This window comes from Salvia miltiorrhiza, chromosome 5, assembly GCF_028751815.1.
Source record: "Salvia miltiorrhiza cultivar Shanhuang (shh) chromosome 5, IMPLAD_Smil_shh, whole genome shotgun sequence".
Lineage (NCBI taxonomy): Eukaryota > Viridiplantae > Streptophyta > Magnoliopsida > Lamiales > Lamiaceae > Salvia > Salvia miltiorrhiza.
The window spans coordinates 49,904,520-50,935,433 of NC_080391.1; the positions used below are offsets into that span (position 1 = coordinate 49,904,520).

Consider the following 1,030,914-nt stretch of genomic DNA (forward strand, 5'->3'; position numbering starts at 1 on the left):
AAAAGACTGATAGGGTTGCTACATAGACATGGGAAATTAGTATAATGAAGACTATTTTATCAACAATTGAATAGATCTGATGATCAATCCAAGCATTATATATGATGAACTGGCTATCTAGCAAGGTTATCATGAACGAGCTCAGTCCGAAATGCCCTATGAACCAACGTTTCCCTACTAATACTAGTCAAAGTAACTAAGCCAACATTGAGGCATACAAAACATCGAAATGATCATCATTTTCGAAATACACAACTAACGTCCTACTAAATGCATAAGAGATTGTCTGCATGCATTACGTGCTTGACCCTTGAGTTGAAGCATACGTGTTTGACTGATTAATCTGATGAGTACCTGTTTGTCCTCGGGTTACAGAAAATCTACCAACAGCTAGTAGATCGCAATGATTCAAATCACAAATGACAATTAGGCAAAGTGTTCCAATAATTTGCCAAACAATTGAAAATGAATAACCATAGGGTAGAAATGAATTGACTGAAAGGTCGAAGCGAAATGACCTAATAGTCTGAACCCGTTTGGCTTTTCATATGAAGGTTTAAAATATATAGGTTTAAAGACCCATATATGACGACTACTGAGATTTTGGCCATGTGGACTGGCCAGGTCCGACACAACTACTTCTCAGTCACTCGGAAATACTTTTCCGAACTTGGTAATTCTTGATCACTAGCTGCAAAAGGTACCTCTGTTATAAAATCTCCATTTTTTTTTTCTAAAATCTATCATTGAGAATGTTCTAGAGATTCTCAATATTGAAGTCTATTTTCTATAATCAATATCATTTCCTAAAATTTTCTATGAGCGAAGTAAGACCTTTCAACAGTATTCAAACTTACTCAACAATCTAAACGATCTTAATATGTTACTTCTAGCATTGAGCGTTCATTCTCATAACGCTTGAAATGTGACCATGTAAATTGAAACACTAACGTGCCCTTGCGAAGGACCTTCTGAATCATGACATCTTTCATAATGAAATAGATTTTGCTTCTCTGAGCATCTTATTTAGTATGGATCGCTACACATAATACTAAATCATGGAACGACTTTAGTCGACACCTTCATTCTGGTCACTATGTTGATCGTCTAACCCGAGATGTTGTAATTGGGGCGATGTCTTTGATAGAGTAAGGTATGTATACTTAACTTGAGTATACTCTTAGGGTTTCATTAGAATCTCAATCCCTTAACCCCATCGTCGAACCGTTGTCGACATTTCAAGCTCTTATTAAACTTGCAACCATCCTTGGGAATTTATCCCATTTTATGCATTTGCATAGATTTTTCTTTTATCAATCATAATGGTTGGTAACTGCTATTATCCATGTCACATCTCGTCTTTTGGATTCGTAGCACGTGATCATAATCAATAAGGGTTCTCAACCATGTCCCTTGTAATGTAATAGGTAATATAAAAGGTTCCGTATATCAGGAATTGCATCTGAAAGGTTCTAGTCACAATACTATATCATCATTAAACAAAGCGTTATGACCCGATGCGAGTCTAACTCTAAAGGTTGAACATAAATCATAAAGGTTCTCTCATGCCATAACTAGTGATAATCGAGCTAGAAGTGAGTCTCAACTTGTTAGGGATTAGCTAAATGATTACATAAGTCACACTCATCGCTATAAGCAATATCATACTTAAACTATCATTGAATAAGGCAATAGTCGATTAGGTGTTCCGTCTCGCGTGAACAACCTGAATGAAGAACAATACATGCGTCAGTGATTCGTGCGTGGCACCTCCGCTTGCACTACTTTTATTGGATTCTCTTCCTCTTTCTTAGCTCTTCACCATGGCTATAGTGAAATATAACTGAGTTTCTAGCTTTTAATTTTTTTTTCTCGTAACAATGATCATGCATTCTTAACGCATCTAAGTTCATTGAGATATCTAATCAATCAATAAAGCATAAAACTTGAATGTAAGCATCAGTACATTCTTATAAAACGTGAACTTCTCAATGGTTTAAAATCATTACCACCTTCTTTCTTGCTGAGCATGATGATGTGATGAAGTGATGAGCTTTGGTTGACTGACTCGTATATACTAGTGATCATACTAGAAAAATGGGCTAACTCTAGGGTTCAGAGCAAATGAACTGCTCTGATACTACTCTGTCACGACCGGCCCTAATTAAGGATAATTAAGCCGGGGAAACCGTGACTAATGGAGGGAGATTAGAAGCGGGGTAGAAAGGGTATAATCAAACAAGGAAGGATCACATTTCATCATTTAACAAAAGAAATATTTATAATATAACAGAGGTTTAGTCGTATAAACTCAAATAACTAGTAAGTTCAGATATCTCTGACTCAGCCAAAATAACATAAACTTCTGAGTACGCAGCGGAATAAGGTTCTGATTACATGTATGAAGACATGTAACCCTAGAGTTCATTAATACATAATAAAGCAAAAGAATCTCGCTCGTCACTTCATCACCATCGGTAGCTACTCAACCTGCACATTTAGAAATATATGCAGGGCTTGAGTACAAAAGTACTCAGTGGGCATGTATGCCTAAGTATAAAAATACATGCTTCAAAACTGTAAATTGTCATGCCATAATAAACAGTACAGCAAGGGAGTTTTTCGCTAAAAGGCCCAAGCTTACTAAATTCATTTGTGATTCTTAAAGTTCGACTGCAGTCTAAGTTCTCTTGTAATCTATCATATCTGGAACTTTGTGCCGGAGAGGTGGCCACCTCTCACGGTCACTTGACCGGCCAACCCGCTAGATGACTCACGGTCACAGGTGTACACTAGCCTTGGCAGGATAGCTATCAACTGCTCAGGACCCGAATTCGATTGCATCATTGGCAAAGCCAAAGCAGATAGATATCATACTAAAATTTAAACATTTTATGGCAAGACAATACTTGAAATAACTTTAACTCAAAGATTTTATCATGAAATAACTTGCTTGAACGTAACATTTAAACTCATTTGATATATATGAAAGTAATGCCCATCTGAATAGGCAAAGCCTGTCGTTTAACCTTATCTCTGAATCGGAATAGCAGTGCTAATCTTTCTGATGCTCAAAGCCTACAAGAAATCTATTCTCAATAGGTCTCCTTGAATCTAATCTTAAGTCACGGTGAGTTGCTTAATATTCTATGATTCACTTAGCCGGGTTTTCAAAATTTAATGAATAAATAATTGAAAACATTTCTCTTGAGTTAAGAACACCAACAATATTCTTACTCATATTTCTTTAATAATTGGAATTATAATTAAAACCAATTAAATACTTTTATTGCAAGTAAAAATGCAATTTCATGTCATGCTTAGCATATAATAAGTAATTTACTTAAAATATGCACATAATAATAATTTAATATTATTATGAAAACTAGTCTTTGAAATAAATTAATTAAACTAATTAATAGTTCAATTAATTAAAATAGGAAACCATTTAAATAGATGAAATAGGGCCCATGCTTAAATAAATAATAGCCCATATAAATTTAAAAGATGAGGCCCAACTCAATAAAATAGGAATGGCCCAAACTGAATAAAATAAATCGAGCTCAGCTAAATAAAATTAAAATCGGCCCAGGCTTTTAAAAAATCGCAGCCCAAATCTATTTAAAAATCGGCCCATCACTCATAAAAATCGGCCCAAATACTCGGCCCAAATCATTGAAATAAATCGGCCCAAATGAGAGCCCATCACCCAAACCCAACTTTCAAGCCCAACAACCCAAACCTACATCTCTTCTTCCTCAAACTCACGCCGCTCCATCACTCTCCTTCACGAAAAACACACGCACACACTCACACAAAAGCTGAACCTCTCTCTCTCTCTCTCTCACGGTTCACGCCAACCCGCCGCCGCAGCCTTCCTCCGGCGAAGAGCCGGCGACTGGACCTCTCCCTCTCCCCCATCTTCTTCTCCCTCGTTTTCCCTCTACCTGCACAACCCGACAGCCGCAGCATCTGGAACCAACCACCGTCTCTGTCTCCCTCTCGGATTCAGGCTCGCCGAGCCCTTGCTCAACTTTGGCCGACGGCAGCAGCTTCATGCCGCCACCATCGCCGCCGAAGCTTGCCGGAGCAACAGCGGCAAGCCGCTGACGACGCTCGGCTCTCCCCTCTCTCATCTCCCTCATCGCACCAACACCCACAGACGCCATCCCTCATACTCTCTCTATTCTCCGGCGACGCAACAACAAAAGCTGCCGCCGACCGGTGACTCCGACTCTCTCTGAATCGACGAGCAGCAGGAGCATCAAGCCACCGCCGCCGTCGCCAATCCTCCCTCTTCCGTCCTCCCTCGATTCTCAACCCCAGCTCTCTCAACTCCCCATGTTCTAGGTTCGGCAGCCGCGGTCATTGGCTCCACGCCACCACCGTCAGCACACCTCTCTTCCATCGCCCTCTCTGCCTTTCTCTCTTCGGCTGGTAACAGCCGCCCTCCGTGGTGCTCGCCGGAGGAGCAGCAGCGACAAGCCGCGCCACCCTCGGCGTCGCAGCCACCACGCCACCGTCGACAGTAGCAGCAGATGAGGCGGGCTGCCACCGGCGCCCTTCCCATTCGCTCAAGACCGAAGATTTAAAACAGGGCTTCAAGACTAAATCCTTTCTTTTCATTTTATTAAAGAAAAACATGTTTCATATGTAGTATGTAAACACAGATGGTATGCACATGTATATGAATGCTTTGTTCAAAAGTCTTCATTCAATTTATAAGTGAGAGTAAGTGACGTGCATACACAAAAACATGAATTGTTGTCTGCTGTACATTAGAGTTTTGAGTACTGGAGGAAATCACTGAAACTGAATTTGGGGTGCTAACCGTGAATGGAGGTAAAATGGGCAGAGTGATTTGTAGATGAAGTCTTTAGAGCTTTCAGCTGAGTTTGTGGAGTCCGTGTGGTATAGCTGAACTTCTGTGGGTGTAGCTCCGCACTTAGTTCCTTGGTATGTAGGAGAAATGGTGAGTGGAAGGGAATGGGGGGCAAGGTATCGTGTGAGTGGGGAGAGTGGAAAGGGTGAGTGGAAGTGAAAAGTGTGAGTGGGTGGGAGTGAAAAGTGTGAGTGGGGAGAGTGGAAAGTGTGAGTGAAAGTGAAATAAAAATATAATAAAAAGTCTTCCGGTTTGTACTATGAAAACTGTAATAATCGTTCAGTGTTCGCTTAAACAAATAGCTCGTGTAGATGCTAAATGTTAAATTAAATAAATATGCAATGCATATTAATTCAATAACTAAATTTACAAATGTTTTTGTAAATTATTTTTGTTGGAATTAAAAAAAAAAATTCATTTTCTTTATATCCGGCGTGAATCATCTTACTTCTAAGTTCGAAAATAAATTCTAAATTTAGCTCGAGGGGGGTTTCTCCAACTAAGTGAACATACTATCACAATGAACAATAGCTGAAATAATTAAGTGGGTTTAGATCTAAGCTTAGGATGTTTACAATGAAGAACGCCTAGTTTAGGAACCTCTAGTAGTAAATTCAAAAGTTTAAACTTGGAACACTACAATGAAGAATAAGTTTATTTTTAAGCAATTGATGTTCTGGAATTTATAACCACAAAGGTTGAAAAACGTTGCAAGAATTCGAATAGAGTTGTTGGAGAGAGCTTTCTTCATAATTCGATATGTCGTCCGTTGAAATCTTCCTGGATCTGCACATTCGTACGATGATGTTGCATATTTGGCAGACATCCTTGTATCTTTAGTTTGAAAAGCGGGATTCACATTTAATGTGAACTCTGTAGCATTAAATGTCTGAAATGACTTGATATGCTCTCTAGGATGACTTTGTTTTAAGCTTGTTGACTTCAGGGCTGATGTGGTGGTCACTAATTTCTTAGCACAAAATACCGCAACTAACACGGTGTAATTGTAGCAAATAATCAGTAACCGAGTATCGTATCCACAGAGACTGATAAACGAAATAACTCTAACTACTCCCTAAACAAACTATCATAGTAGACAGACAAACAGAATATGAAGAAGATTTAACTAAAACTAAACTCAAATAGCAGCAAATAAAATTCAAGAGGAAAAATTCAAATAATAAAAACAACTGATCCTGGAGAAGTAAATACATTAGCTAAATCCACATAATCAATCTATTAATCCTATTAACCAATTTAATCCAGTTATGATGAGAGATCACTTAATTAATCAATTACTCTCGCTAGAGCAACAACGATCGTAGATTAGTAAATTCTCTATCTCCGCTAGGTCTCAAGAAAATCTACTAACTCCCAAAAGCACATAAGAATAGCTTTCTATGATCCAGCTATCTCCGCTAGGCTTCAAGGTTAAAATCATATCATACATTCTCGAATCCGCTAAACAGTTATCTCTGCTAGGTCTCAAACCGAATAGCTAAACATGCAAACTATTGGCCAGATAATTCACAAAAATTTAAGCACCGGTGGTGGACGTCGTATTCCACCAAATAATTCCTGCAAAAGCTAAGAATAAATATAGTTAGTAGCAAGCAGGGTCGAACCACAGAGAACGGGCAATTGCAATCAATTTCCTAAAGATCTAAAATCGGTGTAGCCACCACGCCTTAAATTGATAGAAAAATATTAATTAACTAAGAAAGCAAATTAAATCAAATAAAATAACACTAGAAAATAATCAAAGAAAAGTAACTCGGCTCGAATAAATCCATATTAATTTAATGACTCTGATCATCGACGCAATGATTAATTAATCCCTATCAACCAACCAGTTATAGGATACCGTGAAACGCAACGGACGTACCCCAATTCCTACTTACTGTGTCGATAAACAGCTGGAGACGCCAAACCTGCTTATTTCCCTTATTAAAATATAACCTAGCTGGAGACGCCAGACCTAGATTTAATATTCTAATAGCACTAAGATGAAGGAACCCAGTTTAGACCAATTATCCTAGATACGTTAGTAATAATTAATCCACCAATTTATTCCTACTACGAACATGGTAGCTTTATCACTAATCAGCCCTATTCCAACAATTACGGATTGGGGGAACCAATTGACTGTAATCCAATTTAACCTAAGTTGATCAGGCATAAATTAAATCAGAACTATCTTTAAACACAAGGAACAAATCAAAATCAACAGGAACCAATTTTATGCTCAATTAGGTCTCACAGATTATTAAATCAATACTTCATTATTCTCGCCGAGTTAAAGATTTAGCTACTCATAATTAAACTAAAAAACAATCAAATAAATTAAAGCAATCAAAGCAATACGAAAATAAAAGAATTAAACTAAGAAGTAAAATCACAAAACCAATTCCAAGGTTGATGAGGAAAACTCGAATCTGCCAATTTCAATATCAAAAGTCAAACTTCAATTCTCCACACCCAATCTTGAAAGTAGCGTCTGGAATGCAAGAAAAATAAAAATAAAAATCTAACTAACTCCAAAAGTATTAAAAAACGTGTAGTGCTTAGAAAGAATAAAAACAAATCCTAACTTCTAACTCTACTAAACTTGCGGCTCCTACTGCAAACTAAACTAATAACCTATATATCTCTCTAAAGTTGGCGGCTAGGTGGGGAATAAAAGGCTAAGGGATTAATCCCTAAAGTGCCGCCATATTGCCCAACATGGGCTTTCGGCCTTAATCAAAATAAAAACCCAAAGTAATTAAAAAACATGAGTTTTAGACATAATTAAATTTAGAACAAATAACTCCAAGCCCAATCTCTAATAATCTCCTTTATCAACGCCAAATTCCATCAAAATTTCGACTTTCACCATCTTTCTCCATCCACGAGCTTCTACTTCTCCATCCATGCAAGTCCTGCGCCAAAATGCCAATGAACTTGTGTAGTATCATATAAAATCACACGATAATAACACAAATCTAGATAACTAATTCACACACATCAAATCTCCTCACACTTGAATCATACTTGCCCTCAAGTATGAAGTGGAGAAAAGACTCAATAGTAGAAACAATTATCTAGACACAACCTTCCCTCGACTCAACACACTAATACACGAAAAGGAAAAGAAAGATGGAAGATAAGAAGTGAGACACGAAAACACAACAGCCAAGTAAATGTCAACTGCTAGCTTGTAATGCACACTGCCAAGATGAACCAAGTAATTTACAAACAACTCTCAACCTTCAAAATGAAAAATTAGAATCTCAAGTACGCATCTCTATCATCAAATTAGTCAAAATCAGGCAATAGCAAGTACAGCTCACGACTTCACTCATTCGCTCAAATTGCAATTAAGGACATTCACACATACAAGAAAAAATCCACTCAGTCATGATATGTCGCGGTCAAATAGTGACTCAAAAAGGACTTTGTTCATTTGGCGTAATGGGGCTAGGGACCATTCATAAGATTGGAAGGATCTAAAGGGGTTCCTAGGCTCAAGCAATGAAAATCAAAGTGTGCACATCTAATCCAAACTATCATCCACAATTTCAAGTTCATAGAGAAAGAAAGCAACCAAACTTAGGGGAAAAACTCCAACAATAACAATGATACTACATGCTCAACTCAAACTGGTGCAACATTTTTTTTTTCTCTTTTTTTTTGTCTTTTTTTCTTTTTTTAATTTTTTTTCTTTTTTTTTTCTTTTTCAGCAGCACCCTTCTTTTTTTTATATCTCCAATCAACATGCAATCCTCATTTACAAAATATCCCCACAAATCGTCTCCCAAACCCAATCTGAATTCACTGCCACTGTTTGGCCAAACGGATCACAGATCCTTATCATCTAGCACAAGACAGCAGTTTGGGCAAACAGCATATGTAACCACAGCTTAACTTTCTCTAGCAATTAATGGAATGAAGTTCAAAACTAGACATGCATCACTGGGCCAAAGAGAGAGTCCAAAACAGGCCTTGGCTAAATATTTAGTGACTAGTAAGAACAAAAATGGTCAAGGCTTCAAGAATGGCTCACTAGGGGTTAATGTATGGGTAGGAAATCAAAAGCAGGCCAAAAGGGCTACCCTAGTGCCTTCTATCATTTGTCACATATGACACACTTAATATCACAACCTCATCAACATCAAATCACTCAAAAAAGAAATGTAGTAGAGAGTGCTCTACTCTATTAAGCTCAAATCTCACTTATGTGTGGTTTTACTCACTTATTGCCTTTCTTCGTCATCCCAATTTTCATCTAATAAAGATTCATCCATAAAAATCACAATTCTTCAATTCCAAAAGTATCAAGTCATCTACTTCATCACAAAGTGCAACTTGGCAGCATGCATACACAAAACTAACAAACCAACACTCACTTGACTAACATGCAAGACAACACAACGACTCAACATAGACACACAAAAACAAAGACACATCCCCCTCCTCACACTTAGACGTTGCTTGCCCTTAAGCAAACAAGAAAAAGCATAAAAAAAAAGTGAGAACACACAAGAAAAAATAAAAAATAAACCAACAAACACAAACACTAAACAAGACAAGGAAAAAATAAAGAAACAAAAACGAACAAGAGGGAAGGGTATCACCGTGCTCTCGCTGCCTTGTGGAGATGCTGGCAGAGAGCGGAAGGCGGCGGTTCTGGAGGGGGTCGCGGCGGCAGCGGTGTTTCAGGCGGAGAGATGCGAGTGGAGATGGAGGGCGGTAATGGAGGCTGGCGGTGGTGATTTCCAAATGCAGATGAAAATATATGATAGCGGGAACATGGAGGTGTTGGATTATGGAATTGGAGAGCAGCGGCAAGTGCAGGTTGGAGATGAAGGCTGGAGGTGTGTGGCTGCGGCGGCGGTTCTGGAGTGGGTCGCGGCGGCAGTGGTGTTTCAGGCGGAGACATGCGAGTGGAGATGGCTGGAGTAGGTTTTGAAGGAGATGGAATTGAGAGGAAAACGATGGGGGAAATTTTGATTAGGTCAAATCCTCCATCAAATCCCAGAATTGCAGTTGACTCATCCACACTTAGCATAGTGTCCAATTTGACCCCAAATTCTCCAGAATCTTCAAAATGACACCCAAACCCTACCTCTTTCGAGTCTACCTTCGATGGCTTCACAACAGATGGCATAATCGATTCTGAGCTGGTCGATTTGGGCATCATGCTCGATAGGTGCCGAATTGGAATTTCATCCGTGGAGTACAGCTGCATGATAATCTCTCGAATAGCATCATTCTCCTCCGTTTTGACATCCTCATCATTCAACACACTAAAAATAACTTGCTCAAGCTCCTCTTCCCTGAAATTCTCAACAAAATCATCAACCAAAGGATAAATCACAGTCATAAAAATAGATTCAGGATCCTCTTCGGTTTTTGTTTTTGCATCTGAATCAGGATCCGTTTGGGCAAACAGATCATCTTCCGCAGTAGCGGCACTGGGTTCAGCCATGAAAAACGGTTCCGTCCGAGCAGACAGAACAATCACCGAATCCAACAGACCTTGCAGCTTCATCTCCTTTGCTTCTATCCTCAACCTGGACTTTTTTTTTACAGCATAAACAACAAAAGAAAATAAAAACAAAGAAAATAAATCAATAGGAAAAAGAAAATCAATTAACACCGTTCCCCGGCAACGGCGCCAATTTGGTGGACGTCGTATTCCACCAAATAATTCCTGCAAAAGCTAAGAATTAATATAGTTAGTAGCAAGCAGGGTCGAACCACAGAGAACGGGCAATTGCAATCAATTTCCTAAAGATCTAAAATCGGTGTAGCCACCACGCCTTAAATTGAAGAAAAATATTAATTAACTAAGAAAGCAAATTAAATCAAATAAAATAACACTAGAAAATAATCAAAGAAAAGTAACTCAGCTCGAATAAATCCATATTAATTTAATGACTCTGATCATCGACGCAATGATTAATTAATCCCTATCAACCAACCAGTTATAGGATACCGTGAAACGCAACGGACGTACCCCAATTCCTACTTACTGTGTCGATAAACAGCTGGAGACGCCAGACCTGCTTATTTCCCTTATTAAAATATAACCTAGCTGGAGACGCCAGACCTAGATTTAATATTCTAATAGCACTAAGATGAAGGAACCCAGTTTAGACCAATTATCCTAGATACGCTAGTAATAATTAATCCACCAATTTATTCCTACTACGAACATGGTAGCTTTATCACTAATCAGCCCTATTCCAACAATTACGGATTGGGGGAACCAATTGACTGTAATCCAATTTAACCTAAGTTGATCAGGCTTAAATTAAATCAGAACTATCTTTAAACACAAGGAACAAATCAAAATCAACAGGAACCAATTTTATGCTCAATTAGGTCTCACAGATTATTAAATCAATACTTCATTATTCTCGTTGAGTTAAAGATTTAGCTACTCATAATTAAACTAAAAAACAATCAAATAAATTAAAGCAATCAAAGCAATACGAAAATAAAAGAATTAAACTAAGAAGTAAAATCACAAAACCAATTCCAAGGTTGATGAGGAAAACTCGAATCTGCCAATTTCAATATCAAAAGTCAAACTTCAATTCTCCACACCCAATCTTGAAAGTAGCGTCTGAAATGCAAGAAAAATAAAAATAAAAATCTAACTAACTCCAAAAGTATTAAAAAACGTGTAGTGCTTAGAAAGAATAAAAACAAATCCTAACTTCTAACTCTACTAAACTTGCGGCTCCTACTGCAAACTAAACTAATAACCTATATATCTCTCTAAAGTTGGCGGCTAGGTGGGGAATAAAAGGCTAAGGGATTAATCCCTAAAGTGCCGCCACATTGCCCAACATGGGCTTTCGGCCTTAATCAAAATAAAAACCCAAAGTAATTAAAAAACATGAGTTTTAGACATAATTAAATTTAGAACAAATAACTCTAAGCCCAATCTCTAATAATCTCCTTTATCAACGCCAAATTCCATCAAAATTTCGACTTTCACCAGCTTTCTCCATCCACGAGCTTCTACTTCTCCATCCATGCAATTCCTGCGCCAAAATGCCAATGAACTTATGTAATATCATATAAAATCACACGATAATAAACACAAATCTAGACAACTAATTCACACACATCAACCGGGAATTGTGAATCATAAACTGGAAGGCAAATATGTATTAACAAATTGATCACATGAATTCAATTAACTATTTACAAACCCTAGAATCAGATAAGAAAACTAGCCAGACATACTGAAATAAAACAGAAACATAATTAAAAAGAACGCAATTGTAAAAACTGAATTAAATAAAACTGAATGAAAAATCTTGAATCTTCAATCTTCGCAGAAATCCAATCCAAGCTCTAAAAACTGGAAAACAATAATAATCTAAAGCTATGAAACTGAAAAACTAAAATTGGGAACCCTAAATAGGTCAAAAGAAGACCTATAAATAGTGTCAGGGTAAAATACAGTGTTTGCACTCGAAAATAACACAGAAAACGCATAAAATATCAAATTTTCGGACCCGCGGCGGCATCGGCGGCGACCGCCGCGTTCTAGAAAAAAAAATAGGCACTTTTCGGCGACCTTCCCGGTGGTCGCCGGCTGGGTCGCCGCCATCGCCGAATTTCCGGTGGTCGCCGGCGTTGGTGCAGAAAACCTTCTTCACTCGGCGCTCACCGCCGGGTCGCCACTAGTACGCGCGACTTTCTTATTTCGATCATATCTTTCTAGTCCGAACTCCGATTTGAGATCCGTTTGTGCACACGAACTCCTCTTGAGACGAACTACAACTTCTAGGTTGGACAATCACCGATTAATTAGTTATTTTTCATTATTATATCAACGAAATCGTATTCCGTCATGAATAGGGATGGCAATGGATCCTGGACCCGGTCTAGATCCATGAATCCAGATCCATTTTTACAGATCTGGATCTCATTTTTATGGACCCGGCAGATCTGGGCCGGATCTGGATCTCAATTTTTAAAATGGATCTGAATCTTAAAATTTTAGCTCCGGATCTGACCCAGATCCGACCCGTGGACCTGTTTATTTTAATATATATTATTTTTTTTTATATTTAATTTAGTAATAATATTAAATATATTAAAAATTAATAATAATACACAAATTTAGTAATAATATTAAATATATTAAAAATTAAAATTATATTTGATTTTGTGATTTTTTTTAATTTAATTTAAAAATAGTAGATCCATGGATCTGGACCCGCGGATCTGACGGATCTGGACCTGGATCCAAAATTTTCAGATCCACGGATCTGGATCTGAATTTGGATCTGATAGATAAAAACGGATCTGGATCTGGTATTGATGAGATCCGGTCCAAATCCGACCCATTGCCATCCCTAGTCATTAATCCTTCTCAGCCTATATTTTTTTATGTATAAACTTGTTCTATGTTCAACAAAATACAAATTCAAACTACAATACATCACAATATTATCAAATCAAACATTCGAATTCAAATTATAATAAATATCTAAATTCAAACTCCAAATCATCATACATATACAAACTCCAAACCACAATACAAATCCAAACTAGATCAATGAGGGTATGTGCAGTAAAATACCTGAATAGCTTAAGTTACTAGGATAAATGGTTCATATTTATCATATCGGCATCATTGGTTAACAAAAATCAATTTGAAATCAGAATTAGCGAACGTTCCTAATGGTTTGGGGTTAAACCACCCACCTTGAAAAGTGTGGCCATTTTAATTGGTAGACTAGAATACTCAAGCACCACTACCTTAGGTAAACGTCCATAATAATCTAATTGATCTATATTTCATCATATGGAATTCAAAACCATTAACATAAATTATTTGTAAGTAGTGACTCTTTTTAATAGTTTTAAAGACAAGCTACGCAAGTAAGAGTTCTTCGCTTGATTATTTGGATCTGTAACCTAGGAGAATGAAATGTAATGTTAGCAATTAAATATATATTATAGTTTGGTCAGAATGTTTGGGGTCTACGAAAGCTTACATATAATTTGAAACCAATTGCGAAATTCCTTATTAAGTTTGATCTGAAATTTATTCGATGAAATATTTGAGTATGTAGTATTGATTTCATTGACAAACAATCTATATATTTGAAAAGTTAGAAGAATATCATAGTTTTGCAATTATTATAGTAATAACACATGTAAGGCAAAAGTTATGTATCCCGTGTAATTTTTTGTAACCTCTAAGCAATTGCTTAAGAACATACAAATGTACGGCGTCATATCTAGGTATGCTTCCGTACCACTTAATGATGAACTGCTAGAAAAGTTGCGAAGAACATTCCACTGCTTTATTCTTATATGTTCTTCAAAGTAATAAGAACAAAATCTGGTGACTTCTTCAACAAGGTATATATTTGTAATTAATCATTTGACCTTGGCTTAGGTTTTTTTTTTTTTTTCCTAAGTACTTCTTGAATGAATACAACCATCTATATTGAACCGGCTTGTCATCAATGCTTCATTTGCCAAATGTATTGGAAAGTGTTCTATAGAGTCGAAAAAGTTCGGAAGAAAATTTTTTCCTAGTTTGCATAAGATTACTGGAATATTTTGTTGAATTTACCTAGGATAACATGGCAATCGCGACTTTCATCCTAAACATTTAAAGAATGCTCAAGTTTTCCAACTCAAGCCTACGACAAATCATATTCAATTCTTTCAATTCTTTGCGAGATTTACTAGTAGTATCTTTTATTTTTATTTTGCCCTTAACATTCGTTATAGTGTTGAGTAATCATTGGTCTAAATTCCTTAGACTATGTTTATCAATAATCTTCACCAACCCAACTTTTTAATAAAAAAATTATTTCTATCTCTTCCATATATACAACCTATAATTCAATTCAACTTTGTAACTTTTCTACTTTATCAATAACCCACACCAACCTAAATATATTTTCTTATTTTATTATTTTTAATTGCATTTTTAATAATGAAATGCCAAATGGCATAACCCCATTTAACAAATCAGATTATTGAACAAGTCGGTCTTCAACATTCTTTGATAGCCGACTATGATTTAGAAAGTGGAGTATTTTATTTTAATTTTTTAAATCAAACACTTTGTCTTATTAGCATGATCGTCGATGTAGTCATTAATAAAGATAGTCTTGGACAAATATACATTTTACTAATAATTCATGTTTCTCAATCTATTCAAACTTATCTATATACTTTGAAGTTATATTGGTATAACTTGTTATTATATAAGCTGTAGTACTTATAATCAATAAATAGATCGAACTTAGGAGTAGTACAGATAAAACTCACACCATATACATAATTCATTAATCTAGTTTAAATTTAATATCTACTCATATAATTCAACAACGTCAAATATTCCACAAAAATAAAAATAAAAAAGAATCGAACATGTGACATCATGACTGAGATCTGATGCGTGAAGTTTAGCTATAAAAGGCCCCCAAAGAGCGAAGCCCCCTGAAAGAGGCACGCCTCTACAAGCTAGCTAAGACTAAGAGGCAGAGATATTACTATTAGGTTTTAGATCTGATTACATTCTTATTTCCATATTTATGCAGAATCTCTTATCTGCTCTTGCCCAAAGCCTTCTCTTATATATTGCCGCGGCCTCTAATTCGCTTGGTGCAGGTCGGGAACTTTCTTCGCCGCCGCCGCGCTCCAATCACCAATTGCGTGTTTGCGTGCTGCGGCAATCCTCGATTCCGACTCGGTGGAAAAATCAAGTTCCCGCCTTGCATCAACTGAATCGGAGACTGAAGTGAATGCCATAAATACGCCTCTTGTCGGATTGAATTGGATTGGATTTTTCATGGATCCACTCTCGAATTGGTCTAGATTTGCATAAATTTTCATAAATTTGTGAATAATTGAACGGATTGAGATGGAAAGTTGCATATCCTCTGATCGTTTATTTTTATTTTTAGGGATCTACCGTGATTGGTCTGATTGATAGATATTGTTTCCGTTCTTATGTTTGATTTTAAAAGTGGTATGGCTTGTGAATTTCTTTTTTGAATGGTAGAACGAGCGACCTCAATTTAGGATCCTACCTAGTTAGACTAGGGTAAGTTCTTATTCCAGAAAGGGAAAGAGGTGTTTTTACGGTCTTTGCTTGTCTTTATACCGGTTGGTTTTCCTAGTAAGTTGCTCTCTTTTCCCTCCTGATACTGCTGCAATCCTTTTACCTTAGGCAAAATCTGGCATCTGTTTTGCTTTTGTTATGTGTATTAACTGTACGTGCATTCACTCAGATTGATTACAACTTTGCAATTCTTTGTAATAAGACTCGGTTGCTTGTTGAGTTGTTTTACCTTGCCGTTTTGGATATCTGAGGCTCTTGTTTTTAGGAGTAGAGTATTATCATTTAGGGTTTCACCTCAATAGAAAAAGGCATCTTGGGTTTGTGAGATCCTTTTGTGAAGTAGTTGTATGCTTTGACTTGTCACTGAGAAAATGGTGCACATCATTTCTTTGATCCACCCAATGCCAACTGTCTTCTGTTGACATTTAATGACTAGTGTTTCTCTTCATAAATGGTGAGTGTTATCTCTGCCATTGGTTTCTCATTGCTCCTGTGTTTTTAGACTATATTTTCTTTGTTAATATCATTGTGCAGGAGCAGGTTCTAGATAGTTGTTTGATTAGTCATTATGTTTTTAGTTGATTTAATTTCACTCGTCAGTCAGTTGGATAACCGTGTGGAGAATCTGTGGTATTTCTTCTGTTCATTAATGCTAGCGTAGATACAGTTTTGCACTTTTTGATGTCTAAAATTTTTGTGACTGTTGTGTAAAATAGCAGTGACCATCAGTTTGAAGAGGCTCTTGTATATCAGGGTATGGACTTCAGGAAGAGAATCTTTTGTGTGCATGTAACAGAGATCTGCAGTATTGGCATCTTAGAACTGCTTTGACTTGCAATGAATTAAGTGGCTGAATTACAACATGATACTTGTATTTTCATTTATGATGTACAACTATATACATTTTTATTGATTTTTAATACAAGCTAGCCCTTTTCTTTTTCTTCTTTTACTTTTCTGCAGGTCATATATACTTGTGTGAATAATGTGTGCCCTTATGTGTTGGTGTACTCACTTTTTTCTTAATAGTGAGCCTTAAACACAGCTGCTGCTATCAGAATTAAGAGTTTCTTTCTATCTCTTTATTGGTAGTTGTTGCATTTATTGTTTGAATTGTGTACATTTGATCTTTGCAGGTAGTTTTTTGTGTTATTCTTCATTTCTTCTCCTCCATCAGGTTATGTTGTTTATCGTTTCTATCTCTATTTATGGTAATCATCAGTTTCTTAGGATTAATTACTTAATTAGCGCATACTTCTACATATAAATATCCCTATGTTTTCTTTTATATATATATATCTTGTTGGATGATGGCATGGCATGCATGGTTGTAGAATAAATTTGGTGGCTTGTAAAGATTTGTTTTTGTTTGAAGTTGGAAAACTTATTGCTTAATCAGATGCTTTTGTTGTTGTGCAGACAGACTATAGCCTTTATTCTTACAGTTACAGCTTGTTTAGTTTTTTGCTGCTCAGGCTTGTAAAATCTTATTGGTGCATGATTTGCAGTTTCAAAATCTTTTGATGAGTTTCGTTTTATTTTTTTTGTTCCTTCCGAATTTAATGTTCAGTTTTTAGTAATTTGGAACTGGTTACTTTATTTTTATGATGCATAATTATTCTGTGATCAATTACTATTTTAATATTTGGATTTATTTAAAAATTAAATACACGATGGCGCCAAACGTACTATTTCTACTGTGGGTGCTACAACTTCACTAGTAGACATCATTAGATTCTGTAAACAGTTAGGTGAATCCATGTTCTATGATAAAGATGTTTTTGCAAATTTGTTGGAAACGTGTACTTTCTAGGGATCTTAACTATTTGAAAATTCAAAAATACATTTTCTTACCAATTTGTGTTCTTTATTTTTAATTAGACCTCGCCCGCACAAGTAAGAAAATGGTAAAATTTTTGCCACATAAGGAAAGGTCTCAAGATAGGTGAGACGTCCAAAATTGGGACGAAGGGAATATATTACAGCATCATTTAACGCGTTAAAAAAGATACACAGCTTAATTTTTACAATTGGAATCACTCCTAATTTTTTCAACATGGAATTGTGATGCGCCTTCCTCTTTAATCCATCTAGATTGATTAATTTTTGTTGATATGGACATACTATTGCAAGTTTAAATAAGAGAAACGAGAAAGCAACGTTACAATTCCGATAGTCGGAAAAATTGGGGGGTGATCTTAATTGCAACAAATAATAGATATTGTCTTTTTTTAACACTTCTATAAAAGTAATGTTGTAATTGCAAATTGAGTTATATATGGTGATTAGGGATGGCAATCTACCCGTGGATAACGGATATCCGCAAAAATCCGAACCTATTAGGGTGGGTTTGAGAGGTATTTGATATCCATGGATAGTTTCGTGGTTGCAATTCACTATCCATTTAGCCCGTGAGTATGAATTTGGATACTTACTATCAATACCTGCGAAACTCGATTACCCGCGAAAAATACCTGTCATATATCCGTGAAATACCCACAAAATATATTTAAAATATGGGCTTTAGATTTACATATTAGATATGGGCCATCACATTATATCTAAAAAACGGGCGATTCTATTCATAGCCCCCGTTTTACTCTTTATAGCCCCCGTTTTAAGATATTAATAATAATTAATTAAAAATTTACTATTTTACCCTATATTCTGTAGCCTCCAATTTACGTTAAATTTTAAATGTAACCCCCTGAGCAGGCGTCTTCCTCATCTCCTTATGCTGCTTCACAACTATAACCTGGCTATCGGTCAACACACTGCAGTGCACTAAGCTATAACCCCCTGAGCATGCATCTTCCATCACTACTATTACTGCTTTTTGAATCCCAATCATGTACGTCGACATTGAGGCACAAATGTCTATAACCTGTGGAGGGTCCCTTTCCAAATGCTGTGAAACATAAACCTAAATCCACCCAAATTGTTTAGAAAGACTGAGCAACAATGGATTATATATATGCTGAGGTAAAGGAGACATCATTTGGATATGCTACATACATATGAAAAACGAGAAACTTATTTAAAGCCATAGTCCCTTTCATTTATATTACGCTCACTACTATCATGAAGAAAATTTGATGACAAAACAATCCAGGAACAATTTTCGATAGATAATATATCAAGGTTATTGGCATTAAGTTTGACCAATTTAAGATAACATAGTCCCTTTCTCCTCCGGCTTCTTAGCCTCCTCCGGCGCAGGCAGCGGCGGAATCGGCAATATGAGCTCGACTTGGCGGTGGCTCTTCCGCTGAACCCTCTCCAAAACCTTGAGCGGATCTGCTTTCTCACCTTTCACCACCACTTTACTTGTCTTGCAATCCGTCGTCACATCCTCCTCACCTACAATTTTATTTCACAGAAATTAATTAATTAAAATTCTCGAAAATGAAGGATCTAATTTGGTTACAATCGAATCCTTTGAGACAACGGCGGGCTTTCCGAGCGCAGCTCTCGCAATGCATGTCGACTTTGAGGATGATCTCCTGCGGCGGGTCAGCGGTTCCGCTGCCTCGGGTTTCTTGTCATCTTCGACCTTTGGGGGTTCGTCCTTCTTCTCCTCCAGCGCAGGCGGAGGTGCCGGCTTGGCTTCCTCCGATTTCTTCTCCTCCTACTCAACAAAAATAAAAGGAAAACACAAATGAAGCGGATGCATTCACACATTCAGATGAGGAAAGAGAAAGCGCATGAGGAACGCAAATATTAAGTTTGTGAAATTGAAGTTCATGGGGTTATGAAGTTATGAACTGATGCGCAAATGGGGGAATGGGGGCTATGAAATTTATTCAATTTCAAATGGGGGCTATGAAATTAAATGATGATTTAATTTAAAATTTAATAAAATTTGAGGCTATACAATATAGGGTAAAATAGTAAATTCTTAATTAATTATTATTAATATCTTAAAAATGGACTATAAGGAGTAAAATGGAGGCTATGAATAGAACCACCCTAAAAAAATGCCCAAATACTCTCCTAAACCCTAAGCCCAAACACTACAATCCCTTACTCCTTATTCTGCTATCCGTAAGTTGCGCCTCCCTCACTACAATTCTTCCACCAATTCCAGGGTTCCAGCCATTCGTCAGCGCCGCTCGTTATCCGGCTGCCCCGTGACTCTGTCGTCCAGTCCCCGCCTCTCGCTGTCCGTCGACGCCCATCACTCGCGAGCCCCAACCAGAGCCCGCCGCACCTCCGCGCCAGAGCCCAGCCGCACCTCCATAGCGGGTGGCGGATACCCGCCGGATAGCGGATTCGCGCATACTCGACGGGTAGCGGGTATCCGCGGGTGGCATTTTGATACCATTTGATATCCATGGATAGTTTCATGGTTAAAAACTACTATTCATTTAGTTAGTGGGTATGAATACGATAGTCACTATCCGTATCAGTCGTACCCGATTGTCTGCTGAAATAAGATTTTATTAAAAAGAAAAAAAGAAAGAAAGAAACAACAACGGAAAACCGAAAACCCTTGAAAGCACAAAGCTGCAGACTAAGGGCCGAGCCTCGTTAAAACCTCAAAACAGTAGAGGAAAAAGAGTACTCGTCAAGGACCAAGGTTGACAGAGCTGAGTTAGGAGGTCTCAAGGATTCCGGCCGAACCATTACCCTTAGGCCTCCCGGCTCAAAACCGATCCAGAACGAAGAGAAAAAGAAAGAAAAAAAAATCCCCAAAAAATTAAGCGAAACGAGTAAAATAGGGAATAGAAACATCCTCCTTGACAAAATCATTTAAACCAGCAATGGCATGAGGCCAAAAACCCTCTTCCCTAGCTTGAGAAGCCAAAAAATCCGCCGATCTGTTGCCCTCACGAAAAATGTGAGAAATGCGCCATGTGAAAGTATGGAGTTTGGAGAGAGCGAGCTGCCACCGAGGCTTGAATCTCCAAGGAACCGTTTGGGAGAGCGACTGAAGGAGCTGGACCACGTAAGAAGAATCCGACTCAAACCAAACTCTGTCCCATTTGGCACGATGCACAGATTCAATCGCAATAATAATAGCTAAAAGCTCTGCTTCGAACGCAACCCCCTGGCCGCCTGAGAAATGATAACAACCAAGAACGTCATTGAAGGCATTCCTAAAGACGCCCCCCGCATGAATCCTGTAATGCCCCGCTCTTTTAAATATATATTAGATTAAACATGTGCATTAGTTATAAAATTCTTTTAATTATTTATTGTGACTATTTTATTCAGATAATATTATTTCAGCAAAAGTCTGTATAAGAGATACAGAGCTGCGATTTAATATTCAATCATGAATCAAACCAATAATTAAATTATTGGTTTAGCTACACGTTTGAGACCTTGCATTACCAGTTGATTGATTTAATCAATAGTATTAGAAATTTTAGATTTATAACCGATTTCATAAATCGTGTTATTTAAATCGAATTGCTAGAATTATAACTCGAGTTTATGTTAATAATAATTTTATTATTTCACGCTTTATATGTTTAGTACTAAGTCGAGAATTAATTTCGACTTTCACGTATTAAATCTCAAGATTGAGGATTTAATTTATATAAATACGACGAGTATTTATTAAACGAGAATTGGAGAATTATTACAGGAACTAGGAGAAACTAGATCACGGCACTACACGTATGTCTCGATTTTTTCATCCAACACATCAATTCCTACACTATTTCCTACACTATTCCTACACTATTCCACCTTCCCCTTCAACGTATCATTACTGCAACAATTTTTTCAAAGTTGCAATATCTTCCATGCAATCCAAAAAGCCCCAATTTCAGGAGCAGATGATCACGCCGAGAGCAAAGTTTTCAAAGGTGGCAGAAGAAAATCACGCCAATATCCACAATTTTCAAAAGCTGCAGATTTCCATCGTCTGCAATCCAAAATCTTCAAAGATTCTAAAGTAATCCTCTCCAACTCCCTACACAAATTTCAACCTTCATAATTTCCATTGTCTACGGAATCCACTTATAAATACATAGCATATCAGTTAACACACAGCTCACTCCACTCTAGCAAGAACCACACCCGTGCAGAGAAAGTGAAGCCAATCACAACTTTGCATACTTCTTAAGCTCAAGTGAGCTCCCTTCGCCGGGCTGTTTCTTCGCCGACCGGCCACTAGGCTCTGAACCGAGAACGTGTACTCGTTCCTCCATCTTCAGGCTACCAAACCCAACAATCGAAAGGCCGAAGCCTTCTCTATATTTTCCTGACCAAAGGCCGCAATATCCTTCGGCGGCCAACGTCGAATTCCCGACTTAGCCACCGGCCAACTTACGGCCTTCGTTTCTCACTATCCTTACGACGAAAAAGGATCGAGAAACCACCGTTGTGTAGCCTGATCTACCTCGCACGAGGAAAACTAAGTCGTAGACCTTCGCGGCTAAACACCATCGCGGAACGACGACCGGAAAACCCCCGACGAACAACTTCCATTAGTGCTCACTTGGACAAGGGTAAGTTGACGCCCTTATTTCGATGCATTCCCGTTTCTATTATATTATGGGAAATTTCTGGGGTATAGATAGGAGTGTGGTGAATATTTGTACAAAGTTTCATGTCATTTGAACTTCGTTTACTACCCTTTTAAAATTTGAGAAGTCTACTTCCAGTATCTGCTGAAACTGTCGTGAGGCAGATGATTAGGTTAATTATTTCAGTAACCATATGTTGATATTTAGCTCTCAAATTTTTATTGTATGAAGATATATGTGTTAGCTATCTTCATATAAAATTTGAGGTTATTCCGGTAACGTGTGCTATTTTTTCAAAAATCTGGACTTTCAGTTGGCAGAAACTGCCGAATCTGGTAGGCGATGGGAAAATCGCTATATCTCTTAAACTACTTGGAGTTTTTCAACATACCTTTTTTTCAATTAAACTAGACTCCATACGAGTTCGGAGTAAAAACAGTTTATTAGTTGAAGTTGAATCTATACAGTTTTGTTGAGATGGAAATGATTCAAAATAATTCCTATTAAGGATTTTAAAGTTTTATTGTTGATAAAATATCACTTTTAGATTATAAATGAGCTATTGATGTGTATATATATATATTGGTGATTGGCATTATTAAATGGGGAAAAGGAAAACGTTTTATGTTTATAGAATTATTCTTTATTTATAATAGGTAAATAAATGAATAATATAAAATGGAATTTCCTACATCCTCAAAGGTACATGAAATATTTTGATAAAGGAAGAACGATTGTATATGAGTTAGATATAGTCGTTTAAGGAAATATGGTAGTTAGAGAAATGAGTGAATAGTGATTCACTGCATTTGTTGTTATCTTTTCTATTATTCACTCGAACACATGTTTTCGTGTTATCAAAAGTTCAAATAAACAAAAGCGTCTGAGTAACCTATCGCGCTAAGGAAAGAGAATCATTGTCTTAAGTAGCAAAACACTGCAATCAGGTGGGCATTACTTTTACTATACGTATATAGAGATCCCCTGCGTGTCGTAGGCCTCTTATACGAATGAATGCATGGGATGATCTAACTGTTAATTTCAGTTTCATATATATCAAATGAGTTTAAATGTTACATTCAAGCAAGTTATTTCATGACAAAATCTTTGAGTTAAAGTTATTTCAAGTATTGTCTTGCCATAAAATGTTTAAATTTTAGTATGATATTTATCTGCTTTGGCTTTGCCAATGATGCAATCGAATTCGGGTCCTGAGCAGTTGATAGCTATCCTGCCTTGACTAGTGTACACCAGTGACCGTGAGTCATCTAGCGGGTTGTCCGGTCAAGTGACCGTGAGAGGTGGCCACCTCTCCGGCACAAAGTTCCAGATATGATAGATTACAAGAGAACTTAGACTGCAGTCGAACTTTAAGAATCACAACTGAATTTAGTAAGCTTGGGCCTTTTTAGCGAAAAACCCCTTGCTGTACTGCTTATGATGGCATGACAATTTAAATCTTTACGAAGCATGTTATATTTCATAGTAGGCATATGTGCCCACTGAGTATTTTTATACTCAGCCCTGCATGTATTTCTAAATGTGCAGGTTGAGCAGCTGATGGAATGGAATGATGTTGAGCGGGTCTTCCTTTGACATTTCAAGAAATGTAACCTTGAGTATACATCTTCATATGTATATCTCACACGTTTTCCGCTGCAAAACACTTTAATTAGAATAACTCTATGTTATGAAGTTGTGACACGTGTTATTGGGTAACCCACCTTAATCAGTTCTCCTTTATGTGTATGTTTTATAAGTATCCAAATGATCATATATGATCTTAGCATTTTATCTATGAGTGACATTTCCATATACTTTAATGTTAAGTAATTGTCCATATCCGTTCCCACTCATTAATTCTCATCCCAAGTCATAATCCCGGCTAAATTTGTCATTATGGGTTGCGGGCTGTGACAGAGTGGTATCAGAGCGGTTCGTTCGCTCTGGCCCTAGAAACCTTATTCTAAAATAGTCGAGTCTAGTTTGATTCTTTAGACTTACATGGGTTTATACGGCACCGCTCAACACTCCATTGCATCGTGCTCAATCAAGGAAAGAAGGTAACTGTAGTTCAACGTGTTAAAGATGTTATTGTTCTAAGATGTTTTATGAATATGTTTATGTAAAGAGCATGCTATGATGAAATGTTGAATGTTTTGCCTTTCATGGCATATTTTCGCAATCTATGATGTTATGATAAGACGAATAATAGAAAAATTGACATATGTTTTCCCAGAGAACATAGATTGCTATAAGTTGCATGATCATAATTTCAAAAAGAACATAGACTACTAGGTTAGTAGGATATCTCTACAATCTAGATTCTTAAGGTGATGATGTAGAAGAATGAAAGAGAACTTAGAGCATTTCAGCTCCCTCAAGAAAACAATGATTCTTTTGAACTACAAAGAGGAATGAAAAGATATGTACGAGGTAAAGGAAAAGCACAGAATGACGATACGCGACGAATTCAAGGTAAACGTTGCATCAAAGGTTGAACCATAGTCTCTACGTTCGAATGTTCAAGTGCGACGGAACATCGAATCGACTTTTGCTATACGATAGATTTTAAAGAATAGTGTGTTTCGCCTGTGTACGTATGTCTGTGTGTATATGTCTTAAGAGAGGTTTGGGGTTTGAGATCAATAGGATAGGGAACCTTAAGATAAGTTTAGTTGTCATGATGAGCTTATGTTTTGTTATGTATAGTATGTTCATGGCTCTCCAAGTTCGGGACGATGTTTCCCGTGTGACTGGGAGGTGATGATGTTGGACCTGGCCAGTCCACATGATCCAAATCTCAGTAGACGTCTTTTGGGTTGAAAATCCATGTGTTTCAACTTTCGGTTGAAAAGCCAGATGGGTTCATACTCGAGGTCATTTTGTTCGACCTAGTAGTTAATCATTTCATACCCTCTGGTCATTCTTTTGATTCTCTTGAACAATTTCTACAACACCTTGCTTTGATGTTGTGTTGAGTTTGAGCCTTGCAACTCGTGAGTTGTCATAATAAGATCCCCTTGATTGATAAGACTAACAAGTGTTAGTCTACTGACGTAGTATACTACCCAAATTATGGCTTCGTATAATTGTGTCTCATTGTAATTAGTTGAGATTAGTCTTTGTCCTATAAATGATATCGACCACTCATTATGATAGAAATTCAGAGTTCAAGCTAAGATCGTAATATAGTGTTCGAGTACGAGGACTTAAGTTAATTGGTCTACGATAGTTTTAAGTGATTCTTATTTTTATAGATCTAGATTGTATGATGTTATGTGTGAAGTATATGCCTTGAGATGTGAAAGTTCGATGGAGTTTAGTTTACCCAAAATTGGGAACTTTTGAGTCAATGGTTAAGATGATTAATAGATGATGAAGATGAGTCCATGAGATGTATATGATGATGATTGATGGAGTAAATTGAGTATATGATGTCAATTGATGATTTTGATATGAGTTAGTTTAATAAAATTAGGGATATGTGTATCTATGCTCTAATTTGTAAATTGATGGGTTATATGTGAGATTAATTGGCTAAGATTGATAGATCTATGAATGGATTAAGGTATCATGCGTGTTTATTAAATTTCAAAGAGTTTACTTTAATAAAAATCAGGACTTTTTGCCTATGTGTTATTTAAGTGATTTTGGCTTAAGATATATGTATTTGAGCATGATATTAGTGTATAATTATGTTTGAGTAAGTCTTTTGTTGGCTAAGAAATTTTGACTTAGTTTAGTTTGTATGAGTTTTTGAGTTTTCATATTTTGAGAAGTCGATGATTGATAAAATGAGGTCTAATTGCTTTATGACCATTATGTGAAAGTTTGTCATGTTTTATTAAGAGTTTTATGATGATACATGAAGTTTCATTAGAGTTTAGTTTACATGATAAAAAGGAATCTATATGTGTATAATGATTTATATGATAAATGAGATCATGTTTGAGTATTTGAGTAATTTTGAGCACGAAAATGAGAAGAGAATTTTAATGATGCGTTCGTTGAAATGTTTTACTTAAGATTTGAGGTTATGATGTAAGAAGAGAGTCAAGATTGAGTATGATGAGTATTATAATGTGCTTGAATGTTTTCAAGTGCTATATGTGTTTAAAATGAGCTTTGATTGGTTTTCATTGAAGGGATGTTGGGTTGAGCATTTAAGAGTTTGAGATGAGTGGAGAGTTTATATAGAGTTAAGTAAGGAGATAGAATATGAGATAGAGCATAAGTTTCCTTTCATGTCTCTGATAACCATAAGTTTTTGATGTCGAGTCTAGAATAGTATCTCTAGACTTCTAAGAATGTCAGTAACCCTCAGCTCGCAGTCACACTGCCGCAACAAAGGTACAATAATAGTTTCAAAAATATACATATATGTATTTCAGACGTTATGAAAGTTTTTCAAGAAAATGTGCGCCTTATGTTTACGATGCTATGTGAAAGCTTTTTGTCGTGTTTGGGACTACCCGAACCCATAACGACTCAATGAATGTATTTCGTGTTTGGGACAACCCGAGCCCTTAACGAATCAATGTATGTATGTATGTATGGTCGAGTTAGATTCCTTGAATCTTTCCGGCATAAGCAAAGTTTTCATGAAAGGGACATTAAATGTCCATATATGTTAAGGTTTCAAAAGAAACAGAAGTATGTATGTATGAAAGAATGAGAAAGCTTTATGTTGTCGTTTTAGGCTAGCTGCCTATACGATTAGAATGATGGGTCCTCTTACAAACCGTTTGAGTACCACCCAAGAATGCTTTGAGAATGTTAATCGTGATAGCACCGCTTGATCGATTTAAGTAAAGACTGGTAAGATAGAAATGTTTAACATAGAGATGTTACAACATAGAGGCAATGCTTTAAGACTAAGGATTCACTTGAGCTATTTCAATAGCGGTGAGATTAAGTTTTTCACATAAGAACTTATGTTGCTTATGATTATGATGTTAGTCGTGATAGCTTGGCTAGAACAACATAGAATGGACTTTCATGGTATCAGTAACTTATGATGAAGTACTTATTAGTAAGTGCTTTAAGTTAGAAGTTGACTTAGAGCTTTATAAGAGATAAGAAGTTGACATGATTGGGGGCGAAGCTCCCATCACTACTACAAAAGTTTACATACATAACAGTGCATAGATAACGGTTTTTTTCAAAAACCGTTATGTATGAGCGCACTTTTAGGAATAGATAACGGTTTTCAAAAAATCCGTTATCTATGTAGTGTTGTCTATATGCATAGATAACGGTTTGAACAAATGCGTTATGTTTTTGCGTTATCTATTAGTTGCATACATAACGGTATTACAAAACCGTTGTGCCACCGTTATCTATGACCGTCTTTTATAACGGTTTATTTATAACGTTAAATAACCGTTATGTATAAGAGTCATTTACAACGGTTTTTGAACCGTTATGTATGAGCGTCTCTAAAAACTGTTATGTATAATTTTTTTTATTAATTTTTTTAAAATAATATTATATTATCTTATATTATATTAAAAAATAGTAACAAATAAATTATTTATCCTAAAATTTGAATTTATTCCTAGATATGGACTTTGAAAAATAAAAAATTCATAACATTTTTTTATTTTATTAACACTTATATAAAATCTAAATTAAATATCTAAATTAGAAATCTAAATACCAAAAATTGAATATTAAAAGTGAAAAAAAAAGAAAAAAAAATTAGGAAATTTAGAAATTAACCCCCCCAAAACTAGAAGCCCTAGTTTTGTTCTTCCTCCCTGTCTCTCTCGACTCTCTCTCTCCCCTCTTGACTCCGCCGCCGGCGCCGCTGCCCCGAGCTAGCCCGTCGCCGCCCACCCTTGTCGCGCTGCGTCGCGCCGCTGCCGCCCACCCTCGCTGCGTCTCATCTCCTCCCCAAATCTCTCTCTCTCTCTTCGCGATCTCGCTGCCATTTCACCCTCATCGCCTCTCTCTATGGCCTCTGATGAAATCCGGCGAGCCGCCGCTTTCAACGGCTCTGTGCTCTCTATCCCTTCTTTGTCTTCCACAGAACCCCAAATCTAGAACCATAGGACTTCGACCTCTTCGTGCCGCCCTTTTCCGCCGACCTCTCCTCACGCAGCCTGTACACGCCCAAACCCCTTTCAATTCCTCAATCCCTCTTGCCCAATCACACGATTCGAATCTCAATTGTGTGGAAATGCCAAAGCTAGGGTTCAAATGAAGCTGGAGGGCTAAAATCTTCTTCTGCTTCCAATTGATTTGTTGCTGAGAAAGAGGATGTCCGTCGCTGAACTGAAGGAGCGGCAGCAGCCATGGCCGCCGGCACACCAGACCCTAATCACCTCTCTTTCTCCTCCAACTCCCGGCGAGCAGTGGCGGAAACGATGCCACCGGTCCACCTTTCTCTTTCCACAGAGAGCGGAAACGATGCCCCTTGCCCTGAATCTCTTGTACAGTCTTCACGTTTTTTGTTGTTAACCTTGAACATTGACCTGAATGTAATGCTTGATGTTATGCATGTTTTTTTGGTAAATGCATTTGTGCATTTTCTTATTTTTTTTAGGGTTTAAGATGTGAACCTTCAATGCGGGTTTTTTCCGCATTATTTTTGCTTCATTTTTCGTATTTCTATATCCTTGCATTTTTGTGTTTCGTTTCTTTCGTTTTTGTTATACCTGTTTCTTATGCCATTTGAAGGGTAAGTGTAACAGCTTTACGAGTAGGAAATTTCGAATTTATAAGGCGTTGATGTTAATGCATGCAGGCTTGAGTTCATGTTCTCAGTTCTGTGGTAAGAGATGGACAAATTATTGTAGCGAATCAGCTTTACGGGGATATTATTTCATGTCCATGTTAATGTTCTCACTTCTGTGTGTGTGTGTTTTGTTTATCTCTATCCAGTCAAGAGGTTGTAATGTTGTATTTGGTATAATTATGTGTGTATATTTTTGGCTGTACTTGGATTTGCTTCTTGCGTTCCTTATTGGGGGTTATTGGCTTGTGGCTTGAAACTAGTGCTCCTGTGTGTTTTGACTTTGAAGCAATACTCCTATCTTATATTATGCATATGTTTTATTGGATGTGGTGCAAGCTTGATGACCTTTGAGTGTGATGTTTATTCTTCATTATATGTTTTGTTGGGATAGCTGCAGGGTACGTAAAAGTGAAGCTTTGATATGGCTGCAGCTACGGCAGCTGCATCTTCTGCTAGTGTACGGTATGCACCAGAGGACCCTTCGCTTCCAAAACCATGGAGAGGACTGGTTGATGGTAGGACTGGAAATCTTTACTTCTGGAACCCCGTGACCAATGTAACCCAGTACGAGAGACCTGTTGCCTCCTCGGGTGTAAGCTCGGAACAGTCTAACAATGCTTTGGGTTCATCTGCTGCTGAAAAGGACCCACAGTGCCGTGGATCTCATGATGAAGGCAGATATAGCAATGCTGGTTCAGCAAAGTACACTTCTGATCCAGAAATTGACCAGGTGCTTCAAGTTGTTCTCTCATAAATAGACTCAGAAACAGAAAGTTCTCTTATCCAATTTACATAGATCTTCTCTATTTTCTTGAGCATATGGAGCTGCATATTATATCTCCTGCATTGTTTTGGAGTAATTTAAGAGCTTTTCTTTGCATTTTTTATGCATGTGATTTAACCTATAATGCTTGATGTATAATTTGTCTGTGTGTATTTTATAAGAGGCTGACAGTGTATAGCTTCATTTACATGCTACTGTGTTATAGTCTGCCAGAAACAGACCTGATTATTCACAGAGTGATCCAGATGTGGCAAAAAATGCTGTGCATAAACCCATTGAATCTAAAGGCCCAGAAACTGGGTTGTCTGTGGAGGCATATTGTCGTCGTCATGAAATTTCTGTAACTGTAAGCGTTCATCTATTCTGTTTATGTATTATTTGTGTACTAAATTTTTGCAGAAGTGACGTTCATCTTGGGACCAATACTCAATTGAGAATTTGAGATAGATGACTCATGACTCCTAGCCTCTACCAACTTACCTCCAATCTGGCTCCATCTAACTCCGAATTTGTGCTTAATCAAGAATTGAACCAATATTGTTTGTTGGATTTTGATCAGAGATGCAATGTCTAGCCTCTACCAACTTACCTCCAATCTGGCTCCATCTAACTCCGAATTTGTGCTTAATCAAGAATTGAACCAATATAGTTTGTTGGATTTTGATCAGAGATGCAATGTCTTGGCAACTAGGGAATAATGATATTTATTGTAGCCACATAGTCCAAGACCTCTTATGACTGACCTCATGCTTAGTAAAGCTTGGCAATCTTTTATAATGATAATTTTTGTATAACTGAGCTATTTACAGTTCAGATTTTGCTGTTTGCAAACTTTTGAAACCTAATTTTATTTTTGAAATGTATCATTTGAGACAGCACAAGAAGAGGCATAGATATTATTCTAGTTATGGTGTTTCCTTTAAGACGTTCTTGCAGAGTTCTTTCGATCTTCAGTTTTTCTTTTACCATGTCTACATAATCAGATGAGGTCCAAACCTGTTTAATTTTTAGTTTCAAGTTCCTTTGTCAGTGAACTTAGTCCTTTCTGATAATATAGTCTGTCTTTTCTGGTTATCCCTGTGTAAGTTACTTTCCTTTGTTTATTTTGATTATTAATTGTTATATTATTTATCAATAAATCTGAATTTATTGGTTGTATTCAATTGGCTAGGGAGGAAATGTCCCGCCTTTCATGTCATTTCAATCCACTGGTTTTCCTTCAGAGATATTAAGAGAGGTATGGGAACCACTTTTATCTCAAGAATTACATAGACAGATGCTCTTATGAATCTGAATTGTTGATCAAATGATTTTTTTTTTTTAATGTTGAAGTGCAACTTGATATCCAATGAGGAGTTTTAGAACTCATGACTCATGAGTACACTATTTTTCATTTAAACTTTCTGTTGCAGGTGCGATATTTGCTCCAGAGAGGAGCCAAATGTCGTACACTGTGTCACCCTGCTTTTGGGACTTGCTTATTATTGGAGTGCTCTTACAGGTCCTTCAATTCATGTGAAGGGCTTCTTGACTCACACTGAGGACTTGCCTTCTTGGTGATTTATAAACTGGCCTCTGGTCAGAAGAGAAGAAGAATCATACTCTCACTCTTGCTCACATCAGCAAATAGTGCCTGATAACGCTAGAGGATGAGGCTTCTTCTTTTCTTGGAAACTTGCATAAGTTCATGACAAGCCAGTCCTATTTGGAGCAGTAGTGCACTACATCTGCTTATACAGATCCTTAATTTTCTTTTCTTCTTTTTGTTCCCCTTATCTCTGTTTCTCGCCCTCTCTCTTCCCCCATCACAATTCCCAGGCACAACAAGCTGCTCGCCCTCTATGTTGCTTCTCACTACAAGAATTCGCCAGATGATTGTATCAATTCATTTGTTTACCATTGTTACTACTATCGGTATATTTACTCTTCATCCCACAGGTCCAGTTGATGAGTCCAAAAATCATCTTCCTGATATTTTGTGTGTTATTCAGGTATGTCATTCTAATTGGTGATCTAATAAGTTGCTAGTTCGTTTCTTGCCTATTAGGTGATATAACCAAACTATCTGAAATAAAAATCATATTTCAATATATACTAAATAAATGTGCTTGAACTTCATATTAACTTATTGTGTTAGCTAGAAAATCTGGGAATGGTTTTTAGATCAACACTTTGTTTTATGTCTTGAGTGATAACTTTGAAATTCTCACTAGCCTGTATCTTTCATCTGGTCGATGAAGACATTTATCATTGACTGACCTTGACCTGAACTGGTTCTTGAAAAAGCTGATTACTTTGTCCTTTTTCATTTCAGTATATGCTCTGAAGGTTCGTTGCTGTCTTTACTTGTATGCCCATTTTTTTTTTCCTTTTTGGATTATTTCCACCTCTTTTGTTTGTCACTTTAATAATTCTGAAGGTAGCGGTCATTCTTCATTTTTCACTAAATCTCTATTGCAGATTACTTTCACGAGGAAGAAGGATTTCAGGAAAGAGCAACTAGTTCTTGAGGACTTAGTGCTAGAATACATAGTATGATAGATTTTTGTTTTAGCTATAAGATAGTTGGTACTTTCAATTTTGAATCGAATATGCAATGATGATGTATACTTGATACTTGGTTCATTTGGATGGTAATGTATGAATATTTTGGATGATATATAAAATTGTTATTGTTGATTTTATCATTTTGTCGTTTTATAAAAATTGCAAAATTTAAAAATATACTACAATTATAAAAAGTGCAAAAAAACTGTTATAAAAGGTGCAAAAAATCGTTATGTATTCTAATCAAAGATAACGGTTAAAATCGTTATAAAAACTGCAAAAATCGTTATAAAAAGTGCAAAAAATCGTTATAAAAAGTGCAAAAAATCGTTATAAAAAGTGCAAAAAACTGTTATGTATTCTATCAAAGATAACGGTTAAAACCGTTATAAAAAGTGCAAAAAACTGTTAACTATGATAAAAAAAAAAATTAATACATAACGGAAAAATCTTAATACATAACGGTGAAAAACCGTTATGTATTCTATCAAAGATAACGGTTAAAACCGTTATAAAAAGTGTAAAAAACTGTTAACTATGATAAAAAAAATAAAAAAAAAATTAAAAAAAATTAATACATAACGGAAAAATTTTAATACATAACGGTGAAAAACCGTTATGTATAACCTTTATAGATAACGGATGCGTACTGTTATGTATGACGCATCGTACCGTTATCTATGCTACTATACATAACGGTTTTGAAACCGTTGTGTATGACGTATAGAATAGATAACACCACTATACACAACGGTTTTTTTGCTCATAGATAACGAATAAAATCCGTTATCTATGAGCGTTTTTCTAGTAGTGCATTTGACTGAGTGATTCATCGTGCTGGGTCTGGTCAGCCCATATAACTAAGATCTCGGTGATTGTCAATTAGGATTTTGACCTTGAGTAGGGCGTCATCCCAATGTATAGACTCACACTATGTAGTTGTCACAATAAGATCTTATTTTACCACGATAAGCACAGTAATGACTAGAATGACTTAGTTTGCTGTCAGTTCTCGAAGTACTAGAAGGTGATATTCTCACAGTTAGAAAGATACACTAAGCATCAACCTATCTTTTGACCGATAGTCGGTAGAAACAAAGCAACTTCTGGAATCCCAAGAGGAGAACCAGGGCAGATAACTAGTATGATAGAGTTTTCAACAAAATGTCAGGACGTGCTCCAAATATGGTGGACACTTATGAGAAACGCGTGAAGGAGTTCGCAAACGAATGGCGTCATGAGATATTCAATTCCCCTACCAAGCCAAAGAAATATTACGTAGGAACAACCAACGAGCAAGACTCTCACCATCGAATCACTGCTACCAAGGGAGAATGGGAAGACTCCGACACAATCTGGATATACACCACCTCAAGATGTGGTGAAGGAAAGAAAATGGAATGAAGAAAACAACAGAAAATTCGAGAATAGAAAAAGAACTTTAGAATAAGACTTAAGATCTAACCCAGCCTCAGAGCCAACAACCTCACACTAGAAGGGTGATTGTTTCGGCTATAGTATCAAAAGCTCCATCAATAGGAATGCTCAAAGGAAGCAAGTATTTGTTTTAAACTTCAGAGAACTTGAGCACTATGTCTCATTAGCCCCAAAGTTGAATTACTTGACTTATGACTTAGAACTCGTTGTGGTTGTGCACGTGTTGGAAATTTGGAGATACTATCTCTACGGAGTTAAGTGTGAGGTCCTTATAGCTGACAAGAATTTGAAGTGCTTTTTTGAGCAAAGAGATTTCAATGTAAGACAACAGAGACGATTCGAATTAGTGAAGAATTATGATGGTACTATCAATTGGAAATTAAGATAAGATGTTTCACCACTAAATATGAAGTACTGATTGGTGATTGCCTTATTCGGTTTAGTAATTGTTCACCATCCGGAGATAATATCAAGCTGTGTAGTTGCATCAATAGTTAAGTGTGAATTGCAAGAAAGGATTATGAAAGCACGAAATGAAAATGGATATTGGTGAGAAAATGTGTCTCGCCTTAAGAATAAGAAAAACGAAAGGATTCACGAAAGTCAGGAATAGTGCACTAGTGGTTAGTGGAGGATTGTGGATGTATACACTGAATATTACGTCTCGCAGTTAAGAAAGTATGTGATTAAGAAAGATGAGATAGTCCAAGCTCAGGGCTTAAGTTATGAAGAGAAATCAGTTTAGTGACTAGATTGCAAGGTTCAAGTGTTACGAGGCAATAACATTGTTCTCGTCATGTAGTGGAACCATCACAGGATGGAAAAGGCTACAAAAGAGATGAATGAAACGAATGACTAGTATCACAAGCTAGAATACCAGGTATGCAAATTTCGGGACGAAATTTATTTTTAAGGGGGGTAGTATGTAATGCCCCGCTCTTTTAAATATATATTAGATTAAACATGTGCATTAGTTATAAAATTCTTTTAATTATTTATTGTGACTATTTTATTCAGATAATATTATTTCAGCAAAAGTCTGTATAAGAGATACAGAGCTGCGATTTAATATTCAATCATGAATCAAACCAATAATTAAATTATTGGTTTAGCTACACGTTTGAGACCTTGCATTACCAGTTGATTGATTTAATCAATAGTATTAGAAATTTTAGATTTATAACCGATTTCATAAATCGTGTTATTTAAATCGAATTGCTAGAATTATAACTCGAGTTTATGTTAATAATAATTTTATTATTTCACGCTTTATATGTTTAGTACTAAGTCGCGAATTAATTTCGACTTTCACATATTAAATCTCAAGATTGAGGATTTAATTTATATAAATACGACGAGTATTTATTAAACGAGAATTGGAGAATTATTACAGGAACTAGGAGAAACTAGATCACGGCACTACACGTATGTCTCGATTTTTTCATCCAACACATCAATTCCTACACTATTCCTACACTATTCCACCTTCCCCTTCAACGTATCATTACTGCAACAATTTTTTCAAAGTTGCAATATCTTCCATGCAATCCAAAAAGCCCCAATTTCAGGAGCAGATGATCACGCCGAGAGCAAAGTTTTCAAAGGTGGCAGAAGAAAATCACGCCAATATCCACAATTTTCAAAAGCTGCAGATTTCCATCGTCTGCAATCCAAAATCTTCAAAGATTCTACAGTAATCCTCTCCAACTCCCTACACAAATTTCAACCTTCATAATTTCCATTGTCTACGGAATCCACTTATAAATACATAGCATATCAGTTAACACACAGCTCACTCCACTCTAGCAAGAACCACACCCGTGCAGAGAAAGTGAAGCCAATCACAACTTTGCATACTTCTTAAGCTCAAGTGAGCTCCCTTCGCCGGGCTGTTTCTTCGCCGACCGGCCACTAGGCTCTGAACCGAGAACGTGTACTCGTTCCTCCATCTTCAGGCTACCAAACCCAACAATCGAAAGGCCGAAGCCTTCTCTATATTTTCCTGACCAAAGGCCGCAATATCCTTCGGCGGCCAACGTCGAATTCCCGACTTAGCCACCGGCCAACTTACGGCCTTCGTTTCTCACTATCCTTACGACGAAAAAGGATCGAGAAACCACCGTTGTGTAGCGTGATCTACCTCGCACGAGGAAACCTAAGTCGTAGACCTTCGCGGCTAAACACCATCGCGGAACGACGACCGGAAAACCCCCGACGAACAACTTCCATTAGTGCTCACTTGGACAAGGGTAAGTTGACGCCCTTATTTCGATGCATTCCCGTTTCTATTATATTATGGGAAATTTCTGGGGTATAGATGGGAGTGTGTTGAATATTTGTACAAAGTTTCATGTCATTTGAACTTCGTTTACTACCCTTTTAAAATTTGAGAAGTCTACTTCCAGTATCTGCTGAAACTGTCGTGAGGCAGATGATTAGGTTAATTATTTCAGTAACCATATGTAGATATTTAGCTCTCAAAATTTTATTGTATGAAGATATATGTGTTAGCTATCTGCATATAAAATATGAGGTTATTCCGGTAACGTTTGCTATTTTTTCAAAAATCTGGACTTTCAGTTGGCAGAAACTGCCGAATCTGGTAGGCGATGGGAAAATCGCTATATCTCTTAAACTACTTGGAGTTTTTCAACATACTTTTTTTTCAATTAAACTAGACTCAAAGAGGTTTCTATTGATATGAAATTCGACTCTATACGAGTTCGGAGTAAAAACAGTTTATTAGTTGAAGTTGAATCTATACAGTTTTGTTGAGATGGAAATGATTCAAAATAATTCCTATTAAGGATTTTAAAGTTTTATTGTTGATAAAATATCACTTTTAGATTATAAATGAGCTATTGATGTGTATATATATATATTGGTGATTGGCATTATTAAATGGGGAAAAGGAAAACGTTTTATGTTTATAGAATTATTCTTTATTTATAATAGATAAATAAATGAATAATATAAAATGGAATTTCCTACATCCTCAAAGGTACATGAAATATTTTGATAAAGGAAGAACGATTGTATATGAGTTAGATATAGTCGTTTAAGGAAATATGGGTAGTTAGAGAAATGAGTGAATAGTGATTCACTGCATTTGTTGTTATCTTTTCTATTATTCACTCGAACACATGTTTTCGTGTTATCAAAGGTTCAAATAAACAAAAGCGCCTGAGTAACCTATCGCGCTAAGGAAAGAGAATCATTGTCTTAAGTAGCAAAACACTGCAATCAGGTGGGCATTACTTTTACTATACGTATATAGAGATCCCCTGCGTGTCGTAGGCCTCTTATACGAATGAATGCATGGGATGATCTAACTGTTAATTTCAGTTTCATATATATCAAATGAGTTTAAATGTTACATTCAAGCAAGTTATTTCATGACAAAATCTTTGAGTTAAAGTTATTTCAAGTATTGTCTTGCCATAAAATGTTTAAATTTTAGTATGATATTTATCTGCTTTGGCTTTGCCAATGATGCAATCGAATTCGGGTCCTGAGCAGTTGATAGCTATCCTGCCTTGACTAGTGTACACCAGTGACCGTGAGTCATCTAGCGGGTTGGCCGGTCAAGTGACCGTGAGAGGTGGCCACCTCTCCGGCACAAAGTTCCAGATATGATAGATTACAAGAGAATTTAGACTGCAGTCGAACTTTAAGAATCACAACTGAATTTAGTAAGCTTGGGCCTTTTTAGCGAAAAACCCCTTGTTGTACTGCTTATGATGGCATGACAATTTAAATCTTTACGAAGCATGTTATATTTCATAGTAGGCATATGTGCCCACTGAGTATTTTTATACTCAGCCCTGCATGTATTTCTAAATGTGCAGGTTGAGCAGCTGATGGAATGGAATGATGTTGAGCGGGTGTTCCTTTGACATTTCAAGAAATGTAACCTTGAGTATACATCTTCATATGTATATCTCACACGTTTTCCGCTGCAAAACACTTTAATTAGAATAACTCTATGTTATGAAGTTGTGACACGTGTTATTGGGTAACCCACCTTAATCAGTTCTCCTTTATGTGTATGTTTTATAAGTATCCAAATGATCATATATGATCCTAGCATTTTATCTATGAGTGACATTTCCATATACTTTAATGTTAAGTAGTTGTCCATATCCGTTCCCACTCATTAATTCTCATCCCAAGTCATAATCCCGGCTAAATTTGTCATTATGGGTTGCGGGCTGTGACAAATCCTCCCTTCACGAACCGAACCATCAGTATTAATTTTAATCCAAGACGGCGGTGGAAGGTGCCAAGCAACGTAAATATAGAAGAAAGACTTCCTGGGTTGTCCAGCGATGGAGATATTCTTAAGAATGAGAAGATCAGAAACCGAGTTGGCCATAGTACCAAGGACAAAATTGTTGGCAGCTTCACAAAAAAAAACCCGGACCTGCTTGAGAATCAAGTGGCGCGAAGGTGCTAAATTTTTGTGTATGACGTTGTTGCGGTGAGACCAGAGACTCCAGAGGAGAGAGACCACCCCAGCTTTCCACAAATTGCCAACTTGTTTGCTGTTCTTCTGGTGGATAGAGAAGCGAATCATGCTGCCCACGTCCAACGGCAAAGGTTGCTCAATCAAAAACCAACGAAAGACATCCGCCCAAATAGAAGCCGAGAAGGGACAGTTCAACAGAACGTGATCCATCGTCTCTTCCGCTGCCGAGCAAAAAGTGCAGCGGTTAGGCCCCTGAATACCAAAGAGGCGATTCATATCAAAAGTAGGAAGCTTGCCAACAATAGTGCGCCAGACAAAGAGAGATCGCCTAGCTGGGATAAAAGGGGCCCAAATCCAGGAGCCCCAGTCGACCTTAGGGAAATGTGGTCGAATGTGAGCAAAGGCCGAAGCAGCTGTAATGTTCCCGAAACCCGAGTGTGTCCAGGATCTGTCGTCCGCCAATCCAGTAATGGGGGTAGATATGATGTCTAGAGAAATGCGCGGGAAAGACTGTATAAAACTAGAAGTGAAGTGCCATTTATTATCAAAGTAGTAGTCTGAAATTTTCTGAGAGAAATAGGGTGTCATGAACTCCGGAATTTGAATTTTGTCGATCAGCCGATACCCGAGCCAATTATCTCTCCAAAAATAAATCGTATCTCCAGTGCCAATCGTGCAGAAGGTATCCGAAACAATCTCCCGAATCGTCCTTCTCACACCAGTCCAAATCGACGAACTCGCCCATTGGGAAGCCCAATCCATGGTCTGAGTGAGATATTTTTGATGAAGCAGCCGATAGCCGAAGCTGTTCATGTTCATAATATGCCAGCCCAACCGAAACATGAAACTATTATTGATGTCAGAGAAAGATTTGACTCCAATGCCGCCATGTTCCTTCAGAGCACGAGCTCTGTTCCAACTCACAGAAAAAGAAGGTTTCTTTAGAGTACTTCCAGTCCAGATGAATGCTTTACAAGCTCTGTCAAGGGCATGCAGAAGTTTCGCTGGCCATTTATAAACAAGCATGCTATGTACCGCAACACTGTTGATAACAGAAGAAACTAAGCAGAGCCTGCCCGCCATAGAGAGTTGACCACCTTGCCACCTAGGGAAATGGGCAAGAATCCGATCAAAGATAGGTCGAAGCTTAGCCGAAGAAGGTCGACCCGAGAAAATAGGCACCCCCAAGTATGTGAAAGGCATGGAGCCAATGTTGAAGTCCAAAATCCGTTGAAGCCGAGAACGTCGCCCAAGAGACACCCCTTTCCCGAAGTAAAGAGTAGACTTCTGCTTGTTGCAGTATTGACCAGAGACCGTGGCATATAGCTGAAGAATTGAGTCTATCATAATGCAGTTGCGCTTTGAGGCCTGACAGAACAGGAGGACATCGTCAGCGTAAAGCAGATGAGAAGGGAAACTCAATGATCTCGAGAAACGCATGCCGGCGATTAAACCCCGATTAGCAGCATCCTGAAAAATACGGCTAAGAACATCTTCCGCCAAGGCAAAAAGAATGGGAGACAAGGGATCTCCTTGTCTTACTCCCCTGCCGCATTCGAAATAGCCATAGAGAGCACCATTGAACCGAATAGAGATGCGAGCTGAGCTGAGAATAGTTTTGATCCAAGAGCAGAAAATATTGGGGAAGTCGAACTCTTGAAGTACGAACAGAAGAAAATCCCATCTAAGCGTATCAAAGGCCTTATGAATGTCGACTTTAAGAGCCATGTTTTTTCCGTGAAAAGACCTCTCCATGCAGTTCGCCCCTTCCGAGGCAAGAGTGATACATTCATGAATAGAACGTCCCAAAATAAAGCCAAACTGATTGTTGGAGACGATGGTGGCCGCAACAGCATTTAGTCGGATCGCCAGAATCTTGGCAATAACTTTGAAAAAGAAATTGCCTAGAACGATGGGCCGATAATCAGAGATAACCTTGGCATCAACTTTTTTGGGAAGAAGGCTGAGAGTATTCGAATTGAGACCCGAAGGGAGATAATGATGAGTGAAGAATCTTCTGATGGCGGAAGTGAAATCCTGCTCAATAATGTCCCAGGCGGAACGATAGAAAGTACCTCCAAAGCCATCCGGGCCTGGAGCGCTATCTTTGTTCATAGCAAAGACCACCGCTTTTATCTCCGTGGCAGTCGGACAAGTAACCAAAGCCGACTTCCGGTCCAAAGTGAGGCTACTGGTGATATAATTAGTAATCCACGAAAGATCGGCCCTAGGATTTGAATCCGCCGCAAAAAGAGATTTATAAAAGTTTTCCACATGAGACGCCAAAGTGTTATGATTTTCAACCAGGACGTCGTTAATCTCAAGATGCTTGATGGTATGGCTAGCGCGCTTCATTCTCACCATGTTATGATAAAACTGAGTATTTCGATCTCCATCCTGGAGCCATCGAATTCTACTTTTCTGGCGAAGCAGGTCCTCTTTTCAAGAGAGCATGACCGAGATAGAGGCTTCAAGCTCAACTTCTTGATCAAAGAGCGCCTCAGAATAGCCTGCATTATCGATATGTGCCTGAAGAGAAGAGAGCTTATTAAAGAGCTCCTCAAGCGAAGTGTTGAAGTTTCCAAAAGTGGATTTATTCCAAATTTTTAGGTCCTTCCTCAAACGTTTCAACTTGAGCATCATACGCACCATGGGGCAGTTCGAATCAACAACAGGGGCCCAAGAACGTTGAACCATTGGGATAAAATCAGAGTGAGAACTCCACATGTTCAGGAAACGAAAAGGACGAGCGCCAGAGGTATTAGGAGGAGTGGAACATTTAAGCAAAATAGGAGCATGGTCAGAGCCTAGACGAGGCAAAACCAGGCTTTCAGTAGAGTGCCATTGCGCAGCAAAATCCTCGGAGAAAAGAGTGCGGTCCAGCACAGACTCAGTAGTCATTGGAAATTTACGCCTGTCCGTCCAAGTAAAAAAAGGCCCAGAGGTGGGGGCTTGAATGAGAGTATGACGATCAATGAAAGCTTGAAAATCTCTACTGGAAACACGACTGGAAAGCCGGCATCCACGCCGCTCATGAGCTCCAAGCACAGCGTTAAAGTCTCCAAGAATCACCATTTGAGGGACCATACAAGAAGAGATATCATCCCAAAGAATCCTGCGAGTGATATAATTACAACTCCCGTGAACAATAGCCACTCTGAAAGAATAGCTAGAAAACAAGATGTCAAAAATAACCATCTGCTCCGTGGACATAATCAACGAGCAGGTAACCCCGGTGGCGATGAGAATCCAGATGTTGGAAGCATGTGGGGTGCGATCATTTTGATGGAAAGGAGTCAAATTGATAGATTTCCAGAAGGAGGTCGGAATATGAAGAAAGTTAGTCTTAGGTTCAATAAGGCCCAGAATAATAGGATGATGAACACGACAGTAATTGTGAAGCAAATTACGTGCCGTGTCCGTCATACCACGAATATTCCAAGAGAGAACATTCATTGAGAAAGGTGGATATTTTCGTCCTCCTCCTGAGGATCATAATCATCATCCACTAAATCACCCCATTTGCGTGAAGAAGCGGTGTCCATACTTTTACCAGCATCAGAAGAAGTTTGATAGATAAGGAACTCTGAAATTTGGACGCCTTTATCCACCGCTTCCTTAACCAAAGAGTTAAATTCCGTCGTGGTCCCCTGAAGTTGTCCTACCTGATCCCCAATAGGAGCGGCCTGGTTTTGTCGTAGACGATCTTTGATAGTCGGAGTAGCCGATCGCACCAACTGTTCGACAGTTTGCTTGGGCGGTCTACCCCGCCCTCGTTTGATTGGCACGGCTTCAATCATGTCATTTGTAGTACGACTAATGGCACCATCTGTTCGACAGTTAGTCTCTTGTTCTGGCCTTTCACTAGCATTATCTGCCTTTTGATTTTGAGTTAATGTTGTTTCTAAAATCTGCACTTTCATCATGTTTCCCAAGGCCACCTCCTTATCAGCAAAAGTATCTGTCTCAGTGCTATTGTTATTAATTTCATCTTCGGGTATTATATGTGGTACGGTGTTCGAATCAGGAACGGGTCTGCACGCAGCTGCAAGCAAATCAGGTCCGGACAAACCTTCTTTACGCTGGGGCAAATTCTGTGCCACATCTGTCTGACGAAACTGCTCAGCGGTAGTGTGATTAAAATGTTCCGAAGCGCTGATAATGGAAGTCCTCTCCTTCTCAATAACAGGCTCCTGGTTGACGTCCGCATCTCCAGAAGGCTCTTGAGATAGAGCATCGAAAGAATTATCGATACGAATCTCTTTATTTTTCCGCCATTCTTTCCCCATAGTTTTGTTGTGAATGGTTTTGAGAGAAGGTTGATCCGAGCTTGTAGGATTGGTGATGTTAGTGTTGTTGTCCTGCTGTTTCTTGCGGCGGCATTGAGCAATGTTATGACCTGCAAGATTGCAAAAGCCACAAAAATGCGGCAAATTTTCATAAACGAATTCAACCTCGAACGAGCGCGTCCCCTTATCCACCGTGAGAGTTTCGGGAATAGGCTTAGAGACATCCATGTCGACAAGAACACGAGCAAAGTGACCCACTTGCCCAGAATACGCAAAACCATCAAGTTTAATAGGAAGACCGACATATCTGGCGATGCCGATTATCACTTCCGGATGCCAGTATTCGTGAGGAAGATAATAGATTCTCAGCCAGACTTGGGAGAGAGAAGATGATTCTTTGTATGGGTCAAAATCCGGAACCCATTCCCTGATTCGAATAATACCTTTGCTCAATTTCCAAGTAGACCTAGATTTTGCCGTAGCAAGCTCAGATTCATTCGCGAAAATAATCGAAAAGAAACCTTTCCCAAGTGGCACCACACGGATCGCATCCGAGGTTTTCCATAAAGCCATGAGTTCTTGTTTAATGTCAGAAGCAAATCTGGGGGCGTCTCCCTTATTCAGCAAAAGCCTGGCGTGAACAGCGAATTCAAACTCCTTGAGTTTACTTTGATACAGGGCTTCTGGAATCCAAAGAATAGATTTGTTGCCAATGTTAACCGGGTGAAGAGCGTTGAAATCCTGGGCGAAAACATCTGCTGGTTTGGGAACTGATCGCTGGACCGTTCGCGCAAAAGAGAGTTTGTTCCTTTTCGTCTCAGCGCTATGGCTAGATATTCCATGCCGCGTCGAGTTGACAAGAGCCTCGGAATGACTCTTGTTGTTCTCAGAAGCGGGTTTGAGAGTGGAACTCGAGGGAACATCCGAGGGCCGAGTTTGGTTCTTACCGGAAGAAGCAGGCAAAGGCCTGACAAAGTTGTTTGATATCGGAGGAAAATCTGAATCCATGGACTTCTCTGACACAAATCGTCGAACACTTTATGTGCACAGTGGAACCATTCGCTCCTAAACCAGCCCCAATCTAATATGCTATTTTTCTTTTTGAATTGATTATGGAGTAGGCGATATAAGCAAATGACAGGAAAATCAAAGAAACAATTCGAATATAAAGAAGAAAAACAATCACCACCGTGCAAAAATCTGCCTCTCAAAAGAGCTCGAACTGATTTCGAAGAAAACACTCTATCGAGAACGAAGATTCACTAACCTCTCATCAAGAGCAAAAGTGGCCGTTCTGATCGATGTGGCGTAGAGTGACGCCGTCCTTCAGGCAATCGGAAGCTGCTGGTGCATCTGCTGCAAGGGCTACGCAGGGCAGAAGCCGACCCTGCTGACTGAAGCAGCTCAAGAGCTGTGTTGGTGCTCGCGAAACAGCGGCGTCGTTCTCCGCAGCAGGATCTCAGCCGGAGCTCGGGCGTCGTTCTCCGCGGCGATCGGCGAGGCGCTCGGCCCCGCGGGGAGGGCGCGGGTGCGGCGCACGTCGAGGATGAACGAGAAGGTGGAGGTGCTCGCGGATGGATGCTGGCGCAGCTGGTTCTCGGTCATCCCTAATGGTGATTTTGTTTGCAATATATCCTATTTTTAATTTGCTACATGCCTAATTACATCTATATACAGAAGAAGAAAAAAAAAAAAAAAAAAAAAGACAAAATCCACGTACTTGATTTATATATTAATTTTTACTTCATTATCTTAATATTTTTTCCCCCACTTAAAAAAAATGATATTTTGGTCCCATAAATAATCGTCATTCGTTATTTATTCAGACTAGTGAACCACCAGCGCGATGCGCTGTAACATTTTGTACATATTCACATATATTATAAATATGGTTTAATATATATTTTACACATTCACTCATATACACTATATAATAGTGTGTGTGTGTATATATATATATATATATATATATATATATATATATATATGGGTTAATAGCCGAAAAATACACGAAGTTTGCCCGAATTTGCAAATTGCACATGACCTTCAAAAATAGCCTCAGAATACATGACCTTTTAATTTAATCGTGAATTGCACACGGCGAGAATTCCGGCTATAATTAAAGTTGACCGGCAACGACGTGGCAATACGCGTGGCATCTTTAATGCTGTGGCAATACGCGTGGCATAAAAATTAAAAACAATGTAATTTTTTTATACATGTGGCATAAGAGAGAGAGAAATTGACAAATAATCCTTCTACAGCGAGGAGCGGAGGTGGTCGTCTTCTACAGCGAGCAGCGGAGGTGGTCGAGGGTGAGGCCGCCGCAGCCGCGACCGGTGGCGGCTGGTTTCTCAACGCCGCCGCCTCCCCCGCCTCACCTACTCCGTCTTCCTCCGCCATGTCGCCTCTATGTCCACCTCCCTCAAACCCATCGTCTCCAACAACGCCGCCGCTTTCATCCTCCTCCACCGCCAGGAGCTCCATGGCTGCAGATCTGGGGATTTCTTCCCATTTAACATAGATTTTCCCTCACCACTCCTTCGATTTCATCCGGCTCGACTCCGATTTTGGAAGGTTGGAGGCGGAGGAGGATTGTGGGGGATTTGTGTGGTGTTTGTGTCGTGGTGTGGTGGTGGAAGGTGGCGGCTGGAGATGAGGCCGCGCTATGCGACGCGGCGGAGATGGAGGATGGCGGCGACTCCTCTTGCCTATTTTTTGATTTTTCCAGATCTGAGCCTCATTCCAAGGAGGAAGCCGGCGGCCGAGATTTGGAGAAGCGACGCCACGTCTGGATCTGGGCAGTTCGCCGGTCCAGGAGGAAGGCGGCAGCTGAGATTTGGAGAAGAAGGGGTGAGCGGCGGCGCGGCGGCGGCAGCGGAGGGGTGGGGGCAGTTCGCCGGTCCACTCCTTCGATTTGTGTCGTTTTTTTCTTTTTTTAATTTTTATTTATTTTTAATTGAAAAAAGCTTCACAAAATGACGTCGTTTTGTATGATCGTCGGTATGTCCACGTCTGCAAATTCCAGGAGACACGTCATCTAAGATTTAAGGGATGGTCAACGCATGTGCAAATTACAACAAAATTAAAAGGTGGTGTATTCTGAGGCCATTTTTGAAGGTCATGTGCAATTTGCAAATTTGGTGATAGTTCGTGTATTTTTTGGCCATTAACCCTATATATATATATATATATATATATATATATAGAGAGAGAGAGAGAGAGAGAGAGAGAGAGAGAGAGTTCAATAGTGAAATGCAAATGTTGAAAGAAATGAGAAACAATTTCAACCATTAAAATAGCTCAATTAAACGGTCAATAATTAAGAATTAATCTAGTGTCCAAAAATAAATCAACACTATTTTTGCGTGCTTAATACTCCCTCCGTTCCCCACAAATATACATATTTATTATCTCATTTTTTTACAATTGTTATACTAAAATTAGCAATATAATATTTAATTTTAATTTAATTATTATAAAACGTAATGTAAAAAAATGTTGTGAATAGGGTACACATTTTATTATTAATTTTAATAAATGTTATTCAATGAATATAATTTTAAAACTTTTTATAGCATCAATCCATGATTTTCTCTATTTGGCTTTAAATTTTACATTTTTTCAACATATTGTAATTTAAAAATTAATAACTGTAATTTTTATTATGAGAAGATAATTTCTAGTAAATATTATTCGCTTTAAGATTATCTTACAATTATTAAATACTTTTTTAGTTTTTACTAATAGTTAATCACTTACAAAAAAGCACTATTATTATTTTAAAAAGTATAGACAAACATCTTTTTAGAACATGACACCTTTATAATTTGTTTCTTAAAATAAAATAATCTATTATCATTTCATATTAGTACGTTGGGTTCTTTTGATAGAATTTTAATATAACGTAAATGTAGATACATAATTTGATTTGTTCTTAGATGCTTAATTCGAAAATTAAAATATTAGATGAGGAAGATGCGAAGAAGAAAAGGAAAATTTTAAAAGGGTTAAGGAAACGTTTGTGAAATCTTGGCTCTTAAGAAAAATAAATAATAAAAATCATTTAATAAGCTATTATTTGAAAGAATATTTAAAACATTTGAATGATAATAATTTGTTTAATTCGTATTCATTTTTTACCTACCACGTGTCGAATTAAAAGTATTTTTATGATCTTTCATTCAAGATCCATATTTCATATTTTATTAAGAATAAATTTACACCAAAATGAGAATAAATGTATCTTTTTAAAAGAAAGAGTAAAAAAAAAAAAAACTTAAGCCACCACATCTCATTTTTTCCACAACAAAATTAACTACCTGCACGTCCTTCAATTATATTGTAGTATTAGAAAGTTTTTCTTTTAAAATAATAGGCATTAATTACATTAATAAATAAAATTACGAAACTAACCTAATTTTTTCAAATTCCAATTATATCCTTCTAAATGAATTTATTTACATTTACTTTGCTTTTTATATATACTAGTATTTTCCCTCGTGCGATGCACGAAAATAATTTTGTATATATATATAATAAGATATATATATACTATATATATATATATATATTAAATAGTAAATCAATTATAATAGTTATAAATATTTGAAAAATTACAAGTACAAATACTTTTTATAATTAAAATATTTGTAGTAGAATATATGATAAAATATGTAATTTTCACAACGCTAGTATTTTATATTTTGTAGAGTATTTTCATATAAATGTTAAACCAAACATTAAAAGAATAAAAATTAATTGTAAGCTAATAAACATACCACCTAGATTTTGCATACCGAAAAAGTTTATTTCCCCATCAACTATTATACAAAAATACATTTAATTGCATGTTATAAAAAAAAGAGCAATTAAAAAATAAATATCGTACTGATTTTGATATTTATGTCGAAGAACAAATTACTCTCCTACGACTCCTCCAATGTTGAATCAACATTTCGGTCGATATAATTTATTTCTTTAAAAATGAGTGCGCAAATTGTGCATCTAACATTACTATGTATAGTGTATCCAACTAACCATCATTACATTTTTTTTAATATAATATGTATGTCAGTTAATGCATCAGCTAGCATCTAAAACATGCAGATTAATTACTCATTTCCCATTAATTTTCAAGATTAGTGTTAAAAATGGATTAACAAATTCAAGTAAAAATATATAAAAAAAGAATTTTTGTAATGTTTATGCAATACCTTTGCTAGGCATTTCTTCAATATTTAAATCAATAAGTCCACCATCTTCGAACAATTCACCATTTGTGGAAGAAAAGTTTTTATCCACTAATTCGTCATTTGCTTGAATTAATATCAAATAATTGTGTTCATTTAATCTCACAGAGCAAATTATGATGATAATTGATAATGATTAATTAAAAAATATCATGGCCAACAAACTTATGAATAAAATTATCATCTCAGTTACAATATAATAAATTTTATATGAAACAAATCATATATAAAAATCAATAAATTAACATAAGAACTAAAGCAAATAAATTATTTCAAATTATTTGTGTAATCACCTGCCAACTAAGAATAGTGTCCATAATCATTTCTTTGATCTAATTTACCATTCCATTTAAATTCGTTTGATTTTTTTTCTTGGTAGAAAAATATTTCAAATTTCATATAATACACATTAAATTTATAATTATGGTAATAAAATAAAAATGAAATACATTTGAATTGTCTTTTATGCATAAACTTATGATGAATGAGGTTATTCCGAGAAAAATGAATGTTCTAAGTTAGATCGTCAAATTCTAATATGAATTATGTGATAATTTTCACCATAAAAAATATTATATCTAAAGCATTTTCATTGAATATGCATTATATATATATATATATATATATATATATATATATATATATATATCAATATATAAGTGAATTACGGTAATACAAGTGCCCATCTTTTGATATACAGTAAAATACTTCTTCGAATATACAATCTAATTTTTCTACCTAATTATCTATAGCATGTGCATTATTTAGAGTATCAATTTGAATTTATAATTTGTGAATATGGATATACATATAAAATTAAATAAAAGACCAATCAAATATAGTTTTAGTAATTGATCGTTAGTTTTTATAATATATTAGTGGATTTATTTGAATTTTTTGAATGGGTTAATGTGTAAGTGAGATAGTGGGGTGAGTGGGATATAATTTATTTGTAACCTTCATGTTGAATATATTTTCAAAATTGCCATTCAAATCAATTTCAAATTGATTTGAAATCAATTTCTAATTGAAAACTGTTGTTTTAATATAGTATAGATAAAGATAAAGATAATAGTTCCATCAATTTAGGAGTCGGATCAAAGATTAATTAATTCGTGAATAACAATTTATTTACTACCTCACCTTCAATAGATGCGTGGATCCATAACTAAAGTATAATAAAAGTAATTTTAAATACTAACGATATAGCACAAATTTGTAATTCCTATCTTAATTTCATTGGGAACTTTGAATGATGAAAGCATTCATGAAGCTTTCAATAAGGAGTATGTCGGCATTCATGAAGCTTTCAATAAGGAGTATGTCGACACTATTTGACGAAATACACAATAGAACAAATTAATATTTGCATAAACCAAAAAAAAAAAAAACAAATTAATATTTGCAAAATTTTAACATAATAACATAAAAATTGAACCAGAAACTTATTCCACTCCAACAACTAAAAAAGAAACAAACTTTTTTGTGATCTGGGGGTGGGTGGGGGAGAGGGGATGGTTATTGTCGAAAAATACTCAAAATTTGTCAATTTTTTTTATTTATATCATAATTTTTTTTCTGCTAGAAAATACATGAATTTAAGAATGATTATGAATCGTCGCACGATAAGCAATTTTGCCCAAATTCAATTTAAATCTCCAGATTAGGGGGTTTAAACACTGCAGACCAATAATAGGATGGAATGAGAAAATTTTGTCCAAATCTAATCTTAACAGTCCCGACTTGCTATTTCTCACTGTAACATCAAATTGGATTTGGGTGAAATTGCTTGTTGGCAAAGAAAAAAAATTATGATATATAAATTAGAAAATGTGACAATAGATCTCCTCAGCTAATCTCACATGGTTTATGACTTGTATAGCCACAAACATAAAAACATGACTTTGGGGTCAAAATGCTTTGAAAAGACTATCCTTACTAAAAGTGAATAAAAATAAAAGAAAAAAAAATTCTTTTGGTGATTTATGAGAAGTCAACATTTTCTTTTACACCATTTCTTCCTGAGGGAGAAATATTTTTCTTCCCAGCGTGGGAGAAAAAGTCCATGAGCGTGGTTAGGAACAGGATGTTCCGCCCATCCCCGCCACCCACCCCCTGACCCCTGCCGCCCGCCGCCTTACCTCGCCGGACGACCACATCACCGGCCTACTCTCTCTCTCTCTCAGCCTCCGCCTCTCCCCCCATCACACCCAAAACTCCACCCTCTCTCTTCCTCCCCATCTCTCTCGAAGAGTCGCCGCGCGGGGCTGCTGCAGCTGCTGCTGAAGGAGCGCCACCATCGGTCGCTGCTTCGCCCAGAGTCGCCGCCTGGAGCTGCCAGCCCGGAGTCTCCGCCGTTGCTGCTGTTCCGGAGCTGGCGAAGGACGGCTGAGCAGCTGCTGCCGACTGTACCCACCGACGCTGCGCCAACTCCGTACACCTACTTCCACCTCCGGTCTCGGCCACCACCGCCTTGAAGCTGTTACTACACTCTCTTCTTACGGAGTCAGCAGCAAGAACTCACCAGGGAAGCACAGGCGCCCACGCCAACGCCAACCATAGCCGTCCTAAACTGCCGTTCTCCTGCCGGTGATGGATTCGAATTCGCCGGAAGTCCATCGTGACAAGGGGGGCCTCAATCTTCCCCTGGTCTCTTCTAATTTTGACAGTTCTCGATCTAAGTCCCCTGCCAATTTTCCGTCTCAGCACCCGCCTCTCGTAAAGCCGGGTTATTCTTCCGTCGCAGTGGCTGTTGGGCAGCGCTCGTCGGGTTTTTCATCGGCGCAGAGTTTGATCGGTGATCCTAACCAGGCCATCCCTGGTTTGATACAACCGCTGTCGTCTGTTGTTACTTCAGTAGCGCAGGTGCCGGGTACTGCTCTGGCTGTTTCTTTCGCTGCGAAAGTTGCTGATAAAGTCCAACCCAAATCCCTTAAGAAGCCGGATGTTGCAGAGTATGGCCTTCGAGGCCTTCCAATACAGCGAGAAGGAAAGGTTGTCACCCTCTCAGTGCCCAAATCGGAATATCAAACAAAGTTGGAAGAGTTTAAATTTGCACTAATCGGTAGACTTATCCAACGTAAAGGGGACAAGCCACGCACGTTCGCCGACCTCTCTCATGAACTTCGAACCATATGGCAGTGCGCCGACTGTCAACTGGTGCCCATGGCTAAGGGATTCTTCGTTGTTAAATTTTTGACGATGGAAGAGAAAAAGAAAGCTAAGGGGAGTTCTTTTCTCCAACTGTCAATCGGCCACGTACGCTTCCGTGAATGGACTAGGTATTTCGATCCGTATAAGGAAGTGTCGTCTCTGGCTCAGGTATGGGTTCGGATATATTATCTCCCTGTGGAGTTATGGACTCCGGTGATTATTGCTGGTATAGGTCGTGTGCTTGGTCATCCTCTACGAATTGATAATGCCTCCGAAACTGGTCATGTGGGACACTTTGCGCGGGTTTTGGTGGAACTTGACATGGCTTTGCCTATTCTCAACTCGATGTACATTGATGACGGCGATAGATCGTTCTACATTGAGTTTGGTTTTGAATCTATGCCCCTTTTTTGCTCGCGTTGTAAACTTACAGGTCATTTAACGGATAAATGCCGGAGAGCTGATAGGGCCACGAGCAAGCAAAAGATCACTGAGCCTCCTGCTGTGGTTGTGAAGAATCTTGATAAGGGAGAAGGTCCGACTCCTACATGGCAGCCCAAAGTTGATATTCTTAAAACTCTATCAGGTACAGATCTTCTAGACGCGGCTACAGTGCCGGTTAATAAAAATGATCTCCCTCTGGCGGGGGATGCTAACCGATATCAAGCGCTAGATGAGGATGAGGAAGAGGAAGTGGAGGAGACTATCATTGCGGACTCCAATTATGAAGCAGAGGCTTTAAATGAGGAAGAAAATGATGGGTCGCCTCACACGGACAAGGCTAGTGATAAGGAGGGCTCAAATGTAGAGGGAACTTTGGAGTTGGATCCTGGAACGAATAGTGGAGCTGTGGTTGAGCAACAACCGGTAGTTGGGGCAGAAGATTCAGCGAGCCAGCGGGCTAATTCGCCGATTAAGGAAGTTGATTTTGATAATAAATCTATTCCTTCTCCGGATTACATGGCGAGTCGTATTATTAGGTTAGAGGAGCAAGTTAATCAGGGGATGCAGTTGCTCTCGGAGCAGAAGCGCGGACGTGGTCGTCCAAAGGGCTCGGTAAAGGGACGAGAGCCTGTACATGCAATTCCGGAAGGTTTTATTAAAAGTCGTCTCAGGAATGCGGAAGAAATGGGTAACAAGCCAAGGGAGTTTGTGGTTGACGTCACCAATAGGCCTAGTATGATTGCAATGAATAATGTCGCCCATAGGCGTTGGTCGGATGATTTGGATAATGATCCTGACTTTCCTTTTTGAGTTGTTCTCCTTCGCTTTTTAAGTTTTGTGCCCTTAGTCTGCATCTTGTGCTTTCAAGGGATGTTTTTCTTTTTCACTTTATAATAAACCTCAATTTAATAATAATTACACCATTTCTTCCTCACTCATAATCAATTCAAATTCTCTCTTTTTTTTTCCTGCTCGAATTCTGCTAATTTTTCACCGTATTTTTTGATACTTCGCAGGTGAATCTTCATCATACAACAAAATTAATGAACACTTGAATGTTAATATAAGGTAGGTTGATAAAGGATGATGAGAATAAGGCTTGTATTAATGGAAAAGTAAAAGAGTACAAAACATCCAAGAAAGCGCAAAAGAGAGCAAACAAAAGATCGAGCCTCATTAAAACCTTCTAAGAAGAAGAGACCTTAGAAGGAAAAAGAGTACTCGTGAAAGACTCACATTCGGTTCAGGAGCGGGAAGAGACAACTTCAGGAGTTCCGGCCTAACCATCACCCCTAAGAAGCTCGGCTCAAGAAAACCGGAAGAAGAAGAACCAAGAAAGAAAACAGGAGACCAACAACAAAAGAAAACAACCCAACCAAAGCCTAAGGGAACCAACGAACCTGCTTATATAACCATACGGATATGACTATGCGTCGACATATCCCTTGCAACCGCAATCCTAATCTCCTCAATCGCAAAAGGCCACCAGCCTTCTTGCCGATCATCATTGGCCATAATATCTGCCGGTTGATTACCCTCACGGTAAATATGCGAGACCATCAAAGAAAAATCCCGAAGCAGGCGAAGAGTATGCTGCCAAAACGCCCTAAATCTCCAAGGAACATCACTCGAGCGAGAGTACAAAAGGTGAACCACATACATAGAGTCAGCCTCAACCCACAGATGCCGCCAGCCTCGGGTATGAGCAATGTGAATAGCATAGATCACAGCCAACAATTCCGCCTCGAAAGCAAAGCCGTTGCCGCCTTTAAAATGAAAACAACCTCGGACATGAGACCACTTGTCTCGAAAAACCCCACCCGCAGCAATAACTCCAGGAGCTCCCGCCGCCGAGCCATCTGTATTAACTTTAATCCATTGACCAACGGGAGGCCACCAGTGAACCTCCACCATACAGGGGGGAGGAGCAGCACGGCTCCTCACCCCAATCGCACGAGTGATCGAATAGTCAGCCCAAGAATTAGAAATATTACCCAACTTTCGGAAAACCCCATCAATCTCCATAAAGTAAGCCTTGACAAAGGCCAAAACCGCACGTCTATCAAAGCACAAATCCTAAAAAATAAGCGCATTGCGTCCCGACCAGATACGCCACATCAGAGTGATAATTCCCGCCTTCCAAAAAGAACCAATTTGGGAACTCCAAGAGAGATTCCAAGCCAGAACTAAGAAGGAATGAATATCCATGCACCCCAAGAGATTCTCTTTACCAAACCAACCTAAAAAATCAGTCCAAATAGGGCGAACACACGAGCACTCCCAAAGCACATGCGAAATCGTCTCACTATCTTGGAGACACAAAGAACAAGCATTGGGCGCAACTAACCCTTGCCGGATCAGAACATCAATAGTAGGCAAGCACCCATGGAGGACACGCCAACAGAGAATAGATCGCCTCATCGGAATAAAGTCCTCCCAGATCCATTTGCCCCAGCTAACAGCAGGAAAACGATGGGAAATATTAGAAAAAGCCAAAGAGGCTGAAACCTCACCCTTAACCGACTGTTTCCAATATCTCGTATCCCTCTGGCCGCCCATCGGAATACGCAGAATATCATCCACAATATCAGGAAAGCGAGAAACAAAGGATGTCGTGAAATGCCAAACACCATCATAAAAATAATCACTAACCGAGAAGCTCAGAAAATCATGCATATATATCGGAATTTTAAGTTTATCCACAAGCTTGTACCCAAGCCAATCATCCCGCCAAAAGTAAGTATGCTCACCACGGTCAATACAAACATAAGAATCATCCACCAACTGATTGACTTCTTCTTTCATCCCAATCCAAACAGAAGAGTTCGACACCGAATCCTTTGCAACCCCAAAATTGTTTAGATATCTCGATCTCAGAATGGAATGCGCCCAAACAGTTCCCTGAATTAACTTCCAAGCCAGCTTCATCAAATAAGATTTGTTCATTAACGTAAAAGATCTAATGCCGAGGCCGCCTTCTTTCAAGGGGGAGCAGACTCTACCCCAACTAACAGCACAGCTGGGCCGTTTATCAATATTTCCCGACCAAACGAAATTACGACATTTCCTGTCAAGGGAGTGCAGTAACGATTTTGGCCATTTGTAAACCATCATGGAGTGAACAATCGAACTCTGAATAACCGACTTGACTAAACAAAGCCTCCCAGCCATAGAAAGATGACGACCTTTCCATCGAGCAAACTTCTGGACAATCCTATCATGAATTGCCTGAAAGAAAGAAGCTCTCGGACGCCCAACGAAAATCGGAACTCCCAAGTAATTGAAAGGAAGGTTCCCGGTAGTGAAACTGAGCTCACGATGAATAGCACTTTTCCTGTCATTGAGAACTCCCGAACCAAAGTAAATGCAAGACTTCTCCAGACTACACTGCTGACCCGAAAGAGAGTCATAGTACGAAAAGATCTGATGAATTTTTCTAGCATTCCGAACCGTAGCTTTACAAAAGATCATAACGTCATCCGCATAGAACAAGTGAGTAGGGAACTGAAAAGTTCGACTATAGCGCATAGGTTCTAGATGCCCAGAATCAACGCAGCTGCTAAAAAGCCGACTCAAGATATCCTCCGCAATTCCAAAGAGAATCGGAGAAAGGGGATCTCCCTGACGCACTCCGCGAGAACAAGCAAAATATCCCCGCAGCTGACCATTATAGAGAATAGAGAGCCTGGCCGAGCTGAAAATAATAGAAATCCAGTAAATGAATTTCTCATGATAGTGATTAGCTCGCAAAACTTGCAAGATAAAATCCCATCGAATAGTATCAAAGGCTTTTCGGATGTCAACTTTACAAGCCATATTACGTCCCCTGTCCGTGCGTTTCATACAGTTGAAACCTTCCGAGCTGAGCATGATGCAATCATGAATATTACGCCCGCTAATAAAGCCGAATTGATTGTCAGAAACATGAGACGCAGCCACCACGCCAAGACGAGAGGCAAGAATCTTCGAGATAATCTTGAATAAGAAATTCGAAAGGACAATCGGGCGAAGATCAGCAACAGTGTCGACTGAATCCTTCTTGGGAATCAAAATCATCGTACTGGAATTACACCCAGAAGGTAAATAAGAATGGCGAAAGAAATTCTGAACAGCCGCAAAAACATCCGCTTTAATCACATCCCAGCAACTTTGAAAGAAGTTACCAGAGAAACCATCAGGGCCAGGAGCACTTGAAGCATCCATATTAAAAACCGCCGCCGCAATTTCACTCTCATCGGGTATACTCACCAACCGCGCATTCTGATCATCAGACACCCCCGACTCAAAAAGCGCATCAATCTCTAACTGATCTCCAGAAGGTCGACCATCATCAGCGAAAAGAGACGTAAAGTGGTCAATAATATGATTCTCAATAATAGTGGCATCATAAGTCTCTCTACCATCAATCTTGAGGCGAGTGAAAGGCGCATTCCGTTTCTTGAACTTGGTCAAACGGTGAAAAAACTCAGTATTCCTGTCTCCATCCCGAAGCCAGTTCGCACGGCTTTTTTGCTGAAGCAAACAGTTCTTATGTGTCAACGATACATTTAGCTTTGCCTGAAGACTAACCTCCTCATCAAAGAGATCGTTCGTATATCCAGAAGCAGAAATCTTCCCCTGAGTAGTCTCAAGCTGTTTCATGAGAGAAGAAATGGAGGAATCCACATTGCCAAAAACCTCTTTATTCCAAACCCCAATCTCCTTACGAAGCCTTTTCAATTTCAACATAACACATAAAATCGGACAGCGTGTGCTGACAGTCTCCCTCCAAGATGTCGCCACCATCTCCTGAAAGGTCGGATGCAAGGTCCACATATTAAGAAAACGGAAAGGCCTCCGACCAGTAGGGTTTGTCAATTTGCATTGCAACACCAACGGAGAGTGATCCGAAGTGAGGCGAGGCAGGACAACAGTAACCAACGACGACCAGAGATCAGCAAAACCCTGCGAAAACAAAGCACGATCTAAAACAGATTCCACATGGTGTGGTAAAAATCTACGTCCCGACCAAGTGAATCGAAGCCCCTCCGTAGGGGATTCAATAAAGCCAGAGTTATCAATAAAATCACAAAACTCCTCACAAGAACCTCTATGTGGCGAAGCTAAACTCAGACGCTCATGAGCACCTTTCACCGCATTAAAATCGCCCATGAAAACCATTTTTCCAGAAACGAAACGAAGAAGATCATGCCAGAGATCACGGCGGTCATTTTGGTCATTCGAACCATGAACAAAAGCAATACGAAAATCATAACTATGCCACAGGCAGTCCACCACAACCACCTGATCAGAAGAGAACAAAACATTAGTAACAACAGAAGAGTGAACAAAAACCCAAATATTCGAACAGCGAGGAGACCGGCAGTTTTGATGCACCGGGACAAGATTCAACGAATGCCAGTAACTCTGTCTAACTTTCCGAAACGCCCGTTTCGGTTCAAGAATGCCCAACACCACCGGGCTAAAAGAATTACAATGCTCCTTCAGCAGACGTTTGGATTCATCCGTTAAACCACGGACATTCCATGCAATAATATTCATCAGAATTAATTTATGTTAGCGGAGGCAGCTCCGCTTCTTTCAACCTCTTCCGCCCAGCTCTCTTTGGCGACGCTCTCCATGGCTAGAGCGCTGTCTCTATTACTTGTATCAATCACAAAAGTACGCGACGTATCCCCCGTGTTACGAAGTCTACTTTTAATGCTTGTGTCCGCTGGCCTGTTTGCTTTGTTCTCCGCTGCCCTAGCAGCTTGGTCCTGTTTGGATGGTCTTCCTCGTCGCTTAGCAGGAGCAACTGTTTCTGGCATGGGCGCTTTAGCTATCGCCAAAATCTGCTCAAGTCTTTGAGCTTTCAAGGCATTATTAACAGCAATATCATCCGTTGTGGAAACGTACTTCCCACTGCTGTCATAGTTCACTTCTTCATCCTCATCCGAAACCTCCTCCGAGATATGTCCATCATTGATCGCAGAAATGTTGACTGGCTGATCAAACACCGAGTTTTTACAAGGTTTTAGACACTCGGCCAACCTATCAGGGCCGTAGTGTTCAGCAGAATTGGAATCATCCAAAGATTTACCCCTAGAAAGAGGTACCCGCCGCTGCTGCTCCGGTTCTTCAAGCAATTCAGTGCCTTCGTTATCCAACAGGGCAAAACTGTTGTTCGACGCCGAAACCGGCAAGCTTAACTGTTTATGGTGATCATTTTTCTGAAGTGAGTAAGATCCCGGGTCCGAACGAGCTGGGGAAACCTGTATGTCGCTTCTCGAACCCACCTCAACCGGCCTATCTCCCTTGGCTGTCTCCTGCTCATGTTCTCTCTCGTCTCTAGCATTACCAGAGATAGGTTGCCACTGTTTCCCATTTTTAACCAAAGGCATTTGACTTCTATCTTGAACATCCTCTTCCACAACCGTCTTCTTAACGGAGATTTTCCGACACTTTTCGGTGGGATGTCCTGTAAGTTTACATTTTGAGCAATAGAAAGGTAAATTCTCATACGTGAATTCAACATAGAACGAAAAAGAATCGTTATCAATTAAGAGAGTAGTAGGAAAGGATTTGGACATATCTAACTCAATAAGAAGGCGCGCGAACTGCCCAAAATCACGACGGGCCGAGGCTCCGTCAATTTTAATAGGATGACCAATGTACCGCCCAATCCCGGCTAGAATCTCAGGATGCCAATACTCAATTGGCAAATAATGTATCCTCACCCATACATTCGCCATGGAAGAATTCTCTTTAAATGGATCAAAGTGTTTGGACCATTCTCGAAGACGTACATGACCACAAGATAATTCCCAGACCGGCTTGGCTTTAGCACGAGTTTTGTCTTCAGAAGTCCGGAAAACCAGCGTATAATACCCTTTCCCAAGAGGAATAAGTTGCCACTCAGATTCTAATTTCCAAATTTTGTGAAGTTCTGCCTTGAGAAGCAATGCAGGTTGAGGTTTGTCTCCTTTACGAAGGAAAAGACGACCAATAATAGCATGAGAGAATTCCTTACTGACTTCTTGCGCATATAGGTGTTGTGGAACTTTTAAGGAGAACTGCTCTCCCTCTTTGGTGGGACGTAATGAGTGAAACCGATGAGCAGCTAGGTCGGGACGTCTCGGTGGCCTGTTCATCGTGATATCAGCATACGATTTGGATTTGGGCATGTTATCAGCCCCCACATCCGAATCATTAGGGTTTGAGATAGCTGTGGCGTTGGGTATAGCAACTTCTCGTTCCTCCACAAAACCAGAATCTGCTCCGTTACCGCCAGCCAAGCCCGCACCAGTCTTTGTGTAGTCATTCATCGGGGAATTATTGCAGGCAAAATTGTTCGAAACTATTGGGAGATTCAGACCTCCGGGAGAAGTCATGTGGTACCCAAAAACTCCTGCAGCAAGAGCCAGAAAAGCAAACAGACAGCAGCTAAACAAGGGAGCAACGCATAGCAAAATCAGTCTTTGGTGCTTTTTGTCAAACAGCTGGTGTGCTGTTTTTGGGACCTTGTTTGTGGAGGTTGTAGACGCCAAGGAGACACTAGCCACCAGATCGGTCCACCACGCTGTCGGATCCGGCCACCAGAGTTTGGCCACCAGAAACGCAGCCACCGCCTGTTGGTTGACTGCTGCCAAGGGGACGCCGGTCGCCGGGCTTGTGGATAGTCGGTGCCGCGCAGACACAGAGGGACTGCCGATGACGCCGGTCGCCGGTACGGTGGGGAGAGGCAGCGCCGCGCAGACGAGCTGGGAGCCGCGGTGCAGTCGCGCAGCTGAGATCGGCGAGAGACAGTCGCGCAGCGAGCTCCGAGATCTGGGGCAGGCGGCAGCGCGTCTCAGCGGCTGTCGCTGCTCCTCCGGCGCGGTCAACGACCGGTGCAGATCTCTCCTCTCTTCTGCTCTGCTGCAACGGGCCGTAGGTGGAGACGACGCCGACTGCTGCTGCTGCTCAACGGAGATCTGCTCACGGAACGCCGGCTGCTGCAACTCCTTTGCTGGTCACGGCGGCTGCTGCTCACGGAACGCCTGCTGCTGCTCACGGAGGAGGTTGGAAACTGCTGCACCGGAGGCTCTACCTGGTCGAAGCCACCGAGAACGTCGGCAACGGAGGTGTGCCGGTCAACGTGAGTTAATTCGCAGGTTTGAAACCCATCTCTCTTTTGTCGTTGTGGGTAGGTTGATAAAGGAAAATAGATGAAAAGTGTTGAAATTGTTCTTTCTCTTCAGTCTTTTCTTTTTGGGTTTTTTCTCAAAACCCACGAAAACTACAAAAAAAAAAGTTGCGATTTTTCAACTGAAAAAGCTTGGGTCGTGCGGAATTCTTTGGGTATTCTGATTGTATTTAGGTATATATGTTAAATTCATAGCAAATGTATCAATTGTATAAATTATTTTTTGATTTTTTGGTAAGTTGTGCACAGTAATGTTGCAGTACACAATTGTGTTTGCTGAAATAGAAGTTTTATTAAAAAGGAGAGAAAAAAAAACAGAAAAGGACTAAAAAACCCTTGAAAGCACAAACGCTAACAAAGAGGCGAATCTCAAAGGATCCGTCAAAAAGCAAAAAAAACTACGTGAAAACACCCGCAAAGGACCATGGGTAGTCGAAACAAAGAAAGCGAAAACTAAGAGAACGCGTCCTCGTTTTCATCACCCTCGTCGTCCAACATTTCTCCCCAATTTTCCTTTTTTCTAGAGACCACTGCCGACATAATTTGGGCTGCGTCGGAAGATGAGTGAATCACAAAGTTTTGCAGAATCGCTCCTCCAGACTGAGCCTTCTGCACTTTATTCAAGAACTCCACCGGCAACGGAGTGTCAAGAACGGCGCCCTGCAAAACGGCACCAGTAGCACGGCCTGGAGCTTTTTGAAAATCCGAAGACATACCATTCTTGATTATACGCCTGAGTCTGTGCTTAATAGAAGAATCATGAACCTTCCCCTTCTTGGTAGTCCCCTTTGGGCGCCCTCGGCCGCGAGTTATCGAAGCTAGATCAGGATTGCTACTGTCTTGGAGCATCTCCTGAGCTCGCTGCACTTTTATATTGGTCTTGTTTCCAAGAGTCTCGTTCTCATTAGCGCCCAAAGAGCTCTCTCCCAACTTCGGAGCAGCATCCATTATGAGCACCTCATCAATCTCCTCTTCACTGTCTACTTCCGAGGAATGTCCCAGCTGCTGACCTCCGTGTGGTTGAATCAACTCTTTTCCAGAATGCCCCTTCTGAATCAATTGTGTTTGTAAATGACACAGTTAAGAATATAATAAGATAAAAATCATGATTTGTTGTTTTCTAATGTTAAAATTTAATTTTTTCACATCTAATAGTACCACATTGAGTATGAAAAATATAAAATAAATGTTTGATAGAGAGGACACAGTTGAGAGCTATGAATGTATTCTTAACTACACAGTTGTGTTCCATCATGAGACAATGAACACAAACAATCGTACACAATTGAGTTCAACTATGTACTTAAAAACTCAGTTGTAAAACAACAATCGTGTAAAAAGTCAATTAACTGTGTACATATTATACACAATTCATTTTGGTAGTACACAATTGAATTCTTTACGTACATAGTTGATTATGTTTGTGCACAGTAAAAAAATCAACTGTGTAATATTGTACACTGTTGAATTGTATATACACAGTTGACATATTATTTATTAATTAGTTTAATTATCATTTATACGCTAATTTAATTAATTAATTAATTCATATTGAATTTATTAATATATTTATTAACTAATGAGTTGGAGCTCAAGCTCATAAAAATCTTAATAAGCTATTATTAAAAATGAATAAATATTTAAACTTTGTAAATTAGCTAGTTAATTAAATTACTAATTAAGTATATTAGTTATTTTTTTTATTAATTAAGCTACATATTTAATTATTATTTTTTAAATGCTCCCTCCGTCCCACGAATCTTGACACGTTTGATATTAGGCATGTCATGGGCTAACAGGAACCGGCGGTTCGGCCCAGAACCGGCCCGAAAGTCAACGGTTCTGGCCCAAATCGTTGGCCACGGGCCGGTTCTGAGCCTCTATTTTCTGAACCGTGGCCCGGCGGTTCAATCCGTGAACCGGTGGGCCGCTCACACAAATTTATTTTTTCCTAATAAGGTACTTAATCTCTTCCTAATAAGGTACTTAACTTCTTCCTTTTTTAAAACCATCATTAAATTTCCCATTTCAATTCATTTTTCATTTTTTTCAATTTAATTTTATAGGTAATTATTAATTAAGATTTATTCCATCCAAATAAGGTACTTAATTACTCCCTCCATCCACGAAATGAGTACCCATATTTTCTTTTTCGTCCGTCCACGAAATGAGTACTCATTTTTCTTTTTGGCAAGTGTACCCAACAAAACTTTTTAATTAATACACTAAAAAAGGTGGGACCCTTATTCTATTCACACTACACTCAATACATTTCTTAAAATCTGTGCCGTCCACAAATGGGTACTCATTTCGTGGACGGAGGGAGTATTTTTTATCATTTAATTTTACTTTTGTTAATTTATCATTCGTTATTAGGGTATATAACTGTTTGAATAAAAGTTAAACTACAATTCATAATATTACACTTCTAAATTTTATATTTAAAAAAAATTATTAAATTAATAAATAAAATACTGGATAGCTCAAAGAATCTTATACATTTTACAATATTTAGATTTTAAATAGTTATTTTTAATATCGGAAATTTTTAACGCTTGTAAGTTATCATACTTTTAACACTTGTAAGTTATTATATTATTTAAGATATTAAGTTGATTAATTTTAAAATTATTTAAGTTGAGTAATTTTAAAATTTAAAAAACACAACATATATTTATAAGTTATTATATTTTTTAAGTTGAGTAATTTCAAAAAAATTCAACACTTGTAAAGTAAAAAATTTTGAAATTTCAACACAAATCATTTAATTTAATAAAAAAATACAAAAAAATATTAAAAAAAAAAAAGGAAAAGCCCTTGAACCGCCGGTTTTTGGCCCGGCCCGGAACTGACAGTTCAAGGGTCGAAAATCGGCCCTTCAACAGAACTTGCGGGCCGATGAAGGTTCAACTTTTTTTCGACCCTGAACCGCCGGTTCGGACCCGGAACTGGTGGTTCATGAACTGGTGGCAACACTAGTTGACATATTATTTATTAATTAGCTTACTTATCATTTATGTACTAATTAAATTAAATTAAATTAAATTAATTATTATTAAATTTATTAATATATTTATTAACTAATGAGTTGGAGCTCAACCTCATAAAAATCTTAATTAGTTATATATTAAAAGTTATTCCTTCCGTCTCACTAAAAGTGACATGTATTCCATTTTGGGTCGTCCCCGATCTGTGAATAGGGGAAGTTTGAGAGAGCAGAGGGAGAGATGGGCTGGGTATTGCTGAGGCTGGTCTGGAGGAGCGAGGGAGGCGGCGACACCTCGCCGTCGCCAAGGAAGAGGGCGGAGGCGGCAAGGATGCTGTTTCCGCCAGGTCCAGTAACACAGAGGCAGAGAGATGGGAGTCGCGGTCGGCGGCAGCTTTTGCTGCTGCAGTCGCCGGAAACGGGCAGAGAGAGAGAGAGAGTCGGCGGACGGCAGCTGCGTGCTGCCTTCGTCCATGTGTCTGGGTATGTGTGTAGAGAGCCGAGGGTGGCGCGGCCTATCGCCGCTGCTCCTCCGGCGAGTTCCGCGGCGGCGGATTTCGGGATAGGGTGGGCGATTTTCGTGAAAGAGAGAGAAAGTGATGGAGCGGCTGAGTGAGTTTGAGGAAGAAGAGATTTAGGGTTGGGGTTGTTTAGTTGGGCCGAAAATGTAGAAGGAAAGAGTGAATGGGCTTAAGTCAGTGGGGCCTTTGTTTATGTGGGCTGCGAATTTTTAAGAAGTTGGCCCTTACATTTATTTATTTTGGGCAGTACACATTTTAATTAATTTGACTATCACTAGTTGATTAATTATTTTAAAGACAAATTGCATAATAATATCATATTATTATTATGTGCATATTTTAAGTAATTACTTATTATATGTTTAAGCATGAAGTGAATCCGCATTTTCATATGCAATAAAAGTACTTATGATTTAAATTGGTTTATATAAATCCAATTATTAAAGAAAATCGAGTAAGGATATTGTTGGTATCCTTAACTCAAAAATTTTAGTTTTGAATCATAGTAGTTTAGCACACTCACTAAGAAGTAAGATTAGCTTCACGAGACCTATTAAGAGTAGAATTTCTTGTAGGCTTTGTATACCAAGGGGATTAGTGCTGCTTCTCCGAGATGAATTTATGTGATTATGAACTTCAGGCTTTGCCTAACCAGGTGGGCTTACTTTCCAAATGTATAAAGTATGATTGAGTTATTAAGCTCTAAATGTTTCAATGAAATGCAAACTGTTTATCCAATAAAATGTTTATGTGCACTCTGCTCTGTTTAAGGCTCGCCATAATGAATCAATTGAGATTCTCTTATGGCCTAACACGTTATTTGATAATTGTGTACACTCGTTAGCTGACTCGGTGGGTTGATCTCTATCGGGCACTAACTAAGAGGCGTTATAAGGGTGTTTGCTGGATATGTTCCGATGCATGTAATGTATGGACCTGCCTGGGTAGCGTCCCGAGGTCAAAGTAAACTTATCTGGATTACGCCCTCAGTTCAAGTAAATGGGAGAAATGGATCCGTCGGTGGCTAAAAGGTCCGAGATCACAGCGAGTAACAGAAAGGGAGTGTGACATGTGCGCACAAATGAAAGAAATTATTTTAACATGCTTAGAAGTTCTTTCAATTTAAAACCTTCTAAGTTATGTCAAGTATGATTGGATAAACTGTCTTTACGAAAATATGAAATGTTTCAGAAAATGCATGCCCACTGAGTACATTAGTACTTAGCCCAAATATACTTTCAAATGTTTTCAGGTTGGCTGGCTGGTGCTGACGGGACTGAGCTGAGGCTAGGGTTCAACTTTATTTTAAGACTTCCGCTGTAGCAGTAGATAATATTTTGTCTTTTGTTTTCCCAACTTAAGATCTTCATGTTAAATTTCAAATGATATACCTGACCGAGCTTAGACTCTTCACTACTAAATTTATGCTAATGAATGTCAGTTGTCAGAAGCATGAAACAAAACTTGTGATCCAAAGGGGCATAGCCCGACTTTCTATCCTATTTCGGTTTTTAACAAGGATTTTTACTTGTTTATTTCTATGAATTATTCATACCTCGATTATATTTATTCATTCAAGAATTGGGGTGTGACACAGACGAAAAGATATAATGGCCAGAACATGGAGGTGTTGGATTGTGGAATTGGAGAGCAGCGGCGGGTGCAGGTTGGACATGGAGGTTGGAGGTTCTGTGCTGGTTGATTTGGGCATCCTGCTCGATAGGTGCTGAATTGGAATTTCATCCGTGGAGTACAGCTGCATGATAATCTCTCGAATAGCGTCATTCTCCTTTGTTTTGGCATCCTCATCATTTAGCACACTGAAAATAACTTGCTCGAGCTCATCTTCCCTGAAATTCTCAACAAAATCATCAACTAAATGATCAATCACAGTCATGAAAATAGATTCAGGATCCTCTTCGATTTCTGTTTCTGCCTCTGAGTCAGGATCCGTTTGGGCAAACAGATCATCTTCAATAGTGGAGGCACTGAATTCAGCTTTGAGAAACGGTTCTGTTTGGGCAAACAGAACAAATTTTCGATTCTGACAGTTTTCGCAACTTCCTCGCCTTACCTCTTTTCTCAACCTGGTTTTTTTTTTTTTTTAAATCCTACTCATATTCAACAAAAGAAAACAAATAAAAACAATGAAAATAAATCAATAGGAAAAAGAAAATAATCAACACCGTTCCCTGGCAACGGCGCCAATTTGGTGGTCGTCGTATACCACCAAATAATTCCTGCAATAGCTAAAAATTAGTATAGTTAGTAGCAAGCAGGGTCAAACCACAGAGAACGGGTAATTGCAATCAATTTCCTAAAGATCTAACATTGGTGTAGCCACCACGCCTTAATTTTGAGAGAAATAATTAAGAAAACAAATAAAGCACAAAAATATTCTAGAAAACAATCAATAGAAAGTAACTCGGCTCGAATAAATCTATATTAATTTAATGACTCTGTTCATCGACGCAAAGATAAATTAATCCCTATCAACCAACCAATTATAGGATACCGTGAACGCAACGGACGTACCCCAATTTCTACTTACTGTGTCGATAGACAGTTGGAGACGCCAGACCTGCCTATTTCCCTTATTAAAATATAACCTAGCTGGAGACGCCAGACCTAGATTTAATATTCTAATAGCATTAAGATGAAGAAACCAAGTTTAGACTAATTATTCTAGATACGCTATTAATAATTAATCCATCAATTTATTCTTACTACGAACATGGTAGATTTATCACTGATCAGCCCCATTCCAACAATTACGGATTGGAGGAACCAATTGACTGTAATCCAATTAAATCTAAGTTGATCAGGCTTAAATAAAATCAGAATTATCTTTAAACACAAGGAATAAATCGGAATCAATAGGAATCAATTATATGCTCAATTAGGTCTCACAGATTCTTAAATAAATACTTCATTATTCTCACCGAATCAATATTTAACTACTCATAATTAAACTAATAATAATTAATAAATAAAAGTAAATATAAAACAATAAAATAAATTGCAATAAAAATAAATAAGTCACCACTCTTGAAACAAGAAGAATTCGTTGCCACTGTTCGAAGTTCCCCAGTCGCCAAGTTGAGAACCAAAGTAAAAAAAAAAAACAAAACAACTAATTCCAATTCTCGGGACAAAATGTGTAGTGCAAGGTTAATAATTAAAACAAACTAATCCTATCCCTCATATGCAGCTAAGGGCTCGTTTGGTTTTCAGTAAAGGATTATGTAGGATAATTTGTAACCAGTATATTTAGCATGGATAATGACAGATTATTAATACTGAGTTGGTGTTTGATATCGTAGCTAAATACAGAATATCCTGGTTTAAGTTAATCCTAGGGGGGATGTTTTGTCGTGTTTGTGCCATTGTCTATTATTAGTTTAGTCATATTTCATTGAAAAAGTTGTGTAGAATAGTGGTGATTTTGTGTTAATTTGAGCTTAATGGTTAATTGTGATGCTTTAGGTGTTAAATGAAGAATGTCGATGTTAAAGCATTTGAAGATTGTGAAGAAAGCTCATAATGACGCAAAAGAGAGTGTTTAAGACATGCTAACCATGGCGCACAATGAATCGGGGGTGATTAGAAGAAGATTGAGAAGAGAAGGCAGTGAGCCGCGGCGCGCTAGCCAACCGGGTTGACTGCTTGAAGGAAAATGGGCAGAATGTGAAGTGAGCCGCGGTGCACTAGTCAACCGAGCTGACCCTGACAGTTTTCTGACAGGATTTCTCATAAGAAGGGCGGTTTTTAGAGATTCAAATACACTTTTTTCACTTAGAACTTCCATCCTCTTTCCTTTTTGAAGCAAGAACAATATGAGAACTTTAGTTTATCATTTTATTTCACTTTCTTTACGCATTGGAACAGATTTGCACTTTGAATTTCGCAATTATTTCTTTATCTTTCTTTTTTATTTTAATTCCATGGTTTACTCTTTCTCCTACTTTGAATTCTACAGCATGATGAACTAATTTCCATAATCTAGGGGTGGAGATTCAATCGGGTTTAATTGATTTGCTTGTGATGTATTGATGCACTTTATCCGATTCAATTGTTTGAAATTCGATTTAGCAATTGATCACTGCTTGATTGTGTTTTCAACGTATGAGATCGAGAGAAGAACTCGTTGCTTGACCGTGGTTGAATTGGAATTAGACTTAATCGGAAATGCGATAGTTCTTGGAGATGCAGCTAAGAATTATGTGCTCAAACCTATGCATTTTAGCCAGCTATCTTCTTTCTATGGAATGCCTTTAAAAGATGCATTGAACTTCATCAGAGAGTTCTATTCTGTGGTTACTGATTTTCCTCCACAAGGACTCAACACAGATCAATTGAAGATGAAGTGTTTTCCATACACTTTGAAGGACAAGGCTAAGGTGTGGTTCATGTCTCTTGAACCAAATTCTCTACGGAATCGGGATGCCGTCTACGAGAAATTCATGGCTAAGTACTACTCCAACTAGAAGACTCAAGATTTGAGAGCACAAATTGTCACATTTGCTCAAAATTCTAGTGAGACTTTTCATGAGGCATGGGATCGATTTCGGAGTCTTCAGCGACAATGTCCACATCATCATCTACCACCTGCATTGCTTAATAAGTTTTTCTATGATGGTTTGGCTCAAAACTTTCAATACATGGTGGATAACGCTGCAGGAGGAGATATTGGTAATAGGACAGCTGAAGAGGTCAAGAACATATTTGAGACGATGGCATCAAATTCTCAACAAAAGAGTGCTAGAGGAGAAAGGAAGGCAGCCGTCAATGAAGCTACGCCAAGTTATAATGTTACAAGGCAACTTGCCGAGTTGACTAGGCAAGTGGAACTTTTGAGGGTGAAACACTCTAAATCTCAATAAGTGATGTCAGTCGAGACTTGTGGGATTTGTGGAGAATCTGGACATGGAGCAAATTTATGCCCGAAAATGGGAGAGCCTATATTTGAGGATGAGGCACAAGTTAATGCTTTGCAAGGTTTTCAACCTCGTCCTAAACTAGACCCATTTGCTCCAACTTACAATCCGGGGTGGAAGAATCACCCAAACTTCTCTTGGAGACAAAATCAAGGTCAAGGTCCGAGTCAGAATGCTCAGAATTTTTAGCAGCCACAACAACTAAATCAGCCACAGTATCGGCAACAACAACCGAGATTCTATCGACAACAGCAGTATCCCAACCAACAAGCTCCACCGAAGAAGCCTTCATTGGAAGATTCACTGAACGCATTTTTTCAGTCAACTAATCAAAGATTTGAGTCTGTTGAAGCTTCAATAAAAAGAATCGAGATTCAAGTTGGACAGATTGCAGGACCTGTAGGAGAGCTAGTTCAGTAGAACACCAAGGATAAGTTGCCGAGCCATTCTGAACAGGCTCATGCTATTTCTATTCTTAGAAGTGGCAAAGTGGTTGATAACAAGGTAGAATATCCACAGGCTGATGAATCAAGTTCTCAAGAGGCAGAATCAAGCAAGTCGGGAGAAAAGAATGAGGATGCAAAGAAAGAAGAGGAGAAGAAGGATAATGGGCTTCACAAAGCTGCTAATCCTTACACACCACCTATACCTTTTCCAAGCCGACTAATAAATGCAAAGCAAGATCAGCAGTTTAATGACTTTTACAAGCTGCTATCAAAAGTGAATGTGAATCTGTCTCTACTTGATGTGATTCGGAATGTTCCAGCGTGTGTAAAGTTCTTCAAAGAACTAGCATCGAATAAAAGGAAATTCGCCGATGATGAGAAGATTGTGGTGTCTGAAGTGGCAAGTGCAATATTGCAGCATCAACTTCCACCAAAGCAGCGAGATCTAGGAAGCTTTGTTATCAAAATTGCTTTGGGGAACGGGAAAGAGGCGTCAGGTATGTTGGATTTGGGAGCAGGTGTTAATCTAATGCCATTTTCTATATTTGAGCAACTTGAATTAGGGGATCTTAAACCTACTCGTTTGTGTTTGCAATTAGCTTATAGGTCTGTTCGGTATCCTAAAGGGATTGTCGAAGATATATTAGTTAAAGTTGGTGGTTTAATTATTCCCGTTGATTTTGTTGTCTTGGATGTGGGAGAGGTGAGAGAGAATGAAAAAGAGCATACTTTGTTGTTAGGTAGACCGTTTATGGAAACAACCAACACGTTAATTGATGTTAAGATGGAACTTTAAAAATGACTGTGTTGGGGAAAACCGTGTCTTTTTCTGTTCGAGATAATAGTGTTATACCTGCTACATCTCTTATGGAAAATTATTCTTTCGTTGATGCTGTTGATGCCACGGTCGAGATGGTATTTTTGCAAGAGAACAACCTTGATAGTGTACTTGCAGATTCAGAGGCTATGGATGATGAAGAATTACTTCTAGAAGAAAGCATTGGAGTGATGGAAATTCTTTGGTTTGGAACTCAAAAAGAACCCGCACAGCCTAAATTAGAGCTTAAGGAGTTGCCAAAACACCTTAAGCATGTTTTTCTGGAGGAAGATGAGCAAAAGCCCGTGATTATTTTCGCTGGGCTCAATGAGGAGGAAGAAGAAGAGTTAGTGAAAGTTTTGAAGAGAAACAAAAGAGCAATAGGCTGGAGTTTATCTGACATTCGAGGAATTAGTCTTGCTACGTGCATGCACCGGATCATACTCGAGGAAGGAGCAAAACCTGTACGTGATGCACAGAGAAGGCTAAATCCAAATCTTATGGAAGTGGTCAAGAAAGAGATTTTCAAGCTTCTTGCTGAAGGAATCATCTATCCGGTGGCTGATAGTGAATGGGTCAGCCCGATACATGTGGTGCCAAAGAAAGGGGGTATCACCGTGGTGGAGAATGATAAAGGAGAGTTGGTCCCTACACGAGTCACCACTGGGTGGCGAATGTGCATTGATTACAGGAAATTAAATGCAGCCACGAAAAAAGACCATTTTCCTTTACCGTTTATTGATCAAATGTTGGATAAGTTAGCTGGGCATAAATTTTATTGTTTTCTTGATGGATTGTCTGGATATTATCAGGTGGCTATTGCTCCAAAAGATCAGGCGAAGACAACTTTCACGAGTCCTTTTGGAACTTACGCCTGCAGAAAAATGCCCTTTGGATTATGCAATGCACCTGGGATGTTTCAAAGGTGTATGCTTTCTATCTTTACTGACATGATTAGAGACTTTATTGAGATTTTTATGGATGATTTTTCAGTTTTGGGTCTTCATTTCATGATTGTTTGAATAAACTTGAGCGTGTTCTTGAAAGATGCATTGAAAGTAACCTCACATTGTCATGGGAAAAGAGTCACTTTATGGTAACAAGTGGAATTGTACTTGGACATGTTGTCTCAAGTGAGGAGATTGCAGTAGATAAGGCTAAAGTGGATGTTATTGAAAAATTACCTCCACCGGTTAATGTGAAGCGTGTTAGAAGTTTTTTGGGTCATGCGAGTTCTTACCGTAGATTCATTAAAGACTTTTCTAAAATTAACCAGCATTTATGTCGATTGTTAGCTCAGGATGTTCCTTTTGAGTTTGATGAAAAATATTTACTTGCATTTAATACTCTTAAGGAAAAGTTAATTTCTGCTCCTGTTGTTATAGCCCCCGATTGGTCTTTACCATTTGAGATAATGTGTGATGCTTCAAATTCTGCTGTTGGAGCTGTCTTAGGACAACGAGTTTACAAGATGTTGCGTGTAATATATTATGCAAGTTTGACACTGAATTCTGCTCAAGTGAATTACACGACAACAGAAAAAGAGCTACTTGCAGTTGTTTTCTCATTGGATAAGTTTAGATCTTACATTCTAGGGTCTAAAGTTATAGTACATAGTGATCATGCAGCTCTTAGATACTTGTTGACTAAGTCCCAAGCTAAGCCTCGTTTGATTAGGTGGATTTTGCTTTTACAAGAGTTTGATGTTGAGATTAAAGATAGGAAAGGTTGTGAGAATGTTGTTGCAGATCATTTATCTCGTCTTCCTCTTGTTGATTATGATGAAGCATTACATGAGCATGGAATGATTTCTGATTCTTTTCCATTTGAGAATGCTTGTGAGATAGGTGTTATTCCATGGTCTGCTGATATTGTAAATTTTCTTGCTTGTGGAAAAATGCGCCCTAACCTTTCTTCTCAGCAGAAGAAGAGATTTTTGGCAAATTACAGGTTTTACTTTTGGGATGATCCCTATCTTTTCCGCCTTGGTAAAGATGAGGTGATTAGACGTTGTATTCCTGATGAAGAGATACAAGATGTGTTGGCATTCTGCCACGAAGCTCATTGTGGAGGTCACTTTGAGGGTCGCAAGACGGCTTTTAAGGTACTCCAGTGTGGATTGTATTGGCCCTCTTTATTTAAGGATGCCTATAATTTTTGTCTTGCATGTGATAAGTGTCAAAGAGTTGGGAATATTGGTAGAAGAAATGAGACGCCTCTTAATAATAATTTGGTTGTTGAAGTCTTTGATGTGTGGGGTATCGATTTTATGGGACCATTTCCCAAGTCGTTTGGATATGAGTATATTCTTCTTGCTGTAGATTACGTGTCTAAGTGGGTTGAGGCAATCCCCACACGGACATGTGATGCTAATGTCGTTATCAAGTTTGTGCAGGATCATATTCTTTGCAGGTTTGGATTTCCTCGTGCTATTATTAGTGATGGGGGAAAATATTTTTGCAATAAACTCTTTGAGAAGTTGATGAGAAAGAACGGCATTACGCATAAGGTGGCTACTCCTTATCATCCCCAAACTTCAGGGCAAGCTGAGACGAGCAATAAGCAAATTAAGGGGATTTTGGAGAAGACGGTTAAGCCATCGAGGAAAGATTGGTCAACCAAACTTGGAGATGCATTGTGGGCGTATCGTACCACCTACAAAAGTGTGTTGGGAATGAGTCCTTATCGGCTTGTTTTTGAAAAAACGTGTCATCTCCCGGTTGAAGTGGAGCATAGAGCTTATTGGGCTATTAAGTCGGACAATTTTGACTTGCTTAATGCAAGAAAAAAACGAGCTTTGCAAATTTCGGAGCTCGATGAGTTAAGGAATGAGGCGTATGACAACGCCAAGATTTACAAAGATAAGGTGAAGAAGCTCCATGATCGAAACATTGTGAGGAATGAGTTACGCCCTGGAATGAAGGTTCTTCTATTTGATTCTCGATTGAGATTATTTCCGGGTAAGCTACGGTCACGTTGGAGTGGACCATTTGAGATTGAAGAAGTTTTTCCATATGGAGTGGTTAAATTATTCAATCCGTGGAAGAAACAGTCGTTTCAAGTCAATGGTCATAGGGTGAAGCCGTACATTGAAGGAGGAATTCGTCCAAAAGGAGTCGAGTCCATTGTACTCGATGATGTGATCTATGATTGAGCATGAATTGGTCGAGTTAACGACATTAAATAAAGCGCTATGTGGGAGGCAACCCACAATTTAATTGCTTTGTTTATTTGCTTAAGTTTTAGTTTAGTTTTATGTTGTCTTGCTTCATAATGATTTGATGGAGTTTATTATTTTTGTGGTTGCAGGAAGGGGTTTCTATGAAGTTTTATTGGTTTGGAAAGGAGATGAAGTTGATGGAATAAAAGTTGGCAAATTCGAAATTTGGAATTATTTCGGAGCGAGCCTCGGCTCGCAGTCAGCCTGGTTGGCGCAACATCTCAATTTCGGACAGAATGCAGCGTGAGCCGCGGATGACTTCTCATCCGGGTTGACTCGCGTTTAATTAAATAAGGCGTGCGAGGTCAGAATGTCGTGTGCGCCGGGGGTGGATATTCAGCCTGGCTGACTTCTTTTGAAAAAAAAATGAAAAATCGTGAAAAAGAAAGAAAAAAAAAAAAAAAAAAAAAGCAAGTGAAAGGGTGGAGCCCTAATTCAAATCTGCTAACTCCCTCCCTCACTTCACCTAACCACCGCCCACCTCTCCCTCTCCAGCCAATCTCGCCGGCTGCCTCTCATCGCCGGCCACCAAACGTCCCTCCTCGCTACCGGACGCCTCTCCACCGTCGTCCATCTCTCTCATCTAGAATTCGCGCGCCGTCGACAATAGAGCCGCCGTTCGTCGCTGCTCAGCGTCGGTCTCTGCGTGAATCAGTCGGCTGAAAAAGGTGCAGCCTTGAATTCTCCAGTCGCCACCGCCTACCTCCGGCCACTATCAGTTCCTCGCCGTCGTTCCTCCTCACCGTCTGTCTTCAGACGGTCTCTTTTTCTCTCCCGACTCCGAGCAGACAGCGCGTTGCCAGATTCAGACGCCGAGCCCCACGCACAGCGCGACTTTTCTCCGGCCAGAGAGCGGCCACTTTTCTTGCCGTTTGCTCTCCCGATCTGCTGTTCCGGCGCCTCCTGCGCATTGCTCCTGCTCCGGCTTCAATCCAGCAACCGTCAGCGACCCTGCACCAGTCAGCTTCCACACTTGCTCCTGTTCTCCAAGTTCAGCCATACATCAGCAATCCAACACTAACACTTGAAGTGTTTTTCACTCTTGTAGCCACCATTCCTATTTGTCCATCATTAGCTCAGTCATGGGACGAACGAAGACAAGACCCGGCACTACTTCTAGAGCTCCGATTGAGCAACCCGAACCTATGGACGAAGATGCTACACCACAAGATATCCGTAAAGAATTCCATGCACCCTTTGCTATCTTCAATGATGACGAAGGTACTTTTTATTTGCAGTTGAAAAAGAAACAAATATCTTGTCCACGACATCTTGATTGGTGGTTGTTGGAAAACTTGGGAGTAGATAAGAAAATGGATGAGTATTTGGGGTATTTGGGACTGAGTACATATGCACATATGAAGGATTTGGTTGGCTTTGAGCCTTTGTGTTTTGAGTTTTTCTCAACTTTGAAGTTCGATGAGAAAATGAAAATTTTCACTTGTCGAATGCTTGGGAATGAGGTTAAAATAACGTTGAAGTTGATGAAAAATGTATTCGGTTTTCCACTTACTGGGACACGTTCTAGACCGAAAAACTTCAAGTTGAAGGAGGCGTGGCATGATTTATCTAGGTGTGATAATTGGAATGCATCGGGTGTATCCAGTAGCTTCATCAAGGATCCGGCACTAGCTTTTGTGCATAAATTTCTTGCCTACAATATTTTAGGGAAAGATCAAGGGAATAAAGTTAATGCCAATGAAGTTTTCTTGTTGTGGAGTGCAAAGCGGAAGGACAAAATATGTCCTATATACTTCATTTGGTCTCAGCTTGATCTTATTAAGTGTCGGAGTGCTTTCCATGTTTCTTTGACTCCAATCATCACATGTTTAGCGGTTCATTTCAAGCTTATTCCAAGTGGCGCAGAATTTGTTCCGGGACAAGATTCAACTTATTTTCGATCCATTGATGACAAAGAACTTATGAGGGGAAATTTCATCAAGGATAGGCACACTATTGTTCCCTATCATAAACGGCACTGCGTCATTGAGTATGCGAATGCTAAAGCTGCCGCAGGCATTGCACAAGGCGCTGGTCCATCTTCTCATTCAGACGACGAGGACGAGGAAGATGAGGCTGAGCCCACTGCTTCACCCGAGCTAGCCCTCACATACCCTGATGCACCACTCACACAACACCATTTTGATACATCTATGACTGCTTTTCAATCTCATTTTGACAATGTCATTGGTGATTTTCGCAGAGTCCTGTTAGCGCGTTTGGATACTCAGGATCAGAGGATATCTGCGTTGGAGACTAGCTGGGATTCTTGGACCCAACGTTATCCCCATCCACCACCCGTGGGCCATCAATGAATCACACCATTGCCGGCTCATCGATTTTCAGGGAAGTTTCGTTTTTCTCCTTTTCACTACTTCATTGCACTTGAGCATTGAGGACATTGATCAGTTTTAGTGTGGGGGGGTCGTTGTTTCTCATGTGATTTGATGAGTTTGCGTGTGTTGTGATGTGTGAGTATTTGTGAATCTGTGCAGTAATTTAGTTTTGCATAGTAGTGGTTTGATTTAAGTTAGTTTATTTTTTGTTGAGTCGGTTAGATTTGAGTTGAACCTTTGGAATTCATTGTTGATTGGGGCTTAACTGAGATGAGGTCATTTTTATACTTGTTGCTGTGGGACAAGTTTATGAAATATGATTGAGGTGATTTGTCCGGCTGAAATTTGAAGGAGTGTTATCATTGCAGTTGCTTAAATACTTGTCTCTAATTCAGAAGTGTTTCATCTTGTACGAATTGATTTGGTTGTAGTTCATTCTTGGGATTTTGTACTCGTTGGAATTTGAGGAGTTGCTTTAAATAATAATAAAAAAAGAATGAAAATGAAAGAAAAAAATGAAAAAAAAGAGAAAAAAAAAGAGTTTGAGAATAAGAGGGATGTACCTCATTTAGTTTTCCGTTATTGTTGAATAAATGTAAAGAGACTTGTTGATATAAGCAGCTGCATTAGGTAACTCACTTCTTATGGGGAGCTGGGTCTGATCCGATTGATTATCTCATAAATGAGTAATATGCTTCGTGTTAATTGTGATATTCATTGATGTTGGGAAATGGTTGACCATGGTTCTGAAGAGGATATGATGTCTATGTTGAGTTAATAGGAAATGAAGTCTCTTAAGTTCAAACTCTACTACGTTGAACTAGATTTTTGCTTGAGGACAAGCAAATGCTTAATGTGGGGGGATTTGTTTTGTCGTGTTTGTGACATTGTATATTATTAGTTTAGTCATATTTTATTGAAAAAGTTGTGTAGAATAGTGGAGATTTTGTGTTAATTTGAGCTTAATGGTTAATTGTGATGCTTTAGGTGTTAAATGAAGAATGTCGATGTTAAAGCATTTGAAGATTGTGAAGAAAGCTCATAACGACGCAAAAGAGAGTGTTTAAGACATGCTAACCATGGCGCACAATGAATCGGGGGTGATTAGAAGAAGATTGAGAAGAGAAGGGCAGTGAGCCGCGGCGCACTAGCCAACCGGGTTGACTGCTTGAAGGAAAATGGGCAGAATGTGAAGTGAGCCGCGGCGCACTAGTCAACCGGGCTGACCCTGACAGTTTTCTGACGGGATTTCTCATAAGAAGGGCGGTTTTTAGAGATTCAAATACACTTTTTTCACTTAGAACTTCCATCCTCTTCCCTTTTTGAAGCAAGAACAATAGGAGAACTTTAGTTTATCATTTCATTTCACTTTCTTTACGCATTGGAACGGATTTGCACTTTGAATTTCGTAATTATTTCTTTATCTTTCTTTTTTGTTTTAATTCCATGGTTTACTCTTTTTCCTACTTTGAATTCTACAGCATGTTGAACTAATTTCCATAATCTAGGGGTGGAGATTCAATCAGGTTTAATTGATTTGCTTGTGATGTATTGATGCACTTTATCCGATTCAATTGTTTGAAATTCGATTTAGCAATTGATCACTGCTTGATTGTGTTTGCAACGTGTGAGATCGAGAGAAGAACTCGTTGCTTGACCGTGGTTGAATTGGAATTAGAAATCGGAAACGCGTAGTCTAATAATTGATGAATTCTTGTGATTTAATTAGCGTAGACTCATGCTTGAATGTGAAAACTATGGTTTGAGCACCTACGTTAGGAGAATTTTGTGAGTTTATAAATTGTGCATGATCGTCACTTGTTTATTAATTTCCCGAGAAGATGATCCGTCGCCCTAGAATCTTTAATCCTTGAAATTCCGTTTGTTTCATTACTTTGAATTTATTTCTCGTTGTTTTAGATACATTACTTGATCACTTGAAAATTGGTTAGAATGTTTAGGTGTTATTGTTTTTACGTGTTTAGCACATAGATAATTAGCCTTGCTAAGTCTTTCTCGTGGAATACGACTTGGGTCAACTTGTCACTCTACGATTGACCTCGTTCTCTTGCGAGCGATCTAGAGAGTATACTTTAGATTGAACAGGGGAGGTGGTATTATTAATCCTAAGAAATCTGGATTAATAATACTGGGTCGTGGGATTAAACCGGGTCATCCGCATTATTACTAAATAATACCAAACACTAGACTGATCTGTACTAAATTAGCTAATACAATGTATTAGCCAATATCAAACACGCCCTAAGTGGAATCAAAGATTTATAGGGAATTAAATCTCTAAGACAGCCGATACCTAGCCATACATGGGCCAATCGGCCATCACCAAAATTAAAGCCCAAAAGATAATAATAAAAATATGAGTTTTGAGCTTAATTAAATTTAAAATAATTAACTCCAAGCCCAATCTCTGATTCCTCTCTAAAATCCACGTCAACATCATCAAATTCACGTCATTCTCGAGCTTCTTTATGCGCGAGTCTCCAACTCTGATCCATGCAATTCCTGCGCCAAAAGCACCACAACTTGGGTAATATCGAATAAAATCACACGATAAACGACACGAAAGTAGATAACTAAATCACACACATCAATAACCAATAACAGACCAAAAAATTCAGAGATCAAGTCGAACACTACATGGTTGCCTTCCACTTAACTAGAGATCAAATCCCAAGTAAATACAAACATTAGCACAACAATAAATCAACGCACACACATATATATATATCCATTTAGATAGTCTATTCGAAGGGTACTCCAAACTGAAACAAAACGTTGCATTCGAACAAAAATAAAATTCATGTTTGATGTGAGTAAAACAATTGCAGAATAAGAGATCTCTCATTTGACTCATCCTCTGCAGCTGCTGCGATGAAATGAGTGGTTCATTGCTTTCTTCAATACATCCTCAATTTTCATCAATCTCAAACTCCTTGTAGACAGAATGGAAATGTAGATTGTCTTGCTGAAAGCTTTCTACTGATGTAATGAGAAACCAACAATAGTATTATTAGTTTTGCAATGAAGCCAATTTTCGAAACTAGCCAACTGGGAGCCTTGTTATGCCATATGCTGGGAGATGTAATTAACTGGATTTTCCTTTATTGAAAAGATCATATGTTTGGCAGCATGTCTCTATAGGAATGATTTGAAATTCCTTTGCTTCACCACAACGTAAGTACTTTCATAGATCCTACTCTTGTATATTGACATTTTTGGGGAGATCTAATATACCCTCTGCAGTTGTCTACTCGCATTGTCTATCCTGAATTCATTTGTATGATCTAGTCTCACTTTGTAATGCAGGAAACCCTGAAATCGAGTTTGGAAGTTTCTGTGATCCCAGCATTTTAGATGTCGTGTAGGACCATATTTGAGCAGGTCGATACAACATTTCAAAAAGAAATGGCTGAACATATGTGCCCGGCAAGAATGAGAGAACGAGGAAGGGTCGCGTCGCTGGCTACTGCTGGAGAGGAAGCTGCCGCTTCTAGAAGTCGCTGCCGTTGAGGAAAGGTCGCGCCGCCGGTTGGAGTGCTCCGCGCCACAGAAGAAGGGTCGCCGCTGCCGCTGGAGAGGAAGGTCGCCTTCGCCGGTGGAGATTTTTAGGGGAAGGTCAACGTTGCCGCAGGGAGAAGAGGTCGCCGCTGGTGGTTCTGAGGAGGAAGAAGAAGAACCGCTTAAGAATTTGAAATGGGAGGAAGAAGAAGAACCGTTCCTCGTTTACGTTTAATTAGGGCTTTTTCTGTTTTTCTTTAATTGTTAAGTCAAAGTTAGATTTTTATTTTGTTTTAGTATTTCATATTTTGTAAATTAAAATTTATTTTAGTTTTTTCTATTTTTATTCAGTAATTAGTAAGGGTAGTAATACTCCTATTTTTATTTTTAGTCAAACTTTTATTAGACAGAGACAAAGGGAGGAGAGAGGGATCTGCAAGAGAAATACTCCTATTTTTTCTCACCATCAAAAATAAGAGAGATCAAGAAAAATAGGAGTATTTCTCACCATCAATTCAACCCTGCCACCATAACATACACAGAGAGAGAGGGGGAGGAGAGAGAAAGAGATATGCAAGAGAGCCAACAACAGAGAAAATGAGGGAAATTGGGTGGGTGGAGGGGGTGGAGGCGGAGGAAATCAGAGACGAAGGCGGTAGATACAGAGGGTGGAGGCGGAGAAGATGGGAGACGGAGGCGGTGGAGAGATGGGAGGCGGCGGCGCCTTGCCGTCACCAGGAGAGGGCAAAGGCCTGGTCGCCGGAAAATGGGTGGCGGGGCAGGGGCCTTGTCGCTGCGGTCACCGAGGGAGAGAGAAGAGGAACAATGGTGGTGAGGCGTCCGAGATAGATAAAAGGCGAAGAGAGAGTGACAGATTTGGGAAAGAGAGTGAGAGAGAGTGACAGATTAAAGTTACAAATAGAGAGAGAAGTGTTAATTAATTAACTAATTGTATCCTAACTAAAAGAGAAAGGAGACTAGTTACATAGGACGGTTCAAAAGGGAATACTAGACTTGAATATTGGGACGGAGGGAGTTAACTTTAGAGCATCTGTAGTGGAGAGATAGATTTGGCTCTTAAATGGTGGTCCCCATAATTTAAGAGCCACCCTCCATAGTGGGAGAGCATTCACCATGACTCTTAAATTTAATTTTTTATTTTATATTTAATTTTAATGTTGTTTACAATTAAATTGACATCTAATTTAATAATTAAAATTCCATTGAAATTAAAATTTAATATTTTGTTAATTAAAAAATGAAATAATTAAAAAAAGTATTAAAATAATTTTCATTTCTAATTTATCTTTATTTTAAATTTATTTGTAGATTAAAAAATAATAATTAAAAGTGAAATGAAAAATTAAAACAATATGGAAGCTACAAAAACTTGATATTGAATTGAATCCACGTTGAAAAATTTAGGATTCTCTACAATGTGTAATACACTATAAATAATAAACATATACTTAGTTAAAATTAAAATTAAAATATTAATTTTAAAACAATTTTAATAAAAAAAATTAATTGAAAAATAATAAAAAATAATATATTTATTTTTATTTAAAGGGCAGTGCAACGCACGCGCCCTTCAAAATCAATTCTGTACTGGGAGCAGAGGAGCAAGCCTAATGCGTAGCAAGAGACTAGGCTCCGCATCCCCCAATAGGGATGTTTTTAGGTATTTTTCAGTAATAACCCTTCTTTTTTGTCATTGTTGCTCGAATAGTGAATTTTTCGCTATGAAGCACCAAATTTACAAGTTTTAGGCAAAATTGGACTTTCTGCAAAGAAAGTGGAGAAAGAATAACTCAAATATAAAACATAAAAAAAATGAATAAATTACTTTTAGTAGTATTTAAGGGTGAGCAAAAAAAACCGAACCGCACCATTTCGGTGCGGTTCTGCAGGAATTGGTGCGGCAGTTCGATTTTTATAAGTGAAAACCAAAAAATATCAGTTCGATTTCGGTTCCTTTGATTTTTTTCGGCTGGGTCCCAAACCGAACCGATAAATAAATAAATACACACACACACACATATATATATATATATATATATGTGTGTGTATATTAATTTTAATTATAATTTTTAAAATCCAAAACCCTAATGCGACACATTTTGAATCATATTTGACTTGAGAACACAATAGTGCAGCGCCGCTCTTCATCTTCTTCCATGTTCGAAAATCGAAAGTTCCATTCCAGTCGTTCTTCACCGGCTTCCGGACCTTGCCATCAGCCGTCGCCACTTTACCACCGCTCTTCCTTCTGCCCCCTGCTTCCATCCTCCACCGGCGTGGCCTGGCCCTTCTCCGCTCGGCGCAACAACAGGTCAGTTTTACAAATGTCTACTGCCTCCCTTCATCGGCGCAGCTCCCTCCCTCACTCAAACCCATTCAGTTGAAGTTCGATGGGGATGAAGACGACTCTTGAAAATCTGTTGATGGCATCTTGTGATGAACACGAATCTATTACTATTATTTTAAAAGTACATATATTGTTCTTTTCTACAAAATATTTTATATAAAAGTAATAAGAAAACAACAATTTCGAAAAGATTTTGTTCCTTGCCAAATTCAATATTTGCTGCCAGTCAAACTTCCTAGTTCTTGGGATCTAGCATCATTCTTATCTCATGTATTTAATTTGTTTCATTAGCATATATAAACAATTAAACAAAAATATAATAATTTAATTTGTTGATGGCATCTCTCGAATATGTTGATGAACATGAATCCTCTTTCTTTCACCAGAAATAAAACAAATTTTCGAGCAATGTTCATATGCAAAACAAAGAAGATAAAAAAGAATATAGGTCGGTTCGGTTAAACCTACCGAAACCAATAGTTTTATCGGTTCGGTTGTGGTTCGATTTTGGAATGCCACTGGTGCAGTTCGGTTCTTGGGGCAAGGGATCGGTTCGATTTCGATTTCCAAAAATTGGTGCGGTTTTGCACCACACCCCTAGCAGTATTTAACGATCCACTAAAATCTCTACCCCTAAATCTAATCTTTTCTTTTCTCTTTGACAAGTCACAATCCAAATCATTTTAGACCGCTCTGAGTTGTGAATTGCGTAGAGTGAAGTCAGTCTTGCTCAGCTCTACACAAATTCAATGCAGCACTCATTATTGCACCAATAGCCCCAAATTGATTATCCCAAAAGAAATGGTTGCACCAGATCCTCTTTCAATCACAGTAATCTGTTGTAATAACCGAGTTCGCCCATGTTTTTGGAAATACTATCTCTTAATGAATATATTTGAGCATCGATCGTTGTGGGTTGAAATGATTTTGTGGGGTTTTCATGAATGCGGTTTTTATTTGTGCTTGCACGTCAACTGTTTAATGAAATGACTTAAGTGGTTCTTCCATCCGTATAGTGAAGCTCTCGTCCTGTAGATTTTCATTTGCAAAGAGATCGAAAAGCGGCGAGTTGTTGTGGGCTTCCCATCGCTAAGGAAAGAATCACGAATGGATTGGAGCGTTGTGCGAAGGATTTGGGATAAATGGGCAACAAACAACGTGGGGTCTTCAGGTGCAAAAGTTTGCAACTTTTTTATTTTTTATTTTTTTTAGTGAGTTGATTTTTGTGTACATAAAGGAGAGATGATATCTAAAGGTTTGTTCGAATTTTCAGGCTAGGATTTGAAGGCAGCTCTGTTGATCAACTATGATCCAACCGGACCTTCTCGCTTGGTGTCCACTATGTAAGCCATAGCTTGAAGTTCTTGTTCTTGTTCAAAAAGAAAGTGATATTTTCAATTACTTGATTAGTGGAAATTTAGCTTGTTGTAATCTTTGATGGAATGAATAGTTCGTGGATTTAATTGGTTGACTATCACATTAGTTTCTCGGTTTTTCTTCCTCTATAATACTTTGGTTTTTGCATTTGTTAGTCATGTTGAATATGCAAACTTAGACCAGACTTAGAATCAAGTTTTGATATTTAAAAAGAATGTGTTTCAGTTGTATGGTTTAGTATACTGAACCTAAAACTAGGGTGTTGAGGAGTTCAAAAACAAGACACATTTAATGCTATGCCGAATGCACTCGTTAGTTGTTACATGTAGTCTACACTTTGTGCTAATAATCATCTCTGTTTCGTATAATTTGTTTCTCAAAATCTTGGATGCCTGTTTTGAGTGGTCGATGTGATAACCTATTTCACATACATTTGCCTCTTCTTGCAGTGCAGAGCAAGAAGGCATAAAAGCAGATCCAATTGAAATCAGTCAATTTATCAGTTTTGTCAAGAGAAACAAACTTCAGACGGAGACCTTCTTCATCGGGCCAAACCAATGTAAGTTCTACCCTCGCAAAGACTCCATTAGATGTACAACCATTGCAGTAATGGTTCTTTTGTCTAGGAAATTATTTCTTAGTTAACTAAAATGCTATTATATCATGTCTTGAGCGCAAATCATACTAGTACGTTTCATTGTACTCGTTCTTCATCTTCCTAGCTTTTTGATGTGTTTGTTGAATCTCTGAATCTCGTATCTTGTCCGAAGAACAAGAAGGTCCTCAATTCTGTTTGTGGTATTTGCAGAAACATATTTTCATTGATTTTACATTTTTAACAGATCTTGTCACCTCGATCCATGAGAGTTGGTTCTGTGCAAGGAGCTTGAACTCTTCGAAGCATGCCGGTGAGGGCGCTATAGTCATGCAGACATCTGCATTCCTCTTAGTTGGACTGTAAGTAACCACCAAATTTAGCCAAATATAACTTAAAATTTTGCTGTCCTTTTTAAGTTCTCGAGTCATTATGCAATTCAGATTGGTTTATACATGCCATCCATATGATCTACATTGCAGATATGATGGCTCGATTGGTGCAGCATCACGTGCAATGATGGTTGTCAATCAGTTTGCAGCGAAGCTAGGTCGAAGAAACTATTGATTTCATTGAAGCATCCAGCATGAAACAGAGCATCTTTTATGAAACATTTTGGCTTTCATATAAATATATAAAATTGTGGCATCTTATTATTGCATACATTTTATGATGTAAAGTCTTTTGCAGACAATGAAATACATCACTGTTTTTTAACAATATTTGAAGCCTCCACACCAAAAGACAGAGTTTCTTTGTACTTGGTTTACAATTTTCATTATTTGCAAATCCTTAATGAATGATAGGAAACTCTTTCTGCATATCTTCAAATTATATATCTTCCAATAATTTTCAATTATGTATCCTTCAAAAACGCCTTCATCCTTCAAAAACGCGGTTGTGACAAGTTTTGTCGCAAGGGTAAGGACAGTCGATCTTCTGAAATGGGCTTCTGTCGTAGTACCAATCTCCGACAGCTTTCGCTATGTTCTGCCAATTCAGACATACATACACTCTCCGTATCAACGATATATACAGTAGAAAAATACGAGTAGAGACAGTAGAATACGGCTTACCTTGCCATTCAAAACGGGGGCATCGGCTCTCAGCCATGTCTCCTGCATTTCAGTCTGACAATGAGCGTAGCAAGAGTTGATGAAATACCCTTTCGATGCAGAGTTTCCTACTCCGCTCAACACGCTTAGAAACTGCGTTCTGAAATCTGAAAAATACATGAAAAGAAAATAAAATCAGACAGATGAAATGTTGTAACTAGTCATATAAACTAGGAGATGGAAGTGGTTATAGGCATCAAACCTTGCATGACCTGCAGCTGGGTGGTAGAGCACTTGTTTATATCGGTCTTGCAGTTATGCCAGAGGCCGTGCGGATCGGCCACACCGGGCGCCAAGATGTTCTTGATCTGCCATGAATCATAGGCAGCATTGACAAGAAATATGGGTGTTTGAATTCCTTGTACCATGTTTTGAGGGAAGAAGCACTGCAATTTCAAACATACCAACATGTGAAAAAAGGTCTAATAGTTTGCAAGGAAAAACATCTAGTCATGAAGATGGCTCGAACCAAGCCTGGCTTCATCTTCGACGTGCAAAACTGGGGCAGATTCTTCGCTGATCCCTGCAGTCGAAAGCCGGGTTAGGCTATAGAAATGAGACAGAAAATGGGACAAAAATTTCTTACAAACCTACATGTGTTGTGACAACATCATTGTAGAACTGTTCAATGTGTTGAGCTCCAGAAACATCCTTCCTATCGTTAGGTCATAAACGAGACCGGATAAGCTGAGATAAAACGAGCTACATAGTTGTTGATGTGAGAGCTTACGTGTTGATGAAAAAGCCCGCGTCTGCAAAGCATTTCACCTTTGTGGTCGCGGGAACAAGAGATCTGAATCTATCGCAGTGAAGAATCGAGGTCAAGCCACCAGCTGAGCATCCAGATAGAACAGCCTGCATAGGATAATAGGGTCATCATCAAACTTCAAACCAGACAATCAAGCCTCTCTGTCTCTCTGTCTCTCTGTCTCTCTGAATACTTACATTTTGAGCATGGCTCATTCCTTTTGCTAAAAGGTCCTCAACAACAGCAACAAAGACCCTTGCTCCTCTGTAGTATAAACCAGTAGCCTGATCAAATTCCACACATCAATTAGAGTTGTGCATCACCATTATTATACGATGAAACGAGACACGACAACAGACTTACTGGATTAACTGCTTCTACATCACCAGTAAATGATGCCCCATCACAATACCTAACCTTGATCCTATTCCAGTTATAGAAATCTGGAAGCCAACAACATCATACTGACTCGTTCGTTTAAGACATCATCATCAAACAACTATGACTACAACTACAAAAGCCATACCAGGATTGAACTGAGGCTTGTTGCTGAAAATCCCAGAGAAGACCACCTGTTTAGCCATTTGCTTGGAGGAACCTAAACGGGTGCTTTTTCGGGCTAGGCACGTCGTTGCATTGTTGCACCACCCTCCTCCCTGTATCCAAGAACGAAAAAGCTAGCTCGTGAGATATGAATAAAGCTAATAGTCCATTCAAATACTCGAAACTTGCCTTCAACAAAAACCATCCTGACCTTCAAGACTACTTAGCAACTTCATTTGATAAATCACAACAATATATTATTCTTACATCAACCTAGTACCTACTAAAAATCTTTCGAATTGAACGATGAATATCAAGATCCTAGTCCTAGGACAAGAGGAAACTACCTCAATGTGAACCAACCAATTGTTGATTCCTGCTCCAAAACCCTTGTCAAAATGGTATGCAGGTGGACTCCCATCCAAACAAACTGTCAAAATGCAGAGAGAGAGAGAGAGAGTTAACAGAATCTATAGAGACCAACTAAACAACAACTTGAGATTTTGGATTAAGCATTATTTCACCTGCTCCTTTTGCCACAGCGCTCTGAACATAAGTGATATCAACAAAGAAGCTTTCAGTTCTCAGCAAAATCATCAAAGAAACCAGAATCAACACCCATTGATGCAATCTCCCATTCATTTTTCTGCACATTTTCAGTCCCAAATCGCCAAACCAAACAACAAGAATGAGTAAAGAAATAAAGCTACAGCATCAACAAATGTCAAGAATTAAAGCAGCAAACATTTCACCTTAAATAGACCGTTGTGACACGAGATTACTATTTTAAATGATTATGTTATTTCCTTCTTGAATACAGATTCCATCAATCTTTTTTTCGACTTAACTCTTTTAACCAGAAATAAATGCATTAGTTCGATTACTGCAGGAGTGAGATACACATTAAATGACAAATTTATTAACAATAAAAATAAAAATAGAAAATGATTAGAACGTACAATGGTTGTTGGCTGAAATAACTAACTAAATCCCACTTCAGGATATTCAGAGCTGGAATTGTAACAGCCCGTTCTTGGGAAAAATAAAATATAATAAATAAAAGAACTATTTAGAATAAATGAGGTTGATGATATAAAACGAGGTTGTATTACGAGAAAAATCCCAAGGACTCAAATAGGTTTAACTTCGCAGCTCCTTAGAAAATGAAATAGGAAAAGTAATGAGAAAACTTGCCTGAGCTGACTAAACTTGACAATCTACCCGTTAAATCGGGTATTCATAATCCAAAGAGAGAAAATGAAATGAGATCAGATGAAAAGCATTGAGCGATGCCAATCAAATTACGATATTCAAACTCAGGATCGCATAAGTTTAATTTCGTGACTCTGATCATTATAAATGATAGCTTCATTAGTAGAAATACGGGTAAAGAGTCTAAGCCCAACAAGATAATATTGTACCACTGATGCGTCTTCGACTTTTGGGCCATTTGGCCCTGTTTTTCTCTTTGTTTGTGTCAGTTCAGGTCTGTCCAGGGGAAAACAAAGTTGTTGGGGAAGGAAGACCCAGTAGAGCGGAAACGAAAGAAATGTGGTTGGAATGGGCATTACCAAGCCCAGATTGCAATGTTATGTTTACCAGCATGGAGCCTAGGCTCAGTACCTCTCAAGTCTAACTTGGGGTATGGGAACCCGAAGCAACCCACCTGGTATGAGTCAAATCGAATGAAGCAATCCGTCCGACCACTACAAGAAGAAGTAGACAGCCGAAGCCAAAAAAGGAAAGTAAATCCCGAAGATTTGGAGGAAGGATGCAGAAGAATGCAGAAGGAACTGGAAAAATCTGGAAAAGGGGAAGGTGACTACAGCATGCAGCTGGAAAATATCTCTAATCGGATCAATCAAGAATTGAGCTAAAGAAGGAAAGAAGATCTCGATGAAGATATGAAGCCGGCGCAGCTAGGGTTAGCCCTCCACCGTTTGGCAGTGTAAAAGGTTGAAGATGTGCAGCGTGAAAGAGCTCTTGGCCCTTTTGAATTTTTGTCTTATTTTAGTTTATTACTCTAAATCCTGCCGAGTGTGGCATTCAAAACAATTTATATTTCCAGTACTTTATCGTATTCTGTTTGTTTTCAATTCGAACAAGATTAAGGCTCGTGGCCTTAGGTACTATTTCTATTATTCAAGTATTTCCCTTTTGTTATATGATGTGTTTAATTCATTTTGCATTTATGAATTCTGCTATGTGTGAGTAGTTCCTTCGGTGAGGTTTTAGGGGTGGAAATAATTGTTGTCAACATGTAAACATTCGTGAGGTATTTGTTCTTTCGGTTGAGTCTCGTGGTTCCGAAAGGATCTATTCGAAACCATGGACAGTAGGGGCCTAACGGGTGATCTCCGTTCGGTAAAACACTGGCCGTGTCAAGCAAAGGCCAGGGTATACCAGGGTGTGACAACCGGTATACCCAAGACCGAGTAGCTGAGCAGCGTCAACAAAAGGCGTTGTAGATCCGGAAGGTGGGGAAAGGATTGATGGGATACACTGTTCTTCCTCAGTCTTGGGCTTCTCTAGAGACTATCCATCAACTGTGACGAGGCATCAAGCCATGGTTATCAAACGAGGAAGGTAACTTCTGCGCCGTAGCATGTCTATGACTGGTCGGCTAACAAACCGGAAATGGTTGTATCCAGGAGGTATGTGTCACTCAAAGTGCAGAGTTGGGACGTCGGGAGAGAAGGTTGGTGAGGGTCATACTTGGTGAGTAACGGGTATGACCACCATCTAAGGAGAAGTGAAGCACTGCCTTGTGACCGGGGATTGTGTGACCTTCGGACCAAGTGACTACAATGGACTCAACCATCCTAAGTGTGAAGTATAATCTCTTGAAATGCCTCAATGTCTTTGGGCCATGCCTTGAGTTTATATGGATCATGGACGGATCATCAGTATGCCTATGACCGAAACAAATGTTGACAACAGTTATGACCTAACCGAATAACCTCACCCCTTTGTTATTATTGATCTTTGTTTAGTTTCTTGTGCAGAGTATACAGATTGAGACCTGTGACACCTCAGTTTGTCGTCGGAGAACAAAGTGCTTCCTCACTCCCTGTGGGATTCGACCCTACACTTACCACTAAGACTTGTTTTTTGTTGTGAGACGTAGGAGCGTGTATTGTCTGTCCTGGGCATACACAAGTATTTTGCTCGCACCGCACGACGGGTGCGTGTCAACCACGTGATAAAAGTTCTCAATTTAAGGAATTGAAAGACGAAACAACAAGTTAGTCATTAGCGGAAGCAAAAGACATTGTGGAACCCTAACCTCAGCCCAGACTCGTTTGCAACCACCGATCAACCTGAAAACATTTGAAAATAATTTGGGCTAATGTACTCAGTGAGCATGAGTTTCTAAAATATTTTATGAAATAATCAAAGCAGTTTATCCAATATCACAATCATCACTCAGAAGGTTTTAAAACAGAAATCCACTTCTAAGCATGATAAAACTTTTTCTCATTAAATGGCGCGCCATGTAACGTTCGATTGTTACTCGCTGCTTATGATCCCGAACCTCTAGCCACCGTCGGATTGCTTTTTTTTCTCCCATTTATCAATCTCAGGACGCACCCGATCAGATCAATAATCATAACTGTGCTTCGAAACACATCCAAACAAGCACCCTTATAATGCCTCTTAGCTTTGTTAGTGCAGGATGACGATCAACCCATCGAGCCACTAATCTTGTGTACGCAATCTTCATTTAACGTGTTAGGCCAAATGAGAATCTCGATCGATGCTTATGCGAGTATTAAACAATACAGAACGCACATAAAAATATTTATATTGGATAAACAATATTTTCATGAAGATATATTGTATGTAAAATAAAGCCCACCTCGAAAGTGGAGATTCAACACTCGCCTCGCTTGAAGTGTCATTCTAATTTCTAAGTAAAGGGAATTGCTAACTATTGATACACTCTGCCTCGATTAATAATCTCTTTGAATGAATTCACAAACTTTTAATACATAACTAATAACTTAGTAAATTTAAAAACTTATAAAATATTCAATAATTTTATTAAGAATTTAATCTTATAGGAAAATTTATAAAACTAGTGAAAACACTTGCGGGTCCAATTAGAGAAATAATTAGAGCCCAAGGAAATAATTTAAGAGAGAACCTGTTATGAATTAATAAGGCCCAAAACATAAATATACTGAGCCCATCTATTCATTAACATCGGCCCATTATATAATTTAAAATCGGCCCAATTGAAAATTTGAAAGTCAACATATGAAACCTAAATAAATAAATAAAATTTGGAATGAAAAGAATAAGCATCTCTCCCCACTCTCTCTCTCTCTCCCCTCATCGGTTCTCTCTCTCACTCGAGGTGAACTTCTACGAGACCGGTCTCATATATGAGACCAGGTCCCTCCTACCCATTTACCCTGTCCATGTTTAATACCCATTTACCCGGTCCATATTCGAGTTAAAAATTTTACAGAATCGCGTAAAACACCTAGGGTTAAGGTGCAGATAGGCCCCTCAAGTAAAGGCCCTTAGAGCATTTCAGTCCTCTTACTAACTGTGTGTGCAGATTGGCCCTCGAACTCAAAAAAATGGTACAGATCGCCCCCTCTGACTTAACACCGTTATGGGCCGTTAGTCAGAGGGGGCGATCTGCACCGTTTTTTTGGAGTTCAGGGGCTAATCTGCACCTTTTCCCTTTTTGGAGTTCGGGGGCTAATCTGCACACCGTTCATTAAAAAAAATCACATCTCATCTTCTCCGACCAACTTTTCCGGCGTCAATCGCCGTCAGATGAGGAAAATCACGAAATCAAGTTTCCAAGCCCCAAATCGGGAATTCCAAATCGGCGTCATTGCTCCCGAAAATCACATAATCGAAATGGAAACTCGAATTCTCCCTCGAACGTCACCGCCCCCAATTGCAGAATCAGCCCCAACTAATCGAACTTTGCCTCGCCGTAGGCGGTGATCGTGACCCCAATCGAGATCGAGATCATGTTGGCCATGGTCTCTGATTTGAAGGTGTCCTTCTTCAACAGCACGCCGATAGCGTAGATGGCGACGGGCATCGTCGGCCTTTATCACCGGATTTCGCCGGATTTGAGAGAAAGAGGCGACTCCTTATCGAGAAAAGCTAGGCGACTCCTCATCGAGAAAAGCCAGACGGTGGGTTCACCGGATATTGCGGCGGCGATTTCCGACGGAATGGGAGAATTAGGGCCCGTCCTTGACGCTAAGCGTGTGCAGTCGAGCGAGCTCCGAGGTTTAGGGCCCAAGAGAGAAAGAAAGGGGCGGCGCCCTCCGCCGGCCTCGCCGGAGCTTGAATCAGCGACAACGACGTTCAAATTTTGAGCTAGAGAGATGAATTAATTAAAAAGTTAAAAGGTGCAGATTAGCCCCTGAACTCCGAAAAAACGGTGCAGATCGCCCCCTTGACTAACGGCCCATAACGGTGTTAAGTCAGAGGGGCCGATCTATACCGTTTTTTTGAGTTCGGGGGCCAATTTGCACACACAGTTAGTAAGGGGACTGAAACGCTCTAAGGGCCTCCACTTGAGGGGCCTATCTGCACCTTAACCCAAACACCTATAAATAATACACATTTATTGATAATTAGTAAGTATGTGCTATAGTGCAATGTCAACACCAGTTGCCTCTTTTTTATACAACCATAAGTGAGGGTTCGACTCTCACTATATACAAAAATGTATTTTATTTTTTGCGCCTTTTTTCTATTATTACATTTATTTTCGCCTGTTTTGTTTTTTTCAATTTTTCTGAATTTTTTTTCAATGTTTGTTTTTTATTATTATTTTACTGTATTTTATTTAAATTTCCACACTTTTTTTGTATTTTTTTTTCTGGATTGCCCATATTAAATATTACTTAATAAAAATATTACTTCTTCTAATAACAAATATTAGTTTTTGCCAAATATAGAAATGTAGCATCTTCGTTGGGACGGCTCGAAAGGAATATGTAGCATCTTGGGCGGGACGGAGGGAGTATTTTATATTAGAAGAAGTAATAAAAGTAGTATTGTTATTAGAAAAAATTATATTTCTATTAAGTAATACTATGTGATATAAGTAACAATATTATTTGTTATTAGAAGACGTAATATTTGATATGAGCAAAAATCATATTTTTATTAAGTAACATTTGATATAATAAAAAGTAACATTTTTTATGAGCCAAAGTAATACTCCCTCCGTCCACGAAATGAGTACCCATTTGTGGATGGCACGGGTTTTAAGAAATGTATGGAGTATAGTGTGAATAGTTTAAGGGTCCCACTTTTTTGAGTGTATTAATTACAGAGATGTGTGGGGTACACTTGCCAAAAAAGGAAATGGGTACTCATTTCGTGGACGGACGAAAAAGGAAATATGAGTACTCATTTCGTGGACGGAGGGAGTACTTATTTGGTATTAGAAGAAGTCATATTTTACTTTTCTATTAACATAAATTAGCACAACAAATATTTGATATTTCTCTTTTTCTCTAAAAGCCTTATTTAAATTTATGAAAAATATAATAAATTTTTGTAAAAAAAATATAAAATATAGATATAAATAAAAAAAACTTCAACTAGGAATCGAACCTAAAATCTCTTTGTTCATAAACCAACAACTTATCCATTAGATCACAAAGTTTTCATTGATTATTATTATAAATTGTATCACAAAGTGAAAAGATAAATTATGGAGTAACAAAATATAAATAAAACATGAAGAAATATAAATAAAACACTGGAAAAAACACATAAAAAGATGCTAAAAAACGCTGAAATTTAAATAAAATACAGAAAAAATAAAATAAAATAAGCCTTAAAAAATAACAAAATTAAATGGAGAAATAAATAAATTATTAGGAAAAAATAAAATAAAAATACTGAAAAAAAGCTGAAAAAGATATAAAAACACCTTATCCATTAAAGCAAAAAAGCTTATTATTATAAATTTTATTTTATAAAGAAATACTCCCTCCGTCCCACTTCAATTGGCACTTTTGAGTTGGGCACGGTCGGAAATTAAGAATAAAGGGTTAAGAGTGTAAAGTAGGTAGGATCCACTTATTTTATGTGGGTAGAGAAAGAAGGGACCACATACTATTTTAGTAAAGTGCCAACTGAATTGGGACAAACAAAAAAGGCAAGTGTGCCAATTGAAGTGGGACGGAGGGAGTAAAAAATAAAGAAATAACGCCAAAAAAAAAAAGGAAGAGAAAATATGTAAAAACACAAGAATCGGAACTCTGTGCCTAGAGAAGGAAAAGCGGAGCTTAACCCACTGGCCACTGCACTGGGGTAACATTATGGATCTACATTATCTACAAAACTTTACTTCATTACATACCTACGTGCAAGTCTTTGTGTTCTCAATCTATCCCATCGCCTCTCACTCTCTCTCCCTCGAAGCTGATCGCGCCGCCGCCCTCCTTCCGGCGAGAATGGCCGGCAGCCGCTCCACCTCGCGCCTCCAGCAGCAGGCGGCCAAGGAGGGGCCGTCGCTGCTGCTGCTCTGCTCATTCTCTCTCTCTCGAACCCGATTTCAAGGGTAAACAAATGGGGTTCGAAAAATCGGATCTTGGTGTAGGATTCAGAAATTATACAGGTTATGCTATAGTTGGGTTCTTGTTTGCTTTGTACAGATTTTCTTTTTCTTGTTTTTTAAAAAAATGAAAGAAGTGTTGTTGTGTGGAGAGTTTCAAATTATGCCAAAGTCTAATCTTTGTCTGATGTATGGTTTCATACTGATATATGAATAAGAAGAGCAAAAAAAAGAATATAATGGTTTCAGGTTTGAACCTTGAAGAAGAGGTGGAAGCCAGGTCCTGTGGTCTGTTCCCCCTTTTCTTTTCTGCAAGAGAATGATAATGTATGTGAGATGTTACATGTGCATTGTGCAAGATTTAAGATTAAAGAAGATGATGTTGTGTGCACAACCTGCGATTATTGGAATAAAATAGAGAAGCTACAATCTTCGAGTTTCTGGAAGACTCTTCAAGTGAAAACAGAGACAAAAGTAAATGAATCAAGCAGAGGCAGATGAAGGTTACAGATATAGAAAAAAAGAAACTGAAATTAAAAATTATTTAACTATAATAACAGCTTTATATAGATGCGGTTAGACAATCGAAGAGGCTACCGACACTTATTCAGTTATTCTTGTGTAACAATTAATAAATGGTTTTGGGATTTATAAATATTTACTTTATTTTTCCAGTGACAAAAGAGCATTTTGGATTAAATTTCTTGTAACATAAATTGATAAATTATGTTATTTTCTCGTTTCTACACGCATTTTGAGAATTTAATTTTTCGTGACAAGTGAAATTAATGAACAAAATCAATAAATTCTATGAACATATCAATATAATTGATGAACAATCTATTTAATATGTTGAAAATCTCGTCACCTTCAGAATTCGAATCCAATAATAAAATATGTGCTCATTAAAATTATCGACTTGTTCATTAAATGAAATGACTTGTTCACAACTGTTCAAAATTTCTCACATTACTTGTCGATTCTCAATAAATCTTTTCTCTCTATATATTGAGAAAGAAAATATTTTTTTACAAGAGAATCTTGTTTAAGACCATCAGAATTTGACATGTCAACATATTAAAATTCAGATCCAATTTTTACAAAACACTTCGAAATTATTATAATTATATGTGATCAGATATTAATTTGATTTCAGATATTTGACATGTTTGATAGATATTGATCCATCGGAATGTATTACACAAAGATGTTGAGTTTTTTCTATAATTTAAATTTAAAGAAAACTCTAAATTCAAAAGAAAATATTTGAAATTTTTCTTGATAGTTCTGGCTTTCTGAAGAAACGAATATTGATAGGTTGCATCAATTGTAGTTAAATATTGAAATCACTATCAAATCTGTTAATATGCAAATATTACATTAGACGGAAACTATATGTAGTTAAATAGAAATTTGAGAAGGCAACAATATTAAGGAATCTTATCAACTTACGCGTTCTGCTATCTGCTACATTGAATGAAGATGACGGATGCTGAGTAAAGTATAATAATTGAGACAATAATACTATTCGAATGCAAACATTTAATTATTCCTATTTTTCATACCTTAAATACTAAGTATACATAGCTGTTAAACCATAATACAAGGGCCCATATCTTTCTTGAAAGGTTAATCTCATCTTATCTTTTTTAAAAACTTCTGAAAGAAGAGCGATAAGATTTAACTTGGCAAAACTGAGGCACTCATAATCTCTTTTGCTAGAGATCTTGCGTTCAATTTCGTCTGTGTGCGAGTAATTTGTCCACTTTTGTACAGGTAGTTTTTCCACTCGGGTAATTTTCGCACTCTTGTGAGGGTAGAGGTCCCGCCTGCGTGCGTATAGCTTTTCCACCGTTGTGTGGTGTAGAAGTCTCGTTCCACCTGCGTGCAGATAGTTTTCCATCGTTGTGTGGCGTAGAGGTGTTCCGCCTATGTGCGAATTGCTTATTTAATTATATACTATCTCTTGTAATTCTATTAAAAGAAAAAAGAATGGTGAGATTTAAATCCTAAATTTAATTCTTTATAAAATTTATACTGGGGACAAGGTTAATATCTATTGAATCTACTTAATTCAATTCCAAAATTATCCCGTAAAATCTTCGAAAATCAGTGAAAATCGGGGTGAAATCCAACCACGAATTCTTTGAAAGTCGTCTGGAATCTATGTGAATTCCATGGAATTTAAATTCTATGGACTTTTTAAAGTTTGTGGAAATCCACAACGAATACACCCCCCTTAATTTTGAACCTGAGGGTGTGAAGTTTAATAATCCTAGTATATACTCCTTCAATCGCATTATTAGTATTTTTTTCAATTTAGTGTTTTTACACACTTTAAATTGTCCCGCTAAATATAGCTTATTTCATAAATGATACTAGTAATAAATAATTTTTGAAAATATGTGAGCATCACTTTTAAGTACTCCCTCCCTCTCATTCCAATATGCTCATTTTTTTTTTTGGGATGTCCTATTCCAATAGACTTATTTTCCTTTTTGGATAAAAAAGTTGTATTTAATTAATGTGGACCACACCACTTTACTACTACCATTTTTTTATTAAAAAGTAAACTTTCTTAATCTATGTGCCCAAAAGAAGTGAGCTTATTCGAATGGGATTTCTCCTTAGTTTATAGGTCCAAAATTTTTGGAACACTAATAATGGCATATAAAGTACTATATATTAATGGTTGATCAGGTGCATTAACTAATAAAATATTTACTCAATTTTGTAATAATTAATAATTGTTAAAATATTAATTACAATCGTAGTATCACTTCAAAAATAATCAATTATAATATGTTTAATTATGCTGAAAGAATGATGTCGTTTTAACTGTACACGTTAAACAAACTTTCACTGAGAAAAATTGGAGATGTAATTGCAAAATGTTAAAAATTACTATGACATTTTGAAAATTATGTGAAAACTAAAAAATTAGGTAAAAATTTTGTTATTGTCTACGATTAGTCCTTATTTTTAAATTTGAATTTTTAGTTGAAATACTAATAACATTCTAATCAAGTCTCTACTTTCTAATCAAGTCGTAACTATATATTTTTGTGTGTAAAATGGGTTAGATCATTTGCTAAAAACCCTTCGGAACCTAAATAATAATAATAATAATAATAATAATAATAATAATAATAATAATAATAATAATAATAATAATAATAATAATAATAATAATAATAATGTGAATGAGACCTTGCTTTAGTGGTAAAGTTGAAGCACCTAAAGACTCTCTTTTGTGAGAGGTATTGGGTTCAATCCCACCTGCGTGCGGTGATATTTTCTCACTTTAGGTGGTGTTGTATTCCCGCTTGCGTGCAGTATTGGCGGTGATGTTTTCCCACTTTAGGTGGTGTTGTATTCTCGCTTGCGTGCGGTGTTGTATTGTTTGATGTTGATGTTTCATTGTCTTGGATTCAATCCCGCTTGCGTGCGGTGTTGTATTGTTTGGTGTTGAGGTTCCATTGTCTTGGGTTCAATCCCGCCTGCGTGCAGTGACGTTTTTCCACTTTAGGTGGTGTTGTATTCCCATGCGGTGTTGTATTGTTTGGTGTTGAGGTTCCACACGCAGGGCGTTTCTCGCGGTGATGTTTTCCCACTTTAGGTGGTGTTGTATTCTCGCTTGCGTGCGGTGTTGTATTGTTTGATGTTGATGTTTCATTGTCTTGGGTTCAATCCCGCTTGCGTGCGGTGTTGTATTGTTTGGTGTTGAGGTTCCATTGTCTTGGGTTCAATCCCGCTTGCGTGCAGTGACGTTTTTCCACTTTAGGTGGTGTTGTATTCCCATGCGGTGTTGTATTGTTTGGTGTTGAGGTTCCATACGCAGGGCGTTTCTCGCTTACGTACGGTGATGTTTTCCCACCGTTTGGGTGGTGGTGAGGTCCCGCTTGCGTACGGGTTGCATACTTGATTATATTCAGATACTTCTTGTAATTTCAAAACAATAATAATAAGGGTTAATTGCCTGTAAATTCAAAATATTTCGGTTAATAATAATAATAAGGGTTAATTGCCTATAAATTCAAAAGGTTTCGATTTTTTCGCGACTTTCTCACGACCTTTCAATTTGACATAGGAATTCATAAACTGAAATTTTTTTCTTAATGTTCTTCCGGTGGAAGAATCCGACCACACTACATGGCAAACACTAATGATGCGTTAATTACATGACAATAAGCTTGACATGTCATTGTTTTATTATTTTAATAATTTTATGTTAAATAAAATATGATAATTACAAAAAAATAAACAGGGCAGTCACCCAAAAGCCGCCACCTAGCTCGACTAAACAGAGCAGTCACCCAAAAGCATAGAGATAGCGCGGTGTTTAGCCCAATTTTTTTTTTAATTGTAGTTGGAAATCAAAACGATGTCATTTATGTTAAAACAAAACGATGTCGTTCCTCTAGTCAACCGGCATCGTCACGCTGAATTTTCAGTTGTCCATATCAGCTTCAAATTGGGGGGATTTTCTAATTTTGGGAATATTAAGAAAAAAAAAATTGCGTTTATATATTCCTATGTCAAACTAAAAGGTCGTGACAAAATCGCGAAAAAACTGAAATCTTTTAAATTTACGAACAATTAATAATAATAATAATAATAATAATAATAATAATAATAATAATAATAATAATAATAATAATAATAAAGATTCTATTAACGTGGTATGGATGAATGGCGGTGGTTTATTTAGGCATATAGTTGTGCGCATCGATTCCTTTCTTTTCCCCATCTGTATTTGCACTAACTTTACAAGTGCACCTTTCACGTCATTTTCCTATTTAACTTTAAAAAATATATATATAAAATCACATAATTCAATTTTGATTTATCGAGCAAAAATTCGATCGTGCGGCAAAAAAATCTATAAAAATAATTTACAAAGAATTTAGTTCATATTTGTGATTTGTGAATATCCTGTAATGCAGTTATATTTTGAGCATTTGTAATTTCCTAACGTGCCCTACAGAATATTTCAATATTTTCCACTATACATTTAGTTTATTATATATTTTTACAATCTAAATTCACTCTATCATATTGATAAATTACATAACATTGTAATGTACATGATATGTATTAATAAAACGAAAAATAGAAAAAGTATATGAAAATGTAGAATTACAAAGATACATATATAGATGCTACAAACTTGGGAGCAATGGTCAGGCCGGAGCTGCCGAAGTAATTCTTTTCCTTTCATGCCGGTGTTCCTCGTTCTTGGCGGCATGGTGTGGATGATGGCCAGTCCGAAGCTCATTCCCATGTCGCCATTTCTCTTTCTTTTATCTTTTGTCTGGTCATGATTTTTCTCTTTAAATGAACACTTTTTTTTTCCTTTTTAAGGTTTTTGTTCTTTGGATTTTTTTTTAAAATATTTTAATGAGGCTCGGCCCTTAATCTGTTTTTTTGTTTTTTTAAGGATTTTTAAAATTTTATTCGTTATTTTTATACAACTGTAATTTAATAATAGATGCTACAAACTTATGTCTGTAATTTGAGAGTATTTATTATTGTTAATTTTCTAAATATTTATATCAAAGTATCTAGGGGCAGAGCAAATATAATATGAGTGTGCAAGTTCTTACACTACGACAAAATGTTTCAATATATATTGACATGATTTTTGATAAATAGTGACACTTATAAATGTCACAAAATAAAATTGTGACATATTGAATTGAGAAGCTATTATGCGTGTCAAAAATATAAAATCATGTCACTAAACTTAATGATATTTGAAGATATATACTATATGTGTTGTGTGACACGCCCTCTGTGTGTGTGTGGGAGAGAGGGAGAGAGAGAAAGATAGAGAGAGTATATTGTGAGATCTTTGTGTAACAAATTATATTTTATGATAATTTTAGATATATATCACAAAATTTGTCACATGGATAAATGTCATAAAATTTGTTGCACTTTTAAATATAACAAAACTTACATTTCTATGTGCAATTAAATTATATAGATACATGTGTGAGTGTAGCTAAACTTTGTTACACTTCAAGATGTAACAAATTTTGTGACATATCTCTTGATGTCATTAAAATTATGTCACTACTAGACATTTTGTTGTAGTGTTAAAATAGCCCATTTTTTAAAAAAATGCTCCCTCCATCCCAACTTTTAGTATCCACTTGAGAATGATACGAATTTTAATAAAACGGTTGATTGTGTCACTAGTTGAATAAGGGTCTCACTTTTATGAGAATGTTAAATTATTAAACTAGAGTCTCCCATTTTTACTATACATAAAAATAGATACTAAAATATAGAATAGACTAAAATAAAAATATGAGTTCTAAAAATTGGAACGAAAAGAGTACTAATTTTTCCTTACGTATAATCAACAAAATCTACATAAAATTTTTATAACTCAACGATTAAAATTACTGATATAATCTAATGAAAATAAATTATAAGTTTATAACTAAATACTCCTAATGATTACATTGCCAGATGATTCTAGAAAACGAGAAAAATGAAGATGTATGATAATACGATTGAAGATGAGTTAAATACTCGCTCTATTTAATATGATTATTGAGAAAAAACTAATTAAAAAATAAAAGTGATATAAAATGGTGGAGCTCGTAACCTTTTACGAGAGAATTCGATTGTTTTCATTTTTTTTGAAATAAGCTATTATAAATGGGACAATCAAAAAAAGAAAGTTATACATTATCGATAAGACGAGAGAGTATATTGTATAGTTGGAGTTAAAAATATACTAAGATAAATAATTTAATGATCTATGGTAGGATAATACAAAGAAATTTTGACAATTTATATCAAAGAACGACAAAAAAAAAAAGAAATTTAAATTAAAATACAAGAAATATCTATATATAATTAAATAAACAACTTGCACGCAGACATGACCACTATCCACATAAAAGTGAGAAAACTATATCGAACACAGATGAGATTGAAACTAAGACATCTCACAAAAAAATAAAAATAAAATTGAGCGCCTCAAATTTGACACTTGAATAAGGCTCCTGACCAAAGAAGTACTCCACTAAATTAAGTTTGACTAAGATAAAGAAGTTTAACAATCTATGCAAGGAAACGGTATAATTAAGATTAATGAGCTTTGATTAAGATTAAGAGGGTGTTTCGCTGAGCTTATAAGCTCTTCAAAACAGCTTATAAGCTGTTTAAGAGCTTATAAGCTTCTTCAAAGTGTTTGGCAAAATAAGCTCCTCAACAGCTTATAAGCTCCAAAAATAAGCTCCAAGAGCTTATAAGTTCCCCAAAAAATAAGTTGCTCTACCCCAACTTATTTTTTTATAATCTCATATGCAACAATCTTTTTACAAATATTTTTCAACTATAATTTATTATTTCCATCATATATCATTTAAGTTTATTTTTCTTCGATTTTCTCTCTTAAAAAAAATATTTTCTCTCTCTAGCAAAAAAATTCTCTCTGTAGCTTATAAGCTCAATTATCGAAACACTTTGACAACTTATAAGCTCTTAAAAATTACATCTTATAAGCTCTTGAAACATCTTATAAGCTTCAAGAGCTTATAAGCTCTTTAAAATAAGCTTAGCCAAACACCCTCTAAGTATCTTAAAAAAAATAAACTTATCGCTAAAGAGTTTCTAACTCGTAAGATTAAATATACTATGATAAAAGAAATTTAACGATATATGCTGGGGAACGATAAAATTAAGTTGACTTAGATAAACAAATTTAACGACATATGCGAGAGAACAATAAAGATTAATGGGCTTTATTTTGATATCTTTTTGCTCGTGAGGAGCTCAAATGGTAAATTTGAGGCATCTAAAAAAATTTTGCGGATAATTTTTCCACTCTTATGTAAGTAATGATTCTGCCTGCATACGAGTAGTTTTACAATATTTTCCCAGTCTTATTTGAGAATTAATTCTTAAAAGAAAAATTGATGTCTTTTTACAATATTTTTCATCTTACTAGATCTTTCTAATTTCATATGCTTATTTGATTATATATTAAATATCTCTTGTAATTCTAAGAAGAAGAAAAAAAGGCAAAAATTTGCGTGCGGCTGGCCGCATAGCATAAGAACTGTTATTTTTATTCATAAGAACTTTTACTTTTAGTTATTTTCACCCATTAATACTTATACTCTTAAATATTTGGTCAAATAATCATTGTTGTAATAAAAAGTATTATTACCATGAAATGTATTATTTCTAAAGTATTACATTTATTCACGATAAATGTTACTTTCATTCATCCAAAAACAAAAATGATGTCTTTTTACAATATTTTTCATCTTACTAAATTTTTTTAGTTTCATATTCGATATTTTTAGATCATTTTTTAATAGATATATCAGAATGTCTCCAAGGGAACACTAAGCGGTGCGATCTCCTGTGTGTGAATAGTGAGGTCTCAGGTTCAAACCCCACTGCTCTCCCTCCCCAACTCCCCCAAGTCAAAAAACAGATATATTAGAATCATTAACTTTTCCGTTAAATCTATTCGACTTTTCACCGCTATTATTAAACTAAATTAAATTTCACATCATATTCTCCTAAAAATAATGCTAATAATTCCACATCATATTTATTAACTTTTTCGTTAAATCTATTCGACTTTTCACCGCTATTATTAAACTAAATTAAATTTCACATCATATTCTCCTAAAAATAATGCTAATAATTCCACATCACATTTTAACGGATTAATGAAATCTACCAAGACTCATATCTACTCTTTACTTCCAGAGTCCAGACAATTATATTCATAATACAAACACTTAAATTTCAATTACGAAAAGAAAACCATCTATTTAACATCGACATTTAGAATCTTAGTAAAATTACCAAATTACCATATATGCAATGCAACTCTGCAAGTCTGCAACTAGTTGCTGAAATCCTTAACTGGTAGTTTGTACTCATGAGAAGAATCAAAGGAGAAACTGTTATGAAAATGAAACACGAAGACTCGAAGTGAATTAGAAAACTATCATGCTCCAAGAGGATAATAATAATAATAATAATAATAATAATAATAATAATAATAATAATAATAATAATAATAATAATAATAATAATAATAATAATAATAATAATAATAATAATAATAATAATAATAATAATAATAATAATAATAATAATAATAATAATAATAATAATAATAATAATAATAATAATAATAATAATAATAATAATAATAATAATAATAATAATAATAATAATAATAATAATAATAATAATAATAATAATAATAATAATAATAATAATAATAATAATAATAAGCAATTCCAGTCCTTTTCTTCCACTCTTTTTTGATAATCTTTTGAAGTATGTATCATGTGTTAATAGGGGCCTCGATAATGAAAATATATGCACATAATCTATTTTCTTTGATGATAATGAAACGAAGCTTAATTAGCAAGACCCTTCTACTCCAACTAATAGATCGGGAGTTCATCAAGAAGAAAAATGAAAAATCATTATTAATTCTTTAAAAAAAATCTACATTCTTCGATAATTTTGCCAACTATATATCAATCAATGCTTATTTATTTAAGTAAGATATGTCCAATGACTTATTCTTTGACGGGGCCGGGCCGGGGATCAAATCAATAAGATAATTAGACGTTTTAACAGAATGTATATATAGGATTAGATTACATAAACATTATTTAAATAAGAATTAATAATTGAATCTAATCACTATTTGAAAAAATATTGAAGTAATTTACGCGGGGCCGATCCTAAAAAAAATAGGGTCCGGGGTGAAGTAATAAAAATGGCCCCTCTATTTATCATAATAAAAATACTATATGACAATTATACGAAAATAAAAAATATTCTTTTTAATTATACAAAATGACTTCTTCTAGATTTTTTTACTTGCAACGTCATTTATATAAGGTATTTGTCGGTTATGGGAGATTCCCACATAAGCGATTTGAAATTCGCAATACTTTTTTTTTGGAGGGAGAATTCGCAATACTTTATCGTTGTAATAATATAGTAAGTTGTGACTTTGTGTGCACATGAATATATTATATAATTAAATAAGGTATATAGACGTATGATTAGGAATGACAGTTGTATCTGCGGGTACTTGTACCTAATGGGGGCGGGGCGAAATAGTGGAGATGGGGGTGGGGTTCGGGTTTATATTTTCATGCCCCTATCGAGTTCGGGGCGAGTACAAAGGTATAGAACCCACCCCCGAACCCATCCCGATAATATTTATAATATATTTTTGTGATGTTGAATAACTTAAATAGACTTTCATTATTTATTTAAATTTTCGTGGATTTTATATCCTTTGTGATGGATCAATATGTTAAAGTTAGTCTTTAATTATTATTTTTGCAATAATATATATAAAAAATATTTGACGGGTATCTTTCTCCCACTAAGTAATCTTTGACCTGTCATGTCCTCACCCCGATTTTTAAGTAGATATGGGGTCGGGTCTGAGCTAGGGTAAATTTCTGAATCGAGCGGGTATAGACGTGGAAAAGCAATATATGACCATGTCTTGCTCCGTTTACATCTCTAGTATGAATAAGGTATACATTGATTATTCAAGATTCATATATGAGTGATTTAAAATTTATGATAAATCAAGATACAGTTATAATTATAAATGTTGGATTGAGTGAATCAAGGGTGATTAATTATTAGTTCTTAGTTCTCATAAAGGATGTAAATTTCATTGAATCCACGCCTTCTGCAAAAAAGATCAAATAATTTTTTTTCGTTGTTATATGAACTAAAAATAAGTTTAGTTCATAGATCTTTACCGATTAAGATTGAGTTTCAAACAATTCTATAAGCATACAATAATGCTTTTTTATGTGATAACGTTTTTTTTCATATATAGATGAATGCTTATTTTATAATGGGTTAATACCGTGAAAAATCATGAACTTTGGTGCGATTTCCAAACTTTCCATGAACTATTTTTTTTATCAAATTTTCCATGAATTTAAACGCCTGAACAATTTTTCCACGGTTTTTACCTCCGGTGAAGGTCCGGTCTTAGTTGGCGCCTACGTGGCAATACCGAGCTGACATGACGCCTACGTGGTAATACTGAGTTGACGTGGCCTCCTACTTGGAAAAAAAATAAACAAAAAAATAGAAAAGCGATTATTTTTCCTCCCCTTCCTCCAGGTCGGCCGGTGGACCGCTGCCTTCCTCCGGCGAAGCAGCGCCGACGACCACCACCTCTGCCTTCAAAGAGCTATGCCGTCTTCGTTTCCGATCGTCCACAAGAAATCCCCAAAATCCTCCACCCCAAACCTGCACCGCCACCCTCTTCAAATCAGCGATTCCGCCGCATTGAACCCCCTCTACCGCCCTCTCTCTCTCCACCGCCCTCCACCATCATCACTACGAAGACTCGCTGGCCCTAATTTCAGCAGATGCGGCCAAAACCCTACCTCCTCCGCCGTACCTGCTCCACTGTGCCTCCACCGCCGCTATCTTCTCAATTTCAGCAGACGCAATCAAACCTTATCTTTCCATTCATCTCGACTCACGACACCTCCCCCTCTCTCGCCACCGCTCCCTCTCTCTCCATCGCCCTCCACCACCAACATCACCAGATTCGCCGTCACCAACCACCCCCGTAGCTCCGCCGCCTCCCCTGGCATGGTTGGACTCGCAAATTCACCGCCTCTAGCCCTGGTATGGTTGGGCTCGCAGATCTGCCGCCACCAACCACCCCCGTAGCTTCGCCGCCTCTCCTGGCATGCTCGCAGATCCACCGCCACCAGCCACGGCGGCGAGTTCGACCTCCAACCGAGAGAGAGAGGTTTTGGCTCAAAACGACGTCGTTTTACCCTCAACTAAACGACGTCGTTTCTTTTCGCCGCCGGCTACGCCATGTCAGCACTCAATTTGGGGATTTTTGAAAATCGTGGAAAAATTGTTCAACCCCTTAAGTTCATGGAAAATTTGATAAAAAAATAGTTCATGGAAAGTTTGGAAATCGCACCAAAGTTCATGGTTTTTCACGGCATTAACCCTTTTATAATCATACTTTTTATACATTCATTAATTCATAATATTATTATTATACTTATATTTTATTTATGTTACTGTATTAAGTTAAAATTAATTTTCAGCAAAGTCCATGTATAAGTTGTTAGAGTTAGAGTAAAATTTGTATTCTATAATATTGTCATTATGTAGACAAGTGATAGTATCTGCAGATGTTTTACTCAGACTTAGCACAATATCTTAATTAGTTAGTATATTCGGGTGTATTAAGTGACAGTCGAGACATCTAAAAGCTGTTAACATGCGAATTTTAGCAGCTATCTTGAAGTCATCTCTATGCGATTATTATGGATATACATGGCCACGAATCTATAGATTATATGAAGCATTATCAGATAGCAATTACAAATAGACTCCGTCTTTATCTATCGAGTCTTATTCAAGTTGAAACTATGCCATAGTTCGTCTATATATATGCGAAGAAGAGGATCAGTTAGGGCTGTCACTTTTTGTGACATTCTCCCGCGTTTTACAGAATATTTTTGTGCATATTTCCAAATAATACAGTATGTGAGTTTGCGGTCTTGTTAATTGCTTATTTCATGTTTCTCGTAAGCGATAGGTTCGTGTAGTTCTTTGTTATTCGATTATTGCTTTCATGAGGCTGTTGGTGAACGTTTTTCATAGGGTTTAGGTGGTGAATGTATTGTATTCACACCTAGGTAGTAAGTTGTTGTCTTGCTCTGAATTGTCCATTGTTGGTGGAGTTTTGGGAAGATATAGAAGCTAAGTAAAATCGAGTCTTATTGTGTAAATCTTTTGTATATCTTAACTTCATATAGTGGATCGTTTATCCTGGACGAGGCCCTCCAGACGTAGATATTTTATCATCGAACTAAATTATCATTCTCGGTGTATTGTTCTATACTGTGTTAGTATATTCAGTGATATTGTATTTCCATACGTACTACCTTCCGTGTGTGTGAAATTTTATGTGTATAGATTGGTGACAATTTCAATTAGCATCTCTAATTTGTTCTATCATTATTTGGATAAAATTATTGGTTGGTATATATAGCTGTATAACTTAGACGGGGGCGACAATAATAAAGTTTATCTCATCTTTGTCGGGTTAATATATATTTATATTTAATTGTTGCGTTGTAAACATTATTTATATCAAAATAAGACTATTACACGAAAATGGCAATTACTCAAAGAGCACAGGAGTTAGGATAGTAGTTTAATTAGAACGGTCAAAGTTGCGTTTTAGGACTGCTTATTTTTAATGTGTTCGCAATCTATAACATGATAGCAAAGTTTATACATATGGGGAATAATGGGGACTATATATGTTATCTAAATTTCAAACTCAAAATTTTAAAAAGTCAATTTTTATATATACGACTCGATTGCTTTGGTAATGGAAGCTTCACAAAATACTAAAAATTGATGGTTTTATAAGAAAAGAAAAGAAAAAAACAAATCTTTTATCAGTAATTTTCAAATCTTAAAACATGAACTATAAATTTATGTATAACAATGAAAAAACTTGTTTTTAAATTCTAAAATACCAACTAAGTAAAGTATTATTTCGAATTATTTATATATCGATGGAGTGGCAAAGTTTATAGTTAAAGTGGCTTATTAGAATATACAAACTATAACAAATGAGTAAGTTTATAGAGCCATTGTGAATAATAAATTGCAAACGGAAGATTAATACCTAGTTTCTTTTGAGCAACTCAAAAGGAAAATCTAGTTGTGAGAAAACTCATCTAATAAGTGCTATCATATTCATGAATAAATAGATTGATGTAACGATTGGGTTTTTGTAGACTACCATAACCATATGATAGCATACACATATTCAGAACACATTATACTTATCCTTGTTGGTTAATAGTCCATTTCTCAATCTATATATAATTATTGACAACTTTATTAGACTTTTGGGGTTTGTTAGTGATACGTCAAAATCATGATTTATTTGCGAAAACGTGACATTTTTTGACAAAAATCACTCGCTATAATTGTCATAGCCCAATCCAGCAGTACACTTGATTCACCAATAGCTTTTGTGGTCTTCAAATTTTCGAATTAAATTGAAGAAATAAAGTATAATGATTAATGACATCATTATTTGACATGCGATATAACACTGGCCATTATTTCTTTATGTTTAAGTCTTTGTTTGTCTCGATTGAAAAATTATATGTAAGCGCATATTATGTGCACAATAACTTTAAAAAACTTATTAGTATATTATATATTAATACAATAAAGGACAAATAGTGTTAAAATCCATGAAATTTGGCGTGATTCTCGTTTTTTTCTTGACCTTAAAATTTCGCATATAAATCCATAAACTTGTATCCGATTTGTAATTTTCCCATAAAATTAAAATTCTCCCCAAATAATGCTAACATGGCAATCAGAAATACACGTAAGCTGTTTTTTACGGCGACTAGAACGACTGCGTTTCAGTTAACCATTAAATGTCGTCGTTTTAATTGGTTTTTTGGTGATTAAATCAAAATCAACTCAAATCCCTCTTCAAATTAGAGTTCTTCACGAAGAAATATGAAAATCTGAATTTATTAAACAAATTGAACACTAATTTTAGACCCCAATTCACACTAAGTAAAGAATTTCCTTTAAATTTATCAGAAATTAAGGCACAAACTCATTCTTCAACAAGGGCTTCGTCCGCGTCTTTATGGCCATCAGCGCCTTCGTGTTCCCCACAACGGCATCGGTAGTGGCACCCCTACCTCCGCCGCGTGCTCCATCCGCCTGATCTTTTTCCGCCGCCGACACCTCCTCACGTAAGCAAACAACATCGCCAGTGCTAACACCAGCGCCACCCCTCCCAACACCGCAGTCACAATTATCCAAACCATCTTCTTCCCCTTTCCCTTTTCCTTCCCGGTGATGCTTCGCGGCGCACCTCCGTTTGGTGCCGGCGCAAGCGCCGCCACCGTCTCCACCGTTATTGGGTAATGCCCCTGGTCAGCAGACAAACAAGTCGTCTCATTCACCACGTCGAGCGGCATAGGGTTATTAAATTCAAATGCAAAACGACGATGGTTTGCCCCTTAATTAATATATTCAGCATAAGTGTGACATGTATGTGACACGTCATCTAATTAATGGCCGAAAAATATCATTATGGGAAAATTATAAATTAGAGCAACGATAATGAATTTATAAGCGAGATTTTAAGGTTAAGGAAAAAATAAGAATCCAAATTTTATGAATTTTGACGCTATTTGCCTTATAATATAATACTACAAAATAAATTAATTGCATGTCGCAATATATGTAGTCTGATTGCTTCAAATTCAACGGTCCACACTACTATTGAAATGTTGAAGCCAATTGGAAACAGCCCAATCGGTGCAGTTTGGAAGCATGCAATTATTAACAAGTGACTTTTTTTTATTATTATTGTTTTGTTTTTTTAATGACAAGTGACTTTTTTTTATTTAGTGTACGTGAATTTTTTTTTATACGAATAGAAATCTGCATTTTTTCTACTTAATAGTTTATAATAATTCTTTTTTTCAATAAATGGTAGCAAGGAATAATTAACAATAAACCTTTTCTTTAGGGGTTGGTCTAGCTAGAAGAAATTCATCCTGTCAAATGATTTACTCCCTCACTCTATAAAAAAAATGGGCACATTTTTTCAATACAAATTTTAATAAAAAAAAAATGAATAGTGGAAAAAAAATGTCTCACAATCTTTTGAAATGAGTAGTTGAGATTGAATTAAATGTGATTTTTTGTAAATAAAGAGTATTTGTATGGATAAAAGATAAGAAAAAGAAGTGGATCCATGTATTAAAAAGGAAGGCATCCTATTTTTTATGGACGCTAAAAATAGTAATTATGTCCTATTTTTTGAAGAAATACTTAAACCGACACCGAGCTATAAATGTGTTGGCTGCATGCCCTGCCCCTAACATCAATTAACTCATTTTCCGCGGGATTAATTAGGCTTGACTTTAATCTAGTCATTAATTAATCACCCTAATTAGGAAGAATTTAAGGTCTTAAAATAGCACTTTCATGTCAAGTTTTCTTGAAAATATACTAAAGTATAGATTTTTATTGTGTCTCCTCTAAATCTTGAGACTGCGAGGTAGTCACCATGACATGTCATCGTTTTGAGACAATTGATAAATAATCCTTTTCTTTCTTTCTTTTTCAGAGAGATAATTAGCTAAAATAGCACTTTCATGTCAAGATCAGGTTGATTTTATTTGTGATCATGTCATTAGTAGGGATCAAAATTGAATGGGTAATTTCGATGCGACAGCCGAAAGTGGTGTGCATGCCTTTAAAAAAAATTACTAGTCCATTCATCTCACCTATCTTAAGATAATTTTTATTTTGAGCATCTCACTTATTTTGAAATATTTTATTATTTGACAAAAAATTTACTCTTTATTTACCTTTTTCATTTTTTTCACATATCACACTTAGCACATTAAATATTACTTCCTCCGTTTCACTCTAATAGTCCAATTTTCTTTTTCGAGACGTCCCGCTATAATAGTCCTGTTTCTATTTTTGATAATGAATTTACACTACAAATAATATGGTCTCACACGCCTTTACACATTTTTACACTCAAAAAGCAAGTTTCTTGCTTTTTGAGTAATTACTTAAATTCAGTGCTAAAATTTTTTGTCTCAAGATAGATGGGACAGGGGAGTATTATAGTAAAATATAGTCCCCCATCCCCTTTATTTTGGCACAATTTTTTTGGGTACGGAGATAAAAAAAAAATGCATTGAGAGTATAAAGTGGATAAAGAGTACTTATTTAATGTGTAGAGAAGATAGAGACCGCATATTATTTTTGGAAAGTACCATTATAAATGAGACAAACTAAAAAAAAAAAAAATTGTCAAGATAAGTAAGAGGAAGAGAGTACTAATTTTGAGCTCGTTTATCAAATTTATTTCATCTGTTCACGAAAAAGAGTTTCACTTATTCTTTTTTCATTTATGAAAAAGAGTCTCATTTCACTTTTAAACTATCACATTCTACATTCTCTCTTATATTTAACTCTAAATTGTACTTTTATTCCATTTTTAACTAATAATATATTTTTATTATACTTTTTTATATTAATACTATTCTTATAAATTGTACTTTTATTTTATTTATAACCGCTTTAATAATTTTATTAAAACTTATGTTCAATATAATATGAGACTCGTGTCATGTTGGACTTATTATTTTTACTTCTGACAATATGGTTTTTTAACTAAATTTAATGTAACACGATAGGGAATATTTATTTCAGTTACCGCTGGAAATTTGAGAAAGCAAAAACAGGGATCAGGGCCATCAGGCAATGCATACACAATTGACTGCACAAATACAATATTGGGTTTAAATCATGTTTAAATTGCAAAAGCAGTCAAGTTTATATTTTTGGTATGTACAACTTTAAAGTCGTGAACAAAATAAAAAATGAGTTCAAAATTTTTGTATTTTATAAAAGTTTATATTTTTGGTATGTACAACTTTAAAGTCGTGAACAAAATAAAAATGAGTTCAAAATGTGTGTATTTTATAATAATCATTCCTTGAAATAGATGTACATGTGCACATGTGACATGTCTGTCTACCGCGTCAGAATTTAAAATCATATTTAAATTACAAAAATAATAGAGTGGATTTTGAAAATGGCCTATTTATTTTAATAAAATTAAAAATTGTTCACTAAAATAAAAAAACTTAAAAAATGGCTACTGGTACCATTTTATCCTTTATACATCAAGGGGACACCAACCAATGCGACCTCCTGTGTGTGAACAGTGAGGTTTTGGGTTCAAATCTCACTGCTCCCCCTCCCCAACTCCCCCAAGTTAAAAACAAAAAAACATCACCCCTCTAAAAATTCGCGTATTTCACAACCAGTCGAATTCACAACCAGAATTTTTTGGTTCTAAATTCACAACCAAAATTTAATTCACAATCATGAGTTTTTTATTGTGAATTCACAACCAATTGAATTTATAACTAAAATTTAATTAACAACCATAATTTTTTGGTTGTGAATTCACAACCAAAATTTAATTTACAACCATAAATTTTTGGTTGTGAAATCACAACCAATCGAATTCACAACCATAATTTAATTCACAATCAGAATTTATTTTGGTTGTGAATTCAAGTAGTTGTGAATTTGAGTTTTTGAAGTTTGAATTCACAACTAAAACTAGAATTTATTTTGGTTGTGAATTCGAGTTTTAGTTGTGAATTCATAGACTTGATTGTGAATTTAAGAACATTAAGTTGTGAATTCATAGATCTGATTGTGAATTCAAGAATATTAACCAATTTTTTTTCTCAGAGTTTTGAAAATCAACTTCTAATCTTAAAAAAATATTACCAAATAATCCACACTCTTACTCGATTAGATACAATAGCTATTGTGCTATATTAATTAAAAGAACCTTAATTACCACTTAACTGTACCAAGCAAGCCAACCACAAACTCTAAAAACATTAAAATAAAACATTTCACCAATCGAAATCTCATTAGGTAAAGGCATAATTCTCAAGAAATTACAACATTTGCTTGGTTTGATTCCCAGAGACTTGATAAGCCATAAACTGTCAAACAATGGCATTCGCAGCACTAGCAATCCTCGGCCACAAATCGGCGCATTCCTTTCCATTTGGACGGGTAATAGCAGAACCTTTCATTTCCCCCTTTGAGTTTACAATAACACCAGCATTATCTTCAAATCAACGTCTGCGCTGCTTACGAAGTCGAACCGTCTCCGCAGTCATACCATTTCCTCCTCAAAATCCTGATTCAAAACCGCCCTTCAAATTGCCGCGACCAAATGCTGCAAGTTCTGGACCACATCGAGAAATTCGACACGCCCGAATGCATCTTCATCGATCTAATCAAGTTTTACGGTGGACGGGTGAACGGAAGCAGATTTTTTGATAGAGGCGTCGCGGTGGTGGTGGCTGTGCGATAGCCGGAGATTGAGTGATGGCGGCGCGGCGAACGGGCGGCGAGAGGGAGAGAGGGAGAGAGAGCGATAATTTTAGGTTTTTGGGATAGGAGTATTTCTGACTTTTTGCATAAAAATTGGTCAATTTTTAATATTTTTATTTTGCATAGACCAAAGTGGTCATATCTATATATTAACTCAAAATAATATTGTTTACATTTTTATTAATGATAGTACAATTTTAGAGTCGTGCACAAGATCAAAATGGACCGACAAATTCATATATGTACTGTTATTATCCCAAATTGAAACTCTAAATACTGCAAATTTTGTTAGAATTAACTTTGTATCATTCCTACTTTCTTTTGAAAATATATCGATCCCTACTTAAAAAATAAATAAAATTCAAGCGAATAAGAAAAATATGCATTATGCCATTTTTTAATCACAGTGAAATACAAAAGTGTTAAAAAAAATATATATGTGGGGTGTTAAAAAATCGAAAAATAAAGATTTAATTTTTAGTTATTTATTGGTCCTCATCACCATGTACTTTTTTTTTTTTTTTTTTTGTATTATCAGGAATGCCAAAAGAAGTCAAAACAAAGGTCACCAAAAAACCGAGAAAAACAAAAGGAAAAAAAGCCTTCTTCAGCAGGAGCGAGAAGGCCAAACGTAAACTAATAGTACTAAGCCCAATTGAAGTTTGCCTGCCCAAAAATCTTGGGCCAATTATTCCCTTTTCAAATTTCTTTTTCCCAATTATTTAAAAATAAATAAATAAAAGAAACTGTTCAATCATTTTCTGAAAGCCTTTATTCATTTACTTGTTGGTCTCACATACGTCCTCCCACAAATAAAATGAGACCCATTTACAAAAAGTGTAATATTGTATTGCCAATTCAATTTCAAAATCTTCTAGAGCCTTCCCAATTAATAATGCCGTTGGTCGCCGGTAGTCCAATTAATGAAATCATGATTATTTCATAATTCAAATATAATTATATGTTTGAATTTAGCCTTCCCACAAAAAATTGCTTTAGCCAACGATTTTTAAGTCGGTCTATTTTGTACACTCTCCAGCATCATGAGCTACATGTATCTCGAATGTTCATGACTTTTCTCTTTTATCCTTGGATATGATTTTCTTTTGTTTTATATGGTATTCTCTTTCGATTTTTAATATATATGTATATAGTAATTATGCATGTTATTATTAATTAAGTAGATATATGTTCATCGTTCAGATACTTTATATGCATACGTATGTAATACTATGTATAAATATGACTAAGACGACGACAGAGATGCATTTTCATCACAATAGAACATTAATTACGCATATATTACCTTAATTGGCTACATAAATTAGATCATAATAAAGAAAAATCTGTAGCAGTTATCTAATTGTTGAAGGGGAGAATTACGTTAGTGGGCATCATAAATCTTAAATTTCATAATCTATAAAAGAAATCTTAAATTCATGATAATACGTATACGCGGATTCATTTTGTAGTGGAATAGTAATTATGCTTCTTCTTAATTAATACTAGTTCAATTGGGTCCATGTGTTGGATAGTGTGATTAGTGTATGAGATTGTAGGTTCATATTCGAGTTTATCGTCCCACAATTTTTTTTAAATATATTATTTCTCCTTCTTCCTACTTTAATTACCCTCAATATTGTTTCTCCTTCTTACTATAATATAATTACCCTCATGTTTTTGATAGAAGATAATACTAATATTGTATAGTGTAATTTAGGCTCAACAACAAATTTATGAAAAATAGAAAAAATCGAGCTGAGAACAAAAAAATGGAAAAATGTGGAGAAAACTTGGAGAGGAAGATAACATTCATTTGTGCTAATTCTTATTATGAAATGATTTGCCTTACATTTGAATCTAAATGCCGTATTTATAGCCTATTATTTAGATACTAGTGCGCAACCCGTCGAAATTCGACGGGAAATTATTTTAACTTATTATATAAATTATTTTTAAATTTATTTAATTTAAGATAATATAGTTGAAATTATATTAATTTGAATCATATTCCTCAATTAAATGTTAACCTTTTGTTAGAATAATAAATATTCTTTTTATGTAGATTTTTATTTAATAATATTTGAAAAAATGTATTGATATTGAAAATTTTATTTTATCTGAGCATCATCTCGTCTGAACCTTGTAGGATCATATCATAATCTAAATTTCGGAAGACGACAACTAACGTTTGAACATCAGACTTTTGAGTATCATCTCGTCTAGACCTTAAACTACAAAAAATGAACTTTTATGCGTCAAGTTTTTTTAACATCACTATCTGGAGCTTTAAAAATCAAAGTTGACTTGTGAGATTGTATGATTTGGAGCTTCTAACATCATATAACTAACTTGTAATATCATTTTGTATGGAACTTGAAAAAATCTTGACAAACTTTTATGCATTATTAGTTCTAAATATTATAATTGGGTTCCAAGAATCATCTCGTTTGGAGTTTAAAAAAACAAATTTAACTTGTGAGTATCATCTCATTTGAACTTTGAATGACCACAATTAAGTTACAAGAATTATCTTGTGTGTAGCTTTAAAGATCATTATCATCTTTAGCTTGTAAGATTATAACTAACTTCTAAACATCATCTTGTATGCAGGTTGAAAAATCTTGACAATTTTTTGTGCATTATTTCATGTGGAGCTTGAAATATCATAATTGAGTTTCGAGCATCATTTTGTTTGAAATTTGAAAGAATAAAATGGACTTGTGAACATTAATTATCTTCAAATCTTGAGTTTCGAGCATCATTCCGTCTGAAAATTGAAAGAATAAAATTGACTCGTGAACATTATCTCGTTTGAAGTTTGAAAGATCATAACTAAGTTTTGAAAATCATCTCGTGTGTAGCTTAAGAAAGTTGACACGAGATTCAAATTGTATTAATTTATTTAGTATTTTAATTGATAGATTTTCATAAAAAATCTATGTTGAATCCAAATTTTATTTTTAAAATTTTATACAAAATATATTATTTTATAATCAAATTAAATTGAAGAAATAATTTACTTAATCAAACCAATTTATATTTTCAAATTAAATTAATTAGACCATGTATTTAATTAAATAAATTTGGTCAAATTAAATTGACAAAACAATTCAAATTGTATTAGTCTCAATCATTCCGCCAATTAAATGTAGATTTTTAATTTGGAGAGCAAGTGAAATCTTATAAAAATACTCAATGTGAAATGAGGTGATTTATATGAATTCTTCACTCGATTGAGATTATTATAAATTTGATACAAGATTAAAGATTTCTAATATATATTTTAACATCATATCCTTTGTTGTTCTTTATCTAAATTCTTCATTTATGAATTACTAATTTCATAATTTATCTATTATTATTATTATTATTATTATTATTATTATTATTATTATTATTATTATTATTATTATTATTATTATTATTATAGTAATGGACGAACATAAACAAATAAAGTTTGCAGAAATGAAAAATATATTTTTCTTCCCTATATAACTAAAATGTATGGATTTATTTTATAAAAAATAAAAATAAAATTTTAATTATTTTGATAGACATAAAATAAGATTTTGTTTTAAAGTAATCAGTTTATAGAATTTGTGCCTTATTATGTAAACATGTAAATCAATGACCGGACCCGTTTATAATTTACATATACGTGCATGTCTCAATTCAAACTTAATTTAAAATTAATTTTATTGAAAATTAAGAATATAAATCTTATATATATATATATATATATATATATATATTCATACAATATAATATATTGCAACATATACATATAACATGTACGCTATTGAGAAATATAAAATTAATAACAAATATACATCTAATCAATAACATTCAATTAAAATAATTTATAGTATATAGATTATAATTTTTTTCTTATCAGACATGTAAATCTAATTTTTATCTAGAAAAAATAAATAATAAAATTTATTAATTTAGATTATATGTAATGTTAATATTATTATATATATATACATTTATTATTAATTATATTTATTATGATTAATGAATCTTTATATATAGAATGTAATAAATAATTAATTAATAAATGGTGAAGATTATATAAGGTAAATTTTGAAATGGTGAGATTTTAGAGATGCCACATAGGTTAAGGCTTAATCCTATTATATAATAGATAATTTCAAGGTCCATTTAGCCTGGCTTCAAAGCCCAAATAATAATAAGAATACAATTTAAATTACATGTGCTCTTATCTTTCAGTACTGATCAGATCTGATTGGCTTTCAGATATGCTAAGTGTCTGGCTTCAGGTCTGGCTTTTCACCCTCACGCGGTGACATTATTAAAAAAAATCAAACAAAAATACATCTTAGAACAAAAACATTTTAATTTAGCAAAACAAACGCTGGAAAGACAGTAATGCATGGAATTGGATGTTGTCGATCAAACAAAATTGAAAGGGGTTTTTACCCTCCTTGTACTAGACAGACAGACCACGTAAAATTAGGATTTGTGGGGACTTATATGTTTAATTTTGTTTTGGTACAACCAATTCAAGAAATTCTAAACCACAAATCATTCAAAGTCGGCCAGGCCAACTCATTCTTAGTTCCCTCGACCAAAAGGGCATTGTAGCATTGAAATTGACTCTTTATTTCTCCCATTTATATGATTCGATTCTTTTCACTTTCAATGCCTCCAACTATATAGGACACTTTATTTAGTAACAATGACGTAACATTGATGATGTCATAATCACTACATGAGTTTACCTAATTTTCTGGTAATTGTAGTGTTACAGGTATTCGTTGGTCACCCGATTCCCTTAATCTGTTTTAGTTCCTTCTTTCTTTTTCTTTTTTTTTTTTTCAATAAATTACATAAGTAAATAAAGAAATTTAAACACTACACGACAGAGGATTTGAACTCAAGACCTCAGGTTTTAGGCATTAATTAACCTCTTTTTTAGATACTTCTTTTTATGACTAGCTATGCGTGAATACTAGATAATTCGATTATAATTTCACTCATGTGTAATACACAAAAAAGGCAAATTGTAATTGAAAAATAAAACCTAAACGCAGTATATGGTGAAATTAAAATACTTCATCCGTCCTCAAAGATTGTTTGTTTATTACTATTTTCGTCCATCCTCAAAGATTGTGTGTTTTTCTTTTTTGGAAACCTACTTTATACTTTAAACCTCATTCACACTCAATATTTACACAATACTCACTCTTTATTTTTACAATTTGGTGAGCTCCATACTACCCTTTAACAATAAAATCACATCTTCCAAGTTTTTTATTAAAACTCGTGCGCTCCACTCCATCACACACTCTTTGTGGACGGAGGGAGTATATCAACTTGAGATTTTTGAATTTGAGTAGACATCTCTACATCAATCTTTGTGCTCATCCCCGTTCTCGATCTTATATTAATTTTACTTTGTGAATCTTTATTTCGTGTTGTGCTGGAATGAGTTAAAATAAAATTTTATTTCAAAATATAAATTAAAAATTATTTTAAATTTTTAGACCATGAAGATCTACGATAAATTTAACATTTTATTTGATGAATTCAAGGTTATGAGTTTGAATATAATAAAAACAGAAATTTTAATTTTTGAATTCATGAATTTATACATAATTTACATAAAATTTATATGAATTCGTAGTACGTATTTTAAATGGGATTTGTAACCTAATCCTTCCTGTGTTATGTTTGCGTGTATATATGCTAATTAAATGAAGATGTTATTTAATTAAATGACGATTTTATATAATAAAAGAAAAGAAAAAACCTAAAAAAACCCTTGAAAGCACAGAAAGAGCAGACTAAGGGCCGAGCCTCATTAAAACCTTTTCACGGAAAACCCAGTGGGAAAAACCGTGAAAAGGAAAAAGATTACTCGTCTAAACACAAGACGAAAGTAGGGAAGAGCGGAAGGAGATACAACTCCGAGATTCAGAATATCAACGAAAAAATCAACTGAATCCCCTAAAGAAAACGTCCCCGATAAACAGAGACAAAAACCAACGGAGTCCGACCAGTAGCGTCCTCTAGCCGAGCGTACACAAACCCGGAAGCACTCTACCGACACTCCATCCCTCACCAAACCAGGGCAGCACAAGCTCAACTTCATCCATCGCCTCAAAACCCACGCCTCTATCAGCGCAAGAACCAACGTTTCTGACGCAGATGGCTATGCGAAGCCATGTCAAGTCGAACCGTAGCCCTAATCTCATCAATCTCGTGCGGCCACCACCCTTCCGAACGTTGTTGGTTAGCCATTATATCTGCCGCCTTGTTTCCTTCTCTAAAGATGTGAGAAACCTGCAGCGAGAAAGCATCTAACATCTTTAAAATCCTATTCCATGCCGCCTTAAAACGCCAAGGCACATTCAAAGAACGAGAATTAAGAATTAAGATGTTATTTAATTTATAGAGACCATGTATGTGTAATATGTGACATGGATCACATTTTTTACTGACTCTCTCTTTTATGATAGCAACTCTAGTACGTCATTATAATTAGTACATAATAATTCCCTCCATATCAAAGTATAGATAGTCCTCTATTCTTCTCTTGAATGTCTTAAAATATAGTTCACTTTTAAATTTAAATTGCACTAAAATCTTCTTTTATTAAAATAACTTTATTTAATGTTTGCTAAGTTAATAAATGAAACAATAAATAAAGTTAAAATAAAATAATTACATATACATTATATTTTTCAAACAATATTAATTTTATTTTCTTAATATATATATATCTATAATTATATATTATCATAATTAATAAAAATCAGAGGAAAATATTACGATTTGTATAATATGTACTTTCTCCGTTGAGAATGGCATGTTAATTATTTTCATAAATGAACTGAAAAATGTTTTATAAATAAAAAATAAAATAAATATATTTTATTGACGGAGAGAGCATTATATACATAAAAAAAAGGACCACCTTTTTAATGATAGCAACCACCCTCGTACGTTCTTGATTAGTACAACATCACAAACTTCTATAAAAGCCCTAAATAAGAGTAGACTTCATAACCACACAATCACACTCTCAAAGACAGCCTTCTCAATCTTATCTTAACATAAATTAAAATTAAATATCAAGATCATTGCTCCAATTTTCTCTATATCCAAACCCTTATCTTTTGACTTTCGTTCTCTCGTCCAACCGTGATTAAATTGCATTTCTAAAACATGGAAAATTAATCCTATATATGAGGTAAGCTACACACACAACTTGTTCATTGTTAATTATCATCACATTTATACATCGATATATCTTTGCTTCACACACACACACACTAGATGGGATTGAAAAGGTGCAAGATTGGAGAAAAGCAGGGACAAAAACATAAGAGCAAGTTTGAAGAGAAAAAGGAGAGAGTTTGTGCTGCCTTATCATACCTATGGAGAAAAGCTAAAGCATTAAACGGGCCGGGCCGGGGGACGAGAACCGGGCTTCAATTGATGTTAGTGGATCCACACTTCTCTATTCCAGTCATTCCGATTAATGCTTGAATGCCAATTAAGAAGCTTCTTAATAAGTTTCACTGTCATAACCTAATTTATACTCTCCTACTCATGTTAGCTGTTACATCATCATTAGTGTGTCGTACGTATTAATTATCTAGCATACATGTATATATATATGGTATAATTCCATGTACTTCATTAATTTTTTTGGTATGTCCTTGCCGGTTTATGTAAATTATTGGTATATAGTTTGTGATCAGATTTTTTTTTTCTTTTTTTCAATATAATCAATAATGATTGCATTTACCTCTTTGATGACTCGAACTTCCGACCTATTAATTGAAAATTAGAAAGCAAATCAACCGCACTTTATTGTATAGTTTGTGATTAAATTAATTGTATGTAGTTTATAGTTCGAGCTTTGGAGTTATTCATAAAAATGACTTAATTTTTTAAAAATGCAAAAAAAAATATTTTTGAAGATGGTCTGAACTTTAAAAAATGTGAAAAATGACATTAACTTTAGGGCAAATGGCGTCAAAATTCCTGAAGTTTAGCGTGATTCTCGTTTTTCCCTTGACCTAAAAATCTCGCGTTAAAATCCATGACCATTGCTCCGATTTTCGTTTTTCCCTAAGTGACGTTTTCCGGCTATTAATTAGATGATGTGTCACCAATGTGGCACACTTATGCTGAGTAGATTAATTAGAAGCTATATGCTGAGTAGATTAATTAGAAGCTAAACGGCGTCGTTTTACGTCTTAATCAAATAACCTAATAGCATCAAAATACCTAAAGTTTGGCGCGATTCTTGTTTTTCCCTTGACCTTAACAATTCTCTAGACGCCGGACCGAACGTCCGTTGGGTTGGAAACGAGAACGAATCCGCCGGAAACTCTGCAAAAATTTAGAGCAGCAATCAACACCATCATATACATCTTCCATGCTGTATAAAACCCTAGTATAGAGAGAGAGAGAGAAAGAGAGACTAGTGATGGGTCCATGGTCCTCAACACGCCGCCTCTCTTTCCAGTCATCTCTCAGCCGTCGGACTTGCATCACTTCTCCTATCCTTACGATATGCTCATCTTCCGTCCATCCAATTCCATTGCCAACGCACCTTCGGTTGTTTTCAGCTTCAAGGCGGAGTGTTTTGGCAATTCTTCGTATTCAAATCTAAGAGTGTTTTGGGTATTTTTTTTGGTGAGGAACCCTAATTTGAAGAGGGATTTCAGTTCAATTTCATTTAATCCCAAACAAAATATAAAACGACAACGTTTAATGTTATGACTTAAACACAGTCGTTCAATTCGCCGGAAAATTAAGCCTACGTGGATATCTGATTGCCATGTCAGCATAAGTTTGGGGGAAAATTAATTTTATGAAAAAATTGATAATCGGCATCAAGTTCATGGATTTTAACATGAGATTTTTAGGTCAGGGAAAAAACGAGAATCGCGTAAAACTTCATGAATTTTGATGCTATTTACCCTTATCTTTAAAGTCATTTGTAAATATAATTGAACTTTAAAATATAAAAATAATCTAAACTTTAAAGTTATTTTTAAAAATAATCTAAAATTTTAAAAATCTAAAAAATAGTTCAAACTCTCATAATTATAAAAAATATCTTGAATTATGACCACGTGGAAAGTCTAAGGTCTATATAAAACTTACATGAAAATTCTAAATCACTTAGCGCATTCTAATAAAATATATAAAAATCCACTTTTTCTGTTGATCCTAATTAATCTCTCACAGAGAATTATATATCCTTAGCAATCATGCTTTCTTTACAATCAAATATAATTGAGCTTTGTTTGTTCCTGAAAATTTCGCCTATCCAAACACATATAAACTCACACACACATAAATTAATTAAAACTGACAAAGAGATTGATGCAGCAACTCGTGCAAAAGTTATAACTCACAGAAAGATTCTAACTGAAACTGGTGCAGAAAATATGAAGAACACAAGAACACCAACAATGATTACGCAGTTCGGTGATAAAATACCTATGTCTGGGGGGCTACGTCCAGGGTAAATTATCCACTAGTGATGATAAGATATACAAAGGACTTACACGCGCAAGCTCGTTCTCCCTAACCTCTATATCTTCCCAAACATCCACCAAGATGAATAATTGAGAGCAAATTAACAACTGGCTCCCTAAGCTTGAATGCTACACATTCAACACTTAAACCTAACAAATAAACTCTCTCCAACAGGCTGGAGCAATCGAAAACACAATAGAACAAACCCACGACCCACGCTTACAAAAGAAATAAGCCACAAACTAGAACACACTCATGTACTGTATGCTCTCTGCCCTAGCACGAAAATACTCTCAATATGAAGTAGAATATCAGAGAAAACAGCAGCAAATTCGAAATATCTTCATCGCCAATATACAACCAAACCCTAGAAAAAGTTTGGGCTCTTGGCGGGCTGCGGGCTCGAGGCGGAGGTCCATAATAAGGGTTCACTGAAACCCTAGGTAGAAGAACTCCCTTGCAAACTGAAGAACTAACATATATAAATTCGTAGGAAGGCCCAACAAAAACTCACAAAAAAAAGAAGCAAATAAGCCTTCAGGAACTTGCAACTGCAGTAGCAACTGTGAACTCCTGAAGACACTTCCTTTGATCCAATGACAACTAAACTTAGAGTATATAATGAAGGGTTGTATACTGAAAGCAAGACTTTATGCTTGTATACATTGATTCCTTAGTTCACTGTGATTCTTCTATCTGAAATATTGTTATTGCATAATCCTATTATAATCCAATTTATCTCATACTATAGATTATATGGTGTGTTGTAGATCACAGAAGATCATATAATTGGAAAAAGTTGAGATATAAATTGAGTTCACAATCGAGGCAACTATGGACGAGTTGTTGGTTTAGATTGTAGCATAAATGGATAAATAGTTTGTCTTGGCTATTTATTTATGCTAGTACCTTCGTGTATTGAACAGGATCACAGTGAGATGAATTCTTATATTCTGACTAATTAAGAATCAAGATCTCGGCGACTTAAATAATCTTAACCTTAGTTGGATTAATCGGTGTAAATAATATATTGACTATTGCTTTGATTTATCATGGGTGAGAGTTCTCTTGAAGCTCAATATACTCGATACTTTGGGTGATAGCAATTATTATTTGACATGCGATTATATTGCAATAAGGATCTGTGTCCTGCTAATAACAGGATGATAATATCCTCTCAAGGAACTTAATAAGTTTATCGTATTAAACCCTGCAGGTGGAATTAGTTCCGATACGATAATAAGTTTAAGTGGTAGCACTCGAGATGTCGTTTATAATTAAACGACTAATTAATTAATTAATTAATTGATCGTCAGAGGAATTAATTAATTAATGGATATTGGATATCTTAAACACGGGGATTAATTAAGTCTAATACTAGCCCCGACTCACCTAAAGAATAAAGAGGTAATTCAGTATTAATTTTCTAGTGGAATAAATTAATACTTGTGTCTCGATTTTATTCTGGACTGAATAGGAAAATCGAGCACTGGGAGGCCAAACTTTATTCAAGCTAGTAGATCCCCGCTTGGCCCAATAAAGGCTTCACTCCATATGGGGCGTCCGTCCATCTATTTCTCACTTAAGCCTTTGGGCTTTGTTTTAGTTTAATTAGATGATGGGCTTATTATTTAGGGTTTTAATACTCGGTATAAATAATAGGTACAACCCTAATTCTAATTACGTGTGACATTACGTGAGATAAAAAAGAGAGAAATCTGTGAGAGCACAGAAAGTGAGAAGCGGCGCGAATCCCTAGGAAACGGAGAGGACTTGAAGATCGTTGCCACCCAACGTCAAGTCTTGCCGTGGGAACAAGTTGGAAGATCAACACTGGAGTCGATCATTGCTGGATTTGCAAGTAAGATTCTATCCTCTTGCTATAGGCACATGATTTTTGTATGTATTCGTTTGATATTCGAAATGGATCACGGGCACGTGAATCATGTGTCAAAATATGGTTCCTGCGTATAAATACTCTTAGCAGTTCCAATTGAAGTTTCGAGACGTTTTCTTATTTTCTTCCTTTTTTCTTTACAAATCAAATATAATTGAGCTTTGCTTTGTGCCAATTGAAGTTTCGAGACGTTTTCTTATTTTCTTCCTTTTTTCGGATGATAATATTCAGAATATAAAGTGTGAATCAAACCCAAAAGATTCACATCATTTTTATATTCTTTTAAAATTAGTGTCATTTTGGCGAATGACTTCAAAAATATTTATGTCATTTTTTATATTTTCTAAAATTCATCCATTCTACAAATATTAATCTAAAATTTTGATCAATTTTTAAAATAACTCCAAATTTTAAATTATTATTCCATATTCTTTTAAAACAAATTACTCCTATAAATAACTGAAATGTTTAAATTTTTGTATTTTTCAAATTCAACCCATTTATGTAAATAATTCTAAAATTCAAGACATGAATTACAATTAATGTTTTGTATATATAAGTTCGTCCATAAAAAATAATCTCTTTTTATCATTTTAAAATATCTACAAAAATCAATTCATTCTCCACTTATAATACATTTAATTATTTTATTAAAATCTATATCATCCCATTCAAGAAATATTTTTTATGGACGAATTTCATTATTCATTTTATTATTTAAACAAAATTATATAAAAATAAATGATTATTATTATATAATACAAGCCTCAACTAATATTTTTTACTCCACAAAACATTGAAAAAAAAGTCCCCGAACCTTTCAAATAAAATGGAAAATAATTACAACGATCTGATCACAACAACTCAAAATACACGCCAAAAAAACACAAATTAAACTTCATTTGGTGAATCCGGCTGCTCACTTTGGGGCTGTCCAGCCCGGTGGATAGCCACCGTGAGGATACGCAGGAGCCGGCGGCGGAAAGGCGGAGCTGACAACCGGCTCCTGGTATCCTCCGCCGTGGTGGTGGTGGTGGGGGTGGGTGCAGCCGAGACCGCAGAGGCCGTGCTGGGCTGCGTGCAGCTTGTCGGCGGCGTGGTCGGCTTTGGCGGCGTGCATCTTCATCTTGGCTTCAGCTTCCTTGGCTTTCCTCCGCTCATGAGCTATCTCTCTCCCTTCCTTGGTCGGCGCCGCCGCTATCTCCGCCTAAATATAAATATAATTCATTCATTCACCGCATTAATCAATATGGGCTTTTGTTTTTATTAGAAGAATTTTGAAGAGATAAATAATTGGGAAATTTGCACCAAAATACACAAACTTTGCTGAAAATCCATATTTGACGCGATGTTAGAATTTTACATTTTAATACACCAATTTAAGAAGTTGTTCAATTTTGACACATTTTTCAATTCCGGCGACCGGCATTCTGACGTGGACGCCGGCGACCGGCATTCTGATGAGGGGAAGAAGGTGGTGGTGGCAGCTGGTGGCGATTTCGCCGGGAATGGAAGGCGGCGGCGCCGACAGGAGAGAAGAGGGAAGAGAGGTAGGGAGAAAGAGGGTGGAGGGCGGCGAGAGTGATGAGAGAGAAGGGGGAAGGTGACGTGTATAGAGAGAGAGAGAGTGGGGTGTGAGAGAGAGAGAGTGGAGTGTGTGTGTGTGTGTGACGTGGTGATGATGTGGCATTCCGGCGTCCACGTCAGAATGTCGGTCGCCGGAATTGAAAAATGTGTCAAAATTGAACAACTTCTTAAATTGGTGTATTAAAATGTAAAATCCTAACATCGCGTCAAATATGGATTTTCGACAAAGTTTGTGTATTTTGGTGCAAATTTCCCTAAATAATTAGATACCTTCTCTTGGGCTTTGGCTCTAAGGATTTCGACGTGCTCCTTGGCGACGGCGGCGCCGTCGGCGGCTTTCTGTTTAGCTGATTGCATGATCGATAAATGTAATTATTGTTAGTTGGCCCAAATTTGGCCCAACAAGCCCATGCCCTATCCTCCTTTTTGGCAGCCCTCCCATTTCCCCCTTCCAGTCGAAATTTAGTGCCCTTTTGGGGCTGTGACCCCTGCGCTTCTTCTCCCCCATGAACCTCTTCACCTTCCTTCTCTAGATCATTCTATGGTAGGCTATTTAAAGAGGCCTTGGTCTGTGGCTGTAGATAGGACGAAAATTGCTTAGTGTTCTTCCTTTGTGTGGAGGTGCTACCGGTGAAGGTGTAAGGCTTGTTGGCCGATTGTGGTGCCGGCGAGAGCAACGTCCCCTTTGTGATTCTTCGTGGCTTAGTGTGTGCGTGATCGAGAGGAAGAGAGCTGTACCTGAGCCGAGAAGATCGACGCCCCTTGTTCCTCTCTTTGTGTGTTTTTCCTTGCAGGTTGTCGAGGCTGCTGCTACCTCGTTGCTGCGCCGCTGTGCAGCTGCTGTTTTGCGGCTTTGTAGCTGCGCTGTGGCTGCCCAAAGTCGAAGGAAGCCTTCAACAACGACGACGAGGGTCGATACTCAACAGTGGTATCAGAGCCACGGTTGACCTCGTCGTGGCATTGGTAAGTCGGGGTCCTGACCTTAGGATCCCGCTCTGGTAAAGCGGCTTAAACCTCTCTTGTTTTTCAATTTCTAGTTGCTGCCATCTGGTGCAGTTTAGGCTTGGTGCTTATCTGCTGGTAGATATCTAGGATTCGTGTGTCGATTTCTGATTTAATTATTTTTTCGTTGTTACTATTCACGTGAATAGTGTTTTTGGTCTCTTATTTTTACTTCCGCGGTAAACTCTGTGGTTGTCAATCTTTGTGAGTCTTTGTGATTATTTGCTTCGTGTTGCGATGTCTTCTTTGGCAAATTATGGTTTAGCTCCTTTTAATGGTAAAACGGACTTCGGTTTTTGGCAGCAGAAAATGGAATGTATTTTAATTCAACAAAATGTTTATCAAGTAATTGATGATTCGTATGATGAAGATGTTGATGAGAAAAAGAAAACTCAATTGAATCGTCTTGCCTTGTCTGCTATTGTTCTCAACTTGTCTGAGTGTGTTCTTAGAAAAGTAGGGAGAATGACTTCTGCTAAAGAACTATGGTCTAAGTTAGAGGAGTTGTACACTGGAACCTCGTTGCCGTCTAAGATATTTTTGATTGAAAGGTTTTTCCGTTTCAAACTTGATTTGAATAAGAAAATTGATGAAAATGTTGATGAATTCACTAAGTTAGTTCAAGATATAAAACTGACGGGTGATAAACATATTGATGAGTATGCTCCGTATGCTCTTTTAAATGCTATTCCTGACTCTTACAGTGATGTTAAATCTGCTATTAAGTATGGTAGAGATAATGTGACGCTTGACACTGTTGTGAGTGCTTTAAAGAATAAGGAATTAGATTTAAATTCTAATATTTGTGTTCAAGAACCGGACAAAGTCATGCATGTTAGGGGTGAAAAGAGATTTAATGATAAGTCTAATCATAGATATAAGCCTAGGAAGTGCTATAACTGTGGTGAAGCTGGTCACTATATTAAGGATTGTCCTCACCCTAAGAAAAAACAAGATGTAGAGCATGCTAATGTAATTGGTAATGAAACCAATAGTGATGTGTTCTAAGGTGGAGCTCTTTCTTAATGCCTTAGTGTTGTTCTTTGTGATTGTTTAGGCTTTGTGACTATGTAGCTTTGTGACTATGTGGCTTTGTGAGTTTTACTTTGTGATGACCGTTTGTGTCGCATGTTATCTTCGTGATCATGTGTACTTTGTGATCTGTGCTAGCTCTTTGTGGCCCTTTGTGCTAGACTAACTTTGTGTTAGTGTGCTTCGTGCTTGGTGGTTGTCTTTCTCTTGTTTGTGTTTTGCAGGAATTGACTTGGTTAGTTTACCCGTTGACCTTTGTGGTCTTGTGTTTCCCTGTTATTTCTTTGTGATTTAACAGGGGGCTCGGCGATGATGATTATGGTACAGCTTCCTCTTTGATGCACACAATACCGTGATTGGGCCAAAGGTGGAGATATTGTTAGTTGGCCCAAATTTGGCCCAACAAGCCCATGCCCTATCCTCCTTTTTGGCAGCCCTCCCATTTCCCCCTTCCAGTCGAAATTTAGTGCCCTTTTGGGGCTGTGACCCCTGCGCTTCTTCTCCCCCATGAACCTCTTCACCTTCCTTCTCTAGATCCTTCTATGGTAGGCTATTTAAAGAGGCCTTGGTCTGTGGCTGTAGATAGGACGAAAATTGCTTAGTGTTCTTCCTTTGTGTGGAGGTGCTACCGGTGAAGGTGTAAGGCTTGTTGGCCGATTGTGGTGCCGGCGAGAGCAACGTCCCCTTTGTGATTCTTCGTGGCTTAGTGTGTGCGTGATCGAGAGGAAGAGAGCTGTACCTGAGCCGAGAAGATCGACGCCCCTTGTTCCTCTCTTTGTGTGTTTTTCCTTGCAGGTTGTCGAGGCTGCTGCTACCTCGTTGCTGCGCCGCTGTGCAGCTGCTGTTTTGCGGCTTTGTAGCTGCCCAAAGTCGAAGGAAGCCTTCAACAACGACGACGAGGGTCGATACTCAACAGTAATGAACTTGGAGCAATTCCAATGATTGATTTATATAAGAGCGATTCGACATTCAGCAAACAACACGTGTACATGCATGCAGATGCACTTATCCGCTTCAGGATTCATTACTACATTAATTTATCTAGGGCTCACATACCTATATAATTTGGGGTGTGAGATGACATTGATCGATTTTAATACTTTGGTATTTAAAATTTAAATTAATGTTACCTATAAGAAAATATTATTTGGTGAGTCCCTTGTGCAATACTACTATGGCTATCTATTTTTAACGTTTATTTCGAATTATTTTCATTATCTTTTTCTTCTATAATTTGATTTTTCATTAGTTGAGGAAGTGATGCAGGCAGAAGCTTAATTGAACGATAAGAAACAACAGAAATACAATTGAATCTCTACGAACTCAAATAGTATCTCTTCATTCTAAGAGGTTACAAGCTAATAAGGTGACATCATATACCTATTTCAAATAAATAATATTTCAGGCAACATATGTTTCCAAATTATACGAGTGACATGTACTGAAAAACCAATCATTTGAAGAAATAATGAACTGGAACCTTTTCTTTTCCTATCCAAAGTAAAAGATGTCTACTTTTCGTATTATTTGTTATCGTTTTAAATTTTTGTGCCTTTATTTTTTTGGCATAATTAATCATTTAAACAACGGTCAGAGATGAAATATACAAACCAGAACATCTGACAAGTAAATGAAAAAAAAGGTGTAAAGATAGTAATTGGGCTACGGTATAAACACTTAACATATAAAATACGAACAAGCTAAAATATATAAATTCTATGTAAAACACGTATGAATTTGTTGTGTAAATATATGAATTGTGAAAAATAAAATTTTTGTTACCTATGAGATTTGAACTCAGGACCATAAATTCATCCAACAAAGTGATGAATCAATCGTAAATCTTGATGATCTAAAAGCCGACAATGATTCTATTTTGTATTCTAAAAAATGTTTTTATTTTAGTTCACCCTTGACATAGAACCTAAGGACGCCGCTTGCTTCATGGTTCATCTTTGAACAAATATACATATATTTAATGAAAAATCTATTACTATTGAAGATAGACGATGAACATATTATCCTTAACTGGATATGGTTATTACAATTACTACATTCATCTATTACATCACATTATACACATACAAAAAAATTTCAATGGTTAGGACTTATAATGGTACAAATGTGAACAACTTCCAACCAAAAGACAGAAGCAAGTGGAGGGATTGTTTTGTCTCCCCCATATAATATGGCTACAATTTAATTTCATAGTTCCAACCACTATGCCATCTTCCAGTAATCACGAGAATATTCCGAGTGAAAACAGATTCACTCAACTGCATCATGGGTTTTTTCAATTGGGTCAAGAACCACTTACTTCTTTTAGGCAGAAAGGTCGTAGTGGGGAGTGTGTTTCAGCACCAACAACGGCCGAGGAGAACTGAACTCCCATTGTTCGCGACAGATGTAGTGATGTCGCATTCCACATCGCTCATCAACGGTGTAGAGTGAAAGGAGTGTTGATTTGGCCACCAAGCACCACAGCAGGATTTGCTTTCTGTGCCGTCTCCCTGCAGACTATATAACCAAGATAGGAACTGCCACCAGAAGATCAAACACCACTTTTCACTCGTTACCCTAATTCGTATTCCAAATGGCAAGCGAAAATGTCATCCATGGAAAATTTGAGGTCAAGATAGTTAGAAAAACCATTGTCAAAGCAGCAGATCCTTTACCAGAGAGGCATATTATTTCCCTTTCAAATCTTGACCTATTATCTGGCCGATTTCCAGTGACATACATTTACTTCTATAGTAAACCACAAAGCATTCACTCGATCAGTAATACCCTGATTGAATCTCTTTCTCAATGCCTCAGCCATTTCTATCCTTTTGCAGGTACGATTTCTGAAAATAAGAAATCAGGCGAACCTGAGATCATCTGCGACAATAGTGGAGCACTTGTCACAGAAGCACAAGCAAGCATTCCGCTGAAGGAGTTTGACTTTTACAATCTCAATCAGTCTTTCCAAGGGAAACTAGTCTCCACCGAACACTTCTTTCCAGTGCAAGTCCAAATCACATCCTACATCTGTGGAGGCATATCAATGACGTTCACATTTGACCATGCACTAGGTGATGCAAGTGCCTTCGGCAAGTTCCTGGTGACATGGTCTGAGATAGCCATGAAAAAACCAATATCTTGTTCCCCAGATCATAGCAGAGGTCTTCTTGCCAGGCTCCCTCCCAGATATGATCCGTCCTTGGATGAATCATTCATCACCTGCACCATGGAAGACATATGCAACATGCCTACAATTAGTATATTGCTCAAACGCCTGTATTATATAGATTACTCAAACATTGACAGATTGCAAAGACTTGCCAACACAAATGGGAAGAAAAGAACCAAAATTGAGGCTTTCTCAGCTTATATATGGCAAGTTATGGCAAAAGTTGTCGACAAAAGCCATAATAATTGCAGGATGGGGTGGTTAGTCGACGGACGAACAAGATTATCCAAGAACCAAAACTCTATGTCCAATTACATTGGTAATATGCTATCTCTAGCTTTTGCAGATTCAGATATCAAGAATTTAAAGCAAGGATCCATTGCAGATATAGCAGAAATAGTTCACAAAGCAATTACTACAGTAACTAATGAAGCACATTTTAGGAATCTGATTGATTGGGTGGAGTGCCACAGACCTGGACTGATGTTAGCAAAGAGTGTTCTCGGTCTCATGGGGCCAACAATCGTAATATCATCAGGTAGAAGATTCCCAGTTGCTGAATTAGACTTTGGATTTGGGAGTCCAGTTCTTGGAACAGCCTGTTCGACCATAGAAAGGCTAGGAGTGGGTTATTTAAATCAGAGGCAAAGTGCTAGAGGAGATGGGTCATGGACTGTCTCAGCAATCTTATGGCCGGAGATGGTTGAGGCACTTGAGTTGGATCCTAACCACATAGTTCAGCCAATGAATCTCAACCATATTCTTCCGTGATGCCTTTTTTGTCATGAATATCTAAGTTACGAAAATGGCTGTAGTAGTTGGTAAATAGGGTACTCTTCACCCTCGTGTACTAATTACTATATAAGACACATCTGTCGTTTTCCGCGTCAGTTTTATCATTCATCTGATTGATTTAATTTTAAACTGATCGCTGACATATGCAGTACTAAGAAACTACTAACTACTTATCCACTTTCAATTTCAGAAAAATCAAGGATGAAATTAATTTGAAAAGAATTTTGAAAACTAGGATATTTGAGCTGCTGAATAAAATTTATGTCCTGATATAAATATTCTTTGGAACATAAGCATTGAACAACCTTGATGGTGCTCAGAGAATAAAAAATGAGCCGGATAATATAAAAACCAAGCCAAGCATGTAGCTTAGCTTGCTGCTTGTCTGGGCAGATGATTGATAAAGAAGTTTCCCTTATCAATCTCAACATCTTATACATCATATGATCATATATTTTACAAAGACAGCTAGCCCAAAAGCGGCAGCACATAAAACTTGGAATTCTGAATTTTAGAAAAAAAACCATATATTGATCAACAAAGTAGAAAGAAATCAAATCAAGCTTTAAAAAACAAAATAAATATTTAACACTATCAAGGCTTTAATATTACCAACTGGCTTAAAGGCTCAGTTCATGACAACATAAAAGAAGGGAGAATCAATCTACCCACTCCAGCCCACAGCCACATCCCACCAAAAAAAACATTACATCCTAACAACTGAATAGATCCAATATGGAAACATGCAGCATTTTTTGCTATATCAGTAGTCCAGTACATAGTATCCATATTGCCAAAAGGATAATTAGTCACTCAGTCTCAGTCACAAAATGTAAATTCAAAACACCTATATCTTAGTTTCAAGGTAAAATGAAGTAAGCCTCAGACAGTTCATCAAACCCATTATTGTGAGTTGCAATAATCAAGTGAATGACTAGAAGTAATTCAACACTCAACCATATAGGACCCAGTCATAACCAACCACTGCTTGGGGGGTCAATAGAAGACTATTCAGGAACATTGTATAACCTACAGTACCATGTTAACGCCTATGACTTGTGAGTATTACTCCTTACTCTAAAATCTAAATAATAATTCAAGTTAAGGGAGCCTTTGGACTAATAAACCAAACATCAACTCACTGGCGATTCTCTCTAATTCAATTACAGCTGCTGGTCAAAACAGGAGTTCCAGTGCAAATCATGTGTAAGAATTTCATTCCCCAAGTGCCAATGGCTCTTCCAAAATTGTAGGATGAATCACGTCAAATAAAAAACTTTAAGCAATTGTCCATATCTCAGAGAAAAACACATGCATATTAACAGCAAAAATAAAAACCAAGCAATTCTAGTAGAGACAAAAATCAATTGAATATCTTAATGCAGAAGAGAACCAATGAGACCAGGAAGCATTTTGAGCAAATTACCGTACCTTGTAGTCCATGCAGTCTGAGATTGAATCAATGGATGTGCACTCAAGGTCAGCCCGGCGAAGTCAGATGCTGACAGACCTATTTTTTTGTTTGTTGGATGATCTCATGATCCAATCTTCATGTCCCAAAGCTGACATTGACATCCAGTAAATAGTTAATAATGTCACTATCATATGAAAGAAAAACAATGTACGCCTTCACATAAGCAGAAAATTACAAAAGGTTCAATTGTTTTTTCTCCTCTTCAAGCATGCAAGGGGGAATCTGATAAGATTCTAAGAACAAGGCTTTTCCCATATTTAGTACAAGAATAAAATCAAATTACCTGCAACGGTTCAAATAGACCCATTACACTAAGAGCACCTATACATAAAAGCTTAGAAGAAAGAATATAGAAGAGCTTCTTTCTGAGGTAACTATATACTACCTTAGCAACATTCGTTCAACAATTTATCCCTTACCACCAATTCAATTCACAAGGAGAAGCTGTAGACTTCAAGGTATTGTGATCAAAATAAAAATGTGATACAAATCTATTTCCAATTTTCCACTAACTGCTTAGAGGGTTCTTCTGATACCAAAGTGTATTTGGAAACATATTGGAGAGATCAAGGCAAACATATATAGTAACAAGAAAGAAAAAAAACAGTTTCTACACTTGAAAGACATAATATACCAGATGATATTCAGAAAGCTCTCCATTATTTAAATCAAGCTGGATCAACATATTTAGCACAATATATGTTTTCAGACAAAAACATTTGGTCTCCAAAATGTTAAGTGGTACATAATCAGAAATTCGTTAAGTTCAAAACAACAAATGAAACTAAAAAACGAACATACAGTATTTTGCAATCATAATATTCAAAAGGTCCAGTCAGTATATGCTCAGGGTGATAATTCTACCCAAGATTCTACATTGAATTTTCTGCATTGAAGTGTTTTAAGTGAACAAAATAAAACCCTCGTTTAAAGAAAAAGAACTATCATCCAGCCTGCTCCCTTTCCCACTAACTAATGGTATAGTGCAAACTACCCTACAAAGTTTCATACATCAGGGAACTTTCTGATCCTTGAATGTCATTTTCCTCAAAGACCCAAGACAACAGATATTTGAATTGAATGCATCTGAGCATGTCAAAAGATTGCCAAGAGCCACATACAAAATAACTGATGCTGCTGTCAAGCTATCAACAAGACAACAACTATCCTGAGAACACAGAAATACACTCATACACACAAAACAACAAAAAGAGAGTAACAGTTGCACTAAAAAAAAGCAACAACATACCAGAAAAGAAATAAGTAGAAGAAGAATAAGAAGAAAAGGAAGAAGGTGACCCAAAGAACATCAATATAAGGAATAAATAGATGAGTATTACTTTCTGAAGGATTGATTATAAGTATGTTCGAAAATTGCATGAAGAAAAGTAGAATAAAGGCCTACCAGTCCAGAGTTAGTCATTTTCAGTCTTTGATTGCTGGGACATACGGTGAACCAATGAAGTATGTGTAACATCATCTAAATTTATTCCTCTATCAGACATGTGTTCCCACAGAGAGAAAACTTCCTTTGCATCCCCTTCCTTGCTGAATCCATGTAACAGTACATTGAAAGTCACAGAATCAGGAGCGATTCCTTTGCTTAGCATTTCCCTCAGACTCTGAGCAGCCTCTGCCTTCCTACCCAACTTGCAGTACCAATAGATTATTATTGTATAAGTAATCTTGTTCGGTTGTATGTTAAATGAAGACATTTCCTGCAAGAGACTCGTTACTTCATTCATCTGGCCTAGCTTACAATAACCACCAATTAGTGCAGTGTAACATACTACATCAGGCTGCAAACCATCCTTTCTCATTTCATCAAGCAGATATGTCGATTCACCTACTCTGCCAAGATTGCCCATTCCATGTATTAGAGAAGTATAGGTGGCGAGGGTGCATGGAATACCTTTGCTTCTCATCTCATCAAGGAGTTTAAAGGCCTCTGGCATGTTTCCAACCCTAGAGTATGCTCTAATGAGTATGTTATATACAACAGAATTCGGCGTAACATTCTGCTGGAGCAACATATCAAGGAAATTCATAGCCTCTTCAAACTTATCACGATTGCAATACCCACCTATCATTACCGCATACAAATAAACATCCGGAACAAGATCATTCCTTCGGCATTCATGCCAAAGCATCAGAGCTTCATCCATTTTACCCTTTTTAAGTAATCCGTTTATCAGCACGTTGTATGTCACGGTGTCTGGAGAGATTCCTTTATCAATCATTTCTTCCTTGAGCTTAAAGCCAATCTCCAACCTATCCTCTTTGCAACACCCATAGATTAGTGCATTGTACGTGAAAGTATCCAAACTAACACCACAATCCGACATGCTCTTGATGATAGATTTGGCTTCTTGCAGCTTACCAATTTCACAAAGTCCAAAAACAAGAGCGTTTGAGGTCACTGTATTGGCAGCAACTCCTGTACCCTGTACACCATAATATAGTTTCAAGGCTTCTGAATGCTTATGATTCCGGCAAAGTCCACTCATCAAAGTTGTCAGCAACACATTGCGAGGCCTCAAATTCTTAAAGATCATTAACATGGTATACCTAAGAGCTGAGTCAAATCTTAAGTTTTTACATAATCCATGAATGACAGAATCTATAGTACCTAAGTTTATACTTAAACCTTCTTCTATCATCTTTCTTAAGAACTGATCAGCTAAATCTATTTGATTGTCCTTGCAGAGTCCATTTATGAGAGTATTATAAGTAACTGAATTTGGAATAACACCTAGTAATGACATATCATCCTTTAACTTCACGGCAATTGCCACATTTCCCATCTCACAAAACCCATGAATCAATGTGTTATAAACAACAACATTGGGAATAAGCCCCTTACTTGACATCTCTGTCAAGACACAATCAGCTTCACCGTATTTCTGAAGTTTCATCAGACAGTTAATCAGCACACCATAAGTAACAAGAGTTGGTTTCATCCCCTTATCTACCATTCTCTCCTTAAGCTGAAATGCCTCTTCCAGTCTCCTACTTTTGCAAAGGCCATGCATAAGGTTATTATATGTAACAACATTCGGCGCAACGCCTTTACTCTCCATTTGCTTAAACAGTTCGATTGCCTCCTCAACCTTACCTCTTTTGCACTGTGCATTTATTGCAATACTGTATAAGTAAACATCTGGCGAAAATTGGCTCGAAACAATAGTAAAAACTTCATAGCCTTTCTCCGGTTCGTCTCCCTTAACAAGTGAGCTCATAAAAAAAGTGCAAGTCCTGAAAGATGGGACAAATCCTCTACTGGCTAACAGCCTAAACACATCCATTGCAACATCAAACCCCAAGCTCTTAAGGTCACTAGCATAAAGATGAACCAAAATATCAAACCCTCTGACCCCTCCCCTAAATTGCTCCGAACCCAAACAAACATCCACCAAAACAGTGGCGATCTCCCTATGCAAATCCACAATATCATCCCTCAATGTCATGGGCAAATTCCCATCAATAAATCTTTTCAAGAGCAATCGAGCAGCTGCATCAAGATTCTTAGAAAGTAACAAGTGGAACAATACACAATAGGATCTAAGCGTGAATTTAAAGCTGTGGCCGTTCCCCGCAATGTAAAAGAACTTCAATGCAGTGGAAGGATCAACATTTTTATGAATTTCCCAGAAAATAGAATCAAATTGATGAGGATTCAAATCTTTTAGCAAATCGCTACACTGAAATGAATTCAAACTCGGTGCCGATAGAATAGAAGACAAACTTTTCGTGTCAAGAAACCGCTGATCAAATGCAGCTGAAGCAGGGGGCGTCGCCACGAAATCTGATTGGCACGCTTCTTTCGGTTTAGGTTTTGTGTTTAGATTTTCCGGTCGTTGTAAAGGATGGGGCCAAACGGTTAGGGGTCGTTTGATCGGAGGGAAGAGTATTGCGGCGGTGTTGATGGCGGCAGCGGCAGCGGCGGCGGCGGCTTTCTGGACCGCGGATCTTCTCATCTCCATGTAGAGCTTGGATGTGTTTGGAATGTGTGGAAAAAGTGGAGGTCTAGAGAGGTGGTGTGTTTTTGGAAAGAGGGGATGGTGGCGGCGACGCCATCAAAGTCGGGAGAAGTTTTTTGGTAGCGGAAGAGAAGAGGCCACGAAGGGCGAGTGAGAGAGAACGGGTCCTACACGGGTAACGGGTCGGGTTTCTGAATCTATCAGATCCAAACACCGTAAACCCTCTGACTGGGTAGGAGTAGAGTGGGAGGGAGAATCAGGGTTTATGAGCCTAAGAGCTCAAGAAAACAAAAATTTGACCCGAATTTTATATTGGCCCGCGTTTTATAGTTTTGATAATGGCCCAGTTTATATTTTTCGGACATCCGTATGGTGTGGATGGAAGGACACGAGTTTTAACAAAAATAGTGAAAAATATATACTTCTTCGGTCCTTCAAATAATTTTTGAGTATGTGACGTCATGAGTTTTAAGGAAAAGTTGTTAATTATATTGGTAGTTGAGAAAAAATGTTATACTCCCTCCGTCCACGAATCATCTTCTTGTTTGCCTCTAAAATTTTGTCCACCAAATAACTCCATACTCTGCTTTTTGGACATATATATCCTTCCTTTATTTTTAAATTACGACCTTCTACCAATTAGGCCCACCACACTACTCACTAATTAATCTCACTTAATTAGGCTCATCTAATTAAATTGGCTAACAGCTGTCAGCCTCTTTAATTTATTTTACCATTTTCGGCCCACTTAAAATAGGGTTGCTTCCCTATTTTATTCCCTAAAATGGGAATTGGAACCAATTCGGCGCAAACCCTAACTTCTTGAGTAGCGCCGCTTTCCCTTTACTTCCTCTTCTCCGATCTTCTTCTTCCTCCCACCAGTTGATGTTCTATGGCTTCTCTTCCGACGTCTCCTCCCACTTATTCAATTGAGAGGGTTGTTGAATCAGAGGAAGTCGATACATTTTTCGTCTATCCCTCCATGGAAGATGTAGTGAATAAGTATGTGGCTTCTCTTGAAGAGGTCGTGCCGGAGACTGAATCATTCGTGTCGGAGACTGAATCATTTGTGCCGGAGACTGATTCATTCGTGGTGGAGACGGAATCCATGGTTGAGGAGACTGAATCTTTTGTAGATTCCACTCCGGCAATTGGATCTGTTGACCCGTGGTCGCCGCCGACCCCTACTCCACCTCCAACGGCACCGGCACCCGGATCTGTGGAAGAAGCCATTTTTTACAATTTTGCTCAGTTTGAAGCCGAGAAATACACGAAATACGTAGGTATTTCGGAGTCCATCGGCGATGATACTGAGTACCAAGCATGGTTTGCTGTCGGTGGCCTCGTCTCTGACGTACGGCCGCTGCCCCGCATACCGCCGCCGCCTTCAGATCCCTGTCCGCGCCGCCGCTACCTTAAAACCCTAGCCATCTATTTTCCTTGCATGCTAGATTTGCTCGATTAAGGTGATATCTTAACTGAATCTATCGTCTCTTTTGTTTTGTTGGTGGCTGGTGATGCCTATGGGTCTGTTGGTTGGCTGGTGATGCCTATGGTGTTTGTTGTTTGCTAGTTGTGCCTGAATATATGCGCTGAATATGTTCTCTGTATGTGCTCCGGTGATGTTCTTGTTGAACATACAAAGTCAGGAAAAGAAGTATACAAAGTCAGAAATGGAGCATGCAAAGTCAGAAATGAACAAAAATCCCTTAATCATAGGGATTTTTGTACGACTATCATCTTCCCTTTGTAGTATAAAATGAATGATTGTAAATCAAAGAAAGATATCAAGTAATACAATTACAATCTTTAGTTTCTCTTTCTCTCTGCATTATGATGATACCATGTTTCAACATGGTATCAGAGCAGGTTCAACCCTAGGAACTCAGAAACGAATCATCATCGTTCATAATCCAAAACCAAAACCGTTCCTAGCCAATTCACCAAATCAAGGCAGACCCTGTTCTTCATTTCCTGAAAAAAAAAATGCCAGGAGAGATTGAAACCATAAACCAAACAGATTCAAATAACCCAAATCCAAACAGAATCCACAGAATGGGTCGAAGAGACCCAAATCCAATCAACTGCAATGAAGAAGGGATTAATAAGCACCGAAAATTAATCGGAAATTGCCGATTATTTCAGTTCCTCCCTGGATTCGATGGCAGATATGATAAACTTTGTCGGGACATTCTCAAGAAAGTTCTCATTCCCTCAGTCGAGTCGGCGTTCTCAAAAGTGAGGTGGGAGGCCGCCCGGCTACAGCCGGCAACCAACCCGGACCCTTCATCATCGGGTTCCAGCAGCGGCGATTTCTCGCCGGCGCCGATGCACGGCGCGCAGCTCACCGTCGCGTACCAGGGCGTCCCCGGCGCGTACAGCGAGGCCGCCGCCGGGAAAGCGTACCCTAACTGCGAGGCGATTCCCTGCTGTGAGAAAGCTCACACTAACAAAGGCGCATGGACTAAGGAGGAGGACGACCGGTTGATCGCCTACATCCGCGCCCATGGGGAAGGCTGCTGGCGCTCCCTCCCCAAGGCCGCCGGCCTCCTCCACTGCGGCAAGAGCTGCCGCCTCCGCTGGATCAACTACCTCCGCCCCGACCTCAAGCGCGGCAACTTCACCTCCGTCCCGACCTCAAGGGCGGTCAAGAGAGAGAAGTGCCCGGATTTGAATCTTGAGCTGAGAATCAGCCCGCCGTATCAGCAGAATATTCAGACTGGAGAGGAGAAGAAAAGACACGAAAATGGGGAAGGAGCGGCGCATGATTGTGGAGGAAAAGGAAAAATAGGTATAGGGTTTGGTGGCTTGCCACTAAACCCTTCAACTTTTGCTAAATTATTAAATAGACCCCACTCTATGCAAAGTGACCTCCCTACTATTGTTAAATATCAGATTGGCCCCCATTTGCAACCTAGTCCTCCATTATCTAGAGATTTATACAAAATACCCCATAAATTACAAAACCACCCCAAACCTCTACATAATACTAAAAACACCTCTCAATTATGTAGAAATTCCCTAAATACTTCCGCTGCATATCAAACATCTTGTGATAATAGGGATAGAGATAAAGGGTGGATTTTTGATTGTGGAGCCACTGATACAATGACTTTTGATAAAACTGATATTATTAAGTCATCAACATCACATCGTACGCATGTTCAGACTGCAAACGGTGATTTGACTCGTGTTAAAGGAGCCGGAACTATAGAAATTTCCCCTACTTTACATCTCTCAAATTGTCTTTATGTCCCGTCTCTTTCACACAAACTCTTATCTATTAGCCATGTTACAAAAGAACTCAATTGTACCATGATAATGCATCCCCACTTCTGTTTGCTTCAGGATATCAGGACGGGGGAGATTATTGGGCGTGGCACTGAGCGAGATGGATTGTACTATGTGGATGAGATAGCTCAACAAGGCAAGGTGATGCTGGCTCACGGAACTGCTGACCGAGAAGCCTGGCTTTGGCACCGTCGGTTAGGGCATCCATCCATGGGGTATCTTAAGCTTTTATTTCCTAAATTAATAAAAAATAATGAGAATTTATCTTGTGAAACTTGTGTTTTAGCTAAAAGCCACCGAAAATCTTTTAAGCCTAATGACACACAAGTAAACTCCATATTTTCTCTTGTTCATTCTGATGTTTGGGGTCCTTCACCCGTGGTAGGGGGACAAGGTTTTAAATATTTTCTGTTATTTATTGATGATTGTACTAGGACTCTTAAACTTCAAACACCATTACAGAAATTGTCTACTCTGGCCTCCATACCTCTTGTCCTTACACTTCAACCACGGGTCTTTGGGTGCTCTGTTTTCGTTCACATTCCTAAACATGAACGCACCAAACTCTCTCCTTGTGCAGTCAAGTGTGTGTTTGTAGGATATGGAGTTAATCAAAAAGGATATAGGTGTTACAATTCCAAAACCCGTCAAATCATCACCACCATGAACTGTGATTTCCTTGAAACTGAGTATTTTTACGATAACCACCTTACCAGTCAGGGGGAGAGTGAGAGTGAGATCGACTTGTTAAGATGGTTACCAATGCCAGTCTCGGAAGCAGATCCAGCAGAAAAAGTTAACCTAGCCACCGAGCTTACTTCATTCACATCTGAGCAATCCAATCCACCGCCGCCCCAAATATCTTCTTCGCCACTGATATCTGAGGTAAGAGATTCTGAACCTATTACTATGATTTCGGGTTCTACTGATCCTGTTTCTCAAGTGGTTGAAGAAGAAGAACAGGAAGTACAGGAGGAGCATACCATGGGTGCAGACAAGGAGAGATATGTGTTACCCCCTAGAAGTACTCGAGGAATTCCTCCTAAACGTTATTCACCAGAAAAGTTTGGGAAGAACTCTCGGTATTCTATTGGGGGTATCGCCAAAGGAAACCTATCCAAAACTGCCGCTGCCTATGAAGTAGCTTTGTATGACGAAGAGATCCCAAAGAATGCGGAACAGGCCATAAAGATTCCACATTGGAGAGATGCCATGAAGAAAGAAATAAGTGCACTGAATCGAAACCATACATGGGAGAAGTGTAGACTACCAAAGGGGAAGAAAACTGTAGGATGCAAATGGGTCTTCACAATCAAAAGGAGACCGGATGGATCTATTGAGCGTTACAAGGCTCGATTGGTCGCAAAAGGATACACACAGATGTATGGGATCGACTACGAGGAGACCTTCTCACCTGTTGCAAAGATGAACACTGTCAGAGTGCTCCTCTCAATTGCTGCTAATAAGGACTGGGATCTTCATCAGTTCGATGTTACAAATGCTTTCCTTCATGGAGAGCTTGAAGAAGAGAGAGAAGTCTACATGGAGGTGCCTCAAGGTTTTTCAGGAGATTTTGGAGAGGGTGAAGTTTGCAAGTTGAAGAAAACCTTATATGGGCTCAAGCAGTCTCCCAGAGCTTGGTTTGGAAGATTCACCGCAGCCATGAAGAAGTTTGGGTACCAGCAAAGCAACTCAAATCACACTTTATTCTTAAAGAAACGAGGTGATCTGATCTCTTGTTTGGTCATTTATGTTGATGACATGATCATAACAGGGAATGACACAGAGGAGATTCAGAAGTTAAAAGAAAGCTTGTTCAAAGAGTTCGAAATGAAGGACTTAGGAAAACTAAAATACTTCCTCGGAATTGAAGTTCTCAGGTCAAAGAAGGGGATCTTCATCAACCAGAAAAAGTATACTCTAGATCTCCTAGCTGAAACTGGGATGCTAGACTGCAAGCCAGCAGAAACTCCTATTATCGTAAATCATGGGCTACAAATTGTGGAAGGAGCTCAGTTAGCCGATAAAGGACAATATCAGCGTCTGGTAGGGAAACTAATCTACCTTTCTCATACTCGACCTGACATTGCTTATGCTGTTGGTGTTGTTAGTCAATTCATGCACCAACCACAGGCTGACCACATGGAAGCTGCGCTAAGAATTGTGAGATATTTGAAGAAGACTTTTGACTATGGAGTACTGTTCAAAAAGACTGGACACCTTGAGATACAAGCTTACACCGATGCTGACTGGGCAGGAAACCCGAATGACAGAAAGTCAACAGCTGGATACTTTGCATCTATTGGAGGCAACCTTGTCTCATGGAGAAGTAAGAAACAAAAGGTGGTTGCTCTCTTAAGTGCAGAATCAGAATTCAGAGGGATCAAAAGCGGGTTAACTGAAGTCCTTTGGCTAAGAAGATTGTTGATGGAATTAGGCCTTCATCCAACAAAGACGTGCAAATTGTACTGCGACAACAAGGCTGCCATTAGCATATCTGAAAACCCAGTTCAACATGATAGAACTAAACATGTCGAAGTGGATAGGCACTTTATCAAGGAGGAGATTGAGGAAAAGATTGTGGAGCTCCCGTTTGTGAGGTCTGAAGATCAGCTCGCTGATATCCTAACCAAGGCTGTGGACTTCAAAAGTTTTTCAGAAGTTCTCTCCAAGTTGAGTATCGGAAATCCCGTCACTCAACTTGAGGGGGAGTGTTGAACATACAAAGTCAGGAAAAGAAGTATAGAAAGTCAGAAATGGAGCATGCAAAGTCAGAAATGAACAAAAATCCCTTAATCATAGGGATTTTTGTACGACTATCATCTTCCCTTTGTAGTATAAAATGAATGATTGTAAATCAAAGAAAGATATCAAGTAATACAATTACAATCTTTAGTTTCTCTTTCTCTCTGCATTATGATGATACCATGTTTCAACAGTTCTCTGGTGCTGTGTATATGTTCTCTGAATACTTGTTGTTGGTGATGCCTGCATTTCAGATTTTAATTGATTACTACTGATACTATAAGTTGGTCTTAGTCAGCCCCAATGATGATGTATAATCTGAGGGGAATTGTTTACCTTTTAAGAGAGCCATCACTAAGTTTATGACTTAGTTTGGAGGTTTCTTATGATGTAAACATACAAAATGCCTTACACTTAAAAAGTTTACATTCCAAACATACAAAATGAAGCCATGGAATGATGTTTGGTTTTGTAAACCCAACCCAAAATGGAATTCCTACACTACTCTAACTGATTTGCACATGCATGAACCCCTCCATGATTTCTTGCATCTCTTCTTCCTCCATGGTTTGATGTGTTGCCTCTTCATAGCTGCCATTATCTTGTAGACCCTCTAGGTACTCTACACACTCCTGCACTAGTACTTCATCAACTTGTAGAGTTTCTGGTAGAGTCCCTGCCCTTTTTTCATGTTCTTTAATTTGATAGGAATGCCTGCTGCTTGCTACGCCGCTGCCTCCTTCCAGATCGTATAGATCGTCTTGTCACTTGTGTTGAAGATGCTGGCAGCCTCGTGCTTAGCCCCGTACTTCAATTTGCCGTTCGAACTATGTTGCAATAGCCACTGTGCTATTTGATTCCTTTTGTCTTCAGTTAGTTTATTGCTTCCCCTAAATTCTGCCATTTTGTGTTGTTGAGAACATTGAATGAGTTCAACTACTACTCCATGTATTTATGGACTAAGTAAGTAGGTAGGTGTGGTTTAAAATTCCCTCCAAAAATTTTGGAGGGTGTTACTATACAAGGTGGCGTCACTTTAGCTTTGTAAATCACCTTTAATTCATTTTCAATGAAGTCGGTTTTTTCTCTTTTTGCAATCTCTTTATCTGTTGACATTTAATTTTGTGCATGCATATGACATCAATTTATGTTTTCCAGCATTAAATTCATGGATATTAGACCAAGTGTCTAATTAAATTCGCAGCAGATTTTGCACTGTTCTGTAAATTTAAAAGATAAATTAAAAAACCTAAGAACAAATTTAATTAAACATTAAAAAAAATCAAGAAATAGCTTAACGAAAAAAACAAAAATAATTTAAGTCAAAACTTAAAAAAAATGCCAAATAGTTAGTGAAAGATTACTAAAAGTAATCACAATACATTATCACTACCATTTTAGTCTTTTACACCACTTTTTTTAGCTTTCTTAAAACCGGTGCCGAACACCAAATAGGAAGATGATTCGTGGACGGAGGGAGTAATTAGTATTGAAAGCGGTAAAAATATGTATAATTAGCATTGAGAATTATGAAATGTTAAAAAGTAAGAATAAATAAAGTATTATTAGCGGTGGAGTAATATCCCAAAATGGATAGGAGGTTATTCGGGGGATGGAGGGAGTATAAATCTGGACAAATCGGCGCTGAGATACGACGTCGTCATTTTTTATTTGAGGAAAATAACCAAAAACTAAAATATGAAAGTGAACGATAAAAATTTATCTACAAATTTCACAAATTCAGAAAGCAAATTTTGTCTTTAAGATTTCGGGATTTCAAAAAGCCAATTTCATAATTCAGAGAGCCAAATTTAGAAATTCGGAATATAAAAAATGGATCAAAAATTGAACAGTGAAGATTAATTTTTATAGTGAGAAATTGTCCTCGTCAAAATTCAGGCATTTCAAGTTATTTGGGAAAAAATGAAAAACGAGTCAAAAATTTAATAAGTTTAAAGTTCATGTATTTATAACTATATTTTAAAGTTCATGTTAAATACCAAAAGAAAGTAAAGTTCATGTATTTATAACTAAGATTTAAAGTTCATGTTAAATACCAAAAAGTGAGTAAAATTCATGTATTTAGAGCAGCCATAATAGGGGCTCAATAGCCGGTGCGAGCCTCCATTTATTGCACCCCTCCCCAATGCCGCACCAACGATGCAAAGAGGCGAAGCGCTGGGGCTCCGGGTGCAGCCTCAGGCGCGTGTGCCCACCTCCCACTTTTTCGTATTTTACATTAAAAAAAATTCAAAATTTGAAAAATCTGGAAGAGAGACGTTGGGTTTTGGCCGTTTTTTTCGGCCGTTGCCCCCTCCCCCCCCCCCCCCCCTTTTTCTTATTTTGCTTCTATAAATATGTTCATTCCCTATTTCCTCTCCTACTACTACTATACTTCATCTTCTATAATTTATACTCTCACAAAACCATGAAAGAAGATTGGAAAAATTATTGGCGTGAACACCCCCAAAATCCATCTCCCAAATTAAATTAAAAATAAGAATAAAAATAAATAAAAAATGAAAAGTAAATCTAGTGAGCCAAGAGTGGGCTCTCCCATTGTGGAGAGTGGGTGCAATAGGAGTGGGGACCACAATTGTGCACCCACCTTGGCTCACCATTGTGGATGCTCTTATATACCAATTACCCTAATATTATTCATCTACTTTTGGTGTGCTTATAGAGTCATGGGAGTAAAAAGTACTCCCCCCGTCTCATTCCAATAGACTCATTTTTCTTTTTAGGATGTCCCACTCCAATAGGCTCATTTTCTTTTTTGGGCAAAAAAAATTATACTTAATTGGTGTGAACCACACCACTTTACTACCAATTTCCTACTAAAAAGTAAATTTTCTTAATCTTCGTACCCAAAAGAAGTGAACCTATTAGAGTGGGACGGAGGGAGTAATAAAATAAAAATAGTGAAATTCTATTTTATAGAATTTAAGAAAAAAGAAATAAGGGATTTTAAGGTAGAGTTTTTCTTCTCTCTATCTTTCTCACTGTAGTGAAGCGACACATACGATACGATGAAGCGCAATCTGTTGGTAAGACGTTTCTCCTCCAACCAATAGGAGTCATCTAGAGAGTTAGCTTGTGAGTTGTTTTTCCTTTATTTGAGTAACAACAATTTATAAAAAAAAAAAATTACAACTAAAACAACACACCTAAAAGAAGAAAAAAAGTGTGTGTGTTGGCTAAGCAGTAAGGCGTTAATGTCCAAGTCCAAAGGTCTTGGGTTCGAGTCCCCTGTGGTGCGACCTCTATATATAATATAAAGCAGCAGTTCAACGGTAACAATTTACCGGCAAATTTTGAAAATCAGTTTTCACTTCTAACTAATTAGGCTTATTTTTCGGCTAACACAATCTTACCAGTTACCACAATTTATTTCATGTTTTATTTTTTTGCCACTAAAAAAAACTCTACCTTTACCACTAGCAAATAACTACTCCCTCCGTCCCGGTTCAATAGTCTCATTTCATTTGGGCACGAAGATTAAGAAACTTGTTTTTTTAGTGTAAAAGTGAGTAAAGATGTGTAGGACCACATTGTTTGTAGTGTAAAATCATTACCAAACATAAAAATGAGTCTATTGGAGTGGGACGTCTCGAAAAGAAAAATGAGACTATTGGAGTGGGACGGAGGGAATACTGTTTACCATTTCCACTCTAAAATAAATTTTTAGCTTTTTTATATTTTGTTTTTGTTATTTTCATTTTCTTCTTTTTCCTTCTAAAATTGTAATTTAACAATGATAAAATATTAAATATATATTAAATTAAAAATCATGATAAGAATAAAAATGTTATAGGAATTAAAAGTCTCAAACTTATTTCATTTTTATCTTTTGATTTTATTTTATTTATATGTTTTTTATATTTTTATTTATTTCATTTGCTTTATTTTCATTTTCTTCTCAATTTTATTTTATTTTCTTTATCACGAAAATCTGACAAAAAATATCTATATTTATATAATATATGAAAAAAAAACAGTTCTAACAGTAATATTTTTCCATCAATTTATATAACATTTTTTCACCAACTTTTCTCTTCTTTCTCTTCTATTGTTTTGTGTTTTGATTATTTTCTAAAAATTATCAAAAAATGATCTTTAATTTACAAAATCATCAAAAATGAATTTGAAACTAATAATCTATGGTAAGTTATAGTTTTAAAGAAAAACCTTTTCCCTTCCCTCATAAAATTAAAAATAATATTTGTTCTCTCTCATCTCTCCTAAATTTAACATGCGATTTTTTCTCTCTCTTTGCTTCCCTTTATGTATTAAACTTATTTACTTTTCTATATTTTTATTACATAGCAATCTTTGTGTTTTTTTATTTAAACATATTTTTTTAATTATATATTTTTTTAGTGCGATTAAGGATAAGGGGATTACATTGGTTTGTCTAAGAACTATTTAATTTTAAGAATAAAAATTTTAAAATAATAAATTTTAAAAAGAATAATTTATATTAATATTAATATAAATTTATAGATGAATAATTTGTTATAGGGATTAGCTACAATATTAATTCTTTTTAAAATATAACCTAGGAACCATTTTCAGCCTGTAGATTATCAAGATCTACGGGTGAATTATCACTTTATTTGATGAATTCAAGTTCTTGGGTTCGAATTTAATAGGAAGCTAAAATTTTAATTTTCGAAATTCAAATATTTACACATCAAATTTAAACGTATTCTACATAAAATTAAGAATAATTCAGAGGTCCATAGTTTAAAATGGTTTATATTTTAAGAGGGTTTTGTGGTGTAACCCCTCAAATCAGTTATATATCTGAAAAAATATATAGAATTTGATTTATATGTCTAAAAAATAAAATTTCAAATTCGGTTTAAATTTTAGTTATGTTTGTGTAAGAATTATTAATTTATTTATATAAACTTATTTGTCTATCTTTTCTTGATTATATTTAATATTAGTTGATATTTGTATTTTTTTTTTTTTGACTTGGGGGAGTTGGGGAGGGGGAGCAGTGGGGTTTGAACTCGGGACCTCACTGTTCACACACAGGAGATCGCACCGTTTGGTGTATATATTAAAAATCTCATAGTGTGTTTTTTGTCGTAATTTTACTTTTTATCTTTATAAATTTAATTTATTACTATATGTTACTCATTAAATTTAATATTGTACTCATTAAGTTGATAATATTGTTAATATACATATTTTAAATAAAATAATATTTAAAATTAATATATACATTATTTTTGGTTATCAATTAATTCACTTCATACATAACGATACTTTGATAATTATATATATACATATATATATATATATATATTTAAACTTATAAAGTATGTCATGGTCCGTACATGTACATCGCATGAGAGGACATACTAGTTTATCAAAAAAGAAGAACGAAGAAAAAACACAGTGAGGTAGCTTTTCACGGGCCTGGCTCAGTAGCTTGTAGATAGTAGGCCGTGACAGGCCGGCCCATTCAATTACAGTGTGTAAATGAGAAGTCAAATATGCAAATTTCAGCAAAAACAGCGCGGCGAGGGAAGAGGCAGAGAGCAAGCACTAGAGAGAAGAAAGGAAAACCCTCAGCGCCATGGCAGACGAAGATTATGATATGGATGGAGGGTTCGTAACCTTTTTGAATTTTCTCAATTTTCTACTCACCATAAACGAACCAAAACATCTTGTTTCACACGATTAGGGTTTCATGTGGGTTTACAAAAAAAAATATGAAATTAAATAACAGAAACCTTTGATTTTTCAATAGGTACGAGGATGAGCCACCGGAGCCCGAGCTTGATGTGAGTATAGCTTTGTTTTTGTTAAATCACTTTTTTTTGTTTGCATAAATAATACTAATAGTTAATAATTTTGGTTTTATTATGTAATTTGCAGGAAGGGGCAGAGATAGAGGAAGACAACAACGCGGCTGAGGAGATACCGGACGCCGTCGAAGGCGAGGGAGATGAGAAGCAGGAGCAGGAGGCTGTGGAACGCCCTCGGAAAACGTCCAAGTATATGACTAAGTATGAGCGGGCGAGAATTTTGGGCACACGGGCTCTGCAGATTAGGTTTGGGTTTCTACTGTTTTTTGAGGTCTTAGCTTGTACATTCGCTTAATTTTGCTATAATTTTGGTTATTTCTTACATTTGGGTGTGTGTTTTGGCAGCATGAATGCACCTGTGATGGTGGAGTTGGAGGGCGAAACTGATCCACTGGAGGTAAGAAGTTCGATTATGTATATGACATGTAGAAAACTATTTTTTTGGTTAAACTATTCTCATCACTGATCTCGAATGCGTAAATTGTTGAAGTTTTTGAGTTGTGGTTGAGTTGAAAGTAAAAGTTCTATATCATTGAGTGGCCTTATTTGATCTAACTTGTTGGAAAATTCGGATTTGAAAGGATGGAATTGTTTGGAGGCTGATGGATAGATTGATTTATTATGATTAGAGTTAAATCTTGATAAACAGGACAACTAGATTATGATATAGATAAATGTAACCATAATTCAAGAAGTGAGTAGGAGTTGGATTTTTTCACAAATAATTAGAGTTTTAGGGAAGATGTAGGAGAAGTAGTGTTTTTTAAGATGAAAAGAAATTTTGCAGAGGTGAAATTCTCATCCGGCATATATGAAGACAATTGAAGTCCAATTAATAGGTTATGTGCTTACCATTTTTAGAAAGAGAAGGACAGTGCCTTCTCTTGTTCTACTTGAACTTTCCATATTTCTGGAGTGTTGTGTTGTAATATGGCCTTTCTTAAGGCAAGTTCCTAATGCTTTTTTCTTTGTACTGTTATATTCTGGACCTGGTTCTTGAGTTTGTGCTCAAATTAATTATGTTAGCGATCTGTTGTGTATGATAATCCTGTCAGATAAAAAGTTGGGATAGAGTTATTCCTGATAGGTAGTGTATCATATGGTGATGTTAACAGTATGAAGTGTTTAAGTTGATGGAATTGCAGTTGCTGAAATGGATCTGGATTTCTCAATAAATGCTGTGATTGAGTTCAAAAACTTTGATTGCTGAACAAAGTTCAAGCTTTTGCAACCACATGTTTCATATTATTGGAATTTCTTATTTAATGATTTGATTCTGTTGTTTATTTGGGCTGTACTAAGGCAGTTGGAGGTTTGATCTATTGATTGGGTCATTGACACTCATAAACTAGTTTCAATCTCTCATCTTAGTTCCTCTATTATTGTCTCAGTTTGATGATATAATACATAATGCATAAGAAACCTAAAAGCTTGAATTTTATGACTGTCTAGTGGCAATGCTGGTACTTGGTAGTGTGTTTTTCAATCTTTGTACTTGAAGCACGATTGACCTATATTCGGAGAGCATCACAATGTTTTAATAAAATTGTTCGGATGTTTTGTTTGCTTAGATATGCTCTTGACTTTGTGATACAAAATCCTGAAGCTGCACAGGATGTATTTCAATTTTAACACATAGATATTCATCATAATAGCTCACTGGGATTTGTATTAAATGTTACTCCGTATTATAGGATGCATATCAAATTTATCACACATAATTGTTAAAAGCAAAAACCTTGCTTTGTCATAATTGTAATAATAATACTAGCTCACTGCGTTTTGTATTATTTGTCATGATAGTCTGTATGTGCATATTTCTCCTTTTTAAAGCAGCGGACATTGTTAATTTGGTTTTTAATTATGTCTAATATCCATTCGACATTCAGATTGCAATGAAAGAGCTGCGGGAGCGAAAAATACCTTTCACAATCCGTCGTTACCTCCCTGATGGAAGGCAAGAATTTTTTATTCTGGCAGAATTCATACCATGATTTTCTTATGTTTTAGTTATTGACTGCAATCTTAATGGGATAACTACAGCTACGAAGATTGGGGGGTGGATGAATTGATCGTTGAAGACTCCTGGAAAAGACAAGTTGGAGGCGACTGAGATGTATGGGATCTTTTTTAGAATCGAAGGCAGCTCGAACAAAATATGTAATCGAAACCTAAGTTTAAGCCATGAAGAGATACGGGTGTTTGTGATTTGACTCATCTTTCCGTACTCTACATGATGGTGTAATGTTTTGGGCTTGGCACTGGCCACCTATCTTACTTCGAAATGGTACAAATTAGATCTCTCGATTTCCGTTGCATCTAAAAGAGTGTTTGGCATAAGCTTATAAATTACTCCCTCCGTCCATGAAAGAACTTCTTAGGAGGGAGTGTCACGGGATTTAAGAAAAAATATTGTTGAGTATATTGAGAGTGGATAAAAGGTACTCCCATTAAAGTTGGCTACATTCTTTTCGACACGGAAATTAAGAAAGAGATAGTTAGTGGAGATTAAGGGTGGTCCCTTCAAATTTGATGTACTTTTTGAAACTTAATTAAATTGTTAATTTCAACCAACTTAACAACCATCTTTTTCACTTTTTTATAAATTTAATTTATTTTATTTATTAAATTAAAACCAATATTTTCAGTTTTATTTTATTCACTCATTACATTTAATTAAATTAAACAAAATTATTTTATTTAGTTGTATTCACGTAAAATTTTCAGTTTTATTTTATTCACTCATTTAACTTATTCAATCTACCCATTATATTTAAGGAAATCAATATTTTAAACAAGATTAAACATAAACACTTGCAATCAAATTTATTGAACCAATATCATAATGATTGAAAAAAGCGGCAGTTAGATAAAACAAATTTAATAATGCACACATTTCTCCTAAAAAGGCGGCAGTAAAGAATTTTGTTTTGCCACCAAAAATTTTCGGTGACACTAACACCTGTACATTTTCAAAATGCCCTCCAGAACATCTATAAAAACAAGGGGGTTGATTCATTTTTACACAACACAACCGATTCCAAAAAACCACCAAAAATTCAGAAAAACACATCAAACAATGAGACCTCCTAAGGATCTCTCTAACCAAGATCGAATAAGATTGTGCAATATCTTCTTGCAAACTTGAAGAATGGCAAGCCTCGGTACGGAGCCATGAAGGAGGCGGCATCCCTCTTCAACACATCACAACGTACGATTACTCGTCTTTGGGCGGCTGCAAAAAAGTAAAAGGAGAATGGTCAAGAAATTTATCTAGCCAATGCCAAACCAGGTGCAACAAGAAGAAAAAGAATACAAGTCGACATAGAGCTCATACAAAGTCTAGAGCTACACAAAAGATCAACCATACGATGTCTTGCAGTGGGGATTAATCAAAGCAAATCAACTGTTTGGAGGTGGGTAAACAAAGGGCTGATCAGAGCACATTCTAGTGCTATTAAGCCCGACTTAACAATACCAAACAAGTTATCGCATTATGTCGGCTGTGAAGTTTAAGACTATGGACAACACCATTCATGTGGATGAGAAGTGGTTTTACATCACAAAGGCAGCAAACAGATTTTACCTAACACCGGGAGAGGGAGATCCTCACCGCACGTGCAAGAATAAGGCTTTCATAAAGAAGGTAATGTTTGTGTGTGCAGTTTGTAGGCCGGTGTTTTCGAATTCTGGTGAATGCCTATTTGATGGGAAGATTGGAATCTTCCCACTAATAGAACAACTTCCAGCCAAGAGAAACAACAAGAACAAACCGGCTGGAACTATGGAAACAAAGCCTATACAGTCCGTGACCAAGGAAATCATGAAAGGGTGCTACATAAATCAGGTATGCAAAAATGCAGCTCAAGTATGCAAAGAATGTGGATGTGATATGTATTTTATTTTCAAATAAAATTGAGACTGTTCTTTCATCTTTAATACAGCTTCTACCAGCAATACATCAAGCGTGGCCTGAATTTGGAAGTAAATTGATCTATATTCAGCAAGATAATGCGAAGCCCCATATACTAGACTCAGACCCTGAATTTAGGGCTGCAGCCACAGCTCATGGATTCGACATAAGAATAGTTCAACAACCACCAAACAGTCCGGACACAAATGTGAACGACCTGGGATGGTTTAGAGCTATTCAGAGCATACAAGAAGAGCATGCATGTTACAGTTGTGATGATCTTGTGAAGGCTGTTGAGGCATCATATGCAGCACTATCTCCTCACACACTTAACAAAGTGTTCCTTAGTTTGCAATCATGCATGGTAGAGATAATGAAACAGCGAGGTCATAATGCATACAAAATCCCACACATGAGGAAAGATGCACTAATGAGAGCAGGGGAGTTGCCAAGGGATTTGGAGGTTTCTAAGAATTTGGTGGAAGAGTGCATTACTTACTTGACTGAACATGCACCTATGAATTTGGTGCAACAGATTATGGATAAGTTAGGATATCCCTTTGCACAAGAAGGCCTAATCAATGACTTCCAACAGTTAGAAATTTAGGGCTGCTAGGTCTCTTTTTTTTGAAAAAACAAGGGTATGTTTTTTGTAAAGCAATGGGCTGTTTTTTTGTATAGCAAAGGTCTGTTTTTTGTAAAGAAATTCAGTTATGCATTTTGTAAAGGGCTGGACTAAATGAATGAAAGACCAAGCAAATCAGTTATGCATTACTCATGTGTGCAGCCTAGTATGTGATGTTCAAACATAACAGAAGGCACCAGCCGGCCTTAAGGCTTCAAACAACACACATCAAAAAACAAGGCACCAGCCGACCTTTAAGCTTCAGACAACAGACACATCAACACACGAAGGCACCAGCCGACCTTAAAGCTTCAAATAAGGCACAACATCAAAACTGAAGGCACCGGGCTGTACATCACAGCCCGATACATCAACAATAAAGATGGCACCAAGTAGCCTTAAACATAATGAAAACAAAACACCAAAAGCCAATTTCACAAAAATTCTCAGAAACACAATTGAAAATCATTTTTCATCACAGAATTCGATTCAATATTTTCATCATTTCAGCACCATGTACACCAACAACAAACAATGCAACAATTAATCCCCACTCGATCATCATTAAAAATCAGATAAGACACACAAAAAGGAACATCCTCACCGAGTAAGGAAACATTTGCTTCAATGTTTGCCAACGGGTCATTTTCTTCACCGGAGGGGGCTTCGCCAGAGAGGGCTGCATCTCAGTCTCAGGCACTGGCGTCCACCCAGCGGTGTCGACGTCATCATCGAGGGGCACAACATACTCCCTAAGAGACCACGGTGACAGTGTGTCCACCACAACACAGCCATCGGAATCGGGTGTTTCAGGCGGAGACTGATACGGCTCCTGCTTCGCCGGAGACTCAGGGCTCGATTCAAACAATAATTTGCGTCGATTTGAGGGGCATTCGACGCCACCCGGAGAGGCGAAAGGCTCCGGTGACGCCGGAACACCAGTGGACGCAAAGGGATTCCAGGGAGAACGGAGACCACTCAGAGAGGCGAAGGACTCAGGGCTCCATTCAAACACCAATTTGCGTCGATTTGAGTGGCAATCGACGCCAGCCGGAGAGGCGAAAGACTCCGGTGACGCCGAAACACCAATGGACGCAACAAGGTTCCAGGGAGAACGGCGACCAGTCAGAGAGGCGAATGACTCAGGGCTCCATTCCAATTTGCTTCGATTTGAGTGGCAATCGACGCCACCCGGAGAGGCGAAAGGCTCCGGTGACGCCGGAACACCAGTGGACGCAGAGGGGTGCCAGGGGGGACGGCCACCGCTCAGAGATGCCGGATCTGCACTTGAGGAGGGTTTTTTCTTCATCGCGGCACCAAATCGGAACAGCCCAGAGGCGACGAGCTCTGGGCGAGGAGAACACAATGATGGGCTCGGGAGAGGCGAATCAAGGGTCGAAACCCTATATCCGCTGGTGATTGAACAAGACGACGGGATTTGGGCGAGGCGAAAGCCCTAGATCCGCCGGTGAGAACCCTAGAGCGGCGCGAGGGAGGCGCCGATAGAAACCCTAGAGAGGAGAGAGGGAGGCGCGGTGTGAGAGAGAGAAATATGAGTGAGGATATGATAGGTTAAATGAGTGTAGAAGATAGGTTTAATTAGGTGTAGATTAGTTGACTTAATTATAGAGTTTAATTTGGTGTAATTTTACCCAAAAAGGAAAGTAGCCAACTTTAGTGGGACACCCAAAAAGGACATGTGGCCAACTTTAATGGAACGGAGGGAGTAGTTGAGTGTATTGGGAGTGGTGAAAAGTGAAAAGTAAGTGGTGGGGTATAGTTCAAAAATAGGTAGAAAGTTCTTTTGTGGACGTCTCAAAAAGAAAAGATAGGAAGTTCTTTCATGGACGGAGGGAGTATATTATAAGTTGTTTAGGAGTTTATAAGCTATTGAAATTTATTTGACAAAATAAATTCTTAAATAATTAATAAGTTGTAAAAGTAACATCTTAGAGCATTCATATCGACTGACTTGATAAGATGACTCGAGTCGGCAACTCGATGAGATGAGTTTGAGTCATCCGGGCTTTATTTAGAACATGCGCCGACATTATAAAAAAAATGTTTTAAGTTTGAATTTCAACAGGTATGTCAATCGATTTTTTTTGTCCTTTCTCAACGGCTATTTAAGATGGTCAGGTGTGGTTTTCATTGCATTACTAGTTTCGTTAAGATGCTTATTGTTGTGTGCGAGTTGTAGATTCTTTTGACAAATTTTAAAACAACAGTTGATTATATAGTGAATTTTATGGAGTTTGGTATGTTATAATGTTACTATCACAAGTCTTATTCCCTTATTGGCAGTTTATAATTAACGATTAACAGGCAGGTCTGACTGTTGAAATAGGGGATTGTTCTTGCTGTCAATAAATGTGAATCTCACAGGCATTAGATTTCTGGGGTTTAGGGCAGCTGCTCTTTCTTATGTTAAGTCAATTGTTTTGTGGATACTTGTCATTGTCTCTCCGGTTTTTAATCACATGTAGTAAGAAAATTTATGGCGACGGTATTTGACGTGTTCCGATCAAGTGCCATATCATTAGTACACGTCAGCATTAAAAAATAAAAGAAAAAACACTAAGTACACATAAACTTCAAAAATAAAAGAAAAAACAGCATATACATCACTTAGAAGGTAAAACAACCCTACCTCCGATCGTCCCAGCATCGTGACTCCTCCGGCGCTTCCCCCTCCACCTTCGATTCCTCCCTCCCCCGCCATATCCTCCGTTGATTATCCCAGCAGCGTGACTCCTCCGGCGCTTCCCCCTCTAACTTCGATTCTTCCCTTCCCCGCCATATCCTCCGTCCATTATTCTCTCCTTGATATATGTATTTCACAAGATTGGTATCAAAATATGATTCAAATTTTAGAGTTTTCTCACTGATCTACATCGACTGGGATCATCAACAAAGTTTTAGTTGACTCATCTAATTCTCGCTCTACATTAAGCTTGCGCCAAGTGCCTCCTGACTCTACAAGCAAGCCATGTAATCATACATAGCAATCGCAAGTTAATAATGTTGGATTAAGATTTGTTTAATTACACCACCAACCAATATTGTAACTGTTTTTTTTATATAATAAACTGAATGTGTCGTCGATAGATGACGATATATTCAAAGAAATCCAACATATGGTGCTAATAATAACGATAGGAAAATAAACGAACTAAAAAATAATTTATTTTGAGATATATACACCACCATCAGAATTTCACGGAACAATACTCAATAGAAATGCATCTACAGATAACCATCACCACTCTGACGTTCTTCATATATATCACATAAGCCCCCTGTTCCCTAGACCAAGTGAATTTGATGGTTTTTGTCCCCTACATGAATAACCTGTTGTTTTACCATCTAAGTGACGTGTTCTCAGTTGTTAATTTTCTTTTATTTTTAAAGTTTATGTGTATTTAGTGTTTTTTCTTTTCTTTTTTTTAATGCTGATGTGTACTAATGACATGGCACTTGACCGGAACACGTCAAATACTGGTAGCTGGAAAATTTTTGCGGGTGATAAATAAGAAAAAAATGAAACGATGGGTATTGTTTTGTAATTATGTTTAGGGTGAGATAGATATTTTTGAGAAAACGCTCAAACGAGTATATATATATATAAGAATATTAGCTAAAACTAGGAACATCTAATCTATGTGAGATAATAACATTCTAACACTCCCCTTCAAACAAGAGCATAAATAGTCAACACCGTACAACCGGGTTGATCCTTACCCAAAATAGTGTTATTTATATGGTTTGGGTCAGGATATGGGTTCAAATCAAAGTATGAATCAAAGTTTAAGTGAAGGTACAACCCAGTTGTACGGTACACCCGAGTGTGCCCAAGACTACCTCAATAGTTAATCATGCGGAGCTTGTTACAAAGATAGTCAATCTAACCCCATTAAGAGCCTTCATAAAGATATCTCCTTGGTTTTCAGTTCTCATATTAATATATCCAGTAAAAATAAAGTTCTCATAAGCTCAAATTTGTATATATACAGAGAAACAAAAAACAAGACCTCAAAGAACACAAGCCCTCGAGGTCGCCTCATTAAATTAAAAAAAATATACACCTGAGTAGAATAAAGAGTACCCCGTCTGTACAACTTTACATATATATACAAAATGAATTGTTGTATGATTACATCAATGAATCTCCTTAATAAATATTTTTGTATGCTATATAATGCTGATATTCGGATAATTCATGCTATATAAGCAATGTTATTATCTCTCGCGATTTTCTTGAGCAGATTCTCCTTGGCTTCCATGGTTGGTGGCAGTGAAGATAATTTATGCACCATCTGAAAAAAAAAAAAAAAAAAAATACGACCATACGCATGAGTATTTAGTTTTAAGAGGTATATATTTAAACATGTGAAATATATTAATGTTGAAATTACATACCTTAGGATGCACCCCACAGTTATTTCTTATTTCAATCGCACTATATGCAAAATCTTTTCCATATTTGGATGTGAGCATTTGACGAATCTTTTCCAACTCTGGAAACTGTCCACATCTTGAAGCAGCAAATATCAAGCTCGAAACCATCTCCTTCAGCTCATTAGGGCACTCCCTGCAGCAAATATATTATTGAAAAAAAACAAAAAACAAAAAAAAAACAAAAAGAGGAGGATATCAAAAGATTGAGTCATTATTCAAATGTTTCTTACTTGCTGTCTGTGATCATCTCTGTTTTCTCAGCCAGGAGACGGCAGTAAACCTCGATCATAGCATACGCGTCCAATGTTTTTTGCTCCGTGATGGCTAACTCGGCCTGATGTTAAGGAAACTAGCTAGGTTAAACACGAGCTTTAAAAAAAAAAAAAAAAAGGAGTTCGAATATTTTACCCGCCAAAATTGACTTACCTTGATGAGGGCTAGTTCTCGTCTCGGATGTCCTCCAGGCAATAGCTGGAGGGCATCGGAGCACGCTATGTTCCACTTCGCGGTGTGGATGTTCTTGAGGATCGCGATTCTCGAGATCGCGAGCCTGGCCATCATCGCCAGCTTCGACGATGTTTTTGATGGGCTCCTTCTTAGCAGAGTATTCAGTATCTTTCCCATGTTGTGTGTTCTTCAACATGTCAAGTACCATGAGTTATATAGCAAGTTAGTTATGTGTATATGATATAATATAGAGGGTTATTCCAGTTAGCTAGTCCCATAATTTGTATAGAATTTCTTTAGATTTTATTACACCTTTTTTTAACAAATTGACAGCACATGATTTTCTTGATTCGAGATAGAAAAGCTGGTTTTTGGTATCTTCGAGGTTGGGATTCGTCCAGAAATTGTAAATAACGTGGGACAATACTTGTTCTTGGCAATTAATTTTCATCTTCTATATTAGCTATAGGGTTACTTCTCCAATTTGTGCAGGCGATATAAATTTATTCAAATCCTCAAGGGATGCAAAATCTTACTCTATAAACAGTAAAGCCTCAAGTTTCAACCATCATTCTTTCTCTTTCATGTAAAAAAAAAAAGAAGACTGATTTATTTAATTAATTCTCCTATGTTGCAATATTATTTTACAAAATATGAAAATTCGTGCCCTAGACCATTATTCTAAGGGTAAATATCATGAAAACTCCTAAATTATACCCGTTTTTTTATATCAAAAATACCTTGAAACTTTTGAAATGTTATATAAAACTATCAATTTTTTATCAAATATATACTACGTTTATTTTCCGGTCACCAGAAACGTGATGCGGCTTGCCGGATGTCATAATGTAATTTATATTCTATTTTTTTTAAATGACATGACAAAAACGACTTCGTTTCGTACTATATCATTTTTTAAAAATCCACTATGGAATTTAAAATTCACTTCTATCGTATTTGAAATTCACGCTAATACGTTAAAAGTTATTCTTCTATCGTGTTTATTCCTAATTCTAGGTTATTAGCGTGAATTTCAAACACAGTGAATTTTAAATTTTAGAATGTTTTTTTTTTAAATGATATGGTATGAAACGACGTCGTTTTTGCCATTGCATTTAAAAAAATTGAATATAAATTACATTGTGGCATCCGGCGAGCCACATCACGTTTCTGGTGACCGAAAAATAGATGTGGGATATATTTAATAAAAATCTAATAGTTTGAGGGTTTAGAGAATATTTTGAAAGTTTCATGATATTTTTGATAAAGCAGGTATATTTCAGGAGTTTTCATGATATTTACCCATATTCTAACTGCAATTAAATTAAAGTGTAAATCGATCGTACTTTGATGTAACCCTAATTGATCTAATCGTATTTGATAAAATAACAAGTTAATTTGACGATGGCATGAATTCGAATCTGATCAAATTTTTGGCCTCAGATGTTAAGCATGCTACCGTTAATTAGACTAATAGACGCACACATCAAACTCGTTTTTCTTAATCAAGGAATACGGTGATGTTAGTTGATTCTTCTACTTAATTTGCCATCTAAAATAGTAATTCAAGGGAAGAATAAAAATTAACAGTAAATGATTTCTTACCTTTTCTTGATTAATTATCTTGATACTTGATGAAAAGCTTGTATTTAGCTAGCAGTTGAATTCCCGCGATTAATGTTTGATATCATGTGGATGTAACCCATAATATATATAGCTAGAAGTCGCAGTTTCCTGATCTACTTGTAATTTCATAGAAAAAGATATCTGACGTGTATCTTTTCTTTTCTTTTTGAACTAGAATTAGTATCTAAGTATAATTTCTTTTTCAAAGTTAATTTAATAGCATATAAATTATTGAACTTTCAACAAATTTTCATTTTGCACATGAACTTTAAAAACTTTATTAAAATTACTTAAATATTAATTTCTTCTCATTTTGCATATTTGCCCATTTTACGACCAAACTTCGGGCCCGAAATGACGTCGTTTCCTTCAAACAATACATTACAACGTCTGTTTTATTTTTTCCACACGATCATATTTATGTTACACATGCATATTCATATCAAACGAGTATATCTATGCCATATCACCACGATGAAAAATGGGTAGATATGCAAAATGAGAAATCAATAGTTGAGTAATTTTAATCAAGATTTTAAAGTTCATGTGCAAAATGAGAATTTGTTGAAAGTTCGGTAATTTATATGCAATTTTTTAAGGTATCTAAATAGTATAATTAAATTAGTTACTCGCATGCGGGACCTCTGCACGACACAAATGTGAGAAAATAATCGCACGCAAGCAGGACCACTATTCACACAAAGATAAGAACACTACCAACACAAAAATAAAAAAACTACATTGCAGACAGGCGAGATTGAATCCAAACACCTCTCACAAATAAGGTCGAATTCCAATTCGCTTTTATTCTTCGTTTAATTTATGCGACCAACTGTAACCAAATTGCTATAAGCTTGAAGTTTTTAGTTTTCTTTAATACTAGTACTCCCTCCGTCCCATTAAAAGCGGCCACATTCTTTTCGACACGGAGATTAAGAAATTAATTATTATAATTTAATTGTGTGTGGTCCGCCAAAATTAGTGAGTAATTAAGACTTCCTCCAACCTATCTTCTTCAACACATTTTCTTCTCACTTCTCACTGAGCGATTCAGACGGCACGACGTTGGATTTTCAGTGTTCGAGGGCGGCGGTGGATTCAGACGGGGAAGAAGAAGACTGGCGCGACTCGTCGGATTTTCAGTGTTTGAGGCAGCGGCGCAACTACCTCTGTTGGCGTGAAACAGAGGAAGGAAGGAGCGAGAGGGAAAGATGCCAAGCGGAGCAACGCCGGAGCCCTAGGCCACCCAAAACCAACCAAACCCCCAAACCACCACCACCACCACTAACCACCCTTAGATCTAGGTGCGCATTGACGCCGCTCCACGCCGCCGACCACCCTCAGATTTGTGTGTGTGCGTGCGCAACGACGTTTTCGGGGTGTGTGTGTGTGTGCGCACAACGAGAGAGAGAGGGAGAGAACAGAGGCGAGTAAGAAGGGCAGAGTGGCGGTGCTGGTGTCGTCCGTCAGAGGTTAGGGGCCGGGGCGACGGCTGACGTTGCTGTCGTCCGCCGGAGAAAAAGAGAGCAGGGGAGGCTTTTGGGGTGTGTGCGCGTGTGTTTGTGTGTGTTATTTAAAGAGGGAAGGTTTAATTAGAAATTTTAATTAAATTAACTAATTAGACTTAATTAAATAAGAAATATTTTCATTTTCAGAAAGTGATCACTTTTAGTGGGACAAACTAAAATGGAAAGGTGACCACTTTTATTGGGACGGATGGAGTAAAATTTTACATTTTTTAGAAACTACGCTTTATAAAAATCAATTGAAATCGGATATGACTATGATTTTTAATTACAATGTCATAGTAACATTTATCTTAGAAAAAAGAGAAAAAACTTCAAATTTTAAGAACTATAATTAGTAAAGTTAATTATATTCATATCAATAATCCAATTCACATATGTATCAATAGCCAATTCAAACAAGGGCAGACAGGGGGAGAGGGGCTAGGGCCTAGGGATGCTGAAGCCCCTTCTAATTTTTGAGTTTTTGTAATAATAATAAATAAATAAATATGAGAGACAACATAATATATTATTTTAATATTTACAGCATTTAAATTAACTATTTAACATCTTACGATGATTTGTTATATTAGTTTATTAAATTTATGTTATTTTTATTTCCTTTCAATTTACCTCCAATTTTTCTCTCTCCTCGTAATTTTCCCTCCAAATTTTCTATCTTCTTTTCCTTTTTCCCATTTTAATTATTTTTGAAAAATCATTAATTTCGATTCATGAAAAAAATATTCAATATGAATATTAAATTAAAGATTATGAAAAGATCTTTAATTTGATGTAAAAATTAAAAAAAATAAATTCAAAATAAATAAGTTATGATCGTTTAAAGTGTCAAAATCAATTTTTGTTCGCTCTCATTTTTCTCACTCTAATGTTGAACACCGTACTATTTTTTCATTTCGTTTCCGTTTATTGGTTAAAAAAAATACGCAGATGTCATTTTTTTCACTTCAAAAAAATTTACATGATTATTTAATTATTATTATTTTAAATTTAAATATTTTAATAGTATTAAAGTAGTGTTAATGCAGTTAAGGAGAAGAAAATTTGTATTAAATTTTAATATGAATTTGTAAATAAAAAGTTAGTCATGTATCTTAATATTAAAATCAAAATATTATATAGATTTATTTAATTATGTGTACTAATTATTTATTTATTTATTTATTTATTTATATAAACATATTTGTTGTTATATTTTATTTTTTATATTATTCATATTTTCCATATTTTTTAATTAATTTTGGGCAATTTAAGTATTGAACTTTTAATAATAATAATAATACTAATAATAATAATAATTCGCAAGCGTATATAATAAAACCCTTTCTTCACCAAACGCAATTTCAACTGAATTCCGCGAATTTCTCCGGCGACCACCATGGCTGGGGAATCGAGGAAATGGATGATTCTGGTGGCAACGATTTGGATTCAGGCGTTCACGGGGACGAATTTCGACTTCTCGGCGTACTCGTCGGAGTTGAAGACGGTTTTGGGGGTGTCGCAGGTGCAGCTCAACTACCTCGCCACCGCGTCGGACCTCGGGAAGGCGGTGGGGTGGTCGTCGGGTGTGGCGCTGATGTGGATGCCGCTGTGGGCGGTGATGTTCGCGGCGGCGGCGATGGGGTTCGTCGGCTACGGCACGCAGTGGCTCGTCATTAGCAACGTGATCACGCTGCCGTATTTCGTGGTTAGTTAATCTCGCCCAATCAATTAGGTTCCACTAAAATTAAAATTAGAATGAAAATATTGTTGGTTGATAATTTGGGAGTGATGACATAATTTTGCAATTATAATGTCATAGAAATTATGTGGTTGCTACTGACAATTTGGAGAGATTGAATATTTGCGATACAGATATTCTCCGTGGTCAGGTATATACTTCCTCCGTCCCATGAAGTATGACTTAGTTCTTTTGGGCACGAGAATTAAGAAATTGATATTTTTTATGTTAAGTATGGTAGGTGAAAGGGCACGAGAATTAAGAAATTGATATTTTGTATGTTAAGTATGGTAGGTGAAAAAGTGAAAAGGTAAATAAAAGGTAAATTTTATACTCCCTCCATCCACGAAATGAGTATCCATTTGTGGACGGCACGAGTTTTAAGAAATGTATGGAGTGTAGTGTGAATAGTTTTAGGGTCCCACTTTTTGAGTGTATTAATTAAAGAGGTGTATGGGGTACACTTGTCAAAAAGGGAAATGAGTACTCATTTCGTGGACGGACGAAAAAGAAAATATGAGTATTCATTTCGTGGACGGAGGGAGTACCATTTTTAGAAATAAATCAAGTTTCGTGGGACAATCTAAAAAAAAGTGGGTCATGCTTGGTGGGACGGATGGGGTATTTTTGAAGAGTTTTTAAAGGCTTAGGTAATCTTTGTGAGCTGTGACAAGTACATGAAGGAATGGTCAGTGATAAATCAATTTTTTTTTGTCACACAATAAATCACTTGGAAAGTTCTTATTGAGAGACGTTCTTAATGGACTTTCGCAGCTGATTAAGTCAGAGATTTGTGCATCTACAAAAACGAAAATTGATATATTTAAAATATATATATATATATATATATATATATATATATATATATATAGGAAGAGGTTCTAATAAAAACCTCTGTTAAAATGAGAACTATGAACCTAATCTTGACCTTTTAAATATTAGATCTAATGGTTAAGATTTAGTCAACAAAAGAAACTGTGCATCTATTATATTCTACTGTGCACTTAAAAAATATGCAATTTATGCAATTGAAACCAATAATGCAAAATACTCAAGCAAATCTAAATTGTGCATCTATGCAATTGAAACTGTGCATCTATGCAATCGAAATTGTGCATCTGTAGTTTAATCTCAGCCCTCTATTTTATTTAAATCAATGGCTTTAAATTGGTTCCTAGTTTTCATCTTAAGAGGGGTTTTTATATTAACCCTACCCTATATATATTTTTGTGCTCATGGGAGATAGTATTATTTTAGAGAACTCATGGGAGAAAATTGATGTATTATTACTAAGGAAATATATTTGTATTGCTATGTTTTGAACACGTCAAAAAAATTAGTATATGGTGAGAAAAAGGGTAAGTCGCTGTCTATTTTAGTAGTAATATAATTATTAAAGTCAATTGTGGTGACCTTTAATTTCTCTAGAGTCTCTTTTCTAACGAATGAACGGTGAGAGTCTTATTTTTAGAGAATGACGTTAAGGGTCAATCCTCAAATTCTTTTTCTCCAACTCTAGGCCAAATTGCAAACAAGAATGAAGAAATCCCCACACACGACTTCAATATCTTCGTTTTCTTGGTATTTTTTTTATAAATAATTTATGATTTCTGGACGAAGAATGGTCCCAAATCCAAACTTTTATGATGGTGCCAAATCCATAGAAAGTGACCCCACCCCCATAGTAAAAAGTTTAATACTACTCCCTCCGTCCGCCAAAATTATGTAAAATTGCTTGGGCACGAGATTTAATAAAATTGGTGATGATTTTGATGTAGTGGAGAAAGGGTCCCACCACTTTATGAGATGTGTGGTTGAGATTGAATTTTGAGTGGGTTTTTTGTAAATAAAGAGTGTTAGTAAGGATAAAATATTAAAGAGGATGGTGGGACCGTTGCCATAAAAGGAAAGTGACATAATCTTGGCGGACGCCAAATATAGTAATTTTTACATAATCTTGGCGGACGGAGGGAGTACTATATTTCTAGCAACATTAAAAGATGCTCGTTTCTTTGGTAGTGTCTGTTTTTCTAAAATTATGAAATAGGAGTTACTTCATATATTTGTGACAACCATAATTTACAGCCAAAATGGCTTCATAGGAATCACAGCATGTTATGACTGATTCTTGAATAACATGATTCGTGGATTGCATTTTTCATTTATAATATTAAAACTTATACATATTGTGGAGATTTGTGTGTGTTTTCTTTCCTAAACCTAGTGCTAAGCTTTTGATTGAATAAACTTAGCCATTTTCCCAAGTACTTTGGTTGCATTATTTCTTTGGCCTAATTACTTTAATAGATGAATATTCATCAAGACTCCTAGTATATTAATAATTAAACAAACAATTTGAGAAGAAGTGAAGACAAGTTCCAAGAATTCCATTCATATATAACCTTAAATAGGAAAGCATCAAATGCACTGATGAAAAAATATGCTTGCAGTATTCATCAAGACTCCATGTATCTCTATTGTAGCATCATTAAATTGCAGTGGCAATGCATGCTTCTCTGTGTGTGTGATGTTTAGTAAATATTACAGACTTGATCAAATATCTAATTTCTGCTGCAGGTATTTTTACTCTGCTTGTTAGCTGGTTGCAGCATCTGCTGGTTCAACACAGTCTGCTTTGTTCTCTGCATAAAGAATTTCCCCTCTTCTATTCCTCTGGCCCTCTCTCTCACCGTAAGCTTCAATGGCGTAAGCGCAGCTCTATATAACCTCGCGGTGAAGTCACTCAACCCTTCCTCATCCGCCGTTTATCTTCTCCTCAACGCCTTGATCCCCCTCTTCACATCCCTCGTGGCTCTAATTCCCATCCTCCGCCAACCCTCCCTAGATTTGCTGGATCCCAATGTTGTCAAACGCGACCACTTCACATTCCTCAAGCTAAACGTGCTAGCTTTCATCACTGGCCTATATCTCCTCTTCCTCCACCCATCAGACTCGTTCACAGCTCGTCTCCTCTGGTATGGCGCCATCTTTCTTCTGATCCTCCCTTTAGGGATCCCCGGCATTTTGTACGCCAGAGAGTGGTTCCACACCAGAGTCTACACTAGCTTCCAGCTCGATGGTTCAGGGTTCATTCTTGTCGATGTTGATGATCTCGAGCTGCATAAACAGCTCCTTAGTCGCCCTAGCAGCGTGGAAAATGGACTGACCTACTCTGGTGATGCCGGTGCATCAGCTAATGGCATGTCTAGGCAGAATATCAGTGCTGAAGAAGGTTGTTCGTGTAACACGGTCATCACGAAGGACCAGCTGGTAATGCTCGGACAAGAACACAGAGCAGGAGAGCTCATTCGTAGGGTCGACTTCTGGCTATACTTTGTTGCTTATTTCTGTGGGGGAACTGTAGGTCTTGTGTATAGCAACAATCTTGGGCAGATTGCTCAGTCGCTTGGGCATAGTTCAGTCACCTCGGAGCTGATCACCATATATTCGTCTTTCTCCTTCTTCGGCCGCCTCCTCTCAGCCGCGCCAGACTTCATTCGAAGGTACTGAACTGAACTTCCATTTGTAGATGATGTTGCAGACTAAAATTTCCTATGTTTTTCAGGAAGGTCTACTTTGCGAGAACTGGGTGGCTGGCCATAGCTCTCGTCCCCACGCCCATCGCGTTCCTTCTCCTGGGTGCGTTGGGAGGGAACGCCTTTGTGATCCAAGCAGGAACAGCGCTGATCGGGCTGAGCTCGGGTTTCATATTCGCGGCTGCAGTGTCGATAACATCGGAGCTGTTCGGGCCGAATGGGGTGGGTATGAACCACAACATTCTCATCACCAACATACCCATGGGATCCCTCGTCTACGGGTTCCTGGCGGCGACGGTGTACGACTCGAACGCAAGGCCGGGGGCAGGGCTTGTGTGCATGGGGAGAGACTGCTATTTCTTGACATTTGTGGGGTGGGGTTGCATTTCTCTTGTGGGATTAGCCTCTAGTCTCATTTTGTTCTTGAGAACTAGGCCTGCTTATCGCAGATTCGAGCGCAGTAGAATATCCACCATCTTGTCTTAGTGTCAGGATCACACTTAAAGTTACTTTAATTCCTCAATATTTCATACAAACTAGCTAGTTTACCAAACTTTCTCTCTCTTTCTCGTTAGCAAATAGCAAGTAAAAAACAAACTTTTTTTTTTTGATAAATTACATAAATAAATAAAGAAAAATTAAAGATCGCGAGATAGAAGATTTGAACCCAAACTTTAGATCTGAGGTATTGGATATTAACCTCCAACCGCTAAACTAACATACCAACACAACGAAAAAAAAAATGAACTTCTCGTTATGAATTTAAGGGATAATAGTAGATTCTCCAACATAAATTTACAATGTTTTTTAGTTTCTTTTGGCATGGGGGTTGCCGGATTTTCTTGGGGGCGATGGTTAGGCCTGAGCTCCCGAAAAATTTCCACTCCCCTATCGACTTTCTTTTTTTGTTTCCTGTTAGAGGAGCATTTTTTTTTCCTTCTTAAGGGTTTTCCCATTAGGTTTATCTTACGAAGATTTTAATGAGGCTCGACCCTTAGTTTGTTTCTCTGTGCTTTCAAGGGTTTAGGTTTTTCTTTCTTTTTATAATAGCTTTATTATATATAATTTACACTTTTTTAGTGGTATTATACAAAACTACCCACTTTTCTAAACCTATCTACAAAATATATTCACTTTTTAAAAATCATACGTACACTTTATATCCATTTGTACTCTATAGTACTCCCTCCGTCCCAATAATGAAGACACACTTTCCTTTTCGGGCTGTCCCAATAATGAAGACACATTTCTATATATGGAAATAATTAGGGGTCAATTATAACTAATTAATTGAACCTTAATTATGGTACAAATTAATACAAAATCCTAATTTACTCATTTCAGTTCACATCTTCACTCCTTAACCCGCCGCTCATCTTCTCCCCTTCTCGGCGGAGTCGCCGCCGGCGAGCCACGACCACCGCCGAACACCCTCTCACCCCTCTATCTAGAGTCACCGCCGTCCTCATCTCCTCGTCCCTCTGCCACCCTCTCCATCTCCAGACCTCCTTGTCCCTCTGTCGCCATCTTCATCTCCAGATCTCATCGTCCCTCTGCCGCGTTCTTCCTCTGAATCGTCGCCGCCTTCCTCTCCTCGTCCCTCTGCCGCCATCTTCATCCCCAGATCTCATCAAGCCCTAGCCCCTCCCTCTTTCTCTCCGCTTCTCCCTCAAACGGCGCCCCTTCCCACGCCCTTCCTCTGCCAGATCCGCCACCACCGCCCTTCCTCTCATTCTCCCAAAAACCCAGATCCGCCAAACCACCACCCTCAATTTATAGGTTCGATTTGAGAGAGGAAGATAGTGGTGGATCTGGTTCTGGAGAGGCGGAGGCATCGCTCGAGATACGTCGGGTCTGAAACCGCCGCACATCTCCCTCTCTTCTCCTTCTCCGGCCGCCGCAGCGGTGAGGCCACCACCGTCCTTCTAGATTCGATTTCTAGATTTGATTTCTGGTTGTGTTGTTTCGATTTTCATAATTCGATTTTTTGTGTTGTTTTGATTTTTGGATTTGATTTTCATGGTTTTGATTTTGATTTTGCTGTTTTGGTGGTGTTGTCGGAGGTGGTCAGCGGTGGTGGTGGTCGACGGTGTAGTGGTGGGCGGCGGTGTAGTGGTGGCCGGCGGCAGTAGACATTTAAATAAAATTAAAAGAAATCAGTAACCAATTACTAATCAAATACACTAATAAAGTTGGGCACTCTACTTTATTCCCTAATCTACCCCACCTTAACCTCCGTGCCCAAATGAAGTGTGTCTTCATTATTGGGACGGAGGGAGTATTATTTTTTGAAGCATGCATGTTCTGAAAAGTACACTTTGTGTAAGAGCTCTTTTGACTGAATTTATTTCCTCTACGTACCTACCGGTCATTGAAGCCATAAAAATGAGAATACATAATTATTGTTGTACTTTAAAAACTAAACTATCAGTTCAAAATACCATCATGTATTTCTCCAACCTAAATCCCTCTACATAATTATTTAGTGTTCTCTCTCGTCGTCTCCGTCCGTCTCCGTCTCTATTGAATCAGCCTCTCTCTCGCTGTCTTCGTCTTCCTTTCAGCGTTCTCCATCTTCCTCTTGGCTCTCTACCGGCAAGTCTCTCTGTCTCTCTCTCGGCTTTCTACCAGCGAGTTTCGCTTAAAATATCACTCAAGCACCAACATCGGTCTCTCTACCGGACCAAACTATCTCTATCAACGAACTCAGGCTCTCTCTGTGTAGCTCTCACCTGAAATCTCGCTCAGCCTCTCTCTCAGCCATTTCCACTATGGATGCACCGCAAGAGGTGTATGATTATTACTTACCAGATTTTAGGAATTTTCTTACCAAATCTCACACAAAAAAGAGAATACAGCCGGAAATAATTCGAATACCGTTGTCAAAAAATGAGAATACCGTCGTGGTGTTTGATTATACCGTTAGAATAGTTCAGAATATCGATCGACGGTATTCGCATTATTCTCGGCAGTATTCTCATTTTTCCCGGTGGTATTCCCATCATTTACAGGCTGTATTCACATTTTTTTCCGTCGGTATTCTCATTTTTTCCAGCGGTATTCGCACATTTCCGACGGTATTCGTGTGATATTAGTATTGCTTGTTTTATGTCAAAAAATTGTTGGTGTTTATAAATAACCAAATAATTGTTGTTGTTTATTACCGGCGGTATTCACGTGATATTAGTATTTGTGTAATTAATAACCAAATAATTTTTGTTTTGTGTCAAAAAAATATAAAAAATTCGTGTGATATTAGTACTGTTTTTTAACAATATGTGAATTGCTTATTTTCTGATATATTATAGTTTGTTCTAGATTTTTTTCATGATGGTGCTGCATTTAAGTGTGTCAATTGCTTAATCGTTGTAATATTATTGTTTCTTGTAGTAATTGGTTATTGCTCTAGTAGGCTTACATATAGTTCGATATTTACTTATATTTAAAAGATTAATGCTTTGAAATGTAATTTTTGCTTTGAAATTAGCTACCGACTTATCATGCTTTTTTATAAGTTGCAAATTGCTTTAATGAATTTTTTGGTTATACTAGCAATTTGCTTATAACTTGCTTATAATATACTTGGAATCTGAAATATAAGTGTTTCATTTAATATTGGAATTTGCTTATAATGAATTATTTGTTTAATTATAGGAGGATCTTATTTATTTGAGGCGAGTACAATTAATGTCTCTTCACATGTTGGGACATATTACAAGACTAAATATTTGAAATTGGTTAAAGAGGTATTGAAGGGGAAAGGTGGTCAAGCGTTGGGTAGACAAATTTTTGGGTGATTGTTTTGGACACTTATTGGATTGGAATCTAGGGGCTAAGTGTACTATGGCTCTTCACCATGTTGTTTCTCGCCAAATCCAGTCAAATGATAATGGATTGTGGTTTTTTATGAACAAGAGAAGGTTACACTTCTCAAAGAAGGACTATGCTCTTGTTATATGGCTAATTTTCGGGGAACCTGACTTTGATGTGAGGGCAGAGCACGTTCTCCAAAATGTTGAGTGTTTAGAAAATTTTGTTGTAGGCGGATGACTGTTAAGGTGGAGAATGTCATTGACCTTTTTGAGAATTATGATATTAATGATCCTGATGGAAGTTTATACTTACGTGTGGCCCACGTGATAGTACTGTATGACATGCTACTAGGGTACGAGTCTGATAAGACCGTGGCTGACTGGATTTGGGCTTTGGTGGATAATCTTGATGCATTTAACCAATTTCCGTGGGGAGCTTATATGTATCAAATATTATGCCAGTATGCGTATAACTGTACTAAAAAAAGCAGGTATAAATTCTATGGGCCGGAATGGGCATTATATGTATGGTCCTTTGAGATCATACCCGAGTTGGTACGTATTTCGATGACGGCGAATCTATCGAATTTACACCCCTTATTCGAGAAAGAGGTACTTACTTCATTATATCCTTATATTTTATATCATATATAAATATTTATTTTGAATGTTTATTTTTATTTGTTGTAACCGCATCATCTATTGGAGCTCCAGCCCCACGATTATGAGATAACCACCCTTTATTATGCTATGGTAGTCATGCACGTGCCCATTGGTGTTCACTATGAGCGATCGGTGAACCCGTTGAGAGAGGGTAGGCAGTTTCCCCCGCGACCTGCACATGATATACGTGTTGAGGAGCATGAACTGCCGAAGAGACGGTAGGAAAGGACGACGAGGGCGACGACGTCTCGAGATAAGGGAAAGATTAGTCGACCTCCACCTAACTCTTCATCATCTAGTAGTGGTGATCACGCGATCCGAAAATGAGACCGTAACTATATAGAGGGCATCGTCCGTAGGATAGGCGAGGAGCAGGAGATCCGAATGAGAAGGCATAACGAGGATTTGGAGAGTCGAGTGAAGAGGACATTGAAGGGGTTTTGACGATTTGAATGAGTTTTTTAGTGGTAGGGTTGTACACCCTAGGGGTGTATATTATCCTCCCCTCGTCGCAGGCTTGCACCAGAAACCAAAGACTGTGATGATGTCCAACCCGATGATGGTGGTCCACTGGTTGATGATGTGTCACATCATGATGATATACCATAATCGATGGCACATCGACATTATGTACATGAGTATGAAGCACATCTATTTCTCATCAGGATCAGCCACGTTTTTCTCTTCAAAATCCATCTGATTACCATAAGCCATATTCAACAGCTACAAAAACCACTTCCACGATTCATCATTCTCGATCGGACCAATCCTAAAAGCCATCGAAAACACTTGTTCGTTGCCGTCCTTTATGACGTCAACAGACAAAATACCTTTATTGCGGCCTTTCAAGTGTGTGTCATCAACAACAATTATTGGTCTGTGATTGCGGAGAATTTTTCAGTCAATTTATTTGCCGGTAAACTTGACAACATACCAGATCTCGAAGAGTTTAGTGAATGTTCTATCTTCGAAAGCAAAGACGAGCTAAAGATAGTGGTGGGATTGTAGCATTTGGAAAATTGTGCAGAATTTGTCATTCCTCGATCAGACTTCGATAGGATTACGTTAAAATGTAGATATCGGTCTCGATGCCCATTTCTGTTGCGGGCTACTCAATAGGGTGACTTTTGGATGGTTCGAAAGTTTGGGCCTGCACACACATGCACAGAAAACCTCGTAAATATTGGAGTGGAGAAGGTCCCAGCTCGTGTGATCGCAGCATGTCTAGCAAAGAAAATGCGCGAGGATGGGGAAATAGTGAAGCTGAGGTCCATTGTTGTTGATCCGCAGAGAGACTATGGTGTAAAAACTAGTTATAGTGTGGCGATGCGAGCCCGTAATATGGCGGTAGAGATGATATATGACAGACACAAAGAATCTTATGGATTGCTATCAGGCTATCTTCACATGTTGCGGATGTGCAATCCCGGATTGTTGACCGACTTGGAAGTTGATGAGGATGATCAGTTTAAGCATCTGTTGGTAGCACTTGATTCTTGCAGAGCTGCGTGCATTGTGTGCCTGAGTCCATAATTATTGTTGATGACACACACTTGAAGGGCCTCAATAAAGGTATTTTATTTGTTTCCGTCACGAATGGCGACAACGAACAAGTGTTTTCGATGGCTTTTAGGATTGGTCCGATCGAGAATGATGAATCATGGAAGTGGTTTTGTATCGGTTGAAGATGGCTTATGGTAATCAAATGGATTTTGAAGAGAAAAACACGGTTGATCCTAATGAGAAGTAGATGTGTTGCCATACTCATGCACATAATGTCGATGTGCCATCTATTGTGGCACATCATCATGATGTGACACATCATCAGCCACTGGATCACTATCATCAAGTTGGGCATCATCACAGTCTCTGGTGCAGGCGTGCAACGAGGGGCATAAAAATATACACCCCTAGGGTGTACAACCCTACAGCTGAAAAACTCCTTCAAATTGTAAAAAAAACCCCTTCAATGTCCTCTTCACTCGACTTTCCAAATCCTCGTTATGCCTTCTCATTCGGATCTCTTGTTCCTCGCCTATCCTACGGACGATGCCATCTATATAGTCACGGTCTCATTGTCGGATCACGTGATCGCCACTACTAGATGATGAAGAGTTAGGTGGAGGTCGACTATACTTTCCCTTATCTCGAGACGTCGTCGCCCTCGTCGTCCTTTCCTCCCGTCTCTTCGGCAGTTCATGCTCCTCAACACGTATATCATGTCCAGGTCGCGGGAAAAACTGCCTACCCTCCCTCAACGGGTTCACCGGTCGCTCATAGTGAACACCAATGGGCACGTGCATGACTGTCGTAGCATAATAAAGAGTGGTAATCTTATAATTGTAGGGCTGGAGCTCCAATAGATGATGCGGTTACAATAAATAAAAACAAACGTTCAAAATAAATATTTATATATGATAATATGATATAAAATATAATGATATAATGAAGCAAATACCTTTTTCTCGAATAGGGGGCGTAAGTCTGACATATTGGGCCTACTTCGAAACTTCCACCTCAAACAACTAGAGTGCGCACCGTCATCGAAATACGTACCAACTGTATACCCAACTCGGGTATGATCTCAAAGGACCATACATGTAATCCCCATACCAGCCCGTAGAATTTATAACTATTTTTTGTTGTACAGTTATACGCATACTGACATAATATCTGATACGTATAAGCTCCCCACAGAAATTGGTTAAATGCATCAAAATCATCCATCAAATCCCAAACCCAGTCAGCCACGTTCTTATCAGACTTGTACCCTAGTAGGATGTCGTACAGTACTATCTTGTTGGCCATACGTAAGTATAAACTCCCATCAAGATCATTAATTTTATAATTCTCAAAAAGGTCAATGACATTCTCCACCTTAACAGTCCTTCGCCCACAAAAAAAAATTCTAAACACTTCAACATTTTGGAGATCGTGCTCTGCCCTCACATCAAAGTCAGTTTCTCCAAAAATCAGCCTGTAACAAGAGCATAATCCTTCTTTGAGAAGTGTAACCTGCTCTCGTTCATTAAAAACCACATTCCATTATCATTTGACTGGATTTGGCGAGAAACAACATGGTTAAGAGCCATAGTACACTTAGCCCCTAGATTCCAATCCAATAAGTGTCCAAAATAACCGTCCAAAAATCTGTCTACCAAGTCTTGACCACCTTTCCCCTTCAATACCTCGTTAACCAATTTCAAATATTTAGTCTTATAATATGTCCCAACATGTGAAGAGACATTTAGGGTTCGAGACCTGGTCCAGATCCATGGATCCAGACCCTTTTTTTCAGATTTGGACCTTGTAAAATTTGGACCCGACGGATCTGGACCACTCTCTAAATTCTTGGATCCAGATCTGGAGTAGTAGATTTAAAACCCAGATCCGATCCCGATCCGACCCGTGGACCCGGTTATATTTAAATATATAATATTTTTATTTTTTATCCAACCCTAAACCTAAATTCCTAAGTTCAACTTCAACAATTCAATTTTAGAATCCCTACACCCTACATCTGGGCCCAGCCCCCAGCACCGCTCCTCTCCAGATTGGAGTCCTCCCTCAACTATTGACTGAGCCGCTTCTCACCGGTTAGGCCGTCCACCTCCGTCCACCTCCGGTCTCGCCCCCTCCCCCACCCAAAATCCCTCTCGGCCCTCTCCAAATCGGACTTTAGCATCTTCTCTGCGGTCCGGCCGTCCACCTCCGTTGACTGAGCCGCTCCATCTTGGTCCCTCTAACGTAGCGTGAAGCTGTACGATAAGAGCCACAAGACAACGCCGACTACTACGCCGCTCACGTGAACTTCTTCTCCAGCCCACCGCCACTCCTCTCCGGTCCATCGTCGATGCGCCAACTCCGTCCGCTGCTCATCCTCTTCTCAGGTAAACCTTCGAACATGTTTTGTTTACAGAAAATGTGTCTAAAACGAAAAGATTAAAGCTAGCATCATACAATTACTTACTTGTTCAAATAAAATTATATTTGTGACTCTTTTTTCTTTTTGTGTCAGTGCACTGCATTGTAGTATTCTATTTTTCTTTGGCATGAAATATGAATCACCATCTTCAAATGTTGGCAACTTGTACCTGTATTTGTCTTTTGCTGTGTAATTATTGGCTCCGAAATTCGACTAGAATATGTGGTTTATATGTGGCAGTGTATTAGGATTAATATGTGATTTATATGTGGCAGCGCATTGGGATTAATATGTTTTGTGTTCATTTTTATTTTTTATAGAAAATGGAAGAACAATCCATTAATTCAAATAGTGAAGCGGTTCACTCTCAAACACCAAATAATGGGGCAACCGGCGTGGTTGAAGGCTTTGTTGATATTCAACTTGGAGATGACAGTACCACCGAGACTTCGAAAGAAAATAAAGCAAATCCAATGAGTGTTGGTACTAAAACAGCAAGTAAGAAAGTCAATTTTGAAGCTTGGGACCACTTTGATAAGATTGTGGATAATAATGGTGTATAAAGGCGAAGTGCAAATATTGCAAAGTTGTTTTGTCTTACAAAGTTTCCACGAGAACTTCTCATCTTATTAAGCATGCAAGAAAAGTGTGTTCGGGAAAGCACTTGCGAATTGGAGTTGGTCAAACACAATTGAAGGTTAAAACTGAAACTGATGGGTGCACTATCTTGGAATTGAATGAAAAGAAAAAGCCTGCTAACTTTGATCAAGATATTTCAAGAAAGGAGTTAGTTAGTATGATAGTGATACATGAGTATCCTTTATCAATGGTGGACCACATTGGATTTAGAAAGTTTGTGTAGAGTCTTAATCCATCATTCAAAATGATTTCAAGAAATACATTGAAGAGTGACATTGTGAAGACACACATTCTTGTTCTACTATTACCGAAGATTGTGATGAAAATGGAGATCAAATTGATTATATTGATATTGTATTTGATTTAATCCATTTTATATTTTTACAATTGAAATAAGTTTTATTTCTAATTATATTTTGTTCTTAATTTCTACAAGATGTTGATGATGTTGAAAGTAACTGTAACATGGAAGACATCTTTGAGGATTACAGAAATTGATCGTTTCAATATTAGGATTGTTATGTTCTTTCTTATTTTGGATTGTATAGTTTTAAATGGATTATTATGGTGTATTTTTTGTTCTTGAATGATTGTTGAAACTTTAGACAATTGTTATGATTTTTATTTTAATGTTTAATTAGCTTAGAATTCATTTAGAAAAGAAAATAATATGGATCCGGGTGTGGACCCGAGACCCTATGGATCTTATAGATCTGGGTCTGAATTCCATTTTTTGGATCCAATGGATCTGGACCGAATCTGGATCTAAGTAAAAAACATGGATCTGGATCTGGACCAAGCAGGATTCGGTCCAAATCCGGCTCATTGCCATCCCTAGAGACATTAATTGTACTCGGCCTCAAATAAATAGGATCATCCTATAATTAAACAAAAAATTCATTATAAGCAAATTTCAATATTAAATGAAACACTTATATTTCAGATTCCAAGTATATTATAAGCAAGTTAATTATAAGCAAATTGCAAGTATAAACAAAAAATTCATTAAAGCAATTCCCAACTTATATAAAAGCATGATAAGTTAGTAGCTAATTTCAAAGCAAAAATTACATTTCAAATATCTTTTAAATATAAGCAAATATCGAACTATACGTAAGCCTACTAGAGCAATAACCAGTTACTACAAAAAGCAATAATATTACAACGATTAAGCAATTGACACACTTACATGCAGCATCAACATGAAAAAAATCTAAACAAACAATAATATATCAAAAATAAGCAATTGCCATATTGTTAGAAAGCAGTACTAAAATCACACGGTTTTTTTTTACACAAAACAACAATTATTTGGTTGTTTATTACACGAATACTAATATGATCACATGAATACCGCCGGTAATAAACAACAACAATTATTTGGTTATTTATAAACAACAATAAAAAAATTTAGCATAAAACAAGCAATACTAATATCACACGAATACCACCGGAAATGATGCGACTTCTGCCGGAAAAAATGAGAATACCGACGGGAATAATGTGAATACTGCCAGGAAAAATGAGAATACCGTCGGGAATAATGCGAATACCGCCGATCGATATTCTCAACTATTCTGACGGTATAATCAAACACCACGACAGTATTCTCATTTTTCGACGATGGTATTCGAATTATTTCCGGTGTTATTCTCTTTTTTGTGAGAGATTTGGTAGGAAAATGCCTAAAATCTGGTAAGTAATAATCATATACCTCTTGCAGTTGCAGTGCATCCATGGGGGAAATGGCTGAGAGAGACGAGAGTGAGGCTGAGCGACATTTCAGGCGAGAGCTACACAGAGGGAGCCTGAGTTCGTTGAGAGAGATAGTTTGGTCCGGTAGAGAGACCGACGTCGGCGCTTAAGTGATATTTTAAGCGAAACTCGCTGGTAGAAAACCGAGAGGGATACAAAGAACGCCAAGAGGTAGACGGAGATGGTGAGAGAGAGGTTGATTCAGTGGAGACGGAGACGGTGAGAGAGAACACTTAATAGCAGTGGTATTTTGGTTGGAGAAATACTTGTTGGTATTTTTAAACTGATAATTTAGTGTTTGATGTACAACAATAATTATGTATTCTCATTTTTATGACTTCAATGACCGGTAGGTAGATAGAGGGAATAAATTCAGTCAAAAGAGCTCTTACACAAAGTGTACTTTTCAAAACATGCATACTTCAAAAAATAATATAAAATACAAATAAGATATAAAGTGTAGAATTTTTAAAAAGTGGATATATTTTGTAGATAGGTTTAGAAAAGTGGGTAGTTTTGTATAATTCGAAATATGAATTATTCGAAATAATTCTATCAGTCAAGACTAGTTGAAAAATATGAATTATTTGAAATAATTAATATCGTGATAATGAAAAAAATTGACATAAAAAAAGTATTGTTTTTGAAACATTATCTTTCTTTATATCAATAATTACTTTTTTCTTATATCAATAATTACTTGACCAAAATAAGTACACTACACCATTAGCTCCGCACTCGCGCCTGTGCTCTTGTTGCTCTCCCCAGCGCCTACGGCTGGTAAATCGGTTCCGGTTATCCGGTTAAAACCGAAACCGAACCGGAAAACTGGTTAATCGGTTAACCGATAATCGGTTTTTACCTGTTCGGTTCGATTATCGGTTTTGATATTTTCAGTTAACCGGTTAATCGGTTTAACCGGTCGGTTAACCGGTTAAACCGAATTAACCGGTTTACTATTAAATTAATTAATTAATTTATATTTTATTAATATATTAGAATTTAGCAAATTAGTCTAGGGCAGATTTTTCAGTTTCACTTCATTCATTTAGCACGTCTCACGCCTGCCTTGCTGCCTCCCTCGCGCGGCTCCGCCTCCCTCCAACATCGTCGCCGTCGGCCTCTTCCCACCGGCGCCGTTGCCCCCCGTGGTCAGTCAGCAAAGCTTGCAGGCCGTAGCCGCCTCTCCCAGCACCGCGAGCTCTGCTCGGCATCGCGCCGCGCTGCCTTTCCCAGCACCGCAAGCCCTCAGATGCATTGGATTCTCAAATTGAAATGAAATGGGTTTGTTTTGAAATGAAATGAATCGTATTATGTCTCTATCGTGTACTGTTGCTGTGTTGCATTTGGTAATGGCTGGGTTTGCTTCAAGCTTATTGAAATGGATTCTTGCAAAAAAATCCTCCATGTCAGTGAGGTGGATTTGGGGACTTGGTGTGGATATGATATGAACCCAAAATCGTGTGAAATGAATGATATATTTAATATTTAGGGAAACTTTGGATTTGATTCTGCAAAATTTCCAAGAAATTTTTGGAGTTAGATTAGTGGGTTGGGAGAAAGGTTAAGATGAGTGCAGAATAAAGAAGAAAAAAATGAGGTGGTTCAAAGAAGCTTTTTTTTTTTTTGATCAATAATAATTCATTAATAAACTTGGATGGTACCAGAAGTACCGATAACATCAAACAAGTGGTGAATACTCGTTAGAGCACCACATGGAAAAGGAAACGTTGGACTCTACAACATGAAAGGTTTTGTTCCAACTCCAGAGCCTTCCTTTGATATCTTTAACAAGATTGGACACCTCCCAATTCTTGTTCTCAAACCTACCCTCATTCCTATATTTCCATATCAACCAAACTGTGCCAATCCAAAGACCTTTAAGAAAGTTCTTGTTTCTCTTACCTCTTCGTCCTCCGATGAAAGACATGAAGTGATCTTCGACTCTTTGTGGTTTAGCCGTATCAATTCCGATCCATTGATGGATTTGGTCCCAAACGCGATCAACTTTCGTACAATGGATTAAGGAATGGTCAGCTGTTTCCGCCCTCCATACACACGAATTGCACCACTTTTCTTCGACTGGGATCGGGACATTCCTTTTGATAAGATTTTCACATGTTGGCAACCTGTTGCAGATACTTCTCCAAGCTGTCACTCTGGCTTTGTGAGGTGCCGGTGCCGTCCACAATTGGGCGTTAGCTTCAATGTATCTTCCCGTATGATACAAAGAAGCTAACTGCCTAATTAACCGGTTCAAAGAAGCTAATAAAGAATAAAAAGAGGTAATTCTGGGCAATTTAGATAACTGCCTAATTAACCGGTTAATCGATTAACCGATTCGGTTAACCGGACCGGTTAATCGGTTAACCGGACTAAAAATCGGTTCGGTTTTCGGTTATTATTTTGACTCTTAATCGGTTCCGGTAAATCGGTTCGGTTATAACCGAACCGGACCGATTACCAGCCCTACCAGCGCCCGCGCCCTCCCCTGTGCCGGCTCACACGTCCCTTTTGATAAGTTAGTCAGACCCTTCTCATCTATATACTCGGTCTCACAAGAAATCAACTCATATGTATATGTATAAGTACAATTGAATTTCACTTTTTTCTTTTATTTGATTCATTTTTTTATAAAAATTATATAATCAAAACAAAATAATTTTGATTGTTATATATATTTCATCCGTTCCATTATAAATGTCTTATTCCTTTTGGGCATGGAGATTAAGAAATGTGTAGAAAGTAGATAAAGTATGTTGTTGAAAATTGTTTAAATATTAGGTATAGAGAGAGAATATATTTCCAAAAAAGGAATGAGATATTTGTAATAAAACATCCCATTATGAAAAGTGGGACATTTGTAATGGGTCGAAGGAGTATTATTTTCGATATTACTACGTCATATCATTAATTGTGGAACAATTTGATTTCGAAAAAAAGTTAGACGAATCGAAGAATTGATGTATTTAAATTAAAATAAAGAAAAACAAAAATTTAGTCTGCAAAACCAAAAAACTTCGATAGGGATGCTATTATCCTTTATATTGAAACTTCGAATCTCAAAGGTTATTTCTTCTTTTGTCTGCCAACTAGGTGCTAAAAACCTCATCACATTTAGTGGAAATGTTGACGTGATTCAAGGATAAATCAGTCTAAAAATTCACTTCAATGAAATCATATATATTCTGAAATAAATAAGAAATGAAGAAGAAGAAAAAATGAAACAAAATCCATCTAAGAGTAGATACAAAAGGTCTCATTCTTAATACAAAGAAACAATCTCTCATACGCCATCGCCATCTTCCTCGCCGTGAACATAGACGCCGCATATTCCCGGCAAGCTCTCCCCCTCTCCGCCAGCCTCTCCGCCCCCTCTTCCGCCGCCGCCTCCAGCGCCTCGTACAGAGACTCCGTGTTCGGCGAGAACATGAAGCCGAACTCATCGTTCACCACGATCGTCCCTTTGATACTCGGAAACCTCGACGCCATCACCGGCTTCCCGCTCATCATCGCCTCCATCAACGTCAGATCCAGCCCCTGCGGCCGCAGCGTCGGGTTCACAAACACGTCGATCGCGTTGTAAAACCCTCGCAATTCCGACGGATTCATCGATCCGAGCACTATCACCTGCGGCCCCATCTCCTTGTAGCGCTGCATCCACGGCCCCGCGCCGGCGACGATCAGGTACGCGCCGGAGTTCTTCACCTTCAGCATCGAGAAAGCTTCGTACAGCAACGGATGCCCCTTGTCCTTCACCAACCGCCCCGCGACGCCGAGGACTAGGCTCGCATTTTGGGGAATCCCGATTTTGGCGCGGAAATCGTGACCTAATCTGAGATCCTGCGTGAATTCGTCCTCGTCGACGCCGTTGACGATGACGTGGACTCGTTTGACCGGAATCTGGTAGACGTCGCGCAGCATCTCGCCGCAGCTGTCGCTGATGGCGACGTGGTGGTGGTAGTGGGAGAAGAATCTGATCTCGTTCAGCACTTTGGGGATCATGAATTGCAGGCTCTGGTTGAACGCCGGAGACATGATCTCGCCGGATTTGCGCGTTAGGTCTTGGTAGATGCTCGATTGAACGCTCTCGAGCGCGATCCCGTGCCACGACACGGCGAGGTTTTGGAGGCCGCGCGCGAGCCAGAACGGCAGCGCGACGCTCTCGGAGTGGATGACGTCGAAGGGTTTCTTACGGTTCTCTTCTTCGTATTGCTCCCATGCTTTATTGTACCGCCATTTCTCCGGCTCTCCCTCGTGGCAGTGCACCACCGGTGAGGAGGAGGAGGAGGCGGGGAGGGGGACGGAGGGAGGGGAGGTGAAGACGTGGACGTCGTGGCCGCGGCGGGCGAGGGCGGTGTGGAGGGTGTGGGCGTGGCGCTCCATGCCGCCCGGGGTGGCGGTGGTGGGCCACTTGCGGGAGAAGACGGCGATCCGCAGCGGCGGGGCGCGGCCGTGGAAGGAGAGCTTGTTCCACGAGAACTCGGCGCGGCGGAGGTCGCCGGACCAGGGCTTGTCGGAGGAGCAGAGGTTGGTGGAGATGTAGTTGGAGGGGGTGTGGAGGAGGAGGAGGGCGGGGATGGTGAAGACTACGATGAAGAAGAGGGTGATGGCGAGGTTGGAGCGGAGGTTGACGGCGGCGGGTTTCTTGGGCTTGGCGGCGGCGGCCGAGGCCATTGTGTGAGGTTATTGGTGGTGGTGAAGAATAAGGTTTTCATCAATGAAATGTTGAGAGTGTTATGGGAAAGGAGTTAGGCGTGGAGTGAAGCAAAGTGCGTATTGTTTTTTGGGGTGGAAGAAATGGCTTTTAGTGCAATGTTCACGCCCCATGTGAGTGGAAGTGGAACATAGTGTGACTTTCTTATCTTTCACACCATTTGACTTTCTCAACAATACTATGCTACCTTCAAAAATAATACTACTTATATCTCAGTTTTTAGTATCTATTTGAGAGTGATACAAATTTTAATAAAATGATTAAATTTATTGTGAGTGGAATAAATGTCTCATATTTTATGTGAGTGTTAAAATATTTAAAGTGCATAGCAAGCATCCTACCCACTTTTATTAAAAATAAAAATGAATACTAAAATGTGGGACGATCAAAAAAGGAAAGCTGGATATTAAAAGCTTGGATGGAGGGAGTACTATTAATAATGAGCGATGCAGAAATATTCTTGAATATAATTAGTATTTGGTTGATCAATCTTTGATATTTTGTTCCTTTAGATATATCAATAATGAATCATAGATTAGTTACTCAATAGATTTCATATAAGAGCTTTCGAGTTGATGTAGAAAAACAAGTTAATTCGCACCTGATGCATGGTTTGGACTAGTGATTATCCTCCTTGATTGGGGGATATTGTACGTTCCGACGTTGAGTAATAAAATTACTAGTCTTTCGTCTCAAAAAAAAAAAATGAATGGATATAATTAAGGTCGTAAACTAACTAGTTGGATTAAATTCCAAATTTGCAACTGAGTAATCTAATGCACCACTTGTATCATGTAGACGTTACTATGAAATAAGTACTATTCAAAACATCGGATTCCCCCCTAACATATGCATTGATAACAGGAGTAGGAATATATAAAAATATAGTATTAAATTGTAATTTAGAAAATAGAATGGAATAATCTTGGTGTGAGGTGAGCTTGTTTAGATTGGTAGAAATCCAAAAGATACCAAACAATTTAGTTATTAGGCATGCATCCAATAATGTCATATATCATATGCCTATTAAAAGATTGCATAGAATAATAGCAGAATTAATTAGGTACAGTTCCACAAAGTTTCAGCAACCTTATTATATAATAGTAGGATTGTTTTAATATTGGTGGTGTTCTTCACTTCGCAAGTACCCAAAGTCAACCACCAAATTTGGGCAAATCAGACGCGTTTGGAGGTGCGATTTTGCCTTATAACGTGAGCCTTCGACTTATTTCGGAGCATTTTATGGTGCTTTTGTGCCTCCATGTTTTCTTTTGACTTTTTTGCAATTAATTTCTTCCGCTTTCTTTTCTAATATAATACTACTTCAAATATATAAAAATCCGTCCCACTAATTTCAAAAGAAAACAGTATTAGTCAATATGGATCCTCGTTGAAATACCAACTAATCCATAAAATATGTGGTGAGATATATTGTAACAATAAATGTGAGTACGAAAGATAGGACACAACGAATGATAATCCAATTCGGTTAAACAACCTACGTCTGGAGGGCCTCGTCCAGGGAAAATTATCCACTATATAAAGTTAAGATGTACAAAGGACTTACACAATAAGACATCCTCTTACTTAACCTCTACATCTTCCCAAAACCTCACCAACGGTGAATAACTGAAAGATAGACAACGACTAACTTTCTAGGCATGCATGAACACCAACGAACACCATCTAATCCTTCGAAAAATAAGAACCAACAATAAATAAGAGTATATGACTCTTTAACAATGTACGCTCAAGTGTATAACTCACAACACTCTTCTACTAGGAAAAAGAAAAAGTACAGTATCAGAAACAATACTACAGATGGTACTAGACCAGGGGAGAATACCTAGCAGAAACAAGAATACTCGACTATATGGCGAGAGCAATCAAGAATGAAAATCCCCAACCATCTTCCACGAAATATGCTTATATAGACTTCAAGCCTCCAATCTGAGTTTGAGGGTTTTTTAGTACAGTAACTTAGATTGATTTGGAAATTAGGACAATAACTTTCAGACTTGTAAAAATAGGACACTAAATTTTTTTAGAGTAAAATAGGACACTAATTAATAAGTGTTGCATCCGCAGGACATTTTTCGGCCAATTATTGGCCAAGAAATGTCCTATTTTTACGACACTTATTAATTAGTGTCTTATTTTACTCTAAAAAAAATTAGTGTCCTATTTTTACAAGTCCAAAAGTTTTTGTTCTAATTTCCAAATCAACATAAGTTATTGTCCTAAAAAATCCTCTAACTCCCTCCAATCTTATCTTGTAGCCCAAGTTGATCATTTCCTGGTCGTAGATGGAAACATGGGTTATAGCTTGATGAGGACTCTGCTTGGATGATCTTGATCTATTAATCTGATAAGATTCTTCAAGAAATAAGAGTCCAAGTGCTTCAAAAATTTGTGGCCTATCTGATTTATAAGAAGTATATTCATACAACAATTATACTTCAAATAGGAGATTTGTGCTTATCCTAAAAAATTTGACATATCTGATACCGCCTCTGATACCGTCTCTGATACCATCTACTTAATGACAATACAACATAGAGTATCAATACTCTAACTAGGGGTGTAATCGAACCGAGTCGAATCAAATAGTGGTGTGCTCAAGTTTGGTTTGTTTAGTATCGAATCGAATCTCGAACTTTACTTACTGAATACTTTGAGGCTCACGAGCCTATACGAACTTTCTAAATTTATATTTAAATTCAAAATATTGATTATTTTATTTTAAAAATTAATTATTTTATTCAAAATAATAAATATATTACTAATTATTTTCTTATAAAAAATAAAATTAATTAGAGATTTAATACAATTATTATTAATTTTAGTGGATAAATATAAGTTATATCTACTAATAATTTATATTTTTCAAGTTGAATCACTTGACGAACATGTTCACGAGCTAACGAGACGAATACTACTAAGCTCAAGTTTGATTTGTTTATTTATCGAACTTCTCTAAACAAACTTGAACGAGCTTTTTTTGAGTCGAGCTCCGAATAGTTCACGAGCGACTTGATTTGTTTACAGTCCTAATTCTAGCACTCATTATTATGATTTTCATGTAGTTAATTTAATTTGGCTTGATTGGTCGCCTAAATAGAAGGAAAAAAAGGTATAATTATTAGATATTCGGAGGAGTTCCATTTGGATTTCGCGATAGATAGAGCAAGATGACATTTTTGGAACTCGGTGACTAATTTTAAGGGGAAAAGGATTAATTTTTCTACGACAGTGAATTATGTTGTTTATAACTACTATCTACAAGTGCACATATATAAAATTTTATCAATTAAATTTTAATATTTATAATTTACATGTAAAGGATTATAATGGTAAAATACAACTAAGATAATTATTAAGAAAAAACTTACGTAATTTCCAAAAATTCTTAAATTTTCGTGAATATAATTATAAAATATTATATCAATATTTCTAAATTGAGAATATAACATGGATAAAATAGGAAACGCCAATTTTGAAACGGATTGGCTTTGGTAATGGGCTATCATTTCAGATTTCTACTTGCAACGGTCATAGTTTTGGGCCGAAGGCCCAAATATAATAATGAGAATCAGAAATAAAATGCTAGGAACACTTGTTGAATATGTATATGATAAGTAATTAAAATCCAAATCAGATATCTGCATAATCAAATGATCAATGCACACAATTTATTTGCATGAAAGGAACAATATGATCAATAAATGCATAGAAAAATAAATAAACCGAAAAAAGGATCAAAATATTGTGCATCATCATTTCCCTACAATATTGATGCTAAAACTGAAACCCTTCTTCTTCTTCTTCTTCTTCACCACATTGCCAGTCGATTTATGTCGCTCTTTCATGGCTTCCTTCACCTCTTCTTTCACCGGAAAACCACCATTTTCCCCATAAATATTTTCTTCCATCCATAATCTCCATAATATTCATTTTTACTATTTTTGTTACATTCATTTTTCTTTGAAGAATGCCATGGGTAACAGCTTGCCCTCGGAGGAAAACTTGCCATCCATCAATCATGCAACAACTAAAATTATCAGAATTTTGACTGCTTAAAACAAATATAATTATTGGAATTATATGTGTATGAAGAGGTTTGCCAATTAATGCAAGTATTTGTCCATATTTAATGAAAGATGGTTAGTATGTTTGCTTTATTTATCTGTTAGATTTTTCCTCAATAATACTTGTGTGTCATCATATAGTCGGGAATCGTCTACCCTGAACACTGCCGCTGGACTTCGACACGTAGCCACTAATAAAGTTCCGCCCTAAGGGGCCGTTTGGTTTTGGTTTTAACGCCACATTAATTAATTTAGTCCAGATTAGTAGGGTGTTTGGTTTCCAGACGCGCATTGCGGGCGGCCCTGCCTAATACCAAGGCCCGGGTGAAATATGGCGGATAACTCCAGCTTACGAATACCTCCCCCCCCTCCGATTACTCCGCTACCCAGGCGCCATAGAGACTACTTTTCCTTTCTACCCTTCGCACAGACTTCAAAGTTCGAATCTAGAAAGGCATAACCCTATTTCTTCCTCATTTGTTCCTCCTTCATCACGATTCAGCAGCAAAAAAACACAACAAGGCGAAATCAACAATTCGGTAAGAATGCTGAAAGTTCGAATCTTCTATCTGTATTGTTATTGATTTTTTTTTCGATTTATAGATTCGAAATATTTGTTGTCGTTTTCGATTCCGACCGTTTCCAGAAATACATTACTCATATTTGATTCAATCCATTGATACTGCACTCGGGCGTCGTTTTTTTTTAGGAATGTATTATGGCTTTAATTGCATCGAATCTGTACTATGTTTGTGTGTTCTTCGCGTTGAATCTATTTTGGGTATAAACATGAGTCTGCGTCTGCTTCGTGCCCTAGGACGCTGATACTCGAATTATTTGTAACCCAGCCGGTATCTCTGCATCGTGCCCCAGTTTGGGGGAATTCATTGTTGCTTATTGATGATTTCCTATCTCCCTGTATTTCACAGGATTAGAGGGAAAACAGCTTTGTTTACACAGACGAGGATAGAGGCAATAAAGGTTAGATTTTTGACTCAGCCAAATCCTCTTTGAGTCTTGATTCTGCTCTACGAATGCTTTCAGCTTGCATTTTAGATATTGCTGTTACCTTGATTTTTATACAGTATATTCCAGCATGGAAATATGTATTGCTGCATTAAACTATACGAATGACTTGAACGAGACTTTTTTTTGTGGCTTCCAGAGTCTTTATTCTCCTCCATGAATGATTTAAGATTACATTTGAATAGTGCAGGTGGCATTATAGGTAGAGAGGTCTATTTTAGCAGGGAAATATGTGTTGTTACATGGTACTTGAAGAATGATATGAATGAGACTTTGTTGATGGTTTTCAGAGTCTTTGTTCTATTTCATGAATAATTTAATGTTACATTTAAATAGTGCAGTGGGCATTATAGGTAGAGTTCTCTATTTTATCAGGGCAATATGTGTTGTTTCATTAAAATTGATGCATTCCTTTAATGACATTTTTTTGGGATTTTTGTGAGTCTTTATTCTGCTACATGAAATGATTTCAGTCAGCATGATATGATTTAAGAGGGACAAATGTTCAATTGTTGCATTACTCTTGTTGAATGGTTGCAGGAAATGTTTTATGATGATTTTCAGATTCTTCATTACGCTGTATGAATGCTTACAGCTTGCTATGCTTTTGCATTTAGCTTGATATGATATTGTCTATTTTAGTTAGAGAATATGTGTTGTTTCAATGGTCCAAATGGATAAAAGATGTGTGTAATCAACAAATAGTGGTCGTATTTTGCAGATTATAACCATACCTGCAGCAGTGTGTCATTAATGTCTCGTAGAGCAGGTCTGCGTGATCGTGACATATGCTTCCTTTTATTACAAGAGATTATGAAAGAACACATCATTCGTTTGGCAATTATGCTTGCATATTATGTTAAGGCTAAATCCAAAAAAAGAATTCGTGGTGACACGGCACTAACATACGAGCTTGTAAGTAAGATCCCCAATCAAGAAAAACATTTAAGTCGTTTGATTGGTCTAAATGACGTAGATTGTATTTCAAACCTACGTATGGATCGACGAACATTTGGTAGACTTTGTGTGATTTTACGTGAGAGAGGGGGTCTAGTGGATGGCAGATTTGTTACTGTTGAAGAACAATTAGCAATGTTTCTTTCAATATTAGCACACCATAAAAAAAATCGAGTTGTGAGATTTGATTTTTGGAGATCCGGCCAAACAATCTCGCATTATGTCCATGCTGTTTTAGGGGCCATTATACGTGTGCACGATCTCTTTTTAGCCAAGCCTCAGGCTGTTCCTGACGACTGTACAGATCAACGGTGGCAGTGGTTTAAGGTAGACATAGCATAAAGAGATTTTGTATTGATTCCATAGATCGATACATTTCTTATAATGATGTTATAAACTCATGAAAATTGTGTTTTGTGCATAGGGCTGTTTAGGTGCGTTAGATGGCACTTACATCAGTGTCATGGTGGGCAGCGAGGATAAGCCCCGGTATAGAACAAGGAAAGGTCAAATATCAACAAACGTTCTTGGCGTTTGTGATCGAAACTTAAATTTCAGTTACGTCCTAACGGGTTGGGAAGGTTCGGCAGCTGACTCCCGAATACTAAGAGATGCCATAAACCGGCCTCATGGTCTAAAGGTGCCAAAGGGTAAAATTTATGAGATAGTGTGCTTCAACATATCCTTTATCTAAATAATTATTGCATACTTGACATGTGAAACTTAACTATTATGACACTTTGCTAGGAAAATACTATTTGTGTGACAATGGTTACGCGAATAGCGAAGGTTTTCTAACGCCTTATAAAGGTGTTAGATATCATTTGAAAGAATGGGGTCCAAATACCGCAAGGCCGCAAAACAAGGAAGAATTGTTTAATTTGAGACACAGTAAGGCTCGTAACGTCATAGAGCGAGCATTTGGCATTTTAAAGATGAGGTTGGGTATTCTTCGGTCCCCATCCTTTTACCCAATACGGGTTCAAAATCGACTAATTATGGCTGCCTTTCTACTTAACAATTTTATTCGAATGGAGATGCCAACCGACCCAATTGAACAACAACTTGAATCAATGGTTGAAGATAGTGGCTTCGGTTTAGATGTAGAAAATGATGAGTTCGTAGATACCGTTGAGTGTTCTCCCCAATGGAACGCATCGAGGAATGCATTAGCCGAATCTATGTGGGCACATTACTTGAACAATAATTAGGTTTGTGGCTGCTTTACTTAACTGATGATACATCTATTATTGAACATGTTGAAATGATATTGATGTTTCCTATAAAGTTTTGTTGAATTAGTTGATTTATTAAGTCTTAATTATATAATGTTCCTCGCCTCTTAATTGTGTTTTGATGGTTTGTGTGGTAGGATGGACGCCGCTTCCGTTGTATCAACACCAACCCCTCCATGTAGCTGTGGTAATGGCAATATGAAGTTGAAGTGCGCTGGTTATGGTTCGCGGAACCCCGGGCGATTCTACTACAAATGTCCGTTGGGCGGTGGTCACGACAAAGATTTCTATTGGTATGACGAATACCATGGCCTTGGAACACGAAGGATGTCTCATGCTACTGGATCTGCCCACTATAGTACTGTGCAACAGCCCCTGCCATCTAGTCGCATAGCACCAAATGTGTATGTTACTGCAGCAGACTTGGACTCTCCCCGTGGGTACATGGCTGTCCTCAGTGTCGTGATTTGTCTAACTGTAGCTGTACTTTTTCTTGGTATTGCCATAGGTAAGTTAATGTGAGGGGGAGATGGGGATATTTGAGGAAGCCTCCTTTTGATTTGATCACGAATCTTGGTTGTGTTTTGTTAGTACTAAATTGATGTATTCATGTTTTCTGTTTATTATTGTGCGATGACATTTTGATGTGACAACTATATTTGGTTGAGACGTCCATTTCCTTCATGTAGTAGATTTGGCTATTATGGTATCTTCAATTTGGTTGTTGTTTAGAAGCTGAATAGCAGATAATGCGTATGAATGCATGTAGTACTTTCCCTTTGTTGAACTTCTCGAAACAAGGTCCACTAGTTTTTGTTCTTTCAAAAGCATGGTTGTTTTGAATGATTTCATCCACCAACAATTATATAGTCTGACTTCCGTAGGTTTAAACAGGTTGAATTTTTTATTTTTTTCCCAGCATGATTCTTCTTCTTTGGGTTTACTATTTCAAGAATTGGATCACAGTCTTAAACAGTATACTGTACTGCTGACCCATTCAGCCTATCATTTGATCAAAGTAGCAAGAATAGCTTATTAATGAAGTTCATGGAAAGGCATTTAATTAAGAATGAGAAGCAAGTAGAGAAGGATTACTGATGACATATGAAATGTATGTCTATGCAGATTCATTTAGTTAGGAACTCCAAACCCTGACCCACCTCTTGCCTTCACCACACTTTTTAATTGACCACCAAAAATGGAACTCAACTTTGAGGGTAGAAAACTCTGAGTTCTTGTTATTGCAGTTTTATTCCTTGGACCAACAGTCTCCCAGTTGTCATCCTCACTTTCATCATCAGTCGAAGAGACCAATGATGCAGTTTTTCCATTTCCATTTGGAACTTGCCCGTCAAGTTTAAGCAATTCATCATGCATCTGATGCACGACAAAACTTAAGAACTTATTTAGGGATTCTCTTAAAATTAATCATATATTTGTTTCTACACACATTATTTGTTTCGAAAATTATATTTTTTTATTGTGTTACACTAATAATTTAGTAAGATTAATACTTGTAAATAATTGAATAATATTTTTTCGTGTTACTTAAAATTTAAATTATTAAATAAGATTATTAACTAACAGAGATTTAACGCACACCAACTGTTTGTTAAATTGTTTGAACGAATTTTGTATTTGCATGATTTTTATCATCCTTAAAATTAGATCCTAATTTTGTGGGTTTATATTTTCACACGATATAAGTTCCTAAATTATCTTGATAATTATTTCCATTTGAAATCTTCTAAATCGACGCACACTCTCGCTTCCAAAATGCGTTTATGTATTTTCGGATAGTTTTGAAAGAATTTCAATCTCATGATATGGGTGGACTCAAATCTAAAAAATATTCTCAAATCTTAAATCAAATAACTTATAAACAAGTTAATTATAATCAAATAACTTAAAATTTTAAAAAATAATATTGATGGTAAACGTGAAGGAGTTAATGGAGGCATAAAAAGAGTTTGACTAGGAAAATGCTATATCCATTCAGCCACACAAATCGAAGGTGTTCAAATGCTAATTACTTCAAGATTTTTGACTATTTGTGGTACTTCAAGATGGAATTAATATCAGGTGACATGAGAATGCATGGGGAGACGCCATGCAACCCCCAACGTCCCAACAACCCCATTAATTATGGTTAGGATTAGTAAATGTAAGCATGGTGGACAACTATAAGAAGATGAGATGTACTTCAACATAATTTCAAACCAAATATCGCAAGCTAAGGCAAATCTTCAAAACAAGAAAGCCATCACTCGATAAAATGTCTCTCCCTAAAGTCGGTCCCCAAACGCTGTACCTTTACGCCCATAAATGGGACGCCGCGAAGGATACGATGCTCCTCGCATGTCTTATCCAAAAAAAAGACGAATGTGCACCATCTCCCCCTGATCTTTGCCCAAACGCATTAATATATGCGATGAAGGTGTTGAATTCGCAATTAAAGGCGGACGTTTCCCTGATTAAAGTCGAGGAACGAGTCAATTTTCTTCGCAACCGATACGCGTGTTTCAAATACCTGTCGAATCTTGGCGAAACCGTTTGGGACACAAGCTCAAACGTTGTTCATGCCACTGACGAAGTGTGGATAAGGCTCTTTAAGGTATTTTTGCATCGTACTGAAACCATTATTCTCACGTTCCATGCGATTGAATTTGAAGTTGTATGAAACATTATAGTTTATGAGATCATTTATTGGCTTGAGTATGTTGTAGGAAAATTGTTTCTTCAGAGCCTACTATCATAGGGGCGAGCCAGAAATCTATCAAATGTGTGCCTTATTCGGCATTAATGACGTCAAGGAAGAGGTGTCTCATACCGTCATCCTCATCGAGAACTCTTCGACCGTCAACAAACAATCCGACCACAAAGCCATCAACGAAGAATCTAGCGAAGACGAGGTCACTTCCCCTATACTTAAACCGAAAAGAGTTGTGTCTAAGGAACTCTTCCCGGACGATGCTTGTTCAATTGTGGAGCCGACTTTCCCTAAGGTGTCCAAGAATAAGATGCACGGTTCATGGTCGGCAATTAAGAATAAGTTCGCCAAACCAACTAAGTCTATCTTTCCCGTTAAAAACACTTTCCCGATGAAACAGAAGGACGACAAAAATCCCGACGCCGGGAACGGTGGAAGTTCTTGTGCGTCGTCGTCCCCTTTCAAATAGGCCATGTCGTTATCTAAATTTGTTAGTTTCAATTTAGCGTCCTCAATTATCCTTTTTTTGGAGTCATGTTTTGAGTTTCAAGTTTGTTTTTGTTAGTTTTAATTTAAGGTCCTAAATTGTTCTTGTTTTGGTGTCATGTTGTGAGTTTTACGTTTGTTTAGTTGAGTTGCTATAAACTGTACTGTTGGTGTCAACTTGGAAGTTTGAATTCTGATATCGGTTGTCACTCTAACTTTGCATTTTGCAACTCAACTTTGTTATTCTTTGAGATGAAAAAAAAAGAACGAGTAAACATGAATAATTCACCCAAGAAAGCAGAACATACGACAAAACAATGAAGCTGCAAATAACTAGAACATATGAAAATCACAAAATAAGTGCAAATTTTCGATAAAGCCATGGCAATAAGAGAAACATCCCCCAAAATACATTCAAAAATCCATAATGACCAATATCTAACAACCAAATAAACGCAGACTTAAAGATGAGGCGACTAATATCCAACAACAAAAACAAACACAGTTGCAACTCTCACAAGAAGTTGTTCATTGCAAATAAATAACATTAAGGCACTCATCTTCAGTTTTTCACTTACGCTTCATATCTAGGAGGTAGAACACGTAATCAGCCTTCTCCTCATCCGGGAGACTCGCAAACACATCGAGACGCTCAACCTCCTTCGCAAGCAAGTCCGTTATCTCGAACTTATCAGTTTTTGACAGCCCGGGAATAGCACTCAATTGAGCAAAAACTTCCTTCCTAGCCTTTGAGACGTCTTTGTCGTAGCCCATACTCTCGACGATGATCTCAAGTCTACTTTCCGTACCCCGGCTAATATCAGAGAAGGCCTCAAACATTCTGTCATCGATCCCCGAACTACGCTTCCGCTTCCTACTAGATGCCCGCACCTCCTCGTCACCCTTTTTAGTGACCTCGGGCTTATGGGTTTGGCTTACACTATCAGCCATTTCACCATTTTCAAAGATATCCTCAAGTGAAACGTGATAATCACCGAGGGGATCAATCGGTGGATTGAGATCAATATTCCGGTACATGTCGTGTGCCGCTTCCATGAGATCCTCCGCCTCATCACCGTTTGCTCTATCCTTGCCGAAAATGATTTTCCAATCGTCATGATATGGCCAGCTTTTAAAGCGCATATTGCTTATGTTTTTATCCGTCTACATGAAGATGGAAAACTATAAGATGTAGATCGCATACGAAGGTGCAATTTTTAAATAAAAAAAGCTTACTAACCCTGACAATGTTCTCCCATTGTTCATTGTCGCAATCGATCATGAACGTGCCCTTCGCGTTGAATCCAACTCCACTGAATTTAAGGATGTGTGTGAGTGAGTTATAAGTCTTTTTCCAAGTCGTCACCTTCGAATTGATGTGGGGCATCCCTTTCAAGTCCGAGTTCGGATATTCTTTCTTGATGGCGTCTTCTAACTTATTCAAATAGCCAGCGTGGAATCCATTGTCGGATTTCCATCCTTGCGCGACTAGCTCTTTCAAGGCAGCAAGGAGTACTACCTCTTCCTGAACGGACCAACTGCGACGTGTCTTATCCGTTTTGTTGACACGGCCACCCTGCGCGAATCCATTGCTACCTATAGACATATTCACCAGTTGGTTTTGATGTTCAAAATGCAGCACCAAAATGAGAAGATACAGATCTAAACAAATAAAGAATCATCTACTTAACATTCTAGTATTTCGTTTCTATCTGGCTTGGAATAAAGAAATGAACACAACTACTACGTATGTATATATAACACAAAATTTTCGTTCAGCACATCATTCAACATATGGTTTATTATTGCAGCAAAAAAAATAGCAAACGCATCATCACCGTTGAGAAGAACTGGTTTAAGATTTGAACTGCCATAATAAGGTATTCATTTTTTCAACAAACCTTAAAAAGTATAGTACAAGCGCAACACCAAAATGAGAAGTTATAGATATACTAATGTAAAAAATATCAAAGCGAGCAACATTCAGAAATCAGAGACAATGGAGTATTGAGATAAACATCAGTTGGCATTGAGGCGATCATATAGCACAGCAAACATTCAGATCCCACAGTCAAATGGTCAGGTAGATAGTTGTGAGAAGGGAAAGCAAAGATGAACCTTGTGTTGCAGAGCTCATTATCGCTGGAACTAGGGTTTCGCCTTGCTGCCTTCAATGGAGAGAAACGGTTCGTATCCTTTGCAATATTGTGTTGGCGGGCAAAATTTATGTAGGTTTTAAGAACTTGAGTGAAGGGTAGAGAGGGGTTTTCGAAAAGTATTAAGGACAAAAATGTCAATCCTTTTCATAATCCAATCTGTATTATGGGAAACCAAACTAAAGATTGCATAGTCTAGGTGGAATAGCAAACACCAATTAAAGCTTATTAATCAAGCTTTATCCACGTTAATAACCATTAGATAAACTATACTGCCTAATCCCAAAACCAAAACCAAACGCAATTGTTTGCCTAGACTGGTTTTCTCAGAAGCAATATAGCCGATTCAACTCAAATTTTGTTGCTGGTTTTGCAAGTTTGCTTTTTGGCTATAGTTTTGAATTTTTTTTGATATCTGTGCATGCAACAAAATTATGACATGTAACCTATGAGTTATAGAGTTGGTCTGACTTTCGACCTTGTACACGTTTCGACTATTTGGTGGTCTAATTTGTTTGCCACTATCAAGAGCGTCGGATTATCCGGTTGTGTAGTTTCGTTTGGAACTAGGGTTTATCAGCAAAAATTATTTTATTTCTGCAGATTGTAAAATGAACTGAAGGTGGAGCTTTGAATATCCATTTTTCATTGTGGGTTACGCTACTTTTCTACGGTGAAATTTTCAAGATGCATACCACAAGGTGTTGTAAACATTCCTTGCCATTATCGTCCTTCATTGTGTTGTTTTTTTGTTTTTTTTTTCACAGTTTTTAGTATGATTTTGAGAGATTTATAGTGTGGTAGACGAACATTGACGCTAGATTAATTAATATCGCTATTTTGTTTACGCTTTTAAGTGCTTGAAAGTTCTGTACTCTATATGAGTTGTGCGCGTTTTGATTATTTTTGTTTAGGTTTGTCTGGAAAGGTGAAAAAATATATTTTATTGTATGTTCTTGTTGTTACTCGCGTGTGTAGTCGTCCTCTAATTTTATTCGACATGTGTAGCCGTAAGACCTTTACACTGTTATAGGTTTAGAGCATTAAATTAGTTTTGAGAACATGCATTTATTTAGTTTGTGCGGACATTTGAGAACATGTATTTTCTTTCTTCCATAATCGTAGTGATTAATGGTGTTATAGTATGTAGTTATATAGTATTTTTTCGCCTGAAAAGCTAAAAAATTAATTTTTTTGGCTATACGTGATTCTTTTTTTGATTTAGATTTTATGTTTTTATGTGGCAGATGATTTGTTCACCAAAGCACGAATGTGATATATGAACGATATTAGAGATCTATTATCCGATGCAAACATGTCTCTTATGAGGAATTCCTATTTTGGGCATTTATTTGACATAAGTCATATAAATTTTCAGGGAGAACTGTTGAAAATGTTGTGTAAGAGGTTACACTCTAACAACTTAGATCTTAATACACTATTTTTTAAATTTGGCGATCGTACCATTGAATTTGGCCGTTCAGATTTTTGCCTTATGACGGGGCTAAAATTCAGTGGTAGTTTTGCACTGCCTAATGAAACTGTATTCCATTCAACTGAATTTGCATCGCGTTCAAATTTGATTTTTGCTGATATTGAAAATGAATTTCGGAATGAATGTGCATTAAGTGGAGGTAATTCAGTAAGGAGTCTCAAGTTAGCATATGCATTCATTATTTACGGGTTATTTATGATGAATAACCCTCATAATGGAATGTTGAATTGGGTTATTTGCATATGTTGGATGATTGGCGAAGGCCAATGATTTTCCGTGGGGTCATATTTTGTACGAGTATCTTGTGAGATCCACACATATGTTGAAGAGACAGTTTTCAAATGTAGCAAATGAAAGTGGGAACATTACGTTCGAAGCATTTGGATTTGTGTATGCATTACAGTGCTGGGCTTATGATGTAATTCTGGTACTCGGCACAATTTCTGCAGAATTGAATGTTGAGCATTTAGCATTATTTCCTAGAATGCAAAGATGGTCGGCTACTTCAAATACTCGGCACGATAAGATGTGTTGCTGTACTATCAATGCTTTTTTAGTAGCTTATATAAAAAAAACTTGTCTATTTATGTTTTTCTAAGGTACGTAAAAAATTATCCATGTAGTTTCGCATGTCCTTGTCTTCAGCGGAAATTTCGAGATTGACAGACCTTGGCATCTCTTCGCCTTTGTCTGTTGCATCACCTCCTTCGTTTTTTAATACATCAAAGAGCGTTGGGCGGAAGCTTGGTTTCGGTAGTGTGGAGCGCTGTGAACCAAGCTTGAAGAATCCACCACGCAAGAGAAAGAGTTCGGGTCTTGGTAGCTCACCCCCGAGCAATCCCAATTCGAAGTCGAAGGCTGGCGTTTCTTCTTTGATGAAAACAGCAAAGGCCCCGAAGAAAGATACATCGAAGAAGAAATTGAAGGAGAAAGTGGGATGCTTTCCAAACAATGGAACACCGCCGAGCGAAAGCAATTCCAATGCAAATGTGTTGACTTCTGACACTGATACCATCGATCGCCATTGTGAGAACGTGAGAAGATGACATATTATAATGCTTGTATTTTTCAAATAGAACCCTGCTACCTAATAAAAACATTAAATTATACCCTCACAAAAATCCATTAAAATGAACTCAAATTCCAACAGATCCAAAAGCGAAAAATTAATAAGTAAAATAAAAGGGAATAGTATTCTCCAATAAACTTGTTGGAAATTTCATTTCAGATACGTTAGATGTACATAACCATAAAACAAAAAAATTATGATATAACGCCGGCCATATCCCACATTACAAAAAATAAAACAACGGCGATGGATAGAAAAATAATACACGGACCAATATTCTGGGAATTAAGAAAATATAAGTTCAAACAAATGAATTGTAGGTAATACCTGATCGTATAAGAATTTCTACACCAGAGCGGTACGTAATAATCCCTACAGGTGACTTCACCGGAAATTCAAAGCACACCAGCAATGAGACATCTTAGACATGTATTCATATAAAAAAATAACATAGCGAAGATCGTATCAAAAATGCCAATATATTGTGTTACTCGAAAAAAAAAATCTTCCCATTTTTTCTTTTTCAAAAATATTAAAAAGGGTGTCAAAGAAATTTTTTAAAAATAAAATAAAATAAAATAATGAACTAGCAAGCAACACAGAGGTACAATGCTTGCCGAACGTCACATGTTTCAAAACTACAGCCAAAAAGCAGACTTGCAAAACCAGCAACAAAATTTGAGGTGAATCGGCTGTATTGGTTCTGAGAAAATCGGTTTGGGCAGTCAATTAAGTGACTCGGGCGGAACTTTATTAGTGGCTGTGTGTCGTATCCTAGTGGCAGTGTTCAGTGAACACTGTGTTCAGGGTAGACGTTATCATATAATAGTTGTTGCGTGTTCATTTAATATGATTAATTCTCGACTCTTTTCATTTGAGAACAAACTGCATGCAAACGTAGGAGTGTGCATGTGTTGGTCAAGCGGTAATGAGTTAATGGCTAAGGTCAAAGGTCTTGGGTTCGAGTCTCTTGTGACATGATCTTTAAATTTCTTTATTTAATATTGTTAATTTATCAAAAATAAGACTGTTAATTTATCAAAAAAAAAACTGCAAACGTAGGAGAATTTATTGTTAATTTATCAAAAATAAGACTTTTGGAGGGTGTTTAATTGCTCTTCTATGTCATTTTTATTTAGTTTGGAGTTCATCCAAATTGTATTGTCACTTTTTTCAAGTACATTTTATATTTTGAATGAGAATATCATGTTTACTTGAATTAAACAAGAAAAATAAAAAATTAACTTTCAATTTTACTATTTATCTGACATTTATATTTAAAATTTATCTTCTATATTTTCAAAAATAAGTATTAACATTCACTTGCATGTGTAATCCTCACTACAATAAAATGGTTTTAGTAGTGATACAATTTTAGTGATACCAAGATATGTATTTTTAGGTGTAATAAAGTTTAGCTACACTCACATATATTTCTATATATTTTTGTTACAAATAAAAATATTGTAGTGTATTTTTTATTACATTAAAAATGTAATAATTAAATTTTGTGACATCTATCTATGTAATATTAATCAAAGATATCACAAAATATAGTTGTCATACGTATGTGTCACAAGACTCTCTCTCTCATAAAGTTATTTTTTTCAAGAATTAATTATAAATATATTGTCATAAATGTTAAATACACTTTCAAATATCTCAAAAATAATTATACATTTACATGACACAAAATTACCTATATATCCTCAAATGCCACTCAATTTTGTGACATATTTTTATTTTTACGACATACATAATAATTGTCCACTTCAAAATGTCACCATATGCAGTGGTATATATAAATGTGACAGTACCTCAAAAATTAAATGATTACTTAGTATTTTATCGTAATGCTATATTACTAATTTACTCTCTGACAAAAAAAAAACTAATTTACTCTATCACATAGTAAATGCTCCAGTGAACTCTATTGGTATCATTTTTGGGTTATTTAATTGCGTGTAAAATCACAAACTTTTAGCACTTTTTAGTTTTTCTTGCGATCTTCATTCTTTTTTTTTTTTTATTTTTTCACGAAATTTATTTTCCCTATATTTCTCATCTAATGATAGAATTTTGGGATAATCAAATTAAAACCTTTTAATGTCTTGACACAATAAGAAATTGGAATTAACATTTTAACCATAACTACAAACTCGTTGAGAAATATGATATGATCGAATATTTGGATCTAAATATATTAATTGAAATTTATTAAAAAAGAAAACAAAAAGGCTAAGAAAACCATTGAGAGCACAATAGAGCAAACTAAGGGCCGTGCCTCGTTAAAATCCGCTAAGGAAAAACTCGAGAGGGAAAAACCCTTAGCGGGAAAAAGAGTGTCCGTCTAAAGTAAGAAACAAGAGGAAATAAAAGAGCAACATCCATCCGAGCTCCGGATTTGGATCCAAATATATATTAAACCTTTTTAATTTTTTGACATAATAATAAAAATTGAATCAATATTTTAACCATAACCAATATTGCAATACAAACTAATTGAGAAATATGAGAGAAAAATAAATTTTAATTGTGGGAAATCAGAAGAGTACTAAGTTCGTGGAAATTAAAAAAGGGAAAATTGCACCTAAATACACAAACTTTGCCGAAAATCCATATTTGACGCGAAGTTAGGAATTTACATTTTAATACACCAATTTAAGAAGTTGTTCAATTTTGACACATTTTTCAATTCCGGCGACCGGCATTCTGACGTGGACGCCGGAATGCCACATCATCACCACGTCACACACACACACACACTCCACTCTCTCTCTCTCACACCCCACTCTCTCTCTCTCTATACACGTCACCTTCCCCCTTCTCTCTCATCACTCTCGCCGCCCTCCACCCTCTTTCTCCCTACCTCTCTTCCCTCTTCTCTCCTGCCGGCGCCGCCCCATCACACGTCACCTTCCCCCCGTCGGACCCTCCCCCTCCCCAGAACCGCATCGCTGCTCTCGGCGGTGCGCCCCATCACAGCCACCTTCCCATCGATGCGCCAGCCGCGCCATGACGCTGCCCGAGCACAGCAGCTCGCCGCCGCCCGAACAGAAGCCGGCGAGAGTCGGGCGAAATCGTGCAGATCCAGAGCCTCCGCGGCACGCACCACCTAGATCTGTTGCTCAGTCAAACCGCGCGACTCACCGCAGCACCCACTCACAGTTTCAGATTCGAAAACTCAGGAGCTCCCACCTCCTTCTCCGGTCACCATCCGGACTTGACGGATAAGAGTGGTCTGAAAACCGCCGCGATAGAGCCCGCCGCCGCCTCTAGCCAGCCTATCAGGCTTCGCCGTCGGATCCAGGAGAGCCTACCACCTCCTCTCTTCGATTCTCGGCGGACGTCGAGATCTGAGCCATCGCCGCCGCGGACGTCGAGATCTGAGCCATCGCCGCCTTCATCAAGGGCCTCCCATTCCCGCTCAAAGGCTCAACTTTAGCCTTCTCTTTCAACCAAAGGCCAAGCACAGACCCTAGATCTGCAAATCTGTGGAGGTGAGGGAAAACGGTGGTGGTGGGAAATCCGGTTGGTTTGGTTGGTGGAGGTGGCGGGTGCGCCGCGGTTCTGGGGAGGGGGAAGTGGCTGACGGCGGGAGGGAGGGCTCGGCGGCGGTGGTGCGACGCTGTTCTGGGGAGGGGGAGGGGGAGGGTCCGACGGGGGGAGGGGGGTGACGTGTAGAGAGTGGGTGTGTGACGTGGCTGCGACATTGGCATTCCGGCGTCCACGTCAGAATGCCGGTCGCCGGAATTGAAAAATGTGTCAAAATTGAACAACTTCTTAAATTGGTGTATTAAAATGTAAATTCCTAACTTCGCGTCAAATATGGATTTTCGGCAAAGTTTGTGTATTTAGGTGCAATTTTCCCAATTAAAAAATGTTGAAAGTTCGTTTATCTACATGCAAATAATTAAAGTAAAGACTGACATGTGTATGCCATATAGACAATAATACGCCACGTAGAAACTAAGTCAGTTATAATTCGATTGAAATTGCTCAGTGTGGAGAAAATCGAACGAACACAAACTTTGTATATTTAAATTTTAAAAAAAATATGAAAAAAACTAAAAAAAAAATACTAAAATTTGATGTATTTACACTCAAATAATCCATAATTTTTTGTGTATATATTTGGGATTAGAAAAATTTTAGTTCCCATAAATGATGTGAATATTGCCTAATATGGAGGAATGATTTAGGGATATCTTTTAAGATTAGTGACAATTTCCCACTAAAACTCCCAATAATTTTCATTTCTCCCCAATAACTTTCATTTGTCTAGTTATCTCTATTGACCTTTTAATGATATCGTTGGTCAACATTTGACTCGATAAAGAGAGCACTCCATTGCGTAGCCTTTTACAAATTAATCTCGTCATTGTATGCAAAAATAACCCACCAACAAGTTTTTTTCTTCTTACAAAAACAAGATTTAAGAATGGTTTTCTATTTCTCCTTTAATAATTTGAATTTCCGATCTAATTAGTGAAAAAAACCCTTATCAATTGAATCGTGGTTCCTTATCGCAAATCAAAACAAATTTGAGTAAAAACTCAATTCATGGCATAAAAATAATTAATGGTCAAATATATTTTTTCTTTCTTTATCATGAGAAGTTATAAACAAAGGGTGTACTATTTTCTTTTCTTCATGGGTTAATTGCATGTAAATACACTAATTTCGGTCAAAATTTATTTTTAATGCGTACTTAGAAAAATTTAATAAACTACACGAATTTTATTAGTTATCAAATTTTGACTTTGATGAGCCACAAAGACGTCACATATGCGTCACGTAGACGCCATGTCATCTTTTAATTTGAGAAAATAAAGTTTGAGTCAAAATTGAACAATTAATTAATAAAATTTGTGTAATTTATTAAACTTTTTTTTAAGCATGTGATAAAAATAATTTTTGACCAAAATTGGTGTATTCAGATTTGATTATCACTCTCTTTCATCCTCAATATGTTATTTTTCCCTTCCATCCATCAACATATGCAAAGAAAAATGAATTTGTGTCCCCTTGAAGATGATCTACGGGTGGAGTTTCTTGAGTTGGAAACAATCGCAAGGCGTAATACATGAATTTTGAAATTATTGCACAAAAACGAAAGCTTTTCAGATTTTTTTGGTGGGATGGGATTATTTTCTTCGTTTCTTTTGACTTGTCGGAATGTATTCGGTGGTCAATAGCCAAAACAAAAAAGTGGTCATACAAGATTTTGAAGGGCTGGAGCCCACTAAAAATCGAAAGCTGGGACCCACGTTTTGACAGTCCAATTCCACTAACGCCAAATTCATGAGTTAGCCGTTGAGACTCTAAACAAAAACCTCTGCTCCTTCACAAATCAAAATCAACTCACACAACAATTGAGTTGCTCTTCATTCTCGCCGCCTCCAACAATGGCTGATTTCTTCGCAGATAGCGACGATGACAAGGCGGTCGAGGAGCTCTTATCTCAGGCCATGGACGCCACCGTTCTGGAGCAGGTCGCCGCCGTCAACTGCGCCGGTTTCAACGACGACGGCCTCCCTTCTCATCTCCAAACCCGCTTTCAGAAGCTTAAATCGTTCCCGTCATCGGCGGCGAACCCCACTCCTCTCTCGACAAAAAGCTTCAATCTTTCACACACTCCGGATTTCAAGAAAAACGGCGCCGTGAACGAAGCAAAAGCTCCACTTTCCAGTGAAGAAAAGACCGCGGAGAAGAAGTCCACCAAGTGCTCGACAAAAAGCCCAGATGAAAATAGCTGCTTATCTGATGCCGAGACTCCATCACAATCACCTTTCAAAGAAATCCCACAACGAAAATTGAAGAAAAATGCAAAGAAATCTGCAAAATCGCTGTCGTTTTCTTCGTGTGATGGTTTCTCTAGTAGGTCGGTCTCGCCGCCGGCGAAAAGCGGTTGCTTTTTGTGTTCTCCTAAAAAGGTGTCGAAGAAAAAGAGTAAAGAAAACAGGGGTTTGGATTTTGGGGTTGATTGTGGGAAGAGCGATGAGCTCTTATCCGATCTGAGTAATTTTTCTGTGAGAAGTCAGAGAAGAATGATCAAGAAGGCTATGGAGGAGGAGGAGAGGATTTCTAGGGAGGCTGAGAAGATTGTGAAGTGGGCTAAGCAGGCTTCTGCAAGAATGGAAATTTCAGGGATTGAAGATGAGATAAGTGATGATGATAATGCTAAATTTGCATAATCTGTTTGATTCCCATATACGATTTCTTGTTTCTGCTCTATTTGATGTTTAGAAAAGGTCTCTGGTCTGCTTTTGATGGGCATAGTTTCATACATATAGAATACATACATATTATATAGTATATAGTTTTTGCTGTGTCCTTGAATCTTGATCCTAGTTGGATTGAATGTTAATGTTGGGTGTTTTGTGAATTTGTCATCTCTCTTTGAGAAGGTGTTTTGCCTTGTCTTGTTATTTTTTGTGAAAGTATTCCCTATTTTCTTTTTGCTTGCAATCACTTTTGAACAAATGGAGATTGTGTTGTTGGGCTTGTTATCATTTCTAAAGAGAGAAAAAGCCTAATAGGCCTAGTAATCCTTTTTCTTGGGCTCAATGTCATCATTATATTCAAACAGTTTTCTCCATAAATAGATTGAGGACCCAAACATGAATTAATAGATACCCATTAAGCCTTTTGAAAGATGTGTGTAAAAAGAAAGAGAGATGAGTTAGTTAACTAACTCTCAATACCTACCTAGTTGCTCATCTACCTCACCTAACTAGTCACAACAAAACTAAACTACTCGCACGTGCGTAATATAACTTAACTTGTATACTAGAAATAAATAAACCTCATTTAGAAAAAAAGGGTTATTGCCGTAAAATACATATAGTTTGTCAATTTTCTAGTTTATAACATGACCTTATAGTTTGATCAGAAAATACATCAATTTTCAATTTAATCGTAATTATAACATGACTTGATAGTCTGACCAGTAAATACATCAAGTTTCAATTTAATCTCAATTATAACGTGATCTTATTTAGATTATTGTTAATCATAGATGTATTAATATTTATTGTAAGTTCATATTAATTTGTTATGTATAAAATATTGTTAATTGATTAATTTATTTTTATAAAAATTAAGTTTGATGATTAATTATTTTATATTAATTGTTTCATAATATATATATATATATATATATATATATTCAACACACAAAATGGATATATATAAATTTAATTTCAATATTCTATTATTATTATACATATATAAGTTTATCTATTTAAATTACCAAATTATAAAATATTAGGACCAATAAATAATTTAGGTACATATGTAATCGGAACTATGTTAAAAAGTAAATAATATTATTATTTACATATAGATGTATTATATATATATAATATAGTATATTGTGAGATGAAAAGAAAATTTAAATATTTAATGTTAAATTTTAATATTATTATACTAAATTAATTATAAAGTCATGTTATAATTACAATTAAATTGAAAATTGATGTATTTTCTGGTGAAGTTACAAAGTCATGTTATAATTGTAATTAAATTGAAAATTAATGTATTTTCTTTATCAAATTATAAAATCATGTTATAAACTAGAAAATTGACAAACTATATATATTTGTCAGCAATAACCCTTTTAGAAAACAACGCAAGTATAAATGTAAATGTAGAATATAAAATGCAAATTTTCGAAAAGTAACCTAAAATTGTGAGACAAAGCTTTGGTTTTGTCATTTAATTACATCCCAAAAAATTAGTTAGCGTCTTTCAACTGCCTTAAACGCAATGACATCACCAAACACTTATTTTTCTCACCAAACTCAAAGCTTTTACTGCACTCGCTTGCTCATCGTCCCAGCAACAATGGTGGGGCAATCGAGGAAATGGATGGTGCTGGTGGCGACGATTTGGATTCAGGCCTTCACGGGGACGAACCTGGACTTCTCGGCCTACTCGTCGGAGCTGAAGTCGGTTTTGGGGGTGTCGCAGGTGCAGCTCAACTATCTCGCCACCGCGTCCGACCTCGGCAAGGCCGTGGGCTGGTCGTCCGGCCTGGCGCTCATGTGGCTGCCGCTCTGGGCGGTGATGTTCGCCGCCGCGGCTATGGGGTTGATTGGCTACGGCGCGCAGTGGCTCGTCCTCACTAACGCGATTACGCTGCCGTATTCCGTGGTTAGTTTTTCTCCCCCAATTTGATTAGGTCTTACTGTTTGAGCTCCCAATTTTCTGTATTATTTATTGCTTACGACGAAGTTGTAATAACATTTATATCGTAAAAATGCAAATTCGATAGTGCATTCTTCTTCATGATGTGGTTGAATAGATCTGAGATTTTGCCGCTGTGGAAATATTTGAATACATGAAGAAATACTCGATAACTCAAATCAGTCTTTTGCACAGTTAATTCCTTCGTACTCCTTTAACTTCGCCAGTTATTATTCTAGGTTTTGATCTTCAATGTCATGAATTGCCTTCAGATATTCAACTTTTTCGAGTATTGTACATTTGCTCTATGTTAATTAGTGTCTCAATTCGTATCTCAATCTGTATTCGTGAACTATCTACTCCTTTGTACATGAATATTAGCATCATTGAATAGCAATGACAGTGTGTGTGTGTGTGTGTGTTTTGCCCCTCGTGTAATCTTCCTGTAATGATCCAGTTGATCGAATTGAAGCCCAAATTTGTACTGTAGGTGTTCATACTTTGCTTGTTAGCTGGTTGCAGCATCTGCTGGTTCAACACAGTCTGCTTTGTTCTCTGCATAAAGAATTTCCCCTCTTCTATGCCGCTCGCCCTCTCACTCACTGTCAGCTTCAATGGCGTAAGCGCAGCTCTATACAACCTCGTGGTGAAGTCATTCAACCCTTCCTCATCCGCCACTTATCTCCTCCTCAACGCTTTGATTCCCCTCTTCACATCCGTCGTGGCTCTGATTCCCATCCTCCGCCAACCGCCCCTAGATTCTCTGGATCCTGATGCTGGCAAACGCGACAAACTCACATTCCTCAAGTTAAACATGCTAGCTTTCGTCACAGGCCTGTATCTTCTCTTCCTCCATCCGTCAGATTCATCCACAGCCCGTCTCCTCTTGTATGGCGCCATCTTTCTTTTGATCATCCCTTTAGCAATCCCCGGCATTTTCTATGACGGAGAGTGGTTCAGCCGCACAATCTCCTCTAGCTTCATTCCTGTTGATTATGCTGGTGCTGATGATCTCCAACTACATAAACAGCTCCTTAGTCGTGACAGCGGACTGGCCCACTCTCCTGCGTCTCATGTCATGTCCAGAGAACACAGCGGTGTTGAAGAAGGTAGTTCGGGTGAAACAGACCGGTTGGTGATGCTCGGGCAAGAACATAAAGCAGGGATGGTAATCCGAAGGTTGGAGTTCTGGCTATACTACGTTGCATATTTTTGTGGTGGAACTTTAGGTCTTGTCTACAGCAACAATCTTGGGCAGATTGCTCAGTCACTCGGGCATGGTCTAATTACATCAAAGCTCATTGCCATATACGCCTCCTTCTCCTTCTTCGGCCGCCTTCTCTCCGCTGCTCCAGACTTCATCCCAACGTAAGCAAGTAGGCACACTCATCTTCCAGTTCTAGCTGATCTCATCTTGTAAAATTTGCAGAAACTTACAAATATTGTTTCACATATTTGCAGGAATGTGGTCTACCTTCCAAGAACTGGTTGGCTGGCCATTGCTCTCCTGCCAACGCCCGTCGCGTTCTCTCTTCTCAGCGCATTCGGAGGCAATGCCCTTGCAATCCAAGCGGGAACAGCACTGATTGGGTTGAGCTCGGGGTTTATATTTGCGGCCGCAGTTTCAATAACATCGGAGCTCTTCGGGCCATGTAGAATGGGTGTGAACCACAACATTCTCATCACCAACATCCCCATAGGATCCCTCGTTTATGGGTTCCTGGCCGCGACGGTGTACGACTCCAAGGCCACGGCCATGGCCGGTGTAGGCGAGGCGTTGGTGTGCATGGGGAGAGAATGCTATTTGTTGACATTTGTGGGGTGGGGTTGCATTTCAGTTGTGGGAGTAGGGTCTAGTGTGATGCTGTTCTTGAGAACAAGGCATGCTTATCACAGATTTGAGACAAGTCGAAAATCAATCATTTGCCTTAGTGAATTCGTATACGGAGGTTGATCATCTTGTAAGAGATTGGATCACTTTGCTCTCAAGAGAGAGAGAGATTGGTTCGCATATATAACAGTACAGTCTAACGTTGTATTTTTTTTCTTTGCCACGTGTATTTTTGAAAATGGGGTTAAAACTACCCACTCAAAATGATTAACAAGATCTAAAGAAAATTTTAAATTTCCTTCCCTAAAAGAAAATATTTAACTTCACGTGTCTTTTGGAGAGATAAAGTGTGTATAATCCAATGTTCTAGCATTAACGGATGGTGTGTATGTAAGTCAGTTCTAAGTTCTTTTTTAGGTTTAACTAGTGCTCCATATCACATGGCAATGTAAATGGATTATCATAGTGCTCCCCACAATAATATAATATAAAGAGCTGGTCTCCTATACGAACTCAGGTAGGGCGTGGGTTGCTTTTATGGGCGGATCATAAAAATAATTATTGTTATATGAAAAAATAATTATTGATGAGCGAAGTCGTAGTCACCTAGATGATTTGAGGCATGGGTAGAAGACCGTGGTCTTTGGAAGAGTCAACTCTAGAGTTAATAGAAAAAATGTCCCCAAGGCAACCCCTTGTGTCTTTCTTGGATATGCTCAGTCCGAGGAACAAGGGGAGAAATAGAAGAAAGAAAGATGGACTTTTGTGAACTACTAGATAGACCCCGGCGTGTGTGCTAGCTCGGCTAACTTGTTACCAGCTCATCAAGGAAAGTTGCCCTCTACCTTCTGTGCGAACTCTTGGCTTGGGGGTTTTACGGCTCAAGGTCTGCTTTTCAAAACCTTATTTTCACGCAACCTCTGCTCTCTTTCTCTTCTCTTGGCAGTTAGGCCTGTATTCAGAGTTCCTTGGGGTTGGTAAGGCAAAATGGGGTTTTTTTTCACGATATATCAATCAAAATGGAAACGACAAATCCCAACTACGGATATATAAGAGCCAAAACTGCTAAGGGCATTCCATCGAGCGCAAGCATCTGGATAATCTGGATCAACTAGCTTAGTAGCTCGGTTGACCCTCTAGTTGCTAACCTCAGAGTTCCTATTACTAGGAAGCTTCGGTTCGTAGCCTAACTAACCTAGCTGCAGAGGAGAAGTTTGACTTCCAAGAGCGGATCTTCGCCCCTTCCTACAACCTATCTACTGGTTTGCAAGAAGTAACCCTAGCTTTCTCATTTTGATCAAACAAAGAGGGCGTCTCGTCTTGTTATAAGGAACACTTAATTAATTCTCCTCGAAAGAGTCGATAGATAGATCTCTCCTTATTTTGGGAAAGCCGGCGGCCGCGTGTGAATTCCGAATCCCTTGTTCGAGAATGTGCAGTTTTATTTGCACCAATGCTCTCTTAGGCTTAAAGTCTGTTCTTCCTTTTATTATCAATGAGAGTCAGGCTGCTTTGGTTCCTGGTTGTCAAATCACTGATAAAGCATTACTTGCTTTTGAGATTTTTCATATGATGAAGTTGAATAAGGCTCGGGCGCATGGTAGTTTTGCTTTTAAATTGGACATGGCAAAAGCTTATGAAAGGGTGGAGAGGTGTTTTCTTGATTCTATGCTTAGACAGCTTGGGTTTCATTATCAGGTGGTTGATCTTATCATGCGTTGTGTTACTTCTGTCTCCTTTCGTGTTCTTGTGAATGGTTTTTCAGGTGATTCCTTTATTCCTTCCCGAGGCTTGAGGCAAGGAGACCCTTTATCTCCTTTCCTGTTTCTGTTTTGCGCCGAGGCTCTTTCAGGTCTTCTCCGTCAAGCTGAAACTCGTGGAATTATTCATGGAGCTCATTTATGCCGTTCTACGCCAAGAGTTAGTCACCTCCTTTTCGCCGACGATTGTATTATCTTTGGACGGGCTAACTCCAATGAGATTGATGTGGTTAAGGATATTCTTTGGCGCTATGAAGGTGTCTCTGGACAGAAAGTGAATTTGGATAAGTCTGAGATCACTTTTAGTAGCGGTATCCCGGCTGATGTGCGAGCATCCCTTGCGCTGAACCTTGGAGTAGAGTGTGCTGCTCAATATGGCAAGTATCTGGGCATTCCGAGTACGGTGGGCAGATCAAAATCGGAAATCTTCCAAATGTTGGTGGACAGGGTTAGAAAGAAAGCAAAGGACTGGAAGCGTCGTTATCTTTCGGGGGCAGGAAAGACTGTTCTTATCAAAACGGTTCTCCAGTCCATTCTGATTTACTTAATAAGTTGTTTCGATCTTCCAACTCAGATTTGCCAACGCTTAAATAGCATTGCTGCTAGCTTCTTTTGGGGTCAGAATAAGGATGAACGGCGAATCCATTGGAAGAGTTGGAGTAAGCTTTGCCGACTGAAAATGGAGGGTAGAATGGGGTTTCGTGATAATGCTTTGTTCAATAAAGCTATGTTAGCTAAACAATCGTGGAGGATCTTGAATAATGGTAATACTCTCCTAGCTCGATCCCTTAAAGCTCGTTATTTTCCCAGAAATGATCTCATCCTTGTTAGTAAACCCCACAACCCATCTTTTACATGGAAAAGTTTACTAGTGGGAAGAGATTTATTATTGGAAGGTATTACTTGGAAGGTGGGCGATGGAAGTAGAATTCGTATGGGACTTGATAGATGGTTGCCGGATGGTGAAGGGAATTTTCTTGCTGTGAATGTTTCGAATGAATGGGAAGCAATTAAGCTTCAGGAGTTTATACATATTGACTCGTGGACGTGGGATAGGGATTTGCTGGCTGTTGTTATGCCGCCCAGTGAGATGTGGAAGATTTTGGCCCAGCTACAGCCTTCAGGTAGAGAAGATTTACCCTTGTGGCCGATGGGAAAGTTTAATGCCTATACTGTAAGGTCTGGATATCTTTTGGCTTGTTCCATAAAACAACGCAATGAAGCTTCTTCTTCCTCCTCTTCGGGGTTGCTTTGGAAATGGATTTGGAATTTGGATGTTATCCCCAAAGTGAAACACTTTCTCTGGCGATGTTTGGTTGGGGCTATTCCTACAGCAGAAGCTTTGATTAGTAGATCGCTCAATATTGACCCTATGTGTCGGCGGTGTGGAAATAAAGTGGAGACTCTAGAGCATGCTTTGAGAGATTGTGCTTGGGCTTCCTTTTGTTGGGAAGCTTCTCCTCTCCGGTTGAACTTGCTGCCCCATGTTGGTGAAACATCCATTGCTGATTGGTTCGATTGTATTCGCCGGAATCCTCATAGAGAAGTTCACAATCTCTTTGCTTCGATTGCTTGGGCGATATGGTACGCTAGAAACTTGTTGCTACTGCTCAGAGGGCGGTGTGGACTAAATCGGTGTTAGTTCAGCAAAACCATGAACCTCTCTCTCGACTGATCCATATTCGGGAAGGCCAAATTAAAGTCTCTTGTGATGCCGCTTTCAAGGCTGGTTTGGGTGTGGGAGTTGGAGTGGTTTTTTCTGCGTCGAGTGGTGATGTTGTGGGTTGTTTCTATGGCTTCTTTCCAGGTGCAGTGACGGTTGAAGAGGGCGAAGCATTAGCAGCACTTGAGAGTATTCATGCTTGTGTGGATCGGGGTTTTAGTGACATCATTCTTCACACTGATTGCCAGAATCTCTTTTGGCGACTCCACAATCATGTCTTGGACCCCTCCTATGTTAGTGATACTACTGCCAAAATCCTACGTCTCTCTGATAGTTTTACCAGGTGCGAGTTTAGATGGACGCCACGGGATGAAAATGCTATGGCCGATTGTCTTGCAAAGTTTGCTCTTTCTTCTCATGTTTCCCCTGTTTTCCTTGATTCATTTCCTAATGTATCAAACTCCCTTGTGATGGCGTAATTCAAGTTGTTTTTTTCTCAAAAAAAAAATGCTCTCTTAGGCAGCTATCGAATAGGCTTTTTGGGATTCACCTGATTGGACTTTTAGGCCCCTAGCCAAGAGAAAAAGAAGAAGAAAATGGAGGAAAGCCAATTCTATCGTTTGGACAATCACCAGAAGAGATGAATTCGGGTTCAAGTCCTGAATAAAAAAAAGGTAATGTTTCAAAAATATTTTTTTTCATGTCGATCGTTACTTTTCATCACAGTAATAATTACTTAGAATAATTCATATTTTTCGACTAGGCTTGACTGGCTGAGCAACAGAGGACGCAGGCACGAAGCGAAGGGCGCGACGGCGGCAAACGTAATTGTAACATGTTAGGAAAAACAGATATATAATATTATGTATCTATCTATAAAGAATAATAGAAAATTAAAAGAGACATTTTTAATCCAAGTGTGCATTCCTAAGAAAAGAATAGAAGCACATGGCTTTTTCTTTGCTTTTGATTCACCTCATGGTACCCATGATTTCGAGAGTGTCTTATGAAATTCCGTCCGGCTATTACTATGCATTTCCGTATGCAGTTGACACGGATTGGGAGTAGATGCGTATGAGAGTCAGAGGGAGAAAAAATGTTACTCTAGAACAAATGATACAACATTTGAGCGTCGCATTGCCTTCAATAAGTTTCAGGTTGGTACAATTCAAATGCCAATTAACTTATTTTTTGTTTGTGTTGTTATTTCATTCCAACTGTCTTTGAATGGATTTCAGATTGCAAGCTTCATAAAATAACACATATTTGGCTGAAGAAGGCTTGTGGATGGATGGAAATACATGATCAATCCAAGTTAAAGGGCCGAACGCAAAGAAAGGCAAGGGAAGTGTCGTAAGGATTCCTAGTATCTCAGATGGATCAACTCAAAAAAGGCTTACCCTTCCCAAAAAAGGCGATCAACTTTCATGAATGTCGCCTTCAAGTTTAGACCTCTTGTAGAATTCGTAGTTAGAAAAGCAAATGAAAGAAAGATTTTGCTAGTGACTTTATCAATATGATCTAGTTCTTCATTCTCATACACAAGCAAACACGAAAGGTGCACATACGATATCAAAGTCTAGAACAGGGCAACAATTTTATTCACATATAATATATATTATTTAGCGAGAAAAAATCAATAGTCTTAGGAGCTTCAACAACTTCAGGGACTGGTATATCAGTAGCCAGCTTGGACACATCAGTGGGAGCTTTGGATGAATCAGTGGCCGGAATATCAGTTGACTGCTGAGAAATTTCAGCGGATTCTTCAGTATTAGCTATGTCATCAATGACCATAGCCTCGGCCTGTGGTTGTTCCACTCCAGTGTCTGGTTCAGTGATTGGAGTTTCAGTGGGAGTGGGAACCACATCTTCAGTTGATAATTTGGGAACTTCCTCAATTGTTCCCTTGACTGAATCATCAGCTAATTCAGTGGATGCATCTACATCAGGAGCAGAAGTTTCCTCAACCATTTCCACATCTTCATTGGTTGGGATATCAGTGGGGGCATCCACATCCATTTTTGCAATCTCAGTGTCCGGAAGAGTCTCTGCAGTATCATCATGAGGCTCATTGGATTTCGGAGCAGATGAGCTTGGTTTGGTTGGAGTGAAGGCATCTCCAGCTAGGGATGTCAAAAAAGCCCGAAACCGACGGGTCGACCCGAATAGACCGATAAAAAAGGTGGGTTAGGGCTGAAAATTTTTAGCCCGAAAATAATTTAGCCCGAATGGCCCGAACCGAAAATAGCCCGAGCCCGATAGGGTTGGCCCGAAAACCGAGTGGGTTGGCCCGATTAACCGAACACATTCTTAATAATTGCTTTTTAAACTTTAATACGTTACTTTTTAATTCAATATATAACATTTTGATGCTTGTAGAATATGTTTTGATTTTTTCCAACGGTTAATAACAAACATCTATAATATAAAAGTCAAATAAAGATAGTCATTTATGTTAAATCTATATACAATTTTTATCATAAACAAAATTAAAGTTAGATATTATGTAAACTTATGCTAAAAAAACATTAATTTTTGTATCTAAAATAAAGCGAAATGTCTTGATTTAAAAAATACGATATATTTTTATTACAAGAATATGATTATCTATAAAAATATAAACATATAAAAAAATCGTAAAACTTGCGGGCCCGAACGGGCTAGCCCGAAACCGAGTGGGTTAGGGTTAGGGTCGAAAAATTTTAGCCCGAAAAATAAAAAAACCGATTAGCCCGAACCGAAAATAACCCGAAACCGAATGGGCTGACCCGAAACCGAGTGGGTTGGCCCGATTGACATCCCTATCTCCAGCCATTGTAGAAATTTCAGGGATGATTTTGAGAGCATAATCCATTTGCTCCGGAGAAGGCGATGGAGATTTTTTTGGAGAAGTCTTGGGAGAATATGGATCCACATTCTCCACAGGGCCTTCTGGAGATACTGGGCGAGGAGGGGATGGTGGCTCTTCTGTTGGAGCTTTAGAAGATGCATCGTCATCAGACTGAGTTGGATCATCTGCAAGGATTTTAGTGGTACCAACAATGATGGTATCTTCAGCAGCAGCATCTTCAGTGGGCTGCTCTCCAGTCAGGGCCGGCCCTTCTTCAATTCAAATGGGGCAAAGGCCCGGGGACCCCAAATTTGAGGGGCCCCCAAATTTAAAAATAGTTCTATTTGTAGTATTTTCCTTAAAAAAAAATTATAAGTTAGTATTATTTATTAATTTTAAATTTATTAAATAAATATTATTTGATATTGATATTAAATATTTATTTTAAAATTATAAGTGTACAAATGTGTTTATACTTATCATAAGAAAATAAAGTTAATTGTAGAAGTTTTTGAGTTTGTCAAAACATCATATTGTTAATTTAATGTTTCAAATGCATGTAGGATATTGTTAAGTATACCAGTTATTGTAGCGTGAATAGAAATATTTTTTGTAAATTAAAATTGATAAATTCACATTTGCCGATTACTATGTCTGAAGAATATTTAGGCTGGTAAACTTGATCTTAAAGATGTTATTGATGATTTTGCTTTTCAAAAGCTAGAAGATCTAAATTATTTAATTATTGTTATTTAGTTTATTGCACAATAATTAATAATAAAGTTATGTAGTCACACAATCATGAGAGACAATAACATGCTATCTCTATCCGATGACAAAAATCTCAAATTTTAGTGTGCATGTGTTGGTCAAGCGGTAAAGGGTTAATGTCTAAGGTCAAAGGTCTTGGGTTCAAGTCCCTTATGGAGCGGCCTTTAAATCTCTTTATTTCATAATGTTTGTTTATAAAATAAGAAGAAAAAAATATATAAAAAAAATCTCAAATTTTCACTTTAATAAGGGCCCCTTTTTTCGTTTTTGCCTAGGGCCCCCGGAATGTCAGGGCCGGCCCTGTCTCCAGTACCGGCTGCACGTGTTGGTTGCTCCTCAAGCATAGCATCATCAGTCGGATAAGTGATGGCTTCCAGATCCGCAAAGACAGGATCATCGTTGAAGCTTGCAGCACCTGGCTTAGTCTGGTAAACCTGATTATAGGTTTCCTGTTTTACCGCCATCAGCTCAACATTTTCTACTGGATCTCTGCAATCAAAACCAGCAGTAGACAGGTAATCACGGATTACTAGAAAAACATCATGTATGGCATCCCACATGTTGAAGATGCCGAACTTATTGTACAGCTCCGATTCAGCAGAATCCAAAGCAGAGTCAAGCAGCACGACATTGAGGCCATGAATCTAATTAGCTCATAATCTATCGAAAATTCATCATATACCACGTTAGTTATTGTTTCATGTGTATGACCACTCCCATCATATATTAAATCTTTAGATATCTTCGAAAGAGATTATCCATGACTCTTGTTTGAAATTTAGTGAAATCTGATGGACTCATAATCATTTTGGCAATAGGAAACTTCTTGCCCGCTTTATTTTTCGAATTGAGTACTGTTAGTCTAGTGTCCTCGCAAAGTTCATCCGATGGATCAATATTTCTGAGAAGCGTGATTATGCATGCTAATATAATTTATTTAAATTATATTTTGAGATTAATACTCCCTCCGTCCCAATAAAAGTGGCCACTTTTTTTTGGGCACGGAGATTAAGAAGGGGATTGTTATGTTTTAATTGAGTGTGACCCACCAAAATTAGTGAGTAATTTTCAGAAAGTGGCCTACAATTGTTGACCAAATTAGTGAGTAATTTTGACATTTTTTAGAAAGTGGCCTACAATTGTTGACCAAATTAGTGAGTAATTGTTGACTTAATTAAAGTAAACTTTTGTCATTTTTAGAAAGTAGCAACTTTTAATGGGACACCCAAAAAGGAAATGTGGCCACTTTTATTGGGACGGATGGAGTAGTAATATACTCATAATCTCATGTTCTTAGTTAACTTGAGAACTTGACATGTGTTTTTAAGTGTGCACTGTAATATCCCGATTTTTTCGTATAAAAATTGAAGGATCTAAAGATGTTATTGATGATTTTGCTTTTCAAAAGCTAGAAGATCTAAATTATTTAATTATTGTTATTTAGTTTATTGTACAATAATTAATAATAAAGTTATGTAGTCACACAATCATGAGAGACAATAACATGCTATCTCTATCCGATGACAAAAATCTCAAATTTTAGTGTGCATGTGTTGGTCAAGCGGTAAAGGGTTAATGTCTAAGGCCAAAGGTCTTGGGTTCAAGTCCGTTATGGAGCGGCCTTTAAATCTCTTTATTTCATAATGTTTGTTTATAAAATAAGAAGAAAAAAATATATAAAAAAAATCTCAAATTTTCACTTTAATAAGGGCCCCTTTTTTCGTTTTCGCCTAGGGCCCCCGGAATGTCAGGGCCGGCCCTGTCTCCAGTACCGGCTGCACGTGTTGGTTGCTCCTCAAGCATAGCATCATCAGTCGGATAAGTGATGGCTTCCAGATCCGCAAAGACAGGATCATCGTTGAAGCTTGCAGCACCTGGCTTAGTCTGGTAAACCTGATTATAGGTTTCCTGTTTTACCGCCATCAGCTCAACATTTTCTACTGGATCTCTGCAATCAAAACCAGCAGTAGACAGGTAATCACGGATTACTAGAAAAACATCATGTATGGCATCCCACATGTTGAAGATGCCGAACTTATTGTACAGCTCCGATTCAGCAGAATCCAAAGCAGAGTCAAGCAGCACGACATTGAGGCCATGAATCTAATTAGCTCATAATCTATCGAAAATTCATCATATACCACGTTAGTTATTGTTTCATGTGTATGACCACTCCCATCATATATTAAATCTTTAGATATCTTCGAAAGAGATTATCCATGACTCTTGTTTGAAATTTAGTGAAATTTGATGGACTCATAATCATTTTGGCAATAGGAAACTTCTTGCCCGCTTTATTTTTCGAATTGAGTACTGTTAGTCTAGTGTCCTCGCAAAGTTCATCCGATGGATCAATATTTCTGAGAAGCGTGATTATGCATGCTAATATAATTTATTTAAATTATATTTTGAGATTAATACTCCCTCCGTCCCAATAAAAGTGGCCACTTTTTTTTGGGCACGGAGATTAAGAAGGGGATTGTTATGTTTTAATTGAGTGTGACCCACCAAAATTAGTGAGTAATTTTCAGAAAGTGGCCTACAATTGTTGACCAAATTAGTGAGTAATTTTGACATTTTTTAGAAAGTGGCCTACAATTGTTGACCAAATTAGTGAGTAATTGTTGACTTAATTAAAGTAAACTTTTGTCATTTTTAGAAAGTAGCCACTTTTAATGGGACACCCAAAAAGGAAATGTGGCCATTTTTATTGGGACGGATGGAGTAGTAATATACTCATAATCTCATGTTCTTAGTTAACTTGAGAACTTGACATGTGTTTTTAAGTGTGCACTGTAATATCCCGATTTTTTCATAGAACAATTTTAGATTAATTTTAGAATATTTGATAAAAATTGAAGGATCTAAAGATGTTATTGATGATTTTGCTTTTCAAAAGCTAGAAGATCTAAATTATTTAATTATTGTTATTTAGTTTATTGTACAATAATTAATAATAAAGTTATGTAGTCACACAATCATGAGAGACAATAACATGCTATCTCTATCCGATGACAAAAATCTCAAATTTTAGTGTGCATGTGTTGGTCAAGCGGTAAAGGGTTAATGTCTAAGGCCAAAGGTCTTGGGTTCAAGTCCGTTATGGAGCGGCCTTTAAATCTCTTTATTTCATAATGTTTGTTTATAAAATAAGAAGAAAAAAATATATAAAAAAAATCTCAAATTTTCACTTTAATAAGGGCCCCTTTTTTCGTTTTCGCCTAGGGCCCCCGGAATGTCAGGGCCGGCCCTGTCTCCAGTACCGGCTGCACGTGTTGGTTGCTCCTCAAGCATAGCATCATCAGTCGGATAAGTGATGGCTTCCAGATCCGCAAAGACAGGATCATCGTTGAAGCTTGCAGCACCTGGCTTAGTCTGGTAAACCTGATTATAGGTTTCCTGTTTTACCGCCATCAGCTCAACATTTTCTACTGGATCTCTGCAATCAAAACCAGCAGTAGACAGGTAATCACGGATTACTAGAAAAACATCATGTATGGCATCCCACATGTTGAAGATGCCGAACTTATTGTACAGCTCCGATTCAGCAGAATCCAAAGCAGAGTCAAGCAGCACGACATTGAGGCCATGAATCTAATTAGCTCATAATCTATCGAAAATTCATCATATACCACGTTAGTTATTGTTTCATGTGTATGACCACTCCCATCATATATTAAATCTTTAGATATCTTCGAAAGAGATTATCCATGACTCTTGTTTGAAATTTAGTGAAATCTGATGGACTCATAATCATTTTGGCAATAGGAAACTTCTTGCCCGCTTTATTTTTCGAATTGAGTACTGTTAGTCTAGTGTCCTCGCAAAGTTCATCCGATGGATCAATATTTCTGAGAAGCGTGATTATGCATGCTAATATAATTTATTTAAATTATATTTTGAGATTAATACTCCCTCCGTCCCAATAAAAGTGGCCACTTTTTTTTGGGCACGGAGATTAAGAAGGGGATTGTTATGTTTTAATTGAGTGTGACCCACCAAAATTAGTGAGTAATTTTCAGAAAGTGGCCTACAATTGTTGACCAAATTAGTGAGTAATTTTGACATTTTTTAGAAAGTGGCCTACAATTGTTGACCAAATTAGTGAGTAATTGTTGACTTAATTAAAGTAAACTTTTGTCATTTTTAGAAAGTAGCCACTTTTAATGGGACACCCAAAAAGGAAATGTGGCCACTTTTATTGGGACGGATGGAGTAGTAATATACTCATAATCTCATGTTCTTAGTTAACTTGAGAACTTGACATGTGTTTTTAAGTGTGCACTGTAATATCCCGATTTTTTCATAGAACAATTTTAGATTAATTTTAGAATATTTGATAAAAATTGAAGGATCTAAAGATGTTATTGATGATTTTGCTTTTCAAAAGCTAGAAGATCTAAATTATTTAATTAATGTTATTTAGTTTATTGTACAATAATTAATAATAAAGTTATGTAGTCACACAATCATGAGAGACAATAACATGCTATCTCTATCTGGTGACAAAAATCTCAAATTTTAGTGTGCATGTGTTGGTCAAGCGGTAAAGGGTTAATGTCTAAGGCCAAAGGTCTTGGGTTCAAGTCCCTTATGGAGCGACCTTTAAATCTCTTTATTTCATAATGTTTGTTTATAAAATAAGAAGAAAAAAATATATAAAAAAAATCTCAAATTTTCACTTTAATAAGGGCCCCTTTTTTCGTTTTCGCCTAGGGCCCCCGGAATGTCAGGGCCGGCCCTGTCTCCAGTACCGGCTGCACGTGTTGGTTGCTCCTCAAGCATAGCATCATCAGTCGGATAAGTGATGGCTTCCAGATCCGCAAAGACAGGATCATCGTTGAAGCTTGCAGCACCTGGCTTAGTCTGGTAAACCTGATTATATGTTTCCTGTTTTACCGCAATCAGCTCAACATTTTCTACTGGATCTCTGCAATCAAAACCAGCAGTAGACAGGTAATCACGGATTACTAGAAAAACATCATGTATGGCATCCCACATGTTGAAGATGCTGAACTTATTGTACAGCTCCGATTCAGCAGAATCCAAAGCAGAGTCAAGCAGCACGACATTGAGGCCATGAATCTAATTAGCTCATAATCTATCGAAAATTCATCATATACCACGTTAGTTATTGTTTCATGTGTATGACCACTCCCATCATATATTAAATCTTTAGATATCTTCGAAAGATATTATCCATGACTCTTGTTTGAAATTTAGTGAAATCTGATGGACTCATAATCATTTTGGCAATAGGAAACTTCTTGCCCGCTTTATTTTTCGAATTGAGTACTGTTAGTCTAGTGTCCTCGCAAAGTTCATCCGATGGATCAATATTTCTGAGAAGCGTGATTATGCATGCTAATATAATTTATTTAAATTATATTTTGAGATTAATACTCCCTCCGTCCCAATAAAAGTGGCCACTTTTTTTTGGGCACGGAGATTAAGAAGGGGATTGTTATGTTTTAATTGAGTGTGACCCACCAAAATTAGTGAGTAATTTTCAGAAAGTGGCCTACAATTGTTGACCAAATTAGTGAGTAATTTTGACATTTTTTAGAAAGTGGCCTACAATTGTTGACCAAATTAGTGAGTAATTGTTGACTTAATTAAAGTAAACTTTTGTCATTTTTAGAAAGTAGCCACTTTTAATGGGACACCCAAAAAGGAAATGTGGCCACTTTTATTGGGACGGATGGAGTAGTAATATACTCATAATCTCATGTTCTTAGTTAACTTGAGAACTTGACATGTGTTTTTAAGTGTGCACTGTAATATCCCGATTTTTTCATAGAACAATTTTAGATTAATTTTAGAATATTTGATAAAAATTGAAGGAATTTAGGATTTATTTAGACTTAGAATAAATTAGATACGAAAAACATGTACTATTGTTACTTAATTAGTAGGATTTCATTTACTCTGATTCTCAACTTTCCCATCTTTATAATTGTTATGAATGGTTTTCAAATACAAATTTATATACTCTGGTATCTATGATAAAGGATGTTGAATAAAAAAATTTCCAAATAAAATTATACACGCGCGCGCGGACACACACACACACACACATACACACACATATATATATATATATATAGTTATTTGCAATATACATTTATAATTAGTCATTTAAAATTAATAAATAAAAATTATCTATATATATATATATATCATATATATAAATAGTTAATTATTTAAGTAAAGTAGATACATATATACATCTATATTTAAATGTATTATATATATATATATATATATATGTGTGTGTGTGTGTATGTGTGTGTGTATACTTATTAATTTGTGAATATGATGCGGTAAATTTAAACCAATATTACATAATAAAAAATAATACTCCATTCGTCCCACTATAAGTGAGACCCTTTTTTTGGGCACAAGAATTAAGAAAATTGTATTTTGTATGTAGGTGAAAAAGTGAAAAAGTGTTTAAAGGGTAAAACTTTTACCCTTATAGTGAGACAGAGGAAGTATAAAATAAGATGAAATAAGCAATGCCGGTGCGTATAAAATTTCGATAAACATAATTAGTAATTAGAACCTTTGATGTTACTTTATAATTCGATTTTTTATTTTATTTTAAATATTACGTATATATATTTTTTAATTGTTCGGTTTATAGTAGTATGAGTTATAACATATCAATCTATATATAAATATTTATATAAATTTTTTAATGTATAGAGTTTGATTAGTTATGGAGATTGATTATAGTTGAAAAAAATATAAGAATTAATGAGAATTGAGGAAAATAAAAATGGAGTGATTATACGATGTCACATAGATAGATAGATGTCTTATGTCAAATACGAAATAATTGTCAAATTAATTAATTATTACATCACAATTAGGTTAAAAAATGAAAACGTCCCTCAAACTTCACCTTTACACAAAGTATTTCAACGAAGAATATATCCAAGCATGTTAATCATAGGATAAAACTTTAAAAAGAGTTCAACACTTCATAGAATTTACTATTAATTATTAATTTCTCTAAAAAAAAGAATTTATACTATTAATCACAATAATTTCTTATATTTAGTGCTTTTTAAAGAGGGGCCGGTTATCACATTTGAAATTCAAATTCAATAGAAAATATTATATACTTAATTTGTCCCTCATAAATGATAGTTATAAGATATAATATCCCTTTTACAGTTATGAAATTCTGCATCGACAAAAATGCTGACTCAAACATCAAAATACAAAATCTTATTAGGTTCGAACCACCCTCGTATTAACTCAAAAAAATTATACAAATCTTTCATGAGATATCGATCATAAAAATAGTTAACTCAATATTGACAAAGCGAAAATGAAAGGTGGAACTGGTTTCCTTTTTTTTTTTTTGGAATTGTCTTATGCTGCGTTTACTTTGATGAATATATTTATCCATAGAAAAGAAGAGATAATACAAATTTATACTTTTAAATGTCTTATTCCTTTTCTAATATTTGACACAAAAGAAATGCTCACAATTTTTCCTTCCTTATTTTCACTTCAAGGATGGATAATATTATCCCTCCATTTTTGGTATGATAATATTATCCATCTTTGAAATGAAAATAAGGAAGGAAAAATGGTGAACATCTCTTTTGTGTCAAATGTTTGAAAAAGAAGCAGACATTTAAAAACATAAATTTGTGTTATTCATCATTTTCTATAGATAAATTTATCCATCAAAGTAAACACAGCCTTATAGAAAAATGAGATTCCTTTCATATATAGTTTAATAAAAATTTTTGTGCATCAAAGTCGATCAATGTGTTAGATGTAGAATTTTCAGAATGTTATTAAAAGATATTGTTGCGAGAGGATATTTTTGAATAAAACAATATAATCCCCTCCAAATATATGGTATATAGGAATGAGTTATACGCAGCAGCGGATCCAGAATTTAATGTTAGGGAAGGCTGAATTTGTTGAAGTACGGCGTATGAAAAACATTTACATGAGCTACATCTTGGTATGATTTTGTTCCGTCTGGTTTCTATGTTTTTCTGTGATTTTCGTTGATTGTTGTCACTTTTGGATAGGATCATGTATGTGATACTGGTTGATTATTTATTTACAGGTTGGGCTCCTCACCCCTCACCCTTAAGGTGTTTTTCTAAAAAAAAATAAAAAAATTCGCGGGACGAAGGGAGTATTATGAATCCCCCCCCCAAGCAAATTCTTTTGAGCATTCCGTAAACTTCATTTTCATGCATTTTTTTAACAATCACTTGATATAATAGATAATTGTTTGCAGTTCAATTAATTCAACATCAAGTAGATCGAAAGCATATAAAGACATACTTTTATTCATTTAAAAAAAAATCATCTTCTAAACAAATAAACTAATTTTCATTATTAATAATTTGTAATTTTACTTTTAACTTGAGAATTGACTCAAATTCAGCATCAAAAATTAAATAAGAAAGAAAAAAAGGATAAAAATAACATAAATGTAACAAATCAAAACAAGTAATATGGATAGTTGGATACTATAAACAATGTAGTATTATATTTTTTCTTATATTTCTTATTTACACACACACACACACACATATATATATATATATATATATATATATATATCTACATAAATAAAAAAAAACTAAAAAATTGGGAGGGGGCTTCAGCCCCCGTAGCCCCCCCGGGTGGTTATACGGATAATGCTATCTTTCGTGATAAATGAGAATGATTGCATAAGTCAGTAAATAGTGTTGCATAAGTTGCAATATAATATTGCATAAAAATTTTACCTGGGTTCGAATCTTGGAGGGAGCGAAAATTTTATCTAATTAAATGAATTTCGTTATACAGTCATTATAAGCAACTTATGCAAATAACAACCATTTTATGCAACATATATACTGGCTTATGCAATCATTCTTTATTCTCATCTCATTTGTCTATTCTCATTTGATCTTCTCCATATATATATATATATATATATATTCTTAAATTTCCTTTATCTACAATATATATAATTCTCTATTCTATCTTTTCTTACATCTAAATTATGATTGTGAATGACTCATCACAATTACCATTAATATTTACAAATCAATTACTCCATTCGTCCCAATTTTTAGTATCCATTTGAGAGTGACACGAGTTGAAGTAAGGGTCCTACTTTTTTATGTGAATATTAAAATAATTAAAGTGAAGCAAGAGTCCCACCTATTTTTACTAAAAATAGAAATGGATACTAAAATGTGGGACGATCAAAAAAGAAAAATTGGATACTAAAAGCAGGGACGAAGGGAGTAATTAATAGGGAGATTACAAAAGCATAAATCAATTTAATTTATATACACTTACAAGTATTTTACCATCTAACTTTGATTGTGATATGATGCTATTAAATTATTTGTGGAGAGTTAATAATAGAATAATAAAATATAGTAAACTAATAAAAAACTCATTCTTAATAAATAATATTATATACTCACCCCGTCTACAAAAAAATAGTCAATTTTTATTATATTGGGATGTCCACAAAGAATATTTTTTTTTTCTATTTTTGGGCAATAACTCACAATTTATTATCCTCGATACGTCTACTTATTTACTACTGCTATATAAAATAGTGGATTCATTTCTCTACTCACAATACATTTAATTATCATTATTAACACTTTTTTTTAAGTAAGACTCTTTTTATATATATATATATATATATATATATATAATATACACTCAATTATTTTTATTAAAAGAGTTATAAAATCACTTTTTAATCAAGTTTGGAACAATGTATGCGTACATGAATTTTAAGGGTGTCCAAATAGTAATCAACATGCATATGTTAAACTTTCTTTTTTATTATTATTAATGCATCTAACTTTGTAATATTCGATTATATATCGAGATAAATAACTAATTATTGTATTTATAAATTTAAATGTGTTCGCTGATTGATTCATATTTGGACGGGTAGCCAAATCATCTTGTATTTATAAATTTAAATGCAGTAGGAGGTTAATGTCTAAGACTTGAGGTCATGGTTCGAGTCCTCGCGGTATTTGAATTTCTTTATTTACTTGTATAAATTTATCAAAAAAAAAAATCATCATATACTATATGACTATGGATTCGAACTATTTCCCTAACTCGGAGTTATACGTGGCATTTCCCTCATTTTCGACGGATTATATTCTAATTTCTTGTTTAAAGATTTAAAATTTAGGCGTAGATTGTTCAAATAAATAAGAATTAAATATCCACAAATCCAGAAAGGTTCCATGCATATCCCCGATTTCCCTATAATAGGAATATACTTACTTAATTACATAAATCAAAATCCGATTATATATAAATATGTAAATGATTCCTTCCCCTAAGAATCTGAACGCCGCTTTTCCCCTAATCAAGTTTACGTTTCAGTTACATGCAATGAATTGAACCAACGTATTAAAGACCAAAAATATTAATGGGGAAAGATTGGACTTTTCATTTTTTTTGTTCTCAACCAGAAATTTCCCTATAAATTGCAACTATTATTTTCAAATTTTCATTCATCATAATTTATTCTACACTATAACAAAATCATGGCTCCTTTTCTCTACTCACTTCTGCTTTCTTCAATCTACTTCACATTATCTTCTTCTGCAAAATCCTCCGAAAACGGCGGCTTCACCGTCGACTTAATCCACCGTGATCCGCCCTCCGGCGACGCACCTTTCCGCCGCCTGAGAAGCGCATTCGACCGCTCCTTCTCACGAAAATCCTCCTTGCTCTCGAGCTCCCTGCAGGACTCCGTCGACGCTCCGATCACTCCCGTCGGCGGCGAGTACGTGATGAAGTTCATGATCGGAACCCCGCCGGTCGAGCAGCTCGGCATCGCCGACACCGGCAGCGATCTCACGTGGACGCAGTGCCAGCCATGCACGAATTGCTACGAGCAGAACTCGCCGCTCTTCGATCCCTCCAAATCCTCGACGTACCGGCCAATCTCTTGCCAATCCGGCCAGTGCCAGGCCACCGGAACTCCGTCGTGCGGCGGCGACGGCGAATGCAAGTACCAGGTCGCGTACGGCGACAGATCGCACACCGCCGGCGACGTCGCGGCCGAAACCCTAACTTTTGGCGGGAACGTCTCTTTCCCCAAATTTGCCTTCGGATGCGGCCACGACAACGAAGGCACCTTCAGCCAGACCGGCTCCGGCATCGTCGGCCTCGGCGGCGGCTCGATCTCGATCGTGAACCAGCTCCGGAGCGCCACCGCCGGCAGATTCTCCTACTGCTTGACGCTCCTCAGCTCGAATGTCTCGAGTAAGATTAGTTTCGGCAGCAGCGCGGTCGTTGCTGGACCTAATGTCGTCTCGACTCCGATCGTGAAGAAATCTCCCGATACATTTTACTATCTCACTTTGGAAGGGATGAGCGTTGGTGAAAATAGGGTAAATTATGCGGCAAGCGGCGCCGCGGCGGCGGCGGCGGAGGGTGGTGAGGGCAACATCATCATCGACTCCGGCACGACGCTGACGTTCGTGCCGCAGGAGATTTACGAGGGGGTGGAGGCGGCATTGACGGAGGCGATCACGGCAGAGCGCGCCACCGATCCGCAGGGGACGTTCGGTTTGTGCTATCGAGTTGGCGGTGGCGGCGGAGGGATTGATGCACCGCCGGTGACGGCGCACTTTACGGGGGCGGATCTGGAGCTGCCGGCGGCGAGCGTGTTTGTGGAGGTGGAGGAAGGGATTGGTTGTTTGACGGTGGTGCCGTCGCAGGATTTGGCTATATTTGGGAATTTGCATCAGATGAATTATCACATTGGATATGATCTTGTGAAGAATGAAGTGAGCTTTCTGCAGACTGATTGCACCAAGCTTGAATAAGAATTTGCGTGGTTTATCTTCATAAAATAAAGTGGGTTGCTGTATTTAATTTTCTTTTCTCTTTTTCGTATTTCCTAGATTTATGTAATGATCCTTTCAGTTTTTAGTAATGGTAAATTTGTTTTTTTTCGTAAAACGGTTTCTTTTTAAATATCGCGTTGACTTTGCATAAATCTTGTTGAATTTAATGTAATCGTCAACATAAACAGTTTATAAGAGAGCATAGAAAGAAAAATGATAGTACTACCTAATTATGTTCTGAGCTTATATATACAGTGATATGTATACTTGATTTAAACTTCTAGAGTTCCATTTGTTTAAGAAAAAGAATAAATTTAACAATAACTAGGTCAGGCTTAATTAAGTAGGCCTGATTATTCGCGTAAAAAAGAAAGTAGGCCTGATTATTCAGTTATATTGTAGTCGAACCTGATTATTCAATTGTAAAAAATGATTAAATTAACGCAAAATTTCAATCTATTAAAAATGTGTCAAATAAAATACTTAGAATCTTATTCCGTGAAATCTCGGTTAACCAATCAAAATGAGCAATTTATAATTTCGACGATCTTCAAAATATTATTACAAATATATAAAAATATTGTGGGCGAGGTGGTTGAGCAGTTGGGCGTTGCTGACGTGGACTCAATGCAAAGCATGCAACCCTGCTTTCTGCAACTCATATCGCTCCAAGGGTTCTCATGCATTACATGCATGCATGAGTTTTTAATGGGTTTCATTTTTGCACGTGTTTATATATTTTTTTATAAACCTACCTCTGATGTCCGAAGTTTTAATAATGTGTAATATATAGTAGCTTATTGGAAGGATCATATGTGACAAGTTTGACCATTTATTGTTAGGGCGTGTTTGCTTTTTATCCCTCTAAATGAAGGAATAACACAAATTTATTCATTTAAATGTCTCATTTCTTATCCCACAATCCACATCATCATTTTTCCTTCCTTATTTTCACTTCAAAGAGGGATAATATTATCACACCAAAATGGAGGGATAATATATTCCTCCTTGAAGTGAAAATAAGGAAGGAAAAATTGTGAACTTCACTTTTGTGTAAAATATGGGATAAAGAAATGAGACATTTAAAGGCATAAATTTTTGTTATCCCTCATTTTCCTATCCATCAAAGTAAACGCACCCTTAATGTATATATATAATTAATAGACGTATGAGAAAATGTTGGTAGGGAAAAAAATTCTTGCTGTCGAATACATATATATTAAAGATAAGATATTATACAAAGAATCATAACAATAATAGGGATAAAATATATAAATATTTTGTACATTAAAAAATAGTTCATCGTTTGTTTATTTGTTCCTCTCTCAAATCCATTTTCACAAACATCTTTCTTTCCTTCCCTCTATAGTTTCAACCCCTCCTCTAACCTCCGATGATTCGGTCTTTAGCGGCGTGAGGGATACAGATAATTTATGAATATTTTGATAAATTGAAGGGGAAAATGCATATAACTGGCTTTTGAATTTTCTCTATAAAATCATCAATTTTGATTTTATTCAATTTTTTCACAATCTTATATTTATAAATACATGAGTTTTGCTCACTCTTTCATTTTGCACACAACTTTGAATTTTTCCTGTAAAATCACCAACTTTTGATTTTGCTCAATTTTTTCCATAATTTTAAATTTCACCCTAAGTTTAGGTATGAATGACGTCGTAATGATGGAAGATAGGTCGGTATATCCCCAACCGCCACATAAGCGACAAGTCAAATTCATTTTAAGCAAATTAAATTTGAAATTGTGGAAAAGATGAACAAAATCAAAAGTCGATGATTTTAGAAGAAAATTTTTAGAGTCATGTGCAAAATAAAAGAGTGAACAAAGTTAATGTATTTATATGTATTTTGCCCTAAATTTAATACTCCACCCGTCCACAAAAAATAGTTCATTTTTGTCATTTTGGGATGTTTACAAAAATTAGTCTCTTTCCATTTTTAGAAATTATTTATGACATGGTGGACCATATTCTCTACTCACAATATAATTAATTATCATTATAAACTTTACTTTTTAAGTGGAACCATTTATCTGCACAATACAATAACTATTTTTATTAAAACTCGTGTCGTCCTTTACTAGGACTATTTTTTTGGACGGATGGAATAATAGGAAAATGACAAAAACAATAAAAAGTTTGGTAGGAGCTTAAGCCCCTCCCCCTCTTATCCTACTGTGAGGTTGTGTTCCTGCAAATTTGCGCTAATTTGTATCTTGCTCTTCAGGCCCGTACCTGAACACATATTCAACTAGCTACCGCTTAGGACCTCAAATTTTTTGGGGCCCATTTTTTATATATATAGTATATACTCCATCCGTCCCAACCAAGATGACACATATTCTTTTTTGAATTGTCCCAACCAAGATGACACATTTCTATATTTAAAAAAAATAAGGGATTTTAATTACATAATTATAACTAATTATTCATTACCTTATTACCTTTTCTCTCCTACTTTATCACTTTATTACATTTTCTCTCCTACTTTATCACTTTTATACTACACGTACACTTAAAACACTAATCTGCAACTTCTTAAATCTCGTGCTGAAAAGAAATGTGTCATCTTACTTGAGACGGAGGGAGTATATAACTTTTTCTTAATAATAAAATAGAATTCCAAAACATATGCTAATATGCAAAGTGAAAACTATTTTGAATAATTGGCTTAAAAATGATTATGTTAATATATTATTATTGTACCGTTAATATAAAAAAAAATTATAAGAACCCATTTTCTGATTTTTGCTTAGGGTCCTGTTGCTCATTATGGAGAAATTATAAGATATGTTTGCACATGAATAATTTTACTGCGTAGAGGTTTTTGAAAATTGAAAATTGAAAATACGCTTGATTTTCCAACTGTTTATACAAAAGTTGTTATTGTGCACTTAAATTTAGGCTTTTTTGCCTCTTCCACAAGAACATAGCTTTTAGCCAATTTTATTGATCCATGTCTATTGCCTTTGGTTTGGAAATTATTTTTTAGAACTTTATTTCTCTCAAAAAATAATATGCATGATCTGAACAAATCAAAGGTGTGACGTTTCAACTCTTTTTCCAAAACTAAATAAAAAAGGGAAAGTAATTATTCAGATAAATACAGTAAACTCTCCATAAATCCACATGGGAGTCGAATCATTTAGTCCCAATCTTTTCCATCGCTACTAATTAAGGCACCAATACGATTCACCACGCTAACATAATCTTGAATGAAAATCTATTAATTCAGTGAATCAATTAATTGCCCCTCTCCGAAAAAAATGATGAATTTACATTATTTTTTGTGTGCACGTAACGTGAAGGAAATAAATGCAAATTTCTCTTTCAAACTGAATTAATAACGTGATCTGCATTCAAATCTCAGATTGCATGCACATTAAACCGTACTAATTGTTTTTTACATCCAAATAAGCAACAAAATCACACTTCGATCATATCTTTAAATGATTCCTTGCACTCAAAATCTCGAAGGTTTTTCCCTAATTATATTGCATTTCATTCTTCATGCAATGAACTAATGAATTCAAATCCAATGCAATATTATTATTATTTTTTAAAAAAACGTCTGTCACTATCCACATTTTCAACCAAATATTTGCATATAAATAGTGCTAATCCTTCTTGCAATTCCATCATCACAAATTCTTGCAATTTTACATTTACTAACACATTATAACTAAATCATGACTTCTTACCACAAGTCCATGTCTGCATTTCTTTGCTCTCTCCTCCTTTCTTCCATCTGCTTGACATCCTTGGTTGAATCCTCCAACACCGGTGGCATCACCGTCGACTTATTCCACCGCGACTCGCGCCATTCGCCCTCCTACGACCCCTCCAACACGCGTTTCCAACGCCTAAGAAGCGCCTTTGATCGTGCCTTTTCAAGAAAATCTTCCTTGATGGCATCACGATCGACATCCACGTCCACGGACTCCGTAGATGCTCCGATCAGTCCTGCCGGAGGCGAGTACCTAATGAAAATCAAGATCGGCACGCCCCCGGTGGAGCAGTTAGGCATTGCAGACACGGGAAGCGACCTAACATGGACACAGTGCAAACCATGCACACATTGCTACAAGCAAACTTTACCTCTCTTCGATCCTTCTCGAACCTCGTCGTACAGGCCGGTCTCGTGTGAGTCCGAGCAATGCGCTGCATCCGGAACCGCATCCTGCGACGGCAACAACAGCTGCCAGTATCAGGTCTCGTACGGCGACAGATCATACAGCTTCGGCGAACTTGCAGTGGAAACCCTAACCTTCGACGGAGGCGTGTCCTTCCCCAAGGTCGCCTTTGGCTGTGGCCACGACAACGAGGGCACATTCGGCCAGACCGGGTCGGGGATCGTGGGCCTAGGGGGCGGCTCGATCTCGATCATCAACCAGCTGCAGAGCTCCATTGGTGGCAAGTTCTCATACTGCTTGGCGTTGCTGAACTCCAATGCTACGAGCAAGATCAGTTTCGGTAGCAGCGCCGTCGTGGCGGGCCCCAACGTGGTCTCGACGCCTTTGGTAAGGAAATCACCTGATACATTCTACTATCTCACACTGGAGGGAGTGAGTGTTGGGACAGAGAGGGTGGACTATAATACAGCTGCCGGCGAAGGCAACATCATCATCGACTCGGGGACTACACTGACGTTCGTCCCATCGGAGTTGTACGACGGGGTGGAGTCAGCCTTGGAGAAGGCGATGACGGGCAACCGCGTGGAGGATCCACGAGGGATGTTCAAGATGTGCTATGAAATGGGGGGTGATGGTGGGATCAGTTCACCACCTGTGACAGCACATTTCAAGGGTGCAGACTTGGTTCTGCCAGAGGAGAGCATTTTTGTGGAGGTGGAGCAAGGGATTAGTTGTTTGACACTGGTGGCGTCGCAGGATCTGGCTATTTTTGGGAATCTGCATCAGATGAATTATCACATTGGGTATGATCTTGTGAAGAGGGAGGTGAGCTTTCAGCCAACAGATTGCTCCAAGCCTCAATGAGAATCACATGCTGAATCAAGTGTTTTTATGGGCTTTAATTTGTATTTACTATATGTTTCATTGTTGTGGTTTTATATTGTTCAGTGGTAGAGTATTAATTGTGTAAGTCATGTGATTTTCTTTACTAATGAGATTTTCTTCAAGAGTAGTTTCAGTTTCGTAGGCTCAAAAAATGTACATAAAACAATTGGAAACTGTAATTTACAACTAGTAGAGAGAGCTAAGAGAAGTTGGGCTCTGAGCTAATGAATCTGCTTGAGGATAACATGGACTCTTCCCTAGCTATGGATGATGCAGCCTGGGTGAGGCTAATGTACACTGAGTTACTCACAACTCATTGTTTTGTAAGGTATATCCCAAGTAGACGAGGTCAAATATATTACCAGAAAAAGACAATGACAAAATTTAGTATATTCTCAATTCCTACTGCAATTCAAAAACAACACAAAATCTGAATAAACAAGCATAACTTCAGTTAACCAAAAAAAATGAAGCTTTTTTTGCTCACCAAGAATCTCCTCTCTTGACAAAGTTTGCTTCTACTGAAAATCTTGAACAATTTGAGGAAGAGAGTGGGGAAAAAGCAAGTCATTTAATGAAAAACAGAGACATATTCAAGTTGGGTTAGCAACTACAAAGACAACAGCTCAGAAGAAAATACGTAGATTGATAAAGCAAATAAATATCGATTATTGTCACTTTCATGCTCTATTCTTTCATCTTTGGGTTTATTTTGATTTCATTTGCCCTTAAAGTTCACCATTTCAAATATAGGTTAGTCAGTCAGTAATCGATTCAACCATATTTCAAACTAAATAATTGTGTGTGTTATAAACTCAGTAATTCAATTATATTATATTATGGAAAAATGAATTAAATTATACTCCCTCCGTATCACAAAAACATGAACGTTTTTCCATTTTAGGGTCTCACAAAAACATGAACCTTTCCATTTTAGTACATCATGGCCCACCACTACTTTTCTTTAATTAATTCATTACTCTCACAACACCTTTTAAAGTGGGACCCATTTTCCACTTACTTTAACTCTCAACTAACATTTCTTAAAACCCGTGCATTTCTCTTTGTTCATGTTTTTGTGAGACGGAGGGAGTAGTATTTCACTACTTTTATACTTATATAAGTATTCCACAAATGCTAGTGTGAGTGTTTCTCCCTCTCTCAAAATTCAATTATATTATAGGAGTATTATGCAAAAATGAATTAAATTATAGTACTTCCTCCGTCCCTGAAATAAGTTCATCTTTTTTCATTTTGGGACGTCCCCCAAATAAGTTCCTCTTTCTTTCTTTCTATTTTTGGACAACTACCCCACCACTAATAATACTTTATTTATTTTTACTTTTCACTTTTTCACCACTTCCAATACTAATTATAACACTTTTTCACCTTTTCACCACTCCCAATACTAATTATAACATATTTTTTTCCACTATCAATACACTTTACCATTTTCCTTAAAACCCGTGTCGTCCCCAAAGAGGAACTTATTTTGGGGACGGAGGGAGTATTTCACTACTTTTATGCTTATATAAGTATTCCACCAAATGCTGGTCTGGTGTGAGTGTTTCTCCCTCTCTCAAAATGCCGGTACTATCTTTGCCTTGTAATTGTAAACCCGGGCTCACACATCCCAACCCGAACCCGACCCGCCATAGGATCCGCTCTAATCGCTGTCGACCCACAAACCCCTCGATTAAACTCGCCGCAGCGTCGAGCAGCTCGCCGGCGGGGGAGTTTCTCCGGCAGCTCTCCGTTTCCTCTGTTTTCCTTGTTGGCGTGGGACTCAGTTGCTTTTGGGCCTTCCCTCACCCAGCTTCAGCCCGCATTTCTAATTCTCCCTCCTTCTCCGCCCAGGAAACTCTCGGTATCATCAATTTGGTTACTTGCTTCCAATTATTATATTCAAATTTTCCGTTTTGTTAGTTGAATTCTGCTTCGAGGTCTGGTGTGAGAGAAAATGCGCTTGTGTGTACTTTGCGCTGCATTGCTTGTACCTTAGCTGCTACAATGAGATTACAAATTCGTTTGAAGATTCTAAGTGGATTTTTTCGTGATTTTGTTGATTAATATGGTGCAGTTCACTGGATATAACTATGGCATATTATTGCCTCATTGTTTGTGGTTTCTTCCCTTGACATATATGCAATGTAACTATCTATAGCTTGTTGCTGATGGTAGAGTATGAAGAGTATATACGCATCAGCCTAAAAGTGGAAAGAGGGCCTTCTTAGCTTGTGCTTTTTTGATGTCGTTTTCCGTTTACAGATACGGACAATGTGGGCAAGCATGAAAATTTAGAGGATATTGAAGACAAGGATATGAATGCAGCGTTTGAACGCTGGAAATCTAAATCATACGCATTGACAGTTCCTCTGAGAATAGTTGCTCTGGAAGGTTCACTTCCTCCTGTATGGATTAAGGTGAGTTTTGTATCCTTCAATCCGAAAATTTGGTTGAACACACATATTCATGTTGATAGCATGGATAAGATTTGATGATTTATCATAAATGTGCAAAAACTATTTTGCACTTTTTTCATATTAAAAACTCTGGTGTGAAATTTATATTTAATAGAGCAATAAGAAAATAGAAATCAAAGCCTTTTTTTCTTTTCTTTTCTTCAGTTTTTTTCCCCTGTGAAATGATAAACCATTTAGAGATATAGCTGATTGAGAAGTTAAGGAAATTTTAGGATTCTGGCTTGAGGTTGTGCATCTTGCTATGGCATGCAGGAGTTTTTGCGATCCCAAGGGAAGCGGGTCCAGTTCCGCCCAGAGTTCCGCCGAAGTGTTGGGGACATATTTCATGAACTCTCCAATCCATTTTCCAAAGGGAAAATCAATCCTAAATCTGCTGTGTCAGCTGATCTTGTTACTCTTGGTGATTCCTGGTTAAATTTTGCCATTGGGAAGGGGTTAATTGAGCCCGTGAAAGGAACAGAAGACCAAGACTGGTTTCAAGATTTAAGTGACAAATGGAAGGTGAAGATGCAGTCTACCTTTTTTTTCTTCTTCTTTATATGCTGCTTCATGACAGATTTATTTTACCTAGAATAATTTGCACGCCAAAAGCAAACTATCTACTCAGAGTTAGATAATGGTTCCAGCTATTCGTTACAAATGTTGTCATTTGCACTGCCTTAATGACTGAACTGATGCTATTATGAGCTTATTATGTTTTGCTTCTCCAAGTAAACAAAGAATAGGAACAACACAAAATTAGTAGTCAAAGAAGAAAACTGTGCTGTGTTAATAAAGGAGAAAAATAAAATGTAAAGAATGGAGAAGAAAAGGGAACCATTATTGCTGACGTGAAAGGAAATTTATCAATTCATAAGCTAATGATCATCTGACCTTGAAGGTATGCTTTCCAGTTCAAGTAAACGCACGTGGTTGATTGAGACATTGTGTTGTCACTGCACTTTAATTGTTCTGGTACCCTTGGATATATATGGACATCAGAATTGAAATAATCTCAGGTATATTTACGCAGGAGCGCTGATGGTATTTTGGATTCTCAAGGCACGATATGGGCTGTGCCATATCGTTGGGGCAGCATGGTGATAGCTTACAATAACAAAGAATTTAAAAGGCATAAATTAGCTCCAATAGAGGTGATTGTCTGTCGACCCTGAATGTTTCTTGAGGTTTGGTCTTAGTTTGTGCTTACCTCAAATGACCTGCAGTTGTAGATTCAACAATTCAATCAATATTGCTATGATAATAATTATATATTAAAAAAAGAAAGTTCTGCCTTTCATTTTAAATCTACATTCAGGATTGGTCGGATCTGTGGCGTCCTGAACTTGCTGGAAAGATTTCAATGGTTGATTCACCTAGGGAGATTGTTGGAGCAGTGTTGAAGTATATGGGATCGTCATATAATACTACTAATATTGATTCTCAAGTAGTTGGTGGGAAGAATGCTGTGCTGCAGCAACTAAATCTGCTTGTTAAACAGGTAAGATAAAGGGTAGAGATCTAATAATAAGGTATATGGATAACTGCAATTCTCTTAATATTTTTTTTCTTCAATGATGAAAAGAAATATGATGTTAAAGTTATAGCATGAGATCTGATCCCATTATTTGTATTTATCATATAACATGATCTTAGTTTTAAGAGGTAAGTATGTTTTTTGACAGATTAAAGTTATAGCATGAGCTCGGATCCCCTCAGAATATAGCCAAGCAAATTATGCAATTTCGCCCAATTATAATTTTGAACTAGATGGATGACAAGTGTCGTAATGGTCAAACATAGCAATTTCACAATCATAATATGCTGCTCTCTGCAATTCTGTACTTATTCAAATTAGAATTATATACCCTCTCACAAAAATTTAATCTACAAATCCATTCAGCATAATGAAAACGTTGTTTTGTTATCCGATGCTCCTATCAGATTATTTTAAGCTCTAAAAGTTTAGAGCCACATTATTTGCTAGTCAAGATTCTGTTGAATTCAAATGACTAAAATTGACCATTTCTAAGAGGCATCACTCTTAGTGGCTTGTTATTTTTCTAAATAGTAAGAATGCTGTTGGTGGCAGAAATGACATAGGTTAACACAGTGTCACCATTGAGGTTATGGATATTCGTTTCTTAATTAGTGATCTAGAGTTCCAATAAACCAATGTGTTACAAATGGCTTTATACAGGTTCGACTATTTGATAGTCAGCATTATCTTAAAGCCTTCAGAGCAGGAGATGTGTGGGTAGCTGTTGGATGGAGCAGTGATGTACTTCCTGTTGCAAAAACTATGTCAAATGTTTCAGTAATGGTTCCCAAGTCCGGTGCAAGCTTGTGGGCAGATTTTTGGGTACATCTCGAAATCTCGTCTCATCTCATTATTTGATATTTAAGCTGACTCAGGCTCTCTTTAATATTCACGAATTCTAATTAATGTCAGCGCTTGCATGTTCAACTTAACTCTTTAACTACGCGGCAGGTAAAACCTGATTGAAATAGTCCATCGATCCTTTGCTCATGCATTAATTTAGCCTGGTGAAAAACCAAATTCGGCTAATCATTTCAGTTTCATGCCTTGGTGCATGCAAGTTAGGCAATAGATGATTGTAGATGAAGGAGCATAATGAATGGATCATCTAAGTTGGTTTGCCACAGGTGGATATGAATTTGTACATATTCATCCCATATCATATGGTTGGGGTCTTTGTACTCGCACTCGCACATCCTGACCCAATATTTGCCAATTTCAAGTTATGCAAGATTCAGCATGTCTCTGAATACTCAAAAGCCACCATCTTGGGCTCAAATTGTGATTACCATCGAACTTGTTTCTATTGTTCGTGTTGCAGGCGATACCAGCAACTTCACGACTTGCTACAGACCAAGTTGGAGGAAGAATTAGGGGAGCATCACCACTGGTGCATCAGTGGGTGGAGTTCTGTCTGCAACCAGAAAGAGCCTTGCCTTTCAAGGAAGAGGTCGTACCTGGTGCATCACCGATTTCACTCAAAGCCCCAGTCGAACAACAGCTACTTGCGCGTAAAAAGGGTCGACCGAAGCTGGAAACGAATCTGGTAGCTAACGTACCGCCTGCTGACATTTTGTCCAAGTGTGAACTCTTGGAGCCATTATCAGAAGATGCATTATCTGATTATGAGTGGCTAATATCTAGTTTGCCCAAATCTAGTTCCAGTGTGCTGACCAGACTTCAGCAGTCTCTCTCTTCTTTGGTCAAAAATGCCATTCTAAGGCTGCATGGATCAAGCACCTCTGTAGTTTGAAAATTTATCGATCTTGAGCTCGTAAATGAGTTGAGCTAGATTTATTCATTGTCATTGCAGTTAGCTTTTCTTCCCTATGTTCAATAATTGAAATGAGAATGACAATTTGTCAAATTTCGTATTTTTCTTTGTTACTATGATCACTCTTTTTATGTACATGCTATACCATCTCTCTAGAGTTCTTTATCACAGCAACTAATGTAGCTTCTTTCTCATTCATTTGATAAATACATAAGATTTTTAAGAAATGCCTAATTGCAAATGTTCTCATTGTTCTAGAAATTGCAAATAGTATTACACACGTAAACAAAATCAACAATAGAGATCCTTTGACTGTAGAGTAAGTTAAACCATTTCATATACAATTGATCCTGAGCAATTACAACTTACACAAATAGACAGCGATGGCGAACGCTGACTGATGGGTGACGTTTCGTAGCCAACTATTGGCACCAATTGCAGAAGGTTCGAACAAGCAACTCGGAAGTAGAAATGGAGCAGTAGATGAATTTTGAGGTGAATTGAGTGCAGAGCATGTTCAATCGTAGTTCAGCAAAAATAATGAATAAACATTTGTTTTCTGTTTTCCGGTTGCTTACGATCATTTGCTTCAAGGTGGTGGGTGCAGTGGGTGATGGGGTAGGTTGACCTCTCTTTGTTACACATAGATAAATAGCCTCAATCGGAACTCGAGTCATAGAAATCACTAGGGCATGGAGTCATGATTTCAGGATTCAAGAATTTGAACTACCTGCTGCATGGTGGGACGATCCTCGGGGACTGAAGAAACACATTGAACGGCCACTGAAAGTAGGGCGTCGAAGGTCTCTGCATGCACTCTTTCACAGTGTGGATCGACTATTTCTCTTTGCCTGTTCTCCAAAGCCAGATAATTTAACTGAAATGAATGTTGAGAAATTTTAGCCACGAAGATACCAGCATATACTTGATGGGGATCCTATAAACGATAATTAGCAATAGATTTACAAAAGTTTGTCTATGACTCTATATCGTTCACTAAAATCAACTGATCTTATATGGCAGGAATGGGACTACTCCAACAGTATAATAAATTTCACCAGAGCTAATTTCACAAGAGCCTCAGATCACTTGTAAGCAGAAATTTGAGGTTAATACGCAAGAGGAAGATGAAACTCTTTATTCTGATCTTTTCTTATAAGTTGTATGAAGAAAGTAAGTCTTGATTTATCATGGGTTATTAAATTCAGAAAAATAGAGGGAGTTGGTTTCTCACAAACACTTCCAATATAGAAGATATCAAGAAGGATTGCCAAACCCCAAAGCAGATAATCTAAAACTAAGCTCCTCCTGAATCCTTATGACATGAACAAAAGCAATGTATCAGTCGTCCTAGAAATCTAATCGACCATAAGCACAAATTCGTATATCTTAAATATCAAAAGTTAGCAGAGACATTAAAGACTGACTACTAAAAACAAAGATCTCATAAAGTACAGGAAGGAGTAGCCATACCCATCCAACAATGTTAAGGCCCTTCTCGATGAAGGATGCATCCGTAGGCCGCTTTCCACTCACAATTTCGAGCAAGAGAACACCAAAACTATAAACATCAGACTTTTGAGTAGCTCTACCACTCTGCATGTACTCTGGACAAATAATATATTGACAAACTATTCAGAATCAAAAAGATTAATTTATCTGATCCATTAAGAGGAAGAGAAAGAAATTCTTGTAAAAGAATGAAGCTATTCTGGACAAGAGAATTCAGAAAAGACGCATCTTATCAAGCTCGACTACGAATATTACAACAAAGATTAGCAGAGTAGAGCTTGATTAATCAAAACATTTATACCACATTCAGAATATGGCAATTCGAAGTTCGTGCAAAGTAACCAGATGAATCAAAATGAAAAAATTTAACTGGCATGAAGATGAAGAAAAGGGCATCGCAAACCATAATCATAAGTAATGAAAAAGTACATCTTCGAAAATCATTTTCAGTGCCTTATCCAGTTACCTGGATGAAGCTTGGGTGAAACTAAGTGGAGGTCCGAACCGACTGATGTTGAAGAATATTTAAAGGCAGAACTAATATCATGTAAAATATGGCACCTACCTGGAGCCAGATAACCAAATGTCCCAGCAACAATGGTTGTGATGTGGGATTCCTCATCCTTCAATAGTTTAGCCAGTCCAAAGTCAGAAACTCTAGCATCAAAATTTCCATCAAGCAAAATGTTGCTTGACTTGATATCTCGGTGGATAATTCTAGGCGAACAATCATGATGCAGGTAGGCTAGGCCCTTTGCAGCTCCCATAATAATATTTAATCGAGTCTCCCAATCAAGTTGCTCCGCTCTCTCTGCCAAAGAGAAACAATAAATAAAAAGACAAAAGCTACTGAACAAGAGAGGTAAGGGATTTAAACTTATAGTAAACAAACAGATGGTATACCCATCAACTATGTGAATAAAAAAAAAAAAACCTCCAAGAGATCTATGATGAAAGGCACTCAATTTTGAAGGGTTATACTCTGTAAATTGCAATCGAGTGTTTTGTAGCTTAAGCAACAGACTCAGAAACCTCAGAGAAGTCGAAATTCTAATAAATCTCACTCCAATAATGTGTTTAAAAAAAATTAGTGTCAGTTTACAAAATTAACGTGCTTCAAGAAATGTATAATGCAGGTTTTAACTGAAGCCAGATCAGGAATTTCAAGATTTAGGAACTCTAAAGCATGAAGGAAAAAAATAAAGCATAGTCCTAACCATGTAGAGCTTCATCAAGGCTGCCTCCTGATAGGAAATCATATATTAACAACTGTGATGTTGGGGAATTGCAGTATCCTCGTAGGTTCACAAGGTATCTGTGTTTGATGCTTCCAAGAATTTCAAGCTCTCTCTCGAAAAAGCGATTAAAGCCATCATTGACCTTAAAAATCCTTTTTAAGGCAAACACATTGCCATCATCCATCGCGAGCTTGTAAACAGTACCAAAACCGCCCGCACCAATTACATGCTCTTCATTTAAGGTCTCCAATTTTTTAATGATGTCCTTTGAAGTATAGGGCAGGTCTCCATGAAATATTACAACCGAGGTTCCTGAAGGAACACAAACATGTAACATGAAGAATTATCAAAAACAAAGTTGCAAATAACATTTTCCATGCAGCCTATGCAGGGATATCTGTGTGCACCTTCACCAACATCCACAGCGAGGCCTTTGCGGTCGTTTTTACCAAGCTTCTTATATAGGAAACAACCCCAGAAGCACATCAGGGCTACCAGCAGCAAGGCACCCACAGTGGCCACTGCACTGATAAGAAGCCTCCCAGAATATTTCTTCTTAGCTTGGGACAGAGCTAAAAGTACCATAAAAGACCAAGGTCATGCAATACTTCAAAAAAGACAAGATTGAAAAATATAGTAGCAAAACACGTAATCTTATTCAAGTATTTCGAAAAGCATTCAGCATTGCAGCTGTCTTAGGAAAATTTCAAGAAATGTGACAAATGTCCTACCACTATAACTTGATAGCTTTTTAGAAGATATGAAGTAGTACCCTTATAAAAGGAAGAACATACAAGATTTATATTGTGCATCAGAATAACCCTTTCATTGTCCTGACATGCCACATATAATTGCCCAATTTTTGCATCTCAATGAGTCGGTACTATGGTTCACGTCACGATAGGAACTTATATGAAGTGCCGAATTCTTTTTTAGGAAACAGCATGAATTATACACATGCTACAATCATAAACAACAATACATTCCTGAATCAAAGAATGAAACCAAGAATCAAATGCCAGCTGAAAAAACAGATTTTCAGTAATCTAACTTCATCACCAGCAAATCTACTTATCTGCACCTCTAATATAAGAACCATATGGCTTAGAGCTAATAAAATCAGATTTTTATCTTGTACTAGAAAAGATATGAATACCTACAATTACTGGCTATGAAAGGCTATCGACTTAGTAACTAGCCACTGAATACCTATACGTACAATTACTGGCTATGAACATTCCTCCATCAGAACATTTTACCTGAATCTGTAGGTTACAATTACTGGCTATGAAAGGCTATTGACTTAGTAACTAGCCACTGAATACCTATACGTACAATTAATGGCTATGAACATTCCTCCATCAGAACATTTTACCTGAATCTGTAGGTTGTGAAGAAGAGGAAGAACCACCACTATTATTCTTGCATATTTGGATTTGCTTGCCACACAATCCCCGGTTTCCAACGAAGCTGCAGAGAGAAACTCAAATCAGAAATGCAATGTAACAATGAAAGCACCCATGAAAAGGAAGTTTGTCTTACTAGGATCAGATTAACATTACAACTAGTTGGTAATGCCAAAAACTATGCTAGCTGATTTGTACATGAGATTCCTAAAGCAGTTATGCATCTGTAGTTAGTAACTAATAACTAGAATCCTTTATAATTGGTATATTTAAACAAAAATATGCACTATCTAACTGTTGTCAGCCTTCAAATAACCTGCTAGGCTTATGCACTTTAGTTACTTCTATAGCCTTCAATGTCAGGATGCTATACACAGCTGCTAAAACTAAATAACCAATAATAGACTTATTCTAGAATCTAGAAAGAAAGAGAGAATAAGAAGAATATTAGAAATCAAGTGGAGTGTAAGAGAAGTGGCTTTAGAAATAAAATAACTAATCCTCTTTAGATTTCTTTATTTCAGTAGTTTTGTACTGAAGTCTTCTATTTGTTTACACTGAATGTATAGTATAGTCAGCCGAACAGAAGCAAGCAATCATTGTCAAGCAAGCGACACGAGTGGCTTAAGGGTGAAAACTAGAAATCTAAGTATTAAAGTTGAAGCAGAAAAATAAGAATGAAGGCGTGTAGCTACAAACAAAATTTACCACTTACGAATTATTTTGGAATTTTGCAAGAATACCATCGGAAGGTATAGGCCCCACCAGAAAATTTGTTGAAACATTGCTTCAAGTATCATAGGGATAACCAATTAGGCTGATGAAAACAATATAAGAATAACATGACTTGAAAATCAATATCAACTCACAAACTTGAAAGCTTGTTCAAATTTCCAAGTGAAGCAGGAATCGTTCCACTAAGAGAATTGCTTGAGACATCCCTACAGAAAGCAGCATAGTAATAAAATATCAACTTTCAGAACGGACGAGGGTTTCACCCAATAAATGAAGCTACAAAGCAAGCCTCAAATATAGATCAAAATGCTCAGCTCCTGCTCATATTAACGAAAAGAGATTGTTTCTCATAGAATTTTGAGAAAATGACTCATCAAAACCTCATCAGGTGGATCACGAGTTCTACAATTCTCTCTTTCTGGGAGAGCTCGTTGTCGGAGAGTTTATAAGCATTTACATGTGAGATATGACTTAGACAGAATGAGAAAATCTTTTGAGAACGTCAAATATCATCAAAGAACCGTCTAGTCTATTAACTCCATTAACATAGGTTAGATTGAGCATAAAAAATATTGATATTTTAGTCTTTACAGTTGCTTACAAATTCTCAAGCTGAGACAGGTTTCCAAGCTCACTTGGAATCGGTCCACTAAAGTAGTTACCTTGCAAATACCTGTGCAAATAGTAAATCAAGATTACCACACTTGATCCAAACAAGCCAAAACATAAGCAGATGGAAATGAAGAAAGACAACGGCATAAGTGAAAGAATCACAATGATCTCTATAACATTATTCTGCTAATCGGAATCAGTACAAAATGTAAGAAAAATATTCTGATTTAAACCCAACATGGTTCTTCTGGTTAACCCACTCTAAATTCCTTCAACTACTAAAGGAATATTTTGATGTTAATAGAAAATGTAGAAGAGACTGCTATAGAAAGAACTCCTTAATCAGGACACAAGTGCTTAATGTCTGCACGTATCTAGAAGAAATTTGATCAAACTTACTTCAGTTTCTCTCTTTCACTCACTTCACACCAATGCAGTAGTAACAGTACTTAGGAACTCGTTTGACTTTGGCATAATCATCAACATAATATAAATAACGACAATCCAAATTTAGAAATTTAAATTTCATCAATCTTGAGAATGGAGTAGAACTTCAGACTAGAAAATTTACATCGAGCGCAGCTGTGTACAGTTCCCAAGTTTTGGAGGGATTGCCCCATAAAAATTGTTGTCGTGAAGAGCTCTACAAACAAGTAGTTCATGTCATCAACAGTAGGAGGTGGAGTCAATATGTGAAAGAAGAAGCAAAGGATGAAAAGATGCATACAGAAGTTGCAGGTTTTCTAATTTTCCAATGTCAGCAGATATTGGTCCACTCAACTTGTGGTTTGAAAGGATCCTGCATCATATAATACGTCATTTATATTTATATTATGTGTAACTGTAAGCACAACATTCAACTTTAAATCAAATCAACATGCACTTTCTTATAATTTTGTAAGCCACTATATAAGAGAGGTTATTCAAGTAAGAACAGTAAAATTCTGACAAATACAAAAGACAGCATAATGGTAAAGAGCAAAGAGAAATTAAGCACAAATTCTCAGATAAATTGCAGTGCTAAAAGAACAAGATGAGAATTTTGGGATTTTCTAAATAGATAATTAATTGCTGAAGTTGCTGAAGTATGAAGGAATTTACAAGGCTGTTACTCTCTTTGACTTCACGTCACATCTTACTCCTCTCCACCTGCATGGGTCTGGATCCTCTGGTCTCCATTGCTGCAGAATACCATCTGAGCTAATTATGGCGGTCCTAAAGTTGACAAGAGCCTGACCTGCAAACAAAAATGCCACAATGTAACCATTCCTATATTTTACAGTAACATCCAAGATTTCCTTTCACCAGGGCTTCACTAGTTGCATAGGTGGAATTAACATGAGCACAACCTCATGAGCTTCCCATATGTCAGTTCCAAATATACGTCAAGCAAAAAAGAAGAAAGAAAATTTCTCAGTAATATGACATAAAAATGTTAACTACTTGAAAGTACACGACTTTTGTAGGGGAAACCATTGTACAATTCGTCGTTGTGTTTGAGTTTATGGATTACAATACTTAGACGAAACTCGGCAGATCTCATCCCTCACTCTACTGAGTTAACCAAAAAATATGTTGAATTATGATTAAACAGCATACCATCGGGGCTGAGAGCTTTAAGCTCTGTTGCCACGTTGTAAAGCAATAGAGTCCATAAAAGCAACTGCCAAGAATTCACAGGGAAGCTGCCCATTGTGGTGTTGGTCACGCATAATAAGATAAGCCCAAATCATCAGAGGAGCATAGCTGTAATATAGTTCTACAGGACATCTGGTAGTTGTTAAGTTGAATATTTCAAGAGTAACCAAATTAAGAGGTCACAAGAAGAACCTCCTGAAAAGCAAAATTAAATTGTTAGTTGATTGTGATACGCATTAAGGACAAGCAGAAGTCGAGAAAAACGAACATCATGCATAGAACTTGGTGTTTGTGACTGTGATTCTGAGCAATTATGCAGCATGCAGCAGCTCGTTAGAAAGTGTATGATAGTGTTTCTAGAGTCATGACCAGACGCAGCCAGTTTTCATATGAGGCAAGCACAATACTGTCATTTTAAAATCTCTTGAGCAAAATCTGATCTTCTACATAAACTGTGACCGTTTGCGCTTTTCCACACACACATTTTGGTTAACAATTTGCACACTCTCTAAACACACATTTTGGTTAACAATTTGCACATTCTGTGTTGCCAGAATTGCACTTAGCAACCAAATCCTTTGTTTCCAGCCAAAATTTGCACTAAATTTGGATCATTCGGTTATTCAGGAATGATGGTGCACACCCACCAATTTCAGCTACAATAGGATACACAGTTCAGCTCACAATAGGATACATGGTTGAGCTTACAAACAGGAGCTTAAGTGCATTTTACAGGCTAGTGCAGGACCTACCAAGACAATGAAAGTCACTTCCGAGAAACAGGGGAAAAAAAAAAAGATATATGGCCACACAAGAAACGAAATACAGTAGATGCCATCGACATGATGCTAAACCACAACAATGGCGGAAAACGCATCAATCACCGATACTGAACAAGTATCTAGGATCAAACAACCGCCTTTGAATAGTTAAATAATTGCCATTGATCATAGTTAATATTCGCTTATCCATCAAGCACCCTATTTTGCCTACATCTCAGCCAATTAAACCAACAATCAAATGCTAAACCAATGTACAACTTTCAGAACACAAGAAGCATCATAGCAACAGCAAAAACGGAATTAGTACTAGATAGCCTCAAATAAGATACAAAATACACATCCAGATTTCAAAAAAAAAAAGGATAAAAACCTAAGATGGCAGTAGAAGAAGCTGAACTAATTCAGCGCAATTCAGCACAGCGAAGAGAGATAAATTAGGAAAATGATGGAAATTGAGGATGGAGCTGTGCAGCTGTTGAATGGCACCAAGCAGATTATCGCAGGCCTCACCGTCCAGTTTCTCTCTCTAAAACCATACATGCGTCGGTGTATGTATAGCGTGCATGTATAGGTACGAACAGTCGAGAGTGTAGAGTGTTGGATTTGGAGTGAGAGAAGTTAGAGAGAGAGTGTGTCTGTGTCTGATTTCTGAGAATTAAAAGGGTATCGAGTTTCTGCCAATAAGAGCAGAGTGGAGGCAGCACGTGCGACCGCGATACTTCGCGCGTGTGACCGACGCCGGTGCTGCGCTGTCAAGCAGATTTGAAGATTAGATTTTTTGACCGTTTAAACTGTAGTAGTTTTTCATTTTGCCCCCTTCACTTTATGTTTATTGCCGTTTTGCACGCTGAAAAACCAAAAATGCTGAGGTACGTTCTTCTTCTGTGTTTTCTTTTATTAGTGCGTAACCCATCCAATTTTGATGGAAAATTATTTTAAATTATTATTTAAATTATATGATACTTCCTTCATCCTTCAAAATTATGTTTACTTTTTTTTTTGGTACGGCCCTCAAAATTATGCATACTCTATTTTTAGACACTACCCACATATAATTCTTATAATTTTACCTTTTTAACTTATACTATTTATTCATAATCCATTTAACAATACCATCACTGTGGGACTCTTTCTCCACTATCATTACTACAAACTTTCATGCATAATTTTGGGGGATGGGGGAGTATTATTTTTGTATAAATAATTATTTATATTTAAAGTATTTTTAAATTTATTTAATTTAAGGTAATATAGTTGAAATTATATTAATCTGAATCATATTCCTCAATTAAATGTTAACCTTTTATTAGAATAATAAATATTTTTTTATATAAATTTTTATTTAATACTCTCTCCGTCCGCCAAAAGATGACCACTTTGGCTGGGCGCGGGATTTAATAAAATTGTTGATAATTTTGATGTAGTGAAAAAAAGGTCCCACCACTTTATGAGATGTGTCGTTGAGATTTAATTTGGGGTGATTTTTTTGTAAATAAAGAGTGTTTGTAAGGATAAAAGATTAAAGTGGATGGTGAGACCATTTCTATAAAAGGAAAGTGGTATACTCTTTACGCACGCCCGATATAGCAAAAGTGGTCCACTTTTGGCGGACGGATGGAGTAATATTTTGGGAAAAGGTCAATATTGAATATTTTATTTCATCTGAGCATCATCTCGTCTGAACCACCATGTAGGATCATATCATCATCTAAAGCCCGGAAGACGACATCTAATGTTTGAACACCAGACTTTTGAGCATCATCTCATCTAGACCTTAAAATACAAAAAATGGACTTTTATGCGTCAATTTTTTAGGGTTAAGGTGCAGATAAGTCCCTTAAGTGTGAGCCCTTATAGCGTTTTACTCCCCTTATTCACTGTGTGTGCAACTTCCCCCCTAAACTACCAAAAATCGCACATTTAGGCCCCTCTGACCCGACGGTCGTCAGTCAACGTTTGTCTATTTTTTTTTTATTCAAATGGCGAGGCCGTCAGTCAACCTCTTAGCTGCAGCCAGAAAAAGACTACAGAAGGAGTATGAAGGAGTATGTATGATGGAGCGAAGCCGCTGTCACGAGCGGAAAAGACTACAGAGGCAGTGACGAGAGCTTTTTATCACGCACAGCCGTGAGAGAGATCGAGAACGAGAGGAAACGGTGTTGAGATTGTTCACCGACGTCGCTTCACCGGAGGGTATTGCGGCTGTTGGTTCGAGAGATGTAGAGAGTTTTTAAGCTTTTCGATTCTTGTCGGTGGTAGCCTGAAGATGGGTGAACGGCTACGCGTTGCCGGTTCGTGGCCTAGTGGCCGATCGGCGATGAAATAAACCTGTGAAGAGAGCCCACTTGAGCTCTTGTTCAAGTTTCAGGCGAGTGGGCAGGGGGCTTTTTTGGCGTCTCCCTTGCGATTCCACGGCCTCCTTGGCTGGTTTTGCAAGGGTGGCGGTGTAGGAGGATCGTGGCGGCGGCAGGGCGAGGTGGCGGTGCGACGATGGCGGCGCGGCCGAGTTCGCGCGCTGCTGCTGCGCTCGGCGGCTGCTGCTACTTCACTTTCTAAGATAATGAGATTGATTCAATTAAGATTGCCGATGTTTTGCATTTTTCGATGCACTAATTCCTCAATTTACTTTGCTAATTATATCCCAATTCTCTGAACTAACTAATCAATTACAAAATTCCTTTTAGGGCTTTTCTCATTCCTTGCGTTTCAGACATCTCCACACCACATGTTCGGCTGCTGTTGCTGCTGCAGTTCAGCTGTTGCAGTTGCGTCGTGGAGGAACAGCTGGTGGCGGCGGCGTTGAAGTGGCCGAGAGAGAGAGAGAGCTTAGCAAGAGAGATGTCTGAAACGTTGAATAAAAAAAATTAAACAAACGTTGACTGACGGCCGTCAGATCAAAAGGGCCTAAATGTGCAATTTTTTGTAGTTTAGGGGAGAAGTTGCACATACAGTGAGTAAGGGGAGTAAAACGCTATAAGGGCTCACACTTAAGGGGTTTATCTGCACCTTAACCATTTTTTTAACATCACTATCTGGAGGGTTAAAAATTAAATTTGACTTATGAGATTGTATGATTTGGAGCTTCTAATATCATAACTAACTTGTAAACATCATTTTGTATAGAACAAAAAAATCTTGACAAACTTTTATGCATTATTAGCTTCAAATATTATAATTGGGTTCCAAGAACAAATTTAACTTGTGAGTATCATTATTTAATTGGGTTCCGAGAATCATCTAACTTTGAGCAATTCAAATTGTATTAGTCTCAATCATTCCGCCAATTATATATTTTTAATTTGGAGAGCAAAAGCTTCTTCTTGTATAAGTTTTATTTTAGTGAAACCTTATTAAAAAAAATCAATGTGTAATGAAGTGATTTATATGAATTCTTCACTCGATTGAGATTATTATAAATTTAATACATTATTAAATATTTCTAATGTATTTTAACATCATATCATCTATTGTTCTTTATCTAAATTCTTCATTTATGCATTACTAATTTAATAATTTATCTATTATTATTATTATTATTATTATTATTATTATTATTATTATTATTATTATTATTATTATTATTATTATTGTTGACGAAACTAAAAACAAATAAAGTTTTTAGATATGAAAAATATATTTTTCTTCCTTATACAAATAAAATGTACGGATATATTTTATAAAAAATAAAAATAAAATTTTAATTATTTTGATAAACATAAAATAAGATTTTGTTTTAAAGTAATCAGGTTATAGAATTTGTGCCTTATTATTCAAACATCTAAATCAATGACCGAACCCGTTTATAATTTACATACACGTGCATGTCTCAATTCAAACTCAATTTAAAATTGATTTTATTGAAAATTAAGAAGATAAATATTTTATATATTGTTGGGAACTTAATGAAATATCATAATTCTAGTTTTGATGATACCAAAATCAATAGGTTTCACTTGTAATAGACTAGAACTTTTCGAACTCAAGTGTTAGAGTTCTTTTTCTAGTTTAGTTGTTGTTCTGAAGACTGAAGAATGAAGACTGAAGATGCCGATTGATGTAACGGTTAAGGCAAAGTCAAATACTGAAATTTGTCTTATCAGTCGAAGGATCAGTTTCGACTAATTACTTAATGCGCGCCACGTGGATTCAGCGGACTGATACTAAAGTCAAGTATCAGTTAAACATTCTTCCTCGGACTGAACCTCTAAAGTTCAAAGGAAGCCACGCATCCAGAAGTACAGCCGCATTAAATGCAGAGATCTCAAGATCGTCCTTTCTCTGCAGAGGCCATTCCTTTTGGTGATTACCTTTTCAGAATTGTCTCATCTCCTGCTCCTCAAAGAAGCCGTTCTCACCAAACAAGGAACTTCGAAGACTGAAGCCTCAGCCCAAGTTCAAATTACTCTCTAACGGAAGAAATCTTAAAGACCATCTCCGCCAACGAATCTATTCAAGACGTCTCCTATAAATTGCGCTCAAGGATCACTTCAATCTTCACGGATTCAACAACATAAGCTGAAACGCTGCCGAATTCGTTACTCAGCAAAACCAAGCCTCCCTAAAGTTTGAATCGAAGAAGAGAATCACAAAGCCAAAAATCAGTCACTGCTGATTACATACATTCTCTTAGAACTTAGGCAAATATTGTATATCCAAAGCCTAGGTAAAACTAACTGCAAAGAACTTGTTCTTTGTGGTTTAGTTGGCAAGTTTTCAAACCTCTTTTCAACGGATCGAATTAAGAGTTTGTATCGAAAAGGAGTTCAGACCAGTGTTCTGTCTCCGTGAGATCTTAGTGCCCAGTGTGCACTAGGAGTGAGAAATCCAACCTAGTGTGTTGGTACTGAAGATAGGCTCTTCAGTTGTTTCGGTTTGTTGTGCACCCGTAAGCACACGTTCAGGTTTGTTGTGCACCCGTAAGCACACGTTCAGGTTTGTTGTGCACCCGTAAGCACACGCATCGATTTGCTGTGCACCCGTAAGCACATGCCCAGTGAAGTTGTTGGTCTGATCAACTGACCGTGGATGTAGAAAGTGTTTTCCGAACCACATAAAAATCTCTGTGTTATTTACAGTTTTCAGTATTTACCTTCTTACTTGTGCTCTTACTTTCCTAAACTGAAAACTGATTAATTGCAAAGAGAAACTTAACTGCTGACAACGTGATTAATATCACAGGCTATTTCGAAACAAAGTTTTTCCGTTGCGTGTGTTATTAGTCTAACTGATCTAACTTCTGATAGTCAGTAAGATTCATAACATCTCTCTGTTTAACAAACTCGACTGAAGCCTTACGTGTATCAGTTAAAGTCTTTGACTTAACTGATAACTCTTTACTGAAGAGTATTCAGTATCAGTCGTCAACCTTGTTTTGACAAAACTCTTTTCACTAAAAAGGTTGAGTCAGTTTGTATTTAAAGTTTCAATTTTGAAAAATAGCCTATAGGTGTATTCCCCCCCCACTCCCCCCATACACCTATTCGAAACCCTTCGGACCTAACAATTGGTATCAGAGCAGGTTGTTCGCAAGAACAATTTTGCTTTGATCAAGTTCTACTGAACTAGATCCTTTTCCTTAAAGGTCTCGAAATCTTTTCTTTTTCAAAAAGTGCTTACTGCTTTTCATGCTAAAGATTTTTTCAAGAAATCCGATAAATCGGACAGATCTTTGTCGCAAGTAAAGCGACAGGAGAACGAATCACCTATAATTATTAGATTCACAAACAAAAAATTCCCGACACAGCACAAAACATGAACCATACGGAACTTAGCCGAGGAAAACGCATGCGAGCACATAAACACATAAATTTTGTAATTAGCAAGGAAGCACGTAACATCAAAAGAACCCAAACAGACACAGAACACTGAACCCAACAAATCCACACAAATATACCCGCAAACAATTATATGCGTTCCTTTAACCTGAATTTTCGACAAAGATATACAACTTTTGTCAAAAAAAATTGGTGAGCAGTGTTCATGCACGGATTTCGTCACGTCTTAGACTCGGTTCGCAAATTTTCCACAGACAGCGCCAGTTGATGAGTTCATTTATTACAACCTTTGATTAAGATGAGAGTGATTCACCTATGGTGCGCAAAGGATCGAGAGAGTAGTGAGGATAATGAAAAACAAAGAAAAAAGTATTGTATTACTGATAACGTGTGTTACAATGGTGGACGGGTCCCCTATTTATAGAAGTTTACAAAGAGGGTAAATAAGTCCATTTATATCTGATAACGACCCCTAGATTAGTTAGGAAGGTTCTTCGGTAAAAGTTGTCAGGAGTTTGTACATCCCCAGCCTTGGTCCAGCGCAGACATACTTCAGCGCTGAGTTTCTCCTCTGTGGGTACTTCGACCCTGTCTAGATGATATGGGTTCTCTATTCTCTGCTTGTCTCAGCCCTGACATTCCTTTCTGGCGGTGTTCCTCTAGTTGGTTCAACTCTGGCTCTTTTTGTAACAGAATCCCCTCGTTCTGGTCTGGAGGCTCCCACTACTCGTGTTTTCCACAGAGGGTATCGTTCAGAGTTTTCTCCGCTCCTTCGGTCCGAGGGCTGGGATCTCCATTGCTGTCTGATATGTCCTACACATATTTTACTCCTCATCAGCTTAGAAGTTGTTATTCGAAATCATACTTATCCGGTCATTTTGTTTAAATACAAACTTTAAAAATAACATTACTTCAAAACATCCAGTGATAAAAATAAAACTAAACTTAAAATCTTTTACCATAAAGTTACATTTAGGGGGTTTATTCAATTAAAAATTTAAATGATTTTTACAGATTTTTTTTATAATCTGTGGATTATGCTAATTTAATGGATTGTCATAATTTTATGTAGAGTTAACTAGATTCTGTTAAATTGATTTATCTCTATTTTCATAGACTTTATATGCCAAAAAATGTTATAATAAAAAATTTCTATCAAAAAACATATGATATAATAAAGTTCAAGCTCCATAACTGAATGATTTTCTATTTTTCATAAAAAAAATTACCCGTCTATATTAGTCATATTATCAAATAAAAGAAGAAAAATGTTATATAGTATATAATACATAGGGCTATCAAAACTTTCGGGCCGGGCAACCCAGTGGGCCAAGCTATATTTTTGGGTCGGGTCGAGTCAGCCCGAAATTTCAACGGGCCCCTGAAAATGATGCCTAGTCCAGCCCAAAAATGGTTGGTGACTTTTATGTAGTGGAGAAAAGGTCACACCATTATTTGAAATGAGTGGTTAAAATTGTATAAGAAGTGGATGTTTTGTAAATAAAGGGTATTTGTGAGGATGAATGATAAGGAAAAGATGTGGGACCATGTCCTAAAAAGGAAAGTGACATACTCTTTGCGGACGCTCAAAATAGCAATTGTGGCGGACGGAGAGGTATCATTTATTAAGATAAATAGTGTCATTTACATATAACAATAGTATCTGATAAACACTCAGTTTGCATCGTTTTTATTCATATTTTAGTGCTTAAGGGTGCATTTATTTTGATTGTAAAATTTTCATTGGAAAAAAGATGATAAGAAAGATGAGAATATTATATTTTTCTCCTTATTTTATCATATATTTACTAGAATGAAAAGATGAGAAAATATTGAAAAATATTTTCACACCCCCACCATAGGATAATATTATCTAACATTGGAGAGAAAATGAGTGAAAAGGAGTTGCCCGAGAAAATATTCCACACTACTCGGAGAAAATTTTGCATTATAGTAAACATGTGGAAATTGTGAAAAATTAGTGAAAATATATTTTTTCTTTCCTTTTTTCAACGAAGTAAACGCACCCTAAAGTGTTAGAATTATGCCTGATTGTGATATCTTGTGATATGAATTTTATATTCTTTTGTGATGTTATGTTTGCGTATAGTTTTGGTTGTTTTGATGCAAGTTTGAGTGTTTTGGAAGCCTAGCATGGATAATGAAGGTTTAATGTTCGAGTTTCAAGTGTTATGGACGCGAGAATCGAGAAAATGAGCTCGAAACGCTCGAAAAATCAGAAAATCGAACGAAGCGGCGAAGGGCGGCGACTGCGGGGTGAATTGTTGCTGATAGAGGAAAGTTTGTAAAGGTGACGGCAACTAGCATGGCGATCGCTGGAATTTCAGCATCTGTGGCGGGGTGTTCGACGACAGTCGCATGAAGCAGGGGCAGATCTACATGGGTGCAAGGGGGTACAACTGTACCCCCAATTTTTTTTTTACTATATATATAATACAAAAAAAATATAATACAATATTTTAATAATTATAATATCCACGTTAATTGTTTAACACTTTACAGTTATTTGTTCAATTAGTTTGTTAAGTTTGTGTTATTTTTGTCTTATTTTCATTTCTAATTAATAAATTTTTAATATTGAATTTGAGTCAATCCTCGAGTTAAAGTAAATTATGAACTATCAATAATGAAATTAGTTTTTTTTTAAGATAAAACAATTTTTCAAAAAACGTATTAGAAGTAGGTCTTTATATGCTTTTAATGTACTTGTCATTCAATTAAAATTGCGAACAACTATTTACTACTCCCTCCGTTCCAACGAAAGCGGTGCGTATTCCTTTTTGAGCCGTCCCAACGAAAGTGGTGCATTTCCTTTTTTGATAATAATTTTACACTACAAACAATGTGGCCTCACACACCTTTATACATTTTTACACTACAATTTTATTCTCTTTAAATCCCGTATCAAAAAGAAGTGCGCCGTTTTCGTTGGGACGGAGGGAGTATATTAAGTGACTGATTCTAATTCTAAACCCATTAATATTCTAGTTGGATATAAAAATTAATTGACGGAATGCTTAAAATTTTTTGGCTCGGGAGCTTCCGCCCCCGAACCCCCGTATAGATATTTTCAAACGTCGTACTTCAATAAAATTCGTCCCCCCTAATAACAAATCCTGGATCTGCCACTGGCGTGAAGAGGAATTTTTGTGTTGTTGGCGGCGATCGTCGCCTGGGTCACCGCATGCCCGTGTTTTCTTATTTTTTATGCGTTTTTGATGTATTTTTCGTCTTTTAGACTGATGTTACTCTAAGCCCTATAAATAGATCTCATTATTGACCTATTGAGATGTCCAAACTCATATTTTCAGTTTCATAACCTTAGAACCGTATTGGTTTCATAGATTGAATTTATTTTCCACGAGACTTCAAGATTCAAGCTGTTTATTCATGATTATTTCTGAATTTTTTCTAGTTTATTTATTTTGGTTTTTTACTATTACTTTATTTTTAATTATGTTTTTATTTTCTTTTGCTATGTCTAGCTAGTTCGTTTATCTGATTTTAAGGTTTGTAAATAGTTGATTGAATTTATGTGATTGACTTGTTGATACATTTTTGCCATCTAGTATTTGATTCATAATTTCTAGTGCTTGATTTCGAGTGAATTAACAGATCAATAATTTGCATGTTTAGCTATTCGGTTTGAGACCTATTGGAGATAATTGTTTAGCGGATTCAGGAATGTGTGATATAATTTTAACCTTGAGACCTGGCAGAGATAGATGGATAATAGGGAGCTATTCTTATGTACTTTTGGGAGTTAGTGTATTTGTTTGGTCCCGGAGGGTCATTGAACTGGTGTATGGGGGGATACACCAGTAGGCCATTTTTCGAAAATCTTTTGTAAGATTGGAGTGAGTATCAACTGATACTAGAAGAAGTGGACTGAAGTCAACAGTCAAAGAAAGTTTCAGTTAAAACATGAGTGTAGACTAATACTGAAGTAACTTCAATATTTTGATTTCAGTTAGGCACAGAGCTTTAACTGAAAATCCACGTAAGGTTTCAGTCTAGATTTTGAAATCAAACTTTGAAAGCAGTGAAAGGGCTGAGTCGCAATTTTGGCTGAGGTTCAGCTTGAGTGTTTGAATCGGTGAAGATTGAAGATGATCATCGAGCTCTATTTATAGGCGAAGTCTTGAATAATTCCGTTGGCAAGATGGTCTTCAAGAATTTGGCCGTTATGAGATAGATTTGAATTTTGGCTGAGGTTTCAATCTTCGAGGTTCCTGATTTGGTGAGGAATGGCGTCTCTAGGTACAGGAGCATGGTACCTCTGAAAAGTTAGCACAAAAAAGGAATGCTATGCTTAGGAAATGACGATCTTCAATATCTTTGCATTTAATGCGGCTGTACTTGGTGTGTACATGGCTTCCTTTTAACTTAGGGTCTTCAGTCCGAGGATGAATATCAACTGATACTTGACTTAAGTATCAGTCCGCTAATTCCACGTGGCCAGCATTAGTTATTCAGTCATAACTGAATCTTCAGTGAAATCTTTGTCCATTAAATACTTTAGTATTTGACTTTAGACTTTTCAGTTATGATCTTCAGTCGAATCAGTCCTTCAATCTTCCGTCCACCGATCTTCAGTCTTCAGGTCTTCAGTCTAACTAGATAACTGAACTCTGAATACTTGAGTTCAAAAAGTTCTAGTCTATTATAGGAAAATCTAAGAGTTTGGTATCATCAAAACTAGGGTAAGGATATTTCATTAACTTCCCAATAGTATTTCTTCTTTATACTTACAGGTCATGCTGTCATAGATTACTCTGACGAGAATATATAGTGAGTTTTGTGAACTTTCATCAGGACATGATTAAATTGGTAATTAATATTAATATGTTAATTGTGTGAATTTAATTAACGAAATTACTTTTCCTAGGATCAGTCTTTTATTTATTTTATTTATTTATTTAATTTTATTTGTTATGTAATGAGTTTAGTATTTGTTCTCCACTATATTTTTGTGTTTGCCTGAATATTGCAGTAGTATTCATTAGGATTATTTGGAGTGTTTTCGATTATCGTCTCTGTGGATACAATACTCGGTTTATTATTTATACTACGATTACACCGTGTTAGTTATGCTATTTTTGTTGCTATTAAAACAGTGATGAGTATCGTGTACTAATAAGCATAGTACAATTTCTTAAAATAACAATAATTGTATATATAAATAAAAAACAGTACCCTTTATATTTATGTAACAGTTAAGAAAGTGAGTTCATGATCCAAATATATTGTATCCAAATCTTATCCAGTCTTCAAATTAAGTTCATTCATATAATTTTCTTAGTGCGATTAAGTTCATCTATTACAAAAATCACATTTATCCAAGACAAATCCTCAATATCAATCAACTTAAAATTTATATATGAAGAAAATGTAAAGTTTATATATCAATATAATATTTTGAGTCAAATGTGCTATATATAACCTATGGTTAGCTAATATCAAGATCCGTGCACGAAAAAGGTTAATAAATACTCATAATTTTTGTCACGGGATCATAATATGCGTGGCAAAATCACCAATCAATTTTTTTTTACACTAAATCACCAATCAATTAGGTAACGACTAAGATAAATGATACCATATGATAAGAAAATTAGGGTCTCATTGTGCGATTGTTGGAATAATAATAAACTTCATCGCTCCCTCAAAAAAATAAAAAATAAATAAGTAAAACTTCATTGTGTTTCAAATAAATAAGGCACATTAATATACTATAGGAGGCACTACAATTAGATTCTGTGTGTCATTGTGTGAAAAGTGGTAGTGATCAATAATTTATTTGGCTTTATCTAGGAGTTTTATAATTTGATATCAATAAGTATAACTTTACATTTTACAAACTTAGGTATTATTTTATGCTCTCTTTAAATATAATTGTCGAACAATTTCATGCTCGTAAACTGACTTTTACCATACTACACAAGCATCATAATCTAGTCGTAGACTTGTATCAATTATACAATACGATTAGTGATTCTTGTCTTCTCCTTAATCCGAGGTCCCGCGTGGCATGTCTAAGAATTCATTATTTTAAATTCCTGTAATTCTAGAGCCTCTAACTCAATTCTCTATCGCTGACGTGGCAATATAATTCCACGTAACCTATATTTTATATATACATTATTTTATTTATTATTACATCACATTACACGTTTTCACCATTCTCCTCTACTCTCATTTCCATTGATTTCACCATTCTCCTCTCCTCCACCAGATATCCTTCCACCTTCTCCGATGTCAGCGATATTTCCATCCCCCGGTGATCTGCCCTCCCGGCGATTCCACCCACCGGCACATAACACAAAAATCCCCCGTCTCAAATCGACAGCTTCTCCACTCAAGTGGATCACTCATAGGATTTCCTCCCTTCCCCATCAGAATCTTAAACCCTAATCCATGGCGCTTTCAAAAGAAGAGTCTGCATCATCGTTGTCATCGATTAAGCTCGGTAATGAAATCGAGGGGTAACGAAATTTGTTCCGATCTGCCTCCCCACTCCACCAATTTCTTCGTTCTGCCTCCCGCCGCGATTCGCTTTGCCGCGCCGGCCACCGTCGAGATCGACACAGTCCGCCGCCTCGCTATGGTAAGTATTCAATTAGGAAAGATTATATTTGACTATGATTAGTACTCAATTTTAGAATAATGAAATTTTGGAAAGATTTACCAATCGATCAATAATCCACCAATTTTTAGGGTTTAGATTTAACAATGGAAAATTATTATGTTAGGAAAGATTACATTTTATTATGATTAGTACTAAATTTTAGAAATATAAAAATTTGGAAAGATTTTCCTATCGATTAATAATCAGCAAATTCTTAGGGTTTAGGTTTAACAATGGAAACTTTATAACCTACATTTTAGCTATAAATTCATTAGCTTGAATGAGAAATTTTATTGCACATTGAGTTTTACAGCAACACATTCTACTGTCTTCTTGCTTATTGCTCTTTTTGTTTATTTCTCAAGGTATACATTATATCAATTTTATCTAGGATAATGGTGTGTTTTGTATTAACAAATCATCTATATTAGCCAATATATACACTGCTTATGTCTGCTCTATGCTCTATTGCAGTTTTGACTTGCGATGCTTAGGTATTTTGGGTTCACCCGTCTGCACTAGAAAGCGAAAATGAAAAGGTATGTACACATTTGTTCTTCAAGAAAATCTATATTAGTATATATTGTCTCAAACGAGACACGTAAATGTATATGTTCTTCTGTTGTGTGGTGGCAGTGGCTTATTTGAATTTTATATTTTTATATTTTGAATTTTGGAATTGCTATGAGGATTTTGTAATTTTGCTTTCGTATGATGGTTAAAGTTGTTCGTTATTGCTAAGTATGGTCTTTCATCAAAGGATATCATCCAAAACGACCATTGTCGTCACCGGGCGCAGTCGCCATTGAAGACAGCTGAGATAGGGTACTTATACGTTCTAACTTCTAATCATATAGGCTTGGGATAATGTAAAGAGAAGAATGAATCATATATGTATTAGATAATCTAATCAATGTTTGGCATCATAAAATATTTTAGTTTTTGAAAGTTGCTCATTTTTCGTGTCCTCCATGTGGGTAGATAAAAGTTGAGCAATGTCTTGGTTATGCTTTCAGGCTGCTGGAATCCAGTTGGAGTGTGATCCTCACTTTTGGATCTCTCTCTCCAGTTGGATTGTGTTAGCAAGAAGGCATGAATAATATGATTGGAAAACTATGGGAAAGGGTAAAACAAATGGAGTATTTGGTTATCAAAGTCTGTCTTTGTGTTTTGTGACTTTTCACTTGATAGATATTACGTATGGCTTAAAATGGAGTAAAACCATTGTATAGTTATTGATTGTGCTGAAAATTTTCCACATAAACGAGCCAAGATGTTACGTATGGCTTTGTCTTTGCCATTTCCTTCTAATATGTTTAATCCCGATGGCGAACACACTGTTGGAGATAGGAAAAATGCATATGGAGTGATAGTTCCTATATCCTTAACTGTCTTCTATGTTTGTTGTTTCACTGAACTTTGGGTTACAAAAATGATTATAGTTTGCTTGGGGCGGAATTATTTTAGTTGTTATATTGTGATGTAGTATTTCACAATAGAGGTCTATATTTATAGGTGTTTTGAGTTATATAATTAATTCATGTAGATTAAATTATAGTATTATTGTTTTTCTTTGACGCAGAAAGACAACGTTGTTCGGGTGACAGATTGTCTCTAACATTCTCTGGAATCGCAAGTGAGAATTTTTTTAATTTATGTTGTGTGTTCTTCTTTTGCTTTTTAATGTAATTGTTGATTACTTTGATTCTTCACACTTCTATCATTCATACATTTGAAACTATTAATGCAGTTAAGTTCATCTAGCATATAGTCTTTGAGCGTTGTTAATTGCTATAAGCAATCGTTCCTTTCTATTATATTGTGTAAAAACAAATAAGCTCATTGTTTAGACGGGAATCATTTAATGTTATAATTTATAGAAAAAAAAATCGTGAATCATTTAATGCTTTTGTATCTTCTTGGTGAATCCGATCCTCATGCCAAGCTTAGAGATTATTGTTTTTCATATTATAGTTTTTAATGTTTCTGAATATATGAATTTATGCTTCATGTACTTGCTTTGATATTTTTTTATTTTGATTTTGATTTGAAGGTATTATGTTGCTTTATGTGGTTCTGCTATGTTCGGCATAGGAGTGGCGCCTTGCAAATCTGTAATGGGCCATCGTTCTTTGCTCTGTGCTCCTTTTTTTTTAGAATGCTATGTGCTATTTAACTCAAAATGCAGTAATTTTTTGTTCTAGGCCTGAAAATGTAATCGGGATTGAGCTGATACATCTTTGCAAAAGCCCATTTTTTAAACAAATAAAATAATTATATTTGTAAATTTATTCTTTCCACAAAATGGGGTTATAAAGAAGTATCATTTTTATGGTTGTTTTTATTAAATAATTTTTACATAATGCATTGTTTTATATTATGTGATATGCACTATGTCAAGTAATTATTTTGAAAATTTTGAAGTTTATTTTGTATTTTTCAAATATTTATTTCGCTAAGTGATATTTGAGTGGATGAAAGTTCTCTTTATATAGTTTCTTCATTTAAGTTTGAAAAATATTTATAATTTGTAAATATATTATAAAATAATTTCACATATTTTTTTCTTATAAATTATAACATCAAATAGCTTTCGTTGAATTTCGACGGGTTACATACTAGAGTGGATATGCTTATTTTTATTATATGATAAAAGTCCTCTTTAATATACGTTTTTATCTTAGTTTGATGTGTAATATAGACCTATGTCATGTTTTTTTTTTTTTGACTTGGGGGAGTTGGGGTTAACACTTATTTTATTAAAAAATATTCATAATTTATAAATAATTATAAAATAATTTCTTTCTTATAAATTATAACATCAAATAATACCCGTCGAAATTCGACGGGTTACACACTAGTTCATCATATTTATAACTCAATTCCTCTCATTAATTCCCAACTAAATAAATAAAAAAAAGGTTTAGTTAATTCTAGCAAAATTCAAATTCAAATATATACTAATAGGTAAAATACTCATCATTAATTGATAAATCAATAAATGATATTGAAAATTTAAAAAAAAATACATGATATTAAAAAATAGGATACTCAATAAATAACAAGATATTATTCTATTTAAATAAATACAAGCAAACATTCTATAACGCGTAAAAGTATTAAGTTTAATAAAAGTCTGATTCATTTTATGAAATTAAAAGTATCATGGCATTGGAATCAAATTCAAAATCATGAGTAAAGTATCTACATACAATTAGTCTTTACGATTTCTATGATCTCGCCAGAGAAATGGGTCACCAGCGGAATGGTGATTTCGCTGCTCTGGATTTGATTTCTCTGGCAATGCTGTTCACGACTCTGGACTTGATTCCTCTGAACTTGATTTCTCTGGTAAAGCATTTCGCTGCTCTGGCATATTGATTCCTCTGGCGTATTGATTTCTCTGCTCTGTCGTTCGATTCCTCTGACTGGTAAAATACGCACGGGTGTTTAGTCTATAGCTGAGGGATCAGTTTGTAAATATGCAAGAGTTAAGGGAGTTCAGTTTTAGGTTAGTTACAACAGTTCCAACGGATCTGTTCCTTCATTCCAGAAGTCGGCGCGTAGCTCAAATCTTCTCAACTGCTATTTCTTCTGTTTAAATACCTAGATTAGTTGTGAGTCGTAGCTTAAGAATTTTCATTACTGTAAACTAGTTGAGAGTGAGGAATTATAGCAATCTTGATATATTTGTAGGCTATACACTTCTTCTAGTGTTGAGTGTTCTCAATTGTAATTGTAAAGTTCTTGAGTGTTCATAGTGAAATAGAATTGATTGTTTCCTGCACCGTGGATGTAGGGTTGAAAAATCCGAACCACGTAAATCGCCTTCGTGTTATTTTCTTTTATGTTCTTGCTGCGTTGATTGTGTTCCCGAACAATTCCACAACAAGTGGCGCCGTCTGTGGGAAACGGAAGATCGACGCACACCAACTGTTCGAGATTTGAATCGGAGGAAATCTGAATCGGAGGAGTTCTTGATCGGTGGAGGAATCGCCATTCTTTTCACTACCAAATGTCGATTGCTAAATTCGACACCGAGAAATTCACAGGGAATAATGATTTCTCCCTGTGGAGAATGAAGATGAGGGTCGTTCTCATTCAACAGGGCCTTGATGATGTTCTGACCCAAGAAAAGGCACCTAAAGAAGGAGATGGGAAGGCGAAGTTCGCTGAAATGCAAAAGAAGGCTCATAGCACTATCATCCTACATCTGGGAGATAAAGTGCTGAGAGAAGTGTCAAAAGAAGACACTGCAGCTGCAGTATGGGCTAAACTGGAGAGCCTCTACATGACCAAGTCTTTGGCTAATCGGCTCTTCTTGAAGAAGAGGCTGTATTCCTTTAGAGTTTCAGAGGAGAAGAATCTATCTGATCAACTGGATGAATTCAATAAAGCCGTTGATGATTTGGCTGATATTGATGTAAAGCTAGAAGATGAAGACAAGGCAATCCAGCTCCTGAGTGCCCTGCCCAAATCCTATGACAACATGAGGGATGCCATGCTGTATGGGAGGGAGACTGCTATCTCCCTGGATGAAGTCATGAATGCCTTGAAATCTAGGGAGTTGCAAAAAAGCATCTGATGTCAGGCAAGAAACCGCAAGTGAAAGCCTCAATGTCAAAGCAAAGTCCAACAAAGGAAAATTCAAGAAACCTTTCAAAGAAAAGAAGGGAGGATTAGGGAAGAAGGAGGATGATGAGAAGGAAAACAAGAAGTGCCACTTCTGCAAGAAGCTAGGGCATATCAAGAAAGACTGCTACAGCTGGAAAAGAAAACAAGCTCAAAAAGGCTCATCAGACACTGCCGACCTTGCTGAAAATATCTAAGAAGCTGAAGCTTTAAACATCACATCTTCTAAAACTGAGAATAGTTGGATATTAGATTCAGGGTGTTCTTTCCATATGTGTCCTAACTTGAATTGGTTTGTTGATTTGCAGATGAAGGACCTGGGATCTGTAGTTTTGGGGAACAACCAAGTCTGCCCTGTCAGAGGCATTGGTGCAATCAAGTTAAAGCTACATGATAATTCTGTAAGGCTCCTAACTGAAGTTAGATATATTCCTAGTCTAAAAAGGAATTTGATATCCCTTGGATCACTACAAATGAAAGGCTATGAGTTTAAATCATGTGTTAATGATATATATGTTTTAAAGAAAGATAAAGTTGTGTTGAAAGGAACCAGAAAACAGACTTTGTATCATTTAGTTGTTGAAACTATTGTTGGTGAGTCAGAAATTGCCTCTACTTGTGATATTGAATTGTGGCATGAGAGACTGGGGCATGTTAGTGAAAAAGGGTTAATTGAACTAAAGAAACAGGGTATACTGAGTTTATCTGCTGATGAAAAACTGAACACTTGTGATGCATGTGAATTAAGTAAAAGCAAGAAACTCCCATATCCTGTTGGTAAACATGTCTCATCTGCACCTCTTCAATATGTTCATTGTGATCTGTGGGATCCATCCAAAACCACCACTATAGGTGGAGGTGTATATTTCATGTCTCTAATAGATGATTTTTCTAGGAAAGTCTGGGTTTACATTTTAAAACACAAGTCTGATGTCTTTGATAAATTTGTTGAGTGGTGTAGTGCTGTTGAGAATGAAAAGGGATGTAAGTTGAAATGTTTAAGGACTGATAATGGCTTAGAATTCACCTCTGGAAAATTTGAAGAATTTTGTAAAGAAAGGGGAATAAAAAGACATAAATCAGTACCTGGAAATCCTCAACAGAATGGGGTTGTAGAGAGAATGAATAGAACTCTCCTTGAGAGAGTTAGGTGTATGCTCTCTAGCTCAGGTTTGCCACCTAAATTTTGGGGAGAAGCAGTCACCATTGCTGCTTACCTTATAAATAGATGCCCTTCTAGTGCTATTGATTTTAAAACTCCTGAAGAACTGTGAACTGGTAGGGCTGCTAATTACTCAAACTTGAGGAAATTTGGATGCTTAGCATATATGCATGTTAGGCAGGATAAGTTGGAACCCCGAGCATTGAAATGTGTTATGGTGGGATATCCAACAGGGGTTAAAGGGTATAGGCTCTGGTGCATAGAATCTGGAAAGGGAAACTCCTAGTCAGTAGAGATGTAGTGTTTAAAGAAAACATAATGCCTCTTAAGGAGCAATCTACTACTGAGTATACTGGTAGAGGAGTTGAAGTAAACACTGATAAAACTAGTGATAACACTTCTATTAATGATGTAGTGTCTAGAGTATCAAAAGTGACAGGTATAAAACAGGAAGAAGATGATCAACAAACGGCTAATACTGAGGACCTCAGTGAGTATCATCTAGCCAGAGACAGAGCTAGAAGAGTAATCAAACCTCCAGCCAGATACTCTGAAGCAGATCAAGTTAGCTTTGCTTTCTCAGCAGCTGAAGAGGTAAATTACAGAGAGCCTAAGTCTTATAAAGAAGCAATTCAGTGTTCTGAAAGCAAGCAATGGATCAAAGCTATGGAGGAGGAAATAGAGTCTTTATTGAAAAATAAGACTTGGATCTTGGTGGACAGACCTAAGAACCAGAAATGTGTAACATGTAGATGGTTATACCAGAAAAAGGTGGAGGTTCACAAAGGCATTGAGGTAATCAGGTATAAAGCAAGGTTAGTTGCTAGAGGTTTCTCTCAGCAAGAAGGTATAGATTTTAATGAAATCTTTTCTCCTATTGTTAAACACTGTTCTATTAGACTTATACTTGCTCTAACTGCACACCTAGATTTAGAATTGCAACAGATGGATGTTAAAACAGCTTTTCTAAATGGTGAGTTAGAGGAAACTATATACATGAATTAACCAGATGGATTTGAAGTAGCTGGCTGTGAAGGTCAGGTATGTCTCTTGAAAAAGTCTTTGTATAGACTGAAGCAAAGTCCAAGACAGTGGAATAAAAGGTTTGATGAATTCATGATAAGTATAGGTTTCAAGAGAACGTTGCATGATAGATGTGTATACTTGAAAGAAGTTGCTGAGTCTGTGGTTGTTTATTTACTCTTGTATGTTGATGATATGCTTATTGCTAGTAGTTCTAGTAATGAAATTGATAAAGTAAAGAAATCACTGAGTGCTGAATTTGATATGAAAGATCTAGGGACTGCTAGAAGAATTCTTGGTATGGATATCAAGAGAGATAGGAAAAATATGAAACTTATGCTTGTTCAATCTGATTATTTGAAGAAAGTATTGTTAAAATTCAATATGAACGAAGCAAAAGTTGCTCAGGTCCCTATAGCTCAACATATTCAATTGTCTAATAAGCAATGTACTGTTACTGTTGAAGAAATTAAAGACATGAGTGTTATTCCGTATGCAAATTTGGTAGGAAGCATCATGTATTCTATGCTTTGTACTCGGCCTGATTTGGCTTATGTTGTAAGTCTTGTAAGCAGGTACATGTCAAATCCTGGTAAGGCACACTGGGATGCTTTAAAAGGAGTATTAAGATACTTGAAAGCAACTATTAATAAAGGAATTATGTTTCAAGGTGGAGCCACTAATTTAGAACAAGTTTTAGTTGGCTTTACTGACTCAGGTTATGCAGGAAGTACAGATACAAGGAAGTCCCAATCTGGATATGTATTTACACTTTATGGAACAGCAGTGAGCTGGAAATCTACACTACAATCTGTGGTAGCTCTTTCCACTACAGAAGCTGAATTTATTGTTGTTACAGAAGCAGTGAAAGAAGGTATATGGCTGAGAGGTATGCTATCTGAGTTAGGCATTAGTCAGCAGGTTGTCTCTATTCTTTGTGATAATCAAAGTGCCATTCATCTTGTTAAACATCAATCTTTTCATGAGAGGTCTAAGCATATAGATGTTAAATTTCATTTTGTGAGAGATTTGGTTGAAAAAGGTGATGTGGTAGTCAAGAAAGTTTCAACTGATGATAATGCGGCAGATGTGCTTACTAAAGCATTACCAACTGTTAAGTTCCAAAAGTGTTGTTCGTTGATTGGTATGAGCTCTCTTGAGGAGAGCAAGGTGTTTGTCTAATCCATGCAGGTAGCTCGGTGAATTCTAATTGTATTAGATAAGGTGGAGAATTGTGAGTAAAGTATCTACATACAATTAGTCTTTACGATTTCTATGATCTCGCCAGAGAAATGGGTCACCAGCGGAATGGTGATTTCGCTGCTCTGGATTTGATTTCTCTGGCAATGCTGTTCACGACTCTGGACTTGATTCATCTGAACCTGATTTCTCTGGTAAAGCATTTCGCTGCTCTGGCATATTGATTCCTCTGGCGTATTGATTTCTCTGCTCTGTCGTTCGATTCCTCTGACTGGTAAAATACGCACGGGTGTTTAGTCTATAGCTGAGGGATCAGTTTATAAATATGCAAGAGTTAAGGGAGTTCAGTTTTAGGTTAGTTACAACAGTTCCAACGGATCTGTTCCTTCATTCCAGAAGTCGGCGCGTAGCTCAAATCTTCTCAACTGCTATTTCTTCTGTTTAAATACCTAGATTAGTTGTGAGTCGTAGCTTAAGAATTTTCATTACTGTAAACTAGTTGAGAGTGAGGAATTATAGCAATCTTGATAGATTTGTAGGCTATACACTTCTTCTAGTGTTGAGTGTTCTCAATTGTAATTGTAAAGTTCTTGAGTGTTCATAGTGAAATAGAATTGATTGTTTCTGCACCGTGGATGTAGGGTTGAAAAATCTGAACCACGTAAATCGCCTTCGTGTTCTTTTCTTTTATGTTCTTGCTGCGTTGATTGTGTTCCCGAACAATTCCACAACAAAAATGCATACATTTTAGTTAATAAATTTATAATAAAATTTAAGAAAATTCTAATTGAACCTAACTCCAACATCTCTAAAAATATATCAACTAGTTTACAATTAAGATGCGTTCACTTTGACGGATGAGAAAAATAGGGATAACAAAAATTTATGCTTCACATTTTACACAAAATAGAAGTTCACTATTTTTCCTTCCTTATTTTCACTTCAAGGTGAATAATATTATCCCACCAAAATCTTATTTTCACTTCAAGGAATTGAAGTGAAAATAAGGAAGAAAAAATGACGAACTTCTCATTTGTGTAAAATGTGAAAAAATAAAAGAGGTATTTAAAGGCATAAATTTTTATAAAACAATAGGGCCGGATGACCCTATTCAACATACAACATCAAATTTTGTCCACCATTTGAAAAAACATAAATTTTGGCCATTTTTTGTATGTCATGACTATTCTACCATTCTCTCTCTCTCTCTCTCTCTCCTCTCTCTCTCTCTCTCTCTCTCTCTCTCTCTCTCTCTCTCCAGCGGGCAGCGGCTGCCGCTCTCTCCTCTCTCTTTCTCATCTCCCTTCTCTTTCTTTCCAGCGCGCCGCTTGGGCAGAATTCATCGGAGTAGAGGATGAGGCGACGGCGGTGGAGGAGATCCTCCATCTCTCTCTCTCTCTTTCCAGCGGCTGCCGCTCTCTCCTCTCTCTTTCTCATTTCCCTCTCCCTCTCTCCAGCGCGCCACTTGGGCAGAATTCGTCGGAGTAGAGAATGAGGCGGCGGCGGTGGAGGAGATCCGGTCCTCTGAAATCGGCGGCGTGGAGGAGGGACTGGTCAGGTGGCGGAGGATGAGGCGGCGGCGGCGGCGGATCCGATCTGATGAAGCGGCGGTGGATCTGATCTGATCGTTGCGCTGCCTCCTCCATCGGCAGATCTGATCTCCGCCTCCTTCGATCTCAGCCATCGGTAGATCTGATCTGATCTGTATTTGTGCTGCACGTATGGCACTATTAGTGCCATAAGTGCCATCTTCCCCCTAGGGTTTAGATATTCCATTTAGGGTTTAGATTATCCATTTGGGGTTTAGATGTTCCATTTAGGGTTTGGATTATCCATTTAGGGTTTAAATGATGTTGTTGTTTCTGTATTTGTGCTACACGTATGGCACTATTAGTGTCATAAGTGTCAAAATGACCATTTTACTTAGTTTTAATTTTGAATTTCCGTTGGCACTTATGGCACTAAATAGTGCCATAAATGCCAAAATGACTATTTTACTTGGTTTTATTTTGGATTTCCATAAGTGCCAACGGAAATTCAAAATAAAACCAAAGTAAAATCTTGGCACTTATGGCAAATAGTGTCATAAGTGCCTAACCCGACTCGGCACGCGACCCGCGTGCCTGATCCTACCTGGTCCGCCTCATTAAGGGTAAAAACGTCAAAATCAATAAAAATTGTCAAATTTTGTGTTTTTTCAATGTGTGGCCATAAATTGTGTTTTATGCTTTATTTTAGCTACTTCTAAATTTTACTCAATTTTTATTATCCCTCTTTTTCACATCCGTCAACACGGAACGCACGTTAGAGTTGTGAAGGTCGCTCCGACCCAATCCAAATTTAAATCAAATTAATTCAAATCCAAAAATTATACTGGTAGTAACATAAATTATAAAAATGGACCCAACACAAATTTCTTTTTCTCCATAACTCTAATAGCTGCGAAATGACAATCCTATCCCTAGAGCGATTTTAAGTTTAATCTCTTTTGGTTTTGGCCTTTTATGGTGACGCTTTAATGATTGGTGGGGCCTGGGGGCATCCAAATAGAAAAGCCCCATCCCATCATCATCGCCACACGCACACGGCACACACTGAAGGTGTTTGATTAAACAAAGAGATGACGAGAGGGAAACAGAAGATCGAAGCTCAGAAAAAGAACGCCGACAAGAATCAGAAGGCCAAAGGCTCGCAGATCGAAGCCCGCGCCCTCGGCCTCCAAGTCGTTTGCCCCATTTGTCGAGTAATTTTCTCTCTTCACGCGCATTGCGATGTTGTTCATTTAATAATTCTATCTTCATTGCCTCAATTATGTGTCTACATGAAGATGATCTCTCTTTTCTTTTCTTTTTTTCTGTTTTTATTGGTTATTAATTGTGTTTGATAACTTCTGTAAATGAATTCGAACTGTGGGAATATTGCACCGCGCTGAAAGTGTGTTGGATCTAAATAAGCTTAAATGGGACGAATTGTGATTTGTAGCTAGTAATTTGGATAATGAGTTTCTTGTTTATGCATCAGTGTATAGCTTCGGATAGAATGAGGTGCTCTTTGATATCAAGGATAGTGATATGGAATCAATACCAAGTTTTTATAACATTTCATCTGTTTGGATTCTTCATTGAGATGGAGTTCATGTGAAATCTTGGATTATTAGGTTGGTCTTGTTAGGGCTACTTTTTAAATTCCACAATTTGAATTGCAGTCCGTTCTACTTTCGTAGTTTCTGTTTCCTTGTTTAGAGAAATTCACTGAAGATTAACTAAGTTGTGACCCTGTTTTTCTTCTAATCTTTTTTGACAGACTTTCCACTTCTGCATTAGTTTTCCACATACGTATATTAGCATGATGATGGGATAAATGGTCTAGGCATCCTACATTCCTTATTGCCATATGATTGCTTTTCCTATTCATATCATTACTTCTAAGACAGCATTTTCTCTTTTTAAAGTCCTCTTAGCCTCTTTTTACATGAGAAAACTTGCTTTCCTACGTAAAATTAAATTAACAGCTACAAAAGACTATAAATTCTATCTCATCCAACTTTTTAGTGCCTTTCACTTCAATATCATATGCTTAGGAAGCTCTTGGATATGCATTTTAACATAACCTCAAGGGTTTGGTTGAGAAAGAAGTGAAAGCGAAACCCTTCAGCATGCTGAAAGCATGTCTTGTGTGTTGGGCAGACCTCTTACAGATGAATGTTTCAGCATCATTGTAATTGCACTAGTGGTGGCCTATATGCCTTAAATACAACTGTATCTTATGTTGTATGATGTCGTACAACATAATGCACTGGTTATCTTGATATAAAAACCACAGAAGTGACAATGCAAGATACCTGCAAAGTTCAATGTGCTTTCATATGTTTCTTTTGAAGAAATTACTCTAAGGGAATATTTCCTGGTAATCATTTATTAACAGAAGTAGTTTTTTTGTATTACGCTGTAATTTCCCCAAGTACTTTTATTTTTGTACCCTTGTCTGGTACTGTAGTAACTCTGTTGTGGGTTCGAAAGGTACCCTCTTAATCCTCTCTTGTTCTAATATAAATGGCAGTATACCATGTTTGAGACATGTCGTTAAGTGTTTATCTGGTTTTGATAATATTATTTGCCATGTTTCCTTATCTGACAAGCCGTTGACAGTTTTCCTTAATTATGGTTCGAAATTGCAGGCCCAGCTAGCAAATCAGAATCAGCTTGTTGATCATTACGGCTCCAAGCACCCAAAAGAAAAGCCACCAAGCAACTCTGGATAACAGCTCTCGACTTTTAAAGTTTCGGGTTTCTTCAGCTCTTGTTCCTTGAGAAAAATGTAATATATCGATGATGATGAGTTCCCCTGTTCTGTTTATAAGAATGTAACTGAATTATCACCTCCCCTGCCATAGTGACTGCAAGGAAATCTACACATGAATAAATTGTACTCTCTGCTTTGGCTGGTTGGGCATTGTTAGTGATTTCTTGAATGGCACATCAGTTATGGTATGGTTCCAGAAATTGAACTTCTGCTTCATTAACTGAAGCTTAAATCTTACTAAAATGAGTGAGAGTGAACATCATGGTATGCTTTTGTACCAGGATGCTTATTCTTACTCGTTATAGATTTGAATTTTTGAAGTAGCTACAAAAATCCTCAAAAGATGCTAATGTGAATGAACATACCAGCAGATATGCAAATTTCTGCATAGTGAACTCCAGATGCACAATTCAACCTCCTGAATTATTGTAGCTATCAAATTCGCAGAATTCAAAATGACGCTTATGCAGTCTTGCAACGACAAGCATGGTCGCGCAAGGGCGTAAAACAGGAATTCAAAATCATCAATACACATGTACAGGAACAAAGATCGATATGCTGCCATAATATTCAAAACCTAACAGAGATTGATATGTTTCCAATAACCTAAAACATGTAGAAAACAAGAGAGCAGAGTTTCTATAACTGTAGTCTGTAGATAGCTAGAAAAGCAGTTCCTACCCAATGATTTATCTGATGTTTCTCTCTTTTTGACTGCCTGTGAATATATGATCCCATGATATAAGCAATTGAAAAATGGGATGTCAAACCGGAAGAAATTCGTCTAAGATCAATGCTAAGTAGTCTCCTCATGGATGAGCTTGTTCAACAGTGTTGTTAGCAAAGCATCCCTTTGTTCAGCTCGTCTCTCTTCTCTCAGTCTCCGCTCTTCTTCCCTCTCTCTCCAAGCTTGTTCCATCATCAGCCTCTCTTTTTCGAGAATCTCCATCTTCTGTTGCCATTCCTGCTCAAACCGCTCCCTCTCTTCAGCACGCTTCTCCATTGACGCCCTCCACTGCATATCGATTATCTGTTGCTGCTGCATGAAATTCCTCATTATCTCTCGAAGGCCAACCCTCTCATTCTTGTTCACATTTGCAACAGGCTGCGCTGGGTAGTCCTCCTCTCTTGTCTTTTGGCGTTTCTCTCTGCCAGCTTTTTGTTTTGGGACAGCACTTCCTTTCCCAGCCTGATGATCAACTTCAACCTCTTCTTCAGCTTCTTGCTTTTCTGTGAATTCTTCGTTGGATTGATCCTCTGAAGCATCGTTAAGCCTCCTTCCTTTGGCAACGACAGTCACAGCTTCGGCCTGAGATTGCTGCAGTCTGTTTGCCCTTGCAGTAAACACTGCATGCAGTTCATTGAAAAATGGTTGAACAGTATCCATATCAGATGGTTCTTGCCCCTGCATTATAGAAGAGCACCAAAGTATGAGAAACGTCTTCAAATCTTGACTAAAGAGGCCTGACAAAGTCTCCCTTGAATTTGGAAGATACATATCACTGCTTTATCGTTGTTGTTGTTCCTTTTTTCTTTTCTGCATGTGAAGTAGTAGTAGTAGTAGTGACTAACTCTTTCTCCTACGACAAGCACGTCGTTACCAAAAGAAGAAGAAATGAATTCACACAAGAAATAAATAAGAACCTTACATGCTGTATACAATCAATAGTCTAAAGAATAGCTTAAACTGGATTTACTCAACACTTGCCACATGAATGAGTGCTCACTTTCAAGATCCAAATCATTTTGAAGACATAGGTAAGCAAATGATAGCCGCATGAGGTTTATTCGAAGAGAAAAAAATAAATTAGTTAACTAGGCGTATGCATAATTCAGAGAAATCTAGGAAATCGTATAAAAAATTGGGCAGTTAATAAAGAGGTAAGAAATTCGGGATGACTCCATACACGTGTTCAAGTCTAATAGTTTAATTTGAATAAAATCAAACTAAAACATTGTAGCCTAAAATTGTTTCTCAGATTTTATTTAATGCATATACTTTCATATATATTTAGTTTAGGTTGCTACATCTTATCTCAAATGTCATTTATTAGATAAACATGTCATGCTGCACCATTTAGATGGACATAATTAGTGTGTAACTTGAAATATGCAACCCTGTTCTACATTTCAGTAAATAGTTTATTTCTCATTTATTCTTAAACATGCACTTCAATAAACTTTATAACTCAAATTCAATATTCCCCATTTAATTTTGTGGCGAAAGATTTACTTCCATAGAAGCAAGTGAGCCAAACCTTTTCAAATCTGTTGCACAAATTCTTCGAATTCACTATTTATATGGTCAAATTTATCATTTAATCGAGCAATTGCAGGAGTATTTCTCTACCAATCTTTAACAGCATTTTTCTCTTGACGAGCTAAATTTAACATAAAATGTTGTTATTCACTATCAAGAACCTATCCAAGCTACATGAAGGTATGCTCATAGACTTTTGTGGCATTTTCTTTAAATTGTCTCCAAATAAACTTATAATGGTCTTATAGTGTTTTTTTTTTTTTTTGAAACCATAATGGTCTTATAGTTAAATAGAAATTTCACTCTAATTACAACGAAAGAATGTGCAACAAAAGATGATAGCAAACCATCCAAACTAATAGTATTTTGATAATGGAAACCATAAAAAAATCACGTGAACAAATAGCACACGAAAACCAGAAAATCTAACCGATAAGCTTGACTACACTATCATCAATGCAAGCCAGTCAGGACTATAGAATCAGCCTGGCACATTTAAAAGTCATAAATCCGTCATATGGAGAAGAACCAAAATTAAATCCGAACCCTATCTCCACGACTTTCACTCACGCGGCCTACTCATTATGACATATAACAAGAATCATTGAAATCAGGAGGTTTCACACATTAGGACAAGATGTGACAACTCAGACAAATTTTGAAAAAACAAGTCAACACAAAAATCATATCTTGAAGAAGCCACAGACCAAAAAGATAGCAAGTGACATGCCTCTATATTCATTAGATGCGTATAGGTTTCACTTATCCCCATCAGCAAGAAAGAGGACAATGCATGAGCTAGAATTAGTTTAATGTCCATAAAGTTTATCACAGCAAGAGCAATATCTCTAGCACTGCTCGGCATTCACTAAATCGACCAGGAAGTTACTAATTACGCCAGTTTGACAAAATTCGCCAAAATCAGGACTGAAGAAGTCACAGGTCAGAAAATAAACACGTGGAGTGCCTCCACTGAAAGCAACTATCTCTAGCATTTAAAAGGACAGCGCAGGAACTACTAAAAATTGGATTTCCATCAAATTTTATCATGGCAAAAGCAACTATCTCTAGCATTTAAAAGGACAGCGCAGGAACTACTAAAAATTCGATTTCCACCAAATTTTTATCATGGCAAAAGAAATTATCTCTAGCATTTAATAGGACAGCGCATGAATTACTAAAAGTTCTATCTCCATCAAATTGTATCATGGCAAAAGCAACTATCTCTAGCATTTAAAAAGACAGCGCAGAGGAACTACTAAATATTCGATTTCCATCAAATTTTATCATGGCAAAAGCAACTATCTCTAGCATTTAAAAAGACAGCGCAGGAACTAAGTAAAAATTCGATTTTTCCATCAAATTTTATCATGGCAAAAGCAACCCTCTCTAGCATGTAAAAGCACAAAACCTCAGGCCATGAATTAGATTATTAGATAGAATCCTCATTGCATTGCCAGAGTTCAAACATCAAACAACCTCACAAGAAGAAAAAAAAATGACCTTGACATAAACCAATAAATTGCCCAATTCAATCAAGAATAACATGATTACAACTTTAGAAACCGAATCCCTACATCATCTGATTCATAAACATGAAGTGCAACCAACATGAAATCAATAATGAATATATCAATTTTGTTATTCAAAGAGTGACAAATCAAGAAATCATCAGAAACAAGTAACGCATGGATACATAGATATCTTGATCAATTTTGAAGTAAGTGAAGTGTAGATAGAGATATATACCTTGTATCTACTAACAAGATTTTTCCACTTCCATTTGCACTGATCAGCAGTCCTCCAGTAACCCTTGTCCCTCATCCTGTGTGCAACCATTTCCCACAAATTCCGGTTCCTCTGGGGCGCCGTGAAGCCCCATTCAACCTGAGCCCTCATTTCAATCAAGTCCCTCGTTTCTTGGTTGCTCCAATGCGGCAGCCTCTCGTCTCTCCTCGGGAACTCATCATCGAAAGGTGGCGGAAGGGGGATCATAAGCTGGTGGTGGTAAGTAATGGTGGGAGTTCCTGCGCCGGCGCCGGCGCTGCTGCTGCTTGGGAGGAGGCGGAGGTGGCTGCTGACATCTCCAGCGGTGCCGTACATGGTGACTTTTTTGAGGATTTTAAGGTTTTATCAGTGAAGAAATCTAGTGTACTACTACCATGTTTTTATTGCGGTTTTGGACTCCAATTTTCGACTTCACCAAACACACTCTCTTTCTTTTTTTTTTTCTTTTTTTAATTGCATTTATGATTTTTGGAAAAAGGAATGAATGTTTTTGGGTGTTTTGACTTTCTTACCGATGGTTAATTTATCAACTAGCATTTATATCCCGTGCAATGCACGGGAAAACATTCTTAATTTTTATATTTATATAAAATTAATATTAATTTAATTATTATATTTATAAATATAATAAAAAAATTAATTTTAATTGAATATTGAAAAAATAAAAAATCACAATTATAAAATTTGATATTATGAAAAATAAAAACAAAAACAAAAAAAATAAGTTAAAAAAATTAAATATAAAATACTAATTAAAAAGAATTTAAAATATATTTATTCAAAAAATATGAGAGAGGAGAGAGAAATTCATAAAACTTTAATATTCAAACAAATTTAATTTTTACATTTTAAATCAAATATTTTAATGAAATATAGTATCATATTAAAGCTCTTATCGTGATCTTTAATTTGATATGCATATTAAATATTTTATAATTAATCGAATTTCACAATTTTGGAAAGAAATGTAACAACAAATAAGAAGTTAAAGAAAATGAAAATAAAAGAAAAAATATATAGTTTAAACATAAACTTTCAATTTTATTATAACTACAAACTCAATTTTGAAATTGATTTCAAATTGAAAACTTCCCTTTTTAATATAGTATAGATAGATCTATGCAATTATATCGTGGTCATCCGAAAATCAGTATTTAATTTATTCTTTTAGGTAAAATAGGATTTAATTATTTTATTATATATTATATTATATTATATTTTTTTATAAAAAAGATATGCTTTCATTTGTTAAGAAAATTAAAAATTTATAAAAGAATTATAAAAAACTACAATATGAAGAATATAGTAAAATAACTAATTCTTTTTTATTTCAAAAGATAAATCAAAATTTTCGAAATTTAGCTAGTCACAATGTGACTATTTAGCATCACTCTTAATTTAGTGGAGAAAAAAAATGAGGGGAAGGTTTATAAGAACAATAAATAATGTAGATCTCAAAGAGTGGTTTTATACGGTCATATTATAATTAACTACTCGTTCTGTCCCATTAAAAGTGACTTGTTTTTTATTTTGGATCACCCTACTAAGCATGGCTTTAACTCTTGAAAATGTGCGAACCCTATCGCTTTTATTCAATTTATATTTTCTTCTTAATCTCCGTGTTAAAAAGAAGTTAGTCCATCTTTAATGGGGCGGAGAAAGTATAAATTAATTAGTTAAATAACAAAATTATTTTCTTAAATAAAAAAGACTTAATTATTTTACCGTGTTATTTAAATTGTAGTTAATTTTTTATTTAAAATAAAAAAAATGAGCTATAATGTAGATAATATAGTAAAATAACTAAAGTATATTTTTTATTTAAAAAATAAATTAAATGAATTAAGGTTTCCTATTTGACTAATTTATGACTAGCAATAACATGGTTACATATATTTATTGCATCTCAAATTTTATCAATCAATAACCTAGCGATGATTGGAAAGGAAATTGCAAAAGATTCTTCAATTTAAACTAATTTATTGCTATTAAATTTGTAATATTTCGTACAAATTTATAATTTTTTTAAAACACTTTTAAAGTAATTGACGGATATTATAAAGGATATATCAGTACAAAGCTAGGAATAACTATAACGATCTAATTGCTCAAAAAGTATAGCGATTTTATAAAATACAAAAAATCAATCAACTAAAAGAAAATAATACAAAAACCAGTAAAGTATAAATGCTGGAAGAAAAAAAATGTAGTGAGAATTGTAGTAAGTACAGATTATTGAAAGCTATAAATGTAATAAAGCCATGTAGCCGTTTGTGAACGGCTCTCTTGGCCTTTTTTTTATTTTTTATTTTTTATTTTGTCTTCTACCTATTTTATTCATACTCTATAAATTGTCCTTTCTTCCATTCACTTTCACACCCTCTTCTCATTCATCTTCTTCTTATTGTTTATTTCATATTTTTTGTGCAAAAATCATGGAAGATGTTTGGGCAAAATATTGGAGTAATTATAGTGTTTAGAATTAATTGAAAACAAATATTAAAATCAAATCTAAATTAAAACAAAAGTTTAAGAGCCAAGGGGGTTGGCTCACCAATGTAGAGTGCTGGCTCACAATTGGAGGGACCACTTTTAAGAGCCAAGGTTGGTTCACCACTGTGGATGCCCTCAGTTACTCTGCAAATAAAGAGTAATATATATGTTCACTTTTAACATGGGATTTGAAATGAGATGTAATAAAATAGTTGTTGAATATATGTTTAGTGAATAAATGGTTTCTTTGTGTATTAATGAGTGGTTGTGGTTGAATTGAGCGTGGATCATGAATGAGTTTTTTGATAAATAAAGAGTATTTATAAAGTTGATATATAAAATGAGAGTTTGTGCGAATCATGTACTAAAAAGGAAATATTGTATACTCTTTATAGACAATAAATAAAATAATTATAGTATATCCTTCGTGGACAAATAAAGTACTCCCTCCGTCCCACTAGACTTGGCACTTTTGAGTTGGGCACGGAGATTAAGAATAAAGGGTTAAGAGTGTAAAGTATGTAGGGTCCACTTATTTTATGTGAGTAGAGAAAGTAGGGACCACATACTATTTTAGGAAAGTGCCAATTCTAGTGGGACAAACAAAAAAGGCAAGTGTGCCAAGTCTAGTGGGACGGAGGGAGTATGTTTTTTCGATTTACTTTTGGGTGATTCTATTCATAGCCCTCATTTTACTTCTTATAGCCCCCTTTTTAAAATATTAATAATAATTAATTAAAAATTTATTATTTTACCCTATATTCTATAGCTCCCAAATTAAATTAAATTTAAATTCATCATTTCAATTTCTTCTTAGCCACAAATTTTTGAGGTTTATCTAGCCCGATTTTCTTGTAATTGCTAATTGCTAATTGTTCATTTTTGCAAGAAAATTGGGGTATAGATAAACCTAAAAAGTTTGTGGCTAAGAAGAAATTGAAATGATGAATTTAAAATTTAATTTAATTTGGGGCTATAGAATATAGGGTAAAATAGTAAATTTTTAATTAATTATTATTAGCATTTTAAAAAAGGGAATAGGGCTATGAATAGAATTACCCTTTACTTTTTAATTATTTTGTTGGACCTCGTCTCACTTTGCACATGACCTAAAAAAGTAATTTTATTCATAGCCCCTATTTAACTCACTATAGCTCCTTATTAATAAAATACTAATAATTATAAAAATAATAGGACAATTTTCTCCCTACATGCTACAGTCCCCAAATTAAACGATTTTATAGCCCCCAAAATAATACGTACATAATAAAATCTCCATATTTCCCCAAATTACGAAATAAACTCTCTCTCTCTCTCTCTCTCTCTCTCTCTCTGTTTGATGATATCTTTTCATCGTTCCATAGTGTTGTGTTCATATTGGATTTTTAATTATTCTTTTTCTTCAACTATGTAATTACTCATCTTTTCTAGTGAATACAACTTCAAGAATTATGAGGCATACTTTTTCCATCTGAAATCTTGAGAGTATAGTACTAGTATTGTATTTAGCAGACATCAAATGCTGGCGAACTCTCAAAAAAAAATGGAGCAGATAATAGAAGACGTGAATTTTAGGGGCTATAATAATAAGTTTTATGTTAAAAATTTAATTTAGGAGCTGTAAGGATAAAATAGTACAATCATAATTATTTTTATAATTTTTTAAAATAAGAGGCTATAGTGAGAAAATTGAGGACTGTATTTAAAATTACCCGACCTAAAAATAATCTTCCCATAGCAATTAAACTAGGAGTTAGTTATTGGGAATCACAGCCCAAATATGTGGGCTGCAATTTTTGTCCAAGCCCAATTATATGTTCAACATACCACCTAAATTGGGAAACACGCTCCAAAAATATAATAATAAAAAAAATAAAAAAAACAATCATAAATTAAAATTAAAATAATCACGATAGAAATTTGATCGTAAGCCAAGAATAATTGTAAGTCTTCTTCTTCTAGACTTTTATACTTCTATTTGCTTTGGCATGGATACATGTTTAATTTATTTTATTCCTTTTTCGATTAATCTATTTTATTCCTTTAATTTATCGAGGAATAAGGATTAAGACATCGATAATCATTTTAATACACCAAGGCCGGCAAATTCTTATATTGAGAAATAAGGTCAAATCAAGGGAATTAACTCTAATGGAGTTGGTTGCCTACCCTTTCTTTCTTTTCCTACATGGAAATTTCACTCCCTTTTTCCTTTCTTTTTATTTAAGTATACACTAATGATACCTAATCCACTTCAGTCAACTCAATTTGTTTTATATCTTATTGAGCTACATGGTTTCAAAATAGCCAAACTAGCAATTGCTTCCCAAAATTTATGAATAAGGATGTGTTCTCTTTGATTATAAGTTTATCATTAAAAAAGAAAAAAAAGAATTTTTTATCACACTTTAATGGCCTTAACTCTTTTTATCTCATGTTCTCTTTAGTGGAAAAATATATAAAAATATTATGAAGAGAGAGAGAGAGATAGAGAGAGAGAGATAGAGAGAGAAATAGGAGAGAGATAACGAGAAAGATAGAGAAATGAGTACAATTGTATATTTATTTTGAGGGTAAAATTGAAATATGATCAAAAATATAATATGAAAAAAAAAATATTATCACACCTATAATTTGTGATAATATTATCATAAATTTGAGTGAAACTGTAGGAAAAGAGGGCTACTCGAATAAAAATTTCTTTTTGTCCGAGAAAAATGTTTAACGAAAAATGTGTTAAAAGAATGGAAAAATATATGTTTCTACTATTTTTCCATCAAAGACAACCCACCATGAGTGAAAAGAGAAAATTGTTTGAATATATTGTTTTCTTTTCTTTGGCATTGTGCCTGCAAAGACTAATCATTAATCACAAATTAAAAGGTTCTAGTATGAGTTCAAATTCGTTAAAAAGCGAGGTTAAAAAATCCCATAATACATGTGAATGGCCGTCTGATTTAATTTCAATCAGGTTATATATTGATTTCAATTCTGATGATAATTTTCAAATAATTAAATGCCTTGTACGCAAGATTTACAAGCAACAATTACAAGTGTGTTGATCTAGTAATAAAATAATTAATTATTAAGATTAAAGGTCTTGAGTTCGAGCTCATCGTGATGTATTAATTAATAATTAATTAATTTATATACTTATTTAATTGATTAATTATTAATTCATCCTAAAAAAAATAACAGATATTATTCCGTTCTATTTGAAAACTCTTCAATACAAAAGCAATTTTGCATTTCTTATTTGTATTTGTAAATTATTACGTGCATAATGATATCATTATTACTATTTTTTTTTAAAGTTAATCATATGTAGGCGGACCACTACTCACACAATCTATTATCTAATCAAATAAGTCAATCGCATGCAGACGAGATTGAACTCAAAACTTCTCATAAAGAACAGTTGTTGGTGCATCAATTTTACTACTTGAGCTAGGCCTCATTAGCATAATATAATGATATCATTATTATACGCATGGATTTTTTTTTCTTTGACGAAAAAAAAAGATATCTTATTATACGCATAGATGCAGATAATTTTTTTTAAAAATTACAAGAGGTATATATTATAAAATCAAATAAACAACCCACGCGAAGGCGGAACCTCTACACCATATAAAGGTTGGAAAACTACCCGCATGTTGACGGGACCTCTACACCACATAAAGGTGCGAAAACTACCCGCATGCTGGCGGAACCACTATCCACACAAAAGTGAAAAAACTACACCGCACACAGGTGGGATTAAACTCAAGACCTCTCATAAATAGAGTCTTTGGGTGCCTCAACTTTGCTACTTGAGTTAGGTCCCATTGGCAATATAATGAAGATAAATAAGCTTCATAGTTTTTACTAATTCATTATTAGCTTCATAATTAATAGTGATTAAGATGAGTAGTGATTATAGTATATATGGAAGGTTATTTTTGTCATCGTCCTCTTATATGTGAACGCCGCTCTACATCAATTTAGGTTATAGACTATAGTATATTGGACTGGAATTTAATTTATATTAAATGCGATATGCGAGGCAAAGAAAGTGACTTGTTACTAATTTACAATTGAATTGCACCTAAATGTATTACAAAAGATAGTGGTACAATTTTCATTTATTAATATATATGCTCTTTTTTGTCCATAACTATCACCATATGAGGGGTTCTTATCACTCATCAATATTTGGCAACTCATTATATGGCAACTTTCCCCCTTAGGCCCTCAAATGAGAAGGTTTATGGGGGTAGCCTAGATTTATATTCAACAAAATTAATATAAGTTGAATTGTCGCAACACATACATTAATGTAACTTATGTGTAAGTTGTCTAATTAAATTGAATCATATATATACAATACAAAATAATACTCCCTCCGTCCCAATATAAATGTCTCATAGCTTTTGAGACATAGATTAAGAAATGTGCAGAAAGTAGCTAAAATAAATTGGTGAAAATTATTTAAATATTAGATATAGAGAGAGAATATATTACCAAAAAATGAATAGGACATCTATATCGGGACGAATGGACTAATATTTTACTATATATGATTCAAATTGAGACATTTAATTGGAACGGAGGGACTAATATTTTACTATATATGATTGAAATTCAGATCTGTAAGGTATAAAATTCGTCTATCTATACAAAATCAATAAAGACAGCTATGTCTAATAAAAATTAAACAAGTGTATTGCTAGGCCATAATTAAATCACCAATGGCCATGCCTTGAGCTAAGTAGGTCTGGATTTAATTCGTCTTTTACTTTTGATATGGTGTCATCTTATCTTATTGTTATTTACTGTGCCATCATCATTCGACTACTTTGAGCGTGAGAGACCCCCACCTGCTCCCAAATGAGCTCACACAATTTCTTTATTCTTATTAAGTTATTTGAGCATATCTTATTCAATAGTAGGAAATCGTGTATACAATATTATTAAACCTCACATTATCAAATATTTGTATTAAGTTTGCCAATGTAATATTTTTTCAACCTTACAAAAATTTATAAGTGGAAAACTTAATATTAGATGATTAATCCATAAATCAATGCATAATGTATTTATGATTAATCATGTTTAATTTGTATTCCCAATTTTCATTTTCTATTAAAAAAACCCCTTAACTTTCAGTACTTTTCAGAAAATATCTCCAACTTTCGTTTGTTATTTAAAATCTTACAACTTTTAGTATTTTCTAAAAAAACATCCCCCTATATAATTTGGACGATAGGATGATGATGATCATCACGTCAAATTTTTAGGTGGCATAATGTCGTTTTATTGAGTGAGGTGAAAAAAAACATTTCACCTAAGAATTCGACAAGGTGACTCATCATTTTGTTGTTGGATTTTATATAGCGTGAGATGTTTTGGAAAATACTACTCTCTCCGTCCCACTCCAAATGTCCCATTTTCTATTTTGGGTTGTCCCACTCCAAATATCTCATTTTCTCTTTTGGCAATACACCCTCTCTCTATAATTATTATTTAAAAAATTTCCACCAACTCACTTTATCTACTTTATACAACTTTATCTACTTTGTACACATTTCTTAATCTCCGTGCCCAAAAGAAATGAGACATTTGGAGCGGGGCAGAGGGAGTAATAATTGTAAGGTTTTGAATTAAAAATGAAAATTGAGAACATTTTCTGAAAAATGCTGAAAGTTAGGGATACAAAATACGATTCACCCATATATATTTATCAAGTTTGCTTTGATGATTTATGCTATATGTGTTTTGAATTTAAGCTACCATATACTCCTTCCGTCCCACGAATCTTGATACGTTTAGTTTCGGCACGGAAATTAAGGAGTTGTAGATTAGTGATTTAAGTGTGTAGATAATAAAATATAAAAATGATAAAGTAGGAGAGGAAAGGTAATAAAGTGATAAAGTAGGATAAAGAAATATAATTAAGAACCCTTATTATTTAGCTAATTGTTATTCTATATTTAAAAATGTGTCAAGATTCGTGGAACGATAAAAAAAAATACGTGTCAAGATTTATGGGACAGAGAGAGGTATATATCTACCATTTTTTGTTTGAGTTATTTTAAGGAAATTCGAAGCGCCCTAAATATCCAGTTGCCTCATGCAAATGAAATGTATTGATTTGAGATGAAAGACTTTTTTATAAAAAAAGATAATATTCTAGGCCTTTGTAATATTACAAGCCATTCGATTTGAATACGTATATATGTAGCACATATAAAATAATCGCACTTCATATTCATGGATTCTTGTACCAAAATACAATACTCCCTCCGTCCCCAAAATAAGTTCCTCTTTGGGGACGGCACGAGTTTTAAAGAAAAGTGCTAAAGTGTATTGACAGTGGAGAAAAATATGTTATAATTAGTATTGAGAGTGGTGAAAAAGTGAAAAGTAAGAATAAATAAAGTATTTTAATGGTGGGACAGTTGTCCAAAAATGGAAAGAAATAAAGAGAAACTTATTTTGAGGACGTCCCAAAAAGGAAAAAGAATAACTTATTTCAGGAACGGAGAGAGTATGAATTGTGCCGAAAATTATTAAATACTCCATAACAATTTTGTTAGAGAAATTAAAATAATTACAAACATTTCTGCCACATGAGTTGTACTTGTTGTGCAGAAGATAAGAAATCTTTTAAAATGCATTCTGAAAAGTTGTCTTTTGTCTTTTAGCTAAAATCTGCCAACTGCGCTTCTGTTGTCTTCCACATGTAATAGCATATTATTTTAATTCATATTATTCCCCTTTGTTTTTTCTTTCTTTTGCATATTGACCACACAAAATAGGAGATATTTTCCGGCAAGAAAGGAATATCATTCAATAAAAGATAACCACCACGAATAAAAACAAATACTAGTAACTAATAAAAATAAAAATGGAAAGAATGACCAAGAGCCCACGTATTCTAGGTATTAAAATTTGCGTACAAGATTATATCTGTCTTACAAATTACTGTGTCATATCATTTTATAATTATTTATTATAAAATAAAAAATATTTATATAATTAATTTTAATTAGTATTTATCACTAAAAAAGAAAGTTTTAAAAATTATACACCCTCCATCTCACTTTAATAGGCTCATTTCTTTTAGCACAAAGATTAAAAAACTTATTTTTTAAGAATAAAGTATCTAATCCACATCAATTAAATATATATTTTTTACTTAAAATAAAAAACATGTATATTCTAGTGGAATGTTCCAAAAAGGAAAATGATTCTATTAGGACGGAGGGAGTATACTCTAACTTTGAATCAATTAACCTAAATAATTCATTATTAATTAAAATAAATATAAAAAAAATAATTACAAACCCTAACTAGTGAGTATTTGTTAATTAATTTTTTATTATATTAAAACATAATTAATTAAATTCAAATAAAATTATAACAAATTATAAAATTAAGAGTGTGGCACGATTCTTTTTTTTTTGATAAATTTATAATATTAAATAAAGAAATTAAAAGGCCGCGCCACAAGGAACTCGGACTCAAGATCTTTGGTCTTAGACAGTAACCCCTTATCGCTTGGCCAACACACGCACACAGTGTGACATAATTCTTGTTAAAAAGAGAGAGAGACACACACATACAATTGGACAAACTAAATTATGGGACATATGATCCCATCCATGAAATTTGACATTAGTTCACTCAATTTAATTTGACTAATGTATATAATATATAGGTTCGATTATTTGTCCCAAAATTTTCTATATCACATATTTCATCATTATTTTTAATACTTTCCTCCGTCGATGAAATAATTTCTTTCTTTTGCTTTTTAGGATGTTCATAATTTTTTTTTTTTACCTATTTTTGAACTATACTCACTCATTAATTAAAACAATAATAATAATTAGAACACATTTTCACCAATTTTAATATACTCAACGATCTTTTTTCTACTCTCAATATATTCAATAATTTTTTTCTTAAAACTCGTGTCACTCCTTCTATGAAATTCTTCCATGGACAAACATAGTACTATTTAACAATTATTGCTTAATAGTTTTTAAAAATTTACTCTCTAATTGAAAAATAATCAATCTTAATACTAGTTATTAACTAAAAATTGCATATTAAATATAAAAATAATTATAAATCCTACTAAGACGAATGAACTTTGATTAATATTACTCCTTCCGTCCACGAAAAAAAGTCATATTTACCCGTTTTTTGTCCAAAAACGAGTCATATTTTACCTTTTTGAACCATCACATTATACATTCTCTCATATATTTTACTATAAATTGTACTTTATTTCATTTTTTAACTAATAATATATTTTTATTCATTTTTTGTACAAACACAATCCCCACAAATTATGCTTTTATTTTACTTATAATAACTTTAACAATTTTACTAAACTCTGTATCCAACTTCAGACAAAACTCTTTGTCATGGACGGATGGAATAATTATTTTATCTCTTATGGGTTTGCGTGCATAGTGCTAGTAGAATTTTTTTTATCTGACTTTGACCCGAATCTATCCAATTGAATCATATCCATTTGCTTTGATTCATAAGAGCACCCGCAACGCGGGTACTCGAGTGGCTCCTCGAGGAGAGGGAGTCGGTCGAGGAGGGCGATGCGGGGGGGAGCTCCTCGAGTAGTACCCGAGTTATCGGGTATGCTCGATAGGGGAGAATGGATGGCGCGTGCAATGCACGCGCCCAATTAAAAAAAAAAATTTGGAAAAATATGCTATTTTAAATTTTTATGTATTTTTTTTATGTTTTAAGTAATTTTAAATTTTATGTTTAATCCAGTATTTAACTATTACAAAAATATGCTATTTAAATTATGCAATAAAATTTAAATGAAAAACATAAAATCAAAACTAATATTATCAAGTAGGCTATCAAGGAACCCCAATGCAGCACTACCTACTCAATAACACAAACACTATCAAATAGGCTATCAAGGAACCCCCAATGCGGATGCTCTAACAATAATCACATTCACTAAAATCATGTTATCTTTATAAAAATGCAAACAAAAACAAATGTCACTTTTCTCAATACGAACTTATCAATTTTCTTCTATACATTTTTTTCAATAAGAATAACAAAGTATTTTAAAAGACCACATGATTATGAACTTGAATCTAAAATTTTAATTTGATCTTAATTATTAATTATATTACCATTAATCAATATACGTACACTACAACTATCACTTTTATTCACAATAATTATCAATATATATGGCCTGGAATAAAACATTCCAACAAATTCCGAGCATTTGCCTTTAATCACATGTGAGAATAAAAAACTATTGTCGATATGTATTCGCAAAACATAATACAGATATTGTGATTGTTTTTACATTGTAATGTGGAATATTCCATTTATATCTATAAATCTCAACGTTGTCCTAAATATTGCCACATCCCACACTTTTAAACTAAGTTTCATCATTACCGCTAAATATTCCCCCGGCCCCCACCCCACCAAAAAAAAAAAAAAATCAACAATCAAACAAATAGATTTTCTGACAAAATAATAATCCATTTTTTTTTTATTATAAACAGCGAGAATTCTAAAATTATAGTGAAAATAAAAATTAAATAAATGAAGCAAAAAAAATTCAGTTACCAGTGTCGCTCAATCTAGGCAAGATATGAAGTGTGGAAACTTGGAATCCAGGCGGCCCATCCACAACCCACAACCGAGCAGGAGGCGGTGCCACCACATCCACTACCACGATGCTACCACCGTCGGCGGCAGAGACGCACACTCTCCCGCCCGCGGCGGCCAGCTGCTGCGCCCCTTTAAGCCTAGTATCCTCCACCACCTCCCGCCATGCGTCTTTGACGTGATCGTACGCTTTCAGCAGGCCTTTGGACTCGTCGACGGCGTAGATCGTCTCCTCGTCCATCGCCGCCGCCGGCCCCCTCCACCCCGCCAGCATCCTCTCTGGCATCTCCGCCCACGAATCCTTTTCGATGTCGTAAATTATTCCCTCTTTCGCCGCGTCGCCGCTCACGTTCACCATGCACAATTTCCCCCGCCATCCCACCGCGTCGATAGCGTCGCGGCTGAATTTACCTGTTCAATTAAAATTAAATGTTGAATATGAATTTTAGGATATTCAACATTATTGATAATTTGAGCTCATTTACTTGAATCATATCTTATTTAGGATTAGAGAAATACTAGTAATAATTAACAAAAATAAAAAATACTCAAATGGAAAATTATTGTACGATAGTGTGAATAGTAATTTAAATGTGAAATTTACATTACCGTCTTTGAGGTTTCCCATCTTCTGCCACGTCCAGCGGCGGCGGCGCGGCGGTTGGTGGAGGTGCGAGTCTATGTCCCACTTCTCGACCGATCTCGCGACGTCGGTGTTGTATTGCGAGCCGATCCCGCTGGCGACGAAGACCGCGCTGCGGGAGGCGCCGGCGACGCACCAGCGGCGGGGGGAGCCGAGCTGCGGGCCGAGGGACCAGTTTCCAGAGAGCGGATCGAAAATTAGCGGCTGAGAGAGGGCGGGGAGGAAGTCGTCGTTGGTGGCGGCGAGGACGACGAGCTTGCCGGCGACGGCGACAGATTGAACGGGGATCCTCCGCGAGATGAAGGAAGGGTGGCGGGAGAGGAAGCGGAGCGGCCAGTCAGGCGGCGGCGGGGGGAGCGGCTGCCATTTGGCGGAGATCGGATCGAAGGAGGCGAATTGGAGGGTGTTGGAGAGGTGGTGGTGGTGGTGATTGCTCTCGGCGGGGAGGAATAGGGCGTAGAGAGAGAGAAAGGGGGGGAAAGACGGGGAGTAAATTAGGCGGCGCCACGAGCGGCAGACGGTGAAGAGTTTGGAAGGGGGGACGAGAGAGAGGCAGAGGTGGCTCAGGTGGTCGGGGATTCCGGGGAGTAGCTCCGATGCGGCGTGGTGGTGGTGCTTGGCCCTTTTTGCGGCGGCGAGTTGATGCTCGAGAGTTGTGGTGGAGATGGGATTGCTCATCGGAAAGGTGGAGAAAGGAGGAGGAGAGGAGGAGCCTTGGAGTTTGATTGATGCACTATTTGATAGAGCCACCATTTTTTTTTTTTTTTTTTTTTGGGTTGTGAAAATTAAAATAATTTTTTATGGCTTATTTTATGAATTGGAATGAAAGTTTTGAAGTCAAGAATAAAAGGCAAAAGTTGGATACTAGCAAGCACCCACTTGTATCCCCCTCTTGAATATGACATTCACGATTTTGCCATTGTCTTTTCACTACTTTGAAAATGTTCATTTTCTTAATCACATAACTAACAAAGGGATTATCACATTTTTTTCATGGAAACCTGCGATGCACGTAATACTCTTTTGAAATATAGTGCAAATTGTACGGAATGAGTAAATTGTTAAAAATCTAAAGAGTAAATTATTAAAAAAGTAAGTATAAATTGTGGTAGATTCCAATATACTCGTTAATAAGATCTGAACATTAATTTCTTCTTTTTATACTTAAAAAAAAAACAACAACAACAACACCCTAGCGGGTGAGGGGTTAGGCAAACCCCCAACCTATAAATAAATCATTAACCAATGTTCCATACAAAACGTTGCCCAAAAATAACAACACCAAGCAGAATCAACAAAGAAACAAAGAAAAATAGAAAACTAACATTAATTGACTTAGAAGGTGGTGGAGTTTAAACTCTTGCTATTTAGATAGGAGCTCGTATAACGTGTATTCAAACTAAGCATATTAATTCAGTTCGAAACTCGTGGGCTAGTCTAATGCCCATCAATTTAAAAGGATTAGGGCTAAAATTTTCAATACAATAAAAATTACAATCCAAATAGCATGTAATTGAATAGCTGACATTTATAGGGTTGACTCGAAAATAACCCGAAACCCTATAGGTCTGACCCAAAAATAATGTGTTTATTTGATTATATGAAATTTTTCTAGTTATTTGATATTCAACTTCGTTATTTTTCTTATGAAAATTAGTATAATAAGATATTTTTTTCAAAAGTTTGTGAAACTCGTCATTTCACTTCTCTGTATTTTAATCCAATAATTAACATAAAATATTTAGATGTAAAAATTAGAAAATGATAATTATTTTAAAAAAAAATGTTGCGTCTTTATATCTCTAAGAATTGCATATTAGTTATATGTAAGTCAATGTTCAAATGTTACTTATTTATGCATGTATTTGTTTATTACTCCGCAAATATAATATTATCAAGAGAAATATATTAATTAATTTTTTTAAAATAAAATTTTGAGCCCAATTAGTCTGAAATCCTAATGTTTAGGGTTAAGGTTGAAAATTTCTAATTCAAAAAAAAAAATCCGATTAAACTGCACCTGAACAATTTGATAATCCAATAAAGTTAACTCGAAACTCGGTGAATTGACCCAATTGATATCCATTTTTGAACATTAGTGATCAGCCTATTAAGTTAATTTGAATTATCTTGTCATCATTGGAACTTTTCTACAGTTGAGTCTCTAGTTTATAGCCAAAATCATAATTGGGTTGGCAAATTTTTACCGTGGGTTTTTGGATATACACTTATTTGGACAAAAGAAATTGTATTTCATTTAAAATTCTTCAATAGGGAGTAGTATTAAAGAGATAATTCTCGAAAAGTTTGGTGTTAATAATATTTTGCGGTACTCCCTATTAAAGAGATAATTCTCGAAAAGTTTGGTGTTAATAATATTTTACGGAAAGTTGTAGCCTGTAGAGACAGGAGTTCGATGGTTTTTTAGGACAGTAACTTAGATTGATTTGGAAATTAGGACAATAACTTTCGGACTTGTAAAAATAGGACACTAATTTTTTTTAAGAGTAAAATAGGACACTAATTAGTAAGTGTTGCATCTGCAGGACATTTTTCGGTCAATTATCGGCCGAGAAATGTCCTATTTTTACGACGCTTATTAATTAGTGTCCTATTTTTACTTTAAAAAAAATTAGTGTCCTATTTTTACAAGTCCAAAAGTTATTGTCCTAATTTCCAAATCAATCTAAGTTACTGTCCTAAAAAATCCTCTGACTCGTAGAGACAGTGTAGAGCATAGAATATAAAATCAGTAATTAATTATGTGTGCAATTTAGGTAGTTTGGTATGTTATGTCCAATAGAATCGTGACAGCTTGTCAGGATAGCAAAAACATATTTTGTATAATAGTACTCGTTCGCTCGGTCTCATAATAAGTGTTCACTTTTTTTTATTACATAAATTTTGATGGGTATGATTAGTAGTGGAGCTTACTTTTATGGGTGATTCTATTCATAGCCTTCATTTTACTCCCTATAGCCATCTCTTTAAAATAATAATAAAAATTAATTATAAATTTACTACTTTACCCTATAATTCATAACCCCATTTATCATTTTAATTTTGTTGTGTAGCCCCGCAGAAGATAAGGGGTTATCATTTTAGTTTTGCTATGTAGCCCCGCGGAAGATAAATTGAAACACCACGCAACAACAATCTATTATCTATGAGGAGATATAATTTGATTGTCGTATTATGGGGAAAGAAAAATGAGATGATTAGGAAAGTTCGAAGAAGAAAAAAAGTTTATTGAGTTTTAAAAGCAAAGAAGGAATCGAAAATGAGAATTGAAAAAGAAAATTCAGATAACTAATTTTTAATCCTAACTTATCCTTTCTGGTTTGTGCAAAACTCGTCGTTATTAGAAATAGAATTATAAAGTTAGAAAATGAAGAAAAATAGTAGATGACTGAATATGGCTTTGATCTCTTGTTAATGAATGATTTGCTTCTTCAACGTCTGCAATTCTTTTTTTTTCCTCCAGCGGCTATTCCAATGGTGAAGGAATATATTTTTTAGGGTTTATTAGTTAAGTATTGATCGGAATTTTAAATTTAAATTACAAGGGCAAAATAGTATAGTTACTATAATTATTAATATTATTTTAAAATAAGAGGCTATAGAGAATAAAATGAAGGCTATGAATAGAATTACCCTACTTTTATTTTATGAGATAAAAAGTAAAAATGATGGATCATGGAGCCCACTTTCTTCTTTTAAAAAGTAAACATTTGTTATGATCAGACAATCCAAAAAAGAAAAGTAGACACTTATTATAGGACATATGAAGTATATAAAAGAAGAGTTTGTTTATCGCCATATCTTATCTCCACAAATACTCCTGTGCAACAGGTTGCACGGTGCAACCGATTTTCAGAATGACACTACTTCATTCGGGAAATGACACTTGAACATTTTAGAATGACATTACTTCAACATACAAATGACGCTTGAAAATCTCAAGTGTCATTTGTATGTTGAAGTAATGTCATCTCAATATTTTCTATCAAATTTTCTCTCTCTCTTTTTCTTTTATATTTTAATTCTTTTTGAAAAAGCGTTAACTTCAATTAATTCATGAAAACATATTCAGTATGAATGTCAAATTAAAGATTACGATAAAATCTTTAATTTAATGAAAAAATTATAGTAAAAAAAATTGAAACAAATAAGTTATGATCGTTTAAAATGTCAAAAAAAAAAAAATCTTCTCTCATTCATCTCTAATGTTGAACACCATATTCTTTGGTGGTGCAGATTTCATCTGTTGGCGGAAAAATAATTAGATGCCATTGTTTTTTCCTTTCAAAAAAATTTACATGATTGCTTAATTATATAATTATTTTAAATTTAAATATTTTTAAATTATAATAATTTTTAATGCAATTAAGGAGAATTTAAGTTGTATTGATCTTAATATGAATTTGTAAATTAAAAAGTAGTTATATTTCTAAACACTAGAATCTAAAATATTATATATATTTATTTAATTTTGTGTGCGAATTATTCATTTATATAAACATAGTTGTTGTTATATTTCCCTTTTTATATTATTCGTATTTTTTCTGATTCTTTTAGTTAGTTTGGGGCTATGTAAATATAAACTTTTAATAAGAGCCCAAAATTGTCATGTTAAATGACAACTATTAATTTTAGTTTATTGATGGTTTAGTGTTATTTTCTCAAAATGAGATTAACTTCAATTATTTGTTTTACAATCTATACATTATTATTATTATTATTATTATTATTATTATTATTATTATTATTATTATTATTATTATTATTATTATTATTATTATTATTATTATTATTATTATACGTATTTAATTATTATTATACAATATTAATTAAATTTAATATTATACTCATTAGACTGATAATATTGTTATAACTATTTTAAATCAAATACTAATATTTAAAATAACATATTTTTTTGTTACCAATTAATCTAACTTATAAATAATAATATTATAATATTTTTTAAAATAATAAAATATATCGCAGTCGTCGTGTACTTGTGCCCCCTCTCCACCCTGGAAAATCGTTCCCAGCTACCGCTGCAAAATGGGGATGGGCGACCCTTCCCCCGAATTTCTTGGTGCGCCGACAACCCCCGTCAAAATCGTTCCCCTCCATCCAAAAAAAACCAGCAGCCCTCAACTCCATTGAAATCAGAGGCGTAAATAAATTCACGTTTTGAAAGAGAAATTTGAGGGTAGTTTTGTAAACCTAAAATCTAAGCATAATCCGGGGGGTGGACGGCGGATGCATAATCGAGGTGGAACAGTGAAATTGGGACGGGCCCTTCCAAGCATATTACTTATCCAAGCTATCAAATGGCTAAATATATAAGCCTTATATCTATCCAATATGCCCATATCTACCATATCTAAAAGAAAGCTACACTGTTAGGATTTACAAAGTTATATAGATAATCAAATTTCGTAACATAATAGAGTGATTTGGACACAATGTTTTGGTAAGTAAAATGGTAGTACTTCTATTAGATTTAGAGCCGATAAATTCAAAGTGCTTGGGTAACTCTAGCTAGGTAGGCTACATTTATATTTTCTTAATCTTGGTTAGCTAGTCAACTATGATCTATATCTCCAATTGTATAATAGTACTATATTCAATATGGATACGGAGTTTAACGTTATGAACTAGTGTATTTTCTAGAAGCCTTAATCTTATATCTATATCAATTACATTGGAGTTAAGTATATGTAATTTATGGTCCCAACATTGGAGCATTTTTTAAAAATATATTGAACTTTCATTTATTTTTAAGAAGTTCAAATTCTACAAAAAGTTAATTTTGGCTCACGATCAAAAATTTGTCACCGAACAACTGAATAAGGTTAGCGAATTTTCTTGTGGAATATACAATAAATGATGGAGTTTTGATGTAAGATTATAAGACATTATATTATTTATATTTTTCACATGAGAATCCATGCACTAAGTTGATTCAACTTATAATTTCGACAGTGAATTCTCAGTGTGGGGTCAAAGTTCGAACGATAACTCACTATATTATTATTAAATATATAAATTATCTCTTCGTGTAAATAATAATGAGTGGATATAGGAATTGCAAAAACACAAATGCGGATCCCACGAAAAATTTACTTGTAGTTTTATTACATTCACTACAAAAAAACATAGGATTACCGGCGGCGTTTGCCGTCGGTAATAGCGAGGCGGTCGCCGGAAAATGAACTACTGGCGGCATTACCGGACGTCGCCGGTAAATTTCTCGTCGGTAACACAAACACGCCGCCGGTAATTACCGACGGTAGGTACCGCCGTTATAATTAGTCGGTGAACGGCAGAGACCTGCCGGTAATTACCGGCGGCGTTTTTGCCGCCGGCAATTTTCACCGGACGGCCGCAGGTGTTCCTGCCGGAGACTATTTCATTACCGGCGGTGAAATGCCGCCGCTATTTTTTTTTAAATTTAATTAATTAACTAATTATTTTTATTTATTTATTTATTTCATAAGTTAGACGAACTTCCCAGTCGGTCACCCATCTTAGTTGTGCTCTAAGTCAAGCACGCTTAACTTTGAAGTTTCTTTCGAATGGTCACCAGTACAGGACACTCGTATTAGTGATATATATAGTACTTATTAATTCATTTAAAGTCTAATTCAATATACAAAATCATATATTCATAACCTTATAATATATCGAGATGGTATCCATGAGATGCTGTTAATTACGGATCGAACTCGTTTTTGTCTTTATTTTTATGTCGCAAAAGTATTTATTTATTAATTTATTATTATTATAATTTTTTTAATCAATCTAGTTTATACACCATAAGTATTTTAATTTGATAATTGTATTTTGAATTTATTTCCATACGTCCTTATTTTTATAAAAAACAAGGGAGATAATTTGTTATAAGATAAGTAATTTGAATTTATTACTTTGTTACGAAGTAAGTGTAATGTTGTTTGAAAACATGAAATTAATAGTTGCTCAACATAACATAAATGTAAAAAGAAAGTGCAAGTGTAATTTTGTTCCTACACATAGTTCAAACAAATAGTTCCAAAACATGAATTAAATAGTCCAAAACATGAAATTAATAGTTCCAAAACATGAAGTGCTGCTCAAGGTAGCTGATCCGACCGCCTTATGAACTCCTCGAATTGAGCCATACGCTGCTCGAGGGCCTCACGTTCTGCTCGACAAGCCTCTCGTTCGGTCTCACGTGCTGCTTGTTCGGCCTGAAGGCGCTCTTCCAGCGTGGAGATCCGTGTCTTATACAGCTGCTGAGACATCATGGAAGTGCATGTGCTTTGAGTAGACCCCCTACTAACCTGGTTCCTACCGGCACTTCCAGTGCCGTAGAGCCGGGACCTGTCGGGCCGTACGACCTCCAAGTAGATCTCAGGCAGTCGGTCCTCTCGCCCAGTCTCAACAGCAATGCGACGAATCTCCGCCTAATTCAGACATAACAATTGAAAATTGTATTAAAATAAATACATTTCACTATGAATTACTAATATTTGATTAAACTTAAACGCTTACATCTAGTCTCTCATCCCTCGGTGATAGAAAAGTTCCATCCTCGCGCATGTGGAGGCGGAGGAAGGTGCTATAGTTCTGTGCAGCCGGGGGGAGTCCAGTCTCCAAGCTCTGTCCATGCATGCATATAAGATAAATAAGTTATTATTTGCGATATTATATATATATGTATATATATATATTTATTTATATATATTACGTATGAATTTATTTGATAATTACTAACCAGACTCTGCTGCAGGATACGAGTGCACTGAGACCCTCCCACGTCCCTGCTAATCCCTGTACCGGGTCCATCGGGCTCAGACATCCGGTTCGCACGTGCTCGCTGGGAAACGGCCTGAACAGCCTCCTGACTCCAGTATGCCTGGAGTCCTGTCCAAAATTCGGCAGACATCCAGAGGGGTCTATCCATCCCCCGACCTTCATCGGTACTAGCCCTAAGCTTCCTCTTGTAGTCGCTCATCATGTCACTGTACCTCTTGTTGGCTTTCTGTTTCCACATCGCCCTGACCAGAAGCTCGTCCTCAGGCGACCAAGCAAACTCTTTCTGTTGAAAGAAATAGTTAATTTAATATATAACATTTTACAATATAGATAATGATAAATTTATATGCACTATAAATTCAATCATACATGTAATTCGTCAAAGTACGAATCCTTCACAGCCGGGGGAGTCAACCTCCAAGTGTACCCGCCTGGGTTATCCACCATCTTAAATGCTTTAGTGCAGGCTTTGGCCAGGCCCACTGGCTCCATCAAAGTACTGTGTAAAACTAATTTAATGATTTGTTTGCTATACGAAAAATATTGATTTAAATTAAAATACTTACCCATTAGGCATCCTCTGAAAGACAATCCTCCCATGTGCTTCCCTAGTCGAGTTGGCCCAGATGTGGGCAACTGTAGGGCCTCTGGGCCTTCTAGCCCGTGAACTACTGGAGGCCTGGGGAGTCTCAGGGGTCGCAGAAATCCCTGTACCGGACCCATCAGATATGTCATCAGTCGGCTGCTCATCCCGATCAGACCGACCAGATCGACCAAACGAAAATAAACTTCTACGATGAGACATGTAACCTGTTTCAAATTGATTTAGATAAGCATTGACACACATAAAATATCATGAATTACTTGAATCTAATGAAATTTCGACAGCATAACCCCCACTATCCATTAACCAAACAAACAAATACATTGTCAAATACTGGGTACAAACAAATACATTATCAAATAACCAAACGAATACAATTATGTCTATCATCAATATGTTCCCTAACCATCACTACTGTCATCATCACTATCGTCGTCATCAGATGTCAACGGTTGATCATCGTCTTCTGGTTCATCGTCATCTTCAATGTCGACGATTCCACCGAGGGGATGAAGAAGAAGTGACTGGTCAATGTCTACAGTTGTGTGGGCAGACATAATAGTAACAACCTCTTCTTGGAATGGTTGATCTAATGTTGAATTAGATGCGTCAGTAGAGACCTGAACCTTTGATCTTGCGTTGACCTTGCATGCTGACCACCAAATTTTCTTTGATTGGTTCATACTGGGATAGGGGCAGTAAAACACTTGAACTGCCTGACTTGCTAAAACAAAGGGATCATACTTCTTATATCTTCTTGTATGGTTCACTGAAACCAACTTGAAGTCTGTATCAATAGAAGTTCCCTGAGCCGACAAGTCAAACCATTCACATTTGAACAAGACTGTCTTCTTAATTGGATACCCTGGATACTCCAGCACGCAAACCTCTTGCAGACGCCCATAAAAGTCTAGCACATCTCTGTCATAGACCGAGCCTTTAATGCAAACTCCACTGTTCACAGTCTCACTGTCCCTATCACGATCAGTAATGTGAAATCTATAGCCATTCACAAAATAGCCGGAGTACGTTTCAATCTCATTTAAGGGCCCGGCTGCAAGCGACTTAATATACGGGTTCAAATCATCGTTAGAAGGACGACTCACCTGTTACACGCATTGATTTTAGTTTGCAAGCCAATTTTAGTCAAGTAAATGTATATTAGACATAAGTAAGTCGCATCTTACATAATGGCTAAACCACACAAGAAAATTGTTATCATATGCAACCTCTAACTCCGCTCCGATGATTGAAGGATTTGCATATCGTATTTCCCCCTCGAAGATCCTTGGATACAAAGAAAAAGTTATATGTTACTCCCTCCGTCCATCAATTAAAGGCCTAGGGGGAAAAACACGGGTTTTAAGAAAAAGTGTATTTTTATTAGTTGAGTGGAGAAAGGGTCCCACTTTTTTGTAAAGTGCAAACAATTAGAGAATTGATTAAGTTTTTAATTTCTCTTTCCTCATTAAGGGGCAGCCGCTTTTTTGATTAAAAAGGGACCCACCATTTACAACAAACAAATACAGCAATCAAACAATTTTTAAAAGTGACGTTTTTTTATTAAAAAGAGCAGAATATCATTTCAATTCCTGAAAATTTATGGATGGAAGGCCACAAATTTTCGGCTCCCTCCAAATTCTGAAATTCAGATCCTACTTAAACACAAGGACATCACTATTACAGCACTAATTCATCTGCAGCAGTTAAGGGAAAATTTACACTAATGGAATTCACAAGCAAAAGAAAAGTCCTAACTTCGGAAGAGCAAAATGCTTTGGCTCATTGGCTTCTTGCGCAAAGCAGCAACGAGAAATGTAAGGATGGAGTACAAAAGGAGGCAGCTTCGTTGTATGGAATAGGGACCCGAACAGTACGTCGTGTCTGGAGCAAAACAAAAGAAATGATGAAGTCAGGTACCCATGTATTGTTCACAACACCTCGCAAAGGTTTGATACATAAAGATAGGAAACAATTGGATGTTGAGAAAGTAAAATCATTGTCCATTCTAGAGAGGTCTAGTATACGTAAAATGGCTGTCAAGCTTCAGGTTAGTAAGAGCTTACTTGGGAAGTGGATAAAACGAAAGGAACTACGACCACATACAAATGCAATCAAACCACTCTTGACTGATGTGAACAAGATAGCAAGGATGAAGTATTGCTTAAGCAATGTTGTGTATGATGCATCAATCACAAGGTACAGTTATCAAAGCATGCACAATGTTGTTCATATAGATAAGAAATGGTTCTATATGACCAAGACATCGGACAGATATTACCTACTCCCTGATGAAACAGACCCATATAGAGCAACAAAGTCCAAACGTTTCATCACAAAAGTGATGTTTATGTGCGCTGTCAGTAGGCCACAATATTCAGCAGATGGGCAAGAATTATTCGATGGAAAGATTGGGATCTTTCCATTTACAACAGTCGAGCCAACCAAGAGAAAATCGAAAAACAGAGCAAAGGGGGTCTTAGAAGTCAAGCCAATTCAATCAATAACCAAATAGGTTACCAAAGAATGCATAATCAAACAGGTAATGCTCATATCATCATTCAGTTATTTCAACTATCAGACCATTTTCAGGTTCATCATATAGCTCTCAACTATTTCAGGTTATACCAGCAATCAAAGAGAAATGGCCAAAATCAGATGGGATACAACATATCATGATTCAGCAGGATAATGCAAGACCTCATTTCAAGAAGGATGATCCAGATTTTATAGTTGCTGCCAACAGTGATGGATTCAAGATTGACCTAGTCTGCCAACCAGCCAACTCCCCTGATCTTAATGTGAATGACTTAGGTTTTTTTAGGGCTATACAATCATTGCAGGATGACAAGATAGCAACAACAGTTGAAGACTTAGTGCAGAATGTAATCGCATCTTTCCAAGAGCTTTCACCAGTTACACTAAACAATGTCTTCTTGACATTGCAGGGGTGTTTAACTGAGATTATGAAAGCTAAAGGAAGCAATGACTACAAGATTCCACACATAAACAAAGAAAGGCTTTTGAGATTGGGAATGCTTCCAGAATGCATAGAAATTGATGAAGGACTACTCAAGGACAACCTAGAACATGTGATGCAGTTTCAAGTGGATGCAGGCACAAATTATGACATTGGGTTCATGATGCAGCATTTTGGCTTTTGCTAAGGTCTAGTATTGGCTTTTTGGATCTCATTTTGTAAAGATTATGTAAAGATTATGCATCATAGACTGTGCAGGTGAAGATTATGTAAAGATTATGCATCATAGTGGTGGCTTATGTAAAGATTATGCATCATACACTCTTTATGCATCATAGATAAAACCTCCAAGAACTAGGCACTGAAATCCTAGTGGTGGCTTTATCTAAACCCTTAGAAAAAATAAAACATCATAGGGCAGCAACAACCAACAAGAACAGGGCAACAACAACCAAGAAAAACATCATAGGGCAGCAACAACCAACAAAAACATCATAGGGCAGCAAGAATACCAACAGAGAGATAAAACCTCCAAGAACTAGGCGTAGAGATCCTAGTGGTGGCTTTATCTAAACCCTCAGAAAAAATAAAACATCATAGGGCAGCAACAACCAAGAAAAACATCATAGGGCAACAACAACCAACAAGAACATAGGGCAGCAAGAATACCAACACAGAGATAAAACCTCAAAGAACTAGGCGTAGAGATCCTAGTGGTGGCTTTATCTAAACCCTAAAAAAAATTAAAACATCATAGGGCAGCAACAACCAACAAGAACATAGAAGCAACAACCAAGAAAAACATCATAGGGCAGCAACAACCAACAAGAACATCATAGGGCAGCAAGAATACCAACACAGAGATAAAACCTCCAAGATCCAGGGCCAATACCAAGAATAACATCAGAAAGTAGAGATCACCAAAGAACTTTCATTAGAAATCACAAATCGCGCAAGAAAAAGGTCAGAAATCACAGATCGCCCAAGAATAACATCGGAAATCAGAGATCGCTCAAGATAACATCAGCAATCACAGATCGGCCTCAAATAACATCAGAATTCAAAGATCGCCCAAGAATAACATCAGAAATCATAGATCGCCCAAGAATATGAAGAGATATCACCTGATTAGTAAACATTACGCAAACCCGGGAAATATATCAACATGATGTTGATAAGAGGTTGACTGAGCCCATACTTCCAAGACAGCGAGTCGGCAGAGGGAGGCGTCTCTACGCCGTCAACGGCGAGTCCGCCGGTGCTCGATTCAACCTCGGATTCGTTATTGGCGACAATAGCCGCCGTCTCTTCCTCGTCATTGGCGACAACAACCGGCGTCTCTTCCTCGTCAGCGGCGAGATCCGCCGTCTCTACTCCATCAACGCTGAGAAGAGATGTGCTCGATTCTTGCTTGTTTGTTTCAGGGACAAACTCGCTGAAATCAGAGGAGGGTTCATAACCCTCCAACAATATAGAGGGGATATCGAAAGAAAAAGGGTAAGTAGGGGGCGTCGAATGGACGGTGGGAGCATCGAGAGTGAAGTCGATAGTAGGTGGTGTAGGGATGTGATCCCACTCAGACATTATGGACCGAATATGGAGAAGGAGGCGGCTAGGGTTTGCGATAAATTTCAACGAAGAACGAAGAATGAAGAACAGGAGGGGCGGCTAGGGTTTTTAGATTTTGAAGATGTATTCGATGGATTTAATCGAGAGTGAAAGGGGAATATGGTAGGTGGAATGGAATTAATGAAAGTAGGAGTAATTGATAGGTAGATTAATTTTTTCGAGAAAAGGGTAGGTAGATTAATTAGGTTAATCTACTTGTTTAATTAAAAGAATTTTTGACTTTGTAGATTAAATAAGGAATAAAAACTTGCCAAAAATAGATAGGCCTTGTTTTTGTGGACGTCCCAAAAAGGCAAGTAGGCCTTGAATTGGTGGACGGAGGGAGTATTACCTATGTACGATGCTGAAAGTATACATAAATTGAACGAGAATACTCACTTGATATATGTGTCTGCAACCTCCGCACAGTTGCTCAAAATATACATGTGTGCAGCAATGTATTCTTTTGGCTCCATGTATCTCTTTGTCATTCGACCAATCGGACGTCCAATTGATTTGAATATTGCGAGTACATTGGGATCATCATTCTCGGCAATAGGTTCATCAATATTGCGAGGCAAATTTCTCCACTTTGTAGTCACATGATCTTCAAAGTAATACGAAGTGAAGGTTGACATTTCTTCTAGTATATATGCATTGCTGATGGATCCCTCAACCTTGGCTTTGTTTTTTATATGATTTTCAATGTCCTCAAATATCGTTCAAAATGATACATCCACCGATACTGCACTGGATCGGAAAGCCGTGCTTCATCTGTCAAATGAACAGGTAGGTGCTCCATTGAGTCAAAAAAGCTCGGTGGGAAGATACGCTCAAGTTTGCATAGAGTAACAACTATCTTCTCACTCAGTATTCTCATATCATCTATTGAGATGTTGCGCGATGTTAATTCTCTGAAGAAGAAACTTAACTCTGTAATTGCCTCCCAAACGTTCTTAGGAAGAAGTTCTTTAAAGGCAACATGTAGCAGTATTTGCATGACCACGTGACAGTCGTGACTTTTCATGTTGTGCATCTTCAGGTTGTTCAAATCAACGCATCTGCTAATATTTGACACGTACCCAACGGGAAACTTAAGACTCTGTATCCATTGTAGTAAAATCTTCTTCTCATCTATTTCAAGCGTGTAACATACTTTTGGATATTGTCGGGCTCCATCCAGTTTCTTCAATTCAGGCCGTCGACAGAAGATGTTCAATTCTTCTCTCGACTTTTCTGTATCTTTCGTCTTCCCCTTCACATTGAGGACATTATTGAACACATTATCAAACACATTTTTTTCAATGTGCATGACATCCAAATTATGTCGAATCAAAAGATCCTTCCAATAGGGAAGATCCCAAAATATGATTTTCTTCTTCCACCCTATATTTTGATGTTTTGCGAGTTGAGCGTTTCTCCCATCAAAGTCTTCTGTAACCTTCACGAAGCCCAACTGCTCTATTTGATTCAAGATTTCTGTTCCCGATCTCTGTTCTGGTTGATCCACATTGCAAGTCTTATTCTTCAAGAATGATGTTCTAATTCTTCTAAACACATGGTTACGAGGTAAGAACTTCCGATGATTGTCAAACCACAATTGTTTTCCACTCTTCGTTAGAGTGAATGCTTCTTTATTCTCCATACAATGTGGACATGCCAATCTCCCAGCTGTACCCCACCCAGAGAACATAGCGTACGCTGGAAAATCACTGATAGTCCAAATAAGAGCTGCCCGCATGTGGAAATTTTGCTTCACAGATACGTCGTAAGTGTTCGCACCTACGTCCCACAAATATTTCAACTCTTGTATCAGTGGCTGCAAGAATACGTCCAACTTCATCTTTGGATTAGATGGCCCAGGTTCGAGAACTGTGAGGAACATGAATTGTTCTTTCATGCACAACCATGGAGGCAAGTTATATGGTGTGACAATGACCGGCCAAGAAGAATATTGCGTCCTGATTGTGCAAAGGGGGCAAAACCATCTGTAGATAGACCTAATCTCACATTTCTGGTCTCCTGAGCAAATTCAGGATAAACTGAATTCAAGTGTTTCCAAGCCGGAGAGTCTGCCGGGTGGCGCATAACCACATCGTCTGTTGAAGTCGCATGCCAACGCATAATCTCGGCTGTTGCTGCAGATGCAAACAACCTCTGCAGTCGGGGCGTCAAAGGAAAGTAGTGCATCTGTTTAGAGGGTGCAGGTTTCTTTCGCAAACGTCCAGATGCACATCGTGTCTCCTTATATCGTGACTCACCACAGAAGTTACATATATGCAAATCACTATCATCCCCCAATACAACATGCAATTATTAACACAACAATCGATCTTCTCCACGGGCAAACCCAAACCGCGCATATTTCTCTTCGTACTATAGAAGTCTTCTGGACAGTTGTTATCCTTCGGTAAAGCATTTCGAAACATCGAAGACAACAGATTGTAAGTTCTCTCTGACATGTGACTTTCAGCCTTTATGCTCATGAATTGAGTCATCCAGGATAACTGTGAGTAAGTGTTACAGGATGGGTACAATGGATTATCGGCCGCGTTCAACATGTCGTAAATCTGTTGAGTGTCAGGATTGGGCGGCTCCTCCAGATTTGAAACATCTTGATAATTACTAGATCCAGCATGATCATGCACCATCCTTTCGTAGTTATTGTATGACCCATCATCCTCATCCATTACTTGGTAATTACTAGGTCCAGCATGCTCTGTCGCCATACACATCGGTGCTTCCCCGTGATAAACCCAAGTTGTGTAATTGTGGACAAATCCACGCCTAGTAACATGTTTTCTGACAGTAGGTACAGATAAAAAGGCTTCATTGTTACACTTCTTACACGGGCACCTAATGTTACCTACTCCATCTGTATACGTTGTTTGATTTATCGCATAATCAAGAAAACTCTCCAGCCCCGTTTCAAATGCAGAACGATCATTGTATCTCGCGTACATCCACATGCGATTATCACTCATTCTTGCAAATTCTAATTGAAAAAAATAAATAAAAGATCATAAATTACTTGAATCAAACGAAATTTTGACAGCATAACCCCACTATCCTAACTACCAAGTGCTCGACTCTACTAGCAGCTATAGTGACCATAGTGGTCCTAATTTACTAAACCTATACTAGGTCTACCTGGCCCCCCAATGTCGAAGCAATAATACAATACATATAAAGCAATAAAAAATAAAGTAATTAAATTTAAAACAATCATTTGTTGGGAGAAGATCCTTAAGAAATAATCAATTTCTATCACAAAGGGAGAAGATCCTTAAGAAATTGATTAAATCTATCCCACAATATATAATATCATATCATTTCATGATAAACACATACTAGCATACTTAAAATTCAATTAATCATACTTCATTTAACAAAATTATTTAACATAAATAAATCTCTAACAAATTCATACTTAAAATTAATCATGCTTTATAATTAATCAAACTTTAATTTAAAATTAATCAAACTCCAACAAATTATTAATTAGATTGTAAAAACAAATTTAAAATTAATCTAACTAATTAAAACTAATCATACTTCACATATTATAAATTAATTAAAATTAATCAAATTAACATTAATTAGATTCTAACAAAATAATAGTAAAAAAAATTTAAAATTAATCTAACTTCACATATTATAAATTAATTAAAATTAATCTAATTAACATTAATTTTAATCTAACAAAATAATTAATAAATAAATAAAATAGCGAGAACGAGAGCGTACGGTAGTGGTCGACGGCGGAGCGGTGGCAATGGCGGCAGCGGCGTCGTTGAACTGAGATGTTAAAGAAAGAAAATGAGATGTGAAAGTGAGAGAGAAAGAGAAAGAGAAAGAGAGAGAAATAAGACCTGCTGGGGTGGCTGGCCGGCGGAGGTGGCTTGACGGTGGCGGCGGCGGCGGCGGGGGGTGGGCGAGGCGGCGACTGGGGGTGGAGGTGCGGCAGGGAGCGGGGGGGGGGGGGGGGGGAAGGGAAAGGGCTGCGTGCGTGAAAAGGGGATCTGGGGGTTAATTTAATTTCAAAATTACCGGCGGCATTTTGCCGCCGCTAATTACCAACGGCGTTGCCGCCGGTAATGAGTATATATAATTAAAATTAAACTTAAATTAAAGTATTTTATAAATACCGGCGGCGACAATGCCGCCGGTAAATGTAAAAAAACGACCCGCCTTGTTTGCCGTCGTTAGGCCGCCGGTAATTACCGGCGGGAGATCCGCCGCCGGTAATTCCGCCGGTATTTCAGCATTTTTTTGTAGTGATTAGCAGTCTACAAGTGTAATGAATGGTAGAATTATTAAAAAGTTACACGATATAGTATAACGTTTAAGATCAATATTATGATTTAATTATGGCCCAAACTTTGAAGTGTTGTGCTAAAATACTTTGAATAAAAGAATGTCTTAAACTTTGAATAAAGTTGTAAAAATTATACAGCCCTTTAAAAAATGTGAAAGAAAAGTCTTGAACTTTCATGAAAATTGTAAAAATTTATCCGACTTTTTTAAAAATATCATGACCTTTCACTAGAAATTATCACGGTCTTAAAAAAGAGTGATGCTATTTGGCCATAATAGCTTTAAATGCAATGTATTTAAATATTTTGTTCAAAATAAAAATAGAATATTGCTAGTTTTATTATTTATACAGATTGTAAATTTTTTTTGCAATTTTTATTATTATAATACTTTTTAAAAAAATTATAAAAAATAGCTACAATGGTAAAAAAATAAAACTAACTAAATCCTATTTTTATATTAAATATAAAAATTAAATAAATTAATTTTATAATTTTTACCATATTATAGCTCGCCATAGTTTTTTTTTTTTTTTTTTTTTTGAGGATAAAAGGAAGACTTCATTAAACTTGAACACCAGAGTTCACAAAAGAAGGGAGAACCCTCGAAGAAGACAAAGGTATGAAATTATGTAAAGCAAAGCGAGCTAAGCCATCCGCAATCGAGTTTCCTTCGCGTTCAGTCCAGCTGAAAGCAATATGATGAAAGAAGGCCGCCTCTCTGTATAGATTCTCCAACGTAATGCCAAGGTAAGAGAGATCAGTTTCTCGTTTAACCAATAACGAGTAGAGCTCTTGGCAATCTGTCTAAAAAATGATATCCTGGACATCCATCTCACGACATAAAACAATCCCCTCCAACATGGCCATCGCCTCCCCTTCCACAGCAGTGAAGACTCCTGGCCGAAAACCAAACCTGCACCCAAGAACCGACCCCTGTGCATCCTTCAAAACCATCCTTAAACCCAGACCACGGTCTGCATTAAAGGCTGCATCACTACAGAGCTTGACCTGATCGTTCCTACACTCCTTCCGTAGGGGTTTTGTCTGGTTGGGTTTACGCAAATGGGTGGTGACCAGATTGCTCGCTGTGCCGTAGCCAAGCACTCCATATGACTCATTTCTTTGTTTTGGAACCGGGACAGATTCCGAGCAAACCAGATGGCCCAAGCTGAGGTCGCGAACAGGGCATGCACATCTTTATCCGGGCAGCTTCGAATTTTACCAAACCAATCCACAATAGAACAGGCCTCCCTAGGGGACAAAGGCTATAAACGCAGAGGAGAGACCGCCCAAAAAAACTCCGCCCATTTACAGTCCCGGAGAGCATGCTCCACTGTTTCATCATTCTCACCACATTTGCCACACACAGGATCAATGATAATCGAACGACTCCGCAAAGCAGTTGCCACAGGAAGAGCATTTGCCGCACAACGCCACATGAACATCTTTACCTTTGGGATAACCTCCAGATTCCAAATCCAATTCCAAAGCCCGTCATTTGAAGTCGAAGAAGAAGCTTCGTATCTGTTCTTGAGTTCAACAGCCAGTTTATAACCCGATCTTACCGAGTACTTGTTAAATTTTCCCAACGGCCAAAAGGGCTTATCCTGGACTGCATATTTAGCTCTCATTTGCGCCGTGATTTTCCATCTATCATTAGCATTGAAGACCTCCTCCAGTTTACAGACATCCCAAGACTCCGAATCATCCAACAGGAACTCGCAAACCTTCAAATTACCTTTCTCCTGCGAAACACTCGCAGCCAGAAAATTTCCTTTGCCATTAGGTAACCAATGATCAACACCAACCCGAATACGTCCACCATTCCCAAGTCGCCAAGCAACGCCTTCCGCTAGCAGATTTCTTCCAACTAAAATGCTTTTCCATATATAAGATGGGTTATGAGCATTTCCAGCCATAAGCAAATCTGTTCGCGGATAATAACGTGCCTTTAACGATCGGGCAAGAAGTGAACTGTCATATGTAAGTAGCCTCCACGCTTGTTTGGCCAGCATAGCTTGGTTAAAGAGACTAATATCTCGGAAACCAAGTCCACCCTCCCCTTTCGACAAACATAACCTTTTCCAACTTCGCCAATGAATGCGCCTTTCATCGTTTTTTTTGCCCCAAAAGAAGCGCGCCGCCACACTCAAACAACTTTACCGCTTAAAAAAATACAACAAAAAAATAATCCGACCTCTCATAAAAGTTACAATCCATAATTGATAATACCAAAAACAAAAGTCTACCTACAAAAAATAAAATCATGTAATACATGCAATAAATTGATTAGCTTGTCATGACTTTTTACTACGCTATTATCTTAGGACCATTTACCTTTATTAAAAGATTAATTTATTGGTCTTTCTGTTTTTCGTTAAGGACAATACTTTAATATTTTTTTTATCTAATAAGTATTCCATTTCAAAAATTTAAGTATAATTATGATATTTTTTTCTATCTTATCTTTATTTATATTTGATAGAATATAGTAATTAGTTGTATATATATATATATATATATAGGGGGCGGTTATTCAATAAACCACCCTTATTTTAAGAATTACGAACCAGCAAAAATGCATGAATTTTATGTATAACACGCATGAATAAACTGTATAAAGGTATGAATATCGAAAAAATATTTTTTTGCTACTTTTGGGATTCGAACTCATGACCATGAATATATCCAACAAGGTGATGAATCAACCGTAGATCTTGATGATCTAAGGGCTGAAAATGGTTCTTAATTTATATTTTAATAAGCGTTCTTATTTTAGCCTTCCCCTATATATATATATATATATATATATATATATATATATATATTAATAATTAATAAAGTTATAATATAAATTTTTTATTTTATTGATACGTATTAGTTGAGGGGACACTTGATTAAAAAACGAAGGTAGTTTCTTTCAAACAACAAAATCCCAATGACCTAACTTCCACAAACTAATTTGTCACCTAACTTCCACAAACTAATTTGTCACTATCATTATCATAAGGTTTTGATTAAGCCTTACATCAATGTTCATGTCTAATGTTAACTTTGTTATTGATGCGGAGCACACGTGTCTTGCACGAGATCCAGGTGAGGGCAAAATCGTAACTTCAACTGCCTATTATTAGAATAACAAAAAAATGCGTTTTTTTCTGAATGCAATAAATAAGGACAAAGAAACGGCAGAGAGTGACAGGGTAGTTTGGGATAAGAGAATCATAAATGCAAAAAGCTGTAGGCGGCTTCCAATTAATTTATAGTACTATTTCTCATACTGTTTTATCTTTACTTACTAGTAGTACATTCGATGCACGACGAACATAATTTTACATCAAAATTACTTACTAGTATATTCGACGCACGATGAATATAATTTTACATCAAAATTAAATAATGTAGCGTGTGTATCGGTTAAGCGATTAGGGATTAATGTCTAAAATCGAAGGTCTTGGGTTCGAGCCTCTGTGGCGCGGCCTTTAAATTTCTTTACTTAATCATGTTAATTTATCAAAAATAAATAAATTAAATGAGTATCAAACAAATAAAAAATAAATATTAAATATAGTTAGAATATAAGTAAATGTAAATTATTTTTTCTTAAAAAATAAAATAATCTACATCAGTTACTCAGTAATGATCTTTAATTTTATTTTATAATTTTGAAAAGTATCATTTTTAATTTTTCATCTATTTGATGGAAAACTTTATGCATAAAATTAAAATTTTCTTATATTATTAGAATTTATTAGAATACTAATAAAAGAGTTGAATAATTATTTGATACCAAATCAAAGATCTTGCATTCATCTTTAATTTAAGATATATATATATATATATATATATATATAATATTTTTTATAAATAAAATTTAATTTTTTTAAAAAATCATCAAAATATGAAAAAGAGAATATGAGAGAGAGAGAGAGAGAGAGAGAGAGAGAGAGAGAATTGAAAATTGAAGAATGTCCTATGATGAAAGAGAGGAGAGAGGAGAGAGGAGAGAGAAAATATATGAGATATGAGATTTGTTGAGTTTTATAAATACCCTTTGATTGATTATTTAATTATAATTTTGCCACAAACTGTGTTTTCATATAATAAATAGATTATTGCATGAAATAGTTTACAAACTAACAAAATTGTATTAGATGAAAAGTTTGATATCATTTTACCTTAAAATTCTAAAATTAGATATTTATTCGTGGCAAGGTTCATCTACGGTTACAAATAAAACACTTGTTCGATGGCAAAAATTGTAGAGTAAATATCACTTTCTAATTTAAAGTTCACATATTCCTTTCTTATTTTTGAACAAAGTTCACATATTCTTTTTCAGTGTCACAATTTCTGTGATAACATATTAATATTTGATAAATTAGCTTTGTTTCACATTTATGATGGGCCAAATTTCTATAACCGAAAAACTGTGTTATCGATCTTTCTCAAGAAAGATTATATTTTTATTGAAGTATAATTTTCACAACGATTTTTTAATTGTCAACACGAATTTTTAAAATTAAGGAACCGAGTTTGTCAGTATCAAAATAATGTCAATTTATGTTGTACTAATATCTCATTATCCCTTTCCTCAATATATATATATATATAGGGTGCGGTTATAGTGAGAACCATAATTATCGTGAGAACATAAGAACCATTAAAATTAATGCATCTGCTATATAAATTAATGCATTCATTGTTAAATTTAATGCATCCGAAAAAAATAAATTTTTTGCTGCCTTCAGGATTCGAACCCAGGATCTGCATTCATCCACCAAGATGATGCATCCACCGTAGATCTTGATGATCGAATGGCTTAAAATGGTTCTTCGTTCTAATTTAATTAGTGGTTCTTATTTGAACCTCTCCCTATATATATATATATATATATATATATATATATATATATATAGGTATATATATATATATATATATGTATATATATATGGGCGTGCTCCAGTGAGACCCCATATTTTTTGTGTAACATGAGTACAATGAATAAGATATATAATAGTAATGAATAAAATGTATATCTAATGAACAAGATGTATATACTGATGAATTTAAAAAAAAAAAAAATCGTAATGAATAAGAAATATATACTGATGAACAAGGCCGTATATACTGATGAACAATGCAGTATATACTGATGAATAACAAAATTTAAAATATTCTGCTCCCTCCAGGATTCGAACCCTGGGAAAAAAAATCACCCTCCAGATACAATATCAGCCATAGAATTAATAAAATAAACGCACTAGATCGTGCCCTAGATCTCACTAAAATTAGGAGGTCTCATTGGAGCGGCCCCTATATATATATATCTCATTATCCCTCTAACAAAAGTCCCACTATCGAAATTACAAATGAGTAGATATATTTATAAAAATGCATATATTTTCGAGTTAGCATGTGACTACAACGGCCATCAAATACCTTCAGTCAAATTTGAGTTTCAGTGTCGAATAAGTGTAAATATTAATTCTAATATTGTGCAAAATTTTAAGAGTTACAAATAAATATCTGAGATATTATTGTGTCAATTAACGAGAGCTCGTAAACAAATTTTAATTTATTTAAATATAATCTAGTCTTTAAAATAGTAATTTAGTTGTATACGTATAATTCGATATATATCTCGTATTAAAAAAATACTATTGATATGCTATATTATTGAATTGCTACTTTAATGTCTCCATACTTAGATAGGTGATATTATACTCCTTTTTTTTTTAGAATTACAAGAGGCCCCCAATATCAATATATAAACAATTCATGCAAGTGGAACACTACCCACACAAATGCGAGAATACTACCCACATAAAAGTGGGAAAATTATCCGCATACAGATATGATTGAACTCAAAACAAGACTTCTCACAAAAGAGAGTGAGTATTTAAGTGCCTCAATTTTGTCATTTAAACTAGGCTTCATCGACAACAGGTGATATTATACTTATAATTTTGTCTCAACATCTAACGGTACGTATGTCTTTTTAACTATATACTCTTTATCATATATTAGCTATCAGAACCGATCACCTACCCACCGTGGACAAGCATAACGTGCCCACCATTGATGTGACAATTTAATTAGGAAAGAGAATTAATAATCTTAACTCTAATTAAAATTATCTTACCATAATACAATTGTCACATCATGGTGGGGCACGTTATGCATACCCCGGCTGGGTAGGGTGATCGGTTTCTGTATAGCTATATAGTTTGAAGTTTATACTGAAATTGGTAAAAGGATTTTTTTTTAAGGGAAAAATTCGTTAAAGTTAAATAAGACATTAATTGTAAAATTTCCAGTATGCTTTGCCTCAGTTCAAGATTCGTCCCGCCATAATCTTCAACGATTTGGGACCAGTTTTATTAACGATTGGATGGATGCCTTAAATTCATTTAATATTTTTTAATTAAAAATACAGTATCGGAACAACTTGACATGCGACTTATTTATTGAAAACGTATAAATAAGCCAAGGAATATATTTTAAGATTAAAAAAAATATTGTCTTCTTTTTTAATTAGAAATAAAACATCTATCAAATATTTTTTATGATTAATCGCATGCAAATTATTGAACTTAATTTCAATAAATTCTCATATTGCACATAAACTTTAAAATCTTTATTAAAATTATTCAACTATTATTATTTTCTCGTTTTGCATGTTCGCTTATTTCCCTCTAAACTTTAGGCCTGAAATGACGACGTCGTTTCCATGCAACTATACAATACAATGTCGGTTCTATTTTTCACACGATCATATTTATGTCGCGCTAGCATATTTCTGCCAAACGAATATACTTATGCCATGTGATCACAATGGAAAATAGATGAATATGTAAAATGAGAAGAAAAAAAAATTAAATAATTTTAATAAATATTTTAAAATTTATATGTAATTAACCCTATTTTTTATACTTCCGCTCTCACAACTTTCATTCATAAAGTATAGTAATTAATATGTGATATCTTTGACTGAGATGTATATTAATATATTAGATATCAATATTATGTTTTACAAAATAGATAAGAAAGTGTTACTCTTTAAATAACATATCACTATTTTATAAAAAAAATTAATTTTAAAATAAATACTAACATATTAAAGTATTATAGGTATCTATATCATTCTTATCGCGCCAAAGGAAGCCTAAAGGAAAAGCGAAAAAGGTATAATACCAAAATTCACATGAAGAAAGCTGCCGTTTTCGTATTCAAAATGAATGGCTATGATATTAAAAACATCAAACCGTCCATAATAAATGTTGACAACTATCAAAACTTTTGAAAATTAAAAGGAAATAACTACCACAACAATATCTCTATTCCCTTCCACTAGTACAATATTTCAACATTATGCAGTTCACGATTTTATTTTAATTATTGCTCCCTTCCACACCAGTCCCATTTTGATAGTCCCCCATTTCTTTTTTGGGATATTCAATGATATGGATTTTAAATATATTTAACCATCGATGAATTTACTGCTACGACTTAATTTCGATTATATCCGTAAATCTTGTGCAGTTGTGCTCATTACTCATTACTCATTACTAGGGCCGGTCCTGTACCTCACAGGGCCCTAAGCAAAAAATAAAAAATGAGCCCTTATAATTTTTTTTTATATCGAACAAAACAACAATAATATATTAACATAAACTTTTTCAACCAATTATTCCAAAGTGTTTTCAATCAAAAGAGAAGAAAAGATAAGTTAGTAAGAATCAAAAGACGAAGCTATGTAAATAACCTTATAATATGGTTCACCATATATAGCAACAACATTGAATGCAATCTGTCCCCACAATATCTAACCAAAACACAATTTCTTGTATATCTAGCAAGGATAAAAAGGATAAAAATATTAGGATTTGAGAAAATAAATAAATAATAGTATGAAATATTGATAGAACATACAATAAAAATCAATTCAAAATAGGGATAAGTTTCTTACTTTATCTAAATACAACACGTCTTGCAGTTTTAGAGGCAAATGTATTTATCAAGTTTGTGTAATCTAACTGATCAATCAATTTTCTTTCAATTGATAACATAGCCAACCCATTCAACCAGTCTTGCGACATAGTTGATCGTAGATAAGCTTATTGATTCACTTTTTTTAGAATGTCTTTTCAGTTACAAGCATATATTTTTGGAATACTATTTGTTAAATAAAAATAATTTTTATATATATACTATATATAAAAAAGTAATAAAATTGGGCCCCCAAAAATTTGGGGCCCTATGCGGCAGCATGTTGAGCATGCCCTCAAGTACGGGCCTGCTCATTACTATTGCATGCAAGCATAATTATATTTACAAGAATGCTATTTGGACAAAATTTGTCCAGACAAAATATAGTTAAATACTTTATAAAATAAATTTATTGAAAAATTTTGGTTCAAAATAAAATACTAGGATTTAGCTAGTTTTATTGTTTTCTTTATATTTAATTTGTTTGTACTTTTTTTAATAACCTTTTTAATTATTATTATTTTTAAAGTACACAAACTACAAATAAAATAATAAAAAATAAAAAATGTTAAAAAAGTACGAAATAACTACAATATGAAGAAAACAATAAAACTAATTAAATTCTTTTAAACTTGAATCAAAATTTATAAATAAATTGATTTTTAAAAAAATTAACCTTATTTTTGTCCTGACAAATTTTATCCACATAGCATTACTCTTATATTTATTTCATTTAACTTGATATATATAGGAGTATAATTTTCGTTCAACATGTTGATCAAGTCACAAATCCGAGTTTGGACTTTGTATCCATTAATATTTGCTTTGCCCTCAGATAAAGAATGAAAATAAACAATAATGCTATTTGGACAAAATTTGTCCGGACAAAATATAGTTAAATACTTTATAAAATAAATTTATTTAAAAGTTTTGATTCAAAATAAAATAGGATTTAGTTAATTTTATTGTTTTCTTTATATTGTAATTTTTTAATAACCTTTTTAATTATTATTATTTTTAAAGTACACAAACTACAAATAAAATAACAAAAAAAAATGTTAAAAAATTATGAAAAAATTACAATATAGAAAAAACATTAAAACTAATTAAATCCTTTCAAACTTGAATCAAAATTTGTAAATAAATTGATTTAAAAAAAATTAACCTTATTTTTGTCCGGACAAATTTTGTCCAAATAACACTACTCGAAAATAAAATATCGTAATTTTTTCCAAGAAGATTATTTCTGTATGCAATTCATAAATTTCCATGTTTTCTTCCTTTTTAAGAGATAAATATAAGTTTGAATTCCACTTCAAAAAATATAAGTTTGAACAGCGGCAACTTTTTCCAATTTAAATACGAAGTACTTCAAAAGAAAAAGCGTGTTTCAAAGTAAACAGTTGATTGCCTTTTTAAGCAGAAAGGTAATACGATAATAAACAAAAGACAAGGAAAACGCGTGACGCGTGCTATTTATTGTTCATTTTAACGTTTTAGGCGTAAAGTTGGAAAGTACTATAGAATTTATGGGACTTTTTAAATTGTGCTAAGATTTTGAGTTCCATAATTCATTGATGATCTTTTTTTCTTCTTAAAATATAAAAATAACAACATTTTTAGCACTACTTAACATGTTATAGTTGCATCAGCCCAGAAGGCGGTTTCAGTCCCCCCACCAACTATTTTATTTTTTATTCGAATGACGATCATATTATTACAAATTAATATTTAAATAAGTATAATTTACTCCACTTTCAGATATAACATACGTGTCATAAAATTGTACATTATATTAATAAATGACAATCATACTATTATAAACTAATATTCAAATAAGTATCACTCATTTTTTTTTGGAGAACCCACTTTCAAATACAACATACATACTATGTCAAAAAATTGTACTCCCTCGTCCCTCCGTTCCATTACAAATATTTCATTATTTTTGAACAAAAAATTAAAAAATATGTAATTAATAGATAAAGTGAGTTAGTAGAAATTATTTAAATATTAGGTATAGAGAGATAATATAACTGTCAAAAAAGGAATGAGATATTTATAATGAGACATCTCATTATGGAAAGAAGAACATTTGTAATGGGATGGATAGAGTATTATATTAACAAATTAATCAAATGACAATCATACTGTTACAAACTAAGTGCTCGTTTGGTTCAAGCAGAGGAATGAAAATGGAATGAAATCAAATAATTATAAATGAGTGGAATGCTAATAATAACTATTACTTTTATTAAGTGTTTGGTTTAACACTAAAAATGAATCACTAGTAATTAAATTATTCTCTTTCTTTTGTTTCTCCTCTATTTTGAGGGATAAAAAATTGAGTGATTGAGTTACCCTCAAGTAAGGGTAATGATTAACTCATTACTCAAACCAAACAACAAGTAATAAATTCAATTAATTGAATCCATTTCCAACCTCCAAAACTACTCAACCAAACATGGACTAATATTTAAGCAAGTACAATACACGTATTCATACAAAATACAATCCATACGTCATCGGGAACCAATTACCTCTCGAAAGAAATAGTCTTTGATACACGTATTATTTTTTTTGACTTAGGGGAGTTGGGGAGGGGGAGCAGTGGGGTTTGAAACCGGGACCTCACTGTTCACACACAAGAGGTCGCGCCGCTTGATTAATGTCTATATAGTTAGTTTTTTCTCATTGCGATTGAATGTCGTTGTGTGAACTCATCGCCAAATCAAATAACGGATAGCGAAGAATAAAAAAAGGCATTGGCAAGCTGAAGAATGATGAGAAGGCATGTAAACCATCCCCATATGAATTTTGTGTGATCTTCAATGATAATACAACATATTGTACTAATTGATGATGATAAATAATATTCCATTCGTCTCTTAAAAACATTTACATTTTGATATTTTGGGTTGTTTCACAAAACATAATTTTTTTAGTTTTGAACACTATCCCACCACAATTACTTATTTTTTGAGCTAATTACCGGTAAATCCATAACGTATTTCACAAATTTGAAATTGTACCTATTATTTTAAAAGTTCCTCACAATCCATAAACACATGCAAAACTATAAAATACGTTATGGATTTTGAGGAACTTTTAAAAAATTAGGTGTAATTTTCAAATTTCGACATACATTATGGATTTACAGGCAATTAGTCCTTATTTTTTATACCTTATTTTCGTATTTATTCACAAAAAAACCATCATGTCCCCCTACTACTTTTTATTAATTAACACATTATCCATTATAATACTATATAAAGTGAGACAATTTTTTTACTCACACTACACTTTCATCTAACATTTCTTAAAATTCGTGTCACTCACTTCATCGCATGTTTTTTCAAAAACGGAGGGAGTATATGTGATATGGTTAGTTGAAAATTTAGTGAATTAGGAGAATAAAAAAGAAAGAATAATAATTTTCTCTGTCTGACAAAATTAGTCTTATATTTCTCTTTGAGATGTCTCATACTATAATCATTTTTTTTTGAATTGTTTTAAAACTTTCTTTTACTAAAATAATTTTATTAATATTTGTGAAGATAATATGTGAAGCAATAAACTAGGGCAAAATAAATAATTGCATATAAATTATAGGATGGAGATGGTATCTATTCATTTTAAAAGACAAACCTAAAAATTACCCCCTTTTACAAAAATATAAAATTACGCCCTTAGGACTTTTGTAATCTTATGTTGAACACTAGTGTATTTATACTAATGTTTGACTGTCGACATACTTAACTTGCATTGATCGAGCATGTCAAGCACAATTCACGATTTGAGTAATATAAAATAACAAGATTAAGTTTTGAATCTATTAATTAAGCAATGGTAACTTTGCCATTTTAAACTAATTTTTTTTATAAATTCTCTAAGTGAATATTTTTTATTTTTTATTTTTAAGAATGAGTAAAAGCTATCATTAACCTTAAATTATATTTTTCAAAGAATATTAATTTTTTTATTGTTATGTGTGAAAAACGGAAGTGGGCTATTTTGATGTGATGGACGAAGTAATTCTATTTGCCTTCAAGGCTTCAAATATGCAGAATTAGTTATCAAGCCAATAACACTTATTGTGTAATACTAAATGGAACAATCATACAACTAATTATCATGTTATAACAAATAAATGTGGGATAATCATACACTCAAGCATCATGTAAATGGTGGGAGATTACAGTTCATCTTATCAAGGTTTTTCACAAGAGGTCTAAGACAGAGTCGACGGATCAAGCAAAATCGAATCAATGAAAGACTTTTATCGATTGTTGTTAATGTTGTTGTTGTTATTATTATTTATTTTTATTGATTTTTTTTAAAAATAGGCTTATTTTCCTTATCATCGGTTTTGATTATAAAAATGAACATACATAATAAAATTTCAATTAAACAAAAATCGAATCGAGATCAAAATTTAAAGTTCGATTCAATTCTGTTTATTATGTTTGAGTTGGAAACGAAGTTCGATTAACTATTTAAAAGAATCGGAATTGATCCAATTTTGATTTGCGATTTGATTTATAATCAAACCAATCGAACATTGATTTCTACTCTTTTTTTCGCGAATAAATTTGAGTTTTCATTCATGATAAATTAGTTGCCACAATATCCCTCAACCATCTAGGGATTCTATGAGTCCAACAAATCGACTCATAACACGATCTCAAATATTTAGCTAAAGAATGGGCAGCCATATTTGTCTCTTTAAAGGTGTGACCAACTTTGATGAGAAAGTTCATCCTCGCACATTAGAGGATCTCTTGTATATGAACAGGGAGGCATTCTTTCTCTTCTTCTTCGCTCACCATAACTCTTGTAGCAACGACTGAGTCAGTGTATATTTCAACCGGAGCGGTGGCCTATTCAGCAAAAACCTAATTAAATTTATAATAAAATATATTCCATAAGACAAATTTATCTAGATTTAGTGCGGTGTTTATGGGTCAGGACTGCATAGGGCCTGTTTGATATGGGTTTATAGGTAGGATAAATTAAATTAATACAGATTAGTGTGATGTTTGATATCATGTGCAGTTAATATGGTCAACTCCTACTTAATCCCACTTCTCCATGCTATTTTGTGGGAATAACCCATACTAATAATCCGCCCACCCCCCTCGGATAACTTTAATACTGTGAAGTTGGATAAAAATTTTGCTACCCTTCCTCACGCATATCGATGCAAATGCCCAAGTAATGGTGGACACACATGGTATTTTTAAAATTATATGAGGATAGTTTTGGTATTAGATAATATAATCCAACATAATCCTATGGATATCAAACACAATATAGGATTAAGTAGTCATGATATCAAACACCCATGAAATAGTATAAATCCACACTAATTTTTCAAGATAATTTTAATCCTAATCAATTCTAAACTGCAAATCAAACGGACCCTTAACTTTCTCGGTGAAGTCGCGATTAAAAAACAACCATATACACGACTTTTCCGACAAACAATTAAATAAACAAAGTCCCATAAGCAAATTTTAAAATAAATAAGAATGCTATGTGTGGCCTAACATTGTTAATGAGTGGGCCCAACAACCAGTAATACACTGCCACGTAGGCTGAGGCGTGCTTAGCAGAAAAAGGCAATTTTGTCCGTTTCTGATAAGTGGTTGGAGTACAATCTTCAATTCAATCCGAATATTACTCCATATTTTACTCTCTCTCGGTCCTCAAATAACTCCCTATATTTCTTTTAAGCCGTTGCTCAAATAATTTTTTATCCATTTTGAGATATTATCTCTTCACTAATAATATTTTATTTATTTTTATTTTCCAATATTTCATTATTTCCAATATTAATTAGTATAACACATTTTCACCAATTTCAATATTATTTATAACATTTTTTTTTCTCACTACAATACACTTAACAACTTTTCCTTAAAATCTGCGTCGTTCCCTACTAGGAAGTTATTTAGGGGATAGAAGGAGTATTATACAAATAAAAATTGTTATAATATTTTATATCATAATTTAACATATTACTCCCTAAATAGCTCAAGCTTAAATTAATAACATATCTTAATTACTCCCTCCGTCCCACTGTATGTGAGATTCTTTCTATTTTGAACGTTCCACTATAAGTGAGACTCTTTCCTTTTTGGGGTAAAAGTTTTTCCCTTTAAACATCTTTTCACTTTTTCACCTACACACAAAATACACTTTTCTTAATTCTCGTGCCAAAAAAAAAGGTCTCACTTACAGTGAGACGGAGGGAATATATTATAATAATTCAATAATCAGTTATTAACTGAAAATTTGAAAATTAAATTTTAGAAAATAATTAGAAATTTGTTTGAATAGTAGTAATAATAATGACAGTAACAAGGATGCACAAATGGAAAACAAAAAACTGGGATATAGACTACCATATGGGAAAGTATGTTCAGATGATCTTGATAATATACGTCTAATTTTATTAAAATTTAAAGTATCGATATATTTGAAACGTTGTGATGTTAAAAAAAAAATATTCACATATTACATACTTAGCCCATATTTGGTTGGATGTTTTTAGAGGTTGGAAATAGAATCAAGTAATTGAATCCATTACTTGTTGTTTGCCTTGGGTAATGAGATAATTATTACCCTTACTTGAGGGTAATCCAATCACCCAATTTGTTATCCCTTAAAATAGAGGGGAAACAAAAAAAAGGGAATCTCTTACTAATGATTAATTCCTATTGTTAAACCAACCAATCAATAAAAGTAATGGTTATTTTATCATTCCACTCCTTTATTTGATTTCATTCCTTTTTCATTCCTCTACTTGAACCAAACAAGCACTTAATATTAGCTAGTAAACAATAAAAAAAGTGAAGTCTTTGGTGCGAATTTGTTATTTACGTGAATATAGTATTGTTGTTTTTGGCAAAAAAATAAGTGGATTTATGAGATTGTTAGTATTGAGAGTGTAGAAAAAGTTGTTGAGTGTATTGAAAGTGGTGAAAAAGTATTATAATTAATATTGAGAATTGTGAAAAAATGAAAGTAAGAGTAATTATAAGTGGTGAGTTATATTCTAAAAATAGGTAAAAAAAAATTTTTATAGACGTTCCAAAAAAGAAAGATAGAAAGCTCCTTCATGAACGGATGAATCAATTATTAGTTTTAAAAAAATAGTACTCCCTCCGTGGCTCCGTCCACCAATTAAAGGCCTATATGAAAAAACACGAGTTTTAAGAAAAAGTGTATTTTTATTAGTTGAGTGGAGAAAGGGTTCCACTTTTTTGTAAAGAATCTTTGACTTTTTTAATTAAATAATAAATAAAAACTTACCAAAAATAAGTAAGCCTTGTTTTTATGGACGGAATAAAAAAGACAAATAGACCTTGAATTGGTGGACCGAGGGAGTAAAACCTAAAACACCAGGTGGGCAAAGAAGCCTAGGTACAAAAACTTTTTGAATGATAAAAATATTTTAAGATAAGACAGCCAAAAACTTTATGATATTATTGCGATATAATAATGGAAAGATATGCACACAGCATGTGACATTCCCATAGGCTGACTCCATAAAGGCCAACTTGCAATCATGCATGCTTCACTATAAAGCAAACTTGTTCATTGCTTTTTCCCTTCCTCTTTTTAATATAATAACTCATAAATTAAAGTGGCCATTACATGGACCATGGTGCAAAATTCAGGATATATTCAATGAATCTTTTGGGGTGTATAATGATTTAATTATTAGTTTTATATAGCCTGTCAAATCTTCATATTGCAATAATATTATTGTCCAGTTTTATGTTATAAATATAAGTAAAGCTATGGGCCATTTTATAACCGATCATATTATAATCAATTTTTTAAAAATTTGATTCATATCAAATTATAGGTTCAAAAGAAAAAAGATTTAACTAGTTTTAATGTTTTGTACACATTGTAACTATTTTTTTTTTATATTAAACATGAAAAAAACAAACTACGTACAATGTATACAAAACACTAAAATTTGCTAAATCCTTTTTCTTTTGATAAAAAACATTAAATGAATCAATTTTTTTTTTCAATGTTGAGAACTTGAGATTAATTTATGGTTAGTCGTAATGTGATAAGATAGCACCACTCTCTATATATGTACAGCTTAATTTGTAATTGTGTTTTCATCTTCACTTAATTGTAATATATTAAAATTAAAAATAACATTATTGTATGATAATCAACTGAAAGTTTATTTGATAATGATAATGGAAAATCTATTGAATCCTTGTGGGTATTTTTTTGGAGAGAAAAAGACATTATTCTTGCAAACATCTGACATTTATATTACGCGTTAATCTCATCATAAAAATAAATCATTTTATTAATTTTTTTCATATAAGCGGAGCTCTACGGAATATATACGTATGTGGCAAAGCGCAACTCAGTACAATAAAACACTTATCGTTCAACTATTAAATTGAATATTTGAATCATCACCGAGAAAAATGAGGAATTATTATTGATGATTTAAGAAAAAAGTAAACTAAGTGAATTATGTATGAAACTCGACACTCGAATAGTTGGTCGGATATCCATGTATACTAATCGAGTAAAAAAGTAGTCTTTTCGTTTTTCCATTAAACACTTTCGAAACTTTAGGTTTACGACCACTAACTGTTATAGTATAGTTTAATTGTCGTTGGTTTAAAGGTATAAAGTGTGGCTTTACAGAAAAGGCAAGGCCAGTTATTTTTGTCCTAAAGAGAAAAAGAAAAGCAGAGAGTTTAATAATGGAGATCATCATTAATGATACATCGTTTTCAGTTTGTTGGCACTTGGCATGCTCAACAACACCTTTTTGTTGAGTGTGTTTTGTATAAAATTATAATCGTAATTTAATTTCTTAAATATTTTCCATCAAAACTTTACTTAGCAATAAAATTTTGTGTTTAATTAGTAAAATGTTATCGTTATAGAGGTAACTCATGTCGATGTAGTTGCAAAAATGAGTGCGAAATTAAAATATTTCAAAAGTTACATGAATGTTACAAATTTAATTAAACGACGGTAGTATTTCTTTATATGGGTTAATCTGTATATATTAAAAAGACAATTTGATTGAAAATCAATTTCAAAATTGAATGATATTTTTGTGATTATAATAAAATTGAATATTTTTTGTTTTTGTTTTTTTTATCTTCTTGTTTTTCTATTTTATTTTTTCTAAAATTGTGAAATTAAGCTAATTATAAATTTGATATGTATATCAAATTAAAGGTCATGACACGAGCTTTAATTTGATATACTTTTTTATGTTAATATCTTTATATATATAAAAAGCAAAGTAAATGTAATTTAATTCAATTGCAAGGATATAATTGGAATTGGAGTGAAAATTTTATAAAGCAAAAAAAACTGCCAATCATTTCCACAAACTACAAAATCGTGCATTATCTCTCTTTTTATTTTTTAATGAAGTTTCTTTGTGTTTTTAAGACAACTATTTTTTTAACGAATTCAATTACTATATATATATATATATATAAACAAACTCAACAATCTTAACTTTTTCTTTTTTTTATTTCTTTGTCTTTTTGATATATGATATTTTGATTATTATATTATACATTTAGATTTATTTAGAATATAAAATTTATTAATATAAAAAAATAATATTACTATCAAAAGACTTAAAATTGCAAATTACAGTTTATTTTATGAAAAAAATTACAAAGTGACCGCATTGTAAAAGATTTATATAAATATTCTTTAAAATAAGAATAATTTAAATATATATGGTTTTTTTATATTTTTAATTATTATTTTGAATCTATGAATATTACAAGTTAAAATTTAAATATATAATCCATGTCCCTCACACATGTGGTATCTAATATATATATATATATATATATATATATATATAAAGAAATGTGTGGAAATAAATTTAATTTTAAAGATAAAATTGAAATTCAAAACAAAAATACATGATCCCCTACCATATATACATATTTTCAAATGAGACACTTTTTCGTGGACGAAAAGAATATTATTTATGTCAAAAAGGAAACCATAAAATTATCAAAGTGAAATAACGATGATTGTGTGTTAATCATTTAAATAATTTTTTTTAAAAAAATATGATATCAATTGTTATTATTTCGTAATTTTGATTTTAATTTTCAATATTTATTTCATCATCAAAGGGGTGAAAATTGAATTCATGATTAAATATCTAACAATTATTGAATCAAAAGTTATAAGAGATAAATAAAAGCATACATGCTTGAATTTGTTCAAAATTATTGTTACTTTTTTTAATATGATAACTCTTTTTTTTTTTCTATTAATGTATATATATATTTTTTTGTATTTGTACAATTATCTTTTATAAGTTTTAAATTGAATTTGGATATTTTTATGTGTCTATTAATATTTTAAAAATAATGTGTTGAGATATGGTCTGTTAAGGATCAATATGCTTAATAACAACTATTTTTATCCCTTAAATTGTGAAGATCTTTGATGGAATTATAGCTTCACTGAATAAATTTTTGGTCCAAAGTTAGACTCTCATATATTGAATTTAATTAAGCATTTTCACAACAAATTCATAATTTACATAGCGAATTCATAGACAACTTATTTTATACGATAAAGCTGATTTAATTTGTATAATTATATAAACCCCCTATATAAGTGATATTATACCTATATATAGACACATGTTATATTTTTTATATGAATTACTTAGGTTATATTAAAATATTAGATACTTTTGCAAATAAAAATGTGGTATAAAATTTAAATTTTATTAGTTTATATTAATATTATAAAGCATAAATAAGCACAACTTACGTGATGAGGATGAAATTGGGAAATTAAATATATTAAGCAAAAATACGAAACGTGAAGATAAAGCCGCAAAACTGAGGCTAAAGGAGAATCAGAATAAAAGTGAGAAGTGAAAGATTTATATTATGACTACAGAAATGCAAATTTTAAACACATGTCAACCAACGATTTGCACTTCTCAAATATTATTATATGGGCCTTGAAACCAGACTAATGGGCGTCAGTATTGTATTTCAATAATAGACTATAAATAGACCCCCTAAAATTAAATGTAAACGAGTCTTTTCATAAAAAGAAATCAAATAAACAAATGCTATCTTCTTTTCCACAATTTTTGCACACTCAATTTCTTTGTTTTTAGCTTTTAGCTCGATTTTCTTAATCTTTTCATAAATTTGCCATTGAATCTAATATTCAACACAATATTACGATAGTCTAAAATTATATTCACCGCGCATAGCGCGGGAGGTACACTAGTTGAATTTAAAATGTAAAAGGTATATTTATTTAAAGCTTATACTGAATGTAACATAAATGTAACGGAAATGGTTAAAGAATTACTTAGCTGTAGTCAATGACGTATCCAGAGGGGAGTTGTGGGGGCATTGGGCCCCACTGAAAATTTCAAAAAATATTAGGGGTATTTTAGTAATTTCATATTTAATATTAAATAAATACATAAATGTATTATTTTAGTAATAATCCCAATTTCTCTCTACGCAATCGTATGAGAGATATGCTATTGAAAGATTGTTTGATATCTTACATCGAAAAGGATGTAATAATTTGTAAATATTATTAAGGGTTAATTGCTTGTAAATCCATAACGTTTACACGAAATTGGTTTTTGCACCTAATTTTATTTTTCTGCTTTTAAATACATAACCTTTCGTTTTTTTGTCTCAAATTTGTCCCGTGACCGATTTTTTCTTAAGCCGACGCCGAAAATGCCATTGTGGCAGTAGAAATTGATGAGGTGGCACCCGAAATTGACACCTAATCACAATTTTTACATGTGGCAAAAATTTTTTTTTAAAAAAAAGAAAAAAAAAATCCAAATCATCATCTTCCCCAACCTAATTCACCTCTTCCCCCTTCCCCCCCACCCGTCGGCGCCGCCTGCTGCCATCGGCCGCCCCCTCCCCCATCCCCAGACCCATCGGCCCTCCCCCAAATCCCGTCTGCCCCTCCCTCATCCCCAACCCGCCGCCTCCCATGCTGCCACCATCGCCACCACCGCCCTCTCACTACTCAACCTCTCATGTTTTCCTCGTCTGAGATGAACTTGTGATTCTCGCAATTTCCACTTCTAAATTCCTCTAACCTTATGATAACATAATGAATCTGTGCCCCAATTTTTTTCCGCAAGTTCAAATGGATTCACTCTTGCAAATGGCTTCTTCCTCCAGTAATTCACAAGCTTCACACACCAAAACCAAAACTAGACTTCGATTTCAAGGCATACACGCGACTGAGCTTGGATCTGGAGAGCTCGATATTTGGAGAGCTAGATCTCTAACCCGCGGTCACCACCCGCCGACGCTGGCCCCCAACCTCCACCACACGTCGTCACCACCCCACACCGTTCTCACCGCATTCACAAGCACTAGACGGCGGTGCACAAAGGGCAACAATGGAGGCTGAGAACTGCTGCTGTCGGCCGAAATTAAGCAGGAGAGAGGGAGGTGGATTTTGGTATCTAGGGCTTTCGAGAGAGAGAAATAGATGGGGTTGAGGGAGAGAACGATGGTGGCGGCACTGCTGTTGCGATGGGGGAGGGGACGGCCGGCGTGTGGTGGCGGCGGGCGGTGCCGACGGGTGGGGGGAAGGGGGGAGAGGTGAATTAGGTTGGGGAAGATGATGATTTGGAATTTTTTTTTCTTGTTTTTTAAATTTTTTTGCTACATGTAAAAATTATGTTTAGGTGTCAATTCCGGGTGCCACCTCATCAATTCCGGCTGCCAAAGTGGCATTTTCGGCGCCGACTTAAGAAAAAACTGGTCACCGGACAAATTTTAGACAAAAAACGAAAGGTTAGGTATTTAAAAGTAGAAAAATAAAATTAGGTGGAAAAACCAATTCCGTGTAAACGTTATGGATTTATAGGAAATTACCCCTATTATTAATGAAACGATTATGTAGCGATTTCAAAACATGAAAAATAGAAGGGAAATGTTATGATTGTATGTTTTTATTTTTATTTTTATAATATTATGATGCAACTAATGCAAGAGTGTGATTTTAGTGATTTTGCTATTTATTTGGAGTCTTTTTATATTCTTTTTATGAATTTATAATATTATGATTATTACTCTCTCCGTCCCAACTAAGTTGATAAACTTTTTTTCAACACGATAATAAAATGAATAAGTGATTAGATGTTTCTTTGCATATATTTATTCTATATAAGAAAATTAACCAATTTAATTAGGACGGTTCAAAAATGAATATTGATCAAATTAATTGGGACGAAAAAAGTATTTGGTCCCCCTTGATTGAAAAGTCTGGCTATGTCACTGGCTGCGGTTAATTATGGCGAATATGTTAGTTAGTAAGTTAAGAGCTTGTGTTGTATAAAAGCGTGAATCACACCTTAATGAAATTGAGTTTTTCTTCCTATTCATCTCTCTGAACATATGCTCTATTGCTTATACTTTAACATGGTATCGAGCCATCTCTTCAGCATGATGCTTCATGCTTAAACCCATCTATATCTTCTCCACTCTTACGCAAATCATTTTTTTTTTTGCGATTTGTGATTCTCCATAGCTTCTTCATCCGCGACACCAACTCTCTCGTCAATTCACCTAATCAACGTCAAACTCGACAGATCTAACTACAATTTCTGGAAAACGCAAGTTCATGTTGTTGCGTGCACCTATAGATTCAAACATGTTCTTCTTCGCGATTATGCGTCGATGCAATTCCTTGAATCAACATCTACTCGTTCAACTCCAAATTTGGCATATTTGGCCTGGCTCTGCCGCGACCAATTCATCTTCAGCTGAATACTTGCCTCACTATCGCCTTCAATGATTGACTATATAGGCAGATGCACAACTTTTGTGCACCTATGGAAAGCGTTTGAAACACTTTTCCAGTCTCAATCCAAACTTCTTGTAGTGCAACTTCTTCTTCAACTTCAAACGATGAAGAAATGAGTCTCATCCATTTGATGATTAGTTCGCTACTAGTTTCCGAAGCATACTTCATCAGCTACTCAAATGAATCTTTGCTTAAAGATAATTGAAGATATTCTTCCAGGTATATTTCAAGGAATCAATCTCTACTCAGTTTTTTTAGTGTTTGGTATTCTTTACTTGGCAAAAAGAACACTTAAACCTGAGGTGAGCTACATGAATAAAACTTGGATGAAGTTTCCTAGGAATAGCAAAACATATTTGGATAGGTTGAAAATGTTTCTTGATTTTGTTGTCTCCAAAGAAAATAATGATGTAAATGGAATGATATTGTGCCTCTGTAGACATGTAAAAATTAGATATGCTTGCATTGGGAGGATGTAAAAGTCCACTTACAATGTATGGGATTTATCGATGGCTAATGGCTATACTCAATGGATAGCTCATGGTGAAACCTCTAATTTTGAAACTCCTACTTCATCTCATAATGAGCCAAATGATGAGGACATTATAGAAGAAATGTTTCATGGTGCATTTGGAATACCTTATGATGATAATGAAATGTATGATAGTGAGGATAATGAACCCAAGGAGCCAACATTGTAGCTAAATATTTATACAAATTAGTTGATGATTCTCAATAAGAATTGTGGTCCGCGGTGTAAGAAGTTTTCAAAACTTTCATTTTTGGTAAGATTGTATCATATCAAGTGTTTGGAAAAGATTTCAAATAAGATATTTACTATGTTATTGGAGCTATGCATTCCCAAAAGGTGTGAAATTACCTAGACCTAGTTATGAAGCAAGAAAAGTCTTCAAAGAATTAGGTATTGGTTATAAGAAATATGATGCGTGTCTAAATGATTGCACACTTTTTTAGGGTAAAGATGAAAGTAGAGTACAATGCGAGACATGTAACTGTAACAGATGGGTAGTTTCTAATGGAGATCCTACTGGTGCAAAAAGAAAGGTCCCACATAAGGTATTATGGCACTTTCCTCTTATAGGAAGATTACAACGTTTATTCATGTCTTTAAAAAGTGCATCTTCCATGAGATGACATGTTGAAAATCGTGCTAAAAATGGTAATATGAGGCATCCAACAGATTCTACAACATGGCAATACTTTGATTTTAAAAATTCAGAATTTGCTAAAGATCCTAGAAATGTAAGGTTGGGTTTGGTGTCTGATGGTTCTAATCCTTTTAAGAATATTAATGTTTCACACAGTATGTGGCCTGTAATATTGATATCTTACAATTTGCCTAATTGAATGTGCATGAAGCAACCTTATTTTATGATGTTATTGCTTATACCTGGTCCATCCTACCAAGGGAATAATATTGATGTGTATTTACAACCATTAGTGGAAGAATTAAAATATTTATGGGAAGTAGGTGTTGAAGCTTATGATGCATCATGGAAATAAAATTTCAAAATGCGGGCATTGTTATTGTGGACTATTAGTGATTTTCCAGGTTATGCAAATTTGTCAGGCTGGAGTACAAAAGGAAAGCTTGCTCGTCTTGTTTGCAACAAAAATTTTGATTCACTTTGGTTTAAAAATAGTCGCCAATTTCTAGAAAATGATCACGTTTTTTGAAAGAATTTTAAGTCATTTGATGGGAATAAAGAGGCTAGAGATCCACCTTCTAGATTGATAGGTTCAAGTATTTTAGGTGACTTAGAAGGTTTTGAAATGAAGTTTGGTAAACTTGTACCAAATAATCCAACTCTACCTTATAGTTGGTAAAAGAAGAGTATTTTATTTGACCTTCCTTATTGGAAAGATAATTTGTTGCCTCATAATCTTGATGTCATGCACATAACAAAGAATGTTTATGAGAGTATTTTAGGGACATTATTAAATATAGATGGAAAAAGTAAAGACATTTTGAACTCATGGCTTGACCTTCAAGCAATGGGTATCAAACAAGAGCTTCATGCTATTGAACTTGAAGGTGTTGCAAAGAAATTTTACTTGTCCTATTTTTGCTTTGTATTGGACAAGAAGGAGGAAGCAAAATTCTTAAAGACTTTGAAAACATTAAAAGTTTCAGATATTTTATTTTTTTAGGGTGAAACAAAGGATTATATTAAATCACGAAAAGCAATATCCGAAAGCCAAGACAGGAAGTCCGACTTTCAGATCATTACATCAGGAGACCTTGCGGCAAAACGCGCAAGACTATGAGCGGCACCATTGGCCTATCGTCGAACATGGCGAAAATCAAGAACACAAACCTCTTTAACATGTTGGAACGCATCGTAAAGATCATCACAGAGCGAGTCAAGCCCTCGAGTCTTCTAAAAAATGACATGGATGACGAGGATCGAATCCGAGTAAGCAAGCAGAGGAGTATAATCTTGCTCCATGTAAAAGTCAATGCCAAGGAGGAGCGCATGAAGTTCACCTATAAGTGTAGTTTTCGTTCGGCCCACTCTCCGAGCCACCACGGCTTTAATCGTGCCCAGATATTCTCGAATAATGAAGCCCACACCCATTGCTCCGCCTCCCTTATGGATAGACACGTCGACGTCAAGACGGAAAAGCCCTTGGCGCGGCGGGATCCACGTGTTATCCCTCTCATTTGGCAAAAAATGCCAGCTGACCTCCACCTGTGTGCGGGCCTCTTGGAAACTTTTGAGGAACAACTCACTTCCGTCAGTAAGATTAGGGGTGTCACCCATATCTCTCTTTCCATGTTTAACGTCGCAAAGGTATCTCCAAGCCCACTAGAGACAGACACCAAAAAGCTCAAAACTTTCTCTCCCATACTCATGAAAAATTAATCTACATAGATCTTCTAAGGTCAGCTGCCGATTCACACGAAGGATGGGCTACGACACAGAGGATTTCCACGCAGGTCGGATATTATCACAAAAGAGGAGGCGGTGCTCTGAAGTGCCCCATTCACGATGACACTAAGAGCAAGTCCCCCGAGTAGGGATATGGTGGCTGCAGAGGTTCCAGTCAGCTGCGAGGAAGTACTGAGTGCCTTAGTCAAAGAAAATTTATCTTAGGCGGCACATTAGAACACCAAACTGAGCTCCACCAAATCTTCGCATCACCAGACGTCGAGTGTGGATTGGGAGAGTAGAAACCCATGGCGCTAAGATATCTAGTTTTAACCGTGTATCTACCCTTTTCATCGTGGATCCAGTATCGAGAATCATCTCCTTGCCCGTGCGAAGTATCAATCGTCAAAATAGCCTGCCATTCGTGAGGAAGGAAAGAGCTTTTAAGCTTATGGATGTTCCAAGAGCCATCAGGAAGAAGAAGTTTCGCCACCCTACAGGTTAAGTCTATAACACCAATCCTCGCCGCCATTCCACTACCCGGTCCCGGAACCCACGCATCTTCAAAGGCTTTAATAGATAAGCCATTCCCAATCTTCCACCTAAGACCCGTCTGTAACAGCTCTCGACCCCAAAAAATTGAGCGCCGGGAGTAGGAGGCATTCGAGGAAATCTTAGCTACCATGATATCAACATTTCGGTAATACCGACCGTTAAGAACACGAGCCACAAGAGAATCCAGGAACTTTATGAGACGCCAAATCTATTTAGTAAGTAGCGCCTGATTAAATTTCTCCAAATTCCTAAAGCCCATTCCCCCCCTAGATTTTTGTTTGCAGAGAGTACGCCACTTAACCCAATGCATCTTTTTGCCTTGCTCATCCTCGCCCCACCAGAAGTTAGCACACACCTTCTCAATGTTGTGGCAGATTGCCCCTTGGGACTCTAAAACAACTCATGGTGTAGGTTGGCATAGCCTGGACAATAGACTTTATAAGAACTTCATTTCATCCTATAGAGAAGTGTCAATTTTTCCAAGCTCCGAACTTTTTACAAACCCGGTCCTGAAGATAATCAAATTGCAGCATCTTTTGTTTCATGATGCACGTCGGCAGACCGAGGTAGACCGCATGCCCATGGGTCTCACTAATCCCCAGAATGGAAACCACATCATCAATATCTCTGCGAGTGGTGCATGGGCTAAAGGAGACAGCTGACTTTTCCATGCCCACTGACTGGCTGGAGGCAGCAGAGTATAACTTTATAGCTTCATGCATGGCGCAGGCACCTTTCGCCTCAGCTCTAAAAAAGATAAGGTTGTCATCCGCGAAGAAAAGGTGAGAAATCTTGGGACACTCCCTCGCAACTTGAATACCCTGGAGTTTCATAGATCTTTCAAAGCCAGATTAGATGGAAGACAGTCCCTGCGCGCATATCACAAACAAAAAGGGTGAAATGGGGCATCCCTATCGAATGCCTCTAGAGGAAAAAAGCAGAACCAAACATTTTGCTGTTGATAATAAAGAAAAACTCGACTGTAGTGACACAGTCCATAATCACCTCCACAAGCGAATCCGGAAAGGCCATAACATTCAACATAGCTCTGATGAAACTCCACTCAACACGATCATAAGCTTTGCTCATGTCAAGCTTAGCCCTGTTTGCCATTTTTTTTATTCCTCAGCCAGTGCATACATTCGTACCCAACAAGAATGTTATCATAAATCATACGCCCCGGAACAAAAGCGCTCTGGCTGTCATCAATCACATTACCCAGAAGTTAACGTAGGTGATTCGCCACGGCTTTACTAACAACTTTATAGATGGTATTGCAAAGGCTGATGGGCCTGAAGTCACTAACTTTCTCCGGAGATTTCTTCTTGGGAATCAAGACAATAAGTGTCTTATTCCAATCTGTTATGCTATGACCTTCATTGGTATAAGAAGAGCTTCCCGAGTAAATGTCACCCCAATCTCACTCCAATACTTTTGAAAGAAAATGAGGAGAAAACCATCTGGGGCGGGGGCTTTATGTGGGTTCATTTGAAAGATAGCGCGACACACGTCTTCTTTAGTGAAAGGGGCAGCCAAGATGTCAATGGCGTGGGCATCGAATCTCCCGTGAACGAATTCAGTGACTTGGCCAATAGCATGTCGAGATGGAGAATTTGATCGAAAAAGCTCTTAAATGTAGAGTTGGACAATGTGTGCAATCTCTTTCTCTTTTTTTTTTAAAACACCAGTCGAGCCCATGAGTTTTTTGATATGATTTTTCCTCTTTCTCTCGGATGCGAAGGTTTGGAAATATTTAGTATTACAGTTGCCCAAACTAAGCCAATTGGCTTGGGAGCGCTGCTTCTAATGTATCTCTTCAGCCTCGGTGAGTCGCTCAATCTTCTCACTTAGCTCTTTAAGCTCAGCCGAGATGTCTTCGTTGCAGCAGCGGTTCAGAAGCAACACTCTCTTCTTGCATAGTTCCTCCAAAGACTTAGAAGGGTTCATAAAAACTGACTCGACCCATTCATAAAGGTATCTCTCGCAATGTTCCAAGCGGGTATGAATAGAAAGACCACCCCCTGATCTCCAAGTCATCAACATATCGGCTGTGAAGGAATCCTCCAGCATCCATTTCTGTTCTAAGTAGAAACATTTGTAGCCCCCGAAGGCAGGCCCCGCTGGCCCCCATCAGACTCTTCAATCCGGAGAAGCACCGCCCTGTGATCAGAACCATAAGTATCAACAATCTTAGCCTTACAGTCGCCAAGAGCTGTCATGGCCTGCTCATTGAGGAAGAAACGATCCAGCAGCTCGTGAATGGCTGCATTTTCCTAGCGCTGGTTATACCAAGAAAATTTAGCGTCAGCTTTAATGAGCCGAGTCCACAAAAATTAATAGCTAAACAAAAGTTATCCATTTGCGACCAAACACGCTTAGGACCACTTTTTTTCTCATTTTGGCAGAGTATCTCGTTGAAGTCGCCCCCAACAATCCAAGGCAATTGGTAATTACCCATATCCATAAGACGAGGGAGAAGGTCCCAAAAGTGGTGGCGCTTAGTTGAATCGGGATTCCCATGAAAACCAGTAAATCTCCATTGTAAATCATGAGGGAAAATAATACAATCAATATGGCCCACAAAGTAACCTTTAATGGCAATAGTAATCGAATTTTTCCAAAAAACATAAGACCCCCCGCTAGCACTAGAGGGGTTAACAACAAAATGACCAGTAAAATCCAGCAAATTCCTCCATCTATCGCACTTATTACAACCAACTTTCATTTTAGAAATAAACAAAATATCCGGGGCAAGGCCGGCAACCAACCAACGTAAGTTCTGGAATGCTCTCGGTTTGCCCAATCCTCGAGCATTCCAAATGACGCAAATCATGGCTCTTGGCGGGGCTGCTCGACAGCCACCTCCGTGTTTAAGCGAGGTAACTTGGGAATGAGAGCCTCAAAGCCCACTTCTTCTAGCTAGAAGGCTCACACTTCTCTTTTTGTTGGCGTTAGAGTTCACATTTTCCTTCATATTGCTTTCTTCAGCGAGATTGTGTGCCTTCCCTGTGCAATCAAAAACAATCTCCTTTTCACCTTCAAATCTGCCATTCATGTCCCTTCCGCCCCGACCTCTTCTGCCACCATGCCTCCCTCTCTCTAGCGGCTCATTTCTAGCTCGCCGCTTCCAGCTAGACACTTTATCCATCCCTATTTTGGCAGGCTTTGGTACGACTCCCTCCTTCATTTTTCTATTGTCTGTGTGTGTGCTCTCATCCATAATTTAGACCTCGATGGGGGCAGTAGATGAATTCTCGAAAGATTCTTTTTGCAAAGATGGGATCTGTTGGGGTTCACTGCTTTTGCCTGCCGGATCGCCGATCAGTTTCTTGGTCTAGGCTCCATAACCCAGAGGGAGGTGCTTAGGGGCAGAAACATCAGTCGTGTTGCGGGCGGATTCAGTAGAAGAGAAGTGATCCTTAGAGGGTTTGGTTCCCATCAACTGTCGTCGACGCACTTCGGTTGGGCATGAGGCATTCAACCACACTCCATACTTCAGTTGGTCCTCCTTGACCACACTCGAGTCAGAGCAGAAACGTGTCACATGGCCTATGCATCCACATTTAAAACAAAAATTTGACAGTTTCTCGTATAGTAATAAGATAATTACTCATTTCATTTCACCATCAGGAAGGATTCACACACATATTTTAAGTGAGTTATATAAGGGCCAACGAACCCTAACTCTCGCGAAACGCCCCATACACAATCCTCCAACTCCTATATCGATTTCCGCCACTTCCCCCCACTTGTTCTCCAATTTTCCTAACCACATTCGGGTGCATACAAGCCACCTGTCGATTATGGAACTGGATCCAACCTGTAAAGTCCACGAATCGCACTTCTGAGGGGCTTTGGAATCCCTCGAGTTCAGTAAAAAGTAGGAGGTCCTGGAAAAAGTGCCTAGGGCCCCCATTGAGGGCGTGAGTTCTATCAGAGAGGAGCTTGAAGTTCGCGATAAATAAGTTCGCACCAACGATCTCAATATCAATACTCTGTTGGGTTTGTAAAATACTCGGGAGAAGCGAGAGCAGTAACTCGCGATTCACTTGTTTCGGAGCGAAAACCTTTCCCACAAGGCAGAATTTAGAGTTGGCGCGAAGGTTTTCTGTCAGAGATGGGTTGAGGGCCACCGTTGCCTCATCTGCCTTCTCCGAAAGATTAAGTTTGTCCACTAATCGTTGAATATCTTCTGGATCCATGTTGCTCACGATTAGAACCAAGTTATCCCTAGCGAAGAGGGAAAGAAATCACCAGAGAAAACGATGAAGCGGCTGTTCGCACAGGAGCCCTAGGAGAAAACCCAAGAGCGGCTGACGAAAATGATTAAAAGTTCTTGATAGTTAAGCAACCAATATTTCAAGGTGTGTGAAGTTAAAGCCACCCAAACTTTTTAGTGTTAAATTTCATGACTATCATATTCTGATGCATCAACTTTTACCTTTATCTTTGAGAAAAATTCTTTCAAAGTCGGTACGTGTTCCTTTAAATAACTTGAGGAGATATTATAAAGAATTGTGCTCTAAAGTTTTAAAGCCTCAAGATTTATTTCGCATGGAAAGAAATATTGCTTTAATCTTATGTCAAATGGAAAAGGTGTATCCACCATCTTTCTTTGACATTATAGTGCACCTTATTGTGCCTTTAGCTAATGAAGCAAGATTAGATGATACTGCTCATTATCGTTGGATGTTTCCTATTGAAAGGTACCAAATGTGAAACTTTTTATTATCTAATTGTTTCTCTAATATAGAAAACTATGTTTACATAAGAGCTTCATTCTCATATATTCAATATTTTAGGTATTTGTGCACATTGAAATCTTATGTACGAAATAGAAGCCGACCAGAAGGATCCATTGCCGAAGAGTGTTTGGCTTTTTGGAAATGAGATTTAATCATATGAGCAGAATTGATGATGGTATTCATGTAGAAACATCGAAGTTAGATGTATTTTCAAATCGAGATCGTCATTTAGGGAAATGACATGTTGTATTATTAGTTGATGACATACTACGAAAAGCTCATCAATATATATGTGCTTTTCAATTGTTATCCAGTAAAGCAATTCATTGAGTAAGTAGTAATATTTAATCCTTATAATAGATGTAATATTAATGAATTTTAATCATTCATATTCAAGGAACACTATGAGGTGGTGAATAAAGAACATCCTCGTTTTACAAAGCATGAAATTGAACGAATCCATGTTGACCAGTTTGAGTCATGAAATAATGATCATATATTCATATATACACATGAAATAACGATCATATATACACATGAAATAACGAGGTTAAGGTTTACCAATATGTAATTAAAATTAAGTTTAACCATTAATTAAGATTTATAATCACTTTTTTGAATTAAGTAAATTAAAAATAATAATAAAAGAAGAGGTTATACAATATTACGGACCAAAAAATATAATTTGCTATATTTTATAACAAATTTAAGAGAGATTGAAAAATGGCTGTGTGTATAAATTTGAGAGAGGGATGGTGTAAGCAATTTATATAATGAGGCAATATGGTAAGGTAAAGTCAATAATTCCATTCATTTCCAACAAAGTAAACAAGTGTATATGATAAGTGTAGTATAATTTATCCACTCATTTCCAACAAAGTAAACACATGATAAAAAGGGAGGAAAAAAAGGGATTATGGCAAAAAAATACACGAACTTTAAAAAAGTTGTAATTTTCACCTGAACTTTCAATTAAGCCAAAAAATACATGAATTTATATTTTTATTGCAATTTTCACCTGAGTTTGACTTTCGACGAAAATTAGAGCTTAGTTGGCAGTCGGAAGTTCACCTGATGTTGGTCTAACTTCTGATAATGAGGAGTATTTAGAGCTCGTAGGTCTAACAAGGCAAAAATTAATACATTTGGCTTAAATTCGACTGTCAATTAAGCTTTTAATTTCAATGAAAGTCAAACTTAGGTAACAATTGCAACAAAAATATAAATTCATGTATTTTGTGGCTTAATTGAAAGTTTAGGTGAAAGTTGCAACTTTTTTAAAGTTCGTGTATTTTTTTGCCATAACCCTGAAAAAAAATATTTTCTCATCTTTTTTTATCCATCCCTTTTCAATAAAAAAATTTATAACCAAAACAAACGCACCCTAAGTATAAAAACTCTAACTAGAGCCCAATACTTCATTATCAAGGCGAGATCAGCCCTAAACATAAAGATATATAGGGAGGGTCTTTAGGAGACTTAGGGCACGTTTGATAGTATTGTGTAGAAATGAAGATATTAGTAGATAGAGATAATTTAATCTCTATTTGATAAGTTTAATTATTTTATCCTTTGTTTGATAGTACAAGTTAAGTAATATAGGTATAACTTAATTTGGGTGTTTGATGTATAGCAATATAATTTTTCATGCGTAGAAAAGAGTAGGTATAACACTTGAAATTACCATATTAGCCTCTACTATTTAAAAGAATGAATGCAATGTCCTTCACATATTTGGGGAGAGAGCAGCCAAAAATGCCGCCAATTTGTTGAAATCAGGGCGGCAAATATCGAATGCGCCCTACAAATTCAGCACGCGGGAGTGTTTTCCACCACGATTCATTTTCTCTCATCCTTTTTGGCATCTACATTATCATCCCTGTGTAATCGTCTGAAGTTTTGTCGCTAAATCATTGCGTGCCCGAACCCTTCACCAGAACATAACTTCAAACACCATGAGCACCTCCCAGCAAGGTGAATTCTCTTGTTATTGTTAATTGATTTTCGCTTTCCAACAATAATTTTCTTTGCTCGTCCATTGATTCTTCGCTCAATTAACTCACTACTACAATTTAAGGCCATTGACTTCGATTTCATGTTTGTTGTTTAGATATGTCTTTAGATTTTAATATTCATGAATCATATATGACCGTAATATGTTGTGGTTACTTCGAATCAAATGTTCTTAATAATCGTGGCTTATTGAATCAAAATTCCAGTCTGTTTAAGCGAGTTACGAAATTTGTGAGAAGGTAGCAGGAGATGCTGATGTGAGCCATGAATTCTATTTATTATTTTGATGCTACATTGATGGTTAGGTAATTAATCTGTGTTTTTTTATGAACAATCAGACACTGCAAGCAACGAAATGGCACAGGGCAAGGGCAACAAATCCGATAAGACTCGACGTAGTTGGTCGATGCGAGAAGAGGAGGTGCTACTTGGGGCAATGAAGGAGCTTGTGGTGCAGGGTTGGAAGTCGGATAACGGCTTCAGAGTTGGGTATCTAGGAAAGTTGGAAGAGTCGGTAAAGCATGTGTTACCAGGGACGGATCTCAAAGGTATACCGCACATCCATTCGAGAATTTCAACGTGGAAAAAGAACTATAATTCTCTGGTACTTATTTTGGGGAAGACTGGTGTGGGTTTCAATGTCGACGGTAGGCACATGATAGACTGTGATGCAGAGCTTTGGGCTGAGATCCTAAAGGTAGTTCAACTTTGCGCAGATTTTTTTTAGTTACCTTGACGGTGTATTTGGTTTTTCTAATTAATTTGTATGGTGATTCACTTACCGTGTCCATGTGTGTAGGTTGACCCCAACGCACGCAAGATGAATACTAAGAGTTGGCCCCATTTGGAAGCATGGAAGGAGATATTCGGAAAGGATCGTGCTACTGGTTTGGCAGCGGAAGATGCCGCGGATGCAGTTAACGAAATGCAGCACGGGGATGAAGTTGACAATGATGGAATGCAGGGCGATTACCATGCACAATTTGATACAGATGCATATAATGAGGAAGCAGATGACAGTGTGTGCCAACCTACCAAAGTAGGATGTGCTCCAAGAGCTTCTAGCAAGAAACGTAAGGCTGACCACGCGTACGATGTTCTTTGCCAAGTCATAGAATCAATGAGCAAGACTGCCAATGAAAAGATGGACACGATGGCATCGCGAGTTGGGTATGAGCAGGACTTAAGTGCTGCTAGGAAAGAAATCTTCACTCAATTGAGCAACATGCCCACTTTAACCATGGATGACAGATTTGAGGCATACGAAATCCTGGCAGGTGACAAGCAGGCACTTGAATTGTTTATGGCACTTCCTCATGATGCAAAGCCACCATATGTCGTGCGTATACTCATGAAGAAGCAACTCTAGGTTAGATATATATGCATGTGCTATTTTGGTCTTATTCTGTGAATCTTATGGATGCTTTATTTTGTATTAAATGATGGTTTCTGTAAATAGTATACGGAGGAGCAAATGGTTGATATTAATGTATGCTTCTCTGTTAATTCTTTTTTGTATAGATATTGAAAACGAATTAGTAGATGCCTATATATAAATATGTTTTGCAATCTGTGTTGGGTTTTATATGTGTATGGATTTCCCAATGTTTGAAACTCCATTTCATATGTTCTCTGTGTACCCAAAATTGGTTGAAAACTAAAGTGATTTGTTGGCGATTTCCTGATCTCCTTGAGTACATGGATTTGGTTTTGTCTAATTTATTCATCACAGCATCATTCTGTCAATATTAATGCACCAAAATTCGCATTTCATAATAATTGAACTCCATCTTAACTATTATAATGAAGCACTTGCTGGTACAAAACGAAAAAAGATGAGATAGTTCAAGCAAGTTGTTACAGGAGATGTGCCTAATGGTTGAAAACTATTTCATGCTTGCAAAATATTTAGATATAATAAAACATCATGAGATATGGTCAACACAACCTTCCTTACAAGAGTTGGATTTTGGCTTCATGGGAAATGCATTTTGGCTGCCGATGGCCTGCCACTCGACTCCCCGGTGTCATCGAAAACAAGATTTCGGGCTGTTGGGGGTTTCACCACAGGATATTTCACCTCTTCCTCGGAGATGGAAATGTTTTTGTTAGTTGTCGATTCCGCAAACCCATCGGTGGAGTCTCCTATTATGATCTCAGTGGGGGATGCTTCCTTCTTCGTGGTGTCGTACCCGAAAAGTAGGCAGAGCTTGGACCACAGAGGATCTCCATTCTCGTAGTAGGCTCTAGCAAAGTCATCATCCTTGAGTTGGGGATGAATGATGGAAAAAAAAGGTGCAATAAACTTTTCAGCCCATATAAGCTATGAATCTAGGAATCCACAGACATATTTTATGAGGTTGTATTATGTAGAATATGAGCCCATATTACATACCTAAAAGATTATCTTCCAAACCTTGTCATCGGCAGTAACTCGATTATTAAGCTTATCCCACTTCGTCTCTACCCGAAATGCAAGCTTCTTGAAGCAATTGTAGCGCTTCTTCAGGAAATTGACGCGATCAAGTACGTCGTTGTAGGTGACGTTGGCTCCGATTTCTTTGTTCAATGCCTCCATTGCACATATGTAAGCATGCGGCGAATTGGCGGGATGCACTGGCTTACATTCCTCCTCACACTCAACCATTCGCCTGATCAAGTACGAATCGAGAGCAATGTTCCATATCCCATTATAAAGAAACCACTCCTGTGAAGGTTCTCCGAATGATTTCATTTTTTGCCTTTTTTGTGACGGAAGTGGCAAGAGATTATGGAATTTGTGCTCTTCACTTGAAGGGGGAGATTAGCATATATAATGATATTATCTCTGACCGAAAATATATAAAAATTGAAGATTGCGGTACAAAAATTAAGAATGGGCAGTTGGGGGTTGAAAAAAAAAATAATGTTTTTTGACATAGTTCTTTCAAGTGAAAGACTCCTGGCGCAGCCATTTTGAGCCTTAAAATGGGTTCATGCGCCTTGATCTATTTATGGCTACCTGCAAAATAAAATCATTTCAAGTAATGAATATGTGCCAACTACTAGAAGGTCAAATCGTGAGAAGCACAATTTATAGGAAGGGAAATATGTTAATTTATTGGCAGAAAATAAAATTTAAAAATAACAGTGGGAAAAAATTCATTGAAATGGCATTCATATGGTACACTATAATTAATTTCATATGAAGGTCAAGTAAATATAATTGCATGCAAATAATAAGATCACAATTGCATGAATCCATAGAAAATACTGAAAAAAAATTGGCTGCAAGAATTGAAAAGCCACTCAAGTCTTTCCACCTTCCCGGAGATGATGGTGGATATACATCAAATCAATGTAGGCTAATCACATTTATGGATATAAAACACCCCAACACCCCCTTTTATGCATTTACCCTTCCCCAATTTCTCTCGCACAACCAAACTTTCCAACCACAAATAGATTCCCTAGGTGAGATCGACGCTCAATCTCTGTATATCTATGATGACCAGTGGACTGCCAAGCGTGACAATTTCTTGCTGGAGGCGTTGATCGCGAATAAGGATGAATGCAGCCCTCTCCCGCCGCACAAATCTGTGCACAAAAAGCTCTGCACACTCGACGCTTTCAACCGCATCTTCAACACTACCTTTGGGCTCATCGATCTTGAAGATCGACTCGCGTTCCTAGAAGGTCGCCACAGGACCTTCAGGCGCATGACCAATGTGAAGGGTGCATACTGGGATGTCGAAAGGAACGTGGTTGTTGCAGCAGACGTGGTTTGGAAGAAAATAATCAAGGTAAGCAAATATTATACAAGATTTGGATCATGGATTAAGTTGATATTTGTACATTTGCTGATTTTGTTTCATATTTGTAGGATGATGAGTTCGCCGAAGCCTTTTTCTGGAAAGGAGAACCCGAGTGGCACAATCTGAGCCTCCTCTTCGATGCACAGAGTGTAAAATCGGAGTCATCGCGTAGCCGCAATGTAATCATCATCAGTGATGATTCGTCTGCGAAGCCTATAAAGAACAGGATGCAGCCATCCGAAGCAGAGGTGACATCCCCCCCTTCGTCGCTCCCCCGCTTAGCGGGCCGCATACCCTAGCACGACGACAGTTTGGTGATGGGAAAACCGGTGGAGCTAGTAACTGGCCATCAATCGAGCGACGACTGCAATTCCCGGTGCCAAATGTTGTTGATCGTGAGCCGATGGATATCGATGACGATGATAGCGATGACTCCGGTGATGTCACATCCCCTGCCGTTTGTGAGGCTTCCTGTGCTTCGTCGTAGGCTCCTTGGCCTTAAAGCTTGGTGAATGTTTGCTTAGGTTGTTGCTTCTTTTGCTGTTTATATGACTATTTCCCTTATGACTCAATGTTTTCTGTTTTAGATATTCCCCCCTGTCTCTGAAAATCTAGGTGAATCCGTGGGGGATATGTAATTAAATTTTGGAATGTCTGCAATCTATATAATTGCAGATATCTATGAAATCTATCATATCTATGAAATATATGAAATCTACTATATCTATGAAATCTATATAATTGCATATATCTATGAAAACTATTATATGAAATCTATGAATTCTATGTGATTGTGATCTATGAAATCTACATGGATTTGAGATAGAAAACATGATACTATGAAATTTTTTTGTTGGTTGAAATTCTATGAGATCTATTTTTTAATTCTATGAAATATATGAGATCTATGAGATATATTTTTTGTTGAAAACTATTATATGAAATTCTATGAGATCTGAGTTTTTTGTTGGTTGAAAACTATTGTTTGTTGGTTGAAAACTATTATATGAAATTCTATGAGATCTGAGTTTTTTGTTGGTTGAAAACTATTGTTTGTTGGTTGAAAACTATTATATGAAATTCTATGAGATCTATTTTTTGTTGGTTGAAATTCTATGAAATCTATGAGATCTATTTTTTAATTCTATATATGAGATCTATAAATTCTATATATATGAAATCTATTTTTTTAATTATATGAAAAAGATACAATTATATATATGTCTATAGCATAAAAGGATACAATTATATATGAGAAAATCGAAAAACATAAGAAAAGAAAAGTAAAGAATATGAAAAGAAAAACTTAAATGAAATAAATAAAAAAAATATATAACGAAAATAAAATAGAATCAATCGAATGAAATAAGATCATTTAAGAAAAATAAGTAGAGAGATGAGATAGAAAACAAATGTAAACATATCTTATTATGGCGAAAAAAATAGTCGTTGAACTCCTCTTTTATATAATATATAGACAACCATTTTATATAATAATTTTTCACAAAAGAGGATTTAAAATCTAACAACATGATTAATAATCCATAAATGCAAAATCCTAAACAAGAGTGTCCAACATAATGGGAGCAACCTATCTACTACACACAATTTTCCACAAATGTTCTTAATCCAAATTCATAACAGCCTAACTTATATCAACAACTTCCCAATTAGAGCCCCACAAACGAGCGTGAGAATCAACACATAGAAAAGAGGAACTTGGACATCATCCCTGGGGCCAACTCTAACGTGAGTGTTGGATCTCGGCTGCGGAGAATCTACAACTCCGGGGCTGGACGCGTGCTCCTCGTCCAGTGGTTGGTAAGTACTTGCTGAACAACAGCTTGTAATCGGGACTGTTCCTGGGAAACCACAATGGTATTCGTCGTACCAAAAAAAGCCTCCTACGTGACCCTTCCTTGTAGGGCATTTATAGTACCACCTTCCTGGGTTTTGAGTCTTCGGGCCGGCACACATTAGCAACATCCGTCCGCGCCTACAACTATAGTCCGGCGCAGGATGCCTGTCCATATATCTGAAACCAAAACAATTTTGATGCCCATCAGTATAATATTAAAGCACAATGACACGATGAAGCATATTCTACCGTAAAGCATACACAACAAACTATTCATATCCCCTGTTGAAGTTCTTTCTATATTACTGACAAGCACCAACAGACAAGCACCAATGATATCTAACAAGCAGCTCATTATCCAAGCATATAAACAGAAAACCCATTATATTGAAAGCCTCACATATCCAGCAATCAGCATACACAACTTCTAATAAGGTCAATAGCAAATGTGTACAACCCAAACAACAAGGCAAGGTTCAGTCTAAAATATGCATGGAGGAAGCAGTTCAAATGTTGTTCGCATAATTGTTCCACATGGATTGTGAAATTGCATCTCGCTCTGCATTCCAGGCCGGAGAGGACTCGATTACATCGATGAAATTGCCCTCAATCTCAGCATCATTCTGCTAATTTGTGGCTGCGTTGTCAAACTCGTGTTCAATTGGGTCGTCGGGCATTTTCGCACGGATGAAATTATTAAGAATGAAACAAGCCATGATAAGCCGTACCTGAGTCTTCACGGGATAAAAGGTTGCACTTCTCAATATCCCCCAACGCATTTTCATGATTCCAAAGGCACGTTCAATGACGTTTCGTGCCTTCGAATGCCGTAGGTTGAATAACTCCATTGCATTCTGCGGTCGGGCTGTGTTCGGTCCCCATTCTTTAAGATGGTATCGTACACCCTTGTACAGAGTTAAAAACCCATCGCTGTTGGCGTACCCATTGTCTGCTAGATAATAGTTTCCTGTTTCATTACCAATTCATGCTCTGTCAGAATCAGCTGCAATTAATTTCCAAAGTACATAGAAGTTGTGTGATAACAAAGAGTAATACCTTTAGGCACTCTCAGCCCATTAACTCGTACGAGGGCATCGCGCAATATTCTCGAATCAGCTGCCGAACCCTCCCAACCAGGCAAAGCGTAGACGAACTTCATATTACGATCACAAACAGCGAGTGTGTTAGTAGAAATCTGCCCTTTCCGTGTCCGGTACCTAGGCTTGTCAGCATTGCTCACCATGACGTTTATATACGAGCCATCAAGAGCACCCAAACAGCCCTACGTAGTAGAATTAACATAACTCTCAAGGCATTTGAAACTTAAGATGAGTAGGCAGAATAATTGAACCTAAAATATGAAGAAAAGTATGAAAATGAGTTACCTTGAACCATCGCCATCTGCTATCCGCACAATCGTCTGGAACGGGAACGGGTTTGATGAATAAAACTTCGTGCAATTTGATAACTGCTTTCAGCACGAGATGCACGAATCTTGACACAGTTTGACCAGACCGGATGAAATCGAACCTAACAACCCTATTTTTTTGTGGTGTGCTAGAATGGATAAAAACATTGCCACTTGCTCTTCGACCTTAATGTACCTTCCATCCGTTAACCCCCCTAACTCACGTAGCAAAGTACATAGACGACCGAATGTGTTGCGGTCCATACGTAAGTTCGACAGACAATCGACATCACTAACACCCACAAGCCTATTCATATGCATGGTTTGAGCAGGAATACGTTCAATAATACCAAAAGCAGGCAGGTCGGAACCCCTCTTTCGTTTGCGTGACGCTATCCTAACCATAATGTGGTAAGCTACCAATAATAAAACCAACTTTTGTCAGAGAAGTTGCTCTTCCATCAACAAGTATATACACAGGGTTTCAACGTCGTCTGTCGGTATTATGATTCACTACAAACAAACGCAGAACACGAGTCTGCAAACGAATGACAACTTTTACCCCAAAGCAATACAGACGAATAACGTGTAATTCAAACTGAAGACAGTTCATATACTCTGCATGTGCCATGAACTCCGCATTCAAAAACTACCAACAAATTTCTCATAATTGGGTAATTTCCCAAATGGCAAACTTCAGGAGCATACAAATTCAAATCACACATAGTTCTTCAATCACCAAAAAAACTGACACGATATTTGTTAATACTCAAAGACACACTTGGAAATAACAGCAATTCATTGTTAACAATATTCTGCCGATCACAATTGCATACCACATTCATATATAAAATTATCGCAGCCAGACACCTCATAGACTAACGACATAAGAATCATATAAGAAATAGTCACAGCAATTCACGACAGGAGCATGAGCAGTTTTTCTATTCACGATGGGTATGAAATAGGTGTAAGTACCTTGATCTGTTTTGGTGGAGATGAAACCCTCGCCCAACGAAAACAACCTGCACAAGCACAAGACCACCAATCCAGGTCCAGGACACACCTAAGTTCAAAAGGTTTTAAAAATCCACAAATTAGAAATAGTCACCACAATTCAGTTTGTTGCCCATATCAAAAAGTCAAACTGAAGAAGAAGAAGAAGAAGAAGAGTGAAAGATTAAAATGCTAGAAGAGCTGTCAAATATTAAGCTACAACAAAATGTGGTAGATTATTCTACGAATCTCATTTTGCCATTCATATTTCTAGCTGCAAGCTAGGCTTAGGAATCTGCTGGACCAATTGATTTCTTACAAACACAGAACACAAATTTGCAGCAGACGTCCAAGAAAAAAAAAAGAAAAAAAAAACAAAAGGGAATGGTCTAACAAATAACACCTAAAGCTCAACCTCTTCGAAATTTGATTTCACCCAGCATTTGTTTTTGTGGTATTTAACAGAGGGACCAATCAAAAAAAATACTGGAACTAAATTCCCCAAATCTGATTTCAAAATTTTCAAATATCGAAATACATCACTTGCGACGCACTCGACGTTTTTCTCCCGGCGAATTCTTGAAGAACTGTTGCCCACTATGACACAGAAATGGCGCAGTAAGGCGACAATTCACGAAGCCTTCGATTTTGAAGTGAATTGAAGGGTAAAATTGTAACGGGAAAATTACTGTTGAAGAAGGAAAATTTGATCTGGGGGGTGCGGTGGATGAATTAAGTCAGCGAAATAGTGAAATTGATGCGGGCTTCTAATTTTCGGCGGGCCTGGCATATTATTAATGGAGCCCATCAAACTCCGAGACAATAGGGTCTATGTTAATTAATCTCCCTTAATAATAGCCATCAAACATGCCCTTAAGCGATTAAATTATCTTATTTAAAAGGAGATATCTCGAGTTTAATTTCCACTAAGAGAGAATGTAAAAGTTTGTTCCTCTCTAATTGATAGATGGGAGTTTGAATCACTTTAAGGAACTAATAAAGTGTGAGTGTGTATTTTTTTTCTTTTGATAATTACAATTATTTTATTTTATTTTTAAATTTGAAGATGCGTTCACTTGATGATCCCTTTATAACATCTCCGTTTGAGGAAGTACACATAAATTCTAGAGTTCAGATAAAGCCGCCCATGTAATTGGGGCCAATTTGATTAATGGAGGCCCAAAGCTTATGTTACACTTTCAAAGAATTCAAAATCTTTCAATCATCATTAGTAAAAAATAGAACAATAAATAAATTTCTAATGGGGCTTCCCGCGTGTTGACGTTTAAGTAATTTCAATTTGTAACATGAAATGATGATACGATATTAGTCCTAGTTATGATTATTATATTCTCAAATTTTATTCCGAAGAATTTAAATTATTTGACCTAATTTTATAGAAGTGTTTTTATTCATGGCCCCATTTTACTCTTTATAGCTCTCATATTTAAATATAGGATAAATTTACGATAAATTTCTAATTATTATTTTAAATAGTGATTATAAAAAATAAAATGAAGATTATGAATAGAATCACCCATTTTATAAATTGCTATTTTATTCTTCAGTATGAACTCTATATTTTAATTGGGGACCAATAATATTATTGATCGAACTCATTCGTAAAACTTAATAATAGAAAATCTTCTCTAAAATAAAAACTTAATAATAACAATATTTTCCTTTTTAAATAAAAGTAACAATATTATAATCTAACGATTTCCATGTACTGAAGCCCGCACACGACTTTAAGTATATAGATAGCGTTTTTGGCTGAGCGGAATTTGAATTGGGGGCGAACTCAAAATTGAAGAACTAGGGCACAACTAACTTTTCTTGCGCTCAACCAATTTGTAGACGCTACTCTTTCCGACAACACTGATTGAAGCACCATGGCGGCTGCGGCAGCTCAGAGAGGCGGCGGCGGGGGGCGGCGGGCGATGGAGGAAGACGACGCGAAGCTCGTGTTCGAGACGTCGAAAGGCGTGGAGCCAATCATGAGCTTCGACGAGATGGGGATAAAGGAGGAGCTCCTCCGAGGAATCTACAATTACGGCTTCGAGAAGCCTTCCGCCATTCAACAGCGCGCCGTTCTTCCGATTATCTCCCACCGCGACGTCATAGCTCAGGCGCAATCCGGTACTGGAAAGACTTCAATGATTGCCCTCGCTGTTTGCCAGATTGTCGATACCAAGTCATCCGAGTATGCTTATTATGCCCTCTTCTGCTTGTTTGTTTCCGTTATTATATGAAGATGGTTGGGTGTTCTTTTTTGGATGATTACTGGTGGAATTTATTTGAACATTGGGGTTTTCTTTTGTTGGTGAAGGAATTACAGTATATGTAGTTTCTGGCTGTTGTCTAATTGCATAAGATAGTAACAGTTTATGGTTTCATGGAATTATTGGTATCTTTGCGCTTTGTTTACTAAAATCGTAGTATTAATTCTTTTGAAGGGATTCATGCTACTTGAGGTTTCAGTATTGATATATTTTCATGGTTTCTGTAGTTAATCGAACATTTTTTCTTCCCGATTGAGTCCCAACTTTTATATTATTCAACTTGTATTCATCCAATTTGATATTTGATATTTCCTTAAAATTAGGGTCCAAGCCTTGATTTTATCTCCTACTAGAGAGTTGGCTTCTCAAACAGAGAAAGTGATACTGGCAATTGGTGACTATATAAATGTACAAGCTCATGCTTGTGTTGGAGGCAAGAGTGTGGGTGAGGATATAAGAAAACTAGAGCATGGAGTTCAGGTGGTGTCAGGCACTCCTGGTAGAGTTTGTGACATGATCAAAAGAAGAACTTTGCGGACTAGATCAATCAAAATATTGATTCTGGTGAGTTTCATTTCCTTTTGAAGATGTTTATTGGCACATTGTATATCATCCTCTGTATACTTAATTAGGTTATACTGATAATTATTTTGTTTTCTCAACTTTATTAGGATGAGTCTGATGAAATGTTGAGCAGAGGATTTAAGGATCAGATTTATGATGTCTACAGATACCTTCCACCTGACCTGCAGGTACCTAGCCCTCTATTATTGTTCTACTGTATTATCTGATCTTTATGCAAGGCATGAGATCTGAGTCATCTGACTAGAACTGATGATTAGGAGTCTAGTTGAAACATATTTCTAGGTATATAGGATGGAAATGCCGAGTTGTTTGGGATGTTCTATTCTGTTGTAGTGTAAAGACATGTTTGAAAACTACTGGATGTTTTTTTTGAGCTGAGGCTCACTGGCAGATTTGGAGGAGGCATGTTTTATTAATGCTAGAATTCCTGAATATAATAAAACTGTATAGATTGTACATCAGTGGTCCCTGCAAATTATTAACTGGGTGTGTGTCATTATAGGTTGTCTTAATCTCTGCCACCCTCCCAAATGAAATATTGGAGATTACAAGTAAATTCATGACAGATCCAGTTCGCATCCTAGTAAAGCGTGATGAATTGACTCTGGAGGTGAGCTGTCTTTCTATTTTATTTGTGCTTTTATATAAGTAAAAGTATTTCAATCTGATTGAGGGAAGGATACGAGTCGCTAGTTTCTCAGTCTATCCCATGTTATAAACCACTAAACAACAATTTTATTTAAGTTGTAGATGTAACAGAAAAGAAAGAAACTCGTTTCATGCCCATATATATGTTGTGTTTGGGCACGACAATGTTAACATTTGTCCATGTCCGGCTAGAAATTGATAGAAATGCCTTAGCTTTCTGGATGCAAAATTGGAAGGAAATCCTGTTCTCATTTTTCTTTATGATTTTTTGTTTAGGGTATCAAGCAATTCTTTGTTGCAGTTGAAAGAGAAGAATGGAAATTTGATACGCTATGTGATTTATACGATACCCTTACCATAACCCAGGCAGTTATATTTTGCAACACAAAGCGCAAGGTATTTTTTTCCACTTGGTTTCACATTGTTTCTCTGTTAAAACTTATATTACCATTCTTCATAAGGAAGATAATTATGTCTACTGTATCTCTCCATTTGGTGTTTTCCATCATATACCAATTTTTTGTGTGCCTGTGAATTTTATTGAGTAATTCTGAACCATATTAACATTTTGAGCATTCACTCCGGAAAATTCTATTAAACTCTGCTATAAGAATTCTTGAAACTTCAGTTTCCTTGCATAAGTTAGAAATAATTTTATTAGTCTCTGGAATTTATGCTACCGGTTTCTATTGTAAATATCCTCTCTGAATGGCAGGTTGATTGGCTGACAGCAAAAATGCGTGAGAATAACTTTACTGTCTCATCCATGCATGGAGATATGCCTCAAAAGGAGCGAGATGCAATCATGGGTGAATTCCGGTCTGGCCAGACTCGTGTGCTTATCACAACAGATGTTTGGGCTAGGGGTTTGGATGTTCAGCAGGTATTGTATTTTATTTCCTTCGACGCTCGTCTTTCCCTTTTCCTATCGTTCCTAGTTAAATATAAGTATATTGAACGATAACTTATTTGTTGTTTTTGCATTGAGTTTCCATAGGTTTCTCTGGTGATTAATTATGATCTTCCAAACAATCGAGAGCTCTACATCCATAGAATTGGACGATCTGGTCGTTTTGGGCGAAAGGTATGCTGCAAGCTCCTGTACCATTTATTTTCTTCTCTATTTTTTAGTTGGGTGACGGGGAATAAAACCTCGTTCCTTTCTTCAAGTTCACTAAGTCATCTGGTCCCATTGCATTGTGGTGAATGCAGGGTGTTGCCATAAACTTTGTTAAAAGTGATGACATCAAGATCCTTAGAGATATTGAGCAATATTACAGTACACAGATCGATGAAATGCCTATGAACGTGGCTGATTTGATTTAACATCCTTTGTGTGGTGCAAAACAACAGTTTGAAAGCACATGCTGCTTGTGATGGTGAGTAAAGGTTCAGGACTCTGATTATTTATAGCTATTGGCGGTTCGTTATGGTGAGAAACAATGGGTACGATGCTGATGTTTGTTTTCGGCGTGGTGTGGTTTTGATCTCGCTGTGTGAAGATTTAGGACTAATTTCTTGAAGCTTTTTGGCAATCTTTATGTGGAGATACAATCCGGAATGGTGTTGGTGCTTATTTTGAACGTGTTGGTGTGGATGTTGTAGGCTTATTGTATTATATCTCACGCTTAGTTTACTCTTGTTGTTCTCTTGTTCTGGCCTTTGTTTGAATCCATTGCACACTTAAATTTGTTTCTGGATTTAATCGTGGTGCTTTTGGACTGAGATCGTGCTGGGTTTCATTGCAAGAATTTAATGAGAGGGTTTATCGTTAAAAGATGCACTAGTTTTAGAACATTTGTTATGTAGTATGAATCTCATTGTTGATTTTGCTAAATTTAACAATTTGTTACATCGGCTAGAAGTTTACACTAGCTAAGAAGATACACATTTGTTTATTACTCATTCCTAACTAGCTTAGAGCACTTATTTTGGGCATCAGATTGGAAAAAATAGAAACAGAAGGTAGAATACCTAGGCTCCGTCCAATTAGTCGTAGGATTTAATGATTAACATTCCCTAATTTTTTTTTCTATATAAAGAAATAATTCAAGATAGTTGAAATGATTCATAGAGAAATACGAGTTAAGCTAGTTGGGATGGAGGGAGTATTATTGTGTTCGTCCCAAAAATTGTATGCTTTCTTTTTTTGAAAATTATCTCTTATATTTTAAAGAGGCAAAATGAGATATACCCTTTTTAAAAGATGAAACATAAAATATACCCACTTTTTTTAAAACAATAAAATCTACCCACTTAGGACATTTTTACCCCTACGTGTAATTCGCGCATTGCTCGACACTGAAGCGTCGAGCATTGAACTGTCGAGCATCGAGCATGTCGAGCAATAGTTCAATTTGAACTATTGCTCGTCTTGCTCGTCATGCTCGACAGTTCTTAATTGCTCGACGCTCGATGCTCGAGGTGTCGAGCAATTAAGAACTGTCGAGCAATAGTTAAATGTCGAGCAAGACGAGCAATAGTTCAAATTGAACTATTGCTCGACATTCAGTGTCGAGCACTGAGTGTCGAGCAATGTGAACCGTCGAGCACTGAACATTTTTGGCACAAATTCAAAAATCAAACTTCAGATCTTAGCACAATTTCAAAAATCAAACTTCAGATCTTGGCACAATTTCAAAAATCAAACTTCAGATCGGAAATCGTGCGACTTCAGATCGGAAATCGTGCAGGTGGGGGAATCGGTAGAGAGAAGAAGAAGAAGAAGAATAAGAAGAAGAAGAAGTAGAAGAAGAAGAAGAAGAAGAAGGCTGCGCCTGCGATTTGGGGAAGAGTCGCTGCGAGGCAGAGGCGGAGGAGAGGCGGGAGGCTGCGGCGGAGGCATGCGTGGAGGCGCCGGAGGCGCGCTGGAGGGAAAAACGATGGCGCGCGACGGAGGCAGATCCGGGCGGCCACGGCGACGGGATCTGTGGCTGCGGCGACGGCGCCAGGGCGGCGGAGGCGGAGGCGCGCTGAGAGAGAGAGAGATGGGGAGAGGCTGCATTTTTTTAGGGGGGAAGAGGCTGCGATTTTATTTTTTTTGGGGAGGGAATTTGTTTGGTATTTACTTTTTGTTTTAAGGGTATCTTAGTCCTTTCAACCTCAAAATGGTTACTTTTTATATGTTTAATTTTGGGTGGGTACATTTTATGTTTCCTTTTTCAAATAGGGTAAAAAAACACCATTAACCCTATTTTAAATCTCATTAACGCTCAATATTTATAAAATATTCAATCATTTGACACATTAATTTTGGTTGGTCTCTTTTTCCACGCAATTTTGATGGACTCTCTTCTACATTTTATATACATTTCTCAATTATTTATTAAAATTCATATCCTCTACTTTATCATACAATCTTCGTGGACGTATGCATTACTAAATAAATTAGAGAAGGTACGTGGTCAAGTGACAAGTTGATTGGATTTATGTGGGGCATCAAAATACTATATATATAAACAATCAATTTTGAACCCAAAATCTAACTATTTTCATATTGAAGTTTACATCGTTTGGACATCCATTAATATTAGATTGTCAGTAATTATGAATTTGTAATTTTAATGATTACAATGTTAAAACTTTTATACTAACTAGCATTTGCACCTTGTGCAATGTACGTAAAATATTTTTATATTTCTATATTTATATAAAATTGATATCAATTCAATTATCATATTTATAAATAGGGTTAAGGTGCAGATAGACCCCGGTAGTATAGGCCCCTATAGCGTATTGCTCTCCATAGTCAATGTGTGTGCAAATAGGCCCCCAAAATCCGAAAAATCATACATTTAAGCTCATTTGACTAACGGCCGTTTGACCCGTTAGTCAATTTTTTTTAACCCCCAATTTTTTTATTCTTCCAATTTCTACCCCCAATTTCAATTCAGCCACCGCCGACATCTCCCTCAGCCTCTCATCTCTTCTGGCGGTCTCGCCGCCGGTCACCTCTTCCTCAATCCAACTATCTCTCTCTCCCGGCTGATTTTGTCGTCCCTAAGGAAGGCGGCGATTTCGCCGTCCCCAGTCGTGGCAAAGCACGAGCAGCGTTTAGAGTAAGGAAACAAGTATTCCAAGGCTAAATGAGCCACCTGCCCCCATACTTGCTCAGCACCGAAGCTTTCAATCGAGAGATGACTCAACAAAGGCTTGGAACGTAGGATTTGAAGAAGGCGGATTCGAGCCTATGAAGAGCGATAGCCTTGCGAATAGATTCCAGGATTTTAGCGGTGGTGTTTCGCAGAAGATCGAAGTCTTCGTCGCAGCAGTAACAGTTTTCAGACAGATGAGAGAAGGGGTTGTTGTTGAAGCTCTCTCTGTCGACAAAGGCGGTCAACGGCGGCAACGTTCTTTCAGTGGGCGGCCGACCCACTGTCTTGAGGGGGCGGTTTGTTCTCCAGGTGGAGAGGAACTGAGCAACTGAATTTCAGTTTATTCGTGCTTCGGTTTCAGCGAGAGAGAGATGTTGAAGAGGGAGAGTGGGATGGGTCACGCGGAGCTAAGGGCGGTAGTGTCGCCGGATTTCAGAAATTGAGACAGCGGCAGCGATTTTGTGAGGGGCAGGTTATTTCTGTGTGAGCTGAGAGAGAGAGAGTTCTACGAGTTTTTCTTTCTTGAGGACGGCGAAATCGCCGCCTTCCTTGGCAACGGTGAAATCAACCGAGAGGGAGAGAGTTGGATTGAGGAAGAGATTATCAGCGGCCTCGTCGCTGCCGAAAGAGATGAGAGGTTGAGGGAGATGTCGGCGGTGGCTAAGACACCCCAAAAAGCGTCTACGACGGCTTGGAGACTCCTTTTAAACCGACTTCCAACATGTGACAATCTGTTGAGAATGAAGATCCTTGAGAACGAAGACGAAGCTACTTGTGGTGAATGCCATTTGCGAGAAGAATCTACCAACCACTTCTTTCTTCAGTGTTCAAATGCGGAGACGGTGTGGAATGAGATCCAACAGTGGCTTGGTATATTCACGGCACGGCCAGCTCGTATTCAAGAATTCTTCAGTTTGTTTTCTTCATTCCGGAATGATAAAAAAATCAGATCTTTGCTGTTGTCGACTTGTGTTTGTACTATTTGGATTTTATGGAAGAAGAGAAACGAGAAACGTTTTGAAAAGAATGAGTGGGATGCAAACTCCATTGTTTTGGAGATCAAAATTAGGCTATGGTGCTGGAATAAGGTGTTTAGAATTGTGGACAAAGAGCTTGATGTTCAAGCTTGGTGCGCCTCTGACCTCATAAAGTTCTTGCTGTAACCTTGCGATCTTGGTATCTCTGGTACCACTGATCCTTTTTATCTATTTTATTACTTTTTCTGATAAAAAAAAGATGTCGGCGGTGGCTGAATTGGAATTGGGGGTAGAAATTGGAAGAAGAAAGAAATTGGGTGTTAAAAAAAAATTGACTAACGAGGTCAAACGACCGTTAGTCAAATGGGCTTAAATATATGATTTTTCGGACTTTGAGAGCCTATTTGCACACACCGTGACTATGGAGAACAATACGCTATAGGGGTCTATACTATATGGGTCTATCTGCACCTTAACCCTTATAAATATAATAAATAGATAAATGTGATCCACCACCTTTACCTTTTAATCATTTATATTTTAATTTTATTTCTCTCATAAGATAGTAGACACCACAATTTTTTTTTACTCTTTAATCATACTCACCTAAATTTTCGTGCTGAAATAAAGTAGAACATAATAATGTTGAAATAAAGTAGGACATTTGTAATGGAACAGTGAAAGTATTAGTTAATTTTGTTGAAAGACAAATATTTATTTATGTTATTAAAACTAGAGATAATAAGACATGTTATCGACTTTTAATATCTATTCCCTTTCTCAACTTTAAATATATATATATAGGGTGCGGTTATAGTGAGAACCACAATTATCGTGAGAACATAAGAACCAATAAAATTACTGCATCTGCTATACAAATTAATGCATCCGCTATTAAATTTAATGCATCCGAAAAAAATAATTTTTTTGCTCCCTTCAAGATTCGAACCCAGCACCTGCATCCATCCACCAAGATGATGCATCTACCGTAGATCTTGATGATCAAATGGCTTAAAATGGTTCTCCGTTCTTTTTTTATTAGTGGTTCTTATTTGAAGCCTCTCCCTATATATATATATATATATATATATATATATGAAAGAAAAGAAGAAATTGTTGTCCATTGCTCGTATGGAATAATCAAAGTTTTCAGTTCGAAAGTAAGAACACTATTCTCAAAAAAAAAAAAAAGAGAATGTAAACACTCTTGTTAAATTTTATGGAAATCCCTAGAACACCCTTACGGCCTTACCCCTCCCAAAAACCCTACTCTCAACTAATTCTCTCTCCTCTACTCTCCTCTCCTCTCCTCCTTCTCTTTCTCTCTCTACACGAAAATGGAGAATAAAAGTGACCAAGATAACCAAGAGGAACAAGTCGTGACGCCATGGGAAGTCGCAGCTGAGAAGGGCGGCAAAATCGACTACGACAAGCTTATCGACAAGTTCGGCTGCCAGCGCCTCGACCAGTCCCTCATCGACCGCGTCGCACGTCTCACCGGCCGCCCGCCCCACGTCTTCCTCCGCCGCGGCGTCTTCTTCGCCCACCGCGACTTCAATGACGTCCTTGATGCCTATGAGAGAGGGGACAAGTTCTATCTCTACACTGGCCGGGGGCCGTCTTCCGAGGCGCTGCATTTGGGCCATCTCGTGCCGTTTATGTTCACCAAGTAATCGGAAATTTCAATTATGTGAGCTGTAGTGTCTTGTTATTCATTTGATTTTCGCTACTGCCACGGACGCTTAGTTACTCTGTGATCTTACTTGTGGAATCTCACGGAACTTGGAATATGCCTTTTCTTTTTTTCTCTTTTTTTTTTTTATGTTGCAATTTGGAATGTGGAATGTACTTTGATTTTATTCATATGTTTTGATGAGTAATTAGTGATTTGTTTGCTGCAAATGCGATGGTTTTTAAGTTAGTCTGCGTATTCTGATTCTGTTTAACTAATGTAGGTATCTGCAAGATGCATTCAAGGTGCCGCTAGTGATACAACTGACGGATGATGAGAAGTGCATGTGGAAGAATTTGACGGTGGAGGAGAGTCAGAGGCTTGCGCGTGAAAATGCAAAAGATATAATTGCTTGTGGGATTTGATGTTTCAAGGACGTTTATTTTCTCTGATTTTGATTATGTTGGAGGGTGAGTGCTTCTGCTTTTTGTCTCACAGCCATAGTTCTTCAGTTGCAGTTGATAGTGTTGCTGTATAATATACTTTTTACGTTTAGAAGTTCATTTTGACATGGCTGTATAAAATTATCTTTGTTTGTAGAATCATGGTGTGACAGATTTATTGGCTTAGTATAGGAGCTGATGTAAGGATCTAATACGTTATGGATTACAGTGGTCTTCCATTTAATATGGTCCTATCTGTTCAGAATCTGTTCATTGTCATGTTTGTGCTATGCGTGCTCACATGTGGAAATTATTGTGCAGTTCATTTTACAAGAACATGGTCAGGATTGCAAAATGCGTGACATATAATAAGGTGATTAGTATACTAAGGAATGGTTTGGAAGTTTTGTTTTTGGTTTTTTGTTTTATATTGTTGTTTCAAATTGATCATAAGATGATTTCAGGCTCAGAAATAATGTTTTTAGGTGTACTGCAGGTGGTAGGCATTTTTGGGTTCAGTGGAGAAGACCACATAGGAAAAGTCAGCTTTCCTCCTGTTCAGGTGTCAATCTTTACCTCTCATGGAATATGCCGTTGATGAGGATCCAGTTTCTGCTACCTTTATAATAATGTTTTGTTATTACTACTGTTCTAAGGCTGCGTTTACTTTAATGGATAAATTTATCCATGAAAAAGGATGGATAACAAAAATTTGTGCCTTTAAATGTCCCATTTCTTTTCCAACATTTGACACAAAAGCATTTTTCCTTCCTTATTTTCACTTCAAGGAGGGATAATATTATCCATCCTTAAGGAAGGAAAAATGGTGAACTTCTCTTTTATGTAAAATATGGGAAAAGGAAGGAGACATTTAAAGGTATAAATTTTTGTTATCCATCCTTTTCCATGGATAAATTTATCCATCAAAGTAAACGGAACCTAAGTCTAAGTATGCATAATGCGTGTGTTCTAGCGTTACTGTTAGTGGGTTGGATTGTGTCTTTTGTGTATTAATTTGATCATTTTCATATACTAATCCTCTAAGGGATCTCTCAGCCGAATAGAATGATATTAGAGATAACTTCTGAAGTTAATGTTTAAAACTTGTATTGTTTCTATTGTGGAAGGTTTTAGTGCTATTTTTTCACAATGGGTCGGACTATGCAATAGGCAGTGCTCTATCTTCATAATCATGTCAATATGTTTTGTCTTCCAGTAAGACCTTCTGGAGTAATGCATCATATTGTTTCTTAAATCACCTATCTAGGTTGTATGGTCAAAGGTTGTTTGCATGTTCAAAGACAAAATTAGCCTGGTTAATGAAAATATATTCTAGTATATGCAAATTGGTAAATTTCTGTTTTGGTGCTACTTTATTTATTTATTTATTTTTATACTTATTTCATTTTGTGTTTTATTATCTTTAGTTTCTTTTTGTGCTAAGGTAATTATTTTTGTTGCTGTAAATGTGATTCTCAATCTTTTTTCTTGCATAGTACTAACTTTTAATTTATTTCCACATTTTTAGGCAGCTCCATCCTTCCCAAGTTCTTTTCCACATCTTTTCTCTGGCAAAGATAGTCTCCGTTGCTTGATTCCTTGTGCAATTGATCAGGTTTATTCTCATTTTTATTCAGATTAATTTCCTAGTTTTATGTATAATAGTTGTCATCTTAGTATTTGAATGTCTCTTTAAGTGGAGAAGGCAAAACAACCTGAATACATAAAGTACGTCCAGCTAATACTATTTCATGGTCATTATTGTGTTTTCGAATGTTATGCAAATATTAGTATGCATATCTTACCTTCTAAAGATATTTTCTTTAGATGTTATGGAAAGTGACCCTATTTATTGGTGAATGATGCACCCTGAGAATAATTTTAATAAGTTATAGGATGAAGTACCCAGGGCTTAGCTGTTAGTCTTCTGTTTTATGTTAGTTTCTTTTCCACCTTGCTAAAAACAATATGAACTCGAGGTTGGAGTTAAAAAAGAAAAATACTAGCTACTATGGAATAACATTTCTTGTTCTCCAATGATTTAATACTGTAACTCTCTTCTAATTGTCTTTATGATTGTAACTCTGATGAGTTTTGTTTCAGGATCCTTACTTCCGAATGACACGAGATGTTGCTCCTCGATTAGGTTATCAGAAGCCTGCTCTGATTGAATCATCATTCTTTCCTGCTCTTCAGGTTTCCCATCTATCATACCCAAAAACTCAATAATATGAGAACTTTCTGATCTATTTTAATTATATGTTGTGCTGCTCTGATCTGACACCTAAAATGTGACTCAATTATTATTATTAAGATGTGAATATAATTCTATGGAATATATATTGATTTCTGATATCATTCTAATCATTGCTCTGAAATTCCCCAGCAACAGTCTTCTTGATTTAATATGCTTTTGCAACTTCCATCTTTAGTTAGTGCAACTTGTTTTTGTTATATATTTTCAGGGAGAGACAGGGAAGATGTCTGCTAGTGATCCAAATTCTGCTATATATGTGACTGATTCTGCTAAGGACATAAAGAACAAGGTTTGGCTTCAAAAGTTCCTTGAGCTCTTTTCATCCTTCTCCAAGAGTTCCATCTAAGCTGTCTTGCAGATGAACTTTCCACTGTTTGCTCCGTTGTTTTGACAACTCATATTTTTTTATACAGATAAACAGATATGCTTTCTCTGGTGGGCAAGATTCTATAGAGAATCACCGAAAATATGGTGCAAATCTTGAGGTATTGGACGTCTTAGATTTTCACCTCTGGAGTTTGACAGTTCGCAATACAATTGGGTCCTCTCTGTACAGAATGATTTCTAAGCTTGCTAGTGATTATCCGTAGTTGAATTCAATACCACAAAATAATGGTTATGTGATGTTGAATTTAATACCACAAAATAGGGGCTATCTGATATTGAATTCGAGGTCCCCGGAATTTTTTGGCCGATGAACTCGTCAGCTAAATCATGAGGTTTTAATAATAGTCATTGGAAATAGAATACTAGTTCTCCAAAGAGCCATTTGGAGGACATCCTTATAAAGATTCAAGGTTTTTATTGTACATTAAAGTTCATTTAGAAGTGACAGGTGCTAAACAAATTTGACTTGCCATCCTAAATTTGTTGCTAGCCCAGATTTAATTGAGTAGTGGCGATTGAGGTGTCACGAACTCATGCTGGTCATAATCAGCAAAAGCTTTTGTGAGAGTGGATATATGGTACTGTTGCTCTTGATTTGTCCAAGTTTACACCCACAAATAATGTAGAATCTGATTTTTTTATTTTTTTCGTTGTGTTATATCTGTTAGGCAATTTTAACAGTAGGTAAAACTTTCTCAGTAACTCAATGCTTTTGTACCACTTTGGCACAGATCCAGTCCATCTTGGATTAGATATAACCAACTCTCTGTCCATTAAAATTTTCTTGGATATTTTCAGGTAGATATACCCGTTAAATATCTTGGCTTTTTCTTGGAGGATGATACTGAGCTTGAACACATACAAACTGTATGTATTGTTGTTTCCATGACTTCTTTTTAGTGCAACCAAACGTTTCTCCTTCTATTTAAAGAGAAATATCTTCTTCCTTAATCGGTCAACTGTTGATTTCATGATTAAACAGGAATATGGCGCAGGGCGTATGCTTACAGGAGAAGTTAAGAAGCGGCTTACTGAAGTTTTGACTGAGCTGGTTGAAAGACATCGCAGGGCCAGAGCTGCTGTGACTGATGAGGTAAAGTGGTTTATACAATTATCATTTGATGGCCCAATTCGTGCCAGATATACCGTGATTTTATTCTCTTTATTTTGCAATTGGCTGGTTAAATTGGAGAGTTTTAATTTTGTGGTTCCATTTTGAAATTTTGTCCTTCATTGGAATAGTATTAGTAGACACTGAAATTTAGTCGGTCCAATTTTCTTATTGATCAAGTAGCTCTAGTTAAATCGTATGGGTCTACCTTCAGCTCAAGCGCATCATAAACATTTCAGTTTTTGATAGACATAAGATTCACGTGTAGTAGCTAAAATATTATGTCCTTGCAAATCTCTATCAACTATACACAATATATAGCTAGCTTGATTGAACCAATTAATAGATCTCACACACCTTATAAAGATGTCGCTTAACTTTTAAGATGGAAGTTATCCTATACATGCATGTTTAAAATGTGAATCATAGGATTCATTCTTATGCAAATGAGGATGAGAAACAAGATTTGTGTGACGGAATTTGATTGAGGAAAATATAGTTTGAGTGGTTAAAATATGAATCATAGTATTCATTCTTGTGCAAATGGGGATGAGAAACAAGATTTGTGTGACAGAATTTGATTGAGGAAAATATAGTTTGAGTTTATAAGTTGTGTGTAATGTGGTGATAACATATTTGAGCATTTTTTATGTTTGGTGCAGATGGTTGATGCATTTATGGCGGTAAGGCCACTTCCCAATATGTTCAGCTAAACGGCCGTGCTTGTTTAGCCGTGCTTTTTTTGTATTGGAACTTTCGACATTTTTATTGAAGGTGTATTATTTTCTTGACATTCTTTCAAACATTAGCTATTCTTCCAAATCAAGAAACCTTTAAAAATTAGATTAGATTAGCTAAATATGCTATATATGTATATGTGTGTCAAATAAAAAATTCGGTTGTCTTCAAGCATAATGCATAATTGATTTACGAAATTAATTTTCTAGTGGCATTTGATTATAGCTATAATCCTCTTTTTTTTTTTTTTTTAAGTTAATAGCTGGTATTTAGGATTGATTATTCTATGAACTAGTATTATTCTCGCACGACGATATCTATCTAAAATAAAGATGAAATTGTTTCATTTTATAATTGGAGGCGTATCAAATGATGAGAATGATCAAGATTTTGACAAAACCTTTTTATCTAATAATTATTATTTTTTTTAAAATTTTCACTAAAATATCTAGATATTTTTTTCCAAATTTTCTATTAGTCTTGAAAGAGTTTTTGAAACTTCTAATTACTTTTTACTAATTTGCATTTAAAGACATTTTTTTGAAGTGTTAATTGACTGTAAATTCACAAACTATTATTGAATTTTCGTATTTTTTTTAATTATATAAAGTTGTAATATAAATACATAAAGTTTAGCTCATTTTGAAATTTGCCCTGAATTTTAATTTTGTCCAAATCTATATTAAAGATTATATATTATATACACATTATATTAAAATAATTTATACAAAATTTCTATTGAAATATATATAGTACTAAATATATATATATATATATATATATATATATATATATATATAGGGGTGAGCTAGAATAAAAACATTCTTAAGTGTATAAAATATAAATAATTTTCAGCCCTTAGATCATCAAGATCTACGGTTGATTCGTAACCCTGTTGGATAAATTTGTGGTCCTGAGTTCGAATCCCAAAGGTAACAAAAATTTATTTTTCGCAATTCGTAACTCTGTTGGATAAATTCATACGTGTTCTACATAAAATTCGTACATTAAGAATCGTTTATATTTTATACACTTAAGAATGTTTTTATTCTAGCCCACCCCTATATATATATATATATATATATATATATATATATATATATATGGTCGCATTCAATGGAGACCACTCCCTTAGATAAAGAATAAAGACTAAATCAAGGTCATTCATCTCACCCCAATCAACGGTTCATATAATTTCCTGATTTGATTTTACATGTAATTAAATATTGGTTAATTACATTTATTTAATCCAAAAAGGGCAAATAAGTCCACTCAAATCTACTGAAATATGGGATCCCGTTGAACAAATCCCGAAAATTCCTCTTTTCCCATTCTGGGACCTGATCCGTCAATGAACATAATAGATGAACATTAGTATGTTCATTATTTTCCTACGAACATTTCAACGAACATCAGTATGTTCATTGGTTTTTCTACGAACATATCGACGAATATCAGTATGTTCATTAGTTTTTCTACGAACATATCGACAAACATCAGTATGTTCATTGGTTTTCTACGAATATCAGTATGTTCATTGATATTTTCTACGAACACGTCATTGACGATATGCAGATCTGCAAATCCGGCGCGGTGCGGCGGTCGCCACCACGAGCGTTCTACCATCGTCGTCTTCATCGACTTCACCCTGACGACGCCGGGGCAGCACAGCCTCGAGAATCCCTCCGCCTGCGACACCGGCGGAGCAGCAGGAGGAGGAAGAGGAGATGGAGGTGATAGGGGAGGGAGGCGGTGGAAGGGAGAATGGAGGGGATGGCGGCGGTGCATAAGCGGCGACGGCGATGTCAGATCTGGAAAAGGGAGGCGGTGGCTGTGTGGGAGAGAAATAGAGCGTGAGTTTGGGAAAAAGAGAGAGAGAGAGAGAGCGTGAGTAATGGGAAAGAGAGAGATATACCTTGAGTTGGAAGAGAGAGAGAAAGAAAATACAAATGACAAACCTAACCTTTATTATATAAAATAAATGAAATAAAATCACAATTAAGGGTTAAATTATCACCCTTAGATTAAACAAGATCAACGCATATGATTTGGTCTTTATTCTTTGTCTAAGGGAGTGGTCTCCATTGAACTCTCCCCTATATATATATATATATATATATATATATATATATATATATATATATATATATATATATATATATATATAGGGGAGGGCTACAGTGAAAACACTTCTTAAAATATAAATATAAACGTTTTTTAATGTACGAATTTTATCCAACAGGGTTACGAATTCATCCAACAGAGTTACGAATTGCGAAAAATAAATTTTTGTTACCTTTGGGATTCGAACTCAGGACCACGAATTCATCCAACAGGGTTACGAATCAACCGTAGATCTTGATGATCTAAGGGTTGAAAATCATTTATATTTTATACACTTAAAAGTGTTTTTATTCTAGCCCTCCCCTATATATATATATATATATATATATATATATATAGGGAGAGGTTCAAATAAGAACCACTAAATAAAATTAGAACGGAGAACCATTTTAAGCCATTCGATCATCAAGATCTACGGTGGATGCATCATCTTGGTGAATGAATGCAGATCCTGGGTTCGAATCCTGAAGGGAACAAAAATTTTATTATTTTCGGATGCATTAAATTTAATAGCGAATGCATTAATTTATATAGCAGATGCATTGATTTTAATGGTTCTTATGTTCTCACGATAAGTGTGGTTCTCATTATAACTGCACCCTATATATATATATATATATATATATATATATATATATATATATATATATCTGTGTGTGTGTGTGAGTGTGAGTGTTAATATATTATAGGGAAAAGGTGCAGATTGGCCCCCGAAGTAGTAGCCCCTATAGCGTATAACCCCTCTTACTCACTGTGTGTGCAACTAAACCCTTGAATTCCGAGAAAAAGGTGCAAATTCCCCTTTCTGACCTAACGCCGTTAAGTGTCCGTTAACGTTTGGGTTTAATTGCACCATTTACTTCAGGGGTGGATCTGCACCTTAATTTTATTTTTGTTTTTTTTATAATTTCAGCAACCCACCTCCAGCATCAACTTAACCGCCCCCGTACTCATTGATTCTGACTTGCACCTTGTCAGCTCGCACGCGCCCAATCTATTGGTTGTCGACTGCCCACCGCTTATATGCAGCAACGCCACCAGCTTCTTTACCGCCCCGCACATCAACATCTCCTCCAACACCTTAACCTTTTAGGCTTATCTTATGATATTAATTGTGTATATATTTGTCTATATAATATATATTTAAATTTTAATTATTTATTTTTGAATAATTATTAAAACTCTAGATAATAATCATGATTTTATTTTTGGTTAATTTAATATTTGTAAATTTATTTTAAAAGAGAAAAAAGAATGGATCCGGGTCAGGACTCGAGACCCTATGAATCTAATGGATCTGGACATGAATCTCATTTTTTTGGACCTAATGGATTTGGACCGGATCCTGACCCAAGTAAAAAAATACAGATATGGATTTGAACCAAGCAGGATTCAATCCAGGTCCACATCTGGAGTTGGTGATGCTGCTGCATGTCGGCGGTAAGCAGTCGACGATCAAGAGATTGAGCGCGTGCGAGCTGATAAAGTGTAAGTTGGAGCCGATGAGTATGGGGGGAGGTTAAGTTGATGCCGGAGGTGGGTTGCTGAAATTATAAAAAAAAAATAAAGATGCAGATCCACCCCTGAAGTAGAGGGTGCAATTAAACCCAAACATTAACGGACACTTAACGGCGTTAGGTCAGAGGGGGGAATTTGCACCCTTTTCTCGGAGTTCAGGGGTTTAGTTGTACACACAGTGAATAAGAGGGGTTATACGCTATAAGGGCTACTACTTCGGGGGCCAATCTGCACATTTTCCCTATATTATATCTATATATTCTTTTTTATATTTAATGAATAAAATTACGGTATATCTGGCACGAATTGGGCCATCAAATGATAATTGTATTAACCACTTTACCTAGCATAATTGTCTACTAATACTACTACTGAATTAGAAATTTTATTAAAGAAATAAAAACCCATGAGAGCACAGACTGCAAACTATGGGAAGGCCTCGTTAAAACCTCTTAAAGAAAGAGAAAAAAGAGTACCCAAGAAAATCGTAAAAGAAAGCACGGGTGAGGAACTCAATTGAGATTATCTGAGGGACTCCGGTCAAACCATCACCCTTAGATAATCCTGGCTCACTCAACCCGAATAAACAAGGACAATAAGGAATGAAAAAATACTCGAGCAAACAAAACTCAGGCTTGATAAAACAAGCCATGAGCGAAAGAAAACCCCAAAGGAGCCGGGCAAGTCCTAGCGCACCAAGAGCTTGAAAAAACCTGCGAATAGCCACTCCTAATCCCATGATCAGACACGAAAATCATCATCATTCCAGATGAAATTTGATCCACAATGAACACACCACAACCGCGCCACACCAGCAGCCACCAGAACCAGCCCGTGAACTTTCAACAAACCGGTCGACGCCATGAATAGCCTCTCTGCGTGAGAAACTCAGCAGCAAACTTAAAGATTGACTCGAGTAAAGGTTCTAAAAGAGTCTTCATGAACCAGTTGAGAGAGCTCCATAATTATATAAGGCCAAAAACCCTCAGCCGTAACCATTGAGGTAAGATGATCCGCCACTCGATTGCCTTCTCGGAAGATGTGGGAGACGCGATACACCATGCCGCAGGCGAAGGAAATAACACGTTTCCATCTATTTTTAAAGCGCCATGGAACCATCACAGATCGTGTAGTAAGAAGACCGACCACAAAGCTAGAGTCGGACTCGAACCAGATATAATTCCAACCCTCAACGAAGGCTCGCTCGATCGCAATAATGAGGGCGAGTAGTTTCGCCTCAAGAGTCGTGCCTCTGCCATCGGAAAAATGGCAGCACGCAGTCACCTCGTTAGAAGCATTGCGGACCACCCCTCCCGCATGAATAATCGAATCCCGCACGAAACCATCAATATTAATTTTCAACTGTTGGGAACTTAATGGAATATCCTGATCATTGTTTTGATGATACCAAAATCCATAGGCCTTGATTGTAATAGACTATAACTGCTCGAACTCAAGTGTTAGAGTTCTTTTCTAGTTTAGTTACTGTTCGAAAGACTGAAGATTGAAGGACGAAGGACTGAAGACTGAAGACTAAAGTTGCCAACTGAAGTATCAGTTGAAGAATCAGTCCGAAACTGATTACTTAATGCGTGCCACGTGGATTCAACGGACTGATACTAAAGTCAAATATCAGTTAAACATTCTTCCTCGGACTGAACCTCCAACGTTCAAAGGAAGCCACGTACTCCAAAAGTACAGCCGCATTAAATACAGAGATCTCAGGATCATCCCTCTCTGAAGAGGTCATTCCTATTTGGTGGCTACTTTATCAGAGACGTCGCATCTCCTGCTCCTCAACATAGCCGTTCTCACCAAACAATGAACCTCGAAGATTGAAGCCTCAGCCCAAATTCAAAAAGCTCTCCAACGGAAGAAATCTTGAAGACGTTCTCCGCCACCGGATCTATTCAAGACCTCTCCTATAAATAGCGCTCGAGGATCACTTCAATTTTCACCGATTCAACGACATAAGCTGAAACTCTGCCAAAATTGTTTCTCAGCCAAAGCTTAACCTCTCCAAAGCTTGAATCGAAGAAGAGAATACCAAAGCCAAAAATCAGTCACTGCTGATTACATACATTCTCTTAGACCTTAGGCAAACCCCTGTTTATCCAGAGACTAGGTCAAAACTAACTCCAAAGAACTTGTTCTTTGAAGTTTAGTTGGCAAGATTTCAAACCTCCCTTCGACCGATAGAATCGAGTGTTTGAGTTGAAAAGGAGTTCAGGAAGGTACTCTGACTCCGTGAGATCCTAGTGCCAGTTCGTGCTAGGAGTGAGAAATCCAACGCGAGTGAAGTGTTGGTACTGAAGATTGGATCTTCAGTTGATTCGGTGGTGTGCACCCGGCTAAGCACACAGATTCGGTTTGCAGTGCACCCGTAAGCACTTGCGGAGTAAAGTTGTTGGTCTGATCAACCGACCGTGGATGTAGGAAGTGTTTTCCGAACCACGTAAAAATCTTTGTATTATTTACAGCTTTTAGTTTTAGTTTCCTACTTGTGTTCTTACTTTTGATAAACTGAATACTGATTAAATACAAAGAGAAACCCAAGACTAACAACGTGCTCAACAAAGGCTATTACGAAACAAAAGTATTTCCGCTGCGTATGTTATCAGTCTGACTGATCTATCATCTGATAGTCAGGAAGATTTATAACATCTCTGTTTTAGCAAACTCGACTGAAGCTTTAACGTGCATCAGTTAAGTCCCAGTGACTTAACTGATAACTCATTACTGAAGAGTATTTCAGTATCAGTCGTCAACCCTGTTTAGTCAAAACTCTTTTCAGTAAACATGCGTCTTAGTTTGTGTGTAAAGTTTCATTTTGATCTCTATCTTGAGATCCCTTTGATTTTCAAAAAAATTGCCTATAGGCTATGATGCACGGATTCTTCAAAAAATAGCACAGTGCAGTATCGGATACGCGCAGGGTGCGGGTGCGGGTGCGATTCGCGTGGCGAATCCCCTAAAAAAAAAAGGGATTCGCGAATCCGATTCGCGCACCCACAAATAGGGTGCGTTTTGGGCTATTTTGCAAAATTTTCAATTATTTTTGATTTTTTTTGCAATTTTTTCAATTATTTTTTGGGCTTTTTTGTAATTTTTGATTTATATTTACATGCAATTTGAAATTTTTACATGCAATTTATTGAAATTTTTACTTTACTTATATTTGCAATGCGATTTTTTTTCATTTTTTTGGGCTCTTTTGCAATTTTTGAAGAATTTCATTATTGAAACTTTTTTTTTTTAAATAAAATTTTTATTAAAGAGGAAAAGTGAAAAAAAAACGGCAGAACCAAAACCCTTGAGAGCACAGGGGGAGCAAACTAAGGGCCGAGCCTCATTAAAACCTCAGCAAGAGTAAAAAGAGTACTCGTTAAAGAAAAGGTGCCTGAGAAGCTGAGTTGGAAATTTTCAGAAGCTCCGGCCGAACCATCGCCCCTAAAAATTCCGGCTCCCAAAAGCACAGAAGAGGAACAAAACAACATAACAACAGCAAAGAAAAGGCGAAGACGGAAACATTAAGACGTCGTCGCCGTGACCCCTCGAAACCGCAACCGAGAGCCAAGATGAAACCGCTTCACCCAAGCGCAAGCCAAATCACAATCACAAATCATCAATAACGTAAACGAACGTGGCTGTGAGAAGCCATGTCAAGACCAACCGCCGTCTTGATAGCCTCAATCGCATGGAGCCACCAACCATTTTGCACCACCTCGCTTGCCATAATATCCGCCGGCTTATTACCCTCCCTGTAAATATGAGTAACCTGCAAATTGAAATCTCTAAGCAAACCTAAGGTCTTCTTCCAAGCCGCCACGAAGCGCCACGGCACCAAATAATCCCGACTTCCGAAAAGATTCACAATATAAGTAGAATCTGATTCCACCCACAAAAACCGCCAGTTCCTCTCATGCGCAATTTGAATCGCGAGAATGACCGCAAGAAGCTCCGCTTCAAAGGCAAACCCTTTTCCGCCATCTTGATGAAAACACCCACGGACACAACCGTGATTATCCCGAAATACCCCGCCCGCAGCGATCTTCCCCGGAGCTCCTAAAGCGGAGCCATCAGTGTTGACCTTAATCCACTGTAGAATCGGGGGCCACCAATGCACATTCACAAAAATAGGAGGCGGCGAAGCTCTAGTCGCCACCCCAATCCTCCTAATAATCAAATAATCCGACCAACTGTTATTCATACAACCCAACTTGCTGAAGTTAGCTTCAACTTCTTTAAAAGCAACCTTCCCTTTGAACACACACTCGTTTCTTTGATGCCAAATAGCCCAAAGAAGATAAATAATACCAGCCTTCCAGTACGTCAGAACTTGAGAGCTAGGCTTATGATTCCACGCTGCAACTAAGAAACCATGGATATCAACATGCTCACCATTAAAATTAAACCAGTTCAAGAACTCCTCCCAAACATGTCTAAGCTCGCTGCATTGCCAGAAAAGATGATCGATAGACTCCCCACTCCTATAGCAAAAACAACAAAAATTAGGCAAAATCAATCCTTGCTTAATGAGGTAATCGAAAGTAGGTAATCGGTTATGAATCAGCCTCCAACAAAGCAACGAACGTCGAACCGGGATGAAATTTTCCCAAATCCAAGAACCCCACTTAACAATAGGAAACCCATGACAGCGTTTTGAGAAAGCTGCGGCAGCAGAGACCGTACCATGCACAGAACTTTTCCAAAACCTATCATCCGAACCCTCCCCGACAGGAAGAAGCAGGATATCACAAATGATTTCCGGGAAGACATTTAAAAAGTTTTGAGTGAAATGCCAGACCCCCTCATAATAATAATCCGCCACTGAGCAAGTCAGCGTCTCCAAAAGGAAATCCGGGACACCACAGCGCTTCACAAGAGAGTAACCAAGCCAATCATCTTTCCAAAAATTGATCGAAGTTCCTGCACCCACATAACAATAAGCCTCATCAAGTAACTCAGGGATTTTCGGCCTCAAGCCCAACCAGATCGAAGACGCCGCCGCCTTGGTAGGACGACAAAGTGGCGTCAAATATCTACTGCGCATAATCTGATGACTATGTCATATCCCAGTTTTTAATCACTGATTAAAGACTTAATAATTAGGGTTCGGCATTCATTAATAATAAAACTGATTTGATTTATCTGATGTGATTTAATTGTTATATATGTGTTTTGATGTGCTAAATTCTTATTATTATTTGAATCCGTTTGAGATTTAAAGGATTATTGAGTAGTCAATAATTATTATTTCGGATTATAACTGACTTAGCAAAGTCATGTTATTTAATTTATATACGATAGAAATAGTATTTCTATTATTTACTTGAAGTCGTAATTAATTTTCGACTTATAAAACGAGTTATAAAATATGTAATTTATAGAAAGTTATAACGAAGCTTCGTTATATGGGAACCCGAAATTAGTATTACAAATACAGAATAAGGATTTTATTCATCACATTCATCTAGCACCTACACATACTTTTCATTTCCACATCCATCTTACTCTTAAATAAATTGATGGTGTTGGAAACACTCATCATATGCCAACCATTCCACTAATAAAGAGATTCTTTACACTTTCTCCAGATCAGCCCATTCCTTTTGCCAGCCATCTTCTACACCTTTAACATCTCAACATGCAACTTACTTTTATTTAACCAAAATCAGCAGCCAACATTCCTCCCATTCCTCCTTAGTTCTTCAATAGCCAAAGAAGAGATTGACTTCATTCAAAGCTCTTACAGTAAACCTCAAGAGGTAAAACTTGCTTTAATACTCCATTAATTTTCAGTTTCTAACATTCTGATCCAAGCTATACGTTCTTATGCTTGAATTATAATTCACAGATTCCAGCTAGACACCAAATACCAGCTACATCGAGGTTACTCCAAATTTCTCTTTATATTTTTTTTTTCTAGTTAATTCTAAATCAAGCATCAAAGCAGCAACAAATACACACATACGCATAATCACTATATTTTCCTAACTATTACAGTTACAAGGATCCAAAGAATTGATTTTGTTAAGAAAAGAAGAACAGAATAATACACACGCACACATTTTACTATATTCTCTAATCTATTACATGTACAATTAGTTTTAATAAAAAGAAATGAATGAGAAAGAACAGATTTTGAAAACCCTAAGTGCTCTATGTGTGTTTTCTGGACTGAAAATTTTGGGACTTCTTGTGTGTTGTCCGAAAATGGGGAGAGAGGTGAGAGCAGCCGGCGGCTGCTCTCGGCCGAAGGCGACACGGCGGCGGTAACCGCCTAGCCCTTGTCCTGCCAAAACGAGAGAGAAGAGGGTAAAGAGAGAGATGGTTAGGGCTTCTGTGAAAAAAAAAAAAAGAGAAGAGAAGGGAGAACATGGGAGGGAAAGAGAGATAAAGGAGAGAGAACTTATCTTTCCGGAGGCGGCATCGGCAGCGGCGACACGGCGGCGGGAACACCGAGCTGTTCCTGGTCGGCCGGAAAAGAGGAAAAGAGGGGGAGCTCAGATCTGGAGCCTACCTTCCCGGCGAGGCAAGGCTCGGCCTCCACCGCGATTTCAGCCACGACGGACGACGGAGGAGGAGGCCAGGCGGCGGCCGTGCGCTCCCTATGGCGGAGAGGGCAGATGCCCTGTTCCAGACGAGGGGATGGAGAGGAAGCTACCCCGCGCCCTTGTCCGAGTAGGAGCCGAAGGAGGAAGACCAGATGGACGGCGGCCGAGCTCCTTCACGGCGAGGCGGCGTGCGGCTGACTTCCGGTGAGACAGAGAGACGAGAGGGAGAGAAGAGGAGAGAGCCGAGAGGTAGAGAGGGAGAGTGAGGCGCTGAGCCTTGAGTGTGGGTGTTATGTGTTTGTGTGTTGTGTGTTATGTTAGGGTTAGTGTTTAGGTTGGGCTCAAGGTTTTGGGCTTGTATGTGGGCCGAAAATTTTTAAAAAAAGAGAAGGGAATGGGCCGATTTTTTTTATTTAAAATATACTGGGCCCATTTTATTTTAAATTATGTTGGGTATTTATTTAAATTGCTTGGGGCCCATTTTAATTAATTTTGGGCTGTTAATTGATTAATAAAGCCTACGAATTTTGGCCCTATTTATTTTTTTAAAATGTTTGAATTTCACTAAATTAATTTAGTGAATTTAAATCTCTTGATTTAAATTTTAATATTTAAAGTTGGGATTATTTATTCTAAATGAAGTCCATTCTATTATTTAAATTATTAATGGACTTTAAAGCAAATATTTTGGGATTAAGCCCCATTTATTATATGATAAAATTATTTTCAAAGCTTACGAGTATGGATTTTTTTTAAATGGTTAAAATGTTTTATTTCATCTCAATGGATTTTAAAATGTTTTATTATTTATAAATGAATAATGGAATTTCTTATTTATTTACATAAAAAAATGAAATGTATAGAATATTATAAATATGGTTTCTTTTAAAAGAAAAATGATTAAATTATTTTATGAGTAATTCCATTATAATGGAATTAAAATGTCCTATTAGAATGGCTTCATGTTTTTTTAAAAAAAAAATATTGAGACTATTTATGTGGAATTGTGTTATAGAATGATTAAGTATATGATTTACTTTATCAAATGAGCTTGGGATTTAATTGAGATATTAAATTGCTAAGCATATGTTTATAAATGATTTATTTATTTAAGTGATGAAAATGTGCGAAGTATGAGAAAGCATGATTTATAATGATTAAATTTTCAGGGTAATAATATATAGCTTGTTCTTAATTGATGGAGTACTTGACTAAATGACGGGTGTAGAAGGAAGTTATGGATTATGTACATGTTGATGTTCGAACAATTGGGTTCGAACCTATATGATAGTTACATGATAAGTGATTACATTTTATTGATTGAATGAAACGAGATTAATATGGATGCTGCTAGAACCCTAAAACTTTAAAAGATACCCTAGGCACGTAGAATTAGACTTTGTCTTATGACAATTTCTTCACGAACTTATCGACTCTTCATCAATGAAGGTCCGGGCGACAGAAAGTGAAGCCGAAGAATAAGCGACTCCACGCCAGCTTTAAGAACGTTTAAGGTGGGCATTATTTTATTATTACGTATATAGAGATCCCCTGCGTGACGTAGGCCTCATATGCGAATATATATGCATGACATGTTTTGACTATTTATTCAGTTCTTATGAAATGCTTATATGTTTAATGCCCTTTATGAAAATGAAAATGTTATGAAAATGAAATGTTTATGAAAATGATTGACTGCCAAAATGTTTATGTTTTTATATGTATCCTATCTGTGTTGGTTCGCCAACTTTAAAGGAAATCCAATTGGGATCCTATGCTAGACAAAGGTCGCTAGCTAGGGTTAACGTGTACACTCATGGAGACCGCGAGTCGCTTGCGACCGGTCTTGGCGTCCGTGGTAAGGAGGCCTCCTTCCCGGCGCGTGATAGAAAGGGCAGATATGGATCATATAGACTGAAAATGGGATGCATCCACCTTTATGAAAATGAACGAAATGTTTTAGTAAGCGCAGGTCATTTATGAAAACCCCTGTGTGTTACTGTTATGGCAGTTCAATTTATATATGTATGCATGTTGTATTTTCGGCTTATGTCACTGAGTATTTTTATACTCAGCCCTGCATGTATTTCTAAATGTGCAGGTTGAGCAGGCGATGGAATGGATCGGTGTTGAGCGGATTTCCCTTTTGATGTTTATGTAATGAAACCTTGAGTATGCATCTCCATATGCATAACTCACACGTTTTTCTGCTGCAAACACTCTGAATTTGTTATCGTATTGTGGAACTTATTACTCCTTCATTTTGTTTAACTTTCATTTGGGGTTTAGTCGTAATGGCTGGCTCATTTGTTAATTACCCAAGTGGTTATATATATATATATATATATATATATATATACCACTAGTTTGTTGTTATTAATGTTGGTTATTTAGTAAATCCCTTTTTAATTTCCATTTCTTATTGTTCACCCAAGTCATAACCCCGGTTAACCCGTCATTGGGATAGTGGGCTGTGACAGAGTGGTATCAGAGCAGTTCGTTTGCTCTGGCCCTAGAAACCTTATTCTAAAAAGCCAAGTCTAGTTTGATTCACTAGACATACGTGGGTTCATACGACACCGCTCAACACTCCATTACATCGTGCTCAATCAAGGAAAAAGGTAACTGCAGTTTCAACGTTTTAAAGATGTTATTGTTCTAAACTGTTTCATGAAAATGTTTATGTAAAGAGCATGCTATGATGAATTATTGAATGTTTTGCCTTTCATTGAAATGTTGAATGTTTTGCCTTTCATGGCATATCATTGCAGTTATGATGTTATGATAAGAAGAATGATAGAGAATTGACACATGCTTTCCCCAGAAAAACATAGATTGCTATAAGTTGCATGATCACTATTCTAAAAGAACATAGACTGCTGGATTAGTAGGATATCTCTACAATCTAGATTCTTAAAGTGATGATGTAGAAGAATGAAAGAGAACTTAGAGCATTTCAGCTTCCACAATGAAACAATGGTTCTTTTGAACTACAAAGAGGAATGAAAAGACATGTACGCGTTGAAGGAAAAGCACGGGATGATGATACAAGACGAATTCAAGGCAAACGCTGCATCAAGGGTTTGAGCATAGTCTCTACGTTCAAATGTTCACACGCGATGGAACACCGAATCGACTTTTAGTACACGATAGATTTTAAGAACAGTATGCTTTGCCTATATATATGTATATATTTGTGTACATGTTATACGTGGGGGTTTGGGTTCAATAGGACATAGAACTTTAAATTAAGCTTTTGGTTTGCCAGTACGAACTTGAGTTTTATTATTATGAATAGTTGTCCACGACTTTTTAAGTTTGGGATAATGTTTTCCGTGTGATTGGGAGGTGATGATGATTGGACCTAGCCAGTCCACATGATTCAAATATCAGTCGACGTCTTTTGGGTTGAAAACCCATGTGTTTCAACTTTCGGTTGAAAAGCCAGATGAGTTTTTACTCTAGATCATTTTGTTCGACCTAGTAGTTACTCCTTTCTACCATCTGGTTATTCGTTTGAGTTTCTCAACAAATTTTTCTGCACCACTTTGTTTTGATATCGTTCAAGAATTGAGCCTTACAATTGTTGAGTTGTCCTAGTACCCTCTTGTGATCAATAAGGATTTAGATGTTTTGTTATGATGCTTTCATGATTAAATCAAGATGAATATGTTATGAATTGAGGTAAGGAATATACTGAGGATCTTTTATCTTTGAAGCACAGAATGCCTCCCATAAGAGCCCCAAGAAACAATGTGGGAACCGCAAACGAACCCCCACGAAGGGTTGAGGAACTTTTTCTTAAACAGAGCCCGCCAACATTCAACGGGACCGGCAACCCGACTGATGCCGAAATCTGGATTAGAGCAATGGAAAGGATTTTCGACTTTCTTTACTGTTCTGACCAAGAGAGACTCTCTTGTGTTGCATTCCAACTAACTGGGTCGGCAGATTTTTGGTGGGAAACCAAGAAGAGGGCAATGACCCTCGAACAATTGGAAAACCTGACTTGGGAAGACTTCAAGACGGAGATCTACGATAAATACATTCCCAAGAGCTACAGAAAGAAGAAAGAGACGGAGTTTTTCAATCTGAAACAAAACAAGATGTCCGTGACGGAATACGATCGCGCTTTCTGCGACATGTCTCGCTATGCCCCTCATCTGATTGACACTGATGAAAAGATGGCCGAGAAGTTTCGTTCAGGCCTTAGGCATGAGATCAAGATGGCGCTTGCTGGTCATGGTAATCTCACCCACTCTGAGGCACTTAGCAGAGCCTTGGATGTTGAAGCAGCCATGCCTGAAGACCGCCCAACCCAGACTCAAGCTTCAGGAAACAACGATCGTGGGAAGAGAAAATGGGATGGCAACAACAACAATAATAGGGGTTACTACAACAACCAAGATAACAAGAGGCCATGGCAAGGAAACATGATGCCACAAGGGCAATGGCAAGGACGACCAGTCAATCCAGGATCAGCTGGAAACAATCAAGGCCAGCTCAGGGCACCTTTGTGTCCCAAATGCTCCAAGTCACATCACGGCATATGCTTGGCTGGCAGCAATACCTGCTTTAAGTGTGGCCAGAAGGGCCATTTTGCCAGAGACTGCCAAGGAAAACCTCAAGGAGGAATGAGAGGGCCAAATCAGCCGAGCCAAGTACAACCACTCAGGGCTATTCAAGGCCAACAACTACTCTACCCACCACCACAGCAACAACATCGACCTGCGATACGTCCACCGCAAATTCCACAGGCAAGAGCCTATGCCTTGCACAAGAATAAGCAAGGAAACAACCAAGGGAATTTGGCAGGTATGGGCACATTACTCGACACACCTGTTATACTTCTGTTTGACACAGGTGCCTCGCATTCTTTTATTGCAAGTGCATGCATAAAAACTTTAAAGCTCCAACCTGAAAAGACTAATCAGGACTTGAGAATTTCTTCACCAATAGGAGGAATAGCAGTAGTAACACATGCTTGCTCGAACCTAGAACTGACCATAGGATCGTTTAAGGTTATAGCAAACAACTTGCATGTTATATCGATGGAGGACGTTGATATAATCCTGGGAATGGACTGGCTAGCGGAGAACTATGCCACGATATTGTGCCAAGAGCGGAAAATCGGTTTCAACTTTCCAGGAAGGGACGCTTTGAGTTTCCACGGAATATGCAGGAGGAACAGAGTGCCGACTATTTCAGCTTTACAGGCAAGGAAGATGATGAACAAGAAAGACTGCCAAGCCTTCCTCGTATACCTGAACGGGGGAATTGAGACCAAAAAGACAATGGAAGATGTAGAGATCGTGCGGGATTTTCAAGATGTTTTCCCAGAAAATTTGCCAGGATTACCACCTGACAGACAAGTAGAATTCACCATCGATCTAGAGCCAGGAGCGGCGCCGGTATCAAAAGCACCGTACAGAATGGGCCCGAAGGAATTGGAAGAGTTGAAAATCCAGTTACAAGAGTTGCTGGACCTAGGCTTCATCAGGCCTAGTGTGTCCCCATGGGGAGCGCCGGTGCTGTTTGTCAAGAAGAAAGATGGAACCTTGAGATTGTGCATCGATTATCGAGAGCTGAACAAGCTAACGCTTAAGAACAAGTATCCATTGCCTAGAATTGATGATTTATTCGACCAACTCAAGGGCGCGAGTGTTTTCTCCAAAATCGATTTGAAGTCTGGGTATCATCAGTTAAAGGTTAGACATGAAGATATACCCAAAACGGCTTTCCGAACAAGATATGGTCACTACGAGTTCGTAGTTGTACCGTTCGGACTAACAAATGCACCAGCTGTGTTCATGGACCTCATGAACAGAGTATTTCATCCTTATTTGGATAAATTCGCCTTGGTGTTTATTGATGATATCCTCATTTACTCCAAGAATGAAGAAGAACACAGGGAACATCTGAGAACTGTTTTGCAAACTCTTAGGGATGAACGCCTTTATGCCAAATTCAACAAATGTGAGTTTTGGCTCAAAGAAGTTACATTTCTGGGACATATTGTATCTTCAGAAGGTATTAAGGTGGACCCCGCCAAAGTGGAAGCAGTACAAGGATGGAAGTCGCCAACTACCCCAAACGAGATCAGAAGTTTCTTGGGATTGGCTGGCTACTATCGAAGATTCATTGAGGGATTTTCCAAGATAGCAAGGCCGATGACGCAATTGCTCCGAAAGGGAATTAAATACACATGGACTAACGAGTGTGAAGAAAGTTTTCAGTTGCTCAAGGAAAAGCTAACTACAGCGCCAGTGCTAACAATTCCGGAACCAGACAAGGAGTATGTGGTCTACACAGATGCATCAAAGAACGGACTAGGATGCGTTTTGATGCAGGAAGGCAAAGTGATTGCATATGCATCGCGGCAACTTAGGCCACACGAAGTGAATTATCCGACCCATGATCTTGAACTAGCGGCGGTAGTGCACGCACTAAAAATTTGGAGACATTATCTATATGGTGTCAGGTGTGAGATTTACACCGATCACAAAAGTCTGAAGTACTTCTTCGAGCAAAAAGATCTCAACATGAGACAGCGAAGGTGGCTCGAATTAGTAAAAGATTATGACTGTGGTATAAATTATCACCCGGGGAAGGCCAATGTAGTAGCCGACGCATTGAGCCGCAAGGTTCCATTGAAACTGGGATACATCCTTACAAAGGAAGAAGAGCTCATACGAGAATTTGATAGGATGAAATTAGAGGTGATAAACCCACCTGCTACAATAGCGGGGGTGGTCGCGATTATACCGAATTTGAGGAAATTGGTGGTAGAAGCTCAAAGGAAGGATGATGAATTGGAGAAATTACGAGCTAAGATAAGAGAAGGAAATCTTAAGAACTACCACGAAGAAGCCGATAATGCTATTTTCTTTTAGAGGAGAATATGCATCCCTCATGACGAGGAACTCAAGAACAAGATCATGAGCGAAGCCCATGACACTCCTTATGTCGCCCACCCGGGAAGCACTAAGATGTATCAAGATCTAAAAGAGAATTTCTGGTGGGAAGGAATGAAACGAGACGTGGCTTTATTCGTCGAAAAGTGTCTAGTTTGCCAGCAAGTAAAGGCTTTACACCAACGACCTTACGGCGAGCTACAGCCTTTGGAGATTCCAGAATGGAAATGGGACGATATTGCAATGGACTTTGTTACAGGATTGCCAAAAACAAGACGAGGTAACACGGTAATATGGGTCATTGTAGACAGACTCACAAAGAGTGCACACTTTCTGCCTATACCTATCACGTATAGATCAGATAAGTTAGCCCAACTCTACATCAAGGAGATCGTGCGTTTACATGGGGTGCCGAAGACAATCACGTCCGACAGAGATTCTAAGTTTACCTCCAGATTCTGGATAAGCTTGCAGAAGGAATTGGGAACAAGGTTGAATTTCAGCACAGCTTTCCACCCGCAGACCGACGGTCAGTCCGAAAGGACAATTCAAACGCTAGAAGATATGTTAAGGACTGTTGTGCTAGATAGAGGAGAAGATTGGGAGCGTGTGTTGCCACTAATCGAATTTGCTTACAACAACAGCTATCAAGCAACTATCGCCATGGCACCTTATGAGGCGTTATACGGGAAGAAATGTAGATCGCCGCTTTACTGGGATGAAGTCGGCGAAAGAAGAATCTTGGGGCCAGATACAGTAGGCGAGATGATTGAGATCGTCCGTCAGATTCGACAGCGTATTAAAGAGGCCCAAGATAGACAGAAGTCTTATGCCGACAAACGTCGAACCGACTTGCAGTTTGAGTGTGGGGATAAAGTCTTTTTGAAGATTTCTCCCTCTAAAGGGATTACAAGATTTGGCGTAAAGGGTAAGCTTAAACCCCGTTTTATAGGACCCTATGAGATCCTAGAAAGGGTGGGCCCGGTAGCTTACAGGCTGGCGTTGCCGCCAAGCCTTGGGAATGTGCATAATGTGTTTCATGTGTCGCAGTTGAGAAAATATGTTTATGATCCAAAACACGTGATCCAAAGGGACGACGTTATCCTCAGCCCAGATATGAGCTATGAAGAGAGGCCCGAATCTATTATAGATCGGAAGATTCAAGTACTAAGGAATAAGTCGATACCCTTAGTAAAAGTCCTTTGGAAGCACCATGATCAAGAAGAGGCGACATGGGAACTCGAGTCTAGCATGAAGGAGAAATACCCAGAATTATTTCCTGAGGTACAAATTTCGGGACGAAATTTATTTTAAGGGGGATAGTATGTCATATCCCAGTTTTTAATCACTGATTAAAGACTTAATAATTAGGGTTCGGCATTCATTAATAATAAAACTGATTTGATTTATCTGATGTGATTTAATTGTTATATATGTGTTTTGATGTGCTAAATTCTTATTATTATTTGAATCCGTTTGAGATTTAAAGGATTATTGAGTAGTCAATAATTATTATTTCGGATTATAACTGACTTAGCAAAGTCATGTTATTTAATTTATATACGATAGAAATAGTATTTCTATTATTTACTTGAAGTCGTAATTAATTTTCGACTTATAAAACGAGTTATAAAATATGTAATTTATAGAAAGTTATAACGAAGCTTCGTTATATGGGAACCCGAAATTAGTATTACAAATACAGAATAAGGCATTTTATTCATCACATTCATCTAGCACCTACACATACTTTTCATTTCCACATCCATCTTACTCTTAAATAAATTGATGGTGTTGGAAACACTCATCATATGCCAACCATTCCACTAAATAAAGAGATTCTTTACACTTTCTCCAGATCAGCCCATTCCTTTTGCCAGCCATCTTCTACACCTTTAACATCTCAACATGCAACTTACTTTTATTTAACCAAAATCAGCAGCCAACATTCCTCCCATTCCTCCTTAGTTCTTCAATAGCCAAAGAAGAGATTGACTTCATTCAAAGCTCTTACAGTAAACCTCAAGAGGTAAAACTTGCTTTAATACTCCATTAATTTTCAGTTTCTAACATTCTGATCCAAGCTATACGATCTTATGCTTGAATTATAATTCACAGATTCCAGCTAGACACCAAATACCAGCTACATCGAGGTTACTCCAAATTTCTCTTTATATTTTTTTTTCTAGTTAATTCTAAATCAAGCATCAAAGCAGCAACAAATACACACATACGCATAATCACTATATTTTCCTAACTATTACAGTTACAAGGATCCAAAGAATTGATTTTGTTAAGAAAAGAAGAACAGAATAATACACACGCACACATTTTACTATATTCTCTAATCTATTACATGTACAATTAGTTTTAATAAAAAGAAATGAATGAGAAAGAACAGATTTTGAAAACCCTAAGTGCTCTATGTGTGTTTTCTGGACTGAAAATTTTGGGACTTCTTGTGTGTTGTCCGAAAATGGGGAGAGAGGTGAGAGCAGCCGGCGGCTGCTCACGGCCGAAGGCGACACGGCGGCGGTAACCGCCTAGCCCTTGTCCTGCCAAAACGAGAGAGAAGAGGGTAAAGAGAGAGATGGTTAGGGCTTCTGTGAAAAAAAAAAAAGAGAAGAGAAGGGAGAACAGGGGAGGGAAAGAGAGATAAAGGAGAGAGAACTTATCTTTCCGGAGGCGGCATCGGCAGCGGCGACACGGCGGCGGGAACACCGAGCTGTTCCTGGTCGGCCGGAAAAGAGGAAAAGAGGGGGAGCTCAGATCTGGAGCCTACCTTCCCGGCGAGGCAAGGCTCGGCCTCCACCGCGATTTCAGCCACGACGGACGACGGAGGAGGCGGCCAGGCGGCGGCCGTGCACTCCCTATGGCGGAGAGGGCAGATGCCCTGTTCCAGACGAGGGGATGGAGAGGAAGCTACCCCGCGCCCTTGTCCGAGCAGGAGCCGAAGGAGGAAGACCAGATGGACGGCGGCCGAGCTCCTTCACGGCGAGGCGGCGTGCGGCTGACTTCCGGTGAGACAGAGAGACGAGAGGGAGAGAAGAGGAGAGAGCCGAGAGGTAGAGAGGGAGAGTGAGGCGCTGAGCCTTGAGTGTGGGTGTTATGTGTTTGTGTGTTGTGTGTTATGTTAGGGTTAGTGTTTAGGTTGGGCTCAAGGTTTTGGGCTTGTATGTGGGCCGAAAATTTTTTAAAAAAAGAGAAGGGAATGGGCCGATTTTTTTTATTTAAAATATACTGGGCCCATTTTATTTTAAATTATGTTGGGTATTTATTTAAATTGCTTGGGGCCCATTTTAATTAATTTTGGGCTGTTAATTGATTAATAAGGCCTACGAATTTTGGCCCTATTTATTTTTTTAAAATGTTTGAATTTCACTAAATTAATTTAGTGAATTTAAATCTCTTGATTTAAATTTTAATATTTAAAGTTGGGATTATTTATTCTAAATGAAGTCCATTCTATTATTTAAATTATTAATGGACTTTAAAGCAAATATTTTGGGATTAAGCCCCATTTATTATATGATAAAATTATTTTCAAAGCTTACGAGTATGGATTTTTTTTAAATGGTTAAAATGTTTTATTTCATCTCAATGGATTTTAAAATGTTTTATTATTTATAAATGAATAATGGAATTTCTTATTTATTTACATAAAAAAATGAAATGTATAGAATATTATAAATATGGTTTCTTTTAAAAGAAAAATGATTAAATTATTTTATGAGTAATTCCATTATAATGGAATTAAAATGTCCTATTAGAATGGCTTCATGTTTTAAAAAAAAAAATATTGAGACTATTTATGTGGAATTGTGTTATAGAATGATTAAGTATATGATTTACTTTATCAAATGAGCTTGGGATTTAATTGAGATATTAAATTGCTAAGCATATGTTTATAAATGATTTATTTATTTAAGTGATGAAAATGTGCGAAGTATGAGAAAGCATGATTTATAATGATTAAATTTTCAGGGTAATAATATATAGCTTGTTCTTAATTGATGGAGTACTTGACTAAATGACGGGTGTAGAAGGAAGTTATGGATTATGTACATGTTGATGTTCGAACAATTGGGTTCGAACCTATATGATAGTTACATGATAAGTGATTACATTTTATTGATTGAATGAAACGAGATTAATATGGATGCTGCTAGAACCCTAAAACTTTAAAAGATACCCTAGGCACGTAGAATTAGACTTTGTCTTATGACAATTTCTTCACGAACTTATCGACTCTTCATCAATGAAGGTCCGGGCGACAGAAAGTGAAGCCGAAGAATAAGCGACTCCACGCCAGCTTTAAGAACGTTTAAGGTGGGCATTATTTTATTATTACGTATATAGAGATCCCCTGCGTGACGTAGGCCTCATATGCGAATATATATGCATGACATGTTTTGACTATTTATTCAGTTCTTATGAAATGCTTATATGTTTAATGCCCTTTATGAAAATGAAAATGTTATGAAAATGAAATGTTTATGAAAATGATTGACTGCCAAAATGTTTATGTTTTTATATGTATCCTATCTGTGTTGGTTCGCCAACTTTAAAGGAAATCCAATTGGGATCCTATGCTAGACAAAGGTCGCTAGCTAGGGTTAACGTGTACACTCATGGAGACCGCGAGTCGCTTGCGACCGGTCTTGGCGTCCGTGGTAAGGAGGCCTCCTTCCCGGCGCGTGATAGAAAGGGCAGATATGGATCATATAGACTGAAAATGGGATGCATCCACCTTTATGAAAATGAACGAAATGTTTTAGTAAGCGCAGGTCATTTATGAAAACCCCTGTGTGTTACTGTTATGGCAGTTCAATTTATATATGTATGCATGTTGTATTTTCGGCTTATGTCACTGAGTATTTTTATACTCAGCCCTGCATGTATTTCTAAATGTGCAGGTTGAGCAGGCGATGGAATGGATCGGTGTTGAGCGGATTTCCCTTTTGATGTTTATGTAATGAAACCTTGAGTATGCATCTCCATATGCATAACTCACACGTTTTTCCGCTGCAAACACTCTGAATTTGTTATCGTATTGTGGAACTTATTACTCCTTCATTTTGTTTAACTTTCATTTGGGGTTTAGTCGTAATGGCTGGCTCATTTGTTAATTACCCAAGTGGTTATATATATATATATATATATATATATATATATACCACTAGTTTGTTGTTATTAATGTTGGTTATTTAGTAAATCCCTTTTTAATTTCCATTTCTTATTGTTCACCCAAGTCATAACCCCGGTTAACCCGTCATTGGGATAGTGGGCTGTGACAGAAACAATGCCCACCAATAATGTTCCACGCCATCTTCATCAAGTAGCTCTTGTTCATAATATCAAATGAACGAATTCCAAGACCACCCTCCTCTTTAATAGCACACACCCTCGCCCAACTAACCGGGCAGCTGGGTCTCTTGGAAACATCGCCAGTCCAGATAAAATTCCGACACTTCAAATCCAGGTCCTTAATGAGACTTCTCGGCCAGCGATACACCATCATAGAATGCGTAATAGAACTCTGAATCACAGACTTCACCAAACAAATTCTACCAGCCATAGAAAGCTGCATGCCCTTCCATCTGGCAAACTTGAGAATAATCCGATCATGAATTGCACGCAAGAAAGAGGCTTTGACCCTCCCAGAGAAAATAGGCACGCCCAGATAATTGAATGGCAGAGAACCCTTCCTGAAATTTAAAATATTAATGATATGACGTCTCAACCTGTTAGGAGTCTTGTCCCCAAAATAAACGTGAGATTTCTCCATAGAACAGATCTGACCCGAGATAGAGCCATAAAACTCCAAAATATGAGTGATCTTACGAGCATTCGCAGTCGTTGCACGACCAAACACCAAAATATCATCTGCATAAAGGAGATGAGTAGGGAAAGCAGTACCTCTGGTCAAATTCATTGGAACAAGATTACCAGAATCAACACAATTCTGGAAGAGGACACTGAGCACATCTTCAGCAATTCCAAATAAAATTGGGGACAAAGGATCCCCCTACCTGACGCCTCTAGAACACTGAAAATAACCACAAAGATTGCTGTTATAAAGAATTGAAAGTCTTGCAGAACGAAGAATAATAGCAATCCATCTGATGAAAGTTTCAGAGTAGCCTCCAGCTCGCAAAACCTTAAGAAGAAAATCCCAACGTAAGGTATCAAAAGCCTTTCTGATATCAATCTTACAAGCCATGTTAACCCCCCCATGAGAACGCTTGAGGCAATTCACTCCCTCAGAACCAAGCATAATGCAGTCATGAATGGAACGACCGCGAACAAAACCATACTGATGCTTGGAAACCATCTCCGCCGCCACACCGCTCAGTCTCGTGGCCAAAAATTTTGAAATGATTTTGAAAAGGAAGTTCGAAAGCACAATAGGCCTCAGATCAGCAACAGAATTCACCGTCTCTTTCTTCGGAATGAGAATCAAAGTATTGGAGTTGCAACCCGTTGGAAGATAGGAAGCCACAAAGAAATTCCTAACAGCCTCCCAGATATCCTGCTTAATGATACTCCAGCAAGCATGATAGAACCTACCACAGAAGCCATCCGGACCCGCAACATTGTGTGGATCCATGTCAAAAACCGCAGCGGTAATCTCCTCCTGATCAGGAATCCTAGACAGTAAGGCATTCTGAGCGGAGGAAACCTTGTGATCAATTACAGCCTCAATCTGCACAATATCCACCTCAGCTGTCTGATCTTCAGCAAAGAGACTAGTAAAAAACTGGACAATATGACCACCAATCTCCTCCTGATCATAAACCATCTGATTATTAATCTCAAGATGGGCAATCATATAAGATCTCTTCTTGTAACGAAGCAGGGAGTGAAAAAACGAGTTATTCCGATCTCCATCATGCAGCCACTTGACTCTACATTTTTGACGAAGCAGACTACTCTTTCTGGATAAAGACACGTTAATTTTCGCCTGAGCTAAAACCTCTGCGTCAAAAAGCGCATCCGTATACCCTTCCTGTGAAATCTGAGCCTGAATCTCCAATAACTCCTGCTGCGCAGTAGCGATTGAAATATCAACATTCCCAAAGACAGTTCTATTCCAATTTTGCAGCTCCTTTCGCAGCCGTTTAAGTTTAAACATAACCCTATAAATCGGACATCGCGTGTCCATCGGGTCCCGCCAAGAATTCTCAACGAAACTCTCAAAATCCGGATGACTAGTCCACATATGTAAGAACTTGAAGAAACGACGACTAGTCTGCTGAGCTTGGCAACAAATAAGCACCAATGGTGCATGATCAGACGTCACACGGGGAAGAGCATGTGACGTTATAGACTGCCAGCTATCTGAGAAAGAAGTCGAAACAATGGCCCTGTCAAGAACTGACTCAACATGAGAAGGCATAAACCTCCGGCCCGACCAAGTAAATCGAAGACCAGAAGTCTGGGGCTCAACAAACCCAGTAGCAGCAATAAAATCGTTGAACTCTCTGCAAGCAGCGGCATTTGGGAGACGGGTGCTAATCCGTTCATGAGCTCCCTTAACAGCATTGAAATCACCAATGAAATCCGTCTGACCATCAAAATAATTCAGCAAATCCAGCCACAGAGTGCGCCGTTCAATATGAGAGTTTGAGCCGTGAACCACAACAACCCTAAAGTTATGATGAAGCCAAACACAACTCAATAAAACAACCTGATCAGTAGATAACTCAATTCTGACAGAAACAACAGGATGAACGAACACCCAAATATTCGAACACATATCAACTCTGGAGTTCTGATGACAAGGAACCACATTCAAAGAACGCCAAAAAGAAGCAGGACAATTATGAAAAGCCATTTTAGGTTCCAGAATACCGACCACCAACGGCGAAAAAGAGGCACAATGCTCTTTCAGAAGAAGTTTGGTTTCATCAGTGAGCCCACGGACGTTCCAAACAAGCATGTTCATAAAAACTAATGATTGCTAGTGGATTGGGACTCCCCCCTCTCCACTTGAGCTGCCCAACTCTTAGCCGTAAAGTCAGCAACGTCACTCATAACTTTGCTGCTCTTCGATGTCCGCTGTTCAATCACATAATCCATTGGGTTATGCCCCAACTCTTTCGCCTCTTGCATACGTTTGTTAATCAAATCCTCAGATTGTTGATTACTTTCCACCTCTTCTGTTCCACGCAGCCTAGATTTAATTGTTCCTGCCGGCGGGTCCTTCTTCCCGGTTTGAATACCATGTCTCTTAGGCGGCCTACCACGCGGCCGTTTAATAGCGGAATCTCTGTTTGACTGAAGAACCTCCTTAAGACGCTGAGCTTTAATAGCTGCCTCCAACTGCACTATTTTTTTAGCCAAATCCAACCTGATCTCATCAACAGTAGACTTTGTTTGACTAACCTCAGAATCCACCCTAGACTCGGAACCCTCGAAATCATGGACATCATTCTCCAAATTTTCAGCAAAGATTTCCTCATCCACTTCCTCACAACTGCTAGAACCCGTCTCCACAGTTTTCGAAAAAACTGCATTCAATAAATCCGGACCTAAGAGATCCAAAGCCTCTTTCCCTGAGCGCTTCTCCCGAGCAGTGAAACTATCCTCGTGAATCGAAGAACGGGAGTTATGCAACCCCACCTCCGCGTCATCACTATGCCTCTCCGACATTGTACTATCATCAGCTAAAAAATCCCCCTGAATCACCCGATCCTCCTCAGTCAAAGGACCAAAGGGATTAACATCAGTTGCCACCTTGTCAAAAGACTCTCCCTGCAGATTTTGTAGTCCTTTCGGGGAAGAAACCTGTAAAGTTCTTCCAGTAGGCTGCCAACTTTTCCCACGAGCCCTTGCTTTAGACCCTGCTTGCTTCTCAGTGGCATCATTTTTCGACTGATTGGCATGATCTTTGACTTTGCTTTTGATACATTTGTCCCGGCTATGCCCCGTAATTCTGCATGAAGAACAATAAAGTGGTAACCGTTCATAGTAAAATTCAACAAAAATAGAATTATTGTCACACCCGATGGTCATAGAATCATTGAAGAGGAAGAGACAAATCAACTTCAACGAGAATTCTTGCAAATGTCCGACTTCTTTATACACAGACGGACCATCAAACCGAATCGGAAGACCGATAGCTCTGCCTATAGCCGAGAAAACCTCAGGATGCCATAACTCAATCGGCAGATAGTATAGCCGCACCCAAACTTGACATAGCGATGAAATCTCTTTGTAGGGATCAAAGAAACGTGTCCATTCCCGGAGTCGAAAAGCGCCCTGCGACAAATCCCAACCATTGCGCTGCTTAGCTATTGCCTTATCCTCTGCAGAACTGAAGTTAATAATATAGAAGCCCTTGGCCATAGGTGTTAGCGTCCAGCAACCTTTAATGCTCCAATGATGTTGTAGTTCTTCCTTAAGACCGAAAGTAGTTCTCGGTTTGTCCCCTTTTTGAAGCAACAGTCGCCCAATGAGAGCATGATCAAAAGTTTCCACTTGTTTCTTGTAGAATTCAGCAGGGATATCCAAGTTGTATTTACTGCCAATCTTCTCCGAATTCAAAGCCGCAAACTTGTTGGCCAAGATATCAGGCTTGCGGGCTGAACGAGGACGGACCATAGCAGCGTACGACGCCTTGATTTTGCCTTCCGAAGCCGCTACCTCAGGGAGTCCCGTAGGCAGCTGCTCAGCTGCGAGAACTTGTTGGTCAGTAGCAGAATTTCCCGCATTGAGAAGAGCACGTGCAGTAGGTAAAGAATTAACATCAACGTGATTTTGATTCTCAGCGGTAGAAATTAAAAACTGTGTTTCTGCAGCCTCCTGCTGCTTAGTGTTCGTTGGAGGAGACCTAAAGTTATTTGAAATAGGAGGGAGATTGAGTGCCGACCAGTCGGCAGAACCTGCCATCGCCGGCACTAATTGGCGATCTCAACTTCCAGAGCAGCAGCAACAGCGGCGAAGTCCAATGATCCAGACTGTGGCAGCTGTAAACTCGTCGGCTTCGTCGGAACGGAGCTGGAGTCCTACGATCCAGATCTTTGGATCCACGCAGACGCCGATCTAGCGCAGCAAGCAGCCCTCCCCACCGTCGGAGCGAGGCAGCGGCCGGCGAGATCCAGTGACGTCGGAGCGAAGACAGCAACGACGGCGTCAAGCAGTGGCTTCCTTGAGGCGGCGTCCGGTGAGTGTTTGAGACTTGAGATTGAATATTCGACGGGTGAAGAAGCCGCGGACCGGAGGCTGGAGGTGGTGCCGGGTCGGTGGCAACCGGCGGCAGGTGCAGAGGGGAACGGCGCACAAAACGCTGACCCTAAAATCTCATTTTTCAGAGATGGAGAACGCTCCTGTTACTGTTCATCTAAGAGAGAGAATTTCATCCCTTCATTATTGAAACTTTTACTGTAACTTATATTTGCAATGCAATATTTAATTTGTGAATGTTCTTTTCTTTTTTCAATTTGATTGGTCACGTATAATAAAATATACTCCATATAAATATAACAGACGTATCCTTCACGAATCGTACCCTATAATTTTTGAAAATCCGTATCCCCGCATCCGAATCGTATTGCTCCTGCACCCGCCCCCTCGCACCTGTGCAACATAACCTATAGGTGTATTCTCCCCCCCCCCCTCCCCCCTCATACACCTATTTGAGACCCTCTGGATCTAACATCAACCAATACTACAACCTAGCAACAATCATCCTAAATAGATGATCAAGGATCATGACATTTTAAATATTTTTATGCATTAAATGAATAAATTAATTCGATCAAATTCGGCCAACAAACAATTAAACTTTCCAACGGAAATTATAGTGATTTTATAAAAAAAAAAATGGTGCGATTATAAGTCATATTTAAGAGAAAAAATAATAATTAATACTATTAATTATAGTACCATGATTATATTATAATTAATTTTGTGCGATTATAATTGATACACAACTATAGTGACTTGATTAATTTTAAATGTTCATTTATTTTATACTTGCTAACTGAATGTTCATGAGAGAAAGAAAGAATAAATAAATAAATAAATAATTTTGTTAAAAGTCCATATAAAATCATAAATCTTAATCAATGTTAATATTTTAATAATTTTATTTAGGTTTACTAAATATCGTATATACATTAACTGAAGATTTTATGATCATTTTAGACAAAAATATGTGATTACATATTTTATTAAATAAACATGCAACTGAATATTGTATATACGCTCTGAAAATATTTTATGATCATTTTAGTAAAAAATGTGATTACATGTTTCATTAAATATACAAGTAACTAAATATTGTATATACCTTAACTGAACATTTTATGATCATTTTAGATAAAAATATGTTGTTACATATTTCATTAAATTGCAATACTAGTCAAATAAGATAATGTTAAGCTACAATTTCATTTTAAATAAAAACTACATAGTAAAAACTATGAAAATGTGATAAATTGTATCAATAGAAAAAATTATAATAAAAAATATTTATATAATAAAGTGATTGTGCTTTTATATATATCTATATAGATAAGATTAATAGATTTTATTGAATAGAAAATAGGAGTAATAGTCACTTCCTCCGTTCTTAAAAATTGCGATCCAATATGAATGATATTGATTTTAAGAAAAAAGTGTGGTAGTTGTGTTTGAGTGGAGATAAGGTCCCACACAATTTAGGGGTGAGCAAAAAATTCGAAATCGAATAACCGAACCTATTCAAACCGAATATGGTTCGGTTTTTTTGGTTTTTCGGTTCGGTTCGATTTTTTTTCCATAAAATTTCAATTTTTCGGTTCGGTTTGATTCGGATTTTTTAAAACCGAACAAAACCGAAAAATCGAATTATATTTATAATATATATATATTTATAAATATATATATATATATATAATATTTTAATTATAATTTTATACTCCCTCCGTCCCGCGAGTCTTGACACGTTTGGGTTCGGCACGGGAATTAAGGAGTTGTAGATTAGTGTTTTAAGTGTGTAATTAATAAAGTATAAAATTGATAAAGTAGGAGAGAAAGGATAATAAAAGTGATAAAGTAGGAGAGAGAATGTAATAATTATTGCCCAAAAAGGAAACGTGTCAAGATTCGTGGGACGACCCAAAAAGGAAAACGTGTCAAGACTCGCGGGACGGAGGGAGTAATATCTAACATCTAATATTTTTTTAATTTTATACTCCCTCCGTCCCAATAAACATGGCAACATTCTTTTCGGCACGGATATTAAGAAATTGAGTGTTATGTTTTAATTGAGTGGGACCCATCAAATTATTGAGTTAATTAAAATAATTTCTTCCTCCATTCACCTTCTTCTTCATCCACTGCCACCCACCTCCGGCGAAGTCGCCGGCATCAGCCACCGACCCCCTCCTCCGGCGAAGTCACCGCCACCCTCGTCTCCCTCTGTCCCCCTTGTCTTCCTCGTCTCCCTCCCAATTCAAGAAACAATTCACATAAACAATTCAAGAAAACAATCCAAATCACAGAAACAATTCAAGGAAGAAACAATTACTCCCAAAAACAATTCGCGCCGTCGTCTTAAATCACAGATCTGGGTAAGCTTACTTTCGTGAGTTGTGAACAGGCGGTGGGCGACGGGAGTTAGGAGGTGGGCGGCGGGCGGGGGTCAGAGACACCCAAACCTATTCTTCAAGGCCCCCAATCCAGGGGCGCCACCGCCGCCGCTGCTTTGCTCTGGTTCCCCAAAAATATCCGCAAAGCAGATCGGAACCCTAGGCCCCGAATCAAGGGGCCGCTGCCAATCGGAGCGCCGCCGCCTGTAGGGACGAGAAGGGGAGAACGCTGGCCCTCCAAAATTGGGGCTCTCTTCCAGACCGGAGCCCTAGCCCCCAAAATCACGCTGGTGAGGGAGAAGTGGCGCAGAGGAGAAGAATAGTGGCATCCGGCCGGAGGGGCGAGAGGCGGCAGCGGCGGATCAAACACCAGTGGAACTGATGAGTCGAGAGAAGAGGGAGAGAAAGCTTGAGGCGGCTAGGGTTAGAAAAAATGAAAGGAGAAAAAGTAAGTTTTAATAGGTTAAGTCATTAGGATTTAATTAGTATGTTAATTATCTGCTTTAATTAAGAATAAACTTTCCTTATTTAGAAACTAGCCAACAATATTGGGACAGACTAAAAAGGAAATGTTGCCAACTTTAATGGGACGGAGGGAGTAGTTTTTTTAAAAAAATTTCGGTTTTTTTTCAAAAATTTCGGTTTTTTCGGTTTTTTTTTCTCGAAAATTTCGGTTTTCTTCGGATTAATTTGGTTTTTCGGTTTGGTTCGGTTTTAATTGTAAAAATTTCGGTTAATTCGGTTCGGTTTGTTCGGTTAATTCGGTTCGGTTCGGTTTTTTTTTTTAATCGAACTAAAATATGGTTTGATTTGGTTTTAGCAAAAACCGAACCATATAACCGAATGCTCACCCCTACCACACATTTTGTATAAATAGTGAAAGAGGAAATTTGTAGGGTCATTTTCAAATGGGTTAATAGCCGGAAAATTCATGAGAAATTTTCATTTTCCGGTATATATCACGATCCTTTAATTTGACTTCTAGATACATCAATTTGTAATTGGTTTGCAATTATCCCATGAATTATAAATTCACCCAAATCAAAGCTGATTTGGCAGTCGGAATGCCAAATCACACGCGCGCACACACACTCCACTCTCTCTTTCTCTCACAGTCACTCTCTCTCTCTCTCTCACAGTCAGAACACACACACACAGAGTCGCACCCTTCCTCATCCACCCCGGCAGACTCTCCCGCCTACCCCCGTCGACGGCCCCGCCACCATCGCCGCCTTCCACTTCAAGGCGAGGAACACCCTCCATCTTCTCCAAAAAAGTCCAGCAGCAGAATACAAACCAGTGAAGGGCACCCCCACCCCAAATCGACGACGGCGGCAAGGTTCTCCCAACGATAAGCCTCCTCCCAAGCTCCATCGACTGCAAATCAAGAAATCCCAAGCCCCAAATTAATAAATCCCAAGTCTCAAACGGCTCCAGAATCCCAAGAACCTTCACCGGATTGTTGTTGATTTCTGCACCTTATAACCCACAAGGGCCTTCGCTGTTGTTGATTTCCGCCGCAGACCCTTCTCCGCCATCCTTCACCCCGGATCCTCCTTCGCCGGCCGCTGCTGACCCTCTTCCGTCGCCCTCCTTCCCAGACCCTCCTTCGTCGTCGGTTAGAGCTCCGCAGTTGATACCCTCTCTCAACCCCCTTCCCCGTCAACCAAGCTCTATTTTTCCTGACTTCGCCGAGAGACGGCAAGAGAAGATGCGGCGGCACCGGGGTGGAGGAGGGGGAGGGTTTGCGCAGGGGGTGGGGGAAGGGGAGGGGGCGCTGGGGTGGAGGAGCGGGAGGGCCTGCGTAGGGGGTGGGGGAAGGGGTGAGGGAAGGGGAGGGGAGGGGAAGGTGACGTGGATGAATTTAGGTTTTTAAATTTATATTGAATTCTAAATTAAATATAAACTGTTTTTAATTATTAATAAAACGATGTCGTTTTGTTAAATAGATTGACACATCAGTTCTAATTTTACCACGTACTTGCCACGTCAGTATCGATTTCGCCGGAGTCCTTCGCCGTGGGATAATTGCGAACAATTTATAAATTGATGTATTTAGAAGTCAAATTAAAGGGTCGTGATATATACCAGAAAATGAAAATTTCTCATGGATTTTCCGGCTATTATCCCTTTTCAAATAAAAAAAATCATAATTTTCATGAACGTATCAATATAATAATAAAGTCACAATTTTCAGGGACGGGATAACTATTAAATAGGAGCAGCGAACACATTTTTTTGGGATTTTTAACATAAAATAATCATACTTAATAAAAATTCGTAAATGATTTTTATAAAATTTATGATCAATGCTTAAAAAGTTGTGCTTTTCAAATTAATACTAGTACATTCGCCCGTGCGATGCACGGCGAACATAGTTTTGCATTAAAATTAAACGATGTAGCGTGTGTATCGGTTAAGCGATTAGGGGTTAATGTCTAAAATCGAAGGTCTTAGGTTCGAGCCTGGTGAAGCATGAAATCAACGCCTAATCTAAAAGGCAATAATCGAGATAGGATTTACGTGGTTCGGTCGTTAAGACCTACATCCACGGGTGTTCTTCGAGTTCTTCCACTATACTTTGAGATAATTACATTTTACAAGTGTGTTGCTCCCAAATAAACCATGATCCCCCAATGCTAATGTTAAACCTTCTATTTATAGATGTGAAAGTGAGCCCTAAAGGCCTTAGGCCCATGAACTCTAATAATTGGATTTAGGCCCTTTAATGCCTTAATACACTTAACTTTAGTCTTGATTTGACCCATCTGCGCTGGTTTGACTGCGCCGGAAGCTTCGCTATCTTATGATTGTGCCGAGACTTCAAGTTCTTTATCCTGCGCAGATGCTTCGAGTACTCTTTAGGCTGCGCAGGCACTTTGTCTTCTTCGGCTGGTTCGGGTAATGAAAATAGAACTCCCTCGTTGCCCGTGCTGAGTAGTCCCCTTGAGCTGCGCAGGCGAGTCGTCCCTTTATCTGAGGTCTTCAATTAAACCTGCGTTGGTTGGCTTCGTTCAATAAGAATAATAGTAACAATAATAATAATCAAGTAAGATGTTCTTGTATTGCTAAGCACAGCGCTGATGAGTATTTTAGTCCTTATCAGAGCCCCTGTGGCGCGACCTTTAAATTTCTTTATTTAATCATGTTAATTTATCAAAAAATAATAAATTAAATGATGTATCAAATAAATAAAAAATAAATATTAAATATAGTTAGAATATAAGTAAATGCAAATGATTTTTTCTTAAAAAATAAAATAATCTACATCAATTACTCAGTAAAGATCCTTAATTTTATTTTATAATTTTGAAAAGTATCATTTTTAATTTTCCATCTATTTGATGGAAAACTTTATTTTCTTCCTTAAAATTATAGAATAAACACATCGTTCAAATTAAAAGAAACGAAGAAACAATAAAAAAAGAGTTATCACATCACAATATATAGTTTTAAAACATAAGCTAATCATGTATAAAATTAATTTTTTCTAAGTTAGCTCATTACCTATGTCATCTTATTAGAAAAGCTTCAATTGATAAGTAGGAAAATAAATTATATTATTAGAATTTATTAGAATACTAATAAAAGAGTTGAATAATTATCTGATACCAAATCAAAGATCTTGCATTCATCTTTAATTTAAGATATATATAGATTATTTTTTATAAATAAAATTTGATTTTTAAAAAAAATCATCAAAATATGAAAAAGAGAATATGAGAGAGAGAGGGAGAGAGAGAGAGAGAGAGAGAGATAATAGAAAATTGAAGAATGCGTATGATGAAAGAGAGGAGAGAGAAAATATATGAGATATGAGATTTGTTGAGTTTTATAAATACCCTTTGATTGATTCTTTAATTTCAATTTTGCCACAAACTGTGTTTTCATATAAGAAATAGATAGATTACTCCGGATTTGGAGATGGGAGCTCCTACTCCTACAAATTTTGATTCGCTATGATTTGGAGATAAGCCCATAATATCAGATTATTTTTGTAAACTATGATTCGGTGAATTTCAAAAATTAGCCTATTTTTGTTACTCGGCTCAACCATCATACCCTGAACTATGATTAGACCTTGTTGTATGATGTCCCTCGTGTTCCTCTGTTTATACTATATTTGGATCTTTCTACGTATCTGTAATCATTTACTCATCTATTCTGTTTTTGAAAATTAGTATCAATCTTTTATCGTAGTAGTTATTTTGGAAAATAGTCAACTTATCTAATTTTTATTTGGAAATAAATCACCCGTACGGTCATACCAGATAATACTCCATCCGTCCACAAAGAGTGTGTATTGGAGTACTATTTTCATCTGTCCATTATATTTTAAACCCCATCCATATTCAATATTTACAAAATTTTCATCCCTTAATTTTACAAGTTGATGAGGCCAACCCATAAATACTGCATTTTGTGGAACTCTTTCAATACTAAAATCACATTTTAAAATCATTTTAAAATTATTACCACCATGCATGCACTTTTATATATAACAACAACGCAATTAATGCACGAGGCCCTTAATAATTAAAAAAAAGAAAACAATGAAGAAAGAGGCAAGTAAAGAAAACAAAAAATCAAGCGTGGGCAGCGCGGGCAAGCGCCTTCATTTTTTCCAAGTCTGCTTTCCGGACACCACATATCCTTGGCACAGACCACTTGTTGGGTCCGCCCATCTTATAATTCTTCCAATCCTCAATCACCATTCGGATGTCGTGGATCTTGCTCTTCAATTTGGTGCAGCAGTTGGCGTGCATCGTCACCACCTCATCCAGATCCCGGCTCGGCTCGCACAGCCCGCTGAAGTAGGCCGTGTCCAGGAACCGCAGGTCCAACCCGATCTCCTCCATAAACGGGTCGTGCTTGATCTTGTAGAACACGTCTTGGTCGTGCTTGCCGGCCTCCCTCTTCGCCACCCAGTATTTGTAGAACTGGATACTGCGGGGGTTGGATTTGGCGTACACGAAGCCCGCGTTTGGGAAGTTCCAACGGCTGGTGGAGTTGAATACGAATACGTCGCATGCCATCTGGATGTCGCCCTCTTCGTACAATCTTGGGAAGGGATCCCTCATCCATGCTATATCAACATCCTATGCATGTATGTATATATCAGCAATTACTCAAAATTCTGACTTATTTTTAATACACATTTCTAGTGACTTAGGTTGACAATTTGAGCATAATGTGCGAGTATATCAAGTAGTTACGTTCAAAGTGTGGAACTCGCATAAGTAAGACAAAATTTGGATTGAAGTGGACCGGGAATTTTTATATATCTTGAATTTTTTAGAGTCTAGATTGACTTGAAATTCATATAATGTTGATTGTTTGTTGTAATGTCCAATTTCACTTTATCGATTTTTTCTTTTTGGCACAATTATTTAAGAGAGTAAGGAATTGTAATGTAAAAATATGTGAGCCTATATTTATTATAGTGAAATTTCATTAGCAACAAAATTCAAATTAAATGAAATATTTAGAAACAAAATACAGATCAAATTAAGTGGGATACAGAGAAAAGGGAAAAATAGTGTATAAAGTGGGAAGGGAAAAAGAATGTACTTTCTCTTTCCAAAACATATCACATTATAAACTATACCAATTTTAATAAAATGATTAGTAATGTTGTGAGTGGAAACAAGAGTTTCACTTTAAATAGAGAATAGATAGTGAATTTTTGTGAATGACTTTCTTGAATGGTTTGAAAAGACAATTGTGTCAATTTTTTTTATCGGAGAGAATAATTAATTTGGCTTAATAAATTGTTAATTCCAGATTAAAACACATAATTTACCGAAAATATAAAGCTGTATCCCATCTCGAGAACAGAGCGCAGGAAATCAATCCTTCTCCACATCATCTCCAGATAATCGCCGCTCCTGAACTTCGCCTCGCCGGAAAAGTCGACGCCCTCGGTGGTTAGGGCGAAACAGTGGCGGTGAACCATTTTGCAACGATGATAGGCCTCTTGATCCATAGCCACCACCACGAGATTCTCCAGAAATTTTTGTGTCTCATTCCCAATTTTGAAACTCTCCAAAAATAGATCGAATAGGGAAGACGGTTCCATCCATGCTGCATTCACAGTAGTTATGATCACAGTTTTCCGATCCTCAATCGATGCCTTTCTTAGTATCAACTCCAACTCGTTCCCATCCTTCTCCCATTTCTTCTCTTTCCAGAAACAAAAAAAAAAGTGTTATTATCTCATCTCTTCTAATTTCTAAAAGCTTAATTAAGCTGGCAGAGAAGAGAAGTGTAAGGTACCTGAGACGTTAGATCTTCAGATTTGAACATGTGAAACAAGGATGCCTCGCTTTCTCTCTCCGGAGAGAGATTTGTTTGTGTGGAATCTTCCCGCGGCGACGATGGAGGCGATATTGGGAGCTGCGGAGGGGGAGAATCGGATTGGCCGAGAACAACGTACATTAGGCCGACCGCCGCGGCTAGTAATATGGCTCTGTAAACTGCAGGGGAGAATTGTGGCGGCGGAGGCGGTGGTTGGTGCAACAGTGGCGGCGATTGGCTCCGGTACGGATGGATTTCTACTCGCCGTTTGGTGCTGGCGCCTATACCTCCAATCCCCATTTTTGTTGTTCATCAATTTGGTTTTGCTTATCAACCATATTTATAGACATTGTTGAGAAAAATTTACTCAAAACATATTCGGAAATAAATCAGTCCAAGTAAATTCAAATGGATAATTTAGTAAATTTTACAAATAGTTATGGTTTCAAAATTAGGCTTTCGTTTTTATAATTTTATTATTTCGATTTGGTTGGTTCAGTTTAAAAATCAAACTTGATTGAATTTTCTTTAACTAATTTGGTTGGTTCAATTCAGTTTGGAATATAATTTGTCAAGTTCGATTTGAAATTTTATATTTTACTTTTTTCTTTAATAGATTTTTCATTTTGGTTGGATCTTGAAATTGATCAACAATTTGGCATCAACAATCTCGTGACAAAAAAACTGTAGAATTTAAATTTTAGAGTTGCCTTTTAGGGTAAAAGAAGGTGCTCTTAAAATTACAGAAATTGGAAATATTTTGGCTCAATTGAGTAAATTGAAGATATTTCATGATCAATTAACTAGCTAATAAGGTGAAATATTAAATAGTTGTCAGGGTAGTTTCTTTATTATTCATCACGTTTATGTATACGATTATCAAAATTATACACGAAGATAAAATTGAAATAGTTACAAAGACTATAAATATCTCGTCTAATATGCACGTGCTGGTATATAGTTTCCTTATAGAATCCAAGTAAATATTTTGATCCAAATTTAGAAGATAGTATTATACAATATTCAGGTGATACTGATGTCATGTCATGAACTTCGGCTAAATTAATGTTAAGAATTTTTTATATGTAACAGCTAAATATATATAGTACGTGTGATGCATGTACACATTATGAGCTTAATAACGTACATTTATTTCTAAAACAAAAGTTTAGTTTATATATTAAAATATTGAAATATTTATAGATTTTATAATTAGTAAGAATTAATGTTATAGATATAGGAGTATCATAAATAAAATACACGATTTATTACTTTTACAACAAAAGAATTGTCTGTCGTATTTGTATATATGGATCTATCTAAATTTTCCATGACATGGAATTCACTATCTATAGTTGTTTGTCACTACTTTTCTCTCTCTCTCTCTCTCTCTCTCTCTCTCATCCTATCGTATTCTTCTTCATCTCTCTACATCCATGGAGCTCCAAAAACAGCTCTAATTAAGATATGATATCCATGGCCATATCTAACATCAATTCCCCATTCTGCGCCCATCGTTTTCAAGAAACCATCACATTAACGAGGTACATTTACTTCTACAAGAAATATTCAACCTAGGAGTATTATATAACTTTTGTAGCTTGGTGTAGTAAACATTTGTATGTGTGATTTTTCAAATGATATTTGTTCAAGGAAGAGAAATGGAGTGATGAAAGTGAAAGCCAAGTTGTCAAAGCCAAATGTGAAGAAAGCAAATCTTGGTGCAGCAAGGAAGGAGAGGATAAAGATTCCCAATTATAGTGATGCTGAAAATACTAGCATTTATCATATAAGTCAATTTTTCAGTCATCCATCTGGGATTGAAGCAATCTTGAATTTAAAGGCCTTGCAGAGTTATCAGTCCCTTGATTCCAATTTGTATAGGTATATATAGTTTCTATGTTTTTTCTTTTCATTATTTATTTTAGTTTCTTTTTGCCCTTTTCTTCTTAATCCATCAATTGATGTTTATTTCTGAATGTGAGAAGTCCACTTTGTTTACAAAAAAAGTCTGAGCTGAAATTAGTAACTAGGTTGTCTTATGCATTTACATTTACTTAATTAGGGTGATAGATTAGATAAGAATACTATGTAGGATTGAGTATTTCAAGGATAAGACGATAAAAACAAACTCAAAATTGTTCAATCCGTCAAAGTATTTGGTGGATTAGCACATACTACTATTTTATCTAATTAAACTATCGCCAAAGTAAACATTCTCTTCAAACAGCATGTTTTAGAAGGAGTTAATGATGAAAATTGGTATGCTCAAGCATGTTAGTCAGTGATTCAAAGTGTAGTTGCAAATGTAGATTTTGTTGTACACATACATTGTGTTAACTTAGGCATTGCAGTGACTGGAAAAATGCAGAGCTGTTTTACTTAAATGTGGAAGTAATCCTATTTTGGGTTTTACTTTGATAAAGCCTTTGCAACCTCACAAGATGCATACTTGAATATAAAGTGCAATTAGATGTGGAGGTGCAGGTGTGTCCTACCACAGGTTAAGCTTCTAAGTTTTGAGGTGGCGCCAGTTATAGACTTACAAGTAACTCCAACTGCTCAACATTGTTTAGTCGAGATGATATCTTGCAAGGTAAGCTTCTTGCCAAAGGAAAAAGAAAACAAAAATTCTGATAGATTCAACTCTTTTGAAACCATACTGAAATACACTTGATATTTTGGACTCACACTCCAGTTTGAGGGCTCTGATGTGGCGGAACGTCAGAATGAGCACTTCTCAGGTATATTCAGTTATAGAATTAGAGGGTTTGTGCAAAGATGTCTGAATTTGACGTGTTAGAAAAAGTTATCTGTTTATAGAGCTCACTAAACATGTGTATGCAGCTTCGATGCAGAACAAAATAAAATGGGAAAGCATTGGTTCGGAACAATTTCTGGATGTTGATGTGAGATTAAATCTTGTCCTTGAGGTTGGTGTCCAAGTTGAGTCATGTTTCTGAATATATAAATTTCAAAGGTTTTATTATATATGTTGGTTTGGTGCAGATATATACCCAGCCATTTGCAATGTTGCCCCCATCAACGGTTGAGGGTCCGGGAAATATGTAAGTATAGTAATTATTATAGTAATTTGAAATTAATTAGAATTATTCAAGTTATTTTTGGACGTAGAATGATGCAAGCCCTGGTGGATCAGCTGGTGCCATTGCTTCTACAGCAACTGCTGCAAGAATACGAGGAATGGGTTTCACACCAACGCAAACGCCTTCACTAATACAATCACTTACTCTTCACTCTTCACATGTTATTGTTAGGCTCCGTTTAATAGGCTACTTTGTTTATTTATCTGATGTCTACTGTGTGTTTCATAGTCAAGATTATGTGATGTTGGGCCCCAAGTTGAGCCTCGGCCCACTGTAAATGCGCATCTCCAAGCGTTCCTTTATTGTAGAGGACCCTTCACTCTATTATAGAGTTGAATTGAAATATAGAGTTTTTGGATTTTCATCTCCAACAATCAACTTTACATTTCTCTCTACAATGGAATATTCCATTTTTATGCTCTATATTATTAAATTATTTTATCAATTTAATTATTATATATTTATAAATAATTATATTTATATTCAATTAAATGTAATTAAAATTAAAATTCAAATATAAATTAATCTAAATATTTTTGAGAAAAATTAATTAATAAAGTGTTATATTTAAATATTGTAGAACAATTAATTTATTTCAACAACATAAAAACTGAAATTACATAATACTCTTAGAATTAAACATTACTCATAATACTTAACAAAGCATAAATTACATGATAAAACTAACTAATGTTCTTGCATTTTTATGCTATTGTGTTTTTATGTTGTAATTTATGTTGTCGTAATTTTATGTTAATGCGCTTTCATATTATATTTCATGTTATTGTGTTTTTAAATTTTACATAATATATTTATGTTAGAGACTAATAAATTATATTTTACAAATTAAATCAAGCAAAGGTAAACATTTTGTAAAGATAAAAGAAAAAACAAATACTTCATCCGTCCCGGTCAAGACGCTACATTTGCTTTTTGGCACGAGATTTAAGGAGTTGTAGATTAATAAAGTGATAAAGTAAGAGAGAGAAAGTAATAAAATGATAAAGTAAGAAAGAGAAGGTAATAAAGTGATAAAGTAGGAGAAGGAAGGTAATAAAGAAATACTTAATTAGTGTTAATTAAGTGTTTAAAATTCCTTATTTTTGCCAAATATAGAAATGTAGCATCTTAGTTGGGACGGCCTGAAAAGAAATATGTAGCATCTTGGGCGGGACGGATGGAGTATAATAAAGGGAAAAGTAGCAAATAGCTCTCTATCATACAACCCCTAACACGTTTATCTCCCTATCTTTTGATTTTGGGCTGTTAGCCCCTCAACATTTCATAAAGAGTGCAAAATGCCTCCTGCTCTTAACGGACACTTAACACAGTTAAGTACTTTTCATTTTTTATTTTTTTTTAAAAATGGGCCCCACTAATATATTTCTTAAGCAAAATACATTCCTACAATAATTCTACACAAACCTCAACCTTAATTAATAATTAACAAACTACCATTAAATATAAATTCACATATTTGGCGAGTAAAACACGCACCTGATTTGAATTTGAATTTTTTATTTTTTATTTTTATTGTGGCGCATGTAAAACATGCGCCTGGTTTTATGTTACAATCTGCTTGGCGTACAATTCGGTTACAATCGAATGCAGTTGATAAGGTGTTCTCTACTCGGGATGAAATATCCATCGAACTCAAGAATGTCATTAATTCCTTTGTAATTAATGACCAATCTTGGCTTTCCTCGTGTGATCTCCCCATGATTTCTCACCAGAAATCCAGGACTGTTGTAAGGCGAGTTCCCTGGTTCAATCAACTTTAAATTAAGGTATTCCTTGATTATGCTCCTCATATCATGTTGGTCTTGAGTGTTCATCAGGATAGGTCTGAACCTTACGAACTCATGCTCCTTTCCAGTTTTTACTTTTAATGTAGCTTTGAGTTGGTTCTTGTCCCACCATGCCAAAGGATCATCGTGATAACACTTCTGGATTCTCCTCTTGACGTCGGCTATGGACACATGTTCTTCTTCCCTAATATCATTGTGTGATATCAGAGAAACTTTGAGGATTTGTGTTTTCTCCTCGGAGAGATCTGGAAATTCTTCAGTTCTGCATTTGAGCAGAACATCTCTGAATCTCCGTTGATCCTTCATTTGTGGTCTCCGGAGTCTGCCATCATCACCACGCTTGTTGCGGAATTTGACTGGCATCGAGCGATTAAAAGCTCCTTCGAGCCTTTGCACAATGATTTTGTGGTCACAATTGGTTGTGAACATAAGCCTTCTGGCTTCATTATCCTGTGTATACCTTTTGAAGGTTAGCAGAAAATTATTTCCGAACAAAATATCTGCTCCGGTATCATGAAAATAGATGGGTGGAGTCTTAACCTTGTACCAAGGTGTTTTTCCTGCTCCGCCGATCAATATTTCTGTCTGTTTTACTCCTTTTGATAAGAGCAAAATCTTCTTTGAGAAGTCTCTTCCCGCAATTCGAGGCAGTTCTTCTTCAACTTCTATTGGAAAGACTCCTCGTTTTGCAGTATAGATTCCTGCTCCTGAATCAATATAAGCAGCAAAATATTCTGCTTTGAACTTCTCGTATAACATCCCCACAGAGATGTAGATCGGGAATGGACTCGTCATTTGATCAGCAACCTCTTCTCGCCGATTGTGATCTCCACCCCACTTGTTTTCCTCGACCATGGTTGATAATTGTCAAGGAAATTTCGTCCTAAGATCAGGTCATCAGCTTCTTGTCTGGCTTTGCCCTCGATCTGGATCTCAAAGTCTCCAATCTCCAGAAATCTGATGTATCGATTGCTTTTTGGATTTGTCAAATAGTACAACGTGTTGCAAGGAAACTGATTTTTCCTTTCGATTGTATCAAACTTTAGGGAAACACTTCCCCATCCTTCGGGGCATTTGAGTTTCACTCTTATGCCTTGAGCTGGTGTTTCCTGGATCGTCTTTCTCTCGTAGGAATGAGAGAAACTTCTTTCTAAATGCCTTGAGGTCAGCCTATCTCCTTGGAAGGATAGCCTCGGTGCTCCTAATCTGAGACTTTGATTATGTTTCAGCACCTGCTTATCTCCGACTTGGATGTCAATTTCCCTTATTTGTGGGATTTTAACTCGGTCAGGGCTAATTACCTTGGCCACCTCTTTGAATACTTCTGGGATTTCAATAAAATTCTTCCCCATAAATAAATTCGTGTGGTGGGAATTTGATAGGGCATATGATACTTGATGTGTAATCGAGTATGGCCTATTTCCTTCCGTCAATAGATCCTTCCTCTTGTAGTCCTGATAGAGTGTCAGGGCTCGGGTGAAGGCTGAATCTTGAAGATTATAAGCGATCTGTTGGTACAATTCGGTTACAATCTGCTTGGCGTAGAGATTGCTTGAGAAAGCTCCCAACACTGCATCTCTTGAATTTGTAATCCTCTTGTCACAAATTTCAATATCAATTGGTGTATCTGTCCCTGGTAAAAAGTGAGGACTTGATCACCAACTGGATTGCTCCAATATGAATCCATTTCATCGCCTTAGCGACTTCTAGCTTCATTTTTGAGAGATCCCTCCGCACATCTTCGGCTGGAATTAATTGGATCTCTACTTGGTTGTTCGTCATTTCTATTGGAAGCGCCAACTCCCGACTCGTTGTGCCGAAGAAGACATGATGCTTCCTTTTGAATGGACTCAAGCTTTGTAGAACTTGATCCAATCTTCCTCTTGAAAATCCTTGAAACGTTTGTATATCCATGATTTTGTTCTTGATTTTAGTCACGAGTTTTTCCACCACCTTTTCCTGCGGGATCAGAGAATGACTGGTATATCCATCCTGATCAACCTTTTGGAAGTGGATAACCTTGTCCTCCTTAGTCTGACTCATCTCCGGATGATCCATCAGTCATATCCGTATCTTCAGAACTAAAGACTTCTTCCTGCTCGTATATACTCTCATTGGAGGATATATCTTCGAACCGATACACGGGTATCAGTTCTTGGTTGTAGAGGGCGTCTTCGATATCCGGTGTGGATTCGAATTTCCTTATCCCTCTTTTCTCGTTGTCAGAGCAATTGGTAGAAATATGCCCTTTTGCACTTCACGTCCAACAGTTGCAATCTTTGAAACTTTCATTTGTTTTGGCTTGGGTACGCCTGAAAGTTTTCCTTACCGGAGTTCTTTTTTAAAAAGAGAATCGGCTCCTTGATAGTCCGCTTTGTTGGCCTTATTTGTAAGAGCGAGCCTTCTGTGGGGTCCACATAGTTCTTGGCTTCCAAGAACTCTGCCTTGTTATTGGTTTTCTTTCATATGGTTGATACCTATGTTTCTTCTTTCTCCTCTGTTGGAAGGTCAAGATTGTTGTATATCAATAGAGATCCTTTATTGAGCCCCCTCATTTTCTTGAGATTTCTCTGGTTCGCCGCCTTCTGGCACCATTCGGACAGCTTCTTGTGAACATATGACATCCTTCTTGATGCACTATCAAGTGGATATTCTCCTGGTGATACGTACTCGTTGATGAGCATTTCCCTCCATGGACTCGGAAACTTTGTGAAAACGAGGTCCCTGGCTGTCTAATCATCAACTAATCCCATATGGACATATAGGGCATATAGGCGCAAAAATTCATCAAGAGCTTTTGGCTCCAGCACTACCAATCTTAAATTTTAAAGTGCTTGTCGATATTTTTTGCGCTTCTCTTCCCCTGATGCTTCAAAGAAACTCATTCCAAGAAAATGAATTTTAATTTGGTGGGCGGCATTTTCAAGGATTTCCAGAGCTGATTCTCTGGTGAACAACTCATTCTTAGACTCCGTTGATGCCTTATCCCAAAATTATTTTGCCATCCCAGCAAAACTTGGCTCGAAGATTTTAATAAATTCATTTATATCATATTCTATCGTGGCAATCACGACCTTCATAGCTGAAGCCCAGTCATCGATGAGAACTTCCCAATCTTTAAAGCTAGCTTCATCGAGGTTGAGAATCAATCTGTATGGGTGGATTGGTTCAAGTGTGGCCTTCCCTACATGAGTGTCCTGCATCTTAGGCCGGCGAATTCTGGTTCGTTGATACTCTCCTGGACGATTTTTCTTGTGGGTGCTCTGTTTTGGGCACCTCACCTCCATGGTTCATCTTTGGATCAACCATATTTAGGTTAGCAAATGATTCTGCTAACTCTTGTAGATCATCTAAACCGATTCGATCAGGGTTATTCATGGTATTTCCCTTTCACGATTCGGATTATGTCATCCGGCTGCAGTTCATTGGGCGCTGCATTAAGTGGTAGCGGATAGGTTGGGTCTTTGGACCATGTATTTTGAATTTTTCCGGAACATGGTTTCCGCCTTTCAATATCCTCCACTTTTCTCTAAATATCATACAAGAGTTTTAAGATTTCCTCTTGTTTGAGTGATATTTGGCTCATCTCCATCGATAGATCATATAGCTTGTTGCCATAATATTCCACCGTTCTTTGAATCTCCCGCAAGTTGACATTGTCGGAAGAGTTTGGCTCGATCTTTTGGTAACTTGGATAAGCTACTCCTGCCTTGTCCTTTGGCTCCATTAGTCGTGTGTTGGTGGGCGCCGTTTCTCGCTTTCTCAATCGTCGTTCTGGTCTCAGCGATTCCTATCAGTCGTTCTTGGTAGGACTGAATACTTGTGATAATATCACGAATAATTTCTCCATCTTCTCCTCGACGAATATTCGTAACAAGGGCTCGATTGTTCCAGTTGAGGTCGTCTAATAGACGGGTTGTTTCTCTCTCCAAATTTTCAAGAGAATTCATGTATACAATACATCTCGGACATTCATCCGGATCCATTTTTAATGGAGTCTCCTCCCAGTTTTGGGTTAATTATAAAATAAATTAAATATAATATAATTCCTCTATAAAAACCCGCTCTGATACCATTTCTGTCGCGGATCTATAATTAAAAGAAAACATCATAAGAAAATAAAATTATGTGGTTTAGAATGTCCCAAATTATAACATAAGTGGGTATTTGTGTAATTAGTTTCAAAAATGGATTGCTTTTTGAATTTCTATGAATTGAGCCGTGTCAAATTTGGACAACAATGAAAGTTGGTGTATTAAATTGGAAAATTCTATGTTTGCGTTAAATTGGGATTTTGATCAAAGTTGGTATTTTTTTCATGCAATTATCCCTTTAAAAAATGGCCGTTATTTCTACTTGCTAAAAAATTTATCTTGAAAGTCGATAACACTAACGTTAAGGCTTTTTTAACCAAGAAAATTGAATCTAAATCTCAAAAGGCTAGATTACTCAGATGGCAGGCTGAATGTCAATATTATGATTTCGATATTGTCATTTTGAAATCTGATGATAATGTTCTTGTAGATTTCCTAACAAGGGATGGAACCAACTGAGGTTGACGCCATCATTATAAACCAGAGGCAACTCCAAGATAACATGGAGATGCTACAACAGCAATGATAAGAGTGTGTACTCCATGCCAAACAAGCTGGAAGGATACAGTCGGCTGATGAAGCCAAAGTGTCTGACTGTATACAAGAATGCCTTAAGAAGATGATAAATCTTCATAAAGCAACCCAAGGACCGCTCCTGCGCGGAATCATGGAACCCTTGATTAAAGCATGCATTACCGTACCGGCCGGATTACCGATAGCAGGGGATTCAAGTACCCCTTGCACAAGTCCTGAGGCTAAGGTTTCAAAATCGGATCCTCAAGGAAAAGATGTTGCTAAGGAATCACTTCCTAAACCAACATGTCAACCCTCCACCTCTGGGGAAAAAGAGGGAGGGATCAGCCTTAGGCCGGTGACTGGCAAATCTGAGGTTGATATTAATTTTATTGAAATGTCTCCTTCTTGGCAGCTGTACCAGAGCAGATGGGAGAAACTCAACACGAGGAAGGGCATTAATCTGGAAAATTGCCAGGTTGATGTCGGAGGAAAATATCCGCGGGTGTGGATGACCACCGGCGCCTATCCACAGGATGTTAAGGAATGGTATGAGTTTGGAGCACTGGCTTCGGTTTAATACCATATCCACAGCCCTCACCGAAATTAAGGGTATACCAAGATGGATCCAAGAAATGGTGTATGACGCCTGGGCAAATAACGAGTCCCTCAAACAAGGGGATGTTTTGGAGCTATACTTTTTCAGTACAGCGCCAGAACCTGCAGGGAAGGGGAACCATGAAGCTTTCCATTTCATAAAGCTTCGAAGATTCGACAACCAGGCCTTGAACCGAATCAAGGCCCCTGATTATCAGTCCTCAATCGTCGCTACATACAAGGAGGATCAAATCTCCACCAGACGAGCATGGGGATTGTGGGTCTGTCTCACAGAGATGGACAAAGTCAAGTCCAGATTTAAGTTCTTCCAGAATTCAAGTCTGGGATCGTTCCTGTTAAACACTATGACCGGAACCACCACCAAATTTGCCGAAAAGGCCTTTGAAGAAAAAAAGCTAACACTTTGGCAAAATAAGATCGCGAGGAGCAAGGAGACTCGTCGCAAGTTCTGTAACATGGCTCACTTGAGTCATTGGAGCGAGCATATCTGCGTGGAATGTCCAACGCAGAAGAAACCAGAGTTCGGAAAGGGTTTCCTCCCGAAACCTGACCGAAGGATATTCCGGTCTGATGAACATGAGGAGCACAAAAATTCACGTGGACGAGCACCTCGGGCACCAAAAAAGTAAGATGCCCGACAGAGAAAAGGGAGTCATGTGACTCACAACAGGAATCCCACTCACCAAAAAGAAAACGACAAAAAGGGGTGGGTCATCATACAGGTGGACAACTCACCAAAAGCAGACGACAGAAGTGAGTGGAGGATAGAAGTAGCCGGCCCCTACCAGCATTATCACAAGATAACAAAGAAAGAGTCCAGCCCCATGTGAGGGCACTAACAAGTGTCGGCAATCATGGCCGACAAAAGAAAATGGCCATCACATTCAACACAAGCTAGCCACTCGGAAAAAGAATCCAAGGCCAATCACCTAGGAAGATAGAAGGTATCAGACCTCTATATAAATCAAGCTCTGGAGAGGAAGAGATCATCCGAAAATTCACAGCACTTACACACAACACACTTTCTCTCTAGAAATCTATCTCTGTAATATTTATACTTATATTTTAGTTTTCAAAGTTTTAGTTTTAAAGTTTTTAGTTCTTTTAATTTTATGTACACAAGTATTAGCTACTAATGAGTAGCTAAACAAGTTTGTCTCCTCCCTGAGGGAGATATTATGAAATAAATTAAATATTTTAGGGAAAAGTATCAAATAAGCCCCTGTTGTGGTGGCCCTTTTCACGTCTGGCCCCCTATAGTCGAAGCGGTATCAACTAAACCCCTGAACTAATTCAAATCGAATAATTTCAGCCCTTGCCCTAACGCCTAGTTTAACGCCGTCTGTGTAATTTAATTTATTTATTTTTTTTATTTTGCGGGCCCCTATCCCCTATGACAGCCTACTGCTTCCTCCGCCGCCACAAACTGTCGGCGTAGATCCTCTAGTGCAAATGCAGGTAACACAATTTGGTTGTGGGGGATTCGTGATGGGGCTGATATTCTGCCACGGCATATGCGACGGGCTCGGCGCGGCGCAGTTCCTCAACGCGGTCGGAGAAATGGCTAGAGGGGCTGAGGCACCGAGCACCGCGCCGGAGTGGTGCCGAAATTTCCTCCCACGGTCGCCGCCATCAGTGCCACTCCCCCTAGCTATTCTCGTCCCGGACTACCAGCTAGAGCCGACCATAATCGATGTATCCATGGATGAAATCAAGAAGCTGAAACAGCAATTCCAACAGCGGAGCGGGAAGAGGTGCTCCACAATCGAGATGGTGGCAACAATGCTGTGCCGGCAGCGCACGGAGGCGATCGGACTGGACGAGGAGACGGAGGTGAAGCTGGTGTTCTTCTCGAACTGCAGGCATGTGGTGGAGCCGCTGCTGCCGGAGGGGTTCTACGGCAACTGTTTCTTCCCCGTGAGCGTGAGCGCGAGGAGCGGCAAGGTGGGTGGCGAAGAACGTGTACGAGGTGGTGGAGGTGATCAAGGGGAAGGCGCGGCTGGCGGAGGAGTTTGGGAAGTGGGCGATGGGGAGATGAGGGACCCATTCGCTCCGCTGCTGGAATATCGGACGCTCTTCATATTGGAGTGGGGGCTGGGGTTCATGGAGGTGGACTACGGCTGGGGGAAGCTATAAAAAAAAACACCACGACGGACGGCGTTAAACTAGGCGTTAGGGCAAGGGGTGAAATTATTCGATTTGAATTAGTTCAGGGGTTTAGTTGATACCCCTTCGACTATAGGGGGGCAGACGTGAAAAGGGCCACCACGACAGGGGCTTATTTGATACTTTTCTCTTTATAATTCCTCTATAAACGCTTTGTTTTTACTCAGCTTTCCGGCTTAGTAAAAAAATTTCTTTCATTTTTCAACAAAATATTATACGTCGGAACTTAGTGAAGGAAGAAGGTTGCAAACATCCCTTACGAGTGTATGGTTGGACTAAGCCTTGGGGGCAGACAGTCCGTAAAACGCGACAGGAACTGACTCCTGAAAAAGATCATTCGACTAAAGGTATAAAGTTGATTTATGTTTAAATTAATTTTAAAGTGATACGGAAGCATGTTGGGCCTGATAATTTATTTTGATTTTGACCTTATAATTTTAAGAAGCTCATAAGGATTATTTTGTATGGAGAAAGAGACATTTGGGGTAGTTGTGATATTTTGTTTTAAGAAGGGGTAGATTTATAATTAAAGAAAGATTGACGTGTCAAAAATGGACAAACCTCTAAGTTCATGTATTTTATTGAACTTTCTTGAGTTGGTGTTAAAAATGAAATTTTCCATAATTGGTGTATTTTCACGCAAATTTTCCAAAACAAAAATAAAAAACTTGTTGATAAGGTTTAGGATTTTCTGGGTAAGAAGTAAACAGAAAACAATCAGTCGCGTGTAAGATAACATAGATGAATAAATCAAAAGTGAATCCATCGACACAAGCATTGTCAAACCTGAGAATTCAAATTGCTGACTGCATTACAGCAATTTCATACCAATATCACACATTACAAACCATAAAACAAATACAAAGGAAAGAACAAGTCACCAGCAAAGAGTCTTCTGTTTTAACATGGTTTACCCCAAGAGAAGCAGCAGCCAACTGTTGCCTATGGCATATCACACTGCAAAAGTCAGGCGAAATTGTCAGACAATCAAGTTGCATATGAGAAACAACTATTTACTGAATGCAAGCCAACTTACAATCAGCAAACTTCAAGAACCATTCATTCATCACCGGCGCCGAGACCGCCTATCGTCACTCCTGTCATCCTCAGGGTATCTCCTTCCACTAGAAGGTCCCTCGTCATACCTAGGCCTCTTCGAGATGTGTTCCCCACCTCTCTCATCTTTATTACTTTTCTGCTCGTCTTCTCGTTGACGCCCACGATCCCTCTTGTATGGCTCTCTATCACCATGCCTTTCATGCTTTCTAACATCGCCATCTTCATCAACCCCTCTCTCTCTTTCATACTTTCTAACATCGCCATCTTCATCATCCACTCTCTCTCTTTCATGCTTTCTTCCATAGCGATCTTCTTCATCCACCACTCTCTCTCTTTCAGGCTTTCTCCCATGGCGATCTTCGTCGTCCCCTCTCTCTCTTTCTTGCCTTCTTCCATGACGGCCTTCATCATCCCCTCTCTCTCGTTCATGCCTCCTTCCATGGCGACCTTCAGCATCCCCTTTTTCATGCTTTCTTCCATGGCGATCTTCATCAACCACTCTCTCTTGTTTGCTTCGTCGGTAACCTTCATCCTCCCCACTATCTCTCCTATTCTCATGTCGGGGCTCATTCCTACTGCGAGTCATGCCCTCACTTCTATCTCCCTTTGATTCATACAGTTGCTCCAATTTCCGAAATGCGTTCAATCCATCATCTTTATCCTTCTGTCTATCATCAACATCACGTGCAAGATCCTTCTCTCTGCCTCTGGAACCTGAATCATCACCATGACCGATTTTTTTCTTCATTAATGGCTTGGCTTCTTCATCTCTATCTTGATCCCTAACATTACCTCTACTTCTTTCAATGGCATCACCAGTCTTATCATCTCTCGAACTGTTTCTAACTTGCCTACCACGACCAGAACTTAGATAATCCTTATCTCTATCACGCCGTTCCCTTCCCCTTTTGGGTGCTTCATCAGAATCACTGTCACTTCCTTGACCATACCTGTCACTAATTTTAATTTGTCTGTCAATGTCGATTCCTTGACCATACCTATCACCAATTTTATCTTGTCCGTCATTGTCGCTTCCTTGACCATACCTATCACCAAATTTATCTTGTATGTCGCTCCTGGGTTTCTTCCTGTTACCGTAACGATGGTCCTTCGGACTACCAGGTAGTTGATTCACCTTCCCAGATCGGCTTCTCTCACCTTTCTCCAATTTATCATCAGAATCACCATGTCGCCTGCTCTGCTCATAACCCCTCTGATTCCTACTCTTGAGGCCTTCATGAGGATTTAATTCATCATCTGAGTTAGATTCTCCAATCTTCCGAGCTCCCTTATGATAGTTTCTACGATCATCATCCTGCTTTCCCCTCTTAGGACTGTACCCATCATCAGAATCATGTCGCTTACTGCTTGATGGCTTCTTTAGCTCTTGCTTTCTCCTATCAGGGATCTCACCAGAGTTGTAATCGTCGTCAGAGTCGAGTTGTGTGCTCTTTGAAGGCTTCTTTTGCTCTTTCTTTCTCCTCTCAAGGCTCTCTTCGGAGTTGTAGCCATCGTCAGAATCATATCGCTTACTCTTAGAAGGCTTCTTTAACTCTTGCTTTCTCCTCTCAGGGCTCTCTCCAGAGCTGTAGCCATCATCTGAATCATGCCGCCTGCTCTTTAAAGACTTCTTTTGCTCTTGCTTTCTCATCTCAGGAATCTCACGGGGGCTGTGCTCATCATCATCCTCATGTCGCTTGCTCTTTGACAGCAGCATGCTCTTCAACGGCTTCTTTTCTTCTAGCTTTGTCCTCTCCGGACTCTCACGGGCTCTGTTCTCATCATCATAATCATGCCGCTTGCTCTTTGACAGCGGCATGCTCTTCAAATGCTTCTTTAGCTCTTGATTTCTCCTGTCAGGGCTCTCGTCAGAACTGTGGTCATCATCTGAATCATGCCGTTTGCTCTTTGAAGACTTCTTTTCCTTTAGCTTTCTCCTCTGGGGACTCCCAGGGGAGCTGTAGCCGTCATCAGAATCATGGCGCTTGCTCTTTACAGACTTCTTTGGCTTTTGCTTGCTCCTCTCCGGGGAGACTTGGTCGTCATCAGAATCAGAATCATGGCGTCCACGAGCTCTTGTGTTTTTCTTATCATGATCAGACTCGGAACCTGAATCAGAACCAGATTCAGAATCTGATTCTGAACCAGATGAACTACTGTCATGCCTCGAAACCCTCTTCTGCTTCTTAGATGATGACTTTGCCGTTCTCTTCCTAACATCAACATCAGAACCCTCACTGCTATCAGAATCCTTAGCTCGCTTTTTCTTGTTCCTACCAGGTTCATTTTTCTTTACAACTTTTCGTGTTGCTTCCCTCTGATCAGTATCAGTATCAACTATTTCACCCTCATCGAGAATCTCCTTGAAATTTAGTGCCTCAGCTTCACTGCGCTTCTGCTCTCTCTCAGCTTCGGATTCTATTCCAAGTGCAGCCTTCAGATTTTCCATCTGCCTTTCCTTCAACGCAGCTATTTGATGAGTCTGCGTCACCGAAACTCTGATAATCCACAAAGAAATGAGATATTTAGTCTCTCACAAACGAAATTCCACTTAATCGATTCGATTAAAACCGCATCATCGAGTAATTAAAAACTGCACTATAATAATATACAATCAAGTCGTTGCAGTCACAATAAAACAAACTATTACCCCAGTAACTACAAAAAATTACATTTATACATATAAGTATGTAGAACAAATCGACATGAGATAAAACCACTGCAATAATGTAAGCACTACAACTAGAACAATAACTTCAGCTCGATCACACAGCTAAAGGATAAGCAGATATCAATTTTGAATTTACACACGCACACACACTATAGAAATATACGTACTTATCCGATAAACGCGACTTATTTCCTCCTTGAGCCTCATCGTTATCCTTGGCTTCGAGAGACTTCCTGGCCTCATCGAGCTTCTCAGCGATCTCGGCCTCTGTATACCCCTGATCGCTCAGCGTGTCCTCCAAAACGATAAGCTTGAGCTCGATCTGACGCTTCCTATCGTGCTCCAAGATCTCCTTGTTGGCTTTCCGGGTGACACCGGCGGTTCCTTGATCCGATTCGAAGCCCTTGCTCGAATCGGTGATGACTTTGTTGGTCTTCGGCCGCACGAAGAACTTGTTCGACTGGATGTAGCCATTGGTTCCAGAGCCCCGAGGGGTCTGCAACCCTATTCCGTTATACATAATTCAAATTAGAAACGATGGTGAGCCCAAATTCTAGGGTAAATTTAGATTGAACGGATGTGTAAATTGTTGGAGAAGTTTTAGATTGGAAGGGTTATTTATAGAAGGGGAATCAGAATCACAATCAGAATTCGATGATGGGTAGGAAAAAGGGAAAGCTTAGGGTTGGTGGTGCTGAGCAGCTTAGATAAATGTAATGATAAGAGCTTATTGGGTTGGGTTGGGCTGGGCTGGGCTAGGACGGGACTGGGCCCAATGATGAGATCAAAATAACAAGTTTTTTTTTACGCTTCTCTTTAATGACTACGATTTGAGAAGAGGAAGAAAATCCCCCAACTCATTCTTCATGGATGTCAAGTGTAACCTTTGTTTTCAGCTACTCCCAAACCGTTGTTGTGTGTGGAAATTGTGCTGCCTCACCGAACAAAGGGCGATTGAAGAAAATACATTCCTTTTTCACATTCTTTATTGGATGTGAGTCTGAGGCCTTTTTTTTGGTTTGATGTTTTCTTTTTGCGGACATGTACTGCTCTCGCTAAGACTTGTTGAGTTTCTCAAAAACTAATCCTTCAACTTAATGCTATTCTAGGTTTTGAATTATGTTAATTGACCAGTTTTTCTGTGATATTTATTTTAAAAAATAAGGGGGTTTTTTGTTTTCTTATTTAGGAGGATTTAATTAAATTAAGAATTTGTTCTATATAAATAAATATACCCAAATTTTAATTTCACAATCAATAATATATTTTTGATAAAAAAATACATATTTTTTTATTTTTTAAAATTCGATCCGAATTAGAATTTCGACTATACATAATTCTACCTGTAATAAAAAAAATACTAGTTATATGGAAATTATTCAAAAGTGAGAACTTCATTTGAATATGCATACCATAACTGATCTCTTGGCCAATTGGCAAAGAAATCAATTTTGACATACAAATTCAAAGGAAGTTGTAAATTTTGAATTTCCACAATTAAATTTTCAACTTTCATACTCCCTCCGTCCACAATTTAAAGCCCTACTTCCCCTTAAATTTTTGTCCACAATTTAAAGCCCTATTCTGCTTTTTGTACCTTTTTACCCTCCCTCTTTATTTAAAATTACTACCATTTGCCACTAATGGACCCACCATACAACACCTTTATTATTTTTATATTATATATTTATTACACTTTATCACTAGTGGACCCACCACACAACACCTTTAACACTTTAGTCAACTACTTTATCACTTTAGTCAACTACCCTTTTATTTCATCCACATCACCATTTTCAGTTTTCTTAGTCTCCGTGCCCACATCAAAGTGGGGCTTTAAATTGTGGACGGAGGGAGTATAAGATTAAGAGCACCTCCAGCGCTGGTGTCGAGCGCTGGATCGACGCGGGTTGAGGAGGGGGCGCCGCACTGGAGACGCGGCCTGATGCGAGACCGTGGCGAAGCAGCGACCCGGGGCGAGCGGCGAACGCGCCCAATTTAAAAAAAAATCGAAAATCATTTTTTTTTAAATGACCGTTGCTTTAATATTAATTTTTTTAAAAAAATCGACCGTTGCTTTTGAACGGCTATTTTGTTTTTTGTTTTTTTTCTTTTTTCTTTTTTCCCTTCTATAAATACCACTCTTCCACAATATCAAATTCACCACTTTCTCAACTACAATTCTCTCTTCTATATTTTTAAATGGATCGTGAATTCGATGAATACCTCGAGCAACAAGGCGGTTCGAGGCTTCCAATGATGGGGTTTGCTCCATTTTCACAAGCCTCCAATGTCTTGGCTACGGAAAATCTTCCCACGCCGGCGGCGAACGCCAACATCCAAGAAGAGCCGGAGGCGGTGAAGCCGAAAGCCAAGGGCACCCGCGCTGCATATTCTAGCGAGGAGTCCGAGCTCGTGGCAATCTTGTGGGCGGAGGCAACCCACTATCCTATTTTGGGGACCTCCCAAAAGTTGCTCCAATATTGGAGAGCAATCGCGGAGAAGTTCAACGCGCTCAATGAGTCGGGAGCACCGCCGCGAAAGCCGGATCATCTCAAGTCCCACTTCGCCCGTGTCCAAAAGGAGACGAAATTCTTCGAGGGCTTCTACAACACTTGCAAGGAGAATTGGGGGAGTGGTATGAGCGACGATCAAATCTTCCAACAAGCTCAGACGATGTTCGAAGCGAATTTCAAGAAGCAATTCTCCTACGTCAAAGCTTGGAAAGTGCTTCGCGAATGCCAAAGATTCACGTCGCAAGCCGGGGATGTCCACTCTGCAAAAAAGTCGAAGGGCTCCGATGGTGGAGCAACCACTACTTCTTCGGAGCCGAGTGTCACGACGAGACCACAAGGCCAAAAAGCGGCAAAGCGAGACAAGGGCAAGGCGAAGAAGGGAGAAGGGTCTTCGGGAGGAGGTTCGACGTTCTCCGACGCTCTCGAGAAGGTGGCCGAAAGCATGAGGGAGCATGCTCTCAAAACGGGGGAAATCGCCGAGGTCAAAAAAATGCAAGCCGAGATGAAACGGGAGCAGATGGATATGAAGCTCTTGAACAAAGACACGACAGGTATGACGGAGGCACAAATGGCCTTGCACAACCACCTAGTCCAAGAAGTGCTCAAGCGTCGAGGGCTTATTTAAATTATTCAATTATTGTTATTTTTTATTTTATTATCGTATTTTAATTATGTTTTTAATTTTATTTTAATTATTGTAATGTTTAATTTATTTTCAATGAAATTGAGAATTTAAAAATAAATGTGTAGAAATATGAATTTTGTGAAAATGGAGATCTAAAACACCCTTTAAGACACGATGCACTGGACTACTGGAGAATAGTGTGTCTTAAGTGGGGACCACCATCTAAGACACCTCCTAAGACACACTCCACTGAAGATGCTCTAGATATGGTCAGAATTTTAATTCAGAACAAATTATAAAATGTCAAAACCTCACATATTCTTTGAGCAAAACAGAATATTAGTTATATAAATTTTTTTTAAGTATGCTTTGTGTATTTATGGACAATTTTAAATCTTAAATTAATAACATCACCTTTTGTTTTTCATTTTCCGAATATATCAACTTATGATATATTGTATTTTGCTGTAGTTTTGTTCTTTACTTATCATGCCTACTTTTTTTTATCTTTTGATGGAATCGAATGAAAAAGCGTCTAATTAATTTGAATCGAAAATAAGAACAAAGATTTTTTTGATACATAGGAGTAATAATTAAAAAGAACAATTGGGAAACATATTGTTTGAAAATGTATTCATCATAATAAAATTTTCATTATAATCAATAAACTATAATTAATTAAGAATTAATAAATCCCAATTAAACTATGGTGGATGTACTCATACTTTTACCTCGGTGAAATTACATTTGGATGGGTATGTAAATTTCTTTTGTCTATTTACACTCTCCACAAACCTACCAACAACTATGCAAATAATATAAGCAAGTGTAACAATTACAAATAGTAAAGATGTATCAAAAATAAAATAAATATATAAAAGATGGGAAAATTATCATCTCATACATAATTATCCAAAGCATTTCCCATGACACAACGCATCCATACAGTTTTGTATGAACGGCAAATGCCAGATAACATGGCCTTCACAGAGCCAAGACAAAAACAGTTACTAAATTTCACAATGAAAGCATCTATACCTCTACCCAGCTCTCAACTAATATACAACATCACCATGCGGCGTCTTCTTGCACTTGAATAGAAGTTATCGCGCTCAAACTTTTAAAAATGAACCTACAGCCCAACCCAGTACGAGCGACCATTTGTGTTGTGCAAGGGTGAAGCTGATGGTGACGTCACGGACCACTCGTACCAGACCTGGCATCGTTTCAACAAAACTATTATGGTATGTTGAAATCAAAAGAGTACTAGGTCGAAATAAATAAAACGTGGAATTGAGCTGATGTTCAAACAACAAAGAGAGAGGAGTTGAATACCTTGGTGGAACCACAACAGCGCCAGAAATGAACTTCTAGAGGAGAACCGGGTTTGACGTACACTGGTGCCCTTAATGGAAAAAATATCGGGAACCTGTTTAATGTAAGAAAGTTATCAGAATAAGTTTCAAGATTATACTTAAAAACAGAAATTAAGAGTAGCTCAATCATATGAGCAGGCCCTCTTTCCAAGGATAGTTCCTTTCCTTTCCAATTTTTCTTATGGAAAAAGAGGAATGTTGCTTCTAATGTTTGCAATCAGAATCATACTATACGTTAGTGACTGAACAAACATGAATTTGCAATTAACAAGCTTAATAAGCATTCATTGATTGCCATACCAGCTAAACATGTTTGGGGTAGCTGTTGATGGTTCAATACCAAGATGTACATCTTTGTAAAGTGTTGCATCGAAATAACCTGCAAATCCTGTAAAGAAAGAAGAGAATAGAAGATTTAGTAGGTCGATACACGTCCAGTTCTGCAAACCATCCAACCCCCTTCCCAATATGAGAGAGACAGAGAGGGGGGAGGCACATACCATGTATCAAGGTTGCACCAGTGTCTTCTGGAATATCAAACTGAAGTTTTTTGTAACGCTGATTGCTTGCGTTATCTGAGTGTTCTGGATGGGTGAACGTGAATACCTATTTGAGAAAATGAAGATGTTAAAACCATTAGATTCACTTTAGGTAAATATATTACAACTGAACAAACAACCATAGACATCCAGATGAAAACTAACAGGTTGAGTATTTGCGAGCCTGGCCACACGGTGCAGCTTGACCACGTAAGCAGTTTCAAAGTGCACAAGATCTTTATGTGACTTGATCTGTACCATTGCCAATATAAAATAAGCAATTTAAAATCTGGGAAAGAGTTAGAAATTATATAGCTAAATAACAAAAATGGAGAATCACAATGCAAGGGGTTTTACATCATTGTAAAGTTTGCAAGCAGTCACAGGGTGAATGAAACTTGTATACCTGTCAAAACCATAGAAAAATAAGTAATTTGGTATTAACAAAAGGGATAAGTATAGTATACTACCCTTAATCAATCAAATTATACTGCATAAGCACATCAGCACATGTCATTCAACAACAAAGACGGGGAAAATATTGTTTAAGAAAGGAGATCAAGAAAAGCCTAACAAGTAACAAGTAATGACTCAAGTGAAACATGCACTGGCTCTTTCAAACAAATAGATCCAGTGAGATCAGTCAACCTTGATACAGTATTAAGTGATGTAAGCTTTAACATAGAATAAACACCATATAGGCTACTGTAAGAGGCCTTTTAAAACACTACCAAGTAACCGTCTCAAAAACAAAAACACTACCAAGTAACGAATAAATAGATCAACATCATATACAACTAGTTCAAGTGGACTTTGTGTAAAAGCCAATTTCATTCAAAAGTGGTGGGAGGAAAAGCATTATAAAACCTACGATGATGGGATTGAAATTCCATCTTCCTTCAAAAACCTCTGGGCTCCATCAAGACACTCAGGCGAAAGCTCATTGTCACCAAAAGATCCTAGCAACTCACTGACCTACTAGGTCAAAAATTGAAAAATATTAGGTGAAATGCAGAATAATATAAGCATGCAGAGCCTTCTTTATCATGCACAATCAGAACAATACCAATATGTCAGCTTTCTCAGGTGCATCCCAATCACGCATGTCGCTGGATATAATGGTAACAGTTTGTTCCCAACCCTCTAGCTTGACCAAACTCTGTTTCAAGGACATAAGGATTCTATTTGATTCAGTAACTTGGACATCAATGACATACGTAGAAGTAATCTACAAATCCTTTAGAATTTAAATGTTCATTGGATAAAGAACTCATTGAAATTGAAATTTCACGTTGAACCACACATGCATTTCTCACATAACATTAAAAATACTCATATTATATGTACGATCTCTAACAATGTTCCAGATGCGTCAAACAGATAACTAAGCATTTGCTTTTACAAGATATCAATATTAGCAAGCAAAAAATTGTAGCTTGATTTGATCTATGTTTCAAGTCCTTCTTACAGCAAATAATGTCACTCACCACACATTAAATGTAAGATAAATTGCTTGGTTTGCATACTAACTGAAATGAAGAAGAGGCAAATCATAGTAGCTGGAATCCTCAATTGTTTAAACATCTTAGACTTATTGCAGTGACAGATATCTTCGGCAATTCTAAGAGCATAAGTGAAATTTATGTTCAGAATGAACGAGTCTCATACAATTCTAAGGAACATCAGTACGACATGGTACAGCCAGCAAAATTATTTGTTTACAGAGGACCATCAGATTAAACCACAATGTAATAGGCTAATAACATATGGACGAAATAATAAATACAACTTACATGAAGTGTTACTACTGCATTTGGATTCTTTTCCACAGCATATACTTTCAATTTTCGCTCTGTTTCTTCAGCTGCCTGTCAAACAAGACGAGAAAACAATATGCATTACCAGTAAGATGTCAGCAATCATAACATCAACCGCTTCTAGTTTGCACATTTTCTTAGCAAAGGAACAGGAAAAGACCTGCAGTGATGCTCGGACAAGCGGCCCTCGACCAGCACCCACAACCATCAACACCTAGAACAATGAGAAAGAACATATCATTGCAAGGTCCATAGAATTTTCCAACTCATGCTGCGCTCACAGTAATCTAAGGACATAAGTAGCAATTTAGCCCATAACTTTTAGATCAACTGTCAGTTTGTATTCATTTAAAAGGGTCGATCACATCCGTAAGGTACAACTTTGTGTCAAATCCAACTTATATAATGCAATACCAACCAATTGCTAGATTTTACTTTGTATAAATACGTTATAGCCTTGTAGGACACACCAACAATAGTAAGAGGTTAGAAGATATCCTGAAATTAACATAATCTAATTAACAATAACTAAAAAAACATATTTGCAGTTTTTTAGTGTTTGCCAACTCCATTGTGTTATTCTAATAATATTTTTCTAGTATTTATTTTTTATTCAGATCTCACACCATGGAATCAACTACCTGGAAGGGGCAAATTTTTTTAGTGGTAATTTACCCAAATGAAAAAGCAGTGTCAACATTACCTTTTGTGCAAAGCTTTTGGATCAAATTGTTAACTCTGCCATAATTTGAATGATATGTCGAAATTTAGCTGAACTTGAAGATTCAACACATCTCTTGTTCAAGTTTCCTTATTATGATAAGCTATTCTGCCTACTGTGATTGGTGCAAATTTAATCACCTAAATTTAAGATGAGAAACAAATCTCCGTTGGTAGTCAAGTTTTTTACCTAGTTGATCAAGGATAATTCTTCTCCTCTTTCTAGAATATATACAGGCTTTGTTTTTGTCTTTGTTAGTGTGATAAAAAGTCATAGAAAATATTATATTGTAATTCTTATCAACCTTCACGGTATAATTACTAACACAAAGAAATAGAACTTACAGTAGTCACTCTAGAAGCATCTTCATCAGGAACCCGGTCAACCAATGCTTTAGCAACTGCTCTTTGATACTGCCATGATACAATATATACTAACACGAATTAAGATGCCATAAAGACCATGAGACACTATGTTTGAAACTATCAATTTAATTAAACAGTGAAATGGACTATACAGAGGTCTCAAATTTATGCTTGGTGCCAACCATGTTACCACAAGAAAAGAAAAGAGAATCGATCCTTGGATGAATCAAAGTGATGTTCAATTGGACATGGCCATTCTGCCAAAAGATGCAAACCGAAACACCTTGCACATATGCAAGATGATATAACAGGAAGAGCATTATGCTTTGCTGACTATTTACAGACATTCTGGTACATGAGACTACGTTTTGTTTTTTCTGTTTTTTGGATGAGGAAATTGGCACATAAGACCAGTGCTATCAACATATTACGGTTGTTGAAAGTTACATAAATCAATACCATACCTGGCTATATTTCACAGTGTCCTTTTCAAATATTTCATATGTCTGGGCCTCCAAATTATCCATGAGAGGCTGCAAAGATAGTGAAAAAAAAAATTAGGTGATCAGAGATACCAAAACTACAAGAAACAAAGAAAAAAATCCCAAGGAGGGAATACTGTTGATATAGCAACTAACCTGCAAGGGTGATTGTAGATAATCTCTATATCCAAGCTGGAATGCCACATTAAGGAAGTCAAACATAATATAGGATCATAATTATTGCATAACACCATCTGAAAGTACATCAAAGCAAAGGTGCTCTACCTCAAAGCGCTCCTGTTCGGGAAGAGGATCCATTTTTTGATAAAGGAAAGCAACATAATCTAAGTATGCCTTTAAGGGGTGTCTCCAACCTCCTACTAAAAAATAAGCAAAGACAGATATATAATTAAAATACTAGTATGATGCAAATGAAACAAACTAAAAAGCCAGAAGTTGAAAACATCTTAAACAAGAGAACAAGCTTATGGGTATAGCTAATATCAGGCTCATAAGAACCTAATTAACCGAAATATTATTTTCCAGATAATTAATGGAAGCTGTAAGACGTAATTGAGCTCAGAACTTCTTACTCACCCTCAGTTTGGTTGTTATTAGCATTTGATTCAGAAGTACCCACAGGTACCTTGTGTACGGATCGGCCGGAAATCACTACCTACAAAGTGTGCACATGAATCAAAAGCTTCATGGATTCATCATTCTAACTCAATAACTTAATATATAAACAACTAAAATTTGAAACACTCATCTATAGTTACAAAAACATCCGTTGCAGAGAACCATACTATTAAGATACCATTGTTTTCTTAGGCTAGAGGAAACTAGAGAATCCAAATACTCGATATAACAAAAACCGGGCGCCCACAATAAGAGGACTTTTCTAGCTCAAAGTGCACCAGAACAAGTTGAATCCCTAGAAGCATAAAAATTAGGATGCAATAATGTGTTCTATAATAGTACCTGAACCGAGTGATCGAAAAATGCAGTTATTAATCCCTGGTGACGCTTTGATAAACAAGGATATCCCTTTGCGTTGGTTAGAAAAGACTGCCAAGACAGCAGTTCAGTTAATGAGAAAAATTCACACCAACAAGTAAACAAATAGGGAAGTCATAAAAGTATAGTAGAATGTGTAGTCTTCTGAGGTGGTGAACTGGTAAAAGCTAATGTGAATACATCAAATTGAGGAAACCGAATATCATAACTGTGGGAAACAGGAAAATAGAACAGTTTTAGATACTAATGATGAATATACTATAAACCGAATACCATAACTGTGGGGTACTAATAAATGCTCCATATTGAGTACTTCACTATCCTTTTTCAATAATATAGCTTAGAGTACATTATTAGTGCTCAACAAATACTCCAGCCTGGCTTTATAGTGCTCCAAGAAGTTAATGATATATATATAATACAGATGTGTGATAGCTTTTATGTTTGCTTTAGGATATGCCAGCAGAAAATTAAGTTGACACCAAAGAAAAAGTCATTCCCATCATGGAACAGAAATTTTCTTACTACTATTGAATTTTGACCCTTGGACCACAATAAGTTGAAAAAAATATGCACGGGAAGTGCAAGTGCAACAGATCTCTTTTGATGATATTACTTATGTTATCACAAGAAAAAGCCTCTCTATATGCACTAAAGGTGGCCGAAAAAGTATCTATGACAACCTTCATGCAATAAATTTATAAATGTACTACTGAGACACAATGTGTTAATTACATTTGTATTGATTATGGCAGCCCTAACGGGCTCTCCAAACCATCGTGCAACTGAAGATGCAGAAGGTAATGAGGACCTGAAAACGTAATTGAAAAACTTTGTCAGCTATAACCAACATAATGACAAATTTCGACCCAAAAAAGATCACAGGGCTTTATAAGCTTACAAAATATCAAGTGCAACCGAGAGCTGGCTGTGATGTTCACATAGAAGCCGAAAGGAATTCCACAGTTCCCATGAATCAACATCCCCTTCACCCTGCAGGAGAGAAAAAGGGCAACAGTGAGAGTAAAGCGTATATTTGACAATACTAACAATGATTATGATATGAAATCTGAGGCAATATCCACAAAAAATATACTAGTAGTGGAAGGTAGAAAAAGGCTTTAATTAGATGATAAATGTATTTGCCTTTCTGAAACAAGATAAATGCCATAAACAAAATAAGGAAAATATCAAAGTTCATAATGAATGCATAAATTGATTGCAAATTGTCATAAGAAATCAGTCAGTGCCCTTATAGGGTATAACGAATGATTCAGAGCCTCAAACCCATGCGCTGAAAGCAAACAATGTCTAAGTGGAAGCCCTTGCAAACTGAGCATGTAAAATGGCATTAAAGGGCATCTACTCACCATGTATTCTGGGTTCCCAGCCTCAATGCCATCTTCAGGCTTTACCATAGGAATCCTAAGCCACAACTTTAATACGGAAGTAAATAATAAGAATAAAGGGAAATGACATCAACACAAACACATGTAATATTTTCTTATGCTACAAATTATGTCAAAAAGAACAGATGTAAATGTGGATACTGGTTTAAACTGTACCTGCATGCCACCTAAGTTCTGTAAAATCTGATTCAAACATCTTGCATAATTAGCACAAGAAGATCCCTTAGGTGTAGGCAGAATACAAGCCTGCAAAACAAAGGATGTAGCTGCTTAAGCAACAAGTCTAACAGATTACAAGAATGAAAATGAAGCACGGAACAACTTGTAAAATAATGGAAAAGCCTCAAAGACTTATTTTATGATGAATATGCATTAGAGAAGAGGATATAATAATGATCTATTATAAGAATGGTTATCGTTTTCATAGACCACATAACCAAATTCCAAATATCATTATTCACCTGCAAAGATAGATGAGAAGCCCAAGCTATTTCTTGCTTCAATGTAATCTCAGAATCCTGGCGAAGTGTTTCATCTTCAGAGTCCAAGTCAATCCAGGAGCTAATTTTGCCTAGATAGAAGCTAAACATGTTCAACAAAATGAAGGCAATACGTTTAGAATAGAGTCTGATTACAGAAGCTCAAGCACACAATAGCAGGTAACGAAGCATACAGAAATAAAAGAATAGCTGTACAAGATGAAGGACAAACCAACAACATGACTGCTCCACTGTGAAGGGCTTAGGACCAAGTCTGACCCAGCAAATGGCAGAGCAGATGATCTGCTAGTATCTTTGTCCACTAGACTAGGCCTATATGTAGGATCCATCTGCATCATGAAACATTATAATAAGAGCAGGTTCCTTGAAATATAACTTTCGGTGCTTTGTTCTGCTGGTTAGCGTCAAGTGTGTTTCGTGGCCAATGTATAAAAACCACACAATTTGAAATTAATTAAAACAAGCTATCATAAAGCTTATTCTTTTACTTTCTGCAGACTTTGTAAAGGATCAAAGTTATACTAGTAAACACTAAAAAAGGATTATAATTATTATCGTACTGGTTCTGGAAATATGACACATATCTATTACACACGCACAATAATATATTACATATGTACTAGCAACCAAACAGAATAATGAGAAAACTTTGTACATTCCTTACAGCCCTGAATGGTAACCAAAAAGCTGATGATGATTTAATGATATTGACGAAAAAGATAATAATCACTTCAAGATGATTATACAAATGTACAAAAATCTCTATGAACCAGCATATGATAATGAATAATGAATGTCAGGGAAGCAAACAGCCTATTTTTAGTTCCTACAAGTGGTATGTAGTTGGCGACCTCGAGAGAAGGAAGCTACATCCTCTCAAAAATGAGGCCATCAACATAATGATCTAGGTGAGCCTACTGACCATTCACACAGACTGACAGCCATTTGGCTGATGTATGACTGGCTAATTGGCCACCGTGAGCAGAGAGTATGCACAAAAACAAGAAAACACAACTTCTCGGGAGCTCTTCTCTTTTAAGAAAATTTGAACCAGTCATAAAATCAAAATGGTGTTGTAAGTGCTCCTGGGATCACTAATAAAAACAATGTTTCAGATCAAATACATCTAAAAAATGCATGGGTGAAAGCAAGAATAGCATCTTTTCTAAATGCTTCAATATGTAATCAATTTGAAAAAAAAAATGCACACTTGGACATGAGGAAAGGGGAAAATATATTGGTACTAACATTTTCACGAGTCGCGCTTGTTGATTGTTAGATGTCACTCATCGTGGCAGAAAGAAAAAGAAAGAGGAAAACTTTTGCGCAGCTTATACAACTTAAAACGAAACATTCGGCGGCTATCAGCATAATGAAAATAAAAAAACGATTAAACTAAAAAAGAAAAAAAGAAAAGAAAAGAAAAGAAGAAAAGAAAGAAGAAGATAGAAATGGACACGAGCTAGTGAAGGTTTGAGAGCTTGACACTTCAAAACCGAGTAATGAACTAATTAAGTATACAACACCAAGGACCAGGACCAGACCACAGCAATGTACAGCAATCAGTGCGACACAATGCGACAACAGATGAGAAGTGGAGAGAGAATGAAATTGACTCACAAGAGTAGCAAGAACGAAATCGAAGCCGCCGTGGACGTTGTAGGAGAGGAGGTTGGGCATGTCATCGTCGAAGTCCGTCTCGACGCCGCAGTAGCGAGACTCGCTCTTGTCGCCGCCATGTCTCTCTCCGAGCGGCATTTTCTCTCTCTAGAATTGGGAAGCAATGGGTTTAAGGAGGGGTTTGCAGTTCAAAAAATATGTGCGGGCTATGAATGTGGCTAGGTTAGGGTTTTATGAGGTCCCTGTCAATTATACATTTCTCACTTTCGATCATTTCTTTTTCCCCCTTTTGTATCTATTTTGATAAATTTAATGATTAAGAATTCATGTTTTACCATTTTAAATGTATAGTGATTCAAATTCTGGTTAATACTATAGAAATCAACTTTGTTATACAAAATTGGGTTCGTCAATTATATCTATACTATATATTTAATTTAAAGATAATACTAGTATAAGACGATATATATCTACTAGTATTATAAAGTTGTGCATTCTTATAAATTTTAAATTTACATCTAATGTCCATGTTTTATATATATATATATATTACTTGATATAGCATAAGAATCATTTTGTATATAAAATAAGATGTGGTACACTCGACTTATCAGACATTTTTGAAATCCTAACCTAAAATATTAAACTAAAAAATACTACTCCCTCTGTCCCAGCTTTTGGTATCCAGTTGAGAACGGCACGGGTTTTAATAAAGTGATTGATGTGTTGTGAGTGGAATAAGGGTCCCACATTTTATGTGAGAGTTAAAATAATTAAAGTGGAGTAAGGGCCCCACGTACTTTTACTAAAAATATAAATGGATACCAAAATGTGGGACGACCAAAAAAGGAAAGTTGGATACTAAAAGCTGGGACGGAGGGAGTACTACTTAAAATATAGTATATTTTTTATATGAAAAACTTTCATTAAATTCATAAGAAATGAAAGAAAACAATTACACACAGTGGGATATATGACTAAATTAGATTATGATAAACTCATATCGATCAATCGCCCCTGCCCAAAAATTGAATTGTTGTACGAGGCCGTCTGATATATAAATGTACTTTGTTCAAATGGACCAAAACTTGCCTGTCAAAAATTGAAAAAGAAAATTAAATAACATTAGTATTCAAGAAAAAAAAGAATAACTAAGATGTGTGTCATCAAAATATAATTGGTTTAGATAAATTTCATACCTTGCATTAAGTTAATAAAGTAGTGCAGTGGGGGCTTCACCTTCCAAACATTTCAACCTCTTACTTCTCGACTCTTAGTAATTCCTCGAGCTACCACTTCTTCTACTAAGTTTTCGTGATTTTTTTCCACTGAAACATGACAATAATCTCAAAAAATGACTACACTAAGCAAAGTGAACTAAATGAGGCAAGACATACCAGAAAACAATAGAACATATCCTAAACAGGAAGACGACGGGCAGAGCCAGCAGCGCAGAGGCCTAAAACGTGTAACGTGTCAGTTAAGCTACACCGGGAATGCACTAGATCATCACTAGAATCGAACAACTTACAGCGAACCAAACTAGCTCTTTTGTTGCTAGATGTTTTGTAAGCTCGTGGCTTCTAAGTTTCTCGTGCACCTTGTCTTGAACCTGATAATGGTATGTAGTCGCGGACTCAAGGAATTTCCCATATGCACGGACTGGCCCCTTCGTGTAGGGCTCCACAGCAACCTGTAGTCTGTTAACATGAGGTCTTGCTGCAGAGGCCACCCGAGTAACGTATGGCCTAGTCACTCGCCTTAGTCCCTGCACAATAGTCCGATTTATTTCATTTTGAATACGAGACAAATTAAATGGTCTGGACAACATCTTACCTGAAAATAAGGATCCACAACTTCATATATCTCTATTGCCTTTTTGGTTAATTTTTGGACATGCGGCTCAACATTGTCATCCCACTTCTCCTTCAGTGCAGGTAACCATTCCTTCATATAGAGTTTAGAACAACACTTTTCAAAAGTAGATAACCATAAAATATAGAACAATCTCACGAAAAGCCTACTCACAGTTCTCATTTTTTCGACATGTGGTGCAACCCATTCTTCAGCTCGGGCCTTCTTCTCAAAAGCCTAGAACAAGCCAGAAGTCAACAGTTAATACACACATCTGAAAGGCAAACCCGTGAATCGGATAAATTGTGCGTTTAACTAGAGACCTTCTGCATCCACGGCTCCAGAGCGGGTTTTGCATGCAGTTTCCATTTCTTTTCCAAAAGAGACTGAAGTAAAGTGACATCAGCATAATATAGTGAATTAATAATGCTTCAAAGAATAAAAGATAGTTCAGTAAGAAGCAAATAAATACCTGACAATAAGTTAAATGAAGAGCCATCCATGGTGGAAACCAAGCACCATGAACCTGAACGTGTCTCATAAATGAAACAATCTTAACCAATAGACTAGCTGGGAAAGAAAAAGGACAAACAAAGTTCTAGATGTATAATACACATGGACATATTTCTGCACTGAGGTAAAGATACTCGGCCAGATATCATATGAGAATTAACAAAAACGCAATAGGTAGGTAGGTCCTAGGTCCATATGACTTCAAATGAAATACAACTCACTACTATAACTAAACCAAAATGAGCATGGAACAAGCAGAATTAAGCCAAAGAAACTACCTTCATCAACTCCTTAGTTTTGGACGTTGTCTCAAACTTTGCCTTCATCATTTCTTCCTAGCAAGGATTATTTATAAGAAAACTAGTAATCAATCACCCTGTCATTGAATTAAAATATCTAACAAGCACTAACTATTGACAGAGCACCTCGGCTATTTGAAGAGCACGCTCTGTTTTACGCAACTTAGTTTTTTGTTCATCAACAATCTTCTCGAGCTGAGAAAAAAAAAAGGCAGAACACCAAATTAGTACATGAAACCAGATGTTTACGTAATTTAATATGCTTACAATTTGGCAGTGTTCCTCGATCTCTGCACATTATGTTTAAACCATGCAAAACTCTGACCAATCTTCGACGAGGAGGTCAGTAGCCGGCTAACTTAGAGGGCGCTCAGACAAACTTACCTTAAGGAGCACCTATATCTTATAATGTGCTAGATCTTATTTTAAACTTAGGTTTGTTGGAGTTTTGATGTTGTGAAAACTTATAAGCTCAGTCAAATGCTCTCTTAGTCTCCATATAATAATCTTATTGTAGGATGATCCAGTAAAGCTGTTGCATAATGTCCTTTATGCAACCAGGCCTTTATCTTTCGCCCAAAGACACTATAAGTGTCATAATTGGATAGAGGGTAGCATCAAAACTTAGAGCACCTGGAGACCCATGCCGTGATAACATGTAGACTATAACGCACAAACATGGTTGGGAATCAAGATAGGCATTGATGTTGCACTATTAAGAACCATTCTAAATTTTGATTATTGCATGATTTGAATGGGACTTGCCTTGTCAGCTTTGGAATTCAATTCAGATGCCATTTTTCCAACTTCATGAGCTCGAGCTTCCAATTGTTCTTTATCCTTGATTTGAATAGCCAGATCTCTCTTCAACTTTTCCACCTGACTTTCCAATTCACTCGCTCGCACATTAGCTTTACCCAGCTGCTCCACGGCATTTGAATTGCTATTATCCTAAGCAAAAAAGAATACATGTATATTTAGGATGTTAGACCACAATCATTTTTCCAGAACAAAGCCTTCATCTGTGCAAAAAAATATTGTAGAGTGGTATATTGATTGAATCTAATCACTCACTCGCAGAGAAGCAATTTCACTCTCCAAAGAGGCTATGTTCTGTGAATTTTCTTTGATCGTCATCTCCTTAGCTGCAATCAACACATCCCTACCCTTTATTTCTTGACTCTTCTCCTCGATACGATTCTCTACAGATATAGAAAACACATGTAAGGGGGAAAGAAAAACTACTATGTTATCACATTAAAATGCTCTTGCAATTGTAATAGCACTCTGAAGAACAAATCTCTTCACTCCAAGGAGACTACTTGGACTTTGAGTTAGAGATTATCTTAAATGTACAACAAAAGAAGACAAAAAACTTAGATTTGTAGCGTAAACTCTTGATAGAATGAGAATGTTACTATAAATTGAGCTTGTTTTTTCTTATTGGCAAGAAAAGTAAGGTGCAAAATATAATGTTATGTATTATCATAATGAAAACATGATAAAGAACTGCCTCGCAATAATCATTCTCAATTGAAATAGGAAAATGCAAAATAAAAGAAGAAGTGCAGTGCTTCTCGATTATATATTTCCTGCACCATATATTTACTATTTTTTTTCCTTAAACAACGTTTTCAGCATGCAAGGCATACTTACTATTCTGGTAAGAACATAATTCTGGAGTTTTCACAATCAACTTTTTTTTTTGGAAACTATACTCAAATAATGTGTCTTTTTCCAATCAATTGTTTCATTTAACATCTTTTGCAAATCTTAATACTTTCCAATAGATACTAGAAATGATCGTGAACAAATTATCAAGTGAGAATAACATCTCCCCTCTTCAAATGCCAAGGAGACACACAATATCGTGCACACATAAAAAAACACACACACTCTCTCTCTCACACACACACACACATGTGCGCGCGCATGATGTTCATCCATAATTATCAGTATATCAATCCATCATATTCCTCAATGTACACTATCTTCAAAAAAACAAACATTCTCACTAAAACAATATAATAGAAAAACGTGATTTCGATCATTCATGAAAGCGATGAATAACTCAAACAATGGAATCAAAAAATAATTGAGGACACAGTTACCAAGAGTGCGGATCTTGGAGCTTAAGTGATCCATGCCGTTTGATCTGAGCTCGTCCTCGACATTGGATATTGAGCCTGTGAGGAGCAATGACAGAAACAAGGTGAAAGCGAAATGTCTCAACGTCGCCATTAAGCCACCACGGCGCTCCGGCGATCCGAATTTGATCGATTAATCAGCTTTTTCTGTTGCTTTTGTAATTCGTAGTGTGCTATTATTTCTAGAGACATCAACGTTCGCCAAGAACACGATCATTCATGTTCATGTATGATTTGATTTTTTGGGTAAAGTGATGATGAATATACAGTAACACCCTTTTATCTCAATTCATCACTTAATTGTGTTACACTTGTTTTTATATTTCTAATATATATGTTGTCCAAAACATAATTAGACTCGTTGCATAATTTTATTATATATTATTTTCGAAATCATTGTTTGTCAAATTAGGGAAAAAAATGAATAGTGATCTTCTATTATTGTGTGGTGCCTATATATTAGTATGTTTTGTTTTAATACCAATTTGTATTTACTGGTGTAGAGCTCTTAGAGGTAAGAGCATTTTCAAAAGATAACTTTATAGTAATATAGTGAATTTCACACTGTTGGAGAGTATATCGTAGAATTCGCATTTTTATCTTCAACAATTAACTTCATCTTTCATTATATAATGAAATATTTTACTTTTATATTTTTATTATATTAAATTAACTTGTCAATCTCATTATTATATATCATATATATATTTAATAACAATTATATTGATCGTCTAAAAAAATACTAACAATTATATTGATGCTCAGTCATATTTAATTATAATTACAAATATAATTTAATTTAAATATGTTTAAAATAAACTAGTCAATAAAGTTATACGTCTAAATATTGCAAAACGATTAATTTATTTCAACAACATACAACTAACATTACATAATTTTTTTTTCTCAGAATTAATTAAATATTACATAATACTTGGCAAAACATAAATTACATGTTAATAACAATTAATTTTCAAAATTAGAAAATTCATCTCATATGTGATTGATTAATGCATCACGAAGTGCGCAAAGTGAGCCGCTTTATTGTTAATTTTTTATATAGTGTCGTAGAAATTATTAAAAATAGTTTTTTTCAATATGTGGAGTCAACATTTCTCTTGCATTTTCAACGACTGTAGATAGATTATGTTTATTTTTAACAATCATAGTATTGTGCATATTAATGTACGCTCTCATTATTAATACAAATGTTTTTTTTTTGCAATAACGGGCTGGATTTGCAACAATTGCAAATCGAATTTGAAGAACTTTAAATGCATGTTCCTCATCTTTTTTACCCAATTCTTCTCTCATTGTAATTTTTTTTTTTGCATAACACTGTTCATGAATAGTTTGTACAAGTGTGGACCACTTAGAAAATATTTCATCGATTAAATAATAATTCACATTATACTCTTTTTCTTGTATGACATAATGTGTGGTAACGATGTCACTAAAAAGAATAGATCTTTCCAACACATTAATCATTATTGGATCCTGACATACCAAAAAATGCATGTCATTTTCAAAGGTCATAATCGGCAATGCTTTCAAAATAGTATCGTTGGAGATCCACTGCGACCTGCATACGAGCATGCCTAACCAATTGGACAAATTTTTCAATTTCAATACATACAATCTAGACTACATTGTTTACAAGTATAAAGTAATTTAACATCATTAGCATTATGAGATTTTAGATATCTTAAAATGTTTTTTTACAGTTGCATGATACTCCCTCCGTCTCACAAATCTTGAGTCACTTTCCTTTTTCGACTGTCCCATGAATCTTGAGTCATTTCCTTATATAGTAAAAAAATTCTCTTTATTCACATTTTCACTTTTTCACCTACCACACTAAATACTACTATTGTCTTAGTTCCCGTGCCGAAAAGAAGTGACTTAAGATTCGTAGGACGGAGGGAGTAGCATTTATTAACACATTTAATTGCAATGGACTTACCAATATTTATATACTCATTAATTGCATTTACTAGTGCTCCATACACTACTATTCAAAATGCAGTTGTTATTATGGGTGTAAGTGAGTCGAGCCAGCTCGCGAGCTACTCGGGATCGGCTCGAAGATTACTCGAAATCGGCTCGATGTTAGTCGAGTCGAGCTCGAGCTACTCGAATATGTACCGAGCCCGAGTTCGAGTTTCGTGATACTCGCCTCGTTAGTCTCGCGAGCCTAATCGAGTCCAAGCAATTATTATATAATATATTATATATAGGCCCATAATTATATTTATTTTATGTCCACAAAATGGCCCAAACCCTAAGCCCGTACAATTTGAATTTGAATTACACAATGAACAAATCCTAAGTCTTTCTCTTAATCAGAACAGCAGCTGCCAACCGCCTCCCCTTCCCCCTCTCCCCAATCTCTCGACTCTCATCTCTCTCGGCTGATCGACGACCGACGACCGGCGCAACGGCGAGTCGTCCTTTCGGCGAGCCTAACAGCAGCAGCAGTGCAGCAAGGAGCCGCCGCCTTTGGCTCTCCTTTTCCCAGCCCGACCAGTGCGCGACAACAGTATCTGGAGGAACCACCGGCGGCGCTTGTGTATATCATTTCCAGTGAGTTTAAATGTTTAATGCTTAATTTTCGGTAGGAACCACCAGAATTATTGTCGAGCCCAATTTCTTGTCGGCCCCTCCTGCTTAATTTCTTGGTGCAATAGCCAACATTATTATCAACTTGAATGATGTTTCCTAAATCCTAAGTTTGTTTCTGTGTTTTTTTTTCCTTCTTATCTTAGGGATAGAATATGGTGTGACCTTGAGCTACTTGTGTGTTGTTTATCAACTGCTGTTTGCTGGTTTTTAGTAAATCTATGGTTGGAAAATTTAAACAAAAGATTACTCTGCATATGAGCTCAAGTAGAAGTTTTCCAAATCAATTACTACTATTGTTTCTATCAAAATCTCACTAGAAGTATATACGAGCTTAGCTCTAGCCTCTAGAACAGGAGCTCACCGAGTTTGAAGCATGTATCAGACGAGCTCGAGCTCAAACTCGACTAAGGCTCCACAATCGAGCTTAATCGAGTCGAGCTCGAGCTCACGAGTATGGCATCGAGTCGAGCTCGAGCTCAAAAAAATCAAGCTCGGCCGAGTCGAGCTCGAGCTCGAGCTTCATGAAAATAGTCGAGCTCGAGTCTGAGCATGGCAATACTCGACTCGACTCGGCTCATTTACACCCCTAGTTGTTATGTTTTGCAAATGTAGACAAGGCCCATCTTCTAGTATATAGCTCGAATCAACTATTTTGTTTTTTTATAACAACAACAATGCTGATAAATAAATATCGGTACATTTGAAAACGTCTACGAAACATCTCTTCATTGAATGTTGAATTTTCAAACGAAAAAAAATATTCGTTGAACATATGGTTAGTTGTTGCTTCTCGAGCAATATGGATCACTTGTGACCAAGACCTAAATCTTCATGAATTATTGTAACATTTTGATATTCATCAAATTGTGCTACGATAAGATTGTTATGTAAAATATGTAGACCTAACATTACATTCATTGATTAATTGTTCAAGTTCAACATCATATGAGCTTGAACTCTAGGAAGGAAATACATAAAAAGTATCAACATCATGATGATTCATATATTTTGCTTATTTTTATGATGGAAAAAAAATAAGTATGTGGATTATGAAAATCATATACTTCCGCCGTCCCAACTTTTAGTATCCATATTTCCATTTTATTTTGTCCCATATATCGGTATCCATTTCTATTTTTAGAAAAAGTAGGTGTGACCCTTACTCCACTTTAATTACTTTAACACTATCATATAAAAGGTGAGACTCTTGTTTCACTCACAATACACCCAATCATTTTATTGTGTCACTCTCAAATGGATACTAAAAACTGGAAGGAGGGAGTACTTCTTAAACAATATCAATCATCCAATGATATTTTATTTAAAAATCTTAAATATTGAAATGTCAGCATCAATCTGAATTTCATTAATCTATACTACCAATTCATATTGAAAGAATGATTGGATTGATTAGTCTACCCACTACCATATGCTAAAAGCTCTGTCTAAGTAGAAAGAACTTTAAAGTCCTCATATTAACTTGATGTTGAAGCCAAAACAAGAACAAATCTTTTCCGAAAATCTAAACCTTTGAATCACCATCATCTAATTGGATTTCATTAAATCTACACCATATATTATATATACATTCTCCGAAAATCTAAATCACTCAACCTCTTTATATATGATCTATTGTGTACATGCTCTCACACATAATAATACTATTTTATTTTGTATCAAATCGTCTATATTTTTTAACTAACATTTTATTTTGTTTTGAAGCTCTCGATAAGAGTCTAAGAGATGTGCTACGGTCACCTACATGAATTTGTTATGCAAAACCGTTTCGCGGTTTAGTCGTTGTTTTAGGTGGAGATTTCAGACAAATACTACCAATTATACCAAATAGTATCATACATGATATTGTCCACGCCTCAATAAATTCTTCTAAACTTTGGAATCAGTGCAAAGTTCTTAAATTAACTAAGAACATGATATTGCTCATAATTAAACTAGAGTCATACTTTTATACAAATATTTGTTTATCTAAATTATTTTATTTATGGAGTATAATGTTATTCAAAAATTATTTTTTATATCAGAATTGCGCATCATGATCAGATGTTGAAGATACTAAGAACTTTGCAGAATTGATATTTAATATAGGGGATGGTATTGCTGTTGACAATTTTGATCATGGAGAAGCTGAAGTGATATTATAAGATGATATTCTTATACGAAATGCAGCTAATCCTATTGAATCTATAGTTAGAAGTATATATACAGATGTTTTGCATACAACGTCTAATCCAAATAAATTTAAGGATAAAGCTATCTTGGTGCCGACAAATGAAATGGTGGATACAATCAATGATTACGCCATCTAATGCCCGTCGAACAAAAAGTATACCTTAGTTCAGATAACATTTGCAAAGCGGATGAAGAAGTGAATGTCGATGATTAAGTATTTTTTGTTGAATATCTCAACACAATCAAGTGTTCAGGATTGGCAAACCACGAAATAAAATTGAAGAAGGGGTGCACACTACGCCAAAAACGCACATACATAACGCCTCATAGATAACGAATATTTAAAATATCCGTTATGTATGTGCGCCCTTTTTGCATAGATAACGGATATTTCAAAAATCCGTTATGAGAAAACAGTTACCTATGATTATTTATAACGTTTTTGAGTCTGATGTTATCTATGAGTGTTACGTATGTTTATTTTTAATAACGCGTATTTATTACCATTACCAGTATGCTTTGTGTTATGTATGAGCACATTACCGTTATTAATGTATGTTATGTATTAGATTTTTTTTTTTTAATTAAAGCAAATACGAATCGATAAGCATAACAGTGTCTCTCGTTTTCGACCTAATCGCGTTGGCCTCTCTCTCTCTCTCTCTTTCCCCCAAATCGCGACTAACCTCTCTTTCTCTCTTTCCCCGCTGCAATTTGCTGGCCGCCGCTATCCAAGCCCCACGCCGCCGATTCTCCTGTCTCCCTGACTCTCTTTTCCTGCGCAGCAAATCAGTTCTGTCACGTCCTGCGCCACCTCCAGGCTCCGACGCTTAGCCTCTTCTCTTCTCGCCGCCTCCGACTCTGGCAACCTTCAAGTAGGTTATTCTGTCCCTGTTTGAGTTATTCCACATTCAATTAAATCCAACCTTTAATTTGTGGAATCAGATTGTTGGTCTCAGAAAATTAAATCCTCGAAGACTCTGAAATGCCTTGGGTATAGTCTTTGACATTCAATATCCGAACCATCTCACACCAATCTCTCCTTCTTCGCAACCATCGATTGGTGCTTTTGTGCCATGGACTCCACCTAACTGGGGTAAGCATTACAATTTCTTCCTATAACCTTTTTATGACCGATTACTTGAGATTTGAGATTCTATCAATAACCTCGTCTGCCACAAGCTCTCTTCGTCTGCCCCCCCTCTCCTCTCAGGTATCATTCTCGCTAGGGTTATGAATTGAAACTTTATTTGATGGAATTTTGTGAGGTGTTGGAATGTTTGTAGTTAATAGATAGAAATGTATCTTGTTTCTTTTGATTGATTTTATGAATTTCTTGTTGGTCAACTCATTTGTGCTTCACATTGCTCTAAAAAATTGAGAAGCACTAGTTTGAATTTTCTTAGGTTGAGTTAATCTGTATTGAGCTTTAAATTTTGTAAGAGAATGGAAGATAATGCATCTGAACTTATTATATTTGTTGCAGATTAGGATATGAAATAGAAAATATTCCCGAGTCAAAATTTAATGTTTCAGAAGCTGATTACCGTGTTTGAGGGAATTAAAAGAGGGATTTGACGGCTTCTTTTCTCTTGATGCATGTTATGTGTGTTCATGAATGGTGTGAAATGCAAAGCTACAATCCCTTATGGTATTCTCAAGAATTTTATACATGGTTGTATATGTTCTAATACTTTTTTCTTTCGCATTTTTGGAAGCTTTGCTGCTTTTCCATTTTCAATCTTCACTTTCTTACCATTCAACTGTTGGAAACTTCTCAATATCTAGTTTAATGCAAGGCTAATTTTATACTTGAATGAAGTAATTGTTAAATGAGTTTTCTAAACTTCAGTAGTACTGCTATGAGGCTTCCTGAAGATTTTGTGTTCCAGTTTAATGGCTCAAAAGGCGCTGTACATGACCTCTTTCATCTAGTAGAAAAATCTGTCCATTTTTAAACTAAAGTTGAGCATCTATGTTTTTTTTTGGGGTAATTATTTTTCTCAAGTTTTATGAAATGCAGGTAATTATTTCCCTTAAGCACAATACTGTTGACTTATTAGCTTTTTAATATATATTTTCTGTTGGCCCATTCAGCAAAGTCCATGGATTAGTCGCTGGTGGTGGTGAGGATAGAGCTGTTGAATGCTTTGATACGAGGACTAAGTCATCAGTTGGTCGATTAGATGTTGTCGCTGTTGCTGGTGATAGTGATGCGGTAAGATACTCATTACTATGGTTTTCAGAATAAGAAGCTTTGTCAATAAAATAATTTTATAGAGTTTGATTATTTTAGGAGGTTACGGCAGTTGAATTTGATGGAGATGGGGTTTTCTCATGGCTGTTGGAAGCAGTGCTGGGAAGGTACATTAATCTATAATATATTACCATTCATTGCAGTCATATTGCCTTGTCCTTTTTCTTCATCGCATGTTGTGATGTCTTATCAATAGTTATGCATTATTATCTTCACGATGATAGTAGTATGTGCTTTATTGCAAGAAATGTTTGTGCAACTAAAGTGAAATTGATGATACTCGTATGTTCACAACTTACAGAAATAAAACTTTTCTCTCTCTCTCCTTTGATTCACTATTAGTGGATTTGGAATACCACTCAGTAGAATTTATCAGAGCATTAAGACTTATCCAAAGCTAGTTGAAAGTTGCATGGATGATTATTGAGCACTTATATGTATGATCATTTTAGTAGAGATGGAATATATTGGTAACGATGAGGAGTAATATATGCAGAGCAGAGGAATCACTCGGGTCAGAGGAATCGCTGAGGTCAGAGGAATGCTCCACTCACAGACAGTCAACGGTAGAAATGACCATTTTACTCGGGAAGCGTCAGAGCAGAGGAATTATCTGTTCGCAGAGGAATCCAAAACCCCCCGATACACATAGTTCTCTGCCTCTGAGCAGAGGAATGAGCGAAGGCAGACGAAATTACCATAGTACCCCTGGCCACGCGGGGAATGTGACTTCAAGACTGAAATTACTATTTTACCCATAAAGTGTATTCTATAAATACCCATGCACTTGTACCATGTAAGGAGACACACGCGCTTTCTCAATACAACGACAAACTCTTTTTTGTTCTCGGTAATTCAATTTCACTCAACTCTCTTTCGATTCTCACGTTCGATACTAGGTAAAATTCACAATCCAATCATGATTCACCGGTTAAAACACTACCCACTCAATTACGATTCACCAGTAACCAATGTTCAGCTTTACTCGGAGCGTGTCTTTATTGCTTTTAATGAATATTTTTGTAAATTTATTATTTGACATAGTACTATTTTCATTTGTTTCGTATTTCAAATGTCCTTTTATTTGTATTTTTTATCATATTTTGTATAGGTTTTAGTTCTGTGCATTGCTCTATATTCTTGCAGGTATACTTTTTAAGTGTTTATCTCCTCATTTATGATGCTCTACATTGTGATTCTTGGTTGACTCTTTGTATGATTGTGGCAGGTTTGTGGTGGATTAAATAAGTCGTACGTTGAGCTGAAGAGGCTTATGAATTCACAAGAAAAGTTGTACCAGATGGCTAGCTAGTTTCATATTTAATATGTTTAGTATTTTTGTAAGGCATAATAGTATTAGATAGAGCAGTTGATGAATTTTGACTATATTCAATTGGTGTATGAATTCTTTTTTATGATAATAATATATGGATTTTGATTATTTTGTTTTAAAATCATTTCTATTTATTGAAATAGAAAATAAAGAAAATTGTGAAAAATAAAAAATATGTTGAAATCTAAGAAAGCATACATAACGGTAAAGAATTGTTATGTATAATTGTAAAGATAACGTATAAAAAATAACTTTTATAAAAGTCAGAACCGTTATATAAAATAAGATAGATAACGTAAATAATTGTGTTATGTGTTTGGATCATGCCGTTATGTAAAATACTATAGATAACGGATTTTCTCCGTTATGTATTTGGATCATACCGTTATGTAAAATACTATAGATAACGAATTTTCTCCGTTATGTATGAGCGCCACATACATAACACCACTATACTTAACGCAAGTTTTTTCGCATAGATTACGGATAAAATCCGTTATTTATGCGCGCGTAGTGGCATCATCATGCTGCTTAGAAATATCGATCCGTCCAATGAGTTGTGCAATGACACGAGGATGATAGTTACTAAAATAGGAGACTGTGTGATCGAAGGAAACTGATTTCAGGAAATAATGCGGGTAAAAAGTTTCCAATTGCTAGAATGGTCATGAGTCCGTCAAATTTCACTAAATTTCCCATTATGTTCCAGAGGCCACAGTTCCCCTTAAGTATTTGATTTGTTATGACTATAAACAAAAGCTAAGAACAATCTCTTTCAAACGTAGGATTGTATCTACCAAAACCCGTATTCAGTCATGGCCAGCTGTATGTCGCAATCTCACGTGTCACTAGCAAAAAAGGTCTCAAAATTTTATTATGTGACGAGAATGGTCAGATAAGCAACACAACAACTAATGTGGTATACAATGAAATTTTTGATAGATTGAAAGGTAATTACGATAGAACTTTAGTTATTTTATTCATATGTTTATATGTTATTAGCATTCACTAAACATTTATAATTCATTTACTTAACATATGTACTTTTATTAGTTTATTGTTGATTTCTTATGGAAAGACTCTTACTTTTAGCAATACGATTTGTATGGTTGGTCATTTTAAGTGTCTTTGCATTTTGATTTGGGCTGGTAATTATGGACTAATGATTTTTGAATTACGTAATTTTTTTAGAGAGACAAACTATTTTTTTTAGATTTGATGTATAACTAACATTGTTGTTCTAGATGGATGGGATTGAGCCTTGGACTTCTATGTCTGACAATTGCTTATATATATATATCGTATTTTTTACTTGTAGAGGCTATGTGGGGATCTACAATTAAGATTTAGAAACTTCCTTTTGAAGCCAAAGCTTTTGAGGGTTATTGTACATCCAGGATTTAAACCGAAGAATTGGAAATGATTGTTGTATTGCATGCTTTTGAAGATGTTGTTAATTGCCCGGTTAGTGAGCTGTTGTGTTGAGTATCTTTACCTTTAGTTTTACCTTTAGTTTTCTTAAGTAAATTATGACATAATGTTCTATAAGTTAGTTTTCTTATATGTTGTACATGATATTAATAATTGTATTAGTATTCATTCTAGAATATAACAAAGATATCAAAATTATGTCCCACTAACAATTGAACTACAAATAAAATCGAATAAAACAAATAGTATACTCTCTCCGTCCACGATTAATGTTCATTTTTTGTCATTTTAGTAAGTCCATAAAAAATGTTCCATTTTCATTTTTAAACACTACCCACAACACAATTAATTAATGTGGAACTCAAGCTCCACTATCCCACCACACATTTTTAATCACTACCCCACAATAACATCTTTAATGTGAGATTCAAATTTCACTCACAATATAATTTATTAATGTGGGATCCAAACTTTATACTCCCCCACCACATATTTTTAAATACTATTTCATAATAATACATTTATTGTGGGACTCAAACTCCACTCACAATATACTTATCCAATATTTCTTAAAACTCGCATCTAAAAGGTTGGGGATTATTGATCGTGAACGAAGTGAGGGTGCCTCCAATGGTGCATTTTTTCAGTTTTTACCTCAAAAAACTGCCATTGGATAAACAAAAAACTGATTTCCAAATTTTACACCAAAAACTGGTTGGCAACTCAAAACCAATTTTTGGCTGACACACATGGGCCCAATTTTTTAGTTTTTTTGACTTGGTAGCCGAAATTTGTGGTGTTTTGCTTCTTTTTTATTTATTTTTTTAATTCTACTCTTATTTTTGATTGCTTTATTTCCTATTCCAATTCATGTAACAACAAATACATATATGAATGTAACGACTATTTTCATATCAATAAACAACTATTTTTTTTTCTTTTGTAACGGAAATATTTTTATAACGACTTAATTCTTAAAAATTTCTATATATACTCATTTCATTCTTTCATTTTCATACAACTCTCCAATACTTCATTTTTTTTATTCTCTTGTTCACTTCATTTTCACAAGTGAAATGGCGGATTCTAGCTCCCAAAATTCCGATTCTAGTAATTCAAGCTCCCAAAATATTCAAGGTTCCTATTTTTCAAGTTCACAATACCATCACATGTCCTACCCTCAACAACAATTTCCATACAACTACCAAATGTCTTCAAATTTTCCCCGACAATTTCCATTCAACTCTCCTGGTGGTTCAAATTTTCCCCAACAATTTCCATTCAACTCTCCTACTGGATCAAGTTTTTATCCACAATTTTCATCTAATTTTCCTTATACCTATTTCATGCCTCCACCAAATCAATTTCAAGAAAATAGCTCGCAGTTTCCTCAGCATTCTTCACAAATTCCAATTGTTGTTGATGATGATGACGTCGAGGAAGTTGGAAAATCCACTGCAAAAACCAAGTAGGCAAAGGCGGCTTGGAGTCCTGACTATGACATCCTTCTTGTTAAAGTTTGGTACAACACCATCACCGACTCCATTATTCGTAATCAACAGAAAAGAAATGAGTTTTAGGAGAAAATTATTGCTTACTACAACGAGTGGAAGCCAGAGGACACCGCTGCGCGAAGTTTATCACAAGTGAAAAATCATTATTATAGAATGAATCCAGATCTTAATAAGTAGGCAGGTATCTATAACAATTTTTGGAGCAATCGAGCAAGCGGACAAGGAGATGATGATATGCTAGAGGCGGCAAAAATAGCATGGAGAAATGATGATCCAAAAAACAAGGACTTCAAGTTCTTGCACGTATGGAAGATGATCCAAACTTGTGAGAAATGGAATCCTCAACAAATGCCACAGAATCCTCAGAAAAAGGCCAAAAATTCTGAAACAGATAGTCCATCTTCTACGGACACTGGAGCTCGAATGCGACCGATGGGACAACAGAGAGCTAAACAACAAGCGAAACAAAAGGCTAAAATGACATCTACAGTCAACGAAGATAAGTGGAAGCATCTCCAAGAGACTATGAATAAACAAATGAGCCTGCAAGAGGTACAACTCAAGCTTCAAGAGGAACAACTCAAGCTTCAACATATTGAGTTTTGTAGACATGATACTTGTGGCATGTCGGAGGATGAACTCTACAACCATTTCAAGCTTGTAGCTGAAATCAAGGCAAAATATGAGTGGAAGTAATACGTTTATGTATCGTTTAGCTATTGTAAGTGTGCTTTAGTTATTTCTGGACTTGTAAGTGTGTTTTATCTATTTTGTACTTGTAAGTGTGCTATGTCTAAATCTGTAGTTTGAAGACAATGTATTTGTAATATTAATTATGTGTAATTTGAATTATGTTACTTTTGTATCAATCAACTACCATTCAATCAACTACCATTCAAAATTAATCACAACAACCATATATTCCTACAACTACCACAACACCTCTCATTCAACTCTACTCACTCCCAAACACAATAGAAAAAAATGTCTGATACTCCTAGTCCACATGAAATTGATGAAATGTGGAAGCAATACCTTCGAAATTCGGCAACCAATCCGATTATGCGAGAGATGATTGCTATGCTTGATGCAGATGAAGCAACAACGCAAAGTTCACGAAGGAGAAACGGTCCTAGAAAATATAGGGACCGGGAGCGTGAAAGAGGCCATGATCGTCTCGTTCGTGATTATTCCTGTGATGAACCCATCTATGATGGCGATCTTTTTCGCTGTCGGTTTCAAATGCGAAGAGACTTATTTGTCAAGATCGTTGATGCGACGAGCAACTACTCACCATTTTTCACATTGAGGCAAGATGCAACTGGAAGGAATGGTCTATCACCACTCCAAAAGTGCACCGCAGCTATTCGACAGTTGGCATATGCGGCTCCCGGTGATTCACTTGATGAGTACATGCGGATGGGTGAGAGTACTGCTTTGGAATGTCTACATGAATTTTGCAGGAGTATGATTGCCGTTTGTGGTGATCGATATTTGAGGACTCCAAATGCAGCAAATACTGAACGCTTGCTACAAATGCATGAAGAAAGACATGGCTTCCCAGGTATGCTGAGAAGCCTCGATTGCATGCATTGGGAGTGGAGGAATTGTCCAGTTGCATACAAAGGATACTATACACGAGGCAATCATGGAGTTTCTACAATAGTTCTTGAAGCGGCAGCATCGGTAGATTTGTGGATATCACATGCTTTCTTTGGCGTCGCCGGAGGAAGCAATGATATCAATGTTCTTCATGGATCTTCATTATTTAATCAATTCCTTCAGGGAAATGCCCCACCAGTTCAATTCACGGTGAATGGTCGGATGTATAACAAAGGATACTATCTGACAGATGGAATTTATTCAACTTGCGCTTCATTCATCAAGAGTTACCCAGCACCAGGAGATCCGGTCAGACGAAAATTTGCGCAGAGACAAGAGGCTGCAAGAAAAGATGTTGAACGAGCGTTTGGAGTGCTACAAGCTCGTTGGACAGTAGTTCGAAATCCCGCTCGTCTTATTTTAAGGAAGACCAACGCAATATAATGCTCACATATATTATTTTCCACAACATGATCATTGAGGATGAGGGTGAAGAAACGGTCAACTGGTCTGACGAAGATGCAACTCCTCAGCAACCAATACCAATGGATACTAATAATTGGGAAGCATTTGAAAATTATCTCCAAAATCACAAGGATTTAACAAATAAACAAGTCCATCTCCAACTTCAACATGATTTGACACAACATATATGGGCACAAATCAATGCGGAGGATGGCTAGAATTAAGTAATATTAGTTTGAATTATTATGTTTATGTACTTTCAATTAATGTAATTTTAATTTTTGTAATGTAATTTTAATTTTAGCAATGTGTAGAGGCTAAAATCTACAATTGAAGTTGACGTCTGCACGCCCGGATAGATTGGGCACTAGCAACCTATCAACACAAAAACACGTAAGAGCCCTAGGTTGAGCATGGGGTGGGGGTGTCGACCGTAGAGCCTCCGACGCTCAAGTCAGTAACGGAATAGCAAGATAGAATGAAAAACAGAATGGACTAAGGGAGAAAGACAGGTTGGAATGCGTGGTTATTCCAAGGTGTCGGCGGCTTCGGAGGGTGGAAACGGTGATAGCCGGTTGTGATAATGAAAGATGGAAAGCGGCCAAGTTGGCTGTATCCGACTTGGAAGAGTAATCAGCCTGGCGGCAGAGTAGAGAGAGAGTTCAAGAAGTAGAGAGCAAGTAGAATTTCGTGCGTTTGATGACCTAGTCGGGCTATTTATATAGTGGACATCCAGCCTCTAGGGTTTCTACAGTTTGGCCTCGTCAAGGCCCTTATCTCACGGGTTGTTGCGATTTGGACGGGATCACAAAGATTTACCCGTCTGATCGTGTCAGCTTGGTGGGAAACGTGTTTTAGGGTTTGACGGCTGGGCCTTGTAACTTTGTCTTTCTAGGTTGTCAATAACCATTGGGCCGCATGCAATATATCCAGCTTGGTTGTGGACTCAAGTCGATCTATAGCTTTCCGGGCTAGATGGACCAATCTGTTGGGCCAATTTGACTTTTTAGGGTCATGCCAGGTTGACGAACTAACTTGATGGGTTTGGGTTAAGTGTGAATTATTCAATCGAACTGTTGAGACAAGTTGGACTTGAAGTGGGATAGTCATCCTGGGTCGGTCCAGGTTGATCTCGAGATAAGTATAACTTGACTTATCAGGCTGGGCGAACAAGTTTTCTTAAGTAAATGGGTCAGCCTCGTTATTGATCCAAGTTGGTTCAAAGTTTGTCGGGCCGAATTGACCAGGCTGTTTAGCTTATTGGTCCAGCTTGAAAGGTTAATTGGGCTTGAGCCAAGTTGACGAATTTTGTCCACTACACAATATAATTTGAATTTTATTAATGTAATTTTAATTATTATTTATAATTTTAAATTTAATTTAAAAATAAAATTAAAAAATATATATAAATATATAAAGGGAGTGTGTATTAAGATCAGACCCTCAAAAAGCAAGAAATTGATTTATTGTTACAAGAGGTGTGAGAAAAAAAATAAGTAAATTTTTAAAGCTGATATGACAATGATGTGATAATTTTAGAAACTAAAAACTGGATCATGGTTGGAGTTAATGATTCGTGGAATCTATACGCTAGTAAAAAAATGAAGCTAGTCTAGGGTATGAGAGAGAAGTTTCTAAAACCAGAGAAAGAGTAAGTCTGAAAACCTCGGCCGCCGCCGAGTCGCTGTTCCTTATTCTTTGTTTCTCCACCATAATCACCATCTCTCTCTCTCTCAAACTCATAATCACAATCTTTCCCTCTAAAGATGTCGTCTGAAGAACCCAAGAACCCCGCCGCCGCCGAAGAGTCTGGCGAGAAGAAGCCGTCCAAGAAAGAGCTCGCCAAGCTGGAGCGCCAGCGGAAGCGCCAAGAAGCCGCCGCCGCATCTGCTGCGGCGGCCGCTGCCTCCCTCTCAATTACAGACGAGGACGACCCACTGGCGGCCAACTATGGCGAAATCCCTCTGAACGACCTGCAATCGAAGGAGGTATCGGTGGCAGTGTGGACGCCGGTCAAGGATTTGACCGACGAGCTGAAGGACAAGTCCGTGCTGATTCAAGGGCACGCGCAGACGATTCGCGCGGTGGGGAAGAAGATGGCGTTCTTGGTGGTGAGGGAGGAGTGCTACACCGTACAATGCGTCTTAACCGTGGCCCCTGATGTAGTAAGCCCGCAGATGGTGAAGTTTGCCACCAGTTTGAGCCGGGAGAGCATTGTGGATATCGAAGGGATCGTCTCCGTCCCGTCTCAACCCATTACAGGCGCCTCTCAGCAGGTATGCTCGCAAATTTTAGTGATAAATGTCTTATTTGGATAATGCCATTGCGGTGTAATTCATCTTTTGATTGATAATGGTCATTTTAGTGGAATTAGATTACATTGGGAGTTTGAAACAAGTTGAATTGATTTTTTCAATCACAGTGTTGGTTAGGATGACGACTCGCCATGGTGGTGACTGGTGGCAATTTTTTTATTTACATAATATGAAAGGGTTGGTTTCATTTGATGAAGCAGCTTTCATGTATTGATAGATTTTAGTTGTTTAGGCAAAAGAGTAGAGCTTAGATATGATTTTAGATGTGGCAAAAACTTGAGTGCTTCCATTCAATTAAGGTACATTAATCCCCAATTAGGATTCACTAATCCCTAATTACGTTTATTTAATCAAAGTTGGAATTATATTTATGGTGGATGTGCGGTGCATATGCACCGGAGTGTGCCTTTTTGGTATTTAGGCAAAACAGTAGATCTTTGTTGTATCGAAGGGCCCTCTGAAGTGATCACTGTTTGTGTCAGTAATCCATAATAACTAGTGTTTCGTAATCCATTTTAGTTGACTATACTTATATATTTGGTTGGGTACTGCTTGATTAGTTGTGAAAAATATTTTTGCTGCTTACTATGTTGATTAAGGTTATTGTTATGTTTTATTTTTTTAGGTGGAAATTCAAGTGAGGAAGCTTTATTGTGTTAACAAGGCTATTCCCGTACTGCCTATCAATATTGAAGATGCAGCTAGAAGCGAGGCTGAAATTGAAAAGGCTTTGCAGGTATCGAGCTACGTTTAAAGCATCAGACCTACTCGCCCTGTTCTTTTGCTTGAAACCTTGTGCATTCTAAATGCAGGCGGGCGAGCAACTTGTTCGTGTAAATCAGGACACTCGCCTGAATTACAGGGTCCTTGACTTACGTACTCCTGCAAATCAAGCAATATTTGAAGTCCAGTGCCAAGTTGAGGAGGTAAGTATAATTTGTGTTTCTCATTTCTGTACATGATGCTTATGCACTATGCTTTCTTTGAGATATTGTCAATTTTTCAGTTAGATTTCTTGATCATCGTCGTTTTGGTGGGATCCTGTAAGAAAATTTTTAGTGTGCATTCTGCTTTGGATTTGGATATGTTTGTGGGTAATTAAATTTTTTGCAGATGTGCTGCTCATGTTTTCAGTTATTGTTTACACTAGCCCCAAATCTTCAGCTTAATATGCTGACAGATGTTGTTATTTTATGGCCCAGATATTTAGGCAATTTTTGTTATCCAAAGGTTTTCGTGGGATCCATACCCCAAAATTGATTGCGGGTTCTAGTGAAGGTGGTGCAGCCGTGTTTAGGTTGGATTACAAAGGAACACCTGCATGCTTGGCACAATCACCCCAGCTTCATAAACAGATGGCCATTTGTGGTGGTTTTAACCGTGTGTTTGAGATTGGTGCAGTATACAGAGCGGAAGACTCTTTTACTCATCGACATCTGTGTGAGTTCATTGGTCTTGATGTTGAAATGCGGATTAAGAAGCACTATTCAGAGGTATGTATTATTGTGAATGCTTTGGCTGCTTGTAGATTAGTTTTTGTAGGTTAATCATTAACTTTGACTTATTCATGAAGGTGATGGACATTGTTGACGACTTATTTGTGAAAATGTTTGACACCTTGAATGAGAAATGTGCCAAGGAGCTTGAAGCCATCAACAAGCAATATCCATTTGAAAAGCTGAAGGTTGGCTTCCTTTCTTTCGAGTAAAACGCTGTACTCATTTTTCCTTTTAGTGAATGCTCATTATTGAACTTGAATTTGCAGTACCTACGGAAGACCTTACGACTTACATTTGAAGAGGGGGTACAAATGCTAAAGGTAAGATGTCAATTGAATGTTGACATATTCTCTTAAAAGTTATTGCTTCAATGGAATAATTTAAGATATAAAAATAATGTCAAACAGAAGTGCTTTGAGAAATAATCTTCTAACTTTACATATCAAGTTCAGCCGTATTATTTGGTGTGTATAACTATATATTATGACAGATTTTAAGATTTGAGTGACTCTTAACTGGAATCAGTAGTGATACACTTTAGGGGATCCTGATTGAATGTTAAAATTATACAAGTTGGACTGTCTGCATTACTTTAGAGTAGGATTTTCTACTTTACTTTTATGGATTAACCGATGAGCTGAAACAAATTAAGCTGCTGCATCACAGTCCAGCAAAACACGGAATGAGAAAGTAAACTGGAAAAATATAGCATGATGTATATGAGCGCAATACTTATGCATGGTAATTTACTTATTTCATTAAGATCATAGATACAAGATTGGCAGAGTGCATTAAGATTTAAGAGTATTGATACAAGGAATTGGCAGAAATATGTTGTAATTCACATGGGCAATTTTATCATGTTCATGTAAAAATTTCACAGATTTTCTTTAACTGAGTGATTTCTCTTACTGCAGGAGGCTGGCATAGAAGTTGATCCTTTTGGAGATCTCAACACAGAAACAGAGCGAAAGCTTGGCCAACTTGTCCTTGAGAAGTAAGCTGCTTGCTATTATCTTAATTCATTTATTTCTCTCAAAAGTTATTTTATGCATTTTATTGATATTTTTAATTTTAGGTATAATGACATTTTATATGATGCATTTTATTGACATTTCGATTTTAGGTATGGTACTGAGTTCTACATACTTCATCGCTATCCTTTGGCAGTTCGACCATTTTATACCATGCCATGCCATGATAATCCAAAGTATAGCAACTCGTTTGATGTCTTTATTCGAGGTAAGTGTAGAAAATATTTGCTTTCATGAATTCAGACGAGTGCTAGAAGAATAAAATGCGAAGAAATGTTTCTTTTTCGATTTCCAGCAAATACGTTTTTTTATTTAGCTGGGAACTACTCTGTAACATTTCTATATTTAGTTTTCGCTAGAAGCAATCGATAACATTTACTATAATTTTTACTTTATCATACTTTGAAGGAAATATGTGAAAATCTGTTAATTTTTTTAAGCCTCATTTGTAATAGATGAGGCAAATAAATGTTCCATTCATAGTGGATTATAAGCTTTCGATGGTATACTTGGATCTAAATCTTGGTTTTATTGGTAGGTGAGGAAATCATATCGGGAGCTCAGCGTGTCCATGTGCCTGAGTTTTTGACAGAGCGTGCACAAGCATGCGGGATTGACGTCAGTACTATATCGACATACATTGATGCCTTCAGGTTCACTTCCTTAGCTCCCTCTATTTTCTTGTTTGATACAGCTTTCCATATTCCCATGATTAGAAAGTTAAATAAACAGACTTATTTTATGCTTACATGTAGTTATGGGTCATAAGAACCAAATTCTTGGCACAAAAGTTCATTTTTATACATGAAACCTGCTTCATGCTTGCTTTGTTTTCTTGGCAACATTTAGGAACCAATAGTTTCTGGATATGTTTTCTAAGATTATTGTTTTGTATGAGTTTTCTTAGCAACATACAGGAAAATATTGATTTTTGTGTGTGTGCGTCACGCTCTAGTTACTCATCATATGATTAACAGAGAGGTCTAGGGATTCCCCCAACTAAAAAAACTTAACAGAAGGAGTTATTTGACATGATCCTTCAATCCGTGTGTAAATGAAATGATGTAGGTTTCATATTTTCTGATGTTGGTTTTGTATATTGGTTGGTGTTAGGTACGGGGCGCCAACTCATGGTGGATTTGGAGTGGGATTGGAGCGCGTGGTGATGCTTTTCTGTGCGCTCAACAACATTCGAAAAACATCACTTTTCCCTCGCGATCCACAGAGAATCGCGCCTTGATTGTTTTGTGATTTTGGAGAAATATCATGCCATTCTGCCGTCGATTAGAAAGAAAAAAAAGCTAGAAATTGAGTACTGGAGCTTGTTACTTTTGGTGGTAGAAACAATTTCATACAATGTTGAAATGTGATTACATGATACCGAGTGATGTTAATATTTGTGTTTGGAAGATGTTTCACATAACAAAAGGCCTCGTCATATTCACTAATCTGGAAGCGCTAATTTGTTTACATGAGTATGAATTAACTTAAATAAAGAGAGTAATTCAAGGAAAGTTTATCTTTAATTTTCTTTTAGCATGGTAGGTGTGTAACTCACAATTCCATTAGGTCGAGAGACTTTATGTTTCGTGCAAGTTTCAATGTGTTTTTTCTTTTCTTTTCTTTGTCTAAAATCAGCACTAAAATCTTACGGTGCGATGCAAATTATAATTAAACATTGCAATACAAAACGGTTCATATTTGCACGCAAGCTATTGCACTTGGTCATGGTGTGTGTGATTCTTGCCACCGCAGTTGTTGGTGTTTACGATTCTGACTTATTTTTTATAGGGTGAATTTACTTTGATAGATGAATTTATTACTATTAAAAAATGAGAGATAATAAAAATTTATGTTCTAGGTTTTTATGGATAAATTTACCATGAAAAAGTACGGATAATAAAAATTTATGTCTTTAAATATCTTTTTTTTTCAACATTTGACACAAGCATTTTTTATTTCTTATTTTCACTTGAATGATGAATAATATTCATCCTTAAAGTGAAAATAAGGATTATCCATCCTTAAAGTGAAAATAAAGAAGAAAAAATGGTGAACTTTTTTTGTGTGTAAAATGTGGAAAAGAAATGAGACATTTAAATGTATAAATTTTTGTTATTCATCATTTTACATGAATAAATTTATCCATCAAAGTAAACGCAATCTTAAATATCACATTTTTTTTCCAACTTTTGACACGAAAGAAAAATTCACCATTTCTCTTCCAACATTTGACACAAAAGAGAAGTTCATCATTTTTTTTCCTTACTAGTACGCTCTCCCGTGCAATGCACGGGCTACGATTACACTAAAGCATCAATATAACTAAATTAATAGCCGTCATTTAATATAATAATTTTGGCTCGTAAAAGTCCAAATCGTATATTATTAAATTGTTATATAAATAAATAAATAAATAATTTGTACACATAATTAAATAAATATATATAATATTTTAAATTCTAATTTTAAGATATATAACTAATATTTTGTTTACAAGTTCATATTAAAATTAATACAAATTTCCTCCTCCCTTAATTGCATTAAAAATTACTGTAGTTTAAACAATTATAATTAAAAATCATGTAAACTTTTTTGTAAGGAAAAAAAAATGACATATGCTTATGTTTGTCGCCAATAAATGAAAATACAATGAAAATAGAGTACAATATTCAACATTATAGATAAATGAGAGCGAACAAAAATTAATTTTAATATTTTAATCGATCATAACTTAATAATTTTAAATTTATTTTTTAAATTTTTTATATCAAATTAAAGATCTTTTCACAATCTTTAATTTAACATCTATTTTGAGCATTATTTTTATAATAGAAATTAATGATTTTTTAAAAAGAATTAAAAAAAGATGGAAAATTTGGAGGGACAGTTTATAAGGAGAGAGAAAAATTGGAGGTAAACAAACTCCTCTTTTATATTATATATAGATTTTTACTTCAAAGGAGTATATATTTCTTTGAAACAATAGGGCCGAATGGCCCTATTCAACATGCAACATCAAATTTTGTCCACCATATGAAAAAACATAAATTTTAGCCATTTTTTGTATGTCATGACTATTCTACCCTTCTCTCTCTTTCCTCTCTCTTTCTCATCTCCCTCTCTCTCTCTCTCTCTCTCTCCAGCGACTGCGCTATCTCCTCTCTCCTTCTCATCTCCCTCTCTCTTTCTCCAGCGGCTACGCGGCAGCGGCGCCGAGCAGAAGTCACCGGAGCAGATCTGATCGCAGCTGATCTGATCGCAGCGGCGGAGCTGATCTGATCGCAGCGGCGCCGAGCAGAAGTCAGCGGCAGAATTCGTCGGAGTAGAGGATGAGGCGGCGGCGGTGGAGGAGATCCGATCCTCTGAAACGCGTGGAGGAGGGATTGGTCAGGTGGCGGATGATGAGGCGGCGGCGGCGGCAGATCTGATCTGATCTGATCTGTGCTGATCTGATTTGTGCTGCACGTATGGCACTTATGGCACTATTAGTGCCATAAGTGCCATAAGTGCACACTTCCCCCTAGGGTTTAGATGTTCCATTTAGGGTTTAGATGTTCCATTTAGGGTTTAAATGATGTTGTTGTTTCTGTATTTGTGCTGCACGTATGGCACTTATGGCACTATTAGTGCCATAAGTGCCCAAATGACCATTTTACTTAGTTTTATTTTGAATTTTCGTTGGCACTTATGGCACTATTAGTGCCATAAGTGCCAAAATGACTATTTTACTTGGTTTTATTTTGGATTTCCGATGGCACTTATGGCACTATTAGTGCCATAAGTGCCATCTTGGCACTTATGGCACTAATAGTGCCATAAGTGCCTAACCCGACCCGGCACGCGACCCGCGTGCCTGATCCTACCCAGTCCGCCTCATTAAGGGCAAAAACGTCCAAATCAATAAAAATGGCCAAAATTTGTGTTTTTTCAATGTGTGGCCATAAATTGTGTTTTATGCTTCATTTTGGCTACTTCAAAATTTTACTCTATTTCTTTTGTGTCAAATGTTGGAAAAAAAAAGAAACTTAAACATAAATTTTTGTTATTTTTTTTAATAATAAATTTATCAATCAAAGTAAACGCATTATGAAATATATTTGTTGGTGTTTTCCAAGTCATTTTATTTTTGTTGGTGTTTACAATTCTGATTTATTTATTGAGAATATAGCACCAAAAGATTGTGAATCAACCTGAAAAAGTAGGTTGTGAATCAATGGGTTCCTCTGTTCCTGCTCCACTTTCCAACGTCTTCGTCTATGGCAGCCTCCTTGCTGACGACGTCGTTCGAGCCCTCTTGGGTCGACTTCCCTCTTCTTCCCCTGCCATCCTTCCCAACCAGTTAGTCTCTCTCTCTCTCTCTCTCTCTTTCAATTTGAGCTCTTCCCATTTTTGTGGAGGTAAGGTAAGGTAGAAGACTCGGGAAATTTCAAGTGGCACATCTTCCACTACCTGACGTGCAACATAAAACACTAATTAGTCTTTTTCGCCTGGGTAATTAATTGCTCTGAAATATGTAAATGATTGCCAAGTATTAAGCCTGATTCTAGGGTTACTGTCCGATACCATGCTCAACTTCTAAAATCGGAAAACAAAAAAAATTGAAGAAATTCCTGGTTCCTATTCAATCATATGCTCGTGGATGCAAAGACTGAATCAAACAGATAATTTTTCATGAAAATTGTGTGTTCATAGTTGAGAAATATCTGAATATCAATGTGAGGAAATCTGAATATTGTTACGTTTGGATTGAGTTTCTTGTTGCAGAAAGAAGAGCTGTTAGTTTTGCCTCTTTTCTACCTTTTGATTTTATGTTTTGTTTTGCAGCCAGCGGTTTAGTATCAAGGAACGTGTTTACCCTGCAATCATACCTGTTGAAGATAAGAAAGTCGATGGCAAGGTTTGCTTCTATCTTTAATCATATCTATTCTTAAGCATGATGAGTATTTATGGCGTCTTCGAGCAATATTCTCGATACATTGTGATTGGTAGGAACCTTTAAAATACGTGTACGAGCTTATTAGGACTTGCTTTCGAACCAATGTAACAGTTCTCAGATTGCTCATAACTGAGAATAATGTTTGGCTATTCTTTGAAAGTATGTGGCGAATTATAACTAGATACAAATGATGTAGGTTCTCCTGGGCATCACACCTCCAGAACTTCATATTTTGGATGAATTTGAGGATTTTGAGTATGAAAGAGCAACTGTCGATGTGATTGTGAAGGTATGTCAATTTATTTGATCTCTATGTAACTCTTGACTCTTATGTGCTAAATCGTACTTTAGTCTTTGGGCAAGCTTTTACATAATAACGCACTATTTTAACTTGTTATTAGTAAATGAATTCCCATGGTTGTACTTGACTTATAAGCTCGTGTGACAAGCTGAATGAGAAAAAAAGAATTTTCATTTTGGTAGGATGGTATGGAGAAATTGAAAGCCTACACATATATATGGGAAAACAAGACTGATCCGAACTTATATGGCCAGTGGGATTTTGAAGTAAGTTTCCATCATACTTCTGTTTGATACCTTGTTTATATCATTTTGCTGTTCTTCTCAACGGAGAGGTGGAAACAGGAAAATTGTATCTTCTAGTAAGTTTGTGTATAATATTTTAATGCCTATGTGTTTGAATGCTAAGGTATTGAGTCCAGAAAGCTTGGTTTATCATATTATTCAGTAACACCTCAATTATCAATCCGTATATTATCTTTCTGGGCCTAATCCCTTTGTTGTGGGGTATGATTGCGCTAGGAATGGAAAATATTGCACATGGAGGACTTCTTGAAGATGACGAAGGGTTTCATGGAAGAAATGGAGCTACCTGATGCCAAGACACGAGTTGCAACGTATGATTCATTTTATGAAAGGATAGAAAATAAGCATTCTAATCCTTAATATCATGATGATACAGTTTCGACTATTGAATAATCTCTCTTAGTAGAGTAGTGAGCAGTTATAAGTATCATTGGCTGAAATCATGTTTAGCACAAACCTGCTTCGTGCAGGTGAATCGTCTCGACTCTGAAAATCTCCAGTTTATAAGCAGCATCAGGCACCTGATCCACTGTTGCCCATCATATCTTCCATTTCCTAATGTTGCTCCAATATACCCGAAAAATCGGGCTACTGTACGTGTTAAAGGCGAACAGGGGATTTGTTCTTTGTCACAGCAAGGAAGAAGGTAATGAAATTGTTAGTTACTCTACTATCATCTTATGAAATATTCAGGAAATTTATAATGGGGTCGTACGTGTTAAAGGCTTCAGTTTATTGCAACGAAACTGTTCTCGTGAGAGGACATATATATGAAATTAAAAGAAGTACAAGACTTCATCATCCCATTCATCATTATTTCCCGATTGATGCATGCATCTCTTTAAATGTTAATTCATCTCTTCCCCTCACCCAGGCAGAGTACAGACTCCCGATGATGATTGAAACTATAATTTTAGTTTTATATTAAAATAAGACTCCTAATCACTGCGGTAACTCTGCCTTTATAAACACAAACACAAATACAAGAATTAAAGTGAATTAATGGCGGCGGCCGTTGTGTTGTCGGAAATACTGCTGTATCTTCCCCTGCAATCCCTCTTGAGATGCAGAGCTGTCTGCAAACTATGGCGTGACGTCATCGACTCTTCATCTTTCCGGAAACTGCACACCACTACTCACGACAACGAAGACGACACGGTATATCTAGTACTTGAGTTTCTTGGTGATGATGATGATTTGAAACTGTCAGTGTCTATGATAGACATCAATAGGCGTAAGTTCTTGTCCTTAAAGCATGACTTTAACGACGCCATGCCTAACTCGCACCAAGAATGGGAGCTCGAATACGACCTCGCATGGTTCGGTACGGCGGTTAAGGGTTTAATATGCTTCAACTTCACAAAATATGTGCAGCCTATATCCATATGCAACCCTTTTCTAGGTCAAATGAGGACTCTACCAATCCCCCATAACCCATGCCGTTCATTCACCTATCCCAACAGCAGAAGAGCTGCGATTGGTTTCGACGATGATGATTCTAGTCATTACAAAGTGCTGCAACTGTCGTATTGCCGTAAGCACCAATATGGCCTCCACGCCCGTCTCTATTCGACAAGACGGATTCTTGGAGGGACTTGGATGGCGACGGTGTTGTTCTTGATCGAGATGTTAGAATCCGCAAGTCCATTATAAGCTTGCCGTGCAGCAATGGCTACTTTGTGCACTGGAAAGCATTTTACAAAAGTGGGAGGAAATTGGGAGCCTATTATTCCAACCTTTGACATGAAGAAGGAAGTGTTTCGGAGCATCGCACTTCCGAATCGGTTTTCTACAAATTTCCCTCTTCTTGAAGAGTTTTTTACTACGATTATTGCAAAGGATGAATACTCGTTTGATCTCATTGTTACACCTCGTAACACTAATGGTGGTGTAGGTGTCGTCGTGAGAATTCGATGTGTGAAGGGAATGGAAAATTGAGGTGGAATTATGTGGTGCAGTATACAGAAGAAGGCGTTGCTGAAGGAATACTACGTTGGAGGAGTGATTATGTTGTGTTGAAGATTCCTAGTTTCCAAGGGAAACTGCATCGCTACTTTTATGATTATCGTGCAAGGAAATTCATTAGGTGTCTCAAGATGCCCTCCAACTCTGAGATCCTTGCATATAATGGAACCTTCATTTCTCTTTAATTACAACACAAGAGATGCTTGGGCTTGTTTTTTCTTTTTCTCTTGTTTGAAGTTTAGCCTACGTTTGGTTGAGTGTTTTTAGAGGTTTGAAAGAGAATCAAGTAATTGAATCCATTACTTGTTGTTTGGATTGGGTAATGAGATAATCATTACCCTTACTTGAGGGTAACCTAATCACTCAATTTGTTACCCCTCAAAATGGAGGGGAAACAAAAGAAAGGGAATTCCCTACTAATGATTCATTTCCATTATTAGCCCACGTTTGGTTGGGTGTTTTTAGAGGTTGGAAAGGGAATCAAGTAATTGAATCCATTACTTGTTGTTTGGTTTGGGTAATGAGATAATCATTACCCTTACTTAAGGGTAACCCAATCACCCAATTTGTTACCCCTCAAAATAGAGGGGAAACAAAAGAAAGGGATTCCCTTACTAATGATTCATTTCCATTGTTAAACCAAACACTCAATAAAAGTAATGGTTATTGTTACCATTCCACTCCTTTATTTGATTCCATTCCCTTTCCATTCCTCTACTTGAACCAAACGAGCACTTAAACCAAACACTCAATAAAAGTAATGGTTATTGTTACCATTCCACTCCTTTATTTGATTCCATTCCCTTTCCATTCCTCTACTTGAACCAAACGAGCACTAGTTGCATTCTCTTGTTTGCAGTTTAGTTTTGCTGAATTTCTTGTTTACAGTTTAGTTGCATTTGTTCTTGTTTGACTTGTTATGAATGTGGTGTACTAGAGATCACTTCACAATGGCCTAGTAAAATTTGTGACATGTTTTTCTTCATCTTTGAGGAAATATTTTGAGTGATATTGTATTTCAGTTTTGGAATCTTGAAATGGCTCGATGAAACTTGCATGTGACGAGTTTTTCTCCATCTTCTTGAAATTTGGTGATAATATTTTGAATGATATAATGTTGTATTTAACCGATCGAATTGTTAACTCCCGGATAAAGCTAGTAACGGAAATAAGATAATGAAGTATTGATTTTTAAGTCATCTCTAATGATTAATCAACAAGACAACAAGGGAAACAAATCAAACAATTGAGCATGAACTTATGTGGTGGAATGGAGAATTTGAGGCAATTTTACATGAGCAGCAGCAGCAGTAGTAGTAGTAGTAGTAGTCGCCTGAAGGCTAGGCGAGGCGTAGGATGTCCTCGATGATGGTGAGGATCGGCCTCACGTTGATATCCTCTATGTCGGGTTCGTGAGTTGCTTGGATCTGCTTGTTAAGGGCATTCTCATTGGACGAGAAGAAGCCACGCTCCCTGGACATTGGGTGGCCGCTGGATCTCATGGAGATGTGATCAAGTTCGTGGCTAGGCAGTTTCCAATGGATTAAATCAAATAACATCTTAATTACATAGTTATGAAATGTATTAAACATTACAACTTTAGAGGGGATTTTTATTTTTAATTCCTGCAAAAAGAATACAGGATACAAGGTCTTATAATGTGAAATTAGAAACAGGCAGGCAGCATTAGACGAAAAAACACACATGATTTGATCAAAATGGAAATTGTATTTTTGGATACGAAATAACAAGAGTGAGGAGCATGTTTAGAGGTGGAGAGTCACAAGATGATTGGTTTTTTTACAATCAAAAGTTGTGCTGCGAACTGTGGCACTTTGATTCCATAAGCTAATATTTTATAAATGAACTCCACCAATGGGCATCACAACAGCTGAGGAATCTTAATTTTTGGCCTGCCAATGATACATTTGTTGTTTAAATCTAAAAGCAAATGACCCCTTTGAACGGATTACAATTTTTTTTAGACAGGTAGGCTTTTGGGATGGTGAAACCAAGATGCATAAAGCTTCTTGATATTGAACAAGTAGCTGTCATAATCAAGGATGAAAGACATCAACTCCCAAAATTTATTCATACACTAATTCAGGTCAGCCAATTTCAACCTAATAGAAGTTCCTACCTGTCCACCAGCTTTTTCTGCTATACTCTTTTACGATGCCAAAGCTTGTTCAGCACATATGTGAGCGTGTGCTACATTCTCCGATGATGAACTGTCATTCAAATTAGCAATAAGGGGAAAACAATCACAACTGTCCAAACATACAATGTCTGAAGCCAATTCTGATTTACAGCATCACAAAATGAACATGATATATATGGATGTTTCGGTCAAGCAAATTCTGATTTACAGCATCACAAAATTCTTCTTGTGTACGACTTGCGTTACCTCTGAGATTTTCTCTCTATTGCATATCTGACTAGCTGCGTTCTATCATCAGAAGTGAGCCTGCCTGAAAGTGCACATATGGAGATTTTCCAGAGTAATGAGAATACAGAGAAATTTTGACAACTAAGAACTAAAACATATTCAAGTATGCATGCAAGAAAAAAGAAAAGGCTGGAGCTGGATTGCTCACGTTTTGTTGGATGGATTGCCCCATACGAAGAAAAAGTAATATGCAGCTACAGCGAGAACTTGCTTGTTATTCCTTGTGGGTACAGTGGCAGAAACTGGACGTTTCGTTAGTTACATTCCAAATGTTAAGTATAATTATCTTAGGCTCAAAGCTCCACTCACACAAGTAATAGCATGAAATACTGAAAATGCCTTGTAAAGAATAAAGCATACTAATCAAGAAAAGAGACAGTCTAGCCCTCTAAGAAATGCAACTTTAGGTGATGGCATGTGGTTTGTGCTCACTGTGCGTGGTGTGTGTCTCCTCTTCTCTCAATGCAAAACTTTAGACAGAAAACAAGTAAGCAGAAAGTGCAATATGCATGCATAATCTTTATTTCTGTTTATTCTTCCCATCAAGTTGGCACACAAGAAATCTGCCAATTTTACATTTTAACTTCCCCAGAGACCTACCAAGACCAGTTTTGCTTTCATTCAACAACACAGGGCCCTGAGTTCAACCTACAACATGGAATGTTTCAGAATTCTCGTCTGCAGTGTCCCATTACCGGCCAAACAATTCGCCTAATGCTAGTATGCATTGCCTATATAGGAGGAACCCATGATACATGCACATCCATACACTCTCAGCCATGATCAAACCATACAAATTGTTCATCGGATACAACAGTAGACGAGAGAGAAAAATATAGAATAGGTAGAGAGAAATTAGATATTTTCATTCTGATCTTTTCTTGAAACACAAGAAGCTATATGTAAACAAGGAACTTTGTAGCAACATCAATTAAAGCAATAGAAAACATAAACAAAAAACGTCTTTCTTCCCATAGCAACTTTTCTCAATGCATTGGCTATACATGTGGATGCCTCTGAAATTCCCAATTTCTTCCACAAACCCTGACATTTCATTTTCTTTTTTATCTTCATCTTCCATTTCTTTGAGGCCCAGGCGCATGAAAAAGCACAGCTTTAAATTGTTAGTCTCTCTTTCTGCAGTTAACAGGAACATCAAGAGTAAGAAACACAATGAGAGAGGAGTAGGCATCATACCGCTACATTTCCTCATGTTGCAGGAGTAGTTAATGTTCCCACAGCTCCAGTCACCATCTCGATTCTGAAAAGTTTAGCGCCGCGGGGGCAGCTGTCTGACAAGTTTCGCCACCTCCAAGTCTGGTGTGAGAAGTTTCTTGGCTACTGGTAGCACCGCCGGAACACATTTTAGCCACTATAAAGGTGATTTTTAAATCATACTATACGTGACCTAATTTATAGAGATTGCATATTGCATGCAATATACATACCATTATTTTTATACTCTATGATTTAGCATTTCAAAGACCGAATTTAAACAGACAAATTTGATTCAGGTAGGCTTACAAATTATAGTGTTACGTTTCTTTTATTATTATTATTATCAATTAATATTGAATTGAATTATCTATGTATTCGTGTAATTAGAAATGAGTTATCTCCACCAATAACTTAGATTTCACTCAGAAAAGGGAAGGAAAAAGTAAGAAACTCTAAGAATTTGAGAAGGCGGAAAAAAACTTGCTCAGAATTGAGGGGATAATAGAATCAACTAATGTCAATTACACTGAATTATTATAAATAATCACTAATGGATTTTCTGGATGAATCCCATTTTTGTAACATGTTTGGACAAGAATTCCTTGACTATGATCTGTTGATGTTGAGGATAATGCTGGGGCTGAGAGAGTTTTTTTAATCTCAATGATGAAAACTTTGATAATCAATTTCACACGCCACTTAATGAAGGAAAAGAGCCCCAAAGCAATAAAAATATAAAATTATAACTAAACAAAATCACTAATAACACTTTCATCATCAATTTCACACACCACTTAATGAAGGAAAAGGGCCCCAAAGCAATAAAAATGTAAAATTGTAACTCTCAAGAATCGAACCTACATCAACAAGATTCCACATATATAACTTGAAGAGAGCATCTTTCCACTGAACTAGTTAATAAAGTTATTTAATTTTCAATTATTTAAGTATATATAAATATATAGACCTATATATAATCGGGGGCCCTCAATTTTTCGGGGCCCTGTGCGATCGCCCACCCCGCACACCCTCAAAACCGCCACTGATCTTCTTACTTAAATTAATTCTAGAGTAGTTAACTGCTGAAGTGTTGGAGCTGGCCATACGCGGAGACGACACCCTCATCATAGCCGGCGGAGGTGTGATCCACAACTCCCTAATCGACAACGCATCCCAAGACTAAACGTTGCCAACCACGTGCTTTTCACCATTTTTAAGGTATTAGGGTTACGCTTAGTCTGTGTAAATTCTTACCTGCATGTCGTGTACACAAGAATGCTGTTCATTCTCTTGGAAATACTAGTTAATTATCAATTAAAGTATTACTCACCTAATTAATTCTTTTTTTAAAAGATGTATAGGGATTTAAATCTTCCTAGTTTAGAAGAAACAAGTATCAATCAAAAACATAAAATAAAATTACGAGAACATGCGCTCACAAAGTCTTTCCTTAATCTCTGTCAAATAAAAAAGACTTCTTAATCGGTAGTAGATCTCTAGCATGCTTATTTTATTTTACTTTTCGGTGGAAAAAAAATGTCTAGCATGCTACTTCATATTTAAATGCTTTTTAGTGATGAGCAAAAATCAGTTGCTGCACCAACTTCAGCTTCGCAAAGTGCGACGGAGAGAGAGAGAGAGACTCAAACCCTACTGGGAAAGCTAAAACAAATATAGGAATGAACCATTATATTCATTTCAGTTTAAAAAAATTGGAACCCCAATTACTCATCTTAACAGGTGGGAAATCAAATTATATGATAAGCAATCAAGAATCCACTTTACTTGCAATGCAAAAATTGGAAGCAGAATATGCGAGTATGCAACAAAAATCTGGCAAAACTTGACACGTCTAAATCCCACACCAACCTTTTTTTCTTGTACAATCAAATAAACATTCCAGAAACAACTTTGTACCTATAAAACATCAAGGTAATAAATACAAGTTTGGCAGCCAATTGGTCATGTCTGTTGTCATCAAAACAGCTCATTTAATTTGTATGGATAATAATAGTATCTCAGCTCGAGATGCACTTACAGTGGGACCAAGACTCAGAAAACAGTTTTGCTTATAAAACAAAACCAGTCTTAGTTCTTGACGATCGAGTTCCAAGGGAAGTAATGTCATAATGTATACACCAACACCACCATTTTCCTTCTTCTCAAGACGCCAGGCAATAGACCCAACACTAATGTCATAATCATAAATATAGCATCATGAAGAATGGATTTATCATGTTTGTTTGCTATCTTCTAGTCTTCTACTATAATTCCACCACCATACATTTTGATGATTCTCTTTTCCAACCATATATATTACAGTAAAACATGTTCCGACTACAAAACCACCTAAACTTCATGTCATCATATACCAATTCACTAAGAGACAGCCAAGACATTATTTTTGGGTTAGCCTTCTAGGATTTCAGGCCAACCCTATCGGGTGTCGGGCTATTCGAGTTATAATTTTCGGGCCCTAATTGACAGGTTAGTCAGGTCAATCCACAAGTTTCAAGCTGGATTGACATCCTAATCCACAGGGGCGGGGCTAACCTATGGAAGGCCCGGTGCGAAATTTAAAATCGAGCCCTTTTTATAGTTAAAAATGTATCAAAAATATAAAACAAAAAAATATATATTATCGAGCGATAGTTTTTATTATTATTATTATTTTATTACACAATAAGCATGTAAGAACTAAAACATTTACTTAGAAGTGTTGCTCTCCTTGTAAATTTTGAAACAAAATCACTAATAACACTTTGATCATCAATTTCACACGCCACTTAATGAAGGAAAAGAGCCCCAAAGCAATAAAAATATAAAATTATAACTAAACAAAATCACTAATAACACTTTCATCATCAATTTCACACACCACTTAATGAAGGAAAAGGGCCCCAAAGCAATAAAAATGTAAAATTGTAACTCTCAAGAATCGAACCTACATCAACAAGATTCCACACAACTTGAAGAGAGCATCTTTCCACTGAACTAGTTAATAGAGTTATTTATTTTTCAATTATTTAAGTATATATAAATATATAGACCTATATATAATCGGGGGCCCTCAATTTTTCGGGGCCCTGTGCGGTCGCCCACCCCGCACACCCTCAAAACCGCCACTGCTAATCCACCACAAATCGATTTAAGAGCTGAAAAATATGGTTCTCATATTATACTTTAAAAATAATTTTTATTTAATCCGATTCCTTTATATATATATATATATATATATATATATATATATATATATATAGGAAGAGGTTCTAATAAAAACCTCTGTTAAAATGAGAACTAGGAACCTAATCTTGACCTTTTAAATATTAGATCTAATGGTTAGGATTTAGTCAACAAAAGAAACTGTGCATCTATTATATTTTAGTGTGCACTTAAAAAATATGTAATTTATGCATTTGAAACCAACAATGCAAAATACTCAAGCAAATCGAAATTGTGCATCTATGCAATTGAAACTGTGCATCTATGCAATCGAAATTGTGCATCTGTAGTTTAATCTCAGCCCTCTATTTTATTTAAATCAATGGCTTTAAATTGGTTCCTAGTTTTCATCTTAAGAGAGGTTTTTATATTAACACTACCCTATATATATATAGGGGCGCGCTCCAGTGAGACCCCCTATTTTTCGTGTAACATGAGTACAATGAATAAGACATATAATACTAATGAACAAAACGTATATCTAATGAACAAGATGTATATACTGATGAAAAATAAAATTTAAAAAATTCGTAATGAATAAGACATATATACTGATGAACATGGTCGTATATACTGATGAACAATGCAGTATATACTGATGAATAACAAAATTTAAAATATTCTGCTCCCTCCAGGATTCAAACCCTGCAAAAAAAATCACCCTCCAGATACAATATCAGCCATAAGATTGATAGAATAAACGCACCAGATCGTGCCCTAAATCTCACTAAAATTAGGGGGTCTCATTGGAGCGGCCCCTATATATATATATATATATATATATATTAGAAAAGAGAAAAATGTTTCGGTTTCACAGCCGCCTTCCACACTGAGAAAGTTATTGGATGGTGGAGAATAAAAATAAAATAACTTTTCTTAATCAACAAGGATGCTCAAAGCTGCAAATGTGGAAATACCTACTTTATCAACTCACTTACTGTTCCACCATGGTGCTTCGTGCTCAATGATAAACAACAAAAGCTATTTATCAAACTTGATTTCTTTAATTATAAAACTTTTCACTCCTCATTTGGGGAATTTCTCAGATAGATGTATTTATACTACATTTACATATGTTGATACAGTGGTTGGCTAGCGTCATAATGCACCTTATCTTAAGAAATAAGATAAATAGATTATATAATTGTTATATTTATGATCTGAATTTAAGATCTACTGATAAGACAATAACGAACAAATTATTTATAACGTACGACCATATTAAATTAATGTAGTAAAAATTTCGCTATATATCTTTAGAATTTGAACACTGGTCATAATGTTGTTATTAATCTCAATTGACATGATTAATCTCAATTGTAGAATTTAATCAATCATAATATGTACGAATAACCATAGTAAATTATTAATGTGATAAAATTTTGTTATTTTTAAAATTTGAATCCTCGTCAGAATATTGTTCTTGATCGCAATTGATATAATTAATCTCAATTGTAAAATTTTAATATATATGAATCTCATTTCTTTATTTTAAGAATCCTTGTCATTTGATGCATTCTCTATTGATATAGGCGTACACCCATACCTATATATACTTTTCTTGTAATGTCACATATAGTATTTTTTTTTGATACTTGGATAAACAAATTCAGGGTTGGTTTTGATAATAAAAAAAGGCTCAAGACAAAAAAAAAAGAAAAAAAGAAAAAAGAGAAATGAATTTTCAATCTGCCATCAAAAAGTTGTTTTTTGATATATGGCATCAAAAAATGCAATATGGCATTCGTATACAAAAAGAAGTTTTTTTTTTAAGTATTACAAGATGCATTTAACATATAATTAAATCAGCAACCCACATATAGACGGGACCTCTATACCACACAAATGTAGGAAAACGCACAAGCAGAACACTACGACTTCTACACCAAAATAAATGTGAGAAACAACCAATCGCACGCAGGCGGGACACTACCCACATAAAGATGTGAAAATTATTCACACGTAGACGAAATTGAACTTAAGACCTCTCACGAAAGAGAATTTTTAGGTGCCTCAGCATAGAAAGGCCCTTGGTTGCAAAAATGGAACGTATAACGAAAGAATTTAAAATGATTTGAAAATCGAAGAGCTTAAACGATGCTGGTTTACTATTACACAACAATGTCCATAAATATCTAACATTATTTTATTTTGGAATTGTTCTAATTAAAGGTAAAATATGATGTAATAGTTAGGTACTCATACTGGATTAATATAAAATTATCATTGGGGCCGTAAAATATAAATAAAATTGATCCACATTCAGTAGGGGGGGGGGGGGGGTAAGACTAAGTATATATTAACCTTAGGTATTGGATTATTCAAAATTAAATTAGTTCAAATTTTGTTCATAATTGAATTAATTTAATATTATTTAAGGTTAATTATTTTTATAGACCAAGACCAAACTTATATAACACTATCTTAAAATTAAGGATTAATTGTCTGTAAATCCAAAACCTATTTTAAAATTTGAAAATTGCAACTAATCTTTTAAAATTTCCTCAAAATTCATAGCCATTCATTTTCTGGCACTGTGACCGTCGAAAATGACACTTAAACTCAAAAATGACACTTGTACAAAAAAATTCACTTGAAAATATTAAAATAAAACAATTAAAAAAATCCCTCCCCTCAACCTGTCGATACCCACCGTTGCCCCTTCTCTCTGTCCCCCTCTTTTCCGGGCGGCTGAACACCTTGTCTGAATCTGGCGCCCTCCTGCGACCTCACTATGACCGAATTGGCGCCCTCCCACGACCTCACCATATTCGCCTCCTCAAATCTTCGAATCCGGCGCTCTTTTGCGACATTAGAAAGTCAAATCCGGCGCCCTCCCACGACCTCACCACTCGATTGGAGAAGTGTCGATTTTGTTGGTCATTGTTGCTCGTCGTCAACAGCTGAAGTGTCGGCCTCGTCAAATTCCAGAGGCGAAGGCGTGTTGATTTTAGGAGAAGGGGGAAGGTCGATTTTGTTGGAGAAGTGTTAATTTTAAGGGGAAGACGACGAGGGCAGAATTGAGGAATATCTCCGACGGGGGTGGGATTTGGGTTAGAGGAAGGGGGAAGACGACAATGGAATTTTTTTAAATATTATTTTTTAATCCAAGTGCTAATTTTTAATTCAAGTGTCATTTCCGGTGACTACAATATCATTTCTAGCCATTGTGTCATTTCTTACAGTTACACGGGAAAAAATTGATCGTCGAATAAAATTTAGAATTTTTTTTTTTATGAATTTTGAGAAAATTTTAAAAAATAAATGCAATTTCTAAATTTTGAATTTAATTTAGAAATTACGTACAATTACTCCTGAAATTAAATATCTAATCAAATTTATTCAATCAATCATGTCATAAAATTGTCTTATCTAATCCACTAAACTTAATACTATCAAATATATATAAATCGCGTGGCATATCAAAATTTATATATGGAGAGAATGTTCGTCACAATATACAAATTATTGACACAACTTATATATGATAGGACAAAATTCCTAGAATAACCCCCAAAAGTTGACAGTGGCAATGTTAATAATTTAGTTGCACACACTTTCAACTTTTTCAGAGGTCGGTGATCTATATGTCCCACCCATATCATTAATTAATAGGTTTATTAGGAAAATTGGGATCCTAAATCCTAATACAATCCCACCTCCTCACTTAATTTGTCACTTTCATTTATAATATTAAAATTCACATAATTTTACTCACTTTTAAAATGAGATTCTTATTCTATTAATAATTTTATTCATACTTTATTAAAATTTACGTCATCTATAATATGATAATTTTTTATAAAACGAAAAAAATATTAGAGGATCTCCATCGGGGATGCGATCAACTCGATCCGATGCGCTAGAGCCGCGGCGCCAAGTTGACGCACCACCCCGATTCGAAGTGGGGCCGAAGAATAGGGCTGAGTGCAAGTGAGAAGATATTCACACGCTCATATTGAAAAAATGAAAAATCCGCTGAAATTTGCTTTTTTGATTTTCTTTAAATGACCATTGCACACCAATACCACTTTTGAGAAAAAAATTTAATTCAATTCTGCCCTCTATAATTACACCTATTTTATTTTAGAGACGAATTTTGATCTAACCATTTTCATCTACAAAACATAATATATATGGTCAGAAACTGAAAAAACACAAAATTTGGCCACTTTTTACATTTTCGGACTGTTCTGCCCTTAATTAGGGCGGATCGGATTCAGGTCAAATTCGAGTTTGCGCGCAGGTTAGACACATATGGTTAGAAAAAAAATCTAAGTAAATTGGTACTTATGGCCATATTAGTGTCAATAGTGCCATGCACGAATGGTACTAGAGATCATAAGACAGAGTATAAGACACTAATGGCACTAATGTGACCATAAGTACCATTCGTGCAGCACTACATAACAGAGTATATGGTATTAATTGCACTAATATGACCATAAGTACCATTCGTGCAACACCCTAAGGGCATGTTTGTTTGGCACGGATTCTGTCATGGGAAAGTAATCTGATTCCAAAATATTAAATTCTTGCGTTTGGTTAAATTTTTGTCAGATAGAGAAAGTAATCAGAATCCTGAAAACAAGGAAAGTAGTACAACTTTCCAGGATTCTTATTCCTAGCTTTTCTTAGGTATTCTTTTTCCTCATTCTCAGGATTCTTACTTACATATATATCCAATATTATTTTTTTATAAAATGAAAATTATTATTATTATTATTATTATTATTATTATTATTATTATTATTAACATTTAATTTTTAATTTTTAGAATTATGAATTTATACTTATTATTATTATTATTATTATTATTATTATTATTATTATTAATTCATGAATTATTTTAAGAAATCATAGTTTAATTCTTAGAATTATGAATCATACTTATTGTTAATATTATTATTATTATTATTATCTAAGAAAAAAATGAATTTAATTTTAGAATTATAAATCATTTAGTTAATCTTAATTTATGTACTTTGTTGTTACTATAAAATTAAGGGTAAATATCACTTTAAACCCCGAACTATTTTCACACTATCAATTAGTATATTTTGAATTATTGAAAATAATTTTTTAAACCTCGAAAATTATATTCTGAATTATTGAAAATTAAGGGTAAATATCACTTTAATTCTTACATATATTAATTAAATATATTTATTTAATGATACAATCCAGAATCCTAACAATTAGTTTTGATATTTCCAAACACTGGATAATGAATCTATTAGGATTCATTTTCCATGGAATCATTTTCCTGGGAATAACAATCCCAATTCAGATTACTTTCCTGACAAACAAACATGCCCTAAATGGAGAATTTAAACCCTAAATGGATAATCTAAAACCTAAATGGGGAATCTAAACCCTAAATTAATGGATAATCTAAACCCTACGGGGAAGTGTTTAAAATGATCATATAACTGTACCAATTTACTTAATTTTTTTTTCGGTTGGCACATATGGTACTATAATAATACCACATGTGCCTAACCGCGCGCAAACTCGAATTCGACCGAATCCGGTTCGCCCTAATTAAGGACAGAACAGTCCAAACACGTAAAAAAAATGGCCAAATTTTGTGTTTTTTCAATCAGGGGCCAAAATTTAAGTTTGTATCTTCAATATGGCCATCCGGCACCATATTCTCTTTATTTTACGTACGATATTTTATTTTAATTAATGTAATGTTAAAATTTAATTTAAACGAAATGTTAGATTTGAAATTTAGAGTCTATTTCAGAGCCTTTAGGCTGGAGAGCGCAAGGTCTAAGGTGGGGACCACCCCCCTTATAGCCTCCAAAGGGATTCTAGGGCTGGAGACACTCTTATACAACAACTTTAATATTCTTAAATTCAAAAATAGCGTTTATAGTTAAAATATAGCAGGGTTGGAGATGGTCTTAATACTTAGAATTGCATACTTCATGTTCCCCTTCTCAGATTGCGACAGTCTCCACTTTATCTAACACTTTGAACTAGACCACAAAGTGGACGACAATCTGTCCATATATTAACACCTTTGTGATCTAGTTCAAAGCACCAGATAAAAATGGAGAAGACGAAATTATGAGAAGGGGTGTGCGGAGCACGCAACTCAAAGTATAACTTACCTAATTGGTAATACCCTACTTGCTTCCTCATTTATACTAGATCTGCTCGGCTCATATACAATATTTCGTATAAAGTAATAAAGTATAACTAACACGTTTAATCTCATAAATTTGATTTTATGATAATTTAAATTCAACTTAATCTCATGAGTTGAATTGTGACAATTTTAGCCCGTACTTGAATTTCGACTTCTAAAAATTCAATTGACAATCAAATATAATACTGAGATTGTCAATATGAACAAAATGATGTCGATTTTTGTTTTGTGAAATGGATTTAACAGAATTTCCCACTAAAATTATGATTTATTGGAGATTGTGGAGAAACGTTGTTTTGTTATTTTGAATGTTTATACAATGGAAAGAGTAAGATCCCATTGAATTGAAGAGCTATTAGTTTTGTAATATTTTCTTTAGAATATCATATTGTAAAAGTCTTATGAATTTGGAATGGCATTAAAATGGTAGAAATAATAGAAAGGGTAAAAAAGTAAAATCATAGAAAAGAAGTACATGATAATGTGACTTCATGCAATGATTCCCACCTTTTCTCTTTCAATAACAAAAGCCACTTTGGCTTCTTCCTCATTTCACTTCCACCTACCTTTCTTCTTTTCTTATATACTTCACATCCCTCTCTTCATTTCTCCCCTTTCCCCTCTCTCTCTCTCTCTCTCTCATTCACACACACACACACACACACAGACACAATTGTGAGTGAAGACAACAAAAAAAAAAAAAAAAAAAAAAAATACACACAAAAGGTGAACCAGTTACTGCAATCTACAATGGATAACAAGAAAACGATTTTGAAGAACAGTTCAATCTATGGCTGCAGCGACATGAAGAAAAGCCAATCTGAATTAGCTCTTCAGGAACTTTTTGCCTCTGAAGACGACAGAAAATTTCATCACTTTGAAGGCTCTGATTCCTATCATGCTCTCTTTGCCATGGACCACGCTGATCATGTCACTTTTCCTTTCAAGAATTTGGTTAGTTATACACTTCAACTATTTTTCTTTTCTTAAAATTTTCAATATCTTGTTGATATTCCTTATCTTCTCAATATGTTTTTTTTTTTTTCATGGCTAGGACTTAGGAAGTGTCTGTTTCATTCATAGAATGTTTTCCACCCATAGTTTCAGTTACTAGATTTTTATATGTAAGTTTTGATATTATTGAAACTTCTACTTGGGGTTTGTTATGGAGCTGTAGAAATAATTGATTATTGCAATTAAGTAAAGAATAAAGAGCAAGAAAGAATTTTCAGGAGACAACTTGCTTGATGAGGTTTCAAGATTTCATTTTGTAACTTTTTTTGTCAAAGATGCACTTGTTCTGTCATATCTTTTCTTTATTGAATAGTGTTTTCCTGTTGTAACTTTTGTTTGATTTGATAAATTTCACTGTGGGCCGCCTCTGTATGAATGGTTATTGTTCAACTTCTGTATTTGGGGAAAAAAGTGATAGGCTAATGTAAAACAATAGTGCCAAAGTAAAGTGATGTTTGGATCTTTATGAGTCAAGGTTTTTAAAGTGAAGCTTAGCTTTTATTAAAGCTCATGTTGCTTTAGTATTGTTTTTATCTTTTATGGTTTGGCAATTTGAAAGCAAACCACATAAGCTTCATGTGTGTGTGCATTGACCCGTTTTCTTTTTCTAGTAATCTCCAAAGCAAAGAGCACTTTCCTTTTTGGCATTCATGGTGTTGATGTTAGGTCAGCTCGTTTCTCTTTCGAAGAATCTTGAAACGCTCTTTTCAAAAATCGAAAAGGGAAATGTGAAAACACGGTTGTTTTCTTGAAGTAGATGGTTTTCTTGCAAGGAGCTTGATATTTTTGGCTGTTATAAAATATTGTTAGCACACTGAGATCAGTGTGTGCTTATTGTCGGTGCTTGTTTAGATGGTGACAAAAGTCTGAGTTGGGTTTATTAAAATGTCATTTGTCATCCTATATCTCCACACCTTTTGCCCCTAATGTTTGTTTATAATTGAATGGCCTCTAGCTGTTAGATTTGGCATGGAAAAACACCACATGTAGAGAGAGAGAGAGAGAGAGGGAGTAGGTGGTTGGTCCTAACATTGATCTGGCAAAGGGTTAGGATAGGTCTATTGGCACTATTACATAATATGTGCTAATTATTATTCATATTGCAAATATATAATAACACTCCAAATTCAACATCTATGGGCTCAAATGTTGATAGAAAAAGTAATATGCTATTGCATAGACAAATGGAGATCATTTCACCAAACAGATTCTTGAGAGAAATGGAAACATTTTCTTGCTGGAATTTGAAATCCTATGTGAACTTAGCTCAAGTTTTGCAAGCTCAAAAGACACTAAGCTGTTTTTCTTTTGTAATGCTAAGGCATAAGAAAAAGACTAGATATGTATACTTCTAAAGTGATTTAGACTTCCCATAAAGTCTGAAGGTATACTTGCTTCGTATGTGCATTCTTTTGCTTAAACTCTATTGCGTTTGCGATGTTTAATGATCGCTTAGTAAAGCAATTCGAGTAACTGATTTGGAAGATTTTGCAAAGTGATGATGCATGCATAACCTTGAATTGAATAGCTTTGTCCTTGTTGCTGTAGTGTGCTTGTGCAGGCGATAATTTGATCAGTTTTTATTACTCAACTTTGTATAGTTATATCCCTGCACATTATAAGTTTATCATTCCTACCAGATTGAATTTCTGAAGATTCTCTGTTGTTGAAGAGAAGGTTCAATAAATTATTGATTCTTCTCTATTCCTCTAAAAACACCATGGTACACTTCTACCGCGATGCCCTTAATTTGACTACATCAATCTACGATTTCTCCATCTCAATATTTCACCTCTCCATCAACCCCTCGCTCACTATACAGCCTGCTCGAATCTCAGGAAATCCGTAGAGAAATATCAGCTTCTAATGCATTGGCAGAGCCTCCGGTTTGGCCTTGGAAGCCGATTGAATCCCAGTCATCCATATGTGGTAAGTCACCTTCTTTCCTTTTTCTTTTTACAAGTTTTGTTTCTATGTCTGAGTTGATCCTCTTCTCCAGTTGATAGCCCCACGTCCGTGTATACCTCAAAGGGCGCGGATAACCAAGCAGTTGGCGCTAGCAGTGGCTCGTCACACGACCAATCAGACGAAGAGGACATGGAGATAGAAGCAGGCTCTTATGATCCCACCACCAATCCTATTGATGTCAAGCGCATCAAAAGGTACGCTCTGGGACGGGCAATGTGAAAAGAACTCGATGATGGTATGTTGACAGTGAGAATTTGGTTGCAGGATGGTTTCCAACCGGGAGTCTGCACGACGTTCTAGACGAAGGAAGCAAGCACACTTAGCAGATCTTGAACAACAGGTCAGCTTCTACTAATCTTTACTATTAAAACAGACTATTCTACTATTTTAGTGATCTTAAATATTAGTATGATGATCTTTTTCTTTGTATAGGTAGAACAATTACGAGGAGAGAATGCAACTCTGTTCAAGCAACTCGCTGATGCTACTCAGCAATTCAAAGATTCGACAACAAACAATCGCGTGCTTAGATCAGACGTGGAAGCTCTACGAGCCAAGGTAGTGATAGCTATGAGGTAGCACTCTGCTCTACATAATTTGATATAGACTTAGTAGTATATGATGAATGGTGCAGGTGAAGCTAGCAGAAGATATGGTTGCTCGAGGGTCATTGACATCGAGCCTGAGCCATCTTCTCCAGAACTATCTGACGACGCCACAGGACTACATAAGCAGCAGTGGCATTCCTCCGGTGATGGGGGCTCGTGCTGATACGTATTCAGGATCAGCAGCGGTGGGGCTTCACGGGGTTGTTGGAGATGCGGTCCCGGACATCTGGACTTGGGAAGTTGATCCCATCCCCAGTTCCAAATGAACCTTTAGCTCCCTCTTTTCTTCATTTTTATGTGTTGTGTTTCTTCACCAGATTTTTGTATTTGGATATTTGGATATGTCAAACTCTCATTCTGGACTTGGTGGTGGTAAATTTAATAATACCTCTCCTTGCTGTGTCAAGTGTGATGGACTTTATATGCTTCTAAAAATTCATAATTCAATCAAATTAAAATGAAATTGGACAATGAACCAACTAATTATCAACAAAAGTAGAGATTTAATGTAGTCTTGCATCCTGATGTATGTCTACATCATACTCATCTAATGCCCCAAAATTGGCTAGTAAAACTATTCTGGACTATTGAAATGTTAGGCATAACATAGATACTTAAAAATTTTTGAATATACGCTTAAATATTAAGATGAACAAATATAAATAATACCTCCTTATAGACTGCTAAATTCAACAATACATTACCAAAAAATAATACTCCCTCCGTCCCAACTTAAATGGTGCACTTCCTTTCGACACGAGATTTAAGGAGAATAAGATTATAGTGTAAAAGTGTGTGGGGCAACATTGTTTATAGTGTAAAATTATTACCAAAAATAAAAGCGCACCATTTTAATTGGGACGGTTCAAAAATGAATACGCACCATTTAAGTTGGAACGGAGGGAGTAAATAATTGCGCGCGATTTAGATGAACAAATATAAAGAAATGAAAGATGGAAGGAGTGACAACGTTTGCAATTTTATTTGAAAAAAGTTTAATTGCATTGAAACATGATGCGTCACACAAAATGATTCCCTTTGTGAGCGACGAAAATGAAATCCAAATTGTAGAGCAAAGGCAGCATAGTGAGGGAGCAGAGGAAGACGAGCAGCGGGCCGAGAATCCACATGAGCAGCGGCACGGCGCCGTAGAAGAGGCGGTTCCCGACCGTGCTGAGCAGGAAGCCTCTCTCGAGGAGGTCGGCCACGTAGTCGGGGGTGAGGGCGTCGTCGGCGCCGGCGGTGGTGCAGTTGATGAGGAAGTTGACCTGGTTGAAGAAGCGGATGGAGAGGGAGTGGCAGATGAAGGAGAAGAGGAAGAGGAGGAGGAGCATCACATACTTGACCGCCATCATCACCTCCCCGTGGCCGCCGTACACCGACTCCTTGAGCGGCTTCTTGATGCTGTACGTGCTGCTCACCACCGCCGCCAGCGCCGAGCACAGGAGGATCGACGTCGTCGCCATCAGCGTCGACCCCATGATCGTGTTCCGGAGGGTCTGCACCGCCAGAATGTTTTTCTTCTCATTGTCCTGCCATCCATCAATACTCGCCACTTATTCAGAGCTCGTCTCAATATATATAATTATAATTATAAAATAAGTTACATTTAAGACTCATACTGATTTCATACTGTGTAGTGATCACTAGTCTATATCATTACTTTATTAAGTAGGACATAACGGAAACACTTATGTTCAAAGTACACTTTACAATAACTATATATTCTCCCTGTTGGGATCGTGTCGAAAAACGCAGCGGAAATAATTTTTTTTCGAAATTATAAATGAAATAACTATTATTTCATTCCAACGGCATTAACGACTTCACGTTAACATGATGAGAGAGCGAGAATAGAATCTCATACCTTTTCGCTCTCCGGCTGATGTCGGGAATGGAAGCAATCGGTTGCTCGCAGGGATCCAAGTGTATCCCCTCTATCAAGTCCACACTTAGTGTTCGTGTCGAGTGAGAAGTTTTTCGCTAGCAAAACTAATCACTCTTGTGTTGAAAAATCAGAAAGCGTCGCTCAGAGAAGGAGAGAGACCGTGCAGCCAAAAAGTGAGAGAAAAAGAAATCTGTAGAATCGTTTTTAACTCTGTAGAGAAACGATCCAATTAACCCTATAATTAACTGCCTTAATTATAGAATTAATTTATTTCTACAGTTACGTCTACTCAATAGACGCGGCGTTTCTTTTTCTCCAATCTGGAGAATACCCGGATATCTTATATCCGGATACAGCTATATATATCCATATATATATATATATATATCTGATTTTTATTAGATTTAAAATTAATCTAATTAACTTTATCTCTAATTAAATTAATCCAATTAATTTAATATAGAATCAGACTTGTTAATCTGATTATATTCAATAAAACTAAATTAATTGAATATCTAAATTAACTCATTAATTTAGAACAAGTCTCAATTTAATTAATCAAATTAATTAATTGGATTTAACTATTAAATCGAATCAATCAGACACGTTCTACTAAATTGTGTGTGACCCTCTTAGGTTCACAACTAGCACCAGTAACAGGCTTGTAACACTTTACAACTTACTTAATTTATCCGATAAATTAATTCACTTGAAATTAACTATTTAATTTCAAGAACCTATAAACCATGGGAACATCTAGCAAGTAGCATGGTCATCTAGCACTATGTGAAATAGCGAGTAAACCTATTTTGATTATGAATCGTCATACACGTACAATCCTTCTATCATCTAATTTCCCAATTGGATATTGAGTATGGAATTAAATCGAAAACTCAAGATAATCCAATAATCATATTTTCAATTGAATTCAATAACTCTTTAATGAATCATAATTCATTATGCCCTGGCCAAGGTCTTCAAGTTATGAACAATGAAAACTATAGGAAATTCTCTTGTCTCACAAGTAATAGATTCTTTATTGACCACTCATTAATCTCCATATAAGTTCATATTTCATCCAACATAAAATCTTTAGTGATTGACTAGCAATCAGAAAATATATCAAAATGAAATAGAACTAATACAAGATTACTATGGTGTCTCAAGTCAAAGGACTAATCGTATACTATCATAATATAGTAATTCTTATTTCGATAAAACAAATTCCATATAAGAATTTCTATCGGGTCAGTTCGGTGTACTTGTTCTCCAACAAGCACCCACATATATACACTTACGTCAACTACGTTAATGTTGATGAAACGCAACATTCTCATCTTATGAGTGTGTATCATATGTGCGAGCTAATTCCAACAATTCAATATCCTTTTCTTGAATAGTTATTTCACTCGGAACTATTTTAAGACCAAAGCTTTAAAGACATATTTCATAATCACCATCATATGCGTGATCATATCTTATAACTCTTTATGGTCTAAGGACTTCATCTAAATCGCATAAGTTATTAAAAACAAATACATTAGATAAGTAAATGCCTTTATTAATATAAATTCCAATGAGATTGAATTTACATATAAATAAAAATGACCAATCTAATTGGTGCGCCGGGTGTAACTCTTTCAATCTCCCACTCGCCCTAGCACCAATCACCCGCGTATCTTAGACCCATCTTCTCAAGATGTCCTTCGAATACCTTTTGTGACAACGGTTTAGTAAGTGGATCTGCTACATTTTCTGCTGAAGCAACTCGCTCCACAACGACATCACCTCTACCAATGATTTCTCGAATCAAGTGGTATCTTCGCATAATGTGTTTGGATCTTTGATGAGATCTTGGTTCTTTAGCTTGCGCAATAGCTCCATTGTTATCACAGTATATAGGTACTGGATCAACAACTGAAGGAACGACACCCAACTCTTGAATGAAATTCCTTATCCAAACAGCTTCTTTTGCAGCATCTGATGCAGCAATATATTCAGCTTCTGTGGTGGAGTCAGCAACTGTTTCTTGTTTAGAACTTTTCCAACAAATTGCTCCACCATTTAAAGTGAATATAAATCCTGACATAGACTTGGAGTCATCTTTATCAGACTGAAAACTAGAGTCGGTGAAACCCTCTAGTTTCAGTTCCCCACCTCCATAGATCAAAAATAAATCCTTAGTTCTTCTCAAGTACTTAAGGATTGATTTTACGACCTTCCAGTGCTCTTCGCCTGGATTAGACTGATATCTACTCGTGACACTCAGAGCATGTGCGACATCAGGTCTTGTACATAGCATAGCGTACATAATACTCCCTATTGCAGAAGCATAAGGCACACGTGTCATTTTTTCTCTCCCTTCAGGTGTCTGAGGAGACATAGCTTTAGTGAGAGAAACACCATGACTCATTGGCAAGAATCCACGTTTGGATTCTTCCATGCTAAACCTTTTTAACATTTTGTCTATGTACATGGACTGAGATAATCCAATCATCCTTCTCGATCTATCTCTATAGATCTTGATTCCAAGGATGAAAGATGCCTCTCCCAAGTCCTTCATGGAGAATTGGTTTGACAACCAAATCTTTGTTGATTGCATTATTCCTATATCATTCCCAATGATAAGGATGTCATCAACATAGAGCACAACAAACACCACCGAGCTCCCACTAGTTTTCTTATACACACATGGCTCTTCCAGATTCTTATGAAAACCAAACGTTTTGATTGTTTCATCGAATCGGATGTTCCAACTTCTTGAAGCTTGTTTGAGTCCATAGATAGATCTTTGGAGTTTACAAACCTTTTGTTCATTCCCCTTAGATACATATCCTTCAGGCTGCACCATATAAATATCTTCCTCAATGTTTCCATTAAGGAATGCAGTCTTTACATCCATTTGCCATATCTCATAGTCATAATATGCAGCTATGGCAAGTAGAATTCGAATGGACTTAAGCATCACCACTGGCGAAAAGGTTTCCTCGTAATCAATTCCTTGCTTTTGAGTATAACCTTTTGCGACCAGACGAGCTTTAAAGGTAGCCACATTTCCGTCTACTCCAAGCTTTCGCTTGAATATCCATTTGCATCCGATAGGAATTATTCCATTTGGTAAATCTACCAAGATCCATACCTCGTTAGAGTACATGGATTCCATTTCGGATTGCATAGCTTCTAGCCACTTATCTGAGTCAATATCTTTAATTGCCTCAGAAAAGGTCCTTGGATCATTATCCATAGGTTGTTCTTCCTCATGATTTTCCATCAATAAGTTCAACCTATCAGGCGGCCTTGAAACTCTTTTGGACTTTTCACGGGGCTGTGTATAAGAACATTCACCCTTTTCTGATTGAGTATTTTCTGCCACAACAGGAGTACTTTGTGGTTCTTGAGTTTCATCAAGTTCTACAATCTTATTACTTCTGTTACACAGAAATTCTTCCTCAAGGAAAGTAGCATTTCTCGAAACAAACTCCTTTTGTTCCGAGGGATCATAGAAATAATATCCAATAGACTCTTTTGGATATCCCACAAAATTACATAAGATGGATCGCATATCCAACTTATCTCCCATTAACTGCTTCACATAAGCAGTGCACCCCCATATCCTAAGATATTTGTAAGAAGGTGTTTTGCCAAACCATAATTCATACGGCGTTTTGGGTACAACTTTAGATGGCACTCTATTTAATAGATGTGTTGCAGTTTCTAAAGCATAACCCCAAAATGAAAGAGGTAATGTAGTGAAGCCCATCATAGATCGCACCATGTCTAACAAGGTTCGATTCCGGCGCTCAGAAACTCCATTGAGTTGAGGAGTGCCAGGTGGCGTCCACTGTGAGAGAATCCCATTCTCTTTTAGATAATCAAGAAACACACCGCTTAAGTATTCACCTCCTCGATCAGATCGAAGAATTTTAATACTAGAGCCAGTTTGTTTCTCCACTTCATGTCTGAATTCTTTGAACTTTTCAAATACTTCAGATTTGTGCCTTAAGAGGTACACATAACCATACCTAGAGTAGTCGTCGGTAAAAGTTACAAAATAGTGATAGTTTCCACGAGCACCCACACTTAGTGGTCCACAAACATCTGTATGGATCAAATCCAAAATATGTTGTGATCGTTCCACTTGTCCCACAAATGGTGATTTGGTCATCTTTCCTTTAAGACAAGATTCACAAGTTGCCATCCTTTCCTCGGTTGAAAAACCAAGCAATTGAGACAATTGATTCACCCTTCTCTCAGAAATATGACCCAATCTTGAGTGCCAAAGATCTATGGAACTACGATCATCTAATTTTCTTTTACTTTGTTGAACATGCAAAACAGGGTTTCGAGGCATAATAGTATAAAGACCATTAACCAATACACTAGAATAGATTAAAGAAGCATCTTTAAAGATAGAACATATTCCACCCTTTATTGAAAATTCATAACTTTCTCTATCCAAAACTGGAATAGAGACGATGTTCTTAATCAAACTAGGTACGTAAAAGCAATTGTTCAAAACAATCTCAAAACCACTATCAAGAGCTAAGTGAACAGTTCCTACAACTAAGGCAGCAACTCTTGCTCCATTGCCCATGCGTAGAACCGTTTCCCCTTTGCTCAACTTCTTAGTTTCCACCATCACCTGTAAATCATTACAAAGATGTGAGGAACAACCGGTATCCAATACCCACGAAGCATCGTTAACAGATAAGTTAACTTCAACATAGTACATACCTGAACATTTCAGGCTTGCAAGATACTCTTTGCAATTCCTCTTCCAATGACCAGGCTTGTTGCAGAAATGGCAAACATCTTTGGATTGAGAACTTTCCCCTTTCTTTTTCCCAACTCCACCCTGTGCCTTCAACTTGTTTGGTTTAGATGAACCTTTCATCTTCCCCTTCCACTTCCCCTTCCCCTTGTTAGTCTTGGCCTTGTGAGCTTTCGACGAGGAGGAGGAACCAACAAGAAGAACCGGCTTGTCCTTTTTCATAGTGGACTCCACCGTCATAAGCATATTGACAAGTTCAGGAAGACTAGTAGTCATGCTGTGCATAGTGAAGTTGACGACAAAAGTGTCAAATGATGGTGGCAAAGACTGCAACATGAGATCAGTTTGCAGTTCAGCTTCTATCTCGACTCCAAGAGATCCCAACCTTTCCATGAGAGCTATCATCTTCAGCCCATGAGTTTGGACCGAAGAGCCCTCAGTCATACGACATTGGAAAAGTTCCTTAGATATCGTATATCTTTGTTGTCTAACACTTTCTCCATACAACCTTTGTAAACGGAGAAGGACCTCATAAGCCGAAGCCACACCTTCATTTTGCCTTTGAAGTTCATTTGACATCGATGCTAGCATGTAGCAACGAACCTGCAAATCGTCATCCACATGACTTTGGTACTTCGTAAGCACCGCTTCTTCAGCGTCATCAGCAGGTTTTTCAGGCATTGGGGCATCCAAGACATAAGCCTTCTTTTCACAATTAAGAACAATTCTCAAATTGCGAACCCAATCAACATAGTTAGGACCGGTAAGTTTGTTTTGGTCAAGGATAGATGTTAAAGGATTTTTCGACATTGTGCAGACAATCTACAAGTAAGACGCAGAAAATTAGCAGATGATGAAAAAAAATATTCAATTAATATAAGGTCTTTAATTATTAATTGTCTCCCACTATTTTATTCAAATTCCATAACCCCAAATGAAATTCGGGAAATCAAATTTCCTAGAGGGAATTGAAGCCCAACAAAATATATTCCATACCTCAATTCTATGAGCCCATGAAATACTTTTATCGGTAGTCAACTCTTTGACAATTATATCTCTATATAACCTTCAATATTATTTTACCTCACCTTTCCTATACACCTCAATTTTATGAGCCCATATAGTACTAAGTGTCAAGTTATACCCATCAAACATTCATGTAAATAAAGCATCAATGCGTTCCACGACTCATGGACAACGTAGTGATAAATTATTCCATGAGTATCTATATACTTAGTAAAAATCACAGCTTTCCATCACCAAACCACTCCATGACTCATGGCAAGTGATATAGTGTGGTAGCATCTCATGATTTTACTTTTGATGGTAGGCTTGGAACGATGAATCCAATTCAACTTGTCCAACTTAACTTGAAATATAACTTAAGTTTCAAAAACTTGGGGATTTAATTTTCAAGACCTCATCGAAACCTATTAACTAGGTGGGTTATATTAATGCAAACATCATCACATGATTCGCGCAAATAAGCATTAAAAATATACTAGCAAACATGCTAAATATATAAAGCGATGGGATGATCATAGCCGTTCCTAAGCGACCCGTTTCGAGCCAAAAACGGGTCAAAGGACAATCTAAGGGATTTTAAAATGAAAGACCTATCTATTACATCATATGTAATCCCATACATATATGGGCCTTGAGCTCCTCTTATTTCTTCGCCACGAACGTCCTCCAAAAATACAATGAAAAATAAAAACCTCACTTTCTATTCTACACTCATTGCATAAATGAAAAACAATTACATAGAAAGGAATAAGAGGCTCACAGTCCCCATTTTAAAACCCAAAGCATAAAACAAATAAAACCATCACATGGGTATCGGCTCATGATCATCCCCAAATAAATCATGCTAACATTCATCACATGATATAAAGCATAATAAATTTACCAAGTGGATTTAATGATTTATTTCATTATTCAAAGCATGAAGTTTTGATTTTGCATAAAACAATTTTATCACATTGTTAGAATTAACTATTAACTCTAAAATGTCAAAATCACGAGTCGCATCGGCATGCCGTGAGAGCTACTGTGCACGCCGAGCCGCAACAACAGTTGCACACGACGCACACAGCAGCACGCACGCACACAGGCTGCACAACACAACAGCCTTCGTTGAGGCATTTCGCCGAACAGGTGGCGGGCGAGCCAGAAACGCAGCAGCGCATCAGCAAGCCCGCACCACCTGTGCGAACTGCCCAACAGCAGCATGCTTATGGCATTGTGGAGCCTAGGCTGCTCACAAAACAGCCCAAAACTCAGCACCATTCAGCCCCAAACTCGCGTGCTCCATTGCCCTAGCGAGTTTGAGCGAAACCGAGACAAATCTCGGTTCCTATAGGCTACAGAAGTGACATGGTGCATGTTAAGGCATTCCTCAATGCCCATAGTGGCAATGGCGTCGCACGCCATGACCAGCCATGGCAATTTCGTGCCCAAACATCACCATTCAGTTTACGCCAATAAGGTGTTCGATAAAATGCCACAGTCAAGTTTTCATTAAAAACCATGCGAATTTTCAGATTTCCTTCATACTCTTTGAATAACAAAATAAACTCAAGCATAATCAACAATTAAATCATGCCAACAACGAACCAAAAACATCACGTTAACGTGAAACCGGGCTCTGATACCACTGTTGGGATCGTGTCGAAAAACGCAGCGGAAATAATTTTTTTTCGAAATTATAAATGAAATAACTATTATTTCATTCCAACGGCATTAACGACTTCACGTTAACATGATGAGAGAGCGAGAATAGAATCTCATACCTTTTCGCTCTCCGGCTGATGTCGGGAATGGAAGCAATCGGTTGCTCGCAGGGATCCAAGTGTATCCCCTCTATCAAGTCCACACTTAGTGTTCGTGTCGAGTGAGAAGTTTTTCGCTAGCAAAACTAATCACTCTTGTGTTGAAAAATCAGAAAGCGTCGCTCAGAGAAGGAGAGAGACCGTGCAGCCAAAAAGTGAGAGAAAAAGAAATCTGTAGAATCGTTTTTAACTCTGTAGAGAAACGATCCAATTAACCCTATAATTAACTGCCTTAATTATAGAATTAATTTATTTCTACAGTTACGTCTACTCAATAGACGCGGCGTTTCTTTTTCTCCAATCTGGAGAATACCCGGATATCTTATATCCGGATACAGCTATATATATCCATATATATATATATATATCTGATTTTTATTAGATTTAAAATTAATCTAATTAACTTTATCTCTAATTAAATTAATCCAATTAATTTAATATAGAATCAGACTTGTTAATCTGATTATATTCAATAAAACTAAATTAATTGAATATCTAAATTAACTCATTAATTTAGAACAAGTCTCAATTTAATTAATCAAATTAATTAATTGGATTTAACTATTAAATCGAATCAATCAGACACGTTCTACTAAATTGTGTGTGACCCTCTTAGGTTCACAACTAGCACCAGTAACAGGCTTGTAACACTTTACAACTTACTTAATTTATCCGATAAATTAATTCACTTGAAATTAACTATTTAATTTCAAGAACCTATAAACCATGGGAACATCTAGCAAGTAGCATGGTCATCTAGCACTATGTGAAATAGCGAGTAAACCTATTTTGATTATGAATCGTCATACACGTACAATCCTTCTATCATCTAATTTCCCAATTGGATATTGAGTATGGAATTAAATCGAAAACTCAAGATAATCCAATAATCATATTTTCAATTGAATTCAATAACTCTTTAATGAATCATAATTCATTATGCCCTGGCCAAGGTCTTCAAGTTATGAACAATGAAAACTATAGGAAATTCTCTTGTCTCACAAGTAATAGATTCTTTATTGACCACTCATTAATCTCCATATAAGTTCATATTTCATCCAACATAAAATCTTTAGTGATTGACTAGCAATCAGAAAATATATCAAAATGAAATAGAACTAATACAAGATTACTATGGTGTCTCAAGTCAAAGGACTAATCGTATACTATCATAATATAGTAATTCTTATTTCGATAAAACAAATTCCATATAAGAATTTCTATCGGGTCAGTTCGGTGTACTTGTTCTCCAACAAGCACCCACATATATACACTTACGTCAACTACGTTAATGTTGATGAAACGCAACATTCTCATCTTATGAGTGTGTATCATATGTGCGAGCTAATTCCAACAATTCAATATCCTTTTCTTGAATAGTTATTTCACTCGGAACTATTTTAAGACCAAAGCTTTAAAGACATATTTCATAATCACCATCATATGCGTGATCATATCTTATAACTCTTTATGGTCTAAGGACTTCATCTAAATCGCATAAGTTATTAAAAACAAATACATTAGATAAGTAAATGCCTTTATTAATATAAATTCCAATGAGATTGAATTTACATATAAATAAAAATGACCAATCTAATTGGTGCGCCGGGTGTAACTCTTTCACTCCCTCCGTCCACTAATTCAAGACCTAGAAGAGGAAATACGAATTTTAAGAAAAAATGTATTTTTATTAGTTGAGTAGAGAAAATGAACCCACATTTTATTAAAGTCAAAGCAAAAAGGCATGAATTGAGTGGAGAAAGTGTACTTTTGTGATTAAAATATGAATAAATATTTATTAAAAATAGATAGGCCTTGAATTGATGGACGGATAAAAAAAGACAAGTAGGTCTTAAAGTAGTGGACGGAGTGCATGTATGTTTTTTACTTTAATCAAATATTAATTTATCTTTTCACATAGGAGTATAACATAACATAAGAGGGTGATGGGTACCTTGATAATGGAAGAGACCCAAAATCGACGGCCGTGAGCATTAGTTCCGATGACGGTGGTGAAGGGTTGGGTTCTGACTTTATGCCACAGCCATATATGATATCCCACGCATATCATCATCCCCATTGGCACCAGAACTACGTCCAGATACACCTCTCTCCATTCCATCTCTCTCTCTCACTCAAACATATAAATCTCTTCTGGACTAGGTGTTTCTCCCTCTCTCCCTTCTTCACTTTCTCGCTAACTTACTCAACACACCCACTTATATATATATACAAGTGTCAAGTGTGTGTATAATATAGTCACACGCACTTAATTATATTTACATACATATTAATATACGTATACATCATTTTATGAAGGAAAAAAAAGAAAACAGAGTAAGGTCATAAATTGATCCAAATTTGGTGTGCGTGAATGAGTGGGATTGTGGCTGGACAATCGCTTGTACAAAGCATATATATATGATGTAAGAAGAATGGATGCCACCAACAATATTTTATCAGGACGAAATTTGGTTGTGTAAAATGTAAATTACTTTTCAGTTTTTATATTAATTAATTGAGCTTCTTCATAAGGTGGAGCGACTTTGATTTTATTGGTTGCATCAAGAGGCATTTATTCATTATCTTGTAACGCATATGTTAATTGCTAATAAGGAATTACACTTACCACTAATATATTCCACTGAATTTCTCTTGGGACCAATAAGTCCTCTTTGTTTATTTCTTGGATCTCAATGTCACTAGCCAATTCCTACATGTCTATGAACGCATTTAATTAACTATGTATGCACATTTAAACCATATATGCATAGAAACAACATACTCGAACGACTATTTTGAAGAAGAAAATACAATATTTGACCATTAATTGAAAAAACACAAAATCTGACAATTTTTTATGTTTTAGGCACATATGACACTATTAGTGTCATATGCTCAGTGCTGTACGAATGGTACTTGACTCATCCAAAAACACCTAACGGATGGACTCGAATTTATACGAGGTCGTCCTAGGGTGGTAAGGTGACTCAAGTCGTCTCACAAGGAAGACTTAGCAGGGCTTTAATCGTATTGCTCACGAGAACTGAAAGGAAATCTAAACACTCTAATCGGGTAATTGGGTCTGTCACTAACTCGCTATAAACAGAAAGAACAGGAAACATTAACTAACGTAGAAAACATATAAGAACTAAGAGCATGCAATTGAGCATTAAACCAATCAACTAGGGTGTTAATCTAGAGCTTTAAACAAACGATCATATTCATAACCTTCAATCAATTTGAAACCAAAGCATGAAAACTAAAACAAGCATTCGATTCAAGCACAATGAAAACCTTAATCACCATAAAAGAAATCTCTAAACATTCACCAACAAGAAAAGAAAAGCGTAAGCAATAGCAACGAACTACGAATCACGTAGATTATCAAACTCAACAACAATGATCTCCAATCATCACATTTATCAAAAGCATAAAACAAAGATTCAAATAAACTAAAGGATTCATAAAACCAAGAGAAACAATCGAGTTCTTACAAACGTAGTGATCCGAGTGAAACAAATCCAACGGAATGAAACGATTAAGCAACGACAATCCAATGAATCCGAGTACGAAAGTTGATGTTTTAAATCTCTAAAAACCAAAGGAAAATTGTGGAAAATCGCCCTAGAGGCTGTTCTGATCGAAGGTGTGAAGAAAAACCCTAAAAATGGGTTTTATACGAAAATCCGTAACTGCCGGATTTGAACAGGCACGGCGGCCGCCGTGGGACGGCGGCGCCGTGAGGCCCCTTCGCAGATCGCACCAAAACTTGCACGGCCCGCGCCGTGGGGCCGCGCCCGCAGTCATGACGGCGGCCGCCGTGGGACGGCGGCGCCGTATACGGCGGCGGCCGTGAGCTTTTCCTCCGAAACTGCTCCAAACGATGCCAACACGCGCGGTAACTCCTAATTCCTGCATACGACAGTAGCATACCCAAAAAGATCATCGAGCACGTGAAATACAAAGCAAAAGTCATGAAAACACGCTCGAAAGCACCGCAGAACATACGCAAAAACTGCCCAAATACGAGGTAAACAGTACTTATAACCATATTAGTGTCATATATCATTTTGAACACTTCCTAGTAGGGTTTAAATTATCCATTTATGATTTAGATTCCTCATTTAGGGTTTAGATTCTCCATTTAAGGTGTTGCACGAATGGTACTTATGGCCATATTAGTGCCACTAGTACCATTCATTGACAATAATAGTGTCAAAAGTACCAATTCACTTAGATTTTTTTTTCTTTTTCGATTGATACTTAATTTGGCATGCACTAATAGTGTTATATGTGCTTAACCCACGCGCAAATTTGAATCCGACCCGAATCCGATCCACCCTAATTAAGGGCAAAATAGTCTTAACACGTACTCCCTCCGTCCCGCTATTCAAGTCCCATTTTCCTTTTTGGGTTGTCCCACCGATAATGTCCCGTTTCCTAAAAAGGAAATAATAAGGGGATGCTTAACATTAAATGAGATCACTAATTGTTCAACTAATAAACCCTTAATTAATTCATTTCCCCTATTTTCTCTCTCTCTCTCTTTCTGTCTCTCTCTCTCGTCTCTCTCTCTCTCTCTGCGCCGGAGTCTCCACCGCCCGTTGTCTGCTCGTCGGAGGAAGCCTTTCTCCGCCCTCACCTTCTCCTCCGTCGCCTTCTATCTGTTGGACGACGATCTGGCGAGAGGCTACCGACTCACCTTCTCCTCCCTCACCTTCTCCTCCGGCTCACCATTTACAAGGGAGCAGCCGCCTTAGCCGCCCTAGGCTTTTCAACAACGACTACGACGGGTTTCTTTGCAGCGGCCGCCTTCTCCTTCTTTTCGGCATCAGATAACTTGTAGGAGGCCTTGATTTTGTTAAGTTTCCCCTTCGCAGCAGAGTTTTTGATTTGGAGCCCTAGAATCTTCCTGAAATTCGCCGGATCTGTCACTTCTCTCATTGGTGACCGCAACGCTTTGCCGCCCGTTTTCCGTCAACCAGGGCACTCGGCTCTCTCTCTCTCTCTGCGCCTCCACCATCGCCTTCTCCTCCAGCACAGAGCCGCCACCATCGTCACCAACAGCAGCTCCCTCTCCACACTCCCTTTTCCTCCCTCTGATCTCCTCCTCCTCCGCCTCTCACCTCTGATCTCCCCTAACCCTCGGCAAAACCATAACCCCGAATTTGGGTTGCAGATTTGGTTGGGGGAAATCGTTTGATTTCTGAGTTCGATTTGGGTGGGTTGCAGGTTTATGAGCTCGATTTGGGTGGGGTTGTGGTGATTTACCGGCGGTGGTGCGGTGGTGGTGTCGGTGGTGATTTATCGGCGGTGGTGCAGTGGTGGGCGGTGGTGCAGTGGTGATTTACAAGTGGGCAGAGAGAACATTAAGTTTTTTGTAGACATAATTTAACTCTTAATTTTAGTCTCCTTAATCTCCGTGCCGAAAAGAAACGGGACATGAATAGCGGGACGGAGGGAGTAATAAATGGTCAAATGTTGTGTTTTTTCAATTAGTGACCAAGTATTATGTTTCCTTCTACAAAATGACTATTATATATATATATATATATATAGGGGCGCGCTCCAGTGAGACCCCATAATTTTCGTGAAACACTAGGACAATGAATAAGACATATAATACTAATGAACAAAACGTATATCTAATGAACAAGATGTATATACTGATGAAAAATAAAATTTAAAAAATTCGTAATGAATAAGACATATATACTGATGAACAGAGCCGTATATACTGATGAACAATGCAGTATATGCTGATGAATAACAAAATTTAAAATATTCTGCTCCCTCCAGGATTCGAACCCTGTGAAAAAAAATCACCCTCCAGATACAATATCAGCCATAGGATTGATAAAATAAACGCACCAGATCGTGCCCTATATCTCACTAAAATTAGGGGGTCTCATTGGAGCGGCCCCCTATATATATATATCTTTTAATTAAAAGATATGTGGTTTAAATGCATGCATGGTCATGATGTCACTCGATCACCAAAACGGTCCAATTTATTTTTAAAATAAAATATAAAAGTAAAAATAAACCATGTAACGTTATATCCGTTCATTTATCATTTTAAATTTTATCCTACTTTACATTCAAATTTAGCCCCACTTTTCATCCAATAATATAGTACTCCCTCCGTCCACCAAAAATATGCCACAATTTCCTTTTTCGTCCGTCCACAAAAAATATGCCACTTCCATTTTTAGTAGTAGGGTCCACACAACTCCACTCACATTTAAAGTGGGACCCTTACTCCACTACCAACTTTACTCACATTTTCTTAAAACCCGTGCCGAAAGCAAAGTGGCATGTTTTTCGTGGACGGAGGGAGTAGTACTTTTATTTCACATTGTTGTCGACGTTTGGACTCGACACCAATAACATTATATATCCTACAATTAAGTTTTGATTTATTATTTCCTAAGTGTTGTAGGTAGACTGAACCGAGAAATGAATATTATATTTTTGTATTTATAAATTTTTTATAGCGATTTTTCTACTTTTGGTGCATCCACAAGTAGTTGCTATAGCAACTTTTATTTTATTGCATGTTACTTATGTCCGCTCAATATTCACAATAACATTTCCATTGCATGTTACTTGGTCTGCTCAATATTCACATTAACATTTATTATGATGTTTGCACAAATTTTAAATTTTTAACAATTTACCCCAACAAATTCCTTGACACGTCATACATTTTTCCAAAATTTTAATGGGGTTTTTGTAATTTCGAAGTGATTTCTTCGATTTTGTAATAATTGTAAGAAAAAATGGGAATGAGATGAAGTGTACAACACTTGATATCCCACTCCGTGTTACACTTTCAATTTTATTTATTTTTTTATATATTTTTCATCAATTTCGATTTTATATGCTTTAATTTAATTTTGTAATTATTAACTAGGTTTATTCCATCAAATTAGGGTATATAATTATTTTTTATCATTTAATTTCACTTTTATTAGCTAATAATAGGTTGATAAATTGAAAGTCATGGTATATACTTTTAAAAAAATTAATTTTTTCAAATAAAAATTAAGTATAATCCATAGTATTATAATAAATTTTATTTTTACAAAAAAATATTTTAAAATAATATATATATATATATATATATATATATATATATATATATATATATAGGGTAGGGTTAATATAAAAACCCCTCTTAAGATGAAAACTAGGAACCAATTTAAAGCCATTGATTTAAATAAAATAGAGAGCTGAGATTAAACTACAGATGCACAATTTCGATTGCATAGATGCACAATTTCAATTGCATTGATGCACAATTTCGATTTGCTTGAGTATTTTACATTGTTGGTTTCAATTGCATAAATTGCATATTTTTTAAGTGCACAGTAAAATATAATAGATGCACAGTTTCTTTTGTTGACTAAATCATAACCATTAGATCTAATATTTAAAAGGTCAAGATTAGGTTCCTAGTTCTCATTTTAACAGAGGTTTTTATTAGAACATCTTCCTATATATATATATATATATATATATATATATATATATATATATATATATAGGGTTAGTTTCTACAACAACCACTATATTAGATGAAGAATAAAGACCAACTTATGACCATTGGATTACTCTAAATAAAGGGACCAGATTATTCCAATAAAATAATTTTCGTGAATTTCAAAAAGCTGAAATTTATTCTGAATTAAGGTATAAGGGTAAACAAGTCATGACAAATTCTATGTTTTTGGTAAGTTTATGAAATCCCTTAATTCACGCCCTTCCTTTCTGAGATGAAATCAATGGCGAGATTTTCTGGGTTTCTGGTGAATCTTATAGCTGAACAGAAGATTAGAATTGAGAAATATACTGAACAATTCTTTCGAGCAAGGGTTTCAAATTCATCTGCGATCGAAAAAATCCCAAGAGTTCAATTCATCCCCCGATTGCATCAAGGTAAATCCATCAATTTGTTGAGGTATAATACTTCCAGTTTTTGAAATTTAGTTTGTGTAATTCATTAAACCTTTAGACTACAATGGTAAGGGTATATATTTTATCAGCAAACAATCAACTTCTATGCGAAAGATAGACGCCTATTAATACGATTCCCCTTCAATTTTTTAGATGATACTTGCGAGCATGCGTTTGAAACATTTGTTTGCATTCGTATTTTAATTATGAACTATAAACATATCTTAACATTTTTTGATGAATCTCTGAAAATCTTGGTTTATTTGGCTTTATTTGAGATCGATGAATGGATGAAATGTTTTTGCCCAATATTTAACTTGTGTGATATCTGATGAGATTGGTTTAATGTATTCGTATATGCCAGACTAAGTTCATCTCTGAATAAGTGCTTGTTCACTAAATTTGTAGTCTTTGTTATAGATATGGAAACATCTAGCGGCAATGCAATCGTTGTGCCAGGTAAGAACAAAGATTATTTAATAATTTTTTCAAACCATCTTGTTTTGCTTATACTGCATAAATTCGGGAATAAGGCAACTTGTTTTTTGTTACAAATTCAGATTCTCCAAGTGATTCATCCATTTCACCAGACAAGAAGCGGAAGAAGTTGGTTCTACATCACCATTCACGATTACTTAAGGTTTGATTGATTATTACGAGTATCTTATTGTTTAACCAAGTTGACGTCTCCTCTAATTCATAAATTTTTGGATGTTTCGTGCATTCATAGGTAAAGAGCCAGTTACTTTTCGAGCTGTTAGTCGTGCAAATGAAATTGACGTTAAAATGCGTATGTAATATTTCTTATTTTTTGTTTTTTCCGAAGCATAGATAGATTGCATATCCCAGCCTGGAATGTCGTATATATCACGGTAGAGAGCCTTTTTTGGTGCATTGGATCGTGAGTTGCAACTATATCAGACAAATGATCTCGGCTATATTGACATGGTAAAGTTTTGGTTGTTTTTTATGCAAATAATGATCTGGTATTAATCATCAGCTGTATCGAATCTCTTTCCAGTTTATTTTCCCTGTTTTCCCCGATGATCAGCTTTATATTGTCTGTTTTGACCTGCAGAAAGAGTTGATTTTCGTAATAGACTCTTCTATTTAGGTTAACAAACATCCGGTTAGCTCCAACTACAGCATTTTGTGTGATATCCTGGTAAGTTGTCAATATAAATGGATCTAGCATATTACGCAACATCATTTTTTATATACATTATAATTTAATTACAGAGATCACTACTGTCGAAGTTTCTAAACAGCAACAGGGAAGATCTGAGTTCGACATCAGTTGCAAAATCAACTATAGAGGTTGTGGACCTGAAATGGGCGGACAATATGAATACAATAGATGCTGCGTTGTATGTCATGAGGCATATGGAGACGTTCGGCGGAGATACATCTGTGAATTGAAATACTAGATTACTAAATGCAACTCACCACCACCTAGGGATATTGAGGATGAGATACTGTGCACCGATAGTTTCGTGGGAACATAACAAGTACAAGGATGATGTTTTGAGAGACTCGGCTGCAACGTATAGGGCTGTTATAGCTGTGAATTCTACATGATTTAATAGAGTTCTTGCAGGGTGATATCAGATATACCTCGGAGTATTTTTTGAGATCTGTTATTTACTTTAGACATTGAGTGTTAGATATTTGTGAGCAAGATTTAATTATGATTTTGGTTAGACATTATTGGTCCGATATGGTAATATATTATTATGATAAAGATATATTTCCTGTCTTTACTATGATACTTTTTTTATGTGGGTTAATGGAGGAGTCATCAGGGTTATAAAATGTGTTTCGGATTAGGCGTTGACATAGTTGATTTTAATGCCAGAGAGTTGGATGTGTATTTGGGTAGCATTGTTGTGAACGTACATATGAACATCATATATGTTGAACTTAGGTATGAACTTATACTTCTGGAGATATTGCTTTATATGCAAGTGACATTATGAGTATGCTGATGCATATGTATTTTTTGTTGTTTATCTAGGAATAGATGTTACCAATATCAGATGCCAACAAGACGAGTTCAGCAAATCCCGTGAATTCCTCATTTTCTATTCTGGTGGGATTCAATCCGATAGGATGGATCAATATTGTAGGTTTCATTAGTATGTTCATTTGTATGTTCATTTTCTATTCCAACAAACATATCAATGAACATTAGTATGTTCATTTGTTTTTATACGAACATTAGTATGTTTATTTGTTTTTATACGAACATATCGACGAACATTAGTATGTTCATTTATTTTTTATACGAACATACCATCTCCCTCTCACATACCCACATTCAGATCTCTCTCCCTCTCGAACTCAGCCACCACGGCCTTCCTCTCTCCCCAGGGACCTGATCTATTTCAACGAACACATCAATGAACATTAGTATGTTTATTTATTTTTATACGAACATTAGTATGTTCATTTTTTTTATACGAACATATCGACGAACATTAGTATGTTCATTTATTTTTTATACGAACATAACTCACCTGGACTAGAATTTTATATCAATAGAAACCTCTTTAAATCTAGTTTAATTTAAAAAAACGTATGTTGAAAAACTCCAAGTAGTTTAAGAGATATGACATGTCTACCATATTTGGCAGTTTCAGGCAACCTGAAGTTCGGATTTTTGAAAAATAGTAAATGTTGTCGAAATGACCTCAAATTTTATATGTGTATATCTAACACATATATCTTCACACCATAAAAAGTTGAGAAGTATCTCAACAGATGGTTACTGAAAGAGATGACTTAAGTGTCTGCCATACGAAAGTTTCAACAGAAATTGGCAGTGGAAGTCTTGAATTTTAAAAGGATAGTAAATGAAATTCAAATGACTTGAAAATTTGCATGAATGTTCACCACAATCCTATATATACCCCACAAAATTCCCAAAATTTTTGAGAAACAGAAATTCATCGAAACAAAGGCTTCGACTCACCTTCGTCCATGTGAGCAAGAATAAAAGTTGTTCGTCGGGGGGGTTTTTCGATCGTCGTTTCGCTATGGTGTTTAGCCGTGAAGGTCTACGGCTTGGTTTTCCTTGTGCGAGGTAGATCGGGCTACATGACGGTGCTTTCTCGGTCCTTTTTCGTCGTAGGGAGAACAAGAAACGAAGGCCGTAAGTCGACCGGTTGCTAAGTCGAGAAATCAATGTTGCTATTGAGCCGGCCGGTGTTTATATTGACATAGGTAAGATTCTAAATAAATGTCAATACTATATTTTCATTAATAATTGTTTATAAATATCAATCCGATATCAAAAACATAAATGCATAGAGTCAACGGAATACCTATAGTATTATGATAATTATGATTTTTTAAACTAATATTGTTTGATATTAAATTTATTTTATGGTGGTCCAATTCACAATTCGAAATGTTTTACTAAAATATTTTCATAGTGGTTAGTATGCCAACAATTTTTTTTCTACATACACTATTTTTTTTTTCGAATTGTAAATTAATTATACACCAACCGATGTCGCCATTAGAAAGTTGTCATCTAGCTTTGGTCTGTGAACCTGTTGAACGAACTATGGTAAAATTTGGTGTCTGTCAAGGCAAACAGAATATTGAATATTCATGTGTACATTTTCTGTTCCTTGATGAAACGTCAGCAACAAAATATTGAATATTATACTACAATTTTGATCATCAAAAGATTTCTACGCAAGTTTTTTCTTACAAGTGAATGACCCAAATACTGTTCTGGATATTTTGGATGCACATGATAAACGAAAATGTACAATTCATATGACAGTTCGTTCCATAAAATTTGCATTGAAGTATTTAGAGCTGTTTCATGGATGTTTGGATACAATCCAATAAGTTTCATTAAAATTGAAAACATAGAAATGGAAATCATCCAGCAAAGAAAGCAAAAATTTATAACAATCACGAGTCTTTTAATAAAATGATTACTCTCACTTTGATTCCATAGAATCAAGATTTCAAGAGTCTACGACTTTTGTCGGACAGTTTCTGGAATCATGATGTCCCCAAGTTTTGCATTTTCTGCAAAGACGCTTAGGTTTTTGTGCGAGAATCATGGCCTTCTCATGTTCCGATCTTCTGCGTCCACCTACGCCACTTCCTTTGGTTTTGGCTATGTCAGGAGGCAGCACGGTAGGTGTATCTGTAGGGGCTGAACCATAAAATTCATTAAACAACCTGTTCTTTGAGCATGTAGTTGTGTTTGTTGCTCCATTCTCCGCAAACTTATCTCGAAGTTCAATGAGATTGTTGTATAATTGCTCAGACAACTCCTCAATGCCTCTAACATGCGCAATTGTCTCACTAACAACCTTAAAAATACGAAAATTCCCAACTTGATGTTGGCTGTTTGGAGCTACTAGACTGTAAATCATATGATTCATTCAGGCATAAAATGCTAAACTTGCACCACCGCACAACAAGGTACTTTTGAGGAATATTGTCAAGATTCAAATTCCGAAATACGAAAAACATATGCTTGCACGGCGTACCTTTCCTAACAAATAAATTACAGCTGCAGATCACTTCGCCCTCGGACTTCATGTGTCGCACCAAGAAAACTTCACAGCTTCGGGCAATGTCTGAAATATCATCCCAATATACGGTTTGATAGAATCTGAGCATCGATGATAACACAATTGTCCATCTGGTGTTCTTGCTTGGAAATTATCTACAATTAAGAACAACATAGTAATTAATATGTGCCAAAGTCTAGTCATGCTGCTGAATATCATGAATCTCCATAGTCATATTTATAGCTATTCAAAATATATTGTTTTCATCTTAATTGTTTTATAGTTATTATGCAATTAGTTAATTGATGTTCAAAATTTTAAGGTTCATTGAACAATAAAATTTGACTCCAGTAACATTCCATGGTATTATAAATTAATTAATGAACAATAAAATTTTAAGATTTATCCTACTGGTGCAGTTTAAAGTTGCTGTTAAAATTAGTTCTTAAGTTAGTTACAATGTTCGTTCACGCTATGATAGATTGTGTGACTTTTAACCATTCTATACTCCATTTAGCAATGTTCTTATGTTCGTTCCAATGTTCTTACGTTCGTTCCAATGTTTGTTCACGCAAGAATGGTTAACGTTGAAATTGGAAAAACTAAGTTCTTTGAAATTATCTCTTACTGAATGAGGGAAAACTAAGTTCTTCGAATCTGTTAAGCAATAAATTATCTCTAACTCTAAACTATAATAATTCTGTTCATTAGATTCATAACGAATAATCAGCAACGCAAGAAAACACGCAACGAAATTACATGATCGACGTAGCGAAACAATAAAACTCCAATAGTATTAAATCGCCGGAAATCTGATTCTCGCAAAATATTATGTTCAGTGTATGAAGATAGGCAAACAGTCTCATCGAACTTACCTTGAGATTCCATGGCATAAATTTGAAACAGAGGTTTCTTTCTGGAATGTTGAGCAGCAATTCACGGTGATGAAGGATATCCACGGCACGTTGGGAAATATGCGATATTTTGGTAACTACCATATCCCACTTAATACTCTACCGTAAATAGACTAATTGATTGTATCTAATTTATGAAATAAACGTATATGCTGAGATCAAAATTACAAAGCTATCCTTTAATCATATAATGAACGTATATCATAGATTGTTGATCAGCGAAATTCCCAGCCGTTAGATTGCCCATAATCGACGTACCAGATTTGGTCTCCGTTCTTTGAAAATTTGGTGGTCTCTATAGAACCTCTCCCTATATATATATATATATATATATAAGTGGGACATAGTGACACACATGAAATTATGAGACACTAGATGATCTCATCCCGAAAAAATGTGCCAAACAAAAAGTGAAGGAGTATTTCATTAATTATTTCGGAGCTCAATTTTGTTATAAATTAGAATAAAGAATTGTAAAGATAATAATGTAAAATAGTAATGGGAAATGTTAAAGTTCGTTTAGGAAAAATAAAAAGAATTCACGTCAACCTATGTCGTGCACTTATAATGCACATGGCCCATAATGCGGCACCAAATTTTGGAAAGAGTATGCAATTGAAGTTGTGCAAGATGAAGCTTATTGTCTTTCTTCTTCTTCTTCTTTAAAAAAAAATTTCGCGTACGTTAATTCCGCGCATGGCACATTTTTTTTTTTTTTTGCTTTGGGGAAAGAGGAGCGGTGGAGTTTGATCCCTGAACTTTACTGTTTAAAAGCTATAAAAGTGAATTTTATTTTGCCTAAGGAACAATTGAATTTAAAGAAATTATACTCCCTCCGTCCCACGAATCTTGACACGTTTTCCTTTTTGGACCGTCCCACGAATCTTGACACGTTTCCTTTTTGGGCAATAATTATTACCTTCTCTCTCCTACTTTATCACCTTTATCATATTCTCTCTTCTTACTTTATCACTTTTATTACCTTCTATCTCCTATTTTATCAATTTTATACTTTATTAATTACACACTTAAAACACTAATCTACAACTTCTTAATTCTCGTGCCGAACCCAAACATGTCAAAACTCGCGGGACGGAGGGAGTAAAAATTACCAATTTCTTTTTATTAATAAATAATTAAATTTAAAAATTACATGACGATTGATTCAAATATAATACCTTTAGTCTCATATATTAATCATTCTCTACCATTATATTAATACACGTACGCCCAATAATTATAAATTTCATTATACTATATTATTGGCGGGGTTTAAATGAGAATCCTTAATTATTATGAAAACGAAGAACCATTTTAAGTCGTGAAATCACACACTCTGTCTCGCTATATATATATATATGAGAGGACTAGAATAAAAACACATTTTTTTGTATAAAATAGGAACAATTTTCAGCCATTAGATCATCAAGATCTAAGCAGGGGCATAGCCAGGGGGGCTGAAGCCCCCTCCCAAATTTTGAGTTTTTTTAAATATATATATATATATATATATATATATATATACCTATATATATATATATTATAAAAGAAATTTGTTTTACAAAAGTTGACTAGCTTGTTATATTTTTCCATTTATAATTAATTTAAGGATAATTGTGTTATTTAAAACTATATAATCTATAAAAATATTATACATTATTATCACTATTATGTTTGTCTTTTAATAGAAAATGCCTAAAATGGATGGAATGCCCAAAAAAAAAATTGTTTGCTATTATTACTATGCTTGTCTTTTATTATTCTTGATTCTAGCTTGTAATTTATTGAAAATATTGTTCGTTATTATTGTTATTATGCTTGTCTATTAATAGAAAATGCCTAAAATGTACGAAATGACAAAAAAAAAGTTTGTAATGTATTGAAATTAATTTGTATTATATTGAAACTATATAGTATATGAAAATGTTGTCCTTTATAATTACTATTATGCTCGTCTTTTAATAAAAAATACTTTAAAAATACAGAATGTCCCAAAAAAATTTGTAATGTATTGAAACTAATTTGTTATATATTTAAATTATATAATCTATGAAAATATTGTTCTTTATTATTACTATTATGCTTGTTTTTATTATTACATATAGAAATTAATGTCATTCTATATGTAATACTCTCCTACGGGATGAAGGGAATATATTATTACAAATGGTTTCATATTTAATTATTTTAAATATGTAACCGATCAGTTCCCTCAAAAAATGAATAAACAAATTCATGAGTGCAATTTCACAAAATAGGATGCTTGTATTTTAATTTTAGTGGGTTGCAGTTTCAATATTTAGTTAACTTGCATTACGTATTAGACCTAATTAATTCTGGTCTACAGAGTTTCCACCAAACAAACCACATATGATCGTATTGGCATACACGTGTCTTTTTATTGCAGCTTAATTAGATTTTGTAGTTGCCATTAAGTTTCAACCACTAATTATAATGTAATGTGACTTTTTTCGTGTTTACATTTATAGCATATATTCTATTTTCATATAAAAGGCAATTTAGTGTGTTTATATATATATATAGATATAGGAATGGGATCATATAGATCACAATGCTTATAATAGATCCCTAGATCTAAATCTTGATCACACATTTATGACATGTGGCGCATCAAGATGGTGACACGTGGCAAGGATTCCAAGGCAAAATCTGGAGGGGTAAAATTGGAATGTAATTTTCGGATTTAATAATTAAAAAAAAATATATTTTTTTTTAGATTTTCTCAAAAAGATATATTTTAGATGCATATAGTTTCACACAAAGATGCATAAAATTTTCACATGAAATGCATAATTTTGAACAGAAAAATGCATTTAATTTTTCCAGTTTTGGTATTTTCACCACCCCACCCCATACCACCCCCCAATCCAGCCCACACCACCCCCCAACCCTCCCCATTACCACCCCCCAAAAATATGCATGTTTCACATGCATATAAAATCAAACAAAAATGCATAAAGTTTTCACATAAAAATGCATTAAATTATACAAAAAATGCATTTCATTTTAATGAATCCGGTAGTTTTGCCACCCCACCCCTGCCCCTGCCCCTGCCCCCCCACCCCACCCACCCCCCCCAACCCCCACCCCCCACCCCCCAAATTTTTTTTTTTCAAAAACTGATTTTCTAATTGCTGGCCCCCCCCACCCCCCACCCCCCCAAAAAAAAATATTTTTTTATTTTTTTAAAAATTGATTTTCAAAAAAAAAATTTGGGGGGGTGGGGGGGTCAGTGGTCAGAAAAATCAGTTTTTAAGAAAATAAAAAAATAAAAAAATAAAAATTTTGGTGGGGAGGTGGGTGGGGGGGTGGGGGTAGGGGTGGGTCAATGGTCAGAAAATCAGTTTTTAAAAAAATAATTTTTTTTGGGGGGGGGGGGGTGGGTGGGGGGGGTAGGGGGTGGGGTTCTGGGGTGGGGTGGGGTTCTGGGGTGTGGGGGGTGGGGTTGGGGTGGGGTGAAATCTTATGCATATTTATATGAAACTTTATGCATTTTTATATGAAAGTTCATGCATTCTCGTATGAAACTTTATGCATCTAAAATATACCTATTTTGAGAAAATATAATTTTTTTTTTTGAATTTCGAAAATTACATTCCAATTTTACCCCTCTCCAGATTTTGCCTTGAACATTTGAAATAAGAACCACTAATAAAATAAGAACGGAGAACCATTTTAAGCCATTCGATCATCAAGATCTACGGTGGGTGCATCATCTTGGTGGATGGATGCAGGTGCTGGGTTCGATTCCTGAAGGGAGCAAAAAAATTATTTTTTTCGGATGCATTAAATTTAATAGCGGATGCATTAATTTGTATAGCAGATGCAGTAATTTTATTGGTTCTTATGTTCTCACGATAATTGTGGTTCTCACTATAACCGCATCCTATATATATATATATATATATATATATATATATATGTGTGTGTGTGTGTGTGTGTGTGTGTGTGGTGAATTAAAAATCAACACCTAACTATAAAACGATAAATGACACAATAATTTACGTGATTCGATCAGTAGATCTACATTCACGGGTGAGTTTTGAGAGTTTTTCACTATATTTTTTGTGTTTACAATTTACATGGTAAGAAAATGAGTTGAAAGTCTCCTAAACTAATAATGAAATGTCTTATTTATAGCCATAAGAGTAAAACTAGGCCACTTGGGCCCATTAATTTAAATAATTGGGTCTAAGGCCTTATTACATGAGTCTTGAGCTTGGAGCTGAGTCGTTGAGCTGCCAAGATAATTCTCGATTGATAAGGTCAGCTCTGTCAAGTCATCGCTGCATAAAATATTAGAAATAATAATAATAATTGTGTTAATAATAATGATATAGAAGAAAGATTTCAGCCATATTAATTGCACAAGATTGATGCAGACTTTACTCCTCATCAATATACACTCGATCATTGAAATAAGTTACCATATCAGCTGCAAAAATGGGCTTTGGTGGACACCAAAAGGCATCTTAATTAAGAAAATTACATAGTTTAACCGTTGGTTGAGAAAATCAAGTGACAAAGTGATAAATACAGAAAATTACTTCCATTGTTGAAGTATTGTGAATCGAAATATTTGGCATTCGAAATTTTGCATCCTAATTTAGGGGGGTGTATTCGCTGTGGGTTCCAGCGACCGCTGAAAATAAGTGCTATATAAGGCCCAGCGGGCGCTGGTGTATTGTTACATGTTTTTTACTATATTTTGTACAGACGTAGGCTTTTCACACACAAAACTTAACAAGATATAATAATAAAATAAAATAAATAATAAAATCACCAACTAGCATACGAAATTGTCTAACTAATTCACTATAATGGAGTATATACAAACACTGATAGACACATATATGCACATATAATCGCGATATTTTTACCATGAAAAATAAAAATAAAAAGGCACATAGTATTTAAGGAATGAGAAAAGTTATACTAGGGTCAGAATTGACGACGGCAGCAGTGCCGGTGAAATCACAAGCGAGCGGCGCCTGACGATTCCTCTGGAAATACTTGTTTTAAGATTGCAAACAGCAGCAATGAATCCACGTAACTCGACATATCAAACATGAAATCTATTCTGAATTTCAGAATCTTGGCCCCTAAGTTTCGATATTTGTCTGAATTATGATCAGTGGGCTTCCTGAAATGAAGGCAGCAGCTCCGGAAAATCTGTGTTCGCTTTAACCCGAACCTCTCCTTGGAAACCATGAACGCCGAAGATATAACCAGTTTCAACAAAGTCTGAAGCAGATGAACTAGTCTGGACTAGCTCAAGAGCATCTGAACGTGGAATCAGAAGATGCACTTAAACACAATAGTTTATTTACTACGGCGGCTCTACTCCCAAGAGTGCATGGCTGCCCATAAGTTATGGGCCATAACCATATATAGCAAAAGCAATAAATGAGTTCCAATGTACATAAGTCTCAAATCCAGCGTCCGCTGGACTCTCCCAACGGTGGCTGAGTTCCAGCGGTCGCTGGCTTCTTGGCCGCGGCCGCTGGAACTTAGCGCTCGCTCAAAATTTCATAGATTTCAATTCTCGTGGTTCTTGGCCGGATTTCGTCGTGTGTATTTTTTGGATGAAATCCATGAAAGTCATTCCGGATTTGAAGTCAATGGAATAATGAATACACCTAAATTTGTATGGATTTTAAAAAGTCTGAAACGAATACGCTCAGATTTATATAGACTTTTAAAAGTCTTGAACGAATACATCCAGATTTCTGCAGACTTTTAAAAGTCTGGAACGAATACACCCAGACTTTTAAAATTCATAGAAATCTATTAAACTCCACAATGAATACATTTCATCCATAAAAAAAACACGTATAGTATTATTTGGACATGAAAGATCTTAGATCTGACCTGCTTTCGTGTACGGTAATATTTTCGTTCCCCAACATAACTAAATACGTAAATTATGTTGCAACAATTTCTGTTACTTATTGTCGCCAATTAAATAATTAAGCTTTAAGCATATCAATCCCATGAAATTGTTTTGTTGGCGGAGTGATCGGTTAATATTCGAATTTTATCATTATTTTTTATATTCATATCCTATTTATATTTAAGCATTATTAAGAGTATATCCAGATATTTTATGCTTATGTACGAGCTGACTTGTACCCAAAGTTAAGCATTTCTTTTTTTTTTCAAAATTGGGGGATCAATTGAGATAATTTGAATCATAAACCTCACTGTTGAGTTATATAGGAGTTTGCACTGCAATAAGAGGATGTTTGGTTGAACTTATAAGTTTTTAAAAATAGCTTACAAGTTGTCTATGAACTTATAAGCTAATTCAAAGTGTTTAACAAAATAAACTCTTGAACAACTTATGAGTTGTAAAAATTAGCTACAAAAGCTAATAAGCCCCTAAAAAATAAGTTCTACCCCAGCTTATTTTTTCAAAATCTTATATGTAAAAATTATTTTACAAATATAATTGAACGATGATTTGTTATTTTCATCATAAACCCTTGTAAGTTCTTCTATCTTTAATTTTTTTTCTCCTTCACTAAAATTCTCTCTCTAACTTATGAACTTAATTATTCAAGTATTTTGACTAACTTATAAGCTAGTTATTAAAATATCTTACAAGCTTGGCCAAATACCTTCTAAAAAATTGTGCCACATTCTTAATATATAGATCGAAAGATTTATTTTTCAAATATATATTTATTATTTAAACTCAATATTTTTCACATAATACTAGCTAGTGTGAATAAATATAGATAAACTCATACGTACTTAAACTAATAAATTAAATAAACATACACATTCTGAATTTTCATTTTTGTTAACTTTCTGATTATGTTGTGTTACAGAAAAAAAACAAGAGAATTTGGCTGAAGTTGTCAAATTCATTTAAGTTGCAATCATGAAAACAACTAGTTCCTAAGTTAGTTACACATTCGTCCAAAAATTACTCTAAAAGATAATACGTCAACTAATAACTTTTGCGGAGCATAAAAACAAAATTCAGAAAAATTAGAACAATATCTTGATTTAGTTGGACCTAAATGCATTTTGTACATTTCTATGTTCTTTCGTGTCATCACCAAGTTTTGGATGTCTAATTGTATAGTACTAGTTTGTAGTTAATAACAATTAAATAAATTTGACGTTTATATGGGCACTAATATGAATTAAAATATATAATATATTAAAATACTCCCTCCGTCCACGAAAAAGAGTCATGTTTCCCTTTTTTTTGTCCACAAAAAAGAGTCTTGTTTCACTTTTTATACAATTATACCCTTCATGGGCTTCAATATTTACTTTACTTTGCCATTAATACATCTACCTCAATAGTTAAAAATAATTCACTTAATTCCTTAATTAACACTAATCCTAAATTCCTTTATGTAAACCCACGCACACACTCACAAAACACACACGAGACACACAGATGCAGCGGCGCCACCTCCCCCCTCCTTCCTCACCGGCATCGCCGGCTCTCCGGGAACCACCACCGGTGCACCTCCCTTCTCTCACCTCTCGCCTCACGCCGTCTCTCTCTTCTCAAACTCTCACGCACCCTTCAACCCAAACGCCGCGCCGCCTTCATCTACTGCCGGCGAAGGTGATAGCAGCGAGGGCTGCGACCGCCGCGGTTCCCTCTCTGGCGAAGACGCGCCAGAGCGCCGCTCTCCTGGCTTTATCTCTCTCTCTCACCACTTAGCCCTAAATCCCCAAAATCCAGAATCCACCCTAAATCCCCTTACTTCATCTCTCTCTCTCACCGCTCCCCTGAGCGCCACGACCGGAAGGCCATCGCCGCAGAGCCCAGTCACTTCTCCGTTCACGGCCGGACAGCCGCCGCCGAGCCCAGTCTCTTCCCCGGCGAGGAACGCCGCCGCTGACCGCCTCTCTCTGCGTCGCCCTTCATCTCTCGCTCTCTCTATTTCTCAGGTAACAACGACAACCCCTCCAATTTGTTGTTGAATTTGTTCGAATTTATTTTGAATATCCAAAAAGTTGTTGAATTTGCTGGAATCGAATTTGCTGTAGAGAGTTTGAATTTGTTGCTGTAATTTCCTAAATTTGTAGGTGGAATTGATTTGTTGAATTTGTTTGAATTTGTTGTTGGGATTTTGATTTGGATTCAGGGGAACCGCTGCTACCGGGCCGACTACGAACGGTGGGTCGGAGAGAGGAAGGGAGAAGAAGATCGTGGAGGTTCCAGATCGCCGATGGCAACGGCCCCCTTGGAGTTCCGGCTGAAAATCGTGGTGGTTGGCTACTGAATTTATGTTTAAATTTGCATATAATCTTTGGGGATGAAATCTGAAATTTGAATGAGAAATGAAAATTGCACTTGATTAGCTTTTTGTTTTTCTTAAATTTGAATTCGGTGCATTGTTTTACAGTGCATGATTGAATTTTTGATTTTAAGTGTATTCAATTTTGTTTCTTAAATTTGAGTTTGTTTGAATCTGAAATTTTAGTGCACCTTAATTAAATCTTCACTTTCAAGAACATAAAGCAATTAATTAAGTTTAGAAGTAAATAAAGGATTAAGTATTTAAAATTGTTATTAACACTACCCCTATAAATTTACTTCTCTCTCTACTTACACCTACTTTAACAACTTTCTTAAAACCCGTACCGAGTCCCAAATGGGACTCTTTTTCATGGACGGAGGGAGTATAACGTTTAAAAAGAATAAAACTAACGGTGAGATAAATCAAACTAGTTTGGCATACAAATAAAGGTTAATTGCTATAAATACACCTAAGAACTTATTTATTAGGGGTTGATTTGGGTGTATACTGAATTTAAACTTTTATTAGCGAAAAAAAAAGGAAAAGAAAACCTTAGAAAAAAACTCATCGAGTGCACGCCAAAGCAAATTAATGGGCCGGGCCGAGCCTCATCAAAACCTTATCAGCGAAAATTCATTGAAAAAAACACTAAGTAAGACAAAGGAGTACTCGTATATTACAGCGAGAACAAGAAAAAAATAATAAGCCAAGGGAAGCCAAAAAGGTAGTCACGTCCCTGATAAGACAGAGCAGGTGGAAAACCAGAACAACCCATGGAATCCGACGAGAGTTCGGCCAAGTCCTAGCAGGCTAGCACACGTACCAGAGACCTATGAAAAACCGGAGTCTGACGCCCCAAAGCCCGAATCCAGGCGAGAAAAACCACGAATGCAATCCAATCACAAGCTTGAAACCACCTAACGAACACGAACGAAAGAGGGAGTGATTTGGGTGTATAATATACACATAATTAACATCCTAATATTTACACAAGATCTTTAGATTTTATATACCACCTTCTAGGTGGGATATGTACAAATTATAATTATATCATTTAATAATTTTATAATAGATTAAATTGTCATAATTTCACTTTTTTATTATAAATTTCTAATATATTACACTACCAAAATTTCACTCATCCACCATAATTTATTTGTAAAACTAATACTTTAATATATCTAATGTGGCATAATATTGAGACCTTATATTACAATATAAGACATCTCAATTCCACATATCAAATATTATCACATAATGTCAAAGCAAATGATAATCAATAATTTCACTGTAATAAAACTTAGTACTTTGTTTACTTCTTAGGATACTTTCTCTTTGATGGAAAATGGTGGAATACATATATTTTCTCTATTTTTCCAGTCTTTTCACATGTTCTTTTTAGTTGAAAAATTATCCTTAGGCATGAAAGAAATTTTTTCCGGAGAACCCCACCCCCTTTTTCACCTTTCACTTCAATTCATGATAATATTATCACAAGTTATAAGTGTGACAATGTTTTCTATATTATATATTTTTATGATCTTTCAATTTTACCTTTCAAAATATCTACAATTTTAACTTCTCTCTCTCTCCATAATATTTTCATATATTTTTACATAAGATAGAATATGAGATAAAAAGAGTGGGAACACTAAAGTCTGATAAAAATTTTTATCTCCCCCCCCCCCTAATTTCTAATAATAAACTTACAATTAAAGAGAACCTGATATTGATATCAAGTAAGAGTTTAATACTTCACTGAACACTTAGTAAGCCAAGCTCAATTTTTCATTCTATTCCATTTTAAGGTAGAAGGTAGATTAAGCATAGTTTGTTTGTTTATTTGTTTATTTATTTTTTTTGGTGAAAAAGGATTAATAATATTCTTTCATTTTCCTCAATGATGACTCGAACTCCAAACTTAATGATTGAAGAAAAAAGTTTTATTAATTAAGTTGCATTTCGATGTAAAATTAAGCACATTTCAATCTAAAGCCATGAACTTTTAAAGTTTTTAAGTTTTTTGTAGGTGAATCTTCATTTAAACCGTAGAGAATACCATATCTATAGTTGTTAACTTAGTATGATGCTATATTATCATATTTGAATTTTTTTTCTTTATTTTAATTTTATTTGGGGAATGAGATCAATGGAGTTTGATCTCTGTTAATACTAAAGCAAAATAGATAAATAATCATGTTTTATCTAAGCGTTTGATAGCAATATTGATTAACAAGAAAGCCCGCATTAAGGGAGAGGCCCGCTCTTATATCACTGTTCCACTAAGAAATTTAATATCTCATCACCCCTGGTATTATTTATCTAAGTATTATTTATCTAAGTTTTATTTATCACCCTTTATCTCATTTTTATATCAAACACACCCTAAAGGTTGTCACTTGTCACTATTTAGATGACATTTAATTTTCTTAGGAGACACTCGTTACCAAAAAATAAAATGAGATATATCCACACTAAATGGTAGGAGTATAAAACAGAGCACTGAGCTGCGATAGGCCCATGGAAGTGTCCAATTCAGCCAAAAAAATAAAATAGTGGGCTGCAGTAACTCTGGCCCATACAATTAATAAATTTGTACTAAAACGATATTATAATACATTTTAGACAATGTATTATAATATAGTATTAAACACGATATAATAATAACAAATAATTATACTCAATGAAATAGAGTTGAATTAATTAATTGAAACAAATTAGTGAATTTGAAAAAAAAATTAAAACTATATTACATATACTTTATATTATAATAAAGTATTGTAATCGATATGATGATAACAAATTGAACCACGATCGTGTGAGTAACGAAGTCGAAATAGTTATACTCAATGAAAAAAAATAATTAATTAGTTGAAATTATATAACAATATACTTGAAGACCATAAATTATAATATAATATTAAAGTCGAAATAATTAAACTCAACATTCATCAAATTTAATTATATAATTGAAATATTATTAAAGTTGGAATCAAAAATAAAGTATAGTCAATCGTATGCAAAGATTTTTATTGGAATCTATATAACATATACTCCCTCCGTCCCCAAAATAAGTTCCTCTTTGGGGACGGCACGGGTTTTAAGAAAAATGGTAAAGTGTATTGATAGTGGAAAAAAAATATATTATAATTAGTATTGGGAGTGATGAAAAGGTGAAAAAGTGTTATAGTATTGAGAGTGGTGAAAAAGTGAAAAGTAAGAATAAATAAAGTATTATTAGTGGTGGGGTAGTTGTCCAAAAATAGAAAGAAAGAAAGAGGAACTTATTTGGGGGACGTCCCAAAATGGAAAAAAATGAACTTATTTCAGGGACGGAGGGAGTAGTTGAATACAATGAATTATAATATAGTATTAAATGAGATAAAATAATAAGAAATAATTATAGTAAATGAAATTTAGTTGTATTAATTAATTGAAATAAATTAGTGAATTTGAAAAAATAAAAATAAAAATAAAAATGAATCATACGGTGGTATTTTGGTCGGAGAACTATATAACAAATATTTGAAGACAATGTATTATAATATAGTATTAAGCACGATATAATAATAATTTTTTGCAATGTAATAACTATATACAATGTAATAAAGTTGAATAATATAATTGAAATAAAGTTTTGAATTTTTTAAAAATAAAGTATACGCAATGAAATAAAGTTTAAAGAATTAGTGATTTTGAAAGAAAAGAAAAAATAGGGAGGTTGCGCGGTAAACTTTATAACATACACTTGAAGACAAAGTAATATGTTATAGTATTGTAATTGATACAATAACAAGAAAATTGACTACCATAGTGACAGTGTGAATAGAAAAGTCCAAATAGTTAATCTCAAAGAATCATATACTTGAATTATAATTTAGTATGAAACGTGATATAATAATAATGAATAATTATACTCAATGTAATAAAGTTGAATTAATTAATTGAAATAAATTAGTTAATTTGGAAATTAAAAATTAAATAAAATCAACCATGAATCATAAAAAATAAGCTTATATGTCTTGCTTAATCGTAAAAAAAAAATGAACTACGATTGTGTGAGTAACGAAGTCAAAATAATTAAACTCAATGCAAACAAGTTTAATTGATAGTTGAAATTAATTAGTGAATTTGTAATAAAAAAAGAATGAATCATATGATGGGATTTTGCTAGAAAAAAGTATATATAACGTATACTTTATTAAAAGCGACATAATAATAAGAAAATGAAATACTATAGGGTGAGTAATGAGAAAAAATTAAATAAGATAAATCATATGCAGGGATTTTGATCGTAAACCTATATAGCATATTCTTTATTTGAATATAATATAAGCAAGTATTGTAATCGATGTGATAATAGCAAAATGAACCACAATTGTCTGAGTAACGAAGTCGAAATTATTATATTCAATGAAATCAAATTTAATTGATTAGTTGAAATTATATAACAATATAACAATATACTTAAAGACCATATATTATAATATAGTATTATAGTCGAAATAATTAAACTCAACATTCATCAAGTTTAATTATATAATTGAAATAATAATAAAAATTATATTATTAATTAAACCCGATATAATAATAAGAAATAATTAAAACTCAATGAAATAAAGTTGAATTAATTAAATGAAATAATGTAGTGACTTTGAAATAAAAAATAATATTCATGAATCATACGATGGAATTTTGCTCGGAGAACTACTATAGTGTGTCTAATTAACTCGTATAACTATACTCAATGTAATCAAGTTGCATAATATAATTGAAATAAATTAGTGTGAATAGCAAAGTAGAAATACAATTACTCAGTGATTCATACGTAGGGAAATCGTGTGAAAAAACTGTATAACATATATATTTTTTGAATGTGTTACATTTTTTTGTGGAGAATGAGAATATCTAAATTAGTGAAAACAAATCTATTATTTTTAGAAGAATCACCAAATATATTGGAAACAATATATTGAGTATATTTATCAACGGATAATTAGTGGAAACAAATAAAAATAACAAAATTTTAGCAATATAAATATCCAAAATAATAACATAATTTAATATTAGATAAAAATTTATTTTTATCTTATAAAAAAATCTAATTTTCAAAAAATTAAAAAATAATATCCGAAAACAAATCTAGTACTTATTTTTTTTAAGGAGAAACACAAAATCAGTTGAAACAAATTAATAAAAAAATAAACACAAAATTTAGGAGTAATAATTTTTGAAAAATAAATAAATAATATTAATTTAGAAAAAAAAAATCGGAAACAAATCTAGAATTATTATAACAAGAAACACTAAATTATTGGTAACAAATCAATAATAAAATTTAAAAACAAATAAATCAATAACAAAACCGAAAAAAAAATATATTCGAATTATATAATTTATAAAATTTTCTGAAATAAAAACATAAAAATAAGGAAACAAAGTCTTCAAAAATTAAGGAAACAAAATGGAAGATTTTGTGAAAATTAGAAACAAATTAGCCGAAAAAAAGGGAAAGAAAATGGACGAAAAATAAGGAAAGAAAATGGACGAAAAAAATCAAGGGAGAGAGACTAATTTCAGATATATATACATGGAAAAAATCAAGGGATAAAAACAGTAAAACCAACAAATCCCTAAAACCGGCCCACTCTCTATCCACCAAAAAAACCGGTTTTTTACCAGGTGTTCAGTACACCTGGTGTCCGTTTATCACTACTCATACGTAAATTATGTTGCAACAATTTCTGTTACTTATTGTCGCCAATTAAATAATTAAGCTTTAAGCATATCAATCCCATGAAATTGTTTTGTTGGCGGAGTGATCGGTTAATATTCGAATTTTATCATTAATTGTTATATTCATATCCTATTTATATTTAAGCATTATTAAGAGTATATCCAGATATTTTATGCTTATGTACGAGCTGACTTGTACCCAAAATTAAGCATTTCTTTTTTTCAAAATTGGGGGATCAATTGAGTTAATTTGAATTATAAACCTCACTGTTTAGAGATATATAGGAGTTTGCACCGCAATAAGAGGATGTTTGGTTGAACTTATAAGTTTTTAAAAATAGCTTACAAGTTGTTTATGAGCTTATAAGCTAATTCAAAGTGTTTAACAAAATAAACTCTTGAACAAAAGCTAATAAGCCCGTAAAAAATAAGTTTTTCCCCAGCTTATTTTTTTCAAAATCTTATATGTAAAAATTATTTTACAAATATAATTGAACGATGATTTGTTATTTTCATCATAAACCCTTGTAAGTTCTTCTATCTTTATTTTTTTTTTCTCCTTCACTAAAATTCTCTCTCTAACTTATGAACTTAATTATTCAAATATTTTGACTAACTTATAAGCTAGTTATTAAACTCTAAAATATCTTACAAGCTTGGCCAAATACCTTCTAAAAAATTGTGCCACATTCTTAATATATAGATCGAAAGATTTATTTTTCAAATATATATTTATTATTTAAACTCAATATTTTTCACATAATACTAGCTAGTGTGAATAAATATAGATAAACTCATACGTACTTAAACTAATAAATTAAATAAACATACACATTCTGAATTTTCATTTTTGTTAACTTTCTGATTATGTTGTGTTACAGAAAAAAACAAGAGATTTTGGCTGAAGTTGTCAAATTCATTTAAGTTGCAATCATGAAAACAACTAGTTCCTAAGTTAGTTACACATTCGTCCAAAAATTACTCTAAAAGATAATACGTCAACTAATTACTTTTGCGGAGCATAAAAACAAAATTCAGAAAAATTAGAACAATATCTTGATTTAGTTGGACCTAAATGCATTTTGTACATTTCTATGTTCTTTCGTATCATCACCAAGTTTTGGATGTGTAATTGTATGTAATACCCCGTTCCTTTTTGCTAAGTTTAGAATAATTTTTGAACTTAGATATTAAGTTGATTCACGCCGGATAAAAGAAAATGAATTTATTTTTAATTCCAATAAAAATGATTTACAAAAAAAAACATTTGTAAATTTAGTTATTGAATTTATATGCATTGCATATTTATTTAATTTAGCATTCAAGTATTTTCACGAGATATTTATTTAGCGAACACTGAACGAATATTACAGTTTTCATAGTATAACCCGAAAGATTTTTATTGTATTTTATTTTATTCTCCCATCAGCCACTTTAACACCTTTCCAACCACCCATCCACTCTTTCCACCTAAAGAATTTCCTTTCCAACCACACACGATACATTGTCCCCCCAAAATCACAACTTTAGCCATACTTTTGTTAAAGCAATCAGCCATACTTTTGTTAAAGCAATCACATGCCAATCGATATTTTACAACAGTCAATCCATTTGGAAATTTCCTCACAAGCTCTTTCTTCATCCCTGAAGTGCGCAGCAGCCATAGGTAAATTCCTCTCAACTTTGAGATTTCTCCATCTCATTCTTAGTTCCTCTGCATATATTGAAGAGAAGCAAAAATCTGAAATATTGTGCAGCTCGATTCCAGCAAGCAAGCAAATTCAGAATCAGGCAGCACCCATTTCACATCCTAAGTCCTAAAGGTTCCCTCTTGAACCCCTTCGTCTCATTAGCTTTTACAGTTTAAATCAAGCACTTCATATGTGCCATTCCAGTAAACCAATATACACAGCAACACATTCAAGCATTTCAATAGTATGACTTTCCTTATTACATATACATACATGAAAGCATGATTCATTGAAAAGAAAAGAAAAGATCTTTTTGAATAAAAAGTTTTGAAGCCTGTTGAAATGGAGTCTTGATCTTGTTTTTGCTTGCCTTCAAGTCTGAGGTGTCGAGTCTGTTGGTAGTCTTGCTGATGAGTCGAGTCAGGGGAGAGTGGATTGACGGCGGCGGCCACGGCTGTTCCCTGGTCGCCGGAATTCGAGGGAGAGAATAGGGGTTGGGGCGGTGGCTGGTCTGGGGCTGGTCGGAGCTGGTCTGGGTGGAGGTTAGGGCTCCGGCGGGCGGCTCCGGCTGCTGCTCGTCGGCGAGAGTCACAGAGAGAGTTCCGAGGGAGATAAGAGGGCGGCGATGGTGGCGGCATGAAGCTGCTGCCGTCGGCCAAAGTTCAGCGGAGACAGGCAGAGCTCGGCGGCCTTGGCTGCTGTTGCTCGGCCACGGTCGGAGAGAGAGGAGAGTCGGAGTCACCGGTCGGCGGCGGCTTTTGTCGTTGCAGTCGCCGAAAAAGAGAGAGGGGAGCTGAAGCCTGTCGCCGCTCGCTTCTCCGACGAGCGTCCGCGGCGGAAGAACAGGAGAGAGAGAGACGAGTTGAGGAGAGGAGAGGGGGAGTCAGAGCCGCCAGCGTCCGGCGGCAGCACTGCCGTCCGGCGCGAGGTGGCAGGGAGCCGAGAGGGGGGTGCTGCTGCGTGTGTGCGTGTGTGTGAGTGTGTGTGTGTTTCTGAATGTGTGTGTGTGCGTGTGATTGATATGGGAAAGGGGGGAGGAGAAATGGGCTAGGGCTTAGTTTGAGGTTGGGCCTGATGGGCCGATTTTTAATTAAATGGGTTGGGTTCTTGATTTAATTTTCAGTGGGCTTGAGTTGGGCTGGGTTATTTCTTAATTTTGGGCCGAGTCAGTTGGGCCGATTTTCTTTTATTAAGCTGGGCCTCTGATTATTTTAAATTATGGGCTGCCCAAGTATTTATTTAATTGGATTTGTGCAGATTTTATTTAAAGGAGCTACACTATTATAATTAATTAGACTTATTAAGTTTAATTAATTATTTTCAAAGAGAAAATTTTTATAATAATATTTAATTATTATTATAAGCATATTTTAAGTAATTTCTTATTATATGCCAAGCATGACATGAATTTGCATTATATTTTTGCAATAAGAGTATTTAAGATTTAATTGGTTTTATTTATAATTCCAATTATTAAAGAAAGATGAGTAAGAATATTGTTGGTGTTCTTAACTCAAGAGAAATGTTTTCAATTATTTATTCATTAAATTTTGAAAACCCGGCTAAGTGAATCATAGAATATTAAGCACTACACCATGACTTAAGATTAGATTCAAGGAGACCTTTTGAGAATAGATTTCTTGTAGGCTTTGAGCAACAGGAGGACTAGCACTGCTATTCCGATTCAGAGATAAGGTTAAACGACAGGCTTTGCCTATACAGGTGGGCTTATTTTCCAAATGTATGATTGAGCTAATGAGCTTAAATATTCGTGAAATATAAACTGTTTATCCAATAAAATATTTTTGTGCACTCTACCATGTTTAAGGCTCGTACAGTTAATCAATTGAGGTTCTCTTATGACCTAACACGTTGTTTGAGAATTGTGTACACTTGTTAGCTGACTCGGTGGGTTGATCTCCATCGGGCACTAACCAGAGGCGTTATAAGGGTGCTCGACGGGATGTGTTCCGGAGCATAGAAATGATAGGCCTGTCTGGATTAATTTCCGAGGTTTATTATACTTGGCTGGGTTACGCCCTCAGTTCAAGTCAGCGGGAGACAGAGATCCGTCGGTGGCTAAATGGTCCGGGATCACAGCGAGTAACAGAATGGAGTGTGCAAACGCGCGCAAAATAATTAAGTATATATATATGAAAATGTTTTAACATGCATAGAAGTTATTTCTCTTTAAAACCTTCTATGTCATGTCAGTAAGATTGGATAAACTGTTCTTCAGATTATGAAATGCTTTAAAAGTTGCAGCCCACTAAGTACATTAGTACTTAGCCCAAAATTACTTTCAAATGTTTTCAGGTTAATGGCTGGTGATGACGGGGCAGAGCTGAGGCTAGAGTTCAACTCCTTATTTTGATTTCCGCTGCAGAACTAGCCAGTATCTGTCTTTTGTTTCTTAACTTAAGACCTATCATGTTGTGATTCTAAACAATATCTTTTGTTGAGCCTAAACTATTGACTCTCAAAGTATTTCAATCAGTGAATGTTGGTTATCTGAAGCATGACACTAAACTTGTGATCCTGAAGTTGTTATGTTTGTTGATTGATTCGTATCACTTGAATACCTGTCTTTCTTCATCCAAAGGGGCTAAGCCCGATTGTTATCCCTTTTATTCGGATTTCACAAGGATTTTCCCTTGTTCATTTAGATGATTAGTCGTACCCCAATTATAGTTATTGTTTCAAGAATTGGGGTGTGACATTGTATAGTACTAGTTTGTAGTTAATAACAATTAAATAAATTTGACGTTTATATGGGCACTAATATGAATTAAAATATATAATATATTAAAATATAACGTTTAAAAAGAATAAAACTAACGGTGAGATAAATCAAACTAGTTTGGCATACAAATAAAGGTTAATTGCTATAAATACACCTGAGAACTTATTTATTAGGGGTTGATTTGGGTGTATACTGAATTAAACTTTTATTAGCGAAAAAAAAAGGAAAAGAAAACCTTAGAAAAAAACTCATCGAGTGCACGCCAAAGCAAATTAATGGGCCGGGCCGAGCCTCATCAAAACCTTATCAGCGAAAATTCATTGAAAAAAACACTAAGTAAGACAAAGGAGTACTCGTATATTACAGCGAGAACAAGAAAAAAATAATAAGCCAAGGGAAGCCAAAAAGGTAGTTACGTCCCTGATAAGACAGAGCAGGTGGAAAACCAGAACAACCCATGGAATCCGACGAGAGTTCGGCCAAGTTCTAGCAGGCTAGCACACGTACCAGAGACCTATGAAAAACCGGAGTCTGACGCCCCAAAGCCCGAATCCAGGCGAGAATAACCACGAATGCAATCCAATCACAGCTTGAAACCACCTAACGAACACGAACGAAAGAGGGAGTGATTTGGGTGTATAATATACATATAATTAACATCCTAATATTTACACAAGATCTTTAGATTTTATATACCACCTTCTAGGTGGGATATGTACAAATTATAATTATATCATTTAATAATTTTATAATAGATTAAATTGTCATAATTTCACTTTTTTTATTATAAATTTCTAATAAATTACACTACCAAAATTTCACTCATCCACCATAATTTATTTGTAAAACTAATAATTTAATATATCTAATGTGGCATAATATTGAGACCTTATATTACAATATAAGACATCGCAATTCAACATATCAAATATTATCACATAATGTCAAAGCAAATGATAATCAATAATTTCACTATAATAAAACTTAGTACTTTGTTTACTTCTTAGGGTACTTTCTCTTTGATGGAAAATGGTGGAATATATATATTTTCTCTATTTTTCCAGTCTTTTCACATGTTCTTTTTAGTTGAAAAATTATCCTTAGGCATGAAAGAAATTTTTTCCGGAGAACCCCACCCCCTTTTTCACCTTTCACTCCAATTCATGATAATATTATCACAAGTTATAAGTGTGACAATGTTTTCTATATTATATATTTTTATGATCTTTCAATTTTACCTTTCAAAATATCTACAATTTTAACTTCTCTCTCTCTCCATAATATTTTCATATATTTTTACATCAGATAGAATATGAGATAAAAAGAGTGGGAACACTAAAGTCTTTTTTTTTTATCTTTTTCCCCCCCTTAATTTCTAATAATAAACTTATAATTAAAGAGAACCTGATATTGATATCAAGTAAGAGTTTAATACTTCACTGAACACTTAGTAAGCCAAGCTCAATTTTTCATTCTATTCCATTTTAAGGTAGAAGGTAGATTAAGCATAGTTTGTTTGTTTATTTGTTTATTTTATTTTATTTTTTGTGAAAAAAGATTAATAATATTCTTTCATTTTCCTCAATGATGACTCGAACTCCAAACTTAATGATTGAAGAAAAAAGTCTTATTAATTAAGTTGCATTTCGATGTAAAATTAAGCACATTTCAATCTAAAGCCATGAATTTTTATAGTTTTAAAGTTTTTTGTAAGTGAATCTTCATTTAAACCGTAGAGAATACCATATCTATAGTTGTTAACTTAGTATGATGCTATATTATCATATTTGAATTTTTTTCTTTATTTTAATTTTATTTGGGGAATGAGATCAATGGAGTTTGATCTCTGTTAATACCAAAGGTTGTCACTTGCCACTATTTAGATGACATTTAATTTTCTTAGGAGACACTCGTTACCAAAAAATAAAATGAGATATATCCACACTAAATGGTAGGAGTATAAAACAGAGCACTGAGCTGCGATAGGCCCATGGAAGTGTCCAATTCAGCCAAAAAAATAAAATAGTGGGCTGCAGTAACTCTGGCCCATACAATTAATAAATTTGTACTAAAACGATATATAAAGGTTTCAATTTCAAGCCTATGCACTCAAATGATTTGTAATGTGTACATAAGCAACTTAAGAACTCGAAACAAATATTCACGAAACACTTAATTCACAGAGTAAAATCAAGAAGCATTTATAAAAATGGATTCCCAAGAAAATTGACACTTCAAATCTCCGATTTTCGCTATATATTTCTCAGCAAGTAAATGACTGATATATATATCCATGTCTAGTTTTTGCTCAAAAATTTAATTCCTCCCCATCATTTTGATCCGGAAACGTGACACATTTGTAGACCTTGCATTTTGAACACAAGACACTTCCAATCTGCCAAATACGAAACGTTAAAATTTCCAATTTAGTAATAATAATAATAATAATTAAAAAAAAGAAAGAAAAAAAAAACTAGTTACTGCTCTGCAAGAAGGGCAACGTCGATAGATCCTGTTGTTGTCTGCTTTGACATTGGTCTTCTGCCCTTTACACAACTCACAAAGCAGCCATCCAATGCCACTGCAAGATTCGCACAAGATCCCAGAATCCTAACAACACAAACAAAAATACTTGAAACCACTTTTCTCACAAGAAATTGCTCAACTTGTAAATGATGGAGTACCTGTTGTTCAAGTGTGCTGCATTTCAGAGGTTTAACATAAACCCTATTTGAGTTAGAGTGCTGCAATGCTTGATAGTTTGGGAAATTCAAATACGAATTCAGAGAATTGGTGCTGCCAATGTTTGTAGGAAATGCCATAGTTTCTTTGGCCACACACTTTTCTTCATGCCAATACCAACACTTTATCCATCCATCACCACTCCTTTCTGCCTCTCAATTTTGCCTCTAATCCATTCATTTATCACAATTTTGCCACCCTGTTTGTGGTGCTCAATTCACCTCCAAAATTTTTGACATTAAAAAATAATTGAAAAAATACATGTAGAGAAAAAAAAATTCCCCAACCCCCAAATACATGAAAGTTAAATTCCACTTCTTATCTCCAATAAAAAATAGTAATAAATAATCAAATAAAGCATATCTAGGTCTTGAACTCTATGGTTTCTTTTTCCTTCCCACTTTATATATTGCAATATTTAGTTTTGTCCATCTAGTTGCAACAATCTTGACTTATGCAAAGAGAATTTCATAGATGCAGCTGAATTTTCTTTCTACTCTTTACCATCATTGCTTTATGGTTTTTGATAAATGTTTTACTCTTTTCTGCATACCTAACCTCTTCATACTTCAATCAATGACCACGCCATTAAATCAACTTTCTTGATGCATAAATAGCTAATTAAACACAAACTCATCAATTCACAATGGCAAAACTATTCCAAATCACCACTAAGATCATCTAATTACTAACTCTTGCTACTTATTAACACAAAATGTTAAACTTAGAGAAGCAAAAATCAAATCCAACTCACTGCAACTAAGATGTTATCTTCTCTTGTTATTTATTTCAAGTACTTTACAAAGCTATCAACTCCCTCCCCACCTAGTAATAAACCTCTACAAAACTTACTTCTTTCACACCAATTCATTTCTGATCTTTCTGCATGCATCCAAACCAACAAACGAAAAACAACCCTTCTATTATTCCCCACAACTTAAAAAAACCAAACATACAAATAAAAAAAACAACCTCCTTTAAAAAAAAAAAAGAATACATATAAGAACGTAAGTTTATCCATAAACTACATTAACCCTCAGCCCGCCCTCGAAAACGAGAAGTCCTCATCCGTCATGGCCCTCGACGAGGAGTAGCCGTCGCCCTCGCTCGCATACGACGAGTAATCATCATCGCTCTCCCTCTCCTTCAACTCCTCAATCCTCTCCGCCGCCTCCTTCATCTCCCACCTCTTCCCCACATCCCACTCGCAGCAGCACATCCCGATCTTGAGTAGCCGCAGCATTTGGCCCTCGCAGTTCCTGGCCATGCTCATCTCCTTGTCGAACACCTCCCCCGTCCACTCCTCCCTCACCACCGAGTTCACCCACGTCGCGAGGTCGGCGCTCGCCCCCCGCCCGCTCTTCAGGTAGTCCGCCGGAAACCGCCCCGTGAGCACCTCCAGTATGAGGATCCCCAGCCCCCACACGTCCGTCTTCCGCGTCACCCCCATCGCCTCCGGCGACTTGTACGCCACCATGAACTGCTGCGCGTGCTCCCTGTTCATCACCGGCGCCAGCGCGTAGTCCGACACCACCGCCTCGAACGCGTCGTCCAGCAGCACGTTGGAGGATTTGAGGTGGCCGTGGGGGAGGGCCAGCGCCGGGAACTCCTGGTAGAGATGCGTGAGCCCCCTGGCGACGCCCTTGATGACGCGGAGGCGCGTGGGCCAGTCGAGGCCCGGCTGGCCCGGGCGCCGCTTGCCGTGGAGGTGGCTGGCCAGGCTGCCGTTGCTGACGAAGTCGCTGATGAGAAGCTTTTCGTCCTTCTTGTAGTAGAATGCGACGAGGGGAAGGAGGTTGGGGTGGGAGAGGCGGCCGAGCTTGGACATGTGGCGGTGGAAGTCCTCTTTTCCGACGTTGGACATGTGTTTGAAGCGGCGGACGACGTGGGGATGGCCGGTGAGAAGCACCGCTTTGTAAGAAGAGCCGAAGCTGCCGCTTCCTAAGACCTCTGCGGATGCCTTGAGCAGATCTTCGAGCTCGAATCTGTCGCGCCCGCTGCGGACGAATTGGAGCTTCCCCTTCTCGTCTGTGGCCACTGCTTTCTCTGTTTTGGCTTCTCCCAGGTTTACTGATTTTTGGGATTTCATTGGCCGTGATCGCCTGCGGCACCATATCAGGATGAGGATGAAGATTATTACGACGGCTGCGGCCGCGGCGGATGCTGCTGCGATGAACGCCGGTTTCTTGTACCATTTCTTCGGACATGGAGCTAGAGGAGGACCACATAGCCCGAGGTTGCCTGTCAAATTAATGCACGTCTTCATTGAGTTAGTTTAGATCATCCCAAAATAAATAAATAAATTAAGTTGCAAACAAGATACAACAATGATCTTATTTAGCGTTCAGGAAAGGTATACTACATTTTATTTTTACACACTCTTTCCTTAAATTTCAATTTTACAAATTCTACTTATTTACCAAAAGACCACCTCAATTCTTATAATTCAACCTCAAGTTCAACCACTTATTTTTATACGGTGAAATCCTTTATTCACTACATACATATACTATTTTATTAAAACTCGTAGCCAACACAATGTTGTATACTCTCTGGACAGAGAAAGTATAAATTGGGGTAATTGGGCTTAAAAGCACAAAATTTCTCACTCGATCATGGTTTCGCATTTGAATTAAAAAGTCTGCATTTAAATACATAAACTTTCAATTTTTCAGATTTTTGACGCAATTGTCAATTTTTTGAAAAATTGATGTCATTGTGACTAGTTGAAGTGACAAAGTAATGTCATTGTGACTAGTTGAACTGACATAGACATCCAACTATACTGTTTAGTATGTTGATCATTTTAAACTATGTAGACATTTCTGGTGTCCATATCATCATTAATTTGAGGGAAATTGACGATTGTGTAAAAAATCAGACAAATTGAGTTTACAGATTATCCAGTAAGCTAATGATGCATAAGAAGTTGACCTCTCTTGCATTATTTGGCATCAACGTGCATCCCATTTTACTTAAATATTCTCTTCTTACTTCACCAACCTTTTGTTGTTATGAGATACAGATTTCATGGATGCAAGTTTGATTAAATTTAAGAATGATGTAACAATTAAAAGTATAAAAAAGGCAAGAAATTTTTTACCAAAAAACATGGAAGCATCCTCATGACTGAGCACATCAGGGATGGAGCCGTGAAGCCTATTGTTGGCGAAATTAGCCGTCAAATTCTCCTGCCAAAAATCAGGTATCTTCCCCACGAACTGGTTGTTCTGCACCGTGAGATTCAGCAACGACGACATTCTCATTAGAGAAGTTGGGATTTTGCCTACAAACGCATTGTTTGCCAAATCCACTTGCTTCAGTGGATTCATTCCAATGAAGGCCTTATCAGGAATTTCGCCACTGAAATTGTTGTTGCTCAGAAACAGTCGCCTCAGCTTCCCAAGCTTCTTGATATCACTTGGAAACGGCCCCGAGAAGCTGTTGTTGAAGAGGCTGAGGCTGAAGAGAGGCAACGCGGAGAGCGAATCCACGTCGATCTTGCCACCTAACCCCATGTTATCGAGCTTCAGTCCGTTGAAAGTGCCTTGTTTACAGAGGACTCCAGTCCATGAAGATGTGTTTCCACTGCACAAAGCTACTGAATTGGTCCAATTCTGCAGCAGAGTCTGTGCGTTAGTGAGGTAGCCTGCGAAGCTGAGCAGACTCGCCCTGTCGTCGGATGATGATGGAAGAGCACACACAGACAGCATGAAGAGGATCAAGAACCAAGAATGAGTGGTGGGCGCCATGCTATGTTTGTTGCATGAGATTTTGGGATGTTTTTTTGAGGTTGTTTCCTTGTAATGAGTAATGAATGATGAAGGATTACAAGAGATGAGCAAGAGGGGATTTGGCTCGAGATCATAAAGAGATATTGGGGTGGACAAAGTCGGCCAAAGAGATGGATGATTAGCTGTTCTCGGCCGGCTTGCTTGTTTTCTTTTTTATATCATGTATATATATATATATTTTGCTGAGTTTGAATTGGCAATAATGTGTATTTTTTCATTGTAAAGAGTGATTGATGGTTTCACTGCCTTTATTAGTTGTCAATTCTCTAGCATGTACATTAACTTTGGATGTTTCTTTCCTTTTCTTTTATTCTCTTTTTTATGGCATAAACATAAAATATTTTATTGATAAGTATGTATACATGATTCTTTAATGTAATAAGATATGAGACGTAACGTTGTGCATTGGTTACATAATATGCAGAATAAAACAAGACTGAAATGAAAGATTATGATCTGTGGTATTTCATGAGACACATTTGTCATATTTGCCGATGATTCCAACTCTGATTTTGGAGCTATACTTTTAGCCTCTTTCATGAACAGTAATAAAAGGTGGAAAATCCAAGAAATTTATGGTACATAATAGTAACATTTTTTTTTCTCTGCAGTAAATCATCAGTCGGGAAAAAAAAACAAAATTCTATTTCTTTAACCTGGTTTCAAGAATATTTGTTTAGTGCAGAGCTGCATCTGATGCTATATATACAAAATCAAGAAAAAATCGAAAATCAGTTGCATTTCTGGACTAAGTCACAAAGCTGATTAAGAGTGGTTGAGATATTTCCAAGGCAGTCTATAAGCTTATCGCCTTGGCGTCTAGTAAAATCGATTTGAACAGCCTCAGCATTCTTCAAACCTGCCAACTTGTAGTCCACATCATCGGCTAGGTTTCCTTCCAAGATCGCGTTGATCTGCAGCGCGTTCTCCCACAGCATCATGGCCATTGTTTGCTCTTCCGACTCTGTTTGCTCTTTCAACTCTGTACTGATCTCCTCGGGCGAGCTCTCAACGACGTTGTTTGTGTTCTTGACCTCTTCTTGCTTGCTGGAAGATTCTTCGTGCGGTTTCTTTGTGCTCGTGAAGTATCCCCAAGGATTTTGCGTTTCAAGTCTGCGCTTTTGACGCTTCATCCTGCATCTCTGTTTCTTGGAACCTAATTGTGAAACAATGTTTTAGATATAGTAAATGTGCAACTTGAAAATAAGTTTGTTGTGTAATTATACCTAACCCTCAAAAACCTCGAGATAATATAAATGATGTTCATTGCTTAAACTTAAACTAGTTTTGATTAAATGTGAAGCATTATGTGTGATGACACATTGAAGAATAAGCACCAAGCAGAAGAATAGGAACCACTCAAGAATGGAAGACAAACTTTCTAGATTACATCTACCAGCTTCAGTAAGGAACAAAAGACAAGGACAAGAAAACCAATCAATAGAGTTTGTTTTTCTTTGATGACCGAATATATAGATTGGAATGCGACTGAAGGCATACAGCACTAGCCTGGACAAGAATCAGGAGTTGTTCAACATTAAGTGTAACTGATAAAAAACAGAATATCTACATAGAAATAAACGAAACTTGAGCTCATTAAGCCATAAATAACCACCTGAACAATGAGTTTCACCACTGCATATGAGTAATGTCACCACCTCCACCACTCACCCACGCCATGCAAACTCTCCAATTATATTGAGTGAAAGAAGTGAAAGAACGCGCGCATAAGAAAGAAAGCCAGAAGTAACAGATTATAATAATCAATTCATATTTATAACAAAAGAAACATGTTGTTTATGCCTCTTTCTTTCAGTATGAACTAGAAGAACATAGAAGGATTATTTGGAACTCCAAGATGCTTTGATTTTCCTAGAGAATATAGGTTTCTCAAGTTAGTGATATGATCCATACTAGATCTTACCAACTGCCCATTGTACCTCCTCCACATTCTTGACATGAAACTCCAAGGGAGACTACGAGATTTAGTTTGAAATGCAAAATAGAAAGCAATTCTTGAAATCAAACTAATAAAAATCCAAACTTCCTTTTTTAGTATACCTAGATTTATGTCAATATACCTTTTCAAGAAACCCCAATCATCCAAACCATGATGCATAAACATCTTAAAGTTTGATATTTAGGGCACATTGGTATTCACAAAACCAAAAATTCATATTTTAGAATCATCTTGAAACTGAATTCTCTCCTCGAACACACTCAAGGAGGATTTATACCAAAATCTATCTAAGCAACACAATTCCATTTTAAATTGCTACACAACAACAGAATCAGCTTCCACCATCCCTAAACAACCAACTCAAGATACCCTCTTAATCTAGATGTCATATATTGGCTCACTAATCAGCCTTTAGATTTTGCTGAAGATCAATGAGTTAGGGTTTAACAGTTGAATTCAAATTTCATCGTTTAAAATAATAAAGGCTTGAGCACTCTCACTCTACCAGCAACAAACAAAACATTTAAGCACAGTATAGATTATATCATAGTCATGCAACTTAGCTTCTTACAGGCTACAAATTCCATCTTATAATTTTGTATTTTATAAAGAGCTCCACAAATTCAGCCATGAAGAATAACTCTTCAACATTTCAAGTTAGAGCAATCGAGATTATTGCAAATCGCACAATCTATTGCATAATTGGAAAGTAACAAACATAATAATTCACAAAAAATCGAAAACAAAACAGTCTAATAAAAGAGTGAAGCAAAAAGAGGGAAAAAAAATATATACCTGTTTCAAATAGTAACTTAGTCAATTGCCCCTGCGCTTCCGGATCGGAATCCGGATCAGTTTCCATAACTACTTGCTCTTCTTCCTCCTCCACCACCGTCGCATCGCCGTCCTCCTCCTCATCAGCTTCTCCGCCGCCGTCATTCCTTTTTCCGTTGGTAGAGACACACTGATCGACGGCGGCGTACAGCTCAGCTGGAAACGACCGATCCGGCGGCTCTCCTTGTTTAGCCCGTCTGTAGGCGGTGAGCATCGCGTCCCACTTGCGCTTGCACTGATTCAAGTTGCGGTTGACGTCGAGCGCGTTGCAGTTCTCGACGATCTGCTGCCATTTTTGGAAGGAGGGGAGCGTGGCGCCCCACTCCGACTCGATGGCGCTGATCTCGTTGACCAAAATTAGGGATTCCTCCACCGTCCAGTCCGGAGCGGCCTTGGACCGGGTGCGGTGCGATTCACCCATTTCTTCAAGCTTATTTTAATGGAGCTCAGCTACTGCTCAACACAGTGGCAGTGGCCGCCTACCGCGTACCGCCATTATCGATATTTATTCATGCTTTTCTCATAATAGATTTATTTATTTTTTATTTATTTGAGATCGAATTTTCTTATTTTTGTGAGAAAAAAAACTGTGATTAAGAAATATTCTGCGCATACCACGGATCCCGTCATCTACTATGGAGGATCGCGCACTACAGTAGTTGGCAAAATTGAGTTTATTTAATTTTAGAATAATATTATTTCTAAATTACTATCTTTTTCAATATTTTAATTTCTCAATGCATTTTATAATTTCAGGAGAAAAATATTCTCATCGAGAGTGCGACATTATCAATTTATCATACATTTCTGCAAATGCATCAGAAATACACCGACCGATGGTAATTACACTCAAATAATTGACCAAGTTATTCTCATTTATGTGTTTTCTTTATATATATAGATGCGCGCTCCAGTGAGACCCTCTATTTTTCGTGTAACATGAGTACAATGAATAAGACATATAATACTAATGAACAAAACGTATATCTAATGAACAAAATGTATATACTGATGAAAAATAAAATTTAAAAAATTCGTAATGAATAAGACATATATACTGATGAACAGGGCCGTATATACTGATGAACAATGCAGTATATAATGACGAATAACAAAATTTAAAATATTCTGCTCCCTCCAAGATTCGAACCCTGCGAAAAAAAATCACCCTCCAGATACAATATCAGCCATAGGATTGATAAAATAAACTCACCAGATCATGCCCTAGATCTCACTAAAATTAGGGAGTCTCATTGGAGCGGCCCCCTATATATATATATATATTCACATTTATGTGTTTGCAAATTTCATAATCTGATTTACCATAACGACTGTCTATATTCAATGAACTGAAGCTAAATTTTAGTTGTTCAGAAACGCATTACACATTTTGATATTCTATATTTACAATTGAAACTTCAGTAGATAATCAATGTAAGTAATTTATTGGTCCATAGTATATTTATGTATTTATAATAAATTCTGTTAAATGAATATTGGCGACATGTAATTTAGTGGCAGTCTACAGAGAAAACGTTTTTACTTGTAACACACAATATCTAATGGTTTTAACCCGTAAATATCTCCAGATCACTTGTTTCAACCAAAATCTTTCTTTAATAAGACTAATTATATAGACGTCTTTCCAAAATGTTTGATCTATTAAAAACAACTCATTAGTTTCTTTTTTTATGATAAAAAAGATCATTAGTTTCTTAAAAATCTAGTTTGGATAAGTTTGATTCTCCGTATCAAGGTGGTATTTAATTACATAATTATCTCTTTAATATTATATAGACAACGAACAAAAAATTAAAACCAGTTCAATATACTTCAAAACATTAAACAAAAAAAGAAACAAACAAATCAACCACAATAATAATAAAGCGGAATCTCGCAGTAAGGGCCAAAGCTGTAAGGAATTAATGCCCGGTGCCAAAAATTTTGGATTCGAATCTCATATAATGCGACCTTTAAATTTTTTATTTAATATTGTTAATTTATAGAAAAAAAAAAGAAGCAAAATCTTGCCCTAATAGATCACTTAATTCTCTATAAAGTAATTAAATTCATGTTTAAATTCTACACTTTCATCTTTTTTATTTTAAAAAGAGGTCCATCATAGTCTATACTGAATGATATACCTCAATTATTCAAGAACACAAATTGAAAAAATGATAGCAATTGTGAAAATTATGTGTGAAATAAGAGATAACGTTAAAAATAGAGTATGTATAAATTTGAGAACAAAAAAAAGGTATGCATAAATATGGGGAACGGAGATAATAATAACAAAAAAAGAAATAGGAAGATCAAATGCATACACAAAAAATAATGCGAAAACCTAATTATATTTCCTAAAAATCTCAAGAACCACCGAATGAAACAGTTTTTTTTTTAGAAGCGAATGAAACAAAGTTGAAAAAGAAAAATTGATATTCAACTAAACATGTCAACCACTTAACTACATAACATAATACGCACGTGACGCGACAGCACCGACTTCTGCAATATGTCAATTCTTTTTTACTATTTTATTTTTTATTTTAAAGCGTTACAATTTCAATTCTACTATAAAACCACCCCTTCGATTTCATTCCCTCACCTCCCTCCTTGAACACAAACAAACAATTTTGCAGAGAGAGAGAGAGAGAAATCTCAGTTGATTTCAATCTCTCCCTCTATTATCCATTTCCATAGTCGCCTGCTGTAACAACACATCATCTTTGAGTTCCTGCATTGCCTTTGATCCTACTCGTTTACCCTTAAACTCACACTATCTGAATATTTACTTGGATAATTAATCTAAGAAAAGAAGAAATATGGTGCTCTGGGTTTTCGGGTATGGGTCATTGGTGTGGAACCCTGGATTTGAATATGATGACAAAGTGATTGGCTTCGTCAAGGAATACAGGCGCGTATTTGATCTTGGTATGCTTTAATTTATTCTTGTTATTTGTTTGTTTCCATTTTTTCCTGCATACGAATTCCATTTGTGAGGAGAGGAATGAGACTTGGTGGGGATAATGCCATGGTTTATGTGTGTGAAATCTGTGTGTTTAATATTAGTATAAATTTGTTGAAACCCTTTTTACTTTCGCTCAACTTTTTGAGTTGGGGCTTTTTTGGGTTTGCAATTTGTGCTAGCACATGTTGTCTCGTTGCAATTGGCTTACGCTCTGCAGCTGAAATGGATTTTCAAGTAAAGATTTCGTGATTCATTTTATTTTAGGTGTTTAGAGTTAAGAGTTTATTTGCTGATAAGGGATTTTTTTTGTTTTTTTTTTTCCCTTCCTGTTTTTCTGATTCTTTGTTTAATTCAATGTGATTCAGCCTGCATTGATCACAGAGGCACGCCTCAGCACCCTGCTAGAACATGTACATTGGAGAAAAAACAAGGATCTCTCTGCGTAAGTTCATTTCTTGATTTTCTCTGTGTGTGTGTGTGAGAGAGAGAGAACTCGAAATGCCTCCATTAAGTAAGTGTTCACTTTTCTTGAAAGAGTTGGTTTACTTTCAAAGCTTGGTGTTATTTAACTATTGGTAATATTTTGAGAGTGCAATTTGTGTTCTATCTCTTACGCTATCATAAAAACATGCAAACTTGTTTTTTCTGTTCTACTATTATGACCAAGAAGGTAAGAACTTCCTTTGCTATGGTCACTTATGTTGTACTCCATAGTTTCTTGCATATTTGTGAATTCATATTTCTTGTTAATGTAGTGGGGTGCTGCCTATTGTGTTCGCGGAGGGCCAGAGAAAGAGAAGGCAGCAATGGCGGTATGCTCTTTGCTTCATCTCTTTGGTCACAATATATTATTGCCTCACGAAGCGATCAAATCTTTTGATTTCATCCGTTGTAATTTCAGTATCTGGAGAAAAGAGAATGTGAGTATGATGAGAAAACATTGGTAGATTTCTACAAGGTGAGTTGTGCTCAAGCCCTTCGAGCTTTCTAAGGCAAACCTCGCGGTGTTTTGTTGACATGTTGGTTTCTTCAACTCCAGGAAGGTGAATCTGAGGTGCCCTTGCTCACTGGAGTCATAGTGTAAGTAATTTGTCGCGTTTCTTCCTTTCCACCTATCTCGGAACAAGCTGTTTTCTGAGGCTAATTAATAAACATCGGTTGTCTGAAATATAGGTTCACTTCCACTCCGGATAGGATATCAAATAAGTACTATTTAGGGCCTGCTCCTTTGGAGGAGATGGCAAGGCAGATCGCGACGGCCTTTGGACCTTGCGGGAACAACAGGGACTACCTCTTCTCCTTGGAGAAGGCCATGTTTGACATTGGTAATTAAATCCTAGAATTATCGAAAATATAAAAGACTCAAATTGCGTTCTGGATGATTTACATATATATGTATGTGTGTCTGAAAGGTCATGAAGACGACTATGTGATCAAGCTAGCGAATGAAGTGAGGAAGGTGCTGGGAATAGTGAGTGTCGTGGCGAAGGAGAAGAAGTTGTCCGCTCCATCCCTTGTTCCTCTAAAGTCGAGCTTGTCGCCTCTGAAACTAGCACCGTTGCCTGAGGCCATCGCCATGGATTCTTGAAAGCTGCTTACAACTTAACACAGGTAACAGTTGAAAGTTGAAGCTTTGTTTTCTGTAACAAAGTTGCTTTCTGCTGATTTAGGTAAGACTCTTTTTTTATCTTCAGATTTTCAACAGAATAAAGCTAATAGAGTATTGAGGCAAAAGGATCCTTGTTTTGCCTAGAATTTATGTTATTTCCATCACCAAATAATCAAATGAAATTCCACTTTTTTGTTCAGCTTTATTTTCCTTTTTAACTAATGTGTGTATTTTCAATTCTTATGTTTGAGTTGCATGAGTAACTATTTTTTTTTTTTTCAAAAAAATTGTTACAACCAAAAAAAGGAAAAAATCCACTCACACTCTAGCTTCTAGGGTGACTCGAACCCCCGACCTATTGGTTGGAGAAACGTCTTACCAACAGACTGAGCTTCATCGTCTGCATGAGTAACTAATGTGTATATTTTCAATTCTTATGTTTGAGTTGCATGAGTAACTATTTTTTTTTTACCAAAAAATTCGTTACAACCAAAAAAATGAAAAAATCGACTCACACTTTAGCTCCTAGGTGACTCGAACCCCCGACCTATTGGTTGGAGGAGAAGCGTCTTAATAACAGACTGCACTTGGTCGTCTGCATGAGTAACTATTATTATGTCTGAAAAAAATAAATCACAATACTTGAATAGAAGTCAAAATTGAATCGCTTCATATAAAAAATAATGCTCGCCATTTCATCATTGCATAATACGATGACTTTACGATCTAGGTAAACCAAATAAGTTGGACAGCGGTACTAGATAAGCTAAAAGAAAAGAATTGTTTTCTTCAATTAAAAAGACTTCATTGCTAATAATTATAAAATTATCATCATTTTTTTTTTGAGAGAATAAAATTGTCATCTTTTGTCCAATACATTTTGAATTTTTTATAATTAGGATCATTCTAAATTTTCAGCCATCAAATTTTACGATACGATATTTTTTTATTTCCACAAAGATATACTATTATCTTTAACCTGAGTTGGGATCATTGATTCTATGATTCAGATTTGTTTGCATGCTTTAAACTTATTTTATTGTAGTAAGGGTATGATTGTAATTTAATTGCTATGAAATATGGAAAAAATTACTCCCTCCGTCCCAGCCCAATAGGCTCGCTTTTCTTTTTGGGACGTCCCACTCCAATAGGCCCAGTCTAAAAATAGAAATAATTAGGGCTCTAATTAAAATTATAACGCCCCTAATTAAAACTCTAAAAATTCTCACAATTCACTCGGCCACTTTTCCTTCTCCCCTCTCATTCTCCTTTCTTCCGCCGCTGCCATTTCCACCGATGAGCGCCGCTGCCATTTCCACCGCCTCCACCGCTCTCCTTCTCCCCTCTCCCGGCCATGGCGGTCTTCTCCCCTCCAGATCTCGGAACCTCTAACAAATCGCCTCTTCTCCACCCGTCTTCTCTAGCGGTCTTCTTCTACCTCTGCCACCGTCTTCTCCATCGCGTGTACCGCCTCCACCGCCTCTACCCTCCACCTTCTCCACCGCGTCTTCGGTCTCCACCACCGCCATCCGCCTCGCACATCGGGAATTCCAGATCTGGTGAAGGAGATGATGTGGTGGCTGAAATCGCTGATTTTTTGATGGGGTTGCAGATCTGGAATTTTTTCTTTCTCAAAGTTTGATTTAGGGTTCTTGATTTGGTAGAATTTAGGATTGTTGCTGAAAGTTTCGTTCTTGATTTTTTGGAGTTCAAAGCTTAGTCCAGATTTTCAAGTCAAAGATCTCTCTTCTCCTCCTCCAGATCCCGGCGACTTCATTCCTCCACCCAAGTCACCATTCTCTCTTCAATTTCCGACGACTATCCAGAACTCCGCCCACCTTCCTCTCCTCAATTTTCGGCGACAACAGGGCGTGCGCCACCCCCCCTCCCCTTCTCTTCTTTCATTCGTCCTTAATTTGAACATCAATTTTTCGATTTTCTGGAAGCATTAAACAAAGTTCTTTGTGACTATGGATTTTGAACATCAATTTTTCTTTATGTGATTTATGTTGAGGTTTGTCGAAGGTTGTTCTTTGTTTGATCTGCATTACTATCTAATTGCTTAATTTAATTGTAAAGTAAAGGTGTGATTAAATGTTTAATTGGTGTGGAACCCACCTTTTTTCTTCCAAATAGTGTGTTTCTTAATCTCCGTGCCGAAAGGAACTGAGCCTATTAGGCCGGGACGGAGGGAGTACTATGCAAATGATATTATACACAAATATGCATATGAGATTAATTGCACATACATATGAGGATTAATTGGTTCCATAATTCAAAAACAATTGTGGATTAGTATGAAAGAAAGCAAATGATTAATATATGAGATTGATTTGGTTGGAGTTTGAGTGAGAATAAGAAAGACATGCGGGAATGAGAGACATACATATTTATGTTTTAATCTATTTGCAAATGTACAGATTTCTGTGAAGTAGTATACTAGCATGACTGCCTTTTTCTTCGATTTTCGTCAAACTCCGATGTAAACCACTTCCACCCTATCCCCTCGTCGGTGTTGCACCTGCATTTCTTGAGCAACTGTTGCCGGTCATACGAATTCCGGTAAGATTTAAAATGTCCTCCGCCTCGTGCTCATCGCGATGCCACGAGAGATCGCTTTTCAGTAGCATTGGTGGAGAGAAGAAGAAAATGAACACCATTTTGCCCCTCTGCAATTTTTTTAAGAAATACATTGTGATTCAAATTTGATAAATATTACGTACTCCCTCCGTCCACTAATTCATGTCCTACTTTCCTTTTTGGTTCGTCCATCAATTCATGTCATATCCATTTTTAGTAATTATTTATACATTGTTTAATTGGTGGGTCCCTCCCAATAAACAATACAGTATATTTTTTCTCCACTCAACTAATAAACAATAGTATATTTTTTCTTAAAATCTGTGTTTCCTCCCCTAGGTCATGAATTAGTGGATCAATAAATCTATGCAGCCATATTGTGGCCACCCACAAACTAATATAATAAGGACAATCTTGATAGGTAAATTGTGGGTGGCCACAATGTGGCCGTTTAGCATTACTCTTAATTATAACACATTTTCACCACTTTCAATACTAATTATAACATTTTTTTCTCTATTACCAATACACTTAACAACTTTTCTTTAAAACTCGTGTCGCCTCTTAGACTATGTTTATCAGCAACCACCCAACCATCTTCAATATTTAATTCATTTCTCTCTCTTCCACATCACTAATATTCATCCCAACCCAACCACCTCTATTTTTGTTGATTTATCAATGACCACCCCAACCCCCAACCACAACATTATATATAATTATTTTATTATTATTTTTAATCATAATAATTTTAGTGATATTAAATACTCCCTCCGTCCCTGAAATAAGTTCCTCTTTTTTCATTTTGGGACGTCCCACAAATAAGTTCCTCTTTCTTTCTTTCTATTTTTGGACAACTACCCCACCACTAAAATACTTTATTTATTCTTACTTTTCACTTTTTCACCACTCTCAATACTAATTATAACACTTTTTCACCTTTTCACCACTCTCAATACTAATTATAACATATTTTTTTCCACTATCAATACACTTTACCATTTTCCTTAAAACTTGTGCCGTCCCCAAAGAGGAACTTATTTTGGGGATGGAGGGAGTATAAATTAAAATATTTAAAAAATTAAAATAAAAAATAACAAAATAATAAAAATTTAAATTACGACTAACAAAAAATATAAATTACAACAATTCAAACTCGAAATAGAAAAAAAAAAAACTATACATACTAAGCATTTAATTATCATCGTCAAACTTTTTCCATATATGCTCGATCAAGTCATTTAATAGAGAGCTGTGAGCTTCTCTATTGCGAAGTTGGAACCTAGTTCTCATATAGCTCGCTAGGCATACAATCCTATCTCGGATAGCTGCTCATAGCTTTTTCAAACACCTCATGGTGAGTAAACTTAGTTTTACCATAAATTGTTTGAGCTGCTTTCTCGATATCTTCTTTGGACTGACCGCTCGTTCGTCGCCCATAAGCTTTCTTGTATGCAGCAACCCACAAAGTTATATTTTTGTTGAGGCGTTTGAAACGTTGCCTCAATGATTCCAAGGACCTTGGACCTCCAATTTCTGGATTATTAATTAGCACGACTTTGCTCATACATATCTGCAACACTTTTTCAAAATGACTTACTATTTTGGTTTCTGCCAACAATTGGATTGTTACTGACAAAGTACCAAGCAGACATTAGGGATATATCTTCTATATCAGTCCAACTTTGCGCATTGTTGGAAGGGTTTGCAGAAAATTTTTCAGAGGTTTGGTGATATTCGGAAATAGGAGAATCAGTTGGATTATGCGAGAATTCTAAATTCATAGCATAATCAAACTATGAGAATTCATTGGAGCTTGGAATATCACCAAGATTTGGATAATAGTCTTGAGAGGGATTGAAATTTTGAGAGTTGAAGAAAGAATTAGGGTAAGCATCGGTTCTGTTCGATGCAAAATCGAACCAAAAACTCAAAATCGAAAATCGAACCGATGGTTAAAATTGGAACCGAACCGCACCAATTGGGGGTCCAGAACCGAACCGAAACCGAACCGATAAAACCATCGGTTTCGGTTCGGTTCGGAACCGAACCGAACAATGCAATTTATTTTATTTTATTTTTTTCAAAAATATCAATTAAAAATTGTAAAATAATGTAAAATACACAAATTTCAAATGTCAAATCCCCACAACATGAACATGATAAATAATTATATATTATAATTGTGAATTAGGGTTTTAGTTTTAGGTTAAAAAATTAGAAAAATAATTATATATAATAAAATATTAATATGTATCGGTTCGGTTCGGTTTAAAACCGAACCAAAAAATGGAAACCGACACCAAATCGAAAATTTTCGGTTTTTACTTTTCAAAATCGAACCAATTGAATTGGGACCGAACCGCACCAATCCAGTTCGGTTCGGTTCGATTATTAATTATGGTTCGATTTCTGCTCACTCCTAGAAAGAATTATTGCCTAGATCCATTGAAAAATAGAGAAAGAAATACTAGTAGATGTTATATGTAGAGAGGGGAAATTGAAGAATTTGAAGGTGTGTTCAAATATAGTAAGAGAGGTCTCTATTTATAGAAAATGAAAAAATATAAATTTTGATATATATATATATATATATATATATATATTAATATTTTATATAAAAGATATACTACTTGTTTTTATTAATTATCCTAACAAAATCTGCTCAACCAATTAAATAATGACAAGTGTTAAAATATCATTAGTTCATATTTGAGGAGAGAGAGAGACCGAACCTGGTCTCTGTTTTTCCAAGTTCGACCATGGTCTCATTTTGCCTTATCAATTGGTTTTTTTTTTTTTTTGCTTTACTGATGTGGCAGGGACCTGATCTCCCATTTTATAACCGATAATGATAGTATTAGATTATCTTTATCAACAACCAACACAAACCCAATATTTTAATAAAAAAAATTATTTATCTCTCTTCTACATGTATAACCTATAATTCAACAACTTTTATGCTTTATCAATGACCTATTTCAACCTAAAATATATTTACTTATATTATTATTTATTATGACACTTGTGTCACATGTCATCCCAACAATAAAGGTTACTAAAAGTTGGTGAAGTTGGTCTCCACTTTATTTACATTTTAACATTTTTTTTAACTTTTCTTTTTTGTCTTGTAGTGATGACCATCCATGACCGGTTATGAATAAAAGTGGTCTTACTAATAAGTTATTTGGGGGACGAAGAGAGTATTATCGAATAACAAATATTTATTATATAAATTAAATTTAAAGTATAAATTACGTCCTAATAAAAACACTATAAATTCACTATGAAACATATAAAATTTTGCTACTCATAGACTTCGAACACCTAGATCACATGTTCATTCAATATAATATTAAATTTATCATAAATCTTCATAATTTAATGGTTGAATCATTTATGTATAAAATATTTATGTATCATAAAAAGCGTCATAGATAGTAAAATTTTCAACTTTTTTGAATTTAGGGTTAAGGTGCAAATCCACCCCTGAAGTAGAGACCCCTATAGCGTTTACCTCCTCATTCTCGATCTTGGCACAAACACCCCCCCTCCCCCCCCCCCCCTAGTCCAAAAAAGGGTGCAATTAAACCCAGACCTCTAACGCCGTTAAACGTTTGGGTTTAATTGCACCATCTACTTCAGGGGTGGATCTGCACATTAACTCTTTTTTTTTTTAATTTCGACAACCAAGAGATTGGGCGCGCCGCGCGTGTGAGCTGACAATGTGCAAATCGGATCCGATGAGTAAAAGGGCGGCTAAGTTGATGCCGGAGGTGAATTGCCGAAATTAAAAAAAAAAAAAAAGTTAAAGTGCAGATCGACCCCTGAAATAGATGGTGCAATTAAACTCAAATGTTTAACGGACGTTAATGGTGTTAGAGGTCTGGGTTTAATTGCACCATTTTCTTGGATTGTGGGGGGTGTTTGCGCCAAGGTCGAGAATAAGGGGCTAAACGCTATAGGGGCCTCTACTTTAGGGTGGGATTTGCACCTTAACCCTTGAATTTATAATTTTTAAGGGGAGTTCATAATGTTTGAGAGTGAATTCATAATAGACTTATTTTATACCATAAATCTTATTTATATACTAATAAACACTCTTATATATACATATATCAATTTAAAATATTTTAGAATCTAGATACAAGTTGGCCTGGGAAAAGAGATGAATCAGAAATTCGGTGGCGGGAAGCAGCCGACGGGAACTCCATCGTTGGCATGGTCATCCGTCGTCGTCGTGGCGTCGCTACTCGCCGGCGCTTCGATTGTGCACAACATTTACAAGCCTAATCTGGTAAACCCCCTTTTCCCTTGCCAAATTGTGTGTGTCTACAATCTGCTCGACGAAATGCCCCACCCATGATTTTCTGACTTATCGTAAAAATTCCATCTCTTGTCTCTGCAGAAAATCCCTCCAACGGAAGACGTCGATGAGCATAAGCAAGAAGAAGGCCAGAAGCTATAAACCATGCTTTCAAGATTTGATTTTTTTTATGTGAGTTTCAGTAAGAAATTTTCTTTGACGATACCATGACTGAATGTGATTGATTTTTCAGCTATTTCATAGCAGAAACAATTAATGAAACGCTTATGATTATGTTCTTGCAGTGTATTTTGGGCATGAAACTAGGAAAAGAATCTTGAAGAAACGCCATTTTCGTTATCACAAAACCTTATGCAGCAAGACCCTATCACACTTGAATCCGTGAAAGCATTGATTTTCAACTCATCTAATCATTATCAACTTGAAGACATACATTGATATCCACGAAACTATTGATTTTCAATACAAATGCGATGTAATAACTATATTAAGGATTTCCAAAATTCCAATCTATTTTAATAAACAATAGATTTAACTCTACTATTTTTATCTATCAAAGTTAATCCTCATAATAAACGCACTTTTAAAAGTATTAAGGACTACAACGTAGCGAAGATTTTGAGGCCACTTCTAAGAGGGTGTTTGGCTAAACTTATTTTAAAGAGCTTATAAGCTCTTACAACTTATAAGATGTAGTTTTTTGAGAGTTTATAAGTTGTCAAAGTGTTTGGGTAATTAAGTTATGTTTCAAGAACTTATAAAATGTAATTTTTTGAGAGTTTATAAATTGTCAAAGTGATTGGATAATTAAGCTTATAAGCTAGATAGATCTTTCTTGTTAGAGGGAGAAAATTTTAGTTAGAGAGAAAAAATCGAAAAGAGATAAAATTGGAGTGATATATGATAAAAATAAAAAATCATAGTTGAATTATTTTTGTAAAATGAGTATTGCTTATAAGATAACGAAGAAAAAGTAAATTGAGGTAGATGAACTTTTTCTTTGAGGAGCTTATAAGCTCTTTAGAAGATTATTTTACCAAACACTTTGAAGTAACTTATAAGCTCTTAAACAGCTTATAAGCTCAGCCAAACACCTCAAAGTGTAAGTTCCAACATAAATCAATTGAATTAAATATGTAAAATAATTTGATAAATTCAAAATTTACTATAGATATTTATCAGAATTGTGTGAAAATTTTCGTAGGGAATCCATTTGTGCCACGAAATTGACTGTGCAGTTGAGTTGAGGAACAAGAAGGCGATGATAGATGTCAACCTTTTTCATATCTATTCGACAAGAAGGCGATGATAGAAGTCAACCGTTTTCATATCTATTCACTCTAATCGAATTAACAATATTTGCTTTTTAAAAAAAGAAATAACGAACAAGAAGTAAAGAGCTCGAAAAATCATGCATTCGCTGCTTCTATAATAGATAGATACAACTAAAACCACCTCATGAAGCCTAATAACTTAAGCCCTTTCACTACCAAAGTGTGAGACCAAATTCTTTTTAGAGAGAGCCAATACAACAAGAAACTCAGCAAATACATATCACTGATTTTAAAGAAGCAATAATAAGAGAGAGCCTCCATTACCAACACCTCAATACCATCTTTCCACAAGTCTAGTTGTGGCAGAGCAAGTGAACGATCCACGCAACTGAAAAAATTCATCAATGGCTCAGGATTCAATCATAGGTTCAGGACCGGATGACTCTGCTTGAGATCCATGGGACTGATTCACCGAATTAAAAAGGATATCCTTGATAACCTGGAATACGACAAAAAAAGGCGCTGATAAGTCCCAGATCCAGTCTATTTTGGATCACAATTAGAACTTGGATGTTATTTTACTGGGAGAGGGATCCGATGGTTGAGAGGAGACGGGGGTTTCACTTACCTGTGACATCAATCCATGAACCTGCTCTACAGTTATCTTGGCACTATCACGAGTTATCTTGCTGAGTTGAGATTCTTCCTGCAAACAGGAAGCAGATAGAGCCACTTTTAAGAAATATTGTGACCAGAAAAGTGGCAGCCCACGTTCAGTTGCTTACATAAGTCCCCACCTTGAATACAAAAAATAAGAGAAATCTATAGACAGAAAATGTAAAGCATTAATCCTGAATCAGTCATCCTCACCCTCACACATCTCCATTTAGAATTGCGATATCCCTCTTTCAGTTGCATTACTCGGAAGGGATTATTCAAAATTGTTAATAAGCATATTGAAACATGAAACCAATTGGATGCATTCAAAGATTTTACGGTTTCCAATTTTCTGAATTTTAAAAACTTGATGATTAACATTCTTTAAGCTGATAATCGAGCTTTCTAAATGGCAGACTGATTGAAACTCAGTCAATCTGAAGATTGGATTTCATTATTGCAACATAGACAGGGAATGCTCGACTTTCATTTTCTTTGAATCAATCAAATCAGGCCCAGCGGCATTTAGTTAGCAATACAAGTCAGCATCCTCTGTTCTTAAAAGATTTCAACTGACACAAACTTAGAAGCTAGGCTGGTTTTACCATATGACTTCAAAGATTAACTAAAATGAAATGAGAAAGGAACACACAGTTGTTGACAAAAGGAAACAGTGGACAACTGATATGTGACTAAGATAACTCTTTTCCCTCAATCACAAAAGAATGAAGACTATAAACCCCAATTAGTTAAGTAGATTGAGCAACAGGGGTTTATAATAGTTCAAACTTGTCTCCTTATAGACACAATTAAAAAGGGCGAAAAATTTCCACAAATCTTGTGTTTGAAGATGTTGAAAACATTGGTGAGTGGTAACACCATCATGTGATGAATATCAGCCAATATATACATGTCCCTAAGAAAAGGTTTGTAAATGAATTATGTGAACTGATGATGAGGTATCTTATAAGCTAAAAGGGCCACATAAAACAGTATGAAACAACATGAACATACTCAAACTTTGGACCATGATTCATGAGAATACTACTAACCTCCTTCTTCCTTTGAGGAGCTGCTAACAAGGATCCAAAGCGTGAATGAGACAGCTGATTCTCAGCTTGCTCTAGTTTCTCAGCTGTATGAAATCAGAAGCACAAGTTAGTAGAATAAACTTACATAACATCCATCATCTTGAAGGTCCTAATATCCAGGCAATGACTAAAAGGACAGCTTTGCATTTAACAAAAATGATATTGGAAAGATTCAGTAATCAAATATAAAATTACCCAAGTCTGATATTTGACCAGCAACATAGTCTCCGTTACCAAGCAAAGGAGAAGAAGAAAGGGTGTTTACCCAATACTTATTCCATAGTAGATCCAATAGATGACAATCAAGAGAAGACTTGAAATATGTGACATCCAATGCATAGTACTGCAAAATCAAGACTTGGTTAGTACACCTGATTCTGCTGAGTGAGCTTCTAAAACAAGATAACACGTGCGCACACACACACATATTATCACCTGTTTACAGTGCACACCGAAATCTTCAATTTTATTCAAGGGGATCGTTTGATACTCAGAGACCGGTTCATCTGGGGGTTTGTAACCTTCTGGATATGTCCTGAAAGCACCGATATCTACTTTTCCAGCAGAAACAGTCCTTGTCGGATCAATAACAACTGCAAGAAAGGGCTCCTGGTATTGCTGGTTTAGCATTTGTGTGGTGACATCTATACCAGAAAGCCAACATCCATAACCAGGATGGGAATGATACCATCCTACCACATTCTCTGGCCTACCAGCCTTTTCCCCCACCAAAACAAAAAGATAAATAAATGTCAGACAAATCAAGGTAAGAAAAGACCACCAAGGGATGTGTGGAGCAAGTATAAGCAAATTACATTATTATCAATAAAATCTAGACATAAAACTTAACTGCAAAAGAAAATGGTGGTATATAGTACTTTAAACAGCATGAATAAATGCAACACCGAATTATGTGGCTGTCACTTCAGGGAAGAGAATGGAAGAAACATAGTGTATATAGTATCAAAGAAGACAATAAGGGATTTGGAACTAAAATGGATCAACATAAGTAACACACCCGCGCACACACACAACTTCAATTAAACGTCAACCAGCAACTTCTACGTTAATCACACAGGATTATTCATCATCTGAAAAAATCTCAGCTCAATCAGACAACACATAATTTCACAATTTGAGAAAAGGGATAACCATACTAGTGCATAACTTTTCAAATACCGCCACAACCACCACCAAAGTTTCACAAGTTATAACTTGAATAATCACTACCACACAATAAATTGTAAACGTAACCGAAGCTAGTAGCAAAACTTGAAAATTCACCAAATCGATCAAAATCCGTAATAAGAAAAACAAATTAAAGGCATTGAGCACACTAACCTCTTTCGTAGTCTGCGAATATTCAACCATATACTCATAGGCATCAGCCTGCGCATTAACCCTAGTCTCGGTGCCCTCAACGGGTAGGGCAAAAGCGTCCATGACGATAATGGCGTCGCCGTCGGTCTTCCCCTGCATAAGCCCCATGACCTCAATCGTGCCGCCGGAGCGCGCGTGGACGACCATCTTGAGGAGAGCGAGAGCGGAGATCTTCACGCGCTTGAAGTAGTGGGGGTCGTTCGCCCACGGCTTCTCCTGCTGGAACTTGGCCTGCGCCGCTTCGTCGAAATAGAAGATCGCGTCGGACGCGGCGGAGGAAGAATCGGCGGCGTCGGACGCGGCGGAGACGATGTTGTTCTCCAGCTCCCAGGTTTGGCGCGCGATTGCGGAGGAGGAAAAGGGATCCATACCTGAAGCCAAGGTCGAGTCTGAGTGAGTGCACACTCCTAAACTAAGCTAAAACGCCTCTTTTCAGAACCAGGCCAGCTGTTCAAATCGCCACTCAACTGTTGAACCGGTCACGAACCGGCGGAACCGTGGTCAACGGTTCCGAACCCAAACCGTTGAACCGGCGCGGTTTGGCCAAAATTTGAAATTCAAATTTCCAAATTCAAATTTGTTTCTTCCATTCCCACTTATAAATACCCCAAACTATAATCCATTTTCTCACGCCTTCCTTGCTCTCTGCAATTTCTTGTCTTATATTTTCCTCTTTTCCCTTCACTTGAAATGACTTCTTCGAATTCTCGTCGTAACGATAAGAGCAAGAAAATTGATGTCAATGTGAATGCAATTGTTGAAGGGAGACCGTGTGGGGCTCGTGGTATTGTCATACAAGACTATCCACGAGATGATTACTATGATGACGACGATAGTTCATCACCAACGGAGCAATTTCGAAAAATACGCAATCAACGGTACATCGCGACCAAGCATGCTCCATCCAAAGATAAAGGTAAACAAACTCAAATTAATTTCAAGCCCCACGAAAATCCAAGTAAGTTTGAAATTTCTTTGTTTAAATATAATGACGTTGTTGCAAGGGAAGTAATGGCTAAATTTGTTGCTACCGAATCACTTGTTTTTCAATTTGCCAATAACACGCGTCTTGAAGATAGTACTAAAATTGCATATATTCCTAGTGCTAAAAAAATCTCACGAGCAACCATGACTAGGACTATTGTTAAATTAGCTAAGAGATATAAAATAAATTTGCGAACTATGTTGTCTCAATTATCACATAGAGTTTCTATTTGTTGTGATATTTGGACTTGTGCTTGGCAAAGAAATTCATATATGAGTATTACCGTTCATTGGATTGATCAAACTTGGAATTTGAATAAACGTGTTCTATGTTTTAAGAAGTTTAACTGCTCACATAGTGCTGAAAATATTGCCTTTATTATACTTAAAATATTACAACAATTTAAGTTGACCGAAAAAATATTTTCTATCGGCTTTGATAATGCTAGTGCTAGTACGGCTAGTGTATCATCTTTAATTGCAGCATGTAATCCAACTTTAGAAGGAAAATATTTTCATACTCGATGTATCTGTCACCTTCTTAATTTATGTGTTCAAGATGGATTAAGAATATTAGATAACTCGATTAAGCCAATTAGAAAAGCTGTAGAATTGTTGCGTGATAAACAAAAATTGCATAGGACATGGCTAAAATTTTGCAAGGCAAAAACAGGACGTAGTAAATGCTTTAACATTGATGTATGCACTAGGTGGAATTCTACTTACGAGATGTTACAATCTACGTTTGAATTTAAGGATTTATTGATTGAGTTTTTTACAACTGAAGTAAATAATATGATTTTATTGTCTTCTTATTGGGATGAATGTTATGATTTAGTGCAACTTTTTCAAATTTTTCAAACTGCAATTAAGGAATTGTCTGGTGTTTATTATCCTACTTGTTCGCATGTTTTGTATCATTTTACCTTGATTGCATGTCAATTTAATATTTGTAGTCATAAATCAAATTTAACTAATGTTATAAATGTTATGGTTATGAAATGGTTGAAATATTTTAAAGAGATTCCTACAGTTTTTTTGATTGCAAAATGTTTAGACCCTTCTTTTAAATATGAAGGTGTTTGTGAGCTATTAGAATTATATTATAGGTTTTTAGAAGAGATGAGTTTTGGAGAAAGTTGTGGTATTGCAAGCTTAGAATTGCCGAATTTTATGGAAGTCAAAACAAATCTTCATGTTTCTTTACAAAACCTATTTGATGAATATGTTTCAAAATATGGTAAAAATGTTTCACGGCCAAGTATTGTTGGGTCTAGTGGATCTTTCTCACTAGAAATAGACACTAGTCATCAATTTGGACAAAAACTGCAAAATTTCTTCGCAAACAAGGGCGTGAGTGATAGTAGTCAGCGTGAATGTACCGAATTAGATGACTACTTAAAGGAGCCCGAAGGGTCGTGAGTTATTTAATGCAGGTCCTAATGATGTTGATGTATTGCAATGGTGGTCTATGAAACAAATTCAATTCCCTATTCTCGCAATCATGGCAAAAGAGATTTTCGCAGTTCCGGCATCAACAGTTTCTATCGAACAAGCTTTTAGTGTTGGAGGATATATGCTCGATGAACGAAGATCTGTGATGACACCGCATAATCTTGAAGCCCAAATTTTGCTCAAAGATCATATATTAGCCGAAGCAAGAGAACAAGAGAATAAATGGGGAGAGTTATTCCATGAGTATCCTATAAGCACAATTGAAACTGAGACCACGGATTGTTCTGAATCATCTCAAGATACCGATGACAACGATTTTGATGATGATTTCGACTTCGACATGTAAACCAAAGCTCCAAAACCAAAGGTAAGATGAAGGTAAGAGAACTACGTGAGCTTTGATTCCTTTGGGATACGTAGGCAACTTAATTATAACTTCAATGTTATAATTAAGTCCAAGCTCTATTTCTTTTTTTCTTTTTTTTTTTTTCTTTTTTCAACCTTTAGCATCCATCGTCGCCGGAAGCTTTTTCCCCTGTTTTTATATAACACTGAAATCACAGAATCGCAATATGAGTGATTATCCATCAAATAAAGAGATCACGAGTTCAGTGGGATTTTACCAGACCGATGTGGTAAACAAAATTACCTAGGCTATATATTTACAAAGATGTTAAATACCAATATTGGGCATATTTACAGTATGCACTATATTACATATTAAGGGTATATCACAATTCATATATATTATAGTTTCCCTGCTATTTACTCAAAATAACCAGAGCATGATATAGCAAGATAAAATAAAACACAATTTTACAAATACAGATTCCAATATCCCCGACCGTCACTTCAAAAAGTTTTCATTTTCGGGCAGATCCCTAGTTGAGCAATTGTATCTGTTGTTCTAAGAAAACTACAGGCCTTTCCAAAAACATACGGCTCATAAATTAACTCAAACAATCTACTGTCCTAAAGTACCAACACCTAGAATATAATCCTAAACCAGTAAATAGTGGGAGATCTATCTCTTGATAGTGTACAACATAAATTGCTCTAAGACAGCAAACGAAGTTCCGTCATTTACCTTTTCCTCTGCTGCTTCTTCTAGTGGTTCTACCCACTTTTCTTGCTTGCTGCTTCACAGTTGCGAGGTCTGGCTTTCCCTCTACAGATGGCTGAGTCATATCAAGTTGTGATTCTTCATTTTGCACCTCCACGTCCACGCTAATCTGAGAACTGCTGTTTATGCTATTGGTTTCTGTCACAATAGGTACTTCCATGTAGGCTTCAGTGAGAAGCTTGCAGTTGCTATCCATGTTGGTGGTACCATTTGTTGGCCTGTTATCGTTGCTTGCAGTATCATCATCGTATTGCTTTGTGTTCTGTGTGATAACTGCTCCTGGAGAACTGTACAAGAGAAACAGTATTATCTAGAAGAGCTAATACCACCACACGAGAAGTGACAAGTCAATTTACTACAGTAAGAGGAGAAACAGGCTGCAATGAAGAACCTGGTTTGAGCTGGTGAGTAACCATTTGTACACAGTCTTCCTCCAGATTCAGCTACCCCAGTTCCTGGAGGTCCACTTATCTTAGCTGCATGTGGATCGGCTAAATACCAAAGCATAGACAAAATCAGACCTCTTTGCACAAGTCTAATAATAGTGTTCAATAAAAATAAATGCATTCTATGTTTCTCTTCTTCTAATGTTTTCTTTAGCTAGTTCAAGGAAGATGTCATTCAAAGGTCAGATAATATCCACAGATGCATTCTACAAATCCATTTAGTACTTGTAAAATAACACACACTGGCATAATCGCACAGAGAATATCATGGGGGAAAGAACAGAAGTCCAAGTACCAGAATGCTGCTGCTCGGTATGATCAGGACTGGTAGGGTGTGAGGGCATAGATTGAGCATGTGCGCCATCACATGGAATTGTGTCTGGATCCTTTAAAACAGACGAAATACCATCTAAGACACCAGCATAGCACTTGAAATTCTAATTTTGTGTAGCTACTATCCAATGACCAGATCTTACAGTTCTATGCATTTGCATAATCAACAGCTAACATGAAAGTTTAGCTGATTAAGTACCTTATTAATTCCAGAAGCAGAAGCAGAAGCAGAAGCATCTGGATGTGAAGATGGTGCTTCACTGGCCTTACCATCTTGTCTAGATTCCAAAGCTGAAAGAGCCAAAACTGTGAATCAGTGTTTATCAACTATTTTTAACCTATTCCACTATTTTAAAGTACGAAATTATCTAGAAATGAGAATCAGATCTACTAAATTGCAAAAAACTTGCTGACAGTTGCAGAGAATACAAATCCAACCTACAAGGGCAGGATCAGCATTCACTCCAACATCCATCAAAGCGTTCATGGGGTTTGTTCTCCAAAAAGAGTGTGGCTTAAATATTTCTTCTCCCACACCACCAGCTCCGGTGGACTCCTCCCTAGTTGCTGCAATTGCAAACAATGATGAATCATTTTTGGCAGGTGGTGAGCGCAACATATCTTCGACTGCTTTTGAGCGCACTTTCCGTAATTCTTCCTGGATATTCCAGGATCCAGATGCAAGAGAACTCTGTCTCTGAAATACAATAATCAAATGCAAATGAGTAAGACGGATATATATATGTAACCTGGGATAACAAATGAAAAGGCTCACATCACATGAATAAAAAAGGAAGCTTATGTTTTAAGAATATTATCAAGATATTGGTAACAAAATCTATTTTTCAAAACAAGAAATTGGGTGAGGAGAATCACATGTGGATTTATGATGTGCCATGAGAAATATCAATCCTGTTAACAATTGATTGAAATAAGCAACTAAACATTTTGGGTGAAATTCATGTTCAAACCACATTTTGTTTAATAAAACTTTAGCACAAGATTGCCTCCATCCAGCTAATTCATGGACAGACAAAGACCTTATACTGCGAGTTAAGATGTAGATGACATTGACATAAAGTTGCATAATGGAGGGAAAATAAAAGCTGGTTTGGCAGTAATCTACACAGCTGAGCTGACAAAATAGATGGACACAAAATAAAAATCCAAAACTGCACCTTTGATGATGACAAAACATCTTCAGTAACTGAATATGGTGTTCGTTCCTTGAAAAGTTTCATAGTTGTAGTCAATGGGGTTCTCAATTCAACATGTTCTGTTGGAGATGCCCAAGGAGGCCTTTCCCTCATATAAGATCTGGCCATATCCACAGGAGAGCTAACTCCACTTTCCATCTGCATTAACAAAGATCAATGACATTATATACATATCAAGATCTCTTTACAAGGCAAGGAAACCTTCAGAACTCAAGAAGAAGCAAATGAATTTGTTCAAGACATGCCCCTGATGTAAATTATGTAGGGTGAAAACTACAATTGAAGCTCCACAGTAAAAACAAAAATGACTTTCTCTGATATCTATCATTTTAATTCATGACTAACATGGTCAATCGCAGCAGAGTTAAGATTACAAGTGCCATGTGTCAACTCTACCACTGAACTGGACCCCCCTTTCTTCTCTTGGAACCACTTTTTAGCTTCCAGAACAGCTTTATTGAGTATATACGGATCTTCTGCTGATGAAAAAAAATAACTATATAAATAATTAAAAAGATTCAAACAAAGGATTGTCACTAGATATCCTACAGCAATACCATCTGTTTGCGGAGGAGAATTCGCAAGTGATCTTTTATCCCCTGCTTCAACCGACCAGTCCGTAACTCGTGAATAAAGAACTTGAGTCAGCCTATCACACTCTTCCCTGAATAAAATCAGACATCAATAAAGTTAAATTGGAAAGGTAGATGACTTTTTAACTTTAATGAGTCATAATCCATCTAAATTAAGCAAAACTAAAGAGTTGTCAGGCTCTTCCTCAAAAAACTTACCTTGAAAAATTCTCCTGCATAATGAGCTGCTCAATTAGCCACTTGGTTTCAGGTCTCCGCATACTGAGCTGAGACTCTCGTCCATATCTTACCATTTCTGCCGAAGTCAGTTTTTCCTAACAAAGAGGAAAAGCCACATATGTAATTGCACAACCTATTTTTTGACTAAAATAACCTGTAAACTAAGGATGAGAGTATAGCATCATATTAAGTAGCTAATATTTCAGATGACAGATGCCGTACAAACTTACAAAAAACTGAAACTTAAGACAATACAACAGGCAATACTAAAAATAATAATTGGCGGCAAATAGCAAAAAAATTTTTCTAGACTGTCATCCTCATCCACGTGACATGAAAGAGCACGATGTTTCTTTTATGGTACCCATTAATAACTGAATGCTTTCTTTACTAACTTCTTTTTCCACTTGGATTCAAACAAGGGTAGAAGAAATATCCATTTTTTAGGTGATTACTTTCAAGCTGATCAGACAGAACTCTAAAACTTAATGTACATCAAGTTTACTGAAACTAATGTGAAATCCCAAATCCTTGACAGTCAAAATATGCTATTCCACTAAACATGGGATCCATCACAGTGGGTGGTGATGCTGGATCAGAGAGATGATTCTCCAAGTCAAGGTTGAAACCATTCAACGTGTTCTGCATCATAATCTAAAGATTCTTCAACAACATAAAATGGTAAATTATTATCATAGCCTTTGGAACTCAACTTCCAAATTTATATAAAAGTTATCCTTTCTCCAGGAACTTGTACCACAAAGTTCTTTTGTTCTTCCAAATCTAAGAGGAAGCACAGTTATATCCTATTAAGTGATTAAAAAAAAGTTATACTACATCTAAGCAAAAGACACCCAGTTCAATATTAAGGATTCATCTTACTCCAATTTAAAGTCAGCACAGTTCAGTCTCATGTACTAATGTACTAGATGGAGCAACTATTTACCTCATTTAATGCACTGACTCCACCACATGGGCTTTCATACTCATTAACAGTGCCAACATCATCCTCTGCCAAATGAATAAGAATGAAATTACAGGAATTACAAAAAAAAAAAAGCAAGGAAGACCAAATCATGTCAGGCAACTCCCAACAGGCAATGACAATTTAACAGAACTAGTATAAAACTTTAGGAACATTAATTTTAGTTGCGAGAACAGGGAGTCCAGAAAAAAAATTCTTCAAACCTCATCTACCTTCTAAAACTCCCAACTATTCGATTTCTCTCTCTTTCTCACCCTCCCACCAAATCATTATCAAGCATATGAAGATCAAATAACAAGATGATGTCATCATAAAGAAAGCCCCAATACTTACTATCAACAAAATAATCCTCAAACTGAGCCACGCACCATAGTTCTTTTGCCAGCATACAATAAACTTAAAGACTTTTAAACAGGAATTTCTAGCACTCCATGATGCATGAAAATCCCCAGAAATGAACAAGGCTACTCAGAATGCAATTAGTGTATCTCCGGAGAGAGAGAGAGAGAGAGAGAGAGGATGCGATTAGTATAATTGTTAAAGTTTTTATTTATTTAAACTGAGAGAAGACTTCTCACTTCCATTTGATAAGCTTCAAAACCATCTGAAAATAAGCTTAACTACTTGAGCATTATGAATTGTGCTCAATGATATACAGTAACTCCACTCCCACAAATTGAATAATAAACTCAATCTCAACTACACAATACCTAGCTGTGGCTCCCGCTAACCCATTTAACATAACTTGGGATGAAATGCTACCGTTAGTTAATTCGGAAAGAAAATATAAGAACGAAGCAAAACGGAAATCTGAAAGCCATCCTTGAATTAAGCGGAAAAAAATTAACAGCAGACAGCGCAATTAAACTCAAATACTAACGTTCTAATTTGGAAACCATACTAAAAATAGTAAACAAACAAAAAAACATGACAAAAAGATGAACGCGCACCCGAAGCGGAGCCGTCATCTTCAGAGGAGGAGGATTCAGAGTCGGAGAAGATGGCAGAGGAGATTAATTTTCCGGCGCCAGAAGCTAGGGCGCGAGCGGAGGGTATAATGACGCCGGTAAACCAATTAGGGCTTTTAGGCGAGGGACGAGGAAGTGGGCGGTCGTACGGCGTAGCGGCAAGCCGCTGTCTCCGCCGATTTGTGACCATTTTTCCGCCGGCGCCGGAGCGATAATCAGGCACAGCCGCCATATTGGGGGAATTCGGAAATTTTGAAAATGGAACGACTGAAATCTGTATGTTTCAGCTACATTCACGAATAATTATGATGTCAGTTTTTTGTCTCTCTCTACTCCCTTTCTCTCTCATCTTAGATAGTGTTTTCTATTTATTTTTTTATTTCTTTTTATGTTTAAGTTTAACAACCGCAAAATTAAATTGTAAATTAAATAATATTGACTAAAAATTACAAATATATTCTAAATAATAATCTAATTGATTTAAATAAAGTTTTTAAAATTGATTAGAGTAATAAATTTTGTTCCCGACCAGATAAATCGTTGGCATTATATAATCTGATTCAAATTGATTAGATTTTGTTCCCTTTATTATAACTGTATTTAATACTCCCTCCGTCCCATTATTCATAGCACGTATTCCTTTTTGAGCCGTCCCACGTAACATGGCCTGTTTCTATTTTGAGGTAAAATTAGGGCACCATTAAGTTGTTAATTAAACTTTATGATTTTTAACCCTAAACTACCACATCCACTGAAAATAAAAAATCTGAATTTTTAACCCAAAACCTATACATCCGCCGCACCATATCTCTCTCTAGAGAACCCTAGAAATCGAAAGGTCTGCCATCGGTCTCTCTCTGGCCGGAGCAGCCTCCCTCCATATTCCTCTCACGGCGCCGGTGTCTCTCTCCCACCGCAATGATGAAATTTCCATGGGAAGATTCCCACGATTTGAGCGGCGTCGTAGTGCTCGACACCGAAGATCCGTTTGACACTACGATTCAGTGCCGGAGACCGATTTTCCGGAGCCAGAGGTGGAGTTTCAGACCGAGGAGTCCGATGAGGGATGGATCTCAGATATCGAGGCTTGGCTCCGATCTTATGAGATGGAAGACAGATGCAGAGACCAAAGGCTTCAATCTTTTCCGATTGTAAGTAAAAAGTCTCTATTCCGCCGCCCTCTTCGCCCTTTAAGGCAGATCGACGATCTATCGTCTTCTCCCCTTCTCCCTAAAGTTGAACCATCGATTTCTAATGATGTACCTTCTCTTCTTTGTGAGGAACACTGGGAGGATATGTTCATTAGGGATTCGGTGGCATGATGAGGAGACACTATCTACCCTCATTTTATACTTGGTGAGATCTTTTCATCTCTTTTGTTAACTGTGAGATCTGTGAATCTTGACTTTCCTTCGATTTCTATGGCTGAGATCTGTGAATCTCGAGTTTCCTTCGATTATGTGGCTGGGTTCTGTAAATCTCTGTGTGTGGCTTTGAATATGTGGCTGGGATATGTGAATCTCTATGTGTGGCTTTGAATATGTGTGATCTGTGCATCTCTAGATACGAATTGTTGATGCATGCGAAATAACAGTGGGAAGAGTAGAATATTTGGTCTGAAATGATGAAAATTGCTCACTATGATTGTCCAACTAAGTTGAAATTCTATGATTTAATGCTTGTTTATGTCTGATCTTTATTGCTCACAAGTTTAAGGTTTGTTTTTTGATGTAGTATTAGAGCATCCACAACACATCTCTCAAAAGTAATTCTAATTTTAAATTTGAGTTAAAATAATAAAAAGTGAGATAAAATGATCATCTAACAGATCACCTATATTAAGTTGGGCCTACAAAAAATTAACACCCCCTCAAATTTAATCCTAAATTTACACCCCCTTAGAGCACTCCCAGCAGAAATCCCAAAATTATGCTCCTATATTCCTCTCTAAAGCTTCCCTATTTAATTTTAGGATCTCGATTTTATAAATGCATACACCAGATCTCCTATTTTCTACATAAAAACAATAATTATGTGTGGGCCCTATTAATTATAAGCTTAAAATAAATTTAGGGTGGGTGTAAATTTAAGATTGAATTTAGGTAGGTGTAAAAAATTTTGTGGGCCCCATCCAATTTAGGAGATCTGCTGGATGCATTTTTTATCTCATTTTCAATTGTTTTAGCCTAAATTTAGAGTTAGTGGTGTATTTAGGTGATCTGCTGGGAGTGCTCTTAGAACACTCCCAGCAGAAATTCCAAAATTATGCTCATATATTCCTCCCTAAAGCTTCCTTATTTAATTTTAGGATCTCGATTTTATAAATGCATACATCAGATCTCCTATTTTTTACATAAAAACAATAATTATGTGTGGGCCCTACTAATTATAAGCTTAAAATAAATTTAGGGTGGGTGTAAATTTAAGATTGAATTTAGGTAGGTGTAAAAAATTTTGTGGACCCCATCCAATTTAGGGGATCTGTTGGATGCATTTTTGTATCTCATTTTCAATTGTTTTAGCCTAAATGTAGAGTCAGTGATGCATTTAGGTGATCTGCTGGAAGTGCACACTCCCTGCAGAAATCCCAAAATTATGCTCCTATATTCCTCCCTACAGCTTCCCTATTTAATTTTAGGATCTCGATTTTATAAATGCATACACCAGATCTTCTATTTTCTACATAAAAGCAATAATTATGTGTGAGCCCTACTAATTATAAGGTTAAAATAAATTTAGGGTGGGTGTAAATTTAAGATTGAATTTAGGTAGGTGTAAATTTTTTTGTGGGCCCCATCCAATTTAGGGATCTGCTGGATGCATTTTTTATCTCATTTTTAATTGTTTTAGCCTAAATTTAGAGTTAGTGATGCATTTAGGTGATCTGCTGAGAGTGCTCTTAAGAGGGTGTTTGGCTAAGCTTATTTTAAAGAACTTATAAGATGTTTCAAAAGCTTATAAGATGTAATTTTTAGAGGTAAAATTTAAAGTGCCCTTTCTCTTATGAATAATTTGAAAAATGCCCACCCTTATCATGCAAAGCACTACATGCCCTAAATAAGTGAAGAACCGAAAATGCCCTTTGAATGTGATGGATGTGCATTGTTTTCCGCAAAAGTACTTACACATCTATGACAAAAGTTGTTAAAGTGTAAGAAAAACATCAATTCAACAATTTAAACATTGAAATCGGTCAAATATGTGTTGGAACATGTGAAATACTGACAGAGAAGTCAATATTTATTTATTTTTGAATTAAAATCGAAGGTTTTACAAGTAAATCGTAGGCTAATTAATCAATGGAAAATAAATACTAAAAATTAACACAATCGATATTAGCACTCAAAACACACATTGGAAACAACAAAACAAGCGTCCGACCGGGAAAAACAAGTGTCCGACCGGACACAAGTTTTCACCGGGCGGACATATATATGTTCCGGTCGGATAGATTTTTTTTTGGTTCCTATGTGTGTTTTGAGTGCTAATATGGATTGTGTTAATTTTTTGTATTTATATTCCATCGATTAATTAGCCTTCAATTAAGGGACATAAATTTTTTTTTTTTTTAAATTGATGATAAACGACAAATATGATGTGAAATAGCTTTGTCAGTAAAGTATTCATGTCAAACACTCTAATTTCATTGAAATTCACCTGAAATGAAGGAATCTTTGTTTATATATGAGTGAATTCTCTCATCCTCTCATCCGAACACTCAAAGTGAAAAAACACTCAAACTCATTAGAAATTCTAATATTTTCCAAGTGGTGAAGCTATTATTTGTGAATTCTCTCATCCGAACGTTTAAAGGTATGTCATTTTACGTTTGAAATGTAATTTAAGTTGGTTATTGTTTATTTTCAATGTTTTGTTTGATCCTATATGCTTATGTGAATTATTAGCATATTATAGCATACTATGATTTAAAGCCACGTTTGAAGGAAATACATGTGAATTAGAGCAAATTCTATCATGTTTTAAAGTATTAATTAGTAATTATTAGTTGCATTTTAGTTCTATACATATATATTGCTACATAACTCATGTTATTATGCTCGAAAATTATGTATCCGCCCGGACAAGTGTCCTTGAAAATGTGTCCGGCCGTGTGTAATTGTATATCATGTAATACACGGCCGGACACATTTCCTCGGCTACTTCCCCGGGCGGATAGATGTTTTTAGAGTGTATTAACATGTTATATGTTGTATTTTAACATTGTATTCCATTTACATCATATATTTATTTATTTATTATTTTTTTTGTAGATGAATGAATATGGGAGATACTTTGTGGTTAATTATGGAGGTGCCTTCAATGGTTATGAGTACATCGGCGGCTCTTCTAAGAATTTGCATATTTTCGGAGACACAATGGCCAGTACGGTGTACATGATAAATTACCTGATGATGGAGAATTCATTGAGCACTAATTACAGCTTGTATTATTTGACGAAGAGATTAAATGGCAGGGTATACAGTAAAAATATTCTTGCCGATGACAATGATTTGCTTCAGTTGCTGGCGTCGCAGCCACATTTTCCTGAGATTTATGTTGTTGAAGACGATTACAGTGGAGGAGTGTATGTTCCTTCGTTCGATCTCCCTCAATCTTCCGGGTATGGAGGTGAATCCAGTGCAACATTCGAAGGTGGGGACGGATTGGAAGCAATCCAAAGATATGCTTATTTAGACCTATCAGCCGGAGATTCACCGGCGCAACAAAGTGTTGAACCGTCGGTCACTTGGGGTAATGATCAGTCAACGGGTTGGCCTTCATGGGATGAGCCAAATCCGTACCAGTACGATCGCCTAATAACTGATCGTTGTTGGGGTCCAGCTGATGATCAATATACGTACGAGCCTCAGTTCGTGGAGGATGCTGGTAATGTAGATGAAGATTATGTTCCATCGTCTGAAGCCGAGACTGATACAAGCGCCTCTGAAGACTTGTCGGAGCCAGAGAACGTGAGAAGGGCGGGGATTGAATATGCAGGTTGGCAGAATTTGCAGATCGACGAGGATGATGACGAACAGGTTCCTGGAGCAGATGAACTAACTAATTGGTTAGTTCCGGTTATCCCGTTGGACGCCGCAGCGGCAGTTGTGGATATTGAAGATTATCAGCTATTGCCTCGGGAGTTGTCAAAGAATATGTATTTCAATAGCAAAGATGATCTGATCGTTGCAATCGGTCTGTGGAACATGAAGCAGGGCAAGGAATTTTCTGTCAGCAAATCAGACAGCAGACGAGTCTACGTCAAATGCAAGCATTCAGATACGTGCCCCTTCAAGCTCCATGCATCGTCACAAGATGGAGTCATTTGGGGAGTGTATAAGTTCACCAATGAGCACTCATGCGACGGTGAGCTAGGGCGCGTAGCGCGAATAAAGGCCCCCGCAAAAGTCGTCGCAGCATATTTAGCACAGAAGATACACGACGATTGCGAGATCTTGAAGCCGAAGGCCATCCAGCTGGAGCTGCGACGTGAGTTTGGCGTACAGATCAAGTACGATGTTGCATTGCGAGCCCGTAATCGAGCCACTGAGATGGTTTATGGTCGACATGATCAGTCCTTCGAGATGCTGCCCAGGTACTTATACATGTTGAGACAATCCAATCCCGGTTCGAGGGTGGAGTGGGAAGTTGACGATGATGGCCGATTCAAACACTTATTTGTTGCTCTTGCAGCTTCGGCTACCCCTTTCATGTTCAGCTTACGGCCAGTGATTGTCGTCGATGGCACACACTTGAAGGGCAAGAATAGGGGTATTTTGTTTGTTGCAGTGACGAAGGACGGCAACGAGAGTTTGTTCCCACTCGCGTATGGTGTTGGCCCGAAAGAAAACGATGAATCGTGGAGTTATTTCATGTCACGCATTCGACGTGTTTATGGCCAAGCCGATCCACTTTTGATTGTCTCTGATCAGCATATCTCCATTGCCAATGCTATCAGGAATGAGTTACCAAATGCAACCCACGGCCTATGCTACTACCATTTGCAAAATAACCTGAAGCATTACGGTAAGGCAGTGGTCGAGGTGTATCGACAAGCTGCATTTGCGTACGAGAAGTCCGACTTCAATAGGGCTATGAACGCCCTGAAGGTTATGAAGAGAGCCGCGTACGATAAACTAATGGGGATTGGGCCGGAGAAGTGGGCTCGTTCGATGTGTCCTATGCCTGTGCGACGCTACAGTTTTATGACATCAAATGCTGCTGAAGTTTTTAATTCCAGATTGTTGTGGGCAAGAAGACTTCCTATATGCTCGATGTTAGAGGCAATCAGAATTGTTATTGAGAAATGGTTCAGCGAGCGACTAAGGGCTGCACAACAAATCGAGCAAGGCTTGACTGTTGAGGCTGGTAAAAGGGTAGCTATTGAAGTCCAAAAAAGTCGTCGATACACTGCACAAAGGTTGAGTGGCATGAAGTATAAGGTGCAAACTGCTGACAGAAGCTTCAAGGTGGATCTAGAGAAGAAAAAATGCGAATGTCGAGTATTTCAGCTAGACCAACTGCCCTGTTCTCATTCAATCGCTGCAATAAGGTACGATCATGAAATATGTTCTAATGTTCGTTATATTGATTACTATCAGAGTTTGTTTGTTTTTATAGTGAAGCCGGTGATACGATCGCGGAGTATGTAGACTCGTACTACACGAATGACTTTCTTATCGATACTTACTCTCGCGAAGTTAATAATCTCCCGCCGAGACGCCAGTGGTTGGTTCCCGAGCACATCGCGGAGCAGGTTGTATTACCTCTGATTGTAAAAGGTCAAGCGGGGCGCCCAAAAGAAGGTAGACATCGAGGCGGTGGTGAAGGCACCAGCACACAAGCCGATGAGTCTTCTAGTATCAGGCGTCGTAAACCAAAGAAGTGCAGCATCTGCCATGAAGAAGGACACAGCAAGAGAACGTGCGCTGGCAGGGCGACTGAGCCCAGCGAGTAGTGGGATCCATTTGTGTGCTGTAACAGTTAATGATATTGATTGAATTATCTTAATATTCGATAAGCTGGAATGATTTACAGGAAATAATGCTCGTTGAATAACCAAATAGAAGCATCCATTAATGTAACAATATACAAAACTATGCAAAACCAAGTCTATTGATACGATGTGTCCTAGTTTCACACAACGAAAATATAGATCTAGCAATCTTGGCCCTGTATGCCGCCACGTTGTGGTTACCCCACTCAATGGATGGAGAGCCAGATATCAGTCGTTCAGCATACATGCAGACGAAAGGCCCGCAGCTGACAGAGTCCTGCTGGTGAAACTGAACCTCCGCTGGAGCAAACACTGCCGTCATAAGTGGCCACTTGCTCTTTGCCACTGTCGCATCAATGGATGTGTCGTCTAGCCACCTCGACACCTGAAGGACAGCTGGCAACAATCTCAGTAAAGGTAATAAATCACCAACTCGATCATTCTGTTGTCGAGGTGTTAGCTTGTGGAATACTGGGTCATAGACCTCGCATACGGCGTCTCCTAACCGAATCCGACATAGGATAAAATGGTGGCCAATTATGACTGGCATGAGAACCTATGACAAACCACAATGAATTGATAAGAAACAACGATAAATCACAAATGACAAGTAACAATAATTGTTTAACTGATAACCTGTGCGGCATCCATCCATCCTATATGACCAGGAGGAAGTTCATGGCCCTTAAGTGATTTTCCACGTACTTGGCAGACCCACTCTATAGCAGGCTGCCAATCATCAGCCAGTGCTGTACTAGTCAATACATGAAACTCCTTGGGGCCGAACTCACTTCCTGCCCACTTATCCAATAGAGCGTCAAACTCTTTCTTGAGGTATATCTACAGATCAAATAAGTAATTAATAATTTATATCCGCACCAATGAAAACATATAAATAATGAAAGTTTACTTACAAACCAATCCGTGTCTACTATGATTGTGTTATTCATATCTACGTCATCCAGTAAATCCAGGGAACCTCGAAGTCTATTTCTCAAGGTCAAGAAATACAAGTCAATATCCTGCAACAATGTTAAAATCAATAAGTTAGTAGACAGTAATTTAACAATGTTAAAATCAATAGAAGTGATTTACCCCAGTTGTGAATTCCTGGCTGACATTATCCACCCGCGCGAAGTCGTCGTACTCCCGCAAACCACCACTTGCCTTGACATAAATCTCACGACCCCTACCCTCTCGACACCTAGCCATCCACTTCTCATAAAGGTCACTGCAGGTTTGTGTCACTGGACGTGGCATTTGGCTATTAACCCAAGGCGATCTCTGAAAGTTAGACGGACGCCTCACCCTCTGACTGCGACGCGGGAGCTCTGCTGGCGGCTGCTCTGGGTGCTGCAGCAGCAGTACCTGTGGCTGCTCTGCCTGTGGCTCAGGCTCCTCCGTCTGAGCCTGCCCTGACGAACTGGACTGTCCCCACTCATGTGGTGCAATAGAAGTGAGCGGTTCAGCAAAGTATATCGGGGTCTCTGTGCTATACTGCGGCTTCAGGAATGGGGAAGACCAATGAGGGTAGACCTGGGTCGACCAGTCAAAAGTCTGCGCTGCCGGTGTGTAGTCGCCCTGAACAGACTGATTCATGGCCCGCCACTGCTCGTTGTAATCCGGGGTCTCTGCTGGGCGGGAATGGGCATAATCTGAAGGGCGTGATGGGTAGGCCTGGGTCTCTGAATGGCGTGGTTCCTCATCGCGGGGGTCGTCGTCGCAGGGACGTGAAACGCTTGGCCCTGAAGCGTCGGGCCCTGAAGCACTGGGTGGAGGAGACCGTGGCTGTGGAGGAGACCGTGGCTGTGGAGGATCAGGGGACCGTCGCTGGTCATCATCATCAGGGGAGTCGGGCACTCGGAAATGTTTGCTCTTCTTGCACCTGTCCTTTTTACCCTTGCTCTTCAGTTTCTCCACGAATTTGCCGAAGGCCTTCTTAATCTCCTGACGGATCGTCTTCTTCACCCACTTACGATCCACCTCACCCTCGCTGGGACTGGATACAGTCCGAGATCCGCTCGACGATGAAGAAGTATGCGGCGCTGGGCGCTTGCCCGGATCTACTGAATGACGAGCCGGCTCGTGGGGTCGAGCATCCCTCACAGGGCGCGAGCCCGTCTCTACTGAATGACGAGCCGGCTCGTGCTGTCGAGCATCCCTCACAGGGCCCCGGACACTGTGACTGCGAGTCGTACGAGGCTGTCTAGGTACATCCTCCTCGTCCCCGCGCTCCTCCACAACACGGGCTCCGGTGCCCTGTGGAAATTGGACACCCCGAGCTAATGGGTTGTCGGGGGGGCTGAAGCTCACCGAGAGTTCGCCCGGTGTCAGCGCTGATATGAAGTAGTGACTCTCCAGATCGTCAGCATCGGGCTCCAGGGGCATGACACCACCCTAAAAAGCAACAAAGATAATATATTAGAACATAAGTAAAACCAGTAACGGTGTGGAGGATAATCTTAAATAACTGATTACCTGTCCCTCGAATAGATCGCGCAGACCGTGAAGCTTCGGCTTACCCCTGAAAGTCCATCTCAAACACCGAGGGTGCGCTGTCGGATCACCGCTAGATGCTGCGACCATGTGTCCGAAGCCCGGGACGCGCTCCAATGCCCAGACATATAAAGCCCACGAAGGACCGTAGAAGTGATATTTCTCGCCGGTTCCTACATCTGTCGTATAATGGCATAACATCTTATACGAATACGCGCCCCAGGGGAATCTATCAAACGCAGCCAGATCATCCACCAAAACCCAAAGCCACGGCTGTACCCGCGCATCCAACCCAAGAACAAGGGTGTGAGCCACACACACGAGGACAGCACGAAGGTACAGGCTCCCATCCTCATCATCCACTCGACGATCCAAATCGCACACGCGTTTGATGAGCGACTGTATGGTCATGCTTCGCACACCGCAGAATCGTCGGTATGCCTCCACGCGACTGCAGTCGTGCTGTAATGTCGCATCGAAACTCGATCCCCCGAAATTGAGCCCAGTCACTAATGCGTAGTCCGCAGGGGAAAATCTGACTCGTGCTCCGCACAGAAAGAAGCAGATCTCATTTTCTTCTGACACAATCTGCCTCGATACAATCTGGTGTAATGCTTTATTGCTCTTCGCGCCGGGCCTCCAATCAGTGAAATGCCCAAAACATGATGCTCTAAATCTTCCCAATAAATCTGAATTGCACTGTTCGCCGACCACATTTAAAGTTTGAACCAGCTCCGGAAAATGTGAATCCCTATAGTAGGTGCTGATAGCAACCTCCGTCTGGTCTATAGTGTCGCGACGAAGATATGGGACATTCGCCTATTCATTTACAAAATAAAAACATATTAAATTCAGTAAAATATTTAAAAATAATACAAATAGGCATAATTAAAAAAGAGGCGAAATTAATTAATACCAAGCAATTAAATTAAATAGTATTAAAATTCAGTAATTCAGTAAAATAGTAAAATTCAAGTAAAATCGTAAAATTCAGTAAAATATTAAAACATTTAAAATTAAATTCAGTAAAATTCGAGTAATTCAGCAATTTAATATTAAATTCAGTAAAAATTCAGTAAATTATTAAACTGCAATTAATACCAAGCAGTTTAATTAAATTCAGTAAAATATTAAAAAACTGCAATTTAATTCGTAAACCAAGCAATAACAGTTTCAATAATTAATAATTAAACAATTAAATATAATTATTTAATAACAGTTTCAATAATTAAACATAACAGTTTCAATAATTAAACAATAACAGTTTCAGTAAAATAACAGTTTCAATAATTAACGTAAACATACAGATATATTTAGTAAAGTATTTTATGCCTAAAACGAAACTAGCCGGCCGGTGAAGTGACCGGTAAAATGTATCCGGCCGGGTACATTTCAGATTGAAACTGTTCCGGCCGGACGCATTATTCCGGGCATAGTACCGGCCGGATCGTTTCTCTATAGGCATAAAATACTTTATTTTATTAAATTACACAAACACCACACAAACAATGCAATGTAATACCCAGCAAAACTCGCAATAATAATTCAATAATGATTACTTAAACAAATATAATTAAATTAAATTCAGTAAATTTCTAATGATTAATATAAACATACAACTAATTAAAATGGAATAATTTATGCTAAAACACGCTCGGTCCGGCTGGTGAAGTGGCCGGATAAATCGATCCGGCCGTATGTTTCATTTAAATAATGTTCTCGGCCGGTTCGATTTATCCGGCCACTTCACCGGCCGGACCGATCGTGTTTTAGCATACATTATTATATTCAATTTCATGAAAATTAAAAATAAATACCTGTGAAGAAGATGCCATGGATGAGTGCTTCAATCTTTTGAACTCTCTCTCTCGGTGGGTAAAAGTGAAGAAGGCGGTGGGTAAAAGTGAACAAGCCGATAGAGGTGTGTGGTGAAGGAGCCGATATTAAAAAACCCTAGTCTTTTTTAAAGTAAGTGAACGGACCGATACAATCGGCTTTATGTCTATCAAAAGGGAATCAAATTTTGAAGCAAGATATTTTTTACCTTTATGTATCGGTAACATGCATGATTTTTTTGGGTAACAAGCATGCATTTAAATGTGTTAATAGGGTTACAACGGATATTGAGTATATATATATATATATATATTTTAAATTTAAAGATATCAATTGATTTACACGATATATATAGTACTATATATCAACATTCAAGAATAACACAATATATATAGAGGTATATATATACAAATAATTTCAAAGAATATATGTATTGAAATTAAGATATTAAAGGGAAAAAAAATAAAAAATTTAAGATAGATACGAATGGATATATATTATTAGCGTCTTGATTTTTTTTTTTTAAAATTGAATAAAATAGAATATTTTATGCCTAAATAATATCGATCCGGCCGGTAATTGTCAAGGAAAAATGTATCCGGCCGGGTCGATGTGTACCTGAAATATACCCGGTCGGATTCATTGATCTGGCCATTTCACCGGCCGGATCGATGATATATCGACTCAAAAGTTTGTATTCTATCTATTTGTATTTTTATATTAATTTTTACTATTTTGCTGAATTTAATTTAATATATTGTTTAAGTGTTAATTAGTGTGCGGTCTATAATATTTTCAATTTAAACATATGAACATTGTATATATATACAGTTTAAAAAAATCATTTCGGACACTCAATGTGTAATCATTTCGGTCAACATCACAAATTATTGTACAAAAATGCATGGGAACCCTCAAATGTGTAAGATTGTGTAAGAAGACCGAAATGATTACTTAAGATGTTGACCCACCTAAGGGTTAATTAGTAATTTAGGTCATGTAGTGCTTTGCATGATAAGGGTGGGCATTTTTCAAAATATGAATAAGGAATGGGGCACTTTTGCCTATTAACACTAATTTTTAAGAGCTTATAAGTTGTCAAAGTGTTTGGATAATTGAGCTTATAAGCTAGAGATAGAATTTTTTGTTAGAGAGAGAAAATATTTTTTTAGAGAAAGAAAATCGAAGAAAAATGAACTTGAATGATATATAATAATGAAAATAATAAATTATAGTTGAAAAATATTTGTAAAATGATTGTTGCATATGAGAGTATAAAAAAATAAGTTGGGGTAGAGGATCTTATTATTTGAGAAGCTTATTTTTTAGCTTATAAACTATTTGAGAGCTTATTTTGCCAAACACTTTTGGAAGAGCTTATAAGCTGTTTTGAAGAGCTTATAAGCTCAGCCAAACACCCTCTAAATCTAATCCTAAATTTATAAAATAGATAATGAAAAATAGGAGAGCTGCTGTGTGCAATTGTAAAATAGGGGTTAAAAATAATTTAGGGAAGACTTTAGGAGTATTTTTAGGAGTAAAATTTTGAGAGATATGCTGTGGATGCTTTTAGATTAAAATCAATTAATTCACTTCTCAATAACAAAGTTATCACACCATCGACTAAGCTATTTTGTAATGGCCTAATTTATGAATAATATATTACTGAGTGTGTTTATTTTGAAGTATAAGGAAGAGATAAATACATTTATCACCTTATAATAGTAAATGTAATAAAAATTTCGCATAAATAGTATAAATGTTTGGGCAGTACTTTTTCCTTTGAAAAATGTATAATTATATAGTATATATATATATATACATATATATTTAACAAGTATTAGTATTAATTTTATACCTAAGGGATGCTGGTATAATTTTATATAGTCTCATAAAGTGTGAATAAATATATTATCATTCATTGGGGTACTGCTACTTTCCACGGTCTCATTTGGTGTGAGTTGATTCGTAGTTATTGGAAAGCGTCAGAGTTTTGGGGTGTTCTTAAACGCTCTAAACATATATGTATGGAGGATATTTGTCTGGTTATGGTGGATGAGTTGGGTGTAGAGGGTCTTGAAAGGTGGTTGCAGTCTCTTTGGCGTATTTGACGATATTTGTGCGATGTTAAACACGGTAACAGGCCAAAGTCGGAGGTGGTTGATGTTAACATGGGGGAACGATTGCTGAATGTTTATCAGACAGCTAGATTTCAAGTGGTAATAGAGGAGCGTCTTCTTCCTTGTGAGGGTTCGGCAAACTGGTATTCTCCTCCCAGATGGGTGCTTCGAGTTGACGTGGATGTGGCGTTTAACAAAGCGGGGTCGAGGGCTGGTGTTGGCTTCGTGGTGAGAGACTCAGATGGAAGATTGATTGTTGCGGGTTCACAGACCATCAACCATACTGATACAATTATTCTTGGGGAATTACATGCGATCATTATTGTTGCTGGCTATTGTTTGGAGAATGACACGGGTCCTATTGTGATCTATATCAACTCATTGCTTGCGGTTCATGTGCTACAGGATTCTACGAAAGGCTCGGACTCTCTTTGTGATGACCTTTGGGATGCATTTGCTCATGCTAAACAATATATTGTAGTTGATTTCTTGCATATGCGGCGAGATGCTAATAGAGCGGCTCATGAGTTAGCTCAGTTTTCTTATTATGTTTGTGATTTGTCGTAATATTATTCCACTCTTTTCGCTTCAAAAGAAATATACTATTATCGTTCAAATTAAACAAAATATAAAAAATATGCTCTTTACTTTTTTTTTTAGAATTACAAGTTGTATGATCAAATAAACAACTCGCATGCAGCGGGACCTCTAAACCACACAAAGGTGGAAAAACTACCGCACGCAAGCGGGATTTAACCCAATACCTCTCACAAAGGAAAGTCTTGGATGCCTCAACTTTGCCACTTGAGCTAAGCCACATTGGCAAATATGGACTTTATTTTAAGGGTGTATTTGTTTCCAGGCATAAGGAATGGATAAGCTTCATTTACCACTTTATAGCTCATTTACTTTGACGTAATAAAAAAATTCCGGTAGATGGTATAAACTTTCGGGCAGCACAGGAAAAATGATAATTTTATACCTAAGGGATGATAGTATAATTTTATACCACCTTATAAGGAGTTAATAAATATATTATCATTCCTAGCAGATATAAAAAAATACGATCCTCAATTTAAGGGATAAATTTATACCTCTTTATTTAGAGAGGAAAAAAAAATACATCCTAAGTGATAAATTTATACCTCATTATATTATCAATTTAATTATGCCTCATTATATCATTCATTATTAATCTATTATCTTAAGGAATGGTGGTATAATTTTATATCACTTTATAAAAAATGGATAAATATATTAGTGTTAATAGACAAAAATGTCATATTCCTTAAGTTATATTTAAAAATGCCCTACTTTATAAACTTAAACATTTTATGCCTAAATTTAAGTGAAGAACCTATTTTACCCTTTTTGGTTGATGGGTTTGCTTGGTTTTTTGTGAAAGTCTTACACATTTGACCTATTTGACAGCTATCAGTCAAGAGTACATATGATCGGTGGGTGGCTAGATCATCTGATCGTCCGAGCGGTCAAATCATTTCACCAGTCGGTCACATAATTTTACCAATTGAATCATCTGACCGCCCGGTGAAATGATTTGGCCGCCCGAGCGGTCAGATGATCTAGTCACCCACCGATTATATATATTCTTGATGGGCTAAGTATCAATTTGGCCCCTGACGTGGAGGTCCTTATTACATCTAGCACCTTATGGACAGGGGTGTGCCAACTAAGCCCCTGAAGTACCTATTTTCCTTCAATTAAGCCCTCCGACTTAACGGAGAATTAACATCGTTAACTATTTTTATTTTTATTTTTTTATTTTGTTGGTGGTGGGACCCACACCTTCTTCTTCACCAAACTCGTCGAAAACGCATCGGTCCGACCCCTACGCCATGAACTACCGCTTCATCGCCGCCAACACGCTTCAGAAGCTGATCGTCCTCACCGGAAACACGTCGGAATCTGGGAACGACAGCAGTGGCGGCGTACCCTCCTCCGCCCGAACCCAGCAGTCGCCCCTCTCTTCTCTAAATCTCGTCGCCGCTGCTTCTCCTCCTGCGACGTCGCACCGCCTAAGTCCGACGCCCTTCTCTCTCTCTACCATACGCAAAGCCCCAAATCTCTCTCTGATAGCACACGCTCAAGGCAAAAGGGCGAGCCCCAATTCCTCCCCTAAATCGAAATCGCCGCCGCCTGAGCCAAAATCCTGTAACATAGCCCCCTTCTCTCTAGCGTGGTCGATGCCTTCGCGCCGGAGGTCTACTCCGTTTTCCTTTCCCTTTTGATGTTGAGCCCTAGCCCTCCCCCCTTAAATCCACCGCTGTGGGTTCTGTAATTTCGGCGATTTACAGTCGCCAATCATTCTTCTCGGTTACCGGAGTTTCTCTCACCTTTCGAATTCAAGGAAGGGTGCCTTCCAGCAGGTCCGAGTCATAGCCCTTCCCTATCACGAATCATCGTTGTTGTCCTCTTCGGAGTCGACCACGTCGTTGCTGGGTTCGGGCTGAGGAGGGTACGCCGCCACTGCTGTCGTTCCCAGATTCCGGCATGTTTCCGACGAGTTTGGTGAAGAAAAAGGTGTGGGTCCCACCACCAACAAAATAAAAAAATAAAAATAGTTAACGGTGTTAACTCTCCGTTAAGTCGAAGGGCTTAATTGAAGGAAAATAGGTACTTCAGGGGCTTAGTTGACACACTCATGCCCATAAGGTGCTAGATGTTAAGGGCCTCCACGTCAGGGGCCAAATTGATACTTAACCCATTCTTGATTGATAGCTGTCAAATCGGTCAAATGTGTAAGAGTTTCACAAAAAACCAAGCAAACCCATCAACATAAAGGGCATTTAAAGAATAAGACATAGAAAGCTTATGTTTATGAAAGAGGGCATTTTTCATATACTCCCTCCGTCCACCAATCAACTACCCATTTGATGGTCGGCACGGAAACTAAAAAAACTGAAAAAGGTGGTGTAAAAGACTAAAAGGGTAGTGTTAATATATGTTGATTAATTTTACTAATCTTTCATTAGCTATTTGACATTATTTTAAGGGATAATTGCATGTAATATCATCAACTATAATGAAATTCCATTTTTCCCATAATTTCTTAAAATTCCATTTTTTACCATAAAATAAAAAAGTCATCCATTTTTCCCATAACTATCTTTATGATAATATCAAAATAACCCCACAGTTATGCAAAATATTGCAGCAACCCCCACAACTTATTCTTTTCAATTAAAATACCCCAATGAGTGTTCTTATAATTATAACAACAGTAAAACATAAAATAGGCCCAACATGCTTCCGTAACACTTCAAAATAAATCTTAAATTTAAACCAACATTATACCTTTGTCGACTGGTCTTCTTCAGGAGTCAGTCTTGTTGCGTTTTACGGCTCGTCTGCCCACCCGGCACGTACCAACCACGCACTCGCAAGAGATGGTTGCAACCCTTCTCCTTCACTAAGTGTCGACTTAATATTTTTGTTGGAAAAAATAAAGAAAATATTCTTACTCAACCGGAATAGTTGGACAAAACTAAGCGTTTATAGAGGAATTATATAATAATTAATTTATTTCATAAAATTCTCCCCAAGGGAGGAGACAACTTGTTTAGCTACTCATAGTAGCCAATACTTGTGTACATAAAAATAAAAAGAAACTAAACTTAAAATGAAAAACTTTGAAAACAAAATAAAATTACAAAGATAATTTCTAGAGAGAGGATGTGGTGTGTGAAAATGTTGTGAATTTTTTGGATATCCTTCTTCTCTCCAGCTCTCGTGATTTTATAGAGGTCTGATACCCTCTATTATTGCTTGGTGGTTGGCCTCGGATGCTATCCTCGTGGCCAGCTTGCTTGAAATTGACAGCCACCTTCTCTTGTTGGCCATTATTGCCTACACTTGTTGGTGTTGTCACATGTGCTGGGCCCTTGCTTTATTGCTTTGTGATAATGCTGGTAGGGGCCGGCTACTTTCCTTCCACTCACATTTATCCTGGAGCGCTGAGTGGTCCTCCTGTCATTCCACCCACTTTTGTCGTTTCTTTTGTGGGTGCGATCCTTGCTGTGAATCACATGATTCACTCTGCTCTGTCGGCCACCTTACTTTTTTGGTGCCCGAGGGGTCCTCCCCTTTGGAGTCTGATGCTTGTCGTGTTCATCAGACCGGAACCTCCTTCTGTCTGGTTTCGGGAAGAAACCTTTGCCGAATTCTGGTTCCTTCTGCGACGAACATTGGTCGCAGATTTTCTCGATCCACTGGCCCGAATGAGCCATGTTACAGAATTTGCGACGAGTTTCTTTGCTCCCCGCAATCTTGTTTTCCCATATCGTTTGCCTCTTTTTCTCGAAAGATTTTTCGGCAAACTCGGTTGTTGTTCCTGTCATTGTGTTTACCAGGAACGTTCCCAGATCTGAACTCTGAAAGAATTTAAACCTGGACTTCATTTTGTCCATCTCTGTGAGACAGACCCAAAGACCCCATGCTCGTCTCGTGGAGATTTGATCCTCCGTAAATGTTGAGGCAATTGGGACTTGAAAATCAGGAACTTTGATCCGGTTCAAGGCTCCTGTATCCGGTCTCCGAAGCTTAATGAAATGAAAAGCTTCATAGACTCCTTTTCCGACGGGTTCTGGTGCTGCACTAAAGAAGTAGAGTTCCAGAACATCTCCCCGTTTAAGGGACTCGTTGTTCTCCCAGGCTTCAAACACCGTTCTCTGGATCCACTTTGGTAGACCCTTGATTTCGTTGAAGGCTGGAGCAGTGGTATAAACTGAGGCCAAAGCCCCAAACTCATACCATTCCTTGATGTGATTTGGATTGGCTCCCGGAGTTGTCCAAATCCTAGGGTATCTTCCTGCAACATCAACCCGGCAATTTCCCGGATTAATGCCCTTTCTCGTGATGAGTTTCTCCCATCTGTCTTGATAAATCTGCCAAGAAGGAGAAATATCAACAAAATTAGTATCAATCTTAATTTGGCCAGTCATTGGCCTAAGATTGATCTCTCCCTCTTTTACCCCAGAGGTGGAGGGTTGACATGTTGATTCAGGGTGTGACCCCTTAACAACATCTTTTCCTCGAGCGTCCGGCTGTGAAGCCATTCTCTCAGGACTTGTGCTAGGGGTACTTGAATCCCCTGCTACAGGTAATCCGCCCTGTACGGAAAGCATTGCTTTAGCCCGATTTTCACGGACAACGCGCAAAAGCGGCTTGCTGAGTACTTCCTGAAGATTGAACATCTTCATGAAGCAATCATCGATTTGGTTGGATACTTGGGCTTCGTCAGCCGCTTGTATCTTTCCAGCTTGTTTAGTGTGTAGTACACACTTCTGCCATTCTTGTTGTAGCAGCTCTAGACTTGCAAAGAGCTGCCCTTGTATTGCCTCGATGGCCTCCACTTCAGGGAGCTCCATCCCTTGTAAGGAAATCTGCAAGAACATTCTGATCAGATTTCAAAACGACAATATCATAATCATAATATTGACATTCGGCTTGCCATCTAAGCAGTCTAGATTTTTCAGGCTTAGATTCAATCTTTTTTGTTAAGAAAGCTTTAACGTTAGTGTTATCTACTTTCAAAACAAATTTCTTAGCAAGTAAGAAAAGCGGCCATTTTTTAAACGCCTTTCGCACTACAAAGAATTCCTTTTCGTTGATGTGCCATCGCACAGCTTCGTCATCGGAAAAGAGCCCGCTACAGTATCTGCAAGGTTCTTCTCCATACGGAGTAATCTTTGTAAGCACTGCTGCCCACCAGAAATCACTCGCGTCTGTATAGAGGACCAAGTTATCCTCGTCTTGTGGTATTGAAAGCTTCGGGAGATTTTTGCAAATCTCTTTCAACTTCTTCATTCCCTCCCGATGTTCCTCTTTCCATATGAACGGAACATCTTTCTTCAGTAGTGGACTGAAGATCTTTCTGTGTTCTGCAAGGTTTTTGATAAACATCCCTGCAAAGTTGACAACTCCGAGAAAGCTTTGGAGCTGTTTTTTCTCTTTGAGATCCTCCGGAAATCCCTGGACTTTTTCTACAATATGATCTTGTAGAATAATCCCAGATTCATCGATCTCGATCCCCAGAAACTCCATCTTCTGGGTAGCTATGACTGCCTTCTTTTCTGACAGCACTAGTCCTTCTTGTTGGCAAACATCCGCGAAGATCTCCAGATGTTTGACATGTTCATGAATGTTTTTTGATGCAATAAGAATGTCATCAATGTAAACAAACATAAACGAAGAATAATCTTTGAAGAGATTATCCATCTTTCTTTGGAATATCTGAGGCGCGTTGGCCAACCCCATTGGCATGACATTCCAGACATAATGTCCTTGTGGAGTAGAGAAGGCTGTGAACTTCTTACTCCCTTCCTCCATGCGAATCTGGTAGAAACCTGATTTGCAATCAAACTTTGAGAATACCTTTGCACTTCTGATGCAGTTGATGAGGTGTTCTCTACTTGGGATGAAGTATCCGTCAAACTCCAGAATGTCATTAATCCCTTTATAATTAATGACTAATCTTGGTTTTCCTCGCTTGATCTCCCCATGATTTCTCACCAGAAATCCAGGACTGCTGTAGGGTGATCTTCCTCCTTCAATTAGCTTTAAATCAAGGTGTTCCTTGATTATACTCATCATATCCTGTTGATCTTAAGGGTTCATCAGGATAGGTTTGAATCTGACGAACTCATGCTCCTTTCCAGTTTTAACTTTCAAGGTTGCTCTGAGCTGGTTCTTGTCCCACCATGCCAAAGGATCCTCGTGGTAACACTTCTGGATTCTCCTTTTAACGTCGGCAATGGACACCTGTTCTTCTTCCTTGATATCTTTGTGTGATATCAGAGATACTTTGAGGATTTGAATTTCTTCCTCAGAGAGATTTGGAAATCCCTCAGTTCTGCATTTGAGCAAAACTTCTCCGAATCTCCTTTGATCCTTCATTTGGGGTCTCCGGAGTCTGCCATCATCACCACGCTTGCTGCGGAATTTGATTGGCATTGAACGATGAAAAGCTCCATTGAGCCTTTGCACAATGATCTTGTGGTCACAATTGGTTGTGAACACTAGCCTCCTAGCTTCATTGTCTTGAATATACCGCTTAAAGCTTTGCAGAAAATTATTTCCGAATAATATATCTGCTCCGGTATCATGGAAATAAATTGGTGGAGTTTTGACCTTGTACCAAGGTGTCTGTCCTGCTCCGCCGATTAGTATTTCCGTTTGTTTTACTCCTTTTGATAGAAGCAAAATCTTCTTGGAGAAATCCCTTCCTGCAATTCGAGGTAGATCTTCTTCCACTGCTGTTGGAAAGATTCCTCGTTTTGCTGTACAGATTCCTGCTCCTGAATCCACATAAGCAGCAAAATATTCTGCTTTGTATTCTTCGTATAACATCCCTACAGAGATGTATATCGAGAATGGACTGGTCATTGGATCATCACTCTTTGGCGTCCAATGGTAATTTCCATTCCTCCTGCTTTCCATGACCATGGCTTATATTTGTCAAGGAAATTTCGTCCTAAGATCAGGACATCCGCTTCTTGTCCGGCTTGGCCTTCGGTCTGGATTTCAAAACCTCCAACCTCCAGAGTTCCGATGTATCGGTTATCTCCTGGATTTGCCAGATAATACAACATACTGCAAGGAAACTTGTTTTCCATGCTTGTTGTATCAAATCTTGTGGAAACCTGTCTCCATCCTTCGGGACATTTGAACTTGATTCTCATGTCCGGGACTGGTGTTTCCTGGATCGCTCTTCTCTCATAGGAATGAGAGAAACTTCTTGTTATAGGCCCTGAAGTTAGCCTATTTCCTTGGAATGATAGCCTTGGTGCTCCCAGTCTGAGACTCTGGGTATGGTTGAGCACCTGCTTGTCTCCAATGTCGATGTCGATTTCTCCGATCTGAGGAATCTCCACTCGGTTTGGATTGACTGCTTTGGCTACCTCCTTAAATATCTCTGGGATTTCAATAAATTCTTTTCCCAGAAATAACTCTGTATGATGGGAATTTGATAAGGCATACGAGACTTGGTAAGTCAGTGAGTATGGCCTATTTCCTCCCGTCATAAGCTCCTTCTTTTTGTAGTCCTGATAGAGAGTCAGGGCTCTGCTGAAGGATGAATCTTGTAGATTATAAGCGATCTGTGGGTAGAACTCGGTTATAATCCTCTTGGCATAGAGATTGCCCGAAAAAGCACCAAGAACTGATGCTCTTGTATCTCTGATTCTTTTGTCGCAAAGTGCGACATCAATCGGTTGGTCTGTCCCTGGGGATAGGGATGATTTGATCACCAACTGAATTGCTCCAATATGAATCCATTTCATCGTGCTTGCGACTTCTGGCTTCATTTTCTTAAGATCCTGCATAATATCTTCGGCAGGAACCAGCTGGATCTCCACCTGATTGCTTGTACTCTCAATTGGAAGTGCCATTTCTCGGTTTGTGACCCCGAAATAGACATGATGCTTCCTCTTGGATGGAATCAAGCTATTAAAGACTCGATTCAATCTCCCATTGGAAAACCCTTGATACGTCTGTACCTCTCCGGTTTCCCTATTGAGTTTCCTTACGAGCTTCTTCACCACCTCTTCTTGTGGAATCAGAAAATGGCTGGTAAATCCATTCTGATCCTCCTTCTGGGTGTGATGAACCTCGCGTTCCTCTTTAGTTTGACTCGTCTCCGGTTGATCCATCGGTCATCTCCGAATCCTCAGAACTAAAGACCTCTTCTTGCTCATATATACTCTCATCAGAGGATATATCTTCGAATTGATACACGGGTATCAATTTCTGGTGGTAGATAGCGTCTTCGATATCCGGTGTGGATTCGAATCTTCTTATCTCCCTTTTCTCGTTGTCTGGGCAATTGGTTGAAATATGTCCCTTTGCACCGCACGACCAGCAGTTGCAATCCTTGAAACTTTCATTTGCTTTGGCTTGGGTACGCCTGAAAGTTTTCCTTGCCGGGATTCTCTTTTGATTTGAGAATCGGTTTCTTGAGGGTCCGCTCCGTTGGCCTGACTTGTAGGAGCGTGCCTTCTGTTTGGTCCACATAGTTCTTGGTTTCCAAGAACTCCTTCTGGACTTTCTTTCATAGGGTTGATACCTATGTTTCTTTCGGCTCCTCTTTTGATACAGCAACTCAGCACCAATCTCTGTTGGGAGATCAATGTTGTCGCACATCAATGGGGATCTCTTGTTGAGTCTCCTTAATCTCTTGAGATTCCTCTGGTCCGCCGCCTTCTGGCACCATTCGGACAGCTTTTTGTGGACATAAGACATCCTCCTTGAAGCACTGTCGAGGGGATATCCTCCGAGTGAAACATACTCCTTGATGAGCATCTCTCTCCATGGACTTGGAAACTTTGGAAAAAAGAGGTCCATGGCCGTCTGATCTTCCACTTCCCCCATATGGACATATAGGGTATAAAGGCGCAGAAATTCATCGAGAGCTTTTGGCTCCAACACCATCAATCTCAGATTGTGAAGTGCCTGTTGATATTTCTTGCGCTTCTCCTCCGCGGATCCTTCGAAAAAACCCATTCCCAAGAAATGGATTTTAATCTGTTTAGTAATCTCCTTGATGATGTCATACATGGATGTGCTACTAAACATTTCTTCCCTTACTGGAATCGCAAGTTTGTCCCAGTATTATTTTGCCATTCCAGCCAAACTGGCTTCGAAGACTCTGGCAAATTCTTTTTTTGTCGTAATCGATTGTAGCAATCACGACCTTTAATGATGAAGCCCATTCGTCGATGAGATTCTCCCATTCTTTGAAACTGGCTTCGTCGAGGTTGAGAATCAATCCATATGGATGGATTGGTTCTAGTATGACCTTTCCAACCGGAGTATCCTTCAACTGAGGCCTCCGTCGTCGGGTTCTTTGGAACTGGCTTGCATCGTCTTGGGCTGACCCTTTTCCTGACGATTCTTCTCCTTGAGGCTCAATTTTGGGGCCTTCATCTCCTTGGTTCATCTTTAGATCAACCATATTGAGATTAGCAAAAGATTCTGCTAACTCTTGTAGATCTTCTAATCCGATTTTGTCAAGGCTATTCATGATATTTGCCTTTCATGATTCGGATTATGTCCTCCGGCTGCAACTCCTTGGGTTTTGCATCGAATAGAGATGTAGACGTCGGGTCTTTGGACCATGGATTCCGAATTTTCCCGGAACATGGTTTTCGCCTTTCGATTTCCTCCATTCTTTTCTGGATATCACGCAAGAGGGTTAGTATTTCCTCTTGTTTGAGTGATATTCTGCTTAGCTCCATCGGTAGATCATACAGCTTGACGCCATAATATTCCACCGTCTTCTGGATCTCACGCAAGTTGACGTTGTCGGAAGAACTTGGCTCGATCTTTTGGTAGCCTGGATAGACTACTCCCGCCTTGTCTTTTTGTTCCATCAATCATGTGACTGATGGGCCTCGTCTTTGGTTCGTTCAATCGCCGTTCTGGTGGCGGCGAGTCCCATGAGGTTCTCATGGTAGAATTGGATACTCGTGATGATATCACGAATAATCTCGGTATCTTCTCCTCGTCGTATGTTGGTAACGAGGGCTCGATTGTTCCAGTTGAGTCCGTCTAGTAGACGGGTCATTTCACTCTCCAAATATTGGAGAGAATTCCTGTATGGTACACATCTCGGACACTCGTCCGGATCCATAAACTTTTAATGGAGTCTCCTCCCACATGGGTTAATAATAAAATAAACTAAAAATTATATAATTCCTCTATAAAAACCCGCTCTGATACCATTTTCAACAAGGATCAATTATTAACTGTTTTTGCTTAAAAGTACGTGGCGTTGTCTCACAGTTCAGACCCAGATTACAAAGTAATCTAACGGGCACGAGAAAAGTTTCCAGCCGATATACCGTTTAAGCATAATTATAAGAAAATTTTAATTTTCAATCTGGGGTTTTGGTACCTTTTGTAAAATAGTTGGGGTTTTGCGCAATAAAATTTTTTGAAGGGGTCAATTTTGAATTTCAGCAATTTGAGATCGTGGGAAATTTGGACCAAATATTCATTTCGTGGTAAATTTTGGAAAATTTGGAATTCGTGGGAAAAATGGAAAATTGTCATAGTTGGTGATATTATACGAAACTGTCCCTTATTTTAATGCATTGACTTATTAAAGTGTTTTTTTTTATAAGCTATTTCTTTCTTTCTTTTTTTACTCTTTAATTAAATAAACTGAAAACTGGAAAATAAATAAATTGAAAATTCAAAAATAAATAAATAAATAAACTGAAAATTCAGAAAATAAATAAATAAATAAATAAACTGAAAATTCGAAAATAAATAAATTAAAAACTGGAAAATAATTTTTTTAGAAAATAAAAAAAATTAAAGTTTGAAAATAAATAAATAAACTGAAAATTCAGAAAATAAATAAATAAACTGAAAACTCGAAAATAAATAAATTAAAAACTGGAAAATAATTTTTTTAGAAAATAAATAAACTTAAAGTTCGAAAATAAATAAATAAACTGAAAATTCAGAAAACAAATAAACTGGAAATAAATAAATAAATAAACTGAAAATTTGAAAATAAATAAATAAATAAACTGAAAATTCAGAAAATAAATAAACTGGAAATAAATATATAAAAAAACTGAAAATTCGAAAATAAATAAATTAATTAAAATCTGGAAAATTATTTTTTTTAGAAAATAAATAAATTAGAATTAAATAAATAAATTAAAATCTGGAAAATTATTTTTTTTTACAAAATAAATAAACTTAAAGTTCGAAAATAAATAAATAAACTGAAAATTCAAAAAATAAATAAATTGGAAATAAATAAATAAATAAATAAACTGAAAATTCGAAAACAAATAAATAAATAAACTAAAAAAATTCAGAAAATAAATAAACTGAAAATAAATAAATGAATAAATAAACTGGAATTAAAATTTTCAGAAAATAAATAAATAAATAAACTGAAAATTAGAAAATAAATAAATAAACTGAAAATTCAGAAAATAAATAAACTGGAAATAAATAAATAAATAAATAAATAAACTTAAAATTCGAAAATAAATAAACAGGAAATAAATAAATGAATAAATAAACTAGAATTAAAATTTTCAGAAGATAAATAAATAAATTAACTGAAAAAAATAAACTGGAAATAAATAAATAAACTGAAAATTTGAAAATAAATAAACTGAAAATTCAGAAAAAAAAATAAACTGGAAATAAATAAATGAATAAATAAACTGGAATTAAAATTTTTAGAAAATAAATAAATAAATAAACTAAAAACTGAAAAATAAATAAACTGGAAATAAATAAATAAATAAACTGAAAATTCGAAAATAAATAAACTGAAAATTCAGAAAATAAATAAGTTGGAAATAAATAAATGAATAAATAAACTGGAATTAAAATTTTCAGAAAATAAATAAATAAACTGAAAATTGAAAAATAAATAAACTGGAAATAAATAAATAAACTGAAAATTCGAAAATAAATAAACTGGAATTAAAATTTTCAGAAAATAAATAAATAAATAAATAAATAAACTGAAAATTGAAAAATAAATAAATCGGAATTAAATAAATAAACTGAAAATTCACAAAATAAATAAACTGAAAATTCGAAAATAAATAAACTGGAATTAAAATTTTCAGAAAATAAATAAATAAATAAACTGAAAACTGGAAATTAAATTTTTAGAAAATAAATAAACTGAAAATTCGAAAATAAATAAATAAATATACTTAAAATTCCGAAAATAAATAAATTTGAAATAAAATTTTTAGAAAATAAATAAACTGGAAATTTAAAATATCTTACTCCATTTAATTAACATCAAAATTGGATTAAGTAGACAAGTAATGGTAGATTGTGGTGGGTCTAATTGATAAAGTGTAGTAATTTGAAAAGTAAGGGAGGGTATATATGTCCAAAAAGCAGAGTAGGTAGTTAATTGGTGGACAAAATTTTAGAGGCAAATGGGTAGTTGATTGGTGGACGGAGGGAGTATAACTTAAGGAATATGGCATTTTAAATTTTCACTCAATATATTATCATTCAAATTAAACAAGTATAAAAACTTATAATCTTAAGTGATAAATTTATACATTATTATATTATTAATTTATTTAAAGGGATAAAAGGCAAACACACTAAAAAAACTACAATAAATAAAGAAATAAAGCAGCTAGTATATAATTTCAGAAAGTATACCTGAACTTTTCTGTTCTTTATTTTTTTCATTAAATCCGCAACTGCTAGTTCTGTATACGCTAGATTTCATCCATTTGATTAATAGCACTTTCCGAGTCTCTCACTTAATATAAGAGCATCCACATCCATTGAATAAGCTTACTCAATGGAGTGGGGGACCGTTTATGAGTAAGCACCTCACATTGGGGATACTCATTCTTTTACTAATTCTCATTAATTTTGATTTTTGTATTTTACATTTCATTTTGAGGCTCAGCCCTTAGTTTGCGCTCTGTGCTCTCAAGGATTTTTAAGGTTCTTCGCTTTTTCTTTTTATATCTTTTTTATAATACGCCATATTTATATAAATTGCACCAACTTAAATAACACAATTTATTTCAAATTAAATTTTCATTAATTTAAAAATTACATATAAAAAAATTAAAGATATAATTAAAAATTACATAATAAAAACTAGCTAGTTTCCATCACCCCTTTGCCGAGCTAGAAACGCCGTCACCCGTTCCTTGTGGAGTTCTAGCTGATTTGATCTCATGTCAAAGGTCTTCATGAACAAGATCGTCGTGGATCTCCCTCTTGAGGGCATTCTTCGTGGCGTACTCATCGATCATTCGATTGAGCTTGGTGTCAGTATTCGTCATGTACTCCTTGAGAGAGAGAGGATGAAGAGAATTGTGGGTGTATGATTTTTGGTGGAGCAAGAAAGTTTAAATAGAAGATTTTTTTTAAAGGAAAATTTGCAATGGCCAAATGGGAGAAAAGGAAAAAAAAATAAAATAAAAAAAGAAACGGTCGATTGAATACGGAGAAAAAAAAAAGGTAACGATCGAATGCATGTTCAAAGAATTAGTTTTTTTTAATTAATGCACGCGCCATTTATATTTGAGATTGAGTTTTACTCGAAAAAACGAGTAAGCCTCGAACCCCCCTACCTCCACATCGGCTTACTCGAGTAATTAAGGGGGATCGAGTATGTGGATGTGAATGCTCTAAGAATATTTAAACTTATAGCTTTCCTTATCATAGTTTGTAGTTCTAAATTGTGTAGTTCTATATTGTTACTCCCCCCGTCTCATTACAAATATCTCATTACTTTTGGGCACGAAGATTAAGAAATGTATAAAAAATAGATAAAGTGTGTTGGTAGAAATTATTTAAATATTAGGTATAAGAAGAGAATATATTGTCAAAAAAAGAATGAGACATCCCATTATAAAAAGTGAAACATTTGTAATGAAACGAACGGAGTATAATACTCTATTACCTTTGCCATGCTAATCATTTACAAATTCTTAAATCCTTATTAGACATCCGTAGTATACTCCTATGATTTGTGAAAGCATTTCGCTTCACTCTCTCTTATGAGCTAAAAAAAATGAATGCCTGATGGAAAGCCAACCCCGTATATACTAGTATTCCCTTTGTTCTTATAAAATGTACCTAATTTGTTATTTTTGTTCGTTCACATAAAATGTATCCAATCTATTTTTAGTAAGTCTTCCATTCACAATAAAGTAAAACCCTTACTCCACTCACAATACATTCAATTACTTTATTAAAATGTGTCTCATTTAGAATATGTGATACATATTTTTTATGAGGAGGAAGTACTATTTACTAATAAACGAAACGGCGAAAAAAAAATCAATGATATTTAACGCGAGTGAAGAGGTGACTTTCACATTAGGTGAAGAGAGTCTTTTTTAATTTTATTTTTTTTATTCTTGTCTTATTGTAGTTGATGTTTCTATCTCATCTCATATGTTGAAAAGTAGGTATGGAAAATTGGGAATCTTCGAAGGCATTTCGGCCTTTTGTTTTATGCTGATAAGTCGCGGTCCATGAGGCACGAATGATTAGAGAAAAATGTGAGCTTGTGTTCCGTTGTTTGTTGAAACGCTTTAAAATGTGAAGATCAATTTGAAAGGTGTAATAATGCATGCATACTTGAAATTTTATAACTTAAGTGATTTTTCTTTTTATTTATGGGTTTGAGGGAGCGGAAAGATATGAGAATCTCATTACTTACAAACTGAAGTATCCATCGTTTAAATATTCTATTAAAAACATAATTTACGTGATTTTTAAAAGAGTGGATTTTAAAAATAACCACTTTTATATAGTAAAAATAAATTTTACCCACTAATATAAAAACTTAAAAAAAATACCCACTTTTACCATTTTACCCTTGCATATAAAATTTTTACAAATACCCACGAATTCACAATCAGTGAATTCACAACCAAAATAAATTTTGATTGTGAATTCAAGCTTTAAAACTCGAATTCACAACTGAATAACAAGTATTGGTTGTGAATTCAAGTTTTAAAGTTTGAATTCACAACTATAAATAGTGTTAGTTGTGAATTCGCGTGAATTCACAACCCACACTATTTCAAGTTTTGAATTCACAACCGATAAAACTTGAATTCACAACCAACATTTTTTCAAGTTGTGAATTCACAACCAATTAAACTTGAATTCACAATCAACACTATTTCAATTGTGAATTCACAACCAACGCCGATAATTCAGTTGTGAATTCAAGAACATTTGTACAAAATTGAGCGATTTTCATTAATTTCTTCAATCTGTGATCCAATATACTTAGTATTCAATCAAAGCAAAGCTTATGCAGAAAATTTATTACATTTCCTTTCTTGAAACAAAATACATCGCTTGTAAACATAAAAAATCCCATAAATAAGAAAATTTTAAAAAGCCCCAAGTTCATCTCAAATTAGGGCACGATTTCCCCAAATCAGGAAACTAAATCACCAGAGACTTCGGCCTCTGCAGATCCGGGGCGGGGCGGCCGAGGCCAGGCTCCGCTGGACGCGATCGGAAGCAGAAATCGAGAGAGAGAGAGAGAGAGAGAGAGAGAGAAATCGGCGCCGGCTGAGATCCGATGGCGGCGTCATGGACGAAGGCGTCGGCCGTTCGCCGGAGTTCGGAAGAGCAACAGCGGTGATTTCAGATTTAAGGGAAAAACTAGGGCTTTCTTCATTTTTCCTCATCTCCGTTGAATTCACATTCCGCCGCCGTCCTCGTCGTCGCGAGATCTACATCGTCTGGCGCGGCCCCTCCCGCCACCATCGTACTCCAGTTCGCCGCGCATCTGACTGCATAATCCTCCTCAGATACAAGCATCCAACAAACCACAGCAACACAAAGCAGCACAACATCCTTTCCAGAATCCATCGCCTCTGGATTGAGTTTCTATCGGTGGATCATTAGTCGGAAAATCAGCAGGCGGCGGTGGCGGCAGCGGCAGCGGCGCCGGGTAAAGAAGAGAGAGCAAGAGCGGAGAGAGAGAGAAGAGAAGAGAGAGTTTGGATTAAGATTTCAGTCTTTTCACCCATTTATATATAGGGGTATTTCAGTTCGCCGCGCATCTGACTGCATAATCCTCCTCAGATACAAGCATCCAACAAACCACAGCAACACAAAGCAGCACAACATCCTTTCCAGAATCCATCGCCTCTGGATTGAGTTTCTATCGGCGGATCATTAGTCGGAAAATCAGCAGGCGGCGGCGGCGGCAGCGGCAGCGGCGCCGGGTAAAGAAGAGAGAGCAAGAGCGGAGAGAGAAGAGAAGAGAAGAGAGAGATTGGATTAAGATTTCAGTCTTTTCACCCATTTATATATAGGGGTATTTCAGTCTTTTCGCATAAAAAGTGGGTAAAATTTATTTTTGCTATATGAAAGTGGGTACTTTTTATATTGACACTTTTTAAAATATTGTAAATGTAGCATCATATATTTTGCTACAATTAATACGTGACTACGTCCTACTCCACAAATTTTGTCTGATGTTTACATTTAAGGCTGCGTTTATTTTGATAAATAAATTTATTCATGAAAAAGAATGGATAACAAACATTTATGCTTTTAAATGTCTTTTTTTTCCTCATATTTTACACAAAAGAGAAGTTCACTATTTTTCATTCATTATTTTCACTTCAAGGATGGATAATATTATCCATCCATTTTTGGTGTGATAATATTATCCACCCTTGAAGTGAAAATAAGGAAGGAAAAATTGTGAACTTTCTCTTTTGTGTAAAATGTGAGAGAAAAAAAAAAGACATTTACAAGCATAAATTTTTGCTATCCATTTTTTTTCTATGAACAAATTTATCTATCAAAGTAAAAACGCAGCCTAAAACTAAAGAGGTGGAGGTGGAGCTGTAACACTCCACGTATATTCTTTTTGGGATATTATAATTTCATAATTATTTATTTGTAAATTGATTTTTTAATTTCAGCTTGTTGGAATATAAGCTTGCGGGCGTAATTACAATGAAACAGAAAGCAGGAGATGAGATTACAAAGCAAAAACTGTATTGAAATTACAATAAGAATGAAACCAGGAAAACAGCCGAGTCGAGTAGGATCCTCTCTCCGCAAGACGAGATACGCCCCGGTAGTGCTCTCGGTTTGGCGTGTCGTCCCCAAAGATGAAACGGCTTCGTCTTGTAGGTAGCAGCACCGCAGACCAACGAGCTCCGGCGAACTGGAATGAGGCGAGAACATAACTTTAACTATGGATGCAGGAGTGCAGCAGAATTTCTGTGTTAGAATGCTTGTTGTTGTGTGTATGATGCATGGAATGCTGCCCTATTTATAGGCACAGACCACATCAATAGGGGGAGCCTGCGGGTTTAATTCCATTGATGGAATTCAAAAGGTGTCGGGGGTTACAGCAGCAACAGACGTAACAGCAGGGCTGTTTGAATCTGCCATGACTCCTCCGACAGCAGCAGTTACGTGGGAAGCTTCCTGGGAGACCAAGGGTCCTCCCGTTGGACCAAGCCATAGCGAGCTTCGTGTGCGTGCGCGTAGGCCCAACCGAGTTGGGCCTCGTCCCCTTCGGACCAAGTTTTCGTTGGTCCAAAAAGATAAGAGCCGGTGTGGGCTAGGGTAGGCCCAAAGGCCAGCCCAAAGACCAATTGCCAAGATCCAAGTCCACGGCCGCGCGTTGGGTAACGGGATCGGGTGCCGGGGCCGAGGCCAGGCGGGCGGCGGCGGCGGCGCGCGCGTGTGGGCTTTGCAACCCGTCACGTGTGCACACAGTTTTATTACATGCTCTGATGTAATAGCATTTATACTGTAATAAATGTTATTCACATTTCAATGTGGGATAAGCATTAAATCTTCTTTAATGCTTATCTTTTCCCACAGCTCCATGTTTCAAGTACCCAACTTTAAATAATTATTTCTCACTCACCGAAAATCGATTTTGAGTAAATAAATATACTAAGATCATCTACTCGGAACGTAGATCGATCCTGTCCCATTTAATTATGCTAAATTAAATGTTTTCGGTACTCGAAAAATTATCAAATATTGGTTACTCACAACCAATTTCCAACAATCCCCCACATGAGTGGAAATAGCCAAATGCAAATGCAGACACAAGCTCTGTTCTCAAGAGACCTTAGTGCATTAGGATAGGTGGTTTGCGGCCTTGAACCATCCTCAGTTAATACTATCGGATATATTGGTGAATTGGTAGAACTTGATGTCTTTGAACATTTCCCCTTCGTGTATACCGAGACAACAGAATTAACACACTAACGCCTCAACCTCATTTCGTTCTCACATTTTTGTCCTTTGCGGGCCTTGGACATCTCTTTGGATTCATAAGTGTTAGGTCGATGCGGCCCCCACATCTCACGTTTTTGTCCTTTGCGGGCCTTGGACATCTCTTTGGATTCATAAGTGTTAGGTCGATGCGGCCCCCACATACTCAACCTCCCCGAGGTGTTTAGGAATCATTAAAAGTAAAAACTTAACCTCACCACTAAGCAGGCTTCGACACTCAGTTGCTCTCTAGGGAATGCAAGTAGTTGAGTGTTCTACTTGGAATCTTATAGCTTAGTTTTCCCATTGAACCACGTTCTTGGGATCTCCAGTCATCATGGTTGGGTTACCACTATAATCATTCTTATTTTGTGGATTTTACACCCATTCCCTCTAGCAATTTATACATTTGATCTCGATTCAAAGCTTTAGTGAGCGGATCGGCCAGATTATCTATTGACTTTATGTAGTCAATTGAGATAACTCCACTTTCGATCAAATGTCTTACGGTATTATGTCGTCGACGTATGTGTCGAGACTTACCGTTATACAACCCACTTTTCGCCCTCCCAATAGCTGCTTGGTTGTCGCAGTTTATCATAACAGGCGGCACGAGTTTTGACCAACATGGAATATCTTCCAAAAAGTTTCGTAGCCACTCGGCTTCTTCACCTGCTTTGTCTAAAGCGATGAATTCTGATTCCATGGTGGATCTAGCAATACATGTCTGTTTTGTAGATCTCCATGAGATTGCTTTTCCCCCTATAGTGAACATGTAACCACTCGTTGATAACGAGTCTTTCACCTCGGATATCCAGTTAGCATCACAGTACCCTTCAAGTACCGGGGGGTATCTCGTGTAGTGTATTCCAAAATTTAGAGTATACTTTAAGTATCTCAAAACTCCCTCAAGTGCTTTCCAATGTTCTCTACTTGGATTGCTTGTATAATGACTCAATTTGTTCACTGGGCATGCAAGATCAGGTCGAATGCAATTTGTAATATACATAAGGCACCCAATGATCCTTGCATAATCTTCCTGTGCGACAGGTTCACCCATGTTCTTCTTCATGTGAACGTTGAGTTCCAATGGAGTTTTTACATGCGATTGTCAAACACATTAAACCTTTTGAGCACTTTCTCAATGTAATGAGATTGTGTCAAAATTATTCCATCAGTGGTCCTGAGAATTTTCATTCCAAGGATCACGTCAGCTAACCCCATGTCTTTCATGTCAAAATTCATTTTTAACATGTTCTTTGTATCTACAATGATACGATTGTTGCTTCCCATAATCAACATGTCGTCTACATAGAGACACACCATAACATATCCATTACTGGTGCTTTTGATGTAGACACATTTGTCACATTCGGTGATTTTGAAGCCATTTGACAACATGACATTGTCAAATTTCAAGTGCCATTGCAGCGGTGCTTATTTTGATCCATAAAGAGACTTTACTAGTTTGCATACCTTTTTCTCTTGTCCAGGTACTACAAACCCTTCAGGTTGCTCCATATAGACTTCTTCTTCCAGGTCACCGTTTAAGAACGCAGTTTTGACATCCATTTGATGAATCTCAAGATTGTGCAGAACAACAATAGCGAGAAGCACTCGAATGGATGTAATCCTCGTCACTGGTGAATAGGTATCGAAAAAATCGTACCCCTCACGCTGCTTAAATCCTTTAACGACTAAGCGCGCTTTATACTTGTCTATTGATCCATCAGCTTTATATTTCCTATTTAGGATCCATTTACATCCCAAGGGTTTACAACCTTCAGGTAAATAAACCAACACCCAAGTGTGGTTTTGCATGATTGAATCAATTTCACTCTGAACTGCTTCCCTCCAGAGTAGTCCGTCTGGTCTAGAGAACGCCACTTTGATAGATGAAGGTTCTTCATCTAGCATGAAAGCGATATATTCTGGACCAAAGTCCTTGGCTATCCTGCCTCGTTTACTACGTCTTGGTTCTTACACTTCAAGGTCAGAGAACGGTCGTTTTCTCGATTCGGGCACTGTCTCAACAGGGTCAGAACTAGTAGCTTCTTCTCTAGTATTGTTGCTTGTACTAGCTTCTTCTTTTTCCTTGTCTTTACAAGAAAAGATATTCTCAAAGTAAATAGCGTTATTTGATTCCATTGTCATTCCTACAGTCATTGTTGGAATGTCTGACTTGTGAACCAAAAAACGATGTGCATTGCTGTTTAGTGCATACCCAATAAAGACACAATCGATTGTTTTAGGACCAATTGTGACTTGTTTGGGTGGAGGTACTTGCACCTTGGCTAAACACCCCCACACTTTAAGGTATTTGTATGAGGGCTTTCTGCCTTTCCACAACTCATAGGGAGTGACGTCCCTTCCCTTGAGTGGTATTTTATTGAGGATATAGTTGGCTGATAGAACAGCCTCCCCCCACATGTTCTGGGGTAATCCAGAACTAATCAACATGGCATTCATTATCTCCTTAAGAGTTCGATTCTTGCGTTCAGCAACACCATTAGATTGAGGTGAATATGGAGCAGTTATTTGATGTATTATACCACTAGCGTTGCATAATTCCTCAAACGGAGCAACATATTCTCCTCCTCTATCACTTCGAACCATCTTAATTCGACTACCAAGTTGATTCTCGGCTTTTGTTTTGAAGTTCTTGAAAGCTTCAATAGCCTCATCTTTACTTCTTAGAAGATAAAGATAACAATACCTTGTGTAGTCATCAATAAAAGTGATAAAGTACTTTTTACCACCTCGAGTTTGCACAAACTTTAGATCACACACGTCGGTGTGGATTAGTTCTAAAGGTTTAGTACTCCTTTCAACGGAATGAAACGGAGACTTTGTCATTTTTGCTTCAACACAAACTTGACATTTGTTTTGAGTGTTAAATTCGTTTATTTTTAGTAAATCCATATTTACCAATCTTTTTATAGCATTTAGATTAACATGTCCTAATCTACAATGCCACAAATCACAACACTCAACCAAGTAAGATGAAGTAGTAGCATTTTCATTGATAGGTTTGCCAATTACACGCTTGACAAGCTGAACATTAAGCTTGAAAAGCCCATTGGTGAGAAAACCCCTACCAAGGTACTTTCCAAACTTGGTTACAACAACTTTCTCGGACTCAAACACTAGTCTAAAGCCCTTATTAACTAGTATGGACCCCGAGATGAGATTCTTGCAGATGTTCGGGACATGCAGCACATCCTTTAAGGTTATCTCCGTACCGGATGAAAGCTTGAGCACCACATCACCAATCCCGACAACTTCCGACGACGCTTGGTTACCCATGCTTAGCTTCCTCCCTTCAACAACCTTGTAGGTAGAGAAACGCCTCTTGTCGGAGCACACGTGCACGGTTGCGCCCGTGTCAATAAACCAAGAACCTTGGTTTTCAACAAGGTTGACCTCCTCGGTGATAACCGTCGCTAAGTCATCCTCGTTCCATTCGTCGAAGTCCTTCTCGACGACGTTGGCATCTTGCTTCACCTTCTTCTTCTTGGGCTTGCGACAGTCTTTCGCCAAGTGGCCCGGTTTGCCACAGTTGTAGCAATCCCCTTCGAACTTGCGAGCAGGAGCTTTGCCTTTGCCTTTGTCCTTGGGATTAGGACGCCCACGTTTGTTGGAGTTGGATGGGCCACCACGCTCCAACAAGTTAGCTTTGGCCTCAACTTGGCCATTCCGTTTGCTATCGAGCCTCCTTTCCTCGCATTCGATGCGGAGCCTAACGATCAAGTCCTCGAATGTCATCCCCTTTCGTTTGTGTTTGAGGTAGGTCTTGAAGTCCTTCCAACTTGGGGGCAACTTGTCAATCACCACCACCACGGTGAATGAGTCGGAGACCACATGTCCCTCGGTGAGTACATCATGCAAGATAAGTTGGAATTCTTGCACTTGGTCGATGACGGGCCTCGAGTCCACCATCTTGTACTCCATGTACCTGGTTACACAAGTATTCTTAGTGCTAGAATCATTTAGCTTATACTTTTTGTCTAGTGCCTCCCACAACACTTTGGAGGTCTTTACATCAACATACACTTTGTACAAACTATCCCCTATACCACCTAGAAGAAAATTTTTACAAAGGAAATCGCCATTATGACAAGCATCATAGGCTGCACGAACGGTGAAGCTCGTCTCGTTCTCCGCCGGTGTGGGCGGCTCGTTGTCCGTCAAATATCCCGCATACCCCAATGTCGTGAGGTAGAAGAACATCTTTTGACGCCAACTCTTATAGTCGGAGCCACAGAACTTTGGTGGCTTGTCGGCGGTTGCGTTGGCACCGACCCCGCCATGTGGCCATAGCTCATCATGTTGGTCCCGAAGGCCCCAACGGTTTGTCCAAACATGGACCCCATGGAACCACTAGAAGTGGAACCAAACGCTGACCCAAACGGAGTTTGGCCAACCGTTCCTTGCACGGAACTATCTCCTTCAAGTGTTGTTTTGGTTAGCACCAAACATAAAAGGAAGTGGTGTTGAACCACCAAACGGACCACCATTAAAGGTGGAGGTAGCAGCGGCAGTGGTGGCGGATGCCACGGTTGACACGGCCGCGGCGGATGCGGTGGCAGCAGCGGCGGCAGAGGCAGCGGCAGCGGCGACAGCGTTGGCAGCCTCAGTGGAGTTTGCAGGACCGGTCGACATCTCCAGCAAAGGTATTTAGGTTTGGAAAATATTAAGTTCAATTACAAGTCGAAAAAACTCCCACTTTGCAAGCTTATCTCGTCTTGCGCTTGTTGGAATATAAGCTTGCGGGCATAATTACAATGAAACAGAAAGCACGAGATGAGATTACAAAGTAAAAACTGTATTGAAATTACAATAAGAATGAAACCAGGAAAACAGCCGAGTCGAGGAGGATCCTCTCTCCGCAAGACGAGATACGCCCCGGTAGTGCTCTCAGTTTGGCGTGTCGTCCCCAAAGATGAAACGGCTTCGTCTTGTAGGTAGCAGCACCGCAGACCAACGAGCTCCGACGAACTGGAATGAGGCGAGAACAGAACTTTAACTATGGATGCAGGAGTGCAGCAGAGTTTCTGTGTTAGAATGCTTGTTGTTGTGTGTATGATGCATGGAAGGCTGTCCTATTTATAGGCACAGACCACATCAATAGGGGGAGCCTGCGGGTTTAATTCCATTGATGGAATTCAAAAGGTGTCGGGGGTTACAGCAGTAACAGACGTAACAGCAGGGCTGTTTGAATCTGCCATGACTCCTCCGACAGCAACAGTTACGTGGGAAGCTTCCTGGGAGACCAATGGTCCTCCCGTTGGACCAAGCCCTAGCGAGCTTCGTGTGCGTGCGCGTAGGCCCAACCGAGTTGGGCCTCGTCCCCTTCGGACCAAGTTTTCGTTGGTCCAAAAAGATAAGAGCTGGTGTGGGCTAGGGTAGGCCCAAAGACCAATTGCCAAGTCCAAGTCCAAGTCCACGGCCGCGCGTCGGGTGACGGGACCGGGGCCGGGGCCGGGCGGGCGGCGGCGGCGGCGCGCGCGTGTGAGCTTTGCAACCCGTCACGTGTGCACACAGTGTTATTACATGCTCTGATGTAATAAATGTTATCCACATTTCAATGTGGGATAAGCATTAAATCTTCTTTAATGCTTATCTTTTCCCACAGCTCCATGTTTTAAGTACCCAACTTTAAATAATTATTTCTCACTCACCGAAAATCGGTTTTGAGTAAATAAATATACTACGATCATCTACTCGGAACGTAGATCGATCATGACCCATTTAATTCTGCTAAATTAAATGTTTTCGGTACTTGAAAAATTATCAAATATTGGTTACTCACAACCAATTTCCAACACAGCTCCCTCCAACTATATCTATTTATAAATTAAGAATATTGTAATTGCAACGAGAAAAAAAGTTCTAATATAATTGTAACATTTTGAAAATCACATAACAAAGTACAAATTCATCAACAGTTGTTTAATACGTATACTTATTAATTCTAAATAAGATGTCTCATGTCACTGAACTGCAATTGTGCAAATGTTTAGTAAGATCTTAAATCTGAATGTCAACAAATATTCGAGCTCGACAAATAAACTTTTAGGCAATGTTTAAAAACTTGGTTTAGATTAGCCCGGCTGCGCAAACTCAAGGAAACAATGCTGGGTTGGACCGTTAATGATTCATGGGTTGTGCGTTTGGTTGCATGTTGTTGAAAGACGAAAATAAAGTGCGTATGTTTGGTAACAAGCGCTAATGACATAGAAATAACATGAAATGTCCAAAATGCCCCACAACGAGCCAGCCCCATTGCCTCCGAGCTCGTAATCCGACATCGACGAGATCGAAACCCTCATCCACTCGTACCTGACCGTCGTCCTCCTCGCGCCTCCATCCCAATGTCCTCCGCCCCCCATATTCATCCCCTCCAATCTAAGGCAAGCGTCGGTCGCCCCTCCCCTCCGCCCCCAATTCCCCCTCCGCGCGGCTACACCAGCAATGTTGTCGCAGATATTCTGACAAATCCGTGGTGGACACGATCAAGCGAGATCTGTGACCGTGAACAATTTGAAGTTGGTTGTCTTCACCAATCCTAATCGAGAAGATCCGGCTGGGTAAGGACTTGAGGGATTGGGATCTGTGGGGCCCTTTTTCTTCATCATCTTCCTCGGCCTCATGCTCTCATGGTCCTCGCCCGTGCAGAAGGTGCACTTATTTATATTAACGTAAGCATGTCGTCTGGTTGCATATTAGAATAATGGTTGTTTTGCAGTTTCAAGTATTTGCGATGGCGTTCACAGTGCTTGTTGCAGGAGGCGTGATTCTCACCTTGAACATGTTGGTTTTGGTAATTAATCGAATAGAATTGAATAGCACATTTTGGACAACAATTTGTTTTTGAGCGACAAGATGAAAAAAAATTGAATTTTTCGATCGAAATTGGATTTGCAAAAAAATAAATTAAACAAAGGACATTGTAACATCCCAGTATCAGTAACCAAGGGTGACCCCCGCATGTTTCCCTTGAGGATCAATGTTTTTTGCTCGACCTCCTCGCTTTATTTTACCGCCCTACCAAACGGAGAAAAAAGGCCTAATTAACTACACAATGAGACCTTAACTGGGGTATCAAACTGACCCTTAGTTTCTGCATTTACTTAGAGAAGACCTCCATGTAGAGGTGTGCATTCGGTTATTCGGTTCAGTTTTTGCCAAAATCAAACCAAATTTATGTTCAGTTAAAAAAAATCGAACCAAACCAAAAAACCGAATTAATCCAAAAAAATCGAAAAAAACAATTTTTTTTATATATATAAAAAAAACTGCTCAAAATTAGATTATATATTTTTATCATTATCCATCATTCATTTTAGGGTAAATATCACTTTAAACCCCAAACTATTTTCACACTATCAATTATATCCTAAACTATCGAAAATTATTTTTTAAACCTTGAACTATCAATTTTGTATCAATTGTACCATTCGTTCATTTTTTTAGCTTAAAAAAATTTGACGTGGCTCACTGGGTGTCACAATATATTTTGAATCATTCTTTTTTTTTTTACCTATATTATATAAAAGGGAAAATTGCACCTAAATACACAAACTTTGCCGAAAATCCATATTTGACGCGAAGTTAGGAATTTACATTTTAATACACCAATTTAAGAAGTTGTTCAATTTTGACACATTTTTCAATTCCGGCGACCGGCATTCTGAAGTGGACGCCGGTATGCCACATCATCACCACGTCACACACACACACACACTTCACTCTCTCTCTCTCACACCCCACTCTCTCTCTCTCTCTCTATACACGTCACCTTCCCCCTTCTCTCTCATCACTCTCGCCGCCCTCCACCCTCTTTCTCCCTACCTCTCTTCCATCTTCTCTCCTGCCGGCGCCGCCGCCTTCCATTCCCGGCGAAATCGCCACCAGCTGCCACCACCACCTTCTTCCCCTCATCAAACTCACTCAAATCCCGTTCTTTCATTCTCAAAACCGAACCAGATGAAGTAACTCATGAAACTCTCCCCCTTTTCTCTCAATTTCCCGTCGACAGACGGCTGGCGAGTGCCGCCGCCGCTCTCTCTGTCTTTCCTTCCTTCCCCCGACTCTCGCTCTCTCGCTCGTCCCCCTTATCTCATCCCTCACAAAAATCCCCAAATCCTCAAATCACTCTCTCTAAATCCCTAAACCCTCTTTCTCCTACGATTTCCGGCGAGGTTACCGCCGGACTCGCCCCCTCTGCTCCAGCCGACAGCAGCAGTCAGCCGGACCGCCGCCATCGCCGCCTCCCTCATCCTCACCTCTGCCCTTCTCCTTGACAGACGAACAGCAGCAGCCCTCGGCCACCACCGCCGTCGACCTCACCCTCTCTGGACCGTCGGTCGACCTCAAAGGTTGAGGCCGCCATCGCTCTCTCCGCCGAACAGCCCCGCTGTCCAGTTGCCTCCCCTCACTCTCTCTCTATCGACGGTGGTGGTGGGAAATCCGGTTGGTTTGGTTGGTGGAGGTGGCGGGTGCGCCGCTGTTCTGGGGAGGGGGAAGTGGCTGACGGCGGGATGGAGGGTTTGTGGCTGTGGGGCTCGACGGCGGTGGTGCGACGCGGTTCTGGGGAGGGGGAAGTGGCTGACGGTGGGAGGCTGGGCTCGGCGGCGGTGGTGCGACGCGGTTCTGGGGAGGGGGAGGGTCCGACGGGGGGAGGGGGGAGGTGACGTGTAGAGAGTGAGAGAGAGTGGGTGTGTGACGTGGCTGCGACATTGGCATTCCGGCGTCCACGTCAGAATGCCGGTCGCCGGAATTGAAAAATGTGTCAAAATTGAACAACTTCTTAAATTGGTGTATTAAAATGTAAATTCCTAACTTCACGTCAAATATGGATTTTCGACAAAGTTTGTGTATTTAGGTGCAATTTTCCCTATATAAAACGACATGATTATATGCATTACTCATTAAAAATTCAATGGATTAAAAATGGATAAAGGGTACAATTGATATAAAATTAATAGTTCAAGGTTTAAAAAATTATTTTTAATAGTTCAGGATATAATTGATAGTGCGAAAAATAGTTCAAGACCACGAATTCATCCAACAAAGTTACGAATCAACCGTAGATCTTGATGATCTAAGGGCTGAAATTTTTTATATTTTATATTTTAAGAAGTGTTTTTATTTTAGACCTCCCCTATATATAATATAAATATAATTCGTTTTTTCGGTTTAGTTTGGTTTTAAAAAATCTAAACCAAACCAAACCGAAAAATCCGAATTTTTATGAAAAAAAATTCAAACCGAACCAAAAAATCGAGCCATATTTTAAAGGGTAAATATCACTTTAAAACCCAAACTATTTTTCACACTATCAATTATATCCTAAACTATTGAAAATAATTTTTTAAACCTTGAACTATCAATTTTGTATCAATTGTACCCTTTATCCATTTTTCATCCTTTAAATTTTTAATGAGTAATGCATATAATCACATCGTTTTATATAATATAGGTCAAAAAAAGAATGATTCTAAATACATTGTGGTATTCGGTGAGCCACGTTAAATTTTTGAAGCTAAAAAAATGAACCAATGGTACAATTGATACAAAATTGATAGTTCAAGATTTAAAAAATTATTTTCGATAGTTCAAGATATAATTGATAGTGCGAAAATAGTTTGGGGTTTAAAGTGATATTTACCCTATTTTAAAATTTCGATTTGAATCGGTTCGATTGTTCAATTTCTTTTTTTTTTTTGCTCACCCTTACCCTGCAAGTAACGAAGTAAATTTTCATAATTATAATAAGATCTTAAGGTTATTTGTCAATATATGGACTGAGAAAATGAGTTAAGATGGAAACTATCCTTAACATAAAAATTAGGTATCAATTTAGTCAATAATTCAATATATCACACACTGATGCAAATGTCTCTAATTTTAGTCAGACTTAGAAGGATTATTTGACCATTTACATGTATCTTCCTTTTGTTTGTGGCATGAGGAAGAGATAAATTTTATTTATCATTTATTTTAACGTAATAAAAAATTCAAATATGTTGTGTAATATTATAAGCAACACATTTTTCTTTGGATAAGATATAAGTATATCAAAGGAATGAGTTATAATTTTATACCACTTTATAAAAAATAAAATAAATACAAGAGACAATACTATATTATAACTAAAAGCATATATAATAACAGAAAATTATTATCATATAAACAAGAATATGGAAATAATAGTTATTTTTTACTATTATTCTCTTACACACTTACATGGTATATATACAAATTTCGATAGTAACCAAATTTACTACGGCTACTATTAGAGCATCCGCATCGCCTACACGATAGCGGCCTACTCGTGTAAGGCTCGCATCGTGTAAGGCGATGCAGCCCTCTCTTACACGAGGGTCGACCGTTCAAAATAGGCGCGTGTTTTACATGCGCCATTAAAAAAAATATATCGAAAATTCGAATTTTAAATTTGACTGCCTCGATTTCCGTGTTTTTTTTTATTTCTCTCTCTTCTTTTTCTTCTCTTTTTCTTCTTCTTCTTCTTCTTCTTCTTCCTCACTTTCTTCATTCACCTTCTTCATCTTCCTCACTTCTTCCTTTCTTCCTCTCTCTACACCCTCCATGCACACAACTCAAATTACTATGACCTAAATTGGTGCTCCGAGCTATCCGACGACTATCATCCTGATTTGTCGGGATGTAACTTGGGGGATGCTCCTCCATCTGACGAGGAGATACCTTCGACAGCCCAAAGTGCCGCCAAACCAAAGAAAGGCAGCCGGAGGAAGGAAATTGCCCACAAGATCCGGCATGACAGGCAGGCGCCGGCAGCGGAGGAGGAGGATGACAGAGGAAAGACTGTCCGTCATACCTACACCCCGGAGGAGACGGACCTCATCGTCCAAATTTGGACGGAGGAGACAAAGGACGCCATCCGTGGGACAAATCAGAAGGGGCACGAATACTGGAAGAGGATTGTCGCCCGTGTCAACCCCCTCGTCGGCGCCAACCTCAAGCACCGCCAGATTCAAGGGCACTGGACGCGAGTGGTCCAAGATGTGCGACTTTGGGAGAGTATTTGGGTGGAGACGCGCACCCGGTGGCCTTCCGGCCATTTTGACGATATGCTCCGGGACAAGGCCCAAATCCTCTTCAAAAGTCGGACCGCAAATAAGGCCTCCTTCAACTACTGGAATGCGTGGAAATTCTCCGACACAACCACAAGTTCAAGTCGCTGTACCTCGAGGGAGACGTGCATTCCTCCAAGAGGACAAAGACTACAAAGGAGGGAGCCTTCACCACCTCGGCGTCGGGCGAGGAGATCTCGTCTGCCCGGCCGATTGGGAACAAGACGGCGAAGGCGGCAGCGAGAGCGGCGAAAGCGAAGGGGAAGGGGAAGGCGGCAAGCTCCGAGCAATCATCGGAGTACAAAGAGGCATTGGAGCGGTCCGACCAGAACTTGAAAAAAATCACCACCGAGTATGCCAAAAAGAACGAGCTCAAGGAGAGGGAGCTCGATATGCAACTACTCGGTAAAATGTGATTTTTTTAATGTAATTTTTAGGTTTTTTAATTTAATGGAATTTTAATTATTAGTAAAAATGTGTTATTTAAATTTGAGCAATTAAATTTAAGTGAAAAACATAAAAATCAAAACTAAAAAAATCATGTAGGCTATCATGTAACACCAATGCAGCCTCTTTACACCATGTGGCCCCCCTCATAAAGTAAGCTATCATGTAACACCAATGTGGATGCTCTTATACTTTTATATATACGACTACAATTTATATTTGTTATATGAGAAAGATTAAGTAATAAATTTATACTCCCTCCGTTCCATTGTAAATATCTCATTTTTCATAATGACATGTCTCATTATAAATGTCTCATTCATTTTTTGACAATATATTCACTCTTAGATAGCAGTGTAGCAATAATGTTTCCATGTATCCACATAATTATGAAAAAAAGTTTATATTTGATCATCTTCTTTATGTATATATATGTGCATCTTGTGGATGTAGAGTTTTTTATTTTTTTTCATAAAAAATGAGAATAACGAATAATTGTATTCAATTGATACAATGAAAATTTCACATTCTCCAAGATTCGAGCTGGAAAGCCTATTCACACATATTCATGTACATTCTCAATTTTAATATTCATTTCGTCTCATTCCAATAGGTTCACTTCTTTTGGACACGAAGATAAAAAAAATTATTTTTTAAGATAAAAGTGATGTAGTCCACACTAATTAAATACTCTCTCAATCCCTAAAAATTGTGACCCAATGACAATGGCACAGATTTTAAGAAAAAAGTGTGGTGATTATATTTAAGTGGAGATTGGATCACACACTTCTTTGTAAATAGTGAAATGAAAAGTTTGTGGGGTCATTTTTAAATAAAGAAATGTGACAATTTTGAAGAATATAATAATAAAATCATAATTTTCAAAAACGGAAGAAATACAAATTTTTTATTTAAAATAAAAAATAAATATATTCTAATGGGACGTCCTAAAAGGAAAAACGATCCCATTAAACCAAAAGGGAGGAAGTACATTTTTATATAGACTATAGAAATAGAGTAGCGCCATTGCGTGTGTGACAGTGAATGTCACCGCCTGCACTTTCTCTTTCAAGGTAAAACGCCAAAAAGTCCTCCACTCATCCACTCCACCCACCCTCAAATTCCCAAGTCTCTTTTATGCAAATTGACCCCATATATTCTCTCGACTTCCATGTTCACTTCCTCACGCTCTCTCTCCATTTTCAGCGCAACTCATTTGCCAGGTTTCACACTCATCCTTTTTCTTTCTTTTTTCGTTATTTTCACTCAAATACTGTTCTTGAATGCAATGGTGGAGTAACAACTCAAATGGGCTTGTCTAATTTTGTATATTTGAATTTCTTTATCATGATTATAGCCATTTTTCTTTCAATTTCTCAGTGTGATGGGTTTGGAGGAAAGTTCGAAATAAAATTAGTTAAATGCTAAACTTGTTTGCTGTTGATTTTGAACTGGTTTTTGTGCAGCTCTTGGTGTGTGAAATTCAGCATTTTATTCTCATTGTGAATGGCTTCATTTGTGTGTTTTGCAACTTAAGAGAAATTAATTTTTTTAAGACATGGTTTTCGAAGATATGGTGAAGTAATTGTAGGTGAACAATGATATGGTAGATGTTGTCTGGGAAAAATATGGGATAGTTACATAGACTTAAGAAAATTCATAAATATTGATGGGAAATTGGCGTTTCTTACTAAAACACATACCTTCTTTTTAGAAAGATTGCCTTTGGATTGTAGTTGTAGAAAATGAATATGAGTTATGTGTAGATTTGTGGTTTGCATTTTTTGTTGAAAATGATTTCATTCTGTTGATTCTTTTTAGCCATTTGTTATCAGTTACCTGTCGAGATTTCCCTAAGTACTTGTGGAAGGGGGTGGTATGGTTTTGAGTTTGATGTTTTCTTTTTTCAGAAATATATTGCGACTTCTTTTCACTGCGGCCAATGGAGTAACTGGCTGCATGATTGATTGGTTACCTGCACAAATATTTCTGCAGCGCGATAAGGCTCTTGACATGACATGCACTGTGGATTTCAAAATTCGAACATTTACATGGGCATGCTAGATTTCTGTCTGCTTGTTTTATTTAGCATGTGGCGTGTAGGGATAAGCGCGAAATGAAAGGGGAAATTGAAGAATAATCATATCAAGTTCACAAAGAGAGGCAGCTGCTTTATTGCTTGGTACTTGTCTATGGACATGGAAACACAAAAAAAAGATCAACTATAAACTTGTGAACTGATATCTTTCCAGTACACTGTTTCAACGTTCATAGCTATTGTCTTTCCTTGTAATATGTTGGGCATCTTGTGTAGCTTTCTACATTGTAAAAACAATGTCGTATGTTTATCCTGGTCCTCGAAAGCATGAAGGTACTCGCGCTTTGTTTTTGAGAAGTTGAACTTTAAGCATCTACATTCACTTTGATAGCTTGTGGCACTGAGGGGTGCAGACCAAAACATAACTTCGATGGAGGATGTTCATGTGTGTACCAACTGCGATGATGTCATATGTCCAATATGCTTGAACTTTCCTCACAATTGTGTACTCCTTCAATGCTCATCATATGAGAAAGGATGTCGGCCTTTCATATGTGGTACAGACCATTTACATTCGAATTGTTTGGACCGTTATAAAGAAGCAAATGGGTGGTTATCTGGTTCAAAATCTAGCAAACCGGCATGCCCCTTATGTCGAGGAGAAGTTGCTGGATGGACAGTGGTTGATAAGGCTCGTGCACATTTTGATGTGAAGAAACGTTGTTGTGAAGAGGAAAAGTGCCCGTTTACGGGCTCGTACTCGGAACTCCAAAACCACGCAGAAGTAGAGCATCCACATGCATGCCCTTCAAGAGTTGATCCTGCACGTAAGCTTGATTGGGAGAATTTTCAGAGATCCTCTGAGCTTATCGATCTCCTGACCACTATACATTCACAAGTCTCAAATGGGATCATTTTGGGTGATTATGTGGTTGAGTACGAGGAAGATAATTCTGAAGATGATGAAGACGACGACTTCCATGGGGATGAGGGGAACTGGTGGAGATCTTGTGTACTATATCAGATATTTGCAAGTCTTGGAATATTTAGAAACAGAAGAAGGTCTAGCATCGGTGACTCCAGAAGAGGAAGCCGTCGTGATACTTCTATCTCTGATGAAGGTTCAGTGTCGCCTGCGGAATATGCAGATAATGCTGATGAAGTTGATGGCGAGTTTACCGGTAGAAGGGATCTTTCGAGAGAAAGAGCCTCTCAACGCAGGTCAGGACATTTATATGTTTCCCTGCTTGATCATTCTTGATTATTTAGGTTCTGCTAGTATTTTGAATTATTCTTTCAATATACGAACATAACATACTTCACATTGTCTGGCATAATTCACACTTACCACAAAATAAGTTCGTGGTATTAACTAATTTCCCAGTATGTCATTTTTGAGAGCAGAAAACACGTTGGGTCTAAATATGTTAGGTACTTCCGTTACAAAATCATTTGTGGCCTACTTGATAAAATAAATACTGAATGATATCATACTCTATCTATCTTGGTTTCTTTTGGACATTTCTGTGAATTTGCCTCTTTCACATTGTGAATCAAATTAAACCTCATATTAACTAGTTCCATGTTTTAAGTAGAAATAGCATAAATCTTAGTAAAGATTTTTCTGCATTGATGTGAGAAATGATTCCTTAGATACTCGGAAATGGTCAATATGGACTGAAAAGGACAAAAATAAAAGCTAAACTAGTCGACTTCTAGAAAAGTTAAAAGAATTTGACTAGTATGATTGTTCACACACACAAAAATGGAGATTCCTGTTGTTGTAAATGTTTATCATCAGTAGTAATGTCATGCAAATTAGCGTTTTGCTAACTCTCTTAGTTGCAGTCGGGTCATGACCATATGCATTTACTGTTATAGCTAATTGGCCTACATTTAACATTCACAATACCTGTCTCTCAGCTCTCGAAGGCATCTCTCCCGCTTCAGTGACAACTAGGTATGCTCTCTCGAGATAAAACTTTGCACTCTTCTAAATTTACGTATCACCTTTTTCATCTACGGTTCTTCACATCAAGTGTTGCGCCTTTAATTGAACAACCGTGGTCTTGGAAGAAAAGCTTTCAGATGGAAAACCGGATACTAGATCATCGTTCGTTCTTCCTTCAAGTAACCGTACGTTTCCTCTTCAATGGAGGATGCGGTCTTGGTGATAAATGTCGCTGATATCTGTGTTAATTTCTGGAAGATCAAGTTTGAGTTCATCTATTTCTAGACATAGATCAACCTCGAGATCATGTATGTATATATACAACCTTGTATAGCTACTATGAATTTTTGTACTGTATATATAGAACCTTGGGATGGATATCTTCGTCCACTTATCTTACAGTTGTTCTTGTTCTCGTTATGATTCTGAGCACGTGTGTGTGTGTGTGTATGTGTGAGAGAGAGAGAGAAGGAGAGAGATGGTTAAGTCAAGGTCCCCAAGGAGTTGTCGATAATTTTAACTCGATTTTTGTAATTATTTAATGCGTTTACTTGTAAACTCACGTGTGAACTTTACATCTCATTTGAGAGAGACATTGCGTCGAATTATTAATTAGTTAAAAAGTAAATAAAATATGAGATTGATATCTTTGAATTATTTTAAGTTAAGCACGTCCACTTTATTATAGAACATGTAGTCAACTTTCTTCGAGGTAAGAAAAAATGTGGCAATTTATTCAAAACAAATGAATTCAGCTAGATCGACGTAAAGCACATTGGTAGAATACTCAAATTATTGGAATGAATTCTTTCAAAACTTGAATATATATATATCTCAAGCCAAAATAGAACCATGGCCATGGGTATGGAAGAAGGCAAGAAGATATTTCAAGCAAGAAAAAAAATATATTATTGGAGAACTTGGTTCACTGAGGCAGACAGTGAGTGTTTATCATCATACAGTTTTCACCAGAATGCCTAGGAGCTTGAATATGATATTTACAAAAATAAGAAATTCAAAGACCAGAACAATTCAAGAAATCCATTACTGTACACTGAGAGAGACAAGTTTGCACTAAGAGAGAGAAGGAGAAGATGGTTGTGATGGAGCTGCAGCACTCTTGCAGATAGGGCACCAGTTCTTCAGCCGCAGCCACTGATTTATGCACGCCACATGATACGCATGCTCACACTCGACTAACTCCCCGATAGCATCTCCCTTCAAGTACTTCCTCCTGCAAAACACGCGAGGTTTCATTCAATTACGATGCAGCAAGTTTGCGAGCAGACTGCATAATGATATACGTAAGAGTAGAGTGTGAACATTATTCGTGTTGAAAATACCTGGCAAATGCTGCATTTGACATCATCTCCATCTTCGCCCGATTCTGTGAATCCTGCTTCTGTTGGGGTAAACTGATATATGCTTCTCTTGATACACTTTGACAGTTCCTTTTCTGAAAGAGCCGTGCTAACCTGTACCCATCCTATCCCCTAGAGCCAACAATTCCTGCCAGATGCGCACGACAGAATGTCAGAGAAACTGCTGCAATCGCAATAGGCTATGATAAAACTCTAGTGTTCGAGAAATCTAATGAATACAGGAACATATTCTCCAAATGAACAATGAAAAAGGAATATGATACCAAGTTACATCCATCAACCATGGTATTGGTATGTAGAAAAGGAAAGCAAAACAACCTCATACGACATGTCATCAATATCCAGTCTCATGTCTCGGTGTTGGTCATATAGGTTGAGGCCGTTGAGAAATAAACTGGTCTCCAAGGCGAGTATTTGCTGCAGGCAGGTACAAAGTGTTTCGCATTAAAAACCGAATGTGCAACTATTATAGAGCAAATAAAGATCGCAAAAACTTGTGTACACCGGATCACCAATCACAATTAGGATTTAATTAGGGAGGATGCACCGGAGTGTGCTTCAATAAAGATTGACTACCTCATGTGTCATTTCTTCATCCTGCCCGATCCTCTCGAGTGCTAGTAATACCTGCAGAGAGAAAATATACACACCATACATGATACATCATTTGATAAGAAGACCCAACTCCGAGTAGCTGGATAACAGGATTCGGAAATGCAACTACACGAACAAAAACAAATTAAATTAAATGCATAGAAGGAACAATACCTCAGCGATACCATCCATATTGTATCGTTGTAACATGTCACGGTTTACAAAGTGGCTGTAGCCAGGTTCAGCTGAAGTATAAGGCATCAAAGTGGATCGACTGTCATCATTACTACTAGAATGAGAGAGACTATACGAACTCAACCCACTCGAAGAGGCATTGGGAGAGTATTGCTGTGATAATCTCGGTCTGCCAACGTTTCTAGGTGGTTCAGAATCAGGAAACCGGGAGACGCGGATCGAGGATTCTCTAAAGCTTGAAGTATTTCTTCCGTTTTGTCGGTAAGAAAGCCTCGTCCTACTCTTGTTAACATTAGCTGACCCGCCTGTCCTGACAGAAGCAGACGTGCTGCTATCCGAACCAGAGGGGCAACTGCTGTGTCTAGAGTCAGAGACGGAGGTGCTGCTACTTGAAGACGAGACATGTGCGGCTGCACTTGTTTGTCTCCCTCTACTGGACTCGCTGCTATCCCCTTCTAGGCTTCTCTTCTTCATCACATTTTTGCAGGGAGATTTCGTCCCCGACGATGAACAATTAGGTGGTACTGCCTCTGACACCGAATTGTATTTGAGGTTTTTCAGACACCTATTTCTGTTACTACTACTAGTACTACTATTAAATATTCCGGCGCCAGAACTTCTAGTAGTGGAAGAAACAGCAGAAGCTGTCTGAGTATATTGCTTGTTCGATCCCTGAAGTATGCTGAATCTTTCTGCGCGATCTAACACTTGATGGGACACTTCCAGTTTTCGCCACGGGATTTTTTCCAGACTTGTTCGTTGATCCAGAACGATGAGGTGTCGAACTCCTACCTGGTGAGGACGTCGATTGTGCGGCTTCTGAATCACCTGATTGACTACTTTCGGATTGATCAAATGCCAATTGGGATGACAACTTTCTCTTTGAATCAAGATATGAAGTCTTTTCCCTGGTCACCACAGAACCACTCGTAGACGAAGCTTCAACCACTCCATTCCCGTTTGAAGAACAAAAAGAGGACTTAGAGCATTTGGCTTTCTCGGAGCTTCCAGTTTTCGTATTTTGACTTCCGTACTTAATTCTTCCACTGCATCCTATTCGGTTACAGAATTGAACATTATGATCCTGGGCCGAGTTAGCTTCTCTTGAACCAACACCTTTTCTAGGTGCCCTACTCGTAGCAACACCTCTTTTGCTGGAGTATCCATTCATGATCGATTGTATTGACTTTCTATTCTGTTGCACGAACAAATAGACATTTAGCTTTCAACTTTCAAGCATCAAGAAACATGCTTAATCTAAGAGGACAAGACAGAATATTTTTCCCTTTGTTCAAAGCTAAAAGAGTTGCAGAAATAAACAAACCAAACTAGTAGAATGCATCTGGAATTGAATGAGGAAATCGTTGTCAATGAACAAAATCAGGCTAATTTGGTCAACAGAATACATATTAGGTAAACATAAAAACCACCAAAAGATTTTACTATATCAGCCACAGAACTATTTACACTATATCTAAACGTACAACGTATTGAGAATTGTTGGACGAATGAAAACAATGCATAGTTTAGATAAAAAGTATAATAATTTTGATCAAAAAATGTGCAACGAGTTTCTCAATGGTGAAGAAAATACCATAATACGATTTTAGAGACACAGCTGCGGAAATAATCATCATAGAAAAAACTAAAGTACAGCTGCGGAAATAATCATCATAGAAAAAACTAAAGTAAACTAGAAGAGAATAAAATTGCAAGATATATATATTAGTCTCATATAAACATAACTAAAACAGTTCAAACTCCTTAAGAGACGGCCTTTTCTTATATTTTCTAGTAACTGTTAATTATACGATACGTTGTATTGACTGCTTCATACTTCTCTTGTTAAAGGCATACTTTATCAGAATCTAAGTCACCAAAAAGTTCAAGCAAAGAGGATTCTGCAACTCTCTTCAACAACAAACAAACTCCTAGAGAAGCAAAGGTGTTGGATACAACCATCATATAAAACTACACAGAAATTATAAAATTTGATCAACATGATCAAAGCAATTGATATGAGATTACCTATTCAAATAAGCAAAATAAAGTCAGCAGCAAGAAAACCAATAAAAGTCAAATCTTCAACACAAATTATTGGCTATCCATCAAGATTGCAAATTTATCACAAACCTCAACTCCAAACCCAATAAAAGTTGATGACATCCAAGTTCAACACTTATTAAAAAAACCGATATAAAAATAAAAATAAAAAATCAAGAATCAAAATCAAGAAAAAGATGAGTGACAGATATTCATATCACAATCAAGGCTCTCATCAAATCAATTCCCATTGAAGAGAAACAAATAACAAAAGACACCAACTCATAAAAATCAAGAAAAACAGAAAACTTGATGACAACCTGAAAGATTAAAAAGCCAAAGCTTTGGAAACTATTTTTCTCGTATTCTTCACTTTTTCTGCTCCCTTTTGACTCTTTATTCTTTCCTGTTTTACAACGAAAGAAAAAACCAAGAAAAAAAAGGAGAGGCTTCCAACAACCACTTAATACGAGAAGGCTTTTGCCCTTTTTTAAGTGTGAGAGAGAGAAGGGATGGGTTTAAATTTAGTATGAAATCATATTTGCGGATAATAACAATATAATCATAAATACATTGAGTTAAAGATCCGAGGATGATGGCAGACAGTTTTAAGGGAGATATGATAAACATGAATTTTTTCACTTTTAGTTTTAACCATCAAACCATAAACAACTAACGCTGAATTGCCGTCCTGCCTTTTGAGTCTCTTCAGCGGATCTCAGCCGTAGGATTTGCGGCCGGAGTGATTGGACGGTCAGATGTTGGGACCTGTTGGGCCGCCTAAACGTCAGCTTCTTGGGCCCACTGGGCCTCTCGCTTATCCATTCGCCACGAGATTGTGTAATGAAACACATAACTTGTTATTGGGCCAAATGTGATATGCACGTGTTCCTTTATTATTTTAAATTAAGAAAAAAAATATCTAAAATAGTTGTAGCATTGATAGGGCGGGACATAGAAAAAATTACTAATAAAGGACTATATTTTAAAATTTTTGAATTTGAAATTTTAAAAAGATAATTCATATAAAAATATCAATAATGTGATAATTTTACTAGAATAAAAAATAAAAAATAGTTTGCGCCTTAGGCTACACGTGCGCTTGCCATTGACTATTGACAATTAGTACAACCAAAACATTAGTACTCCCTCCATCTCTAAAATAAGTTCATCTTTGGGGACGACACTGTAACATTTTAAAATGTTATAGTGTCATTTTTAATCTTATAGTGTCATTTACAATCTTATAGTATCAATTATAGAAAGTGCAATTTAAATTTTTGAATAGTGTCAATTATATACACAGTGTCATTTACAATGTTATAGTGTCATTTATACGCATCGTCATTTCTATAACAGAATAGTGTCAGTTACATGCAATGTCATTTATATAATCGAATAGTATCGTTCATACGATTTGAGTCAGAATACGAGTTCAAAATCAGAATGCGAGTCAGGGTCTGAATATGAATCAATTCGATTGTACGGTACATTGAATTGTACCCAAGACCACATCCGAATTGATTAACGTCGTATTGATCCTCATGGTCCTATTACTCTATAAATTTTATAGATCTCTCATTAGGCAGAGCGTACAAATAATATTCTAAAATTTACGAGTATAAATTCCGTATTTATTCAAATACTATATTTGACGTATAAGGCATGAGTCGATAACATATTTGTACCCTAAAATACGTGCCTAAATAAATATGAGTTTCACCTATAAATAAAATACCATATGAGATTCAAAATATATTCAAGAATCTCTATACTTGGTAACAAAGTCATTTATTAGTCCCCACAAATGGACAAAAAACTAAAAATTAACCAAAATAGGTAAAGAACAAAAATACCCATTTTGTTGTGGATGGAAGCAATGACCAAACCCTACCACTAACCTCAAACTGCAACAAATTAATGGCCAACCCCAACCTGAATGCACTTTGTGGCCTCAATATTAACTTCTATTTTTATTATATTGTCATTTGCTATAATTGAGTCACTATCATCCTTTATTATTATTGAATTTTTAATTAAATAATTTCGGACCTATATGATTGGGTTTCTTTAACTTGTTTTGGCACGACCATAGCGGCTTTGTGTTCGACTCATGTTCACATAATATATTATTCATTTATATATTTAGATATATTCAACTATGTACATATATAATGGAAATCAAAATGTATTAAATTAGTTTATAGCCATTCGAAAATTATCGTGAATTTATTAAACATACAATGACAAATAAATTGTTCACTAAAAATCACAGGTTTTCCAATTTTAAAATAACTATTTTAATTTTTAACTCGGTTCTCACTATATACAATATACTAACTAGTGCGTAAATTTTTCAAAATTCTAAGACACCACGTTTAAGATTGAAAAATCAATAAAGAGTTCACACGGTCCACTTGGATATTAATTGCATCGATCAAAATTATTTATTTTGAGAAAAAATACAATAAATTCATCGTACATATAACAATTATTTCACCACAAAAAAATTAAAATAATATTAAATAATATTAATTATATCTGATCATTTCAAAGTAGTTATCCAATTGGTGAAGATTTTAAAAAAATGGAACTGAAGTAATGTTGAAAAATACATACTCCCTCCGTCCGCGAAATCGTTTCCATATTGTGGACGACGCGGGTTTTAAGAAAAGTGGTGGATAGTAGTTGAAAATAGTGGATATTGTAGTGAGTGGAGTTTGGGTCCCACTATTATTGTGAGTGGAAGTTTGTGGACCCTACTTCTATATGGAAGTGGAAACGATATCGCGGACGAAGGGAGTATTATATGTATACTTTATGAAATAAGTTTTTCATCGGTGAAGACTATTAAAAGTTTGATATGAGACTGGAGATTTTAGATATATTCATACCTGTCTCAAACTCGATTAAAAAATATTTTACTATTCATTTTCATCCAAACACGTATAGTAGTGCCTGCTAATTATGTCAGTTATTTGAAGTCTCGTTAATGGCAAATGGAGAAGTAAAAGTGACGAAGGTTGTGGAAATTATGTATTTATAAGGAGAAAAATAGTGAAAAGACGTGTACGATGCGTCAGTAGTTCGTCAAATAGAAGGACATGATGGTTACGACACGAAAAGTTTGCACCGGGAACCGAAAAAGTGTATCAACTTTCAAAATAAAACTGACAACGCTATAATTATCAATGACGTCATCAAAGAGGACGGTTATTCAAAAGCCAAAAAATTAGAGTTGATACATCTGTCGAATCGACAAACTTGCAAGAAAAATCGTTTGTCTCTAACTAGAGGGAGAAGCTGATGTGGAGTAAATCATGCATCAACGCTGATTCATTGATACTCATCATTAATTAATTGCTATTATATTCGATTAAAATAATATTTATATAATAAGTGAAATTATACATAGAAAGTCAGCTCAAAGTATATCACGACAGCTCTTGTTAGAGTAGAGGCAAGGTGAAGTACAATGAAGCATCAGAGCAGAGGTGAGAAGAAGCAAAATGAAGTATCAGAACAAAAGTGAAAAAGGACAACAAAAATAATCACCTGTCGAGACATCAGAGGTAAAAGCTACATCAACCAATCAGCCCTGCCGAAGCTATAGACAAAAGTTATTAGTTAGTTATTAAAAGTTATTAGTTAGTTATTAAAAAGTGATTGTAATCAACTAATCATATTAATAGTAATAGGTAGAGTGCCATGCATTGTACGTGAACTTTATAGATTGACAATATTACCCTTCATGTAATCCTCTATAAATGGCCTAGATCGTGCATTTGTAAGTTCAGGCTAAAAAAATATAGAAGAATACTTTCTTCTATATTTTTTTAAGGCTTCTTAGACACTTTGTTTTGAACGTAGTTACACGGAGGAGAAACATAGGTTTTTGCCCAGATCCACATCTGCCTCCCTGTGCAGCATAAGGCCACATTCTCTCTTTTTAAGGCTTCTTAGACACTTTGTTTTGAACATAGGTACACGGATGAGAAATCGGGTTTTTGCCCTGATCCACATCTGCCTCCCTGTGCAGCATAAGGCGCCTCTTTGAAAAAACTCTTCATTTCCTCCGCCTACAACCTCAAATTCTGACCACTTTTTCACAACACACAACAACACAACTTTGTGGAGATCATGGCTCCTGTCTTCTCTAGAGAGGCTTGGCGCTGCGTGTGGCATCTGATTTAGGTAGTTTCATCATTGCTCGCTGCTATCAGTGACTAGAGCTGGCAAAATGGGCTGGCCGGGCCGGCACGGCCCAGCCCACCGGGCTTGTGGAATTGACCGGGTTGGGCTGGCCCGGCCCGGATTCGACCGGGCTTCAATTTTACAAACCCAGTCCAACCTCATTCGGGCCAAACCCGTCTAGTGAAAATTTTGTTATTAAATTCCTTTTTTCTATTTTTATAAAAATTTAAATAAATTAAAATCAATCTAATGATAATTATAAACAAAATAGAAATATAAACCACACTGCGTTCAACATGAATTGATTAAATTCAAATAGAATAACAAATAAATAAAAATTCAAAAATAATAGTTCACTAATAATAAATAGAAAATTATAATATTTGTGAGAAGATTATTAATTATGTGCCCGGCATGACATGTGTTGCAATGTCCTATAAGATTACTTGATGGTTCCAACTAAATTTATTTTATTTGCTAGAATAACAAAATAACAGTAGTTCACTAATAATGGTTATTGTTCTTAGAGTGTAGGAAAAGGCATAACATCACAAGGATCGAGTAAAATTAATTACGCATTTTAGGGGGAAAAATAAGAGGTAAAATAAATAAAATAACATATCTAAAAGTTGAAAAAATAAATGTTTAAAAAATGAACGGGCGAGCTTTTTAGCCCGGAAACCCCGGGATTTTTAGCCCCAAAGCCCGATCGGCCCGGCGGGTTTACTGGGCGGGCTTTTTAGGCCCGGTTTTTTTCGGGCCTCTATTTTATAAAGCCCAACCCAACCCAAAATACGGGCGGGCCGGGCTGGCCCGTCGGGCCGGGTCAATTTTGCCGGCTCTATTTGTGATCACGTTTTCTCTTATATGAAAAAATGCCATTTTGCAGAATGACTTGGTCCATGTATGGGGTTTGAGATTGAGGTGTACTAGAGAATGGGCAATGTTCAAGGCTCGGATGGCTGTTGCAGAAAGAGATTATTACAACTATTTGACAACATGATGGTGTAGATACATACCTAATTATATTTATGGGATTCTTTTAGATTTATATTTAATTTTGGTACGGTTGATATGAGAGTGTAAGTAAGTTGGCTTACTTCAAAGGGTGCATCATATAGGTAATTTTGATTTGGAAGTGTAGCAAGAGTAGTTTATGAAATCAAGAAACCTTCTATAATGTACAAGATTGGGCAATCAACAAGAAGAAATAGGTCACAGTAATCATATACATAGATAGATCATAAAATAAGTCTCTGCAAATTCAACAGTCCTATCTTGAGAATCACAATTGAACTATTTCATTAAAAGACTGCCATGATGCATAATGAACTAAGAGTTTACACTCTTTTTGGTCAAGCTCCACTCCATTAGTTAAAAGTGAGAGAATCATAATGAAACCTCAACCCATATGTCACTTAAAAATAAAATTGAAACATACATATTCAACTCGCTCACATAGCTGCCTAAAATTTATTCAAAAGGTCAAGCTGCCTATTTTAAGGGAATTAAACTGAGACAGAGCAACTTAAAGAAATCTAGCTGCCTAAAATTAAGAAAATTAATCTGAAAACAGAGCATCGCTTACAACTTAAAGAAATCTAGCATACTATAGCGGGAACATCAGCTTCAATGCCAACAGTGGGGGCTTCAATGGGGATGGCCACAACTGCAATGTCGGGGATGGTTTCAACATCAGCAATCAGCTCATCGTCGGCTCCAAGCGGCTCGTTAGGGTGGCAACAAAGAATCTTAAAAATCCCACACAAAGCCCCAAATTCAGTAATTTGAGTCAGACAATGAACGAATGTATCCGGTGCATAATAATGGAAGCATCAAACAAACCCATATATTATGAAACCCGTGCCCGCTGTCAGCATTCCGGCGTCCACGTTGTGTCCTCCGAGGGACATCCACAGCAATGCAAGCACCACCGTAATCACCCAAATTGGAGCTACCACCATCAAGTGCCTTTCCCACCAACTAAATACCCGATCCGGTCCCAGCGCCGCCTCGTAACGAACGTACTCTCCCCTCCACACCAACAATAGACACTGCGAGGCAAACATTTGAATCGCCATAAACTCGCCATTGTGTGTCAGCACATGCCGGAGCCCGTTGTTGAGACTCCGGGAAAATGATATTTATATTTTCCTATGCCATGCAATTAAGGTTAGTTTAATGGCAAGCAATAGGGTTGAACCCATAGAGAATCGGTGTATCACAGTACTCGTGTCACAAGCTTTATAATATATGGTTGCCCATCTCTGGGCGAAGGTGTCACTCACCAGTCTGTGGCCTAAACAGAATTGAAATCTATCTATGGGCAGAATGTAAATGCTGAAAGATAAACACAAAAAAATAATCAGTAATAAAAAGAACCCAGTCTGGGCATAGTCTTGGTGTGATATGGGATAATTCTTTCGGTCACAGGTTCAAGAATTTTCATTGTGTGGTCACATCTTTGGTTATGGACAGTCGTCAATAGGATGGGCCCCTTTCAGGTGTCATGTGCGCATCCTACCCCGTCTTCATCCGCGCCCTTCATGTGGCTTCACCGCATCAAGGTTGTCGGACCCAAATGGTCAATAGGCATGTCCGAAGACATACTACCACTCACCCACATTTGCCGCACTATGTGGAGCCGAATTTTTCCTAACTTTGATCCACTTGTAGCTTGTAACTTGGTCATGCCCAGAACAGTACCGGCTGGATAAAGCATCGGGTTTACCCAAGTTGTATTTGCATCAGGCCAAATGCTTCGGGAATGTGACTGCACAAATCTTGTGCCCAATTTGACCTCGCGAATTATTATTATCCCATATCAACCTTAACTAGCCCATACCGGACAAAGGAACTTAGCTACTCATAAACGTAAAAATAAAGGCAAAGAAGGTAAAAGAAAACATATTTGAATTGAAAATTGTCTAGGCGGAAATCAAACAAAGTACTTGCCGGCACCAACTCCGGGCATAGACAAACAAAACATAAAACAGAAAAGTAAAGTGGTATGTGGTTGTGTATCTACCTCACAGTCACTCAACACATGAACATAAACTAAGGAAAGCTATTAAAGGAAAGTGGCCGCGTAAGGGGTGGAACTGGATTAGTGCACTTGCCGGACTTCAACTCTCAGGGCTGTCGAAGACTCTTCGAACTTCTTCTTCTGGGCAGGTACATCCATATTTATAGAGAAGGCATGGGCTAGGGCTTGGCCTAGAACAGGCGACGGCTGGGTTAGGGTTTACATGGTTAGTTCTTTCCTTCCGTGGCGTGCCCTATGATCTGCAGAGCCTCCGGTATGGCAACGAATCTCGGCTGTAGAAGGTAAGTGGATTTCCTTCCTTTTCTGGACCCGAGGGGCAGATTCTCCTGCATGTGCCTATTCACTCCAGTTGTGCCCAACTTCAACTTCTCTCTTGGCCTCATTTCCTTTGCCTTCAATCCCTTGTTTTCTGCTCATGTGGCTTCCATCTGGGCCTCCTGTCGAACACGACCCGATCCCGCGTGGTACTCAATGTGGGCAAAGCTTGGGCTGTGCCCTTGTTTGAAGTCGGGTACTTGCCTCTAGAGCTGGCAAATCGGGCGGGCCGGCCTGGCCCGACCCAACGGGCTTTTGAGATTTACCGGCCGGCTCGAAATCGACCGGGCAGCCAATTTTCAGGCCCAGCCCAGCCTCGACCGGGCCAAACCCGTCCAGTGATTTTTTTTTTCAATAAATCCTATTTTTTTTTACAAAAAATTAAATAAACTAAAATAAATTCAAATAATAATTATAGACAAAATAGAAATATTAAATGCTACTAGTCTACTACAATCGACAATTCAACATGAATAGATTCAATTCAAATAGTACAAGAAATAAATGAAAACTAAAAAATAAAACTCCAAGTCCAAACAACAAAATATTCAAATAATACTCGAAGTCTAAACAACAACTCCAAGTCCTAATTAGAAAAAAGAAGAATCATCATCAACCAATAGATTCAACATCTACAACATTCGAATCTTCCTTGGATGTAGTTGTTTCTTCATCTTCTTTCTCATCTGTATTACAAGATAGAAAAAAGAAGAATGCAAATATTAATAACTTAGTGAAAAACTACAAATAAAATAATAGAAATGTTGAATATCATTACCATGATCATCACCAACTGAAACATTAAAGCCGTGCAACCAATTCCGAGTACAAATGAGTGCTTGTACATTTTCGGGAAGCAAACAATTCCTGTACTTGTGCAAGATGCGATCACCAATGCTAAATGTTGATTCAGAAGCAACAATTGTGATTGGAATACTTAAGATGTCAGCAGCCATCATTGCAAGTGTAGGAAATCGTTTAGCACTTAGTTGCCAATATTCAACGACATCTAAAACAGTCTTATCTTCCAAATACAAATCAAGCTCAGATTCATTAGTAGAAGCCGATTGTTGAAGAAACTCTTTATCATACTCCTAAAAAGAAATAAATACATCAAAAACAACACCAAAATTAACTATCAAATATATATAAAAAAAGTAAAACAAGTAGACTTACATCCATATCAGGAGCTACATCGATAGATGATGGAGTTGTGATTGGAGTCATACGTGAGTTTGAGGCTCCAACTCTTTCATATTCAGCAAAAAGCTTATACAATGAGTCCTTCACAACTTTTAACTTGGCTTAATAGTCATTGGGGTAAAGCTTTTTGTATACATAGAGCAAGAATGCCAACTTCCTCTTTGGATCAAGAACACATCCAAGTGCAAGAGTAGTAGAGTATGACTCTCAATACTTATCAAACTTAACTTTCATCTTTCTCGCCATTTCCTTGACCACCTCATCATTAGAACTTAAAAAATCATTCAAGTTCATCTCTATTGTTGCAATTTGCTTGAAATACAAATTCGAGGTGGAATAGGATGATCCATATATCAAGTTAGTGATAGTGTAAAATGGGGTTAATAATTTACTAATCTTTTCACCTCTTTCCCACTCTTCATCACTCGGGCAAAATTTGTAGTTGGGATCATTATAACTCAAAGTAGTAAATGCCTTACGATATTTGATAGCACTTTCAAGCATCAAATACGTCGAATTCCATCTAGTGCACACATCCAACCTCAAGAAACTCCCACCAACATCACTTAAGTGCACTTCTTCTACACATTTTTGAAAATCCCTCAACCTCCCATCCGATGCCTTCACATATTTCACACTATTTCTAATTCTTTTCAAAGCTTCATCCACAACATTTAAACCTTCTTGAACAATTAAGTTCAAAATATGAGCATTACACCTCACATGAAAGAACTCACCTCAACATAATAAGGCATCTTGCAAATTCAATCTATCTCTTAAAATTCTCACCATACTATCACAAGAACTTGCATTATCCAAAGTGAGTGAAAAAATCTTAGATTCTATCCCCCAATCTTTAAGCACACCAAGAAGTTTAGAAGACAATTCAAGCCCAGAATGTGATGCATCAAGTTTACAAAATGAAAATAATTTGTTATGCAACTTCCATTTTGAATCCATGAAATGTGCAGTCACAATCATATATGAGTGTGTAGTCACAACAGTCCAACAATCAGATGTCAAGCAAATGCGTCCATGATGAAAAGCTAATAAACTCTTTAACTTTTGCTTTTCAAATTGATACAATTGCAAACAATCACTTTTGGCTGTGTTTCTACAGATAGGCTTGAAATCAGGATTGATAATCTTATTCACCTCATTAACCCCTTCATATTCAGCATAATTGAATGGAAGATCATGCTTAATAATAGCTTTAGCCAATCCATCTCGATATGCCTTACTATCAAATTTCCATTTATTCAATAATGAGGCTTGTTTGTCCAACAAAGCACTCACATCATGAAATTGGGGGGTTTTAAAACATTTCTCAGCATGACGTCTTAGATGAGTAGTTCCATACTCAACCTTACAAGTAAATAGTTTTTGGCAATGTTTGCATCTATATTTTTCCACCCCATTTACTTTGCCAACCTTATCAAAGGAGTTCCACACTTCAGACTTAGACCTTTTACACTCCTTCTCAACAGCAGAATCATCCTCCCTAACACTTTTACCCTTACCCTTAGACTTATCAAGTGTACCAGGAGAGCTCATAGAAGTCGGAGCATTACCCGATTCCACCACTTGCACGTCATCATAATCCATAGCATCCGTGGTTTGAGTTAAATCCGTTCATTGAAAATTAAAAAAAGTATATTAATATCAAAGACACACGAACATAGCAATATGGAATAAAATATTCCAGCCACCCAGATAAGCAAAACATTAACTTATTTCCAAAAAAAACAAAGATTCATGCTTTATTAATTTGCGTATGAGTACAAAAATCAAGTTCATGTATATATGAGAATCAGAGTATATAACTATATATTGATTTACATATCAACTGAATATATTTGATTTGAATATTGAAAAATTAAAAAATTAAAGAAGAATTCACAATTATAAAATTTGATATTATGACAACTAAAAAAAAAAGTTAAAAATACAAAAATAATAAAAAATAGATTTATTCAAAAAAATATAAGAGATAAATTTTTAAAATTTTAATATTTAAACAAATATAACTTTTATATTTTATATCAACTATTTACATAAAATATATCAAATTAAAGCTCTTATCGTGATCTTTAATTTGATGCATATTAAATATAGTATGGGATTAAATCATGAATATAAGAAATGTGTTTGGTTCGTGTGTCAAATTTTACATACCTTACTAATTTAATGTTAATTTACTGATATGCCCTTTTTGGCACATCATCATCAATTGCCCACAACAAACCCACATACTTGGACATAAATTGATCGCATTAACACATGTAGGTTTATTCAACTTAGATTATCTATTTCTTTCACATCTTGAAATCTTTTTATGCGATCAATTTATGTCCAAGTATTATATTTTATCGCCATCAATAAACACAAATTAAATATGGAGGAAGACGAAGGCCCTACGGAACAATTTCATCTAACAATCCCATCATCAAAGTAATGGACAGAGGGAGAGAGACGTATATCATATAGTATAAATCATAATTTGACCCTTTTGTTCTTTATCCATATTGAATAATTAGAGAGAGAGATAGTTACAATTTATGTGAACATGATAGTAGAAACCCATTTTGAATGGTCTTTTTATTATTTAAAATTGATGATAGAAGAAATTATAATATTTCATTCATCATAATTTGACCTGTTTGATCGAACTGTTTATCATATATTTATCAATATTGAATAATTACGGGTTCCATTACTGGCACATGATAATATAGTTCGTATTTCTCCGTTCATTATATTGTAGCACTATTTATATTAATTGTCATTGACTAATTAAATGATTCATATTGGGATGCTTTTGTTACTTCTTTTTTAGAAGATAACGAGTTTAAATCCAATGAAATCAACAATTAACATGTATGTATATCCAGTAAAAAAATCCTCCAAATGAAGCGATACAAATCGAGAGGATAAAAAATTTACGAGATTTTAATGTCGCACAATTTCTGAGCTCCACAGGCTTTCAATTACTTTATACCCTTCAATGAAGCCTTCGATCTGTGTTCTCTCTCTCAATTTAATTAGCTGAGTGAAGGTTGAGAGAGGAAGACGATGAGTTTAGTTTTAGGGTTTAAGAGTTTCTTTCTTTTTGAAGATTGGCCTGCTTTCGCCTATTCCTTATTAAATTTTGTAAGGGATTTTTAATAATAGAATAGTTCCATAGTTAAATTTAATTTATTTAAATAATTAATATTTTTTATTTTTAATGACGGAATAATTTCGTAATTAAATTTAAATAATTAATATTCTTATTTTTAACGACGGAATTATTCCGTAGTTAAATTTAAATTATTTAAATAATTAATTATTCTTACTTTTAACTACGGAATGATTCCATAGTAAACACTTATGATGAAAATTTCGTCGCCAATTCTGCCATTAAAATATTTCCGTAGTAGATCCGTTGCAAATGCCGCTGTTATTAATTTTTGAAAATGTAAGATGTCGTTTGTTTGTCGTTAATCCGTTGTAATTTTAGGACGAAACTTGATTCCGTTGTTAATTCTGTCGCAGTTCAGTTGTTTTGTTGTCGTGAATATTATCACTTAATGCCTATAATATTAAAATATTCAATGAGCATTGTATTCTAATTAAATAATAATAATAATAATAATAATAATAATAATAATAATAATAATAATAATAATAATAATTAAATCTATAAATTGTAAAGCAAATAATTTATTACAAACTTGTTGATTAAGCAAATAACACTAAACTATCAATATAACAAAACTAATAGCAGTCATTTATTTAATCCCGTGGGCAGATGTACCCTGCCTTTGCCTGTGTACGCCAACTGTGCCCATATGCAAACTTCTCTCTTGGCCTAATTTACTTTGCCTTTGTTCCCTCGTCCTCTGATCACGTCCTTGTCATATGGGCATTCCACCCAAACATGACCTAATCCCGCACGGTATTCGATATGGGCAAAGCATGGGCTTTGCCTCTGTATGAACTCGGGTACTTGCCTCTTGCGAAATGGAGTATGTTATGCCCTTGTACGGCCCTGCACACTCCTGTGCCCAAAATATGCCCTCCCAGGCACAAACACACACACAAACATGAAAAAAACTCAACCTAGACCAAAAAACAGACTTAAAAATAGCACGAAAAATAGGCTCGTCAAATGGGAAAGAGGATCCCGAAGTTCATATTGCCCGTTTTGAAGGACTAATGACACTGCACCAGTACAATGAAAGTATTCAGTGCAGGCTTTTCTCAACAACTCTATCTGGCCTAGCCCAACAATGATTCTGCACGTTAAAACCTGGATGTATCCACAATTTTGATGAATTGTGCGATTTATTCATGCATCAATTCGCCAGTTCAAGGAGAGCAGGGAAGACATCGATGTCACTAATGGACATACTACATGAGCCACAAGAGACTTTGCGGGAGTATGCCGCTCGATTCAACATGGCTTCGTTGTAAGTTCCCGCGGCTGAGTCAACAATCAAAGGATACACCTTCATTAGAGAGCTCAAACCGGGATCCCTGTTCGATGTGCTGCAGATTTCACCACCTAAGGATTTTAACGATTTACTATTCTGATTACCGGGATACATATAATTAGAAAAAGCCAAAGCAGCCAGGAAAGAAAAAGCTGACAGAAGCAAGGGCAAAAAAGCAGAGAGAGGAGAAGAACGAAGGGAGACTCGATACCCCGACAGGGTTGTACCAAGGGCACCACCGCCTAGAGGTCTTGTAGCTTCTAATATTAATATTAAACATCGTCCAACACCAGAAAGGGATGTAGAGGCCAGGGAAAGAGAAACACTGCATACAGTACCCTTGAAAAGAGTCAATGGCAGGGGTGACGACGGTGGCAAGGCCCGCAAGTCTCCTAGTGACTGCCAGCTTTGTCGGAAAATGGCATTTTCATCCATGTCGGGCATCTTCCCTTTGCAGAGATGCATACCGCCTCTGCAGATACTATGCCAAGCATCCATTCAGAACCTCTCATGGTCGAAGGTGGCAACTGTTGGATGAAAATTTAGGCTGGCTTGGGATTTTTTATATTTGAGTAGTTGTGACCGATGGTGAGGCAGAATAAGAGCGAATAGTGGCCGGCGGCGTGCGAAGCGACGACACGCAACGCGCTCCTTGAGAGAAACTATCGGAGATAGTGGTGGATTTGACTTTTGAGGGTTGTCGCCTTCACCGATCTACTGTGAAGACCCCCGCCGTGAGAGGAGATCCAGCCAATCAAGACCTAATCCATGAAATTTGAAGCTACTGGATTTAGATCCAGGTATGGCGACGTGCGAGACGGCAGCGCGCGGTACGCCGCCCGAGGATGGATTCCATGTGACCGACTGTGAAAGTCGATTAAGGTCGTGAGTACTTTGGGATTTTCCCTTCTTTTTCCTTGGCATCCTGAAATTTCATTGATTTGATTAGAATCTCTCATGCTCTTCTATTAAAAGAGAAAGATACAGCTTCATGGGAGTAGATTCGATTGCCTCCAGAAAATTCCCCTTCTTACCGTGATTCACGAAGAACGACTTTTAGAGAGAGAAACGTATAAAAATTTTCAGAAGCCCATTAAGAACAAGGAGAATTCAGATTTGTTGAAGCTAGACCCAGAAAAGCTATTTAGCATAAATTGATGAGTTTTTTTTTTTTTTTAACAAAACCGAGAGAGATCGCCTGATGTGCAAGAGGTTGCCGTGAAAAATTACCACCAGAATTGAAGAAAAAAGTTGCAATGAGATAAGATGGATAAGAGATATGGATCTTTGAGAGAGAAACCATCTTGGACGTATTTTCACGTGAAAAAAGTTAGATGAATCTAGTCAGAGAAAATGTTCTGTTATTACGTCTCTTACGGTACCCACCAAAATTTCCAGAAAAATCAATTGATAGATACTCACGCCTTAGCTCAGCAATTTTCCACAGACGGCGCCGGTTGTTGAACGTGGTATAAATCTCAACAAGAAAATAAATAAAACGAGAAACAACACGATAGTTTTACATGATTCAATCATAATGATCTACGTCTACGTTGGTTGCTAGATCTTTCACTATGCCTTTTGAGTTGTCACATGTACAAAGTTGAGTAATAATGAATAATCCCCCTAATTATGCACATTAGAGCTCTATTTATAAGTTACAAAATGGATATAGCCCTAAAGCCCACTAAACAATTCAATCAGGCCCAAATCGTTGACATAGCTGAAATTGCCAAGGGTGGCGTTGGAGGCTGCCACGGGTGGAATTCGACACACTTGGATGTCGAAGGTGGCTTCTTACAAGGATGGACTTTGACTTGGCTGCCATGGGTGACTTTTCCATGGGTGTCAAGCAGACTTCATAGCCAAGCTTTCACAGCTGACCTTCCACGGGTGGACTGTCATGGGTAGGATTTACATGGGTGAATTTCCACGGGTGCACAATGTTGGTGCATATTTTACTCCTCATCAGTGTCTATTTCTAAAAAAAAGCAAGAATGTGAAAACGTCAATTCAAAATAATTTCACTACATTGAACCTTAAAATAAATCTTTTACTTACTTTAAAAAAGAATCTTAAACTTTTACGTTATCTTATACTACCATTTTCCTCAATCAAATTCTTCCAGTAAAAAAAATAATTTATTTTAGCTTCAAATTTATCTAAAAAAAATTCGTTAATTCACACCGAAAAAAGTATAAATTTTAGTGTGCGCAAAACAATCATCCAACTTCTTCTCATCTCTATTGTCCTCATCCGTGTGGATAAAATATACTCTATCCGTCTCAATTAATTATATTTTTCTTTGATTAACTCTAGCATTAATGTATCGCTAAATAATAAATATGGACATATTAGGAAGTTACTTGTATAATTTTCTTTTTCCAAAGATTTTCTTAATCCCTGTGCAAAATTCAATCAACCTATATAATTGGGACAAATTAAGTATTTTAAACAAAGTTCGAGTTGTATAATATGCATTAAAAAGTAAAAGTTCTAGAAAATCTTTCTTTATAAGTAGAAACCTAAAATAAAAAATATATGGATATTTTGATGGACATTTTAACTAGTTAATAATGATCGTTGATAAAAATATGTTGTTGAGATATTGGTTATTGATTTGACCCGCATATAAATATAAAAATCATCTTTATTTGAACCACCCTCAGTATTGGTAAGATCTAATTTATATAACTTAAAAAACTTAAGAATTTTATATTTTTAATATGAAAATATTATAAATTTTACTATAATTGTATAGTATAAAAAGATATTCAAATAGGTGTGGAAGCCGGGCGTCACTTGATTGTCCGTGGGACGACCGCGCATATGTTTATAGTCGAGCAAGAAAATACATAGTACGTCGTATCTATAAAGTCAGGGGACAAATGTTCAAGCTGATCAAAATAAAAGTCAACGATAAAAACTATTAAATAAAGTTATAGATTAATAAACCTAATCAAAACAAAAGTTTGATGAAGATTAACAAGAAAATAAGCTAAAGACCGTACTGGATCAAATGCAATGATTCCTTCAAGTTTAAGTGGGATTTTATGGTCCAAAGGGTGTAACCACCCACCGTGGATATACTCACGGCCATCTCGGGGACATATACTGATGCAAAGTACATACTCAACATCCATAGTGATAGTGACGACGCTGGTGACAAAACTACAATGAGACCAAAATTGACTAAATACAAAAATGAAGTTTTGTGGATATTAATGCAAATATGTAATTGTTATATGTAAATATATGATATTCAACTAATAGTCATTTGTTTTGCATCACATGGGTGATTGACTCTTTATTAAGTAGAACTTACTAGTTATTTATACTAAGTATTTCATTCAATTATTATAGTTTGATCTATAGATGAAACTATAGTGATCATTCATATCGAAAATTGTCTACATATATATATAATAAATGATATAAAAAAAACATAGTGCTCACAACAAATATTCTCGTCGTGTGATGGAGCCGAGGTGTCCTGCCTGGCACACTTATTTTGTGGTTGTGATCTAGATGTAGACAACCTGTGAGGATCCACATCACGAGAGGCGTCTGTGTACTTCATCTTCTCAGCTGCAACCTTCGCCGCTTGTATGATATGACTCTAGAATTTTTTTGCGAATGAATGGGCATAGATAGTTGCCCGGGATCAATTATTCCAGCGTACCTTCTACCAGGCAAGAACCGAATCTCCAAGGGGTTCTCAAAGTCCAATGTCAAATAATAAAGTTCCATTTTCTCCTCATCGTACGACACTAACAAAGTATAACACTCATGCTGCAAAAAAAGATATAAAACTAGTTATTGAATGTTAAAAAAATAAATAAATCAACACCACTTGGTTAATAAAATATAAGGTTACCTCCTGGTAAAAAAAATCATAATAATTAGCTTGTGATTTCTGATAAACACTCATTTTGCATGATTTTTATGGTTTATATTCTGCGGTTTAAGTCGATTTTACGCTCGTTTTATTATCATTTGGAGTTCATTGACTATTATTTCATGATTTCACCGTCGGGTGTAGTTTTGGTTGTTTTGATGCAGAAATGAGTGGTACTGGAGCATGGAGTGTAAGGAACATGTTAAAGGGAAGAGTTTTGAGAGAATCGAGCCCAAAGATCGAGAAAAGACGAAGATTCTGAAGTCGGGATGAAAAGAGACAATTCGGCGGTCAAAGGAGTTGACCGCCGAAATATGGAGTTTTGAAGAGCAAAAACGGCGACCAACTCGGCGATCGCCGAGTTGGCCGCCGAAATCCCTGGACTGATTTATGCCTTATGGAAGAAAAACGGCGATCGCCGTTTTTGGGATGTTTTTAGGCCAAATTCGGCGACCAACTTTTATTTTTGAGTTTTATAGCTTTAGTTTTCATTGCTTTTTCAATTCTTAGAGCACTGGATTTTGATCTCTACAAGAGTGAAGATTCGAGCTGTTACATTCAATTTCTACGGTTTTATACAATTTAGTTTTTGCAATTGTTCTTTTAATTATTATGTTTATGTTTTATTTTACGATGTCTGGCTAGTTCGTTAATCTGAACCTAGGGTTTGTACATAGCTGATTAATTATGTGTTTATGATTTTTTTATATCAATTTGCCCTCCAACTTGTGATTCATGATTCCTGGTGCTTAATTTCTTGTGAATTATTTGGCCAATAATTTACATGTTTAGCTGTTCAGTTTGAGTCTTGAATGAGATAATTGTTCAGCCGATTCAGGAATGCATGATATAGTGTTAGCCTTGAGTCTTGAATGCGACAGGTGAAGCTATAGGAAGCTATTCTTTGTGTGCTATTTGGAGTTAATTTATTCCTTGGAGTCTTGAATGTGAAAAGGGGTAAATTAATCTACGTTCATAGGTGTTCGTTAGAGAAGCTTGTGAATAATATAGTGATCTTTCATCAGAGTTGGATTAAATTGGTAATTGAATCAATAGATTTAATGCATATAATTGATTAGTAAAAGTACATCCCTAGGGTCAGAGTCTTTAATTATTTTAGTTTATATCCTATTTTATTTGTTTTGTTTTGAATTAAGTTTTATTCTTCCTTCTTATTTGAGTTTGCCTGAATATTACTAGAGTTTATTTAGGATTACTTAAAGTGATTCGTGTAATAGTCCTTGTGGATATGATACTCTGCTTGTTGTTTTCGTGCTACAATTACACTGTTTAGTTGCAGTTATTGTTGTTAAGAAATTAGCGATTAATTTCCAAGTCACCCACATTAAACATCTCGGGAACTTCAAAAAGGTGTCTTTGCACTTGAAGCTATGTCATAAATCTGGAATGGCTTCGTACGACCAAATTTGAAATGCCCAAAGCGGACCGTAGAAATGGTACGTCGTACTTGAACCATAATCTCATTATGATGCTTTTTTAAAACGCTCATCCTCTGACAAATGATTTAAAATGAGTATGACCCCCAAGGAAATTGGTTCCACTTATCCAAATCTTCTACCAATGCCCATGCCCATGCCCAATCCTCCACATAGGGCTTATCTCGGCACATGACGATGTAATATGCCACCAATATGTTCACCACCTTCAAATGGTCAGTGGAGTTATTGCCCAGTCAATTATTTCTGAATTGGGAACGCAAATCCGTAACCCTAGTCCGTCTTCCCCTAAACTGTCTTTGATGTAGGCTCCCACATGAAATGTTATGCGGCTTCTTCGGATCAAAGTCCCCGGGCCCAAAGTGTAGTCCTGTCACCATATAAAACTCTTTTATGCCAAACTTTATCTCAATCCCAACAATATTGAACCATTTCTCCAACGGTGAGAAACTATCATCGTATAACTCTCTAGTCATATGTGTAGGTGTATTAGTGCTATTCCCTCTTCTATGACTAAGTAAATGTCTGAAGCAACCTCATTTAAACTCTTCCAGACAATCATGCTCAGACAATCTTATTTTCACCTCTGCTAATATTTCCATGCGCACATAGTGGTTTATACGTCCAGGAAAGTTTTGCATAAATGGCCTCAACCATGTGTAACGAACCTATAATATTAAACGAAATATTCGAGTTATAACACTAACAAAAAACAAATCAAATTTAACAAAATATTAGAAATTTCTTCTGTACACGATAATGTAACCGTGTACAGAAACCGTGCACGGTTACAACCGTGTACAGAATCGCGCACATGACCGTGCACAGATCTGTACACGGTTTGAATCCGTGTACAGAGGCCATGCAAACAGTTGATGATTTCAACCGTGCAAACAGAAAAAATGTACACAAATCGTGCAAACAGAAACCGTGCACGGTTTCAATCCAAACTTACAACTGAAGAAAATTCCACAAAAACTAACAACTTATCATGTAATATTATCATTTTGCTCATCATTATTCAAAAATTTAAATTGATATGGATGTATACTATTCGGAGGGGCGGTGCTTCTTCATCTTCCTCGTCGATTCCGACATTTTTGGGGATTTATTGAGGATTCAGGTTCGTCCCCTTCCTCATTATACTCTTCTTTATCATGCTCATTGCCTAAGTCATTGTGGTGTGAAGTCATAATATTGATACACGATTAAGGACGCAGATGCACATGGCTTGTGATTGGGGGGAGATCGTGCACTGCGGCGGCGATGACGAACAATTTCTAGGGCACGGTTGGTTTGAGAGAGACAGCGGCGGTGGACAATTTTTCTAGGGCACGGCATGATTTGAAAGAGACAGATTTTGTGGGGTCTTTTTCACCCCTTTTGTTTAATAAGTTAAAATTATATATCAGTGTCAGACTCTGAGTAGGACCCACAAAGGGTACATTTGTCTTCTTACATTAAAGTGGCTATACAACTTATATTTTTACGGTGTATGAAAAACTTATTAACTTTATCAAATAGGCTACATATGAAACTCATCCTAAAATATACTCCTTCCGTCCACGATAAGTGTGGTCATTTCGTTATTTTCGTCAGTCCACAATAAGTGTGATATTTCCATTTTAGGACATATACCTTTATACTTTACCTCATTCACATACAATATTTACAAAAAGTCCATCTCACACAACATTTATTAATTAATTAACAATTCAATTTTGGTGGGACAATTTCTCTACTTTATACACATCTCCCACTATTTTCTTAAAACTCGCGCCCTCCCATTCACACCACATTTATCATGGACGGATGGAGTATCAAATTAAAGCTCTTATCATGATCTTCAATTTGAAATGCGTATTAAATATTTTATAATTAGTCGAATCTAATAATTTTAGAAATAAATAAATAAATAAGAAGATTAAAAAAAAAGAAATAAAAAGTGAAAATATAGTTTACAAATAAACCTTCAAGTTTATTATAACTACAAAATTGCCACTCAATTTTAAAATTGATTTGAAATTGATTACAAATTGAAAGTTGTTTTTTTAAAAACGTTTTTATATTTATATATTGATATAAAATCAAGACCAACTCAATTATCATATTTATAAATATAATAAAAGATTATTTTAACTAAATATATTTAAGTTGAATATTGAAAAGATAAAAAAATTTAAAAAAAAATCGCAGCATTGAAAACAAATATTATGAAAAGGCGATAATAATAAGTTTTAAAATTCACAACATTAAAAATAGATATTGTGAAAAAGCAAAAATATAAGTTAAAAAAATTATACAAAAAAGATGAGAGGAGAGAAATTTTAAAAAATTTAATCTTTAAATAAAAATTGATGAACTTAAAATCGAGCCTATTAGATCTAGGATGGAGAATTTTCCATTATCTACCTGTGTTCCTATGGTTAAGCAAGAATATCAGAAAACTAAAGAGAATTTGGTAGTGAAAAAAATAGAGAGAGTGTGTTTTATTTCAAGGATGCCCTTATTTATAGAGGTTACAAGAAGGGTAAAATAGTAATTCTATGCTAACACACGCGCTATGCGCACTAACTAACTAGATATCCGGAAAAAAGGGGGTGTCAGACTCCTTGTCGGGATATTGTCTTTAATCATCATCTCTGGTGTTGCCTCTCTACTCTGCCATAGAGCCTTTCCTCTAGTAATTATTTCTCTGGTCTGTCGTCGGGCTCCTTATATTCTGGTCTGGCGTGCTCTGATTTGACTCAACCTATTCTTAACCCAATTCTGGCCTGATCTGGAGCTGAGCGTTCTATAATACCACGACTCTCCTCTAACGTATATTCTGTTAAGGTAAGCCACGTGACATGATCTTAAAGGGGTACGTATTTCATCCCTCATCAAAAATGATTTTTACATTTTAAATTAAATATTTGTATAAAATATATCAAATTAAAGCTCTTATCGTGATCTTTAATTTGATATACATATTAAATATTTTATAATTAGTCGAATTTTAAATTTTTAGAGAGAAATAAAACAAAAAAAATAAGAACATAAAGGAAAAGGAAATAAAAAGAAAAAAAAATTATAAATAAACCTTCAATTTTATTATAACTACAAAATTGCTACTCAATTTTGAAATTGATTTCAAATTGAGGATTGCCTTTTAAAATTGAGAGTTGTCTTTTTAATATAGTATAGATTATAGATTTAGGCAACAGAACAATATATTCTTTTACATTTACTAAAAATCTAATATGAAGACAGATCGTGGTCCGAAAAATATTACTCCATAAACTTGGGTTAATTGAGCAAAATGTATAGTCTAGTTTACTCAAATAAGCAATTTGTTAGGTAGCAATTAGCATTAGCTGAATTCATTTTCACCAAATCTACAAATTATATAGAGTGAATAGCAAATTCACGTAATGCTTTTACTTTTTCGTTATTAGTCCTCATATATCATTGAAAAACTAGCACAATAGTTTCATAACAAAGTAATAATTGATCTTGTGTTTTATTAATTCAATACGCCCAATCTATATATATATAAAAGCAAAATAAAGTCTATCCTACGTGGCGTCGTATAATCACTCTATTCTAATTTTTCTCAATTCTCATTCATTATTACTTTTTCTAAATTTTTAATCAACAAATTTCTATATATCGAATTTCGAACCTATCATCAACAAACAAATTTCTATATCTAATTTCGATATATAATAGTAATAGAATTTGATATAATTTCGAGATCACCACAAATTCTAAACCAATCAATATCTAATAATTAATATATTATTTTTTATCATCAACAAACAAATTTCTATAATTCAATTTACCAATTCGATATATAATAGTAATAGAATTTGATATAATTTCGAGATCACCACAAATTCTAAACCAATCAATATCTAATAATTAATATATTATTTTTTATCATCAACAAACAAATTTCTATAATTCAATTTACCAAATAAATTTTTGACGTAAAAAATATTCTGCTTAAGAAATTATAATAATGAATTAGTTCTCAACAATTTTTTGACGCAAAAAATATTATGCTTAAGAAATTATAATAATTAATTAGTTCTCAACAAATTTATTGGATTACAAAATGTGGACTCTACTTAAGTTCGAATCTCATCATTAATTATCTTATATAGATCACATCCATCACCCAAAAAATATAAACAGTATATGTTTATAGTTATATGTTTATAGTTTTAATTTATATATTATATTGTTCTAATGACTTTTATTAAATAGATTTACAGTTGACGGATGACCAATTATAAAATCTAGCATTGGCTTAAATTGAGAAGTTGCTTATAGCTAATTCCACCAGTTTAGTCAATTTTCCTGGCATGCCGTTACCAAACGAAACTGTCATATCTAATTCAGAAAATCTACTGATATTAGAAGAAATGTCTTACAACATAGAAGAAATAAAAGAAGAGCATGCTAAGCTATATCCCTCTTTGACAGATGAACAAAGAATGGTTTATGAAACAATAATCTATATATATATAAAAGCAAAATAAAGTCTATCCTACGTGGCGTCGTATAATCACTCTATTCTAATTTTTCTCAATTCTCATTCATTATTACTTTTTCTAAATTTTTAATCAACAAATTTCTATATATCGAATTTCGAACCTATCATCAACAAACAAATTTCTATATCTAATTTCGATATATAATAGTAATAGAATTTGATATAATTTCGAGATCACCACAAATTCTAAACCAATCAATATCTAATAATTAATATATTATTTTTTATCATCAACAAACAAATTTCTATAATTCAATTTACCAATTCGATATATAATAGTAATAGAATTTGATATAATTTCGAGATCACCACAAATTCTAAACCAATCAATATCTAATAATTAATATATTATTTTTTATCATCAACAAACAAATTTCTATAATTCAATTTACCAAATAAATTTTTGACGTAAAAAATATTCTGCTTAAGAAATTATAATAATGAATTAGTTCTCAACAATTTTTTGACGCAAAAAATATTATGCTTAAGAAATTATAATAATTAATTAGTTCTCAACAAATTTATTGGATTACAAAATGTGGACTCTACTTAAGTTCGAATCTCATCATTAATTATCTTATATAGATCACATCCATCACCCAAAAAATATAAACAGTATATGTTTATAGTTATATGTTTATAGTTTTAATTTATATATTATATTGTTCTAATGACTTTTATTAAATAGATTTACAGTTGACGGATGACCAATTATAAAATCTAGCATTGGCTTAAATTGAGAAGTTGCTTATAGCTAATTCCACCAGTTTAGTCAATTTTCCTGGCATGCCGTTACCAAACGAAACTGTCATATCTAATTCAGAAAATCTACTGATATTAGAAGAAATGTCTTACAACATAGAAGAAATAAAAGAAGAGCATGCTAAGCTATATCCCTCTTTGACAGATGAACAAAGAATGGTTTCTGAAACAATAATGACGGCGGTTGATAAAGGCGAGGGAGGATTTTTCTTTCTATATGGATATGGTGGTACGGGAAAGACATATATTTGAAAAACCTTATGCTCGGCCATACGTGGGAGGGGCGATATAGTACTTCCAGTAGCTTCGAGTGGTATAGCATCGTTACTGTTGCCTAGGGGCAGGACTGCACACTCTAGATTCGGTATACCATTGGATTGCCACGAAAACTCCACATGCAGCAAGATAAACCCAGATAACGATTTAACTGGACTACTCGAGAAAACAAAGCTTATTATTTGGGATGAGGCACCAATGACGCACAGATACTGTTTTGAAGCGCTTGATAGAAGCCTAAGGGATATTATGAGATCTTCCGATAGGTCTGGAAAACCTTTTGGAGGTTGTTTTAGGAGGCGACTTTCGACAGATACTTCCAGTGATCCCTAAAGGAAGTCTGCATGACATCGTGCATGCCTATATAAGTTCATCTCAACTTTGGAATTCGTGTCAAGTTCTCAAGTTAACTAAGAATATGAGATTACAAGTATTTTAATCTTAATCTCAATATATAATTTAATAAAATTATATTACCATGCATAATTTATTAATATTATTTTAATTCAAATATAAAAATCATAAAATATAAAAATTACTAATTGTATGTATCTATGTATTTATGTTAATGATTTTATCTTGCATTGTTTATTTCTCACCTTTTCTAATTTATTTAACAAGACGACACAATAAGGTTAAATGGCTGATCTTGATTGATTTTGTGAACATTTAAATGTAATTATGTATAGTTAGAAAATTTTCATGAAAAGTCTATAATACTTTTTTGAGTCAAGAATAATTTTTTCAATTTATTTATATTGCCTTTTTCAATTAGATGAAAGTGTTTTTGCATGAAAATTGAGAAACAAGGCATTTATAGGGAAGGCAATAAGGCTGATAAAAATAATGGATAGTTTTGTGATAATTCGAATAAGAGAGAATTTTTCAAAGTTTAAACACATGGCTAATTTAATATATCGTGATTGGATTAAAATGGTGGTTTATAATAGGAGTAGTGTTAACAATAAATGAGTAAACATTTGATAAAAGTACATTTTTATTTCAGGCAAATGCTTCTGGTTCGGATGCAGAAGAAATCAAAGAATTTGCAGAGTGGATACTTAAAATAGGTGACGGTACATCCGGACATAGTCTTGGTGATGGAGAATCTGTTGTGGCATTATCAGAAGATATCCTTATACGCGACGCAACAAATCCTATTGCAGCTATAGTGGAAAACACATACAATGACGTCATGAATAATGCATTTGATCCATAAATGTTAAAGAATAGAGCTATCTTGGCCCCCACCAATGAAATGGTTGATACGATCAATGATTACGTCATGTCTCTAATGTCTACCAAGGAAAGGGTTTACCTAAGTTCAGACAGTATTTGCAAAGAAGATGAACAAGTGGACCTCGATGAACAAGTATTCTCGGTTGAATATCTCAACACAATCAAGTGTTCAGGATTGCCGAGTCATGAAATTAAATTGAAAGAAGGATGCATAATAATAATGTTTCTCAGAAATATTGATCCTTCTAATGAGCTTTGCAATGACACTAGGCTGATAGTAACTCAACTTGGGGAACGCGTAATTGAAGGCAAACTCATTTCAGGAAAAAATGCGGGCAAGAAGTTTCTCATAGCTAGAATGATTATAAGTCCATCAGATTTCGCTAAATTTCCAATCCGGTTTCAGATAAGACAATTCCCTGTGAGTGTTTGTTTTGCTATGACAATAAATAAAAGTCAGGGACAATCTCTTTTAAATGTAGGATTATACCTAACGAAATCAGTTTTTAGTCATGGACAACTCTACGTGGCAATATCAAGAGTCACTAGAAAAAGAGATCTAAAGATTTTAGTATGTGATGAGAGTGGTCATACGCATGACACAACAACTAACGTTGTGTATGATGAAATTTTCGATAGATTATGAGGTAATTGCAAATTTAATATTTTATTCAATCTTTAAAAATTTAAGTCATTAACGATATTATTTTTCTTATATTTTGCTAGGCTGATTTGATATGTGTGTGCGGCTTCTGTTTGGAGGGAAGAAAGGTGCAATAAATCCCATCATATATGTTCATACCACATTTATATTTGCTCTGTGGTTCTTTTAATTTTTTTTTATTGTTCATAGGTAAAATATGTTATATGAGGATGGATATATTTCATCTTTTACTCTATCATGTTGTATTAGTTAATTTGTTTCGGCTAGGGACTTGGGAGTTTTCTTTCTTCTTTTTTTTTGGTGGGGGGAGGGGGATAGAAGTTGACTTTTAGGAATCGAAAAATTCTAAAATCATCATAATTAATCGGATTGGATTGGTGGAAGTGTCTAAGAAATAGTTTCTTACAATTAGCTTTACAATTTGCTTCTGAGTTGAGAGGATTGTTTGACTAAATAAATATTAGTAAAAATGTATTTAGATAATATCTTTTACTTTAAAATAAATTTATTTAATGCTATATTTTAGTGAAAAAAATTCATCAAATAGAAAATGTATTGACTAATTACAAATATTTATATGTTTTAATATATTTCCGTCGATTTTCGACGGGTTACCAACTAGTTTATATTATATTGACAAAATGCCTACTATGCGCATGCTATTTGTTAGTAAATGAAATAAATTGAGCACAGATTGCAATACAAATATACAAAATTATATAATCTACATAGGATACTATTACCACACCCCTAATGCATATGAACCAGATAAAATGATAACTTAAAATAAGATAAATAACAGATTTTTTTTTTTTATATTTCTAAAATATTTGGGGCTCTCCATGATTCAAGGTTTGATTTCAAAGTAACCAATCCTTCTCACAAATACCTCTCTCATCTCCCCCTTTCAAATACTGTCAACTTTCTTTCATTACATCAAGAATTCTTTGCCATCTTCTTCTTATTCTTTTTCTTCTCAATTATTTTGTTGGGAAGAAAAAGACTTCATTTTTGCATCATCTAAGGTAACACTACTCCATTTTACATATCTCGATCTTTTCATTTAATTCCGTTTGATTCATCTATTTGTTTTGCATCATGCACGCTATAGAATGTAGATGAACAATTTTTTGAATATTGAATTAATGTGAATTTGCCAAAGAGAAGAAAGAAGAAAACGACCCTCGTTTGAATTGTCCATATATGGAATAGTATAATGAAATATAATTTTATTGGCCGCCTTGGATTTTTTCCACTGCAATTTATATTATAATGGAAAAGAAGCTTAATTTATTTGACCACCACCATTTGGAATTCTCTGCGTTTTTATCTTCCAATTCATTTCCTATTGCATTTTATTGCATATGGATAAATATTATTATCTACACATCATTTTCTCAGCCTACTTGGATTGTATTGCATTATATATATTTCCCATTGCCAAATGGGCCATTCTCAACCAATCACTAAAATTTGTATTTCATTCTACCATAAAAAAACGCAAATATTTCCCTATTGTAGGCATCAAGAAGTGCCAATCATTGCATGGCAACAAGAAGAAGAGAAGCTTTTCCTGGCAAGGAGAAGGCAACACCTTCTCCACAAACAGGAACAGCAAAGCTTAGAGGAGCTGTAAATCAAATTTCCAAACCAAAAGTTTCAACTGCACCACAAAAACAGACTAGGCCAGCAGTGTCGAGAACCACCCCGGTTGCCGATGTTTCTAAGCCTCAGACCAGGAAACCAGCCTCCCCAGCCACTGCAACCAAGCCTGCACAAACCAGAACAAGATCCTTGGACAACAAGACAGCGACTCCCACACAGAAAACGCGTGTCTTAGCTGCTGCTGCTGCTACTCCTGCTGCTGCTACCCGTCGTGCCTCCTCGCTCCCAGTCAAGGCCGCTGTTGCTGCCCCTAAACCGGCTCCTGCTAAGAAATGGAAACCAGTGGAAAAGGAAGAAGGGAAACGTCGCCTCTCCTCCACGTCTGTAGGCAGTGGGAGGAGGAGCAGCATCGGCTTGAAGAAGGAGAGTGGACGTAGTGCTCCAGCAGCAAAGGAACAACAACATGTCACTGGCTTTAACCTTGACAAAAATGAAAATCTAAGCATGTATTGTGTTACTGAACCTGAAATGCAGCTGCAAGATATAGAATATTCTTACCTTGCTGAAGCTGAGGAGAAGACGGTGCAGAGCTTGAGCGACTTTGAAAAGGGCATTGATGATTTAGTAAGAGAAGATCAAGAGCCGTTGAGCTTTGCCAAGATTGAAGATCCAGCGGTGGTGATTGCAGGATCTTCTGCAGTCTCGGGACAGCAGGAGTCACCTGTCGATATCAAGACACAAGAGTTGGAGAGCAGCAGCAAGCAGGGGGTAGAACATGATATGAATGAAACAAATAGCTGCGATAAAGTTGAAAAAACTGCAAACAATTCTCATGAGGAGGCTAGAGAAAAAGATGTCAAAGTGGTGGAAGTAGCAACAGAGGAACAAGCAGCAGTTGTAAAGGAAATCGAACCAGCAGTGGATAAGAAGCAAGAAAACTCAGTTGCTCAGAGACAACAAGAGAAAACACATGGGAAGTATGACTCACCAGTTTCCAACGATGTAATCGAGGAGACTGCAAGCAAGCTTCGCGAGATGAGGAAAAACAAAGTGAGGGCTCTTGCTGGAGCATTTGAGTCCGTCATCTTGTTGCAGGAGAAATGACAAACCACTCAAGGATGATTTTCATAGGAAATCCAGGTATATACTAATGCAAGTGGAACATATTGTTTTTTATGCTGACTTTTTCTTTTTCATTTGATCTTCTATAGTTATTTGTATAATCAAACACCAACTACAACTATACAAGGTGATGATCCTTTATAATTAGTTGATAAAATATATCATTTAGTTCATACTCATGGTAGATAACTAGTTCATCATCAAGACTATTAGCTTCTGTCAATTCTATTATCTCGTTCATGGAATGACAGTATAGCTATAAGCTACACAGCTAATATGTCGCCATCTGTAGTTCATTCATAGATAGAGATTATTTGATATTCTATCCCATCAATTATTTCTATATCACCCATCAAACATGTGATCTTAACCAAATATACTAAAGAATTTCATCTTCTCCATCTTCCTGAAGTTGAAAGAAATAATGTGGGAGGAGTAAAACCAGAATCTCAAATAATATAATTTAAAAGGTTAACCTTTTTGTTAATCTGCAAATCTAACAATACTATTTCCAAGAGAGATAGAAATATCTAATATAAATGTATATGCTGAAGGCTTAGAAGCGAAGGTAGAAAGTATGTTATGATGAAATAAAGCCAAGGATAACTCATCTCAAATATTTGTATTGCTATTTGACAGACAAAACTGCTCATCAGTAATCTCCAATGAGTTTGTTGTAAGCTTACATAGTAGTTCATACGTAAAAACTCCTACAGCCTTGGAACTTGAGCCAGAAGGACATTCCATGAATGTCACCATATTTGACAACTATTACCATTTTGTACCTCTTCTCTAACATAAGATCAATTACACAGCTAAATGATGTTGAGTTTGTAACACAAGGTGGTGGACGTCTCATAAGTGTTGCCAGTGTAGCATCTAGCTGCAGAAAAGAGAAATGGAAAAATAATTATGATACATTACACCAAATGATGCAAGAGATTATCGAAAAATGAAACAAGATTAAAAGGGCATGAAGTCATTCTGTAGCAATCTATTGTTTGGAGGATAGATTACGGACGGTCCAATGTTAAGGTAGCATTCCGCACAATTCTTTAAATTCAACTATTACAAACTGGAGGAGGACGACAATCAGATTGTAAAGCATGTAGTTTTCACATAAAAATTCAAAACAAGTTCCACATTGAGATAAAGAGGTACCAAATATCAATCTAAGCAACTCCTTGGACTAATATGTGCTATCATGATTAACATTTCATGTCCAAATGAAGATATCTGATGGTTTAAACCAACTGTGCTGAAATATACGAGCTTGTTCAGTTGTTCTGTAGTTGTAACCTCAAATCCATCTACTAGGTGGTACCTACGTCTACTAGCTTATTTTTACCCAAGGAAAAAGTGCATGTGTTGACTCATCACTACTACAAAGCATTTGACACATGGCTGCCTCCTATAGTCCTATGTAACTTACCAATCAATATAAAGGTCCAAAATTTGAGCTTCAGAAATTTCTTAGATTCAAATTATCAATAGATATCATACAACATTACAGTTACAGGACTTTGGACATTTATATCTTAACTCTTAAGACATTCTTTTCCATTGTTCCCTCTACCTTCTACCAGTTTCCTTCTTTTTCCTTTGTTCTGCACTTCCACTACTTTATTAAATCGAAGAACAATCCAGCACTTCTACCTAAAAATCCAGTTCCTGAAGAAACTCCGAACAGATACAGTTGTATTAAGCAGCACTGGAACACTTTCCATCCTATAGAGTTAGTCTAAATCCAGAATAATTCTTTTCTAATCCCACTGATCCCTGAGAAATTAATGTTAAGATGTCTCTGAGTCTGAGGCAAAAGAAGCCCAATACATAATCAGAAAACTTCTTCAGAAACCTTGTACCCTTGTCAATGTAAATAACTAAATATGATATCAATTCAACTTATACTTTTTAAATCAGGAATGGATGTTATGCAGTTAGAATTGCAATAACTTACTGTATCACAGTCTTCACGGTGCAATATCCCCACACAGCCTCCCCAATCATCTACGATGGGCACAGCAGAATCCTTAAAGAAACGCATAACCACTTGCTCCAAATGCAAAGTAGCTCGAAGTGGTGAAGCTTCTTCAAACGGTATCATGATGCGCTCAATTGCATCTTTTGGAGATACCTAATTCAGATTTAGACAAATTTGAGCTGAATTAGACTTAAAGCTATGTAAACAACATATTTGCACGTCACAACTTCTTGTACATACCTGAGAAAGTACACGAGGACTCAGCACAGACCTGTTTAAACCCATTAGTGCCTCAATTCGTACAGCAACCTGCAATGTGATGTGTGAACAATTATAAGCAAGGAACCTAGACAGTAATAGATAGCATAAATCTTAACATGTAAGGCCAATAAATTTGATTTAAAAAGATAAATTTACAGGAACGGGAAAAAAATCAATAGTGAATGATGTAGGATGTGGCCAACATTTTTAATAGTTCAAGATTTCACTATTGCAGGAACTTTTACAGTTACATATGCAATTCAAGGTTATGAAATATCATGGAATATAAATAGGAACAAAAATGGTATCTACTTTTTACTTAAGTTGCTCAGAAAATCTCCTATGTTAGTCTGGCACATGCCATATGAGTAATAACCAAGAAATAGTGATGTCACAATCGCGAATCACCTCCAACTTAGAAATAAATCCCATGGGACAATGGCGGAAATAAGAGGTTCATGAAAGACAGGCATGCATTTTTCTATGTTTTAAAGGTTTATTAGAAGTTAATTTTGATGAAAAGTCATGTTTGAAAACAAGTTTTGTGTTTAAATTGCTTTATCTTGTGAAATGTGATTTTGCTTGTTGTTTGATTGAATTTGCAGAAATAATCAAGGAGATTGCGCTTGATAGAATAGAAGTTCGTCCCACAAACGATGGAGAACAATCCCAAACAGGAAAACTGTCCAGAGCATGAATCGGCAGGCGGCTAGCCTAAGACACACAGCCTGACCACCGCGTGCGCCACCGATTTTCACGCGGCCATGTGACCGTGTGGGAGGTCCGAGATGAGCTATTTCAAGTCCTATTTGAAGAGGACTTCTTTCGTGATCAAGATATTCGACATATTAAGACTCTACATCAATTTTACCTATAAATATACCCTCAAAACAAAACTCTAAGCATCTTAGATCATATTTTTCCGTCGTTCATCTTCATCATATATTTAGCAGGCGTTTACTTTGAAGGATTAGCCTTGATAGATAAAAATAAAAAGGCTAATCCCTTGTTTACTTTGATGGATTGAAACTTTGGAATATCCCAAAGCCCTTGATTATTTCTATCATGTAAGCTAGTTTTGCTTTATTCTTATCCCATTGAAAGGTGGGATTGGAGAAATCCTACTTTTGAGGATAAAAATACTCAATCATGTATCTTATCAATCATGTAAAGTGAACGCCCCTTAGAGTTTTTACATACTTTGGAGCTTTTGAAAGAAGAGAAGAACAAAGAAGAACAAGTTAGAGGCTTTGAAGACTCAATGATTTATCCATAAGTTTTGCTTGTTTATGACTTTGTTTTTCTTTGACTAGTTTTTGTTTATCCTAGAGTTAGGGTGCAAATGTATGATGGGTTTTGAGCATGGTTTTTATTGAATTGATTATGACTCATTTTTCCTTTTCATGTTCTTAGTTTTATTGTTTGCATGATTGATTAGCTAATCAAGTTTCCATGATTAATTGAATTAACTCTTGAATCTGAACATATTTTAAATATAGCCGAGAGGTCTTGAGATTATTGTAGAGACTAATAATCTAATCGAACTAGGAATTGCATGTTAAGTAAACTTTTAGGAGCTACATGTATGAGTAACGATTTGGAGACAGTAGTCTTGCATGTAGCCTATGATTTATTCATTACGTGAGTAGATTTAAGCTATTTATATCATCGGTTAGCATTTTCCACAAAATGAAATGTCCCAATTTTCATTTTCTATTTTAAAACCCACAACTTTCAGTGTTTTTCACAAAATGTCCCCAATTTCATTTTCTATTCAAAATCCCCATCTTTCAGCTTTTTTTACAAAATGTCCTCAACTTTCAACACTTAAAAAAAAATGCCCCCAACTTTCATTTTCTACTAAAAAATCCCTTAACTTTTCAGCGTTTTCTAAAAAATGCCCCGCTACATAAAATCTAGCAACGAAATGATGAGTTAGCTCGCCGAATTCTTAGGTAAAATGTTTTTTTTTTCAAATCATCCAATAAAACGGCATCGTTTCGCATGTTTAGTACAGTGGGATATTATTTGGAAAACGCTAAAAGTTGGGGGGCTTTCAAATCAAAAGTGAAAGCTTGGGGACAATTTGTGAAAAAGGCGGAAAGTTAGGGGGATTTGAATAGAAAATGAAAGTTTGGGATATTTTTTGGAAAACGCTTGAAAGTTTGGAACATTTTGTGGAAAACTCTGAATGTTAGGAGATTTTTGAATCGCAATTAAAGTTGGGCACAATTTGTAGAAAACGCTGAAAGTTGGAGATACAAAACATGATTAACCTTTATATGATTGTCTTAGCAAGAATTAAGTCACTTTTGATTGATTAATTTGAACTTGTATTTGAATCTCCTTAATCCTCTACGTTTTTTTTAGTTTACATGTCAGAAAAATAAGCAAAGAATGAATTCAAAGACGTTCAATTTGAAGCACATTTGAGCTGCATGGCTGATCACATATAATGATAACAACATCAACATTTATGTATAGTAGGAATGACTACAAAACTGTCCAACCAATGTATCAACCCGCTTCCGCATCCTTTGGGTTGGCAACAAAAGTATAAATCGGTCCAGCATGCATCTTGAGTTTATGTTCTAAATTCCCTACACTTTGCTATTTAATATTGCTAAATGTCAACAAATTTATAACATACGTAACATAATTTATCTTAATCAATGTTATAGTTGCATGACTTTCATAAATTATACTTTTAGTATCATAAAATAAAAAATGTGAATCGAAATTGTCTAAAGAGATCTAGTTGGGGTAAGTTTGGGTTTTTACATCTCTAACAGTCTGATCCTTTTGGAATGTTACAGAAAAGGATGGTCACTTCCTTTTATTTAAGCCTAGTTCTACCATTCCGACAGATGCTTAAGTTTTCAGATAATGGTGTGAATTTCAGTCATGGATTGTTATTTTTAAACTCTTATTTGAACAACTCACCAAGCTTCAATTGTGAGAATAGCTGGTTGGGTGTAGAGTTCTAAGGAAAGCTAAGTATCAGCCAGACAAATGCAACCAAAACATAAAATAAAATAAGAAAGAAAATAACATACCATGCCACCTCGAGTATTCCAAGATATATCCCTCCATTTACATATGACTTTCTTCAGTTTTTGTAAAGCCAGGTCAACCTGCCAAAAAATTAACAAGTAAATGATAAAAAGAAATAAATAAAAAGCAGAACTGAATCCATCATCTAACTGTTAAGCTTAAGCAAACTTAAAGTAGTAGTTGATACAATATGAAGAGCTAGATTTCCTAAGAAGCAATTGTCGACTTACTTTTCATAGTGACATAAAATATAATCATTTGCGGGTTCAATTTTGTTGTTACCAATAGCAAGAAAGATACACAGTTCAAAATTTGTTGTCTGAGATATTAAAATAAAATGAAAGTATATGAATCCATCTTCGGTGGTATCTTTATGTTTTCAACCAAAAATTGGAAATGAAAAATGAACAAATTAATAGACCAAATTCCCCTCCATTTCAAGCCCCCTTAATACCACCAAACTCCAGAAAGTAACATATAGGTGCTACCCTAAAATTCAATAAATTATTGACAGTCAATATCATCTCTCATAGACTCGGGGAATCTATTTATAATATAGTTCCTTCAAGAATGTATAAAATATTTATGGTATGAAATATTCTGGTGATCTCACATTATCTTGAGCAAGGATTAGAATTAAGAACAATACTACACCTAGAATGGAAAATACTGATGCCAACTAGTACTTTACTGACATTGACATCTTAAATTAATTCACCTGGCCTTGGTTTAAAGCTGCTTCCATTAAAAGCTGATCTGATTCTGATTGTATTGAAAAGGAAATTGTTCCTGATGAGTCAAACCACATGCGTTCATATAGCCTTCTGACCATATTGTAGTCTCCTCTAGCAGCAAATGCGCGCATCATCGACAGAAAAAGGTGGGGCTTTGGCCTTAACAAAGGGTTCCAGCCAGATTGCTTTACTATCTCCCCAAATACACAGAGGGCACCTAATAATTATTCCAGAGAAAAGTGCATGAACCAACTATTTTGCAATGCAAAACCGGAATTTAAAGCAATAGAGATAATGTGTAAACAAGTGTCAATGCTGATCACAATAATCTAAAGAAAACTCATACCATAGAATACAAAAGGAAAGTCAAGTAATGCAAATTACTCGAAAAAACGAATATACTAAGTAGATGTTGGAAATTTGGGGATTTTACTCTCATTAACAAAAGTACTCCAAAATAGATGTGAGATGAAGATATTGCATCAATATTAATGATTAAAGATTTAAAAAAGAATTGTCAGCGTATAAATAAGTGAAGCATGGGGAATATAGGATATGACATGCTAGGTAGATGCAGGAGAGAAATATGTAGTTGAAATCAAGATTTCTATCCTATAAAGTAGATGTTATCATTGCCTACAGGGCGAGGGAAGAGTTCAGAAAACATGATCCAAAGAAATGTTTAAGTAGCACTCAATAAATGCTCTGATTACCTGAGTTATGCTCGACTATTTTCACCACATTATTTACCATAGTTAACATCAATAATAAGGGGGTCCACTGGATTCCATATAGATGTCTCAGTTTCAAAGGAAACATTTCCATGAAAACACGAAGGCATTCTCGGTTCATTGTTGCACAGGTGGAAGGGAACATGTGCATTATCAAATAGCTTTGACAAAATTAAGATTTCGGATACAAAAAGTCAACCTTTGTGAAATTAGTCAATTGTTCGCGGATTTAAGTACTTAAGATGTTGTGTTGCATTTCAATCAGATCAAGTCTGTCTTTGCAGGGGAAAAGTTAAAACACATTAAGGTTGTTGTATATAAAGACATTGGTAGCAAAGCTTAATGATGTAAGACTTCCAACAAAATTCTTCAAGTCAAACAATGAAATGAACATTGATCATAAAAGCAAGTTCCTACTTCAAGTAATAAACATTTATTTCCTTCTTCTGGAAAATCAATATCGACCCATCTGATGAAAAAAAAATTAAAAAAAATGGTGCAATCTAGTCATAGAATACCTCTTATTGATCCACAGTTTAGCAGGGCATCAACAGCTGTAGTATATGCAACACGGTCAATAAACATTTTGTCACGTGATTTCATTTCTGTGAAGATCTTCTCAACCGACTTTATATCCTTGACACGCCCAAAACCCTACAGCCATAACTTTTTCTGTTACAATTGGTGTTTCGAGTAATTAATCAGCCAATGGCACATCTTCACACGAATTTTTTTTGAAATAAAATGAGTCATAGTATGCCATCCCATCTTGTTCAAACAAGAAAAAAACTTAATTAATTGCACAATCAGTCACAAACAATCAAAAACCCCAGAAATGCTGCTTAGTAAGCTGAAAAATCAATTCAGGTGAAGGTTGAAGAGTCTTGATTCATAAACACCTAAAAGAGGTTGCGTCGTTGCTAGTCCAAGATAACCATATTGATACACAAAAAGGACTGACCTGTAGTAATGTAGTGTAAGTAACAAGGTCAGGGTAAACATCAAAGCGCCGGTGGTTCTGTGCTTTGTCCTGCAAAAAGTAAAATAACTGTTCAAAAACTGGTTTCTTTTAGAACATAATATCACTCAATTCATGAGGCTCTAAACTAGCCTTTCAGACACTTGCATGCGACCTTCATTTGCTCATAAAGTTGCATTGCTTTCTCTAAGTTTTCACTCTTGATACACGCAAAAATTAAGGTATTGTAGCTCAGCTTATCAGGAGTCATTCCATGTCTCAGTATTTCATCATGTACGCCTAAAGCTGCCTGAGGAGAACCAGCTGTTATATATCCCTGAAAGTGGAAATGCATGTGAATGTACTTATCAGCTAATGACACTGTAGGTGGGGGAGAAACAAAAAGAACCTGCATATTCCCACAGATATCACATTAGTAAATTACCTTCATCAACAAGTTAAAAGTTAAAATTGATGGAGTTCCACCTTCCTGAAGTGCATGACCATATCTTGCAAGAAGTCCATTAGCACGGCGGAGATCCCCTGCACTAGATAATAAATACAAAGAAGCAAGGTAAGCAAGCAGTGACATTTGAAACTGGAGGCAACTAGACAAAGGGAGCCCTTATGTGAAACTAAAATGAACTAGAACTATCATTATACAGTTAAGGCACAAATAGAGACTCCTCCAGATTTTATATTAGGAAGCTCCTAAAAAGAGATTTGCAGATCTACAACTAATGGGACAGATAAAACAAAATTTTTGCGTCGAAACACAAACCTGATTCAGTTAAAGCGTTCAGCAGACCACAAATCATCTCTGCGGACAACTGTGGATCACCAACAGCTGTACCTTTCTCCACAGACTCAAGAACTTGAAATGCTTCGTTAATCCTTTGAGCAGCACCCAAACCCTTCATGAAAGACAAATAACAGTTACTAGGAGAAGATATATACACACCGACACAATATGGGAAACTGTTCTTCACCAGAATATGAAGAACGAAATAAGAAATCTGAGATGATAGTGTCTAGCTCTTTACGAAAGGAGGCTGCATTCAGTCACTGCTACAATATTCTGATATTAACATAGTTCTCTACACAAGATGGATGAAGCTTATCTGTGGTAAAGGGAAAAATGCTGCCTAGGAAAAAAACTTAACACCCTTTATGACTAAGGAACTATCAAAGGATGAGGAATTCATTTCCTTGTAATTGTAATCACATTTTCAGAACATTTCAAATCCTCTTTGATCCATCCACTGAAAGAATCTATAAGTTGATTCAGCTTTAACCACTCCCTCCTGAAAGAGGCACAAAAGGCAACTACCTGGCAACCAGAAGAATGCTAAGTTGCTAACCATGTCAAACTATTACCTCACCCAGATATTCATTATCCTATTAATTCCCTGCTGCTATATTCTATTACACGTTAAAATCAGTTGAACACAATAGTGCCAAGGTGGAAACACTCCTTCTTCTGTCAGAATTAAACTCCAACATCCAAATGCTTTAGTTTGTTCTCTACAAATCCCCAGTCTTCAACTTAAAGACAGTGGTGGAAAGTCATTAGTCTCTACAACATTTCATCTCTGTCTACTGATCAATGACTAATGAGACCATTTCTCATTAGTTCTCTCTCCTAAGAAAATTAGTTTGTGGCCTCGATGATGCAAGTGATTGACAGCCTAATCTAGCAAGTTGCGTAAAGAAGACAATAGTACTACTACCATCAACTGGTTTGCTCTTCCTTAAACAACAAGTGATAGTTTTTAACTTATGACACATTCAACCACCACAAAAGCACATTCCCAGTATAACTGAGTGATCACGTACCTTTAAAAGTGTACCATAGGTAATATCATCAACCCCACATCCATTTGGCTTTGACATTTCATCAAAAACTCTAAGAGCTGAGTCAATATCATGGCAGTGAACACAGGCTTGCATTACGGCATTCATCACGATTATGTTCAGCTTCCCATGTTGCTTTTTAGCAATCTCTATTTCCTCAAATATCTGAGTGCAAAAAACAAGAAAAGTCACTAAAAATAAATTATCAGTGTTTCATGTTATGCAATAAACTTACAATATATTTTACAAATTGGATTGAACAGAAGTACATTTCAGCATTTTATATGTACAAAACATACATATTTAGTTTGAAAACTGATCAAGAAAATCCATATCATACAAACATTATTCCTATGATTAGAAGTGTCCATACCACCAGCCCCAATCATATAAACGATAATTGTTTTTTAAAAAAAAGAGGACCCTCTTAAATAAGAAGGCTAAATTATCATATATTTCGCACACCAAATCACATACTCCAATATTCCTTCCACCAACTCAAATGTACGGAACCTAAAACTACAGCCGCAAGTGGAATCTCCCTTACGGAATGAAGGATGTAGCTACTCGTCAAATCACAAAAATCACCTTAGCAAGTTGCCGGCGGCGAGTGAGCCGAACGACGAGGGCGGTGAGCGACTTCAGATTAAGCTGATCGGAGGCGGCAGGTCGGCGGAGCGGCCACTTGCTCGCGTGCTGTTTGCGTAAATGATAAGGAGGAAGCGCCGTGCGACAAGAGAGCGCCGGCGACGCGAGAAGAAACGGCGAGGACCGCGCCAGCAGCTGCATTTGGATGGTTGATCGAGATCAAGAAGCGGCCATAGCTGATGAAATGAAAGCTGCAGTTTGAATGAAGAAGATGAGAAGTTATGGTTGGGAAACAAGTGCTAGTGATGGTTTGGATAATGTGGCAGTGGGACGCAGAATCGGCACATTACTCGTTTTCTTAGATTACACATTATATATTTTTCAGTTGAAATTTGAATATATTTAATCCGCTAGTTTTATAAGATAAGATGAATGTGATATTTTTATTACTAGTAATAAATAAATAGAAGAAAGTAATGCCAAGATATCTTATCAAGTACCGTGAAAATGTTCTTATCTGATGTTGGGGTTGATCAAAATTTGAAGATGAAAAAAATGTAATGTAGAAAAAAATATAGATAAAAAAAGTTTACAGAAATGCAGATTAGTAAAAGAATTAAATTGAAATGAAATATAGGGGATGTTTAGGAGCTAGTATAAAAGTCCCTAAGTTATCTTTACCATTTTTTCTAATATAAATAACTTTCTCTTTTAACATATAAGTTCAATTATTCATTCACTTTAATAATTCATAATATTTTAAAAATTACACATTTACTGAGTTGTCTCGAAGAGTGGAAGATGATCGTTACTGACTATTTGACTGACTATTTGACGAGAAAGGGAGATACTCGATGAAATCGGGATACCTCTTAATTGTGGGATTTTACTCACCGGATATTCAACAACTTCTATGGAAAATTCGAAATGGTGGAAGACTTTATGGAAGTTTGATATTCCGCCTAAGATCATTCATATGGAGAACCTCAAAGATACGATAGCGATTGATTTCAATTTGAAACTTCACCACATTCCTACGAGCGGCCTTTGTTTCTGGTGCAAGAAGGATTGGGGCACAACTTTACACAGTATCATGTTCTGTGAATCCATAAGGTCATCTTGGAAGTGTACAAAATGGTGGCCTTGGGTTAAACAAAATTAGTTTGTGGCAGTTGGATTCCTCCTCAACATGGGTTACTTAGGATGGATGTGGATGTTTCCATCCATGATGATATCAATCTGGTTGGCATTGGGTTCATCATTCGAGATCATGTTAGGGCTATGCGCGCGGTGGTGGCACGGAGGATTGGTAGAACTGAAACTACTCTTATGAGAGAATTGCATGTGCTGCTATTGGGAATAGGCTTTTGCATGGAGAATGATCTTGATCCTTTGTTGGTATATTCTGACTCATTATTAGCGGTTCATGTTCTCAGCGAAAGGAATACATGCATGGATTCTCTTTGCGATGAACTCTGTGATGCCTTTATGCATGTAAATGAAAAGATTGTGCTTGATTTTCGTCATGTTCGTAGAGAAGCTAATAGGGATGCCCGTTGTCTAGCGAATTTCGCTATTTGGTTTGATGATGTAATGCTCTGGAGGTCGGATTTTCCATCCTGGCTAACAGATATTGTGCATCGTGATTTAATATAAGTGTCTTTTTTGCCTTAAAAAATTACATCTTATAAACTTTCAAACCTTAAAAGAGTTCTTCCCAATTAAGGATCTAATCGAATCGAGGCAAATCGAATAGCAGTGTGTTTTAGTTTAGTTTGTTTAGTATCAAATCGAATCTCGAACATTGTTTATCGAATACTTTGAGGCTCACTAGCTTAATTGAGCCTATACGAACTTAAATTTATATTTATATTCAAAATATTAATTATTTTATTTTGAAATTAAATTATTTTATTCAAAATAATAAATATTATTTTTTTTCTTATTTTTTTTTTTGGTCGGAGAAAAGAGATTTCATTAATAAACCTTCAGGTCGAACCACAAGGTACCAGAGGTACCAAGTGTACAAAATCGAAAAATAACAAACATCGGATTGGGCGGAAAAGAAAGACCCAATCCACATGAAAACAATTTAAAAGCACAAACCTCTAACAGCCGAGAACCAACCTCGAAACTCTTGTTCCTGCATTGTTTGGTTCGAATACGAACGCCAAGCCCACAATCTCGCCTTAATCTCTGCCATCATTCTATCTTTGTTCCAACTTCCTTGATTGAAGATACAATTGTTTCGAGTCTTCCAAATGCTCCAAATCACACACATCCAAACAGCAAGGAAGAAGTCCACATCCTTATTACTCCCCAAATTCACGAAAGCATTGAAATGTGCTTTTGTTTTGGAATGAAAGGCTGCTTGGTTCCCAGTCCAACTCAGGATTTCTTTCCAAATTTCATCAGTTTTTTGGCAAAGAAAGAAGAGATGCTCAATGGTTTCTTCTTTCACCTGACAAAGGACGCAAAAATCAGTCGCCGAATGTGTCACCACTTGTCTCCTCCGAAGGTTGTCAACCGTTGCGATTCTTCCTTTAAGGACCTTCCAAACTGTGGCGATAACCTTGGCTGGAACTTTGGCTTTCCAGATCATGGCTATCTCCTTTTGAACTCCCCACAAATTCGACATTCTCCTATTTTTAAAGAGAGTCTCATATGCTTTCTTGACAGAGAAAACACCGCTACTGGCTGCCTTCCATCTCCAAGCATCCAAAGTACCTGCATTTAGTCGAATTTTACTGACACAAGACCTTAAGGTTCGAATTTGCTCCAGTTCTCTCTCCCTCAAGTTCCTATCCCACTCGAATTTCCACTCCCAAGTTCCTTCAATCCATTCCCCCATATTGCCCACCAAACCCTCTTTATTGGAACTGAGACGATAAAGTCTTGGGAACTGATCAACCAAAGAAATCTCCCCCACCCATCTGTGTGTCCAAAACCTCACCGAGTTCCCATCTCCTAACACTCGCTCAAGATTTTCCCTCACCCCTTTACCATTCACACCCCTGCTCAGTCCAACCACTTTCCTCCACCAAGCCGACTTAATCACTGTGTTTCCCTCGGCCCGAAAACCTTCTCCATCCCACTCCAAATCCCCATGGCAGGATTTAAACACCTTCACCCACAAAAGATTTTTTTCAGTCAAAAATCGCCAGATCCATTTGGTCATAAGAGCCGAGTTAAAATCACCCATATCTTTAAAATTGAGCCCCCCAAATTCAAGACCAACACAGAGATCCTCCCATTTAATCCAATGAATCTTTCTCTCTTCTAAACCTCCCCCCCACAAAAATTTACTCAAGCAAGATCGAATCTCCGCTAAAACACCTTTTGGAATAAGAGAAAATGAAAGATGATATATCGGAAGAGAGAACAAAACAGATCGAATCAAGGTAATTCTACCTGCAAACGAGAACTTCCGTTTTTCCCAACCTTTGATTTTACTCTTGATATTTTCCACCACGTACTGCCATTCCGATGTTCGAGAAATCCTTGTCCCAATCTTGATTCCCAAATATTTAGTGGGAAGTCCACCCACTTTACATTTGAGGATTCCCGCCAGTTCTTCACTTCTGAAGGCCGTAATCCCCACTCCAATTAGACAACTCTTGTCGAAATTCACTGTTAATCCCGAAAGTAATTCAAAGAGCTTGAGAGCATACTTTAATGCTCTGACATTATCCACCTTATCTGCTAAGACAAACATTGTATCATCGGCATACTGAAGATGTGAAATACGAATGTCTTCTTTCCCAATATTATACGATTCAATCAGATTCTTTTGTACTGCTCTTTCCACCAGAAGATTCAAACCTTCAGACACTATCAAGAAAAGGAAAGGTGATAATGGATCGCCCTGTCTCAGACCTCTACCAAGTTGAAATTCACCTGAGGGGCTGCCGTTGACGAGGACATTTGAAGATGCCGAGTTGAGACATCCTTTAATCCACAACCTCCACCTATCGCTGAAGTTCATCTTCTGAAGCATACCATCAAGAAAACCCCAATCAACAGTATCATAAGCCTTTGCGAAGTCTGCTTTTAAAAGAACCAGACCTTTTTTCTTCCTCTTGCTTTCATCAATTATTTCGTTAAGAATAACAACGCCGTCCAAAATGTACCGCCCCTCAATAAATGCACTCTGACAATCTGAAATAACAACATTCATTACCTGTTTCATTCTGGCTGCCAACACCTTCGCAATCACCTTATAGAGGCAGTTAATAAGAGAGATCGGCCTGAAATCCTTGAGCTCTGTCGCCCCATCTTTCTTTGGAATTAGTACCACAAAAGAAGTATTGCACCCTCTTGCTAATTTCCCATATTGATGAAACTCTTTCATTAGTTTGCACAAGTCTTCTTTGATAATTTCCCAACTTTTTTTCAAGAACAGAAAATTAAATCCGTCGGGTCCGGGGCTTTTATCACCATCACACAGCCACACTGCCGATTTTATCTCCTCGTCCGAAAAGGGGACATCTAGGCTATCTCTGATACCGTCCGGGATTTTCTTTTGGCCAAATTCTTCCGGTAGGACCGGTCTTCTTCTGCAGATTTCCTGGAACTGATGTTGGTAGTGACTTTTAATAGCTTGTTTAATCGCCCTCGGGTCGTCCGACCAGCTATCTCCCACCATAAGCCCTGAGATGCCGTTGATAATTCTTCTAGATTTGATTGCTTTATGAAAGAATTTACTGTTAATATCTCCCTCCTTCGCCCATCTGCTTTTTGCCTTTTGAGCCAGTAAACTGTCTCTATCTTTAAGGTGGATCATCAAAGAAGCTTCGGCCTCGCTTCTTTGTATGATTTCATCGTCATCAAGCCCAAAAGAATCATCAATGAGATCCCAATGTTTAATTTTCTCCCTAAGCAACGAGATTTTCTCCTCAATTCTACCAAACGAATTTTTATTCCAGATCTTCAAATCCTCTTTCAATCTCTTCAATTTTTCTTTAAAAACAAAACAACCCCAGCCTGATATGCCTCCCTTCTGCCATGAATCCTTGACAACTTTCTCAAAATCGGGATGATTTAACCAAGCATTAATAAACCGAAAAGGCTTTGGGCCCCACTCAACTACCTTTGTCTCCATGATAATCGGACAATGATCTGAGACTGTTCTCGGCAACCCTCTCGCCATGGTCTGACCCCAATTTGACAGCCACTTTTCATTTACCAAAAATCTATCCAATTTTGATTTACAAATCCCTTGTGGTTGATACCACGTGAAGGATCTCCCCTGTAATCGAATATCTTCCAAATTATTATCAGAAATGAATTTATCGAACACCAGTAAATCTCTAGCTGAAAATTGAGTCCCTCTGCCACACCTTTCCGAACTGATTCTGATAGAATTAAAATCACCAGCAACACAAATACAAGAATCTCGATTCTGATCAATAACAAGGCTCACTTGATCCCACAATATTTCTCTATCAATAAGTCTCTGTGGAGCATAAACATTAATGAAACAACATCTCAAATTACCTGGATTCCAAAACCCATTAATTATCAGAGCACCCGGCAGATCCCATTGGCTTGATGTCGAAAAATTCCTCTTGTTCCAGATCGAAAGAATTCCCCCCGATCTCCCAACTGCTTGGCTCTGTGCAAAAGCAAAATTGTCTCCACCCCACATCGATTTCAATTCCATCTCCCTGATTCTCTCAATTTTTGTCTCCTGCAGAAAACAGAAATCTACCTCTTGCTTGCGAATCAACTCCCTCACTTCTCGTTTCTTAACTGAACTCCCAAGGCCACGTACGTTGAAAGAGAGCACTTTCATTGTAAACAATTTTCCTGATTCGCCTCAGCTCCTGTCTTTCCAGATTTCCCCATGATCTGTTCCACCATTTCCACATCATTGAGATCGCTCGAAAGACCCAGTTCCTTCCCAAAGTTCCAGATTTTGTTTCCCTCTTCGAAATCGTTGCAATCTTCATCCCGATACTCTTTCTCGGCCTGGTCATCTGACTTTGTAGTATCTCCTTCCTCGATGGATTTACCAATCACACCTGTGCCCCTCGAAAATTCTGAAATCTTTCTGCTTTGAGAACCAGCGCCTTTTTTTGATTTAAGGCTAAGAAATCTATTCTGCCCAAATCTCAAAGAATAATCGGTCCCATTTCTCTTTTTGTTAACAGATATTTTTTCGCTCTTTTTCCTGTGAGAAACCGAATCAGTGAGCACTTCAATATTATGATTCTCCCGAAAAAAAGTGGGTTGGACTGTTACAACCTCCTTAATGGGTTCCTCTTCACTTGGTCCAATGACAAGATTCGCAAGAATTGAATCAAGGCCAACTGATGAAGAAGAGGACCGATCCAGAAAATCACGCCTGGGCTTCGTAAATGGGCTTCGAATCTCTGGGCTTAGTTGTTTGGGTGAGATATTGTTGGGCGTACAAACCATATTTGTTTCTTCTCTAAAACTTTGATTTAGAGAAGGTGGTGGACCCTCACTAGCCGCATTCACGGATTTGTTGTTTTCTTTGCTTGTATCCATTGATTGAGAATAGCACGCGTGCTGAATTTCAGCCTCGGTTGACGGGAATTCGGCTACCCCTTGCACAGAAACCGAAGAATTTTTTCTTATAACAAACAGAGTTAATTAGTGACTTAATACAATTATTATTAATTTTAGTAGATAAATATAACTTGTACCTACTAGTAATTTATATTTTGAGTCAACTTGTGAGATAGTCATATTGAGCAATGAAACTCAATATTTGGTCTCTCATCTAAAAAGCACAAATTTTGGCCATTTTTTTACGTTTTAGGACTGTTTTGCTCTTAATTAGGGCGGACCGGGTTCGAGTTTGCGCGCGGATTGGGCTTCGGGTTCGGGTTATGTGACATCCCGTCCTTTTCATAGGAAATATTGAAGACCTTTAATATTAGAATACTATTGATACACGCCCGGTATTTAATAAATTATATTATTTTAAAGATATTTTATAAATTGAAGTTCGTTACTATTATTTTATTGATCAAATGCCTTAAGCCCGTTATTAAAGTATATGAAAAATATTTTCACAAGTATTTATTTATTTATTTCCATTCTATTTAGTTATTTATCTATTTATTTTTATTGGGCCTCAAGCCTAGCAATAATTATTTGTGAGTTATTAAAATTTTCTTGGGTCTCCGGCCCAAAATTTGTGAGATCAATACTGGCCCAAAATTTGGAGATTTGTGGGAGAAATTGAAACAAGCGTTTGTGCGTGTGCGTGTGAGTGTGAGAAACTGAAATATTTTCCTTCCTCTCCAAGTCTAACTATGCTTGATATTTTCACAAATTTGATATTCTATTCCCAAAAGCAAAAGCTTTGGCTTTGTTACAACCACGTCAATCGTTCCACCTTCATAAATTACCCCAACTTTTCTTACACTATTTCACCGCCAGAATCACTTCCTCAAGCTGCAGTAGGAAGCAATCAACATAGTAACTCTTTCTATTTCTCAGTCAAGTATCATTATGTTTCATCATGTTTATTTCTTCACTTTCCGAAAAATGGTGGACTGAATCCAGCAAAAATTGCTCTCGGCTCGATTCCTTTCACACAAAACTCAATATGCTCTTTTCATTGCAGAACTCCAGCTGGTAACCCCAATTATCTCTGTAAATCTATGCATTTTCATTTTAATACAGCATCTATTTCCTTCTATTTGTTCCTTATTACGGAAACATCACCAACAGTTATAACAAAAGATTAACATACAAAATTCAAATACCCAACTGTTTCTATTAAGGAAATACCTTGACCAATGCACCAAAAATCAAATCTTTACAAATCTGAGAATTTTTCCTTTTGTTTGCTTTGTTGAGTGTGAGTGTCGAAGAGAGGGAAGGGTTCCCCTTGGGGCTACTTGTGCGCCGCCATAGCAAGCCAAGGCAGCGGCCCCTCCTTGGTCGCTGCTGCCGGTAACGCGAGGGAGAAGGGAGGCGGCTGAGCGGGGCGGCGCGGCCGAAGGCCAAGCGCCGCTGGTCGCGGCCGAGAGCAGAGCAGCAGTGGCGACGGCCTTCCATGGTCGTCTGCCGTCCGATGTACGCGAGGGAGAGAGAGGGACAGATGGGAGAAGGTGAGGGCAGTGTTGGGTAGGAACAGGCAGCGGCTGGCGGAGAATGGCGCGGCCGCGGCTGTGGCCGGTGCGGCGAGGACAGGGGCAAGGGAGGAGGCGAGAGATGAGGAAGAGGGAGAGAGGTTGAGGAGAGGATCAGAGTGAGGTGAGAGATCAGGGAAGACAAGGAGAGGTCAAAGGGAAGGAGAGAGGAGGCGGAGCCGCCGGCCTCCGGGGACGGCGCTGCCGTCCGGTGACGGCGGCAGGAGGACGCAGAGGAGGTGGGGAGTGAGCGGCTGAGAGAGAGAAAGAGCGAGAAGAGGGTGCGTGAGTTGTGTGTGTGTGTGTGTTAAATTAGGGATTTAAGGGAGAGATAAGGAATTTGGGCTCAAGGAGTGGGCTTGAGGTTTGGGCCTAGGCTAATTTATTTATTATTGGGCTTAGGTTAGTTTCAATTGAATGGGTTTTTTTTCTAAATGGTTGGGCATTAGTTTTAATAAACAAGTTGAGCTTTTATTTTAATTACTCTTCTAAGTAGTATTTATAATTTTTTTTCCATTATCATTTTCAGTTCAGATTTATGAAAAGTCAAGCAAGGGTATTATTGGTGCCCTTAACTGAGAAATTGATTTTCATATTATAAAGTGAGTTTTAAAATCCGGGCATAACGAATTGAAACTTAGAAGCTTTACTTTGCTCTTAACTAAGATTAGTATCACGAGACCTATTAAGATTAGATTATCTTGTAGGCTCAGTTGACCAAGAGGATTAGCACTGCTTTTGCGAGACAAGTTATGTTTGACTTCGGACTTTGTCCAATCAAGGTGGGCTTTATTTTACAAATGTATCTTGAGTTATATAAGCTCTGATATTTCATGAAAGTTGACAATGTTCGTTTATCCAATATAAATGTTTTTATGTGCGTTCTGTATTGTTTAATGCTCGCATAAGCATCGATCGAGATTCTCATTTGGCCTAACACGTTAGATGAGGATTGTGTACACAAGGTTAGTGGCTCGATGGGTTGATCGCCATCGTGCACTAACAAAGCTAAGAGGCGTTATAAGGGTGCTTGTCTGGATGTGTTCCGAAGCACAGTTATGATTATTGATCTGACCGGGTGCGTCCCGAGATTGATAAATGGGAGAAAAGAAAGCGATCCGTCGGTGGCTAGAGGTCCGGGATCATAAGCAGCGAGTAACAATCGAACGTCACATGGCGCGCCACTTAATGAGAAAAATGTTTTGTCATGCTTAGAAGTGGATTTCTATTTTTAAAACCTTCTGAGTTATGATTATGATATTGGATAAACTGCTCTACTTAATTATTTCATAAAATATTTATAAACTGCATAACCCACTGAGTACACTAGTGCTCAGCCCAAAATATTTTTTAAATGTTTTCAGGTTGATCGGTTGGTGCAGACGGGGTTGAGCTGAGGCTAGGGTTCCGCTTCGTCTTTCACTTCCGCTAACGACTAGCTTGCTATCTTGTCTTTCAATCTCCTAAACTAAGAACTTTTATTATATGGTAAAATATTATCTCGTTGAGCTTAGACCCTTAATTCGTATTTCAGTTAATGAAGTCATCGTTGATTATGATCAGAGTCACGAAACTAAACTTTTGCGCTCCTGGAAAGTTGAATGTTGTTAATCGATTATGTCGCTCAATGCCCATTCATTTATTCTATTTTATCTTTATTTTATTAATCTCTTCAAAACACAGATACCTAATCTTTTGGGTAAATCTTCATAATTGATCTGCTCATATCACATATTTTTCTTATTTCTTTTGTTTGGGAAGTTGGGTCGTTACAAGTGGTATCAGAGCACAAGTTTTCTTTCGTGCCTCTGACTACCGCTAGTTGAATTATTTTGAGTCTAGAATAGTACCTCTAGACTTCTAAGCATTTATGTAACCCTCAGCTCACCGTCTCACTGCCTGATCAACAAAGGTACGTTTTAAAATTTTCAAATAAATGATTTAATTTGAAGAAGTGCGCGCAAAAGATTATCTTGTGAAATGCTTTAATGATGTCACATATGAAAAGAGATATTGCTTATGCAAGAAAGAAGAGTATGATATTTGGGCCAGCGAGTCCTTAAAAGAAGCAAAGTTTGTAATCATGATGGGACTCTTCGAGCCTACATGATCTATTTTCAGAAGAAGTATATTATGATGAGTCTCTTTGAACTCACATAAGCATGTTGAAAGAGAAAAGATTTGTTGTTTATGATTGATTCTATGAATCATTTATGATTAAAGATATGTTATGATTTTTTTTACTTCGTGCATGTTAAGAAATATTTCAGATGGCATAAATGACACTATTTGTCAACTTAGGTTATTTATGACCTTTTTGACTTGACAGTTATGAGTAGGTTGACTCAGTCAACTAAAGATATGAACTTATAAGAGTATGATTTACCTCATAGTTAGAGGTGCATTAGCTAATGCTATGACAGGATTTCGATCCATATAAACTAGACTTTTGTCTAGAGAACTTTAGAATGATGAGGTATAGAACCTTGAAGAACATAGAATGCTCTCAGAATACCTATGATGCCTATAGAACAGAGAAACTTAGCTAGATTTAGCCTTGCGCTATTTCGGTTTGAATGATATTGGTCCTTCTTTATAGATGGACAAAACAGGTGAGAAATTCCGCAAGCATTGGACCCCAATGAACTTGCAAGAATAGTATGAAGAGAAGCTCCATAGCTAAATTAGGAAGCTATAGAATTTTCTGAGAGATTTCGTAGTAGAATCACGACACACAGGATGAATGCATGCAAGGGAAGAATATTAGACATCAAATCATCAATAAGATTCGTGCAACACCTTTCTCTAATGAATGGAAAACAGGGACAACCAACACATGTGCAAGATTAGTTCGACGATTTTCCGCAGCTGACCAAGAGCACCAAGCCAAGGCCATTGACATAGGAAGAAGGTCCTAAGAACAATATTGAGGAAGCTATCATAAGAGATTCATGAGAGAGCAATTGCCTGCATACATTATTAGTTTAGTAGTGACGACAATTGTTTAGAATAACCTTACTTTTGATAAGGACACCTCACTTTTTGACTGTAAGGTCGAACTCATCCACATCCTACCTATACCTTGCTTAGACACCCCAATTCATTTAATAAATTCTCGTACTACCTAAACACTTGGAGTACTCTATTATATTCATTATACTGAAAGTCCTCTTTTGAGGCATATGATACATAAGTGTTTTGATCATTGCTTTAACGCGTGTTATTCAAACTTTTCTTCCCGTAACACGCCTAGTTATTATGGTTAGTTTACATCTAAAGTTGTTCAATCGTATTAACCAAAAGAACCTCTTTGGGAGGCACTATTATTTTGAATATTATGAAAGTCCTCTCTTGAGGCATATATATCAGTAATTTATTCATACTTTATGCGTGTTGTTCACATTTTCTTTGGTGTAGCATGCATAGTCTCAAGATTGATTCACATATGATTGTTAAGCCCTATTAACCAATTGAACCTTTAAACCACATCATGGATACGACAATAAGAAGACGTGGACGACGACGAGTAATTATCCCAGATCGGCGAGCCAGAATCATTGAGGCACAAAGAAAAGATTGGTTTTTTGAAAAAAAGGCGACTTGCAGCAAGATCAAGCGAACCTAAAGGATTCACAGAAGATAAGAATAAACCTCAATACCCCGAATTAGACTACCAAAGTATGTAAATTTCGGGGACGAAATTTTTTTTAAGGGGGGAGGTATGTGACATCCCGTCCTTTTCATAGGAAATATTGAAGACCTTTAATATTAGAATACTATTGATACACGCCCGGTATTTAATAAATTATATTATTTTAAAGATATTTTATAAATTGAAGTTCGTTACTATTATTTTATTGATCAAATGCCTTAAGCCCGTTATTAAAGTATATGAAAAATATTTTCACAAGTATTTATTTATTTATTTCCATTCTATTTAGTTATTTATCTATTTATTTTTATTGGGCCTCAAGCCTAGCAATAATTATTTGTGAGTTATTAAAATTTTCTTGGGTCTCCGGCCCAAAATTTGTGAGATCAATACTGGCCCAAAATTTGGAGATTTGTGGGAGAAATTGAAACAAGCGTTTGTGCGTGTGCGTGTGAGTGTGAGAAACTGAAATATTTTCCTTCCTCTCCAAGTCTAACTATGCTTGATATTTTCACAAATTTGATATTCTATTCCCAAAAGCAAAAGCTTTGGCTTTGTTACAACCACGTCAATCGTTCCACCTTCATAAATTACCCCAACTTTTCTTACACTATTTCACCGCCAGAATCACTTCCTCAAGCTGCAGTAGGAAGCAATCAACATAGTAACTCTTTCTATTTCTCAGTCAAGTATCATTATGTTTCATCATGTTTATTTCTTCACTTTCCGAAAAATGGTGGACTGAATCCAGCAAAAATTGCTCTCGGCTCGATTCCTTTCACACAAAACTCAATATGCTCTTTTCATTGCAGAACTCCAGCTGGTAACCCCAATTATCTCTGTAAATCTATGCATTTTCATTTTAATACAGCATCTATTTCCTTCTATTTGTTCCTTATTACGGAAACATCACCAACAGTTATAACAAAAGATTAACATACAAAATTCAAATACCCAACTGTTTCTATTAAGGAAATACCTTGACCAATGCACCAAAAATCAAATCTTTACAAATCTGAGAATTTTTCCTTTTGTTTGCTTTGTTGAGTGTGAGTGTCGAAGAGAGGGAAGGGTTCCCCTTGGGGCTACTTGTGCGCCGCCATAGCAAGCCAAGGCAGCGGCCCCTCCTTGGTCGCTGCTGCCGGTAACGCGAGGGAGAAGGGAGGCGGCTGAGCGGGGCGGCGCGGCCGAAGGCCAAGCGCCGCTGGTCGCGGCCGAGAGCAGAGCAGCAGTGGCGACGGCCTTCCATGGTCGTCTGCCGTCCGATGTACGCGAGGGAGAGAGAGGGACAGATGGGAGAAGGTGAGGGCAGTGTTGGGTAGGAACAGGCAGCGGCTGGCGGAGAATGGCGCGGCCGCGGCTGTGGCCGGTGCGGCGAGGACAGGGGCAAGGGAGGAGGCGAGAGATGAGGAAGAGGGAGAGAGGTTGAGGAGAGGATCAGAGTGAGGTGAGAGATCAGGGAAGACAAGGAGAGGTCAAAGGGAAGGAGAGAGGAGGCGGAGCCGCCGGCCTCCGGGGACGGCGCTGCCGTCCGGTGACGGCGGCAGGAGGACGCAGAGGAGGTGGGGAGTGAGCGGCTGAGAGAGAGAAAGAGCGAGAAGAGGGTGCGTGAGTTGTGTGTGTGTGTGTGTTAAATTAGGGATTTAAGGGAGAGATAAGGAATTTGGGCTCAAGGAGTGGGCTTGAGGTTTGGGCCTAGGCTAATTTATTTATTATTGGGCTTAGGTTAGTTTCAATTGAATGGGTTTTTTTCTAAATGGTTGGGCATTAGTTTTAATAAACAAGTTGAGCTTTTATTTTAATTACTCTTCTAAGTAGTATTTATAATTTTTTTTCCATTATCATTTTCAGTTCAGATTTATGAAAAGTCAAGCAAGGGTATTATTGGTGCCCTTAACTGAGAAATTGATTTTCATATTATAAAGTGAGTTTTAAAATCCGGGCATAACGAATTGAAACTTAGAAGCTTTACTTTGCTCTTAACTAAGATTAGTATCACGAGACCTATTAAGATTAGATTATCTTGTAGGCTCAGTTGACCAAGAGGATTAGCACTGCTTTTGCGAGACAAGTTATGTTTGACTTCGGACTTTGTCCAATCAAGGTGGGCTTTATTTTACAAATGTATCTTGAGTTATATAAGCTCTGATATTTCATGAAAGTTGACAATGTTCGTTTATCCAATATAAATGTTTTTATGTGCGTTCTGTATTGTTTAATGCTCGCATAAGCATCGATCGAGATTCTCATTTGGCCTAACACGTTAGATGAGGATTGTGTACACAAGGTTAGTGGCTCGATGGGTTGATCGCCATCGTGCACTAACAAAGCTAAGAGGCGTTATAAGGGTGCTTGTCTGGATGTGTTCCGAAGCACAGTTATGATTATTGATCTGACCGGGTGCGTCCCGAGATTGATAAATGGGAGAAAAGAAAGCGATCCGTCGGTGGCTAGAGGTCCGGGATCATAAGCAGCGAGTAACAATCGAACGTCACATGGCGCGCCACTTAATGAGAAAAATGTTTTGTCATGCTTAGAAGTGGATTTCTATTTTTAAAACCTTCTGAGTTATGATTATGATATTGGATAAACTGCTCTACTTAATTATTTCATAAAATATTTATAAACTGCATAACCCACTGAGTACACTAGTGCTCAGCCCAAAATATTTTTTAAATGTTTTCAGGTTGATCGGTTGGTGCAGACGGGGTTGAGCTGAGGCTAGGGTTCCGCTTCGTCTTTCACTTCCGCTAACGACTAGCTTGCTATCTTGTCTTTCAATCTCCTAAACTAAGAACTTTTATTATATGGTAAAATATTATCTCGTTGAGCTTAGACCCTTAATTCGTATTTCAGTTAATGAAGTCATCGTTGATTATGATCAGAGTCACGAAACTAAACTTTTGCGCTCCTGGAAAGTTGAATGTTGTTAATCGATTATGTCGCTCAATGCCCATTCATTTATTCTATTTTATCTTTATTTTATTAATCTCTTCAAAACACAGATACCTAATCTTTTGGGTAAATCTTCATAATTGATCTGCTCATATCACATATTTTTCTTATTTCTTTTGTTTGGGAAGTTGGGTCGTTACAGGTTAGGGCGCGCGGGTTATGATATTACAGTTGGTACAAATTGGTAAATTCGTGCCAATTGTGTCATTCATTAGGTACACTTGACACAATTATGCTCATTTGTGTCAAATGTGACTGAAGATTGAATGGTGGTACAAATTGATAAATTCGTGCCAATTGTGTCATTCATTAGGTACATTTGATACAATTATGCTCATTTGTGCCAAGAGAAGGGGGAAGAGGCAGATGGAGAATCACATGTACAGGGTTGGGCTGGGTAGAGTAGGATCTGTGGGCCGGGTAAAGTGTATTTTGGACCGAAATTGTAAAAAATGGTCATAATTTGTGTTTTTCAGATGAGTGGTCGAAAATTGAGTTTCATTGATCAATATGGCTATATGAGTGCATATTCTTTTATATTTTTTTAAATTGAATCACTTAACGAACGTGCTCACGACCTAACGAGTCGAATATTATCAAGTTCAAGTTTAGTTTATTTATTTATCGAACTTCTCTAAACAAACATAAATGAACTTTTATTGAGTCAAACTTCAAATAATTTGCAAACCGACTTGATTTGTTTACAACTTTATCCCCAAATCTCATGCACATAACAAATCATCTAAGGGTGCGTTCTCTTTGGTTGTAAATTTATTATGGGAAAAAGAAGGAAAAATAAAATTTCACCCTTTAAATCCTTCCTTTCTTTTCCTACATTTCCTATTTGACCCTTACTCATTCCTTATTTACACTACAAATGAGGGATAATATTATCACACCTTGTAGTGTAAATGAGGAACAAGTAAGGGTCAAGTAGGAAATGTGGAAAAAGAAATGAAGGATTTAAAGGGTGGAATTTTATTTTTCCTTCTTTTGCTCATGATAAATTTACAACCAAAGAGAACGCAACCTAATCAGACAAAGGCAGAAGCTTGTATGCATCCGAATGCGTGTTGTATCCGTTTTTCTTAAATTCAATTTATTACCAATCACTTTCACAAGTTGGATTCAAAAACATTTGTGAAGAAAGCTACATTTACTAACAAAGTAATTAAGTGTAGTTAATCATCATATATTAATCATATTATCACTAGATCAACACACAATTTAATAAAAGTTTAATAATTTATAGATAACTAACCCAAATTTTAATTAAAATTAATTAATTTTAGAACGGATGTAACGTGTGTCCTAATGCACACAAATGAAAGTATATATTGTGGCTGCTAAACTACAAAATGAGAGCACTTAATAAGGGCAAAATTGAATAATTACTAATTATAAATTATATAAATCAAACTGTTAAATAAGGGCAATTAATAAAAAAAAATTACAACAATCTATAAAAAACAATTTAAAAGTTTCAAAATCTCTTTATAAACTAGCACAAATTTAAAAAGAAAAAATATCTAAATGTTCTGCTAAATTTTTTAACTAGATATAATAATATTCATTAGATAAAAAGTACTATGTTGCTAAGGCCCAAGATCTTTATCATTAATTATCAATATATATAACCCAAACCACAACCTCATGCATATGGTGAAGACTTAAAAGCGAAGGGTAGAAAGTACATTATTATTAAATAAAGCCAAGGATAATTATCTCAAATATTTGTATTGTTATTTGTCAGGAAAAATTGGTCATCAATAGTATTCAATGTATTTGTTGTAAGCTTACATAGTTGTTTAAGAATTTTTGTTTTTCATGTATTACACAAGATGATTAATAATGTCTCCTAAGTGTTACATATCTAGCCTCTGGAAAACAAGAAGTTAGAAAATGGAAAAGAAGAATGAACAAGATTTAAAGCTATGTTCCAGAAATTGAATTAGTAAACAAAAGAGAGCAAAATGATTTGATATTTTTGAAGACGGCTGTCACACCCAAAATCTAATTAAATTTCAATGTATCTTTGTGTGGAAAAATTATGAATATATATAAATAAATATTTAATAAGAAAATTATGAAATAAATCTTTATTTAAAAATAATTTACTCAAAATAACATCTTTAGACAAAGCTAAGTTTAAAATATTTGATCCGCGATTCGACCTTTCACGCTCCTCTGATTTTAGAAACCTGAAAATGTTAAATATGGGATGAGCATACAGAGTACGCTCAGTGTGGGAACATGCAATCATTGTCCACGTTAATAAAATGGTCAACACATATATACTGCACTGTAATACTGATAACTGAAATTCGCACAGTGACATACCAAGGACTTTAATGCCCTGGACCCATTCGTATTCTACCCATTTTTAGTAACTATTTCCATAACAAATAAATCACTTTTTCTTAAAAGCATTGCCTCTTCTCCAATCAACAAATAAACAATACATTTTTTCTTAAAACTCATGCCTCCTTATCCTTGGACACGAATTGGTGGACTGAGGATAAGGAAAGTAATCAAACGTGTAAACCACACATCTACACATAGGGCTATCTAAACGATTCAGTTCGGTTACCCGAGCCAAAATTTTCAACAATACAAAGAGCAACTTATCCATTGAACCAAAGCACATTCTTGTGCTTCTAATACAACATAATTTTATTTTACCAAAAATTCAATTTAAAAAAAAATCATTATAATTAAAATAATTATATACTCCCTCTGTCCCGCTATTCATGGCTTATTTCTTTTGGGCACGAGTATTTAGAAAAATAAAATTGTAGTGTAAGAGTGTGTAAAGTTGTGTGGGGCCACATTGATTGTAATGTAAAATCATTAGATTGTAGTGTAAAAATGTGTAAAATTTTGTGGGGCCACATTGATTGTAGTGTAAAATCATTATTATAGTGTAAAAGTGTATAAAGTTGTATGGGATTGGGACCACATTGATTGTAGTATAAAATTATTACTAAAAATAGAAACATGCCATGAATAATAGGACAATCCAAAAGAAAACATGCCCTAATAATGGGACGGATGGAGTAATAATTTTAATTTTTAAAATATATATAATAAATTATTAATTAAATATTTATCAATTGTTCGGGTTAACCCGAATAACCGATCGAGTTAATTGATACCCAAAATTTCTAAAAAATTGATAACCAAACCCGAACCAATACCCGAAATTTTGGTTATTGAATTATCCAAAATTCGATATCCATTTAGACAGACCTATCTACACACTACCTGAGCCAAACCCAATCTATTTGTATCTTGTTTTCTACTACAAAGTACAAACTATTTGTAAATATTGATAATATCGATGCAGTAAACCAAAATAAGATTAACTCGACAAACCAATACGATTATCGTATTAAACCCTACAGGTTCCGATATGATAACAAGATTGAGCTAAGTCACCAAAAAAGAATATGCATATATGCAGAATATCAAAGAAAATCAGAAGCCAGCCAGTTTATCATACAAAAAGTGGACATTTATTCTTAATACAATTGATATTGAAATTATGCTCTTAAATTCTTACAGTTATAAAAAGCCTTCAACAAAGTAACATGTTCTAGTTTTCCCAATGCTGGTGGAGAGAGCTAAGCTATTACTTACCTCAAGTAATTGTACAGGCAGTAAATTGTGTAGGACTACTTACGACGACCAAGATATGTGAAAATTGAATAGATGAATTCCTGCACAGAGAAAAATAGGAATGAGACAAGACCTTGATGGAGCGTCTGAGTTCTATCTGAAACACGGTGTCGATGGTCGATGAGTTCTCCGTATGTATATACAGAAGAAACGGGCAAATCATCCGTGATCAGATTAGCAATCATTTGACCGTTGGAGGAGTCTGAGACTGATCCACGGCCCCATTGTTGAACTTCCCACTCGGCTGCTTCGCTTTGAAGCTAGCTTGCTTCACTGGCCTCGGGAGGAAAAGGGAGAGGATCATCTTCTCCAAAGACTGAGCCGTGTACTTGGCGTATTTACTCGCACTGGGGTCCTGTTCCACCAACGGCCCGTAGTTTTGCATGTAGCTACGATACACGGGCACAATGGCTTGCACTATAGCCTGGCATGTCTTCTCTCGCAGATCTTTGTCCATAATCACCCAATTCGACTGCTTTGCATACATGTCATCAAAAGCCTCGTTGAAGGCCTTCAGCCGCTGTTTCACCAGATTACGAGCTGTGGCACGCCCCCCGGAAAACAATATGAGACCCTCTCTGCTTAAATGTGTGGGAAGCTTGCCCCAGCTCTCTCTTAGAAATGTAGCAGAGAAGTACTCCTTGTACTGCTCGTGTTCATTCAACCAATGGTCTCCCACGAGACCTCCTAGCTTCGTGCCTTTTAGATACTTGTACAAATGCCAGTGGTTGTTCATCAAGAACATATACGAAGGGATAGCATCTTCGTAGCCCTTTGACCACGTCTCCAAGTTGAGCTCGATGGCTTTGACTAAATTCAGAAGCTCGGTGATGAGGATTCTCTCTTGGAACTTCTCATGCTTCCAGCTTCTCTCAATCACCAAAACTTGCGTGAGGATAGGCTTATATTCATCCCCAAGAAGTTTATTACAATAATCGGTGATAAAAGTCACCACTCTCGGAATGCTGCAATCTGCAGGAGGCGGGGTTTGTCGTTGCAGTTCGACTTGGACTAAAAGCTCCCAGAAAATCTCACACGAGCCTTCAATCACTCTCTTAATCAGATCCCTAGTCATATTCTGTATCTCAGCACAGGCAGCTCCACCGAAAAGGCGGTTGAAATCCAACCGGAAGTTTATTCAGTGATGCAAAAATGTCTAAAAGCTTCAACAGCTTGATGGGGTCCTTCTTGCTTTCAGTCACTGTCTTGCCAAACTGCAAGAAAGCAAGAATTCCCGCCTGCGCGGCTATTTTAGGGAAGCAGCTCTTGCACACATCTAAGCCCATCCGCTCAAACACGTCGTGGCACAGTTTGTACTCGGCTTCAAAGAGGTGCTTCATGGCAAACTCCAAATGCTTGCCCCATTGAGCAATATAACCCTCTATGCTCGCAACATTATTGAACTCAGACACCGATATCTCAAGATAATCCAGATTGAGAGCTCGCAGACTTGCTCGGACGTTTGAGCTCCTGACCTCCACGTAAATGGATATACACTTGTTGAGCCTGCCATTCACAGCTAATCTCCCTAAAATAGCATGCAACTTCTGAATTACAGCCACGGGCAAAGGTGACGGGGCAATGCTGGGTTGTTCGCCAGGCAAGGCCGGTGAGGACATAGGCAACGGAACACTAAACTCAGTCAGCAGCCGTTGGAACTCATTTTCCAGCCTATCCAAAGCAACATCAAGTAGCCCGCCATCAAGATGGCCCTTCTCCACACCTGTCTCCAATTCTCGAAGATTCTTCAACGCCTTCTTCAACTCTGAGACAAACCGTGTATCCGCCACCTTATGATCCTCCAAATACTCCACAATATCAGCCAGCCATTGGATTGCCATGCCACAATTCTCCCCCAAGAACCTCAACGCCTCTTCAAGGCGTTTGAGCACACTAAGATACCCGGGCAAGTTAGATTGAGGATCGGACAACGACTTCTCAAGGCCATGGATGGCATCAAAAACCTTGAGAACTGCTGCAGCAGGGACTACAGCTCTATTTATATGACCACCAACAGAGCTAAGAGCCTCACTTTCAGCACGAATAGGTCGAATTGCTACTTCCATAGATGGTAATCTATGGTTGATCTCATCTAATCTAGGCCCAACCTTCTCCAACGACAACCCTAAAGCTTTCGATTTCTCTAAGCTCGCCTTCAACAACTTCCTAGCAGATATCAATTGCTCAATGCCCTTATCCATCACGCCCAATTTATCAATAACAACTTAATCCAGCTGCTTTACAAACAATACCTTTTAATTAATTTTCTAACGACTTAAACATCTAATCGGTTTCACCTACTCTGCTCTCTTTCGCTCATAGCTACAACACATCAAATTAAATTAATCTGGATTACTGTAGAAATCAACCTCCATTCTTTTCGCAACCAAATCTCGACCACAAAAAAACCAAAATGCAAAAAATCCCAACAACCAAATATATATCAATAATTAATACACGAAACAATCTCGTTTCCCTCTATTGGCGTATCTAACACATACAACAACAACTCACGAATCAACAGAAAAAAATAACTCCAGAAAAAATATATGATTTAAAAACCGATTCCTAAAAATAGATCAGTTCGACTACACCAAAACCCAACAGCACACGCTTGATCCCAGAATGCAATGATTCAAAGTGGCAACTTACACAGAGAGTGGGAAAAATCAGGATGAGAGAGAAACGAGAAAGAACCCTAAATCGGGAACCGAGAAAAGTTTGCGCTTTAGCTCAAGTCGAATGAATCGTGCCAAAGAAACGACAGTAAAAATGGGATTTTGAATTTTTTTTATTTCGGGTTCCGACCTTTTGTTCTGTTTTCTTTTATTCGCTTCACCGCTTTTGTCTAAACCCTTTTATTCATTTAGCTTTTCATTTATTTTTTGTTGAGGAATAAGCACCATTTTGCAGTTATTGTAAGAAGAAGAATCATTTATGAATCGAATCGAAGTAGAAATAATTAGGACTAAAAGGATGGGGAATTAAAGACAACCAACTTGTTGTCTGCTCATGTTTTGCAAATTATTATTCATGTCGGTCGTAATACTCACTCTATTCCTAGAAAATAATCATATAAGCAAATGAGACGAATTTTGATAAAAATATTAAATATATTATGAGCGGAAAATATCTCATCTAAAAAATAATGTTAACTCCCTTCGTCCCTCAAAAATTGAGAATAACTAAGGTCATGTTATAATTGAGAATAAATTGAAACTTTGTGTATTTTCATGTCAAACTGTAAGGTCATGTTATAATTACGATTAAATTGAAAATTGATGTATTTTCTAGTCAAATTATAAAGTCATGTTATAAACCACAAAATTGACAAACTACATGTATTTTCCGGCAATAACCCCTTTCTTTAATTGTTTATTGACAGATTTTTCACACATTTAGCAATTCTAATACACTTTTTAAAATATTAAAATAATACTAGTATTATACTTTTGTTAATTTGTTATATTATTAAAATGCGATTTAATAATAAAAGAAAAAAACCTAAAAAAACCCATGAAAGCACAAGAAAGCAGACTATGGGCCAAGCCTCATTAAAACCTTTTTACGGAAAACCCAAAGGGAAAAACCGTAAAAAGGAAAAAGAGTACCCGTCTAGGAAGAGGGAAAACAAAAGGGAAAGAGCGGAAGAGAAAGTTTCCGGAACTCCGGCCTAACCATCGTTCCCAAACAATCCCGGCTCTATCCCAACAAGAAACAAAAGGAAGAAGAGAAAGCAAGGGCAGAAGGCCGGTGAGATGCCGTCGCCTTACTGCCAACCAAAGACGAAACCAAAACCCAAAAGGAAAGCGTGCACTACGGCCGGTGAGACGCCGTCGCCGTAAGCATCCCAAGAACAACGAAAAAGATAAAGAAAAGATGTTAACCCGGCCGGTTAAACGCCGTCGCCAGGAACACCCAACTTTCCAAACGATGACAACCCGGCCGGTTATATGTCGTCGCCAGGAGTCTCTCGCCATCGGAAAATAGAGGAGAAAGAGGTCATCACCGAAAAAAGGAAACGCCAGAAGAAACCAGTCAGGAACAAAAAAGAGAAGCCGCACGAGATTAGGAGAAACATACAGATTCAGCTCACCCAAATGCGAAGGAACCCAGGAATCTGGTAAAGAACAGCACAACTTCCAATCCATAAAAAACATCCCAAAAGAAATGCCCACCAACTGTTTGAGAGAAAGCTTGCACTTCCTACGCCTCCCAACATCAAGAGCAACAAGAGCAAAACAATCAAGATCGATCCCAACAGCAAGCCGAGGGATGCCGGACCCCAAACCAAACACGCAAAACATGAAGCAAAGACGCCACCCACGAAAACTTAACCAAGATCACACGCCCACCAAGTGTTCGACAGAAAGCCAAGACAAAACCCATGTCAATGTTTTATCCTGACTCTACTATGTGTCGCCATATCCGTGGCGACAGCATGTTTAATTTCCTCAATTGCATGAGGCCACCAACCCTCGGAACGGGCCTGGTTCGCCATGATATCAGCTGCCGTATTCCCTTCTCTATAGATATGTGAAATTTGTAAACGGAAATCCAAAAGCAGCCGAAGGGTGCTTTTCCAAGAAGCCAAGTAACGCCACGGGACAGCCTCCGATCGAGAGTGAAGGAGTTTAACAATGTAAGAAGAATCAGCTTCAATCCAAAGAAAAGTCCACCCTCTTCTATGAGCAATAGCAATCGCATACATGACCGCCAAGAGTTCCGCTTCGAAGGCGAATCCAACACCACCTTTGTAGTGGAAGCAGCCGCGAACCCAACCCCAGTTATCGCGATAAACGCCACCAGCTGCGATATTTCCCGGCGCTCCCAACGCCGAGCCATCCGTATTTACTTTTATCCATTGTCCAACGGGTGGCCACCAGTGGACCTCAATCATGGTGGGAGGAGGAGCCGCCCTTGTCGTCACACCAATACTACGCAGAACAAGATAATCCGACCAAGAATTGTTGGTGTTCCCAAGCTTTGAAAAGTTCAAATCCATTTCCTTAAACATAACTTTAAGAAATCCCGTGACGATCTGTTGATGAAAAATCATCTCATTGAAGATAATATTATTGCGACAATCCCATATCTTCCACAATAAATTGATGATTCCTGCCTTCCAGAAGGAAAGAACCTGCGAACTGAAGTTTTCGTTCCAGGCGGCAACAAGAACGCAATGAATATCCATGTAATGAGAGTAGTCTTTGTTAAACCAATTCGCGAACTCCCTCCAGATAGGCTGAATCGAATTACACTCCCAGAACAGGTGGTTTATACTTTCCTCCGCCATGCCGCAAACCGCACATCTGTTCGGCCCCATCATACCCCTCCTCATCAAACCATCGAACGTGGGTAGGCGTTTATGAATAATACGCCAGCAGATCAAAGAACGCCTCTCCGGGATGAACTTCTCCCAAATCCAGCTTCCCCATCTAACCTCAGGAAAATGAGGTCCTTGCCGATCATAGGCTAAGGCCGCCGTGACATTTCCATGGACAGACGACTTCCACAATCTAGCATCTCTTTCATCACCAATAGGAAGTAAAAGAATATCAACCACAACGTCCGGATAATTAATAACAAACGCCTCTGTGAAATGCCAAATACCATCATAATAATAATCCTCCACAGCTTGATTCAAAAAGTCATGCATAAAAGGAGGAATACGAAGCCTATCCAGCAACTTATATCCCAGCCAATCATCCTTCCAAAAGTAAGTGTTCCTACCCGTCCCAATGTACGCATAAGAGTTGTCCACCAGATCATCAACATGCTGCCTTATGCTCGTCCAGAAAGGAGAGGAAGCCAAATAGGGTTTAGCGTAGCCAAAATTGGTGAGATAACGCGTTTTAAGAATGGAGGGACCATAATCCTGACCTTGAATGATCCTCCAGGCCATCTTCATCAAGAAACTACTATTCATAGCAGAGAAGGAGCGAACTCCAAGACCCCCTTCAACACGAGGAGCACAAACTCGCGACCAGTTCACCGAGCAAGAAGGTTTAGTATCCACACTACCAGACCAAATAAAGTTGCGACAACATTTATCCAGATTATGGATCAAAGACTTTGGCCAACGATAAATCATCATGGAATGAGTCATAGAACTTTGAATCACCGACCGAACCAAGCAAATGCGCCCGGCCATGGAGAGATGCATACCTTTCCAACGGGAGAATTTATTCACAATTTTGTCGTGAATAGCAGCCAGATAAGAGGCACGGATGCGACCGGTAAACAACGGCACACCAAGATAATTAACCGGAAGCGTGCCCAAGGAGAACCCGAGCTCACGTTTGATACCCACACGCATGTTGCTGGTGACGCCATTGGAGAAGAAAATATTAGATTTCGAGGTATTGCAGATCTGCCCCGAAATCTCACCATAAAGGTCCAAAATCTCCTTAATCTTGGGTGCATTTCTGCACGAAGCTTTGCAGAAAATCAAAATGTCATCTGCATAAAACAGATGAGTCGGGAAGTAAGCACCGCGGCTGAAGTCCATAGGAACAAGATGTCGTGAGTTAACACAATTTATAAAAAGATGGCTGAGCACATCCTCCGCAATGCCAAAAATAATTGGCGAGAGGGGATCCCCTTGCCTCACCCCTCTTGAGCAAGCGAAATAACCACTCAATTGCCCATTGTAAAAAATGGAGATACGAGCAGATTGAAAGATGATAGAAATCCAGGTAATAAACTTCTCATGATAACCATTGACCCGAAGCACCTGAATAATAAAACTCCAGCTCATAGTGTCAAACGCCTTGCTGATGTCAATCTTGCAAGCCATGTTGGATTTACGACCCGTGCGATTCATGCAGTTAAAACCCTCAGATCCCAGCGCAATACAATCATAGATAGAACGGCCGCCAATGAAACCGAATTGATTACCCGAGACAGTGGTCTTCGCCACCAGACTCAAACGAGTAGCAAGAATCTTTGAGATGATCTTAAAAAAGAAATTAGAAAGAATAATCGGGCGTAAATCTGCAACCGTATCCACAGTTTCTTTCTTGGGTATAAGGATCAGCGTGCTGGAGTTGCACCCAGTTGGCAGATACGAATTTATGAAGAAGGCCTTCACCGCAGAGATAATATCCTTCTTAATAATGCTCCAGCTACTATGAAAAAATCTCCCAGAAAAACCATCCGGACCTGGGGCGCTGTTCGAGTCCATCCCAAAAACCGTCGCGGTAATCTCATCATCGTTAGGAATACAGACAAGACCGTTGTTCTGCTCCGTAGTGATACAATCTTTTGTTATAAACTTAAGGAGTTTTGGCAAATAAAATCATGAACTATTTCGAATTTGCAGTTTTAACGTGACTAATGAAGTGTGGCAAATTAAATCATCACCTTTTCAATTTTTGCAATTTCGTTCCCCTCAATTTTTTTTAGTCGTTGGATTGTTGAGTTGGAGTTTACGTGGATTAATTTGCCACGTAATATTCATGTTACGATGTTATTTTCTATAAAAATGCTGAATATTGAAAATTATGGTGCAAATATAGGATACAATGCCTTTATAATTTGTAGAAATTTTTAATTGAAATTGTACGAAACGACATCGTTTATGCTTAACAAAAATGACGCCGTCTTTACTAATCCACGTAAACTCCAATTCAATATTCTGGCGACTGAAAAAAATTAAATGGATGGAATTGTAAAAATTAAAAAAATGGTGATTTAATTCGCTACACTTTAAAAGTCATGTTAAAATTATAAATTTAAAATAATTCGTAATTTTATTTGTCAAAATCCCACTCGGCTAGGATTTCCATTCTTTATAATGGTCAGCTCAAAGGTTATTTTGCGTGTTCCAGGGGCGTTCGACAGGGAGATCCTCTTTGGCATCGCTGAAGATGTTCTTGGTAGGCTTTTCACGAATTGTGTGAGTGCGGGCACGCTGACTCCGATGCAAATGAGACGGGGAACTAATTTTCCCACTCACATCTTATATGCGGATGATGTTCTGGTTTTCTGTCACGCCACGGTCAATAACGCTCGTACTATTCAGAAGATTTTGGATTATTATGGCCAAATCTCCGATCAGATTGTGAGCCAGGATAAGTCGCAAATTTTCTTTACTAATAAAGTTCCTATTCAGACTTGCAGGGCGATAAGGAATTTTTTGAGATTTCCTCAGGGGAATTTTCCGATCAATTATCTTGGAGTTCCCATCTTTAAGGGCAGAGTGAGAGCCTCTTATCTCCGCCCGATCCAAGATCGTGTGATCAACAAGTTTGCGAGATGGAAAGGTTTACATTTGTCTATGGCTGGGAGGCTTTGCCTGATTCGGTCAGTTATCCAAAGCTCCCTGACGCACGCCATGATGGTGTATAGATGGCCGACTGCGCTTATCAAAGAGCTGGATGCGTGCTGCCGGAACTTTCTTTGGACGGGCAACATTAAGCAGGTGTCGTCTTGTTCTGTTAGCTGGAATAGGGTTTGCTCGATTAAGGAGGAAGGAGGCCTCGGTGTCAGATCGTTCGAGCTCATGAATAAAAGCTACCTCATGAAAATGGCGTGGAAGGTGGTTTGTGGCTGTGATTTTGGCTATGATCTGATTCGTGATAGATATCTGGATTGTTTTGGGCGTCGTAAACCTTTGGTGGCCGCTTCTACTATCTGGATGGGCTTACGTGAGGAAATTGATGGACTGGTGGCAGATTCGTATTCGCATATTGGGGATGGGGTTTCCACCTCGTTCTAGTATGACGACTGGTTGGGGTACAATCTTATGACTAAATGCGAAATTCCTCACTTCATGACTCAGTTCCTCACTCAATCGGTGGCGGATTATTTCTATGATGGTGTCTGGCATTTTACCCAGGCTTTTGTTAATGCTTTTCCTGAAATTGTGTGTGACATTTTACTCACTCCTCTTGGCAACGAGGGAGACATGCGTTTCTGGAAGCCTTCGTTACACGGGAATGTGACTGCTGCGCTTGCCTTTAATAAGCATTGTTATCACTTTACGAAGGTGTCTTGGGGAACTTGGCTTTGGGAGCTTTTTATTCCATTTCGCAGATCCTTGCTCTGCTGGCGTCTTCTTCATAATCGTATGCCGACTTACGATCGCCTCATCCGCCATGGCATGATCACGCCTAACACCTGCTTGCTCTGTCTTAAAGAGAGCGAGACTCGGGATCATCTTTTCTGGAATTGTGAGCAGGTGAAGGAGATTTGGATTACGTTTCTTGGCTGGTTCAACTTCACACAAGGTTTGCATGCGACTGATATTCATAGTTTTTTGGTGGAAGCTTGGCAGTATAATCTTAGTCCCCTCGCCGGTAATTTATGGAAAGTAGGTATTATCACGGTCATCTGGGCTATCTGGACGCAGCGGAACAATTGCATCTTTGATAATCAAAAGTTCGAGGGCCGTCGTGTCATTCACACCGTGAAAGTCGCCTTCAAAGATATTGATGCTAACTTTCCCAAATTAGGCTATATGTGGAATTCATGGTCGGAATACCTTATTCTCCGTGCCGTGGGTGTTACTTCCAGGAATGCTCCTCCACCGGAGTTTGTGGAGGTCCATTGGTGGCCGCCTGTGGCACCATGGATCAAAGTGAATACGGATGGCTCGGCAATGGGAGCACCGGGCACTATTGCAGCAGGCGGGGTGTTTCACGATAATTGGAATGTGGTGCGTGGTTGTTTTCACTTCAAAGGGGGTTCGGGCTATGCCTTTGAAGCCGAGCTTATGGCTGTTATCTCGGCTATTCAAATTGCTAACAGTCGTGGGTGGAACAAGCTTTGGATTGAAGCAAATTCCACTTACGTGGTCTCTCTTTTAAACTCTCGATCCTTGGCGGTGCCTTGGAAATTTAAGGCAGCTTGGAACAAGACTTTAAAGATGTTAGAAGGTTTCTCGCTGCAAGTTACTCACATCTTTAGAGAGGGCAACAAAGCGGTGGACATTATGGCCAACCAACAACGTTTAGAAGGGTGGTGGCCGCACGAGATTTAGGAGATTAAGGCTGCGGTTCGTCTTGATATGGCTTCGCATAGCCATCTGCGCCTGAAACGCTAATTCTTGCTGATGGGGGGTTCTTTTGGACTGGTTGGTGTGCTGTTGGGGTGGTTTTCTTGGGTTTGGCTTTTTTTCGAACACTTGGCTTGCACTCGGTTTAGGCTGAGTGCTTCTGGTGTTCAGTTCGTCCCTGCGTTTGGCTGTTGTGTTGGTGATGAGGCGGAGGTCGGTTGTTGGCTGGCGGTGGTCTGGCGTCGTGAGGGTTGGAGTGTCAGTAGAGTCTTTCCGGGTCTGGGTGAGCTCGGCTCGGGGGCGCTGCTGGTCGGACTCCGTTGGTTTTGGGCCTCGTTCCTCGGGGTCAGTTTCTTCATGGGACACAGTGGTTTCCGTCGTCGTTATGCTGAGTCCCGGAGTTTTATCTCCTTTTTCCCGGATGCGCTTACCTGCGCTGATAAGGGGTTGTTTCTTAGCCTTTGTGGCGGTATGTTAGGGCGGCTTTTTACCGAACAGTTGGTGGGCGATTGGTTTTGGCTGGGAGATCTTGGTGTTCATTTCGCTTCCGCGCTGTTGGTTGCGCAGGTGTTGAGGCGGAGGTCGGTTGTTGGCTGGCGGGGGTCTGGTGTGGTGAGGATTGGAGTGTCAGTAGAGACTTTCCGGGTCTGGGTGAGCTCGGCTCGGGGGCGCTGCTGGTCGGACTCCGTTGGTTTCCAATCCTATTACTCGGGGTCGGTTTTCTATTGGGATTCAGTGGCTTCCGTCGTCGATTTGCCGAATCCCAGAGTTTTATCTCCTATTTCCTGGAGGCGTTTGGCTTGTGCGTGTGGGTGTCTTTGGTGCGGGGCTGTTTCTTTCATTGTTTTTTTATTTTTCTACACTGTGTTTGTTCTGTTTGTCTGTGTTGGGAAGCCGAGCGGCTTAGGGGTGATGGTTAGGCCGGAACCTTGAAGTCGTCTCACCTCCGCTTCCTTGCACTTTTTTATTTTTCTTACGAGTACTCTTTTTCCCTTCTAAGGATTTTCCCTTGCGGGTTTGCCTTAGAAAGGTTTTAACGAGGCTCGGCCCTTAGTTTGCTCGCTGTACTCTCAAGGGTTTTTTGTTTTCCTTCTTTTAATAAAATTTTAATTTAATTATTTGTCAAAATCCTTAAACTTAATGTCTTTTTAACTTTGTTGGTAAATGGAATTTGGAAAGTTGGTGTGTCATGTCTTATGAAGGTCGAAATCTGCCAAGGGTGGGTGGACAATTTTAATATTTTTGATTAGGTAGTATCATGCACATTATATCATCACTCTAATTGGGTAGTATTATATCATCTCTCCAACAATATGGAGACATTAATTTTTTTCACAAATGAGTTTAAAAGTTACAAAATTGTGCATTTATTTGCTTTACCCTTTTTTCTCATCAACGAAGGAAATTTGGGAAGCATGACGTTTAACCTTTTTTTTCATTTAACCGTTCACTTATCTATATCTATCTATCTATACTATATTAAAAAGGGAGTTCTCAATTCCAAATTGATTTCAAATCAATTTGAAATTGAGTGACAATTATCATGACAAGAGCTTTAATTTGATACATGTAAATATTGGATTTAAAATATTAAAATTATATTTATTTAAAGATTAAAACTTAAGAAAATTCTCTCTCCTCTTTTTTTCAATAAATCTATTTTTTTCAATTATCTTTTTAACTTATATTGTTTTCTTTTTTCACAATATCATTTTTTTATTAATATGAATTATTATTTATTATTTTTATATTAAAAATATATATATTTATCTTAAATTATACTCCCTCCGTCCCCAAAATAAGTTCCTATTTGGGGACGGCACGGGTTTTAAGGAAAAATGGTAAAGTGTATTGATAGTGGAGAAAAATATGTTATAGTAATTAGTATTGTGAGTGGTGAAAAGGTGAAAAAGTGATATAATTAGTATTGGGAGTGGTGAAAAAGTAAAAAGTAAGAATAAATAAAGTATTATTAGTGGTGGGGTAGTTGTCCAAAAATGGAAAGAAAGAAAGAGGAACTTATTTGGGGGACGTCCCAAAAAGGAAAAAGAGAAACTTATTTTAGGGACAGAGGGAGTAGTATTTTTAATTATATTTAATAGTTTTATATAATAATCAAATGATAATCAAATTTATGTATAATAAAATATAAAAATATTTTCCGTGCGTTGCACGAGTGCAAATGCTAGTACTATATTAAAAAGGGAGTTTTCAATAGAAAATCAATTTCAAATTAATTTGAATGATAATTTTGTAAATATTGAAAAAATAAATGGCTAATTGAAAATTTATGTATATTTATAAGAATACGTTTTGACAATTTATTTTAAAATTTTGGTTCAAGATGAAGTGGGTCTTCTAATCCGCAAATCATGTTAATTTTTTTTTAAAAAAAGAACAGATCATGTGCAAAATTGCGTTTCTCATGCCGTTATATCTAAAAGTATTTCTAGGTTTTTTTATTCAACTTCAACAATAGTGTCAATACATGTAGTTTCACTTAGGGGTGACAGTGGATCTTGGACCCGGTCCAGATCCATTTTTACGGATCTGGATCTAAATTTTTTGGACCCGACAGATTTGGATCTGGATCTTAGTTTTGAAAACAGATCTGAATCTGAATCTTGAAATTTTAGATCCGGATCCGGCCCAGATCCAACCCATGGATCCATTTTATTTTATATATATTTTTTATATTTTATATTTAGTTTACTAATAATATTAACTAAATTAAAAATAATAAATAAATTATATTCAAAAGAATAAAAACTAAAAGTAATTATATAAAAGTATTTTGTATTATTATTTTTCATGATTGAAATTAGATATTGTTGATTTTGTGAAATTTTTTTAATTTAATTTAAAAATAATAGATCCATGGATCTGGATCCGTGGACCCGCGGATCTGACGGATCTGGATCTGCATCCAAAATTTTCAGATCCACGAATTTGGATTTGGATCTGAATCTGGTATATGAAAACGGATCTGGATTTGGTATTGGCCAGACCCGGTCCAGATCCGGCCCGTTGCCGTCCCTAGTTTCACTTATTCCTACAACAAACATTTTTTTTTTCGTATCTTTACTCTATAATAAAGCTTATTTTTCCTCAATCTTTTTATAGTTTTTATTCTCTTCCCTTTGAAAATGAAAAACTATTTCACGCTCTAAGAAAAATGATTATCGAGAAATAAGTAATTTTAATCTTATTGTGAAATCGAATTGGTGCATTTTAAGTTACTGTAACTCAATTATTTGACGATTTTATAAACTATCAAATATAAACTAAAACACAAAAATTTCCAATGAGATTGTATATATAGGTGAGATGAGTCGAATCGGATCGAAACTGGATAGCGGGTCGAATCGGAACTAGAGAGTGGGTTTGGGGGCGGGTCGCGTGTTTGGGCTAAATAATTCAAAGTAATTATTATTGTGATGAAAAATAATATTGACATGAAGAAAAATAATATATTTTTGAAATATTACATTTATTTATATTAATAATTATTTTTTGTTACAATAATAATTACTTGACCAAAATAAGTACATCGTCGTCGCGCTCTCTGCTGCTTTGCCGGTCACGATTGGTTGAAATGAATTATTTGTAATAATTATCATTGTGATGAAAAGTAACAATCGACCTGAATAATAGTTTTCCCTCCGTCCATGAAAAAATGTCTTAATTTGTCATTTGGTCTGTCCACAAAAAGTTGTCCTAATTTATTTTTTGTAATAATTTGTGGGCATCTTTCTCCACTCACTAACTTAATTAACTTTTTTCACTTTTCTTAATTCGTGGGCTAGTCTTTCTCCACTCACTAACTTAATTAACTTTTTTCACTTTTCTTAATTCGTGGGCTAGTTTCTCCACTAACTAAATAAATGACACAAGCTTTAATTTCTTAAATTAAGCCCGTGTCATCGTCCATTATGACATCTTTTCGTGGATGGAGGAGTAATATTTTTGAAACATTGTCTTTCTTTATATCAATAATTACTTTTTCTTATAACAATAATTACTTTTAAGGTCGCCCATAAGTGCAACCCACGACCTACCCCAGCCACAACTCAACCTGTCTTTTTCATATACTTGATCTCACCCGAGACCAACTCAAACTAAAATTTAGAGACTATTATGTTGCAATTAATGAGCTCATTTTGATCGACCAATAATAAATTTACTCAATAATAATTTATTTGATCTCAAATTCCTCAATTGAAGCAAATATTAATCAAATCTATATATTATATAAAAGAGCAGTACAACGGTAACTTTTTACCGCCAAATTTTCTCTCTCCCGTTATTCTCTCCCTATTTAACTAACTACCGTCATTCTCTCTCTCTCTCTCTCTCTTTCTTTTTATTTCTTTACGTGTTTTCAATTTTTTTTTCTTTTCTTCATTATTTTTACTTTTATAATTATTATTTTTTCTAATATTTATACATTAATTAAAAAATTCATTACGCGTATCAAATTAAATACTATGACAACAACTTTAATTTGATTTATAATACATAAAAAAATAAATTTAAAATAAAAAGTATTCAAATTAAATTTTTTAAAATTAATAATCTATTTCTATCTCTTATTTTATAAAGGAAGTTAGTTTATCATTATATTTTTTTTGTTATTTGCATAAAATATTATTTGAAATCATGAAAATTACGTACATTTTATTATGCAAGGCTGCAATTATTTTTATTACTCTTTTCTTTCGAATTTTTATTTTATAATATATAAAAGAGAAGTTTTATCCCTTCATTTTTTCCATCCATTTTTTTCTCTTTTATTTTTATAATTTTAATTTTATTCTAAACATTGTCAAATTTAATTTATAAAAAAATATTCAATGTGCATCTTAAGTTTAAGTTCGTCAGAAGATCTTTAATATGATATAAAAATTATAAAAAATGAATTTAAAATGAATAGGTTATTAATATTTTAAAATATTTTATTTTCTTTTTCTTTGTTAAAATTTTACAATTTTTTATTTATGTTTGTGTAAGAAAATATTTATTTATTATTATTATTATGAGAAATACTCTATTTATAATAATGTGTAATATTAATTTTCATTATCAAATAATTTAATAATTTTAATTATCATATCACTTTATAAATAATTGAAAATTACGTTTTCAAATTCGGAATTATATTGAGTAATTAGTATTTTATTTTTAAACCATATTTTGCATTTATTATATTTATTTATTTAAATATATAATTATTATATTTATTTATTTAAATATATCATTTAATTTCGATTTCGCCGTGCATCGCACGGATGGTCGTACTAGTTGTCTTTGATGCACAATCAGTTATGAGGTACCACAAGGGTTTGCATATGTAACGTCTGCGCAGAAGTAAGGAGTGATCGTCGATGTATAAGGTACGAATAAAGAGTGGATCCTGTTAAAGTTTTGAAGTTGAGGGGTACATGAATGAACCAAAACACACCAGAAAGATAGGAATTCCAATAATATGCAGGTATGAGAGACCATATTTTCTAGGAGAACTTAAATGATTTGATAGTTATTACTCATATCAATAAGATGCATCTTCCTTTTCTGGTGACCAAGTGGAAGAAACTCCAAAATAAAGTGTGTTAGCTTGGAGCAATTCCATGATGGGTGACCATCTAAGAAGTTTTTTGGGGAGTGTGCGAGTGAGGACGAAACACGCTAGAAAAGACTCGTGTTGGTCTGTTGGAACAACCGTCAAATCTGGAGTCGGACTGTTACAGGTGGTATCAGAGCTGAATCTCTCGCAGTATGGTGTGGTTCGGGGACGAACCAAGCGGAAGATGGCGGGCTCCTGTTAAGGCTTCGAAGCAGAGAGGTATATGAATGAACCGAAACACACCAGAAATAGAGGAATTCTAATATAAAAAAGATGCATCTTCTTTTCTGGTGACCACGTGAAAGAAACTATGGTGACTGCGTGGAAGAAAGAAAGAGAGGAATTTTAACATGAACAAAATTCATCTTCTTTTTTGATGATTACATGGAAGAAATTCGAAGGTCTTTTCTGGTGACCATGTGAAAGAAACTTTGGTGAATATATGGAAGAAATTTCAATGTCTTTTCTGGTGATCACGTGAAAGAAACTTCAAAATTAAGCATGCATAGCTTATAGCATTTTTATGAAGGATGATTCCTGGGAAATTTGTAAGGGGGCGTGAGAATAAGAACAAAATACGCTCGAAAAAGATTTGTGTTGATCTGTGGGGACAACCGCCACGCCTGTAGCTTAGGCTGTTACAGCACAAAAGAGAATTATTTTTTCATTATCAAATACTTCGTTCTTGAATTTACTGCACTGACCCAAATATTGAGATCAGTCAACAATCAACATTATTGAAGTGATGCTTCAACTAATGTTGGTGTTGAATATGTAAAAGCAGACGAAATTGAACACGGTTGCAAGTTTATCCATCCCTCAAAATTGAAAAGTCGAGAACTGGACAAATTGCAAGAAAATTGGTGTCTATCTTTTCAGTTGGTCACTCTCTCTGTATATAGAATATTTAAAATACCATCCATCTAAATCATAGTGTGTAATTTATAGTACAATTTATTCCAACTTGCAGCGTTATAGTCGAGTCAATTGCAATAAGAGAGAGAAGAGCCGAGCCAAATTGTAATTAAAATGGCTAACTGTCAAATATATCATAATTCATTTATTCATTTTATAAATTTGATACCTCTTTTAAAATGCTTGAATAGAGGTCCATTTATTGCAATTCCGACGCTCGCAAGCCTTTTTTAAATAAATTTGTTCCTACAATGGCATCGTTTTAAAGCCAAAAGAATTAATCACTTCAACGTGTAAAATTAGTTTTGGAGGAACTAATTGTTTGAAATATTGGTTTTAAGCCAATCTGAAAATTAATTATTTAATTAAATATTTATTATTTAATTGAAATAATTATTGGATGTTAATCTACGTCTCGAGTAGATGAACGTAGTATACTTGATGTCTCAAAATCGATTTTTGGTGAGTGAGATATTATATGTTAGAGTTTGGATGTTGTGTAAGGAAAATAACTCTTGAGAAGTGTTATTTGTTCCACATTGAAAAATGAGAGATGTTCTCTCATGTATAAGAATAGCAAAACACAAGGAGCTAATAACTTGTGGGCTTGGATGAAGGCCTTAGCCTCGCGCCGTCGACGATTGATCGGATGGATGTTGCCGTCGGACGGGCGGGTCGGGTACGGGCCGCGGCCAAGGACTTGGATCTTGGCAATTGGTGCTTTGGGTGGTGTTTGGGTCCAACTATATTCTTTTTGGACAAAATACTTTTGGCCTGAACTGAAGTACCAAACTGAAACTGAAGTTTATCAGTTGGGGACTGAAGTCTAGTAATATCAGTCACGGACTGAAGACTATTTCAGTTCGAATTGGTGCTTTGGGTGGTGTTTGGGTCCAACTATATTCTTTTTGGAAAAAATACTTTTGGCCCGAACTGAAGTACCAAACTGAAACTGAAGTTTATCAGTTGGGGACTGAGGTCTAGTAATATCAGTCACGGACTGAAGACTATTTCAGTCGCGAACTGAAGTTTCCGTTTGGCCAAACAAGTATCAGTTTTGGACTGAAGCAACTGTATCAGTTTTGTTTGGCCAAACAGAAACAGCACATCAGCTGACAGCTTCGAATTTTGAAGCAAAAACTTTTTTAAAACGCTCAAATTGAATTCACTTGAATTCTGTAACATCCATAATTGTTGTTTTGACAAATTAATGAGAATTAGTCTACATTAATCCCTCCATGGTTGAAAGCAGCCTATAAATAGGACTGCATAGAGAGCATGACATTACTGAGAAAATTCTGCATACATTTCATACACACTCTCTATCTCAAACTCTTGCTCAGTCTTCGATCTTGTTCAGTTCGCCGGAGCTTGTCCGACCTGTGGTGCTACTTCGGACGAGACGTTGTCGTTTTACCTTTGGGGAAGAATCGCCAAACCGTGAGCACTACCGGGACGAAATTCTTCTTATGGGAAGAGACTCCATCTCTTCCTAGTTTGTTTTTAGTTACTTTCGATTCAGTTTAGTCTTGTTGTTATTTGTTAATTCCTCTATTTTCTTAGTACAGTTTGTACTTCATTTTTTCATTGTAAAAGTTTCTCGATCGTGTACCCGGTTGTAACACTAATCATGGCTTAAAAATTGTAATATGGCTCAAAAATTGTCATCTATTGGACAAATAATCATATTCATAACTCATAAGCATAAGAGCATCGATCACTAGCGGTGTGGCTCATCATCTAGCTCCAGCCGACTGATACGGCAGCATATAGGGACTCGACGCGAGGCTCATCCAAACAAATCGGGTTCAAGTGAATTCTATGTGTGGCGCGTGCATTGAACGTGCTTGCACTAAATTAAATTAAAATTTAAAATTTAATTCATATGAATTAAAATGAATCAAATTAATATCTTCAATTAATTTATAAGTAGGCTCTAAGCATGATTGAAATAATTAGAAGCTTAACTAATACTCCCCCCGTTCCATAAAAATATACATAGTTTGGGATGATACGAGTTTTAAGAAATCATGTAAAGTATAGTGTGCGTGGAGAAAGAATCTCACATTGATTGTGATATTTAGTGGGAGGATTATTACTATAAATAGATTATGTATGTTTTTATGAGACGGATGAAAAATGAAAATTATGCATATTTTCATGAGAGGGATGGAGCAGTACTAATTCTAATGATCTAAGATTAATTTCATCGTTTTCATTTTTATGCAGCAGTAGGTATAAAATACAATGCAAAACACATCGATAAAATGATTAATAAAATGTACTCCCTCCGTCCCAATATTCAAGTCCTGTATTCTTTTTTGAGCCGTCTCATGTAACAAGTTTCCTTTCCTTTTTTGGCATTAATTAGGACTCAATTAAATATTTAATTAAGTCTCTCTCCTCCCACCAACCAACCCACCTGCTTCTCTCTCTCTCTCTCTCGTCTCAACCCCACCCGCCTCTCTCAATCGTCTGAAAATTATCTCCCCCTATCTCCTCTCACCGCCTCCATTTGAAAATCATCTCCCCCCATCTCACTGCCTTCTACTGCCTCGCACCTCCGCCGCCTCCACCGCCATCCTCTTCCACCGCTTCCCACCTCTCCACCTTCACCGCCTCTACAACCATTTTCTTCGGCCGAACAAATAGAGCCACCACTGCGCCGGACTCCAACACCTCCGCGCCACCGTTCCTCTCACCCCTCCACCTTCCACCGCCTCCAACACCTCCTGCTCCACCTCGCGTCTCCGCCGCCAACGCAACTCGCGCCGCCTTGAGCTTCCGTCTTCATCAACTCCAATGCCATCGCCGCTTCGCGCCTCCTCCTGCGCCGCCTTCCACCGCGGGCAGATCTGCTCAAATAATTTAGGGATTTGCAGGTATTTAGGGAAAATTGTCTGGTTTTGGTTGTTGGGGTGTGGTTGCATATTTGCAATTGAATTTGGTTTCTGAATTGATAATGCGAGCATATTTCAGTGTAAGGTGTTATAGAGCTGGTTTGGCCGATTTCGATTTTAATTTTGTGTGATTAGTTCAAAATAACGAGGATATGATCTGTGTTGGTTGTGATGTTGAGATAGCTCGAAGTTTAGATTCGTTTCGTGCTTAATTTTGGTTGATGCCTGACTTGGATAACCAGGCAGAAATTGAGTAGCTTCGACTCGTTGGTTCGATTGGATCCATCTATGGAATTGAGGAATGGAACTGATTTGATATGGCAGATTCCTGACTCACCCAAGGCCATTCTGTTCTTGGCTAGAAGATTAATTTTCAGTTTTTTAATTTTGCTATATTCCTTGTTGTATTAGTCAATTGAATTGGTAAATAAAATAATATTAAATAAAGCACTAATTATGTGATCTCTATTACTTTTATATTCACTTTTAACTCTCCTAAGAGGACTTCACGGAGGGAGTAGATGGGTTGAAACAAGATTGTCCAACCGTTGAATTTTTTATATACATAAATATATATAGGCGGGCCATATGTCGGTCAAAGACAGCGACATAACGCATCAAATTATCTTGTGACATACAGCTTTACCAACTTTTCCCCGAATGCCCTCCAACTTTTTGACTTTTCCGATTATATCCTTATTATATTCCTCAATTGATTAAAAAGAAGGAGAATCCAACGCAAAACACAGCACAAGAATCCAAAGCACTAATCAAAGTTGAACATTCTACTTTTCTTTTGGAGATTCTACCCCTACTCCTACTTAAATTTACAATAAAACCCCTAGCACTCTACCTACTCTACTTTTCTTTTCTAGTCAACCCCTCCAACAACCTCGAAATTACAACGAAGTAGTCGCCTTTGCATTCTCCACCGCGGCGGGTATCTCCTGCTTCGCGTGCCGGTGCTCCCCCTCGTAGGTGACGATCACCATCGTCGGATCGTCTCTCGCTCTTTCCACGTGTTTCCTCGCCGGACATCCCTTCACCGTGCTGCACTTGTAGTAACCCCTAACAGATTTGGAAATAAATTGATCAGCAAAACTGGCCGTTGATCTATGTAAAGTGTGGCGAATCAAACGGTGGTTTGTGAAGGTGCGTGGTAGTTACCGTGGGTGTGGCGAGCCTTTGATCGGCTTCTGGCCGTATTTTCTCCATGAATACTCGTCCGCCGGAATATCGGAAACTTTTGAGCTGACTGCCGGAACCCTAATTGTTCTCTTCACCCTATATTTCCTGAAAACAAAAAAGTTGAATTTTCAGTCAGATATCTGAAACTCGCAAAATTAATAGGATTTCTGGAATAATCTGATAAAATATATGCCTACCTCTTTTTGCAATGGCAGCGGGAAGAATCGGAGATTTTGCCGGAGATGTTATCATGTTCGCGGCATCTCTTCCCGGAGAGCGGCGGCTTACCGGCGGAGATCGGGACTGTCGACAGCGCCCCGCTCTTACCATTCGACACGCTGCCTTCGCCGGTAATCGTCGACGCGAAAGTCGCAGATGAGTTCCCCGACGTCGATACCGTCGCCGACAAGCTCAAAACATCGTCGCCGATCATCTCCTTAGAGAGATCAAGCGCTCGCGCTGGAGCAGCCGCTGCCGCCGAGGCGGGGGAATCGGAGAATAGGTTTAGCGTCTGAAGTTGGTGCGAACCGGAGTCCCGGGGTTCAGAATACTGAACCGGAGGCAAAGCTGGTTCAGGCTGAACCAGAGCGCGCCGGAAGCGGGCGTGACCGGTTCGATTCACGTTTGAACTGACCTTTTGCGAGCTGAAAACCGTGAAATTCGACGGCTGATTTTGGTGAGAAGCAGCAAGGATTAATTGTTGCATCGATTTGAAACCAGCTGGAGCGGCTTCTTGGACCGGCGGCGCATGGCGGTTGAGATTCCGGTAGCCGAGCAAATCGACGGCCATTTCTGCGGCGGAAATCGGAAGCTGTAATCTGCAGAAATCTGAGGCTTGTCGCTACAAGGAAATTTCTTTGAATTGGAGATAAGAGATGGGAGTGTGGGAAGGGGAATGTATATATGGTGAAAGGATGTGGATGGGTGACCGGGTCAGTAGGTTGAGTCAAACTTTGAATTCTTAACCATTTAAAGGGGTCAACGCCATTGAGTGTTGAATAAATTGGATCCACTTTATTTATGTGACCGAGTTCGACCGGATCGGAAATTTGACCCGAATTTTATTTATTTAATTTTTTACTAATCAATATTATACTCCCTCCGTCCCAAGAATAATGACATGTTTTCACTTTTGGACTGTCCCATATATAATGGTCTGTTTCATTTTTAGGCTATAATTAACATTTAATTAAAATTCTAATAAATCCATTAAATCCTAATCTTTTCTTCCCCACCTAAATTTTCCACTTTTTGTTCCCAAAACATTCTCTCTCTCTTCCCACGCACACTCATCTTCCTCTCTCGTCTCTCTCTGTTGTCCGGCGACATCACCGGTTCTCGCCGCCTCTGGCGCGGTGAGACCGGCGCCTCTTTCCTTTCTTTTCTCTTACCCCATTCTTTTCTCTTTGTCGATCTCTCTTTATCTCTACCTTTTCTCTGCTCTCCCTCTAGATCTCCATTTTCTCTCCTATTCGCGGTGGCCGCTGCGAGCCGTGGCGGTGCATGCAGCGCCGGCGGTCACCGCCGCCTCTGTTCCCTCACTCTTCCTCGCTCACTCTGCCTTCCCCTTTCTCCTCCACTTTCTTCTCGTCGCCCCCTCTCTTCTCCATTGTTTCTTAGCCACAATAGGGCCCGCCTCCACCGCTCCCTTTTCCTCCATTGTGCTCGTCGGATTCGAAACAACGGAACAACGGTGGAGAGAGCCCTAATTTTGTGCAAGAAATTGGGATTTTTGGCGATGGATTGTGCAGTAATGCCAAGCCCTACTTGGAGATGAGGATAAATTGGAGATGATGAGAAATTGGATTTAAGGGAGAAGATGCAGGGCGGCACCGCTGCTGTGATATCGTTGTTGTCGGCATGGTGAGAAAGGAGAGAGATGGGTTGCTAGTGTTGGCATGGTGAGAAAGGGGATAAATGGGAGAGATGGGTTTGCTGGTGTTGGCATGGTAAAAAAAGGGAAGAGATGGGTTTGCTGGTGTTGGCAGTGGAGGAGTGGCGGGAGGTTGGTGTTGCCGGAGTGATTGGTCGGACGGCTGTGTTGCGGAGTATTGAAAAAGAAGGGGAAATGGTGGTGGTGCCATCATAATTGAAGTAGATTAGTTAATAATTAATTTTATTAATAACATCTTTAAATGTGTGGCCCATCACTTTATCTCCTTAATTCAACACTTCTTAATATTCGTGCCCAAAAGAAACGGGTCATTATTTCTGGGACAGAGGGAGTACTAATTTTTTTATTAAAAATGGTATCTTTTTTAATTATAAAAATTGTCATTTTTTTAACACGGTTACTTTTATTCATTGGAAAATCGCATTTATTTATAGTACTTTTAAACATAAAAAGTGTTACTTTTATTTAAAATATAAGATTACTTTTATTTACAAGAATTGTTACACTTATTCTTAAAAACCGTCACATTTTATATAATGACTAATGAGTCATGATTTGGAGTTTTTGATCAAGATTTAGTATCTATTATATAATAGGATTAAGCCTTAACCTATGTGGCATATCTAAAATCTCACCATTTCAAAATTTACCATATATAATCTTCATCATTTATTAATTAATTAACTATTACATTCTATATAAAGATTCATTAATCATAATAAATATAATTAATAATAAATGTATATATATATATAATAATATTAACATTACATATAATCTAAATTAATAAAATTTATTATTTATTTTTTCTAGATAAAAAATTAGATTTACATGTTTGATAAGAAAAAAATTATAATCTATATACGATAAATTATTTTAAGTGAATGTTAGTGATTAGATGTATATTTGTTATTATTTTTATATTTCTCAATAGTGTACATATTATATATATATATATATGTTGCAATATATTATATTATATGAATATAATATATATATATATAATATTTATATTCTTAATTTTCAATAAAATTAATTTTAAATTAAGTTTGAATTGAGACATGCACGTATATATAAATTATAAACGGGTCCGGTCATTGATTTACATGTTTGCATAATAAGGCACAAATTCTATAAACTGATTACTTTAAAACAAAATCTTATTTTATGTCTATCAAAATAATTAAAATTTTATTTTTAGTTTTTATAAAATAAATCCATACATTTTATTTATATAGGGAAGAAAAATATATTTTTCATTTCTGCAAATTTTATTTGTTTCTGTTCGTCCATTACTATAATAATAATAATAATAATAATAATAATAATAATAATAATAATAATAATAATAATAATAATAATAATAATAATAATAATAATAATAATAATAGATAAATTATGAAATTAGTAATGCATAAATGAAGAATTTAAATAAAGAACAATAGAGGATATGATGTTAAAATATATTAGAAATCTTTAATCATGTATCAAATTTATAATAATCTCAATCGAGTGAAGAATTCATATAAATCTCCTCATTTCACATTGAGTATTTTTATAAGATTTCACCAAAATAAAACTTATACAAGAATAAGCTCTTGCTCTCCAAATTAAAAATTTACATTTAATTGGCGGAATGATTGAGACTAATACAATTTGAATTGTTTTGTCAATTTAATTTGACAAAATTTATTTAATTAAATACATGGTCTAATTAATTTAATTTGAAAAAATAAATTGGTTTGATTAAGTAAATTATTTCTTCAATTTAATTTGATTATAAAATAATATATTTTGTATAAAATTTTAAAAATAAAATTTGGATTCAACATAGATTTTTTATGAAAATTTATCAATTAAATTACTAAATAAATTAATACAATTTGAATCTCGTGTCAACTTTCTTAAGCTACACACGAGATGATTTTTAAAACTTAGTTATGGTCTTTCAAACTTCAAACAAGATAATGTTCACGAGTCAATTTTATTCTTTCAATTTTCAGACGGAATGATGCTCGAAACTCAAGATTTGAAGATAATTAATGTTCACGAGTCCATTTTATTCTTTCAAATTTCAAACGAAATGATGCTCGGAACTCAATTATGATATTTCAAGCTCCAAATGAAATAATGCACAAAAAATTGTCAAGATTTTTCAAGCTGCATACAAGAGTATGTTTAGAAGTTAGTTATGATCTTACAAGCTAAAGATGATAATGATCTTTAAAGCTACACACAAGATAATTCTTGTAACTTAATTGTGGTCATTCAAAGTTCAAATGAGATGATACTCACAAGTTAAATTTATTTTTTTAAACTCCAAACGAGATGATTCTTGGAACCCAATTATAATATTTAGAACTAATAATGCATAAAAGTTTGTCAAGATTTTTTCAAGTTCCATACAAAATGATGTTTACAACTTAGTTATGATGTTAGAAGCTCAAAATCATACAATCTCACAAGTCAACTTTGATTTTTAAAGCTCCAGATAGTGATGTTAAAAAAACTTGACGCATAAAAGTTCATTTGTTGTATTTTAAGGTATAGACGAGATGATACTCAAAAGTCTGATGTTCAAACGTTAGTTGTCGTCTTCCGAAATTTAGATTATGATATGATCCTACAAGGTTCAGACGAGATGATGCTCAAATGAAATAAAATTTTCAATATCGATACATTTTTCAAAATATTATTAAATAAAAATCTACATAAAAAGAATATTTATTATTCTAATAAAAGGTTAACATTTAATTAAGGAATATGATTCAAATTAATATAATTTTAACTATATTATCTTAAATTAAATAAATTTAAAAATAATTTATATAATAAGTTAAAATAATTTCCCGTCGAATTTCGACGGGTTGCGCACTAGTTTGTCTTTATTTATTGGGAGAAAAAGAAACTGAACAAAAATCAAATCTATCAATGATCGTATTCATATTAAAGTGATATTTAAAAATACTTTTTTGGGGATGATATTTAAAAATACTTATATATTGTTTTCCCGTTATGAAAAAAAATTGTAGTATAACTCTAATCTATTTATTAAAGCAAAATAAATCTTATCCTATGTGGCATCGTATAATCACTCCATTCTAATTTTTATCGTATAATCACTCCATTCCAATTTTTCTTGATTCTCATTCATTCTTATTTTTTTCTAAATTTTAATCAATAAAATAAATCATATCCTACGTGGCATCGTATAATCACTTCATTCTAATTTTTCTTAATTCTCATTCATTCTTATTTTTTTCTAAATTTTAATCAATTTCTATATCTAAAAACTATTAAAAATCTAAAAATCATTATATAAATATTCCAACAAAATAAATTCTATCCTGCGTGACGTCGTATAATCACTTCATTCTAATTTTCCTCAATTCTCATTCATTCTTTTTTTTTATATATATAATTAATTTTCATATCCAAAAACCATTAAATATCTAAAAATCATTATATATCTTAAAACTTATTAAATATCTATAAAGCATTATATTAATATTTCATTGATCAATAAAATTTTATTTATATCCATACACGAAAAATAGAAAATACATAAGTATTTGTAATTTTGAGGTTGTAAAATGATTAGTAACACTCTTAAGATAAGAATGTAGAACTAATATATACCCTTAATCAATAATACTTTAATGGACACGATTTAAAATTTAATATATTTTAATTTGCTTCTAATACCTATTGTATATTAGAAATAAAAAAAAACTATTGTAAACACAAATTTATTGTATTCAATAAATGAAATACAAAAATGTGTACGAATCCAAAATATGTGGATTGAAATGAATTGTTGCGGGTTGCTATCTCGGTTTGATCCTATGATTCTTCTCTTCAAGTTGATTCTTGGATGATCTTTGAGTAGTCCTTGAGATTTGTTGGAGAAATATGTCTCCGATCTTTTTGGACTTGATCTTTGAGCTTTATGATGTTGACATGGAGGACTTTGTCTTGTTTCCAAGTATACGTTGAGCTTTGAGCTTTATAACGTTGACATGGGGGACTTACGCCTTGCTTCCGGATCAACGCCAACTTTAAGAAGATTCTACCAAAGAACTTCGTCGAGACACCTTGAAGAACGTCTTGAATGTTGGAGAGAATTCGTAGAGAATTTCTCTTCAACTCTTGAGCTCTTGAGTATAATTTTTGGTGTGTTTAGAACTGATATGGGGACCCCTATTTATAGTTGTAGGAAGAGTCAGGCTTTGGGCCAAAGTCCATATGATTATGGGCTTAGGGCTGACGTGGCATGATCCTATTGGCTCTTAAAGATTGATACATATCAATATTAGATTTGACTTGCTGCCAAAGAAATTGATCTCTATCTTTGAAATATGGTAATATCTTTATCAATAATATATCATATTTAATCTTGGATTTCATAAGATTCCAAAATAAATAAAGATATAAAATTAGTATAATATTTTTATTTCTGTAAAAATTCGCGCGCCTACAACTACTATAGAAAATGACTATAGATCCCTTAAAATCACATCTCAAAATGCAAAATTAGATAAGTATCCTTAATTATTAAATCTACAAAAAAAAAAAAAAAACAACCTTTCAAATAGGATTTGATCATATCCGTTAAGATGGAACTCTTCAAATGTGTTAGGTCCAGAGGGTCTCGAATAGGTGCATCGGGGGGAATACACCTATGGGCTATTTTTCTCCTCTAAAACAGAGGGATCTCAAGATAGAGATCAAAACGAAACTTTACAAGCAAACTAAGACACCAGTTAACAGTAAGAAGTTTTGACCAAACAGAGTTGACGACTGATACTGAAAAAACTCTTCAGTAAGGAGTTATTAGTTAAGTCACTGGAACTTAACTGATGCACGTTAAGGCTTCAGTCGAGTTTGCTAAGACAGAGATGTTACAAGTCTTCCTGACTATCAGAGGATAGATCAGTCAGACTGATAACATACGCAACAGAAATAACTTTGTTTCGTAATAGCCTCGGTTGAGCACGTTGTTAGTCTTAGGTTTCTCTTTGCAGTTAATCTGAATTCAATTTATCAAAAGTAAGAACATAAGTAGGAATGTAAAACTGAAAGCTGTAAATAACACAGATAATTTTACGTGGTTCGGAAAACACTTCCTACATCCACGGTAGGTTGATCAGACCAACAATCCACTCCGCAAGTGCTTAACTGGTGCACTGCAAACCGAACCGTGTGCTTGCCAAGTGCACACAACCGTACCACTGAAGATTCCACTCTTCAGTACCAACACTTCACTCGCGTTGGATTTCTCACTCCTAGCACGACCTTGCACTAGGATCTCACGGAGTCAGAGTACCTTCCTGAATTCCTTTTCACTAAACCACTCGATTCTATCTCGAAGGGAGGTTTGAAATCCTGCCAACTAAACTTCAAAGAACAAGTTCTTTGGAGTTAGTTTTGACCTAGGCTTCTGGGTGAACAGAGGTTTGCCTACGGTCTAAGAGAATGTGTGTAATCAGCAGTGACTGATTTTAAGCTTTGGAATTCTCTTATTCGATTCAAGCTTTGGGGAGGTTAAGCTTTTGGCTGAGAAACTATTTTGGCAGAGTTTCAGCTTATGTCGTTGAATTGGTGAAGATTGAAGTGATCCTCGAGCACTATTTATAGGAGAGGTCTTGAATAGATCCGTTGGCGAAGAACTTCTTCAAGATTTCTTCCGTTGGAGAGCTTTTCAAATTTGGGCTGAAGCTTCAATCTTCGAGGTTCCTTATTTGGTGAGAACGGCTATGTTGAAGAGCAGAAGATATGACGTCTCTGATAAAGTAGCCACCAAATAGGAATGACCTCTGCAGAGAGGGATGATCCTGAGATCTCTGCATTTAATGCGCATGTACTTTATGAGTACGTGGCTTCCTTTGAACGTTGGAAGTTCAGTCTGAGGAAAAATGTTTAACTGATACTTGACTTTAGTATCAGTTCGCTGAATCCACGCGGCACACATTAAGTAATCAGTTCCGAACTGATTCTTCAACTGATACTTCAGTCTTCAGTCTTCAGAACCGCTAACTAAATTAAACTAGAAACGAACTCTAACACTTGAGTTCAAAAGGTTCTAGTCTATTACAATTAAGTCCTATGGATTTTGGTATCATCAAAACAAGGATTTGGACATTCCATAAATTTCCCAACAAAATGGTTTTTATTTGAACTCTTCCCTATATATATATTATAACTGTTAAATTCAATTGTTAACATTTTTTCCTTCAAGTATAAATAAATTGATTGCATTGTTTAAAAGAGCACTGATGAACTTATACGATTGAATGAATTTAGTCCTTTCTATCTTTTGATGCACTATCTACTAATATTCATTAATGGAGATGACAGATCATAGATTCTTATTCGTTCTAATTACTCCATTCTAATTTTCCTTAATTCTCATCCATTCTTATTTGTTTCTAATTTTTTTTTATCAATTTCCATATCTAAAAATCATTAAATATCTAAATATCATTATATTAATATTTCAACAAAATAAATTCTATCCTAAGTGACGTCGTATAATCACTTCATTCTAATTTTCCTCAATTATCATTCATTTTCTTTTCTTCTAAATTTTAATGAGTTTCCATAATCATCATATGTCTAAAACTATGAAATATCTAAAAATCATTATATTAATATTCCACAAATCAAGAAAAATTTATTTATATTCATAACGTAATTAATAATGCAGATACATAAATGTTTAAGAATAGAGCTATCTTGGGCCTCACTAATTAATGAGATGGTTGATACGATAAATGATTACATCATGTCTCCAATATTTATTAAAGAAAATAGTTTACCTAAGTCTATATAACATTTGCAAAGAAAATGGACAAATTGACCTCAATGAAGAATATTTTCACACGATCAAGTGTTCAGGATTGTCGAGTCATGAGATTGAGTTGAAAGAAGAATGCATAATCACGCTTCTCAAAAATATGATTAGTGATATTATTTATTTATTTTTTCTTATTTTGTTAATTATATGTTTCAATGTTTCAAATTTTCTTTTAATATTTTTTGAATCGAAACTCTACTTACATATAAATTTCATAAGACATTTAAATTAGATCAATTTCAAATAAATATTATAATTTTTTTTAATTTAAAGCAATTTCATTAAATTCTCTATTTTAGTGGAGAAAAAAAAATTCATGAAACACAAAAATACATTAATAATTTCATAAATTTATCTTTTGATAGACCCTGTCGAATTTCGACGGGTCACTTACTAGTAGTAACAAAAAAAATACTGATCCACAATCAAATAATAGTATTGAAGTTTGGGAGGAAGTTTTATTTGCAATTATTAGATGGAATAATATATTGGAGATTATGGCTGATGAGGCCTAATTAAAGTGGTAAAGATGAGACATCCAAAGACTCTCATTTATGAGAGATTGGGTTCAATTCTCGTTTGCGTGCGGCCCGTGCAGGTAGTGTTTTTATCTTTGTGTGGGTAGTGGTTCCGCTTGCGTGCAGTTGTTTTTTCACCTTTGTGTGTTGTAAATATTCCGCCTATGTAGGAGTTGCTTATTAGATTATTTATTAGATACCTTCTTGTAATTCTAAAAGAAAAAAAGATCGAAGATTATGGACTATGGTACCGCTTGCCGTTTGGTGAGCATTATTCTCACTTGGAGCCAAACTATACAATAACTAATTTGCTTCGATATTGTGGGTTATGAAATCCATCCTGCATCACTATTATACATGTATACTAGTATTAACTCGTCGAAATTCATCGAATTAATATATATATATATATATATATATAGATATATATAATTATAAAAGTAACTTAATATCTATCTAAAATCGTTGATTATAATAATTGGAATTATAATAATTGCTCATGAACTCGCCTATTTGGCTGCAATGTTGCAAGAGATAGAAGTAAGAAAATCTGATTTCTTTGTGTTGGCAGTACCATAAATAATAAAAAATTCTTCGTATAGTAAGAGTTATGTTTTCTAGCAAAAAACTTGCCCACTATTCACACTGAGGTTGTTATTATAATAGTATTCCATCCGTCCCACGAATCTTGAAACATTTGATTTCGGCACGAGAATTAAGGACTTGTTGATTAGTGTTTTAAATGTATAGTTAATAAAGTATAAAAGTGATAAAATAGGAGAGAAAATGTAATAAAAGGGATAAAGTAGGAGAGAAAATATAATAATTATTACCTTATTTGGAAATGTGTCAAGATTCATGGGACAACTCGAAAAGAAAAATATATCAAGATTCGTGGGATGGGGGGAGTAATTGTTTCATTCTTATTTTATTTACATTACTTATATAGTATCATCGACGATCTACAATAACTAAATAATTAAATACCAATTTCCCACAAAAATGGATAAATTAGAAAGATCAATAAGACGTGCGATAAATTCACATGATTTTGGGGAAACTTAATAAGCTGCATCATTAACTACTTTCACGCACTTGAGTTTCTCTGTTTCAAATTAAAGCTTCAAATTAGTAAACAAAGACTCATAAAATTGGGCAACCAATTAAAAGCGAACAACTCAAATAACTAGTCACAAGTGCAATATGATTACATGAATCTTTCTGCCTAATTCATATAATATGCAAGATTATATATTAAATTAAGTGATAAAGCTTGACTTAATGGGACATATAATACGGCGAGAGGTTGACTAAATATACATTTGCGTAGATGATCCACCATGACCACTATGTCGTTTCTGAGCCGTAGGATCAACCGAGGCACATCATCAACGTCAAGATGCAGTCAGACGAGTTGAATGCGACCCCTGTTATTCTCCATCCTCGGAGAATATTGATGCCGTGCCACGTGTGGTGTGCTGCCACGTGCACTGCAATGCAATTTTTGTCTTCATTTTGGACTAATTCAAACCTATTTTTTTGGAAAATTCTATGGTGCATCCGCTTCATTCAATGCAACTCCCCCGTTACGATTGTGATACGTGTCAAGTGTTATTTAATAAAATTAATGTCGAAAATAAGGAAAAGAGGGGGTTGCCATGGTTCGGCTCGGCGCTCGAGGACAAAAGTTGCAGAAATTTACACCCATTCACGAGATCAGATCTGTGTCCGAGAATCGTTGTTCAATTTTTACCGAGAGCAACATTGTTCAACGGAGAAGATGACGTTGAATCCGAATATGTTTTCAAAATTTAAAAACGAGTGCATATAGAAAAAGTGCCTGAGAATTTCGGTGAGGCTATTGCTGTTTCAGCAAGAATCTCGATGTTTGCGCCACTAAATTGGTTTCTTATTTTGCTTGTTTCTTACTCCTGTTTTTGAAAGTTTTTTGAAATCAAAATGATGCGGAAGAAGGTTTCTCAGAAATCCCGAAAATTGTGAAGATGTAAGAGGGATCTGGCAATTGAGCGAGTCTGGAATTGTGAAGAGGTGAGGGAGCCGCAGAAGCATCAGAAAGGTGTTAATTTAATGGGGGAAGCAATTGAAGTGCGATCCCGATGGCGGAATGTTTCTGAAAAATTAAGAATGTGGCAAGGTGGCCATATATGTGTGTGATTTTGATTGTGTGTAGCTTCATTTCCAGCTAGGGGTGAGCAGAAACCAAACCGACACTCAAAATCGAACCGAACCGTTTCGGTGCGGTTGGGTACCGATTCTACTGGTTCAATTTTCGGTTCGGTTCCGAAAATTAAAAATCAAAAATTTTCGGTTCGGTTTCGGTTTTCAGTTTTTGGTTCGATTTTAAATCGAACCGAACCGATAAATATTAATATTTTATTATATATTTATATTTTATAATATATAATTAATTTTCTAATTTTTAACCTAAAAGAAACCCTAAGTCTGAACTCCTCCCTTCCACTCTCCTAACCTACCCGCCGCTCCTCTCCCTTCCAGCCTCTCACTCGTCTTCCACTCTCCTACGCCCTACCCGCCGTCCGCCGGTCGTCGGCTCGTCGCCGACTCGCCTGCAACTTGAAAGTCCGTGTCGTCGACTCGCCGCTACACGCCAGGCCGGGCGTCACCCGACTCACCCCTTCTGCGACTCGCCTGCCGTCCGCCAATCCGCATCGCCGTGACAGCCCAGACTCGGCTTCCAGTTTCTAGCGGCGAGAACAAAGTCCCTCTTCCGGCGCCAACCCAGTCGAATGCCTAGACGCGTCGTCCAGTTTCCAGCGGCGACTACCCCCTATTTGGCATTTGAAATTTGTGTTTTTTACATTATTTTACAGGTTTTAATTGGTTTTTTCTCAATATATATTGCATCGGTTCGGTTCCGAACCGAAACCGACAATTTACCGGTTCGGTTTTGGTTCGGTTTGGCACCTCTAACTGGTGCGGTTTGGTTCCAATTTTAACCATCGGTTTGATTTTCGATTTTTGGTTCGGTTTTGCACCGAACCGAACCGATGCTCACCCCTATTTCCAGCTTTATCAAAGTTTCATCGCTTCTTGTGTTTCATTCCCTCAAATAATAATATACACAAAAATATAATAAAACAAAAGAAATATTTAAAGAACACTAAAACACTAGAAGAAAAAATAAAAAACGCTTATAAATCACAAAAAAAAAAATGTTGAAGAAAAATAAGTAGATATATTGTACACATACAGAGAATCATTTCTTTAGTATTGTAAAATAAAAACTTATAAACGGAAAAATAAATAGCTTCAATATAGTAAAATAATTAAATTCCATATTTATTTATAAAAATAAATTTTCATAAAATCATTTTTTTTCATATTTAATTTTTAATAAATTAAATAAAACACAATGTAACAGCATACTGTGTACAAATACTAAGAAATCGCTAACCGTGTACCCTAAACCCTAATCGTGACTTGTAAGGGATTATCCATTGTTTTGTTGATTTTACAATTTTCTATCATCTCCCTTGTGGATATTGACACAATATATGTAATTGTCATATGTAAATATATGATGTTCAACTAATAGTCATTTGTTTTGCATCACATAGATGATTATTCTTTATTAAGTAGAACTTACTAATTCTTTATACTAAGTATTGCATTCAATTAGTATAGTTTGATCTATAGATGAAACTATAGTAATAATTTATATCGAAGATTGTCTGCATATATAATAAAGGATATAAAAAAACATATTAGTGATGATATATTTGATATTTAACTACAAAAATATCACAAAAACTATGATTTTCAACTATGCACGGTACACAAATTCACGCTACATGTTGTGTTCATCCTTGCACGATACACGGTATAATTGAACATGCTTGGTTTTCTAATGCACGGTATCTGTACACGGTATACACGATACGATTTTTAATGCATAATTTATTTATTCGTGCATGATATATGTACACGATATGTATGGTATGCTTTAAGGTGCACGGTTTGCATATCATTGACTGTGTACACGGTTAAACTAATGGCACCTAACAAATGTTTGAATAATGGCGAGTTTGCATGTTTGGCTGTATACACGGTTTGCATGTTTGACTGTGTACACAGTTTGCATATCCTTGCTGCGAGTCCAAACCTTTAAAATAATGGCGCCCATCAAATGTTTGACAAAAGTGCCGAGATAGGATTTAGGGGCTGTTGGAATTATAACGCACGCAAAAAATTCTTCAAAGAAATTGAGAATTTCTGGGCAACTCGCAAATAAGAGGCCCAAGCAACCTACTACATAGCAAATCTTGTAGAAATAGATTTTTTAATTAAAATATACGTGATTTCTTTATGAAAATAATTTATAATATGCTGATTAGAAACAAATATAAACTTGTTTGATGGGATTATTTCCAGATTGAATAATCTTTTGTTACCCATACAATCATGTTTTTTCAATGATAATAGTTTGTCTAGGGTGAGCAAAATAATTGAAACCGAATAATCAAACCGATTTAAATTGAAAGGAGTTGCCTCGACATCGTCTGATTTTGGTAGCAGCTCGCTGGGAGAGACGACGGCGTGGGGGAGGGGTGCTCTCGCCGGAAGAGATGAGTCAGTTGGGAACCAATTGTGTCAAAGCAAATTTTGTGGGGTTTATGGGACCCACTAATTCAAAACATGAAAACATATGTAAAATTTAAATTATTTTATATTTCATATAAATTTAAATATTTATTTTCATAAATTGAGGGTGTTTAAAATATGAAATAAAATTAATTAAAACATTAAAAAGTGAGAACATAAAAGTGACCCCGATGTATGTGCAGCTCTGGTTTAAAAAAGCAACTATAGTAGAGTCAATTTCTCTATTAAATAAAAAGTTTTATTCAAATTGAAAATAAAAAAGTGACCTTGACACGTGGCAAGATCTCAACGGCGGTAGGCATTGAAGCAGATGTACCATAGAACGACCCATATTTTTTTAGTTCGCTTGTATTTCGGGCTGGCTTGAAAATATGAGTGTAGCTAAACAAAATCACTTTGTCCAACTAGGTCATGATTTTTTGGGGGGCTTTGGTACATTATTTTAATTTGAATCTAAAATTTTGTATCTTATTGCAAATTAGACTCAACCTTTAAAGCGTTTCGATAATGTATCAATTTTTTTGATTGTTACAAGTTCATAGCTTCGAACTTTTTTTGAACGAGTTTGGAGTTGATATTTAGATATCCGCCTAGCATCAAATTCAAAATGGTTGAGTTAGTAATTAACGTGAAAGAGTTTCCAAGTTTTCAAAAGTTTGAATTAAATTTTAGATGTCTAATGCGAAATTAACAACATATAAGGACAATTCAGACAATGGACTTAAGAAGTTCTCAATCAATTTTGGGTTTCAACTTTCAATGAATGTGTAAATTTAAGTTTCCAAAACTCAGTGCCAAATGATAAAAGAAATAAAAATTATAACATAAGTGAAATTATTTACAATTAAAACCTACATTTCCGTTGGTATTAGTAATCACCGATAAAACACCGATGCCGGCCGCGTGTCGCCGTGAAAGTAGTCGGCAAAATTATTACCGACAGATTTTCTTTCCGTCGGTGACTTGTCGATAGAAGTGTCGTCGACGTCCACGTGACGATGCTAACGTCGTCTTCAAAACAACGACGGAAATACGATGGAATAATCCGTCGTAAATAGCGACATAATTTATTTTTGTCGGTAAATTTAGCGAAGGAAACAAGATTCCGTCGGTAATTCTGTACCATACATTAACGACGAAATTCCTAATCTGTCGCTGATTTCCATGCCATATTACCTACAGATTTGTGTTTTGTCGCTATTTAAAAAAAATTGAATTTCATTATACCCAGTTATCGACGTCCTATTATACAACTATATTATCAATACTCCAAAATACCAAATCAATAAAATAATACTCCCTCCGTCCATGAAAGAACTTCCTAGGAGGGAGTGGCACGGGTTTTAAGAAAAAATATTGTTAAGTGTATTGAGAGTGGATAAAAGGTAGTTGAATGTATTGGGAGTGGTGAAAATGTGTTATAATTAATATTGGGAGTTGTGAAAAATGAAAAGTAAGAGGATTATAAGTGGTGGGGTATAGTCCAAAATAAGTAGGAAGTTCTTTTGTGGACGTCTCAAAAAGGAAAGATAGGAAGTTCTTTCGTGGACGGAGTGTCACAGCCCAAAACCATTTATTTTCTTTGTAATATTTATTTAGAAATTATTAGATTTTCAAGTTATAAAAACCTTAGAATATATCTATTGATCGAACTTATATGTTTAGTCGCACCCCTAGTTTATAAAATACCTTTAAACTTTAAAAAATTTGACCTTTAAATATAATATTTATATGCATAAATAAAATTATAAAATTATAGATATAAACTTATTTGCATAATTATCTATTATAAAATAAATAAATAATTTGATCTTAATAAGAAATATATATATATATGTATTATAATATAATATCATATATACACACACGCATTAAAACTAACAAATAATTAAACTATTACTTTATGCATGCAATAAATTAGAATTTACCTCTATATGCAAGCATCTGCAATATATGCGATACACGTATATAAGTATTGTAGTATACTAATTAAAAAAAAAAAAATGAGTTAAACTTAATAGATACATATAGCATGAAATTTTTACACGTGTAAACATTCTAAGCTAACTAAGAGGACCTATAAATCTACAAAGCTAAACCTATTCATTGACTAAGCAAAGCTACGGATTTTTATGTATAAATAGGACTATGAACTCATTCTTAAACAGTATCAAACAATTCATCTTTCGAGCACCATGAAGGCAAACAAATCAATTTCCACATATGTATTATTTATATATATAAATAGCATAGGCATAGGCATAGGCACACACGAATTACAATTATATTTAAATTACGTGAATCTTTATAATTATTATTCTATTTTATGAAATTAGGTGCGGCGCGACTAGGACGTAAATTTTGACTGAATTTCTCAAAGTTAGCTTTCAAGTTGAACTTCAAATTCAGGTGTGAGATTTATTTCAGTACATGATGTGGTTAATCTTTGTCCATTTTAATATTATGTGTTTACCATATGTGAGTTGCATTAAATTATATCGCTAGGGGCCCGCTCAATGGGTCCAGGACTTCACCGTCCTTGGTATGCCACAATGCGATTTCATGTTAAAGTTATGGTTGCAACCAGTCGCCAGGGGCCGGCTAAATCGGTCCAGGACGGAAAGGTCCTTGGTATGCCACCGTGCGACTTTCAGTTACGAATGTATTGATCATATGTGATTCTCATTTTATTAACGTGGACAATGATTGCATGTTCCCACACTGAGTGTACTCTGTATGCTCATCCCATATTTAACATTTTCAGGTTTTAAAGGCCGGAGGCGCGTGGAAGGTCGAATGGCGAGTCAAATATTTTGAATTTAGTTTTAACTAAAAATGTTATGTTTAGTAAAGTATTTTAAAACAAGATATTTATTTCACTATTTTCTCGTTAAATATTTATTTATAGTCATGATTTTCCGCGTGCGTTTTCATTTAAAATTAAAATGGATTTGGGTGTCACACGGAGAGGGTACAATTATAAAACCAACATTCAAATAGTCATAACATAACATAAAATATTCAAGTGTTCAAAACATAATATAAATATTCAAGTATTCAAAGTACAAAAACTCAAACATGATAATTAAGTAGATGGTCCAGGGGGTCTAGGTGGAAGCTTAGCTACTAACTGCTCGATAAGACGCTGTTGAGCCTCATATCGAGACTCGCACTACTACAAAAACGCTCATAGATAACGGATTTTATCCGTTATCTATGACCCAAAAAAACCGATAAGTATAGTGGTGATATCTATGATACAGTCATACATAACGGTTTTATTACCGTTATCTATAGTAGTATAGATAACGGTATGATACACTCACACATATCGATATATAAGCGTTATCTTTAACAGTTATACATAACGGTTCCTACCGTTATGTATTAATAATATTACCGTTATGTATTAAAATTTCTTACTTTTTTTTTCTTCATAGTTAACGGTTTTTTGCATTTTTTATAACGATTTTTACCGTTATCTTTGATAGAAACGCATAACAGTTTTTTTGCACTTTTTATAACAGTTTTTTGCATTTTTTATAATTGTAATATATTTTTTTCGATTTTTCTGTTATTTATCTCGAAAATTAAATAAATAATTATAAAACAACAAAATAGCATTGCCATCAATAACATATATTATATAACATCCAAATTATTCATACATTATCATCCAAATATAATAAAAATCATACATTTCTGTCTAACAATTCTCCCACCATATAAACACTAGATTCTTAATATCGCCCAATTTTTTACTAACTACATCACCAGGGACAAGAATAGCGGCATCTTCTCCATGGAATTAATATAGTTTGCTTCTTCTTATTGAAGTAGTCCCATATGCATACCTGTATAGATTTCAGATGAACAAATCATGATTTTACCAACTATACATCCACACATAATGAAACACTTTATTATATAAACTAACCTTTTCTGGACATAAACCTTTGAGTTGACAGACCTGAATAGAAACTCAGTAAGAACCAAAATATCTCTAATTTATTAAAAACTCCAAGATATCAGCTTCAATACTAAAAACTCTCATATGGATCTATTTATATTAAGCACGGTATTCAAGTACCACATAGTTTTGACTAATACATGAGAGTTCCAATATAAATGTCACCGGAAAAGGAAACATGGTCAATCAAGCCAATACAAGATGTCAATGCCAAATAAAATTCTAAATTGAACACATAAAAGTAAGCAATTGCACCATTGACCAAGTAATTTAATGTATATGTCCCTTCTTTCTTAATTCATTCGCTCTTCATACCTTATTTCTGTTAAAAGTAGTAGGCCTTTATTTCTGTTATAACAGAACTCGTGATAAGATAAACACTACTACAAAGGTGAATTTGCAATAACATATGGTAAGAATTGGAAAACATTAATCTGGAGTAGGCGAAAGACACATCAGCAGAATGGAGAAAGGGATATCACCTTTCCAAGAATGCGAACAATTTGTTTGTCTCTCACTTGTTTAGACTTGTATAGATCTTGCCCCTATATGCAAAGTGATAAATGATCAGAAATACAATGTGTCAACTAATGTAACAAAGAAATAAGATATTGCAGCAACATGAAGATGATCTGCTATAGTGGGGACCAAGTATCAGTTCTTCTGAGTTTACACCACAACCAGCATGAAAGATGCCATAAAGACTATCAACACAAATTGCAAAAATATGTATACAACAGATATAGAACAAGCAGTTTATTTCAAAGATCTGTATGCACCAAAGGTTGCATCTTCCTAGTATTTGAATCAAAAGGTCAATAAATGGGAAGTATGATTAACCCCTCATGATCGACCCACAAGCAAAAACAGGTATGAAAAAAAGACTTAATCAAAAGCAAAAGCACATAAGTTCCGAGAACTATCATGATAGACTTACTCTTAAAGCTGGATTAGCATCTGGATGGAAGACAGAAAGAGCACTCATTATGCTAACAAGAACACCCATCGGGTGAGCATCATGTGGCATTGCCTGTATGATATCCTGCAAAACATAATCAAAAGGCATCCAGAGTTGCTATAAGGAGCTCAACACTTCAAATGTGGATTGCTAAACCAAGATAGCACTTCGCATGTCAGTAGCACTTCATACATTACAAGAACAGAGAAACATTTATAGAAAAATATACAATCATACCAACAGTCCTTGTGGAACAGCTGAATGTTGTGCGACAGCAAACTCCCACTCTGACAACTGGACGTCTGCATCTAAAATTAGAGTAATAACTAGCGAAAACTTTAATAAACATAAATGAATAGAAAGCTCCAATTAACTGGTACCAAAAGGATAATTCGGAGAGAGAGAAAGAATACCATTTGAGGCGGGCATAAGCGAGGGCACGGCGCTGCTGAACAGCGAGGAATCTAGAAGCTCCAATTAACTGGTAACAAAAGGAAGAAAAAAAAATATTGAATTACCCCAAATATTGAATTATCTCCAGAACGCACTTACGCACACACATGAGCCCTAATTTTTTCCCCAAAATTTCAAATCCGCTGCCACCGCCGCCTCTAAACTCCGGCGAGGCTGACAAGGCATAGCCGTCACCTTCGTGAAGCCAGCGACCAGCTGCCGCCGATAACATCCTCCTTTTCCTTGCTTCGCATCGATGTGCCCTAGCCTTCGGTGTTCCCTTGATGGAACCGCCTCATCCGCGTTGCACGCGAGTTCGACGGTGCCATCATCCTTGGCTGACCCGCGGAGGCATGGCGGACTTGGGGAAGGTCGAGAGAGAGAGTTAGGGTTTGGTGGTTTTGGGTGGCGCCGCTGGTTAGGGGGAGGACGAGAGAGAGAGTGACGTTTTGGGGGAATTAGACGAGAGAGAGAAAGTAAGGATTTGGGGGAATTATATTTTAATATAAAATAATATGGGTTTAAAAAAATTAATAAAAATAAATATGGTTATACATAACACTTTTAAGATGTACTGATACATAACGATTTAATAAACCGTTATAAATGACACTCATATATAACGTTTTTCTTAACGTCGGAATAACCGTTATAAAAAGATGATCATAGATAATAGTCGGCTTAACGGTTTTGTAGTACCGTTATGTATGTAACTAATAGATAACGCACAAACATAACGGTTTAACTCAAACCGATATCTAAGTGTATGGACAACACTACATAGATAAAGGTTTTTTGTAAAAACCGTTATCTATTCCAAAAATGCGCTCATACATAACGGTTTTTAAAAAAAACCGTTATGTATGAAGTGTTATGTATGTGCATTTTTGTAGTAGTGTCGTTAAGCTCGTCTTTCTGTCTTATCTACTTCTTCTGACATTTTATCTCATCTTGTTGAGCCTGAACTATAACCATGATATCATCTTTCTGCCTTATGGCCTACTACAACTGTTGTTCCACCTCTACAAGTCGCTGTGGATCGACAGTAGGTCCCTGAAACTGTGATGTACCACTCGACTCCTCACTACTCCTATAGCTGGCTACAAGTCCACCAACTCCAAACATTCTCTTCTTCTTGTCGAGTCCACCAACAGCCTCCACGTACACCTTGCTCATATCGATTTCTGGCGGGTCAGACTCATCATCCACAGGCTGACTCTTAGAAGCAACTATTTCCTGCACCTTTTCCTACAATAATGTATAAATTAGGAGTTATACTTAAGAATTAAAGCAACAAAAATAATACTTGACTACTTACAACAATATGTCTAGACCTCTCGTCAGTATAAGTGTCATCCTTATTCTTATAAAGGATCTCATAAGTATTATTAAATTGGGTTTTATTAAAAAAGAGAAAAAGAAAACCTTAGAAAACCCATGAAAGCACAGAAGAGCAGACTATGGATCGAGCCTCATTAAAATCCCAAAGAGTAAAACCCGGGAGGGGAAAATCTCAATGGGGAAAAAGAGTACTCGTTTAGGAAGGAAACAAATGACGAGAAAGACCAGCAAGAGATGATTCAATCCGTACTCCGGCCTGACCATTGCACGAATAGAACCATCCCAGGAACGAAAAACAACCAAGCTGCACCCATAACTCCGACCTGACCATCGCCCCGGGGCACAACTTGGAGAGAAAAACAACGAACCCAAGCAAAACAAAAGAACAAGCAAGCGCGTTACAAAGGTGCAAAATGACAACTACACGACACCTACCGACTGGCGCAAATAACACCGTGCCAAAGCAGCCGATGAAAAACATCGGGGACAAGAAAGAACCCCGCGTCGCAGCTTTAAATCTCAGCCAGACTGTGAGAATACCACCGTAAAACAAACTCCGCTCATCAATGACACGAACAACAGGGCTTTTAAAACCCTCTCGACGTCAATGAATCTTGGAACATCTCATCACGGAGCAACCAAAACAACACGACTCCCCATGGCCCAACCGCGAGCTCACCCAACGGCTGAAAAAAGCCTTGGAGATCGGCCCTGAACCACCGCAAACCGAAAGATCAGCAGCCCTCCAACCACGGCAACTGCCATGCAATGACATAAAAAGGAAACTCAAGAATGAGTTAGATCCGTCCAACAACTGGCTGAACCACAACCGATAGTAAGAGAACCAAACAAAAGCAAGAGCAACAAAGAACCTCCCCAAATGCTCGACGAAAAAACACGAAGAAGAACAAATGCCACATCATAACGAATGTAACTATGTGAAGACATATCCAACGCCACCGCTTGTTTGATCTCGGCAATAGCGAAAGGCCACCAACCCTCTTGGCGTTGTGGATTCGCCATGAGATCCGCCGCGTGGTTGCCCTCTCTATAAATATTGGAAACACGCAGAGTAAAACTGGAGAGCAAACGAAGAGTGTAATTCCAAGCAGCTATAAAACGCTATGGCACTTCTTTAGAACGAGCCTGAAGTAAAGCGACAACTTAGCTAGAGTCCGCCTCAATCCAAAGTTTAGTCCAACCTCTCCAATGAGTAATACGAATAGGAGTAATAACAACAAGTAATTCAGCCTTGAAAGTGAAACCTATGCCTCCCTTTATGTGGAAGCAACCCATAACCCAACACCATTTATCACGAAAAACGGCGCCACCAGTGATATTCTCGGGAGCTCCAAGAGCGGCATCCGTATTGACCTTAATCCAGTCGTCAATCGGCGGCCACCAATAGACATTAAGAGTGTTTGGAGGAGCAGAAGAATGTGTCTGTACCCCAATAGCGCGGATCATAGTGTAGTCCGTCCAGGAATTATTCATAATTCCCAGCTTGGGGAAGATCGCGTGCATCTCTTTGAAATAGGCTTTGATAAATTTATTAACATGAACATGAGAGAACAGCTTGTTATCAAACCTGCAAGAATTGCGGCCATCCCAAATAGCCCACAAAGTGGTGAGTCTGGTGACGATTCCAACCTTCCAGAAGCTAAGGAGTTACGAGCTAAAATTAATATTCCAAGCTGCTACCAGAAAATCATGAATATCAGTTCTATCCAAGAGAGCACTCTGGCCAAACCAATCAAGAAAAGAGATCCAACCAGGCTTGACTGAGCTGCAATGCCAAAAAATATGCTAGATATTTTCGGCCGAACTCAGGCAAAGAGAGCAGTGATTAGGCGCAATAAGGCCCTGCCGAATGAGGCGATCCATAGTAGGAAGGTGATTGTGGAGAATGCGCCAACAAGTGATAGAGCGCCTTTTAGGAATATAATTTTCCCAAATCCAGGATCCCCAAGAGACTCGGGGAAATCTAGAACAATGATTAGCGAAACCCAGCGCAGCAGTAACTTTCCTACGTACCAAGAGCTTCCAAAAATGAGTGCCATCATCTTCACCAATGGGGAGCAAAAGAATATCGCAGACGATCTCCGGATAACAATCCACAAAAGTTTGCTCGAAGTGACAAATCCCATCAAAGAAATAATCTGCCACTGATTGAGATAAGAAATCATACATGTAAAGAGGCACATGAAGCTTTTCCGCAATTTTGTAGCCCAACCAGTCATCCTGCCAAAAAAGGGTGCTTCGGCCGTCCCCAATATAGGAATGAGAGTTGTCTGTAAGATCATTCACCTCATGTTTGATACTCGACCAAACCGAGGAGAGTCGGGGAGTCGGTTGAGCATAACCAAACGAGTCCAAGCATCGACTTCTCATCATAGCAAAGCCGAAATCCTGACCACGAATGAGTTTCCATGCAAGTTTCATCAAATAACATTTATTCATAAGAGTGAAAGAACGAATACCCAAGCCACCTTCTGCTTTGATAGCACAACAACGATCCCAGCTAACAGGACAAGAAGGATTTTTATCAATAGCACCGAACCAGATGCAGTTCCTGCATTTACGATCCAAATCATCAAGAAGAGCCTTAGGCCAGCGAAAGACCATCATGGAATGAATGATAGAGCTTCGTATCACAGAATTGACCAAACATAACCGGCCCATCATGGATAATTAAACCCCTTTCCAACGCGAAAACTTGGCGATGATACGGCCATGAATAAGAATAAAATAGGAACTTCGGGGACAGCCTGTGAAGAGAGGCACACCCAAGTAAGTGAAAGGCATACTGCCCAGGGAAAACCCCAGAACACGCTGCATGGAACGACGCACGGAAGTAGCGACCCCATCAGAAAAAGAGATATTGGATTTGTCAGGGTTGCAAACTTGTCCAGAAATCCGACCTTAGAAATCCAAAATATTAGCAATCGTCCGAGCATTTTTTGAAGAAGCCTTACAGAAGGCCAAGATATCACCCGCATAGAGTAAGTGCGTAGGAAACTGAAGATGTCGCTGGTAACTCATGGGTTCCAAATGGCCAAAGGCAACACAGTTGATGAAGAGATGACTAAGAGCATCCTCGACAATCCTGAAGAGGATGGGAGAGAGGGGATCCCCCTGCCGAACGCCTCTAGAACAGGCAAAGTACCCATGAAGCATCCCATTGTATAAGATCGAGATTCTGGCAGACTGGAAGATAATAGAAATCCAGTCAATGAATTGCTGATGATACCCCACGACACGCAACACTTTGAGAATAAAATCCCAACTCATAGTGTCAAAAGCTTTCCGAATGTCAATCTTGCAAGCCATGTTATTCCCCATACGCGATCTTTTCATGCAGTTCACACCCTCAGAATCGATCATGATACAGTCGTGAATAAATCTGCCACTGATAAAGCCAAATTGATTAGGCGAGACATGTGACAGCCCGAAACCAAATCATTTATCCAAAATTATTTATTTTAAATTGTTTTAGATTTTAATTATTTTGAAGTATTTAAATTGTGAATTCATTAAAAATTTGATTATATATCAAGCTCATGAAATGTCTAGTCGCACCCCTAGTTAGATGAATAAATTTGAAGATTATAACTTTAGACATAGAAATTATATTCAATCAAATTTTTTTAATGTAAATTTGAGCTTTGAATAAATATTTATATAAGATGTACCTTCTTTTCTGGTGCCCATGTGGAAGAAACTCTAAGGTTAAGCGTGCTTGGCTTCGAGCAATTTCGGGATGGGTGACCCCCTGGGAAGTTTCTCGGGGAGCGTGCAAGTGAGGATAAAACACGCTAGAAAAGACTCGTGTTGGTCTGTGGGGCCGGCCGTCAAGTCTGGAGCCGGGATGTTACAATAATCGATCATTCAGATCCCTCATGTTCCAATTTCAATTCAATTAAACCCTTTCGTCTGACGGTCAACTAACGTTGCTTGTAATTTTTTTAAATTATTGCACAACTATTTCTCTCTCATTTTTTCCTCATGCAGCCTCATGCATGGCGAATGGTGTCGCTGCTATAGCCATCACAACCAACCAACAACGTCTCATTCTCTCCGTTCTCCCATTTTTTCTTTCAAACCCCCAAATTGTTTTTCTTCTTTAATTCTCTATTTTAATTCACGTTTCTCACTCTGTAACACTTTTTCTCTCGGTCCAATGGTCGACGGCGAAGAGCAGGCACCGCCGCCACTCCTTCTCCTTCACCTCTCTATCCCTCTTTTCTCTTGCCCAATAGAAATTTTCCTTTTTGAAAATGAATCCCAATTCTTCTTAATTCTCCGCCTCCATCTCCAGTGGAATCTGCCACTTGCCCTCGCCACCATTATTAGCCTTCGACAGAAGTAGTTGGGCTGCCACCTTCTACCTCTCATCCCGCTTCGACCGACAAACGTGAGGAGCTATCGCCCCTACCTCTATCTCTCACCACCCGAACAACAACAAGGAGCAGTCGTTGGTCCCTCGCCCCCGAGAACGAACAACAACAAGAAGCTATTGTCGCTGCCCAACTACTCCTTATTTTCCCGCTACTCCAACAATAGCTACTCGCGGCTGCTATTGCCCAAGAAAGGGCCGAGCTTGAAATGGTGGGAGAGCGAAGAACATAGAGAGAGGAGGTGTTGTGCAGTTTTTTTTTTTTTTACAAACGACGCAAGTTGACCGTTAGACAGAGGGACTTAATTGCACTCAAATTGGAAGATGAGAGACATGATTGATTGAATCTTGAATATATAGTGTCAGAGGCCATAGAGTTGTATATAATAGTGGTAAAATTGCTACTTTTCCCTTAATTTATTAGGGTTATCGACGCTTAAATACATGAGCTTTGGGCCCATTTTTTTTTTTTTTTTGTACAAACTTTGAAAGTTGTCAAAAAAATACTTGAACTTTGACTCAATTTATTTTTTCCCGCAACTTTGAAAATTGTCAAAAAATACTTGAACTTTGACTCAATTTTTATTTTCCACAACTTTGAGAATTGTCAAAAAATACACGAATTTGGGCTCATTTTATTTTTTCTCACGAAATATATTATTATAAGAAAATGATCCAAATAATTTTTTTATAATTAACAATTTCGCTTCACTTGAGATTAAACATTGGAAAGTTTCACAATCACATGATTATGCAATGAATATTTCATGTCATTAATTGAATAGAGAAATACTAATTAGAATTATACAATTGGGCGATAGGTAATCATACACTCATTATCTCACGTTATCTTTTAACTAACTAGCTTAATTAATTTAATTAATGATAGAGAACAATTATTCGTGGGTGATGTGCATTTTTCTTTAAGATAAATTAAAATATATTTCATAATCACTTGTGTCATGTCGACAAATTTAATTTTGACTTAAATTTTATGATTACCTATCGCCCAATTGTATAATTATAATTAACATTTATCGATTCAATTAACGACGTGAAATTTTTTCCACATGATCATGTGATTGAGAAACTTTCCAATGTCCAATATCAAGTAAAGCGGTATTTATTGTTAATTTTATAAAAAATTATTTGGATAATTTTTTATAACAATATATTTCCTGAGAAAAAATGAGCCAAACTTTGTGTGTGTGTGATTTTTCTTTTCACAATTTTCAAAATTCGTGAAAAAAATAAAACAAATTAAAATTCATATATTTTTTTGACATTTTTCAAAACTGGTGAGAAAATTTAAAATGGGCCAAAAGTTCGTGTATTTAGGCGTCAATAAACTAATTTATTATTATTCCCAAAGCGAAAAAATCTTCGAGGGGTAGTAATGTAATTCTACTTGCATCAAACTGTTACCACTTTAAAGCGATACACGACCAACTCTTAGATCTTAATTTCTTAAATCAGCCTTCGCCAGCCGCTAGGGTTTATCCAGAACTCAACTAGGGTTTCAGGTACGCTCTGTTCTATTTTACGATGAATTTGTAAACTATTTTATTATTTCATTCAGTGATGAAGAAACTATGTTTATTATCAATGATTATATATACATAAATTTCTGGAGTTATTCTGCTAATCTACCCGGTTTGTAATGGAATTTTGAATATTTAACCTGTTTTCGTTTACCCCTTTTCAAGTATGATTTTTATTCTGCTTACTCGTTTGGTCTTTTTTTTTTATTGTTTTGTATGTGATTCTCAGGATCCCTCCTCCCTCTGTGTTTTTAGGATTTTCTTCCCAATAATTCTGGTTCAAGATGTCAAGGGTTTACGTTGGGAATTTGGATCCCCGAGTCACTGAACGAGAACTCGAAGATGAATTTCGCGTTTTTGGGGTTATTAGAAGGTAAAGCGTAGTTATCCTTTTTGGCCAATTTCACGACTGGAATTTGCAGCTAAGCTATATTTTGGTATTGATAGTTTTTTTTTTTAAATGGGGGTTTGTTGCATTAAAAATGATTTTAAATGTTACTGTTGTACTTGTAACATATGGATCCTAACCTATTTAGCCTCTTGAGATTAAGAGCATGTAGGTCGTGTATATCTTCAGCTAGCACCGTTTAATATTATGATTAGGGCCTTATGCGCATTTTAACTTGGATACACACTTTTCCTTTTGCTGATTTGTTTGAATGTTTTCTGCAGTGTGTGGGTTGCCAGAAGACCCCCTGGTTATGCTTTCATTGATTTTGATGATCGCAGGGATGCTCAAGATGCCATCAGGGACCTTGATGGTAGGCTTCTGAACTTTATTCTTTGGAAAAGTTTATGCATCTTTAATTTTGGAAAGAGGTTATATAGTAGTTCTTCTGAATTATTCATCTTTGTTTAGTTGTTTTGATCTGTTTTGTTAGAGTTGAGCTTGCTATTCTAATTGGAGCGCCTTTTGTCATATCATGCCTGACTATGCATGATGTATCTTTCCTTTGCTAAATGAGCTCCCATTTTCGTCCATTAAATATCCCATATGGTGTGGCTATTGTGCTTTATTTTGGAACAGGTAAAAATGGCTGGAGAGTTGAGCTATCCCACAACTCTAGAGGTGGAGGTGGAGGCGGCCGTGGTGGGGGTCGTGGACGCTCTGGTTCTGATTTGAAATGCTATGAATGCGGCGAGCCCGGTCATTTTGCTCGTGAGTGCCGAATGAGGGGAGGTTCTGGAAGGCGTAGGAGTCGTAGCCCTGCTGCTAGATACCGCCGGAGCCCAAGCTATGGTCGAAGGTAGGATTTGCGACAATATTTTGGGTGAAATGAGAGAAGTGCATTGTTTGGTTATATGATCTAATGTGTAGCTTCTCATTATGAACTATTCTAACTTGATGCTGTTGCTCGGCTGACGTAGGAGTTTCAGTCCTCGCGCTCGCTCACCTCGACGTCGCAGTTTGTCTCCGAGGCCTCGCAGTTACAGCAGATCACCTTATCGTGGGCGAGAGGAAGTGCCATATGCCAATGGGTATAATCTTGATTTCCTATTTTAATACTTTCTCATAGGCTTGCTTCTTTTGTCAGTTTGTTCATTTGTTTTTGTTTTAATTCATATTGGAAATACATGGGATTCATGTGGAGTTTTATTGGCTTCTTCATTGAATCTGATAGTTTTGGTGTTTGAATTTATTTTACATGTTAATATTGTGAATTTATTTGTGCACCATTGTGTATATTTGCAGAAATGGTATCAGAGAAAGGCGTAGGAGCAGAAGCTGAGCTACGATATTATATGTACTTTTGAATCTCTACTGAAGTTCTTCAAGTTGTGTGTTTACTGTGCTTGGACTTATTTACGACTTAGTTAAGCTGGGCGACGCCCTCAGGTTTCGACTCCTGGATTTGGTTGTGTGTCATTACTATTTAAGTAGTAAGTTGTCACTTTAACCTTATTGTTACTTTTTTACCGATAAACCTTCTTACAATGTCTTATATCTGGCTCTGATGTTGCTAGTTGATATTTTATCGTTGGAATTATATTAAAAGAACACCACTAAAGGTTTATGATTTTGTTTTTCTGTGTCGAGGTGTCTGCCTGGTACTGCTTCATTGGTTTTGTACATCTGCACTTGTGGTTTCGACCTTCTCTGCCCTGCTGTGGGATCTTCAATTAGAATGATTGTGGATCCCAGCTGGCTACTCTGCTAGATGCTACTTTTCATTGCTTGTCTGCGGCTAAGATGCGTCTCTCCTCAATAATTATGGTTATAGAACTGCACTTGTGGTTTCGACCTTCTCTGCCCTGCTTGCTGTGGGATCTTCAATTTGAATGATTGTGAATCCCGTTGTAGAACTGCACTTGTGGTTTCAACCTTCTCTGCCCTGCTTGATGTGGGATCTTTGATTTGAACGATTGTTGATTCAGTTGTAGAACTGCACCTTGTGGTTTCGACCTCGGCCCTGCTCTGGGATCTTCAATTTGAAAGATTGTGGATCCCGGCTGGCTACTCTGCTAGATGCTACTTTTCATTGCTAGTCTGCGGCTAAGATGCATCTCTCCTCAATAATTATGGTATTTGATTAGATTTAAGAATGGTGGTCGGCTTCACATGCTTCTGGCAGGTATTTAACCCACTATGTCGAAGTTGCCATCTGACTTGATCCTTAATACTGCTCGAAATGGTATCTTTTTATCAGCATGAATTCATACCTAAGTATTGAATTTACATAAATTATGGTCTGACATTGTTTTCCGTTAGCTTCCATAGAGTCTCTTATTGTCTACTCCACTGTATAAAGTGTCCCCATTCTTTTGGGGGTTATCTCAAGGTTTTCATGAGTTGGAAGTTGAGGTTTTAGGTATCACTATAAAGTATCACCTTGCACCTGGTCTTGATTCTGAACTTGTATGTAATTTCTTGTGTCTTTCCCTAGCAACCTTTTTTGGCAGAGATCGATAGGTGTTCTTCCCTTAATTGTTTTTTGTCATGCTGTGCTATATGCAGATTGCAGAGCATTTTTGTTCCATATATGCTTTTTCCTTAATTTCTTTGTTGAAAAAAAAAACAAGTTCATGAACTGCTTCTTCTTGAGCTTCTTTCGTGGTGTATTTGCAATGAGATGCTGCAGGTATTTTTGACCAACTTTTTTCTCTTTTGGTGAGTCGATTATAGGTTGGGATTATGGTATAATCTCAAATTCATTTGAATCAGGGCCCTGATGTTATTGGGTTAGGATTACAATAGAAATTTGATTGGCATAATTTTGGCTTTCGACTTAGAGGCGCAAACTTTATTGGTGGTCCTGGATTTCTGCAATGAACCTTGAGGCAGTTTGTCTTCTTCGTTGTTAAGACAGGCATTTAATCAAATTACTGTCTCCTTTTCAGTTATTCTTGTGTTTTTGTTTGGCTTAGCAGAAGGCGATATTAGTAAAATAATTTGTATTTTGATTCGTGAAGCTAATGAATGTACGATATGTAATTCGAAACATCTCTGCCTCTGTTTTGGTTGATTCTCTTTGTTGTAGCAAATGATTGTGTAGTCATAATTCCCTTATCTATATCGATACTAGCGTATCTTCGATTATTTGTTGTTGTGATATGTCGGGATATTTTCTCGTCTTATCCCAAGTTGCACTTAATATATTTTCACGGTACCCTACGATTCTCCAAAGAAATTCAAATAATACAATCGAATTAGTCTTTATAGGGTGTTTGATTTGACTTTATAAGTTTATTATGATATAAGTTCATTCAAATGTTTGGTAAATAAGTTTTCTAATAGTTTATAAGCTGTGCTCTAAGAATTTATAAGCTGATTCTACAAAAATAATTGAACAATGTCATTTTAGTTTTATCTCTCTATAATTTTCTCTCTTAGATTAAGATTCTATCTTTCTACCTCACAATTCATTCTCTAATTTATAAATTCAATTATTCAAAGACTTTGGTAATTTATAAGCTTGGCTAAACACTCTCTTAATTGCATCACCAACACAATATCCACCACAAGTTCTCCAGAAAATTTGTTCTGGATAGACGGAATTTCGGGATAAATTGTCTAACTGGTCAAGATATTTAAAGTAGCCTATAAATACAAGAACTTACCAAATTTTGATTTTCAATCACTCTTTGGTTACAAAATCTATAAACTTTCGACTTTTTGGAATTTGACTCGAGTTTAAAAGTTCTTTGGTCAATTTTATTGTTTGGAGTCACGTCCTTATGATATCTAATTATATACATATTACTGAATTTTGGTTATCGAAAGTGATTCAAAAAAAAAAAAATATAGAGTTACATAACATCAATTTTCATGTCAAGTGACGGAGTCATGATTTTTTTTGGAGGGAGGCTGAACTTCTATGGGGGTTTGGGGGCAGTAGCCCCTGAATTTTTTTTGGGGGCATTCAACATATTTTAGACATTTTTTAACTAAAATACAAATATAATAATAATAATAATAATAACAACATTTTTATAGATAATATAGATCCAATACATTGCAACAGCGCAGGCAAATGTTTTTTTAGTTCAACAGTAATACTATTACTGATTCAATTAGAAGAGTGATAAATGTTTTTTTAATATATATATATATATATATATATATTAAAATATAAATAACATATATATTATATATATATTTTTTTTCAAAATTTGGTGGGTGGGGGAGCCCCCCTAGCTACATCCATATTCATGTCATTTTCTAACTATTTTCAATTATCAAAATTCAACAATGTAAGTATCATTAGAAAGATAACGTCAAAAGTTTTTCAATGATACATTCGGATAGTTCATCAGACTCTAGACAATCAAGTTATTTGCTAGTGAATTTTGGACTCAAGTCAAATTTTAAAAAATTAAAAGTTCATTTTTTTATAAAAAAAGCAGATTTGGTTAAAAATCAAAATTTGGATATAATTTATTTATTTATGGACAATTCACCCATAAAAATAGAATTGGTTGTTGATATATGCATTACTTTTACTTATTCTTAATTCGTAAGATGCTCTCATATATCTTTGTGTTTTTTAGTAGCATAATATAGAATTTTTTGAGTTTGATTGGACTAAAGTCTGGCCGACCGAGATGGTTGCTATTTTTGTTCATGTAGTGTATTAATAAATTGTATTATCTGAACGAGCAGGTTGTATTATATATATTTTGAGCGTATGTTGGGAGTAGTTTGAAATTCATTTTTTAATCCTAAAATTGGATTCGGACAAAGGTAGGAGACATTGACATAATATTTGTGTCGTGCACGTTAGCAATTATCATATCTTATTACAATAACTTCGTAGCTTCCACTAAAGGCATATGGGAACGTTGCTTATGTGCCATCTTACTTAATTTTGTTATTATGGATTGGTGTTAATTAATTTAATTAGCACATCTTATGGAATAATTGCTTCTTCCACAAGTGACATACAAGTATCGTAATGAGCCATCTAAATTTTATATCGTATCTCGAGTAATATACATGCTCCATCCATTCCTAAAAAGTTTGCTACAATTTTTTATTTTTTTTTGGTGTTCCTCAAAAGTTTGTCACAATCTTTTTACTTTTTATTTTTGTACATGATCCCACTATCTACTTTATGATAAACATTATTTTTGTAATTGGTCCCACCATCAAATAATTTTTTTTATCAATTTTTATTAAAATTCGTGCCGCTCCTTTTGGGACAAACTTTTAAGGACCGATAAAGTAATATAGGTGTGAATGAAGCCCCCGATGACGTGATTTAGTGGAATAGATAAGAATGTAAAAAATTATTTTTTAAAGATTTGTTATGTTTGCAAGCTTGATAATGATTTGAGCTCAACTTCGAGTTTGATAATTGAATTCGAAATAGAATCACCAGTATGAACTTGTGTTTGGGTTTTTGTATATTTGTTGAATTTATTTTGTTTCTAGAAAATTATTTAATCTAACTTTTATCCTTATAAGAGTTTATTGTATGTTGTAAAATGAAATTTGTCAAAAGTATGCATATTTTGTATGTTTAATAATTTTAATTTATTTATCTTTAAGGAATTATTAATATAATTGACCCGAGAATCCAGCGTGTGAATCTCGTTCATGAAAAATGGAATGAATGGGCAGAATTGTAGTAAAGACAAGATGCAAATTGACAAGTAGGAAAAACAAAGAGAAATTATTTAATTTAATTTTTTGTAATGTTTCTACAAGATTATACAGTAATTTTTGACTTGGACAGCAGCTTTTTTTCTTTTTCTTTTTTCGTGAAGTGTGGAGTTTTTGTGAATAACGATAGACAAAATTTGATATCTTTATGTTGGTTGGACCTCGAAATTTGTGATGCTGATGTGGTTGGTCACCAGAGGTTATTTAATTTTGAATATAAATAATCATATTATAACTTAGAGAAGATACTCTTCCGATTATTTTATTTTCTTCATAACAACGAATCATGTGCCTGACTTTTCAACAATTTATATTTGTTTGTACAATATGGTTGTCATGACTCATGACTATTTGATCAATTCAAAATTTCTACAAAGGCGACCAAATTAAAATAAATAAAATTATGAAACTGTGGATGCAATAGAATTTTGTAGATAGAATTTCTACTATTATGTATTGGGTGTAGCAATAGAATTTTTTAGATAAATTAAACAATTAATTTAGGTCAATATATTATAAACTTGATCCAAGAGATATAAAGACAATAATGTGAACATATTGTATAGCTTTATACAAATATACTATTACTCATTTCTATATAACATTTAATTATGTAAACAATTAAAATTATGAGTAACATTATTACCAATGCATACTAACCATGCGAAAAATTATATCATTAAATTATTGCTTGCCCTACCATTTTAGATCCACTTAACATTTCTAATTTAATAGAGAACTTTAAAATCTTTACTATACACATTTAAATTAGATCTTTTTAGACGTCTACAAGACTACACCTATGTTTCACAAAAGGCATTCGAATAAATTTATAATTTTACAAATTTTTGAGAGGTGGGTCTTGAAATCTTTATAAATAATGTGATGGGCATCACGTTTCTTCTCTACCATACCTTGAGTTTCCATTACTGCTTAATCAAAGAGAAAAGAAAAGAAAAGATAAAGAAATCCAACTGTTTTCTTGGACTCAATTAATTCTTACAGCTGGATAATGTAGCCCAAGTATTAGTGACGAGTCAACCATATACACTCATAGAACTTTCCACCTCATCCACAAAAAGACATTTTCGGATTTTTTGTGTCTCCATTTTTTCCCACACTGCTTCCTTTAATGTTTTCAATTAACTAAAGGGAGTTTGACAAATTATTGAATTCTGCAAAATTTTCAGCACAATAATCATAATCATGAATCAAGAAAAGAATTTTCTGGGTATAGCTTTTGTTTGCAGAGATTCAGTTCAAGATTGCCGCACTGGAATTTGACACTGCACAAGAATGGATTTCAAGAAAGAGAAACTTGTTAGGTAGGTTTTGTTATGGTTCTTTTTCCAATTCCATTTGCGTTGTGTGTGAATTTGAGTAAATGTCATGTCTTTTTCTAGGTTTCACAGTGAAGAAAAACGGAATCTTGAAGTTTTCTTGGAGAAAAATGAGGCTGAAAACCTAGACAAGGCACTCCCTTTGTTCAAGAATTCAACCCCTTTATGGAAATGTGAAGACAAGATTCCTAAGTTTGGCAGGGCTAAGGTTTATCCAGAAGGCTCAAAACCAGACAAGAAAGCAATTCTTGATCCTGGGAGTGAGATTGTGCTGAAATGGAACAGAGTTTTCTTGTTTTCTTGCATAATGGCTCTGTTTGTGGATCCCTTGTTTTTCTACCTGCCTTCTGTGCTAAATCAAGACAATTCTTCATGTATGCATACAGACATGAATTTGGGGATCATTGTGACATGTTTTAGGACAGTGGCAGATGCATTTTATCTGTTACATGTGATTATGAAGTTTAGGATTGCTTATGTATCTCCAAGCTCAAGGGTTTTTGGCAAAGGCGAACTTGTTATGGACCGTAATAAGATAGCCATGAGGTACTTGAAGTCGGAATTCTTTATTGATTTCATTGCAGCATTGCCTCTTCCTCAGGTTAGTTGAATTTGCTTTTATTGGGAGTCCTTTGCAAAGTTAAGGCCACTACTGTTTTACATGTTTATGTAGAGATATAGCTTAAAGCAACGATACGATCTATGATACAAATGGTGAAATTGGGCAGTGTAGTTGGGAAAATCTTGAATGAACTTTGAAGGGCTTGAGTAATTTTGTTGAAGAGTATAGCTTGATCCACTCCAAGAAAAGATGTTCCCAATTTAGGGAGGCTTGAGTAGTTTTTCTTGTAGAGAATCTAGCTTTGAACTATACTCGAGAAAATATATTACTTACCAATTACCAATTGTGGATTTCTCTCAATATGTTGTCTGGTTATTAGTTTTTGCTAAATTTGGTAGCGACAAAGCAAATGTGTTTAGACAATTATCCTAATTCTTGATTTTCAATGGCAAAATTAGCTAATAAGTATTGACTTTGCATTTATTCAGATAGTCATATGGTCCATATTACCAGCAATCAGAAGCTCCCACGCTGATCATACCAACAATGCCCTCGTTCTTATTGTTTTGCTGCAATACATCCCCCGATTGTATCTCATCTTCCCATTGAGTTCTGAGATCATCAAAGCTAATGGACTTGTCACAAAGACAGCGTGGGCAGGCGCTGCTTACAATCTGGTGCTCTACATGTTAGCAAGCCACGTATGCCTAAATTTTCTTGGAGTTGCATTCTAAATTTTAGCTGAATGAAGCAATTTCCTCTTGTTTTTCATTTTTTTTGGCTAAAATGATCTGTCATTTCTTTTGTAGGTGTTAGGGGCTTCCTGGTACTTGCTGTCTATTGAGAGACACGCGACATGTTTGAAATCTGCTTGCAGGGATGAGTTCGATGGCATTGGCTGTTCACTTCGCTTTCTCGATTGTGGTACTTTGACCCATAGTGACAGAGGAAGATGGGTAAACAGTACACAGGTGTTCAAGAAATGCAATCCTGATGACACCACCTATTTTAATTATGGAATATTTGGAAATGCCGTTGCAAACAGTGTTGTATCGTCTGAATTTCTGGAGAAGTACTTCTACTGTTTATGGTGGGGTTTACAAAACTTGAGGTTTGATTCCAAACTTCTTCTCTTTTGTGATTTTCATCATTTGAAACAATGCATTACATGTTTTCATTTGAGATATTCTTTTCCTCAAATGAATAAGAAATGTTTAGACTGGTGTGATTCTTTATTTGATTCCGTTGTTCTTGTTTCACACGACAGTTCCTATGGTCAAACGTTGTCTACGAGCACGTTTGTTGGAGAGACTATGTTCGCCATACTCATCGCCATCTTGGGGCTTGTTCTATTTGCTCATTTGATTGGAAATATGCAGGTTATTCGAACTTTCGTTTCACACGAACTCTTACTTCGAATATTGATTCCTTAAAATATTTGCTTCTTTATTAAAAAGTCACACTCTATTAACAAAACAAAATGGCCTTTCTAAAGCATTCAATATGATGAGGAATAAGTACTTGCTGCAAATCATAATTCTCTCTGATAATAATGCTTACAATTAATTTATTTCTTAATGCAGACCTATCTGCAATCTATGACTGTGAGGCTTGAGGAGTGGAGACTCAGGCGTCGAGACACTGAGGAATGGATGAGGACATCGCCAACTCCCGGAGGCTCTGCAACAGCGTGTGAGACGTTTTATTCAGTACAAATGGCTTACCACAAGAGGAGTTGATGAAGAATCTATCCTCCAGGCCTTGCCAATAGATCTCCGTCGTGACATCCAGCGACACCTCTGTCTAGACCTTGTTCGTCGTGTAAGTTCTCCTACAATCTCTTCTGCTAATATAGATTCTTATGCTCGATATTCCTTGTGAAGTTACACTAATCTGAATACACATTATCTCGGCTGTTCAGGTCCCGTTTTTCTCCCAGATGGACGATCAACTTCTTGATGCAATCTGTGAGCGCCTCGTCTCATCCTTGAGCACCCAAGGCACCTACATTGTCCGTGAGGGCGATCCCGTCTCAGAGATGCTCTTCATCATCAGGGGGGCGCTGGAGAGCTCGACCACGAATGGAGGCCGGACAGGATTCTTCAACTCGACAACCTTGAGGCCGGGTGACTTCTGTGGCGAGGAGCTGCTCGCGTGGGCACTGCTTCCGAGGTCCACCCTAAACTTCCCTTCCTCTACAAGAACAGTGAGAGCACTCAATGAAGTCGAAGCATTTGTGCTGAGAGCAGAAGACCTTAAATTCGTCGCGAATCAATTCAGACGCCTCCACAGTAAGAAACTGCAGCACACTTTTAGGTACTACTCTCACCACTGGAGGACATGGGCTGCCTGCTTCATTCAGGCAGCATGGCGTCGCTGCAAGAGGAGAATGATGGCTAAAAACCTCAGCATGAGCGAGTCCTTCTATTACTCTCACGACGTGCAGTTATTAGATGAACACGAGGACGAAGAAGAAGAAGAAGAACACGAACAAGAAGAAGAAGTAGCAGCAGCATCTGCAGCTGAGGCGAAACAAAACCTTGGCGTCACGATACTAGCATCGAGATTTGCTGCCAACACAAAGAGAGGAGCTCAGAAGGTTAAGGATTTGGAAATGCATAAGCTGCAGAAGCCTGAAGAGCCGGATTTCTCAGCCGATGCTGATGAGGACTAGCTCGAGTCTTCGTCTTAGGTACTCCATTATTTATAGTTGTTGCATTGGGTTGAACTTGAATGTGCTCCAAATGGGGGTGGTTAGGCTACAAGTTTTGTATAGGAAGATGGTTTTAGAGGTCGCTTTCAGGCCGTATACTCCGTGTTTATGTTTCATCTCGTGTTTCACTTGGTCTTACACGATTTCTCTATTGGAGCTTTCGAACTATGTATTTTGAATTTGAATGGAGATACAATATAAACATGGAGCGAGTGAAACTTATAATTGTTAAATATTAGTATGTGTAGATTTCGTTGTTGATTCTATTCAGCTATGTATGCTTTCTTTGATCATCTTTTTAATTTTATTTTAGTGTGAATCAGTGAGAATTTTGAGAACAATATACTGACACATAACATACATGAATAAGAGATAATCCGTGGACAATTAAATATAACACATATACATAATTGAAAATAATTAATATGATTGTTTATGTATTATATTCAAGGGTAAATATCATGAAAACCCCTGAAGTATACCCGCTTTATCAAAAATACCCTGAAACTTTCAAAATGTTCTCTAAACACTCAAACTATCAGATTTTTATCAAATATATCCTGCATCTATTTTTCAGTCACCAAAAACGTGATTTGGCTCACCGGATGCCACAATATAATTTATATTCTATTTTTTTTAAAATACAATGGCAAAAACGAAGTCGTTTCGTACCATATCATTTAAAAAAATCAACTCTGAAATTTAAAATTCACTTCTATCGTGTTTGAAATCCACGCTAATAACCTAGAATTATGGATAAACACGATAGAATATGGTACGAAACGAAGTCGTTTTTGCCATGTCATTTAAAAAAAATAGAATATAAATTATATTGTGGGATCCGGCGAGTCACATCACATTTCTGGTGACCGGAAAATAAATACGGGATATATTTGATAAAAACTTGATAGTTTGAGGGTTTAAATAATATTTCGAAAGTTTTAGGGTATTTTTGATAAAATGGGTATAGTTAAGGGGTTTTTATGATATTTACCCTATATTCAATTGTTTACTTTGACAGTTTTTTATTTACGGTTACGGATTTAGTTGTTTACTTTGATGCTTTTTAGTATTTTTTATTTATGGATTTGTGACTTCTTAGTAATATTACTTCACCCGTCTCTTAAAAATATGTAAATTTTGCTATTTTGGACTGGCTCACTAAAACATACACCGTCTATTTTTAAACACTATCTAAAATTTCTTATAACTTGCGCGTCTTCCCCCATCCACTAGAAATGATACGACACAGTTTTGGGTATTTAACAGATTTGCTTGTTTCTGAAATCATTCAGATAAATTTGATATTGTTTTCATATTGGAGTACTATTACTAGTATATGAAATTTGATTACTTTTATTTGTTTATGATATATATGGTTGAAAAACTTCAAGTATAATAATTCTTTGAAAGATACTTGATTTTTTTTTCTTTCTAATATTAATAATTAAAAATAACAAAATTATAGTATGGTACATTCTCTATTTCTATTTAAAGTTTGTCCCTTGTAGTTGTATACTAGTGAGCTACAAGAGGCTTTTGCTTGATTTCATAACTTGTAATGTTTCCACCATCAGCCTTCCGGCCGCCGCCGCTGCCCCGCCGCTGATGGTGCCTTTCCAGATCCTCATCCAAACACGCCTTTAATCAGGAAAGTAGAGTATCTTCAAAAAGAGTGAAGAAAGAAAAACTTGTGCTTTAAGATTATTACAATACAATCAAAGTCCACTTCAGCCATAATGCTTTCAAGATTTCTCCCTCTCCTCTTTATACTAAACCTAGCCCTCTCCCAACAAAACACATTTCAATCTGCTCTATGCTGGATTAAGATCATCATCTTTTTAAACTTGTTCTTCACTAAATAATTTAACAAGAATCTTCATGTCTGAAATGATTGACATCTAACAACTTTTGAAAATTGCCTCTATGTATAGGGAATCCACAATGAACGACCACCTTATGAGTAAATCTGTGAGAAATGCCATCAAAACATGTAAGCAAGAGCACCTTTTAAGCAGGCCAGGAGTCTCATTTACGATGCGTCTCCACATCAGACATCAGCTTCGGCAGCTTGTTTCTCTTCTGATGGTATTTCGCTAGTGAGTACCAAACTCCGCCTGCGGTGTTGATCACAAGCCCGGTGACGTTCAAAGCATGAATCTGCACTCCTCCCAGCAAGAAAAAGCCGAGCGTCTGCCCAGAGGTAAGCCAATCGGCATCTTAGTAGTATATTCAAGGATTTTAATGAATTATTCAATACAAAAATGTCTTCAAAGCATTTTTAAGAATATGGAAGGGAGAATATTTCAGTAACATACCGTGGAACCCACTCCCTTGAGGACGCCGACAATTGTTGTAGTTAAAGCAGAGTTAACAATTGTACACAAGAACATAGTGTAGTTCAGTGCTATACCCATCACCAGGGAAAGAACAAGAAGAACCAAAAATGAGAATGAGTTACTCTGTACATCAAAAACAAAACAAAAAAAAAACGAAATGTTAGATGAGGTAATCTGCTGTCGGCATTCAAACAACTATGAAATAGTGTATAATGTAAAATAAAGAAAATTAACAGAAGATTATTTATAGTTTTGGCACTGCTGTCAAAGAAAATTGTAAAAACTTAAATGTATTGATATGGTCTAACAGCCTACCTTAGCAAATAGCATAATTAGAGAATTTGGAAATTCTCCGGTAGCAATGATAAGGAATAAAAGAAAGGGTAGTGACAAGACACTATTATAGAACATAATTTCTACTGAGGAAAGTCCATCTTCTGCACCTGACCTCTCCTACCAATATTAGGTACATTGTCTGCAGATAAAGTGGGATTAGTTCAAACAAAGGTCCACAGTAACTGAAAGGCTGAAAAAGAGATTATTACACAATTCTGAAATTTATAATAATAAAGCCGCTGAATGCAATGCCTATTATTAGTAAACAGAAAATATGAAGCATACTTGGAAAAAGACAGAAATAAAGGCCATGCTATATCCAACAAGATCAAAGGAAAAATCCCCAAGTGCTGCTATAAGAACGCCAGCAGCAGTCAGAAGTACCGAGAGAGTAACCTGAAAAGGAAATGCAAAACGATCAAAACTCATTCTATTAGGGACTGATGCTGACTGTAACCAACTGTCAGCATCAAGCTAAATCCAATATCAAAAGAAAGAAGATGCAAAATTAGAGTGCTAATTGATTGTGAGTAGTTTAACAGATAAGCAGACAAACTCCAAAAAATAATTTCTGAGGTGGCAAACCTATTTGATCCAAGTTTCCAATTATTGATATGTCTATGAAACAATTTCAGTTGGTGGAGGCCCACTTTGACAACTGAAATCACATTATTCTAACAAATATGCTTCTTTTCTTGCAACTGCAATGTTGAGAGTAAAGTAGCAACCTAAAGCTTGAGAGTAGAGGCACCGACAAATGGTTGAATAAATTTAAGTAACATCATTAAAGAAGTGTTTATGGCAAGAAGCTACTTGATCACAGATTTACCTATGGCTACCATAAACAAGTTACTATTTGCATCTTGGATCTAATTTCAGCATCGTTCTTTTGTTGGAGCATGCAAAATTTTACTTACTGATACAATGTAAAACGCATAAGTTACCTATGGAAAACGCATGTAATAATGTCATGGACTTTTACTCACTGATACTATGTAAATTTTAAAATAATACTCACTTGATAGCAAGCCAAACGTAAGTTTACAAGGAAAAATAGATGCCTGACACTAACTTTGATTGAATGATACGAACCTGAGTTGAAGGTCTTCCCCTTTCCATAAAAGAATCCAGCTATAAGTACAGCAAGCGGTGTAAGCCTTTTAATGGCTATGTACATCGGAATATTTACTCCTTTCAGGCTTGCTAATGCAAACGCCACATTTGCATTGTAGAACAAGGAAACTAGCAGAAGTTTTTTTGCTGTATCTACACTAAACCCTTTTGCTTTCGTGTATCCCAATACTCTACCGAAGTGTATAAGCAAAGTTGTCACCAATTGCTAATAATACCTCATAAAATACAACGACAAGTCAATCATCCAAAAGGCGAAGATGGCAATAAAGAAGGGAAAGCAAAGTCATTTTTATTTGCAGTATACCTGAAACATAAGAAGAGTCATTGAGTCTGAATATTGCATAAGTACTGCTTTATTGATGAAGACCATTGCCATTGAAGCAACTCCATATGATAAAGCTGCAATTAAACTGCATCCAGTATTTGCACAAGTTTATTCCTGAGGTGCAACTTCCAAAATGCTTGGATAGTAATGCACACAAGCATTTAATATGGAGGCGAATAAAACAAGTCATCACAAAATCTTTCAAAGCTCCATTTCCACACTAACAGACACGGCAGGATATTTCAGACACTATATATTAGTGCTGATCCAAAATCTCAACAACAATCTATATTCGTACACAATCTCCAATAGCAATGTTTCCATGAATTCAATATCACGCCAAGGGTGGAACTAAGATGATTCCCACGGATAAAATGGCTACATTCTGAATTCTTTCAAGGCTCCAATTCCACACCATCAAAACTCGACACATGAAATTTCAGACAATTAATATTCACCAACAGTTATGGAGCATACACGAACTAAAGAAACACTCAATTGAGAGATTTCTAAGGCCAAACCAATACATACCAAAATGCCAAATGTAGCAGATGCACTGAACACAGCAAAATATATGCTAATTCAGAATCAAAATTTGGAGATAACAGAACAACAGAAATCTTTCCAAATAAGGACAGAAATATTCAATGCTTCTTTCTATTAAATCACTGTTAAATAGTAACACAAAAAGGGAGCCAGAAACAAAACTAACCTCAAATATGGAGTTGAATCTGGATTGAATTCCATATCCGGAAAGAAATATTAAACCTCTATTGCAAACAGTCGATTCAGTTTATCTACTGAAAAATTTGAACGAAGCAGGATTACGATTTTGCAATCACAATTGAATGGATATAAATACACGAATGTCATCCTCCCAAAAAGAAGTGATAATTAACCTAACCGCGAATCAGATCACGAAAGTATTCACCAAAAACAGATTGGCATCTGTTGCTCCAGATCGAGAGCTCAAAGTGAGGAATATAGATAGATGGGTGGTTTTGTGAAAGCGAAAGTTTGAAGAAAAACAGAGCAAGTGTGGAGAAAATTCGTGAAAAGGAAAGAAAGGGAAAATAATAAAAAATGGGGGAACCATAAAAAAAAACGCCATGCATGTGAGCAGTAAAATATGGGTGCGAGCTTGATGGGTTCGCATGCTTTTGCTATTTGCAGTTTTTACTTTTTACTCTCTGTGAAATAAACCCAAACGGTAACAGTAACAGTAACATAACCTTCTTTTACTTTTCAATGCCGTCTTCTTTCGCTTTTATTTATTTTTAATTTATATTTTCTTGTTTAGATAATTTTATATTTATTGATGTGTGGGTAAGAATAGATGAATAAAAAAAGAAAGATTCTTGGTTCTCTTCATCATGTATTTATATTTCAAGTTTAAATATTTGTATTTTATAAATTAGTAATGTTGATGTAATCACGATTTAATTGATCGAGGTATTAAGACTTTTAAAAATATATACTCTCTCCATGTCACAATTATTATATTGGGCGTTCCCAAAGATTATATCACTTTTCTTTTTAGGCAATGGTCCCACCATACACTTTTAAATTTTATCCTTACAAACACTTTTTTTTTTTACAGAAAATCATCCCAAATTCAATCTCAACCACACATTTTATAAAGTGGTGATACTCTTTCTCTATTACATCAATATCATCACTAATTTTATTAAATTCCGTGTCCAGTCAAAATACCATACTTTTGGCGGACGGAGGGAGTATATTAAATGTATGAGTGAAGGTGATATAAAACTAGTAGATCTCTGCAGCATAATTGTCAATGTATAAATAAATAAATAATTACTTCTTGTTCTAAAAACACCGACATTGACACTGACAATAATATTTTTATCAGCTTCAGTCATCGATTCAATATATCTTTTAACTTGTATCATGTGTTTATTTGATTATTATAGTGTTAGTTAGATAGGCATATCTACCTCAAAAAAAAAGGCATATACGTGTATACATTATAACTATGCAGTGAAATATAGAAGATTATATTACAATTTGTAAAATAAATTTTGTTTAAGGAAATCAGGACATATTCAATCATTTCTAGTATTATATATAGTAAATAAAAATTGCAATCAAATCTGAAATATGATGAACGAATTGACTCCTTATCTGTGTAGCATCGACATAGCCATATTATTATATTAATTACCGTGGACAAATTATTTCATGGCCATAGTGGGGCTCCATAAAAACTTGAGCAAATTTGGACAATAATGTAATAACTCAATTTAATTTGTTCATGTGCTGCAATCATTTTGCATAATAATTACTACTAGTTGTAACTTATTTACCTAACTTATTAACAAGTATTAATATGCATAGTTAACCTTCAATAAATGTATCTCATACATCTTTTTATTCAAAGCAACTTTAAGGGTGCCTTCTACGTGAGAGAACTTTTGTTCATACTTTTTTTTTTTTTTGATAAATTACATAAATAAATAGAGAAATTTAAAGACTGTGCCATGAAGGACTCGAATCTACGACTTTAAGTATTGGACATTAACCTTCTACCAATAAGTTAACGAACACACATGAATTAATACTTCCTCTTTCTTCAATACTTTTAGTAACTAATAATTAATTAGTGAACTGTACTTAAAATTCATTAACATCAAACACGAAATAAGTAAGCTAGACTTCCATATAATTATTGATTTAGGTATATTGTAGTCACTTCATTAACATCAAATCTTAATAAGCTTCATTAACTGTACTCCCCTATAACTAATGATTTAGGTAGATTGTACTTACAATTCATCAACATCAAAGCTTGCTTTGACACGAAATAAGTTAACTACTTTCCTATACAGCTCAATATTTAGTTACATTACACTGTTGATTGGAATTTTCTGGATTCTATGTTGGCTCACATGAATTTCGGAACCAAATGGAGATCTTGGATTTCTGGTTGCCTTCGGTCGGCTTCGTCTAACGTACTTGTCAACGGGAGCCCTTCCGGCGAATTCTCACTTAAAAGGGGTTTGAGGCAGGGTGACCCCCTCTCTCCCTTTTTGTTTCTCATTGTTGCGGAAGGTTTAAACCTTCTCATCGAGAGAGCAGTTCACAAAGAGCTCCTGGAACCCGTTAAGCTTGGTAACGGCGCAATCTCTCTCTCCCATCTCCAATATGCAGACGACACAATTCTTGTGGCCACCAACAAAAGAGAGAATGCTTGGGCCTTCAAATGTATCCTAAAACTTTTTGAACTCCTCTCGGGCTTGAAGGTGAACTTTGAAAAAAGTTGTCTCGTGGCCTTGGGCACGGAGGAAAATGCAAGGGATGATTTGGCTTCGATGCTTGGCTGCCGTAGTGGAGAGCTCCCGATTAAATACCTCGGTATTAAGGTTGGGAAAGGGCTGTTCAGATCAGCAGAGTGGGACTTTTTGATTGATAAAATCAAAAGGAGAATTAGCAAGTGGAAGAATCTCAAACTTTCCTTCGCCGGAAGAGTAACTCTTCTTCGATCGGTACTCTCTTCAATCCCCATTTTTCAGCTTTCCTTTTCTTTGATCACCAAAAGTGTGCTGTCACAGATCAAAGCCTTGATGAGTCATTTTTTGTGGGGAGGAAATGAGTCTTCGGCAAGGAAGATTCACTGGATTAAGTGGGAAGATCTTTGTTTGGGTATCAAGGAATGCGGTTTGGGGATTAAAGACCTTGAAAGTTTCAATAAAGCACTTATGTCCAAGTGGCTTTGGAGATTCATCTCGGAGAAAGAGTCATTATGGGTTCGAGTCATTAAGGAGTGTCATGGTGATTTGTGCTGGGACGACAGCGGCTTCTATTTCAAAGGGGGAAGGGCTGCGAAACCAGGATGGTGGAAAAAAGTCCTTGATCTTAGCTGCGGAGAAAAAGGTAAATGGCTTAGAAAAAATTTGGAAGTTCATGTTGGGGAAGGTGATCTGTTCAAATTCTGGCATCACTGTTGGAAAGGGGAGAGGAGTTTTAAAGATCAATTTCAGAGATTGTACCGGATCAGCAACAATAAGGAAGGCTCAATACAAAGTATGGGGGATTGGGTCAATGGAAATTGGGAGTGGAATTTTGGCTGGGAACGCAATCTGAGGGGAAGAGAAATTGAGTCCCTTGAAAATCTGAAATCTACTCTCTCAAGTGTTACTTTGACTGCAGGTAGGTGCGATGGATGGAGGTGGATGGCAGATAAAAATGGAGTGCATTCAGTCAAATCGGCTTACAAAGAGGCAAGAGGGACTTTGGCTTCTAATTATCCTCGTGAACTTGAAGGAGACTTCCAACTGATTTGGGAAGCAAAAGTGCCCTTTAAAGCTAAGACTTTAGTGTGGAGGCTTTTCAAAGGGAGGTTGCCAACATGTGATAATCTGTTACGAAGGCAGATTCCTCTTTCGGCCTCCGAATCCTTATGTACGGCGTGCGAAGTTGAGAAAGAATCAGCCGACCATTTCTTTTTCAACTGTGAGAAATCTAAGGAGCTGTGGGATGCAATTCTTGACTGGATCGGGGTGGAAACTGCCCTCCACAGTAAGGCCGCTAGTCATTGTAATGCTTTCCGTCATCTTGGAGAGAAGTCGAGCACTCATTTGCTCACGGGGATTTGGATTTGCACTGTTTGGTCCTTGTGGAGAGAACGCAATGAATGTAGATTCAATGGTGGTAAATGGAATAATGGTAAATTGTTGGCGGAAATCAAATCAAGAACTTGGGGATGGCAAGCGGCTTTCTTCTTGACGCCTAAAAATCTGGAGTTCAGGAGGTGGTTCTCGTGTTCAAATCTTTTAGCCCTCACACTATAGTTTCTGCCGCTGATCTTGTTCTGGGAAGGTTCCTTTTGCTTTCTTGCTCTTCTTGGTGAATCTTTTCTTTTCTTTCACCCTTTGTTGGGGTGGTGAAGACCTTTCTGTACTTCTCGGTTTGAGCTCGGTACTCCTGGTACCTTGTGAACCTTTTTATCTTCTATAAAAAGTTTTCTTTTTCTGATCAAAAAAAAAAAATACTAGTGTATTACGTTTCACTTTTATATATAAATATGCACGTTTGTAATGTCATGTCAATGTAACGATACAATACATTAAATACAAATATAATACTACTATGAAACAAAAACTATACTAGATAAAGAATCAAGATTCATTAATGGGTCGTTCTTTTGTTGTTGGTTTGGATTCTTCAGCGACGGCGTATAATCGGCTGAGGTTTTCTTTATTTTTCTTTTTGTTAGATTATGACGACGGAGTCTTACCGGCCATAGTCTTTTTAGGGCCTTTGTTTTTGGTTGTGGTTTTGACTGGTTTGAGCCGGGATTGTTTTGGGACGATGGTTAGGCCGGAGTTTCAGAAACTTTTCTTTCCGCTCTGCTGGTCATGGTTTTTCGTCTTAGACGAGCAATTTTTTTTTATTTTTTTGGTTTTTCCCTTTGGGTTTTCCATGAAAAGGTTTTAATGAGGCTTGGCCCTTAGTCTACTTTTGTGTGCTTTCAAAGGTTTTTAGGTTTCTTTTTTCTTCTTTATATATAATCGCATTTTAATAATAATTAAATTATATAAACAGAAAATAAACAAAAAAAGTTTTACCGCATAGAATTATTTGACAATATATAGTGCTCAACATCTACGTTTAAAACCTAACCTGGAATTCACATAAAAAAATAAAAGAATAAATAATTTATACTCTACCTTCCTAGCTAGCCATTAACTGATAGAGAAATGATCTCCAACTATTCTCACAAATGATCTACACCTGCAATTGCTAAATGAAAATCGATGCAGCTTCATCACACCTTTGTGTTATTTGTAGCACAAACTCAAGCTCTTAATCATATTTCAAGCGTCTGCCATTCTCAGAAAAGAATCGATTAGGATACAGGTGGATTCTAGGCGTCTTCCCACCAAATCCATTTGATGCTCCGCCGTCTTGCTTGAAAAGTTCCTTTCGTCGTTTAACACCAAGAGCGGAGAGTGGCTTTAACCTCACTTGAGAACTTAATCCAACTGATATCCCTGCTGCTGCTTCTTTAGTGTGATCATCACGGGCTACGAAACTATATACTTGTGGTTCTTTATTATCTTGTTCAATGAATTTTTTCCATTGTTGACTGCCAAGGGAAGCAGGAGCAGAAATTGGACTCAACATTGCTCCAGAACCATTTTGAGATGATACAGAACCATTTCCTTCGCACTTTTCAGTTCTGTGCATATCTGTGCAATCAGCAGACTTCTCCTTTCGGACTTCAGTAGTAGTAAACGAAGAAGTATCATATCTTCCGTCCTTCTCAAATGTGCAGTTCTTAGCAGCACCAGGATCTTGACAACGCGTTCCCAAAAGACCTTTGTTAGTATCTCTTGTATTGAACAGACCAGTGGAGGCTTTGAAGAAGTCCAGTTTCAGAGGAAAATCTTCTTCTTTCGGTGAGCTGTAGAAATTATGGCTATCATGAGATCCAGTAGCGACGGTTGGTTTATCGCAGGGTTGAATTTCTACATCCTCTCCTGATGCTTCTGCACTTTTCACTAATGACAGTTCTACCCTGCCATCAGCCTCAACTTCAGAATCGACAGGCTGTGTCGTTGACTGAGTCTACTGTTTGCATTTTTAGTTTTTTGTTTTCTCGTTCTCTCAGCGATGCAGCAGGAAGCAAGCAGGATGGGCGAGCACAAATCCTGCGAGGATCACGCACAGAAACATCAATGGACATATACCAATGACAATAGCTACTAATGTGACATCATGCAGAAAATCAGCATACAGCAATACTTGAGCAATACATCCAGAGAAGGGCAAAGCATTAGCATCAAACATCCCTGGTATTTAACAAAGCCATTGGGAAGTACAAGAACTTGCTAACGTAACTAGCTCGTGTTTACAATATCCAATCACCTCCCGTGATAAACGCAGACGAAAATTTATTCAATTATATTGAAATTTGAAGCCCAGAGCTGTAATTTAAGGCCCCCATGGTTTCTGAGCAACAATAACATGTGCGGGTGTAAAGAAAAAGGAGATAACATGGTGGAGGCAACCGTTCTGAAGCACTCGATTGACTTGACTTCTCCAGCTAAAGAATGAAAAAAAAAGTACCTGCTGTATAAGAGCATATATGCTCCCTGTGAAAGGACCTCATCCAAGCCCACGGTTGAAACCTGATAAGGAGCCAAAAGTTACAAATAATGCAAGCGTAAACATATGTCTGATAATTCACTGGATCTACTAGAATGTTATGTGAGCAATAATCATGATGTCCATTGAACATTATTAAAGTATCATCATATCCCTCAGGGTACTACGGGTTTCTGAAAGATCAACTAGCTTTTAGTAGCACTGTACAAACTTAAACAGGCTCAATTAAAACTAATAAGATTAACATTCATATGACCTTTCTAGAAAACCATTGCCTCAGTTAGGGTACTCTCAATATCTATTTTATTCATCACTATACTAGCATACGTACTATACTAGAAAATCATAGTTTAGTGTTGCTGACTCTCATAAACTAAAATCAAATAAAAATTAAATAGTGGAGAAACTGAAATATGACGAGATTCTGTGAAATACAAAACTATACATAACTCCAGAAATACTTCGTGTGTTTAAGTTGAAGGGTTGGATGGATGCATTTATGCACGTAGAGAAGTCAGCGTTGGTACCTTATCATCATCAATCCTGTACCAACTTCCACCAAAATCCTTAACATAGCAGATGTAGTGGCCAAAATTATGGTGTATGTCCACATGAACAATTACGGCATATAGCTTGTAAAGATCATTCCCATCTTCCAATTCACTCATATAAGAGCGAAGATCCAGCTTCTCTGGGAAAGTAACCCTCTTGTTAAGTTTATTAAATCCTCCACTCTGATCAAAACAATTAGGAGACTCTGTTATGAAAGATAGAGAACAGCCAAAATAAATCTCGCAATCCATTGTGGACAAAATATTTGCGGAAAACTTTTGATAAACATTGGGGTTTGGGAAACTCAAAGGGCATAGAGGTGCAGACCTGAAATCTTTTTAAGGCAATTGTAAGAATGTTGGGTGCCTGTAGAATAGCAAGGCGCTTCTGTGCCATGACATAAGCACTGCAACTGCACAGACAATCTTATTATAATTCGTCAAAGCAGCATAAAATTACAAAAAGTCCTGAACATAGCAGATGTAGTGGCCAAACAGTAGTGCAATTGAATCTATCTAAATTTGCCGCAGAAGTGCAAACAGTCTCTGTCAAGTCTGGTTTTTCTTTTGTTCCTCATTAAATAAAATTGTATCTCTCATTCTTATTTGATCCCTAATCAAATATTCCTCTTTTATCTGATTATTTATTTACTACAAGCAGAAAGAAAAACAATAAACCAAAGGACTCTCATGTGTCGGAAACAGATTTGCATTGTGCAGTTCATTCAGCGATTGTTCTAACAAATTGTGTATATGTAAAACCACAGGTCCACAGCAATCAACCTTGTCATGTGTACAAATTTAAATTTAAGTAACTGAAGTTAAAATTAAATTGTCTACCACTTGGTTAGATCATAGGTTAGTTTAGCAAGATTAATCAGCAGTATATAATGTACAAATGCTGCAAATGGAACACTTACCAATCACATTTATACATATTATCTCCGTGTAGCCACTCTTCGGCAGTGAATTGATCCAAACACTGCACCAAAGACTCAGCATCCCCATGGATTTCAACAGTTAAATCCATCATGTGATCAAATCGGTTTGATACATTATTGCATTTGCTGCATATAACCTGAAGGGGAAAGTGAAAAATAAAACAAGATGGGGAGGAGGTATATAGCTAAAAGAATGCGAAAACAGGAAGTCAGATTATGACTATTCTAAGTGCAAATTGGTGAAGAATATTATAGCCAAATAAGCAAAACAGGAATCAGTTATCACAGTGCTACTCATAAAGCTAAAGTTCCACCATGTGAGCACTCCAGAGATGTAATATCTCACTAATACAGGATTGTGATGGATATCCTTTATCTATGCAGAAGAATGCAAATTACACAACTGAAAATAGCAATTGAATCATGCAGGCTACCTGAGACTGAAGGCAACCTCCGAATATATGTTGGACAAAGCTCGTCTCTTGATACCTAGGATGAGAAGTCTTTTCTCCACCAAATTCATCGAGGAAAATAGATTGCATTTTATCAATTGCAAACCTGGCAATACAAAATCCACTTGAATCAGTAATTGTATACCAGAGAGATAAAATCACATTGCAAATATGTCCCCAAAATTGTATAACAGGTGAAAAGAACAAGTCAATAAAAACCAAAAAATATAATTAAATAAATAAATAATATGATAATGACCTCAAGAACTCATGGGCATCCTCCTGCTGCCCACACTCAAGATTACCACCAATAAAATTCAATCGTGAAAGAATGTTAATAGGAATGAATGCAGTATGACTCCAGCTAGCCCTTTCCACATGAGTTTGAAAATCACACAGGAAGCACCATTTATCCATCCGACCTGGCAACAGAAGGAATGGTCAATAGTACAACAGTATATACTAAAGTACAAACATGAGTTATTGAATTCTGTATGATGGACTCAGACAGATTGATATGATCAAGTCAATTACATTCTAGCTTGTGGCCTTTCTCCAAGATGTAGGCAGCAAGTGGACGGGTGTATGTAAGACACTGAAGAACCACATTAGCGAAGCAGCTGCAGAAAAGCAAGACAGATCAAACGAGCTGACATATTTTAGATGAGCAAGAAATGAAGTGCGTTATAAAAACTTCACTTACCTGTTTCCACCATTTATAAGTCCACAAGGAGGATAGCCTGGCTTCTCCCAATTGAAAAATTCTATGAATTCTTCGTATGGGAACAAAATCTGAAAATCAAGGACAACCTAATGTCAGAATATAACTCATTGTCACTGGTAATCAGTTGGTAAAATAGAATTGGAATACCTCATTTGACTGCTCGTTAATCTCTGAACTTTCAACAGAAGAAAGTAGTGAAACTTTCCTTCCCGTCAATGCATATGGTGATTTTGTACGAGTGCACTTTGTCTCGCGCTCAACGTTCCAGTGAGAACTTTGACAGCTTGCAGAGCTATAATTTCAAAAGCATAGTGAATGTTAGCCAAGTAGTACGAGCATTAGTAGGAACCCACAGAGGCATCTTGCTTACACAGTGGAATGCCTATTAAAATTCTTATGTTCCGGGAAGATGAGATATGCAAATCAGACATGATAAAACACACAAGCATGCACACACTCTTATATGTTGGCATTATGCTATCCAAGTCACATAGTCCAAGAGGTTTCACATTTATTAGCATATTAACAGAATTTAACAATCAATAAATGAAAATAAGAAACCATATTCAAATAGGAAAAGAAAAAAAACGAACTGCCTATTTAAGAGATAATTGAAAGCATTGATCTCACAAAGTTAGAAGGACTGTGATATGACCATAAGACGAACCAATGGCATGGATAGGTTTGATTTATTCAAATCAAACCATGAATACCACATTATGAATTTGCCATACTATAATATTATTGTTCATCACGAGATCAACAACCAGAGTGTCACCATATATTCTATCATCAACTCAAATACAGTAAAACAGGACGAGTCAATATTATTACATAATCCTACCACACTAGCACATGGCTGCCAAAATATGTATTTATTGCATAATGCGCATAAGACATACGTCCTCGAAAATGAAGAACAGCTCAATCATAATTCATAACAATCTCCTATTGCTTTCTGACCACTTGTTCTACAGTATACATTCGCCAAAGAAAAGAGAAATCAACTAGCAGCAGATGCAACGCAAGATGCAATTCAAATAACATAATCTCATCACATTAATCCACATTCAGCTCTACATCTTATATAAAACTTCTAACTATGCACCAAATACCAATGCAGATGCTGATACACCTAAAAGGCTAAAACCCTCAACCTATGCACAAAAAACTGAACCTAAAAGTAGTTTTAAATTAATACAGAGCGGGAAAATCTATAACAGTAAATTCACTTGCGCATAAATACAAACAGAAAAACGGAAAAACAGAACAACTATGAGTAGCGTCACGTGCTATACCAGTACTCAACCATCTCGTCGCCGGCGAAGCGTCTCCCCATGGTAATGCCGCAAAAAGCGCAGCAGTCAACAACCTTGGCGGCTCCGCCGACTGCCGCCTCCATCATCCCTTCGTTACTGCGATCCGGCGAAGAACCGATATTGGAGGCAACTGCCAAAACTAAAGACGAAGTGCTCCGAACGAAATTGAGAAACCTTGCCACCATCGCCGCCGCTGTCTCCGCCGCAGCAGACACCGTGAATTGCAGCAACCAATCGAAGTCTACAGCCGCATGCATCTACAGCTTATGATTTCGTCCTACTATTGATTTGATATATGAAACTTTTTTTTCGATCAATAATGCACACAACTAAGTTTACAGCTCTGGATTTGAACAATCTTATCAATTGTGAATCAAAAAAGGTGGAATTCTGGGTTTGTATTTCGTTCGCGTTTGGGTTTCTATAAAGTTTTCCTTATGTGCAAATTGGCGGTTAATATACATAGCAATTTGATTGTAGTTGAAATTCTATTAAGAATTAATATCTTCAGCTGTAAGAAACAGTTAAATAGAAAAAGACTAAAGAGAATAATATTTAAGCATAACTGAATTCAATGTTGATATGACTCATATGAGCAATTGATGGGTTGGGCCTATGGGTTGGTATGGGTTCACTTCCACTACATGGCCGAAGAGGTAATTGACGACGTTACGCCCAAATAATATGGAATTTTACCTAATTTAATCTCTAATTTTTTTAATTAATCAACATTATTATTTTTTAAGTATTTTTTTTCTGATATATCAAATCTCTCCATAAAATAAAAATTTATGTGTTTCTAAAAATATACTCTCGCCTTCCCATTGTTGTCCCAACTTTTGGACACAAAAATTAAGAATAATGTGTAAATGGATTAAATGCGGTAGAACTCACACCTTTTGAATGATTAAGAATAATGATATATTTTCAAAAGACAAGCGTATCCTTTGTGAATTTGTATTTCATTTGACCATTTGTATTCAGATACATAATCTGATTAATAGCTTCAGGGGAAATTTCGACGAACTCAAAAATCTCACCCATTGCTCGTAGGAACGAAATCAGCAGAATACGACACGAGAATCGCCACTCAATTTCAAAAGGAACGCGAGTCGGATTGGAATCGACAATCAGGAGTTCATAGCCATGGCTTCAACACATTAGGAAAACCTCCCCAATATGTACTTGTGATTAAGGTTTGCCTGTTGTCATTCTGAAAAGTACATATTTGATGCGTGATTCCCTGAATTTTTCTATGTGAATTGAATGTGTTTATATGTACTTCTAACTAGGGTTTGCCTATTATCGAGGGCTGAAAATGCATATTTGAGGTGTGATTCTCTGATTTTTTTTGCGTGCGACTAGGGGTTGTCTGTTACTAGAAGATGAACATACATGATGGCGGTGTTGTTACTTGTTCTTTTTTATGCGAATTTGATTTGGTCATGTGTATCAGCGATTGGGGGTTTGCCCATTGTTGTTCTAGAAAATGTATATTATGATTCCTTGATTCTTTTTTATGCGATTTGAGTTTGTTTAGGTGTTATTGCGTCAGGGATTTGCATATTGTCAGTAGTGCATATTCGAAGTATGACTTATTGAATTTTCTGTATGAATTGTATTTGAGTATTTGTTATGTGTTATATGCGTTTGCAATTTTTTTTATCTTGCCAAACACTTACCAAAATTTCGTGTTCATTGACAAGGCGTTGAGACGGGAAGCAACGAAATTGTTCAAAATCGAGCCAACAAAATTGAAAAGACACGTGGTCCGTGGTCCTTGAAAGAGGCGACAGTACTGCTGGCCTCGTTGAAGGAACTAGTGGCACAGGGATCGAAATCGAATAACAGTTTCAGGGCTGGATTCCTCATCAAACTCAAAGACGCTTTAAAGAAAGAGTTCCCGGGAACAGTCTTGAAGGCGATGCCATATATCAACTTGAAGATTGACACGTGGAAGAAAAACTACTACTCTTCGACAACTATGTTGTCCCGAAGTGGAATTGGTTTGAACGTAAAAGGTCATCACATGATAGACTACAACATCGAGTAATGGGAACAAATTGTGAAGGTGATTATGACCTTTGTTTTTTTAAGAAGTTGCTTGCTATATATATATGTATGTGTGTGTGTGTATTCTTACCCACCGCTTTCATTAGTTGTAGTGAGATAGCAACGCACAACTCATGTGGTACAAGAGCTGGCCTTTGTTTGACGCCTGTAAGAAGATCTTTGGCAAGGATAGGGCGATCAGAGATATGCGAAAGACTTTACGGATTTTATCAATATCATGTCGCAGGGTGATAATTCGGCTCAAAGTATGAATGCTAGTGATGGTGGTTACAATGTACCATGCGATGAGGAATTTTTCAAACGACGCAGCAGAGGACATTGTGTGTCAAAGCCAGAAAGGTCGTGGTGCAAATGTTCAGGGTACGAGCATGAAACACAAGCAATATGATGAGCTTGAATGAGGTACGAATTGTTGGTTGAAATCGGCTGGAATACTAATAAGAGATTGGAGAATATCGCTAACAAAATCGGCTATGAGTTTGATCTTGGGAAGGCGGGGACGGAGATGCACGAGACATTGAGTACCACCTCGGGCTTTTCCTTAGATGATAAGTTTGAGGTTTACGAGATACTCGCGGATAAGGATGAACGACTTGAGCTCTTCATGGGTCTCCGGGAGGAAGCAAGACCGCTGTATTTGATGTGCATACTCCAAACAAGGGGCAAGTAGATATCTACGGTTTGATGTTCCAGTTGTTGGCAAGCGATCTTTTGTGGCATTTTTTTGGGGGGGGGGTGGGGGATTATGGTTGTGGCTTTTAAAGTATATTAATCCTCTTTGTATTTGTCGAATTTTATGATATGACACTTTATAATATGTAGTAATTAATGGATGCCAACCAAAAATTTATGGAACACACGTCTTTTGCGGAATATGTGTCGTAAAGAAGAAAATATTTGTGGAACACACGCATTTTGAGAAACATTATTTCAGTTTACTGCACAGATGAAAGCAAAAAATGGTGGTACAACTTGTTGCCGGTGTACTTGTTGCGACACTCACCTCTCCAAAACCAAATGAGGTCGTCATTGTAATAAAATAAATGACAAATCAAATAAAGAAATCAATTTTATTAATAAAAGACTTAATAAAGTTAACTTATAAGTAGCTTACCCATTCCAAATTCTTTCTCTTGTTCCGTTTCAGTAACATCTTCTTCATCATTCATGAACAATGAGCTTGATCTCAACCAATCTGAAGAGCAAATCAGGGCCTCAACCATTTTTGGACTCAATGAGCTTCTAAATTGTTCTAGAACACGACCTCTTATGTTAAATGCGAACTCAGAAGCCGCGGTGGATATAGGAATAGCTAAAATATCTCTAGCTATTTTTTTTATGCAATATCTAGCCATTTTTGATAGAATAAAATAGCGCACATCGTTATTCAGCCACCACTGTAAAATGTCAAAAGTGTCCATCACATCATCGTCATCCACTTCATTTTTTATCCCCATATCCTCAACGTGTTGCTTCTCAGAAAAATAGATTGTCATCTCTAAGATATCATCACCTTCTAGTTATCCAACACTATATCGTGTTAAACTAGCACATGAACCTTGAGGACATTTGGAGCGAGGGTGCCATTGACGATGGCCTACACTAGAAGTGGCATGTGAGTGAGTTGCAAATGATTTAGCTCGTGGAGGCTAGGTAAAGTGGGAGCAGCCTACTTTTTATACAACTCGAACAATTCATCCATCGAACATCTCACTATTATCACCAATTCAATGCCCCGAGCAACTTCATAAACTTTCTTCAAGCACATTTCCATGTGCTTCATCTTCTGTCATGGATCCAATAGTGCAGCCATATAAAGAATCTTGTTCAATTTAGGATTTAAATCCTCTGCCTCCAACCAATATTTTCCAACTTTAAGTTTCATCTTCATCGTCATGGCTGCAATTTCAACATCCTGACTCTTTTCCAATTCACAAATAATCTCAAACAAGTCACACATTTTTGAAAAAAACAAATGTGATGTGACATAAGAGGTTCGTGACAAGAGAAGTATCAAGTCATAGAAAGTCTTCAAGTACTCCATCATTTTTCCCACATTGACCCAATCTTCATCTTGAGGCGGTTCTAGGGGCTCTTTATTGAACTTGTTTTACATCATATAATTCACAAAGATAGGATTCATCGTTTCCCGAAATCTAAAAGCTTGCTCAAACGGCTCAGCCGACTTTAGCATCAAATAGGTGGAGCCACCTTGTTGGCACATCTAAGCTCAATGACTTCTCGCAGACGATGTTGAACGCTTTGCAAGGCGAATTCATCGCTTCTCTTCGGGGAAGCTTTAACCACTTTACAGCCTCCCGAATTCGCATCACTGAGATGCCTATTTATTCTAATCCATCCTTCACAACTAAATTTATTATGTGTGCACACATATGAAGATACTTGCCGCCCAAAACATCGGTTTTCCATATGTTAAGAATGTCCCTAATGTATCGAGCAACCCCATCATTCGATGTTGCATTGTCCATCAACTTAATATGTTCTTTAAATCCCACTCATTGAGCACCTCAACAATCAATTGCCTAACATCTTCCCCTTTGTGACTGCAAATCTTATGAAAAGTTATAATCTTCTTGTGCAGGTTTCAGTATCATTTCCTATAAAATGAGGTGTAACACAAATAAAATTTGTGTTATTGATTGCAATCCAATAATCAATGGTGATAGATACTCTGCCCATGCCTTTATTCGTGAAATACCCCTTCAAATCACTTTTCTTCTCGGCAAATAGCTTCACAACATCCTCTCTAATCGTTTGTCTGCTTGAAATTTTAAAATTAGGACAAACACGAGCAAGAAATTTCCTAAATCTCTCTCGTTTTATAAATCGGAATGAAAGTTCATCTAGAATTATCATCTCACACAAAGCCAACCTGCTCTTATTTTGGTTAAATTTCCAAGTTGATAACGCCCTGTTTCGTCGTGTTTATGCCATTGTCTATTATTAGTTTAGTCATATTTTATTGTAAAAGTTGTGTAGAGTAGTGGTGATTTCGTGTTAATTCGAGCTTAATGGTTAATTGTGATGCTTTAGGTGTTAAATGAAGAATGTCGATGTTAAAGCATTTGGAGATTGTGAAGAAAGCTCACAACGACGCAAAAGAGAGTGTTTAAAACATGCTAACCATGGCTCACAATGAATCGGGGATGATTAGAAGAAGATTGAGAAGAGAAGGCAGTGAGCCGTGGCGCACTAGCCAACCGGGTTGACTGCTTGAAGGAAAATGGGCAGAATGTGAAGTGAGCCGCGGCGCACTAGTCAACCGGGCTGACCCTGACAGTTTTCTAACGGGATTTCTCATAAGATTGGCGGTTTTTAGAGATTCAAATACACTTTTTTCACTTAGGACTTCCATCCTTTTCCCTTTTTGAAGCAAGAACAATAGGAGAACTTTAGTTTTTCATTTTATTTCACTTTCTTTACGCATTGGAACGGATTTGCACTTTGAATTTCGTAATTATTTCTTTATCTTTCTTCTTAGTTTTAATTCCATGGTTTACTTTTCTCCTACTTTGAATTCTACAGCATGATGAACTAATTTCCATAATCTAGGGTTGGAGATTCAATTGGGTTTAATTGATTTGCTTGTGATGTATTGATGCACTTTATCCGATTCAATTGTTTGATATTTTATTTAGCAATTGATCACTGCTTGATTGTGTTTGCAACGTGTGAGATCGAGAGAAGAACTCGTTGCTTGACCGTGGTTGAATTGGAATTAGACTTAATCGGAAACGTATAGTCTAATAATTGATGAATTCATGTGATTTAATTAGCGTAGACTCATACTTGAATGTGAAAACTATGGTTTGAGCACCTACGTTAGGAAAATTTTGTGAGTTTATTAATTGTGCATGATCTTCACTTGTTTATTGATTTCCCGAGAAAATGATCCATCGCCCTAGAATCTTTAATCCTTGAATTTCCGTTTGTTTATTACTTTGAATTTATTTCTCGTTGTTTTAGTTACTTTACTTGATCACTTGAAAACTGGTTAGAATGTTTAGGTGTTTTTATTTTTACGTGTTTAACACATAGATAATTAGCCCTGTTAAGTCTTTCTCGAGGAATACGACTTGGGTCAACTAGTCACTCTACGATTGACCTCGTTCTCTTGCGAGCAATCTAAAGAGTACACTTTAGGTTGAACAAAATTTTGGCGCCGTTGATGGGGAAGGCTTTAGGCTTAGTATTTGTGTGTTATTTTATTTTCTGTGTTTTGTTTTATTTTATTTTCCTTCTTTCTGCAGGTGTTTTTGATCCGTTTCTTTGTTTGGTGATAGATTTTTATGCAGGGTCGACGAAGCCTTAAAAGGAAGTTGACTCCTGAAATTGATTATATACACCAAACACGGGAATTGTTAGCAAATCTGGAGGAAGAAGAAGATCAGTCATTTAGTGACGATAGCCTTGAAGCAAGTACTGAAGTTTTGGAAGAGACTCAAAACTCCACAACTCAACCAGCAGGGATGGCAGCAGTAAATCAAAGGAGTATGAGGGATTTTGCTCGTCCAGTGGTTGAACCGGAAACCTCAAGTATAGTTCTTGGTGATGTAGCTAAGAATTATGTGCTCAAGCCTATGCATTTTAGCCAGCTACCTTCTTTCTATGGAATGCCTTCAGAAGATGCATTGAACTTCATCAGAGAGTTCTATTCTGTGGTTACTGATTTTCCTCCACAAGGACTCAACACGGATCAATTGAAGATGAAGTGTTTTCCATACACTTTGAAGGACAAAGCTAAGGTGTGGTTCATGTCTCTTGAACCAAATTCTCTACGGAATTGGGATGCTGTTTACGAGAAATTCATGGCTAAGTACTACTCCAACCAGAAAACTCAAGAATTGAGAGCACAAATTGTCACATTTGCTCAAAATTCTGGTGAGACTTTTCATGAGGCATGGGATCGATTTCGGAGTCTTCAGCGACAATGTCCACATCATCATCTACCACCTGCATTGCTTAATCAGTTTTTCTATGATGGTTTGGCTCAAAACTTTCAATACATGGTGGATAACGCTGCAGGAGGAGATATTGGTAATAGGACAGCCGAAGAGGTCAATAACATATTTGAGACGATGGCCTCGAATTCTCAACAAAAGAGTGATAGAGGAGGAAGGAGGGCAGCCGTCAATGAAGCTACGCCAAGCTATGATGTTACAAGGCAACTTGCCGAGTTGACTAGGCAAGTGGAACTTTTGAGGGTGAAAGACTCTAAATCTCCACAAGTGATGTCAGTCGAGACTTGTGGGATTTGTGGAGAATCTGGACATGGAGCAAATTTATGCCCGAAAATGGGAGAGCCTATATTTGAGGATGAGGCACAAGTTAATGCTTTGCAAGGTTTTCAACCTCGTCCTAAACTAGACCCATTTGCTCCAACGTACAATCCGGGGTGGAGGAATCATCCAAACTTCTCTTGGAGACAAAATCAAGGTCAAGGTCCGAGTCAGAATGCTCAGAATTTTCAGCAGCCACAACAACCAAATCAGCCACAGTATCAACAGCAACAACCGGGATTCTATCGACAACAGCAGTATCCCAACCAACAAGCTCCACCAAAGAAGCCTTCATTGGAAGATTCACTGAACGCATTCATCCAGTCAACTAACCAAAGATTTGAGTCCGTTGAAGCTTCAATAAAAAGAATCGAGACTCAAGTTGGACAGATTGCAGGAACTGTAGGAAAGCTAGATCAGCAGAACACCAGGGACAAGTTGCCGAGCCATTCTGAACAGGCTCATGCTATTTCTATTCTTAGAAGTGGCAAAGTGGTTGATAACAAGGTAGAATATCCACATGGTGATGAATCAAGTTCTCAAGAGGCAGAATCAAGCAAGTCAGAAGAAAATAATGAGGATGCAAAGAAAGAAGAGGAGAAGAAGGATAATGGGCTTCACAAAGCTGCTAATCCTTACACACCACCTATACCTTTTCTTAGCCGACTAAGAAATGCAAAGCAAGATCAGCAGTTTAATGACTTTTATAAGCTGCTATCAAAAGTAAATGTGAATTTGCCTCTACTTGATGTGATTCGGAATGTTCCGGCGTATGTAAAGTTCTTCAAAGAACTAGCATCGAAGAAAAGAAGATTCGCCGATGATGAGAAGATTGTGGTGTCTGAAGTGGCAAGTGCAATATTGCAGCATCAACTTCCACCAAAGCAGCGAGATCCAGGAAGCTTTGTTATCAAAATTGCTTTGGGGAACGGGAAAGAGGCGTCTGGTATGTTGGATTTGGGAGCAGGTATTAATCTAATGCCATTTTCTATATTGAGCAACTTGAATTAGGGGATCTTAAACCTACTCGTTTGTGCTTGCAATTAGCTGATAGGTCTGTTCGTTATCCTAAAGGGATAGTCGAAGATATATTAGTTAAAGTTGGTGGTTTAATTATTCCCGTTGATTTTGTTGTCTTGGATGTGGGGGATGTGAAAGAGAATGGAAAAGAGCATACCTTGTTGTTAGGTAGGCCGTTTATGGCAACAACCAACACGTTAATTGATGTTAAGAATGGAACTTTAAAAATGACTGTGTTGGGGGAGACCGTGTCTTTTTCTGTTCGAGATAATAGTGCTATACCTGCTACATCTTTTATGGAAAATTGTTCTTTCGTTGATGCTATTGATGCCGCGGTTGAGATGGTATTTTTGCAGGCGAATAGCCTTGATAGTGTACTTACAGATTCGGAGGCTATGGAGGATGAAGAATTACTCCTTGAAGAAAGTATTGGAGTGATGGAAATTCTTGGGCTTGGAACTCAAAAAGAACTTGCTCAGCCTAAATTAGAGCTTAAGGAGTTGCCAAAACACCTTAAGCATGTCTTTCTGGAGGAAGATGAGCAAAAGCCCGTGATTATTTTCGCTGAGCTCAATGAGGAGGAAGAAGAAGAGTTAGTGAAAGTTTTGAAGAGAAACAAAAGAGCAATAGGCTGGAGCTTATCTGACATTCGAGGAATTAGTCCTACTACGTGCATGCACCGGATCATACTCGAGGAAGGAGCAAAACCTGTTCGTGATGCACAGAGAAGGCTAAATCCAAATCTTGTGGAAGTGGTCAAGAAAGAGATTTTCAAGCTTCTTGCTGAAGGAATCATCTATCCGGTGGCTGATAGTGAATGGGTCAGCCCGATACATGTGGTGCCAAAGAAAGGGGGTATCACCGTGGTGGAGAATGATAAAGGAGAGTTGGTCCCTACACGAGTCACCACTGGGTGGCGAATGTGCATTGATTATAGGAAATTAAATGCAGCCACGAAAAAAGACCATTTTCCGTTACCGTTTATTGATCAAATGTTAGATAAGTTAGCTGGGCATAAGTTTTATTGTTTTCTTGATGGATTGTCTGGATATTATCAGGTGGCTATTGCTCCAGAAGATCAGGCGAAGACAACTTTCACGAGTCCTTTCGGAACTTACGCCTGCAGAAAAATGCCCTTTGGATTATGCAATGCACCTGGGACGTTTCAAAGGTGTATGCTTTCTATCTTTACTGACATGATTGGAGACTTTATTGAGATTTTTATGGATGATTTTTCAGTTTTTGGGTCTTCATTTCATGATTGTTTGAATAAACTTGAGCGTGTTCTTGAAAGATGCATTGAAAGTAACCTCACATTGTCATGGGAAAAGAGTCACTTTATGGTAACAAGTGGAATTGTACTTGGACATGTTGTCTCAAGTGAGGGGATTGCAGTAGATAAGGCTAAAGTGGATGTTATTGAAAAATTACCTCCACCGGTTAATGTGAAGTGTGTTAGAAGTTTTTTGGGTCATGCGGGTTTTTACCGTAGATTCATTAAAGATTTTTCTAAAATTAGCCAGCCTTTATGTCGATTGCTAGCTCAGGATGTTCCTTTTGAGTTTGATGAAAAATGTTTACTTGCATTTAATACTCTTAAGGAAAAGTTAATTTCTGCTCCTGTTGTTATAGCCCCCGATTGGTCTTTACCATTTGAGATAATGTGTGATGCTTCAAATTCTGCTGTTGGAGCTGTCTTAGGACAACGAGTTGACAAGATGTTGCGTGTAATATATTATGCAAGTTTGACACTAAATTCTGCTCAAGTGAATTACACGACAACAGAAAAAGAGCTTCTTGCAGTTGTTTTCTCATTGGATAAGTTTAGATCTTACATTCTAGGGTCTAAAGTTATAGTTCATAGTGATCATGCAGCTCTTAGATACTTGTTGACTAAGTCCCAAGCTAAGCCTCGTTTGATTAGATGGATTTTGCTTTTACAAGAGTTTGATGTCGAGATTAAAGATAGGAAAGGTAGTGAGAATGTTGTTGCAGATCATTTATCTCGTCTTCCTCTTGTTGATTATGATGAAGCATTACATGAGCATGGAATGATTTCTGATTCTTTTCCATTTGAGAATGCTTGTGAGATAGGTGCTATTCCATGGTTTGCTGACATTGTAAATTTTCTTGCTTGTGGAAAAATGCGCCCTGACCTTTCTTCTCAGCAGAAGAAGAGATTTTTGGCAAATTGCAGGTTTTACTTTTGGGATGATCCCTATCTTTTCCGCCTTGGTAAAGATGAGGTGATTAGACGTTGTATTCCTGATGAAGACATACAAGATGTGTTGGCATTTTGCCACGAAGCTCATTGTGGAGGTCACTTCGGGGGTCGCAAGACGGCTTTTAAGGTACTTCAGTGTGGATTGTATTGGCCCTCTTTATTTAAGGATGCCCATAATTTTTGTCTTGCATGTGATAAGTGTCAAAGAGTTGGGAATATTGGTAGAAGAAATGAGATGCCTCTTAATAATAATTTGGTTGTTGAAGTCTTTGATGTGTGGGGTATCGATTTTATGGGACCATTTCCCAAGTCATCTGGATATGAGTATATTCTTCTTGCTGTAGATTACGTGTCTAAGTGGGTTGAGGCAATCCCCACACGGACATGTGATGCTAATGTCGTTATCAAGTTTGTGCAGGATCATATTCTTTGCAGGTTTGGATTTCCTCGTGCTATTATTAGTGATGGGGGAAAACATTTTTGCAATAAACTCTTTGAGAAGTTGATGAGAAAGAACGGCATTACGCATAAGGTGGCTACTCCTTATCATCCCCAAACTTCAGGGCAAGCTGAGACGAGCAATAAGCAAATTAAGGGGATTTTGGAGAAGACGGTTAAGCCATCGAGGAAAGATTGGTCAACCAAACTTGGAGATGCATTGTGGGCGTATCGTACCGCCTACAAAAGTGTGTTGGGAATGAGTCCTTACCGGCTTGTTTTTGGAAAAACGTGTCATCTCCCGGTTGAAGTGGATCATAGAGCTTATTGGGCTATTAAGTCGGTCAATTTTGACTTGCTTAATGCAGGAAAAGAACGAGCTTTGCAAATTTCGGAGCTCGATGAGTTGAGGAATGAGGCGTATGACAACGCTAAGATTTACAAGGATAAGGTGAAGAAGCTCCATGATCGAAACATTGTGAGGAAGGAGTTACGCCCTGGAATGAAGGTTCTTCTATTTAATTCTCGATTGAGATTATTTCCGGGTAAGCTACGGTCACGTTGGAGTGGACCATTTGAGATTGAAGAAGTTTTTCCATATGGGGTGGTTAAATTATTCAATCCGTGGAAGCAAGAGTCGTTTCAAGTCAATGGTCATAGGGTGAAGCCGTACATTGAAGGAGGAATTCGTCCAAAAGGAGTCGAGTCCATTGTACTCGATGATGTGATCTATGATTGAGCATGAAATGGTCGAGCTAACGACATTAAATAAAGCGCTATGTGGGAGGCAACCCACAATTTAATTGCTTTGTTTATTTGCTTAAGTTTTAGTTTAGTTTTATGTTGTCTTGCTTCATAGTGATTTGATGGAGTTTATTATTTTTGTGGTTGCAGGAAGGGGTTTCTATGAAGTTTTATTGGTTTGGAAAGGAGATGAAGTTGATGGAATTAAAGTTGGCAAATTCGAAATTTGGAATTATTTCAGAGCGAGCCTCGGCTCGCAGCCAGCCTGGTTGGCGCAATATCTCAATTTTGGGCAGAACGCAGAGTGCGCCGGGGGGCACTAGTGAACCTGGCTGACTCGCGTTTAAGCAAAAATGAGGTGATCCGAGCAGAACGCAGTGTGCGCCGGGGATGGCTAGTCAGCCCGGCTGACTTGAAAAAAAAAAAAAAAAAGAAGGAAAAATCATAAAAAAATCGTAAAAAAAAAGGGTGGAGCCCTAATTCAAAATCTGCAACTCCCTCCTTGTTTCATCTCCAGCCGCCTCCCATCTCCAGTCACTTTCACCATCATTTTCCGACCAGCACCGGCCATTTTCACTGCCGGAATCCGCGCGCCGTCGACCTCTGCGCGACTCAGCAGCCGCACCGCGTCACCTCACGTCATCAGTGTTGAAAGTAAATCTACAGAAGTCAAGATTAGCAAGCAGCAAAAGTCAGAAAGAGAAGCAGCGTGCCTTTATTTATCTGTCAAAGATTTACCACGGATCCCTTAATCATAGGGATCCTGGTAAGACTTTAATATTATGTAATACATTATAAAAGATGATAGAATTCTTCAGAAATAAGTAGTAATACAACATCAAGCAATACAATAACAATCATTTACTTCTCTTTATCTTTCTCTATGCATTATGATAATACCATGTTTTAACATGGTATCAGAGCAGGTTCAATCCTAGGAACTCAGAAACAAATCATCATCGTTCATAATCCCAAACCAAAACCTTTCTTAGCCAATTCACCAAATCAAGGCAGCCTCTGTTCTTCATTTCCTAAAAAAAAAAATGTCAGGAGAGATTGAAACCATAAACCAAACAGATTCAAATAACCCAAATCCAAACAGAATCCACAGAATGGGTCGAAGAGACCCAAATCCAATCAACTGCAATGAAGAAGGGATTAATAAGCACCGAAAATTAATCGGAAATTGCCGATTATTTCAGTTCATCCCTGGATTAGATGGCAGATATGATAAACTTTGTCGGGACATTCTCAAGAAAGTTCCCGTTCCCGTTCCCTCAGTCAAGTCCGCGTTCTCAAAAGTGAGAAGGGAGGCCGCCCGACTACAAATCTTGCAGCCGGCGACCAACCGCGCCAACATCGACGCCTCATCATCGGGAGGGGTCGGAGCCGGACTCACCGCCACCCACCGCCCTACTCAGCGGCCTGAGGTCCGACCGCCACACACCGCCGCCGGCAGAGGCAACCCACCAGAGTGGTGGGAAAATAATTCCAAGGTTGTGAAAGGGAAAATGGCGGACGGAAGTGGAGGAAATTCGGAACAGATCGGAGCAACACCGACTGGATCGGCGGTGGCCGAGAACCGATCGGCGTGGGCCGCAAGAGTGGCGGCCATGGCTGTCGACCGACTGGCAGCCTCTGGAACGTGGGGCACGAGGGAGATATCGGCGGCTGGAAATCAGTCGCCGCTGACCGTGGGGGCGGCGGCACCGGCCGTGGACCGAGCACCTGTGGATCGTCCGGCAGAGGCTGCAGGACCAAAGATTGGAGGAGGCCAAGTTCTCCGGCATCGGCGCTTTCGGCGTCGGCCCCCTGGATCTGAGCGATCTGACAGCGGAGCAGCTGGGGCTCATCGACCAGCTGCAGCGGAGCACGGTGGCGGAAGAGCGGAGGATATCGGAGAAAGTGGCGAAGCAGCAGGAGAGTGTGGCGGGTTTGGAGACGTCACGAAGCTCCAGACCGGAGCAGCGGCGGTGGCCGTGGACCGGTCGTCTCCGGCTGGGCAGAATGGAGGCAGCGGGCGTGAGGGGGAGGCGGCTGGTGTGGTTTGGGGAGAATTAAAAGCAGGTATAGGGTTTGGTGTTTTCACACCAAACCCTCCATCTTTTCCTTATTATCATAAAAGACCCCATTTTATGCCAACTAACCCCCCAAGTTCCGAGATATTACAAAAGCCACCCCTTGATTCTAATGAATTGCAGAAATTACCCCATGTTATGCAAAAAGACCCACCTACTCTTATTAAATATCAGAATAGCCCCCATTTGCAGCCTAGTCCCTCGAAATTTAGGGATTTATATAGTATACCCCATTTTATGCAAAACCAACCCCAAAAAATGCATAATCATGATATTGACCCTAAAAGGCCTTCAAACTTTTCCGCTGTGTACCAGATGTCAGGTAATAATAGGGATAGAGATAAAGGGTGGATTTTTGATTGTGGAGCCACTGATACAATGACTTTTGATAAAACTGATATTATTAAGTCATCAACATCACATCGTACGCATGTTCAGACTGCAAATGGTGATTTGACTCGTGTTAAAGGAGCCGGAACTATAGAAATTTCCCCTACTTTACGTCTCTCAAATTGTCTTTATGTCCCGTCTCTTTCACACAAACTCTTATCTATTAGCCATGTTACAAAAGAACTCAATTGTACCATGATAATGCATCCCCACTTCTGTTTGCTTCAGGATATCAGGACGGGGGAGATTATTGGGCGTGGCACTGAGCGGGATGGATTGTACTATGTGGATGAGATAGCTCAACAAGGCAAGGTGATGCTGGCTCACGGAACTGCTGACCGGGAAGCCTGGCTTTGGCACCGTCGGTTAGGGCATCCATCCATGGGGTATCTTAAGCTTTTATTTCCTAAATTAATAAAAAATGATGAGAATTTATCTTGTGAAACTTGTGTTTTAGCTAAAAGCCACCGAAAATCTTTTAAGCCTAATGACACACAAGTAAACTCCATATTTTCTCTTGTTCATTCTGATGTTTGGGGTCCTTCACCCGTGGTAGGGGGACAAGGTTTTAAATATTTTCTGTTATTTATTGATGATTGCACTAGGATGACATGGGTATATTTTTTAAAACACAAATCTGAAGTTTTTGAAAAATTTACTCATTTCCATACTATGGTTCAAACTCAGTTTCAGAAAAACATCCAAACCCTTAGAACTGATAATGGGGGGGAATTTGTTAATAATTCCATGAAAATATTTTGTCAAACAAAAGGGATTATTCATCAAACTACTTGCCCCCACACTCCTGAACAAAACGGAGTTGTCGAAAGAAAAAACCGAATTTTACTTGAAATGACTCGTTCTATGATGATTGAGTCTCATGTTCCCTCCTCGTTTTGGCCCGAGGCCGTGAAAACCTCGGCTTACCTTATTAACCGTCTCCCTACTAGGACTCTTAAACTTCAAACACCATTACAGAAATTGTCTACTCTGGCCTCCATACCTCTTGCCCTTACACTTCAACCACGGGTCTTTGGGTGCTCTATTTTCGTTCACATTCCTAAACATGAACGCACCAAACTCTCTCCTTGTGTAGTCAAGTGTGTGTTTGTAGGATATGGAGTTAATCAAAAAGGATATAGGTGTTACAATTCCAAAACCCGTCAAATAATCACCACCATGAACTGTGATTTCCTTGAAACTGAGTATTTTTACGATAACCACCTTACCAGTCAGGGGGAGAGTGAGAGTGAGATCGACTTGTTAAGTTGGTTACCAATGCCAGTCTCGGAAGCATATCCAACAGAAAAAGTTAACCTAGCCACCGACCTTACTTCATTCACATCTGAGCAATCCAATCCACCGCCGCCCCAAATATCTTCTTCGCCACTGATATCTGAGGTAAGAAATTCTGAACCTATTACTATGATTTCGGGTTCTACTGATCCTGTTTCTCAAGTGGTTCAAGAAGAAGAACAGGAAGTACAGGAGGAGCATGCCATGAGTGCAGACAAGGAGAGATATGTGTTACCCCCTAGAAGTACTCGAGGAATTCCTCCTAAACGTTATTCACCAGAAAAGTTTGGGAAGAACTCTCGGTATTCTATTGGGGGTATCGCCAAAGGGAACTTGTCCAAAACTGCCGCTGCCTATGAAGTAGCTTTGTATGACGAAGAAATCCCAAAGAATGCGGAACAGGCCTTAAAGATCCCACATTGGAGAGATGCCATGAAGAAAGAAATAAGTGCACTGAATCGAAACCATACATGGGAGAAGTGTAGACTACCAAAGGGGAAGAAAACTGTAGGATGCAGATGGGTCTTCACAATCAAAAGGAGACCAGATGGATCTATTGAGCGTTACAAAGCTCGATTGGTCGCAAAAGGATACACACAGATGTATGGAATCGACTATGAGGAGACCTTCTCACCTGTTGCAAAGATGAACACTGTCAGAGTGCTCCTCTCAATTGCTGCTAATAAGGACTGGGATCTTCATCAGTTCGATGTTACAAATGCTTTCCTACATGGAGAGCTTGAAGAAGAGAGAGAAGTCTACATGGAGGTGCCTCAAGGCTTTTCAGGAGATTTTGGAGAGGGTGAAGTTTGCAAGTTGAAGAAAACCTTATATGGGCTCAAGCAGTCTCCCAGAGCTTGGTTTGGAAGATTCACCGCAGCCATGAAGAAGTTTGGGTACCAGCAAAGCAACTCAGATCACACCTTATTCTTAAAGAAACGAGGTGATCTAATCTCTTGTTTGGTCATTTATGTTGATGACATGATTATAACAGGGGATGACACAGAGGAGATTCAAAAGTTGAAAGAAAGCTTGTTCAAAGAGTTCGAAATGAAGGACTTAGGAAAACTAAAATACTTCCTCAGAATTGAAGTTCTCAGATCAAAGAAGGGGATCTTCATCAACCAGAAGAAGTATACTCTAGATCTCCTAGCTGAAACTGGGATGCTAGATTGCAAGCCAGCAGAAACTCCTATTATCGTAAATCATGGGCTACAAATTGTGGAAGGAGCTCAGTTAGCCGATCGAGGACAATATCAGCGTCTGGTAGGGAAACTTATCTATCTTTCCCATACTCGACCTGACATTGCTTATGCTGTTGGTGTTGTTAGTCAATTCATGCACCAACCACAGGCTGACCACATGGAAGCTGCGCTCAGAATTGTGAGATATTTGAAGAAGACTTTTGACTATGGAGTGCTGTTCAAAAAGGCTAGACACCTTGAGATACAAGCTTATACCGATGCTGACTGGGCAGGAAATCCAAATGACAGAAAGTCAACAGCTGGATACTTTGCATCTGTGGGAGGAAATCTTGTCTCATGGAGAAGCAAGAAACAAAAGGTGGTTGCACTCTCAAGTGCAGAATCAGAATTCAGAGGAATCAAGAGTGGGTTAACCGAAGTCCTTTGGCTAAGAAGATTGTTGATGGAATTAGGCCTTCACCCAACAAAGACGTGCCAAATGTACTGCGACAACAAGGCTGCCATCAGCATATCTGAGAACCCAGTTCAACATGATAGAACTAAACATGTCGAAGTGGATAGGCACTTTATCAAGGAGAAGATTGAGGAAAAGATTGTGGAGCTCCCGTTTGTGAGGTCCGAAGATCAGCTCGCTGATATCTTAACCAAGGCTGTGGACTTCAAAAGTTTTTCAGAAGTTCTTTCCAAGTTGAGTATCGGAAATCCCGTCACTCAACTTGAGGGGGAGTGTTGAAAGTAAATCTACAGAAGTCAAGATTAGCAAGCAGCAAAAGTCAGAAAGAGAAGCAGCGTGCCTTTATTTATCTGTCAAAGATTTACCACGGATCCCTTAATCATAGGGATCCTGGTAAGACTTTAATATTATGTAATACATTATAAAAGATGATAGAATTCTTCAGAAATAAGTAGTAATACAACATCAAGCAATACAATAACAATCATTTGCTTCTCTTTATCTTTCTCTATGCATTATGATAATACCATGTTTTAACAATCAGCCCCTCACAACTCACCGCCCCTTTCCACCGTCGCCTACTGTCAGTTCCTCACCACCGGACGCCTCTCCACCGTCATCCATCTCTCTCATCTTGAATTCACGCGCCGTCGACGATAGAGCCGCCGTCGCCGCTGCCGCTGCTCAGCGCCGGTCTCTGCGTGAATCAGTCGGCTGAAAAAGGCGCAGCCTTGAGTTCTCCAGTCGCCACCGCCTACCTCCGGCCATTATCAGTTGCTCGCCATCGTTCCTTTTCACCGTCTGTCTTCAAACGGTCTCTTTTCCGCTCCCGTCTCCGACCAGCTCAGCCACCCAGTGCGTCGCCAGATTCAGACGCCGAGTCCACGCACAGCGCGACTTTTCTCCGGCCAGAGAGCGGCCATCTTTGCTCGCCGTTTGCACTTCCGATCTGCTGCTCCTGTTTCGGCTTCAATCCAGCCGCCGTCAGCAATCCAACACTAACACTTGAAGTGTTTTTCACTCTTGTAGCCACCATTCCTATTTGTCCATCATTAGCTCAGTCATGGGACGAACGAAGACAAGACCCGGCACTACTTCTAGAGCTCCGATTGAGCAACCCGAACCTATGGACGAAGATGCTACACCGCAAGATATCCGTGAAGAATTCCATGCACCTTTTGCTATCTTCAATGATGACGAAGGTAATTGTTATTTGCAGTTGAAAAAGAAAAAAATCTCTTGTCCACGATATCTTGATTGGTGGTTGTTGGGAATCTTGGGAGTAGATAAGAAAATGGATGAGTATTTGGGATATTTGGGATTGAGTACATATGCTCATATGAAGGATTTGGTTGGCTTTGAGCCTTTGTGTTTTGAGTTTTTCTCAACTTTGACATTTGATGAGAACATGAAATTTTTCACTTGTCGAATGCTTGGGAATGAGGTCAAAATAACATTGAAGTTGATGAAAGACGTGTTTGGTTTTCCACTTAGTGGGACACGTTCTAGACCGAAAAACTTTAAGTTGAAGGAGGCGTGGCTTGATTTATCTGGGTGTGATAATTGGAATGCGTCGGGTGTATCCAGTAGTTTCATCAAGGATCCGGCACTAGCTTTTGTGCATAAATTTCTTGCCTACAATGTTTCAGGGAAAGATCAAGGAAATAAAGTTAATGCCAATGAAGTTTTCTTGTTGTCGAGTGCAAAGCGGAAGGAGAAAATTTGTCCTATATACTTCATTTGGTCTCAGCTTGATCTTATTAAGCGTCGGAGTGCTTTCCATGTTTCTTTGACTCCAATCATAACATGTTTAGCGATTCATTTCAAGCTTATTCCAAGCGGCGCAGAATTTGTTCCGGGGCAAGATTCAATTGATTTTCGGTTCATTGATGACAAAGAGCTTATGAGGGGAAATTTCATCAAGGATAGGCACACTATTGTTCCCCATCATAAACGGCACTGCGTCATCGAGTATTCGAATGCTAAAGCTGCCGCAGGCATTGCACAAGGCGCTGGTCCATCTTCTCATTCAGACGACGAGGACGAGGAAGCTGAGGCGGAGCCCACTGCTTCACCCGAGCTAGCCCTCACATACCCTGATGCACCACTCACACAACACCATTTTGATGCATCTATGACTGCTTTTCAATCTCATTTTGACAATGTCATTGGTGATTTTCGCAGAGTCCTGTTAGCGCGTTTGGATACTCAGGATCAGAGGATATCTGCGTTGGAGACTAGCTGGGATTCTTGGACCCAGCGTTATCCCCATCCACCACCCGCGGGCGATCAATGAATCACATCGTTGCCGGCTCATCGATTTTCAGGGAAGTTTCGTTTTTCTCCTTTTCACTACTTCATTGCACTTGAGCATTAAGGACATTGCTCAGTTTTAGTGTGGGGGGGTCGTTGTTTCTCATGTGAATTGATGAGTTTGCGTGTGTTGTGATTTTTGTTTTGTTTTGTTGAAATGTGTCAGTATTTGTGAATCCCTGCATTAATTTAGTTTTGCATAGTAGAGGCTTGATTTAAGTTAGTTTGTTTTTGGTTGAGTCGGCTAGATTTGAGTTGAACCTTTGGAATTCATTGTTGATTGTGACTTAACTGAGATGAGATCATTTTTATACTTGTTGCTGTGGGGCAAGTTTATGAAATATGATTGAGGTGATTTGTCCGGCTGAAATTTGAAGGAGTGTTATCATTGCAGTTGCTTAAATACTTGTCTCTAGTTCAGAAGTGTTCCATCTTGTACGAATTGATTTGGTTGTAGTTCATTCTTGAAATTTTGTACTTGTTGGAATTTGAGGAGTTGTTTAAAAAAAAAAAAAAAAGAAATAGAAAAAGAAAGAAAAGAATGAAAAGAAAAAAAAAGAAAAAAAAAGTTTGAGAGTTTGGGAATAAGAGGGATGTTCCTCATTTAGTTTTTCGTTATTGTTGAATAAATGTAAAGAGACTTGTTGATAAAAGCAGCTGCATTAGGTAACTCACTTCTTATGGGGGGCTGGGTCTGATTCGATTGATTATCTCATAAACGAGTAACATGCTTCGGGTTAATTGTGATTTTCATTGATGTTGGGAAATGGTTGACCATGGTTCTGAAGAGGATATGATGTCTATGTTGAGTTAACCGGAAATGAAGTCTCTTAAGTTCAAACTCTACTACGTAGAACTAGATTTTTGCTTGAGGACAAGCAAATGCTTAGTATGGGGGGATTTGTTTCGTCGTGTTTATGCCATTGTCTATTATTAGTTTAGTCATATTTTATTGTAAAAGTTGTGTAGAGTAGTGGTGATTTCGTGTTAATTCGAGCTTAATGGTTAATTGTGATGCTTTAGGTGTTAAATGAAGAATGTCGATGTTAAAGCATTTGGAGATTGTGAAGAAAGCTCACAACGACGCAAAAGAGAGTGTTTAAAACATGCTAACCATGGCTCACAATGAATCGGGGATGATTAGAAGAAGATTGAGAAGAGAAGGCAGTGAGCCGTGGCGCACTAGCCAACCGGGTTGACTGCTTGAAGGAAAATGGGCAGAATGTGAAGTGAGCCGCGGCGCACTAGTCAACCGGGCTGACCCTGACAGTTTTCTGACGGGATTTCTCATAAGATTGGCGGTTTTTAGAGATTCAAATACACTTTTTTCACTTAGGACTTCCATCCTTTTCCCTTTTTGAAGCAAGAACAATAGGAGAACTTTAGTTTTTCATTTTATTTCACTTTCTTTACGCATTGGAACGGATTTGCACTTTGAATTTCGTAATTATTTCTTTATCTTTCTTCTTAGTTTTAATTCCATGGTTTACTTTTCTCCTACTTTGAATTCTACAGCATGATGAACTAATTTCCATAATCTAGGGTTGGAGATTCAATTGGGTTTAATTGATTTGCTTGTGATGTATTGATGCACTTTATCCGATTCAATTGTTTGATATTTTATTTAGCAATTGATCACTGCTTGATTGTGTTTGCAACGTGTGAGATCGAGAGAAGAACTCGTTGCTTGACCGTGGTTGAATTGGAATTAGACTTAATCGGAAACGTATAGTCTAATAATTGATGAATTCATGTGATTTAATTAGCGTAGACTCATACTTGAATGTGAAAACTATGGTTTGAGCACCTACGTTAGGAAAATTTTGTGAGTTTATTAATTGTGCATGATCTTCACTTGTTTATTGATTTCCCGAGAAGATGATCCATCGCCCTAGAATCTTTAATCCTTGAATTTCCGTTTGTTTATTACTTTGAATTTATTTCTCGTTGTTTTAGTTACTTTACTTGATCACTTGAAAACTGGTTAGAATGTTTAGGTGTTTTTATTTTTACGTGTTTAACACATAGATAATTAGCCCTGTTAAGTCTTTCTCGAGGAATACGACTTGGGTCAACTAGTCACTCTACGATTGACCTCGTTCTCTTGCGAGCAATCTAAAGAGTACACTTTAGGTTGAACACGCCCCACTTCCATTTCCATCACCCGGAACAGGTTGAAAACTCAACCTCGCTTGACCACCTGACCACTCAAGCTTTCTCTTACAAACCTCCGTGTGTTTTTTCAAACTAGTGGTGCTGTTTCTAGATGAATCAGCTACAATCAAGATGCCGCACCGCTTGAATTTTTCTTTCTTATCTGAAATGGGAGGATCCCCTACTTCAACCACGATGTAATCTACCCAACGAGAGGATCTTTGATCGGGAGTTTTTCTCTTATTTCCTTTGGTCACATTAGTTTCTGTATGTGTCTCGTCTTCTCCTTGTTCTTGAGGATGGCATACCTCCAAATTATTTGGAGGTGCATTTGAAGCTTGTTGAGTATGAGATTGTGAAGCTTCCAATTGATCTACATAAATTTTTACACAAATTCAATTAAATTAGTTATAGCCAATCAAACATTATGCGAGAAATAATATCACAAAACTAATCTGTCAGTGTCAACTAAGCATAACAAATAATAATAGCCAAATGACATTGTTGTAATATGATTTTGTGTTACATGTACACTTCTCTTTTGAACAAACAACAATACAAATGTTATCACCAGATACATATACATACATACAATCAAGATATACATGGCATAAGGATTCACAAAGAGGATTTACAAATATTTTCAAGGCAAGTTAATATAAATTGGATATTTTTTGCTCTCCCAAAGTAATGACATGGCACAAGTGAAGACTAAAAGAAAGGGCTTACCGTTTCTGTGCGTGAAGACTGAAAGAGAAGGCGGCGTGACGGAGCGGTGATGACTAGCGATTTGTTCGTAGGTCGCGCAGGTGTGCGACGGCACCGACTTACTTGTGGGGTGCCGCCTGGAGGGCGGCGGCACCAGCGGACTTGCGGGCGGCAAACAACAATGGCCGATGGGAGACAGACGGGCGGCGAGAGTGGTGGACTTAGCTTACGAATTTTAGAATAAGAATCAGGGCTTCCAATAGTTGAATACTTGAATTTGAATGAAAATAAAATAATAATTATAAATTTATAATTAAAATATGTATATTAAATGATTAATTTAATATAAATCGATTATTCAGTTTACCTGAATCGGTTATCGAATTAACCGATACCCAAAATTTTTGAAAATCTGATAACCAAAACCGATCTAATAACCGAGAAATCGGTTATTAGATCGGTTATTTGGTTTTATCCAAAACCCGATATCCTTTTAGACAGCCCTATTAACAACATCCAAAAGACCTATTGCTTTATCTCCGATCGCTCTGTCCTTGTCAAAGAGCTCTTTACGGTCGTCAAACAAAGGCCAGCTCTTATATCTCATGAGTCGTGCGTTGCTATCACACTACAAACAATGAAAGCGGTGGGTAAGAATATATATATTGAAAGCAACTTCTTAAATAAAGAACATAGGTCATAATCACCTTCACAATCTATTTTCATTGCTCGTTGTTGCAGTCTATCATGTGATCACCTTTTACATTGAAACCGATTTCACTTTGGGACAACATGACTATCAGAGAGTAGTAATTTTTCTTCCATGTGCCAATCTTTGAGTTGATATGTGGCGCACAATCTCTTTCTTCAAAGAGTCTTCAAGTTTTCCGAGGAATCCAACCCTGAAACTGTTATCCAATTTCCATCCTTGTGCCACTAGTTCCTTCAACGATGCCAGTAGTACCGCCACCTCTTTCAAGGACCACGAACTGTGTGTCTTTAAACACACTGCAAACACATATAACACATACTCAAATACAATTCATAGAGAAAATTCAACAAGTCATACTTCGAATATGCACTATCCAAACTGACAATATGCAAATCTCTAACGCAATAACACCTAAACAAACTCAAATCGCATAGAAGGAATCAAGGAATCACATTATACATTTTCTAGAATGACAATGGGCAAACCCCCAATCGCTGATAAACATCACCAAATCAAATTCGCATAAAAAAAAGACACCAACAACACCGCCATTATGTTTTTCATCTTCTAGTAACAGACAACCCATAGTCGGACGTATATATGAACATATTTAATTCGCGCAAAAAAAAGAGAATCATGTCTCAAATAAGCATTTTCATCCCTCGATAATAGGCAAACCCTAGTGGGAAGTACGCATGAACACATTCAATACGCACAGGAAAATTTAGGGATTCACACATCGAATATGTATTTTTCAGAATGACAACAAGCAAACCCTAATCACAAGTACATATTGCAAAGATTTTCCCAACCTTGTTGTGTTGAAATTTCCCCCAAAGATTAATCAGATTTTGTGTCTGATTACAAATTCACAAAGGACACGCCTCTTTTGAAAATATATGTGAGGGCAAATTTGTAATTTCTTTGTTTTATCCTGGTTTTAATCGTGTCTACCAAACGCTCAAAACTTATTATCTAGATCTATAACCTAGCTACCAAACACAACACTACACTACTTATCATGCCTTGTTTACAATGGAACTTCTCGATCTTATCTACCATGCCTTATCTTGCATGGGCTATCAAACACAGCCTAAATCGATAAAATTCTTAGTTCACATAAAATAATTTCTTCTATTTTTGCTATCAATTTCTTCTATGTCTGATGATATTTTCTAGGTTAAGTTCATCACATATGGCTTTTTCAGTGAGATTTATCTCACTCATATGGTTTAGATTCTATTATACACGAGTTAATTTCAAATCGTTCATGAAATATTTAATTAACAAATTGAAATATTCAATCAAAATTTTGACATCACACACACACACACACACACATATATATATATATATATATATATATATATATATATATATATAATATAATATAATATAAAAGAGGAGCTTTTTGGCATCATTTATAATATAAAAAATAAAAAAATGATTTTGTAATCAATAAGTTATAATCGTTTAAAGTATCAAAATTAATTTTTGTTTGCTCTCATTTATCTCTAATGTTGAACATAACATTTTTTTTTTCGTTTATTGGTGAACAAATAAGTATATGTCATTTTTTCATTTAAAAAAGTTTACAAGATCGTTTATTTTAAATTTAAGTACTTTTAAATCATAGTAGTTTTTAATGCAATCAAGGAGAATGGTATTTATATTAATTTTAATATGAATTTGTAAATAAAAAATTAGTTATATATCTCAAAAATTAGAATTTAAAAAACTATTGATTTATTTAATTATGTGCACGAATTATGATTTATAGAAATATATTTGTTGTTATATTTTTCTTATTATATTATTCGTATTTTTTCTGATGTTTTAATTAATTTTGAACTATTTAAATATGAAATTTTGATAATAATACAATTTGAATTTTTAAGAGTCTAAAATTATTATATTAAATGATGATTATTAATTTTGTTATATTAATAATTTAGTGTTATTTGCTAGATTGACTTTAACTATTTTATTTGCTCTACAATACTCATGTTTCTAAGAGAAGATGATTTTGAATGATATCAACCCCCGTCTATTTCTAAGGGTTAATTTTTCATAAGGTTGCCAAATTGTAGCGTTTGTACAAAAAATAATATTAAACATTTTTTTAATCGAAATGAATATTAAACTTCACAAATACTCATGTGTAATCGGTTGCACCGTGTAATTGGTTTCCAAAATGACACTACTTCATTCGAGAAATGACATTTGAACATTTCTGAATGACACTAATTCAACATACAAATGACACTTGAAGATCTTTAAGTGTTATTTGTATGTTGAAGTAGTATCATTTATAAATTAGTTGCACGGTGCAACCGATTACACGGGAGAGTGCCTCATTAAACTTTAAGTTAGTGCAAATCTATTTCATACTTATTCAAATAAGGTATTTATCTCTTTCTAACTATATAATTTGCACTAACCTAAAATGTGTGGCCACAATGCCTCAAAATTGCAAGCCAAAAGTTCCCTAATTTAGGCAAAGTAATATCCAATTGCCATGTTGGTTCATTGGAATCTACAATTGGAAACATCCAAGCAAGACATCATCATTAATTGCCTTTGTAGTTCTTCAACATTAAAAAAAAAAATCTTTTTTTATGGGTTAAATACATGTCTAAGTATGATTAACTTTTCTCAATCAACCTTATCGACTATAGATTTTTTGTTTTCTCAAATCCTCCTTGGAAAACCCAAACTATGAAACTACTGCCAAAATAATTCAAAATTAGTATGATGATGTGACCTAGTTAATCTTGTTTACCCACATAATTTTCTCACTAGATTTGGGAGTGCCAATGGATTAGCAACAAGAATTCCCGGAGTGGTGCTACCACTATCCATCTTTTTTTAAGGGGCTATATAACAATTACTATATGAAATTACAAACTTAATCGAGAGATTTTATTTAGCTTGTCTTTAGGGAATTTTATTTAGCTGCTAGCATGAAAGTTGTTGTTACTGTGTGTTTTAGTTTTATATAGTACTATTATTTTACAATAATAATGCTATTTGGATAAAATATGTTCGGACAAAAAATAATTAAATATTATAAAAAATAAAAAATAAAAAGGATTTAGTTAATTTTATTATTTTCTCCACATTGTACTTTTTGTAATTTTTAAACATTTTACTATTAATTTTTATTTTTAAGTATAAAAATTACAAAGACATAATAAAAAAAATTAAAAATAATTTAAAATTACCAAAAAACTACAGAAAACAATAAAACTAACTAAATCATTTTTAAATTTAAACCAAAATTTTTAAATAAATCAATTTTTTTAAATGTTTAAATTTCTTTTTTGTCCGGACATATTTTGTCCAAATAACACTACTTATTTTACAAAAGGATCCATATATATGATATGAATGCATCACGTCACCTATTGTTAATTAATGTCTCTATTATTGCCTCATTTTCATATTTTGTACATGTTTTCAACTAATAATAGTACACTTTTTTTACACAAATATCTTGTGTAAGAATTTTTACAAAAATCAATGCAAATCTATCACCATCCAAGAATAGGATCATTACTTTATATCGTTATACAAGTTAGGTAGATTTTTATTGAGGTGAATATTTTTCATATACAATGAAAGTGAATATTTCACTCTATTAACACTTATCTTTTTTTTTTGAGAATTAACACTTATTGTTATTATTTACCTTTTATATCCGATTTTCACTTTGAAAAAGGTTAAAAGAATATTCCCTCCATTCCATGAAGCATGATCCAAATCTTTTCGGCACCGGAATTAAGAAATTGATATTTTGTGTGTTAAGTGTGGTAGGTGAAAAAATAAAAATATGAATAAAGAATAAATTTTTTGCTATTTTTAAAAATAGGTCAATTTTCGTGGGACAAATCAAAAAAGAAAACTGGATCATAATTCGTGGGATCGGAGGGAGTAGTCGTTATCAGAAAATCTGGTTGGCCGGTTGTTCCGGGGTTTATGGTTTCTATGTTGGTGAGGTTTTATTGGATCATTCAAATCTGGGGCCCAATGGGCTAAAGTTGGAATCTGATTATCTTTTTATTTTGTCTTTTGGTTTTTTATTTTGTTTCGGTAGTTCTGCTTTTATTAGGATATTCTCTTATGGAGTACTACATTTTTTTTGTATTTTTTTTTTCTGTTCCAGAAAAGACAACTGACAAATTATTTACTGTCATTTACTGAAATAAGACATTTATAAAATATATTTTGGGAATTGATTGTGCTCGAATAGAATTCATTTGATGACCTCAGATTTTTTTTGATTTAAAACAAAATACATATGAAAGTTGTCACTTTCATGTTTTAAATATTTAAAGTAGTTACAAGAATAAAAAGATAAAATAACCATATCTTTTTGTATGAAATTACATGCAAGTTCTTAATTTTATGTAAAATCGCAACTAATTCACAATTCCAAGCTAGAAAATTCGTGAATTAAGGCAAAAAAGAATCGTACTCCTCCCATTGATATTGATTCATTATTGTTCGATATGGTTATTAAGAATAAGAGTGATTAAATGATTAAAGTGATAGAAAATAGTGGAGCGCAAAACTTTTTATGAAAGAAGATGATTTTCTTTTTTGAAGCAGATCATTATTATTAGGACAAATAAAAAAGTAAAATGAGTCATTATCAATAAGACGGAGGAAGTATCATTCACGATATAGTCATTGCTGGATTGTCAATAATTCCTTTCTAATACAAGGATACTTCACAACCAAGCTTTGGGTGTGAATTTGCTATATTTGTATCACGTATTCACATACAGTTAAACTTTTGATAGGTTGTGAATTTGCAGCAAGAATAAAATATTAAAGGGATGTTTACTTTAATTTGCATAATTGATAAGATGCATGATTAAGTATTTTTACCCTCAAGAGTCAAGACGATGAAACGCAATTTGTTGGTAAGACGCTTTTCTTCCAACCTATAGGTCGGAGGTTCGAGTCACCTAGAATGCTAGAATATGAATGTGTTTTTTCTTTCTGTGGGTGTAACAATTTTTAAATTTTTTAATATTTTTATCCTTAAGAGTACGATTTCTCCAATCTCACCCTTCGAATGAGATAAAAATCAAGCAAAACTAACTTAAATAATATAAATGTCAAGGACCGGATATCCCAAAGTTTCAATCCATCAAAGTAAAGATATTAGTTAACCTTATTTTTTTTATTTATCAAGACTAATCATCTAAAGAGAAAAAAAAAATCCTCGTAAATGCCCATAAAATAATTAGTTTTTTGTTTTTATTTTATTTTAGATGCTAATTTTTATATTTACTATCTTAAAATGACTATTTTGACACTTTCCACTCTTTTCATTTATAACTAAAGAATGAAAGATGTAATCAATTCCCATGATTAAATTAATTTAAATAACACCCCCCACCTACCAGGAAAACGAAATCCAAAGTTAAAACTTTAAGGTTGTGGGAATCTATAAATATCCCCATCCCAATTTTATGATTTTTGTCTGATTTTTCGATAGGAAATTTAATTAGGGAGCAGTATCCTATAAAATGGGATATGATATGATGGATGGTTAGACAATTTTCATCCTCGAATGCAAATTTAAGATATAAATGTATGATTACATATTTATTATACTGAAAAGTATAATTTATTGGAATTAATCGATGGGAAGGTGAGCAGACCTGAACTGAAATTTGTCTTAGTTAGTTCGTAGCCTATATTGAAAATAGAATTTAGAAGCATCGATCGGATTCTTATTATATTTTCAGATTTGACTTTATGGTGGAAAAATGGAAATTTGTAAATTAAAAGTCATTGAAGGTTCGATCGCTTCAAAATTAAATGTGGATAATATTAATATGATGATAGGTAAAAGTACTACTCTTATATCAACTTAAGTTTAAGTTTTTTAAGATGATTATTTCAATATTGGAGCTGACCACCAAATTCAATTTCGTTAATAAGACGTTTTTGTTATATTAATAAGTTTGAGGGTCGAGTCACCAAATATGCGTGCGTATATATTAAATTTAAATTGAATCCCCAAAAATAAAATATAATCTTGTTTTTGAATCCCAATATCAAGACTTTCATGTAAAGTGTGAGTGCCGATATTAAAATGATGCGTATGTTCAATTTTTTATTTTTATTTTTAAATTATAAGAAGTATCTATTTTATAATTAAATAAGTCATCAGTACGTAGACGAGACCTTTACATCACACAAAAACGAAAAAATAATCGCACGCAGACGGGATTGAATCCAAAACCTATTACGAATCGATAATATAACTATTTATATGATTTTGCCTTAATATAACTATTTATATTTATATATGTAGGGGTTGGTTATAGTGAAAATCGCAATTTAAAATGAAAATTGAGAATACTGCACTGACGTGTAAAGTTATTGCATTCACTGTACAATTAACTACATTCGAGAAAACTGAAAAATAAAATATAATATATATATATATATATATATATATATATATATATATATATATATTTTCGGTCGCTCCAGAATTCGAATCCAAATGGTTCATTTATCCATCAAAATGATGCATCCACCATTAATATTCATGATCCAATGATTGAGGATGATTCTCCGTTCTCATTTTAAATCTCGATTCTGATTTGAACCACCCTCTATACGGGTTTGTTCAATTTTGTTCTAACTATTTATATGATTTTGCCATAATATAACTAGGCTAGCGATGGACTCAATCATTACTGGCTTACATGTTTAGCACTAGTCGTAAGCCTTTTTATTGACTCAAAAAGTTTTTAGTTTCCATTTGAATAACCTTTTATTAATTTATTATTGTTTTCCTGGGAACTTTGATACATTATTTAATAAAACATGATTAAAGCTAAAAAGTGTTCACTTATAACAGTTCATTTTCTTTTTAGCTTTTGTGATTTTTTGAGATATTAATTTAGTGTAAGGTTTGATAAAATTGTAAAACTGGTGGACATGTACGCAATAGAAATTAGTATCTTTCCTAACTAAATTGCACAACTCAAGCTTGTTATACTTTTCTTTCCTAACTAAATAGATTATTGGAAGGTCTATAAATAGGGTCGTGAAATTTAAAGAATAAATTTATGAGTATTGATGTGTGTGTACACGACAACATTACTAGTTTACAACACTATTTATTCTATGTTTGATCAACATTTTCTTTTTATTGATCAACAAATAATTTGAAAGATTGCGTCACGGTAAATTTGAACCTGAGTCATTACTCGCTCTATTACTAAATTAACATACACTATTTGCGCGTTTTCTATTTGATAACCTTGTCCTAATGTATCAAATGAGTATATGGAAAAAAAAATCTAGCATCTCGATTCGCATATTTCAACAAATTATTCACTTGTACAATACTCCCTCCGTCTCATTATAAATGTCTCACTTTTCATAATGGAATATCCCATTACAAATGTCTCATTCCATTTTTAGCAATATATTCTCTCTTTATACTTAATATTTAAATAATTTTCACAAACTCATTTTATCTATTTTCTACACATTTCTTAATCTCTGTGCCCAAAAATAATGGGACATTTGTAATAGGACGGAGGGAATAGTAAACAATAGTACAACTTCAAAAATTTCACATGTATATAATTCCTACATTCACTAATAGTATTAAAGTTTCTTTGAGTCAAGACACATATTTGTTATACTATTGTTTTAAAAAATCATTTTGTGGGTAATATAATTTGGATGAAGATCATGTATTCAATTATTGGGGAAAATGCACTTACGAGAGATATTCTTTTTATTCTTGTAGATGTCTAATTTAATGGATACTTTTGTAGCTAGCTATTAATGGTACATGTAGGTACTCGTTCAAAGGCTTAGAGCATCCACATTTGCATACTCAATCCTCTTATTCGAGTAAAGGGGAGATCGAGTAAACTGATGTGGAGGTAGGGGAGCTCGAGGCTTACTCGTTTTTTGAGTAAGACTTAATCTCAAATATAAATGGCACGTGCAATGCACGTGCCAATTTTTTTTAATTAAAAAAAATTGATTTTTTGAACATGCATTCGACTCTTACCTTTTTTTTTCTTTTCATCCCTATTCATTCGACCATTTCTTTTGTTTTGTTTTATTTTTTTTCTTTTCTCCCATTTGATCGTTGCAATTAATATATTTCTTCTATTTAAATCCTCTTCCCGATGAGTACACCACCAAGAATGCCTTCAAGAGGGAGATCCACGACGATTAGATCTTGTTCATGAAGACCTCCGACATGACACCAGAGCAGCTAGAACTCCACAAGGAACGGGTGGCGGCGATTATAACTCGGCAAAGGAGTGGTGAAAACTAGCTAGTTTTTTTTTATGTAATTTTTAGTTATGTCTTTAGTTTTTATTTTAATGTAATTTTTAGATTTTTTAAATTAATACAATTTTAATTTGAAGTAATTGTGTTATTTAAGTTGATGCAATTTAAACTAAATGAAAACTAAAAAAATCAAAACTAAGAGCATCCACAATGCTTCTTGCTTAGAGGGGTGTCTTAGGAGTGGTCCCCACCTAAGACACACCCCTCTCCAATGCATTGTGTCTTAAAGGGTGTCTTAGATCTCCATTTCCACAAAATTCATATTTCTATACTTTTATTTTTAAATTCCCAATTTTATTAAAAATAAAATTAAACATTACAATAATTAAAATAAAATTAATAACATAATTAAATAATGAATTTCGAATTTTTTTGAATTTAAATAATGAATTTCGAATTTTTTATTTATTTAATTGGGTCGGACGCGCCATACACCACCGCCGCTCGCCCCGGAACGAGGCTTCGACACGGCCTCGCATCAGGCCGCGTCTCCAGTGCAACCCCCCTCCCCAAGACCCGGGTCGATCCCCCTTCGATTCATGCGCTGTGGATGGCCTAATGAAAATGAGTACGTAAGCGAATGAGTAAGCCCAATGTAGGGTGCTTACTCATAAGTGGTCCCCCACTCCATTGAGTAAGCTCCTTACTCAATGGATGTGGATGCTCTTAGTTAAAATTGATTTATAAATATTTTTTAAAATTATTAGTACTATTATTTGAGTATCTAAACTACATTAAAAAGTCAATATTTTAATTCAAAATCAATTTGAAATTGATTTTAAAATTGAGTGACAATTTTGTTGTTATAATAAAGGTCTATTTGTAAATCATATTTTTCCTTTTTCTTTTCTTTACTTGTTTTTTTTTTCTAAAAATTATGAAATTTGAATAATTATAAAATATTTAATATGCATATAAAATTAAAGATTATGATAAGAACTTTAATTTATTATATTTTATGTAAACATTTGATTTAAAATATAAAAATTATATTTATTTAAAGATTAAAATTTACAAAATTATCTCTCCTTTGAGTCCGCTCTCATATTTTTTGAAATAAATCTATTTTTCAGTTATTTATTTTCTTTTATTTTTAACTAATTGTGTCAAGTGTACCTAATGAATGACACAATTGACATTAATTGTATCAATTGTACCATTATAACCCACGAGTCCAACCCGAACCCGAAGTCCAACCCGCGCGCGTAATCCTAACTCGGTCTGCCTAATTAAGGCCAAAATAGTTATAAAACATAAAAAATAACCAAAATTTGTGTTTTTAGATGAGTGGTCAAATATTGAGCTTCATTGCTCAATATGGCTATCTCACCCGTTGACTCTAAAAACATTATCTTTCATCTCTCATCTATTTTGGAATAAATATATTTTTCAATTATTTATTTTCTTTATTTTTTAACTTATTTTGTCGCCTTTTCATAATAACAATTTTTATTATAGTGAATTCTTCTTTGTTTTTATTTTTTTAAAAATATTTAGCTCCAATTTATTCAATTAAAATTAATTTTTTAATTATATTTATAAATATAATAATTAAATGTCAATTTTAGATAAATATAAAAATATAAAATATTTCTCTCATAGAGTGCAAATGCTAGTTACTATAGAACTTATGATTGACATATGTTTTTTTATACACAATGCATGTTTCACGCCCTATAAAGCATCAGTGGAACATCAATTCATGAACTTACTAGTTATGAAATCGTAAATTAAAATGGCGTTCCAATTTCTTTTAGGAAAAAAAAAGAAGAAAAAAGAAAACTAAATATAAAACATAGGATAGCGCTAATTTCACATGGGAGAATTGTCACATTGTGGAGAAAGTTGCCTCAGCAGAAAACTGCAAGACGAATATGGCTTAGCTGTGCATAATGTTAAACAATTACAATATTACAATATAAAATTAAGCTTAATTATCACATCACCATGTCCCTCCAACTAATTATATTCATTATGTCGTCGCTTAACAAAATAATTGGGCCATATAACAGGACTTATTTTTTTTAATTATTTGATTAGTACTAAACAATTTGTTTAATGAGTGATTCCATGTTCAACCAACCCCATCATCTTATATTTATTAATAACATACGGCAAAGTTTATAGCACCACTAATTTTTTATTTTTATGCATGTCTTTTGTTTAGGGAGGGATTAATTAACTAGTTCATTTATCTAATTCTCGACCGCCTAGTAACTCGGAAATCAATTTTACGGTTCTGTCACAATTTAGTTTTGTATTTCAGAATTAATAAAATAAGAAAAAGTATGAGTTAAATCCTAGTAATAGTTTTTGTGCCTAATGAGTTGGTGCGACAGTGGGGCACAAAGTCAAACTTGATAGTTAATTCATTTTTTTTAGATACTTGGTAGTTAATTCATGATCAACCAATTTATTTGATAGTTAACTCGTGATCAATCATTAACATCACATTCTATACCGTCAATTCTTGATATATAGATCACTTTAAAGGTCGTACTTTATAATTGTTAAATAAATCAACAATAATATTTTCTATAATAATATTCGAGCTCAATAAGTGGGAAATTAATTAAATGGTGTATTTTTTTTTCTTTTTTGAAAATTACAAGATATATATAATTAAATAAGTAACTCGCAAAAACCACTATCCACATAAAGTTAAAAATATTAATTACTCGTATGTAGATGAAATTGAACCCAAGATCTCTTATAAAAAAGAGTTTTTAGATGCCTCAACTTTGTCACTACTAAATAGCGTGTTAGCTCAAGTGTTTAGTCTTATATTCCATATAACACCAAGTAAAACTCAAATCGAATGAAAAATTTGAATTGGGTTTTTAATAAATTGTTGAAAATCCAACTTTACCACTTGTTTGTTTGATTTATTTTATTTACATATAGTTTGAGGGATTTTGAAGTATTGGGGGAAAATTGAATGTTTAGATCCATATGAAAAATTCTAAGACGTCATATAGCAATGTATAAATTACGTACGATTTGCTTATTTAAAATTATTAACAGCAAGAACATTGATGCTGAAATCTGTTTCTAATAATTGTTTGTTTTCTTTGGATATCTCTACTTATTTATAAAGAGCATTAATTAAAGAACTTAATTTTGAAAAGATAAATGGATTATTATATTAGTCATATTATTTTTTAATTATAAGAGGTGTAGGTCACGAATAAAAAGGTCCACGTGCCCTCAATGCAATTGTCATGACATTGCAGGATCCAAAGGGCCTTTAATTAATGCACAATTAATTAAGTATTTTAATCGATCCACTAATCCAAGATTAAATTAATGATTAAGAACCTCATTAATAAGATTCTTCACGTACTCGCTCTTGTTTTATCGCCTAAATCCCTTTTTTTCTTATTACATTGTTTATATTATCGTTATGAATTAATTTTGTACATATATAGAGTTACAATAGTGTATGACCATGCACTACAAAGAAAAATAAAATGAGTAAAAATTAAAGAAAACCCAAAAAATGTAAATTATATTTATAATAGAAAACACAAAACTATACTGACTCCAGATCATGTGTTTTCAAATTGTTTTTTATGGTTACTCTTAAAAATATTCTTGAAACTAGATAAAAGCCGACCCAATACTATCTACGTCCACAAAAAATAATCATAGTAAGAAATAACACGAATTTTAATAAAAATAATAATTGTACTGTGAGGGAGAAAACATCTCACTTAAAAAATAGTGTTAATAATAATTAATTAATTATATTTTGAGTTGAGGATAGCGCCTACCATGTGATAGATATTTTTTAAAAATAAAAAGATTAACTTTTATGAATATTTTTATATGGTAGCTATTTTTTGTAGACGAATGAAGTATTTTAATTGTACGAAACTCTATTTGAAGAAAAATAGAAAGAATGACATAAGAGAAAATGAAACGTATATTTTATATTCTATATTTTCCTTTATAACGTGTAGAAGTATTTGTACGTTATTCTACATAATTTACTACACATTACTCATTAGAGCATGATACTCTTGTACAAGATTGAAATTGTTTTAATTATCCTACAACAAAATTACTAATCTGAATTCTGTGATACTTCTATATAGATTCACATGTAACTCCCCAAACACAATATCAATATTAGGTACACACAACACACACTAAATAAGTCTTAATAATCGTATATATTGAAAAAATACCGGTATTTTCAAATGTTGGAATGTGATTAAAAAAAGATTAAATAGGTAAATATATTATGAGAAATTGTCATTTTTTTTCCACTTTACCCCAAAACTATGAGAAAGCTAGCTATACAATCTATCATCAAATAAAGTTATTGCATTCGAAAATTTAGTAGAATAATCGGAAATTTGACGTGATTTGAGGTTGAAATATACATGTGTAAAAATATATTCAGCTATCCTATTATATTACTCCCTCCGTCCCAATAAAAGTGGCCACATTTCCTTTTTGTGTGTCCCATTAAAAGTGACTACTTTCTAAAAATGGCAAAAGTTTACTTTAATTAAGTCAACAATTACTCACTAATTTGGTCAACAATTGTAGGCCACTTTCTAAAACTGCCAAAATTACTCACTAATTTGGTCAACAATTGTAGGCCACTTTCTAAAAATTACTCACTAATTTTGGTGGGTCACACTCAATTAAAACATAACAATCCCTTTCTTAATCTCCGTGCCCAAAAAAAAAGTGGCCACTTTTATTGGGACGGAGGGAGTATTTGGTATCGAAAAATTTAAACTCTTTAATTTTTTTTATAATTTAAAATGCAATAAATGAAATTCAATATTTCAAGATATTTTTATTTAAAAAAAATTAACAAAAAAATATTACTTATTCAGTCAAATTGCCCAAACTCAAAGTAATGGGTTATTTAGACGGTTGCATTTAAAAATTAAATTTAGCTTTTAACAAAAAGAATAAAAAAAAAAAAGAAAGAAAACAGAGGAGAGGCACGTAGTCGTATAGCTGTAGTATTACAGAAATTCATCCAACTCTCCAACTTTGCGTGTCATCCACACGCGCCGTCCATATACAGTTTACCTCGTTAAGGGCGGGGAGCAAACCATTTAAATACTCTCTCTCTCTCTCTTCTCTCTCTCACACACCACAGCTCCAGCATATATACATATACACATGTATGTTGATTGAACGAATCATTTCTAATACTATCGATCTATCTATATTATATAGATGCACAGACTCTCTGGTAAACACAGCACGAGGACTCGCAAAAGTTGACGCCAAATATATTTATGATTTGGGCAGCCACTTAAACTTTTCGCAGATGCATACCATCAAATGAATCCAACCAAGAACACGCACTACACACACTACACACGTTGCGTGAGTGAGAGAGGGAAACACATGAATTTTGTGAACTAAACTCAAGCAATCATTTTTATTCATTTCTTTTTCACCTCGCCAGCACATGGCTTCTTCCCAAGTTTCCTAAATCCCACTTTTTTTTTTCCTTCCTTCTCACCATTTTTCATTTTTGTGTATGTTTTTCTAAAAAAATTCTTGAGGTTTCAGCACATGCCCTCCTCTCATCACCCACCGGCCATCTCACCCTCTCTCTGTCTCTACATTTTCTATTTGCTCCCGAAACTTGGCCTGTTGTTATTTGTTTTTTATTTGACTGAGCAGTCCAAAGAGATTCTTTCAGATCTACAGTGAAAAGTTTTTAGGCCGTGGATGAGCTTCTAGCCTTTTGTTGTTCTTCAAGCACTCCAGTTCCCATAAATTTTTATCAAAAAGGTCAGCTTTTTTTGGGATTTTGATTGGTTCTTGCAAATGGGATTGTTTGTTTTAGCCTTAATTTTAGTTGTGGTGTATCTTTTTCCATCATTTGTTCTCAATTTTGGTCAATGAGCCTCTTGTTTCTGCTAATCTGACAATGTTTCATGTGATCATTTGCAATTCTAATGTATATACATATATATACACGTAATCTATTGAATTTTTAATCTGATATTTTCTCTGCTGAATGTTAACACCATCAAGAAAAACTGAATCTTGAATCCTTGATGGACTGTATTATGCAATTTTTCCATTAGGAGGCTCTCAAACTTGTCAAATATTTCGTTTTCTGTGAGAGATTTCATTGAAATATTTACTTCTAACATGTTTTATTGAGTTTGTTACTCCTAAATGCTTGGATTTGATGTTACTACTTTGCTTATCTACTGCTCCTTTTTTACTTGTTGATTCTCTGCTTAGGCCTTAATAGGTTGTCTTCTTTTCATGATTTTGAGTGCACCCTCTACTACATTCTGATCCTTGCTGCTGCTTCTAGGCATCAAAACACCGATAAGGCTGAAATAGATAAAGAAAAGAAGAAGATGTTGATTCTTGATAGAACTACATTATTGAATTAGTGAAGAAAAGAGTAGTTGTTGAGAGAGAATCATAGACAAGAATGGGGTGTGAGATGGAGAGTGATCAACCCGAGGATTTGGACGTCGTGCTCACTTCAATGTGGCCGGAAGACATGAATGAAGCAGGGAGGCAGTTCAACGTGGAGAGGCCCGGAGCAGATCAAGACATGTTGGAGGAGGTCACCATCAACAAAGAGCCTAACATAGTCGATTTTCAGAGGCTGATGGAGCTGACAAACTATAGTGACAAAGGCAACTGGCAGCTGGCCAAGTTGGTGAAGAATTGGGAGTTCAAGCAGGCGAATGTTGTGCGCCTCCTGAAGGAGGAGCTCGACCAGCTCAGCAAGCAGCAGCAGGAAGTGGAGCTCAAGAAGCTCGAGATTTTGGAGGAGCATCGCTTTGAGAAGGATGGATATGGTGGCGACAAGCGTCCCATCTCCATTCTTGATGAGAACCTGAGGTATTTGTATCAAGATGCTCCTAAGAGGAGGAAAGATGTGGTCTCCCAAGGCGAGATTGTGGCTATAGACGCAGAGTATGACAGCGTTGTGTACTGGAAACAGCGAGCAATGCATCTTGAGAAGCTTCTAGAAGCTAGCCTCCAGAGGGAGCAAGTGTTGGTGGAGAAGTTGCAAGAGAGTATAGAGAATTTGGAGAGGCAGTCGACTCCTGTGGAGGAGCTGTCTCAGGTTTTGAAGAGAGCCGATAACTTCCTGCATTTCGTCCTCCAAAATGCTCCTGTTGTTATAGGCCATCAGGTATATTCTCTCTCATTTGGATATCCACATTGAGTTTACTGGTTCTAGACTGACAAGGATTCGATGTTTTTCAGGATAAGGATATGCGGTATAGGTTCATCTTCAATCATTTCCCGAGTTTGGGAGAGCAGGTATGCTTATGATGAAGTTTTTTTGGGATCTTCGTCTCATTGGAAGGTGTTTTTGGTGGAGTATCTGCCACTATAATTCCTCAGATTAACTGATTTTACAGGATATCATAGGCAAAACGGATGTGGAGATCTTCACTGGCGCTGGCGTGAAGGAGTCTCAAGACTTCAAGATGGAGGTTCTTGAACGCGGATTGCCTGCAAAGAGGGAGATCACGTTTGAAACAGAGCTGTTTGGTTCAAAGACATTCTTGATCTATGTGGAACCTGTTTTCAGCAAGGCTGGAGAGACCATTGGTGTAAATTACATGGGGATGGAAGTTACTGATCAGGTTCAAATTCCATCTATCTATATTTGAGTCGTGAGTTGATCAGAAAGCTCGTTTCCTCAAGTTTCGTAACTGCAATGCAGGTGAGGAAAAGGGAGAAGATGGCGAAACTTAGAGAGGAAATTGCTGTGCAGAAGGCCAAGGAGACAGAGCTTAACAAGACCATCCATATCACAGGTTATTCAGCTTATAGTTAGTCAACTAAATTCATCGAAAAGATGGTGGCTCGTTTGGTAACTGTGTCGTTCCTGCAGAGGAGACAATGCGCGCAAAACAAATGCTGGCAACAATGTCACATGAGATAAGATCTCCTCTCTCCGGAGTTGTGAGCATGACCGAGATTCTTGCAACCACTAACCTCGATAAAGAGCAAAGGCAGCTGTTGAAAGTGATGTTGTCTTCTGGAGATTTGGTTCTCCAACTGATCAACGACATCCTCGATCTCTCCAAGGTGGAGTCAGGTGTGACATTTTCAGATACTAGAGCTTGATTCCCTTACCTTGTTTTATAACTTCATTTGCTGGTTTAGAAAGATTGGTCTGAACATGAAGTGAGCGTTCGTCTCTTTTCAGGAGTTATGAAATTGGAGGCGACCAAGTTTAGACCGAGAGAGGTAGTGAAGCATGTGCTGCAAACAGCAGCAGCATCACTACAGAAATTACTGACATTAGAAGGTCATGTAGCAGAAGATGTTCCCATTGAGGTAATGAAGAAAAGATAAATGTTTTACTTGTTGATAGAGGCGTTTACGACTCTTCTTTCTGTTGTAGGTTATCGGAGATGTCCTAAGGATTCGACAAATTCTTACCAACTTGATCAGGTACCTTCAAACTAGAGGCACAATATCAAGAAACTTTATGATGGTATCCTGTTTTTACCATTTTTAATGTTCTTTTTTTTTTTTTTTTTTTTCTTGCAGTAATGCCATCAAATTCACTCATGAAGGAAAAGTTGGAATAAATCTGTATGTGGTTCCGGAGCCAAGCAATGTAGCCGAGCAAGGCTCAGAGAAGAATTCTCGAGATCAGTCAACTGCTTCAGCCAACACTAATGGACATGCTAATGATAATAGTGCCTCTTGTGAAGAACCCGAGCTCAACAATACGCCTTGTGATCAAGATGGTGATCAAATGGATGAGGACAAAGAGAGTCGAACAAAGCCTGAAGAACGAGTAGTGTGGATCCGGTGTGATGTCTACGACACTGGCATTGGAATACCTGGTACTTTTCTAACTACTTATATTTTTGCCTTGTTTCTTAGATAAGTATGAATGTTGGTAACAAGTTTTGTGCTAAAATATCGCGTTATACTTCTCAAACTTGTCGTTGCAGAGCATGCTATGTCGACTCTGTTCAAGAAATACATGCAAGTTGGGGCGGATACAGCTCGAAAGTATGGTGGGACAGGACTAGGCCTTGCAATCTGTAAACAACTGGTAATTATACTTCAATCTTGGGGAGTTACAAAACAAGGATTGTTCTAGAATCTTGATGTTTAGAATTTCTTATAGGTTGAGCTTATGGGAGGCTATCTGACTGTGACCAGTGTCGAGCATCACGGGTCTACTTTCACATTCGTGCTGCCTTATAAGGTGTCGTCAGTCTCTGATTCTGATGACACAGACGAACTGTCTGATACAGACCACCAAGATGTCCCAGGCGATGATGGCTATGACGATGATCTAAATTCAGGGGTGTTCCTGTTCCAGCCCCGGACTTTGGGCACTTTGTTCTCTTCCCAAATGAATGGAAGGATTCCAAAGCTCTTGCCAAATAGTTATGGAAACAACTGCAATGGTTTGCTTGAGGACTGCCCTTCGCCTTCTAGTAACATTGCAAGCAACGAGAGCGCCTCAGAAGAAGGCTCTAATTCGAGTGCTGGTGCAATGCTTGAAATCCAGCATGCTAGCAGTAGTAAATCAGGTGCAGAACAAGAACAAGAACAAGATCAAGGCCGTTTTCATTGTACAGCTCAAGAGACGATCTCTGAATGCTCTTCCACAGAGAGAAGTGGAGCTGAGACGAAACACAAGATCCTGCTGGTTGAGGACAACAAGATCAATATCATGGTAGCCAAATCTATGATGAAACAGTTGGGCCATACCATTGATGTCGTCTCCAATGGAGCAGAAGCTGTGCGTGCAGTTCAACGCACCACTTACCATCTCATTCTAATGGTATGATCATAAAAAAAAAGGATACAACATGATTTTTTCAGTTATTTGTGTCTACTAACTGAAAATGAAAGTGTTCTATTTGCAGGATGTATGCATGCCGGTTATGGATGGTCTTGAAGCTACAAGATTGATCCGATCTTTTGAGGAAACGGGGAGCTGGGAAGAGGCTGTGAAGGCCGGAGTGGAGATGGAGACGACGTCTTGCTCAACTTCTCATCTAGAGAAAACAAGAAAGAGGGTTCCTATCATTGCGGTAAAAAGCTTGATCATTACTCTCATTTCATCAAAAAAAACTCTAGAATTTTTGACACGATTTGAACTGATGCGCGTGCAGATGACAGCGAACACAGAATCAGAAAGCGCAGACGAATGCTATGCAAATGGTATGGACTCGTTTGTGTCGAAGCCTATTGCTTTGCAAACCTTGAAACAATGCCTGCAGAGCTATTTGGTTTGAAATATGCAAGATTTGTACAGAAAAGTTAGGAAAGTTTTGACATATCCATCCATGTATAGCCCTCTTCTGTTTCCTCATTAGTGTTTAGCATCTCTGCATTGTGCCAAGTTTGTTTGTATGTGAAAAATTTGAGTGGTATATATTGGGAATTGCTTCTCCTTTTTGTTAGTGTTTGATAAACATTACTCTGCTTCGGATTTGTGGCGTTTAAGAACAAGTTGATTAGTGGTGTTTTTATGAGAAAATATACGAGAGATGCTTATTTTAGCATGTAGGTTATTAAGTGTTTCTACTAAAAACAATCATAGTATATGTAAAAAATATAAAAGTGTTAAAATAATTTTAATTATTAGGGAAAGGATAAACTTTTAATTTCTTCATTTTTCTCTTATTCTGTAGATAGAGCACATTATTCACATTTTTATGTAACTAGCAGAGAAAACGTGCGTTGCACATATTTGCAGATGATGAATTTCTTAATGTAATATTATGCTAACAATTATCTTTATAGACGAATTATTATCATATTCAATGCAATACTCAAAATATCATTGAGAAAATTATTGTGAATACGCCTCATATGACGGTCATATCTCTTCCTGTTAATGCATCAAGGTGTCTACGCCTCATATCTCTTTGACCTCCAATAAATGTTGCAGGAAAAACAATTCTTTTGCCAACTTCATTCTCTATCAATTCTCCTTTGAAACACTATCTACAACTCTTTGATATAAGATCTACTCACATACTTGATTGATTAAACTGATAGAAATCTAGCCATGTGGTCTCTAATTTATTATATACATATCAACAATAAACTATTGTAACATTAATCTTCCTGTTAATAAATGTATGGATTCTTTTGTATTTATGATTGCTTATAGAAAATATATTCTTGTCATATACGTTCTTATTATTTTTCTTTATTAAATCAATAAGAGTTGAAGTGTGAAGATAATGTCTGGAAGATAAAAGGAAAAGAGTTCATTTTTCAATGTTCTCATATATATGGATCATCGAGATTTATATCAATATTAAGCTGTTGGTTTGGATTAATTGATTCAAACAAGTAACTTTAAGGATTAATTGATTCAAAATGGTAGCAAAATACTTTATTTTTCAATTATTCTTATCTTTACTTCTTTGCACATATTATTGTTTAATACTTCAATAAATAAACACTTAAACATGTACATCATTAAAAATATTGTTACTAAATAGACCCACCAATTGTTTTTTTTGGTCAAGAAAAAAGAAATTAGATAAAAGATTGGTACCAGTGGTACCCAAAAGAGATTACATCAATTTGGTAAGAAGGTCATTTGAGCTCCAAGAAGAGAAACTCAAACCCTTCTCCACAATACCAAACTCATTATTCCAACTCCAAATCCTAGCTTTAACTTCCAAGATCACACTATTGGTTGTCTATAATCTACATTCGAAACGACTATCGTTCCTCCTTTTCCACAAAACCCAGTTGATGCACATCCAAGTCGCCTTGAGCAGCTTCTCAATCTTTTTCTTCCTTCCCATGTGAATGAACCACGTGAAGTGTGAGGCGATATTCCTAGGTCTCGCTGAGAAGATCCCCAACCACCTTTGCACTTCCTCCCACACTCTTTTGGATTTCGGGCAAGATAGAAACACGTGCTCAGCCGATTCGGGTGATTGAAAACAAGTGTTGCACATCATCTCCTCCGTTAACAGTAATTAGTCAATATCATCACTTTTTTAAAAAAAATCGGTGAGACCCCTTCTCCACTCATCAAATACACAATTATTATTATTTTTTAATTAAAACTCATGTTGTCTCCCCTTATGTTTTAGGAACGGATGAAATACTTAACTAAATAAACACATAAACACCTATATTATTAAAAATTAATACACCAATATTTATATTAAGTTAGAAAAAAAATATTAAATTATTTCAACCTTTTATTTTAGCAAATAAGTTTAATTCTATTTCAACTATTAACGTAATGCTACTAATAAGCTACATTATACTCATATATGGAGTATCGGGATTTATATTGAATATTAAGTTGTTGGTTTGAATTAATTGATTCAAAATGGTAGCAACTATTCTTATTTTACTTCTTTACCCATGATTTTATTGTGTAACGGTTAAATAAATAAACACATAAATATGTATATTATTAAAAATTAATACACCTGTAACACCCAACTTTTTCCTTGTGTTAAATAATTCATTTTGATGATTTAAAATATGATATTGTTATGCTTTAGTTCATAATCTTGGATTTGAGAGAGTCCGTAGTTGCGCCCTTAATTGAAAGTCAAATAGAAATACATATTGGGTTCTATAAATTATTTTTGTAGTAAATAGAACTTAATAATTTTCCTTTAATTTGGGCTTTTGGAGAAGCTGGACTAAGAAAAATAAAAATTTGAAATTCACAGCGTTATTTTTTTTTTATTAAGCAGAATTAGAGAAGAAGTAGGATTCTATTAGGGTTATAACTGCGTACCCGTAAATCGTAAATATATTTAAAATTTCACAAAATTTCAAATGCTTCCAATCGTTCTCTTCTGACGTCTCCTTCAACTATGGTCTGCATTCTGGAAATTTGGGTTAAACTAACCATTCTTTTCAAGTAATTTTCTTCGGGTAAGTTACAATCGTCTGCTAAATACGTTTATTTTTTTTTCTTTTTCTCCTATTTTGAATCCGGTGATAGCACACGTACACACATCACACATGAATACAAATCAAAATCCTTTCCAAGATTTAATTAAAACAAGATCATCGCTTTCGACCCTCTTGGAAATTTAAAGGTGTCATATTTGTGTTCAGTTTTGATTTCAATTTATTATGGATAAGGTATTATATTGTTTTGTGGTTTGTTTATTAAAAAAAAAAATAGGGAGAGGACCTACTGCTTGGTCGAGAAGCAATATATCAAATAGTGACTTTTATGGATTGAGTGATTAACCTTGTAGGAATAGGCTGTCTAAATTTTGTTTCATCCGGTCAAAACTAACAATCATGACTTATTAGTATTTCCTTTAAATAATTAAATTATGTTTAAGCAATATAGTAGTATAGTTTAAACGCAATTACTGATATTCTTTAGAATTGAGGGTTGACTTGAATTAAGAGTATTTCGATATATTAAATATTGGAAAGGATTACACATTAATATTTTGGGAAACAGACGAGTTCGATTAAGTACATAGGTTGGTTAGTTGATTTATGATTTATTTATTTTATTATTGTAGTCAGTGGCTATAATGATACTTAATGGGACAGTTTAATTTATTTATTTATTAATTTTTTTAGTGAGTTCAAATTTAATAGTATGATTTCATAACTGTGTAGTAAATTTCTTCAGCTATAAAGGATGATTAATAGCCTTTATCTTTCTTTCTCTGAATCGCATAAAAAAGAAACGGTAGCCAATGTAACACCCCAATTTTCATAAACTTTTCAATATGCTCACCCCTTATCTTCTCAGTTTTGCAGTTCTGGAGTCGAGGTGGCCCTGGAAGTCGAGAATGACTAAAGATTTAGTATTTCCATAGAAATTTAAGTTGAAACATGTTACTTTTTAGTTTATCATTTTATTTCATGTTACTACTTTAGTTTTGACAAGTTGATTTTAAATTGGTTTAAACTTTTATAATTCAAGAAATTTTATTTTTATCTATTAGTTTTCAAAGATTTTATATTGAAAAGTTTATGAAAATTGGGGTGTTACAGCCAACCTATTCTATTTATGATAACTGATGGATTAAGTTAGTTAAGAGAGATACAAAGATGATTATATATATATATATATATATATATATATATATTACTCATCTCATAATACTAATTAAACTCTACTTTGTATATTTATATAAAAAAAAATTGGGCAGTAAGCTTTATAAGTATAGATATGCATATTTTTTTTTATGTTGAGATTTGTTGAAGTTCTTATAAAGCTTGTACTTATTAAATTAAATTAGGTGCGGCGCAACTAGGACCCTCGTCTGAGAATTGATTGAGTTTCTTTTGTTGTCTTGGATATTGAGGTGGGTTAAATTTCTTCTAACTCAATAAATATGTTTTCAATTGCCACGTGAATTAAAATTGTTTATTAAATAATTTTTTATAAATCCAACGTGTATATTGTGGTTGAGATACGAGTTTGATTGCATACGGTGAGTATGCGCATTGGTGCTTGTGGCAGCATGATGGTGAGTCACTGATTTGTGGACGACGAGTATGACAGGGTCCTGTGCACAGTTGAGCCAGTCGGTTATTATTATTATTTCATGCCTGTGTGGCTGGATTATTTGCATGTGTGGCAATGTTGTGAATGGTTCCATGCCTGGGTGGTTGGATTATTTGCCTGTGTGGCAATGTTATGAATGGTTCGATGCCTTGGTGGCTGGATTATTTATCTGTGTGGCATTGTTGTGAATGGTTCCATGCCTGGGTGGATGGATTATTTGTCAGTGTGACAATGTTATGAATGGTTCCATGCCTGGGTGGCTGAATTATTTGCCTGTGTGACAATATTGAGAATGGTTCCATGCCTGTGTGGCTGGATTATTTGTCTGTGTGGCAATGTTGTGAATGGCTCCATGCCTGTGTGGCTGGATTATTTGCCGGTGAGGCAAGGTAGGTTATTTATGCTGTGATGGTAAGACAAGTTGTGAATGAGTAACGTTTTCCATAATTTAATACACGTTTTGATAATTTCATATTCTCTTATCGTTTCTCACCACTGAGTACGTTTTTGTGCTCATCCCCTTTCATAAAATTATTTTTCAGGTCAGTGAGTTTGGAGCGGCGTGGCGGAAAGGGTGTGGTGAAGTTGATTTTGTACTTTTAGTTTTGCTTTGAACGTTAGAATTTAAATTCGTAAATTTTTTCTTTGAGTCGTTTTGAGGTTAAGCTTGCTTTTGTTTGATGAAAGTTTTTTTTTTGGTATTTGGTTTAACTTTATTGGTGAATGATGAATTTGACGTAGAAGTATTTGGTTGTTTAAGGCTTGGTAGACGATTTTCTTAAACTGAACCTATTTTGTTGATTTGATTTTTAGATCGGTTAAATCAAAGTCGTATTTTGGTTCAATTATCTTTACGTTAACTTGAGGATTTAAAGAAACATATTATTTTAGTTTTAGATTTTAGGGTGTTACAACACTAATATCTATTTTAAGCTATAAAATTAATAAATACTCTTTTTGTCATGGAAGAGGTCATAATTTGTCATTTTCATTCATCTACAAAAATATGTCCTAACCCTTTTTGTCACTCATATACCCACCATTTTTTTTTTTTTAATTTGGGGCTATTTCTCTCACTAACTCTCCACTTTTTTTTTCATTTGTGTAGCCATGTCTTTACTCACTAAATAGATAATTAACTTTTTCTTAAAACTTGGGTCGCCCTTCATTAGAACCTTTTTTCGTGGACGCTAGAACTAATGGTTTAAAATTGTTTTCAACTTTTCAGTTAAGCAAATAAGTATAATTCTATTTCAACTATCAACATTAATGCTAAGTTTTGTTCTATAATAAATCTACATAATACTTTTCATAGCTTAATAATCTCTCCATCCACAAAAATATGTCATAATTTATCATTTTTGTCTATCCATGAAAACATGTTTTAACCTTTTTTCTGTCATTCATAGACCCACTACTTTTTAATTTGTGGGACGCTTTCTTTCACTAACTCTAGATCTGTACTTTTTTTTTAATTTGTGGGGCTCTTTCTTCACTCAATAAATAAACAACTAATTTTTTCTTAAAACTTGTGTCGCTCTCCCTTATGACCTATTTTCGTGGACGGAGGGAGTACTCAAGTAAGCTAGCAATAGAAAATAGCTTTAACATGAGAATAATTTATAAAATTGAACAAATATACAAATCTTGTTCTTCTCCAGAGATGATATCTTTGCAGTCATATTTGTTTATAGTGATAAAATAGTATCAAGATTCTTATTATAAACTGAAGATATGGTGGCAATTATGTTTTTGATGGTTGGATCATGTTCTGCTTCTTAAAAAATGAGCGGATATTGCAAAGGATCATAACATCCGTAGTAATGTTTTATCTATGTCTCACACCTGAATGAGTGTGAATATATCATGATTCACTCAAATGTGTTGGGAACCTTGTGGAATATCCTAACCCTTGTTTTGATGATACCAAAATTCATAGGACTTATTTGTAATAGACTAGAATCGTTTTGAACTCAAGTGTTAGAGTTCGTTTCTAGTTTAGTTGCGGTGTCGAAGACTGAAGACTGAAGACTGAAGACTGGAGTTACCAACTGAAGTATCAGTTGAAGAATCAGTTGAAGACTGATTATTTAATGCGCGCCATGAACTGATACTAAAGTCAAGTATCAGTTGAACATTCCTCCTAGGACTGATCTTCCAACGTTCAGAGGAAGCCACATACGCTCAAGTACAGCCGCATTAAATGCAGAGATATCTTAATATCTTATCTCTGCAGAGGTCATTCCTATCTGGTGGTTACTTTTCAGAGATGTCACATCTCATGTCCTTCAAAGAGAGCCGTTTCCACACAGACAAGGAACCTCGAAGATTGAAGCCTCAGCCCAAATTCGAATTGCTCTCCAACGGAAGAAATCTTGAGGACGATTAATGCCAACGGATCTATTCAAGAGTTCTCCTACAAATAGCGCTCGAGGATCAATTCAATCTTCACCGATTCAACGACATAAGCTGAAGCTCTGCCGAAATAGCTACTCAGCTTAAAGCTTAAACCGCCCAAAGCTTGAATCGAAGAAGAGAATTCCAAAGCCAAAATCAGTCACTACTGATTACATACATTCTCTTAGACCCTAGGCATATATCTGTGTACCCAGAAGCCAAAGGTCAAACTTGCTTCAAAGAACTTGTTCTTTGTAAGTATAGTTGGCACTCGTTTAAACCTCTTCCCCATAAGAGTGTTTGACTGACTCGGAGTTCAGGAAGGTACTCTGAACTCTGAAAGGGAAGTCTGAGCACGAGGTGTGCTTAGCAGGGAAATCCTACGCGAGTTGTGTAGGTGCTGAAATCCTACGCGAGGTGTGTAGGTGGTGAAATCCTACACGAGGTGTGTAGGTGCTGAAGAGAGTTTATCTTCAGTTTACGGTTTGCAGTGCACCAGGCAAGCACTTGCGGTGTGGATTGTTGGTCTGATCAACCAGCCGTGGATGTAGAAAAGAGTTTTTCCGAACCACGTAAAAGTCTCTGTGTTATTTACAGCTTTCAGTTTTACATTCATATCTGTGCTATTTCAATTGATAAAACTGAACACTGACTAACATCAAAGAGAAACCTTAATCCAACTATCTGCTCCACCGAGGCTATTCGAAACTAAGTTTACATTTCCGCTGCGTATGATATCATTCTGACTTAACTATCCTCTGATAGTAAGGACGAGTGATATCATCTCTATCTTTGCAAACACGACTGAAGCCCTTACTTGGATCAGTTAAGTTCCAGCAACTTAACTGATAACTCTTTACTGAAGAGCTTTCAGTATCAGTCGTCAACCCTGTTGGTCAACTAATTTCGGTAAAACAGGTGTCTTGTTTGCATGCAAAGTTTCGTTGTAATCTCTGACTGAGATCCCTCTGATTGAGGTCGGTAGATTGTAAAAATAGCCTATAGGTGTATTCCCCCCCCATACACCTATTCGAGACCCCCCGGACCTAACAATTGGTATCAGAGCAGGTTGTTCGCAAGAACTATCTGTTTCTGACTAGGTTCTACTTGAACTAGATCCTTTGTCTTAAAGGTCTCGAAAAAGTTCTACTCTTTCTTTTTGTGCTTGCTATTTGCTCTATCTGCTGTTATCTGTTCTCTCTTTTTTGATGGAGACTAACCACAGCAGATTATCTTCTCTACCTATGTTTAGTATTGAAAAATACGACATATGGAAGTTTCGGCTTGAAAGCTTCCTCACCGCCCAACATTGAAGAATGTGGGAAGTCATCACCAGCGGTCCGATCATCATCACCGAAACTGTAAAAAGGGTTCCCAATGACATCCATCAGGAACCTTACGATGAGGACCAGCCCAAGTCAAAGGCAGACTTCACCACAGAAGAAAGGAAGCAAGATGAGTTAGACAACCTCGCCAAAAGCATCATCTCCGGCACCGTTCCCGACAAGCATGTCATGAAGATCATCAAGTGCAGAACAGCAAAGGAGATGTGGGACATTCTGGAAAGAATGTGCGTAGGTTCTGAGGAAATTAAGGAGAATAAGCTATCCACAGCTTGCCAGAAGTTCGACTCCTTCCTCATGCTCAAGAATGAATCTGTCGAGAAAATGGAACAAAGATTCAATCTCATATTGAATGAAGTTCAATCCATTTCCAAAGACAAATACACTCAAAGAGAAATCAACCTGAAGATTCTTCGAGCACTGCCACGTGGAGAATGGCAGATCTACTCAGTCGCTCATCAGCATAAGCCAGGATTCAGTCAGCTCCCGACAAACAAGCTTTTCTCCGATCTCATGGCAAATGAGTTCGACCTTCTGAGAAATCTTGGTAACAAGAAGGCTGGAGGATCAGACGAAGATGGTCCATCAACCTCAAGAGGAGTTGCACTGAAGGCCTCAACCAGAGAAGGTAAGAAGCAGTTCAAGGAGCCAACGAAACTCAACCCAGAGGACTTCTTCAGTCAATATGCCTTGTTGACTGACAGATTCAACAAGATGGAGTCCAAGTTCCGGAAGTACAGAAGGTTCCACAAGCAGCACTACAAGGGAAAAGAAAGAGAAGGGGACTCCAGACATTCCACAGATCGAAGCAGAGAAAGGAAGTCAGTCGCTTACGACATCAAAGAAATGGAATGCTTTGGATGTAGAAAGAAAGGGCACTTTCGACATGAATGCCCTGATCTTACTCCAGCTGAGCGCAGGGAACTGAAAGCTAAGAAAGATCGTAGATCTTCAAAGAAGAAAGCGATGGTTGCTGAAGATGCTGACTCTTCCATAGACACATCAGAATCATCCGACTTCGACAGTTCCAGCTCAGATGATGAGAGCCGAGCCCTGATGGCCAATGAATCAGAAAGTGTGGCTGACAACAGCTACGACAATGGAATGAATGGCCCAGAGGTAAAATCTCTCTCAACAACTCCTTATATTGATAACTTCCTGATGCTTTCAGGAGACCACTCAGAATCTGGAGATAGCTCATCCGTTGAAACTGACGAGTTTGATCAGCTCCTGACTGATCACTGTCAGCTGAGAAAAATGTTCGAAGATCTCCTCAAGCAGAATCAGAAGTTTTTGAAAGAGTGATTCGTGAGGAATCACTTAAGCACAGAAGAAAGATGGAACGTGAAAGGGATGTGCAACAACAGCCAACGGACTCGAAATCAAAGGAGAATCAGCCATAATACTCAGGGGGAACTTACACTTCAAACAATGGCGAAACGAGTGATAATCATTGTGTAAGCCTCTCTCAACAATTCACTTGTATCTATGACTGCTTTTCTTAATTTTCTTTCGGCTGTATTATGATGAGTCTGACGTGTCTATTTATTTACTCTCTTCATTTTATGAAATAGACACGTGCACATTTATTTTAAAACGGTTGTCACACGATCCCGCCCTTTTTACTAACAAGCGGAGTGATCCACGTGGCACGACTCCATTTGCACGGATTTCAAACGTTTATTGAAACCGCCTTTTGCACGACCTCTCACACCTTCTTCAAAAACGTTTCATCTTCGACTAAAGATTTACTCAATCTCAGAGAAATCTTTGTGTGCAAAACTTGTGAGTGTGCCTTTTTCTGCAAGACTAACAGCAAGAATCCACAGTTCCATCTCTGTGAGAATCAATCTTCAAACCTTTGCAGAAAACCTCTCAAAAATCCAAATGGGAAAATCAGCATCACAACAAGTTGTATGTTACGAATCTGTTGCAACACTGGAGTCACTTCAACAGTTCGCTGATTTCAACAAGATCGATGAGATCTTAGAACGACATGGATGGATGAAGTTCGTCCAATGCTCACCAAGATTTCTGCTCGACGAGTCGATCATTCGAGAATTCTACGACAACATCAAAACAGATGAATCGACTGGTGAACTCAAAACAGAGATTTCTGTTTTCACAAATGAAGGCTTTTCAGAATCAACCATGTTGTCCATCAACATATCTGAAGCAGTGAGAGATATGTTCAATCTTCCAACTGATGGACCAGCTCCATTCTTCACCGACGAAGAAGCCACTGAGCACATGAGGGAAGCACTGACAAGCAATGCACCTGCGGATCGCGTCATCACAAATGTACTGAGCATTTCAAGAATTCATACTCATCTCAGACCCATTGCGAAGATGATCAAGAAATGCTGGTTTGGCACTCTTGGATCCCCTAGTCACCTCTCAAGACCACACAAACTTGTGCTGATCGCCCTGATGCAGAAAGGCCCATTCAACTGGGAGAAGGCCTACATTCAGATCCTCGCTGAAGAGAAGAAGGAGTCTCACTCCACCAGACATCTGCGTCAAGGAACAAGAGTCTCAGCACTCATTCTCCATAGTGCTAAGGAGACACCTTGCTTCTGGAAGAACACTACTCAAGTGTCTTCCACCATCCATCTGTTTGAAAAACAGAAAAGTTCACTCAGAGGGAATATCAGTATCTCAACTGAAATTCATCTCCTTACTTCCGAGCCACGATACAAGACTCGAGGCTCAAACAAAAGAAAGTTCGAAAGCGTGTCATCTCCAGTCAAGATCTCACTGGACACCCCTCAGAAATCCCACAACGAGGAACATGAAGAAGATGCTCCAAAATCTTCTAAAGAAGTTCCAATGCCGAGCACAGAATCTCATCAACATCAGGCTCCATCAGTCCCTCCAGCAGATGAAGAAAATCAACCGACAGAGGAGACTCGAGCAACCTATGACAGAGAAACGGAATCTGAAGAACTTCCTCTCAGAGGTTTCTTCCATTACTGTCTTGAAGGGTTCAACAAGAAAGCAAAGTTTGACGAAGTTTCTAACATCAATGCTGCATCCTCATCCTCAACCTTTGTCAACCAAACTGCCCTTCTCAAAAGCTTCGTGACACAACTGTCCGAACACTGTGTCACAACCCTTTTTCCTACAGTCTTAGCCTCCCTGAATCCTGAAGAGTTTCAAGCTCTTGTCAGCTATTTCTTCTATATCTTCATCAAAACCCTACCCAAATCCCAATACAAAGAGATTGATGAAGTTCTCACTGATAGTGAGATGGAAGCTTTGGAGAACAGCATCTTTGAGAAGTTTAGAGTCACAAATGTTTGGGATGGCATCCACGACTAGGCACCCAACTTCAGACTGTACCTCACTTCCAGAGGTCTTCTCAAAGAAGACAATGATGAGGACTTTGAAGTCCACCATGAAACTCCACCTCATCAGTCGGCTTCAGCCAAAGCAACAGAAGAAGAGAAGCCAGCTGAAGAACAAGAGCCTACTGAAACTACCACTGATGAAAGAGTCCAGATGCTGGAAGAAAGGATGCTCATTCAAGAAGAAGTTTCTTATGAACTGAGAGTCAAGATTGCGATTCTTGAATCAACAGTCACTCACCTACAACAACAACTGGACATCCAGAATAATGTCAGCAAGGTCCCTGAGTCTGATAACAATGACAAACAAGAAGAGAACAGGAAAGGAAAAGGGAAGCTGACTGAAGAGCCAAAAGGAAGTCCTCCAAGGAAACCAAGCAAACAACTCTGCATCAACTAAGGACTGAGAAAGAACAAGGAATGTCATCTGAACAGAAACTCATTATTTTGTATATGATGTTCTTAGTTTGTCTTAGTTAACCCTTCCTTGTTATGTTCTTCCGCATCCTTGGTTTTTATTGTTATTTACTGTGTTCATGTAGATTCATGTTTATCCAGTCTTTGTTCATTTTGCCTATTTACACTTGATGAGTATGGGTTATCTTATTTAGGGGGAACACTGTTTAAAGTTTTTTTTTCTCTTTCCTTGACTGTTGTCCTTACTGATTGATTGGGAACTTGTTCATATCTTCTACTTGGACCAAATGAAAATAGGGACTAGGTGTGTTTATGATTAACTGGTGAAATTGCATTCGACTTCAGTCTTTCAATTTCCAAAATCTCCTTTTATGCATATCTTTTCAAATAATTGCATGCACTATACACCGCCTATTTACGGCAAGAGATTATGACAAATATTCTATATCAGTTCATATCTCACTTTTCTAGGCACTTATCTGACGGGCATTTATTACGGACGTCAAAAATTATTATAATTGATTTGGCGCGCAGATTTCAAACCGCCTACGTCTTTTCGATTGCCCTAGGAAACTGTTCATCTCCCACGATCACACTTTCTCCATTACTACTGCCATTCCTCATTCTCCATCACTTTTGCACTTTCTCTCTAACATTCAAAATCCACAGCAATCTACTGTGAGATCTCTCTCTCTCTGCAAAATTCTCTTCACAGATATTCTATTCGAGATGGCCAATACTAACATGAAGAAGACTGACAACGAGAAGGAAGCTTCACTGAAGAAAGAGGTCAGATATGAACAGACAGTGCAAGAGGAATCATTTGAAAAGAAGCCGGAATTTACGAAGGTCTCTGAAATACTTCTCCAAAATGGTTGGAAGAAGTTTATCACAAGTGAACCAAATTACTTACTCGACGATGCTGTCAGAGAATTCTACAAAAATCTCAGATTCAGCAACTCCGGAGAACTAATCTCAAAGGTCAGCATCATCGATGGAGCAAAATGCTTTAAAGAGACTCTCAACGTCTCCAAAATTGTCAGGGAATTGTTCAATCTCCCAAACAACGGATTTCTACTCTCTTCATTGACTGATGATGAAGCAAATGAAACTCTCAAGACTGCGCTGAAGGATAAATCCGAATCAACGAAGAGTCAGATCACTCTATCTCATCTTCATCCAGAGTTTGCCATGTTGGGCAAAATTATCCAGAAGTGCTGGATAGGTGCTACAGGGACTCCAGACAAAGCTTCTCAACCACAGAAGAATGTCATGGCTGCTCTTATGAAGAAGGAATGCTTCAACTGGGAAGAAGCTTACCTGAAGCTTCTTTACAATGAAGCCCACAACACACGACCGGCGACGATGGTCCGACAGGGGAACAGGGTATCCCAGATCATCATCGAGGGGACAAAGAAGCACAAGTATGTGCAATGGCCTAAGATGATCAAATTCACAGACAGCCTGCGTCTCTTCAAAATTGCTAGAAGAGATCCCAAACCTTCCACAAAGGCGAAGGTAATCGACATCTCTTCTCCTCCAACATCTGATTCTGAAGCCCCTGACTCACCTCCTTCAAATCCTCACACAAATGTACCACGACGTGTTCGTACAATCCTCCCCAAGAAACCATCTATACCAACTGAGATGCCTTGGAAACTCTCTCCAAGATCCAAAGGCAAAGCAGTTATGGAAACCGCACCAGAACAAGCCTCCAACCTTTTCTTCAAAGGTTCTAAAGAAGCTGTGGAACTTCGGTCTGAAGCTCAACAGTTTGCCACCAATCGCCTTCAACGCATAATTGGTGATGTTGATACGTCTCTAGAAGTCTACCGGGACCTTCATAGACTTCTCACGTATACTCTTCTGAAGACAGCGCCATGTCCAAGAATCAACAGTCTTAACTGCCCTGAAGCTGAAGACTCATTTGAGATGGAAGAGGCTTCCCTGATCAGCCTCTTTCAAATTGAACATGTTTGGGACGTAATTCATAATTTTGATAACTTCGCCATGAATTATTTGATCTCCTCCAAAAAATACAGACGTCTCTTATCTCTCAACGACGAGGGTGAGACATCAAAGGCGAGTGAAGAGCCTCTCATCATAGAGGAAGTTATTGCAGCTCACAGCTCTCCAGTTGATGACACTCCACTACCGGCGGAAGCTGCTGCTAACCCTGCCGACGAGGTTCAACCAATGACTGACTCAATCAGTAAATCGGAGTAACCATCTTCTCATCCGACATTTCCTACTGAAACAGACCAGGATAGCATCACTGTAGCTGATGTTCCTCCGTCAGTAGAAGAAGAGAGATCAGCAGACAATGCTGATCGTCCTATGTCTGAAGAACGAGTTGACGACATCTTAAAGTCTCCTCCGACTTCATCAACACTCTTGAACACTGATGAGCCAATTCCACCTGAAGGCCAGAACATCAGTCAAGAACAAGAGATTCCGCAATCTATTGAAGAAAGAACAGATTGCCCTGCCACATCCAATCAGGCTGAGGCCTCCACATCCAAGACTGATGAAGAGCGTCAGCAAGAGCAGAATTATCCTGACGAAACAGATGTTCCAATAGAACACGTCGAGCTTCCTCGCCCCGAAGGACCTGTTCTATTTGATTCGGATGCTGAAACTGATGAGCGCCTCACCCTCTGGAAACATAATCGGCCGCGCAGACATCTATTACGGATCTCTGATGATGAAGACAGACCAATGGATGTACTGCTGAACCAGCTTGCTGATCAACGGTTTGAAATCGACTCACTTAAGCACGAGCTCGAACGACAGCGAATCTATGGTGAAAAGTTCGTGAAGAAGCTCAAAGAAGTCGAGAAACAGGCAACAACAGACATGGTCCATCATGTCGGCTTGATTAATGAGCTCAAACTACGGATAAAAGCACGGAAAAAGGCCTTGATCGAATATAAGCTTGAAATGCTGGATCCAAATACTGGTATTCCTAAAATTCGGAAGGATCACACGGAATTGCACACCCTCTTTCTCGAATCAGAGATTGAAAGGAAGACGCAATACGTCAGTCTAACTACAAAGCTCCAGGAAATGGAACTTGAGTTCCTAAAGACGTTCATGCCGAGAACCGAGGTCAAGGAACTCATTGCAATGACAGTTCAGCCCATCATGGAACGACTGTCAAAGGTGGAAAGACAACTCCAACAAACCAAAGAATCTCCTGACTCAGTTCTCGTTCAGAAGATGCTCACTGATCTCCAAGAGTTACAGAGCCGACTTCCTCCAGCTGATGCCAAAAAGGGGGAAGAGGATATATTGAGGCGTATGCAAAAAGAAGCGGATATGCTCCCATCTGTTTTCAACAGGGTGGAAAACAGGGCCGAGGAAATCACTGCAAGGGTCGCCCCCACCTTCGCCTCAGTTGAAGCCAGCAGAAAGAGAAGCAGAGAAAGCTCTTCAAGTGAATCAGAACTGAAGAAGAAGAAAACTGTCGAATTCATCTCAACTCTGAAGGAAAGTCAAAAGCTTGAACATTTTCTCAAGAATGGACTGATTGTATCTCATCTGGAAAAATTTGAGCGACCAGATAAATGGATACCATCAGAGCTGAATGATTGGTGGGAACAACTCAAGGAACGCTACACCAAATGGATGGTGTTTGCAAGTATCCAAGGCGACAAGGAGCGCAGGTATGAAGCCTGGAAGTACTTCCTGATGCATTTCCAAGGACGAGAACCTGTTCATCAATTGTTGGAAGCTCAGAAGAAATATGGACGAAGCATACCTAATCCACAGAAGAAAACAGTGGCTCCACCAAGGCTCAGAAATGGAGTTGACAGAGAGAAGATCAAGAAAGAAATCAAAACCGTTTGCAGAATTTGGAACTTTCATCCAGACTCCGACAATGCCAAAAAGGTATGGGAAACAGTCTTCAAACTCTACAATCAAGAACCTTGAGACGGATGAGAGTATTCTGTAAAGTTCTTGTTATGCTTTCAAGTTGTAATTTAGACTGATATTTTATCAGTCTTTCCTTAATGAAATGAACTTCTTATTGATCTCAACCTGAAGACAATGACTCTTTGTCCAGGCTCTGATTATGGTTTTTCTGTCTTCTTTAAGTTCTGTTTTTTAGAACTGTTTTCGTTCTTGCTCTAAGTACAAGTTGTTTAGGTTCTATTGTTAAGGGGGAACTGTTTTCACCCCTTGTTTAGAACTTGTACTATGAGTTCAGTCTTTTTGCTGTCTAGAACTGCTGTGTGGTTTTGGCATCATCAAAAAGGGGAAAATTGTTGGGAACCTTGTGGAATATCCTAACCCTTGTTTTGATGATACCAAAATTCATAGGACTTATTTGTAATAGACTAGAATCGTTTTGAACTCAAGTGTTAGAGTTCGTTTCTAGTTTAGTTGCGGTGTCGAAGACTGAAGACTGAAGGACGAAGACTGAAGACTGAAGACTGGAGTTACCAACTGAAGTATCAGTTGAAGAATCAGTTGAAGACTGATTATTTAATGCGCGCCATGGACTGATACTAAAGTTAAGTATCAGTTGAACATTTCTCCTAGGACTGATCTTCCAACGTTCAGAGGAAGCCACGTACGCTCAAGTACAGCCGCATTAAATGCAGAGATATCTTAATATCTTATCTCTGCAGAGGTCATTCCTATCTGGTGGTTACTTTTCAGAGATGTCACATCTCCTGTCCTTCAAAGAGAGCCGTTTCCACACAGACAAGGAACCTCGAAGATTGAAGCCTCAGCCCAAATTCGAATTGCTCTCCAACGGAAGAAATCTTGAGGACGATTTACGCCAACGGATCTATTCAAGAGTTCTCCTACAAATAGCGCTCGAGGATCAATTCAATCTTCACCGATTCAACGACATAAGCTGAAGCTCTGCCGAAATAGCTACTCAGCTTAAAGCTTAAACCGCCCAAAGCTTGAATCGAAGAAGAGAATTCCAAAGCCAAAATCAGTCACTACTGATTACATACATTCTCTTAGACCCTAGGCATATATCTGTGTACCCAGAAGCCAAAGGTCAAACTTGCTTCAAAGAACTTGTTCTTTGTAAGTATAGTTGGCACTCGTTTAAACCTCTCCCCCATAAGAGTGTTTGAGTGACTCGGAGTTCAGGAAGGTACTCTGAACTCTGAAAGGGAAGTCTGAGCACGAGGTGTGCTTAGCAGGGAAATCCTACGCGAGTTGTGTAGGTGCTAAAATCCTACGCGAGGTGTGTAGGTGGTGAAATCCTACGCGAGATGTGTAGGTGCTGAAGAGAGTTTATCTTCAGTTTACGGTTTGCATTGCACCAGGCAAACACTTGCGGAGTGGATTGTTGGTCTGATCAACCAGCCGTGGATGTAGGAAAGGGTTTTTCCGAACCACGTAAAAGTCTCTGTGTTATTTACAGCTTTCAGTTTTACATTCATATCTGTGCTATTTCAATTGATAAAACTGAACACTGACTAACATCAAAGAGAAACCTTAATCCAACTATCTGCTCCACTGAGGCTATTCGAAACTAAGTTTACATTTCCGCTGCGTATGATATCATTCTGACTTAACTATCCTCTGATAGTAAGGACGAGTGATATCATCTCTATCTTTGCAAACACGACTGAAGCCCTTACTTGGATCAGTTAAGTTCCAGCAACTTAACTGATAACTCTTTACTGAAGAGCTTTCAGTATCAGTCGTCAACCCTGTTGGTCAACTAATTTCGGTAAAACAGGTGTCTTGTTTGCATGCAAAGTTTCGTTGTAATCTCTGACTGAGATCCCTCTGATTGAGGTCGGTAGATTGTAAAAATAGCCTATAGGTGTATTCCCCCCCCCCATACACCTATTCGAGACCCCCCGGACCTAACAAAATGGTATGTTGTTATTATTACCTTCGACCCATATATCTGCAACTTGATCTACATGTTGAGAATTATATACTCATTGATCTATGTTCACATTTTTTGAAATATGTAGTTCAACGTAATCCATTGAAGAATAATCTTTGTAATCTTCCAAAAACTTTTGCATATGGATTGACATCCAAAAAATTTATGAGCATCTTCACTACTACTTTTAATATATTTTATTCATTATGTTCTCTACCTCGTTTCCTGTTTCATAAACATACAATTGAAAAAGTCAGGACTTGAATCTTGCGGGATCAATGCCGAAAGATCATGATCAACCATTTCTTGTGCTAAAAAAAATAATTTTCTAGTATTTCAGATGTAAGCTTTTTATCTAGTTTTACAAGTAAATGAGAATATACAGTTGGATGAGCGGATAATATTTCTTGAAAAATCCATAGCTTCTTGAGATTCAAAATGTAAACAATTCATACAATTTTTGGGGAATTTCAAAAAATTGAACTATAACTTTTTCGTTATCACAAGAAAAGTGGAAGGCTCGTATTGAAATTTCATAGCACCACAATAAGTGCAATCAGACACACCTTTTTTAATTTATGTAATAGAACCTACAAGGATAAACAATAGATTTAAATATAATAATTATTTATTGTATCTATAAATAAATATTATCCTCAAAACATTGTATTACTTGCTCCCTCCATTTCACTTTAAATGGCACAATAGAAATGGGCACGAAAATTAAAAATAAGGTGTTAAACATGTAAAGTGGGTAGAGACTACTTATTTAATGAGTATAGAGTGGGAAGGAGCCACATACTACTTTTAGAAAGATCATTATAAATGGAATAACTAAAAAGAAAAACGTGTCATTATAAATGGGACAGATGGAACACTATTTTAAGTTAAATGTTTCCTTTTCATTTGTGAAAGTTTACTTTGTAGATATATCTATGCAACTGTAATATCACATAATATGACCTGATTTTCCATTTTGGTCTCGTCCACAAAAATATATCATAACCTATTTTTAGTAATGATTTGACTAACTTGTGGATCCATTTCTCCACTCACTAATTTGTGGGTCCATTTCTTTAATCACTAACTTAATTAATTGTTTTCACTTTTCTTTATATGTGGACCCCTTTCTCAACTTTCTAAATAAACAGTATCAATTTTTTTAAAACTTGTACCACCCTCCTTTAGGTCATGTTTTCGTGGACCGATGAGTATAATATTAAAAAGAGATTAAGAATACAAATCCAACTCATGAATAGCCAAATGATTTGAGTAGGCCTAAATTAACCTGCTCTGTAAAAAAATAAAATTGACGCTTTAATTTTAGTGCATGCTATAGCAATATAGTTATGAATATAATTATTGTTTTTAAAATTAATTTTTATTTGGTGCATTGAGATTTATCATGTTATTGTGGCATTATATTATTTTTTGGTGTTGTTGAAGAAATTTTTTAACCTAAAGGTGAGCTTGATGTGGACGAAAGAATTGCGAGTACTCATATTTTAGAAGCATGAAGACAAATAATATATAATCTATATAAATATATCAAATTAATAATAATTCAAAAATTAATTTGGGATTTTGAGCGAAACATTCTAATACATACTACATGCTAGCTTTGCAACCATGTCTATTTTGCTACATAAATACAAAGATTTCGTTTCATAAAAATTGAGAATAAAGATTTAGTTTGATAAAGGAAAACGGAAGATAAAAGAATGAAGAAAGTTGTAGTAATTTTCAAGAATTTGAACTTATCTAGAATTGCGATTAGTGTAGGATTCTTGTATGTTTATAATAATAATAATAATAATAATAATAATAATAATAATAATAATAATAATAATAATACACAAAAACAAAAAATAAATAATAATATGATATTACACCATTGCCCTTAAAATAAATTTAAAAATAGGGACATAATAGGCAAACCAAATTTTGTAAAACAAGGCTATTTTATAATAGGTATAGATTATATTTTGAAGAAAATATATAAAATACATCGTGAATAAAATTGTAGATAGAGCAAGTTGTGATAATTTAAAATTTTAATTTATTAAATTTCATAGTTTTAAGTAATGATATTGTCCTTTAAACTAAAATTGCATTTCAAATATTTTTAATTTTCCTTTTTTACTTAATTCTAATAGATTGATTTTTCAAATTATGTATTTATATTAAAAAGTTATTGATGACATTATAATTTATTATAAAATGAAATGAGCATATCATTATAATTTATTTTAAGAAACACTTGCTCAATAATTTCATCAAATTAATTGAATATGCATTTTTAAAATTATACTAGATTACAATAATATGCGACTAGCTATTTTAGTCATCGAGTTGCTCACCCCACAAACTTAATTATAAAAAAGGTATGTGTTTTTACCATTTAATTGTTCCATAATTTGTCTTCCATTTAAACTGGCTGTGAACAACAAAAAATTCACTTACTGCTGTTCTGCAACAAAAACACTGAACTCGAAATGAAAACTAAATCTGACAAATGAAAACTACACAATCTGTGCCTTCTTAAGCAGACAAAACTACTCTTGAATTATCCAGTATATAATGGTATTTGGTTGCACAAATGCAAAAACATAGAAATTAAGAAAATCAAGATTGCTGTCGCTGATCATACTTCAATAGATTTGAACGACGACTGCAATCTTGCCCAGGAAACTGAAAATCTGCTCAATCCACTGCCTGCACATGTATACCAAACCAAACTACAGCATAGGAGCTTTCGCTGCGACTTACAAGATCTTGAATTTTCGCTCTACGGCATTTGTAATGATTGAAATAGCGTATGCAGCACTCAGTGGATATTCGGAGACTGCAAGCAGACATCAGGATTATCAGAATATGCGCAAATAAACCAGAATCGAACACTAGAAACAAAATGTGAAAATCTTGCGAAAGTCCCTGACTAACTAGGTAATATGGCTGAAGAACTTGTTAAACTAGAAGATATGTATTAATCAACAGCATAATACCACAGAGACATCGCCTCACTGTACCAATAGTTATTATTCAAAGAAATAATTTGAGCAAGGGAAGTGACTGCACAAACAAGGGGTGAATCACTAGAAATCATTCTCCTGTGTCTAATATTTACTTTTCTTATTTTTAAATGAGTAGATCACCAATGGCCCATGATCATATTGGTTTTTAGTGACTAATTTTGATGATATGCCTTCCACGTAGAGAGGTGTGATATCAATCATATATGATTTATCCATCCCATTCCTATTCTTCTCTTCCTTCCTATTTTCCTTACGTGCAGAGGTAATTAAATATATCAACCAATTTGTAGATAAAAAGCAAATGCGTTCTGGAAATGGTGATTTTGCATGCCCACAATGAACAAAGGGTCATTTGTATCAATCCAACAGAAGTGTATTATTTAGGAGCTTGTTGTTCATGTCTAAATGGACCCAAAACAATTTGAAGGCTTACATGCTCCTCAATTATGAAATAAGGGGCAACTTCTGTACCTCTTTCTTTACAAGGAACACAAAATATAAGCAAATATCTCAGGGATTCTAGAGCACTTACTTGAGATATAATCTTCAACATAATCTTCATCAATTTTCCCATGGGCCATTGCCCCTAGCTGTCGATACACCAGAGAAGAATGTTAACGAATATAAGCTAAATGAAAACACTGATAAAGAAAGTGAAATAAAACAATGGAAGAAAGTATGAGAAAGAATGGTAAAGTACCACAAAAACTAGATCCAATTCTTCATTGATATTACCAACATAGTTGTACATATCGATCAATTTTTCTGAACTATGTGAGAAACCTGTATCCCAATAAAACCAATTAGACTAAATTTGGCAGCAAATACAAGCACCAAACACACAAATCAGCACAGAAAATCCACCTCACCTATTTTACGACTATTGGTGGGTAAATACTGGGTCACGGGGTTCTTGACAAGACGTAAAAGTTTTTCCCCATTGTCAGTTGCAGTAATGTTCAGCTTTTGCAGCAATTGTACTGCAAACAGTTAATACGAAAGATTAGAAGTGTTATCTATCAACGATACGTTTATAGGATGGATATATGCAAAATATGCTACTTCAAACTGTTATACTAACCCATGAGACCAGAAAACCTCTTATATGTTCTTGGCATACGCACATGGGGTTTGATCTCCATAAGTTGACCTAGCTGTGTCCTTACATATAGAGCTTTCAGTCTCCCACTTTTATTCACGCGACTATCTAAAATTGTTTGGATTGCCTAAAATTGCCAATATGTTGAGTATGTTAGAGAAGGGATAGTATCCTATAATTATAGGAAGGAACACCAAGTTAAATCAAGAAAAAGAGCATGAAGAGATAGTATCAACTCCTAGCTTGTATTTAAGAATCGGTATCATGACTTTTAAAGCGCGGATTCTCTAATCTTCAAAAGCAAAAATACAGATGAATATCCTAAAAGGCTAGCATCAAACGGGTGCAACTCTTCAGTTCTAAAGGAAATGCAACCACATGAGTTCAAAAAACAATACGAGTATCAGCAAAACATAAACAATACTAAGCAAGTTCTTGATTTTTATCTTTGTTTTTCTTTTCCTTCTAAATTTTAGAATGGTTCTGATCCAATGCTCAAACCTGAAAAGCAATATCGGGCCGATAATCTGCTGGGTTCCGCTTATTCTTCACCAAATAGTTGGCATGCTCGTCCGAACTCAAAAGCTGATCAGTCTGTCACCAAAAACAACAGAAATCAAACGAAATTCCTCATCACAATGGAACAAACTTCCAATTTTCAACTCTAAACAAACCTTCCCAACTTTGCCAATCTCCAACGAGGCCTTTTCGAGAACAAAGATGACGCCCTGCTTGTTATTTCCCGTATCAAGTGGAGCAATCGGAATTCCGGGCATATCATCAACCACAGTCTTCAATTTTTCCTCCTTTTCTGACTCCGCGCCGTCCGTCTTCACTTTCTTCGACGGCTGCGGCGTGAAATTTCCAACTAATTGCTTCGGTTCTTCCTCTCTGTCGTATTTCTCCCCTTTGTTCTTCCTTTTCTGCCCTTTCATTTTGTATGCCCGCCCCATATTTTCCCTGATTCGGCTACAATGCCAACAAAAAATCACTGGAAACGACAATCTCTTTTTCAGAAATTGACGACAGAAACAAGTTTTCCAGAGTTTACCTAAAGGAATGCAAAACAACGATAGCAGAATCACAAAACAGATAAAGTAATAGTCCCTAATGTGACGGTAGACTACAAATTTGGGGAAATTAAACCCATGTAGCTCGCTGGAATTGGGATAGAAAATTAGGGTTTTAGAAGCGATGAGACGATGAGGAAGAGAGGTTTAATAGGCAGATCTTTTGATGGACTTGATTTGGGCCTAAGCTAAGCTAGTGTATAGTTAAGCCGGGGAAATGTGTGATTGGGAAAGGAGTAAGAAAATGAAAAAGAAAAAATAGTTTCAAAACTATTCATTAACCTTCTTAAATAATAATTTACTAAAATGTTTGGTAATCATAAGTAATCTCTTCTAAACTTAAGAGCACACAACTTTTTGTCCCCTTGGAATGGCCTAGTGGTTAGGGTGGTTGCCTGTTGTTCAAGAGGTCATAGGTTCGAGTACTCTCGGCCACAATAACCATTAGGTGGGGTGTATGTGGTTTGTATTATTTATAATGTAATTTCATCAAAAAAAAAGAGCACACAACTTACAATGTGTGTGTGTGGTTTGTATTATTTATAATGTAATTTCATCAAAAAAAAAAGAGCACACAACTTACAATAACACAACGACAAGTTGTCAATAACACAACGACAAGTTGTCAAGTGACGTAATTCTTCATATGCAGACAAGTTGTCTAAGTTTCAAGTGACGTAATTCTTCATATGCAGGGCTGAGTACCAAAAAGTACTCAATGGTCACATGCCAAAATAACTTGAAAGCTTGCTCTTAGAGCTATATATTGAACTTGTCATCCCAAGCATCACACAGGAGTTTTTGTTTAAATAACCTGTGCTTACAAAACTGTAAAATTTTTATGTAATCACCATATACGTCTGCAGACAATTAACATGCATGTACCATATCTACGTATCATGTAACCTTATGTTGAGAAGGAGGCACCTCCTTCTCAAACACAGTGATCGTCCCGAAGGCTCTCTATCACAGTGACCGGCCAACTCGCTCGATGGCTCACGATCACAACTTTGTGCACAAACCCTTACTGGCAATACGTCCAGCATATGGCCGATATCGTCTATCTCTCCTAGATGATAACATACAAGTTCATAAAATTTTTGGCAAGTCAATAATTTTAATATAACTTCATTCATATAAACATCATCAAATAGTGCACACTTCAAATTTTGAGTTTAGAAAGCCAACCTGATCGTGATCTGACGACACAAGCAACTCTGAATTAATGCTTCACTTCTTTTCCCTTGTATCTGAGGCTATCCACAGTCGTGACATTCATCCAACCCAACCCAACCCAACTTTTTAATAAAATATTCATTTATCTCTCATCCACCTACACAACCCACAACCTAATATAAAATCTACTCCCAATGGTGACACCAACCCAACCTATATATTTTCACTTTTCACTTTTTTTTTAATTATTTAATATCTAAAATACAATATAAATTAAAATAAATATTTATTTATATTTAACAAAATAAAATAAATATTTATTTTTATTTTTTAAAATTTGTAATCATATTATAACTAAACATTGTCATATATTATAATTGACACTTAACTCAATCACAAATGAAGATTACAAGAATTAAACACACAACTGAAATTAACAGCAGATTTAACAGCAGATTCATTAGTAGATTCAGATTGTTAGTAGATTCAGATTGTGAGGCCTTACCTTTTCCTTTCCTTTTTGCCTTATCTCTGCCAATTGGACGAGTTGCGGTTGATTGTTCAGATGTTGGAGTTTCTGGATTGGAGGGGACAGAAAACCCCCCATCTTCTGAAGTCTTTGATCTTTTCGAGCTGCCACCACTTTCATGGTTATCAACATCTTCACTTGCATGAGGAAAAATTGGTGTTGTATCATAAACATTCCACTTGGGATGTTTACTCATAACTTCATTAAATACAACCAAATCTTGAAACTTGCTCCCACCTGCTTCGTAAATGGAATGAGCTTTTTTCTCAACATCGTTGTCGCTCATTCCACTCATTCTTCGAGCATTTGCCTCCCTGCAAGCATTCTCATTAAGACGTTTCCAGCGACCTTTCATTGATTCAATGTTTCACTCGTTGAGCTCATTGGGATTTTCTGCTTGAGTTATGTGATAAAATTTATTCACACGTGCCCAAAGCGATTCCCCTTTTTTACTTTTTCCTCGAATGCTATCTTCGCTAGCATAGATCCAAGATGACATAAGGGCTACATCTTCTTTAACACACCAAGTTATATTTTTTGCCCCTTTCTGATTTTTGTTTGGGCGTTGAACACCCAAGAACAAATTGTGGGAGACATTTTCTGATGTAGAAATTCTTTGAGATGTGGGAATTTGACTTAGATTTGGAGAAAATTGGCTTTGATAGAATTGAGAATTTGCTTGGTCTTCAAAATTTGGAAAAGGATGAGGAATTGGATAAGAAGTAAAATTTGCAGAATCTTGAGAGTTAGGATAATTTTGGGAATTTGGATAGAAATAATTGGGATGATTTGGATCCATAACTCAAAATGAAATGAAATTGAGGAGAAGTGAGAAATTTAGTTTGTATGTGAATGAACGTAAATTTTAGTTCTATTTATAGAGTTCAAATTAATAAGAATTTTGATTTGAAAAAGAAAATCTGAAAATAATAAAGAAAAGGGACACATGGCATGCTATCATTTAAAGTAAAAAGGGTGACCTTCAGGGCGGATACCCGGCTGGGTTACTCCAAAGACATGACATTTGATATTATTTAATTATAAAACACTTTTGTCTTTTTCCTGGTGACCCATTGTGAGAGTCACCGTTGGTGGTAACCTGACCTTCAGTAAATACTGACTAATAAATAATAAGGAAATAATAGGGACTTGATTTATAAATAATACTTATGTTGGTCTTAGGGTGATATTTCTATTAAAACTATTGAATAAAGTCTAGCTGCTATTTGACAAACTTATTAATAACTAATTCAAAAAAGACTTAACTGCGATAATCATAACTCTGGCGTTAATCATAACTCTATTGACACTAATTAAATAAATAACTATGAATCTAGAAATAATATAAATCTATTTTTCTTTTCTATAACGAACTTGATTTCGAAATAATTTAATGTCTAATTTATACTCCCTCCGTCCCAATATTGTTGGCCACATTTAGTTTGGGCACGGGAATTAAGGAGTTGTAGATTAGTATTTTAAGTGTGTGGGTAATATAGTACTCCCTCCGTCCCAAAGGAAATGTCCTCCTTCTTTTGGGCACGGTTATTAAGGAGCAAGTTAATTAGAGTATTAAGTGGTGTTGTGTAAAGTTAAAAATTTAGTGGGTCCTACAATAAAGCATTTAATTATTTAAGGTTGAAAGTTAACTTTTGGGAAGAAAAAAAGTGGCGGTGGAATGCTTAAAAACTGACACTAATTAATCTTTAATATTGGGATTTCGATGAACTGCCCCTGTCACCGGTGCACCTTCCCTTTCCGGCAGCTCTCTCCCCCGGAACAGCCGAATAAGACGCCCAGAACCAGCTCCACCGAAGTAGCACCCCACCCTACCCTACAAAATTAGTCAACCCCCCTTCCCACACAAATCAACCGAAGCAATTCCCCCACTTGCAAAATTTAAAGCCGTGAGAAATTCCCCCAACATCAGCGGTCGAATACGTAGGAACTGGTCTTCCTCCACCCACAAGTGACCGCACCGCCTCCCATCCCAGATCCACCTCCATCCCAGATCCATCACCGTCCCAGATCTTCCGCTTCCCGTCCCAGATCTGCCGCCTCCCAATCGAGTGAGTGAGTTTCCAGTGAGAGACGAGAGAGCGAGGTGTCAGGGGGTAATGGGGCGGCGACCGGGAGAACACGGTGCGCGAGGCGGTGAGAGAGAAGAGGGCGCGCCGGTGAGAGAACTCCGGGCGGCGCGAGGCGGTGAGAGAGAAGAGGGCGCGGCGGTGGGAGAACACAGTCGAGAGGGTTTTCTGAGAGTGGGAATGGGTTGAAATAAGTTTAGGCCTAACAGATTAAGGTTTGAATTAAGACACAATTAGTAACTTAATTAGGCACTTAGTATCCCTTATTTTTTCCCAAAAAGGAAAGGGGACATTTCGTTTGGGACAGCCCAAAAAGGAAAGGAGGACATTTCGTTTGGGACGGAGGGAGTATAAAAGTAATAAAGTAGGAGAGAGAAGGTGATAAAGTATGAGAGAGAAGGTAATAAAATGATAAAGTAGGAGAGAGAATGTGATAAAGTATGAGAGAGAATGTAATAAAGTGATAAAGTAGGAGAGATAATGTGATAAAATAAGAGATTGAATATGATAAATATTTCCATTTTAGGAAAGTGGCCAACAATAGTGGGACAAACTAAAAAGGAAATGTGGCCAACAATATTGGGACGGAGGGAGTACATAAATACATAGGGTAATAGCACAAATTAATTAAACTAGACCCAACAATTATTCTAAATCCACTAGAAATATTAACAGGCCCATAAGAAAATAATAGGTCTAAGTACTAGTTTGAGCCCATTTAACCATTTTCAATTTTAAATAAATTAAACGATTAATTATAGTTTATAGCCCGAACTTCTAACAAATTTTGGTTTATAGCCTCAACTTTAATTTATTTTTTGTATAGCCTGAACTTTGAGAAATTATTTAATTATAGCCATAATCACATCAAAACTATGACATTATCCCTTCTTTGTCGAAATTACGTATGAAACAATGGCCGATTTTCACGAAATTAGAGTTTAATGTATTCTACGCGAACATAGATTTTCAACAATAGGTAGCCCATCGTCATCGGACCACCAATGAAGTCAGAATCGTGTATGAAAGTTGACATCATTTTACTAATTTTATGGTGCGATTTCGACTACACCGGTGGTCCGATAACGATGCGCTACCTACTATTGAAAACCTCCTTTTGTGTAGAATACATTAGACTCTAGTTTCGTGGCAATTGATCATCATTAGAGCTGTAATTATGATAAAAAATAGACTATTAACATATTTTTTGTGCAATTGTGGCTATAATTAAATAATTTCTCAAAGTTCAGGCTATACAACATATAAATTAAAGTTGAGGCTATAAATTGAAATTTGTTGAAAATTCAGGCTATAAACTATAATTAACCCTAAATTAAAATGGGTTAATTGCGTGTAATACCACGAACTTTGTTCAAAATCCATTTTCCCCATGAACTTTAAAAAATCCAAATCATATCAAATACTTTTATATTTGTTCAAATTGCCCATGATTTGATTATTGATTATTCAAAACTGACCCCATTAAATTTGGAATATTCAAAATTGACCACTTCACAAAACCTCACCTTTTGAACTTTATATATAAAAATACTCTCTAATGAATTTGTTCTTTTATAATTATAAAACATACACATCACACTCTCTCACCTAAAATCGTATCAGAGTGAACTTTTATTGAGGAATTATATTATATTATATTTAATTTATTTAATAATGAATCCTATGTGGGAAGAGACTTCAAAGAAAAATTATAGATTCGGACAATTATCCGAAATATAATGCATACAGGCATTGGCGGAGTCAGAGTGGGGCAGTGGGGTCACTGGACACCCCTGAAAATTTTCAAAATTTATAGGTGTATTTTTGTCATTTCACATATATTAATAAAAAGTATAGTTTCTATTCTAATTTTTAACATGAAATAATATAACAATTTTTACATATGTATATTATGAGTTCTTTCTAGTACTATATTCTTTATTTTTATTTTTGGGTGTTTACACGGAATTAAGTTCTATTTTTTTTTTTTTTTGCCCAATTATGAGTTCTCTCTCAAAATATACTTATAAATGTTATTGTAATAATGAAGCTATTATAGAGAGGCTCTACCACATGAAAGATAGGAAAGAATATTCATGACATTATCACGAGTATTGAGTTTTATCAAAAGCACATCCTAAAATTAATATTGAAATGATACAGAAGCATGTTGGACCTTATTTTATGATTTTATTATAGCTTTATAATTATATAAAACTCATAAGAGTAATTTTGTCTGAAAAATATTATGTTGGGGTTCTTTTATTATTTTGTACAAATATCGAACAGATGTTGTCGCAGCCCGATTCCGACACTAGTAATAGCGGGGATCGAGTATCGATACGACTATTTTAAAGGAATAAAAGACAAGATGTATAGGTCAAACATCAAGCGGAAGCTCACATCAAAAGGTGTTAAGGAAATCATCATAAATGAATCCAAGGGTAAAATCGTCAACATCGTTATATCTTTTTGATTATCAGGAATTTCACGAACAAAAACAAAACGGGTATAGCTCATTTTTCATAATGAAGAATAATATGCAGAGTATCGCAGCAAAAGGCGAATCGATTATATGTATGAAGACATATAACCGTGAGTGTATTGCTTGATTTTCAAAGGAAATTAAGTATCTTAAACATCAAACTCTATTTAACATAACTTCATATCAAAACTCTATCGACAAAACAGACATACGATAGAGAAAGAAAACGTCAACTCGAAACATTCTCCACCAGCACCGCACCATACTCCCCCTCCGCTTATCCTGCACGTTTAGAAATACATGCAGGGCGTGAGTACATAAATACTCAGTGGACATATCGCCGAAAAACAAAGCTGCTCATAGAGCTATAAATTGAACTTGCCACAATTCAGCAATACACAGGAATTATATCTTAAAAGAACCTGTGCAAGCAGTTTTAACCATAAACATCATAATTAAGTGTCTGCAGACAAGTACTCGACATGTATGTACCGCATCTACATCTCATCATTATAATTAAGGTACTGAGAAGTAGGCCTCCCTCTCAAGTACCGTGACCGGCCGACCTGAAGACGGCTCACAGTCACCTCTGTGCACAAAATCCCGCTTGTGGTAGGACCGAATTCGTCTCATCTCATCAGTAGAGGTTAAACATACAAGCTCAACATCAAAAATTTGCAAGTCAAACAGTTCTCAAACATCATTTATCTCAAAAACATTTGTTAATCTCATAACATCATCAAATCATTTTAGAAAGCTCATATGATAAACATATACTCAAAATATTGCCCACCTGAAGACCTTACTCAAAATCTCCCGTCAAAGTGGAGTTACTTACTTCCTTGCTCGTCTCGTGTCTTCAGGGATCATCATCATCATCGAAAGTTCATGTCATAAAATGAATCTCGATTAGAACTCATTGACTAATTCTCAGGCCTTATCTCATACTCTATCTCATATTCTATCTCTTTACTCAACTCTATATAAACTCTCCACTCATCTCACATCCTTAAGTTCAAGGATAGGTTTCAAGAAAATCATGGCTCTAAGTCTCGATTTATTTCTCATATAAGGTTCGTCTAATCTCATTCAACACATAGGTAACATAATCACATAAGGCACATAAGAAATCACAAACAAACATCATCAAAACATGCTCTGTTTTTACACTGACTCAACTTCAAAATTTAAACTGTTCTGACTCCGACATCTCCTGGACTCGAGACTCATACCGAAAGAAAGATCTTCGAGTCTAGTTTCATTTAAAAAAAAGTAGAGTCGAAAACTCCAAGTGGTTTGAGAGATATGACGTTTTTACCATTATCTACCATTTTTGGCAGTTTTGTGCAACCGAAGGTTATAATTTTTCAAAAATAGTAAACGTTGTCAAACTGGGCTCATCTTCGGTGGATATCTAGCTAACACAATAAGGTTGATACCATAAAAAGTTGGAAAGCTAGATCACATAGGAAGCTACTGAAACGAAAGACTCTTTCCCCTGTTTTCTGAAATTCTCGGTAATAATGTGCAGTTTAAGTTTTGCATTTTAAAGAAATATCAAACGAAGTTGAAAAGACTTGAAATTTTACCAGGGTACTCAAGACTCATGTATGGACTTCCTATAAAATTTTCAAAGCTATTTGACATCGACAAACCGTCGATCACAGTAGGTCAGTAAGGCCTACGAAAATTTCTCCAAAATCTCATCTCAAACTCTTTATATGCTCAACCACATCAAAACGATCGAGCGAAAAATATACTCAACCTCGACTCTTCTCATCTCATATCATTCTCGAACATCAACTCAAAGCAAAAGCAAATCTCACTTTAACTCAATTAAATTCCCATGGCAAACCATAGCCAATATCCTCAACATATACTTATTTCATGCTCAAGATTATATACTTAAATGATTTCACACAATTAATCACATAGATTTATTAATCACCCTAGTTTTTATTAAACTAAAACTTTTGAAATACCACTAATCATGTATAACCTATTGATCAAAACATAGATCTAACATCCTAGGTTACCAATTAGCACAAATCAACATCATAAAACAAGATCCCATATAGATACACATATATGTCATCTTCTTCCTCAACTAACACTTTCATTTTTCACTTCTCAACCTCAAGCTTCAATCTCATCCATTATTAATCATCTAGATCATCTCATAAACTCAAATCCATCATCATATAACTCAAGCCAATTCAAGAAAATAAACAACAAAATTCGTAGGGTTTCAAGCCCCTAATTTTCGAAAATTTCCTAGGAATAAGTTTGGTGATTTTCTAGCTCAATCATGATCATATACTCATTCACATATCATTAATATGATCAAATAAATAATCTAAGATCACTTACTCAAGGATTTAAAAGGTGATCAAGACTTTGCTCCAACTTTGATCTTAGTTCTAGCTTCTTGAATTTGATGAGATATGATAGTGTTTGATTGGATTGGATGGTGGATTATCTCATAGTAGTGTTTGATGAAGCTTCTCTAAGCTTTCTTCAATGGACATCAATGGAGGAAAAGAGAGTATAGAGAGAGAGAGGGGAGGCCGAGAATGGGGAAGAGAAGGGAGGGGGTGTGCGTGAGTTATTTGACGAATTAGGATAATGACTTGCTCAAGAATTTAATCCCACTTGAATCAAAGTGTTATCCCAACATTTTCACTTTATAATTAAAGCATGTCCCCCCTTAACTCCTACCTCCTAATCCACTTGCCATTTAAGATAATGAGCATGTGGTAAAAACAAAATATCTCAAGTGTAGTATTAGTGAAATTAATACACTCGATCACAGCTCTGCCACCAGAGCAGAGCTAAAAGACTCGGCCAGAGCAGAGCTAAAAAGCTCGCCAGAGCAGAGCTGGAAACTCGCTAGGGCAGAGCTAAAACTCGCCAGAGCAGAGCTCTCATCCAGAGCAGAGCTCACATCCAGAGCAGAGCTCGCAAGCCAGAGCAGAGCTGACTGACTCGGCAGAGCAGAGCTAACTGACTCGGCCAGAGCAGAGCTAACTGACTCGGCAGAGCAGAGCTTGATTTCAGCTCTGTCACCAGAGCTGAGCTCGGGTTTTCAGCTCTGTCGTCAGAGCAGAGCAGAGCTCGGCTCAACATCAGCTCTGCTTCCAGAGCAGAGCTCGGTTCAACTTCAACTCTGCTTCCAGAGCAGAGCTCGGTTTTCAGCTCTGCCTCCAGAGCAGAGCTCAGCTACGCCAGAGCTGTTATAATTTTATCGAAAGGAAAGGAATTTTTAACCTCATAAAAAAAATACAATAGCTCAAACTATTGGAAAAATCTCATCTCATCATAAACTTATTTATATGTATCTCAGTAAAATATTTCTCATAAAAAAAAAACTGTCACAGCCCAAAACCGTTTAGTTCCTTTGCAATTTTTATTTGAAAATTATTAATGTTTCGAATTATTTATATATATATATATATATATATATATATATATATATTAGTCGAGTTTGTGATGAATCTAGTCGCGCCCCTAGTTAGATGCGACTTTGAACTATAAATTATACCTATAGAAATAGAAATTTATTTTCCCAAATATTCTTTTAATATGAAGTTGGGCCTAAATGAGTATTTGAATAATTTTTACAGTGGGTCTTATTTTATTTAGATTGGGCTAAAGTATATTTCAAGCCCATAACATTTCTAGTAGAGTATTAAATTCCTCTTGCTGATTAAATTTTGAGATTTTCTTTCCAAGCAGCAGTTTTTAAGAGAGAGCAAAAACGTGTATTCTCCCTAGCCACAATTCTATCTCTCATCTTTGGCCACATTTTTTTTTTCTTGAACAACAAGCATATCTCCCCAGCCATGAATTTAATTCTTCCGAGCCAAGTTTTAGCTTCTTCATCAGAAATTCACCACATATTATTTTAATTACTCTTGAGCACCAAATATTCAGCTAGTATATATATATTCCCATTTCACTGCATTTACCCAACAAATCCAACAGAAAAAGTCTTTTATAATTCATCCTGTTTCCTTCCCACTGCCGAATCTCCATCGGTAATTCTCATAAACTTGTATAGTTTTATTTTCATATGCAAAGATCTCTGCTTTCTTTCAATTTACAGAAAACAACCAAACTCCCACAAAATTCTTGTTTTGATAAATTCAAACATGCATACATCTATTTTCTGTAATTCTATAGATATTACTAATTACATGGAAAAAGGAAATAGAAATAGAAGTGATTGAAAGAGAAATGGTAGTTTAAAAGTTTAGACAAGAGAAGGGAAGAGGGGGGATGGCTGCAGAACGGAGCCGCCGGCGCTGCGCGCCACGGCGGCCGACGGAGGAAGAGAAGGGGCAGCGGTGCGGGGGTCTTGGCCGTTGCTATGCTGGTCTGGTCGAACAGACGGAGAAGGCGCCTGGGCAGCGCCGCTGGGGTGGCGATGGTGATGCTGCTATTGGCCAGGAGAGAGAAGGGAGGCGGTGGCCAGGCGGCGCTGCTGTCGACGTGGGAACGACGATGGCGGCCGCTGCTGCCGGCCGAAGGATAGAGGGAGGGAGGTGTAGACACGGTGGTGAGGTCGCTGGAGAGAGGCGACGAAGAGAGGGAGAGTGAGGGCGAGAGGAGTCAGAGTCGCCGGCCTGTGGCGACGGCGTGTCGTCTGGTGGCGGCGGCAGAAGGCCGAGAAGGGAGAGGGGTGAGGGGAGAGCGGCTGAGAGAGAGGGAGTGAGGAGGCTGCGTGAGTTTGTGAAGTGAGGTGTGTGTGTGAGGGTTTTAAATTAGAGTGAAGAGAAGAAAATGGGTATTGGGCTTAAAGCATGGGCTTAGGTTATTCAAATGTTTGGACTCTTTTTTTAAATATCATATGGACTTCATATTTTAAATTTCATTATTACATTGCACCTGATTTTATTAAATCCCAACTCAAATTTTAAAGAAGCATGCATTTTATTATTTGATTCATTAGACTAACTATTTCCAAATGATATTATGATAATAAATTCTTAAGATTTAAACTACTACTATTATTATTTTTAAAGTCCAATTAGGCCCTTATATTTTATTATTTGAATTTATCTGACTAGGTGCGGCGCGACTAGGACGTTACTTTTGATTGAATTTCTCAAGTTAGCTTTCAAGTTGAAGTTCAAAATTCAGGTGTGGGATTTATTTCAGTACATGCTGTGGTTAATCTTTGTCCATTTTAATATTATGTGTTTACCATATGTGAGTTGCATTAAATTATATCGCTAGGGGCCCGCTCAATGGGTCCAGGACATTAAAGTCCTTGGTATGCCACAATGCGATTTCATGTTAAAGTTATGGTTGCAACCAGTCGCCAGGGGCCGGCTCAATCGGTCCAGGACGGAAAGGTCCTTGGTATGCCACCGTGCGACTTTCAGTTACGAATGTATTGATCATATGTGATTCTCATTTTATTAATGTGGACAATGATTGCATGTTCCCACACTGAGTGTACCCTGTATGCTCATCCCATACTTAACATTTTCAGGTTTTTAAAGGCCGGAGGCGCGTGGAAGGTCGAATGGCGAATCAAATGTTTTGAATTTAGTTTTACTTAAAAATGTCATGTTTAGTAAAGTATAAGATATTTATTTCTCTATTTTCACATTAAATATTTATTTATAGTCATAGTTTTTCCGCGTGCGTTTTCATGTAAAATTAAAATGGATTTGGGTGTCACAAAAACTGATATTCAAAAATAATAATAGATGCATGCCATTTCCCGATTTTAAAAAAAAAAATCTCGTTTTCCAAAATCTCGAAAATAATCCGTGTTAAGATAACACAAAACAAAACACACTCACATCATCGTAAACAAATAGTCACGTAGAAAATCACTCAAACCATCTCAGATAAAACACGAATACAATTCTTATTAAAGCAATCAGCAATCATCTCTCAGATTGACTCTCCCTTCTATAGGGTTTCTCACTCACTTATCTCAACTCTATTCTTCTTCAGATGTTCCTATTTGCAATAGGACAATTAAACTCACAGATACCTCTGTATCCGTCATCGGGAAAAATAAATTATGCTCTTCTCTCAATTCAATCAGCATCTCTATCTTTATCATTGATTCTATCAGACTCATATCTCTATCTAGAAGAATAACTCATCTCATCAAAATAGTGTAACTCTAATGCTCAATATTTCTATTTATCATCATAACTCCATCTCATTATAATCTCATATCTCAGTACCGTAGTACTCTCTGTAGTGTCTCGACACTACTACTACTCATAAAAGTACGGGGTGTTACATCCTACCCCCCTTAAAAAAATTTCGTCCCGAAATTTGAGTTATTCATCTTCGGGAAAAAGCTCGGGATATTTCTCTTTCATCTTTTCTTCAAGTTCCCATGTTGCTTCCTCTTGCCCATGATGTCTCCATTGGATTTTCACCAAAGGAATTGACTTGTCTCTCAGCTGCTGGATCTTCCGATCCAGAATAGCATCGGGCCTCTTTTCGTAGCTCAAGTCCGGCTCTAGGGACACTTCTGAATGACGTGTTTTGGATCAAACACGTATTTTCTTAATTATGAAACATGGAAAACGTTATGAACGTTCGCGAAGCTCGAAGGCAACGCAAGTCTATAGGCAACAGGGCCTACCTTCTTGAGTATATTTTAGGGTCTAATATATATCTCGGTTTGAGTTTTCCTCTAACTCCCAAACGATGCACTCCTCTGGATGGGGAATCTTTCAGAAAGACTTTGTCTCCTACATCTAAATGAATCTCTGTTCGTCTGGGGTCTGTATAAGACTTTTGGCGATCTTGTGCTTCTTTAATTCTCTGTTGAATTTGTCGCACAATGGCGATCATCTCTTCAATAGCTTCTGATCCAAACACTATTTCTCTCCCCAACGTCATCCCAAATAAAGCGGGGATCTATATTTTCGTCCATACAAGGCTTCGTATGGAGCCATGTTAATAGTTGATTGAAAACTATTATTATAAACAAACTCGATCAGGGGCAAAACTTGCTCCCATTGACTTCCTCTATCTAACACAAAAGTTCTAATCATGTCTTCTAAAACTTGTATAGTCCTTTCGGACTGTCCATCCGTCTGCAGATGAAAGGTTGTACTAAACTCAGTTTAGTACCTAACTCTTTTTGCATGCTCGTCCAGAAACGTGTAGAAAATCTGGAATCTCGATCCGTTGTAATCGTCATTGGTACTCCGTGCAATCGCACTATCTCTCGTTTCATTCCTTTTTACCAAAATTTCATTTTTAAAACTTGGTACATCTTCGTACCTCCTAGGTGTGCTGTGTAAGGGGTGTCATGAGTTTCACTCATGATTTCATTTTTCAGCTCTTCTCTATCAGGCACACATTCTTCCATCAAATAATATGGCATTGTCTGTCGCTTCTTGATAATTCTCCATCTTCTCGGTTCGAATCTTCATTCGTAACCTCTCCATCTTTTCATCCTCTCTTTGAGTTGTGATTATCCTTGACCGTAGGTCAGATGTAACGTTCAGTGTAACAATCACTATTTTCGTCGTTTGAGGTGGTATCACTACCTCCAATCTCAATCTCTGGAATTATTTGATCAAGTTTTCTTCTTGAGTAAGGAAAAATCTAACTCTCCTTGATTCTTTCTACTCAACACATCAACGACATCGTTAGCTCTTTCGGGGTGATAATTTATCCCGCAATCGTAATCTTTCACCAACTCTATCCATCTTCTCTGTCACATGTCTTGATCTTTTTGCTCAAAGAAGTATTTGAGACTTTTTGTGATCGGTGTTTATCTCACACCATACTCCATAAAGATGGTGTCTCCAGATCTTCAAAGCATGCACTACGGCTGCTAACTCTAAATCATGCGTCGAATAATTCATCTCATGTGGCTTGAGTTGCCGTGAGGCACTTGCAATAACTCTTCCATCATGCATCAGTACATATCTTAGTCCATTCTTTAATGCGTCTGTATAGACTGCATACTCTTTGTTCGCCTTTGGAACAACTAAAACTGGGGCAGTGGTAATTCTCTTCTTCAGCTCTGAAAAACTCAACTCACACTCGTTCGTCCACTCAAATTTAACTTCTTTATTTAGCAGGTGCGTCAATGGCTTAGTGATTTTCGAAAAGCCCTCAATAAATCTTCGGTAATACCCTGCTAATCTCAGAAAACTGCGGATTTCATGCGGTGTAGTCGGTTCTCTCCACTCTTGTACCGCTTGAACTTTTGTTGGGTCTACTTTGATCCCTCTCGCAGAAACGATATGGCCAAGGAAATTGATTTCTTTAAGCCAAAACTTACATTTGCTGAACTTAGCATATAGCTTTTCAGCTCTCAATCTCTCTAACACGATTCTCAACTGCTCTTCGTGCTCTCGTTTACTCTTTGAGTAAATCAGAATGTCGTCTATGAATACTAACACGAACTTGTCCATGTATTTGTGAAAGACTCGGTTCACTAGATCCATGAACACTGCAGGGGCATTCGTCAATCCAAAAGGCATGACTATGAAAAGTGCTCAAGTCAATCTTTGAAAAGTGCTCGCTTTTTGGAGTTGATCGAATAAATCATCGATCCGAGATAACGGATACTTATTCTTCAGTGTCACCTTATTCAACTCGCGGTAGTCAATGCATAACCTCAAACTACCGTCCCTCTTTTTAAATAAAAAAAAAATCGGTGCTTCCCACGGGGAAACACTAGGTCGAATGAAGCCCAAATCTAGCAATTTTTGAAGTTGCAGCTTCACTCTTACAACTCTGCCGGGGCCATTCTATATGGTGCCTTTGACGTCGGTGCGGCTCCGGGCTCAAGATCAAATGTAAACTCGAGCTATCGATCTGGGGTAATCCTGGTAAAGCTTCAGAAAAAAATGTCTTTGTATTCTCGCATGACTGGTACGTCATCTATGTTTGTTTTGGACTCCTCACTCTGATTCAGGTATACAACATACGCGGTTGTATCCTTTCTCTGCAAAAGCTTTCGGCTTGAAGCGCCGAAATTATTGGCGGCTTTCTCATTTTCTCTCAACGCCAATAAACAAGTAGGCTCTTGGCCTGAAAAAAATGAAACGATATTCGTCTCTCCTTGCATTGTATCGTCGCATGGTTCTCCTCTAACCAATCCATTCCCAAAATAATATCTATGTACCACATAGACATCATCCTTAGGTTTTTAGCCTTGAGCTTAATCGATTCTAGCTAGAATTCTAAGTCAGGACATACGAGTGAGACCATAGTGGTTCTGCTAGATTTCTTCGATTCTTGTCCTGAGCCTTCTGCTCAAGCGCAACACTCTCTGTTGATGGGATTGATTCGCCTGCGGGGCTGGCGGCTGCCTTCCTTACTAACGTGGTTGATAGGCAAGCTGCTGTCGCGATGGCGGCGGTAGCGGTAGGACTCCTTCCATCGCTTTGAGCTGCGGCCGAAACTGACTCGGTCGTTCTCCGCTTCCACTTTACTAACGATTCGGACACTAGTTGAGTAGTGCCCGTCCCCTCGACAGGTGTAGCAGGTATTTTGTCCCATTTTCTCTTTCCTTCTTGCCCTCGTCCAGAAAAAGATAGATTGAATGTTCGAGTGCTCTTAACCGTTTTGGGGTGCTGAAGCTTAAAATACTTTCTCTGACTACAATGCCAGTTCTATCTCCAATGCTTTATTTAATGTTTCAGTACACATAACCGCACTCCGACTCGTTACATCGTCTCGTACCTCTTATCTCAAACCTGATCGAAACAATTTTGACATCTTCTTGTTCATCTCTTCTTGATATGTGGCATACCGAACCAAGTCGCAAAATTGACGTTCGTTTTCAGCTACGGTTTTATTGCCTTATCTCTTATCATCAACTCTATTTCTCTCTTCAATCGGTTTTTCTTTCTCTGCAAAAGTCTAAGGGGACATATTTCAGCCTTAGAATTAATTCCCATTGCTCACGAATCATAAGACTCTTACTCAACATCATATTATTTCCTTAGTTCTCATAACTCAACGTCAAAGACATATCTCATGTCTATCATCGTAACATTAGCTCAAAACTCTACTCAAACATAGAGACTCTCTGATCATCGTCGTATAGACATATAAGAAAATCTTCTCTTTCGAGAACTCTTACTAATTGCGGGGCATAACGGAAATAAAACATCCCGTACTACGACGACGATGCTACTTCTATACTAGTCGTCATCTCAGTCTACTATCGTGGAAAAAGTCATCTGTTCTAATCTGTCATCTCGATCTCCTTAAATCTGCTATTGCCTGTTCTGGCTTAGCATTACTTCTTCTCATCCTCGAAATGGTTAGCTTTCTACATACTTGGCTAATATATGAAAATCCATAGTCGAACAGTTGTGCTCGTCCCGTAATAATATATTTTACGACTGCTCCCATAACTCGTGTTTTCTTTCAAATACTCTTCTTGATTATGCCATCCTAGTTACCTAGACATTCCTAACTCTTGTCGGATGTGGTAGGGACTAGGATGTGATGAATAAAAATGTCTGATCTTGAACAAGACGAGCTCAAGTAATGGAATGATTCCATAATAGCCAGTGCTATCTCAAGGATAATGAAGAAGTTACAATCAAAGGAAGATCAAAAGCTAGAACAGAAACTAAGATAAAAACTGAGATATAATATGATGGGAGTAAATCAATACTGGAAGTAGAAGCAATCCACTAGGTGGAAAATGAATAAATTGTCCACTGTTAAATCAAGGGGTAAGGATTTCCAATACAAACGACTCAGGCTCGAACACAGTGGATCTGGAAAAATTTCTCAATAGCAAATAGTTCATCTCATGTAGGAGTTCAAATGGATGCAGAAAAATTTAAAAATGACCAAGCGGGATAGGAACTCCATAAGTCTACTCTCATTATTACTCTTAGCGATGTTAAACGCGGTCCCGGTGAAAATACCTCTATTACGAAGTACAATTGGTCAATAGTATCTATGCATCCCATGAGGTCTCCATAATACGTTCGCCCTATTAGGGTCATGTCTATAAATCGCGATGAAATCTCTAAATTCTCATCTCAGTTCTCTATATCTCAACTCAATTCTATATTTCTCATATAGAATTCTCATAGTTCTCGTTATCTCTATCGTTTATCTAACATCATGAATCAAATTATCAATCTCAAAACTACGATGTGACATAAAGCTTTCTAGTCATCACTGTCATCTCTATATCATAGGAAAAATTGCCTCTCTTTTGAGGTCTTACACAAAAGCGAAGGTTCTCTGTGTACAAAACACCCTATACTATAATGATGCTCTCGCTATGCAAGCATCATAGGGACTAAGCGTCATATATGTTCTATACTATGCTTCTAGCTATGTACATCGGCTATGCATTACTACTATATATATATTCATATACATCTCTAGATAGTCTCGGTCGTCATCTATCAACCATCTCGTCGTCACCTGATATCCTACTCCTAACATCATCAGTCGGAGCATCCTCACTCGGCTCCGACTCTTCCTCCTCACACTTGTCTATGATCCGATACGCGCTATCGTCGCTTGGCTCATCCTCGACATCCGTATCATACATCGGATAGTAAACCGGCACCTCGGGAATAGAAACCCATGTCTCGGTGCTGTCGTCCGCAACTTGATGCCATAAAGGCTGGGTTCGCCCGCGTCCAACTGTCATATTCGGAGTCTCCTCGTCCGGATCCTCCTCATCGCCGTCTGACCTCGCAGGTCAAGATCCTCCCTCTTGGGCGCCTCGATAAGGTGCATAGTGGAGCTGGTGCGTGTAAGGCTGTAAAGCTAAAACATCGGAATCTAGTACTGGGGCAACTCTCGAATCGGATGGCCCCGATACTCGCTGAATCAGAGGCTCTGTAAAACCAATCGGCGGTGCTGACCTGATAGGTAGCACTGGTAAAGGTGCCGTCACCGGGGTCAACTCCCATAATGGTAAGTCGGCGCTAGGATATGTGATCATCGCCAAATACGAAAATGGATCGTGCTCCACAACCGGTGAATACGTCTCGAAAACTATCGGATCTGAAACAGTCTGCTCAGGTATAATCGGCATCGGCTCACTAGGGGGTGGTGGTGCAACCGGGTAAGGCTCATCTGGCAGTGGGGGTGCAACCACTAACTCTCCACCCTGGACTGGCCCAGCGGGCACTTCGTACGGCGGTGCAGGGGAATCGCCGAATGCAAAATAACGATGGCCGAGCGTCGCGATTAAACCGCTAATGTCACCATACCTCACTCTTCCCAACCACGTAGTGCCCACGAATAGGGGGACGAATGTTGTCGCCCAAACTCCCCACGTGGGTGGTAACCGCGGAATCAGAAGATCGATAGCTTCCGCTCCGTCGATTCTGTAAGGAATAACCCTCTACCTGCATCGATGGTAATGCGCTAGAAACTCTCCTAGCGTATCGTCCTTATCTGGCTCATACTCTCTAACCCAGCGTTTCGTTGCTTCTTCAACAATACGCTGCATCTCTCTCTCATTTGGTCCGGTGGAGCAACGGCTATACTAGCCTCAACATGACTCTCAAATATTCCTCAACTCATGGTTCTCATCATGCTCAGATAGTTCCGCCATCAAATATCACATAACTCATTAGTGAGTCAACTCAAAACTCAGCATGAAAGCGGAAAAGAAAACATCAAAAGCTCTTACCTCGATAAGTCGGAGGAGATGGGGTGCTGGGGTTCTGTTTCGACCGACTCTCAAACCAGTCTAAGAACTCAAATTAAACTAGTACTCAACTCATAAATAAGAGCAAATAAAAGCTTCAATCAAGCATTTAACTCAGAGCAGACGACCTGCTCTGATACCACTCTGTCGCAGCCCGATTCCGACACTAGTAATAGCGGGGATCGAGTATCGATACGACTATTTTAAAGGAATAAAAGACAAGATGTATAGGTCAAACATCAAGCGGAAGCTCACATCAAAAGGTGTTAAGGAAATCATCATAAATGAATCCAAGGGTAAAATCGTCAACATCGTTATATCTTTTTGATTATCAGGAATTTCACGAACAAAAACAAAACGGGTATAGCTCATTTTTCATAATGAAGAATAATATGCAGAGTATCGCAGCAAAAGGCGAATCGATTATATGTATGAAGACATATAACCGTGAGTGTATTGCTTGATTTTCAAAGGAAATTAAGTATCTTAAACATCAAACTCTATTTAACATAACTTCATATCAAAACTCTATCGACAAAACAGACATACGATAGAGAAAGAAAACGTCAACCCGAAACATTCTCCACCAGCACCGCACCATACTCCCCCTCCGCTTATCCTGCACGTTTAGAAATACATGCAGGGCGTGAGTACATAAATACTCAGTGGACATATCGCCGAAAAACAAAGCTGCTCATAGAGCTATAAATTGAACTTGCCACAATTCAGCAATACACAGGAATTATATCTTAAAAGAACCTGTGCAAGCAGTTTTAACCATAAACATCATAATTAAGTGTCTGCAGACAAGTACTCGACATGTATGTACCGCATCTACATCTCATCATTATAATTAAGGTACTGAGAAGTAGGCCTCCCTCTCAAGTACCGTGACCGGCCGACCTGAAGACGGCTCACAGTCACCTCTGTGCACAAAATCCCGCTTGTGGTAGGACCGAATTCGTCTCATCTCATCAGTAGAGGGTAAACATACAAGCTCAACATCAAAAATTTGCAAGTCAAACAGTTCTCAAACATCATTTATCTCAAAAACATTTGTTAATCTCATAACATCATCAAATCATTTTAGAAAGCTCATATGATAAACATATACTCAAAATATTGCCCACCTGAAGACCTTACTCAAAATCTCCCGTCAAAGTGGAGTTACTTACTTCCTTGCTCGTCTCGTGTCTTCAGGGATCATCATCATCATCGAAAGTTCATGTCATAAAATGAATCTCGATTAGAACTCATTGACTAATTCTCAGGCCTTATCTCATACTCTATCTCATATTCTATCTCTTTACTCAACTCTATATAAACTCTCCACTCATCTCACATCCTTAAGTTCAAGGATAGGTTTCAAGAAAATCATGGCTCTAAGTCTCGATTTATTTCTCATATAAGGTTCGTCTAATCTCATTCAACACATAGGTAACATAATCACATAAGGCACATAAGAAATCACAAACAAACATCATCAAAACATGTTCTGTTTTTACACTGACTCAACTTCAAAATTTAAACTGTTCTGACTCCGACATCTCCTGGACTCGAGACTCATACCGAAAGAAAGATCTTCGAGTCTAGTTTCATTTAAAAAAAAGTAGAGTCGAAAACTCCAAGTGGTTTGAGAGATATGACGTTTTTACCATTATCTACCATTTTTGGCAGTTTTGTGCAACCGAAGGTTATAATTTTTCAAAAATAGTAAACGTTGTCAAACTGGGCTCATCTTCGGTGGATATCTAGCTAACACAATAAGGTTGATACCATAAAAAGTTGGAAAGCTAGATCACATAGGAAGCTACTGAAACGAAAGACTCTTTCCCCTGTTTTCTGAAATTCTCGGTAATAATGTGCAGTTTAAGTTTTGCATTTTAAAGAAATATCAAACGAAGTTGAAAAGACTTGAAATTTTACCATGGTACTCAAGACTCATGTATGGACTTCCTATAAAATTTTCAAAGCTATTTGACATCGACAAACCGTCGATCACAGTAGGTCAGTAAGGCCTACGAAAATTTCTCCAAAATCTCATCTCAAACTCTTTATATGCTCAACCACATCAAAACGATCGAGCGAAAAATATACTCAACCTCGACTCTTCTCATCTCATATCATTCTCGAACATCAACTCAAAGCAAAAGCAAATCTCACTTTAACTCAATTAAATTCCCATGGCAAACCATAGCCAATATCCTCAACATATACTTATTTCATGCTCAAGATTATATACTTAAATGATTTCACACAATTAATCACATAGATTTATTAATCACCCTAGTTTTTATTAAACTAAAACTTTTGAAATACCACTAATCATGTATAACCTATTGATCAAAACATAGATCTAACATCCTAGGTTACCAATTAGCACAAATCAACATCATAAAACAAGATCCCATATAGATACACATATATGTCATCTTCTTCCTCAACTAACACTTTCATTTTTCACTTCTCAACCTCAAGCTTCAATCTCATCCATTATTAATCATCTAGATCATCTCATAAACTCAAATCCATCATCATATAACTCAAGCCAATTCAAGAAAATAAACAACAAAATTCGTAGGGTTTCAAGCCCCTAATTTTCGAAAATTTCCTAGGAATAAGTTTGGTGATTTTCTAGCTCAATCATGATCATATACTCATTCACATATCATTAATATGATCAAATAAATAATCTAAGATCACTTACTCAAGGATTTAAAAGGTGATCAAGACTTTGCTCCAACTTTGATCTTAGTTCTAGCTTCTTGAATTTGATGAGATATGATAGTGTTTGATTGGATTGGATGGTGGATTATCTCATAGTAGTGTTTGATGAAGCTTCTCTAAGCTTTCTTCAATGGACATCAATGGAGGAAAAGAGAGTATAGAGAGAGAGAGGGGAGGCCGAGAATGGGGAAGAGAAGGGAGGGGGTGTGCGTGAGTTATTTGACGAATTAGGATAATGACTTGCTCAAGAATTTAATCCCACTTGAATCAAAGTGTTATCCCAACATTTTCACTTTATAATTAAAGCATGTCCCCCCTTAACTCCTACCTCCTAATCCACTTGCCATTTAAGATAATGAGCATGTGGTAAAAACAAAATATCTCAAGTGTAGTATTAGTGAAATTAATACACTCGATCACAGCTCTGCCACCAGAGCAGAGCTAAAAGACTCGGCCAGAGCAGAGCTAAAAAGCTCGCCAGAGCAGAGCTGGAAACTCGCTAGGGCAGAGCTAAAACTCGCCAGAGCAGAGCTCTCATCCAGAGCAGAGCTCACATCCAGAGCAGAGCTCGCAAGCCAGAGCAGAGCTGACTGACTCGGCAGAGCAGAGCTAACTGACTCGGCCAGAGCAGAGCTAACTGACTCGGCAGAGCAGAGCTTGATTTCAGCTCTGTCACCAGAGCTGAGCTCGGGTTTTCAGCTCTGTCGTCAGAGCAGAGCAGAGCTCGGCTCAACATCAGCTCTGCTTCCAGAGCAGAGCTCGGTTCAACTTCAACTCTGCTTCCAGAGCAGAGCTCGGTTTTCAGCTCTGCCTCCAGAGCAGAGCTCAGCTACGCCAGAGCTGTTATAATTTTATCGAAAGGAAAGGAATTTTTAACCTCATAAAAAAAATACAATAGCTCAAACTATTGGAAAAATCTCATCTCATCATAAACTTATTTATATGTATCTCAGTAAAATATTTCTCATAAAAAAAAAACTGATATTCAAAAATAATAATAGCTGCATGCCATTTCCCGATTTAAAAAAAAAATAATCTCGTTTTCCAAAATCTCGAAAATAATCCGTGTTAAGATAACACAAAACAAAACACACTCACATCATCGTAAACAAATAGTCACGTAGAAAATCACTCAAACCATCTCAGATAAAACACGGATACAATTCTTATTAAAGCAATCAGCAATCATCTCTCAGATCGACTCTCCCTTCTATAGGGTTTCTCACTCACTTATCTCAACTCTATTCTTCTTCAGATATTCCTATTTGCAATAGGACAATTAAACTCACAGATACCTCTGTATCCGTCATCGGGAAAAATAAATTATGCTCTTCTCTCAATTCAATCAGCATCTCTATCTTTATCATTGATTCTATCAGACTCATATCTCTATCTAGAAGAATAACTCATCTCATCAAAATAGTGTAACTCTAATGCTCAATATTTCTATTTATCATCATAACTCCATCTCATTATAATCTCATATCTCAGTACCGTAGTACTCTCTGTAGTGTCTCGACACTACTACTACTCATAAAAGTACGGGGTGTTACAGATGTGGAGGTCTTTTTATAATTTTATATGAATGTAAGGTAGGTTTGTAATTATCATAAAAATTGATATGGGGAGTTTGAAAAGTTTTGCAAGTATTTGAGAATTTGTAGATTTTTTAAAGTTCGTGGAAAAATGAATTTTAAACAAAGTTCGTGATATTACACTCAATTAACCCAATTAAAATTAATAACCTTCTTTAAAACAGGAAATAAATTAATCTCTCTCTTTTCTTCATTTTCTGTTCTCCGGCCGTCGCCGTCGCCGCAGCTACTGCCGCTATCTGAACGTCGCGCCGCCGTCCTCCATGCCTCAGGTAAACCCCCTCTATCTCCCTCTTTCTCATGCGCCGTGTTCTATTTCTTTTCTTTTACTCATTCTAGTCTATTTGTTTTGCTAACTTAAAAACTTTCGATTACAGAAATCGATGAACGTCGCCGATTGGAGGCGTCACCGGTCTGTTCTTCTCTATTTTTTATATTTATTCGATTAATAAACTCTTTGTAAAACCTCTAATTGATTGAATGTGAGAGACCTAAGGGTAATTTTAAACATAACCCCCAATTTTCTCACTATAGCCCCTTATTTTAAAAAATAATAAAATAATTATAATTTTACTATTATATCCTTATAGATTTTAAAAAAGATTGCGTATACAATCTCAAAATATTTATAACCCCTAAATAACTTTTCATAGCCAACTCAAAGAACATGTAAATCAACACCGCTTCGTCTTCTTTTTTTCATTTCTTCATCAGCGATGTTTTGTTTCATCTTACCTCTGCTTCATTTTCTTCTTCCTGTACATATTCAATCTAAGCAAAACATCAAATCTGACAGTAGAATGTCCTCAATAATTCCAAAAATCCCCTCCAGCTCCCTTGCTCGTTCGCTCTGACCAGGTCTTTCACCAATTTAGGGCCGAAGGATTTGGTGGAGAAAACGCCAGCTGTGGTAAAGAAAGGGGTTACCAAGGAGAAGGCAGAAAAGATTGTGGCGAAGCTCAAGGAAATTGACGCCACTGTGGTTTTGGAATGACACCATAATTAAATGGTTGGGTAATTTTCTTGTAATTTTGATTGAGCCAACTCAAACAGTTAACATACTCCATATATTTACTTTTCATCGAGGATTTTTACTTTCTTGCGTCGCCGTCAGTCCGATTCTACAGGTGGAACAACGCCGAAGCATAGAAATTTATCCGGCTTTGCGAGAGTGTTTCCTGTGCGCGGTCAAGTACTCGACGAATCCATTGTTGGAGATGAGAGAATCCATAGTTTAGATGATAGAGATCTTGGGCATTCGAGATTGGGAGGAGATGGAGGACTTAATTTATTGTTATATTCTTCTTAATTCTACTGGGTTCATGATTTTATTGAGGAGATGGAGGTCAAGTCCAAAGTATTCTGCTAGAAATTGAGCCTCTCTTTGCTTGAGAAAATAATTCAAGAACAAAATTGATACCTATAATAAAGAACTACCCAAGAACAAAATTCAGCCTCTCCTTCCTGGTTATCTGCATCTGCGTCTCTGACGTGTTTAATTAAATTTTTTGAGTTGGGGGCTATGTCAAGAGATTGTATGCATTATTCTTCTTTCAAATTAATTTTTATAAACTTTGATTTATTACAAATTTTAAATAAGTTATAAGGGTATAATAGTAAAATTATAATTATTTATATTATTATTTTTAATAGGGGGCTATAGTGAGAAAATTGGGGGCTGTGTTTAAAATTACCGGAGACCTAATTGAATCATTAAACCTCCAGCCCAATAAATACTGTCTACATAACGAAACCTCTAACCCAATAAATAGTGATTGGGCTCACAAATTTAGCTAAATGGTTACTTTAAAAAAAATAAAATTCTGGTCTACATCTCTATATATATATATATGAAATACGAGTTTTAGAGCAGTTTTTTTCCCATCAAATTTGATAGTTTTTTTTTAAAAGATCGTGATTCATGTGACACCATTTGCATAAGAGGATGGGATCGTCATTCGTCATTTCTAATTAACTGCTTGGGATATTAGCCATATATTTAATTAATTAGTTGTATTTAATAGGTGTATCCTTTAAAGAAAACATCCATATTTTAAATTAGCACATGTGTGTATATTATTTGAAAACATCCATATTTGTTATTACTGTTATTTATTCAAATACATTTAACGTATAAATTCAACTAATTTGGAGTTTATATAACTATTTGAACTTATAAAAATAAAAATAATAATAGCTTTACATTGTCTATTATTCTATTAAAATTGCAACCAATGGATAAATAAATTCATTCAATATCTAGCCTATTTCATACATAGTAATATTATTTTATATTACACAATTATATAAAAAAATGAACAAATTTCATCTTGTAATAAAACTATAAACACAATATTGTTTGTATAAAAAAAAGATATACATATGTGCACATGTGCAATAATTTCTGAGAAATGTAATGTGTATTTTTTAAATTAAAAATACCGTCAATAATATTGTCTCTTCTTTTTTTTCTTGGCATGGCACTTATAGAGAAAATTAATATATATACTGCCTTAGAAGTCCAAATAGCTCAATTAAATGCGTAGATTCATAGTAGTTTTCATTACCATAAGCATGCATACAATTGATCATCATTATTTCCGGCCAATTGCAGACAAAAATCTCCCCAATTCAATATCAAGTACCTCGAGACTTTAACAGCAAAAACTAACAGCCAGATGCACTTAATATTCAGAAAATAACTTCTTTTTTTCATTCCCATCTACCAGAATAACTATAACACCAGCAATAAACAGAACATCAGTAACATCAGTAAAGCTTATAACCTCATCAAAATGCAACTGAGTAGTAAAATCTTCAACCCAAACTCGGACATCTGCCTCAATCCCCATTTCCATGAAATGCTCACATAAATCATATGCGGCGCTTCTTAGGAAGACGGCAGCCATTATGTGGTTTCCTAGTCGTATCCTCAATGTACACAACAGGATTTACATCTCCTCGTGAATGAGTGTACCCGTCTTTGAAGGCCAAAATAGAATCCTTCTTCCTCCTGAAAAAGGTGAATCCGCTCACTTTCACCACGACTGATTTTATTTTCATCTGTTTCACTACTCGTCCCATATACTCAGCAGCTGCTTCACCAGAATACCGGCCAGGTTTATCTCCTTTCGCTGCCACTTGACCAGCAGAAACCGACATCTTTCTGTTCCCTTTAGAATCAGTTAACGTGACATAGGAGTTGTTTCGCATCAATTTAATGAGCACAATATCAGCATTTGATTCAAGTTGAGCCTGCTGATAAAATGCAGGGTCTCCCCTCTGACCATAGCCTCTGCCCTGGAAATTTCCCTGCGCATCATTAATAGGCCTCGGCAGCCCTCCTGCTCCAACCTCTGGCTGATAGCGTGGAGGTCTTTCATCTCGGAGTAATCCCCGAACAAAGTCCATAGGCTTAGGATGAGTTCTTCCTGCCTCGTTCTCAAGTGGAGATAGCCTATTCATACTATTTCCTCTTTCCCGGTTTAACAACTGATCATAGCCAATGGAACCAAAATTCCGTCCTACCCCAACCTCAAGTGGAGGTAATCCATTCACACCATTTCCTCTTTCCCAGTTTAACAACTGACCATAGCCACCGGAACGAAGATTCCTCCGTGCCCCAAACTCAATTGGAGGTAGCCCATTTAAACCATTTTCTCTTTCCCGATTTAACAGCTGATCATATCCAACGAAACGTGGACCCCTTCCTACCCCAACCTCCAGTGGAGGTTTTCCGTCTACACCATTTCCACTTTCCTGTGTTGCCTGTTCAGGGTCCATAGATCTAGGATCTCTTCCTTCCTCAACCTCTGGTTTTTCTCCAGAATGTAAAGAACTCCTGAAACTCAAAGCACAAGGCAAATGAACATCCTCTGTCACTCGGACCAAGCCCAGTTTCATGCCCAGGTTTTCCAAAATTGACAACGGAAGATGTGCTTCGCTTTTCGAACTCTTGATTAATCCTGCATAACAAGATACAGAAAAAATAATTATAGAAAAGGCTGGAAGTATGAAACAAACTTCTGTTTTCTACCACTCCAACTCACTCGATTTCAGGGGTGAAGGTGTTCCAATCCCGAGTATCTAAAGAATACCTAGATAGTTAATCACTCCAATGCTTTGGGTATAGCAACCATATAATATTCCGTAAACACAATAGACATCGAAACATCCCAGCTTCCGTACCCAAAAGAATTAGACCATGATGGACTTCGAGGACTGGGAGCATTCAATTTATACACAGTCAATTGCACGTCTATAACTGAACTCACTTGATTTGCTAACGAATAAAGTATCATTCTCAATCCGAGTCATTGCGAATTTTTCAGTTCCTCCCAGTTCTTAAGAAACCAAATATCGTATTCTCAGTCATATTTGAAAGATGGGCAGGGCTGGACATTTCATTATAATTATCAGACTGGATGAAGAAGATAAAAAAAACTAATACAACATGCGCGCAATATCTGCCAAATGAATTTACAATTTTACAGCGAACACAAATAATTTAACAGAAAGAGAAGAGACTCCAGTTCACAATTTAGAAAGAAATGTTTAACAGCATCCGAAGCTCAAACTAACCGGAAAAGGCGCCGATTTTGGTCGGAATTTGTGAGAAGGCATGGAATTGTCGACCGGAGACAGATCCAACTCGAGAAGCTTGCTGGTAAATGCCGGGTCGAATCACCGACCCGAATAGAGATCCTTGTAACATTGATTTGTGGGGTTTTCCTTGCTGAGATTTGATTTGAAACGCAGACAGCTGAAATGAATTAGGGGTAAGGGTTTTGAATTTAGGGTTTTATTGTCTTTTGAGTTTTGATGCATCAGACTTGTTAATATAATGAATAAGGGAGGAGCAAAATACCGAAAAATTGGTATACCACACTTATCGTACCGAAAAAATATCGAAATTATCGAAATTTCGGTATACCGAAAATTTCGGTACGGTATTGTACCGTATCAAAAATTTTCGGTACGGCAACGGTATCATTTTCCTCATACTGCGGTATATGCCGAAAAAACGGTATATACCGTTGTTTTGGTATATACCGAAAAAATTCGTATACCGTCAGAATAAATTATATATATATATATATATATATATAATTAGTGGTAAATTATTAAAAAGTTTTTTTTCATAATTACTAAAAAATTAATGACAACTTATAAAATATATATTTATTAATAATTAAAAACATGTAAATAAATTGAATAAATATAAAATAAATTGCATCTATGTTATTTAACTAAAGGACTTTGAAAAATATACAAGTATATTATATAACTATACAAGTATGAGCTACATATATCTATATTTATATGTCTACATACTATAATTCTAATTCTAGAATAACTATATCTCTAGAATAAGTTACATTCATGTTATATAAAAAATTAACTAATAGGAGTAGATAATAATAAGTCATAAATAAATTTTGAAAAGTAAATAAATTGAGTAAATATAAAATTCAAACAATAATTACAAGATCTACTAGGTTATTGATGAAACTAGAATATCAATATATAGTCAATTATAATATATAACTATATAAGTGTGAGCTATATAGTTATATTATATATGTAGACTATAACTATAATTTTAGAATAAGTTAATTCTACGGATGTAAAGTAAACAAATTGAATTGAAGCGAATATTATTGAATTCGATTCACATTCGTAAAAATAATTGCATATTCCAATGGTTACTCGAATATCTTTTAAATTTTATTTGATATTCATATTCGATTCGTACATTGATTCGCGAGTATTCGAATCGAATCAAATATCCGTTTCAATTTTTTACAAGTATATTTTAAACAATATAAATGGAAATAGTACTTCTTACTATTTAATTCAAAATATGAATATAACTATTTATTAAGTATTAGATACATAATATATACTCCCTCCGTCCACGAAATGAGTACCCATTTGTGGAAGGCACGGGTTTTAAGAAATGTATGGAGTGTAGTGTGAATAGTTTAAGGGTCCCACTTTTTGAGAGTATTAATTAAAGGGTTGTGTGGGGTACACTTGCCAAAAAGGGAAATGGGTACTCATTTCGTGGACGGACGAAAAAGGAAATATGAGTACTCATTTCGTGGACAGAGGGAGTATAATTTCATTGTTATCTAAGTTGATAATTTAACTTAATTATAGTGTACTAAAATAATTTTAAAAGTTATAGGGTTACGTATATATTATGTTATATATAATAAAAAATTTATATACGTATTATATATTACTCCCTCCGTCCCAAACGAAATGTCCTATTTCTTTTCGGCACGGAGATTAAGAAATGTGTATAAAGTAGATAAAGTGAGTTGGTGGAAATTATTTAAATATTAAGTATAGAGAGAGAGTGTATTGCCAAAAAAGGAAACAGGACATTTCGTTTGCGACAACCCAAAAATGAAAACAGGGCATTTCGTTTGGGACGGAGGGAGTACATATATTGATATTAATACACCAATAATTTCGATATACCGTAAGATATGGTATATCGACTTTCGGTATGGTATACCGCACTATCGGTACGACAACGGTATGGAAATTCTCATACCGAAATTTTCGGTATGCCGATCTTCGGTATACCGAAAAGTACGGTACGGTAAAGGTATGGAAATTCTCATACCGCAATTTACGGTATGGTATACGGTATGACGGAAAATTTTCGGCATACCGTACCGATCCACCCCTAATAATGAACTAGTATTAAACCTGTGCTTCGTACGGTCCGATAATTTACGTATTTATAATGTATAATATAAGTACTATAGGATTCTAAATTTTTTTGATAATTTACAGATAAATATTGTAATGTATAGTAATATATAATACAGAGAAATTAAACAAAATTGATAATTTACATTACATAATACAAAATTGATAATTTACATTACATTCAGAAGTATTGTATTGAATATATGAGCCTAATTAAACTCATATATATTTATTCTTCATATGTGCCACAACAAAAATAAGATATATAAAAAAATGAGCCCCAAAAAAATAATACATTGAAACAGAAAAAAAAGTGTTCTACTAATTTATTTTATTGAACTTTGAACGAAATAAATAAATTTAAATTTTTTTTTAAATTAAAAAGTTATTTCTTAGCTTAATCATTAAAATCCTTAATTAGGTATTTAGGCTTAAGCAAATTGGATTCAAACTACAAAAGCCTCAAATACTTATTTTGAAATATGGGCCAGAGTAAAATAGAAGCCCATAGAGGGAGAAAAAATAATTGGCCGGCATTCACAAAAAGTTTAGAATAAATTCCTCCACCTCTCTTCTTCTAACATCGCACCGTTCCAGAAAGTTCCCACCATTGCTGAAGTTCCCAACATTCCTCAACTTCTGCAGTTGCAACTCCATTCACGAATATCACCGAAAGTTCGAAAACTTTGAACAATAAGTAATTCTATCTATCTCTACCATCAAATGTGTTAATTTGGTAATCATGATAGAGCTTATGTTTTTTTTAATTTTTCTCGCCATTGATCTATGTTGATAAGTTGATCATGGGACCTAAGCCATTGATCTATGTATGTGTTTGGTCATGGGACTTAAGCCATCGACTCAAACTATATATGATTATATTTGTCAAGGAGCTCCGGTCTCTTGGCGTATGTTTGCAAGTATGATAACGTGATTTGATTACGTATGTGACGTATATGGATATTTTCGTTATGTTCTTCACTGAGTATATTTTTCAATATGCTCACCCCTTATCTTTTCAGTTTTGCAGTTCCAGAGTCGAAGTGGCCATGGAAGTGGAGAATGACTAGGGATAAGGGTTTTACATTGAACATTTTAGTTGAATTTGTTAAGTTTTAGTTTATCGTTTTATTTTATTTTTATTTTATGTTACTACTTTAGTTTTAGCAAGTTGATTTTAAATTAGTTTAAACTTTTGATAGTCAAGAAATTTTATTTTATCCATTAGTTCTTCAAGATTTTAAATTGAAAAATTTATGAAAAATCGGGGTGTTATATTTTTCATATAATCTTATTTTATTTTCAAATAATTATACCACTTTTTCAAATATGCTTCTCATCTTATCATCTTATTTACAAAAAATGAATTTTGATTAACTATATCATAAAATTTTATTTTATTTTCAAACACCATTCCAAGAACAATCCTTTCATTTTCATATCCAAAACACCAATATACAAATGCGTTGTATTGTGAAAGTAAGAAAATATTGTAAATATATTTGAAAAAATTTAATTTAAATTCTAAAACTTTATACCCAGATTTTTTGAATATTTTGACTTTTTTGATTCAACCGAAACAATTATTTACACAAAAAAAAAATTGCAATATATTTTATTTTTTGAGTCCCAGCGAGCGCTGGACACCCGTGCGATGCATTGAATAACAGATCAGCCATTCTTACCCCAAAATACCAGATATGCAGAAAAGTATTCAAAACAACATATGCTCATAAAAAATAGGGTTAAGGTACAGATACCCCCCCTAAACATGACCCCCTAGAAAGTATACCCCCCATTCTCCAACTTGGTACAACTTGCCCCCCAAACTCGACGGAAAATATACAACTAACCCCAGCCCACAGACGAACGTTAGACGCCGTCCAGAAAATAATTTTTTTTATTATTATTAAATGCGGGGCCCACCAAGCAACGACTATCAATGGCTTTCAAATTAGAAATTAGGGTTCAAATACTAAGAACCCTAATTTACGATCTCATTTCAGATTCTTGGAGAGAAATTGAAGGAAATTTCTCGAATTAGCTTAGGGTTTAGCTTGGTTTATTGAAATCGAGCAAGTACACATGAGTGTTAACTCTGGATTCGGGTGTAGCTCGTCGCGAGCTCGACGACAGATGCGAACTGAGAATGAGAGTGATTACGTTTGTTGTCTTTGCGAATTTGAAGGCCAGCGACTTAAAGTTTCAAGAATGACCTCGTGGACAGAAGACAACCCAGGGAGAAGGTTCTATGGGTGTATAAATTGGAAGGTATTTCACTAAATTTTGAACTTTGTATTGGCAACACTCTTTTTGAAATTTCTATACATTTTTTACCCCCTTATAGACGAAGAACTGCGGTTTTTTCAATTGGTACGACGAGCCAATGTGTGAGAGGGCAAGAGATGTTATAAACATGTTGAAGAATGAAAATATGAAGCTCTTGAAGATCCATCAAAGCTCGGCCCCATCCATGGACGTGAAAACTGAAATTGATGATCTTTGGAGTGTATTGGAAGTATTGAAGGAAGAATGCAGTAGGGTTAGAAGGAAAAATACATTTGTGATTTTGATTTTGATTTTCTCATGGTTGTTGCTAGTGTATGTAGTTGTAGCATGAAGAAAAATATTTTTGTGTTGCTCTTTTTTATGCTCATTGATGTTGTATCATCCATTGAGCAATGAAGGAAATTAGCAACCTTCAAGTTCTTGTATCTGTGTTTGTTACAATGATTTGATGGAATGGATTTGTAAATTTTAGTGTAATCTCTATTTGTGCAGTTTATACATGTCCCTCTGAGCAGCTTTGACTCGGCCTTCTCCTCTGGTAGCTGCATAGCCAGCTCTGACTCGGCCTTCTCCTCTGGTAGCTGCGCAGCCAGCTCTGGCTCGGCCTTGTACTCTGGTAGCTGCGCGCCAGCTCTGGCTAGGCCTTCTCCTCTGGTAGCTGCGCAGCCAGCTCTGACTCGGCCTTGTACTCTGGTAGCTGCGCGCCAGCTCTGGCTAGGCCTTCTCCTCTGGTAGCTGCACAGCCAGCTCTGACTCGGCCTTCTCCTCTGGTAACAATTACTAATATCCTTTTTTTGGTTGCTTTTGCAGATCCAAGAGATAACACTTCCAAACTCCATTGATAGATTCAGATCTTCATATGTGCCGAAAAATCAGCCTGTATAAAGTAGAAATTATTGTTCTAATAATCTATCTCTATTGTAATTGTTACTAATAGTAATTAGCCAAAAACTAAACAAAATAAAAGTACCATATATAAACATAAAAACAAAAAAATATAAAAAAGAAATAGAAGTACTGAAAATAGAGAGAGATAGAGTTTGCATTGTCAAAATATTTTCTGAAATGATCTTATATTTATATGCTCAAGTGTTCAACAAATTGACTCTAAAATTGTATTTTTTTGAATTTCAAATGATAGTTTGGGCGCCAATTTTGGAGCCAAAATTAATATAACCAGTTGTATAAAGCAAAATGGAAATATTATGGCAGTGGATCTTGGACCCGGTCCAGATCCGTGGATCCAGATCCGTTTTTACGGATCTGGATCTCAATTTTTTGGACCCGACGGATCTGGATCTGGATCTGGATCTCAGTTTTGAAAACGGATCTGGATCTGGATCTTGAAATTTTAGATCCGGATCCGGCCCAGATCCGACCCGTGGATCCGTTTTATTTTATATATATATTTTATATTTTATATTTAGTTTACTAATAATATTAACTAAATTAAAAATAATAAATAAATTATATTCAAAAGAATAAAAACTAAAAGTAATTAGATAAAAGTATTTTGTGTTATATTTTTCATGATGGAAATTAGATGTTGTTGATTTTGTGAAATTTTTTTAATTTAATTTGAAAATAGTAGATCCATGGATCTGGACCCGTGGACCCGCGGATCTGACGGATTTGGATCTAGATCCAAAATTTTCAGATCCACGGATCTGGATCTGGATCTAGTATATGAAAACGGATCTGGATCTGGTATTGGCCAGACCCGGTCCAGATCCGGCCCGTTGCCATCCCTAATGGCATGCTTCGGTCCAGCAGATAAAACTATGCATTAATAGAAGTATTGATTGATTGCTTGGACTGCTATAGCCTCTAATTTTGGGAAGAGTCTAAGCTACACCATGCATAGTGCGCTTCCCCGGTATGATGCTGCTACGTGGCCCGAACAAATTTTAAAGAGCGGTTCGTCCGAACCGGGATGTAATGCATTTCCGTTTCTTCCTTAGCAAACTGCCGTTAACCAACTCTACCTATTTCCAACATTTTCTTTTCTTCTTTATTTTTTAACTTTACCCATTTTGTTTTTGTTCTTCTAAGTTCTTAAGTTCTACAATAATAATGCTTCTCAAAAAAAAAAAAAAAAGTTCCACAATATTAGCTCATTTTCTGTCTCTAAAAGACTTCATCTTTTTGAAGTATCGACGCAGCACGGACATCTGGCCGATTTCAAACCCTATTTCTGGACGCCGGCGCAACGGCGAATAATTACCACCGGCGGTCGTCGCCTTACAAGGCAAAGAGAGGCAGACGACCGAGATAAGGGATCGGGTTCTATGGGAGAGAGGAAGAGGATCGAGAGAGAGCGTGGTGGTCGAAAGTGGCTGCTCGTCGAATTTAAGAGAGAGGATGTTGTAGTCGGCAAATTCGCCTAATTTGGGTGAAGGGGATGAGTTCTGGCGTTGTGAGTGCAGCGTGAGGCTTGAGAGAGAGAGAGAGACAGAGAAAAGAGAGATCAGGCTAGTGAGAGGCGACGGTGGAGGTGCTGCAACCTCGCCGGATTTTGGATATGGTACGCATTTTGAGAGAAAGAGAGTAAGGGAGACGATAATGAATTTGGCCGAGGAAAATGATTTTTTGATTAGTCTAAACGATGTTGGGCTTCATGAATTAAGTTATTGGGCCATTGTAGAAGATTTATAATTATAAAACATGTTAGTATTTATTTATATAACTATCTAATTATAAGATAAACATAATTGTAACTAATAAAATTGTGAAAAGTTAATAAATGGTGTATAATCAACTGATATAAAATAGTTTGTTCAATTTCTAAATATGATAGATAGTTATCAACTTTATCATGAAAAAAGTATTTCGCCTGAAAACAAATCATAATTATCCGTAAAAAAGTATTTTGTAATATAATTTATTTTATATAAAATTAGTAATAATATTTCTGTATAATCATATTTAATAATTTCTATATAATCTAACTCCAATTGATTAATCCCCAATTCAATTTCGTGAAATTTAATCCAATTTGATAATCCTCAATTTAATGTCATATAGTCTAACTTCAATTAGGGATGAAAATAAATCAATTAATTTTGGTTCGATTCGGCTTTTTGATATTCGAATACGAAATTTTATGATTCGAATACAAATACAAATATTTTTTTGATTCGATTAGTTATCAAATACAATTCGAGAATTATGATATCCGATTCGGTATTCGAAAATATTCGATATATATATATATATATATATAATATTTATATTTATATTTTAAAAAATAAAATAGATATCAAGTAAAATAAACAAAAAAATATATGTATTTGGATAAAAATGAACAAAAATGATAATAATCAAAGCTTTAAAAGGACTTTGATTCCAAATATGATTCAAATGATTGTTTTGTTTGAAACAATATGTTAGAATGTTTATTCTATCAAAATCGTGAATTGAATATATTCGATTCAAATCAAATAGAAGGAAGTTGAATAGTAGGAATATTTGAAGCGAATATTTAATTTATATTGTTTAAAAATTAAAATACACTTGTAAAAAAATGAAACGAATATTCTATTCGGTTCAAATATTCGCGAATCAATGTACGAATATTGATTCGAATATGCAATCATTTTTACGAATATGAATCGAATTCAATAATATTCGATTCGATTCGTTTGAATTCTTAACTTCAATTCAAAAATCCACAAATTCTAACTTTAATTTCACAATCTCCAATGCAATTTTATGCAATCTAACTTTAATTTGATAATATTCGATTCGATTCGTTTGAATTCTTAACTTCAATTCAAAAATCCACAAATTCTAACTTTAATTTCACAATCTCCAATGCAATTTTATGCAATCTAACTTTAATTTGATAATTCTCAATTCAATTTCGTGTAATCTAACTCGAATTTGATAATCCCTAATTCAGGTTTCATATAATAAAACTTTAGTTTCATAATCCCCAAATCAATTTCATGTAATCTAACTCCAATTACATAATCCCCAATTTGATTTCATGTAATATAACTTTAATTTGATAATCCACAATTCAATTTAATGTAATCTAACTCCAATCTGACTCCAATTTGATAATCATCAATTCAATTTCATATAATCTAACTTTAATTTCAAAATCCCCAATTCAGTTTCATGTAATCTAACTTCAATTTCATAATCCCCAATTCGAATTCATGTGATATAACTCCAATTTCATAATCCCCAATTCAATTTCATGTAATATAATTTCAATTTCATAATCCCCAATTCGATTTCATGTAATCTAACTTTAATTTGATAATCCCCAATTAAATTTCGTGTAATCTAACTTCAATTTCATAATGTCCAAATGATTTCTCACTAATCATACTTCAATTTGATAATCTCCAATCAATTTCCAACTAATAATACTTCAATTTGAAAATTCGCAAATGATTTTGCACTAATCATATTTCAATTTGAAAATCCTCAAATGATTTGCCACTAACCATACTTCAATTTGAGAAGCCTAAATGATTTCTCACAAATCATACTTCAATTTGATAATCTTCAAATGATTTCCTCTAATCTTGCTTCAATTTGATAATCCTCAATCGATTTCTCGTTAATCATACTTCAATTTCATAATCTCCAATCGATTTTCCACTAATCATAGTACAATTTCAGAATCCCCAAATGATTTTTCACTAATAATACTTCAATTTGATAATCCCAAATAACTTCCCACTAATCATACTTCAATTCAAGAGTCTCTAAACGATTTCCCACTAATCATACTTCAATTCAAGAATCTCTAAACGATTTCCCACTAACCTTGCGCTTCAATTTGAGAATTCTCAAACGACTTCCCACTAATCTTACTTCAATTTTAGAAACCTCAATCGATTTCCCACTAATCATGCTTCAATTTCATAGTCTCTAATCGATTTCTCATTAATCATACTTCAATTTCATAATCCTCAATTCGATTTCATGTAATCTAATTTGAATTTCATTATTCCTAATTTGATTTCATGTAATCTAACTTGAATTTCAGTATTCCCAATTCGATTTCATGTAATCTAAGTCCAATTTTATAACCCTCAATTCAATTTCATGTAATCTTACTTTAATTAATTTCATTATACCCAATTCAATTTGATTATCCCCACTAATCATACTTCAACTTGAAAATCTCCAATCAATTTTTCAACTAACCATACTTCAATTTGAGAATCCGCAAATAATTTCTCACTAGTCATACTTCAATTTGAGAATCATCAAATGATTTCCCGCTACTTATAATTCAATTTGAGAATGCCCAAATGATTTTTCACTAATTGTACTTCAATTTGAGAATCCCCGAATGATTTCCCCTAATCTTACTTCAATATGAGAGTCATGAATCTATTTCTCATTAATCATACTTCAATTTCATAATCTCCAATTGATTTCCCACTATTAATACTTCAATTTCAGAATCCACAAATAATTTTTCACTAATCTTATTTCAATTTGAGAATCCCCAATCAATTTTTCATTAATCATACTTCAATTTCAGAATCCCCAAATAATTTTCCACTAATTTTATTTCAATTTGAGAATCCCCAATCAATTTTTCACTAATCATACTTTAATTTGAGAATCCTCAAATGATTTCCACTAATCATACTTCAATTTGAGAATCCGCAAATGATTTCCCACTAATCTAATTTCAATTTCATAATATCCAATCGATTTCCCACCAATCATACTTCAATTTGAGAATCCCCAATGATTTTCCACTAATCATACTTCAATTTGAGAATCCCCAAATAATTTTCACTAATCATACTTCAATTTGAGAATCCCCAAATGATTTTTCACTAATCTTACTTCAATTTCATAACATCCAATTGATTTCCCACTAATCATACTTCAATTTGAAAATCCTCAAATGATTTTTCACTAATAGTACTTCTAATTTGAGAATCCGAAATGATCATTCCCACTAATCTTACTTCAATTTCATAATCTCCAATTCAATTCCATGTAATCTTACTTCAATTTTCATTATCCCCAATTCGATTTCATGTAATCTAACTTCAATTTCATTTTCTTCAATCGCATTCCACTAATCACACTTCAATTTCACTATCCCCAAATCGATTTCATGTAATCTTACTTTAATATTATATTCCCCAATTTGATTTCATGTGATCTTACTTCAACTTCATAATCCCCAATTCGATTTCATGTAATCTCACTTCAATTTCTTAATCTGCAATTCGATTTCATGTACTCTTACTTCAATTTCGTAATCCTCAATTCGATTTCATGTAATCTTACTTCAATTCATAATCTCTGATTCGATTTCATGTTATAGAAATATAGGGGTAAATTATTATAACAATGGCATTTATAATGATAACCTTGTATTGAACATATAAAGTTATTGCATTCACAATTAAATTTATTATACTTGAAAAAAATAAAAATTTCCCTCAATATATAGTCTCGTTTAAATGAGACTATATATTTGCATCATCCTTTTTTTTTCTTTTTCTTTTTTGAGAGAAAAGCAAGAACTTCATAGATCATAAAAGAGAGTTGACAATGATACTGGGAGCAGCTCCCGTGCAAAAAAGAACTTCACCTTGACTAGTGAATGCAACACTTGGATTCAAATTTCAAATGAAGCCTTTTGTTTTAGTATAGTAAATTTCACTGTGAAGGATAACTTTATACATCTAGTACAATGTTCTCACGATAAATGTAATTTTTATAATAACCACCCATTTAACATATTTATAGTTTTTTTTTTCTTTAATGAAATTCTAGTGTATGCCACACATAAGTATTTATTATGTACTAATAATATAAAACATACGAATATATTATTTTATATCATTTGATTATACTCCATCCGTCCCATAAGCTTAGGCTGATTGAGATTTTCACAAAGATTAAGAAAAATCATTGGAAATGAAAATTTATAAGTAAATTTCCTAGTATGCCCATATTTATTATTTAATGATGTATTAAAGTGAGAGTAAATTAAAGAATTAAATAAGAATATAATAGTAAATGAGTAAAAAAATATTACTTTTTATGGAAACAAGCCTATATAAATAGGACATTCAAAAAAGAAAAACAAGTCTAAGCTTATGGGACCGAGGAAGTACAATTTATATCACTCCATTTATTGACTTTTCAAAGTCTGTTCATAAGTCACAATTATGTTTATCTCATAATTAATTATCTATATAAATACGTATAACTTATTTTATAATTATAAAACTTCTAAAATGGTCCCAATACACAATTTATTAAGCCCAACATCTTAAATATTTTAGGCCCAACCAAAAATCCTTTTCTTTCTATTCATTTATCGTCTCCTTCATCTTTTATCTCTCACCTTTCTCTTCCTCACAGTATGCGCCGCTGCCATATTTGAAATCCGACGAGGTTGTGCCACCTCCACCCCTCGCCTCTAACTAGCCTGATCTAACTCGCTTCTTTCTCTCTAGCCTCATGCTGCACTCACAACATAGAACCCATTTCCTTCACCCAAATCCAGCGAACTCGCCGACTGCCGCATCATCTTTCTTAAATTCGGCGAGCAGCCGGCGTCGACCCCCATCCTCTCTCTCTTTCCTATTTATCCCTTCTTTAGGCCGTCGACCTCTCTTTGCCTTGAAAGGCGACGGCCGCCGTCGCACATGCTGCGCCGCTGCGCCGTCCAAAAATAAGGATCGAAATCGGCGAGATGTCATGCTACGCTGCTACTCCAAAAAGAACGAGTTTGGTTTGAATAATAATCTCTCTAAAAGAGAAAGAAGATGAGCTAATTTCTACCAAAAAAAAAAAAAAGAATTATTAGAATCAGATATTGCGGAACTTGGGACGAGGAACAAGAAGAAAATGGTTGAAGTTAAAAAGAAAGAAGAAAAGAAAATGTTGGAAATGGGTAAAGTTGTTTGCTAAAAAAGAAACGGAAGTGTATTACATCCGGATCGGACGAACCGCTCTTTAAAATTTGTTCAGGCCACGTGGCAGCATCTTACTGGGGAAGCGCAACACGCATGGTGTAGGTTAGACTCTTCCCTAATTTTGTAATGGGATAAGTTACTTTTTCTTCTTTGACGTATTTCAATGGTTGTACAAATTCTCATTTTATTTTACTTTTCTATCTTTTTGTAATGGCATAAATTACTTATTTTTTTTAACTTTTATCTTTCTTTCTAACACTTCCATTTATATATTTTCTAAAATTTTCATATTTACCTTTCTTTCCAACACTTATATTTATATGTATGACTTCTCAAAGGGGCGGCAAAGATATTTCGGTACATATTACTTCCTCCGTCCCATGAAGCATGACTCATTTCTTTTCGGCACGAAAATTAAGAAATTGATATTTTGTGTGTTAAGTGTAGTAGGTGAAAAAGTGAAAAGGTGAATAAAGGATAAATTTTTTTGTCATTTTTAAAAACAGGTCAAGCTTCGTGGGACAAACTAAAAAGGAAACTGGACCATGCTTCGTGGGAAGGAGGGAGTAGATCGGATGATCATTATTAGCTTATTGTAGAACTTTACCAAATATCTAAAAGTTTATTTAGAAGATACTATTAAAACAGTGTGTTTCGGTTTCTAGAACTTTGGCTTGGGCTCTTTTAGACTCGTGCCATTAAACTAGGATACTTTTAAACATGTTCAAACTATTTTCTTATCCACACTATTGGTTCGAGGCTTTGGAAGATGCCATAATTGTAGTAGTCGGGTCTGATGAAGATATTTTATTTCTCATTCAGGTTTGTACCTGAATTCACCATGATGAGCAATCAATAAGGGTGTTTGGTTTGATGGATTAAACAAAATTTGAATTTGGCAGGATTTAATCTCATAATATGTAGTTCAATTGAGTATATTCGATCTAATACTTGGTCTTAAAATAATACCACATAAAATCAATTTTATCTTAAGAGTCTAAAAGACATCTTTTATGCTATAGTGTAAATTATATGCACACAAAAGCGTTTCAATAAAATGTATATATAGAATATTGAACACAGCTACAATCTTTATATATATAAAAAGCAAAGTAAATGTCAATAAATTTAATTTGAAGGGTAATTTTGGAATTGAGAAAAATCTTAATAATTAAAACGTAATTAGTGGTTTAGTTTTTAGTTTCAAACGGTTACACTTAGTACTTCTTCATTTACTTTTTATTCTCATTCATTATATAAAACTTATTTTCTTTTCTATTTATTTTATAATTTTATTATGAATATAATATACATAATGCATCTTAAATAAAAGATCATAAAGAGATCTTTAATTTGATATATAATATGTAAAAAATTAATTTAAAATAAATAAGTTGTTATCATTTAAAGTTTAACCATATTCAAAAAAATAAATATTTTCTATCTTTCGTGCAAATGTGTAACATGTTCAAATATCTTTCAAATTATTTTTTAATTAATATATCTTTCTATAAATTTGATTTATTTTCTTATCTTTATTTTTTTGTTCTTCTTTTTCTTTCTCTACTTTTTTTCTTTATGGAAAACAGTGGTGCAATTTTATATCCTTTCTTAATAAGTTTTAATCTTAATTATGTAATTTTATTTTAATTGTAAGTGACAAGTAATTGAACTTAACTAAGTATGTAACTATTGTAAACGAATTATAATGCGTGTATATATATATTGATTTAAATAAGTCTAGGTGTATATTGCATACATTAGAAAATATTTTTAGCTTTGGATATGAAAATTCATGATAAATTTATAATTTTTCTGATCATGGTCAAGAGTTTGAATAAATTTGATATGTATTCTTATTTTAGCCTTTCTATACATATATATATATATATATATATATATATATATATGTGTGTGTGCGCGCGCGCACGTGTGGTGTATATATAGTGGGATTAGTTAGTTTTAATTATTGATGTGGTGCTTTCCTAATTCTAATATTTAAATTTTCAATTGTGTATTTTTGTTTATTTTAATTAAAAAAATATCAATAGGAAATTTATTGGCAGAATGATTTTTTTTAAAGACGTGAAATTTATAATTTTTAAATTTTTAATTTTTTTTAAAGACATGAAATTTGTAAATTTCCTATCTTCTTTTCCATATTTGTTGCACACTCAATTGTTTTGCTCTTAGCTCTTAGCTCGATTTTCTTCATCTTTTCATAAATTTGTCATTGAATCTAATATCCAATTCAACATTATGCAAGTTTAAAATTATATTCGCCGCGCATAGCGCGGGAAGTACACTAGTATTGCCTAAAATACCAATGAAATCCCACTATGCAGAATCCAATTGGTCGACAGTTTCTTTTTACTAGATGAAAATGAATAATCCACTTGCATAAACATACATTGCAATATCCATCTTCAAAAGGGCACTCAAGGTGTTCTAGACAAAACTGGGTTCTAATAGTTAAAGAAACAAGGGTAACACAAGCCGCAGCAATTTGTCGACCTCCATGAGTGAACAAATCAAACCTAGTCCGCGTTAAGCGCTTCCAGCTGTTTTCTCAATTCGTCGAGGTCATCAGCAGTGGTGGTGGTGGTGGTTTCCTCCGTAGTAAGTGGCTGCTGAAATGCATCAGCACTCGGAAGCTCATGAACGAGGCCTTCCGTTATGGCACCTAAAGTGTAAGAAAGTATCATGTCAATGGAGAAGATGAGATTATTTTACAGCGAAAGAAAAGATACTGACCTGAACTAGCATCTGAGACTTGTACATCGTCATCATCGACCACACTGGGACACAATAAAGATAAAAACATGAGACAATATGACTCCCAAAATATAGAACAAAGAGAATATGCAAAATTCAACTTAGATTATATCAAATAGGAATTAGCAGCACCAAAAATTTATTAGCTGAGGTACATCACAAAGATTAATTCAAGTATAGTAGGTCAATGAATCAATCGATATACGCAGGCATCACAAATAAGAGTGCTCATTTTGTTACCTTATGTTCCATTCATTGTCATCGTGAAGGCATTCAGGTTCTACTGATTCTTCAGCTTCCATCTTGGCTTTAGCAGCAGCGGCGGCGGCATCTCTGGCAGGCTTCACAAGCATATACTCTTTCTGCTCCGTAGCATTTCACAAATAGATTGCAAAGTTAGATAGCGCAGATTTTATCAACAGATTATCGCAAAAGCTCTGTCCAGCTTGAGTACCTGTCTCTCCAAGCAAGCAGCATTTGAACATTGAGGGTTTGGTTTCATTTCCATTGTTGGGAAGTAATCTTTGAGGGCATTGTAACCCTAATCAAGAAAGAAAACGTCACACTCAAGAAGCACCAACAAGCCCCACTGGATAATAATATATGACGACATTCACAAGCAAGAGGCATTTTATAGCTTCAAACACAAATATTATGATACAAAAGCCAGGGGATGTGTTCAGACTTATCATGCAGAGTATAAGAGAATATTCAATAAAAGTGTGCGTGCATGCACGCGTGTGTGTAACGATGCTAGTATATTGTCTGGCTTCAATGATGAATTCTTGAATTACTAATGAAGTTAGTTAATGGACTAGACAAATCATACTATATTTACTTGAATGTTACTTGCAACTGTAACTTAGAAAGTGAACACTTAAAACTAAAATAGAAATAAAATTGAAAGAAACGAAGGTGCTCTTCATTTGGTTTGTGAAAGTTTTAGAACTTGTCCAGAAACAATACACCTGAATTTCTGGTCCAACAAAAAGATCACTGGAGTGCCTAAACCAAACAACAAATATTAACAATTGGCAACTTATGAATTATTCATGACTATTTCAATCATGCACTCATGCGGGATGGACTGAGTGGAGTTTATACTCGCATGCATGAACTTGTGTGTGTGTGTGTGTGTGTGAGAGAGAGAGAGAGAGAGAATTTTACCAAATAGGGAGTGACACTTCCAAACTTCAGTAAATATTTAAGAGTGTTTTGAACAAGAAGCCCCGCGACAATTCCCTTCATGTCAACTTGAAGTAGTCAGAAATATAAAAGCAGTAGAAAGAGGAGCACAAAATAAGTCAAATCTGGTTGAGGCAACAAATGCTTACCATTGTAGTTGGCAAAGATGCAGCACAAACCCCTTCACGCTTTAGTGTACGTTCATCAACCCCAGATGCTACAACCTAAGATAGAAAAAATTTCACTAATAAATGTTCCACTATTACAGCAGACTGATGCAAAAGCCAGAAAACAACATTTAAAACAAAAACCATAACTGAAGGTTGCTGACCAATAAAAATCTCAGTGACTCGAAGCAAAGTTTATAGCACTTCAGTCTTAGTGTACAATATATAAAATCAGCAGTCAGGCTGCATTAGATGATGCAGATTTCAAAAGATTCAAATATCCTTCTACACCTTTTACTTTCTCAGGAATTGTACAATGCAATTAGTAGACTTACCAAGGGAGGTGCACAGGCAAAACAAGCCGTTTCACCAGGAACCAACAACTGTATATGACCAGAAACAGCATTTTCGGATACACCTGTACAAAAGATTTCTCAAATTAACTGCAAGCATAGATAAGCAATTCAGCATGATCGTAATTTTATTTTTACAAAATCAGATTTATGTAAGGCCAACACAAATGCACAACTTTTCAATGTGATAGATGAAGAAAATGGCAACTTTTTTCAGATAAGGACACCCTGAAATGAAATAGAAAAGTTAGGCCAGGTTTAGTAAAGCATTGACCTTGAAAGGAATAAATTATTGAATAACAAAGCTGCTAAGGCATCTAAAGGTCTCAAACTAAACCAGTTCTTGTTTATTTTGTAAAAAAGTAAACTGAGAGAATTAAGCAGCAATAGTGCATTGCTTACCAGACTCCATCCATGTTTGGGTCAATTCATTGCAAGCCTGCACCAGAGATCACATTTAAGTTTAGCATTAAAAGAAAGGTAAATTTAATCTTCTAAAATTCAGAAAACCATTCTCATTTTACAAGGTGTTTAACCAAAAACATGATTACGGATATGAAGATTTTGATTATAAGATCTTAATTCTGACCTGATTTACCACCATTCGTGCTTCATAATTGTCAACACAGCTTAAAACAAGATCAACTCCACTACCTTCTTTATCTGGACGAAATGATTTATTTGTAAGACTTGACATGAAGGTCTCAAAGCCTTGTACTGTTGTGATGTTCAAAGTATAGCTCTGGAAAACAAGATCAAACAAGAGATATCATAGTTTGTTAATTGGACACATAGACTAGCTGAAAATTTTAACAGTACTTTACCTCAAGTACAACATCGGGGTTTATGCCTGAAAGAGTTTGGACAGCAGCATCTGTCTTAGTCATCCCAGCCTATAAAAGGAAAACCAACATGGTATATTTTAACTTGCAGATGGAAGAAAAATAATAGAGAAGTTATAGTGATAAGGTAGGCATCAACCTATCCAAGCACCTAACTTCTCCACATTCATTAAGAAAATAGAGTAATGCAAATTTTGCAATGATAAATCTTTTATGATATAAATTCATGAAATATTGTTGGAGCTGGTGTTAGAGAGAATATTAGGATTTTTTCTTACACAATGAAAATTAGATTTCCTTCTTCCTTATTTCCCGCCACATTTTACTTCAATATAGTAACAATGTTTAATAGAAAGAATGGGCATTAGATGAGTATTTATCACAAGCAAGGTTTCACTTCTAGATACCAATATTTTTAAGAATTACTTACTTAATATTGTATTTCATAAATTTACTATAAATGCACCTGATCGGGGCGGAAAAAAAGCCTATTCATGTTAGCTAACTCCACTTTATCGTAGTCATACAACAAGAGGCGACCGATGCCACACCTTGTTAGCATCTCAGCTGCAACACTGCCCACACCACCTATACCCTGTAGAGCAAAAAAACTGTATCAGTATTGTTAAAAACTTGCATAAAACAGACAGGTTATAGAAGGATCTAATACAGACGGGAGCAGCAAAAGAACATGGCATATTCTTATAAAACTGATCATTAACATTTACAAGTATGTTTATTGTGAAGGGAACCATTAAGAGAAAATTCTACAAGAACAGATACATCTATAAGGAGAAGTTTAAAATACGGACAACTATGGCAATTGAAAATTCTCTAATTCTTTCATAGTTTTCCACGATACCCATCCTCTGAAGTGCCATAAGCCTGCTGTAAGGGTTGCTATCAACCACCTCAGCACTCATATCCTGCATGAAACAGTAAGAAAAGTCAATGTTTTGATCAATCACGACAGCAAATAAGCAAATAAAAAATGATAACCTTAATCTTGGAACGCTGTGCATTTGCTATTTTTTCTGCTGTAGATAGATGCTCAACACGTGATTGTATCTACAAGAACAAAGCACTTATTTAGAACAAGTAAAGTTCAAAAGAAATTGTACATAAACAACTGAGCGTTGTCTACTCCATAAATTTGTAAGGTTTCAAAGGATGAAACTGGTTCAGAACTAATGACAAAGAGAGAAGAAACATGTTACTAGATTCATAGTCGATAGTAAGCTTACAAAAAATTACTAACTAGTGTTAATGTACATCTTTTCCTTCCATTTTCCCATCTAATTTCATCTTTCCTATCAATTGGAGAACTAGTCCACCTTTTAAAATATACTATCCATAATTAACAAGCCCAACCATCTGCACCTCATCATCATCGTCGTCGTCAAAGCCATTCCAAGCTACTGTTGGGGACGGCTGCAAATGCATCTAAACATACGCATCTCTACTATCGTGATTTATGCATATGTTATCCTGTAGTGTTCTAACACTAAAAAAAAAAATGGAGCCAGTGGAACTATATAGTTTTGCAGCAATTTCCTTTTGATCTTGCAGGCATCCTTCCACACATAAGACATCCAGTGTCAACCCTCTCTAATCCTACATATATTCTTCTAAATGTCCCCGGCCAGTTCCATGTTAGATCCTAATTCATTCAAAACCATCTTTATTTATATCATTTTACTTCATTAAGCTAAACAGGGCCAGATATCCTTCCAGATTATCTTGATTGGCAATGTTCAACATTGTACACAAAATTTCGCAAGTTCCTCGGTCTCAACTCTCAATTAAATTAGATTTCCATGCTTAACAATCTCATTCCCGCCCCCAACCATATGCCTTTGTTCAAAAAACAGTTCCAGCTTCAGATATGATAGAGGGAGAGTTTACCTGATCAATCAAACCTATATGAGAAGGATCACGCAGAGAATCCTTCAGGTTGTGAAGTTCACTCAGCAAAACTTTGAGCTCCGCCTCCATTGTACAGAATTGCCCCAAAATCACCCTTTTTGTGCTCTAAATGGTGCAACTTCAATAAACTGAATCGCCTAACTCGAAATGGGGCAATTCGCTTAGTGAATTGGGATTTAGAGATAGAGATTTTGAGGTTTTTCACCTTCAAAAGAATATGAATTCAATCAAATTAGGAAGCTTTTTTGTTTGGACCGGGCGTTATGTTGTGTGAACCGGGATCTGGTTTCATGACGTTTTCCACGATTCAATATCCAATGAGGATTTGCCACGTCAAGAGCCCTTTTTGTGATGGGTGATTCTATCAAAGCCCCATTTTACTCACTATAACTCTTATATAAGTTCCTCAAAAAAAAAAAAAAAAAAACTCTCATATAAAATAATAATTATAAATTTATAATTTTACCCTATAATTCATATAGCCATAAATTAAATATAATTCATTACAGTTAAATTAAAATTAAAATTTTGTATAGTCCCAAACTAAATCTAACTCAAGCAATCCCGTGTTCAACACAACTACACTGCAGCAACAACAAAAAGAGAGTTTCTAGTAAAAACTTTCTAGTTGAGCATTGTTGATAACTACTCCAGTTTATGAACATCGGGGCAAGGAATCTTGAACAACCCATTTAACCCCAAAAACGACATCCTCACACGCGGTATAAACTTATCTATTCTATAAGATAAATCTAGCATTTGAACTTCCCTTCTGCTTTTAACAAGCAGAGAGAAAAACAGAAGAACTCAAATAATCACAAAGCGAAGTGGGAGCCGGTGATGCTCCTTCACTGCAAATACTTGTTTTGGCCATTGTTGTTGGCCGACGACGACTCTGCTGGCCGTTGTTGCTGTTTGGACTGTGAGAGGGTCAAGGTGGTGGCTTTCGTCAAGATTAAAGGTGGAGGCGGTCGCCGAAATCGAAAGAGGAGGCGCAGTGGAAGATTTGGGGATCTAAGGTTTCAAAGAGAAATGAGGGACATAAATTAGATAACGAAAGGTAAAAAGGCTCTGGGCGAGCGGCCCTGCCGCTGCTTTTTGCCGGAAATCTGAATGCGGCGGTGGCGGTAGAGTTAGGAAAAATGGTGCGGTGGTGTCTCTTTGTGTGCGTGCATCTGGGTCGTGAGAAAGAGAGGGTTGAATCGGGGAAAGAAGAGGCGTTGATGGTGGTGGTCGAAATGGCGGTAAATTTCGCCGAAATAGGAGAAGGCGACTGTTGTGGATTTTTTTTTTAGATTTGACTGTTGTAGATTTAGGAAGAAGATGAAGGGAGATATCTTTTGGTTTATGTTTCATACAAAGTGAACTTTGAAAAATTGTTTAATTATAGCCACAATCATATCAAAACTATGACATTAGCTCTTCTTTATCGAAATTACATATGAAACAATGACCGATTTCTATGAAATCAAATCCTAATGTATTCTACACTAAATGAATTTTTCAACAATAGGTAGCTATTTTCATCGGACCACCAGTGAAGTCGAAATCGTTTCTGAAAGTTGGCATCATTTTACTAACTTTTTGACGCGATTCCAACGGTACCGGTGGTCCGATGACGATGTGCTACCTACTGTTGAAAATTCCTTTTCGTGTAGAATACATTAAACTCTAGTTTCGTGGCAATTGATCATCATTTTAGTTGTAATTATGATAAAGAATAGGCCACTAACATAATTATGGTGCAATAGTGGCCATAATTAAATAATTTCTCAAAGTTCAGGCTATACAAAAAATAAATTAAAGTTAAGGCTATAAATTCAAATTTATTGAAAGTTCGGGCTATAAACTATAACTAACCCTTTCTATACAATGTACACGAACTTAATTAATTATATTTAATTTCAAGGTGATAATTTATAGAGTAAAAAAGTAAAGTTAAAATTAATTTATTTTAGGGTTAAATGCATGTAATATCATGAACTTAAGGCGAATTTCAAATTTAGCACGACTTTTAAAAGTTTCAATTATTATGACTAACCTTGCTCTGTGTTCAATTTTAACACTATTTTTTTGACGTGGCTTGCCGGCACAAGCTTCGGTCGGCGAGCAAAACGCTGCGTTTTTTCTCACCAAGCTTTGCTCATTCCAACACCCCTTCCTCCTCTCGCCGCCCCTCCTCCGCCTCCGCCGCCGTCGGTGGGGACGAGCACCCTCTTCTCTTCTTTCCCGGCAAGGAGCACCGGCTCAGCCACCGCCATCATCGACATCTCTCACCTCTCGCCCCTCACCCTCTCTCTGTATCTCAAACCCACACACCATTCTGACCACGCACAGGACGCAGAACACTAAACCCAGTCGACGCCTCTCTTATCTCTCTCCCCTCTCAGTCTCATATCCTCACCACTTTCTATCGCCCAACCTCGATCGTCGTTGCCCTTTTCCCTTAAACCCTAGATCCCCAACTTCAAACACCTAAATCGCGGGCACCCAGCCACAGGACGCCGCCCTCATCGACGCTCTATCTCGTCGGACGAGCAACAACTCTGAACCACTACCGCCTCCTCTGCTCTCGGTTGGACAGCAGCAGCTCCTGCCGCCCCATCACTGCCATCAACTTCTTCCTCCCTGGACTCGACTCCCACTGATAGCAAACACTCAAGTTCGATTTGTATAGCAATAAATCTTATTCTTCTTCGATTTTCTTCCCTTCTTAGAAAAACCCACCTTCTTCGATCATTTGGAAGACACGTCATTGCCACGTGGTTCACGTCATTGCCACGTGGTTCTGCCGGAAAATAAATTGGTGTTAAAATTGAACACAGAGCAAAGTTAGTCATATTAATTGAAACTTTTAAAAGTCGTGCTAAATTTGGAATTCGCCTTAAGTTCATGATATTACATGCATTTAACCCTTTTTTTTATTACTCTATCCGTCCCACGAAACTTGAGCAATTTATTTTCGGCACAAGTTTTAAGGAGTTAGTATTTTGTGTATTAAGTGTGGTAGATGAAAAAGTGAAAATGTAAATAAAGGGAAAAACTTTTGACATATAAGGAAAGTTTTCAAGATTCGCAGGACAACCTGAAAAGGAATAATGTTCAAGCTTCGCAGGACGGAGAGAGTATTTTTTAAAGGGCTATCTATATGTAGTATAAAAGAGAAATTTTTACATCCAAAATTTCTTTATTCATTCTTCTTTTTTCTATTTTAATTTTTTTTTAAATTGTTAACTTCGATTCATGAAAAAAAAATTCAATATGAATGTTAAATTAAATATTATGATAAGATCTTTAATTCAATGTAAAAATTATAAAAAACAAATTTGAAATAAATAAGTTATGATCTTTAAAGTGTCAAAATATTTTTTTTTTCGTTTTCATTTATTTATATTGTTGAACATTACTTTTTTCCGTTTTGTTTTCATTTTTTAGTTAAAAAAAATAAGTATATACCATTTTTTTTACCTTCAAAAAAAATTACATGGTTGTTTAATTATAATTATTTTAAATTGAAATATTTTTGAATTATTGTAGTTGATACAATGCAATTAAGCAAAATAAAATTTGTGTTAATTTTAATATGAATTTAGAAATAAAATAGTTACTATAGATTTAGAATTTAAAATATTATATAGATATATTAACTCTTTATTTAATTGTCCCCAAGGGGACACTAAGCGGTGCGACCTCCTGTGTATGAACAGTGAGGTCTCGGGTTCAAAGTTTAAACCCCACTGCTCCCCCTCCCTAACTCTCCAAGTCAAAAAAAAAAAAACTCTTTATTTAATTATGTATATGAATTATTTATTTATTTATATAAATATATTTTTGTTATATTTTTCTTTTCGTATTTTTCCTGATTTCTTAATTTGGTTTGGGTTATTTTAATATGACTTTTGATAATTATGCAACTTGTATTTCTAACAGCCCGAAATTGTTATATTAAACGATAATTATTAATTTTGTTACATTGATGATTTAGTGTTATTTTCTGAAAATGAGACTGACCTAAATTATTTGGTTTATAATCTATGAATTTAATTATTGTTATACGTATTTAATAATTATTATATCATTATACCCATTATGTTGATAATATTGTTATTATACACTATTTTAAATCAAATACTAATATTTAAATTAACATACTTTTATTGTTAATTAAACCTAACTCATAAATAATTATAATTTGATATTTTTATATAATTTAAAATTTTAATATATACATACATATATATATATATATATATATATATATATATATATATATATATATATATATATATAGTGGCGCGCTCCAGTGATACCCTCTATTTTTCGTGAGACACTGAGTACAATGAATAAGACATATATACTGATGAACAAGGGGTACAAGGCAGTATATACTGATGAATAACGAAACTTAAAAAATTGGTAATGAATAAGACATATAAACTGATGAACATGACAGTATATACCGATGAACAATGCAGTATATATTGATGAATAACAAAATTTAAAATATTTCGCTTCCTCCAGGATTCGAACCCTGAGAAAAAAAATTATCCCTCTAGATACAATATCAGCCATAGAATTGATGAAATAAACGTACGAGATCGTGTCTTAAGTTTTACTAAAAATTGGGGGTCTCATTGGAGCGCTCCCCTATATATATATTGTGGACCGTGCATCGCATGGGAGGGCATACTGATAAATAGTAAAATGGGGGTTGTGAATAGAATTACCCTTTTTATGATAGGATGATTCTATTCATAGCCCCAATTTTACTCACTATAGCCTTTTAAATATAATAATTATAATAATAATAATAATAATAATAATAATAATAATAATAATAATAATAATAATAATAATAATAATAATATATTCACTATTTTACCCCCCACCGTCTCAAATTAAAGGTGAATCTAAATTAAATGAGATATTTGTCGTAAAATACATGAACTTTCAGCAAATTCTTATTTTTCCCAGGACCTTTAAAATTTGAAAAAAAGAAAAATACACCACCTTTCTATTCCCATCGGTATGAAATACCCCCAAAAAGCTGATTTTAGGACTTTTGACTTTGATTTGTTGATACCTAAGCCGATGCATCGACTTTATTATGCCACATTTATATCTGTCATGCTTAGGTATCAAAAAATCTAAGTCAAAAGCCCTAAAATCAACTTCTATTTGGAGGTATTTCATACTCGTTGGAAAAATCAGAAAAAATCGAAAGGTGGTGTATTTTTTTTTTTTTCAAATTTTAAAGGTTACGGGAAAAACTAGAATTTGCTGAAAATTCGTGTATTTTACGGCAAACATGCATCCCAAATTAAATTTCAAACTTTAGTATATAGCCCCAACCACAATCAAGAGCAGAAATCTTCAAGATAGTCTTTCACCTATTTCGTCTCCACTGTATTTTTTCCCTATCATATTCATTGCTGGACCATTCTTTCTATGGCTACAAACCCCAACCATTTTCCATAGTTTCAGTCCCTCTGACTTCTTCCCACCTGCGCTCCAACTTCGTAGTTGATGCGGTGGCCCTTCACTTCGTCCACCGTCCTATTCGCATTTAATTTGGAGATAGATAAAATCAGGCTCGACACCATCTTCAAAGAAGAAGCGATTAAAATTATTGGTTGATTCTCGCCGATTTCCCAAAAAAAATTCCAATATTTTACGAAAACACATTATTGAAACCTATTTCAATATTGTTACCCAAGTTTACGGCAAGTCGGTCGATTCATCCCTACTTTTGTAATTGTGATCAAATCGTGGGTAATTTAATTCATCCCTATGTTTGTAATTGTGATCAAATTGTGGGTAATATCATACTTTCTGAACAATGTATTGAAGTATAATTGATAAAACTATTGGGTTTGGACTTTGGAATTACTTATACGGATTGATTTTTGATTTGATGTGATAAATATACTCGATCAATTTACAGCACATAATTTGGGAGATAGATGAAAACGATTAATTGTATTTGTCTACGAAAAGAGAGAAACGAGAGAAAAAAGCCAAAGATTATGTACGTGTTTGGGGGATATATTAATTAAAGTTTTAAATTTGATTTGATTTTGGAAAAAATAATCTTAATTTGGGGGCTATAAGTGAAGGACAAAATAATAAATTTATAATTATTTTTTATTATTTTAATAGGGGGCTATAGTGAGTAAAATAGTGACTACAAATAGAATATTCAAAGTTCAAACGGCCCACAATCAAACTTCAAGAAAAAATCCAATGCAGAGGCCGCCCAAGTTGCGATTTTTTATATTGTTTTTTTTTTCTTGAACCTATATCAAACTAGCTTTTTAAATTTTGAGCTGATAATTTGTTGTTTTTTCTTTTAGAAGTATGATTAAACTTGAATTGATCCAATCATATTTCTAGCTTCGGACGTGTCTTAGTCTTACCGTTGAGTGATTGAACTAGAAATTGGCGCGATTAAATTTGAGTTATTTTTATGGTAGAATTACTGATGAGATTGATAATAGGTAGGGCTGGGAATCGGGTCGGGTTCGGGTACCCGAACCCGAATAACACCGAAAACAACTACCTGACCCCGACCCCGAAAAAAAATCGGGTACCCTAATACCCGACTCGGGTACCCGAAATTACCCGGTCAAGCATGCATTTTTTAATTCAAACTGTGAAAATTGAGTCATTTAAAAAAAAAGGAAGAAGAAGAAGAAGAATCGTACCTGGGGAGTGGGGACGGCTGGCGGCGTCGGCTGGGAGCTCGGAGGCGGCGCGGCTGCTGGGACGATGGAGGCAGCTGCGTGGCTGGGTCGACGACTCGTGACGGCGGCAGCTGCGTGGCTGGGAGCCTGGGAGGCGGGCGGGACTCGGACCTGGCTGGGGACGACTTGCGAGAGGCTGGCGCCGCTGGGTCGTGGCGGGTGGTGGGTGGGACGACGGAGGCCAGCGCCGGCGCGGCGCTGGGTGACTGGGGGATTACGGAACAGAGGGAGTTTGGAAGTTTGGAACAGAGGGAGGCGGGCGGGAGTTCAGCAGCAGGGAACAAAATGGCTAGGGCTAGAAGTGTTTTCAAAATTCTTAAATTAATTAAATAATTTAATATATATTTAATAAAAAAATCGGGTATTTCGGGTATACCCGATACCCGATTTTTCCCCACCCTAAATACCCGATCCAGAACCCGAACCCTAATTTATCGGGTATAGGGTACTCGATACCCGATTTTTTCGGGTCAGGTAATAGGGTACCCTATACCCGAACCCTATCTTCCCAGCCCTAATAATAGGAAAGGACAAAGCTTCAAAATTCCTTAATCATTTTTTAGTTTAGACGTTTAAGGATTGAATTTGTAACCAATCGAAATATTTTAAAAATTAAATACTATTATTTACAACAAGCTCCAGATTTTGAAATTTAATTTCCAATTATCTCTTTTTATATTCATCATTATGTTTTCTTTCTTTTCTTTTTCTCCTTTTGATTTATTCCTTTGTTTCTTTTCTAGATTTGTTTTCTTTTCCTATGATTTATTTCCGTGTTTTCGCTTTTGTAATTATAAATTACAAGATTGATATAAACTATCAAAGCTCGAATTCGTTTTGTGATGATTTATGGGAGGTCTTTGTTCATGCTCGCAAATATGTGATTTTGAATTTCTTTCATGCTCAGTATGTGATCATGGGTTTCTTTCATGCTCGTCATAAGGCTAATAGAGCAATTTATGAGTTTGCTCGTTTTATTTCGTAATTGAGGTTTAAATATTGTTATTCCATATTTTTTTTAATATAAGCCTTCTTTCTTTAAAAAAAAAATACTCCCTCCGTCCCGGCGAAGACGATACATTTACTTTTCGACATGAGATTTAAGTAGTTGTAGATTAATGCTTTAAATGTGTAATAATAAAGTGATAAAGTAGAAGAAAGAAAGTAATAAAATGATAAAATGCGGGGATTTCGATTGCCCTCGGTCAATGTAATGCTGAAATTAAGTTGCGACTTTTGAGAAGTCAATATCAATAATTGGTCTAAAATGCGTATAAAAAGAAGTGAAGATAAAGGAGAGATAAGTAAAAATAATAGTAATAAATATGTGTGTAGCCTGGTAGATATATGTAAAGCAAATCATGATTGGTCGATTTATAAAACATAAGTATAATCCATACAAAATAGAAGAGGAGATTAATTTTTTAATTTTATTGTGATTTGATTTGTGGCATAAGCTTCTAATATATTTCTTATATATATATATATATATATATAACATAAGTATAATCCATACAAAATAGAAGAGGAATGTTATGCTACATATCTTATGTGAGCACCACTCACGTTTAGCCTCTCGTTAGCATTATCTTTTTTGTTTTCGATATTTATTTTTATTCTAATACTTTATAAATTGTTATTAGGATTATTAATTTTATAAGTAACATAAAAATCAAAGTCCGATTTGTTCATATTTCATTTAACTTCAAATAATTAATAAAAAGAACAAATTAGACTTTGATTTTTATGTTATTTATAAAATTAATGATCCTAATAACGATTTATAAAGTATTAGAATAAAAATAAATATCTAAAAAAAATGCTAACGAGAGCTAAACGTGAGTGGTGCTCACATAAGGTGCTTATATAAGGTATGTAGCATAACATTCCTCAACATAAATGATATGCTGAGCGATAAGTTTAAGCGACTTTTATGAGCGCTCGCTCCACGTCAGATTTTTGTTCTAATTTTCCTTTCTTTTCATCTTTTCTTTCTCCTCGTCGTGGCTCTAGGTTTCACTCTTCTCTTCAATCCTTCTCTATGTTCCACAAAAAAAACATTGCAACTGCAGAAAATCGGAGATTCAAGCCATCCTATTTCTTTTTAGTTTATGTTTCTAATTTTATTTTGCTCCCTTTTCTTTTTGATGTCTGTTTCTACTCTCTTTAGCTCGCTCTCAAGATTTGATTTTTCATTCTTGCTTGCTAATTTCTCTGAAATTGATTTTCCCCAACACAGGTGCATGCTTGCTACTCATCCTCTGTCGAAAAGTGTTTTGCAATCATAATTAATTTAGCTTATGTGATTTACAATTACAATTCATAACCGAGGGCATGGTTAACAATTAGTTGTACGAATTTCGATGTGATTTTCAATTCAATATCACTATCTTTTAGTCTCTTTGTGATGATAGTTTCTATTTCGATTCAACAACAATGAAAAAAAAATAAGGTGAGCGCACAGATGCGGGAAACTAAATCAGTAATTTTCGGTTGAGAAAAATTACAATTATGTGGAAATAGCAAGAAATGAGTTTTCAATTAGTAATGTTCTTGGAGAGATGAATTGACAGTAAATTCTTGGAGAAGAAAACAAATAGACACAGAGTTTTCAACCGTAGCGGTGTTTTTTGTCAGAGATTATTGTTTTAGAAGTGTGGCGCAGGAGAGAGAAGATTAAAGAAGAAGAAGATTAGAGCGGAGAAAGGAAAGATGAGAAATAAAGAAAGTCAGAAAAAGAAAAAAAAATGTCTGACGTGGAGCGAGCGCTCATTGTGCCAATTTGACTATCATACCACTGGAGCATCGAGCATGGAGATAGACATCAAGCAATAGTTCAATTAGAACTATTATTTGACACTCGAGCGTCGAGTGCAAAACGCAACTGATCAGATATGAGAGAGATAATGAAAGCGGTAGTGCGGCATGTACATGTGGTAACAACGCCGAGAGAGAAAGCGGCTGAGAGCCGGTGAGGAATGACAGCGATGTGGGGAGGCAAGGTGAAACGCGGCGAGGCATAACGAAGCGGCAAGGCGACTCGTAACGGAGATGTGGAGGAGCAGCCGAGCAGCGCAGAGGAGGAAGAGGCGGTGATTCTAGAGAGATGTGGAGAGGGACGTGGGTTCTTTTTTTTTATTTTTTTTTTTATTTTTTTTTTCTATTTTGAATTTTCAATTATAATTTGATTAAGGGTATACATATCAAGTCTTGCAAAAAGTGAGTATTATTATGTTTTCATTTGTGTGCATTTTTTGTTTTTATCTTTGAGAATGGATAAAAAAATACAATTAACCCTTTTGATTAGTTACTAGCGTCAAACCCGTCGAAACTCGACGGGAATAATTTTATGTCATTATTTATAATTATTTTATATTATTTTTATTACTATAGCATATGAAATAGTTTATATATAAATTATTTCTTTAATTAATTTGATATGATCAAATTAAATTAGTAATACAATATTTGAAATAATATTAATCTTAATCACTTTCGCCAATTAAATGTAGGTTGTGATAATAGAAATATATTTTTATATAAATATCCATTTGATGAAGTTTATAAAAAGTTGATGTGGGATTGAAGATTTTTAGAAGAAAAAAATATGTAAATTTAAAGTATGATATGATGTACGATTGATGTGTCGCATCTGCTGTTAATCCTATATCGATAATATTTACTCTCTCCGTCCCTCAAACATTTTCCTTTTTTTATTTATTTTTTCTATTTTGGTTCGTTCCCAAAACATCTTCCTAACCTATTTATGGAAACAATTTCACTAATTATTATTCTTACAATTTCACTTTTTGTGGGACTCGTTCTCCACTTTCACTAAATATCACTCTTATAATTTCACTTTTTGTGGGACCCATTCTCAACTTATCAAATACATAACTAACTTTTATTAAAACACGTGTCATCCTCTCTTAGGAAGATGTTTGGGGGACGGAGAAAGTATTAAGTTTGTTCAAATTCTTTAAATTTGACGGATAATAAAATAATTTAACTAAACATATGTCATCTGAGTATCATCTCATATAGACCTAATAAGACCAGATAATCATATGAAGCTCTAAAGACCACATATGACATTTGAACGTCAAAATTTTGAAAACCATATTCTTTAGAGTTTGAAATACCAAATCTGAATTTTGAGCATCATCTTGTATGGAGCTTGAAGATTATAACATACTTGTGAGTATCATTTTATCTATAATTTGTGAAACTATAATTAAGTTATGGGAATAATCTGGTCTCAAACTTTAAACAGCATCGTCAAATTTGAAATCATATTCAATCATATATATATATATATATATATATATATAGTTAATTATTTAAGTAAATACATCTATATATAAACGTATTATATATATACATATTAATTTGTGAGTATGATGTGATAAACTTAAACTAATATTACATAATAAAATAAAATACAAATATAAATATTTTTTAGATATGGAAATTGATTAAAAATTTAGAGAAAAAAAGAGTGAATGAAAATTGAAGAAAATTAAAATAGAGTGATTATGCGGCGCTACGTAGGATATGATTTATTTTGTTATTATATATATATATATATATATATATATATATATATATATATATATATAGATAGATTGGGTATATGCATGTATTTTATTTATTTATAACATTTAGTTGAAGAATATCTTTTCTAAAAAATGAATTGACATTTGAATTGATTGCTTTTCGTGGATTAATTTATTTGTATACTTTATTTAAGTTTTAGTCACACTTGGAACAATCTCAATTAAGTGGGTATAAGGATTCCTATTCTGGATGCCATCATTTTATTAAGTTAAATTTTGCGGGTGAAAAAAAGGTGGATTGTGAGGCATGATGAGTTCTTGTAGGTCATTGAGTTTATATATATATAAGAAAAGTTGGTATGAGGTTGGGAGGGATTTCAGGCGTTTGAAAACAGTTAAATGGACCCTCGAAGTGCTAATGTGTTATAATTTGGCTTGGTTCCGATAATCAAATGGATATGTAGGATTTATAATTAAATGGATATGTTGGATTTATCTAATAGTTTTATACAATTATTTAATAGTACAGACTTTATCTAATAGTTTTATACGATTATTTAATAGTATAGAATTTATCTATAAATTTATATAATTATTTAATAGTTTTTAAATGTAGAAATTGATTAGAAATGTATAAATAAATAAGAATGAATGAGAATTGAGAAAAATTAGAATGAAGTGATTATACGATACCACGTAGGATAGGATTTATTTGGCTACAATGTAAAAATTGATTAGAAATATATAAATAAATAAGAATGAATGAGAATTGAATAAAATTAAAATGGAGTGATTATACAATGCCACGTAGGATAAGATTTATTTTGCTATAATATATGTAGGATACGCCTCTTATGATATATATAAATATATAGAGAGCTATAGGATTTTTTAGGGCAGTATAACTTAAATTGATTTGAAAATTAGAATAATTAATTTTTTTTGAATTTGCAAAAGTAGGACACTAATTAATAAGTAATGTACTCGCGGTACATCAAGACCCATTTGCGGATGCATTACTTATTAATTAGTGTGCTACTTATTCAAGCGTGAAATTTTTTATCATAATTTTCAAATTAGATTAAATTATTATCCTATAAACCCTTTCCTCTATGTATAGATGGTTTTTTCAAATAATTAATTAAAATTTCGTTTATTATATAAAAAGAAAAAGAAAAAACCAAACAAACCCTTGAAAGCACAGAAAAGTAGACTAAGGGTCGAGCCTCGTCAAAACCTTGCTAAGGAAAACCCGTAGGAAAATCCTTAACAAGGAAAAAGAGTACTCGTCAAGAAAACAAACAACGACAAAAACAGCGAAGAAGGGTGAAAAAACTTCAGGAGCTCCGGCCTAACCATTGCCCCTAAGAATTTCGGAACACCTTCACACTGCAAACCAACAACGAAAAACGAAGGAGACAAAGGAGCAGCTGCCTTTCTAAGACCGCGCCAAAAACCCAAGCAAACCAGCCCAACAGTGACGGTACCGCCAGATGCAATCGTCCCAACCCGGCGACGAGCTTCGGGAAGAAACCACACCGCCGCAAGACCAACAATGGTCTTTTCAAATAAAATTTCGTTAGTATGTTAAATTAACGCATATATGTATACATGATTGTAATGCATAAATAAATCATAATTTTGTGTGAAAATCTTTTAGTGAAGATTAATTTATGAAGTAATAAAAAGAGAATGAATATTTATGGACGAGGGTAAACTATACTTATATATTCTATTTAACTGTGTATGAGTAATAGGAAATAGGAATGAGTCTTACTAGTATCACTATAAAAAAATGCGGAAATAGCGACGAAAATTAGCGACGGCGGAGAAGGCGTCGGTAATTACCGGTGGCACGGCGACAGCATTTCAGGCGATCCGCCCTTTCTCAATCACCGGCCAATTACCGATGGCAAAATCGCCGTCGGTAATTATATTATTCACATTGTATATTTAATTTTATATGAATACCGATGGCGTTTCGGTAATTAAATAATATTAGGGCGCGAATATCCCTTCTTTTCCCACTTTTGCGCCGCACACCCTTCCCCCCACCCCCACAGACCCCCCCTCCCCCCCTGCTGCTGCTGCTTCTCCTTCTCCGGTCGCCACCCGCCGCCGTGCCCAGGTGCGTCTCTCTCTCTATAGATCTCTCTCATTTTAATTATATATATAATTATTTAATTTTCACTTATTTTCCTTGTAGTTCGACGACCCCGTTTTGCCGCCTTCTTCACGACACCCTGCCGGAAACCACCACGCCGTATGTTTTCTGTTTCTCTTATTTATTTAATTAATTATTTATGAATTTATTTATGTGTTTATGTTAATTAAATAGATTTATTTGTTAGATCTAGTTAATTAATTATGAAGAATTAATTTTGAATTGGCTTAGTTTATAAATAAATTATATGAAGCATGATTAATTTTAAATTATATTAAGCATGATTAATTTTAATCAATTAGTTTAAGTTGTTAGTTTATATATAATGAAATGTGTAATTAGTTTAATCAATTAGTTTAAGTTGTTAGTTTAAGTTGTTTGTTAGAATAATTTATATATGTTGGATAATTTTGTTAAATTAAATGTTATGTGCTATGTGTTTATGAAATGTTATGTTATTATATATTGTGTGATAGATTTAATCAATTTCTTAAGGATCTTCTCCCTTTGGGATAGAAATTGATTATTTCTTAAGGATCTTCTCTCAACAAATGATTGTTTTTAATTTAATTACCCTAGTTTTTATTGCTTTTATTTGTATTGTATTATTGCTTCGACATTGGGGGGCCGGGTAGACCTAGTATAGGCTTAGTAAATTAGGACCACTATGGTCACTATAGCTGCTGGTAGAGTCGAGCACTTGGTAGTTAGGATAGTGGGGTTATGCTGTCGAAATTTTGTTAAATTTCAAGTAATTTATTATATTTTACTCCCTCCGTCCGCCAAAAGTATTCCACTTTGGCTGGGCACGGAGTTTAATAAAATTGGAGATGATGTTGATGTAGTGGAGAAAGAGTCCCGCCACTTTATGAGATGTGTGGTTGAGATTGAATTTGGGGTGATTTTTTGTAAATAAAGAGTATTTGTAAGGATAAAATATAAAGGTGGATGATGGGACCATGACTTAAAAAGAAAGGTGGAATACTTTTTGCGGACGCCAAATATAGTAATTGTGGAATACTTTTGACGGATGGAGGGAGTATTTGTTTTTTTCAATTAGAATTTGCAAGAATGAGTGATAATCGTATGTGGATGTACGCGAGATACAATGATCGTATTGCATTTGAAACGGGACTTGAGAGTTTCCTTGAGTGGGCGAGAAATCAAACGACGTACACAGATGAAGAAGGTAACATTAGGTGCCCGTGTAAGAAGTACAAGAATCAATCATATTTAGATGTACCTATGGTCAGAAAACATGTTAGTAGGCGTGGATTTGTCCTGAATTACACAAATTGGGTTTCTGATGGGGAAGCACCGTTGTATATGCTGACAGAACATGTTATAATGGATGAGGATGATGGATCATACAATAACTACGAAAGGATGGTGCATGACCATGCTGGACCTAGTAATTACCAAGATCCTCCAAATCTGGAGCAGCCGCCCAATAATGACGCTCAACAGATTTATAACATGTTGGATGCAGCGGATACTCCATTGTACGCAGAATGTGACACGTACACACAATTAAGTTGGATGACTAAATTCATGAGCATAAAGGCTGAAAGCCACATGTCAGAGAGGACTTACAATCAGATGTCTTCGATGATGAAAGCTGCTTTACTGCAGGGTAACAACTGTCCAGAAGACTTCTATAGTACCGATGGGGAGGGTACAGAGATTAGTAGGCACGTGGGTGGGTCTTAGTCGACTCGTATCCTGCTGCAGTATATGGTTAGTAATTAACAAATAATTAAGTTCATAAGTATATGTATATATATATATATAAATATAAGTATATATATATATAATATCTTGACTAATATAACTTATTTATCTTATATAAATGCATGAACAGAGCTTCGAGCCTGATTTCCCCCAGGATGCGCCGAACTATGCCACCTTCCTCCGCCTCCACATGTACGCCGACAGAAGTTATACATCGGAGAGAGATGCAAGAATTGATGTAAGTGTTTAAGTTTATTCAAATATTTAGTGAATGCATTTATTTTCTAACAATTATGCATTGTTATATATGAATTAGCATGAGGTTCATCGACTTGCCGCTGCCACAGGACGAGAGAGCCTGCTAGATAAGGTGTATTTGGATGTGGTACAACCGGACAGGTCACAGATCTACGACGTCGGGAGTGCCGGGCAGAGCCAAGATAGTAGGGGGTCTATCCGCAGCACGGACACTTCTGTGGTGTCTCAGCAGCTTTATGAGACACGGATCTCCACGTTGGATGAGCGCCTGCAGCAGGAAGAACAGGAGCGGGATGCAGAGAGGGCTGCAATAGAGGCACGATGGGCTGCAGAGCAAGCAGAACGGCAAGCCATGATGGAGCGCTTTGCCCAAATGGAGCAGTTTATAAGGATGTATGGTGGTCAGCGAGCTCCATCCCCTGATGATGATGATACTGCTTAGGTCTCTCCCTGATGATGATGATGCTAGACTTTCATATTTATGTTTTCAAACAAAATTACATTTGCACTTTATTTTCAAATTTATGTTTTATTGAACTATATATTTCAAGTGTTTTATTAAAACTATATATGTTTTATATATTTATGGCAATGACGATGATGATTCCATTTAACGTAAACAAATAAATTCAAATCACATTACAATAACCAAATTAAAACACTTTTGGTGTATTAATGTTTAAATATATATATATATATATATATATATATATATTTAATTAATAATTAAATATTTTACCGACGATAAAAATAAGGACGGAAACAAACTCGATCAGTAATTAACAACATCTTTAAGGTATTATCTCCACATATTCAAAGATTATAAATATATGAGTGACTATATAGCATTTAAATGAATTAATAGGTGTAGATATATCAATAATACAAGTGTTCTGTACTCGTGACCACTCGAAAAGAATTTCAAAGTTAAGCGTGCTTGACATAGAGCACAAGCAAGATGGGTGACCCACTGGGAAGTTGGGTGACCGACTCGGAAGTTCGGCTAACTTATGCAATACAGTATAAATACGGAAAAAATTATAGAAATACAATATATAAATAAATAGAATAAATAAATAAATAAATAAAATATAAAAACAAATAAAAAAATTTACCGACGACAACAGTGTCGTCGCTGATTACCGACGACAGTTGTCGTCGGTAGCCACGTTAGTTTTCGGCGACTTCTCGGCCACCGTCCGGCCAATTTTACCGACGGTAACCACGCCGTCGCTAACTACCGACGGCGGTTACCGTCGGTAAATCGCTGACACAGCTCCACCATTCTCCGACGAGAAATGGCGGCGGCATCGCCGTCGTTAACGCCATTACCGACGAGCCGATTAGCGACGGCAAATTGCCGGCGGCGGCGCCGGCGGTAAAGCTTATCACCGGCGGCCGTGTCCGATTACCGATGGCAAAATGCCGTCGGTAATCTGACGTTTTTTGTAGTGATCATTGTAGTGAAGCTCATCTCGTACTATATCCAACGGTTGCAGATTTGTCCTCATATAATTAATTAAAAGCAATAAATTAAACAAAAGAAAAAGGAAATAAAGATGCAATTACTTTGATAATGTTGTCCGATGGATCCATGTATATATTATTTAAGTGTAGATAATAATAGTATAAAGGGTTACAGATACAATAGGTGGCAAGCATGAACGTGATGCACGAAGCATGGCTTGATGTTTATTCATATTTAGTAGGAGTATATATTTAGGCACTCAATTCAAACCCCGACGCCCAAGTTGACAAATGACGACAACTGGAAGATCCCAGTGAGTAATCCTTCGACAACCGAGGTAACCACGAGGAGGAGCAACGGAACGGCGCCGAGGATGCCAGTGGCGGTGTTTAGGGCCGGGCAGGTTACTCCGGTGAGCGGGAGTGCCAACAGGGCCTCGCACGGTAAGAGGTTCTGGACGACGGGGCCTATTCCTATGTTACAGTTGAGACCTCTGATGGAATCGGGTCAGGGGTGGCATTGGATACATCAGCCCAAGAAGAAATTATCAGCCCAAACTATGAAGGCCCAAATGAAGACAGCAAGCCCCAACGCACGAGGGCTCTACCTAGCCGCTTCCGAGACTACGAGATGTATTAGCTAGGGTTTATCTGTTCCTTTCTTTTGCTTTCCCTCAAATGGTCCCCTCTCATGTCCTTTTCCTTACGGTTAGAGATAGCTGAGAGATCGACAGTAGTAACGGCATTATGCCTCTTGTTTTTCATTTAGCAATACCTTTGTATCAGGATTGGATTATCAGTTGAATGAAATTATCCTTTCCTCTCTCTGTTCTCTTTATCCTGGAGTAAGGCTCACTCGAAGCAGCCTCTTCTTTGATTAAAGATATCAATTGGTTCTTTCATTGATTCTATGGCGAACTCGGAGATTCTCGTTGCTATCAAGGTCCTTCAAAATTAGATGGCAACTCACATCACAGCATCCGCCGACCAACTGGCGGCGACCAACGATGCGGTGGCAGCAACCTCCACTGCCCTTGCTGAAACTTACTCGGTTATTCAGCGTTTCATGGCTACGATGGAAACTCACTTCACCTCTCACTCTGGCTCAACATCGTCTTCTTTCTCTCGCCATCCACCACCGTCCCCGCCGCCCGATCCAAATGCTCCACCACCATTTCGTTCCATGAAAATGGATGTTCCTCGCTTTGATGGATCCGATCCAACTAGGTGGATTTTTCGAGTGGAGGAATTCTTCGCCTATCACAACACTCCGGAGGACCACCGCCTCCGCATCGTCTCCTTCCACATGGAGGGACGAGCAGCTTCTTGGTTTCAGTGGATGAAATCAAACCAACTCATCTCCACTTGGCCCGTCTTCCTCCATAGCATCCGCCACCGCTTTGGTGCATCCCTTTACGAGGACCCTTAGGGCGCTCTCTCCAAACTGACGCAGATGTCATCGGTGGGTGATTTTCAAGCTGAATTTGAGGAGCTTATGAACAAGATTAAAGGGATTTCAGAATCCTTGTTGGTTAGTTTTTTTGTCATGGGGCTAAAGTCTGACATCCGCCGTGAGCTTTCTTTTGCCAAACCTTCCACCCTCATGGAGGCGTTTGCTCTAGCTCGCGCTTATGAGACCCGTTTGGCGGAAACGCGGCAAGAGCAACACTGGCTAGCCCGAACTCCTGTCAAAGCGACACCAATATCCTCTGTGCTCTTCTCTACCACACCTCATTCCCCTTCCCCAACGGTGGGGAGCCTCCCACCGGAGGCCCCTAAATCTCAATTCACGCCACTCCTTACAGGACCTCCACCAGGTTCTACCTTACCAATCCACCGGTTTACGCTGCAGGAGCTCCGTGAGAAACGGGAGAAGGGCGTTTGCTATAACTGCGACCAGAAGTGGTCCCCGGGGCACCGTTGCCAGAGTCGTTTCTACGGGCTCTTGGGTACGGATGATGAAGCAGAGATCATTGACACTGAGACTGATCTCATATCCCAAGAGGAGGTGCCATCTATGTGAGAGTGTTGGTGGACAGTGGGAGTACCCACAACTTCATACAACCAACAGTGGTTCAGTCCCTCAAGCTCACCGTCGCAGCGATTCCACCATTTCGTGTCTACGTGGGTAATGGGGATTACCTCACGTGCTCCCAAATTTGTTATGCAGTGCCAATCGAGATTCAAGATTGTACGTTGTCAGTGGACCTCCATGTCCTCAAGATCGCCGGCCCAGCGGTGGTCTTAGGTATCCAATGGTTGCAAACCTTGGGCCCCGTCACTCATGATTACGCCGTCCAGACGATGGTGTTCCAACGCGATGGCAAGGCCATCACTTTGATCGGTGATCCCTCAATTGCGGTTCATCCCATCTCGTTTTCTCAGTTGACTGCTGCAATCTATGATAAGGAATTGGACTCGTTATATGTTGTTTACATTCGGCCCAACCCATTGCTTGATGGGCCTACCATGATGGACCAATTTGAGGTTCCAGATACTACTCCTGAAATGATGTCTTCTCTCCTGCGTCAGTACCACTGCTTATTCTCTCCTCCTACGGGGCTACCGCCACACCGGGCCACTGACCATCGAATCCACCTCCAACCATCAACGGCTCCCGTCAACGTCCGCCCCTACCGGTACCCCCAATTTTAGAAGCAAGAGATGGCCAAATTAGTCGCTGAAATGCTAGAACAAGGCATCATCCGACCGAGTCACTCGCCGTTCTCTTCACCGGTGCTGCTCGTCCGTAAGAAAGATGGGACGTTTCATTTCTGCATAGACTACCGCGCCCTCAACGCTGTGACTGTCAAAGATAATTTCCCTATCCTTACTATTGATGAATTGCTCGATGATTTAGGGCAGGCCCTTATATTCACAAAGCTGGATCTCCGCTCCATGTATCATCAAATTCGGGTCCACCATCGGGATATCACCAAAACAGCATTCCGCACCACTAACGGTCACTACGAGTTCCTTGTGATGCCCTTTGGCCTTTGCAATGCGCCATCGATTTTTCAGGCTACAATGAATCAATTATTTGCTCAATTTCTCCATCGTTTTGTTGTTGTGTTCTTTGATGATATTCTCATATATAGTGCTTCATTGGAAGACCATGTTTCTCACCTCCAACAGGTCCTTCATCGACTCAGTGAACAAGAGTTTGTCTTGAAGGCTTCCAAGTGTGTTTTTAGACAATCTTCGGTCGCGTATTTGGGACACATTGTGTCTGGTGGGGGTGTTCAAACAGATCCTGAGAAAATTGAGGCTATGCAGACATGGCCAACACCTCGAACCATCAAACAACTTCGTGGGTTCTTGGGTTTAACGGGTTATTATAGGCGGTTCGTGCGACATTATGCAGGGAGAACGGCCCCTCTCACCGAACTCCTTCGTGTCGGGACCTTCCTGTGGACTCCGGAGGCTGAGCGGGCGTTTGAGCAGTTGAAAGTGGCATTATCCACCACTCCGGTGCTCCGTCTTCCTAATTTTTCAGTACCCTTCATTGTTGAGTCGGATGCCTCTGAGACCGGAATCGGCGCAGTCTTGATGCAAGAAGCTTTGTCGAAGAATGCAAGCTTCTTCGGTCTACACCAAGGAGCTGTTAGCCATTGTGGAGTCAGTTCGTATGTGGCGCCAATATTTGCTTTGGCATTTCTTCATCATTAGGACTGATCAACAGAGCATCCGCGAACTTATGCAGCAGACCAGCCAAACCCTGGAACAACAAAAATATGTGGGCAAGTTGCTTGGGTTTCATTTCAGAATTGAATACCGTACCGGGGCTTCTAATCTCACCGCTAATGCCCTCTCCCGACGTTCGACAAAAGAAACCGAGGCCGAGGGAGAATTGGCTAGCTACTCCTTATCCATACAGAGTTCACCATTGCCAGAAATATTGGTAACCCTTCAGCAAGAGAACTCACGGAATGCGGATCTTTGTGAACTTAACCGTAAGTTCCTTGGTGGGGAGCTTGGTTCCGACTATTCTGTAGCTGATGGGATTATCCGTTTCAGACATCGTATCTATATTAGCTGCACCTCGGTACTTATTCCCCATCTTCTCTTTGAAGCTCACGCCACCCCGATGGCCGGTCATGGTGGTGTCAAGCGGACCTTAGTGCGGTTGGCATCTTCGTTTTACTGGCCCCGTATGCACTCAGCGATGAAAGAATTTGTGGCCTCCTGCTTAATATGCCAGCAGACGAAGTACTCTACACTACCCCCGGCTGGACTACTCCAACCCCTCCCGGTCCCGAACCAAGTCTGGAAGGACATTACCATGGATTTTATCACATGATTGCCAATGAGTCGTGGTTGCACTGTGACACTTGTGGTAGTTGATCGTTTCACAAAATTCGCTCATTTCGGCTTGCTTCCAACTGCATTTATAGCTGCAAAAATGGCTGCCCTATTTTTGGAGATGGTGGTGATGCTACATGGGTTTCCTAATTCTATCACGTCCGATAGAGACCCTATCTTTCTTAGTGCTTTCTGGCAACAACTATTCAAGATGAGCGTCACTACTCTCAAACACAGTACCGACCGACGGGCAAATCGAGGTTACTAATCACATCATCGAGCAATACCTTCGATCTTTCACTTTAGCTCAGTCGACCACTTGGGTTGCACACTTGGGGTGTGCGGAGTATTCTCTCAACACCTCTTACTCCCACAACATCCGGATGATGCCGTTTGAGGCTCTATATGGACGTCAGCCCCAAATGATTCCTCGTTACTCCCCCGGCGTGACCAAAATTCAAGCCTTAGATGAGTTGCTACAATAGAGAGATCAGTTACTCATTCAACTGAAAGAAAACCTCCACCGCGCCCAACTACGTATGAAGTAGCAAGCGAATCGCCACCGCCGCGATTTGGAATTTCAGGTGGGAGATAAAGTGCTTGTGCGTTTGCAGCCATATCGCCAAACGTCCGTTCGAGGCTGTCAACCGCCCAAGCTAGCCCAACGTTATTATGGCCCATTCATTGTCATCGAGGGAATCGGTTCGGTGGCTTATCGTTTGGAGCTCCCTTCATCCAGCCGCATCCACCCTGTTTTCCATATCTCCAAACTCTGGCGTTTTATCAACTCCGGCTCTACTCCGATTTGCACTCTACCTGACGAATCCTCTGACTCTTACCCTATCCCGAAGCCTCTAGCAATATGTGGTGAGCGCCAAATTCTAACGTCTGCTGGACCACAGCGCCAGGTCCTAGTTCAGTGGCAAGGTGAGCCACCAGATAACTCCTCTTGGGAAGTCAGGGAGGACTTGCATCGCCAGTTTCCTACCTTCAACCTTGAGGACAAGGTTGATTTTGAAGGAGTGGGGAATGTTACAGTTGAGACCTCTGAGGGAATCGGGTCAGGGGTGGCATTGGATACATCAGCCCAAGAAGAAATTATCAGCCCAAACTTTGAAGGCCCAAATGAAGACAGCAAGCCCCAGCGCACGAGGGCTCTACCCAGCCGCTTCCGAGACTACGAGATGTATTAGCTAGGGTTTATCTATTGCTTTCTTTTGCTTTCCCTCAAATGGTCCCCTCTCCTGTCCTTTTCCTTACAGTTAGAGATAGCTGAGAGATCGACAATAGTAACGGCGTTATGCCTCTTCTTTTGCTATTTAGCAGTACCTTTGTATCAGGATTAGATTATCAGTTGAATGAAATTATCCTTTCATCTCTCTAATCTCTCTATCCTGGAGTAAGGCTCACTCGAAGCAGCCTCTTCTTTGATTAAAGATATCATCCTACCAAGCTAGAAGTGATAATGTTGAAGCCCCCCGTGGAGTTGGTCACGGCCTGCCTGACCTGCACCACTTTGCCCAGCAGATTGGTGCAACTTAGGACCACCTTCACTCCCGAAAGTCCCACCGACCCGGGGGCGCAGGTTCCGGTCGCTGTGCAGCAAAGCCGGCTAGCGATAGAGGCATTGTTCAACAGTAATTGGCCGTATGTGAGGGGAGTCGCGGCTGCGACCAGGAGGAGAGCCACCACAATGAAGGTGGGGTTCTGAGCCATTTCTAGATTATTATGCTACTAGTATATATTTGTTTTATGGAATTGTACGAGTGCCCGCTTTTCAATGTATGGGAATCACCCCTATTTATACTTGCTTTACTTTTGTTTCTAGTTTTAGAACTATAGTTTTATAAGTATAAAGGGTAGCTATTCGCTAGGCTTAGGCTGCCCTACTCAAGTAATTTAATTTCATGAATTATGGAAGTCAAACTCCCACTTTTATTTCATAATACTAATCTTAATTATATATGTGGGGGTGTTGGAGTTGGAGGTTTCGTTAAGTGATACAACATGTAAATCTTAATTACTTCCAGAAATTAGATACTTGCTTAATAATTTACTTATTTACTTTTTATTTTATCAGAAAATAATATATATTAGGAGAGAGTTTGGTACCAGAGGTACCACCAAATTACACAAGAACAAGAGGAGTTTCACAAGAAAACCAAGATTGAGAGCTAATATCTTTAACAAGTAGTCCAAAAATCTTGTTCCAACTCCACATCCTCACTTTCACTTCTTCGATCACGTCATTGATCTCCCAATTCTTGCCCTCAAATCTGCTCTCGTTACGTCGTTTCCACAACAACCAAATGGTACAGACCCATACTGTCGCTAGAAAAAGTCGACCTTTATTTCCTTTGTCAAGATTTGTGAACAAATCGAAGTGTGCCTCAACAGATTGAGGCCACGCTGCTTTTATTCCTAGCCACCAATGAATTCCAATCCAAACCTTTTCAGTCTTTGGGCACGACAGAAGCAGATGGTTTGTCGTTTCTAAATGTTGGCAGCATGCATTACACATAATCTCCTACTCTCCAAGTGGGATATTTCTCTTTCTCAAATTTTTACAAGTTGGCATCCGGTTCCTGAGGATTCTCCACGTCGTTACACTCGTCTTCTGTGGAGCCTGTATGTTCCAAATTTTTACAAGCCTTTCCCTATTGCAAATGTTCACCGATGCCTCATTCCCTAACCCTTTGATGACTGTGTATGCAGAATTTGTTGTATACATGCCCTCATTTGACGCTCGCCAAATCCAACCATCTGCACAAGCTGTAATTGGAAAAGTACCAGAGATGAAAGATAAAAGTTCGTTTGAAGCTGTGACTTCCCGATCGAAAAGCGTCCTTCTCCATTTCAAATCCACACCCAAACACCTTCCTCCCAGTTTCCCAAATCACTAATGGTCGATTCTTTGTTGTCACTAAGGTAGAAAAGTCTAGGGAACAAAAACTTTTAAAGGTTTAGTTCCCACCCATCTATGCTCCCAGAATTTTGTATCTCTCCCATTCCCAATCTTACGACCAATGTTATCCATAAACCATTTCCCGGACTGCCCACCGGCTAAGGAGACTTCTTTTGGCCACCAACCACCCCTATTCCTATTTGTTCCAGCAAGTTTCAGCCCCTCCTCGTCCCGCACGATCTCCCCATATAAGGATCTAACCGTATCTGGCCACAGCTTTCTTTTCCCTACAAGATATCTCCACAGCCATTTCAAAACAAGTGCTTTATTGGACCATTCAAGGTTCCCAAGGCCCAACCCCCCTTCCCGAATATCTGCACATAAATCTTTCCACTTCACCCAAGCAATCCCTCCATGACCCGCATCTCCTCCCCAAAGGAAGTTACAAAACAAGGATTTAAGAGATCTCACAGTTGTCTTGGGTATTATAGAGAATGAGAGATGATATAATGGAATAGCCTGCAAAACCGCTTTGACCAAGGTGATGCGCCCCGTCATCGCAAGCTTATTCTTCTTCCACCCTTCGATTCTTTTTTAAACCTTTTCAACCAAGAAGTTCCATTCTGTCACCCGACTTCCTTTTCCACCGATTTTCTGTCCGAGATAGGTGAAAGAGAAATTGTCGACTTTACAATTGAGCTCCTCAGCCATCCTCTCAATCTTCGAGTTATCAACTTTGATTCCGATCAAACTGCATTTATTGAAATTAACCCCAAGACCAGATAACAACTGGAAGAGCATCAGAATGTTTTTCAACGCCGCTGCATTGGTGATAAACACTCATTTTGCATTGTTTTTAGGAGTGTTTAAGTGTTAAAAGTGCTAGAATTATGCTTGGTTGTGATATCTTTTGTTTAAGTTTCATATTATTTTGGGATATTACGCTTGGGTATGGTTTTGGCTTTATTTTGATAGGTTTGAGAGTTGTTGAAAGCTAAAGTTAGACAATGAAGAATCAAAAGTTGAGTTAGGAGTGCACCGGGTGAAAGAATCGAAGAATCAAGCTCGAAGGGCGCGAAAAATGAGGCAACGATTCATACAGCGGCTGGGCGGCGATCGCCGCCCGAAGAGGAATATTTGCACTGAAGCCGGCGACCTGGCCGGCGGTCGCCGGTACGGTCGCCGAGACTTCTGGGACGTTGGAATGTGAGCGGCGATCGCCGCCGAGTGGAGGATTTTGATGCTAGAGCCGGCGACCGCCGGATAGATCGCCGGGCGGGTCGCCGGACGTTCGGTTTTGCGGAATTTTCCATTTTTCAGTATTATTTTCGAATTAGAACTCTCTGTTTTACCCTAAAACTATAAATAGGTCATCTTTAGACCTATCTAGGGTTCCCAGCTTTAGTTTTTCAGTTCCCAACATTCATATTTCAGTTTTATAGCTTTAGAACTTTTTAGCTTTCCAGTTTTCAAGGCTTGGATCAAGATTGAAGATTCAAGCCGCTACAATCGTTTTAATTCGGTTTTTATACAATTTGTTTTTACAATTGCGTCCAATTTAATTATGTTTATGTTTGATTTTATTATGTCTGGCTAGTCTTTTAATCTGAACCTAGGGTTTGTATATAGCTAATTGATTATGTGTTTTTGATTTATTGATATCAATTTGCCTTCCAACTTGTGATTCATGATTCCTGGTGCCTGTTCTCTTGTGAATTATCTGATCAATGATTTACATGTCTAGCTGTTCAGTTTGAGTCTTGAATGTGATAATTGTTCAGCCGATTCAGGAATGCATGATATAGTGTTAGCCTTGAGTCTTGAATGCGATAGGTGAAGCTATAGGAAGCTATTCTTTATGTGCTATTTGGAGTTAATTTATTCCTTGGAGTCTTGAATGCGAAAAGGGATTAATTAATCTACGTTCATAGGTGGTCGTTAGAGACGCTTGTGAATAATATAGTGATCTTTCATCAGGGTTGGATTAAAATTGGTAATTGAATCAATACGTTAAATGCATGTAGTTGATTAGTGAAAGTACATCCCTAGGGTCAGAGTTTTCCATTATATTTGAGTTAATTATCATAGTTTTATATGCTCTTTAGTTTTAATTTAGTTAATCTTAGTTCATAATTCACCTTCAATTTCGTTTCACTTGCATACTGTGAGAGTCTGTGTAGGAGATAGATATAGTAATTTCGATTTACAGTCTCTGTGGATACGATACTCTGCTTGCTATTTGCGTACTACAATTACACTGTTTAGTTGCAGTTATTTGTTGCTATAAGAAATTAGTGATCAACTTTTTGGCGCCGTTGCCGCGGACTGTTTAGATTTTGCTTTAATATTTCCAATAGGACTTAATAGTACTGCAAGTTTTATTTGTTTTTATTTTTCTTTTCTAACTTTTATAAGTTGTGTTTCTGTAGGTTGCATATGAACACAAGATCTCACGGGAATCCTCTCTTTGAGTTAGACCCTGAAATCAACAAGACCTTGCGCAATCTAAAGAAGCAGAACGATCAAGCTGAGACAGAAACGATGGCTACTCAAATTCGAGCTCTGCAAGAGCAGTTGAAGAAGCTGCTTGATGCACAGGAGACGAGAGAGGCTCAGAAACAACCCGCCATCAATGAAGCGTTCATACCACAGTATGTGTACCAGGAGCCCCCACGAGTGAACGTTAACAACTTTGAGCTGAAAACGGGGTTGATCACAATGGTCCAACAGAGCCAATATGGTGGACAAGCGATCGAAGACCCTAATGCGCACCTGGCGCATTTCCTGGAGCTGTGTAGCACGGTGAAGATGAATGGTGTCCCTGATGACATTATCCGTCTTCGTCTTTTTCCCTTTTCACTGCGGGATAAGGCGAAGTCGTGGTATCATACGCTGCAGCTGGGAAATAATATCGTGTGGGAGGACTTGGCTCATGCATTTCTACGCAAGTTCCATCCGCCTGGCCTTACATTGAAGTTGAAGATGGACATCGTGCAGTTTCAACAGTACGATGGAGAAAAGCTAGCAGAGACTTGGGAGCGGTATCAGGAAAAGCTCAGAAAGTGCCCAAGCCATGGATTTGATAAAGGCATGCTAGTGATAATGTTCTACAATGCCTGCGGGAAGCGTACAAGGATGCACATGGATACAGCTGCAGGTGGCTCTCTACTTCAGAAGAGCAGTTCTGATGCATGGAACATTATTGATAGTATGGCTTCTACAAGCTACCAATGGCCATCTGAGCGAATACAATTGAAGAAGGTTGTAGCTGCTTCCAGTTCTGATCCTATTGCAGCAATGGTCACTCAACAAGCAGCGATGGCTACGCAGCAGTCAGCAATGGCTACACAGCTGGCAGAGTTGACTACAAAACTTGGTGAGTTGAATGTTGGACGTCCTGAGCAAGCTGTGATAGATCCGTCAGTCATGGAAGATGTAAATTTTGTGAATGACAGAAATTATGGGAATTTCCAGCGAGGACAGCCAGGAATGTATGGCAGAAGTCAACAATTTCAGCAGGGTCCTCAGCAATTCCAGCCAGGAGCACGCCCACATCCTAACTTTTCTTACGGCAATCCGAACAATGCTTTGCAGCCTCCACCTGGATTTTCTGTGTCTAGCGGAGGAGTTATCAATGAGCAAAAGAAAGATTCGATGGAAGACATGATGAAGCAGGTGTTGGGAAAGATAGGTGGTTTGGAAACGAATGTAGGTGCGTGGAAGACCAACATGGAGAACCAAGTGAGTCAAATAGGAAATCATGTTTCATCACTGTCCAAACAAGTGCAGATTTTGGAGACTCAAGTTGGTCAAATTGCCAACCAAGCAGCTGCGCAGCACACACCAGGAAAGTTTCCTAGCAACATTGAGATCAATCCTAAAAATCAGTGTAATGCGATTCATCTAAGGAGCGGGACTCAGTATCAGAATCATCCAGAGAGGGATGGAAAGGAAAAATGTGTAGAGATCATTGAGGAGGATGATTTGGAGACGATTGTTTGCGATTCGCCGCCTACTTCTAAGGCATCGAGTTCTGCTGCTGTGAAGGAGCCCAATCCTACTCCTACGTTTCCCAGGCCAGAGTACAAGCCTGTAGCGCCTTTCCCACGTCGCCTGGCAAAGCCAAAGATGGATGAGAAGTTAGCCAAGTTTATGGAGGTATTTTCAAAGCTGCATATCAATATTCCTTTACTTGATGCTTTGAGAGATATGCCAGGCTATGCCAAGTTCCTCAAGGATGCAGTCTCCAACAAGAAGAAGTTGGGGAAATATGAAACGATTAATCTTTCCGAGGAATGCAGTGCTGTGCTACAAAGAAAGCTACCATTGAAGCAGAAGGATCCTGGTAGCTTTACTATAGCTTGTGTGATTGGAGGGCAGAATTTCTCACGTGTTCTGTGTGATTTAGGGGCAAGCATCAATTTGATGCCTCTCTCTATTTTCAACCGGTTGGAGATTGGAGAAATCAAGCCTACATCTATTGCTTTGCAGATGGCAGATCGTTCCCTTACTTATCCCAAGGGAGTTGTGGAGGATGTTCTAGTGCAGGTGGAGCAGTTTATCTTTCCTGCAGATTTCGTAGTATTGGACATGCCGGAGGACAAGAATACTCCATTGATCTTGGGGCGTCCGTTTCTAGCTACGGGCCGTGCGTTGATAGATGTTCAGGAGGGAGATCTGACTTTCCGTGTCAATGATGAGAAGATGACGTTGTCTATCTATGATGCGATGAAGAAGCCAGCTGAGCCACAAGTTGAGGATTGCAACTTAATTGATACTATGGTGGATTTTCCTGCAGCTGTAGATGATCCTTTGGAGGAGTGCATCACACAGTCCTTATATCCTTATTCCGATCTTGATGAGGCGTGTGATGAGATTTTAGATTATATTGCAGAGCTGGAGGCCGTAGAGAGCCATCCCATCGATCTTGTGCCTTACATGGATATTCACAAACCTGTTGATGGGGGAAGCAAGTCCACGGAAAAAGGAGCTGATTTTCCTGCGCCAGCTGCAGCTGCAGCTGCACCCAAACTTGAGCTGAAGCCACTTCCTGAGCACTTGAGGTACCAATTTTTGGGTGAGAATGAAACGTTTCCTGTTATTGTGTCTGCTTATTTATCTCCGTTGGAGTTGGAGAAGCTGATGCGAGTGTTGAGGAAATACAAGTCTGCTATAGGATGGTCTATTTCTGACATCAAAGGAATTAGTCCTTCTATTTGCATGCATCGTATTTTATTGGAGCAGGAATACAAACCTAAGGTGCAGCCGCAGCGACGTTTGAATCCGGCGATGCAAGAAGTTGTGAGAAAGGAGGTGCTCAAGTGGTTGGATGCAGGAATCATATATGCCATCTCTGATAGTGAGTGGGTGAGCCCAACTCAAGTTGTCTCTAAGAAGGGAGGCATGACTGTGGTTAAGGATGAGAGAGATGAGCTTATAGCTACGAGGCTAGTCACAGGATGGCGCGTGTGCATTGATTATAGAGCTTTGAATGCAGCCACACGTAAGGATCACTTTCCTTTGCCATTTATTGATCAGATGCTTGACCGTTTGGCAGGATATGAGTACTATTGTTTCTTGGATGGGTACTCGGGCTACAATCAAATTATGATAGCCCCGGAGGATCAGCATAAGACCGCTTTTACTTGTCCCTATGGCGTTTTTGCTTTTAGGAGGATATCTTTTGGTCTCTGCAATGCTCCTGCCACTTTTCAACGCTGCATGATGGCGATTTTCCATGGGTTGATTGAAAACATTATGGAGGTATTCATGGATGACTTTTCTGTTTTTGGTTCCTACTTTGATAATTGTTTGGACAATCTTGCTCAAGTGTTGCAGCGTTGTGAGGAGACGGCACTAGTGCTCAATTGGGAAAAATGCCACTTCATGGTTCGAGAAGGCATTGTTTTGGGGCATAAGGTTTCTGCCCAAGGTTTAGAGGTGGATCGTGCTAAGATCGTAGCTATAGAGAAGTTTCCGCCTCCTACTTCTGTGAAATCGGTGCGGAGCTTTCTTGGGCATGCAGGATTTTATAGGCGCTTCATCAAAGACTTCTCCAAGCTGTCCAAGCCACTTTGTGCTTTGCTAGAGAAGGATGTGAAGTTTGTCTTCACCGATGAGTGTCTCGCCTCCTTTGAGAAGTTGAAAGCTGCACTGACCACTACGCCAGTTTTGATCACGCCGGATTGGAGTGCCCCGTTTGAGTTGATGTGCGATGCTAGCGATTGGGCCGTGGGAGCTGTGTTGGGGCAAAAGAGAGATAAGCTGTTCAAGGTAATTTACTACACTAGTAAAACTTTGGATTCTGCGCAGATGAACTACACTACCACGAAGAAGGAGCTGCTAGCTGTGGTGTATGCCTTTGATAAGTTCCGTTCTTATTTGATTGGAACTCATTCAATTGTCTACACTGATCATGCCGCCATCCGCTACTTGTTTACGAAGAAGGACTCTAAGCCCCGCTTGATTCGTTGGATCTTATTGCTGCAAGAGTTTGATATGGAGATCCGAGATCGCAAGGGATGTGAGAATGTGGTAGCTGACCACTTGTCTCGATTGGAGAATCCGATTGAGGGGGATGATCCGAACATGGCCATCAATGAGTCTTTTCCCGATGAGCAGATTTGGGCGGTGTTATTTAAGGATCCATGGTATGCCGATTATAGCAACTACTTGGTTATTGGAGCTCTTCCCGAGGGGTTGTCGCACTATCAAAAGAAGAAGTTCCTCCATGATGTCAAGTTCTATTATTGGGAGGATCCTTACCTATACCGGAGATGCGCCGATGGCTTTATTCGGCGATGTGTTAGGAAGCATGAATGGCCGAAGATCATTGAGGAGTGCCATAGCTCACCTAGTGGAGGCCACTTTGCTGCCAACCGCACTGCCATGAAGGTAAATCATAGTGGATTCTATTGGCCTTCAATTTTTGCAGATTGCCATGCTTTCGTGAAGTCTTGTGATCGATGCCAACGCATGGGCAACATTACCAAGCGGGATGAGATGCCACAGAACATCATTGTTGAGGTAGAGCTATTTGATGTTTGGGGAATTGACTTCATGGGTCCTTTCCCTCCTTCATGTGGTTTTTCCTATATATTGCTTGCGGTTGAGTATGTGTCTAGATGGGTGGAGGCGATCCCGACTGTCACCAATGATTCAAAGGTAGTCATTAAATTCTTGCAAAAGAATATTTTGACTCGATTCGGAGCACCGAGAGCGTTGCTTAGTGATGGGGGTTCGCACTTCAACAACAAGCTGCTAGCAAGCGTTTTGGCGAAGTATGGAGTAAAGCACAAGGTGACGACTCCATATCATCCTCAAGCTAATGGGCAGGCAGAGTTGGCAAATCGAGAAATCAAGCAGATTTTGGAGAAGAGTGTCGCCAACAAGAAAGATTGGGCCAAGCACTTGGATGATGCTCTTTGGGCATATCGCACCGCCTACAAGACTCCAATTGGTATGTCTCCCTATCAACTTGTTTTTGGCAAATCCTGTCATTTACCTGTTGAGATAGAGCACAAGGCATATTGGGCGACGAGGAGAATCAATTTGGAGTTCAAGGAGGCCGGTCATACAAGGCGAGATATGTTGACGGAGTTGGATGAGTGGAGAAATGAAGCGTATGAGAGTTCCCGTATCTACAAGGAAAGGGTGAAGAAGTTTCATGATTTGAGCATTCGCACAAAGGAATTCAAGCCGGGACATGAGGTACTCTTGTATGATTCTAAGCTTCGTCTATTTCCTGGCAAGCTGCAGTCTAGATGGAGAGGTCCATATGTGGTTCACAAGAGCAATTGGAATGGGACTTATGAGTTGCTTGCATCGAATGGGTCCACTTTCACTGTTAATGGACATCGCCTCAAACCGTACTTCAAAGCTGAGATGGACCACGACGTGGAAGTGGTAAATTTCATTGATCCATGATTGGAGGTATCGTCAAGCTATAGACGTTAATTTTAGCACTTTTTGGGAGGTAACCCAATTTTTATTGCTTTCTTTTAGCTTGTTTTTCTTTAGTTTAATAGTTCTTTTTCGTTTTTCCTAGTTGTTTTTTTTGTTAATTGTCGTTTTTCTGTTCCAAAAAAAAAAAAAAAAAAAATCGAATTTAAGGGGCGGCGACCTATCCGGCGATCGCCGGCTCGTGTAAGATTTTTGCGAAGAAGCCGGCGACTGGGGCGGCGCTCGCCGTCTAGGTCGCCGAGGCTTCTGGGTCGTGGCATTGCAGGCGGCGATCGCCGGGACCAGGCAATTTTTTTTAAGGTGAGGCGGCGACCCAGCCGGCGATCGCCGGGCGGGTCGCCGGGAGCGCGAAAGTCAAGTTTTTAGGGTTTTAAAAGCCTTTCTCCTCCCTTTTCTCCTACTTTTCAAGCTCTTTTCTCCCACCCTTCCAAAACCCACGAAAATTTCACAACTTCTCTCTTCAATTTCTCTCAATCCACTTCAAATCCATCAAATTCCTTCCATACATCTCTCACCCATCACATAATCTCACTTTCCATCCGATCAATTTGAGTGTTCTTCCACTTGAACATCATTATCCAAGTTTGGGGGATTTTGGGAAATTTTTTTGTTTGGTTTGCTTCCTTCACTTCAATCTTTGCTAAAGATACAAGGTAAATCACTTCTATCTTTTGATTTTATGGTTATTCTTGTTATTATTACTAAGATTTTTGGCATGGCTATGCTTAGCTTGGTAATTTAGCTTGAAATTATGTGTAAGATTTGTATAGTGAAGGTTACTTGTCTCATGATTTTGTTGTGAAAGGAAGCATGCTAGACACTAATTGATTTTCTTGTGCAAATTTTTTCATAATTTATGATGGTGCTAGCATATGGAATTGATGAGGAATTTTGTTGTGATTGGTTAGTTTGCTTATAAGAAGAGAAGTAGATTATACTCATGTGTGATATTTGCTTAGAATTGTTGGATGATTAACATAAGTAGTGTAGCATGGGCGTCTTTGCCTTGGAATGAGAAGAATGTTCATGATTTTTTAAAATGTCGTGTGGTGTTCTTGTGCTTGATTTTGGGAGATGAAAGTAGTAAAAGTTGGGATAGGGAGATGAGGCTAGCTTGGTGACCTTGCTAGTTAGAGACGTCATTGCTATATCTTTTCGTTTGGTTTTATTTGATGGTACATGAAAATTGACTATGTATTATTGTAGGTACCATGCCACCTAAGAAGAGAAGGACCGCCGACGCCGCTGCATCGGGTAGTGGGACGTTTCCACCGGATCAACCGGAGCATTATGGAATTGTGCTTATAAATGAGGCGGTGGACAGACCCGTATTTTCAAAGCTCTACAACAGGAAGATAGAGGCCACGCGTTTTGCCGACACCACCCTACTTCAAGAGATGGGTGTCTATGATGATGTGCGGCGTCTCTTCGATAACATAGGATGGGGTCGGATTCTAGAAGGAGGGTGGCCAACTTATGAGAGGGCCACATTGGAGATTATGTGCTCGTTTGATGAAGATTTGATGAATATGCAACATCCCAATCTCTTGTCATTTCAGTTGAACAATACATGGTATGAAGATCTTGATATGACCAGAATCAATGGATTGTTTGACTGCCCAACTCAGTGTGTGGGCACCCATCTGACTGGGTTTAAAGCAAGTGAACTATGGGATGATTTGGTGGAACCAGGATCTGGGGAGTATGAATCAGGTACGTCAAAAGCTTCACTCATCAGAAATCCTGTCTTTAGAATGGTCCACCGGATACTAGCACACACTGTTCTCTCCCGAAAGGAGAACAACAATGTGAACCAGACGGACTTGTACATCATCGATGCGATGCTCACCAGGAAGCAGATCAGCTTCGCACACATCTTAGTGCAACAACTGTACAAGATTTCCCGAGCCCCCAAGGGCATCATTACCATAGGAGGGATGCTTACTCCTATTGCTCTACATGTGTGCCCGGCAGTGGCAAGATGGCCGACTGTGAAAGGTGAAATACTTCTGCATGGCCGCCGGATGTGTGACATGAGGGTGCTCTCAAAGCCCAAGCCACCTTTCAAGTTGGTTCAGAAGGAGAGAGATCATTTCCCCCTCCCAAACACAGCTCTTACTACGGTCAATGGCCGTTTTGATCAAGCGAACTGGAGGATGGACACACCGGCTCACAGGGCACTCGCTAGGGGAAGAGCTGCTCACAGAGTGCAGGCACCGGTGGTGGAGAATGCCGACGAGGAAGAAGACGACGAGGAAGAAGGAGATGAGGGCCACCCTCATGCAGGCGCAGGAGGACCATCCGACATGGGGTCCTTGATCGAGAGGATGGGTAGGCTAGATGCCCATTTTGCTGTCTTGCGTGGCGATGTGATTGCCACTAGGATGGCCCAGCAGGACTTCGAGAGGCGCCATGTTGAAGCTGAGCGAAGCCGAGCAGAGTTTGAGGCTCATGTTAGGAGCGAGCTTGAGTACCATAGAGAGCAATTCAGACACCAGCAGCAGTTTCAGGAGGACATGAGACGACATTTTAACGATCATCCGTGAGTATGCTTAACATAACCTTATCTATTTTTCCCTCCAAAATTATTTTCGAGCTTATGCTCTTAAATAAGTTTGGGGGAGGGGGATGGAGAACGGTTATGTTTGCATTTTTCTTTACCTTTGCTTAATTGTTTTTAGTTATCTCTTTCTGTCTGCCTAGCTGTTTAGTTCGTTATGGGTCAATTTTTGTAGTTTGTTGGTGTCTGGTCTGTATTTTCTTTGTCTGTCTGCTTGGTGATCTTTGTTTGTGACTTTTAACAATGCTTATGAGTTGTTTGTTGCTCCTTTAGATTTCTAGTGAGATGCCAATGATGATTTCTGTGAAAAAAAAAAAAAATTGGAATTTGATTTTCTTTAATAATTTGAGCATAATTGGAACTAATTTGCATAATTCTAGAGTGATTTTAACCTTGACCTTTGGACGTTGAATAAACCTGTGAGATTTTGAGCCATAACTGTTTATCATACACAGTTTATTCTTTGTTGTGAGTTTTGTCATGCATGTGGTGATCTTCTAGAACTTGCCATGGTTTCCGTGTCGAGGTTGCTGTTGTGCCCAGGATTAGGAGGTGATTTTAGGCCATCTTTTGTTAACCACATTTTTATCCCAAACACTGTCCTTGAAAAAATTATCCTTTGTTATCCACTTTGAGCCTATTTAGCTTTTATTCTTTAGCTGGATGATAGGGGGTGATGAAGTATATGGGAATCTTTATGTGGTGAATATTCATAGTGGGTTGTGAAGAAGAAGGGATGATTTTGTGTTACTATTTACTCTTATGAGCTCTAGAAAAGTTATGGAAAAAAAAAGAAAAAAAAAGAAAAGAAAAAGAAAGAGAAAAAAAGTATAAAGTCGAGTGTATATTGAGATATTTGTTAGAAAATCGACTTTGTGTGTTGGAAATAAATTGAGAGCATAAAAGAGTGTTTAGTTCTGTATTGTGATGATTAAATCCCTTGAGTTGTGTTGTTTATGGTGACATAGTTGGGTGGAAGATGGAATTTATTCCATACTTGATCTGTGAAGCTATAAGGTTGGTGTTCTTGATCTATTTGAGTCACTTAGCATATATTTCCCTACCTTAACCAATGTCCCTACACTATAACCAAAAAAAAAAAATAAAGAACTATTTGATCTTAGTCCTGGCACACTTTTAGCGATGGAGATTGTAGACAATTGGCAAGCTTATGGTAAGTGATTTACATTGCATTGATTTCGATGAGAGTATACACGTCCAGTTCCATCAAATTGAGAGTTGAGTGATACACACACTTGTGAGATTCAATTGTTTGGAATGTTGAGGTTGATTTTGCTATAGGTTGCGCTTATTGGTAAATTATTGTGCTTAATTGTTGAGGAATTGAAAGTTCCATCATCCTGTTTTTGTTTTTGAGGCATCTATGATCTAGAACTGTACCGATTCGTGTTTATTGAGTTTATTCTTCCCATTATTCGAGGACGAACAATGTTGTAAGTTTGGGGGAGTTGATAAACACTCATTTTGCATTGTTTTTAGGAGTGTTTAAGTGTTAAAAGTGCTAGAATTATGCTTGGTTGTGATATCTTTTGTTTAAGTTTCATATTATTTTGGGATATTACGCTTGGGTATGGTTTTGGCTTTATTTTGATAGGTTTGAGAGTTGTTGAAAGCTAAAGTTAGACAATGAAGAATCAAAAGTTGAGTTAGGAGTGCACCGGGTGAAAGAATCGAAGAATCAAGCTCGAAGGGCGCGAAAAACGAGGCAACGATTCATACAGCGGCTGGGTGGCGACCTAGCCGGCGATCTGGGCGGCGATCGCCGCCCGAAGAGGAATATTTGCACTGAAGCCGGCGACCTGGCCGGCGGTCGCCGGTACGGTCGCCGAGACTTCTGGGACGTTGGAATGTGAGCGGCGATCGCCGCCGAGTGGAGGAATTTGATGCTAGAGCCGGCGACCGCCGGATAGATCGCCGGGCGGGTCGCCGGACGTCCGGTTTTGCGGAATTTTCCGTTTTTCAGTATTATTTTCAAATTAGAACTCTCTGTTTTACCCTAAAACTATAAATAGGTCATCTTTAGACCTATCTAGGGTTCCCAGCTTTAGTTTTTCAGTTCCCAACATTCATATTTCAGTTTTATAGCTTTAGAACTTTTTAGCTTTCCAGTTTTCAATGCTTGGATCAAGATTGAAGATTCAAGCCGCTACAATCGTTTTAATTCGGTTTTTATACAATTTGTTTTTACAATTGCGTCCAATTTAATTATGTTTATGTTTGATTTTATTATGTCTGGCTAGTCTTTTAATCTGAACCTAGGGTTTGTATATAGCTAATTGATTATGTGTTTTTGATTTATTGATATCAATTTGCCTTCCAACTTGTGATTCATGATTCCTGGTGCCTGTTCTCTTGTGAATTATCTGATCAATGATTTACATGTCTAGCTGTTCAGTTTGAGTCTTGAATGTGATAATTGTTCAGCCGATTCAGGAATGCATGATATAGTGTTAGCCTTGAGTCTTGAATGCGATAGGTGAAGCTATAGGAAGCTATTCTTTATGTGCTATTTGGAGTTAATTTATTCCTTGGAGTCTTGAATGCGAAAAGGGATTAATTAATCTACGTTCATAGGTGGTCGTTAGAGACGCTTGTGAATAATATAGTGATCTTTCATCAGGGTTGGATTAAAATTGGTAATTGAATCAATACGTTAAATGCATGTAGTTGATTAGTGAAAGTACATCCCTAGGGTCAGAGTTTTCCATTATATTTGAGTTAATTATCATAGTTTTATATGCTCTTTAGTTTTAATTTAGTTAATCTTAGTTCATAATTCACCTTCAATTTCGTTTCACTTGCATACTGTGAGAGTCTGTGTAGGAGATAGATATAGTAATTTCGATTTACAGTCTCTGTGGATACGATACTCTGCTTGCTATTTGCGTACTACAATTACACTGTTTAGTTGCAGTTATTTGTTGCTATAAGAAATTAGTGATCAATTGGTAACACAATCCTCCAAGATGAAAATAGTATCATCTACATACTGCAAATGAGAGAGTTTGATTTTGTCTTTACCAATCTCTACTGGCATCAGGAGATGTTTCGCCACTGCTCTCTCAATCAGGGATTGAAGTCCTTCGGCCTCAATCAGAGTTTAATTTACTTATTTACTAGTTTTGAACATATACAACTAATTTCTTAATAATTGCGGATCACTTTGCAATTTATTAAAAATGATTCAAATCAAGTTCGCGCTCCTCCAAGCATATTCATACATAGTTCAACATTTCTCGTCAAATTTCAGCTTCGATCTGTCAAAATATCTAAAATCATTTGTTATGACAGGATGGTTCATATATATGTATATAGAGAAGGGCTAGGTTAAATACAATTCTTAAAGTATAAAATATGAATAGATTTATACCATTGATCTACCTATAATTTAACGGTTGAGATTTAATCTTTGATTAATGATATGTAAATGTATGAATTTTATGTAGAACACATATGAATTCGCTATGTAAATGTCTATATTGCGAAAAAAAAACTTTCATTATCTATGACATTGGAACTCAGGACCATGAATTCATCCAATAAGGTGATAAATCAACCGTAGATCTTGATGATCTAATTAAGAACTAAAAATAGTTTCTATTTTATATTTTAAGATGTGTTTGTATTTTAGCCCACTCCTAGCCACTAATAAACATTTGTATTTTTGTTATGTACATAAATATTCTTATTTGAGTTTTGAGTTATGCGATATATATGCTTATTCAATGAGATCTTCCACTCGAACAATATTTCTATATATTCAAAGGGTTTATCATGCAATTAATTAATCACATGAAATCTTCACCCAGATTCCATGTATTGCTTGGTTTGTTATCGAGCTGAGTCGATTGTGGATTAAACACAATATTGAGCTTGTTGGATAGTATAATTTTTGAAATAATTTTTTAAAAGTTTCAAGTACCCATTAATCTTTGTTAGGTCTGGAGGGTCTCGAATAGGTGTATTAGGGAGGGGGAGGGGGGGAATACACCTATAGGCTATTTTTGGAAGATCTCAACAGAGAGATCAAATCGAAACTTCAAACATAAACTCTGACGCCTGTTTACAGAAAAGAGTTTTGACCAAAATAGGGTTGACGACTGATACTGAATACTCTTCAGTAAGGAGTTATCAGTTAAGTCCAAAGAACTCAACTGATACATGTAAGGCTTCAGTCGAGTTTGATAAAACAAAGATGTTATAAATCTTTCTGACTACCAGAGGATAGATCAGTCAGACTTATAACACACGCAGCGGAAATATTTTATTTCATAATAGCCAGTGAGTTGAGCACGTTGTTAGTCTTAAGTTTCTCTTTGCATTTAATCAGTTTTCAGTTTATGAAAGTAAGAGCACAAGTATAAAAGTAAATACTGAAAGCTGTAAATGACGCTGAGATTTTTACGTAGTTCGAAAAATACTTCTGACATCCACGGTCGGTTGATCAGATCAACAACTTCACTCTGCAAGTGCTTACGGGTGCACTGCAAACCGATGCTAGTGCTTACGGGTGCACAGCAAACCTGAACGTGTGCTTGCGGGTGCACACAACCGAAACAACTGAAGATCCAATCTTCAGTACCAACACACCTTGTTGGATTTCTCACTCCTAGCACGAACTGGCACTAGGATCTCACTGAGACAAAGTACCTTCCTGAACTCCTTTACAACTCAAACACTCGATTCTATCGGTCGAAGGGAGGTTTGAAATCTTGCCAACTAAACTTCAAAGAACAAGTTCTTTGGAGTTAGTTTGACATAGGCTTTGGGTAAACAAGGTTTGCCTAAGGTCTAAGAGAATTTATGTAATCAGCAGTGACTGATTTTTGACTTTGGGATTCTCTTCTTCGATTCAAGCTTTGGAGAATTTGGGCTTTAGCAGAGAAACAATTTTGGTAGAGTTTCAGCTTATTGTTGTTGAATCGGTGAAGATTGAAGTGATCCTCGAGCTCTATTTATAGGAAAAGTCTTGAATAGATCCGTTGGCAGAGAAGGTCTTCAAGATTTCTTCCGTTAGAGAGTAATTTGAATTTGGGCTGAGGCTTCAATCTTCGAGGTTCCTTGTTTGGTGAGAACGGCTAGCTTGAAGAGCAGGAGATGCGACATCTCTGAAAAGGTAATCACCAAAGAGGAATGACCTCTGCAGAGAAAGGACGATCCTGAGATCTCTGTATTTAATGCGGCTGTACTTCTGGAGTGTGTGGCTTCCTTTGAACGTTGGAGGTTCAGTCCGAGGAAGAATGTGTAACAGATACTTGACTTTAGTACCAGTCCACTGATTCCATGTGGCACGCATTAAGTAATCAGTTCAAAACTGATTCTTCGACTGATGCTTCAGTCGGCAACTTCAGTCTTCAGTCCTTCGTTCTTCAGTCTTCAGTCTTCAAAACAGTAACTACACTAGAAGAGTAACTCTAACATTTGAGTTCGAGCAGTTCTAGTCTATTACAAAATAAACCTATTGATTTTAGTATCATCAAAACAAGGATTAGGATATTACATTAAGTTCCCAACAATCTTGGACATGCATATTGTAAATTCAACAATAGCCTCACTTTAAGATGAATGTTTTGGATTATTGGTGAACGAACTTAATTACTAATGTATAATGGATTGAGAAAAAGCTCCGATATAATTAATTGAGCTGACAATTTGAAGTTTAAGTTGGCCTAGTTGTCATCCATCCTATTAAAGCTAGCTGCCAGAATATAGGCCGTAAATAGTCATTCTAAAGTCAAGTGTTATACTTCCTCCGTTCCACTCCAATAGGCTCACTTCTTTTGGGTACGGAGATTAAAAAATTTTATTTTTTTAGTAGAAAAGTGGTGTGGTTCACACCAATTACGTACACTTTTTTTACTTAAAATAGAAAATGAGCCTATTGAAGTGGAACATTCCAATAAAAAAAATGAGCCTATTGGAGTGAGACGGAGTGAGTACTTTATACTTGCAGAAATATAATCAACTTCCAAGAGAGGCTAATTACTAAATTAAGCTTGATACTATTAATTTATAATTCATGTTTTATATTCAAAATTAATCTGGCTATAATCTGCTGGGTCATGTCATCTTGAATAGGGCTGGTAAATCGGTCGGTTCGGTTTTAACCGAACCGGTTTACCGGTTAACCGAAACCGATTAACATCAAAAGTACTAACCGAAAACCGAACCGGTTTTTAATTCAGTTAACCGGTTAATCACATGGCTGAACTGATGGACTGCTGTTGCGGGTTATCTGCCAAGAAATTGGGGGAAGGGAGCGGGAGTTGGCAGGTGGGGAAAGAGAGAAGAGGGAAGAAGGCGACGACCGTGGGGAGGAGAGGAGAAGGCGCCGGCGATTCTCACCGTTCGCCGAGAGAAGAAGGGCCGGTGGCTGTTTACAGCGAGGGTAAAAGAAGGAGAAAATTAGGTGCAGCATAAGAATCTTTTGCATTAGTCGAGTCCTTCACAGTCCGGAATGTTTCTTTTGCCTTGACCCAGTCATCATTCTTAAGTTCCAAGTCTCCAAGCATAAGTAAAGCATCTGGGCACTTCTCATCCACCTTTAGCGCATCACCAATCTATGAACAAAGAGCCTCATTTAATAAAGGAAAAAGACATTGCAGATAACTGCAAGCACATACTTAAGAATACTAAAGATGGGTTTCCAGAATATAACAACCAGTTGAAGGCTGACTTGAACATTGTTTCGAGCTTTTGCAATGGCAGCAAGCCTCAAATAAGCATCTGTGTACTCTGGATACTGAAATAATCGAAATACTTGAGACAGATTACAAAGTCCATAAAAGATAACTTGCAGATAAAAAGTTAGAACATAGTCAAACATACAATTCATAGAGATGTTGAGCAGGCTATGAGAAGATAATTAATATATCAGGATCAATTCAAATAGAGAATCGCCATTATTCAACATTGTTGGTGTGAGAGAGGGTGAGAGCTGAGGGGCGGAGGCGAGACGCCGGAACTGGAACTGAGCGCAGGCGGCTGAGAGAGAAGGGGAGAGAGATTCGCAACTAGAACTGGGCGCAAGTGTCTGCTGCTGGGACGATCGGCGCCGGTGCAAGGGACGAGTGCTCGCTGCTGCTGGGACGACCGGACGAGCTGTACCGCTGCTGCTGCCTGCTGGGACTGCCGGTCTGGAGAAAGGGAGGGAGGCGCCGGTGGGAGAGGCAGCGGCGCCGGCGTCGGTGCCGGTGGAAGGCGGGGATGGGAGGGATGGAAGTCTGGAGGCGGCTGGAAGGAATGGCCGAATGGAACAGCGGCTGGAATGGAATTATGGAAGTGGAACCCTAAATGAAAATGACTAATGTTAAATTAATTAATTTAAAAAACCGGTTAATCGGTTTAACCGATTAACCGACCGGTTAAACCGATTAACCGGTTTACTGCGAGAGTGCTAACCGATAACCGAACCGAACCGGGAAAAACCGGTTATCGGTTAACCGAAAATCGGTTTTTTCGGTTCGGTTACGGTTATAATCAAAAAATCGGCACCGATTTACCAGCCCTAATCTTGAACATCTCCATGCGAGAATGGGCCCCTTTGAAAATTTCAATTTGGACTCTCCGATGCTTTTGTAACACCCCGATTTTTCCTAATAGGATTTCCCGAGAATACTTGAACTTAGAATATTATTTAAGTGAATTCTCGCCCGGATAAAATTTTTGTAGATAAAAAAAAGGGGTATTTCTTTTAATAAAAGATTTTATCAAATTTTACCAAAAGAGATTAAATGCAAATACGTGACTATTTGAATTTATTTCATATTAACACCAAACGAGCTCAAAGGAAATGATCTTACATTTTATTTTATTTTCATTTACTTTTAATTTGAGTTGGACCTATTTGAGTTGGGCATATTTAATTTTTTTTAAGATTGTCTATATATTTTTAGGCCCATTTTTATATGTGTATACCAGCCCACATATTAGTGTAAATTGATTTTATTTATTAAATTTGTTTTTGGTGAGTGATTAACGTATTGTATTCTCATTAAATCACCAAATCTGCTCAGCCACCTATCACTCTACATTTTCACCACATTGTGAACCAATCACTTTACATGCATCTGCAATCCACCACATTTTGAACCAATCACCTTACATGCATTTTTCTCTCATGTAATAAATCTGCCAAAACTCAAGATCAGATCATTCACATACAATTATCATCAACTTTTCTTCCCTCTCCAAAAATCCATTCAAATCACAAGTATCCCTTCAAGAAAGTTCTGTCCCAGAAATCAAAAAAAAAAATCTGATACTCCATACACCAACAAATCAAAGAACACAGCTTGTAAGTACATATTTCTCAATCGTTTTGCCCATTATATAAGAAAAGACTGAATTTTTGCATAAGAAAGATTGATTTTTTTTAGAAAAGATTACAATTTTTCCTTCACCTTTCAATGAAATTAGATGGTTAGAATGAGATAGGGGTTTTGAGGTGATTTTGGGGAGGGGTGTTGGCCGGCGGTTTTAGCCGGAGAAACAGAGCAGCATCGGCTGCTCGGCGTGGCAGGAGGAGGCGGCGCCGGCGCTGCTGCTGCTGCTGTGCTGTTGTCGGACGGAGCGAGGGCGTCGGCGGTGCCAGATCTGGAAGAAATGAGAGGCAGCGGCGCTGCATGTTTGGCAGCAGCCCGCCGGCCGCTCGCGGCCGAGGCAGGCGGAGCCTGAAGCGCGGCGGCGCAGCTGGTGGCTCACCGGAGTTTGAAAGAAGAGGAGGCGGCAGCTGCTGCCGGTCAAGAGGGAGACGAGTGAAGGGGAGGAGGCGGCTGCTGCGGTCGACGCGGCGCCGGCGGTGGCTTCCGCTGCCGTCGACGGAGAAGAGGGAGAGATAGAGGAGAAGAGAGAGGGCTGGGAGAAGAGAGAGAGAGAGGAGAAGAGAGAGGGCTGGGAGAAGAGAGGTCGAAGGGAAGGGGAGAGGAGGCGGAGCCGCTGGCCTCCGACGGCGGCGTGCCGTCTGGTGGCGGCGGCAAGAGGCCGAGAAGAGGAGAGGGAGAGAGGGAGAAAGGGAGGCTGCGTGTGGTGTGTGTGTGTGCGTCTGTGTGCGTGTGTTTGTGGGTGTGTGTGTGATTTTGTTTTTAATAAAGGAGATGGGTTGTGGGCTAGGGTTTTAGTATTGGACCATTAAATTTTTGGGCCTATATTATAATTCAAGATGGGTTTGATTTAATAAGAGTATTGGGCTGCATTTTTACTTTAGATGTTGGGCTGATTTAATTTTTGTTAAATCATGCTTTACTTAAAATTATTTAGTTAAGTTCTTAATCAACTGAAATTTTTTTTAATGTGACTATTTATTTTATTAAGTGTAATTATTTACCTTATGTGATTTTGAAATATGATATGAATTTGCATAGTGAATAATGCGATAATAAATATTTTGATAATTTCGATTTTTTAAGATTTTCAATTGAGTTTTGAAAATCCGGGCATAGAATATTAAGATTTAGCAGCTTTGTAGAATTGTTAGCTCGTACGATATTTTGCGACCTATTAAGATTAGATTATCTTGTAGGTCCACTTGTTAGAAGGTTTTAGCACTGGTATTACAAGAAGAGAATTGTGCAAATTTATCTACAGGCTTGTCCTATCAAGGTGGGTTTTATTTTCCAAAGTATGCTTTGAGTTATTGAGCTCTACTTGTATTATGCAAATGCAAATGAATGTCCATGTTAAAATGTTTCTTATATCTCTATTGTTTAAAGTGCTCCTATGTTATCTAACGATCGGGTCCTAGCCAGCGTAGCGATTGGATCGCCCTGGTTAGGATTGTGTACACACAAGGGGGTATTGTGGGCTGCTCCCACTTGCCTCAGACTGTCAGACTTGGGTTGCTCCCATTTCTGAAACATGCATGGTAGTGGACCTCTGTGGGCTGCTCCCACAAGTTCACATTATAGGTGAAGCACCAATAGAGAGAAGACTGGAAATGGATCCACAAATTTATTTTAAGTATGCATGGAATGCTTTCAAATATTTCTATGTTATACTGTTCATAGCATGGATTATTCTTTTAAATGGATTTACAAATGTTTTCAAATGGCTAAACCCACTGAGTATATTAGTACTCAGCCCTGCAATTGTTTTCAAAACCTTTTGCAGGTTGAGCGGCAGGTGGTGTCGTGCGAGGCTGAGGGAGGATGTTGCTGTAGTTTCATATAATAATTTCCGCTGCCATAATATTCACTTAGGTGGATATCTTTTGAGAATGACTATTTAAATATTCTTAGCCTAATTATTATGAACTCTTTTGGCAATCACATTTCTAGCAATTGAACCTCGCATATACGTATGTCTAGTATGAAGTGTTATCTTGTTGTCTCAGACCTCCGAACTTTTGATCCTGGTTGGGAAAATTTCTATCTTAATTGTTGTATTTATTATCCTTCAATTGCGGCACTCCTTTATTAACAATGTATTACCCGAATCTAAGAACATATCATCCATTTTATTCTAACAAAGTCTAGCAAATCCCATTAAGTAGCCGTTTCTTATTCTCCCGGGGGTCGGGCTGTCACAGCTTTAATCGTATTTTGAAAGTTGAAAACAAAGAATTGGTTCAATTGAATTCATTATAGTTCTCTTGAACTATATGATAGTATATTTTTTCGAGGCCAACTATACGATAGTTAATTAGCATATTCTTTAATGTTAAAATGTTAACATATATGATATGTATTTGTATAAAATGTTAAATATGCGTTATGAATCAATTTGCAAAGAAGTTGAATATATTATGTCTTGACTTGATAGTTTTTGGATTTTGTATATATTCTCTGAGAAAATCAATAAAATTCATTATTGTCTTCACTTGAGTTTTTGGATTTTGTATATATATATATATATTCTCAAATATCAAAGCATTATATATATTATACTCTCAGGGTGTGTTTGCTATGAGGTATAATTAAGGAAGGGATATATTTCATTTATTACTTTATATCTCGTTTGTTTTGACGTAATAAAAAATTTCGAGCATATGGTATAATTTTTCAGGCAACACCTTTCATTTGACAAAATAGATAATTTTTTTTTTTTTTTGAGAGAAAGATCATAACTAACATTAAAACTAACCATGAGAGTTTACATCAGCAGGAAAAACACTAGAAGAAAAACAAGGCAAACGAAATCTAAGAGCATAACGAGCGAGACTATCAGCAGCCATATTGCAGTCTCTAGAGGTCCAGCTAAAACAAACGTGAAGCAAACCTTCATTCCTTAACTCGATAATTTTATACTTAAGGGATGGTGGTATAATTTTATATCATCTTAAGGGAGTGGATAAATATATTATCATTCAAATCAAATAATATATAAAAAATGTGGTCCCCACTTTAAATGATAAATTTATACCTCATTATATTATCTCTTTATTTAGAAGGATAAAAAGCAAACACATTTTGATTCTTATATTGTAAAGTGATGTTATTATAAATTTAATGTGAAAAATATAATTAAAAAAAAATAGAATTTTAGACATCTACGAATTTATGCAAGAAATTCTTAAATCTAACATAGATCCTCGTTAGATTAGATAAAATCAACAGATGAGATTACTTCTCATGTCTCACTACATTTACACTTTCTCATTTGACTCTTTGTATATATACTTCCTCCGTCCATAAAAAAACTTCCCAAGAGGCAGTGGCACACTTTTTAAGAAAAAGATTGTTGGGTGTATTGAGAGTGGGAAAAAAGTTGTTGAATGTATTGAGAGTGGTGAAAATGTATTACTCCCTCCGTCCACCAATTAAAGCCCCATTTGAGGGTGGACACGGAGACTAAGAAAGGTGAAAAAGATGTTGTGGGTGAAATATAAGGGTAGTTGACTAAAGTGATAAAGTAGTTGACTAAAGTGATCAAGGTGTTGTGTGGTGGGTCCACTAGTGATAAAGTGTAATAAATATAGAATATAAAAATGATAAAGTTGTTGTAAGGTGGGTCCATTAGTGGCAAAGGGTAGTAAATATAGGAAAAGAAGAAGAGTAAAAGAGTACAAAAAACACAATAGGGCTTTAATTGGTGGACAAAAATTTAAGTGTAAGTAGGGCTTTAATTCGTGGACGGAGGGAGTATAATTAATATTGAGAGTTGTGAAAAAGTGAAAGTAAAAAGTAATTATAAATGGTGGGGTATAGTCCAAAAATATGTAGGAAGTTTTTTTGTGGACGTCCCAAAAAGAAAAGATAGAAAGTTATTTCATGGAAGGAGGGAATATATATGTGTGTGTGAGAGAGAGAGAATAAATCCAATTCTGTTTGCCACTGTGCGACTTTACTGGGTGCTGTTTCAATTCGGACTTTTTTTTGAATTATTTGATATATATGTCAAGCCTGGAATATATATGTGTGTGTGTGAGAGAGAGAGAATAAATCCAATTCTGTTTGGCACTGTGCGACTTTACTGGGTGCTGTTTCAATTCGGACTTTTTTTTTGAATTATTTGATATATATATGTCAAGCCTGGAATATATATGTGTGAGTGTGAGAGAGAGAATAAATCCAATTCTGTTTGGCACTGTGCGACTTTACTGGGTGCTGTTTCAATTCGGACTTTTTTTTGAATTATTTGATATATATGTCAAGCCTGGAATATATATGTGTGTGTGTGAGAGAGAGAATAAATCCAATTATGTTTGGCACTGTGCGACTTTACTGGGTGCTGTTTCAATTCGGACTTTTTTTTGAATTATTTGATATAGGGTAAAGGTACAGATTAGTCCCTAAAGTAGACCCCCCTAGAGCGTTTAGCCCCCCACACTCGACTTTGGTGCAAATACCTCCCCTATAGTACATAAAAAATATGCAACTTAACCCACGAAGAAAACGGACTTCTAACACTGTTTCCTTGAATTTTTTTTATTTTAATTTTTTTCATTTATTTTGTAGTGGGTCCCACCTTAAACAAATCAACTACTCTCTTCTTGTCCCTGTCCTCTTCCTCCTCCTCCGACCACCACCACCACCACCTCCATCTCCATTCATCCGCCTTCTACGGCAGCGGTGCCGCCTGGGAGAAGCAGGTCCGCCGCTCCTCCATCCCCCGCCGCCCAAATAGTTTCTCTGTCCTGCTCCTCCACCCCCCGCCGCCCCAACAGCTTCTTCGTCCTGCTCCTCCACCCCCTGCCGCCCCAACAGCTTCTCCACCCCCCTGCCGCCCCAACAGCTTCTGCCGCCCTAAGAGACGCGAAAATTCAACTTTAAAATGAAACAATACTAGATCAAATGTGAAATCAGAATCCAACACCACCACAACATACATCAACATTCATTTCACAATCTCCAGATTCTCAAATCACAAAAACGGAATTCATGAAATAAATCCATCTGATCGGAATGGTTTTCCAGATTAGATCACAATCAGAAACCGATTCAGGATGAAACCACAACAGAACATCGTTAAATCGACCAAACATAAATGAGATCCCGAGGCGGATGCATCTCACCATCTATCAACCCCCAAAAACTCAACGAATCTCGATCACCGCACAAACAAAATAAAAAAAGTAGCACAAATTAGATCTAAATCCAGCAATAATCAACTCGATCTGAACGAAAAATTCATTTCCTCCAAATCGATTCATCAAAATCGCAGATGCGACCCATCAAAGGAAAAAACCGAACCAAATCATAAAATTCAACCGAAATCAGAGCATCGCGAACAAAATTAGATTCAATTGAAGGTGGGACCCACTACAAAATAAATGAAAAAAATAAAAAAAAATTTCAAACGAAACGGTGTTAGAAGTCCGTTTTCTTCGTGGGTTTATTTGCATATTTTTCATGTACTATAGGGGAGGTATTTGCACCAAAGTCGAGTGTGGGGGGCTAAACGCTCTAGGGGGTCTACTTCAGGGACTAATCTGCACCTTTGCCCTTTGATATATATGTCAAGCCTGGAATATATATGTGTGAGAGAGAGAGAGAGAATAAATCCAATTCTGTTTGGCACTGTGCGACTTTACTGGGTGCTGTTTCAATTCGGACTTTTTTTTTTTTGAATTATTTGATATATATGTCAAGCCTGGAATATATATGTGTGTGTGTGTGAGAGAGAGAATAAATCTAATTCTGTTTGGCACTGTGCGACTTTACTGGGTGCTGTTTTAATTCGGACTTTTTTTTGAATTATTTGATATATATGTCAAGCCTGGAATATATATGTGTGTGTGTGAGAGAGAGAATAAATCCAATTCTGTTTGGCACTGTGCGACTTTACTGGGTGTTGATTCAATTCGGACTTTTTTTTTTTAATTATTTGATATATATGTCAAGCCTATATGCAAGTTACAATAATGTATTAGCTTATGGAGAAACAGTCACGAATTGATCAGCAATTTTTAAAAAAATAGTAATTTGTGATCTATACAAAATTGCATTGTGCAAATTATAAGATCAAAATATTCGAAATGTTGCAATCTCGTATCCATTTAATTTATTTTGTTTATAGTTTGAATCTTCCGCCCGCGAGGAAACGGAGAAACTTATTAATGTAGTACTCCCTCCGTCCACGAAAAAGTGCCCCATTTGGGTGCCGGCACGGGTACTAAGAAAGCTGATAAAGTTGTTTTGAGTGGGGTAAAAATTACAATAGGGGTAGTTCTAATGACATTGATTAGTTTGTTAATATTTTCTAGTCTTTTAGTTGTTGAGAGTTTAAACAATCCTACTCTTTATTGAGTTCGATTTTAATGTTAAAGACTAGTATTTAATTTTTATGTCTATTTTAATTCTTGTGTTTTTTTTTAACATATTCATTCTTGTTTTTTTATGCCTATATTAATGTTTTAAAGTGTAAATACGTTGTGGGCCACTCTCGATTTGAATAAAGATCGGAATAATAATCTATATATTATAGTAAAATAAATCTTATCCTACGTGACATCATATAATCATTCTATTTTAATTTTCCTCAATTATCATTCATTCTTATTTATTTATACATTTTAATCAATTTTTTATATTATTATAACAAAGTAAATCCTATCCTACGTGGCATCGTATAATCACTCCATTCTAATTTTCCTCAATTCTCATTCATTCTTATTTATTTATACATTTTAATCAATTTTTTACATTATTATAACAAAATAAATCCTATCCTACGTGGCATCGTATAATCACTCCATTCTAATTTTCCTCAATTCTCATTCATTCTTATTTATTTATAATTTTTTAATCAATTTTTACATTTAAAAATTATTAAATAATTATATAAATTTATAGATAAATTCTATACTATTAAATAATCGTATAAAACTATTAGATAAAGTCTGTATTATTAAATAATCGTATAAAACTATTAGATAAATCCAACATATCCATATAATTATAAATCCTACATATCCATTTGATTATCAAAACCATTATATAACTACATTAGTACGTACGTGGCATCGTATAATCACTATATTCTAATTTTCTCAATTCTCATTCATTCTTATTTATTCATACATTTTTAATCAATATTTAAATTATAGCAAAATAAATCATATCCTACGTGCCATCGTATAATCACTCTATTATAATTTTCCTCAATTCTCATTCATTCTTATTTATTTATACATTTTTAACCAATTTTTACATTTTAAAATTATTAAATAATCATATAAATTTATAGATAAATTCTGTACTTTTAAATAATCGTATAAAACAATTAGATAAAGTCTGTACTATTAAATAATCGTATAAAACTATTAGATAAATCCAACATATCCATTTAATTATAAATCCACATATCCATTTGATTATCAGAACCATTATATAACTACATTAGTACGTGACATTGTATAATCACTCCATTCTAATTTTCCCCAATTCTCATTCAGTCTTATTTATTTATACATTTCTAATCAATTTTTAATAACTTAATTATAGTTTCACAAACTCAAGACAAAATGATACTCACAAGTTAGTTATAATTTTCAAGTTCCATACAAGATGATGCTCAAAATTCGGATGTGGTATTTCAAACTCCAAAGAACACGATTTTCAAAATTTTGACGTTTAAATGTCATATGCGGTCTTTAAAGCTTCATATGATTATCTGGTCTTATTAGGTCCATATGAGATGATATTCAGATGACATATGTTTAATTAAATTATTTCTTATCCGTCAAATTTAAAGAATTTGAACAAACTTAATATCTCCCTCCGTCCCTCCCCCCAACAGCTTCTTAAGAGAGGATGACACGAGTTTTAATAAAAGTTAGTTATGTACTGTATTTGATAAGTGGAGAATGGGTCCCACGAAAAGTGAAATTGTAAGAGTGAAAGTGGAGAACGAGTCCCACAAAAAGTGAAATTGTAAGAATAATAATTAGTAAAATTGTTTCCAAAAATAGGTCATGAATATGTTTTGGGGATGAACCGAGAGAGAGTAAATATTATTAAAGATTGGAATAATGATAACTTATTCTCCAATATACACACATGCCATGCATCTTTTGATTTTTAGTGAATTCAACATTACCAATTTTTTTAGTGTTGAGACGACTTTGTCTCATACTTTGTAGGGCGTAACATGGTCACTGGCTAGTACTCCACAGTTTCAGTTTGTGTAGAATTCAACTATTTGTCCACATGTTTTTTTTCTTTTTTTTTAATAATAAATTAACAGTATTAAATTAAAAAAAATTTAAAGGTTCATTTGGAGTAATTCGCAGCTTTGCTTATTCAGTCCAAATTAGACCCATTGTAATTTTATAATAGGCCACAAGAGGCCCATCAAGGCCCACTATTTGTTTCCCTCTCTTAAACATACCAGCCTCCTCGTACGGATTTGTCCAACTTATCTAGTAATCTATCTCTCGGTGGTTGGCTTATAGTTTCGAAATAACAATTTGAAAATTAAATACCAGTGGTGCATCTGTTAATTTTTGTGTTATCTTCATTTTATCGCTTTCACGAAGTCAGTAATAATAGAAATGATTAATATAATCACCCAAAAACATACGTACTAATTATACTATCACCCACCCATATTTAATTAATTAGCTAACAACTCTCGTTTACTCTTGGATATATATATAATTAATTAGTTCGATTATCGATTTTAAACCCACAGTTATACAAAAAAATATGTATCATATTTCTGTATATAAAACGGAATAAATGAGCCATCATTTTTACCAAATACTATCTCGGTTCGATTATATATGTTGACCTGCTTGAACCTTTTATCTTTCTCGGTTATTAATTATATCGGTTGACTTTCCCGTCGTTATCACAAAATAAAAAGAATAATGAAATTTAAATAAAACAGAAATGCACATAACCTTCATAATTAGTATTTTATTTCATTATGATGTTATCAATACAGAGCATATATATATGCTTGGTTCCTGGTTATTAACTTGGACGTAGTATTACTTAATTAGGAAAATTATAGATTGAGAAAAAGCTCTGTTATAATTAATTGAGCAGACAATTTGAAGTTTAAGTTGGCCTAGTTGTCATCCATCCTGTTAAAGCTGCCAGAATGGCCGTAAATAGTCATTCGGTCTACCCTTCCTTCGGTGAATACAAAACATCAATTATAAATTAATATTAACAAAGCTTAATTTAGTAATTAGCCTCTCTTGGAAGTTGATTAGTCTGGCTATAATCTGTTGGGTCATGTCATGTTGAACATATCCATGCTATGGAATGGCTCCGCTGAAACTTTCAGTTTGGACTCTCATTTAATCATATTTTGAAAATTGAAAACAAATTGATTCAATTGAATTCATTATATATAGTTCTCTTGAACTTTATGATATATATTTTTTTAGTTCAACTATACGATAGTTAATAAGTATATTATTCAATATTATTTAGGGGTGGAAATATATATCATATGTACGTATTTGTATAAGGGTGCACTTATTTTGGTTGAAATTTTTTTATTAAAAAATACTCCCTCCGTCCACGAAATAAACTCCCAGTTGGGGTTCGGCACGGAGACTAAGAAAGCTGAAAAAGGTGGTGTAAAAGACTAAAAGGGTAGTGTTTATATATTGTTATTACTTTTACTAATCTTTAACTAGCAATTTGATAATAATAATAATAATAATAATAATAATAATAATAATAATAATAATAATAATAATAATAATAATAATAATAATAATAAGAATATGAATAATAATAATAATAATAATAAGAAGAATAATAACAATAATAATAATGACAATAGTAATAATAATAATAATAATAATAATAATAATAATAATAACAATAATAATAATAATAAGGATAATGATAATAATATTAATAATGATAATAATAATAATAATAATAATAATAATAATAATAATAATAATAGTAATAATATAAGAATATGAATAATAATAATAACAAGAATATAATAATAATAATAATAACAACAAAATAATAACAATAGTAATAATAATAATAATAATAATAATAATAATAATAATAGTAATAATAATAAGAATATGAATAATAATAATAACAAGAATAATAATAATAATAATAATAATAATAATAATAACAACAATAATAATAACAATAGTAATAATAATAATAATAATAATAATAATAATAATAATAATAACAACAATAATAATAATAATAACAATAATATATAATATAATAAGGATAATAATAATAATAATGATAATAATATATAATAATAATAATAATAATAATATAATAATAATAATAATAATAATAATAATAACAACAAGAATAACAACAAGAATAATAAAGATAATAAGAATAATAAAGATAATAAGAATAATAATAATAATAATAATAATAATAATAATAATAAGGATAAAATAATAATATAATAATAATAATAATATAATAATAATAATAAAATAATAATATAATAAAATAATAACAATAATAACAATAATAACAATAATAACAACAATAAGAACAATAATAACAACAACAACAACAATAATAAGAATAATAATAATAATAATAATAATAATATAATAATAATAATAATACAACAACAATAACAAAACAATAAAAATAATAAGGATAATAATAACACAATAATAATAATAATAATATAAAATAATACTATAATAATATATAATAATAATAACAACAACAACAATAACAAGAACAATAATAATAAAAAGAATAATAATAATATATAATAATAATAATAATATATAATAATAATATATAATAATAATATAAAATAATAATAATAATAATAATATAATAATAATAATAATAACAACAACACACAATAACAATAAAAATAATAAGGACAACAACAACAACAACAACAACAACAACAACAACAATAACAATAACAAGGATAACAATAACAATAATAATGATAATAATAATAATAATAATAATAATATAATAATAATAATAATAATAATAATAATAATAATAATAATAATAATAATAATATTTAGTTTAGGGGAGACTAATTATATAAGTAATGGTGGAATAAAGTGGGCCCAATAGATAAAAGTGTAGTAAATTTAAAAGCAAGAGAGGGTATAATTGTCCAAAAAGCAGAGTAGGAGTTTATTTGGTGGACAAATATTTAAGGGCAAGTAGGAGTTTATTTCGTGGACGGAGGGAGTAATGGATAATAGGGGTGTGCATCGGTGCAGTTCGGTGCAAAACCGAATCAAATTTCAAAAACCGAAAATAGAATCGCAAAAAATAGGAGACCAAACCGCACCAATTGGGGGTTCCAACCAAACCGGTAAAACCGTCAGTTTTAGTCGATTGAACCGAATCGAAACCTAATTTTTATTATTATTATTATTATTATTATTATTATTATTATTATTATTATTATTATTATTATTATTATTATTATTATTATTATTATTATTATTATTATTATTATTATTATTATTATTTCGAATAAACCTTATTAAAATCTAAAAAATAATGTTTTAACCCTCAAAATCAACCAATAACATGCAAAAAACCTAACCAAGTTTTCCAACAACATAACAACATTTAGTCTTCAAGTTTCAAGGAATTAAAACATGACAAAAATAAAAATTCAAGTTTCAAGGTTTAACAACATAACAAGTCAAGAACATTTATCTTCAATTGGATAAGAAAAGATGAGAAAAATATTATTTTTTTTCTCATTTTTTTTTATCATATGTTTACTAGTGATGTAAATATGAGAAAATGTTAAAAAATATTTTCACACTCCTATTCTAGGATAATATTGTCCAACATTTGAGAGAAAATAAGTGAAAAGGAGCTTCCTCACGGAAAAAATTTCTACCATAATAAATATGTGAAAATAATGATAAAAATATAATTTTTCTCTTATCTATATATTATAGCAAAATAAATCTGATCCTACGTGGTATCGTATAATCACTTCATTCTAATGTTCCTCAATTCTCATTCATTCTTATTTATTTATATATATTTAATCAATTTTTACATTATAGCAAAATAAATCCTATCCTGCGTGGCATCGTATAGTCACTCCATTATAATTTTCCTCAATTTCATTCATTCTTATTTATTTATAAATTTTTAATCAAATTTTATATTTAAAAATTATTAAATAATCATATAAATTTATGGGTTAATAGCCGAAAAATACACAAACTTTCACCAGATTTGCATATTGCACATGACCTTCAAAAATAGCCCCAAAATACACCACCTTTTAATTTTGATTGCAAATTGCACCCGCGTTGACTACCACCTTGATTGGTGGTGACGTGGCTATCGGATTTTGTTGACGTGGATGATTTTCCGATGTAGAAATATGACGTCGTTTTGTTGTTACATTACAACACCCAAAACGACGTCGTTTCTTTAGTGAGTATAATTAAAAAGAAGAAGAAGAAGAAGAAGAAGAAGAAGAAGAAGAAGAAATCTCGGTCTTCTTCTCCGCTCGAGCACAAAGAGATCTTCGCCGCCTCACCGCCATCCTCCATCTCCGCCCCTTTCCCTGAATCTCCATCTTCCATCTCCGACTCGCTGAGATCCATCTGCCGCCTCACCGCCATCTTCCATCATCCATCCTCCATCTCTGCCCCTTTCCCTGAATCTCCATCTTCCATCTCCGACTCGCCGCTGCCAGCCACCACAACATCAACGCCGCCCCCAAATTAAACCCTAGATCCTCTTGCATAAGGGGAAATCCCCAAATCTGCAAATCTTTCGTCCCTACACCAATTTTCAAGGTCAAGCAAAAGCAATTGCTCACCCCCTTCATCCAAATCGATTTTTGATCGGAGTAAATGCCGAATCATCATTGTAGCCGACGACATGTGACACGAGGTGTGGAGGTCGGAGAGGAATGTGCCTAAGAGGTTGGATTTGGGGTGGAGGGGTCGGACCGTGGTGGTGGACAATGTGATGTATTGTTACGATTATTTGGGAAAGATCCGCGGGTATGGTGTGGAGGAGGATGTGTGGAAGGAATTGAGAGGGGTTGAGAAAGGGCTACCGAATTTGGTGAATTTGGGATGGGAAGCTCCACGGGAAAGTTCTTGTGCAGTTCAACAATGGTGAATTTTGATGGGAAGTTGTGTGGTGTTGGAAGGGAAAGGGAATGGGAATGAGAAGGAGGTTGATATAATGAGCGAAATACAACGGCGACGGCGAGCAAGCTTCAGGCGGCGCTGGAAAACTGAGCAACAACCTCACCGGAAATTTGAAGGCCATCGCAGCAGCGGGTTCGCCGGAGGAGGTGACCGTTGGGTGTGGTGGAGGTCAGTGTGGGCAGCGTGCATAATTGGGTATTAGTTTAATTAAAATTGGAGACGACATTCAAAACGACGTCGTTTTGGACGCGTGTCTTGACAGCGTGTATAAAATGCCATGCAATATGCCATGTAATGTCCACATAATCACCGGTCAAACTTAATCCTAATCGAAAATCTCGCTGTGTGCAAATTACAATAAAATTAAAAGGTGATGTATTCTGAGGCTATTTTTGAAGGTCATGTGCAATTTGCAAATTCGGTGAAACTTAGTGTATTTTCCAGCTATTAACCCTAAATTTATAGATAAATTCTATACTATTAAATAATCGTATAAAACTATTAGATAAAATATGTACTATTAAATAATTGTATAAAACTATTAGATAAATCCAACATATCCATTTAATTATAAATCCTACATATCCATTTGATTATCGGAACCATTATATAACTCACGGCCTTTTATTTTTCCAGCCAAATTAAAACACATTAGCACTTCGAGTTATAGCAAAATAAATCCTATCCTACGTGGCTTCGTATGATTACTTCATTCTAATTTTCCTCAATTCTCATTCATTCTTATTTATTTATACATTTTTAATCAATTTTTACATTTAAAAATTATTAAATAATCATATAAATTTATAGATAAATTATGTACTATTAAATAATCGTATAAAACTATTAGATAAAGTTTGTACTATTAAATAATCGTATAAAACTATTAGATAAATTCAACATATGGCATTTTATGTTTCATACAAGATGATGCTCAAAATTAAGTTGTGATTTTCCAAGTTCCACACGAGAGGGTGCTCAAAAGTCAGAGATGGCATGTCAAGCTCCCAACGAGATTATTCTCATAACTTAATTATAGTTTCACAAATTATAGATAAAATGATACTCACAAGTAAATTATAATCTTCAAGCTCCATACAGGATGATGCTCAAAATTCAGATTTGGTATTTCAAACTCTAAAGAATATGGTTTTCAAAATTTTGACGTTCAAATGTCATATGTGGTCTTTAGAGCTTCATATGATTATCTGGTCTTATTAGGTCCATATGAGATGATACTCAGATGACATATATTTAATTAAATTATTTCTTATCCGTCAAATTTAAAGAATTTGAACAAACTTAATACTCCCTTCGTCCTCCCAAACATCTTCCTAAGAGAGGATGACACGGGTTTTAATAAAAGTTAGTTATGTATTTGATAAGTGGAGAATGAGTCCCACAAAAAGTGAAATTGTAAGAGTGATAGTTAGTGAAAGTGGAGAACGAGTCCCACAAAAAGTGAAATTGTAAGAATAATAATTAGTGAAATTGTTTCCAAAAATAGGCTAGGAAGATGTTTTGGGGACGAACCGAGAGTAAATATTATCGATATACGATTAACAGCAAATGCGACACATCAATCGTACATCATATCATACTTCAAATTTATATATTTTTTTCTTCTAAAATATTCAATCCCCCATCAACTTTTTATAAACTTCATCAAATGAATATTTATATAAAACTGTATTTCTATTATCACAACCTACATTTAATTGGTGAAAGTAATTAAGATTAATATTATTTCAAATATTGTACTGCGTACTAATTTAATTTGATCATATTGTTGGGAACTGTATGGAATATCCTAATCCTTGTTTTGATGATACCAAAATTCATAGGTTTCTTTTGTAATAGACTAGAACTACTCGAACTCAAGTGTTAGAGTTCTTTTTCTAGTTTAGTTGCTGTTCTGAAGACTGAAGACTGAAGAACGAAGGATTGAAGACTGAAGACTGAAGTTGCCGACTAAAGTATCAGTCGAAGAATCAGTCTTGAACTGATTACTTAATGCGTGCCACGTGGAATCAGCAAACATATACTAAAGTCAAGTATCAGTTAAACATTCTTCCCCGGACTGAACCCCCAACGTTCAAAGGAAGCCACGTACTCTAGAAGTACAGCCGTATTAAATGCAGAGATCTCAGGATCGTCATTTCTCTGCAGAGGTCATTCCTATTTGGTGATTACTTTTCAGAGACGTCGCATCTCCTGCTCTTCAATATAGCCGTTCTCACCAAACAAGGAACCTCGAAGATTGAAACCTCAGCCCAAGTTCAAATTACTCTATAACGGAAGAAATCTTGAAGACCTTCTCCGCCAACGGATCTATTCAAGACTTCTCCTATAAATAGCGCTCGAGGATCACTTCAATCTTCACCGATTCAACAACATAAGCTGAAACTCTGCCAAAATTGTTTCTCAACCAAAGCCCAAATTCTCCAAAGCTTGAATCGAAGAAGAGAATCCCAAAGCCAAAAATCAGTCACTGCTGATTACATAAATTCTCTTAGACCTTAGGCAAACCTTGATTATTCAAAGCCTAGGTCAAACTAACTTCAAAGAACTTGTTCTTTGAAATTTAGTTAGCAAGATTTCAAACCTCCCTTCGACCGACAGAATCGAGTGTTTGAGTTGCAAAGGAGTTCAGGAAGGTACTCTGTCTCCGTGAGGTCCTAGTGCTAGTTCGTGCTAGAAGTGAGAAATTGTTGGTACTGAAGATTGGATCTTCAGTTGTTTCAGTTGTGTGCACCCGCAAACACACGTTCCGGTTGTGTGCACTCGCAAGCACACGTTTCGGTTTGCTGTGCACCCGTAAGCACTTGCAGAGTGAAGTTGTTGGTCTAATCAACCGACCGTGGATGTAGGAAGTGTTTTCTGAACCACGTAAAAATCTCTGTGTTATTTACAACTTTCAGTATTTACTTTCTTAATTGTGCTCTTCCCTTCTTCAACTAAAAACTTATTAATTGCAAAGAGAAACTTAAGACTAACAACGTGCTCAACCCAGAAAGGCTATTGCGAAACAAAAGTTTTCCGCTGCGTGTGTTATCAGTCTGACTGATGTATCTTCTGATAGTCAGTGAGATTTATAACATCTCAGTTTATCAAACTCGACTGAAGCCTTACGTGCATCAGTTAAGTTCTTGTGACTTAACTGATAACTCCTTACTGAAGAGTCTTTCAGTATCAGTCGTCAACCCTGTTTTGGTCAAAACTCTTTTCAGTGAACAGGTGTCTGAGTTTGTTTTTGAAGTTTCGTTTTGATCTCTGTGTTGAGATCTTTGAAAATTGCCTATAGGTGTATTCCCCCCCATACACCTATTCGAGATCCTCCGGACCTAACAACTGGTATTAGAGCAGGTTATTTGCAAGATCAATTCTGTTTTGATTAGGTTCTAATTGAACTAGATCATTTTTCTCAAAGGTCTCGAAAAACTTTTCTCTTTCAAAAAGTGTTTGCTGTTTGTCTTATCTGTTGTTACCCGTTCTCTCTTTTTTATGGAGACTAACCACAACAGAATATCCTCTCTACCTATGTTTAGTATTGAAAAATACGACATATGGAAGTTTCGGTTTGAAAGCTTCCTCACCGCCCAGCATTGCCGAATGTGGGAAGTCATCATCAACGGACCAATCATCATCACCGAGATTGTCAAAATAGTTCCTATTGACCCAGCTCGGGATCCATTCGATGAAGTCCAGATCAAGCAGAAGGCAGACTTCACCACAGAAGAAAGGAAGCAAGATGAGCTAGACAACCTCGCCAAAAGCATCATCTCCGTTCCAGACAAGCATGTCACCAAGATCATCAAGTGCAGAACTACAAAGGAGATGTGGGACATTCTTGAAAGAATGTGCATCGGATCCGAGGAAATAAAGGAGAACAAGTTGTCCATAGCTTGTCAGAAATTCGACTCCTTCCTCATGCTCAAGAATGAATCTGTCGACGAGATGGAACTCAAATTCAACCAGATCCTGAACGAAGTTCAATCCATTTCGAAGGACAAGTACACTCAACGAGAAATCAACCTAAAAATTCTTTGAGCACTTCCACGAGAAGATTGGCAGATCTACTCAGTCGCTCATCAGAACAAGCCAGGATTCAGTCAGCTCCCGACAAACAAGCTCTTCTCTGACCTCTTAGCAAATGAGTTCGACATTCAGAGAAATCTTGGAACCAAGAGGATTGGAGGATCAGACGAAGATGGTCCATCAACCTCAAAAGGAGCAACATGGAAAGCTTCAGCAAAAGAAAATAAGAAGCAGACAAAGGAACCGATGGAACTCAAGCTCGAAAACTTCTTCAGTCAATATGCATTGTCGACTGAAAGATTCAACAAGATGAAGTCTAAATTCCGCAAGTACAAGAGGTTCCACAAGCAGCACTACAAAGGAAAGGAAAGAGAAAGCAAGTCCAGATATTCCACTAACAGAAGCGGAGAGAGAAAATCAACCGCTTTCGACTTGAAAGATGTGGAATGCTTTGGATGCAAAAAAAAAGGGGCACTTTCGAATTGAATGCCCTGAACTGACGCAATCTGAGCGCAAGGAGCTGAAAGCCAAGAAAGAACGCAAATATGCGAAAAAGAAAGCGATGGTTGCTGACGATGCAGGATCTTCCGAAGAAGCATCAGAATCATCCGACTTCAACTCTACCAGCTCAGATGATGAGAGCCAAGCCTTGATGGCCAACAAAACCGAAAGCGTGGCCGACAACAGCTATGACAACGGAATGAACGGCCCAGAGGTAAACTCTCACTCAAAAACTCCTTATACTGATAACTCTCTGGTGATTTCAGGATATCATTCAGAATTTGGAGAAAGCACAGCCGATGAAACTGACGAGTTCGATCAGCTCATGACTGATCACTGTCAGTTAAGCAAAATGTTCGAAGATCTCCTCAAGCAGAATCAGAAAATGGAAAAGGAGATCAATGATGAACGAGCCAAGAATCAGACAATCATCTACTTTCCGGATGAAACTTTTCTTGATCAACTGATCATGGAGAACAGTCGACTGGAAGAAAAGCTCAGAATTTCTTCATCAGAGTGTGAAAGAGCATCTCATGAAATCAAGAGGATCAATCACAAATTAGAAGAAACAGTCAAGGACTGCATGATGAAGTCTCCCATGATGACCACCTTTTCTTCAAAAGGTCTTGTTGACAGCATCGAAGGAAATGTTGCTCCAACTGATAAAGGAAATAATATCATGATCAACAAAGCAGATGACGCTTCTGAAAACAACACTTCAGAAGAATCAAGAGATCATGATATGGATGAAGTTCGTAAACGCAAACTGATGGCAAGAACTAATGTTCCTCCTCCACAAAGCTACAGACGAGCCAAGGAGGCCCCCAACCAGATCATCCTACTGAGAAGACTGGAAAGCAGATTTCAGTCAAAGATTGGGCAAGGGACATCAGGACTCAAGAAGAATCTTCCTCACCAATCCAGGGGGAAGAACAACAACATCAGTCAGAAACTGAAACCAGTTCAGTTCCGAAGATAAGAACATCCATGGAGACAAGTGATAGACGACGTGCGCCTGTCGTCCGGCGCGCGATATTAAAATAATTTGTGTATGCCCTAGACGGACAGTACATGCTCCTATTGCTCGCAACCAAAGAACAGTCTTAGCAGCAAGTATAGGGTCGATCCCACGGAGAGTGAGGAACTACTCTACTCTTTGGGTGCACAAATTGAGTTGTCACGGTCTCAAGCTGTTTATCTGCACAAGTAAACTTAAACAAAGATCAAATATAAGAAGGGGTAAGGTTTACGGTTAGGTCATAACTGTTGTCAATATTTATTTCGGTCATAGGCATACTGATGATCCGTATAGTCTCAAGGCGTGGCCCAAAGATATTGGGGCGTTTCAAGAGGTTATACTTCACACTTATGATGGGTTAGTCCATTATGATCACTTGGTCCGAAGGTCACACAATCCCCGGTCACAAGGCAGTGCTTCACTCCTCCTTAGGTAGTAGTCATACCCGTTACTCACCAAGTATGACCCTCACCAACCTTCTCTCCCGAGGTCCCCAACTCTGCACTTTGAGTGACACATGCCTCCTAGACACAACTATTTCTGGCTTGTCAGCCGACTAGTCATAGACATGCTACGGCACAGAAGTTACCTTCCTCGTTTGATAACCATGGCTTTATGCCTCGTCACAGTTGATGGGTAGTCTCTAGAGAAGCCCAAGACCGAGGAAGGAAAATGTATCCCATCAATCCTTTCCTCACCTTCCGGATCTACAACGCCTTTTGTTGACGCTGCTCAGCTACTCGGTCATGGGCTTACCGGTTGTCACGCCCTGGTATATCCTGGCCTTTGCTTGACACGGACAACATTTTACCGAACGGAGATCACCTGTTAGGCCCCTACTATCCATGGTTTGGTACAGATCCGTCTGGAACCACGAGACTCAACCGAAAGAACAAATGCCTCACGAATGCTTACATATTGACAACAATTATTTCCACCCCTTAAACCTCACCAAGGGAGCTGAAAACATAAATACAAAATAAAATGAACACATGAATGAAAGGAAATTTGAAATACTTGATATAAAAATACCTAAGGCAACAACCTTGGCTTTTTTAGTCACAACGAAATTGAAATACGAAAAGCAACTAAATTGTTTGGTGCAAAAAATATAAAAGAACTAAAAGTAAATTATTTTCTTGGTGAACTAACGAAAGTCTAAGTCTAGAAGAGCACTAAAAACTGATGTGTAAGTGTAAAAATTCGTTTATCCCCCCTTTGGTAGCCACACATGCTGGTCTTTAAATAGCAGTTCAGTAGCAGTCAAACCCTAGCCGGCAGACCAAATCTAGCAGATTATTTCCTTCCATATTTAGCTTGATCCTTGATTTGATTTAATAGATAATGGATCTCCAGCGGATTTGGGGTTGATTCCACATTATTCCAGATCCTTCCATTGCTAGAATTCACCAGAATCTTCCGGGCAATCTCCTCCACACGTCTTTCCATATATAGGTCCAGTTGCTGACTGCTGTTGACGGGCATGGTCATACTAGCTGCTTTCTTCAGTTGGCCTCATACCAGGTGGTACACTTCGAACGTTCCCACGCCTCGAATGGTTCTGAGGGGTACTTCGTCGAGCTCTCTTCCTGGTTCATATATAACCCATGTGTGCTGACTGCGACTGCTGTTATGGCCTTACCAACTGCTTCCTTCGGTTAGCCTCACACCAGGTGGTACACTTCGGAGATTCCCGCGCCTCGAATGGTTCTGAGGGATACTTCACCGAGCTCTCTTCCTGGTAAGTTTTGTTTCGGTAATGCCCATTCTGACCATATTCCGTGCATATGCCCTTTTCTGAGCTTCTTCCTCCCGAATACTTGTTTTCTCCCCTAGACGACTCAAATAAAACAAAAGAAAGAGAAAAATAGGGTCAAATGGCCCAAAAGTCGAAGACGCATCAACGAGCCAAACGGCAATCACGACAACAAGCAACTGGACGTCATATGACTCATGTTCCACAACATCAGTCAAGTCTCCATCAGTCAAGAATGACACAAGTATCTCAAAGGAGATACTCTGCAGAGCAAAGAAGACCTCAACAACTCACCAGACAAAGCTTCTACAAGAGTGAGGCTCTCAAAAAGAAAGCTCAACAGAAGATTGCTCATGTGCCAACTGAAGCACCGACTACTTCAGTCAGACAACCAGCAAAGCGCAAGAGATCAGCACCAAGATTTGTTCTGAAGTAGATATGGGTTCCAAAAGGAACACGAGCTAACAATGAAGCACCCAAACATTGATTGGGTACCTAAATTAACTCTTCCTTGCAGGTCAAAAATAGGAAACACAAAAAGAATTAAGAAGTTAAAGCTTCAATCAGAACATGGTACCTGGATAGTGGCTGTTCGAAGCACATGACGGGCTACAAAGAATATCTAACTCAATTTGTTGAGAAATCTGGATCAAAAGTTGCATTCGGAGAAACAAAAGGCTATGGTGTGCTCGACATGGGTAACGCCAGTATCAGTAATGTTAGCTATGCTTCTGGACTAAAACATAATTTGTTGTCTGTAAGTCAATTTTGTGACAGCGGTTTCACAGTGAAGATAAAAAAGGATGAATTCACTGTCAGAAATAGTCAAAGAAAGGTGGTTCTGAGAGGGATCAGACAAGGAAGTCTCTACGTCATCTCATGGGAAGATAGCCCTCCAGAAATTTGTCTCATCAGCAAAAGCAGCTCGGAGCTCAACTGGCTGTAGCATAGGAGACTCAACCACCTCAATTTCAAAACGATCAACAAGCTTGCTAAGCATTAATTGGTAGAAGGTTTACCTTCTATTGTGTTCCAGAAGAAGCAAGAATGTGAAGCATGTCAAAGAGGAAAGCAGACCAGGACATTATTCAAGTCAAAGTCAGGACACTCATCTGGAAGAATTCTTCAACTAGTTCACATGGATCTGTTTGGCCCAATCTCTCCCAGAAGTTACAACGGAGTAGCAGAAAGAAGAAATAGGTCTTTGAAGGAAGCAGGAATGACGATGCTAGCCGAATCAAAACTCCCGTTGAAGTTTTGGGCCGAAGCAGTCAACAACGCATGCTACACGCAAAATCGTTCCTTTCTCACTCAAAGACATGGGAAAACTCCATACGAGCTATGGAAGAACAGGAAGCCTTCAATCTCATATTTTCACACTTTCGGTTCTAGGTGTTTCATCCACAACAGTTATAAGAGGAGATTAAACACATTTGATAGCAAGGCTGATCGAAGAATCTTTCTTGGATACTCTGAAATTGAACGATCCAATAAAGCCTATCGAGTGTTTAATTCTCAAACTCTCTGTGTTGAAGAAACACCACATGTTATTTTTGATGAGTCTACTGATGATTTCGGAAAATAGGAAACTGAAAGAAGTGTTGAGAACACTGAAGTTTTCATAACTGAAATAAACAACACCGAACCTTCTATAGTTTTGGTGTGGGGACCAGGAAAAGAAGAAGATACTAAAAAGCTTCAGTATCAGAAGATCAGTCAAAGGTCTGAAGTTCAGACTAAAGTCACTGCAGATGGCATCAGTCAAGGGGGAACTCCGTTAGCCGAAGAACAAGTTGAACCTACTGAAGCAACACCAGTTCAACACTCCCCTGCTCAAGAAAATGTTGAACAATTCAAAACCATTCTGACTGAAGAACCCCCACCTTCGAGATCAAGAAGTATCGAAGATGGTTTGAACTCCATTCAAAGGAGAACATAATTGGAGAACCATCAGACGCTGTAAAGACTCGAAGATCAATTTGCAACCTCGTCTTTGATATCAACCAGAACTGCATCAATGAAGATAAGAACTTCAGTTGTTTCTTATCATCGAACCCCAAGGACGTCGAAGAAGCTCTGAAGTCCACTCAATAGGTCATCGCAATGCAAGAAGAACTCAATGAATTCAATCGGAATTTAGTTTGGGAACTTGTGGATCGACCAGACGATGCAAAGGTGATTGGTTTGAAATGAATTTTCAAAAATAGGAAAGACGAAGAAGGAAATGTTGTGAGAAACAAAGCAAGGCTAGTAGCAAAAGGATACAGTCAAGAAGAAGGAATCGACTACGATGAGAAGTGCGCATTTCTCAATGTATTCAAGGAGTGCGCATTTCTTCTTAGCCTTTGCAGCTTACAAAGGATTCAAGGTACACCAAATGGATGTGAAGTGCGCATTTCTCAATTGAGTGCTCACCGATGAAGTCTACGTGGAACAACCTCCAGGTTTTGAGGTTGCAGGACCAGAAAAGGTGTATAAGCTGAAGAAAGCGCTCAATGGATTGAAACAAGCACCAAGAGCATGGTACGATACTCTTTCCGAGTATCTTGTTGAACAAGGGTTCAAGAAAGGATCAGTAGACAGAACATTGTTCACTCTCGAAGAAGGAGAAGATCTTCTACTTGTTCAGATTTATGTCGATGACATAATCTTCGGATCCAAATCCGAACGCATGTGCAAAAAAGTTTGCTGATATCATGACTAACAAGTTTTAGATGTCCATGATGGGAGAAATGAATTTCTTTCTTGGATTGCAAGTCAAGCAGGCCAGCGAAGGAATACTGATCAATCAATCAAAGTACGTCAAAGACCTGATCGCCAAGTTCGGTATTCAGCACATGAAATCAGTCAAGATTCCAATGAACACAAACTGGAAAGTTGATCCAGGATCGGAAAGAAAATCTGTATCGTCAACCAAATACAGAGAAATCATTGGGTCATTGCTATATTTGACTGCTAGCAGACCAGATATCACGTATGCAGTCGGGGTTTGTGCAAGATATCAGTCAGATCCAAAGGGAAGCTCATATGGATGCTGCAAAACGAATTTTGCGATATCTCAAAGGCACACCCAACTTAGGATTGTGGTACCTAGCTGACGACGACTTCAAGCTCACCGGATATTCAGACTCAAATTTTGCAGGATGCAAAATTGATCGCAAATCGACTTCGGGAACTTGTCAATTCCTAGGCAAAAAGCTCATCTCATGGTTTTCAAAGAAGCAGACTTCAGTCGCCACCTCCACAACTGAAGCTGAATATGTTGCTGCGGGAAGCTGCTGTTCACAACTTCTATCGTTAGTCCAACAACTGAAGGACTATGGGATCGAAGAGAAAGAAGTCCCAATCTATTGCGACAGCTCCAATGCTATTGCAATCTCGCAGAATTCAGTTCATCACACTAGATTCAAGCATATTGTTATTCGACATCACTTCATTCGTGATCACGTCGAAAAGAAGAATATCTCTGTTGAATGGATTCCGACCGCAGTTCAGAGAGCAGACTTGCTGAACAAAGCTCTTCCTGAAGAAAGGTTCAACGATCTGTGTGGAAGGATCGGCCTCATCAAACTAGAAGAGTGATGTTGTGTTTGAAGATCTCCTCAACAGTCATGATGACTGGTGGTCAACCAATTGGTGCTCTACAACTGCTGACATGAAAGGCAATGAAGACAAGTCTTCATCTCAAGAAGAACTTATTCTAATAAGTCAACCAGGATCAGTGGTATTGACTGACTACAATGATTAGTCGATCAGTAAGTATCTTCAACTTACTATTTGAAAATCAGTTATTTAAGTTATGAGTCTTTTGTGTATTTTCAAAAGTTTTCTCTAACTGATCAGTTTGTTTCAAAATCCTTAACTGATTGTTGGAAAATGAAATATCCGAGAAGGACAAGTACTTCTAAAAAGAAATTTTGTATTTGATTTATCTTGTCCTGATCATTTCTCAAAATCTTTCCAACCTTTTGCCTCTAAAATGAAAATCTTGAGAATCTTATTGATTTGACAAAATGCAATGATCTTTCTCACCTTTTGAAGCTTCCGTCCTCTGCAGTGACGGCGGATGTGAAATTTTCCTTCAAAATATTCTAGGCACAGTTTTCGAAAAACTTTTTCATCTTCCTTCTTGGTAAAATTGTCTATTTATACCTTGGTGTCTTCGTTTGTTTTCTGCATCAACTAACAACTCTCCACAGCCTTCACTGTGAGAAAAATTTCAAACTTTCCAAAAAGATTGCAGAGAAAATTTGTTCCGACAAAGGAGAACTCAATGACTGTGAAGTCATGGAGTGGGAGAATGATGCTCACATACTTGGTCTTCATCGGACCCTTCCACTGGATCTCAACGTCTCTCCGACGTCAAGCTCGTGTCTACCCTCACTTATATCCAGCGACGCGAGTGTCTTCCATCCTCATGCCCAGCCCATACAGTTTGAAGTACCTGTCTCAAGAAGACGGAATTCACCTGGTTCTCAGGCAAGCCTCACATCTTTTTGTGAAGCTTCCATATGGTGCAACAACAATGAGAAGGAGCTCGTTGTCAGCCGGCGCAACCCATTGCACAAGAAGGTCTTCTCCACATGGACCTGGTGTTGGGTCATCGACAGTGGTTGTCCTCACGACTGTCACTGATTCGATCTTCCTTTCCTACACACTTCCCACCTTATTCTCATCTCTCTCTCTCTTCCAAAAACCCTCTCCTCACCCTCCTTCGGTTTGCATGATTGCCGCTCTTTCCCTTCCATCTCTGCGAGTCATGCAAACTAACCTCTGTCCCTTTCTTCGTCTCCCCCCTCCATTCACTCATCACCTCCATCTTTCACTTTCTTCTTCTAAACCCTCATATTCTCCACCTCCAACACACCTTCAACACCTTTCTCTGGATCCTCTTGTGAGATTCCTTCAACCCTCGCGTGATCCTAGCTTTATCCTTCAGTCAATTCTTCCTTTTTGATGTTGCCAAAAAGGGGGAAAGAACTCAGAGTCATATCCTCTCAAAAGACTGAAGCTGATTAAGCAAAATGATCATCAAGATGATCACGAGGAAAGTTAGCCAGAAAGACCTCAAGTCAACGGAAAATAAGTGTGAGTGGAACAAGCTTAGGAACATGAAGACTGTAGATGAAGATCAAGAAGTTCAAGGCGCAGACAAGCAGATTGCTGGAGTCCATGGGTTTCCCATGTGTTTTTGTTTTTTTATACTCCCTTGTAAGTCTTGCCCTGTACCCGACTGATGTCTCATCAGTCTTTCTTTTAATGAAAATAACTTCTTTTGATCTCAACCCGAAGACAATGACTCTTTGTCCAGGCTTTGATTAATGTTTTTCTGTCTTGTCCTCGTTCTGTTTTTGAACTGTTGTGTTCTTTCTCTAAGTACAAGTTTTAGGTTCTATTGCTAAGGGAGAATAGTATTCACCCTGTTTTAGAACTTGTGCTCTGAATTCAGTCTTTTTCTTGCTTAGAACTATTGTGTGGTTTTGGCATCATCAAAAAGGGGGAAATTGTTGGGAACTTAACAGAATATCCTAATCCTTGTTTTGATGATACCAAAATCCATAGGTTTCTTTTATAATAGACTAGAACTGCTCGAACTCAAGTGCTAGAGTTCTTTTTCTAGTTTAGTTGTTGTTCTGAAGATGGAAGATTGAAGAACGAAAGATTGAAGACTGAAGACTGAAGTTGCCGACTGAAGTATCAGTCGAATGATCAGTCTTGAACTGATTACTTAATGCATGCCACGTGGAATCAACGGACTAATACTAAAGTCAAGTATCAGTTAAACATTCTTCCTTGGACTGAACCTCCAACGTTAAAAGGAAGCCACGTACTCCAGAAGTACAGCCGCATTAAATTGAGAGATTTCAGGATCGTTCTTTCTCTACATAGGTCATTCCTATTTGGTGATTACTTTTTCAGAGACGTCGCATCTCATGCTCTTCAACATAGCCGTTCTCACCAAATAAGGAACTTCGAAGATTGAAGCCTCAACCCAAGTTCAAATTACTCTCTAACGGAAGAAATCTTGAAGACCTTCTCCACCAACGGATCTATTCAAGACTTCTCCTATAAATAGCGCTCGAGGATCACTTCAATCTTCACCGATTCAACAACATAAGCTGAAACTCTGCCAAAATTGTTTCTCAGCCAAAGCCCAAATTCTCCAAAGCTTGAATCGAAGAAGAGAATCCCAAAGCCAAAAATCAGTCATTGCTGATTACATAAATTCTCTTAGACCTTAGGCAAACCTTGATTATCCAAAGCCTTGGTCAAACTAACTCCAATGAACTTGTTCTTTGAAGTTTAGTTGGCAAGATTTCAAACCTCCCTTCGACCGACAGAATCGAGTGTTTGAGTTACAAAGGAGTTCAGGAAGGTACTCTGTCTCCATGAGGTCCTAGTGCCAGTTCGTGCTAGGAGTACGAAATCCAACAAGGTGTGTTGGTACTGAAGATTGGATCTTCAGTTGTTTCAGTTGTGTGCACCCGCAAGCACACATTTCGGTTGTGTGCACCCGCAAGCACACGTTTCGGTTTGCTGTGCACCCGTAAGCACTTGCAGAGTGAAGTTGTTGGTCTAATCAACCGACCGTGGATATAGGAAGTGTTTTCCGAACCACTTAAAAATCTCTGTGTTATTTACAGCTTTCAGTATTTACTTTCTTAATTGTGCTCTTCCCTTCTTCAACTAAAAACTTATTAATTGCAAAGAGAAACTTAAGACTAACAACGTGCTCAACCCAGAAAGGCTATTGCGAAACAAAAGTTTTCCACTGCGTGTGTTATCAGTCTGACTGATCTATCTTCTGATAGTCAGTGAGATTTATAACATCTCTGTTTATCAAACTCGACTGAAGCCTTACGTGCATCGGTTAAGTTCTTGTAACTTAACTGATAACTCCTTACTGAAAAGTCTTTCAGTATCAGTCGGATCAACCTGTTTTGGTCAAAACTCTTTTCAGTGAATAGGTGTCTGAGTTTGTGTTTGAAGTTTCGTTTTGATCTCTGTGTTGAGATCTTTGAAAATAGCCTATAGGTGTATTCCCCCCCATACACCTATTCGAGACCCTCCGGACCTAACATATATTAAATTAATTAAAGAAATAATTTATATATAAACTATTTCATATGTTATAGTAATAAAAATAACATAAAGTAATTATAAATGATGACATAAAATAATTCCTGTCGAATTTTGACGGATTAGACGCTAATTTTTCTTCAAAGTAAACACATCCCCTATAATGTTAAAATATGCGCAATGAATCAATTTGCAAGGAGGTTGAATATATTATGCCTTGACTTGAATTTTCGGATTTTATATATTTTCTTTGAGAAAATCAACAAAATGCTATATAAAATATCAAAGCATTATATTCTATCCTAAGGCTGCGTGTATTTTAATTATAAAATTTTTATTGAAAAATAATGAATAAAAAAATGAGAAAATATTAGTATATTTTTTCCTCATTTTTTATCATATATTTTCTAGAGAAAAAAATATGAAAAATTTTGAAAAATAATTTCATATACTTTGAAATCCTAATGGTGTGTTTGCTTTGAGGTATAAGGAAGGGATAAGCTACACTTACCCCCTTCTATCTCGTTTATTTTGATGTATGAAAAAATTTGGGCATATTGTATAATTTTTCAAGTAGCTTCTTATCCCTTGGGAAATGAATAATTTTATAGCTAAGAAAATGTGATACAGTTTTATACCACCTTATAAGGAGTGGATAAATATATTATCCTTCAAATCAAACAAAATATGGTCCCCATTTTAAGTGATAAATTTATATTATCCCTTTATTTAGATGGATAAAAAACAAACACACCCTAATTCTGTAAATTCCACATAATCAGTTCATGACGATTTCTTAAAATTCTGATATTTACACCATAATCGGTCGAATCGATCGGTTTTACAAAAACACCAAATGAAAGCAAAAGGCCGGTTGCATATTATGAGTAGTTGGGTGTGGCAAATAACAATCCTATCACTATAAATATGGGAAACATGATGCTAGTTAGCACCCCATGTAATGTAAACCCAAAACAGGATGTGGCACTCCTTTAAAATTAATAAACAAAAAACCGACTATCGTTTGTGTTCATAACCAAAAACATATACCATGTGCTAATTATATTATCACCCACCCATGGCCATATTTAGTTAACAACTCTAGTTATATGTATATAATTAGTTCGATTATCAAATATCGATTTTAAACCCATAGTAATACAACAAATCTGCACCATATATTTCTTTTTTTTTCTTTTTTTTTTAAATGCATCATATATTTCTATAACACGAAATATCAATTATAAATAGATGAGTGATAATTTTCCGCAAAATATCAATTATAAATAGCCCGTTTGATTGTTTGAGACTATTCGTGGAGGATGCTAGTTCTTGTGTAGCGCCGTCCGTTCCAAATAGCTTTAAGAGCAAAGTGGTTACCCATTGGAAGGCAATTAAAGATAAATTTAAACGGCACAACAATCAACCCAATAAGAAGAACGAGGGTGGAAGTCCGTGCGCCTCATCTTCTCCCTTCAAATAGCTCGTGCTCGCCTTCCTTCTCGTCTTGCAAGTTTGATTTTTGTTGTTTTTATTTCAGTCTTTCAATGGTTATGTTTGTTTCCCATTTTCTATTATCAATTGTCTTCAAAAAAATCTTGAAATGAAGGTGCTAAATTACATCCAATGAAATCTATACCAACATCTTTGTATTTGTAGAAAACCACCAAGCATAAAATGGATTAAATAATCTCATTTTTTGACCAACATCACTTCCAAATCACTTCGAAATCACAAATCGCAAATATTCTCATAAAATGGATTAAATATTCTTATGGAATCTATAACAACATCTTTGTATTTGTACTAACAAATCACTTCCAAATCGCAATCTCCAAATTGTTGACCAAACAAATCACACTCAAACATTGCTCTAATGCCCACGGGATGATTCCACAATTTAAACCAAAAACCGAGAGCATCCATGTAAACACCCATATCACACACCAAAATCCCATAACAACAATAACTAAGAACAATGTCAACCAATGTCAAATGCAACACAAATATCCGGGATAAAATGATGGAGTAGTGAAACAATGTCAAGCATATCAAATCCAAAACATTATAGCAATGTGCGTCTAGCCCACAAGCAAAAAAGAAACGGCATTTTCTTGCCTACCTAGTCGACATAGAATCACTTGTCCTTCTTCGAAGCAAGGAGGAACATGACGTAGTCACCCTTCTCATCCTCGGGGAGACTTGAAAAGATGTCGAGGTACTCCGTTTTCTCCGCAAGTATATTTCATACAACGAACTTATCGTTTTGTGAGAGACTGGGTATTCCACTCAACTTGGCATTCACTTCTTTGCGCGCCTTTGATACATCAAAGTCGTACCCCATTCGACATGAAATAGTCTCAAGTCTTGCTTCCGAGCCCCGCCCAACCTCATGCAATGCCTCGAAAAACTTGTCATCGAAACCTCCACTACGACGTCTTTTCTTGCTTGATGTTGGAGCCTCCGTTTCAACTGGTATGCTTTCTTCTTGATTGCGGGTTTGGCTTACATTGTCCCCCGTAATGTCATTCTCAAATATGTCGTCGAGAGAGACGTGGTAGTCGCCACCATCATTGAGCGGGCTGAGGTCTATCTTCCGGTACATATCATGCGTCGCCTCCATTAGGTCCTCCGCCTCTTCTCCCGTTGCCCTATCCTTCCCGAAGATAAGCTTCTAATCCTCGAGATAAGGCCAACTCTTGTAACGGTAATTGCTCACGTTCTTATCGGCCTAGATAACAATGGAGATGTAGTCATAAAACAAGCACGAAAACGTATAATAATGAGTACAATATAGTGGGGTTAACCATACTTACAGCCACAAAGTTTCGCCACTGCTCGTCGTCGCAGTCAATCATATGCTTGCCGTTGACATTGAAGCCAACTTTGCTAACCTTGAGAATGTTCTAGTATGTCTTCTTCCATGTTGTCACTTTGGAGTTGATGTGGGACATTCCCTTTAAATCAGTGTTGGGGTACTCCTTCCTCATGGCCTCCTCAAGCTTATTCAAATAGCCACCCCGAAATCTGTTGTCGGATTTCCAACCATTTGCAACGAGCTCTTTCAACGATGCGATCAACACATGTTCTTCGTGAGTGGACCAACATCGACGCTTTTGATCTGTCTTGTTGCTCTTGCCGGAACGGGCTGTACCGTTGCTGCCTAAAAAACCAAATTGCAAGTCAAACATCAACACCAACGTGCTGCACTATGATGGGGAGTGAACTAGGAGTGAGCAACCTGCTCTTTGTAAAAAGGATTAACAACAAAACATGTCTTCTACATGGATTAACAACAAAAGTCAGATTACATCGCATGCATTTTGACGAAGCCACTACTGGTGTGAGTTGATAAAAAGGATTAACAACAAAACATGAGTTGGTAAAAAAGTATTCAACAACAAATAAAACATGGAATGACCTCACTCTCGTATATACAAACTAGACCTCACACTCGTCTTCTCCAATAATATGTCTTGCCGTAGAGAAATTTATTTCTCTTTTTTTGCACTGTGAATTAGAGTTGCTGCAAATAAAAAGTAAACACAGGTCGCGGCACCAATCCTCGAGATAAGCTCTACAAAATCAGATTTTCATGGCCTAGGGTATGATTTATTTTCAACATTTTTCCATTACTCTAGAAAATATGCACGTGTTCTACACGTCTACATTTGAGGTTTCAACTACACCGCGATACAAAATGAAATCAGAAAACAACATTATCTCAACCACAATCCAACTGTATCACGTTTTTTCAAAGGACTGACGGCGAAGTTAAATCACAGAGACGAAGGCACGGATTCGAATGAATACCTGTTGTTGCTTGACTCATGTTTTGGCAACGCAACTTGAGCTTGAAGATGGAGCAATGGAGGCTGTCGAGCTCTTCCTCTCCTCGACCTAAAATGGAGCTGCGACTGTTTGTATTCCTTTCGTGGGTGGTGAGAATGAGTACAGTTTTTTAGATAAAATGGGCGGTGGCCATAATGGGGAGGCTACGCATGGAATTTCACAAAATATATGAGGATAATATGGATATTTGATAAGTTTATCCAACATAATCATATGGATACCAAACACAATTTAAGATTAATTAGCCATGATATCAAACACACATCCAATATTAGGAATCCAGTATAATCCACGCTAATTTGCCTGGATAATATTAGTCCTGACTATTCCTAAACAGAAAACCAAACGGGCCCTAAACGTAATAATTTTCTTTTTGAGTTGTCCCATCATAAGTGTTCCAGTTCTAAAATAAAAAAGTGTGTTTCACCACCTTTACCTTTTTATCTTTAATTATCTCCACTTTAATTCTATTTCTCTCACAAAATAAAAATAGGCCCCACCACTTTTTATTTTTTTACTCTTTAATAATACTCGCCTAAATTTTGTGCCGAAACAAACTAAGCACTACTAAAAATCAAAATAGGGATAACAGTTCATACATAACGGTTTTACAAAATTTTAGTGATATATAACGGTTTTACAAAATTTTGTAAAGTATGTATTTGTAACACCTAAATTTGTATGAGCGCACTTTTAGTGATATATAACGGTTTTACAAAATTTTGTTATGTATGTACTGTTATCCAAATGTATTTGTAACAGTATCAAATTAAGCGTTACATATTTGCGTTATCTATTAATGATATAAATAACGGTATTATTAAACCGTTAACTTATATGTTATCTATGAGCATCTGCTTTATAACGATTATTTTAGCGTTAAGAAAATCGTTATTGAAATAGTTTAGTGCCCCAAATTACCAATAAAGTAAAACTGTGTAAAGAAAAGAGTAATGTTGGATGCAATGTTATCAACAGAATGTTAATAACATTATAACCAACATGCAGCGGAAAGTAATAACACACAGGAATACTTTTTCCACGGATTATAAATAACCCGTGAGTGCCTCAAGGCTAAATTCACTATGTTGAATCAACAATACAGAGTACAGATTTGGATCTTCTTGGAGATCTATCTTTACAGAATGGCTGCCTAAGATAAACCAACCTATCTACTTTCAGTACTACAATGTTGATACAACACAGAACCCAAAACAGCCGAATAACAAAAGTTAATCGGACAAAGCAAACAACCTGCTACGCTCCAATGGCCTTGCACTTCAACTCTTGCCCTCGATGTCCCGTCGATACAAAGATAGACTTTACAGATTGGCTGCCTAAGTCTACTTCGTCAAAGCAATCCTTGAAGAACCGGTGACACGTTTGCAGCAGGAAAATGACGAATTGGCTGTGAGTGAATGTTAAGTCGCAGATAATGTACTTCCAAGACGTAAGGATGATTGAAGCTTCTTGCTGCATTTATAGGCCTTCATGTCGTGGTTGGTTTCATCCACTTCCCACTTCCAGAACCTTCCTATAACTGCTGCAATCCATCTTCAATAACTGCTAGTCGACCAGCCTTGGGATGTTGGCTACGAGATCATGGTTCCTGAAAAATAGCAACAACCTTCCCACTACTTTGAACCATGCATAACCGCCAATCCACTTATTAGAAACGTGGTCAACAAACATAAGACCATTATTTCACAACCAAAGAAAAAGTAAACGTGAAAGGAAGGTAAAGATTAAATATATACAATTACCAATGGAGAGTCAAAGTATGGAGTCAAGGCAGACTTCGGAATGTTGGTTGAAACCCAGAAATGTTGATACCATGAATGTTATCAACATTCCACCCAACATTGAAAACATGAATGTTATCAATATTGGTCCCAACATTGTCGGAGTCAACATTGACTCTAACAGTTATATATAAGTATTATTTATTTATTAATTTTATTTTTATTTATTTATGTCATTAATTCTAATTTTTAAATAAACTAAATACCTCCCTCAATTTCAAAATTAGAAATCTAGGGTTTCAAGTTTCACTTTGAATTTCTCTTCCTCCGGTGAATCTCGTCGCCGCCGCCGCTGCCGCTGCTGCTGCTCGACCGTTCCTCACGCCCTCTGCTCTCACCGTTTCAGGTATTCATTCTCTCTTACTCATTCTCTCTCCCCTTGCCATCTACGCTTCATCCCCGATCTCCCTTCACCCCCTGCTCTCGTTTGCGGCGCCGCTGCGAATCGCCGCTGCATATCCTTGCTATGGTATCCTCATCGCTGCTCCTGTCGAAAGCTCGCGGCAGTTCGACAGTCGCCGAGGAAGTCTCGGCTGCGGCGGGCGATGAGAGCGTGATTCGGGAAGATAAGCTGCGGAGCACAAGGAATCATCGGCGACATACGACTGGACCGAGGAATGTATCCGCTGTACCTCGCGAAGCAAGTATCGAACGACGCGCCGCTAGGGCTCACCGCGACATCTGCCGCGAACCGCCGCTGCTCGAGCAGCACCAGCGGTCGTCGTCGCCAGTTGCACCTCCGCCGTGGTGGTTCTCGGCTGTTGCTACCCCATTTTCTTCTTCTATTTTGTTCTTTTTCTTTACCTATTCTATGTTAAATCCTTGTTCTAATTCTTCCCTAACTATTCCCCTATTTCAGGAATCGACCGAATGTCGAACGTTGTCGATTCGAGGGTGAGAAATGAGCAAAGAGGTCTGCACAAAATCTCTAACTATTTCCCTAACTATAGAATAGTGATTTATTACAAGTTCTAGGAAAAAAGTTGAGGTTTTGTTCACTGCCCATGTTAGAATTCTTATGGCTTTTTGTGAATTAATTGGCATTACTTGATGATGATATTCAACCTATTTCTAGCTCTAATTATAAAGCAAGTACTTGTGAGTGTGTCTGTTTTCCCTTTGTTTCAGGAACAGGAACTCAGCTTTATCCAGGCTGACACATGTTTTAAATGATCATGTTATCCTAATTAAGATTTATAAACTTGTTTCATATCACTTATTAGCATATAATGTGAAAAATCTATGCTACTGAAATTTCAGCTTAATCTAAATTTTTCACTTTAACAGACCAATTAACATATATGAGTAGTTTAGTTGCATTTTCTGATTCCTCATACTGTTGCATTTATCCGGAAGGCACTTGGTTGTTTTGATTGTCCTTATTGTTTATGTTGGGCTGCTAATTTCCTATTGCCTTTACCAGGTATTTTGCTTATTAATTGCATCTTCATAGCATATTATACTAGTTTTCAATTTCCAATCTATCATTGTAGCAAGGGTTTATCTAGGTTCATGGGTTAAGCCCCAAAATCCTAGGGGACCCTTTCAAAATCCATGTTATTTTCCAATGATAGATTGGCTTCGCATATTGCGTTGAACTGATTAACGATTTCTAATCGATGAAATTTCCAAGAACAAATCTGATATGGAGACCATCTTGTCCTATATTTCCAGCCCTGGGTTCAGAAGCGGCGACTTGCTTATGTAAAGCATAAACATGTCATTGTAGGAATCCTAAAGCATTTTAGTTCAAGTCCTTTCGGGAAGCTTAGCACAGAAGATGGAAAACCTAATGTTGATGTATTAAATAAGTAAGTTTGGTGTTGTCACTTGTCACTATCTTTGCTTGCTATCTCTTTCAGCACTTTATTGATACCTATGATCTGGTATTGTAGGATCTTTAAAAGGATTGATGATGACGATGATGGAAAACATTTCACGCATAGAAATAGGGAGCAAATGCGATCTATTTTGCAGCAAATCCTTTCATGCATGGAAAAGGATCTAGTATTGTAGGATCTGGTATTCCAATCTTGTTTTGGTTGCTTCAGCAAATGTGATCTATTTTGGGGATCAGAGCAGAGCAAGTGAGTGTTGGTATTATTGAAAAATAGAGAAATAGGCAGCAACATCAATGGTTGTTGCTCGAATGCATCTTCTCATCTGAAAATCTACCAAACATTCATATTCTCAGTCCCAATTTTCTTCACATTTATACTTTTCTTGTTTTATTGATTCTATCACACTCACAATTTCACATATATGAGTAGATGCATAATTTGTTGTAGTCCTCTGCAAGTCGATTAACTCTCAACATTTCCTTTCACTTTGATTACAGAAGGTGAAATCCGCGCCCAATCCCAGCCTTCACTCTTTCGGGTATTCCTTGGCTTAAAGCTAGATTGTACAGAAGGTGAAATCCGCGCCCAATCCCGCGCCCAGTCCCAGTTACTCTCGATCTAGCAATTAGCAGTTCTTAAAGCTGGAGTCCTTAAGCACAAGAGCAAAGGTAGTGTTATATTCCTTGGCTTTATTTTGGAGAACAGTGGCATGTCTATGTTCTTGGCATTGTTTACTTGACATGTTAAGCTTATCTAACAACAGATTTTTGTGTGTCTTTAAACTAGATTTTTGTGTATCCCACACTAGAATTAGGATGGACCCTAACATATAGTTACTGATATTGGGCATATTTACTAGATATTGGGATGCTGCTGGTAAATACTAGATATCCTTCATTGACAAATGTACTTATAATATTGCAGGTGTATGTGCTAGCATTGTTATTTGTATGTGTAATATATTGTTAATTACTGGCATATATTTTATTTTATGGAACATTACAAGAGGAACTTAGAATTGATTGCGTTTGATTTTCATTTTTCATTCCGCGCATTTGCAGGATGGAAGCTTGGATGGATGAATGGAATGCTTTTGACTGAAAGCTGCTTCAGAGTATCATTTTTTATTGAAGATTGTAAATGACTACTCTAGTTAATTAGATAAATTACTTGGTTGGTTAAATAATGGATGATTAAGTTATTTTGATATATTTGACATTTTGATTATGGATGGGTGAAGTTATTTGGATGATTAAATATTTATATAATATATGTTTTGGTTGTAGTATATGTTGTGTTTGAGATATTGTATATTGTATAATTTGTATTTAGGAAATTACAAAAATAGTAAAAAAAAAATGCTTAAATTCTGCATTTGAAAATATATAACGGAAAAAATAAGTTTTATGACGGTGAAAAATCGTTATGCTTGCTATCATAAGAAAACGGTAATTAACCGTTATGTAAAATATAAAAAATCGTTATGTATAGTTACTATATATAACGGAAAAAAATACATTTTATAACAAATTTTACCGTTATGTATTATATTCATATAAAACGGTAATCAATGTGTTATGTATACCACTACAAAAAAAGCGTTGATTACCGACGGCTAAATGCCGTCGGTAACAAAAGACGGCCGCCGGTAAATAGTGTTATCGGCAGCGATAACGGCGGCAAGCTCCCGCCGCTAAACGGTTCGTCGGCAACGACAATAACGGCGGCGAACATCCGCCGTCGGCAGTTAACGGCGGCGATGCCGCCGGAATTGTCGCCGTTAAACGGTGGAGCCTAGCCGGAGAATTAGCGGCGGCAGACACCGCCGCTAGTTACCGAGGGCTATTTTGCCGTCGGTAGAGAGCCACCGGAGTCCGGCTGACCTTGCCGGAAAACTAGCGACGGCGATTACCGCCGCTAACTAGCGGCGGCGAAACGCCGTCGGTAACAAGCTACCGCCGTCCGGTGGGTCATGCCGGAGGATGGCCGGGTATTTACCGAGGGCAAATTGCCGTCGGTAACTACCGACGGCGTTTTGCCCACGGTAATGTTTTTAATTTTATTTTTTAATTTTATTTTATTTTATTTATTTATTTATTTATTTATTTTATTGTATATTGTATATCCACAATTTATTTCCGTATTTATACGGTATTGCATACTTTAGACGAACTTCGCAGTCGGCGACCCGACTTCCCAGTGGGTCACCCATCTTGCTTGTGCTCTGTGTCAAGCACGCTTAACTTTGAAATTCTTTTCGAGTGATCACCAGTACAGAACACTCGTATTATTGATATATCTACATCTATTAATTCATTTAAATGCTATATACTCACTCATATAATTATAATCTTTGAATATGTGGAGATAATACCTGAAATATGTTGTTAATTAGTGAGCGAGTTCGTTTCGGTCCTTATTTTTATCGTCGGTAAAATATTTAATTAATATTTAATAATTAATTAATTAATTAATTAATTTTTTTTAAACATTAATAGACCAAAAGTGTTTTAATTTGGTTATTATAATGTGATTTGAATTTATTTGTTTATGTTAAATGCAATCATCATCATCATTAGGGCTGTCTAAATGGTTATCGGGTTTTGGGTATCCAATTAACCGAACCGAAATTTCCGGGTTTGGGTATCCAATAATCGAAAATTTCGGGTAATGGATCGGTTTCGGTTATTATTTTTTTGAAAATTTCGGTTATCGGTTAACCCGAAAAACCGATCGGGTTAACCGAATAACCGAAAATTATTTTATTAATTATTTAATATATATATTATCAATATATCATATATAATATATTATATATTTGAAAATTAATATATAAATATATTTGTAAATTATTTAATATATATATTTGTAAATTATTATATATATATTATATAAATTATATTTGTAAATTTACATATATATTATATATTTACAAATATATTATAAATTTGTAAATTTATAATATATATTGGTAAATTTACAAATATATTATATATTTACAAATATATTATATTTGTAAATTTACAAATAATTTACATATATATTATAATATATTTACAAATATATTTGTAAATATATATTATATATTTGTAATTTTTTTTAGAGTAGATAGAGCAAAAATTATTTGAATTTTATTTTTTAAATGGGTATTTCGGATACCCAAATAAGCCAATTGGTTAACCGAAGCGGGTATTGGGTAACCGAACTTCTAAAACGGTTCGGGAACGGTTATTGAAATTTGGCAATTTCGGGTTCGGGTAACCGAAAATTCGGGTACGGGTAACCGAACCCGAACCGATCGACAGCCCTAATCATCATTGCCATAAATATATAAAACATATATAGTTTTAATAATTAAAGCACTTGAAATATATAGTTCAATAAAACATAAATTTGAAAAGAAAGTGCAAATGTAATTTTGTTTGAAAACATAAATATATAGTTTTAATAATTCTAAGCATCATCATCATCATCATCGGCATCAGGCCCTGGAGGTGGCTGAGCATTATACATCCTCATAAACGCCTCCAATTGAGCCATGCGGTCCTGCATCTGTTGGCGTGCTGCTTGCTCTGCCGCCATGCGCTCCTCCATCTGTTGGCGTTGTGCTTGCTCTGCCGCCATGCGGTCCTCCATCTGTTGGCGTTGTGCTTGCTCTGCCGCCAATCGCTCCTCCAGTGTGGAGATCCGTGTCTCATAAAGCTGCTGAGACACCGCAGAACTGCCCGTGCTGCGGATAGACCCCCTACTAGCCTGACTCTGCCCGGCACTCCCGACGCCGTAGATCCGTGACCTATCCGGATGCACCACCTCCAAATACACCTCGTCTAGCCGCTCCTGTCGTTCTGTGGCAGCGGCCAGTCGATGAACCTCGGCCTAATTCATACATAACAATGCATAATTGTTAGAAAATAAATACATTCACTAAATATTTGAATAAACTTAAACACTTACGTCAATTCTAGCATCTCTCTCCGACGTATAACTTCCGTCGGCATACATGTGGAGGCGGAGGAAGGTGGCATAGTTCGGTGCATCCTGGGGAGTACCAGGATCCAAGCTCTGTAGATGCATTTATATAAGATAAATAAGTTATATTAGTCAATATATTAATTTAATTTATATACTTAATTATTTGTTAATTACATACCATATACTGCTGCAGGATACGAGTCGACTGGGAGCCGCCCACGTGCCTACTGATCCCTGTACCCTCCCCATCGGGCTCGGACATCCGGTTGGCACGTGCTCGATTTGAAACAGCCTCAACCTCGGGCTGATGCCAGTAATCCCGGAGTCCAGTCCAAAAATCGGGAGTCATCCAGACGGGTCTAGGCATCTCTCTCCCTTGGCGGATACACTGCTTGAGATCTGTCTTGTAGTCGCTCATCATGTCGGAGTACCTTTTGCGGCCTTTTGTCTCCCACATTTTCCTCACGTCACACTCATCATCGGGCTGCCACATAAACTCTTTCTGTTGAAAGAAAGAGAATTAATTTAATATCAAACATTTTAACAATTTAATATGATATATTTATATGTATTATAAATTTAATTGTACCTGTAATTCATCAAAAAATTTATCCTTCATCGCCGGGGGCGTCAACTTCCATGTGTACCCGCCTGGGTTATCAAACATCTTAAATGTGCGCGTGCAAGCTTTGGACAGGCCAGTGGGCTCCAACAAAACACTGTGTACAAGTAATTTTATCACTTAATCATGGTGTACGAGAAACAGTAATTTTAACTAAAATACTTACCCAGTCGTAGGATGCCTCTGAAATACCGTCCTCTCATCAGGTGCCTTAACCTCTCTCTCTCTGATAGCGGCAGCTGTAGGGCCCCTAGGCCTTCTAGCCCGTGAACTACTAGAAGCCTGGGGAGTCTCGGGAGTCCCAGAAATATGCGTCCCAGACCCATCAGATGTATCTGCTGTAGCTTCTGGCGCATTAACGCCAGATCGCCTCCCAAATCCCAAGAAACCTCGAGAGGTAGACATGATGCCTGTTGCATACAATTAAATTAACAAATATATAGCGAAACATAACATTAACAGTAACTAACAAACATAACAAATTTGCAATCAAATTCAACCAAAATGTGCATTTACATTTATTCATAAGCATCACTACTATCATCATCACTATCGTTAGATGTCAACGGGGAATCATCGTCTTCTACTTCATCGTCATCTTCAATCTCAACGACTCCACCGAGGGGATGAAGGAGAAGTGGTTGTTCAATGCCTACACTTGTGTGAGTAGGCATAATAGTAACCACTTCTTCTTGAAATGGTTGATCTAATGTTGATGTAGATGCTGCAGTAGACACTTCAACCTTTGATCTTGCGTTGACTTTGCATGCTGACCACCAATTTTTCTTTGATTGGTTCGTACTGGGATAGGGACAGTAAAACACTTGAACTACTTGACTCGCCAAAACAAAGGGATCATACTTCTTATATCTTCGTGTGTGGTTCAGTGAAACTAACTTGAAGTCTGTATCAATAGAAGTTCCCTGAGCCGACAAGTCAAACCATTCACAGTTGAACAAGACTGTCTGCTTAATTGGATACCCCGGATACTCCAGCACGCAAACCTCTTGCAGACGCCCATAAAAGTCTAGCACATCTCTATCACTACCATAGACCGAGCCTTTTATGCAAACGCCACTGTTCACAGTCGCACTCTCTCTATCATGATCAGTTGTGTGAAACCTGTAGCCATTCACGAAATAGCCGGAGTATGTTTCAATCTCCCTTAATGGTCCAGCTGCAAGCGACCTAATATAAGGGTTCAACTCGTCGTTACAAGGACGACAAACCTGTTTCACACAAATATCATTTAAGTTTGCTAGCCAATTTTAGAGTAAGTAAATGTATATTTAACATAAATTTATCGTCTCTTACGTAATGGTTAAACCACACAATAAACTCGTTGTGAAACGCGACTTCAAACTCTGCATCAGTCATGTAAGGATTTGCATATCGTTTTTCCTCCTCGAAGATCCTTGGATACAAAGAATCAAATAAATATGTTAACACCTATATATGATGAACACTTGTTATACGTAAATTGAACGAGAATACTCACTTGCTATATGTCTCTGCAACCTCTGCACAATTGCTCAAAATATACATGTGTGCAGCAAGCCATTCGCGCTCATCCATGTATCTCTTCGTCCCTCGGCCAAGTGAACGCCCAATAGGTTTGAATATGGCGAGACAAAGAGGATCATCATTTTCAGCAACGGGCATCTCAATATTGCGAGGCAAAGTTGTCCACTTTGTAGATATTTGATCTTCAAAGTAAAACGAAGAGAAGGTTGACATTTCTGCAAGTAAGTATGCATTGGCGATGGACGCCTCAACCTTGGCTTTGTTTTTTATATGATTTTTTAATGTCCTCAAATATCTTTCAAAAGGATACATCCACCGATATTGCACTGGACCAGCCAATCGTGCCTCATCTGCCAAATGAACTAGTAGGTGCTCCATTGAATCAAATAAACTAGGAGGGAAGATACGCTCAAGTTTGCAAAGAGTAACAGCTATCTTCTCACTCAGTATTCTCATGTCATATATGGCCACGTTGCGGGATGTTAATTCTCTGAAGAAGAAACTTAACTCTGTAATTGCCTCCCAAACATTCTTAGGAAGAAGTTCTTTAAATGCAACAGGCAGAAGGATTTGCATGAACACGTGACAGTCGTGACTTTTCATGTTGTGCATCTTCAGGGCGTTCATGTCAATGCATCTACTAATATTTGACACGTACCCATCGGGAAACTTAAGACTCTTGATCCATTGAAGTAAGATCTTCTTCTCTTCCCTGTCAAGCGTATAACATGCTTTCGGATACCCTCGAGTTCCATCCACTTTCTTCAACTCTTTCCGCTTGCAGAAGGTGTTCAATTTTTCTCTAGATTTTTCTGTATCTTTTGTCTTCCCCTTCACATTCAGGACAGTATTAAACACGTTATCAAACACATTTTTCTCAATGTGCATGACATCCAGATTATGTCGAATCAAAAGATGTCTCCAATAGGGTAGATCCCAAAATATGCTTTTCTTTTTCCACCCTACATCTTGATATTTGGCGAGTTGAGCGTTCCTGCCATCGAAGTCTTCGGTAACCTTCACGAAGCCTAACCCCTCGATTTGATTCAAGATTTGTATTCCTGATCTTTGTTCTGGTGGACCAACATTGCATGTCTTATTCCTCAAGAATGAAGTTTTGTTTCTCCTAAACACATGGTTAGGAGGTAAGAACTTCCGATGATTATCAAACCACGATTGTTTTCCACTCATCGGCAAAGTGAATGCTTCTGTATTCTCCATGCAATGTGGACATGCCAATTTCCCAGCTGTACCCCATCCAGACAACATAGCGTACGCTGGAAAATCACTGATAGTCCATATCAGAGCTGCTCGCATCTGGAAATTTTACTTCAACGATATGTCGTAAGTGTTCACACCAACCTCCCACAGAGATTTTAACTCGTGTATCAATGGCTGTAAGAATACGTCCAACTTCATCTTTGGGTTTGATGGGCCAGGCACGAGGACTGTGAGGAACATGAATTGTTCTTTCATGCACAACCACGGAGGCAGGTTATACGGCGTGACAATAACTGGCCAAGAAGAATATTGACGCCCTGATTGTGCAAATGGGGCAAAACCATCTGTAGAGAGGCCCAATCTCACATTTCTGATCTCCTCGGCGAATCCAGGAAAGACTGAATTCAAATGTTTCCATGCCGGAGAGTCGGCCGGGTGGCGCATTATCCCATCGTCTGTGGAGGTCGCATGCCACCGCATATGTTCAGCAGTTGCAGGAGATGCAAACAATCTCTGCAATCGGGGCGTCAAGGGAAAATAGTGCATCTGTTTGGCGGGCACTTGTTTCTTTCTGCGACTCCCAGATACACGCAAGCTGTCCTTATATCGTGATTGGTCACAGAACATACAACTATGTAGCTCACTAGTTTCCCCCCAATACAACATGCAGTTATTAACACAACAATCGATCTTCTCTACTGGCAAACCCAAACCACGTAGATTTCTTTTCGTACTATAGAAGTCTTCTGGACAGTTGTTACCCTCTGGTAAAGCAGCTTTCATCATCGAAGACATCTGATTGTAAGTCCTCTCTGACATGTGGCTTTCAGTCTTTATGCTCATGAATTGAGTCATCCAACTTAATTGTGTGTACGTGTCACATCCTGCGTACAATGGAGTATCCGCTGCATCCAACATGTTATAAATCTGTTGAGCGTCATTATTGGGCGGCTGCTCCAGATTTGGAGGATCTTGATAATTACTAGGTCCAGCATGGTCATGCACCATCCTTTCGTAGTTATTGTATAATCCATCATCCTCATTCATTATAGCATGTTCTCTCGGCATAGACAGCGGTGGTTCCCCGTGACAAACCCAAACTTTGTAATTCAGGACAAATCCACGCCTACTAACATGTTTTCTGACCGTAGGTACATCTAAATACGCTTGATTCTTGCACTTTTTACACGGGCACCTAATGTTACCTTGTCCATCTGTGTACGCCGTTTGATTGAACGCCCACTCAAGGAAAAACTCAAGCCCCATTTCAAATGCGGTACGATCATTGTATCTCGCGTACATTCACGTACGATTATCACTCATTCTTGCAAATTCTAATTGAAAAAAACAAATAAAATATAATAAATTACTTGAAATCTAACAAAATTTCGACAGCATAACCCCACTATCCTAACTACCAAGTGCTCGACTCTACCAGCAACTATAGTGACCATAGTGGTCCTAATTTACTAAGCCTATACTAGGTCTACCCGGCCCCCCAATGTCGAAGCAATAATACAATACAAATAAAAGCAATAAAAATCATGGTAATTAAATTAAAAACAATCATTTGTTGGGAGAAGATCCTTAAGAAATAATCAATTTCTATCCCAAAGGGAGAAGATCCTTAAGAAATTGATTAAATCTATCCCACAATATTATCCAACATATATAAATTATTCTAACAAACAACTTAAACTAAATTATATTGATTAAAATTAATATAATTTAAAATTAATCATGCTTCATAATTTAAAACTAAACTAACAACATATACTAATTGATTAATATAATTTAAAATTAATCATGCTTCAATTGATATAATTTAAAATTATTCATGCTTCATATAATTTATTTATAAACAAAGCCAATTATAAATTAATTATTAAACTATATATAACAAATAAATCTATTTAATTAACATATAAATACATAAATAATTAAATAAATAATTAAACAAGAGAGCGTACGGTGGTGGTTTCCGGCGGGTGTCGTGAAGAAAGCGGCGAAACGAAATCGTCGAACTAAAATAAATTAATAATATAAGTCAAAATTTAAAAATTATATATATATATATATAGGGTTGGGCTAGGGTGAAAACACATCTTTTTGTAAAAACTAAAAACGGCTAAAATGTATGAATTCTATGTAGAACACGTATGAATTAGTTGTGTAACTATATGAATTGCGAAATTCATACGTGTTCTACATAGAATTCATACATTTTGCAATTCATACAGTTACACAGCCAATTCATACATGTTCTACATAGAATTCAGCCGTTTTTAGTTTTTACAAAAAGATGTGTTTTTATTATAGCCCAACTCTCTCTATATATATATATATATATATATATATATATATATATAGAGAGAGAGAGAGAGAGAGAGAGAAAGAGAGTTACCTGGGCGGCTGGGCACGGCGGCGGTCGGCGGCGGTGGTCGGCTGGTGGAAGCAGCAGGCAGCAGCAGCAGGGGCGAAGCGGCGGGGGGGGGGGGGGGTGGCCAAATGCCGCAAAAGTGAAAAAAGGAGGTTACGCGTGCCCTAATATTGGCCATTACCGACGGCAAGTGCCGCCGCTAGCTAGCGACGGCATAAATGCCGTCGGTAATTGTGTTAATTTAATGTTTTATTATATATTCGAAACTTACCGGCGGCGTCGCCGTTGCTAGTTAACGGCGGCAAGTTTGCCGTCGGTAACGGGCCGGTAATTTCGAAAGCTCGGGTCGCCTGGAATGCCGCCGCCGTGCCGCCGTTAATTACCGACGGCAAAATCGCTGCCGGTAATTTTAGCCGGTAATTACGAGTTTTTTTGTAGTGTACCTTATTTACCGTTATGTATACATAGTATAGGTAATGGTATATTACCGTTATGTATGAGCGCCCTCATACATAACACCACTATATAGGACGTTTTTTTTGGTACATAGATAACGGAAATTTACCGTTATGTATAAGCGTTTTTTTTAGTAGTGAAGACACTTGTTGTGGAATGGGAGGAGTACAATTTATTCACGGTACATTTACATACGACGACTGTAGGTTCACCTCGTTATCAAAAAATAAAATGAATGAGGAACTTTAAATAAAACAAAATGTTTTTAATTCAAAAAAAAAAAATGCTTCAAAGAAAGAATATGAATTTGCTGCTAATGAATGATAAATGCAAAATTATAAAATTTTCGTCACTTAAGGATACAAACCCTTAACTACAAATTCATTTGGCAAAATAACAAATTCACTCTAAAACACATTTTAAGGGATTAAAATAATTTTTATGGGCTAGAATTTTTGAACGGTGCAAAATTTTTACCATATCAAGTAAATACGACTAGTCATGCATTACAAACAACATATTCGTTATTTATAATTTGCTTATTTATTGTTATCATTTCTCACAAAAAATAGTTATTCTCACAGTATCTCAATCCTATTTTACCAAATTTGGGTAACAACCGTTACTCTATACTCCCTCCGTCCCACTGTATCTGAGACTCTTTCTATTTTGGGCGTCCCACTGTAAGTGAGACTATTTTCTTTTTGGATAAAAGTTTTTTCCTTTAAACACCTTTTCACTTTTTCACCTACACACAAAATACACATTTCTTAATTTTCGTGCCAAAAAAAAGGTCTCACTTACCGTGGGACGGAGAGAGTAATTAGGTTGATCGATTATGGATTTAAACCGGAAAAAATGAGAAATCATTTTCCATAATATAATTCCCTTATATATCTGGAAATTAAATAAATTAATTAAAGAAGTGTTTTCGAAATTGGCTGTACGATTTTGTCGAGTGTCTTAGCCTTTTTCTCTTTCAATTAAGCTCGGTTATGTTTGATATGAGTTGATGATTTATCCCCAAGTTTTTCTTTAGTCGATGAATTGAATAGTGTATGCAGTTTATTGACGCACGGATGCGAGTCTCCTCGTCACCAAATTAAAATTAAAAAGAAAAGAAGAAGCAAACATTAAGGGATGCATGCATGTAATCTTCGCCATATGTTATATATTATTTGAGTGTAATATAGGTATACAAAGAGTTACAAGAAGAGCATATATGTATATATATATATATGCTTGGTTCCTGATTAATTATTTGTAGTATTAATTAATTATATAAGGAGAAGATTAATAGATGATCGATCTCAGAGGATGACGATGAGAAACAACGAGACGACGAAATTCCCAAGGAGTCCAAACACAGAGGAAATCACAGTGTTAAGAAAGGTGGGAATGCCGATGAGGACGCCGGTGGCGGTGCTTAGCAGCGGGCAGACTGTCTGGTTGAGCGGAAGTTTGACGATGGCGACACACGGTAGGCCTGCGCCGACAATGGAGGGGATGAGGCCTATGGAAGTTAGTGCGTTGAGAACACTAATGTTGTAGATTCCGTTCACGCCGGTGACGCCCTGCCCCACCGTGATTGATCCGCCGGCAAGTGGGGATGTGCAGTTCAGCAGCACCAGCACTCCGGGAATGCCCGTAGCGCCGGCCGGGCAGTTTCCGGTGGACGTGCAGCAAACTTTGCCGCCTATGCTGACCCCATTCAATAATTGGCCGTGGGCCAGAGGAGTCGCAACGGCCAAGAGAAGGAGAGCCACCACCACCAAGGCCGGAGCTTGCTTCGGAGACATCATTTCTATGCTTGTTTTGTGATTTTGTTTTTGGTGTATTAGAATGTGTGGGAATCACCCCTATTTATACTTGCTTTAGCCCCGCCCTTTTTTAGTGAAGAAATTTGTATGCAACTTGCAAGTTTGGGGTAGCTACCTAGGCTTCTGATTTTTTAAAGTCAGATTGCCCTTTCTTTAATTTAATTTGTTTCATTAATACATATATATATGGAAACTTCCTTAGTTTATAAATTACCTAGCCATGCAATAAATTAAATCTGTTATTTTAGTTTGAGTTATTATAAATATACACTAGATGGCCTTTTCATCAAACAATTAAAAAATCTCTTCAATTCATACCCGAATTTTCGGTTACCCGAACTCGAAATTGTCATATTTCACTAACCGTTCCCGAACCGTTTTAGGTGTTCGGTTACCCAATAACCGCTTCGATTACTCGATTCAGTTATTTCGGTATCCGAAATACCCATTTAAAAAATTAAAATTCAAATAATTCAAATATACACTAGGTAGGGTCAGGAGCGCGGGTCGCGTGCCGGGTCGGGTTAGGCACTTATGGCACTATTAGTGCCATAGTGCCATAAGTGCCAACGAAATTTTTTTTACTCCCCCTGCCCTGTCTACCCCCCAGACCCCCGACCCCACCCACCCCCAAGCTAAAAACAAAATAAAAATTACTCCCCCTAGATAAAAATAAATCAAATTTTACTTTTGTTATTTTATTTTATGGCACTAATAGTGCCATAAGTGCCAACGAAAATCCAAAATAAAATAAAGTAAAATGGTCTTTTTAGCACTTATGGCACTATTAGTGCCATAAGTGCCAAACATGCAGAACAAATATAGAAACAACAGCATCATCTAAACCCTAAATGGATAATCTAAACCCTAAATGGAATATCTAAACCCTAGGGGAAGTGTTTAAAAAGTTCCTTTTGGCTTGGGGGTGGGTGGGGTCGGGGGTCTGGGGGGGTAGACATGGCAGGAGGAGTAAAAAAAAAATTTCGTTGGCACTTATGGCACTAATAGTGCCATAAGTGCCTAACCCGACCCGCGTCCCTGATCCTACCCGGCACGCGACCCGCGCTCCTGACCCTACCCAGTCCGCCCAATTAGGGGTATATTAGGCATATTGCCTAATTAATGGCCATAATTTGTGTTTTTTCAATTAGTGGCCAAATATTGTGTTTGCATGTTCAATGTGGCCATTTGACACCATTGATTCTATAATATATATATTAAATAATTTTCGGTTATTTTGATTAACCCGTTTCGGTTATTGGGTTAACCGATACCCGAAATTTTTCTAAAAATGATACCCGAAATCGAACCGATAACCAAAAAATTCGGTTATTGGATACCCAAACGCAGAAATTTCGGTTCGGCTAACGAATTATCCAAAACCCGATAACCAATTAGACAGCCCTAAATTAAACTATTACTGACGTACATGAATAAGTTTCTTAATTATTCGTCAATGAAATTTACATATAGTTCTTTTAAGTTGGGACAAGGATCCGCACAAAACAAAAGTATTTTATTGGAAAGTAAATAAACTTGTATAGATCTAGTGCTAAAATATATTGAAAATTTGAAAACAAATCTTGATTTGCATGTAATCTCATGTGGACGGTTTTGCATTCTTTTTTTCAAACTCAAATTAATGATTAAAATATCTATGAATTCTCTTAAAGGATTATTAAAATAAAATTCATCAAAATCAAGAAATATATTAAAGAATCGAATCACCATAACTAAAAGACACAAAACATATTAGCTTAATTAAATTATATTGATATTTAGACCAAGTATTTTTTTTCCGATTGAGTTTTTGCCTTATAAGAAACTTGAACCAAGTTGCCTTGTTAATAGATCGACCTTGATGTTAGATCTAACTTGTAGCCTATACATAGGGATCTCATTCTCATGCTTAAATATAAATATTTATTCATCATTCACTTATTCAAAATACAAACTCGCGGGATTTTTCTCATTTTTACAAATTTGATGTTGTGGTAAGAACTCACTACCACAACAGTATTAATTTGCAATTTTGTTATTTAACTTCTGTTTATAATTCATAAATATTAATTTGACATCATATATATGTTACTCACTGTTTCTTCGTAAACTTAAATTAAACACCAAATTCATATGTAACTTACAGATTAAAAAACTCCAGTAGTTATTGAGGTGCCAAACCTACAGAATTTGAATTTACTATAAAAAAAATAATATGTGCATTTCATAATTAATGCTTCGAATTTATATGCAATATTTTGTCAATGGGAAATTATATGGAGCCATAATTATGGCTGCCATAATACCCCTTAAAATTTCTGGAAATAATAGGTGACTATAGTGTCCTTTCATTAATTTTGAGATAGGATATGAAGGTCAACTGTATCTATAAATGTATGATTCCCTTTCCAAACTTAGCAAAGCTATTAAAAAGGAAAGTAAGACTGCCGTGATTAATTTGGTAGTTAGATTATCAAATTATGAATTATCTATTTAATTATCTTTATGCCATGATTATACATAATATTCTATTATACGTGCATATTCTATACTGCATAAAGATTACACAAAAATATCAAAAAATCAATTATAAAAAATGTTGGTTTTTGATACTAAAATTGGGAGTTGATTGTGAGTTAATAGTAAGGCTACTAGTAGGCATTAACTTTTAAGTTATTTTTCTTTCTTTCTTTTTTTAAAGAGAAAAACATGAGTATTATAGTGTGAGATATTAAATGGATAATTAGAATAACCTCACTTACGTATTGATTTCGAGAAAAAATAACAAATTTGTATTATCTTTATTAGGGGTGGAAAATCGGGTACCCGCAGGTACCCTACCCGCAAAATGCGGGTACCCGCGGGACGAAAACTGCCGAAAACGGCACCCTCACCCGACCCTCTTCCCCGATGCGGGTATGAGGGTACCCTCACAGTCCCGCGATTTTTTTTTTAAATTGTAATTTTGCGGGTTTTTTGTCCCGCTGGAGGATATTTCGTCCCGCGAGAGGATATTTCATCCCACGAGAGGGTATTTTGTCCCGCATTTCACAAAAAAAATTGAAAATATCCTTTCTATTTCATCAATTATCCATAAAACAAGCACAAGTGCACAACAATCAAAATTATACAAAATTACAATGAGGATTGTTGAGTATTTGATACTCAAGTTTGGTTATTGTCATTATGTAGACAAATTTGATAGTGTTGCTCTCAAAGTATCTGACAGAGTTGATACTTCGGCTGGTACTGTTCATTACGGGAGTACTGTTCATTACGGGTTTTCAGCTTTGTGATTTTCCAGCTCATTAGTGTTTGAATATATCACATCTCTTATGGTTATATCTCACATTATATCAGCTATATGCTCGAAATATTAAGGGATTATAATTATAGATTGAGTATATCATCTTTATTAGAGTTCCACTCAAGATATAACTCTTTCTAGGGTTTGCCTATTTAAGGAAGAGAAGGAGGACGTTTTTGGTGGCTGATTTCATTGATATTCTTCTACATATTGGAGAGTAATTTCGTGGGTTTCAGATCATACAATTTCGTGAGTGTGTGTGATCTTGTTCGATTGCTTTTTCGTGGGTTTATTGAGCAATCTGTTGGGGTAGTGTTTTCTTATTCGTTTGTTGCTTTCTCCAGCCTGTTGGTGGATGATAGTTTCATGGGTTTAGGTGGTGAATGTGTAGTATTCACGCTTAGAGAGTTGATTGTCGTTCTTCTCTCAATTATTCATCGTTGTGAGGGTTTGGGAAGATATTGAGGCTAGAAGGCTAGAGAGTCTGTCGCATAAGTCCTGTAAATATCTTATCTTCACTAGTGGATAATTTACCCTGGGCGTGGCCCCCCAGACGTAGGTGTTTTATCACCGAACTGGGTGAACAACTCTTATGTTCAGTGTTGTTACTTTCGTTGATACTTTGTGCTGCACGTTTGCTTTTTGTGTGTGCGACATATGCAATTGGATAGGCAACTTTTCAATTGGCATCAGAGCGGGTCACCCAAGTTATCGGTGTTGATCCTGTGCTTCCGCCGCCTATCCTATCGCTGCGTTCGATGGCTACCCACAGAGAAGGACAGTATGCTTCCAAACGTATCTCTGCTGATGTTACAACTGCCGGACATATAGGTACTGATTTTAATGTTGCTGCTTACTCTGCCAAGATCAAAGATGTTCAAAAATTTGTTGCTTTCAATGTTACGACTGATGAGGATACTGACAATGATGATGAGGAATTTGATGAGAACTACTTGGCTGACAATTATGATGTTCAAAAATCTTGTTTTGTGATTTTGTTTTTGGTGTATTAGAATGTGTGGGAATCAGCCCTATTTATACTTGTTTTAGCCCCGCCCTTTTTTAGTGAAGAAATTTGTATGCAACTTGCAAGTTTGGGTTAGCTAGCTAGGCTTCTGATTTTTTAAATTAATACTACCAAGTCAGATTGCCCTTTCTTTAATTTAATTTGTTTCATTAATACATATATATATATATATATATATATATATATATGGAAACTTCCTTAGTTTATAAATTACCTAGCCATGCAATAAATTAAATCTGTTATTTTAGTTTGAGTTATAAATATACACTAGATGGCCTTTTCATCAAGCAATTAAAAAATCACGATTTACTTCAATTCATACCCAAATTTTCGGTTACCCGAACCCGAAATTGTCACATTTCACTAACCGTTCCCGAACCGTTTTAGGTGTTCGGTTACCCAATAACCGCTTCGGTTACTCGATTCGGTTATTTGGGTATCCGAAATACCCATTTAAAAAATTAAAATTCAAATAATTTGCTAGATAGAGAATTTGAACCTTAGTCTTTAAAAATACACAAAGCAACTTATCCACTAAACTAAAGCTTATTCTTATACTTTAAATATATCATAATTTTATTTTAGCTAAGATTCGATTTTTTTTAAAATAAAAATAAATTAATGAATTAATAATTAAAATATATATAATATATATATTAAATAATTTTTGGTTATTTCGATTAACCCGTTTCGGTTATTGGGTTAACCGATACCTGAAATTTTTCTAAAAATGATACTCGAAATCGAACCGATAATCAAAAAATTTGGTTATTGGATACCCAAACGCAGAAATTTCAGTTTGGCTAACGGATTATCCAAAACCCGATAACCCATTAGAGAGCCCTAAATTAAACTATTACTGACGTACATGAATAAGTTTCTTAATTATTCGTCAATGAAATATACATATAGTTCTTTTAAGTTGGGACAAGGATCCGCACAAAACAAAAGTATTTTATTGGAAAGTAAATAAACTTGTATAGATCTAGTGCTAAAATATATTGAAAATTTGAAAACAAATCTTGATTTGCATGTAATCTCATGTGGACGGTTTTGCATTCTTTTTTTCAAACTCAAATTAATGATTAAAATATCTATGAATTCTCTTAAAGGATTATTAAAATAAAATTCATCAAAATCAAGAAATATATTAAAGAATCGAATCACCATAACTAAAAGACACAAAACATATTAGCTTAATTAAATTATATTGATATTTAGACCAAGTATTTTTTTTTCCGATTGAGTTTTTGCCTTATAAGAAACTTGAACCAAGTTGCCTTGTTAATAGATCGACCTTGATGTTAGATCTAACTTGTAGCCTATACATAGGGATCTCATTCTCATGCTTAAATATTATTGAAGTGTCACACATTGGATTGGAGATAGTGGCATGAGCCACTTTATATGGTGAGACAACCCTCTCCCTTATAGGGCCTTTTAAGGGAGGAATGGGCTCAGGCTCAATATCCATTTCTAACATGGTATCAGAGCCAACCAAATCCAATGATGGGCCTCCCCCAATATCGTTGTCAACAGATGGCGTTTGGGATAGTCCACGCTGCGCGTGCGGGGGGTGTATTGAAGTGTCCCACATTGGATTGGAGATAGTGGCATGAGCCACTTTATATGGTGAGACAACCCTCTCCCTTATAAGGCCTTTTAAGGGAGGAATGAGCTCAATATCCATTTCTAACAAATATAAATATTTATTTATTCATCATTCACTTATTCAAAATAGAAACTCGCGGGATTTTTCTCATTTTTACAAATTTGATGTTGTGGTAAGAACTCACTACCACAACAGTATTAATTTGCAATTTTGTTATTTAACTTCTGTTTATAATTCATAAATATTAATTTGACATCATATATATGTTACTCACTGTTTCTTCGTAAACTTAAACACCAAATTCATATGTAACTTGCATGTATAGGATTGTAGGTGCTACAGATTAAAAAACTCCAGTAATTATTGAGGTGCCAAACCTACAGAATTGGAATTTACTATAAAAAAAAATAATATGTGCATTTCATAATTAATGCTTCGAATTTATATGCAATATTTTGTCAATATTCTCACTATGGGGGATTCAATTTGATGAACTTATATATAGTTTTTGGACATTTTAATGAAATTTTCAATATATTTTAATGAACTTATAGTTATTTGTGTCGAATTTAATTAATGTGTTTGAGAGAAGTCTAAACGACTTTATTACAAACTTATAGTTATTTTGAACTTTATTTTAATGAACTTATAGTTATTTTGATGAAACTCATAAAAATTTGTTTTGAAGTTATGTTGAACATAAGAATATATCTCACAGTCATTATAATTAGATATGCTGAACATGATAAATAATTTTAATGGACTCTATTCAGAAACGTAAAGAACGTAATACATAAGAAATAATTGCTTATGAATTCCTAATGTATTTTTCATAAATGTATATATACCATATATAAACGTATGTTCCAAAATTATGCAGATTAATTTGATTAATTAAGATATGATATATGGTCTGCATGGTTAGGATTACTTCTCAATTGTATAAACATTTGTCTTTATCAATTGAACATCTCTCTCTCTCTCTCTCTCTCTCTCTCTATATATATATATATATATATATATATATATATATATATATGGGGGTGGGCTAAAAAAAACACCTCTTATGATATAAAATTGAAACCATTTTCAGCCTTTAGATCATCAAGATCGATGGTTGATTCATCACCTTGTTGGATGAATTCATGGTTTCGAGTTTGAATCCCATAGATAATAAAAATTTTATTTTTTGCAATTCATACAATTACACAGCGAATTCATACATGTTCGACATAAAATTCTTACATTTTAACTAGTTCATATTTTATATATTAAGAAGTGTTTATACCCTAGTCATCTGGGTAGGGATCTATAGAGAATGACCATTAATAAAGAATAGAGAATAAATCTGGACCTTTTAATCTACACAATCGGACGGCTCCTTTAAATTCGAATAATTAAGAAAAAAAACATAAAACCTGTTGGGAACTTATTGAAATATCCTAATCCTTGTTTTGATGATACCAAAATCCATAGGCCTTAATTGTAATAAACTAGAACTGTTCGAACTCAAGTGTTACAGTTCTTTTCTAGTTTAGTTTGCTATTATGAAGACTGAAGACTGAAGGACGAAGGACTGAAGACTGAAGACTGAAGTTTACCAACTGAAGTATCAGTTGAAGAATCAGTCCGGAACTTATTACTTAATGCGTGCCACGTGGATTCAGCGGACTGATACTAAAGTCAAGTATCAGTTAAACATTCTTCCTCGGACTGAACCTCCAACGTTCAAAGGAAGCCACGTACTCCAAAAGTACAGCCGTATTAAATGCAGAGATCTCAGGATCATCCCTCTCTGCAGAGATCATTCCTATTTGGTGGTTACTTTATCAGAGACATCACATCTCCTGCTCTTCAACATAGCCGTTCTCACCAAACAAGGAACCTCGAAGATTGAAGCCTTAGCCCAAATTCGAAAAGCTCTCCAACGGAAGAAATCTTGAAGACGTTCTCCGCCAACGGATCTATTCAAGACCTCTCCTATAAATAGCGCTCGAGGATCACTTCAATCTTCACCGATTCAACGACATAAGCTGAAACTCTGCCAAAATTGTTTCTCAGCCAAAGCTTAACCTCTCCAAAGCTTGAATCGAAGAAGAGAATACCAAAGCCAAAAATCAATCACTGCTGATTACATACATTCTCTTAGACCTTAGGCAAACCCTTGTTTATCCAAAGCCAAGGTCAAAACTAACTCCAAATAACTTGTTCTTTGAAGTCTAGTTGGCAAGATTTCAAACCTCCCTTCGAGAGATAGAATCGAGTGTTTGGGTTGAAAATGAGTTCAGGAAGGTACTCTGACTCTGTGAGATCCTAGTGCAGGTTCGTGCTAGGAGTGAAAAATCCAACGCGAGTGAAGTGTTGGTACTGAAGATTGGATCGTCAGTTGATTCGGTTGTGTGCACCCGGCTAAGCACACGGATAGGTTTGCAGTGCACCAGTAAAAGCACTTGCGGAGTAAAGTTATTGGTCTGATCAACCGACCGTGGATGTAGGAAGTGTTTTCTGAACCACGTAAAAATCTCTGTGTTATTTACAACTTTCAGTTTTACATTCTTACTTGTGCTCTTTCAATTGATAAACTGAATACTGATTAAATGCAAAGAGAAACCTAAGACTAACAACGTGCTCAACCAAGGCTATTACGAAACAAAGTTATTTCCGCTGCGTATGTTATCAGTTTAACTGATATATCCTCTGATAGTCAGGAAGACTTGTAACATCTCTATTTTAGCAAACTCGACTGAAGCCTTAACGTGCATCAGTTAAGTTCCAGTAACTTAACTGATAACTCTTTACTGAAGAGTATTTTAGTATCAGTCGTCAACCCTGGTTGGTCAAAATTCCTTTCAGTTAATAAGCGTCTAAGTTTGCGTGTAAAGTTTCGTTTCGATCTCTAACTTGAGATCCCTCTGATTTTGAGTAAAAATAGCCTATAGGTGTATTCCCTTCCCCCCCCCCATACACCTATTTGAGACCCTCCGGACCTAACAATTGGTATCAGAGCAGGTTGTTCGCAAGAACATTATGTTTCTGATTAGGTTCTAATTGCACTAGATCATTTTTCTCAAAGGTCTCAAAAAACTTCTCTTTCTAAAAAGTGCTTGCTATTTGCTCTATCTGTTGTTACCTGTTCTCTCTTTTTTTATGGAGACTAACCACAGCAGATTATCTCTCTACCTATGTTTAGTATTAAAAAATACGTCATATGGAAGTTTCGGCTTGAAAGCTTCCTCACCGCCCAACATTGCCGAATGTGGGAAGTCATCACCAACGTACCAATCATCATCACCGAAACCGTCAAAAGAGTTCCCGTTGATCCAACTCGGGATCCATACGATGAGGTCAAGATCAAGCAGAAGGCAGACTTCACCACAAAATAAAGGAAACAAGACGAGCTAGACAACCTCGCCAAAAGCAACATCTCCGGCACAGTTCCAGACAAGCATGTCACCAAGATCATCAAGTGCTAAAGTGCAAAGGAGATGTGGGACATTCTTGAAAGAATGTGCATAGGATCCGAGGAAATCAAGGAGAACAAGCTGTCCATAACGTGCCAGAAGTTCGACTCCTTCCTCATGCTCAAGAATGAATCTGTCGACGAGATGGAACTCAGATTCAATCAGATCCTGAATGAAGTTCAATCCATCTCGAAGGACAAGTACACTCAACGAGAAATCAACTTGAAGATTCTTCAAGCACTGCCGCGAGGAGATTGGCAGATCTATTCAGTCGCTCATCAGAACAAGCCTGGATTCAGTCAGCTCCCGACAAACAAGCTCTTCTCTGACCTCTTAGCAAATGAGTTCGACATCCAGAGAAATCTTGAAATCAAGAAGGCTGGAGGATCAGACGAAGATGGTCCATCAACCTCAAGAGGAGCAACACTGAAAGCTTCAGCAAGAGAAAGCAAGAAGCAGACGAAGGAACCAGCGGAACTCAAGCACGAGGACTTCTTCTGTCAATATGCGTTGTTGACTCAAAGATTCAACAAGATGGAGTCCAAATTACGCAAGTACAGAAGGTTCCACAAGCAGCACTACAAAGAAAAAGAAAGAGAAAGTAACCCCAGACATTCCACTGATCGAAGCGAAGAAAGAAAGTCAGCCACCTTCAACATGAAAGATATGGAATGCTTTGGATGCAAAAAGAAAGGGCACTTTCGAATTGAATGCCCTGAACTGACGCAGTCTGAGCACAAAGAACTGAAAGCCAAGAAAGATCGCAAGTATGCAAAGAAGAAACCGATGGTTGCTGACGATGCTGGATCTTCCGAAGACACATCAGAATCATCCGACTTTAGCTCTACCTGCTCAGATGATGAGAGCCAAGCCCTGATGGCCAATGAAATTGAAAGCGTGGCCGAAAACAGCTACGACAATGGAATGAATGGCTCAGAGGTAATCTCTCACTCAAAAACTCCTTATATTGATAATTCCCTAGTGTTTTCAGGAGATCATTCAGAATCTGGAGAAAACTCAGCCGATGAAACTGACGAGTTCGATCAGCTCATGACTGATCACTGTCAGTTGAGAAAAATGTTCGAAGATCTTTTCAAGCAGAATCAGAAAATGGAAAAGGAGATCAATGATGAACGAGCCAAGAATCAGACAATCATCTACTTTCCGGATGAAACTTGTCTTGATCAACTAATCATGGAGAACAGTCGACTGGAATAAAAGCTCAGAATCTCCAACTCAGAATGTGACAGAGCATCTCATGAAATCAAGAGGCTCAATCACAAACTGGAAGAAACAGTCAAGGACTGCATGATGAAGTCTCCTATGATGAGCAACTTTCCATCAAAAGGCCTCGTTGAAAGCATTGGAGGAAAGGTTGCTGCAACTGATAAAGGAAAGAATATCATGATCAACGCAGTGGATGATACTTCTGAAAACGACACATCAGAAGAATCATGAGATCATGATATGGATGAAGTTCGAAAACGCAAACTGATGGCAAGGACAAATGTTCCTCCTCCACAAAGCTACAGATGAACAAATGAGGTCCCCAACCAGATCATCCTACTGAGAAGACTGGAAAGCAGATTTTAGTCAAAGATTGGGCAAGGAACATCAGGACTCAAGAAGAATCTTCATCACCGGTCCAGGGGGAAAAACAACAACATCAGTCAGAAATTGAAATCAGTTCAGTTCCAAAAAGAACAACATCCATGGAGATAAAGCAATGATAGGTCCAGACGAGCTAAATGCCATTCTCGACGACAAGCAACTGGACATCATGTGACTCATGTTCCACGACATCAGTCAAGTCTCCATCAGTCTAGAATGACTCAAGTATCTCAAGGAAGATACTTTGTAGAGCAAAGAAGACCTCAACAACTCATCAGACAAAGCTTCTACAAGAGTGATGTTCTAAAAAGGAAAGCTCAACAGAAGATTGCTCATGTGCCGACTGAAGCGCCAACCAGACAACCAGCAAAGTGCAAGAGATCTTCTCCAAGATCAGTCCTGAAGCAGATATGGGTTCCAAATGGAACACGAGCTAAGCAGACTGCTGGAGTCCATGGGTTTCCCATGTTGTTTTTGTTTTTCTTTTTACTCCAATGTAAGTCTTGCTCTGTACCTCGACTGATGTCTTATCAGTCTTCATTAATGAAAAGAACTTCTTTTTGATCTCAACCTGAAGACAATGACTCTTTGTCCAGGCTCTGATTATGGTTTTTCTGTCTTCTACTTGTTCTGTTTTAGAATTGTTTTCGTTCTTAACTCTAGGTACAAGTTTTTAGGTTCTATTGTTAAGGGGGAACTGTTTTCACCCCATGTTTAGAGCTTGTACTGTGAGTTCAGTCTTTTTGCTGTCTAGAACTGCTGTGTGGTTTTGGCATCATCAAAAATGGGGAAATTGTTGGGAACCTTGTGGAATATCCTAACCCTTGTTTTGATGATACCAAAATTCATAGGACTTAACTGTAATAGACTAGAATCGTTTTGAACTCAAGTGTTAGAGTTCGTTTCTAGTTTAGCTTGCGGTGTCGAAGACTTAAGACTGAAGACTGAAGAACGAAGGACTGAAGACTGAAGACTGCAGATACCAACTGAAGTATCATTTGAAGAATCAGTTGAAGACTGATTATTTAATGCGCGCAAAGGACTGATGCTAAAGTCAAGTATCAGTTGAACATTCCTCCTAGGACTGATCTTCCAACGTTCAGAGGAAGCCACGTACGCACAAGTACAGCCGCATTAAATGCAGAGATCTCAGGATATCGTTATCTCTGTAGAGGTCATTCCTATCTGGTGGTTACTTTTCAGAGACGTCACATCTCCTGTCCATCAAAGAGAGCCGTTTCCACCCAGACAAGGAACCTCGAAGATTGAAGCCTCAGCCCAAATTCGAATTGCTCTCCAACGGAAGAAATCTTGAGGACGATTTACGCCAACAGATCTATTCAAGAGTTCTCCTACAAATAGCGCTCGAGGATCACTTCAACCTTCACTGATTCAACGACATAAGCAGAAGCTCTGCCGAAATTGCTACTCAGCCTAAAGTTTAACCTCCCCAAAGCTTGAATCGAAGAAGAGAATTCCAAAGCCAAAATCAGTCACTGCTGATTACATACATTCTCTTAGACCCTAGGCATATATCTGTTTACCCAGAAGCCAAAGGTCAAACTTGCTTCAAAGAACTTGTTCTTTGTAAGTATAGTTGGCACTCATTCAAACCTCCCCCCATAAGAGTGTTCGAGTGGTTCGGAGTTCAGGAAGGTACTCTGAACTCTGAGTGAGAAGTCTGAGCACGTGTTGTGCTTAGCAGAGAAATCCGACGCGAGTGAAGCGTGGGTGCTGAAGAAGGGGTTTCTTCAGTTTACGGTTGTGTGCACCAGGCAAGCACACGGGTACGGTTTGTAGTGCACCAGTGAAGCACTTGCGGAGTGGATTATTGGTCTGATCAACCAACCGTGGATGTAGGAAAGGGTTTTTCCGAACCACGTAAAAGTCTCTGTGTTGTTTACAGCTTTCAGTTTTACATTCTTACTTGAGCTATTTCATTTGATAAAACTGAACACTGACTAACAGCAAAGAGAAACCTTAAACCAACAACTTGCTCCACCGAGGCTATTACGAAACTAAGTTTAATTTCCGCTGCGTATGATATCGATCTGACTGAACTATCCTCTGATAGTCAGGAAGAGTGATATCATCTCTGTTTTAGCAAACACGACTGAAGCCCTTACTTGCATCAGTTATGTTCCAGCAACTTAATTGATAACTCATTACTGAAGAGCTTTCAGTATCAGTCGTCAACCCTGTTGGTCAAAACTGATTTCAGTAAAACAGGAGTCCTTGTTTGCATGCAAAGTTTTGTTTTGATCTCTGACTGATATCCCTCTGATTGAGGTCAGTAGATTGTGTAAAAATAGCTTATAGGTGTATTCCCCCCCCATACACCTATTCGAGACCCTCAGGACCTAACAATTGGTATCAGAGCAGGTTGTTCGCAAGAACTATCTGCATCTGACTAGGTTCTATTTGAACTAGATCCTTTTTCTTAAAGGTCTCGAAAAAGTTTACTCTTTCTTTTTGTGCTTGCTATCTGTTCTATCTGTTGTTATCTGTTCTCTCTTTTTTGATGGAGACTAACCACAGCAGTTATGTCTCATCAGCAAAAGCAGCTCGGAGCTCAACTGGCTGTGGCACAAGAGACTCAACCACCTCAACTTCAAAATGATCAACAAGCTTGCTAAACATCAACTGGTAGAAGGTTTGCCTTCTATTGTGCTCCAGAAGATGCAAGAATGTGAAGCATGTCAAAGAGGAAAGCAGACAAGGACGTCATTCAAGTCAAAGTCAGGACACTCCTCTGAAAGGATTCTTCAACTACTTCACATGGATTTGTTTGGCCCAATCTCTCCCAGAAGCTACAATGGAGTTGCAGAAAGAAGAAACAGGTCTTTGAAGGAAGCAGCAAGGACGATGATAGCCGAATCAAAACTCCCTTTGAAGTTTTGGGCCGAAGCAGTCAACAACGCATGCTACACGCAAAATCGCTCATTCCTCACTCAAAGATATGGGAAAACTCCATACGAGCTATGGAAGAACAGGAAGCCTTCAATCTCATACTTTCATGCTTTCGGTTCTAGGTGTTTCATCCACAACAATGATAAGAGGAGGTTAAACACATTTGATAGCAAGGCTGATCCATGAATCTTTCTTGGATACTCTGGAACTGAACGATCCAGCAAAGCCTATCGAGTGTTTAATTCTCAAACTCTTTGTGTTGAAGAAACACCACATGTTGTTTTTGGTGAGTCTACTGATGATTTTAGGAAACAGGAAACTGAAAGAAGTGTTGAGAACACTGAAGTTTCCAGGACTGAAATCGATAACACCGAACTTTCTACTGTCTTGGTGTGGGGACCAGGAAAAGATGAAGATACTGAAAAGCTTCAGTATCAGAGGATCAGTCAAAGGTCTGAAGCTCAGACTGGAGCCACAGCAGATGGCATCAATCAAGGGGGAACTCCAGTTGCCGAAGAACGAGTTGAACATGTCATAGCAGCTCCAGCTCAACTCTCCCCTGCTCTAGAAGATGCTCAACGTTTCAGAACCATTATGACTGAAGAACCTCCACCATCACCAGAAGAAATCAAGAAGTATCGAAGATGGTTTGAACTCCATTCAAAGGAGAACATCATTGGAGAACCATCAAATGGTGTCAAGACTCGAAGATCAATGTGAAACCTCGTCTTTGATATCAACAAGAACTGCATCAACGAAGATAAGAATTTCAGCTGTTTCTTATCATCTACAGAGCTCAAGAATGTTGAAGAAGCTCTGAAGTCCACTCAATGGGTCATCACAATGCAAGAAGAACTCAATGAATTCAATCAGAATTCAGTTTTGGAGCTTGTGGATCGACCAGACGCTGCAAAGGTGATTGGTTTGAAATGGATTTTCAAAAATAAGAAAGACGAAGAAGGAAATGTTGTGAGAAACAAAGCAAGGCTTGTAGCAAAATGTTACAGTCAAGAAGAAGGAATTGACTACGATGAGAAGTTTGCCCTAGTTGCCAGATTGGAAGCAGTCAGACTCTTCTTAGCCTTCACAGCTCGCAAAGGATTCAAGGTACACCAAATGGACGTGAAGTGTGCATTTCTCAATGGAGTGCTCACCGATGAAGTCTACGTGGAACAACCTCCAAGTTTTGAGGTTACAGGACCAGAAAGGTGTACAAGCTGAAGAAAGCGCTCTATGGCTTGAAACAAGCTCCAAGAGCATGGTATGATACTCTCTCTGAGTATCTTGTTGAACAAGGTTTCAAGAAAGGATCTGTGGACAGAACATTGTTCACTCTCAAAGAAGGAAAAGATCTCATACTTGTTCATATTTATGTCGATGACATAATTTTTGGATCCAAATTCGAACGCATGTGCAAGAAGTTCGCTGATATCATGACCAAAAAGTTTCAGATGTCCATGATGGGAGAAATGAATCTCTTTCTTGGATTACAAGTCAAGTAGACCAGCGAGGTAATATTGATCAATCAGTCAAAGTACGCCAAAGAACTGATCGAAAAGTTCGGTATTCAGCACATGAAATCATTCAACATCCCAATGAATACAAACTAGAAAGTTGATCCAGGATCAGAAGGAAAATCTGTATCTTCAACCAAATACAGAGAAATCATTGGATCATTGTTGTATTTGACTGCAAGCAGACCAGATATCACATATGCAGTCGGGGTTTGTGCGAGATATCAGTCAGATCCAAAGGAAGCTCATATGGATGCAGCAAAGCGAATTTTGCGATATCTCAAAGGCACACCCAATTTAGGATTGTGGTACCCAGCTGACGATGACTTCAAGCTCACCGGATATTCAGACTCAGATTTTGCAGGATGCAAAATTGATCGCAAATCGACTTCGGGAACTTGTCAATTCCTAGGCAACAAGCTCATCTCTTGGTTTTCAAAGAAGCAGACTTCAGTCGCCACCTCCACAACTGAAGTTGAATATGTTGCTGCGGGAAGCTGCTGTTCACAACTCCTATGGTTAGTCCAACAGTTAAAGGACTATGGGATCGAAGAAAAGAAAGTCCCAATCTATTGTGACAGCTCCAGTGCTATTGCAATCTCCCAGAATCCAGTTCATCACACCAGAGTCAAGCATATTGCCATTCGACATCACTTTATTCGTGATCACGTCAAAAAGAAGGATATCTCTGTTGAATGGATTCCGACCGCAGTTCAGAGAGCAGACTTGCTGACCAAAGCTCTTCCAGAAGAAAGGTTCAACGATCTGTGTGGAATGATCGGCCTCATCAACCCAGAAGAGGGATGCTGTGTTTGAAGATCTTCTCAAACAGTCATGCTGACTGGTGGTCAACCAACTGCTGTTCTACGACCGCTGACGTGGATAGCAATGAAGACAAGTCCTCATCTGAAGGAAAATCATCCTGATAAGTCAACCAGGATCAAGTGGTATCAGCTGACTATGATAATCAGTCGATCAGTAAGTATTTTTCATCTTACTTTTGAAAATTCAGTTATTTCAGTTAAGAGTCTTTTGTTTGAATTCAAAAGTTTTCTCTGACTCATCAGTTTATTTCAAAAGTCGAAATCCCACCACGAGAAGAACCACCTACTACTTCTAGGAGGGCTGAAGTTCGGGATGAAGCAGGCAGCCTCCAACGAACCAGAAGACGGCGCAGACTACAGGAAACCACTGTAGGAAAGGTCATACTCGAGCCAATCCATCCATATGGGTTAGTTCTTAATATTGACGAAGCAAGCTTCAAAAATTGGGAATCACTCATTGATGAATGGGCATCGGAAATGAAGATCGTGGTTGCCACAGTGGAGTATGATAAAAACGAATTTATCAAAATCTTCAAGGCAAGTTTTACTGGAATGGCAAAACAGTTTTGGGACAACATCAAAACCCACGAGAAGAATGAGCTGTTTGCCAAAGAATCTCCATGGGAAATTCTTGAAAAGGCAACAGAATATCTCAAAGTTCACTTTCTTGGAATGGGATTCTTTGAAGGTGCAGGAGAAGAAAAGCGTATCAAATACCAACAAGCACTCTATAGCTTGTGATTGGTTGTGCTGGGGCCAAAAACTCTCGATGAATTTCTACGCTTATATGCCTTATATACGTATATGGGGCTAGTTGATGATCAGATCGCTATGGATCTTTTCTTTCTGAAGTTTCCAAGTCCATGGAGGGAAATGTTCATCAACGATTACAAGTCACCTGGAGCATTCCCTCTCGATAGTACATCAAGGAGAATGTCCTATGTCCATAAGAAGCTGTCAGAATGGTGTCAGCAGGTTAAAGTCCAGAGAAATCTCAAGAAATTGAGAAAAATCAACAAAGGAACTCCTTTGATTTGCGACAATATTGATCTACCAACAGAAATTGGTGGAGAATTATTGTATCAATGGAGGAAGAAGAAGAAAAATAGGTTCCAACCCTATGAAAGAGAACAAAGAACCAGGCGAGGTTCTTGGAGAACCAGGACTATGTGGTCCAAGCAAAAGGCCCGATCTTACAAGACAGGGTAACGGAGCGGACCATCGAGGGGTGGGTGTTCATCTCAAAAACGAACCCCGACAAGAAAAACTTTCAGGCGTACCCAAGCCAAAACAAATGAAAGTTTCAAAGATTGCAACTGTTGGACGTGCGGTGCAAAGGGGCATATTTCTACCAACTGCCCCGACAATGAGAAAAGAGGGATGAAGAGATTCGAATCCACACCGGATATCGAAGATGCCATCTACAACCAAGAACTGATGCCAGTATATCGGTTCGAAGATATATCCTCTGATGAGAGTATATACGAGCAGGAAGAAGTCTTTAGTTCTGAAGATTCTGATATGAGTGATGGATCATCCGGAGACGAGTCAGACTAAGGAGGAGGACGAGGTTAGCCACTTTCAAAAGGAGGATCAGGAAGGGTTTACCAGCCATTCCCTTATTCCACATGAAAATGTGGTGGAAAAACTCGTGAAAAAACTCAAGGATAAAACCATGGATGTACAAACATTCCAAGGGTTTTCAAGAGGAAGAATGAATCAAGTTATACAAAGCTTGAATCCATTCAAAAGGAAGCATCATGTCTTCTTCGGCACTACGAGTCGCGAATTGGCGCTTCCAATAGAGATAACAAACAACCAGGTGGAGATCCAATTAATTCCAGCCGAAGATGTGCGGAGGGATCTCTCAAAAATGAAGTCAGAAGTCGCTTGAACGATGAAGTGGATTCTTATTGGAGCACTTTAGTTGGTAATCAAGTCTGCACTTTCACCAGGGACAGATACACCAATTGATGTTGCAATTTGCAACAAGAGGATTACAAATCCAAGAGATGCAGTGCTGAGAGCCTTCTCAGGCAATCTCTACGCCAAGAAGATTATAACCGAATTGTATCCACAGATCGCTTATAATCTTCAGGATTCATCCTTCAGCCGAGCCCTGACACTCTACCAGGACTACAAGAGGAAGGATCTATTGACGGGAGGAAATAGGACATACTCGATTACATATCAAGTATCATATGCCCTATCAAATTCCCATCACACGGATCTATTTTCGGGGAAGAATTTTATTGAGGTCCCAGAAATATTCAAAGAAGTAGCCAAGGCGGTAAGCCCTGACCGAGTTGAAATTCCCATAATAAGGGAAATTGACATCCAAGTTGGAGATAAGCAGGTGCTGAAACACAATCAAAATCTCAGATTGGGAGCACCGAGGTTATCATTCCAAGGAGATAGGCTGACCTCAAGGCCTTTAGAAAGAAGTTTCTCTCATTCCTACGAGAGAAAGGCGATCCAGGAAACACCAGCTCAAGGCATAAAAGTGAAACTCAAATGCCCCGAATGATGGAGAAGTGTTTTCACAAAGTTTGATACAACCGAAAGGAAAAATCAGTTTCCTTGCAATACGTTGTATTATTTGGCAAATCCAGATCGCAATCGATATATCGGATTTCTAGAAATTGGAGGCTTTGAGATCCAAGTCAAGGGCAAAGCCGGACAAGAAGCTGACGTCCTGATCTTAGGACGAAATTTCCTTGACAATTATCAACCATGGTCAAGGAAAGCAAGTGGGGTGTAGATCACAATCGGCGAAAAAAGGTTGCTGATCCAATGATGAGTCCATTCTCAATCTACATCTCTGTGGGATGTTATACGAGAAGTTCAAAGCAGAATATTTTGCTGCTTATATTGATTCAGGAGCAGGAATCTGTATAGCAAAATGAGGAGTCTTCCAACAGAAGTAGAAGAAGAACTGTCTCGAATTGCGGGAAGGGATTTCTCAAAGAAGATTTTGCTCTTATCAAAGGGAGTAAAACAGACAGAAATATTGATCGGCAGAGTCGGACAAACACCTTGGTACAAGGTTAAGACTCCACCCATCTATTTCCACGATAAAGGTGCAGATATCCTATTTGGAAACAATTTTCTGCAAACCTTCAAAAGGTATACACAGGACAATGAAGCTAGAAGGCTTGTGTTCACAACCAATTGTGACCACAAAATCATTGTGCAAAGGCTCGAAGGAGCTTTTAATCGCTCAATTCCAGTCAAATTCCGCAGCAAGCGTGGTGATGATGGCAGACTCCGGAGACCACAAATGAAGGATCAACGGAGATTCAGAGATGTTCTGCTCAAATGCAGAGTCGAGCGATTTCCAGATCTCTCAGAGGAAGAAACACAAATCCTCAAAGTGTCTTTAATATAGCACAAAGATATTAGAGAAGAAGAACAGGTGTCCATAGCCGACGTCAAGAGAAGAATCCAGAAGTGTTATCACGAGGATCCCTTGGCATGGTGGGACAAGAACCAGCTCAAAGCTACCTTGAAAATTAAAACTGGAAATGAGCATGAGTTCGTAAGGTTTAGACCTATCCTGATGAACACCCAAGATCAGCAGGATATGAGGAGCATAATCAAGGAACACCTTGATCTAAAGCTGATCGAACCAGGAAACTCACCTTACAACAGTCCTGGATTTCTGGTGAGAAATCATGGGGAGCTCAAATGAGGAAAACCAAGATTGGTCATTAATTACAAAGGGATTAATGACATTCTTGAGTATGACGGATACTTAATCCCGAGCAGAGAACACTTTATCAATTGCATCAGAAGTGCATAGGTATTCTCAAAGTGTGACTGCAAATCAGGGTTTTACCAGATTCGCATGGAGGAAGGGAGTAAGAAGTTTACAGCCTTCTCAACTCCACAAGGACATTATGTCTGGAATGTCATGCCAATGGGGCTAGCCAACGCGCCCCAGATATTCCAAAGGAAGATGGATAATCTCTTTAAGGATTATTCTTCATTCATGTTTGTTTATATTGATGATATTCTTATTGCATCAAAAGACATTCATGAACATGTCAGGCATCTGGAGATCTTTGCGGATGTTTGTCAACAAGAAGGACTAGTGCTGTCTGAAAAGAAGGCAGTCGTGGCAACCCAGAAAATGGAGTTTCTGGGAATCGAGATCGATGAATCTGGCAGAACTCTACAAGATCATATTGTGGAAAAGGTCCAGAATTTTCCAAAAAATCTCAAGGAAAATAAGCAGCTTCAAAGCTTTCTTGGAGTTGTAAACTTTGCATGGATGTCCATCAAAAACCTTGCAGAGCATAGGAAAATCTTCAGTCCACTACTGAATAAAGATGTTCCATTCATATGGAAGGAGGAGCATCGCGAGGGAATGAAAAAGCTAAAAGAGATTTGCAAAAATCTCCCAAAGCTTTCAATACCACAAGACGAGGACGAACTAGTCCTATACACCGACGCAAGTGATCTTTGGTGGGCAGCCGTGCTCACTAAAATCACCCCTTATGGAAAGGATCCATGTAGATACTGTAGTGGTCTCTTTTCCGACAGTGAGGCTGTGCGATGGCACATCAACGAGAAGGAGTTCTATGCAGTTAGAAAAGCGTTTAAAAAATGGCCGCTATTTCTACTTGCTAAAAAATTTGTCTTGAAAGTCGATAACACTAACGTTAAGGCTTTCTTAACTAAGAAAAATGAATTTAAACCTGAAAAGGCTAGATTACTAAGATGGCAGGCTGAATGTCAATATTATGATTTCGATATTGTCATTTTGAAATCTGATGATAATGTTCTTACAGATTTTCTAACAAGGGATGGAGCCAACTGAGGTTGACGCCATCATTATAAACTAGAGGCAACTCCAGGAGAACATGGAGATGCTACAACAGGAATGACAAGAGTGTGTACTCCATGCCAAACAAGCTGGAAGGATACAGTCGGCTGATGAAGCCAAAGTGTCTGACCGAATACAAGAATGCCTTAAGAAGATGATAAATCTTCATAAAGCAACCCATGGACCGCTCCTGCGCGGAATCATGGAACCCTTGATTAAAGCAGGCATTACCGTACTGGCCGAATTACCGGTAGCAGGGGATTTAAGTACTCTTTGCACAAGTCCTGAGGCTAAGGTTTCAAAACCGGATCCTCAAGAAAAAGATGTTGCTAAGGAATCACTTCCCAAACCAACATGTCAACCCTCCACCTCTGGGGAAAAAGAGTGAGAGATCAGCCTTAGGCCGGTGACTGGCAAATCTAAGGTTGATACTAATTTTATTGAAATGTCTCTTTCTTGGCAGTTGTACCAGAGAAGATGGGAGAAACTCAACACAAGGAAAGGCATTAATCCGGGAAATTGCTAGGTTGATGTCGGAGGAAAATACCCGCGGGTGTGGATGACCACCGGCGCCCATCCGCAGGATGTTAAGGAATGGTATGAGTTTGGAGCTCTGGCTTCAGTTTATACCACATCTCCAACATTCACCGAAATTAAAGGTCTACCAAAATGGGTCCAAGAGACGGTGTATGATGCTTGGGCAAACAATGAGTCCCTCAAACAAGGGGATGTTTTTGAACTATACTTTTTCAGTGCAGCACCAGAACCTGCAGGGAAGGGGAACCATGAAGCTTTCCATTTCATAAAGCTTCTAAGACCAGACAACCAGGCCTTGAACCGAATCAAGGCCCTTGATTATCAGTCCTCAATTGTTGCTACATACAAGGAGGATCAAATCTCCACCAGACGAGCATGGGGATTGAGGGTCTGTCTCACAGAGATGGACAAAGTCAAGTCCAGATTTAAGTTCTTCCAGAATTCAAGTCTGGGATCGTTCCTGTTAAACACTGTGACCGGAACCACCACCAAATTTGCCGAAAAGGCCTTTGAAGAAAAAAGGCTAACACTTTGGAAAAATAAGATCGCGGGGAGCAAGGAGACTCGTCGCAAGTTCTGTAACATGGCTCACTTAGGTCATTAGAGCGAGCATATCTGTGCGGAATGTCCGACGCAGAAGGAACCGGAGTTCGGAAAAGGTTTCCTACCGAAACCTGGTCAAAGGAGATTCCAGTCTAATGAACATGATGAGCACAAAACTCCACGTGGACGAGCACCTCGGGCACCAAAAAAGTAAGATGCCCGACAGAGAAAAGGGAGTCATGTGACTCACAACAAGAATCCCATTCACCAAAAAGAAAACGACAAAGGTGAGTGGGTCATCATACAGGCGGACAACTCACCAAAAGCAGAAGTGATATGAACAAAAGATCGCTAGATCTCTAGATCTGAAATCGAGAACTGAAATAACGATAAAGGGTGGAATATTGTCCCAAAACCCCTGAAACTAATCTACGAAATGATCTAGAGAACGGATCCCTAAACCCCAACGCACAATTGATACAGAAACTCGGAGACGATGAAAGATATGATAAAATTAAAGACAGAAGATGGAAGTCCCAAAACCTCTGAATCTAACCCACGAAATGATTTAGGCGAACGAATCCCTAAACCCCAACGTGCAGTTGACGCAGCAACTCGGAGACGATGAATGACACACGACGAGGGATGATGAACCCGCCGATACGCCGATAGGTTGGATTTGCTTGGGCAAAATCCAGGAAGAACTCGAAGTTCTCACGAGAGAATAATCTCACAATTTTCATATATCATCAAAGTTAGTTTCTGTTCCATACAGCCGCCATATATATAGGCACAATAAAACCCTAATTTAAAGAAGGACATAATCGTAAAAACAAGGAAACAAAAGAAACTTGATCAGCAAGCTAAAATAACCCTAGCGAGAAAACCAGTTCCGTACGCTCTGGCAAAGCCAACTCCGCTGCTCTGGCATTTTGATTCCTCTGGCTAGTCGACTCTGCTGCGCTGGCATTTGGATTCCTCTGCCCTGCTTGATTCCGCTGGCGAGCTCCGTCCCGCTGGCGAGCTTGATTTCGCTGCTCTGGCGCGGAACTCATCTCTGCTCTGGCGCGAGCGTAGCTCTGTTCGGGCTGTATCAGTAGCTCTGTTCGGGCTGCATCATTCCCCTCTTCTTGAAGAGAAATTGTCCTCAAATCTAAGTCGTGAGTGCCAATGCCGGGATCAAAAATCAGATCTTCGGTTATTGCAAGAAACGATTGATGGAACCTAGCTGTTCTCTCTTGTCCATCTTGCATCTTGCCAGGATCAAAAACCAGTTGCTTCGGCTCTAAATCTGATTTTGCTTGAACCTTGAACATGAAGAACTTGTTGTTGAAAATACTGCCATGCTTCACTTTTTTTCCGAACAGCCAGGTAGCATGCATCGGCACTTCATCACAAAAGAATTCACTTGCATACTTGGGAATCTGCAGTAAAACCTTTGCTTCCAAAGGAGTTGAAACATATTCCTCAAACAGCACCTCCTCACGTGGCCCGAACTTAGGATTTATCTCATCAATTTGGACATGAACCTCGACTTCCACGTTACCCTTCTTCTCCTGGTTCTCCACTGGCTGTCCCTTAATGTTGACCGTCGCCGCCTTTTCGTCGACATCGCGTTGCTGCTCCTTTTCAACGCTCTTAGCTTGCGTCAACGCCTTTGCTGCCAAATTAGATGGAGCAGATTCCACACGCATTTCCTCACATGAATCCGTCAATTTCAGCATCTAAAGATTGGACGCCTCATCTTCGATAGCAACTACCTCTCTATCGATTTCCACTTCAACTTTCATCTCCATGTTCTCTACCGGCTGCTCCTTTGCCACGCCCTGAACTTGTGTCAAAGTCTGTGCTGCCAAGGTAGATTTCTCACTCACACGATGTCCAAATCCCTGATACATGCACCACGTTGTAACTCGATGGCAACCATCGGAAACTATCGGAGTGCCCAGATATGCTGAACGCACACCCGCTGTCCGAGATCTAAAGCGCTGCATCTTGTCATCACTTGGCGGCGCCTCTTTTATACGGTGATTCCATGTTGACGAGGAACCACGAGAAACTGGTTGAGACTTCCTCCAATGACCTGGATTCTGGCGTTGATAGATGGTGTTGTTGGTGCCATAAAATTTTTCAGTAGATCGCTGTTGATGTTGCTCCCGGTAGTAATGATTAGGCACATGACGCTTTCTCATCACCACCTTCATCTCTTGCCATGTCTGAATAGGTGGTTCTCCGTTTCTCCTCCGTCTTGTTATCATCTGATCCCACCACACAAGGGCGTAGTCTGTGAACGCAATCGCTGCCAACTTCACCTTCTTGAACTAGGGATAGTGCTGGCAATCAAATAGCAACTCGACCTTTCTCTCCCACTCAAGATATAGTTCTGGATCGCTCTTCCCTTGGAATGAAGTTATCGACATCTTTCCTGGAGACGAAACGCGGCCAATCGAAACCCAAATGATATGAAATTATGAACAGACTCCAACAGAACACCCTAGAAAAACGTATGAACATAACCCAACAATAGAACACCCTGAAAGTATGAACAGAACCCAACAGATAGATAAAAACCCTGGACAATTTCGCCCAAATGATATGAAATTCTGAACAAACCCCAACATATAGACAAAACCCGGGACAAAGTCGCCCCTTACGAAACACCAAATTGATGTTTTCTGCTTTTTTTTTAAGCGTAACCCTTACGAAACCTGGAAAACTGATACCAACTGATATGAACAAAAGATCGCTAGATCTCTAGATCTTGAATCGAGAACTGAAATAACGATAAAGGGTGGAATATTGTCCCAAAACCCCTGAATCTAATCTACGAAATGATCTAGAGAACGGATCCCTAAACCTCAACGCACAATTGATACAGAAACTCGGAGACGATGAAAGATATGATAAAATTAAAGACAGAACATGGAAGTCCCAAAACCTCTGAATCTAACCCACGAAATGATTTAGGCGAACGAATCCCTAAACCCCAACGTGCAGTTGACGTAGTAACTCGGAGACGATGAATGACACACGACGAGGGATGATGAACCCGCCGATACGCCGATAGGTTGGATTTGCTTGGGCAAAATCCAGGAAGAACTCGAAGTTCTCACGAGAGAATAATCTCACAATTTTCATATATCATCAAAGTTAGTTTCTGTTCCATACAGCCGCCATTTATATAGGCACAATAAAACCCTAATTTAAAGAAGGACATAATCGTAAAAACAAGGAAACAAAATAAACTTGATCAGCAAGCTAAAATAACCCTAGCGAGAAAACCAGTTCCGTACGCTCTGGCAAAGCCGACTCCGCTGCTCTGGCATTTTGATTTCTCTGGCTAGTCGACTCCGCTGCGCTGGCATTTGGATTCCTCTGCCCTGCTTGATTCCGCTGGCGAGCTCCGTCCCGCTGGCGAGCTTGATTTCGCTGCTCTGGCGCGGAACTCATCTCTGCTCTGGCGCGAGCGTAGCTCTGTTCGGGCTGCATCAAGAAGTGAGTGGAGGATAAAAGCAGCAAGCCCCTTCTACAGTATTATCAGCTGAATAATGGAGTGAGGGACCATGGATGCATATGAAGGCACAGCTGGTGTTGGTAATTATTGCCGACAAAAGAAGGTGGCATTCACCATCCAAATTAGCTGGCCACGAGGAAAGGAATCCGAGGCCAACTACCAAGCCATTATAGAGGGTATCAGACCTCTATATAAGAGAGGCTCTGGAGAGGAAGATAAGAGAGGGGAAAAAATCATCACAACTTCACACAACACACTTTCTCTCTAGAAATCTATCTTTGTAATATTTATATTTTAGTTTTCAAAGTTTTAGAGTTTTTAGTTCTTTTAATTTTATGTACACAAGTATTAGCTACTAATGAGTAGCTAAACAAGTTTGTCTCCTCCCTGAGGGAGATTTTATGAAATATATTAAATATTTTATAATTCCTCTATAAATACTTTGTTTTTGCTCAACTTTCCGGTTTACTAGAAAATTTTCTTTTATTTTCCAACAAAATATTATACGTCGGAACTTAGTGAAGGAGGAAGGTTGCAACCATCTCTTGCGAGTGCGTGGTTGGACGGAGCCTTGGGGGCAGACGGTCCATAAAACGCAGCAAGTACTGACTCATGAAGAAGACCATCCCACTAAAGGTATAATGTTGGTTTATGTTTAGATTAATTTTGAATTGTTACGGAAGCATGTTGGGCCTGATAAGTCTTCACCAACTATTTCCGATTTGAACATGGAATTGTATTATGATGAATTACTAGAGGATTTGCTAAATGGTAGTTTTGTCATTAATTGTGAGTTGAGTAGGTTTGATATATGTTTTATGAAAGTGGGTATTTTAAATTTTGACCCAATATATAATACGATTAAGGATTCATGCGCTCTCCTTAATCCGAGATCCTACGTGGCATATCTAAAAATTCAAAGTTTAAAATCCCTGCAATTCTAGAACCTCTAGCTCAATACTCTATCGCTGACTTGGCAATATAATTCCACATAAGTTATTTTATTTATATTATTTAATTAAGTTATTTTATTTATTATATCATCACAATTAAACATTGTAATGATTCGACCTTGCTCCACCAGATTTCCCTTCTCCTCTCCTCCACCAGATTTCCACCGATGATTCGCCCCACAGGCCGCAGCCGCGATCTGCCACCTTCCACCGCGATACGTCGCTCCCTTTTCCCCTCTCCTCCACCAGATTTCCACCGGTGATTCACCCCACCGGGCGCAGCCGCGATCTGCCACCTTCCACCGCGATTCGTCGCTCCCTTTTCCCCTCAGTCGCCACCCGAAACCTCATCGTCGAAGATAGCTGATGGTGGCGCTCGGCCGCCCAAGCTCAGATTTCAGAGCTCTAATTTTCTGGGTGCGTCTCGGTTGGTTGGAATTTTGAAATGCAGCCGATCTTATTTCAAACTCGCATAAAAGACGGAACCCCAGATGATGCTACCCCGGGTTCGGCCCCCGCCCAGCCGCCGGAGACAGCGTATTTTTCCATCCGTTGAAGGTCAACTTCCACCATCCATTTTCCATCATTCATGATTTTCATTATTTAGGAAAGATTTACGGTTTAATCAAAATCAATCTTTTAACTAGGAAAGATGAAAATTTTTAGAAATGTGTTTTTGAAATTTCCGTCAATCGTGATTTTTAATATCTAAGAATGTGATTTTTTCCTAATATATGTTAATTTTGCAACTCATTTAGGTGCATGTAAATTTTTGTCAATCATCGCATTTTCATCATTCATGGTGTTCATTATTTAGGAAAGATTTACAATTCAAGAAAAAATGATCTTTTAATTAGGAAAGATGTAAAATTCCCGTCATTCATGATTTTTAATGTCTAAGAATGTGTTTTCTTCTTAATATATGTAATGTAATGTAATTCTTTTGCAATAAAATCATTATAAACCCTTGCCGGAGGCAGCATAGACTCCCATTGAGACTCTCCCACACCCATTTTGTGATAATTAGGGTTTTAGTCGACCATTTATTATTTTACAGGAAATCGTTTCCAGTTTCCAGTCAATACATTTTAATTCCATGAGGAGGCTGAGAAGAAATCTTTATGTGAAATCGAAACAGAAAGCTTGAAGCTGAATTGTAGAGGTTGGAATCAAGCATGAACTCTTCCAGTTTGGAAGGGAAACTTTGCAATCTAACAGGGGTAAGCACATTTATTTGTTCTTGTTTTTTTATGAAATAACAAAAGGGTTAGATGGTTGTGCATGTCCGTAACAATATGTTTATACCAACTATCAGGTGGCTATATTTTAAGGTTTAGCTCCCAAACCGTTTGAGATTATATTTTCTATGAATTTCTGGGACTACTAGACTTGGATGTCTTTCTAATTTGGTTTTGAACTAACATACTTCTAATTTATGATTGTTGCTGCCATTATAATCCTGGTAATGATTTTTTAACTACTTATAGATTCAGTGATTTGAATAGCAAAATATTATGTTGTAATGAAAACTTTTGCACCTCATTGTTTGATTATAAGAATAAGGGTTGATTATAATTTATGGCCTAACCTTAACTAGAGGGCAACTTTACTGCCCAAACTTTAGAAACTGATAAAAGTGGCTTGAATTTTATAAATGTTGTTCACTTTTTATGGTTCATGCTATAAAGTATAATTAATCCTATAAATAATTAGTCAAGAGGCTTGGCTAGAAAATTGAGCAACGCTTTTTCAAGTAAGATTTTTGTACATGATGTATATATTTTGATCAGGCTTCCTGCACTATGACCCTAGAAATGATCTGCCAATTTTGAAATTTTAGCTATTATACTTATAAGTATATAAGTTCCCCCTCAAAATAAAAATATATTGTGTCCTGACTTATCTTGGAGTGACTTCTTTCCTACTGCTGGTAATTCTTTTATCCTCTTGGGCATGCTTATATAAAAAAGTTATTATTATTGCTTGCGGCGTAAATCCGCATCACCAATATTTCTCCTTCTTTTGCTTTCGGCTATTACTCCATAAACCAGCCTGTTTGGTACCTGATGCACCTTAATTTTATATATGTGTGTCCAAATTGCCACCACATGTTAGGGAGTGTAGAGGCTCCTCACGTCAGATAACTATAATATTTTCCATGAGTGACATAGCATTAAATTATTTGAGATATAATATTATAACTTTTTTTGTTGGCTTCTCTCTAAAGTTGTGGCCTTTTATGTTGTTATAATTCATCTTTAAGAATATGTGAATGGTGTTGTAGTTTATTATTCAAGTTTCTATCAAGGTATGCTGCTGATTCATTTTAATTAAAAGCAGAGCTTGCTTTATGATTCTTGCTTGCAGCAATACACAGGCACCTTGTGAAGATTTTGATAGACTTAACATGGTCATTGCAGGAGTGTGTTGCTGGTGCAGATGTGGAATTCTTATCATTGTTTTTCAATTGCTGAGTTTTGTTCTGACAACTTTGTTCAACTTTTTAAATAGATTATCTTTATATTCTAACATGTCCTTCAGCGCATAAAGGAGTTTGAGATGGCGCTTCAGAACAGTCAGAAGAAGATGAAGTACATGGAATCTGAGCATGTCCTTCCATGGGGGGCAATTAGACTCTGGAACACAAAACTCTTCAATTGATGAAGGCCCAATTGTTAGAGAGGGACACGAGTCCGTAGATGATAAATCATTTTATTTAAATTATGAAATGTGAGTTCTAATATACATTTAATATGAGAATGTATTAAATCAATTCGGGAATCTATCTATTATATAAATTGAAGAATCTATTTATTTTCAATGCATTTCAAATGTATTCTTTTATTTACGTATTTTTTTATGGTGAAGTCAAATAAAGGTCAATGCGGAAATGATAATCTAATTGAAATTAGTTTTTATGACCAAAAATTAAATTGGATAACTTATCTATACTATATTAAAAAGGGAATTTTCAATTTCAAATCAATTTCAAAATTGAGTGGCAATTTTGTAGTTATAATAAAATTGAATGTTTATTTATTAGCTATACATCTTTTTTTTCTTTTTCTTTAACTTCTTATTTTTCTATTTTATTTCTTTTTTAAAATTATGAAATTCGACTAATTATAAAATATTTGATATGCATATCAAATTAAAGATCATGACAAGAGCTTTAATTTGATATATGTTATGTAAATATTGGATTTAAAATATAAAAAATATATTTATTTAAAGATTAAAACTTAAGAAATTTCTCTCTCCTCTCTCCTCTTTTTTTTTGAATAAACCTATTATTTTTCAATTATCTTTTAACTTATATTGTTTCTTTTTTAACAATTTCATTTTTTATTAATATGAATTATTCTTTATTATTTTTATATTAAACTAAAATATATTTATCTTAAATAATAGTATTTTTAATTGTATTTAGAATTTTTATATAATAATCAATTTTTATATATAATAAAATATAAAAATATTTTTCGTGCGTTGCACGAGTGCAAATGCTAGTTTATTTAAATTACATCTAAATATGATTTTATTTATTTTACATGACCAAAATCAATTGCATCTTATTTATTTCAAAACATCTATAGTTTTATTTAGATTTGTAAATATTGAAATCTAATTACAATTATTTTAGATTTTGAATTATGAAGTTTAATGGAGCATAAATTTAATGTGAAAAGCTATTTAAATTATAAAAAAAATGTGAAAAACTATTTATTTGAAATATATATTATAAGTATTTTCTTTTATTTTATAAATAAAGGTTTGGTTTTGGTTCCAAACTTTTTTTTTATTTTTGAATTAATACTGTTTTATATAGGATTTTCTTTGTTTCTTGGTTTTTTGATTGATATTTTCATTTTATTTTGATACGGTGAGATGATATTTGATGGCGATTTTTTGGATGTTATTTGGAGTTTTTGTTTATTTACTTGATAAATCATGAATGCGTAGGATGCTGGTTTACTTTATTAAAGCCCCCGTGAAGTTTACTAAATTTTGTTCTATTAAGCTTTCACGGATTTGAATTTCAACTATTTGGAATTTTGCAATTTTTGGGCAATGACTATTAATTGAGAATCATGAAGATTTATGAAATCTTTCCTTAAGAAGGTGAATTACTTTCTAGCTCCATAAATCGTTTTAGCCCGAGTTGCTGCGCCACGCCCTTGGATTTTCATAAATTTGAGTTGTAATTGTGATAGTGGGTGGCGGGTATCTGACGGGTAGCGGGTTGGTGGATATCCGACGGGTGGCGGGTATCCACATGTCTTGGGGAATGACAAATAGTAGTGTATAAGAAGTTGAAATTTTCTCTAAAATTTATTGCAGTTTCGTGGTGATTTTGTAACACCCCGCATTTTTCCTCATTATAAATATTTTGAGTTTTATTTTTAAGAGCGCTGAGATATAAACATAAGTTTATGACGAGATGAGATATCCCAATAGTTTGAGCTATTATATTTTTCGATGATGGGACTAGAGAATGAAATACTTTGAGGAAATAAGGATGTATAGAGATGTTGGTTGAACATTGATGAAGTTAAAAATTTCTTTTCTTTCGATAGTTTGTAGCCGAGCTCTGCTCTGGAAGCAGAGCTAAAGTTGAGCTCTGCTCTGCTCTGACGACAGAGCTCTGCTCTGCTCTGGCTTTGAGCTCTGCTCTGGCCTTGGAGTTCTGCTCTGGCTTTAAGCTCTGCTCTGACCTGGGAGCTCTGCTCTGATTTTGAGCTCTGCTCTGGATGCGAGCTCTGCTCTGCCAAGTGAATTATGTTTTGAGCGGTCTTTGTTTTGGACAGAGCTGGCGCCGATTCCTCTGCTCTGACAGAGAAATCATTCCTCTGCTCTGACCCGAGAATTCATTCCTCTGCTCTGACAGAGAATTCATTCCTCTGCTCTGACCCAAGAATTCATTCCTTTGCCTTGACAGAGAATTCATTTCTCTGCTCTGGTTCCAGAGCGGAACCAAAGCCGAAGCAGCTCTGGCCACCAAGACTGTTTAGTGTGCAGAACTGACTTTAGAGATAGAGGAGTCAAAGCAAGTGGATAAACATAGTTAACGGATAAGATATTTTATGCAAGTGGATAATTAAGCATGTGTTATTTATCCAATACTTGATGGCTAAGTAAATGTGGTTAAATAAAACAACTCCTTTCTCTTTCATCCCTCATAACAGACGTCCCTTTCCTCTCTCTTTCCTCTCTCTTCTCTCTCTCCTCTCTCGACTGTCTTCACCCAACACCATTGATGAGATAGTAAAAAGCTTCACAAGCTACCTTTATGCTATAACCACCAATTAAATCAAGCTGAAAACACTCGTAAATCCATAGAACAAAAGCTGGGTTGAAGGTTCGAGCTAGGAATCAAGAAGGTGGAGTTATACTTTTCTCTACACAAATCATAAGAGTAAGCTTCTAAATACATGAATCTACTTATATCTAAGCTTTATGAGCATGTAAATGGAGGATCAAAGCATGAAAACAGCACCTTATCTTTTCTTTAAAATTTTCAAAAATTATTTAGGGTAGGAAGTCTTCTAAAAATTTTGTCATCTTCTAACTTTAAGTGGAGAGTATATTCATGCTATTAAGATGTTATTTATTTGTCTTTTGAATGAAAAGCATGAATTGATTTTGAGATATGTAATATTAAAGGTGTTAGGTTGTGTGATGTTGGAAAGTTGAAGTTCATGAAGAAAGTGAGAATTTGAGTATAAAAATGAGCCTATGAGATTGTAGTTATGATAGTTGATGGATTAAAATGATGATTAGAGATGATTGATAACGATTATGATGAGTTGGTTTGACAAGAATTAGAGTATGCTTGGCTATATGTTTAGGGTGGACTAGTTGATGAGTTAATTGGCTAGCTTATCAAGCTACTGACTTGATTGTATTCGACAGGGTTATTGATACTCAAAAATCTTGAAAATTTTATGGTAAGTATATATAAGAGTTAGAAATGACCATACAAATTTTTAAGTCATTTGAACATCGTTTGATATCCTTTTAAATTATAAATCTCCAGCTGCAATTTTCTACCGAAAGTTTGGAAGAAACAGATATTAGAGTCACTTTTCCAGTAGCTTCCCCTGAGTTTTTGGTTTCAAACTTTTTATATGAACAATATGAACATGTAAGCTAGCTACCCACAAAATTTCAAGTCATTTTGACAAGATATACTATTTTTCAAAAATCAAAACTTCCAGTTGCACAAAACTGTCGAATATGGTAGACTGTAGGAAAATGGTCATATCTCCTAAACCACGTAGAGTTTTGCAACCTACTTTTTTTAAAATGAAACTAGACTTCAAGAGGTTTCAAATGGTATGAGTCCCAAACCCAGGAGAGTTCCAAGGTAAAACAGTTTATTCCTCGAAGTTAAAACAGAAGGGTATGAGGTCAAGTATGGTCTTTCACAGTACACCTACTTTTGATTTATTATAATTTCATGTGTTAATGACGATAACTATACACCTTATTAATTCATAAAAATGCTAATGGGGTATATACATGTTTATATATATATAGATATAACACTTTTTCAGAGTTTAATTTACTTAACCAACTTTGGTTCTCTTGAGATGTTTAACCACATAATGATGTCATTAATCATTATGTGAATTATCGAGGATATATATATATATTAAAGAATGTGTTATAACATCATAACTTTAGTATGTGATTGTTAGATGTTATCTGGGTTTGAGTATTTAGGAGTTGTTCCTTAATGAACAGATTAGACTTCAAATTTTGGTGATGAGTTGAAAATGGAAACGATGAATATTTAGGAAGTATTATTATAAGAGTGATTAGTTACAAGGAAACGATGAGAAAGAAAGACTAGTACTTAGATAAGAATAGTAAACCTAGTGAGGATTTGTCTGATCGACGTTTATTTTATTACATGAACCGTCTATGCCAATGATGATATCTGAAGACACGAGTCGAGGGCATAAGTAGGATTGCTCCGAAGTACGAGGACCGAAGCTAGGATTTCCAGGTGGGCATTACTTTCTAATACCCCTATTACTGGCTTTCTAAATGATGATTATGATGATGTCTATAAGTTTTTAAGATGATTTGAGATAAATTGATGTTTGAACTAATTAACTTGCCGAGTTTTGATGACGACGAGCCTGTACGTTACCCTCTACGGATGAAACGATTTCGGGTCCTGCCAAAGGCGGGATTGTGTACACGGAGGTAACCGTGAGCTGTATACCGGGTTGGCCGGTCAGAAATGACTGTGAGCCGACTGTCAGGTCGGCCGGTTACGGTACTTGAGAAGGAGGCCTACTTCTCAGTACCATGATGATGATGAGTTGTAGAAGTGGTACTACATGCTAAGTATTTGTGACTGCAGTCTATCTTTCTTTACTTTATGATGCTTATAATTTATCAATTGCTTACACGGGTTCTTTTAAGAAAAACCCATGTGTAAAGTATAAATGGCAAGTTAAATTTATAGCTCTAAGAGCGAGATTGCTTATTTTCGGCTTATGTCCACTGAGTATTTTATACTCAGCTCTGCATGTATTTCTAAATGTGCAGGATGAGCAAGGAGAGAGATTGGGGGATCGCTGGAGGGCTGTTGTTTCTAGACGACTTCTGGATACCGTATTCTGCTCCTATACGGTAGTGTGAATAGTTGAAGAATATGTCCTTTGAACTTAATTAGGATTGTCACTCTCAGCTATATGTCCTCATACATATAGTCTGATCACGTTTTGCTGTGCTACCCTGGACAATATGAATCATTGTAAATATTTAGCTATACTCCCTTTGTTTTCGTTGACTAGAACCCTGATACATTTGAATGTATGAATCCAACAATGTTTCTATTAAGTTTGATGATATTTTATTTGCTTTAACTTGGATTATTAGTAGCTTCCGCTTGACGAGTCTTCTAGTTTCCCTTGTTTTACCCTATCATTTTATTAGTCGTATCGACACCCGATCTACGCTATCACTGGCTAGATGTCGGGCTGCGACAGATTTATTTGTTGGGTGGTTGATTGCAGGATGTCGACGTCGAGAAGCACCACCGCCCTTACCTCTCAAGCCACGACGGGTATTGTAATGACCCGACTTTTAATTGAGGATTAAAATCTTCTAATGACTGATTCAAGGATTTATTATGACAATAATTAGGGTTCGGCATCCATAAATAAAATACAGACTTATATGAATTTGATGATTTATATACGTGATGAGTTATTTTATTTTTGTTTCCAGTGGACGATGCACTCAAAATATATTTTGAGTCCATTAATTTATTAATGAGGATTTAACATTGAAGTGTTAAAAATGAATTTTTATTAATTACTAAAGTTGATTCATGTGGTTAGTTAATTTATTAAATTGACAAGCCCAAATGGATTTTATACTTCAAATAAGAAATTGTCTTGTATGTGTCAATGTATTTAAATGAGTGTGGAACCATATGATTAATGTATTAATCTCTTAGATATTTTGATGATTAAGTTGGAACCATATTAAGTATGCTAAAGAAATTCCCCAGTCATACTAAGCATGCTGAAGAAATTCCCCAGTCATACTACGCATGCTGAAGAAATTCCCCAGTCATACTCAGCATGCTGAAGAATACCAATCAAGCTGAATTTCCACGATCCTCATTCTTCTTTAAAGTCTTCCCCAACCCTTCACCATTATCACACCACCATTTTCAACTACTGCAACCCATTTTCAACAGCAAGATTTACGGTAATAATGAAAGGAAATTTCTCCCTCTTTCAATTTTCTTCACTGCAGATTTCTAACTTATGCTATACACATAATTATGCAGAGATAAAAATCCACCTATTCAAGGTATCATCACCCTTTCGTTGTCAATTTTCAGAGAAACACCAACAGAGAACCACCAAAACCACATACAATTACTTGATATTTCTTTATGTGTTTACAAGATATGGCATACGATCTGAAATTTAGATTTTTAAACTACAAGAAAAGATGTTCAGATGTTATAAGCAATTGATATATATGATATTTACAGTATGAGAATGATATGTGCTAAGAAAAATCTTATGCTATTTTTGTGAACTGTTATATGGCTTGAAACCCTGCTGTGTGTGTGAGAGTCGAGATCAGAGGGAGGCGGCAGCCGCGGTGGCTCGTCGCCGGCAACGGAGCGGCGGCGGTGAACCTGCCGTTGTCTCCGATCTGCCAAGAATCAAAGGGGAAGAAGAGAGTTTTTTTTTTAGCTTCAAGTTTTAAAAGGGAATTGAGGAAAAGAAAAAGAAAAAGAGAATAGGGGAACTTAGGGTTTACCTGGGTTGTCGGAGGCTGCGGCTTCGCCGGAAATCGGAGGAAGACAAGGACGACGGCGGCGGTAGCCATTAGGGCTGCTGGATCGACCGAAAGAGGGGGAGGCGGCGGCGTTTTACGTCGTTCGTCGGCCCAGAGAGAGATCGAGACGAGGGTGAGAGTTAGAGAGGGAGGAAAGGCGGTGGCCGTGGTCTTGACGCGGCAGCGGATCTGCTGTAAGGACGACGGAGGCAGCGGCGGCGGCGCACCGCTTTGACAGCGGCGTGCGTCTGCTGTACCTTGTTCCGGCAGTCTTGAGAGAGAGAGAGAGACGACCGAGTGAGATAGGGCTCAGATGGAAGAGGAGACCGAGGGGGTGAGAGAGAGAGCGGAGGCGACGGCGAGGCGGCGCGCCGGAGGCGGCGCCGCCCTCAGCCGAACAAAGAGAGAGAGCAGAGAGAGTCGGGAGAGAGAGCCGAGAAATAGAGATAGAGAGAGAGAGGCGCATGTTTTGATGTGTGTGTGCTGAGTGTGTTTTAGTGTGTGTATTTAATTTAGGGTTAGCATGATGTTGGGCCTTGGGCCCTCATTTAATTAGCTGATGGGCTTAGATTTAAATGTTTGGGCTCGGCCCTTTACAAATAAAAGCTGATGGGCTTATTTCACTTAAAAGTTTTGGGCCTATTTTAATTTAAATGTTTGGGCTCTTGGTTAATAAAAAAAATTGAATGGATCTAATTTATCTAATTAATTTGGGCTTATATCTATTTAAATTATTTGAGCTCTTAATTATTAATTTAAATTGAGCTTGATTAATTTAATTATATATTGACCTTTAAATTAATTATTTAAATGGAGTTCTTTTATTTCAAGTATTTTTACAAATGGACTTTAAAATAAAATATTTTGAGTTAAACTCTTATTTAAATTAATTCTTTTCAAATGACTTATTAATATGGATTATTTGAAAATGATTAAATTATTTTAAGTATGAGAAAGAATGATCTATGATGATTTAATTTGTCTATGTGATATTATATGATTTGTTATTAAATGACGGAATATTTAACTTGATGGCGTGAGTAGAACGAGTTATGATTGATGCGCATGATGATGTTCAAAAAAATAGTTTCGAACCTAAATGATAGTTATGTGATAGATGTTTTGAGTTTAAGGTTTTGAACGAGACAAGATTAATATGGATGCTAGAACCCTAAAATCATTAAAAAGGAGATAGTTTAGTTTAGAGACCTATCTTCCTTTCTTACACGACTTTCTTCTCGAACTTATCGACTCTTCGTCAATAAAGGTCCAGACGGGAAGTGAAAGCTAAAGAAGGAGGTAACTCAACGCCCCTAGTGGGAACGGAATGAGGTGGGCTTTCTTAAAACACGTATATAGAGATCCCCTGGATACAGGCCTCTTATACGAAATGAAATGAATGACATGATATAACTGTGATATTTCAAATGATGAATGATTCTTATGAAATGAAATGTTTATGGAAATGATTAATTGATGAATGGTTCTTATGAAAGGAAAGGTAAATGTTTATGAAATGATTGTCTGCCAAAAATGTTTATGTTTTATGTATGTATCCTATCTGTGTTGGTTCGCCAACTATAAAGGAAATCGAATTCGGACCCTACGCTAGACGAAGGTTTGCTAGTAAGGGTTAACGTGTACACTCATGGAGACTGTGTGTCGCTTGCGACCGGTCTTAGCGTCCGTGGAAGGAGGCCTCCTTCCCGGCGTGTAAAAGGAACAGATATGGACCATATAGACTAAAAATGGGATGCGCATCCAACTTTATGAAATGAAAGAAAATGTTTAGTAAGCACAGGTCCTTCAAGTAAAACCCTGTGTGTTACTGTTGGCAGTACAATAAATGATATAAAATGTTATATTTCCGGCATATGTTCACTGAGTATTTTTACTCAGCCCTGCATGTTGTTTTCCCTAATGTGCAGGTTGAGCGGGTGATGGAATGGAGTGGAGTTGAGCGGATGTACCTTTTGACATAAAATAATAATGTACCCTTGAGACGTAGAACAGTAATGTAACCTTGAGTATACATCTTCATATATATAACTCACACGTATTTCCGCTGCAAGATACTCTGATTATGCTAATGTTTTATTTTAAGTATGATACTCTTTTGTTGGGTAATCCACTTCGACGGGCCTTCCCGAACAAACGTCTTGTATTTTCCCAAGTGATCAGTTATGATCCTAGTGTTATATAATAAATGTCTCTTTTCGTAAAATGTTTGATTGTTAAGTAAATGCCCCTTTCTTTCCCCGCTTCTTAATCCCCTTCCCGAGTCATAACCCCGGTTAAACCATCCTTAGGGATTGCGGGCTGTGACAGGTATCCTATGGATAGTGGGTGGCGACTATCCGACGGGTAACGGGTGGCGGGTATCTGCGGGTCGCGGGTATGGGCTTTAATTTATTTTTTCATTTTAGTTTGATGTGTAACGTAGACCTATATCATATTAACAGTTTTTTAGTGAATAATCTCTATAATTTATAAATATATTAAAAAATAATTTTTACGCTTTTTTTTATATAATTAATTATAACACCAAATGATACCCGTCGAAATTCGACGGGTTATAGTAAGAATATATTTATATATGAGTCTCGTAACACCGGAGTTCTATGTTCGGTGAAGTGTATATTTGGTGATATGCTATGTTAGACCAATTTTTTTTATTTCAAAGTGGTGATATGTGAAATATTTTTAAATCATGCATACGTATTCCAGTATTATCATTTGTCTGTTCATAAAAATTTGTATATTTATTCATATACTAACTAAGTTGTTCACAAGAATCACAACTAATAATGTGGTATACAGATGATGTTTTGCAGGATTCATTAGAGGGATCAACCACAAACACTAAAAAGATGTTGCTCTTGGGTAATAGTTCAAAAGGCAGGAAAGACGAAGGATTTCAGTTTTTTTTTTTTTTTTTTTTTTGTAAATCATTATGAAGAATTCTGGTACCAAGTTTTGAAATATTCACGAAGACCAGATTCTGTTTTGGACCTATATATTAACATATGTATTGATAAATGAATTGCGTTTAAATATACCGTGTTAAAAATTAATATTACCTTTTATTCTCTTAAAAGCCAATTTTCAAAATAATGTACAGTAACAAGTTCGAATAAAATGTTCATAAATAATGAATAAATCAAATTAAATATTGAACACGGTCATCTGCAATATATAGTACCGTGTTAAACGTTATTCATATTTTGTTGAACAAAAATTGTGATTCTTTGTACGTACAAATTGTATTATGTTCATTGAAAAACTATATTTCGTTCATTGAAAATTTGTGGTTATTCATTATATAATAATATTATTGATACCTGATTGACAATTGTAAAGATATTTTATAAAAAACATTTCGAACATGTTTAAAAAAGTGACGAACATCTAAAATAAAATTTTCTAAAATAAAATTTTCGAATTTTACTTATTGAAAAAAAATATTATGTGATAAAATAAACCATAACATTAAACTACACAAAAAAATGTCTTACATATGTCGAATTTATATATGATAAAAAAATTATTCATTAAAAAAATTGAACTAATAAAAAATTAAATAAGGAAATCATGAAGATATGCATAGTTACCTCCAAAAATACTACAAATTCGGCCAACTAATTAAATATCAATTTGATAACTAAGTGATTGGTTTTAGATTGACCACTAGAAACACGGTTACAGATAAATAGAAATTTACATAATTAGCCTTAAACATAATTAATTGCATAATTAAAAGAATTAACATACATAAAAGGCGGAAGTCATATAGACTGCTAGATCTAATCAAATCAAAGGCCATGATCAATTCTTTATTCTCAAAATATATGCAATTCTCCATGGATCCTTTCTATATATATATATATATATATATATATATATATATATATAGGGGTGGGCTACCGTGAGAGCACATCTTAAAATAAGAAATAAGAGCAATTTTTAATGTATGAATTTTATGTAAAACACGTATGAATTCGCTGTATAAAGGTATGAATTGTGAAAAATAAATTTTTGCTACCTTTGAGATTCGAACTCAGGACCATAAATCCATCCAACAGGATTATGAATCAACCGTAGATCTTGATGATCTAAGGCTGAAAATGATTCTTATTTTATATCTTAAAAAATGCTCTTATTTTAGCCCTTCCCTATATATATATATATATATATATATATATATATATATATATATATATTTGTGTAACTTGTGTTATATATATCCGGAATCCAAGTGCCTTCACCTCTACCAGCAATCCAGCATATTGAATCCTTTTATTTCTATAATAATATACAATCTATTTATTCTATGTATTAATTTTAACGTTTCAAATATTAACTTAGGAGGATAATCAAGTATATGGATCTATATGTCTCTTGGGAGACATTCAAACACCAAACCTAGCTTATATGTGTAAAGAAAGAGTTATTAATTTCGCCATTGATATGAGTAATGTTATTTCTAAAACTTACCATAGTTTGTGACGCGAGTAAAAAAATCACATTTTTGTGACTTTTAAGGTAATATAATTAATTTCTTGTTATACAAGATATATACATATCATATCATGAAAATTGATTTATGTTATAAAAAAATATTCAAATTAGTATAAACTATCTCATATTCAAATCAATAATGAAGTTGGTATAAATTAGCCCAAGTATCCAAACAAATAAACATACAATTTACATATCACTGATAGAAAAGAGTAACTTTGATATTTTAACTTGCCACTTGGACAAAACCTTATTGAGTCAAGGTAATTATAACTTACTCCCTTCGTCCCTGAAATAAATTTCTTTTTGGGGATGACATGAGTTTTACGAAAATTTTGTAAAGTGTATTGATAGTGGAGAAAAAGTATTATAATTATTATTGAAAGTTGTGAAAAGGTTTTGAGAGTGGTGAAAAAGTGAAAAATAAGAATAAATAAGTATTATTAGTGGTGGGGTAGTTGTCCAAAAATGGAAAGAAAGAAAGAGGAACTTATTTGAAGGACGTCCCAAAAAGAAAAGAGAAACTTATTTCAGGGACGAATGGAGTATTTATTACCAAATGTAATTGTTATTATTGTTGATTATTAAAATAATATAAAAAAGGTAGATGCTTTATATATATAGTGGAAGGTGATGAAGAAGTTGGGCCATGGTAATTAAATTGAGGTTTTTTATAAAAGAAAAAGTAAAAAGAATCCCTTGAAAGCACAAAACGCAGACTAAGGGCACGAAACTCGAAAAGATACGCTAAATTGAAGTTGGGCCATGGTAATGATACGCTAAAACTAGATATGGTTCGAGGCGTCCTAATAATCCAAGACATGATTGCCTTTTATTTTCTAAATTTATATGTGCTTGTCCTATTTTTATCACATTTATTGTATATTACTGTTGAGTGCATGCTAGTATTAATTATTGGCTTTATATTGTAAAAAAAAATTATAATAACTTGTAACCGTGAGTTACTTTTTTTATTTGTTGGTTTCTAAAAACTTCGCATGAACTTGACCTAATTCAAAAATATTTCGAAGTAGTCCATAGACGCAATGCAAATTGTTGGCATAAGATACAAATTAAAAGTTGATCAACCCAAAATACATCTTACTTTTATTCATGGATATATACATTATGCATAAGAAGGGGCTGTGTTCTGGTGGAACCATTGTAGTGTAGGAACTAAGAACTAACCTCTTTCACATATCTTGGTTAATGAATTATTAAGATTATTTTTCACGTTGAATAAAGAATATTTATACGTATTAATCGTAGAACATATAAAGATCAAAATATGTATAAACATGTTTTATTAAAACTTAACATATGGTAGTATAATCAGGTTTCGATTTTGCTGAAAGTTAAAAATACTCAATTTTAATAGATAACAAGTTAAAAATATTCACTTTGATAAAGATAATATTTGAATCTATTCATTTTTTTGTCGGGCGCTATTATATATATATTGACCAAAGAAAAGTGCATTATCTGGTTGGACAATGATGCATATGTCCTATGGGACATGATCACATAAGACAACCATGCAATATCTCATCATATGATAACACTCACTTTTCTATGTTTTTAATATTTTTAAGATATCAATTTTATAGGTAATTCAGTGTTTGATAATTGTTTTGTGTTATTTTAAAAGATAATTATTTTGTGTTTAAATTATTTTATCTTGCTCGTATCTTGGTAAAATTTACGGAAATATTGAAGTTGAATTATGAAAAATGATCCGAATAAAATTGTAAATCGTTTCAATATGAGTTAGTGGGCGCAAACTGATTGCAAATCGAAGTTCAAACGAATAACATACAATTGAAACAATAAAGTCGTGCGGTGAAAAAACGACGACCAAAATGGTGACTGCCAAGATGGTCGCCGATTTTGTTGATTTTTAGTGCAAAAATGGCGACTGACGGACCCGATTGTCATTTTTGTCCATTTTTCCAATCCATATCGATTTTATTATGTATTTTTTTATTTTGTATTGGATTTTTCTCTTGTGTCTATATATAGGACCACATATGCCACTTTTTGCACACAATTCATTACCTAGGTTTTAGCTTTACTTATTTTTCTTTGTTATTCAGTTTTTATAGCTTAAATTTATTTTCTGCAAAGATTTATTTTGAATTTCGAGTTGTTCATCGTAGATTCATCTTTGAATTTTATCTATTTATTTAATTCAATTGCTTTTTAATCTTGTCTTTTGCTTATTTAATTATGTTTGGCTAATTATTTTTTCTGATTATAAGGTTTGTATAATTGATTGAATCTGTGTGCTTGATTTATTGATATCAATTTGCCTTTTAGCTTATGATTCATGAATCCTGATGTTTGTTTCTTGTGAATTGGCCAATAGTTTGCATGTTTAACTGTTCAATTTGAGTCTTGAATGTAATAATTGTTCAGCCGATTTTTGCATGATATAATTTTATCTTGGGTCTTGAATGCAATAAGTGGCTTATAGGAAGCTATTATTTATGTGCTTTTCGGAGTTAATTTATTATCTTTAGTTTTGAATGCGATAGGAAATTTATTAATCCACTTTTATAATTAATTCATTATAGAAGATTATGAATAATTATGGGTTATTTAACCAGTCTGAATTAAATTGGTAATTGAACAAATAGATTGAATACATATATTTAATTAATGTGAGATGGTCGCATAGTGAAAACCACCCAAATTAATATTAATTAACTTGTTAATAGTAGATGAAGATTTAATTTTAAATATAACTTAAAAATTATAACTATCTGTTATAAACTAGAGAGAAGCGAGAGAATATAGTAGATAATACAAATATCGTTATTATGAAGTTCACAACACACCCATATTTATAGGTGTTAAACCAAGTGTGAACGTCCGGTGTGAACGTTCACACACGTCCGGTGTGAACGGAGGACAGTCAACTCCGGTGGCTTGAAGATGTCAAGTGTTATTCTCCCTCTAGGTTTTTTGGTCAACACACATAAGATATATCTAGAAGATATATTTACAACACTTCCCCTTGATTGACCAATCCCTAAAAAATGTTGCCTCATTAAAACCTTGCTAGGAAAACCCAATGGGACAAAACCTAGTCGAAGGAAAAAGAGTACAACTGCTTCCCCTGAACTTGAGATCATTGAATATCTTTGAGTCTACGTATGCCGATCTCGTGTACCAACTTTCTGAATGTCGATGTTGGTAATGCCTTGGTGAATAAGTCCGCCAGATTTTCACTTGAGCGAATTTGTTGCACGTCGATATCGTAACCCTTTTGAAGGTCGTGTGTGTAGAAGAGCTTTGGAAAAATATGCTTCGTCCTATCTCCTTTGATGTATCCTTCCTTGAGTTGCGCGATGCAATCAGCATTGTCTTCATATAAAACAGTTGGTTTGGCCTTTGATGAAGCTAACCCGCACGACTCTTGGATATGACTCGTCACATTTCTCAACCATACACATTCTCGACTTGTTTCGTGGATTGCAATGATTTCAGAATGATTTGAGGATGTTGCAGTCAAGGTTTGTTTCACAGACTTCCATGATATAGCAGTTCCACCACATGTGAAAATATATCCAGTTTGTGACTTAGCTTCATGTGGATCGGATAAAAATCCTGCATCCGAATACCCCACTAGAGTATTATCAGAATTTTCTTGATAATATAATCCAAGGTCAATGGTACCCTTTAGATAACGTAGAATGTGCTTAACACCATTCCAATGTCTCAAAGTGGGTGCAGAGCTAAATCTTGCTAGAAGATTAACAGAAAAAGCTATATCTGGTCTAGTATTATTAGCCAGATAAGTCAATGCTCCAATTGCACTTAGATATGGTACTTCAGGACCAAGTATCGTTTCACCCTCTTCAATTGGTCGAAATGGATCTTTCTTAGTATCAAGAGATCTAACGACCATTGGTGATGCTAATGGATGTGCATTATCCATATAGAAGCGTTTTAACACTTTTTCTGTATATGTGGATTGATGGATAAACGTTCCTCCACGGATACGTTCCATTTGCAAACCAAGACAAAACTTTGTCTTTCCAAATCTTTCATCTCAAATTCTTTCTTCAAATATTCAGCAGTTTTATTTAGCTCTTCAGGAGTCCCAATTAAATTTAAATCATCAACATAAACTGCTATGATTGCAAATCCACTTTCGATTTTCTTAATGAAAACACAAGGGCATATTTCATCATTCTTGTATCCTTCTTTCAAAAGATACTCGCTCAGTCTATTGTACCACATACGACCAGACTGTTTCAACCCATACAACGATTTTTGCAGTTTAATTAAATACATGCTTTTGGGTTGTGACTGAAATCCTTCAGGCATTTTAAATCCTTCAGGAATTTTCATATATATGTCAGTATCTAATGACCCATATAGATAAGCAGTCACTACATCCATAAGGCGCATATCAAGCCTTTGTGACACAGCCAGACTAATCAAAAATCTAAAAGTAATAGCGTCCATTACTGGAGAGTATGTTTCCTCATAATCAATTCCTGGTTTTTGTGAGAAACCTTGTGCTACGAGTTTTGCTCTATATCTCGTAACTTCATTTTTCTCGTTTCTCTTTCTAACAAAAATCCATCTATATCCAACAGGGATTTTATATTCCGGAGTTAAGGCTATAGGCCCAAATACTTTCCGGTTATCACAGGAATTTAATTCCCTTTCTATAGCTTCTTTCCACTTTGGCCAATCAAGTCTATGTTTGCATTCTGCAACAGACTTTAGTTGAGGATCCTCATTTAAAACATGAAGAGCTATATGAAAGGCAAATATATCATCAACGATGATATTTTCTCTCTCTAGTATCTGATTTGAATGTAAATAATTTATTGAGATCTCATGATTTTCAGATACTTGTAATTCTTCAGGAATTACATCACTTTCATTTGATTGATTAGTCGTTTTCGTCATTGTTTGATTTCCATCTTGCCCCTTTCTTTTTCTAGGCATAGAATCTTTGGAACCAACTGGTCGACCACGTTTTTGACGAATTTTGGACTCATTTGCTGCCAAAGCTATTTGTCCTTCAGGGACATCAATTTTAGCTGGAGTATTTGCAGCATGTATGTGAGATTGTGTCACTTTTCTTGTATCTACAAAAGCATCATGAATTTGATTTGCAATATTTTGCAAATGAATGATTTTTTTTTCAATTTCTTGTTCACATTGATTTGTTCTAGAATCAAAATGTGATAAGTTTTTCTCATTCCAAGAGATTTCCTTGTGCTTTTCTGGATGTAGATTTATTCCTCCTAATGTTGGAAATGTCATTTCATCAAAATGACAATCTGCAAAACGTGCAGTAAATAAATCACCTGTTAAAGGTTCTAGATACCTTATAATCGATGGTGAATCAAATCCAACATATATCCCAAGTCTTCGTTGGGGACCCATTTTTGTACGTTGTGGGAGTGCAATTGTGACTTGAACCGCGCAACCAAAAGTTCGTAAGTGAGAAACATCAGGTTCTCGGCCAAATATAATTTGCATTGGGGAGTATTCATGATTTGCTGATGGCCTTAGTCGAACTAATGTTGCAGCATGTAATATGGCATGACCCCAAACAGTAGTTGGTAGTTTTGATTTCATAAGTAATGGTCTAGCACTAATTTGAAGACGTTTAATAAATGATTCCGCTAAACCATTTTGAGTATGGACATGAGCTACTGGATGTTCAATCTCAATTCCAATAGCCATACAATAGTTATCAAATGCCTGAGATGTAAACTCACCAGCATTATCAAGACGAATTCTTTTAATTGAATTGTCTGGGAATTGAGCTCTTAATTTTATGATTTGAGCAAGTAGTCTAGCAAATGCTGCATTTCTAGTAGAAAGCAAGCATACATGTGACCATCTAGAAGAAGCATCAATCAATACCATAAAGTATCGAAAAGGTCCACAAGGTGGATGTATAGGTCCACAAATGTCTCCCTGAATTCTTTCTAGGAAAGATGGAGATTCAGTATTAACCTTCGTATATGAAGGTCTAATAACTAACTTGCCTTGCGCACAAGCATCACATGGGAATTCCTTTGTAGAAAGAATCTTTTGATTCTTTATGTTGTGCCCATATGAATTATTGATTATTCGGCGCATCATAGTCGCTCCAGGATGTCCAAACCTATCATGCCAAAGCTTAAAGCTTTTTGTATCATTGAACTTTACGTTCATGAAATGGTTTGTCTCAATTGCTTTTATGAATGTGTAATACATTCCAGAAGGTAGTGTTGCTAATTTTTCTTTTGTCAGCTTATAGCCTGAAACAAAAGAATTTATGTAAAGATATTCATTGCTACCTTCTGTAATTGTCTCTATGTGGTATCCATTATTGCGGATATCCTTGAAACTTAGTAAGTTCCTTTTAGACTTACTAGAGTACAGGGCATTTTCAATATCTAATTTAGTATCATTTGGCAAAATGATACAAGCTCTTCCGGAGCCTTCAATGATGTTGGATGCACCTGATATTGTGTTAACATTATTCTCATCTAATGTCAACTCAAGGAAATACTTCTTCTTTTGAAGAATAATATGTGTATTTATTTTCCAAGACAAATATCACAAGATTTCATATGATATTAATGTATATATATTCATGCCTTGTTAAAAACCTCTCCGCAAAAATCCTATGGGAAAAATTCGGTAGAGGAAAAGAGTACAAGATATATATATTTACTCATATATTACACTAGTTGTCTCGTTAAAAACCTTAACTAAGAAAACCTCGTAGGAAAAAACTTAGTAAGGGAAAAAGAGTACAACCATTCGACCTTTAGGGCCGTTTGACCTTCAAGGTCTAATTTTCAAGAGCATGTAATATGGATTGCTCTTGAAGAGTATGTAATATTCTTCATGGAATATTGATTGTGCTACATCGGGAGCAACAATATGAATCAAATAGATAAAGATTCAAGGATATGTTATCCAAATATTTAATTTACTTGCTCTTAGAGCATATAATATTCTTCAGGAATATTACTTGTGCTACTTTAATAGCATCAATTTAAGATTTTGAATGTAATATTCTTCAGGAATACTACTTGTGCTATTTGAATAGCATCAATGAGTTTTTCAAGATTATTTTAAAAAATACGTTGTATATATATAATATACAAAGTATATATCCACTATGAATTAAAAAAAATTCCCAATACATGATAATATCAATAGTGATTCAAGTAGTAGAACATCGAAGTTTACTGATTATATAAAATAATATGAAACAAGAATTGCCACGTAGTAGTAAATCATATTCAAGATTTTGTAGAATAAGATCCAATCAAATATTGCACTCTTAACAAACAAAATAAATTAAAATCCAATTATATATGTTTGTCATCTCACCGAAAGGGTGCACAAAAATATTGAGATTAAATCTATTGGCATCATATCTTTTTAACATAATCGGGCGAATCTATTATGTCTCCAATTATCAAAATAGTCTTCTATTTTGCGTGAACTTTTCATATTTTTCTTTATTATTTTTCTAAAATCTACTATTTCACATTGACTTTTTATACCACATCAAATACAAGTTTACATAAAATGACATATTCCGTCTAAGTACAGATCAAAAATTTACTTTATATCCTCCAAATTCCAATCAAAATTCACTTTTGTTTGGTGGAATGATTAAGATCAATATCATTCGAAATGCATCACTAATTTAATATGATCAAACAAATGCTATTTTAATAGCATCAAAATATAACTTTTAGGATTATTTGTATTTCTTCAAGAATAACGAAAATTATATCATTCGTAATAAACAAATATAACATATTTGCATCAAACCACAAATATAAGGGGAATTTGCACAAATTTCAATAACAATCTCTTTTATGCAAAGCATATATGTTACCATGATTCCGTTTTCTGGTTATTTCCAAGCCAATTTATTGATATAAACATATTAAACAGTATAATATTCTAATACTTCAAAGTTTCTTTCGTCTGGATTTAGATGATTACTAAAATTATACGGATTGAAATTCAGATGAAAAGAAAATTAGTCGTACCTTATTGGAAAGACACAATTCTTTCCTAGGGCATACCTCCAATCATTTCACGATCGAAGGAAGATGAGAGGACTAGAACTATCGTGCTGATAACGTGTTATAAACTAGAGAGAAGCGAGAAAATATAGTAGAGAATACAAATATCGTTATTATGAAGTTCACAACACACCCATATTTATAGGTGTTAAACCAAGTGTGAACGTCCGGTGTGAACGTTCACACACGTCCGGTGTGAACGTTCACACACGTCCGGTGTGAACGGAGGACAGTCAACTCCGGTGGCTTGAAGATGTCAAGTGTTATTCTCCCTCTAGGTTTCTTGGTCAACACACATAAGATATATCTAGAAGATATATTTACAACACTTCCCCTTGATTGACCAATCCCTAAAAAATGTTGCCTCATTAAAACCTTGCTAGGAAAACCCAATGGGACAAAACCTAGTCGAAGGAAAAAGAGTACAACTGCTTCCCCTGAACTTGAGATCATTGAATATCTTTGAGTCTACGTATGCCGATCTCGTGTACCAACTTTCTGAATGTCGATGTTGGTAATGCCTTGGTGAATAAGTCCGCCAGATTTTCACTTGAGCGAATTTGTTGCACGTCGATATCGTAACCCTTTTGAAGGTCGTGTGTGTAGAAGAGCTTTGGAAAAATATGCTTCGTCCTATCTCCTTTGATGTATCCTTCCTTGAGTTGCGCTATGCAATCAGCATTGTCTTCATATAAAACAGTTGGTTTGGCCTTTGATGAAGCTAACCCGCACGACTCTTGGATATGACTCGTCACATTTCTCAACCATACACATTCTCGACTTGTTTCGTGGATTGCAATGATTTCAGAATGATTTGAGGATGTTGCAGTCAAGGTTTGTTTCACAGACTTCCATGATATAGCAGTTCCACCACATGTGAAAATATATCCAGTTTGTGACTTAGCTTCATGTGGATCGGATAAAAATCCTGCATCCGAATACCCCACTAGAGTATTATCAGAATTTTCTTGATAATATAATCCAAGGTCAATGGTACCCTTTAGATAACGTAGAATGTGCTTAACACCATTCCAATGTCTCAAAGTGGGTGCAGAGCTAAATCTTGCTAGAAGATTAACAGAAAAAGCTATATCTAGTCTAGTATTATTAGCCAGATAAGTCAATGCTCCAATTGCACTTAGATATGGTACTTCAGGACCAAGTATCGTTTCACCCTCTTCAATTGGTCGAAATGGATCTTTCTTAGTATCAAGAGATCTAACGACCATTGGTGATGCTAATGGATGTGCATTATCCATATAGAAGCGTTTTAACACTTTTTCTGTATATGTGGATTGATGGATAAACGTACCTCCACGGATACGTTCCATTTGCAAACCAAGACAAAACTTTGTCTTTCCCAAATCTTTCATCTCAAATTCTTTCTTCAAATATTCAGCAGTTTTATTGAGCTCTTCAGGAGTCCCAATTAAATTTAAATCATCAACATAAACTGCTATGATTGCAAATCCACTTTCGGTTTTCTTAATGAAAACACAAGGGCAGATATCATCATTCTTGTATCCTTCTTTCAAAAGATACTCGCTCAGTCTATTGTACCACATACGACCAGACTGTTTCAACCCATACAACGATTTTTGCAGTTTAATTAAATACATGCTTTTGGGTTGTGACTGAAATCCTTCAGGAATTTTCATATATATGTCAGTATCTAATGACCCATATAGATAAGCAGTCACTACATCCATAAGGCGCATATCAAGCCTTTGTGACACAGCCAGACTAATCAAAAATCTAAAAGTAATAGCGTCCATTACTGGAGAGTATGTTTCCTCATAATCAATTCCTGGTTTTTGTGAGAAACCTTGTGCTACGAGTCTTGCTCTATATCTCGTAACTTCATTTTTCTCGTTTCTCTTTCTAACAAAAATCCATCTATATCCAACAGGGATTTTATATTCCGGAGTTAAGGCTATAGGCCCAAATACTTTCCGGTTATCACAGGAATTTAATTCCCTTTCTATAGCTTCTTTCCACTTTGGCCAATCAAGTCTCTGTTTGCATTGTGCAACAGATTTTGGTTCAGGATCCTCATTTAAAACTTGAAGAGCTATATGAAAGGCAAATATATCATCAACGATGATATTTTCTCTCTCTAGTATCTGATTTGAATGTAAATAATTTATTGAGATCTCATGATTTTCAGATACTTGTAATTCTTCAGGAATTACATCACTTTCATTTGATTGATTAGTCGTTTTCGTCATTGTTTGGTTTCCATCTTGCCCCTTTCTTCTTCTAGGCATAGAATCTTTGGAACCAACTGGTCGACCACGTTTTTGACGAATTTTGGACTCATTTGCTGCCAAAGCTATTTGTCCTTCAGGGACATCAATTTTAGCTGGAGTATTTGCAGCATGTATGTGAGATTGTGTCACTTTTCTTGTATCTACAAAAGCATCAGGAATTTGATTTGCAATCTTTTGCAAATGAATGATCTTTTCAATTTCTTGTTCACATTGATTTGTTCTAGAATCAAAATGTGATAAGTTTTTCTCATTCCAAGAGATTTCCTTGTGCTTTTCTGGATGTAGATTTATTCCTCCTAATGTTGGAAATGTCATTTCATCTAAATGACAATCTGCAAAACGTGCAGTAAATAAATCACCTGTTAAAGGTTCTAGATACCTTATAATCGATGGTGAATCAAATCCAACATATATCCCAAGTCTTCGTTGGGGACCCATTTTTGTACGTTGTGGGAATGCAATTGTGACTTGAACCGCGCAACCAAAAGTTCGTAAGTGAGAAACATCAAGTTCTCGGCCAAATATAATTTGCATTGGGGAGTATTCATGATTTGCTGATGGCCTTAGTCGAACTAATGTTGCAGCATGTAATATGGCATGACCCCAAACAGTAGTTGGTAGTTTTGATTTCATAAGTAATGGTCTAGCAATAATTTGAAGACATTTAATAAATGATTCCGCTAAACCATTTTGAGTATGGACATGAGCTACTGGATGTTCAATCTCAATTCCAATAGCCATACAATAGTTATCAAATGCTTGAGATGTAAACTCACCAGCATTATCAAGACGAATTCTTTTAATTGAATTGTCTGGGAATTGAGCTCTTAATTTTATGATTTGAGCAAGTAGTCTAGCAAATGCTGCATATCTAGTAGAAAACAAGCATACATGTGACCATCTAGAAGAAGCATCAATCAATACCATAAAGTATCGAAAAGGTCCACAAGGTGGATGTATAGGTCCACAAATGTCTCCTTGAATTCTTTCTAGGAAAGATGGAGATTCAGTATTAACCTTCGTATATGAAGGTCTAATAACTAACTTGCCTTGCGCACAAGCATCACATGGGAATTCCTTTGTAGAAAGAATCTTTTGATTCTTTATATTGTGCCCATATGAATTATTGATTATTCGGCGCATCATAGTCGCTCCAGGATGTCCAAACCTATCATGCCAAAGCTTAAAGCTTTTTGTATCATTGAACTTTACGTTCATGAAATGGTTTGTCTCAATTGCTTTTATGAATGTGTAATACATTCCAGAAGGTAGTGTTGCTAATTTTTCTTTTGTCAGCTTATAGCCTGAAACAAAAGAATTTATGCAAAGATATTCATTTCTACCTTTCACATAATTGTCTCGATGTGGTATCCATTATTTCGGATATCCTTGAAACTTAGTAAGTTACTTACTAAAGTGCAGGGCATTTTCAATATCTAATTTAGTATCATTTGGCAAAATGATACAAGCTCTTCCGGAGCCTTCAATGATTTTTGATGCACCTGATATTATGTTAACATTATTATCATCTAATGTCAACTTAAGGAAATACTTCTTCTTTTGAAGAATAATATGTGTATTTATTTACCAAGACAAATATCACAAGATTTCATATGATATTAATATATATGTTGTAAATATATCTTCTAGATATATCTTATGTGTGTTGACCAAGAAACCTAGAGGGAGAATAACACTTGACATCTTCAAGCCACCGGAGTTGACTGTCCTCCGTTCACACCGGACGTGTGTGAACGTTCACACCGGACGTTCACACTTGGTTTAACACCTATAAATATGGGTGTGTTGTGAACTTCATAATAACGATATTTGTATTCTGTACTATATTCTCTCGCTTCTCTCTAGTTTATAACACGTTATCAGCACGATAGTTCTAGTCCTCTCATCTTCCTTCGATCGTAAAAGGATTGGAGGTATGCCCTAGGAAAGAATTGTGTCTTTCCAATAAGGTACGACTAATTTTCTTTTCATCTGAATTTCAATCCGTATAATTTTAGTAATCATCTAAATCCAGACGAAAGAAACTTTGAAGTATTAGAATATTATACTGTTTAATATGTTTATATCAATAAATTGGCTTGGAAATAACCAGAAAACGGAATCATGGTAACATATATGCTTTGCATAAAAGAGATTGTTATTGAAATTTGTGCAAATTCCCCTTATATTTGTGGTTTGATGCAAATATGTTATATTTGTTTATTACGAATGATATAATTTTCGTTATTCTTGAAGAAATACAAATAATCCTAAAAGTTATATTTTGATGCTATTAAAATAGCATTTGTTTGATCATATTAAATTAGTGATGCATTTCGAATGATATTGATCTTAATCATTCCACCAAACAAAAGTGAATTTTGATTGGAATTTGGAGGATATAAAGTAAATTTTTGATCTGTACTTAGACGGAATATGTCATTTTATGTAAACTTGTATTTGATGTGGTATAAAAAGTCAATGTGAAATAGTAGATTTTAGAAAAATAATAAAGAAAAATATGAAAAGTTCACGCAAAATAGAAGACTATTTTTATCAATTAGCGCACATTCCCTAGAGCCAATATTTTGTCCTTCGAGTTTATTATCTGCTTTATTTGCTTTTCTTGTGTCTAGTTTTGATTTATCAAAATACATTAGTTTATTTGACTGAATATTGAGTGAGTATTTGTGTTGAATTATTCAATGTGTTATCATCATATTAGTTCCCCTGAATACGATATTTTGTTGGCTATATATATTGCAATTACATTGTTATAGTAACTTTTTGTAGAAGAGAATGATGCATTATCTTATTATATAATTTATTTTTCAAAAAAAAAACTTTCCTATTGTATTAATTGTTCATATTGTTAGCTATTTTTTGTATTTTTTGTGCAATTCTTCTTAAATTACAAAAAATTTAAAATATATAACTAACAATATGAATAATACAATTTAATAATTAAATCTTTTTATTCAAAAATAAATAAATTAATTAAACTTTTTTTCTAGTTTATAACTAATCATATTTGATTGCATAACATTATTCTTCGATTTTTTGCTCTTTATGTCATTGAATGATTGGCATTGCAGCGGATTGCTCTCTTTGTGGTAATTGGTTTGGCTTTCTATGCACAAGAATCTAGGTTTTAGAGATAAAGTGAAAGAAATAGGAGAATACTACACTTTATTTTCTCGAGAAATAAAGAATGAGACACGTAGTTTAGTTTTGTCAATTACCGTTTTATTTAACTCAGACCACTTTTATCAATTTTCTTAATTTTCATATAGAGCATTAAATGAGAGTTTATTTCGTGAACGAAGGAAATACATTCAAAAAGTTATACTCACTTCATCTCATTTTAAATGTCTTTCCATAATGGAATGTCCTATTATAAATATCTCATACTTTTTTTATAATATATTCTTTCTCTATATTTAATATTTAAATAATTTCCACAAACTCACTTTATTTACTTTCTACACATTTCTAAATCTTTATGCTCAAAAGTAATGGAACAGTTGTAATGAGACGAAAAGAGTACTACATATCTTTATAGAGGTGGTCTTAGGTGCAACCGGGTTGCACTCGCATGCATCCAGACCTTGACCTGCACTATATTCCAAACTTGTATCCTGACCCGAATCGTGTAAATAACACTATTCGATTATACAAATGATACCACGTATAAATGACACTATAACATTGTAAATAACATTGTGTATAATTGATACTATTTATGTAATACCCTGTTTCCTCGAGCTAAGTTTAGAATAATTTTGAACTTAGATTTAAGATGATTCACGCCGGATTGAGAAAAAGAATTTATTTAATTCCAACAAAAATGATTTACGAAAGCATTTGTAAATTTTCAAGTTATTTAAAAATTTTATTTTGTGCATTGCATATGATTCCTCTGCCGAGTGATTCCTCTGCCGAGTGATTCCTCTGCCGAGTGATTCCTCTGCCGAATGATTCCTCTGGCGAGTGATTCCTCTGGCGAGTGAACCCTCTGCCGAGTGATTCCTCTGGCGAGAGTGATTCCTCTGGCGAGAGTGATTCCTCTGGCGAGTATGATTCCTCTGGCGAGAGTGATTCCTCTGGCGAGTATGATTCCTCTGGCTAGAGTGAGTCCTCTGGCGAAAGCCATCTCGCTGCTCCCCGTGATTCCCCTGGTATCACCATTCCTCTGACATGACAGAGAAATCACCGTTCCTTTGACATGACAGAGAGATCACCTTTCCGCTGTACTGGCGAGCATACCTCTGCATTGACGAGCATTTCTCTGCTCCGGTGCGGAACTAATCTTTAGAGAGAGAGAAGTCAAAGCAAGTGGATAAACATAGTTAACGGATAAGATATTTTATACAAGTGGATAATTAAGCATGTGTTATTATCCAATACTTGATGGCTAAGTAAATGGGGTTAAATAAAACAACACCCTTCTATTTCATCCCTCATAACAGACGTCTCTTTTCTCTCTCTTCTCTCTCTCCTCTCTCGACTATCATCACCCAACACCATTGCTGAGATTACTCCACCCTTCTCGGCACATTCATTATCCCTTCTGTAAGAAGTTAAACCATCAACTCCTCATTCCAGCAAACAACAAGAACGAATCTCAACCGAAACCTCTTAAGGTTCCCTCTTGAGCCTTATCTCATTTACTCAACTGTAAATTCAAGCATATCAATGGTGTCATTCCAGTAAACCACCATACCAGTATAAGTTTTTGCAAGAAATTGTAAAGATGCAAACTTTATTCATATGCATACACTCTGTTCGTATATAATTTTACAAGCATGATTTTTTTAAAAAAAAGAAGGAAGAAAGGTTGAGTCTTGAACTTGGTTTGTGTTTGCTGTCGAGTAGAGAGTCGAGGGAGGCAGGGCACGGCGGCTGTGCCGCTGCTGCCCGGCCACGGTTGGAGAGAAAGAGGTGGGCTGGACTGGGTTGAGTTGCGTCGAGGTCAGGACGGCGGCGGCCTGGGAGTCATCGGCCATCGGGAACAGGGGCTGGGGCGGTGATTGAGCTTTCTGAGGGAGGCTAGGGCGCGGCGGCCCTGCCGCTGTCGCTCGGGGGAGAGAGAGAGAGGGAGTCGCAGTCGGCGGCAGCTTGCTGCTGTAGTCGCCGAAAACGGGCCAAGAGAGGGAGAGGCCGAGGGACGCGGCGGCATTTTCGTCGTCACCGAGGAGGAGAAAGATTAGGGGGAGTGACAAGGGTTCGAGGGAGAGGTGTTCTGGAGCGGCGCCTGTCGCTGGGGGTGGTGGCACGCGGCCGTGAGTCCGAGGAAGGGAGAGAGACTGAAGCGTGAGTGTGTGTGTGACTGATGTGTGTGTTGTGCGTGACTGATGAAGGGGAAGAAGGAGGAAAAGGTTGGGTGTTGGGCTAGGGCTGAAGTCAGTTGGGCCGTTTTTCTTTGTTTTATTTATAATTCCAATTATTAAAGAAAATCGAGTAAGATATTGTTGGTGTCCTTAACTCAAGAATTTTAGTTTTCAAATATTTACTATTAAATTTGAAAACCCGGCGTGATGAATCATAGTAGTTAAGCACACCCACTAAGACTTTAAGTTAGCTTCACGAGACCTATTAAGAATAGAATTTCTTGTAGGCTTTGTGGACCAAGGGGATTAGCGCTGCTTTCCCAAGACAAGTTATGTGATTATGATCTTCAGGCTTTGCCTATCCAGGTGGGCTTACTTTCCAAATGTATAAAGTATGATTGAGTTATTAAGCTCTAAATGTTTCAATGAAATGCAAATTATTTATTCAATGAAATGCAAATTGTTTATCCAATAAAATGTTTATGTGCACTCTGCTCTGTTTAAGGCTCGCCACAACGAATCAATTGAGGTTCTCTTATAGCCTAACACGTTATTTGAGAATTGTGTACACCGTTAGCTGACTCGGTGGGTTGATCTCCATTCGGGCACTAACTAAGAGGCGTTATAAGGGTGCTTGCTGGATGTGTTCCGAAGCATGTAATGTAAGGGTCTGTCTGGGTAGCGTCCCGAGGTCAAAGTAAACTTGTCTGGGTTACGCCCTCAGTTCAAGTAAATGGGAGAAATGGATCCGTCGGTGGCTAAAAGGTCCGGGATCACAGCGAGTAACAGAAAGGGAGTGTGACATGTGCGCACAAATGAAAGAAATGTTTTAACATGCTTAGAAGTTCTTTCAATTTAAAACCTTCTAAGTCATGTCAAGTATAATTGGATAAACTGCTCTTTACGAAAATATGATATGTTTCAGAAAATGCATGCCCACTAAGTACATTAGTACTTAGCCCAAAATTACTTTCAAATGTTTTCAGGTTGGCTGGCTGGTGCTGACGGGACGGAGCTGAGGCTAGGGTCAAATTCCGATTTTAGACTTCCGCTGTAGCAATCACTCATATCCGTATTTTGTTATTCCAACTTAAGATCTTCATGTAAAATTTCAAATGATATACTTGACCGAGCTTAGACTCTTCACTACTGAATTTATGCTAATGAATGTCGGTTGTCAGAAGCATGAAACAAAACTTGTGATCCAAAGGTGCATAGCCCGAATCTCAAATCCTATTTCGGTTATAACAAGGTCTTCCCCTTGTTTATTTCTATGAATTAGTTGCACCTCGATTTTATTTATTCATTTAAGAATTGGGGTGTGACAATTTATTTATACAAATGACACTAATCGTGTAGATAACACAATTCGATTATACAAATGACACTGCTTATAATTGACACTATTTGGTTATAAAAATGACACTATACTGTTTTAAAATGTTATAGTGTCATTTGTATAATCGAATAATGTCATTTACCCGATTTGTGTCAGGATGTGGGTTCAGATCAAGATGTGAGTCAGGGTTTGGATGATGGTGCAACCGGTTACATCCAAGTTTTTGTGATTATTATATTGCTAATCTAATTAGTTTATAATATATGTTAACAAATTATTCCTTTCGTCTCAATTAACTTAATCAATATTTTTTTTGGACCGTCTCAATTAAGTTGATCAATTTTTTTTTTATATGGAATAAATATAAGTAAGAAACTGATGCGTTCGTAAATAATCCCATAATTAAAGCTAGATGATAATTGATAAAAGCAATAAAGAGAGGTTTTTATTATTGGAGAAGAGTTGTAAGTACAAATAAAGAGCTAGAATGAATCCCCCATTCTATGTACAAGTGCCCTGTTTATAAGAATGAGAGTAACCCTAAGACTTTTGGGCCCTTTAGACCTTTAAAGCCCATTAGCCCAAACCCCCCTAATACTGCTCTACAGCCTGGAATCGAGCTATCAGAGCTGGTGCGTTCCAGAGCTGGGATATGCCCGAATTGGTGTGCCCAAGCTAGTGATGTCAGAGCTAAGAGACGGAGCCGAGCTTGCCCAGCCGAGAGTCAAATCAATCATGAACCAAATGTCAGAGATGACCATAATAATAATAATAATAATAATAATAATAATAATAATAATAATAATAATAATAATAATAATAATAATAATAATAATAATAATAATAATCAGAAGTATTCATGTTCTGATGGACACATCGCTGATGTATATTTTACTCATCATCAGAAACATCTAATCATTTATTCACTTAATTACCAAACACAATTAAAAAATATTAATTTCTTAAATTTCGTATAAAAAATAAATTGATCAACTTAATCGGAACAAATAGAGTATATTATTGCATAGAGTGCAATAAATATTTATGATATGTCAATAGTTTGTTTGCTTCAAAAAATCTAAGGCATGCACAGGGTAAAAAAATCGATTTCTATTCCAAATATGTGTGATTTTATATCCCACTTCACTAATCAAACCTCATACACAAAATAATAAAAGTTATTGAGTATATTGAAAATTATTAAATAAATTCGATTATACAAATGACAGAATATTGGTATACAAATAACAAACGAACTTCCTACCTATTTCCGTTAAAAACTTCTATACCAAAAACCAGGGGCGGAGCCAGACTTCCGATTTAGAGGGGTCCAATTTTTTTTTTAAATAAAATTAATAATTTAATTAAAAAATAAAAATTAAATTAAATTAAATTTAAATTAAATGATAATCAATAACACAATTAGAATATTATTTAAATTACATAAAATATATTCATTTTAACCAGGGGGCTTAGCCCACTGGCCACCGGGTCCTCACTTAAGTTAAGTGACCCGGGTTCGATCCTTCTTGGGAGCGAATATGGAGATTGGAGATATAAGGTGGATTTTGGTGAATGGAAAGATAAGGTGGTTCTTGGAGTGGATGGGGGAACTAATTACTAACATCTAACATGACTTTGTCCGATCAAAAAAAAAAAAATTCATGTTACGATGTAATTTCCAATAAAATTACTAAATATTAAATACTCCCTCCGTCCCATTAAAGTCGGCTACATTCATTTCGGCACGGAGATTAAGAAATGTATTGTTATGAGTTAATTAAGTGGTCCATATTTTTAAATGACTTTTGTTTATCTTAATGGTTTAATTAGTAAATCTGCCAACAACCACCACCACCACCACCATCGCCAGCAACTCGCCGTCGCCGGCGACCGGAGCACCACCACCACCACGCCATCCTCCACCATCACTAACACCACCAAAAAACTTCTGACCGGAGCACCACCACCACCACCACAAATCTTGCAAAAATTTCAAGAAATGAAAAGGAGAAGAGGAGATCTGAAACCAGAATCAACGATCGGCGAGCTTCGAACTCGACGATTCTGCCATCCTCCGCCTTCTTCCTCACCGTTGGATCGCATACCCGAACAACCACCACCACCACCATCGCCAGCAACTCGCCGTCGCCGGCGACCGGAGCACCACCACCACCATCGACGCCAACAACCACCACCCTTAATCTCCAAACCCTAAAAATTCAAAATTTCCCCTCAATCTCCAAATCTGAAGGAAGCGGCGCTACCTGGAGAGGCAAATCGGCGGCGGCGGCAAAGCCCTAGCCCCAAATCGGAGAGGCAAGCGACTGGAAAGGCGGAGCGGCAAAGCCCTAGCCCCAAATCGAAGAGGCAGCGCCGACTGGAGAGGCGGAGCCTTAGCCCCAAATCGGAGAGGCAGCGTCGACTGGAGAGGCGGAGCAGCGCTGGGGAAGAGAGAAAGTTGAGACGACGACGACGGCCGGAGGGGCGAGAGGAGGCGGCGGCGACCATGCGAGTGGCACCCGCCGGAGAAGAAGAGAGAAGGGGGTGCGGCGAAGACCACGACGACGGCGGCCGGAGGGGCGAGAGGAGGCGGCGGCGACCACCCGCCGGAGAAGAAGAGAGAAGGGGGTGGGGCGCTGGGGGGAGGTGGGGTGGTTGTGTGCGTGTGTTAGTGTGTGTTTTGTGTGTGTGTTTTTAAATAAAGATGATTTAGATTTAATTAGAAGATAGGTTTAATTAGGTGTAGATTAGTTGACTTAATTATAGAGTTTAATTTGGTGTAATTTTTACCCAAAAAGGAAAGTAGCCAACTTTAGTGGGACACCCAAAAAGGAAATGTGGCCAACTTTAATGGGACGGATGGAGTATTATATATAATGCAAATACAGGATACAATCTCTTTCTAATTTGAAAAAAAATAATTGAAATGGTACGAAATGATGTCGTTTAGGCCTCAGAAAAACGTCGTCGTCTTTACTAATTCATGTAAGCTCCAATTCAACACTCTAGCGATCGAAAAAAATTGGGGGACGAAATTATAAAACTTGAAAAAATAGTGATTTAATTCGCCACACTCAAAAGACGTTAAAATTGCAAATTCAAAATAGTCCGTAATTTTATTTTCCCAAATCCCATTAAACTTTGTAAGGCAAAGTAACTTTCAATATCAAATTCAAAAAATAAATCTCTAAAATCCAGTCCAAGCATGATATGTATAAATTAATTATTTGTTTACTTATTCTAAACATTTTTTTTTGTCACCTTATTAAATTGAGGTTTTTTATAAAAAGAAAAAGAAAAAAGCCTTTGAAAGCACAGTAATGCAGACTAGAGGCACGAGACTCGGAAAGGAGCTCGTTAAACAGGAAACAAAGCAAAAAGCCATTTAAAAACCATTCAAAAAATCATCCACCTCCATTTCGTCCGACCAACGGCCTGTGGCGATATTATTCATAACACGCAAACTAGCACTTCCGCTATGATCAATGACGAAGTCCCTCGGCTTCTGACCCATTTCCTCCGCATTTCTGAGGCGGCTTTTTATGCTATCTTCCTGATTCTGTGGAACACGCGGACGTTCCATACCTTTTGGAGGACGTCCCCGTCGCTTAGGCGGTGCTTGCTCAACAAGCATTTGCATTCCTTGGCTAACCTGCGCCTCTAACCGACTGATACGACTATCAATATCTTCTGGAGCAGTAGTGTGCGAGTCTTTGCTTTGCCCACCCAAAGCACCATCCAGTTTTTTAGCCTGCTGACTAACCAACTCTCCAGCTTGCTCAGAATGGCGAGCTTCATCCAAATCAGCAGCAGCCGTAACAATCTCAGTCGGATCCCCAGCCGTCGTCTCCATCTCAATTTCCTCGTCCACCTCGTCCTCACTACCAGTCGTCTTATGAAGCTCCTGATCAACCGAAACCAACACCGCTGCCTCCGGCTCGTATAACGCTATCTCCTCAGAGCCATGATCGTCAACCCTCTTTGAATCCAGAACTGGGTTACTGTCAGCCATCTCATGGCCTTCATTCTGGAAATCATGCTGCTGCACCCCCGTCGCCAAATGGCCAAAACTAGAAGTGTTCTGCTGTTCCCCCGTGGTTTGCACGATTGGGACAACAACCTTCTTGCCCTGCTCCACAATGTGCCATTGTTTATGAGTCACCACACCAGACTGATTGTTAGGAGCAGCCGTCAGATTTTCCTGAAAAGCTACCGGCTCCACACGTCGTTTTTTTCGACATGTTTCTTGAGAATGCCCAGTTATTTTGCAACGACGACAGTAAAGAGGCAAATTTTCAAAGACAAATTCAACATGGAATGATGTATCCTCACCATCAATTAAAAGAGTAGAAGGTAGATTTTGCGACATATCAATTTCCACAAGGATTCTAGCGAATTGTCCGAAGTCACGTCGTGCCGACGCTCCATCGATCTTTAAGGGGTGACCCAAATATCTGCCAATTCCAGAAATAACCTGTGGGTTCCAGTATTCTATCGGCAGATAGTGTATGCGAACCCAGACGTCCGCCAAAGGGGAATTCTCTTTGAAAGGATCAAAATTTCGAGTCCATTCACGGAGTCGGAGGAGCCCTTTTGAGAGCTCCCAAACTGCCTTTCCCTTTGCTGTAGCCTTATCTTCAGCCGTAGTAAATCAGAGAGTGAAATAACCTTTTCCCAAAGGAATTAGTTGCCAATCAGAGGCTAAACTCCATAATCTCTGAAGTTCCCACTTTAGTTCCATAGTTGATCTCGGTTTGTCTCCTTTCTGAAGAAACAAACGTCCTGTCAAAGCAAATTCAAAGGCCTTAATCTCCTTAAGATATAGATCCTTCGGTATTTTGAGGGAGAACTGATCGCCCTCCTTAGTAGGCCGCAGATCATGAAATATGTGAGCAGCCAAATCCTGTATTTTCACCGGCTTCTTTCCAGTAGCCTCCGCATAAGAAACTCTATCGTCATTCTTAGGGGAGATGCTAACGATGTCGGAATAAGTGAGAATCTGGGTGGGTTGCTTATCTGTCAGATTTGATGAATTACCAGTAGATCGCATTCCGACGGCAACTGCGTCGGAATCAGTACCCGACCCCCTGGGAGGCAGACGCATACCATGGGAGAGATCAGGTTTAGTTCGAACATCAAATTTGGAAGAAATCGGGGGAAGGTTAAGACCCCCCTTGTCTCGAGCGATGATCGGCGAACTGGTGGCCATCCGCCGGAAGGGTGAGCCGGAAGGGTGGGGCGGCGCGGTGCAGAAGCAGGCGGCGATGCAGGCTCACAGCAGCAGCGAACGGAGACGGCCGGAGACGACGAGCAATGCAAGCCGAACTCTCCCGCGACTGATCTTAAGATCTGGATCGAGCCGATCTCAAGATCTGGATCGGGCAGATCTCAAGTTCTGGATCGGGCGACGGCGTGCCGTTGGTGACGGCTGTCGGACGGCCGGTTGCCGGAGTTCAGCGTGGCGGAGAGGCTGCTATTTCGGTCAAACTCTTCACCAAAAGTGGCGGCCCCTCCTTGGCCGACTGCTGCCGGAGTCGCGTGAGGAAGGAGGCGAACGACCAAGTCCACGGCCCGGAGTGGAGCAGCAGCAGAAGCGGGCCGGCAAGGCTCCGAGCGCGGCGATGGCTGGTGAGAACAGCAGCAGCGAACGTAGTGGTCAGCGGGCAGCAGCAGCGAACAGAAGAGCAGCGGCGCGAACAGCAGCAGTGGCCCGGCGAACAGCAGCAGCGGCCCGGCGTGAACGTTGAAGCTTTCGGTTTCAACGATGTGGGTCAAAAGTTCTGCTTTCGGTGGGAGAAAAAAAAGTTCCGCATCCTTCCATCTTCTTACTTATTCTAAACATCTTAACTCTAAAGCTTAATACATATCAATTACATTATAAAATAGCTCAACAAGGTAATGATGTAGATAAAATTATATATTTTTTATTTTTAATATAAAATTATGAAAATATCCTAGTATTTTTGAAAATTCCAGGGGGGGCCCAGTGACCCCCCTGCCCCACCCCTAGCTCCGCCCCTGCCAAAAACTTCGACTTCTAGGTATACCAAAAGAAGTTTTTGATCAATGTATATTGAGTCATTGACTAGCTTGGTACAAATGACACTAAGTAGGAAGTTTTTGAATTCGACTTTTATACCAAAAAATAGGTAGGGAGTTACTTTTGTGAACGTTCAAAAAAAGAAAAATAGAAAGTTCTTTCGTGGACGAAGGGGGTATGTTATAAAGAATTTAAATACATTTAAGTAATCATAAAATGATATTTTATATAGTAAATTAAAAACAGTCAAAACAAACATATAAAATTTTATTTCGATTGTAAAACAAACGAGTCTTATTGATATATATTGACTAGCTACTGAGTAGAACTAACCAGGGGGCTTAGCCCACTGGCCACCGGGTCCTCACTTAAGTGAAGTGACCCGGGTTCGATCCCTCTTGGGAGCGAATTTGGAGATTGGAGATATAAGGTGGATTTTGGTGAAAGGTGGTTCTTGGAGTGGATGGGGAACTAATTACTAACATCTAACATGACTTTGTCCGATCAAAGGAACTAATTACTAACATCTAACATGACTTTGTCCGATTAAAAAAAAAAAAAAAAAGCTACTGAGTAGAACTGATAAACATAAAAAATAAAAAAAATAAATAAAGAAAAGGTGAATACGAATTGGAAAAAATAAAACATAAGACACACAACACAGTGAGATCAAATCATTAAGCAAATAATGATAAAAGCCAACAACATTGGTCATCACTTTACACACAATTAAATTATTTAATCTATTAATTCCCACTTGTAATGATTGTGCTCTTTTCTCGTGATGCCTCACTTCCACTCACAGTACTCATCAAACTTGAGTGCCTTCTCCCCTGTTGCTGGACTCTTTACATTCATTGGCTTCGCATTCCATCCATTTTCGAATAAATATTTACAGCCGACAAAACATGGTATAGAACCAAAATTCTTGTGATTTCGCAAAATTCGCATATTTCCTTTGACTTAGTGATAAAATTTTTAACCGTTTCTCTGATTCTTGTTTTTCTTTTAAGTGACGTTTTCCGACCATTAATTAGATGACATGTCACCAACGTGGCATACTTATGCTGAGTAGATTAATTAGAAGCTAAACGACGTCGTTTTGCGTCTAACATAATAGCGTCAAAATCCCTGAAGTTTGGCGCAATTCTCGTTTTTTTCCTTAAATATATTTTCTCGTTGTTTTGCTGAGCTTCTTGTTGAGGGTGTTTGGTTTGGTTGAGGGAACAAGGCGGTCGGCGATTGTGTGCCGTCGTCTGACTTAGGGGCAGAGCTGAGAGAGATGAGGGAGGCTGGGGTCGGCGGCGGCGGTGTCGCTGCGATGTCCAGCCAAGGACGGATGGCAGAGGACAGAGAGGGAGATTCAGAGGGTGTTTCAGTTTGAGGGAGTACAGACGAAGGACGAGGCCGACGCTCATCGCCGGAGTTACATCGGTAGCCGCCTCGTGCTTGTGTGTCCGTGGCGGCCGGAGAAGAAGAGAGGAGAGGGGATTTGTAAAGAGAGGAGAGAGGGGTTAGCGGGAGAGAAGCGGCCTGGTCGCGACGGTCAGAGGAGGAGAGAGGAGAGGAGATCTGTAAAGATAGGAGAGAGGGGTTAGCGGGAGAGAGGCGGCTTGGTCGCGGCGGCCGGAGGAGAAGAGAGAAAAGGGGATCTGTAAAGAGAAGAGATAGGGGTTAGAAGGGGAGAGGCGATCGGCGGCCTGGTCGTGGCAGCCGGAGGAGAAGAGAGGAGAGGGGCAGATCATCTCTGAAGAACCCTAGTTTTATTTAAAACGACGACGTTTAATGTTCTTGCTTAAGCACAATTAGCGATTCGCCGGAAATTTAATCCTAAGTGGATTTCCGACAGCCATGTCAGCATAAGTTTAGGAGCCGATCAATTTTATGGGAAAAATAAGAATCGAGATTAAGTTTAAGGATTTAATCACTACTTTTTGAAGGTCAAGGAAAATATGCGAATTTTGCGAAATCACAGGGATTTTGGTGCTATTTCCTCTTATACTTAATTATTAATTGAAACTCAAAACTAAAACCTTTCATAACTTCAAATTGTATGCACTGTACCACTATACCAATACACCACATTAAAAATATGCAGGTGATCACATAATTTGCAATGCAATGTGCTGCCTGCTCATTAATTTACGAAATTAAGATAGATACGAAAATAAATTAAGAAACGCATATTTAGAAAATAAGTAGAATAAGATAATCATGATTGATGAATCAAAAAATAACACATTAAAAAAGAAAACGATAAAGAACGGCAGATTTATGTCGTTCGATTATAAGATCTACATCCACATGTTTTTTTTGAGTTTTTCACTATATTTTTGGAGAGTGATTACATTTTACATGTGGAGAAGTGAATTGAGAATCCCCTAAACTAATACTCCATCCGTCCCATGAATCTTGACACATATTTCTTTTTGGGCCGTCCCACTAATCTTGACACATTTTCAAATAAGGTAATAATTAGTCAAAAAATAAGAGGTTTTAATTACATTATATCTCCTACTTTATCACTTTATTACATTCTCTCTCTTATTTTATCAATTTTATACTTTATTACATACACACTTAAAACACTAATTTACAACTCCTTAATTCCTGTGCCGAAACGACGAAACCAAATATGTCAAGATCCGTGGGACGGAGGGAGTAATAAAATGTCCTATTTATAGTCATAAGAGTAAACCTTGGACACTTGGGCCCATTTGACCTCTAACGCCCAGTAATTTAAATAATTGGGCCTAAGCCCTTATTACGTGAGTCTTAAGTTTGGAGCTGAATCATTGAGCTGTCAATATAATTTCCGATTGATAAGGTCAGCCCTGTCAAATCAACGTTGCACAAAATATTTGAAATAATATAAACACTAAATTGTAGGATGGAAAGAGTAATTCTTAATTATTATAAAAAAATGAGAATAGTTTTTAGCTATTCAACCATATAAAAATATAGAGAGTGTTTTTGAAATAGCTATTTTAAAGAATGAAACATAATATTTGGCTACTAATTGAAAAACACACAAAATTTGGTCATTTATTACGTGTTACGATTGTTTTGCCCTTAATTAGGGCGAACCGGATTAGGGTTTGCGCGCGGATTAGGCACATATGACACTATTAGTGCCATATGTGCCAACCGGAAAAATAAAATAAAATAAAAATCTAAGTATATGGCACTAATGACACTAATATGGCCATAAGTATCATTCGTGCAACACTACATAAGCGAGAGTGTATGACACTAATGATACTAATATGGCTCCATTCGTGCAGCACCCTAAATGGATAATCTAAATCGTACGGGAAAGTGTTCAAAATTATCATATAATTGTACCTATCTAAATAATATCAGCACACAAGTATATGATACTAATGACATTAATAACCATAAGTACCATTTGTGCAGCACTGAGTATATGACACTAATAGTGCCATGTGTACCTAACCCGCACGCAAACCTGAATCCGACCCCAATCTGGTCATGCGAGTATATTGTTTCAAAAAATATAACTATGTACTCCCTCCGTCTTACAAAAATATGAACAATTGAGAGTGACACGGGTCTTAAGAAATGTTAGTTGAAAATTATTGTGAGTAAAAAATGGATCCCACTTTATAAAGTGTTGTGAGAGTAATGAATTAATTAATGAAAAGTAGTGGTGGGTCATGATAGTTTTTTTGTGAATATGTATAAAAAGAATGGATACAAAGTAAGGGGGTAATGTACAAAAAATGAAATATTCATGTTTTTGTGAGACACCACAAAATGAAAAAATGTTCATGTTTTTGTGGACGAAGGGAGTATATTTTATGGATGAACACAACATTTAAGTTCAAAATTTATGAATAATAATTTTTTGTAAGTACATTTAATTTCACGATAAATACAGTAATTTTATATATTTAACATAGTAGTATTATCACATTCTTATGAAAATTTGTAGTAGTTCTTACTGTAGACAATTAAATTGTCGTCGAATTAAATCATGGCACGTGTAAATTCATGAATTAAATATTCAATTATATTTTCTATTTTTATTAAATGGGATTTTATTCCTAAATTAAATAGATATATAATTAATATTTAATATAAATGAATTAATGGGCTTATGGACACCTAAAGCCCTAAGGCCCATGCATGAAGGCCCAAAGCCCATAAAGCCCACGAAGCCCATCTCTAAAATCTATAAATAGAGGTGTTGGGGTGCTCATTATCACAACGTGAAGGAGTGGAAGATCGAAGAGCACAAAGAATTCTCTCTAGTATCACAAGTAGAAGAGGCGGAGAATTGGAGAGTTCAAGTATTCTTCCAAGTATTCAAGTATCTTGAAGAATTCTATCTAACGTTCAAGTCTCCTTCAAATCTTCAATCGTTTGAGTATTCAAATCTTCAAGTATCCTTCGAATCTTCAAGTATTTGAGCATTCAAATCTTCAAGTGATCAAGATCTTCAAATCTCCAAGATCGAAAGCTTCAAGGCGTTCTTACAAAATTCTAAGGACGTTCTTCTCAAATCAAATCAAGTTCAACGTTCAATCCAAAATCATGACTTAAGTCCCTTGGATTGGCGTCATCAAATCAAGTATTTCAATAATCTTCGAGCTTGTTCAAGAATCAAATGGAAGAGAAGAATCAGAGGATTAACTAGAGATTGCAACCTGCATAAATCTATCTTCAAATTCTATCAAATTATCTTTGTAACGCGTTTTGTATTTTATCAAATTGAAATACAAAAATTTGTGTTTACAAATTTTGGCACGCCCGGTGGGACATCTCTACCTCTCATCTCTACTCTTCACCAAAAATCTTGAACTATGTCTACTCAATCAAATGCACCTGCTCCAACTTCATCCAAAGCTTCTTCGGCAAACGTGGGTATGATCACGCGAAGCAAATCGAAATCGATACAAGGAGTGTCCAAGCCGATCTTCCGTCTTCCATTTATCCATGAAGAAGATGACAACTTTAAGAGAAGCTTCACATTCCCCACTGAAAATTATCAACTCCATGCAAGTGTCATGATGACAAACACTTCCACCATGGAGGAACAACTCTTGAACTTGACAAAGATGGTTGAATCTCTAACCAAGCACATCCAAGAGCAAGATGCCCAGATTGCAAAGCTTAAAGGAGAAAAGGGAGATTCAAGCCACGCCAACAACGATAGGGAAGGCGAAGAAAGCGAAGAAGATGGAGAGAATAACGATGAAGAAATCTCCAAAGACAAATCAAAGAGTGATGGAAAAAGGCCTTCAGGAAAAGACATTCTCTTCTCGTCTGGTGGCCTCATTCCCATTGACCAACTCAAAGAGTTCATCGAAGCAACAATGAAGAATAACTCCGATGGAAGCTCCAAGTCATCGTTAACTTACTCCAAGCCATATACTCGGCGAATTGACAGTATGAAGATGCCTCTTGGCTATCAACCACCAAAATTTCAACAGTTTGATGGCAAAGGAAATCCAAGACAACATGTGGCTCATTTCATTGAAACATGCAACAACGCTGGTACTTATGGAGATCATTTGGTCAAACAGTTTGTTCGCTCATTGAAAGGTAATGCCTTTGATTGGTACACTGACTTAGAATCAAACTCAATTGATAGTTGGGAACAACTGGAGCATGAGTTCCTCAACCGCTTCTATAGCACTAGAAGAACTGTCAGCATGGTGGAGCTCACAAGTTCACGTCAATTCAAAGAAGAGCCAGTCATTGACTACATCAACCGATGGAGAAACCTTTGTCTCAACTGCAAGGATCGATTGTCTGAATCATCTGCCATCGAAATGTGTATTCAAGGGATGCATTGGGGCTTGCAATATATTCTGCGAGGAATCCAGCCAAGAACATTCGAGGAACTAGCCACTAGAGCTCATGATATGGAGTTGAGCATGATGGCAAGAGGGATCGAAGGACCACCAATCCAGGAGTCTAGCAAATTCAAGCCAGAATTCAAGAAAGGAGGAAAACCATATGACAAAGCACCAAAGAAGGAATCTATGGCAGTGAAAGCAACTTCTGTGAAATTTCTAAAGAAAGAAGTTAATCAGGAAGACAACCAGAATGCTCCACGAGACAATCAGAACTCTTCCCGAGACATGGGGCAAAGAAGACTTACCTTGAAAGAAATGCAACAAAAGCAATACCCTTTCTTAGACTCTGATGTTTCAGGAATTTTTGATGACCTGCTCAAAGAAAAGCTTATCGAGATGCCAGAAATGAAGCGACCAAATGAAGCAGGGAGGACAGACGATCCAAATTATTGCAAATACCATCGTCTGGTTGGGCACCCCATACATGATTGCTTCATCTTCAAAGACAGGGTCATGCGGTTAGCTCGAGAAGGGAAAATATCTCTTGAAGAAGACGCTACTACTGTAAATATGGTCTCCACCGACTTGAATGACATAATAGAAGGTATTGGAACCCTGTATGATACATCCAACCAAGTAGATGAAGAACCTGAAATAAACATGGAAGAAGACGATGATGCATTGGCAATCACATTCTCTAATGAAGACTTGCAACTTGGATTCGAACCTCATAACAGGCCATTGTTCGTGAGTTGTTATACACAGGAGCAAAAGGTCAATCGAATTCTCATCGATGGAGGCTCGGCAGTCAATATCTTGCCACTAAGGACTTTGAAGCAATTGGGAATCCAAGCAGAAGAGCTGTCAAACAGTCGATTGATGATTCAAGGTTTCAACCATGAAGGGCAAAGAGCTCTTGGAACTATAAGGCTGCGATTGCAGATGCAGGACATGGAGTCCACAGCGTTGCTTCATGTGATTGATGCAAGGACATCCTACAACATGCTTCTGGGTCGACCATGGCTTCATGAAAATGGTGTTATTCCTTCTACATTGCACCAATGCTTCAAATACTATCAAAATGGCACCATAAGAAAAGTGGTGGGTGATCACAAACCTTTCACAGAAGCAGAGTCACATTTCGCCGATGCTCAATTCTATTTGGAAAGAACTAAAGCAACAGTGGTGGAAAGGGATGTACCACAGGAGGAGTCAGGATCCCGCCAAGAGAAAGAATCTCGCCCAAAGATGGAAGGTTTCACCATCCCTTTGACTAAGATTGATGCCAAAAAGCCCATTCCTCAGTCACTCAAAGATTTTGCCCGACCAAAGCAAAGTGGCGCCACAGAACATGGAGATCTCTCAGACGAAGAACTCTCAAAACACTTTGGTCCGAAGGCATACAAACTCCTTGTGAACGCTGGATACAATCCCCAAGAAAGCTCCACGTCAAAGTCTCATGTGAGAAAAACTGCTAATACAAGCCAAAATCCCAAGGCAGGCTTGGGATACATGGTGCAAAGCCCCATTCGTATTGCCATCAAGAGAGCCACTGCTAACTATGCTAGCACCAAGCAAATCCCGAAATCTTCAAGCAATCGGAGAACCCAAAGGGTTTCTGTTTTCAAAAGATTGGATGAAAGAAAAGCTCAACGAATATCTGTCTTTAAAAGGCTTGGCAAAGGCAAGTCATGGAAAAAGGACGTGACAAAAAGGGCCAATGAATTGGACATAACAGAAAAGCTAAGGAGCTCGATTCCTTCTCGTATGAAGAGGTGTACCACTTTGCTCATATCATGTGGAAAAGAATTGAAGGCCAAAATGAAGACAATCATCTTTACACGGGATGCCGAAGACGATGAAGATAGAGAGAGTGTGGCTTCATCTTACTACACTACTAATAGTGCTAGTAATCCAGTTCCTCTTCCTCATACTACTCAAGGTCAAGTGCGTCGCGAAGATGTTGTTACATCAAACCATATCACCTCATGTGAAGAAGTGGTTGTCGAAGAGGAAGACGCTGAAATAGCTCCTCAGCAGTTTGAAGAAGGAGTTGAGGGTACCGTTGATGAATTGAGAGAAATTAATTTGGGCACTATTGAAGATCCACGACCCACTTACATCAGCGCGTTGTTGACTGTTGATGAGGAATACTCATATATCGAATTGCTCAAAGAATTCAAAGACATCTTTGCATGGTCTTATAAGGAAATGCCGGGGTTGAGCTCCAAGATAGCTGTTCATCATTTAGCCGTTAGAAAGGATGCACGACCAGTCAAGCAGGCCCAGCGCCGATTCCGACCAGAATTAGTTCCTCTAATTGAAGCTGAAGTGAACAAACTCATCAATGTGGGTTTTATTAGAGAAGTCAAATACCCAACATGGATTTCAAGCATTGTTCCAGTAAGAAAGAAAAATGGACAAATTCGTGTATGTGTTGACTTCAGGGACTTGAATGAAGCATGCCCCAAAGATGACTTTCCATTGCCAATTGCCGAATTGATGATCGATGCCACAACTGGGCATGAAGCATTAACCTTCATGGATGGATCTTCCGGTTACAATCAAATTCGCATGTCACCAAATGAGGAAGAGTTAACAGCATTTCGAACCCCGAAAGGAATCTATTGCTACAAAGTGATGCCATTTGGGTTGAAGAACGCTGGTGCCACTTACCAAAGAGCCATGCAGAAGATATTTGATGATATACTTCATAAAAATGTTGAGTGTTACGTGGATGATTTGGTGGTTAAGTCCAAAAAACGAAACAATCACCTACAAGATCTACGAATGGTTTTTGAGCGATTGAGAAAACATCAGTTGAAGATGAATCCACTAAAATGCGCATTTGGTGTCAAGTCTGGCAAATTTCTTGGGTTCATCGTTCGCCATCAAGGGATAGAAATTGAACAAGCAAAGATTGATGCCATACTAAAAATGCCCGAACCTCGAAATATCCATGACCTGAAAAGTTTGCAAGGGAAGTTAGCATACTTACGAAGGTTTATTTCAAATTTAGTTGGAAGGTGTCAACCATTTAGCCGAATTATGAAGAAGGGTATACCATTCAAGTGGGATGAGTCATGTAGAAATGCTTTCAAGAATATCAAATCTTACTTGATGCAGCCTCCTGTATTAGCAGCACCTGTGTCAGAACGCCCCTTGATTTTGTATATTGCTGCTCAAGAACGATCCATGGGAGCTCTCCTTGCGCAAGAAAATGAAGGTGGAAAAGAGAATGCATTATACTACTTGAGCAGAACAATGACACCAAATGAGTTGAAATATGCTCCAATTGAGAAGCTGTGTTTGGCATTGATTTTCTCCATCCAAAAGCTTAAGCATTATTTCCAAGCTCACACTGTCCGCCTTATATCCAAGGCAAACCCTTTAAAGTTTGTGATGTCAAGACCTGTTTTATCTGACAGGCTTGCACGTTGGTACCTCCAACTGCAACAATTTGAGATTGTGTATGTTCCTCAAAAGGCTGTGAAGGGACAAGTGTTGGCAGACTTCTTAGCAGACCACCCAATTCCTGCTGAATGGGAGCTAAGTGATGACCTCCCGGATGAAGATGCACTTGTAATCGATGTCGCCCTACCATGGTGGATGTTTTTCGATGGAGCATCTCATAAAGAAGGTGCTGGTGCCGGGATCGTGTTCGTGACACCAGAGCGTCAAGTGCTGCCATTTTCCTTCACTCTAACTGAGAATTGCTCTAACAATGTAGCAGAATATCAAGCTCTGATCCTCGGTTTGGAAATGGCGTTGAATATGCAGCAATCTCACCTCAAAGTATATGGTGATTCTAAATTGGTGGTTAATCAAATACTTGGACTGTATGAAGTGAAGAAACCTGAATTATTGCCATACGTCAAGTATGCTCGCAAGATCATTGAGTGGCTTGGAGATGTGGAAATCGAACATGTTCCAAGAAGTGAAAATAAGCAAGCAGATGCCTTGGCTAAACTCGCATCTACCATAGCTATGATCAGTGGCGAAATCCAAATTCCAGTGTGTGAAAGATGGGTTATACCACCTATTTTTGAAGAAGAGAAATGCGAAGAAATTGAAAGTCATCTTGTTGAGGTCTTCGAAATTGAGGAAGAAGATTGGCGCCAATTGTTGGTTGATTATTTGAAGTATGATAAATTACCAAATGATCCACGTCGAAGGATTGACATCCGACGGCGCGCCACTCGCTTCATTTTCTTCAAAGGGACACTTTATAGGAGGTCTTTTGATGGAGTATTTCTCAGGTGCCTAAGTAGTGAGGAAGTTGCTAAAGCCATGGAAGAGGCGCATTCCGGCATTTGCGGTGCTCATCAGTCAGGTCCAAAGCTGCACTTTCGAATCAAGATGATGGGCTACTACTGGCCAACTATGGTGAAAGATTGTTTGGATTATGCGCAAAGATGTCAAGCCTGCCAATTTCATGCGAACCTGATTCATCAGCCACCCGAGCCACTACACCCCACAGTCGCATCCTGGCCTTTTGATGCTTGGGGCATGGATGTTGTTGGTCCATTGACAAAATCATCAGGGGGGCATTTATACATTTTGGCAGCGACCGATTACTTCTCCAAGTGGGCTGAGGCGATACCATTAAGAGAAGTGAAGAAAGAGACCGTTGCTGAGTTTATCAAGACCAACATCATCTATCGCTATGGAGTTCCTCGCTACATCATAACTGATAATGGAACACCTTTCAGCAACACGGTGATAAACAAGCTTTGTGAAAAATTCGGCTTCAAGCAACGGAAGTCATCGATGTATAATGCACCGGCAAATGGGTTGGCTGAAGCATTCAACAAGACTTTGTGCAATCTGTTGAAGAAAATTGTTTCAAAATCAAAGCGTGACTGGCATGAACGTATTGGGGAAGCATTGTGGGCATATCGAACCACCTATAGAACTCCTACGCAGGCAACGCTAGGGATGTAAATGAATCAAATAATTTTGGTTCGATTCGGTATTCGATTCGAATTTTTGATATTCGAATACGAAATTTTATGATTCGAATACGAATACAAATACTTTTTGTGATTCGTTTAATTATCGAATACGATTCGAGAATCACGATATTCGATTCGGTATTCGAAAATATTTGATATATATATACACACACACACACACACTAAAAAATAAATAATAAAATACATTTAAAGTAAAATAAATTAAAAAATACCAATATTTATTGAAATAAAAGTGAATTACAATAATAATAATGTTGATAGCATTCACATGTTTGCTTTATTTATTCAAATAATTCTAATTAATTGAAGTGCTATGACGTACTTCTATTTATTGAAGTGTTATATAAGAGTTTGCTGCTTGCTTTATTCAAATGCTTACTTATGCTATCCAAACTTTTGAATATTAGGTTTGTATTGTAATTTGTGAGTTGGATTTTGAAACAGAAGAATATATTTTTAGCATATATTATTGACTTTTTAAGTAAATGTAATGTGCGTGATCTCCGAGTTTAAATTTATTTAAGGCCATTATCTTAGGGCCACTATTTTTCAGACTTGCAAAAATAGGTCAATTATTTTAGTTTTTTGTATTTTTAAGCCACATGTGTACCCAATCAGCTATTTTGGGCCACATTTTGACCCCAAAAAATGGCCTATAAATGTTGAATTGAGCTCAAATGTGGCCTAAAAATGCCAAAAACTAAAATAATTGGCCTATTTTTGCAAGTCCGGAAAATAGTGGCCTATTTTTGCAAATAGGACCTTAAATAATTTTAAACTCGTGATCTCCATATTATTTGAAATATTATTTTAGAATTTTTCTTTATTAAAATCGCGAATTTGATATATTTGAATTAAACTAAATAGTAGGAATTTTCGAATAAAATATTCGATTTAAATTGTATAACATACACTTGTAAAAAAAATAAACGAATATTCGATTCGATTCGAGTATTCGCGAATCAGTATACGAATCGAATACGAATAGTAAAATATGATTCGAAAGATATTCGAATACCGATTCGAATATGCAATTACTTTTACGAATATGAATCGAATCCAATGATATTCGATTCGATTCGGTTCGTTTACATCCCTAGGCAACGCCTTACTCTTTGGTATATGGGGTTGAAGCTGTCATTCCTCTCGAGCAACAAATTCCCTCTTTGAGAATGGCCATTCAGGAAGGGCTAACTGAAGAAGAAAATGCACGTCTGCGTCTGGAGGAACTCGAAGCTCTAGATGAGAAAAGGCTGGAAGCTCAGCAAAAGTTAGAATGCTACCAAGCTCGCCTCTCAAAGTCTTTCAACAAGACGGTGCGAGTGCGTTCTTTTCAAGTTGGAGATTTGGTCCTCGCTGTGAGGAGGCCAATCGTTGTCACTCATCGTGTTGGAAACAAATTCGTATCAAGGTGGGATGGCCCATATGTTGTCAAGGAAGTCTACACAAACGGAGCATACAGGCTTCTTTCTGATGACAACGTCAGAGTTGGGCCTATCAACGGCAAGTTCCTGAAACGTTACTATCCTTGAAAGGTGGTGGAAGTTGAAGCATGTACATATGTATATAGTTAAAAAAAAAAAAAAAAAAAAAGCCAAAAAAATGGAAAGCATGAAAAGCCAAAAAAAAAAAATATAGAAAAGCAGAAAACGCCAAAAAATGAGTCAGATGAAGAAAAGCAACAAAATGGAGTGTATGAAGACAGCTCCTTGACGCACGAGCCTAAATTGCATGTTACTCCTGGCCCGCATGAGTATAAACTGTGCACGGCACCCAATCTCAAACACTTGTTGATCCTATGAACTACGTTTTGACTTGATCCCTTTCAAAAGGGTACGTAGGCAGCTTAGATAATTTCTAAGTTCAGTCATAAGTTGTGTTTGACTCTTTTCAATTTATATCATCAAGTTATGATTTAAGTTGATTATGTGAAACCAAAACACGTTTCATTCCAAAATAGCAAAAAAAATCAAGTCATCAAAAGAAGCACAAGCATCGGGAGAAGATGTCAAAATATCCATGACAAACCAAATGAGAATCATCAAAAGAGGAATGATAAAAATGCAATATACTAAGCAAAAGGGTCTTGATCTCTCAAAATCTGCTGCATAGACTCTAGTGAAAGCTTCAAGGCTTCCAAATTCTTCAAGACCTCATCATTTCTCGAAGCTTCCTCAAGCTTGGCCAGGTCTTCCTTGAGTACCTTGATCTCACCACGAGTAGTCTTGAGTATCAGGCTTCGCTGCTCCAAAGACACCAATAATTCTTTCTTGCGTTTCTCCAACTCATCAAGATCCGCTTTTAAAGCATCACAATCCGCAGCATCCTTCTTCTCTTTGGCAAACTTCTCTTGAAGGCAAACCTTGACCTCTCGAACTTTGAGTGTGTGGCCTTCATTGATCTCATGAGAAGCCGACCTTACTTTATCAAAAGTGGTGGCTTTGGAGAATAGTTCATCAATACTATCTTCAAGGTTGGAAAGGTCAAGACCACAAATAATCTTCATACGGGAAAGGCCACTCCGTATCTCGTCTTCAAGCGTCGATAGAAACTCGACTTTGGTTCTCTCAACCTTGTCACGAAGCTTTCCCCAGATGATCCTGCAGCACGACTTGAGTTCATCATCGATCATGCGTGTGGCATTGAACTCGGAAGGCGCCCCACATGATGGCATTGGTCGGGGGCGGGATTGTTTAGCAAGACAAGGAATCTCGTTTGACTTATTGGATTCAATGGATACACAGTCGATTGGTGAGCCCTTCTCAAGATTATTTCCAAACACTTCTTTCAAAGTCTACAAAAGGGCAAGAAGAAGATGCAATTAGAATGTGAAATTATATATCAATACGAAAAGAAGATAAGAGATGAGGAAAGACCTTGTTCACATCGACATCCACTAGAGTTGGCTCTTCCTCAACGTGACCCTCGGCCGGTTTTGAGGACCCCGCAATTCTCTTCTTTTTCCAATTACGCTCAGAATTGCTACTACCAGAATCAGCTATGAGGGTGGTAGAGACGACCTTCCTCTTTCCATCTTTGGAGTTGATTGCTTCTTCCTGATCTTTTCTTTTAAAAGTGATATGAGCCGGAGAAGAGATTTTGTTTTCAGAAGAAAATCTGTACGTCATATCCCACCAAGTCTTATAGTCGACTGAACAATGTATCTTCATGTCCAAAGAAGATCGGGGAAAACATGCCCTTGATCGCGATCTGTGCAGCAAACACATGCGCCAAAGGTTGAGACCTTCTTCCAGAGATGTCCTTCGAATGTTCTGAGTAAGGCTGCTGGGTACGATTTGGTAATAGCTAAATTGACGGCTGAAGCGGTGAGGACCATAAGACTCCACGATGAAGTGGTCATCCAGCCGGCGAACCAAAAAACTCGAGCGAATAGCCATGAAGAAGCATTGCTCAATCTCTCTTGTATTTTCACCATCGACATAGAAAATGTCATCTTCCTTGGTGAATGTGGTACAATTCCAACGAATCGAGTTGTACGACTGAATTCGTTCGCGGCACGCAACAGGCAGATAATACTTCGCAGCTCCTTCGCCTGAGTATAGAGTCATCCTGGCGACACCAAGGCTTCTTGGAAGGGGAATGTGAGTATTGAAATAGAGCGCTATCCAACCATATATGAAATGAAAGGGTAGCGTCACCGGGACAAGAGAAGGCTCCATAGAATTAGAGATAGTGTTCAACCCTTTATAGATGCTGGCTAGAACTGGAGCTGTAAGGGCAACTTTCTGTCTGCACGCCATCAAACTTGCCATTTTGAAAGAGGTTGGTCTAATCGACATGGCGTCACCATCTGGAAAAACAAAGATACACAACCAGCAAGCTATATGAGCTGCCAAGTACATAGTGGTGTGATACTTGTCACTAGCATCAAGCTCGATGAATGGAGCCCTTTCTTCAGAAGACCATGATTGATGCGCTTCAAATGAACCACTCGGATTATGAGTCGATTTGGGGCGTTGAGATTTCTTTGCCCTGCGAGCAGGAGGATGAGAATACTTTGAAGCTTTCTTCGACCAAAATTTGATCCATTCATCGATAGAAACTGAGCTCTTAGGATCCTTGCCATCACGATGCTTAAGAGAATAGTAAGCAGAGAGTAAATATCTACAACTCAAGGGAATGAACGGGTTGCCAAACTGATCTTTGCCAAGAATCTCTTTCGCGCTTGGTACAACCTCATCATACAGTGTCCCGGTACACGGAAGCCCTGATAGATACTGTAAATCCCATAGAGAAATAGACATCTCGCCAGATGAAGTGAGAATGGTGTTCGTCGCAGGACACCAAGCTTCACAGAACGCTTTAACCATCTCGGGCTGGCAATCATAAGTGAAAAGAGAGGCATAAACTGCATCATAGATACCAACAACTCGGAGTTCATTCCCGCAGCGGCTAAGGATATCTTCAGTCCACTCCCAATAGCCTTCAAAGAAATGAAATTCCCCACGAAAGCTTGTAACCCTTCCCCATTTGGCATCTTTATCGATGATCCTTCGCCTCAAAGTCAATAGAAAATTGGACTCCTTGCTTTGCCAAGGACGGGCCGGATGCAATGTATGAGCTTTCGACGCTTTGTTCAAATTGATCTCGCTGGTCCATTCCGACTGATATAGAGAATTCAAAAGTTTGGGCCAAGGTTTCACATAGTGGCCTATCAATGCCGGAAATACTCGTAGATGCGTGCCCATTTCCGTCTCTTGCTCATCATCACTCAAAATCAACAAATAATCTTGACCCTTAACCACAATATCTTTGAAGACCACCATCGTGACACTGCAAGGAAGCAACAAATCCAGACTTAGAAATTTATTTACATTTAAATGAAATGTGAATTAAATTCTGGTCAAAATAAAATGTGGCAATCTTAAATTCTCAAATATATATATATATATATATATATATATATATATATAAGAGATAAGAAAAAATTTTAAGGGTAGGCCTTAATTAAATTGGGTCTCATTGGGAGTACTATAAAAAAAAAAAAAAAAAAAAAGGAAAGATAAGAGATAGAGAGAGAAAGCCCAATAGCCCATTTTCTATTCATCTCCCATTTTAAAATAAAAGCCTATCTCTCTATATATATATATTTTTTTTTCACAAAAAAAAAAATCGGCCCATCTCAAACCAATTACCCTTAGCCCACTTCCTACCATATCTCTTTCACAAAAATCAGCCCATCTCTCCTCTCTAAAAAAAAAAAAAAAAAAAAAAAAAAAAGAGAAAAACGCAGATCAAGAACTAGCAAAGGTTGGTTCATAGTGGTACCTCTAACTGCCGAAAATAAAGTCACCGACCACCGTCCCTCGGACCGAACACAGGCGTCCGTCTCCAAGCTGTATGGAGTCTCCGTTATAGCTGCTCACCGCGCGACACAGTCCCGAAGCTCAGCCACCGTCGCTCTTCCCCGCCTCCGACGAGTCAGCCGCCGTTGGTCCACCGACGATGAACTTTCGGTCCTTTGAAAAGACCAGCTGTATCGACGTGTCTGCTACTTCAATGAAACGAGGTCGCCGAACGACTGAGAAGCGCCACCGTCACACCGTCGTGTCTTCTCTGCCCGCTCCCTTGACTGTCCAAAACATCCGATTTTTTTTTTATAGCAGAATATATGTATAGAAGTAGGGAGAGAGATGGGAGAATTCTTGAAGAGAAGTGAGAGCGTGAGAATAAAGTGTAGAGCGACGGATGAAGATATACTGTTGAATTTAAGCAAGAAGAGGAAGGTTTTCTCTAAGCTCGAAAATGACAGCTGCGGCGAGGAAGAATTGGCGGAGAATTCAGTGTTGCCGGCGGTGTCTAGAACTTCAAGTTGTTCTAAACATGAGAACTCAAGTGACGTCGTAAAGATGAGCCTTAGTTCGCCAGATCTGGAGAATGCTGGTTCGCACTCCGAGGGTTTTGAAACGGAAATTTCCACGTCCACTGGACTCGTTTTCAGTAGAGAGGCGACTCCAACTAGCGAGCTTTACGGAGACTCGGAGCATGTCCTATTGCAGCAATCGCCGTTCGACGCCTTGACTGTCAAAAGCCTGATCTCTCCTTCTTCGCCGGAACTGCTGACAGCACACATCGTCGACGGCACTCGACGAAATCAGCAGGAACTCGACAGCTATGTCAGCGAAACAAATGGTACATCAAATAAGAGAACACCATGAGTGTTCAATGGCACGAGCTCAAGAAAAAAAAGAGGAAAGAGAGGTGAGAAGATTCACCTTGATGAAGTTCAGTCGTTCCTTGCCAATGTTGTTCCTACCGCCGTTGGTCACAAATGATAAACCAAGTTGTCGGTGATTCATCAACAGATGACAAGAACGCAATAAGTTAGCAGCCATTCACGACGTCATCTCTGACAAGTCGCCATCGAAGAACGAGAAAATGAGGCACCGCTGCCCCTACCCTATCTATGCAGAGAACAAATAAGAATGATGTGATAACAGCTTGTAGTAAGCCAAAACAGAAGCTCGAAATGAAAGAGAAATGGTGAAAAGGAACCAACCTCGATGTAACACGGTTTCTGCGTCGTCAATACAGCCCTTTCGCTGCTCGAAAACTCTCGACCTCTTTCGCCGGCGCCTTACGAAAACAGCAATAAGCTAAGTTCTCGTCCTCCGATCACCTTCGATCCTTCGGCGGCACTCCGCGAGAACTAGAAGTAAGCCTAGCTTCGTTTTGAGAGCTATAGCTATGGCTACTATGGCTATCGAAGGAGAACTCTTAGAGCAGGCTGCGTAGAAGATGATAAAGAGGGACTGCTCTAGATATTAAATACAAGAGAATGCACGCTGCCCAAGTTCAGATGGAATGAAACTAATGACAGAAGAAGGCTTTATTTATAGGCAGAGATAGCTACCAAACCCCTGAACTTAGCCGCCGAAGAGTGGAGTTCCAGCTATTCTTCCAGCTATGAAAGGCCCTTTAAAACAAGCTGCCAAAGCTTAAAAAAAAAGATTACATTTAATACAACGAAGGACGTTTATTTGCTGTCAAATGTGCTTATACGCAGCTGAAAAGTTAAAGTTGTTGCATGGGGTCATAAATGGGCCTAAGAAGAATAAGGATAATTGGGCCGTTAGTTTGATAAGTCCAATTTCCCAAACAAAATTGTTTTCTTCATGATAGGATGGGAGTAGAAGAAAAACACTTCATCTGATGTGAAAGAAAGTCTGACGAGCAAGAAAAAATAAAGAACTCATGAAATGGGCTCTTAATCCATAAGTGAGACTCATTTAATGGATTGAGCTAAAATAACCACTTTAAATTATAAAAGCCCAAATCGTGGTGGATCAAGTGATCAATTTCAAAAAAAAAAAAAAAAAAAAAAAATTGCAAAGGGTGGCCTTCGAAAATGACTATATTGACTTTGAAATGGACTATTAAAACTGATGGTCTCATTATTAAATTCAAAATTCAACAACTCCGGAATACGAGTATAAACTATTTACAAAGTCAAAGTGAAATCCAAATTCAAAAACTCCTGAATACGAGTATAAACTATTTACAAAGTCAAAGTGAAATCCAAATTCAAAAACTCCTAAATACGAGTATAAACTATTTAAAATTCAAGTTCAAATGAAAAACTCCTAAATACGAGTATAAACTATTTAAAATTCAAGTTCAAATGAAGAACTCCTAAATACGAGTATAAACTATTTATAAATTCAAAGAAAATGAAGAACTCCTAAATACGAGTATTAACTATTTACAAAATTCAAAATCAAGAACTCCGCGATAAGAGTTTAAACTATCAAGATATATTTCGAGACTCGTCTATTACCAAAGACATTTCGTCCATAAACAAGTCTCGATGGGGCAATTTGTAGACAATTAAATTGTCGTCGAATTAAATCATGGCACGTGTAAATTCATGAATTAAATATTCAATTATATTTTCTATTTTTATTAAATGGGATTTTATTCCTAAATTAAATAGATATATAATTAATATTTAATATAAATGAATTAATGGGCTTATGGACACCTAAAGCCCTAAGGCCCATGCATGAAGGCCCAAAGCCCATAAAGCCCACGAAGCCCATCTCTAAAATCTATAAATAGAGGTGTTGGGGTGCTCATTATCACAACGTGAAGGAGTGGAAGATCGAAGAGCACAAAGAATTCTCTCTAGTATCACAAGTAGAAGAGGCGGAGAATTGGAGAGTTCAAGTATTCTTCCAAGTATTCAAGTATCTTGAAGAATTCTATCTAACGTTCAAGTCTCCTTCAAATCTTCAATCGTTTGAGTATTCAAATCTTCAAGTATCCTTCGAATCTTCAAGTATTTGAGCATTCAAATCTTCAAGTGATCAAGATCTTCAAATCTCCAAGATCGAAAGCTTCAAGGCGTTCTTACAAAATTCTAAGGACGTTCTTCTCAAATCAAATCAAGTTCAACGTTCAATCCAAAATCATGACTTAAGTCCCTTGGATTGGCGTCATCAAATCAAGTATTTCAATAATCTTCGAGCTTGTTCAAGAATCAAATGGAAGAGAAGAATCAGAGGATTAACTAGAGATTGCAACCTGCATAAATCTATCTTCAAATTCTATCAAATTATCTTTGTAACGCGTTTTGTATTTTATCAAATTGAAATACAAAAATTTGTGTTTACACTTACTTCCTACCATATTTATCTTTGTATATAGTTATATTCTAATGAGATTGCTATTTTTCTTTAGAAGCAAAATTAATGAATAAGCTAGTAATATATATATAATCAGGGGCGGATACAAGTGGGGCGATGGGGGTACGACTGTGCCCCCAATTTTTTTTAATAACAGTATATATTATGTATTAAAGAAAAAATTTCCATGTATTATGTATTCCCAGAAAGTTCTCAAACAATAGGATAAGGTGGACGTAAATTTCTTAAATTGTATTTGGGCTTTGGTGGGCCTCAAATTTTCTTTAAAACGACGGCTGAAGTGGGTTGATGTAGAGAATAGGATTAATTAATTTAAGGGTTAAGTATCAATTTTCCCCCTATCGATGGCGTCCCTATCGCGTATAACACCCTATAGTCAGGGTAAGTGCTGCTTACTACCTCAACGTGGCAAAATCGAAGCAAATTCCCCCCCGCTACTTAACGGAAGTTAACGCCGTTAGAAAAAAATATATTTTTTTTTATTTATGGTGGGGCCCATCTCTCTCTCGCTCTCTCTCAAAATCCGTCTGTCCCCTCCTCTAAATCTGCTGTCGCGGCCTTCCTCCGGTGTAGGACTGTCGACCGCCGTCGATAACTCCTCCTCCAACACCCCGTTCTCCTCCCGCCGCCCTTCCTCTGCCTCCGCCGCAGTTTCCCCCCTCCTCTCCCGCCCCCGAAACCCTCCAAATTCGCCACTTCCTTCCTCCCTCAAACACACATGCTACAGTTGAGTTTGGCCGAAAAATTTTCACCACCAAGATGAGAGGATGATGAGACATTATTCGCTCCGTTTTACGGGCCTCTGATTGGAAAATTAATTGGATTTGAAGCGGTAGAATGAGGGGGTCGGTGGAGAATAGGTGCGAAATCGCAGATGGACCGCGCGGTGGTGAATAAGGGCTGCAAGTGTCGGCTCAGAGAGGGAGAGAACGCGCGGCAGCGACGGATGATTTTTTCTGCTGCTCTCCGGCTGAAGCAGATGATGGAGGCTACGCTGGAGCATCCACGGGAGGTGCAAAACTGAGAAGAATATCTGATTTTTTTTTTTTGTGATTTCACAAATACTGAGAACATAGGTGAGCTTGCGAGGATGTGTGTGTCGGTGTGATTAAATTGAGGTGGCGGCGAAGAGGTGGAGGGCGGAGGGAGATTTGGTCGGAAACTACATGCTGCAGTTGAGTTTGGGTTCGATTCCGGCATCGCAGAGAGATTTGGCCGGAATTGAGAGAGAGAGAAGAAAAAATATTTTTTTCTAACGGACGTTAAGTAGAGGAGGGAATTTGCTTCGATTTTGCCACGTTGAGGTAATAAGCAGCACTTACCCTGACTATAGGGTGCTATACGCGATAGGGACGTCATCGATAAGAGGGAAATTAGTACTTAACCCTTAATTTAATAAAAAAGATACTACTAAGTTACTAACTAAATTAAAAACAAAGACATTGTCACTTGCGAGAGTCTATAGAATAAATTAGACAATTATATAATGTTTTTTATTTTTGTATTTTTAATAATGTTTTGAGATATATTATTTTTATGTTTATGAGATTATTTTTTCGTACCCTCAATTTAAAAATCCTGGATCCGCCACTGTATATAATGTTGAATAAAGTAGTAAATATTGCTGGAGCATTGGCAACGACATCCTCGATGCCTTACTCGAACTCGAGTATTGCACTCGAGTAGGCGTTGCAGGGAGGAGCTACTCGAGTGCTACTCGAGTTTTCGAGTATGCTCGAGTGATTTTCTTTTTTTTTTCTTTTTTTTTTAATTCTCTTCTCCTTTTTAAAAATTTCTCTCTCCTCTTTAAAAACTAAAAAAATCAAGTAGGCTATCAAGGAACCCCAATGCAGCACTACCTACTCAATAACACAACCACTATCAAGTAGGCTATCAAGGAACCCCATTGCGGATGCTCTAACAACACTAAAAAAATAAAAAAGAAAATTCGCTTCTTCGAGAGGATTTAATACAAGGTAAAAAAAAATTACCCTCCAAATACGATAGATCTCATTGGAAGCATTCCTATATATATATATATAATCACTTTAACATCCTCCTCCACTCCATCTATAAATCCACAATCTCCACTCTGATCTTTTCACCGCCAGCCACCTCCGTCGCGGCTGCTTTCTTTCTCCAACTGTTTCAATTCACCAAAAGATCCTCCAAAAAATGAGGGCCAGTGCCGCCTTATTTCACTCTTCTCCAGTATCAAAAACAGCAACCCCTGAAACCACCTCCGCCGCAAATGAGACATTTTCGCCGCCGGCAACAATCGGAAACTCGTCGTGGCACTCCCCCGTGCCATACCTCTTCGGCGGGCTGGCGGCCATGCTGGGGCTGATCGCCTTCGCCCTTCTCATCCTCGCCTGCTCTTACTGGAAGCTCTCCGGCCAAGTTGGCGCCGGCGAGGAAGGCGCCGAGAGCGGGGCCGCCGCGAAATGCGACGGCGGCGAGGATACGAGGGCCGCGCCGCCGTTTGAGGAGAAGTTTCTGGTGATCATGGCCGGCGACGTGAAGCCCACTTTCTTGGCAACTCCGACGTCGAGCCGCAATTCTTCATTTAACGATGATAATAAAATTCATAATGTTAAAGGTAATGAAAATGAGAAAATCCCAGGAAATGGCGAAGAGTTTCGAGAAATTCAATCAAGCCAAGAATATGTTCAAACATGAAATTAACCCTCTCTAGATCTTCTCTTAATTAGTTGAATGGGAGGAATATTCATTTTCTGGAGATGCAGTGATTACGTTATTAACAGCTCTTGTTTGTTGTTTCATTGGTAGAATTATTGCATGTGAATTTTCGCTGAATAAGTAATTACTATAACTGCACTTACTTAGAGCATCCGCATCGCCTACACTATACGATAGCGGCCTACTCGTGTAAGGCTCGCATCGTGTAAGGCGATGCAGCCCTCCCTTACAGTGTAGCCCGATCGGCCGTTCAAAATAGGCGCGTGTTTTACACGCGCCATTAAAAAAAAATCGAATTTTGAATTTTGAATTTGACTACCTCGATTTTTTTGATTTTTTGACCGTTTCTTTTTTTCTCTTCTTTATCTTCTCTTTTTCTTCTTCTTCCTTACTTTCTTCCTTCACCTTCTCCATCTTCCTCACTTCTTCTCTCTACACCCTTCATGGATCCACACAACTCAAATTACTATGACCTAAATTGGTGCTCCGATCTATCCGATGACTATCATCCCGATTTGTCGGGATGTAACTTGGGGGATATATGCTCCTCCATCCGGCGAGGAAACCAACTTGGGGGATGCTTTCTTCGCCTTCTTCATCTTCCTCACTTTTTCATTTTTTTATTTTAATGAAATTTTAATTATTAGTAAAATGTGTTATTTAAATTTGAGCAATTAAATTTAAGTGAAAAGCATAAAAATCAAAATTAAAAAAATCATGTAGACTATCATGTAACCCTAATGCAGTCTCTTTACACCATGTGGTCCCCTTCATAAAGTAAGCTATCATGTAATATGAATGTGGATTCTTAGGTATGGTTAATAGAAGGAACTATAATAATGCACGTCATTAATTTAAGACCATTATTAGTCTCAATTGGACTTTCGATATCACAATCATAGAAGGAACCATAATAATGCACGTCATTAACATTACTATATATATAGTACCGTTGAGAAAATGTTATTAAGTGTATCTAGTTGAGAAAAAGATTATTGAATATATTGAAAATGATGAAAAGGTATTGTAGTATTGTGAGCAGTAAAAAGATAAATATTAAAGTATTATAAGTGGTGTGGTATAGTCAAAAAATAGATTGAAAGTTTTTTTTATGAATATCCCACAAAGAAAAGTACGGAGTTCTTTACATATATATAAAGGAATAATTGCATGTAAATACACAAACTTTGGCCTAAATCTATTTTTGACGCGTATTTAAAAAAGTTCAAAAAAATGCACAAACTTTATTAGTTGTTCAATTTAATTTGACTCCAATTTTATTTTTTTTCAAGTTAAAAAAATGACATGGCATCTACGTGGGTCATCAGAAATGATATGGCGTGACGTCTACGTGGAGTCCACATAGCATCTATGTGGCTCATCGGAGTCAAAATTGGACAACTAATAAAGTTCATGTATTTTATTGAACTTTTTTAAGTACAATATATATCAAAAATGAATTTTGACCAAAGTTGATGTATTTACGTGCAATTAACCGATATATAAACAAAGAATCATATTTTGAGTCGTTGGAAAAATTACATCTAATTATTTACCTTTCAATAACATAATAATAGTAATAATAGTGGCATTATAATAATAACATGTTTAAATTCGAAGTCATTATATAATAAAATGTTTAAATTCAAAGTCAAGTTACAGATTTGACAATTTTGGGCCCTTAATTAATAATGAGACCAATTCGCATTACAACTTTGGGCCCGTAAGAAACAATAATACGGCCCACATATGCAAAAGTAATAATAGCATGGGTTTTGAAAATTAATAAAATGTGAATTGAACAATGCAGCAGGAAATAAATAAAAGGGCACGAACCCTAACATTTGCGAGCGCCGCTGCTGCTCCTTCTCTTTCTCCTTCTTTTCCACACTATTTATCTTCCACTGCAGTCCCCATTTTATTGTGTTCATTTTGGCTGAAGAAAATATATTCTCTTCCTACAATAATATTATCGTGTTCTTCCTTTTTTTTTTTGGAATTGGATTAGAGTAACGAAATCAATTACAAAATCGAAATCGCTGTGACGACTCGGAAAATTCAAGCTCAACAGACCGGATTGCAGGTTTCTCTCTATTCAGAGATTGTTACTTGCATGTCGATTAACCCGCTGAACTGAGCGATTCTCTCTTACGTATTTGATTTAGTTTATTTTTTAATTTTTTTCATTTATGAGCATTTTTATCGATGTTTTTTTTTTTTTTTTTTTTTTTTCTGGATTCGTTTACTGTGACGATAAAAAGCTCCCTCTTCTGAAGAACATTGAGGACGTTTGCCGGCAGAATCGAACCAATTACTTAATTTGCCACCACTGAGTAAACGAATACATTTCTCATTTTGAGATACTTATTTCCTATTTCTTTTTTCCATTTAAAACTATTTTCTATGTGTTCTACATTCTGAATTTGATTGGGATGAAGCAATATTTTAATTTCCAACACTTGGACTGAGAGGTAGGAAATCTCACCTCTAGTGATGCAATAATTTGCTACTGAATCATGTTTAATATAATCACCGTTTATTTTTTTTGTATTTTTGGCTTTTTTTTATGTTAATTTTAAAGGAATTATGTGGATAAAACACATTTATGTTTTGATTTTATTGGAGGATCATCATGTGATGAATACACTTACAAATCTTAGGACACCTTTGGACACAGTCTCTTTCTAGATGTGAATGAAAATCAACTTTATTCTGATGATGATCAAAACTGCCTTTTTAATTTTTTCCGTTCTTTAAATAAATCAAATCTTTTCTTGTATTTGTACGATATTATGATTATTTGAGTTTTTTTGGCATTGTTTATTTTCTTTTTTAACTCCTTATTTCTAATAAATTGCTTTTTTTTTCATTGTTCGCCAAAAATTGTGTTTGATTATCTCCTAAAAATTATTGCCAATTATCTCAAAAAAAATATGGTTCATCAAACACTAACAAAATTCAATTGTTAAAATTCTCAACTTGGTACAAATCCAAAATTTGATCTATTCAAGGTAAGAGATTCTTCTAAAATTTGATCCACGGCCACGATCGTTCCTCAACCTGCCAACCTGCTGAGCTGCCCCTGCTTAATATCGTTACCGTCGGGCAAATGTTCCGGAGCATCAGCAGGAATGCGATGTTGATGGAGGGCTATGTCCGTCTCATCACGAACGAGACCATTATGGCTGCTTTCAGGCTTTCGATCCCTATATTTTCTATGACTGCTTTTCCTTCGTGAAGTTTGAGCTGTTGTTGTGTCTGCATCAAGCATAGCAATCATTTCTTGCATAATTGGATTTGTTGCTGAATTTCGACTGAATTGTTTCCACATTTCATCAATTTCATCTGAATGAACATCAGACATATTTTTGTGATGTGTTCAAATGAAAAATTGAATAGTTGTGAAAAAGATAAAAGAAAGTGTGTGATTTTTGTGCTTCAAATGCTAAATGTAACACTTATATATAGCTAAAATATTTATGACCGTTAGGATATAGTTGTTGTGATTGTCAGATAATAATTGTGTGCTTTTATTATATTTAAAACTTTTGGATTGAGTTGTTGGACTATAAATATAAATTTTTTATTACATTTATGATCATTGAACGTGATTGTTGTATTTAGGGGCGGTAATTGGTCCGATTTGATTATAATCAAATCGATTTTTTGATTAATTAGAATCGATTAATCATGAAATAGTGAACTGAAAATTGAATCAATTTTTAATTCGATTAACTGATTAATTGCTTAACCGAATTAATCGGTCTTTTTTGGGGCAATTCAGTTTATTTTCAAAAAAATAGACTTCACCAAATTGAATCACGTGAAGAAACGATTTTTTAAAGTCTAGAACTTGCAATATAGAAAACACAATCAACTTCCTAGATTTTTTCTGCACAAAGCCCATTAAAAAGAATTCAAAAGCTTAGAAAATTCTTACGATATTGTTCAAATGTTATTTAGTGTCGTTTCTTACTGTCGCGTTCACAGGTGTTCCCTATGTATTCTCCTCGACTCCCTGATATTTCTGCGGCAACATCAAAAGTGATCAAGAGAAATGAAGAGATGATGATGATATATAGCTCATTAGTTATTACCATCTAGAAGTGTTTGTGATCTGAAACAACTTATTCAATTCGGTTCTGTTGCTTTGATCCCAAAGTATATGCTTGACAGTTGCTGGGGCCTCGTTCAGATCGACAAAGTTGCTACAGTTACATCCAACTTCTGAATGTGCCATAACGCGTGTGGTCGTGATCCAGAATAGGCAACAATAACCAGATGATGACGCTACTTCCAAAAGGACGATTCTTTCAGGTACAAGGAGTATACACTTGTGTTGTGGTATGTGCTAAGAATACTAACGACTTTAGCATGCATATGTAGTTCAAACATCGATTTGCTTAAATGCTTTTTGAAAATAGAATTTTGAATTAGATGCAACTTTGGATAAAGGATCGTTATTAGAAACTCTCACTAAGTTGTACACTATCTTTCAAGTTAGTAGGTTACAACTTACAAGTGCCTATATATTAGGGTTTATATTTGTGAAAAATATGCAAGTTCTTTGGATATCAAGCCAGATTCTCTATGGATGATTGCCAAAAGTCGTTCAAAATTTTCTTATTGAAATTCACGAAATTGTATGATTTTACATGTTTAATTAGAGAATAATTAAGAGTTTGTATAATCGAAAGTTCATACATATTTAAATTTTCTTGGCCGTTATCTGTAGATGCAACAGAGGATCTAACTTACTAGTTTGTGAAGAAGTAGCAATTTTGGAATATAGATGGAAAATGTCCAGAATAGTTTTATCGTTGACCTGATTTTAGAATTTATAGCATGCGTGTTGCTCATAATTTATCATACGGAGGTAAAATTATAATAGTTTAATCTATTATTAAATTAATATATGGTATAATTAGGATGCGTATTATGTATTCTACCTAGGAGTTGGTATACAGAGATGAGGTAAACATATTCTCATAGATCTTTGTAATATATAAAGGGTGTTGGGTCCCGGAGAGTTGACTGAACAGGTGTATGGGAGGGAGGGAGGAATACACCTGAAGGCTATTTTCGTGGCGTAAACAAACAAACCTAATTTCAGTAGGAAATAGGTTGTAGACTGATACTGAGAAGACTTCAGTAATGTTGATATCAGTCGAGCACAAAGCTTAACTGATATCCACGTATGGCTTCAGTCTAGAGTTTGTAAAACAGAGTAGAGTTATTGATCTTACTGACTATCGGTAGATTGATCAGTTAGACTAATAACTCAGCGCATCGGAAAATTAAACTTAACGCCAATAGCTTTAGAAATGTTTCTCACTTATAAAATCCTTAGTTAAAGTTTTCAGTTAAGCAAGTTCAATTGTAAAACAGTTTGAACACAGATAGCAAGCAACTGAAAGCAGATAAAGAACACAAGGATTTTTACGTGGTTCGGAAGCCAAAGTTCCTAATCCACGGTCAGATGATTAGTCTGACAAACACTCTGGGCTAATGCTTACTGGTGTACAACAAACTGTGAACTGAAAATTTAATTTTCAGCACCAACACACTGAGTTGGATTTCTCGCTCGCTCTTAGCACGCTACGACACACACGTGCTTTTGTAGCGCTCGGCTAAGATCTCTGGAGTCAGAACCCAGGTCTGAACTCCGCTCTACTCAAACACTCTTCTCGTTCGGTTGAAAATAGGTTTGAACTCTTCCAACTGAGATTACAGAGAACAGGCTCTCAAGTAATCAATTCTAGGCTTAAGATAAAACATGGGTTGCCTAGATTTCTAAGAGAGTTAATCAGCTAGATTGATATTACAACGTTTGGATACTCTCTTCTTCGATTCAAGGTTATGTCTAAGATATAGGCTAATCGGTTATTTATATATTTATGATCAAATAAATAAATAATACTCCCTCTGTCTCATTGATAATGACTCGTTACTGTTCGACACGATTATTAAGAAGAAGAGTGATTAAAATATAAAAGTGATCCAAAATGATGGACCTTACAACTTTTTATGAAAGAATAAAGTTTCATTTTTTGAAACAAATCATTATTAACGGGACAGACGAAAAAAGAAGAAGTCATTATTAACGGGACAAAGGGAATACAATGCAATGAGAATTAGTTTGATTATTAAAAATAAGTCATTATCAACAGGACGAAAGGAATACTATGCAATGTGAATTTGTTTGATTATTAAAAATAAGTCATTATCAACGGGGACGAAGGGAACACTATGCAATCAGCATTGGTTTGATTATGGGATTATGGCAAAAAAATACACGAACTTTGAAAAAATTACAATTTACACATGAATTTTTAATTATATGAAAAAATACATAAATTTATATTTTTGTTGCAACTTTTACCTAAATTTGACTTTCAACAAAATTAGAACTTAGTTGACAATTGAAATTAAGTCAAATATATTAATTTTTGTCTTCTTAGACCTCCGAGCTTTAGGGGGGGGGGGCATTTTTTTTGAAGAATTAGTCTTGATAGATAAAAATAGTAAGACTAATCCATTGTTTACTTTGTTGGATTGAAACTTTGGGTTATTCCAAGGCCCTTGATTATTTTTATTATTTAAGTTTGTTTTGCTTGATTCTTTTTTTTTTGGTGATAAATTAACATTATGAAATAAAGAAATTTAAAGGCCACGTCACAGGGAACTCGAACCCAAGACCTTTAGCCTTAGACATTAACCCTTTACTACTTGGTCACACACACACACGTAAGTTTGTATAAATTTTTGTCCATAACCCCTTTGATTATTATTGAAGTTTCTTAGAGAATATTGAAACGCTAATTATCATTAGTCAAGAGGGTGTTGGAGAATTGAAAAACGTAACTACGAAAGATCAGTTCAATCGCGATTCCATTTTTTTGTAGATATATTTTGACATCTTTGATGGAAACTTATTTCCTACTTTCTTGTTTCAAAAATCATAATCATAAGTAGTTCTCCCTTGAATAAAAGTAATTTTCAAACAATACTTTTACACATGATTTGACAAATTCTAAATTAGATTCCCCAAGATTAATTCTACCAATTCAAAAATTCTCAATCACCCAAGATTCTTATCCAAAATACCCTCTGAGTGGGAAAGAAAAAAAAATAGTTATAATTTTTTTTTCTTCACAAAATCTCATGTATACTCGGGGTATTAGTGTCATTTCAATATAGTGATAGTGTCATTTAGAGTTTGTGTCATTTTAATATAGTGTTAGTGTCATTTCGAGATAGTGTTATTTATATAATATGATAATGTCATTTGTAAAACAAAATAGTATCAGTGTCATTTCAAGATAGTATTAGTGTTAGTGTCATTTTAATATAGTATTAGTGTCATTTCAAGATAGTGTTAATTATATAACATGATAATGTCATTTGTAAAACAAAATAGTGTCAGTGTCATTCCAAGATAATGTTAATGTTAGTGTCATTTACACCTGGATAAACGGTACACCCAAATGTACATGAGACCACCTCATTTTTTTAGGGTAAAAATAGTTGAACTTTAACATCATTTTCCCCACAAATTTAGGGACTTATAAATCCTCATGTAATCATTTTCATAATGGGCTATATAAGAGGAGTTTTCTCTCTCAATTGTTTCTCTCCAATTTTTCTCTCTTTTCTTTCATCAGTTTTTTCATTATTTTTTCTTTTCTTTTTTATAAAATATTAGTAATTCTTTTCTAAACATAGTCAAATTTGATTTCTGAAGAAATATTCAATATGCATCTTAAATTTAAGTTCGTAACAAGATCTTCAATATGATATAAAAATCATTAAAAATGAATTTAAAACGAATATGTTATGAAAATTTTGAAATATTTTATTTTCTTTCTCTTTATTAAAATTTTGCAACTTTTTATTTTGTCCGTGTATGGAAATATTTATTTATTTATTTGTCCGTGTAATCGCTATTTTAATTTTAAACCATATTTTGCATTTATTTATATTTTGATTCTGTTTAATATTTATATTTAGATATTTAAATATTTCGTTTAATTTCGATTTCACCGTGCATTATGTATGGGCGTACTAGTTTGTGGAGTAATAAACTAGCAAAAATTGTCGCCATTATTAGGCTAGAATGTGAAAATTTTGAAAAATAGATTCACTAATATGACAATTGACAATGAAGCCAACGTGCCCAACCCTCAAACTCAATTGAAGGGTGATTGGGTTGAGATAGGTATGGGATCGTCGCATCGTTGTCACAATCGAAGCAGGAATCAACATTTATTACTAATGTTTCTCTGTATATATGTATTTTTGATGAAAACAATAATATAAACATAATTAGAATATATACATGCGTGGCTTATACACTGATTCTACGAATTCGAATATATACATGCGTGGCTTATAAAAAAAATTCGTGCAAAGTTGCAAACTGCACATCGCCTTAAATAGACAATCTTTACAAGTTGTTCATAAAAGAGAAGGAATATTCTTCACCAAAAAAGAAAAGAGTGAGCAAAAATAAAACAAGGGGAAAGAAGGAGCAAGAATATTGTTATACTAATCAATAAGGTTCGGAAATCAACTTTTATTTGAAGACACATTGCTAATTTAATTTTGTCTTGAAAATTATACTGCTCCCTCCGTCTCACTAAAAGTGGTCAGTATTCTATTTTGGGTCGTCCCACTATAAATGGCACATTTTCATAAATAGAAAATTTTAACTCTTAAAAAGGTGTAGGCCCTATCACTTTCAACTCATTTATACATTCTCCATAATTCTTGTAACGAAGAGTTTTGAGCCTCATGGAGGGAGTAAAATATTATCTTATCACGTTAACAACGTTATTTTTAATAACACAATACACATATTGACTTATATTTTCTTTTCAAATAAATTATGTTTAAATACCCGCCATATTTATAATGATACTCCTCACTTGGACTTGATAATGTGAGCATACAAAGATATCATAATTAAATCCCAAAAGTTTTTAGATCTTATTCGCATCTAAATATTTGGTATCGTATTGTATTAATTGAAGAGTTGGAACTTAGAACTCAATAATAAACCATTTACTACCCTACTTCCCAATCCTATAGTGTGGGACTCACAACTCAATAATAAATCATTATTATATTCTTAAAAGGTCTATTTCATTTTATCGGTTAAAAATGTTAAATCGTTTATTATGTGATATCTACTCCCTCTGTCCCTCAAACATCTCCCTCTCTTTCTATTTTGGTTCGTTCCTAAAACATCTTCATAATCTACTTTTGGAGATAATTCATTCACTATTACATTTACAATATTCACTTTTTGTGGGATTCATTTTCCACTAATATATCAAATACACAACTAACTTTTATTAAAATTCGTACCATCCTCTCTTAGGAAGATATTTGAGAGACGGAGGGAGTATATATTTTTTTGATAAATTATAATTAAATAAAGAAATTCAAAGACCGCGCGATGGAGGAATGTGATATGTCTCGTGGATTCGTTATGAAATATGGAATTTAGGGTTTCAATAAATACTTAAATAAATTAAACATATAGTATGTGACGGACTTATAAAATACCATGTATTATAAATTCTGCAAGTTTAAGAGGGCTTCGAATCTTAACTAGAGATTCTTTGAAAATGTCTTCTCACAAGCTAGCCTAGGATTGATAGATCAAATAATTCTGATTAGAATTTTGATTTGTAGAGTAAGTGCAAGTTAAGAGAATTAGCGGGGACGAGCATTGATTTCTCAATTGGGATTATATATTCTTAATTTTAATATTCAAAGTTAAATCATAAAATATTCTTCAAACGTAAGTTTTAAGAATTGTAAATATTATCTTAGTAAGTTAATTAACTATGAATTAATCTCCATAAATTATCTAGAAGGCACCCAAAGATTTTCCTTTGTGAGAGGTCCTGAGATCAATCCCGTCTGCGTGCGATGATGTTTTCCTATTTTGGGTGGTGTTGTATTTCCGCCTGCGTGCGGTGTTGTTTGGTATTGAAGTCCCATATGCAGGGCGTTTATTGCCCGCATGTGATAATGTTTTTTCATTATTGGATGGTGTTGAGGTCTCACCTATGTGCGGATTGCATAATTGATCATATTCAGATACATTTTGTAATTTCGAAAAAAAAAATCTCCATAAATTATTTATGACCCAATGGATATATTTTATGAATTGTAACTATCACGTATTTAATGACTGGATATGAATTAAACGTGTACGTACTATTATATTAACTAATGCTTGCACTCTGATTAATTAAAGATTTTTTGTTTTTAGAATTAGTTATACATCCGAAGAGTTACTTAAATGTATGCATAAGTTACCTCGATTTATATAGTAAATTATAATTATAATGCACTCGAAAAGTTGAAAATTTTAATATAACTATACAAGCTACAAAAGGAGTAAGAAAAGTCAGAGTTATTAAAAATAAATAAATTAAAATCCCTTAATTCAATATGTAACTTAAACACACTCTAGTCATATAAAGTATTGCTAAAAATATAGTTGGGATGGCCTAGTGGTTGGGGTGGTTGCCTGTTGTCCAAGAGGTCACAGGTTCGAGTACTCTCGACCACAATAACCACTAGGTGGGGTGTGTGTGTGTGGTTTGTATTATTTATAATGTAATTTCATCAAAAAAAAAAGTATTGCTAAAAATTCCAAAATTCATTAGCAATACTTAAAATAATATGGATGGCCGTTTGGTAAATTTTGATCAATAATATTGAACTATGTAAAAGCTGTCACACGTGAAACCCTCTCAATTACATAACATACAATTCTTCTAAGTATTTTGTAATTTGTGAAATAAAAAATAAAGAGTTTGCTAAGTTTTGTACGAGGCAGATAATTATACTTCATCCATTCATTCACACTTAAGTGATCATTTTGTCATTTTAGTATGTCTATCATAAGTATGGTGTTCCCATTTTGATATACTCATATACATACCTTTATATTTCAACCACATCCACACACTATTTACAAAAATCTAATCTATCAAATCATTTAAAAATTGCTTAACAAATCAATTTTGATGAATCCCTATATCCACTTTATACAGATTTCTAACTATTTCTTAAAATTCATATCTCTTAATGTACATCATACTTTTGCGGATTAGCTTTGATAGATAAAAATAATAAAGTTATTACTTTGTTTACTTAGATGGATTTGAACTTTCAAATATCACAAAACCTTTAATCATTTTAATTATTTAAGCTAATTTTACTTGATTTATATCACATTCAAAAGTATGAGATTGAAAATATTCTACTTTTAAAATGAAAATATTTATTTATATATTTTATCAATCATATAAAATAAAAGTATGTTTCAACGTAGAAAAAAAATACTAGTACTACTTTCTGCATTTTCCGATCCCTCTTAATTTAAAAATAAAAATATTTAATTATATATGAATCATACAAATTAAAACGTGTATCTCAATGTACTAAAGAAATACCATTAGTACTACTGTTTTAACACCAATATTTTTTTTTGAAGTTACAAGAGGTATCTTAATACAATTAATTATGCAATTCGCACGTAAGTGGGACCTCAACACCACTCAACGGTAGGAAAACATTACTGCACGTAGGGCGAGAACGCCCAGCGTGTAGAACCACAGTATCAAACAATGTAATACAACAACAATACATCACCACATAAAATGTAAAAACATCGCTGCCAAACGCAATTGAACCCAAAACTTTCTACAAAAAAGAGTCTTTGATGTCTTAACTTTACCAATACAGCAAGGTGTCATTAGCTTCTTAACACCAATGCTATTGTCTGCATTTTCCGGTCCCTCTTAATTTAACCGAAACTAAATAAGGGGTAATTAAATTCTTCTATCTTGAGTTCATCACCAATGGCTAAGACCACGCCATTTGTCAGCTCCTGATTGGCTACGTTCCAGATCTCCCATACACACAGCTTTAGCTCTTCCTTTGTACTACTACTACTGCTGTCCTGTCTCTCTTAACACCAATACCATTCCAAAACCTCCACCATTTTTATCCCCTCTCTCTCTCTCTCTACATCAACAACAATCCCTAGCTAGACACCAAACAAATTCCTCCCAAAAGAAGGAAAATCACGAGATCATGGGCGGCGACAGCTGGAGCCTAACGGCGAAGCCCTGCGACTCATGCAAGGCGGCGCCGGCCACCGTCTTCTGCCGCGCCGACTCCGCCTTCCTCTGTTCCACCTGCGACACCGACCTCCACGCCCGCCACGCCCGCGTCTGGGTCTGCGACGTCTGCGAGCAGGCACCCGCCGCCGTCACCTGCAAGGCCGACGATGCCGCCCTCTGCCCCGCCTGCGACGCCGACATCCACTCCGCCAACCCCCTCGCCCGCCGCCACGAGCGCTTCCCCGTCGTCCCCTTCTACCACGCCGCCGTCAAAACCCCCCGCTCCGCCGACTTCTCCGAGGAGGAGGTCGAGGCCGCCTCCTGGATCCTACCCGACCCGAATACCAAGCCCCTTGAAGATTCCGGGTCGCCCGCGGAGTATCTGTTTAGCGATATGGATCCGGACCCGTATCCGGATCTTGATTTGATGCATAAACCGGGTCATATTATTGTTGATGATAAGAAACAGTACTCCACAGATGGAGTTGTACCGGTTCAGACCGAGAAGGAATATGGGTCGGGTCACTACCCGGGTCCGGTGGTCGACGGGTACCCGACGTACGATGTGGACTATCCGGCTTCGAAGCCTTTCATGTATAACTTCACCTCACAATCCATTAGCCATAGTGTAAGCCTTTCTTCAAATCATTTTCATTTACTTAAAATTATTATATTTATTTACATGATGCCTATCTGTTTATAAAATCAATAGTTTCTTGGTGATGACTAAAAGTCAAGAAGTTTGTTGTGAAAAGTAGTTGTATTAGTAGTATGAATTAAATGCTCTTTATTAGGGTTACAACTTTTCTAAGTTCTAGCTTCTTTCTCTAAGTAATTACTAATCCTTCTTCCCACTTAACACTTTTATTTTGGGCACGACTATTAAAAATAAAAGTGTAAAATGCGTAGGATTCACTTATTTTGCGTGGAAGACAAGCGTCCAAAAAAAATAAAAACAGAAGAAAGAAAATGGAAGAACAGTCGGTGCAGGAAGAAAGGGGAGGGGAAGAAGAAAAGAAAATGAAAAGGAGGGATAGGGGTAGCAGGTGGGGTAGGGTTTACATTATCTTTTGTTTTTCTATTTAAATATCTTTTATTATTTTTTTAGTATATTGTTTTATTTATTACTCCATCCGTCCCTAAAATAAGTTCATTTTTTTCCTTATTGGGACGTTCACCAAATAAGTTTTTCTTTCTTTCTTTTTATTTTTGGACAACTACCCCACCACTAATAATATTTTATTTATTCTTACTTTTCACTTTTTCACCACTCTCAATACTAATTATAATATTTTTTCACTTTTTCACCACTCTCAATATTAATTATAACATATTTTTCTCCACTGTCAATACACTTTACCACTTTTTCTTAAAATCCGTGTCGTCCCCAAAGATGAACTAATTTTGGGGACGGAGGGAGTACTTTTTAACGTGAAAATCTAAATTTATTTAATTCCTATTTTTTTTACCTAATTTGAATTATTGTAATATTTTTATTTATTATATTTTATTTTAATTAATGTAATTTTGATTTTTTAATTTTTGTGAAATGTTTTAATATAGAAGAATTAAAAATGGGATTAATTAGAAATGAAGATTTTAGCGCCACTTTAAGCGTCAATGCACTGGAGAGGGGTGGCACTTAGGTGGGGACCACCAATTAGCGCCACCCCTAAGCGCCAAGGGCTGGAGATGCTCTAAGTGGGACAAACAAAAAAAGTAAGTGTGTCAATATAAGTGGGACCGAGGGAGTACTATATTGTAATTTGAGGATAATTTTTTTTTTTTTATCAAGATGAGCATATGGGTAGTAGTTGGTTTAAATTTGCATGTTCACAATCATTTCGAACGTAATTTCATCTTGTTCTCAAACAGTTTGTTGCACCTTGTGATTTCAATCGATAAAATTCAATCAAAGAAATTTGCAATCTTGATGTTGGACCACCCATGTGCTCTTATCTCTACACACTATCACGATCATAGTCATTATTGATCTTGATTTCCACGTGTTGACAAAAAAATAAGTGCAATAATGGATTCTCGATCTAGATTAATTGAACCTCAAAATTGAGCCGGGCCTGCTAGGATTGGGCTGTAGAATTTTTGGCTCGAAATTAGTGTGATCTGATCCAAATAGTGGACCCGATATAACCTTTTTTTTTTTTTTAAGAAAAAACATACTCACACTCTAGACTTCTAGGTGACTCGAACCCCCGACCTATTGGTTGGAGGAGTAGTATCGCCTTCTAAGTGACTCAAAGCTTGATATAACTGATTTTGATATATGATGACAGGTATCATCTTCGTCCTTAGAAGTAGGGGTGGTGCCGGAACCGGAGCCGGAGCCGGAGCCAGAGCCAGAGCACAACGGCAATGGCGATGCATCGAAGGTCGAAATTGCCCCTACTCGAGTCTCCGGGATGGAGAGAGAGGCGAGGGTAATGAGGTACAAAGAGAAAAGGAAGAATAGAAGGTTCGAGAAGACAATCCGGTACGCCTCGAGAAAAGCTTATGCAGAGACGAGGCCCAGGATCAAAGGGAGGTTCGCCAGGCGCTCGGAGCTTCAAATCGATGCGTCTTACGGTGTCGTTCCGACTTTTTAGTCACGTGTTGTGACAAGATGATAAGTCATCAACTTGTTGTTTTGTACATATGATGTAGGAGGGTTGTTTTCTCATCGGTGCATTGTTTTGAGTCATCGATTTTGTTTATTTTGTGTGATGTGATCAAAAGTTTTGGTTGTAATAAAAATTC

The 1,030,914-nt window shown here is 36.8% G+C and overlaps 69 protein-coding genes, 13 long non-coding RNA genes, 6 other non-coding genes and 3 pseudogenes across 139 annotated transcripts; 53 read left to right on the top strand and 38 right to left on the bottom strand.

Moving 5' to 3' along the window:
- Positions 1 to 15,228: 15,228 nt before the first annotated feature.
- On the top strand, positions 15,229 to 16,922 carry LOC130987158 (uncharacterized). The gene is made up of 2 exons (XR_009089592.1): positions 15,229 to 16,434; positions 16,697 to 16,922. It is a non-coding gene; the product is annotated as an uncharacterized LOC130987158 (long non-coding RNA).
- Positions 16,923 to 29,125: 12,203 nt separating this feature from the next.
- Positions 29,126 to 31,777, top strand: LOC130987159 (DEAD-box ATP-dependent RNA helicase 46-like). Its single transcript, XM_057910798.1, has 4 exons — positions 29,126 to 29,931; positions 30,191 to 30,331; positions 31,157 to 31,222; positions 31,398 to 31,777. Exons 1-4 carry the CDS (start codon positions 29,623 to 29,625, stop codon positions 31,524 to 31,526), a joined length of 645 nt encoding a protein of 214 aa, XP_057766781.1. The 5' UTR covers positions 29,126 to 29,622; the 3' UTR covers positions 31,527 to 31,777.
- Positions 31,778 to 67,742: 35,965 nt separating this feature from the next.
- LOC130987294 (small nucleolar RNA R71) lies at positions 67,743 to 67,849 on the bottom strand. Its single transcript, XR_009089683.1, has one exon. It is a non-coding gene; the product is annotated as a small nucleolar RNA R71 (small nucleolar RNA).
- Positions 67,850 to 67,907: 58 nt separating this feature from the next.
- Positions 67,908 to 69,425, top strand: LOC131026079 (uncharacterized). The gene is made up of 2 exons (XM_057955854.1): positions 67,908 to 68,105; positions 68,640 to 69,425. The coding sequence occupies exons 1-2, from the start codon at positions 67,908 to 67,910 to the stop codon at positions 69,423 to 69,425; spliced, it is 984 nt and encodes a 327-aa protein (XP_057811837.1).
- An 11,052-nt stretch (positions 69,426 to 80,477) lies between these two features.
- LOC130987161 (uncharacterized) lies at positions 80,478 to 83,682 on the top strand. The gene is given in 5 exon segments (XM_057910804.1): positions 80,478 to 82,060; positions 82,163 to 82,232; positions 82,716 to 82,825; positions 83,109 to 83,223; positions 83,344 to 83,682. Coding segments are annotated over 5 exon segments (444 nt in total). The 5' UTR covers positions 80,478 to 81,996; the 3' UTR covers positions 83,429 to 83,682.
- On the bottom strand, positions 83,463 to 93,437 carry LOC130987160 (pectin acetylesterase 8-like). Of its 4 annotated transcripts, XM_057910801.1 has the most exons (14): positions 93,215 to 93,437; positions 93,077 to 93,128; positions 88,554 to 88,587; positions 85,792 to 85,913; positions 85,615 to 85,697; positions 85,251 to 85,380; positions 85,088 to 85,167; positions 84,922 to 85,008; positions 84,707 to 84,831; positions 84,571 to 84,631; positions 84,446 to 84,499; positions 84,179 to 84,362; positions 83,938 to 84,083; positions 83,463 to 83,851 (listed from the first exon to the last, which is right to left on the bottom strand). In XM_057910801.1, the coding sequence occupies exons 4-14, from the start codon at positions 85,907 to 85,909 to the stop codon at positions 83,741 to 83,743; spliced, it is 1,179 nt and encodes a 392-aa protein (XP_057766784.1). In that variant the 5' UTR covers positions 85,910 to 85,913; positions 88,554 to 88,587; positions 93,077 to 93,128; positions 93,215 to 93,437; the 3' UTR covers positions 83,463 to 83,740. The 4 variants fall into 4 exon arrangements, with proteins under 4 accessions (XP_057766784.1, XP_057766783.1, XP_057766782.1 ...); XM_057910800.1 differs by lacking the exon at positions 88,554 to 88,587; XM_057910799.1 differs by lacking the exon at positions 88,554 to 88,587 and having other exon boundaries at positions 92,625 to 93,128.
- Positions 88,554 to 91,464, bottom strand: LOC130987162 (uncharacterized). Its single transcript, XR_009089593.1, has 2 exons — positions 90,853 to 91,464; positions 88,554 to 89,756 (listed from the first exon to the last, which is right to left on the bottom strand). It is a non-coding gene; the product is annotated as an uncharacterized LOC130987162 (long non-coding RNA).
- A 1,533-nt stretch (positions 93,438 to 94,970) lies between the features above and the next one.
- Positions 94,971 to 793,071, bottom strand: LOC130987205 (uncharacterized). Of its 3 annotated transcripts, XR_009089595.1 has the most exons (9): positions 792,793 to 793,033; positions 792,416 to 792,710; positions 792,243 to 792,335; positions 791,724 to 791,868; positions 791,512 to 791,622; positions 791,343 to 791,425; positions 791,175 to 791,232; positions 790,111 to 790,452; positions 94,971 to 95,057 (listed from the first exon to the last, which is right to left on the bottom strand). XR_009089595.1 is itself a non-coding variant. In XM_057910850.1 (8 exons), the coding sequence occupies exons 2-8, from the start codon at positions 792,692 to 792,694 to the stop codon at positions 790,373 to 790,375; spliced, it is 849 nt and encodes a 282-aa protein (XP_057766833.1). In that variant the 5' UTR covers positions 792,695 to 792,710; positions 792,793 to 793,071; the 3' UTR covers positions 790,117 to 790,372. The 3 variants fall into 3 exon arrangements, 1 of the variants encoding a protein (XP_057766833.1); XR_009089596.1 differs by having other exon boundaries at positions 792,416 to 793,070; XM_057910850.1 differs by lacking the exon at positions 94,971 to 95,057 and having other exon boundaries at positions 790,117 to 790,452; positions 792,793 to 793,071.
- Positions 124,004 to 125,230, bottom strand: LOC130987218 (late embryogenesis abundant protein 6-like). The gene is made up of 2 exons (XM_057910881.1): positions 125,134 to 125,230; positions 124,004 to 124,483 (listed from the first exon to the last, which is right to left on the bottom strand). The coding sequence occupies exons 1-2, from the start codon at positions 125,218 to 125,220 to the stop codon at positions 124,196 to 124,198; spliced, it is 375 nt and encodes a 124-aa protein (XP_057766864.1). The 5' UTR covers positions 125,221 to 125,230; the 3' UTR covers positions 124,004 to 124,195.
- On the bottom strand, positions 128,868 to 136,587 carry LOC130987165 (pentatricopeptide repeat-containing protein At4g19440, chloroplastic-like). 2 transcript variants are annotated; one of them, XM_057910810.1, is made up of 4 exons: positions 133,744 to 136,587; positions 132,296 to 132,426; positions 130,545 to 130,668; positions 128,868 to 130,119 (listed from the first exon to the last, which is right to left on the bottom strand). In XM_057910810.1, the coding sequence occupies exon 1, from the start codon at positions 136,319 to 136,321 to the stop codon at positions 133,754 to 133,756; it is 2,568 nt and encodes an 855-aa protein (XP_057766793.1). In that variant the 5' UTR covers positions 136,322 to 136,587; the 3' UTR covers positions 128,868 to 130,119; positions 130,545 to 130,668; positions 132,296 to 132,426; positions 133,744 to 133,753. The 2 variants fall into 2 exon arrangements, with proteins under 2 accessions (XP_057766793.1, XP_057766792.1); XM_057910809.1 differs by lacking the exon at positions 130,545 to 130,668.
- LOC130987181 (coniferyl alcohol acyltransferase) lies at positions 129,491 to 130,968 on the top strand. The gene has a single exon (XM_057910828.1). The coding sequence runs from the start codon at positions 129,491 to 129,493 to the stop codon at positions 130,838 to 130,840; it is 1,350 nt and encodes a 449-aa protein (XP_057766811.1). The 3' UTR covers positions 130,841 to 130,968.
- On the top strand, positions 137,998 to 139,292 carry LOC130987204 (uncharacterized; annotated as a pseudogene). Its single transcript, XR_009089594.1, has one exon. The product of XR_009089594.1 is annotated as an uncharacterized LOC130987204 (transcript).
- On the top strand, positions 147,838 to 150,494 carry LOC130987216 (DNA-directed RNA polymerases II, IV and V subunit 6A-like). The gene is made up of 6 exons (XM_057910870.1): positions 147,838 to 147,976; positions 148,119 to 148,152; positions 148,247 to 148,422; positions 148,522 to 148,573; positions 150,066 to 150,133; positions 150,220 to 150,494. The coding sequence occupies exons 1-6, from the start codon at positions 147,945 to 147,947 to the stop codon at positions 150,287 to 150,289; spliced, it is 432 nt and encodes a 143-aa protein (XP_057766853.1). The 5' UTR covers positions 147,838 to 147,944; the 3' UTR covers positions 150,290 to 150,494.
- On the top strand, positions 151,673 to 152,696 carry LOC131026080 (uncharacterized). The gene is made up of 2 exons (XM_057955855.1): positions 151,673 to 152,023; positions 152,121 to 152,696. The coding sequence occupies exons 1-2, from the start codon at positions 151,673 to 151,675 to the stop codon at positions 152,694 to 152,696; spliced, it is 927 nt and encodes a 308-aa protein (XP_057811838.1).
- LOC130987213 (uncharacterized) lies at positions 156,777 to 159,299 on the bottom strand. The gene is made up of 5 exons (XM_057910860.1): positions 159,225 to 159,299; positions 157,599 to 157,806; positions 157,403 to 157,506; positions 157,134 to 157,305; positions 156,777 to 157,030 (listed from the first exon to the last, which is right to left on the bottom strand). The coding sequence occupies exons 2-5, from the start codon at positions 157,794 to 157,796 to the stop codon at positions 156,932 to 156,934; spliced, it is 573 nt and encodes a 190-aa protein (XP_057766843.1). The 5' UTR covers positions 157,797 to 157,806; positions 159,225 to 159,299; the 3' UTR covers positions 156,777 to 156,931.
- On the top strand, positions 162,045 to 166,594 carry LOC130987176 (protein NUCLEAR FUSION DEFECTIVE 4-like). Its single transcript, XM_057910822.1, has 3 exons — positions 162,045 to 162,461; positions 165,072 to 165,997; positions 166,060 to 166,594. The coding sequence occupies exons 1-3, from the start codon at positions 162,153 to 162,155 to the stop codon at positions 166,514 to 166,516; spliced, it is 1,692 nt and encodes a 563-aa protein (XP_057766805.1). The 5' UTR covers positions 162,045 to 162,152; the 3' UTR covers positions 166,517 to 166,594.
- On the bottom strand, positions 179,987 to 181,739 carry LOC130987180 (uncharacterized). The gene has a single exon (XM_057910827.1). The coding sequence runs from the start codon at positions 181,499 to 181,501 to the stop codon at positions 180,062 to 180,064; it is 1,440 nt and encodes a 479-aa protein (XP_057766810.1). The 5' UTR covers positions 181,502 to 181,739; the 3' UTR covers positions 179,987 to 180,061.
- LOC130987187 (uncharacterized) lies at positions 187,392 to 189,514 on the top strand. The gene is made up of 4 exons (XM_057910835.1): positions 187,392 to 187,939; positions 188,037 to 188,262; positions 188,360 to 188,823; positions 188,985 to 189,514. Exons 1-3 carry the CDS (start codon positions 187,409 to 187,411, stop codon positions 188,821 to 188,823), a joined length of 1,221 nt encoding a protein of 406 aa, XP_057766818.1. The 5' UTR covers positions 187,392 to 187,408; the 3' UTR covers positions 188,985 to 189,514.
- On the bottom strand, positions 192,614 to 193,649 carry LOC131026082 (uncharacterized). Its single transcript, XM_057955856.1, has 2 exons — positions 193,284 to 193,649; positions 192,614 to 193,207 (listed from the first exon to the last, which is right to left on the bottom strand). Exons 1-2 carry the CDS (start codon positions 193,647 to 193,649, stop codon positions 192,614 to 192,616), a joined length of 960 nt encoding a protein of 319 aa, XP_057811839.1.
- Positions 201,812 to 203,234, top strand: LOC130987207 (uncharacterized). The gene has a single exon (XM_057910855.1). The coding sequence runs from the start codon at positions 202,172 to 202,174 to the stop codon at positions 202,958 to 202,960; it is 789 nt and encodes a 262-aa protein (XP_057766838.1). The 5' UTR covers positions 201,812 to 202,171; the 3' UTR covers positions 202,961 to 203,234.
- On the top strand, positions 204,449 to 206,996 carry LOC130987173 (protein NUCLEAR FUSION DEFECTIVE 4-like). Its single transcript, XM_057910817.1, has 3 exons — positions 204,449 to 204,920; positions 205,444 to 206,321; positions 206,415 to 206,996. The coding sequence occupies exons 1-3, from the start codon at positions 204,534 to 204,536 to the stop codon at positions 206,905 to 206,907; spliced, it is 1,758 nt and encodes a 585-aa protein (XP_057766800.1). The 5' UTR covers positions 204,449 to 204,533; the 3' UTR covers positions 206,908 to 206,996.
- Positions 208,216 to 210,686, top strand: LOC131026083 (uncharacterized). Its single transcript, XM_057955857.1, has 2 exons — positions 208,216 to 210,030; positions 210,138 to 210,686. Exons 1-2 carry the CDS (start codon positions 208,216 to 208,218, stop codon positions 210,684 to 210,686), a joined length of 2,364 nt encoding a protein of 787 aa, XP_057811840.1.
- LOC131026084 (pollen-specific leucine-rich repeat extensin-like protein 2) lies at positions 211,810 to 214,371 on the bottom strand. The gene is made up of 3 exons (XM_057955858.1): positions 214,083 to 214,371; positions 213,008 to 213,312; positions 211,810 to 212,256 (listed from the first exon to the last, which is right to left on the bottom strand). The coding sequence occupies exons 1-3, from the start codon at positions 214,369 to 214,371 to the stop codon at positions 211,810 to 211,812; spliced, it is 1,041 nt and encodes a 346-aa protein (XP_057811841.1).
- Positions 224,274 to 225,787, top strand: LOC130987183 (aspartic proteinase CDR1-like). Its single transcript, XM_057910831.1, has one exon. It carries the CDS (start codon positions 224,374 to 224,376, stop codon positions 225,661 to 225,663), a length of 1,290 nt encoding a protein of 429 aa, XP_057766814.1. The 5' UTR covers positions 224,274 to 224,373; the 3' UTR covers positions 225,664 to 225,787.
- Positions 229,284 to 230,832, top strand: LOC130987182 (aspartic proteinase CDR1-like). The gene has a single exon (XM_057910829.1). It carries the CDS (start codon positions 229,394 to 229,396, stop codon positions 230,699 to 230,701), a length of 1,308 nt encoding a protein of 435 aa, XP_057766812.1. The 5' UTR covers positions 229,284 to 229,393; the 3' UTR covers positions 230,702 to 230,832.
- Positions 231,499 to 236,598, top strand: LOC130987178 (uncharacterized). Its single transcript, XM_057910825.1, has 8 exons — positions 231,499 to 231,592; positions 232,231 to 232,589; positions 232,991 to 233,145; positions 233,458 to 233,706; positions 234,204 to 234,338; positions 234,503 to 234,685; positions 235,385 to 235,546; positions 236,046 to 236,598. The coding sequence occupies exons 2-8, from the start codon at positions 232,307 to 232,309 to the stop codon at positions 236,475 to 236,477; spliced, it is 1,599 nt and encodes a 532-aa protein (XP_057766808.1). The 5' UTR covers positions 231,499 to 231,592; positions 232,231 to 232,306; the 3' UTR covers positions 236,478 to 236,598.
- On the bottom strand, positions 236,787 to 245,179 carry LOC130987172 (LRR receptor-like serine/threonine-protein kinase FEI 1). The gene is given in 15 exon segments (XM_057910816.1): positions 236,787 to 237,206; positions 237,208 to 237,375; positions 237,972 to 238,105; positions 238,576 to 238,821; positions 239,228 to 239,560; positions 239,656 to 239,820; positions 240,624 to 240,718; positions 241,370 to 241,441; positions 241,524 to 241,595; positions 241,991 to 242,062; positions 242,573 to 242,644; positions 242,729 to 242,800; positions 243,103 to 243,238; positions 243,601 to 243,834; positions 244,792 to 245,179. Coding segments are annotated over 14 exon segments (1,782 nt in total). The 5' UTR covers positions 243,695 to 243,834; positions 244,792 to 245,179; the 3' UTR covers positions 236,787 to 237,155.
- On the top strand, positions 256,287 to 259,181 carry LOC130987217 (uncharacterized). Of its 22 annotated transcripts, XR_009089601.1 has the most exons (6): positions 256,366 to 256,823; positions 257,339 to 257,383; positions 257,569 to 257,669; positions 257,861 to 257,969; positions 258,427 to 258,480; positions 258,898 to 259,181. XR_009089601.1 is itself a non-coding variant. In XM_057910873.1 (5 exons), the coding sequence occupies exons 1-5, from the start codon at positions 256,689 to 256,691 to the stop codon at positions 258,936 to 258,938; spliced, it is 375 nt and encodes a 124-aa protein (XP_057766856.1). In that variant the 5' UTR covers positions 256,366 to 256,688; the 3' UTR covers positions 258,939 to 259,181. The 22 variants fall into 22 exon arrangements, 8 of the variants coding, with proteins under 8 accessions (XP_057766856.1, XP_057766858.1, XP_057766855.1 ...); XM_057910873.1 differs by lacking the exon at positions 257,861 to 257,969 and having other exon boundaries at positions 257,569 to 257,666; positions 258,425 to 258,480; XM_057910875.1 differs by lacking the exon at positions 258,898 to 259,181 and having other exon boundaries at positions 258,427 to 258,607.
- Positions 269,700 to 273,702, bottom strand: LOC130987195 (trihelix transcription factor GT-3b-like). The gene is made up of 2 exons (XM_057910843.1): positions 273,173 to 273,702; positions 269,700 to 270,568 (listed from the first exon to the last, which is right to left on the bottom strand). Exons 1-2 carry the CDS (start codon positions 273,524 to 273,526, stop codon positions 269,960 to 269,962), a joined length of 963 nt encoding a protein of 320 aa, XP_057766826.1. The 5' UTR covers positions 273,527 to 273,702; the 3' UTR covers positions 269,700 to 269,959.
- LOC130987185 (F-box/kelch-repeat protein SKIP25) lies at positions 284,984 to 286,866 on the bottom strand. Its single transcript, XM_057910833.1, has 2 exons — positions 285,971 to 286,866; positions 284,984 to 285,772 (listed from the first exon to the last, which is right to left on the bottom strand). The coding sequence occupies exons 1-2, from the start codon at positions 286,755 to 286,757 to the stop codon at positions 285,312 to 285,314; spliced, it is 1,248 nt and encodes a 415-aa protein (XP_057766816.1). The 5' UTR covers positions 286,758 to 286,866; the 3' UTR covers positions 284,984 to 285,311.
- On the bottom strand, positions 292,966 to 294,974 carry LOC131026085 (uncharacterized). The gene is made up of 6 exons (XM_057955860.1): positions 294,824 to 294,974; positions 294,380 to 294,623; positions 294,183 to 294,312; positions 293,773 to 294,096; positions 293,550 to 293,657; positions 292,966 to 293,461 (listed from the first exon to the last, which is right to left on the bottom strand). Exons 1-6 carry the CDS (start codon positions 294,972 to 294,974, stop codon positions 293,129 to 293,131), a joined length of 1,290 nt encoding a protein of 429 aa, XP_057811843.1. The 3' UTR covers positions 292,966 to 293,128.
- Positions 335,164 to 336,777, top strand: LOC130987196 (uncharacterized). The gene is made up of 3 exons (XM_057910844.1): positions 335,164 to 335,347; positions 335,725 to 336,083; positions 336,186 to 336,777. The coding sequence occupies exons 1-3, from the start codon at positions 335,329 to 335,331 to the stop codon at positions 336,753 to 336,755; spliced, it is 948 nt and encodes a 315-aa protein (XP_057766827.1). The 5' UTR covers positions 335,164 to 335,328; the 3' UTR covers positions 336,756 to 336,777.
- Positions 345,171 to 348,682, top strand: LOC130987186 (eukaryotic initiation factor 4A-3-like). The gene is made up of 8 exons (XM_057910834.1): positions 345,171 to 345,645; positions 346,048 to 346,288; positions 346,396 to 346,476; positions 346,812 to 346,919; positions 347,234 to 347,353; positions 347,673 to 347,840; positions 347,955 to 348,041; positions 348,170 to 348,682. Exons 1-8 carry the CDS (start codon positions 345,335 to 345,337, stop codon positions 348,281 to 348,283), a joined length of 1,230 nt encoding a protein of 409 aa, XP_057766817.1. The 5' UTR covers positions 345,171 to 345,334; the 3' UTR covers positions 348,284 to 348,682.
- LOC130987191 (tryptophan--tRNA ligase, cytoplasmic) lies at positions 353,272 to 358,833 on the top strand. Its single transcript, XM_057910838.1, is given in 12 exon segments — positions 353,272 to 353,697; positions 353,984 to 354,116; positions 354,118 to 354,170; positions 354,465 to 354,516; positions 354,640 to 354,705; positions 355,672 to 355,758; positions 356,247 to 356,339; positions 356,609 to 356,689; positions 356,814 to 356,885; positions 357,586 to 357,654; positions 357,770 to 357,880; positions 358,561 to 358,833. Coding segments are annotated over 12 exon segments (1,200 nt in total). The 5' UTR covers positions 353,272 to 353,365; the 3' UTR covers positions 358,612 to 358,833.
- Positions 373,020 to 375,728, top strand: LOC131026086 (uncharacterized). Its single transcript, XM_057955861.1, has 4 exons — positions 373,020 to 373,203; positions 373,294 to 373,650; positions 373,984 to 375,194; positions 375,513 to 375,728. The coding sequence occupies exons 1-4, from the start codon at positions 373,020 to 373,022 to the stop codon at positions 375,726 to 375,728; spliced, it is 1,968 nt and encodes a 655-aa protein (XP_057811844.1).
- On the top strand, positions 379,585 to 380,835 carry LOC130987224 (uncharacterized). The gene is made up of 2 exons (XR_009089619.1): positions 379,585 to 380,078; positions 380,666 to 380,835. It is a non-coding gene; the product is annotated as an uncharacterized LOC130987224 (long non-coding RNA).
- LOC130987189 (uncharacterized protein At4g15970-like) lies at positions 392,800 to 395,034 on the bottom strand. The gene is made up of 3 exons (XM_057910837.1): positions 394,604 to 395,034; positions 394,131 to 394,505; positions 392,800 to 393,426 (listed from the first exon to the last, which is right to left on the bottom strand). The coding sequence occupies exons 1-3, from the start codon at positions 394,922 to 394,924 to the stop codon at positions 392,914 to 392,916; spliced, it is 1,209 nt and encodes a 402-aa protein (XP_057766820.1). The 5' UTR covers positions 394,925 to 395,034; the 3' UTR covers positions 392,800 to 392,913.
- On the top strand, positions 395,955 to 398,102 carry LOC130987209 (uncharacterized). Its single transcript, XM_057910857.1, has 7 exons — positions 395,955 to 396,168; positions 396,278 to 396,508; positions 397,112 to 397,220; positions 397,323 to 397,368; positions 397,472 to 397,557; positions 397,634 to 397,692; positions 397,760 to 398,102. The coding sequence occupies exons 1-7, from the start codon at positions 396,092 to 396,094 to the stop codon at positions 397,860 to 397,862; spliced, it is 711 nt and encodes a 236-aa protein (XP_057766840.1). The 5' UTR covers positions 395,955 to 396,091; the 3' UTR covers positions 397,863 to 398,102.
- Positions 406,151 to 406,900, top strand: LOC131026087 (acyl transferase 5-like; annotated as a pseudogene).
- Positions 407,659 to 411,696, bottom strand: LOC130987164 (uncharacterized). 3 transcript variants are annotated; one of them, XM_057910806.1, is made up of 3 exons: positions 410,828 to 411,631; positions 407,967 to 410,487; positions 407,659 to 407,887 (listed from the first exon to the last, which is right to left on the bottom strand). In XM_057910806.1, the coding sequence occupies exons 1-2, from the start codon at positions 411,178 to 411,180 to the stop codon at positions 407,997 to 407,999; spliced, it is 2,844 nt and encodes a 947-aa protein (XP_057766789.1). In that variant the 5' UTR covers positions 411,181 to 411,631; the 3' UTR covers positions 407,659 to 407,887; positions 407,967 to 407,996. The 3 variants fall into 3 exon arrangements, with proteins under 3 accessions (XP_057766789.1, XP_057766791.1, XP_057766790.1); XM_057910808.1 differs by having other exon boundaries at positions 407,659 to 407,872; positions 410,828 to 411,580; XM_057910807.1 differs by having other exon boundaries at positions 407,659 to 410,487; positions 410,828 to 411,696.
- Positions 412,920 to 414,100, top strand: LOC131026089 (glutathione S-transferase T3-like). Its single transcript, XM_057955862.1, has 2 exons — positions 412,920 to 413,606; positions 413,927 to 414,100. The coding sequence occupies exons 1-2, from the start codon at positions 412,920 to 412,922 to the stop codon at positions 414,098 to 414,100; spliced, it is 861 nt and encodes a 286-aa protein (XP_057811845.1).
- On the bottom strand, positions 414,655 to 423,904 carry LOC130987169 (protein arginine N-methyltransferase 1.5). Of its 2 annotated transcripts, none has more exons than XM_057910813.1 (23): positions 423,648 to 423,904; positions 422,239 to 422,356; positions 421,989 to 422,098; positions 421,684 to 421,773; positions 421,489 to 421,554; positions 421,020 to 421,111; positions 420,854 to 420,929; positions 420,083 to 420,169; positions 419,699 to 419,777; positions 419,387 to 419,478; positions 419,258 to 419,293; positions 419,084 to 419,152; positions 418,599 to 418,667; positions 417,694 to 417,747; positions 417,510 to 417,584; positions 416,783 to 416,875; positions 416,588 to 416,691; positions 416,074 to 416,122; positions 415,882 to 415,968; positions 415,678 to 415,783; positions 415,478 to 415,565; positions 415,137 to 415,230; positions 414,655 to 415,017 (listed from the first exon to the last, which is right to left on the bottom strand). In XM_057910813.1, the coding sequence occupies exons 1-23, from the start codon at positions 423,783 to 423,785 to the stop codon at positions 414,934 to 414,936; spliced, it is 1,956 nt and encodes a 651-aa protein (XP_057766796.1). In that variant the 5' UTR covers positions 423,786 to 423,904; the 3' UTR covers positions 414,655 to 414,933. The 2 variants fall into 2 exon arrangements, with proteins under 2 accessions (XP_057766796.1, XP_057766795.1); XM_057910812.1 differs by having other exon boundaries at positions 419,387 to 419,481.
- LOC130987188 (uncharacterized) lies at positions 424,533 to 428,740 on the bottom strand. The gene is made up of 13 exons (XM_057910836.1): positions 428,425 to 428,740; positions 427,388 to 427,515; positions 427,079 to 427,264; positions 426,440 to 426,508; positions 426,293 to 426,349; positions 425,974 to 426,027; positions 425,825 to 425,887; positions 425,676 to 425,738; positions 425,484 to 425,594; positions 425,179 to 425,415; positions 425,045 to 425,106; positions 424,847 to 424,975; positions 424,533 to 424,739 (listed from the first exon to the last, which is right to left on the bottom strand). Exons 1-12 carry the CDS (start codon positions 428,552 to 428,554, stop codon positions 424,921 to 424,923), a joined length of 1,215 nt encoding a protein of 404 aa, XP_057766819.1. The 5' UTR covers positions 428,555 to 428,740; the 3' UTR covers positions 424,533 to 424,739; positions 424,847 to 424,920.
- Positions 433,929 to 436,405, top strand: LOC130987223 (uncharacterized). Its single transcript, XR_009089618.1, has 5 exons — positions 433,929 to 434,147; positions 434,218 to 434,368; positions 435,370 to 435,490; positions 435,569 to 435,636; positions 436,026 to 436,405. It is a non-coding gene; the product is annotated as an uncharacterized LOC130987223 (long non-coding RNA).
- LOC131026090 (uncharacterized) lies at positions 440,792 to 441,853 on the top strand. Its single transcript, XM_057955863.1, has one exon. It carries the CDS (start codon positions 440,792 to 440,794, stop codon positions 441,851 to 441,853), a length of 1,062 nt encoding a protein of 353 aa, XP_057811846.1.
- Positions 443,456 to 448,150, top strand: LOC130987177 (aspartate--tRNA ligase 2, cytoplasmic). Its single transcript, XM_057910823.1, has 10 exons — positions 443,456 to 444,150; positions 444,815 to 444,925; positions 445,002 to 445,115; positions 445,392 to 445,682; positions 445,763 to 445,873; positions 445,955 to 446,008; positions 446,606 to 446,685; positions 446,815 to 446,930; positions 447,261 to 447,375; positions 447,836 to 448,150. Exons 1-10 carry the CDS (start codon positions 443,641 to 443,643, stop codon positions 447,960 to 447,962), a joined length of 1,629 nt encoding a protein of 542 aa, XP_057766806.1. The 5' UTR covers positions 443,456 to 443,640; the 3' UTR covers positions 447,963 to 448,150.
- LOC130987215 (AIG2-like protein D) lies at positions 450,815 to 453,077 on the top strand. 4 transcript variants are annotated; one of them, XM_057910867.1, is made up of 6 exons: positions 450,815 to 451,063; positions 451,550 to 451,622; positions 451,858 to 451,950; positions 452,145 to 452,228; positions 452,484 to 452,578; positions 452,718 to 453,077. In XM_057910867.1, exons 1-6 carry the CDS (start codon positions 450,939 to 450,941, stop codon positions 452,755 to 452,757), a joined length of 510 nt encoding a protein of 169 aa, XP_057766850.1. In that variant the 5' UTR covers positions 450,815 to 450,938; the 3' UTR covers positions 452,758 to 453,077. The 4 variants fall into 4 exon arrangements, with proteins under 4 accessions (XP_057766850.1, XP_057766852.1, XP_057766851.1 ...); XM_057910869.1 differs by having other exon boundaries at positions 452,738 to 453,077; XM_057910868.1 differs by having other exon boundaries at positions 452,768 to 453,077.
- On the top strand, positions 467,786 to 471,277 carry LOC130987197 (bZIP transcription factor RISBZ4-like). Of its 2 annotated transcripts, none has more exons than XM_057910845.1 (6): positions 467,786 to 468,235; positions 470,134 to 470,224; positions 470,295 to 470,457; positions 470,528 to 470,603; positions 470,696 to 470,821; positions 470,898 to 471,277. In XM_057910845.1, exons 1-6 carry the CDS (start codon positions 468,032 to 468,034, stop codon positions 471,135 to 471,137), a joined length of 900 nt encoding a protein of 299 aa, XP_057766828.1. In that variant the 5' UTR covers positions 467,786 to 468,031; the 3' UTR covers positions 471,138 to 471,277. The 2 variants fall into 2 exon arrangements, with proteins under 2 accessions (XP_057766828.1, XP_057766829.1); XM_057910846.1 differs by having other exon boundaries at positions 467,836 to 470,018.
- On the bottom strand, positions 471,826 to 482,744 carry LOC130987211 (uncharacterized). The gene is made up of 2 exons (XM_057910859.1): positions 482,316 to 482,744; positions 471,826 to 472,403 (listed from the first exon to the last, which is right to left on the bottom strand). The coding sequence occupies exons 1-2, from the start codon at positions 482,481 to 482,483 to the stop codon at positions 471,891 to 471,893; spliced, it is 681 nt and encodes a 226-aa protein (XP_057766842.1). The 5' UTR covers positions 482,484 to 482,744; the 3' UTR covers positions 471,826 to 471,890.
- On the top strand, positions 488,420 to 489,358 carry LOC130987226 (uncharacterized). Its single transcript, XR_009089621.1, has 3 exons — positions 488,420 to 488,782; positions 488,884 to 488,963; positions 489,155 to 489,358. It is a non-coding gene; the product is annotated as an uncharacterized LOC130987226 (long non-coding RNA).
- LOC130987225 (uncharacterized) lies at positions 509,384 to 512,038 on the top strand. The gene is made up of 4 exons (XR_009089620.1): positions 509,384 to 509,474; positions 509,566 to 509,631; positions 511,146 to 511,221; positions 511,816 to 512,038. It is a non-coding gene; the product is annotated as an uncharacterized LOC130987225 (long non-coding RNA).
- LOC130987219 (uncharacterized) lies at positions 514,419 to 515,789 on the bottom strand. Its single transcript, XM_057910882.1, has 3 exons — positions 514,927 to 515,789; positions 514,724 to 514,852; positions 514,419 to 514,637 (listed from the first exon to the last, which is right to left on the bottom strand). Exons 1-3 carry the CDS (start codon positions 515,062 to 515,064, stop codon positions 514,551 to 514,553), a joined length of 354 nt encoding a protein of 117 aa, XP_057766865.1. The 5' UTR covers positions 515,065 to 515,789; the 3' UTR covers positions 514,419 to 514,550.
- Positions 515,872 to 519,029, bottom strand: LOC130987170 (pollen receptor-like kinase 4). The gene is made up of 2 exons (XM_057910814.1): positions 518,088 to 519,029; positions 515,872 to 517,225 (listed from the first exon to the last, which is right to left on the bottom strand). Exons 1-2 carry the CDS (start codon positions 518,734 to 518,736, stop codon positions 516,021 to 516,023), a joined length of 1,854 nt encoding a protein of 617 aa, XP_057766797.1. The 5' UTR covers positions 518,737 to 519,029; the 3' UTR covers positions 515,872 to 516,020.
- Positions 519,404 to 522,224, bottom strand: LOC130987199 (uncharacterized). Its single transcript, XM_057910848.1, has 2 exons — positions 521,534 to 522,224; positions 519,404 to 519,934 (listed from the first exon to the last, which is right to left on the bottom strand). The coding sequence occupies exons 1-2, from the start codon at positions 521,991 to 521,993 to the stop codon at positions 519,510 to 519,512; spliced, it is 885 nt and encodes a 294-aa protein (XP_057766831.1). The 5' UTR covers positions 521,994 to 522,224; the 3' UTR covers positions 519,404 to 519,509.
- Positions 524,148 to 526,348, top strand: LOC130987210 (gamma-glutamylcyclotransferase 2-1-like). The gene is made up of 7 exons (XM_057910858.1): positions 524,148 to 524,503; positions 524,906 to 524,982; positions 525,296 to 525,352; positions 525,442 to 525,498; positions 525,580 to 525,620; positions 525,714 to 525,865; positions 525,953 to 526,348. The coding sequence occupies exons 1-7, from the start codon at positions 524,395 to 524,397 to the stop codon at positions 526,126 to 526,128; spliced, it is 669 nt and encodes a 222-aa protein (XP_057766841.1). The 5' UTR covers positions 524,148 to 524,394; the 3' UTR covers positions 526,129 to 526,348.
- Positions 532,732 to 533,329, top strand: LOC130987222 (uncharacterized). The gene is made up of 2 exons (XR_009089617.1): positions 532,732 to 533,026; positions 533,138 to 533,329. It is a non-coding gene; the product is annotated as an uncharacterized LOC130987222 (long non-coding RNA).
- Positions 534,450 to 537,861, bottom strand: LOC130987193 (COP9 signalosome complex subunit 5a-like). Its single transcript, XM_057910840.1, has 6 exons — positions 537,420 to 537,861; positions 536,514 to 536,795; positions 536,274 to 536,421; positions 536,040 to 536,122; positions 534,959 to 535,036; positions 534,450 to 534,829 (listed from the first exon to the last, which is right to left on the bottom strand). Exons 1-6 carry the CDS (start codon positions 537,825 to 537,827, stop codon positions 534,740 to 534,742), a joined length of 1,089 nt encoding a protein of 362 aa, XP_057766823.1. The 5' UTR covers positions 537,828 to 537,861; the 3' UTR covers positions 534,450 to 534,739.
- LOC130987174 (protein KAKU4-like) lies at positions 540,662 to 546,147 on the bottom strand. Of its 4 annotated transcripts, none has more exons than XM_057910821.1 (11): positions 545,764 to 546,147; positions 544,775 to 544,839; positions 543,808 to 543,923; positions 543,574 to 543,680; positions 543,413 to 543,492; positions 542,978 to 543,154; positions 542,238 to 542,496; positions 541,999 to 542,090; positions 541,762 to 541,852; positions 541,412 to 541,511; positions 540,662 to 541,307 (listed from the first exon to the last, which is right to left on the bottom strand). In XM_057910821.1, exons 1-11 carry the CDS (start codon positions 546,011 to 546,013, stop codon positions 540,977 to 540,979), a joined length of 1,668 nt encoding a protein of 555 aa, XP_057766804.1. In that variant the 5' UTR covers positions 546,014 to 546,147; the 3' UTR covers positions 540,662 to 540,976. The 4 variants fall into 4 exon arrangements, with proteins under 4 accessions (XP_057766804.1, XP_057766801.1, XP_057766802.1 ...); XM_057910818.1 differs by having other exon boundaries at positions 543,362 to 543,495; XM_057910819.1 differs by having other exon boundaries at positions 543,362 to 543,492; positions 545,764 to 546,146.
- Positions 551,384 to 552,841, top strand: LOC130987184 (uncharacterized). The gene is made up of 2 exons (XM_057910832.1): positions 551,384 to 552,334; positions 552,403 to 552,841. The coding sequence occupies exons 1-2, from the start codon at positions 551,388 to 551,390 to the stop codon at positions 552,737 to 552,739; spliced, it is 1,284 nt and encodes a 427-aa protein (XP_057766815.1). The 5' UTR covers positions 551,384 to 551,387; the 3' UTR covers positions 552,740 to 552,841.
- On the bottom strand, positions 552,842 to 556,146 carry LOC131026091 (uncharacterized). Its single transcript, XM_057955864.1, has 5 exons — positions 555,257 to 556,146; positions 553,874 to 555,175; positions 553,693 to 553,800; positions 553,415 to 553,618; positions 552,842 to 553,334 (listed from the first exon to the last, which is right to left on the bottom strand). Exons 1-5 carry the CDS (start codon positions 555,683 to 555,685, stop codon positions 552,879 to 552,881), a joined length of 2,499 nt encoding a protein of 832 aa, XP_057811847.1. The 5' UTR covers positions 555,686 to 556,146; the 3' UTR covers positions 552,842 to 552,878.
- Positions 590,565 to 593,974, top strand: LOC130987206 (uncharacterized). Of its 3 annotated transcripts, XM_057910854.1 has the most exons (4): positions 590,580 to 590,788; positions 591,476 to 592,824; positions 593,527 to 593,563; positions 593,643 to 593,974. In XM_057910854.1, the coding sequence occupies exons 2-3, from the start codon at positions 592,034 to 592,036 to the stop codon at positions 593,561 to 593,563; spliced, it is 828 nt and encodes a 275-aa protein (XP_057766837.1). In that variant the 5' UTR covers positions 590,580 to 590,788; positions 591,476 to 592,033; the 3' UTR covers positions 593,643 to 593,974. The 3 variants fall into 3 exon arrangements, with proteins under 3 accessions (XP_057766836.1, XP_057766835.1, XP_057766837.1); XM_057910853.1 differs by having other exon boundaries at positions 590,565 to 590,788; positions 593,527 to 593,974; XM_057910852.1 differs by having other exon boundaries at positions 590,567 to 590,788; positions 591,476 to 593,974.
- Positions 594,440 to 598,433, bottom strand: LOC130987200 (probable E3 ubiquitin-protein ligase HIP1). The gene is given in 7 exon segments (XM_057910849.1): positions 594,440 to 594,788; positions 594,898 to 595,029; positions 595,031 to 595,063; positions 595,255 to 595,353; positions 595,513 to 595,563; positions 595,705 to 596,920; positions 598,089 to 598,433. Coding segments are annotated over 6 exon segments (858 nt in total). The 5' UTR covers positions 596,200 to 596,920; positions 598,089 to 598,433; the 3' UTR covers positions 594,440 to 594,740.
- On the top strand, positions 624,685 to 626,737 carry LOC130987192 (uncharacterized). Its single transcript, XM_057910839.1, has 2 exons — positions 624,685 to 624,862; positions 625,359 to 626,737. The coding sequence occupies exon 2, from the start codon at positions 625,383 to 625,385 to the stop codon at positions 626,544 to 626,546; it is 1,164 nt and encodes a 387-aa protein (XP_057766822.1). The 5' UTR covers positions 624,685 to 624,862; positions 625,359 to 625,382; the 3' UTR covers positions 626,547 to 626,737.
- On the bottom strand, positions 627,168 to 637,070 carry LOC130987171 (pentatricopeptide repeat-containing protein At5g10690). The gene is given in 13 exon segments (XM_057910815.1): positions 627,168 to 627,299; positions 627,301 to 627,447; positions 628,525 to 628,701; positions 628,789 to 628,857; positions 631,866 to 631,943; positions 632,582 to 632,814; positions 633,847 to 633,982; positions 634,290 to 634,358; positions 634,462 to 634,623; positions 634,732 to 634,829; positions 635,068 to 635,200; positions 636,123 to 636,305; positions 636,729 to 637,070. Coding segments are annotated over 13 exon segments (1,809 nt in total). The 5' UTR covers positions 636,930 to 637,070; the 3' UTR covers positions 627,168 to 627,176.
- LOC130987220 (uncharacterized) lies at positions 643,593 to 649,378 on the top strand. 2 transcript variants are annotated; one of them, XR_009089615.1, is made up of 3 exons: positions 643,593 to 644,339; positions 645,547 to 645,621; positions 646,204 to 649,378. It is a non-coding gene; the product is annotated as an uncharacterized LOC130987220 (long non-coding RNA). The 2 variants fall into 2 exon arrangements; XR_009089616.1 differs by lacking the exon at positions 645,547 to 645,621.
- Positions 654,939 to 658,014, bottom strand: LOC130987168 (exocyst complex component EXO70A1-like; annotated as a pseudogene).
- Positions 662,923 to 663,846, top strand: LOC131026092 (uncharacterized). The gene has a single exon (XM_057955866.1). It carries the CDS (start codon positions 662,923 to 662,925, stop codon positions 663,844 to 663,846), a length of 924 nt encoding a protein of 307 aa, XP_057811849.1.
- Positions 675,316 to 676,770, bottom strand: LOC130987198 (probable WRKY transcription factor 17). Its single transcript, XM_057910847.1, has 3 exons — positions 675,948 to 676,770; positions 675,730 to 675,855; positions 675,316 to 675,630 (listed from the first exon to the last, which is right to left on the bottom strand). Exons 1-3 carry the CDS (start codon positions 676,538 to 676,540, stop codon positions 675,462 to 675,464), a joined length of 888 nt encoding a protein of 295 aa, XP_057766830.1. The 5' UTR covers positions 676,541 to 676,770; the 3' UTR covers positions 675,316 to 675,461.
- LOC130987214 (serine/arginine-rich splicing factor RSZ22-like) lies at positions 702,155 to 705,859 on the top strand. 8 transcript variants are annotated; one of them, XR_009089599.1, is made up of 7 exons: positions 702,240 to 702,303; positions 702,577 to 702,694; positions 702,994 to 703,082; positions 703,349 to 703,568; positions 703,699 to 703,800; positions 704,015 to 704,202; positions 704,360 to 705,859. XR_009089599.1 is itself a non-coding variant. In XM_057910863.1 (6 exons), exons 2-6 carry the CDS (start codon positions 702,606 to 702,608, stop codon positions 704,049 to 704,051), a joined length of 546 nt encoding a protein of 181 aa, XP_057766846.1. In that variant the 5' UTR covers positions 702,155 to 702,303; positions 702,551 to 702,605; the 3' UTR covers positions 704,052 to 704,264. The 8 variants fall into 8 exon arrangements, 4 of the variants coding, with proteins under 4 accessions (XP_057766846.1, XP_057766848.1, XP_057766844.1 ...); XR_009089600.1 differs by having other exon boundaries at positions 702,247 to 702,303; positions 702,551 to 702,694; XR_009089597.1 differs by having other exon boundaries at positions 702,247 to 702,303; positions 703,690 to 703,800.
- Positions 709,437 to 713,286, top strand: LOC130987167 (probable cyclic nucleotide-gated ion channel 14). Its single transcript, XM_057910811.1, is given in 8 exon segments — positions 709,437 to 709,749; positions 709,828 to 710,365; positions 710,815 to 711,027; positions 711,136 to 711,437; positions 711,594 to 711,705; positions 711,910 to 711,984; positions 711,986 to 712,147; positions 712,248 to 713,286. Coding segments are annotated over 8 exon segments (2,184 nt in total). The 5' UTR covers positions 709,437 to 709,720; the 3' UTR covers positions 713,001 to 713,286.
- LOC130987194 (UDP-galactose/UDP-glucose transporter 7) lies at positions 714,716 to 718,279 on the bottom strand. Its single transcript, XM_057910842.1, is given in 10 exon segments — positions 714,716 to 715,232; positions 715,358 to 715,501; positions 715,694 to 715,831; positions 715,833 to 715,853; positions 716,000 to 716,110; positions 716,807 to 716,818; positions 716,820 to 717,053; positions 717,153 to 717,258; positions 717,886 to 717,973; positions 718,078 to 718,279. Coding segments are annotated over 9 exon segments (966 nt in total). The 5' UTR covers positions 717,921 to 717,973; positions 718,078 to 718,279; the 3' UTR covers positions 714,716 to 715,067.
- On the bottom strand, positions 723,711 to 728,732 carry LOC130987179 (ubiquitin carboxyl-terminal hydrolase 18). Its single transcript, XM_057910826.1, has 11 exons — positions 728,271 to 728,732; positions 727,120 to 727,264; positions 726,952 to 727,040; positions 726,783 to 726,868; positions 726,508 to 726,670; positions 726,231 to 726,354; positions 725,776 to 725,933; positions 725,184 to 725,268; positions 724,832 to 725,038; positions 724,266 to 724,327; positions 723,711 to 723,847 (listed from the first exon to the last, which is right to left on the bottom strand). Exons 1-11 carry the CDS (start codon positions 728,546 to 728,548, stop codon positions 723,733 to 723,735), a joined length of 1,512 nt encoding a protein of 503 aa, XP_057766809.1. The 5' UTR covers positions 728,549 to 728,732; the 3' UTR covers positions 723,711 to 723,732.
- On the bottom strand, positions 735,227 to 735,333 carry LOC130987287 (small nucleolar RNA R71). The gene has a single exon (XR_009089676.1). It is a non-coding gene; the product is annotated as a small nucleolar RNA R71 (small nucleolar RNA).
- Positions 746,059 to 749,284, top strand: LOC130987208 (uncharacterized). The gene is made up of 2 exons (XM_057910856.1): positions 746,059 to 746,715; positions 747,163 to 749,284. The coding sequence occupies exons 1-2, from the start codon at positions 746,577 to 746,579 to the stop codon at positions 747,807 to 747,809; spliced, it is 786 nt and encodes a 261-aa protein (XP_057766839.1). The 5' UTR covers positions 746,059 to 746,576; the 3' UTR covers positions 747,810 to 749,284.
- On the top strand, positions 764,860 to 770,152 carry LOC130987163 (histidine kinase 5-like). The gene is made up of 13 exons (XM_057910805.1): positions 764,860 to 765,524; positions 766,063 to 766,902; positions 766,977 to 767,033; positions 767,135 to 767,362; positions 767,443 to 767,536; positions 767,614 to 767,820; positions 767,932 to 768,062; positions 768,130 to 768,179; positions 768,279 to 768,580; positions 768,692 to 768,795; positions 768,871 to 769,536; positions 769,622 to 769,789; positions 769,871 to 770,152. The coding sequence occupies exons 2-13, from the start codon at positions 766,186 to 766,188 to the stop codon at positions 769,991 to 769,993; spliced, it is 2,847 nt and encodes a 948-aa protein (XP_057766788.1). The 5' UTR covers positions 764,860 to 765,524; positions 766,063 to 766,185; the 3' UTR covers positions 769,994 to 770,152.
- Positions 793,072 to 812,079: 19,008 nt separating the features above from the next.
- Positions 812,080 to 814,676, bottom strand: LOC130987227 (uncharacterized). The gene is made up of 2 exons (XR_009089622.1): positions 814,442 to 814,676; positions 812,080 to 812,353 (listed from the first exon to the last, which is right to left on the bottom strand). It is a non-coding gene; the product is annotated as an uncharacterized LOC130987227 (long non-coding RNA).
- A 2,020-nt stretch (positions 814,677 to 816,696) lies between these two features.
- On the top strand, positions 816,697 to 817,655 carry LOC130987228 (uncharacterized). Its single transcript, XR_009089623.1, has 2 exons — positions 816,697 to 817,065; positions 817,184 to 817,655. It is a non-coding gene; the product is annotated as an uncharacterized LOC130987228 (long non-coding RNA).
- A 1,091-nt stretch (positions 817,656 to 818,746) lies between these two features.
- LOC130987229 (uncharacterized) lies at positions 818,747 to 833,169 on the bottom strand. Of its 2 annotated transcripts, none has more exons than XM_057910885.1 (3): positions 833,131 to 833,169; positions 820,638 to 820,887; positions 818,747 to 820,021 (listed from the first exon to the last, which is right to left on the bottom strand). In XM_057910885.1, the coding sequence occupies exons 2-3, from the start codon at positions 820,768 to 820,770 to the stop codon at positions 818,931 to 818,933; spliced, it is 1,224 nt and encodes a 407-aa protein (XP_057766868.1). In that variant the 5' UTR covers positions 820,771 to 820,887; positions 833,131 to 833,169; the 3' UTR covers positions 818,747 to 818,930. The 2 variants fall into 2 exon arrangements, with proteins under 2 accessions (XP_057766868.1, XP_057766869.1); XM_057910886.1 differs by lacking the exon at positions 833,131 to 833,169 and adding an exon at positions 820,106 to 820,142 and having other exon boundaries at positions 820,638 to 820,871.
- Positions 833,170 to 835,301: 2,132 nt separating this feature from the next.
- On the bottom strand, positions 835,302 to 840,613 carry LOC130987230 (ubiquitin-like modifier-activating enzyme 5). The gene is made up of 14 exons (XM_057910887.1): positions 840,218 to 840,613; positions 839,312 to 839,380; positions 839,125 to 839,238; positions 838,779 to 838,907; positions 838,295 to 838,363; positions 838,060 to 838,212; positions 837,873 to 837,909; positions 837,453 to 837,535; positions 837,100 to 837,174; positions 836,933 to 837,007; positions 836,220 to 836,306; positions 836,006 to 836,127; positions 835,745 to 835,788; positions 835,302 to 835,673 (listed from the first exon to the last, which is right to left on the bottom strand). The coding sequence occupies exons 1-14, from the start codon at positions 840,305 to 840,307 to the stop codon at positions 835,528 to 835,530; spliced, it is 1,293 nt and encodes a 430-aa protein (XP_057766870.1). The 5' UTR covers positions 840,308 to 840,613; the 3' UTR covers positions 835,302 to 835,527.
- A 43,738-nt stretch (positions 840,614 to 884,351) lies between these two features.
- On the top strand, positions 884,352 to 885,295 carry LOC131026480 (uncharacterized). The gene is made up of 2 exons (XR_009102317.1): positions 884,352 to 884,507; positions 885,015 to 885,295. It is a non-coding gene; the product is annotated as an uncharacterized LOC131026480 (long non-coding RNA).
- Positions 885,296 to 887,824: 2,529 nt separating this feature from the next.
- LOC131026093 (uncharacterized) lies at positions 887,825 to 913,443 on the bottom strand. The gene is made up of 2 exons (XM_057955867.1): positions 913,072 to 913,443; positions 887,825 to 888,088 (listed from the first exon to the last, which is right to left on the bottom strand). The coding sequence occupies exons 1-2, from the start codon at positions 913,441 to 913,443 to the stop codon at positions 887,825 to 887,827; spliced, it is 636 nt and encodes a 211-aa protein (XP_057811850.1).
- A 9,677-nt stretch (positions 913,444 to 923,120) lies between these two features.
- LOC131026488 (uncharacterized) lies at positions 923,121 to 924,317 on the bottom strand. Its single transcript, XM_057956355.1, has 2 exons — positions 924,224 to 924,317; positions 923,121 to 924,138 (listed from the first exon to the last, which is right to left on the bottom strand). Exons 1-2 carry the CDS (start codon positions 924,284 to 924,286, stop codon positions 923,428 to 923,430), a joined length of 774 nt encoding a protein of 257 aa, XP_057812338.1. The 5' UTR covers positions 924,287 to 924,317; the 3' UTR covers positions 923,121 to 923,427.
- Positions 924,318 to 957,059: 32,742 nt separating this feature from the next.
- On the top strand, positions 957,060 to 959,772 carry LOC131024832 (uncharacterized). 3 transcript variants are annotated; one of them, XR_009101991.1, is made up of 3 exons: positions 957,060 to 957,509; positions 958,009 to 958,171; positions 959,319 to 959,772. It is a non-coding gene; the product is annotated as an uncharacterized LOC131024832 (long non-coding RNA). The 3 variants fall into 3 exon arrangements; XR_009101990.1 differs by having other exon boundaries at positions 959,372 to 959,772; XR_009101989.1 differs by having other exon boundaries at positions 959,493 to 959,772.
- Positions 959,773 to 1,006,716: 46,944 nt separating this feature from the next.
- Positions 1,006,717 to 1,009,435, bottom strand: LOC131026095 (uncharacterized). Its single transcript, XM_057955868.1, has 2 exons — positions 1,007,522 to 1,009,435; positions 1,006,717 to 1,007,439 (listed from the first exon to the last, which is right to left on the bottom strand). The coding sequence occupies exons 1-2, from the start codon at positions 1,009,430 to 1,009,432 to the stop codon at positions 1,006,717 to 1,006,719; spliced, it is 2,634 nt and encodes an 877-aa protein (XP_057811851.1). The 5' UTR covers positions 1,009,433 to 1,009,435.
- Positions 1,009,436 to 1,015,376: 5,941 nt separating this feature from the next.
- On the top strand, positions 1,015,377 to 1,016,092 carry LOC131024831 (protein GLUTAMINE DUMPER 2-like). Its single transcript, XM_057954371.1, has one exon. The coding sequence runs from the start codon at positions 1,015,487 to 1,015,489 to the stop codon at positions 1,015,988 to 1,015,990; it is 504 nt and encodes a 167-aa protein (XP_057810354.1). The 5' UTR covers positions 1,015,377 to 1,015,486; the 3' UTR covers positions 1,015,991 to 1,016,092.
- Positions 1,016,093 to 1,017,829: 1,737 nt separating this feature from the next.
- On the top strand, positions 1,017,830 to 1,020,602 carry LOC131024833 (uncharacterized). Its single transcript, XR_009101992.1, has 2 exons — positions 1,017,830 to 1,018,094; positions 1,018,273 to 1,020,602. It is a non-coding gene; the product is annotated as an uncharacterized LOC131024833 (long non-coding RNA).
- On the top strand, positions 1,018,046 to 1,018,154 carry LOC130987259 (small nucleolar RNA Z107/R87). Its single transcript, XR_009089650.1, has one exon. It is a non-coding gene; the product is annotated as a small nucleolar RNA Z107/R87 (small nucleolar RNA).
- LOC130987281 (small nucleolar RNA R30/Z108) lies at positions 1,018,249 to 1,018,348 on the top strand. Its single transcript, XR_009089671.1, has one exon. It is a non-coding gene; the product is annotated as a small nucleolar RNA R30/Z108 (small nucleolar RNA).
- Positions 1,018,435 to 1,018,530, top strand: LOC130987272 (small nucleolar RNA snoR31). Its single transcript, XR_009089662.1, has one exon. It is a non-coding gene; the product is annotated as a small nucleolar RNA snoR31 (small nucleolar RNA).
- LOC130987258 (small nucleolar RNA snoR31/Z110/Z27) lies at positions 1,018,638 to 1,018,734 on the top strand. Its single transcript, XR_009089649.1, has one exon. It is a non-coding gene; the product is annotated as a small nucleolar RNA snoR31/Z110/Z27 (small nucleolar RNA).
- Positions 1,020,603 to 1,027,865: 7,263 nt separating the features above from the next.
- Positions 1,027,866 to 1,030,911, top strand: LOC131024830 (zinc finger protein CONSTANS-LIKE 5-like). Its single transcript, XM_057954370.1, has 2 exons — positions 1,027,866 to 1,028,788; positions 1,030,455 to 1,030,911. The coding sequence occupies exons 1-2, from the start codon at positions 1,028,132 to 1,028,134 to the stop codon at positions 1,030,761 to 1,030,763; spliced, it is 966 nt and encodes a 321-aa protein (XP_057810353.1). The 5' UTR covers positions 1,027,866 to 1,028,131; the 3' UTR covers positions 1,030,764 to 1,030,911.
- Positions 1,030,912 to 1,030,914: the final 3 nt, after the last annotated feature.

Coding starts and splice junctions, on each gene's coding strand:
- LOC130987217 (XM_057910872.1), top strand. CDS start 256,689: ATGAAATCGAGGGGTAACGAAATTTGTTCCGATCTGCCTCCCCACTCC. Junction 256,824..257,338: donor CAGTCCGCCGCCTCGCTATG/GTAAGTATTCAA, acceptor TGCGATGCTTAG/GTATTTTGGGTTCACCCGTC. Junction 257,667..258,424: donor CCATTGAAGACAGCTGAGAT/AGGGTACTTATA, acceptor TTTCTTTGACGC/AGAAAGACAACGTTGTTCGG.
- LOC131026090 (XM_057955863.1), top strand. CDS start 440,792: ATGTCTGATACTCCTAGTCCACATGAAATTGATGAAATGTGGAAGCAA.
- LOC130987170 (XM_057910814.1), bottom strand. CDS start 518,736: ATGGCGCCCACCACTCATTCTTGGTTCTTGATCCTCTTCATGCTGTCT. Junction 517,226..518,087: donor GGATGCTTCCATGTTTTTTG/GTAAAAAATTTC, acceptor TTAATTTGACAG/GCAACCTCGGGCTATGTGGT.
- LOC130987180 (XM_057910827.1), bottom strand. CDS start 181,501: ATGGCCTCGGCCGCCGCCGCCAAGCCCAAGAAACCCGCCGCCGTCAAC.
- LOC130987163 (XM_057910805.1), top strand. CDS start 766,186: ATGGGGTGTGAGATGGAGAGTGATCAACCCGAGGATTTGGACGTCGTG. Junction 768,796..768,870: donor TTGCAATCTGTAAACAACTG/GTAATTATACTT, acceptor AATTTCTTATAG/GTTGAGCTTATGGGAGGCTA. Junction 769,790..769,870: donor AGAGGGTTCCTATCATTGCG/GTAAAAAGCTTG, acceptor ATGCGCGTGCAG/ATGACAGCGAACACAGAATC.
- LOC130987213 (XM_057910860.1), bottom strand. CDS start 157,796: ATGGGAAAGATACTGAATACTCTGCTAAGAAGGAGCCCATCAAAAACA. Junction 157,507..157,598: donor GAGAACTAGCCCTCATCAAG/GTAAGTCAATTT, acceptor CCTTAACATCAG/GCCGAGTTAGCCATCACGGA. Junction 157,031..157,133: donor ACTGTGGGGTGCATCCTAAG/GTATGTAATTTC, acceptor TTTTTTTTTCAG/ATGGTGCATAAATTATCTTC.
- LOC130987216 (XM_057910870.1), top strand. CDS start 147,945: ATGGCAGACGAAGATTATGATATGGATGGAGG. Junction 148,574..150,065: donor GCGAAACTGATCCACTGGAG/GTAAGAAGTTCG, acceptor TTCGACATTCAG/ATTGCAATGAAAGAGCTGCG. Junction 150,134..150,219: donor CGTTACCTCCCTGATGGAAG/GCAAGAATTTTT, acceptor GGATAACTACAG/CTACGAAGATTGGGGGGTGG.
- LOC130987215 (XM_057910866.1), top strand. CDS start 450,939: ATGGGTTCCTCTGTTCCTGCTCCACTTTCCAACGTCTTCGTCTATGGC. Junction 451,623..451,857: donor ATAAGAAAGTCGATGGCAAG/GTTTGCTTCTAT, acceptor CAAATGATGTAG/GTTCTCCTGGGCATCACACC. Junction 451,951..452,144: donor CTGTCGATGTGATTGTGAAG/GTATGTCAATTT, acceptor TCATTTTGGTAG/GATGGTATGGAGAAATTGAA.
- LOC131026085 (XM_057955860.1), bottom strand. CDS start 294,974: ATGTCTGCCCACACAACTGTAGACATTGACCAGTCACTTCTTCTTCAT. Junction 294,624..294,823: donor TGATGATGACAGTAGTGATG/GTTAGGGAACAT, acceptor AATTTGAAACAG/GTTACATGTCTCATCGTAGA. Junction 294,097..294,182: donor CGTACTTTGACGAATTACAT/GTATGATTGAAT, acceptor TTCTTTCAACAG/AAAGAGTTTGCTTGGTCGCC.
- LOC130987187 (XM_057910835.1), top strand. CDS start 187,409: ATGTCTCGTAGAGCAGGTCTGCGTGATCGTGACATATGCTTCCTTTTA. Junction 187,940..188,036: donor AACGGTGGCAGTGGTTTAAG/GTAGACATAGCA, acceptor TTTTGTGCATAG/GGCTGTTTAGGTGCGTTAGA. Junction 188,263..188,359: donor TGGTCTAAAGGTGCCAAAGG/GTAAAATTTATG, acceptor ACACTTTGCTAG/GAAAATACTATTTGTGTGAC.
- LOC130987205 (XM_057910850.1), bottom strand. CDS start 792,694: ATGGGGCGGGCATACAAAATGAAAGGGCAGAAAAGGAAGAACAAAGGG. Junction 792,336..792,415: donor AGATTGGCAAAGTTGGGAAG/GTTTGTTTAGAG, acceptor TTTTGGTGACAG/ACTGATCAGCTTTTGAGTTC. Junction 790,453..791,174: donor TGTTGAAGATTATATCTCAA/GTAAGTGCTCTA, acceptor GTCTGCTTGCAG/TCTCCGAATATCCACTGAGT.
- LOC130987219 (XM_057910882.1), bottom strand. CDS start 515,064: ATGGCATTTCCTACAAACATTGGCAGCACCAATTCTCTGAATTCGTAT. Junction 514,853..514,926: donor GCAGCACACTTGAACAACAG/GTACTCCATCAT, acceptor TTGTGTTGTTAG/GATTCTGGGATCTTGTGCGA. Junction 514,638..514,723: donor GTTGCCCTTCTTGCAGAGCA/GTAACTAGTTTT, acceptor CGTATTTGGCAG/ATTGGAAGTGTCTTGTGTTC.
- LOC131026095 (XM_057955868.1), bottom strand. CDS start 1,009,432: ATGGTGGTCTTCAAAGATATTGTGGTTAAGGGTCAAGATTATTTGTTG. Junction 1,007,440..1,007,521: donor TGGATGTCGATGTGAACAAG/GTCTTTCCTCAT, acceptor GCCCTTTTGTAG/ACTTTGAAAGAAGTGTTTGG.
- LOC131024831 (XM_057954371.1), top strand. CDS start 1,015,487: ATGAGGGCCAGTGCCGCCTTATTTCACTCTTCTCCAGTATCAAAAACA.
- LOC131024830 (XM_057954370.1), top strand. CDS start 1,028,132: ATGGGCGGCGACAGCTGGAGCCTAACGGCGAAGCCCTGCGACTCATGC. Junction 1,028,789..1,030,454: donor CACAATCCATTAGCCATAGT/GTAAGCCTTTCT, acceptor ATATGATGACAG/GTATCATCTTCGTCCTTAGA.
- LOC130987184 (XM_057910832.1), top strand. CDS start 551,388: ATGTTGAGACAATCCAATCCCGGTTCGAGGGTGGAGTGGGAAGTTGAC. Junction 552,335..552,402: donor CATTCAATCGCTGCAATAAG/GTACGATCATGA, acceptor TTGTTTTTATAG/TGAAGCCGGTGATACGATCG.
- LOC130987199 (XM_057910848.1), bottom strand. CDS start 521,993: ATGGGTGAATCGCACCGCACCCGGTCCAAGGCCGCTCCGGACTGGACG. Junction 519,935..521,533: donor TAAGTTACTATTTGAAACAG/GTATATATTTTT, acceptor TTTCACAATTAG/GTTCCAAGAAACAGAGATGC.
- LOC130987197 (XM_057910845.1), top strand. CDS start 468,032: ATGGATAACAAGAAAACGATTTTGAAGAACAGTTCAATCTATGGCTGC. Junction 470,458..470,527: donor GATGTCAAGCGCATCAAAAG/GTACGCTCTGGG, acceptor ATTTGGTTGCAG/GATGGTTTCCAACCGGGAGT. Junction 470,604..470,695: donor TAGCAGATCTTGAACAACAG/GTCAGCTTCTAC, acceptor TTCTTTGTATAG/GTAGAACAATTACGAGGAGA.
- LOC130987179 (XM_057910826.1), bottom strand. CDS start 728,548: ATGCATGCGGCTGTAGACTTCGATTGGTTGCTGCAATTCACGGTGTCT. Junction 727,041..727,119: donor TTAACGAGCAGTCAAATGAG/GTATTCCAATTC, acceptor CTTGATTTTCAG/ATTTTGTTCCCATACGAAGA. Junction 726,869..726,951: donor CTTATAAATGGTGGAAACAG/GTAAGTGAAGTT, acceptor GCTTTTCTGCAG/CTGCTTCGCTAATGTGGTTC.
- LOC130987189 (XM_057910837.1), bottom strand. CDS start 394,924: ATGGGGATTGGAGGTATAGGCGCCAGCACCAAACGGCGAGTAGAAATC. Junction 394,506..394,603: donor CTGAAGATCTAACGTCTCAG/GTACCTTACACT, acceptor TGGAAAGAGAAG/AAATGGGAGAAGGATGGGAA. Junction 393,427..394,130: donor GATACAGCTTTATATTTTCG/GTAAATTATGTG, acceptor ATACATGCATAG/GATGTTGATATAGCATGGAT.
- LOC130987207 (XM_057910855.1), top strand. CDS start 202,172: ATGGCTGATTTCTTCGCAGATAGCGACGATGACAAGGCGGTCGAGGAG.
- LOC130987160 (XM_057910799.1), bottom strand. CDS start 92,797: ATGAGCAGAGCAGCAGCAGCGACGGCCCCTCCTTGGCCGCCTGCTGCT. Junction 85,914..92,624: donor ACACAAAGACTTGCACGTAG/GTATGTAATGAA, acceptor GAAAATGTGCAG/AAAAATGAATGGGAGATTGC. Junction 84,500..84,570: donor ATGATGTTGTCACAACACAT/GTAGGTTTGTAA, acceptor TTTCGACTGCAG/GGATCAGCGAAGAATCTGCC.
- LOC130987176 (XM_057910822.1), top strand. CDS start 162,153: ATGGCTGGGGAATCGAGGAAATGGATGATTCTGGTGGCAACGATTTGG. Junction 162,462..165,071: donor TCACGCTGCCGTATTTCGTG/GTTAGTTAATCT, acceptor TTTCTGCTGCAG/GTATTTTTACTCTGCTTGTT. Junction 165,998..166,059: donor GCGCCAGACTTCATTCGAAG/GTACTGAACTGA, acceptor TATGTTTTTCAG/GAAGGTCTACTTTGCGAGAA.
- LOC131026082 (XM_057955856.1), bottom strand. CDS start 193,649: ATGTCTATAGGTAGCAATGGATTCGCGCAGGGTGGCCGTGTCAACAAA. Junction 193,208..193,283: donor AATGGGAGAACATTGTCAGG/GTTAGTAAGCTT, acceptor ATCTTCATGTAG/ACGGATAAAAACATAAGCAA.
- LOC130987230 (XM_057910887.1), bottom strand. CDS start 840,307: ATGGAGGCGGAGCTCAAAGTTTTGCTGAGTGAACTTCACAACCTGAAG. Junction 838,364..838,778: donor TTTTTTTCCGCCCCGATCAG/GTGCATTTATAG, acceptor TTCCTTTTATAG/GCTGGGATGACTAAGACAGA. Junction 835,789..836,005: donor GACAATGAATGGAACATAAG/GTAACAAAATGA, acceptor ATTGTGTCCCAG/TGTGGTCGATGATGACGATG.
- LOC130987181 (XM_057910828.1), top strand. CDS start 129,491: ATGGCAAGCGAAAATGTCATCCATGGAAAATTTGAGGTCAAGATAGTT.
- LOC130987229 (XM_057910885.1), bottom strand. CDS start 820,770: ATGTTACAAGGATCTCTATTCGGGTCGGTGATTCGACCCGGCATTTAC. Junction 820,022..820,637: donor CAAAATCGGCGCCTTTTCCG/GTTAGTTTGAGC, acceptor CTTGTTATGCAG/GATTAATCAAGAGTTCGAAA.
- LOC130987206 (XM_057910852.1), top strand. CDS start 592,034: ATGGAGGATGTTCATGTGTGTACCAACTGCGATGATGTCATATGTCCA.
- LOC131026093 (XM_057955867.1), bottom strand. CDS start 913,443: ATGGAGGCGACGCATGATATGTACCGGAAGATAGACCTCAGCCCGCTC. Junction 888,089..913,071: donor CACAAAACGATAAGTTCGTT/GTATGAAATATA, acceptor CGCGTCTCTTAG/GGCGGCAGAAGCTGTTGGGG.
- LOC130987210 (XM_057910858.1), top strand. CDS start 524,395: ATGGTGCTCTGGGTTTTCGGGTATGGGTCATTGGTGTGGAACCCTGGA. Junction 525,621..525,713: donor TTGCTCACTGGAGTCATAGT/GTAAGTAATTTG, acceptor TCTGAAATATAG/GTTCACTTCCACTCCGGATA. Junction 525,866..525,952: donor GAAGGCCATGTTTGACATTG/GTAATTAAATCC, acceptor TGTGTCTGAAAG/GTCATGAAGACGACTATGTG.
- LOC130987159 (XM_057910798.1), top strand. CDS start 29,623: ATGGCTGCAGCTACGGCAGCTGCATCTTCTGCTAGTGTACGGTATGCA. Junction 30,332..31,156: donor GTCATGAAATTTCTGTAACT/GTAAGCGTTCAT, acceptor TCAATTGGCTAG/GGAGGAAATGTCCCGCCTTT. Junction 31,223..31,397: donor CTTCAGAGATATTAAGAGAG/GTATGGGAACCA, acceptor TTTCTGTTGCAG/GTGCGATATTTGCTCCAGAG.
- LOC130987173 (XM_057910817.1), top strand. CDS start 204,534: ATGACATCACCAAACACTTATTTTTCTCACCAAACTCAAAGCTTTTAC. Junction 204,921..205,443: donor TTACGCTGCCGTATTCCGTG/GTTAGTTTTTCT, acceptor TTTGTACTGTAG/GTGTTCATACTTTGCTTGTT. Junction 206,322..206,414: donor GCTCCAGACTTCATCCCAAC/GTAAGCAAGTAG, acceptor ACATATTTGCAG/GAATGTGGTCTACCTTCCAA.
- LOC130987218 (XM_057910881.1), bottom strand. CDS start 125,220: ATGCAATCAGCTAAACAGAAAGCCGCCGACGGCGCCGCCGTCGCCAAG. Junction 124,484..125,133: donor GAGCCAAAGCCCAAGAGAAG/GTATCTAATTAT, acceptor ATTTATATTTAG/GCGGAGATAGCGGCGGCGCC.
- LOC131026089 (XM_057955862.1), top strand. CDS start 412,920: ATGGGGTTTGCTCCATTTTCACAAGCCTCCAATGTCTTGGCTACGGAA. Junction 413,607..413,926: donor TCTCCGACGCTCTCGAGAAG/GTGGCCGAAAGC, acceptor ATAAATGTGTAG/AAATATGAATTTTGTGAAAA.
- LOC130987195 (XM_057910843.1), bottom strand. CDS start 273,526: ATGTACGGCACCGCTGGAGATGTCAGCAGCCACCTCCGCCTCCTCCCA. Junction 270,569..273,172: donor ATCTTGTTAGTAGATACAAG/GTATATATCTCT, acceptor TCTATAATGCAG/GGGCAAGAACCATCTGATAT.
- LOC130987193 (XM_057910840.1), bottom strand. CDS start 537,827: ATGGATCCCTTTTCCTCCTCCGCAATCGCGCGCCAAACCTGGGAGCTG. Junction 536,123..536,273: donor TGGTCAAATATCAGACTTGG/GTAATTTTATAT, acceptor GATTTCATACAG/CTGAGAAACTAGAGCAAGCT. Junction 535,037..536,039: donor CTCCTCAAAGGAAGAAGGAG/GTTAGTAGTATT, acceptor TCCTGTTTGCAG/GAAGAATCTCAACTCAGCAA.
- LOC130987169 (XM_057910812.1), bottom strand. CDS start 423,785: ATGCCGCTCGGAGAGAGACATGGCGGCGACAAGAGCGAGTCTCGCTAC. Junction 416,876..417,509: donor ATGCAGTAGTAACACTTCAT/GTAAGTTGTATT, acceptor TCCTTGAAACAG/AGTTTGGTCAAGCTAGAGGG. Junction 415,969..416,073: donor CTTGCAAACTTTACAATGAT/GTAAAACCCCTT, acceptor GCAATGGTACAG/ATCAAGTCACATAAAGATCT.
- LOC130987188 (XM_057910836.1), bottom strand. CDS start 428,554: ATGGCGACGTTGAGACATTTCGCTTTCACCTTGTTTCTGTCATTGCTC. Junction 425,416..425,483: donor TTGTGGATCCTTATTTTCAG/GTAAGATGTTGT, acceptor ACTATTGTGCAG/GGACTAAGGCGAGTGACTAG. Junction 425,107..425,178: donor AAGAGCTAGTTTGGTTCGCT/GTAAGTTGTTCG, acceptor TACACGTTTTAG/GCCTCTGCGCTGCTGGCTCT.
- LOC130987164 (XM_057910807.1), bottom strand. CDS start 411,180: ATGTATAACGGAATAGGGTTGCAGACCCCTCGGGGCTCTGGAACCAAT. Junction 410,488..410,827: donor AAGTCGCGTTTATCGGATAA/GTACGTATATTT, acceptor GTGGATTATCAG/AGTTTCGGTGACGCAGACTC.
- LOC130987183 (XM_057910831.1), top strand. CDS start 224,374: ATGGCTCCTTTTCTCTACTCACTTCTGCTTTCTTCAATCTACTTCACA.
- LOC131026080 (XM_057955855.1), top strand. CDS start 151,673: ATGTCGGCTGTGAAGTTTAAGACTATGGACAACACCATTCATGTGGAT. Junction 152,024..152,120: donor AAGGGTGCTACATAAATCAG/GTATGCAAAAAT, acceptor TCTTTAATACAG/CTTCTACCAGCAATACATCA.
- LOC130987196 (XM_057910844.1), top strand. Junction 336,084..336,185: donor TTTGGGCTGAGATCCTAAAG/GTAGTTCAACTT, acceptor CCATGTGTGTAG/GTTGACCCCAACGCACGCAA.
- LOC131026083 (XM_057955857.1), top strand. CDS start 208,216: ATGTGCAGTTTTATTTGCACCAATGCTCTCTTAGGCTTAAAGTCTGTT. Junction 210,031..210,137: donor GGTTGAACTTGCTGCCCCAT/GTTGGTGAAACA, acceptor ATGGTACGCTAG/AAACTTGTTGCTACTGCTCA.
- LOC131026086 (XM_057955861.1), top strand. CDS start 373,020: ATGGCCGAGAAGTTTCGTTCAGGCCTTAGGCATGAGATCAAGATGGCG. Junction 373,651..373,983: donor CAACCAAGGGAATTTGGCAG/GTATGGGCACAT, acceptor TCAACTTTCCAG/GAAGGGACGCTTTGAGTTTC. Junction 375,195..375,512: donor TTTTGATGCAGGAAGGCAAA/GTGATTGCATAT, acceptor ATCCTTACAAAG/GAAGAAGAGCTCATACGAGA.
- LOC130987211 (XM_057910859.1), bottom strand. CDS start 482,483: ATGGAATGGAGAGAGGTGTATCTGGACGTAGTTCTGGTGCCAATGGGG. Junction 472,404..482,315: donor GGGTCTCTTCCATTATCAAG/GTACCCATCACC, acceptor GATGGATGGCAG/GACAATGAGAAGAAAAACAT.
- LOC130987178 (XM_057910825.1), top strand. CDS start 232,307: ATGCCGGTACTATCTTTGCCTTGTAATTGTAAACCCGGGCTCACACAT. Junction 232,590..232,990: donor CTCCGCCCAGGAAACTCTCG/GTATCATCAATT, acceptor TTCCGTTTACAG/ATACGGACAATGTGGGCAAG. Junction 233,707..234,203: donor ATTTAAGTGACAAATGGAAG/GTGAAGATGCAG, acceptor AAATAATCTCAG/GTATATTTACGCAGGAGCGC.
- LOC131026079 (XM_057955854.1), top strand. CDS start 67,908: ATGGTGGATAACGCTGCAGGAGGAGATATTGGTAATAGGACAGCTGAA. Junction 68,106..68,639: donor GGCAAGTGGAACTTTTGAGG/GTGAAACACTCT, acceptor CATTCTGAACAG/GCTCATGCTATTTCTATTCT.
- LOC130987165 (XM_057910809.1), bottom strand. CDS start 136,321: ATGGAGATGAGAAGATCCGCGGTCCAGAAAGCCGCCGCCGCCGCTGCC.
- LOC131026488 (XM_057956355.1), bottom strand. CDS start 924,286: ATGACTGATGCAGAGTTTGAAGTCGCGTTTCACAACGAGTTTATTGTG. Junction 924,139..924,223: donor TTGTGTGGTTTAACCATTAC/GTAAGAGACGAT, acceptor TGTGTGAAACAG/GTTTGTCGTCCTTGTAACGA.
- LOC131026092 (XM_057955866.1), top strand. CDS start 662,923: ATGGTCAGCTCAAAGGTTATTTTGCGTGTTCCAGGGGCGTTCGACAGG.
- LOC130987177 (XM_057910823.1), top strand. CDS start 443,641: ATGTCGTCTGAAGAACCCAAGAACCCCGCCGCCGCCGAAGAGTCTGGC. Junction 444,151..444,814: donor TTACAGGCGCCTCTCAGCAG/GTATGCTCGCAA, acceptor TTATTTTTTTAG/GTGGAAATTCAAGTGAGGAA. Junction 446,009..446,605: donor AGGGGGTACAAATGCTAAAG/GTAAGATGTCAA, acceptor CTCTTACTGCAG/GAGGCTGGCATAGAAGTTGA.
- LOC130987214 (XM_057910863.1), top strand. CDS start 702,606: ATGTCAAGGGTTTACGTTGGGAATTTGGATCCCCGAGTCACTGAACGA. Junction 702,695..702,993: donor GTTTTTGGGGTTATTAGAAG/GTAAAGCGTAGT, acceptor TGTTTTCTGCAG/TGTGTGGGTTGCCAGAAGAC. Junction 703,801..704,014: donor GAAGTGCCATATGCCAATGG/GTATAATCTTGA, acceptor GTATATTTGCAG/AAATGGTATCAGAGAAAGGC.
- LOC130987208 (XM_057910856.1), top strand. CDS start 746,577: ATGGGACGAACGAAGACAAGACCCGGCACTACTTCTAGAGCTCCGATT. Junction 746,716..747,162: donor TATCTTCAATGATGACGAAG/GTAATTGTTATT, acceptor ACAATGTTTCAG/GGAAAGATCAAGGAAATAAA.
- LOC130987186 (XM_057910834.1), top strand. CDS start 345,335: ATGGCGGCTGCGGCAGCTCAGAGAGGCGGCGGCGGGGGGCGGCGGGCG. Junction 346,920..347,233: donor GTGATGAATTGACTCTGGAG/GTGAGCTGTCTT, acceptor TTTTTTGTTTAG/GGTATCAAGCAATTCTTTGT. Junction 347,354..347,672: donor TTTGCAACACAAAGCGCAAG/GTATTTTTTTCC, acceptor TCTGAATGGCAG/GTTGATTGGCTGACAGCAAA.
- LOC130987182 (XM_057910829.1), top strand. CDS start 229,394: ATGACTTCTTACCACAAGTCCATGTCTGCATTTCTTTGCTCTCTCCTC.
- LOC130987174 (XM_057910818.1), bottom strand. CDS start 546,013: ATGGCGGCTGTGCCTGATTATCGCTCCGGCGCCGGCGGAAAAATGGTC. Junction 543,496..543,573: donor TTCTCCTCCGCAAACAGATG/GTATTGCTGTAG, acceptor TTTTTTCATCAG/CAGAAGATCCGTATATACTC. Junction 542,497..542,977: donor ATGTTTTGTCATCATCAAAG/GTGCAGTTTTGG, acceptor ATTGTATTTCAG/AGACAGAGTTCTCTTGCATC.
- LOC130987192 (XM_057910839.1), top strand. CDS start 625,383: ATGGCAACAAGAAGAAGAGAAGCTTTTCCTGGCAAGGAGAAGGCAACA.
- LOC130987209 (XM_057910857.1), top strand. CDS start 396,092: ATGATATCCATGGCCATATCTAACATCAATTCCCCATTCTGCGCCCAT. Junction 396,509..397,111: donor CTTGATTCCAATTTGTATAG/GTATATATAGTT, acceptor GTGGAGGTGCAG/GTGTGTCCTACCACAGGTTA. Junction 397,558..397,633: donor GATTAAATCTTGTCCTTGAG/GTTGGTGTCCAA, acceptor GGTTTGGTGCAG/ATATATACCCAGCCATTTGC.
- LOC131026091 (XM_057955864.1), bottom strand. CDS start 555,685: ATGACCATACAGTCGCTCATCAAACGCGTGTGCGATTTGGATCGTCGA. Junction 553,801..553,873: donor GCCAGGAATTCACAACTGGG/GTAAATCACTTC, acceptor ACATTGTTGCAG/GATATTGACTTGTATTTCTT. Junction 553,335..553,414: donor GATGGATGGATGCCGCACAG/GTTATCAGTTAA, acceptor GGTTTGTCATAG/GTTCTCATGCCAGTCATAAT.
- LOC130987198 (XM_057910847.1), bottom strand. CDS start 676,540: ATGGCCGTCGATTTGCTCGGCTACCGGAATCTCAACCGCCATGCGCCG. Junction 675,856..675,947: donor CGCTGCCATTGCAAAAAGAG/GTAGGCATATAT, acceptor TTTTGTTTTCAG/GAAATATAGGGTGAAGAGAA. Junction 675,631..675,729: donor AAAGGCTCGCCACACCCACG/GTAACTACCACG, acceptor CAAATCTGTTAG/GGGTTACTACAAGTGCAGCA.
- LOC131026084 (XM_057955858.1), bottom strand. CDS start 214,371: ATGTGGGATGCCATACATGATGTTTTTCTAGTAATCCGTGATTACCTG. Junction 213,313..214,082: donor TGACATTCCGGGGGCCCTAG/GCAAAAACGAAA, acceptor TTTGAATTGAAG/AAGGGCCGGCCCTGACTGGA. Junction 212,257..213,007: donor CAATGGCTGGAGATAGGGAT/GTCAATCGGGCC, acceptor GATACTGCAGAG/ACTCTTCCGGACACTGAGAT.
- LOC130987185 (XM_057910833.1), bottom strand. CDS start 286,757: ATGGTGGCTCTATCAAATAGTGCATCAATCAAACTCCAAGGCTCCTCC. Junction 285,773..285,970: donor GATGGGAAACCTCAAAGACG/GTAATGTAAATT, acceptor TTAATTGAACAG/GTAAATTCAGCCGCGACGCT.